Source organism: Lissotriton helveticus, chromosome 6, assembly GCF_964261635.1.
Source record: "Lissotriton helveticus chromosome 6, aLisHel1.1, whole genome shotgun sequence".
Classification (NCBI taxonomy): Eukaryota; Metazoa; Chordata; class Amphibia; order Caudata; family Salamandridae; genus Lissotriton; species Lissotriton helveticus.
Genome location: NC_136067.1, coordinates 1,050,213,009 through 1,051,196,006, shown reverse-complemented (window position 1 = coordinate 1,051,196,006; position 982,998 = coordinate 1,050,213,009). Strand labels below are relative to the sequence as shown.

The 982,998-nt window shown below is 44.5% G+C and overlaps 1 protein-coding gene across 4 annotated transcripts; it reads left to right on the top strand.

The window, feature by feature from the left end:
• Nucleotides 1-219,578: 219,578 nt before the first annotated feature.
• EPM2A (EPM2A glucan phosphatase, laforin) lies at nucleotides 219,579-815,828 on the top strand. 4 transcript variants are annotated; one of them, XM_078648681.1, is made up of 5 exons: nucleotides 219,579-219,721; nucleotides 286,962-287,560; nucleotides 460,599-460,773; nucleotides 737,155-737,396; nucleotides 815,030-815,828. In XM_078648681.1, the coding sequence occupies exons 2-5, from the start codon at nucleotides 287,305-287,307 to the stop codon at nucleotides 815,305-815,307; spliced, it is 951 nt and encodes a 316-aa protein (XP_078504807.1). In that variant the 5' UTR covers nucleotides 219,579-219,721; nucleotides 286,962-287,304; the 3' UTR covers nucleotides 815,308-815,828. The 4 variants fall into 4 exon arrangements, with proteins under 4 accessions (XP_078504807.1, XP_078504809.1, XP_078504808.1 ...); XM_078648683.1 differs by lacking the exon at nucleotides 219,579-219,721 and adding an exon at nucleotides 267,643-268,030; XM_078648682.1 differs by lacking the exon at nucleotides 219,579-219,721 and adding an exon at nucleotides 268,835-268,962.
• Nucleotides 815,829-982,998: the final 167,170 nt, after the last annotated feature.

The window sequence follows — 982,998 nt, the reverse complement described above, 5'->3', positions numbered from 1 at the left end:
ACTGTTCCAATTCCTTGCTCACGAACTGCGGACCATTATCAGTCACAATTTCCTGAGGGATACCCTCTCTGCAAAAAATCTCATCTAAAAATGCTATTACTTGACTCGAGGTGACCTCTTTAACCATCTTGACCTCCGGCCATTTGGAAAAATAATCTATAAGTACAATGCCAAAAGCCTCTTGTTTTGGTAAACAACTAAAAGGCCCAATGATGTCTATCCCTAGTTTCCGCCAGGGACCTGAAGGTAAATTAATGGGGCATGGTTCTGGACGTAAAGCAACAGCTGTTTTGTCACTATTAGAACAATAAGAACAGGAACGTACAAAATGGTCCACATAAGAGTCAATACCTGGCCACCAGAAAGACTCCTTTAAACGTCTTCTGGTGAACGATATCCCCAAATGTCCCTCATGAGCAATCTCAAGAAGAGAGTTCCTAATAGGAAAAGGTGGAACAATTTTGTCACCCCGAAGAATTAAGTCATTTTCCACAGCAAGTTCTTCTTGAACCTTAAAAAAACCCATCATGTTCCCAGATAACTTCCTCTGTTCCGGCCAACCATGTGCAAGATACTTCTTGACACTGCACAATTCTTAATCCTTACTCATCTCTTCCATCCAAACATCCTCCTGCAAAGAAGGTCGCTCACCGCATACTAAATTGATATCACGAAAAGTGAAAGCAACTTCACACTCCTCTTCATTAACTACTTCAGAGGGATTAGTATCAGAGATCAGTCTGGACATGCAATCGGCATGTACATTCGCCTTGCCCTGAACATACTCAATAGTGCACTGAAAAGATTGTAATCTTGAAGCTAATCTTGCAAGACGTGCCGACATAGTTCTGCCTCCACCTGGAGCCATGAGATACACCAAAGGCTTATGATCAGTTTTTATCAAGAATCTCGTACCCCACAAAAAGGGTCTGAAGTGCTCAGCTCCCCAAACACACGCCAGTAACTCTCTTTCTATGACTGAATAATTCTTTTCAGCATCTCTCAGGGCTCTTGACGCATATGCAACGACCCATTCTTTCTCATTATCTTTCTGGAGGAGTACTCCACCCAAACCAGAAGCGCTTGCATCTACCATAATGATACATTTCACACCAACAACAAAAGGTTTGAGACACGGAGCATTCACAACAAACATTTTCAAAGACTGAAACGCATGTGTCATTTCATCAGTCCAATTGAACTTAGCATTTTTCTTCAACAAACACCTGAACGGGTCAACCTTTACTGAAAAATTTGGGATAAACTTAGCATAAAATTCAATAAGACCTAAAAAAGCCACGAGTTGTTCTTTTGATGTGGGCACAGGAGCATTTGTGATGCTCTTAACATGATTCTTCTTTGGTTTGATTCCCATTCCACTAATAGTATGCCCAAGGTATTCCACCTCTTTTTGCCTAAATTTGCATTTGTCAATACGTAGTGTAAGACCTTTCTCCGCTAAGGCAGCAATCACACACCTTAAATTATCATCATGTTCTACGTCATCTTTTCCATACACCAAAATGTCATCTTGAAATGCTATGGCACCACTCAAACCTTCCAAGGTATCCCTCATTAACCTCTGGAACACCGAGGCTGCACTCGCCAAACCAAAAGGCATGCGACAAAACCTGTATAAACCTTCAGGCGTGATAAAAGCGGTTATGTTTTTGGACTCTTCAGCAAGTACCACCTGATGGTAAGCACTGGCTAAATCAACACACGAGAAGACTTGTGCACCAGCCAGTGTCGAAACCATCTCATGAAGGTTGGGTAAAGGGTGCGAATCCACCCAAATGGCACCATTGACACTGCGGAGGTCAATGCATAATCTGAGTTCGCCAGTGGACTTAACCGAAATTACAATAGGAGAAACCCAAGGTGACGACTCTATTGGTTCAATAATGTTTTTCTCACATAGATCTTTTAGCATTTCTTTAAGTTTGACTCTATAAGATAAAGGAACATTCCTTACTCTATGCCTCACAGGAATGGCATTCTCATTTAACTTGATGACATGTTCGAATCCCTTATACCGACCCAGCATACCACTGAAAACTGTGGGAAAGGATTTACGTAAATTCTCTACAAGTAGTGAACTATCCCCAGCAAGACTTGAAACATTCAAAGGTTGCACCACATAAACAGGAGGATCAGCCCTGGGATCAATTTTCATCCCTAATTGGTGTTGGTGTGGCCAACTCAGAAGTGACAACCCAGATCTTGACACATAAATTTTTCCTGATATGTGTCGGTCAGCAAATTGTATATTAGCAATAAAGTAACCAATTAAGTCAATTTTGTGGCCTGTGTAGCCACCAGGAGATACATCAGATTCAAGTAACTTCTTATTCTGAAATTTATCTCTAAAAACACTTAAAGAAATAATGGTATACCATGCACATGAATCTACGAAAATTTCCAAACTCACTTCATCAATGGTTATAATACAAGATGGAAATTTAGTGCAATCTCCATCCTCACATATATTGATAACAGTGTTAACTTGAAATATTTCTTCATCATCAAATTGATAACCTTCGCAGCATTCATGTACACAATTCATCTTCCCCGGTACTGATCTACAAAATTTTGTAAAATGGCCCTTTTTGTAGCATTTCGAACATGTTTTCCCCAAAGCAGGACAATTCATATAATCTGCTAAATGTCCGTCACTTCCACACCTAAAACACAATAGTTTTGAGGTTTTCCTCTCATATTTCTGATTTCTGAACTTATCATTTCTAGAAAAATATTCATTTCTCTGGGAAAAACTTTTCTTAGACTTATCCACATCTTTAGGTACACTAAAGACATCATTTTTATCATTGCCCCTAATTTCCTTGACAAATTTCTCTGAGTGTTCTATAGACTTCGCAATATCTATGGCATTATTAAGAGACATATCAGATGTTGTCCAAAGACGTTCCTGCACTTTTTTGTTATTAGTTCTCATCAAAATCTGGTCCCTTAATACTTGCTCATAAGATATGTGTTCGAAATCACACGTAACAGCTAATGATCTTAAAGCTGATACAAAATCCTCTACAGGTTCATCTGTGCGTTGCTTCCGAGAATAGAATATAAACCTCTCCATGACAACATTCTTTTTCTTTCCATATCTTAAACTCAGCTGTAACGAAGCATATTCATAAACATTAATGTTCCCGGGATTTACTAGTGCTGGTAATGTTTTGAACTCTTTCAAGGCTATACCACCCAAACAATGTTTTAGCAGTGACAGCTTCCTTTCTGGTTCACACTCCCCTTCTTCCAATACATCTACATAAGCCAAAAAGACAGGTTCCCAAATCTCCCAAGCCATGGGTGGTTCACCAGGTGATGACAAAATGAAGGGGGAGGTACAATGCCAGACATGTTAATTTAGTATTTAACACACTATGTGTAAGATTAAATGTAGGATAGGAATTTTTTTTTTTTAATTAAAAAAAATATATTAAATTCAAATTCAAACTTTTAGAGTCATAATAAATTATTTAAATTACAGGACACGCAGTGTGCGTATCACTGAACACCTTCCAACAGATAAATATCTTCAGTACGATTTCCTCAGGGTGATGGAAAACACGGTAAATTGACGATTCTGAGCGTTGTTGTGCACTGTTATTTCAAGATTGAGAAGCGTCTCGACGAGATCAGAAAAACTGGAGAGATTGTCTCCTAGAAGCTCGTCTCTACTGCTCCCAAAGACGCACGATGACGTCAGACGTCGCGTTGATCAGTGCGGATTAAAGTATCCATGCGCGAACCTTTGCACGCGTATGCTGGTAACAGAATGCTCGAGAGTGGAAGGTGGTGGTGATTTCAAAAGACGCCACACAGAAAAAAAAAGTAAGCAATTATTTCTTAATTCTCCTGTTGATCTTCCGCTTCCCTTAGAACAGCAAATAATCCTTAAACAGCAGTGGTCCAACGCTGTTCCGTGTAACTCTTGATAGCGCTGAACGATTTTATGCAGAAGTAGATTCCAAGATAAATAACAAAACAAAAAAAAAAATTCTTTTGTTCTAACGAAGTCTCTTTGACGCAGGTAATGAAGATCCCGCCCGTCGCCAGTGTAGGGAAGTCAATTATCACACAGGAGGTTGAAGTTGTAGACGGAGTTTATTCAGATGCTCTCGCCTTAAGTTCCAAGTCAGTAATGCCAGATCACAGATCACAGCATAACTGTAAACATTCGACATGTTCAAACCACAACACAGTGTCTCCTAAGCACGAGCTTGTCACGAGCTGCCAGACACACCTGAACGCTCGTGACAGCTCGTGTGAACATATGTACATTCCTAACAATTAGCTAGACAAGGTACTGCACCCTTATATTATAAAAAGAAAGATTGGAGCCCTGCACATGCACGTTTCCATTTGGTTTTTTATTAGAAGTGAGATTTTTGCTAGCAAACCCAAGCTAACAAAAATCTCACTTACAATAAAAACAAATGGAAATGTATGCTCAGCTGCAATCTTTATTTATAGTTGCCTTAAGGGTGCAGTAACTTATGTGGGTAAAAGAGGTACCTTTACAACTCCACACAGACACATAGTAACCGACTGTGTTACAAATGCAAAAAGAACAAATGATGGACTGAATGCAGAACAATATCATACATTCACCCCAGTACAGAGACCAGGGCCTAAGTCCATCGTTTTTTTTGTTCACCTTGCCTTTGATTTGTTTTGCGTTCCATCCATCAATTGTGTGTCTTTTGCTATCTCACCCTAAGAGCGCCGGGTATGCCCAGATGTTGGTCACTGTGCCACTGGATTCAAGCTATCCTGGCTGATGAGGGGTGAAACCCAGAAACCGGTCCTAGGATGCTTGTTTCTGGTCCAGGAGGACCTGGCTTGGCAAATTCGGGCTGGTCTGTTGCCAAGAGGCACAGGGTCAAGACTGATTTGTATATGACCAGGTCTAAACTGGGGTGGCATGTCGAGCAAAAGAATGATGGATTTAACCCAGATCTCTTGACTAGGGGAGAATGTTTTGATTTGTTCTGCATTCCAACCATCAATTGTGTGTCTTTTACCAACTGTGTTACTGCACCCATTCCCTGCTTCGTGGATTTTCTTTTATTACTTATGCTACTGCTGGCATTTTTTTAACAAAAAATAAAATCTAACAATCATCATTTGCAACGCCATAACTCAAACTTCAGTAATGCAAGATCGATTGCATTGCAAATGCTTATTTTCATTGAGTGTTTCCATGAAATATATAAACACTGTGAAACCTCCTTGAGAGAGATTCACATTATCCCAGATCTCGCTGGGAAAGTAGGTGAGAGGAGGGAACAGATAGAGTAAAGGCAACTGAGAGCGGAATAGGTTGAATAGGGAGTGAGCACGGAGACAATGTGAGGCTTTACTTTGTAACTTGTATGTCAGAGCTTTCAATCCAATTTCCAAAGCACAATATCTTTGAAAATCTGCTTCTGTTCTGCTCTTTTACTCGAAGCACAGCTACGTCGCTGCGCTGTGTTTCGTGAAACATGACTAAATATGCACTGCAAAGATTTGGCGCAGGTGTCCAGACGTAAATTTTGTCTTGGACCTTGTACAGTGATCTGCTGCCTTTCACTTAAAGTTGGGCCTTTGAAATAACATATACATACCGACTGAAAAATCACTGTTTGTTAAGAAACAGCTATTTTTCAAAGAATGAGGAAGAAATCCATCCAAGGTTCCAGCATGGAGCATTTGTTTGGCAGATTAAAGTGTGGCACTAGAAGATTTTGGAATCAGTGCACATGTAATGTCATTTTAGGTGTTTCCTATTGTACTCCTTGTTGTCCATTAACTGGAATGGATTGAATAATACAAACTTTACAGAAACAAGTTACAGTAAAATGATATCCCTCCATTCACAGGCTATGCCTTCCTACCAGTCTGTCCTGCCATCAGCTGCTGAAGTGCTTTGGCCCCAGGCTGGCACACTGCACAGGCTGCATGAATAATAGCCACGTCTAGAGGTGGGCGAGCCAACAAATTAACAGGGCAAACTGAACCAGAGCTGAGTCAAGGGCCTGGTCTGGCTTTTAGAGGCTGTGCAGGAGCAGAGCCCTGGAATTGTTTGCCAAGTAAATCATTCAACAAACATCGCATAAAGTATGAGAAAGTCTCTTCATAATTCTTTAACATGTGGAAGCTTTCACAAGAATGTCACATTTTTCACTGAGAAGTACTTATTAAAAGTGATAGTTTTTAAACTTCAACTTAGAACCACTAAAGCTCACCCCACACTCTGGTGACAATGCCATTATTGAACTAAGAGTTGAGACAGTTGTCATGTGAACACTGTTATGTGTCTCAGATTGTCATAGAAGGCATCATTTGTAGTCATGCCTAGACACTATGAAGTCCAATCTGGCCACACTGGGCATTAACTTTCTAGAACTAACCAAAGGAACTTTAACCAGTGCCTCCAATGGAATCTGTACCTCGAGTAGAATACCCAGCGGTCCACCAGAAAAATGCATGCCAGCAACTCAGGCTCTGCTCCCTTCTAGTAATTTGCCAGCCTAAGCAGCTCTTCAGCACAATAGAAAACCCGCTTCTGGTCAGTCCACAGACCAAGCAACCCCCCCTCTTCTCGTCCCTCTAACAATGTAAGAGACACAGGGGACAGAGAGATACCACTTTACTCCCAGATGTGCTTTCAACTAAAAGTCATCACCCTCCCTCCTGCCGCTTGCCCATATGTGGTCGTATTGAGAGGGGCTCCTTCACTGCACCCTGATCAAAGTGAATCCTACGAGCAGCTCTTCAATAAAACTCTAAATTGGTTGGTGCAACACAAAAGCCTACAATATCTGTACGCTAACGATATCCTGCATGTCAGGAGACGCGCTTGGATTGGGTTAAACCGGCCGGACTCATATGGGGATTGTATTGTGATTAATTGCAGACTTCCAGAGCTGGCACACCATTTGTTATTTAATGCGAGACCCATTAACAGGGACTTCTCTACTATCTCTCGGGTCCCTTTAGGCTTCCTCTATAGAGCCCCCCTTAATCCTCTGCTGTGCCCACCCAATCCAGTTCCAACTAGTCGTACTCTTTTTATACTCCCACTTACCCGCTTCGCCGCGGCACAAATCCTGCTGCGGTGCGGCGGAATTTCACGCTTGCGCAGATTGGACTGCCTCCGGCCGTCCGACACACACGCCCACTGTGACGTCGGACAGCTGGGGGCCGTCTGACGCCTCAAAGAGTTTAACCTCCTCAGGGACGTAAACACACACAGAGCTATTAGCAGTCAACCTCTTTTAAATATCCTGCTGTCATCCCAGGTCCCATTGAGTGCTCCCCCGTCTCTTGCCCCATATCCACATCCAACAGATTTGAGGCACTTTCCGATAAACATTGACTCTCAGCCCCATAGGTAGCCCCAACATCTACCCTTCCGGGCACCCTACCATTGGTAGACATTCCTCAGAGTTAATTATTGTTACACAAATGTTAGACTCAGCGGTAGTAGCTTCCCACTCAAATGCTTCAAATTTTCACTACAGAACCCTTTCCGTCCTTAGTTGTAACGTGGCAGGCCTCATAGGAAAGATTATCAATGATGAGTGGAGGGAATTTGTATCCAATTTTGATTTAATTCTTTTGCAGGAGACCTGGCTTATTGAGCCACTGTACTTTGAGGGTTACGCTTGCTATTCAAGTCCAGCCACTCTGTCTTCATCTGGCCGAGCGGCCAGCGGATTACCACATGGGTTAGTTTGAGCCTACAGTTAGAGGTTACCCAGATTAATTCTAATTCCTCTGCCTTTTTTAACATTATTAATTCGAGTACCAAAGACAAACATGGCTTTTTACCTGATACATTTTTTATGACAATGATTTTTTCACATGATAACTGTTCACACTTTTTTAGATTTTTTAATTTTGTATCTCTATTACAATCTAAGGATGACAACAGCACTACACTTGTTCACTTTTTCCTTTGCAGCGATTTTAATGCTAAGATCAATGGGAGTCTTAGGCCACAACATGTGGACACAAATAGGCACCGTATTTGGAAAGATGATGGGGGGCTGAACTTTCTAGATATCTTACTGCCCACAGTTTGGTCAATTTATTTGAAATCCTTGGGGGTGCATGTATTACACAGACTTCATTTAGATGGGGCAGGAGAATTTCCCTCATAGATTATATGTTCGTTAGCTCAGACTTTCTATCTTGGTTCTCCAAAAGCGAGATCCTGCCCACAGAGTGGGGGACCATAACACCTTAATTGTCTCAATGTTTTTACCGCTCAAGGGCTTGGCATGTAACAGGGACTTACTGTCCATTGCGCAGCACTCTAAGGATGGCCTTCTTCTAGTCTAAATCCTAAAGGGACACTCACAGCCCTACTCAAGTTACACTTAAACAAATTTCTCTGTTGTTTTAGGGAGAAGGTATCGGATTCTATGGCCCAACACTATAATCAGCTAATGCACGCAATTAGGGACTTCATGCTTAAGCCCATTAAACCCATCTCAAACACAAACCCAAGATGTTTTGACCGGGCTTGTTCATTTGCTAATTGGAGGCTGAGGAAAGCTCTACACACTTGTCCCAGGAATAGGACTGAAATTTCCTTGGCATGCACCGAGTACAAAACTGCACTTGCTATTCGGAAAAGGGAAGTATACACCCAAGACTGGGAACTTCTGGAACTCGCGTCCAAGGGAAAGGACAGTAAATCCTTCTGGGGCGCGGTAAAACTTATACAGTACAGGAATTCTCCCACCAATCTCCCTCTTCAAAATAATATCTCCAGCGCGGACTCGGTTACCCACTTTGCCTCTATCTAACACACTGAGAAAGATCCAATTTTGTCTGCTGCTCTTCATTCCACACAGCAGACTTCTCCCCCACTTTTGCTAACTTTGGAAGAAGTTAAGTTGGCCTTCCAGCACAGTAAGGGAGGGAAGGCCCCAGGCGGGGCACCGATGGACCTAGTGAAATCCATGCCCGAAATCTGGGGCCCTCTTATCACGAACATTTTTAACATTTCCTTCTATCCCGCCCTCATGGTCTACCGCAACAATAGTCCCCATATTCAAAAAGAAAGATCTACCGTCGCCCAATGCTACCGACCAATTTCGCTCATCGATAGCACAATTAAAATAATTGGCAGTCATTTACGACAGCCTGGTTGAATGGGCATCTGATAAGGACATAGTCTCCCCATTTCGATTTGGGTTTTGACCTAAACTTGGCACCAATGACCAATGCCTGAATTTGGCCCTGACAATCTCTAAATATACTAAGGCCAAGCGCTCCCCCATATACTTAGCTTTTATGGATTTATCCACTGCCTTCGAATCAGTGAACAGAACCAAACTTTGACTAATGTTGCTGGATCAAGGCGTGGACACCCCCACTTATGACCTTTTTAGGGCTCGGCGACGTCACCACTTCATCAGAAGTGGGGCGGAGCTGCGAGCCGTATTGTTAAGGGGTTTCTGGATCGTGCTTGAAAAATTCCTCAGTGCGCTAGCTTTTGCAGTAGTTTTTCTTGCCATCTGGATGTTCATTGGTATTCGCGGTCCTGTCTTTTTAGTACCCTTCACGCAATAGGCCATATGTAATTCATGTTGGCCACTTCCGCCATAATCTGTGCGGTTATGCGCACGGCCGTCCATAAATATCAATTAGGAGCTGTCATGGAGGCGATGTAATGTAATCCAGATGCTGTGGGCGCGTTCACCATTCTGCAGTGTGTTTGGTTGGCGCGCGTTCGTCTGCATCGCAGTTCAAACAGCTTGTTGTTCACAACGGCGCGGTATGTGCAGATAAGAGCCAGCTATCTCCTCCAAATAAAGATAGGCAGGAAGAGCAGTGCGTTTGGTGGGCGCGGGTACTACGGCCAGCAGTACCACCACCACCACCAATGCTACTGCTACCAGTACCACCACCACCAGTACTACCGCTACCAGTACCACCACCACCAGTACCACCACTACCAGTACTACCACCACCAGTACTACCACCACCAGTACTACCACTACCAGTACCACCATCTCCAGTACTACCACTACTACCACTACCAGTACCACCACCACCAGTACTACCAGTACCACCACCACCAGTACTACCACTACCAGTACCACCACCACCAGTACTACCACTACCAGTACCACCACCACCACCAGTACTACCAGTACTACCACCATCAGTACTACCAGTACTACCACCACCAGTACTACCACTACTACAGCGGCCAGTACTACCACTACCACCACCACCAGTACTACCACCACCACCAGTACCACCACCAGTACTACCAGTACTACCACCATCAGTACTACCACCACCAGTACTACCACTACTATAGCCACCAGTACTACCACTACTACAGCCACCAGTACTACCACTACCACCACCACCAGTACTACCACCACCACCAGTACTACCAGTACCACCAGTACTACCACTACCAGTACTACCACTACCAGTACTACCAGTACCACTACCACCACCACCAGTACCACCACCACCAGTACTACCACCACCAGTACTACCAGTACCACCACCACCACCAGTACTACCACTACCACCACCACCAGTACTACCATTACCACCACCACCAGTACTACCACTACCAGTACTACCACTACCAGTACCACTACCACCACCAGTACTACCACCACCAGTACTACCACCACCACCAGTACTACTACTACCAGTACTACGGCCAGCAGTACCACCACCACTAGCACTACCACTACCGGTACCACCACCAGTACTACCACTACCAGTACCACCACCACCAGTACTACCACTACCAGTACCACCACTACCAGTACTACCACCACCACCAGTACTACCACTACCAGTACTACGGCCAGCAGTACCACCACCACTAGCACTACCACTACCGGTACCACCACCAGTACTACCACTACCAGTACCACCACCACCAGTACTACCACTACCAGTACCACCACTACCAGTACTACCACCACCAGTACTACCAGTACCACCACCACCAGTACTACCACTACCAGTACCACCACCACCAGTACTACCACTACCAGTACCACCACCTCCAGTACTACCACTACTACCACTACCAGTACCACCACCACCAGTACTACCAGTACCACCACCACCAGTACTACCACCACCAGTACCACCACCACCACCAGTACTGCCAGTACTACCACCATCAGTACTACCAGTACTACCACCACCAGTACTACCACTACTACAGCCACCAGTACTATCACTACTACAGCCACCGGTACTACCACTACCACCACCACCAGTACTACCACCACCACCAGTACTACCAGTACCACCAGTACTACCACTACCAGTACTACCACTACCAGTACTACCAGTACCACTACCACCACCACCAGTACCACCACCACCAGTACTACCACCACCAGTACTACCAGTACCACCACCACCACCAGTACTACCACTACCACCACCACCACCAGTACTACCATTACCACCACCACCAGTACTACCACTACCAGTACTACCACTACCAGTACCACTACCACCACCACTACCACCACCACCAGTACCACCACCACCAGTACTACCACCACCAGTACTACCAGTACCACCACCACCACCAGTACTACCACTACCACCACCACCACCAGTACTACCATTACCACCACCACCAGTACTACCACTACCAGTACTACCACTACCAGTACCACTACCACCACCAGTACTACCACCACCAGTACCACCACCACCAGTACTACCACTACCAGTACCACCACCACCAGTACTACCACTACCAGTACCACCACTACCAGTACTACCACCACCAGTACTACCACTACCAGTACCACCACTACCAGTACCACCACCTCCAGTACTACCACTACTACCACTACCAGTACCACCACTACCAGTACTACCAGTACCACCACCACCAGTACCACCACCACCAGTACTACCACTACCAGTACCACCACCACCAGTACTACCAGTACTACCACCATCAGTACTACCAGTACTACCACCAGCAGTACTACCACTACTACAGCCACCAGTACTACCACTACTACAGCCACCAGTACTACCACTACCACCACCACCACCAGTACTACCAGTACCACCACCACCGGCACCACCACTACCAGTACCACCACTACCAGTACTACCAGTACCACTACCACCACCACCAGTACCACCACCACCAGTACTACCACCACCACCAGTACTACCACTACCAGTACCACCACCACCACCAGTACTACCACTACCAGTACCACCACCACCACCAGTACTACCAGTACTACAGCCACCAGTACTACCACTACCACCACCACCAGTACTACCAGTACCACGACCACCAGTACTACCACTACCAGTACTACCACTACCAGTACCACTACCACCACCAGTACTACCACCACCACCACCACCAGTACTACCACTACCAGTACTACGGCCAGCAGTACCACCACCACCAATGCTACTGCTACCAGTACCACCACCACCAGTACTCCCGCTACCAGTACCACCACCACCAGTACCACCACTACCAGTACTACCACCACCAGTACTACCACCACCAGTACTACCACTACCAGTACCACCACCTCCAGTACTACCACTACTACCACTACCAGTACCACCACCACCAGTACTACCAGTACCACCACCACCAGTACTACCACTACCAGTACCACCACCACCAGTACTACCACTACCAGTACCACCACCAGTACTACCAGTACCACCACCATCAGTACTACCAATACTACCACCACCAGTACTACCACTACTACAGCGCCCAGTACTACCACTACTACAGCCACCGGTACTACCACTACCACCACCACCAGTACTACCACCACCACCAGTACTACCAGTACCACCACTACCAGTACTACCACTACCAGTACTACCAGTACCACTATAACCACCAGTACTACCAGTACTACCACCATCAGTACTACCAGTACTACCACCACCAGTACTAGCACTACTACAGCCACTAGTACTACCACTACTACAGCCACCAGTACTACCACTACCACCACCACCAGTACTACCACCACCACCAGTACTACCACTACCAGTACTACCACTACCAGTACTACCAGTACCACTACCACCACCACCAGTACCACCACCACCAGTACTACCACCACCAGTACTACCAGTACCACCACCACCACCAGTACTACCACTACCAGTACCACCACCACCACCAGTACTACCAGTACTAGAGCCACCAGTACTACCACTACCACCACCACCAGTACTACCAGTACCACGACCACCAGTACTACCACTACCAGTACTACCACTACCAGTACCACTACCACCACCAGTACTACCACCAACAGTACCACCACCACCAGTACTACCACTACCAGTACTACGGCCAGCAGTACCACCACCACTAGCACTACCACTACCGGTACCACCACCAGTACTACCACTACCAGTACCACCACCACCAGTACTACCACTACCAGTACCACCACCAGTACCACCACTACCAGTACTACCACCACCAGTACTACCACTACCAGTACTACCACTACCAGTACCACCACCTCCAGAACTATCACTACTACCACTACCAGTACCACCACCACCAGTACTACCAGTACCACCACCACCAGTACTACCACTACCAGTACCACCGCCACCAGTACCACCACCACCAGTACTACCACCATCAGTACTACCAGTACTACCACCAGCAGTACTACCACTACTACAGCCACCAGTACTACCACTACTACAGCCACCAGTACTACCACTACCACCACCACCACCAGTACTACCAGTACCACCAGCACCACCACTACCAGTACTACCACTACCAGTACTACCTGTACTACTACCACCACCACCAGTACCACCACCACCAGTACTACCACCACCAGTACTACCAGTACCACCACCAGTACTACCACTACCAGTACCACCACCACCACCAGTACTACCAGTACTGCAGCCACCAGTACTACCACCACCACCACCACCAGTACTACCAGTACCACGGTCACCAGTACTACCACTACCAGTACTACCACTACCAGTACCACTACCACCACCAGTACTACCACTACCAGTACCACCACCACCAGTACTACCACTACCAGTACTACGGCCAGCAGTACCACCACCACCAATCCTACTGCTACCAGTACCACCACCACCAGTACTACCGCTACAGTACCACCAGTACCACCACTACCAGTACTACCACCACCAGTACTACCACCACCAGTACTACCACTACCAGTACCACCACCTCAAGTACTACCACTACCAGTACCACCACCACCAGTACTACCAGTACCACCACCACCAGTACTACCACTACCACCACCACCAGTACTACCAGTACCACGACCACCAGTACTACCACTACCAGTACTACCACTACCACCACCAGTACTACCACCACCAGTACCACCACCACCAGTACTACCACTACCAGTACTACGGCCAGCAGTACCACCACCACCAATGCTACTGCTACCAGTACCACCACCACCAGTACTACCGCTACCAGTACCACCACTACCACCAATACTACCACTACCAGTACCACCACCACCACCAATACTACCACTACCAGTACCACCACCACCAGTACTACCACTACCAGTACCACCACCACCAGTACTGCCAGTACTACCACCATCAGCACTACCAGTACTACCACCAGCAGTACTACCACTACTACAGCCACCAGTACTACCACTACTACAGCCACCAGTACTACCACTACCACCACCACCACCACCAGTGCTACCAGTACCACCACCACTACCAGTACTACCACTACCAGTACTACCAGTACCACTACCACCACCACCAATACCACCACCACCAGTACTACCACTACCAGTACTACGGCCAGCAGTACCACCACCACCAATGCTACTGCTACCAGTACCACCACCACCAGTACTACCGCTACCAGTACCACCACCACCACCAATACTACCACTACCAGTACCACCACCACCACCAATACTACCACTACCAGTACCACCACCACCAATACTACCACTACCAGTACCACCACCACCACCAATACTACCAGTATCACCACCAGTACTACCACTACCAGTACTACCACTACCAGTACCACCACCACCACCAATACTACCAGTATCACCACCACCAGTACTACCACCACCAGTACTACCACCACCACCAGTACTACCAGTACCACCACTACCAGTACTACCACTACCAGTACTACCAGTACCACTATAACCACCAGTACTACCAGTACTACCACCATCAGTACTACCAGTACTACCACCACCAGTACTAGCACTACTACAGCCACTAGTACTACCACTACTACAGCCACCAGTACTACCACTACCACCACCACCAGTACTACCACCACCATCAGTACTACCAGTACCACCACCACCAGTACTACCACTACCAGTACTACCACTACCAGTACTACCAGTACCACTACCACCACCACCAGTACCACCACCACCAGTACTACCACCACCAGTACTACCAGTACCACCACCACCACCAGTACTACCACTACCAGTACCACCACCACCACCAGTACTACCAGTACTAGAGCCACCGGTACTACCACTACCACCACCACCAGTACTACCAGTACCACGACCACCAGTACTACCACTACCAGTACTACCACTACCAGTACCACTACCACCACCAGTACTACCACCAACAGTACCACCACCACCAGTACTACCACTACCAGTACTACGGCCAGCAGTACCACCACCACTAGCACTACCACTACCGGTACCACCACCAGTACTACCACTACCAGTACCACCACCACCAGTACTACCACTACCAGTACCACCACCAGTACCACCACTACCAGTACTACCACCACCAGTACTACCACTACCAGTACTACCACTACCAGTACCACCACCTCCAGAACTATCACTACTACCACTACCAGTACCACCACCACCAGTACTACCAGTACCACCACCACCAGTACTACCACTACCAGTACCACCGCCACCAGTACCACCACCACCAGTACTACCACCATCAGTACTACCAGTACTACCACCATCAGTACTACCAGTACTACCACCAGCAGTACTACCACTACTACAGCCACCAGTACTACCACTACTACAGCCACCAGTACTACCACTACCACCACCACCACCAGTACTACCAGTACCACCACCACTACCAGTACTACCACTACCAGTACTACCTGTACTACTACCACCACCACCAGTACCACCACCACCAGTACTACCACCACCAGTACTACCAGTACCACCACCAGTACTACCACTACCAGTACCACCACCACCACCAGTACTACCAGTACTGCAGCCACCAGTACTACCACCACCACCACCACCAGTACTACCAGTACCACGGTCACCAGTACTACCACTACCAGTACTACCACTACCAGTACCACTACCACCACCAGTACTACCACTACCAGTACCACCACCACCAGTACTACCACTACCAGTACTACGGCCAGCAGTACCACCACCACCAATCCTACTGCTACCAGTACCACCACCACCAGTACTACCGCTACAGTACCACCAGTACCACCACTACCAGTACTACCACCACCAGTACTACCACCACCAGTACTACCACTACCAGTACCACCACCTCAAGTACTACCACTACCAGTACCACCACCACCAGTACTACCAGTACCACCACCACCAGTACTACCACTACCACCACCACCAGTACTACCAGTACCACGACCACCAGTACTACCACTACCAGTACTACCACTACCAATAACACTACCACCACCAGTACTACCACCACCAGTACCACCACCACCAGTACTACCACTACCAGTACTACGGCCAGCAGTACCACCACCACCAATGCTACTGCTACCAGTACCACCACCACCAGTACTACCGCTACCAGTACCACCACTACCACCAATACTACCACTACCAGTACCACCACCACCACCAATACTACCACTACCAGTACCACCACCACCAGTACTACCACTACCAGTACCACCACCACCAGTACTGCCAGTACTACCACCATCAGCACTACCAGTACTACCACCAGCAGTACTACCACTACTACAGCCACCAGTACTACCACTACTACAGCCACCAGTACTACCACTACCACCACCACCACCACCAGTGCTACCAGTACCACCACCACTACCAGTACTACCACTACCAGTACTACCAGTACCACTACCACCACCACCAATACCACCACCACCAGTACTACCACTACCAGTACTACGGCCAGCAGTACCACCACCACCAATGCTACTGCTACCAGTACCACCACCGCCAGTACTACCGCTACCAGTACCACCACCACCACCAATACTACCACTATCAGTACCACCACCACCACCAATACTACCACTACCAGTACCACCACCACCAATACTACCACTACCAGTACCACCACCACTACCAATACTACCAGTATCACCACCACCAGTACTACCACTACCAGTACTACCACTACCAGTACCACCACCACCAGCACCACCAGTACTACCACTACCAGTACCACCACCACCAGTACTACCACCACCAGTACTACCACCACCAGTACTACCACCACCAGTACTACCACTACAAGTACTACCACCACCAGTACTACCATTGCCAGTACTACAGCCACTAGTACTACCAGTGCCACCACCACCAGTACCACCACCACCAGTGCGACCACTACCAGTACCACCACCACCACCAGTACTACCACCACCAGTACCACCACCAGTACCACCACCACCACTACTACCACTACCAGTACTACAGCCAGCAGTACCACCACCACCAATACTACTGCTACCAGTACCACCACCACCAATTCTAACACTACCAGTACCTCCACCACATATACTACCACTGCCAATACCACCACCACCACCAGTACTGACCACTACCGGTACCACCACCACCACCAGTACCACCACCACCAGTACCACCACCACCAGTACTACCACTACCAGTATTACCACCAGTACTACCAGTACCACCACTACCAGTACCACCACCTCCAGTACTACCACCACCAGTACTACCACTACCAGTACCACCACCACCACCATTACTACCACCTCCAGTACCACCACCACCAGTACTACCACTCCCAGTACTACAGCCAGCAGTACCACCACCACCAATACTACTGCTACCAGTACCACCACCACCAATTCTAACACTACCAGTACCTCCACCACATATACTACCACTGCCAGTACCACCACCACCAATACTACCGCTACCGGTATTACCAGTGCCACCAGTACCATCAAGCATTTGCAATGCAATAGGTCTCGCATTTGCGAGAGTTTAAGATATTGGCATTGTAAATGACAATGCCTTTTATTTATGTTTCAAAAACCAATACATAAATAAAAGGCACTTGCATTTAAAATGCCAATAGCTCAAACTCTCACAACTGCGAGACCTCACAAGAAGTACATCACAGGCAGCAGCTGTGCAAGCTTCTTTCACTCACAAGGAGACCACAGGCAGCAGAGGTGCAAGCTTCTCACACTCGCAAGAAGGACATCACAAGCAGCAGTGGTGCAAGCTTCCCTCACACACTCACAGCAGGTATTGTGCCAAGGCAGCAGCAGCAACAGAGCAAGAGTCCCTTACAAAGAACAGGAACAGCACAGAGATGCACAATGCAATCTTCTCATACTCACAGGCAGCAGCGGTGCAAGCTTCTCACACTCACAAGAAGGACATCACAGGCAGAAGCTGTGCAAGCTTCTTACACTCACAAGGAGACCACAGGCAGCTGAGGTGCAAGCTTCTCCCACTCACAAGAAGGACATCACAAGCAGCAGCGGTGCAAGCTTCTCACACTCACAAGAACAACATCACAGGCAGCAGCAGTGCAAGCTTCTTACACTCACAAGGAGACCACAGGCAGCAGAGGTGCAAGCTTCTCACACTCGCAAGAACGACATCACAAGCAGCAGTGGTGCAAGCTTCCCTCACACACTCACAGCAGGTATTGTGCCAAGGCAGCAGCAGCAACAGAGCAAGAGTCCCTTACAAAGAACAGTCACAGCACAGAGATGCACAATGCAATCTTCTCATACTCACAGGCAGCAGCGGTGCGAGCTTCTCACACTCACAAGAAGGACATCACAGGCAGCAGCTGTGCAAGCTTCTTACACTCACAAGGAGACCACAGGCAGCAGAGGTGCAAGCTTCTGCCACTCACAAGAAGGACATCACAAGCAGCAGCGGTGCAAGCTTCTCACACTCACAAGAACGACATCACAGGCAGCAGCAGTGCAAGCTTCTTACACTCACAAGGAGACCACAGGCAGCAGAGGTGCAAGCTTCTCACACTCGCAAGGACATCACAAGCAGCAGTGGTGCAAGCTTCCCTTACACACTCACAGCAGGTACTGTGCCAAGGCAGCAGCAGCAACAGAGCAAGAGTCCCTTACAAAGAACAGGCACAGCACAGAGATGCACAATGCAATCTTCTCATACTCACAGGCAGCAGCGGTGCAAGCTTCTCACACTCACAAGAAGGACATCACAGGCAGCAGCTGTGCAAGCTTCTTACACTCACAAGGAGACCACAGGCAGCTGAGGTGCAAGCTTCTCCTACTCACAAGAAGGACATCACAAGCAGCAGCGGTGCAAGCTTCTCACACTCACAAGAACGACATCACAGGCAGCAGCAGTGCAAGCTTCTTACACTCACAAGGAGACCACAGGCAGCAGAGGTGCAAGCTTCTCACACTCGCAAGAAGGACATCACAAGCAGCAGTGGTGCAAGCTTCCCTTACACACTCACAGCAGGTACTGTGCCAAGGCAGCAGCAGCAACAGAGCAAGAGTCCCTTACAAAGAACAGGAACAGCACAGAGATGCACAATGCAATCTTCTCATACTCACAGGCAGCAGCGGTGCAAGCTTCTCACACTCACAAGAAGGACATCACAGGCAGCAGCTGTGCAAGCTTCTTACACTCACAAGGAGACCACAGGCAGCTGAGGTGCAAGCTTCTCCCACTCACAAGAAGGACATCACAAGCAGCAGCGGTGCAAGCTTCTCACACTCACAAGAACAACATCACAGGCAGCAGCAGTGCAAGCTTCTTACACTCACAAGGAGACCACAGGCAGCAGAGGTGCAAGCTTCTCACACTCGCAAGAACGACATCACAAGCAGCAGTGGTGCAAGCTTCCCTTACACACTCACAGCAGGTACTGTGCCAAGGCAGCAGCAGCAACAGAGCAAGAGTCCCTTACAAAGAACAGGCACAGCACAGAGATGCACAATGCAATCTTCTCATACTCACAGGCAGCAGCGGTGCAAGCTTCTCACACTCACAAGAAGGACATCACAGGCAGCAGTTGTGCAAGCTTCTTACACTCACAAGGAGACCACAGGCAGCTGAGGTGCAAGCTTCTCCCACTCACAAGAAGGACATCACAAGCAGCAGCGGTGCAAGCTTCTCACACTCACAAGAACGACATCACAGGCAGCAGCAGTGCAAGCTTCTTACACTCACAAGGAGACCACAGGCAGCAGAGGTGCAAGCTTCTCACACTCACAAGAAGGACATCACAGGCAGTAACGGTGCAATATTCTCACACTCACAAGGAGATCACTGGCAGTACACGCCACATGAACACACTCCATAACACATAGCAACAATACATTGGCATTTACAATGCCAATAGCTCAAACCCAAATAAATCCGAGCCCGATTGCATATCCAATGCTTGTTTATATTGTCTGCCTTCGGATCTCACTGCACGGATCCATTTAACTCCCCTCTGGAAGCTTTCTCCTAAATTCTCTTTAAAGACTGGGGTGAGGCAGGGTTACATATTGACGCCTCTCTTATTTATTCTATATATTAACTTTTTAAAAGCTTACCTACCCTCTTCACACACAGATACACCCAGAATTGCAGGCTCCCCAATTGCCGCTCTGCTTTATGCAGATGATGCAGTTTTGTTGGCCTTTACCCTAAAACCCTTGAGACATCAGGTGGACTGTTTTGCTTCCTTCATGCATAACATGAATCTTAACACCAATTACTCCAAGTCACACATTATGTCCTGCGGCCCTGGTAAACTAAGGGTAAATAAAATCAGTATAAACAGGCATGTCTTGATGACCGTCGATAATTTTTCATACCTGGGACTACATTTTAGTTCCTGGGGGTCCTGGAATTCCCATTGCGCTCAGGCCTGTACTAAGTTAAGCAAGACAGTGGGTACAGTAATTAATCTCATCAGACCGCAAATCAGGGGGACATTGTCTTCACCTCTAAAAGTGTTTTAACTCACAATGTATTAGTGTGGCTACTTATGGAGCGGGAGTTTGGGGTTTAAGTAAGTACGGCTCCATTAAGGCAGAAGAAAACAGACTCCTGCAAGGAATTTGTTTTTTGGTCAAGGCATAAATCAATACATCAGCGCAGTTCATACAGGATAGCACCATCAAGTAAAAAAAAGAGAGTACACAGTACAACCGGCCATAGCAATTCACAGGAATAGATGAACATATGTTCATTTAATGTCCAACATTAATTCATGCCAGAAGGAAATACCTCAGGTATAACATAGATCAAAAATATTTAAAGCCCTTACTAGATGTAATGGCTGCCAAATTGATACCGAAAGTGGAGTACGCAAGTGTCGTTTTACACGGAACAGATGTTGAACTGTTGGATAAGATTCAAGTAAGAGCACACAAAAGGGTCTTTAACCCCTTCCATGCTGATGACGGCCCCCAGCCGTCATGCACTACAGTGCTCGTGTGCTGATGACGGCTGGGGGCCGTCATGACCGCACCCGCGCTGAAATCTGCCGCACAGGAGCAGAATCGGCCCAGCATGGAAGGGGTTAAGTTACAGAACAATGCGTCACCAGCACAGGTGAGGTTGGAATTTGGCCTTATCCATCAAGGGATTGGAAGAAATTATGCATATATCAAGAGTTGGTATAAAATCTGTTTGAGTCGAGCAAATGTTTTACACAATGCTTTGTGGCAAGCCCAGAAAGAAGATCAGCACTCCATTTAGGGCAAGTTTTTGAAATCGGCCATGGAAGAAACAAAGTCTAAAGAACTTTGGGCACAGTCCCCCTCCTTTCCCGTTTTTCGTAAAGTGGTAAACGAAATGGTGAAAATACATGCATTAATAGAGGATAAAAATAAATTTGCAAAGAGGTCGCACGCTTGGATGGTAATCCGGTCCTATACAAAATTACATCCGGCAGAATATTTGAGTACAACATACTCATGCTATCTAAAAAGGAAATTCATGGCCACCAGGTTTGGGTTATTACCAAGTTTAGCAGATCAGCCTAAATGGAGATACAATGGGTCTACATCATGTACACTTTGTGGCACCGAGAAGCAAGACCTTATTCATCTTATTTGTATATGCCCTGGCTTAAGGCAGACCCGGGTGTGGCTTTTGAAAAAGATATTCATTGAGAGAGGCATTAGGTATTGTAGAACCCCAATAATCAAGTGTTTGGACGCAACAGATTCCCGTCTAAATTGTAAGATTATGAAAGTTTTGAGACAATATGAACAGATAATAATGAAAAAGGTTAACAAAATCACCACGCCATTGCTGGGGTAGTGTTTGGAAAATATTAATATGAACTGTTAGTAGGTACAGCATCATTGACTATAATAGTGGGACTAAAACAAGTAGCAATGGAAGCCCTGCTTTTTTGGTAAACATATATTGTTTTAGGTACATCGGTTTTTATAGATTAGATAGGTTTTTAAAAGAATTGTTTTGTTTTAGCCAAAAACACATTAACACTGTATATTTATGTATGGGATCACTTTTATATAATCTGTTGAAAACTTTAGCAAAATTATAAGTAAAAGAGAATATAAATTCTTTTGATATTGTATGGTTTTTATTAACTGAAACAATAAAGTTTTTCACTTTCATAGATCAAAAATATTAATAGTATAACTAAGCATAGACTGCGGACACATAAAGATAAAGGAGATTAAGCTGAAGCTAGTCTAAGCAACACCAGCATTAACGCAATCCCATTTAAGATTCCTCCAAATCTTGTTGAATTTTAACACAGCGGAAAGGCCTCTTGCCTTAGCCAGTACAAGCTCTAGTTTGTATATTTGATAGAGACGGGTACGCCATTCTAAAGCATTAGGGGCATTCTCAAGAATCCATGCTCAAGCTATACAGAATCGGGTGTATGTTAGCATGATTGTGAACAATTACTGTGAACCTCCTATAAAATCATGTTTAAGGCCCATAATTATCTCCTTAGATGTCAGTTGTATTGGAAGGCCCAAACTTAATGACATAAACCCTTTCCAGAATTTTTCCAAGCCAGAGCAGAGCGCATCGGCGGCCAGCTAGTTCTATCTGTCCTGTCTATTGATGGTGTTGCTCCCCATTTTAGAATTACATATAGGGTATAATATATAAGACAAACGTCCTCCAGTGCTGCAGCTTGGGATTTACAGAGTGGACTGAGCGGTCCAGCAATTCTAACGACATCTGAACATCAGCTGCCGATACCCCGGATGCCAGAAGCCTACTCCATTTTACTGCCTTTAATGGATTATCATCTATAACAGAGTGTGAAAATGCCTGATACTTCACACTTATAGTTGGTTTGATATCGGGCTTAAAGAAATATGCAGAGAACTCTGAACTTTCAATGCTGCTCACCGTTTCATGTCCTGTGCGCTTATAATCCCTCAGTTGGAGATATTTAAAAGATACTATCTGTATATGGAAGGGAGTTTGCAAGAAATATTCCCTAGGGTTTCTTAATCAAGATACCTGTAGGAGAGTAGGGTCTGCTTCCTATGGTTACCCCCACTTTTTGCTGTGATTCTCTGGTTTTTCGACTTTAGTCTGGCTGTGGCCCTGCTAATCAGGCCCACAGCCTAGCTGTTCTCCCTCTAAATTGATACCATGTACTTTAGGTACATACCAGATTGGTTACTGGGTCACCCTTGTGAGCCCCTGTATGGTGTACCCTAGGTACCCAGGGCATAGGTGCACCCTAGGCCTACCAGGGACTGCAGCATGTATTGTGCCACCCCTGGTTTGCCTTCCAAACTGACACCACAGGTTTGTTCATAAATGCCTGGGTAAGGTGGTGTAATCACCCCGTACTTAGATATAGTATACCTATATCTATATACATATATAGACACATATACACCTATAAGTCACTCCTATGGCAGACCTCGACAGTCCTGGAGGTAGAGTGCTTGGTTTTATGTGAGAGGGTGCCCTAGCATGAGCTGAGCCCCTCTGCAGCTTTCGGAACCATCTCCTTATAGCTGGTCTATGATATAGCCATACCATATACTCTTACGTGCATTATAATCCTCGCGGTTAATGCTAACTTTGGTTTGGCGTTATCAAAACATGTCGTGTAAGGTGTCAAACACTTTGGAATACTACCCCCCTGCCAGTTCTGGCAGTGGGGGTAGCATTCCACCCTTCTAGAGGGAGAAGACATGTAGTTACTGGTAAACCCGGTTAAAGTTAAAGAGAGCCTCAGCATCACAAAATGGATGCTGCTGCCACAGACATGAGTCTGCCCTCCTGCTGCTGGACGAAACTCCGGCAGGGGAGGGCTGACAATAGGTTTCCTGTCCAGGGAGGTGCTGGCAAATCCCCAGACAGGGTTTTGTGTATTGGGGCAGGGAGGGCTGCATTCAGTGAATGCTTTCCAGACACTGCCTGGGGCACACTAGGTGCTCCATGCATTTCCCAGTTCAAACCGGTTGCTGGGGCACTCTGCCCCAGCTCTGGCGCGAAACTGGACAAAGGGAAAGGGGTGTAACCACCCCCTTCTCAGGTCCACCCATAGGAGGGACCTTAAAGGTAGTCCAGCCCCTAAACTTAGTATACGTATAAGAACCCAGTCCCTAGGACTTTAGATAACCCTGGACGAAACTCTGAAACATAAATCCTGGACCTACGACATTCCATTTCGACTGGAAAACGGAAGACATCTCCCTTGTGGTCAAGGAGTGACCACCCTGTTCAAACAGGCACCAACAGCAACTTTGCCGGTCTGCATTTTCGAGGCTCCACCGGATCCCGAAGAATCTGCGACACAGGACACAGACTTCCAGACATCTCTGACCCGACCGTCGCTCACAGCAAAGCTGAGACCCGTGGCGGACATGAGAGACGTGTGAATGGAACTCCTGGACATCCTGCATTTTGCAAGCTGCACTCACTTCTCGAGGTATCTCGAAGTTGTGCATTGGGGTGCTTGAAGCCCCAGACCTGAGCACCATTTGCACCGAAGCTCAGAGGCCCCCACTCCACAAGTGTCCTGTGGATCCCACTTTTGCATTTCAGCTCGACGCGTCTTTGTGGTTCCTAGTCCGTTGGCTAGTGAGCCCCCCGAAGACTTTCTTTTTAATCTAACTTAGTTTCCTGGTTGCTCCAGGCTTGCTCCAACTTCCCTATAAAGGAGAATGTAAATGTAAATTGTAAATGTGTTGGATTTGTAAAGCGCACAGCTGCCCGTAAGCGTCCCGGCGCTTGCTTAGGGAACCCGTCCTGGTATTCCCCTGTGAGAAACCCCGGCAGGGTGTCCACAAGGTGAAAGCCAGGCATCCCGCCGCGAGGGGCCGTAGTGGAGATTAAGCAAGCTATTGCCCAGAGTCGCAGAGTGTGACCCCGTGAGTTGAGTAGGCACCAGAGCGAGAATTGTCGAGGCCGTGGAATTTTGGGCCCGAGACCCGCCGAGGCGGGGAATCGAACCCTGGTCCACGGTCGATCTCAGCTTCCGGGTCTGCCGCCTCTAACCACTGAGCCACGCTTCTCCACAGAAGCAGCACAGACCTTGCTGGTCTGCACCGAAGCCAATCTTGACCTCCTGCGTGGGTTGCGTTTGCCAAGGCTTGTTGGGTCCAATCCGGATACCGACACCGCAGTCAACTAGATCCTTTGTGGGACAGCTCGAATCCAGCTCCTGGTCGTCGTCGACGCCTCCTGGTCCTCGTGGCTGAAGAGACAATCTTCACCTTTTCACCTGAAATCACCCGATATTGGCTGGCAGCTTTCCATCGCCATCCTGGTCACTGGCAAGTGACCCAGACTCTGTCCCTTCTGCTTTCAGGTTCTTCAGATCTTCGATCCACCCTTGGATCCACCTGGACATTTTTCCTCTGGTCGCCTGCAGCACTTCTTTGCAGCTCTCCATTGAAATTGACGACGAAACCCGACACCAAAAGACACCTATGCACCCGGCTTCCGTGGGTGAGGTAACACGAGTACTCTGGTAGTCTCAAGGGTTTTGGCCCTCCTAGTGTCTAAGTCTAAAAGGGTTCCATCGTAGTCCATTCGGAAGTATCCTTACATTGTAAAATTGTAACTTGTTTGTTTCCCATAGAAAGTCAATGGTAACCCGCGCCTGTGTTTAGACACTGCACGCGTCACCAGTGGGCCTCCTACTTCCTAACCTTTGGTTGCTTAGAGTAGCCCCAGAGATTCCACAGGCCCCAGGCCTGCTTTCTAATTCTCATGTGGTTCTTATACCGCTATTTTAGTATATGGTTTGTGAGGCCCCTAGGGCAAAACGTATCCTGTGCAACTTATCGTATGCTAATTAAGTACTTGCATTATACTTTTACCTCTGACCTCATAAAGAGTGCAGAGGGGTTGTGTTTAGAATAAATACATATATATTTGATATATACCTTGTGTGGTGTGCTTTCATTTGGTACTCAAGGGATTATAATTGGTAAAACAACTTGCTTAACTCGCCTACTGAAGTCTTAGCCTGATGACTGCTGGCCATTGCTACCCCTAGGATAGCTTTCTATAAGGTTGACTTTACAACCATCATCAATAAGGGTCGATTAGACTAGTGCAAGGTGCCCACTAGAACTAGTGGACATCATATGCCAGGCTAACTTCTCACATTGGTGTGCAGCGGATGGGATAAGAGCTTGCATTGTTTTACCAAAGAATCTTGAGAATATCATTTGAAAAATCACATCAAGGTACCTGTAGGTACATATGAATCAAGTCTTATAATACATAAGTTCTACTGAACTTAGCAGTTGTAGGTGGTAAGGGCTTAGTACACCCTGACTACAACTTCTAGAGAGGTTCTAGTAGGAAAACAAGTAGTGTAGGTAGGTGCACATACCACACCACACTAGTCATGTCTTTAAGAGCAGGAGGTAGTGCCTCCCTGCCAGATGTCAGCCATGTGCAGACAACTAAGTATGACACTTTCACATTTCAAGATTTGAGAAGCTTGTGTGTTGTCAGAAAGTTAAGACAAGGACAGAGTCCAACCACCCAGCACCTAGTAAATCTTTTAGTGGCAGATGACTTAGAAAAAGCATCAGACCCAGAGGCACATGGTAGCAGGGAGGGGGGGCATCCCTCATCAGAAGAAGATCCTAGTGGGATTCCCCACCAGGATGATGATACTGATGATGAGGATGTAGGCCAGGATGAGGTTGATGAACCTAACCTGGAAAACACAGGACTACCTGAGGGTGGAGAGGGCCTAAGAGGGCCTCCCTCTATCCCTCCACGTAGGCCTAATGATGTGCCCAGAAGAAACAGATCTCTTTCAGATGAATCTGGACATTCTGTGTGTTGTCAAAAAGTTAAGACAAGGACAGAGTCCAACCACCCAGCACCTAGTAAATCTTTTAGTAGCAGATGACTTAGAAAAAGCATCAGACCCAGAGGCACATGGTAGCAGGGAGGGGGGCCATCCCTCATCAGAAGAAGATCCTAATGGGATTCCCCACCAGGATTATGATGCTGATGATGAGGATGCAGGCCAGGATGAGGTTGATGAACCTAACCTGGAAAACACAGGACTACCTGAGGGTGGAGAGGGCCTAAGAGGGCCTCCCTCTATCCCTCCACGTAGGCCTAATGATGTTCCCAGAAGAAACAGATCTCTTTCAGATGAATCTGGACATTCTGACTCATCAGTAGGGTCCTCTGCCTCTGTTCAAAGGAGAATGACTTCCCCTCAGAGAATCGAGCTCAAAGCTAGAATGAAAGAAGTCAAGCTTTGGATCAAGAGGCAAGAAATTGCCCTCGCCAGCAACAACCCTAGTGGTAGGGAAAGGTCTCATGACCATAGAAACCTGAACATAATTGTCCCTCCCTATCAGATTGGGGATGACATCCATAAGTGGATAACTGCTTTGAAGAGGACTTGCAAACTACAGCAGGTACCCCAAAGTCAGTGGGCAGCAATGTTGTGGCTCTCCTTTGCAGACAAAGGCAAAGACACGCTCCTCCTGTTAGAGAAGAGGATGCTGACAACTACAATGTCCTGATGAGTGCTCTGATAGATGGGTTTGGCCTAACCACTGAGCAGTACAAGTTGCTGTTCAGAGACACCCAGAAGATACAGACTCAGGACTGGACATATTTTGTAGATTGTGCTACTAAGGCTCTGGAAGGCTGGTTACTGGGCAGTAAAGTAAGTGACTATACATGATTGTATAACCTTTTAATGAGAGAACAGATTCTTAATAATTGTCAGAACCAGTTATTACATCAACACCTGTTTGACTCTGATTTGACCTCTCCACAAGAATTGGGTAAGAGGGCAGACAAATGGGTCAGAACCAGAGTGAAGCAGAACGTACGGAACCAAGGTGGTGACCAGAAGAAGCAAGACCAAAAGGGTGGGGAGAAAGCAAAAGACCAGAAGTTTTCTCAAGCTCCCCAAAAAGCTTCTAATGCTGGGGGTTCCAAACAATCCAAAAAGAAAGCTGCTGGGGGGGAGAACTCCCGCCTGTGTTGCAACTAACGGCGCCTTGCCCCGAAGTGTGGGTGGTGCCACACGATACCCAAAATGAAAAACACAGACTTGTCTTGGCTTCCAGGGGCCCTATCAGCATTCTCTTAGCAACCAAGAAACAAATATTACCTACTTTTACCGTGTGCTCATGGGATCGTCGGGGGCTTTCCAATTCAAATAGTGAAAGGGAGCCAGCCGCATTCTTAAAGTCGGTTGACATAGTCTTGGTGCAAGAAACCTTGGCTCTGGAATCCACACCCTGACAGGATTAAACTGCGTTGGAGTCTCCAATTAGGTGGTCATGCGTCTGGGGGAGCGCTATTTACATGAAGAATGAACTGGAGGCAGCTGCATCTATTCTGAGTGATAACATCATTATTGGTGTATTGCATACTGTCAAAACCAAGGGACTTGAATGCCTGTCACTACTTATAGGCAGTATTTATTTACATCCAGTAAAGCCTAAACTTTAGAAAACCTTAGTCTCATTACTCCCAGTGTTGAGAGACCTGAAAGTGATTTACACAGACTTATTATGGTTATTAATGGGAGACTTCAAGGGTAATCTAATGACCACAGAGGCAAACAACATGTGGCAGTCTCTAGACAACCAAATGTGGAATATTACCGTACTCAAGTCTCAATTCCAAAGGCCAGATAAGCAGAGGAAAAAACTCAATATGGCCTTTAACAACTTGGGTCTTAGACTTCTAAATGGTAGATTGACCACGGGTTCACCAGCAGCCTACACACATTCTTCATTCTGCTGACTGGCAATGTTTCATTATATGTGGCTTTCAATAGCCCACTTTCAATATGTTATTCTAGTTGAGGTGCTCTCCTTATTAGCCAGTGACCACCCAGTGTTAAAATGTGCAATAAAGCCATGGGGTAGGGATCACCCTAAGCAGCAACACATAAGCAATCAGGAGGGGCGTCAATCGCTCTTGAGAGTAAAATGGGTTATGAAGGATCAGGTAGAGCTAAGCCATGTACGTGAATTTCTTATGGAAAAGAATCAAAATGAGACCAACTAGGATCCAACAAACGAAGACCCATGTAGCACATGGGCTTTACTGCTTCAAGAGTCAGAAGTAGGCTACGTAGGGGAAGGGGGTTGTCCAGCAGGGGATAAATAATACTGAATTAATAAAGCTCAACAAAGAAATAAAAAGAATGAAGAGTTTACTAAATAATGCTCTCAGAGAACAATGTTGAAACAAAAATGAAAACAAGCAGGTCAAAAGCTAAATCAATGGAATGAGAAGGACCTATCAGAAACTGTTATATGCAAAAAAAACTGAAGGACAAATCAAATAAATGGATACATGTACATGAGATTATCAACTCAAAAGATCAGAGGAAAGTTTGGGCATGGATAAGTGGCATGGAACAATCGATAACTCAAGCAGAAGTAGATGATATTTCACCTGTGCAATAGGAAGTTCACATCATGGAATTATACAACGATCCGGCACCATTCATTTTTGAGTCCACAAATGAAATAACCACAGTGCAAGTAGAAACAGAGATTGTTTTAAAGCGCTTTAATGGGGCACTTGGCTTCAGTGGCATTCCAGGAGCCATATTCAAATGGAACCCCAAACAATGGGCGGAAGTCATAACGCATAACTTTCAATCATATATTCTTGGAGCCTCAATACCGGAAAACTGGAGCGGTTCAATCTTGGAACCAATCCATTATCAGGCGATCATATCAGCCGGGGGAATTATAGGATGATTGCCTTATTGGACCTTGAAGTAAAATGTTTTGTAAAAATCTTAGCTATCGAATTAGAAGAATGGGCAAGAGACAAAAACCTGATTCCCCTTTGCCAAATAGATTCCAGAAAAGGATGCCACACAGAGGATAAGTTGACCAGTATGACTCACCTGATATTTATTTATTTAAAAAAGGTTTTATATAGTGCTACTGGACCCAGGAGTATCAGAGCGCTTTACAGACAGGTAAAACATCTTGAAACAAAATTACAAAGTGAATAAAAAACTAGCATGGGATAAGGCATTTCAGTTAGATAAGGGAATTGAGGAAAGAGAGTAATTAAGGGATAGTTAAGGGAGATAGGGACGGTTGAAAGATAGGAGAGAAAAGGGTAGAGGGAGAGGGGGAGAAACAATAGGAAAGGGAGAGAAAAGGGGTGGGTTGAGGAGAATAAAAAGAGGACTGAATCATTATAGCGACTTTAGGCACCCCAATATTTGTTGTGAAGAAGCACCTTGAGTCTTTTTTTGAAGAGAGGGTAGAAGGGGTTGTAGCGGAGATCTTTGGGGAGAGAGTTCCAAATCGTAGGGGCATTACCAGAGAAAGCACTTAATTGAGTCTTTTTACATTTGAGTCTTGGGGGGATGAGGACAAGGGCGTTAGTGCTTCTTAAGGACCTGGAGCAACCAGCTTTTTGTAGTTTGTCAGAGAGGTAAGAGGGGGTGTTTTGGTGAAGGGCTTTGTGAGTAATACATGCCATCTTGAAGGTGGATCTACCTTCAATCGGGAGCCAGTTAAGGTTTTGAGGATAGGAGTAATATGATCAAATCATTTACAATCAGAGATAAGTCTGGCAGCCAGGTTGAGAACAGATTTAATCGGGCAAGGTGGACTTTTGGGGTGCCTACAGGGGTGGCGTTGCCATAGTCAATTCTGGAAAGTACAAGAGATTGGACAACGATTTTGAAGTCATCTGCTGGAATGAAAGGTTTGATTTTTTTAAGGTGGAGAAGGGAGAAGAGAGCACCTTTTGCAGCATTTTTAATGTGAGGGATGAAAGTAAGATTCTTATCAATGCTGATGCCCAGGGATTTGACAGAGTTAGAGGTGGAGAGGGAGCAGTTGAGTGCTTTGATATCATTGATCCAGAGTTGAATAGGCAGAGAACTGTTTTTGGGAGTGAAAAGGATGATTTCAGTTTTTTTGGGATTCAGTTTGAGATGATTAAGATGGAACTAGGCTTGGACTTTATTCAAGGTATCGTTGAGGGGAAGAATGTCATGGTGGGACTTGATCTTGTAATATAGTTGTGTGTCGTCAGCGTAGAGGTGGTAACTGATATTAGCTTGTTTGAGAATAAGGGTGAGTGGTTCCATGAATAGATTAAATAGGGTTGGGGAAAGGATAGAGCCTTGTGGGACCCCAAGTAAGACAGGTTGGGGTTTGGAGAGGCAGTGACTGAGTTTAATTTGTTGGGATCTATTTTGGAGATATGAGGTGAACCATTGGTGAACAATGCCCTCAAACCCAAAGTGGTCTTTGAGAGTATTAAGAAGGGTGGGAAGGTGGGCAGTATCAAACGCTGCAGAGAGGTCAAGGAGGATAAGGAGGGAGGATTCGCCTTTGTCAAGAGAGCGATGAATATCATCAGTGATACTGAGCATAGCAGTTTTAGTGCTGCATCCTTTTCTAAAACCAGATTGGAAAACTTCGAGGAGATTGAAGGAAGTGATATGTTTGTCTAACTGGGATAGTACACATTTTTCAAGGGCTTTGGAGAGGAAGGGAAGATTCGAGATAGGACGTAGATTGTTCAAATCATTAGGGTCAGCGGTGGGGTTTTTGAGACTGGGGGGAGATTTTACCTAGTTGAAGGGATGCTGGGACACAACCAGTGGCAAGGGAGGAATTGATTATATTGGTCCAGATGGGGGCAATGATGTGTTTGAGTTCCTGAACCAATTGGGCGGGAAGAGGATCATTGGTGTGTGAAGATGGTTTGAGTTTAGAAATGATGTAGAGGACAGTAGATTCAGATACTGGACAAAACTCATTCCAGGAGGCGTTGTTTTTGGTAAGGGTGTCCTTAAAGATAGAGTTAGGTTGGGGTAGAGTAGGGAGGGGTACAGAGGGGTCGTGGCACGAAGGGGCAGAGGAGCAAGGTGAAGTAGGAAAGTTAGGGAGGTGGTGTTGGCCGAGGGTAGATTGGAATGGGAGAGGGGGAGAAGAGAAGGATAGTTCAATCGAGTTGACTTTATTTGAAAAGAAGCTGGCGATTTCTTCACATCTTTCAACAGTGGCTGGTATTTTAGGGGGACCAGAGGAAGTTTGTTTTTTAACAATGCTAAAGAGTTCTCTGGGACGGTTTTTAGCCTGGTCAAGTTGTGAACAGAGGAAGGAGGCTTTCTCAGCGAAGATGTGCTTCTTGTATTTGACTCTGGCATTTCTAAGAGATATTAGGTTATCAGGGGAGGGATGATTCCTCCATGAACGTTCAGACTGTCTGAGGGCCCGTCTTTCATTATTAAGGTCTGAGTTAAACCAGGATTTGGGAGGTATTTTTTGTTGTTGTTTAAGTTTGATTGGGGCAATTTGGTCAAACGCTTGAAGGATAGAATTATTGTAATGTTCAGTTAGGTCATTGGTGCTGTGAGAGGAGGGGGGAGGAGTAAGCGGGTTTTGATAGAGGATTCTAACTCGGCAGGGGGAATAATGTGAAGATTACGAGTAAGTTTCAAGAGTAAAGTGCCGATAGGGGTGGGGCGAATAACAGAGCAGTTCAAAGTGAAGAGGATAAGGTGATGATCAGACCAGTCGACTGGCCAGACCCTTGCTAGTCATAATAGCATCAAGGGTGGCGCCTTTAGAGTGAGTCGGGGATTGGCAGAGTTGTGTCATGTCAGTAATGTCCATGGTATCTTTAAGGAGGATGACAGACGGGTCATCATTTTTATTCCAGTGGATGTTATAGTCGCCAAGAAAGAGATTCTTGGAGTGGGTGAGCAAAGATTGAGTGATAAGATCAGACAGCTCTTCGGTTAAGGGGATGGGATTGCCGGGGGGGGGTGGTAGATGGTGTGTAAACAAATGGTGGGGGAGCCAGGAGCAGTAAGATCAACGCAAAGGTATTCAAAGTTAGAAGGGTCCTGGAGATAAACTAGCGTGAGATTAAGTTCCTTTTTAAAGATTAGGGCAAGGCCACCTCCAATTTGCTTTATTCTGTCTTTCCTAATGATGGAATATCCAGGAGGAATGAGCAAGTCGAGGATAGGAGTCGAGTGGGGGTTGAGCCAGGTTTCAGTAAGGAATGCAATGTCTATGTTTTCATTGAGAATGGTTTCCGCAATATCAGTCGCATGGCAAGATGCGGATCGGCAGTTAATCAACATGCAGTAGAGGGGTGAGGAGTCAGGGTATTGAGAGGAGGGATCAGGGAGGATAGATGTTAATTGTTGAGGGGGTCTTGGTGATGTCGGGTTAAGGGGGAGTTGGCTTGTTCCTAGGAGAACTGGGATGGTATACTGCGGGAAAGGGGGACTAGAGGATGAAGAGGGACGGGGGAGATGGGGGGGTTCAGGTATAAGTTAACCTCCAAGGATATTGGGTATGCAACATGTTGAGGAGTGGATATCATGGATGCTGTGTGAGTTTGGGGTGCATTGGAAGGATCAATGGGTTTGGGTGGGGTCAGGGAGTTTGTAGGGAGGTGTGAGCTATGAGAAGAGTAATCGATGTTACCAGTACTAGGGCAGCTGTTGCTGGAGGAAGTGAGAGGGGAGCTAATGTGTGATGATATGCTGTTTGGTGAAGGGACAGATGTGCGTGCGTGATCAGAAGAGTGGGCTTTAGTAAGGAGTGAGACATCGGATCTGAGGGAGGAGAGTTCTAAAACAAGGGACGAAAGGAGAAGTTCAACATTAAGGAGTGATAATGTAAGGAGTGAGGAGTGGAGTGGATCAAAAGTTTTTGGGAGAAGTGAAGAGTAGGAGTTAGGATTAGGGAGATGAAGGGGGGTAACCAGGGGGGGGGGAGGAGAAGGGAGTTATGAAGGGTGGAAGGTTTTGTATTGGGGAGGGGGGAGACCAAGGAGATAGGAGTGGTTGGGGCATTGAGTTTAAGAAGATCGTTTGTAAAATGAGGGGGAGGGATAGTACAAGATGTAGATGTAGGTATAATGAGGGTTGCAGGAGAGATCAAGGGAGTGTGAGAGGGAATAGTCAGCGAAGGAGATGTGAGGGTTGCTGGGGGAGTATGGAGGACGATTAAACGAGGGGGAGAGGATATAGAGCATCCATGGGGTGGGTGTTACGGGAGTCAGAAGTAGAGAGGTAGATGGACGAAGGTGTATTATTGAGAATACGGGGTATATGGGGGTCCGTGAGAGAGGCTGGTGGAGACGAGGGAGAGTTGTCAGAAGAGGAGGATTGAGGGGGTTTGTTCAGGGGGAGATCACAAGGAGTGGAGTGTTCGGCAGAGCTTAAAGACTGCGAGGTTGTAGGGGAGGCAGGCGTGGGCGTGCCGGTAACAGGAGTATCAAACAAGTTAGAAGATTAAGAGAAGTGAGTGGAGTAGACCCTAATTGAGGGAGACAGAGGCAGGGCTTTGGGGTGGGGGGCAAGAATGGAAGAGGGTGGTGCTGGGGGATTGAGGTGTTGGGGAGCGTGGAAGTAGGGTTGGGAGTCAAGGATGGAAGAGGGTGGTGTTGAGGGATAGAGGGGAGGGGGTTGGTAGGCAAGGATGGAAGAGGGTGATGTTGAGGGATAGAGGGGTTAGGGAGCGAGGACGTATGGGTGGGAGTCAAGGATGGAAGAGGGTGGGGAAGGGACAGTGGGGGGTAGGGGGTGAGAGAATCATTGGTGGAGGTCGATGTGAGAGAGGCAGAAAAACTAGGTGATTGGGAGATAAGGGTGTTGTTACCGTTTATACAGTTAAGAGTAGGGGTGGTTAGTAGTGATTGAGAGAGAACATCATGGATAGTGGAAGAGGAGGGGGAGACAGTAAGGAGAGATAAGGGGGAACGTGGGTGAAGGGAGTGAGAGCTGGAAATAAAGAAGTCAACTGGGGGGACAGCTGCAGTTGAGTGTGGGCAACAGGGCTGGGTGGAAGAGTGGGTGAATCAGAGAGGAATGAACGTGGGGCTGGGGGGAGTAGGGTGTCAATGATAGTAATGGTATTGAGAGTTTGAGTAGACAGTGTAGGTTGGGAGTAGACGTCACAGTTGGGAGAAGTTGTATGGGGGTAGGAGACAAGGGGGGAGATAGTGGAACTAGGGGACGAGGGGGTGGGAGGGGGGTTCAGGGACTGATCGAGGGATTGGGATAAGGCACTAAAGTGGAGTTCGAAGATGTGGAGGTGATTTTCAGATGTTTGGATGAGAATATTACCAGATTTGAAGATGGAAATATCAATTTCTCCAGGTAAGGAGGAGGAGGAGGGGGTGGTGGAGAGTTTAAGACCGTACGGAATATTGCGAGAGTTAGTGATCGGGAGGTGTTGAAGAAATAGGCTTTTCCATTTGGAAGGGCGTTTGGAGAAGAAGATGTAGTTGGTGATTAAGGAGAAGTTAAGTTTATTATGGAAATCAGCAAATAAGATTTCAGGGTGGAGACTGAGGAGCTTGTGTTTGAAGTTTTTCTTACCATGCTTGGTGAGGTGGGAAGGGTAGAGGATAAACCAGGAATTAGGGTCAAGTTTCGAGATGGGTGATACTGAGAAAGAAGGTGAGAGAGAGAGGAGAGGCATGATTAGGAGAGAATGGAGAGAGCGAGGGAGCACGCAGATTAAACCATAGGATTAATCAGGACAGGAAAATAGAAAGGCGGAACTATGGAAGAGATACATTAAGCCAAAGTAAAATTGCAAGGAAATGGGGGAGAGCAAAATAAGAGAACAACCAATGGGGGAACAACATAATCAGATCAAATAAACAACAACAGACTGAAAAATTATATAAAAAAAACAAAAATAATAGAACACGTCAAAAAGTGCATTCAAGGATAAATAATAGGACTGAGAAATATGTGCAGTAAACTAAAAATGGGAAGTAAGTGAGTCGGCTAAAGAGAATAAACAACAGCGAAAATACAGTATAAGCTGCATAGATATCGCACAAAGGTTACGTTATTATAAGTCAATGGTAACCCGCTGCTGTGTTTAGATACTACAGGTATCACCTGTGGGTCTTCTGCTTCCAAATCTTTGGTTGTATAGTGAAGTCCCAGCAATTCCCTCGGCCCTATGCCAGCTTTGTATTCCAGACATGGTTCTTATACCATTTTTTAGTATATGATTAGTGAGGCCCCAAGGGCATAGCTGTATTTGTGCAACTTAACGTATGCTAATTGAGAATCCAGCAATGTACCTTGACCTCTAAACTCATAAAGAGTGCAGAGTGGTTGAGTTTAGAATAAATACATATAGATATGGTATAAACCTTAAACCTTGTGTGGTGTCCTTTCATTTGGTAATCGAGGGATTATACATAGTAAAACAACTGGCTTCACGTGCTCCTGAAGTCTTAGCCTATTGATTCCTGGTCTAGGCTACACTAGGATAGCTATCTATAGGGTAAGCTTTACAGCCACCATCAAGAAGGGTTGAATTAGACTGGTGCAAGGTGCCCACTAGAGCTAGTGGACATCATATGTCGGGCTAACTTCTCAATAGCACAACTCCGGGGTGGTCCTGTAGTAGTGACATCAACTTTTAAGTATATTGCAGTCCACTGCTTTTTCAAATCCAACAAGTCGGTCATTGACTGCTGTTCCGGGTCAGAGCCAGTCCAAGATGGCCGCCACCTTGTCGAGCCTGGCTCAGAGAGCTGCTGTAGACCCTTGTTTGTTTTTATGGTGCAGTCCTGTTTCTATTACCATTACCAGTTGCTGCCATTTTCGTGGGGAATATGCTTGAGGCAGCATGGAGAAGCAGTTTCGTGTTCAAAATGGCCGGGGGCAATAAAAACCGCAGTGCAACCGACCAACAGCTGTACTGTACATTCACAAATTCCGAAATCTGACCCACTCCTGGAGCCAGGACGTCGAGAGGTCTCCCTGTCTATTACCTTGATGGGGCACTCTGCCCACTCAGTTAATGATTCGGTATGTGCAATTCAAATCAAATCAAACGGTCTCGCGTGAGACTGACCTTCGGGTCGTGAAAACGTTGAAAGCAGACCAGCTCATCCGATCAGGGGTCGGCCCAACGGGAACTCTCCGCACGACTCCGGTCGGGCTCTGCCTCAGAAGACCTGCGGCCCAGCGAGTGGCTGTTACGTGATGCCGCGTCTGAATAGAACCTCCGAGAGACTCCAGGAGACTCAGCCGACGCCGAGGAGTGGGGGCAGAGCGGCCCGCTTGATGTGATCAGGCACGGACCAAGGCCGCCTCGGGACTCCGCGTCCCCAGAGACGCAGGCTCCTGGAGGCTCGGAGGTCAGAAACCCGAGCGCACCCTCTCCCCGGACCGACGTTCCAAGGCTACGCCTCAGCGATCTATCGCGGCGACCATCTGCACAAACAAATAGGCTCAGGAGGCACGGAGCTCACAGATCGGAGTGGGCTCGTCCCCCAGACCCTGAGATCGATGTCTCCCAGGATCCGGTCTGGCGATCGATTGGCACCGCCACATATGGGGACAGTTTCTTTACCGCAACCAGGGCATGATGCCAGATCCGGGGTGGTCTGCTCACAGCAAGCTCAGGGCTCCGCGTCCACTTCAGCCGGCAGCCCAGGGTCCGAGGCAGTCCTGGGGAACAGATGTTGCGCCGAGAGCATCCAGGTAGGAAATCTGTATGGAAACACTATTTAGCAGTGCTTGCCCGGGTTGATAAAGTTGCCGCCGTTGTCCTTTTTCTAAAGGAGCTGGTAGCGGGGTGGATGGGGGGGCATAATCAGGGATTTTCACCAGGAAGGTGATCCCAATCCCGGGAGCTTCTTTCCAGTTGCTCCTCCTAGGCGGCCATCTTGGTGGCTGGTACTGGTGCTGGTAAAAAACAAAACTCTACTTCTTGGCCTTGATGATTTTGTAACAGCCTTTGACAGTGTTTCGTGGGGTTGACTTTGGGCCAGACAGAATAATTGAGGTATTCCATCCCCCCTTGTCAAGGGCATACTATTATTGTACTCATGCACTTGAGTAAGAGTGATAGTGTCAGCAGGATGGACCACCACCAGAAAAGTGGAAACTAATAAAGGCCTAAAATAAGGATTTCCTCTAGCACCTTTGATATTAAACTTATACTTGGATGACCTAACAGATTATTTGAAAGAAATAAGGGCATTTTCCTCGAAGACAACAAATTATAAAATACAGCTGCTTCAGTAAGCGGCTGATACTGCGTTATTAGATCAGATACAAATCAGGCTCCAGAAACTGTTTTACACCATGGACAAGTATTGTGAAGTCAACGATCTGAGGATTAATATTGGAAAAATTAAAGTGATGACTGTCAGCCGGGAGATGACTCAGAAAGGAACATGGTTTTGCCGAGGGGCTAAAATGGAGAAAGTCACCTCCTATAAATATGTAGGCTGGACTGCTGGGTGCGCCATTCATCTCAAGTACTTGCACAACTTGCCTACTCTCTAACCTGGGCCTTCTGTAAGTTAAAAAATCTATCCATAATCTGCATTCAAAAGCTCTTCTAAAAGTGGTAAGCAGCACATTATTACCAACTATTACCCTTGGGGCCATCACTTTTATAAGCACAATGGGCAACTGGCTGGACAGAGCACAAGTTAGCAGCTACAGGAGATTTCTTTCCTCTATTCAATTGCACGTATAATGCTCAAGTGCTCTTAGAGTTTAAACTCACCATGCAACAACTAATATCAATAGAGTTTCTTTGATCTTAAATGTGTTAAACTCACATTTAGCCTCTGTTCCCGTTGGGGTTTGGAAATTAGGGTTGGGGATTTTAGCTGTCAATTTGAATTGTTAGTGGGTAATTTAGTGAACTTGACCCAGGAGGAATATGGTGCATGGTCCATTCCAAAGTTAACCACCTCCCAACTAAACATTTATCTGCTCATGCCTTCCAAGTCACTGCTCTAACATTGAACCAGGACTTGCGAGCCTGCAATGGCAGAACCTCATCTGATAGGGAAGGCAAACATACCTTTAGTCGCCCCTTTAGCACCAGCCTTATCGATTATATCCTGGTGAATGTGCGGGATTGGCCCTACTTAATTAATATGGCACTCCTTCCAAGACAGGATAGTGATCACAAAACACTGATCCTTGTAATAGAAGAATGAGACCAACTAATAACATGTGCAGTGTAAAATGGTGTCATATGGCTCATTCTGAGGAAATGGTGGGGCAGTCTACAAACATAGTGGAATACCTGTAAGGTCTCCTATCCCGGGCGGAGCCTGTAGGCTTTAGTGATACCCTGGAGGAGATCAGCACAGGTAATATTAGAATGGTTAAAGAGCTTCATAAACGTTCTTGGTTAGAAACCAAAAAGGCTGCAGGGAGGCAGTTTCCCCCAACAAGGTTTTATACGTCTGGAAGGAGGGCCAAGGTTGCCTTGATGAAAGGCATCAAGAAACATGACAGGAATTAAATAAACATTTGGAGTGCTGCATATAAAAGGGTGATTTACCATGCCAAAAGGGAGTGGGAGGCCGTGAAGTGGGAAGGACTTTAAGATGCTTTATGTAAGAGAGACTAGTGGACATTTTGGAACTTGGTGTCAACAGGCTCTGCAGAGGGGTTTCGTACTGTGGAGACTAATGTCCCTGACACCGACTGGGTCTCACATTTTTCCAGCCTATACTCTTACACAGCAAGTGGAGAAGCTAGCCATACCTCGGCAGCCCCTAGTTGTAATATGGTAGTGGGCCTGAGACATGCGCTTGATAGAGAGGACTTACCTAGTATCACGTTACAAGAAGTCCAATTTGCAATCCTTATGATCATTCTCAACAAGGCTCCAGGTGGTCCTGATGAAATCCCAAGTGATCTCTTCCACCTCCAAATGCTTCTTTGCAAGACAGTGGTTTTGGGCAGCAGGAGGCTGTATGTAGTGTTTGGAGATCTCCGTTCTGTATATGACCTGGTTCCGAGGCCTATGCTTTGGCAAGTGTCGGCCGACATGGGTGTCCCCAAATATGTATTGGCCAACATTATAAGACTTCAAAAACACAGTTATGCTCAGGTGAGGTGTAGCCAAATAGGTGAGTTGACATCACTTTCCTGTCACAAGAGGGGTCAAACAAGGTTGCATATTAGCCCTTACTCATTTTACTGTTTATGTTAATTTTCCGATTGACCACCTGAATGGGTGTGAGGGTGACCCCCCCCCCCCAAGGTTTTCAATAAATAAATATGGCTCTTAACCCGTCGCACTGCTAGACCTAATCCACAGCTTAACGGCTCCTTATGGGAGCGTGTGAATAGTTTTGAGTATCTAGAATTGATCCTTATTGAGCAGTTGGACTACCACTATCCCATTAAAAAAATTAGACTTAAACTTAAGCATCATACTGGGGGGTAGATAAAAGTGTAGAGTGGCTCCAAATGTCCCCCAATTTCACTGCGCTGCAAATTTATAAACTGATGTTTGCTGGCTGGGAGACACGGACGAAGATCGGTACACACACAGCGTTTTTGAAATTTTGGAAACAGAACAAACACAAACTGAAGGCTGCTGACTGCCGACTCAGCTGGTCACCCAAGCGGCGTCTGCCCAGGACACTAATCGTACTCTATAGATGCATCACCATAAAAACGCCGTCTCCACCACTATAAACAAGACATTGAAGATGTTGAGATGCGAGCCACTGTCCAGAATCCTGATTAAAAACTAAATTAATTTTCTCTAATACTGTTATTTGAAGTGGCATAGATAGTGCAGTGCAAAGAAAGTTTATTGCAAGCTCTCTTACGTTCCAGGCGCTGAGGAGAACCCCGCCCAAGTTTCATTAGGGGTTTGAAACACGTCAACCTTTTTTCTGTTTAACCAAACAAGTGAACCTTACAATCGGGTATCGCGTATACCTTTGTTCTATGAATTGCTTGATTAAATCATAAAAAAATAAGTATATGGTTACTTTTGGTTGCCTGAATATTACACAGTTTGGCACATTTCCCTATTGGGGCTGTGTTGTTTTCCAAAATATTGAAGTCTGTTTTTCTAAACAATTTCACAACCTCCCCCTGGGTCTTTTTTTCTTTTTCATTTTGTCTGTTTATATATTTGTCCCCACAAACTTTTTTCTGTATTGTCAAAATGTGGAACCTGAGCTTGTTCATGTACTAATCGTTTTTACTAAATGTGATGCTGAAAGTCTTGTCATATATGTGACTCAGGAATAATGTTGTATATGTGTGGAATTTAATGTGGTTCTTGTAAAACTGTTAGAATTGTTCATTTGAATAATAATTTGAACGTAAAAAGTTTTCTTGATGAACTTGAATTTATCTAAAATCTTTTTTAAGAAATAAAAAAGAAGAAAAATAAAAATTTACTTTTTTCAGTCACTATGAGTGTCCCGTGTAATTGGTTAAAGCAATCAGCATAATAAGTATCAGTACTGGCAATTGCGGTGTTGTTATAGCAAATGTATAAACAGCAGGTCATGGGGGCTTCCCTCTATGGGGTGGAGGTCTGGAGCCATAAGGATATTTCAGCCCTTGCCATAGTGGAAAATTGATCTTTGCACCAGCTGACAGGCCTCCCTGTCAGCGCCCCCTGCTCCCACTTACAGAAGGAGGCTGTGGACCAACCCATAACTTATAACTTACCGTGAGATGTTGGAAGAAAGTTTGAATATGCCAGGCTATGGCAAAATTGAATGGATAAAGTACATTGGCAAGATGGGCACCGGAATTATGTGGGATGACCCGATGGCATCTGGGTCCATGAGTAAGAACACTGTTAAAGCCAACTATGAACAGCATTTATTTAATCTAACACAGTGTCAATCCTCCTTTGGTCGTCTGTCCCACCCTATCATTTTGGTAAATGATGAATTTAAGGTGGAGCGTTTCCTTGACGAGATTGAACCAGCAGCTGATAGCAAACTGTACCTTCAGTTCTGTAATGGCACTCTTCCCCTGCTTTCCTTTACCTCAGGATGGGGTCGGCCATGCGAGCGGGACAGGTGGGCATGCCCCTCCTGCGGTATTAACAAGGAAACGGTGAAGCATGTATTGTTCTTCTGCCCTGCTTATGTGAAAGGGAGGAAAAATGGATACTCATGTATGCTGGATCCTCGTGGCAAGGAAACATGTGAAGGACCTCTATATTCTGAGATACGACACGAGACAACGCTTTGTTTTTGCGGTCTCCCGCTACCTCTTGATGATGGAAAGGAATAGGCATGTGTTGTTTAAACTTAACACAGGACCTGATACCACAACAGCTCAGGGATGCCTTAGTGACTTTGTTCCCCCTCATGCACTACTAATCTGAGTTGTGGTGGTCCAAGCGCTTTGGTTTTCCCATATGCACCAGCACTTCGAGTATCTACGGTCCTAGTTGGAACTTGCTTTTCTTGTGACCTAATTTATTGAGCTAATTAAATGTTTTGGCTGCACTGTTTTAGCTAATAATTTTTATAATGTCTGTTTTAAACCTTTTATTTCAATAATGTTTATAATGTTGTCTGTTTTAAACCGGTTTTATTGTTCTTTTCTGCATATGCTTGTTTGATATAAATGTTTTTAACTATGTTTTACTGTACTTTTATGGCTTGTGACGAAATAAAGATTTTCGACTTTGGCTAATATTATATGCAATGTTCTAAGTCTATTGCATGAAAGCAAAGCACGCCTCTTCTGACACCCTAATGAAAATATTGTGGTCAGTGATAAAGGGGGATAACTCCAACTGGAACAGGTATATGAACTCATGGGCGTTTGCAGAAATGTTTGGGGGGGGGGGGGGGCGACTACTAAACTCCTACAAAAGCCGAACCTCTTAGAAAGTCAATTATCTTCAGCCAGACCAAAAATTGGGAGCAAAACACACATTGTATTGTGCAGTGGGAAACACAAAGTTCTTGCTAAGCATCACACACATTGCCTTATTCTGCCCTTTATTGAGGAGGTTTCATCCGAGAAATAAAGCGTTACTTTTGGGTTTCTCTTATCCCAAGTATAAAATGAGAATAATGAAATAATCTCGAAGAGCACGACGTAGAATCGTGTAGTTCTATTCTGTAGCACCTCACAGGACTTATTACTCAACTTTTGTGCACATAAACATCAAGTTCATTGACCCTTTATTCAGCCCGAAAGCCCTGGTCCTTACTATTCCTTGACCATTACTTGAGTTGTAATTATTTGACTGACACGGCTTTTTTACGGGGTGTTTTTCTTACGTGAAGTACACAAAAAAAACCTGAACAAATCATTACAGAGTGACTGTGTAATGATGTATTTAGTTATTTATATTTCGTATTTTACACCTATTTTTCTCTTGGTTCCGAGGCTGCACTTTGTAATAGAAAAATGTAATAAAAAGAGAACATTTCCAGCAAAAGTGTTTCTTTCATCTTTGGATCTATTTCACAGGGGAAGGAATGAAGGAAAGTAGAGGAAACAGAGGGTAAGAGACGTTTACTGAAGCACAGTTTTCAGCAAGTGAGGAGCTGCGAGAGAGACAGAAAGGGAGGGGATAAGAGGAAGAAAGAGAGAGTGGGCAACTGACAGCGGCAGAGCAGGAAAAGTGAACACTTCGACCACTAATCTTACCTTAATACACCTGCTGGCACCTAAGGACTCCCACGCACAACAGAACACAGTCGCAGGCTGCAGGGTCGCCAACCAGCCCTTACCTTGATGTTCCTGACTCCGGCTCTCGAGCTCCAGACCAAGGCACTCGGAGTCTATGGCGTGCCCGCGCCAAAAGAGGCAAATGCGGGTATTCAAAAGTGAAGAAAAAAATGATGACAGACCTGCCCCACGTGAGATCATTGGTTCATTCTCTCTGGGGGCAGGCCAGAAACAAGAAACAGGGCCGTCATATGTAGCGCGTTCGCGCTATGAATGATTGACGGCTGCTCAGGGTGGCTGTTGAGACCCACCCCACGGCCAGGAGCAGTCCAATGTCATTGCTGGTTCTAGAGGTATTCGTAGCACAATTTATGTAATTAGGTGCTGCTGATTGGCTGCTCAGCTCAATGTAACTGGGTCTCTGATTGTTTTAACCCCTTCCACGTGGGGCTAATTCCCCCGCGGTGCAGGATGGGATGGGTCGCGCGCGTCGCCGCGGTGCTCGTGACGAGCTGGGCTCATCATGCTGCACAGTGGAGCTGTGCTCATGACGAGCTGGGCTCGTCACGACTCCGCCCACTCCAATAGAACCCTCGCACAGGCGGGGAATCAGCAGCGCGTGGGAGTGCTCGTTGTCTTCACACTGTCGCACTCCTTCCACTATCCACTCTTATCTTCCGTTTCCTTACTCTCTCTCTCTCTCTGTATTGATACTGCCTCCTATCGTTCTTGAATTCACCCTATTCATACCTCTAAATCCTCCTTTCGTTCCTATTATTTGCACCCTCCATCTTTATTAGCGTCCACATTTGCTCCTCAGTGGCATCCTATCAAATCTTATTAACCCCTTTTATCTGTCCTCACCTTCACTTTCCATTTCTGTTCCATTCATCTACTTTTCTGAACCTTCCTGATTTCAAGATCCTTGAACAAGGTATGTTTGAACATCAGTGATATGATCCTAGACTTTTACTCTGACCTGCTTTTTATCACTGAAACGTGGCTAAGTGATGATGGTGCACCAATCTTTCAGGAAGCCAACTGCTGGCAATAAAATCCTTATGAGAAATTGCTCCATGAAGGCGACTGAAAGAAATACATCTGTCACAGACAAAAATGTTCTACCTACAAAATTCATTGTAGATTATTCATCTCTAGAATGCTAATCTCTGTTCACCTAGTATAGTGTCTCCATGCTACACACCTCTTTTCTTCTCATCCACCACAGACTCCAGTAGTTGCTGATCTGTTCAGAGCTCTTATCTCCTAAATTACTTCAAAACATCTCAACATAAGCGCACTTGGAGACTTCATTACGTGGTTTGCCAAAACAGAATTATCTATGACCAAATGCCAGCTGTCTAACTTGGATTCACTGAATATTGTCCCATTGATCTGTGCACCTACACATTTGGCTGGACATATGTCTGCCGCAATATTTGCCCCTCATAACCCCAGCACAGTTATTGAAAAATATCATGTTCCCTGGATTGATCATGTTATGTTTCAGTTCAACGGCATCATCTGTTCTCCTGCTATCAAGTCCATTATCACAAACCTTCCTTCAACTGTCTAAGCACGGAAATAATTGAACCTCTTGTAGTGTAGCTCCTATTTTCCCAATAGGCTCTGCGCATTGGAATAGTACCTACAGCAGTAAAGGCCTAGGCCAGACGTTAACTAGGTCTACTACTGTCGATACTAGACTTAATTTTTGGGTTTGCCAGCTAAGCTCAGAGTTCGCTAGAAACTTTCTCGAATGTTCAAGGAAGGAATTAGACAAGAAGGGATTTAGTTTCTGACAACCATAGAACATGACAACTTTGCTCTCCCCTAATCAAGAGTCAATCTCGAGAGTCGTGTGAGCACAGGGCAATTATTTTACTCAGTCAGTACGTGCATTCTTAGTCTCATCAGAATGTAGAGAAAAGGAAGAGACGGGCGTGTTCAATAAAAAGGTGTTATTTATTGATCAGTCTCTTTTCTCATACATGAGAAATGGATCGATATTATTGCAATACTTATAGTTAAGTAAAGTGCATACATTAAAAGCAATAGTATAAAATAATACTGTAAAAACATTGATATGGTTTCTGAGCCATATGATGTTTAAAATGATTAAAATATATTTACATACACATATACATTTTGACTAAACGTGCTCAACTGGTGTTTCTAAATACGCCTACCCCGTGTACCTGACCTAAGTCTAATGCGTGGGCGGGAATAGAAAGTTACAGTTTAAGTTAAGTTTGTTTTTGCCAAGTGAATAACTAAAGAATTCTCTGTGAGGGGTTATTCAGTTCTGTACCTGGAATTTAGGATGGATGAGGAATAGTATCTCTTTCTCTGCTCTCGATATTCCAGGCTGCCTGCGAGGGCTGCCCGAAAGCGCCGGTGCTGGGTCTCTCGGCTTGAGATAGCAGCGCGTCTCTCAGCGCGTCAGGAAGGCGGGGCTGCTGCCAGCGGGGTCTGCTTCTGCTCTCGGCTTCGGCAAGTATGGCTGCTCCGTCTTGTCACCACGCGTGTGTTTGCATAGGGCAAGGTCGGCAATATTTATACCTTAAAGGTGCCGAGATTGACGTAAGGATGGACATAGATACGTCAATAAAGATGTCATACGACTTGCTCGTTAGCACATTCTTTACTAAAGTTCTCTGTGAAATCAAAACAATGGCCGCACGGATTATCCAGGTTGTCATAGGTTTGATTTGTTATGAGAACGTCGTATGCCTTATCAGGGGCTGGAGGAATGTCGCTTGTCTAATTAGATCTCAAGCGTTATGACCTAATCAGATAACACGTTCCTGTGCCGTAGTGTGACTGCGTCAGATAACGGTATCTGCATCATGGGGGTTTTCTTGCCTCATGGGCTGACTGTTAGTTAACTTGATAGTTAGTTTAACCAGAATAGGGTCAGGAATAGGGGGACTGATTCAGAACCTATAGAAATACACGACACCCACTCCACGCTAACTATGGTCATATCTACTAATCTATGCATAGTATAACATAGTACAACATACTATAGAGTATAGTGTATACCTTACCACCCCAAAATACATAAATGCATTTCGAAATTTTCAAATATACTGAAAAATTGCAGTCATATATATTGTATGCACTTAAGCTATGAATTAAATGCAAAAGTAAACACGCATTTTTATGCATTATTGCTTATTGGTATATGAGAAATACACATGAAATGGCTCTTAATATGGCTATACAGAAAGGAAGTTCGAGACCATTTCATCACATAATAAAATATTTGTGAACATACCAGCGAGCAGCTAAAGTCTATAAAGTATCTAAAAATAGAAATTTTAGTTCTCTAGGAATAGTTTCTTACTTTAAGCAGAAGATCAGTGTCCCGGGGAAAAAATATGTAGAAAAATATTTTAAGGGGCTTGCTGAAAAATATTGCTGTCCGTGAGCTGGAGTGAAATTGTTCATGTGACTTTATTTTTAAAGTTGAAGGCCGAATTCAGGGAACGCCGTGTGCGAGTTTACTCAAAAGTCTCTATTTCTGTTCTGGAGAGAACATCATATCATTCAGGCTTTCGAAAAAACTGTCAACAGCTTCATGGGAAAGTTCCACTAAGTCGGAAATAGGGGTAACCATGCATTCGTGCGCATGATTGTCTCCATTGACATTCTGATGCGCATTGCTGACAGAAGGTCGTACCTGTTCGATGCTGCTTTCATCTTGAACTTCACTACTCTTCAATCGCAGTGGTGAAGATTCCAGGAATGCCGTCATCAGGATTGGCAGCCTTTGAGGGCAGCACAAAGCGTGAACCTTGGTAGGAACCAACAGTGTATCTGCATCCACTGGCGCATCCGATTGTAGCGTCAGACAGGTGTCTAACACGCATTCTTCTCCGCATAGCAGACACCTTAGTACAGGTAAAACACACCTTTGCCACATTGGTCGAAATGATAGAAACCAAGTCATGTTCAGGTCTCTAAGCCGGGAGAGTCCCAGGATTTTTGATATCCGGTCCCGGTATCCAATGGCTAGGATCGTATCTTCCATTGTCGCGAGAGTTTGATCTGTGACATGGGTTGCCATAACGAAAAATAAGGACTAGGAATAGGATTCCTGCAATTAGTCCCAGGATCAGGGGAAGTCCGCCAAAAATCGAATGGACGAAATCTGGAAAAATACCCAGTATGGCTTTGAATGGTGTTAATGCCATCGAAAATACTGTCTTAAATACCTTTGAGACCCCAGTGGTATCAGAAATATTTAAGATTTCGCTTAGGATTTCCGCGAAATGTACGGGGGAATTAGTTGATAATAATGTATGTATCTCTGCAGTCGTCCTTGCGACTTGTAGATCATACGTTTCTTTTGATGACGTGAGCCTTGTAGGCGTCTGAAGAAGCACTGTTTTCATTCTGCTTAAAGCATCTATTCGAATAGAAGTAATTTTCAAACTGGGCCATGCCCTTGCCTCCCTGTCTGGAAAGGAGCTGGGGAATAAAGAACGTCCACAGCACTTGACCTTCGCCGTTGTAGTTACTAGATAAGGAGTCCCGGGCATAAGACTGCAACATCTGCGGTCTACAATAAGAATGTAACTCCCATTATAGAGTCTTTGAAAGAATGGGTCTATTTCAGTTGCAGGTGCGCCTTGCTGGTGACATGAAAGGTTGTACGAATTCCCTTCACAGGCTCCGTGCAAACTAATACCGTTACACAGAAGCGTGCCGCTTAGTGACATAGCACAATTGTTGCCACTAAGAAACACTTTCTGTCCTTTATTACTGACACATGCATGTGAATAGGGCAGGTTCCAAGTTGTTTTAAGGTACCCCTTTCCCAATTTCTCGTACATGCCAGCCTGTATATATTTTTGGCAGTATTGAAACCTGAAGGTTGAGATTGGAATATTTATGATTCCGTGGATTATCCATTCACTGACAGGTCGTTCTGACATTGTCATTGGTAATCTTTCTAGTTTTTCAATGCTCAAGATTGTATAATCAGCACCCTTTTGCGCCATACCGATTTGTCTATCAGTAAGGTTAAAGATTTGGAATAGTGACGTTGTGTTGATTAAACGCCAAGGCACATAGCCTGAACGCAGATTTTGTAACGTCCAGCCAAGCTGTACAATGGAACGCAATTGTGACTGACCATGTTGTAATAACAGTAAGTCTTGCGATAATATATCGATTGCTGAAGACACAATGCTGTCCAATGAAAAAATTCTGGAGGACAGAGTCATTAACCCATTGTCCACTACGGAAAGTGATTTTTCCAAATTGATACGGTCAATTTCCCGTATTCTTTCTGCTGTCTCAATTTGAGTAACCTTCCAGGCCTCATTGTATGCTGCATATACAGAGGCTGCTATGAAACGCTTTTGACGCTGTTTGCGTGGTCCCAGTATGAAATCACGCAAGTCAGCACCATCAGTAAGTAAAGTTAGGTGTTGCTTAATTTCAGGCAGTGTGGAAGTCTGTAGCCATTGAAGGCATAATTTGCCCACACTGTAGGTTGTTATTATACCTGGGTGATGTCTTTGGGGATATCTAGGGTCTGGCCTGGTCATTTTGAAACCCTGTGTTTTATTCAGGAATCTATCTTGACAGTAATTTGTATCTGTGGGCCAGATCAACCATTGTTTCCAATCAGGATGTGTTCTGTTTTGGTTTAATATATGGTTTACTGTATCAGAGCTATTGCTAAACATTGTTGGCTTTGGAATCGACGGTTTAATTAAATCTTTGATTTTGGCTAAGCCAAGACAGGTGGTTTGTTGAACAGTGTCATTTAAAAATATCATTTGTTCTGGGATCATGCAGGCTCTAAACAAAGCTTCTAAACCCTGTACTTGCCATTCTTTTGTACCCCAAACACTTTTCAAATCAACATTTTTGTCCCAATAATCAAATCCAAATGTATTCATTTTTTCAAAGAATGAATCTGAATATATCAATTTTGTGTTGGTTATCATGGTTTTCATCCCTGTCTTGTTTGACAATTTAAAATAAAATGTTTCAGCATTACTTATGTTAAAACCTGAAAAATATGAATATTTGTCATATACGGTTCTAGAGCTTCCTTTTGGAGGTGTAGCACAATGTTCCCATTGATTATAACTTAAAACATTTCTAGGTTGTGCAGATTTATGTAAAAAATGGTTACCATAATGGTTATAGCAATACATACTATCATAATTTGTAGAACCTTGCAAATAATCATGTTTTGTAAATTTAGCAGACATTACTAAGTCAGACATCATGTTGTTAATACTTTCGAAGTCCCAATCATCAGCAAATGAGTTTGGTTTTGCAAAGTCACTCAAGGAGATCTTGATTTGGTGTGGATATTTCAGGATCTCGACCGGACCATAAATTTCATAGTCAGTGTTGTCCCAGGCTACCCCACCAGGTATAGGATTGGCTGTGAAGTTGGCTGAAGAAAGTTCTGAAGAAAGTTCTCTTTTCTCGACATGTGAAGAAGTGTGTGGTTTGAGGATCAAGTTGATGTTCTGACTTGCTGTGTCCATTTTAGCATATTTTCCCTCAATGAAGCGTCCCAAAGTAAATACCATGATGAGCCAAAGTATGAGGATAAATGCGCCAAAACCCACCCAAAATTCAATCCATGGAGAAATCAGATATGTTTCTTTCAGTTGTTTCAAAAGTTCCTTCGCTTTGTCTTTAAAGGATTTTGATGATGGCTGTGTCTTTGATTCACTGAAGCCGTCAGAGGAATCATCGAAGTTGATGAAGTAACCGGATGCAGTTCTGTCAATTATTCCAATTGGTTCAGGATTTCTGTTTTTTGCATTTTCACTTGGCACTTCAGTATAGATTGGTGTGTCTCTGCTAAATGTCTTTATTTGGGTTTTCAGAGGTCTGAGTTCTATTGCATTGTTGCATAGTCCTTCTTGTTCTTCTGCAGGCGTTTCGAATGTGATGAGCCTTTTTGATAGGACCTCTGTACTGGTAGCAAACCTTGGTGTTCTGCTACTTATTGGGAGTCCACTTGGCCTACTGTTTGTTATCGGCCACATGTTGTTGTTTTACCAGGTTGATGGATACAACTCGGTTCTCCTTTTTTCCAGCAAGTGGCGGTAGTACAACTGATCTTGTCCCGTTGACAGACAAGACAGGAACTGCTTTTCTGTAAGAAGGCCCAAATTCCTTCTTTACCGCGATCTTCTCCCTGACTAGATCCCCGACTTTTGGAATCCAGACAGGTCTTGCCGGGACAGGTGGTGATTCTTCAGTGGTTGTTGGCTGTTGTTTCAACTGTATGTTGCTCAGGTCTTTTCTTGTTTTGTTTAAGTCCTGCAAAATAGCCAAACGGTCTTTGACATCAAAGGTTTTTTCTATTACCACTGAAGTCTGACTATCAAGGTCAGAGATCAACATCCTAGTTCCGAATAATAATTCGTACGGACTGAATCCCTTCAGAGAATTTCTTGGCAAGTTATTTAGACTACGTTGGGCACTTATTAGATGTTTGACCCACCCAGCTCCCGAACCTAATATCCTTTCTATTATAGATTGCTTTCTGCCTTGGTTTTTTCTTTACACCATCCCGTACCCTCAGGAAGGAAGTGAGAAGATTCCCGCTGGGCTGTGCTCATTTGGCCATGTTTCCCCCCCAGGCTGGATTGCCTGAGTGAAAACAATGGTCGAACGTAGCATGCTCTTAGCGTATATGCCATTTAGACTCGCAAATCTTGTATAATAGTCCGGACGTCAGCCGAGTGCTGGTGATCTACATTATAAGTGGAAACTAGCCTGTATATGTTAATCGCAAGCCATTCTTTTTGCTGGTAATATTATCTGCCTTGATACGACGAGGTATTAAACTGCTTCTCTCCCCACTGCGATCTCTGTTGCAGTTTGGGCAGTTTTTTACAAACATGGTGTAGTGCAGGCTCATGCCTGGCCACCAGTACCGTGATTGTAATTCTTCCAGAGAATCTTTTAATTTAAGGTGTCTGAGACCCTCGCCTATGTGTGCGTCTGCGATTAACAAGTTTCTCCTGTCCATGTTTGGAATCACTCTATCCCCCACTCCAGGGATTCGAGCAAAAGGGACGGAGTTTGCATCGATTATGTATGTATAATTGAGTGGATAGTTGATCGGTAGTGCTGAGCAGTCGCCGTTTGATGACGTTTTCACCGCCAGCAATGTTTCACCGTCAATGTATTTTAATGTACGCTTTTTTCGATCTACGACAGCCGGTTTAGTGGCTGCCGCTGCGGCTGCTTCAGCCAATGAATTCCCCACAACGTGAACGCCATCACGTTGATGACTCAGTGAGTGAGTCACGTGAGTCTTAGGTAGTTCTTTTTTCAAAAGAGCTACTTGTTCCCAGAGCAGTTTCTGCTTTATTGGTGCATCTGTGTCATCTTTGTAACCGTTCTGAATCCATGTCTGCAAATCCTTGTTATATGCTTTGACGCAGTAATATGAATCTGACACTATAAGTGTCGGGAATTCGCGATCCGCATTATCCAGCGCCATTTTTAATGCTATTATTTCAGTTTGTAGTTCTGAATTAGTTTCTACTGAGTGTGATTTTGTTAATAGAGGTCTTAGTTTACCTCCGCGCCACACTTCTTTTGTAATCTCACATGTGGGATTGTATGCATGTTCTCCCCAAACGGAGGGTTGAGCATGTCCGTCTGTATAGATTACACAGGCGTAATGTCGTAGAGGCAGAATGTCGATTGGCAGAGGATACGTCTTTTCATATTTTAGATTTTTTAATTCTTCTAGTTCTGGATCAAAGTAGTAGTATACTTTGTCCGTTGTGATTGAATTCACCCATTGTATCCATTCCGGATTCAATGTTGTTGTTGGTAAATTACAAGGTGTTGTTAGTGCCTCAAAGGCTGATTCTGCTGTTCTGACTGTGATATGTCTACCGTCAGCTATGTCTTTTTCTTTAGCTATTACGGTTTGAACTGCACGAATGATTTTTTCTGTATTACTGAATTTCTGTTCAGCTTCTGTGTACAAGTGTGATTTAAATGCAATTGGTACCTTTTCTCCCTCATTAGAGGTCAGGTATGTGAATCCGCATCTCCCTGGGATGACTCGGATCACAAGGTTGCGTGTGTTATCACGTGTTTCTAATTTTGTTTTAATTAGCATGTCTGTTTGTAAGGATCTCAAAATTTCTGTGTGTGTTTGAGTCCAATTGGATCTTTTAAAGTCTGGTTCAATTAGATCATAAAGGGGTTTGACCCTTTCTGCGTAATTTGCAATGTATGTTCTTCCGAAATTTAGGAAGCCTAGAATTGACTGTAGGTTTTTTAGTGTTTTAGGAGCTTGGATTACGGCACATTTCTCTAGGAAATTGTCTGCCAGGCTTTTACCTTCACTTGATAACTCATATCCTAAGAATAGGACCGTCAGATGGGCAATTCTGGATTTTTTAAAGTTAAATTTGTAACCCTCTGCAGCGAACCCAAGTATTATGGTGTTCACCCTTTTCAAGTGAGTCTCCAAGTCATCATCTGTTAAGTAAATGTCATCGACATAAGATAATGCTTCATCATCATATAGTTGTAGTAATTCTGTTACTCTCGCTGAGAATACCCCCGGGCTGTTCTTGTACCCCTGGGCTAACCGACAGAATTGTTTTTGAGTGCCATTTACTGAGAATGCAGTTAAATATCTGCTCTCTGGTGCTATGTTTTGACAAAAGAATCCATTAGAGATGTCTAAGGTTGTTTTGTATTTTTTGCGCACTATGTTATTCATTAGTGCAGCACTGTGTGAGTTTTGCACTGCAAAGGTTTTGCAACATGTGTTAAGGTGTCGGTAATCCAAAACTAGACAATATGAATTGTCTGGTTTGGAGACCGGAAACAAAGGATTGTTCATTTGTGAGGTGCAAGTTTCAATCACCCCCTGGTATTCTAGCTGATCTAGTATTTCATTTACTTGTTTTTTAGCTTCTTGCTTAATTGGGTACTGCCTTTGTGCAGTAGGTTGTGATTTTAACTGGATTTTGTGAGGAGGAGAATCCTCATCCCATCCTACATGATTTTTATATAAAGCAGGTGCTAAGGCCACTGCCCACTTTCTAGCAAGTGTGTATTTTTTATGAATCGGTATTTGATTCGAGAAGGCAGGCATAATTACTTCTTCGCCATGAGGGCACTCCCTGACAAACTCTGGTGGCCAGTCTTTTTCAGCTAGAAGGATGTCATAGCCTTTGGAGAGGTTATCCCAAAATAGTCCCCTTATTTTCCTAGTCTTATCTCCCTCTATACGTAATGTTATCTCGTATATCTTGTGGGGCTTGCTAACTCTGGTGTCTGCAGTTTCCACTTGAAGGTATTCATTCGTGTCCACTGTCTCCAGATGATTCATAAGGACTTTGCGAGCTATGCTCACCTCTGCTGCGCTGTCTAGCATTGTCTGAGCCCACTCTCCGTTTTTCAGTTGTGTCCTCAGTATTCTCGGCATTGTTAACTACCTTGATACTGGCTACCTTCTTTTTTGGAAATTGTAATTTCTTTTTTTGTTGAGCAGGTTCCTTGTCTTTGGACTTGGCGTGCTCTTCTGATCGTCCTCTTCTTTCCGATTTCTGCGAGGAATTCTGAAAAGATTGAGAGGGACATGTATCAATGTCTTGATATCTATCAGGTTTTTTAATATTATCCCTATTTCTAAGGTTATATCTATTCCCTGAGGGGTCACTCTGCAGTGACCTCTGTCTTTGGTTTGGAGATTTCTCTCTTCGCCTAGGAGACCTTCCTCGGGACTGGAATTTCTTTTCTTTAGGATTGGATTGTTTGTTTCCATCCCAGTTCTTTTTTGGTGAATTATTATTATTAAAAAATATTTTTTCTGGACTTGTAGTCAGTTGCGGTTTTACTGGTATTCCACCTAGACTATCTCTGCCTAGTTCTTCATAGGATTTTTCTATGATTCTGGCAATTTCAGCTGGTTGGTCTGCTATATCTGTCTCTTTTAACCTCTGGCGGATCGCCACGTTTGCTGCTTCACCTTTTATGTTGGCTAGTAATATAGCCGAGACCTGCTTGAAGTCTTTCAGTAATTTCATACCAAGAGTTAAAGCAGGTTCTGGACCGTATTCATCTTGAATTTGTTTTAGCACATCTGGTATTACCGAAATGGATGGAACACCGTGCGTTTTTGTGTAGATGGAAGCAAAGACTGTACCCCAAGTGTCACAGTCCTCAATGTGTGGTGCGATTCCCATTGGGAGACATATAGTCAGAATCCTGTGTTTTTCTAATGGGGTGGAATTGATCCAGCGGGCTGTAGAAAATATATCATAAACTACGCTACCCAACTTCATAACCTATAAACAAAATTCTAAACTAAATATGGACCCATTTATAAACCTGATATATTTTAGGCCTACTGAATCAGGTGGTCAGAATAAATCTATATACACATTATCTACAAACTATATACATTTTTATACATTTGCAGAAAGAATATTGTCATTAGAATAAAACCCAACCATTTAAATGACCACCATAGGCGACGTGATCTAGCTAATAGTAACCTACACTTCTGAATAACCAAGACCAGCTTGTTTGTCAAAAGTAATATTTTATTTACTAAATTATGGTATATAAGTTGAAAGTTTTATAAATGAAATTTATTAGCAATAATGCAAGCATGATTATAATGAAATATGAGAAAATTACTATTTAAGCAATTGAAACAATTTTAAAGAAAATATATAAAGTTTAGCATTTCTAAAACCTAATTCCCTAACTAAGCTAAATAGATAGAATTTAAAGTAAAGTTCTTTGAGGATTCTTACGTGCTCCACGCAAAGTCCAGTAGCACATCACCCTCATCGGAAAGTCAGAAAGCAGCAGCCAGCCCATCCCTAAGGGCATGACTTTTTATACCTTTCTACGCTAACTAAACTAAGCAAAGGAAAGTTTTCAGAAATCTTCGACGTCCCATTGGCTGAGAGTGACAAGTGACATGTCACCCAATTCTCAAAAAGTTCCACTAAATCATATTTGTTAGAGACCATTGTCTTTTCCACGTGAAGCCATAAGCTTCCTCATATTGCAACAAATGTATTAAGTCATTCTCGCAGCGTCCATTGACTTTCATTATACTTCCGCGGATGGCAAGTTAAGGATTGACAAAATGTTCACTTTCGACCTTGGCCATGTCCGACAGAATGATGTCAGCTCATCAGTTTTTGCTTTGTGAATGCAGCTTCAATAAACGTTTTAATTCAGAATGGGCGTCTCGTGACTTTCTGCAGAATTATATGTCAGCTCTTTTTCTGCGGTTCAAATGACTAGGCCCAAAAGCAGGCAACTTATGTTTTCTAGTATAAAACAAACACAAGAAAAGTATTAATGTAAGAAATAAAGTAGATTCTGTATCCACCCCATGGTTTACTAATTAATTAACCCACCCGATTAATCAAAATGTTACCTAGCCATTGCAAACAAATAAAGCAGCGTTTATATTTACCAGTCTCCGTTTTTCCATGAGACCCATATGCACCTAGAATAGTAGAAATGACAACACACAGACAAGGAAAAGCAAAACAAGCACATGCTTCTTTTAAGTTTGCAGCAGTTAGTAATGACAAAAACGAAAACAATAATTTATTTTATTATTTTGTACGAACAAAAAGATGCAACATTTATGCACGTTTATGAGCACACATGTTAGTCCCCCCAAGTGTAAAGTTTAATCTAAGTTGTATTAGCACGACATATCACAAATCATTAATAATTTTATTCATGTTATGGAAATGTGACTTTGCGAGTTTAAACAAAATTTTGTTTTCTATCTCGCTCCATCAACTCCCTCATCTGGTGATTAACAAATCACCACACCAGCACTCAAAATTTTGGTAAATTAAATTTAAAAGAAATCGATTCAAATTCATTTGTATCAGTAAACCTAAAAGTCTGTTTCTGCATAATCTTTGCAATTAACATGACGCTCTCTATGTAACTCCTGTAATTCAATTTCCCTTTCTTCTTCTTTTCTGAGTTTATAGATTCTTTTCTTTTCTTTCAACTGTTTCTTTCTTTTATGTAACAAACAACCTAATTTGGTCAAAATAAAAATGAATACTATTATAATCAAAGGTGCCAGAATCTCGCCAAGAATTGAACTTCCGATATTATGAAACCAATTTTTAATTGCTTGAAACCTTTTTGAAAGTTTCCCTGTAAAATCTTCTTCTTCTAAAGGAATTATCTCTGAATGCATTTGTGTAATATTCTTAATATACATTTCAATATTCTTACTTTCATCAGGTATATATGTACAGCAATGTTGGACATGTAAAATGCCACAGACTCCTCCCTCTTTTGCTAGGAGTATGTCTAAAGCAAGACGATCTTGAATTACCATGGATCTAATTGCAATAACTTCAACATTCACTAATTGAAACCCATCAGCAGTGTCAGTTGATAATCTATCAACTATAGTGGACAATTTTCTGATTCTCCCTGCATTTAGGGTTATACCAACAAAAGGTATTACAGCTTGAAAAATATCTCCCAGAACTTCTGTAAAAGTTTCTCTTTTAGCTCTATTTACATAATTATGAATTTTAAACAATCCTTCTGAATCTCTGTCAACATGAAACACTTTAGGAAAAACAATTCCCACATAACAAGTTCCATACCAATGGTCTGGAAGGTTGTAGTAGGCTTTGTCACCACAAACAAAATAAATCCCAGGAAAGATAGGATCTTTTCCACCTTTAAATCCCCAACCTCCCATAATCTGATAAGTATCTTCACAGTTACTTGCACCTACAAAATAATTATCAAAAAGTGTATTATCTCTTCTAATGCAAAGCTTTCCACTAACTGGTTTGTCTATGTGAATTGCAATATTTTCAAGCATTTTGCCATTTAATTTCTCATCCTCTTTTTGCCAGAAGGCTGACTTAGTCTGCTTGACTAATTCATTTCTCTTATAAATTGCTCTTCTCTCCTCAACCATATTCAAAAATTTCTTTCCTTCAGCACTTAATTTACATGTTAGATTATTCTTGTAAGCATACTCATATGTGAGTTCGTTAGTAACAAGGAAATATTCTCTCATTTGTTTTGCTTTCTTATGCTTATTTAAAGCATTATCAATCTTAACATTAGCAAAAATTTCATCATAATTTGAATAGTAATATTCTAAACGACCAGTTTGATAAAATAAACTAGTTAATACACTACATGTTACAGCATAAGTGAGAGGAAGCATATTATATGTTACTCCCTCAGAAACAGAAGCAGGTAACTTAACACAGACATAGCAGTCTTTTGCATCCATTACCTTTACATATTCACTCAATAGCTTTGTGAATGTATTACTTGAAAAATCACCTATTGATTTATCTTGATGAATGTTAGGCTGATGATCAATAACTTTTGCAGATGTACTATGTTTAGTTTGGCTAACCAGAGCTTTGCTTGTTATGTTAACTTTGTGTAATTCTCTATTCATTTCTAAAGGGATAATCACAGCTAGTACCAACCAGAGCAGAACTAAAATGAGCAGACATACCAGAGTCATCTTACAGCATCCTTTAAAAACAGAACACTTTGAAGTGCTCTCCTGCTACCAGAGAATTGATCCAGCGGGCTATAGAAAATATATCATAAACTACGCTACCCAACTTCATAACCTATAAACAAAATTCTAAACTAAATATGGACCCATTTATAAACCTGATATATTTTAGGCCTACTGAATCAGGTGGTCAGAATAAATCTATATACACATTATCTACAAACTATATACATTTTTATACATTTGCAGAAAGAATATTGTCATTAGAATAAAACCCAACCATTTAAATGACCACCATAGGCGACGTGATCTAGCTAATAGTAACCTACACTTCTGAATAACCAAGACCAGCTTGTTTGTCAAAAGTAATATTTTATTTACTAAATTATGGTATATAAGTTGAAAGTTTTATAAATGAAATTTATTAGCAATAATGCAAGCATGATTATAATGAAATATGAGAAAATTACTATTTAAGCAATTGAAACAATTTTAAAGAAAATATATAAAGTTTAGCATTTCTAAAACCTAATTCCCTAACTAAGCTAAATAGATAGAATTTAAAGTAAAGTTCTTTGAGGATTCTTACGTGCTCCACGCAAAGTCCAGTAGCACATCACCCTCATCGGAAAGTCAGAAAGCAGCAGCCAGCCCATCCCTAAGGGCATGACTTTTTATACCTTTCTACGCTAACTAAACTAAGCAAAGGAAAGTTTTCAGAAATCTTCGACGTCCCATTGGCTGAGAGTGACAAGTGACATGTCACCCAATTCTCAAAAAGTTCCACTAAATCATATTTGTTAGAGACCATTGTCTTTTCCACGTGAAGCCATAAGCTTCCTCATATTGCAACAAATGTATTAAGTCATTCTCGCAGCGTCCATTGACTTTCATTATACTTCCGCGGATGCCAAGTTAAGGATTGACAAAATGTTCACTTTCGACCTTGGCCATGTCCGACAGAATGATGTCAGCTCATCAGTTTTTGCTTTGTGAATGCAGCTTCAATAAACGTTTTAATTCAGAATGGGCGTCTCGTGACTTTCTGCAGAATTATATGTCAGCTCTTTTTCTGCGGTTCAAATGACTAGGCCCAAAAGCAGGCAACTTATGTTTTCTAGTATAAAACAAACACAAGAAAAGTATTAATGTAAGAAATAAAGTAGATTCTGTATCCACCCCATGGTTTACTAATTAATTAACCCACCCGATTAATCAAAATGTTACCTAGCCATTGCAAACAAATAAAGCAGCGTTTATATTTACCAGTCTCCGTTTTTCCATGAGACCCATATGCACCTAGAATAGTAGAAATGACAACACACAGACAAGGAAAAGCAAAACAAGCACATGCTTCTTTTAAGTTTGCAGCAGTTAGTAATGACAAAAACGAAAACAATAATTTATTTTATTATTTTGTACGAACAAAAAGATGCAACATTTATGCACGTTTATGAGCACACATGTTAGTCCCCCCAAGTGTAAAGTTTAATCTAAGTTGTATTAGCACGACATATCACAAATCATTAATAATTTTATTCATGTTATGGAAATGTGACTTTGCGAGTTTAAACAAAATTTTGTTTTCTATCTCGCTCCATCAGTGTCAGGAAACACCGCCTCTATTTGGGTAATTTTCTGTGCCAACCAGAATGGTATCTGTTCCCGTTTAGCTGGAACTTTACCTAGGCAGGATTGGATGTTCTGTGGTGTAATTTTATTTGTGTTCCCCTGGTGAGGGGTCAGCTGTGGAAGTTTAATCGCTGGCTGAATTGTTGAAGTCCGCATTACATACTGAACTAATTGTCTATGAATTTTTAGTAGTTGTTTTAGCTGTATTAACAGCTCTGCTGCAGGCATTCTTTCGATTTCTGGATGTGGTGTGTATCCGGCTAAGACCGGCCACGTTGCTCCTGGTCTTCCTAAAGGACCGAGCCTTGTAATGTGATTGTTATGTTTTAGGGCGCCATCAAATAAGAGCAAATGCTCTTGGAATTTGAGTGGTACTTCCACCTCCTCGAAAGGAGTGTATGTTTCAGGAGGTTCCTCTACTTTGTAATAGTGGAAGTACTTTGTTACAGCATTTGCTGCCGGAAAATGTATCCATGAATAGTATACCTCTGTCTGCCGATATTCGTGTGCCTCAATTACGAATATGACTGTGCCACCTCTAGGTGTCAGTCCATTTTCTATAAGTTTTAAGGTTATAGATCTCCTTTTAATGACCGGAATGAGTGTTATATTCGGGTCTGCTGCTTGCATGGTAGCATCAGCATCTGCGAGTTCAGTTGCTAATCTAACTGCCTCTCTTTCATCATCACTCTCTGCCATTTTACAGACAGGATGGTATTATGTTTGTTTGCAGATCAGGTTTCTTTATGGAACAAAGGATTAGATGCACAATATTTTGGGAATGTTTATCCTTCAACGTTGACTTGACCAAGAACCATACATAGGAGTTCCCTCCTGCGAGGTTTTGGAGGATATAACCTTTCACCCACTCCAGACGTCTTTGGAGTATAATGGAAAAAGGGGTCTGAGTGAGAAAGCACGACTGAGTTACTCTAAATGTCTTACGTTAGTTTTATCGCCCTTTCCAAACGCGTTGGGCGCCATGTAGTGTAGCTCCTATTTTCCCAATAGGCTCTGCGCATTGGAATAGTACCTACAGCAGTAAAGGCCTAGGCCAGACGTTAACTAGGTCTACTACTGTCGATACTAGACTTAATTTTTGGGTTTGCCAGCTAAGCTCAGAGTTCGCTAGAAACTTTCTCGAATGTTCAAGGAAGGAATTAACTCCCCTGATTAGACAAGAAGGGATTTAGTTTCTGACAACCATAGAGCATGACAACTTTGCTCTCCCCTAATCAAGAGTCAATCTCGAGAGTCGTGTGAGCACAAGGCAATTATTTTACTCAGTCAGTACGTGCATTCTTAGTCTCATCAGAATGTAGAGAAAAGGAAGAGACGGGCGTGTTCAATAAAAAGGTGTTATTTATTGATCAGTCTCTTTTCTCATACATGAGAAATGGATCGATATTATTGCAATACTTATAGTTAAGTAAAGTGCATACATTAAAAGCAATAGTATAAAATAATACTGTAAAAACATTGATATGGTTTCTGAGCCATATGATGTTTAAAATGATTAAAATATATTTACATACACATATACATTTTGACTAAACGTGCTCAACTGGTGTTTCTAAATACGCCTACCCCGTGTACCTGACCTAAGTCTAATGCGTGGGCGGGAATAGAAAGTTACAGTTTAAGTTAAGTTTGTTTTTGCCAAGTGAATAACTAAAGAATTCTCTGTGAGGGGTTATTCAGTTCTGTACCTGGAATTTAGGATGGGTGAGGAATAGTATCTCTTTCTCTGCTCTCGATATTCCAGGCTGCCTGCGAGGGCTGCCCGAAAGCGCCGGTGCTGGGTCTCTCGGCTTGAGATAGCAGCGCGTCTCTCAGCGCGTCAGGAAGGCGGGGCTGCTGCCAGCGGGGTCTGCTTCTGCTCTCGGCTTCGGCAAGTATGGCTGCTCCGTCTTGTCACCACGCGTGTGTTTGCATAGGGCAAGGTCGGCAATATTTATACCTTAAAGGTGCCGAGATTGACGTAAGGATGGACATAGATACGTCAATAAAGATGTCATACGACTTGCTAGTTAGCACATTCTTTACTAAAGTTCTCTGTGAAATCAAAACAATGGCCGCACGGATTAATTATCCAGGTTGTCATAGGTTTGATTTGTTATGAGAACGTCGTATGCCTTATCAGGGGCTGGAGGAATGTCGCTTGTCTAATTAGATCTCAAGCGTTATGACCTAATCAGATAACACGTTCCTGTGCCGTAGTGTGACTGCGTCAGATAACGGTATCTGCATCATGGGGGTTTTCTTGCCTCATGGGCTGACTGTTAGTTAACTTGATAGTTAGTTTAACCAGAATAGGGTCAGGAATAGGGGGACTGATTCAGAACCTATAGAAATACACGACACTCTCCACCTTCTACGCTCATCTGACCACTCCCTTACTTAACAATCTAACAATTACTGTTGCACCGCAGGGGGACACCCCCCTTGAAAACCTCATCTCACCCACAGCCTCCAGTCCATGAATGTCGGACAACTGGCTAAATCGCAATACATCTAAATTCTTTCAAACCTAACAAAAGATCTTCGGGAATACAGTGACAAAAAACATACAGATGTCATGACAAATAACCATTACGGTATCATTGCAGAATCTTTATATTTATAGAAAGAAAGACAAAAATACTTTGTTTCTCCTGGCACATTACCGAAGCTATTTCGCAAGATAATTGGTGAATTCCACAACCAGTCCTAAGATCTATGTGACTTTCAGCCTGATTCATGAAGCAAAATTGCGCCCGCAATCGCTGCAAAAATGCAATTGCGGGCGCAATGTCCGTAATCGGCATTCAACATGAAGTCGCAAACACATAATAGCGAATTCGCAATAATATTCGCAGAATCCCGGTAGGAGAGCATTAGCGAATCGGAAAATGCGACAATCCACGGATCCTGCGAAATAAATTGCGAATTCGCAATACAATCGCAATCGGTAATCATGAAAAACCACAAATAGCGAAAAACCCAAAAATCGCAGTTTGCGCGGCGCAAATTAAGGACAACTTAAAGCAGGTGGTAACCATAAAAGCCATTCAAAAATATTTTTCAAAAAACCGTTGGCCAATCAGTAACAGGTTCAGGCCTGACCAATCACACATAAGGACAATCAGCAGCAGCATTAGGAGTGCCACAATGCCAGGAATGTACATGGTGGTCAGGCGGCGAAGGCTACAGCGAGCAGCACGGAGGAGAGGCCGTATCCAGGACAGGATATTCCGCCAGCGGGTCACCTTGCTGGGCCAAACCAGAGAGCAGATATATGCAAAATACAGGCTGAATGGGGAAATGATAATCCAGCTAATACAGGACCTTGACCCCCTGATGCAGCACCCAACAAGGCGTACCAATGCGGTGCCTACACATGTGCAGGTATTGTGTAGCCTGCAACGCCTGGCCTCCGGGAGCTTCCAGGGGATAGTAGCGGCTGCTGGGGGGATAACCCAGCCCACCATGTCACGCTGCCTCAAGACTTTTGTTGACGCTATGCTTACCCAGCTACACCGACACATCAAATTTCCCACCAGCCAACAGCAATTGGACTTGACCAAGCTATAATTCTACAATGTAGCCCATTTTCCACATGTACTCGGATGCATAGACTGTACCCACATCGCCATCTGCCCACCAGCTGCCACGGAGTATATTTTCCGCAATCGCAAGTCCTACCACTCCCTCAACATACAGATGGTCTGCAATGCCAAGACATACATCACTGACATTGTGGCCCAGTACCCAGGGAGTACCCATGACTCCTACATATTCCGGCACAGCGGCCTCCACACACGACTGGCCAGGGGAGACTTTGGGGAAGGACACCTACTTGGTAAGTACAGTTTGTTGACAATGTCACATTGCTATGAAGTAGCAGCGCAGCACAGGCACTCACCATCTGCTCCTCTCATTCAGGTGACAGTGGCTACGCCCTCCGTGATTACCTCCTCACCCCATACCTCAACCCTGCTACACCCCAGCAACGGCGCTACAATGTTGCACACATTCGGACAAGGAATTGCATAGAAAGGACATTTGGCCTGCTCAAGAGCAGGTTCCGCATACTGCACAAGACAGGTGGGGCCATGTATTACAGTCCTGCAGTGTGCTGCCGCATTGTGGCTGTCTGCGCAATACTACATAACATTGCAACCAAGCGCCGGATACCTGTCGACATCTCTGGCAGTGAATCTGAAGGGGACGACCGGCCACCTGCACATGCGCGCCATGCACGCGGGGAGAATCCAGCTGAAGGCCACAGACGTCGCAACCACATCACACTGAACAGTTTCTAATGCACCCTCTTCCCTCACCACACAAATCACAAATGCATGCAAAAAGTAATAATGACACAACGCCAATGTGTGCTGCTAAAATAAATATTATTGTTTCATTCACAATAATGGTACCACTTTAAATGTTGTCATTGCTAACAGTATTTCAGCATACTGCTGTGTGAAAGGACAGGGCAGGCTTATACTCAGCCTGTGCCTGTAAGAGTCATATGAAGTCATGTGCGCCTCCTGTGCGTACCACCCAAGCGCCTCTGTGGCTCATCCTCATCCAAGGCACGTGCAGCTGCTGTGGGCCTGGTGCTGCGCCTGAGTGCCCCTACGTGTGAGGCAGAGTGGCTGCTCACACTCGATGTCCCCTCACTGGCATCATCACCCCCAACAGTGGCAGGTAGAGCAGGAGGGTGTAGTGCTGTCACGGCACTGGTCAGGTGCTCAAGGACCCTGGCCACATCCTCGCAGCACTGGATGAGCTGCTGCTGCTGTGCAAGGGACCGCCGCAACAACTGTGATGTGGCATTGCCTATGAGATAATTGGACCTGGTGTAGGCGGTCAGCCGGGTCAATAGCTGACGGTGGCGGCGGTGTGCTGCGTTGCGCTGCGATGTATTTGCAGCAGGGCTGGCCTCCATGGCTGCAGTCATGCGGGCCATACCCTCCCCCACACCTGCCATGGCTGCAGTCATGCTGGCCATTCCCTCCCCCACACCTTCCATGGCTGCCGTCATGCGGTCCATCCGGTCCCCCACTCCAGCAACATTGCGCCCAATGTTGTACAGCTGTAGCTGTATGGCACCTTGCTGGCGTGCTTGCAGCTGATGAATACGGAGCATGCGTCTTTCCACGCTCACTCTCACCAGCTCCTGTCCATTCCCCCTCCTGCTGATAGGTGCATTGGTCTGCAGGCGAGGCCTGCCACGCCTGCTCTGCTGGCCTGACACAGTGGGTGGCCGCTGTGTTGCCGCTGTCGCAGGCCCTGATGTTGAAGCACCAGCTGCTGGTGGTGTCACGGCAGACGTTGTTGGTGCGGCAGGGGCTGGAGGCACCCTGGTAGTGGACCTGGCTGCGGGAGTAGTTGCTGCGCCAGACGCAGGAGGCACACTGGTGGTGGACCTGGCTGCGGGAGTAGTTGCTGGGCCAGATGCAGGAGGCACACTGGTGGTAAACCTGGCTGCGGGAGTAGTTGCTGCGCCAGACGCAGGAGGCACACTGGTGGTGGACCTGGCTGCGGGAGTAGTTGCTGGGGCAGGGGCTGGTGGCTGTGTATGTGGCGGCACCTCCTCCTCATCCTGTGCCTCCTCAACTATTTGCAGCCTCTCGCTGTCGCTGCTGTCTGCACCACCTGTGAGGGGAAGTGGACGTTCATTAGTTGCATGTATCTGTCACACGTGCAGTTGCTACATGCATGCTGGGTGACATTCCCTGACTGGCTATGGCTTTGCGTACTTTGGAACCTGTCTGGCTGCATTGTGGTACATCTGCATTGTGGCCACACTACATGTCCCACAATGCTTCAGGGCATTACCTGATGTGGAACGATGGCATGACTATGGAACAATATGGGAGGCTAATTGGTAATGGACATTCATAGGGGACAGGGTCGCAGTCGCATGCCACTTACCTTGGTTGTCTTGGGTGGGGCGGGATGAGTCCAGATGAGTCACTCCGATGACCGCCTCTGTCTCCAGGGTGTTCTCTACTTGGTCCTCCATGGGGGTGTTTGGAGGGACTGTAGGTCCTCCCCCTCCAGTGCCCGATGACTCTCCAAGGCGCTCAGCCACCCTCTCTTTGGCACGACCTCGGAGGTCGTACCAGCGTTTTTTCAGTTCGTCCAGTGACCTATCAGCCACACCCACGGAGTTCACCGTGGACGCTATACCCTGCCAGATCCTGCGTTTTTCCTGTTCCGGCACCCTCCTAGAGTCCTTCCCAAACAGTTTTGAGTGGTTGGCCACCACCCCTTCTATTAAATGCTCCAGCTCCTGCTCGGAGAATTTTAACTTTCTCTTCCGCCCTGTGGTGTTGCTGGGCCCAGGAACTGCATCCTCAGACATTGCTGCACTGTACTTTCTGAGTTGTATCCAAACAGAATTGCAGGAGCTCTCCCAGTTGCTGACTCGAGGTCTGCCTCACTGTGGTGAATGGGGGTGGGCCCTGGCTGCTTCCTGGTTGTGATGTCATCGCTGTGCTTGACATGCGACTTCCTGTTTTCCCGATCTCGCGCTATTTGCGGTCCCGCTATTGACGATCTCGCTATTAGAGACTTCGCAATTCCGACACGGATGTAGCCGGTAATAGCGTATTTTATGCGATTTTCGATAATCGCAACCGGTATTAGTGCCCGCGTGCGATTCACTTTACTTTCTCTAAATTAATCATGAATACCGTTTTGCGTGACCTTGATAGCGAGTCGCTATTAATCGCTATTAGGGCCACGCAAAACGTCCCGTTGATGAATCAGGCTGATAGTGACACCAGCTCATCTCCAAAGCTGAAGATCTGGATATGTTTAGTTGTGTAACCCAAACCTCTTCACCCACCCTGTGACAAAAACTACTCTTCTTCCGGCCTCTATCTGTTTATCATTTTGCCGATCTTACAAAAACCTGTGGCATATCTGGATTAACGACAGAAACATTTTCAAAGACATCCTCATTACCAGTTCAGCAGCCAGAGCTATCATGAACTGAAAACTGCTTACATCAAACCTATCCTAAAAAGTGGGGCACAGATCCTTGGTACCCCGTATTTATCTCCCAGTTTGTTTTCAGGGGTAAGCACCCGGCAGGCTGATTGAAACAGTGCCCATCTTCAATTAACAGCCTTGCTAGAAAAAGAAAACATGTCTCTCTGACAATCATACATGATTCTAACCCGACCAGGGCACTGAAACGGCACTTATTGCAACCTGGTATAATATCAAAGCTATGGTAAAATCTAACAGATTAGCAACACTTCTACTTTTTCACCTTCCCTCTGCCTTTGACATAGTGCTTCGCCTTATATTCTGCCGTAGTCTTGAAATGATTGCAGTGCAAACCTCTATCTTTCACTGGTAGTACATATAAATGGATGCACACTATATGACAAGAATTTCTACCATAATACAAGGGTCAGCTTTATGCCCAGTGTTGGCAGTATTATGCCATAGATACCTGGGCAGTATTATGGCTAGACCAAGTACTATAATGCCAAAAATGCCCACTATATGCTAAGAATTACCAACAGTATACCACAGCCAAATTTAACCAGTAGTGGGTAGTGCCACAAATGCCAAGAATTAGCAGCAAAATGCTATGGCGAGCATTACGTCAGGAGGGGGTACCATTTTACCACGGGTGTCACATTATGTTAAGAACAACCGCGTTATGCCAGGTTTAGCATTATGTCGGAAGTGGATGCCATCATGCAGTAGTTATCCACGGTATGCCCAGAATAATTACCATTATGCCATGACCAGCCCTGTCGTAGGGAAGATGTACATCATGACATGGATGCCCATATTATGACAAGAATTACAACAATTATGCCAGAGTTCATCACCATTATAGCACAGGTAATCCCAATCATGTCACAAATGGCCCAATATACAGAGAAGAGGGGGTCCCCAGAATCCAACCTATAGGTATGATATGTAGGAGTCAAGCCAGTGGCTGATTTTGGCATACTGTCTTCTCGAGAGAGATTCAGGCAACCTCCCTCAGCCTTTCTCTTGTGCACAAGTCCACTGGTAAAAGCGTCAGATCGATTTCCGTTTGTGTGGGATAGTTCCAGGCGGTGGAAAACAGGCATCCTTACGTATGCATTCTGTCGTGTGTAGGGCTATTCATACGCTTACACACACACCTGAAAATTTTATATACACACCTATGTATTATATACATATATATATATATATATATATATATATATATATATATATATATATATATATTCACTGAAAAACATTCTAAAAGTTATGATAAAATATAAAACCGAAAAATGTGTACAATGCATAATTCACATTATAACTTGCATCACCATCATGTTTTACTCACAACAGATAGCCTTTTTTACATGCCTTGAGCTAAAGGGTGTTGTGAGCATGGAGCTGGGTTATGGAGTGCATTGAGTATTGCACACAAAAACCAGCAAACTTCAGGGCTTCTTCGATTTTGTGTTCGCAGAACTATGACTAACCTTTAAGGTTTTTTTTAAATTGAATTTCGTATTCCTGTAATGATTTATTACAGTCATCTGCCATGTTCTCATTATGCATTGTGTGCACGGCCTTCGACTAGGTTATGTTCCAATACATCCAATCGCCTTCGACCATGCTCAGCGGGGATGGTAGCAGGGACTACCTGGCTTTACCCTGGCTTAAAATGCTAACTATCTGCCAAATGTCTTTATATTTGTCAAACAGCACCAAAGCTAATAGAGAAAAAATCCTTTATTTCTTTCCAATTATCTTTGTCTCCCCTCTTAACATGCTAAACGTCTGTCAAATTTCATACAGCTTTATCTAATATTAGCAAATAAACTAGCAAATTAACACTTCTATATACCTCCCTTTCAATATGCTCTCCCATAATGGATACATAAGAAATTGAGAAAAGCAAGAGTAGGATAAGCATGCTAAATCTGTCAAATGTAGTGCAGATTCATCAAAAGGTGCAGATTCATTAAATTGCGACTTAATAAGTTATACATTTTGTGACCCCCCCAACAATAGAAACACAGTCCTTCCAAACTTCTACCAAATAACATACAGTTTTGTCACATACTGCCAATACAATTAGCAAATTAACACTTTTTCAGGCCCAATGCCACTGGTCAAATTAAAAAAATCAAAGAGAAGACAAAACGTGCCAAGTCTCTGTTCCCTGTCCCATTTCATGCAGATGAATTAAACAGTGCCAAATGTAATAGTACACCACAAATGTTTTGTCCCCCCCCCCTTCAAACCCTCAATAGATTTGTATGAAACCAGAAACACCTGGACTGGCTGTAAATTTCGAATGGCCGGTCACATTTATTGCAAGTTCAACAAAGAGCTGCAACGTTATAAGCAAATGAAAATGTTACAGCCTCCCCTTTTCACTTTGCTCCTCCCTTTGATGAATAGTTACACAACTTGACATAAAAATAAAAAGCTACTCCTTTCACGCTTCTACCAATATTTTGTGCAGCTTCGTCACACACTGCCAAGTTATTAGCAAAGGAACACTTCCCTCTTTTTAATCTGTGCCCTCCCTGTGGATCTTCATACATTTGAGAATAAAAAGTAAATTGTATGCATATTCATCAAATTATCAATTATCATTTATATCTGTGTATGAATTCTAGTATATGACCTCATACCCTAATCACACCTCCTTACTTCTACTTTCATATGCCCACACCTGGCACATAAATATATGTATAATGGACATGTGATGCCCACACATAAATCTTGCCCAGTAATAAAAGTGGTGGGCATTTTGGTTGACTTAATATGGTGAGGTTGAGACACAAGGTAGGTATCACCTTAACTTGAGAATTGCTTTTTTATGGCAAAACCTCTATAAAAATATTAGTCAACCACAGTTTTCCTTTAAATTTGCTTTTCAGGGAAATTCTTTTTAAATAGTTTTTTAACATTAATATAAGATTTATAAGTATAAGTTGACACTTTTTATTATGCTTTATGCATGTCTACATTTAAAAATAGTTGTATACAAAAGGAGGGAGAAGAGATCTACATGGATCAAGAGGGCAAAATTACCACTTGGGAAAAGTGGAAGGTCCAGACCACAGTGTTGGCACTCAGATATGTGTTACCAAAGAGAGGACTGGGCTGTTCCTAGAGTGCAGGTGCAGGTCAAAGGGATGTGGATAAGCTCAGGTGGTTAAATGGTAACCAACTAGTGGGTATCCATTTTGTTGGATATATTGGCCTCACACACCCTTGCAGGTGTCATGCTTCATCATGGGCAATGCTCCTCGTTGGGTGGGCGGTGCAATACCCAACGGGCTACACCTCAAAGAGGGGCTCTTTGGCGGAGATCTTTTTATCCAACTGCCCATGTGTGAAGTGTGGGTGAGGGGCCAGAATAGTAGTAGACGGACAGTGAAATATAAAATAACGCAGGAGTACCGGAAGGGACTTTATTCTGGTGGTCCCGTGCGCTAACTAAAAACAATAGTTAGTCTGGGAGGTCTGGAAAGTGATGTATTCCGCACTCAAGACTATACTAAAAGGTGAAGGTAGTGGTCGACATGTTTCTCGCTTAGGGTGAAGTTACCCGCGATTCATCAGGACCTATAAGCTTGCTGTCTACAGTGTTGCTGATCTAACTAGTATCAGTGTTTACAACAATAGTTTGGAAATGAAATACCTGCTCATACATAGTTCCATGCCTAAAGGTCAATAGGTAAATGTAGCAGCAGTGTCTGGCGTGATAGACATCAGTGAGTCAAGCCTCTGTAGCTAAGGTTCTTACTCCAGTGTCAGCGTTGTGTAGCCTACCCTTCTCCGCCAGGACCGGATAGCTACAGAGGCTTGACTCACTGATGTCTATCCCGCCAGACACTGCTGCTACATTTACCTATTGACCTTTAGGCATGGAACTATGTATGAGCAGGTATTTCATTTCCAAACTATTGTTGTAAACACTGATACTAGTTAGATCAGCAACACTGTAGACAGCAAGCTTATAGGTCCTGATGAATCGCGGGTAACTTCACCCTAAGCGAGAAACATGTCGACCACTACCTTCACCTTTTAGTATAGTCTTGAGTGCGGAATACATCACTTTCCAGACCTCCCAGACTAACTATTGTTTTTAGTTAGCGCACGGGACCATCAGAAAAAAGTTCCTTCCGGTACTCCTGCGTTATTTTATATTTCACTGTCCGTCTACTACTATTCTGGCCCCTCACCCACACTTCACACATGGGCAGTTGGATAAAAAGATCTCCGCCAAAGAGCCCCTCTTTGAGGTGTAGCCCATTGGGTATTGCACCGCCCACCCAACGAGGAGCATTGCCCATGATGAAGCATGACACCTGCAAGGGTGTGTGAGGCCAATATATCCAACAAAATGGATACCCACTAGTTGGTTACCATTTAACCACCTGTGCTTATCCACATCCCTTTGACCTGCACCTGCACTCCAGGAACAGCCCAGTCCTCTCTTTGGTAATACATTTAAAAATAAACAGGACTACATGTATGTGGTTTCCATTCGTTTTTGTTTAAAAGGTATATTTAAACAGTAACATGAATGTTTAGTTTTTGTTTCATTTTTTGGGTGTAATTAAAGTTCACAAACATTTGCTATCAAAATCCATTTACATTATATGAATTGCTTTTACTCTTTTCCTTTCACTCTTGTTTGTAAAATGCTAATGTGGCTAACATATTACCATATGGCATATATACATTTGGTTGAATTATTGCATTTAATCTTTATTGTTTGGTTGATTTTTAGGAATTGTTGTAGTAATTTGGTTTAACATTTTCCAATGTTTGCCAATATTATCTAATCAAAGTTGATGCTTTTTAAAATTTGTAGATGATGGGTTTCTGTTAATGTTTATGAATTCTCAATGATGTCACAAACAATATGATTCAAGTTATCCCAAACAAATTAATTTTGATAAAGAAGTTACGTGTTCAGTAATTTGATATTCTTTATATATTTTGTTGGTAAAAAAAACAGATTTTAGCCAATCAGTGCATATTGCTAGCACATGTTTATCCATTCACAGCCGGCATGACTCGCACGTGGGGAGGGGTGGGGGAGAGCGGGGGTGTCATGCGGGGAGTGGGGGTTTGCGTGCGCTGGTGGAATTTTAATTTTTAATTAAATTATTAAGCCGCTGGGTCCCGCATCTTCTCTGGTCTCCAGGAATAGGAAGCAGAAGCAGACAGCCAGGCTCTCTCCCACCCCAAAGCCAATCACAACACTGCGAGGAGGGTTGTGATTGGTCTGGACGCCACCCAGCCAGGGGCTTATGTGGAGGCCATTTTCTCCATGTATGCTGCATTGCAGCCTACATGGAGAAAAGGCAGTGTGCGTATGACTGGTTTGGGCGGCCCGAGGGGGCCGACCAAACAGTCTATGTACACTCGAGAGTGGACAGGCACACCACTCCTCCGCTACCGTGCTCTCAGAGCAGCCCTGCTCACTCGCCTGCCAGCAACCAAACATATAATGATAATAAAGGAAAGTTATTACCATTTTATGTTTCTGCTTTTTGCACTGCGAGAAGCAGTGGGGAGACGCTCCTCTGCCCTAGTGGAGGAGCCGCCCCTGTGTTTATCTTGTAGTGGGTATGTTTTAAAAATCATAATTTAATTTCATTGTTGAATGGTGAGGATGGCTTACCACAGGTTTCGTAAGGTATGGAATCATGCGTCTTCTAGCACAGCATTATGCTTATGACTTCAATTTAGTTGCAGATTTGAGCTGTGCATGCGCTATGGTACAGTGAGTTGGATTTCATGGAATGAAATAGATTGCACTGCTGCCAACATTACAGAATATGTCCAGTGAGTACCATCTTAATATAATTATTTTACTCCTAGGAAGTAATGAACTTGGACAAATTCCAATTTTACATCTTTAAGTTAACATGAAGGAATATTTGACCTCTTTACATGTCATATATCCCAGTACACGAAGTTTAGTTTTTCATGTATTGCCTAATTTCAAAAGTGATTCTTCACTACTGACATTCTGAAGATGGACCAACTACAATGCAGCGTTAATGGTGTTATGTCTTCACATTTTGGAAAGCTCTATTTTGGCCGTATTTACTGGGGCTGGATAAATTTGACAGTCGAGATCTGTTTTGCTGTGATGGTGTCCATCTTACTATTGTTGGCAAGATGAATACTATTTTTCTGCATAATTGGCAAAGAGCTGCCATGCATACTGTTTACACTACACATCAAACAAGCTGCCAATACTGATAAGCTATTCCTATACCAATAAATGATAGATGCAAGGATATGAAGCCAAGCAACCAAAAGCTTATTATTAGCTTTTATTTTCAATATTCAAAAGGTTTCTTTTCATTTAAGAAACATATAGGGGATATATACAAACAAATGACAAAACATATGATGACACAGAATAAATAAACCCACCTCTTTTCCTTCACACTCACTCCTCATTAATCATTCGTACGGTCACAACCACATTTACACATTCAACACTCTCAACACATACTACATAATCCTAACAGGCCAGTGTGATTATTATGAAAACAGGCCTTACCACTACCCTAACAAAGTTTATGAAAATACATAAAAATTGCATGAGCAATTAGACAGTTTTAACAACACAATTTTTTACAAAGTAACATCAGTTTTGATCACAAAGTAGATACAAATTAATTGGGAGTGGCATTGACAAAGGTCTTCATGTTTCAAACCCCAGTCATTGTGGGGGTTCTCATCAGGACCACTGTGAAAACAGAAAAAACGAAAAAATGTCAAAGCCAAATTCTAGCTTCATCTGCCCAGCGCTCCTCAACATTCGCACCTGGCCACGACTTACCAATTTCAAGAAGAGCCACCGCCGTGGACTTCCTCTAAAATCTAATTCAAAGTGTGAATCTAAAGAGAAATAAAAGCAAACAGAAACGTCCTGTTGTCCAGAATTATCTCGGATACATGAGGTACAAAAGTTCTCTAATTCTGGCTGTGTACTTACTCACTCCCGATTTTTCACTGTGGATTCTGTGCTTGGATAAATTATTTGATGCACCAGGACCTCGGCACCTAAACAAAACATTCATGTGTTCTCATGAGTTGACCGTATATCAATCCCCAGCTTAAACCCCACCGTCCGTATTATGGTGTGAGGCGTACCTTCTAGATGGAGTGCTCGTCTGCTGAATGTGTACTAAGTTTCAGTTCCCCTCACTGAAGAAAGTGAAGTATGTATATCTCTCCCCTGGCTGCCACCAGCTGGAACAAAACATTGAGGTTTGTACCTCATGTATCCGAGATTATTCTTGACAGCAGGACGTTTCTGTTTGCTTTTATTTCTCTTTAGATTCACACTTTGAATTAGATTTTAGAGGAAGTCCACGGCGGTGGCTCTTCTTGAAATTGGTAAGTCGTGGCCAGGTGCGAATGTTGAGGAGCGCTGGGCAGATGAAGCTAGAATTTGGCTCTGACATTATTTTTTCGTTTTTTCTGTTTTCACAGTGGTTGTTGGTCCTAATGAGAACCCCCACAATGACTGGGGTTTGAAACGCGTAGACCTTTGTCAATGCCACTCCCAATTAATTTGTATCTACTTTGTGATCAAAACTGATGTTATTTTGTAAAACATTGTGTTGTTAAAACTGTCTAATTGCTCATGCTATTTTTATGTATTTTCATAAACTTTGTTAGGGTAGTGGTAAGGCCTGTTTTCATAATAATCACACTGGCCTGTTAGGATTATGTAGAATGTGTTGAGAGTGTTGAATGTGTAAATGTGGTTGTGACTGTACGAATGATTAATGAGGAGTGAGTGTGAAGGAAAATAGGTGGGTTTATTTATTCTGTGTCATCATATGTTTTGTCATTTGTTTGTATATATCCCCTATATGTTTCTTAAATGAAAACAAATCTTTTGAATATTGAAAATAAAAGCTAATAATAAGCTTTTGTTTGCTTGGCTTTATATCCTTGCATCTATCATTTGTTGGTATAGGAATAGCTTATCAGTATTGGCAGCTTGTTTGATGTGTAGTGTAGATGACTCAGCCTTACTGATTAGAGTCAGGCCCTTCTTTTGTGTCTATAGTGTTGATAGCGGGGAGCTCCCAGTGAGGACTAGTTTGTTGTAAACATAGGTTTGAAGAGGTTGTTGGAATTTATTAGGTATTAGGGATACACTTGTTTGTTTTGAGGATTTTTTATTATTTTGACTATGTCCGATGCTGACACATTTGCGTACAGTGAAGATCATATAAAGAAACTCTTGAGCGCTCCACCAGTGTTCACCTCGGCCACCTTAAGTGTGACAGCACAAACACAAACTGAATCGGATAAACTCTTACGCCTAAAGAAGAAGCAAATAAGAACAGATCTTTATGGACACTTCTTATTGAAACATCTAAGAGAAGGTACAATACCTGCAGGACTGCAGATTCGGAATATTTCTGTAGTGTTCACTGACGATCCCATTTATAACAAGAAACTAAATGCAGTAGGGACCTTATGGTCCTTACTGTCGAAACAGCTCTCAGAATTTCCCAAAAGGAATTAGAAGAAATATCTACATTAGAAATCGAAATAAACAACAACCAGACCATCACAGACTCCAAGGCGTTATTAGAAAAAGTTGATAAGGACATTCTGGAATTTAAGGATTACACAATCAACCAAAAAACAAATCAGTTTGATAAGGACAAAATAAACTTTTCCCTGGACAGTGTCTATCCTTATCTACAAGCCTATTTTTACTCAAAGGCAGATTCACGGAGATTTTTATCCAAAAATCAGGGCAGGTCTAAAATCCAATTTATCTCATTATCTGATACCTCATCCTCTTCGGGAGGGGACGCAGAAAATGCGGAAGGCGCCCAAATAGAACGAAGAAATGGAATGGACCACAACAACAAGGATCATCATCTTTTTTAGGACGGGGCCAGACCAGACCAAGGGCACGCACCAGATACAACAACCAGCCCTGGGAGATGACCACCAGGAAACAACATTACAAAAATTAGATAGCTCTCCCATCTTCAACCTGTCGAAAAAACAACTAACGGAAGCAGAAATATGCATTTTGACCAAAGGGCTATCTTTTGTGCCTACACAAAGGACGGACTTCATAAAAGTTAAAACTGAATTCATTGAATCCTGCCGCAAGTTACAATTAAAAATGTTCTTTCTTGAGAATGAAACATCAGAGACAAGGGAGGTAACCGGTCTCCGGAATAAGTCCCTATTCTGCCCCCCTGGCCACAAAACACCAAAAGAAATACTCATCTTTGAAAAAACGATTTTGTCATCCATATCAGAGATGGAGAAAAAAATCCAAATATATAAAGCATAACATCTCAAAAGAACAACGCATGGCACTTTCTACCTTGAAAAATGATCCCTCCGTTCCGATTAAACAGGCGGATAAAGGGGGTGCAATAGTCGTCTGGGGCACTGAAGAGTATACGTCTGAAGTTCTGAAACAGTTGAGTGACCAGGATTGCTGCAGAAAGGTTTCAAAAGATCCCACTTCTGATATACAAGGTGAACTTTTGTCCATCTTGAAGGATGGCCTGGACCAAGGCTTTTTGGGCCCTAAAGAGTACAACTTTCTATATAATAAACACCCAAGAACACCGATGTTTTACGTCTTACCGAAAATACATAAAAATGAGAAAATGCCCCCAGGCAGGTCTATAGTGTCTGGGTGCGGTTCGTTGATAGAACCAATTTCTAAATATGTCGATTTTTTCTGAAAGGAATTTATGGGACATATCAAATCATATCTCAAGGACACTACTGACTTTATTAATAAATTGGAGTCAGTACCATTCAATACAGAGACTGATCTACTGGCAACACTAGATGTGACTTCACTGTATACGCAGATACCTCAAGATGAAGCAGTGGAGCTACTTGTTCATTTTTTGGAAAAACGCGAAAAAACGGTGAGAGTCCTTTCTGAGTTTATCATCAAACTGGCTTCTTTTGCATTAAAGAAAAACTACTTTATGTTCAGCGACGACTTCTTTTTTCAAATTAAGGGAGTCGCGATGGGGTGTCCTTTTGCCCCTGAGCTGGCAGTGCTGTTTATGGGAATGTATGAAGACACCTTTCTATACAAAAACAATCCCTTTTTGCCAAACATAACTACCTGGCTATGCTACATAGATGACATTTTTGTAGTGTGGTCAGGGAATGAGTCACAACTTTTGGTATTTTTTGATTGGCTGAACCACAGAACAAGAGATATCAAGTTCAGTATTGCACATTCCGCACACAAAATACCATTCCTGGACGTGGAAGTATATCCAGCAGAGGGTGGCCTAATAACATCATTATTCAAAAAGAACACGGATAGGAACAATGCCCTCTTATTTTCAAGCAATCACCCAAGGAGCCTGCGCGAAAATTTGCCCTACGGGCAATTTTTAAGAATACGCAGAAATTGTTTCTACAGAGAGGGCTATACCACAAATGCAAACATACTGGTGGATAACCTGCGGGAACGTGGGTACCCGAAGAAAATAGTCAAGTCAGCAATGAAACGCGCCTGGTGGACGCCGCGAGAAACCCTGCGGGAAAGACGTATAAAACCTCCCTTGGAACGTCAAGTTTGTGTATCGACTTTTTGCCCTAACTCCAACAATTTGAAAAAGGCAATTCTCCAAAATTGGCACTTAATTAAAAAACTGGATAAAGATCTTGTAGCCGTACCCTTGTTTGCCTTTAAGAAAGAAAGAAATGTCTCAAATTTTATTGTGAAAGCGGCAATGAACAAACAACCAAAACAAACATTGAGGGAGCTTATGGGCTCACAACCCATAACTGGCCACCACAGATGCGGCACCAGTGTTTGCTGTGACCAGACCATTGAGGGATCGCTATTCACACACAAGAATGTCTTTTGGAAGCACAATTCATTTACAAATTGTAAGACAAAATGTGTAGTTTATGGCATAACTTGCCCCTGTGATTTGCTATATATCGGTAAAACCAACCAAGAGATACGCCAACGTATCACACAGCATAAATCTCGGATAAGGAACTCTGTCATCTCAGCACCATTGGTGAACCACTGGATTAAGAAATCACATTTGGAAGCAGACATTCGCTGGACAGTAAGTAATTTGCAAAGTAGAACGGGACCCCAGAGGTGGGGATATTGAGGTGAAGTTATCTCAAAAAGAAGCCATGCTTATACTTAAATTCTCCAAGGACTCCAAGAAGACCTGCCGCTCCCTCGAGAAAGCCTGGCTCCTCAACCGGACCACCGACAACATGACCGCCCTCAAACACGCTACCCGCAAGCACCACCAGCTCATCCGCACCACCAAGAAGAAATCCCTGAAGGAACGACTGGACAACAACGCCCACGACAGCAAAGAGCTCTTCACTATCGTCAAGGAGTTCTCCAACCCCAGCACCGGCACCAACAACATCACTCCGTCACAAGACCTCTGCGACTCCCTCGCCTCGTTCTTCCACCGCAAGATCGCCGACATCCACAACAGCTTCGGCGCCCCACCCACGCACCCAACCGTCGAACCAACGCCCCCCACCGCCACCCTTCGCACCTGGACCACGGTGACCACCGAAGACACAGCCCGCACGATGAACACCATCCACTCCGGATCACCGACCGACCCCTGCCCACACCACGTCTTCAACAAGGCCGACTCCACCATCGCACCCCAACTCCGAAACATCATCAACGCCTCCTTCAGCACCGCCACCTTCCCGGAGAGCTGGAAGCACGCCGAGATCAGCGCCCTCCTGAAGAAACCTACAGCGGACCCCACCGATCTCAAAAACATCCGCCCCATCTCGCTCCTCCCTTTTCCTGCTAAAGTCATCGAGAAGATCGTCAACAGACAGCTGACCGCCTTCCTCGAGACAAACGGATCCCTTGACCCCTCGCAGTCCGGCTTCAGAGCCAACCACAGCACCGAGACCGCCCTCATCGCAGCCACCGACGACATCCGGACCCTGCTCGACAAGAGGGAAACAGTGGCCCTCATCCTCCTGAATCGCCCCGCTGCAATCGACACGGTCTGCCACCGCACCCTAGTCCAGCGCCTCAGCAACATCGGTATCCAAGAGAAGGCACTGGAGTGGATCATCTCGTTCCTCGCCGGAAGAACACAAAGAGTCCGCCTCCCCCCGTTTCGCTCCGAGGCCACCGAAGTCATCTGCGGCGTCCCGCAAGGATCTTCACTCAGCCCCACCCTCTTCAACATCTACATGAAACCTCTTGCAGCCATCGCACGCAAGCACAACCTCAACATTATCTCTTACGCCGATGACACCCAGCTGATTCTCTCCCTCACCAGAGACCCCGACACCGCCAGAACCTGCCTACACGAAGGGATGAAAGACGTCGCCGAGTGGCTGAAGGACAGCCGCCTGAAACTGAACTCGGACAAGACGGAAGTCCTCATCCTGGGATCTTCGCCCTCCGCCTGGGACGACTCCTGGTGGCCCCCAGCCCTGGGCACCGCACCCAAGCCAACCGACCACGCACGCAACCTGGGCTGCATCCTGGACCCCTCCCTCTCGATGACCAGACAAGTCAACGCCGTCTCCTCATCGTGCTTCAACACCCTGCGTATGCTTCGCAATATCTTCCGCTGGATCCCGACCGAGACCAGGAAGACTGTCACCCAGGCACTCGTCACCCACCGACTGGACTACGGAAACGCCCTCTACGCCGGAACCACAGCCAAGCTACAGAAAAGACTCCAGCGCATCCAGAACGCCTCCGCCCGACACATCCTGGATGTCCCCCGACACAGCCACATCTCCAGCCACCTGAGGAACCTGCACTGGCTCCCCGTCGACAAGAGGATCACGTTCCGGCTCCTCACCTACGCACACAAGTCTCTCCACGACCTGGGCCCCAAGTACCTCAACGACCGCCTGACCTTCTACACGCCCACCCGCCAGCTACGGTCCACCAGCCTCGCCCTCGCAGCCGTACCACGCATCCGAAGAGCCACCGCCGGAGGAAGATCCTTCTCTTACCTGGCTGCCAAGACTTGGAACTCCCTCCCCATCCACCTTCGGCTGACCCAGGACCATCTTGCCTTCAGGAAACAACTCAAGACCTGGCTGTTCGAGCAGTAGCATACCCCTCCCCCCAAGCGCCTTGAGACCCTCCCGGGTGAGTAGTGCGCTATACAAATGGCATGATTGATTGATTGATTGATTGAAATTTGACACTGCCGTGTCAGGTTTGAATTAGATGTCCGAATTATATAAACTGTAAATATATCCATGCAGGTATTTCCCCGTAGCTCCACTTGATCATGCAGACCATCACGTGTCTATACTATAGGCGTTGGTACCAACACATATTAGGGATGATCCCCGCCACACAATCAATATTCAAGTTGTGATTATGAGTTCACATCTACTTTTATTAGAAACTGAGTACAGGCCACTTTTAAACCTTTTTGATGGGCTGTATCCATCGTGTTTACAACGTTCCCCCTTCCGCCTATCTCGAGCCCCCTGGCTCAAACTACATTAACCAACAGGCTCAGCGCCCGTTACACTCTTGTTACAGCGCTCGGACAAGGTACACTGAGAATTCAACCCCCGGGTTTAAGAAGCTGCTGCATATTAATAAATGAGCAGGTCACTGTTCAACACCACATGAGGGCTGTATTTATTGCGCATACCAACCCCCTCATATTCATCGATTCCTTTAGGTCCAAACGACAACAACCGATAAGCTTTGCACCCTTTACGCACGTCCAATAGCGGCCGGGCTACGTAGAATGAGAATTTAACTTCCGGGTTGTATACGCGGCTACACTTCAGCGATTGATAGCTGGTACAAGCTACTGCAACTGTGCCGGACAGTGGAGAAAGCCACCAGAACTGAGAGGTAAGCCTCGTTCGGAGGTATGCAAGTTAGAATTAGTGTCCAATGGAAAAACGGGAAACCTATCTAACCTCAATGTTTTGTTCCAGCTGGTGGCAGCCAGGGGAGAGATATACATACTTCACTTTCTTCGGCGAGGGGCACTGAAACTTAGTACACACCCAGCAGACGAGCACTCCATCTAGAAGGTACGCCTCACACTATAATACGGACGGTGGGGTTTAAGCTGGGGATTTATATACGGTCAACTCATGAGAACACATGAATGTTCTATTTAGGTGCCGAGGTCCTGGTGCATCAAATAATTTATCCAAACACAGGATCCACAGTGAAAAATCGGGAGAGAGTAAGTACACAAGTCTGAATTAGAGAACTTTTGTACCTCATGTATCCGAGATAATTCTGGACAACAGGACGTTTCTGTTTGCTTTTATTTCTCTTTAGATTCACACTTTGAATTAGATTTTAGAGGAAGTCCACGGCGGTGGCTCTTCTTGAAATTGGTAAGTCGTGGCCAGGTGCGAATGTTGAGGAGCGCTGGGCAGATGAAGCTAGAATTTGGCTCTGACATTATTTTTTCGTTTTTTCTGTTTTCACAGTGGTCCTGATGAGAACCCCCACAATGACTGGGGTTTGAAACATGAAGACCTTTGTCAATGCCACTCCCAATTAATTTGTATCTACTTTGTGATCAAAACTGATGTTACTTTGTAAAAATTGTGTTGTTGAAACTGTCTAATTGCTCATGCAATTTTTATGTATTTTCATAAACTTTGTTAGGGTAGTGGTAAGACCTGTTTTCATAATAATCACACTGGCCTGTTAGGATTATGTAGTATGTGTTGAGAGTTTTGAATGTGTAAATGTGGTTGTGACTGTATGAATGATTAATGAGGAGTGAGTATGAAGGAAAAGAGGTGGGTTTATTTATTCTGTGTCATCATATGTTTTGTCATTTGTTTGTATATATCCCCTATATGTTTCTTAAATGAAAACAAATCTTTTGAATATTGAAAATAAAAGCTAATAATAAGCTTTTGGTTGCTTGGCTTGATATCCTTTCATCTATCATTTATTGGTATAGGAATAGTTTATCAGTATTGGCAGCTTGTTTGATGTGTAGTGTAGATGACTCAGCCTTACTGATTAGAGTCAGGTCCTTCTTTTGTTATATAATGCATACTGTTTAATCACCTCCGGCTCCTCTCCACAAAACTCCATGCTCTTTAAAGGCCTACAGTGGTTTTTGTAATATTTTTTACTGTTCCTCATGTTTAAAATTGTAAATGAATGTGTTCGCAAACATCTATTTGCGATTATCAACTTCAAACTTAGAGAAAATATAAATTGTTTAAAAAGAATTATCATTTACTTAAAAAATATTTGACCATTTGGTGGCCCCAGTGAGGACCTTAGAACATAAGTGGTAAAGGAAATAGTATATGACAAACATACAAGCGTGTTAAACATAACAGAAAATGCAACCTTTGTCCTGTTTATCGATGATCAGCTTGATATTCATGAACTAGGAAACCTGAAATGTCCACCACAAAACTGTGTATCTTCCAGAGCGATCACAAGAGTGCCAATCAACAGTCTTGCTCCAAATCTGTACTGGAACTGTAGTAGAAGCATCTGCCTTTGAGGATTGGTTGACTAATGTCTGTGAAGTGGATTCACCAGAGTCCCAAAAGTTGAACACTGATTATCATCTTGCGCTGTTGTTCGAATGGCTCTTGCTTCAGTATAGTCAGTATGATATTATTCAAGACTTGGGGTAATACTATAGATATATTTTGCATGGAATCCTGTCATTAAGTAATGTTTGCCGATGCCTCATCATTGCCATTGTGACTACAGTGTAACAACAATTAACTTTATCATGTTTAAGGACATCACCACATTGTTGACAGATTACCCCTTGGGCATTACCTATGCCGTCTAAAAGTTAAAAAAAATCGCCACACCCAAGACTGTAGAGACAAGAGCAAACAACAGCGACTACTTGCATGAGTACTTTATTGCTTTGTGAATTAGGTACAACTGTGCAGATTCTGCAATGTTATAGTCTTCTACTTGTCTGTCCTGTCTACCTTCACCAGCATTAGCCAAAGATGTCAGACTCAAATCTAAATGAAAATTAACTTTTCAACTTTCAGAACAATTTGTGACTGATGCCTTGCTGTGAGAGAAGAACCAAAAGTGTTATTAAACATAGATGTTTATATTAGTAAATATTAAAGTAAAAATGTAAAGAAAAAGCAGTTTGGTTCCTGATAGGTTCCATTGCCGAGGTGCTGTGGCTCTTAGGAATTGTACCGTGATTAAGAAAGTGGAGTGCAAAATATTTTTCAGAGTGCATGTTGTAAAAAGTGTTTCCTTAACTTCAAAGAAGCTTTTGCTTATTTGTCCATCCATTTAATAATTGTCTCCGATAAATTAAATCTTCCTTCAGAATTAGCTTTATACATGCATGTGTGTATATTATGACTGCACATGTCTCGAATTTACGCATATGCATAATACATGTGTAAAAATACCACCTACTCATTGCTGGAGTCTGGCCTGTATGTGGCCAGTCCAATCAACAGGCATATGGTACAAAACTGACTTACCTGTTTTTTGGCACAAACATGGTTGTTTTCTTTGGGATGAAAATGCTGCTGTGAAGGGGGGACATATAGAAATGGATCCATGTCAGAGTCAGACGGGGAGAACAGGAAATGGATGAATATGCACCCCAAATCCATCAATTCCACAGACTCAAAGCAGGCAGTCCGATCGCCTTGGTCGGCTCTTCGAAAAGCCAACTTGTAATACTGACAGTGTGTATTCCTCTGTAACGCCCTATGATCGCTGCTTTCCCCCCACCACTGCCGTGGTTGTCTGCGACAATCTCATAATCCGGCGGACGGCCATTAGTATCCACATTTTTACCCCAAATGGTTTAGATTAGAGTGGGAATAGTAAATGTACCACCTTTAGTATTCAATCCCTCCTCCAAAAATATTCAGGTTGAAGTTCGAATAGTATATGTAATACCTTTAGTGTTTACCACCTTCCTTAAAATATTTTACATTGGTGTGGGAATTGTAAATGTAACCCGTGTTGAATTATTCAACACCTTCCTGAAATAGTTTAGATTAGAGTTGGAATTGTATATATAACCCCTTTAGTTTCGAACACCTTCCCCAAAATGGCTTAGATTGGAGTGGGAATAGTAAATATAACCCCTTTCGTGTCCAGCACCTTCCTTGAAATGGTTTAGATTGAAGTGGGAATAGTAAATATAATCCCTTTAGCATCCAACATCTTCCCCAAAATGGTTAGATTAGCGAGGAAATAGTAAATGTAGCCTCTTTAGTATCCAACTGTTTTCCCTAAATGGTTTAGATTGGAGTCGGTATAGTATATGTAACCCCTTTGGTGTCCAACAACTTCACTAACATTTTTTAGATTGGAGTCTGATTAGTGAATGTAACCACTTTAGCATCCTACACCTTCCATGACATGGTTTAGATAGGCATGGGAATAGTAAAGGTAGTCCTTTTAGTGTCCAAAACATTCTCGACAATGTTTTAGGAAGGAGTAAGTATTAAAATGTTGAGATACAAAGTTAATTATCAAATTATTTTGTTAATAAAGGTACATAACTCACTTTGTTTACATTTTTATTGATTGTGTATGTATATTTTTTAATTGCGAACATATTTTTACATATAAGAAAAAATAATACAGTTATATTTAAACTATGCATTGGTAAATTTTTTATATTCAATAAAACATGATAATGATATTCAGACATTGATGTACATTTCAAAATTTTTATTCTATTTTTCTATTGTACATTTTGTTTTTTGCATATGAATACTCTTCTTTCACATACAATGTTTTTAAACAATTTGCATATCATTTTAAGTTTCATATTTGTATATAATTTTATGTTTTTTTTATATTAAATCCCCATTATTTTATATAGGGATATAGTCTTTTTTTCATTTAGTGGCCATTTTTTTTATCACTAACTAATCTTTTGTAGTCTACTGGTTTTGTTTTTTGTTCATTTTCCTGGAAGTAAGTCACGAGGAAGGTGTTGCTGTTCGTCGAAGCAGGTAGGACCTCTTTTAAGAATTTTTTTTATGGTTTTGAGGGATGTAGAGAGCATTAGTAAATGGTAGTTATATTGTTGTTTTGTGGTTTTTGGAAGATTTATTGGCAGTTTTTGTGATTTGTTTTACTAGTGGTTAGCGTTAGGCTTAGGTTGTGTTAGCTACTGATATTTCATTATTTGATATATTTTATTAAGTTATGTGGTTTGTATATAATAATTATTATGTTTATGCTGCATTTGAATATACTGTTTTTTGTGGTTGGATATTGTGTCTTATTTTAAGGGTTATGAATCTGAAGGTATCGTATGAAGGTTTGGATTTTGTTTTTTTTTCTAAAAGAAATCATTTTGGTTTCTAGTAAACCAATATTTGTAATTTAGATTTCCTCTGATTTTTCGGTTTTTCTGGAGCGTTTTTGCTTTTTCTAGATTTTTTTATGGTTCTTTAAAAATTCAGATTGCTTCAAGGGATCTGCAGTGGACCTGCTTTATTTTTGTATTTTGGGCTTTTTACATTTATTTGACCCTTTTTCGTGGATTATATTTTTACTACAACATTACAGAGAAAGATCTGCAGCTACAGAACAATATATTATATTTTAGTTATTCAATGTTGAATAGAAAATGTTATTCTTTTAAATAAATGTCTATTGTATATTTTTTGTGACGTATTATCTTCTATTTTATGTGTAGTACTTAATTATTCCTATTTGATTTTGGTTGTATTTTAAGTGTTTAATTGGTGGCGTATTGATTTTTTGAGTAATTAATAAACATTCATCAGTTTAATTTGTAATTGGAGTTGGATATTTCGTTCACTGATGTATAAAAATAATTTGTTTATTAATTAGTTCAATTTTTTTTATTGTTGGTTTGGGTTTTTCTTCCATTCATTCGGTGCTGTGTAGGAAATGAGATTTTTTTATTTTAGACTTTTCGCTATTGTTTCAAAGTAGTGTATTTCTTTGTTAAAGAGTTTTACTTAGTATTGTAGCATGTCGTACAATCTACTAGTTTGTCTGGTTATTTTGAGTTTAATTTGGGTTGCTGATTGTTCCATTGGTAGTTCTTGGTAGCTTTCTGCTTTTTTGGAGGGTTTCTATGAATATGTACAGTGTAGGTTCGGTTCTGGCTAGTGTGGATTGGAAGGCATTGTGCGAACCTTCCACTGTGTTGTTTGTTTTGGCTTTCTGTGCCATGGTGCTGTTGAAGACCTTCCATCATTATTTGGAATTTGGGTTGGCATCTGTATCATGAGCTAACCTAGGTGTTCTTAAAATAATCTATTAGGTGACTTAGTTTGTGTTAATTTTGTTGGTAGAAAGGACTTTCTATAAGAACATTGAAGTGATTTGCTACCTCTGTAACAGGGGTATACGCTAATATAATAATGTTTGTAACTGTGAAGGCAAATTGGCTGGTTGTGGCATATTCTACACTTAGGCCCAGATTCTTAGATCGGTGGTCCGACCGCTGGACTTCCGTTGCGGCAGTTAGGAGAGCGCCGCCAAGCTGGGCGGTATCCCTATCACCGCGTTCTGAGTACACCTCTGGGCTAGTGATGTTGTGTTGGCGGTGCCACGGTGGCGGCATGCTTCGGCTAATAGAGAGCTTCAAGCATATACCGCTATGATGGCAGTGCCTCTTGCATGTTGGCGCACTATGTACCATGCACCATGTCATGTATAGCACACAGTGCAAATAGCGGGGGCACAACATGATGCAAAATCGCCCCTGTTTGGGGCCCCTTTCCCACCTTTCTGACATCCCTTTCCTGGCGGGGTCTCTGCCATGAAAAAGTCGGTGGTAAGGCAGGTCGGAATCTCAATGGCGGTGCTGGCACCAGTACCGCCACCAGAGACCACCACTTTCCACCCAGCCACCCAGTCGGGATCCAGGCGGCAGTCTTGTGGTGATTTGACCGCCCTTCTCGTAATCGGACGGATGGACTGACGAGGAGGTGGCAGTCGTACTGCCACCGATGGAACAGCGGTCTCAAGAATGCAGTAGTCGGCCCTTAGGTAGATTGTTGGAGGTGTCTTCAAATACTTTGGTTAACGTGGTAGTAACATCCTTGTATGGCTGTGTGTGGGTAAAGTTTAATGATAGTTTGAATCATGGTTTGTTCAAAATATAATATTATTTTATTTGGGGAGTAGTTGTTTGTTTTACTTTTATTGGCTTTAGTACCTCGTAGTAAGTGGTACTTTGCAGATTAGGTAGTGGGACATTTACGAATGGTATATTAGTGTCATCATATTCACCATGTATTATACATATCTAAGTAAATGGTTTGGGGCACATTTTGGAACTCATGTTTGACACTGAGTTAATTTTAATAAGGTATCTGTGGTAGAAAATATCTTTATCATTGTTAAGGTCATCATGTAAGAGGAAGTGTTCCTCACTGTGGGCCACATGTATCAAATAAGCATTTAGCGATTACCAAATAGTGATTTTTACTGAATCGCTATTTGGTAATCGCAAACTGCTATGCATGTAATGAATCGCCAAATATTTTGTAATTCCTTAATATTACTTAATAGTAATTCAGTTAATAGTGAATCTCCATTAGGTAATATTACTCTATTCGTTCCTATGGGTCAGTTGACCCGTAGGTGTGAATGGTTTTGATTAGCTAATTTGTAATTACCTAATTGGTAATCGCAAATTAGGTAATCCAAATTCAATGGTGCCTGGGGGCCAAGGCCCCCCTGAAGTACCCCCCGAAAAATAAATGTACATATGTAAAGTGCACACATGCCCTAGGGGCATGTGTGGCTACATGGTACAAGTTTGCACATGGTTAGCATCGACTTGAAGTCAATGGTAATTGCATGTTCCTAAATGCACAGTTTGCATTTGGAAAATGCTTCACATGTGTGCAAAGGGAAACACAATTTGTGATTACCTATTTGTAGTCGCAATTTCAGGTAATTGCATTTTTTGCGATCACCTAAAATTGCAACTACCTTTCATCCGCCATGGAAGGCTATTTTGCATTCTCAAAAAGCTGATTTTACCAAATCACACCATTGGCAAATACAAAAGACTTTCATACATGTGACCCATAGTGTGATAGTCAAGTGATCAGGAATTTCGATATCTATTAGGGGCTTTAGAGGCAGGAGGAGTATCGCTGGTGACTTTTTTAGTTCTCGCTACAAAGTGCTTAAGGTGGGTATATGTGGTAGCTGGTCTCTGAGGTGGTTGGGAACTAGTGAAGGTACATCTTTTAATATTTTTGTTGTGGGTTCTTGGGAACTAGTGCTTGCTGTTTAAAAATCTTGTAGTACATGACTTACTTTTATTTCTGTAACATTTGGGGGATGGTTGCATTCTCATACATTATTAACAAGGTCATCTTTTGTAGTGGCCCTCCCATAGCAAACATTAGCATATGTACTAAATGTTATATGTAAGGCCTGACATCCTTGGTGTGGTTCTCTCTTAACATTGTGCCTTCAACCCTCCTGTTTTGCTGACTTCGTTTTTACTGGTTTTAGGACTCTTAACGTCAATTGTACAGAGAATGAAAGGGTGATCAGTGGGTATCTCAATGTTGTAGATTTGAGGGAAGGCGCCTTAGTCATCTTAGACGCCGCGTATAGTAAGCACTTGCAATTCCATCCATGAACCAACCGGATTATACATAGACAAACATCTACAGTCAAGTGTCAAGAACATGTCCACTTATATACAGGATACCACAGACTTCCTGACAAAAATCTACAACATTGATATACCCACTGATCACTCTATCATTCTCTGTACAATTGACATTAATTCCTTATATACTTCCATCCCCCATAGTTTGGGACTTGTAGCTATGGAATCTGCCCTTGTGCACACTGACAAACCACAAGACCTACAGATTTTTCTTATGGAATTAATGCAGTTCACACTCCATCACAGCTATTTCAGAACATCAGAGAATAACTATTACATCCAGCTCTCTGAAGTAGCCGTGGGCAACTGTGCCGCTTCGGCATATGCTAACCTCTTTATGTACCAATATGAAACAAAACATATTCTTTCCAATCCAAACTGGCAACAACACATATGTGCATACCATCGCTACATCGACGATATTTTCCTGATGTTGAAAGGGACTGAAAATCAACTACTTACAGCAATAAATGACCTAAACTAAGTTGATGAAAGGATACAATTCACTCATACCCTAAGTAAATCAGAGATATCGTTCTTGAATGTCCACATTAAGATCATTGACAATCAGTTAATTACATCAATCCACACCAAAGCTACTGATCACAACAATTATCTTCATTTTAAGAGTTTCCATCAAATGAGTCTAAAATAACACCTACCGTACTCTCAACTACTTAGAGCAAGAAGAATTGCATCTACAGATGACCTCTTTGTCAAAAACAGTGCCAAAATCATAGATAAATTCCACCAAAGAGGTTACCCCAGATACATCACACAAGCAGTAGAGAACAGAGTTTCAAATAAAGAAAGAACACAACTGTTGAAACCCAAAACCTCACCAATTGCTCAAGATACACATCTGGTATTTGTTTCGAAGTACTCTGTGCAAAGTCTGAAAATCAAAGAATCAATAAACAATGGCCATTGTTACAACTAGAAAATGATTTCCACAATGCCTTCGTGAATTTTCCAATATTTGCTTACCAACGTTCTAAAAATATACAGCAACTACTGAGAGCACCCCAAAGAACGTCAACCATTTCATACAAAGGTTATCATACCCATTCGTCCCTGTATGAGGGCAATGTGGGCAGAGCGCTCAGGGGCAGTATTGGATTCTGGCGTACTCTCCCCCTATCTGTGGCCGGGCGAATAGCCCTACTGAAGATGGTGCTCCTCCCGCGCTTGCTCTATTTCTTCTGCACCCTGCCGGTGCGGATTCCGCTCTCCTTCTTTCGGACTTTGAGGTCAATGGTGATAGGATTCATATGGGGCTCTGGCAGGAGGCGCGTGGCTCTCTCCACCCTACTTCGATCACGGGAGGAGGGAGGGCTTGCTGTGCCGGATTTTGAATGGTATTACCTGGCGGCTCAGCTGCAGTGGCTCACCCAGGCGGTGGCGCGGGAGTTTAGGGGTCCGGACGGCCCGCAGGACAGGATTGTACAGCGCCATGTCCTATCCTTTATATTGCTCCAGCAGGGACTTCACCTGGACCAATTGTCTCTGGAGGAACGTACCTTCCGACACTGCTGGCTTCGTAGTCAGAGGCGGGCGGGCATCCGCGTTCCATATGCGCCGGAGATCCCTTTAGGCATGTGCACGGCCCTACCGCACGGCGGGGACTGGTCGGGGTTGGCCACTTGGGAGGAGCGCGGGCTCCATATGGTGGGAGACTTGTACAGGGACGGTGTCCTGTTGTCGTTTCCTGACCTACAGGAGGTGTTTGATCTGCCGAGAGGCGACTTCTTACTCCATGCGGCTTTGGTCTCCGCGATCCAGAGACGCTGGAAGATGGGTCGGGCGGAGCCACCTACATCTTTGGGATGCCAGTATGTTGTGATGGCGGCTGGCACCTTTAAGGCCGTTACGTGTTTGTATAGGAGACTGGCGCTAGATGACCCCCCCCCCCACTGGATAAACTGTGGGAACGCTGGGAGACGGATCTCGGCCGACAGATACCGGAGAGGACGTGGTCCCAGCTAGTGCGCCGGGCCTGGAAGGGCACGCGCAACGTCCGGTTCCAGTTGGTCCAATACTTCACACTCCACAGAGCGTACTGGACGCCGGCCAAGATCCAACGGGTTTTTGGTGGGGCGCAATCGGCTTGTCCCCGTTGTAACTCAGAGGGGGCTGATTTCGGACACATGTTTTGGGCCTGCGCAGGGCTTGGTTCATACTGGGCGGCTGTTGTGGCCTGTCTGAACGAGGTCACTGGACGTCAAGTTGAGACAGACATGGGAGTTTGCCTCTTACTCTGGTTCCCACACACCCCAACCACGAAGGTTACCAGTAAATTCATCGACCTGGGGCTGATCCTGGCCAAGAGGGAGCTCACCCTACACTGGAAATCTAGAGGGGGTCCCAGCTTCCTGAGATGGCGGTGGTGTTTTCAGCAATGGGCGTCTAGTGAAGGGACTCTCCGCTTACAGTTGGCCAATCGCGCAGCTAATGACAGGGCACTAGAAACAGCCAGGGCGTGGTGCGCGCTGGTGGCAGAATTGCACTCACTGTCGGAGGCCGCGGAGGATAGTGAGGAGGAGGCGCAGGCGAGCCAAGGGGAGGAGATGGCAGCGGGGAGGGCGGGGACGTCCACGGGGGACAATGCAAGCTAGGACTGCATTCCTGTTGGCACTTAAGGAGTTAGACCATCACACCCGGTGCTGCGGAGACGGGATGGGGTTGCATGCGAGGGCTTGCGTGGCGTTTAGAATCCACTTGGGCGGGGGAGCCGCGGTCTGAGTGCTGAGGGGAGTCACATGCAATTTCCTGCTGCGTTATGTTGCACCAAGGGACCAGCGCACGAGGCACACTGACATGGGGGGGTGGGGGTAGAGTGGGTGGGGGTGAGGGAGAAGGTAGGGTATTGATATGTAAGGCGCAATAACTGCAACATCGATCTGTGATATGTACAACGGGAGCCTGCATTCATTTGTTTGTTTGTTGCTGTGAAAAATCAATAAAATTCTGTTAAAAAAAACAACCATTTCATACAAAGGAACTCTGCCATGCCACAACTGTGAACACTGTAACAACATAATTAAAGGTAATACTGTACTACACTCGACGCAAAGAACTCCCATAAAACATCAGGTGAATGCTACATGCGACACGACTAATGTTGTTTACCTTCTCAAATGCCCTTGTGGCGTCCCATATGTGGGGAAAACTGAACGCAAAGTAAAAATCAGATTGACTGAACACCGTAGCAACATTCGCACTAAAAATCTCAAATCTTGTGTAGCAGCGCATTATGTCAATAATTCACACAATGCCAGCCAAATCCTTTTCTTAATCTTGGAAGTGGTTGAGAAAACAGAACATAGAGACAACAACAAACACCTACTCCAGCGAGAACTATATTGGATACATAAACTGAGAGCTCTATAGCCGAAAGGACTTAATGAGAGATTAGAATAGAGTTGCTACCTATAATTGGACTTTATTGGATGTACCCTTTGTCCTTACTTCTCTCTACTGTAAACTCCCCTATCCCTTTTTTCTGCACTTTCCCTCACGGCCATCCATTATTTCAGACACTTTCCTATGTTCTATACTGCTAAGTATGTTTTTCTTGTTTGCTATCCTTCCCTCATCCATTTTTCTTGTTTGCTATCCTTCCTTCATCAGTTATGTACATATTTATTTGAACTTGGTGCCTCCACTATTTTTTCCTCACTTTTTCACACTTTTTTTCTTGTTTGTCGATTTTCCTTTAACATAACTTTATTTACACTTTGGATTTTTAACCCTTTTCCATACCGTTTTGGTTCCATGTGCCTGTTTTCACCCACTTTTCTCTCATCTTTTCTGCACCATCTAATTTCATTTTCTTTTCTATTGCTTATTTTCGTTTTTTCACTAGCAAATCTGACAATACTACGTGCCCCATATATCTCCTACATGGTGCCTTAAATACCACACATTGTGTTTTTGCTAATGATGACCTAAGCGGATGTCCGTCCCGCTCACTGAATCCATTTCTGTTCTTTACATTTCATTTCACTATGTAATCCTTCTATGCCTAGGCATAATATTTACTTCCCTTGTAGTCTGTTTTTAGGTTCCATGTTATTCATTGGGTTGAGTCTTGTTTTCATTTCCACTATCCCGATTCCCTAACGCACGCGTCAATTTAACTAGCGTCTTCCGGGTTCTTTCGACTGTCACACGCGCATTATCGGACGAGCACAAACTAACAGAGGCTTTGAGCGGGTAAGCTCCGTCTTTTGACGGATCACTTACGAACTTTTGTTCTCTACATTTAACAGTCGATTGCTCCTCAAAGGATGATTATTGAGCATGCCAACGTGGGTTTACCTGTTATACTTTCGTTTCCTGGTTCCACTTCACTTGTGGTTTCGCTATTCACAGCATGCTCTGTCAACACGTTTTCCTTGGGCCTTTGGGCTTATGGCACTTTAACATCCTGTGTTAACCCCGCCTCACAGCACCGGTTCTATTCTCATTTCAGTTAGTTTGTCTTTGATGCTGTACTCACACTGTTATATCACCTATTAAGATTCCTCACACACTCCATTCTTTTCGCGTTTTTATATAGCATATAACTATGTTACCAGATTACTAATTTTTGTGCATTCCACCATATCGCAGATCAGCGATAGACCTTAGTTTTTTTGTAATTTTTTCACAGATTCCCCCTGACGAAGTGCTATGCACGAAATGCATAGGGGATAGTGCTCACTTCCTGCGAATTCTTAATCAGCCTGAACTTTGAATGATGGATATATATACTTATTGATCTCAAAGATATTGAATCATATGCTGAAATATGATTATCCCTTATGAGAATTTTGAGAAATAAAAAATACAACATCTCGATTTACTTATTGTATAGTTCACCATTTTTTATACAATACTCACGCGCCAGGACGCCATTGGAGTGCTCAAGGTTTGACCTTACATGGTGTAAGGCTTCTCCACTGACATTCATTTTGCACCTCACGGACTAGAAGGTGATCACCCTGAGCACCCTAAGTTGAAAAAGAGCAAATTTCACGTTTGGCACTTTTGATTACAAGAGAGTGCAGCATTATCTGCATTCATTGTCTACATTCATTGTGCCTGTGAGGGTAGTCAGGAGGACCTGGAGCCTAGAAGAATGGCCCAGGTACCTGCAAAAAGGAGGAAGGGCAAAGGGCACAAAAAACTCACTCTTACAACTCCCATCGTCCAAGAGGATACCAAACCTGACGGCGAGGCCCCTGAGCCCATAGAGGTGGACATTGCCGCCCTCTTGACTAAATCTTGCAGAGTCAAACGGGAACTCTTGAGTACAGCCTAATAGTGAGCATTCACTGGATGCAACTATTAGAGAATGGGGAATAATCCCAAACATGTTACACGAAGGAGGGTGAGACAGGGATTTGCCTGACAACTACTAGAGCTCCTGCCTCAAGAGTATTGTGTTGTTGCTTCTGAATGTCATATTTCTTTGCATGAGTAGATTTAGACATAAAGTAAAACATATCTTATAAAAGCAAGTATTTGGCTGGGCATTGATTTATTGTTCGTATTGTCTGCACTTTCAGTTATGAGTCATGTTCACTAAAGTGTATCTACTTCTCCCCCAAAGAGAGCTTTGACTGCACGACCACAGCTACCGGTGAGAGTCAAGTGCAGAAGGGGCACTTGGCTCTGTTGCCAGGATCCATATAGTCAGTCAAACCCTGAGATATGAGGAGTTAAAGGCCTCAACCAAAACGGTTGGGCCCAGTAGCCCCAGTGGCGCTCTGGAAGGGGTTCTGACAGCAACATTAGCCAATAGAGTAATAAAAAAACCTGAATATTCCTTGTAGGCATCAGTTTTGGCTTGTCAAAGCATTGAGCAGCAACAAGTGCATAGTGGAGGCTCAGTGTTGGTTTTTGTCTGCCTTGCGCTCTGATGGAGCCCCCAGGACAAATTGCTGCTGGGAGTGGGGACGTAGATGGACCCAATGCTCCACTGGTTGCATTGAGGGCTTCTGGATCTGCATCCCGTTAGGAGGAAGAGAACCCCTAAAACTGCCAGATATGGTTGTTTTTCTTGCCATGCACTAATGCTGAATGTCGACAGGTAGAATACGTTGCTTGGAATACATGCAATCATGTGTTAAAGCATAGTAATGTGTATGAAAACCATTTAGGCACAGTACATTCGTTGTGACACATGGAATTATAGTTTTGAGAGTGCATTTCATACATTTTGCATATTCAGTGTTTGCACACATGTCCGAAATATACATACTTATTTTTATATAGGTGGCGAGGTCGGTTTCCATCACCTGCACAATACTGTGGAGGAAGAGGATGGAGCTAGACCTTCCACTTCTGTTGCAGCTCCCGAGTACAACTGAATAGATGGAGGACCTGGGTGTAGAGGCTTCTGTGCCCAACAACAGCTGTGGTTGGCATCATTTGTCAAAATACAAACTGCTTAGATGCTAAAGATAATGACAAGTGGAAGTATATTATATTCAGCCATCATACTCTTATGTACTGACAGTGATTGAAGGAGGCATTTCCCAAACCTCTCTTTTCAGAATGGCTTTTCCTCGGCCTTAAGTGTTTGTTATGTGTCTGTTGTATTTATTGTTACTCTGATGTTGACCATCATGTAAAAAGATAGTATGTTGTGTGTGAATGAGAGTATTTGTATTGGTGGAGTGTGTCTGTTTACGGAACTACAAATTGCATTTATTCTACCCTGTCATATCTGTTCATAACCCAATATGGCATGGGCTTTAGCATGCCAGCTTTCTGTGTGTGTGTTACCGGTGGAGAAGTGTAGTTTTGATCCCATCTGAGATATTGTAGGAGTGTGCCATATTCATGTGGAGTCATCACTCATATATATTCTATGTAATTAACGTTACTAACAGGAGTGGAGTACTGTATATTTGAAGTATTCCACATGACCTATATGTGTATAGAATGTGATTAATAAAGGTTTATGTGATACTTATATATTAATGTGACAGGATATGTTAACATAGATGTGTTCTGTTGTGAGGTTATTAAAATTAAATATGTAAAAACGAATGTTTAAACATATAGTGTAACTAGAATTTATTTCATGCAGGTACATTTAGAATGACGTCCTCGTAACTATTTGCAATTTATTCATGTATTAAGGAGCTGCATTTATTGTGTGTGTAGAAATCTGCACATATTCTGTAACCCTGTGCACTGCTAAAGTTATCTAGGGTGGGCCGCGAGAAATAGTTTAGTCCATGCTCACGTTTAGAGTTTAACATGTAATTCATATTTAACCTTCAATGTAGAATGTGTGTAATTGTATTTTGTTTCCACTGCAGATATGGTGAGAGAAAGCCTCATTAGTTAGCATAGAAAGGTTTTGTTGTCTTTAGATAGTTGGCAAGGAGAAGCTCAGTAATGAACAACGAGGTGAGTTCTCATGAGAGAGGAGAGGAATGACCAAGGACGCGCCAAGTTTCAACTTAACAATGTCGTAAATGTGATAAAAGTATCCAATTGTACTCCAACTATGGAAATTTACTGACAAAGATCACATGGGATTGTCTGTTCTGACTGCAATTGATATTTTATGCTGAAATAAGTGATTTCACTTCACTTCATAAGTGATTTTATCAAAGCAAGACCAGTTCTCTTCTGGATCAGAATCTGGAGGAACGACGCTGCTGTCCTTACACAAAACATCATTAAGGATTGCTTAAATTGTGAAAATGGCATGAAGATCAACTGGTTTAAAGAAGTTTTTAAAACACTAAATGAAATTGGTAGAGGTATTTTGTTCACTGACCCAACGGCTATCGAACTAAAGGATAAATTCGAGGTCCAAAAGGCACTTTATGCTTTTTATCGTAATGAACGGCTTGGAAGAGAATCTCAGAAATCCAGGGTCAAGAAATACATAGGAAATGGTCTCTGTATGCAAATTATGCCGCCCTACCTCTCCCTTCCCATGTCAAACTGGGAGCGATCTTTATTATTTCGTCTAAGGGCAGGAACTGTGAAATTTTTGCTGTCTTTTCCTTTGGGGTACCAACATTGTATAGATCTTACCCCCTGCCCTTGTGATGGTATAAGTACTCAAGATGATTTGCATTTTCTGTTTTTCTGCAAATTTTACATGAGATATATTAAATGGTTTTTAACCCCATATTTTAGAAAAGTCAGACCTCTCACACTTCAGGAATCCTATATGTTGCTGCTTACCCTGGACACTGATGAACTGACCTTTCGTACCAGTTCTTTTTTAAGATTAGCCATACGTGCTCGCAAGTCAATGGAAAGTCCCTGAAATCAGAATCAGTCATAATGATACTACTGTAAAAAACTTTATTAGATAATGAAATTTACTGCTTAATTACTGTATGAACTATCTTGTTATTATGGAATGTTATTTATATAATTGTTTTGTATTATAAGTACATGTGTGTTTTGCTGTGTTCGGTACTTTTATGAATTTTATCAAATTCGAATAAAGGTCTTTTTGAACTTGAACTTTGAACTGAAAGAAGTGAGGGACAGGAGAGTCATCTTAGATTTTGACAGGAATCAGACCTATACTTCTGCTTGTGTGGCTTTATGGTACTTGGCCGTGGTTGGAGTGCCTTTTATTGAAGACTGCCAGCCGACACCTTTCTGATTTTACCCTCATCGAATGCTTCTTAGTTTAGGATTGCCCCTTTTAAGGTAGAGTAGGGAGAGATAGCTAACTCATCAGATGAAATTTAATACCCAAATACTTTTATTGATAGTTTGCATCAGCGTCATGGAGCTAGTTGTCAACCTTGTATTATATAGGGTAAATCTCTTCAGGAGATTTGGTTTTATCTTGGTCTTTCTGTACTTTTATATGATTTTGTTGAGACTGGTCTACATTGATTTGTTTCTAAATTTATAATTAAACCCTACTAAATTCAGATTAAGTTGTCGAGTGTATTATTGTGTGGGCACATGTGTTACACTAAAATGAGATGTTAACAAGTGATAGTTTTCTCCTTTTACCTCCCGTGCTACTAAAAAGGTCGCCCTTCAGGAGATAAATGTTTGACTGGGCTCAAGCTCCAACACCAGAATCACCAGAAACAATGGTGGGCTCACTTAGCCGTGAGACAGCTTTTACAACGCTGGTAATACCACACGGGTAGATAACAATGCAGACGTTACATCGTCCGAGTTGTTACCCAGCAGGACATTACATCGTAAGTCGTTTCAACGACTTGCGCTAGGTGGCGTGCAACCCCAGGGAATGTGTTGGATTTTTAAATCCAACACCTTCCCTGCTGTTGCGCTAACTGAAGTAGGAATTGTATAAATTCCAGCGCGCCATCTAGTGCAAGTCGTTGAAACGTCTTGCGATGTAATGCCATGCGTGGTAACAACGCGGAAGATATAACAATCGCATTGGTACCGACCGTGTGGTAACAACACGCATTGTGAGGTCCCATATTCCACTTAGCCTTGCTTCCAGCAGGAAGAAGACAGTACATTTTGGGTTGTCACCTCTCACGCTTGATGAAAAGTCTTCTTTCACTCCACCTATTCAGTGTTGGCATTCATATGGCTGAATCGGCCAGAGGGTGGTTTTGTGTGTTGTGTGACACGCTGGCCTCAGAACACAGCTTGTGAAGTGTAGAAGCATGGACAAGAGAAATGATGTCCATCACAGGGTTCTTTTGAAAACAATTTTATTTATTTGGCATTTTTAGCATTATTACAATACCTTCGTATATTGTCATCTCTTTCATAAACGTTTACATTAAAGTGTGTTTGCTGCTCGGATCGATAGTTTACAGTCTTATTCATGAACACATTCGTCGGTCAACGAGATCTCATGATAAAGTACGTATCCTGTTACATAAACATTGCGCATCACAGGTCCAAGATTAAGTCTTACAACAGATATTTACATCATTCATTCCTTACGTACATTCCTCATGCATCACAGGGTTCTTGAATGCAAATATGAAGACCACCATTTCCCAGAAACAGTGAGCGTGACTAACCTCAAATCTACTCCTATCCATGATGATTGCCTTCCCAGTGATTTTGTGTCTAAAGTTCTCAAACCAAGATGGTGTTTGTCCAATTGTCTGTGATGTAATTTCTTGCTTAGTTCATAAATAAAGCGTCTTTGGTCTGTAAAGAATATGTTGTAATACTTTTGTTCCACTATTTTTCATCATGTTTATTTCCCTTTTATGCCATTTTCGTCCCTGATTGTGCCATCTATTTTTAGAATAAGGATTATTCTTAGTCTTAGTCTTTGTTCTGGAAGACTGTATGCTGGACTTTTTTCTGCCCTGAATTCAGGGAGGTTTAGGCACCTCACTTAGAAACTCTTGAAGTATTTTTTATGTTCAGTGAAGAAATACCAATATTATATATAAGGAGGTTTTTTCTTTCTTTTGTGGGTTTTTTCCTCCTATCTGGAACCCTCTTTGAAAAATCCAGCAGAAAACAAGATAGATTTTCACAGTGTCTAATCCTTGACAGTGTATATGTATCAATGATGTAATTCGAGATGTCATGAATGATGTCATCAACGATATCATTGAACGCGTCATGAGTGATGTAATATGTGAGGTCATAAACAGTGCATAGCAGTGGAAACCTTTAGTGGTTTTTTGGGTTTCAAATGTTGCACTGTCACTGACATTGTCACTGACATTGTCACCCTACTATAACATCCCTTTAACCTTTGTTTTTTAGTGATTGTGCATTCACTTTTAACACAAACATTATCAATAAAGCATTTGCAATTTCAAATCACATGTGTTATAGTATTTCATTAACCTTTTCAGGCCACATTATACAACCATCGGACCAACCACTAGGGGTCCCAGCACTCAAGAGCCAAGGAGCCTAAAGCTGCTTGAACTAAAAGGAAAACATCTCCTGAGGTCATTGGAATAACAAACCGGGAGACTCAGGGTTGATTTTTAAAGCAAACATTCCTGGGGGCTGGTGCATTCCTTGTAGCCCCCACATTTTCATTATTGTACGTTGGCGGTGTCCTTGCTCCCTCTTGGGGCATCAGACGAAAGGCACTTAGAAAATACAGCCCTCACAGAGTATTATGGGGTGCGCAGGCCCAAAGAAGTGAATATATTACTCTGCTCTATTCCCTCTCTGCGAACTAGTGCATGCATTTCCTCTTTTTTTAAAAATCTCTTGTGGGTATCCCGGTCCCACCAGGAGCCTACACAGTAGCATTTAATGGTTAGTTGGATGCTGACGGGGGAGGAGCCCCCAGGTCTCAACAGCCTCAGACAGCTCACTGCGCATGTACAGCCATCTTGGATTGCATGCAGGAGCTGGCATTTTCTCTGCAAGGTAGGAGCAAGTAATTCTTCTGCTCTGGGCTTCCACCTCTGCCTCGTTATCCTGTTGGATGAGATCCCTGTGACATCTTAGCGTTGGGCCCCGTGGGATGGGGTCCCTGCGGCTGAAGTCTGGCGCATGGAGGGGGCCCAACCCACGTCTTCCCCTCAGAATAATTTAATAAATAAACATGCGCCGACCCCAGATCCTGGTCAACCTAGGGGAATTAAATATCCCTACCCTTCCCCTTTATATCATTTTCTCTTTCTTTGCAGGACAAGGGGACAAAGTCCCAGAGTTATACAATGGCTGCCCAACATCTCTTTTGGTGTTGACGGCCGCCAATCAGATCATATCTTTACATCTGCCTGTCCCTTGTGAGTTCTGCAGCACTAGATATCTATAGATTTTAGCCATCTCTCCACAACTGCTCACCATATTTCCACCAAATCACAAAAAAACATGCTTTCTGGGTAAAGGTTCTAGCCCTCTGTTGGTGTAAATCTGTAAATTCATTTTGACTGTAGTGCAATCTAAAATCCCTCCTTTTTGCTTCTCCTCCGCTTAAGAGATGACCCTGAAACTTTCCAGAAATGAGCTAAGGTGGCTACATTTTTGTGGGGAAAATTATGTGTAGATTTGTCAAATAGCACCACAGTTAATAGTGAAACAATAAACGCTCTTCCTTTACAGAGTTTGACCTAACTCTAACTACACAGTATATATATTTTCACTGATTTGGCATGTACTGGAATAAGACCGATTGTTATCTTTAGTGCTATGTTTGTTCAAAGCAGGTGAATACTCGACTTCTGAAAGAGATAGGCTGAATTTTTAAGGCAAAAGGCCCCTAGAAAAAGTACAGTGGCATTGAACAATATCAGTTAGTGGTTGATCGGGACTGAGGCATGATTTCAGGCCAAGCACACTGAAGTGGAGGTTGACTATCAAATCACTTCAGACTCAAGAGTTTCATGACTGTAGAATCGCTTCTAACTCAAAGAGTGTCATTATCATAAAAAAAGAGCAAGGCCAAATATTTGATCAAATATCTGTCCACAAGCAAATATCAATCCATAACAGGTGAATTTTAGTGGCATGTGAGCCAGACTCATAACTGTGTTTTTTTCCACATATAATGTGCAGGTACTAGAATAATTCAGGTTCCTACCATTATTGCTCTGGATAGCAGGAGATGAGTGACAGGTTTGTAAAAGAGAGGCTGATTTTTAGGGCAAGTAAAGCACCACTGAAAAATATCAGTTCGCGGTTGACTGGATCATAGGTATAATATCAGACAAACAGTGATGTAGCAGAGATCGGATACACCAAGCAGGTCACTCTGTTAAAATTATTTCGCTTGGGATTTAGTAACTTTTTGGAACTCAATATCGTCCAGTGAGCCAAGGTTTAAGGCTGACACGGACAACTGTTCCTCGAATTCAGTTACATCATAGGCAAATTCCAGCTGAATCCCTTGGTTTTGGCGCGAAATGCTCAGAGTGGCACAAAGCTGGATTTCAGAGCCCTTAGAGTTGATTCATTCCTGAGGCAGATTTGCAACCTCGCCCCAGTGTAAGGGTTTATCTTTGGACTAAGGGGCTTTTTGTCCTACTCAACTTGTTTTTTTGCACATTAAAAAGCTTCAAGTGGGACACTTGGTTTTCTAGCTTTTCTATGGTATGGCCTCTGTGTCTTAGACTTAGCCCAATGTCCTGGTCCTCTGGAGGTGGAAAAATGAGTCCCACGTTTCTCCAATAACTATGAAAGTTCCTTCTGGCCAAACCTGAAGCCCGAGAATCCTAAAGGCAGATATCTAGGCCCCAGGTCTCTCTCCAGCCGAGGTTCTTGCAGGATCCAGTCTTCTGAGGTGAGCTCGGATCTTTTAGATTCAATATATCTTTTGCTTTTCGTGCTTCTGGAGCAAGCAATTTGGAGTTTGATCGTGTAATCTTTCGAGAGCAGTTCCAAGCCCTTGGTGCAAGCAGGATTATGAAGCCTTTGAGTCCTTTTCTTACAGCAGGGCCTTCTTGTCTTGCTTTAGTTGTTTTCTTCTCAGGTCCAGGAATGTTGTGAGGAGGTGATGTGTGGCACCACTGTTATCCTGTGCACCAGTGATTAGGCATCCCCTGACACGAACACATCAGTCAACACCTAGGAAGTCTCCACTGGCTCCCCGTGGAGAGAAGAGTCACTTTCAAAATCCTCGCTCACGCCTACAAATGCCTACACAACAACGGACCCAAATACCTCAACGACAGAATCACCTTCCACGTACCCAAAAGAAACCTCCGATCTTCCAACCTCGCACTGACCGAATCCCTACGCATCCACAGAGCCAGAGCAGGCGGAAGATCCTTCATTCACATTGCAGCCAAGACCTGGAGCAAGCTACCGGCAGACATGAAATGCACCCCCTCCCTGAACATCTTCAGGAAGACCCTCAAGACCTGGCTCGTCAGCTAAACAGATCTGCGGACCCCCCGTCAGCGCCTTGAGACTATCACGGGTGAGTAGTACACTTACAATTCCCTGATTGATTGATTGAGTGATTGAAGAGTTTCTTACACCCAAACCCTGTTTACTGTATCACCTGTGCCCACCTCCTTTTGCAGCACTTCCTCTTCGCTTTACTGTAAAATCTCACAGAAGCCCTATATTGAAAGTATCTAACCCTTCTTTCATCTGGAAGACCTCTGGTCAAAACTTGTCTCTCTCTCTCTTGCTTGATTGAAGCCAAATAATTGTGTTTGAGGGCTCTGGCAAATTAATGGGTCAGAAACAGCCTACACCTTTTGGCATCTCCAAGTCAAAAGATGAGGTGTTAAAACTGTCCTGTGATCTGACAACGGTTACCTTTTCAGTTGGCTAAATCTCTGTTAAGAAGCCAGAGGTTGCAACACCTCTGCCTACCTGGGCTTAGAGGCCAAGCCATTGTGATCAGGGTTGTTCACTCTCAGTCATCAAGTGTATTGAACATTTAAAGGTGGTGTTCATTGACAAACTGGTTATCAACAGTCTTGGCTCAGGCAGTACAAAGGACACTTGTATACATTTACTTGTCCACTAAAGATATCAAAAAATCTAATTTTATCTATGTCGATTTTTTAAACTAAGTGGAAAATAAAATTTCTGGCAGTTGGCTATCATCTTCCCTGGCAGAAAAGTGAAATAAATATTTGAGTGACTCCTAGACCTGTTCATGGAATAGCTAGCATTACCTTAAGAGGGAAAACACGTTTAGTGATGGAGGGTAAACGCATATAGTGTGCCAGGTTTTTTAGACCTCAAGCACCCTGCGCTGTGGCCTTACAAGGCACACTGCAGGGGGTACCTTATTAAGGTAAAAAGTGTTTCCTACATAGCAACGATACGTATTACATCAATGTGTCATTGCACTGCTTTTAAACTCCAAATATGCCAGAAAACAATGGTGCCTATGGCAGTCGTATATTTTCATATAAGTGGATGGTATAAATATGCACTGCAAGCCACATATGCCATTTAACTTCCACACCACTGACGCAATTTCTGAACCAACTTACAATGGCTTTACTAGAAAGGTAAATACACTGATTGGGGAAAACCAATTTTACAGTACCTTTTTTAGGGGACGAGCACACTGTGGCACTGCCTGGAAATATTACAGCACTAATACTAGCAAATATAGGTCCCTAAAAAAGGTGAAAAAAATCCCTAATGACCATGTAGAAAAGGCAGATTTCCTATAGTCCAAAATTATCCTGTATGGCGATGCCCCTGTGCTTTTCCATCTTCTGTTCGTCACTGGCCACCAGCAACCGCGGAACTTGCAGTCAGTTCCAGAGAGACAAGACATCCTGGTGACAAGCTTGTGACAGGAGAACAGATTGTGACAGTGGAATGACATGGACTCATAACACAATACACATTGAGTGGAACACAGTGATGGGGTGTGCATTTGCATCTTCTGTAGGGCTGAGTCCAAGTCGTCTGAGACCAACCACTCACAGTCATTTTTGGACAAATGTATTTATTAAGTAAAAATGTGAGTGTTTTTCTCTCTGAAATTGCAGAACGTCTAGGGAAATGCTGGACAGGTGATCACCCCAGCTGCACAGAACAATGTCAGCAGTGGTTGATGATTGTTGACTGATGAATATGGCACTTAAAAAGCCAGAAACTGAGTTAGACTGACCCCTTCTGCCACTCTCTTTATATGGATGGTGTATCCTTTACCAGACTCAATTGAAAAATAAGAAAAGGCAGGAAAGCAAGAAGGGATGTGGAAAAACATGATAATGAGGTGAATAAAGAAAGTAAAAAAAAATGAAAATGAAAAGATAGTGAGAGAATTGAAGTGGGAGAAGTGAAAAAGAAAGGAGAGAGATAAAAAGCAAGAATGAGGAATCAAAGTTATTTTTAAATTATTAAAATCGTATTTTCAGGCCAAAAGCATTTAAGATGCACACGTTGTTAAAAATAAAACCATTACAACTGGTAATTAATTTTCCTTTGTGTTTCTTTCACTAATATAAACAGTCCCAGCCTCCCAAAACACTTAAAAGGAATATCATGGATGTGGTCACTTACAAGTTTTAGATAATTACTCTCTTTCATAGTAGTATTTAACATTCAGCCACCTAAATATTACCTCCTTAATTTAGGTCACACAGTCTTGCAGTGTTATCACTTTCTTTTGCTGTTATGCTGCCATGAAGTCTTAATTTATTTACACTGGGTGGGAATATTTATAAGTGGTTCTCAGGGAGATTAACTTCGCACCTGAAATCTAAATACAGAACTTTAGGTTTGAGTACACAAAGAGAGGGTGTTTTCAGATCGGTAGTGGATATAAAGACAGATCAGGAAATGTTGCCTCCTAACTCCTGTATTCTTTTGGGTCACAATGGAGCGTTGGGCTGTAATTTTTAGCACAATGGGGAGATGGCTGACCAGGGAAGTGGAACAGCTCCTAATATCTTTGCATACGGATGTTGTTCTAGTTTATGTAAAGGGTCTAGCAGCAGATGTCACTCTCATATCACAGGCTGTTGAGAACTTCTGATTGCTCTTTGGGGAAAAGTCTAACATGACTTGAGTCGATGAAGAATTATAGGAAATAGACATGTCCATTGCTATGGGCCTGGACTACAAGTGAGAGAGAGAGCGAGAGAGTTCAAGGGAGAGAGAAAGATGGTGTGTGTTTCTGGTGTGTGTATGTGATTGTGTCTGTATGTGTGAGTGCATGCACACATGCACGTATACTCCCTGGAACTAAAAGAGACTGGGCCATTAGCATATATAAATGCTATGGGCCTGGGGTATATCCCAAAATGTGTTTTCCCACCAATGCTTTTTCCATAGAATTTTGTATATTGCATAACGTGAAAGTGGCTGAACAAATGTACGTGAAGATTGGCAGAATTAGACATTAAGGTCGCATATAATCCTTTTGGGGACTACAGGTAAGCAGGGGAAGTTTCTTTTTAAGGTATAAGGCATTTTAACTTAGTATTACCTGGGGCTGCAGTATTTTCACAAAATTTTACAGTATATCGCGAAAGTACCACTGAAGTACCGCAGTACATAGCAATGACAAGTCATTATTGACTAATGACTGCCTTTACAAATATAAAGGTAGCCATGTTGTTTTTTGGAACACTTAGCATGTGTTCTGTGTTTCGGCCTAAGATGTAGATAAGTATTAGGTTTGATATTTTTTCCTTACCCTACACCACTCTATTAAAGTGGTAATAGGAGTGTGGTCTTACCGAGCAGCAAGATGGCCGCTCTTTTAGAAGGCTCTCCAACAAGCTGATATATCATAAATCTACTATATCCAGCCAAACTGCAGGTCTCCTTTGAAGATAAAATGCACTTTTTCACAGATGCCAAATCTGCTTTAAAGTTCGCCAAACACATCAGCAAGATGTGACGGTCCCAGGCGACTTTGCTTCACTCCTCTGCAGGGACTCAGTTAACTGACAGTTACTGATTGTTCTCTACGCTGGCCGCATCTGAAGCTATGCCACCTCGGGCGCCTGGGGGGGCTCTGCCAAGACACTCCACTGTTCCATGATTCTTTGTTTGCTTGTTCTTTTACCTTCTTTGATCTATGCTTCCATACTTCTGTGCCACTACTGATACTAGCACATTACATTGGGTTGGCCCTTTATCATTAGTTCAGCTACCCAGTCGCTAAAGGCGGGGTTGTATGTCGGGTGATTGCTTGTCCCGATGGATAATTCTACTTTTTCAGATCACACACTGTTAATGGGGTGGGGGGTGGGTATTGGGTCTCAACCTGACTGGGTGGTTGGTGCGAGGGGGAAGGTATAGTTCTGCCTTTCGTGGCCGTTCACAACCTAATTGTGAGGTTGGTGTGGGTGGGAAGGGTTCAGGGTTGAATAGTTGGGCTGTTGTTTTTTCCTCATGTCCTCATTCCCTCCAGGGTCCATGCCAGGCTTACGCATCATTCCAGTCTCTAACTGCTTACCACAGGATACATACCACTAGACATTCTCACACCAATAATTTGCTAATATTTTGTGGATACTTTGGCCACTATTTCCTGCATTACCTGGAACATTTGCATGCTAAATGGCCAACGAAAAGTGTGTGTTGTCCATGCCTATCTCAATAAGGCGCAAGCTAGATGTATGCTTTTTATAAGAGGCACTTCTGCGAGGCTGAACAGGCCCCAGACTTCGTGCTCGCTGCTGGGGTGAAATCTACACTTCTGTCTACTCCAATTATGCAAGGGGTGTCGCTGTAAAACTGTGCAGGGGGATCCCCTGGCAGATGCCCCACTCGCTTGTTGACCCTGTCAGGGTCCCTTCATGGAGAGCCAATGACACTAGCCACGGACTATGGCCCCAACAGAGATAACCCTGACTTGTTTACTGCGATCTGGGCGAAAATTGCTAGTCTTGGTACACGTACTATCATATGGGGTGGTGATTTTGATGCCATAATGAATGATCAAATGGATTTGTCTGGTGCTTCCAAAAGTCTGTATCCATATGTCACAAAAGAATTGAACGCGATCACTTATGACAATTACTTAGTAGATGCCTGGAGACAGATACATCCTCACTCCCGGGAAGGCACTTGTATCTCAGCTTTTCACAATGCCTGATCTAGATTAGATTTCTGGTTGGTGACCAGAGAGGTCCAGACATGGATCTCCTCAATATCACAATTGCCATGCACCCTTTCTGATCATTCCCCGGTCCTTCTTGGTGAGCCAAATCCCACAGGCATCCCCTTGCGCTTTCACCTTGCGACTACCAGCAGGTGCGTTGCTTGACGCGTTGCTTGACGCAGAATTCAGGGAGGAGATTCTTAAAGAAGTAATAGAACTTTTGCGCATAATGTGGCTTCTCTGGAATCGCCATCTACATTGTGAGAGATATTCAAGGTGCTTGTGAGGGGTGCTTGCATTGTAAAACAATCCGGGGTATAAAAGGCCATCCAGGGAACCCTAGCTGGGCTTGAGAGAGATATCCATACGCTTGTTGAACAATACTTTCACTCCAAAGACACTGATATACTGGCCAACATTAGGGTCAAACTCCCAGGATTCCAAGAAGAAGCTCACCGCGAAGCACGCTTTCTACATCATCACAACCGGGCTCGACAAAATGGGGAAGGTGATCGCCAAACTAAGACACTTGTGTTACGTGCTCCACGGTCCTTCGCTTATGTCACTGAACTACTGGGCTCCGAATCCAAACCCGGCCATTCTCCTACGGCATTGCTAGATGTCATGTCATCCGTCTATTCTCACTTATTCTGCACAACTCCAACTACCTGAATTAGTACTACAACCAATCAAATCCTTAACTAAAGTCGGCAGGAACACATAACAGGTATTGTGCCCAACCAAGTTTGGAAGTGCGTCCTTCTTAATGCTTGCTCTTTAGTCAAACACAGTACAGATTGTGCGTCCTTAATTGAGGAAGAGGAAATAAGTATTGCTTTTATCACCGAATCTTGGACTGATGATGCCTCAGGTCCAGATGTGGTTAAAGCCACACCTCCTGACTAGCTCTGTTTTACACTAAATAGGCCAAATAGGAAAGGGGGTGGCCTCGTAGGTATCTACCACAATTCAATAAGGGCATCTTTTAATCCACTTGCTAATACTGAATGTGAAGCATTAGATTTTTGTTTTCATCTTTCACATCACTTTACCTTCAGAGGCACCCTCGTATACAGACCGCCAGGCCCTAGAATCAGTTTCTAACACAAGCAAAGAGCATGCTGGAAAATGCACTAAGCACCAATTCACACACAATACTCTGAGATTTTATTTTCCACTTGGAATTACTCTCTGATTTAGATACCTCAAACCTGCTGGACTTGATGAGCAATTATGATTTAAAGCAACGGGTGATTGGCGCCACGCACCAGGCTGTGCATACACTGGACGGCTTCTTTTCAAATGAAACACAACTGCTCTTTATGAGTATTCTCCCGGTAGCTTGGTCTGACCACAAGGTGGTGCTATTCAAGCTTACCGCTCCTGACCGACATGCTCTGGTGCATACAAACAACTGGTGAGCAGAGCCTGGAACAAGGTAAAAGCTGAGGAACTTCAGGCGCTGTTAAATGTGACATCTTCTTTTCCTACAGATCTGGATGAGGCTACTCTATCATATACTAATTGGTTAGAGGCAGCTGGTAATAAGTTTGCTCCCAAAAAACTCCTCCACCCCAATAGGGCACGTCCATCCTCCTCTTGGTACTCCCAAGAACTGAGAGACCACTCAAACAGCTGCTTCAAAAAACGAAACAAGAGTTCTTTGCTAAACGAATTAACCTTGCAAAAAACTCGACCAAAGAAATGTTTAAAACGGTAACATCCTTGGCACACCCAGTTTCGCCGACTATCACAGCTAGTCAGGAACTAGGCGACAAAATTGCTCAATTTGTCTTGGTCAAAGCTGAGTCAATCTTTTCCATGTTTACGAATGTAACAACCAAATCTACCTCTGCCCTGACCGATGTCTGTAAGTCAGGAAAGGGCTCTAAGGCAGTATTATATATTTGCCCCAGTAACACCCATAGAAACTTTTAATCTCATTACGACCCATGTCCAGTTTCTATACTGAAACTGGCAACGTAGCCAGTTGCACTGGCATTGACCTCCGTCATAAATACTATGTTTTCTGAAGGCTACTTTCCTAAAGTCTGGAAAAACGCCTCAATATTGCCTCTGCTCAAGAAATCTACTCTGGATCCTAAAGATCCAAATAACTTTAGACCGATCTCTAGGCTCCCTCTCCCTGGAAAAGTTGCAGAAAAAAAATCATGAACACACAACTTAGTATGTTCCTGCTAGAATCGCAAGCGCTGGACCCTTCCCAGTATGGCTTCAGTCTTTTAATCTCATTATGACAGCTAAATCAGGCCCCCCCTACGACCCATGTCCTGTTTCTATACTGAAACTGGCATTGTAGCCAGTTGCACTGGCATTGACCTCTGTCATAAATACTATGGTTTCTGAAGGATACTTTCCTAAACTCTGGAAAAGTACCTCAATATTGCCTCTGCTCAAGAAATCTACTCTGGATCTCTACATCAGCCTGCAGGAAGGGCTTATGAATAAACTGCAACTCCTACAGAATGCAGCCCCTAGACTGCTCATCCGGTATCCTAAAGTATGCCTCTATCGCGGCTGAGATCACAAGGCTTCATTAGTTGCCGATAAGGACACGGGTTAGGTTCAAAGCCCTGTGTATGGTCTATAAAGCCCTCCAAGGAGCTCGCCCTGAGTTTCTCAAACAGCAATTTCATTGGTATGTACCAAAAAGATCATTACGCTCAGCAGAGGCAAAACTGGTATCGGTACCCATGGTACGAAAAGCCCGCTGAGGTGGCAGAAGTTTTGTAACCTGCGCAGCGAAGGCCTGGAATGGCCTTCCGCTACATCTTAGATGCATGACAAATTTACTTACTTTTAGGAGGGCCGTAAAAATGTGGCTATTCTCTGCTTCAACTCCTTTGATAGTCTGTCTATCTTTAGGCCTCTATAGGACTTCACACAGCACCAGGACACCTATGGTTAACAGTCACGCTCTATAAATTGCAATAACATTAACATTACTTTATGCTCTTCCTACTGCACAAGCGCACCTTGTCAGGGACTGTCCGGGACTATGTGGGGAACACAGACAGGGACTTGGACAAGGACTGGGAACTGGGTAGTAGACGTACACATAAAGGAGGAGTACAGTGCTGCCCAGGATCATACAGGGAGTCAGAGGAGAAAAAGGGATCCAAAGGGGAAGCCTGTACAAGTGAACAAGATGGGTAAGACTCAGAAAGGAAGGGCACTCACAAGGCAATTTAGCATTCAGACTAACTACACCCAGGACGGACGTGCAAGACATATATATATAATACAACATTAACAATAAAGGGGGGTGTGGGGTAAAGCACTCAGGAGCTCCACATGGTAAGACTGAAGCTCAGTAAGTTTCTTACCCGCTATTGCTGTTACAGACACTGACTGCAAATACCCACATGTAGGATATGCATGCAAAGGCAGGGTCTGTGGAGCTTATACCTATAGTGATGTTATAAATGTAACTCAAAGACAAAACTCACAGTGAACAAGAAACACCACCTAGGTAGTCAGCTGAGCCCACGGATCCTGGCGACCAAACAGGAACGCACAAGGCAGTAACAGCAAAGGGGTAGAACTAAACACAAGCACAATAGACAAGAAGCTAGCAAGGAGGAGTGCTTAACAGGAAAGGGAGGAAATCACAGGGCACACTTGGCAGAAAGCAGGTAACAAACATACAAGGTAACAGACGCAAGACAGCAGAATAGAAAGACAGCAAACTAGGAACTGGAACCAAGGAATTGGGAAGAAAGGCAGGGACAGGAAAGGGATATACAGAAGGGGAGGCTACAAGGGTATACTAGAATAGTGCAGGTTAAGTAATCAAGAAAACAAAGTAGCATAGAAGGCAGTGCTGGGGCAGGAACAAGACGTGCGCTAAGGCTCAGGAGTCAAGGTAGCACTGCAGACAGTGCTGGTTCAGGAACAGGGAACTACCAAAGCTTCAGGAGTCAAGGTAGCACTGCAGGTAGTGCTAGTTCAGGAACAGGGAAATTACTAAAGCTCAGGAGTCAAGGTAGCACTACAGGAGTGCTAGTTGAAGAAACAGGACATAGCTACAGCTCAGGAGTCAAGAGAGCACTGCAAGCAGTGCAAATCAGGAACAAGAAATAGCTAAGCCCAGGAACAAAGAATAACTATAGCTCAGGAACTCAGGAAACAAGGTAGCACTGCAGGCAGTGCTAATTCAGGTACAGGGAATAGCTATAGCTCAGGAACACAGGAAACAAGGTAGCACTGCAAGCAGTGCTAATTCAGGAGAAGAGAAACTGCTGCAGTTCAGGAACAAGGAATACTAAGGCTCAGGGGTCAGGGTAGCACTGCAGGCAGTGCTAATTCAGGAACAAGGAAAACAGCAGCAGGTCAGGAACAAGGCATAATAAAAGCTCAGGGAACTCTGGAACCAAGGATTGGTCTCACCGGTAAACAGCTACAATGACCAACATTTGCCTGAAGGGAGCTGGGGCTTAAAAGAGCTCACAGTAATCACATGCAGCTGGTGTGAGCAGGCTAGCAGCAGCCAGCCACAGGTTAGCTGAATTCATCCACCCATCCTTGGCCTGCAGGGGTGGAGACAAAGCAGTGAGCAGGGAATTCTGGGTAATGGAGTTTCAGGCATGAGTAGGCTGGCTTTAAGTCTAAGCAGGCTGGCTTTCACAAAACCCGGCATGGATTGGGAATGGATGTCAATTCCCAAATAGTGTCCAAATGGCTGGAAGTCAAGATATGCATACAGGTGAGTGTCAGGAGGCATATTAGAACACTGGAACGCCCCACAATTCGGCCCCTGATGGTGGGTACGAGAGCACAGGGAGCGAATCGTGACACACTTGAATCGGCTAATTTTAGACCCCATGCCAGTTACCCTGGGCACGTGGCAGGGGTGCCAGGTATCTCTGCTCCTGTTTGCCATAGTAATGGGGCCGCTGGTGGTGAGACTTCGGCAACACCACACAAACAGAAGCATTAGTTTCCCTACTAGAGGGTTGATATTCTAAATGTACGCAGATGCTATCCCTCTATACGCTTGTGATTTGGAGGAGAATCTAGCTTCCCTGACGTGGGAAGTGATCCACTTTGGCGGTTACTCAGTCATACAAATATATTGGGCAAAATTCATATTATTACCTCTCACTGAACACACACAGCATCTCAAACTGAGTACCCTTTACAATGGGCGGACAGTCAAGTTAGGTATTTGGGCATATGGCTCAGTAGTGATACGGAGAAATTGTGGATGGAAAATTACGGTCAGGCCATGACATGGCTGAAGAAGAGGACAGCTATATGGTCTTAACTACTTTTGTCCCTAGCTGGCCGAATTGCGATTGCAAAATTGATGATCCCTCCCAAATTCCTTTATCCGATTTTCAATATTCCACTTCCACATACGTCTCAGTTTTTCAAATGTTTAAAATCCTGCATGGTCAATCTACTATGGGCGGATAAACAACAAAGGGTTTCTTGTGAACTTCTCACTCTCCCAATCGAACAAGGGGGCATGGGCATTCCAGACTTGGCATTACATGCTTATTTGTGCCGAGGCCCAATACCTACACTTCTGGTTGTACCCGACTCCTTTCCAGCCTCATGTGGTCGTTGAAGCAGATCACACCACCCCTGCCTTTTATCTACAGCACTTTATCTTTTTACCGGTACCCTAGAAGGGAGATAAATACTGTGAAGTGTGTACGGTGGGCGTCCAAGGGTTTGAGGAAAGGTTTAGGGAAAGGAGCAAAACTATCGTATCTTTACACCCCTCCTATCCCACCGGCCAGTATCCCTCAGATATCACCTCTTCTAGACAAAGGAGCTATTGCATGTGCACAAAAACACAAAATTAAACTGTTCTCAGCTCTGCACCCGGATGGACAGTTTCTCTCCTCATTACAAGCCCCCGTGTCCTCACCCCGCGCTACTTGATAACTTACTATATTACCAGCTGCGGGCCACGTGCCACGCATTACACAACACGTTCCCTGCTCCACCTCCGGCCCCCCCAGCGCTTGAGCATATCCCTATGACTCCTTGCCCATGCAAACTAATAACGCATCTTTACAATACTATGCAGAGTACCTCACTGGTTATTATCTCTAAAGCTCAGGAGCTGTGGAGAGTGGACACTGACCTGGCCATCACGCACTCACATTTGCTCCGGACAGCTAGAACTCCTGTTCCTGAATTACAGATTAAGGCTAATCCATTTAAAATTCTTACACCGCATTTATTGCACCCCTCTACTATTGTTCCGAATGGGGTTAGGTCCTGACCATGCTGCTTGAGTTAGGGCCTGCAGGCCTCATTACTCCGCCTTGCCAGGCAGTGTCCAGAGGTTGCATCTTTTTGGGGGGCGGTGTATACAGATATACAAATAATCACGGGTCACAAGATACTCTACTCTCCCCTGGTGGGTCTACTGGGCTATATTAAGGACACCTCCACTACAACCTGTCGTCTTACCGCCATGTTTCTCCTGCTAGCCAAGCGCAGAGTGGCCATAAATTGGGGCATCAAACCACTTTCAAGATTAAAGCATGGCTTCATGATGTCACATAATTACTGCCAAGAGCAACTGTCTAATTTCTGGGAATTCATACCCCTGCGCTCTCATCCCAAAGATATTTGGGAGCCATTTACATCTTGGCTTCACCAACAGGACCCTGACTCCTCTACATCTGTTTTAACGCCATGATTGGGGTGCAATTGCCTGGACATACAGATCTTCACATGCCTTGCTACTCAGAAGCCTTTTTTAGTGCAATCTACAGCCTTATTGTTGATGTCACTCATGCTGTGCCAAGTATGCAATTGGTAATCTACGGTGCTTGCACTGGATTATATACACATGGGAATGTCCCTTGTACCCTCCCCTGATTCCCCTCATCTTCCCTTCCCTTTATCCTTCCCCAAACTCCCACCCCTTTTTTTGTTCTGTTCAACGGAAATTATGTTTTTCAATGTTTGTAATGATAAATACCAATAAAACAATTAAAAAAAGAAAGTGGCAATCACTACAAATCACAACGCTACTTGTAAATGTAAAAAAATGTGCAGTTTTCCCTAACCTGTTTTAAAAATATATTGAAAATTATTTTTGATAAACAATTTTTATTGATTTTAGTGAAAAATCGAACACAGGGAAAAACAAAAACGAAAGACCAGAAGCAAACAGAAGCAGCAGTGCTTATCAGACATATCGACATCATGACAGCAGGTATGTCCTGATTATTCATAATCATAAAAGGGAACAGGACAACGCCAACCGCAGCTCAGGCCGCCCCAGGAAACCTCAGTCCTTTACCACTCCCACCCATTTGCCCCACATTTTACTGTATTTCTTTTGGCAACCCCAGGCTTCGTACTAGGGCTTTTCCTGCGCCGCACACCAGTCCACCCCCCTGTGCCATCGTGCCAAGGTGGGCGCCGTTGGGCTCAGCTAGCCCGCCGCAATGTCACTTTTGGCCACCTTCATGGCTGTGTTTAGGAAGAGTTCATTCAATGGGTTAAGAGGAACCTCCCAGCCCAGGACCTCAGTGAGTTCTCCGACCACAGATTCCCAAAAGCGTGTGACTACTGAGCAAAGCCATACCATGTGATAAAAATCAGCTTGAGGTTCACTACAACGGGGGCATGACGCGTCGGGCCTGAGCCCTGCATGGCAGAGGCACAACGGTGTAAGGTAGGCAGTGTGGAGATAATATATTTGGATTAAACGGAGCTTCGCCAAAGCTGTGACTGTTTTAGGGGACATCAGCGCGTCTCTCCAGCCATTGTCCTCCAAGGCCCCGACCCACCCCTCCCAGCGATCTCCAAGGCGGTGTAGTGCATTGGGAGTGTGGTTTGTGAGGGAACGATAGACGTGGGAAATCCCCCTTTCTCCAGGTTACCAGTCATAATATGGGCTTTGGGTGGACTGTATTCAGGTAGGGAGGTGGTGCAACTGCAAGTAGCGATAAAACTGTGAAGAATGCAAGGAATACCGGGTTTGCAGATCTTGAAAAGTGCGCAGATGATCTCCTCCCCATATGTCTCCCAGCGGCGAGATCCCGATGAGATCAACAGATTAGCGACCTCTCGGAGCCATGTGCCCTGCCAAAGCGGGGTATATTAGGTCTGTTTGCCCAACTAGCAAGTGTGACACAAAGAAGCTCGCATGGCCAGAAGCACCCCACGCATGACTGTGGGCAGGGTTCTGGGGTTGGCGCTCCCATACAGCATCCCATGTATGTTGGACAAACCCAGGACATGTAATTCCAGTCTGTATGCTGGGTCAGACCAGCCACCGTTAAACCAGTCATGTATACTAAGGAGCGAGGTTGCCAAGTAGTAAAGGTACAGGTTTGTCATCCCCAGACCGCCAATGAAGGGCGGGATACGGCACTGGGCGAGAGCCAACCGGGGCCTCCCATCTCCCCTGAGGAACTTGATAGCCAGTATGTCTATCTCCCTGAACCATGCCCGTGAAAAGAGCAAGGGTACATTCTGAAGTACATACAAGAACCTGGGTAAGATCATCATTTTAAATAAGGCTATTCTGCCCATAGGATTCAACTGCAGCGCTTGCCACCTGAGGAGTTCAGCTCAAACTTTTTTATTGAGCGAGGTTACAGTAAGCGACCAAGCAAGGTCAGGGAGGAGAGCCACCCATATCCCGAGGTACTTGAAGGACTCTCCGAAGGGGTATCGTGGTCTACCAGTCAAAGCACTCCATCGAAAGATGAAGGGGGGCCAGGACACACTTAGTGGAGTTTAGCCGGAGGCCGGAGACCTGCTCAAAGAGACTCAGTGCACAGAGGCACCAGGGACCTCACTGGCCTGACTCTGCCAGAAAGAGCCGAACGTCATCTGAGTAAAGAGCAATTTTGTCCTCCCCCAACCCGGGCCAATTCCACCCCAGAATCCGTGCATCCGATCGTATAAGGCAAGCGAAGGCTCCATCGCCAATGCAAAGAGAAGGGGCGAGAGGGGGCATCCCTGCCTCGTTCCTCTCCTGATGGGGAAGGGCAGCGACAGTGCTCCATTGACCAGCACCCGGGCCCGCAGCTTTTCTGTATAGAGTTTTAATCAGGTTACGGAAGTATTCCTCAAACCCATCTCCGTAAACACTTCCTCCAGATACCTCCAGGCCATTGAATCGAAGGCTTTCTAGAAATCAACAAGAAGGAGTGACAGATATGGGGTCAACCTCTGGCGATTCTCCAGAGTCAGGTGGAGGTGCCTGAGACAGTGCCTGGTACCCTGAGAGGGCATGAAGTCACATTGGTCGGGGAGAACCAACTGGGATAGATGCCGTCGCATGCAGTTGGCTAAGAGAGAGGCAAATACTTTGAGTTCCGAGTTGATGAGAGAGATGGGGCGATACTCTGAGCAATGTTTCGAGGGAGGCTGAGTCTTGGGAATCACCACAATGGTGGCAATATCGGTTTCCGCATGGAACAATCCCTTATCCGTCACCTCAGCATATACCTCCAGAAGATGGAGCACCAGCGTGTCTCGATAAGCCGCATAAAACTCCTGCGGGAGTCCAACTGGCCCCGGGGTCTTACCAGAGGCCATGTGAGATATAGCTTCACATATCTCCTCCAGAGTAATCGGGAGGTCCAGCGCCTCTGGCTTGAGCACGCTAAGCTGCAAAAGAGAGATCTTCTCCTTGTGAAGCAGCTCTGGGAGTGAAAGAGAGGGAGGTTGGGTGGAGTAGAGGGCGGCATAGTAAGCGGCAAAACACTGGGCTACCTCCCCCGGGGAGCAGTGGATCGAGGCATCCGGGGCCGTCACCACCGGTATAATATGGTTGGCCAATGGATACTTAGCGAGGCGATGGAGGAGCTTCCCTTTTTTGTCTCCCCATCCATAAATTCTCGCCACAGAGGACCTCCACAAGAGCTTGGCAGCCTCCAAGGAAGCCTGCTGAATCTCATCTCTTAAAAATGCCAAACGTCTAGCTTGAGCCTCGGATCTCCCCTCAGGAGGCTGACCCACAATGAGTCTGGCTTGAGCTTCCAGTAGTGTAAGTTGAGCGTTTTGCGTAGTGCTCTGGAGTTTGAGCCGGCCCTTAGCGAAGCCACGGATGGTGGCTTTACCAACTTCCCACAGGGTACCAGGGGAGGGGACTCAGCCATGGTTGGTGGTGAAGTAGCTCTGGAGCTCATCACCCACAGACTCCTTAAATCTTTATCTTGGTGAAACCAGACGTTTAACCTCCAGATCGGACGCAAAGACCCCGGGACTTCACCAGTCTCCATCATTAAGGGGGAGTGGTCAGAAATACCTCTGGGGAGGATGGTAATATCTTTAACCACTCGGCAGTCCACGGCGGCATGAAGATATAGTCCAGACGTGCATGTGTGTGGTGAGATGCCGAGGTGCGTATGTATTGTCGGGCCAATGAATGCCAAAGTCTCCAGGTGTCGCATAGCACCAAGGCGGCCACCCAGTTTGTCAAAAGAGTAGCGTGTGAGATTCTAGAGGCAGTGGGGGCGCCGGTGGTGTCAAGGTCAGGGTTCGTGACTGCATTGAAGTCCCCGCCATCAACAGTCATTCCCGGGGGCAAGGCAGCAATCGGGCCCTCAATACGCTTAAGGGTGGAGCTCATCAAGGACGGCGGGGAGTACAGGGACAGGAAGTTTAGGGCCCGGTAACCTATGGTTCCTTCTAAGGCCACAAAGCTACCCAAAGGGTCAGTAGTGGGCCTGCGTAGCACAAATGAGAGGGCACGGTGCACAAGGATTGCTATGACCCTCGATTAAAGCCAGAGTGCCAGACCCCACCATAGCCGTATCTCGCCAGGTAGGGCAGCTATTGCCTGCAAGATGGGTTTCCTGGAGCATCAGTATATCAACTGCATGGCGCTGTGTGTATTTCAAGACCGCTGTTCGCTTAACCCTGTCTAACAGCTCATTGACATTCCAGAACATTATACAAAGCGTTCCCCTCCCACTATGAATGACAGTCATGGGGAATATGAGCCTGTGGTGAGACCCGCGAAATGGGAGGCAGGCACTAAAGGAGCGCTCCGCCTGTGCAAGTTAGGGAGTACATCAATGTGGCGTAAGTCGCGTGTGTGCTGGTCATGCTGCCGGTCAAAACTGCAAGTGCTAGAAACAGGTGTGTCAACAAAAAACAGGAACAACGGTCCTTATTGCCCACCCTACCCCCCTCCCTATACTTCCAGAACCGAGGTATCTGTCGCCCTGAAGAGGAACAAGTTAACAATAACAGGCAGCTAAGATAAAACGCTTTCGTTACAGAATTCCTGGCAACAGTGGACCCCTCCATAGTGACGGATGTGAATGATCATCAGCCTGTGTCTAAGTAGATAGTGTTCACGGGGGATCTACCCCGATACGGGTCCGACGGCTCTCCACTGATCAGACTGCCGCGTCTCCTTCTGTGTCCTGAAGCGTGGGGTTTCTAGAGAGGTTGGAGTCCGACAAGACAGGTCGCAAGGCCCCGGCGGGGCTGGATCTTGGGTCAGGTTCTCCACGGTGCTGGCACGTTTTTGGTCATCAAGGGCCAGGGGGCCCCCCTCAGTGGCCAACAGCTGAGTTCCGAAGCCCAACAACCTCGATGCCTCCACCCGCCAACCCCCCTCCAACGAGATCGGGAGAGTCTTTGTTGTTGCTTGGGAGGAGACTGGCTTTTGTGCTGAGGGTCAGACAGAGCTGGGGGGAAGCAAGTCGTGCCCGCAAAGGCCGCTCCTCAGTGAGCCAAGTCCAGGTAGCCTGCGGGGTGTCGAAAATAATTGTTTTGCCCAGGAAGATAACTCGAAGGCTGGCCGGGAAGAGAAGGCCATATCCTAGACCTATATTGCGGAGCTGTTGTTTAACGTCAGCATAGGAATGGTGCTGGGCTTGTACCTCCTTCGTGTAGTCCAGGAAGCATGATGGTGCTATTGTGATACTTCAGGGGGCCCTGGGCTCGGGCTGCGCTGAGGATGGCGTCTCTGTCCCGGAGGTTGAGGATCCTCACTATGATGAGACGGTGTGGGGCACTGGGAGGAGGCTTAGGTGCCAAGGAACGGTGGGAGTGCTCAATCACAAACCAGACTGGAAGGGCACCATTGGGCATCCAGGATTTCAGCCATGTCGCTATGAAGGTGTCCGCGTGGCCATGCTCGACCCCCTCCGGGGACCCCACCAGGACAGGTTGTTTCGCGGTGAGCGGTTTTCCGCGTCCTCCGCCCGATGATACAGCTCCGATGTGTGAGTCTGGAAGCGGGCCACCTGAGTCTTCAGCTGCCCAAGCTCATTCTCAACCGAGAGACGGGACCCTGCCTCTGAGATCTGGGCCGTGGCATTACGAAGGTCCTGGTGTATAAGGACAATTTTTCTCCACCGAAGCCTGGGAGGCGCCAATGGCCTGTAGAATGGTTGAGAGGCCAGTCTCGGGGGGAGGAGCCCCCAGGTGCCCCATCCGTCTGTGGTGGTGTATTGGTCCATCTTGGTCTGAGTTTGCGGAGCAGATGTCTTAGGGGCACGGTCTCTACCCATCTCCGCAGGACCACAGACGCCCGGCCAACAGGAAGAGCCTAGGCTTGCGGAGGAGATGAACCTATGTGGGAGAGGTATGGTACCCGAGTTGTCTATACTCTGATCCAGACACCGCCCTTGCCTCTGTACAGTCCCCTCAACTTGGAGTCACAGGTATAAGCTGACTCGGCCCACAGCTCTCCGGCGTTGTAATGGTATGCGTTGTAAAGGTACCTGCGATGTAAAAAAATGCGTTGTAAAAACATTCGTTGTAATGGATCCTGCGTTGTAAAAATTGCGTTGTAAAGGTAGGCGTCGTAAAAGTATGCGTCGTAACGTCATGCATCCATTTTATGCTATTCTACTGCATGCTATTCTACTATATGCCACTCAACTCTATGCCAGTACACTATACACTATTGAACTGTACTCCACTCCACTCTAGAACACTACTCTCTTTGCCACTCCACAGTACGCTATTACACTGTACATCACTACAGTCTACCCCACCACACTCTACACCGCTCTACTCTACAACACTCCACTCTATGCCATTTGAGTCTACGCTATTACACTGCACGCCACTATACTGTACCTCACTTTGCTCTACACCACTCTACTCTACACTACTGTATGCCACTCTACTCAACACTGTTGAACTCTATGCCACTCCAACCCACTCAGGGGGGAACTATTCCACGGTATGTCACTTCAGTGCACGCCTCTCTATTCTACACCACTCCACTCTCTGCTACATCACTGTACATCACTACACTCGACCTCGCTCAACTCCCCATCATTCAACTCTAGGACACTCAACTGTATGCCACTCCACTCTATGCCACTTCACACCATTTCACTCTACGTTATTCCATTATATGTCACTCCATTCTAACACACTCCACTGTATGCCACTGCACTGTATACAATTGCACTGTACGCCAGTCCACTTTACACTATTCCACTGTACGCAATTCCACTGTATGGAACTCCATGCTATTCCACTCTATGTCACTCTATTGTATACCACTCCACTGCACGCCACTCTAATATAAAGCATTCCTCTGTACTCTACTTCACAGTATGACTCGGCATTCTGAGGTTCTTTAATTTTGACTCCATCTTACATTTGTCGTCAATTTGTGTTGCCTTTACACAGGCTGCTCTATTCATGAAGTGTCTCTGCCCTTTGGACTGCAACGTGTTGAAAACCCCCCTCTGTCCTTGCTTTGAAATCAATTTCAGACACCAGCTGGCCTAACTGCATACAGACATGTCCTGCCATTACTGATTGACCTATAGGTGCTGTAATTAATTTACTTGTGGGTTGGGCAGAAACACGACGTAAGGGGGACGTTCTGGTTATATGATGCTTTTTTTTAATGTTCTCCTATTGGCTAATATTTTGCAGATCTTGTATGTCCATATTAGGTATTTTGCATGCTTGCAAAAGCTAGGACTGCCCCTTTCTTTTGTGCTGAGTTTGTAACCCTAAGCATATAAAAGGCCTCTGTGTTTTGTACTCTTTAGACTGCCTCATTCAGTTGTTAAGGCTTCTGTGTGACGTAGTCTCACTTAATTAAGTTTAATAAAGATGTCTTCATATTTCAGCTTCTGTGCCAAGTTCTTTGTATTTGTGAGACCCCTGAGAATGAAGATTACAGTTCTTCAAATGGCGCGGCCAACGTGGGCTTCATCAGAGAAGTGACTTTCTGAAGGAGTGATCTTGTCAGGAGACTGAAATCTACTGAGGAGGACAGGACGGGACTCTACTACTCTGTGCACAAGGATTCTGGAGATTCTTTGTCTTTGCAGCCCAGTATATTTCTGATCTTCCTGATTTTGATCCTCCACATGATGTCACTCCTGACTGAGAACCTTTTTGGCGTGAGTATTCTAAAAAAGGACCGTTAGGTCATTTAGAACTTGGCAGTTAGAATTTGGACAACCTTTTGATTGGTAAAAGTAAGGTAGTTTAGTAACGCTTACTGTAGCTTTGGAACTTTGGGATTTGTGTTGGCCAACTTTTGATTTGTATGGATTTGATATGCAAATTGCAATTTGTGTAGACCGGTAATGAGGAGATTTTTCTCTATTTGCTTTTGTTGAACGGTGCACGTACGAAAAGTACATTAAGCACTACTTTGATTATAATATTGTATATACTGCAATATTTTTTGAAGGATCCAAAATTAATTCTATGGGACTATACTTACCAATAGCCCATATACATGTATTAGTGATAATAATTCAGTCAGCAATGGAGAAGGTTCAATCGTTTATTCAGAAAAGACAAGCCCTGGCAGGGGAGCCTCAGTCTACACGACCCACGGAGGTGCGCAGAGGAGACTGATTACATATTCAAGACACAAAGCATATATACGTTTCATGTGTTCAAGATGACACCCTACAAGGAAAGATACAATTTGTCAGTACGCCAAGAGGAATACCCATATAAGGCACAATTGATTGCTAGTAGCTTAGGCCTAAGCTATTCCGGGGGCAGGTCAATGAGGTGCCTCCGTGTCTATCTGTAGCCCGGGGAGTTCAGGAACGGGCTCTGCTAGAATGTGCGCATCCCACAAGAAAGGCAGATGTGACCTTGGGTTTCCTTGAGCTACCAGCTAACAACTATAGTAAGCGGCCTGGCTATCGTCATAGTTTCGAGCAGAGAAGGTGATCACGTGATTTCAGGGAAACAACATGAGCACATAGGGAAACGAAACAAAAGGGTTCAGGTTATATCAATAGGAACAAGCGAGTCAAAAGTGAATCTATGGTCACTACGGGATTCATAATGCATTCTAACTATGTGATTATGTAATTACGAGGTTACATTGGATATATTAGACAAATAATACATGGTATCGAAAATTCAATCCCAACATTTTGGCATGCCTGTTTTCAAAGCTCACATAGAAGAATGTGTTGCTTTATTTGGAAGGTACCATAGTGTGATGTGAAGTTAATTAGCCGGCCCTCCTAGAAGGAATACCTAAATAGGTTTAGGTATACGAACATATTTCTTCCTTGGTGATTCTGTATCCCCAGGGAATTAAAATATGGACATAATACATACAAGGATCCTTTGTTCTGTGCAATTTTATGAATGACGATATGCAGAGTGATTTTTGGTGTTCTGCCAGCCAATGCTAGTGAATTGAGTGTGTTTTGGCTTCTTGGATATTTAGCAGTCTGTTTTTGCAGTCTTTTGGAACACAATTGAGAAGCGTTTCTTGTAAATATGACTTACATCTAGTATTTACAAATGGTTTGGTTTAAGTACAGTCTGTGGGCTGTCCTTTGTTTCTGTTCTGAGTATTGGTTTGTGGGTTAAATGTGTGTTTAAATGTCTATGTGGTTTTCCCATTAGTGCAATTTCTGTAAGAGAATAGCGTTGGCGCTATTTATGAAATGCATGGCTAAAGCGCGCCGTATTGTGTGTCCTGAGTGTTTGACCCCTTTCTGTTTATGTCAGAAATTAGCTCAAATGTGTGTTTGTGTTTCTTTTTGATGTTTTCAGTCTATTAAGCAAAATGTCTAAATGCTTAAAAACTAAAATGTAAATTCACATTCACTAGGAATAAAAAAGCCCCCAAAAACGAAATTGGGTGTTTTGCAAAAATTAAATAAACTTACAGCATTTTCCTTAGATATATTATATTAGATATTAACAGGCAAACACATCATCTGAATACATTAGACCTTGCTGTATTGCACACGCATTTTGAAACTTGAAATGTCTTAGTTTTAGTTTTAAATAGACAGCCACCGTGCTTATGTTACAAACATTGAGAGACAAGCTAAATAAACAGGAATATTTATTCAGCCAAGACTTTGCCCTCAGTTGCACGGGTGAAACTTTGCAGGTCAGAATGTTGTTTTAAAAGGGTTCCAAAACTAAGGTTCATTATTTTGTATTATAGTAGGATATTTCAATGAAGGGTTTTCCTCTCTTTAAGCATTTCTGTAAGCATATTCTTGGCTCTGTTGCTAAATAATAATTAACCCATGTAATGAAGAAACATTTAAAAAGAAAGAAACAGTAACAGATGCTGAAACAAGATAAGGCAAGTGCAAGGAAACTAAAAAGTTAACGATGTCTTGAACATTGATTGGCAATCTCAGATAAAGATCAATCAGGGAAATTGGTTTTGCGAGGTCAGTTTCGGGTGAAGAGATCAGTTTCTTACAGTTTATTTCAGAGTAAATCTGGTTGATGTGTACCACCTTGTTCGCCAGGCTATCTTTGCAGGCCTACCTGGCACAGAGCAGAAAAAAAGAAAATGAAGTCAGATTCGAGGAATTACAGAACCTTAATATGTGTAATTATCAAAAATGATTGGGTTTATTACAAATAATTATTAATTAAGCACAATAATTATTAAAAATAAGTGCTACAAAATTAGTTTTTTACTATTCATGAAGCTTAATACTTATACTGTGACCTCCTAGCATTATAATCTAATTTAAGTTATGTTATACTGCATAATGAGGACATTAGCATATAGAATTTCACTTGGCGCAGGCGTGACAAACTCATTTTTCTAAGGAATTACATGAGATATGTCTAATGTCCAATCTTTGTAATCTGTAAAGAACATTCTGAGGAGGATTAATATGTATCACAATTGTAGGATCTTTATTTTTAAGTGCCCCAAATATCAAAGTCGAATTTGGGTAAAATTTGGGCATTTTTGCCATTTACAATAGCTTTAAAGTGCTTTAGGCTTCAGTAAATGCATACATTTAGGTATAATACAAATTTGCAGGTTGTTCCCATTTGGGTTTGCTTTTAAATGGCTCAGTGAGCCAATGTGCCTGGTGCAGAGGTTTGAGTTTAATATCAGGGTGGAAGGTTTTAACTTTGGTTGGACATAACTGAGACCTTCATCCATTTAAGGTTGATGAAATGAGTACCATTGCAAACAAGCATTTGTTCTAAAAACTGGTATGTGTGTTGTTATGTTCTGCAAATTAGTCACAGTAACTGTTTTAATAATATAAGTATACAAATAAATTGTAGCCCCTAACAGGAGTAATATATATATCATGTGTTTTTAAATAGGGTTGGTTATTGCAGGTTAGAAAGAGTTGGGAAGGTTTTTTGTCTTTTTCAGCCTTAGAGTGAGGAAGAGGGAGAGGGCTGAGGAGCCCGCAAGGCAGATTTTTACCTTAAGGTCAGTGAGTTGGGAGTTAGGAGTAAGTGTAAACAGATGGAGAAATCATTGCTTGGAAAAGCAGGGCCTCAAAAGGTGTTGGCGCACGGGACACGCAGAGTGTCTGTGAAAGAGTTTTGGGACGGAACAATTGAGGTGGTTTAGCATGTTTTCAAAAGATGGTTAGTTACAGTTGATATTTTGTGTGTTATGTGCAGTGTCAGCAGTATGTTGAAAAAGATGTGTTTTTTTATTATGATTTCTTTTGAAAAGAAATGTTCGTGCGTTTTACATATTTTTGCATTTTATCCTTTTATGAATTGTTCCTGCTGGTTCTGTGTGTCAGAAGCGACACAGTAAGTTGAGTTTGACAGCCAAATCTCCACTAACTGGTGATCTACTGTCAAAAGGAGGGTGAGGATTTTAAGACTGACAAATTAAGCAGGCCTGAAAGATTGGGTTTTGGGCTGCAGGTTCACAGTGCATAAAGTGCATGCAATGGTGTTGTGTGTTACCGCTTATTTACATATGCTATTGTACTTTGTCTATGCTTTTTGTGCTTGATATACAGCGCGTATATCTGATGGCTTGGCATGTGTGTGTTTTTTTTATTTTATGCATGTTTTTGTTTTATGTTGCTGCTTTAGATACTATTACAAGTTCACCTGTGTTGTGAAGGGTTCTACATGACGATGTATATCGCTGCACAACAGTTGGGTGAATTTGCGCTGATACTAAATTTCACAGATATGATTTTTTATGCTGTGAACAAGACAGACAACACTTCACCAGTGTATGTCAAATTTGGCTATATAGTATTGAAGGAAAATAAAAGAGATATACAGGATCAAAGTGTGTCACCTGCTGTAAGTCACGCTACTGCCCCCCCTTCCCTTAAGGAACAGGCAGCCCTAAATTTATGTATCCTGATTGGACGTAAGGATAAATTATAGATTTGTGACTCTTGTACATGATGACCTAATTTCTATATTACATTAGTCAGTTTTGTTCTGCTTCCTAAGTAGTGTATGGCTTTGTACCATAAAGGAAACAAGGTTTCATTTTTCTCTGAAGAAGGAACTGGAACATTAGCTGAGATTACTGTATATGGTTTAGCGGCCAGCGGTAGAGCTAACATTTGTGAACTATTTTTGATTTTTGTTCACCCAAGTAATTCCTTGTTCTTCCTATAGATTTTTCTTTTGTTACTTCTCCCCTGACCGATGTCGCATCGTGCCTAGTTATTGGGGATTTTAGCTGTGTTCTAGTCCCATTTCTCTTTTCCATATTCCTTTCACCAGTTAGCCCTTTTATTATTTTTGTATTGTTCAGGTTCACACTTCCAGATTGCAGTAATGTACCAGAGACACCCATATTATGTATAATTCCTTTTGTATGACCAGACTGGTTTTCAAGAATTATCTTTAGGCCTACTTTGATGTTTTCCAGTCTGATTGTCAGGGTAGTGATGGACTGGTTAACTGACTCAATACTATAGTAAGATAAGTTTTCCACCTCAATAGGAGACACCTTATGTTTTTTTGAATATGACAAATTCAATGCCTATTCTAATTTGGTTTTTAGTTCAGTTTTTCTGCTGCTTTAATTTTTGGTGGATTAGATGTGTTCTAAATCATGGAACTACCAGGACTCTCTAGTTCTTGTCTTTTGTTTCCACATTTTGATCATTAGCTTTTGTATTGCATAGTCCACCTGATGCACAATTATTAAAGGGAGGTATCCACATGTCCCTGATAATATGTATTATGCGATTTCTCTTTTGAGGTGTTGTAGATAAGGAATTAGGGAACACCTATATGTAATCATTGAGAGAAAAAAAATGTGTTTGCCCCATTAGACAATGCCACCATGTGTGAGGACATCCATTCAGATAGAATTCCCATGTCGCTATCTACCCTTAGATGGTAGAGGATATGCTCTCACATGGAAACCCAATTAAAGAGGCTAGAGGCACTGTTTTGCCTACTGCCTTTGTCTTTGTATTGCCTTTGAGAATGACAGTGTATTTTAGATCACAATAGTCCCATGGCGTATGGCCACTCCTTTAAAGATTGCAGGCCACCTGCTTGCAGTCCCCTTGTTATACAATGAACTGTTTTTGTACTTAATTGGAGGAAACTAACAACTGTGTCACTTTTCCTACGTCACTAGGTTCTGCGGGATTAAGTCATAATAACCTGCGGAACTCACCCACAATCCCATCAGTGACAGTTAACAGATGAAAAGTCCCAGCACCCAGACAGCGTGCCATCAATGGTATCTCCAAAGTATTGTTTTTGCTTCATCAGAAGGCGTTGAACATCAGAAAAGAAGGAGGAGCTGGTTTTGCCACAGAACCAGAGTTTCAGTGCAAAAGAGCGAAAGAATTGAGACTTGAGTTTTCTACCTGTCATGTGCTGGTAACCTCTGACAGTGTGCAGTCCCTTGAGCCCCTTGGCCTGAGTTTTGGCCACACCCCCCCTTTTCTTTGCTCCAACGGAAGTGCAGTGCACCGGAGGATCCAGGATTGGCAAAAGGCACTACATTGTGGTACCTATGATTAAATGAAAGAGCAGCCCGAGCATCCTCTGACACTGAATAGAGAGTGTTGGAGCCTGAAAGTGTTGCTGAGTGTGACAGTCTGCTGCTCTTTCCCGATTAATAGTACTTGGGTCTGCATGAGATGATCTGTGCCCATGACTAACGAAGAGCACAATATCTGTAGTGCCTGCAGCACAGGAAATATTGGTGCACTGCATTGAGACATTGAGACTATTAAGTGAGCTGTGAGTGTTTACCAGGAGGGCACTCCAACGGATACTGAGAAACATCATTTTCATGAAAGGCCTGAATGAAGAGGCCCATGCGGAAGAAAACAACAGAAGCAGATTTGATGGACAATAGAAGCCTGACAGAGAGGCTTCGACGGACTCTGGGTATTTCCCGTGCGATTGCATAGAATGGGTGTTTGGAGACTGATTCTTATTGTTTTACTGGCATTGTCAATAGTCACTGAAATAACTAGGAGCCCTGAAAATGTTTGCAAAATAATTTTAGGATTTGCTTTTGCCTAGGGTTGTGAAAAAATATGATAAACCTGTTTGTAATAGTGGTCATTACTTTCTTCTGCTATCTGAATGTTAAATGCTTTGTTCTCTTTGTATTCCTGCTGATAGCTTATATATACCTGTTTGTATAAAATGAGTAGAATGCTCACCTAGCAATGAATTCGAATTTGCCTGTGTAATGGCAAAAGGAGGGTCTGAGGTTCTTTAATTTTGACTCCATCTTACATTTGTCGTCAATTTGTGTTGCCTTTACACAGGATGCTCTATTCATGAAGTGTCTCTGCCCTTTGGACTGCAACGTGTTGAAAACCCCCCTCTGTCCTTGCTTTGAAATCAATCTCAGACACCAGCTGGCCTAACTGCATACAGACATGTCCTGCCATTACTGATTGACCTATAGGTGCTGTAATTAATTTACTTGTGTTACAGAAATGTTTGTATTTTTTTTATATAAATGTTTGTATTTTATATAGCGCACTTCTACCCGGAGGCCTCGTAGCGCTGTATTCATACCGCTGCGGAACCCATCCTGGCTTTCCTGTGAAATGTCCACTCCTGGGCACCCCAAGGTGAAGCCAGGCATCCACAGCGCTGCTGGGGCCGTAGTGGAGATTAAGCAAGCTATTGCCCAGAGTCACAGAGTGGGACCCATGATTAGACTAGGCACCGAGGCGAGAATTATCAGGTCCGGGGAAATTGAGCCCAAGACCTGCCGAGGCGGGAATCGAACCCTGGTCCCGGGCCAGACCTCTGCATCAGGGTCTGCCGCTCTAACCATTGAGCCACACTTCTCCACACGACGTAAGGGGGACGTTAGAAACACGACGTAAGGGGGACATTCTGGTTATATGATGCTTTTTTTTAATGTTCTCCTATTGGCTAATATTTTGCCGATCTTGTATGTCCATATTAGGTATTTTGCATGCTTGCAAAAGCTAGGACTGCCCCTTTCTTTTGTGCTGAGTTTGTAACCCTAAGCATATAAAAGGCCTCTGTGTTTTGTACTCTTTAGACTGCCTCATTCAGTTGTTAAGGCTTCTGTGTGATGTAGTCTCACTTAATTAAGTTTAATAAAGATGTCTTTTCATATTTCAGCTTCTGTGCCAAGTTCTTTGTATCAGTGAGACCCCTGAGAATGAAGATTACAGTTCTTCAATTCTACGCCACTATACTCTACTACACTCCCTACTGCGCCACTGCACTCCATGCCTCTCCACTTTAGGCTAGTCCTCTCTGCGCTACTGGATTGGAGAAGATGTGAGTTAAAGTTAATGTAGTGTGGCTACTGATTTGAATACACTGTGAATGTAGGTGCACAAGTTATTATTTGAAGGTGTTGTTTAAATTATATATTAAAGGTATACGTATAGAAATTAACACATTTCTATACTTTTAACTTTTATTTGTAGATAAAGAATAAATAAAGTTATATTAATTTAATGATAGTGCATAAATTATAAAATTAAGCAGAACTATAACTTTAGAAACTCTAATGCTTGAGTATTTGTATGTTTGGTTTGTATAGAAAAAATAACAACGTTTTCCTAACTGTAACACAGGATTAACCTTTGTTTTTTTTATTCAATATATTTGTGAATATATATATATATATTTTTTTTTGTTTTTTTTACTGAAAAAAAACATAGATTTTAGGGACATTATAGGTAGAAATTAGCATTAAAAAAACCTTAGAAATTCACAGAAAAAGACAGGTTTCAGGGACATTATAGTTAGTTGGACATTTCAGTCATACAAAACCAGAGAAATTTAGCTGTTATAGTTAGTTGAGGTAACTATAGCTCGCGCCCCCCAATGCACTGCTGATGACATCACATATTACATCACTCATGACATGGTGAGTGGCATCACTGATGACCTCTCAAATGACATCACTAATGACATCATCCAGTGACTCAGTGTTTCTAAAACGTTTAAATATGTTTTATTTATATATATAGAGTTGGAACTAGCCTTGTTCCGACTGAAAATTCACAGCGGGCAGCTGGAAAGCGTGACAGGCAGCCCTACAACTTCGAATAACAACCCACTTGGGCAAGTACATTTTGTTTTAATTCGTGTAATGTTCAAAGCGGACTCACCTGAGAAATACCGTGTGGCACTACGAGACCCAGAAGGCTAGGAGAGTGGCCACGCCCACTCGGGCAGGTCTTGGATTTATGTTGTGCACATGAACTGCGGCTTTGACATTACTTACCTGACAGCCACTGAGGAAGGGAAGAAAGTTCCTGAAACGCGTTTGGCACTATGAAGGTTTTTCGTTTTGGTTGGGAGCCTGTTTGCAAGCTGCTCGAAATGAAATAAAAAGTGAATTGGTGTACTGCCGGTGGCTTCTCTCTTTTTGGGGCTAACTTGTGTGTGTAATTAATAGGCGGTTGGAGCCCAGCCGCTTGAGAGAGGTCCACCGCTTGTAAGCGGGCCCGTGCTGATGCACAAAACAAAGCTGGCGTCAACACTTTGGGAGGCAAAGTTGGAACTAGCCTTGTTCCGACTGAAAATTCACAGCGGGCAGCTGGAAAGCGTGACAGGCAGCCCTACAACTTCGAATAACAACCCACTTGGGCAAGTACATTTTGTTTTAACTCGTGTAATGTTCAAAGCGGACTCACCTGAGAAATACCGTATGGCACTACGAGACCCAGAAGGCTAGGAGAGTGGCCACGCCCACTCGGGCAGGTCTTGAATTTATGTTGTGTACATGAACTGCGGCTTTGACATTACTTACCTGACAGCCACTGGGGAAGGGAAGAAAGTTCCTGAAACGCGTTTGGCACTATGAAGGTTTTTCGTTTTGGTTGGGAGCCTGTTTGCAAGCTGCTCGAAATGAAATAAAAAGTGAATTGGTGTACTGCCGGTGGCTTCTTTTTTTTCGGGGCTAACTTGTGTGTGTAATTAATAGGCGGTTGGAGCCCAGCCGCTTGAGAGAGGTCCACCGCTTGTAAGCGGGCCCGTGCTGATGCACAAAACAAAGCTGGCGTCAACACTTTGGGAGGCAGAGTTGGAACTAGCCTTGTTCCGACTGAAAATTCACAGCGGGCAGCTGGAAAGCGTGACAGGCAGCCCTACAACTTCGAATAACAACCCACTTGGGCAAGTACATTTTGTTTTAACTCGTGTAATGTTCAAAGCGGACTCACCTGAGAAATACCGTGTGGCACTACGAGACCCAGAAGGCTAGGAGAGTGGCCACGCCCACTCGGGCAGGTCTTGGATTTATGTTGTGCACATGAACTGCGGCTTTGACATTACTTACCTGACAGCCACTGAGGAAGGGAAGAAAGTTCCTGAAACGCGTTTGGCACTATGAAGGTTTTTCGTTTTGGTTGGGAGCCTGTTTGCAAGCTGCTCGAAATGAAATAAAAAGTGAATTGGTGTACTGCCGGTGGCTTCTCTCTTTTCGGGGCTAACTTGTGTGTGTAATTAATAGGCGGTTGGAGCCCAGCCGCTTGAGAGAGGTCCACGGCTTGTAAGCGGGCCCGTGCCGATGCACAAAACAAAGCTGGCGTCAACACTTTGGGAGGCAGAGTTGGAACTAGACTTGTTCCGACTGAAAATTCACAGCGGGCAGCTGGAAAGCGTGACAGGCAGCCCTACAACTTCGAATAACAACCCACTTGGGCAAGTACATTTTGTTTTAACTCGTGTAATGTTCAAAGCGGACTCACCTGAGAAATACCGTGTGGCACTACGAGACCCAGAAGGCTAGGAGAGTGGCCACGCCCACTCGGGCAGGTCTTGGATTTATGTTGTGCACATGAACTGCGGCTTTGACATTACTTACCTGACAGCCACTGAGGAAGGGAAGAAAGTTCCTGAAACGCGTTTGGCACTATGAAGGTTTTTCGTTTTGGTTGGGAGCCTGTTTGCAAGCTGCTCGAAATGAAATAAAAAGTGAATTGGTGTACTGCCGGTGGCTTCTCTCTTTTCGGGGCTAACTTGTGTGTGTAATTAATAGGCGGTTGGAGCCCAGCCGCTTGAGAGAGGTCCACCGCTTGTAAGCGGGCCCGTGCTGATGCACAAAACAAAGCTGGCGTCAACACTTTGGGAGGCAGAGTTGGAACTAGCCTTGTTCCGACTGAAAATTCACAGCGGGCAGCTGGAAAGCGTGACAGGCAGCCCTACAACTTCGAATAACAACCCACTTGGGCAAGTACATTTTGTTTTAACTCGTGTAATGTTCAAAGCGGACTCACCTGAGAAATACCGTGTAGCACTACGAGACCCAGAAGGCGAGGAGAGTGGCCACGCCCACTCGGGCAGGTCTTGGATTTATGTTGTGCACATGAACTGCGGCTTTGACATTACTTACCTGACAGCCACTGAGGAAGGGAAGAAAGTTCCTGAAACGCGTTTGGCACTGTGAAGGTTTTTCGTTTTGGTTGGGAGCCTGTTTGCAAGCTGCTCGAAATGAAATAAAAAGTGAATTGGTGTACTGCCGGTGGCTTCTCTCTTTTCGGGGCTAACTTGTGTGTGTAATTAATAGGCGGTTGGAGCCCAGCCGCTTGAGAGAGGTCCACCGCTTGTAAGCGGGCCCGTGCTGATGCACAAAACAAAGCTGGCGTCAACACTTTGGGAGGCAGAGTTGGAACCAGCCTTGTTCCGACTGAAAATTCACAGCGGGCAGCTGGAAAGCGTGACAGGCAGCCCTACAACTTCGAATAACAACCCACTTGGGCAAGTACATTTTGTTTTAACTCGTGTAATGTTCAAAGCGGACTCACCTGAGAAATACCGTGTGGCACTACGAGACCCAGAAGGCTAGGAGAGTGGCCACGCCCACTTGGGCAGGTCTTGGATTTATGTTGTGCACATGAACTGCGGCTTTGACATTACTTACCTGACAGCCACTGAGGAAGGGAAGAAAGTTCCTGAAACGCGTTTGGCACTATGAAGGTTTTTCGTTTTGGTTGGGAGCCTGTTTGCAAGCTGCTCGAAATGAAATAAAAAGTGAATTGGTGTACTGCCGGTGGCTTCTCTCTTTTCGGGGCTAACTTGTGTGTGTAATATATATATATATATATATATGTATATATATATATATATATATATATATATATATATGTGTGTATATATATATATATATATATATATCTTCACACATCGGTTCCCAGTTTCCCGGCCATTGAGCGCTCGGTGGGGGTGCGTACCCTACGGCAGAACCTCGCCGTTAATTATTTCTCACTCCTTCGTGACTTAACCGAAAGTAATGGGCGCACTCGCTCTGAGTTCCACAGTTACATTTATTTAAATCTTTTCAGCTTTAGAAAACAACAACGATCTACGCGTTTCAGTGCTCCTAGCACCTTGCTCACGATCACTTAGTCAAGTTTTTTTCAAAATATTTAAAGCAACCAATAAAGTTTGATGTTACATCACATCCTGTTTTCAACAGCTGAGCATTGTGGTATTTGTAGTTTTTCATTAAAAAGAGTCTTTAGGTGGAGTTTCACCATTCATTTTAACAAGACAGTCACAGTGCCACTTATTTCCTTTTTACTATCATAGTAAAATGACAAAATAATTCAATTAATTTCATTCATAATATTTGGTCAACTCTATTTATTCTTGTTTGTTTCCATCCCTCTGGTGGGATTTGTCACTTTTTTTTATTCATTGTTTGGGGTACCTTAATTTTTCATTCTTGGAGTCTTGTTTAGAATGCAATTTTCAACTTCACAAGCTCACTTTTGTCCATATTAGAGATGAATATATAACTCCTCTGATTGGTTCAGGCCGTGCGGGCTCAGGGTTCTGAAATTTAGGATATGTCGTGATTCCTTTTTGCGCAAAATTTTTTCACGATCTCCTCCGCGTATGTTTCTTGGTATTGATTCAATGCCAAAGAATTTCAATTTCAGCCAGTCCCCATTGTTTTTTTGCTCCATATGTTTGGCCACAGCATTCGCTCTGTCCTTGTGTGTTGTGGCTCTAACATGTTCCATTATTCGTTTTTTCAGTTCCCCTTTGGTACTCCCCACATACATTAAGGGACAGGGGCATTCTATGCCATAGATTGTGAATTCTGTCGTGCAAGAAATTAGTTGTCGTATTTTCCATTTTTTGTCATTGGGTAATGATATTTCCTTGGTTTGTTTTGCAATTTGGCACATTTTGCAGTTATAGCATTTTACGAAGCCAATGGTTTTGAGCCAATCTTTCTTTTTATCGGTTTTGCAATGACTATGAATCAACTGGTCCTTTAGATTCGGTGCTCTCCTGTATGTTACTACTGGATGTGGACCCACTAGCTTCCCTACAGTGTCATCCAAATGCAAGATCTTCCAATTTTTCCTCATAATTTGCAAAAGTTTTTTACTGTTTTCAGAGTAATCAGTAATGAGTCTGATAGGTTCAGGTTCATTTTTGTTTTCATTTTTGTCAGGTCGTTTCAGGCATTCCTCTCTGGGCTTCTCATTTACTCTTTTCCAACATTTCTCGATGTTGCCTAGATTGTACTTGCGATTTTTAAATCTTTGTTTTGTTATGGCACTATGTTTTTGCCATTCAGATTCTTCGCTGCATATCCTTCTGATCCGAAGGAACTCCCCATATGGAATACTCGATATTAAGGAGTCTTGATGGAAACTAGTCGCTTCCAATGTCGCGTTAGTGGCCGTCGCCTTCCTGTGCAGCGTTGTGTGGATATGGTGAGCCTCCTCCTCATGCTCATTAGTATCAATAGAAGGAAACGAAGGCGAACCAAGTACATCAGTAAATACCGAAAGGATGCCTTTTTTAGGGGATATGCGCCTCGTGCTACAACAAAGACAGTGGGAACAGAGCCGGGGCGCACAAAACCAATCACGAGGAAGGGGAAGAGGACGACGTTGGACTACAAACAAAAAAAGACAAGAAGGGGCAATAGAAACAAATCAACCAGCCGAGAAAGTGGGCACGGAAACACGGAGCATGCGCCAGAAGAGGGGGAAATAATTGATGAATTGCAAATCATTAACCTCTCCAAAAGAACAATCACTGAAACGGAAACTATGCTTTTAAAACGAGGCATAAACTTCTGTCCAAAGAAAAAAATGAATATAGCTCAAGCAAGAATAGATTTATATCTATATATAAGAAAGATCAAACTGGCTAAGTTCTTTGAAGAAAATAAAAATAAAAACAAAAAGGAAACACCCAAAACACAAATGGAAGAAGAAGGTACCTCAAATCTATGTGTAAGAGAAGCAGAGGCATTCACTACACTCTTGAATCTGGATGTAACTGATGAAGATGAAATAACAGTTAGTCAAGTCATTGCACAAAAAGGAGCAGACATCAGCAAGTTAAACCCAAAATCTAAATTTTATCCTCAGTTACCAGCGGGAAACAAGGTGGATACCTTTCAAGAAGCGGTGATCCAGGACTTATACAAAATTAAGGGATCCAACTACAAAGATAATCTAACCCAGGAAGAACGAAAAGCATTAGAAAATCTATGCAAAGATGACCAGATAGAAATAAAGATGGCGGACAAGGGAAGAAATATCGTGATCTGGGAAAAGAGCTCATATATTATTGAAGCTCATCGACAATTGAAAGACACCAAATATTATGAGAGATTAAAAACTAATCCAACTCATGAAATAAAGATCAAACTGGAGGAAAAACTAAGACAATGGAAACTAAACAATTTAATTGACGAATATGAACAAAAGTATTTAACAACTAATCACCCAATAACAGCAACAATATATTTCCTGCCCAAGGTTCACAAAGATCGAAACAAACCACCAGGAAGACCAATTCTATCCGCAAAGGGCTCTTTGCTGGAACCAATCTCAAACTACATTGATTACTTCCTTAAACCACACGTAACACAGTTAAGCTCATACATTCAAGATACTAATGATCTGTTGAGACGACTGGAAAACACACCATGGCAAGAAAATTACCAACTAATATCTATGGATGTCATATCTTTGTATACGAACATACAAAATAACATTGGACTAAAGGCATGCAATTACTTCTTGCAACATAGAGATATCCAATACAAAAACCATAATCAAATGCTACAAGACATGATCGAACTATGTCTCTCTCGTTTGGTGAGGAGCTATACAGACAATGTAATGGAACCGCAATGGGTTTTTCATTTAGCCCAAATTATGCCTGCCTCACAATGGGGTATTGGGAAAAAGAAATAGCTTGGGCATCCGAAAATGACCAATTTACAAGCAAAATCATGTGCTGGATAAGGTTTATAGATGATCTGTTGATCATCTGGGATGGAACTCAAGAAGAATTCCAGGATTACTATAAAATCATCAATACCAGCATGACAGGATTAACCTTCACATATGAAATTAACAACAAGGAGGTAACATTCCTGGATACTAACATCTACATCAAAGATAACCATATCCACACAACGCTGCACAGGAAGGCGACGGCCACTAACGCGACATTGGAAGCGACTAGTTTCCATCAAGCCTCCTTAATATCGAGTATTCCATATGGGGAGTTCCTTCGGATCAGAAGGATATGCAGTGAAGAATCTGAATGGCAAAAACATAGTGCCATAACAAAACAAAGATTTAAAAATCGCAAGTACAATCTAGGCAACATCTAGAAATGTTGGAAAAGAGCAAATGAGAAGCCCAGAGAGGAATGCCTGAAACAACCTGACAAAAATGAAAACAAAAATGAACCTGAACCTATCAGACTCATTACTGATTACTCTGAAAACAGTAAAAAAAACTTTTGCAAATTATGAGGAAAAATTGGAAGATCTTGCATTTGGATGACACTGTAGGGAGGCTAGTGGGTCCACATCCAGTAGTAACATACAGGAGAGCACCGAATCTAAAGGACCAGTTGATTCATAGTCATTGCAAAACCGATAAAAAGAAAGATTGGCTCAAAACCACTGGCTTCGTAAAATGCTATACCTGCAAAATGTGCCAAATTGCAAAACAAACCAAGGAAATATCATTACCCAATGACAAAAAATGGAAAATACGACAACTAATTTCTTGCACGACAGAATTCACAATCTATGGCATAGAATGCCCCTGTCCCTTAATGTATGTGGGGAGTACCAAAGGGGAACTGAAAAAACGAATAATGGAACATGTTAGAGCCACAACACACAAGGACAGAGCGAATGCTGTGGCCAAACATATGGAGCAAAAACACAATGGGGACTGGCTGAAATTGAAATTCTTTGGCATTGAATCAATACCAAGAAACATACGCGGAGGAGATCGTGAAAACATTTTGCGCAAAAAGGAATCACGACATATCCTAAATTTCAGAACCCTGAGCCCGCACGGCCTGAACCAATCAGAGGAGTTATATATTCATCTCTAATATGGACAAAAGTGAGCTTGTGAAGTTGAAAATTGCATTCTAAACAAGACTCCAAGAATGAAAAATGTAGGTACCCCAAACAATGAATAAAAAAAAGTGACAAATCCCACCAGAGGGATGGAAACAAACAAGAACAAATAGAGTTGACCAAATATTATGAATGAAATTAATTGAATTATTTTGTCATTTTACTATGATAGTAAAAAGGAAATAAGTGGCACTGTGACTGTCTTGTTAAAATGAATGGTGAAACTCCACCTAAAGACTCTTTTTAATGAAAAACTACAAATACCACAATGCTCAGCTGTTGAAAACAGGATGTGATGTAACATCAAACTTTATTGGTTGCTTTAAATATTTTGAAAAAAACTTGACAAAGTGATCGTGAGCAAGGTGCTAGGAGCACTGAAACGCGTAGATCGTTGTTGTTTTCTAAAGCTGAAAAGATTTAAATAAATGTAACTGTGGAACTCAGAGCGAGTGCGCCCATTACTTTCGGTTAAGTCACGGAGGAGTGAGAAATATATATATATATATATATATATATATATATATATATATATATATATATATATCAGCGCTCCTGTTGTACCATAAATCACGGGTCACTCGTGAGCGGGTGCTTCAGACGCGACGGTACCCGCGTTTAAAATTGTAGCTCAGACTCCATTTCTTTTACCACGAAACAAAGTTCAGCACTTCCGGGGTACAGGCAAGTATTTCTTTATTTCGCCATTAGCCGTAGACAGACGCGTTTCGGACGTAAGTCCTTCATCAGTGTTTACTCAGAACGCCGCCCAGCGGCTACTTTAAATACGTCATTCTGACACGCCTCTCATCATTAATAGACGGTGTCGAAATCGCAAGTGCGCCCATGCGAATGTGGCGGCCATCTTAGAAAGCATAAAATCATGCAATTTCCAATGCAGTATATTAATACTGCAGCTAATCATGCCGTGTATCGGCATATCTGCCGCTCAAGCTGGTGTAACCTTACTATAAAGCCATGGATCGGCGTATCACCAGCTACATTCATTTGCGCACTGCGATTTCGGCCCAAAATTCCAGGTTAATTCTGTGATACACATTTCTGTTCCAAGGCATGTCAAAAATAGCATCATCAATATTAATCATAGTTTCATAACAGCACCATCAATTCATATAAGGTGCAGGAAAAAATATCTCAATTAAATCTCTCATAGTGCTATAGCATACAGAAGGGAAGAATCAAAATTGTAAATGGCAAAGCAAAGGACAATTAAAATCGATAGAAGTTCAGGGTAATTTATCCATGATTCATTCATTTTCCTAAATGTACCATCATTTCTTCTCCGCTATTCATCCCATATGGATATTTCGTTTGCATGTCTATAATATAGCGGGACTCCAGTCTACGTAGCCTTAACAGTCTGTCCCCTCCCCTAGGATTAATCGGAACATGATCTATGCCAAAATACTGTAATAGATCCCTATTACTCTGATGTTCCTTGGCAAAATGCCGTGCCACCGGGTAGTTCACATCTTTGTTATTGATGGCACGTTGGTGTTCCAAAATTCTCACCTTTACGTTATTAATTGTGCTGCCAATATATTTAAGGCCGCATGGACATGTCAGGCAGTACACGACATAGGGGGTTTGGCATGTGATGAACTTCGTTATTTTTCTAGGTGTTTGTAGACCAGGAATATTATATGATAAGACCCGTTTGCTGTTTTCACAGGCTTTACATTTGGCACAAGGAAAGAATCCTTTCATGTCCTTTAAGGTGTTACTTTTCTTAGATTTTGGGGGCATGAGGTGACTCTGTACCAATTTGTCTTTTAAAGAACTTAGTTTACGGAAAGTAATTAGAGGGCGAATGGGGACATCTCGTCCTATGATGGGGTCCAGACGTAATATGTGCCAATTTTTGGTCAATATCTTTCTCAGATGATTCGCATCATTCGAGAAGGTAGTTATCATCCTGAATTTGTTACCAATCTCTGATTGGTCTGTTTTTTCTTTTGCATTTAATAGACTCCTTCTTGATATTTTGCGAACTCTGTCAAAGGTTTTCTCAAGGAGAATAGAGTCATAACCTCTAGTTTTAAATCTGATAATAGATTCCTTGGCTCCACTAATAAAATCAGAGTCCCTTGAACAGTTGCGTCGGAGTCTAAGTAACTCGCCATAGGGTATACTGCGAATCAAGTTTCCAGGATGACTACTCTTGGCATGTAATATGCTATTGCCCGAAGTGGGCTTCCTATACAATGATGTTTCAAGTTTCCCCTCATTTACAAAGACCTTCAGATCTAAGTAATGCACCTCTTCCCTGCTTAGATCACTAGTGAATTTCAGATTCAAGTTGTTTCTGTTTAGATCCCTAATGGAATTCTCTGCCTGTCTGAAGGAGCCCCTCCATACTAGAAAAAGGTCGTCTATGTAACGACGCCACACAACTATGTATTCTGCCCATTTAGCATTATCACCTCCCAGGGCCACCTGCTCCTCCTACCAGCCCACGAATAAATTTGCGTAGCTGGGGGCGAAGCAGGCGCCCATCGCTGTCCCTGAGATCTGTTTATAAAGGTCGTTTTGGAAAAGAAAGATGTTGTGTGTCAGGCAGAATTCCAGTAGTTCGATCAACATTACCCCATGTTCAGTATACTTCATTGCTCTTTTTTCTAAGAAGTATCTTACTGCCTCGACTCCCTGATCATGCCGAATGCAAGTATATAAACTTGTAATGTCGAGGGTTATGAGTGCATATGTGTTGTCCCATTGGATGTTCTCAACTTGTTCAATGAAATCTTTTGTGTCTCTCACATAAGATCTTAATTTGACAACCGATTGTGCAAGAAATGAATCAATGTACGTTGAAAGATTTTCAGTAAGTCCTCCTTTCGACGAGACAATCGGTCTCCCTGGTGGTAAATGGAGGTCTTTATGCACTTTCGGCAGTTGGTAAAAAGTCGGTGTTACTGGTTCATGATTTCTCAAAAATAAATATTCATTCGTGTCCAACATAGATTTATTACGCCATTTGTTCAGTAGATCATGGTAAGTTTGTATACTCTGAACATACTCCTCTTTGTTAGTTCTTATGTAACATTTCACATCCTGTAATTGACGGAGGGATTCTTGACAGTATTGTTCTCTAGAGAGCAGGACAATATTTCCTCCCTTGTCCGAAGGTTTCACAATGATCTCATCATTATTGCTGATATCAGATATCATTTTTGATTGAATTTCAGAGAGGTTGCTTTTATGAAGAGTATGTTTCTGCCCAACGGTCCTAAACTTCATTAGGTCCTCTATTACTGCATCCGAAAAGGTGTCAATGGCATCGTATGGCATTTGCGGATTAAATTGTGACGGTGCCTTAAAGTCAGTTGCAGGGGCTTGTTGTTCAATATTTACTCTCCTCGCTCTCATTATTGGATCATCATATGTCTCCAAATCTTGTTCTGTTTGTAATTCTGTCAAGGTTTCCATAAGGTTGAGATCCTTGTGCTCAAAGTATCAGTCATTTGTCTCGTTGTTTTTTTCTTCGTTCTTTTTACTTCCGTGCTTGAGGGTTCTAAGATGGCCGCCACATTCGCATGGGCGCACTTGCGATTTCGACACCGTCTATTAATGATGAGAGGCGTGTCAGAATGACGTATGTAAAGTAGCCGCTGGGCGGCGTTCTGAGTAAACACTGATGAAGGACTTACGTCCGAAACGCGTCTGTCTACGGCTAATGGCGAAATAAAGAAATACTTGCCTGTACCCCGGGAGTGCTGAACTTTGTTTCGTGGTAAAAGAAATGGAGTCTGAGCTACAATATATATATATATTCTCGCTCTGTGTGCACCTGCCTCCCGCACTCGTAGGCTGGTGCCTGCCTTGTCGGGGGTGCGCCCGACACTTAATATCTGCTCCAGAAAGTCTCAAACCGCTATCGCGTGGAAAAAGAGATGGCAGCACTCCCAGGGTAAATGCACAAAATTTATTCAAACGAACGCGCTTTCGGTACTCGGCCTTCTTCAGTAATGAATCAACAGTTACAGCAAGCCACTGCCATTTAAAAACATCACATGACATATAGACAGAGAAAGCGGACTTGAATGGGAATAAGTGGTCGCCATCTTGGGAAGGGTAAAAGCGATTAACATACTGAATGCATCAAATCATTATCGTATCCTCTCAAATTAATCAAACTCGAGATACTTATTACACCCTGTATGGGTACCCCCTTATTCAGTTGTAACAGAAAATCAAATGCATTATATCTGCGCATATCGATTAATTCTTCTGCATTTTCTAATCTTGCCCTGAATGGGCTTTTTATCCAAACCCTCTGTCTACGTCAAAAAATATGCATAGCATCTCTCATTCTAGTCATGTCTCTAAACAAATACACTTTGTCACAAATCAGATATAATTCAGATATAGCGGAACCATCCTAAAGATACAGTCATATTAAATGGACTCCCAAGTCTTCGTGCATATTTAAACCCATAGGCATTTTCGTTTGCAGATCGATGATATATCGCGACTCTAATCGTCGTAATTTCTGTAACCTGTCTCCCCCTCTTTCGTTCATCGGGACAGAGTCCAGACAAAAATATGATAACAGATCCCTGTTACGAGCATGTTCTAGATCAAAATGTCTGGCCACAGGATAACTGGTGTCTGCATTCTGAATCGCCCTCTGATGCTCTAAAATCCGTAGTTTAACCGGATTTGTGGTACTGCCGACATACCTCCTGCCACAAGGACATGTCAAACAGTACACTACATATGGTGTAGTGCAAGTTAGAAATTTCAGTATCTTCCTGGGTTTCTGCATCCCAGGCACATTATACTGTACCGTTCGCTTGCTTCCCTTGCACGCCTTGCAGCGGCCACAAGGAAAGAAGCCTTTCAAGGGTTCTGACTTAGGTGTGGGCTTATGTTCCTTATGGTGGCTATGCACCAAATAGTCTTTTAGTGCCCTAGCTTTTCTAAATGTCACCAAAGGATAGGAGGGTAGATCTTTCTTTATGATGTTGTCAGTCATCAGTATATTCCAATGCTTCCGCATGATACGTTTCAGATCGGAAGCATTACTGGAATAAGTGGTGATGAGTCTAAATTCTCCACCTTTGGATTTCACCTGTTTCTTTGTTAGAAGCGTCTTTCTATCTAACTTGTTTACTCTGTCTAAAGCCTGTCTGAGGACCCCATCTTTGTACCCTCTGGCTTAAAACCTCTGTATACTGCTGCCTGCTGCTTTACAAAATTCATGATCATTGGTGTTGTTCCTCTTGATACGAAGCAGTTCACCAAAAGGTATGCTGTTCACCAAGCTAGTAGGATGACTACTCGTGGCATATAATGTGGAATTGCCAGCAGTTGTTTTTCGAAACAATTTGGTTTGCAAACTACCGTTCTCAATGAATACGGTCAAATCTAGATAATTTACCTCTGTTTGACTAATCTCTCCCGAGAATTTCAAGTTGCACACATTGTCATTTAATACTTCAATGTACTCTTCAGCCAACGCAACCGACCCCTCTATAATTATAAAGAGGTCGTCAATGTAACGATACCATCCTTTCACAATGTCGTTCCATTTTTTGTTGTCGAGTGACCAGGCCACCTGCTCCTCCCACCACCCCACGAAAAGATTCGCGAAGCTGGGGGCGGAGCAGGTACCCATCGCCACACCTGTCAGCTGCTTGAACAGCTCTTTGCCAAAAAGAAAGATATTGTTATCCAAACAGAACTGCATGAACTCGATCAGCATTTTGTTATGTTCAAAATATTTTACAGGGCGGCTTTCAAGAAACCATGAGATAGCTGACAATCCAAGTTCGTGTCCAATACACGTATATAATCCAGTAATGTCAATGACCAACATAGTATACCCTTCCCGCCATTCAAATTGATCCATAGAGTTCAAAAAGTGTTTAGTATCTTTCAAATAGGATTTCAAGTTTGTCACAAACGGAGAAAGAAAGGAGTCTATATATATAGACAAATGTTCTGTCAGACTACCTAAAGAGGCAACAATGGGTCTTCCCGGGGGGTTCACCAAGTCTTTATGTACCTTCGGTAGGTAGTAAAAAGTGGGAGTTATGGGATTCAGGCATCTCAGGAAAAGATGTTCATCACAGTTGAGCATGTCTTTGCTATACCATTTAAATATCATGTCATGGTATGCTTGAATGCTGTTATTATAAATGGATTCAGTGACCCTTGTGTAGGTGTTACAATCATTCAATTGTCGTAGCGCTTCCTTCTCATATTGAGTCTTCGTAAGCAAAACAATGTTCCCTCCCTTGTCGGAGGGTTTGCAAACTAAAGAAGAGTCCTCACATAGTTTTTTTAGTGCCACATGTTGGTTAATCGAAAAATTGTTTTGGTTCACCCGATTAAATTTCAAAGTGCCCCTCATTTTCCTCAAATCCTGAATCACTGCCTCCGAGAAGGTGTCAATGGCATCAGTTCCCATAGTTGGCATGAAGGTCGAAATTGGTTTAAAGGATGTGGCCCCACCTTTTTGTTGTACATCCATTTCACTAACCAATTGTGTGTTTCTCAAATTTACATCATGATCTTCCATATTTTCGAGTCTCAATTCTTCCAAGGATCTGATACCAGCAAGATCCCTACAGGTCAAGGTGCTATCACCAGGATTGTCAACAGCCGTTGGTTTGCCCGGTGGAGGTTTCAACTTAAAGTATTTAAATAATTTCAGTTTACGAATAAACTTAAAGAGGTCTATACGCGTCTGCGTAAATTCTAAATTCTTTTGAGGGCAAAAGGTGAGTCCAAGCCTGAGGATACTTTGTTCTTCGTCTGTAAGAATTTTCGGTGTTAAATTTATTATCGTTAGATTATCTTGTGCTTCTACACCTTATTTTTGTAGAAGTTCTTCCTGCTCCTTGTCAAGGGTGGCGAGCCTACGGTGTTGGCGGCTCCAGCCCCCCCTCCTCGTTTTCCTCTTGCTCCTCTTTGGTCTGGGGGTTTGCCCCTGCCCCCTTGTAGCTGCTGTTTTCGCATTACTTGGTATTCCTCGTGAAAAACCGAAGTCTCCGGCAAACCATCCTGGCCGTCTTCACTTGAAATGTCATCCCCTGTGATGGATGAATCTGATGTTTCCGGAATCCCATACAGGGTGTAATAAGTATCTCGAGTTTGATTAATTTGAGAGGATACGATAATGATTTGATGCATTCAGTATGTTAATCGCTTTTACCCTTCCCAAGATGGCGACCAATTGTTCCCATTCAAGTCCGCTTTCTCTGTCTATATGTCATGTGATGTTTATAAATGGCAGTGGCTTGCTGTAACTGTTGATTCATTACTGAAGAAGGCCGAGTGCCGAAAGCGCGTTCTTTTGAATACATTTTGTGCATTTACCCTGGGAGTGCTGCCATCTCTTTTTCTGCGCGATAGCGGTTTGAGAGTTTCTGGAGCAGATATATATATATATATATATATATATTTCCAAACCACCTTGCAGGTAATGAAAACGCACTCGAGCGATCTTTTTTCCTTTTTCAGTTATTTATTGCACCACAGTTCCTTGCAGTTACCAACGCGTTTCACCGTTCACAGACGGCGTGATCAAGCCGTCTGTGAACGGTGAAACGCGTTGGTAACTGCAAGGAACTGTGGTGCAATAAATAACTGAAAAAGGAAAAAAGATCGCTCGAGTGCGTTTTCATTACCTGCAAAGGTGGTTTGGAATTGTAATTCGACAGGGCTCTGCCGAGGAAAACGCACCGGTGGGAGAGCGCCAGGGGTCGACCAAGCGGAGCCAAGTTGTGGGATATATATATATATATATATATATATATATATATATATATATATATATATACATACACCAAGGTGTATTGAAGAATGAGTGGGTGTCTGAGTGTCTGTATGGATGATTTAGTAGGTGGGTGACTGACTGTATAAGTGAGTGATTAAAAGTGTCTTACTGAATGCATGGGTTAGTGACTAAACTGTGTGAATATCTGTCAGTTGGTGTGTAAGCGGCTGCATGGGTTGGTGAATAGCTACATGAGTGTCATTATGGGTTATTAATTGATTGTCTGAGTGTCTGAATGGTTGCCTGAGTGTCTGTGTGGGTGGGTGGGGGGTATATGACTTTGTGCATAGATGTGTGGAGTAGGCGATTCACTGGGTGTATGGGTTCAAGAGTGCATCTGTGAAGGGCTGTATGAGTGGGTGAGTGTGTGTATGGGTGTTTTGGTGAGTGTTTAGATATCTCCGTGGTACATGTGAGTAACTACATATATAACAGGCAGTATATGTGAGTGTTGGACTATATACATGACTATATGTGAGAGTGAGTGATTGTGAGAGTGGCTGTATGGATGAGTGTGTGCTTGTATCAGTGATTGTATAAGAGAGTAAGTATGTGTTAGTATCTGTATGAATAAATGAGGTGGTGTGTGAATAATTACGTATGAGTAAATGGGAGTGTGATTGATTCTTTGCATGACTGACTATGTGTATGAGTAACTCTATGGGTGAGTGGTGGTGTGTGAGTGTCTGTATAGGTGTATGAGTGCATATGATAGTGCTGTATTGATGAGTGACTGCATGTATGAATGACTGTATGGGTGAATGAGTAGATGTGTGTGTAGACCTAGGAATCAGTGAGTGGGTATGTTGTAACTGGTATTGGTATGTCTTTGGTTTCGGGAATAGCAGTCTGTACCTTAGATTGGATGGATCAAAGTGTATATTAGTGTGTGAGGAGGTGCATCAGATTATCACGTGGATGATGTCATCAGTGATGTCATTTGCGTTGTCCTCAGTGATGTCATCAGTGATGTCACTGGCCATGTCATGAGTAATGTAATATGTGACGTCATCAGCATTGCACTGCAGGGGCGGAAGTTATAGTTACCTCAACTAACAATAACAGCCGATTTTTTTCTGATTTTGTACGACTGAAATGTCCAACTAACTATAACGTCTTTGAAACTTTTTTTTCAGTGAATTTGTAAGGTTTTTAAAATGCTAATTTCTAACTATAACATCTCTGAAACCTATGTTTTTTAGTGAATTTTAAAGGTTTTTAAAATGCTAATTTCTAACTATAATGTCCCTGAAACCTATGTTTTTTTCAGTGAATTTCTATGGTTTTTTATATGCTAATTTCTAACTATGCCTTCAGAAGTAGGACATGTGCAGAAACAGGAAGAAAGGCACAGAAAGAAGCAAGATAAATGGAGAAAGAGGCAGCAGAAGTCCAGAAAGACGAAGAAAGGTACAGAAAGAAGCAAGCGATATGCAGAAATAACCACCAAAGGCCTAGAAAGAGGCCTTGTTGCAAAGTCATCCAGTGCCTCCAACATTTTGCTGACTATTACTGGTGGTAACGGACTCTGATTAACCAGGGCTGGAACCAGTGCTATACTGAAAGACACTTAGAATACAGTGAAAACACCAACATACAGTAGGGTACACTCTGGGTTGGGGTACCCCTGTTATTGGCATGACCTCCCCTGTAAGGCCCTAGTACATAATACGGCAGGGTGATTAAAACTACCTCTAAGTTAGAGGTGCAGAAAGAAGCAAGATCAGTGCAGAAAGAACCAACAGAGGTGCAGAAAGAGGTAAGAAAAGTGCAGAAAGAAGCTAAAGAGGTGCAGAAAGAGGCAAGATCACTGCAGAAAAAGGGAAGAGAGGTGCAGGAAGAGGCAGGAGAGGTGCGGAAAGAGGCAAAAGGGATACAGAAAGAGACAAGAGGGGTGTAGAAAGAAGCAAGAGAGGTGCAGAAAGAGACAACAGGGTTGTAGAAAGAGATAAAGGGTGCAGGAAAAAGCAAGAGAGGTACAGAAAGACGCAATAGAAGTACAGAAAGAGGCAAGTTAGGTGCAGAGGGAGGCAAGAGGACTGTAGAAACAGGCAAGAGAGTTGTAGGAACAGGCAAAAGGGTGCTGACAGGCAAGAGAGGTACAGAAAGAGGTAAGAGGGGTACAGAAAGAAGCAAGAGGGATGCAGACATTTGCAAAAGAGGTGCAGAAAGAACCAACAGAGGTGCAAAAAGAGGCAAGAGGGGTGCAGAAAGAGGTAGGAGAGGTGCACAAAGAGGTAGGAAAGGTACAGAAAGAGGCAAGAAGGGTACAGAAAGATGGAATAGAAGTGCAGAAAGAGGCAAGAGAATGGCTGAAAGAAGCAACAGAGACATAGAAAGAAGAAAAAGAAGTACAGAAAGAGGCAAGTAAGGTGCAGAAAGAAGCAAGAGCAGTGCAGAAAGAACCAACAGAGGTGCATAAAGAGGCAAGAGGGGTGCAGAACAAAGTAGGAGAGGTGCACAAAGAGGCAAGATACGTACAGAAAGAGGCAGGAGGGGTGCAGAAAGAAGCAAGAGAAGTGCAGAAAGAAGCAACAGAAGTGTTGAAAGAGCCAGGAAGGGCGCAGAAAGAAAAAAGAGAGGCGCAGAAAGAAGCAACAGAGGTATATAAAGAGGCAAGAAATGTACAGAACCAGTCAGGAAAGGTTCAGAAAGAGGGGACAGGGGTGCAGAAAGCAAAAAAAGGGGTGCAAAAAGAGGCAAGAGGGGTGCAAAAAGTAGCAAGTGAGTTGCAGAAAGAGGCAACAGAGTTGCAGAAACAAGCAAGAGGGGTGCAGAAACAAGCAAGAGAAATGCAGAAAGAGGCAAAAGAATTGCTGAAAGAAGCAACAGAGGTATGGAAAGAAGCTAAAGGCGTGCAGAAATAGGCAAGTGAGGTGCAGAAAGAGACATGAGAGGTGCAGAAAATGGCAAGAGAACAGCAAAAAGAAGCAAGAGAGGTGCGGAAAGATGGAATACGATTGCATAAAGACAACAGGGGTGCAGCAAAAAGTAAAGGAGGTGCAGAAAGAGGCATGTGAGGTGCTGAAGGAGGCAAGAGAACTGCAGACAGAGGCAAGAGAGGTGCAGAAAGAGGGTAGAGGGGTATAGGAAGAGGCTAGAGGTATGCAGACATTTGCAAAAGAGATGCAGAAAGAAGCAAGAGCAGTGCAGACAGAACCAACAGAGGTGCACAAAGAGGCAAGAGGGGTACAAAAAGAGGCAAGAGGGGTACAGAAAGAAGGAAGAGAAGTGCAGAAAGAAGCAACAGAGGTGCTGAAAGTGACAAGACGGGTGTAGAAAGAGGCAAGAGAGATGCAGAAAAAGCAAGTGAGGTGCAGAAAGAGGCAAGAGAGGTTCAGAATGAAGCAACAGAGGTGTGGAAAGAAGAGAAGTGCAGAAAGAGGCAAGTGAGGTGCCGAAGGAAGAGAGTGAAGTACAGAAAGAGCCAAGTGAGGTGCAGAAGGAAGAGAGTGAGGTACAGAAAGAGCCAAGTGAGGTGCAGAAAGAGGCAACAGACGTGCTGAAAGAGGCAAGTGAGGTGCAGAAATGTGAAAGAGAAGTGCAGAAAGAAGACAGTGAGGTGCAGAAAGAAGAAGAGGGGTGCAGAAAGAAGCAAGAGAAATGCAGAAAGAGGCAAGAGAGGCACAGAAAGAAGAGAGGTTTGTGCACCATTAGTACCAGTTTAACACCCACATTTTGCAATAAGTAACACATGACCATTCCAGCTTTGCAAAGGGCCTTCCACCAAGCTGTAACACATGATGCTGCATTTTTGGGAACATTTGAGCCGTTTGAGCTAGAAACAAGGCTTTTTTGTATTCAAATCTGCAGATTAGGCAGCAGATGATGGAATGTTTGGCAAATGCAGAAAATGTTCAATTATGTGAAAATTGGTGCAGCTGAACAGTCACATAATTCCAGTGGCCCTGCTCATACCTCCGACTGGGTCCAGAAGTGCTCCTCAGTGGTTCCTTCTCTTTTTGTGTCTCATTGTGTTTATAGTTTAGCTTCTATGGAAATGAGGAAGACTAAACCCGAGGTTACCACTCCACAACAGAGACTACAATACCACATAATTACTCTCCACAACAAATAATCCCACTCCACATAATTCCTATACACTAAAGGCCACATAATTTCACTGCACAACATACCACATAATTCCACTACACACAAAGTACATTCACTCTACCTCCAAAAAATTACATTTGCAACGCCAACAGCTCTAACTCTCGCAAAAGCAAAAACTATTACATTGTAAATTCTTCTTTAACTAGTAGTCGCGTTTGCAGAGTGGTGGAGAAAGGGTGCTGGGCCTCCGACCAGCGCTCAGAAATTCCACTGCATAGGACTTACAGGAGTCACCAGGAGGGCTTCTTGGCCCCCAAAGTCCTTCAGGAGTAAAGTGGACTTCATCTCCATCCCATAGTCTGCCAGGAGGCGTGTGTGCAGAGTGGTGAAGAAAGGGGGCGTGGCCTCCGAAGACGTCTTAGTAATCCCACTGTGTGGGACTTACTGGAGGTAACAAGAGGGGTAGTTGGCCCCTAAGGACATCCTTGGGGGCCAACTACCCCTCCTATTACCTCCAGTAAGTCTCACACAGGAGGATTGCTGAGTTCTCATAGCAGGCCACGCCCCCTTAGCCCACCACTCTGCAAACGCGCTCCCTGGCGCGTTCTTGGATGGGGATTAAAGTCACCTTCGCTGCTGGGGGTCCTTTGGGACCAATTAGCCTACTTCTTACCTCCAGTAAGCCCAAACACTGGGATTGCAGAGAGGTAGACACAGGCTACGCCCCCTTTCTCCACCACTCTGCAAACATGCCTCCTGGCGTGCTCTTGGTTTGGGATGAAGTCCCCTTGCCCCCTGAGGGTCCCTGGCGGCACACTAGCCCACCAGGTACCTCCAGTAAGCCCAACACAACTGTATTGCTGAGAGTGGTCCGAGGCCACGCCCCCTTTTTACACCACACTGCAAATTCGCCTCCTGGCGCACTGCTGCTCGGGAAATGAAGTCCACTTGTGTCCTGAGATCCTCAGAAGGAAGCACAAGTAATTGCTAAAAGCATTAAACTCAAGTTAAAAGTCAAGCCTAGATTATTAGACCGAGAGTTTTACCACCACTGACAAATTCATTGCTAATGGAGCATCACCCCGGGTGGAACAGCTGGATTATGGCCGTCCTGGGGAGCAGCAAACCAAAAGTCTAACATATTAGGCCTACTGTGGACAGATGCCGGGCTGAGAACTGGCTCTTTTCACTCCGAAAGGTTTTATGGCAGAAGTAGACTGGCTGGTATGTGTAATATTTTCTGCATTCGTAACCCCTGCCATTTGTAGTGCACCCAATTTAGACAGACAATGGACTGAATCAATCGGAGGCAAAATACTTTTCTTACAATCACACAATGTGGAAACACGGGTGTGCCAATGCCCCATCCACCTGGTTCTAATGTTGCCAATCGAACCTCTCAGTACACATCTAACACTGTCTTTAATACGCATGCGCACACGCACGGTCGTTTATATTCTGTTATGTTTCGCGTAGGATCCAAAATGCCCAAGTTATGTTTTTCTCGGCATACGCTTGAACCAGACTCGAATAATCTGTGTCATAATAGAGTACCATTTACCTTCAGGGTTCACAGCGGCATCACACAAATAAGCACTTTGAGATCAACAAAATCAACTTTAAGAATGTACCTTGCGAGAGCGAAAGATGGGTCGTTCCAGTCTGCGCCGAGTCCACGCCTGGGTCAGTAGGAGGGAAGCCCGCTGTGTGAAAACTGTCTTGGGAAGGGGCCATCACTGAAATAGTACCTGCCTCCCAGTGCCCCGTGTAACCTTACCCCCTCGACCAGCCTCTCTGCCTACAGTGTGAACAGACGATGAAAGCCAAACTCCCAGACACCAACACCACTAATTACCTCAAGTTTCCCCCCTCCCTCCGTGAGGCAGAGAGGAGATGCCATGCGCATGCACATCGCCTGTCCGTGCGTGCACATGGTTTGTCTCCCTTTGTGCACCAAACCCACAATAGTTGCGCAAAGATGAAGCAGCGCATGCGCTACGTTCGCTAGGAGAGACCAAAAATGTAGAGTAACAAAACGCTTTTCACCATATTAATGGTGATTTTTCATTTTTTTAATATTACTAAAGCGTGCTTTTTGTGATTTGGTGTAAATCTGTTCAGTAGTTTATGATAAATCTATCTTTAAAAAATCTAGATATCTGGGGAAGCGAGTCCTCGTGATGAACTCGCTAATCCTACTAAAATTTGATTCGCTGCCAACACTTCAAGCAGGTAGTATTGGCAGTCATCTTGGGACTCGGCTTGAAGCAGACTCCTAGAAAAAAGTTAAATAAAGAAAAAGGGGCAGGGTAGGAATACCTTAACCCCTCAGATATGGTTTCTGGCCCCTGAGGGACCCGGCTGGGAGTAAAAAGCATTGTTTAAAGTTTTGCAGCGGATCCACAAATCCTCAGCAAAAATAAAAATAAATAAAACAAACGCGAGCTCCAGCTCTTGCTTTAAAATGACTACCAGGTGGACAGGTCCCAGGCGCATAGGGCCCCCATCCTAGGTCTTATCAAAGCCCCGAGGACCACCACCTCCCCAGGGTTAATTCACTGGCTCACTGGATCTGCCACAGCTCCAGGGACTGCCACCTCCCCAGGGTTAATTCACATTATATGGGTGGCCTCACTGACCCCCCTGCCCCATGGACCGCCACCTCCCCGGGGTACACTGATTTTTTTTAAAGTAATGCGGAGGAGGTCATACGGCCTACCCTGGGGAACCCCAGCCTCAAGGAGCCCCAGATGGCCCTGGGGACCGCACCCTCCAGGGTCAGCTCCAGCCATGTCCCAGGGTGCCCACCCCGGGACATTGCCGTTTGCTATTGCATGACGGGAGCAACGCTCCCGCCATGCCATTACAAACAGTGTGCTCCACTTTGAGCAAGCAAGAGCATTCAGGGTGGAGCACACTTTGCTTTTACATACAGGGAGCTGCATATCAGCAGCTCCTTGTGTGTAAAAGCAATGCCGTCTCCCGCAGGAGGCGGAGAGCCGACCTGGACCATGGGGCCTTCAACTTCCACCACAGTCCCCAACGAAGAGGCCTGGCCTGGGGGGATGGGGTCCTATACAGGTACCCAGACAACCAATAAATCTCCCATACAGCCACTCACGTGACCACCTCACCAACCCATATAGCCAATTAGACACCACCGACAGACTGATACAGACAATCACACAATCTAGTCACTCACCCATACATTCACTGAGACACCTAATCACTCACTCATACAGTCAGTCACCCACCCACTGAATCATCCATACAGACACTCATGCACTCACTGATTCATCAATACACCTTGGTGTATACTCATAAACTTTTGAAAAACACTCACACTCACTGGATGATGTCATCAGTGATACTATTTGAGATGTGATCAGTGATGTCACTGACCATGTCATGAGTGATGTAATATGTGAGGTCGTAAGCAGTGCATTGCGGGGATACGAGTTATAGTTAGCTCAGCTAAATTGGTATTGGTGTGTCTATGGTTTCGAGAATGGCAGTCTGTAATTTAGAGTGGGTGTATGATAGGTTATATTAGAGTGTGAGGAGGTGCATCAGATTATCACGTGGATAATGTCATCAGCAATGTCATCAGTGATATAATTTGAGATGTCATCAGTGATGTCCTCAGTGATGTCACTGCCCATGTTATGAGTGACGTAATATGTGATGTCATCAGCAGTGCATTGCGAGGGCGCAAGTTATAGCTAGCTCAACTAACTATAATGCCGAATTTCTCTGGTTTTGTATGAGTGAAATGTCCAACTAACTATAACGTCCCTGAAATCTGTGTTTTTTTCAGTGAATATATATATATATAGATATATACATATATATTTTTGAAAATAACAAAGGTTAAAGTAACATTATAGTTAGGTGTTTTTTTCAGTCACAATATCAATGTTTTGACCTAAAAAAACACAGAAATTCACCACTCATGGTTAGAAGCATGAACTGTAACTTGTGCACCTGCAATGCAGTGCTCATTAGTGATGTAATATGTGAGGTCAATGCATTGTGGGGGCACAAGTTATAGTTAGCTTCGGTAACTGTAACTGCTGAATTTCAGTAGTTTTCTACACATGAAATCTGAGCCTAACTATAACATCCCTGTAACCTTTAGTTTTTCAAGTGAATTTATAAGGTTTTTTTTTTTTACATTTTATTTCCTAGCTGCAACCACTAACGTTTGATTTTGAGTGTGTGTGTGTATGAGTGTCTCAGTGGGTGCATGAGTGTCTGAGTAGGTTTGTAAATAGGTATGGTAGAGTATGAGTGGGGCTGTAAATAGGTATAAGAGTGTCTGAGATGGTCTGTGAGTTGGTACATGAGTGTATGAGTGGATCTGTGAGTGGGTGGGAAAAAGTATGGGTGATTCTGTAAGTGGGTGCCTGAGTGTCTGACTTTATGAGTAGATGTACGTGTCTGATTTCATCTGTGAGTGGATTCAGAGTATCTGAGTTGTTCTGTGAGTGGGTGCCTGAACGGGTTCTGCTTGTTCTCTGCCTTTTTTTCTGCTGATCTCTGACCTTTATTTTGCCTCTTTCTGCTTATTGCTGACCTTTATTTTACTTTCTGCTAGTTTCTGACCTGTTTTCTGCCTCTTTCTGCTCATTTCTGACATTTACTTTGGTTCTTTGCTCATTTCTGACCTTTGTCTGCCTCTTTCTGCTAATTTCTGTCCTTTTTTTGCCTCTTTTTGCTCGTTTCTAATCTATGTTTTGCCTAGTTCTGCTCGTTTCTGACCTTTATTTTGCCTCTTTCTGCTCATTTCTGGTCTCTGTTTTGCCTCTTTCTGCTCGTTTCTGACCTATATGTTGCCTCTGTCTCCTCATTTCTGATCTCGATTTTTCCTCTTCCTGCTCTTTTCTGTACTTTATTTTGCCTCTTTCTACTTGTTTTCGACCTTATTTTTGCCTCTTTCTGCTTGTTTCTGCTTTCTATTTTGCTCTTTTTGCTAGTTTACTCTTTATTTTCCCTCTTGCTGCTCATTTCTTACCTTTAGTTTCCATCTTTCTGCTTGTTTCTGATCTCTATTTTGTCTCTTGCTGCTCATTTCTGTCTTTTATTTTGCCTCTTTCTGCTAATTTCTTACCTTTATTTTGCCTCTTCATGCTGCCTCTTTCTGCTAGTTTTTTTCCTTTATTCTGCCTCTTGCTGCTCATTTCCGACCTCTATTCTGCCCCTTTCTGCTTGTTTCTTTTTTTTAAAAACATATTTTATTGTCAGACTGCACATATGTTGCAGGACTCTGCACACCAGAGACAACTGCGGTATTAAGCATTACATCAGCCGGAAGGCAATCGACTTTTCTTTGTGAGCAATCACAAGCAAATATATGACATGTCAATACTGATAAATCTATCGCTCCCCCCTCCCAACAGCCCCCTACCTCCCAATTCCCCCCTCCCCAGCACCCTCCCCCCGGAGTCGCACAAGGTCCACCAAGTCCTACCTACACACAAACACAAATGCACCGAGAAATAGCTGTATATGCACACCCGCCTCCCAGGCCCCCCCACTAGCCCAGTGCCACATGACCCATCTATCACTTCCCCGGAAGATCTTCAGTCACCACAGGAGGCTCAAGCCACAGGCCCCTATAATCTGCCCAGCGTTTCCAAATTTTATAATGTTTTCGCGGGCACCCCCTGGCTACAAAGATCGGCTGCTACAATCCCATACAAAAGTGTAGCCCATTTTTCCATACAGCCACCAACGGGGCCCGTGGATCTTTCCATGCCCTGGCTATGTCCCTCTTGGCCAACGTGAGGCCAAGTTGCATCAGATGTACACATTGCCCCCCCACCCCTTCCATTACATGAAGCAAAGCAAACCGTGGTGTACGTGGGAGCTCCCACCCCAACACTTCCGATAGGCAGGCCAAGACCCCTCTCCAGAACCGATCCAGGGAACCACAACACCAGACCGTATGCAGAAATGAGCCTTCCTCTCTGCCACAGCGGAGTCACTCCGGTGAGGCAATCAATCCCGCCTGCCAAAGCCGGATTCTGGTGAAATAGACTCTGTGTAAGCATTTAAATTGAATGAGACAGAGGCGCATTGCTATGGCCGCACCCCTGCGGGCAGCCAGAGCCTCCCTCCAATCCTCCTCCTCCAGCTCCCCCACCTCCTCCTCCCATGTCTCCCAGAGCCTCTGCAGCGTAGGGCAGCAATGTGTGACCAGTGACTGATAGATTCGGAATATCTTCTTTGTCTCCAGATCCCCCATAAACACCTTTGCTTCTAGTGGACTAAACTCAGGGAGAGACTCCAAATTTTCCAGGCTGGGGGACAATGCATGACGGAACCGGAGGTACCGAAAGAACTGGGAGCGAGACATGCCAAATTCCTTACATAGGTCCTGAAAGGACTTGAGTGTCGTGCCCCTTAGAAAATCCCCCAGGGTCGAAATGCCAATGTTGTCCTATCCCCAAAATCCCTGTAGCGTCACGAGACTGGGCAATCGCCCATTGTTCCACAAGGGGCTTTCCCTCGTCAGGGTATTCCACCACCCCATGCGGCACAGAGCCTGTATCCAAATTCGAAACACTACCTGTGTGGCCGATGGCAGTGCGCCCAGCAGCAGCGCTGAGTAAAGAATAGTGTGCGGCGTGGGGGACCCCATGAGATGGCGTTCCAAGGCATATGCCGGGACCACCTCTGTCGCCATACCACCACTCATTCAAGACCAGAAGGTGAGAGGCCTGGTAGTAGGAGAGGATTTCCGAGGTCGCCAACCCTCCGCAATAGGGGGATAGAAAGCATGTGCGTAGCGCCACGCGCACTGCTCCACCTTCCCACAAAAACTGCCCGAGCACAGAGTTCACCGACCGGAACCATGTAGGAGGGATTGGATATCGGTGATTTTGCAGTTGATATAGTAGCCGGGGGAGCGCCACCATTTTTAAAATTGGAGATCTGCCATAGATCGTCAGTGGCATACATGACCAGGTCTTGGATCTGCCCGAACTCGCTCCCATACTGGTGCCAGATTCCGCTCCCAGGAGACGGTCGGCACCTCAGAGAGAAACACCCCCAGATATTTAAGGCTCCCCACCGCCACCTGAAGTGTAGATGCCCAATCGCCAACCCTCGACCGCTCCCCTAGCACCCACAGCGTGGACTTGCGAGGGTTCATGTGTAGCCCCGATGATTCCCCAAAAATCTGCATTATCCGCAGGAGGCACAGCTCGACCTATTAAGATCGGTAAGAAAAAAAAGGACATCATCCGCATACAATGCGATCCTATCGGACAGCCCTTGCGCCCACTCAAAACCACTCAGCTGCGCATCAATGCACACCCACGCCGCTAATGGCTCCGTAGCCAAGGTGAATAAATATGGCGAGAGGGGGCAACCCTGCCGGTTGCGGCGCCTATTAGAAAAACTGGAAGAGACCGCTCCCACCACCCGAACTGACACCGTCAAATTGGTGTATAAGAGTGTCAGGTAGGACATGAAGCGAGGCCCGAGATTAAGCCGGGGCAGTAGTGTGAACAGATAAACCCAGCTCAGTGAGTCGAACGCTCTGTCCATGTCGTCCAGAAGGAGCGCGGCCTGTTCCCCAGTCTGTCTGACTGCCGCCATTGCCACGTGCGCCCGCCGAATATTGTGCCTGGTCGCCCTCTGGGGCATAAAGCCAGCCTGATCCGGGTGTACAAGCGCTGAGATATGGGGTAGGTGCCGGTTAGCCAACGCTTTGGCCAGGACTTTGGCCTCCACGTTCAGAAGGGAGATGGGACAGTAGGAGGCATGGTACTCCGGGGGCCGGCCCGGCTTGTGAAATACCACAACCTCCGCATGCCTCCAATCCGTGGGGAGCCTGCCCTGCTCCCTGGCCTCCTCCAGCACGCCCGATAATGAGGAGCTAACTGCAAGTGATATTTTTTGAAGAATTCACTGTGGAACCCATTCGGTCCAGGAGCCTTCCCAGAGTTGAGCTCACCCAGGGCCGTGCCCAGTTCCTCGTCCATCAGCGGGAGCTCCAACCGATCGTGCACCTTATCGGACACTGCTGTAGCGGCAAGTCTGCTATGAACTTGTCGACCACATATTCCGGCAGGCACTCCTTCGGGGCATAGAGGGCCGCATAATACGCAGCAAAGCACCCTTGGATCTGTAATCGGGACTCCCGCCACGTCGAGTATCCCCGGAAGCGTCTGAGCATGGAAGGCGCCTTGACAGAGCCGATGTAGCATTTGTCCCCCCACTGACATATTCTGCTGCGTGTTGCCAGCCAGATCTGCCGTGCCTCATCCAACAAGAGGGCTGCATAGGACTGTTGCGCCAGGAGCAGCTGCCCCACCCCCTGACCCTCACCCTCACCCACCGTGCGACTTTGGCACTCAAGCGTCTCAATTCCTGCCTCGGCCCGCACTAACTCCGCCCTACGTCTCTTACGGGCTGCTGAATACCAGGCGATATCCACCCCCCGTAGGGTGGGCTTCAATGCTTCCCACATCGTCCGGGCGCTAGACACAGAGCCCACATTCCCGACAAGATAATCAGCAATAGCCTCACTCATGTGCCTCCCGTAGTCTTCCTCTTGGAAGTGCCACACCAAGAGGCGCCAGCGTAATGGCTGCCTCCCCCTGCCCATCCGAAGGTCAACGGATACCGGGGAATGATCCGAGAACCAGCACGGAAGGATTTCCACCGACTCCACTCTTCCAGCCATTTCTCGGGGAACAAATATGTAGTCTAGCCTGGAGAAGGATTTGTGGACTGCTGAAAGATACGTGTAGTCCAGTTTGTCCCCATGCAAGCGCCGCCACGTGTCCACCCAGTCCAAGCCCACGACCATATAATGCAGTTTTGTGGATTGGCCGCCGCCCGGACCTCCCCCAATCCTATACCTATCCCTGACCACATCCAGGACATCGTTCCAGTCTCCTCCCACCACTGATAGTGCGTCGGGTATGTCCACCCATACAGTAAACAATTTCTCAACCAGCGACCACTGCAGGGGGGGCGGGGTATAGACGCAGCCCAGCAGCAAAGGTTCCTCCCAGACCATGCCCCGGATAAACAAATATCGTCCCTGCGTATCGGCCCACTGCTTGGAATGAACGTATGGAATTCTACGATGCACTAATATTGCCACCCCCTTGAGCCCCTTGCAAATCCTGCGTGGAAGACTTGTGGATACCCATAGCACTGCAAGCACAGGGCCTTAGTACCCAGTAGGTGGGTTTCTTGTAGCAAAAGAACGTCAGCCCTAGCCCTCTTTGCCTGGTGCATAACTGCCCCCGTCTTGATTTTATCCAAGAACCCACGCACATTCCAGCTGAGAATTCGGCGGGTACCCTGGAGCCCCCGAGCATATTCAGAGCGACCCGCAATCAGGGAATGGCCAGGACCACATCTCGGGTGCAGGGCCATGCGGATGTGCACAAAAGTGTAGTGAACCCCTCGTGGCTGTGCGACTCATGCCCAACAAAAACAAACCACCCCCACAACAAACCCCCCACCCCCACCCTTTACTTCAAAAACATTGAAGTACCTGTCGCGGCAAGTTCGGCAATCGGCCTCCAACGAGGGACCGAAGGCCACCCACGCCAATGGATCCCCAACTTACAGCCCAAAGCTCCCGGGTCCACTACCCACAAGTACCAGACTGATGGGGAATCCACCCATGACACAACTCCCTCCATCCAGCTACATCAAACAAACATATAAGCCAATCAGGGGGAGCACCCTGGCACTATCCTGACAGCAAAAGGATAAAGTCAACGGTCCACTGTCTGTTCCCCGTGAGCCGGGGCCCCCACCCCGGGAGGAGTCCCCGCAAGACACGGAGCACCACTGGGATCGAGATCTTCTGTTCCCCCTCCGACGCGACCCTCGGGAACTTTTCGATTGTGCCTCGCTCAGAGAGGAGTCCGATTCCAGTCCTGGGGGCGTGTGCACCTGCACCGTTTCATCTGTCCATTTGAATACCTCCTCCGGGGTATCAAAGAAGTGGGTGCGTGATTGGAACACCACCTGCAGGCGAGCCGGGAACAGCATGGCATATGGGAGCTTGAGGTCTCGCAGGCGGGCTTTTGCGGCAATGAACGACTGATGCTGCTGCTGTACTAAATGTATATAATCTGGGAAGATCAAGATACACTAATTATCGTAGAGCAGAGGTTACTTGGCCCGGGCCTGTTTTAATATGGCATTGCGGTCACGGTAGTTCAAAGGTTTTGTGATCACAGGACGCGGGTGAGCCCCCACTGGAGGCTTCTGAATGAGAGCTCTGTGGGCCCGCTCTATCACGAAACTCCGGGACATAGCGTCAGGGGGGAGCCAGCTCTCCTGCCACTGCGTAAGAAAGCGCTTCATGTTACCATTCTTGCAGCCCTCTGAAAAACCGACGAAGCGCAGATTGTTCCGCCCTGCCTGCCCCTCCACGTACTCAGCCCGAAGGGCCAGGCCCTTCTGAATATTTTCCATGCTTGCCACCTTGCGCTTCAGGGCCGCGATGTCATCCTGCACACCTGAAATCCGGGTCTCTGCCTCTGTGATGCCGGACACTGCATTCCGCAGATCCTGGCGCAATAGCATGACATCCGATCCGGCTGCACCAATTTTGTCACTGAGTGATTGCTGCCATCAACGCCGCATTGTCCGGCCAGGACTCCTGCTGTCCTCCGACCTCGCCTGTCCCCCCGCCCGGGCCAGTGAATTTGTCGATGGGTCCATGTTTTGCGGCGCCGCCACTGCCCTTGCCCCTCGTCATGGCCACCTGCAGCAGGCACCATGCAGACACAGCTTAGGTACGGCTCGCTGTCCACTCAGGATCCTCCTCAGCGTATAACACAGATTGCTGGTTGCCGACCCGGGCCGCTCCCCACCCAGAAGGCACCCCCGAACCAGGGCCCGCAATCCACCCGGGTAGGCCCTGACGTCTTCACCCGGGTCCACTGAGCAGAGGGGCCTCCTCTCTCCCACTGCCCCCACTCACCCGTAGGGCACAGCCGCTAACGCTGTCACCAGAGCCCCCTCACGGCCTGACCGACCGTCGACACAGGCCCTGCCCGGGAGAGAGAGGGAGGATACCAACGGTCATATGTCAGCACCCCGTGACCTGAATGCACCACCGATCCCCATCCTGTGCTCCAAAAGCCAGGAGACAGGGGGGAAGAGGGGCCCCTCAAGAGCCACAGCTGTGTAAACCACGCTCCACTCGCGGGACCAACCCCCGGGGGATCCACTCCCAGCTAGGATGCCGTTGTCTCCAGTATGCAGCCGCAGGACACCGCACCAGCCCCTCTGCCACTCTCCTCACCTATGCGGCCCGACCCGGCCGCCGCAGTACCTCCTCCCGGCCAGCGCTTATTGCTAGACTGCTACGTGGCCACCGCCGGACTTCATGGCCTCCTCCTCTATGCCACACTGTCTCGGGGGCACACCGCAGACCTACTCCATGGACGGGGCCGCAATCTCCTCAGCGACCGCCAAGGTCCTTCCTTGTGGTCTGATATCCGATACCCGCTTCAGAGGGAGGCGCCAGGCCCAACGACCGAGACCCTTGCAGGCCTTCCCGCGTGGCAGGGTCTCGCCGCCGATCCGCAGGGAGGTCCCAGAATAAGAGGGGGGGGGGCACTCCCAAGGGCCTTTCATTGTGAATGCCCCCTATAGCTGCGTCGCGGGAATGTGTGCCCAATACCAGGACTCGCGGCCGTGGGCCTCCGCTCCCGCCCGGCCGTCCTCTCCTCACCCGTGCGGCTCAGTCTGTCTCTGTGTCTGCCCCCGGCAGCTCGGCACCGTCCGTGTCGTCTGTTGCGCCTCACTCTGGCCCACATAATGCACACAGCCTTATAGCCCTAACCTATACTTCTGCTAGTGCACCCTGTTGCCCTACACCCCTTGTTCCCCAGATGCAGAGAGTCAGTGCTCTAATGAGACACAATGCCCAGCATTACTGGCCTGTCCTTAAGGGCAGAGGGGCCTATCCACACATCTTTTTGCAAACATAGTGTCTGCCAGGCTGAGCACAGGTCAGCCTGACAGACACTATACATGAATTAAATACGCAGGTGCCTGGCTGGCTGAGCTGAACTTTCCTAGACTGAATTTTTCGCAGCCCTGTTGGTATGAACTCCTTGGCCCAGGAGAGTGCTTGGAGGTCCTCCCCATCATTACAAGGGGGGTTGCGTCACTGATAGACTCAGATCTGGGCACTTTAGTTTTAAGCCCTGACGTGCCCAAGGCCATCAGCGATACTCGTCACAGATTGGGGTGGGGTCAGCAAGTTCACTGACCCCACTCCACTCTGTAATGAGTAGGGGACTGTCGCTTTCTCTCATTGGCTGACTCATAACAAGGGGGATTTGGGGGGCAGCCGTGCCGCGAGCTCTGCTTCCCGGACGGATTTGGGAGGGGGAAGGGGGTGAAGTAGGGAGCGGCCATTTTGTCGCTTTTGGGCTGCCTGGAGATAGCCCAAAGGCAGTCCAACTATGAGGTAGGCAGCCCAAGGTTTACTTAAGGGAAGCCCGCGTTTCCCCAGCCACCATTTTAGGTACTGAGACATGGTGGCTGGGAGCGGACAGTGTAGTTTTTGTCCCCGCCCACCCTCCCTGGGCTTTGGGTTTTTGTGGGAGCCTTTTTTAAGCCAGGGTTCTTTTTGGTAGGGAGGCTGTGTTGGGACAGGTGCACAGGGGTGTTTTGCAATGTAAGTTGTCGCTTGGAACAGGTGCTGGCGGAGTTGTTTTTGAGGTTGGCCAAGTTTGGCTGGAGTTCGGTTCTTTATCGTTAAGTTTGGGAAGTTGGGGAACGGGAGCGGGGAAAGGGTAAACAGTTTGGGAGTTACATTAGAGGGTATTTAGTTACAGTTGCAAGAAGGCAGATAGGTCTGTAGGTCTTGGCAGGGTTTGGAGTTAGGATGTAGGGGATAAAATTGGATATTATTAGGATGTAATTGAGTTGTAGTTTTGTATATTGCAGGGTGGGGGGATTTAATCATGTGGGGATCGTAGGGGTGGGCGGAGGAAAAACAAAAGGGGTCAGGTAACTCGATGTTTAGAGAGGTTTTAGTTTTGTAAGGCGGTTGCCTGTTTTAATACATGTGATGTGCACCTGTTTCAATAAAGCGGCCTTTTACACACACAAAATGGTAGTCGGTCGTGCTTGCCCCCCTTCTTCCCTCCCAAGGTAAGATGCAGCCCTATCCTCCAGGAACCCCAAGGCGTTCCCTCCTGCCACCCAAGATTACTTCTGCGGCTGGTAAGTTTTTAAAAATGTTTGGTACGTGTCTGTATGCATGAAAGTATGTGTATTTGTGCGTCCTGTGAATGGGTCTGTGTGTTTTGATGTGCTAGGGAATGGTGGGTGTATGTGTGTACAATTGTGAATGCATTGATGTGAGTCAGTGTGTATGTAGATGGGTGAGTATATGGCTCACCCATCTGCCTCCCGCTCAAATTACCAGCCGCCACTGATGTCCAGTGGTTCCATTAGCATAGCTTCACTGACGTCCATTACACAGTGCTGAACAGAGATGCATAACTGATGCTCTTTACCATGCACTCCATTGGTGTATAGCATTCGGTGTCCCCCACATGCACATTACTTTGGCATACAGATGGCTGTCTCACTGCTATAAATATCACTCAAAACATAGAAACACCACACAATCAACCAGTCTGGACCCAATAGATAGAACTCCACAGATATGTATACAACACTTTCCATATGCCATACTCATCAGAGATCCAGCAGTGCCTTCCACAATGAAGTACCAATGTGAGACAACTGCACTCATAAGTTGACTCAAACAAAATACACCAGAACCACTGACACCAATGATGTAGCAAAGATGGCCCGGTCACTAATGCAAGCAAAGAAACTGGGTTTACCTGCCTCTCGGTTAGGCAGCAAAGAAAGTCCTAATTGGGGTGTGCAGAGCCCCTAAAAGTCCAGGTCCCGGTCCTACTGCACTTGCTGCACTACGCCTTAGCCTGGCAGCTCATACACACAACATAGCACCAAAGCCATATAGCTGGCAACGCTTTGCAACTCAACATTCATACACATACTTTCACAATAACAACACAAACCTTACCTAAACTAGATATATAACAAATCTCTACTGACAATACACACCCGTACAACCATTAAAACCATAAATGGGAATCCCAGAACTGTATCACAAGGACATCAGATACAAAAACCACAAGGGCTTATGTGCAAGCCCTTTGCGCCGCCATTGCGTCACTTTTAATATGGGAAAAAGTGACGTACCGTCGGCGCAAGGAGCTTGTAAGTAAGCCCCACACTTGTGTACCTTTCTAATAGTAGAAGGCGCTCTACAGGCGTAAAATAACGTAGCCACGTCCCGCCTGCTGAACATTCTACTCGATAATGTGGATCATCCTGTGCCCCTGGGGTACAATTTGACGTATGACTGTCCGCCTGTGCTCAGTGATGCTTGTATGACTGTGAACAGGGGGGAATGTACGCATCTATGTGCATCGGTACCCTTATGTTGTATGCACTAAATTACATTTTCCTTATCAACACTTGTCCTGATTGTCTATGAATCTGAGGATCCCTTATCTGTAGAGCGTGTGGGTTGCATACTCGTGGTGTGCCTCGATTAATTCGCTCTCTGAAAGATTACAATGCGGAGAGTACAGTAGATCCTAGCAGACCGAATCACACATGAAACCTACCACAGTCCTGTTTATTTTTAGGACTCTGGGAATCTTGGCTGTGATTAGTTACTGGGAAGGAACAACGCTGGGCCGCCCTGCTCGCTTGTCAGATGTTCCAACACGTAAACATGTTTTGTTGGGGTAGGGAGATGCTAAACTCCTGTTCTTTATCTTACACATCCATTGTTTTTGGGAGATTTTAAAGGATTCAAATTGATCTGACATTATTTTTCACATGGGACAGGCTACAAAAAGAGATCAGGGAGGGCTGCAAAACTGAAAATCTGTCCATGGTTATTCATGGGATGTTTCTGTTTAAAAAATCGAATTACCTAAACTGAAATAATGACAAGGGTAATCAGGGTTTCGGGATTACCTTATATAGTCGTCTTTTGGCTACGCTCACCTTTCCAAGATGGAAACCGATCTTGGGAAGAACTTGTCTGGAAAAAATATCAGGGGATGTCTTTTAGGCCACCACTACAGCACTCACAGGGCTTTTCCTAATACGGTAATACTGCACCTGGCTACCCTGTTTCCGTGGGGTGCTGTCATTTTCAGATGCAGGATTACCATCATGGGATGTCCCCTAAGATGTGGCAAATTAACAAGTAAATGGTGTTTCATGGCCGATTGTCTACAGTAATTCTCACATTCCTCGATTTTTCTGTGCATATATTCTGCCAGATTTCACTAGGCGGAGAAAGTTTGGATTCAGCACTGCCGAATGTGGTAATACCTCATATCTGGGAATTTCTGTTTCTGCTCAAAACGGTTTTTACAAGGTACTCAGAAAAAAGTGTAACTGGTGTGTTCATTTAATGGGCCCTAGTCCAGAACTTTGCACTGGCACAAAAGAACAACCACAGCAGGGGACCTATTATGTAAAGGGCACACTTTCCCTGTTTGCGGCTTGGCGCACAATAAAACAGGTGCGTCAGGCGCAAACAGGGAAAGTGCGTTCTGTTCAGGGCACAAGTCGGGGGTACACGCAGATACACGCCGTCCACCCACTCTTTTCACAGAGTGGACGCCGCCCCTCCTGCCAAGAAGTTGGACCCCACAGAAATATGCTGAACTTGTCCCGGTCTAATACTCCGGGAAACGTTCAGGTGTGCCTGTGCGTTGTCTGCTTTCGATTCCCAGCAGCAACGTGCAGGCAGAAGGGGGCTTTTTTCACCTCCAGCTGGGCCGAAGTTAAGAGGCCATCAGGCCTCCTTTTGTTTGAATATCCTGACTGGAAGCAGCCTGGAACTTCAGACTTAAATGTATATGCCACAGAGGGGAAACAAAGGAACACAGCTTGTTATCTCCACAGGCATCTAAGAGAGACAGCTTTTGCCTTTGTTCAGACTCTTATATAATAGATACATACACTGTAAGAATGTCAGATGTGTTGGTCTGTCCCAGTATTGACACAAATAACAATTTCAGTAGCACTATTTTATTTATTTTATAGCACTATGCAACCCAATGCAGGGTGTCAGCCTGTACATAACATACACATTATACATTGACAATAAATCATGTACATGTGTAAATCAATGTACAAGATGAGTTACATGAGACAGCGAGGGTTACAAGGTGTAGAAGTCGACTGTCCTTCATAACTCACTGTCCTATATTCAAGGATTACAATTTATGAACTGCAAGTAACACAAGCATTTACAATGCAATGGTTTCGCCTTTGGAAAAGTTAGAGCTATTGGCATTGTAAATGACAAAATTTGTATTTATGTGTTGGTTTTGAAAACAGATAAATAAATGGCATTGCCATTTACATTGCCAATAGCTTAATCTCTCGCAAATGTGAGACCTATTGTACCCTACGGATGAGCGCAGCAGACAGCAATTACTAGCGCACACACACACCCAGAGCCAGACACACACACCCAGAGCCAGCCACACACACACAGAGCCAGCCACACACACCCAGAGCCAGCCACACACCCAGAGCCACACACACACACAGAGCCACACACACACACACACTCACCCCCAGAGCCACACACACACACACACACACACCCAGAGCCACACACACGCACACACACACACACCCAGAGCCACACACACACACACCCAGAGCCACACACACACACCCACACACCCAGAGCCACACACACTACACACACACACCCAGAGCCACACACACACACACACACCCAGAGCCCCCCCCACACACACACACCCAGAGCCACACACACACACACACACACCCAGAGCCACACACACACACACCCAGAGCCACACACACCCACCCAGAGCCACACACACTCAGGAGAGCAAGCACAATGTAAAAGGAACTTCAACAATTAAATGAATCACTGTGAGCGATCTCCTGCGTTCCTTCCACAACGTCTAGAGGTGGGCACAAGTTAGCTCTGTGCTATGAATCCAACATGACACAATCAACGGAGGTAATGCCACTACAATAATCACAACGTGAAGTCGCGCTGTGGTTATCAAATGTTTGGAAACTCTGCATCCGTGTGTCCCCTCCTCCTAAAAGTATCACTGGGACACCCAATCCCACTATAGAGAGGGGAGGGGCAGAAGGGAGGGAGGTTGTAGGAATGGCGGAGAGGGTGGGAAGGGACAACCCTCCATTTGGCTGCAGAGGAGCATACGGAGGGGAAGGAGGAGTAAACAGAGCTATAATCTGCAAGTGGATGAAGTGGGGGGGTTCAATGTGGTGATGTGAGGGGGTCTATCAGACGGGGGCACGTAGCAGAGTTTCAGGCTAGGATGGGGACGAGCTGCTTCGTATGGCACGCTACGATCGAGGTTCTGACAGCAACTCAGCACTGTATCTACTAATGTCCAGTTAGACCCGGGGCACCTGGCTGACACCACAGAGGCGGAGTCATTGAGGTCAGGGGGAAGCCTATACTAATCACAGGTAATAGCGGCTGCGAAAGTACATAGGGAACCGAGCTAAGTCATGGGGGGGCGAGGTTAGAAAGATCTGCTGATCCAAATTCCCGGGGCTCCATGCCCATGCTTGTGAGAACAGATTTCACCCTGGAGCCCTTCCAGTGACGGCCCACTTCCTGCTCGTGTCCAGCCGCGCCTTGACTTTCCCTCCCGCACCACAGGTGTTATTCTTGCTTGTCCAGCTCACCCTCGACCGCCTCCAAAGCTGCTGTAGGTCCGGTCATCGTAAGTATCGTAATCCGCCATTGCTGTCTCCTCTCAGACCAAGCAGGTCCAGACCGAAGGACCCTCGATATAGCACCATAGGCGGGGCTGCCCTGCGCGCTGCCTGACTGCCGTGCAGACAGCACTCATCACAGAAACAGAACAAACATTTACAAGTGGGGCCGGAGACACGGACAGCGGGAGGGGGGCGGGAGGGGGCACACAGACAGCGGGAGGGGGGGTGGGAACGGGCACACGGACAGCGGGAGCGGAGGGGAGCTCTCACCTGGACTTCTTCCGGCGGTTGGCCTGGAGGAATGACCCAAAAAAACTTTTAAAAAAAATAAATAAACCACCGCCCATCGCCGCAATGACGTTCACAAAGGGGCGGAGAGCGAAAAAATCACCGGAACGCCCACCAATCTGCTCGGGCAATGACTGACGCATCGCCTCCATTTATGGAGCTAGCCAATGGAACAGAGAGGCGGGTTAAAGCCCAATACTGATTCTCAAAAGATTTCGCCTGCGCGAACACTGCTGCGCAGTGGACGCCAGGCGAAACCTAAAAAGGATCTCTGTGTTCAAAGCAGTAACCCACTTTACTATCTACATAAAATAAAAAACTGTCATCTGCATGTTACGTGATGTGCTTTGCAGGAGACACACTTACATTCTCTACTACTTTGATTCAAATCTGAGACTTTACAAAACACAGATCTCTCTAGCAAGTGCATTAACCACCAGAGTTATCTCACCATTATTACTATTCCCTGAGATTTACTGGGCACCTTCACAGCAGATGCTTTAACCCAATCAAATATTTTAAAATGTAGACTTTGCAACCAATTAGGCATAACAGATCTACCACAATGCTTCTCCTTGTTGCCAATTTGTTTGTGGCAGCGTTAAAAAAAAAAAAAGCATTAGTTGAGGCCCAGGTTTTCCGTCTGGATCGTGCCACTTTTTTAGCACAACCCCAATCCCAAATCTCATTTGTTAAATCTCATAATGCTCTTAAATGTACTCATGATATACCTGATAAACATACGAGTGAGATCTTAATAGCTGATGTCACTTCTTGGGATGTCACTTCCTGTGATGTCATGTGCAATGTCACTCGTGGTGACATCATGCGCTGTGATGGCACGCATCATGATTTCACTTGCATACTGCCTAACCTGGTTAGTCCCCCCACTTCTTTTCTTAGGACTTGTGCCCTGGTTATAGTACATAGAATGCGCTGTCCCCAGTGCAGCTGCGAACTCGCGCTATCCTGGGGACAGTGCATTCTTGTAAAAACTGCAGTGGCGTGCTTTAAAGCCACTCTGTGTTTTCTCAGTGTAGGTGGCAACCCACCTGTACTTTTAAAGGGGAATAAAAATCCCCTTGCAGGCCGGTGCAGTCAGTGACTGCACCTGCCTGCAAGGCAATGTCTGGGGGGGGGACCAGGGACCCCCTTTTTTCCCCTCCAGAGGACTGCCATCAGGGGGCACACTGACAGTGTGCTACCTTTTAGATGGTGCACGCTCAGTGTGCCTCCTGAGAGCTTCGTTGCCTCTGCGCCTCTGCTCCCACGTCTGTAATACGGTGTGGGCGCAGAGGCAAAGGGATTCCTCATCTGCTTGGGGGACACCCCATGCAAATGAGGGAACGCCCCCTAAAGATAGCGCTGGTGCTTTTAGTGCACCAATGCAATCCGTATTATAGAAGGGGCTGCACAGCCTCTGCAGCCCCTTCTGTAATACCAAAGTGCCCTTTGGGGGCACACAATGTGGGAGCAAACGCCCAATGCACTTCTTTTTTTACTGCATGTGTAACAGGGAAACATGCAAGTGGTATTTGCCGCACACCTACACTGTGCCGTAGTGCAAAATGGAGAGCAAACAGATAAGAAATAAAGAAACTTTTTATTACAAATGTGTTTTTTTCTGTTGGACGTAGCTCAAACACTTCAATATTAAATTGTTCTACTTTAAAAAAATATATATATTAATATGGGCTAGAATATTTCCATTAACATCTCTATTACCCTTGTAAAAGAATTATAAACAATAAATCTGCTGTATATGTGTTTTGGGCAGGAATGTCCTGTTGTGGTATACAGATGTGAGTGCCACACTGAGTGCTTAACTGTATGTGAATGTGGTATCCTGACTATTGTGTGCGCTGAGACCTAGACCTAAACCTGCCTATGGTAAAGCCAGAACCTAATCTGTGGCCTAGGAGGGTGCACCAAGCAAACCCTCTGTTGCAACATAGGCCTACTGTTCATGTCTTGGGTTAATGGCATACAGTTAATGGCATACAGTGGTGACAAAGTGTGTGTTGAGTGTGTGAGTGTGTGTGCTTAGGGCAGGGTTGTATGGCACAGATGCCATAGCAAGACTCCCTATTTAGTGTGAGTATGATCAGTGTGACTAATAGGATCCATTTTAGTTAGCTCCTGGGTATAACATTGCACAAGATGGAGGATGGATGTAGCTTCTCCAGACAGAGGAAGTCTATTGCCTGTTTTTCTGTGACTGGAGGGTGGAGACTCAGACACTGAATTGAGGAAGGATGGATATAGCACTAATGTTAGAAATTCCATAAGGTCCTTTTAGCAAGTGATTGCTGATTACTCCTTTCGGACCACTGTCATTTGTTGGGAGACGAGGAAGAGAGAGTGAGTTAATAGATTCTGTTGTCAAAGGTAAGGACGTTTGTAGAAAGGCCTGTCCTTCTGTCTGTACCTGATTACCACCTCACAATGGTTGATGACAGCCCAGTGAAGCGATCTCACACTTTTTTGTGCCCTTTTTTGGATACTTCTGCTTGGAGCCAGCATTATCTCTAACTGCTATGAGAGCATCACCATGCACAAATGCGGTGTCTGTACTATAGCCAGAAAATGACATTTGAATGGGACACCCAAAACCCGTTTGAGAAATTTAGAAAGCGGATCAACATCTCCTGTCTGGAAATGACTATAAAAATCAGGCACAAACCACCTCACTTTACAATGGTTCCAAGTTCTACATAACCAAAAGATGCGAGTTCTTCTCAGTGTAATCAGAGAGCTGTTGTGCAACCCTACTATCTGTCCAACAGTCACTCTTCCAGAGGTGAGGAGATATCTCCCGAAGTCAGAACAATTTGCTGGACAAGCTGTGGGTCTACCTAGAGTCTAGAGGTGTTTGGACAAAATATTGAGTTGGAAATATCGGTTGCAGAAATATCAGAGAAAGAATATCGTGGCATAACAATATCGTGATGCAGATACATTGTTGTCAAGAATATTGATTTTGTAGGTAATATTGTTTTCAAGAATATCATTGTTGTAAATATAATTTTCAATAATATAGTTGTAAAAAATATTGTTTTTTATTTATCTTTATGTGTGTTAGTTCATATATAAACTTTTTCGGTTATTATTGTTTGTCTAATTGTGAATAATATTTTTAAGTATAGTTTGTAATGTTAAGTGATTTATATTTTTTAATTTAAAATATAATAGTAATTTATATTGTTGTGGTGGGTAGCTGGGTTTGTAGGGGTGTATGGTGGGAAGGTAATGAAGTATAATTAATTACTAAGTTATTATTACTTATTTAATTGATTATTAATTATGTAAATTGTGTAATGATATATACTATTAAGCTATTTGTTAGGGGCAGGTTTCTGGGTTTGTAGGGGCATAGGGTGGGAAGGTAACTAGGTAATAATAAACAATTAATTAATAAAAATAATAATAATTTAATTGATTTTTAATTGTGTACATTTTGTAATAATTTTATAGGTGCAGGTTGGTGGGATTGTAGGGGGTACAGGGTGGGAATGTAATTATTAATAAATAAACAAATGATTGAATTACTGATTATTAATTAATTAATATTTAATTATTAATCAATGTTTTCGTGTTCATTTATTAATTATTTTTAATTAGTTATTCACTATGTTATTTGTGCTTCATTTATTTATTTTAGTAATATTTTAAGTGTGGGCTGATAGGTTTGTGGAAGTATAGTGTGGTAAGTTATTAAAGTAATAATTAATGGGCAATGTTTTAAAGTTGATAATTACATATATATATACATAAATATATTCATATATATATATATATATATATATATATTCAGCATTTAAACGCCGGTCCACAGAACGCACATGTTTTCAGAGCGTCCGTGCCTCTGAGGAAGAAGTTTGAAATACTTCGAAACGCGTCAGGCTTTGGGACGCAACTGAACTGCTAAAGCAATCGACATGCCTGCTCCTCCTGTACCGAATAAAGGGCTTTTAAAAGAACAGTCGTCAGAGTGCTTCCCAATACAGGGCAACCTTGGAGCCTTTATTTACAGGCGGCAAGTCCAGCCGTCGGGAGGCACCACCCCTTGAGTGGGGGTCAGGAGGCTTGACATCTATCGGACCTCTTTTGGTGACAACTGTTGCGTATTAAAGGATTATACACAAAGTGGGAGACCCAATATACCCTTGAGGGCTTGGGCTATATAAATGATAAGGTAATGGTTGCCGTTCGAGTCTGTGAAGCTCCCGTTTTCTTTCTATGGTTTTCAATTAAATTGACCTTATCGATCTCAGAAGGCGCAAAAAAGAAAACAAGGCATCAAAAAAGATACATGTTTTTTCGCCCAGTCATTAAGAACTCTTTAATTTAATTGACCTGATCGATCCCAGAACGCGCTAAAAAGAAAACAAGGCACCAAAAAGATACACGTTTTCTCGCTGAGTCATTAAGATTCGATTTTAATCGCTGAAGCAAACTTGTATGATACGCTTGAATACGGTTGCTATCACTTGATATCAGGGGTCAACTTCTGTATATTTGTACTGTCCTGGAGATGGTCTCAGTAATGAAAAGATAGAGACCGAAACGTCGACCCACGCTTTTTCTTCTATCATTTTTTGTGTTCAATTTTAACAAAGAAGAAAAGCGTTACAAAATGTTACGGTGAAGGTGTTTTGATTATATATTGTTTTCCTTCTTGTCACATTGTTCATATACACTTTTAGTACCCTCTCAAATATATAAAGTGAATATATATTTTATATACACCGGTTTCTGTGCTCCTTTGTTCTTTGTAACTTGTAGTTTTTCACTTGATCAAATAATATTCACTGTAAATTTGTGAAGTGATTTGCTATTGCTTAGCTTGGGCCAAAATAACTTGGGCCTGTTATACATTTCTTACAAAAATTGGTGAAATATTTTGCCAAAAAAAAACACTTGAAGGCAACCCTCGCAGATTAAAGGAGGCGCATGGATATCGAGGCCCATCTGGGGGCCTGAAATGGGCAGCAGCTCATCAAGCGGGACTGATCTAAATCAGTGTGGACTTCATGACCCAGCATGCCTCTCTCCCAACACGACAATCGGCCCATCCGGACCGGGTTTTTGGGTATATCTACAACCCAGAATCCTTTAATTGAAGTGAGGGGAGGGGCCCATCCAGGGCGAGTCATTCAGCATTTAAACTCCGGTCCACAGAACGCACATGTTTTCAGCGTGTCCCTGCCTCTGAGGAAGAAGTTTGAAATACTTCAAAGCACGTCAGGCTTTGGGACGCAACTGAACTGCTAAAGCAATCGACATCCCTGCTCCTCCTGTACCGAATAAAGGGCTTTTAAAAGAACAGTCGTCAGAGTGCTTCCCAATATAGGGCAACAATGCAGCGTTTATTTACAGGCGGCAAGTCCAGCCGTTGGGAGGCACCACCCCTTGAGTGGGGGTCAGGAGGCTTGACATCTATCGGACCTCTTTTGGGGACAACTGTTGCGGATTAAAGGAGGCGCATGGATATCGAGGCCCATCTGGGGGCCTGAAATGGGCAGCAGCTTATCAAGCGGGACTGATCTAAATCAGTGATAACTTCATGACCCAGCATGCCTCTCTCCCAACACGACAATCAGCCCATCCGGACCGGGTTTTTGGGTATATCTACAACCCAGAATCCTTTAATTGAAGTGAGGGGAGGGGCCCATCCAGGGCAAGTCATTCAGCATTTAAACGCCGGTCCACAGAACGCACATGTTTTCAGAGCGTCCATGCCTCTGAGGAAGAAGTTTGAAATACTTCGAAACGCGTCAGGCTTTGGGACGCAACTGAACTGCTAAAGCAATGGACATCCCTGCTCCTCCTGTACCATTAAAGGGCTTTTAAAAGAACAGTCGTCAGAGTGCTTCCCAATATAGGGCAACCTTGGAGCCTTTATTTACAGGCGGCAAGTCCAGCCGTTGGGAGGCACCACCCCTTGAGTGGGGGTCAGGAGGCTTGACATCTTACGGACCTCTTTTGGGGACAACTGTTGCGGATTAAAGGAGGCGCATGGATATCGAGGCCCATCTGGGGGCCTGAAATGGGCAGCAGCTCATCAAGCGGGACTGATCTAAATCAGTGTGGACTTCATGACCCAGCATGCCTCTCTCCCAACACGACAATCGGCCCATCCGGACCGGGTTTTTGGGTATATCTACAACCCAGAAACCTTTAATTGAAGTGAGGAGAGGGGCCCATCCAGGGCGAGTCATTCAGCATTTAAACGCCGGTCCACAGAACGCGCATGTTCTCAGCGCGTCCCTGCCTTTGAGGAAGAAGTTTGAAATACTTCGAAACGCGTCAGGCTTTGGGACGCAACTGAACTGCTAAAGCAATTGACATCCCTGCTCCTCCTGTACCGAATAAAGGGCTTTTAAAAGAACAGTCGTCAGAGTGCTTCCCAATATAGGGCAACATTGGAGCGTTTATTTACAGGCGGCAAGTCCAGCCGTCGGGAGGCACCACCCCTTGAGTGGGGTTCAGGAGGCTTGACATCTATCGGACCTCTTTTGGGGACAACTGTTGCGAATTAAAGGAGGCGCATGGATATCGAGGCCCATCTGGGGGCCTGAAATGGGCAGCAGCTCATCAAGCGGGACTGATCTAAATCAGTATGGACTTAATGACCCAGCATGCCTCTCTCCCAACACGACAATCGGCCCATCCGGACCGGGTTTTTGGGTATATCTACAACCCAGAATCCTTTAATTGAAGTGAGGGGAGGGGCCCATCCAGGGCGAGTCATTCAGCATTTAAACTCCGGTCCACAGAACGCACATGTTTTCAGCGTGTCCCTGCCTCTGAGGAAGAAGTTTGAAATACTTCAAAGCACGTCAGGCTTTGGGACGCAACTGAACTGCTAAAGCAATCGACATCCCTGCTCCTCCTGTACCGAATAAAGGGCTTTTAAAAGAACAGTCGTCAGAGTGCTTCCCAATATAGGGCAACAATGCAGCGTTTATTTACAGGCGGCAAGTCCAGCCGTTGGGAGGCACCACCCCTTGAGTGGGGGTCAGGAGGCTTGACATCTATCGGACCTCTTTTGGGGACAACTGTTGCGGATTAAAGGAGGCGCATGGATATCGAGGCCCATCTGGGGGCCTGAAATGGGCAGCAGCTCATCAAGCGGGACTGATCTAAATCAGTGATAACTTCATGACCCAGCATGCCTCTCTCCCAACACGACAATCAGCCCATCCGGACCGGGTTTTTGGGTATATCTACAACCCAGAATCCTTTAATTGAAGTGAGGGGAGGGGCCCATCCAGGGCGAGTCATTCAGCATTTAAACGCCGGTCCACAGAACGCACATGTTTTCAGAGCGTCCGTGCCTCTGAGGAAGAAGTTTGAAATACTTCGAAACGCGTCAGGCTTTGGGACGCAACTGAACTGCTAAAGCAATGGACATCCCTGCTCCTCCTGTACCATTAAAGGGCTTTTAAAAGAACAGTCGTCAGAGTGCTTCCCAATATAGGGCAACCTTGGAGCCTTTATTTACAGGCGGCAAGTCCAGCCGTTGGGAGGCACCACCCCTTGAGTGGGGGTCAGGAGGCTTGACATCTATCGGACCTCTTTTGGGGACAACTGTTGCGGATTAAAGGAGGCGCATGGATATCGAGGCCCATCTGGGGGCCTGAAATGGGCAGCAGCTCATCAAGCGGGACTGATCTAAATCAGTGTGGACTTCATGACCCAGCATGCCTCTCTCCCAACACGACAATCGGCCCATCCGGACCGGGTTTTAGGGTATATCTACAACCCAGAATCCTTTAATTGAAGTGAGGGGAGGGGCCCATCCAGGGTGAGTCATTTAGCATTTAAACGCCGGTCCACAGAACATACATGTTTTCAGCGCATCCCTGCCTCTGAGGAAGAACTTTGAAATACTTCGAAACGCGTCAGGCTTTGGGACGCAACTGAACTGTTAAAGCAAGCGACATCCCTGCTCCTCATGTCGTCAGAGTGCTTCCCAATATAGGGCAACCTTGGAGCGTTTATATATATATATATATATATATATATTCACTTTTTTGGTTAAAATAATGACATTTATATTAAGAGTTGTAGAAATAATGAAATGTTACCCCTCTGAAGTCCAGCTTTTTTCCTACTGCTGCACAGACAGATATGGGAATAGTATATTTTACCCCTCCGGAGTCCAAAACTTTCCCTACTGTTGCACAGACTCGAGTGAGAATAGTAAATTTTACTCCTTTGAAGTCCAACACTTTCCCTACTTTAGCAGAGACTGGAGTGGGGATAGTAAATGTTACCCCTCTGGAGTCCAATGCTTTCCCTACTGTTGCTCAGCTTAGAGTGGCAATAGTAAATGTTACTTCTCCGGAGTCCAACGCTTTCCCTATTGTTGCATTGATTGGATTGGGAATAGTAAATTTCACCCCTCCATAGTCCAGGGGTGAATCTACTGTTGCAAAGACTGGAGTTGGAATAGTACATTTTGCCCCTCCGATGTCAAATGTTTTCCCTACTGTTGCACAGACTGGAGTGGGAATAATATATCTATTATTATGAGACTGCAATACTTTTTGTTAATATTGTTATTATTGTTTAAATGTATTTAATATTATTATTTGTTTAATTTTATATTATTTGTTAGCATATATATAATTTTTTATATCATTAAAACAACTTTTTAGTAAATGTATTTTTTTGTTTTTTAAATGTAATTAATTTGGAAATTTATCACATGTTTTGCATTTGATTTGTTAGCATTTTTTACGTTATAGATATTCACTGAAAAAACGGAAGGTTACAGAGATATTATAGTTAGACTCAGATTTCCCACGCACTAAACCAGTGAAATTCCGCTGGTATAGTTACCTGAGCTAACAATAACTTATGCCCCTGCAATGCACTGCTTATGACCTCACATATTACATCACTCATGACATGGTCAGTGACATCACTCATGACATCTCTAATTACATCACTGATGACATCATCAAGTGAGTGTAAGCATTTTCTAAGACTGTGTGAGTGTTAAACATATATACTAACCTACTACAAAAGTTAAATTACTATACTAGGTGCATTTCTACTGAGTGATACTGCTTCTAACATATTATGTGAGAGGCTGTGTGGCTGTATGCATCCTTGTGGGTATGGGTGTGTGTGTGGCTGTATAGGTGTATGGATGGGTGTGTGAGTATCTGTGTGGGTGAGTGAGATGGGTGAGTGGCTGTATTGGTGAGTGAGTGGGTGTGTTAGTGGCTTTATTGGTGAGCGGGTGGCAGTGTGAGTGGCTCTATGGGTAGGTAAGTGGGTGCATAGTGACTGTATGGGTGAATGAGTGGGTGTCTGTGGCTGTATGAGTGAGTGACTGGGTGTGTAAGTGGCTGTATGATCGAGTGAGTGGTTGTTTCAGTGGGTGTTTGGTTTAGTGAGTTGGTGTGTAACTGGCTGTATTGGAGAGTGAGTGTCTGAATGGCTGTATGGGTGAGTGAGCGGATGTGTGAGCGCTTGTATGGATATGTAAATGGCTTTGTAAGTGTTAGTGTGGGTGTGTGAGTGCTTGTATGGGTGACTGGGTGTGTTAGTAACTGTGTAGGTAAATAAGTAGGTTTGTAAGTAGCTGTATTGGTGAGTGTGTGGCTATGTGAGTGGCTGTACGGGTGAGTGACTGTTAGTATGAGTGAGTGAATAGTTGTTTGAGTGGCTGTACAAGTTAATGAGTGGCTCTATGGAAGAGTGTGTTAGTGTGTGAGTACTGGGCTGGCTCTGTGAATGAGTATATGAGTTGTGTAAGTGGTCGTGCAAGAGGTTGTATGGGGTGGGAGTGCGGGTGTTAGTGGTTCTGTTGAGGATGTCATCAGTGATGTCACTGACCATTTCATGAGGGATGTAATATGCGAGGTAATAAGCAGTACATTGTGGGGGCGTACGTTATTGTTAGCTCAGGTAACTATAACTGCTGAATTTCACTGGTTTTGACGGAGGGAAACCTGAACCTAACTATAACGTCCCTGTAACCTTTGTTTTCTTCAGTTAATTTCTAAGTTTTTTTAAAGTTCTATTTCCTAACTATAATGTCCCGGTAACCTTTGTTTTTCAGTGAATTTCTATGTTTTTTTAATTGGTAGTCACATTTGCTGAGTGTTAGAGAAAGGGGGCGGGCCTCCGACCAACTCTCACAAATGCTGGTGTAAAGGACTTAGTGGATGTAACAGGAGGGCTTCTTGTCCCCCAAGGTCCCTTAGTATCCAAGAGAATTTCATCTCCCAACCAGTATTGCACTGGCGGGTGCATTTGCAGAGTGGTGGAGAAAGGGTGTGTGTCCTCCAGTGTCCTCACAGCAATCATGCTCTGTGGAACTTACTGGAGGTAACAGGAGGGGCTGTTAGCCACAAGGACCCTCAGCAGCCAAGGGTACTTCATCCCTCCACCAGCAGTCCTCCAGGTGGCGCATTTGCAGAGTGGTGAAGAAAGGGGTATGGCCTCTGACAACCTCTCAGCAATCCCACTGTGTGCAACTTACTGGAGGTTACATTAAGCGTAGTTGGGCCCAAGGACCCGCAGCAGCCAAGGGGACTTTATTCCCCCAAACCGTGCTCTAGGAGGCACATTTGTAGAGTAGTGGAGAACGGAAGCGTGGCCGCTGAAGTTCTCTCAGCAATCGTGCTCTTTGGGTTTTACTGGAGGTAATTGGAGGGCTTGTTGGCCCCCAAGAGCCCTCAGCATCCCAGGAGACTTCATCCTCTTGCTAGCAGTTTGTCAGGAGGCACGTTTGCAGGGTTGTGGAGAAAGGGGCCAGGGCCTCCGGTGACTTGCTAGTGTTTTAAAATATTTATTGTTATTTTTTAAGGGAGGAGGGTAATGTGGCCCTCCTTTCCAGGGCCAGTTTTAGCCCCTTGGACACTATCTCCCGGGCCAGGCATTTTTTAAATGGGGGAGGGAGCCCGCGTAGCCTCCTTCCGTTTCCAATTTTGGTCCGGAGGTCCCATTCCCTAGGGGCCCTGCCCTTTAAAAACATATTTTTTTTTCTAACTTTATAGGAGGGAGGGGGGGCAAGCAGCCCCCCTCTCAAGGCCAATTTTAGCCACAGGGACCCCATTATCGAGGCACAGCCTATTTCTTTTTTTAAAAATGTATACATTTGGAATGGAATGGAAGTAGATTTGTAAAGCGCGTGGTTACCCGGAGGCATCCCAGCGCTGTAGAGCAGAGATTACTGAGGAGAAAATACTGAGTTAGGGGCCCAGGGGGAAACGGAAGCTTTTAAGAAGCTTACGAAACCGCAGGTAGCTATGTTCAGTACGCAACAAGAGCGGGAGTGAGTTCCACAGAGTCGCTGCGTTAACAGAGAAACGACGGCCTCCTGTTCGTGCCCTCTTCACTCTGGAGACTTTGGCAAGACACCCATAATCAGAGCGAAGGGTCCTGTTGGCCTTGTAGGGACACACTAAACTCCTCAGAATAGGCGGTACCTTACCCTGAAGGGATTTATGAACAATACACAAGGATTTGAACTTTATCCTCTCCTGAATAGGCCGCCAGTGAAGAAGTCTTAGGGAGGGTCTGGCAGAGAAATGTGCCGATGAACCAGTTTTGGATCCGTTGTAGTTTGTTTGGTAGCTTCTGGAGTGCCCAGATAGAGGGCGTTGCTGTAATCCAGCCCTGAAAGTATTAATCCTTGAATGAGAAGCTTCCTTGAGTGGAAAGGTAGAAGGGTAGGACTTTTCGGGCTGAACGAAGTAGGCCGAAGCATATGCCGGCAGTTTTTTAAAGGAAGGGGACAGAGTGGCCCCCCCTCCCGGACCGATTTTGGTACCCTGGTCCCACCCAAGGCATTTAACAATGTTGGGGATGCGGGGGACGCCTCAAGGCCGCGGCAGTCCGTGCCGTCTCCCTGCCTCCTGCAGGAGCTGGCATTGCTTTGACACAGAGGGAGCAGCTGAACATGCAGCTCCCTCTCTGTCAAAGCAATTGTGCTCACTTTCAGCAAGCAAGAGCATTTTTTGTGCTCTCGCTTGCTGAAAGCAAAGACTGTGAGAGGTCAAACTCTCTAAACACAGAAATGTTGCAACTTTGCTGCAGTACTTAATTAGTAAAAAAAAATAATAAATAAGTACAAGGACCAAAGGTTTTTCTTAGGAGCCCACTGCCCACGCTGCTGGTATTCCGCATATCAGCCGAGCCTTGTTTCAGGCTCAAGCCTCTTTCTTCTGCCATCCTCCAATTCCTGACTATTTATCTTGAACTTTCAGGCTCTTTTTCAGCCAGTTTTTTCACTATCTCACTATTTTCCGATCTTTATATTGCTCGTTCTTTCTTCGTTCTTTGCTTTTCTCTTTCTTGCTCGGGGTCAAAGTCTGATGAAAACAAAGAAGTACTGGTCCACAAAAATAAGGGCCTGTGCCCAGCCCATGCAACGACCTCCATGAATTAAATGCACTGTTTGGGTGTACAGTTCAGTACATTATTCTAAATGCAGTGCACTCTTGCCCACGGCAAGCACTTCAAGCATAAAATCGGCTTGATCTTTAGATTTGTCGTGTTGTATTTGTGCCCTAGTTTTCTCCCAAGAGCTGGTTATAAATCCAAAAGTCAGGAATAATATACTACTTAAAAACTCATTTAGTTACTGATTTAATAGAGTATTTAAAAGCAAGTTATTATTAGAATAATATGAGGTATACATTGGCCTGAATATTCCATCACAAAGAAAACAAGGGAAACTCACTCTATCCGAATGGGTACGTGACTAAAGTCTATACCCATAAGAAAGTAGCTGTTCCTGTTTAATGGTAAATTCAAACAAATATTTTAACCAACAAATGTTCGGCCATGTCACTGAATAGCACGGGGCTTGCTTCAAAAGCTCTATTAGTAGAAGTGAAAAGCCATAGTCCCACTTTTTAAGAGTTATGATCTATCACAGGTACATTTTTGTCTTACTAACAGTTTTTTTTAATTCTGCATGTGATCCTACAGGAGGTAGCATGGTATGTTTCGATGAACCTGTGGCAGTTTTCATTAGTGTTTGTCAAATATGTAACTGAAATAGGCCTGGGCGTAGTTCGCAGAGTTTTGCTATGTAGAACTCCGTGAAGTTACAAAAAAACTCAGCGAAGTTCCGCGAGTGGCGGAGTGCAGTGCAAACTGCAGGTTGTACTGGTATTCCTGCCGCTCGGGTAGAAATTCTAGCTGAGCGGCAGCTTGCGCTCGTGAACTTAGCATTCACGATCGCGAACTTACCGTTTGCTATCACGAGCGGGAAAAAACCTCCGCTGCACATCGCGAAGCAGAGTTTTCTGCACTCCGCGAGCTTCGCGGAGTGCAGAAAACTCTGTGCACGGAGCGAAGTTCACCGCCCAGGCCTCTAACTGATGCACTTTTACTGGAAAAACAGGTTGAGCAATTTTCGTATAAGATGAGAAACCTACTTTCAATTATGTAAATCAATCACAGACTATACCGCCCTTCAGAAATGTTATGTTAAGTTATGTTATGTTATGTTATAAAATATTTCTAGAGCGCACTATCACCGATTGGTTGCTTGGCGCTGTGAGCAGCAATAACATGGACATAGAGGGAGAGAATTATGAGAATGCTTGTCTGAATAGCCAGGTCTTCAAGGCTTTCCGGAAAGAGAGGAGGTCCTGACAATTCCGGGTCTCCACCGGGAGGGAGTTCCACAAGCAGGAAGCGAGGGTGGCAAACCTATGACCTCCTGCACGCTTTAGATTGAAAGAGGGCGACTGCAGGAGGTTCTGATGGAGTGAGCGTAGGTTGCGGGACGGGGTGTATTTGGAAATCAGTTTGTTGATGAATGATGGACTTTTACCGTATAAGGATTTGAAGATTATGCAGCCCGTCTTGAAGGCACAGCGCTGAACTACAGGGAGCCAGTGTAGTTTCCTAAGGAGAGGGGTGGCTGCTTGGCGCCTAGGTTGGTTCAGAATCAACCTTGCGGCATAGTTCTGTACCATCTGGAGTAGCTTAGCTAGGTAGTTGGGAAGACCTAGGTAGATGGCATTTGCGTAGTCCAGATGGGATAGTACAGTAGAAATCACCACCTGGGTGATTGCCTCGGGTGTGAGCAGGCGACGTACCTTCCGGATTTTCTTCAGTTGGAAGAAGCACTTGGAGACCACTTGACCAACTTGAGTTTTAAGAGATAAGTCACGGTCCACAGTGACTCCAAGTGTTTTAGCTGCCGAGGAGGGTGTAGGGGCTTGGCCTAGTTCGGAGGGCCAGTAGTGCGGGCCCCAATATTTGCCGCTTTCGCCGGTCAGGACTAGCTCCGTTTTACCCGGATTTAATTTGAGCTGGTTCTGATCCATCCAGGTTTTGATGAAGCTCATGGTAGACTGAAAGTGCCGTATGGAGTCTTCGGTGTTGTTGATGGTAAAAAGCAGCTGTAAGTCGTCTGCATAGTTGAAGACTCTCACCTGATTGTCTCTTAAGGTCTGGATCAACGGGAGTATATACAGATTGAATAGATGGGGAGACAGGGAGGAGCCCTGTGGCACTCCACAAGTGATAGCCTGTTTGGTGCCCATTAAGTCACCGAGGCGCAGAGTTTGATTACGGTCAGTCAGGAAAGATCTCAGCCAGCCGGCTGCAAGGTCCCTGACGCCGGCTTGTTCGACACGGTCGACCAAGATGTTGTGGTCGACCGTGTCAAAAGCGGCCGAGAGGTCCAGGAGCACCAGGGCTTGTGGAGAGCGTCTGTCTGCACTGTCGCGCAGGGTGTCCAGGACTGTCGTGACTACTGCTTCGGTAGAGTGAGCAGGCCGGAAGCCTGCCTGATGGGGGTCGAAGCAGGAGGATTCCTCGAGGAAATTAGATAGACATTTGGCCACGTGTGCTTCAAGGACTTTTGCCAGATAAGGCAGCAGTGAGATCGGTCGAAAGTTGGCTTTGCAGGCTGGGTCTGCCCCTGGTTTTTTTTAGAAGCGGAATGACTATAGCTTCTTTAAAAGCTGTGGGGACTAGTCCAAGAGTCAGGGATTTATTCAAGAGTGTCAGGGCAGGAGCTGGGTGAGTCAGGAAGCACTCTTTTAGGATGTGGGGCGGGCAACTGTCTGAAGGGGCACCGGATTTTACTCTCGATAGTAAATCCCGAAATTGGTCTTGGGTGATGGGTGGAAAACTGCTCAGGGTGTGATGATTCGGCTTGATTGACATACCAGATGTAAGGGGGCACACTGGTTGAGGAATACTGGCTTTGATGTCCAGTATTTTGTCAATAAAGTAAACGTTAAGCGAGTCACATAAAGACTGGGTGGGGATGATCTTGGGTCGAACTATGTCTAGATTTGTGAGTTCGTTGAGGATGGAGAAGATGTCCTTGGACTTATTTGTGGATTCCAGAATTTTAGAGGAAAAGTAGGACGCTTTCGCCGCCAGGATGGCTGTCATATATTCTTTCCTAGCTTTGTTAAAGATCTTTTTTGAGTCAGGGTCGTACTTCCGACGCCACTGACGCTCTAATTGCCGTAAGGCCAGTTTCCTTGCTTTTAAGTCAGTGGAGAACCACCGGTTGGCGTCTGCACGTCTTACAAGTTTGATTTTTTTAAGAGGGGCATAAGAATCCCTGGCCGTGTTAAGCCAGCTGGTAAGCGAGGAAACAGAGGCGTTGATCTCAACTTGAGTGGGTGGGATGGTGTTGGCTAGTGACTCTAGAAAAGCTGGTTTGTTAATTGAATTCCAAATCCTGGCTGACCCTCCTCCGGCTGGTACGGCAGTAGTCGTAGGGAAAATGCATAGATTAAATTGAAGAAGGGCGTGGTCAGACCAGGTGCATGGAAGTATGGATGGGGCAGTTGTGCAGGTGGTGTTCGACCAGAGCTGGTCCAGGATGTGGCCCTTGCAGTGGGTGGCGGAGGGGACTAGTTGGGTGAGATTTAGGTTAGAAAGAAGGTCCGACAGTTCGGCTGAGTGGGGGCCTTCTAGGGGATCTTTGTACCAGTAATTTAGGTCTCCTATCAGAAAGATTTTGGGGTGTTCGAGTGCTAGGTTAGCAAGTTGGTCGGCCAGGTTCATAGGAAACGTAGGCATTGGGGTCGGGGGTCTGTACAGTAGGACACACGCGATTGTCGATTCAGGGGTGGTGATTTTCAGCACAAGGTTGTCTGAGCCCTCCAGCGAAAGGCCCGCAAGGGAGGTGACGGTCACGTTGGAGCGAAAGATAACTGCGACTCCTCCCCCCTTCCCACTGATGCGGTCAGCGTGGATGATGTAATAGTTGGGTGGGAGTGCCGCGATTATATCGGGGGCAGAGTTGGGGGTTAACCATGTCTCCGTGAGCAGGAGGATATCCGGTTTCTCTGTATCTAATAGGAGAAAGATATCCAGCTGGTGTTTTACCAGGGAGCGAGTGTTTAGGTAAAAAATGGTGAGCGGTGGCGGGAGTGGGTCTCTCTGCGTGTGTTGTAGCGCCGAGGTGGTTAGATGACAGCCCTGGGATAGGATGCCGTTGGAGCAGAGACGACCAAGAGTGTCCCTTGGTAGCAAGCCCTGTCCTTTGTTTCTGTAACTCAGAAGGACCGACCTCGAGTAGGCGCTGGGACGGGCAGCACGGTCTGCCCCTGGCCCCGACCGGTCGCGGACGGGCGCAGACGGGCTTGTCTTAGGCGCGTCTTCGGCGCGCCGTCGACGCGCCCGCTGCGCTCGTCCGCTGCGCTTCCTGGGGGGGAGGTTCATTAGTAGCCGTAAAGGTGGGAGGGGCCGAGCACTGTGCCGCTCGCCTGCTCCTCACCTGAAGGTGATTTCCGCTAAGGTCCCCGGCAGCGCCTGACGGCTGCGGTGGGGCGGGAACAAGGGAGTGAGGTGAGGCCCAACAGAGGCGTCGATATCACAATACAGAAAATACACTTCTAAAAATTGTTCTTTTAAAAGCGATCATAAAATAACAGGAAGTACACTTCTAAAAATTGTTCTTTTAAAAGCGATCAGAAAATAACAGAGAATACACTTCTAAAAATTGTTCTTTTAAAAGCGATCACGTTTAAAACTATTTTCCGCTATTAGCACAACATCAATCGTTCATACCAGGTCCCGGCTTCCGCCTCAAGACCTCCACGAAACATGCACACTGTCAATCGGTGCTCGTGCTGTGACTGGCGTTTTATATGTCTAAAGGTGGGAGGGGCCGAGCACTGTGCCGCTCGCCTGCTCCTCACCTGAAGGTGATTTCCGCTAAGGTCCCCGGCAGCGCCTGACGGCTGCGGTGGGGCGGGAACAAGGGAGTGAGGTGAGGCCCAACAGAGGCGTCGGTATCACAATACAGAAAATACACTTCTAAAAATTGTTCTTTTAAAAGCGATCATAAAATAACAGGAAGTACACTTCTAAAAATTGTTCTTTTAAAAGCGATCAGAAAATAACAGAGAATACACTTCTAAAAATTGTTCTTTTAAAAGCGATCACGTTTAAAACTATTTTCCGCTATTAGCACAACATCAATCGTTCATACCAGGTCCCGGCTTCCGCCTCAAGACCTCCACGAAACATGCACACTGTCATGAAATGTAATATTGCTTCAAAAGGAGAATGTTTTTTAGGTCTGTAAATGCACACCATTAGGTTTTTTACACAGTTAGTATGGTCTAAAAAGAGAGAGAGAGAGAGTAGGGCAAAAGATTACCCCTCCACCTCAAGTCATTGGTTGTTCTGAGTGTCACTCACATATTGACCAGTTTACACTCGTTTGCCAATGGTCGGCTCTAACTGTCATTCATGACACTGGCACTGGCATATGACCCATTTCATTGGTGCTGCAAAAGATGAGTCTGCAGAGAGCTTGCCTCCCGCCTCTAAAGTCTTAAGAATCACATGGCTTCTATTTTTATGCAAAAAAAGCAATTGATGGGCAGAACGCCGAACAATATCAAACATTCCTCTCAGTACAGAGATCTAGGGCTAAATCCATTGTTTTGTGCAACCTATGCCATTGCAGTTTAAACCTAGCCATATGCAAATCAGCCTTGACCCTGTTCCCCATGGGAACAATCCAGCCGACCTGCCAGGCCAGATCCTCCCTGGACCGGGAAACGAACATCCTGGGACTGGTTTCAGGGTATCACCCTTCATCAGCCAGGCTAGCTTAACTTCAGGGGCATGGACAGCACAGGACCCACGTCTGGGCATACCCGTCCAACTCAGGGTCACAAATGCAAAAAGAACAATTGATGGACAGAATGACGAACAATGTCAAACATTTAGCACATTACAGAGATCTGAGCCTGAATCCATATTTCTTTGCTCCCCATGCCATTCCAGTTTAAACCCAGTCATGTTTAAATCAGCCTTGACCCTGTTCCCCATGGGACCTGTCCAGCCCGAACTGCCAGGACAGGTCCTCCTTGGACCGGAAACAAACTATTTTTATTCCAACACATCCCCAAATGAACCACCAATGTGGCTGCACAGGAAGAGATTACCCATGACTACAGAAGGCATTGTTCAGCTGCCTTGGAGACAGGGTCCATCCTGTGTGTACTGAATCTTTGCACGCTACTCTATGTTCAACCACCTGTGGTTGAGGAACCTGGTGATAGACTTTTGGGGACAACTGGGCTCTAGTATAAGAGATAGAGAGCAGTCAGTAGATCTGTTGTGACTGGGGTAGCCACTGTGGGTGCAGACATGCAGCAGCAGCATCAGAATGTTCCCCAGTAGTGCAATGGCCAATATAAGCACTTTGTTCAAGATGCACATCGGCCAATTGTAGTGGACACATTGCAAGGCTTTTCATGTGACTTAGATGTGTGTCAAGGCCTCTTCCTATTGTTGGCTTTGTGCTGCTTCTTGGTATGATGACTGAATGGCCTGCGTCTACAAAGATGTCTGCGTTGAAGCTCTCCAATGCTTGCCTGTGCACCTGCCTCCCTTCTTGAGCAAGACAAGAGGCTGAGGCCAGACCCAGAGGAAGGCCCCTGTTGGAGATGGCTTAGATGCTGTGACTGCTTAAAGGAGAAAGGCTTACTATCACTTGCAAAACAACTCCATCAAACACAGAAGGCAGCCAGTAAGACCATAGGTGGATGCCGATGCTCTGGCACACAAAGATAGGGATCCTCACTAATTCCTCTGTGCTCCCCAGCTGGCAGCCATGCATTAATTTGTGCACTTCACCAGTCCTCAAACAGTGCCAGCTGTGAGGATGTGCCCTGCTGTAGGGATGTGCCAGAGAAGAAAGCACAAATATCTCAGGGTTGGGTACACATACTTTAGTGCACGTGTGCCCCCCTGCCAAAATTACTACAAAGTAACTTCGTGCTGCTTCCTAGAGCTCTGCAGTGCAGTCTTGCATTTCTCCTTAATTCTTGGCTAGGTGCCATGTAATATAAAGGAATCTTATGTTATAATATATATTGTGATAATTGAATACAGAAATCTAAATTATGGCATTTGCTGAAGATACCTCTTCACAGAATATCACTCTGTTCTATTAATTGGTGACAAGTACAGTGACTGAGCTAACACAATCCAGAGAGCATTGTGCATTCAACTGCTGTAGTGCTATTCTATTGCCATGGGAACTTAGACTGGACAGACTACCATAAAGCAGCACAGAAGGAAGATATTTACTCTAGTGTCGTAAAATGTACAGTAGCAAAGTTGTCAGTAACATTTTTCGCACTTTGCAGCACAGGGATAGAGCTGTTTAAAGATCCTTCTCCTTCCTGGCTGCCAAGACCTGGAACGAACTCCCCCTCTGCATCCCGCAAAGCCCACGACACTGCACCAATTCAGAAAGGACTTCAAGACCTGGCTCTTCGAATGAGCAACGGATCTGCTTGCATCCCCCCCCCCCCCCCCCCCACCCAGCGCCTTGAGACCCTCAAGGGTGAGTAGTGCGCTTTAAAACTCCTGATTGATTGAAACAAAATTGTAAAGGGTAACAGCTGTTTGGGGCACACGCCATATAGGGAGTACAGCACTGAAAGCCACACTATGGAAATAATTTAGTAAGTACTTAATTTGTGCAAGTGGTTGCTCTTAAGTGCCATCAGCACTTCGCATTGGGGATCAGGGCTTTTGCTAGATAGCCGCTGATCCACCTTGATTTGTTGATGCATGCTCACCCAGCCTCTCCTCAGTGCCATGTACAACAAAAGAAACATGAGGTGTTAACGGACTGACATAGAGTCAAGCATAATGTAATATAGAACAATGTAAAGTATCCCGTTTGCTAATATTGCTTGATAACAAAGAGAACTCAAGCAAGATATTTTTTCTAATAATATCCAGTAATGTCTATCAGTTACTAAACAAGGTGCAGAGAAAATAAATCATTGGCAAAACCAGTAGACTTGGCCTTACCATTCTGGTGAGATGTTACATTTTTTTAGTACAATGACATGCCACAAAATAAAACGAAACAAAACAAAAAAATTGAGGTCACCTAAACGTGGCTGCCATATGCTCACAATAGGATGTGGTCTGGCGGCTAGAGCTGGCGACTTTGGAGCTGGCTAATCAAGGTTTGACCCTCGGGGTCCTGTTCAAATCCTGTGATTCTGGGCAAACCACTTAATCTCCCCGTGCCTGCCAAAACATAAATAAAAAAATAAAATTGAATGTGCCCTTGTGTAACGTAACTGGTGCTCATGTTAAGCGCTCCAATACCTTCAGGTCGAGTTTGTACTATATAAATCTGCAAAAAAAAAAAAAAATATATATATATACAAATGTAAAACTTAAATGGATGTGACAGCTGTACCAGTGATGTTTTGTTAAACAACAAGCCTTTTAGTTGTGACAGGGATCTTATTGTTATTACTTGTGAAGGAGAAGAGCCTAAATCGTGACGAGACCAATCACTCAAATTGAAGGTTCAATATATATAAACAATTTAATTCAGTACGTTTAAAAGTGTGGCTCACTGGTTAGAGGCGGCAGACCCTGAAGCAGAGGTCAGACCCGGGACCAGGGTTCAATTCCCGATGCGGCAGGGTCTTGAGCCCAAATATCCACGGACTCGATAATTCTCGTTTCGGTGCCTACTCGAGTCACAGGTTCACACTCTGCAGCTCTGGGCATCAGCTTGCTTAATCTCCACTACGCCCCCCCCCCCCCCCCCCGCGGCGGGATGCCTGGCTTTCACCTTGGGGATGCCCAGTACGGGTATCTCACAGGGAAAAACCAGGACGGGTTCGCAAGCGCCGAAATGCCTACGGGTAATCGAGCGCTTAATAAGAACGCTTAATAATAATAATAATATTAAAAAGGAGATGGAAAATAAATCACCATCTAACTGGGAACCCAAAATGCAGGCAAAATAAATAGCCAGTATTTAAGTTATGAGGGGAAATAATAAAATATAAAACACTTTGAACAAACTTTGTTACGAAGAAAAAGGAACTATTTTAGGCAGATGTGAACAGTGTGCATAGATTGTGTGCACTCAAAGGGTAGGAATCCAGTGAATAAAGAGGGATGACCCATTTCTCCACACAGTATGCTGTAGTGAGTGAAAACAAAATGTGAATGACAGTGTAACAGACCAATGGTGAAGCCCACTGACCAAAAGCCTACTTATGCATGTACATTATCTACATTTAAAATATGTATATAGTCTGGCGAGACAGCTAATGCTGCCTGAAAGGCCAGGGCATTTTTTTTAAACTAACAGGTATGTGTAGCAGAGAATGTGGGTGTACAATTCTGCCTCTGATTATTAGGGTGAGTGGATAATAGTTATCTTGAAGAGGACTCCATGCACTAAATATTCTGCACTGTTCCAAATGTTTTTGCCCCCAAAAATATAAAGTCAGTTACCAAATGTTTTATCTGTGTGGAAAAGATTGTGGGTATTAAGATACACTGATCAGGGGGCGTTTGCAGGATTACTATAATTTTTCCACAATCTTCATAACAAATAAACAACATTGCAAAATAATTGATTAAAAATAAGGCTCTTATTCTTAAATAAGGCGAAAAGTATTTTTTATTATAATTTATTGCTGCACCTGAAACAACGGCTACACCAGAAAATATTGTGACGAAATAAGTAAACTACCAAAAGATGTTTCTGAGACCCCACAACCTTGAAGTGAAACTGGAGAAAAACAGCAAAGCATTTTCTTTTTCATTTTTCAACCAGTTTCATTATTTTAAGATGATTTCAGCATTGCTGTACAGTAATTCCCGATCTGTTACAGTAATCGTTGTAGTAGAAGAACTAAGACTGCCTCTGTACATTCAGGAGAATCAAAAACAGCTTTCATAATTTTAAAAACCAATATATAATTTCATTAACGGAATCAACTCTGTGATTTTGATGTCCTTTCTCTTACAGTTGAAATGGGCCATGGATGTGGTAAGTTCTTTCTTTACAGTGAGGTGTTCCCACCCTGCATTGTGTGAGGTCGAAAGGCAAATATATAATTTGCCTGACCGTCTTTGCAACGAGATAACCAAAATAATGTATAATCAATTTTGACCTATCATTTTAATTCACAGTTCTCAATTACTTTAGTTTAATGGTACGTTCGACAGCTGTTCATTTCACATGGGGTATTTTATGTTAGGGGGGTCTTTCCCCAGTGTCAGCTTAACTGCTAACGTTTAATTTGTCCTAAATTTATTGTGACAATGAATGAGGTTCTGTTAAAGTTCATCCCATACTGGTGTTGTTTTCGCTTCTTTTATTCTTCTTTGCCGTTCCATGTGTAATTCTATCCGTGTTATATTTAAATAGAAGTTGATATTGTAAAGGTAAACAGTAACATGGAATATGTATCAGGAAAAGGCACTAATATGTGTGAGTGGTCAATGGTTATAACATGTAAGTAGTCGAGGAGTGTGAATACAAGGTATGGAGATTACACAGTGAGTTGACAACATGTTCTATAACAGCAAAGCTGTTCTTGCTCAGAGACCAAAAGAAGCCTAAAACTGGCTTTTTCTCCTTTAAAAAGCACACGTGCTGCTTGTTTCAATGTGAAGGAAGCTTCTTGCACCAGATAATCTGGATGTGCACTTCCTCCAATGGACTATTTTGCTGAATGGATAACAAATAGGTTTTTTTTGTGTAACATATGTATTGGCATTTATCATAAATATACATAAACAGACACTGTCGTGACAATCCATTGTGTTTTCCTTATGCTACAGAATACTTCACATGTTGTGTACCGCTGCCATCCCGCCTGATTCTGTCATATCATCCAATATATACAAATGAGAACATTACATCCATTTTATAAACAGTGGTAATAAACCGTTATGTGTTCTGAACATTAATAAAATTCTGAACCCTACAATATATACTCCTGACTTCAGGTACCTATATATATCTGGTAGCGCAATCCATCTCAAGTAGGAGCTCCAATGGAGAGATCTCGCTAATGGTGCCTTTTTAAAAATGTTATCCTTTAACTTGAACAGTTAACAAAATATGCATGGTTAACTGGTATCTTATGGGATCTGAGAATAATCCAATCGTAGTGTGGATAATGCTAGGTGGGCTAGGGACAGAGGGGTGTTTTGGTCTTCACCTTACGACCCCATACTTTCCAAGCGTCATGGCAGACAACAGGGTTTCCAGGCACACACATTCTTTGGGTTCTCCATCACATTTCAGCCTAATAATTCCGCCCTCGGGTGTCCACAATGTGGACCGCTTATTCCCGTCACTTATTAGAAACCAACCCTCTACACCAACCCTCTAGCTATAGGCTCACATCAGTCACTGGTCTGAGACCCATTCAGGTGACGGTCTTCAGAATCTTGTTCCTGTTTGGGGGTGTTCCCAAGCATCCAGGATCTCCATCCACTGCTCTGCAATGAGGCGCCTTTGTAGCCCTCTCGCCTTCTCTCTGGTCAAAGCCCTCCCTTCAGCACCCCTCATTGTGTACCATCCCATCTCCAGTCCTCCACATTCGAGCCCGCTGCGGACTTCCAGACCATAGCTATTCTAGTTCTGGCTAGAACTAAAGCCAGGTCCAGAAATCTGTTCCTGACTTTCCGTTTAGGAGGGGTGAGGGAAGAGCCCCAGCTAGCAGACCCGACATTAGGAGAAAATATATTCGCCAGGGTTGCATTCACAGCAACCACCACTGCTTCACAATACTACCTCAAGCCAGGCCATGCCCATTTCATATGGACAAAGTCCTCATCTTCACAGTCACACCTGGGGCAACCGCGGGCTTCACCACCATAGACTACTCTTAGCTTATGAGGCGTCATGTATGTCATGTGCAAATAATGAAACTGCATATACTTCAACTTGGTATTACAAGAAACTGTTCTGTGGTATGCAAGTACTCTGTTGCATTCGGGATCAGATAACTCCCTCTCCAATATCGTATCCCAGCGTTCGCGTAGTAGTTAGTAGTATCAGGGTGTGACTAGATCACTCCGATAGCAAGCAGTACGACCACTTCACCAAGTGGCCAGCCGAACCCAAGGTTAACACAGAATGCAACATTGGGTGCATTTTAGGCTCCTCCCTACCTCCCCCATACAGTTTCCTAAATGTACGTATCAGGGCCTCATATTCGAGGAATTGGCCCAGCGGGGGGTCTACATCCGCCACTAAATCCCCAAAGGGAGTAAGAGTGCCGCCGTGGTTGAGATCTCCTACGATATCTAATCCCACCTTGGTACAGACTATCAACTGTTCAGCTGTAAATATAGAAATTGGGTCCCCATGGTAGTCCAATTAGTGGCAGAACCAGAGAATACAATGGTGTACCCGCTGTCTTAACCACCCCTCTACGCCAACATCACCACAAGGCCGTAACCAATAGTGGCGAGTGGTGTGGGCTGTCCACTGACAGATTGAGCAGCTTGGCCAGTAGCCATGAGGATTCCACTTCCCTTCTTGCCTGGTCTATGTCCTCCAACGGTATCCTTTCCAGCCATTGGCCAAACCGCAGAAGTTAGGAAGCTAGGAAATACAGTTCAAATTTGGGACTCCTAATCCTCCCTCTCTGATAGGACGTTGTAGGGTTGCTAAGGACACTCTGCATCCTCCAGTATCCCAAATAAGGTCCCTCAGTAGAAAGACTAGTTGATGAAACCAGCCAACCGGAATTGTGATCAGGAGATTCTATAATAAGCGAGGGAGCATAACCATTTTAGATAAGGAGATCTGGGCATTGATAGGTAGACGCAAGGGGCACCAGAAGCCGACACAAGATCTAAGGGACCGAAGAGCCCTCCCAAGGTTGCCTTATTGGAGATCTTCAGAGTTTATATAGCGCAAACTTGACCCGAATCGGATATCAGAGTGCTTTACATAGCACCAGTTGCATTACAAGGGTACACCTTCATTTTTGTTAGGCATGGGGAGATTAAGTGATTTGCCCGGAATCACAGGATGTTCAGCGTCATTGCCGAGACTCGAATCCAGTTCCCCGAATTCGAGGTCAACCGCCCTAGCCGTTAGGCCAACTCCTCTCCCCAAGAATTATAAACCTAGATCCCCAGGTATCTAAAAGTGGATTGTGCCCAATTAAGTTCCACCTGGAATTCGTGGGCTCTGGGGAGTGAAGGGTCCACCGGTAACAGATATGTCTTACTTTTATTGACTTTTAAGCTATACACTTGGTCACATTTCTCCAGTAGTTCACGGGCTGTAGTAGTGCCCACCACTGCATCCTCTAGAGAGATCAGAAGATCATCTGCATATAAGGAGATGATATGCTTAGGTCCTCGTACGGGTATCCCTAGTCCCTCTCCGACCATTCGGAACAGAACAGCTAGGGGTTGAATTGCTGGAGAAAACAAGAGCGGTGACAGTAGGCAGCCCCGTCTAGTCTTCCGAAAGATTCCATATTGCTTGGATACAGCTTTGCCTGTTCTAACCTGTGCCGTTGGGCCTTTATACAATGACTTCATCCATTTCAGCCAGTCATCCCCCATGCCCATCTGTCACATGGTCCCAAACAGGTAATCCCACTGCACAGTGTCAAAGGATTTTTCCAGATCAATTAACACAAGTGCCGCCTGAGGAAAAACCTGGACCTCCGAGTGAAACAGGACCGAATACAATCCCCTCAAATTAAGGGATGTTTCAGAGAGGGGATAAACCTGTTCTGATCAGGGTGAACCAAAGTAGACATGTGTGGGAGTAAATTTAGTGCCATAATCTTACTAAGGAGTTTAAAATCTATGTTAAGCATGGAGAGCGGGCGGAAGTGTCGCAGACAGGCCGCTGGGGTAGTGGTCTTGGGGAAAGGAATTACCACTGCATCACGCAAAGAGTCTGAAAGCCACCTAAGCGTTAAAGATTCCACATATATTGCCACTAAGCTAGGGGTCAGTACCGAAGCATAGGCAGATTAGAATTCTACCGGGAGGCCGCCTGGCCCGGTGGTCTTCCCAGGAGCCATGCTTTTAATGGCAACTCGGACTTCCTGCTCTGTCACCGGTCCACCCAGCCCTTCCCTAGACTGGGGTCCAGTTTTCGGAGTGGTAGCCTTCCCAGAAATTCCCTCTGCTCAGTCAATGAGATTCTCTCACCTGTGTAACATGGGACCCCCGGAATTCTGACCGGACCAGCCACGCCAACAATCAACCTGGACTCCCTTCCTCCTGCTGTACTCTTGTGTGGTATTCTCTGAGATCATGGCACCTTAACCGCTCTAAGGCTTCGCTATAGAGTGAACACGCCTCTCTAAGGCCCTCCGGATCATCAGCCTCAGTTCCCCTCGCATTTCCCAGCTGCTCTAAATGTAATCCCGCAGGACCCCTATTGAGTGTCCTAGGCAATGTCCACTTACCACTGTCTTCAATGCATTCCACTCCAGTAGTCGTATGGATGCCGCCTGTGTATTATCTGCAAAATAATTGTCGATGGCGATCTGTAAGGTTTTCCTATAACAGATAATCTCCAGAGCTCGTGGATTAAGCTGCCATAAGGGGATAAGGGGATGGGTCCCCAAGGGTTTAAACTCCAGCAACAAAGGGCAGTGATCGGACATTGTACATCCTAAGTATTCAGTGTAGGGAACAGCATTACCAAGGGTGTGGGAGCACAGAGAGGTGTCCGGGCGTGTGTGTACCTTATACATGGGCGAGTAAAAGGAGTAGTCCCTTGTGGCGGGATGTTGTGTCCTCCATACATCTTCTAGCCCCCGTGTTCCATCCAATCCCTTAACCCAGCAGCATTACGATGGGCTTGAGCTCCAGGCAATGTGGGAGTCAAACGATCCAATAGAACATCAGATACAGTATTAAAATCTCTCCCAAGGAGTACATCTACTGCTGCTAGGTCGGCCATGGGGGCGATAGTTTATGTAGGAAGAGGACCTGGTACTGATTAGGGGCATACATGCTACCAAGTGTACCCTCCCGTCCCCACAGCCTTCCCATAACCAAGACATAGCGGCCCTCTGCATCGATGAGTGTACACTGGGGCTCAAATGGGACTTCTGCCCTTACCCATATCAACACCCCTCTTATCTGCATGGCTATCTGCAATCCTCACCGTTGTAAATTATCTATGGACACTGTGCCACTCCCAACCCACTGATGTTTCATGTCATACATTTACACGTGTAATGTGGTGTAGTCATTGCGATTCAGACATTTTGGACCCGCCTCTCCCGCACCCCGTCTCTTGCACCACCAGAAACACCATGTCAGGCCACCCATTCATATTAAACAAACAGATGCAATGTAAAACATCCCTGAACTGTAACTCCCCTTTCCAGGAGCTGTCTGGCAACCGCTAGCTGCCCAAAATGTAATCAAACTATTGTGTCGAATCAGAAGACCCAAACCAAGTTCAGATTCAGTCCTCCAATATGGGGTAGACTACAGTCCAAGAGCAGCCTTTAGCACTCCAGACGAGTTAGGCCATGCCCATATCAATTGGCTGACATCGTGCCTCGATCAAAGTCAGGATATCGCGTGGGCAGGCGGGCGCCGCTGTTCTCCTCTGTCATCTCATTAAATGATGTAATACACCATCCCGGGGGTAACTTCTGGCATCTGGGTACTGTCTGCCTGAGAAAACTCAAAATCATAACCCCCTTTCCCTTCACAGAAGGGGAGCCAGACTCCGATACATTCCTTGACCCCCTCATGATCATTGCCACAGCCTGGAGGGGGGCTTCTCTTTCTCTATCTGTTTGTAATGGGCTGGGTTTCTTTGCTGCGCCCCTCTGAGGTCGGCTCCTGGATCTTTTCCTCATTGCCCCCACCTGTGCAGGCACCGTTGCGTCCCTTGGGGGTTGCATCCCAGCCCTATAGGATTCAATCCATTCCCAGTCTGCCGCCGGGCCTTCGCAGAAATGAGTCTTGCCTGCCAACATAATTCATAGCCTTTCAGGAAGCATCAAGGAGTATTGCAGGCCCTCCTCCTATAGGGCCCTCTTAACCTCGAAACAAGATGGTCTCTTCCTTTGCACCTCCATTGTGAAATTGGGGAATATGGAGACCTTGCTGTTGTTAACTATAAAGAGGCTTGTAGTTCTAGCTTTATGGAGAAGTATTTCTGTATCCTTGTAGTGAAGGAGCCGTGTAAAAGACAGAGAGCGCCTCCGGAGCCACCACTGTTTTAAGCCATTGTTCTAAATAGGTGACCATGTCTGTGGTCTCCACCCCCTCAGGTAGTCCAACCACCTGGATTTTGTTGCGCCTATTATGCCCTTCTGCAACCTCCGCTCTGCGGTCAAGCGCGCAGAGTAAGTTTTACTATCTATAGAGAAGTTGGTAAGTGCGCAGAGTGGAGTTTGGCAAGGGAAGATTCAGCTGCCTTGACCCTCTCAGCTAGCTTATGGTGTTCCACCCGGAGCAGACCCAGCACTACAGACACCATCTTGATGCAGTGTGGCTTTAGTATCCACTATAGCCACACGTATTTTAGTCAATTGCTGCTGCACTGGTTCACAGGAGGACCCCAGTTCCTGCTGTTGCTCCTCTGGAGTCTCCCACTGTTCAGCAGGTACTTCTGTTAGCCGGGCCCCCATCTTGCCCATTTCCTCTGGAGATATTGCCAGTGGGTTTTGTGGAAGGTTCCCCCCTCTTGTTTTTCAAGTGGGCAATGGGGACACAATAAGTGTCCAATCAGGGAAATCCTGGGATGGCTGGTAACATCACTATTAATTAATATTAATGTTCTACAAAGGCAAGCAGAGCTATGAAAGAGTTGGGAAATAAGGAAAGGAAGAGAAGTGTAAAGTACATGTGAAGAACAGACAGGATCCAGAAAAACACATCCAGCTGAAGAGGAGGTTCATATCATGAAGTGATGATGACAGTGGGAGGACATTATCCTGTTATCCTACTGTGCTGAGGGCAGGTTGTGAGCTGTCAACTACTGCTGTTGCTAAGATGTGGGAAATATTACTATCTAATGAAGAGAAGACCTCAGTGAAAATGTTTATCCTTTTTTTCCCCCCCTCATTCGCCTCCAACCATAGCTCTCTTGAGATCCATAGGCTGCTGCTGCTTCTCCAGCAGAGGTAGGCTCCACAATTCGATCTTGCCCCACAGCTCTACCAGCTGCACACCCACTTCAATCCAGAAGCTATCCTCCCATTGTTGTAACAGGGGAAGGTGATTGTGCTCTTCTTCGGGGCTTAACCCAGGCTAGTGTCATTGGTCTTGACAGGCTTAGACACTGCTTAAGAGCTTCCTCGAGGCTTAATCATAGGAGACAAAGCAAAAAAAACAAACAAAAAAAAAAAAAAAAAAAGATCAGACCACTGTCCAATTGCACAATTTTTTCCATATGTTCTTTTTCTTCGAATTTTTCAGCCTAATCAAATCAATTTTTGAAGTTTTATATATGGAAGATAACCACTCCGAATACGTGGGAAGTGTTGCTTCAACCCATTTCTTGCAAATTTCCTGCCTGGCCAGAAGCATTGCATAGAATAGAAAGTCTCTACCTGGGCCACTGATGTCCCTCCAGATGCCAAAAATGATATTCTCTAGGGAGACCTGTATCGGGTATCCCAGAATCGATGCCAATGAAGCTTCAATTTTACTCCAAAATTCCCCCAATAGGGGACAGGCCCAGAACATATGTGCGTCTGGAGCGCTCTCTAAGTTACATTTTTTGCACTTGGCCAAGGGGCCTTTGGACATTTTAGAGATCCTTGCCGGGGAGAAGTATGCCCTGTGTGATGTAAAAAAGTGGTTCCTCCTCAACCATGCTGGCTTTACGGTCAAAAAGAGGATGTTATATGAGGAACGCCAGAGGGACTCACAGTCAGTATCCGGAAAGACCTCCCCCATAATTGGTCAGCTAACTTAAATTCGCCATCAATAGCCACTTCCATTGCCCAATAGAAAAATGAGATTTCTTTCTTCCCTACTGGTTTATTAACTAGATGGTCTTCCAGGAGGTCCCCTTTCCCTAATGGAACCTTGCAAATTCTGCGACCAGCTCAGCAGCTGCAAGTATTTGAACCATTACAGGCCCCCCACCAGCTTATCATTTAAAGTTGCCATGGGCAATAGCGAACCACTAACCGCAAGGTCCCCCCAGACTACTATACCAGATACTTTTAAAGGGGCTGCCAACTGGTCTTTCAAGCAGCGAGGGGTTCCCAGGCTGTCCCACATAGGTGCGAGCCTAGAGTAGTAATCAAGGCCTATTAGATGTTTTATCTTCGCCCAATTTTGGGCCATACCCCTTAGGACCTTAAAAAATTTCTTGTCTCTGTATTTAAACATAAATCCTTCTCGAGGAAACCCTAATTTTTTCAACATTGCCATATACATTTTGCCTCTACCTGATGCATCGGGAGTTTTTAGCAGCATTCTGGAGTATGATAACTGAAAGGCCCAAGCATAGTATTGAATATCTGGAAGAGCCAGACCTCCTTTCTCCCTCCTCCGTCTCAACTTTTTCCAAGATATTCTCACAGCCTTGGATGCCCAAACAAAAGAATTTATGGATTTCTGGAATTTATCAATTAATATTTTTTCAAAGTTCAAAGGAATGGTATTAAATGAAAATTTAACTTTCGGCAAGAAAGACATCTTTATAAGATTTACTCTGCCTAATATAGACAGAGGTAGATGTAGCCAAGTATTCATAAGATGTTGAGATTCCTTCAGGATTTTATTAAGGTTAAACTATTTTAGCTGGAGATTTTAATATTGTTCTAAATCCAAAATTAGATAAATCAACAAAGAGAAGGGCAATAGTCCCCTCAAAATTAAGAGTTTTCCTAAAAAGAATGATGGAGCAATATGATCTCAGTGATATATGGAGAGAGAGATCAGGTTCAAAGCTGGGGGTTTCTTTCTATAATAAAAAATATAGTCATAGGTCACGAATAGACTATATTCTGATTAATAACGATTTAAGAGACCGCACACTGAATGTTGACTATTTAACACCTCACTTGTCAGACCATGCGGCTGTCTGGGTAGACTTGAATCTAGACGGACGTCAACAACCAAGGGTATGGACGTTTGACCGTACACTTCTCCTAGACGCAGCAGTCACTGGCTTTCTTATCCAAGAGGCGAAAGCCTTTTTAGATATTAACATTGGCTCAACTGACATAATGGTGGTATGGAACGTCTTAAAATCTTTCTTGAGAGGTCTGATTACAAACAAAACGGTCTATAAAAACAGACAATATAGACAAGAGATTACCTCTGTGGAGTCCCAAATGAAGATATTGGAGGAAAATATTAATCGGGTATCTGAGCAGGAACAAGAACTCCAAGAGACTTTAAGTGTAGAATTAGAGACCTTAAAGGTTGAATTGGAAAACAGAATTCAAACAAGAATCTCTGATAGATGGGAGGTTAGTAAGCTCGCCCACTTCGAATATGGAGAGGGGGCAGGAAAGTTATTAGCCTGGAAAGCCAGAACGGACAGAGTTAAGAATCATATAAAAGAAGTTGAGGATGAAGCTTCCAAGGTACTAACAAGTAATGAAGAGGAGATGGGAGAGATATTTCATGCCTATTTTGAGAAGTTATATAAAGATGATAGGGATTTAGATCTAAGATCGGCTCAAGACTGGTTAAATTCCATCAACCTACCCGTACTGAGTGTAATCCATCAGGAAAGTATGGAGGCAGGAATTTCTCATCAAGAGGTAATGGAGGCTCTTCGGGATAGTAGGATGGGAAAGGCCGCAGGGCCGGATGGCCTTCCTGCAGAGTTATATAAGGATTTGAGTGAAGTAGTTACTCCAGTTCTGGTTGAGGTTTTTAATAAAATCCTGCTAGAAGGAGCCCACCCACCGGCAACCTGGAGAGAAGCAAATATCATCTTAATTCTCAAACCAGGGAAACCCTCCATAAAATGTAATTCATACAGGCCGATATCCCTGCAAAATTCCGACTACAAAATGTTCTAAACAATTTTGCCAGGCAGACTAGCGAATATAGCATGGAAAGTCCTTCATTCGGACCAGAAGGGATTTATAAGGGGGCGAAATCTTTTCGACCTCACACATGAATTTATTGGAGCGATAGATTTCGCATCAACCTTCTCGCTCCCCCTAGCAGCAATGACATTGGACGCAACCAAAGCTTTTCATAGAGGGGATTGGAGGTATTTGGGGACAGTTTTGGAAAAGCTCAAATTTGGGCCAAATTTCTGCCGAACCATCCGCCTTATCTATAGCGAACCATCTGCCAGACCGGTGCTAAATGGTAAAACCATCAGACCATTTAAAATCGAAAGGGGCACGAGACAGGGCTGCCCCCTCTCCCCTCTCCTCTTTGATCTCTATATAGAGCCATTTGCCCAGCGAATTAGAGAGGAGCCAGCTATCGTACCATTTAAGTGTGGCTTATGGGAGAGGAAGGTAGCTCTGTATGCCGACGACATCCTGATTTTGGCATCAGATCTGGATTCTTCTTTCCCCAGGGTCATTGAACTTGCTTGGGAGTTTGGCCGGGTATCGGGATATGAGGTTAATGAAGATAAGACCGAGTTGATGACCTGGAACCTGCCAGTGTCCCGATACCAAACCAGGAAGGAGCTACGTTATTTAGGAATAAGGATAGTCCCAGAGATAGACCAAATACCTAAAATTAACCTTAATAAAATGTTTATCCTTAAAAGCAAAGAAATAATCCAGAAAAGAGCCCCCAAAGGTGCAATTTGTACATTTTAGAACTGGGGAAAACACTTTTATTGAGGCGAGTGGAAAATATGATACAGCACAAGGGGGGAATGGGGAAGAAGAAGAGTTAAATTATATAATAGATTGTCCTTCCTAGACTATTCAATATACACAAATGCATATATACCCAAATGTGGAAAGGGTGTGCCGAATGTTCCCATGGTTTACACAGTCAGGGTAGTTCTGTTTTTAGTTTTACATTGATTTAAAAGGACATAACCCTACATTTACACACGATGACAATCTTCATCATAAGGTTGCTCCTTATCTTCAACACAAGTCTAAGATGCGCTTTTTTCAGGCCCTTAAATTCCCGGCCTTGACGTGCTGTTTTAGGAGTATTTCTGTCTTTTGTGTGAAAGGCAAAATACGAGCATTTTGTAGTGGTGGGTTAAACAGAAATTCTTTATTGGTACCCTCACATTCACGAGATAAATATCAAGAAACAGTAATATGACCATATCTATCTTGCCAGCTAGTTGACATGTTTCTCCCTAAACGTATTGTCAAACCTGGTCAGCAGGCTTTCATTAGGACTGAAGCCCTAAACGTACTCCTGCACCCAAAGAGGTTTCTAAAGGTGAGAATGGTCAAGAACAGCAGTGTGTTACCTACAGTTCAGGCGCACCTGACTTTGTCCTATCCCATTTGATAGAATTGCGTTAATCACACACACATACACTATGTCAGGAGTATTGCTACTTTCTCCCTTGCGTACGAAGTCAATGTATTTTTTTTACATGGTGAGCTACAAAAACGTCAGATTGTATTGTAAAATTCATGCTATCAGTCCCGTGTCACTACAAACCACACTTCACCAATATGCTGCTCGAGTTGACAACACATCCATGACAATACCAAGGGGAGAACTGAATATATCATCCACAAGAGGTAAGGGAAGGCTTCATTTAAATTTTCTTTCAGTGACTTTGTAACCTGATACCATACTATGCTATGCATTTTTGGTGGTGTGTGGGCTGTCTGATCTTGCTGTCTGGTGGTGCCATCATGTTTTACTAACATCCTGTGTCACTCGTTTCATAGTAGACCCAGACGAAGGCATAAGCATTTCATACCTCTTTTACTCGGGGTATGTATGTGCATAAAGTCATTCTCGACACACGTCTTGATGACTTGACAGCGTCAGGGGTTGTTTAGGGCATCCCCTGAAAGTTACTTTGAAGTGTAGTCTAGAAGTGCCTCTGTCTGTCAATGAACTGACACTTCAGGGAAGTCTATAACTGGACAAAATTCCACTCTAAGAAAGATTTAAAAAAACAAAAAAACTTTTAGTTGAGAACCATCCACTGGTTCCGGCAAGTTCTAGAGTTAGCGTCATGAAACCTCTCAGTGTACGTGCGCTGTATACATTTTTTATAACATTTAAAGGTACTACAGACCCGGGTTGTAATACCTGGAATAGCGAGCACCCTTAAGTTCACACTGTCTGTCCACTGGATGTGGCCATAATCTGTCAAAGGCCACCAGCGAAGTACCTAATCACTGGAGATTGTCCTTGGTGGTGGTAAAGAGGCTACTTGTTTCATATCTGTTTTAACATCTATTAGCTCAGATCTAGCTAACGAGAAAGGGTCCCAGTATCAACCATATGGCCAGCAACCTGTGCACTGTTCAAGGAGGTAAACCAATGAAAGTGGGCATTCACTCAACAGGGTGGCAGGGAGGGTGAAAATGGTGGACCAGCGGAAAGGCTAGATTTACTGCACTTATCTCCACCTCATTGTTTAGGCCCCTTATATGTTTTCATTTAAAACCCTTTACTGAGTCTGGAGAATTATAGACTGCTCTAGTGTTTTGTAATGCTTGTCTTACTATTTGTGATTGACATTCCCACACAGTAGAGGTCCCATAAGCAAGTGATGACGTATGCCACCACTTCGCTGTTACAGTTTGTGTAGGGCTGTTGTTCCAGTGGTGACACCAGGCCAATTAATTTGGTGTTTTATGTTCCATATTGTACCCCAGCAGGACTCTCTGTTGTTGTTTAGTGGCTCTCTTTTTGTACAAATATTGTTCGTTAATTTGTACTTTCTAGTTTGTCGGCTAGTGCATCAGATTAGACATGTACATTTTCCATCTGTGAAGAGTTGTGTCCGATAAGTGGGAACTGTCGAAAAGATGAAAATCTCTCTTCCTGCTTTCAGATAGTTACATGAAGTTGTGAAAGTAGCCCATGGATTAGTGGTAACCAGAGGGTCTTACAGATAAACCAAGATGAGCAGATATAAGAAAAGTGGGTGAAACTGTTGTAGAATGGAGAAGATTAATGGCAAATATGTGGCCTGAGGAGGCAAATTCAAGGAGAGTAGAACAGAAAGGATAAAGTGTGATTGAGAAAGCTGGAGCCAGGTTGGAAATAAGAAGAAATATCCTGCAGCAGCAGGTGATGTGCTCTTCTCGAAGATCACAATTTCGGTCATCTCAGTGTTCAGCTTTAGACACTTGAGCTTAGCAGACATGAGGGCAAGAAAGAAAATGACTGAAAATGGATTGTGCCTAATAAAAAGAGAATCCATTTAGTGAAAAAACAATATTTTCCATCTTGCCTGTTTTACCCGTATAAATTCAACAGACAAGCCTTATATAATTTAAAATTTGTACTATGCATGGGTATAGTTATCAACAGGACAGAAGATGCAGGGCCATCAGGACCTAGAGGAGTCCTCCTCAGTTCAGCTGTGTCTGTTTATCACCACCTAACTAACCAAAGTGTAAAGAAGCCCATTTTCTTAGGTTGCATTTGGACCAATGCCATCATGTCATGCTCAATTGGAATATGCTATTTGACATAACTCCGAAAATATTAGAATAGTGTTTTCCCTATCTCACACAATAATTTAACACTGACAGAACCACCCCAAAACGGTATAAGCACGCAAGGAAACATTCTTTATTTTCTATACATTAACGTTAAAACACAAAAATACCTATATTAAAGAAAACAACACTAAGAAATACAAAGCAAACATGCTGTCAATACGTAAGTCTCCAATTGTCCACAAAGTTGTTAATGAATCAAAAGGCTCGTTTTGTAATTGGAGCGATATTGCTCTTGAATATATTACCATATTTAGGGTTAACTTAACCTCTAGCCGCCCTTCCTCAGTCTGCGCCCCCATGAATCTCATAAGCGTCAGTGCGAGTATTGGACCATGAATGTGTGCAGGGAGATGCGCTCCCTCCCCCTGTGCTGGAGAAAGCCAACACAGACAGCTTCTTCTCTGGACCCTCATTTATTTCCCCTGGTTGCTTGGTAACCAGCCTGCCCTCTTTTTGCATGGCAATGCCAATTTCAGACTTAGTTAGAATTGTTCCTCCATTTAGGCTCAAAGGCAGAGCCACAATTATCCCAAAGAAGGGAAACGAGGCAGCGTTAATGGGGCTTAAGTGACACGAAGATTCAGTGCGTCATTTTGTCCCCTCCAACATGGGCCTTTCTTGATGTGTTTTTAAAGTCATGCATAATGCAGCTGCGATACATGACTGAATATAACAGCGAGGGCTAGGCTATAACTCTTCTCTGGGTCAAAGCCATTACAATTTTACAGACGAGAGACTACAGTTCAGGCTGTTTCCCTCAGCTATTCCATCTTGTTTTGCTGCAAGACAGTATTTTCCTAGTGTCACGCAGGGGCCTAGCTATCAGTAGTGCGGCAGGTAAGTGGCACCCAAGCCCAGCATCCTTTGGGGTCCACTGAACCCCAATTATAGATACATTTTACTACTGCAGGCACTTTTATGGCTTGCTTCAGGGACCATTGGCACTGCTGTCACAAACGCAAGCCAGGTTTAGAATGGCCGAAAAAGTCTTCAGGCCTGATTCACAAATTGCACTTTGTAGTACGTTTTGTGGTACTACAGTAAACTACAAAACTTACTACAAGTGCTATTCACAAACTGCACTTTTTTAGTAACTTACACTTTTGAGTTCATTTACTACTTTTCGGTTTTGAAAAACTGCTCTTCTGTAGTAACTTACCGCCTGATTCATCAAGCTAAATTGCACTCGCAAAAGGGCAAGATTCTCAGAATCTTGCCTTTTGCGAGTGCAATTTTTGCATTTGGGATTCATCATCCCAAATGCAAAATTCGCTATTTAAGAATTCGCACATTTGCGAAGAATTGAATTTAAGGAATCTCTATTTGAGATTCCTTAAATGCAATTCATGAAGCATTTTAAAATTGCGAAATTGCAATTTTGAGCCGCTATTTACCGAGAGGTCAGACCTCTCGGTAAATAGCAAAAACTTAGAAAAATGCATTTAAATGCATTTTTCTAAGTTGCATGTTACACACACACATGTCCTTTGGACATGTGTGTGCGCAACACCAATGTAGATCACATTTCAGGGGTGCTACAGGGTGTCCTTTGGACACCCCTGCACCCTTGAAATCGCATCCTTATTTGCGATTAGCTAATTGCTAATCGCAAATAAGGAATAACTCCCCATGCATTCCTATGGGCCTGTAGGCCCAAAGGAATGCATGGGGAGTTATTCCTTATTAGCGATTAGCAATTAGCTAATCGCAAATAAGGAACATGTAGGAATCGCAATATTTATTGCAATTCCTACATGAATCCCGTTTTGCAAGTCCTTAATAGCGATTCGTTATGCTATTAGGGGCTCGCAAAAACGGGAGAATGATGAATCAGGCTGTTACTCTTTTGAAGTAACTTGCACTTCTTAAGTAAGTCCCTATCTCCATTATTTTCTATGGGTAGGTGTTGCAGTACTAGTGGTTGACCATGTGTGGTGCTGGACTTACTGCAAAGGTGTAAGTTACTACAAAATTGCAGTTTGTAGACACTGAAAAGTAGTAAACTTACTCAAAATTGTAAACTTACTCAAAAGTGTAAGTTACGCTTTGTGAATCGGGATCTAACGGCCACATGCATCATTGTAGGATTTTGCAATTCCTAAATTGCGAAAACTAAGGAATCGCAATTTAGGAATTGCAAAATCCTATGCATCAAGAAATCCTAAAGGTTTTTAGGATTTCTTAATTTTCGGAAATTGCGATTCCTTAATTGCGAATCGCAATTAAGGAATGGCATTACATTGATTCCTATCGGCCTAGAGGCCCATAGGAATCAATGCCTTTTTGCGATTTTGTTTTTTGCCAATGACATTTTGTTGATGCATTGCAAGGGTACTGAGGGGGGTCCAAAGGACCCCCCCTGCACCCTTGAAATGTTTGTTTTAGTGCAAGTTTCACACACACATGTCCAAAGGACATGTGTGTGTGTAACATGACAATTTCCAAAATACATTTTTGTGCTTTTTTAAAGAATTTCGCAAATTACCACGAGGGTCAACCTCGTGTTAATTTGCACTTCCTATTGCAAAATTCGCATTTTTTTACAAATTCATGCATTGCATTTAAGGAATCGCACAAATGCGATTCCTTAAATGCATTCGCATTTTTAGGAATTGCAAAAAAATGCGGATTTTCAAAAATTGTTTCATGCATCCCAAAAACTTATTTAGGACGCGCAAACGGCCGAATTTACCGATTCGCACCATTTGCACTTCCTAAATAGGTTGATGCATGTGGCCGTATGCCCATATGTCTTACAGTGTATACTTGTACTAATAATAAAGGTAGGCTTTGTTGGCAGAGGATTAAGCAAAGGGCTGTAATTCTTGTTAGTAAATAATGGTTAAGACAGATAATCGCTAAGACTATTTCACTATTGTTAAGTGTACAGTGACTTAGTGGGGGGGGGCGGTCCGCCCTGGCGGCATGAATTTTGGGGGCGATGGCCTCGCCCCGCTCTTAACTACAGCATCGCCAGCACCCCTCCTGCTCTTCCACATGGCCGCGGGTTGGCAGGTATCGCTGGCACTCCTCCGCTCTTACATACGGCCACATGGTGGCCGCCGCAGGGACCGCCACGGGCAGCATCTAGTCTAGCTACGCCACTGTATGTGTATGTATATATATATATATATTCACTGAAAAAACCATAGGTTATAGACCATATATAGTTAGGAATTAGCATTTACAAAACCTTATTTTACTCACACAAAACCATTGAAATTCGCATATATAGTTAGTTGCACTAACTATATATCGCGCACCCGCAATCCACTGCTGATCATGTCACATATTACATCATTCATGACATGGTCAGTGACATCACTGATGACATCACTGATGACATCTCAAATGACATCACTGATGACATCACTGATGACATCTCAAATGACATCACTGATGACATCACTGATGACATCACTGATGACATCTCAAATGACATCACCGATGACATCACTGATGACATCACGGATGACATCTCAAATGACATCACTGATGACATCACTGATGACATCTCATTTGACATTACTGATCACATCACTGATGACATCATTCATGTGATAATACGATGAACCTCTTCAGACTCTAATATAACCTTAGATACACTCAGTGTAAACAGACACTCACAGACTGTCACTCATCCATGGAGTTACTCACACACCTAGTCAGTCATGCAAAGAATCAATCACACCTCCATTTCCTCAACTATACAGTTATACACACCTTACTTATTCAAACATATACTAACACATATTTACTCTCTTATACAATCCCTGATACAAGTTCACAATGATCCATACAGCCACTCACACATTCACTGGCTCTTATGCACAGTTATTTATATATGTCAACTCTCACATGTACTGTGTTTTACATATGTACTTACTTTGACATGTAGCACTGAGATATCCATTCACTCACCAATACACTCATGCACACAGTCAACCGCCCATACAGCTGTTTCCACATGCACTTTTGAACCCATACATCTAGTGAATCAACTGCTCACACATCTATGCACAGAGTCATACACCTCCCAGCCACCCACACACACACTCAGTCTCCCATACAAATACTTGGGCAACCAATCAATAACCCATATAGTTACTCATATAGCTACTGATCAACACATGCAGCAGTTTACAGAACAACAGACATAATGATGCACAAATTAAGACAGTTTAGTCACTAACCCATGCACTCAGTGAGACACATTTAATCACTCACTCATACAGTCAGTCATGCACCTACTAAATCCTTCATCCAGACACTTATACATCCACTCATTCCTCAATATGTAAGACATATTTTAACTTTACAGAAACATACAGTCACTGGATGTTGTCATCAGTGATGTCATCAGTGATGTCATTTGAGATGTCATCAGTGATGTCATCAGTGATGTCACTGACCATGTCATGAATGATGTAATATGTGACATGATCAGCAGTGGATTGCGGGTGCACGATATATAGTTAGTGCAACTAACTGTATATGCGAATTTCAATGGTTTTGTGTGAGTAAAATAAGGTTTTGTAAATGCTAATTCCTAACTATATATGGTCTATAACCTGATTTTTTCAGTGAATTTTCAAGGTTTTGTAAATGCTAATTCCTAACTATATATGGTCTATAACCTATGGTTTTTTCAGTGAATTTCAATGGTTTTTTAATAGCAAATATCAAAAGCTGTAAAATGTATTCTTCTTTTAAAGGAAAAATATATTTTATATGTATTTAATATATTTTTTTTATGTATATAAATTTTTTGAGGGAACTAATTTATCAACTATCATGCTGAAGAAGAGTGTGGGGAAAAAAAACCAAAGAGGAGGACTAAGAGGAAAGAACAATCAGTTCAAAAATACAATTGCTTTAAAGCATGAAGTGCTTTTCCACACATTTACATTTAAATAACCCATATTAGAACATACAAAATATCTACAGAGGAGACGGTGTACATTGAATTTTAGACTCTTCATTGGTACCTACATGTTGGTACTTACATCACCCACACAACACAACAGCTCTATTCAGAGCTACCCTACCTCAAAGCACTCTAAAATATTATTTTAATATTTCCCTTGGTTTTCCCCTTGTTACGCTTTCCGGAACGCTACCCTTACATATATGGGCCTCCTCAGCCACCCTCAGAAAACCTAGGGGGTCAGGATATGTCTCCCGTGCCCCCTTATACCCATTCCCAACATTGTTTATCCTCCATCTTGTGACTAAATTCGTCCGAAACACAAGATGGCGGACTCCCGTTACGCTACTGGTGAGCTACCTGGTTCGCGTACCGGGTAGCGCTTCCACCGCGAAAAATCGAAAAAAAATGTATTTTATTTTTTTGCCCCCCGGGGCCCTTTAATAACCCCCACATCAATCCTAGGGGATCAGGAGGGGTCTACCTTGCCCCCTTTCATTCATTTCCCCCTTCGTTTATTTCCACCTCTTGTCTCTCGATCCTACCGAGAGACAAGATGGCGGCCGCTCCGGACTGTTTAGAATGTTGACAGTCACCGGAGAGCCAATCCGCTTCTCCTCGCGAAGTTCCGTTACGCGTCTGGTACGCGAACCGGGGCGCTAACCGGGACGCTGTCACAGATATATATATTTCTTTTAACGTTAATTTCTCAAAATCCACTGGAGCACATATCTTGAGACCTAGCAAAGGCACATCGGGCTACCAGTCCCTAAAATTTTGCCAAGTTTTGTGGAAATCCATTCAGCCGTTCGAGCTAAAAGTGAGTCCAACCGCCCTATGGAAAACTCAATGTTAAAAACAAGTTTTGGGACCCCCCTTTTTTCTCGGCCCCCGCTTGACAAAACCCCCCCAAACTTTCAGGGGACGCTCAGAAACAATATGTGCCATTTTCCTGAAAATGTCAGCCAATTCCGTCCATCAACGCCAAAGTTATTCAACATAGACTTTTCAGAAATCCCTATTCAAAAAAATCCTAACTATATATACCTACTGGCGACTGCCAGTAGGTAATATATATATATATATATATATATATATATATATATATATATATATATATATATATATATATATATACGTTAAGGTAATAGTGTAGCACAAACTAAGCTAGTGAGCAACAGAGCACTGAATAATGCTGACCACTGGTAAGATTCACAGTCATTTACTGAGAAGCTGCTTAGGAGAAAGTTCGTTTTGTGTGGGAAATGTGAAGGTATTTGCTTTGCTAAATTCCCCTTCTTGTATTTTGTAAACATGTTCACTAACAAAACCTTAAAAGCATGGACTGGACATTTAGAGATCCACCTGACTGCAGAATTGTATTTTTGGAAAATTACTTGCATTTCCAGAAATACGCCTTAAAAGGTGCACTTTTCGGATTGTTCAAAATTCCTCTCTACGTAGCGCAAGAATCCACTCAGGGGCAGTGGAACCTCTGAAAATGCACATTTTTTTTCTTGCTTGGCAAAAGGCTTCTCTTTGTGGGGAAAGCCCTTTCCAGTAACCTCTAGCAAATCTAGAAATTATTTGGGGCCCTTCCGATCTCGGAACACAAGCTTCTCCAGCAAGGGCTGGAGAAGGGGCTGCAGTAAATCTCCGATCATTTCCTAGCGGAAAGGGATCGGGGAGTAATTTGGAACTACTCAGAAATGTACGTTTGTGGGTATTTTCAAACTTCCTTGGAAACCCACACTTTGAAATATACACTTCTCGCACCTTGAGTGGGATTTACTACTGCAGATTTCTCTGCAATAGTGCCAGAGAAATCTGCAGTAGTAAACCACTTTGGGGCTGATTCACAAAGGTAAACTTACATCTTTTAGTAATCGTACTATTTTTTTGGTATTCACAAACTACGAGTTAATAGTAATTTTGCAACTGTGGAGACTCCTCAGTCGGGCCGAGAACTCAACACAACTCAACACATAAAAAATGAGGACAGGCCTTATCTTTTAAATTTGTGGAGTTGTCTACCCTGACTGCTGAGTCTCTACAGTCGTAAAATTATGTTAACTCATAGTTTGTGAATACCCAAAAAATGGTAAAACGTTCACAAAAGTGTAAGTTTACCTTTGTGAATCAGGCCCACTGTAAATGCCTGGTGGGCTTAAGCAAAATGTATTCTCGTCATAAACTGTGACCGAATGTACCATTGAGAATAGGGCCCATTGTTTATTGTATAGCACGTGAACACAAACCTTGAAGCACAGTTGTATCATTAGGGGGTAAATTCTGTTGAATGAAAAAGTAAGGTATAAATCCATATTTGAAGTTCAATGAATACGCTTACCATGTGCTCTTTTACAGACGTCTCTTTTCCAGGAAGGAAAGCGATTCGCAACTGTACAATCACTCCTTCATCACTGTCTGAGGTAGCAGCCACGCTTGCCCTAAGCTACAACCATGTCCAACCATCCCAAAGTTGATGTGCAAAGAACAATGGAAAGGGAGCTTGGGTGGCATGAAATCAGATATGAAGGGAGCAGTGATGTGTGAATGCCTCTTCTGGAAGAGCTGAGCTTACTGAGAAATCCCGAAACATAAATGAATCCTGATACAAGGTAATCTATAGTCAGTCACATTGCTAAAAATGAATTCAAACAGTTTTCATGTTTATCATTGCCCCCCCCCCCCCCGCCGGCACTTACAAAATAAAAAAATAAAAAAACAATTTAAAAAAAACGTTTAATTAAGCTTGTGCCAAAGTGATGATAGGCTGGAGGGGGTGTGGTGAGTTTTACCTACACTGTGCATGTGGTTTTTGGCCAACCGTCTCAGACCGGCCAAAAACCACATGCGCAGTGCACATCATTGGAGCTCAGGCCAATCCTGAGGCTGCTCTCATGCATTAGAGCAGCTTCATGATTGGCCGCAGGGCAGGCTGGGAGCCTGTGCCTGCCTGCAGTGGTGGAGAGGAGCGGAAGAGTGTGACGCAATGTGGGTGGGCAGCAGGTACATTTTCTGTTTTTTTTTGTTTATCTCCGTCATCCACCGTTCCGTTCCCCCCACCCCACCTCTTTTCCCCAATACGAGCCGCTCCTGGCGCTACCATGGTTATATTCTGTTATTGTCAGCCATTCGCTGGGTTATTTCACCTTAATACATAACAGGAGCAGCTCTCTAACCCTTCACATAAGAACCTTCTTCGGCGTTCCTAGCCAAGTCTTGTGTTTCTTGCACTTCATTAAGTCACTGAATGCCAAGTAAACAAAATGGACTCATCCTGTACATCATAAATGCAAAACCTGTATCACAGGAGCCTGAGAATGGAAGTAAACACTCCTCACATATGCTGTTACATTACGTGCTAGGTGCTTTGTACCGCTTATACGTGGTTCCTTTTATACATCTCACGCCCTGGATATATTTCCGCTTTTTTGACCAAAAAACCAAAGAATTACATCTGATGAACAATTTTTGTAAGGCTCAACCACTTTCTTGACATTAGCAGACTCATCGCTACATATTTCTAAGTAGGAATGTTTTGCAATTATTCCTTCAAAATTATATAGGCCCTGATCTAATTTCCTTAGGTTGGATTTGTGTTGTGGGTGCTCCCATCGCTGTCGTGATGATGAATGAATTAATTTGTACTTGTAAAGCGCACTGCTGCCCCAGCAAAGGGGCATCCTGGCACTGTACTCATACCGCTGTGGAACCCTTCCTGGCTTTTCCCTGCGAAATGTCCACAACTGGGCACCCCCAAGGTGAAGCCAGGCATCCCAGCGCTGTTGTGGAGATTAAGCAAGCTATTGCCCAGAGTTGCAGAGTGTGACCCATGATTAGAATAGGCACCGACGCAAGAATTATGAGGTCTGAGGAAATTGAGCCCAAGCCCCGCCGAGGCAGGAATTGAACCCTGTTCCCGGGCCAGACTTCTGCATCAGGGTCTGCCGCTCTAACCATTGAGCCACACTTCTCCACAAAGTCAAAAAAGTGTTGAAATTCTGTTGATGATTTCAAAAACATGGTGCAGATAATTTATGTCTAACATAGGGTTAATCTCTAGACTTTTGCTGTAACCCTACTTCAAAGTATTGTTTGTGCACCAAATATTAGATACACACAAAAACATCTGCAAATAAATCTTTCTGTTGATTTTCTACACCGCGGGATCACTAGTCACTGAGAACCTGTTTTTATTCACTACCTATGTTATGCATTAATAACATTTTGAAATATGGGGAATAGTATTAATAATTGACTGCATGATTTTTTCTATCTTAATGAATTAATATTTTTATCTTAATAAACATACAATGATAGTATCATTGCTTTTATACATGCAGATCTCTTATGTAAATGATTACAAAAAATAGCTGTGAACCCGTTTCATAAATATTAATATAACTAACTATTTACTGGTCACAACACAGATTGCTAAATTCACTAGAAATGGGCATAAATAACTTTGTGTTCAGTATTACTTATTTTTGGAGATTAACACTAAATTTGATTTGGGGACTTTGATTCTGCTGAATTCTGAGCATATATTAAGATGCCTCGATGTAATTAAGCGGATATGCCCATTGACCTGACACCCAAGGGTGTTGTAGATTTTGTGTTGGGCCCAGATAGACCTGCCCTAGATTAAGCCCTTCAAAACTAAATGCATAGAACTATCTCATCCTCGTTGGGCTCTAAGGCTGAACAACTTCAGACTTTTTTCACCGGTTTGCCTCAACCTTCTTTACAGTTACCTTCAGGTCCTTCGGCACTGTCTGCACCCCATTCAAAACAGTCCTCCAAATCTGCTTCTAGAGCTGATGCTTTTGAATAATCTAAAAAGGGCACATTTAGATTCATTCCCACCCCTTCCAGATGGATAGGATGACAATGAGGCTACAAAAAGTATTGCCTCCCTCCTAGACGCCCAGAACCCTGAAGGAGATACTGACGTCTTTGAGAGTGAGGAAGCTAGGTCTTGGCTTCCTGCCCCAAAAAAGAGAAGACCAGAAGACCGTGGTTCAGGAGTAGGTTCCTCTGATTCTCATTCCACCTTGTTGCCTAACACTTTAGATCCCGAGAATATAATAAATCCCTGTCTCTCCGAATGGACGCCATTCCCTAAAACGGCAGCATACATGCCGAATAGACTCTGAAAACTTTATCCCAAAGACATCCCCGACCTGCCATCCCAGGTAAGGTTTCATTGACATCTGACATAGACCCTAAGTTATCCACTTTTCGCGGGAAACTTGTTAAGGATCCTAAAAAAGGCATAGACTGCTCTTGGAAGGCATGCCAGGACAAACCCATTACATATGGTCTTCACAGCAAAAGAACAGACAATGCCCATGGATCCAGAGGTGTTGGATGGTCGGGTTCCAAGAGCCAAATGTTTATCATGCAATGCAAATTGCCCTTTGAGCTGTCCTCAGTTCCTTGGTGTTTTACCAACCTGCTCAAACTGGAAGTGGAATATCTCAGAGCCAGAGATTTTCAGTTAGTCAACTATTTTGACAACTTCCTGCTAATGTCACAGAGCCCAGATACTCTCACTCAACACTTAGAGCTAACGATTTCTCTCCATGAAGTGAATCAGTAATAATTTAATGGTGGCTCGATCACATGGGTGCATGGAATGGGAAGGCCATTTTTGGCCTCCTTCTGTACATCTTTATCAAAACAGACACTAGACGCAATGGTTAGGGTGCTCCTTGTGGCAACTTGTCTACTGGCGGCAGATGGACTTCTCTTACATAATGTCTGGAATTGCTTGCAGATTCTTATGCCATTTGGTTCTTCTTCCCCCAATATGTTCACAGCAGCATTTCAGTGGTCCAATGCATCAATCACCTGGGAGGGACAAGATAGCGTCTTCTGTCAGAAATTGATAAGGACTTTTGGAATTATTGACTATTCCAGCAGATTTCAGTGATAGTGGTTCTCCTTCCGGGCAGCCAGAATACAGGGGTCTCTAACTCTAAGATTCTAGTGAGTAGAAACTGGATCCATCCAATTTTTCCAAGATCAATCAAGTTTGAGGTCTGAGTTAGATGGATCTCTTTGCATCTTGATTGACCTATCAGTTACCATCCTTTTTCAGTTGGAGACTGAATCAGTTAGTGCAAGCGATGGATGCATTCTTGCAGAAGTGAACTGGACTGAACTATGGCTTTCCCTTCTGCTCAATAATCCTGCGAGTAGCCCTTCACGTCCAAAGACAATCTGCAGAACTGCTTCTGATTGCCCACTTATAGAAACCCAGACATGGTTCCCACTTATTTTGGAACTGTCTTGAGATTTCCCTCTTCTACCCCCATGGTTCCTGAATCTCCTCCTGGACCCTCTAGGGCAACAGCACCCTCTAATCACATCTCATCAGTTGAAACTGATAGGCCAAAGACTTTCTAGAGATGTTAGCAGGTGCCAGGCATTTTGAAGCAAGCTCTTGACCTCACTGACCATGCTTTGGCAGACTCCACTCACAATAGATATCCAGCAGCTTGGAAACGATGGTCGTGCTGGTGCCTGATATGGGATGTGGATCCCATGGCAGCTGATGATTTAATACCACAAATTTTCTAGCTTCCCTAGTAATGGGTGGCTTCTCCTACAGAACAGTACATTATTATAGATCAGCAACCTCTGCTGGTCATCTTTCTGTGGCTAACAGAATAATTGGAGAGCATCTGTTACAGTCCAAACATTGAGGGGGTATTACGTTTAGTGCTCCCCCTCAACTTAAATATTTCAGTCTCTGGGTTGTTCTTCTTTGCCTAGTTTCCTGTAAGTGTATTTCAGATTTTTGAGCCTTTCACCAATCAGGTAAGTTGTTTACTACAGATGGTGTAACTTTTCTAATTACCAAAAGGACCAAATCGGAAATTAAACGGGTAGAATTCCCATTTCTTGTGGGAAACCTGAAACTGTGTGTTGTTCAGTGTCTAAGAGAGTACGAGAAAGTCACAGCTTCTCTCAGGAGATCTCCTAATGGTCAACTGCTAAGTTCATTACTCCAACCTAATGCTTCTGTATCCTGTCCCACCTTAGATTGGTGTATGAAGAGGCTTCTTGCTGAAGCCGGGGTGGCAATGTCCATCTTGGGGGTCCATTCAGTCAGAGGCGCCATGGTTTCAAAATCGTTTGCAGTAAGAGCACCCTTGGAGGAAATTATGTGAATGGTAGATTGGTTGTTGGATTCTATGTTCAAAGAACTCTTCTATAAGCCAATACGTAGCCCCTTTACAATGATTTTTGATAAGCTTCAAACTTGCGTAATTTGAAGCCATCGGTACTGTCATAATATTTAACATTTTAAAACATTCTGACCAAGAATTTTCAGTTCTATGAGGGACAGAGGTAAAGATTATCCCACCTGTCAGTTGTATAGGATGAACAATTTACTACAATGCTTTTTAGTGATCAGGTATTTCGATAATGCTATCATTCATTTACTGATTACAATAGCCCCACCCAATTTTTTTGTACAGAGGCTTAGTGGTTTATTTTCAGTTTCAGATCAAAATCAAGAATGAAGCCATGGTTTTGATACCCAATAGTGATTTCTTGCAGCAAGAAGAGGCAGTGCTTATATTGTTCACCCTATTTATAGGTTAACATGTATGCTGATTGGCTATTGAACAGTCTACTGTTGAGATTTTTAGTTCACATTGGAACTCTGGGATTTGTAGTTGTTCCTACTGCACCTCTATGGTCTACTATGTTTGTTTACATGGCTGCTGTTTAAATAAAACAAAGAGGAGGATGCATAATCTGAAGCCTACGTGTTCTTAATTGAACTGAAAATTCTTGGTCGCGAACGTTATAAACTTTTCAATTCTTGGTGCTTCATGCACAGAGATCCACTTTAGTGCACTTTCATAATACCTGCTGGATGTCTACAGGAGAGCCTGTGAAAATAACATTCCTTTGTCTTTTTGTGAACTCTTTAGCTAGAAAGCAAACAATTTTCCATGAGGCATGCAAACTACTATTCATTCTAGCTATGATTCTTGTGATTTGTACTATTTTTTTATGCTATTAGTCTTTTTTCATTCGTTCTTCTGCTGCATATATATCTTCTGAGCTAAGGATATGTTCACTAATATAAGCTGAATCTCAGCTTCCTAATTCCCTTGTCCCTGCAGACAGCAATATGTTCCTTTTAGCATTTTCATTCCTGGTCTTAGCATCCTCCATCACCCTTCATGGTCAGCCATGAGATCCGATCCGTGGGTATTGCGGCAAAACGAAAGAAACAAAATGATCAAGTCAGCATCCGAAGGAGAACTCCAACCTCAGAAATCATACATTGGGAACTGGGTCCTGGCCCGAGACATTCGCCCTGTACAAACACATCTGCCTCTCATTTGAACAGGACATGAGTGGTAGCATCTCAGGAAACCCTAGTCACTGCCTCAAAGAATGGTGAATAGGTCCAAGATGTGTTGTACTTCAAGAAGGTGTTGAGGCCTTCATCATCATAATCATCATCATGGATGATGATGGTGTTGAGGCCTTCATCTGAAGGAGTACTGGGCTGAGAGGAGCTGAGCTGATGTGACATTTGATTTGTCACTTCAAATGGTACTGGGATCACTGGTGATTACGGGATAACAGCCACGGATCTTGTTTACGTAATGAGGGCACTAGCCCTATATTGCTCCATGACTGGTTTAGAGACCTTTCTACGTGTTTCATATACTTCTCGGAGAATAGGGACACAAATCCATCATCTATTGCAACCAAGCCTTCTGTTCACTAAATCTCTCAAATAATTTGTGGCATAATTTTAATTTAATTGAATGATATCATGCTGCTTTTTTTGTGTAGGATTGTGAAGATGTGAAACACTTAGGAGTTGACACTTGATACTTACCTCAATGTTCAGTGTCATATACATCAAGTCACAATATCACAATGCTACTCTGCTGTTTTACCAGGCCATCTACACGATCGGTGCGACTGGCAGCAGAATTTCGGTCTACTCCCTCAGATAAGGTGTGTGGTTAGGGCAAACAGTCAGCCGACATACTATCGAAATCCTGCGCCAAAAGGCTGAATGGAACAGTCCCAATGAGTCCTCAAATCCAGCATGCCGACATGGCATTCATGCTATCTGCTAAATTTGGATCTGAGAGGAGCAGGGAGGGGCAATTCCCTAATATAGGGAGCAGGGCCAGAGAATGGGTTTGATAAACTGCGTCCAATAAGAAGGAAGCTTTTTACCTAAGGGGTGGTGTTCCCTGAGAAAGAACCAATTGAAACTCAGGACTGCCTTGTGAGAGGTGGAAAACCCTGAAGCCCTGCATACATTTGATCCCAGAGTCTATTGGGAAGAAGCTAGCTGCTGGGAACAAAAATGTCAGCTGTACATGAGCAATTACACTGGCTCAGAGCAGAACTGGTGGCCCATATTCATGTGCTTTCAGTGTTTAAAGTGCATACATGTAACCTGGAACATCAGGATAACTTCCTTTTCTTCTTCTCAGGCAAGTGATCTTCAGGGATGTAGCTGGCTAGTGGGAGGATGGATTTCTTCTTCCCAGAGACCCAACCCCTATCAGCAGCTCTAGCAGCCATGAAACCCACCTTAATAGAGGAAGAAAGACTTGAGACTACTTCCTGGTCATTTCAGAAAGACTGTGGAAAAGGACACTGTTTCCCAGAATTATAGCTTTTGGTACATGGCTATGAAGTAATACCCAAACTTGATTCTAGATGTTACCTTTCTATGGGAATACTGTGATATCCGAATTGAGATTTGTTGAAAGTACATAAAGCAAGGAAGAATTCTCCTGACCCCTAAGTAATACAAATAAAATAGAGATAGTCCATAAAACGACAAGAAGTTTCCAGAGTACTCTTGTGGATCTTCGTGTTACAAAGGTTCTCATGACAATTGACTTGCCTCTTAGTCAGTGCTTAATTTGAGCCAGTGGTTTCCGGTTCTCGACACCGCACTTGTGGAGAAGTGTGGCTCAATGGTTAGAGCGGCAGACCCTGATGCAGAGGTCTAGCCCGGGACCAGGGTTCAATTCCCCGCCTCTGCGGGTCTTGGGCTCAAAAATTCCACGGACCTGATAATTCTCACCTCGGTGCCTATTCCAATCATGGGTCCCACTCTGCAACTCTGGGCAATAGCTTGCTTAATCTCCACAACGGCCCCCACAACGCTAAGGATGCCTGGCCTCCACCTTGGGGGTGCCCAGTAGTGGACACCTCACAGGGAAAGCCAGGATGGGTTCCACAGCGGTATTCGTACAAGCGCCTTGAGACCCTTGCGGGTGAGTAGTGCGCTATACAAGTATCAATTTACATTTACACTTAATTGTCAACACCGATGCTTGTGACAGTCTGCCACAAAGTGGTGCTGTCTGCCTAATTTAGAGATGACCACAACAACAATTACTTATTCATTCAATGTACTTTAAATATGACTATTAGCTGCCACCCAAGCCAATCTTAAAGGTTTTGCGGCCTGGAATAGACAAATTGGCACACGGTTGTTACTATCATCAGCAGCATGGCAGGGTCAATGTGTGGTGCAAGCTGCAGTGGCCTCCTGCTGAGAGCCCTGGCACTTATTAATTATACAAATTTAGCACTAGTCTTAGTTCACTAGTAACAAATCGACATGGTGTGGGGGCATGAATGATTGTAAGTTCATGTCTAAAAACTAAAACTTTTCATAAATGCCTCTCCCTGCAGTGATATGATCTGATGTACTAAGATGAAACGCTTCCACGTGTTTACATTTTAAAGAGACTTTATCATATTTTTCATAATATTCCTTGCAGGATTTACATATATGTTCATTGCGCGGCTGGTGCATGGGCTCTTAGACCCAAGCCAGAAATTTGGCTCGTTTCTCCTTGCTAATTTCTTGGCTCACCCACATCTATTTCCTACGCAAAAGAAACACTTTTGGGATGGATTGGCAGTAGCCGGGTACCCACTTTTCCTTTTTTTTCTATACTGAGACCAAAACACAGGGCCGGCCTTAGGCATGTGCAAGGTGTGCACCTGCACAGGGCCGCCAAACCCCAGGGGCCGCCACGAGGAATCGGATACATACATATTCGTGGCGGCCCCTTGCAGGGATTTGGCGGCCTCCCCGGCTTCCACTATTACTAACTTCCAAAGCCCTGAGTCACCCCTCCCCTCCTCCCTTTCACTTCCTGGCCTTTGGCTCCGCACCGACCTGTGTTCCTCGTTCCTGATTGGCAGTCAGCGGCGCCGGGGTGTTTCAATCAATCAATGTCACCAAGGGCGGCGGTTGCGGCTGGCAGACGCCGGAAGCCAAGGATAGAGTAATTTGCGCGCTGCAGACAACCTCCTCATACTGCTTCCCGCGTGCGTCGTGGTGGCGTATGTTAGTCTGCATTTCTGGTGGTGGTCGGACTAAGCTGAGCTGTCCTGCTTCAGAAACAAGGTAAAGTCTGAACTCACCTGGCGTCAGTTGCAGAGGCAGATTTGAATGTAGATTCTGCTGTAGTCACACAATGTGTCACTCTGACCCTGGGTGGGAGTAGTACTGTCCTTTCCGGCGCGTGCCTGCCCTGGGTCTGATGGAAGGCCGAGGGAAGGCCAATGCCTATGCCTTCCAGTGTTCATAGCGGCGCAATCGTATAGGGTGGTGTGTCTTTAGTTTCAAATATTATACTGCAGCAGGTTACCGTCGAAGGCCTCAAACAGGCGTCGCTGTTTGAGAGCAGGAGACCGAAGGCCGGAGGGCTGTGACGTCGAGCGAGAGCAGGATGCACTGCTGGTTCTTCTGGATAAAAAGATGGCGCGCTATTTTTATTTTATTGATTGTGTTTTAGCCCTGCTCTATCTCCATGAGACACGTAAACCAGGGGGTGCTATTTTTTTTTATAATGATAGTTGTTCGATTACAGATTCATTTCAATACGGCACACCCTTAAAGCAACGCTATTAGAAAGTATACATTTATAAAGGCTATTAAATCTCCTAAAAATACACTTACTCTCAGTTAGCTGAAATAAAATAATAAAATAACATCACATGCCAGTAACATTATAGGAATCAATCATTCTGCAATAGTCTAACACCAGTAACGTAGTCCAGTTACAAAATGTATTTGTATAGCGCTTCATATCTCTCGCGAGTAGCCAGGGCGAATTGCTTCTCGAGCACCACGCTAAACCGTGAGAGAGTGCTTGGTTGGGAGGGTGATGTTTTTGCAGTGGCTTTTCTGATCTCAGAAAGCCCTGGCATTCTTGTTTCTGTTGGTCCAATCTGGGTAGGGGATGTTGTTGGTTTGCTCATGTTACAGACTGTCTCAGTATAAGTATCCGGCACCTGCTCTCGTATCATTAATAATAGGGGCTTCAGGGGCTGGCCGCATGTTGTATGTGGGTGTGTGTGTGCAAGAGCTCATTTGTGTTCCTTTCCTTTGCATGCTTATTGTTGTATGTGTGTATGCGTGAACTGGGTGCTTGCTTGGTGTGTGCGTTCGTGTATGTTCAGTGCGTTTTTTGATTATATCTGTGCGTGTTGCGTGTTTGCTTTGAGCGCGTGCCCCTGTTTGTCCCGTGCGTGTTTGTGGCTATATATCTATAGGTGTCTGTGATATGTCCATGTTTTCTTGATGTGTTTGCGTTTGTGTAGGAGGGCGTGTGCGACAGAGAGAGCATGTCTAGGTGAAAATGCAGCCCCATTTCCCCATGTGCAGGTCTGGAAGAACGTTTGTCTGACATTAAAATGTCCACGGACAAGCGGCTAACATCAATGTAGGAAGTGCCAATCGGCATCTTCCTGTTTAGTGTATATTTATGTTTCGATAGGACGAATAAAGCATTTCACCAGGTGCCTAATATGCAGAAAATCTATAAAGGACATCTTCCAAGTGAGTTCTCAAAGGCACTGCTGGACAGAAGGCTGCTGACCAATGAACTCGAAGTTAAATGTCGGGCAGACTGTGGCGACTTTTCCCTATGAAGAGATGAAAACACTTTACCGGCGTGTCACCCCAGTGCCTTGGTGCTCGCCATCTTCCGTGCACTCCCACTCCATCTGACAGCCGGGCACCCTGGAGCCCCCACTAGGACCTCTCAGAGAAGTATTATTCCAAGACCGCTTAGAGTTGGCCAATGTGGTGCATAATGGTGGTAATTTCTGAAGCTTTTCCTGGAACTGGCCTCATTCTTGTTTTTTACGTGGATCGTTTTTAAGCAGTGTGTTTTGTTCTGACGTCACATTTGTTTGGGTTTGCTCCAGTGGGAGGCTAGTTCTGTATCCTTATTTTGGAAATAATTTCAGATGGTCATTCATGATTTGTATCTCACTTGGGAAGGTGTTCCAGAGCTTTTACACCTACACTAAGAATGTTTTTATCTCAAAAGATGTTTTCTTGTTGGATAGAATGATTACACAAGATGATAGTCAGCACATACAACAGATGTTTCACTTAGATGGCTTTGTGGGAGATACCAATGCTTTCAAGGCACAATATCTTGCTACAAGTAGCTAGTGCATAATAGATCATGTCCAATGCCTTCCAGTGTTCATAGCGGCCGGCGCAATAGTATAGGGTGGTGTGTCTTTCAAATATTATACAGCAGCAGCTTAAAATGCGGTAGAGAAATCAATTATCGTATATGTGCAGTGTCTCTTCTAACAAAGTCGTCAAAGTTAAACTATGCCCAGAATGTTATAAAGGTACTAATTTTAAGATTGCTTCATACTCCGCCCCGCCCGGACCCCCTCTTCCGGGGCCCCCTACCTACGCTCCCCTGCACAGGGCCACCATGAGCCTAGAGCCGCCGCCCCTGCAAAACAACTATCCGTTAATTCAAATACATTGTTGCTAATACATTTGCTCTTGACTTGAGCCTTGTGTGGTATAAATTTTACATTTACATTGTATTTTCAATACAGCCCTTCAGGCGTACAATAAAATGAATATTTATATGTGCGTATTTTGCCTAACACCAAGACGCAGCCTTCGGGTAACGTCCGCGCTATATAAAAACCCATAAAATAAATAAATGAATAAATACATTTCAGGAGACGACGTCTGTACATCGTGTTCAGATTTGGAACTCGGTTCAATGGAAATATTTCCCGAATGAGAGTAGTTGAAAATAGAAGCGCAGCTACACTGCCACCTTCTGGTCATTCAGCACAAAACCTCTTATTTTAAATATATATTTTATCTATACCAAAAGAGAAAACAACCATGCGTGTTTTCTGCCCCTTTTTGAGAAATAAGTATTGATTGTCGCACACGGAAGTGGAGGAGTATTCTGGCAGGTTATGTTTGACAGTGACAGACTTCAATTAACGTGATGGATGGGCAGACTATGGTGATGATGGATATGTCATGAAAAACAGAAAGGTGTGCAGTTCATGATAGTGGTAGGTCAGTTGGGACCTGCAGGGGTCAAGTCCAGGGGATCTGATCCTTCAGGAACAAGAGCCCTCACACACCCCAAGGGGTGTCATGCTTCACCAGTGTTGGTAATGTTAGAAGGTTCGCCCCTTGGATCAGTCACATCAAGCGAGAGGCTTCCAGCGCGACTTTGACACGCTGTCACTAATGCCGCGGAGGAACCCGAATTACTTTTTTCCCGCTGCTCGTTTGAACCAAAGACACGGAGAAGCCCAAACGCGATCTCCGCCGCATATGAAATCAAATACAGATTGATTTGGAGCCCCACGTAGAGCCTCCACACTTGTTCTAAGGGTGTAATACAAACAACTGAAATTCTTCAAACGCTGACTACATGAAAATAGGTCTACAGTTGCACTAAAAGACTCAGGATTACATTAGCTTCGTTAGAATAATTGGACCGGCGGGACCGCGTCGCCCATTATTGAAGATTATCCACAATGAAAGAGCCCTGATGAGAATCTGAAATTTAACTCCAGATTCGAAACGCGTCGGCAGGCACTGGCAGACACCAAAAGAAAGATAACAAGAATTTATTGTTAATTAGTTTGACTCGGTTTCCATAGTTGGTTTTGATCTTTCTGAAAAAAAGAAAAAATTCTTTGATGCCGGTTTTTGTTGCTATTTCACTTTGTGGTTATTGTAGTGGAGAGAGATTTCGCAAAGATTAATTATTTGTGGACATAAAACCGCTACATTTGAAAAGAAGATTGTGCTTAAATTGTTTATATTTGTATATTTGTATGATGTGCAGTAGTTTTGTATATATGTATAAATGTTTTGTATAAGTGTTTTTCTCACCCCTGAAAATATATAAAAGATTTGATAAATTCTAAAAGGGTTTAAATAAAATAACCCCCACAAACAGAAGATACTTTCTTTGTTTGTTTGTTCTTAAATTTTGAGACAAGAAATCAGAGTGAGGGTTAGCAAAAAATTTTTTTTCAAATGCTTCACCATTGGGCAGCTCCTCGTTGGGACAGCGCTGCAATGCCCAACGGGCCCCGCAGGGACTTTGCCGGAGGTCTTTTGATCTGTCGTCTGTGAAGTGTGGGTGTTATGGTGAGGGTCTGGTGCATAAGTAGTGTGGTGAAAAAGTGTTTAAAACTAACTCTAAAGGTAAGTCTAGGGAAATGTATTATTACAGAACCCTAGGTTATATTAAAAACAAGTGTGAGCTGCAGTGGTTATAATGGACAACGTCGGCTCTAGGTGTGGGTACAGGTTTTTCTCATGAAAGACATCTGGGATCTCTCAGCCGAATCTTACGAAAAAACTGCTGCAGCTTTCAGTTAGTCTTAAAACGGCTCCAGTTTTCGAGCAGAACTTAAGTATGATTTTCACTAAACTTCGAAACAGACAGGGTCACAAGTCCAATAATAAGGTTCATTATATGAACTATGACAAGGGGCAGTGGCATCATCTTGCACACAGGCATCATTAAAAGTGCACTTTGACATATAATGTCTAAATTGCAATAAGAAATATGCAATGAATAATGTGATTTGTTCAAGCACGTTCTAGTTTGCTCTTTTCCCTTTGTTTATAGTCCTGGTTAAGGTAGCTCACACAAGCGTCAAGTTAACGTTCGAATTAACAAAGGGAATAATAGCTTAATTGACAGAGACAAGCACCTTTTGAGAAGAAACGCATCACCAAAGCACTAAGTGATGTTCAAGGAAAATACGGGGGGGGGGGATTAGAACACAAATTCTAAAAAGACACAGAAAAACAAGCACTGGCAAAACCAGCAGGCCTGGCGTTGGCTGCCAGTCTTTCAGCTGGGGCAATGCTTCTTTTGTTTTTTCATGATTTATGCAGTATTTTATTATTGGTGGAGTTGCTGATCACGCATCAAAACGCACGCATTGCCTGAGCAGTCCTTGGCACTGAAGGAAAGTACTTTAAGGGCAGACATTCTCCTTGTGAAAGAGAGGAATACTGTCACTCACAGTGAAGTTAGTCAATGGCTGACACACTACCCTATGATGTATGTTTCAGAGGGTAGAAGAAAAATATGAATGACACCACCAGATCAACAGATGAAAAAGGCTGGCTGACAGCCACTATACGTAGGTTCATTTTAAATGTGATTTTAGTAAAATCAAGTGTCTTGACTAATACCAGACTTAAAAAATAACTGTAACCGCAGCCTCAGGCAATGGGTTGTTTCCTAGTTAAGTGTAGACCATGCTCAGCAGTTTCACTGAGTGCTGGCCCACAGTACTATAATATCACACATAGGAATAGCTCCAACTCTCATGGGCAAGCAATGTTGATAAAAGGAGTGTATCGTAGGCCCCTTCAGTCCCTTTGGTGCATGTTCCCCACCCCCTCTCTGCAGGGTACCCCCATTTAGGCAGGGCCTATGAATACCTGTGCGGTATGGAAGTTTCAGTGGCACCTCACCACATTGTCCAGGGGGCCTCATCATTTTGCGTTATGCCATTGGTTAACAATGACCCTATGATTAATCGATCAATCAGGGATTTATAGAGAGCACTACTCACCCGTGAGGCTCTCAAGGCGCTGGGTGGTGGAGGGGGGATTCAGGCAGCTCCAGTCATTTGAAAAGCCAGGCCATGAGGCTCTTCCTGAATGCTTGCAGTGTGGGGCTTCGTCTGATACAGAGGGGGAGTTCCTTCCAGGTCTTGGTCGTGATGTAGGAGAAGGATCTGCCTCCTGTTCTTGCTCTGTGGATGTTGGGGATTTCGGCAAAGCCTGGTCAGCAGAGCGGAGGTTTCTCTTGGGGGCGTATTGGGGTCTGGTGTTGTGGATGGCTTTGTAGGTGTGTGTGAGCAGCTTGAAGGTCACTGGGGGATGTGGTATTGTCGTGGGATGCTGAGGACGAGTCTGGCTGCGGCATTCTGGACGGGTGAAGAGTGATGAAAGCTAGATTATGCTGTATTATGTGCCGTTGATATCAGTAGAATCCACGTCAAGAGCATATCAACAAATTGCTAGTTGGATTCTGCCGAATCCCATTTTCAGAGTTCCAAAGAACAGAAGGTAGAGGTCATCTCAAAGTCATCCCCACAGGATTATAATGTTGACAACTTTTGAATATTGCTCCTCCTCTTGCCCCTCCATTTTAAATATCAAATCTCTTTCTTTCACTTTGGAAGGAAGACAAGCTGAGATGTATACATATCACGATAAAACACCTTGCATGTAAAACAGGACTTGTATACATTAGAGTTGTCTGCAAAGTGATATCTATGAGCTATATCATACTGCTGAAATTATACAGAACACGAATGTCAAATGACTGGTACATCTATAGGAAAGGGAATGTTCAAACTGAAGGTGAAATAATGCACCATATAATGAAAGAAAGAGAAACAGCAATACAGCAGGGAAAGGGAGAAGATAATCTAATGTACAAAAATAAAATGAAGGGTAGTGGAGGGATTAGTAAATGGAGGTTCCGAAAATCTATATGTCTAATGATATGGTATAATTAAACTCACTATAGAGGGTTGACTTTTGCAAATACAGGTCTAAGCTGTTCCATAGTGGTCTGGATGATCCGTTGATGTCTGCAATGTTGATCAGGATATTGTCAGAACTCTTTATGCAGCAATCGCATGCCCACCATATCTGAAGTGAGATGTTTCTTGAGTTTATCACTCGCATAGGATTGTGTGTATACCTATAATTATGAGAAGGTCTAAAAGAGATAGGTCTGTGTTACGTAGTTTGTTTGGTAGGTTCAAATGCTCAAATGCCAAGGGCCAAGAATGATAGTGAATTAATTTAGCAAGATGTTTCTATGGAATATATCATTTATTACATTGACCTCCCATTTTTGTACTGAAGGTAGCACCTGCAAAACAACCATAAATGAGTGTGTGTTTGAGGAATCCAGAAAGACAAAGAGAGTGAGTGCAGGGTCTGCTTTTAGCATGCGTGAGCTGGGCCAACGCCCAGGGTGCCGAAATCCAGAGGGGTGCAGGAGCTGCTTGCAGAAGTCTCACTCTGACCAGTGACACCTAGATAATTAAAGGGGATGAGTGGGAGGGGGCGCCAAGTTTGGTTTTGTCCAGCTCTCAATGAGAGAGGCGAGCAGTATCACAAACTCAGGGTGCCAATGCCCCCGTGGTACGAAGGGAGTTGCAAAATCCAGTGCCTCCTCACTGCAACATGGCACTCTATAGTCCAAGTGAATTGAATTGAATTTATTGTTTCAATTAATTAAAATTGTTACAAGAGAGGCTGAGCGGGGATCTCTCCATTCGATCGCTTTTTTCAGTCATGGTTAATACATAATCATTTCATTTGACAATCTGTTATTTATATCTAGAACATGATCAATTCATTAAATTAATCTAGCAGTCACAGTACTAAATAATGAGTAAAAAGGTAAAAGGTAGCAGTGAGAAACACTCAATTAAAACAACAATCTGCCTTTAGTCCTTGTTTGAGTCTGTACTTAAAAGTTCTCTCACTTGAAGTGCAAATTTTGCTAATCTGTCCAGTTCCATTGGAATCTCCAAGTTGAAGAGAATTATCATGGCCTCTGTGCAGGTTCATATACCATGTTTTAAAAACAGAGGTTTCAATAAAGTGCGACTTGCATAATCCAAACAGTGGCATGTGCAAACCAAGTGAGCCATAGATTACTCATACTGATGGCACAGTCTACAAGTGGAGACCTCCTGTAATGTTTTTCCAACAGGAGTTGATATCTTTCATTGGCAATACCATCAGCCTCACTGCCTGAATTTGCTTTAAAACTGTCTTGTTTAAGGTGGAATCAAGGTATGGCTGTATTAGTTTATCATGGAAGGAACAAGCTAATAGCCTAATTTTACTACTAGATTACTCTAATTCCTTCATGCCATCTTCCTTAGACAGTAGTCTGACTTGTTTTTAAAAAATAGATTTTAATATTCCGGGCTGGTGGATAAAATCCTGCCATTTGGACAGGTCAAGGTGCAGGTCAGTGCAAGCAGTAAAAAGGCCATTAGCCCATGGGTTATTGCCTTTCACAAAAATTTCCTTCAGAGTGGCCTTCATTGTATTCGGGGGTGCAGCACAGACGCCTCAGTGTTATCGAACAATCCATGCCCAATGTTCGTAACATTGTTTATTTAACCCGAATTCAAGTCGTACCAAAAAGTTCCGGCCATGAGCAGGTATGTGAAAGATCTGTTTGAACGCTCTGCATTTAGCACGTTCCATGATGTTAATTATTGCCGCAGGAAATTCAAGTTGACCATATGTGATTGAAGGGAGTAGCTTAGCTCTTATAACCTTTCTGATCGTTTCGGTTGTCGGGCTACTTCGTTTGGAGTTCAATTTGCATAGGGCGTATGTCACAGCCTTGGCCTTTGACTCGATGGATGCAGTATATGCTGCAGACTTCCCGTTACTCATGATCCATACCCCCAAATAGTTGTATTTAGTTTTTGTTTCTGTTTTCAAATTGCCCATTCTCCATTGTTGTTTAAGTTTCTTTGCATACTTCCCGAAAATTACTACCTTAATTTTTCCTATGTTTGTTATTAAATCATTTTTGTTGTAGATGCTTAGTGCGTCCAATGTTCGTTGCATGCCCGTTTCAGTGTGGTCCATTAATACCATGTCATCCGCATACTGCATTAGAAATAGTCTAGTTGACCTAATTTTTGGAGATAGAAAATTGGCTTTGGATATTGTTTTACCAAGGTCGGCGGTGTAGAGGTTGAAGAGAAGTGGTGCCAATACACATCCTTGTTTAAGCCCATGGTCCGTGTAGATTTTTCTTGTAGCAGAATTTATCGATAATTTCACGCATACCCACGTTCCGCTGTATAGGGCGATAATTGCTTTCAACAATGTGGTCGGAATTCCCCAGTTTTATAGTTTCCACCACAGCAGGTTCCTGTTAACACAGTAAAATGCTTCAGAGTAGTCCACAAAGCATGCAAAAAGTGGAAGCTGGTTTTTCTGAGTAGACTGTTCTGCAAGACAAGCAAGGGCTAAGATATTATACAGTGTTGATGCCCTCGGCCTAAAGCCTGATTGGTAAACTGGTAAGAGTTCTCTATCGTTGGCCCAATTTTGCAGGTCCTGCAGCAAGAGGCTTGCATATCCTTTTGCCTCAATATCCAAAAGGGCTGTCAGACTGTAATTGGATGGAACTCTGGTGTCGCCCTTTTGTGGATCCGTTGAAGCAGGGATCCTTTCTAGGCTTTGGGGATCATTGAGTTTTCCAAGCAAATCTGGTAGAGCGGAGTAAGTAGGATTCCTCAAAAGTCAGAATCTTCTTTGAAGAGATGTCCAGGTAAACGTTGGGTTCCGGTGCCCTGTCCTTTCCGATGTTTTTTAATATTGGTATCACCCGATTTCCTATGTCCAGAAATGTGTTTGTTTCTTCAGAAGTTGTTAAAGAAGTGTTGAACGGGCTGGCACTGATGGCTGAAAATGTGCAGCCATTGTGAGTCTTGCTGTTGCCTTTTTTGGTCCCATACATTTCCCCTGTTGGTTTCCTTGCTAACAGCTGGTTTTGAAGTGTTTTGTCATTTCCCATTCGCATATAAATGCGGTTGGCTTGTTTCAAGGCCCGCTTGCTTTGCTCAGTTTTTCCACACCTAGGTTGAAATTGGCAACACACCCTTTCTACGTGGTCGTGCAAATGGTTTGTTTTTTTGCCTGACAAGAGGTGATACAGCTCCGGCGTCAATTTGGTCCAATTCTCAGAAATGTTACCTGCTGTGTAATCTTTAGCAAGAGAGGCCCAGTTGCTTTTCCAGTTGGGCACACTCGATGTGTCTATTTTATTCCATTTTATTCTTCTCAGGGGTGCATGTATTTTCTCCCTGGTAGGCAAGCCCAAAAGGAGATGTATGGTAGGCTGGCCCTTTGCAGCAAGATGGCTATGGCCAGTGGAAGATGGTCACTGGTCTGCAATGCTGGATTTAAAAGTTCTATCACTTGATCATGCAGGGGAATACACGCAAAGATATAATCAATTGAAGATTTATTTTTCCCCTGTACGTCTTTATGCACAGCGGGGTTGGGAGGCTGTGGTTTATGTGTTGCCCTCAATCTGTACATATTTAAAAATGTGTTCAATAGAGTTTGAGCATGATCCTTAGGCAGTGAGGCATCTTTTGCTATCCCCAAATTCTGGGTGCTAAAGTCCCCGGCCAGTATGATTCCACAGTTCGGGTGGTTACTGAACACATTTTCTAGTGTATCCACCAGAACCCTCATCTCGGAGTGTCTAGGTTTATCTTTGCAGTTAAAATAAACGTTCAAAAGTAGAATCGTTGCAGGGCCACCTTTCGATTTCAAGCCTTGCAGAACAATAGCTTGAATCATGTCAATAATTAATACGGATTTTGCTTTTATGTTACTGCTGATTCGTATGTATGTGGATAAGCCCCCGGATGGCCTTACAAATATGTTATGTTTTTTTGCTGGCTGTTGAAATTCCTTATAACATAGAATGAAACAGGGTTTCAATCCCGCGTAGAACGAAACAGGACCGCCACAAATATGATTCTTATCCATCAAATATTCCCCAGATGAAGGCCAACCAGACCGAAATGCATTGGGATATTTGAAAGTTAAACACAATATGAAGCAAGTTGCATTGTGGTGGGAGATGAAGTACAATGTTCCCAGAATTAAATAAAAATCAACATTGAAACAACCAACAGACAAGTGTGATAAAAACTTTATTGAACTGGAGTAAATCTCACCATCGAGATAAAAACACAGTGCCCAGGGGACATACCCCACGTTTATGGGGATGCTACAATATTTATCTAACATATACAATCACACTCGGAGAGTGATACCCAGCACGTATAACATAAGGATCGTCAAGAATAAAACATTGCTGTGCACCACTACCAAACTCATTGCAGTTTGGTTTTGGACATGCTCGGGTCATTGCGATTCCATTTGGGTTTTGTGTTGATCCATTTGTCCTCTTTCTGTAATCATGCGCCCTGGTTGATTAGAGTTAGATGAAAGTTGTATTCCTAGGTTAAGAAAAGATGTCCTGCGAGGGGCTAAATTTGTCCCTCTTAAGAAGAATTTTGTTTAGATGTCTTTTTGTCATTTGATCCGCCCTCTAGCATGTGTGGGTAATTTTCCTCTTTTGGTGTGTGTACATTTATCCCCCATTTTAAGAACTGGTCTCTTTCTTTCATGATCTTCTGAACTATGAAATTGTTTTCCCATTGTAGTATTGTTGATTCTCTTGTAGTATTACTACCCAATACCTTGAATTGTACTTGGGTGAGATCTTCAGTCACTATGAATGAAAGCTCTGGAATGTGTCGAATAATTTGTAAAATATTGGACCTGTTTAGGGTGTTAGAGTTTCCTCATGATATATATTCAGGTGTAAGGATTGTAATATTATCCTCTAATTACTTTTACGCTTGGACCCATTGGCCAGTGATGGGAGAGTGTGTTTCCACACGTCGAACGGTTGTTGGAGTTACTTTAATGTCTTCGTGGATGGCCTTGTTCCCCCATGTCACAACGTTATTCGATGTTAGCAAAGATATCCTTTCTCTATCTGTGACGTGCAGTAAAGCATCCTGTTGTTGGATTTCATAGTGCCTTTCACTATGGTGGTTCCCTCTACTATCTGTTTGTGAAGGGGATTCGATCTCGTGAGGGGGCTGCTCCTTCTTCTCAGTAGTCTGTCCGACGTCACAGTTTGAATTTATGGGGGGGTGAGGTATTAGTGTTTTATTTGACTGGGTGTCCTCATATTGTGAATTTGTATTTGGTTTGGTTATTAATGTTTTGTTTGACTGGCCATTCACTGGCCTGTCACTTGGTCTATCCTTTTGAAAAATTGAGTAAAGTTTCTGAGCTTCCGGGTGTCTTTGTACTTAGGCATTTTTTAGATTTATTGTTTGACTCCGTGTGCCGTCTAATGCGGCCTGGCCCAGCTGAAATTCCTTTGCGCGTCCACATGATTTGATGTTTTTTGCTTGCTTCTTCAAGCATTTTTTTTCTCTCCTGGTTAATATTTTGCAAAATTCCCTGGCTTTTCCCAGGTTATCTGCCCGATTAGCATTACTAGGCAGAGATTTGCAACATTGAGGTTTCTACACGTTTGGGTGGACTTTTGACATGTCGCTGATGCCAGCTGCGAGGATGTCGGAGGTATATCCGGCCCTAAAGTAATTTTTCTGGCTTCATTCTTTTTCTGAGCGGGGGTCTTCCCTTCGATTCCATTGTTCTTTACGTAATTTTATGCACTTTCAGCTGTGCTTTGATTTAACTGCTCTATGGTCTTTAATTGTCTTTGCTTTAGTTCTATGATCATTGATGGTAAAACTTCTGGAAGGGAGCTAAGCTTCTCGCTAATTGGGAGGAAAGAGCACCCAGCTGTTGTCTGCATCTTCAACAGTTCCAAATTTCCTTCTAGATCACGGGTACTTATAGTACGGCCCGGCAAGCCTTCCCTGGCGGCCCGCGGACCTTGCAGACATCGTACCCGAGTTAAATTTTTTTTTTTTTTTAAGAGTGTCTGCAACCAGAGCGCGACTCAGAGACTCTGCTGCTCTGTGGGGGCAGGGCGAGTCCCGCAATAGTCAGAGTGGGGCTGCTGGGGTGCTAAGAGGTGAACAAAGTCTCATTAACATGCCAATGGTCTTTTAAAGACTTGTGAAGTGCTCGGGTGCGGCTGTGTGTGTGTGTGTGCCCAGAAGCTGTCTCAGCCCGGGCACACTGTGAGATGACAGAGGGAGGTAGAGGGAGGTAGAGGCAGGGAGACAGAGGGAGGGAGGGAGAGGGAAGGAGAGAGAGGGAGACAGAGGGAAGGAGGGAGAGGGAAGGAGAGAGAGGGAGACAGAGTGAGGGAGAGGGAAATAGAGTGAGGGAGAGGGACATAGAATGAGGGAAAGGGAAACAGAGTGAAGGAGAAGGAAACAGAGAGAGGGAGACAGAGAGAGAGAGAGAGAGAGAGAGAGAGAGAGAGAGAGAGAGAGACAGTCAGAGTGAGTGAGACAGAGGAAGAGAGGGAGTGAGACAGTTAGAGTGAGTGAGACAGAGGGAGAGAGGGAGTGAGAGGGAGTGAGAGAGTCAGAGTGAGTGAGACAGAGGGAGACAGAGAGACAGAGGGAGAGAGGGAGAGAGAGGGAGGGAAAGAGAGGGAGGGAGAGAGAGAGAGAGAGATGTGTGTATGCCGGCTCTGGTGGCTCAGTGGACGAAGGCGTCCGCTGCAGGGACCTGTGATCAACCTCATGGTCACAGTTATTTTTGTTGCTCTAGCCCCGCCCCCTCCCCCACTGACCCCGCCCCCACCAGTGCGGTCCTCGGACACAAACCACACTGTAAATTTGGTCCCCGAGAGTAAGTTTGTGAGTACCCATGTGCTAGATTATCGATTTTACCCTCTATGTTGTTCATTGCTAATGCAATTGCCTGCATTGTATCCATTTGTGTTTACAATTATTGTGTTTGCCACGTGAGCGCATTGATGGGTGTTGTTAGTGTAGAATTTACAGAGGATAACAGAGAGTTTTGGATATACCAGCTGTTTTGAGTTGTGCACTTTGTTTCAGCGGTAAGGTGGTGAAGGTTCTGTTCCCCCAGCTGGCTGTTCTCTCTCAGCCCTATTCCCAGCAAGGGTGGACTTTAGTTAAAAGTGAGTAGTTTAATTACTGACAAAGACGGTGACTAAGACAAGTTGTGTTGAATGCTTCTGCCTCCTGCCTGTGGAGTCACCATGTTCTCCCCATGCGTCTATTGTCTAACCTTATTTGGGGACTCCAGCGCTAAAGATATTTATAATACTTCTGGATTTCCTTGCCCTGGTTGGTCCTGCCTCATTTCCGGGGTCTCCAATGCTGAGGATATTCCAAAGACTTCTGGGTTTCCTTGCCCTAGTGCACAGCTTTCCAAACTTTTCTTGTTGGTGACACACTTTTTGAAGATGCATCATTTTGTGACATAGTAAGGCAGTGTAGCGAACAAGCGAGACCGAACCACCAAAGAAAATTTTGAAATAAAAGTGGGCAAATGGTCTCCCTCTGTCTGTCTCCCTCCCTCTGTCTCCATCCCTCAGTCACCCTACTCCCTCTGTCTGTCTCCCTCTGTCTGTATCCCTCTGTCTGCCGCACTCTGTCTGTTGCCCTCTGTCTGTCACCTTCTGTCGCAGTCCTTCTGTCTCCGTCCTTCTGTCTCCGTCCCTCTGTCTGTCTCTGTCCCTCTATCTGTCTCCCTCTGTCTCCCTCTGTCTACCTTTCTCTCGCTGTCTCCCTCTATCTCTCTCTGTCTCCCTCTCTCTCTGTCTCCCTCTCTCTCTGTCTCCCTCTCTCTCTGTCTCCCTTTCTCTGTCTCCCTCCCTCTGTCTGTCTACCTCTCCTTTCCTCTGCCTCCCCCTGACTCCCTCCCTCTGTCTCACTCTGCCTCCCTCCATCCCCCTTTCTCTGTCTCCCTCTATCTCTCTCCCTCTGTCTCCCTCCCTCTCTGTCTCTCTGCCTTTCTGTCTCTGTCTGTTACAGTCTCTGCCTCTATCTGTCTGTCCCTGTCTCTGCCTCTATCTGTCTCTGTCTCTATCTCTGTCTGTCTCTGCCTCCTTCCCTCTCGCTGTCTCTCTCTCTCTCTCCATCCCTCTCTCTCCCTCTCTCTGTCTCCCTCTGTCTCACTCACTCTTGTCTCCCTCCCTCTTGTATCCCGCTCTCTTGTCTCCCTCCCTCTTGTCTCCCTCTCTCTTGTCTGTCTCCCTCTTGTCTGCCTCCCTCCCTCTATCTCGCTCCCTCTGTCTGTCTCCCTCTCCTTCCCTCTGTCTCCCCCTGACTCCCTCCCTCTGCCTCCCTCCCTCTGTCTCCCTCTCTATGTCTCCCTCTGTCTCCTTCTCTCTCTGTCTCCTCCCTCTCCCTCTCTCTGTCTCCCTCTCTCTCTGTCTCTTCCCTCTCCCTCCCTCTGTCTCCCCCCTCTCTCTCTCTGTCTCCCTCCCTCTCCCTCTCTGTCTCTCTGCCTCTCTACCTCTGCCTGTCTCATTCTCTGCCTTTATCTGTCTGTCTCTGCCTCTATCTGTCTGTCTTTGAGTCCTTGTCTCCCTCCCTCTGTCTCCCTCTCCGTCTCTCTGTCTCTGCCCCGTCTCTGCCCCTGTCTTTATCTGTCTCTGTCTGTCTCTATCTCTATCTCTGTCTCGGTCTCCCCCCTCTCTCTCACTGTCTCTTTCTCTGTCTCCCTCCCTCTCTCTCCCTGTCTCCCTCTCTCTCTGGCTCTCCCTCTGTCTCCCTCTCCCTCTCTCTTCCTCTCTCTCCCTCTCTCTCCCTCTGTCTCTCTGTCTCTCTCTGTCTCACTCACTCTTCTATCTCCCTCTCTCTCTCTGTCTCCCTCTCTCTGCCCCCTCTGTCTCCCTCCCTCTCTCTCCCTCTGTCTCCCTCCCTCTTGTCTCCCTCCCTCTTATCTCCCTCCCTCTGTCTCCCTCCCTCTGTCTTCCTCCCTCTGTCACCCTCTGTCACCTCATCCCAGCTTCCCGGGCTTACACACAGCTGCACCCAAGCACTTCACAGGTCTTTAAATAGCATTTACTGGTTAATGAGGCTTTGTTGTGAATCGCCCGGCCCCCATAGAGTGTCTGGGAATGCCTCTTACTTAGCAGATGTTATGTGCTAAGTGCCCGTGACACACCCACCATTTGCAGGCGACACAGTACTGTGTCGGGACACACAGTTTGGAAAGCTCTGCCCTAGTGCGTCTTGATCCCTTCCCCGGGGCGGGTGACGATTTACTCCATTATTCTGGGGGAAAAGTGGATCCCGTCGGCCGGTTTCTCTGTGACCTATATTTTTGTTTCCTGGCTTTGGCCATCTTTTGCTTGTTGTTTTGCCTGCTTTGCTGCTTTGTCACAAGGCTCTTCTTTCCCTAGTGTTTTTTGTCCAGAGAGAATTGGGGTAAAGTATTTGTGGATAGCGATGCTATTCAAGTTTGAATTTGAGTTAAAGTTTGAGTGTACAATGGGGGTAGATTCTAGCCGCGCTTGGGTCTCCTTTGTCCTAGAGCCGGTGCCAGTGCTGACTTTGCTCATGCCTGGTTTGCTCTTTTTCTCCCCCCCCCTTGGCGTATGTAAGCTTGTTTTCGATAATCACATGCAGCACTATTCTTAAGTTGATAGGGTAATTTATAGGTCAATTTCTAGGGGTATCTCTCAAAGGGGGTGGCCGATTTAATTAAGGGTGTGGCTTTAAAACACCTATGCTAAAAATCTGTGTTTAGCATAGTGTGCCGCCTGACTTGTATTTTGCTGTTTCTGTCATTGCATCCAGAAATGTGATACAACAAGTAACATTATACCTACAACCAGGCCCGGTTCTACCACATCTACATTTTAAAGTTCTGAGTGGGGACGTGTGGGTGGGAGAGCAAACGAGAGAGAGAGCAAGAGAGAGAAAGAGAGGGGGAGAGAGAAAGAGAGAGAGAGAGCGATGGAGATGGAGAGAGAGAAAGAGAAAGGGAGAGGGAGAAAAAAGAGAGAGAGGGGGCGAGAAAGAGAGAAGGAGAGGGAGTGAGAGACAGAGAGAGAGAGAAAGAGAGAGAGTGAAAGAGAGCAAGAGAGAAAGTGAATGTGGTACTGCAAGACTGAGAGTAAGTTTAATATTGACTGGACATTAAAAGATGAAGTGAGTGGAGAAAGAGAGAGTGTCAAACAAAGATTTAAGTGGGTCGGGTCTTAGCACCGGCTTAAATTAGAAAGAGCTACTGGAACGGGTTCTTTTTCAGGCTCTAAATGCAGTGGCGTAGCTACGGGGGGTAGCACTATTTTGCAGGCGGTAGCCGCGCGGCACTGGTGGCCTGTTGCAGTGGCCTTTATAAGTTATTTGGGGACACTCACTGTCTGACACTTTACAGTAGTGTCAGTCAGTGTCCCCAGTCCCCAAATAAATTATAAAAGCCGCCGCAATGGGCCACCAGTCAATCAGAGTACAGCCCAGGCCTGACGTCACCAGATCGAGACATGAGTGACACCTGTTGGGCGGGGCCTGCCCTCAGTGGGCCTGCCACCCCACCCACTCCCTATTATGCCACTGACACCTCTTGGCAGCCCCCTGGGACACTATGCACAGAGGATCACACCTGGGCATTTAGTATCAAATTAGCGCCCTCTGCTAGAGTGAGACCCGAACGCTGGCGCCAGTCTATCAGGTCACGTGAACAGACTCAGACAATGTTGCACCATTCGGACTCAGCGTGAGGTAGGCACCACTGTTATGTGGGTTTTTTTCTTCAATTTCCTGCCGATGGACCTGGTCCCCAGGAGCTGCCCGTGCTGCCGGCGGGAGTTTGAGCCTGCTTTGCCCAAAATGCCCGGGGTGCGTGCTGCTGTCTGCCGCCGGTGTTTTACATTCACCCTCAGATTTTTCAAATTACAGGCAGGCTTTGCAACCATAAAACGTTTATATGCGACCCAAAGTTCGTTAGAAATGTTGGGAGCACTGCGATTACGTTTGGAATAGTAAATTTGCTAACGCAATAAACCAGCATGGAGTCCAGTGCATATGTTTATCTGTATGTACATTCTCTTTGGTGAACTTCTAGTTTAAGTTTAGCAAGTTCAGCAGAGACTCCGTAAATTCGTTTTTGACCAAATGCCCAACTTTAATTTTGAAACACCTTTTGTCAGTGAACAAAGCAATCTACTTAAGGATATCTGCTCCTTATTTCTTCTCAGGTGTACTGTTCTACAGCCCGCTATTAGGAGCCTTGTTCTAGAAGGGAACAGCATAATGCATATTCTCACAATCCCTTTGTAAGTTTTTACATATCGGGATGTTACAGTATCAAAACTGAGCAATAGAACTTGTTTTATTGCTTTACCAATGCCTGTTCACTGCTGATATTGACTTTGCCACCGATTTCAGAAATGTGGCAAAGTCAATAGCAGCAGGTGGTAATCTTGGAATGTTATTTAGTATAACTTCCAAGATGGCCATCACGTTACATCTTTATGCAACATGATGGCCATCCTGGAACGATATAACAATAAGTACACAACATAACATGCTTACACTATTCCGAGATGCCCGCCCTCCATTATTGGCTAAGGAAAAGCCATCAGTTGCAGCAGTGGACGACGGATCAGCAGGCAGGTGAGCTGGGTGGGCCGAGGAATAAGGAGGTGGTATAGGAGGGACAGACAGACATCTAGTGGTAGCATTGCTCTGTGTTGGACGAATGAGAGGTAAGGTAAAAAGAGGGGAGAATAGAGCGATAAGGAGGAAGTGTATGGATTATATATGAACTATACTTCACCCTCGGCCAGCCAAGATCTCCAGCTGTCCTTTACTTAGGCAGCTCATCTCTGTCCAGCAGCAGCGAGCAGCTACTGACAGTGGCTGCAGGGCTGGGCAGGGTAAGTGCAGGAGGCCTTCCAACTCTTGTGACTCATCTATATCCTGTATGCAGTGCTTACTTTATGCAGGTGGTTGGTATAGAGGGACTTCATTGCTGGGGGCCTTAAAATTAGTAAAATATCTGGTTACCACATTATCAGGACAATACCTGCCTTAATAATGTCCAGAGGGCTTATGACACATTCATATGGGAGGGGGACTAGAATTTCCTTGAGTCAGAGAAGGTAATAACCAAGAGAAACAGGATTGGGAACACCCAGTGGTGCTCGAACAATTTTCAGAGTGGAGTCGCTGCCATCAATGCTTCATCACTGAACTCACAATGTTGCACATATATCCTTAAAGCATGGTGTGTTCGTGCACTGTCATGTATAGACAGCACAATCTCCATTGAAGGGGTCACTTAACTTGCAAAGACATACAGTTTTACAGATAAAACTAATATAGCGCACTAACGGTGTCTGGACATCTGGTGTCAATCAATCAAACAAACAGGATTTGCATAACGCTACTTATCACCTGTGAGGGTATCTAGGCGCTGAGGGGTGGGGGCGGTGCTGCTGATGAGGGACGTTAATCGAATAACCATGTTTTAGGCCCTTCCTGAAATCCTGCAGGGTGGCAGTCTGTGTGTTCTCCTTTGTACTGCCGATCATGGGTGTATTCACAACTGTGTAGCCCTGGACTGTGTCATGTATGTGCATGTAACTTGAATGATCGAGGTAACTATTAGCGGCGGTACTACCCCCAGCCCCCCCTAGGGGCGGCACTCTGAGGGATAGCCACGGGCGCCACAAGCTCTAGCTACGCCTCTGGTTCCTGCAAACTCTTCGACCTTCACAGCCGCTTCAGGTGCTGCAGTGGCAACCCCTCTACCAGCGCAGATGGCGCCTGCCTTGACTGCTTTGGCTGACTGCCTTGGCTGTAGCGTAGTGTGAGGAAAAGGGGGAAAAAAGGAAACTAGGAGCTTCCACCTTGCCTCACTTGCTCCGCTCCTCTCACCTCACTCAATCCGTCCAGCTCTGCCTCCGGCCTCAAGCCCTACGGCCACTTGCTGCCAGCCACACACCGGCTTCGCTCCTGCGGCACCGGCTCAGCTCCACTCTGCAGTCTCGGCAGACCTCGGACCGCAGGCAGACCACAGCTCACGACTCAAACAGATTTCTCCTCCTCCGCTCACAGACTCGCAAGAAACTGAACTGAACTCTTGCCAAGTGTTCATCTTTAGTTTCCAATCGCAGAACATTTCTGATAGATATATTCATTCACATTTTTCAAACAGTTTTAACATTAGTAAACAAATTAATTCCACCTAGAATATTGGAGTGTTGCATATTCATGAACTGAAATGAATAATTTGCACAGTGGCACAAGTAAACCTGTGTGGAACTATAGAGTGGATGAGATGCATTGGGCGCCCACACCTTGCCTGTTCATGTGCATTCCCTTTTCAGATAAGTACTATTTCCGACTCCAGGCCTCCTTCATTCCATGCAAACTAGACTTCCTCACTGCAGTGCATGAGTACAAGTGGAACATTTTCCTAATGCATTTGTCTGAACATTCACATTGTAAATTAGTCTCAAGTCAAGTCAAGTCAAAGAACTTTATTTCGATTCAAAGATAGAATCATAAAAGTATAAACAGATTAAAAAAGACATTACACATATAATTAAAACAAAAGAGAAGCCATACAGTTATATTAACATCTGAAATACATATTATGTATCCAATTTGAATTTACAATATATTCAGGATAAAAAGGGTCATGTATATAGACAGAAAAGTTGTAAAGTGCATGTGCGTTCCATTTGAATGCAAATATATACAATAATCTGCTAGATGTATTCCAGATAATAATCGTTGGTATCCAATAATGCTGTTCAATATCGATTTCTGATAGTGAGCGCTAATCTAATAAAGCTAAGCACAGCACTACATATGGCTGGAGTTGATAAAGATGATACATATTCATAACCCTCTTTGTAATAGCGGGATCCAAGAGTTAACAAAACAGGCTTAATAAACCGATTTCTTGGATCTTTATACAAATTACAAAAAAGAATGAGGTGCAAAGTGTTTTGTGAAACTTTGTTATTACAGGGGCAAGGGGGAAGTCTCGCACACCACCCTGCTTGCTTTGGGAAAGCAAAAAGAAAATACAACGTACTAAGGCGAAACCTTGTCAAGTAAAAACGCCATTGAGCATGCATAATATATGATAGATAAGGCTGCTGATGCAGCTTACCCCCCATCATATACTGCTTGCTCACTATTCCTTAACATACCTAAGCTGGTACGATAGGCGTCCTTAATTGATAGTTTGGTCTCCCTGCCAACGATTTCGGGATTTAGGTATATGTGTCCCAATCCAATCTTGTGGAAGGTTTCCCTTACATATAATAGCCATGGAATCTCCATAGAATGATCAAGCTTAAGGCAGTCTTGCAAAATTTCCTTTGTGAGTTTCAGTTCATCAGACCTCCAAACCTTGCTCCATAGCAGCAAAGGTGAGACATGGATAGTATCCCTCACAAAATCAAGACCCACCTCAGTATGACAAAAGCTGTTGGAAGTGCCAGATGGGACAGATAAAAGGCGCTTTATGAATTTATTTTCCATGACTTGGATTTTATTACAGTTTTGTGTCCCCCATACTCCTGCCCCATAAATTGCAACAGGGATGCATTTTGCTTTATATAAGATTTTTAATTCTGCAGCCGGCTTTTGACCCAATTTACTTGAGAAACGGAAAAGGGCCTCTATAGATTGCGTAGCCTTTTGAACACGGGCTGATATTAGAGGATCCCAGCTTAGAGTTCTATTGAATAAGTTCCCCAGATAGTTAAAATTATCGACTTTCACAATAATTGAGTCATTCACCATATACCTACGAGATTTTACCCCTTTCGGGCCGCAGACCATGGTGAAAGACTTTGTGAAGTTGACCCTTAGATCTAATCCTTGCATAAAAGCGTCAAAAGCATTCAAACACCTTTGCATGTTATTGGCGGTTACGGTCATTAACACTGTGTCATCTGCATAAGATATCATCGGTATCCGTTTACCATTAACCTGGGGGAAATCTACACAACTTTCCAACAGATAGCCTTCCAAACCGTTGGTGTACACCAGGAACAAAAAGGGAGCATCCCTGGCGGACATCTTCAGTCGATGGGATGGGCTTTGTCTTCTCCCCACCTCGGCCAAATCGGATCCTCACTGTTGTGGCAGCGTGCAGTCTGAGGAGAAGGGTGACCAGTGGTTCTTCAAACCCCATGGTCTCCATCATCTGCCACAGTTTATCTCTGCAAACAGTGTCGAAGGCGCTGGATAAGTCCATGAAGGCCAAGTGGATACAACCACGCTTGGCCTTCATGTACTTACCCATAATTAAGGCCAAATTAAGGCACTGCTCTGTGGTTCCTTTACCCCTCCTAAACCCATACTGGGAGTCCACAATAATACCTGATGACTCAGCCCAGGCTTGCAAGCGTGCCAATACCACCCTTCCCATCAGCTTACAGGACGCATCTATTAACGGTATCGGTCTGTAGCAACACGGGTCAGCTTTGTCCCCCTTTTTGAATATCGGTACCACTACAGCCTCTTGCCACGAGGACGGAATACGCCCTACCACAACTGCTCTGAATAAATTTAATAAGAGTGGTGCCCACACCTCAACGTTGTATTTAAAAAGATCCAGAGGGACTGAATCCGGCCCTGGGGCCTTTAGTGGGGTACCCTTCCTAAGAGCGTCCTCTACCTCTGGGATGGTGAGCGAAAGGCTAAGCGTTCGGGCTGACTCCATATTGAAATCTCTAGCCCCCTCCTTTGAAGTTAACAGCATCAATTAGTCTCAAAATCTGAGGTTAATGTACTTGAAAGTCGTATAGGCATTACACTTTTTTGCAAGGTAATTTACAGCATATTGTATGGATTCCATTTCGGTCTCTCAGCTGTCAAGTTGAAATGCAGACGTAGTGGCTGATACTCATTCTTCTGGAGTTTAAATCCTTTCAGAATACAATGACATTTCCTAAAGGAGTAAAAGCTTCTGTGGGCACCTTCAGTTTCCAACCATCCACTTGTTCAAGGTTGTGTCTCATGTTTTCAGGGCAGGGGCTCGAAGTATGTTTTTAGGATCCTGTCACTGGCCTTTCCGGATACCAGGGTTATTGAATACCAGCAATGTCTTATCTTGATTCCACCTCATGCCTATATCTTAAAGCACCCTACACTTACAGTTGCTTTATAGTACGTTTAGTTTTTTCATGAACGGAGCAATGGAATTTAGGGTGGCGGAGTCAGTGCTTAATTAGTGCCAGTGGTTTCCGGTGCAGAGCACCCGCACTTAAAAGTCAACACTGGCTCTTATGCCAGTTGGGCACTTGGGGCGCTGTTCACTACTTTTGAAATGAGCACAGCAACAGTTATTTAATATGCATTTAAAATGACAAATACCTTCTACCTGAGCCATTGCTACAGCTTTTAGGGGCCTGGAATAGTCTGTCCTGTCACACTTTTAGGAGCGAGATGGTTAGTTGCTGTGCTGGTTCAGTCATTAGCAGCTCTCGCAGGGGTAATCTAAGCAGTTGTGGCCTCCAGGCAAGGGCCCTGGCACTTCGGGTTTTACAAATCAAGCATTGGGCAGAGTACTTTATGTCTGACACTTTGCCTTTACTGTGCACTCCAAATATAGAGTTCGCTTACAGCACTGCACTGAACCCAATGGGTTTGCGTGAACCAGCATCACAGCGGCTCATACTAATCCATTTAAAAGTTTGGTGTGCATTCGTTATTGGTGCAGTAGTGGGAGTTTGCTGTTGGAAAAGTATAAGCCAATGGACCCAGCTCTGTGGGAGTTTTCTCACATGGTGTGAGGGTAATTATTTTATATTTACTATCCCTCATCAGCAGGATATTTCTGTTTGTGACGTACATAAAAAAATCCATCCAGCCATCCACTTTAAATAGGATGGACGGTTGTTTAACTTACCTCTGATGATTCGTACTCCGTCGAGCTGTTGGAGGAAGGTTTAGGCTGGCAGAGTAAATTTTACTCCATGGGCATAAACCTGGCTGTCTATCCAACTCAAAATTGGATGGGTGGATCAAGAATTTGGTAGACAGGCTACTCGGTTGACGTCGCAATAGAGTACGCTGTCCACCAATTTCTAAATCGGGCCCTATGTTCCTATCTTCCTTTTCCCCTTCTTTCACCCTTTTATATCTTTCTCTCTTTCAATCAGGGCCAAAGTTGCATGATAAAAAATAAGTTCAGGTACCCAAAAATGAGTGCCCATTCCCACCTCCTGCAACCACAGGAACAAACTAAGCACTACATAGTTCTCTTCCTCTGGTATATATTCACAGGGAAAGTAGAGAGAGGGAGATTTCCTTAAGTATGTCCTCCCCTGTGAAATGTCTGTACAAATCACCAAAGATTTTTTAGAGGAGAATTCCCACCTGCTTTTGTGGCATGATTCATCATATGTTTCTTCCCCCTGGCTGAGCTTGATATTGCTTGTCCAGGTTCATTATGATCTTTGAGCTCTTATCTATAATTGTTCTTTGGGTTCAGAATCTGAAGAATTAACTTAAATTACCCATGGCTACCCTACAAGGACATTTATGTTTGTGGGTTCCTGGTAAGATTAAAAACTATCATACACTGGTGTAATGGAACTGCAATGGCCCCTACCTCATGAAGTCGATGTGCTTCAACTAAGATTCAAAGCACAGTGGGTCTTTAGCTTCCATCAGGACTATCCATCCCTATTCTAAATTATATATGTATGGAGGTAAATACCCAAAGAGTAATAAGATAAAAATACAGCATCATATTCTTTGCACAAACTCTTCCTTGGTTAGTTATAGTTATTCTGAACTAGATGCTTTCTTTATTTCACACAATGTGGGAAAAAAATGAAAGTTTTCTACGAACATGGATAAGATAGGTATTCATTTCCGAGTGTTGATTTCAGCAGCAACGAGAAGTAATTACCAAAAAGAGGGTGTGGGGAAATTGTAGGTTGCTTATGGTGGACCACATTGATGCTGGAATTGCATTTTTGTTGCGTACCTCAGGGTAAAGAGGTAGTAAGTGGCTGATTCCTGTGATTTAGCAGATGGCTTAAATAGAGACTCAGAGAGATGATGGTTGAAATTAGGTAGCAGAACATACATACTCTATGTCAGTGATTCCCAAACATTTTAGAACCACGACCCACTTTTTAGAATGTCAAACTTTCCTGACCCACCTAGCTTTAATGGACATGAGGCTGGCAATTTTCTTTTTTTTGAGAACCTTTATTGTCACTTCACATAAATACAAGCATGGGCCTACAACCTGATACAGCTTGATAATCAGGATTCAATAGGGTTCATTTTACAGTGAAGAAAAATAAAAAATAAAAAATATCAGAATAATTGCCATACGGTCATACATGGTCCTACAATAGCAACATGAAACAGAAATCTGCAAAGAGTGCAAACACTCTTAAAGACATGCGGGCAAGGCATTCGAGTCAGGATAAATGTAAACAACACATACAGGTCGTGTCAAACAGCACCCCAGCCCTTAAAACAAGACAGACTGTAGGAAACATGAAAAACGACGACACCAAGAAGAAGAAAAGACAAAGGGCCATAGAGACAAAGAAAGAACAAATAAACAACCCCCTTCCCCGTACCCCCCACCCTGCACCCCTGCAGAAGGCTATGGCCTACCCCCCCCAGCAGCGTGCCTATCGCCCTAAACTAGAAACCCGAAATATAGAATAATAGAAAAAGGGAAAAAGAAGGAAAAAATGTGGAGAAGGGCCCTCGATCAAACCACCCGGCCCCCCCTTCACCCATCGCGCACTATAAGCGTCATAAAAGCAAGGTCAGAATAGCCACAGTAAGCAATGATTATCAATTCAATCAATAACATCCCCGTTGAGTGTCCCCCTAAACACCGTCAGCCAACAATGCGTTCCTCCATGTCCCAGACGGTCTCACCCCTGGCCTTTTCTATCAATAGTACCCACATGCAGCCAGTCATCAAGCGGCATACAGAGCAGTGTGGAGGGTCCTACCGATCCGGGCGGACCGGGCAGCGCCATTACTCCATGGGACTGTAGCCCCCAAAACCCAGCCGAATACGTATGGCGGAAATCCGTCTGTGTCAGTAGCGATACCGGAAACATCCCCCAGCCCGAATACAGTCTCACCAGCCAGGAAGAGAGAGTCACACAATCCAGTAATCGTTGAAACGCCGCCGGGGCAGCCCAAACTATGGATCGATGTTGTTTCTTCAGCCGCCGTACAGATAAGGGCCCCGACGAGTCACTCACACATACAACAGAGCAATCCAAAGCGGTATCACGGACCGGGTCTATCGGCGTCTCCACGAACGTAGGCGCAGCTGGGACATTCATAACTGACGCAGAGGCGGGCACATCAGCGCTTCCTTGAGATTGAACCATGCCCATGTGGAGGGGCGGGACAACAATGGTGGCCATCCTTCTTCCCAGATCCCAGGCGTCCCGGCTCAGGGTCATATACAGGGTTGTTAACGCAGCCAATATATCTCTGGACTTGGGCTCTTTCTCGTGGCGCCAGACCCCAGGACTCTCCCTCACAACGGATTCTCTGCCCGGATGAGGTGTGCGTAAGAGGGTGCTATCCGCCATCTTAGCTGATCCGGCCTCGTCTTTCTCCACCTCACTTCGGGACCGGGCCCCACACCAGGGAGGGACAGGATTCACAACGGGAATCTCAAAAGTCAAGGCAGGTTTCTCAGCGGAGAGTCACCAAAAGGCTAAAAACTCCGCCGCTCCCTGGGGGCCGCACGGTGACTCCGGGAAAAGTCGTTAGTGTGCCCGGATACAACACCGGAGTGGGGGCCAAGTATCATGCACTCCCCTCGACCCAGCTGTATCGCACTCCCGACATGGTTCTCCGCAAGTTGGGCAGGGTCGGGACTGTCGCCATCGGCCAGCAGGTCGCCAGTTCCCTCCGGCCGACTCCTCACCATCACCAGAGGCCGCTGTTGTTGTAGTCGCGGCCGGCCACTCTTCGCACTCGAGGCCCCGGTCCCAGCTCCGTGAAGGCCGCAAAACATTCGGGGACATTTCAATGGGTCTGCAGCAAGCAGAAGCCTCAGGAGCAAACGGTAAGTGAAGGTTATCCTTCGCCTACATAAATATGCCGTTACGGCCCAGGATAGTTGCCAGGATGTATGCGCGGGGTGAGAAGGCTCACGGAGCCGAGCGTTTACGCAGCCATCTCGGTCGCCATCTTGGCTCCTCCTCTGGAATTTTTTAATATAACTAAGGCATTGTGTGGCAGCACACTGCCATTTACAGATAACCCATTTTCCATTGAAATGGCCACTAAATTTGCAGAGACAAACAGTTATACTGATACAAATAGATTGCACACAGAGGATAATGTGTGCAAATCGAGTTTCAATGAATATTTATCATCTATGCATCACCAAGTAAAATGTCTTGATTGATTTTGATCTCATAAAAATCTTTGCATCCATCACACTTCAAAATTGCAAACAAGCTGCTTCAAGTTTGCTTCCCTAATTGCTGAATATGTACAGTTCATCTACAGATACTTACATTTTGCTGTGTTACAAAAAATGACATCCTACAGCCCTTCCTTTCGCACACTCTGTACCTCAGCAAGAATGTCACGTAATCCACTTTTTTTCCTGACTGTAAAGTGAGAATTTGTAAACACTAATCCCATGTAAAAAAAAATAAGCATCAAATTGGCAAAAAACAGCATGACATTCGACCTCTGTCCTTGAAGCACAGCAAATGTGACAAGATAAATATTGGACTTTCGCAACCCACTAAAAATCGACTTGAGACCCAATTGTGGCTTGAGATCCAGTTTGGGAATTACTGGATTGGATTGATCTGGAAGCAATAGAGAGTCTGGTACAGATCCTAATGATATTGCATGTAAAGATATCAAAACGCTTGCTTCCGCCGTTGAATGTAACTCCAAGATACCATATTTACCTGGGTGACAGCATCATGGATGCAGGCCTGAAGAATTCTCAATAAAGATACTCTTTCCAGACCTGAAATATTTTGACGCTCAACTTGAGGTTACATATTAAAAGGTCTCCAAAGAGCACACATATACCCTGACTTTCAAAAGTAATGCAAGGGTCTCATCATCCTCTGCCAGATACATATTAATGAAGAATGTATTTTTGATGGCTAACAGATTTCTATTGCCTCCCAATTCATTTGAGAACCCAGTATAACTGCTTCTGAATTTCAACAGGCTCTTCCCTGGCTTCTCAGAAGACCCGCTCTGCTCTTCCTTAGAAAACCACAGTGCTCTGGAGTTTGCCAGCGATGGAGGGGAAGCGAGGCTACAAGCAGTTAGAAAGCACCTTCAGGGCAGCCGCGGCCCGTGCAGGTAAGATCGGTGGGGCCCGGTTGGGGGGTGGATTTCGATGGAGAACGACAAGGGAAAATTAAATAAATAATTAATTTACCCTCGTCATCGTCCGTCGAAACACCCCCAACCCCCTATCGGACCCCATCTCTCTTACCTGCACAGGCAGCGGCTGCTTCAGGCGCCAAGTTATAGAAGTGCCTGGGGGTGCCACCCACTTTGCGCGCCCCAGGGCACTATGGTATTACAGAAGGGGCTACAGACGCTTGTGCGGCTCCTTTTGTAATACTGATAGTGCTGGTGCACATAGAGTGTCAGCGCTATCTTCAGAGGGCTTCCCCTCATTTGAATGTGGGAGTGACCCTTGGAAATGAGGGAATCCCTATGCCTCACTGCCCGCGCTGTACTACAGAGGCAAAAAGCTCTCAAGAGACACACTGTGCGCCCCCTGATTGCAGCCCTATGGCGGGGGGGAAAGGGGGTCCCATGAACCCCCCGAGACATTCCCTTTCAGGAGCGTGTAGTCACTCACTGCACCCGCCTGTAATGGGAACTCTATTCTCCTTAAAAAGGCAGACAGGTTGCTGCCTGCACTGAGAAAACATAAAGCGAATGTATGACGTTACAACGCATACATTTATAATGTATGCCTTTACAACGCAGTTTTTACATCGCAACACCCTTTACAACACACTCCATTACATCGCATGACACTACATCGCATTTTTAGAAACTACCTTTACAACGCATTCCATTACATCGCATTATACCTTTACAACACATACCATTACAACGCATACCATTACATTGCATTTAAGGTAAGTATTGGATAGTATAGGGGAAAAAATTACTATTCTAACTCCAGGGGGTGCAACAGTAGGGTAAGTGTTGGATAGTGTAGGGGTAAAAATTACTATTCTAACTCCAGGGGGTGCAACAGTAGGGTAAGTGTTGGATAGTGTAGGGGTAAAAATTACTCATCTAACTCCAGGGGGTGCCACAGTAGGGTAAGTTTTGGATAGTGTAGGGGTACTATGGGTTGTAATGGTATGCGTTGTAATGGTATGCAATGTAGTGTCATGCGATGTAGTGTCATGCTTTGTAATTCCTGCGTTGTAGTGACATGCGTTGTAAAGGATGTTGCGATGTAATGACTGTATTGTAAGTGTATTGCGATGTAATGGTTGCGTTGTAAAGGATGTTTCCCCACACAGAGCGGCTTCAAAGAAGCCACTCCATTTTTCACATGAATGCACTGCGCCTAGGGCAGCACGAGTTCGCGGCTGCCCTAGGGGCAGCGCATTCATCATAATATAGCAATTTTCCTTTATTGCGCCGGGTGCACCATTTAAAAGGTGCACCCAGTGCAATGAAGCAAATACGCTGCATGTTCTGGGGTGGCACAGTGAGCAAAAGAATTATGAATTTAACCCAGATCTCTTGACTGGGAGTGAATGTTTTGGTTTGTTTAATTGTGTGTCTTTCGTTTCCTCGCCCTAAGTGCGTCGGGGATGCCCAGACATGGGTCCCGGGCTCACTGTGCCACTGGATTCAAGCTATCCTGGCCGATGTGGGGTGAAATCCCGAAACAGGTCCTAGGATGCTTGTTTCTGGTCCAGGGAGGACCTGGCTTGGCAGTTCAGGCTGGACTGTTCCCATGAGGCACAGGGTCAAGACTGATTTGCATATGGCCAGGTCTAAACTGGGGTGGCATGGTGTGCAAAAGAATGATGGATTTAACCCAGATCTCTTTATTGGGGGTGAATGGTTTTATTTGTTCTGTATTGCGTCCATCAATTCGGTTTCTTTTGCATGTATAATACAACCACTGGTCTTCTTAGACACATACTGAAAACCTGAAACCAGTCCTAGGATGCTTGTTTCTGGGCCAGGGAGGTCCTGGCTTGGCAGTTTGGGCTAGACTGTTCCCATGAGGCACAGGGTCAAGACTGATTTGCATATGGCCAGGTCTAAATTGGGGTGGCATGATTAGCAAAAGAATGATGGATTTAACCCAGACCTCCTGACTGGGGGTGAATGTTTTGATTTGTTCTGCATTCCGCCTATCAATTATGTGTCTTTTGCTTCCTTGCCCCAAGTGCGCTGGGTATGCCCAGACATGGGTCCCGGACTCACTGTGCCACTGGATTCAAGCTATCCTGGCTGATGAGGGGTGGAATCCCGAAACAGGTCCTAGGATACTTGTTTCTGGTCCAGGGAGGACCTGGCTTGGCAGTTCGGGCTGGACTGTTCCCATGAGGCACAGGGTCAAGACTGATTTGCATATGGCCAGGTCTAAACTGGGGTGGCATGCTGTGCAAAAGAATGATGAATTCAACCCAGATCTCTTTATTGGGGGTGAATGTTTTTATTTGTTCTGCATTGCGTCCATCAATTCTGTATCTTTTGCACGTATAATACGACCACTGGTCTTCTGCGACACATACTGAGAATTTATTTCAGACAAAGCTAGTAAATAGAGGTCATCAACTAGGATCATCTCTTCGACATTACCTTGTTGCTCTCCGGGAATTAAATGTGACTCACTCCTCGGACACAAACACCATTGTAGAGGGATCTCATAATGAAATAAATTCAAAGCCTTCTGGAGAAGAATACCAATGCGTTCAAGATCACTGGAGGAAGAAGACTGTGAAGCTTGTTCAATTATCTTATTGATATCAGAGTTGATGGGGAGATTTCGATTGTGTTAGAAGTAAAGTGGGTAAACAGCCATGTTCAAACCACCCACCTCATTATATTTTGCAGTAATTGATATAGCTGGCTGTTACAGGCAAAAGGTTTACTCTTTGGAGTCACTGGACCAATAGTTCAATGTGCCTATCAGAAAATGTCACCAGGAATACCTTAGGTTTGCTGTCCAGAACAATCACCTCCAGTTCAAGGTTCTAGTTTTCTATTTAAAGATTGATCATGGATTCGTAAAAAGGCCTTAAGCTCCATCACAATTTTTGGTAATTTGGTTGGTCTTTCTGTACATTCATTCCATACTTGAACAATTGGCTTTATCCCAGAATCTAACCCAAAGGGCATGATGCAGAGTTGCAGGACCTGGCGGTGCTTCATATTCCTTATTCATTGGGTGAAATCACATTAAATCCCATCATGGGACCCAATGTTCATCAGGGTGAGATACTGCACAGATCTGAGTGAAGTATTTAATTCAGATCACTGCACCCTTCATCTCAGATCTCCCCTCATATCACTCTTCCAACTGCAAAAGGTTTCAGCATGGCACCGGGTGTGGATTATGGTAAACAGCAGTCCATGGGTTTGTTGTACCATGAGCACAGCTTTACATGCATTTTTTGAGTGTCTGTGACTATGTGCCTTGGCTATTATGCTGAGATGACTTTGGCAGCTTGTTCCTAGCACAGGAAACAATGAAGGATTCTCTGCAGTGGTCAGATATCTCAGTCAACCTGACTAGAATTGTCCTGTGATCACCCTCCCCTGCACTAATCCAGAGCATGAATGCCAGTGGCTTAAAGCATAGTTTAAAACTGAAGACCTTGACAGCACAAAAGTTATGGTCATTGGAGGAGAGGAGCAAATCATCTAAGTAGGAGTAGGATGTGGTTTTTCATCTATTGAAGGAGTATTGCAGCAGTTATTCCAGGGGGGCATCATTGATCAAGATGGACAATATCATAGCCTCAACCATTAGGTGTACGAAGCCCAGCCTTTTGATAGATTTAGGGTTTTCATTTGGGCTTTGGGCAGAGGAACGCTTAGCATCCCTTCATTTATGAGGCATAGACAATATTCAGGGGGACGTACTATGCATATTTCCGACGTCACAATAATGACTTAATGGCTTAATCTTCCCGACGGCCCCCAGCGCCTAGAGACCCTTACGGGTGATTGTTCGCGCTTTACCAATGTGGATTATTATAATGCATTAATCCCTGCATGGGCAGAAGGCTTGGCTTATGCCTTCCCTCCCACTGCTCTCTAGTCCAGGTTGGTAGTGAACATCGGGGACTGCAGACAGAGGCAATTCTAGTGCCTTTCTTCTGGATGAGAAAGGGTTGGTTCCACTTGTAGTCCACATGACAGTATGTCTGATCTGATGCCTAGAGACACTGGAGTGAATGTATGACATTGTTCTGCATTCTGTCCATCAATAGTTTGTTTTGCATTTGTCACCCCGAGTGGGACGGGTATCCTCAGAATTGAGTCCTGTGCTCTTCATGCCCCTGGAATCAAGCTTTCCTGGCTGAAGAGGGGTGAAACCCTGAAACCGGTCCTAGGATGCTTGTTTCCAGTCCAGGGAGGACCTGGCCTGGCAGTTTGGGCTGGACTGTTCCCATTGGGCGCAGGGTCAAGACTGATTTGCATATGGCTGGGTCGAAACTGGAATAGCATGGTGAGCAAAAAAACGATGGATTTAGGCCCAGATCTCTGTACTGTGTTGAAAGTATGACTTTGTTCTGCATTCTGTCCATCAATAGTTCTTTTTGCATTTGTCACCCCATGTGGGACGGGTATGCTCAGACGTGAGTCCAGTGCTCTCCATGCCCCTGGAATCCAGCTATCCTGGCTGAAGAGGGGTGAAACCCCAAAACCGGTCCTAGGATGCTTGTTTCCAGTCCAGGGAGGACCTGGCCTGGCAGTTCGGGCTGGACTGTTCCCATTGGGCGCAGGGTCAAGACTGATTTGCATATCGCTGGGTCCAAACTGGAATGGCATGGTGAGCAAAAAACGATGGATTTAGGCCCAGATCTCTGTACTGGGGTGAATGTATGACATTGTTTGGCATTCTGACCATCAATATTGCTTTTTGCATTCGTCACCCCAAGTGGGACTGGTATGCTCAGACATGAGTTGTGTGCTCTCCATGCCCCTGGACTCAAGCTATCCTGGCTGAAGAGGGGTGAAGCCCCGAAACAGGTCAGAGGATGCTTGTTTCCAATCCAGGGTGGGCCTGGGCTGGCAGTTCGGGCTGAACTGTGCCCATTGGGTGCAGGGTCAAGACTGATTTGCATATGGCTGGGTCCAAACTGGAATGGCACAGTGAGCAAAAAAACGATGGATTTAGGCCCAGATCTCTGTACTGGGGTAAATGTATGACATCGTTCTGTATTCTGTCGATCAATAGTTCTTTTTGCAGAGGCATCAAGGAGGCAGAATCCAAATGCCATCCACTTCAGAGTTGTTAAGATTAAGAAGAAGGTCCTTCAAAGATGGGGTCAAACAGGCCATACATAAGTCCAGTCTCCAGTCATACAACAGACCCTTGAAAATATTTTCGATGTGGTATAATTTTAGGATAGTGTAGCCAAATAAACAGGGTCGTCGTCCTTATTGACGTTTCTTATGTTTGTTGGATTTGCTGATGTATCGTCTCAATTAGCAGCCATCAGATCATTTGGAAACCATTGAAGGTATCAAAGAGAGGGATTTATTGGTGATTATTTTGAGTTTTTTGTCTGAGCCTTCTAGCTTATGATTCTCCTATAGTTTTTGTATTCTCTTTCTTTTGTACATCTGAAGAGTGTTGTAATCAAGGTCTTGACCATTAAAGTGATATTCCTGCTAGCAGTAACTATTGCCAGAAGAATGAAGACACAAGGCAAGGAATCGTTTTAGGTGTAAGGCCAGAATCATTCGTCTTGTAATCAGATTCCACATTTAGATCAAAGGTGTTCAGGGCATTCAGTAAAAAGTGCTTCTCACCTTTTTTATGACCCTGCTTCTTCTGAGCTGTAAGCATTGCACTTTTGATGTCAGTGGGATAGTGTTGCCCTACTCAAAGAGGTGAGCAGCCTTCCGTCAAGCAGACTGTCTTTTAATTCTGGGCTATTAGGACAGCGAGACTTATACCACTCTCCAATCTGCTAGACTTATACCACTTGTAAGCTCTTATCAAACCCCACAATCCAATCACACATGCCACAGCTATGATAAGGAGTTTCAACACATAGCCAAGGAACCCTTTTCCAAGGTTCGCAAGCCAACTCCCCACTTTGCCAAATCCTTTTCTGACTTTTTCCCACACATTTTCTTTTGTCAAATCCTCAATCTCATAATGAAGGTCAGTGATGTTACTTATATATTTCCCCAGATCTTTGCTGTTGTCTGGTATATAGGTACAGCACTCTTGAACCTTGAAAAGTTTATAGACTCCTCCTTCTTTTGCTAGAAGGACGTCTGAAGCAAGACGATTTTGTAAAACCATCGTCCTTATCGATAACATCTCTCCTTCAACCAACACCAATGATTTAGCTGTATTCATTGACAATTTGTCCACAACAGTCTCCAACCTTCTAATCTTCACATCATTAAAAAACACTCCTAAAGTTGGTATCATTGCTCCAAAAATATCTTCAACCACAGCTGCTGCACTTTCACCTCGCTTCACTCTTACATGTTGTTCTCCTTCTAGGAGCTCAAAATCTTCTGTTTGATAAATCTTGGGAAAACTTATCGCTAGATAACACATACCATGCCATTTCTCAGGCAATCGCACATACGCATTCCTCCCACAAACAAAAAACACAGTTGGAATTATCTGCACTACACTTTGCAAGAAGTCCTTTGCATAATACTCTAATGTAAAAGTATGCTCACAAGTGGTCTGTCCCACATACACATTCTCGTAATATGTCTGTGGACGACTTATGCACAACTTCCCCTTCTGCACTTCATCTAGAGCTATTGGACCATAACTTCCCTTCGACTTGTACAACTTCTCCTCATCTGTCCAGTCTACTCTACTTTGTCCTGAGTCTCGCAACTGCTTTTGTTTCCTGTATTTATCTTCTACTTGATCTATAAATTTCTTTTCTGTATGACAACAGGAAAATCAGATTATGGCGATGAGCATAAGCTGTATCCAACTCCTGAGTTGGAATGAAATACGTCCTAAGTCTATATTCTGATTTGTAATAATCATACTTATTTAAATGCTTATAAGCTGGCATTTCAGGAAGAACTGCATCATAATTTGAAAATTAAGACTCAGCAGCAAACTACATGTAATACCATATGTCAATGGGAGATGATGGTATATAATACCCTCATCCACTGATGGTGGCAACTGCATATCCATTGCATCAATATACTCATACAACAACTTCGCATACGCATTAAGCTTAATGTTACATCTAGATAGATCTAAATGTTACCTAAAACTCTCTTCTACTAGCAAAGCTCTTTCGTTTCCTACTTTGACCTCTTCGTTGCTAGTAGTAGTAGGTGTAGGGGTTCCTTCTACCTCCACTGCCTGCTCATGTGGTGCTAAATACGAAACTACGACTTCTAGAATTATGCAGTGGCGGTGCGTCCATTTGGGGCGTTGGGGCGTTGCCCCACTAGCCATGGACTACCGCACTGGCAATGAAGAATGACTTTTATAAAATAAATGTGACTTAAAGAAATTTAATCTGAGCCGAGCGCACTGCGCGCTACCTGTCCCGGGAAAAGTCCGCCTGAATCGGGCATCTATAATGAAGTGTGCGGTGGGGGGCGGGGCTGCGGCAGAGTGACAGGCAGGCAGCGCACACAGACAGGCAGCGGGGTGCTGACTGCGCGCATGCTAAATCCCGGAGTAGTACATTTTTTGACTGGCTCGCGCATGCGTATAAGTGTAGACCTTCCCTCCCCCCCTCCCCCCTAGCACTCAGATACATAGACAGGGACCCGGGGCCCCGGTCACATCTAGGGCAGATAGGAGCATGCTCGTAGCCAATCCTGGCGCAGTGGCGCTGTTCACGCTGCGCCAGGATTGGTTGCTGCAGCAGGATGGTGCCGTGCGTGGGTGCTGGCTGCTCGCACAGTAATGGCCAATCACATATGGCTATATCCAGCCATGTAGTCGGTGATTGGCCATTTCCCTACGCTCTTGGACAGTCGGGACGTCACAGCACTTGGCACACCAGTGCTGCCAGTGCCACCGTCAACAGCAAGAGACTGAGTAAGTGTGAAACTGAAAGTAGAACTTCTAGAAGTATAGTGAAGTCGAGGTCCGAGCCGAGGATGTTATAGTGTGTGAGAGAGTAGAGAGAGAGTCAGTCTTAAGGTAGAACATTGTTCTTAACACCCCTCATGAATCTGATCCCAACAAGGCAGACTCGACATCATTCTGAGGTGGGAAAACTGCGCAGCATGAATTGCCCGGCAGTGACTATCATCTGTTATTTATAGCACTTAGAAACAGCAGAAGCGCAATATTTAGCACTATATAAAAATGTTTTCTCTTAGGTTATTCAGTAAGCATTATATAACACTGCAAGAGTTCAGTTTGGCGTTACATGTTCGAAGTTTGAGTCTATTTGTAAAACTATCATAATTTTACTGATGGTGTCGTTGAGACAACGTAATATTGTATGTTAAAAATAATGGATGATGTTATAAAGATGGTATGGTTTTGGCGGAACTTACGGTGAACATACTACTTTAATTGGTGCATTTCCTGTCATTTGTTGATTTGTGTTCTGTGTACTATTAACCTCCCATCAACATTAATTTATAATCTCAAATGTTTTCCTACGAATTCATCTATATTACTTTTAAAAACGACACTTTCAGTGTCTTAGTTATAGCTACAATGTAAAGTCTAAAACTCGCTGGCAATCCCTAGTTATGGTAAGCTGATCACAACATAATTCATGCCCCGGGCGCTGCTCATGAACTCACTGACACAGCATTGATGACATCTCAATGACATCGTGTTTGGGTTGGAAGCCACAGTCTGGGATTTTGCCATCTTTGGACTCTCAAATGGACATCACTGACGTTCGTTAATGGTGGATTGAGATCAAAATGCTGGCTCTCGACTAGGGGCTTTGCCAAGCCTACATACCCACGGTGCTCACAGTGCACAGCTGTTAGCTAGAACCACCAGTCACAGTGCGCGTGACACTGGTGCCTACTCATCTTCTCCGACCTCGTTGTGACCAGTGTGTGAGTCGTGTTGTATGTGCAGCCTAGTAGGACCGCCTGCTTGCACCTGCTTTAAGTTTGCTGGACTGACATGCGAGTTACCACGAAAGTGTTGACCAATCCGACACTGCTGTAATAATATACTACTGCAGCATTGGCATTGCGCCCCCCCCCCCCCCTTCAAAGGGAATTTTTTCCACCCACTGTGAATGTGTTGAACGTCACGTCAGCATTGCAATTTCCTATGCTCTGAGTCTGTCTGTGCTGTCTCGCACGCACTCACCCTCATTGATGCGAGCGTCATCCTAATTGGTTGACTCGTAACTTTATTATCATCTTGCATTTGCAATGTAAGTAACCGTTCTTATGTATTTTTATTTATTACTTGTATTTCATATCAGGATGCCAAGCTCAGAGACTATTTATTGTACACACAGCTAAGACTGCCTCCGCGCGGAGCAATCCGTATTTCCTGTTTTGAGCCATCTGACCTTTGGCTGTGTGGGCTGGATAGAGCAGGGCTCCTCCGACCTGACGGCTCCTCTCTTACGGCAGACCCAATATATTCTGGGCGATTTATTTTCAGGTTATTGCCTTTGAAAAGCATCCAGAGCTCGGACAGCCCCTGAAAGGCTGGTCGGTCTGGGAAAGCACAATTTCCAACATGACTGTGACAGTGGGACATTTTGCGGGCAGTGCTTGCAGTGATTATTGTAAAGGGCACATGGATTAGGATGGATTAGTGCTGCACTAAGGCCAAGAAATAACCTGTTCTGTAAACTGCCACTGCTTCCTCAACAATACCTGTTTTCACCACTTTTTCATTTACATCCAATATTGACTCCTCCTAACTGTACAGTAAATACGAAGTTTTGTAGTGGTGAAAAGTCAACTCATGTCAGTAGACCATCATGTGTCGGGGACTCCTCAGGCTGTGGTTATAATCCTGCGCCAGGGTTCCCTCGGGAAGGGTTTGTAACATTCCCAAGCCAGTGCTCCCGCAGGACATTTTTTATAATACTCCCATGCCAGGCCTCCATCAGGACACCTTCAAAACATTCCCACGCCAAGGCACCCTCGAGAGGGGTTTGCAATATTCCCATGCCTGGGCCCCCGAGGATATGTTTATAATATTCCCATGCCAGAGCTCCCTCAAGAAGGGTTTATAACATTCCCATGCCAGGGCTCCCTCGGTATACGTTCATAATCTTCCTGTGCGCAGACAGGCTGACGTGGTGCATCTGTTGGGTTTCATGACTTCCATGTATGTGACTCGCTGCTTCCTTTGTAAAGCTCCCTAACGCTTTTGTGCAGTGCAGGTGCTTTATAAAATTGCATCAGTAATAGACAGCATGTACAATAAAAGCACGCCATTGGTATCGCCACGGGAGACAGCTGCTACTCATCCCTAACTTGCTTTTTGATTCCCTGCCCGGCCCTTGCCACTCCTGGGCTGTCGTTTTATTAGACACATGGTGACCTCAAGCTAGCACCTGGAAGCTTGGAGAACTTGTTTGCACACTCACTGTGTGATAATAGCTCCTGCTCCTCACCCAGTGAAGGGACCTTTTATCCTGTGGTACACGTACACGTAAGGTCTGAAGGTGCGGAGGGAGAAGGCACCAAGGATATTTTTAATGTTTTTCCTAGAGAGAGATCAGAGTTTTGTCTAATGGAAGTTTTGACTCATGGAAAGGTAGCACAGAACGTTAATGTGCCTGCTGCAAAGAACATGTTCCTGATGAAGTATGTTATGAAGCTCTGTAGTTATTCTGAATAAGCAGCTACCTATGTTATATGACAGCTCTTTAATAATGTAATACCTGCACTTTCACAATTGCTTTATTAACCTTCCTGCTTTCTCAAATTTGCTTGTAAATGCACAATTTTCCCACTATTTTGATTTTTTTTTTTTAAAACCCCTCCCTAGGGGGTTCGGGCTCGCACGCTACGCTCGCTCGCTACGGTGCAGTTTGATTATCAGTTTCCGCCCCATCACTTTCAAATGTCACCAGCCGCCACTGGAATTATGAAGAGTATCACCCCTCCTACAAGTGTGCCTACTATGCACCTAGCCCTACGGTTTGGGTTTCCAGCCTTCATGGTCTCAGAGATAATTTCAGCTCCTTGGTTCAGCAATGAACGCTCAAAAGTCACTTTTCTTCTTCTTCAGATGTTTGTGAACCAACTCGAACTGCACCTCAAAAAGCTGGAAGTCCCCTTTTTGTTTCACTTCCTTATTTACAGCAAACAAAGACAACCTCAACCCTTCGCCGTCCTCTGTGAAAAGCCCCTAAATTTCTTCTTCTTCCACTCGGACCTAGGTAAATCGCACTTATTTACAACAAAGTCTCTTTAATCCGAAATATGATTTGCTCCAACAGCTTCTAGAACATGCTGCAAAAGTTCAAGACGAAGAACAATAGATTCATGAGATGGTATTTCAGTTCCAAAGGTAGGGAATATCAGTCTATTCAAGATCAAGTTACAAATTCTGCTCAGAATCGGAGGGTTCGGAACTGTGATGGTCAGCAGTCCTTCAATTTAGAGTCCTGGTACTAACACCACATCCAACTTCACGTTAGGGCTGGTACTAATCCCTGTCACTGCCCTCACCCTCCCCGATCTCAGCACTCCTGGCATCAGTCACAATGTATGACCACTCTGGAGCCGCGTACTTTCGGCAAGGCACTCTCTTTTGTCTTGATCTCCTCAGATCTACACGAGCTTGCTCTTTCTCACCTTTGTCTGACTCTTTCTCTTCAGACACAGGAGCAAGATCCCTCTCGGAGACCAGTCTCAAGTTCAGGCGCCTCTGCCTCTCCGGCCGCTGCTCTTCAGCTCTGCTTGCTCTCCTACTTTCTCTTTGCTCACCCTGCTCACAACTCCTCTCGGCTGAGTCTGACTCTGGACCACTTTCACAGCAACTCCCCCTTTCAGAGGCAGTTTCAGTGTCGCTGTTGTAGTAACCCTCCTCAGCTCGATCAAGTGAGCAACCAGCTTCTTCAGACACCCTTACAGCTTGGCTTGTCCCCTCCTGTGGCCCTGCCACTTCAGCTGGATTTTCATTAGGGAGAGGAGCGGTTTCTTCCAAGGGTGCTGAAACTCGACAAGTGTGAGAAGCATACACCCAATTCGGCAGTCCTCCACACTTTACTGCAGTGTTCGTTACCAAGATAACTTGATATGGGCCTCTCCAGCGCACATCCAAGCAGCTCTTTGTCACATGCTTTTGTACCAGCACCCAGTCCCCCGAACTCAGGTCGTGACAGAGATCACTCAAAGCCGGAACCACAGCAGCCTGTACCTGATGGGACACAGAACGGATGACGTCAGCTAGTCTCTTGCAATAACCAAGGATCAGATCGTCTGTGATGCTAATCAAGGCAGTCGATGGTACTGCTGGTAATATCATAGCCCTCCCCATCAGCACTTCATGAGGTGACAGACCTGTTCTCCTGTCTGGGGTACTGCGCATACTCATCAACACCAAAGGTAAAGCATCAGGCCATTTCAGAGAAGTGGATGAACACACCTTTCCCATTCGAGCTTTCAAAGTCCAATTGATCGGCTCCACAATCCCAGAAGCCTCTGAACGATAACTACAATGGAGTCTCTGATCAACACTCAGTGCTGTGCAAAGCATCTTCATGATTTCGCTATGGAAGTGTGTTCCTCTGTCCGATTCCAAAGAGGTTGGAATACCAAACCTAGGAATATGTTCCCTCAACAACAGCTTTGCTACAGTGAGTGTATCGCATCTACGGGTAGGGTAAGCCTCCACCCACCTTGAGAACACACAAACCACAACCAAAATGTACCTCAGTCTGTTGCACATAGGCATCTCGATAAAATCCAACTGCATCCTGTTGAAAGGTCCCCCAGACCTCTCAATGTGACTCATCATAACCACAGTCTTCTTTCTAGCATTCATCTGTTGACATGTAACACATCTTTGACACACAGCTTCAGCCACTGCACAAAATCGCGGATTGTACCACGTTTGTCTGAACACTCGCACCATCGCATCTCTTCCCAGATGTACCGCACCATGAATCTTTCTTGCCATCGGGCTCAACAACTTATCTGGCAACTCTGTTCTTCCATCACTTGAGACCCAAATGTCCACATCCCCTTTCACACAGCCTGAATTGATCCACACATTCTTTTCCTGGTCTGAAACCTGTTCCTGCAGGCACTTGAGCTCATCCCAAGTATCTAATATAAGTAGGGGCCCCCTGAATCAGATGTAGGGCAGACCAGCAGGGGAAAGGGTATCAGAAATCAAGAGACGTAAGTCTGCCCTATATATTTAGATTAAAGGCTCTTATAGAGTCCAAAAATATTATTCAATAAACACAACTTTGAGCTCACTATCGATCAGGGCCACTCACTGTGATTCGGACACAAGATATAAAAATATATCATTTTATTTTATTTTTATATGCATAAACAGCTGAACCCGCGTTCACGCCCGGACGGACCGGCATTACTGTGAGCCAGAAATCGGTATCCCTGAGAGCTTTCAAATCAACAAATCCCTGACGTCTTGTTTATGCTGGTCACCTACTTTCCGAGGTCTGTTAACAGCCTACATCCATCGAGACTACAGCATTTTCGATCTACTTGTGTCTTCAAGAGGGCTGACCTTTTAAAAGTTTATCCTGCCTAGAGACTCTGCCCACGAAGCTGCGTTCCGTTTATATCATCTGATGCAGACAAAGCCACATTGCCTGGGGCGTGTTTATGAAGATTCCTGCTTTATTGAGCACCTCCACCTGGAAGAACGCAATTGTCACTAACATCGTTGTCTGAAGTGTGTCAGCCCATTCAGTGTCACCCCCTTATATGAGAGTGGCTGCTGTTCCGATTTCTTGTTGCCCCTGCCTGTTTCCCATCGTATACATGCCCTGATGAAGGTGCGGCCGTAGATCGGGCCTAGCACTGAAACGCGCGTTGGCGTGGTTACATTCTGCCCTGCCATTACCATCGCTTTCCTCCCCAGCTAGTCGCTGAGTGGACGTTGCAGGGCAACTTCAGTGTATTAGTGTACGATGTGTACTGAAGTACTGTGGAATGTATGAATAGTATATTAATGTTGGAATGTGTGATGAGAGTGTAGTAGAATGTGTTTGTGATGAAGAATGAAAAATGAATTAGAGATTTGGGGCGTCCTATTTAATTCTATGTAATTGAATTATTGTTATTTATGTACAATTATGTTTGTGTGTACCATTTGAGAAAAATGCATATAAAAATAAAATAAAATGATATATTTTTGTACCTTGTGTCCGAATCACAGTAAGTGGCCCTGATCGATAGTGAGCTCAAAGTTGTGTTTATTGAATAATATTTTTGGACTCTATAAGAGCCTTTAATCTAAATATATAGGGCAGACTTACATCTCTTGATTTCTTATCCCAAGTATCTGCCATGGACAAAATCATTTTGAACTCGGTTCTTTCTTGGCTCCCACCTACATGAATCTGTCCCCTTTCCATGTGGTGTGCACTTAACAACTGCAATTGCCTTAGGGCGCTGTAAGGCCTCTAGGAGCAACTTCACAAACTCCCCATTTCTGATGGGTGACACAGACGATGTCATGTAATCTCTCTGGGACCAGAGCTGTCCAAAGTCATGAACCACATCAAACCTATACTGGGTGTCGGTGTATATGGTAATTCGAACTTGGTCTGCTGCCAAGCAGGCACGAGTCAAAGCAATGATCTCAGCCAGCTGAGCGGAGTATTCTCCTTCCAGGCATGTAGCTTCAACTACTACCGTAATAGTACATACAGCAAATGCTGCTCTCAACTGACCCACACTGTCTCTTAAACATGAGCCATCGACAAAGAAAATCTCATCAGGGTTGGGCAATGGTTCATCAGCAATGTCAGTTCTGCTTTGGTGCAAAGCTCAGTCACATCAAGACAATCATGGTCCGCACAATCTTCATCAAGTGTGTTCGACAACGGCAGCAATGTGGCAGGATTCAAAACAGAACACCTCCTAAGGGTCACATTCTCCGCAGCAAGTATAACCTGCTCGTAGCATGTGAGTCTATTATTTGTCAGGTGCTGTGTCTTGGTCCTGGTCATCAACAATTCAAAAGAATATGGAACGTGAACAATTAGTGGGTGACCCATGACAATAATCTCACATCTTTCAATGCTGACGCCCGTTGCAGCAACGGATTTGAGACATCCGGGCAACGCTGAAGCTACTGGATCTAAAGTACCTGAAAAGTAGGCAAGTGGTCTACGGACACCTCCATGTTCTTGGACTAAAACTGACAGTGCACAACCTTCTTGCTCACAACAGAATAGTGAAAAAGGTTTGTTGTAATCAGGCATCCCGAGTGCGGGAGCACGACAAAGGTCCTCTTGAAATTCTAAGAACGCCTTCATACAGTCATTGTCCCATGGTACCGGATCACTTACATCCTTATGCGTCAGTCTCTGCAAAGGCTTTGCTTTTAATGAGAAGTTGGCAATCCACTGACGACAGTAGCCAACCATCCCTAAGAACATTCTGACTTCTTTCTAAGTAGAAGCCACCATAATTCCCATAATTGCCTCTATCCTGTCTGGTGACACCTTCCTCTTGCCTTTTTCTATCCGGTGACCCAAATACTGCACCTGTATGTCCAAGCAATTACTTCGCTGACTGTACTTCCACAGTCTGACTGTACGTTCACAGTCGTGTAATTGTCTACCGAAAACTGGCAACTGTCTGTCCATAAAACGACCGGACAATCGCCTCAACTGATAGGTTACAAACACTCAGCAACCCACAACCAGCGTCAGTTACTCATGCACTCACACATTCGTTCCCCCTATCTCGGTCCAGCGGGCAATCGATGGTACCTCACGATTCTCTTAACAATGGTCGACAATTACTCCGGCTGTCTGCCACACCTAACTACTTAAGCTACTCCTTGAGCCTAAGACTTTCCCGGGCTGCGCGCGCTCACAGCCTGATCTCCTTTCATACAACAGGCATTCCAACTCCGCAAGACATCACAACACAAACACTGCAATCTAACAACTTATAACCCTATCCCTACTCTCCCATGAACTGCTACTTTCGCCGCACCGTCACTCTACATCAGTTTCCATGAAATGCTGTCTTCCGCAGGTAATCCACTGGACCGTCATCACCTGAATCCTATGGGCCTTGGGGAAACTCATCCTAATCTAGAACTCCCTTACTTCCAGAGACAAACCGTCCTCTGGCTACCAACTGATGATGCTGGGATTCTCGTATAGATTTTCACCTTACCAATCCTCAGAATCCCTGGTCGACTGAACCTTTTTGTCTGCTAAGTGTGAAGGAAGTTCTCTAATTTCATACTTAATAATTTTCCAATGAGCAAATATATCCCAATCCAAAGGACCACTGAGTACGAAGTAAAGTTAAAAGATTTATTACAAAGCCAAAAACAACTGAACATACAAGCACCTCAGCAAGAGGTTCAAGAAATAAACTGGCACTAATACAAACATAATCCTAGACAGGAGTCTCAGACGACTCAGAATAAAGAGCAACGTAAGTTCAAGAAGCATTAGGCAAGCAATAACGGTTCCCACTGGAAGTCTTGACTGCATCTGCTCTAAAGGGAAAGAAAAGATTAGTCTGTCCCTACACTAACTCCAAGATGACATCCCTACTTAGCATATCTCCCAGGCAAGAGAAAAAGGTGGCAGCTGTGAAGGCTCCCTAAGAAGCACATTCACTTTTCGAGGTAAGTAGCCTAAGCTACCGAGCTCGTTCTAAGATGCTCCTTAATTTCTCCTGCCTAGTTCCCACTAAGACCCCTATCTAACTGCATTTCCAATTGGACTGCCTTAGACAGGACTCACACCAACTCCCTCCGCGACTACCTGCAAATACGCCTGCGACTACAACTGCAACTGAACCTCCTCCCTCGGGGCACTTCCCTAATACAAAATCCAAAAACAGTAAACATGCCCATGGCACACCTCCTTCTGGCAGGTGCAGCCCCTCGTACTTTTCCAGCACAGGTCCATCTTCTTCCAAAAACCGTTGCTGTGTCCTCGGGTCCCAGGCACCTTCTCCGCCAAATGTTGCAGTTTTGCATACCAGTAGACTCCCTCCGTTCTCACTCCTACAAACCTAACTCCTGAAACAATGGATTATTTTACCTAACGAGATACATGGCCTTGCACCTGCAAGAGAAATGCATGAGAAACAATCTTACACACGCTCTAAGTTACATTTTGAAATTCAACTGCGAACCGGAGCCTTTTCCCAAGGAAAACATTCAACCCTGCCTTTCTGATTGTTCTAAGAAAACTACAGTTAGGCCTCTGCTGGCAATTTATTGTCTAGGCCCTAAAACATTTAAACGCATTTCTAAAACTACAACATAAATGTTTCATTAATCAGACCTAACATTACATTTCATCATTTGTAAATCATTGTTCTACCCATATTAGAGCATTACACTTTTTCCTTTATAGACAACCTACATGTGCAACTTTAATATGGCACGTTCAAATCTAATGCAACGATTTAAACACAAAGCAATAATTGCTGCATTCCTTAAGGCGTTCTCTCGGTTAGCACTACATTAATTCTTCGCACAATATAAACACACAAATACATATTGCACTGATCCCCGGCCTAGTACTACATTATAAAGTCATACACTAACATGGCCCTCTAAATATGCGGGTGCTGACTACTTGGGATTATGGTGCACCCCTAGAATTTTCAAAATAACATGGCGCTCTATCATAATCTTGTGAGAAACGTGCTGTTTGGTAAACAACTTGATTTTCTTACAAGAGTTGGTGTCTAGAGCTATTATCAAGTGTAGCAAGTTGGAGTCTCAGTGATAAGAGCTTTGACCAAAGATGATTTACTTTCTCGAAGCCCGAAGAATAATCCACCAAGCAAACATACATCGATTTTCCAAGGTTTAGTGAGTTCTCTATCAGGAGTGTCAATGCTGCTATGTTGTCTGAGTTGGCACATCCTGTTCTGAAACCTGTTTGATAAACAGGCAGCAAATTGCAGTGGCGTAGCTAGACCTGCCGCCTGGTGCAGGTAGGAGCGGGGGTAGATGGACTACTTGTTCTGGGGGAGGGGATCTGGTGACTGATGGACAACTTGTTCTCGGGGCGGGGGTGTGGGGATGGGGGGGTGGTAGTCGACAATCAAGACTTGACTTACTCACCTCCACTGCCCCCAAAAACAGTACCCTCCCCCCCCAGCTACGCCCCTTGCAAGTTGTTAGGTATTATCCAGTTGGTTAAATGTGATAGTGTATGTTTGGCAAAGAGTTTTCCTTCAGTGTCGAAAAGAGCAATCAAGAAAATGTTTATTGGATCATTTTGGATACCTATTTTGTGAAGTGGTTGGATTTTTGACCCTTGCATGAAGCTGGTACGTTGCCTGACAACAGAACATGATCAAACACATTGGATTCTGTTTCATTAATGCACTTTGAATCCCATTTGGGCCAGGAGCTCGGGAGGTCTTATTTTGCGTTATTAATAATGTTAGCTAGTTTTCTAATTTTTTTGTCCCCCTATGAACATACTCATTTAGTGCACAAGGTGGAAAATCTTGATTCGCATAATGGGACTTTAGGTACGTTTCCATTGTATCAGATGAAATGTTCTAATCCGGAGCTGACCTATAAGGGGAAGGATCCTTTCCCACTAAGTGGCAACATTTTTTTGTATCTTTCATTGCGATTATTTTATACAATCTGGTCTATATTTTGTTCCGATAAAATGTGTCAAATTGGTCTTTGAGGATGGTAGGTAGATATTTTTAATGTATAACTGTTCCTTATTGGAGTTGCTCACCTTTATGTCCAGAACCAGATTGCAAAGAGTTGAAATCTCAGTGCACTTAAGTTTGAATTCGGTATTAATAAATATAAGTAATCTTCCAGGTGGATGCCCAAATCTTGCCTTGGTAGCCTTTTTCTTGGTTATAATTTACTTAATTCACTCATCTTTTCCTTTCTTTGAATGGCACTTAGTTTGTGGTTGCAAAGGTGTTTTTTCAGAGTTCATATGTGTACTTCATATGATGGCTATTTTCCCTTCGGTTGGGTTTTATCAGTTATTATAGGTTTAAACCTAAAACCAGATAGCCTAGTTATAAAGTTGGATAGACTAAACGTTTCATTTTCCCAGGACTATTGAAGGCATATCATGTGAAACTTGTTTAGGAAGTGTTTTGAGCTTTTCAAGGGACAAGCGATATCATCAATGTTCCAGAAGCAAATCTGTATAAATTGCTGTTCATCATAAATACTTGAGGTGTTGGTGCCAGGTAAACTGGGCTCTAGTGTATGTGTTTCTAGGGTTAATGCTGCTCTTGCTCTAATGTATTTCCTCAGACTGTGCAAACATAGGCAGATACTTTGCTATATCCACTTGTGCTAGTGAGATGCCCCACTCCCTCTTCCTAGCCCAGATCTTGAGCACAATCTCAAAGCAAACTGTCAGTAGGTCAGCTGAGGCCACTGAGCTGAGGTCTCGAAAGGATCTAGGGGCATATTAGCAAGAAGCTCGTTAAAATTATCGCCGTTTTAGCTGCAGGAAACTGCCGCTAAAGCGGCGATAATGGGCTTGCTAATATGTGTTATAGAATTCCAATAGAAGCCCAGGTTAGATGTGCAGGACATCTAACCTGGACTTCTATTGGAATTCGGTAGCACATATTTGAAAGTCCATTATCACCGCTTTAGCGGCAGTTTCCTGCCAGTAAAACGGTGATAATTTTCACGAGCTTCTTGCTAATATGGCCCCTTGTTATTTTTAGTAGGAACTGTCAATTTAGTACATCCTGGGTCCCCTTTGATTGATAGAGTGGTTTCAAGTCAAGGGTTTGGTTAGCTGTCACTGGTTAACGTATTTCTTTTAAATTGTGGGCACCTTGATTTTGACTGCCTTGATTTAGAATGCCGAGAAGCTTGTTTCAGGAGCTAGGTGTAGTATCCTGTTGTTATGGATTGCCTCTCCCATGTTTCCCTGTCCCTGGCTGCTCAGCTTGTGTGAATGTTATGAGTGGATTGTTGGTGTATGGGCTATGAGTGGAATGCTTGGGTTACTGAATGTGAGATGACAGTTGATGGATGAGGCTAAGCAGCTAGCAGGCTGCTCCCCGTGGGGTTGTCTATGACTTATACCTGGACTTATTTACCTGTGTACCTCCTTACCTGTTACCTGAACAAACCTACGTTGACATCGTCACTCCAGTGTGGTTCCTAATTACTACCCTTATTTTTGGCAGCGAGGTGAAGAGGTCCCCACGCTCGACAGTGGTTCAGGACAACAAGAAAAACTTCAAGATGCTTCCTACATCAAGCTGGGAAGGAGCCACTACATGGAGAAGATGACTAACGCAAGCGACAGGTACAAGACTGAAGAAACAGGACTTACATGAGGACACACAACAGTGTCACTTAAAAGACTTGAAGCTACAAAGAAGAAATGTGAAAAAAGTACTGCAGCAGCACGCACTACAACCCCACCGGTGTCCATCACATCCAACAGTCCCCAGACAAGTGTGCTGTACTCCATCTTAAGAGGCTACTACAACAAGATGTGTCATGAATGCTGCACAGAGTGAACCTACAAGTATGCTATGTGTCTTCAAACACTACAGTGATGCTGCGCAGACTGAGCCTTCATCTACAGTAAGCCAATTACTTTTCTTCATTGGCATAGCGCAGAGTGTGACATGTAACTTTACATGTGGCTGCCTGATTTCTGGCTACAGTGGAGCTGACTGCCCAGAGAGTCCTGCACCTACAAAGAAAGTTTACTCATTTATAATGACTTCCTACGTGAGTACACACTGCATTGACGCAAACGTCAAGACTCACAGGGACAGCTGTCCTACTCTTAATATGTTTATTGACAGTAGTGGGCGCTACTTTGGAGGTGCCCAAAAGTTGGTTAGCTTTGTTCATGGCTCATAGACTCCATGTGTCTGCCTATCACATGGTGTAGGTGTTGTTTGAGATGTGCCTACAAGATTTTTCTCACAGGTCTACTGCACGATGAGCACAGCAACGCTAACAGAAATGGTTGCTTTCATTCACGGAGCTCAGTGCTTAATTGGACTTGTGGGGGTAAGTCTTTTTAAATATTTTCTGGGCCCCAATCATCCCCTCAACATTTGGCAGTTCAACCACCTCTGTTATATTTGAAAATTCATCTCCACGAGCCAAGCAGTGCGCGTGCACGTACCTTTTTTGTGACGTGTCCAGCTTGAGGCAATCCTCCGTGACGCTTGTTTCTGCTCTGGTGATGCCTATAGACGTATTTAGTGCATGGCGATGCCGGGAGCGATCCGACGCGGCGTCAAAATGCGTGCCGCCATCTTGCAGTAGGCACCATTGTTACAATATTGCCTTGCTTTACATGCCATTTGCCAACCACGCACGTTTTATTGCCAACCACCCTCATTTCACTGAAAATCAATGCTTGCTCACAGACAACCATCTGGTACTTCGTGTCAAGAGTAGAAGACGTCAAGGGTACTTATTCAATGTATTTATTGGCAACAGAAGCTGTACCAGTTGTCTGTGTTTTGTGCACATTGGAGCACCTGTACTTTGCCCAGGTATTGCCCCAGAGAATTACATTCCAGTTTTCGTTTGTTTTTCGCAGGAGTGTGGTTACTTCATAGTGCTTTCTATTTTTGACGTCTGCACAACATCAACAGTGACTAGTTTTTAGGTTTCGCCTGTCAATGCGCATGCGCATTGAGCAGAGCGAGACTATAGGGCTTTAAACAAAGTTTACCTAACTGCGGCGATTTGGTGCTGTGCCCGTGGCTTTTAGGTCAATGCGCTTGCGCATTGACCTAAAATGCGCGTGCACATCACCAAATCGCCGTCTGCTCCCTCAGCCGCATTCCTCCCACACCTTTTGAAGTGAAGCTTAGCTTCACTTCAAAGGCCCCGGCTGCTTCACACCCTCATGCCGCTCTCCCCGCTCCGCCCCCTCCCCTGCCCGCCGTGTCGCATTTCTCCTCCCCCCTCCCCTTCTCTGCCTTCTCTCCGTCTTGTTTTTTTTTTTACCCGCTCCGCCCCCTCCCCTGCCCGCCGTGTCGCATTTCTCCTCCCCCCCCTCCCCACAGCAATGCCCTCCGCCGTCTCTCGTGTTTCTTTTGACTCGTTTTCGTTAGGGTTGGTCCTGTCTTTTCCTGCTGCTTCACACCACCTTTTGCAACAATACTTGTGTCTTGATTTGGGATTTTATCTTTTTACACCGAGTTGCAATAGGTTCGTAGTGAATTCACATGTTATATTGTTCAGCAAAGTGGATTATTATTATTCCAATCTGTAAAGTTGCAAAACAACCCCCAGTAAGAAACGTGAAACTGTAACTCAGGTCAAGAACTGCATCTCCGTCATTACCGCATGCGTTCATGCTTCACCGTGTCACTGATTAAGGTAAATCAGCAGTTAGCTGTATCTTTGAATTTGGAGCAAAATGTCATTGGCAAACCTCTATTTTTTTTATTAGACTGCATCATCTAAAGAGTTCCTATGCAGAGCGAATAATCATGTTATGCCGCCTCTCCCGATACTAATTTACTGGAAGTTTCTACTAGACAGCTTTGACTATCTATCCCAGCTGATACAATGTCAATCAGAAAACTGAGCGAGTCACGGATTTTAATCATAACTATTTTTATAACCCTTTTAACATGACACGGTTTTATGGGCAACTCAACATTTCATATAAAAAAATAGGAGATTAAATTCCTGCTGCTTCACACCCTCATCGTCTACACACACACCTACAAGCATTCCTCCAAGTTGTCTCTCTCTTCAATCATGTGTGTTGTATCCTGCACGAGCGCCGCGTCAGCTGTGACCCCGCTCTGTGCATGTGGACGCTGTGAATGTCCCTGCGTGTGCGCTCCACTCGTGTCTTTCTATGCAGGCTGCCTTCTGCTGTGTGCATGCGTCTGCTGTACTCGCAGACTGTATGGGTGCCTATTTGTGACTATGCCCGCAGGCGTGTGCCATGTTTTGTATACTCTAAGTGTGTGTTCTCTAAAGGAATGCATTTACTGTTGTAGGCACAGTTTGTGTGTACATTCACTTCGTCATCTGCTATGTAGGTATACCTTATGCACGCTGTGTGCGTCAGCCTTCTGCGATTGCCGTACGTGCAGCCTCCTGTGTGTGTTTGCACCGTCTGCTCTGTCTGTCTCACCCTCAACCCCTCACCCTCACTCACCCTCAACCCCTCACCCTCACCCTCACTCACCCTCAACCCCTCACCCTCACTCACCCTCAACCCCTCACCCTCACTCACACCCTCCCTCAACCCCTCACCCTCACTCACCCTCAACCCCTCACCCTCACTCACCCTCACTCACCCTCACCCTCACTCACCCTCAACCCCTCACCCTCAACCCCTCACCCTCTCACCCTCAACCCCTCACCCTCACTCACCCTCACTCACCCTCACCCTCACTCACCCTCAACCCCTCACCCTCACTCACCCTCACCCTCACTCACCCTCAACCCCTCACCCTCACTCACCCTCACCCTCACTCACCCTCAACCCCTCACCCTCACTCACCCTCACCCTCACTCACCCTCACTCACCCTCACCCTCACTCACCCTCACTCACCCTCAACCCCTCACCCTCACTCACCCTCAACCCCTCACCCTCACTCACCCTCAACCCCTCACCCTCACTCACCCTCACTCACCCTCACCCTCACTCACCCTCACCCTCACTCACCCTCAACCCCTCACCCTCACTCACCCTCACTCACCCTCACCCTCACTCACCCTCACTCACCCTCACTCACCCTCACTCACCCTCACTCACCCTCACTCACCCACCCTCACTCACCCTCACTCACCCTCACTCACCCTCACCCTCACTCACCCTCACCCTCACTCACCCTCACCCTCACTCACCCTCACTCACCCTCACCCTCACTCACCCTCACCCTCACTCACCCTCACTCACCCTCACCCACCCTCACCCTCACCCTCACTCACCCTCACTCACCCTCACTCACCCTCACTCACCCTCAACCCCTCACCCTCACTCACCCTCACCCTCACCCTCACTCACCCTCACTCACCCTCAACCCCTCACCCTCACTCACCCTCACTCACCCTCAACCCCTCTCCCTCACTCACCCTCAACCCCTCACCCTCAACCCCTCACCTTCAACCCCTCACCCTCAACCCCTCACCCTCAACCCCTCACCCTCACCCTCACCCTCACTCACCCTCAACCCCTCACCCTCAACCCCTCACTCACCCTCACTCACCCTCTCTCACTCACCCTCACTCACCCTCAACCCCTCACCCTCACTCACCCTCACTCACCCTCACCCTCACTCACCCTCAACCCCTCACCCTCACTCACCCTCACCCTCACTCACCCTCAACCCCTCACCCTCACTCACCCTCACTCACCCTCAACCCCTCACCCTCACTCACCCTCACTCACCCTCACCCTCACTCACCCTCAACCCCTCACCCTCACCCTCACTCACCCTCAACCCCTCACCCTCAACCCCTCACCCTCACTCACCCTCAACCCCTCACCCTCACTCACCCTCAACCCCTCACCCTCACTCACCCTCACTCACCCTCACCCTCACTCACCCTCACCCTCACTCACCCTCACTCACCCTCACCCACCCTCACCCTCACTCACCCTCACTCACCCTCACTCACTCACCCTCACTCACCCTCACTCACTCACCCTCACTCACCCTCACTCACCCTCACTCACCCTCACTCACCCTCACTCACCCTCACTCACCCTCACTCTCACCCTCACCCTCACTCACCCTCCCCCTCACTCACCCTCACTCACCCTCACCCTCACTCACCCTCACCCACCCTCACTCACCCTCACCCACCCTCACTCACCCTCAACCCCTCACCCTCACTCACCCTCACTCACCCTCAACCCCTCACCCTCACCCTCACTCACCCTCAACCCCTCACCCTCACTCACCCCCCACTCACCCTCAACCCCCACTCACCCTCAACCCCTCACTCACCCTCAACCCCTCACTCACCCTCAACCCCTCACTCACCCTCACTCTCACTCACCCTCACTCACCCTCAACCCCTCACCCTCACTCACCCTCAACCCCTCACCCTCACTCACCCTCACTCACCCTCAACCCCCACTCACCCTCAACCCCCACTCACCCTCAACCCCTCACTCACCCTCAACCCCTCACTCACCCTCAACCCCTCACTCACCCTCACTCTCACTCACCCTCACTCACCCTCACCCCCTCACCCTCACTCACCCTCACTCACCCTCACTCACCCTCAACCCCTCACCCTCACTCACCCTCACCCTCACTCACCCTCAACCCCTCACCCTCACCCTCAACCCCTCGCCCTCACTCACCCTCAACCCCTCACCCTCACCCTCACTCACCCTCAACCCCTCACCCACCCTCAACCCCTCACCCTCAACCCCTCACTCACCCTCACCCTCACTCACCCTCAACCCCTCACCCCCTCACCCTCACTCACCCTTAACCCCTCACCCTCACTCACCCTCACCCTCACAACACATATTGTGTTACAATAGGTGTCACATTTGCGAAAGATAAAACTATTGCCATTGTAAATAACAAAGCTATTAATTTCGCTATTTTCAAAACAAGCACATAAATAAAAAATGTGTCCTTTACAATACCAATAGCTCAAACTTTCCTAATGCGAGACCTATTGCATTGCTGTGCTTCTCTCCCCTGCTGCACTCTCCTGCTCTCTAGAGATGTGGCCTAACGACCAGAGCTGCCATCTAAGTGACGTAAATACAAAACATGTTGCATTCCAAATGCTATAGGTGTCACATTCGCGAAAGTTATAACTATTGGCATTGTAAATGACAAAGCCATCAATTTAGCAATTTTAAAAACCAACAAATAAATAAAATGTCATTTACAAGACCAATAACTACAACTTTTCTAATGCGAGACCTATTGCATTTCCAATGCTTGTTTTTGGAGGTGACATTCTTTTCTCGAGTGCAGCGTAGTTTTGTTAAGTATTGAGAGGTTTTGTTTTCATGCATTTCTTTATTCATTGCTCTGTGTTACGCTGCCATCTAGTGACAATTTCTCGCACTACGAGTTAGACGTTCCATGACCAATGTCTCACTATTCAGTTTTGATGTGCCAATCTTGAATGTCTTATTTCTATTACAGTTTTACAGTGTTTCAGCTTCCACATTTCACGTATTAAGTTTTCCATCCGTTGGAGATGTGTTAGTTTTCTTTACATGTGGTTTGTTGCTCTTCATTTTCCCTTACATGAGGGATGGTCATGGGTTAGGTACATGTTTCTTTTCCCATAAAGTGTTACACATGGGGTAACGCTTCCCTTACATGAGGGTTGTCCCTACGTAGAGAGTATGTTTTTTGGGGGTTTTCTTCCATATTTACATTTTGTGTCCTCATTTTGGGGCTATTCCTACTTTTTGCTATATTTACATTGTACCCTTACGCAAGGGTGGTCTTTTTGATTTGTTGCAGGAGTGGGTCCCTGTGTGCTTAAGCTGCCTTGCGCCGCACAAGTTTTGGTAGCAGGGGTGGGTCCCTGCGTGCTTAAGACGCCTTGCGCAGCACAAGTTTATGTTGCAGGGGATGTCCCTGCGTGCTTAAGACGCCTTGCTCCGCACGTGTTTTGTTGCAGAGTCTTTACCTTGCTTGCCTCCTTACATTGGAGAACTTTCAAGTTTTATTTCTCAAGTTGTCCCTTAGTTACTAGTGGGGGCAGAACATTGGGTGTAGTCTCTTTTGTCCTCAATTCATGTTTACTTTACATTTGGTGTCCCTTATTTTAGTTTGGGGCAGGACATTGGGTTTAAGTCCCTTCTGTCCACATTTACGTACACGTTGTCCCCTGTTTAGGGTGGGGGCAGGACGTTGGGTACTAGTCCCTTCTGTCCACATGGACTATACTCCTTACATGGAGATATTACATTTTTTACGACTTCTAATTTTTTATCATTAAAGGAGGGGGATGTGTATCATTGTTTATCCATCTTTCTCTTTTGTCTTCAGTTCCTTTCCCTCTCGTGATGCGTGTTTCCCGCAATCCCTTGGTCTGGGCTTTAGATTAATCTTTATTAGTTATTTTCCTCTTGCGATGTTGTTTTTTCCTCATCCCTGGGTTGTGAACTATTTAATCTTGCTGCAATTTTATGGTTATAATTTTACGCTGTTTTTATCTTTTATGCTTTGTTTACGTTACATAAATCTTCTGTCATTAGGGAAGAGGTAGTTAGTATCCTGATGTTATGGATTGCCTCTACCATGTTTCCCTGTCCCTGGCTGCTCAGCCTGTGTGAATGTTCTGAGTGGAATGTTGGTGTGTGGGCCATGAGTTGAATGCTTGGGTGACTGAATGTGGGATGACAGTTGATGGATGGGTCTGAGCAGCATGATCTCTTGACTTGGTAAGAGTATTCTGCATCATTCAGAAGCTCTGTCCATCACCACCCCCCTTTTCAAAAATCGGTTTTATCCACACTATGTGTGGGAGGGTATACTCAGACGTGAGTCCCTTGCTCATTGCACCATCAGGATTCAAGCAAGCCGGGCCGAAGAAGGCTGTGATGCCAGAAACCGGTCCCCGGAAGCTTGTTTCCTTCCCAGTATAAGAATTGGCTTGGTAGTTTGGTTTGCCCTGTTCCCATCATGCACTGGGACAGGAACAGACTAATTTGCATATAGCCAGGTTCTGAGCTGGGATGGTGCAGTGAGCTAAAAAACGGTGATGGATTAAAACCATGATCTCTTGACTTGGTAAGAGTATTCTGCATCATTCAGAAGCTCTGTCCATCACCACCCCCCTTTTCCAAAATCGGCTTTATCCACACTATGTGTGGGAGGGTATACTCAGACGTGAGTCCCTTGCTCATTGCACCATCAGGATTCAAGCAAGCCGGGCCGAAGAAGGCTGTGATGCCAGAAACCGGTCCCCGGAAGCTTGTTTCCTTCCCAGTATAAGAATTGGCTTGGTAGTTTGGTTTGCCCTGTTCCCATCATGCACTGGGACAGGAACAGACTAATTTGCATATAGCCAGGTTCTGAGCTGGGATGGTGCAGTGAGCTAAAAAACGGTGATGGATTAAAACCATGATCTCTTGACTTGGTAAGAGTATTCTGCATCATTCAGAAGCTCTGTCCATCACCACCCCCCTTTTCCAAAATCGGTTTTATCCACACTATGTGTCAGAGGGTATACTCAGACATGAGTCCCTTGCTCATTGCACCATCAGGATTCAAGCAAGCCGGGCCGAAGAAGGCTGTGATGCCAGAAACCGGTCCCCGGAAGCTTATTTCCTTCCCAGTATAAGAATTGGCTTGGTAGTTTGGTTTGCCCTGTTCCCATCATGCACTGGGACAGGAACAGACTAATTTGCATATAGCCAGGTTCTGAGCTGGGATGGTGCAGTGAGCTAAAAAACGGTGATGGATTAAAACCATGATCTCTTGACTTGGTAAGAGTATTCTGCATCATTCAGAAGCTCTGTCCATCACCACCCCCCTTTTCCAAAATCGGTTTTATCCACACTATGTGTGGGAGGGTATACTCAGACGTGAGTCCCTTGCTCATTGCACCATCAGGATTCAAGCAAGCCGGGCCGAAGAAGGCTGTGATGCCAGAAACCGGTCCCCGAAAGCTTGTTTCCTTCCCAGTATAAGAATTGGCTTGGTAGTTTGGTTTGCCCTGTTCCCATCATGCACTGGGACAGGAACAGACTAATTTGCATATAGCCAGGTTGAGCTGGGATGGTGCAGTGAGCTAAAAAACGGTGATGGATTAAAACCATGATCTCTTGACTTGGTAAGAGTATTCTGCATCATTCAGAAGCTCTGTCCATCACCACCCCCCTTTTCCAAAATCGGTTTTATCCACACTATGTGTGGGAGGGTATACTCAGACGTGAGTCCCTTGCTCATTGCACCATCAGGATTCAAGCAAGCCGGGCCGAAGAAGGCTGTGATGCCAGAAACCGGTCCCCGGAAGCTTGTTTCCTTCCCAGTATAAGAATTGGCTTGGTAGTTTGGTTTGCCCTGTTCCCATCATGCACTGGGACAGGAACAGACTAATTTGCATATAGCCAGGTTCTGAGCTGTGATGGTGCAGTGAGCTAAAAAACGGTGATGGATTAAAACCATGATCTCTTGACTTGGTAAGAGTATTCTGCATCATTCAGAAGCTCTGTCCATCACCACCCCCCTTTTCCAAAATGGGTCTGAGCAGCTAGCAGGCTGCTCCCGGTGGGGTTGTCTATGACTTATACCTGGACTTATTTACCTGTGTACCTCCTTACCTGTTACCTGAATAAATCTACGTTGACATCATCACTTCAGTGTGGTCTCCTAATTACTACACTAAGTCATTTAACAGGGTTTTTGAGGTGGGCTGAAGAAATGAGCCATCCTGCATCCTTGATTTGCATCACTTTTATCAATAGGTAGTTCTTAGTTAGATTTTATGTGCAAATCTTGGTGACTAAAATTAAGAACCCTTCTGCCGCATGATGTAGTAAATCCATCACTAGCGGTGTTGGTCCCTGATTAATTAAAAGCACCGTTCTTTAAATTAGATTTGCATTCCCACTATTCTCTGTACTTTGGTGCTCTTTGGGAGAGATTAGTTCTGGACTGTTTTGTTCTGTTGTGTTACCCTGGATTTGTTTCTCAGTATAACGTTTTGAATGTGCAGCAGAACTCGCAATATTAACGAAAATTGTTTGCGCTCCTCCGTTGACCCCACCAACCCCAGCAGTCCCTTTTTTAAATATAATTTTTTTTTTTTCGGGCAGAGCCAAGAAGCAAATTGCTGCCAGACCCTCTGCCTTAAAAAAGTGTTTTCTTGCTAGTTACAGTTTTTTTAAAATTAACTGATTCATCTCCGACTGATAAACTTAAAAAATGGCACTTGCATCATTTAGTAGGCACACACTTGTGTAATGATGCATATTTCGCATACGTCTTCAAACATGCATGTGCCAACGAAATTACCCAGCCAAGTCAGCTGTGGCATGGCACCTTTTTATTTAATTTTATCCTATGCTGCACAACATTGGTAAACAGCATTGACAAAGCAAAATGGTCCAAAAAGCAAGACCAATGCTTTTTTTTTTAAATCCCAGGCTGCTGGAGCCTATTTATTCTCTCCAAGCTGTCTGTTAATCTGCCTGTAACATTCTCTTTGTCTTCCTCTATTTCTCTTTCACAACCTCACTCTTCCTTCTCCCTTTTGCTCAATACTCTCTCTAGACCTTGTGCAATGGGGAGGAAGGCAGAGGGGTAAGGCTGTAGTTTAGGTATTGCATAGGCTGTCCGTTGCTCTGGGGTAATCACCCAGCACCTTCCTTACAAACAGAAAAGGAAAGAGTTCTATAGCTTCCTAGGTCCACGTGTGAGTAGCTCATCGAGTCTGTTTTTTTTATTTGCAGTCAGGGACTTGTAGTCCTTATTTTATGATGAAATCACACAAACTAAAAAACCCAGAATGCAAAAAAACAACACGGACTGGTTGATCTCTTTCTCAAGGACCTGTGAAAACTTGAGAGCTTTGAAAGGGGTTCAGAAAACCATCAGCAGCAGGAAAGAACACTAAGAGGAAAGGAAGGTCAGTGAAGGTCACAAGGAGCAGACCTTCTACAGCACTCTTTCAACTTCTGAAAACATTGCCCGTTTTCCCTTAACGAGTTGCAACACACATATTTTTATTAGTTAAGCGTCTTCTGAGACACAGCAACTTATGAGGCACACTTAAATGCAACACTTCCTGGTTAAGGCCAGAACACCTGAATTTTTCAACTTAACAATGTGTTTATTTCATGTTATCCCTGGTAAAATTGTATCCATTGGAAGTTGATGAAACTAGAATTGCATTAGTTAATAGCTATAAATCTCCCTTTTGGGCGTTCATAAATGTTAACGTGTATTAGATGGACAGTGGGAGTGGGGAGCTGGGCACTGCTTGAGATCAGAACGTGAAAGTTTTCTATTCAGTGCGTACATTTTTTAGATCATACCTTCAGTTTCACTTGCCCTAATTTTAAATGCAGCACAACATCAGAATGCAACGAAACATGTTTTTTTTAGCCGCCAGATGGTTCTATGTCAGTGATTATAAGTAAGGTATAAAGTTATTGGCAACAGCTAGGATATTAGCAGTGATTACTTTCCTTATGCAGACATAATGGGTACTATGGTATTAGAAGACGAGGGGCATATTTACAATAAAGTGACGGAGCGCAGTGTTAGCCTTGCTGGCTTAATACCGCACTCCACCACTTCAGAAATGCAGGGCTGCACCATATTTACAACAACATTGTGCAGCCCTGCGTTTCCCCCTGCGCTGGTGCTAATCTTAGTAGCCTAGCCCCAACGCAGGCATCCTTGCACCACCGTGTAAGGGCGTCTGCATTGAGGGGAAGATTGTTCATGTGCAGGAAGGTCTCCCTTACCTCACATAAACAATCTTTAAATGACGTTTCGCTTAATGCAGCACACATAGAAGTTGCAAAATGTCATTTTTTTTCACCATAGTGCAAGGGTGTCTGCGTTGAGGTGAAGATTGTTATTGTGCATAAACAATCTTTAAATGACGTTTTGTAACTTTTATGTGTGCTACTTAATGAAGCACACATAGAAGTTGCAAACCATCCTTTTTTTCAACATAGTGCAAGGGTGTCTGCGTTGAGGGGAAGATTGTTTATGTGCAGGAAGGTGACCCTTTCCTGCACATAAACAATCATATTTGGTTTTCAGTTTTGCAACTTTTATGTGTGCTGCTTAATGCAGCACACACAGAAGTTGCAAAACGGAAAAACAAATATGATTGTTTATGTGCAGGAAAGGGTTACCTTCCTGCACATAAACAATCAATGGCAATGTACTGATTCTATGTGTGCTGCACAACGCAGCATGCAAGGAAAAAGCCAAAAAATAGGAGAAATGAAGCATTTCTCCTCGTTTCGCCTGTTTGAGACCAGTCTTTCCCTGGTCTTAATTTTGTGCTGCCTCCTATTTACGCCACCCTTGTAAACAAGCTTCAAAATCAATGGGTGTTGCGGTGGAATGCCCACCGCAACACCCAAAGCCTTCCCCTTTCACACTAAGTACAGCGTGAAAGGGGGCCTTATTTACAAGGCAGCGTTAAGCCACGTTAAGTGGCTTAACGCCGCCTTGTAAATAAGCGAAGCCCCTATCACCACCACAACGTCACTAAAAGTGACGTTGTGGTGGCAATACGGTGCTTGTAAATATGCCCCAAAGTGTTACTCATTCACACAGAAAATAGCACAAGAGCAACGATATATTCGGTTGCGTAATAGCAAAGCATATTATATAGAGCATTTAGAAAATTAAGCGCTATATATACACATGCCAGTGAAAAGTAATAATATCATAGCAAAGACAAGAATATTCAAAGTTCTAAAGCATAACAGGATCAATAAAAACATGTATAGTGAAACATGTTATCATTAGCTAGTTGCAATGCTACCCATTTAGCCCTGTGTAGAGCATGCATTTATAGTTTCATAAATTGCAGGATACGCTGCAGTCTATGCTTTGGGGAAATAACCAGCGTGCCCAGTTCAAGGTTATTCTCAGAGAGTACGGACTTAAATAAACTGACTGCACAAGCGCCTGCGTCTGAAATAATTGTGTCAGAGGGGGCGAGGGAGGAGGGAAGGGGCAGGCTTAACAGGCGCCTGTGTTGCAGCAGGGGACTGATTTCGAGGAGACACTGGACGTCGGCGACGGAAGAATAACATGAGATAAATACAAGGTGAATTTGAGATCATGTAAACATTCTCGCCACAGCTTCCTCTATTAACAAACGGAAACGCTTTATTTGTAATACAAGCCGAAAAACCAACCAACCAGCGCAGAGCTCTCTGAATGACAGACTAGCACCCTGGAGGCTAGGCTGCAGGCACAGACAGAGACAGTAACCCGCGTGGCAGCTTTGCAAAACTAATTTTGTCAACACTAAATGCATGTCGACCTTGTTTTGGACTGAGCATTTTTTTTTGAATGACAGGCAAATGTGTTCTTATTGTTGGTACTGTCATAAATAACAGGAGTACAGAGCTCTCAAGATCCGTCAAAAGCATATCCGGTCCCGGTTTTTGCTTTGCTTGCCGGGACTTGTAGTCTGATGTATTCCTTGCTACAATTCAGGAACGTCCTAGAGTCAAATAAAGTATCTGGCATGCTCTACTCACACAGGGACTTGGGCAACTGGTCTTTTGGAAGTAACTCTGTGTCTGTAACACCTTTATGTAATTCTGTTTTTTAATTCAGCCGCACTTTTCTTGAAGATGCTTTTATACTAAACCTAACACTGGAAAGATTAAGTCTACCAGTACCACTGTGCTGTGTGCATAGTGCATTTGACCGGCTTTGATTGACGTGCATGACAATTTATTTTTTTTGTGCATGTTTTATGTAGCGCAAACTCGACCCGAAGGTATTGGAGCGCTTTACATGAGCCCTGTATTTACATTACACATTCAGGCACGGGGAGATTAAGTGATTTGCCCAGAATCACAGGATGTGGACGCGACCTTGAGGCTCGAACCCTGGTTTCTAGCACCAGCGTCGGGCGTTTATGCCGACTGACCATGCTGGGCAGCCATGATTGATGCTCGTCGTGTTGAAGCCATAGTATCTATTTGCATTCCTTTATGTTCAGTAAGCAGGGCCGGCTTTAGGCATGTGCAAGCTGTGCACCTGCACAGGGCCACCAAACCCCAGGGGCCACCACGCCAATATATATCCTTAATATATTAATCCTCTGAGGATGGATACATATTTGCGTGGTGGCCCCTGGCAGGGATTTGGCGGCCTCCGGCTCTGTTCCACTTCTAAACACCCTGACCCCCTCCCCTCTTTACTGGCCTGCGCGCTCCGCCCCGCCCGGACCCCCTCTTCCGGGCTCCCTACCTACGCTCCTTGCCCAGGGCCACCATGAGCCTAGAGTCCGGCCCTGCAGTAACTAATATTGTTAGTTATTATAAGGACGAAAACACCCAGCATCCTTTGCAACTGTGCCGTCTGTGGCGTGTTTCCTTTGTCCCTATGTGCCCCAGTCTTTGGCAACAGTTTGTGGGGCTCCTGAAATAACGGTGATGGATCAAGCCCTGATCTTTGGACTGGGTAAGAGTGGTCTGCTTAATTCAGACACTCTGTTCATCACCACCCCCTTTTCTGAATCATTTTGTCCACCATAAGCGTGGAAGGGTATACTCAGACATGAGTCCCTTGCTCACTGCTCCATCAGGATTCAAGCAAGCCGGGCCGACGACGCCTGAAATGGCAGAAACCGGTCCCCGGAAGCTTGTCTCCTTTCTGGTGAAGAATTGGCTTGGTAGTTTGGTCTGCCCTGTTCCCATGATGCACTGGGCCAGGGACAGACTAATTTGCATATAGCCAGGTTCTGAGCTGGGATGGGGCAGTGAGCTAAATAACGGTGATGGATCAAGCCCTGATCTTTGGACTGGGTAAGAGTGGTCTGCTTAATTCAGACACTCTGTTCATCACCACCCCCTTTTCTGAATCATTTTGTCCACCATAAGCGTGGAAGGGTATACTCAGACATGAGTCCCTTGCTCACTGCTCCATCAGGATTCAAGCAAGCCGGGCCGACGACGCCCGAAATGGCAGAAACCGGTCCCCGGAAGCTTGTCTCCTTTCTGGTGAAGAATTGGCTTGGTAGTTTGGTCTGCCCTGTTCCCATGATGCACTGGGCCAGGGACAGACTAATTTGCATATAGCCAGGTTCTGAGCTGGGATGGGGCAGTGAGCTAAATAACGGTGATGGATCAAGCCCTGATCTTTGGACTGGGTAAGAGTGGTCTGCTTAATTCAGACACTCTGTTCATCACCACCCCCTTTTCTGAATCATCCTGATTTCGAGGGACCTCTCAAACTGTTTCTCGATATGGACAACATTTTGCTGTACCAGCTAGGGAAGACCTTCAGGTGGACTCCTCACACTGTAGTGTCAGTGGGGTAGTGCCCCAGGGCACCTCTGGTCATAATGAGAGGTCCTGTGCAGAAGCTGCACCCAGGAGAGCTGGCACCCAACTTAGATTAAGTCCAATAGTTCCAAGTGAGCAGGGATCCCGGTCCTTCAAAACTGACCTCAAAGTTCTCCTCCTTCAAAGACACTTCCAAATCTAATTCACGCCCTCTCTATTCCCTAAAAGATGTTTTTCCACTATAGGAAATTCTGTACTCCATGCCTATAGAAGTGCCTTCCCAGTGTGTTCTTGTGTTTTGAGTGTCTGCCATTTATTGCAGTTTTATAACTCTAATTGTATCTTGTACGCTTATGTAATTTGCACACATGTCACTTTTTCCTCTAGTAACATATCGTTTATTACCTCTTCTTGTATTTTGTTTGCTTTTGATACATGCACAATTGTCACCTTATCCTCATGTAATGTAACGTTTGCTTTTGTAACATGCCCACTTGTAATTTTCTTCTCATGTAACGCTACTGTTCCTATTATGAAGCGCTCTGACATCTTCGGGTAAAGACCGCGCTATATAAAAACGCATAAAATAAATTAAAAAAAATATATTTAAGAATTAGTGATGTTTAGGAACCATACACTTTTTAGGTTGAGCCTGGGCAGCGCATGCGCTGCTCTACGAGCCATGCTGTTTTGGAGTATTGAATTGTAGCCCCACCCACTCTCCGCCCATATTTGTCATTTGTTTGTGTCACTGTCCTTCCCAAATGCTGCCTTCTGATTTGTTAATAGGCTTGTTAGTTCATCCTTAGTACCGCCTTGTCGTCATTCCTAAACTCCCATCAGGACTGGCCCTTTTACTTTGGTTGTTACACAGTACATCTTTTTTAGTCTGTAAGCAATATTTTCTTGAAGTAGTTTCTCCTACTTCCGGCACGACTGGCTTTCCTGCAACATTCACCGTGCCATGCTCGCTTTCACTTTCTAAGCAGCGCAGGACTATGGGGGCTGCTTCTTTGCATAGGTCTCGCATTTACAAGAGTTTGAGCTGTTGGCATTGTAAAAGACAATGCCTTTTATTTATGTGTTAAATTATCAAAACATGAATAGAAGGAATTATCATTTACAATGCCAGTAGCTTAAACTCTCGCAAATGTGAGACCTATTTCATTGCTAATGCTTGGTTTTTAAACGTGGTCTGTTATCAATATGATGCATGCACATGGTACATTCTTCTCGAACACTGCAGCTGCACCTGTTGTTAGGGTTATGCATAGCTTTTAGTGAACATTTACTGTTGCAAGGATGAAGGTGCAAGATGGAGGATGGCTACTGTCCCAAAAGGACAACCTCAGCCCCAAATTCATCATGCTTTGCCAGCTCTTCATTTCCAGGGCTGTCTGAAGGTCTCTAGTGAGAGCAGCCTTCTTAAAGGTGGACCTTGTCATCTGCACACAAGCAATGACTACAGTAATCCTTTCTGTTGGAGGAACTTCTTAGATTCTTCTGTGAGGAGCAAACTGTATCCTAGGCTGGATTATTTGAATCTGGAGGATGCACTGTGTCTGACAGTGGGAGATGGCTGCACTTCCACATTATTGAATACATGTGTATTTGGATCTTCTTGGGCCATGCTGTTGTTGGGGCTTCCAGACCATGGCGCTAAGTGCTGAAAAATTGTTCCTTGTCAGTAACAAGCATGAAGGACTCAGCTGAAGTTCTTGTCTGCGTGGAGGTCGCTAGCCAATTCAAAAAGTACCGAGATACAGATTCAGCACCGTCTATACCAGTCACTGGTAACTGAAGGGGGATACCTTAATAATCGACTTCTACAAGCGTGCTGGAGATAAGGGTGACCTCCCAGACTCATTTTTTGGACTCTAGGTCACAGTCATCGCAGCTGGAACGATCCACCATTACCCCGCAGACAAACTTGTGTAGCTGGCCTCGACTGGTGAACCCTAGCCAGAGTCTGCACGCAACGCGCACGTTTTTTCCTGCATTCTTCCACAGCAGGAGAGACAATTTTCCAAGTGCATGACACCCTCTCGGGTCGACGTCCCCCCCCTAAATATTCAAATCTAGGCGCCCTCATCGACTAGGCTCCTTTTCCCTCGGCAGCTGCCTTCATGCTCTTTAGAGTTGACTGTTCCATCGCACAGGGTAGATCATTGGTCCTTCGGTACCTGAGGTAAATGGATGTCAGTTAGGGAGTGGTATTGTATCTCAGATGCTATAGTGGCCTCCAGTTGGTAAAGCAAAGAATAATATAAGCAGAAGACTGTATTTATGCCACTGTGTTTTGGGGTATGCCCTTGAGCCTCAAACGGAAAAGAGTGGCGTTATTTACGTTGCATCTATACCCTTCTTGGGAGGAATGAAAGCTTTAAATTTCACAAGCTATTATTTGGACACTCAACTCCAGTGGGTGACCCTCTGGCTTATGGGACAATATACGGACGAGATGGCTATCCCCCCGGGCTGGAATTCGCAAGGGTTGTCTGACATTCCTGCTCCTCCTGCTGCCAAAAAAGGGACCCATGCCCTCTCCTCCTCTGCATGGCCCGCAAGTGCCTTCAAATACGCTTACCAAGGGACACCATAAGACCCTATTCTAATAGTGCTGCTTCGGGGTTTGCCCTTAGGGGAGGACAGGATGAATAACCACCGTGCAAGTCTATAGGAGGAAGCCGGCATTGAACACTCAGCGACTTGTTCACGGAGGGAACATTACCATCCTTTCACAAGCTCCATGGCTTACATGGGGGAGCATTACTGACTAATGGGGCTCTCCAGGCGGCGCTCAGCAACACTGGGGAGTCCATGGATCGGAACATACACAACACCCACCCCTCCACACTCTGTACTCAATGGGTCATGGTCGATGCTTAGTGACATGGATATACCGAGCTTTTGCGTGTGACCCCCCTTCGGGGTGCTTGCCCACCTGAAGTGAGGATGGAAGGACTCCCTAATGCAACCATTCCATGGCTTAAAGTGCCTTAAGGTGTTATAATTCCCCAGCAAAGTGATGATCCACTTTACTGACTTTGCACTATTTCTGGCCAAAAGAGCAATAGCAGTGCTGTGGAAATTGGCCACCCCTCCCTTGATCTTGCACTGGCTCAAAGAAGTGACTAAATGGGTACAAGCAGAAAGCACCGCACTCCGCAGAGGAGAACCCCATGGCTTGCAAATATTCCCCACTGCAAATCACAGGGACTTGATCCTCTGTGATTTCACGCCTCAGACCATAGACGACACTCAGTCCCCTTAGACACTCCTGCAGAAGTATTGGTGAGTTCTTTCCCTAGTTGGTTGTTCAAAAGGACTTACACTTTGTAAAGGTATACAGTGAGGGGTAACTTACAGACCTCTACATCACCTCACAGATGGATGCATATGGGTAAAAGCAGGATGCTTGGTGCAGTAACTGGCGATAGAGGTGTCTAAGGAGAGTCTAAGTAGGCTTGTTAGAGTTGTGGCATGCCTTCATTCAAAAGGAAGGGATCTTGTTGCACATGTGCCCGCAAGCAAAAGAAAAACTCAGTGGTCCTCAAACACCTGTTGTCAAGAGAGTGATGTCGCTTTGAAGTGTGCTATCTCAGGAGTTCTCTCCTGGGATTCACCCTAGGACAATACAGGAGACGATGTGAGTGATCTGGGTTGCAGTGGTAGGTCTCTCCTAACAAGAGCAGCAGCTCACAGGTCCTTACCCACATGCAATAATCTAAGGAACACCAGTTCCTCCTCAAAAGGCCTGTGCTATCTCGGTGCTATATATGGGACTGATCGCAGTCCAGCCAATTCCTAAAGGCATGTGTAGCAAAGGTCTTAGCAGGGACAGTGTACAACATTGAGGCTCCCTCCTCAGAGCGTGGACGCGTCCCAGTTTCTATAATCTTTCTGTAACTGTCTCCAGGAACAACTGTGATGTTCTCACTGGTCCACTTGGAGCACTAGCCTGTGATATACATGCAACAGGTCAATTTCAATGTGCCATGATCAGCACTTACTGAGGCCTAGCTGTCTGTGGTACTTCATAAAGCCTGGGACACCAAGGAAGTGACCTCAAAGGTGCTCCAGATCTCTGGCCACAATCCAGCATGCTGAACGACATGGGCTTTCTCAAGCACCTGTGGGCCGATTCCCTGATTCCTCACAGTCTTGCCCAAAAAAGTTATATTTGAAAATCGTTTCCTTTATGAGGCTGCAGCTCTAACTCGTCCATCATGCCCAAGGACAGGGGTCTGACGTTTACTGTGGAGATTGTCAAACTGTGGCTATTTAAGGGATACTTTTAGAAGAACATCCCTAGATACCACCCACATGCCTCTTTCTCACTGATCACACTCCCTGTTCAGTCTGCGAGACACTTCTTTCCGTGGCACAGGAGTAAAGATACTACAGACTTTTAGGAATTTCCTCTCATGGTAGTCAACAGGGCCTTAGGGGTTCCATTCCAATAAGAGTGTAAACTAGGTGGCCACAGCCTTTGGGGCTGAGGACAATATGGCTAATGCTATGTGGTGTCATGTTCAGTTTTTTCTTTTTATAACAGCAATGTGTGTTTTTTTCTCTCCTAGGGTGGTGCTATGTGTAAGCTTGCAAGAAGGAATTCAAGACTCCATTCCCTTTATGTTTCGCTGTTTGATACAGAAAAAGTGGAATTTGATGTTATTGAAGCAAATCGTAAAACATTGTTGCGCTAACTACTAAACAAATTCTTCAGTACAGAATTGGATGTTTGATCATAACATTTCAGTGCTTACCACAAACATATGTTGGTTGAAAGGTATCATCCGGACCTCCTTCGTTTGCTGATTATTGAGAAAACTCAAGGAACTGGAACACACCCCCTGTATTTCCCACTTGCTGTTGGCACTGGGTTTGCTTGGTGCTGGTCCTTTTGCCCTCCTCTCTTTGAGAATGCAGCAGCTCCTATTCCGCTTTGGAGTCATCCTGACAGTGGATTGCACCGACATTGAGCTATTCATGCTTGGCTCTCGGCAGGAGATGGGGCACTGGGACCCTCAAGGAGCTGTGCCCATGAAGCCCACTCAGGTGCCTCTCTCCACTCTGGAGCCCTCTCTTTGGATCTGCGAGGTCCTGCTGGATGAGCCCTTCAAGGAAACCTTCTGGTTCAAGTTCTTGAAGCGGATCGCCGGCCAATTCATTTGGGAAGGTACTGGAACAGAACAGAATTTGTCTCTAACGAAGCGAAACAGTTATTTGTTGTGGGCGTTAGTCATGACTAGGAACACCTACAAAATATGTACAACATGCAGTCCTGACTAAGGGCCTGATTTAGATCTCGGCAGACGGGTTACTCCGTCACAACTGTGATATAAATAGGATAGAATGGGATTTATACTTCGGCGGACGGGATATCCGTCACTCTTGTGATGGATTAACCCATATGCCAGAATTTAAATGAGGCCCTAAGCTTCGAACATGCATCATATACATTTCACATGTGCTAAATATATTCTTGATATGGTTGAATAACCTCCAATGTCATCTTTGCTTAACAGTCAAAGGTCTGCTAGTTAACAGTTAAAATATCGATAACAAAGGAATAAAGCATTTTTTTTAAGAACTCACAACATGCAGGGGTAGAGAAGATAGTTATATGAAAAAATGAAATGGTTATCATATAAGTCATTTCTTTAATAAATGTGTTCTCCGTACAATATTTACTATAGATCCCAATATAGAACTCCAATCCTTTCAGGTTGTTTCAGTTCAATAAGTTCTGGATAACTTTCTTAGCTTTGGCTGTGCTTTATGATTAGAATAATTATGACATTTTTATATGTTTTTGTTTATTTACCCCACTGAGATTCTGACTTTTTGTTTGTTTTTTAAGAGACACGAGGAGCTGTATTCTTTCATGTTTAAATATTTTACTGCTCCTCTGGCACCAGGACTGCTCCACCTTTCTCCTTCCTTTTTTCCTTCTTGCACCACTTTTTCTTGCAGCATTTGCCCATGTCTTTACCTCTACCACATATATGAGGTGGTGGAAGACAGGTTGTGGGACCTATGGACAGTATTTGGATTGAAAGCATGTTCTACCTTCTGTCATGGGAAAATTAAATAGCTGTTGATTAAGATATATAAAGAAGTGGTTTGGAAAGACGTGGGCTATGTTTAAATGACCGTCAATTACAATATATCCAAAAGACAATCAGAAGCAATTATAGGATTGGGGAGAGATGACGATTATCATGAAACCCTGTGATAAGGATGGTCACACCTTTATTGTTAACGTTCAAAAGTTCTACTTCTTGCTATGTAATATAGTCACATAAACCTACTAGATAGACCAACTGGTTGAGTGAAAGTCTTTTGAGCTATGAAGATCTATGTTCTTTGAAAAATTAGTTTCTAGTAGACCCTACACTATACCCCTTACCTAAATGCACAAATCAATCCAAAGCTGTTGAGGTAGCCTCATAGTTTTCAGTGTAGGGTGTCTGTTGATGACCATTGATCTAGATGAATAGGATTTTGTCCCCATATAGAAATCTTTTACCTTCCTATAGCAGTGACACTATAAATATGTTACACAGGTTGGAAGGACCGCTCTATCAATCAAAGTGCATACCTGTTACTTAAGACATGACCTCTTTTTAAATTAATATGAAACCATGGAGGAACGGTAAGCATTAATATATTTCTTGTATTATCACTTGATAGGTTTTTATCAACAAAGAGAGATGCTGTTAGAAAAAATGAATGTATTTTACATCATAACCACTTCATCTTTAATCGTGATTTCTATTTACAGGTCCTAGGCATGAGACACAGCTAAGGGCTTATGCATTGCCCCTGCATATATACATTTGCTAATGGGTTACTGGGAGAGGTGGGTGACTTGGGGATTCTAATATGAGCACCGGTATAGTCTGATAGCAGGATGGATATGATAAAAAGGCAAACGTATTTCGAATATGAGACTCACATATAGGTGATCTAGAACCTTCCGTTACACAAATAGGGATGTCACACATAAGTTATTGAAAGATATCCCTCTCCTATTCTCAACACAAAATCTAGGAGAAACTAGGTTTTATCAAAATGACTCTCACCAACACAATTGTGTGGCATGCTTCATCATCGAGTTCTCGCACAGCTTGCTAATCATAGCCGGACGGGCTCTACCCCACATTTGGAGGGAGCTGAATCTAAATGAAAGGTCACGTTAGTAAGCATGGTGAACCAAACCAAGATAAGGTTGCAAGCCAGAACTAATTATCAAGAAAATATGAGGCCTTACTGTGGGCTCTGTAAGTTTAATGACTTTCCTTGACGTAGCTTTATGCTCCCGAAATGTATTCTTAACCCAAATTGGGCAGCCTTCGCCATAATAGGGAGCCTCAGGGGGTGCCAAAATGTGATGCTGCCTCTAACTGTCCACAGTGAAGCCCCCCCCCAGGTTAGCCTCCCATGTGTCTTCATGACACGCACCCCCAAATATTTCAGCCTTGTTGGAGCTCACTGATTATGTCGGTCCAAGACGGCAGAAGGCGCACCCGACCAGGAACAGGGGGATTGCCATACGTCTTTTCACAGGTAGTTGTAAGGCCTAGGGTGGCAACCAGGTTCTCCAGTATGGACATACACCACGGTAGGCCCAGGTCATGGCATCGCAAATAAACCAGCATGTTGTCCGCATATAGGGACACCACATGTATGTCAGCTTGCCCTGGTGTCCCCCAGGGAATCCCCTCGGTCCTCATTACACTGGCAAAGGGTTCCCCCTCCAGGGCAAAGAGCATGGGTGAGGCAGGGCAGCGCTTCTGCATTCCCTGAAATACACTGTAGGATTTGGAAATGCCACCCCACATTTCCCTCTGGCTCCTGCGTCCACGTAGAGGAGGGCAATCCACCGGCCCCATTGGGGGTTCCAAGTTCATTCTCTGCATTACCTTCTGTATGTAGGCACATCCCAGGGTGTCTAAGCCTTGCGCAAGTTCACATAAAAGGCTGGGCTCACCAGGTCTATTCTTCAGGCGTCTCAGCCATGATGCGAAACATTCAGCAGATATTGTATCAGGTATTATGCTGAGGGATGAAGCCATTCTGGTTCGAGTGAACCAGGCAGAAAGGTGGCCATGCAACCTCCCCGCCAAGACCTTACTCAGTATCTTGTAGTCCATGTTTAACATCGATAGAGGTCTATATACTCCTACCTCATTATGATCCCTGCTAGCTTGGGCACTGAGACAATGAGGGCCTCCTGTGCAGTGGCCGGCAAGTGCCCACCTCCAACGAGTGAGCATATAGGGCCGCAATCCACAGTGTTAAATCCCCTGTGTACGTTTGGTAGAACTCAGCAGCGAGGCCGTCCGTGTCTGGGAACTTGCCCCCTTCCAGTTCTGTAATGGTGACCGTGATCTTTTTCTCCAGGATGGGGCCCCCATGTGCCTCCTGATCATCCCTGCCTAGATGCGTGAGCTGCGCTCTGCCCTATGTAGCGCGGCTGCTGAGGGCTCCGGTTGTTCTCCATATAAATCCTTATAGTAGGTGATAAACACGTGCAGTATGTCAGTCTGAGAATACACGAGTTGGCCCTGACTGTGTTTTATTTTATTTGTGGTTTGGCCGCCCTGGTCCCTGCATATCAGCCAGGCCAGCAGCCTACCCACACCCCTTCCATCGTATGCAAACTATCTAGGTATGCTCTCGAGACGAGGGAGTGCAACTGTTCGTTGACCTACATGATCTCTTCCCCTCGCTCCAGCAATCTGAGGCGAACTACCGGGTCCGTAGGCAGGGAACGCTCAACATTTGCCAACTCATTTTCCAGGGCTGCAAGCAAATCATTGAGCAGCCTACGCAGCCTGACCGATTTGCCTATTCAAAAACCCTGGCCCACTACCTTGAACGCCTCCAATTCAGTGGCTAAATTCCGTGTGGAGACTGCATTTTTTTTTTTTTTTTTTTTTACATGGTACTGGGTGAAACACATGGGGAAAAAGAAAGAAGAAAAAGCCCCTTGGGGGGGGGGGGGAGGGGGGTTGTCAAGCATTGTATACATTGGCTTTAATTAGTTTGGCTCTTGACAGTCCATTCTACAGTTTGTTTCATCTTCTTCTCTCCGTTCTTGCACGTTCCAGTTTCCCCCGTGTCCCTTTGCCAACCAGTATGGTTATCTTTCCGCCCCCCTGGTGATGTGAGGAGATAGAAGATCAGAAGAAGAAAGGTGTCCGAAGTAGAGAGACGTAGGCACATTATGTTGTTGAGTAGGGTGCATGTGTGCGTTTTGTAGTATTGTCTGGTCTGAGTGTTTAGGGTGGCTTGTGAGAGGACAAGTAGTTGTCTAGTGACAGCCATATCTCGCTCTTTTTCCCTGAGTCCCTTTGGCTGTTGGACGTTATGGTGTCGGCTCCCCTTAGGAAAATGACCCAGTTGAACCAGGCTTTAAAGGTGGCCTTTGCTGTGTCCTTCCAGTTATTCAACACTGCATTTTTAATAAAATACTCCCATATGGTAGTCGCTATAGGTTCTTGGTAGGTGGACTCCAATAAGGACGAGGCTGTCAGCTTCCATGTTGGTATTGCCGAAATGCATCTCCCCTATGTCAGACTAAGGCATACTAGGCTGTGGTCAGAAAGTGTGCGCGCCAAATGTACAACCCTGATGACAGCCCTGTGAACAACTGGGCTGTATAGCCAACCATCTAGGTGGATATGCAGGTCCTGAACCATTGAATAATAAGTGTATTCCTCCAGGTGCACATGTCTCTCTCACCATGTGTCTAAATAACCCCAGTGGGCGCACCACCCCGAAAATCCGCTGTAAGTCTACCCGTCGGAGAGTCCAGGAGGCTGAAGTGGACCGGTCCAGGCTCGGCAATCTTATTATAGGCCCCCACCAGGAGTGTTGGTATGTCTGGTGTGAGTGGCAAAAGCGGGGTCAGCAAGTCATAAAAAGGTATTTGGTGACTGCTCGGGGCATACATGCTACCCATCACCAGCTCAACCCCATTTGAGGCGCCCCATAAGGAACACATATCTCCCCGCCCTGTCAGTGTGATCGGACATTAAGTCCAAGGCGAGTCCCCGACTGACCCAGATCAAATTACCGCAAGCATGTATGTTTGGTAGAACTCAGCATCGAGGACGTCCGTGCCCGGGGTATTGTCTCTTGCCAGTTCTGTAATGGTGACCCTGATCTTTCCTCAAAAGTGTGACCCCCAAGTTCCTCCTGATCATCCCTGCCTAGATGCCCGTGCTGCACTCTGCCCAGCAGCACATGTAGCACTGCTGCTGAGGGCTCCAGTTGTGCTCCATATTATAGAGTCGGGCGCTAGGCCCGCATGCTGGAAATAATGCAGACACAGACACAGTGGGATACTGGGGGCAACTGGCCACGAGCACGTGCGCTCGGCCACTTTTATTATTACTGCGTCACCTGACCAGTGACGTCAGTGCAGGCGCGCAACGCCCCTTGAACTCACCGGGCTTCAGCCCCCCCCCCCGTCGTGTGTGGCAGCCCGGGATGAGATAGATCCCGGGCACACACACAGCCACACCCAAACGTTTCACAGGTCTTTAAAAGACCATTTGAATGCTAATTAGGCCTTGCTGTTGTTCCGCCCCTTGTTGGAGGCATTGCAGCTCCACTCTGCCTACTGATTAAAGGTTCAGCCCCCCCGAAATTTTTTCTTAACCCCCCCTGAAATTTGGCTGTAGTTGCGCCTCTGCGTCAGTGGTGGGTGGATGCACAGTGTAGGGCATACTTAGAAACACTGGTGTGCTTACTGCATATCACTTCACATATAAATCCTTATAGTAGGTCATAAACATGTGCAGTATGTCAATCTGTGAGTACACAAGATGGCCCTGACTGTGTTTTATTTGGGTTGTGGTTTGGCCGCGCTGGTCCCTGCATATCAGTCAGGCCAGCAGCCTACCCATCCCCCTCCAATTGCATGCAAACTATCTAGGTATCCTCTCCAGACGAGGGAGTGCAACTGTTCGTTGACCAGCATGATCTCTTCCCCTCGCTCCAGCAATCTGAGGCGAACTGCCGGGTCCATAGGCAGGGAACGCGTAACATTTGCCAACTCATTTTCCAGGGCTGCAAGCAAATCATTGAGCAGCCTACGCAGCCTGACCGATTTGCCTATTCAAAAACCCTGGCCCACTACCTTGAACGCCTCCAATTCAGTGACTAAATTCCCTGTGGAGCCTGCATTTTTAATAAAATACTCCCCTTTGGTAGTTGCTATAGGTTCTCAGAAGGTGGACTCCAATAAGGACGAGGCTGTCAGCTTCTATGTTGGTATTGCCGAAATGCATCTCCCCTATGTCAGACTAAGGTGTACTGGGTTGTGGAAAGTGTGCACACTAAATGTTCAACCCTGATGATAGCCCTGTGAACAACTGAGCTGTATAGACAACCATCAAGGTGGATATGCAGGTCCTGAACCATTGAATAATAAGTGTATTCCTCCAGGTGCACATGTCTCTCTCACCATGCATCTAGAAAACCCCATTGGGCGCACCACCACCCCGAAAGTCCGCTGCAAGTCTCCCCGTCGGAGAGTCTGGCAGGGCTGAAGTGGACCGGTCCAGGGTCGGATCAGCAGTTCTATAGTCCCCCACAAGGAGTGTTGGTATTTCTGGTGTGAGTGCAAAAAGCGGGGTCAGCAAGTCATAAAAAGGTATTTGGTGAATGTTCGATGCATACATGCTACCCAGCACCAGCTCAACCCCATTGATGCGCCCCATAAGGAACACATATCTCTCCACCCTGTCATTATAATCGGACATTATGTCCAAGGGTGACCCCGACTGACCCAGATCAAAGTACCGCAAGCGTACGAGGAAAAGGTTGTGGGGAATACACTACACCTCCATCTCCATCTTAGAGTGCCCACCTCCCCACCAATAAGGCGTGTCTCCTGTAGAAGGGCTATGCCGTCCACACCCTACACCAGAGATATGAGAGGATTCTGTGCCACTTCGCAGAAGACCCCATACCCCTCACGTTCCAGCTAACTAAGGTGTAGGGGCTTCTGGGCGGCATGTCCTAGCATTAGCATTATGACCTGTCTTTTTGGGTCCTCCCTCCGGCATTACATTCATGCCACCCATCAGGTACTGAGTCCAGTGTGTAGAATTGTGCCCTGTACCAGCAAAGTCAAACATTTCCAACTCCCCAACACCCTGCAGTATGACACTGGCCACCTATCCAAAACCAGAAAACGAATTGCAAGCATTCCACAACATTGCAAACATGCACAACTAACTCCACCACGAGGAAGACGTTTGCAGGGAGTGGTTTTGCTTCCACTCAGCCATCTGTCCCCCAACTATTGTCACACCCCGCCACAGCACAATTGAGTACACATAAACAATTTAGTACACATACTGGCGAAACCAGCATCAGGGAGCATCATTAGGCAATCCACAGAGTGCTCCATTTTTCCAGTTTGCGGCTCTTGAGAATTACAGCTCTGTATTAGAATTGTTGGATCTTAATAGACTTTTGTCAAAGCTGATGAACATCTTATTATGTGGCTCTATAGTGACACTAGAAATCTGACAGAGCCTGACTTCCCTGATCATACTGGGATGTTACTGTAAATAGTTTAATCCTGAGGCAAAGGCCAGACCATACAAAGAAGGAGACTCTCTGGTCTACCTCTCTAAACAATTAACATGGAACAAGGCACATTGCTAATCAACTTTTTCATCTGTCCTTTAATATTAGGATAAAGATGTTTTAGCTACAAGCAGTGATTAGCTGATCTTTAATTTCTGTAATTACATAACTACCATGAGTCACTTTCGAGTTTTTTAATCAAGATACTTAAATATATAGAGTAGGTCTGTATAGAACACCCTACAACCCCAGTGACACTCTGCTTGTCTCAAACATCTGTTTTTCTAACAAAGTTTTAAGCATAGGATTAGCACAGTTCCATCCACCTGAGCTAGAAAAGGACAAAGGGGCCCATTAGGATGGCGGGTGAAATTTAGTCTGCCCGCCAGCAGCAGCTCCTAGGAGCAACGGGGACCACCACCACCTCCTTGGGGATTTATTAATATATTTGTGGGGGGCCTCGCAGACCCCCTCTGTTGCCCTTTAAGGGCCCCAGGGACCACCACCTCCCTTTGGCCACAAATTCAAATACCAGAGGGGGCAGCCGTGCGGCCCCCCTCCTGGGCCATTTATGACCCCAGGCACCACTTCCCTGGGGGCTTTCTTATTTCTTTGGAAGGAAGGGCCCCTCTTCCGGGCTGTTCTCACCCAAGGGCACCACCACCTCTCCAGATAGGCCCTTGAAAATGAAAAGAGGGGGAGCAAGGGCGGCCGTTCCTGGAGCCACTAATGGCCCTGGGGACTGCCGACCCCCAGGGCCGGCTTCTGATAGCTGCCGAGGTGCTCACCCTCAGAAGATAGCGGTTTGGTTTCGCTTTGCAGGATTTTTCACAGCTGCCATCAAGCAATGCAAACAGTAAGTCTGCTCTCAGTGGGCGGGAGCAAAACAACTGCTCCCACTAGCTGGAAGCAGACTATTCATCTGTTTTCCTGCCTATTTTCCTGCCTATTGTCAAGCGGGCAAGAAAACAGATGAAAGGATTGCTCCCACATGCAGGGAGCAGCATTTCTTGCTGTTCCATACGTTTAGAAGCAATGTTAGCTCCCGGTGGGGGTGGGGGGTAGCTGCTAGGGACCGCGGAGGCATTGAGGCTCCCCTGCGGTTTCCAACGTTGCACACTTGGTGCCCTGGGTGGGCTCCAGGGCACCCAGCATAAAGAGGCTGGGGCCTGGGGATTTGTTTCCCCAGGGCTTAAATCAGCTCGGAGAGGGGGGCCGCACATCACCCCTCCCCCATCAAGTTTTGGCCGTGAAGCTCATTTCACAAAGATTAAACCTCAACGGGAGACACTTACAAATTTAAACATAGGAGGTGCCCCAGTTGGAGCTCCGCTTCTGTAAAGGACAAATGATCCTTACTTCCTGGGCTTGGTGGAGGTGAAGCAAGTTTTATTTGTATTTATTTAAGGAGTTTTATATAGCGCTGACCAGACCCGGGGGTATTGGAGTGCTTTACAGCAGTTTTTTTTGCAGGAGTCATAAAATAGAGCCTGTTATCTTGTTATACATATTGGTTCGAAACTCCAAGTGTGCTGTGCAGTATTGAGGTAGTACGTAAGTCCTGAGATCGCCTTGATTAGTGCATGTTGTCTTGGGCTGAACCACAGCAGTTTTTCGCAAGAGTCATATAGTAGAGCAGTGTTATACATATAGGTTCAGTAAATACATTGTTGCTCTATCAGAATGCAATCTGTAGTGAATGTGACGAGTGGGCTCTTTCTTGGTCTCTCCTGGTGAGAGTAGAGCCCATGGTTCTCCCTTTAAATGACTACAAGTATTCAAATGTGCAAAATCACCTTCAAGCTCCGCTTGTTTGGCCTCGCCTCATCCACCTCAGTAGTACACAAAGGTCTTCCCACCGTTTACCAGGATGATGGATACCTTACCAAAGCCCCCCCAACCCCAGCGCGATTCCTGCCGATTTTGGTGATCCTTCTTGATGGCAAACAATATGAGGAGATCGTCACGAAACACTGAAGCACTTGCTTCATATAGCTAAGTAGAAGTACCCTTGTTTGGTGGAGATTCACCTCTATGTAGTCTCATTGTCTTTGCTATAGGAGGATTAATGTTATCACAGATTTCTTGAAGACCCACGAGGAAGAGTCACAATGCTGAAATGCATACAAGGTCGCTGGAGATATTTACTCATGGTCCAATATGCAGTTTTAGTGTGGAATACACTCTAGACATTTACCCAACTAAGTAGCACTTTATAATTAACCATTAGAAACTATTCCAGTTGGGAAGACATTTCGTGCAAAACTTTGAACTCTTGTTTGATAGATGGGCAGGTGAGGTTCCTGTCAGTCCCTGATATTCCTTTCACAGAAATTAAACCTCAATGGGAAGCACTTGCAAATATAAACATAGGAGGTGTACCAGTTGAAGCTCCACTTCTGTAAAGAACAAATGATCCTAGCTTCGGGGGCTTGGCGATGGCAAAGCAAGTGTTCAGTCTGTAGTGACTGTGACTAATGAACTAACTCTTGGCCTTCCCTGTTGAGAGCAGAGTCCATGGTTTTTCCTATAAATGACTATGAGTATGCAAAAGTGGAAAATTACCTGGAGGCTTCGCCTATTTGGCCTTGCCCCATCCACCTTACTAATTTCAAATAACAGACACATACAGCCACTCACACACCCACAAATACACTCACATCCATACAGCACTCACACACCCACTCACAGACCCATACTGGCATTAACATACCCACTTACAGACCCATACAACCACTTATAAACCTAATCACAGACTCATACAGCCACTCACATACCCACTCACACACCCATAGAACTACCCAAACACCCACTCACACACACATACAGCCACTCATACACCCACTTAACAGATTCATAGAGCCACCAACACTCTATCACAGACCCATACAGCCACTCACACACCCAGTCCCAGACCCATGCAGGCAATCATGCACCTACCAACAAAGTTTAGATGTTACAGTTAAGAAATAACATTTTAAAAACCTTCAACATTCACAAAAAAACCCTAAGGTTACAGGGACCTTATACTTAGGAAATAACATTGAAAAACCTCTGAAATTCATGAGAAAAAAAGTAGAAAGTCACTGAAAAAAACCAAAGGGAAGTTATAGTTAGAAAATTCTATAAAACACCTTTGAAATTCACTTTATAAAAACCAAAGGTTATAGGGATGTTATATTTAGGCTCAAATTCACTTGTACAAAAAGCATTCAAATTCAGCAGTTCTAGTTACCTGAGATAACTATAACGTATGCACCCGCAATGAACTGCTTATGACCTCACATATTACATCACTTATGAAATGGTCAGTGACATCACTGATTACATTACTGATGAGATTTCAAATGACATCACTGATGATATCGGTACAAAAGGGGGTGGTGATGGACAGAGCATCTGAATCAATCAAATATATGCAAATCAGTCTGACCCTGTGCCTCATGGGAACAGTCCAGCCCGAACTGCCAAGTCATGTCTTCCCTGGACCGAAAACAAGCTTCCAAGGACCGGTTTCTGACATTCCAGCCGTCTTCAGCCCGGCTTGCTTGCATCCAGTGGCAAAGTGAGCAAGGGACTCACGTCTGAGCATACCCTGCCACACTTATGGCGGCCAAAAGCAGTACAAAAGGGGGTGGTGATGGACAGAGCATCTGAATCAATCAAACACTCACACCCAGTCAAAAGATCTGGGTTTAATCCATCACCGTTCTTTAGCCCACTCTGCCACCCCAGTTCAGACATGGCTATATGCAAATCAGTCTGACCCTGTGCCTCATGGGAACAGTCCAGCCCAAACTGCCAAGCCATGTCTTCCCTGGACCGGAAACAAGCTTCCGAGGACCTGTTTCTGGCATTCCAGCCGTCTTCAGCCCGGCTTGCTTGAATCCAGTGGCAAAGTGAGCAAGGGACTCACGTCTGAGCATACCCTGCCACACTTATGGCGGCTAAAAGCGGTACAAAAGGGGGTGGTGATGGACAGAGCATCTGAATCAATCAAACACTCACACACAGTCAAAAGATCTGGGTTTAATCCATCACCGTTCTTTAGCCCACTCTGCCACCCCAGTAGCCATGTCTGAACTGGGGTGGCGGAGTGGGCTAAAGAACGGTGATGGATCAAACCCAGATCTTTTGACTGGGTGTGAGTGTTTGATTGGTTCAGATGCTCCGTCCATCACCACCCCCTTTTGTACCGCTTTGGCCGCCATAAGTGTGGCAGGGTATGCTCAGACGTGAGTCCCTTGCTCACTTTGCCACTGGATTCAAGCAAGCCATGCTGAAGACGGCTGGAATGCCAGAAACCGGTCCTCGGAAGCTTGTTTCCGGTCCAGGGAAGGCATGGCTTGGCAGTTCGGGCTGGACTGTTCCCATGAGGCACAGGGTCAGACTGATTTGCATATAGCCATGTCTGAACTGGGGTGGCGGAGTGGGCTAAAGAACGGTGATGGATCAAACCCAGATCTTTTGACTGGGTGTGAGTGTTTGATTGGTTCAGATGCTCCGTCCATCACCACCCCCTTTTGTACCGCTTTGGCCGCCATAAGTGTGGCAGGCTATGCTCAGACGTGAGTCCCTTGCTCACTTTGCCACTGGATTCAAGCAAGCCGGGCTGAAGACGGCTGGAATGCCAGAAACCGGTCCTCGGAAGCTTGTTTCCGGTCCAGGGAAGGCATGGCTTGGCAGTTCAGGCTGGACTGTTCCCATGAGGCACAGGGTCAGACTGATTTGCATATAGCCATGTCTGAACTGGGGTGGCGGAGTGGGCTAAAGAACGGTGATGGATCAAACCCAGATCTTTTGACTGGGTGTGAGTGTTTGATTGGTTTAGATGCTCCGTCCATCACCACCCCCTTTTGTATCACTGATGATATCATCCACAGAACCAGTCACACTCCCTCTCACATCCCAATACAGCCTCTCCTACACCCACTCATACACTCACACAACCACTCACATACACATTTCCACACCCATACAACTACTGACACACACCCAATTACTCACTCATACAGCCACTCACACAACTCACTCACCCATTCAGCCACTCACTCACCCATACAGCTTCTAACAGAGTTCCTCCCTCGCCCATACAACCATTCACATCCATTCACTCATCCACACAACGACTTACATACCCATTCACACATTTATACAAGTACTAACATGCCCACTCACTCACCTATACAGCCACTCACACAGGTACATACTGTGCAAAACAGCCACTCCTACTCTCACTCACTTACCCATGCATGACTCAAGCAGCCACTCACTTACCCATACGCCCACTTACACACGCAATGGCTCACCCATAGAGCCATTCACACAGCCACCCATACAGCCACTCACACACACACTTACCCACCCATAGAGCCACTCACAGCCACTCAGTCACCAATTCAGCCACTCATACACATACTCACTCTCTCATACAGCCACTCACACACCCACTCAATCACCAACACAGCCACAAAGTCACTCACTCACCCATACATCTACTCACTCACCCACTTATTCACCCATACAGCTACTCACACACTCACTCACCCATTCATCTACTTACACACCCACTCCCACACTGAGACAGTCCCACAGCCACTCAGATGACATATGTTAGAAACAGTATAACTTATTAGTAGTTCAAAAAGAATAGCAATTTAACTTATGCAGTAACTTAGAATGTATCTTTAAGTCTCAGAAACATTTACAACACACTTACAGTCACTGAATGATGTCATCAGTGACATCATCAGTGATATCACTGACCATTTTATGAGTGATGTAATATGTGAGGGCATAAGCAGCGTATTGCAGGGGCGTAAGTTATAGTTAACTCATGTAACTATAACTGCTGACATTCAATGGTTTTGTGCGAGGGAAATCTGAGCGAAACAATAAAGTCCCTGTAACTTTTGTTTTTTTCAGTGAATTTCTACATTTTTAAAAATTATTTTTCATAACTATAACATCCCTGTAACCTTTGTTTTTTTGGGTGAATATTATATACACATGGCACGCAAGTACTTATAAGACAGCTGGGAACCACACTGTCCCTGCCCCAACTGTGCTTCTGTGAATTAGCGTCAGCAGAGGGAAGGTACACTCTCAACAGGTCAGAGAGTCCAGTTGTTGTCCTCCGCCATTTTGGCAGCGACACAGCTCCACCTTCATCAGATCACTCCTCACTTCAAGGAGATGGATGAGCTTGATCCTGATGCTGTCCTGTTGTTCAGACCCAGTTGAAGTGACCAGGGCCTCTTTGTCTTGTAGCTTCAGTCAGTCTTGGTATTGCAGAATGCTTCATTGCTTAGCTTTAGCTTGTTCCCACCAATGTAAATAAGACATATATTGCTGCAGACAAGTATTAAGGTCAGACTAAAAATATACAATATAGTTATCTTCAGGTTCACCAGTTTAGCTGTACAACAGGTAATTGCTCGCTACCAAGAACACTGGCCGCTCCTGAGCAGACGTTTTTTTGCTGATTTCTCAGTCCAGTCACAATCTCAACATTTGATATAAACATCTACGAGTTCAATACCACAAACATGGAGTGCACACCCAAGGTCAAGGTTACACAGATGGCAGTCTTATACTTTCCAAGCAAAGTTAGGTGTTTGATGGCTCAGTATGTGTTGGGGTAATCTTGGTCTGGGATACTTTTGTGTTCAGTAGCAGGTGACTGAGCCTGTCCCTGAGTGTATCTGTGCCACGGAGAGATTGAATATGTTGAGAATGGGGGCGAGTCTTCTCTGGAGAGGTATTTCTCACTGGTGGGTGAGAAGATGTCACCATACTATCTAGTGACTTTGAAGGTAATGAGGATATCAACAGGCTTTGTATATGTGAGAATTTGAAAGCTAGCCTATTATGGCATATGGTGAGGGGGGATGGGAGAAAGGTAGTGATTGACGTGGAAATAGATTCCAACAGGTTATTCCACAGAAACATATGGTCAGGAGAATTTCGGCATCCCAGAATGTTTGATGCGGTCAGTGTGAACAATTTTTGTATGTTTATTTGTGCATGACTATAGTTTATTTACTCAAAAGCAGAACTATCTCTGCATGTTACGACACATTATCAAAATCAACTGTGTTAGAAACTAAGATGTTTAACTGCTTATTTGTTTTTTGCCACAAATTACTAGCTTCATATTGTTGCCTTTAGCACACTGCGGATTCTCGATTTACGTGTATAATCATAAGGGTGGGGGAGGCAGAGTGAGAATCCTTTCAGTCTCCGTTGTATATACTCATAATCAGGAAGGGGAAAGGATCACTTGTCCTGCTTAAACCCTGGTTTTGCAGGTCGAGGGGGTGGTATCTCCCAAAATATGACCCTCATACACGTGTATGTTGGAAACTTTCTTTGAGCGGTATATACTGTGTCCCCGCTTGAATACACGTGCGTGCGTAATCATTGGATCATTTTTTGTGTGTGCACCCTCCACCAGGAGGTTTTGCCTTAGGTTTAAGGCAGTAGTGATCGTGGAATAGTGGGGGATTTGTGGTGGTTTCGTTTCTTTAAAAAAGTCCGGACAGCCAGAAGAAGGAAAGTTTAATAAATCTGGATTCGGACTGTAAATAAAATAATATTAGGTGCACCTTCGAATTAATGAGGAATTCAAGTGCACATTTTGTAAGGTTTTAAAAGGAGGTCAACATGTTTCAGCCTTGGGTAGTCAGTAGATCTATAGGCTTTCGTCAAGACCAATAGGGGTAAAAATAGTGAATATTGTGAGAAGAATAAAGGGTTATTAACCTGATTCTTTGTGAATTTAAGGCTTCATTGTACCTTATTTCGATTAAGAAATTTCTTCCTCGGGGAGTTAGGGCTGGACGAGCGAGGCCTTACTTAGTGCCTTCTACTCTGTCCTGGCAGCATGTGCTGACTCTGCCTCTGCTCACCCGGAACTTAATCGAAATAAGGTACAATGAAGCCTTAAATTCATGAAGAATCAGGTTAATAACCCTTTATTCTTCTCACAATATTCACTATTTTTACCCCTATTGGTCCTGACGAAAGCCTATAGATCTACTGACTACCCAAGGCTGAAACATGTTGACCTCCTTTTAAAACCTTACAAAATGTGCACTTGAATTCCTCATTAATTCGAAGGTGCACCTAATATCATTTTATTTACAGTCCGAATCCAGATTTATTAAACTTTCCTTCTTCTGGCTGTCCGGACTTTTTTAAAGAAACGAAACCACCACAAATCCCCCACTATTCCACCATCACTACTGCCTTAAACCTAAGGCAAAACCTCCTGGTGGAGGGTGCACACACAAAAAATGATCCAATGATTACGCACGCACGTGTATTCAAGCGGGGATACAGTATATACCGCTCAAAGAAAGTTTCCAACATACACGTGTATGAGGGTCATATTTTGGGAGATACCACCCCCTCGACCTGCAAAACCAGGGTTTAAGCAGGACAAGTGATTCTCGATTTACTACACAACTGAAGCTATAATCTTTAATTAATATTTAGGTTCATAGAACACACATCTTAATGGTTCTGTGAAAAGACCTGTGCATGCAATCTCCTAGATGACGTGCTCGTAAATTGCGTTGTTTAGTATGAACTAATGCAGAAAATTATTTCGCAAGACAGTGTGCTTGTTTTTTGCTGTGAACGTGGCTTGCGAAACCGTATCAACCCGGGCCAAATAAATGGACCCGACACTTTTTCCTTTAATTGATCTAAAATCCATATTTTTTCGACTGCTTAAGTAAGTATTATGTGTCAGTATAAAACAAATGTGATAACGTCTTCAAAGACAGAGAACCCGGTCAAATCGATTTACTTTAACGTCTGAGATTTATTTACACGGCGGGGATGCTAAATAAGTTGTGCCGCTTGATGTCGCTGTTTCCATTTGTATGTGGTGAAGACCGTTTTAGTTGAAGACGGCACAAATAAAGAACATATCCTAAAGACAAAACTATGTCTACATAGTCTGTCAGCTGCCGAGCTAAGTTACAGTATTACTATATTTAAATGTGCAGACGGAAATACGAACCCAATCTCTGCCACAACCATCGAGAGCACTACCCTTACTAATATGTATCTATTTCCAGGCTCCTGATGTATTACGGGACATTAGCACAGCAACTTATATTCGTGTTTTTTTTAACGAACCTGAGATTTTTATTAAAGTGTGAGTCACATTCTAAGCACTGTCCGCACGCGCCATAAATAAAATATTAATTGGCATTTGCGGGTTGTTAAGTTCGTCAGTGAAGTTAGTTGGTAAGTAACAAATTCACCTTAAAAACCTATTCCAACAGCAAGGCACGGTAAGCACTGCAAAGACAATAAGTTTCGCTGGCATTTTGAGTCCTGATTAAAGTTCTACAGAAAATTCTGCATCTGTGAAAAAAAGAAAAACAATTGCCATCTGCATATAATGCTTCCAGAAGATGAATAAGTTAATGTGTGATGATTCAGGGTACTCTCTCATCCATTGCAATGCATGCGCTTCATAACAGATAGATTGATACACCAACCAATAGCATGAGGTTAGAGAGCAGTATTCCTCTGGGTGGAGCCACAATCCACTGTGTGCATATTTTAAAGACTTGGTAACAATAGGTCGCGCGACAGCTTCACTGAGACCAGCCGCGGTCGGCAGTAGGAGTTCCTGCAGGGCGGTGACGTGGGGAGGGGCAGGGTGGGGGGTAGTAATGTATGGATTACGGAGTTTAACAGGTAAGTAAACATATAAATAAATAAAATGAATTCCGTTGCGCGCACTGCACTGCATTTGGTGATGCAGTGCACGCAACGAAATTCGTTTTATTTATTTATATGTTTACTTACCTGTTAAACTCCGTAATCCATACATTACTACCCCCCCGCCCTGCCCCTCCCCCTCCCCACGTCACCGCCCTGCAGGAACTCCTACTGCTGACCGCGCCTGACTGAGACCTAAAAACACATCCCTAACCCCACATCAAAGCAGGTAGGGGTGTCATTAAGGAGACTTAGGGGTGCTGGGTGCAGAAAGGGTTCTTGATGATCCTAATTGTCTAAAAATACTCAAAGTACTCTCCCCAAATGCTAAAAAAAAAAAAGAAAAAAGCTTTTCTCCACCCTTATGATTTGAAGCATGCCAACAGTTCCCTGCGTCTACCAGGATTAGTATTTTAAAATACACTGATGACGCTGCTCGGCCAATTTGGTGATTTATTCATAGACATCCCCTTTTACTTCCAGTATGTTTTTGCAGTCCAATCGTGGGATTTCCTTTCCCCATACAGTCCCTAAATTGTGTAAATTTATCAAAATTGGTATTGAAGCCAGTCATACAGTATTGTTTATTAACTGTATATATTGTCACATTGCATGCACAATCTAGAGTCATTGCTGCTTTTTAATCTGGTGTCATTGGTGATTCTGCTGTCCCAGATCACCTTGCTTGTACTATTTCTGAGGATATAGGATAGTTAAAATAGGGTGGAAAGTAGATAGGAACCAGTGATGGCTGGTATTTAATGGTTGTAGTGAGGTGGGTCGCGGGGCGAGGGGGAAGGACTAAAGAAAAGAAAAATAACTACATACCTGTCTGCTGTCTGCCGCTGCTGCCTCCTCTCTCTCTTTCCCTGCTTTTAAGGAGGCAAGCATGAAGCAGGAAGCCCCCAGCTCCTAGCCTCCAGATAGCCAATCACAGTGCTGCAATGCAGTGTTGTGGTTGGTCTGAGCTCACAGCCAGAGGATGGGAGGTTGGACATGTTCTCCATGCAGGATGTAATGCAGCTTGCATAGAGAACATGAAACGTGCGCATGACGGTTTGACTGGCCCGAGAGGGCCAGCCAAAGCGTCCAGAGCACTTGGAGTGGGCAAAACACTCCTCCCCTGCCCTGCGAGCAGAGCAACCGTGCCCCTACCCAGACGAGCTAGGGGAAAAATAAAATGGTACTAACAATGAGTTATTATCATTTTGTTTTTTCCTCTTTGACCTGCTCAGTGGGGCGACGCTCCTCCACCTTAGCGGAGGAGCTGCCACTGATAGGAACAGAAGCCTGCTCTTACTAAGTACTGGAGAATCAACACAGGGCTTTACAGTTAAACATCCCGGTTTTATTTTTTGGCCTTACTTGGGATTTGGCGCTAAAGCCTCTATAAAGGCCTTAAAGCATGGAGTCATTGAACAACCAGGGTTGTGTGTACTCGGTGGGGTTGTCCCCTGTTGTAAGAGACACTTGTCCATATCAGTAATCTTTACGCTTCTGGGGGGAAATCCAAAACTGACAAAAGAATGTGAATTCAAAATAGAAGATGAGGGTTTTTAACACTTAGGTATCTATATCATCCCAGACCTGGACATTTTCTATACCAAAAATCTAGAACATCACTTACACAGACTGCAAAATGATGTGCGATACTGGAGGACTCTGTCCTTGTAACTACTGGGACGGGCGGCACTGTTCAAAATGTTGGCCCTTCTGCGTTTCCTATATATCCTCCAAAATAGTTCATTCAGGGTTTCCGATGTCTATTTAAAAAAATAGAATATGAGCTTAGAACATTACTCTGGGATGGTAAGGTTCCGCTCATTGGGATGCTTAAGCTTACTAGAAGCTGGTATGACGGCGGGCTAGCACTTTCCAACTTAAAACTCTATTATTGGGCGGCCCAGTTGGGAGTTATTAACACATGGGTATACAGCCCCAGAACAGAACCTGCACTTCACTTGGAAAGATTACAAATGGGAAGGGATGGATATAATAGGGCCCTACATTCCAAACCCACACAAAAACTCCAAGCAACCCCCATGAATCTCATGGTTTGTCTATGGCACCAAGCAAACAAAACACTTGGATGGCACCCAACTATAACTCAAGCTACCCCACTATGGACAACACAAAAACTGGGTATGTTATGCACTCAGCTGTGCTTCGACAAGTGGAAAACCATCAGAATCTCAACGTTGGTGATCTGTCAAAAAAAGGGACAATCCTCCGTTTCACAGACCTGCAAAAGCAGGGCCGGACTGGCTACCGGGCAGTTAGGAATGCTGCTGAGCTGCTGCTCATTTCGTTAATGGGGACTTGCGTGAGCTAAACGAAATTCGTTTTGCTTTCCGTATTTCGAAGCTCGCGCAGGTTTCCATGGACGTAATCTGCCCCCAGTGCAGTAAAATCAGGCAGCAGCTCGGCAGCATTCCTAACTGCCCGGTAGCCAGTCCGGCCCTGTGCAAAAGGAATATGATCTCGACAAGCAGGAGGTTATAGGTACATGCAAATCCGGCACGCACTCAACGCGATCTTCCCTACAGAGGGGGAGGTGCCGGAAGCGTCCCCACTAGAGGATAGATTGTTGTCCGAGCCCATGACCAAGAAAGCCATATCCATGATATAACAAAAACTGTGCAATAACCTACCAGATCGACTCAAATGACTCCGAAAACAATGGCAAGATGATATAGGGCCGCTTAAAGACGACGAGTGGCAAACTGCACTAATGCCCCCACGTGAAGAAGGCATACCACTTAGACTCCGCCTGATACAACTTAAAATTCTACACAGAACATATTTGACTGGGGCAATATTAACCAAAGTGGGCCCCATTGAAAATGCACGCTGTCTCCGGCAATGCACTGAAGAAGCCACATTCTATCATGTGCTATGGTGCTGTTCAAACATAACATCATTCTGGGAGAAGATCACATGTCGAATGCAAACCGCAGTAGGTAAAGAAATCATGCTCACACCCAAACTAGGGCTGCTCAATGTATGGGACGCCACAGATCTCACTAGCACTGAGCAACAATGGGTCAGCCTGTGGCTTACACTAGCCAAACATTCTATAGCTGTGAGATGGGGAGGGGGGACTCTACCAACAACGAGAAATTGGACGAACGAAATGGATAAATGCATGGTAGCAGAGAAGGAGGTCTATAAAAGTAGTGGCTGCCCTAAAAAGTGGGATAAGAAATGGGGAAAATTAAATTCATATAGAGGAGAAATCTGCATCTCTCCATCCTCTGAACTAGCAGGAGAAAAAAGAACCGGTTGAAAAGATACATGAAAATATCGAAATTAACCACTTGGGCGCTGATGACGAGCTCAGCTCGTCATCAGTTGCGCCGCTCGCACGCTGATGACGAGCTGAGCTCGTCATGTAACGCGGCTTTTTGAAAAAAGCCGCGCAGCGCGAAAATAGCCGCAGCGCGCATGCGGTTAAGGGGTTACCGTTTGAAAGTGAAATGTCATGCATGTTAATTGAAAAGATGATCTGACATGTATTGTAACGTTTGAAATGAATACAAATATTTATATAAAAAAGAATGTATTCAACAACATTAAAGGCTGTGCAACTGTAAGTATTAAGTATCACTCAAAATGTCACGCCTAAATCGGCACTATGTCACTCATAAGCCCTCCTCAAACATCGAAATGTCACACATAGGCAAACTTGGCAGCCCTGTAAAAAACACAATGTGTGCCAAGTGATTGCAATTAAAACAAGCATTGAAAATGCAATAGGTCTCGCAATAGAAGAGTTTCACATTTTTCGTTTTGCAAATGGATGAGTGGCGTTGCGTGGATGAGTGGCGTTGCGTGGATGAGTGGCGTTGCGTGGGTGAGTGGCGTTGCGTGGGTGAGTGGCGTTGCGTGGGTGAGTGGCGTTGCGTGTGTGGCGTTGCATGTGTGAGTGGCGTTGCATGTGTGTGTGGTGTTGCGTGTGTGTGTGGCGTTGCGTGTGTGGCGTTGCATGTGTGAGTGGCGTTGCATGTGTGAGTGGCGTTGCGTGGGTGAGTGGCGTTGCGTGGGTGAGTGGCGTTGCGTGGGTGAGTGGCGTTGCGTGGGTGAGTGGCGTTGCGTGGGTGAGTGGCGTTGCGTGGGTGAGTGGCGTTGCGTGGGTGAGTGGCGTTGCGTGGGTGAGTGGCGTTGCGTGGGTGAGTGGCGTTGCGTGTGTGAGTGGCGTTGCGTGTGTGAGTGGCGTTGCGTGTGTGAGTGGCGTTGCGTGTGTGTGTGGCGTTGCGTGTGTGTGTGGCGTTGCGTGTGTGAGTGGCGTTGCGTGTGTGAGTGGCGTTGCGTGTGTGAGTGGCGTTGCGTGGCTGAGTGGCGTTGCGTGGCTGAGTGGCGTTGCGTGGCTGAGTGGCGTTGCGTGGCTGAGTGGCGTTGCGTGGCTGAGTGGCGTTGCGTGGCTGAGTGGCGTTGCGTGGCTGAGTGGCGTTGCGTGGCTGAGTGGCGTTGCGTGGCTGAGTGGCGTTGCGTGGCTGAGTGGCGTTGCGTGGGTGAGTGGCGTTGCGTGGGTGAGTGGCGTTGCGTGGGTGAGTGGCGTTGCGTGGGTGAGTGGCGTTGCGTGGGTGAGTGGCGTTGCGTGTGTGAGTGGCGTTGCGTGTGTGAGTGGCGTTGCGTGTGTGAGTGGCGTTGCGTGTGTGAGTGGCGTTGCATGTGTGAGTGGCGTTGCATGTGTGTGTGGCGTTGCGTGTGTGGCGTTGTGTGTGAGTGGCGTTGCGTGTGTGTGTGGCGTTGCGTGTGTGAGTGGCGTTGCGTGTGTGTGTGGCGTTGCGTGGCTGAGTGGCGTTGCGTGGCTGAGTGGCGTTGCGTGGCTGAGTGGCGTTGCGTGGCTGAGTGGCGTTGCGTGGCTGAGTGGCGTTGCGTGGCTGAGTGGCGTTGCGTGGCTGAGTGGCGTTGCGTGGGTGAGTGGCGTTGCGTGGGTGAGTGGCGTTGCGTGTGTGAGTGGCGTTGCGTGTGTGAGTGGCGTTGCGTGGTTGAGTGGCGTTGCGTGTGTGAGTGGCGTTGCGTGTGTGAGTGGCGTTGCATGTGTGAGTGGCGTTGCATGTGTGTGTGGCGTTGCGTGTGTGTGTGGCGTTGCGTGTGTGTGTGGCGTTGCGTGTGTGTGTGGCGTTGCGTGTGTGTGTGGCGTTGCGTGTGTGTGTGGCGTTGCGTGTGTGTGTGGCGTTGCGTGTGTGAGTGGCGTTGCGTGTGTGAGTGGCGTTGCGTGTGTGAGTGGCGTTGCGTGGCTGAGTGGCGTTGCGTGGCTGAGTGGCGTTGCGTGGCTGAGTGGCGTTGCGTGGCTGAGTGGCGTTGCGTGGCTGAGTGGCGTTGCGTGGCTGAGTGGCGTTGCGTGGCTGAGTGGCGTTGCGTGGCTGAGTGGCGTTGCGTGGCTGAGTGGCGTTGCGTGGCTGAGTGGCGTTGCGTGGCTGAGTGGCGTTGCGTGGGTGAGTGGCGTTGCGTGGGTGAGTGGCGTTGCATGGGTGAGTGGCGTTGCGTGGTTGAGTGGCGTTGCGTGTGTGAGTGGCGTTGCATGTGTGAGTGGCGTTGCATGTGTGAGTGGCGTTGCGTGTGTGAGTGGCGTTGCATGTGTGAGTGGCGTTGCATGTGTGAGTGGCGTTGCGTGTGTGAGTGGCGTTGCATGTGTGTGTGGCGTTGCGTGTGTGTGGCGTTGCGTGTGTGGCGTTGCGTGTGTGTGTGGCGTTGCGTGTGTGGCGTTGCGTGTGTGTGTGGCGTTGCGTGTGTGTGTGGCGTTGCGTGTGTGAGTGGCGTTGCGTGTGTGAGTGGCGTTGCGTGTGTGAGTGGCGTTGCGTGTGTGAGTGGCGTTGCGTGGCTGAGTGGCGTTGCGTGGCTGAGTGGCGTTGCGTGGCTGAGTGGCGTTGCGTGGCTGAGTGGCGTTGCGTGGCTGAGTGGCGTTGCGTGGCTGAGTGGCGTTGCGTGGCTGAGTGGCGTTGCGTGGCTGAGTGGCGTTGCGTGGCTGAGTGGCGTTGCGTGGCTGAGTGGCGTTGCGTGGGTGAGTGGCGTTGCGTGGGTGAGTGGCGTTGCGTGGGTGAGTGGCGTTGCGTGGTTGAGTGGCGTTGCGTGTGTGAGTGGCGTTGCATGTGTGAGTGGCGTTGCATGTGTGAGTGGCGTTGCGTGTGTGAGTGGCGTTGCATGTGTGAGTGGCGTTGCATGTGTGAGTGGCGTTGCGTGTGTGAGTGGCGTTGCATGTGTGTGTGGCGTTGCGTGTGTGTGGCGTTGCGTGTGTGGCGTTGCGTGTGTGTGTGGCGTTGCGTGTGTGGCGTTGCGTGTGTGTGTGGCGTTGCGTGTGTGTGTGGCGTTGCGTGTGTGAGTGGCGTTGCGTGTGTGAGTGGCGTTGCGTGTGTGAGTGGCGTTGCGTGTGTGAGTGGCGTTGCGTGGCTGAGTGGCGTTGCGTGGCTGAGTGGCGTTGCGTGGGTGAGTGGCGTTGCGTGGGTGAGTGGCGTTGCGTGGTTGAGTGGCGTTGCGTGTGTGAGTGGCGTTGCATGTGTGAGTGGCGTTGCATGTGTGAGTGGCGTTGCATGTGTGAGTGGCGTTGCATGTGTGTGTGGCGTTGCATGTGTGTGTGGCGTTGCGTGTGTGTGTGGCGTTGCGTGTGTGTGTGGCGTTGCGTGTGTGTGTGGCGTTGCGTGTGTGTGTGGCGTTGCGTGTGTGAGTGGCGTTGCGTGTGTGAGTGGCGTTGCGTGGGTGAGTGGCGTTGCGTGGGTGAGTGGCGTTGCGTGGGTGAGTGGCGTTGCGTGGGTGAGTGAATGGTTAGCTGTTGCTTATGCGACGTATAGCACTTAATACTAAAGTAGGCAGACCTTCTTAGCCTTTGTGAGAATAATAGCAAAATAAAAATAAAAACCAGATCAAGTCAAGGACGCAAACGGCACCATGCTATTGTTTATTTACTCAGATGATTTGCATAAAAATGTAACTTGTGAGCACGTTTCTCTAACTCTCCAATAATCCCATTACAACACTTTGTACAAATGAGATTGGGACTCATCCTTCCGAAGTCGAGAAAAATGTGCAACGCTGTGTTGTAGTTAATTTTTTTAATTAACAAAATGCAAATAATGTGGAGAGATTTCAAGTGATTCAGGAATGGGCGCCCTTGTAAAGAGAAAGTACGGCCGGCCTGGGCAGTGATAGGGGAGGAGGGAGGAGAAATGCGAGTCACGGCAGCAGCAGCCTTTGATGTGCCTGCCGGCCGGCCGTGAATAATTAGGGGGTGAGAAATGCGCTCGGAGGGCTGCCTTTGATGTGGTAATGCGAGGCAGGCAGGCAGGCGGCTGGTGGCATTGTGCACGCGCTTTTTAGGGCTTGCGCAAGCGCAATGACCTAAAAAGCACATGCACTTGAAGGAATCGCCAGTGGAATCGCCAGTGGTGGATAAACACTGGATAAGCCCCTATAGAGCTTCGCCAGCTATGCGCTGAAGCGCATCAGCAGGCGAGCCCTAAAAACAGAGCGAGATAGAGTCCTAGCTCCTCCCATTCACATTTGCTCTAAAACAAAAAGTGTCTCTAAATTCAAACATGCATCCATATACTGATCCAGAAGTGTTCGTCTACAAAAGCACCATCTTGCAAATATAATTTTGGAGATAAATCCTCACCATTTGAGAGCATTGATACAGTTTGCCTATAGGTTGGGGTCTCTAGTTCACAACATCTCTAAATGTCAGTAAGGGCTGAGTTTTTGCATTTGTAAACAGGCTCTTCCCCTTCTGAAAAGTGGGGGTTAAAGGATATGTACAATGTAACTGTGCACCCTGACAAATGTTTACAGAAGTATGCACGTTAAACGTGAATGCTATAAGAGTATCACGAGAATATAGCTTTTTGTCTCTGCAAAAGAGCACCGCCTGACCTAAATTGCAAAGCCATGAGCAAAAAACAATTACTGGCGATCACATAGTTTCAGTCTGCAAAGTGTTATAGAAAAAGTTCCATCTTTTTACTATTTTTGATCGCAATAATAACTTCGCGGCCAACATTCCCTCCCCTGTAATGTCGTATGCAGTTTGGGGCTTCAGGCTTATACCAGTTCTATGAAATGCATTACATTCTGGATAAGGTTTGCCCTAAGGTCATTTCTGCTAATGTAAAGATAGTCACGGATCTCCTCATGAGCGAACGCTGCCTGCACTTCAGCAACATGTTTCTCGAGATTTTCAAGCACCCTCCGCCCAAGAGAGATTCCCTTAATCCGACAAGGGAGTCATAACATATTTTTTCCCTCCCACTCTTTGCCCGTCTCTTTTTACTGTTTGATAGTTTTAGCGCCATGATGCCTAGAGACAGTCGTGGTCTACAACTAAATACATACATAAGTAAATACATAACATTAATTAAAACAACCAAAGAACAACCAAAGGCATAGAGTTTCTCAAAAATGAAACTCACTAAACACTGATCATCTCTAAATAAAGTATTTAGTTACATGGCAAAAATCACCACAAACACCTAAAAAACTAAACCCTTTTCTGACGTCATGCTTGCTCACCTCAACAGAGTCCTCCAATTGGTTTGACAGGATGCATTGTGGTCAGTAGTGCAGGATAGATTTTTCAGAGTGCAGGTGCTGCCATCAATGTTACATCACTGAAGTCGATATCATAGGGACTGTGAAAAATCCAAGTGTTTTACCAAGAACAAAGGTACAGTAAATGAGCCAGGTCAAACACTTATGAGTGGTAAAGGTGTTGTATGTAGCAGTGCATTTTAGAGTACACTGTTGCAATTATACTACAGAAGCATGGTGTGGTAGCATACTGCCATTTATGGTCCGCACATTTTCCATTGAATTGGCCATAGCGTTTTGCACTGACTTGAATTGACTTTCAATTTTACTGATATAACTATATAGACCACAAACAATCATGTGGAAACTGGGTTTCAGAAAATAATATCATTTTAGAAGATTTTGTACATCACCAAATGATGTTTCCTGTTTGGTTTTGATCCTATTAAAATCTTTCTTCCCATCATGCTTCAGAATTTCAAAACATTTGCTTGATTTGTGCTTTCCAAACTGCTGAAATAGTTTGAAATATTTGTACAGTTCATTTACAAGTATTTAGGTTTGGTTGTGTGTTAGAAATAAACTGGCTTTCTACTGCCTTTCTTTTCACACTCATTGTACCACAGGAAGATTGTCAGTTGGTTCACTTTACAAAATCATCTACGTTCGATGTCAGAGAAAGAAAAGGAAACACTAATCCCCATGATAAAAGAATAAGCAAGCAGATTGTCAGAAGATATAGAGTCACGTTTGAATCCTGTCTTTGAATGCAGGGCAAGCTTGGCAAGATAAAAACAACATTTAAAGGCATCTTTATTGCTAATTAACCTTCTGTACTCCAGTAGGCTTATTTTGGGGGTGCCGCAGCACCCTCCCCACACACCTTTCCACATAACAACCATACCTACGATTATGGTAGTTAGCTATCCAGGCCTTACACTCCAGGTCATACATGGGAAAGAAATGCAGCTGTTCTTTGGAATTTTCCAGAGATCAGCTCCATTGTGTTGTGACACATTCAATCACATACAGTTACGTGTGTGATTCCAGTTAATCTTCCACTTTCTTCCTGATGTGCTTGGTAGCTCCCCGGTGTCCTCCTGGTGTTAATACATTACACGAACACAAAAGGTGTGCTCAGATCTTCCAGGTGTCGCGGAATCCTTTACCCTTCCTACCTTGACCAATGAGCTTTGCTTTCTCTATATTCCCTCAAGCATTCTGGAAATTCTTGAGAAGTCAATACATCCCAAAGTAAACCATATACAGAGTTATAAAACCTCAGACATGAAGAGATTGACTCAGGGCTTCACGAAAAAAGCATGCTATTCCTTTAACACCAGTATGCTATGACACCGCCCTCATATTAAAGGCAATTAACAAGAGCATATGCCTCCATAAGTCTGGACTTTACACAGTTGCCCAAGCCACTTTATAAATAGTCCTAATGTTTTACTGCTTGGTCAATGCTCAAAAGAGAACATGTTATGTGTCTATGTGTACCCCCTATACCATCAATCTGAAAAAAAAAACCATTTCAACAGAGAAAACTTCTCATCATCGTTTCTCTGGGTGACAACTTATGACTGCTGTTAAATTTTGTAAATCATAAAAGATGTACACTGATTGTGCCATGTGTCAAATACTCATATAACTCAGTGATCCCCAAAGTAAGAGAAGGCAAGATATTATTTGTATCATCTGATATTAATCATCTACATTAATGAACAAAAAAATTACACATAATTAATAAGACAAGTATGTACAAATAACAACATCAATCACAAAGATATGCGCTTACAATAATATTGATTGATATTGATTAATTCAAACAGCAAACATTGATAACATTATGTTTTCTTTAAATAGTGTTGAACATATAGGGGTCGATTCCGATCCAGTAAAAAGCGCTCCGAATTGCCGTTTCGGAGCGTTTTTCCCGTACGAATCGTAACCTGCAACGTCCCCCAAACGTACGACGAAGTACGATCCGTACCGGGAGCTGGACTCCGTACGAATCGTACAGGGACCGTACGAATGAAATCCCCGTACGATTCTCCCTCGGAACCCGCTGTACGCGACATCTGTACGGTTCGCGGCTGCTTTTTCCGAACCGGCAAGTACGATTCGTGTTGGGTACGCGCCGTACGACCCTTTTTCTATGGGAGCTGAAAACAGCCGGAAAAGCAGAGTTTGCCCCGAAACAGGTACGGAACGGCCCCTCCCGGGTACGGTGCGTACCCCCATGATCGCAGGGGTATGGTGCGTACCCCTGCGATCACTGGGTGTACGCACCGTACCCCGCGATCTCGAGGTTTACGCACCGTACCCCATGTCCGCTGGGTGTACGGTGCATACCCCCCATGATCGCAGGGGTACAGTGCGTACCCCTGCGATCATGGAGGGGTACGCACCGTTCGGTGTGTATGTGAATGTGCGCTTTTCCGTACTAATCGCCCTTACCTGACGTGGACCGTACGAATCGCGTCCTGATACCCCGACCCGGATCGTGCTCGGCGAGTCGTATGGTGTGTGTACGAGTCGTATGGAAACGGCTACGGATTTGAATCGTACAGACTGAAATTTTACCGGATCGGAATCGACCCCATAGAGTATTGAATCACATGAAAATAAATGAAAATTAAAGATAGTGTCCTGTATTGTTGGATAATGAGGGGTACATGTTATGACCCTCTGGTATATAGTTCAGATGGTACTAGTTGGTCATTGGAGATCTTTAGGTAATACTCGGTGATGTCATTATTCACATCGCTGTTATGGTAGAATCATTTTTTTCATTTGTAATTGACGATAAGTTCTGGTCACACCAATGTGTACGCCAACCCGTTTCCACCTTCGTGTAGGGCCTTTATCTTTTAGTGGTGAAGGTTTTCTTCAGGGTTTGGGGACTTTTAGTGGAACACGTTCACTTGGAATGATCCTACATCATCGTGGGATTCATAAGTTCTGAGACAGCGCTGGTCCTTTTCATTCGATTGTTGAGAAAATTCAGGCGCTGGGACCCTGGGGTAGTCAGGGCGTCGTGTGTCTGGAAACAGATTGCAGAAACTGCCTTGGAGGTGCCACTCCTCTTGTGAACGTTCTCCTCCCAGGGGTCGCTGTCTGCCAGCTCCGCTGTGTAAACATGTAGCTTTGTAGACAAATATACTGTCAAACGTTTTTCATGAATGAATTTAGTCAAGGCCATTGACTCTAGTGGGTCTGGACAATGAATGCATTCCTTCTGCAACTGCCCACTTGTATTTCAGAGGTCGTATTTCTGGGACAGGTACATGGTGACCCTTTCTTTATGTCTGTTTGTGTATGACCTAATGCCTACACCTGAAGTGTATTTCAATACATTGCTCATAAAGCAGCTTGACTAGCTTCAAATCTTTGTGCTTCTTTTAAAATGACAGAGATCATTTCTTACCCACTGCACTGTGCAAGATGCACCCTTGACAGAATATTTGACAATGATGGCAATTATTTTCAAACCCCTTTTCCTCACATTGAGATACCATCTTGCCATCCCTTTCAACGTCATGGTATCAGAACCTCACAACTCCAAATGGCAATTACATTAGAGATTTGGAGAGAATGTCTGGTAGAAGTCAAAACAGGCTGCCCTGGAAACTCTAGTGCCAATCGCTAAACCTATTCACAAGACTTTCAGGAACATAGCATCACCAAAGAGATCTGACAGGCAACTTTGGCAGAGTAAGCACAACTTCCAACTAATGTATAGCAATTGACCATATATCATTCAACAGTTAATTAACAATTAATCAAAAAAGTTCAAATCAGTGCTTCCAAAAATCTTTTTAAAATTTTCAAATTGTTACATTCATAAATCAAGTAACATTCCAGGTGTGCGCCCAATGCATTTCGGGATAAACAAGTCCCTTCGTCAGTGGCAAATCTGTAAACAAGACAAAATAAGCAATTCTAATGTACATAAGTGGTCAATATCACGTCGAGCATATACACATGCCCGCTTGTACATATGGAATACCCTGTGTTCTTTGGTGTACTCCAGTGTAATTGGAATGTGTCACTGTGTTTATCCATGAGATTTGAAATGACACCAAGAGCAAGTGATTCAAAACATGATCTATGAAGTCTATAGCATGTCAGGGTCAGACTTGCCTCACCACGGTAGCTCACCATACCCAGAATCATATTATTTCCAAGGTACATGTGCACAGGTTGGTTAGCACACGAATACCGCACCATCATCTGAAAATGTAACACTCAAACAGCGTCAAATCACAGACCTTAAAACCCTGTGTAAATCTCCGTCACCAAGTGAAACACGTGAAAAATGTGAAAAAACCACACTACAGGAGAACCTAAATCAAACGTTAACAATACTCACTACGAGCATGCAGGTACTAGCTGCGGAACTTTAACAGGACTCTTAAGTAATGAAGAAAAGAAAGACCTAAATGTAACTGAAGTCTATATGATGTAAACAAGAGGAAGAACCAAATGTAAACTTACGAATGCAAAGAAGCATTCTACCCTAATGGAGCAAAAGTGTGAAAATGCACATACCTTATAAACCGTGCAGCGTATTGAAAGCCTGGGCCAAAAGAGAAAAATGTGGGTTCTTCAGCAATGACCACAAACTGCAAAACAAATTTAAAAAAAATGAGATCCCATTTCTCAAGTAGCGGAATATGAAGCCCCCTGGGTCGAGAGTTCTTACCTAAGCGATCTTCACTAGTTTGGTCTCACGACAAAATCAAAACATATGGTGGCGTTCGAAGCAGATGCCGGGTATAACATTAGTGTACACTCATTTTTACATTTTTATTAATTATTAAAATGTGTTTAATTGATAATAATTGTGTTAATTATGGAGGTACACTTTAAAAAAAAATGATGTATGATGTAAATTGTGTGGTGTTATAGGGTAGGAAAATAAATATTACATTTATGCAATATACATTTTTTTTACTAGAATTAATTTCTATTTACAAAATATTTCTTTGTTTTTTAATTTTTTGTTACATTTTAAAAAGCTATTTTTTATGTAAATTTTAGATTTTTACTACATTATAATATTTTACTATGTTTTTTAATTTTTATATATGTTTTGTTTTTGTTTTTTTAATTATATTTTGTATTTAGTTGATGTTTTGTTTGCCGGGTAGAACATTAGTTATCATCCGGGAGATTTACAATCACAGGAGTGTAGATGTGTTGCCACGCCTCTCCCCTATTCTGTGATCATTGCTGGCTTCTATGGGCACCATCTTAGAACCTATTTAAAAAAGTGGATATACCACCAAACAAAATTATAAACTCGCATGCAGAATGCGATACTGTAAGAAATGTCTATACCGCTTGTGAGTGTAAAAAATCTTACTAGAATCCCAACCTATTTCAATCGTAAATCTTGTTGGTTAATGAGATCTCCATGGTAAAAGGTGTGAGACTAAAATAGTGTTCACCATCTTGATCATGGTAAATGATCATAAAAAAACCACCAAACAATCGGCGAGACCAACACTCGAGAGTGAATAAGTATTAAGACTATATGGCTCACGGAAGTGTAGACGTGAAGCCATGCCTCTCCCCTAATCCGTGCTCATAACCAGCGACTAGGGGCGCCATCTTCGAACCTGTTGAAAAACGATATGCCACCAAACTCTACTGTGAAAATGCATGCATGATGCAATACTATAAATCATTCAATACAAATAACTTTATTCGGTTACAAGAACCATAAAAGTTTCACACAAGTACATTGCTAAAATAAAATTTACATATCATGGTTACAGAAGCGTGGATAAAAATGAAAAGCATTGGGACGGGAAACCGGCCCGTATTGCTCAGAACAAGCTGGTGAAAGACTGGTATGATGGGGGTATAGCGCTCCCTAGTATTGAATTGTATTACTGGGCTGCCCACCTTAAACAGATCAACTACTGGTTGCATGCCCCACACACGGAACCAGCCTACATGGCGGACAGGCAGAATATCGAATCCAGAGGCCTGCTCAGAAACCTTTATAGCCGCACCGTCCCGTCTGAGCTAAAAGGCCCGACTCGTCACACAATCCAAATCTGGTATAAAGCACACAGACATCTTCAATGCGCGAACACCGTTACACAGATGACACCCCTATGGGACTCACACAGGTTGGGTTACATGGGCAATACTAAAGGGTTCAAGGCATGGGACGACATTGGAATTTCAGTGGTGGGGGACCTCTGAAAAAATCACAAAGTCGTGGATTTTGGATTTCTACAGACCAAATATGGTATGGCTGGGTCCGAACAGTACAGGTTCATGCAGATACGGCATGCACTGAGGGCAGCCATTCCGGAGGGTACGACTTTGCAGGAATCTACCCCTCTAGAAGACAGACTGTTAACGGAGCACATGCCCCAAAAAGCCACCTCCTACACGTACCGGAAACTGGTTAACAATCTCCCCGACATATTGTCCAAATTACGCTCCAGTTGGGTGGCAGATATAGGTGACCTTGATGACTCGGAGTGGCAGGAGGCTCTCTCGTCTCCGCGCAAGTCTGCGATTCCCTCCAGGCTTAAACCGGTGCAGCTGAAAGTACTGCACCGTACATACTATACCAGGACGGTCCTGTACAAGATAGGAAAGGCTGTGTACTAACCAAACGTTACAGCCATTGAATCTAAATCCCCAAACAAAATAAAAACTACTCAATTACCAAAAAATGTATCAATTAACAACAAATCATTATTTAATTTACATTTTTTTTACTTCCCACCATTTACCACTATAAACCTCACAACTCACACATCAAAATGATTACACAATGGGCATATTTACATTTTAATTAATTAATTAGCATTAATTAACAAATAATTAATTAATTATAAATAAACTACCTCCCAATAATTAATTAATTAATAACAATTACCAAGCCAAATATACATTCACACAATTAAACCTACAGAATCAAAAATAAATCAATTCTAAGAAATAAAAATTCATATTCAATTTATTATGAATACATTACTTCCCACCCTATTCCCCTATATACCGACAACCCGCTACGGAACTATAACACGAAATGTAATTAAAATAAAATTAATAACTTCTAAAAATGTAACACATATATTAAAAAACAAATGCACAATTTAGACAAAAAAATAGAGCACATATATTTAAAATACATACTAAAATACATAACACAAACTAAACAAACGATATTTTTAACAACTATATTTTTGCAAACGATATTAATGACTTCGATATTAGTGCAAGTCGAAATTTCCAACTCGATATTCTGACTCTTTACTGTTTTTCCCCAGTCTTTATTTATCCTGAGGTAAGATTTAAATCCTGCGTCTGTACTTCTCCAGCCAAAACACTCTTAAAATATATTCACTACCAGTATAGATGATGTACTTCATTCACCTTGAAATCCTCATTGTCTCATGTAACATTTCCTATAGGCATATTTACACATATGATTAATTGGCTGCGTATAATGTGTGTGTGATGTAAAGTGCTCTGACACCCTACACTGGCATGAGTGATGCTATAAAAGAAATGATATTCATGTGAGAGAGCAGCTATGGAAAGTTGAGGGGCACTGTTGGAGGGTGGTAGTGAGTGAATCCGTGGAGTAGGCGGTCACTGGGTGTGTGGAGGGGGTGTTGGGGCTTACCCAACAGATTGTTTCCCCAGGCTCCACAAGCACCAAAGCCAGCCCTGATGAGATTGTCTGAAGAATTAAGCATAATCCTGGACAACTCAAGTGTGAGATGGGTCAGGTCGTCTTTGGATGTGCATCTCTGTAGACAAGATCTAGAGGTGCACGTGCTTCAAACCTACGTTTTGATGGAAGCAACAATGAAAGGGTAGCTTTTGGCTGATGGTCCTACTCTGGTAGATATACTTAGGGATTGCAGAAAGACATCTCTTTGAAGCTGGTCATACATGCAAGCTTAGGAAAATTGGCGAACAAAATGCTTTGAACGACAAGTTTAATCCCTCCCAACTAGAGAATAGTGATATTCAACTTTGAAGATATGTTCTAAAACTCATACATTGCAGTTAGGATAGTTTCGATTTTTTTAGCTGATATAAAGTACTCTGCACATAATCGGAGCAAATATGGAAGAACGTTTATTTATCTTGAGCTTACCATAGTGTAATTTGAATAAGATAGGTGAGCTGGGGAGGAAGGAGCTTCAGCTACAATACTTCAAAGGAGTGGAACTCTCTCCCACGACACCTGAGGGAAATTCCTACGCTCCTTGAGTTTAGAAAGCAACTGAAGACATGGCTTTTTTTAGAAATATTGGTCTGAAACACAGTACAGAGCACAGGAAGCGCCAAGACACCCATGGGTATACGGGCGCTATACAAATTACAATAACATAACATAACATATTTGTGGAAATTAACTGGTCAAGATGAAAGAAGTTAATTTTTGTGAGATAATACCATTTGTGGCAGCATGCAGACATACATTTCATCAGCCCATGATATTCATTGGCCAATCAAATCGCCGAAATTTAGGCGAAAGAGGTCACAATGTATGTACTTTGAGGGTGCTGCGAGGGATGTCTGCTGCCCTGTAGACACTGTCCTGACATTCACTATGTTATGCAGTGAGGTGTAAGCGGATTCATTTGTCATTGATATAAATACGTTATAAATAAAATATACAAATAAGTTCGGTAGTTTGCTCCTCCTTGTGGAAAGTCTGTTTGCTCATCAAGAGATTTGAGAATCCCCTGCACCTGGTGTTACTGTTAGCAACAAAATGCAAAAATGTGCACCTTCACCTTTCTGTGCATTAGGCCCATGTCTTCCACTTTTTTGAGACTGCACTTTTTTAGACTGTTTTAGCACTTTGATCTAACTTTGCAGTGTGCATGTGGGTTGCAGTTTGTGTGTTGTTTTACAGTTGCTATTGACTTAGCATTTTGTTTAAAGATGTTACAGCATAAGGAGTCATTGCATTTGAACGATGAGTCCTTTTTTGCGCAAAATATTGCTTTTGTGCATTCAAGTTCAGGAGCTGACATTCTCAAAGATATTTTTACAGATTTCGCAAAGGTAAAGTACTTTGTGCATCAGACCAGGGGCCAGATGTATCAAGATACCCTTTTGCGATTCTCAAATAGCGATTTTTTGAGAATCGCTATTGGAGAATTGCAAAATGGTATGTATGTAGAAATTCGCTATTTTTTAGCGATTTCTTAAAATTCCTTAATTGCGATTAGCAATTAAGGAACAATTTCCCATTCATTTCTATGGGCCAGGAGGCCCATAAGAATGAATGTGAAATGATTCCCAATTTGCGATTCGCAATTTGCGAATCGCAAATTGAGAATAATTTCAAGGGTGTCTTAAGGACACCCTGCTGCACCCCTGAAATTGACATGTGTGCGCGTATGGTGCACATACTTGCCCTAAGGGCATGTATGAGCGTCACATGGCACCTTTACAAATTGCAAAAAGTGCATTTGTAAAAGAATTCGCAAATTACCACCAACTACAAGTTGGTGGTAATTTGCGTCTTAGCCTACATTTGCAAAACTTAAATGCTTCATACATAGCATTTAAGGAATCGCAATTTGCGATTCCTTAAATGCTTACGCAATATTAAAGAATTGCAAAATTTGCGATTCCTTAATATTGCAAGGCTTTTTCTTGATACATTCCTATTGCAAGGCTTTTTTCTTGATACATTCCATTTTCCTATTTTTTTTGTCGCAAACGCTGCTTTTTAGCGATTCGCAGCGTTTGCGACAAATAAATAGTTTGATACATCTGCCCCTAGACCCTTTCCCTGATTATGAGTTGGGGGTTAAATCTGATGTCAGCATAAGTAGGAGTTCGTGCAGAAATCGGAGTTTCCAGTTGGGAAACACTGCACACCCCCCCTCGCAATTGTTCTGTGACAGATTCCGACCAACCAACCTGCTAAGATTTATTGTGAAAAACTTGCTGATGAAACCCACAATATGTGAATTTGAAGCAATAAAAGTTGATCCATTCCTGGAAATTGTTACCTGGTGGGATAACCAAACTATCCCATTCCACTGCACCACAATCATAATCCGTGTTAATTATCATAATCTGTGTTTATGGTGACAGAAACGTGCTATGTGGGGTGAATTCAAGGCGATGCACACTTCTACAGAGGGCATCCTAGTTTTTATTTCAAACTCATCTCTGCTTCTGGCAGCAAACACAGCTACAATATTTATTGGAAGATTTATACTGTCATCCGTCATGAGGTTTTTATATGAGCCATAGTTGCTTATCTAAGATCATGCTAATATCAAATAGAGAATTGAAACTGTAGTGTGAGATAAGGAATGCATTTGTACAGCTTTGTGTTGACACTGGTTTTCTTTGCTGACAGCCCTGCTGATTTCCAGTCTTATCTGTAAAGCTGTATATAATAAAAGGCACGTCTTGAGAAAATAAGGATCTTTTTGCATGATTGTACAGCTTCCCACCCAGACAAAATCTCTGAGAGGTATATCATGTAAATACATCAAACATCAGTGACTCTGTACTATGTCATGCTCCACCAGTAACGCAATAAAAACACAGCCACATTTAAAGGAACAGAATTAACCAAAAGACTTGTCATCAGTGTAGTCAAAAGTGAGACCAAAGTATAGGTCGACACATTCTCCAAACATTTATAATGCCCTTCCAGTGCGGTTACCTGATACTGGATATCACAAACCTGAGAATTCAAAACAAGTGTTGACAAAGCCATTCAGTCTGAATTACCTTTTAGGAAATACTCCAAAGCTGCATGGCGTGCTGAATATTAATAGCAAAAGAACAGATGATGGGCAGAACGCTGAATTAATCAAACATTCACCCCCGTCACAGATTTGTGTTAAATCCATCGTTTTTTTTGCTCCCCATGCCTTTCCAGTTTAGACCCAGCTATATACAAATCAGTCTTGACCCTGTTTCCCATGGTAACAGTCAGGCCTGAAGCGAGGTCAGGTCTTCCCTGGACCACAAACAAGCATCATGTGGTCCAGGTCTTCCCTGGACCACAAACAAGCATCCTGGGTCCGGTTTCGTGGTAACACCTCTTATCAGCCAAGCCAGCTCGAATCTTGTGGTGTATCGGGCCTGGTACCCAAGGCTGGGCACACCCTTCCCACTTAGGGTGACAAATGAAAAAAGAAAATATGATGGACGGAATGCTGAATTAATCAAACATTCACCCCCAGTCACAGATCTGGGTTAAATCCATTGTTGACCTGGCTTGGTAGTTCGGGCTCGACTGTTCCCATAAGGCACAGGGTCAAGACTGATTTGCAGGTGGCTGGGTCTGAATTGGGGTAACGGAGTGAGCTAAAGAACAATGATGGATTCAGCCCAGATCTGTGACTGGGGGTGAGTGTCTAAAAAGTTTCAGCGCTCCAACCGTCATCTCCTGGTGTTTGCTTTGTACGACCTAAGTTGGCAGGGTATGCCCAGACGTGGGTCTCTTGCTCACTTTGCCACTGGATTCACATTAGCCTGGTTGCTGAGGGGTGTTACCCTTAAACTGGTCCCTGGATGCTTGTTTCCGGTCCAAGGAATACCTGGCTTGGCAGTTCGGGCTGGACTGTTGCCATGACGAACAGGATCATGACTGGGTCTGAACTGGGGTGGCGAAGTGAGCTAAAGAACGATGAAGGATTCAACCCACATCTGTGATGGAGGTGAGTGTCTGAAAGGTTTCAACACTCCGTCCATTATCTCCTTGTGTTTAATATTAATTGCAGGTAGGCGGCTGGATGTGTTTGCTAGGGATGTAAAAGGGTTGCTCCTTTAATGGAAACAATTAGAGGAGCGGACCTTTAACATCTGCAGTAATTAATTTGTTTTTCCATAAAATGAACCAACGTGCTTTGAAGTGCAAAAGAGGCTGTCTTTGTTGTATATAATGCATATACAAGATAAAGAACTGACAAAAAGAAGGACAATTAAGTATACTTTTCAGATGTAAAACAGCCCCTCATGCATTGCAATGCAACCACTTCCTATGAGGTGAAATGATACACCAAAAAACCAATACCATGAGGTATTTATATTCCTCTTGGCTGACCCAAGATGTGGTTGATGCTTTCGCTAAGCAATGGCTGAAAAGAGGCTGATCCAAATAAACCAGTGTTAGACAGGGGCTGACCCTAAGCCCTCTCTGTGTGTAGTGTAAGCAACAGTTTTTGAGACCGCTGCACAATCAGGCCACATCTAATAATATGGAATAACTGAATGGTGCAAAAACTGCATTCTAAAAATAAAAATAATTACTTGCAATAGTACTAGAAGTATTATTCAGTTACAAAATGACCACTCTATAATTGGTAACACAATTTTGTTTTCACTTGAAACACAACAATTAAAACAAAAACGTTTACTCAATGTGTTGCTTTAAATGGGCTGTTTTCTACATCCCAACATCAACAAACAGCAATTATACAGCCAAACTATCGGAGATTAGAAGGGGGGATGAATTGCAGAAGTGCAAAATTCAGAAAAAAAATGAATGTTCCAGGACATAAAAAGTCAAAGCACAATTAGGAACCAAAAAAGGAGGGTCAGAAGAGGAGATTGAGGTGTGGGACGGTTAATCAGAACAGACTAGCCTATTACTTTGCATCCAAAAGGAGTGATGCCCTCTTCTGACACTCATCACAACCACAGCATTATTTATGAGAAAAATGGAGAGGAAAAAAAGACTCTGGATGTCATTCTTTGCCTCATCACTCTGCTGTGCATAACAACTGCAGATTGGAATGAATATCCAAAGGCAAATAGGGAAGTGTTTAGTAATGTGTCATAAGCATCCTGCTTGTAATGTCAAGAGTGAAAAGATATGTCCGTCGAACATCCCTGTGTAACCAACTCTATGGGGTATATTCAACTCTATGGGGGATATTCAACTCTATGGGGGATATTCACAAGGAAGTGGTGAAGAGAGGCGTTAGCCTTCTTGGCTTAATGCCTCTCTCCGCCACTTCGGAAATGCAAGGCTGCACCATATTCACAAGGATATGGTGCAGCCTTGCGTTTCTCCCTGAGATGGCGCTAAGTTTCACAACTTAGCGCCAATGCAGGCACCCTTCCTGCACATACACAAACCTAAAATACCAGTTTGTAACTTACATGTGTGCTGTTTCATGCAGCACACATGTAAGTTACAAAATGGCATTAAGAAAAAGGTTTGTTTATGTACAGGAAGGGACACCATCCTGTACATAAACACACCTCCCTGCATGCAGACACCCTTGCACAAGGCAGCACACATGGAAAAAGCAAAAACGAGGAGAAATAAAGCATTTCTCCTCGTTTCACCAACTTAAGACCAGGATTTTGCTGGTCTTAAGTTTGGCGTTAGCTCCTATTTACGCTGCCCTTGTGAATAGGGAGCAGCGTAAATACCAATTGGTGCTGCGGTGGAACGTCCACCACAACACCCACTGCACGCCCCTTTCACGGTAAACATAGCGTGAAAGGGGGCCTTATTCACAAGGCAGCGTTAAGTGGCTTAACGCTGCCTTGTGAATAAGGCAAGGCCCCAATCGCCACCACAACGTCACTGAAAGTGACGTTGTGGTGGCGATAGGGGCTTGTGAATATGCACCTATATTTCTTAGTATGAAGCAGATTTCTCTGAAACTGAAATACAACTACATGTAAGTGACCACTGAAATGCTATCTAAAACCTCTCTCTAACTAGCTCCAATTTCATGAATGTACGCTGTCTGGAATGCATTGGCTCATGTCTGATAACCATAGGTACAATTAAAAAGTAATTAAACATATCCTGCTGACAGATACCACTTACTAAACATCACTTATATCTTAGTTGCTCATTATAAAAACATAACAGTATCAATTATGTCTTCACACTACAAATCTGTTTGATCCTTCACGAAAGATCTCAAATTAAAAAGACTGCAATTAGCCCCAAAAGTCTTTGGCCTTCAATGTCTTATCAAGAACAGTTTAAAGTTCGTTCCCCAAAACATCTCAATTTACAGTTCATTTTTCTAAGCAACTTTACATCCAGAATACTTCTCTATAAAAAGTGGCTGTATTCAGCAAATTTTTAAGACAATATTGTACTCAAATTTGTATAAAAAATCCATGAAGCAGGAAGCCTTGCTACTGCACCATAGTAATTTAATTGCCTAAGGAGAACTGCGTGAAAAATAAGAAACGTTATGACCAGTAATCCAAAATGGCTGCCACAATATGCAAATAGTATTAGAGTTCAGAATGTCTGGAGTTTGTTGTTCATGTAGGTGTTGCAATTTCGTGCATGATTTCCACATGCATAAAGCCTTCTGCTAGATGGTGCTGATACTGTTCACGCACCACTACCCTTTTCTTATTTACAGTGACCTCAGTGTGGGTCAATTTTGAGCACTATGTCCATGCACCCACCGAGACATTAACAAAAAGTCCTGATTCGATATCCACTTCCTTATAGTGCCAACCCAAGGTGCGATATTGGCAGAGGAGTTCTAGGGTTGTCAAGATGTCGTGCATGAAATTAACGTGACAGACAAAGGTGCTTAAACATTAGAATCTGCTTCGAATGAACTTTCCTCAGCACCAACCCCCTTTCAATATGCTGAATACTGCAGTTGTTTCCCCACAGTTTTTAAATCTAAATTTGTATGCACCTCATATTCATTATCAACATTCACCTGAGGATTTGTAGCAAGATGTGTATTTGCAGAATATAATTCAGTAAAGATACATGTAACAATGGATACCTTTTCGTAGACTGAGGCATTACAACCTTATGGTAACTGGATTCACAATCTCGTATATATGAAATGGCCCCTTAAACTTGGGTTGTGACTTAGGGATCTTTTCAGATGTCATGTTTTGTGAGTAACCATTCTTTTCCATATCAACAACATACTGGCGAGCTGGATTTCTCTTATGATCAGTTTATAATTTATAACTAGTTTTAGCTTTGTCCAGGGTTTCCAGTGCTGGCCTTTGTACCGTATTTAGATTATTGCTCTGAAGGAACTTTCCATAATAGCTGATCCAAAGATAATGTTCGGGCATGGTGATCATACATATTAAAGAACAGAACATTTCAATACTTGAATCTTCAATATTATAGTGTGCTACTTCTGCCAACCACATCTTACTTCAATCATCTTCTTTTTCAAGGCTTGGTATTTCAAATACTATTTAGTGTATACTTTCCTGTCTGTCTGACAGCGAAAACTGGTGGACAGACGACCTTCCATATCTAACTCCTTATACACATACCCACATTTTCAAATAAACAGAGTCCCCTTATAAATGATCAATACCTTAGAATGCCATGTATTCGAACAATGTTTTGTGCACAGACATTCTGACAACACTTTGGGGGTGTGCATGCCTCTCAAAGGTGTAACATGGTCCATTTTGGTCAAATGATCTACAACTACTAGAATTACCATACAACATTGACTTTCACATAATTCCACAATGAAATGTATTGAGGTTGTATGCCAGGGTTTTGGTGGGACAGGCAGAGGTCTCAATTACCACACTTGCTTATTATGGGTACTTTTAATCAGAGCACAGACACAAATCACCAAAAATGCTATCTGAAATCTCCTGGAGTGTTAGCTGTTCCAGAATGTCAATCAACTTTAGAGTCATGAAGACTGCTCATAACTTGATGTATAAATTGAACTGACAGCAAATAGATAGCGTTTATTTGATGAATGAGTGTGTTCTTGATTCTTCACCCAATTTTCAATGTTATGTTATTTGTTTTTGTAAATCGCACCCGCTGGTTATTCTGGCGCTGAGCAGGTGTGTGCCCAGCCTTGCCTATGTTAGGTTAGTTAATTGAAAAGCCAGGTGTTCAGCTTCTTGCGGAATTCAAGAAGAGAGAAGGAGGCTCTGAGTTGGAGTGGGAGGCCATTCCATGCTTTAGGACCGATGTAAGAGAACTCTGGTCCTCCTGATCTGGTTCTGTGTATGCGTGGAATATGAGTGAGTAGGAGTCTGTGGAGCGGAGTTGTCTGGGTGGATGGTGAAAGGATATACAACTGTTCATCTAGGTGGGGCCTATATTGTGTAGTGCCTTGAGTGTGTGTCTAAGGAGTTTTAAATGAGCATGTTCGTGTATCAGGAGCCAATGGAGCTCTGTGAGGTGTGGTGTGATGTGAGTTCTCTGTGTGGGATGTTGACAATGAGTCTGGCTGCAGAAAACGGAAAGGTTTGTAGTCTTCTAGTAAGGTACTTGTTTTTTTTTTGTTTAAATTTGTTTATTGAATTTAAATAGGTAAACATGTGCATGTTTACGTTGATTAAATAAATTACAAGCATACAGTATCATCTTAACATTGCAGGATAAGGAATTGTGTCTGCGGAGCATTTCAAATGCCTAAGTAAACAGGGTGTTAACATTATATAGTAAAACACAAGTGTAAAAGTCCCATTGATTCGATGTGGTAACACAACTATTTGTGCCAGCTTTAGTGTATTGCCACCATCCTCAACTCGTCCTATCTCCTCAACTGCACATTGATTGCATATTACACTTGTATGATGCCATTCCTTACTGCTTGAATGATCTGATTGCGACTTGGATATATGTATGAGGTGTACAATCTTTGGGGCCCTGCAGGTTTCCTATATTGACAACCTCCCCCATGCTGATACCTACTTTACTCTCTGTTATTAGCTGGCTCTTGTGTCTCATCCGACCCTAAGGAAGCACCCTGTGTTTCCGAATACTCCTACCGGAAGCTGCCGAAGTCGGCTAGCATCGCATCCCACGCTGCCTCCAGTCGGACTTTACACAACCCTATGGTATTTACGCGGTGAAGCGATCCGCTTTCTGCCTGCGCCCAGCATATTAGGGATTGGAACCAGGCCTTCGCAGCTGGGGGTTCAGGGGACTTCTAGCTCCTGGTGAGTAACCGCTTGGCTACAATGAGTCCTAGGTCTATGAATTGAGTTGTTACTTTATGTTTTTTAGGCCTCTGATAGAGTTCCAAAAGGCATACCTCCCAGGTCCACTCCACCGTGCGATCAATTCACTGGGCTAAGTGCTTAGTGACCGTTTCCCAGTAGGTTACAATGGCAGTGCAGGCCCACAGCATGTGTAAGAGGTCACCTCCCACCAGACCACACCTGAGATACTGGGCATCATTGCGTCCAAAGTATTGATTAATCTTGACTGGTGTCATGTAAGCTCTGTGTGTTATGAAATACTGGATGAGGTGGAATCTGGTATTTCGAGGAATGCATGTGGGTCCTTCTAAGACGGCCCCCCCATTATCGCTCTGTGCTTGGCCACTAACATCTCTTAGGGCCCACTGGGACCTAAGAGATGTAAGAGGAAGTGCTACGTGCATCTGCAGGGATTCTGCCAACCATCTAGTGAGGTGTCGACCAACGCCCTGCTCATGTAAATATTGGATTGTGAAATGTGTTGCAGGCTCTTGTGTTATATCTCCCCACAGAGTATGCAGCGCCTGTGTCAGCACGGCGTGAAGCAGGAATTGGCCTTGCGAAAGACTTAATTATTTGGCAAACATATTGAACGGCATCAGCTGTTTATCGTGATATGTCACCTAGGGTTTGGATTCCCGCCTCCTTCCATAAGTGGAGTTCTGTCATGGTGATTGCTCGATGTTGCCTGGGCGTGCCAAGCACTGATAGGGAAGGTGTGTATGGGGTGACTGTTTTCGTGAGTCTTAGGCTACGACGGAAACAGGTGTAAGCTACTACTATCAACAGCTGGGTAAGTGACGTTCCTGCCCTCACGGAATGAAATAATGTTACTATTTGGGGGTGGGTATAGCCTGATTGCTGTGTAGCTGTGTCCACAAGATGCAGGCCGCTGATCCATCTGGCCACCCACTGTAGCTGTGCCGCCAGGTAGTAGTGCTCCATATTGGGCACAGCCAGGTCACCACGGTTAGTTAGGAGTTATAGTTTGGCCAGTGCTACCCTGCTACGCTTTCCATGCCATATAAGCTGTTGCATAGCTTGCTTGAACATGCAGAAATTTTTTGCTTGACATATAAGGGTAAGTTTGTGAAGTGATAAAGGAGTCTTGGGAGCACCACCATTTTCAGGAGTGCAAGCGGCCCATGATAGCAAATGGAAGGGTGCGCCAGAATGACATTTGTGACCTAACTGCCGTACTAGTGAGCGTGAGGTTTCCCTCCAATAGGTCTATTGGTTCTTGGTAGATTCGGATTCCAAGGTATCAGAATGCTGTCTGCTGCCAGCGTACCGATGTGTTGTTAATCGACAACAGTGCGTTGGGGGTTGACTCGGCAAAGGGGGATAGGCAGGACTTTTCCCAGTTTACTCGAAGTCCTGATAGTGGGTCGAATTCCAGCAGCAATTTTTCTATTGCTTCGCATAGCATCTTGACATCTTGGAGATATATTATGAGCTCATCTGCATATAGAAAGATCACATGTGTGCCATCTCCGAAGGGGATGCTCCATTCTTTCTTTGTCTTGTGCAGGGATTCGGCTAGTGGCTCAATGGCCAGGGTGAACAATAGTGGGAAGAGCGGGCAGCCCTGTTGTGTGCCTCACTCAATTTGGACCGGTTGAGATATGTACGGGCCCGTCTTGACTTTGGCAGTAGGTTGAGTATATAGCAATTTGACGAGACTTAGGAAGTTGGTGCCCAGGCGGTACTTGTGTAAAGCAGCAAATAAAAAGTCCCACTCCAGTGTGTCAAATTCTTTCTCCAAGTCGAGCACTAGGCAACCCGAATGTGTCCAACATTCCTTTGAGTAGTGAGCTACTCTGAAAAAGCGTCTCAAATTCAGCGATGTACAGCGGGCAGGCACAAACCCGTTTTGATCTGTGGGTACCAGGTGCGGTAGTAATGGGGCCAGCCCGCTTCCCAGTATTTCGGCCAGTATCTTGTGATCCATATTTAATTATGCTAATGGACGATATGAGCCTACCATTCCTACATTTCTGTCGGGCTTAGGTAACGAAATGAGTAGGGATTCGCGGAGTGTCTCTGATAGTATAGATGCTTTCTGTGAGCTGTGGTATTTGTGGGGCTAGAGCTGACTGGTATGCTTTGTAGTATTTGGCTGGCAGTCCATCGGGAACTGTTGCTTTACCTGTGACTAATGCCTCTATTGCCTGCTGTATCTCTAGGAGTGTGATTGGTTCATCTAGCTCAGCTCTCTGCCCAGCAGACATGCAAGGTATAGTGAGTGGGGATAGGAAGGATTCTAGCACTATCAGTGTTACGCAGGTTGTTGATCTATACATTTTGGTGTAGTGGGCGGTGAACTCACAGTAAATGTCATATTGGCGAGTGAGCAGCTGCCCTGACATGGATTGCAACTTTAGTACCGGTGGTTGTGCGTGTTCTTGCCTGATCAATCTCGGTAGTAGTCTGCCATCTAGTGAGTTGCTTGGTGATCAAGGTATAGAGGGTAGTCCAACTTGCTGGGCGTTAGTGACAGTTTTTGTAGAATTTCTTGGGAACCATTTGAAGATCTTCCTCAGCATCATCAGGCTGTGCAAGCACAATGCAGTGACAGCATTGTCTTATGCAGTTATGTCCAATTTGCTGTCCATCAGTATTCTGAGGCTACTGGAAATGGATGTTTGTGGGCAAAGAAACGGAGAAATTTGGAGCAACACGGTCTCAGAGTATTGAATGGCTGGACGTATCCGGATATACCAGCTCAAGCGATTCATTACTCGGTAATATCGAAAGCCGTCATAGATTACTCACTAGTATCACTCCCATTATATCAGATGGTAACAAGTTACAAGCTGGGCAGTAGGCTGGAAAGTGATCACCCACCACAAATGATGAGACTCAACTTAACTATTCCTCTACATGACCAAACTGCCCCAGAGTTAGGTCAGACCATTGGCCTTAATTATATGAGACTACACTGGTCAGTAAATAGTATGAAAACTATTGAACAGCAAGCAAGAGCCCAGTGGGAAGCTTCAAATAAAATAGATCAAAATCCTTTGACGCAGTGGGAGCAGTTTTCAATCTGTCTAGTAGAAAAAAATGCTGTTCAGTCAAAGATCATGGCAGCAACAGTTACGCCATTCCCAAATAAGATGTCTGCACGACTTAAAACAGCAAAGAAAACATTGAATCATGCCTTAAGGGTTTTAAGCAATGACGCATCCTCCAGGATCAGAAATGATGCCCCACCAAAATGAAGGTCACTTTATAAAAAAGAGGTATGGTTACAAACAAAAGCAGAGCTAGATTTATATTGGTGTAAAATTAATTATGACGCTAAACGTAAAGACACACGTGAGTTGTGGAGATTGGTAAATCAAGCAAATGGCAGGAAACAGCAACTAGTATCTTCAAATTTATCGGAAGAAGTCTGGGAAAAGCACTTGGGTTCTACATCAGGTGACATAAACAACATAATAAAGCCAGTGGAAGATGGATCAGGTGTTCATTTAAGGGGTGTGGATCAGAGTTTGGCTGGACCAGTTGGAGTTCCATGGTAAGGTCTCGTTGCCGAAGATCAATACTTCTTCCTTGTCGGCGTTGAGCTGGAGACAGCTGGCTTTCATCTAGTTAGTGACTTTGGCCATGCAGGCAGTGAACTTGTTTCTTGAGTTGGAGTCTTATCTGAGAGGGAGAGTATGAGTTGTGTCATTGATGTAGGAGAGGATGTTGAAGTGGAGTAGTGTGGCTCACTGGTTAGAGGCGGCAGGCCTGAGAGCAGAAGTCAGCCTGGGACCAGGGTTCAATTCCCGACGCGGCAGGGTCATGGACCTTGGTCAGCGGACTCGATGATTCTCGCTTCGGTGCTTACTCAAATCAGGGGTTCCACTCGGCAACTCTGGGCATTAGCTTGCCTAATCTCCACAACGGCCCCACCAATTCCGGGGAAGATGGCTCCACCTTGGGGACTCCCAGCAAGGGACCATCCCACAGGGAAAGCCAGGACGGGTTCCCCAGAGTTATACAGCGCCGGGACGCCCCGTTGCTGGGGCAGCTGTGCGCTTTACAAGTATACTACATTTACATTTACATTTACATTTGTGTGCGCTGATGACATTGTCCAGAGGGATTATGTATGCGTTGAAGAGGGTGGACCTGATTGATAAACCCTGATGCACTCCACAGATGAGGTGGTGGGCTTCTGAGGAGTAAGATGCCAGGCTGACAGCTTGTGTTCTATCCATATAGAAAGAGCACATCCAGCAGAGAGCTGGTCCCTGGATACCAATTTCATTCAAGCACCTAATGAATATGTGGTGTGAAATCATTTCAAATGCTGCAGAGAAATCTGGGAAAATGAGGGCTGCCATGTCTCCTCTGTCAAGGATCATGCAGATGTCTTCAGTGGGGGTGATGAGTGCTGTTTCTTTACTGTGGTTGGGCCTGACCCTGGACTGTATGGCATTGAGAAGCTGGTGGTTTCTGAGGTAGTCCTTTAGGCGTGTGCTGAATATTTTCTCTAAGACCTTTGCCGGGCATGGTAGGAAGATTACCGGTCTGTAGTTTGAAAGCATGGCTGGGTCATGAGGTCAGGAATTATTCTACTGCCGTGATGGGAAGTTGAGTTGTGACAGTGACGGGTCTAGTTGAGGGTCAAAGATGCTGTAAATGGGGGTGATTTTATTAAAGAAAATTCTGAAAGCTTGTTGCAAAGGTCTTGTAAGAGGGTGATGTTGCTGATGGCGACAGGAAGCATGGTTAAATCTTTAAAGATGGTGAAGATGTCCTTGCTGCTGTTAGTGCTGATGTTGATGCAGTCAGCAAGAGCTCTGTGCTTCGTGTTCAGTATCTACTGGTGGTATTGTCTTTGGGGCTGATTTGAAGATGTCTTTATCTGTGGTGTCTTGACTGGTTCTCAATTTGTGCTCCAGTTGCTTGCAGTGGCGTTTTGTCAGCCTGAGTACCTCTGTGTAACAAGTGGCCTGTGGTGGGCTCTTGCCTTTTGGTTGTGCTTGAGGGGAGACAGGATGTTGGGGCATGCGGTTATCCCGTTGTGAGGTTCATGATGACTTTTTGGCAAGTTGCTGGTGTGCTAAAGCTGGTGCATGGAGAGGTTGGGGGCCCACTCCTATTCTGTGATGCTTTCCAGCTGCGGCGAGTGGCTCTGGTGGTGGTAGGTCTCTGGTGGTGTGAAATAGGTATACTAAACACTGACGAGGGAGTGGCCTGTCCAGGTTATAGTTGCTGATTTGTCGACTGTTATGTTGCTGATTGAGGAGAAAACTGGGTACAATAGCTGCCCTGTAGAGTGGGTGGGTTCGGTAACGTGCTGGGTGAGGCAAGGTGTGTGAGATTTTCTAGATGAGCAATAAAGTTTGGGCTGATGCAATCTTCTAGGTGTAAGTTAACATCTCTCAGGGAGATGAAGGTGCTGGTGTTGATGATGAGGGGTGCAACAAAGTCTGTGATGTCACTGGTGAAATTGGTGTGGGATCCTGGTGGTCTATATAGGAGGGTCCCACCCAGGGAGATGTTGGCTGTGATGTGTATTTTGAATGTGTGTGTTCCTGTAGCTGATGAGGGCATCTGTGTTGGTGGGGAAGCTTTTAGTATCTTTGTATATTATGGTGACTCCACCTCAAGGCTTGTGCTGACTATCTTGCATGGTAATAATGTACCCAACAGGGGTGGCTGTGGTGATGGCTGGCACAGAGTGTGGGTTTAGCCATGTTTCCATGAGAAAGTTCAGGTCTGGTGTGTGGCCGTGCAGTAGGTTTCCATATCTCTGTGACATGTTTGGTGAGCGAACGTGTGATGAGGAGCATGAATGAGAGAGTGGCGTGTTGTGTGAGTGGTGCTTTGTCCGTGTGAGCTGAGAGGGGGGCTGGTTTGTGTGAGCGTGAGTGAATGGGGTACCCCGTGCTGTTGGTGATGAAGTAGTGGGTGTGGAAGAGTGCACAAGAACTTGCAGGAAGGCGCATGTGAATGCTCCTTCCTTATTTTGTGGTGTGGCAGCAGTGCAGTGAGCGTAGCTGGGGTTCAGAGCACAGAGGAGCATGGCAGGGCAGCAGTGGATAGCAGGAGACCAGGGTTCTTGACTCTGGATGCAGTCCATGTGGGGATGGACGCAGACGGGTTGTCTTTGGGGATGTATGACAGTACAACTCGATCATTTTGATCGCGGTACTTTACAACACGTTTTTTACAACGCAAGTCGTTACAAGGACTTGCGTTGGAGGGCGCTGGATTGAGGATTAATATGATTTTCTATTCCAACTCCAGCCCACGTAACAGTAGGAAAGGTGTTGGAATAGAAAATCACACTATTCCTTAACCTAGAGCGCCATCCAGCGCAAGTCCGTTGTAATGGCTGCGTGGTAACGGTCATGCGGTGTAAACACAGAGCAGTAAACAACGTTTCCCTGTCTTTGGTACACCAACAGTGCACCTGCTGCACGTTTCCACTGCATGTCTGCTTTGCAGATACCATTAGGCAGGTTTTTGGACGGGAGAGGATTGCAGGGTGCTGTGGGTAGGAAACCAGTGATGTTATTTCCTGTGCAGATGAATGATGGGAGATCCATCTAACTGAATTACTATACGTACTTTTGTTATATATGATTACAGATTAATCAAGGGGATAGACTGACCACACAAACATTTAGGGGACAAGCTTAATGGCGGATCTTTAATTGATTGCTTCTCATGTTCTATTGATCTCATTTGAGATAGATCATCAGGTTTACTTTTGTTAGGACCTAGTCTATAGTTTATTGCAAATTCATAGAAAAGCGCAAGGTTCATTTGAGTGGACAATGAGTCATCGCTCCAGCTGACTTAAGGAACTGGAAATTCCAGTGATCTTTAAATACTTCTTTGCTGTGTTTAGCCCTAACAAATAATGTCTCCACTCTTCAAAATACCTTCCAAATGTTAAAAGTTCTTTATGAATGATAATGTAGTTTAGCTCTGCTGGCGAACATTTTTTGAGATATTAGGTTCTGGGCGAATCTCTCATTTTTTCGGATATCTTTTACACAAAACTCATTCTACATTAGGATATTGCAAAATAGAGGCATTTAAAAAGTTTTCCTTTATAAAACAGAAGGCTTGGTCTGCTTCTGTAGACCAATCAAAGACTTCTCCCTTATGTAGTAACTTAGCAATGAGTCTTATGATTTTAGGAAACTGATTAATAAACTGCCTATATAAATTGGTAAAGCCTAAAAAACTTTGAATTGCCTTAAATGTGGTGGGTATGGGGCATTGAACAATTGCTGAAATCTTATTTTCATCCAAAGAAATGCCCTCTAGTTTTGTTGTGTACCCCAACATTTTACTTTAGTAGTACCAAGGGCATAGTTATTCATCATGGCAAAGAACGGATACACTCTTAATCACTGTAAAGTGCCTTAACATGTTATTTTTGTTCCTCTATTAATTCTGAATAAATACAAATATCATTCAAGTAGAAAATACAGGATATATCTAAATATCTGCAGTGCTTTTAATTAAAAAGTAGAATATGTACTATTTTAAGTTTTAAATGTCCTGACAGTGAAAAACTCTTAGATGTGTCTTACACAACTGCAAGGCCTATCTCTCAATAGGATTACATTGGGATTACCTTATTACATTTTATAAGTGTAGTTTGCTTTTGGGAAGAGATCAGGCCTCCACGTTTGGTGTCTCTGGAATTATAATTTCAAATCACAATTTAAGATGAAGTCAGATTTAAAATGCAATTCTGAAAATGCCGCTTTTCAAAGTTGGCATTTTCTTACTTTAGCCATGTGGTGCTTGCTGCCTGTCTCTAATCACTGTCTGGGTTGGGTGACAGCAGGTTGTTGTGTATTCCCTCTAGACAGCCACACACAAAGGGAACTTAGGTGTGACTTTATGGGTCTTCTTGGGAGGGAGGAGCTGGCTCAGCCTCACACTTACACATGAATAGGCTATGTTCTGTCAGCATACAAAGAGCTGCATACCCCCGTAGTGAGTCAGGAGCCAAGGCAGGAATGGAGGACCTCTATGCACTCCAAAGATCCTGCTTTGAAGTCTCCCTCACATCAAAGGCACAACTGGGTATAAGAACTAGACCAGTTTCTGACGGATCGTCCACTTTCCATGCTTTGGTGCCAATACATCGCCTTCAGTCTTGTGCTTCGACGATGATGCATTGCCTCTTTTCTTTCCGCATTTTAGCTCCATCGACAACGCATCTAAGGTACTTTTTAGCAGGCCTGGGTTAGTCCCAGTATCCGATCCACGCTCCATCACGGTCGGCCTGAATTTACCTGTTCCAGCGCGACCAGATAGCCCCAGTTGTTGCTTTATGCTTTTAAGCACTACAATTTCATCTAATATTCAAGAATTCATAACTTTGGTTATGCTTCTTAGATATTTGTTGTTTTAGTCACACAAATATAAATGATTTTTCTAAACTGGTATGGAGTCTTTTTGTGACGTTTTCACTGTGTTACTGTTTGAAGTGTTGCACAATTACGTTACATCTTGCCTCTTATGTTAAGCCTGACTGCTCTGTGCCAAGCTCCCAGAGGGTGAGGACAGGTTAATTTAGGGTGTGTGGTGACTTACCCTGACTAAGATTGTGGTTCCTGCTTGGACAGGGTGCATACCTCGGCCAACCAGAAACGCAATTGATAACAGTGAGTTATTTACCGTTCATGGTAAATATCCCCTTTTTTGTGTTTTCAACATGAATTTGAGGCATAATATGCAGAACCAGTTTTCAGAGCACTAGATTCTGCATGTTTTGCCTTTTGTTTTCCTGGTCATTTTCACTAATGAATGTCAGCAGGGACCACCTGCTGTAATCCAAGGGTCTGCTTATGAGTGGTGGTTTCATCATTCTACTTTAGCCTCACCTGGAAGACAGATAAATATAAAAGTTGCTTCAATAGATACGATAGTGTATGTGTTTAGTGCATGATTTGCTATACCTGGTTAATGTGCAACACTCCTTAGCCACCTGGAGATTTCTGTTGCAAAAAGATAAAATCGCAGCATGGCAGTCATGAGTGCCTCGCAGGAACAGTTAAAAAATCTAGCAAAAGAACTGTCTGTTTTTCCTGACTCTTCCAATCAAAATAAGAAGGAGTTGCAAGCTGATTCTTCTTCTTTATTCCCCTCTTTGCCAGAATAGGGGATAAGAAGACGGGTGAGGGGCAAAAAGCAGTTTTACCTCCAGAAATATAGCAGCATCTCCATGAAAATTTGGATTTTGCGTCAGATGAGATAACCTGCCACGTTACCAGACCCCTTTTACTAATACTAGCAGATATTTAAATCTGCTCTACTGCTGCATCAGCCATATTATGATGCCTTTTGGGATGAGCTGAAGTATTTAACACTTCTGCTGAGATTTTCAGGCAAAGAATGAATGGTATAGAGGATGCTGATTAAAATCTGACTTGGTCGATTTAGATGGCCTCTTTGGATCTGTGATCACCGAAGGAATATGACTATGACTATGAGATTCCACTACTGTGGGGGAACCCAGCACTGAAAAAGATAATCAGGGCTGAATTGTTATGCGTTCTTGTAAGAAACTGGGGGTCATATTAGCAAGAACCTCGTTAAAATTATCGCTGTTTTAGCGGCAGGAAACTCCCGCTAAAACTGAGATAAAACTGCGATAATGGGCTTGCTAATATGCGTTATAGAATTCCAATAGAAGCCCAGGTTAGATGTCCTGCAGCAGTTTTCTGCCTCTAAAACAGCGATAATTGTAACGAGGTTCTTGCTAATATGCTTAAAAAACAAAATGTGTGTGGGAGGTCAAGGGGAATGTTTAACGACCTGTCTGCTAATTCCCCTACTATCAGAGTACACAATATACAACAAAGCAGACCAGGTCAAGCGATGGTGTGTAGCTATACCAGTGACTAAGAAACAGGTTGGATGCATACGTGCATCAGTGCTGTTGGTAGTTGTTGGCAACAAGAAGCTAGAAAGAATCCCATCAGACCACCCTTTATGGTGGAGTTTACGTCACGTGGGACTCACTGATCATACCATACCACATCTGGCCATGTAGTGCTGTTGTGGAAATCGATGTCAGTAATCTAGCCATGCCGGTGTATGAGCCATGCCGGTGTATGAGCCCAGCGGAAGAGGAGGTCCTCTTCCGCTTGGCTCATACACCGGGGCACCGACGGACAGAGCGGGGCCTCATACTCCCGAGCGGTTGCCGGGTGAGGTGAGGTCGTCACCCACACAAGGCTGGGAAGAAGATATACTTCTCCCACCAGTGGACGCCCAAAAGGTTTGAATTTCTGGTAGATATGTATCAACTTACTAGTAAATTTATTGTCTTTTACCCAACACATTACTTGTGGTTATAGCTGCAGTAGCTATCTTATACCTATGGTCCTGAAGAAAGCCGGGATAGTGTCCCTTAGGCTGAAACATGTCGACCGTTCTGCACAGCGCCACAGGGTAGATTACCTACCAGGCGTTTCTAATTTTTGACACTCTGGTTTCCGAATGTACATTTTGTTAGAGCCAGGGTAGTCAATTTTAATTCACCTTTATCACTTGAGCACTGCACATCATTTGGTCCACTTGATGGCAAACATCATGGCTAGATTACTGACATCGATTTCCACAACAGCACTACATGGCCAGATGTGGTATGGTATGATCAGTGAGTCCCACGTGACGTAAACTCCACCATAAAGGGTGGTCTGATGGGATTCTTTCTAGCTTCTTGTTGCCAACAACTACCAACAGCACTGATGCACGTATGCATCCAACCTGTTTCTTAGTCACTGGTATAGCTACACACCATCGCTTGACCTGGTCTGCTTTGTTGTATATTGTGTACTCTTGCTAATATGCCCCACGGTTATTGGTTGAGAGACGTGTAAATGCTTCCGAAGCAACTACCACAATCCTTCTCAGACTGAACCACAAAAGTCACTGAATTAAGCTGTGCTTATCCCTCTTGTAGCTTGACATGAACACAGTCATGCTTAACTTAGAAGCACTTTGTTACCTATTTCATGCAGCATACAAACAGTAAAGTGAAAAGACAACACAAGACAAAATGACACTCCAATTTAGAAATAAAGAGTAAAATTCCCAAAAATTAAATCCAATCAGGAGAACTGGAGATATGCAATTTATAGGTTTAAATAAAAATAGTGCCAAGAAGCAAAAAGCATTAACTGTGGAAATCTGTTCATAAAAGACCAGGACACAAGTCACAAGTTCAGACGGACCGCGATGAAGTGTGGGCCGGATACTGGAACCTGGATAGTCCCGTTGAAAAAGTTACCTTCTCAAAGTCTTTTGCACAGAGTTTTGAACTTCAAGATTTTACAGGAGGAGCTCAACTGATGCCAGAAAAAGGTCCAGGGGGAGGCACCTCTTGGGGCTCAGGAACTCAGGCCAGTAGGACTTAGGCAGGTCCAGTTGCAGGTCTAGGCAGGTCCAGTTGCAGACCCAGGATGGGCCAGTTTCAGCAGGTCAGATGGGCAGTTGCAAGGGAGGCCTCTGGGGTTTGTTGTGTCCCTGTAGCTCAGCAAACTGACCCTTTGAGTCACTCAGGTTAGTCTGGCATGAAAGGAGCAGGTCAATCCATCCTTCTCCACAAGCAGGGCATGCCTTATACAGCAGGCAAGTCCTCTGATGAACAAGGCAATCATCAAGCAGTAGGGCAGTACTCTGGGGATCAAGGCAATCCTTTTTCTCCAATACTCATATGTCCAGGAGTGTACTGATGAGTGTCTCAGGAGGGCCTATATTTATACCTGGTGCCACTCTTTGAAGTAGGGAAAAGATCTAGTCCAATCCCACATCTTGTTCTGGAAAGTTCCTTTCTCCCCCTGGCCAGGCTCCAGTAGGTCTAGGATGACAAAAGACCGGTGTCAATTTCCTTTGTGAGTGTGCTGGAGGTAGCTCTTTGAAATGTAAGTGGGGCAGGGAACAGCTCTGCCCCTCCATCCTAGTAGGATGGCCCTCTCCCAGCTATACAGAGGTTCTATTGTTCACTGTATGGGCCTAATATGTATTCCTGATGGGGGAAAATTATTAGGTCTATTAAAGAGAATTTTTCATTACAATTAATTTGAGTCTAAACATGATATTTCTTCCTACTCTCAATCAAATGATAGCACTTATTAAATGCAAAAAGGTACCCAATGGTATTTTATGGAAGAGGTAGGTTTTACAGTAGCGAAAAACAGATGCTTTTCACTACCAGGACATGTAAAACTTAGAAACACATGTCCTATTTCTTAAACACAATGCACCCTGCCCTATGGGCTGTTTGTGGCCTACTTTAGGAGTGGCTTATATGTATTAAAAAGGAAGGGTTAGGCCTAGTAAATGGTTTATTTTGCCAGGTTGATTTGGTTCCATTAGTAGCATTTATTTTACAGGCCCCGGGTACCCATGGCACCATATACAAGGGGCTTACAAGTAAACTGAATGTGCCAATCAGGGGTAAGCTAATTGTACAATGTTTTGGGGGAAAGTGCAAGCACTTTAGCACTGCTTAGCAGTGATGAAGTACACAGAGTCCTAAAAGCCAACAAACTGGATTCAGAAACCTGGAGGGGTAAAGGCAAAAGGTTTGGTTGGAGATGACCCTGCAGAGAGGGCCAACTCCAACAGTTCTCTTGTCCAAGATCTGGGTGCTACACTGCAGGAACACTGAGGGTGTGTCCCCTACTTCATGGCTTTGTGGGGCTGCAGTTTTCTACCCAATGCTTTCTTGCCTCTCACAGGTTCCCAATCATGCGTCCTAGGTCTAATTTAGCCCATCATGGGAAATCCATGCCTTAGTTCCAGCACCCATCTGTCTATTCCTCCTGGAATTGCCTTCATTATTCGTTTGCTTCCCCAGAAAGAGACCATGATACCCATCCAGAATATTCAGGTAGAGAATGATTTGTGATTCTAACTCCCAGGGCTGTATCCTGATCCATTTTTTCTGCACTGAGCCAGTACAGAAGGGGTATTTGTATTTCTATTTTGCTTCTTCTGCACAACGCTGGACTGTCCTATCAGGCACTGGATGTTTCGGAGGGCTGGCAGGGTCAGGCCAGTTTCAAGGCTGTTGGGGCCTGTTTTGTTGCTTGGGACCTGTCGCCCTAGTTCGTCATGCAGAGCTTTTAAATAAACAATGCAAAAACAAATAGTTTTAAAGTACAGTTTAAGCAGTTTTAAACCATTTGTGTTTGTATTTTAATAGCTGCCAACTGTCCCGTTTTTGCAAGTTGGAGACTGTCCCGGGTAATTCACTATCCCGGGAAAGTCCTGGCACTTTGACTTTGGAAAAAATTGCAGGGAAATGTGATGAGCATTTCAAACTTCAGGAGAAAGTAGACGAGTTGGAAAAATTCTCCAATTCAGTGGATTGGGAGCATTTTTCTAACTCAGCTACTTTGGCCTTAAGTTTGAAATTCCAATCTCAATTCCCTGCAATTCTCTCTTTATTGAGTAGACCCTATAATCTGCACTATGATAAGTAGGTGGAGTTAAATTATGCTAATTATGTGGGTTGGGCAGAGTGGGCAGAGCTTTGGGTCAGTAGGTGTGGTAATTTTTTTTTATGTTGGCAACTATGGGGTCGATTCCGATTTCGGTTGGAAATCGGACCGACCGACCCGTACCCGGAACGGAGTCTGACCGACACCCACAGGCACCGTACGACCCGCGCAGTACGATGAGAAGCCCGTGAACTACAACCGACCCGTCAGGAAAACAAGCCGTACGACCGAGCCGTACAGAAATCAGCTATCCAGCCGGAAAATGGACACGAGCTGCACCGACCGACACGAACCCGGAATGAACCCGACCGAGACGTACCCGCGACATCTGACACGGCAGTACAATGCAATGCGTAGAGAAGTGTGGCTCAATGGTTAGAGCGGCAGATCCTGATGCAGAGGTCTGGCCCGGGACCAGGGTTCAATTCCTGTCTTGGCTGGTCTCGGCGGATCTTGGGCTCATAATTCCTCGGACCTGATTTCTCGCCTCGGTGCTTACTCTAAGCATGGGTCCCACGCTGCAACTCTGGGCAATAGCTTGCTTAGTCTCCACAACGGCCCCCTAAAGCACTAGAGATGCCTGGTTGCACCCTGGGGATGCCCAGGAGTGGACATTTCATGGGGAAAAACCAGGAAGGGTTCCCTGGCGGTATGAGTACAGCGCCAGGACACTCAGGAGTATCAGTACGCTTTACAAGTACGGCTGCATTTACATTTACAATGCGTCTGAAATCAGACCGACCCGCACGGAGCACAAGCCGCATGACCGGCACACACAGAAATCAGGTACCTGAAGCGAGAGAGAGCCCTGCGACCGACTTGCATGCAACACTGAACAAAATCAGCGTGAAAGACACGGAGCAACCCGCACGACCCAACATGAGTGTCCGACTCGGTCCAAAGAACGTCTCCTACATGCCCACAAAGCCACAAGAAGGACCAATCTAGCATTGACAAAGTCAATAAATAGTAAAATAAAAAGAAGCAACAAAGACACACCCACAACTCCACCTATAAAAATTCAAAAATCTACTACCATGATCCTTTGCACATACAACAGACCAGCCAGCACAGAACTACTTCAGGCAGCAAACACAGACACACACACAACTCACCCATCAAACAACCTTGACACCATCAACACCCCTCCAAAAGCACCCTCACATACACCTAGCAAAATAGACACCCACCCACCCTCACTTGCGCACATACACACATCACTCACCACCACCCATCACCTTGCCCCCTAAGAATCCACAGTTCACCGACAGTGAGTTAGAAATATTGGTAGATGAAATCCTCAGAGTGTAGCCACATTTGTTTGGTGCATTGGTACAAAGGACCTCCATGTCACAGAAAACCAAGATGTGGGAGACGATTGTGGACAAGGTGAACGCACAGGCACCAATGTTGTGCACAAAGACCGACATCCAGAACAGGTGGTATGGTGTGCGCAGGAGGGTCAAGAACCTCATCCGCAAGGACTACGAGTTGGCCCATTGCACCGGCAGTAGCCCTCCTGCCAAACCAGTCTACTTCAAGGCCTGGGAGGAGAAGGTGCAGGACATGCTACCACTAGAGAGCGTCCATGGCCTACCATACATACCAGAGCCTGGTGAGTACATAACCAATATACTCAAAATTGTGTCGCAATACACACACATCACTGTTAAGGGTGCAGTGAAAACATGCACTGATAGCAAAGGCATAGTAAACAAAAGTGAATCAGCCCAAGGAGTGCTTGCTAGTCAGACAAACACAATACCACCCACCTTGTGGTGACAACTAACAGTATCATGACATGTACAAACCTAACAACAAATACAGCAAGCCAGTGGAACCAATCTAAATAAACAGAGTCAGACATTTCTGCCACGACAACCACTAGCTCACAGTGAAGGTGACTGACAGGAATGAATAGTAGGTATGCTGGTATAGTGACTGTATCGAAAAGCATGATGGGGTTGTTGCCACAGATAATGCTCCCCCTCCCAATTGGACTATCAACACCTCTCTGAACCATGCTCACCTTACAAGGATGGGAAATGTACTTGCAGGAACTCTGGGACTGGGCGCTCTAGTGGGGAGCACAAGGCCTTGCTGGGAATTGACCATCAACAAACACCAGAACTCCACTGTCAGCCATCTTGTAGGCACAGGCACACCCCCTCACAGGGAAGCAAAGTCCAAAGGAAGGAAGTGAGGGCATGTTGGGAAGGGGTGTGTAGCCCAGAGAATGCTGGGAGTTTCCGCCACTCACAATCCTCAGCCACCTACATGGCCCAGCAAGCTCACACAGCACCATGCTCACCTCACAGGAAGTGGTAATGGATTGGCAAGAACTCTGGGACTGGGCTCTGTTGTGGGGAGCACAAGGCCCTGCTGGGAATTGACCACCACCAAACACCAGAACTCCACTGTCAGCCATCATGTCAGCACATGCACACCCCTTCACAGGGAAGCAGAGTCCAAAGGAAGGAAGTGAGGGCATGCTGGGAAGGGGGGTGTAGCCCAGAGCATGCTGGGAGTTGCAGTCACTCACAATCCTCAGCCACCTACATGGCCCAGCAAGCTCACACTGCACCATGCTCACCTCACAGGGGGGGGTGGACTGGCAGGAACTCTGGGACTGGACCCTGTAGTGGAGAGCACAAGGCCCTGCTGGGAACTGTCAACCAACAGACAACAAGCCATTGCTGCCACACTCTCTCACAGGGAAGCAGAGTCAAAAGGAAGGAAGTGAGGGCATGCTCGGAAGGGGGGTGTAGGCCAGAGCATGCTGGGAGTTGCAGTCACTCACAATCCTCAGCCACCTACATGGCCCAGCAAGCTCACCCTGCACCATGCTCACCTCACAGGGAGTGGTAATGTATTGGCAAGAACTCTGGGACAGGGCCCTGTAGTGAGGAGCACAAGGCCCTGCTGGGAATCGACCACCACCAAACACCAGAACGCCACTGTCAGCCATCTTGTCAGCACAGGCGCAACCCCTCACAGGGAAGCAGAGTCCAAAGGAAGGGAGTGAGGGCATGCTGGGAAGGGGGGTATAGCCCAGAGCATGCTGGGAGTTGCCATCACTCACAATCCTCAGCCACCTACATGGCTTAGCAAGCTCACACAGCACCATGCTCACTTCACAGGGAGTGGTAATGGATTGGCAAGAACTCTGGGACAGGGCTCTGTTGTGGGGAGCACAAGGCCATGCTGGGAAATGACCAACACCAAACACCATACCTCCACTATCAGCCATCTTGTCAGCACATGCACACCCCCTCACAGTGAAGCAGCGCCAAAGGAAGGAAGTGAGGGCATGCTGGGAAGGGGGTGTAGCCCAGAGAATGCTGGGAGTTGCAGTCACTCACAATCCTCAGCCACCCACATGGCCCAACAAGCTCATACTGCACCATGCTCACCTCACAGGGGTGGAGGGAGAACGGACTGGCAAGAACTCTGGGACTGGGCCCTGTAGTGGGGAGCACAAGGCCCTGCTGGGAACTGTGCACCAACAGACAACAGGACAACACTGTCAGCCATCTTGCCATTGCTGCCACACTCCCTCACAGGGAAGCAGAGTCAAATGTGAACAGGGATGACACTCCTGTGTCAGCCACCTGATGGCCCTTGAGTACCAATGACCATGTACATCTAGATACATACATGAGCTGCCCATGTACACATTCCAACATGCACATTGAAAGGTATCATGATGGCTGGACAATGTGCAGCAACAATATCACTCTCTGTCTGTGATGACTGGAGACAATGCAGTGTACAGGCACGCATCCTGACGTCCTTTTGCAAATGTCATGTACATGAACCATTGATCCAAAAATCGAGGAGGGGCGAATGGTTCACTCGTCCTGTGCAACCCGGGTCATAACGTATTGTGTTGCCTCCATTCAAAACCTCACATACGTACACATGCGTAATGCGGAATATCTTTGTTTCCCGCATCAGTGTACTGTAGTAGTAGTTTCATTGGGTCACCATGTTAGCAAATATGCTGTGCCCCCGCCTGGATGTAAACTGGCAGCTTTCCCAAGAGTGTACAGAGATGATAATTAAGAGTGTGTGTCTGTGCCATGTGCTGTGAGTCAAAAACACTCACATCACCCAAAGGCAAAGGTAAAATGGTGAACATTGTGATGTACAAAGTCACAAACAAAGCTGTTGCGTGTGTGGATCCAGCTACTGATCCACCGCACCAGGGTTGTTCACTGTTGGATAACATGTTGCAGCCCCATTTGATCCTAGAGCCTTTTTCTTCTCTAGATACGCTTGTGGAAGCAGCCAGTCCACAGCATATTTGCACAAATGCTGACCCAATGGAAATGCAGCTACAGAACACTGAGGCGGTGAACCAAGATGTACCGCCCCATTCCTGTGTACGTATATCATGGCATTTAGTAAGGAATGAAAATACGTAAATATCCTGGTTGCACAGGACGAGTGATCCATTCCCCCCCTTCATTGTCATTACTTCCCATTGCAAGCTGAATCGATCTGTACCTCTTCCTCCCTCCCCGTTGCTAAATACAAATGTGAACCATCAATGCCTGTAGTAACAATAACTGACAATGTCTTACTCTTCCAAACACAGGTGCTCGTGGGGACACAGCAGCAAGTGAAGAGGAGTCCCTAGCCCAGACTTTGGTGGAGGACGAGCTCTCTGGTGTAGATCTGGCTCTGTCCTCTTCGGATGATGACCAGCAACCTGGCACCTCCGGTGTGAGTCATCATGCAGCCCCAGCAGCACTGACATCTGCACCCCCTGCACCCACGCCAACAACAACTGGCAACAGGCTGAGCACCCCTGCCAGAACGGACAGACCTTGGACACTAAATCAAACCGTACAGGGCCACCGGCCACCCAGAAGCAACGACAATAACACCAGTAGCAACAGCCAAGGTGTCCCAGGGTCACCTGTGAGTGCCTCCGCAGGTCCTGCCCGTGTGGCTAGGGGTGGTGAGAGGGGTGTCAGGCAGAGGTCACGGCCTGCAGTGGGGCATGGCCTACATGATGACCCACAACTGCTACGCATCATAGATGCGTACCAAGATAGCACCGGAGGATTCGGCCAGATAGTGGGGATCCTCAAGGACATGCAACAGGAGCAGGCTGGCCACCATGCACGCATGGAGGCCAAGTGGGACAAACTTACTGTGGTGCATAGCGACATCTTGACTTGTCTCCGCCAGTTCAGCAGAAATATGTCCACACCTCCCTGTGTGCCCACACAATCTGTTGCTGCAACATCTGCAAATGCCACAGGGAGGGAGGATGAATCTGGTGGAGAGTCCGATGTACCGCCGAGGCCTGCACTTGAGCATCCCCCCAGAAGAAAAAAAGGGGTCGTCCGAAGAGGGACAAGTGAGCCACTGTTGTCCGTGCACATCCCCGAGGAACCCTGAACCTGTTTTGGATATTGGCCTTTGTGTGCAAAGCGTTCACCTTGTTTCACATGATACAACTCTCCAACATGACATGGAGGGTCCATGTTGTTCCAATGTAGGAGATGAATGTGAACTTCACTCTGGACATTTCATCTACCAGGACTTCTAACTCATCTGTGAACTTTGGATTCTAAACCTCATGTACAGCACTATCTCCACACATGTATGTAAATAAACTCACTCTTACACTATACCTGTCTATGTTGTGATTACAACTTGGTATGTGTCATGGAGTAGATAAAATCCCGAAGTACACAGTGCATGCACACTACTACAGCAATGTCATTACCGTTATGTGATTCATGTTGATGTGACACATATGAGGGAGACAAACCAATAGGGCCCCACTACACATACTCACCATTGACATGTGACACATTGTCTAAAAGATGTATACCAGAAATACAGTGGAATGCACAGACACCACACCTATCCATGGTCAGTGCTAACAAGCCCACAGGTGAGGTAACCTAAGGTCAGTCAGATGTGTGAAGATAGACAACACACATAACAAGTGAAGCACAGGTCCCTAACACATCAGCAACAAGTTTATTATACAACAGTAGCAAGTTAAGTCCACTTGACAGTGGGCACACGGTCACCAAGTCTTGTTGATTGGAGCTTTAGGGGTGTGTGTCACATCACATGATGGGATACTAGAAGTTCCACCCTGGCATTGGGTTCTGGTTGTTGGGTGTCAGAGTTGACCAAGTACCAGCCAAAGTACCTTTGGAAGGATAGACATGAGACACTGTCAGAAGCACACCAGAACAGGATGGAAATACAATGAACATGCACAAAACATGTAACAAGAAACCTAAACAGTAACAAATTGGCATGTCAACAACATTGTGGACCACAGACCATCAGACAGGACACATCACTGCACGCATCCAGTCAAGTACCACACTGACAAACAGCAACTGAGCAGCACCCACACTTCTCAGGCAAAGTCAAGACATTGACGTAACAACCCTGGGAACTCACAATCAGCTGTATTAGTTGTTGATGAGCTGTGTGCGGACATCACCCTCATCATCATCATCACTGGCCTCCTGGCCCAGGCCTGGATCCTCCACAGATGGGGGATGTTGGTCATCGTCATCCTGTGTGAGAGGCACCTCCTTCCGCACTGCCATGTTGTGTAGCATGCAGCATACTATGATGATCTTGCACACCTTAGCAGGCTCATATGGGAGGGCACCTCCGGTCTTGTCCAGGCATCGGAAGCGGCTTTTCAGGAGACCAAAGGTCCGCTGAATCACTCTCCTGGTTCGACCATGTGCCTCATTGTAGCGCATCTCGGCTGCTGTCACAGGGTTCCTGAGGGGTGTCAGCAACCATGGCATGTTCAGGTATCACCTACATACATTCCACCTTGCTACAGTGTCTGAGCAGAGGTGGTATCGCTGATACTGCGCTGAGGTGGATCCAGGCCTTCTTAACTGGCAGGGGCTTCCAAGTGAGGCAAGGAGATTGCTACTCTAAAAGGGTTTCTTTGGGCCAGGGTGTGCCTCAGGGCTCGTCCCTGAGCCCGACCCTCTTCAACTTGTATGTAGCGCCTGTTGCCTCCATTGTAAAGAACTATGGCCTTCAGATAGTATCCTATGCCGACGATACGCAGCTGGTCATCTCCCTGTCGCACGCGCCCTGTCTGGCGGCAGATAGTTTCCGGTCGTGTATGAAAGATCTTGCCGACTGGATGGCTATGAACTGTCTGAAACTTAATGGCAGCAAGACAGAGGTGCTTGTGGTGGGGAGAGACCAGTCTGCTTGGTCGTCGGCATGGTGGCCATCCTGTCTGGGGCCGACCCCCACCCCCTGTCAGGAGGCAAAAAACCTGGGGGTGTGGTTTGATGCGGGTCTCACCTTTGGGCCCCAAATCAACCGTGTGGTGGGTATGTGCTTTGGAGTCTTAAAAAGGCTGAGGGAAATTCTGGAACTGCTGCCCACGGAGGCCCGTAAAACCCTGGTACATGCACTGGTGACCGCAAGGTTGGATTATGCGAACCTGCTGTACCTGGGGGCACCTGGGAAAAGCTTTGGTCGCCTTCAAGTACTGCAGAACGCGTCAGCACGCCTGATCCTCAGGCTGCCCAAAAGGGCGCCCTCGATGGAGGCCTTGCCGAGGCTACATTGGCTCCCCGTGAGGAGCAGAGTAGAGTACAAGGCCCTTTGCACCTGCCATCGTATCTTGAATGGCAGGGCACCTCGGCCACTGCAGAGCCTGATTGAGCACTATGAACCTGCTCGAGCATTAAGATCTGCGGGTAGGGGACTGTTAAAAATCCCCAAGGTGAAGAAAGCCCACATGGGAGGAAGATCGTTCAGGTATTTAGCGGCAAATTATTGGAACAAACTTCCGGTGGAGTTACGACTAGAACCGGCTGAAACTAGGTTCCGTGCTAAATTAAAAATATACCTATATGTCAGGTAGAATGCTCACCCCTCAGATAAAATTCTAGCTTCCGCCTCTCTCACCATAGCACGGGGACACGCCGGTGTGCGTAACTCAGCGCTCTACAAATGCCCCTATTATTATACAGAGAATAGCACATTAGTTGAGTCTTGTAAGAGGGTGGGATACAACATTGCCAAACACACACAATGGAAACCGTACACACCAACAAGCCAGGCATGCTGCTTTGGCATCTGTGACATCATCATCGCAATGCGACTCCTCCTCATGACGTAGGCATCCTGCGCAGAACTGGGAAAATGTACACACAAATGTGTGATCACCATGTCCGCCAGACATACCACCAGAGCATTGATGAAGTGGAAATGTTTCCTGTTGCGGTAGGCCTGCTCATGTGCCTGTGGTGGTATCAGTGCCACATGTGTACCATCAATTGAACCAATGACGCTTGGCATCCTCCCCAGTCTATAAAAAGCATCCTTTACGTCAGTGAGTTCACCAGGGCTAGGAAACCTGATGTATGTATCAAGGAAATGCAACATCCCCTCCAAGACATCACGAAGCACATGGCTGAACATAGTTTGTGACATACCACCAGCACTAGCAACAGTGTGTTGAAAAGTACCGGTGGCAAAAAAGTGCAGGGCTGCCATCACCTTCACCTTTGGTGTCAGTGCTGTCGGGTATGTCTGGCCAGGTAGCAGATATGGCGCCAACTGCTCCGCCAACTCCTCGATCAGTCTCCTGGTGAAGCGGTACTGTCGAATGCTGTCGTGTTCCACCATGGTCTCAAGGTCTATGGACAGCTGGTGCCCTGCAGTACAGTGATGGGTAAAGTAAGATTATACATTCATCTACCCATGTGGCACTCACCTTGAAAAAAATCACATGATACATCATAGCAATACACAATGAACTGAGGTGTGTGCTGTTGGTCATGGACCGAGCCGTGCGCATGCATAGCCCATAGAATCGTATTGGGATGGATGCATGTGGTTTAAAAAAATACGCGTCGTATAGTCAGTGTACCAAGCCGTGCGCACTTATTGGCAATGGGCTGTCATGGAGATGGACGCAAATTCAAAAATCGTCCGAGTCGTGTGCTGGAAATTCAGTTGGATGTCTACAACAATGTTGCAATCCTAGGGTGTCCTGAAGTTGAAAGTTTTGAACGATGTGGAACACGTGTAGGAGACTTACATTTCCATGGATTGGACAGATTCATAGAATGCAACCGTGTCGGGCCTATTAGGAAGTGGCAATGTCACAGAATCTGCCTCTGCAGCACTGATTTAAGGCTTGCAGGCCCCCATGGAGCTCACTTGCCTGCACTACATGCTACATGACCATACATCTGATTCCACTGCTGCTGTCTATACTTCCTCTGGATCCTGCAAAGGCACGTACTCTGGAGAGGGCCACAGCATTCACAGAGGAAAAGAACCAGGCCCTGCTGGACGGGCTCTACCCAGAGTACAGCAAGCTGTATGGGAAACCAGGGGAGCAGGTGAGTGTTCAGTCCAGTGCCTACCATTTCCTGTAAGTTGTCTGACTAGCAGTAATAGAAGTGTGCACAGCAGTGGGATGCATATGCACTGAGTACTTGCAGCAACCAAGTTATGTGGGTACATGTGATGAACAGGTGTTAGCCTTTAATTCCTAGGCAGTGTTACCATGTCAAACCGGCAGCACAAATGCACATTTCTATGTGTCCACTACCTGTGTACCTCATTTAGCTTTGTGATGACTACATGTATTTTAAACTGCATGCAGCACAATTATGTGGCATGTGTGCTAATGTCCTATTCACTTTGTCATCCTCACAGGTTGATGCCCACCAGAAGAATGAGATCTGGCTGACCATCGCCCGGGCCGTAAGATCTGTGGGGGTCTACAAGCACCGGATCCGCAACTACCAGAAGAGGTGGCAGGACCTACGTGGCTGGACCCGAAGAATCGCAAGGGTCCAGCTGAAGCTGTCGCCTTCTCGCCGTAGGGGCGGACACCGGACCGTGATGGGCAACTGAGCATTGGCGCTAAACCAGACTTGTCTGCAACCTACTGTGCAATTCTGAAACACTCTGACCTACCCCCCTATCCCTTACCACCCCCATCCCTTACCGCCCCCCCCACCCCTTACCACCCCCACCCCCCACCACCCTCTGAGGTTACCTGGCCGCTCACACCCGGACACCCTCCCCCAGGCGCAGGCAGACTGAGGCCCCCACCCGCAAGTCACCCCGTACCCGGAAGAGCAAGACCCCACCCCCACCACCCAGCCCCACTGCACAGTCTCCTTTCTCCATCCCCAGGTCAGCAAACCACAGGTTCCCCCGCCACTCCCTGTCCCAGGTTCCCACAGATACATCAGCCCCAAAATGCTCAGACCCTCCCCAAATCCCACTTGCTCTTCCACTGACACCACCACCAGTCTGTCTGTAAGGGCAACTAGTGTGGGGACCGTGGCCCCCCCAGCTGTGCTGCCAACCTCACCTGCACCCCTTTCCACTCCCATGGGGTTAGGCACTTCAGTGGAGTCCACGACCACCCAGTCTGACATGGGCACTGCAGTGGGGACCATGTCCACTACACCTGGCCTGCCCACTGCAGTGGTTCAAGCACCTACCCCATCAGAGTTGTGTCCCACAGATGTGACGGCACAAACCATGTTAGACACCTCCACTGCAGTTGCCACTGACTCTCCTGCACCCACCACCCCTTCACAGCCTCCTTCTGATGAGCCCTGATCTTGTCCCTGCGGTGCCTGGCCTACCCCATTTATGCCCCTCAGAGTGGATTTCCCCAGTCCTTAGCAGTCCAGGCAAGCAACGGGTGACAGGTGTCACTCACACCCTCATTGGACTTTGTATTTTGAGAGGACATTGGACTTAATTTTGTTTTGGATTTTCCCTTTCAGCTTTGAATTCGTTAAATAATTTTTTTATTATCCTTGTGCATTTCATTTAGCTGTACATTATGTTGATACTTTTTACCCTGACCTTGCTGTGATGATGCAGGATTTACAAATTTTTGATACTGAGGTGTTGATGTGATGTACTCCATGTGGACCATGAGATATGTTTCCTGTTCTGGTTGGTATCCATGTCATCCTTTGCAGCCGACTGGGTGTGTCAAGATTGACTAATTTAGCACAGGGATGTTAACATTTTATTGGCATGGCTACATCTGTGGCTTGCACCCATGCACCTATGATGTGCTTCACATTGTACAATCTGTCACTTTCCCTGACTGTTGGCCCATCTCCACTGTACATGCAGGTGTGGGCATCAATGGTATGAAGTCTTCTGTGTCCTGTGTGCAACTTGCTAGACATATGTATTGTGTATGTGCAGGTGACTTAAGGGGCACTACCGTACCCAGGCGTATGTCACCAGTGCCTACATTGGGTGGTAAATGATGGTTGACTGAACAAGTGTTGTTCTGACATGACCAGGAATCATACATACTGTTTGGCATGTGCTGCTATTTCCATGATGACACTTACCTTGAGGTCACTGATGATGGGGGATTTAGACCCTTTGCCACAATGCTCAACTTTAGCTGTAGTTTGTGTCCACAAATTTTACATTGGATGTACACAGATGGGGGTTTTGAACACATTGTCCCAGTGCTATTGCCAAGCTTGACTTGTGTAGCCCACACTCTGGTGTTGGTCACACATGTGATGGTAGTTACATTGTGTGTCGTAAATCAAATTCACTGCTGGGGGTATTTGTCAGGCACTACACATTGTTGGCATGATGTTGTGTGGAAATGTATTTGGCTGACATACCTGTGGGTGATGTTTGATGGATGTGTGGCGCATCATCCACCCTATGGGTGGGGGTGTCAATATTGTCAGACACACAGACCCCTATGGGCGGGTGAGGCAGTAGTGATACACAACATGGCACATTTTTTTTTTGTCTTGGGGAGATGGGGAAGCGGGGAGCCCAGCGGGCTCGCTGGGCTCTGTACATCGGATGCCAAACTCCTGGCACGGCCAGGTAACCTCAGAGGGTGGTGGGGGGTGGTAAGGGGTGGGGGATGGTAAGGGGTGGGGGGTGGGGAGGTAGGTCCGACAGAGTGTTTCAGAATCGCACAGTAGGTTGCAGACAAGTCTGGTTTAGCGCCAATGCTGGTGCTTTATTGGTGCCAGATGGGGAGTTTGAATATGAGTATGGCTCAAAGAGAAAATTGAGATTGGTTGGCTAAAGTTTTTATCTATGAATATATGCGGCTTAAATGATAATAAGAAAAGGCAAATGGTTGCTGCAGGATTACAGACCTGGGGAACAAATGTGGTATGCTTACAAGAGACACATGTGGAGGGGTCTCAAATGCACCTTTTAAAATCACTTGGGTATAGGCTGATTTGCGCTTCCACACAAGGTGCAAGAGTCCGGGGGGTCGCTATTCTCACCAAGGGAGCTGGGCTTACTTTTAATTGCTCTAAAGCAGACAAATATGGCTGGTGGGCAATCACTGAATGCCAGTATGGAAAGGGTCAAAATTAACGCTTTGTACTATTTATGACTGTAACAGTGATGACCCGGCGGTATTAGAGTTGGTCTCAAATGAACTTGCGCACTGGCCTTTACCCCTTATGATCTGCGGAGATTTCAATATTAATCTTCCGGTTAATTGGTCTTTAAATGATAACTGGCAATATACCGGTCGTAAGCCCAAAGTATTTAGAGCATTGAGGGACTTTGTAGGGTACAGGTGTTAGTGGATGGGTGGCAGAGAAGTAACCCTAGCAACCCTGGTTTCACATTTTTCTCTAATCCGCATCTTACTCACGCAAGACTGGATTATGTCTTTGTGTCAAATGCAATCAAAACTAATTGTAAGATGGAAAAACTCCCGCGAATTCTTTCAGACCACAAACCATTAATTTGCTCCATAGAGATAGAAGACGATAGAGGCACTCCTACCCCCTGGTCTTTTGAGAAATCCCTACTTTTAGATAATGATTACTGTAGTCACATGAAGGAATGGATTCCGAATTTTTTAGTGGATAATTTAGGGAGCACTTCAGATGAGATTGTATGGGGTGCACTGAAGGCAGGGATACATGGGGAGACTCTACAATACTCCTTAAAAGCCAACAAACAGGCTAAGCTAGCTATGTATCAGATGCAAGAAAGCCTAAGGAATGCGGAGAAGGGGTTGGTGAGAGAGTCAATGGGGCATACACCGGATGGAAAGGAGAGGATAGAGCACCTGCTGAGGCCAGTGGCAGTTTTCAAAGCTAAAATTACGAGTGTTTTTATCGATAAGGGTGTTAAAAAAATGCTCTCTCAAAAAGAAACAATTTATGAGGTGGGGGAGCAGATTGGACATCAACTGGCGATGCGTGCAGGGCAACAGGCCAATTCAAATTTGATTCGGGAAATTCTTGACCCCCAGGGAAATCGCCTATCCGACCCAGAACAGATAAGACAAGCTTTCAGGCAGTTTTATCAAGCCTTATACACCGAAACCATGAGGGAAAACCAGGAAAACCAGGCTAACTGTGAGGAATATTTAGAGCGTGTTACCTTAGAAAATTTTGAGGAGGTTGATGCAAACTCTCTAGAGGAGCCCCCAACACTAGAGGATCTAGCGTCCACTATCAGAGAATTACCTAAAGAGAAAGTGTTAGAATTGGGGGTCTCTGGTTGGCGCAAGTATGCACTTGTGACAAGCAGGGACCCTCTCCTCTAAGTCAGGGCGAAGGATGACCCCTTAGAATTACCCTTGCTCACCCTCTAGGTGCGTGGCGTGAGCAGCCAAGGCTATTCTTCAGGCGTTATTCAGTTAAGCATTTGTAATCACACACTCAGTAAAATATACCAATCCCCCCACAAATGGACACCAGGCTGTGAATATATAAAAAAAATACGCTTCTTTATGTAAAAATATATATATGTATCTCAGCAGACTTATCACAAGACCAAATAACGTTTTTGTAGCACCACAGATTGTAAGTAGGCACTTTTCTTCTTAGTTGCAGTTCAAATGGAGATTTCTTAGTTAATTCACTTCTGTTATGGATTTCGTAAGTTCCCTGGTTCTCTTTAGTGTTTGTTACTGCTAAAGCACTTCTTGAGCAGTTTCTAGGAACTTCAGGCCAGTCTTAGGCCTTCTGGGCGCTTCGTAGCGCTTCCGGGCACCTCAAACGGGAGAATTCACGGCACCCTACTAAGTCTCACGCATCTCGTGTGAGGAGCGTACACCGGGACCCTACCAACACTCACGCATCGCGCATGAGACGGGGTACGTGACGTACAGCTTTTCAGTGGAGATCGAAGCATTTACAGCTAGCTCCGGCCCTACGATGCGCACAGCGGTGTGAATTACAGTTCCAGTCTAGAGAGGCAATGGGAACAGTACGCCAGGCCCTACAATGCGCACACAGTTCCAAAAGCACCCTGTACCTGTCTAGATGCGGAGGTACGGTTCCCACAAGCAGCTTGGCAGAAGGGTGCGCACAGGTTTCTTTACACCAGACGAGGCGTACAGCGCAGCCTGATGGACATGCGATGCGCACAGTTTACTTTCCCAGATACGGCGGACACCTCAGCTTCTAGACTGGTATGCAGTGTACGACGGCAGCGCACAGTTTCTCTGGGGAGGTACGGGACGCCCAGGCACTTGCAATCAGGATCGCACAATCACTGGCCTGCAATGTGACTCGCACTCACTTACTGGCAATACGATGCTCACAGGTGCGGCTCTCTCGTTGAAGTAGGGGAAACAAAACGTTGCGGGCCCCGAGCCCGATGAAGATTTCGACGAACACTTCTGTCACTTTGATGAGAGTCGGCACAGGCTTGTGCGACTCCGGCGTGGGGGCACTCTTGGATCTTGACGCCAGCGGGCGTGTACAGTCAGGCAGGCGCGGCCCGCGACCCTCGGCACAACGGTGCGGGGGTCTCCTCAGCGGGGGCGGCGCGGCCTGACGAGCCTCCAAGATCGCAAAGCGGGGTCACAGGGCACGGTCTGTGCAGCTGTCAACCCGGCGTAGATCACGATCAGTAGAGGGAATTCCGGCGGGAGGGGGGAGAGCGTCTCAGGGCACTCCAGTAGCAGGCAAGGGGCAGAGGAGCAGGAAGCCAAGCCTGGGGGCAGAGAGCGACTCCGGTCGGAGCGAGGCTCTCACAGGACAAAGGCAGGCAAGCTCCCGAGTGCCACAGCCCTAGGAGGGGGCGATGAGGGGCGCAGTCTGGCTCCAGCGGGATGCACACACGGCTCGAATGTCAGGACGAGCAAAAGCACCAAGGACCCACTATTCCTGGGGTCCAGATCAGGGGGCAAGCTCAATCAAGCCCTTGGAGAATGTTTAGAGCACAAAGCAGCAAAGTCTTTCCTCAGCAAGTCTTCTCCTCTCCTTTCTCAGCAAGGCAAGCAGCAGGCCAGTCCTTCCAGCGTCTCTTCTCCTTCTAGTCGGGTAGAGGTCCTTTGTGGTAAAACAGGATTCTGATTTACAAGGAGCAGAGCTCCTACTTTTATACACAGTTTCTTTTGTTCTCCCAGGCCAGGGGGGCCTTTGCATAACTGCTCTCAGCCTCTGAGCACTTGTTGGGGGTACTTCTGGCTTCTGCTTTCAGTGTGAGGGCAGGAACATCAGCCGCTCCCCAGGGGGGCGGAGCCAGCATTGTGTGGACAGGGGCAGCCAGGAGTACTTTGTTGACAGGCTTTGCCCTTCCTGGGCCAGGTGCAGGCTGAGTCATCAGTCGCTCCCCAGGGGGGCGGAGCCAGCATTGTGGTGGCAGAGCACAGCCTGATGCATAGTCCAGGGAAACTCCCACCTCCCACTAAGGTGTAATCCTCCCATTCACCACCTGTCATCTCCCAGCCCTGTCACTCACACAACCCAGACAGTCAGATACACATCCAAGCAGAGGCGGGCTGAAATGGTTTAGGCAAGCAAATGCTAACTTTCTAAAAGTAGCATTTGCAAACACAGGATATGAAAATAAACTTTACTAAAAGAAGTATTTTATTATTCTGAGTTCAGGCATACTAAACATGATTTTCTACCATGTTCCCTGAGCCTGCTGGGATTATAGAGTGTAATATTCCAGCAGCCCATCTGGCCTAAAGGGAACAGGTAGCCTTACAATAGTGAAAAACGAATTTGGCAGTAATTCACTATTAGGACATGCCACACACATCAGAGCATGTCCTACCTTACACTTACAATGCACCCTGCCCTAGGGCCTACCATAGGGGTGACTAATATGAAGTTAAGGGAAGGTTTAGGGGCTAGCAAGTGGGTGCACTTGCCCAGCCAGCATGACAGTACCAGACTGCACGCAGGTTCTGCAATGGCAGACCCTAGACACATTTTGTGAGAAGTTGGCCTGATAGGTGATGTTTCCAATTCTGGAACCACCTATTATCAGACCAAACAATCCCTTATGGTGTCTGGTTGTAAGTCAACCTTATTAGACAAGCTATCCTAGGGGTAGCATGGACTAAGCAGCCTAAAGGCTTAACTTAAGAGGTCGTGTTAAGCGAGCTGTTTTACCACATACAATCCGGTAATATCAAATGAAAGGACACCACACAAGTATATATTATAAAAATATATGTGTTTATTACTAAAAACAATCCCCAGTATTCTTTATGAATAAAGGGGCACAAGCGTTAAATCAAAAGCACTGTTTAAACATACCAGTTGCACAATTATGGATGAGGGCAGGGGGCCACTCAAACCATATACTAAACAAGTGGTATAAGAGATGCCACTCGAGCAGTGGTTAGGCCTAGGGCCTAGGGAATCGCTGGGAGCAGTCAGGACAAGCAATGCTAAAGTCGGGAATGGCCCTCGGGATTCGGGAGCAGTGCGGAAAGCGCACGCATGCACCAATGTTAACCAATGGTGCGTAAAAAGTGTAAAGTTAGAGTTTTAGGACACTTCCGCTGAACCTAGAGGAACAAAACTTAAGACACAGACCCTAGAGGTGTGCACCAGTGTGGGAACACCGGCGGAGCAAAGTTACCTCACCCACAGGAAGTGGGTGCACAGGGTCGAAGTGGCGTCGGGTTTTGACACGCAGGCTCTTGGTGCTTGAAGCTGAAAGGGCTGCAGGCGGGTTGAAGATGAAGTGTCCGGTGGAGTCCAAGGGTGGACTCAAGTCGAAGGGTACCTGAAAGCAGAGGGGACAGAGTCTGGGTCACTCAGCAGTGACCAGGGTGGAACCAGGACGGAACCAGGCAATGTCGGGCGCAATCAGGTGGTCGTCGAGGAGCTTCTCTCCGCTGTCACGTGGGCTCTGGGGCATCTGCGATGTCCAGGAGCAGGTCACGATCTGTCCCACGCAGGCTCTCGCTGTCGGCACTGTCGGCTTCAAGTTTGGAGCAAACAACACTTGGCAAGAGCAATCCACGCGGAATCGGAAGATTGCTTCTCACTCGGACCAGGAAGGTCAGAGTCGGGGCTCCTTTTCAGGGGAGCTGGTGTGGATCTGGAGCAACCAGATTCACGAGTCTTCTTTGTAGTTTCATCGGCACAGGGACCACTAGCCGGCTGGCAAGTGACCGGGCCAACGCGTTGAGCCAAATGGAGCAGAAGGGCCCCACGCAGCACTCGTCGAGTGTGGAGGGCTGAACTTCGGCTCAAGAGTAGCTCAGGGTGGGGGCTTCTCAAACCTCGGTGCACAGCTTCGAGGGTCACTCGTGGGCTGCACGGTCAGCGTCTCGTGGTCAATTCAAGATGGCGTGCCCCACGCTTCCGGTCGCCTCCACGGGTCTCAGCTCTGCAGGGACTGTGGATCGAGCTGTTGGAAGGCAGGCAAGCTTGATCTCGTCGATCTCAGTCGCTCGAGTTCCGGCGGGAACTGCAACCAAGTAGACGTCGAGGGCTGGATGGTGCCTGCTGCTGCAGGGTGGTCACTCCTTGACCACAAGGGAGATTCTTCGGGCTTCCACGTTGAGATGGAGGTCCAAGGGTCCAGAGTTTCGTTTCTAATGTTTCTTCCAGGAAATCTGATGTGCATTGGCACTGCTCCCACTCTTATTCGAATCTGGGGGGCGTGATTACCTGCTAGGTCCCCCCCTATGGGTGGGACCCAGGAAGTGGGTGGATACACCCCCTTCCTTTGATCCAGGCCGCCCTGGCACGAGGGCTGGAGTGCCCCAGAACCGGTTTGGGCGGATTATGCAAGGGGCAGCCTTGTGCGCCCCAGGCAGTGTCTGGTTTCTTTCAAACCTCCCTGCTACAATCCACTATCTCCTGTCTGGAGGGCGGTGACACCCTCCTGTGACAGGAAACTCTTTGTCCAGGCCCCATTTGGCCGAGTTTCGGTCAGCTGCAGGGGTCCAGACATTTGTCTGTGGCAGAGGCATCCATTTTGTGGATCTAAGGTCTTTGGAGAAATTAACCGCATTTAAGTAAAGCAACATGTCTTACCCCTCTAGAGGGGTGGAGTGCTATCCCCGTCGACAGAACTGGCGAGGGGATAGTATTCCAAATCGTATGACACCTTACACGACATGTTTTGATAAAGCCAAACCAAAGTTGCTATTTAACCGCGAGGATTATAAGGCACTTAAGAGTATATGGTATGGCATTATCCTGAAACAGCTTAGGGAGTTGTTCCCGACAGCTGCAGACAGGCTCAGCTCATGCTAGAGCTCCATCTCACATAAAACCACGCACTCTGCCTCCAGGATTGATGAGGCCTTCCATAGGAGTGGCTCACAGGTTTACATGTGTCCAGATATAGGTTTAGATATAGGTATACTATATCTAAGCAAGGGGTGATTACACCACCTTACCCCAGCTGAGTGATCAGCCAGTTGTGTCAATTTAAGAACCAGCCAGGGGTGGCAAAAGATATGCTGCAGCCCCTGGTAGGCCTTGGTGGCCCCTATGCCCTGGGCACCTATAGTGCATTATACAGGGGCTGACAAGGAGTCCATTTCCAATTGTGGTATGTACCTAGGGTACATGGAATCCATTTTACAGAGAGAGCAGATGGCCTGGGGCCCTGATTAGCAGGGAACCAGGTCAACTAAGTCAAAAAACCAGCTAAACACAGGCAAAAAATCTGGGGTAACCATAGTCAGGTAGCCACCTTCCTACATAACCCCCCCCCAAACGAAAGGAGATAAGGCTATCCTTGGCCAGGTAAGCCTATATTGCCTGAGTGGCCATATAAGGAAGTACCTGCACTAGCATGGGTACCCCCTGTCTCATGGTCCACTAAGCAGTCCCTCACCCTTTGGGTATTAGAGGGTCTCCACCATAGGGAATCACTACCTTGGGTGTGTTTATGCAAAGTTAAAGGCTGGTTTGGATATGGAGTATTGAAGTGAGGCTCTACTAAGTTAGGGCTTGGCTTCCTCCAATTATCTTCCACCATGTGTGCCTTTCTTTCTTTAACTGAGTTGCACTGTGCTCTCAGGGTCAACCTCTCGCTACCTAAAGCTGGAGGCTGGGTCCCTCTGTTTGGCTTGCTGGAGGGACAGTTCAGGTTTGGGCCCCTTGGGTCCCAGGTTTGGCTGTGCCCAACAGAATCCATCTGTGGGAGGTCCCTAACTGTTTTTAAGGGGGCTCCCTCAGGAGTTTTTAAAGTTTTCACCTTACTAGGGCTACTAGTTTTGGTGCACCTAATCTTTTGATGGGGGTGCTTTATTTGACAGGGGGCCCTCTGGGTCTCACTGTCCTTCTTGTCCTCTGCAGCCCTGGGCTGGCTAAGGCAAGGTAGAGAGGGGCAGGTTACCTGCTCCAGACTGGGTCCCACCTGAGAAGGGTCCACTGACATCAGAGGTTCTGTCAGGCTAGGCCCAACCACCTCTGGGGCAGTTCCTTCATCAGGGGTAAGATCAGTTCCCTGAGGAGGCTGATCCTGTCCTAAAGTCTGGGGAGGGGGAGATTTCTCTTCCTCCTCCATGCTCTCAGTTTGTGTGGAGTTATCCATCATTTCAGGTTTCACAACACACATATCAGTTTGAGTTTGGGCTGTGGCCATCACAGCCCCACCAACCTTTTCAGGAGGAGACTCAGTTTGGGTTTCTGCTGTTATCATAACAGCTTTGCTATTCTGTTCAGGAAGAGCTTTTGCTAAAGATGGGGCAGAGAGTTTCTCAGCCCTACCAACCTTTTCAGGAAGGACATCTTGAATTGGGGCTGTAGCCATTACAGCCCCACTAACCTTTCCATTGGAATTTACCATTCTAGAATGGATTTCCTGTTCAACCTTAGCCCAGGCTGAGATTTCCAAATCATTACCAAGTAGGCAGTCTACAGGCAAGTTTGATGACACTGCCACTCTCTTTGGGCCAATGACACCTCCCCAGCTGAGACTTACTACTGCCATGGGATGATTGGTTTTGATGCCATCAATGTTTGTTACCTGGTATGTGGCACCAGGTAAAAGTTGCTTAGAGGGGACTATACAGTCAGCCACCATGGTGATGCTAGCCCCTGTGTCTCTAAAAGCTTCAACTTTCAAACCATTGATGATGGGTTCTTGTCTATATTTGCTCAAAGTATTTGGGCAATCAGAGAAGTTGGCAAACCCCCTGCCAGTCTCATAAACAAGATCATTTGGGGATGGGGACCTGGATAGGCCAGGGTCCTCCTGGGCTCCAAAAGTAAACCCACCCAGATTCCTGGGTGTGCTCCCACTTCCTGGGGGATTACTGCTGACAGTAACAGGAGGTGTTGGAGCTGGCTTTGGAGGTATATTCTCTTTATTATTATTCTTGGGACAACAGTTGTCTGTTTTGTAATGCCCAACCTGTTTACAGGCATAACAATAAGGCTTTTTCTCAGTTGAAGAAGTGTCTTGGGACCCACCCCCATTCTTGGAGTTTTGGGGCCCTGGGGAAGTCTTTTCTTTATTTTTATCCCCACCCTTATCTTGAGGCTTGGTAGACTCCTTCTTCTGGTTGCTGTCCTGATTCTTAGGCCTAATCCTGGTTCTGACCCACTTGTCTGCCTTCTTTCCCAATTCTTGGGGAGAGGTCAGATCAGAGTCCACCAGGTGCTGGTGTAAGAGCTGGTTCTGACAATTACTTAGGATCTGCTCCCTCATAATCAAATTATACAATCCTTTAAAGTCATGTACTTTGCTGCCATGTAGCCAACCCTCCAGAGCCTTAGTTGCACAATCAACAAAATCAGTCCAGTCCTGAGTCTGTGTCTTCTGGGTGTCTCTGAACTTCAACCTGTACTGTTCAGTGGTTAAGCCAAACCCATCTATTAGGACACTCTTCAGGACTTTGTAATTGTTTGCATCCTCATGTCTGACAGTGAGGAGCTTATCTCTCCCTTTCTCTGAAAAGGAGTACCATAAGATTGCTGCCCACTGTTCCTCAGGAACCTGCTGTACCATGCAGGCTCTCTCAAGAGCAGTTATCCACTTGTGGATGTCATCCCCTTCCTTGTAGGGGGGCACAATCTTTGTCAGGTTTCTACTATCATAGGACCTGGGTTTCTCTTTAGGAATATTGCTGCCACCAGTGGCATCTAAGCCACACAATTTCTGCTCTCTTGCCAAGGCAAGTCTAGCTTGAGCCAAGGCTACCTCCTCCCTCTCTATTTGGAGTTTGACAGCCCTCATTCTGGCCCTATGCTCAGTCTTTTGAGAGGCAGTCATACCTCTCTCAGATTCTCTTGAGGCACTAGAAATATGAGAGTCCCCTGAGGGAGATCTCACTCTTCTGTTGCCTGGGAGAATGCTATAGGGTCTGGGGAGGTGCTGGCCCTCTCCATTCCCCAGTAGGTTTAAGTTGGCCTGGCTAAGCCTGGCAACTCCAACCTGGCTACCCTCCTGATCCTGGTCTTCTGTGTCCTCAACCTCTGAGTCCTCCTCCTCCTCTTCTTCTTCTTCGTCCTCCTCCTGAGGGGGATCAGTTACAGGGGGGTTCCCTCCATTTCCTGTCTCTAGGGAAGCTTCCTTCGCCCTTTCTAAGTCATCCTGCTCTAGGATGCCTACCAGGATTTGGCAGGTGGGACTTCTGCCCCTTTTTAACCCTCTTGATTTGCACAGGGCAACCAAGTCTTTTCGGGTTAGTTTGTCATAGCTGGAAGTTGCCTGGGTAAGGTCAACTGTCACAGGAGTAGACCCTGAGGCTTTTCCTGTGTCAGACATGACTCTAGTGTGGTGTAAGTGATGCACCTACCTACACTAAGTGTTTTCCTACTGTACCTTACTAGTGAGTTGTAGTCAGGGTGTGCTAATCCCTTTAATCTACAACTACTAAGTTCAGTAGAACTTAATATGCTAAGCTTTTGATTTATATGTACCTAGAGGTACTTGATGTGATCTTTCAATTTGATACAAAGATTGCAATGGTAAAACAACAGCAAGCTCAAATCCGCACCGCTGCTCACCAATGTGAGAAGTTGGCCTGATAGGTGATGTTTCCAATTCTGGAACCACCTATTATCAGACCAAACAATCCCTTATGGTGTCTGGTTGTAAGTCAACCTTATTAGACAAGCTATCCTAGGGGTAGCATGGACTAAGCACCCTAAAGGCTTAACTTAAGAGGTCGTGTTAAGCGAGCTGTTTTACCACATACAATCCGGTAATATCAAATGAAAGGACACCACACAAGTATATATTATAAAAATATATGTGTTTATTACTAAAAACAATCCCCAGTATTCTTTATGAATAAAGGGGCACAAGCGTTAAATCAAAAGCACTGTTTAAACATACCAGTTGCACAATTATGGATGAGGGCAGGGGGCCACTCAAACCATATACTAAACAAGTGGTATAAGAGATGCCACTCGAGCAGTGGTTAGGCCTAGGGCCTAGGGAATCGCTGGGAACAGTCAGGACAAGCAATGCTGAAGTCGGGAATGGCCCTCGGGATTCGGGAGCAGTGCGGAAAGCGCACGCATGCACCAATGTTAACCAATGGTGCGTAAAAAGTGTAAAGTTAGAGTTTTAGGACACTTCCGCTGAACCTAGAGGAACAAAACTTAAGACACAGACCCTAGAGGTGTGCACCAGTGTGGGAACACCGGCGGAGCAAAGTTACCTCACCCACAGGAAGTGGGTGCACAGGGTCGAAGTGGCGTCGGGTTTTGACACGCAGGCTCTTGGTGCTTGAAGCTGAAAGGGCTGCAGGCGGGTTGAAGATGAAGTGTCCGGTGGAGTCCAAGGGTGGACTCAAGTCAAAGGGTACCTGAAAGCAGAGGGGACAGAGTCTGGGTCACTCAGCAGTGACCAGGGTGGAACCAGGACGGAACCAGGCAATGTCGGGCGCAATCAGGTGGTCGTCGAGGAGCTTCTCTCCGCTGTCACGTGGGCTCTGGGGCATCTGCGATGTCCAGGAGCAGGTCACGATCTGTCCCACGCAGGCTCTCGCCGTCGGCACTGTCGGCTTCAAGTTTGGAGCAAACAACACTTGGCAAGAGCAATCCACGCGGAATCGGAAGATTGCTTCTCACTCGGACCAGGAAGGTCAGAGTCGGGGCTCCTTTTCAGGGGAGCTGGTGTGGATCTGGAGCAACCAGATTCACGAGTCTTCTTTGTAGTTTCGTCGGCACAGGGACCACTAGCCGGCTGGCAAGTGACCGGGCCAACGCGTTGAGCCAAATGGAGCAGAAGGGCCCCACGCAGCACTCGTCGAGTGTGGAGGGCTGAACTTCGGCTCAAGAGTAGCTCAGGGTGGGGGCTTCTCAAACCCCGGTGCACAGCTTCGAGGGTCACTCGTGGGCTGCACGGTCAGCGTCTCATGGTCAATTCAAGATGGCATGCCCCACGCTTCCGGTCGCCTCCACGGGTCTCAGCTCTGCAGGGACTGTGGATCAGGCTGTTGGAAGGCAGGCAAGCTTGATCTCGTCGATCTCAGTCGCTCGAGTTCCGGCGGGAACTGCAACCAAGTAGACGTCGAGGGCTGGATGGTGCCTGCTGCTGCAGGGTGGTCACTCCTTGACCACAAGGGAGATTCTTCGGGCTTCCACGTTGAGATGGAGGTCCAAGGGTCCAGAGTTTCGTTTCTAATGTTTCTTCCAGGAAATCTGATGTGCATTGGCACTGCTCCCACTCTTATTCGAATCTGGGGGGCGTGATTACCTTCTAGGTCCCCCCCTATGGGTGGGACCCAGGAAGTGGGTGGATACACCCCCTTCCTTTGATCCAGGCCGCCCTGGCACGAGGGCTGGAGTGCCCCAGAACCGGTTTGGCCGGATTATGCAAGGGGCAGCCTTGTGCGCCCCAGGCAGTGTCTGGTTTCTTTCAAACCTCCCTGCTACAATCCACTATCTCCTGTCTGGAGGGCGGTGACACCCTCCTGTGACAGGAAACTCTTTGTCCAGGCCCCATTTGGCCGAGTTTCGGTCAGCTGCAGGGGTCCAGACATTTGTCTGTGGCAGAGGCATCCATTTTGTGGATCTAAGGTCTTTGGAGAAATTAACCGCATTTAAGTAAAGCAACATGTCTTACCCCTCTAGAGGGGTGGAATGCTATCCCCGTCGCCAGAACTGGCGAGGGGATAGTATTCCAAATCGTATGACACCTTACACGACATGTTTTGATAAAGCCAAACCAAAGTTGCTATTTAACCGCGAGGATTATAAGGCACTTAAGAGTATATGGTATGGCATTATCCTGAAACAGCTTAGGGAGTTGTTCCCGACAGCTGCAGACAGGCTCAGCTCATGCTAGAGCTCCATCTCACATAAAACCACGCACTCTGCCTCCAGGATTGATGAGGCCTTCCATAGGAGTGGCTCACAGGTTTACATGTGTCCAGATATAGGTTTAGATATAGGTATACTATATCTAAGCAAGGGGTGATTACACCACCTTACCCCAGCTGAGTGATCAGCCAGTTGTGTCAATTTAAGAACCAGCCAGGGGTGGCAAAAGATATGCTGCAGCCCCTGGTAGGCCTTGGTGGCCCCTATGCCCTGGGCACCTATAGTGCATTATACAGGGGCTAACAAGGAGTCCATTTCCAAATGTGGTATGTACCTAGGGTACATGGAATCCATTTTACAGAGAGAGCAGATGGCCTGGGGCCCTGATTAGCAGGGAACCAGGTCAACTAAGTCAAAAAACCAGCTAAACACAGGCAAAAAATCTGGGGTAACCATAGTCAGGTAGCCACCTTCCTACACATTTTAAGGCTGCTTCTGTGGGTGGCGCAACCAGCGCTGCAGGCCCACTAGCAGTATTGGCATTCACAAGCCCTGGCACTCCTGGTGCACTTTACTGGGGACTGACAGTAAATCCAATGAACCAATCATGGAAATCAATCACAGTTACATTTTACATAGGGAGAGCATATGCACTTTAGCACTGGTCAGCAGTGGTAAAGTGCCCAGAGTCATTAAACCAACAAAAACAGGTCAGAGAGAGTATTGGAGGAAGGCAAAAAGTTTAGGGATGACCCTGCCAAGAGGGCCAGGTCCAACAGAAAGCAACGGGGTTGGACTGCATCCCATCTGAGTTTTATGCTGTTTTTTTTAAATCAAATTAAGGACACCCTATTTAATCTTTTTCTTCACATTTTTGAAGGGGGGGCTCCACCAAAGTCATGGTCCAGGGCAAAAATTGCTATCTTTCCAAAAAACGGGAAACTCCCAGAACAACTAGGCTCATATCGACCCATCACCCTTATTAATTCGGATTCTAAAATATATTCTAAAGTGCTGGCAAATACACTCGCCCCTATTCTGCATAAAGTGGTGGCTCAGAGCCAACATGGCTTCATTCCTGGCAGATCAATTGTCAACCATATTCAACGGGTGATCGCCTTGTTTGACTCCACGGAGGTTACAGGAGACGCTGTGGCACTGGTATTGCTTGATGCTGAGAAAGCATTCGATAGGGTCTCCTGGCCTTTCCTGTGGGCGACCATGGCTAGACTCGGTATACGGAAAGGATACATTCAGGCAATTCAAAAACTATATGGGAACCCAAGGGCGGTAGTCATGGTGAATGGCAGCCTAACTGAGGAATTGATGGTTTCACAGGGAACATGGTAGGGCTGCCCTTGCTCACCACTACTTTTCTCCATATATATAGATCCTTTAATCCGTAAGCTAGAGGGGAATAACGCAATCAAACCCATAATATCTCTACGGTATATCACTAAAACACTCGCGTATGTGGATGACATTGCAATTGTGACAGCTGAACCCAATGCAACTATCAGGGCCATTGAAGATGAGGCGTACCAGTTTTTTTTGGTATCTGGTTACGCCCTTAATCAGGCTAAAACCCAGATTGTGCTGAACAAAAATAGTGCAATGGGGTATTCTCGCGTTACTGAACAAGCTACCTATTTGGGAGTCAGTATTACTTCAGATCTGGATAAGCTGGTGGAGATAAATCTAAAACCTTTGCTGCCAACCATGCAAAAAGATCTTCAACGTCTAGACAACTTGCACCTCTCTATCATCGGAAGAGTGAATGTTATAAAAATGATTTTTTTTTCCAAAAATATTATATCTCTTTTTTTTTTTACAAACTTTATTTTCAAGTTTATAATGTACAATGCAAACCCGCCCCCCCCAAAAGGCATCAAAAAAACATTTGTATACAGATCGACTGACTCATTATGGCACATCTTGGACATGGTCTACAGCTTGACATACGTAAGTTCACGAGGGACAATACAATACCAAGCAAATGAAAAGTGTCATCGTGAGGAAACAAACCAGGCCCAGCTCTGTGCACTGTACGAGAATACCCTCAGGGGCCCCCCCTCAGACCCCGATTTGTGCGCTGAGAATAATTCTTCACTGGTCCCTTCGGAGTCGCTGTGTGAGAATTGCCCTTCCATAGCCAATCCTGTCATACACATGGTTGGCCATGCCAGCAGGTCCTCTTGCAATTTCTCATCTCTCCTGGTGTTCTGCATGTGTGTTTCCTCTGCGAGGGACCATTCCCTCACGTCTCTAAGCCATATGCGTATCTCTGGGGCCCTCTGTCCCATCCACGTTATAGCTACCTTGCGCCTAGCCAGCACTAACATCAGCTGCAATAATTTATATGACAGTTTCCGTTTCCTCAGCTTAGGAGCTAATGCCAGCAGGCAATGTAAGGGTGTTAGCTTGATCCGAAGGCCAGTGGTGACGGTTATGTGACCCACAACCCCTGCCCAGAAACCCCCCTCCCAGGCCAGACACAAGAATCCTGCCCCCTCCGTGCTACATCTGGGGCAGTTGTCTCTTCTATCCACCGAGTAACGGCTCAACATCTTCGGAGTGAGGTAGGTGCGGTGGAGGAAGTTAAAATGAATGAGCTTAAAACGCGCATTACATGATACCCGCCGTGTCAAGGCCCCTATGCGCTTCCGCTGCCCCTGGTCCAGTGGCGCTCCCAGGCAGCCCATGTCTGCGGCACCGGTGGGACGGAATCACGCTTCATAGCTGCGTACAGCAAGGATATCAGCCTGCGTCCCCTGCCGCAGGATAGAAGGATATGTAAGGTGTGAGTCATTGGAGGTGTCTCCGGACACTGAGGCCAGACCGAGCGCACTATGGCACGCAATCCCTGATAATGTAAATACTGTCCACCACTGAGACCAAAGGTCTCTTCCGCCTGCTCGTATGTCAAGAAGCTCTCCGACGAGTACAGATCAGCCAGTACCTCACAGCCCCCCTCTCTCCACTCATGGAAGGACATATGGTGTTCCATTTCTACCATAGGTGCCAGTATCCAGATCGGGAGATCTCTATGAAAGGGCGCAGAGCGCATGATTCTTTCTGTGAATCGTTGCCATATGCACGCTGTGTGCCTCACCACGTAGGGTAACGTAGCCCCGGCACCCGTCCCGTGCATTAAGGCCATCTGAAGCTCCTGCACCGTCGCTCTCCCTGCTAGTAATCGTGTTTCCCATACATCTGCGTCTGCAAACCATCTGGCAGCTAGTAGGAGCTACGCCACGTAGTAGTATAGATCAAAGCGCGGGGCTTCTAATCCCCCCTCCTCAAAGGAGCGCACAACGGTATGGAGAGCCACTCTGCTGCGCCGACCCGCTCAAAGCAGGGATGTGAGCAGTGTGTTCAGGGTCCGAAAAATCCTAGGCGGAAGAGGACACAGCGTGTTCTGAAGAACATACAGCGTCCTTGGCAGCATCACCCTCTTGGCGACGGCCAGTCGCCCCATTAGAGATAGTGGTAGGTTGTTCCAAAAAGACACGGATTGCTGGAGGGACTTAATCACCCGGTCTATATTGCGGGCCAGTGACTGCGCCTCTGTAGAGGCCACGTGTATATCTAGGTACCGAAAACTCTCCCGTTCCCAGGCAAGCCCGAGCTCTGGCAAGTCCTCGAGGGGCATGCTTCAAGACCCGATAGAGGGAAGATCAGGGACTTACTACGATTAAGCCTCAAGCCCGACACCTCGCCAAAGCGGTCCTGATGGTGCAGCAACATCGGGAGCGCCTCCCTCGTGGCTTTCAAATAAAACAAGGCGTCATCCGCGTATAGAGACAGAACATTGCACGTGTCTCCCACCTGGATGCCCCAGGGCCTCATCTCAGATCGAATCCTCACGGCAAACGGCTCTATCACTAGGGGAAAAAGTAGTGGCGAGAGGGGGCACCCCTGTCTCGTGCCCCGCCCCAACTGCCACTCCTCTGATCTTGCGGCTCCCAGACGCACCCTGACACAAGGGGAACTATATAAAATACGAATCCAATGGCAAAAGTTGGGCAGAAAACCCATCGCCCGGAGGACCTCCTGCAAGTAGCCCCAGTCAACCCTGTCAAACGCCTTGGCAAGATCTACGGAGACCAGGACCGTCTGTTCCTCCCTGCCCTGTACCTCATGCTGGATATGATTCAAGCGTCTCAGGTTCATGGCTGTATTGCACCCAGGAATGAATCCACATTGGTCTTGGTGTACCAGATGCTCCATATGGGGTGCCAGCCGGCTGGCCGATAGTTTAGTCAATATCTTGACGTCCGTATTTATCATGGTAATCGGACGATACGATAAAGGGTCATGTTTGTCGTCCTCCGTTTTAAGGATCATGCAAATTTCCCCCGTGCCATACTCTGTGGGAGACCCCCGCTCTCAAACGCTTCGAGAAATACTTGCAGTAGGAGAGGAGCCAGTGTGTCCCGGAATTCATGGTAAAATTCCGGTGGGAACCTGTCACTCCTCGGCGACTTGGCACGCGGCAAGCGGGCTAGGGCCATACGAACCTTGACTAACATCAGGCCCGCGTCCAGTTCCTCCCGGTCCGGATCCGAAAGGGTCGGTAGAGTCAAACTCTGTAGATAAGGGAGATAAGAGACCTCAGAAATATCTGGGTCTGCAGTGTATACTCGCCGAAGGTGGGGTTGGAGAACCCCGGGGATGGCCTGCTCCGAATAAGTAATGTCCCCGTTCAGGTCTCGCAGGGCAACGATACGCTCCGGGGCCTGCTCCTTCCGAAGGATCCAAGCCAGGAGCCGCCGCTGCCTTATCGCCCTCTCTATGGAGGCGCTGCCTATATTGGCCCAAGGTATATTTGTCGAGTCTATCAAGGATATCATGTACCCGAGCTCGGGCAGTTTGTTCCTCCCCCCTCTGTGGAGCACTAGGGTCCGCCAAGGTTTGGACATGTAGGAGAGTATCCTCCGCCTTCCGGAGATCCTGGAGGAGCTGTTTCCGGACTCCATATGTGAGTCCCATACAAGCACCCCTCACCACCGCCTTCAGGGTCTCCCACTTGGTGGCCGAGGAAATGTCTCCCTCTCCCCAATTGAGGTCCACATAATCCCCCAGGGCAGTCGCCACGTGCGCTTTCCCCACCTGGTCTCGGAGGATATCCACTGGAAGCCTCCAAGTCCGAGGACGGAGAACTGGGGCCCCCCACTGGACCATGCAGGCCACCGGAAAATGATCTGATAAAAAAACGTGCCTGGTGGGTAACCTCCACTAACATATTAAGCCCAGCATTTGCCACTAAGACTCTATCTAGGCGACTGTACGTGTTGTGGGTAGGGGAGAAGCAGGTATACACTTTCTGTGCCAGATTGTTCTGGCACCAAATATCCACCACCCCTATATTTTCCATGACCTCCCTGAGCTGTACAGTCATACGGGGTCTTGCGCCCTCTTGGGGTGGAGACCTATCCAGCACTGGGTCGATAACACAATTAAAGTCCCCAAACCAAAGGACCGGAGCCTCCAGATCATGGATCAAGACGTCTTGTAAGGCCTGAAAGAAGACCGGGTCATCGGTATTCGGTGCATAAGAATTCAATATGACAATTTCCCTGCCATCCAGTTTAGCCCGGAGAAGCAGGTATCTACCTTGAATGTCCGCCTCCACGTATTGAATAGCAAAAGGAACCCCAGGTGCCACCCAGATCAGAACCCCTCTGGCATATGTAGAGAAGGATGCATGAAATAACTGACCTCGCCACTTTTTTCCCAACTTCTGTGCTCTGTCATCTACAAGGTGGGTTTCCTGGAGGCATGCAATTGAGACGCCATGTCTTTGAAGAAAGGAAAGGACTCTATACCTCTTAGCGCACGTGCCTAGCTCCCTCACGTTCCAACTCATAAACTTATATCCCATGACCTCCAATGTCATCTATTTTATTTTTTATTTTATGTAGTTTGTAGAGCGCACAGCTACCCCCGAAGGGGTGTCCCGGCGCTAGAACCTGAACCTCCAGAGGAGAGGAGAGGAGCAAGAAGGGGAAGTAGCGTAGTAAATCAGAGTCCAGAGAAGAGCCAAGTTTTGAGTCTGGCCCGGAAGATGGGTTCGGAGGGACAGAATCTAAGATCGACTGGCAGCGCGTTCCATAGTTTTGCCGCAATGACGCTGAACCCTCTGCCACCCATTCTGGATAGTCTGAAACGGGGAGAGATCAGAAGGCATAGGTCATTGGATCTCAAAGATCTGATGGAACGGGATATTGAAACACGTTTTTTCAAGTAGTTTGGACCGCGATCGTTGATGGCTCGGTGAGTCAGAGTGAGGATTTTAAACTGGATACGGCTGGCCACAGGTAGCCAGTGCAGTTCCTTACGATATGCGGCAACTGATTGACGATAGGGAATATTGCCAATCAGTCTGGCCGCCGCATTCTGCACAATCTGCAGCCGGTCAATCAGGTATTGGGGAGCACCAGCATAGAGGCTATTAGCATAATCCAGGTGGGACGTGATGAGGGCATGGGTAACTGTACGGCGGGAGTCCAGAGGAAGATAGGGGAGTATTTTTCTAATCATGCGCAACTTCAGGAAGCAGGCAGAGGTCACTTTATTAATCTGAGTCTTGCATGAAAGGGAGTCGTCAAACTGGAAGCCCAGGTTGCGGGCCGAGTGGACGGGAGAGGGGGCGGGATCAAGTGCCGCGGGCCACCACCAGGAGGAGGGGATGGAGTTTTTCTGGTTAAAAAACAGCACCTCTGTTTTGTCTGCATTGAGTCTTAGATGGTTTTCAGACATCCAACCACTGATGTTGTTGAGGCACAGGCGGAAGTTGGAGAACGCGGAGTCAGAGTGGTCTCTGAAGGAAAACACTAGCTGGGTATCATCAGCATAGGAGACCACCCTGACTCCGAAGGACTCCACCACGCCGGCCAGTGGGGCAAGATAGCGCTCTGTTCACAGTGTAGTTCCCTTCCAGTGCCCGAAATATAATACAAATGATGCCTTAAACATTCCCATTCAACATCCCCTTCCAACATTCCCCGCTCCCCCCACCCACGAGAAATATACCAGCAACAACGAAATATGCCCTTTCCCCGCTGGTGCCAGGACATGCACAGCCAACCCATTCGCCCAACAAGGCTAACCCACGCAGAAAAGAAGGAAAGAAAAACCCACCCCGACTCCCAGCAAGGCCCACCATCACAGTATTAATACAGGGCTCAAACTGTCCTTCCTAAATCTAAACCCCCTCCTGCTCCCAATCTGCCTCCCTCCATCCCCCCCTCCACATTCTTCACGGAGAGAAAAAGTCTCCCCTATGTATTACGCAGCACTCATACTCCCCACTGGGGGAGGCCTGTTGAGGCCGGGCAGCATGTCATACATCATACAGACAAATACATGCAACCACTCAGTTCCTTCAAGATGGATCCGCCGACTCAAGAGTCTTGGCCCCCGCTGTCTCCGGAACCACAGAGGTAGTAGGTGATATGTCTTCCACCGTGACCTGCAGTGTATCTGGGAGCAATATTCCATCTGGCACGGGAGGCTTCGATATCGTCGACAAATCCCCAGCCTTGGGCGGTTCCAGACGTAAGGTCCATCGTCCCCCACTGTAACTCTGCGTCTCTCCTCACTCTCAGCTGTGTCGGAGCGGCGTCGCCGTCTGCTGGCGCGTCTTCTCGGCGGTCGGGTCCCCCAAGTCCCGCGGGCCCCCCCGTTCGCCCGGCGGGAGGGCATCTCCAACCACTCCCAGACTTCTTCCGGGGAATCAAAGAAATGTGCCTTCCCCTGTGACAGTACCTTAAGTTTGGCCGGATAGAGCAGCATATACTGTAGGTGCATCTCCCGGAGTTCCTGTTTGACTACCAAGAAGGACTTCCGCTGCTCCTGCGCCTGCTGGGTGTAGTCTGGATAAATGGAGACCCTGTGATTCTCGAAGGTGAGGTTCGCCGTCTCCCTCGCCGCCCTCAGGATACAGTCTCTCTCCCGGTAATTGAAGATTTTAGCAATGAGGGCGTGCGGGGAGGCTCCGGGTCTCGGCGGCGGAACCAGCGCCCTGTGAGCTCGCTCAATCACGAAGACCTCCGACAGACCCCTCGGGCATAATTCTGTACGAATCCAGTTCTCCAGGAAGCGCTCCGCGTTCCCCGCCTCCGCCCGTTCCGGGGCGCCAAGGGCCCTGATGTTACTGCGGCGGGCCCTCCCTTCCGCATCCTCAGCTCTCCGCTCCAGGGCTCTTGCCGTAGCTGTAAGTTGTGAGACTGTCTTTTTGAGGGACGCCACTTCTCCCTGCAACTGTACTATGTTCCCCTCTGTATCGGATACTTTTTGTCTGCCACCTTACGTAGGTCTGTCCGCAGCAAATTAACATCGATAGACACTGTTTCTATTTGTCGTTCCAATGCTGAGTGTGAGCCCTGGATCGCCTTCAGCATCTCTGCCCGGGAGGGCTCCCTGGGAGCTTCAGCCCCCTCGTCCTGGCCCGACGCCTTATCCGCTGCGAGGGTAGCCACTGGGTGGTATATTGCGTAATGGTGTTCGGCTGCGAGGTATGAGACATCCAGTCCTTACGCATTGCAGGCGCCCCTGTGCTCTCCTCGGCACTCTAAGGGGGGGGCAGTGGGGTCACTGATCTTTATTGCCCGGTCTCCACAAGGTCGGCCACCGCATAGAATTGAAATCTATTAAGAAAGAAATTGAGAAGTTTTTAACAACCATATTAGGAAACATGGTAGCCTTATCTAGTGGTGTAATCTTACTTGGGGCTGCAGATCCTAATAAAAGTCTGGTAGGACATGAACTTATATTCATAGCTATGGCGGTATTTAGATTGCTCATTGCCTCAGCATGGCTAGATGCCAATGCTCCCTCTTTCCAGCAATGGCTATCTAGATTTATGGCAATCTCAAACTTAGAGATTTCTATATATAGACAAAAGGGCAGGAGACGACGCAAAATAGGCTTAAAAATCTGGTCCCCCCTGCTAGAATGGTCCCAGCTGCAAAACAGGGATTGAATATGAAGTATTGTGTAAATTGTATCTTAAAACGCAAATGATTATTATACACAAAAAAATTGTGTGGTATTGAAAAACCCAATAAAGATATAAAAAAAAAAAAGGAAATGTATTTGGATGACATAGCTGTGGTTGATGTTTGATAGATGTGTGGTGCATCATCCACCCTATGGGTGGGGGTGTCAATATTGTCAGACACACTGACCCCTATGTGTGGGTGAGGCAGTAGTGATACACAACATGACACATATGGGTGGGGTGGCATTAGTGATAGGCAACATGACACATATGGGTGGGGTGGCATCAGTGATAGGCAACATGACACAAATGGGTGGGGTGGCATCAGTGTTAGGCAACATGCCCCTATGAGTGGGGTGGCATCAGTGATAGGCAACATGCCCCTATGGGTGGGGTAGCATCAGTGATAGGCAACTTGACACATATGGGTGGTGTGGCATTAGTGATAGGCATCATTCCCCTATGGGTGGGGTGGCATCAGTGATAGGCAACATGACACATATTGGTGGGGTGGCAGTATGGGTAGGCAACATGGCACATATGGGTGGGTTGGCATCAGTGAGAGGCAACATGCCCCTATGGGTGGGGTGGCATCAGTGATAGGCAACATGACACATATGGTTGGGGTGGCATTAGTGATAGGCAACATGCCCCTATGGGTGGAGTGGCATCAGTGATAGGCAACATGCCCCTATGGGTGGGGTGGCATCAGTGATAGGCAACATGACACATATGGGTGGGGTGGCATCAGTGTTAGGCAACATGACACATGTGGGTGGGGTGGCATTATTGATAGGCAACATGTCCCTATGGGTGGGGTGGCATCAGTGATAGGCAACATGACACATATGAGTGGGGTGGCATTAGTGATAGGCAACATGACACATATGGGTGGGGTGGCATTAGTGATAGGCAACATGCCCCTATGGGTGGGGTGGCAGTGGTGGTGGCCATGGGTTCACTGAGGAGGCATGTTGCTGGTGGACAGGGTCTGGGCACCCTGGGGGTATGTGACATTTGGCGTGTACGTGTTGTTTGTTTGGTGGGTGTCCGACCTACCGTCTGCGCTGTCCGCGTCTGTTCCTGATCCGGTTATATATGTACAGGACTGGTATGACCTGTGCGAATGGATTCATGTTGCTCCGTCTCGAACCATTGCTGGCTGCTCCATTTCGAATCCGTGGATTGTGTTAGTGGCGCGATTCGTAGCTGATATGCAGCTCTTCTGGGTGCTGTGACGTGCTGTACGTGACGACCCGTCCGGAACATAGGAAGTACGCATCGTACTTGACTGGCCGGAAGTAGCTGTGTTTATGGAGCCGTGTGACGCGGATTGTGTGTTTACGGGTCAGGCTCGGACGGAAAATGTGGATGGAATCATAGCGTACGTGTTGGTTGGGAATTTGGCACTTTTCCGCATCGTACTTCATCGCCCGGACAGTCCCGCTCCTGGTACCATTCGGCCGTAAGGTAAGGCTACTGACACGTCTCGGAAGGCTCACCGACCGAGATCGGAATCGGCCCCTCAGTATTGTTAATTTAGAAGCGTGCACATTGGAACATGGCTGGCAGGTTCCCAGCAACAAAAACAACCCCAATAGGCAGTGGAATAGGCTTACAGCCTACCAGCCCACCACAGCGCCCTGTAGCCAGTCTGGCCCTGTTCGGCGGATTCATTAACTTGAAAGATCTTTGAATTAATGCCTGTTTTGCTGACAGCAAAGCTCGGAAACACAAACAGGCAATTACTGCCCTGTGTTTCTGACTTTCTTGTCAGCAAAAGATAAACTAATTTTGGAGTATTTCATATTAATGTAATGTGAAAAGATTGCAAAGAAACACTAAGACCCCCTCTGTGTAGGGGCAGTACAGAGAACAAAATTATATAGTCCCAGTCCGCGAATATTTTGGCAAAGTGTTTGTTTTCTGGCCTTGCCGTACTTTCTACACATGAGAGAGTACATTTAGGAACATGTCAGTGTGCATGCAAAAAGACTGAGGTACATTGACAAAGGGAGACCTTCGATATGTGGAATACCGGCCTGCACTAGTGAATCATAGCCTTAAGTCTAAATGTCACCTGAGAACTGATTGGCGGAGGTCCGTCAAGGAAAGGAATGGGGAAAGGCATCCTTTAGGAATTTGATCAAAGATTGCTAGTCTTAGAATAAGGCAAGCAGAAACCAAGGCAAACTGTAAGATGGCACAATTTTAATAAAACTGCCAGAAAATGCAAATGAAGAACATGATGTAATAATAACAGAAGCTAAAAATAAGTACAAAATACATTTTGCACACACAATTCCTCATCCTTTTTTGTGTGATTTGGATACCTCTCAGAAAGAAATATATTACTGCGTTATAATTAAGTTCTTTGTCGTACATTGAAAACATATTTATATGTATATATTTTTTTTAAAATTTTTATTTATTTATTGCAGTGACAGCAACATTACAGATGAAAGAAAACTTATCCCACATTACATAGCCATGACTTTGATTCACATTCCAAATAAACATACACAGCCTTTCAGCCCACATCCAGAGGGTTGGGCGGCAAGCAACTATTGGTAATATTAGTGCCAGCAGTGTGCCTAACAGCATCGGCTATCTTCTAATGTTGAAATCACAACTTTTTATTATTAAAACCATTGAACAACCCCGAGGTGCCTGCCCCTGAACTGCGTCCAAGCATGCCCGTGTGGCCCGTCTTTCAACCAGCCATGTAATACTCTATGAGCCCAGGGATGAGTCTGCTAGCACAGCCGCAATCCGCAAAGGGAAAGCGGTCACACCGTTTAATTATCATCTCCACAAGCTGTCGATTCCACCGCCCCTCCCTGTAGGGAGCCCCCAGGCCCGTCCACCACCTCCTCAGCGTCAGCCGCCCCCTGTTGCCGGATGTAGTCCAGATATAGTCCCCAGAAGTTCTTGGGACGACTTTTGGGTGGTAGAATTTCACTGTAAGTCTCCGATTGTGTACAGCAGTATGTCAGGTTCCTGATCCACTGCGCAATCGTGGGGAGGGGACCACGCATCCAACCCATAGCAAGTCTCCTTTTCGACATCAGCATCCCCATATCTACTAACCGTCGGTGTGCCTTGGGAAGTGTTTTGGAATAACCGAGCAGTGCAAGCGCAGGGGATGGGGCAATCTCAACCTCCAGTACCTTGGCTATTTCCTCAAACACCGCTCCCCAGAATTGCTGTACCCCTGGGCATTCCCAGGCCAAGTGTATGAAACCCGCGACCTGCAGAGCACATCTATTACAATTAGCATTATCACGCAGCCCAAACCTATGCAGCCGTTCCAGGGTGTGATAAACCCTGTTAATATACTTGAAGTGCACTAACCTATGTCTGCCATTCAGGGAGACAGACCTAGTGTTGGAGCAGCAATAACGCCACATGTCGTCAGCAATATCTGTACCTATACCTAAATCGCGCTGCCAGGCCAGGCGAGCCTTGCTGTATTCTGCCTCCCGCTCAGCAATGGCCATTTTATACAGTATAGAGACCATTTTCCTCGGGACTTCCGTCTTGATAACATACGAAAGCTCCCTTAGCTCCTGGGGTTCTTGGAAATCCTCCCCTAGCTGTTCCCGCCAAGCCTCTCTGGTTCTGTGAAATTGAAAGCGCTGCAGGCCCGTAGGCCGAGCATTCTGGGTCGTCACGTCGGAAAGAGTTCTAAGAGTCCCGTCCGTAAACATGTCTCCTGCCGTGTGGATACCTAGGGCCTTCAGTGCCTTAACCACCCCTTTATCCCTACAGGGGGCCAACCACATCATCCACTCTATAGGCATTAAAGGGGAATGCAAAAGCGCACCAGAGTGATACTGTAGCAACGCATGACAAGCATGTTGTGACGAATTTAAGGTGTCAAGTAGGCCTGTGCGACGATCCGGTGGTTCAAACACCACCGCCGGTAACGGCATAGGGGCAGCATATAGTTTCCCTAGCGTGATAAATGGCGCACGTTCCCTATCATGTATCCAACTGTGCAGATGCGCCCCTTGAGCCACACGGTAGTATAATTCAAGAGCCGATACGGAAGGACTAGGATTTTCCATTGGACCCTTGCCTGTTTGCCAGCCCAAGCCAATTTTACCATGAGGGACGTGTGTCGAGTAAAGAAGCATTTCGGAAGAACCAACGGTACGTTCATGAATAAAAACAGCATTCTGGGTAAAACCACCATCTTCATTATCGATATCCTGCCGAGCAGGAAGAGAGGCAGGCCAATCCATATTTCTACATTATCCTCCAGACAAGACATAGCTGTTCCGTAATTCTCGAGGAACACTACCTCCGAGTCAGTGTGGAGTCGGATACCTCAATACCGTACCGAGTCGGTAGTCCACCTCAATGGGTATTCCATCTCAAACCGCTCCGTGGCGGCGGTGAGAGGAAACGCTATGGATTGTCCCAATTGACCGTTAGGCCGGACAGCGTTCCGAAACGTACTACTTCTTGCAGCAGCGGTGATAGATTCGACGACGGCTCTCTAACATATAGCAAGGTGTCATCTGCATAAGTCATAATGACCAATTGGTAAGAAGGGAAATTAAGGCCCTGGTGTGAGTGATACTAACGCATTGCACACAGCAATGGTTCAGCTACCAGAGCGTACAGAGTGAGGGACAAAGGACAGCCCTGACGAGTGCCCCTGCAAATTTTAATGGGTTCAGTGACCAGGTTGCCAATCTTAATACGCGCGGTTGGGTCATTATACAGGACCGACACCATCTGCAGAAACGCAGCACTTGGCCTGATTCTCCTCAGTACCACCCACATAAAAGGCCATTTCACAGAGTCGAAGGCCTTCTCCATGTCTAAAAATACCACAATCGCCCTTGTGTCAGGTCTCGTATGCTGAATATCACCAAATACCGTTTGGAGATTATAGGTGATATTCCTGCCCGTCACAAACCCCGCCTGTCCTGGAGCTACCAGCTCCGGGGTCAGCAAGGCCAGCCTAGTCGCCAGGACTTTGGCAAATATTTTTGCGTCCACATTGAGAAGTGAAAGCGGCCTGTAGGAGCCGCATTCCTCTGGAGACTTATCTGGCTTCGGTATGGCTACTATTAAGGCTTCCCTCATCGTTCTCGGCATGTGTCCTGCTTCACTCATCTCCGCAAATAAGGCAGAGAGGTGCGGCAGCAGCAGCTCCTACCCGCTGCCCGCCGCCATCCCGCCCAGGGCCTCCCGTATTTCGTCGAACTCTTTTCGCAGCATTAAAAATTCACGTTGTACATTCATTAAAAACGGAGTTCGATATGCTCCAAGTAATCTAGGATCCCCTCATCACTTCCCGTCGCTCGCGATGCGTATAAATCGGAGTAGTACTCCCGAAATCTCTGGGCTATCTCACCTTCTTCAGTAAGTGTGTCTCCCTCCCTTGACCTGATAGCGGTGATTGCTATTCTCCTCCGCTGCTGTTTAACCATGTTAGCTAAAACTCTCCCTGGCCTGTCCGTTTCGCCGTACACCCTAGCTGTAACGTATTTACCCAGATGCCTGACCTCCGCGTCTGCTTCCTCCTGGTACTCTGCAAGTAGCCCCTTCATTTCTTCTCGGATGCCGTCCGAGTCTCTCGTTAGCAGGCAACGTTCGCACTCTGCCAGACGCTGCTCCAGCAGTGTTAACCGCCGTCGGATAGCGCGGAGAATCCCCGAATGTTTACTCATGGCAACGCCCCTAATATATACCTTAAATGCCTCCCACACTGTTAGGAAGCTATCCACTAAACCTATGTTAGCCTCAAAGTACGTCTCCATCGCTTCATGCAATTCCTCATGGCAAACGGGATCCTGCAGGGAGTATGGCGGAAACTGCCAAGTGAACAGCGGCAGGACCTTCTGCGGTAGTGATAAGCTCAACAGCACAGGAATATGGTCCGAAAGAGTACAGGGAAGCACCTGACACCTATGAACTTGTGAGAGCAGTCCCAACGACGCCAACCAATAATCAATTCTCGTGTGTATGTTATGAAAAGCCGAATAATGAGTGTATCCCCCCAGAGTAGGGTAAAGGGTTTGCCAAACATCAACCAGGTCCTCGCTAATAAGTAACCTGTCCAGTTCCCCCGCTGCTTTAGATTGCCGCCTGACCGGGCCACTCGAACGATCTACGTCCGGGCGACGTATCATGTTAAAATCCCCTCCCCACAAGACAGCCGGGCCGGGAAACCCACGTGGCAACTCCGCTAGCTTTTTATAGAACTCGGGGCAATCGTATTTAGGACCATACACATTCACAACCAGCATGTCGACATCCCGTCCTTTCAGCTGTGAGATAACATATCTACCTTCCGGGTCAGTTAATAGCCCCTTCAGAGTATAATTCGCTCTCGGGTTAACCCAGGTGAGCACCCCTCGCACATGGGACGTAAAACCAGCTGCATTGATCTGACCCCGCAGCCCCCTTGCCTGTAACCTAGCGCTGTTCTCTGGTCAGTGTGTCTCCTGAAGCAAGGCTATGTCTTCCTGATGGCATGTCAAGTAATTTAACACTTCCTGTAGCTTCCGATAATCATTCAAGCCGTGAACATTCTACGTCAGTGCATTCAGACCACACCCCGCACTCTTCGTATTGGTCTCCTCTGTCTCATCCTGCATCACTAGCTAATCATGTCAGATCCAGCGTCAGGCGGGCAATCGCCTGTAAGCAAATATACAAAATATAATGGCTGGCACCTCTGGAAATGAACCTGAAATACCTCAACCCTACCAATCCCACCCGACCCACCCTCTACGGACCACCCCTAACTAGGTCGCGAAAAAACAATCCCCGTGTCATACCCTTCCCCAACCCTCTACCCCCCAAAAATATAAGAGCAAAAAGAAAGAACAAGCAAGGTGTTACCACATGTGGACGGAGGTGGCTTTGGGCCCTTCTAGAATAATCCAAATGAGAACACATAACATGTCTCTCTACCCAGCCACACCAGCCGCTCGAACCTTATGGAAAATCAGCCAAGTTCCTGGGGCATGGCGCCCCTCAGTCTTGCTCGTCCAGTCCGCCACCTGTTGCTTCATCAAGAAGGTCTTGCTCCGGGGTTTTTCTTCGTTATTTATTCCAGTCTTTAAGTGCTTTTTGTAAAGCTCTCGGGTCTGTGAAGATATGCGACTGTCCGTGTCTATTTACTTTCAGCTTGGCCGGATAGAGCATGGCATAGTCGATTCCTTGGTCGCGCAATTGCTGTTTCAGTGGGATAAAGTGCTTCTGCGCCTCCTGAACTTTGACCGTAAAGTCGGGGTATAAGGATATTGTGGAGCCTTCGTATGTCAGCGTCTGCTTTTCCCTAGCAACTCGCAGAGCAGCATCCCTATCCCTATAATTGAGAAGCTTAGCGATGATGGGCCTCGGGGGAGCCCCCGGCTTCGGGCGTTGCCCCCGCTCTACGATGAACATATTGGAAAAGGTCTCCGCACCCAGCATAGTCACCAGCATATGTTCAATAAAGGGCTCCATCTTTCCGGTGGAAGTCGACTCCGGCAGGCTCAAAATGCGAACATTGCAGCGTCGAGAGCGGGCCTCCAAATCTTCAGTTTTGTCTTGAAGAAGCTGCATCACCCTGCCCAGCTGCTTGTGGTCAGTGTCTATGGTGGTCTGCGCCTCCTCTACCTCTGTGATCCTCCTCTCGGACATGTCCAGCCTCTCAGCATGTTTATCTAATCTCTCCCCCATTCTATCCATCCTGTACGTCAATGCATCCATCTTCGCTCCCAAGGAGGTAATACCTTCCTGTAGCCCTTTCTCCATTGATTTCAACATACTCCTTATGTCTTGGTCTTGGTCCGATGGCATGGGGGGATCTCGCTCATCTCCAGCACCACTGTCTTGAGTCTTGGCACCTGATTGAGTGAAGGGGAGCTTGGACTGGTTACGATCTGACTTACCCATCCTGGTAGTCAAGGCGGGGCAGCGAAGTAGTCTCTGGCAGTCAGGCGCCCTCAATGACCAGGAGCAGAGGACAGCGCACCTGCGACCACCCTAGCGACGATACCTCCTGCAAGCAGAAAGTGTCCCAAACTGAGTCAGAGCAGGGAAGCAATCGTCACACTCCCATGTGCGGCAAGGATGGCCGCCAGAGCGCACCCATTGAGTAGTACAGGTCTGGAGACAGTGATGGGTCCAATCTCTCACCTCCGGCACGACTACCACAACTTGTGTCCTCCTCGATGCCTCTCGACCCTCTGTCGCGATGGTATGCGCGGTGTCCCACTATAGTTCCGGTAGGACAATCATGGGGCCATTGCAATCACAGGTAGTGGGGGGCCCTGGCACTCCTCGCAGTGTGATTGCACCTGATTCACAGGTATCAGCGCCCCAGCTGCACGCGGATTGTGTAGGCGGCTCTCAGGACAGCGTGGAAGTCCCCACCAGCAATGTAGGTGCAGCCGGATTCCAGCAAGCACACACGCTGTACCGCGTCTCCAGGTGTGCACAGCAGGGCCCAAGCACATATAGCCTCCACCACGACGACAGGCTTTAAAGGGCCCCACCAAACTACTCTTCTGGGGGGCGTAGGGTATGCCCCCCAGTCCAGGTGAGGGCACTTCGTGGTTTGGCCCTGTGCAGAGTGACACTGGTGCCCCTCCTCAGTGTTGCAGCATTGGGGGTCACGAGCGCCGCTCCTCGCGCCCGAGTCAGGTGTAGTAGAGGCCTTGGGGCCAACTGAACGCCCCACCACAGGTGGGGACAGCCGGAGGGCACCACTGCCCCGAAACCGCCGCAGCTCAGCAGCCGCCGCCACCCCGGAACGAGCAGGGCAGCCGCCGCTGCACGCAGAGTGACGCCGGCGGGCGTAGTGATCACTGCAGGCCAGGGATTCTGAGGCCCGAGCGCCGCCGGTTGCTCCCTCGCCGCAGCTCTCGGGTATAGGGCGGAAACAGCTCCCGCGGCAGATCAGCGGGGGTCGGAACTTGTCTCCGACAATCCCCGCAGCAGATCGGAACAAATGGCAGTCCGAGGGGCTAAGGATTATGAAGGATAGCGCGTCGGCGCGGCGGAGCTTGAGAGTTAAGCCTCCATCTTAGGCTCGTGCTAGCTCCACCCCAAACATATTTATATTTCGACTGTACTTATCAGCACCTTGTCAAGAAGATTAACTTCCTCAATTCCAGAGAGAGTGCAAGATCAGTGTGTAGTTTTCTTTGGGTGTGGGGGTGGAAAGGTGGGCTGGTGCATTCTGAATGGTGCTCTCTCAGGCATCTTGCCCCCGACTCTGCCAGGATGGGGTTGCTGTGCCTAATAAGGCTCTGGATGGGGGCCACGTGCCCCCCATCCCCACGTGCCCCCATCCCAATTATAAGTGGTTGGCCATGGGGGATGGAGCCTCCCAGGGCTCAGGGAGGGGGGATGCATGGACCCCTGCCATATTATTACTGGTTGACCTCAGAGGATGGGGCCCGAGGCCTCCTAAGGCTTAGGGAGGTGGCCATTTGTACTTGTTAGTAGTTGGACCCAAGGGAAGGGGTTCCTTGGGCCCACTTGGACTCGGGAAGGGGACCTCAAACCCCTCCCAAAAATATCTTATTTTGGCCCTGGAGGATGAGGTCCTAAGGCCTCATAAAATGCGCCCTCCCTCTTGTGTTATTATTGTTTGGTCCTAGGGTTTGGGGTCCTTGGTGCCTATTTTAGCTCGGAGAATGAAGTGCCATGTTCTTCCCTAAAATAATTGTTTTTGGGCCCCGGGCAATGGGGACCCAGCTTTTAAGACTCGGTGATGGGTACATGGGCCTCCTTTTCCATAGTTAATGTATGGTCACTGGGGATGGGGTCCCCGGGCCACATTTGGGCTTGGGGATAGGGACAATGTGCCCCCTCCCCAAATATAGATATGTTTGGCCATGAGGGATGGGGTCTTCTGGGCCTAATAAGGCTTGGGGTGTTGGGTCACAGCCCCACTCCCCTAAACCTAAGTAATAGCCCCAGTGGATGAGGTCCCAGGGGCCACTATTGGTTTGAGGAGGTGGACTGCTCATGGCGTGTGGCTGGGTGCATGTGAAGCACTGGCCGGACACAGCGGGGGGCTGGCTTTACATTTGGTCACAAAATATTGCTTTACAATAAAATACCCTAGCAATTCACTGAAACAAACGAAAGTTAAAGTAATGTTGTTGTTGGGTGAGATTTTCAGTGACAATGTAACCTTTTACACTTACAAAACCACTGAAATTCACCAGTTAAAGTTAGCTGTGGTAACTATACTCATGTCGTAAGGTAACTATAACTCGCACCCTCTCCATGTGCTGCTATTTACCCCACATATTACATCACTCATGACATCTTCTGTGACATCATCATTAATAATACTGCAACATTTGCAATGATATTATTGAAACTGTGCATGGCGGGGGTGAGTGTTGTATTTGCCCTTAAGGAATGAGTTAATGTTATCAGAGCTAACTATAACTTTGGAATTTCAGTGGTATTTTACATTTAAAGGTTAAATTGTCACTAAAATTCTCATCTAACTATACATTGCTTTAATCTTTGGTTATATCAGTATATTTATATATATATATATATATATATATATATATATATATATATATATATTCACTGAAAAAACCATAGGTTATAGACCATATATAGTTAGGAATTAGCATTTAAAAAAACCTTATTTTACTCACACAAAACCATTGAAATTCCATATATAGTTAGTTGCACTAACTATATATCGCGCACCCGCAATCCACTGCTGATGATGTCACATATTACATCATTCATGACATGGTCAGTGACATCACTGATGACATCACTGATGACATCTCAAATGACATCACTGATGACATCTCAAATGACATCACTGATAAAATCATCCAGTGACTGTGTGTTTCTGTAAAGTTTAAATATGTTTGATATATTGAAGAATAAGTGGATGTATAAGTGTCTGGATGAAGGATTTAGTAGGTGCGTGACTGACTGTATGAGTGAGTGAATAAATGTGTCGTACTAAATGCATGGGTTAGTGACTAAACTGTCTGAATGTGTGCATCAGTATGTCTGTTGTGATGTAAACTGCTGCATGTGTTGATCATTAGCTATACGAGAGGCTATATGTGTTATTGATTGGTTGCCCAAGTATTTGTATGGGAGATTGAGTTTGTGTGGGGGTGGCTGGGAGGTGTGTGACTCTGTGCATAGATGTGTGAGCAGTTGATTCACTAGGTGTATGAGTTCAAGAGTGCATGTGGAAAAAGCTACATGGGCGGTTGACTGTGTGCATGAGTGTATTGATGAGTGAATGGATATCTCAATGCTACATGTCATAGTAAGTACATATGTAAAACACAGTACATGTGAGAGTTGGCATATATAAATAACTGTGCATGAGAGCCACTGAATGTGTGAGTGGCTGTATGGATCATTGTGAACTTGTATCAGGGATTGTATAAGAGAGTAAATATGTGTTAGTATATGTTTGAATAAGTAAGGTGTGTATAACTGTATAGTTGAGGAAATGGAGGTGAGATTGTTTCTTTGCATGACTGACTAGGTGTGTGAGTAACTCCATGGATGAGTGACAGTGTGTGAGTGTCTGTATACACTGAGTGTATCTAAGGTTATATTAGAGTCTGAAGAGGTTTATCGTATTAGCACAAGAATGATGTCAAATGAGATGTCATCAGTGATGTCATCAGTGATGTCATTTGAGATGTCATCAGTGATGTCATCAGTGATGTCACTGACCATGTCATGAATGATGTAATATGTGACATCATCAGCAGTGGATTGCGGGTGCGCGATATATAGTTAGTGCAACTAACTATATATGGAATTTCAATGGTTTTGTGTGAGTAAAATAAGGTTTTTTAAATGCTAATTCCTAACTATATATGGTCTATAACCTATGGTTTTTTCAGTGAATTTTCAAGGTTTTTTAAATGCTAATTCCTAACTATATATGGTCTCTAACCTATGGTTTTTTCAGTGAATTTCAATGGTTTTTTAATAGCAAATATCATAAGCTGTCGAATGTCAAGTACGTGGTAAGTAAAAACATTTTCGTGTTTATGCACACTGATCTGCTTTGAATGCTGCCCCCCCTCATTTCTATTAGGAGTACTCTCTCTTTGCAGATAGTGAAGGGTAGTTAACGCAGGCCTTTGCCCCCGTTGCTGGACACCACCTTGGTGCCATCCGGATCTTGGCGCGTTGTGCTGCCTTCGGCCTATTCGCACATCGGTCCGCTACTGACGCCGCCTCATCTTGGGGGCGACGCACAGCATCACATTGCTTTCCAATGCAGTCAGATCCTCAAACAGCCCCCACTGACTGACGCGAACTCACAGGCCAACGGGGCGCCCCACGCCGACTTTCGGCGCAGCATTGTAGGATGGCCACACCAGTGCGGCAACATTTGCCGGACACCACCACGGTGCCATCCGGATCTTGGCGCGTTGTGCTGCCTTCGGCCTATTCGCACATCGGTCCGCTACTGACGCCGCCTCATCTTGGGGGCGACGCACAGCATCACATTGCTTTCCAATGCAGTCAGATCCTCAAACAGCCCCCACTGACTGACGCGAACTCACAGGCCAACGGGGCGCCCCACGCCGACTTTCGGCGCAGCATTGTAGGATGGCCACACCAGTGCGGCAACTTGCTGGACACCACCTCGGTGCCATCCGGATCTTGGCGCGTTGTGCTGCCTTCGGCCTATTCGCACATCGGTCCGCTACTGACGCCGCCTCACGTGCCAACGGATTTTCTACGCTTTTTATAGCCCTATGCCGCATAACAGGTCATGTGACTTGTTTATAAAACTTTTCATTGGTTCATTTTACTTTTGGTTTCCTAATGATGGAAGGCTTGATCATATGACCTAAAAATACACTTTCATTGGATTAAAACATTTTTTTTTCCCAAACGATGAAAGCCCCACCTTGTTTCTGGATGTTTCAGACTGAAGCTGGCGTCAGCATGAAAGCACCACCATCTCGTGGCTCCGTCGTGGTCATTCCGCGAGCAATCATGGCAGCCGCTCCCCACCGGAAGCCTGCAGGAGTCGGTGGCCCCCATGACTTTTGTAGAATCTTCAAGGCTGAGGGGACGCTTTCGAGAATGGGGTCCAAGACCTAGTAGACAAGCGTCCGAGTTCCAAAGTGTCCCAGGGCCATTTCAGTGGACCAGGCCCAAAAAGGAAAGAGCCTGCCGCCATTTTGAGAGTCCTGTGGCAGCCGCCTATCGCTGCACCGCAAGAGTGGGCGCAACTCAGCTGAATGGCGGATTTTGGCACAGTGTACCAAAAGCGGGCGGAATGGCAACTGAAACGGTAAAGGGGCGCCCCACTACAGCAGACGAGCCTCCACCTGGGGAGGCCCGTTCACGCCGCCTCACCCCCCCCCCCCGGGGCGCCCCACGCCGTTATTCGGAGCAGCATTGTAGGATACCAAAACCAGTGCGGCAACTTACTGGACATCACCTGGGTGCCATCCAAATCTCAGCGCGTTCTGCTGCCTTGGGACTATTCGCACAACAGACCGCTACTGACGAGGCCTCCTCCCGCACCCCCCGGGACGCCCCACGCCGTTTTTCGGAGGATACCAAAAACCAGTGCGGCACCCAGGTAACATCACCTGGGTGCCGTCCAGAACTCAGCACGTTGTGCTGCCTTGGGACTATTCGCACAAAACACAGCTACTGACCATTGTTGCTTCTTTTTTAAAAAAAAATGTTTAAATGTATTTACTGTTTTTGTTGCGTTGTATATATTTATAAGTTATTAAAGTTTTATAATCCTACTACTTTGTTGGAGTGCTATATATTTTTAATGTGACACATAATTGTAAAAACTTTGATGTACAAAGAGGCATCCCTGGAATCTTCCGCTTCAGGCTCGGTCCCCTCCCCAATCACAATACAGGATGGTTTTCAGATAGTAGGAACGCGTGTGGTGTGACGGATCTCATCGGGTGGGGGCCTTGATCTACTGTAACTCCTTTGAAGAGGGGTGATTCTTTACAGCTGGGGCCATAAACTACATCTGCATGGCTAGGTGATAGCCTGGGACCGGCCTGGACAATCGGACACAGAGGAAGAGGAGTGTCAGAGGGTGCGGTAGTGAATAGGGCGAAAGGGAGGTGTCGGGCGGGCACAGGGTGTGATTCTCAAGGAAGAGCAGCGCAGATGGGGGGAGGTTTATTGCCCATGCATAAGACAGAGAGCGGGGGTGACCAGTGCCTGGGGGAGATGCTTGCGAGGGTGGGGAGCCATGCTAAGGATCGACAGCGTGCAGAGAGTGGGTCTGGTCAAGGCATCTAAAATGGCTGCCGTGCACGACAAAAGTGTGGCATTTGAAAAAAGGCAAGATGGCGCAGACAATGTTTATCAACACTTCCTGATTTCCTTCGAATCGAACGTTAACAGACGTTATCTCTCCCACACTACCAGTCCCCCTGGGCTTAAACGCCGAGATGGTAGGGACTGCATCCCGTGGAGATAGGCCGAGACGTCACTCAGCAAAAAAAATAAAAATAAAATAAAAAAAGTCTATAAGCATACAATAAGTTAAAAGTCAATTATTCTTGTTTCCTTGTAGTACGCTCCCCAGTCCGCTTTCCGTTACGCGTACCGGGCGCAGCCCACGATAAAAAACGTTTTTTTTTTGTTTGTTTTTTGCCCCGCGGGGCCCTTTTAAAGCCTCCACATCAAACCTAGGGGGTCAGGGAGGATCTACTATGCCCCCTTATGGTCATTTGCCCCTTCGCTTTGGCCTCCTCTTGTCTCTCGATCCTACCGAGAGACAAGATGGCGGCCGCTACGGACTGTTTGGAATGTTTACAGACACCGGAGAGCCAATCAGCTTCGCTTCGCAAAGCTCCGTAACGCGAAAAGTAAGCGAACCGGATCGCTGCCCGGAGCGCTGTTACAGATATATATCTTTTTTTGAACGTTAATTTCTCAAAATCCACTGGAGCACATATATTGAGACCTAGCAAAGGCACATCGGGCTAACAGTCCCTACAATTTTGCCAAGTTTCGTGCAAATCCATTCAGCCGTTCGGGCTAAAAGTGAGGCCAACCGCCCTATGGAAATTAACATTGGAAAAATGCGTTTTGGGACCCCCCTTTTTTCTCGGCCCCCCCTTGACGAACCCCCCCCAAACAACATGTTCCATTTTCCTGAAAATTTCAGCCAATTCCGTCCACAAACGCCAAAGTTATTAGACATAGAATTTTCAAAAATCCCATAGAGAAAAAATCCTAACTATATATCCTACTGGCGACTGCATATATGACATACAATAGTCAACATAAAAGTATTCATAAAATAGTCAAGGACAATTGGTTCCTGGTCTCCAGCGACCCTATCATTGGTTCTCACATGTGCCCACAACCCAGCATTACCTACCGTAAAGCCCGGGCTATGCAGGATAGCCTTGTGTCCAGCAGCCCTGAGGTAGTTCAAGCCTCATGGCTAAGTGGCAGCAAAGGTTTTTAGAGGTGCTCTAGTTGTAAAGCATGTAAACATGGCATTAGCAAAACAGAGGTGGCTACTCCTCTTTCTCCCTTTCCTATCAAAATTAAACAGAAGTTAAACTGCAAATCTGAGTTTGCAGTTTATGTCCTGGAATGCCCATGCGGGTTAAGGTATGTGGGAAGTACCCGACCGCAAGTGCATAAGCGAATACTACAACATTTGCGAGCCATCATCCATGCAGATGCAACATACCCTGTAGCCAGGCACTTTGAAAGCAAACATGGAAAGGATGCTTCCCTTTTGAAATATTTTGTGATAGATTGTGTTCCTCCCCAACGGAGAGGTGGTGATAGGGAATCTCTCCTGCGGAAACTAGAGACCCGTTATATAATTCTATTAGATACCAAGGCACCACAGGGCCTTAACATTGGGGAGGACTGCCACACCTATCTCTAAACATTAATGTTCAACTTATGCCATGTTCATTATCAAGAGCATCTCTGTTTTTGCCCACTTAGAGCGTGTACATATACATATATGAAGTTTTAACCTTTTCTAATTGCAGTGTGACCTTTGATACTTTACCTGATGATTTTTAACCATTTCCCTGAAGTATATAATCTCCATGACCATTTTAATTTCACCAATCACTTTATCACTAATTGTGGGAGCACTTTATACCATCACTGCGTTTGTAGAAATTTGCGAATTTTGCACATGTATAGTACCTATTATTGGTTTGCAGGACTACCAGCCCACTTGGGCACTATTACACTGAATTAGGAGTTCATGACAAACGGAACCTTAATTTACTTTAAGTTTTGTACAGAGTTTTGGTGATTTTAATGGTTATATTTTAGATGTATATAACTATTTATCGGCTTTTAGCTTTTATATCATTTTAAAAGTTGGATATAGCCGTTGCCATGTTGACTCTTGTAAATAGATGCCTAATTTATTAAGATGGTATTCTTGATGAATGATAACTATGTATATCACACATTATTCATTGTTTGTGATGAGTTTCTTGTATACATGTGCAATTCAGACATTTATGTCGCTATGTTAGAGGTTTAACAACTCGGAAACATCAACAGTATTTTTTCTGTTTCCTTTGCATGTGATGGCACGTTGCACTTTAAATAGGTGAACAGCCCTCTTGACGCTTGTCATGTGATCAAGGCTATCTCTAGCCGAAACGCGTCATGGCGGACTGGTGCTGGGCTAGCACTCAATAAAATACCATATTTGCACCATTTCTGGGTCTCGCTGCTCCTGTTTTCCTGTTCGACAGTAACTGCTGTTACTGAGCATTTCGACGTGGGAGCACCACGTACCTCATATATATATATATATATATACACCAGCCTTTCTCCCAAACCTTGGAAAACAGTGTGACCATGCTCCGGGGGACTGGAAAAGCCGCTTTATTTGAATAAAGTTGCACAAGCATCAAAAGGAAACTGCTGAAACGCTTGGCAGACGCGTTTGGTCCTTCAAATGGACTCCTCAGTGCCTGTTTCAGTTTGTTCTCCTTACGGGGGCTCTTTCGCTGTTGCTTCATATCTTGCTGTGACCCCTCCCAGTCACGTGGTTGAGCCTCCCCTCTGCCTCACAGGTGTGTGATTCTTCTTGCGCAGTGCCTGCACCTCCGATGCATGCTGGATACTGAAGTTCGCTGCAGGGACCAATACAGTGAAGGGACCCCCAGACACCCAGTGATCCCTCCAACATGCCGTCGGTCAGCGCTCCACAGTCGGCAATAATCGAAGAGCAGGTAACGAAGCACTTCTCTGTCCCCCTTATCAGGCAGATAGTTCTGCCTCCTCTCTCCCCATGCACTGGAACAGCACATGGGGGGGCGACGCGATTTGCTGTTTTGCAACAAAAGTACCAAAGTTTTCACAGGAAAGGTCGCGTAGCACCAGAACGAGAGGGCGGTCACAAAAGCCAGCTCCTGCTAGCCAGCTTAAACATACACACCAGTCTTTCTCCCAAACCTTGGAAAAAAGTGTGACCATGCTCCGGGGGACTGGAAAAGCCGCTTTATTTTAATAAAGTTGCACAAGCATCAAAAGGAAACTGCTGAAACGCTTGGCAGACGCGTTTCGTCCTTCAAATGGACTCCTCAGTGCCTGTTTCAGTTTGTTCTCCTTACGGGGGCTCTTTCGCTGTTGCTTCATATCTTGCTGTGACCCCTCCCAGTCACGTGGTTGAGCCTCCCCTCTGCCTCACAGGTGTGTGATTCTCCTTGCGCAGTGCCTGCACCTCCGATGCATGCTGGATACTGAAGTTCGCTGCAGGGACCAATACAGTGAAGGGACCCCCTAGACACCCAGTGATGCCTCCAACATGCCGTCGGTCAGCGCTCCACTGTCGGCAATAATCGAAGAGCAGGTAACGAAGCACTTCTCTGTCCAGATAGTTCTGCCTCCTCTCTCCCCATGCACTGGAACAGCACATTGGGGGGGCGACGCGATTTGCTGTTTTGCAACAAAAGTACCAAAGTTTTCACAGGAAAGGTCGCGTAGCACCAGAACGAGAGGGCGGTCACAAAAGCCAGCTCCTGCTAGCCAGCTTAAACATACACACCAGTCTTTCTCCCAAACCTTGGAAAAAAGTGTGATATATATATTAGCTACTGGCGGTCGCCAGTAGGTATATATAGTTAGGACCTAGTTTCCATAGGAAATCCGCAACATTCTATTGGGAATAACTTTGGCGCCGGTTGATGAATCTTAGCAAATTTCTCAAAGAAGATGGCCCGCTCCGCTCCTTCCCTGAAAGTTTTGGGGGATTCGTGAAGTGGGGGCTGAGAAAAAAGGGGGGTCCCAAAACGTGTTTTCCCCATGTTAATTTCCATAGGACGATTAGACACGGCTACAGCCCGAACGGCTGAACGGAATTACAAGAAATTTGGCAAAATGGTAGAGTCTGATTCGCAGATCACGCTTTTGCTTAAAGGGTGTAAATCCCTCCAGTAGTTGTTGAGAAAATCAAATGTGAAAAAATGTATATATCTGGGCGGAGCCTAACCACACATCTCATCGTGAGATCTGATTGGCTGTCAGCACTTCATCCAAGAAGTGTTGGCAGCCATCTTGGGACCAATATACATGATAGCACCTCATTAAAAAGCATTGCAGTTAATAGAAGGTTTTAGGACTTTAGTTACATTATAAATCATTTGTTGATGGTACCATACTCATTTTAGGAATTGTGGTGTGTTCTAAGGTGATTTTACCATGTGAAAAAGCCTTCTGCTGGGATATCATGAATCATGTTTGAAAGAAAACTATTATCTCATGCTTTTCCCACAGTGGTTTGGAAGGGGATCTATAAGCTAAACTGAAAGCATATTTTCTGTAAATTCACATTATCTTTCTCAGTCATGTGAGAATGAAGTCTGACATTCTCAGTAAAACATGTACATCCAACAAGGACAGAGACTGTCAGTTGATTCCTTTGTGTTCTACTGCAGCTTCCCAGAGTGTTCTAAAGAACAACTAGAGCGTTAACAGTCCTACTTATTACAAAGGTATGGCACACCTGAAGCCATCTTGATTGGAATAAAGTGGTAACTCTTAAAACATTTAATTTAAAAAGGAACAAAATGAGGGGGTATATTTTGCCACAGAAAGTATGATTAGTGCTGCAGAAAGAAAAATTAGGGCACATTTTGAGTGACTTCTCAAATCGTCTTCTGTTTCATCAAAAAATTCTGACATGCAGTCTCCCAAGATGGCCACCAGAGACAAAAGAGCCCAAATGTAGCCCAAATATCACCCAGATGTAGCCCAAGTATAGCCCTATGACAGAATGTCCCAAAGTGTTCTAAAGAACAACTAGAGCGCTAACAGTCTTAGTAATGACAAAAGTATGGCACACCAGAAGCCATCTTGATTGGAATTAAGTGGTAAGTCTGAAAATATTTAATTTAAAAAGGAACAAAATGAGGGGGTTCATTTTGCCATAGAAAGTATGATTAGTGCTTCAGAAAGAAAAATTAGGGCACATTTTGAGTGACTTCTCAAACCCTCTTCTATTTCATTAAAAAATTCTAACATGCAGTCGCCCAAGATGGCCACCAGAGACAAAAGAGCCCAAATGTAGCCCAAATATCACCCAGATGTAGCCCAAGTATAGCCCAATGACAGAATGTCCCAGAGTGTTCTAAAGAACAACTAGAGCGCTAACAGTCTTACTTATGACAAAAGTATGGCACACCAGAAGGCATCTTGATTGGAATGAAGTGGTAAGTCTGAAAACATTTAATTTAAAAAGGAACAAAATGAGGGGGTTCATTTTGCCATAGAAAGTATGATTAGTGCTTCAGAAAGAAAAATTAGGGCACATTTTGAGTGACTTCTCAAATCCTCTTCTATTTCATTAAAAAAATTCTGACATGCAGACTGAAACATGCACTTTGAATACCAGCAGCAGACTTCCCTGTTGAGCAGTAGATTTACTACAGTGATCTAATGAGCAACTAGAGTGCTAACATTCAGAATTTATGGCAAATGTGTGACACATCTGAATGCCTTTTTGATGGAACCAAAGTAAACAAGCATTGTAAATGCAATAGATCTCGCCCTCGTTTAAGTTAAAGCCATTCTGTTTGTAATGAGGTGGCTTTTTAGCTTTGCTTTTATTAGTGTTTTTAAAACTTTCATGTAAATAACATGCATATGTATGCATATATGTATATGTATGCATGCATTTATATTTGTATTTATATAGATATGCAGATTATATATGTTTATAAATGTATGTATATATATACACACACATATATATAAATGCATATATATGCATATATATATATATATATATATTTATATATATATATAAATGTGTATATGTGTGCGTGTAGAGAGAGGTAGAGAGGTAGAGAGGTAGAGGTAGAGAGGTAGAGGTAGAGAGGTAGAGACTAGTAGAGAGAAGTAGAGAGAGGTAGAGAGTAGAGAGTGAGTAATAGAGAGTAGAGAGTGAGTAGTAGAGAGTAGTAGAGAGCAGTAGAGAGAGTAGCAGAGAGTGAGTAGTAGAGAGTAGAGTGAATAGTAGAGTGAGTAGTAGAGAGTAGTAGAGAGTGAGTAGTAGAGACTGAGTAGTAGAGAGTAGTAGAGAGTAAGTAGTAGAGTGAGTAGTAGAGAGCAGTAGAGAGTGAGTAGTAGAGAGTAGTAAAGAGTGAGTAGTAGAGAGTAGTAGAGAGTGAGTAGCAGAGAGAGAGAATAGTAGAGAGTAGTAGAGAGTGAGTAGTAGAGAGTATTAGAGAGAGAGAGTAGTAGAGAGTGAGTAGTAGAGAGTATTAGAGTGAGTAGTAGAGAGTGAGTAGTAGAGAGTAGTAGAGAGAGTAGTAGGGAGTGAGTAGTAGAGAGTAGTAGAGAGTGAGAAGTAGAGAGTGAGTAGTAGAGAGTAGTAAAGAGTGAGTAGTAGAGAGAGAGTAGTAGAGTGAGTAGTAGAGAGTAGAGCGTAGTAGAGAGTGAGTAGTAGAGAGTAGTAGATAGTGAGTAGTAGGGAGTGAGTAGTAGAGATAGAGTAGTAGAGAGTAGTAGAGTAGTAGAGATTGAGTAGTAGAGAGTGAGTATTAGAGAGTAGTGGAGTAGTAGAGAGTAAGTAGTAGAGAGTAGTGGAGAATATTCCAAAGTTTAGCACAGCACCACTTGCACAATAAGTCCAATCAAATCATATCACTTAGAGTCCTTATTGAAGCGCTGAATCTCGGTGTATATTCAAATGCTTTTATTTTCCTTACGTTTATGTACTACAGTCAGCCGACGCGTTTCGTTCTGTACAACAGAACTTCTTCAGGGCGTTCTTATTTCCTTCAATTTATGTTGGTATCCTGTTGTCATATAACTAGATATTTCTTCCAAATGTTAGACGAGACGTAAGTACATTCTTATTCAAAGTGACTAGGTATCAATTTTACCCACACAATTCGGGCAGACCTGAGTAATTTATAGCATCTTCAAAGTCAGTTTTTCAAAAATTCCAAAGTATAGGACATGATAATCCAAATCCAAATGTTTCTCAAGAAAAGTCATTTTCAATCGTTCGGAATATCGGCGTTTTGGGCAGATATGACCCAGGGACCCCCAGTATGCAAGGGGAATTAGTCCCCCCTCTGCAAACGTGCCAGAGGTAAAAAAGGGTTTGGCCTCATTACACCTCTCTGCAATGCAGCCCCCTGGCGCATACTGAAGGCTCCTGGTGGGCTAGTTGGCCCCCAGGGACCCCCAGCATGCAAGGGGAATTAGTTCCCCCTCTGCAAACGCGCCAGGTGGCTGCGTTGCAGAGAGGTGTAACAAGAGGCATAGCCTCATTACACCTCTGCAATGCAGCCCCCTGGCGCATACTGGAGGTTCCAGGTGGGCTAGTTGGCCCCTAGGGGTCCCCAGTATGCAAGGGGAATTAGTTCCCCCTCTTCAAACATGCACGGGGGCTGCGTTGCAGAGAGGTGTAAAAAGGGGCGTGGCTTCATTACACCTCTCTGCAATGCAGTCCCCTGGCGCATACTGGAGATTCCTGGTGGGCTTTCAGGTCTTACATAGTTAGGAATTAGCATTTAAAAAAACCTTTGAAATTCACTGAAAAAGCCATAGGTTTCAGGCCTTATATAGTTAGGATTTAGCATTTAAAAAAGTTTTAGGGGTGTTATAGTTAGCTGGACATTTCACTCATACAAAACCATTGAAATTGCTCCTATATAGTTAGTTGTACTAACTATATTTCGCGCACCCGCAATCCACTGCTGATGATGTCACATATTACATCATTCATGACATGGTCAGTGACATCACTGATGACATCATCCACGTGACAATCACATGCACCTTTTCATACACTAGTAAAATCTTTCATCACTCTTTGTAAAATACAGAGTATCATATTTGAATCCATTGTTACAGCAACACAAGTATCTAAAAACCCACTCAGTCATTCATAGATGTATACACATATCTAATCACTTACCTGTAGATTCACTCATACATGCTGTCAATGAACAATAGAACACTATCAAAAATACTTATACACCTATATCTACATTACACACCAGCACACAACCTATTCACATATGAAGTTATCCTACTCACGTATGCAAACAATGGATCATACTTGCATACTTACTTAGCTACACACTTATACAAACACCACTTCATAGTAAGTCATACTTAGTGTATTATAAAATCATTATTACAAGTATACAGTTATCCATACAGTCACTCACACAATCATTGAGTCTTATGTATACTTATCTATATACAACAACTGACACATACACTGCCTTTTATTTTTCTAGTTTGTTGGACATGTACCATTGACAAATATATTTGCTCATCACCACACCCATAAAGATATTCACTCACCCAAACAACTGTTAGAACATTTAGTTTTAACTTCATATATCTAGTGAATCAATTATTCACACATCTTTGGGCAGTCACACACCCCCCACCGAACCACACACATTCACTCTCCCATACAAATACTCAGTTAACTAATCAATAACTAATATAGACTTTCACATAGCTAGTAACCAACTGGAGAACCAGTTTACACAACAACTGACAAAGTGATACAGATATTCACACAGTTTAGTCACTATCCACTATATTTAGTGAGACACTATAAAATGTTAAAGTAAACAGTCAATTACACTGCAACTAAATCCTCCATCCAAATATTTATTTTTATATATCCAGTCATTCTTCAATGCAAATTGCTATATATATAATGCATATTTAAATAACGAAGCAAACCACATTCACTGGATGATGTCATCAGTGATGTCATCAGTGATGTCACTGACCGTGTCATGAATGATGTAATATGTGACATCATCAGCAGTGGATTGCGGGTGCGCGAAATATAGTTAGTACAACTAACTATATAGGAGCAATTTCAATGGTTTTGTATGAGTGAAATGTCCAGCTAACTATAACACCCCTAAAACTTATAGTTTTTTGAGTGAATTTTAAAGGTTTTTTAAATGCTAATTCCTAACTATATAAGGCCTGAAACCTATGGTTTTTTCAGTGAATATATATATATATCCTACTGCCGGTTGCCAGTAGGTACTTATGGTTAGGACCTAGTTTCCATAAAAAAAGCATTTTTTGATTTGCCAATATCTTTGCCGCCGTTTGAAGAATCTGCACAAATTTTCCAAAACTAATGGCCCGCTCCATCAGCTCCTGTCTTGAAAGTTTCGGGGTGATTTGTCAAGCGGGGGCCGAGAAAAAAGGGGGTCCCAAAACGCGTTTTCTCCATGTTAATTTCCATAGGAACTTTTCTTGCAGCTACAGCCCGAACTGCTGAACCGTATTACACCAAATTTGGCAGAGAGGTAGCTCATGGTCCAGAGTGCACTCTTTGCTTTCAATGGTGAAAATCTGTTCAGTAGTACATGAGAAATTTAAAAATAAAGAATATCGATATCTGGTGACCACAGTGGATCTTGCAAACCCTCTTGAGCACGAGCTTGACTATGATTGGCTGCCAACACTTCAAACCAGAAAGTGTTGGCAGCCATCTTGTGACTCGGTAGAAACAAGCCACAAGAAAAAAGGTGAAAAAAAGAAAAGGGGGCAGGGTAGAAACACCCTGACCCCCTGGGCTTGCTCAGGGGGTCCCACAGGGCCACGCGGCCACCCCTCTTGAAAAAAAGATTTTGCCGGGTCACAGACCATGTTAAAGTGAACTTTAATCCATACTGCTGCTTTCTCCCGTATTTTTGAAGTTCCCGGTCGGGGATTTCATTGTTTTTGCACAGTAATATTATATTCACATTTAGCACTTTACACTGCAGCACTTTTCAGATTGTGGCCAAAAGCCAAAATAAGGACAGGTAGAATCAAACATCGAATTAGGGATTGTATGAGGCATGTAATGTAGTAGGACATATCGAGATGAGCTTGTGGTTAAGTAATGATCTCGTTAGAAAAAATATTTTGCATTATGCAGTAAAAAAAGAGCATGCATTATGGACATGATATAATTGACAAGCCATTGCGATGTATATAAGTGAATATTGTATTTGTACAGATATAATGCTTCTTTTACAAATGGTGATGCGAAGAAACGCAATTAAATTTTTATTACTAAAATTGTAAAGAGCACTAATCCGAGAAATGTATACAAAAAGAATATCTAGTCCTTTTTCGATGACAATTATGGTCACATGGCAATCTTAGATATGGTTTTTCATTGGTGGTTTGTATTTCAAATTGTGTGTGATTTTCAACCACTTTCATCTGGTGAGCAAGGCGACTGAGTTCGCCGAAACGCGTCGGATCGTGGCACTCCTAATTCACTGAAAATAAAAAGAAACATTTTGCAACCGTACCGGATTGAAGTGTCCGTTTTCTACTCGAAGGTGCTGTTTGTGTGGCGTGCTTTGGGACCGTGAGTCGACACTAATTGGAGAAGCACGACTTGGCTTTTCGTTCAAACGGACCCCTTCTCGATGGTGGCTGGTAGTTTGTTCAAGTCGATTGGGAATTAAGGCTCGAGGAGAGTCAGTTGACGAACCAGCCCCCTGTTCTATGGACAAAGGAGAATCTCGCAGTGGGCGTTGAGTCATCCCGGGAGTCGGCGGACTCGGCGAGGAAGGCGGACGACATCCACAGGCAAGCCGAGATTCGGAGAACGTGTATTTCAAACAGGTGAGGAGTTGGATAACGGTTGCAAGCAAGTGAGGCCCGCACAGGAAAGAAGCGGGTTTTCTAAAACATCTCGTTGAGAATAGGAACGGAAGTGCCACGATATGGATGAAATGTTTGCTAATAGGGAAAAGGCAGCAGAGGAACTGTTTTTAAATTTGCCGTCTGTAGAGGAACGTGCAACTCGCAATGTGGAAACTACACAAAATGGAGATTTGAGAAGCGTGTTGAAGCACTTAGAAAAACACCGTAGAAGCGAGATGACTAAATGGTGGGAGGTCAAGTCATTAGAAAAGTATCACAAAGCTGGGCGGGTGCCGAGGGGACTGTGAAATATGCTGACGCCCAGCTTCGATAACCCGAACCCGCAACTTTTGAAGGAATGGACGGAAAATAATTTGGACGCATCTATGTGTTTGGTATGTCTGGTCATTAAGTATGCGAAAATAGATCGGGATGTTGATCTCCAAGAAATAACACGTCTTCAAAGGGAGCTGGACGCTCTAACAAATGCGGACAATAAGGATTCTGTAGAGAAAATGTTAAAGGAAATGATGGAACGAAAAAATAAACATGAAGAAACCATCAAGTCTAGAAAAATTTGGAAGTTCGCTCGTGACAAAAACGATTACGAGAAAGGACAGGTTTTTACCTTTGCTCGTAAATACGACTCAGTCAAGAAACAGAAAGCGCTAACTAGATCTAATCAGCCGCCTGCAACTTCTAATTTAGCACTACAAACAACAGCATTGAGCAGTGGAGGAGCGGGATCAGATGCAAGTTTAGCATCGAGCGGACTGGATTCCGATTTGGGTAGCTGCTCAGGGAGCTCCGCATCTTCGTTGGCAATGTTAGGTCCAATAACATATGCAGACGAATTGGATTTTATAAGGGAACAAAAACTACAGTCCCTTCGACCGAGGGTGACACAAGGGCAACGAGGAAAGCAAGGAACAGACGGCGGAAACAAAGGAGGAAGTGCGCAAAACGCAACAGGCAGGGGGCAAACAAGGAGGAAAAATTGGCGCAAGTGACAACTGACAGTGACAATACCATCGTTAATCTTACGAAAATAGAATTGAACAATGCTGAAAAACAACTGTTGGCACTAGGTCTGAGTTTCAGCCCTGAGAGCAACTTTGGATTTGTACAAACAAGGGTAGACGTATATAAATTTATTCGAAAATTGAAACTACAGAAATTCTTTATGATTAAAAACCATGGACAAAACAAAGATAAGATTGTAAGTTCTGTGCAAAGGTTACCAACTTCTATGTCCGCAGGTGTAATCCCTGTATTAACAACTTTACATACTCTTATGGAAAATGGTGAGGAGGAGTTTGATTCTCAAAGAGTGGCACAAGTGGAGGGGATCAATATATCCTCAACAGGGAATAGCCCTTTAATTAATTAATTAATTAATTAATTGTGGGTTTCTAAAGCGCTAGAATCGACTCCCGAAGGAGTATCTCTGCGCTGTAGACCGCTGGGGAACCCGTCCTGGCTTTCCCTGTGAGATGGTCCCTACTGGGTATCTCCAAGGTGAAACCAGGCATCCCCGGCGTATGTGGGGGGCCGTTGTGGAGATGAGGCAAGCTAATGCCCAGAGTTGCCGAGTGTGATCCCTGGTTAGAGTAGGCACCGAGGCGAGAATGATCAAGTCCACTGACCCTGGTCCACGACCCTGCCGCGTCGGGGATAGAACCCTGGTGCCGGGCCATCCCCTGCTTCCGGGTCTGAATTTTGTATTTGTACAGATATAATGCTTCTTTTAGAAATGGTGATGCGAAGAAACGCAATTACATTTTTATTAGTAAAAATGTAAAGAGCACTAATCCGAGAAATATATACAAAAAGAATATCTAGTCCTTTTTCGATGCCAATTATGGTCACATGGCAATCTGAGATATAGTTTTTCATTGGTGGTTTGTATTTAAAATTGTGTGTGATTTTCAACCACTTTCATCTGGTGAGCAAGGCGACTGAGTTCGCCGAAACGCGTCGGATCGTGGCACTCCTAATTCACTGAAAATAAAAAGAAAAATTTTGCAACCGTACCGGATTGAAGTGTCCGTTTTCTCCTCGAAGGTGCTGTTTGTGCGGCGTGCTTTGGGAGCGTGGGTCGATATATATATATATATATATATATCCTACTGCCGGTTGCCAGTAGGTAGTTATGGTTAGGACCTAGTTTCCATAAAAAAAGCATTTTTTGATTTGCCAATATCTTTCCGCCGTTTGAAGAATCTGCACAAATTTTCCAAAACTAATGGCCCGCTCCGTCAGCTCCTGTCTTGAAAGTTTCGGGGTGATTCGTCAAGCGGGGGCCGAGAAAAGAAAAGCCGGTCCCAAAACGCGTTTTCTCCATGTTAATTTCCATAGGAACTTTTCTTGCAGCTACAGCCCGAACTGCTGAACGGTATTACACCAAATTTGGAAGAGAGGTAGCTCATGGTCCAGAGTGCACTCTTTGCTTTCAATGGTGAAAATCTGTTCAGTAGTACCTGAGAAATTTAAAAATAAAGAATATCGATATCTGGTGACCACAGTGGATCTTGACTATGATTGGCTGCCAACACTTCAAACCAGAAAGTGTTGGCAGCCATCTTGTGACTCGGTAGAACCAAGCCACAAGAAAAAAGGTGAAAAAAAGAAAAGGGGGCAGGGTAGAAACACCCTGACCTCCTGGGCTTGCTCAGGGGGTCCCACAGGGCCACGCGGCCACCCCTCTTGAAAAAAAGATTTTGCCGGTTTACGGGAATGGGGTCCCTGGGGCCGTAACTGGCCTGGGGAGGGGCGGCACGCGCCCCTCTCCCTTTTCAAATTTTTAATTGTTTTTAAAAATGGCTTAGGCCCGGGGTATGGGGTCCCCGGGACCCAAAAGGGTTAATATAAGCAGTTGTTTAAAAAACAAAAAAATACATTTTATTTTCTTAATAGAAGGATGCACACTGCCCCCTTCCCAAAATAAAAAAAACTAGAGAAACACGGCAACTCGCTGTAGGCCCCACCCTCTCCCTGAACACCTATGCAAATGTGCCTCCTGGTGCATTCTAGGTTGGGGGATTAAGTCCCCTTGAATCCTAAGAGTCCTTAGGGGCCAACTAGCCCTCCTGCTATTTCTAATAAGGCCCACACAGCTGGATTGCTGAGAGGTGGTCCATGCCAGGAGATGTGTTTGCAGAGTAGTGTAAAAAGGTAGCGTGGCTCGGACCACTCTTAGCAATCCAGCTGTGTGGGGCTTACTAGAAATAACAGAAAGGCTAGTTAAGCCCCAGGGACCCTCAGGAGGCAAGGGGACTTCATCCCCCAACCAAGAGTGCGCCAGGAGGTGCATTTGCAGAATGGTGCAGAAAGGGGGCGTGGCCTGTGTGCACCGCTCAGCAATCCCACTATCTGGGGCTTACTGGAGGTGTTAGGTAGGCTAGTTGGCCCCTAAGGACCCCCAGCATCGAAAGGGACTTTAATCCCAGGGAGCACATTTGCAGAATGGTGGGCAAAGGGAGCGTGGCCTGCTGTGAGAACCTACAAATGCTGCTGTGTGGGACTTACAGGAGGTAATAGGAGGGGAATTTGCCCCCAAGGACATCCTTGGGGGCCATCTACCCCTCCTGTTACCTCCAGTAAGTGCCACACAGTGGTATTGTTAAGGGGTCTTTGTAGGTCACTCCCCCCCTTTCTCCACCACTCTGCAATCGCACCCCCTGGCACTCTACGGGTTGGGGGATAAGGTCTGCTTTACTCCTGAGAGGTTTTTCAGTGAATTTCTAAGGTTTTTTAAATGCTAATTTCTAACTATAATGTCCCTGAAACCTATTTTTTTCAGTGAATTTCTAAGGTTGTTTAAATGCTAATTACTAACTGTAACATCCCTGAATCCTATGGTTTTTGCAGTGAATACATATTATAAAGCTGGCTGCTAATCTTGACATTTGCGACTTTCCCCGTAACTGAATACTTTGATTTTGGACATTTTGTTGTCCTCTTTGGAACTATTATCCGGTTACTGACACAGACAATGCAAGGAGCACCTATAAACTGAACTTTTGCTTACAGACATTTGCTAATTAATTTCAAACTTTCAAGGCCACCTAGAGGGATTATGGGTCCCATAGTCCTGCTGAGAGGAGTAGCAATCACCCGGAGGCCGGCATTAACGTGGAAATTATACGCAGTTTGTGTAATTGGAGCCCCGTGGACTTCTTACAAACCCGACATCTGTTTATTTTATGTGTTTATTTTAAGTGTCTGCTCCTACGTGCATTTAGGAGCATGGTTTACTTTTCGCTCATCGTGTCTTTTTTCATTGATCAAACCAGGTAGTTCTTGTTCAGGTCAAGTTACGAGACAATGCTGTTTAGGCAAATGTGCATTAATAATACTTGCAGCATGACATGTATTCTTTACAGTTGTAACTTTTTGCAGTTTCCATTATTTGATTTATTTTCGGAAGGGTAGCATGTTCTGAGAATATTGGCGCCAAAATTTTGACAAACATCCAGGCACCTCGGCTTGTTATTATGACAAGTTATATTTCAGGCAGATGGCATATACATTTTCTTTGTGCACATTCCAGTTAGCTAATTAAGGTTGTTGGTTAAGCATGCTGACTGTGCATTATGCTGTTATTCATATTTATTAATTTGTTTCACTTTGCACTTTATGTAATGTTATGACAAGCAGGTATTACCAGTGATATTATGTATCACACAGTCTATTTTCTATGTCTATTTATGCCTGAAGGAGGGAAGAGGGCTATATATACCTGAAACTCTATGGCGCCAATCTAGATTGATAAAGCCTGCTGCGCAGGCGAAGCGCGTCTCTCTTTCAATGCGGGGTTGTGGGAGATCTGACAATGAATAAATAAGCTCTATTCCTACATACCTGTTGTACGTGCCTCTTCTTCGTTGGAGCAGGATTGTCTTTTTGTATATATATATATATATATATAAATATATATAAATATATATATATATATATATATATATATATATATATATATTCACTGAAAAAACCAAGGTTAAAGTGATGTTATAGTTAGGTGAATAAGTGGATGACAACATTATTGATTTGAACTGAAAAAAACACAGAAATGCACTGCTTAGGACCTCACATACTACATGACTGATGATATGTTCTATATGTTCTATGACATAATTTATGGCTTCACTGATGGCATCTCACATGACATGATACCATTGGATGTTGTATCTCAGTGTAGTAGGGACACACCACAATTAACGCGGTAAGTGTAAAGTCGAGTTTATTTACTGGCAGAGACTGCACCTCAGCCAACACAGGACAAGGCAAATCCAATTGTCACTGGAGAACACAAAGGTGTATTCTTAATTCTATTTGGAATGCACACACACACATAGGGAAACATCAGCAGTGAGCAATCCAGAGGTCTCAAATGTCACCAGAATAAATCATTACATTATCCTCCTCTTCTTGTTGTTGTTTTTTTTAAAAAGCAGAGAAAAACACATGCAAAACTATAAAGGGAAACAAAGAAAGAGAAGAACAAATATACACCAGAAAAAGGAAAGAGAACCAAGTAGAAAACAAGACAAGAATGGAACAAGAAGAAAGGAAGAACCTGAAAGAAGTAACAGATGAAAGAAAAGAACACAAAAAAAAAGAAACAATAAAACCAGGATTTCGAGAGAACTAGGGGAACCTCACAGGAACTGAACAACTTCGACTGCTTCAATGCAGCTTTGTTGGCACATGCGTATGCATGTCAGAACCATTACCATTAAGCAATTCAGCAGATTTTTCACGTTTGTTTGCCATTAGCTTGACCACTTATTTGAACAACTCTGGACATTATCTACCAATTCTTGTTGTTTACCCTAATAGCATTTCTACAAACCTTGTCCACAACCATGAGCTCAGAGTATTTAACATCACCATTCTTGCAATGAACAGGACTCTTCATGCGTACCACTTCACCAATAGTACATTTCTGTGGTACAGTCATTTTCCTTGAATCAAAATAACTTTTTTGATAATGCTGTGCCTTACCAATATTTTCCATGGCAAGCTCATTCACATCCTCAAAAACATTCATTCTCACCCATTTTGACATCCAACCTGGACACACCTTAGAAGAAGGCTTCCTTCTCCTCAACACTTTTAATGGCGAGACATTGGTTGAGGAATGTGGAGTGGTGCAATAAAACCACAACATTGAGCGCACAGCATTCTGTAATACACATTTACTTGCAATGGCCAATTGAACACAATTGTTCAACACCCTATTCATTCGTTCCACAAGACCATTTGTTTGTGGGTGATATAGTGAACATTTACAGTGGAAAATACCTCCTTGTTCCAAGACTTTTTGAAATTAATGAATGATAAATTACACCCCGTTGTCAGACACAATGGTGGCGGGGAAACCCTCCCACAAAAATATGTCTTTCAAGAAATCTATAACTTTCTTGGAATTCGGTTCACCTAAAAACCAAACCTCTGGCCACTTAGAATAGTAGCCAATGACAACCACAGCATAGTGTGAAGTGGGAGGTAGGTTAAATGGTCCAACTAAATCAATGCTGACCTTCACCCAAGCCTAGCCAGAAGGTCAATAGGTAGTAGGGTGGTGTCCTTACCTTAAAACTTTTTCTCCTGCATTCAAACACATACGCCCTCACCCACAAAAGCATCCACATCTTTATCCATAAAAGGACACCAGAAAGCTTCACGCAATCTGCGTTTAGTGACAGTTTCCCCCAAATGCCCTTCATGAGCACCACAGATCAACCCCAGTCTTAGCCTCTCAGGAGGCTTCAATCTACCTCCACACATCAATATTCCGACTTCAACATGAAGTTCAAGAGACACTTTCACAAATGTTTGCAAAGAATATGGTACATTTTCTCCTTGGGCCAACCACTGTTCATTCATTTCATGACATGACACAGTAACACATCCTTATCTAATTTGTTTCTCCATTCTTCCTCACTCTGTGAAACATTCAAATTGATAATCTGCACTCCATTTCCTGAGGGCAGAAACAAAAGGATCGACATCCTCACCAGATCTTTGCTCTCTTTTGAAGAACTTATGTCTGATGACAACTAAGCTTGGCAGAACATCAAAACGCAACTCCAATTTTTTACAGCTTCCACATATTCGTCAATCTCTTCATCTCCATCAGCTCGTACCAAAGATAACAAGTGTTTAAATACTGATCTTCCTTCAAAACCTAAAGAGCGCAATAGTAGGCATTTTTTCCTCTCAGCTCTATACTGAGAAGCTCCTATAGCTCCCAAATATGTTACAAAAGCATCATAGCAGTTTTTCAATGCTATAGGTGGATTACCAGGCACCTCGAGAAAAGGTGGTGGTGGAGAAACAGACTGCATGCTGAAAAGAAAAGCGCAAGTAACTACAAGAAGAGAACAAACTCACTAAATGATCAGCAACAAAAAAAACGGAGGCAAAAAAATGAACCAAAAAACTATTGTAATCAGTTACGCATATAGCAAAGCTGTTACATATAGCAATTAGCATGAACTAAAAAATGCAGCTTAAAAAAAACAAAAGCTGTAAAACATTCCCTCATTAGTCTAGGCAAGGTGTGTGCCACCATTGAAATGGTAAGAGGTCTAAATATTGAGTTTTAAATATCGATATAGAGAAATATCGAGTTAATTATATTGAGTGTATTAAATATCAATGTTCTGTATATCCAGGTTAAAAATATAGATTTTAAGTATTGTCAAAAATATTGAAGTATGTAATATCGATTGTAAAAAGTATCATTATGTAAAAATATTGTTAAAGTCTTATATTTGTGTTTTTTTAGAGTTTGTTTGTGTTAGTATATTAATTAAATAATGTAAATACAAACATTAATTTGTATTATAATTTTTAGGAGCGGGATGTTGGGTTTATAGGGGATAAGGGTGGGGAGTGTTTTATAATGATGTTTAAAAATATGATATACATTTATAAAATATACATTTTATTTTGAAATGTAAAATTTAAAATGTAAAAATATATTATTTATGAGCGAAATGTTGGGTTTATAGGTGATACGGGTGGGTAGTGTTTTAAAAAATATGCTTTATGTTTTTTTTTAAATTTGTGTAAAATTATACATTCATATTAAATAAAATCATTTTCTAAATGTAATGTTGAATTTTAGAATAATTTTAGTTTGAGAGCAGTTTTGTGTTTATAGGGGGTAAGGGTGGGGAGTTTTTATAAAATAATGTAAATTGAATTTTTAAATAATATAAATTGTAACAATAATTATTGAAAATATACATAGATATTAGGAGAGGGATGTACATTTTCAAGTTGTTAAATGAGGTGAGTGTTTTTAAATTAATTAATATAATCTAACATATGTGTACTTTCCAACACCTATCCTAATTTATTACTGTTTGTAGTGTGAATATTCAATTAATTAAGTTAATTATTCAGCACCTATCTCAATGTAATACTGACTGGAGTGGGAATAGTAAATTGATTACGTTTAGTGTCCAGCACCTACCCTAGATTAATACTGACTGGAGTGGGAATAGTAAATTAATTAATTAAGTTTAGTGTCCAGCACCTACCCCAATGTAATACTGAGTGGAGTGGGAATAGTAAATTAATTAAGCTTAGTGTCCAGCACCTACCACAATTTAATACTGACTGGAGTGGGAATAGTAAATTAATTTAGTGTCCAGCACCTATCCTAGATTAATATTGAGTGGAGTGGGAATAGTAAATTAATTAAGTTTAGTGTCCAGTACCTACCCCAATTTCATACTGAGTGGACTGGGAATAGTAAATTAATTAAGTTTAGTGTCCAGCACCTAACCTAGATTAATACTGAGTGGAGTGGGAATAGTAAATTAATTAGGTTTAGTGTCCAGCACCTACTTCAATTTAATACTGAGTGGAGTGGGAATAGTAAATTATTTAAGTTTAGTGTCCAGCACCTACGCCAATTTAATACTGACTGGAGTGGGAATATTAAATTATTAAGTTTAGTGTCCAGCACCTACCCCAATTTAATACTGACTGGAGTGGGAATAGTAAATTAATTAAGTTCAGTGTCAGCACCTACCCTAGATTAATACTGACTGGAGTGGGAATAGTTCATTTATTAGATTTAGGGGTCCATTAGGATGGTGGGCGGATTGCCCCCGCCAGGCTGGCGGTAGCCACCGCCAGCCTGGCGGGGGCAATCCGCCCGCCATCCTCACTCGTTTCCCCCCGCGCCATATTAGTATGGCGGGGGGGGACCTCGGCAGATGGAAAGACCGTCCGCCGCTTTTCCGCCCCGGTCGCCTTGCGGGCGGGGCGGAAATGGATTAATATGGTGGCGGTGTCTATCAGACACCGCCAGCCATATTACAATGGGCATTTTAAAATGCCTTTCCCCGGCGGCGATGCCGCCACGGTAAGGCATGTGGTCTTCACTCTGGAGGCCCCCTGCTGGCCCCAGAGTGAAGGGGAGCGGTGGCTGCACACGGGGGTACCTATGGTACCCCCCCACATTTGCATATGCAAAGCGGCAGGCACCGCGCGGTGCCTGCCGCTTTGCATATGCAAATGCTTTTAAACATTTTTAGCATTGTGGCGGGCGGTGCAGAGTGAACCGCCCGCCACAATGCTAAAGATGAAGGATGTGCCCGCCACTGTGGCGGGCACATCCTAATTCCCCCAACGGGACCCCCGCCCTTATGGCGGGCGGTCCCGAATACCGATAGGGTGGCGGGCGGACAAAGTCCGCCCGTCATCCTAATGACCCCCTTAGTGTCCAGCACATACCCCAATGTAATACTGGGTGGAGTGGGAAAAGTACATTAATTACGTTTAGTGTACAGCACCTACCCTAGATTAATATTGACTGGAGTGGGAATAGTAAATTAATTAAGTTTAGTGTCCAGCCCCTACCTCAATTTAATACTGACTGGAGTGGGAATAGTAAATGAATTAAGTTTAGTGTCCAGCACCTACCCCAATTTAATACTGAGTGGAGTGGAACTAGTAAATTAATTAAATTTAGTGTCCAGCACCTACCCCAATTTAATACTAAGTGGAGTGGGAATAGTAAATTAATTACGTTTAGTGTCCAGCACCTACCCTAGATTAATACTGAGTGGAGTGGGAATAGTAAATTAATTAAGTTTAGTGTCCAGCACGTACTCTAGATTAATACTGACTGGAGTGGGAATAGTAAATTAATTAAGTTAAGTGTCCAGCACCTACCCCAATTTAATACTGGCTGGAGTGGGAATAGTACATGAATTAAATAAATGTAGTGTCCAGCGTCCACCCCAATTTTATACTGACTGGAGTGGGAATACTAAATTAACTAAGTTTAGTGTCCAGCACCTACCTCAATTTCATATTGACTGAAGTGGGAATAGTAAATTGATTTAGTTTAATGTCCAACAGTTACCACAATGTAATGTTGACTAGAGTTGCAATAGTACATTAATTAAGTTTAGTGTCCAGCACCTACCCAAATTTAATTCCAAGTGGCTTGGGAGTAGTAAAATAATTAAGTTCGACCCCACTTTAATATTGACTGGAGTGGAGTGTCTAGCATCTGTAATGTGTTTATGTAAATTTGGAAGAGTAATTTAGCAAAAATGTAACTTAGAATATTTAATAACAATATTTATACAGTTTAAAGTAGTATAGAAATATAAAGAAAATAAAGTTGTGTAGGAAAATAATCAATATTGTATATATATAACATATAATTTAATACACTATAATTAATATAAATGCATTTATTATGAAACATTGAATTTAATACAAATGAAATGGTAGACAATAAATTAGACATTTTAAATTTTTTTAAATGTTATTTACAAAAAAAATAGCACGTAAATGTAAAGAGTATGTTGTATTACATATACAAAATATATGAATATAAGAAATAATATTTATTTGAGAAATAATAAAACAGTTTGTTTATTTGTAATTTTTTGTGTGATAATGAAACACATTTATTTTAATACATTACTAAATTTGATATCATATTTGTGTACAACTTTGTAATATTAGATACTGTAATTTCAAAATTGTTTTGATACATTTCAATTATTAATATATTTTTTAAACAATTGTTAATCACTGTTTTGTATTATTAGCATTTTTAAGTTTGTTACATATATTGGTAATATTTCAATACAATGACCGTTTAAACATGTTTTAATACAATTGAGAAATATAAACATAGTTTTATTGTTATACAAAAATATAATACATTTTAATTAGTAATATTAATATATTAATATTAATAATGATTACATAGTTTTTATATTGTATTTTTTTTAGAAAGTACATATGTTGTATAACATAATAAAATGAGTACAATGTTTTATATATTGTTTATTGTAACATGTAATTTTTTGAAATTATAATATTAAATATTATATGTGTTATAATATTTATTATTATAATTTTACAACGTTTGAAAATTATTATAATGCATTTTAAAAAATATTTAGCAATTTGTAATATTTTAATTAAACACAATAACACATTTATATATAATTTTAACATTTAAAAAAATTAAATGGTTTTATTATATATGTTTAAAGCTGCCATATTTGTTTGGGGCTTGTATTTTGTAACCGCTCGCTGTTGTTTTGGGTCATTTGGAAGGGAAGAAGCTCGCGGTTGGGAGCTGCTTCACGTCGCGCACGGTAAGAATACTTTTCCTTATTTTAACTATATTTTTATTATATTTTGAAGGTAGTTAGATTGTATTTAGTGTTCTTTGAGTTTAGTTTGTGATGTTATGATGTTTTTTATGCGTCACTTAGGTATTAACTGTTTTTCTAGTTTTAAGTTTTTGAGGCCAAGTTAGAAATGTTAAATTAGAGTTGTATATGTGTTACTATTGTGTGCATAATGTTGGAAATAATGTTATTAGGTATTTTATGTGTACATTTGTGTGTGTGGGAATATTTGTGTTTTTGTTTTCTAGGTTTTATTCGAAAGAAGTTGCGGGTGCCAGAATATTACACTTTTTAAATTAAGGAAGTGTACATTAGTTTTAGTAACGAAAAATTATTTAACACTTTCTTAATTTTTCGGTTTTCATGTAGCGTTTCATTTTTTAATACTGTTTTTAGGGTTTTTGATGGTTTCCTTATTGTGGATTTATCGACTGAGGATTTATTTTTGGTTCAGTTTATTATGACATTTTTTGGGGGAAAACTTTTTTATCGTTTTTGAATTAAGAACTGCCTGGATTACTTTAGAAGATGTGGGATTTTTAGTCTACAACAACAGAAACAGTAAGTTTTTGAAATATTTTTAAATGCGGTAGGAAAATAATGTTATATTTTATTGTTTTTTATTTTCTCACACACTTAATTTATGTGTCTATATATATATTTATTTAATAATCAAAATGTATTAGACAAAGTAATTATTTTTGTGAGGAAATAAAAATGTTTTGTATGTATTGCTATAAAATAAATGAAAAGTATTATGTATTTACTTTGTTTGGAGAGTTTAGAGTAGGCTTTTGGCTATCATTCCTAAGTATTCTAGGCCTCTTGTAGTAGGGTACAGTTTAACTTGCTGTTCAAGCTATTAGTACATTTGCTTAGTTTGTTTAGATATTTTAACATGGGGTACGGCTCATACACCGATCGTACAATGGGGGTACGGCTCGTACACCGATCGTACAATGGGGGTACGGCTCGTACACCGATCGTACGATGGGTGTACGGCTCGTACACCGATCGTACGATGGGTGTACGGCTCGTACACCGATCGTACAATGGGGGTACGGCTTGTACACTGATCGTACAATGGACAATGGGGGTACAGCTCGTACACCGATCGTACAATGGGGGTACGGCTCGTACACTGATTGTACAATGGGGGTACGGCTCGTACACCGATCGTACAATGGGGGTACGGCTCGTACACCGATCGTACAATGGGGGTACGGCTCGTACACCGATCGTACGATGGGTGTACGGCTCGTACACCGATCGTACAATGGGGGTATGGCTCGTACACCGATCGTACAATGGACAATGGGGGTACGGTTCGTACATCGATCGTACAATGGGGGTACGGCTCCTACACTGATCGTACAATGGGGATACAGCTCGTACACCGATCGTACAATGGGGGGTACGGCTCGTACACCCCATGACGCACCGTACCCCTGCGATCATGGGGGGTATGCACCGTACCCGGGGGGGGCGTTCCATACCTGTTTCGGAGCGAACTCTGCTTTTATGGCTGCTTTCAGCTCCTGTAGAAAAAGGGTCGTACGGTGCGTACCCGACACGTTTCGTACTTGCTGGGTTGTAAAAACCAGCCGCGAACCGTACAGATGTCGCGTACAGTGGGTTCCAAGGGAGAATCGTACGGAGATTAGAGTCGTACGGTGTCTTGTACGAATTGTACGGAGTACAACTCCTGGTACGAATCGTACTTCGTCGTACGTACGGGGGACGTTGCAGGGTACGATTCGTATGGGAAAAACGCTCCGAGCGGCTATTCGGAGCATTTTCCCCCAAATCGGAATAGACCCCTAAGGGGCTAAGTCCGCCATCCCAGTGGAAACGGGACCGGCTGTCAGACATGCGGCGGACCCGCAGCCCTGATTAGGATGCGACCGCCACCCTGGCGGTCGCATCCTGTATATTTGACATTGCGGTGGGTGCTGTGTACAGCAGCACCCGCCGCAGTGCCAAAATGGCATGTTGTGCATTTGCATGCACAACGTGTCAGGCACCCCGTGGTGCCTGCCACCTTGTGCATGCAAATGGAGAGGGTACCATGGGTACCCACCAAGAGCACCACCACAGGGCCCGCATAGGGCCCCCAAAGAACATCCCCGCCAGCCTTCCATGAGGGCGAAGCCGCCATGGAAAGGCCTTTACCACACACCATCCTAATATGGATGGAGGTGCCTGCTAGGCACGCCACCATATTAGGAGCCAATTCCATCCGGCTGGCAATCGGAACGATTGCCGACCCGCGAAAAAGCGGCAGACGCACTTTGCGTCTGCCGCAAAACCCCTTGCCATTTTAATATTGGGGGTGTTTGCTTGTTACGGTGTTGTGGCGGTCGCCACCGCCGGATATGCGGTGGCGAATGTCACGATATCATAATGAGCCCCTTAATGTAGATTTTTGTAGGTGTCTTCATAGACACTGATTGAAATGGTAGTAACACCCTTGTATTGATGTATGTGAGTAGGTTTTGAGTATAGCGTTTATCATAGCTTGTTCAAAAGCTATAATTATTTTTTGAGGAAAATAATCATTTGTCTCTTGTTTAATTTTATTTAGGATTTCTATATATGTGGAATTCTGTTTATCGGCCAGCATGGCATTAATAAAGGGAATGTTACTATTCAGATGTAGGCCATGGATACTATATAGTTGGTAGAATGGTTTGGGACAGATTTTGAAAGTCATCCATGTTTCGACTTTTTGAAGCTTTAATAAATTGTTTGCAGTACCAAACATAATTATTCTCTTTTCTTTGCATTTATTATCATAGAGAATAAAGGGTTCCTCATTGTAAGTAATAGCTGGTTCTGGGGGAATTATTACCTCTTCAAAAGTTTTAGGAGTAGGTGTGGTAGTTGTTGAAGCCCTTATTTGTGCAAGCTATTTTTCTTTTTAATGAAGCAATGGACGGCATTTGTCCAGTTGCTTCTTTGGGTACCCTAGGCAGCTATTCTTTAAGAATTGCACTGGTAGGTATTTGTGAGCTCATGCTAGCCTGTTTGATGTTCTCACGTGCATTCCTAACTTCAATTTCTGTAATATTAGGAGGATTATTATGTATTATGAAACATTACAGTTGTTTCTCTAGTAGTTGCATGACCATAACATTTATTTGAATAATACTTTGAACATTTCAAATTGACTTTTGAGTTAGTTTGTTTCTCCTGGGTGTAAACATACCCCATGTAACATAACAAACATTTTCCTTTTTGGGATGTTTTACATTGTGCTTCTTCTGTCATTGTGATGTGGTAAATCCTATAACAAATGCATATAAAAATGAATTAAAATAATTGTATCTATGTTAATGTTTAACAAAATACATTTTTTAGAATATACTTACAAAGTTTGTATTTAAAAAAGGTGACTTTAATTCTTTCTTTTTTGAATCTTCTTTAGTGGTTTGTTTTCCTGTAAAGAAATTAAAATAGATATTAATATTTGTTTTATAAAATGTGTCCGTGGGTGGGGTGGGTGTTTTAGATGGATTTGGGGTTTGGATGGATGTTTTACAGATTTTTTAAATGCATTTCAAATAATACTTACTTTATTAGTTTGATGGTTTTAGGAGATTCTCTCTTCTTTTATTGTTGTATTTAGAATTATCTGTACTGCAAATATAAATTGGAAAAAATATAAATTACTAATTTGAGTACGAAAGATAATATTTCTAGAACATTAATTTAACTGTTATTTTATAAATGTTAATTTACTTTCTTTTAGCAGATTGATACAGGTTTTGGTTTGATGAAGGTTTTGCTTCTGGTAGAAAACCTGCAGAATTTCGCCTTCTTTATTCTTTTGGTTTGACGTGTAAAATAAAAGTAAGCTTTGTTGGTTTATATAGGGTTTATTTAATTGCTTGTTTAATTGTATTGGTTGGTTTTAATATTGTGTCTTTTTATTGGTTAATTTTGATTGTTTTAATTGTTTCCGAAGTTGTTTTCCTTATATGGAAAACGCTAAATAAGAGTCAGTTATTTTTTTTTCTCCTTACATGTAGAATTATTTTATTGTGTGTTATAAAATATATGAAAATGAAAAAAGACTTTATCTGATGCAAGTTTATATGTATAATAGTTGTTAGTAGTGTTTTAAATTTTCTTATGTTTTTTAGTTCTAATACTTTCAAAAACATATGTGTTTAATTTTGTATTATGTTCAATGCATGTTTATGTATGTATTTATATTTATTGTGTCTTATTTTGTGTATTTTGTGTAATTTTGTATTGTCGATAATTATAAAAAAATGATAATTTGTTGTCGATATGTCTGCTATCGATATATTGGACATGTATTTACTTAAAAATTGTTTGATATTTTTGATAGCGATAATTATGTACGATATTTTTGATATCGATAATTTTGAATGACGATACTGTGGTTTCGATAATAGTGTATTTTTTTAAGTAAGTATATAGTTCTTGATATTATTCTTATCGATATTTTTGTGTCAATACAAAAGTAGATTGATAATGTGTCTGTTGATATTATCTCATTGATTCCATTGAAAAAAACGCACTTGAATTTGACTTGATGAGGTGTGCGTGCCACCGTTGTAATGGTCGCACCAGAATGGGGTCACAAACCGGGGTGTGCATGCCACTGAAGACTTCCAATTACACACGCACCAGAATTCAACTTTGATAAGGTGTGTGTTCCACTGTTGTATTGGATGCACCTGAACACACATGATTGTGCATGCCACTGAAGACCATTAATTACATGAATAAGTTGTGACAAAATCGCAGGGGCCAGGCGGTCGCGACCGCGATATGGCTGCCATACATTTGAGCCAGTGACCGTGATTTGGATGGCGGAGCATGCCAACCACCATTTGGCAATACACATATAACTATCACTACTGCCAGTGTGGCTTGGGCATTGACAGTGACAGCTACTAAAACATACAATTCTAACTGTCTCAATGTGAATTTCTCGCAAAAATGTGCGCTCTACCCTCTTAAACTACAAATGCCCACCCACTGCAACTTAAAACAATAATCAACGCTCTAATCAATGCTCCCTTCTCACCTTAAGCACACAAGCCCGTGCTCTGCATTCAGGCGATAACCTCTTCACCCGTTCAGTCAATCTACTAAAACAGTCACTCTCACACATACGCACCGTAAAAACGCCAGCACTCACACCCACGTGTCTTCAATTATTATCCAACTACCTGATCCTTTCAAAAATCCTTTCTAAATACTACAACACCCGTAATACCCTTTCCTAAACCAAAACAACCACACCCTCACGTATCTCATTCACACCCCGATCCGCACCTCTGTCTAAACCAAAACCCCATATGCCGCCCTCGTCTTATCATCTATCAACCACAACATCCCTCACCCCCACTAAACCCGACTTCACAGTGGGTGTGCATTTGTAGTTTAAGACGGGAAAGCGCACATTTTTGTGAGAAATGGTACATTTAATTTGTGCAATTGGTATATCTACTCGAAATGCATTGGGTAGCATTGATACGGCCTACGCTGATGTTTATTAATTGACGTGCCGTTGTTTAAAAGCCTGGATTGGTATACAACTGCATTTGAAAATGTGCAATAAACATCTATTTGGAATCTTGCTGTCTCCGCGGCACTGTTATGAAAATATGCATTAAAACAAGGAAGAAAGAGTCAAGTTTTGATGAACTAAGGTTTACAATGAAATATTGAAAGGGAAAAGGTCCCATTCAAAGCAGTGCGCTAACATGGTGCGTTCGCAACGTGCCTTTTGAGTTTTTTAAGTTGAAAGAGTGACCGGGGATGGGTCACTGTGTGATGCGCACGCAAGCCAAGACATGTTGGAAGAAGTGGTTGACATTCAAGGAAAGGAGTGCACTCCAATTTAACTTTATTGTTGACATACATTTGAGCCAGTGACCTTGATTTGGGTGGCGGAGCATGCCAACCGCCATTTGGCAATACACATATAACTATCACTACTGCAAGTGTGGCTTGGGCATTGGCGGTGACACACCTCTGGGGCCAGTGGGTCTACAGCGATATGGTTGCTAAACATTTGAGCCAGTGACCGTGATTTGTGTTGCAGATCACTTTGACAGCACCTATGGACACGTCATGCTGTGTGAATGGCCAATGGCCAGTTCTCAACTATGCACAGTAGACACATGATTCATGGCACAAGATTATGCACACAATGCCAATGTAACATTTATCCCACTGCTGACTACACATGCCATGTTGTTGTATATGATTGAAAACATTGGCATGTACTTCCTCACATGTCACTTGTGATATTGCTTGGCATGTACACAGAACAGTGTTGTGATGAACTCTCCAATGGGTACACATGTCAATGTGTGAAAGGCCAGAGCAACTCACAGTGATGAATGTCTGACTACACAATGTGAATATTTGACTGTCTACTTTTCTTGGCTCATGCACATACTTGTTGTTTACTCACGGACTGGGCTCATTGTGTGGTTGATGTGTGCCCTGTTCGACTTACGCAAGAAGGTGTGGCAGGTACAACCGCTAGGTAGGAGACAATAGTGTTGCTGTTTCACACATCTGCTGTCTGAACTACTCTCAGGGCTGCTCATGCAAGATGTGGCCATATCCCTTTGGGCATTTACATAGTCAGATATTGTTTGGGAGGTGCTAGCTGTGTGAAAAGTGGAAAGGTGTACGGATGGTGTAGCTGAAGGTGTCCCTACATGTAAGTTGTGCTGTGAGCTTAACTGTGGTGACAGACATTGTTGGCGTTGTGTCAGTCAAAACGTAAGATGTCGGACACATCTCCTGGTGGATTGCATTGATAAGTGTCTCCTTTCATCTCACCTAGGAGATCAAATGTGCATCGTCCCTACACAGTGCTGGCAGACATAGAGGATGAGGGGGTCATATAGAAATTCCGTCTGGATCGACTCACCCTACAAGACATATGTGCTATGTTAAAGCCCCACCTTCAGCCTTGCAGGACATATCCGAGTGCTTTCACACCAACGTCTAAGGTGATGGCAGCCCTGCATTTTTTTTCTTCTGGATCATTCCAGTACACGGTGTCCAGTGCAGGTGGGATGTCGCAACCTATGTTCAACAGGGTGCTAGGTGATGTCCTGTCCGCTATGATGATCTACAAGGTCAGATATATCCAGTTCCCCAAGAGGCATGAATTGGCGACCGTGAAGGGAGATTTCTATGCACTTGCGCACATCCCCGATCTTGTTGATGCCATTGACTGCACACATGTTGGCCTTGTTCCACCACAGGCAAGTGAACACATCTACAGTAACAGGAAGCATTTCCACTCCATCAATGTGCAAGTAGTTTGCCAGGCGGATATGATCATCTCAACCGTCTGTGCCAAATTCCCTGGCTCTGCCCATGATTCGGACATCGGGTAACAGCGATGGATAATCTGTTTCTAGAGCATGCATGGATTTTGGGTGAGTCAGGTAGCATGCTGTGTGTGTGACATGCTGTCCTCTGCCACACTTATATTACAAAGTTGATCTGTGTATCTCACACCTAGGTGATTCTGCATAACCCAACCGTCCTTGATTGCTGAGCCCACTGCGGAATCCCAGGACCCTGGCTGAAGTTCGCTACAATAATGCCCATGGGAGGACACGTCGTGTGGTGGAGCGTACTTTCGATCTCCAGAAGTCAAGTTTGCGCTGCCTGGACAAGACCGGAGGTGCACTGATCTTCTCGCCCAAAAAGGTGTGTCAGATTGTAGTTGCATGCTGCTTGCTCTACAACCTGGCCTTGCGCAAGGAGATCCCCCTGCTCCTGGATGCTGATGAGCAGCCGAGGCCCCCGCCTGCATACCAACCCATGTCCAGTGACGAGGATAGTGGAGAGGAGGAAGGTGTCGACCTATGCCAACAGCTCATCTGCCGCTACTTCAGTTGAAGGTGAGTGACAATATACAACTGAGCCATTGTCTGTTGATGTCGTTGTTGGTGGAAAGGTGTATGTGAGCTTTGTGACTGCAGCCTATTGTTGACTCAGTGCTGGCTGCCAATGTTTCTGAGCCCGGCTAGTTTGGAAGCCAGATACAGGATGTTTATGTTGGTACTGCTGCTCATTGTAATGTGTGCAGATGGGAGTACCCTGATGATAAGTGTTGTGTGATGGCTGTGATGCCACCGCCTGACTAGTGTATATTGTTCTGTTGTGTTTTCCTAGGTCCCTTCAGCCTCTCCTTGCCTACAAACAATCCATACTCCAGGTACATTGTAATCATGGTGAAGACTGCACACCCTGTAATAAACACAGCGCAGACACAACGACATAGGTGTGTAAGGAGTGTTTATTTACAACGGGTACATGAGACAGGGGAGTGAATATTTACAAACAGCTAAATAGTGAAGCAATGAGTTGTCAGCGATGATAGATGAGACAATTGAGTAGTCACCACATTGATGTGGTGACCCAGTCCAACAGACGGATGCCATTAATAAGGTTGTGTGGGGAAGGACTGTCAACAAAGTCAATGGCAAGGTGAAGAGGGTTGCCATCATGGCTGGCTCCTTGACAGGCGTTTGGCAGGTGCTTGGCCACAGGATCCTCCCTGGGATTTCTTTGGACAGCCCCTTGGTCGTTTTGTAGGGGGGGCCTCTGCTGCAGGGCCAATGGGGTCTGAGGAGTCCCCCCTCTCCGTGGCCGCAGGGGAGGATGTGTCATTGTCATCCTGTGGCCCACCAGAGGGAGGTGGAGGTGTTGTTTGTGTCGCAGGCCTGTCCCTCAGAACCGCCACTAGCTGGCCCAAGAGGTCCACGATTTGGCTCATGTGGGGTCGATGGACCTCAAGAGCAGGCGGAGCTCACGTGAATCTTCCTCAGCCTGGCCCGTTCATCCCTGGGCCCGCTCATAGGCCCCAAGGACTCTGGTGATGTTGTCCAGGGCTTCGGTCCCAGTGTCAGGTTGGCTTAGACTCCCCCTTGCCCTCCCACCAGCCCTGCTCTCACAGACCTGTTGCCTCACCACTGTACGCACCTGCCTACTCTCCCTGCCCTTCTCAGTTGGTGGGGTGGGGTGGTCAACATCTGGGGCAGGGAAAGTGTTGCACCCTAGTATGCCAGAAGGGCCGGCTTCAAGCTCGGCATCCTCAAAATCCAGGGAGTCATCATCAGAGAGTCCATGACCCACGTGCAGATTTTGTGGTTACGAGGACATGTTGTCATCTGACAACTAGCGGAAATACAACTTGATGTGAAGAATCTTTGCTGATTATTCTGCCTGCAGGCGTTACATCTGGGCATGAACTAGCCATTGTCATACCATGTATACCTTTGCCAAGTCCTGTGCTTTGATATATTTGTTCTACAGACCATGCTTATTTTGTTTTCATATGGTCCTTCAAGCTCATGCCCCATGGAACTTACGGATAGCATTCAGTGCTGTGCGTGTTTGTGCCCTGATTTTTTCCAACATGGGATTTGGTGAGTCTCACTTTTGTTTCTGTGACAGTTACATACACATGTAATTTGTTATTGTATCTGGGTCAATTGTGGTGGGATTGGAGGGCTGGTGTTGTCATATGGCTCCATGCTTTTGAGAGGGATGGTGGGGTGCATGCACTGTGTACTTACCTGTTCTGTTGTCACATTGGGGTGGACTTTCTGACACATCTCTCTGGGTGCGTGTTTGAGTGCTCCATCCTGCTCATGGGTGGGATGGGGGGATGGTGGGAGTTGTAGTGCAGGCCCCCCACCTACCAGCAGCCCTCACTGGGAAGATGGTTATCGACTTGTTAGGTGAGGGTGAACCATACAATGGCTGCCACATGCTTCTGGCTGTGTGTTTGAGTGCTCCATCCTGCTCATGGGTGGGATAGGGGGCTGGTGGGAGTTGCAGTGCAGGCCCCCCACCCACCAGCAGCCCTCACTGGGAAGATGGCTACCGACTTGTTAGGTGAGGGTGAACCATACAATGACTGGGTAGGGACGTGTGCTCCATCTTGCTCAGGGGTGGGACAGGGATGCCTGGTTGAAGTTGTAGTGCAGGCCTCCCACCACCAAGCAGCCCTCCCTGAGATGGCTACCTACCTGTTAGGTGAAGGTGAACCATACAATGGCTGTCACATGCTTCTGGCTGTGTGTTTGAGTGCTCCACCTGCTCAGGAGTGGGACAGGGGGCCTAGTGGGAGTTGTAGTGCAAGACTCACACCCCCAAACTACCCTCTGTGGGAAGATGGCTACCTACCTGTAAGTTTGTTTGTTGTAATCCAATGGCTGCCCCATGCTTCTGGGTGGGTGGGTGTGCTCTATCTTGCTCATGGGTGGGACAGCGGGCCTGGTGGGAATTGTGGGGCAGGACTCACACCAACAGACAGCCCTCCCTGGGAAGATGGCTACCTACCTGTTAGGGGAATGTTAACAATGCAATGGCTGACTCATGCTTCTGGGTGGGAGGTGTTCCATCTTGCTGAGCTGTGGAACAAGGGGGCCTGATGGGAGTTTTGGGGCAGGCCTCACACCCCCAAATAGCCCTCCCTGGAAAGATGGCTACCTACCTGTATGTTTGTTTGTTGTAATCTAATGGCTGCCACATGCTTCGCGGGTGCTCCATCTTGCTCAGGGGTGGCACAGGGGTGCCTGGTAGGAGTTGTAGTGCAGGCCTCCCACCCACCAGCAGCCCTCCCTGGGAAGATGTCTACCTATCTGTTAGGTGAAGGTGAACCATACAATGGCTGCCACATGCTTCTGGGTGGGGGGTGTGCTCCATCCTGCTCATAGGTGGGGCAGGGGGCCTGGTGGGAGTGATGGGGCAGGACTTACACCCCCAAACTGCCCTCTGTGGGAAGATGGCTACCTACCTGTACGTTTGTTTGTTGTAATCCAATTGCTGCCAAATGCTTCTGGGTGGGGTTGTGTGCTCCGTCCTGCTCATGGGTGGGACAGGGGGTCTGGTGGGAGTTGTGAGGCAGGACTCACACCCCCAAACTGCCCTCCGTGGGAAGATGGCTACCTACCTGTAAGTTTGGTTTTTGTAATCAATGACTGCCACATGCTTCTGGGTGGGGGGTGTTCCATCCTGCTCATGGGTGGGACAGGGGGCCTGGTGGGAGCTGTAGTGCAGGCCTCTCATCCCCAAACAGCCCTCCCTGGAAAGATGGCTACCTACCTGTTAGGTGAAGGTGAACCATACAATGGCTGCCACATGCTTCTGGCTGGGTGGGTGTGCTCCCTCCTGCTCATGGGTGAGACAGGGGGTCTGGTGGGAGTTGTGGGGCAGGACTCACACCCCCAAATAGCCCTCACTGGGAAGATGGCCACCTGCTTGTAAGTTTGTTTTAATCCAATGACTGCCACCTGCTTTTGGGTAGGGACGCGTGCTCCATCTTGCTCAGGGGTGGGACAAGGGTGTCTGGTTAGAGTTGTAGTGCAGGCTTCCCACCCACCAGTAGCCCTCCCTGGGAAGATGGCTACCTACCTGTTAGGTGAATGTGAACAATGCAATGACTGACACATGCTTCTGGCTGTGTGTTTGAGTGCTCCATCCTGCTCAGGGGTGGGGCAGGGGGCCTGGTGGGAGTTGTAGTGCTGGCTGCCTGTACACATGCAACTATGGGAATGTTGCAGGCTACCTATGTGGTGATTTATATGTAGTGGATATTACATCTGTGAGACCTGTGTTGGGTATTGTGGTGCATATGAATGGACTTGGGCCTAGGAGGTGTAGCTTTGTGGTTGTGCAAGACTGTACATAGAAGTGTAATGGTATACATGTGTTTGTCCTTACCAGCCTGCACTTCCAGTCTATTCCTGTGAAACTGTCTGGATGCAGTATGGCAAGCACCTTCTCTTCCCATGCAGTGAATGTTTTTGTTGGAATGGGAGGGCCACCGCCAGTCATCTGAGCCAGCTGACAGTTCTTGTTCTTCCTCTGTTTTACCACCCTCTTCAGGCCATGCCACCACTTCATGATTTCCTGCTTGGAGCGCGGGGTGGTACTTACTGCATTGACCTTGTCGACTATCCTTTCCCACATTTGTGCTCTTGTTGCTAATGGTGTCTGTTGGACCAGGTGACCAAACAATTGTGGTTCTACCCTGATTATCTCATCCACCATGACTGACAACTCACTCTGTGTATTTGGGCATTTTCTTTTGTGCCATGGTGTGTGATGTGCAAATGTTTTGAGGTAAAATTTTGAGGGTGGTGGGGTTGGTGTGAGTGTGTGTGTGTGTTGAGGTGCAGGTGAGATGTGTGGTGTTTTGCCTATCCAATGTGCTGCAGGTTTTGGTTCCTTCAGGGCTGGAGTAGTGCAAAGGATTCTGGTCAGGGAAGGGGCTGGTTTTATATTCAGCTATGTGGGTGTGTCAAAATGGGGTATTGCTGTCAGGTGTGTTGTGTGGGTTGTCCTGGGATTTGTATTTTTGAAGTTGCCATGGGGGTGTGTCATTGGGGTGTGTTAGGTGTTTTTGGGGGCAGAGCTAGTTTGATGTGCGCATTTGGTGGCCTTGTGGTGTGTTTTTTTGTCGACCGCCATGTTTGTCACGGAGCGTCCGCGGTGGTGGGTATGCAACAGCCCTTCTGCCGACTATCCCATTCATCAGTGTTTGCGATCGCGGAGGTCGGAAACAGCGGAACGTACCGCTGTCACATCGGGGGATCCTGATTTTCCGTGCAGTCACTCCGCTGGCCTGGCGGCGGTTTAGTGTGTTTCCCATGCGAATCTGACCGCCGCGGACAGATTTTCACCAGCTCTGCCCGCTACCGCCGCGATCGGGATTTTATGGCGGTTGATCCTAATCGGACTGCCAGTTTTTTCGCGGTACTGGCGGATGGTTGATTTCCGCTACCATAGTGGTCGGGTGGTTTTCTGACCGCCATCCTAATAGACCCTCAATTGTGTGAACAAGACAGCTGCATAGGGACTGGTGCCTAACTTTTGGGATGGTGCATACAGAGGGTGTTTTTTATGTTGACTTCACTCCTGTCTCAGTTCTATTAGGAACAGGGATTCTGAGTGAGGTGGCACTAGACTGCTATCACAACAATTCAGCAGCAGCACCAGATGGGAAGCGCAAATAAGGAGAGCGCTTATAATGTCACTCTACACTGCTCACTCGGGCACTACCTTGGTGAAGCAGTCTCTAGCTGGACTGTGCCAGAAAAGCAGAGAGATTAGTGATCCAACCAAGTCTTCTGCCCACTATATGTGATGTACCATCTGGGCATACAGTGCGGATCGGTGCCTTAGTTTGCTTTACTGCTGAAATTGTGTGATACTGGTATTCGGAGTCAGGTAGAACTATGGTGGGATTGCACCGGTCTGTCAGCAGCTCTACAAGGTTGATGAGTCACAAAGGGAGCACAAAAGGCCAATTCCCACTGCACATTAAATAGCACATACTGCAAAAGGTAAAGACCTGTGCAGTTGAACTAGGACTATGAACTCTAAAGGGTTATAGTGCTTGCTGCATCCAACCAGAATAAGCCTGTGCTGGCTAAAAAAAGAAAGTAGGAAAACACATTCTTTATTTGAAATCTCTATACAGTCTGGGACTGTTACAAAATCTTAACAAGAGGGGGGGTTTCTGAAAAGGGGGAACCTGAACCATAGGCCTCTTTGCCCATGCCTTTTAACGTCTCTAGCTATGCATGTTTCATAAGGAATGGTGGTATTAGCGTAAGGGCTGGGTGAATTTTTAATGTGGAAGCTAAAAAGAAAACCAGAACCCTACGCACACTCCCAGTAAGTCCACTGAGATCATTTTCTCCAGCTAGGTTAAAGTCTTTTTTCATTGTCATCCATTCTTTAATTAATTCAGCCACCCACTCCTCACCATCCAACTACTCATTTGTTGAGCTATGCAACCTGCCACCAATCTCCATCCATCCACTTGTTGGACAAGGTTCGATAATGAAAAATGTGTTGTAGAAGGGACCACATTTGAAAATGTCTTTAAAGATTTCTTGGAGTAGAACCTCCCAAACTCGCCGCATTAGTCCGGCTCACTCTCTGCACTTGCTTGCTACATGCAGAGTGGAGGCTGGTCGTACAAAATTTGCCAGGGCTGCATTTGGTTTCCAGATCGATCCTGCTTTGATCCAAACAAAACTAAAGTCATTACTCAAGTGTATGATTTTGCAGATGAAACGAGGAACTTAGTGACAAATAGGCGGTTTTGTCTGAATCCTCTCCGTTCTTTCCACTCTCCACCAGTGCTTTAATTGGGCCGGTACTCACCGGTATTGATTACCGGCACTTCCGAATTTTCTGCCAGTCAGTACTGCCACTTCTCTTTAGCCAGGGAGAGTACTGGTATGCTAATAGACGCTACTGTTGGCTCCGGTTAGGTATCTCTTCTAGCACAGGGTAGATGCCGCTCTGCTTCTCAGAAGATCGTAATCGCATTAGCCTTTTGCAGAGTCGCTGCTGGAGATTCAAGCAGCGTCCATTTGAATCATGCTGTGATTAACAGTGCATGGTCTAAACAGACCCTGCACCGTCGATCAATGACACAACAACCATTCAGCTGAAAGTGGAACCTATCTCTTAACAGCCAAGGAGCTCCTGTAGTCGTGAGCTGAGCCGATGCGGAACTATTCAGGGTGGTATCATTTGCATGATGTCCTTGTGTTCACCATCACACTGTTTTTGACAGTGGAGGGCCCATTTAGGCCCCATTCACACTATTGTGTGCATTTGGACAATCACAGGTATGGAGGCAGCACATGGACAGTGGCAATTTAGAAAGCCATGGAAGGCAAGGAGTTTAAAATGGCTTTAATCCCACCTGAGACTTTGTGTGAGTGTTTGCTTATGTCTGTGTGCTTGTCAACTTGTGTGTGCCTGTTTTTGTGTGTGAGAAAAGTGAGAGCAAGAGTAAGAGAATCAGGACACTCTCAGGAGATATTTTTGGGAATGTGTGGAATGCTTTTGTGTACTTGTCTGCTTGTTTCTTTGTGATACAAAAGGGGATGATGGACGGAGCGTTTGAGAAAATCAAACACTCACCCCCAGTCAACTGATCTGGGTTTAATCCATCACCATTCTTTAGCCCACTCAGCCACCCCATTTCAGACATGGCCATATGCAAATCAGTGTGACCCTGTGCCTCATGGGAACAGTACAGCCCGAACTGCCAAGCCATGTCTTCCATGGACCGGAAACAAGCATCCTGGGACCGGTTTCGGATTCATAATCCTCATCAGCCAGGCGCATTTGAGAGTATATAGTATTGTGCCAAACAACAACAAATAACAGTATGGCATTAAGAAGCAGCAAATATTACAAAAAAGGAACTGTTAACATATCATCTTGTTTGGCTTTCATTTTGTGTAATGAGTTAATCTGTTTTGTTTACGTAAACAAATTTCTCATATGTTTTGATATGCGCTTCAACTGGTACAGAAGTCATTATGTATCATAATATCTTGCCCTTAGCCCCACCCCTAACTCCCCCACTTGCCACACCTCTGGCTAACATTAATGAGTACCTGCACTTATTTTTTCCCATTTAACGCACTGCTCTCCACACAAAGGAGAGGTCAGCTCCCCTTGTGCACGCTCACTAGCGGTATTACGTGAAGCGTCGGACGCGCGTCCTAACTTTTGATTCCACAAAGCCGCCAGCTTCAAATAAAGTCCTCCTCTTGTCATATTCGTGCTGCAATTGTCCCCTGATCAATTGCTAAACTGCCCATTGTGCAATAGGACCAGCCAAAGGCCAAGTACGCTGCAGAACATTTGAGCTGTCTACCCACACAGTTTTCTGACAGAGGCGTCACTGGGATGTATGTTCTAGCTGGAGGTAATTGGGAGCAGTGCCTTCAACAAGACATTGCGTGGGTTGAGGAAATTCTGCCGAAGCCTAGGAAACATTATAGCAAATGATCATTTATGCTTCAAATGCTTTCTTCACACTACAGAGTATTGTTAGCACGCAAATTGACCTTTCGCCATCAATCTTAATTTCACCTGCAACTTTTAAATGAGTTTTATGAGGCACATTAATTTTCAAAACGTCACTGTTTTATTTGAATTCCGGTTAAGGATTGCTGCTGTTCTTTTTGTTCAGTTTGATATATTTTCAGGGTTTCTGTACCGTTTCAAGTCCATTTGATGTGATGAAATATTCAGAGCTGGACTGGGAATCAAAAGGAGCCAGGGCCAAAATGTTCAAACCAAGCAAGCAAGTAACCTACCTTCCTCTCACTGTTTTTCCCTCTCTCCCTTTCTCTTGATATTTCTTTCTTTAGCTCTTCTTCTTGATTTCTCCCTTTGTCGAGCTGTTTCGTTGCGACCTCCTCTCTCTCTCATCACGTGACTTTGTAGAATAAAAGGAGTATGCATGTGTCTGAGCCTGGGATAACGAGAAAGGAAGAAGATGACTCGCAGTTGTAACACGAATTTAAACATTTTTGACTGACCAAGGTAATCAACACTTTTTCGTCTTGGGAGCCAAGTTGTGAAAGAGAGGGTCTAAAATGTAATGTACTGAGAACTTCCTTTAACTATCATTAGCATTGAGCAAGCAAACATGGTGCAACAGTTGTGCTAAAGCAATAACTCACATTCGACACTTATTTGCTCCCTTCCTCCCTCCTGCACTCTCTTCCTTGATTCCTTTACTTCCTTGCTTGTTTCCTTTCTTTTTTCACCCTTGCATTGCATGCTCCAATAAAACCAGGGGAGCTAGAGTCTTTTGGAAGTCCTGGATGCTAACAAGCTTGCCTCCAATGACTCTAATAATCCCTCCGTGAAGTGCTAGATTGGTTAAAAGGCCAGTCTTGGACTGTAAATATATGTGCAAGGGACGCTGTGCATCTCCTCAGAGTTTGCATGTATCTTTGATCTTTTTCTAACCTAAAATTTCGTCCACATTCAGTGGCTTTTTGGTCAGAATCATCCTATCTTGGAAAGAACAAACAAGTGGCTCACAATCTCCATTGGGGATGTGTGTGTACGATGCCCATCATGCGTTGTTGCTGCAAAACATGTAGCTGCACTTTTGCTTGGAGTGAACACCGAAGAACGAGCAGCATCTGTGTATGTGCTTGCATCTAACATCTTTGGGGTGATTTGTTTCCGCTTTTGTTGAATATTATCTTGGGTTCAGAATTGTCATCCCTTCTTAAAGCTGCGGGTGTTTCTGTCTATTCGTAGTGCGGCCATCTTGGGACTCACCGAGTTTACAAACTTTCTGATTCGCAAGTGGTCCTGGATGTTTTTGGTCTGTTCCAAGAAAGAATTCCAAACGTTTCTGCTTCAAAGGCAAAAGGGGTTCCACTGACTCTCTTTGAATGCAGTGATTTCCCTATGGTGTGCCAGTTTGGAGTGAAGGTTTTCGTTCTTGAGTACCTTGCAGCTTTATGTACATGAAGGATGAAGCTCTGCATTGATGCAGAGAAGCTTCAGTCTTGCAACGGGAGCCAGTGGAGCATTTGTGGTAACGTGGATTGATAAGTGGTACATTTCTTGCTGTGGCGGCTTTTAGAGCAGAAAGAAGCAGAGTCATTGTACAGAGCTAAATCATGCACTTCCTGTAGAAAGAGCTTTTTATGACCTGGGTGACCAGGGATAGATTGGAGTACATAGTCACTCTCAGGCTTCTCAGCTCTTTCGGTGACACCCATTGTGCACCAATATCTTGGGGCCAGATGGTCATCAAATATCAGTTTTTCTAATATCCACATGTCTCAATCTTTGATTTGGATGAGTAAAGTTGAATTTTACGTCTTGACCATCCATTGCTCAATGACTTGTAGACAGGGGTCCTTTCTTTGTTGTCAAGCTCCCTCCAGTATTCTAGCTTTAAGATGATCTAGGTGCTATATTTGTGCTTGCAGCAAGTCAGTTAAAAGGAGATGTTGATATCCAGTAATGGGCTCAGGTTGGCATTGGAATGAGGTGGTGAGGTAACTGAGACACACATGCATTAATGCTAAAATGTGATGATGTGAATGGGGAAAGCGAGATGCTACTGATCTGTTGGAGAGGTATGAGGCGATCCAGACTAGGATACTTCCCATGATGCCAAATTCTTGTAGTTTTTATAAAAGGGAGTGGTGTTTCACTGTGTCAAAAGCCGCAGTCAGGTCATCGTGCAGAAGGGCAGTGACCCTATTGCCATCTACCATAGTCTTCAAATCATTTCAGCTAGTCATCAAACAGGGATTCTGTGCTCCTCCTTGGTAAAACTTAATTTGTGGATCAGAGAATAAGATGTTTTCTTTCAGTGTTTCACAGGTCTTAGTAAAAGCAACATTTTAAACCAGTTTCCCTAGAATGTGCCATTTGAGATTGGGGTGTGGCCAACCAGGTCTGCTGGATCTAAATTCTTATTCTTGAAAAGTGGCATTATTATTGAAAAGTGGTAGGATATCTTAAAGTCAGAGAAGTCACTGCTTGAAGTTAGGAAATTGTTTACAATATTCATAACTGAGGTTGCAGCAGCCATTGAGAGTTGTATGTTTGTTAAGGTTTCCGGCAGACAGGGTTCAGCAGCTTAACTCTCAAGTGAACTTAACTAGATAATTCTTTTGTAAGGCTGAGAATTGTTCGATAGTGACAGAGTGTTGTGTCATATGGCATAGTCATCTTAGTCTTGGCATTGCAGGGGTTGGTGGCCGTCAGCTTGTTTGTGAAGTGGAGTTCTAGCATATTTGCTTGTATATATGATTGAATGCGATTGACTGACAAAAAGCTTGAAACTATGGAATAATTTGTTTTGGTTCACTCTGGATTGCAGAAGTCAGTGAGAATCCAATGGACTTCATTGAGACACATTTGGTGCAGAAGATTGGTTTTGTTGTGTGAATTGTTGGATATTTTCCATTGGCATGGAAGTGCAATGATACCTGTTTGCATCTTTTTTGTCTGCTCATTGAGCTATGGGGTCTTATGCTGACAGTCTAGGCACTTCAAGGTCTCAAGAGAAAAAAAGTATGTTGAAGGCTTTAGAGAGCTGATTATACAGATGATCTACATTTATAATTTGGTTGGGTGGTGACCTTAGAGAGGAAAAAGTGGGTAGTGGTTTAGTCTGTCTGTAAGTAGTTGAGATCAAAGTGGTGCTAGCACTTGTTCTTGTGACCAGCTTCATGGTTATCACTCCAATTGACAGGTAAGTTTCCTTTAACCGAAGGGGGCGCTAGAGGGCGCACAAGTTGAATGGCCGCACACCCGTGAGGCTCCAGCAGCCTGGCGCTGATATCCGTCGTTTATCCTGGTTGACCTGATCCGGCACGTCTGAAAACCCCCTGTGATTGCCGAGTGTGTACTGCTAAGCACTCAGTAAAAGTCTGGTGCTTCGGAGTTCTGTGACTTCGAAATTAGAGCGAGTTGAAGCTTTCGCCCTGAAGACACCTTGCCGCTGCGGAGCTCTGTGGCGGCGCGTGACACCACTCGACACCGGGGCGCGACACGAGGTGCACAGGCCTGAGCGCCGCTGACGGGCGGCGATCCCGGGTGCACCCGCGACACAGGACTGCGGCTCTCCCCGCTGCCTCCCGGAATCCATTACTTAGGACCCTACCTCCGGTAAGGAGACGGCCTGTGACGAAGACGGAGGGTATGGAGGTCTAGCGCGAACTTTTAGAGGAGAGGCGCTCGGGCCCGCCACTAACGCTGCGGCGGTGCTTGAAAGCACTATAGTATCGCGCGCATTCCTGGGCAGATTGAGCACTTCACCCCGGCCTACAGTACACCGCTGGGCGGGAGCCTGGGCCGTGGTCTCCCCTACTCGTGCGACGCTGGGACCGCATACAGAGCGTGGGGGCTCTGCCACTCTCCACGAGGGTCGAGGCGGGCCTGGGGCACTGCAGGCTACACAGCACCTCGGAACAGCACACGGCAGATAGACGCCAGTGCTAAAGGAACTTTCTACACACCTGCCGGGAGCAGTTACCCTTCTCCCCTGCCTGACACTAATTTTACAGTTATTGAGCCCCTATTTGCTGATTCGTGGCACAGAGGAGACTGGCTGCGTGAGGAGTGGCCGTGTTTGACAAGAGGGGAAGTCACCCACTGCAGGCTGCAAATAGCGAGACCAGCACTTGAATTGGACAGGACCTTTTGGTGGCGCAATGGGGAAACCTGACAACAGGCAGCCCAAACTACAGTTTGAACCCGCAGTGCAAAAAAAGACCACGCGGCACACGGTTGATGGCGGACAACCACGAAGCCCGTCTGCGGGGCTTTGGGAGGGGGGAGGGCTCAAGGTACTGGCAAGTTGGGGATGCTTCAGTGGGCGGGGGGAGGTGGGGTAGTGGTAAGATGTGGGATGTATGCAGATAACGGGGCGTGGACCCTCTTTGCAGCCTTGTTTGGAGGTCCAATGGTGGGATGGAGGGTATTTTTTGCTATTGCTTTTGTGCACGCTATGTGCCTGCTGTGGGTTCTTTGGGAAGGGTGGGATGGCTGCATACTTTGGGGAATGGTTTGGTTAATGTTTGTTCAATGTGCGATAGGTATCGACACGCTATTTTTATGCTCAGATATGGGTGTTTTGGACTACACCGGATCTGTGAATGAATCTGTGGTGCATTTTGACAGCTCTACTTTACAACAGTTTGCTGCGGAGGCGGCACTGTCTTCTGTGTGTCTGGTCCTTTGTTCTTCCTGGGGGAAATGGTGTCTACATAACACAAACGTAATTTACGGTTTATTGGCATCAGAGGTGACAAGACCTGGGCCGCGGCCTCTAGTTCATATTTTCAGCTGCATGAATGGGGGACACTGACTTGCACATACTTACGTGGAATGTGAGAGGGCAGGGCGATCCTAGGAAGAGGAGGCAGATTCTGGGGGATGTATGACGTTACAACGCATACTTTTACAACGACTACCATTACAACAAATTTTTTACAACGCAAAAACTTTTACAACGCATACCATTACAACGCAAGATTTTACAACGCAAGTACCTTTACAACGCATACCATTACAACGTAAATATTGGTAAGTATATAATATTATTTTAAATATAAATTAATTTAAATTATTAAAATATAATTACATTTTATTTAATTGTATTTAATTAATTTAATTTAAATATAATTTTAATTTATTTTTACAAATTAACCCTGTACCCCAAAAACCCAAAACTGACCCTGAACCCTAAAAATATTTTTTGTAATAAAAAATTAATTTAAATTATTAAAATATAATTAAATTTTATTTAATTTCATTTAATTAATTTAATTTAAATATAATTTTAATTTATTTTTACAAATTAACCCTGTACCCCAAAAACCCAAAACTGACCCTGAACCCTAAAAATACCCCTTTACCCAAAAACCCCAAACTGACCCTGAACCCTAAAAATACCCCTTTACCCAAAAACTGAAAACTGACCCTGAATCCTAAAAATACCCCTTTACCCAAAAACTGAAAACTGACCCTGAACCCTAAAAATACCCCTTTACCCAAAAACTGAAAACTGACCCTGAACCCTAAAAATACCCCTTTACCCAAAAACTGAAAACTGACCCTGAACCCTAAAAATACCCCTTTACCCAAAAACCCAAAACTGACCCTGAACCCTAAAAATACCCCTTTACCCAAAAACCCAAAACTGACCCTGAACCCTAAAAATACCCCTTTACCCAAAAACCCAAACATATAATATTTTAAAAATAATTATATACTTACCAATACTTACGTTGTAATGGTATGCGTTGTAAAGGTACTTGCGGTGTAAAATCCTGCGTTGTAATGGTATGCGTTGTAAAAGTTTTTGCGTTGTAAAAGTTTCGTTGTAATGGTAGTTCGTTGTAAAAGTTGCGTTGTAAAGGTTGTTTCCCGATTCTGGGCTACCTTGACCTTGATAAGATACATATTGCCTTTCTCCAGGAGACACACTTCAAGCCGCAAGGGTTACACTCCTTTGGAAAGAAATGGGCCTTACATACAGTCTTCTCCTCATACTCGTCATATGCACGGGGTACAGCTATTTTAGTAAAAAGAAACACGCCCTTTTATTTGGTGGGCACGAGGGCGGACACACAAGGGAGATTCTGCTTAATGTGGGGTAGACTGGGGCGCGTGGCTGTAACGCTAGCCTGTTGTTACGGGCCTAATGTGGATGATTTACAATACTTCACTGATCTATGGGCGGCAATTGTAGAAACAGGGCCACAGCACCTTATTTGGGGGGGAGACTTCAACGTCACCCTGAACCCTGCTTTGGATAGATCGCATCCGGCCCCTCATCACTATACTACTGGGAGGGAGTTTCTCCGGGCAACGATTGAAGATAATAACCTCTTGGACGCATGGAGGGCTATGCATGGATCGACGGGGGAAGGTACACACTTTACTGCGCAGGCGAGGTCATGGGCTAGATTGCATTACATTCTTTTAACGCCACAGCTTTACACAACCTTGCTACACTCAGCGCATCTCCTCAGAACGTATTCAGACCACTCCCCTGTGCTCATCACATTGCGAGGTGCTGAATTGGGTCCCCCTGCCGCGGCATGGCGTATGCAGCCTATGATGCTGCTAGACAATGTATTTCAGGAAGAACTTAGAAGTGAATGTCTGGATTTTTTTCAGCGCAATAAAGACAACAGGCAGCCCAAACTACAGTTTGAACCCGCAGTGCAAAAAAAGACCACGCGACACACGGTTGATGGCGGACAACCACGAAGCCCGTCTGCGGAGATATCCACACCAGCCCAGGCGACACCGGACATTGCTACTATGCTCCAGGAGATGCGCCAGGAATTCGCCACAGTCGTGGACAAAGTGGACAGACTCTCGGCCAGGATGGATGGCATTGTCCAGAAAATGGATATCCACGAAGAGCGTATCACAGAAGTAGAGCGCCAAATATCTGATAATGATGACACCACAGCATCTCACGCATCGAGATTGTCGCGTATGGATAACGTGCTGCGAGTCATTGCCGCCAAAAATGAGGAATTGGAAGCGAGGAGACGACGGAACAACATTTGCGTCACGGGCATTCCGGAGACGACCAACACAGGAAAGATGGAGCTCTACATTGAAAAGATACTTGTCGCTGCGGTGGGAGCGGAGGCCTTCTCCAACCAATTCATAGTGGAGCGCGCTCATCGCTCGCTTGGGCCCCGGCCCAAACCTGGAGCCACGCCACGACCCATCATAGCACGCTTACTTAACTACAGAGATCGCGATGCGGCATTGCGAGCAGCCCGGGCGAATCAGAACCTCACACATGATGGAGTGACATTTTCTATCTACCCCGACTTCACCCCGGTGGTGCAGGAACAGAGACGGAAATTCCTGGTGGTAAAGAAGAAACTTAGAGACCTGCAAATTGACTATGCCCTTTTGTACCCGGCCAGACTGCGAGTGACACACCAAGGTACGCAACATTTCTTTGTCAACCCGCAACAGGTAGAGGATTACATTAAAACATTGCCGAATCGAGGAAGGCCAACTGCGAGCGCTGAGAACCGGAACGACTCAAGATCCGAAGAAACAGACAACTGAGCTTTGCTAAATGGATTTGTACGTGCCACTGCGTCATTGTCCCTGCCTGGGGGCCACACTCGGTGTCACTACTGACTATGAAGACTTCAACGACTCCAGGGGGTGCCACGGACGGGCACGGACTACAGGTGGTAACGTATGCCAGGCACCCACCCCCCCTCTTCCCCTCCCCCCTCCGGACAGAGACATAAGGGGCGTGCTTGCACGGAGCGGGAAAAATGGGGGTGGACGGTAGTGCACCTCAGATGTCCCCTAATGGGTATACCCCAAATGACTTGATACCATTTCTATTCATGTTGGAATGTTTGGGTAGGGCTTTGGGAGGGGGGAGGGCTCAAGGTACTGGCAAGTTGGGGATGCTTCAGTGGGCGGGGGGAGGTGGGGTAGTGGTAAGATGTGGGATGTATGCAGATAACGGGGCGTGGACCCTCTTTGCAGCCTTGTTTGGAGGTCCAATGGTGGGATGGAGGGTATTTTTTGCTATTGCTTTTGTGCACGCTATGTGCCTGCTGTGGGTTCTTTGGGAAGGGTGGGATGGCTGCATACTTTGGGGAATGGTTTGGTTAATGTTTGTTCAATGTGCGATAGGTATCGACACGCTATTTTTATGCTCAGATATGGGTGTTTTGGACTACACCGGATCTGTGAATGAATCTGTGGTGCATTTTGACAGCTCTACTTTACAACAGTTTGCTGCGGAGGCGGCACTGTCTTCTGTGTGTCTGGTCCTTTGTTCTTCCTGGGGGAAATGGTGTCTACATAACACAAACGTAATTTACGGTTTATTGGCATCAGAGGTGAGAAGACCTGGGCCGCGGCCTCTAGTTCATATTTTCAGCTGCATGAATGGGGGACACTGACTTGCACATACTTACGTGGAATGTGAGAGGGCAGGGCGATCCTAGGAAGAGGAGGCAGATTCTGGGGGATGTATGACGTTACAACGCATACTTTTACAACGACTACCATTACAACAAATTTTTTACAACGCAAAAACTTTTACAACGCATACCATTACAACGCAAGATTTTACAACGCAAGTACCTTTACAACGCATACCATTACAACGTAAATATTGGTAAGTATATAATATTATTTTTAATATAAATTAATTTAAATTATTAAAATATAATTACATTTTATTTAATTTTATTTAATTAATTTAATTTAAATATAATTTTAATTTATTTTTACAAATTAACCCTGTACCCCAAAAACCCAAAACTGACCCTGAACCCTAAAAATACCCCTTTACCCAAAAACCCCAAACTGACCCTGAACCCTAAAAATACCCCTTTACCCAAAAACTGAAAACTGACCCTGAATCCTAAAAATACCCCTTTACCCAAAAACTGAAAACTGACCCTGAACCCTAAAAATACCCCTTTACCCAAAAACTGAAAACTGACCCTGAACCCTAAAAATACCCCTTTACCCAAAAACTGAAAACTGACCCTGAACCCTAAAAAAATACCCCTTTACCCAAAAACCCAAAACTGACCCTGAACCCTAAAAATACCCCTTTACTCAAAAACCCAAAACTGACCCTGAACCCTAAAAATACCCCTTTACCCAAAAACCCAAACATATAATATTTTAAAAATAATTATATACTTACCAATACTTACGTTGTAATGGTATGCGTTGTAAAGGTACTTGCGGTGTAAAATCCTGCGTTGTAATGGTATGCGTTGTAAAAGTTTTTGCGTTGTAAAAGTTTCGTTGTAATGGTAGTTCGTTGTAAAAGTTGCGTTGTAAAGGTTGTTTCCCGATTCTGGGCTACCTTGACCGCCATAAGATACATATTGCCTTTCTCCAGGAGACACACTTCAAGCCGCAAGGGTTACACTCCTTTGGAAAGAAATGGGCCTTACATACAGTCTTCTCCTCATACTCGTCATATGCACGGGGTACAGCTATTTTAGTAAAAAGAAACACGCCCTTTTATTTGGTGGGCACGAGGGCGGACACACAAGGGAGATTCTGCTTAATGTGGGGTAAACTGGGGCGCGTGGCTGTAACGCTAGCCTGTTGTTACGGGCCTAATGTGGATGATTTACAATACTTCACTGATCTATGGGCGGCAATTGTAGAAACAGGGCCACAGCACCTTATTTGGGGGGGAGACTTCAACGTCACCCTGAACCCTGCTTTGGATAGATCGCATCCGGCCCCTCATCACTATACTACTGGGAGGGAGTTTCTCCGGGCAACGATTGAAGATAATAACCTCTTGGACGCATGGAGGGCTATGCATGGATCGACGGGGGAAGGTACACACTTTACTGCGCAGGCGAAGTCATGGGCTAGATTGCATTACATTCTTTTAACGCCACAGCTTTACACAACCTTGCTACACTCAGCGCATCTCCTCAGAACGTATTCAGACCACTCCCCTGTGCTCATCACATTGCGAGGTGCTGAATTGGGTCCCCCTGCCGCGGCATGGCGTATGCAGCCTATGATGCTGCTAGACAATGTATTTCAGGAAGAACTTAGAAGTGAATGTCTGGATTTTTTTCAGCGCAATAAAGACTCTGTCAATGATGTTGAGACCATTTGGGATGCGTTTAAAGTCACACTCAGGGGTCTTTGCATCTCGAAAGGGTCTGGGGTACTTAAGGCTATAAGGAACAGATTGAACACTTTGGAGTCAGAACTTAGAGAGGCGGAGGCTTCCCTTCGTGTTAGACCTGAGAGCGACACACTAGCTGCCATAAGAGATAAATTGTCGGAATACACTGATGAAGCTGCACGGGAGGTGAAATTCAGGAACAAACACTGGGTGGCCAGGAGGTATGGGGAGGGCGAGAGACCTCGGAAGGCCATAGCTGCGACGATTAAACTTATGCGCTCGCCCACTATCATTCTTGAATTAGACACTGCAGAGGGAGTTCTCCTCAGGGACACCACACACATATTGAATGAATTCGTAGGGCATTATAGTGCTTTGTACACCTCAACCCGGTCGGGAGAACTGTCGCTGGACGACTACCTGGCAGATGTGTCGCTGGGATGGCTGAGTGACTCGCAGCGTGCCTCTCTTAGTGCCCCATTTGAACTCGACGAAGTGCGGGAGGCTATCATGCACTTGAGCTCCGGAAAAGCCACTGGACTGGATGGCATTTTGAATTCTACAAGACATATATAGAATTCATGGCACCGGTTTTGCGCGAAGTGTATGAGGACGCTCTGGAGGTGGGCCACCTGCCCGCATGCATGAGAATCGCCCTAATAACATCTCTTCTCAAGCCCGGGAAGCCTGCTACCCGCTGTGATTCGTATAGGCCCCTGTCACTATTGAATTGTGATGTGAAAATTCTCGCCAAATTAATAGCTACACGCATTAGTCTTCTGCTGCCTGATCTGATACTCCCAGATCAGGCTGGATTTGTTCCGGGTAGAGCAACATCACATAACCTCCGCACCTTTTTTTCAATCTATGATTCGGTTCATGAAGACTTGCCGATGGCAGCCATTTTTCTGGATGCCACAAAGGCGTTTGATTCGCTGGAGTGGGATTATGTCTTCCAGGTGCTTGGGCGTATGGGGTTTCCACTAATTTTCATATCCTGGATTAGATTATTGTATACGGACCTGGTGGCCAAGGTCCTCATTAACGGCAAACTGTCCTCGGAATTTACTATTTCAAGAGGAACGAGGCAAGGCTGCCCCCTTTCCCCGATACTCTTTGCCATAGCCACCGAACCCCTGGCAGCCAAATTGCGCCAACATCACCGAGATAGTGCACAAAGACAGATACTAATTTCAATGTATGCCGACGATATCACGCTCTATGTTCGTCACCCTGGTGAAAACTTGAATCCGATCCTGAGAGAATTTGTGCGATTTGGGGTACTCTCCGGTGTCCAGGTTAACTGGAGCAAGTCATGTATATTCCCGCTTACAGCTTCAACGCATAGGTTCGCCTTGGACTACCCGCTTACCTGGTGTGAGGGAGATTTCAAATACCCGGGGATACGAATTGAGAAAGACAGGGAGGCACTAATGCGTGCCAATTATGGCACTGTCATGGATAAGATCAGTGATAACATCTCCAGATGGATTACCCTTCCGCTGTCTATGGCTGGCAGGGCGTCGCTTATTAAGATGGTGATACTCCCTCGATTGCTATATCTCTTTTTAAATATACCGTTCCACCCAGGGAGTTATTTTTTCCGACTGCTACGTACTGAATTGCTACGACTAGTGTGGGGTGGGAAATCACGAGACTCAAATGGGAAGTCCTTACTCGACCCTACTCGCAGGGGGGTTTGGAATCCCAGATTTTGAGCTTTATTACCGCGCAGCCCAGGCCCATTTTGCTTTTTTTTGGATACGGCAGCCCAGATATATGCCCCAATTGGCTGCTGAACACTGGCTGGCACATCCTATTCCAGTTGAGGGTGCACTCTACTCCGCTGTGGAGGGCAGAGATAAAACCCCCAATACTGTGTTAAGCACTGTTACGGCATGGCAGTATATCAGCTCGAAACTAGACCTGAAGTTGCTATACGCCCCACTGTTGCCATTGGTTTATCACCCACAAATTCCGCTTTTACAGGAACCAGGCTTTCAGAAACTGCTAAAAAAATACATGTTAGTAAATGGGGGGAGCTGTACCATAATGGCACATTCCGCTTAAGGGAACAGCTCTACAATGGAATCCAGCCCACACCATTGGATGTCTTTTATTATATCAGGCTCCGGCGCGGCTTGCAGGCGGTGACACCTGACTTTCCACACGAGCCACCCGTCCTTGTCCCGCTACAACACATTCTCCTAAATGACAATCCCAGCAAATTAGTGTCCACACTCTACACATCGGTCCGTGCCCATGTAGAATATACAGACGTACCTGCCAGGGAGAGGTGGGATCAGGAGTTGGCTACGGCCCTCACAGACAGGCAGTGGAATTTTTGTTTGCAGCAGACGGAACGCATATCATCTAGTAGTCGATACAGGATCATTCACTACAAATTTATACACAGACTTTATCACACGCCTGCACGGCTGCATAGATTTCAATTGAGAGATACTGCTAACTGTGACAGATGTGGGGTCCGGAGGCAGATTTCTTGCATCTGGCATGGGGATGTGAACAAGTTCAACGCTATTGGGTACAGGTTTTTACAGCAATCTCCAAAATGATACATACACTGGTGGAGCCGTCTCCGGTGATGGCACTGCTGGGTTATGTGGAACCGCTTCAGGCAGCCCATCGCAAATATGTAGCACTAGCTATGTTGTTGGCTAAGCGAAGGGTGGCATGCAGGTGGGGGAGAGGGAGAGCCCCCAAGTTCAAGGATTGGGTGAATGATTTGGTATACTGTCAGGAACAATTGCATGCCTACTCGGAGCTGTTGCCTGTCGCCTCCAGACCTACTGATATATGGGCTCCGCTGCAATGTTATCTGCTAGAGGTACCTGCAGGGGAGCCCTGTGATTAACGGTATGCACTTCATATTGCTGTTGTACTAATGCAAGTTATTGTGTTCATGGATCGGGGGAGGGAGGACAATAGATGTGGCCTCGGTTACTGGTATGATGGTCCTCCTTATGTCCTTATGTGGGCAACTATGGCCATCAACGTGAGACTCTGTCTGTTACTGCATGGCTGTTTCCTGAAAGCTGAGCATATGCTGGGCCAGACTGTTCCCACTTCAAGGCACCATGGCTTGTTACGAGTCAGCTAAGCACCTCTGCAGTGTATTATGTATAGCGCACCACGCTTGATATAGGCTCAACACTGACAGATGGAAAAACACCCCATATACAGTTCAGATACCGCACGAGTTTAAAGTTAACGCATCAAAAAAATTGAGAAAAGTGAGATGCATGGATTGGATTACTGAATCAGCGTACTGTCATGATATTATCTTTGAAACTGTGAGTTTGCATGTATACAGCTATGTTTGATGCCTTGTATTTACCTGATAATCTATACGAATAGCGGCCGGCCTCTGGGTTGTTGGCGTGACGCTGTGTACACCTGACAGTACTCAATAAACGTCTTACAAAAAAAAAAAAGTTTCCTTTAACTATGATGACTCAAGTTTGGAAAGAATGTGTCCAGGATGTTTCTAGCTGTGAGTGTGGGCACAGTGATGAGTTGAGTAAATATAAGAGTTTTCAGGCTGTCAGATGCAGAGATTTAAATGGTTTAAGGTGAGTTGGCATCTGTGAAACCCTGTGTTTCATTAGTGGTCTGCAGATTAGCAGAAATGTACATGAGAAGGAGATATGTGTGGGTGAAACCAAACCTAGATCCAGCTGAGCTGGAAAATTACCGCCCAATATCTCTTCTACCCGGAATAAGTAAAGTGACAGAAAAGTTTGTTAATCAAATCCTCTCAGGTTTTCTCGAAACACACAATCTGCTTCACTGCTCCCAAACAGGGTTCGGTCTTCGTCAGAGTAACGAAACGGCCCTGCTGGCAGTAGTAGAGGAAAGCAGAAAAATCCTTGATTTAGGAGGCTCCACAGCCATCATTCTCCTCGACCTACGTGCAGCGTTTGATACGGTGAACCACATGACCCTAATTCACGGTCTGAGGAATATTGGAGTCACAGGCATCGTGCTTCAATGGCTGCGCTCCTTCTTAGAAGGAAGAACCTTTCAGGTTTTTGAGGAGAATGTTTTATCCGAACCAGCCACCTTAACAAGTGCGGTCCCGCAGGGCTCCTCGCTTAGCCCGGCCCTTTTTATCGTGTATATGCCCCCCCTGGCAGCCACCTAGACCCCTCAGGAATCCGTATAGTGATCTATGTGGACAATACGCAACTGGTGGTTGCACTCAACCAGACGAACCATAATTCCAACAATCCCAGTATCTGCCTAGAAGACATTTCAAAGTGGATGGATACATCCCAGCTTAAGCTCAACGGTGGAAAAACTGAGATTATGGTGTTGGGTAACCCCTGCAGCTTCCACCCCAACCTAATGTGGCCATCAAGCATGGGTCCTCCTCCTACCCCCAAGACTGAAATTAAGAGTCTGGGCATCTGGCTGGACCAGGGCTTGAATTTCAGGACACAGGCCAGGAAGACAGTAGCAACCTGTTTCGGCCTGCTTAAAATGGCCCGGAAAATCCTCCCTCTTCTTCCCCCATCAGCAAAGAAAGTACTGATACAATCCCTTATACTTTCTAGGCTGGATTATCAGATTGCATTATACCTGGGCTCCCCTTCCTCAGTAATTTCCAAACTCCAACTAGTCCAGAACAGCGCAGCCAGACTATTGACGGGGTCACTTAACAGACAATCAGGTAAACCGTCAATCTGCTCCCTTCAATGGCTCCCCATGCAAGAACGCATCAAATTTAAAACTCTGTGCATGGCTCATAAAACACTGTCAAGGACAGGCCCATCCATCAACTCAGCCTTGATCCTCTCCTATAAAGCTAACAGAAAACTTCGGTCAGATGAATTGCGTCTAGCCGAGGTGCCCAGAATAAGAAGAGCCAGAAGGGGTGGACTGCTTTTTTCCTACAATTCCTCCAAGCTATGGAACTCCCTTCTACTCCATCTATGCTTGATTTCCAATCATCAGACCTTCCGCAAACAACTCAAGACTCTGCTGTTTCTCTAGTCCGCCACTTCCATGTTGATCATAGCGCTGGGACACTCCCGGGTAGTCATGCGCTCTACAAATGTCTTTTCATTCATTCATTCATTTAATTCAATTCATGAGTAGTGAACTAGGAGCAATTTGGGGAGAGGTGGGCCAAGAGATGGGCAGAAGCAGCAGAGCCAAGGTTACACAGCCGGTGGGTGAGAATGGAGGATGTGCGTGTTAGAAGGCTGAAGAGTTGAAAGAAGACAAATATATGTTAAGTAAGTGCAGGGTTCTGGGAAGTTAAGGCAAAGGATTAGTAGGGCCATGCATGGCCATATAAGGCAATCTATGTTATACAAGAGGAAAGTTCTGTTAAAATAGTGGAAAACTGAGAACAGAGTAAATGGTGCAGGATGAGAAAGAGAAAGAACAGCGGTAGTTTGGGATGTTTGCAAGACAGTAAAGCAGTGGGTCCTAACCTTTACACTTCTGTGGACCTCCACTTAATCATTACTGGGGTCTATGGCTCCCCACTGAAGCATTATTGGAGTCCAAGGACAGTGTTGGAGTGGCGTGATACTCAGAGAGAGTAGGCAATAGAGTATGTTGAGTAAGACTAGGAAGTGAAAAATGTCATATTAGATCGAATATCGTGTACTTAGATGTGCTTGGTTACACCCATAGATATTATCTATGTGCAATCAGGTGGACATAATCAAATTGTGATACATATTATTGGAGCCATTACCATATAAGACACATATGAAAACAGGTCTTCCATATATTATGAATTCCAAATTACATTTCAAATAATATTTGCAGAAAAAGCCTATTTTAGATGCTAATACATCTTAAAAATGATACAGAAGTATACATTTTAGTGTTGATCATAGGAAAGAGATTGAGTCTTAGAGATAGTACTCCTTTTTGGGTATGACCTTCATTGAGCCAAGATGGTTGTCAGCATTACATGGGTACTGGGCTAACTCTCTCCCTTTAACTGTTACCTAACCAGTTGGACATACCTGTGTGCTGTTTTATCATCCTGGTGCCAACATCTGATTCACCTACCTTCTTAGTCATATTGCCACTCCCAGATTCCACAGCAATTGTTCATATATAGACTAATTCCATGAGAGATCAAGGGCGCCAAAAAGCCAAGACACTTTAAGGACATATAGCAGATTCCTGGGTTATTGTTTAGTTGATGTCGTGTTGTGGCATTGCCGATCCTTAGCGTTTATCCCCATTATTAGAACTGTATCTTTTAAGGTACCCTACACCTGCTTACATCTTGTGTGTGATAATTCCTGGTGGCCAAAGGGAATCATCAGCTCAGACTAGTTACTCGTAAATTCACTCCGTGGCACTGCTCCACATGATTATGTCTTTCATGTGCATTATCACAGGTGAGGCTTTGCTGCACACTTAGCCCCTTATCCTACATCATTCTGCATTTTGTTTTATGCCTGTGGCTCTTGCACTGTTGTCTTGGCCTTTCACTCCCACACAGAAGATTCACGAAGGCTTACAGGCACATGCATCAAAAGAAAAAACGGTCGCAAAAGGGCAGATTCCCAGAATCTGCCCCTTTGCGACCGGTATTTTAGCATTTGGGATGCATCATCCCAAATGCAAAAAATCGCAATTTAAGTAATCTCTAAATTGCGATTACTTAAATTGCGATTGCATTTAAGGAATCGCAAATTGAGATTCCTTAAATGCAACGCATTAAAGTAAAAAAAACATTGCGATTTCGCTAATTGGGGGTGCAAATTACCATGAAGTTGAACGTCATGGTAATTTGCAAAAACTTTGAAAAATGCACAATTTTAGGGGTGCAACAGACTGTCCTTTTGACACCCTTGCACCCTGATATTGCATGCACAATTTGCGAGGACCTATTGGTACCTGCAAATTGCGCATGCAATTTCCCATCCATTCCTATGGGCCTGTTGGCCCATAGGAATGAATGGGAAGCCATTCCTTATTTGCGACTCGCAATTTGCGAGTCGCAAATAAGGAATGTGTAGGAATCGCTATTTTTACAGCGATTCCTACAGGCATAGACGTTTGCGAGTCCTTAATTGCGATTCCTTAATTATCGCAATTAATAACACGCAAAATCCTACCTTGATGCATGTGCCTGTTAGTTCCTTGACCCATACTGTGCAAATTCGCAGATCCATATTAAACAGTTCCCTTAGATCTTTTTGGGTCTTGCTGGTTCCATTGTGCCAGATGTCTCATGGTTTAATGTAGGACAGGGGGCTTGCAGGCCTCCCGCAAAGTGCTGGGCAGGGATGCTTACTAATGCAGTGCAAGATGGCGGACAATTGGTGACCTAATCTTAAAAAAATATTCTAATAGCTAGAAGCCATATGTGAAGGGATTTTAGGATGATTTTACAAGCTATTAGATAGTTTCTCCATTCGCCGTGGTGGTTAGCCACACTGTGGGTTTATATGAAATTATAAGTATTATTTTCTGAAATATAAACTGATTTGGAAATAATCACTTATAGACTCAGCATCTCTCGACACTAACATTCCTCAAGCGTCAATCATGAAGTGTGGTGGAACAGGAGACGTCAAGGTTGCTACCCCCGAGGTGCAGCAGTTGTGTGATCAGATTGTCAAATAAATCCTGTCACTTTAAAGTCAGAAAAAGAAAAGTAAACGCCAAGCTCCCTGGAAGATAGCCTGACTTTTGACCTCTTTGTGAACTGACCGACCATTGCTGAGGGCTTTGATAGACCCGTTCTTTGCACTACAACTTGCGGTACCCGCTTCGCGGGTCCCGCTGCGCACCTTTACTGCCCAGGAACCTTGGACTCTGCTGCGTGTGTTGGACCAGGGCTGCGAGCGAGCGGGGCCGGACTTCTAAGACCAGAAGCCTCGGCAAACCGCGCCTCACGCCACCTGGCCGCTCTCCCTGTCCACCACGCCCCGCCTGCAATCCTGAAAAGGCTGAGGAGGAGGAAACGCCATGGGACACCTTTGTGAACTGACCGACCGTTGCTGAGGGCTTTGATAGACCCGTTATTTGCACTACAACTTGCGGTACCCGCTTCGCGGGTCCCGCTGCGCACCTTTACTGCCCAGGAACCTTGGACTCTGCTGCGTGTGTTGGACCAGGGCTGCGAGCGAGCGGGGCCGGACTTCTAAGACCAGAAGCCTCGGCAAACCGCGCCTCACGCCACCTGGCCGCTCTCCCTGTCCACCACGCCCCGCCTGCAATCCTGAAGAGGCTGAGGAGGAGGAAACGCCGTGGGACACCTTTGTGAACTGACCGACCGTTGCTGAGGGCTTTGATAGACCCGTTCTTTGCACTACAACTTGCGGTACCCGCTTCGCGGGTCCCGCTGCGCACCTTTACTGCCCAGGAACCTTGGACTCTGCTGCGTGTGTTGGACCAGGGCTGCGAGCGAGCGGGCCGGACTTCTAAGACCAGAAGCCTCGGCAAACCGTGCCTCACCCACCTGGCCGCTCTCCCTGTCCACCACGCCCCACCTACAACCCATTGGCCCACCTATTTAAGAGAAGGTCTCCACCCGCGGCGCGGGAGCGTCCCGGGAGAAGCCCGGGACAAGGGCGGGACCGTCTGTGGCCGTCCGGGGCCGATAGAGGCCGGGCCGGTCTACCCCCTTTGACATTTGGACATGGTTTTCGTGGTATTGTAACCTAGACACTAAACGATTTGCCTATTCATACCCTTTTTTGTAGTTTGGTATTTTATAGTTTGTGCCCTTGAATTTTATTATTTCATTGCATAAGGGATATTTCTATGTATATGTAGTCTATTGATATCGTCATACACCAATTATGTCCACCTCAGTTTCAAATACCTTACCCAGCACCGTAGGGATATCCATTCTTGGTCCACTAGATAAGTACTTTGCCAGAGCTAAAAAAGAGGTGGATCGAGAGATTAGTCTAGCGGAAAGGCGTGCCGAACGCAGACTCTCCATTGAATTATTTAAAAAACGACCACCCACTTTACCGCAGATTGTTGATTCCAGTACCACCTTAGACTCAGCAATCTGCAAAGAATCAGATGCCTACTTATTTAGTACGGACAATATTCCCCTTATTTTTCAAGACACTCACATAGTAATAGATGACATTTTAGCTCCCCTTGACTCCAACACTTTGGAGAGAACTCAAATATCGAACTCTCTGGTTGACCTAATCACTCCCCTGCCGAGTGAAGTGGCACCCTTACATAATATAAATGTACCATCCCCGGTATTAACTCCCCTGGTACCGGATGCCCACTCAACCAACATATCGGATAAAAATCTTTAAAAACCTTTACCTACAGGGACTAGTAGTGTCAATCGTTCTCCGCCAAGAAAACGGAGAAGAAAGGGATGGGCAAAAAAGGGGGATAGATTTCCACCCTTCATTACTAGTAATATATATCCCCCACATAAGAGAACTGCAGAAGCAGAGAAGGCTGATTCAAACCCTGCCCCCAACTATGAAGGGTTGTTAGAGGGCATTGAAAGTCTCCTAAAATCATTAATACTTCCCCTCATTGAAAGGCTTAAAAGGTTGGGGGAGGCTATGGATCAGATTAGGATGGGGGGAAACCTAACATTTCAACAGCCACCTAAAAACCTTAGCAATCGACAGACCACTAATCACCTTGGGCCACAGTCTGATACCAGCTCAAAAAATAAAACTCTAGCAGCTAATACACGGATCAGCCGTGTGACAAGTAATATTGTCACAACCGCCGTGAATTCAGATAAAGATAAGTTAGATCCTGGAGAATCAAAAAAAAACATAAGATAATTGATCCTCCACTTAGGGCTGCTAGAACATTTAAAACTAAACTTACTAATGTGGCGGATTTACCCCCTGAGTTAGCAACTTATGTCATTATACTTACCGGTGTTCCGACTCTGTCAGGTGGAATTACTGAGTATAATTCTAGTCTCAAGAATAAGGTAATCCACTGGCTGAGCAAAAATAGACCTCTTCCATCACATCTCAACGGTGACATTGTCTCTGTGAGACGTTGTAATTGGGTGGGCATTCGACCAAAACAGATTGAATGGGATGTGATCATAGTTAATTTTAAAGATCACAGATTGGTAACATACATCAGCGACTGGTTCCCCGGGAGATGCGAGGGAGGCATATCCACGCGGAACCTGAGATATTTTTTACCCTGAAGCCTTGATGACGCATTCCAACAAACCACCACTGAGACCCGTGCGCCATCCCTTATTAAAGAATAGATCTGATGCACCACATACACCTGACGCATTTCGGAACCAGGCCGTCCCTAGTTTCCATAGTGCATATGATATGTCCTCGCATCAACGAATGTCCATCAATTATCCATCGTTGATGCGTAACTATGCACCCAGACAACATCCTGTTCCAAATCTTTGTGTTCATAGTTATGACACCCAGTATGACAACTTTTTACCTCAGTATGGGGGTGCCAACTTACAACAACATATGGTTTCTAATAGGCACCCCCACAATAATAATCCTAGGGAATACTGGGACATACCACTTGCTAACTTCTTCTACCCTTTGTCTAGTTTGGATGAAAATGAATGACTCTATGTCTATCATTCTAACATTAACGCATGTAATTCTGATCTAGGGAAGGGAAACACCGACTATAGAAGCAGCAATTTGACAAGGGACAAACACTTGGAAGGGAGGCGGGAATGCAATGGAGGCGATCCTTGTAACATTATTAAGGATCATTTATTGGAGGACTTTAACGGGCCCCCTATGTGTCAAGAAACCCCTATAGGTAGGGAAAACATGGGAAGTGGTCCCAAGGCAATCACTCAAGACAGTGTCCAAGGTACCATTGATGGTTCTGTTGATAAATCTGACAAACAATGGTCCATTAACTTCTGGAATATAGCCGGTCTTCGGGCAAAATTAGAGAACCCTGACTGGAAGTTATTTACGGACAACAGCTATGTAATTTGTTTACAAGAGACTTGGGTGAAGAGAGATTACCATTTGAGTGGTTTTAAAACACTGTCGACCTCCGCTGTTAGTTCTATACATGGGCGAGCGAAAGGTGGGTTATGTACGTACATCTCGAATCGCTTATCCTGCAAAGTCCAAATGTATTTTCAGAACTGCTTTTTCCATATTGTGGGGGTATACTTTGGTGGCACTGCCTCCATATTATTGGTTAATTTTTACAACAATATTCCAACAGCTGATGTAGGGACGGTATTTAAAACCATGATTTATGAACTAGATGGTATTCTAAATGGTTCCAATAGATTGTACACGATAATCTGGGGTGGAGATTTTAATTGTACCCTTTGTGATAGATCTGGCACAGGAATTTGCGGACTTACTGTGGAAAGAGACGATAATTTATCTCATTTTGAGCACTCATTGCTGGGGAATGCTCTAAATGAGATCCTGTTTAAATATGATCTAGGGTTTGCAAACGATATATGCCATAACAAGACCGACTTTAACCCAACTTTTAATGGCAGAGGATCAATGACCACCATAGACTTTATACTTATTTCATCATGTTACAGGGATCGTGTAATTAAATGTAATGTCTTGAATTCTCCTCTGAGTGACCATTTTCCTATCAGGTTAGAACTCATGGACGTAAAGTTAGCAGTGCAAAACAGACCTGCTGTTTTTTCTACGGGCATAGATATTCATAGGCAAAATGGATACGCCATTAAACGGACCAGGGTGGTCCCTGAGGTTTTTCTAAGTGCCCTTGTTAGTACCTGTGGCGCAAATTTTGATGCTTGTCTGGCTCTGGATTCTGAGGATGCCGAAACCATAACCAATTTTAAAGTAATAATAGTAAGCATCGAAAAGGGGCTTTGGGTCAATTCTAAGTTTAATAAGAACCAAATGAAAGGCAGAGGATGGTTCTCACCGGCCTGTAGCAAGGCGCATAAAAAACTTAAATTAGCCTTGCAACAGCAAACCAGAAACCAACCCCTTATAAAGACCCTTCGCAAAGAATATAAGACGGCACTCAAAAATCAAAAACTCCAGCTAAAAAATAAAGCATGGTCCGACATTCTGATGGCCTCAGAATCAAAGGACATGACTTCCTTTTGGAAAGCAATCAATGCTCCTTTTTTTAAAGATAGCTTTAAAGCTCGCATAGAGGTTGCCATTGATGAAAGGGAATGGGTTAAGCATTTTGAAAAATTATATAACCCTGTACCTGTTAGCACAGACCCAACTATAACGCCCCAGGTTACGATAAAACATTCAGCAGGGCTACAACTTGACTTTACGCTTGAGGAAGTAACTAAGGGCATTAAGTCGAGCCTCGGGGGTAAGGCACCAGGTCCCGACGGGGTCCCAGTAGACATTTATAAGAAGGACATTAGCCTCTGGGCCCCGTTACTCACCAGAACCTTTAATGCTGCTATCTCTGTGGGCCTCCTCGATACGTGGTTCAAATCAATTATCATCCCAATCTTCAAAAAAGGAGATAGATCTAGTTGTGCTTGCTACCGGCCTATTTCCTTGCTGGATTCTAACATAAAAATTATCGGCAGAGTTATCCTAGAAAGACTCCAGAAATGGGCCGAGGAACGCCACATAATCATCGATCTCCAGTATGGGTTCCGTGAAGGGGTTGGCACTATTGAGCAAGCTCTTAATCTATCAATTTTGATAGAGAAGTATACAACAGCCAAGGGAGGTAGATTATACTTAACTTTTTTAGATCTCACCTCGGCTTGCTTTCTAAGACAACTATATAGCAAGGCTAGTGCAATGGTCCGATATGGTACAAGGGGTGAATGCACAAGGGAATTTAGTATTAGCAGGGGCGTGAGGCAGGGGTGTGTCCTTGCCCCCTTTTTATTTTCTATTTATATTAATAACCTTGAGGCCATACTTCTACAGGAATGCATTGACATGCCAACCGCCTCAGCCCGCCGGTTACCTGCACTTATTTATGCAGATGACACGGTGCTCATGGCAAGAACTCCCTTAGCAATGCAGACTATGATTTCTTCCTTTAGTGTGTTCATGGAGAAACTGGACTTACAGATAAACTGCACAAAGACATTCGCAATGAACTGTGGCGGGAATGTTCGTCTGAAGAAAAAAATTATGTTCATTAAAGGTACCCCAATACAGCATACTCCTAACTTTCCATATTTAGGCATTTTGTTTGAACAAACTGGAAATTGGACGAATGCAATACAGGCCAGAAATTTATTATTTTCTAAAGCGATTATGGCTGTCAAATCTTTTAGCAAAAAATTGGGCAAAAAACCGGTCAAAGAACTCATTTACATTTATAAGTCTAGCTGCGTTTCAGTAGCACTATATGGGGCTGGCATATGGGGAAACTTAGATGTTCATAAATTACAGTTGACTGAAAATGATTTCTTACGTCACTTACTGTCTCTCCCCAGGAGCATGTCCAATTATAATTGCCATACTGAACTGGGAATACCATTTCTAGAAGACTTAATTAGAGTGCAACCAATTCTATTATGGCATCGTGTTTGGACCAATGAGAAATGCTATCTAAACTGACTTATATTGGGAGATGTGTTAAAACTCGATGGGGCAAAAAGGATAAAATGGTTTTGTTACATTAAACTAGTTTGTAAGAACATCAAACACCCGGAGTTTTTTGATGAGCCAGAAACTATGACTGGGATTACCAGAAAGAATCTAAAGTCTTTGTGTTTGGATTTTTTCCTTGACCAGAGACAAACAGGAGAAATGATTAAAACAACTGTGATCTCTCACCAGTTGGCTACCAATGTTAACTCCATTCAACCCTATCTAAAATTACATATGAAAGAACATGAAAGATTCCTACTAATTAGATTTAGATTTGGAATTCTCTTCAGATTACTAAGTTTCCCTGTTATGAATGACTGGGCAAGGGTTTTGCCTAAATGTCCCTGTGATAATACCTCTGATCAATCAGACATACATATTTTATTTTTTTGTAGATTTTATTTGTTATCCAGAAAGAGATGGATTGTGCCCATTTTAAAATATTTGGATTTGAGATTTTGTCGCCCTGCCTTTTTGGCCATATTGACTTTGGAGGATATTTTCACCGTTTCTTCTATTGTGACATATCTCAAAAGTGTATTTTATCTGCGTAAAACTATGATAATGTGATTTTTTGTTTACGCTTTTACTTTTTATGAAGCCTGTTCATCTCCTATCTTTGCTTAGAACTGTTAGATCTCTGTTAACTTTTCAATGTGATTTTGTGTACTTTTATGGCTATGAAATATAGTCGAATAAAGTTTATTGACTTGACTTGATTTGGAAATAAAGGGGCCACTCTGTACATCTATGTTTAAGATCATACGAAGAAATACTAGAAGATGATTTGCCAGTTACTTGGCACTTACAAAATGTGAACCTGAAGATGCCAATTACAACTGCAGATCATACCCATTAAAAAAATAAGAAAAAAACATGTAAAATACTAATATTGCAATTTGAGTAATGGAAATTTGTAGCTGCCAAGCTTAACACAATGTGGCCAAATAGAAAAGAAAACATATATTTTTGAAAATAATTTTGCAATATCATGAATAGTTCAGATAATTAAGCCCTTCCATTATGTTGACTGCTTGACTGCACATGAAGTGCAGATTTTAAAGGGCTGTGAGACTGTAGGCTCAGTTATAGAATCTACAACTCGTGAAAAAGCACTAAAACCTTCATTTGCAGCAGCGTTAACTTATTTTTAGCCTGAGAGGAGCTTATGTGTTTGGCCAAGAGCCTCTTGCACATGAACTCTTCCTCTTTGTGTTGGTGCAGTTGACATAACAGGACATGCAGTGATTTTTAACACATAACACAGAAGTGAGCCATCCTAGAACTCTTTATTGGTTGTCTAACATGTATCTTCCAGGAGTAAGGGACTCTTTTGTGGAGGAGAAGATGGTGTGCTTCCCATGTGTGAATATGCATACATGTAGGTATGTTTCCATTGCAAAGTTTGTTGACAACCTTAAAGCATATAAAAGAAGGACCTCAGACACCACCACTTCTGTACACTTCTGGACCTGTAGATACTCTGCCAGGAAGAAGGATAGCAATGCTGCTGAAAGGACAACCACTCTGCTGAGCATCTGCTGTACTCCTGATTTGCCTCCTGCTTTCTTGCCGGCGTGAGAAGGGCTGGACCTACATCTCTTGAACCCAGAGTGACACGAAGGGCTAGTTGGCTGGTCTTCCGATCTGAAGCCTCAGGGACATAAAAGGCTTCCAACTACCTTGCATCTGCACCTTGACTCTGCTGTCTGTGAGTCCACCCTGCCAAGTGGTGCCACCCCAGTCCTGGACCATTGGAAATTGGCCTAAGGTGCTTACCAGTGGAATCAACGCATCTTCTCTGCAAGGCAATGCTTCCTAGAGCTGAATCCATGCAAGCCAAATCGATGCATCTCCTTGGCTCAGCAGGACATCCTCTGGCAGACCCGACGCATTGCCTCCGCTGCACAGATTGGACCCGGTGCAGAATGTCCACATCTCACTCGCAGCTTTGGAACCGATACATCACTGACGGTGTGGTGCATCTCCAACCCAGTTCCGTGCATCTCTCATCGATGGCACCTCGATGACGACGATGAAACTCCACATCCCAGTTTCACCGCTCATCGTAACCGATGCATTGCCTCGGCTGTACTCTGCATTCTCCATGCCCGGATGTCACAACTCAAGCCCCGTCGAGGGGATCCTTGACGTCGATGCTACAGGACCACGCACCGCAGTCTCGCTGCATCTCGGAACCGACGCATCGCTTCGACAGCGTTACCCTTCTTTGCCTCGGGTCCATTTAATTCTCCACATCCAGACTTTAAGGTACTTTGTACAACAGGCCTAATCTGGTTCCTGTAGCCGGCAGGCGCTCCATCACGGTGACCTGGAACTTGTGACTCTGTCCCGGTCCATCGTGACCAGTTATCCCTTGTTGGCACCGCGTGCTTTTTGGCACTGTTTTCCCCTAAGACCTTAAAACACGATATCTCCGGTTTTACTGATTAGATTTTGTGTTGTTTTGGTCTTGTTCTATTTAATAAAAACTCCTCCGGTGTTCTAAGCTTAGTGTGGGATCTTTTTTTGTGGTGTTTTCACTGTTTTTAGTGTTTGAATTGTTGCACAAATACTTTACACATTACCTTCAACTTAAGCTTGCCTGCTCTGTTCCAATCTACCAGAGGGTAAGCACAAGATAATGTTGGGTTTGCTTGTGCCTTACACAGACTAGGATTGTGGTTCGTGCTTGACCAGGTTTCTCACCTTCGTCAACAAAGAACCCAATTTCTAACAGAGGTACTTCATGGACACACCAAAATGGGTAGGTAGGTTAAACTACTACACCACTTGCTTCTCTTCAGTGGTGGTTTTCTCTCTCTGATTGTCTGAAGTAGAAACAAGAGTTAATATACTATGCCTGCTGCTGGCTCCTTCTCACCCTGACTAATATGTGATGGTGATGTTCGGCCTTAAAACAAATATAGCATGTTACATTGCATGCTATAACATTGCTTTCTATTACAACGTGGTCATTACAACGACCGCGTTGTTAGAATGCGATACCTTTACATCGCAAGTCATTAGATCGACTTGCTATAGGGGGTGCGCTGGACTTAGGAATAGTATAATTTACCATTCCAACTCCAGTCTACGAACAGTAGGGCAGGTGTTGGAATCGTAAATTATACTATCCCTTAGGTTAGAGCGCCCCCTACAGAAAGTTGATCTAATGACTGGCGATGTAAAGGCATTGCGTTCTAACAACGCAGTCGTTGTAACAACTTCATTGTAATAGAAACGCGATGTAATGGCAGCGTTGTAAATGCTGTTTCCTCTTAAAAATCTTAAAAGATTCATCAGGACTAAAGACAGCGGCTGCCATGGCTCTTGTGCGTGCCAGCGTCATAGGTGGCTGCCTAATGTATGATGTGTTTAAACCTTGCGGCTTTTGCAAGCGTTGAAACCTGAATCCTCATTTGTTTTTGTGTGATATGGACTGTTTTAAGCCTGCGTGTGTTGAGTCTCAATCTTTGGGTTTGTAGAAGAGTGGGAACTATTCTAGGTGTAGAACTGAAAAAAATCCATCTGTGGTTATGCTCTCCAAGCTAAGAATTGTAGCACGCAGCAGCTCCACGTTGGTGTGGAGCTTTTCGTTTTCCACACATGGAACACTCATGTATTCAATTTACGGCACTTCCACTGCTGCAGGGTCAGGCATATCATTTTGTTTTTAGTCCTCATAAATCTGCTAAACATTTGAGTTGAATGAAACATGTTGAATTTCTTCAATCTTTTGCAGAGACAAACTAAGTGCAACGTAATAGGTGCCTTCTCTCATGCAGTTTTAGGACTTTTTGGACTACTTCGGTCTTTTCTTTAGCTGTTTCACACATCTGCCGCATCTCTGTTGAGGGACCATAATAAAGAGCTATGAAAGTATAAGGTGACACATCACCTGCACTTGTTAGTCAGGTTGTGAAGAAGCCAGTAACAGGGATATTGTCAGATCACTCATGTCCACCTAACCTTACATAATCAGAGCGCAACCCACCACTGAGGAGATACAGGGCACAGTAGAGTCTAACCTGCTTGTGCTGTTTGGTGTTTCCTAGAGGAGTCTCTCATTAACCAAGACTTCATTGCTAGATGTACACCCCTGAAGTTGGGGCTCATTCTTGACTTCCATTAAAAACAACCACAGTGCTAGATGGGAAGGAGCCCAGGAATTTAGGAACTGATCTAGACATATCATAAAGCGTCTCCGCTGCATTCATAGAACATGTTTTATGTTAATGTGATGACGATTAGGGTGTCCAAAATAACTATGCTTAAAACTTCTATTTAGGATAGACACTGCGAGGACATTTGCCTGGGAGACTGGCCACCTGCCATTCAGCCAGATAGGTTTTTGTGATAATGGATGGATCACTTAAAATGCCCCTCTGAAATATTAATTATGACGTTTCTACCAGAGGGCATTGTTGGGTAACCTTATGTGAACTTTTGTCCTTAAAGATGATTTTTTCTGTGTTTATACGAAGTAAAATGAGCTACTGATGTGGTTGGATGCCCCAAATTATTTAATTTAAGAATTTTTTTAGCTCAGTTACTGTTTTAAACTGCTACATCTTCCTCATCCTGCCAAAAACCCTTTGGCTTACTGTTGTTCATGGCGCTGCATCCATAGATAATAAAACATATACCACTGCCATAGCAGGACTTTTCCGTCAGCACACAGAGACGACGCGCTGAATATGTATATGGAACCTACCTCATCCATCCTCACGCAAACATCTTCATCATACTTTATCTTCAGCAACGGTCTGTCCGCATCGCACAATTAGTTGTGTAGCCACGGTGTCATGGGCCCTAGTGCAAGAAAGAAAATGGGCCTCCTGGCCAATGTTTGAACTGAAAAATGCAGCAGTAATCAGGATTCCGTGGGTCTTTAAGGCCTCTGGGCCACGGTGCCACTGCACCTGCTGCACCAATGCTGTCAATCCCCAGCGCACAATTACACAAGAACATAAAGTGCACTAACATGCATCATTAAAAAAAATATTTTGTCCAAGTGCACTCTCTGTATGAATGAATGAATGAATAAAATATTTAATAAAGCGCACGGTGGCCGAACGGCTTCCTGGCGCTGGGGACCTGATCAGAACACAGCAGAGGGAACCCAAGGAGGTTTAGGAAGGGAATGCCTGGGAAAAAAGAAAAGTTTTAAGAGCTTTGCGGAAGTGAGTGTAGATGGGAATGGAACGGATAGAGAGAGGAAGACTATTCCAGAACTGGGGGGCCAGGACTGAGAACCGGGTGCCTCCCGTTCTGGATTTGCGGAAGCGGGGAATATGAAGAAGAGAAAGAGAAGAAGAGCGGAGAGTGCGGACCGGGGCATGAGAAGAAATAAGAGAAGTGATGAACAAGGGTGCGGAACGGAAATGAGCCCGAAAAGCTAGACAGGCCAATTTGAAAAAGGATCTGAAGTGGACTGGAAGCCAGTGAAGAGATTTGAGAACTGGGGTGATGTGGGAGGATTTGGGGAGGGAAAGGATAAGACGAGCAGCTTGGTTTTGAATGGCCTGTAGGCGGCGGGATTCGTAAGCAGGTATGTATTTGTTGCTCTACGTAATGGCAAGCGTTGTGGAGCAAGTTCTTCAGTGTTTACCAGACATGGCCACTGTTTACACTGTACATTTGTTGCCTAACCGAGTTTCCTCTGTATGGAGGAAGCTTATTAACCCCTTGCATGCTGGTGACGAACCCCAGCCGTCACGCTCCGCGGTGCTGTTGTGCGGATGACGGCTGGGGTTCGTCGAGGCCCCACCCTGTTCGCATGTTTACCGCACAGGGCGGAAACGGGCCAGCATCGAAGGGGTTAAGTGGTTATTTATATGTTGCTGCTGTGCTAGAGTGTTCATTCTCTGAAGCTTGATTTTTTTGCCTTAATCTACAATTTTTATTTTTTTCTCATACAAGAAATAGGGGCATGCGTTGTCTTCTCTGTTTTACACCTCTTTCCGAAAGCTTTGTCCAACAGTCTTGTCCCCTTTCTGTCAGTGTAGTTCCTAACCACCAGGAGGGGCGCCATCACCCTCCTAGAAGCACAGTAGTGCTGTAACACCTGGTCACAAAATCTGGTTGCGACACCTTTAGTCTGTAAACCAGTGTCCAGACCCAAACTCTGGGCATGTCACCCCCTGTACCCTGGAGTCTCCAGTCACTTCCAGGGTCACAGACCAGTGCCCCATCCGTGTTCAACCAGTCTAGGCCAACTACTGCCACTTCTTGAAATTACTTCAGCTTATTTAAATATTTAACGTTTCTCACACAATATTTATTCAACTGTATACCTTACTATTTATCTTTATAGTTGTAAGTGTTATTTATTGGTGCAAAGTATTTATCATATATGTATTTTTTGTTTTTCTTTTCTATATATTCCATGTATTTATTCATATCATTCAAATTGTAAGTTATTATTAACTTTATTGTACTTATGATGCAATTTTCTCAAAATGCCAATAAAAAATTATAACACAAAATTAAATTACTTCGGCTGTTTATAGATCAGGCCATGCTTTCCATTTCTCTTTGTAATAAAACATTATGTGTTAACAACGAATACAATTACATTTCCTATGTTTTGCTACTCTTGCACTGCTTTGAAGTCCCCAACCTTAGATTTTCAGCTATAAACGGCCAAAAAGAGCAGTTGAGAATGTATTTCTATAATTAACACGCATCTGAAAATGGCGGCAAATCAATTCCGAATCCTACAGCCGTGACAACTAGATACATTCAAGATACAAATGAACCTGTTTAAGAATAGACTTGACATCCGCAGAAGATAAAAGTAGCTGCACTCCAATTACAGACGACATTAATTGATGACTGTTCCCAGCCGAGATGATGTATTTGTGTTACATTTACACAGTGAATTTATAATTGTATTACTCGATAATAACGATGGTAGGTACTGGAAATAATCTTTTCTGATTTGGATTTAAAAGTACATGATGTTAAAGGGGCTTTCCCAGTTTTCATATGAAAAGTCACTTGGTGAGTTAATGCCCTCTCCTTTTCTTCGCAGGTAGTGGGCCCCACCATGACCGCTGCAGTGTCTATAATGAGAAAAACCTGGTTGATGGAGTCTACTCCCACCCGCTGGGGCACTGGATTGAGACAACAGGCCACCCCAATGAGATGAAGCACACCACAGACTTTTACTTCCACATTGCAGGCCACCAGGCTATGCACTACTCAAGGTACTGGCTCAACAGTAGCTGTGTTCAGTATACAAGACAATTATATGGCAATTGGTTTAACAGCTGTACCACGTGGAACTCGGGAACAGTAGTGTCTCGACATGTTTTGTCTTTTTGTTTAAACCTTTCCTGCACAGGTTGTCTTATTTTTTTGTGTAGCACAGATTCTGCTATTGATATGGCTTCTAAGCGCTTTTTGCATCTACAGCTTTCCACAATCATGAGAGTCTGAATCAGCTTGGGATGAAATACTACAAATCATAGAAGTCCTTCCAGTTCTATTGTCCTATAGGTGGTTATGTCTTATAAATTGAGCTCGACTCTGCATTTGGGCCGCGGGGGCATCTATGCTGCCCCCATCAACTTCCCTGCACCGTGTGCCTGCCACCCAATGTAGGGATGTTTACAGACTTTCATTTTTCAATGGGAGCTTGTACTGCGGGTGGTTTCCACCCACCGCACAAGCCCCCATTGTTAAATGGATGTTTCTGACCGCACCACATCGCATCCAAATAAGGTGGTTGGAACCTCTGACCTGAGGTTGGTCGCTTCCCAATCCGCAACAGTTGTCCTGTGTAAGTTGAAGGTTTGAACCACTTGTTTACGCATTATCTAACGTTGTAGACAATGCTGCTGCTCCATTGACAGATAAATGTGTGTGGCATTTTATGGGTGGCAAGTACTATTAGGGAAATATGTTATCAACCCAATGGCATACCAATTGTGTTGTGATTCTGTCTAAGATGTCTTTTTAAATGATAGAGGGCAGTATATAATCTATATCATGTATCAGTATATTATGGTGAGAGGTTCTCTAGTGAGCATGGTGATAGTCAACTATGTAGCACATCTGTGTTGTAGATCTGTGCAAAGTTCTGTGGAATGTGGTGTGTTGGATGTTTGCATGTGTCAAATTTATTGCAAAGTAATGTAGGATTCCATACTCACGGCTGGTCTGGTGGTCCCCCCCCCTTGGTTTTCCAGGGTGCAGAAACACCGAACTTAATTTTACCAACACTTTTTAACTTATTCCTATCTGACCTCCCCGAAGCTCTAAACAAGGTTAATTCCCACGCTCCTAAAGTAGCTGGTCTATGGCTGTCAAACCTGCTATACGCTGACGATGTGGTCCTTCTTAGCAAAACAAAGATCGGCATGCAAAGGCTCCTTGACGCCACCTTGGAATACTCAAACAAGAACGAGTTACTGATTAACAACAAGAAGACCAAAATCTTGGCGGTCCACCCACGGAAAGCTAAGAAATGGTCTTGGACCCTGAACAAGGGAAGCATTGCTGAATCCAACTGCCACCGGTACGTAGGTGTCATTTTTAACAACAATGACAAATACAAAACCCACTTAGAAGAACAAAAAAGGAAGGGAGCCGCACTTGCTTTTGCAGTTGGATCTATCCATAAGAAATTACAAGGCCCAACTTTTGCACCAACAATACAGGCTGCTCAGGCAAAAATTATTCCCACACTAACTTATGGTAGTGAAGTCCTCAAAGGCTTGGACAGTGGCCAACTGGACAAAATCATCACAAAGATCTACTGAACAGTGTTCAAATTACCATCCCAAACCTCACCGGCACAAATCAGGTTGGAACTGGGAATTTGCCAGCAAAAACATGCCAGAGCCATGTATTTTCTTGTGTGCTGCCATAAATTGAGGTCATCAAAGGAAGGCAGTCTAGCACATCATCTGTGGCTCATTCTTGACACGAATTCATGGCGTGCAGGGCACGGTTTTCGGGAAAAAGGTCTAACAACTCTATGCCTAAACGACCTTTGGAGCTCGCACATAAGTCAAAAGGAATTCAAACGGCTAGTGAAAATAAACACTAAAAAGCTATCAATAGTCGAAGACAAGGCTCGCCTAGCAAAAAGAAGTCATGGGTGGTTAACCTTGCAGTCTTATGCCTTGTTGACCCCACAGCAGTACCTAACAGTTCCCTTCACTGCGCGTACGAAACAAAGTTTTTTAAAACTGAGACTGGGAGTTATCAACCTGTTGGTTCATTTACCAAAATGGAAAAGAGACCACGGACGAGAACTATGTCGACTCTGTGGTAACCACAAAGAAGATATAATACACATAATTTGTATCTGCCCAAAACTGCTGAACGAAAGACGGTCCCTCTTCAAGCATATCCGGAATACTAATAGGATCAAATCGTGTAGAGCAGCAGTTTTGGCCTGCTTTGATCCCAGGAACACAAAACTAAACTGTGCCCTGGTAAGGTACATGGACCATGCAGCAAAAAAACTCTGTGAGGGGCCCACAGCTTGTGACCCCTTATCGTCATAACAACTTGGCAAGTCCTTTTCCTCATCTGTATACATACTGGACTCAACCAACTCCCCTTTTGTAAATGAATTTTTCGGATATATTTTAAATTTTGTACTTGCAATGGTTTTTTATTAATCAAGCAATAAAGTTTTACAATTAAAAATTAACTTAATTTTACCAGCCAGATATTCCAGCCAATAAAAGTGCTTCACGCAGGCTGCCATCTCCATCCCTGCTCAACCTTATTCTGTGGCGGTGATGGGTGGGGCCCTGAGGGGGGATCCAAATTTCCACCCTGCATGAGCATTTTTTCCACTAGCCTTCTGTATCCTCCCTTCCCCATCCCAATCACCCTCATTTCAACCTCACACTTGTTCAACATAGAAGCCACTGCTCCCATTTACCACCTGCTAAAGCAGGTGATAAATTGGAGCGCTGACTCCCTCAGCATAGGAAATATCATGAATTTCGTGGCCACAGAGGCATTCCCCATTCCTTTGCTGAATATTTCCATTTATTTCATTTTTATGTTTGGGGGCAAATTCACAAAACTATATAAGAGAACGTGAAAGAGTGCCACAGAAGAACTACTTTAGTTACTCTAAAATGTATTTTTGACTAGACTCTGTGTTTAGTAAACTGCCACAGATGTAGGTGTTTCAAGTTGCGTAAATAACTCACTGAAATGGAGAGATTGTGCACGAGCTTGGAAGAGATGGTGATTGTGAACTAAAACGTTTTAGCGATTATTTAGCTGCATACTAAGTAATTCTGTGCACAAGTAGGGCCAATGTAGGTGAACTATATGAGGTCTGAGTGGCTGTTTGCCAGGTTAATAAAGACTCTGAAGTGTGAGTACGTTATTAAGGGCCCGTTTCAAAAGGATTTTTCTATAAGTAGTTGTGTCTTCTGTCTTATATGTGATCTGCACCTGAATACCCAGACCTGTTTCACAGTGTATTTTTGTGAGCTGTTGTCTTATTTCATGAGTATGTGCAGAAAAGAGTTTTACGATTCCGAGAGTGTCTAACTCTCGAAAATCGAGTAAATGAAACCTAAGCCTGATATAGGAAGCACCCCTCACCAAAGCGCTTGGTGATTCAGGCTGGTTATTCTTGTCAAATTCCCCTCTATGACAGGAGTAAGACACAACTGCACAGAGAAAAAACTTTGTGAATAAAGATTGTAGATCCTTAGTCACTGCTAGGAAGAATATTGTGAGGTCTGCTCCCAGAAGCAGTTTAGAATGAATCATTGAGAATGACCCAGTTGTCGAAGACTACTTGATAGTTCAAATTAAAACCTTTTTGAGGTTGCAAATTGCCCAATTCTCAGAATTGGGCCGTTTGTGACCACTAAACGTTTTTAAAATGTTCAAAAGTCCATTTGCAATTTAGTTACCTGTTAAAGTGGTAAGTATGAAAGTTTTACGACTAAATTGCGGCCTCAAAGCATACACTTTTTACCGATACCTCAAGGGTGGTGGAACCATTTGCAAAGATTGTGAAATCTTATATAAATATTTTTTTTAAGCAGTCAGTGGTCCCACGGACAAATATCTACTCTTTAAAAATGAAGCCCAAATGTTTCAAAAGACTGCTTGATTAAAAAGCAATCATAGGCCTGGTAACCCCAGCAGGCTACCTTACAAGTAATAGCTGCAATTCCTAATGGGCCAAACTGCGACCTACCTCATTAATATTCACAAAGTAGGTCATTTTGGGACCCCGTTTGGAACTGCTATTTCCAACTTCTAGGTTTTTGTACACTAGAAATTGCAATTTCCTAATTGCGATTCACAATTAGAAAATTGCAATCCCTAAATTATGTAGATATGGCCCTAAGTGTATTAGCCAGATACCATGAAAGTATTTATTGATTCAACCCCCATGCAACACCCTAAATGTGATATAGAAGGATCATAGACAATTACACCATTGCTATGACAATATTTGAGGGGAGTACACAGATGCAATGTGCAAGGAATGATGGGAATTACTCAGTTGCCAATAAATTGTACTATTTCAAGTGGATGTAATTTATAAGGAAGGTTTGCAGTCCTAAATCCTGTGTATCAGGCTTCACAACTTCAAGGTACCTTTCACAGTGCACAACAACATTTTCCCGAGTTACAGAAATCTTTCAGCCTTGCAAAAGTGGTTTTGGAACACTTTCTCAATTGTAAACAGGCAAAGGCATGAAAGAGGAATTCCTCTCCTCTTTCTGAGTCTAAAAGGAATATATCCATGCATTGTGATCTCAATCTGATAGAGACATCTAGTTGCAGATTCCTTAACTTAGAATATCCCCAGGCATCAGACCGGATCCGGAGAATCTTCAGCAGTACCTCTGTGCTCCGGAGGAAGGCGTCGCATGGCTCCATCCTGACGTCGTCCACGGATATGACGTCAATGGAGCCAAATAAGTCCCATCCGGCACACTGATGTCAGTTTCCCTTTTTTTCTGTGTCGCAAAGCAGATCCAGGAGAAGCAGTTCCTCTGGCCTGTTTTTGTTTCTCGGCCTTATCGACGTCTTTTAGCGTCCGGGAACAGTGTGAGATGCCTAAGGGCTTCAAGTCGTGTGAGACATGTACGCAGCAGATGTCGGCGACGGATCCACACGAGATCTGCATGTGGTGCTTGGGAGAGCACAACCACTCAGAGGAGTGCGACGCCTGCTGGCAGCTGAAGCTGAAGTCCCTGCGGGAACGTCGGATGAAGTTGCTGTTCGCCCGGATGTCCCGTTCGGAGTCCTCTCTTTGCCAGTCTCCCTCTCGAGCTGGGGCTTTGGTTCGGGACAGGTCACGGAGTCAATCCCATGGCTGTTGCTCGCCTGACACAGGTAAGCTCAGGAAGAAGTCACGGAGTTCATTGACCTCCCATAAACGTGACGCCGTGGCCCGCTGCTCCTGGTCTTCACCGGACATGGGCCCCCAGGAGTTGACCCCCGCCTACCCACCATTTTCTGGTGTTGGGGCGACTAGATCCCAGATGGAAGCCTATTCTCGGGCTTTGCAGATCATCTTTGGGTCACCTCCTCTCCCTGGGGCGCCTTTGGTCCCCACAGAGGGGGTAGGGGCTCAGATGTGGAATTCGCCAGTGAGTTCGTCCTCGGCGTCGATCAAGTACGTTGACTCTGGTTTCGGTGTCGCTGTGATGTCGGGACAGGGCCCGGAGGGGCATCCCAGTCAGACGTCCTGCCCTCCTGTGGAGCCACCTCACAGCCCAGTAGGGCTCCCTGCATTGGCACCAGCGGCAGCTGTAGCGCGGAGCTCGACTCTGAGTCGACGCTGTTCTACACCGCAGTTTCCCATCTCAGTGGAGCTCGAGTCGATGACGTTTCAATGTCGGGCAGACGAGTCCTCTTTGGTGGTCATTGACTTCGATGCAACACCATCCCGACGTCAGTCGACGCTGGTGCTGTCCCCTGCTGTTCCTCTATTGGTCGATGAGGATGAGGACCCTGAGGGTTAACCACCCCCAGGGTTATTTCGATGCTCCTAGTAGTAGGTGCCCATGGAGCACTGACATGCTTTTGGTCGTTCTCAGGCTGCAGAGCCTCTGCCTTTTGGTGGACGGGTTAGCCTACTAAAGATGGCTTATTGTCGTCACCTAGAATGGCCCCGGAGGCTAGTGCAGCATTTGCAAGAGCGGTTCTCAAAGCTGCGGATATCTTACAGATGCAGCCTTCCTCAGTCTCTCTGCCTTCTAAACCCTTGTTGGATCTACTCTACCAGTGTGACATGGAGGTGGAACCCTTGCTGCCTTATGGCGGGTTATTATATGACATTCTTCTTAGGACTTGGGTGAAATCCTCATCCGGAGACCCTGTGAGTTGTGCTATTGCACATCATCATCGCCCGACTCCAGATGACCCTGTCTGTTTGTCCCTCCATCCTAGGGCTCAATAACTGGTAGTCCAGGCAGCCTCTGTCTCGCTACCTTCCTCCCCTCCTCTGGTGCTTCCTCCCACTAAGGAGTCTCGCTGGTTTGAGGCGTGTGGCTGCCATGTCTTTGCCTCCTCCAGCTCCGCCCTTCGGTCTTTGAACATGTTGTGCGTGTTTACACGGGCTAATTTTGCCCTTTGGGACTCGGTCGAGCGTCTCCTTCCATCTCTTCCGGAGGGCTCTCGGGCTGAACTGGATCGGCTGCTTCATAATGGCCGTGAACTGGCACAGTTTTCCATTCGGTCAGCCATGGACACCACTCACTGTGGGTCGGGCTATGGCCTAGTCAGTTCCTCTGCGTCGCCATCCCTGGCTGCGCAATGGCAGTTTTCCTGCAAATGTTCAGGAGCATCTTCGGGATTTGCCCTTTGATGGAGTCTCCCTTTTTGAGAGTCATGCTGACTCAGCGGTCCAATGTCTCATGTCTGGGTTTCCTGAAATCCCAGGGTTTTTAGTCCTTGTTGTGGACTTTTACTTTGGTTGGAGTATTGTTACTGTTTTTTCTGGTATGCGTCTATGGGTTCAAGATGTTATTGCCCGGACAGACTGTATGGCTAATCAGCCATTTTTCTCCTTATTTGGTACAGCTAGCCAGCTGTTTCTGCTTTTCTTTTTGAGTCCTCTGTCTACGAGCTAGTCTGAAGAGGTGTCCTTGGCTTTTTACGGGGATAAGACATACCCTATGTGGGGTATACGTTGGCTATTGTATAGCCGCTCTTCCTTGCACAGAAAGCTTTGAAGGCTCCAATTGAGTCTTCTTAAGATGGCTTTTTCTGTCCCTCTGAGGGATTGACCTGTAGTTCATACTGTAGGCTCCTCCCTTCGTTGCTCTTCCTACTGTTGTAGGACGTCTTCTCTGGTGAGACCCACAAGATTGGCATGGCTCTCTCCTGGAGCTTATGAGTTGTGGTCTACGGTTGGTCCGTAGCACTCTTCTACCTCTATGGCGGCAGACTGCTCCAGGTAATTTTGTTTTTCTGCCACACCTGGCTCACCCCGTTGTGTTCTTCACCTTTTCGCTGTGCTCTTTTTGCCTACATTGGCTGTCTTAGACGTAAGCAAGTGTACCTTGTGGGTATGTTGTCATGTTCCGCTCCGGAACGGTTTCTTTCTGTATATTGTTCTATACGGACACAATATTTGAGTACGCTCTGGGTACGTTCAAAGTCACGGGGAGACTGTGCTACGCCTTGCGCCACTGTCTTGGCTGCCTTCTTGTGGTATTGTCTACTCTGCATTATCTGGTGTTGGGACGTGCTTAGGTCTTCTTTCGCAGCTCAAGCCCTGTCAGGTTTTCGCTCATGGGCAGTAGAGTTCATGCCAGACACGTCACTGCTGCACGTTGCCTTGTGCCCTTTTTTCCCTATGCACTGTCCGGGCAGGGGCTCTAGTCCCTTTGCTCCTTGCCGCACAGGGGCTCAGGTGTTCCTGTTCCTGGCCCCGGCTGATGTTCTCAGTGGGAGTATTCGTCTTCAGAACACACATTGCCATTTCTGCAGTATCTATATATATATATATATATCGCTGCACACTTTTCGTATCCCATAAAGTATCCGAAAAAGAAAGGCCGGCACGCTGGTATCCAGTTGCAAAATTTTTAATCACCAAACCCCCCTCACCCCTTACAGACGCGTTTCGCCTTCACAGGCTTCGTCAGTGTAACATTACTGTGTAGTAAAAATCACCATTTTAAAGACATTGGTTGTCTACCCTCTTCATAAACATAAACGAAGGACATCTTTTTTTGAATACATTGTAGTCGCCATTTTGTAGTGGGCAAATAGCATTACTTTGCTTACTTTATCATGGTGATTAGTGTGAAAGTGCATAGTGCTCATTTAAAAACAAGTAACATTATTAGAATAATTCAATACTTTTTTCACATTCATTCAATTAATGCAGTAACTTTGATTGGGATAAACTTTGGGTGTTTCTGAACCATTCCTTTCCCAAGTTATCCTCTTTGTATTATTTAGCCCTGAATGGGCATTCAGTTAAACAGTGCAAAATCAACAATACAGACCAAAACAAAAGGCATTGGATGTCATAAGGGAAATAACGCTGTTACTCAGTTCTAATCCTTTGATTATGGTTTGTTTCCCATTATTGACCCCATAGTGATTACAAGTGAACCCACAGTTCTTCGTTGTTATTCAAACCCCAAGGAGCTATCGTTTTCAAATTGATAATGTGTTTAGATTCTAAGATGCGCAGGGCCTTTTCCCTATCACCTCCCCGTTCTGATTTGGGGACCTGATCCATGCAATAGTAGCTTAATTTTTCCCACTTGCTCTGATGGTGTAAAGCAAAGTGGCGGGCTACCAGATATGCTTTGTCATTATTGGTAATGGCCCGCATATGTTCAAGGATCCTAAGTTTCGCGGGTTTGATGGTACTACCAATATATCGCAGTTTGCATGGACAGGTTAGACAGTACACAGTATACTCCGAGTTGCAGTTGAGCAGCTGTTTTATTTTCAAATTGGGTTTGTTATCGCCTGTGCGATTTGGGTATTCAGATGTTTTTTCACTGAATTTACATGCCTTGCATTTCAAACAAGGGAAGAACCCCACCGATTTGGAAATTTTGACAGGTTTGGTCACTGGTTTAAAACTGCTGTGGACCAGATGATCCGCCAAAGATGGACATCTTTTGTATGTGATTAACGGTTTTGGCGGCAGATTTCCCTTGAGGACTTTATCAGAAGTTAGTAAATGCCAGTGTTTACGAAAAATGTTCGTTATTTCGCCTGATTTTGTATTGAATTCCGTAATCATACGAATTTCATCAGGTGCCTCAGTTCTTAATTTTGGAACTAGGAGATCCCTCCTGTTAGCTATAGAGGCTTTTTCACTGGCCTGGGACAGAATATTCCTATTGTACCCCCTATCCTCAAATCTGTTTTTTGCTTCAGCAGCAGCATGCGTGTAATCCTGAATAAGAGAACAATTTCTCTTAAGGCGTAAAAATTCGCCGTATGGTACATTTTTTATTAGGCTTTTTGGATGGTATGATTTTGCATGCAAGACTGCATTACCTGCGGTGGGCTTTCTGTACAGTCTGGTGTGCAAGATGTTATTGTGTACAAATACCTCCAGATCTAAATAATTAATACAGTCGGTGCTGATGGTACTAGTAAACTCTAAATTAAGCGTATTAGTATTCAGTTGGGAAATATACTCTTCTGCTGAATGGCGATCTCCCTGCCAGATTATAAAGAGGTCGTCGATATACCTCGTCCACATAAGTATCTTGTCCGTCCACTGCCGATTAGAGTCGTTCCAGGCTTCGCGCTTCTCCCACCATCCAACGAAAAGATTCGCATAGCTGGGGGAGAAGCACGAACCCATGGAAGTACCTCTTTTTTGATTATACAGTGTCCCGTCAAACAAAAAGATGTTGTTATACAGGCAAAACCTAATCATGGACAAAATCATTGCACTGTGGGTATTAAAATGCTCCGGTTTAGTGTCCAGAAACCATTTGACGGCACATAGACCTTGTTTGTGGTTAATACAGGTATAAAGGTTAACCACGTCCAGTGTAATCAACAGCATTCCTGAATCCCAAGTGACATTGTCCATGGTGTTTAAAAAGTCTTGAGTGTCTTTCAAATAGGAAGGAAGGCTTCTTACAAAGGGAGACAGATAGGAGTCCACAAATCTGGAAGTGTTTTCAAGCAGGCTTCCTATAGAGGACACTATTGGACGCCCTGGAGGCCTTTTGGCATGTTTGTGCACCTTTGGTAGGTGGTAAAACGTTGGTAATATAGGTGCTTCACATTTTAAAAAGAGGTATTCGTCCATTGATAGCATTCCCTCTTTTTGCCAGTCATCTAACATCTTGTGGAACGTTACAATGCTCCTGTTATATTCTATTCTCGATATAGGAGTGTAACATTCTTTGTCCTTTAATTGTCTGTGAGCTTCAGTTAGATAATGCTCCCGGTCAAATATCACGATGTTACCTCCCTTATCGGATGGTTTCATTTCAATTGAGGTGTCCTCTTTTAGTGATCTAATAGCTTGCCATTCTTTTTTCGTTATATTTGATCTTTTGTCGTTTATCTTATTTCTTGTTCCAGAAGCTATTTTGTCTAGATCCTCTAGTACTGCTTCGTTGAAAAGATCAATTGCATCAAAATTGGTGATGGGCAATTTTTTTGATTTATTTTTCAGGTGACTAGGGTCACGTTTTTGTGCAATGTCCTTTTGCAATGAATTGTCTCCAGGTGTCGAGTTCGGTATCCACTCTTGGGTTGGTGTCAGAAGAATATTTGCCAGTGCTTCGCATGTTTGGCTTCCAGTTGGATTGACAACGGAGGCTTCAAGATTAAGTGTCTCACATACTTGACTTCCACTTGGATTTATAACGGAGGCTTCAAGATTGGATGTCTCACATACTTGACTTCCAATTGGATTTACAACGGAGGCTTCAAGATTGGGTGCCACACTCTCTTTGATAGGATTCTGAAGGTAGATTTTTTTGAACTTCAGTTTTCTGGTGTATTTAAATAAATCGATCCGTGTTTTGACCGGATCAAAGTCGCTGGCTGGACAGAAGGTTAGTCCTTTCTTTAGGATAGAAATTTCATCCTTCGTTAGAGATCTTTTCGAAAGGTTAATAACATTGTTGTCTTGTTTATCCACTACCTCCTGCGGTTCAGTCCGCTCCTGGTGACTCTTGGGGATGCCGCCGCTTGTTGGCCCCCACCTCTTGCTCCTTTTGCCCCTCCGCGTCCTCCTCTTTGTTTTTGTTGAGGTGCCGGTGGATGATTTCTCTGTTGGGGGCGAAGACGGGTTTCCTTGATTACCTCGAACTCGTCTAAAAAAGGATCGTTTGTTGTCGCAGTTCAAAAAATAATAAATATATATATATATAGATATATATATATATATATATATATATATCTATATATATATATTTCTATATATATACATACATTTTTCTGCTTCTATGTATGTGTATTTCTAACTCTTTTCATAGGTAGTGTGGTGGTCAATGTCTCCGCCTGTCATTCGGGAGACCAGGGTCCCTTCCCCGACAGGGCTGATGATGTTGCCTTTTTATTGTCTCAACATGTTATATCCTGTTTTGGTTGGCATCAGTGCCGCTGGTACCAATTGTGCGGCCTCCTATATTATGTAGGGCGTGCTCTACAAGTTCCCCTTGTTTTTCAATAAATATATTTCTCATATACATGTATATGTCTATTTGTATATATGTCATGAGATATCCACACAGCGAGAAGGATGGCAGCTAGGTTTTTCCTTGCTGTGGTATCGGGTTTTTTTTTGTCCCAAATCCTGTCTCTCTCTCACTCTTTCTCTCTCTCTCTCTCTCTCCTGGGAGCGAGCCTAATGTGTGTGACCGACCTGGCCAGTCTCCATTAACCAATGTACCTCCGGGTACGGCTGGCCGGTTTACTACCTGGTGGTGCTCTCGCATCTTTCTGCCGATGCATATGTGCTATTGATGCTACATTTCATTGGGATTTTGCACATGTGTGGTGTAGTTCTCACGGTCCACACTGTCTGCTTATGTGTATTCCTGTCATCCTCATACATTTATCTCCTGGTAGTCATGGCTCTGTATATCTCTGCATGGTGACATCTGTCCCTATACATATCATTTTTGACACCCAATGTTGTGCATGCCCCGATGTATGCTCTAACTATGCCATACTGTTTTGTTCCTTTCTGGGACCTTGTCTCTTGCAGATCCATGGGACTTGTGCTGGGATTAACTTCTTCTTGCAGAATTGAGGACTTTCTTCCATTCTGCACTGGCCATTCTGGTTATGTGCTTCCCTTTCGTCCCTATCTGGACAAGAGAGGTCTTGTACTGTCCTCTGACGGATTGTGGTGCCTTTGCTTCCCCTGGTTAATACTCCCTCACAGAGCATAATGGGTCTGGTGTTGGCCACGCTGGCATTGCTGTTCCCACCGAGTTTTGGTCAATGTTATTGACAGATGAGTTCTCTTTGGAACTTGGTGGTTTTCAGTCACAGACCCTCCTCCAATGGGGTATAGCTTTGGTATCTACTCTAAGATAAGGCATATGCCGCTAGATGTCTCTATCAGATGAACGAGTTACTTACCTTTGGTAACAGTGTATGTGCTAGAGACACAGTTTAGCCGCGGATTCCTTAACGCCTACCCATCCTCCCCGATCTGCAAGGGCTTTTTTCAGGGTGGGTTCAACCCACTTGCCTCCTTAAAGGTGGCATTTGTCTTCCTGGGGGATGGTATGTTTCACCTCCCTCTAGGGTAGGATGTCTCATGCTGTTTTAACTGTTGCTTCTCCACCCATTCTCGTCATTGGGTGGTGGATTCAGTGTTCTTTCACGCTCCTCCACCCTGGTTCTTCCAGTATGGGGCTGATCATGTTCTTATACACTGCCTTCCACCCTCTTCCATTTTTTTAACCGTTACTTGGGGTCTCCTTGACTGTGTTGCTGTCAATTACTTTAGGGTCTATTTGAATGTGCTACAGTCAATAGATCATTTATGGGGTGAATGATTGCACATTCTCTGTTGTTGCAGAAATATGGTCAATCACCATGAGTCATGTTGTTCCAGTTCTGTTGCCGTTATAGTTACATTCTGTGATTGCAGGCTGCCTATCGTTTGCCATGTCCTTCATCCCCAATGCCATTTTGCCTCATAGGAGGGCATGGATCTTCGCTTCTGCGACACTGTTTCTAGGGGCGTCTGCTTTGCTCTCCCCCTTCAGTCCCTTACAGTATAAAGTACTCTTTCATTGATATACATGGTAATGTTTCTCATCATTCTATGACTTCTTGTCATTGTTGTTTCACAGATTTTTGATCTTTTTTAGCACACTGTTCCCACACTCTCACGGTTTTGGTAGTTGCTCCGCGTTATGGTGTGGGAAAGCTTCACAGTAGAAAACTGACGTCCGCGCGCCTGGTGGGACTTATATGGCTCCATTGACGTCATATCTGTGGACAACATCAGGACGGAGCCATGCGATGCCATCCCCCGTCGCGCAGCGGTACTGATGAAGATTATCCGGATCCAATCTGACGCCTGGGGATATTCTAAATTGAGGAATCTGCGGCTAGACTGCATCTCTACCAGATACATTATTACCGAAGGTAACTAACTCGTTCATTACGGCTGCAAACCATTGAAACATCTCAAGTCAAGATGAGGTAGTAATTTATTTCCAAAATGGAAACTGTCCCTGTGGGACAGCTTCCCATTTGGGAATCATGTTGGGCAGCCTGGATGGGATGAGCAGTCAGTATTCAGGGGACCACTGCCTGTAACCCAATGTTTTCCCAAACAGGAAACATTTTTAATGGACACAGGCTGCTTCAAACAACATTCTACTAGACAAAGCTAAAGCAGAGATTGCAGTCTGCTGTCCCTTTCAGGTCTCCATCACTGCTTTTGCAGCCATTCACAAGGTGCCAAAAAATGGAACTTGCGTAATTAATATTAAACAGGCATTTCCTGACCCTGGTGAATGTACGGTTATCAATGTGACCTATTAATACATAGTTCAGATCACAAATTATATCCCCATTCTCAAATGAGTTGGTGCAATTTGCACATCCTTGGTTTGCAAACGGCAATAGTACATAAGGCCCATAGTGAATCATAAAGTTTCTATCTGTAGCTGAGTTCGCCCAAGATGTGATTTATTGAGGAACATTGAGATATACTTATTTGCTAGGTAAATATCTGTAAGGCTCTCCAAGTTGATGAGATTTACAAAAAACCTAATGACTTACTCAGTTCAAAGGAATGTATTTGTGAGTTAAACAGAAATGTTATTTATAAGTAACACAAAGAATACTCAATGTAGGACCATGTGAAGTACACCCTATTTTGATATGTGTAGAGGGAACGTGAAGAATTACTAATTTCCCAGGAAACACCATGTTTGTTTTCAATCATGATGTAACTTATAAAGAGTATGTGGAGTTGGACAGTTTTCAGGAGAGCATGTGAGGTCCACCAACAGGCAATGTACAAGAGCTCATTTTTCAAAACAAAATGCATTGTCCTTGGCCAGTGCCATGTGATATCAATTCAGTGGACTCTGCTATCTTGTTAGGGTCTTTTGACTCCCTAACATTGCTGTTCTTTTCAGTTGTAAAACAAGCTGTACCAGTTGGGCGTATATGGAAAATGAATTGGTGTGTGTCTCGGTACAAAGGCTGAGAATTTCTGGAACTACTTGACTTAATCCAATGCTGCTCTCTCCATGTAAATCTACTCAGTCAGGGTGGCAAAGATGGTAGGCAAATTTGGGGACAATAATTTAGATTGCTTCAAAGAATGTATATGTGTTCATTTTGAGGGTAATTTATTAAATTTGAGTCTCGTTATCCACTGTGTCTAGAAACATCATCAAACCTGAAAAAAACCAATGATGTAGTTCTTGTGCAAAACAAAAAGCTATAGTAATGCTTGCTACTGCACTGAGCATTTAATGCTCATTTTTCCCTGGGGATATTGACACTTGTTATTGCCAGGGACTCTTGATTCTCCTCTTGGGACATTTGATGCTCATTAGCTGTATTGAGTCTCATTACTGCCTGGAACCATTGATTTTTTTTTTAAACACAGTTTTATTGGTTTTGTTGTTAAGAACAATACAATCGGGTGTAGTAGTCTTACACAATACAATCGTCATCAAACAGTACGTTTGTGACCTTTTAGTAGTCCACTTGTGCTTTAACACATTTACTTTGTTGTTACTGGTGTGGTCCAATATCTGTGTCCACATGTGTCCATGCTTATGATAACTGTATCCATAATCAGCTGTGGATGACATTGTAGTAAAACAATCTTTTATAAATCACAATCATTTACCCCATCTTCTCTTTAACGTACCCCCAAACTGGCAACCTCCCTTATCTGATGCCTTAATATTTGGTTGTACAATATTCCTATGGGGCTCATCACTTTGCCTGATATGTATGTGCATTTGGTAAAATTTCCTTGGATATGCTTATGCTGTTAGAGGATACTGCCTGGGCTCAGCGTCCTGTGGGGGAGAAGTCCTATACACTCTGGGAATCAATGGGTTCTGTCACGTCTTTAGCCTTTAGTGCTTCCAACATTTGGTTCCATTCCATGGAGATGGGTATTTTACGCTGCCCCCTTTGTTCTTCCCTTCTAAGGATGGTGCTCTCCCGTCTGGGGCCCACTGTTTTTTTATATAATGTGCTATAGTGGCATGTGTTAAAAATAATGTCTGGGGGACTCCCTGCGCTCAGGCAAAGTTGTTGTGGTCTGCCAGCATGCCGTCTATGAGCAAGTTCCTTACTGTCTCCACTCCTTCCTGTCTCCATTGGGAAATGCTACGTCTGGTAATTAATCCTGTAGTGGTAGGTATACCAACTAGTGGAATATTGCCTGAGTATGGGGAAGTCCTCTTGGTGCTTTGTAGTGACCGTCTCCAATATAGTAGGTCAACCTTAAGCCGTGGTGGGGTCGCATGTGGTATTTTTTTGGCAGGCAGCAGTAGTGTATGTAATATTCCTCAAGCCAATTTTTGGGGCGTGTATTCAATTTCGTGTAGGTTTTGGCCGGCCAGCCAGTATGATAACCATTGCAGTTGACTAGCCTTGCAGTATGTGCGAAAGTCGCGGCCCCAAGTCCCCCTCCTCAGGTTTCAGTTGAAGTTTTGCCAGACTAGTCGTCCTATGTCTCTTACCCCATATTCATTCTGTGAGAAGGGTGTCTAGTGTGTGGAAGACACTGGTCGGTATCAGGATTGGCATGTTGGTAAAATAATATAATAGTCTTGAGAGTAACACCATCTTGGATGTGGCATTTCTGCCCATTACTGAAAGAGGCAGCGATGTCCAGAATACAATATGGGCCTTTTGTGATCTAATGGTTCTTATGAAGTTCCCTTCTAGTAGGTCCTGGGGTGTTCTATAGATTTGTGTACCTAAATATTTGAAGGTTTGTGGTGCAACCGTCAGAACCACTGGGCCAAAAGAAATAGGTTCTGGGTCTTCCCTGTGTTGCATATAAAAAGCATGTGATTTTGCAGCATTTATTGCTAACCCTGAATTTCTTCCAAACTCTCTAAATATAGATGGAATAAGTTCCAGGTCATCTGTTAAATCTTTGTTATACAGTATAAGATCGTCAGCATAGGCTGGCACTACATGTGTTGTCTTTCCCAGTGGGATCCCTTTATCTATAGCTTCCTCTCGCAGTTTAATGAGTAGGGGTTCTAGTGCCATTACAAATAGGATTGGTGACAGGGGACAGCCCTGCCCAATTCCTCTCGCCACCAGGTATGGGTGAGATATGTGGGACCCGGTACGAACTCGGGCAGTAGGGGCAGTGTATAAGAGTTTAACCCACTGTATATATTTAGGGGGCACACCAAATCTACCTAGGACTGCAAACATGTAATGCCAGTGCAGAGTGTCAAACGCTTGTTGGAGGTCGAGAGAAATACAGCCAGTTTTATTGGAGAGCTTTGAGGCTCCCTCCATGACGTAGTGCAGGCGTTTTATATTGAGGGACGTGTTTCGACCCGGGACAAACCCGCATTGATCTGTTTGTATAAGTTTAGGAAGGTAGGGGAGGAGTCGACGGGCCAAGATTTTGCTAGGTATATTGTACTCAGTAGATAAGAGGGAGAGAGGGCGGTACCCCGCCATATCGGGCAGGTCTCTGTTCGGTTTAGGAAGAGATATGACTAGTGCCTGCATAGTGGACAATGGGAGGGTTTGGGCCTCCTGTGCCACATTATATAAGCGGTCAAGTTGTGGTGCTTGCTTATCTGCAAATGTGGAATAGAATTACGCTGTCAACCCGTCCAAACCCGGGGTCTTATTGTGCGGGAGTTTTTTTATGGCCTCTTTAATTTCAGCCCTAGTGATAGAACTCCTCGTGGGCAGCCCTTGGTAGTCTAGGGTATGTTAGCCCTTCCAAGAACCCTGCCATATGTTCTGATGTTGCATCCGGGGGCGCACTATATAACGCCTCGTAATATTTACTAAAGGCAGTATTAATTGCTGCCTGTGTATACACCACAGTGCCGTCTTATAGTGCCACTTCCGGTATTGGCACAGGGGCGGGTGCATTGCATATAAGTCAGGCCAGTAAAGCGTGAGGAAGCTGAGTTTGCATTTTCATGAAAATAATTAGTGATAGTGGTGCCTAAATGATCTCTAAAGACCGCATCTTCTAATGTCTTTGGCCACAATCTCCAGGTGGGGACCAGGGTGGGTACTTTCCTCCATTCTAAATTCCAATGGGTTATGATCGGACAGAGTTTTACCTAGATAAGATATGTTGCGTGGGAGATTTGGGGTGTAATAACAGAGGAGCAGAAGATTCTGTCCAGTCTGATGTGTAACTGGTGTGGTGGAGAATAAAAAGAGTATTCACGATTAGTGGGGTTTTGAAGTCGCCACACATCTTTAATCCTCCATCCCTCTGCCTAAGAACACAAGAACTCTGCCTGTTTAATGGATTCAGCCCCTCTAACAGGGTGGTGGGAATGGTCCAGATGAACATCCAGTATGGCGTTATAGTCCCCACCCACTGCCCACAGGATATCAACCCAATTCGCTAATATGGCATTCATGGTGGTGAAAAATGTATCCTGGTCCTAATTTGGTGCACATACACTACCAATAACTATATGTACCCCGTCGAGTGTCCCATGCACGATCGTGTACGGTCCTTGCATGTCTATGCCCTGCTCTATATTTACAAACGGTACCCTGTGTCGTACCCATATAAGGGCCCCCCTTGTGAATGCAGTGTATGACGTGGTGAATATCTGGCCCCTCCATTTCTTGCATAATTAACGACTTCGCTGTTAGTCAGGTGGGTTTCCTGTGGCAAGGCTATGTGGGCTTTCCTCCTATTTAATTGAGCATGGATCCGGTGACGCTTATGGACTGAGCCCATCCCTCTAACATTCCAGGTCACTATTTTATATTTGCCCAGCACAGCAATCTATGATTTTGTCTGTACGTGTTACATTGCCCCAAGTGTGTACAACGGCTGGTGTGTGTGTCGTAGTACGGGATGAGCCCAAAAAACAACAACTTGTCTATCCCTCCCAATACTAGGACTAGCACTATAACTTTGCTGGTTCAAACATTAAACAAAACAGTTTGAACGTCCAATTGGTTAACTATTGCAATACTTGCAGAGAGGGTGGTTCCTATACAGCACACTGTGCTTTCTTTTCTGACGGAGCTACACGCATGACAGGACCCATGCATTTACACATACACTTATAGGACAACTGCGGGAGGAAGAGCAATATTATGGACATTTAGCAAAAATCTTACTTGCCTCCTTCATAAATTCCCAATATGCGTCGTTGGGTGGTGTCTCCTAGGTTAATACTGTATTAACCAAACAACATTTGCACTATTTGCGGGGTGATCGATGGAAACAGCGGGTCATTACTATCGGAATCAGATGGCATCAAATTATCGTCCGAGTGCTCTGATGTGGATGGCGGATTAGTGTCTCGCATAGCAGTTACTGTGGCCAGTGCTGATTCCTGACTTCGCAAGGCCTGTTCCAGGGAGGGGCCTCCCTCCTTAGTCTTACAGGTCGATCTGTTTCTGTGTTGTCTTTGACCCTGTGGCCTTTGAGAAGCTCGTCGCATCTTCTGATCTAAGGTAGCCAGAGCTTGAGGAGAAAGGGTGGCGTCCAACCAGTCATTGGCTGCCTCCGGGCTGTCGAAAAAGTGGGATTTTTGCTCATGTAAAATTTTGAAGCGGGCTGGAAACAGTGGAGCATATTTGAGCTTTAGTGCTTGGAATTTCCTCTTCAGGGGTAGGTACGAGGCGCGCTGTCTTTGAACCATGACTGTATATTCTAGATACAGAGAAATGTGTTGGCTTTCATATTGGATGGGCGCGTTCTCTCTGGCTTTCCGAAGTAGGAGATCACGGTCTTTATAATTGAGGATACTGGTGATCATTGTCCTTGGCGGTGCTCCAGCTGTTGGTCTACCCCGTGGTATCCGGTGAGCCCTCTCCACGCAAAAGAAAGGCGATAGCCCGGGGCTATCTGGTCACGCAGCCACCGCTCCATAAACTGCATCTCATTAGGGCCCTCCGCACGTTCCCGCAATCCCAGCACGCGGACATTATTGTGACGTGCCCTGCCTTCTGCATCCTCCACCCTGTCTTGGAGGCTCGATAGTTGCTTTTGTATGCAGGTCATCCTCTCCGCATGTTCCATATGCCGTGGCAGTATCTCCGACAGAATCTGTTTGTTATTTTTAACTATGTCCCACAGTTTCTCGTGATCAGCTTTCAGATGGATAAAGGCAGTTGTTAGGGAACCTATTTGCTGTTCGATAGATTTACAAGAGTCAAGTATCTCCTCAAAATTAAGTCTAGTTTATCTGGGCCAGGCTCTTTGTTTGTTCGTGGGACACAGCTGATCGATGATGTCTGTGAGGCCATGTCCATCTCCCCTGCATCTGTTGATCAACGGAGTGTTATTCCGTTGGTTTGCCCTTAGTACGCCCCATGCCTTTTATTCTTTGGGGGGTGCGCCAACCAAACTATTTTGCTGTTGCTCTGCACTATTTCCTGATGGGAGGAAGGAGGGGGAGAAGGAGACCTCCCACCACGTAGCACTTGCGCTGGGGATCAGAATCAGACACAAACTGGGTTGCCAATCTTAGCTCTAGATGGTCCTGTGCTCAGTTTTGTAAGGGAACTGGGCATTAAGGTCCGCCTTCTTGTCTCTGTGGCACATATAACCACCACTGATCAGGCAGTGTTCTGCAGTGTAGGACCGGATAGGCCCCCCCTCTCAGCACCTCTGGTGCACAGCCCTCTGTTGTGGGTGGATTTCACTGCAGATTGTTATCAATACACGCCTGCAGGGAAGGGAGTTGAGCCCCATGCAGCAGCACTCTCTGATTGTTGCCACAGGCCACCTGTGGCAGTTGTCACTGTGCCCCCACCTATCACTTCAGGTCGTGGATTCACCCACACATTAGGGTCTAGTAGACACGGGCCATAGGTCTCAGGTGTCACACTCTGACGCTGTGCCTTGTGCATTTGTTGCCGCTCCCAGCAGTGTGCCCATAAGCGCCCAGGGCAGTGGTATCTGACCACCCGGGTGAGCTTGGAGACAAACAGGGGACTTATAAACTTGCGTCACAGCCGGCTCTCGCCGATTAATAGAGGTGGCTAATAAAGCGTTTATTCGGTTGGTGAAATGCGCTCAGTGATGGTCCAGACACTACCGGACAAAGCAGTGCCCACTTGCAGTTACCTCCTTTTCCTCGTTGCGCTGACACCAATCCCTAGCCCAGGGGAGCCCCACCACGGCTCCCAAGGGGCAGCCTGCTGACCGGATGTGTTTCTGCTTATGATCTTGGTGTTTCTAGGTTCCCCCAGGTCATCATGACCACGGCGCAGGCCTGCCCATGGTCAATGGGGGACAAATCTGGGCCGTTTACCAGCGGTCCGGAGCAGTGTGTAATAACTATAGCCCGTAGATCATTGGTGGCGGTCATCTCAAACCCTGGCCCCAGTCCCCAGGTGTGCTCTCCGGGCCTAGCCTCCACGAGTCTCAGTGCCCCGGCAGCACCCAAGCCGAGATCCTAACAGACCGCCAGCCCAGTCACGTTGCAGCCTCGGTACCCGCTCCGGCTCCGCCCAGTGTGCTCTGTACAGGCTGTACGACTCGCCCGGGCACCCTGCACCAGGCCTGTTTGCCCCATCAGTATGTGGGGGGCCTCCTTACCGGGTCTCCAGTGGTAGGATCACCTTCCAGGGGCCCTCGGTACAGCATACGGCGCCCCTCAGCTCCGCAGACTGCGGGTCTCGACACCGCCCCTGGGCAAGCCCACCACACGTAGGCACACCAAAGGCAATGGTGCTCTGCGGGGGGTGCCCCCTCAGCTTATCTAGTATGACGGTGCTTCGTCGTTGGGTGTCCGCATCAGCAGTACTCTCACTGTTTTGCTGCCCCCAGGTTCCGACGCCACAGCCCACATGCCGGCACAGGCAGGCCTTGTCGCGCAGAGTCACCTCCTCACATGGTGTTAGTCCGACTTCCCCAGCAGCACAGTGCATAACCGCTGAGCTCTCGAGTCGATGGTAGGGGAGATCAGGAGTAGATGACCCCCGGGTCCAGGGTATTCTACAGGATAAGTGGGTCCTGCAGCGGAGCTCCGTTAGTGTGCAGCCACCATGCTTGGCAGTTAGCCACGCCCCCGCCAGGAACCATTAATACTCATTCCTGCCTAGTGTTGTTGATGGTCATGACAGACTGGGGCCATTCATATATACACTACCTATGGCCATTGCAGCTCATTACTATCCTAGGCCATTGGCACCTTACTGTTGGCATATGGTTGGCGTCACTATAAATGCAGTATAATTTGTTTGTAGAAGTGTTGTTAATTAACGAGAATAGTTTGTATATGTCTGTTATCTATTGGTACAAATATTGTGAGGATGTAAGTAGTGCATTTGGTGGGGATTGTCGTAATTAATCAAAACTAGACAATTTCAGGAGGGTTTTTACTTTTATTTTGTAACCATGATTGAACTTTAACAGTGACTTTTAAAAATGGATTTCCAGAGCTGTCACTGGTTCTTTTAAGCATAAGTTATGATGTTATGCTCAAAAGATGAATGCAGTGTGCAGCAGGTGTTGACTGCAAGGCCTATGTAGAGGCACTGTGCTCAATCCTATCTGCGTGCTTAACACCGACTGCAGCTGGGCATCCTCGGGGCCAACAGGGCTAAACCTACATGTGTAGATGCACTTAATTGTTTTGTTGTTTTACCTTTTTTATTCATAAGATTTGCAAAAAATGAATATGGAAGAAATGAGTGGTATTTTAAATTTTGGGTCAGGGTCTATTCCTCCGGGTCTACCTTTAAATATTGTCTGGATGCTCCCCAGTACCCCATATACGACTCTGTCACTTTTTTCAGGGCCCAAGTTTCAAGGCCTGGTATTCTGTAAAATTCACTGCAATAAACCCTTTCAGCTGCTTTCAGCCAATCAGATCACTGCCTGGATCTTTCTAATGCTCTCTGGGTTTGCCAGTCCCATATTGGGGCAAAGAGAAAAATTGCTTCTTCCTCAAATCGCATTTGTAAATTTTTCAAGTTATTCATCCTTATTTGATTCAAGGATCTGGAGTATCAACGGAAACATGAATTAACGGTCAAAGTATATAAACATTCCTCTCTTACATTAATTATTTGAAGCTCATCCAATGCCTTTTTGTAACACAGATTTCTAAAAAAAACACTAAAGAGAATTACACCAAACCAATCAAAGGTACTCCTTGGAGTATAGTTCTTTTTTGCATGCCAAGATTGACATAATCCTATTCAGTTGATTTTGCTACAGAAGAAACAAACATTTTCTATGGAAGGGCAGCGTTTTTTAAGACTGCCCCATTTATTTTTCTCCACCTGGAAGAGCTGAATGGAACAAGACATGCCAAACTTGAATCCCCTTCTGTTTTTGTGCAGATTCACAAATGCCCACTTCTAGTGCAAACAAACCCGCTGCCCACGTCTTTGGACATACAAAGTGGGGGTTGGCTACAAGCTGTGCTCTTCTCTTGCTGCACAGGGGTGGCTGCAGGGCCTGGGGTGCTCCCAGACCCTGTGTACTACCCAGGTGAAGCCAACCCGCACTATTCACGGTCTTTATATACAAAACTATCAAAAACAAAAATAAGTCCAAACCTATATACTAATCTAAGTCGTTTTACAGTCTTGAGCATTGGCATAGAAGTAGTGCCTTTGTTGTTATCATTTGTTCAATAATATCACATGATCTTAGTAGTTTCCTCTCTTAATAGTGGTTTGTAATATTGTCACTTGTTAAGAGTAATATTATTCTGTGATTTCATTGACACACTGGGACTGTCAATCCATCAGCATTCTTTTTACTATAGTACCCTTTTAGAGTCACTTTTTTCTAGAAAATTGATGAACTATTTCCTAAAGTTTGACCATAGTTGATTGTGTTGTAGTGATTATTTTCAAGAATATATGGACCAACTAGTGACTTCCTATTCTGAGTTCTAATGTTTCTCTTGTTTTCCCTTTTATTTGGAAAAAAGAAAGATCAAACCCTGGCCAAATACCAAATACCAACTGCAGAATGTGCATATCCTGAATACAGCTTTGTAGTATCTTTCTCACATTTTTGTATGTATTTGAATCTAATAGATGTTCCTTTATTTTCTTTTCTTAAATGTGTCTGTCCATTATGACCATTAATCTACCTTTATCAGCAACTTTAATTGTAATTTCCTCATTATTTCTTAAACTTTGCAGAACATTCTTTTCTTTTTTTTTCAACGGAACAACAAGATTTAGGAATAGTTAAATTGTATCTTCTTCAATTCTCATAAGACTAATGTTGTAAACTTGACACAAAAGGCCAGAAGGAGCGACAAGGGTGCCTGCTCTGCAAACGGTATGTCCTGCTTTATACAGCCCTCTGTTTTAGTGCTAGTAGAAATTCAGTAGCGTTTCACCATGGATGCCTAGCAGACTTGAATACAATGCTAATGACAAATGTCAGCCCTTTGCAGAAAGTAATCTAAGGACTAACCAGAACCAAACTGTCAGTGTTCGATGACAGCAATAGCGTTTAGGTCCTTCATGAAAATCATGGATGGAAATTTTAATCTAGCCCATCCAAAATCACACAAAAAACAAGAGCTGCAATACAATCTTCACTGTCTAATAGTATCTTCTCTTATCTTGCTTTCTGCCTAACGTTACATTCCAATCTGGTTAGAACTGGAGTCTATGCGTTATGACCAAATCACAATATGGCCTTCATCATCCCAGTACAAAATGGAGGCTCACACGTGACCTTTACTCTACTAATTTACATTTCCTGTAAAGTAAACAAAGTTAAATAAATGCACATTATTGTGGATCTGCCCCACTGTAAATGGTAAGCGATGTAACACATTTAAGGCCATATGTACAAAGCTCTTTTGCGTTGGAAACAGGACGATCAGTCTGCATCTGACCGTATAAATGCTTTTACATATATTCAAAGCACAAATTACGATTCAGTAACACATTACAGAATCACAATTTGTGATGGGGTTTGGTATTTGGAAGGGGCCTGTTTTGTTTCTCCCTTCTAAATAGCAAATCTAACTGGAATGTATTAATGTTTGTAACCGAATTCCGGTTGCAAAACTTTAATACTTTGCTGACTCCTTGAAGGAGCTGGTAACCTATTCGCAAATGGGAAGGGTTCGCAATAGGATCCCTTCCCCTTTGAGAATGGAAAAAATATTTTTACACTTAAAAAATGAAACTTCAAAGTTTCATTTTATTCTTTTTAAATGCAATCCATTTTTCTTTGAGGAAAATGGGATGCATTTAAAAAAAATCATTGCTTTATTCAGTGGCGGCCCCTTTGCTAAGGCAAAGGAACTTCGGCCCAGTGCTCTTTGAGCAGTGTAAAAAAAAATGTTAATAACAAGAAATTAATATTATGTAATTTTTTTGTGCCACTCAAAGCAGTGTTAGGACGGGGTGGGACTGGGTTCACCGCCGTCAGAGGAAGCAGGAGTGGTTTGCACTCCCTAACTGCCCCTGAAAGCTTGATTCGCACTTAGCTTGTTCCACAGCCCAGTGGAGAACATGCCTAGGCTCCCAGGCACTACCAGAGCTGCCAAACATACCGCTCAGACCAATCTCGATGCTGCTCATGCAGTGTCGTTATTGGCTGCGAGAGTCCGGGATCCTGGGTGCTTCCGGTGCTGCTAGCAGAGTGAGGACGGAGGAGAGGCGTGCAGCTAAGGACGGAGGAGAAGCACGCGGTGGGAAGTTTATTTATTTATTTTTTCATCCCCCCTGTTCTGAGGCAGCCGCTACTGTCCTTATTAACCCGTTTCATGTGCCCGTCAATTTTGCGGAAGTGCGGCAATTCCGCAAAACGGGTGGGGCCGCGTCGGCCATTGGCCGACGGCAGCACTGGGCAGGTAGTGCTGCCGTCGGCCAATGGCCGACAGCAGCATGGAAGGGGTTAATAAGCAATCACAGACATGGTGGTCTGCTTCCCTTAGCAGGCCACCATCCCTGTGATGGCTGCCATTCCTAATATGTCGCAAATTAAGACCTACCTCATTAATATTCATGGCATAGGTTGATTTGTAACCTTTTAGGATTCGCTATCTAAAATTTGTAAGCTTTCCTAAATTAGGAATTGGGATTTCCTAATTGCGAATTGGTAAGAATCGCAATTGAGAAATTGTAATTCCTACATTTTGTACATGTGGCCCTTAGTAATAAGTGGCAATGTTTAAGAAAGTGTTGCCACAAAAACAGGCATATCTCGGCATAATACAGGACAATGTACTAACATAGTAAGGCTAATTTAAGTACCTTTATGAGCTGTCCTACACAAGGGTGTTATTATTTGTTATACAATAACTTGTGTTTTCTGATGATGTCAGACATCTTTGCCAATTTAAAGCATTCCCCATTGTAGGCCCAAAAGTGTACTCCAGTGCTAGAAGCTGTTACCTAACTGTATTCTCGATGGTTTGGATGTATTAACCATTTTTTAGTTCCTCTTATTGTATACATTTGTTTATTAAGGTAGTGGGTATAAGGCATAACAGAGCAATGAATTAAGGGCAAATGCTTCCAGGTACTCAATGCCATGACAGAATGAACCAAAAAGGTTTGTCCATTAATGATTTGTGATATTAATCATATGCTAATCATAAAGCACTGGAAATCAGATCAAAGACATTAATATCAAATTCATAATTAATAAGTAAAAACAGTATCCTTACTCATAAAACTGTGGGCAATAAAACAGTTACTCAGGTCTCGTTCTCCTAGACGCCCTGGCTTCTTGTGAAAAGGATAAAACAGTAAAAATCACCTACTCGGTGGGAAGCTTCTGTAGATACATCAAAGCTAGCCTAACTTGTTTCAGATTCAAAGATTTCAACAAGGGGATAAAAAACGCTTCCTCAGCCAGATGAAATAAGAACAAAACATTGTAAAATGCAGCATGCCCTGCGGGGACAAACTGTCGCAGCCGCAGGGTGCCCTTACCTCAGGCCCTACCCACCCACATGGAGTTGTCAAAAAAAGGTATGCAATGGATTGAACCTAAACCTGGCCAATAAGAATCTGTTGTGCTGTGATCGAACCATGACAAGATACAGCTCCATCCCCTGCACAGTTGTTAACAGCATGTGACCTCCAACTGATAGCTTCTGAAGTGCTTATCATTTTCTCTCCAAACGAGAGCGTTCCAAAAACAACCTTTTGACACTCCCCAGCCCGTACATGGAGACAGAGGTAGAGTCCGCAAAAATATGATGCATTAAAATGATATAAAATGCATAGAAAGCCTTAGATTCCTCTAAAGTTAAAGCAATAAATTGTAGACCAGTGTATATACAGTTTTGTTATTGGTTATATGGTTTATATTTAGAAAGTACTAAAAGAGAAAACATTATTTGAATGTTATTATTATAAAATTATACTCACTTGGAAGTTCAGGGTGGCAAATACCTTAGTTCTGGCTTACTAGAAGGTTCATACAAAGCTGTAAATGTAACTGGGTGGGCTCAATAGTAATCTTTAGAATTAAGGTAATTTCCCACACAATGTCACAATCTGTGGATCATCATAGGACACTTGCTATCTATCGAACTGCCCTCTTTGGATTCCACAACATTTAACATGGAGCACTTCACTTATTACAGTGCCACATGAATGCTGTCCAAACTTACGGGGAAAAATAAAAGAGTTGATTATCCCTTTTTCGAAGAAGATTTTTACTCCACGAAGATCTTTACTCCAGACCGTAAGCAACATGGTCACTGACAGATGTCAGAGGCCGTTCCCCTCAGTGATTCATTACTTTCTCAGAGACAATTTCATCAGACTACACTAATGACCAAGACCCAGGAGAAGGCTCATCAGGGCAAAACAATAACAGGCGTAACATTCCACTTTCTTTTTTTTATGAAGAGTAAGGTAAAGAGGAAGGGGAGAACAACCATGGGAAATGAGAACTCAGCCCCGGTTCTACAAGAAATAGGACAGAGGGCCTGATTAGATCTTGGCGAATGGGTGACTCCATCACAACGGTGATGGACATCTCATCCTGCAAGATATAAATCCTGTTATATCCGATGGGATTTATATTTTGGCGGATGGGATACTTCACCATTGTGACAGAGTAAACCGTCCTGAAAGATCTAAATCAGGCCCTTAGTCTGGCCCACAATATATTAAATTCTGTCCAAATTGATGTCCAATTTGCAGTATTACCCAAGGACCTTTTCGTTGTCCCATCCAGGCCTACAGACGTTGTACAAATGAAAAGAGAAGCTATCATTTTTTTCAATAGAATGTTAGCTTATTTTATAGTAAAGAAGATCCACATGCAAGCAGTAACTGCTTTGCACATGATTGCTACCTTTCTGATTCGAAAATGCCAGAAGAATGATCATATTTGAAAGGTATTATCAGCTAACCACCATTTTGAGATGGTATCAAAATATTACGCACCGAATATCTTAAAACTACAAGAATGAGCCCTTTTGCAACTACAAGACAACAAAGTGTTGATCATAAAATCTGCCAGAAAAGGGGGAGCCATAGTTGTTTGAATACACCCCTGAAGGAAATCTACAAGTTTCTGATCCTAATCACTACAGAAAACTTGACAAGGCCCCCTGCAGACAACTAATGGACGATAGTTCAGGTATATTTGAACAAGTAAGAACTGAGGGATGGATAAGAAAAAAGTAATTTGAATTCCAATTTAATAAAACACCTAGAACAACTATCTATTTCCAATAATACATAATGACTATGAAAAGCCATCAAGAAGACCGATCGTCTGTGGATGTGACTCTATCCTGGAACCATTATCCAAATATGTTGACTTCTTCTGTGAACCATTCCCAGGAACTACAAAAAGTCATACATTCAGGACACGACTGACTTCATGAATCATATTAAAGAAATGCCATATAATAAGGAGGCACAAAGTCTAGTCACACTCCAAGTAAAATCCTTATATAAAAGTATTCCCCAGGAACAAGCACTAGAAGTCTTCAAACCTTACCTCAACAAAAGAGCATGACAACATCAGATGCCCACTGAACTTTTCCTAACTCTGGCAAAAATGCACTGACAATAAATGTTTTCTTACTTCATGGGAATTTTTATCTAAAAACCAAAGGTCAGCTGGAGGCAGTACTAGAGGGAAGCTTAGTTATGGGTCTCTGATAGTTGCAAGAGATTTGAACATCGCTCCGGACAGGACGGGTTCCAGCTGTACACAACAGCCTTTGTCACCTAATGAGCGCCATTTTGAAACCCTTTATATACTCTTCTCTTTTATATACTCTTATTTTACATGAACATAAACAAAATACTGATAGGTTTCTTGCACGCACTTATCTTTAAACACTTCAAGGTCATTGGATAAATTCAAAACAATGTTATAATCCCTGCTAAACTTGAATTTTGACATACTGTTGCACGTAAGAAGTTAATGCTTTAAATTAATTACGTGTCATGCTAAAATAGAAAGTTCATGCCCTGCGTGTCAATCTATATCTACATATTGATTTTCATATTTAAAGCTTACTGATTCTTAAACATCATAACTGTATTTCTTGTTTCTCAACAAAATTAGCCAGAGTTATGTCTGAACGCTTTTAAAGACACACGCTCGAATGGCGCAATTAGTAAGGCCTATTTCTGACAACATTCCAGTGCTTGGGGCCACAAAACTGTCAGACAGATACAAATGTTTAACTTAAAAACATCACACAGTGCACGCTTTTAAAATGCACCACGAGAGTCACAACTAGTTCTTTGTACTCCATTGTTGCTGCAAGAACCTGAATAAAGATTACTGTTCAAAACTGGCAAATTTGAACAATCCTTGCAACCTCTCATGTACAGAAATATTAATTGTTGTATGGATGGTGGGTTCATTGTCGGCATTCCTAAGTTAGCATGAGCTTCGCTGTCATGAGGCTGCTTTTGTGCACGATACTACTTACCTTTATTTTGCAAGACTTTGTTTGTGCCTTTCACATGAGAACTGTCTGCTTTTCGCGTTCTCTGCTGCTCTCTGGGGTTTAGTCTGCACACGATGTACAAGGTCGATACTCAAGACACCTCGTTATTCTGTTCTGGTCAGTCCCTTGCACCTGGACATAACATGACACAAAGCTGCACTACCGAATGTAGTATGCTTTAATATTGCAGCGAAGCATGTTGTTCATGCACTTGGATAGAGACCTTTCCAGAGAGAAGAGCTGTGCTGGTCCTGAAATGTAAACCTTTCATGTAGGCCTTGAGGTATGGGGTCTGCTGACAACGCCCAGAGGTCTTCTTTTTTATAATAAACTATATCTTATCATGGGGAGAGTGGTAGGTAATATGGCCCCTTTCCACTGTCTTTATAAAATGACATCCCCTTTTGTATTCTATGGAATTTTAATAATGCTGACAATATTGTGTTTATGCATTTTGCTGCTAGTTATGGCACGTGTACTGCATCATAGAGCATGATAGTTAAAATAAACATTTTAAACTATACCATGACTCTGATTACTCTTATTGTGGACAAGTATGAGTGAGTAAGCGAAAGAGTTGTCTTGCTACCGCAATTCCTGAGAGAGTAGGGAGTGTCATGTTCTGGGTTGTCTAATCAATGGTAGCTTTGCTATTGGTCGGAGATCGAATGAGACACTATAGCTAGTCGGTTTGGGGGATTTTGGACACTAAGGTGATAGGTTGGTACACCACTATACACCGAGGTCCTGGTTTCTTGCGCATAGTTCTATATATGTGCAGAATACCTGCAACAGAATGTCATGTTTTCTCAAATTCTTCATTCCCAACAACCAATTCATTTGATGAGTCATTTTATTTTGTTTTACATCCCTGTATAATGCTGGCCATATAATTCTCATTGATATTCCATGGCTGCCAGCACAGATACTCCTTCCGTCCTTCACTGCTTTAGTCACTAAGGCTACATGCTGTAATTCACAACTCCGGTGTGTTCTAATCGCCCAAACATGTGTGAGCTTCCATCCCCCACAGCATGGCCAATGCCATGGTGCCCAGCTCCGATTTTCAGTGGGGTTATACTTACCTGGTAAGTTTTTACCACGCTTATGCTTTTAACATAGATATCTTAACAACACATATTTTCTTGATAGGCATGCGTTTTAATGGTACATTTATGGTACAGACTTGCATAGGTAGTGTCACAGTCGTTGTGATGAACACTTTGCGTGGTTCTGTCATACTTCCCAGAGCTCATACCATAGTAAGATTTGAATACCTGCAATTCCCTTATTTTGCCACCTTCCTCATATCTACAATCTGGGGCTGAAAGTAGCGGTATGCAATAGTTTGCCATGGTTGGAATGCCCTTTTGAGTCTGTGGAAACCTACTAACTTTCATGTTTTATGAGTTTTCATCAGCTTGTCTCTAACATTTTCCTATACAGAGAAAGGTTTAAATTTACTCATGACAAGGGCAGAAGTAAAACTTCTTTCAGGGGTGGGGATAACGTATTTGGTGGGAGTATGAATATGTTACCGCTCAACAGATTTCCGCATACGTGAATCTACACATGCATATTTGCACGTGCTAAAATGAAGTTCACAAATATTTTCTAGGAGTGCGATTTCCTGACCTACTTCTGAAAATTCTTGTTAATTCATGAAAACTGTACATCTGCTCTAATGCAAGGGCATATGCCATGGATACACTTTTGTGACTTTCTTTAAGAATTGGTACCCTATTTAGATCTGGTGATAACCAGGACCTTTTGTGTTTATTATAATTATATCTCCCTATCTCTCTCAACCAGCTGGCTTCACAGTGAGTTGATAGAATTCTGCTTTTTCACAAGGATCATGTCAGCACAAAAAGTAGTTTTGTTCAGTGTCGGGAACTGACTACTGTGGCAATATGGTGTTTTTGGAGAACAAAAATATGTTTGTTGTAACGACGAGGGCCCAGCAGCTCCCACATCAATAAAGTTTTACAAAAATCATGTCAAAACAAGACATGCATTGATATACCAAAAGGTTGACCACCCATTTATTTATTTATTTAGCGATTTATAGAGTGCCTGGTGACCCGGAGGCATCCCCGCGCTGTAGCATTTGTGGAGACCAGAGGGGAGAGGGGACTTTATTTTGGGAACAGCAGCGTTTTCAATTTTTTCCGGAAAAGGAGATGGCTGGGTTCCTGCCTCAGGGGGCGAGGAAGTGAGTTCCATCCTGAGGATGCTTTTACAGAAAAGCGTCTACCGCCGGTGCGTGCCTTCCTGTATCTGGGGACGTTGGCCAGACGCTCATTGTTCGAGCGTAGGGATCTGGGGGCCTTGTAGGGGGTAACCAGGTCTCTCAGGATAGCAGGGCCGAGACCGTTGAGAAGTTTGTGTGCGGTGCACAGGGCCTTGAATTCTACCCTTTGTCGTATTGGAAGCCAGTGGAGGGCCTTGATCGCTGGTCTGGCTGAGACTCTGGAAGGGAGATTCATAAGGAGCCGGGCAGCTGCGTTTTGCGTACGCTGAAGTTTAGCCATAGTGGCTGCAGGAGCTCCTAGATAGACCGTGTTACTGTAGTCTAGCCGCGCAAGGATCAGGCCTTGGACCAAGAGTTTCCTAGATAGAGGCGGAAGTAGTGGGAGGATCCTGCGGATGGAGCGCATGAGACCAAAACAGGTGCCTGCTGTTTTGGCTGCTTGGGTTTTCAGAGACAGCTCGGGTTCCAGCCAGACTCCTAAGGTCTTAATTACTTGTTTCGGGGTGGGTACTTCCCCGAAGACGTCTGGCCAGACCGAAGAGGGGATGGTGGTCCATTGCTTGCCCAAAAGCATGACTTCTGTCTTTGATCCGTTTAGCTTGAGCGATGACTCGCACATCCAGTGGTGAATTTGCTGGAGGCAGTTCGGCAGATTGTCTGGGTGATTGTCCAGATGTGAGAGTGAGACGACCAATTGCGTGTCGTCCGCATAGCTCACTATCTTAATCCCGAAGGGGGCGACGACATCCTCGAGGGGGGCCATGTAGGCGTTAAATAAAGTGGGGCTTAGGGATGACCCCTGGGGGACTCCGCTCGCAAGGGGGAGGGAGGCAGAGTGGGAGTTGCCATCCCATACCTGGAACGAGCGCCCTGAAAGGAAGGATTCTATCCATGTGAGCGCCGAACCTGCGAGCCCTGCCACGGCCAGCCGATGGAGTAGGACACGGTGGTTAACCGTGTCGAAGGCTGCGCTGAGGTCCAGGAGGATCACTGCCACTGACCCTCCTGAATCCAGGATGCACCTTGCCTCCTCGATGACAGCGAGAAGGGCGGTATCTGTGCCGTGGCCCGGGCGGAATCCAGTTTGTGACTGCCGCAGAAGGTTGTTTGATTCAAGGAACTGTGACAGTTGCCCATTGACCAGTTTCTCGGCCATTTTGCTGACGCATGGGAGGAGTGAGATTGGCCGGTAGTTCGCCATGTCGGCGGGGTCCAAATGAGGTTTTTTTAGGAGTGCCTTGACTACTGCACTCTTCCAGCTTGGGGGGACAGAGCCTTGAGATAGCGAGATGTTTATCAGCTCCGTGATCGTAGGCACGATGACAGGGGCTACTGTTTTCAGGAATCTAATGGGGGCAGGATCTAGAGGGGAGCCGCTTTTCATTTTGGCCATGGTTGTGCCTACTTCGTCCAGTGTTACTGCTCTGAAAGCGGTCAGCTGAGGATGCATGATGTTTCCTGAGAGGTTGGTAGATGCATCATTGTCCATGTGGTTCAGCAGGCAGGGATGGGGGAGGGAGACTAGAATACGTGCGATTTTGGAGTTGAAGTAGGTAGCCAATTCGTCACTTCTGTCCGCCGGGGGAGTGATGGATGAGGGGGGAGCTGGTATTTTCAATAGCTCTTTGGCGATGAGAAAGGATTCTCTTGCCGAGGTGGTGGAGTTTTTTATTCTAGTGTCGTAGTGTGAGGCTTTAGTGAGCTTCAGGGTTGATTTGTAGTTTCTCACCGACCTCTGATAGGCTTCCTTGCTGGCGTGCAGCCAGTCTTTCCTCCATAGTCGCTCTGCTTTTTTGCAGTCTTTGCGGAGAGTCCGGAGTTCCGGGGTGTACCATGGGGCAGATCCTAATTTCCCGTTTTTATCCTCACGGGTTTTTAAGGGGAGGATAGAGTCGAGTGACATGGAGATCCACTCCCTGAATTTGCTATCTGCGGTGACCGGATCTTCCGAAGGGGTAGGGGTGGTAGAGGTCAGGGTTCTGGCCCATTCCTGTGCGGAGAGTCTGGCCCATGCCCTGTTCCTGGTATAGGTGGTGGGTTTGTGGAGTTTCTTGAAGGCTCCTGCTAGGCGGAGAGAGACCATGAAGTGGTCCGTCCACGGGAGGGGTAGGGACTCTTTGTCGTGCCTATAAGCTTTGCCAATGCTTGTTTATTTTCTTGTTTCATATAATTTTGTTGAAACTTGTTACACTGATTTTCCATTATGAATATTTGTTGGAAATACTAGCGTGCATCAACACATTTTACTAAATGATGCTGCAAAGAAATGATATCTGAAATTACTCAGTAGTTTAGCAAAACCTTTTTTTTGTAGTTGCATTTTTTTTTTAAAGCAAAGGATCATCAATCTTGCTTTCAAGCTTTTGCATATATTTGCATCTAATCAGAGAGCATCCTGGGAGTCTTGTACATAGCCACACATTGTTAAACTTTGCAAACATGTCAGTAGTGCAGTCTGAGCTTGCAACATTTCCTTAGAGCACTCACCCTAATAATAAAAGACACACAATTGATGGACGGAATGCAGAACAAATCAAAACATTCATGACCCTGTGCCTCACGGAAACAGTCCAGCCCGAACTGCCAAGCCAGGTCCTCCCTAGACCGGAAACAAGCATCCTAGGACAGGTTTTGGGGTTTTACCCCTCTTCAGCCAGGATAGCTTGATTCCAGTGGCACAGTGAGCCCAGGACTCACGTCTGGGCATAACTGGCGCACTTAGGGCAAGAAAGCAAAAGACACACAATTGATGGATGGAATGTAGAACAAATCAAAACATTCACCCCCAGTCAGGAGATCTGGGTTAAATCCATCCTTCTTTTGCTCACCATGCCACCCCAGTTTAGACCTGGCCATATGCAAATCAGTCTTGACCCTGTGCCTCATGGGAACAGTCTAGCCCGAACTGCCAAGCCAAGTCCTCCCTGGACCGGAAACAAGCATCCTAGGACAGGTTTCGGGGTTTCACCCCTCTTCAGCCAGGATAGCTTGATTCCAGTGGCACAGTGAGCCCAGGACCCACGTCTGGGCATAGCTGGCACACTTAGGGCGAGAAAGCAAACGACACACAATTGATGGATGGAATGCAGAAGGAATTAAAATATTCTTCCCCAGTCAAAAGATCTGGGTTCAATCCATCATTCTTTTGCTCACCATGCCACCCCAGTTTAGACCTGGCCATATGTAAATCAGTCTTGATCCTGTGCCTCATGGGTACAGACCAGCCCGAACTGCCAAGCCAGGTCCTCCCTGGACTAGAAACAAGCATCATAGGACCGGTTTCAGGGTTTCACCCCTCTTCAGCCAGGATAGCTTCATTCCAGTGGCACAGTGAGCCCAGGACCCACGTCTGGGCATAACTGGTGCACTTAGGGCGAGAAAGCAAAAGAAACACAATTGATGGACGGAATGCAGAACAAATCAAAACATTCACCCCCAGTCAAGAGATCTGGGTTAAATCCATCATTCATTTGCTCACCATGCCACCCCAGTTTAGACCTGGCCATATACAAATCAGTCTTGATCTTGTGCCTCATGGAAACAGTCCAACCCGAACTGCCAAGCCAGGTCCTCCCTGGACCGGAAACAAGCATCCTAGGACAGGTTTCGGAGTTTCACCCCTCTTCAGCCAGGATAGCTTGAGTCCAGTGGCACAGTGAGCCCAGGACCCACGTCTGGGCATAACTGCCCCACTTAGGGCGGGAAAGAAAAAGACACACAATTGATGGATGGAATGCAGAACAAATCAAAACATTCACTGCCAGTCAAGAGATCTGGGTTAAATCCATCATTCTTTTTCTCACCATGCCACCCCAGTTTAGACCTGGCCATACGCAAATCAATCTTTACCCTGTGCCTCGTGGGAACAGTCCAGCCCGAACTGCCAAGCCAGGTCTTTCCTGGACTGGAAACAAGCATCCTAGGACAGGTTTCGGGGTTTCACCCCTCTTCAGCCAGGATAGCTTGATTCCAGTGGCACAGTGAGCCCAGGACCACGCCTGGGCATAGCTGGCGCACTTAGGGCGAGAAAGCAAAAGACACACAATTGATGGACGGAATGCAGAAAAAATCAAAACATTCACCCCCAGTCAAGAGATCTGGGTTAAATCCATAATTATTTTGCAAACCATGCCACTCCAGTTTAGACCTGGCCATATGCATATCAGTCTTGACCCTGTGCCTCGTGGGAACAGTCCAGCCCGAACTGCCAAGCCAGGTCTTTCCTGGACTGGAAACAAGCATCCTAGGACAGGTTTCGGGGTTTCACCCCTCTTCAGCCAGGATAGCTTGATTCCAGTGGCACAGTGAGCCCAGGACCCACGCCTGGGCATAGCTGGCGCACTTAGGGCGAGAAAGCAAAAGACACACAATTGATGGACGGAATGCAGAACAAATCAAAACATTCACTGCCAGTCAAGAGATCTGGGTTAAATCCATCATTCTTTTTCTCACCATGCCACCCCATTTTAGACCTGGCCATACGCAAATCAATCTTTACCCTGTGCCTCATGGGAACAGTCCAGCCCGAAGTGCCATGCCAGGTCCTCCCTGGACTGAAAACAAGCATCCTAGGACAGGATAAAAGCCTAATAATAAAGGCGTTTATTAATGAACTATAAATACAAGTTCAAATAGCTTTAACACATGGACATAAATATTACCTTAACTGCAGACAATGCCCCTCCCTGGTTCATAACATGGTACTGTAATCTGGCAGCCAAAGGGTCAGTGCTGCAGGGGTTTGGGCCTAATGTCTCAAAGACAAAATAACCATGAAAACCTGTTGTCCTTGACCCCAAACAATATGTCTAGGACGTCTGACCATATGATTTTCACATCCCTGACCACTTATTGCTCACTGCATTATTTTCATTGTGCACTGCATGTTGTGCATCTCTCACAGGCCAGTGCACACCGATAACTGCACAGCAGGAAGTACCTGCAGCTCACTGTACATTGCTAATTGCTTGCTTGTTCATACCACATGGCACCCTGAATGGTAGTATGTCAAGCCTTTTATTAGTTCTTTGGTCTCCTCTGTAGGGTGTTAGGTATTGAGTGTACAGCCCATCTTCCTCAGCGAACATGACATGCTTAACCCCTCCCTTATACCTGCTTATATACCCCACTCCTGCTACTCATGTACTGTTTGGCAATCTTGTGCATAAGGCGCAGCCGAGATGTCTGTGTCAATATGCTGAACCCCTTGATATACCTCTGTAAAAAATTGTTTACCAGCGATTTTCATTTTTGATTTGTGTTTTTGGATCATTAGATACGTAATTTAGCTTGGGTAGACATTGCTAATCCAGGCTAATTTTTCTGAATGACATTTTTTTAAAAGACGGATATGTTGCAGTGATGATGTAATATTTTTCGAACCATGAGTCCTAAATGCTTCATTTTGGTGTCAGAACATAGGTTTTGGGGGTCAAGTAGTCTTATAGAGACAGAAACTAACTCCTCAGAGAGACCCTTCTGCCATTTTCCAAAATGGCGGATCAATAATGATGTATTTTAGCCATCATATTGTAATTTATTTTAATATTGTTTTTGTTTCAGGTTTTCTGGGGATTAACATTTGTTAACTTGTGTAAAGCAGTTGGTAGCAGAGGAGATAACATCAACTGCGGCTGGACAGAAGAGAGTTTGAGATGCTGCAGAAATGCGGCAAGACGGAGTTCTCAAAGGATTGAGACTGATGGGTGTAGAGGATCAAATGTTTTATCATTGTAACGACAAGTGCTACAAGTCATATGCAATGGCAAAAAAGCATGGAAAAAATTGTCAAAAAGTAGCAGAAACCAGCAAATCATAACAAAGAATCTGAGTCTTCTGAGAAAGCAATGCCAACCAAACCCCATGCCCATCCACTTAGCGGATTGATTGCTACCCCTCATCCACCCCCTACAACTGATCAGAAAGCTAAGGATCTTCAATGTATTATCTGTGGTTTAGCCAGAACAAGGGCCAAAGGGATTTCGAAAGAACAAAGTGCAGAGTATGTGAGTATCAAAAAGCAAACATGTTTTCATCTGCAGCTAGTTTCTTTCAAGATAAAGATTTCAGCAGAGTAGCTGATCTAAACAGTGAGGTGAATGTATTTGCAGCAGATTTGCATGCCCACCCGAACTGCGTGCATGCATACATTTGAAAATATGAATATACAATGAGCTCCCAGCAACAACGTAACCACCGTCCTTTAGTTAAGTTTACACTCTTTGAAAAAGCAATTTAAGTTTTAAAACCACTCTCAAGTGCTGGCTATGGGTTCACACTCAGTAAAATCAGAAAAATATTGGTCAACATTGGTCAACATTGATGAAACAGTATTAATCCATAAAAATGAAATGAATATTTTTCTGGAGAGAATGTAAAATGACAAATTCGTTTTTGTCAGTGTAACAAACAGAATGAGCTACTCATGGGATTCTCAGCTGATTTGACTCATGAAATTCCTGCAGCCAAAATAAGATCACAGAATGCAGTAAAATCACCAGAAATCATTTCAAGAAACATCCTGAAAGATTTAGATTTTGGATTTAATGACAAATCTTGTGATGCCTCACACTTGGTGTGGCACCACTGCCAACGAGCGGTCACAGCTGGCGAGAATCCACCCTGAGCCTCATGCCTGGGCTTGAGTCTAGGGCTTAATCCCAATGTTAGCGGGAGACTAGCAGTGGATCCCTACTCTGGACATATTTTTGGACCACTGGTGTTGTATCCAAATTTCTGTCATTATACTTTGAGCACTTAAGCAGGAGCATTTGTTACATAGGTCCTGAGGAATTCTGAGACACCTCTAAGGACTGTCAAAAGCTGAAACATGACGACCTACTGCTCTGAAAATATCCAGCAGACGTAATCACGCCTGTCTGGCTTACTGCTTGGTTCAATCCTGACCCAAGGATGGGTAAACGAATACTGTTGCGTACCTTGTAGCCGGTTTTAGATCACATTCTTTCACTCACGCCCTGCGTTCTCTTACCACTTTGCACTCATTAGAAAGGTATTTATCATACCTCTGAGAACATACCTGAGCTCCTCCCTTTAGTGAGGGGGTTGTAGCACGAACCGTGACTAGGCATCACAGTGCGAGGAGGTTCCCTATGATGAAGCATGCTACCTCTGGTGGGTGAGGAAATTAGTTCTTAAAAGTTAGTACCCCATATTTAGGTACACCGATTCGCACTAATTATCCCTCCTTCTTTTCTCTTTATTATACCCAGGTGTTTACTTTGTGGTTATTATAAGTTTTTGGGAAGATAACTCCTGCTGGTCTGTAAATCTCCCCAGGACCCTTCTGTGTGCTTTGATTGACATTTTGGGATACTTCAGAGCTCCGCAAATCATGGGAGTCAACAAGAATGCCTCATGCTACATTAACATTTTTGACAACATTTTTTAAATCAGCAAAGCAAAACTGTTACGGACTAAAGTTCTTGATTTTGGAACAGATGCCGACAACATTGATGATGGCTTTGAAGATATAAGCAAAGAAGTGGAAGGCAATACCATGAACTGACAGGCTTATGCTGTGCAAATGTTCTGTCTTTTCCAAATCACTTTTTATGAATTACATCATGGCAAAAAGAAAAGTCCGCTACACATAATGACTGCCCATACAATCTATGAGATGTGCAAAAGTATGTATCAACAAGTTATAATGACATAGTACGGAGCAGGAACTTTTCAGCAGCTCATGCTGTAACTTCTTGTGAACCAGACAGCACACCACTTCCAAGTCACTTTACCAGGAAATGATTTACAATTGCTACGCTTGATAATTTTGAATTGACAACAGCTCTTCTTTGTCTGGAAAATCCAGCACACATGATACTGTCATGGTGCTTTTTCAAGACTGTACCTATGAATTAGCTGATGGGAAAACATCTGTGTCAGCTGTAGACATAAACAAATGAAGCTGCAAACTTATAACACAACTGCCTTGCAACTGTGTGCAAAATCACTACAAACCATTAACACGTCCCAGTCTAACAGAAAATGTAAAAGTGGCTGAGGACATGGATCTTCTTTTACTCAATGCTGCAGTCCGCAAGCTGATTTAACTGAATTTATCAGATTGCTTATTTAGGGGCCGATTATGATGGCGGACGGACCTGAGTCCATCCGCCACCATAGAGAAGGAGGGACCGTCCGCAGGGGCAGCGGCGGTCCCTCCGTGCAAATTAGGATGTGACCGCCACCCTGGCGGTCACATCCTGTATTTTTATCATTGCGGCGGGTGCTGCTTGAAGCAGCACCCGCCGCAATGATAAAAAAGTACGTTGTGCATTTGCATGCACAAAGCGGCAGGCACCTCGCGGTGCCTGCCGCTTTGTGCAGGCAAATGCAGGGGGGTGCCATAGGTACCCCCCATGTGCACCCCCACCTTCACCCCTGGGGGCCCGCAACGGGCCCCCAAACACAAATCCGTATGCCTTTACACGGCGGAAATGCCGCCGTGTAAAGGCATCTTTCCGCAGACATCCTAATATGGCTGGCGGTGTCTGATAGACACCGCCAGCCATGTTAATGCTTTCCCGCCGCGGGCGGAATCCGCCCGCGGCGGAAAAGCGGCGGACAGATAGTAAGACCCACCAGCCATCCTAATATGGCGGTGGGTCTTTCAAGGCTCCCCGGCGGATTTCCCGCATCCTCCGGGCCGGCGGTGGCTTCCGCCGGCCCGGTGGATGCGGGAAATCCGCAATCGTAATAGGCCCCTTAGTGTGGACTGAAGGATGAAGAAAAGCCAATTCCTCTGTGGGCTGAAATTCATGCTCTGATCTCCCCGAATACTGTCCCACTGAAGAAAGTTGGGTTTTTACAAGTATTACTATCTCCAGTCACAAACTATGCAACAGTATGCACAGCTTTACAAACTTTCCAAAATGTGCATGCTCAGCTTGAAGACCAGCCTATCATGCTTATTTTCTGCGATTAAGGTTTTTTCTGTATTGTTGCTGACATTTCTATGAGCAATCCAGTAGAATTTGATGATCTTTATCCAATGATGGGCATATTCCACATGACACAAGTTGTGTTGCGGTATGCAGGAAGTTATCTCTGTGGATATGGCATAGACAATGCACTTATTGAGGTTGAAATCTTTGGAAGCTAAACTGTCCAGTCAGTGTGAGTGGAACTAATTATGTTTTGTTTGATACAAGGTATGCTCATAAAATCTGAGGCTATAGAGACATTCTGTTGGAATGCTGTCTGGAACAAGAATGACAACTTAGGATTTGCATCTCTTATCTTAGAAGTTAACAAGGCACAGGGTGGACTCCATTCAAAAACATAATGCATTGCCAGGCAATGTTTAATACACTCAGATCAAAATCAAAACCAAGTTTGTAGAGTTTGTCAAAGCAGGTGAAGAAAAATCCACCACTGGGGAAATGTTTTATACATGATAGCTCTAGTGAAAAACTTTGTACATGCTGATAGGAAAGATGATTGGGAGCTGCATGTGAAGACTGCGTAGTCACTGATTATGTTCTGTGAATTTGGTTGCATAGACTACCTGAGATATGGGTCCTGGTATTTGGAAAGAGTGAAAAAGCTAGAGATGGATGGAAAAACCATACCTTTACAGAAAATTCATCCAAAGACATTTTGTGGTGAAAGACAGAGGGGAGTTGCAATGTTGTGGCTCCAGATATGAACTTGAAACAGACAATCCAGAGATCACAGACAAGAGAAATATTGTTCAGACAGGTAAAAGTAAATATGTTGCTCAATGGCAGCTAGTTTACCATTAAGTCTTTTCTATTTGCTAAGCGACCTTCTACCGACATAATTTTCTGTGCGTGGACACATTAAAAGATATTGATGGGGGCTAAAACCTATGAAACTTCTAAGGACTCTACCCACAGAACTTACACGTACATGTACTCGCAAAACCTGCAAAAAGATGTCCTTGCCGTTATGCTCTGCTCGAATGTTCAACATTCTGCACATGTACCACAAGGGATTGCTGAAACAAATAAATAAAGCGAACTATAACATTGTGTCTAAAACAGGAATGATAAACATTATTTCGTTTTCATATTCAGATCATAAACATTGTTTGGTGTATAAATGAAAGGATTAAAAGCCATTATTATTTGTTTTATTTCTATATATGTCTCATCTTCCTCCATTAGAACTGCCATTTTGGAAAATGGCGGAAGGGTGCTTTGAGGAATTATTTTCTGTCTATGAGACTACTTAACCCACAAAACCTGTTTTTGCACCAAAATGAAGTATATAGGTCTCATGCTTCCTGAAATATTACATCATCAGTGCAACACATCCGCCATTTTTAAAAATGTTATCCAGAAAAATTAGGCCTGGATCAGCAATGTTTACTCAAGCTAAATTACTTCTCTAATGATTGATCCAAAATCACAAATCAAACATGAAAATCTCTTGACAACTATTTTATGATGGAGGGATATCAGGGGCTGGTATTATAATACTGTTGTGCATGTATGTCTGTTACTTAATTTGAGCCAGTGGTTGCTGGTGGGGCCTACTGACACTTATTTCTGGAGACAGACCTATTTTCCATCAATAGGGCTATGACCTAGGGCAAGGGAGAGAATTGAGGAGGGAAGGGGGAAGCGAAAGACAGAAGAACAGTGACAACAGGAGAAAGCAGGCATGAAAAAGAAGGTGCAAGAGTGAAATAAATGGACAGGAGTGTGTGTGGTAGATAAAAGCAGAAGGAGGTACAGTAAAGACTAGACAACTTAATTTTTGGCAACCTTGATGCATACATCCTTACATTTCGAAACAAAAAAGTGGGGGATAGTGGGAAAAAATATTTTCCCCATTGACTAAACATTGTTTTCAAAGTCTTTATTTCGGTAAAAAAGATTTAACCATAAAAGACATCACAGAATAAAACACAGTAAAATATTAAAAACCAACATAATACATGAATTACATAATACATAAAGCTTCGCAGGGTGTTCAATAGAAATAATAGTAGTAGGGTATCTAATTAACTAATACTGTTCATTTTGGCGATGCGGCAGAGCATAAGATGTTCTGGGGTAGAAATCAGTTAGACTCCAAACAGATATGGGCCCATCTCCTAACTGTGGCTGTTGAGATTGAAGGTATGAGACGACATGTTTGTTCCTAAATTTAACAAGTACCAGATCGCCCGCGATGTGTTTTGGGAGAGATCCTAACCAGCCCACCCTTCTGATGCTAAGTATGGTACCATCAATGTTGGATGGAAGAGGTCTATTTTTAGATAGCCAAAACACTACCTTGTTTCTTAAATCCTGGTTGTGTTCGTATTTTCCCCTTGGGACTTCTGGTGCACCCGAGAGGACGCACACAATGGGCGCGGCCTCTGGTGGCAAATGTAAGTGATTAGTTTTTTGTGGCAAATTGTCACAATTGACCGCTATTCCCGTTTGAGGTGTCATTTCTTTGTTTGGCTCTTTTCTAGGCTGAGAACTCCGTGAAGTTGTGGCTGCCTTCGAGTGGTTTATGTTTTTGCTATGCGGGGCTACTGATTGATTGTGGGTTGTTTTACTTTGTATGGTGGTATTAGGGAATTCTGTGGGGGCTGGACACGGTGGATGAGCGGGCCCTGCCTTAGTTCTTAAGAGTAGAGAATTAGCCTTAATTGCTTCCTCGACCCCCGAAAGCCTATCCCCTAGACTGGTCATTTTGTCAATTAACGGAGAGATTATTAACTTTATCATGTTTTCAAGCGAGGCCAGTAAGGAGGCATTGGTAGATACTTTAGATGTTACAATGCTAGGAGTGTTAGGGAGTGGGGAGTTTATAGTTAGCGTATGTTGCTTGACCTGCCTCCCTGTTTGACTAACCCCATCCCTCTTCCTTTTAGTAGAGGAAACCTGGGTAGCGACAGTGAGATGTGAGTTTACTATTGGGCCTGTTGCATGTGGTGCATGTGGTGTATCCTGTGAGATTTGGGTGAGTTGAAGTGAGCAGCTGGTCCTAGGGCTAGGCATTGCTATAGGGGAAATGGGAGCTCTAGATTGAAGATCTCCTGATTCCACAGGAGCATATGTGGATCCACACATATTATTTAGTTCCTCCAGAAATGAAATGGCTTGAGTTGGATCAGTAGTCTGTGAGGACAAATACACACTCAGGGAACTATCCATAACTGGTGACCGCTCTATTCTCTCTAATTCGCGGGCAATAGGGAGGACAGAGCTCTTAATGTAATAGTCCATTGTTCCCCTAAGTGACTTGCTCTGATTGAAGGATTCTCTAATGCCCCCCTTACAGTTCATAGCAAACTGGCTTTTGATGGTGGACACTGGAGCAATACCCCCTCCCCAATGAAAAGTTCACCAGTCCCGTTAATATGTCACTTGGGAGAAACCTATATGACAGTAGAACTAGTCAAAAGGATGTCTGTCCCTTCTGTCCTTTCCCCTCTTTTCTTAAATCAGTTCCAAGGGGGATGCCCCGGCCCGGCCTCTTCTGGCCTACGATGGCCTTAGATGGTCCCTCCCTTCTCCCGGCCTTCTCCCGCCTACGCCCGCGCGCGTCCCGCGACGCGGGGGAAGAGGCAGATTGAGTAGCGCCTCCTGGCGCGTTTCTGTTGCTGCGGTTGGCGGCTTCCGGCCGCTATGCAGGCTGGGAACTGTAGTCCCAGCTAGCCCCGGTGTCAGAAGCCCTCCCCCGCACTGCGACCGCAGATAGGTGGCAAAGTCTTGCGGCGGCGGGGGGAGGGTGAGGGAGCAGGCAGCAGGACTTACTCCTCGGGCACTGGAGTCCCCACGGAAGGCACGGAAGGCAGGTGATGTGTCAAATCAAGCAACCGACGTTGCTAGCAGGGTCCCCCCCAAGTTCTGCTACTGATTCTGTTTCGTTTTTTCTTGTCTCAGCTGGAATAACGATGCGGAGCGCCTCCGAAAGAGGTGGAAGATGGGAAATGTAGTCTTCCCCACTACAGCCGTTATGCCGGAGCTCTTCAACTCCTCGACTCCTCGAGCATTAACTATTCAAGTACTGGGCATTGAGTGCGCCAATCGCCAATAATAATAACCGCTCCGGCGCCCCAAACAGGTCAGCTCACAGCAGAATGTGGCCGAGTCGAATCTTCCGCTGCCGAGTCAGCTGCACCTCAGCACGGGATAGAGAGAGAGCAGAAATCGGTATACTCTGCTTCGCCGACGGCGTCTCCCGCTCTCTACTTTCCCACGAACTTCAGAGCTTCCAAGCTTCAGCGCCGTAGCCACTTCAGTAACCGGACTAAACTATAGATTAGCAGCCGCTAAAAGCCGCTAAAAGAGTCTCTCGAAACCAACCGAGAGCATCAGGAACGCCATCCCGAGACCGCCGAAACCGCCATCACCTCCGCGTTCCACTAAACATTGAATCACAAGCAGTTGTAGGGATGGAGATATCCAAAATAAAGCAATACCAAAAATTGCCTATTGTTTTCCAACAAGTATTAAGGCTCCACATAAAAAGTAGCATAAAGAAAGAAAGGCAGCAAACCCATCATAGCCAATAGTGAGCCGTACTTTCCCATTTATCCAATTCCACACCTATCCACACACCATAGGAAAGTGAGTGTTTTCAGAGTAAAACAGAGTTAATGCAGTTGTTGTTTTACATACTGAACCGAGGCCAAGCCAGTGTTGAAAGTTGTCTGTACCAGTGGTGGAATAGGGCTATGCCAGTGGTGGAAGTGGTGGCAACTTCCTATAAGATATTTGACATTGGCACTTATTTTTAATGTATTCACTTAATTTTGCAAATTAAACACTGCAAGAACAGAAGCCAAACAGTGCTGTGATGAGCACTGTTTACTTCAGACAGCACACACTGACACATTACACTTTCTATTTGTTAAAACAAATCATTCACTGATGCAGCACTCGCCAATGCAACATAAAATGAAACAAACGAAAAAAGCACATTTCAAAACTTGCTGCCATGCTTCATTATTGTGAAAACATGAACAACATTTTTTCACAAAGCCAATAGTGCTTGTCTTGACAAGCTGGTGAGATGTTTGTTTTTACTATTGCACAGCTATGCCACAAAACTACAAAGAAAAAAAACATTTGCCCTAAATGTGGCACCAAAAGCTTGTAATAATAATTTTTAATGAAAAAAACAATTGCATACTATTTGAATAGAATAAGCATAGGAACTCAATTTAGTTTTAATGACTGTTGGAGGAAACTATCATGCTTATTGGCACAAAGAGAAAAGGTAGTATCATAATTACTGTAACCTGAAGACTTAGTTTAAACACACAAGATTTTTATAATAAAATATAAAAGCATAAATAATTGAAAGATAAAAAGCATTGCAAAAGTAAAATATTGGCCCATCAATCCCTGACATCTGGCAAAATCCTGACACTCAAGGCACAAATGGATAAAGTGAGCTGACAAATTGCTTTATGATGTACGCTGTAGCGGGTAGAAGCAAAATGTTTCTCAGGAGTGATATTTCCTTACAAGTGTTCATCAATCAAAACCTGTTAAGAATGAGAAGTAGTAATTCAAGCCAATAATTTAGTTATTATTCAATATGCCGTTCACATGTATAAATACCGGTGTATAAATATCTCTTTTTTTGTTACTCTTGCTAGTAAATTTCAATATATTTTCTCTTTGTGTGACACATTAGGATTCAGTGACATCAATTATTGTGATGCCATTGGAGCAAGGTCATGTGGCATCACTTTCTGGGAGTGAGGGTGAAAGCTCATAGGATGTCACTTCCTGTGATGTCATCGATGTCAAATGCTGTGTTATGTCACTACCGCTACCCCAGACGTTTTGGGGAATAGACATCCATATTCATAACCTGAGATTTATTGCCAAACGTCTCCTAAGAAGGTATGAATATAATAATACCTATTGTAGAGTTCTATATATGGACTAAGCTATCTTCAGTCATACGTCAATGGGATAGTGCAATTGAGTTCTACAACTATATATTATACTGTCTTAATTGACGATTACCTTAAAAAAAGTGAAGAACTCCAAGGTGACTTGACGTATCCTTCTTACATATGGGGGGCGTGGGGGATGTCCTTTATTTGACATAATACATAGTTCCCTATATTTTTTCGTGCTGTGGTTAACTGCTGATGTGCTGCTACAGGCCCTAAATGTATCTTGATATGTTGTCACAAACCTTGAGTGTTTTGCTGCTATCCTGTTTATTTCAAAATCAAGACTTTGACAGATATTATAGAAGTACGGGCTCTCAAACCCTTGAAATTATACGTTTGTGAAAGCAGGATGCTGGACTTCTGGTCCCTGTCAGGTAAACATGTAAATAATAATGAGACAGAGAGCCTTAGAATTATGGTCCTTAAAGATGCACAACTATTTGTCTGTAGGAAATGCCTATTTTTTCGTTTCACGGATCTACAAATGCCCCTCATCTTATTTCCAACGCACAATGTGGGTGACAGCTGCGTGCCTCATTTCATCTTTCACCTGCCTGCACTATCAGCACAAGGAAAGGAACAAGCCTCGTTTTTATCTCTGCGCTGCTGCCGTCATTTCAGCCCTCAACATCCAAGGCCTTGCTGTGCTGAGGCCCAGGCTGTATTTTCAGAGCGGGATTTGTCTCTTTGCCTTTTCTCTCTGTTCGCACAGATTATTTTTTGTTCTGTTGTCAAAACATTTGTTAAGGCATCCTGCTGTTTTTACAATTCAAACTGAGAGGACTGCAGTCGCTTCGGCTAATATTTTCAGTTTGCTCCTCGTGAAAACAGCTTTTTTTTCGTTCCAGAGCACTGTGGACGCGGTCATCTGGAATTATGGCCTGGCACTTACTTATACCCCCTTTTCTACTAGACCCACCACAGCTAATAGAAAGGCCCACAACTTCCTTCCTTAGACCAATTATTGTGACAAACAGCAGGTTTTTGGATTGGGGGTGTATAACCCGTGGCCATATTAATTACAGTATTAAAAAACATTTGTTATTAACATTTATGTACAAAGTTTTACGCAGAAAGTACAGATACATTGATAGACAAGATGCTGTCATGTGGCTAACCTTAACAAATTCAAGACACTCCTACCGTAAATCTAACAATGCATATATTCACTTTTTGCGTGTCCCCTCTACAGCCTACGGCAAGGTCAATGACTGGTATCTCCCAGATCCCCAGTAAACTACAAATACTCTACTGGAGTAAAGGTTGAACAGGGGGTACAGCTTATCGGACGGAGATTTTCCCCGGTGCCCCCCCTATGCCCTAAGCCTTAAACCCCATCACGGGGCTGCAGACTTCTGCATACTGGCGCCCTGATGCGCCTGCCTACACAGGCCCACTGGAAAGAAATGACTCCCCCAGACCCCCACACCCCGACAGCCTACTTACCAGCTGTCACTGCCCCTGGAGTTACATGGTGCTAAGGACAGAAGACTATGTTTACCAATCATGACCTTACCGCCACAGGCCAGCGTAGTTGCCCGACTATCTGGCCTCCCCCTCAGCCCTCTAGGGAGGTTATTTCCTGTGTCCTATCATGCTCTACACCCAGGCTAAGATCTCTTCCATAAATGCCTGATTCCCTCTGTATGAGAGGTGAAGCCCGTCTTGCAGAACAAACTGATCCCCCCTGATGTACCTATGCCCTATTGACCTCAATTTCGGAGTTCTGAATAGTTTATCAAACTTGTTGTTGATCCACTTTACTGCGTGATTCAACGCTCTCACTGACTCCCCACCTCTCAGGTGGAACCTAGGGATCATGTGGGACCAGACGATCATTGACTCGGGGTACTTCCTTGACATCCACCCTACCTCGGTGAGCAGGTCATCCACTAGTGCTCTCCTCCCCAGTTGAGCAAAGTTGTTACCCCCTAAGTGGAAAATCCAGGTCCCTGGTGGTCCCCTCCTTTCTTTTAATGCACAGTTCACCAGCTCCCTGAATTGCCCCACGCGCATGCCTCCCTGTCCCATGAACACCATCTTTGTACCTAACTGAAGTGTCCTGGCCTCGTAGGCCTTTGAAAAGAAAGCTTTTAAACGGCGGACATATGAATGCCCCACAACCCAAATTTCTCACTGTTCCTGAGGCCAAGAGTGCATTTGCGCTATCACCTTTGTCGTCCCCCCGGTTTACCCGGTGTCCTTGTCCTCGCGTGGTTGGGGGCTGAAGTAGATTTCTCCCCTGAGTCACAGGTTGAAGAAACTGCAAGTAAATGTGAAAATAAGATAGGTAAGTGCACCATCAATGTCATGCCTGCTAAACATACCCAACTGTACGTAGTACCCTGTAACAGTGTACTAATGTCACCTCCTCTCTGAGTCAAAGGGTGAAGGAAATTTGCAATTGGCATGACTATGCTCCACAAACACACTAAAGCATGTGCAGCCGCACCTATCTCTTATAACAGTTAGATGAACACCTACAGATCCTCTTGACTTGGTCTTACCTCAGCCCCCTGGCCACTGATTCCGTGGCTGCCCCTATTCTGAACGAATAAGTCCCAAAGTTACCTGCATCCAGCCCGGCATCTTGCATGGCCAGAACCATTACTCTCTTGAATTTAAATATAGCGAGGGGTGCCCCATCCCTATATATCAAGAGAGGCCCACCTGTGACCAGCGCCCGTTGTGCCATAAAGGCCTCCAGTCTGGCAACGGGGCAGCATGTATGATTCCCTGCCCTGTGTAGCACTATGCTCTCCCCCCTGGCTGCCTGATCAATTTTGGACCGGTGTATGGAAATCAGCAGGGAGTCCCTGCCTAGGCTTACCCGTTCCATCTGTAGGCCACCCTGCCAATCCCTTTTGTTCTTTGGTACTAATTCTCCGATCCTAAAGGCGCCATAGAATGCAAGGCAAAATTCTGCTTGAAACAACACCTCTTCACTTGCGGATTCGCAAACCCGCGGCAGGGCTACCATTAGACTAGCTAAAGTTTCCAGCCCTACTGGTATGCGAACATCAGGCTGGCCCCCCTGCAAGCGTTGGCAGCCTTTCAAGGCTTGGCGCACCACAAAATTCCTAGTGGGATCTCCCGCCCCTTTTATTTTTGCAAAGATTGATATTGCTGTGATATTTCGCCTGCCTCCGCTACAGTGCGCCCCTGCTCCCTCATGAAACAAGATACGCTACACCCGACCCAGGCTCCAGCCACTTTTGCTCCGAAGTTTCCCCCAAAAAGTGACAAAAAGACCCAAACTCCCCTTCGTAAGTACTCCTGGTCCTGGGCACTAGGCTAGCTACCACGAGGTGCGATAGTTGGGGGCACCAAGTTGCCAGAGCTGTTCTGGGAAAGGTGTTGGGTGTACAGCTGCTTCTGGGACGTGCGACCTGAGTGCCTGCATTTTAAAAAGAGACAATGTGTCAGCTGCATGGTTCAATATACCTGGCACGTGCTTGGCTTTGAAAAATGTTTGCTCTGCTGCTCATCGGGCCTAACCGAAAGCTGGTTTCTACAGTGTGCCACCCCATTGTAGTCTTGCGCTGGGATCCTGAAACCTTCCACAAACCCCTCCCTGATAGTCCTAGCAGCTTTGGGGCAGTTGTATATGTTTATCCAGGGGATCATGGCGCTGACGTTAACAGGGAATCTAGCCTTCTCTAGTTGTGCCTCCTCATTACTGCTTCTTGAACCCTTTCTCCCTTGATTTTTTGAAACACCTGGACTCAGGGTGGGACGTGTTACTACAGAAAGCACAGGAGTGCTTGAACCTACATGTACCTGGTGCCCTACTGCAGGTTCTCTTGTTATAGTCAAAACAGACACCTTTTCTCCCCGTGTCCCCTGCTTTACCCGGGGCGCCCCCCCGCATTACCGGAGGGACCTGCTCTAAAGGGCTGAAAACGCCTGCTTTCTTGTGTCTGCACCCGCATGTTATCTGACGGGCCTTGGACTAAATGCTTCAAATGAATAAACATATCGGTCAGGTTCCAGCCCAGTGATGGGTCCTTCGCCCTTCTGAAATCCTTGTCATATTCCTTCTACCCATCGTCCCCCTTAGTTGCTTGAGCGACGGTGATCCTATTCTGGTAACATGCCATTTCAGACCCAACCTCTGGGAAGCTCTCTAACATGACTGCCATGTATATAGTGAAACCTTGGATCCAATTGGCCAAGTTCTCCTCTACCCTGTATTTCAAAATTATGTTTGCCCACTCTTTGTGGTGTGTCCATTCTTTATTTTTCCTAGCCTCCTCCCTTTCTGCCTCATCTATCAGCAGCGAAAAAATGCTGACATATGACCCCTTCCAGATCTTCTCTCTGGTCTCCTGGGATAAATGACCCCCCAACTGTTCCCTATGGGAACGCTTCTCCCCCAAGCCTAAAGGAGGCAGCGTCTTACTCATACCTGCTGGTGCCACTGCATCAACCGTCTTTTGTGCTCATGTGTCCTTTGGTGTGCTTACTATTGCCAACACGCCTTCGCCACCAGTGCTCGGAACCGCAACAGCTGGTGTTGCATCCACCGCTGGTAATGCCGGCACCTCATCTGGCCTCTTTTTTCCCAGTTCAGCCATTATTTGTCTGGCCCTTTCAACTGCATCGCCACCTCCGCTGGAGGTCCCTGCGGCGTGAGACCATTGACCCATCTTCTCTAGCCAAGGTAATACTGTCGCCAGGTTGGATGCTAAATCTGGCTGCTCAGGTGTGGCACCTTATGGACCCTCCCCCAGAGGTACCCCTGAGACAAGGGCCTGGCCCGCTGGTGACCCGGTAGGTATTGACATACTAGGCCCACCACTACCCTGAGGGCGTGGCGCAGGTGCAGGTGGTACAGGCATGGACTCCTTTGGTGCCGACCCCCGCCCCTCTCCCGCTGGGCTTGACCCTGTTCCGCTTTGGCAAAGGCGGGGAGTAGGATCTAGGCGGAATAATAGGCTGTCTTGGCCTCAACTCTGTTACCTCGGGACCATCCACCTTCTCCTGCAATCTATTGAGGGCTTGCCCCATGACCTGGACTTGCTGCATTAAAGCCTCCAGCATAACATCAGTGCGTGACCTCTTCTCATTCCGCCGCACCTTAGGGGCCATTGCAGATGGAAATTCCTGACTGTATCTACCTGCACGTACCCTCTACTTGCGCCCTGCACCAGCCCAAACCTACTGTGGCAACTCTTACCTGTGCGAAGCAGCAGCCCCAGCCATCCTGTGCACTCACGCAACCAGAGCCACGACCCACTGGCTAATCAAGTAGGCTCAGGTGAGTCGCCCACTCAAACCCTTTATGGCTCCCGGAAGCGATGAAAATGCTGGCTTGCCGGCGCTGCCCACCAGCTTTCCCACAGGATCTTATTTAAAAAAAAAAAATATTTTAGGCATTTGTAAAGCGCAACTATCACCATTGCAGGCATCCTGGCGCTGATAAGAGTAGAGGAAACGGAAGTGATCACGGGGAGTGTGAGCTTTTAGGCGGTAACCACAGGGAATAACCAGATTTTAATCCTTCTTCTGAATAGGAGGAGTTCAGTGATGTGCCTAATCTCAACAGGGAGAGTGTTCCAGAGTTTGGCAGCTGCCACCTCAAAGGATGTGCCTCCGGATCTAACTTTCCTAAATCTGGGTACAACTACCAGCTTGACCTCAGAGGATCGAAGCAGTCTGGTTGGAATATACCAGGCAAATTTCGATTGTAAAGGGGCAGGGCCAGATCCATGGAGAGCCCTAAAAACTATGCACAGTGCCTTAAATTGTATCCTCTGTCTCACCGGCAGCCAGTGCAGTTTGCCCAAAGCGGACGGCCCATGAGATCTTCTCGGAAGCCCCAAGGCCAGCTTAGCAGCTGCTGATTGAACCCTTTGGAGCCTATCCAATAAGAACCCAGGGGATCCTAGCAGGAGGGCGTTGCAATAGTCCAGCCTGCTAAGGATGGTACATCTTACCACTTGGGCACGAGCATGGGATGGTAGGAGAGGCAGGACTTTTCTTAGTGAGCGAAGGATGACATAACAGCAGGCAGCCGTCTTTTGAACATGCGTCACCATACTGAGCCTTTGATCCAGCATGACCCCTAGATTGCGGACTGATTCCACCGGCCAAACTTTGGTCCCTGTTTCCGGGGGCCAAAAGTTGTTAGGAAATGGTCGGGAAATCTTAGTTCCGGCACTAAAGAGCACCTCCGTCTTCCCTGCGTTGAACTGAAGGGAGTTGTCCTTTAACCATCGGGACGTGACACGTAGGCAGTCATGGAGGACCTCCACAGATGTTGAGTCCTCACCTTCCAAGGAGAGGATCATCTGCGTGTCGCCAGCATAGTTGACAATCCCGATGTTAAAGCTTTTAATGAGTGAAATCAGAGGTCTGAGATAAAGATTGAAAAGGATTGGGCTGATAGCGGAGCCCTGAGGAACCCCATGTGATATCACGGAGAAACCTTACTGAAAAGGTGGTATGGACACTGCCTGCTGCCTATCCTGCAGGAACGATTGGAACCACTGCAACGCTGTACCTCTTACTCCCGCCTCAAACAGCCGCCTCAACAGAATCTTATGGTTCACCGTATCAAAGGCGGCAGACATATCAAGCAGTATCAGGAACGCTGCCTGCCTTCTGTCTGCGCGCCTTTGAAGCTCGTCCATAGCGGTGATTAGAGCTGTTTCGGTTCCATGGGCAGGCCGGAAGCCAAATTGAGCCCCATCTAGTAATTGATGACATTCCAGATGGTTGGAGAGAGTGTTACTAACTAAACGCTCCACAATCTTGGCCGGGAAAGGTACCAGGGAGATGGGCCTATAGTTTTTTAAGCAGTCTGGGTCTAGGGAAGGCTTTTTTAGCAGAGGCGATACTAACACCCGCTTCCATTGAGCTGGAACGGTGCCAGACGCTAGTGATTGGTTACAAATTAGGTGGAGTGGGGGAAATAATTCCTCCTCAAATTCCTTCCAGATTTTTGGGGGCACAGGATCCAGAGGGGACCCAGAGGGAATCCCTCTGGCTAGCTTAGTAAAGGCCTCGTACGTAAGTGGTGGAAACTCGAGTAGCATTTCTTTCATAGCCAAGGCTGGGCCAGCCAACTGGTCCACAGGAGACCCAAGTCTCAAATCAGAAGGAGGGACGAACTCCAGGGGAATTTCCAAGTCCCTAAGGATGAGTTCAATTTTTTCCTTGAAAAAAGCAGCAAGGCTATCGCACAAGTCTTGGGACGGGACGATAGCGTTCCTGGAACACTCAGGGTTAGTGACACTATTTAGGATGTTAAAAATACTCCTGGAATAGTTGGTGGAGTTACAAATCAAGGAGGAATAGTATTCTGCCTTAGATTTTTTAATCAGGTTCTTATATACACGGACCTTATTTTTCCACTCCTCTTTAAAGGAGTCCATGTAGTCACGTCTCCACCTTCTCTCGGCTTGTTTGCATCCCTGTTTAAGGTTTTTTAGATTGTCATTAAACCAGGGGGCAGAGTCCTTACCCTTACAACTACGTGTTTTTAGGGGGGCATGAGCCTCAAGGACCTCTGTGATCCCAGTGCAAAGAGAAGTGTAGTTTTCCTCTATATTCTGATCCCCATTAAAGTGCAGCTCCCTATGGAACACCTCCCCGAGGGAGTTCAAGCGTGTAAGAGCCCTCCAGTCTCTGCACTTAAATTCCCTATTCGTCACAGGAGCCTTGTGGAGACCACCGTTCATGTGAATAAAGAATTTAACGAGTGAGTGGACTGTCCACTCTATAGGTAAGGTTTCCCCCATCGCCACCAAGTTAGGGGTCGCGAAAACCACATCTAGACGGTGGCCCGCTATGTGGGTAGCCCCAGTAACCAGCTGAGAAAGGCCAAAGCTTTCACAGGCTTGAAGTAAGTTGCCAAGACCCGAATCCAGGGCGCCATTGCGCCAGAGATTAAAATCACCAAGGATAAGCAGCTTGTGATGAGAAAAGGCGATATTAGTCAGGGTGGCCAGTAACTCTTGTTGCTGCTGATGGCTGAAGGCCCCTGGCGGGCGATAGCATACGATCACAGTAACAGTAGTCCCGGAGTGGGCCTGAATTGACAAACCTAGTAGCTCAGTGCCCACGGTAGGGTCTAAAGCAACAGCCTTAATGCTGCAGGACACTCTAAAAATAACTCCTACCCCCACCTCTCCCACTAGGCCTAGGAGCATGGAGAAATTTAAACCCAAGAGGACACGCAAATCCGGGGTCGACCAAACAATCCGAACGAGTCCAAGTTTCGGTCATGAAAAGAATGTCTAGTTCATGAATATCGATCAAGAGCTGGATCTCAGTACTATGTTTAGGCAGGGACCTAACATTCAGAAGGTCACAGTTTAGAAGATCGTCGCTCAGAAAGTCGGCTCGAGGGAGTGCCGTATGTAACAGAGTAAATATACCTTTATCCGCATGTTGCTTACCGATTTGTATGAGCGTCTCTCTAGAGTAGGGGGGCCCAGAAGGTAGCTGACCAGGGTCAGTTGAGCCAAAATAGGCAGCATAGCTGGCACAAGGCGCTACCTTGGCGCGGACGGGCACAGACGGGCTTGCCTTAGGCGTGCCTTAGGCGCGCAAACGGCGTGCCCGCTGCGCCCGTCCGCTGCGCGTCCGGAAAGTGCACATGATTTATAGGGGGAAATGACGCCAGTATGGGGGGGCGTGGCCTCAGAAAAAGGGCGTGGAAATGGCGGCAAGAGTTGTTGTGGTTCTTCCGCGGGAGCGCTGAAATCGGCTGCGCGGCCTGGACAGGAGCAAGCTAGTGCCCTGATATGGTGCCAGGAGGGGAAGAGGGGTAAGTGATAAAAACACAAAACACAGAAAAGTGACTCTCAAATATTTTAAAAGTTAATCAGGTCGCGCTCCCGGCTTCCGCCTCAGGAGATCTAAAGCAAGGTCTGAAGGCGCTTGTATTCAGCGTCTTTTGTATGGGCTCGGCGGTGGGCGTGGCCTCAGAGAAGGGGCGTGGCCTGAGCGAGCGCCGGGAAATGGCGGCAAGAGTTGTTGTGGTTCTTCCGCGGCAGCGCTGAAATCGGCTGCGCGGCCTGGACAGGAGCAAGCTAGTGCCCTGATATGGTGCCAGGAGGGGAAGAGGGGTAAGTGATAAAAACACAAAACACAGAAAAGTGACTCTCAAATATTTTTAAAGTTAATCAGGTCGTGCTCCCGGCTTCCGCCTCAGGAGATCTAAAGCAAGGTCTGAAGGCGCTTGTATTCAGCGTCTTTTGTATGGGCTCGGCGGTGGGTGTGGCCTCAGAGAAGGGGCGTGGCCTGAGCGAGCGCCGGGAAATGGCGGCAAGAGTTGTTGTGGTTCTTCCGCGGCAGCGCTGAAATCGGCTGCGCGGCCTGGACAGGAGCAAGCTAGTGCCCTGATATGGTGCCAGGAGGGGAAGAGGAGTAAGTGATAAAAACACAAAACACAGAAAAGTGACTCTCAAATATTTTAAAAGTTAATCAGGTCGCGCTCCCGGCTTCCGCCTCAGGAGATCTTCCACAGACTGTCCACCAGTGTCCTTTATGCACCAAGCAGGGAACTGTCCCGTCCTGTTGCTGTGTCAACAAACACTGCAGCCTAGGGGAGAACAACAATACTTGTTTCGCCGCCTGCGCCCCACTGTATCACGCCCCCAAAAACAGCACCCCCAATGCGCTTCACACTCAGGCTCCTCTTGCAATCAAGTCCCACACAGACTAGCACCCCCTGGTACGCAGTATTAAAATCACTGGCGCGTTTGCGGGAGTGCCCAATTGAGCTATTATGACACTCTGGCACAGGTGAAAACAGAGTGCGGTAGCAGAAAAACGCTCTATAAAGTCCTTAAATCTTATGGCATAGAAGAACAAGATAAACGTTCGCCCTTCTTCGTGTGTCTACCCCCAGCCGTCCTGCTGAAAATTGCTTTTTGTACTGCCTCTCAGCGTTCTGCTGCTAATCCCCTTTTCACTGAGGCAAAGTGGCGGATTGCGGGGGTGCTCTGACAAGCTATTTCCAAAGTTTGGCACCGGTGAAATTAGCGCAGTAACGGAGCGCACTCTTAATCACTTTAAATACTTTGGCCCAGATGAACAATTGCCCACGGTGGCGGGAGCACTCAAGGACATGCACCCCTTTCCCGTGTGTCTACCCCCAACCGCTCTCACCTTTTTTAGCAATTGCTCACGCCCGGCTGGCTTTCCTTTATGTGCCTATTCACGCCCCGCCGGCTCCGCTCCCTTCCGTGCCTGTCCCCTCTTGACAATGGCAAGGTCCAGCCACTCCACTCCACTCCACTTCAGGTGAAAAAACAACGGGTCCACCAACGCATATAATCTTTGATGATCCGCTTCTTATTCACCTGCTACTCCGCTTGCCGGCTTGAATACACCTGTAATAAAAGAAACAAGAAGATCCGCTTCTTGCTGGTCCAGCCTCGGGAAAAAAGGGTCCACCAAACGCTTCTTATTCACCCACTACTCCGCTTACCGGCTTGAATGAACCTGAAATAAAAGAAAAAGAAGATTACGGGCCACTGCAGGCCCAGGCTATCGAGTGGGGGAGCAAGGAACAAGATACTGTTCTGCTCACCCTCAGCCCCTCTTAAAGGGAGAGCCCCCCGGGCAGGCTGGTCTAGGCTGGTCTGCCCGGTCGTTGGCACGACGTTGAACCGGAAACACTAAAGTGCTTCTGGTTCAAACTCGAAACCTGACCTCCCATAGGACAGCCTTGGGGTAGGCCGCGTCATCATCTGGCGGGGCAACTCCCCCCTCCCAGGGACAGGTGCGACCGCCATAATGGCGACCTGGGCTATTCTAGCCCTCGTCCTTGCCCAATAACAGTCACGTGGTCACCGTTCCATAAATCTAATTGTTGTGGACCTTACAAGCCCCATATCAAATGACCCAGAGAGGTAACATAAGCTCAGACCCTGCCCCTGAACCTCCACCATCCCTACGTGCACATATCTCCTGAAGAGTTTTTTGCTCTTTCCTTTCAGGATCACCATGCACCCTTCTGCGGCATGAGCACAGGCATAGCTACTACCAGTGTTGCACTGGAGCCAGGAGCCCAGAGGGACTCACTGCATTTTACTACCAAAGCAGCCGCAAAAGCGACCATTTTCCATGATTATAAAGAGGTCTGTGGACTCCTTGCTATGCCTCTGGGCGTGAGCTGTGGGCTATTTTCCAGATATCTTCTGATCAAGATTTTTTTCCTCTAAAAAGATCTGTGCTAGGCAGAACAGACAGGTTGCTCTGCCAAATGCTGCTTACTTCTCTGTAGTAAAGCTAGTGCCGTAACCACTATGAGTTGTGATAGGAGGATCACTTCTAGTTGTTGATTGGGTCTCATCAGATATGTGGGGCCAGGCTTTGTGTTGGGTTTGCAGGTGGTGCACTTGCTGTCTCTTGTATCTTGCCGAGATGTTGTAGACCATACAGTATTTCTAGTGTTGTGTGCTCTGGCTCACTTCGTGTGGCGGTGGGTACTTAGAAGCAGGGCATCCGTTGCTACACGACAATCATGCCAATGACACAGCTAAGCATGTCTCCACCAACTATTGGTAGGGCAGTGGTCCTTAACCTTTTGATTTCTGAGGACCCCCACATAATCATTACTGGAACCCAGAGACCCCCACTGTATCAATATTGAATTCTGGCGACCCCCACTGAGTCATTACTGGAAGCTAGTGACCCCGGCCTAAGCATTTGCAATGATTTAAACTGCAAAACAATACACACAAAATACAGAAATAAGCATTCATCAAAAACATACAGAAATTATGAAATATTTAATTTAATTCACAAACAAATATTAAAAAATCAAAATTCTAATTGTAATAGGAAGGCCCGTGCGTTTCTAAATTCTATTGAGGCCACTTATCTTCCCTACCGTATTCTGTTTGATGCACTTGCACTACTTCTACAAATCAATCTAAGGATACTAAATACATGTTTAGTCTCCAATTTCAAATTCCTTCACATTTACAGATTGTTTTAAAATGTTCAGTTTGCTTCTTTATTAATATACACGTTATTCATCTTTTAATATCATTTAATTTTCTAAGCAGTAGCAGACCCTCTAGGTAGGTTTTGCGGACCCCTAGAATCCCCCGTACCACAGATTAAGAACCACTGATGTAGGGCCTTGTCTAGATGCACAAATGAAGCTCGACTCTTAGGGAATTGTATCAGATACTGTGTTTTACCTCGACCCTTCATACCTCAGTGCTACACTCCTTGTCAATCAATGCAAATTGTATGAATGTGTAGCAGATTAATGCTACAGAATATTAAGTCACTTACACTTAACTATGGTTTCCTGCTTGCTGTCTGCTGTAGATTCACTTTAAATTCAAACTAACCTCTCCATGGGGTTGGTTTAGCATGCAGGGCTTGGCACTACAGTCTGATAGTCAAGTAGATGGAAGGACGTTTGGCGTTTAAGATTCTGATAACAGACCCTCTTCATTGGTATGGTACCAGAGTATCATTTTGTCCAAAATATTATTTGAAAAAATGTCGCTCCATTGGAGTTAATGTTAGAAAACCTACACCCAATTCGACAATATTTTAGTAAAGGTTATTTTCAACACAATAATTGTATCAGATGACATTTCTGTAGAGGAGATTCCGACATACCTCCAAAGATTAGTGTTCTTGATAAATATGATATATTTCATTTCTTTGCTTGTTTATCTGCTTGAAAATTATATTTTGACAGTTCAAATATCATATTAGTTCATTTTACCCCACTTACTTTTTTTTCTGGTTTGCAAAGCATACATTTCCATATTTTCTGTTTTCCCCAAAGAAAATAAAACTAATTAACATCGCATTTTAACCTGCTTTGAACATTATCCGAACTAAAACAAGAAGGTCGTTTGTTTGTACGAAATTTACTGTGGGGCCTGTTTCAAATTCTTTGCAATTACAGTTTTCTGCTGTCTACTTTTTGACGTATTTGCCAAATAAATTCGCTTGGATAAGCCAGAGTCAACTGTAATGTTATGTCCGGTGACATCAACCGTTCTGGTTATATCAATGCCTTTGGTAGCACTAATTTAATATATTTAGATAAATTTGCACACATGGTGCCTCATTTACCAAAAATTGGTATCGGGCCGCACCACATTTCTTTTTGCTGCACTGCCCTATGCCAATTTAAAAGGGCAGGAATGCACTGTATTTACGAGATACAGTGCATTCCTGTCCTTTCGCCCTGCGCCGGCGCACTATTTGGTGTCTAGTACCAACACAGGCACCCTTGAACCATGGTGCAATGGTGTCTGCGTTGTTAGCAGGATTGTTTTTGTGCAGGAAGGGGCACCTACTTGCACAAAAGCACTCCATGGAAACGTTTTTCTCATTCTATCTGTGCTACGTGAGGAGAAATGAAACATTTCTCCTCGTTACACCTGCTCTGGGTAGGCATAAGGTTTTAGAACTGACCCAGGTTTACATGATTTTGTAAATCTGGGGCAGCGCCAAAATCATGGGAGTCACATGGGAACACCCACTGCAACGCCCATGGAATGCCTCCTTGACGCAGAGTAGGGCAAAGCAGTGCTTTGCGCTGCCTTGCCTTACTTCATATCTATCAGGCAATGCAAGCCACGCAGGGTGGCTTTGCGTTGCCTCATACATATAATTGGGAGGCCTGCTCCACCGCAGCGTCAAAAAAAGTGACACTCCGGAGGCGCAGGCCTCTGGTAAATAAGCCCCATAGAGTGTGCACACAGACCAGTAAGCCTACAGATTTTTATGAAGTCAAAAGAGCATGTATGCACAAGGCACAACAAAAATATACTACAGGTAGCAATGCACACAGACCAACAGATATACCTCAACACATTTAGCTGAGAAAACAAGATTATGTACATTAGCGGGTGATGTCTGAAGGATACACATGGTAGGACATCGCACAATTGTTTATACCTCTAACTGTATCTCCAACTTAAGAAGAGGATGTGTTATACTTGTCCTTCATCAGAGCCCTCTCTACAGAAGCTCTTTCACCTAGTACTTTCATCAACACCTTTCTGGTTTGAATTTGAAAAGTGCAGCAAAGCCATGAACTCTCATGTATTCCGGAGATGTAGCAAACATCTTAGACATCTGGGCATAACTTCCCTTGTGGTCCATGGCTTCTGGGATACAATGTTGCTGCAGTTCGAACTATGACTTCCTTTGCCAAAAACCAGTTGCTTCTTTTGGATGGCATTGAAGGTCATCATGAATACAGCAAATTATATCCAAAAGTCGTGTTGTTGATAGGAGCTCTTATGGAGCTGTGGGTTTTGCATTTATTCTGTGAAGGAAGAAAAACGACTATTAACCCCTTCACTGCGGGGCTATTTCCCCCGCTGTGCTGGGGGCCAGGGGGGCGGGCACAGCGCCCCGGTGCTCATGACGAGGTCAGCTCGTCATCTACCCTACAAATCATAGATGATGCTTTTGACCACAAAGGAAGATGACCCATTTTTCTTGATATTGCTGGGCCTCTCAGCTTCAGTTGACACCATTGTCCATCCCACATACATTTACATCTTAATGTCTTGAATGGGATTCGCTACAAATGCCCTTCACTGGATCTCCTTCTACCTATCCAATTGACTCTAGTTCACATACATGGGCACATCCAAAGCCCAGAAGATCCCTATTACCTGCCAAGTCTTTTGAAGATCCATCTTGTCCTCACTCCCTTTGTGGGACATTATTCACAGATAACAGCACCAAATGCAACCATAACTGATGGTGCACAACTGTATTTGAAATACTTTTCTGATCTGGGCATTAAATGGCTCAAATCATGACTGCATTTTATCCATACCTGGATGTCCAGCACTAACCTGAGTCTTAAAACCACCAAATCAGAATTCTTGCTGATCCCCAAGAACGCAAGCAATAACTAGTCCAACACTTATACAATTACATAATCCTGGACCGAATCAAAGCTCAACTTTTTTCCAGGACTAATACACTCTGCGTCACCCTGGACAACAACCAAACTTCCAGTGAACACATCACCAAGTAACCCAAGATGGTCTCTCTACAAAAGAATCTAAAACCATTTCTTCCAGAAAGCGACTTAAGAACTACTGCTCAAGGCCTCACACTCTTTCATCTGGATGGTGGCAATACCCAGACTGTACACTGGGACCTCCATAAGGGCATCCTATACGCTGCAGCATGCATTATCACCGATCTGATGAACTATGATGAACATCAACCTCAACCTAATAGAACTCCAATTGCTCCCCTTGCTGGCCAGCCCCATCTTCAACACCACCTCTATCATCTACAAATCCTACCTGACTGACAAGCTTATTCTGTCCTGTGTCTTCGGCACACAGGCAACCATGATACCATTCAACTAGAGACAAAGAATTCCAAAAATGAAAAAACAAGGCTAGAGGCATTCTCATCAATACCCGGAATCTAGAATCGCAAACCCATACCCATCATGACTGCACAAACCCTACTACAATTTACAGAGACCGGATGATTCACCTCTTTACAGAATGTTAAACCAAGATATAGCAAAGATATACTTCCACTCTTAGAAATATTCTACACCTCCAGACACACATTAACTGTAGCCTCTGTACAGTGCTCTGCTATTTGTGGGCAACGTTTGCACTGTACACATTCCACATACATACCCACACAAACATGCATTGTGGTTTTAACTGTTTCTATGCTTTGTCAGTGTCCTACAAATTCTGTTGAAAGAATTCAGTAAAGAAGCAACAATCCATTCCTCAAGCACGGCATTTCCAGATCATACCATGCAAAGCCAGTAATTCTGTTTCTCACACTACAGCCCTTGTTGGAGATCTCATCCATTCATATTCATAAAACCAAACCTAAAAAAATCTCATCTTCCTTGATTCATTAGCATCACATATATAAAAGTTGCTTTAAAATCTTAATTGAATTTACTTAAATATGGTACTTGAACTGGCAGTAGGGTTATAGCCTAAATACAAGAATGTTGAGACATTCCAGAATTAAGTAGTATCCTATTCCTAAATTCCACAATAATTTACTGCTGGCATAAAATCAAATATAGCATCACAATGACTGCACTACTAATGGTATGAGTAGCACAATATTTGATAGTTCATAGAGTGCAAATTACTTTGACAATGGCACCACTAGTGGTTATCAACATCAATTCACCAAAATGCAAGGGGTAACAGAAATTACATCACAAATTCTTTGACCCTAATGACATCACAGGAAATTACATATGACATCACGCACCCTTAGATTTCTATGTAATCCGAGGAAGTGATATCACATGACCTCTTGCCTTGAAGACATCACAGGAAGTAGTACCATTGATGTTAAGTACTGGTAATAAGTATAAATGTAATACAAAAAAAGTTGCAAAGTAGTTACATGTCTATTTTAGTCACCACATATATTTTGACTTGGATATCACTGAACTACGCCAAGGGGTATAGCCCTCATGCACCATGATAGTCACCATCTTCTCAAGATGATCATATCGAATTAATTTCCATAGGAAACTTTGTCGCGGCTATAGCCTACACTGCTGAACAGGATTACACCAAATTTGCAGAGAAATGTAGCTCTTGGATCAGAGTGCACTCTTTGCTTTCAATATGTAAATCCGTTTAGTAGTTCCTGAGAAAATGATGTATACATTTTTTTTGTATCTGATGGCCGTGTTGGATCTGCGAACCCTCCCGCTCACGAGCTGATTTCTGATTGGCTGTCAACACTTCAAACCAGGAAGTGTTGGCAGCCATCTTGTGACTCGGTTGAATTGAGTCACAAGACAAAAAGGTTAAAAAAAAGAAAAGGGGGCAGGGTAGAAACACCCTGAGCCCCTAGGCCGGCTCAGGGGCCCTAAAAAGCATTTACAAAAAATAATCATCGGGATTTGTGTAGGGTCCACGAATCCCGCTGAAAATTACAATTAAAAACAAAGCGCGTCTCCGGCGCTTCATTTCTTTTAAGCCCCCGGCTGGGCCAGGTCCTGGGGGCAATGCAAAATTGGGACCGCCACCTCCCCTGGGCTTTTTATAAAATGTGTGGAGGGGCTCCTGCCCCCCGTTGCCCCGGGGACCGCCACCTCCCCGGGGCATTACTTTTATTATGTGGTGGGGGCCTCATGGGCCCCCCAAATCCCGGGGACCACCACCTCCCTGTGGCTTCAATAATTTTAAATGAAGTGTGAGGGGGCTCCTGCCCCCCACACTGCCCCTGGGAGGTAGTAAATAAAACACCCTCTGGGATCACCACCACCATGGGGCTTTAAATCTGTTCTAATCTGTTTAAATCTGAGCACTCCTTTGCCTTGGGGACTGCCACCTCCCAGGGCCGGCTCCAGCAATGTCCCGGAGTGCACACCCCCTGACATTGCAGTTTGCTATGCTCCCACCCTGTCATATCAAACTTTTTCTTCGCTTCATGGAAGCAAGATCATGAAAACTGCTTTTGCTTCTATGAAGTGAAGCAGTATTGCTTTTGGGCAAAGGGAGCTGCATGCCAGCAGCTCCCTTTGTCTGAAAGCAATGCTGGCTTCCGCAGGAGGCGGGGAGCCGGCAGGAACCGCGGGGGCATTGGGACTCCGCCGTGGTCCCCAACAGTGAGGCCATGCTCCGGGGAATATGGGTCCCAGGGCCAAAAATGGCCCGGGAGGGGGGCCACTCGACCCCTCTCCCCTTTTTAATTAAAACGATATATATATATATATATATAGTAGTATAGATATATATATATATATATATATATATATTCACTGAAAAAACCATAGGTTATAGACCATATATAGTTAGGAATTAGCATTTAAAAAACCTTATTTTACTCACACAAAACCATTGAAATTCCATATATAGTTAGTTGCACTAACTATATATTGCGCACCCGCAATCCACTGCTGATGATGTCACATATTACATCATTCATGACATGGTCAGTGACATCACTGATGACATCACTGATGACATCTCAAATGACATCACTGATGACATCTCACTTGACATCAATGATCACATCACTGATGATATCATTCATGTGACAATACAATGCATCTCCTCACATTTTAATATAACCTCTGTTTCACCCAGTGTTAAAAACAGAGTATAATTTTTGAAACCATTGACACACCAATACTAGTTACTACATACGTACTCACTGATTCCTACGTCTACACACACATTCACTCATTCACCCATACAATCATTCATACATACAATCACTCATGTTTACAACACAATCATATGCACTCATACACCTATACAGACACTCACACTCTGCCACTCATCCATGGAGTTACTCACACACCTAGTCAGTCCTGTAAAGAATCAATCACACTTCCATTTTCTACTCTATACAGTTAAACATAGAGCACCTTACGTTTTCAACCATATACTAACACATACTTACTCTCTTATACAATCATTGATACAAGTACACATTGATCTGTACAGAGTCACACACCTCCCATCCAGCCACACACACACTCAGTCTCCCATGCAAATACTTGGGCAATCAATCAATAACCCATATAGTTACTCATATAGCTACTGATCAACACATGCAGCAGTTTACAGAACAACAGACATAATGATGCACAAATTAAGACAGTTTAGTCACTAACCCATGCACTCAGTGAGACACATTTAATCACTCACTCATACATTCAGTCATGCACCTACTAAATCCTTCGTCCAGACACTTATACATCCACTCATTCTTCAATATGTAAGACATATTTTAACTTTACAGAAACATAGTCACTGGATGTTGTCATCAGTGATGTCATCAGTGATGTCATTTGAGATGTCATCAGTGATGTCATCAGTGATGTCACTGACCATGTCATGAATGATGTAATATGTGACATCATCAGCAGTGGATTGCGGGTGCGCAATATATAGTTAGTGCAACTAACTATATATGGAATTTCAATGGTTTTGTGTGAGTAAAATAAGGTTTTTTAAATGCTAATTCCTAACTATATATGGTCTATAACCTATGGTTTTTTCAGTGAATTTTCAAGGTTTTGTAAATGCTAATTCCTAACTATATATGGTCTATAACCTATGGTTTTTTCAGTGAATTTCAATGGTTTTTTAATAGCAAATATCATAAGCTGTCGAATGTCAAGTACGTGGTAAGAATTTTTTTTTTCGTGTTTATGCACACTGATCTGCTTTGATTGCTGCCCCCCACCCCTCATTTCTATTAGGAGTACTCTCTCTTTGCAGATAGTGAAGGGTAGTTAACGCAGCCCTTTCCCCCTTTGTAATCCGTCGTGCCTGCTTCTCTCTCCATTTGATTGATTGTTCTCTTTGGTTCATTCTCTATTTACAAACAAGCACAGAGTCGCAATACTCTGTTTAGTCTTTGCAGATAGCGAAAAATCGTGTAAAAAAACAAAAGGAATCGAGCAAAATCAGTAGGCCACTAATGGGATCTCTTTTGACCTCGCTAAAATAGAAACATTAGGAACAACCTGTTGAAAATAGCAATGCGTATGTATATAAGCGGCGTTCATTTGTGTTCACAGTACCCCTTGTTGATTGTTTCAATCGAGCATTGAATTGTTCGAAGTTAATTCTCTTAACGATCTTCTCTACCTGCAAACGAGGAAGAATAGGAATATTCTATCTCCCTTTGCAGATAGTGAAGGGTAGGTAAAGCAAGCCTTTAACACGTCGTACCTATTTCATTCCTCATTGATTGATTGATTGTCCGAACATTGACTGTTTGGGAATTAGTTCTTTTTGGAGGTATTCCCTGTTTGCAAATAAACGTAGGAAAATCTTTGCAAGTAGTGAAAGGGTACGTAATGCGGACCGTTCTCCCCCGTTGTAATCTGTCATGCCTATCTACTCCCCACTGATTGATGCACCTTTTTCACCCGGACCATTTACTAGAGATACGTCATCTGGCCCGACCAGAGAGCACCCCTAGTGAAAAGGACATATGCAATAATAACGAAGTGATCACTGTATCCTGTTAACAGAAACTTTACCATGAAACAACCTGGAAAGAAAAAAATAGGAAAACGAAAATCAGTAGGCCACTGATGAACATGAACTTTTATTAAACAACGAACAAAGAAACGATAACATAACGTAATGATAAAACCTATTAATGTCCTAGAAACAAGAAAACGTTAAAATATGCCAGTGGTGAGAGACCAGAAAAACAGTAAGAGAAACCAAATCACCCCTCGCTGTCCCACCGCCTGCCACGCCAAAAAAATCGATAGACTAGGGAAAATGCAAGTCAGTAGAACATCCACCCCCACTCTGGAAACTTCCAAGGTGGGGCAGGGTTCCGGCTACGCCCAGCCGGGAGCAGCCCATATAAGGCAGGTCCTGCTGCCACGCCTCGGCCAGGAGATCCTAACGTAGGGTGTAGCCGGAGGAGAGGCCGAGACCAGCGGGACCCGGCCAGGGGATTGCCTTTACAACGCTGAACAGTTGCAGGGGGGGGGAATGTCTCCTCGACCCTCCCCTCTCTCTCCCAGTCCGGCCGCGGTGGCCCTTGAGAGTTGCAGGTAGTCCCGCCACATGCTCTTCCGGTCCGACCACCAACGGTCGGGGGGCCGAGGCCGACGGGATCCGGCTGCAGCCGATAAACCAAGAAACCCGTTCATGGGGCCAGAGCCAGGGGCGTCCGGCCGACATCCACCGGAAGCCCGGCCCGAAGACGGACGGGACACTTCTTTCTTTTATAATGGCTGCGACAACACTGGAGGGGGATGTCTTGCACATGCCTCCGACCCCCCCCTCGTCCTCATCGCCTGGTCCGGCCATAACAAATCTCAAGCGAGACGCCGTGGGGTGCACTGGGAGGGAGAGACGGTGCGAACAGGCCTCTCCCGCCTCCCCAGGTGGAGGCTTCCCAGCTGCACCCTCAGCGCTCCAGGCGGTGGCATCCTAACAACTACAGTGCTGCACAGTTTCGGAACGACCTAGATAACGGTTCTTCCACTGTGGCCATGCTGCAACGTCTCGCCCGGCAGGGTGGAGCCCGTCCGCTCATGTGACCCCGCGATCGCCGGTAGCTGCCGAACTCTCAAAATGGCGGTCGACCTGGCAAGAGCGGGCCCAACATAAAGAAATGGCCCGGTCACTGGTTGACTCCACCACCGTAGTCCTCCACGACCTTGAAGATTCTAGAGGAGCCGCGGGAGTCTCCGACCCCCGATGGGGAATGACTGCCATGATCGCCCGTGGAGTGACGAAACTGTATCCGCGGGACGTCGGCGCTCCCATGCTGGCGCCAGCCTCACTTTGAATTACTACAATCCTGCAGACCTTACTTCCGGTGAAAGCACAGTGTGACCCGGTAGGAAAAATTATTGCACCCCCTCCCCTTTTTGACTGATAGTTCAAACCACCGATCCTTTCCTTTGCCCTTTTAACGGAACTTTGGACTGCCTCCCCCTCTTTTACATTTTCTAGAGAAAACAAAACATTAACCACTACATTAGCATAGCAGTTGACACCAGAACTGTTTTCAAATTGAAAACCAACAACATCTTCAACAGAATCCTTTTTGTTTCTGCTGTGACCCTGCTACAGCACAGGCATTGTCCCCAGCAGTAATTCTGCAATGCCGGTAAGAATAGCTGTGGTGCCTACTGGACTCACTCACCCCCGCGGCGCCCCACGCCGTTTTTTGCTGGGCGGCAACTTACTAGACATCACTTTCGTGCCATCTAGATTTCAGCGCGTTCTGCTGCCTTGGAACTATTCGCACAACAGACCGCTACTGACAAGAATATTTCATTATTGGTGCTGTCAATTTCAATAAATCTATTGGATAATTAAAAAGAAATTGCCACGGTCTCTTCGTTGTTTAAATGTTTTTACTGTTTTTGTTTTGTTGTATATATTTATATGTTATTAAAGTTTTATATTCCTACTACTTTGTTGGAGTGCTATATATTTTTAATGTGACACATAATTGTAAAAACTTTGATGTACAAAGAGTCATTCCTGGAATCTTCCGCTTCAGGCTCGGTCCCCTCCCCAATCACAATACAGGATGGTTTTCAGATAGTAGGAACGCGTGTGCTGTGACGGATCACATCGGGTGTGGGCCTTGATCTACTATAACTCCTTTGAAGAGGGGTGATTCTTTACAGCTGGGGCCATAAACTACATCTGCAGGGCTAGCTGATAGCCTAGGACCGGCCTGGACATTCGGACACAGAGGAAGAGGAGTGTCAGAGGGTGCGGTAGTGAATAGGGCGAAAGGGAGGTGTCGGGCGGGCACAGAGTGTGATTCTCAGGGAAGAGCAGCGCAGATGGGGGAAGGTTTATTGCCCATGCATAAGACAGAGAGCGGTGGTGACCAGTGCCTGGGGGAGATGCTTACGAGGGTGAGGAGCCATGCTACGAATCGACAGCGTGCAGAGAGTGGGTCTGGTCAAGACATCTAAAATGGCTGCCGTGCACGACAAAAGTGTGGCATTTCAAAAAAGGCAAGATGGCGCAGACAATGTTTTTCAACACTTCCTCATTTCCTTCGAATCGAACGTTAACAGACGTTGGGGCATATTACCAAAGTTAAGCGATATTTATCGCTAACGATGCTTACCAACCAATTTTTTACCACTAAGCATCGTCAGAAATTATCGAAGATAAACCTTACTATTATCAAGGTTTATCGCAAATGCGATAATAAACGGCCGCAATGCATGAATATCGCTAAAAAGTCAGCGATATTCATGCATTACCGAGCTAATACTCTTAGCCATGTTATCCACCTCCCATTGGATAACATGGCTAAGAACTGCTCAGGGCAGGTGTTACTTTTTGGAGATATTCGCGCTTAGCGCGAATATCTCCAAAAGTTGGTAATAGGAGATAGATATCTTGCATGTTGTAATGCAAGTTATTGTGGTATATGGAACTCATACCATAATCTCTCAGGAAAGCAGAAACTGATCCTTTTGGGACCGCCTAAAAAGGCCTAGGGGGTGAGGAGTACTCTACTTTGCCCCCTTTTCACGTTCCGAACTATTTTATTTTACTCTCTTCTGTAATTACACAAAATACCAGCGATAAGATGCATCGGAGACACACAGTGAGAGAAAGGAGGCCGGAGATGAAGAAGACATGTCAAATACACATTGGAGATAATATAGTGGCAGAAGGGAAGTAAATATGAGTAAACTTACCATGTAACATAAAAATGTTGCACTCTATACTATAAGTCTCATTTTATACTACAATCACTTCGCTACAACCTCATAAATTAAAAATAAAAATAAATAATGTCTCAAACAATTTTTGATTTCTAAATATAAATTTATTCTTCAGAATTTTCTAAATTTGAAACAACTAGTAACATGTCCTCATCAGTAATTTCCTCTTCAATCATCTCATCTGGAATCTCCTCATTAAAAGTCTGCAATGATGATTCTTGTAACTCTATGGTCTCCAAACACTCGATAAATTCGCCATCAAGAGATTGATCAAAAAAATCATTCAAGTCATCTCCTCCTTCTGACAATATTTCATTATTGGTGCTGTCCATTTCAATCAATGTAGTGGAATCATTCAAGTCATCTCCTCGTGACAATATTTCATTATTGGTGCTCTCAATTTCAATCAATGTAGTGGAATCATTCAAGTCATCTCCTCCTTGTGACAATATTTCATTATTGGTGCTGTCCATTTCAATCAATCTAATGGAATCATACAAGCCATCTCCTCCTTGTGACAATATTTCATTATTGGTGCTCTCAATTTCAATCAATGTAGTGGAATCATTCAAGTCATCTCCTTGTGACAATATTTCATTCTTGGTGCTGTCCATTTCAATCAATCTAATGGAATCATACAAGTCATGTCCTCCTTGTGACAATATTTCATTATTGGTGCTCTCAATTTCAATCAATGTAGTGGACAATTCAAAAGAAATTGCCACGGTCTCTTCATTGTGAGCCATTTTATTTTGAAATTGCTTGCTGTAAATTGCAGAAAAAAATAATCACTTTCATTTATCGTTTTTAGTAATACATAATATAAAACTAACTTCATCAAGTATTTAGTATAACAGAAGGACTGCAAATAAATAACAGAAAACATTTTTCAAATTATCTTCAAGTGTACAACATAGTTCCCCTTACAAATTAACAACTCACCTTTTTAAAAGTAGCAGAAGTGTTAGTACTGTGTAAATCAAACACCAGAAATTCACCACCAAAAATTCCTCACAAATGTACCTCAGACAGTAGTATCACAAAATGGCTGTGGTTTCCTCTCATTTGACATATATACATAACCAATTAACTTTCATCACACACAAATACAAAACCAAAGTAACATTTTAATTGGTTCTAAATTTCAACACTTTCAAATGTGTTTTCCCCATGCAATTTTCCATAGGACATTTACATACGTCTACAGCCTGAATGGCTGAACGGAATTACACCAAACTTGGCAAAATGGTACATCAAACCTAAGAGGTCAGGAATGATCTACTATGCCCCCTTATGGTCATTTCCCCCTTCGCTTTGGCCTCCTCTTGTCTCTCAATCCTACCGAGGGACAAGATGGCGGCCGCTACGGACTGTTTGGAATGTTGACAGACGCCGGAGAACCAATCAGCTTCGCAAAGCTCCGTAACGCGAAAAGTACGCGAAGCGGAGCGCTGTTACAGATATATATCTTTTTTTCAACGTTAATTTCTCAAAATCCACTGGAGCACATATATTGAGACCTAGCAAAGGCACATCGGGCTACCAGTCCCTAATATTTTGCCAAGTTTCGTGCAAATCCATTCAGCCGTTCGATTATTATTATTTTGTTTTTTTTTTGCCCCGCGGGGCCCTTTTAAAACCTCCACATCAAACCTAGGGGGTCAGCGAGGATCTACTATGCCCCCTTATAGTTATTTCCCCCTTTGTTTTGACCTCCTCTTGTCTCTCGATCCTACCGAGAGACAAGATGGCGGCCGCTACGGACTGTTTGGAATGTTGACAGACGCCGGAGAACCAATCAGCTTCGCTTCACAAAGCTCCGTTGCGCGAAAAGTCCGCGAACCAGAGCGCTAACCGGTCCGCTGTTACAGATATATATCTTTTTTTAAACGTTAATTTCTCAAAATCCACTGGAGCACATATATTGAGACCTACAAAAGGCACATCGGGCTACCAGTCCCTACAATTTTGCCAAGTTTCGTGCAAATCCATTCAGCCGTTCGGGCTAAAAGTGAGGCCAACCGCCCTATGGAAAACTCAATGTTAAAAACACGTTTTGGGACCCCCCTTTTTTCTCGGCCCCCACTGGACGAACCCCCCCCAAATTTTCAAGGGCTGCTCAGAAACAAAATGTGCCATTTTCCTGAAAATTTCAGCCGATTCCGTCCACAAACGCCAAAGTTATTAGACATAGAATTTTCAAAAAACCCATAGAGAAAAAATCCTAACTATATATACCTACTGGCGACCGCCAGTAGGTAATATATCTATACTACTATAATAAAGGAAGAACTTTCAGCATTTGAGGCAGGTAAACTCGGGAACCACAGCGCCAATCCACACACACGATACACCGTTGGAATCGTCAGGGTGTGTAGATGGTTATAGGCTATATACATTTTTTTTTTAAACGTGATTTTAAAAAATGTACAGTAAAAAAAACGTAGTCCCTCCGAAGTAGCGCTGGCCACGACGTGCGTGCTCACGTCAGGAGCGCGGGGAGGAGCTGCGTCCAGGAGCGGGACGAGGAGCGGCGGACATGGCGCGGGGGAGGAGCGGTGTTGTGAGGAGCAGCGGACAGGCCAGCGGCGGTGCGAGCAGCGGACAGGCTGGAGGAGCGGCGGCTGAGGTAAGGGAGCGGCAGACATGGCGTGGGGGAGGAGCGGTGATGTGAGGAGCAGCGGACAGGCCAGCGGCAGTGCGAGCAACGGACAGGCGGGAGGAGCGGCGGCTCAGGTAAGGGGACCCATGTTGGGGCAGGCGGGGGTCGGGGCAGGCGGGGGATGGGCCGGGTGGGGGCCCGGGCTGCTGCACAATGTCGGGGCGGGCGGGGGTCGGGGAAGCCTGTTGCACCCGGACAAGGTTGGGACGGGCTGCTAGTATATATATATATATATATATATATATATATATATATATATATATATATATATATATATATATATATATATATATATATATATATATATATATATATATATATATATATATTTATATATATATATATTTCTATTAATAAATAAGGCCAGGCTCCGGGGGATGGGGTCCACAGGACCATAATAGGCCTGAGGAGCGGGCCACGCATCCCCCTCCAAAAATTGTTTTTTTAAAAAGGCTGAGCAGGCCTTGGGGGATGGGGTCCCCGGGGCCAAATGTGGCCCAGGGATGGGGGGCCACGCAGCCCCTCTCCCATGAATTTTTATTTTTTTTAAATGGCTCGGGCCCTGGGGGATGGGGTCCCCAGAGCCCAAAAAGTATTAAGGGAAGGGGGGCAACACAGCCTCCCTTCCAAAAGTAGACAAAAAAGAGAAGCTGGCATCTTGCTCGAGGCCCCTCTCCCTCTCTGAACTACTCTGCAGACGCGCCTCCTGGCACAATCTTGGTTGGGGAGTGAAGTCACCATCACTACTGAGGGCCCTTAGGGGTTAACTAGCCCACCAGGTACCTCTAGTAAGCCCTAAACAGCTGGTTTGCTAAGATGTGGGAGGAGTCCACGCCCCATTTTATACCACTCTGCAAAAGCACCGCTTGCCGCACTGGTGGTAGGGAGATGAGGTCCCCTGGTGTCCTTAGGACCTCTGGACTAAGCTGGACGTCACCCCCAAAGCAACAGTGCAACAGGAGCCACGTTTGCAGAGTGGTTTAAAAAGGGGCATGACCTCTGACCACTCTCAGCAATCCAGCTGTGTGGGGCGTACTAGAGGTAACAGGAGGGCCAGCTGGCCCCCAAGGACCTTCAGGAGGCAAGGGGACTTCATCCCCCAACCAAGAGCGCGCCAGGAGGTGCATTTGCAGAGTGGTGGGCAAAGGGGGCATGGCCTGCTATGAGAACTTACCAATCCTGCTGTGTGGGACATACTGGAGGTATTAGGAGGGGTAGTTGGCCCACTGAATTTATCCGGCCGGTCCGGTCGGGGGGTTGCACCGCCGCGTAGGTGGCGGCTCCGGTGCTTTTCCTTGAGCACTACGGGACATACTGGCGAGTGGCTGAATGGGGGAAGATACTCGCAGCACACCCGTGAATTTTAACTTCATTTGTACATTGTAAGTGCTGCCGGCCCTCTGGGGCGTAAATTGGACTTCCAATCCCACAAGACTTTGTGCTTTCACTCACTGGAGTTTGATTGGTTACAGCACCAGGGTATTTATTGCATAGTCACGCGTCAGCACTTACACTGTAGCAGCGCACCTCTGAAGAAGGACGGAGCCAGAAACGCATCAGGTGCTGCAAGGCGCTGAGTGTGCTGCAATCTTCCCATACCCTATTAACGCCGAAAGTGAGTGCACCCTGATATGGGCAACCTGTGAACACTGAATTTATCCGGCCGGTCCCGTCGGGGGGTTGCACCGCCGCGTAGGTGGCGGCTCCGGTGCTTTTCCTTGAGCACTACGGGACATTTGGCGAGTGGCTGAATGGGGGAAGATACTCGCAACACACCCGTGAATTTTAACTTCATTTGTACATTGTAAGTGCTGCCGGCCCACTGGGGCGTAAATTGGACTTCCAATCCCACAAGACTTTGTGCTTTCACTCATTGGAGTTTGATTGGTTACAGCACCAGGGTATTTATTGGATAGTCACGCGTCAGCACTTACACTGTAGCAGCGCACCTCTGAAGAAGGGCGGAGCCAGAAACGCGTCAGGTGCTGCAAGACGCTGAGTATGCTGCAATCTTCCCTGACCCTATGAACGCCGAGAGTGAGTGCACCCCGCTATGGGCAACCTGTGAACACTGAATTTATCCGGCCGGTCCGGTCGGGGGGTTGCACCGCCGTGTAGGTGGCGGCTCCGGTGCTTTTCCTTGAGCACTACGGGACATACTGGCGAGTGGCTGAATGGGGGAAGATACTCACAGCACGCCCGTGAATTTTAACTTCATTTGTACATTGTAAGAGCTGCCGGCCCACTGGGGCGTAAATTGGACTTCCAATCCCACAAGACTTTGTGCTTTCACTCACTGGAGTTTGATTGGTTACAGCACCAGGGTATTTATTGGATAGTCACGCGTCAGCACTTACACTGTAGCAGCGCACCTCTGAAGAAGGGCGGAGCCAGAAACGCGGCAGGTGCTGCAAGACGCTGAGTGTGCTGCAATCTTCCCATACCCTATGAACGCCGAGAGTGAGTGCACCCCGCTATGGGCAACCTGTGAACACTGAATTTATCCGGCCGGTCCGGTCGGGGGGTTGCACCGCCGCGTAGGTGGCGGCTCCGGTGCTTTTCCTTGAGCACTACGGGACATACTGGCGAGTGGCTGAATGGGGGAAGATACTCGCAGCACGCCCGTGAATTTTAACTTCATTTGTACATTGTAAGTGCTGCCGGCCCACTGGGGCGTAAATTGGACTTCCAATCCCACAAGACTTTGTGCTTTCACTCACTGGAGTTTGATCGGTTACAGCACCAGGGTATTTATTGGATAGTAACGCGTCAGCACTTACACTGTAGCAGCGCACCTCTGAAGAAGGGCGGAACCAGAAACGCGTCAGGTGCTGCAAGACGCTGAGTGTGCTGCAATCTTCCCTGACCCTATGAACGCCGAGAGTGAGTGCACCCCGCTATGGGCAACGTGTGAACACTGAATTTATCCGGCCGGTCCGGTCGGGGGGTTGCACCGCCACGTAGCTGGCAGCTCCGGTGCTTTTCCTTGAGCACTACGGGACATACTGGCGAGTGGCTGAATGGGGGAAGATACTCGCAGCACGCCCGTGAATTTTAACTTCATTTGTACATTGTAAGTGCTGCCGGCCCACTGGGGCGTAAATTGGACTTCCAATCCCACAAGACTTTGTGCTTTCACTCACTGGAGTTTGATTGGTTACAGCACCAGGGTATTTATTGGATAGTCACGCGTCAGCACTTACACTGTAGCAGCGCACCTCTGAAGAAGGGCGGAGCCAGAAACGCGTCAGGTGCTGCAAGAAGCTGAGTATGCTGCAATCTTCCCTGACCCTATGAACGCCGAGAGTGAGTGCACCCCGCTATGGGCAACCTGTGAACACTGAATATATATATATATATATATATATATATATATATATATATATATATATATATATATATATATATGTATATTTATATACACACACATATTCCAAGATGTATTGAAGAATGAGTAGGTGCATGATTGTCTGAATGGATAAGTGCAGGGTTTCCAGGATGTTGAGGGGCGGTATATGGTAGTAACGGGTACTTACCTGGGTGTACACAATTTTCCACCCATCTTTTATGGGCACTAGTCCGAATGAAAATAAGATGAAATGGTTAATCTTGGAGATATGTCATAATTATGACACATATTAATTTTGATTTCTCCCGTAAACTAATTATGAACTTGACCAAAGTTGTACACTGTTTATCCATAATGTACTAGAGATTTATCTTACGGTACAGAAATTGAAAGTGTAAACATTTAATGTCGAGTGGTACTGACCTGCTACTATGAAAGTGGTAGTATGAGAAGATACTCCACTATATGTTCTCGTAGGCAACACACTCCAAAATGGATGCCATTTTGGCAATGGAACTATACACCATGTATTTGTCCTATGTTTGTTTCCTAGTTTGCCTATGTATTGCTTTCTCCCCCACTGTTTCAATGTGTGACCAAGCTCGCTTTGCGAGTGAAACGCGTAACCTGGAATAAATACTAACACTGGTGTTTGATATAGACTCTGAGTGATTGCATTATTACAGGATTATATTCGAGAGTATTGTTGGCACGCCCCGCCAACATTGTGCGATCCTCTGCGAGGACGGGTGAAGGCAGAAGGAGCAAACAAACCCGACGATATATATTATATATATATATATGACTAATCACCGTCCCACTCTCCGAATTCACAAGGAACACACAGGTACAGACCACAACGTGCTGCTGATTTCCAGTTCTCAGTGCAACTTTGTTCCGTGCAACTTGACATGACGCGTTTCGGTCGTGTTACCACAACCTTGATCACATGACACGCTAAGATCCAATGTTCCCTTAAATGTCTCACAAAGTACCCTCCTCGCAAATCAGCCAATAGCATTGCACAATGAAAATGAAAAACATATTACTGTGATCAGGAATAAACATCATCATCAACAGGTAAAAGAAATACTTCTCCAATTGAACACATGTAATGCAATAATTTACATGTAGTGTAAAAACAGTCCTCCAATTGTAACAACAATACGGAATGCTCCTGATCATAAAAACATTGTGTAAACCTATGGCTGACTGCACGGGGGCTGAGTGTGACTAAACACAAAAAATATATATATACCACTGTGCAAGTGCTTAAAGAATAAAAAAAAGAGTGTGTGAATCTGAGAAACAGGGATTATCCCCTAATACCCCGGCCGCTATTGAATTCATAGTTGGGCCCAAAGGTACAAATATAAATGTGCAAACAGGAAAAGAGAGAAACTGTAGCGGGTTAAGTTAAATAGACAATAATAAGTTTGTGAATGCTGCCTGATATTGAATACCAACAACTCGGGAGGGCAAAGGCTTATCACTGGCAGAAATGATATATTACCCCCTATACATGGTAATGAGGTATTTTGGTCTGCTGCGAATTACTGCTTGATCGGAAAGTTCTGAGAAAACCTACGCTGTAGCTACTGCTTTAAACACATTCTAAATAGTATCTATAATCATTGAAACTGGAAATATCACTGTCAATAGTTCATATTAAAGTGCAAGTGCAATAAAATTTCATACATGATATAAATAGATACAAATCAATAAGAACAATGTCTAAAACAGGTAACATGAGCAAGACGGTATAAACCAATCCGAATTAGTCCCACCAATGGGGCACTAGTTATATAAAGTGCAAGTACATTAGCGAATAACACTACTAACAGCAAATACATTCCCAATATGTATCGTTTGATGCTGTATGTGCAAAATATGCATCGTAAACAAAGGCAGTAATTTAGCAGCATCAGAGAAAACTTAGCATGGAGTGGCATCACGTAGGCTCCAAATTTCATGTAAAGTGCAAGTACTTTAGCAGCAATCAACATTCAAATCCCAAAGTTATTCCTTATAATATATGCAACAAAATGTGCAAACAAATAGCAGTGAACTAGCACCAAAAGCACAGTAGAGGATATGTATTTACATATTACCCAACGCATAGATAATAATAAAGATGATACCAGTCATTAAGGTGCACTTCCAATAGGATAGAGTAAAAACACTGTGCTGCATCATGAAAACCGTCTAAAGTTCCAGAAACAAAACCCAGCTCATAACTCAAAAAGGAACCCTTTATATGGAAGAGGCCACGTGCCCCCCCTTCCCAAGCCTCTTTAAGCCCTGGCGATGCCTGGGCCTTTTATTTCAGTGTTGGGGGCCTCATGGCTACCCTCTCCAAGCTTGTTCAGGCCCTGGGAACCCCATCCCCTAGATCATGATCATCCTGTCTTGTGCTGTCCGAGGTCAGCTTACTGCTTTAGCTGGATGGTGTATGTAAGGCCTGGTGTGTTGGTTAATTGCTAGGCCTGATATGGGGGTGAGCGCATACTGCATTCTACTCTCGCCTGGAGCTGTTGTGGACTTTTCAGCCTCCTTCCTCCCAGTCATCCCCCTCCGCTTGGACCGCTTCTTCTCAGTTGTGTTTGGATCTGAAGTTCCAAGCTTGTGGCTAGGGACTTCCAACTAGTGGGCATGTTCCTGTCGCTACTGTGGAGGGTCATGGCACCATGACCAGACTTCGGATATTTGACTAACTCGAAGGAAAGAAATAGAAAACATCGCAAAGATCACAAGAACATGGGTAGCCTGGGCCAAGGCTCAAAATCCTTGCCAAACTTTGTCTAGACAGTATGACTGGACCGGGACGGCATCGCAAATCTGGGATGACTGGCTAACCTGGCGCACCTCCCAATGGACTCGACGACATGCCGGCACATCACAACTTATTGGCTCTTGCGTGTGTGCTGTGGAGGTTAAGAAATCTTCACTATCCCAGGCGAATGGGAATCCTGCCCGCCACTTGAGGACAGCTTCATTTTAGAAAGGAAAGGGGGGCCTCCATTTGCCTGAGGCCTCTAGTTTATTGGGACACTGTTGAAATTCATGCCATGAAGGAATTTTGGTCCCAGGCCGGATGCCAGAGATTGGGGACCTTTTGATTTGATAATAGGAACCCATTCCATTGACGTTGGATGCGGGATCGTGGGTGCCTACTTTTTAAGTACTTGGTCTGGGAGCTACCCCACCCCCTCATCAGACTGCCCTCCCCTTGGGGTGTGGCCATCCAACCCCGCCCGGGAGGGATCAGCTGCAGAGTGGGGTCTTGGCTCCATTAGATGCCCTTAATGGTGAACTTTAGTGAGGATACCTGATCGGCAGAACACTTGTAGCAGCCCTGAAGCCCTGGAGGCAAGTAAAAGTTAATATTCCCAACGTTGTCTCATTGGTCCTTCTTGTGGCTTTGTTACAGTTAATTCTTGGGATGTAAGTGAATGGGTGGTACTTTTTTCTGGGGTTTTATCTTACTGCGCATTTGGACTCTGTGTTTGTTCTAAGACATTGCCTCCCCAGACAGTTACACCCTCCCTGCAAGGCTGTGGTCCGGTCTCTGTAGTGCTGGGTTCCCTTTCGGTGGTTACTGTTGCCATGTGTTTGTCCAACTACCTTATGCCTGTTGCGATGGTGCGGTGGCTGCCTGGCCTCCCTACTGCTGAATGTAAGGTGAATTCAGGTGTCCCTGGGCTTGGTTTTGTCGATTAGGATTTTGTGGTGGCTTTTCCTGGCTCATCAATCTCTGTTCACTATAGGCTTTTAAATGGCATCTGTCTGCCAGGTGGCCCATCCTGTGGCAATAGTAACATTTAGGGGGCCTGGTTGCTGCCAAGCTTCCTGGCCTCTGCCACTATTGCTAGGTTGAAACCCTCTGGGATTTTGTGGTGAAGCTTCCTTGAAGACTGGTGCCATTTGTATGCTTGTAGTCAACGTGACACCCTTGAGGGTGGTCTTTTTGCAATTTGTGTTGGACCAATTTTGCAGTGTCTCTATGGGCTTGCTCCTGTTTTTTGCTATCCTTCCCATGCTTCTTTTTGTGATAATGCAATATCTGGGTTTGTATCTCCCACCAGAGCTTGGTGTCTAATCCAACCACACTGTCCAATCTGCTTTGTGTCTTGGCAGCTCCTTCCTGAGAATATTGTAAAATAATGCAACTTTTGGGCTTGTGGCAGTCCATGGCTGTCCTGTTGCTAGAGATCGCGGGTCACCCGACCAATAATTTTGCCACTTCCGGCTTCGGGCCCATATATTTCAAATCACCATATACAATGATCGCAATCTACTACCAATAATTGTGAGTTCCTTTTCTATTTTCTAGTGTACCCGACTTACCATCCACTGTTACGGGTACCTATGACCACAATGGATCAGGGAGCTAGCTGTAAAAGGAAAGGCAGCGAAATACAATCCCAACATGTGAACCTGTGATTTATTTCATGAAATGACCACGGACACCTGAGAAGTTTTAAAAGCTTTCTCTCAGAATTTAAAATCTTTAGAACATACACTCCATTACGAGGAGACAGTCTAAAATCAATTTTGCAAAGAGTACATATCTGTATAAAAGAACTCCAAGGGCAATCACTTATGTTTAAAGGCTAATGCAATAGATAACCAACTGAGAGAGAAATTAGACTAATTCAAGGTTTCTTCAGTAAAGTGTTGTGAGAGAAAATTAGTGACCATATCAAGAAATAGCAAACTGCAATGGCGAAAATAATTTCTAAAATGTAGGGTAACATAGGAAACACGTTATGAAAATAAATGCATACGTTTCACGAGATGCAATGAGTTGCGGAAAGCATGGAAAAACTTATCATATGCAAAGATATGTCTTTATTGAAGCAAAGACAGAAAAATAGAAAGGTGCAGTTTCAGGAGATTCAGAGCAATATTTACCTAGACTGGTGTGAAAAACCAAACCCTGGCCATGGGTCAGTTAAGGACAGGAAACCCTCAAGGAAGGATACCCCTCAATGGACAGCAGGTGCAGAATGGACACCCAGGACAGGACAGGAAACCCTCAGATTAGGATCAGGACAGGACCACCAGGACACGACCAGCACCCGCAGTTCGGAAGCAACGCCTGCGCTCCACCCTCTCTGCAGCTATCAGTCAGAACCCCGATTGGGTTAGCGAACTCCCAGCAAAGTGCTCCGCCAGCACTTTAAGGTTTAGTAAAACCTTAGTCTATGGTCAATTTCGGACAGAGTGCTCCGCAGCGCTCTGTATTTTCAAGTCACCTTTTGAGTGCGTTGGGTCAGTGACAGGTCAGCTATTCAGACAAGTCGGACAATTTCCCTAGGTGAACCCAGGGTAGATATACTGTTTTGGGACAGGGTACCACCCCTCAAATGTTGCAAAGTGTCAGAATCCCCAATTTCAATTGGTCCTAAGGTAGGATTTGGTTAACACACCAATCAGAGCAGACTATTACAAGCCCTACTTAGCATCCTAGGGTGCCGCCTAGCAAGATTGGGGTTCCCACGAGAAGTCGCAGGGAATACAATGGAAAGAATACAATTTGATACAATAGGGTACAATCTAGATGCTCTTGCTGGGTGAAGGTGCATGTTCCCATGCAGGCTCTGGCAGCAACCTTCTTTGGCTTGGTTTCAATGCCACCGCATCATCGATTGATTCTGCGCAGAAGTACCCTCCAAGATGGACTCCCCAGCCCCATCACCCCTCAGTGCCGAGGATACATGAAAAGTAAGCGAAAACAAATTAGTACATAAAAATAAATGAATGTATTACACGTCGTGACTTTATACTTCAGACATATCATCATAAAAATATACTATGCAATTAGACATTAGTAATATATACACTGACACGAGAGCATCTGCACGAGCATTACCACGTTATCACGAAAGCTGTGTATTACGCATGCGCACCCTTTCCCTCCAAAAATGTGACTGCGTCTCTACACGTGACTGTGCCTTACGCATGCGCAGAAACGAAAAGGCAAGCAGCGGCCATTTTAGGGACAAGGATTAATCGTATTAGTAGAACACATAGGCAAGCGTCTCTATGATACCCACGCACATTAAAAATACATAAAATTAGTAAAACAAACAATTGAAGTTACGAGATTATAATAGATTTTCGAGGTTCTTGACTCGAGCAAGTCGCGATGCGAAATCTTGCTCTATCACTGTCTCTTGTCTTTATCATTCCCTCATCCTATCCAGAAAATCAGTTATTGTCTCCCCTGGCTTCATAGTCTTTACCATTAGCCCTCCTACATCAGGGCAGTCAGGGAACATCTCCGTCGGGGCTGTTCATATTCGATGTCTGTATGAATTTAATGAGGCCCGTCATGCTCAGTGTTTGTCAGCGTAAATGCTGGGATGCAAGCTCGGGCGAACACTGTCTTAATCTGCTCTCCGATAAGACTATTTAGCAAACTTTTGATATCGCCTATTGCTAGGTTTATTCCTGCGATGATCTTCTCGAACCATGAGATCCATTTGCCCCCTCCATCTAACAATAGCTGTAACTTTGTCCTTAACCCTTCCTTATCCATTTAAGCCCAAGGCACATAGATGGTCCCTGACGTGCACTTCTGTAGCAGCAGGTACATTTTTGCTTTGGATAACTCTGCGAGTTTCTCCCTAATATGGCGCTCCCATTTTTTTAGGCATTCCTGCATGTAGGGGAAGTTCTACTTGGGATCTCCTTCTCCATGTCAGTTGCACTCATCTGCTATGGCCATGTCCTCTAGTTTGAATGTTCCCTCCTCCGGCCAAGGTCTGTCATACTAGTCTTTTCCTTTGGTCAGTGGGCTAGCAAGTGGCACAAATGCCATGCAAAGGTCTTCCCGTCCTCTATGGCCGCTATTTCCCTTGGGGTCAGTCCATCTATCCCATGCATTCGGGTAGTGCAGCGTACGTCTACGCCGCTGCTCCTCTCGTGCACGTGCAAACATGCCATTCTTTTTTTACTTTGTCTTGTTTAGGTCAGCACCAGGCTACCTTGGTCTCTAATTTACCGATCAGCCCCTCTCCTAAGTTAAAAACTTGGTGAGGCTCAGATCCCGTCCACGAGTCTCTCATCTAATTCTACCTCTGATTCTACCCTGATCAGTGTCCTGCGCGTACTCCCCTTCACCTCATGTGGGTGGCATGCTGCTCTATTTTCTTGCTGTGCTTCCTGGGTGCAAGCTCTTTCTCTCTCCTTCCTCAGATTGTGCCTTTCTTCCACATCCTGTCTAGGTTACCTCATTCGCTCTGAGCTATGCGCTGTTCTTTTCGACCGGAGTTTGCCCACAAAATCACTCTCCGTTGTTTCCTTAGCTACCTGAGCAAGTCTTGTAGCTCCACCCTTGTAATCAGATCCCGTGGGACTGGGGCCCCCTTCCTCACTCCTGTAAGTTGTATCCCTCTCTGGAACCACCACACATCTCCCTGTCCTGTTTTTGTTAGCCTAAACCAGTGGGGGTGCGTGTTCTTCATGCTGCTGGGGTTCTATGTGTTGGGCGAGACAGATGAGGGATCAAGCTTATGGGAGTCCCTGCACCAGACTGGGGCTGTTCTGAGACTGCCTGGGTCTGCTGGTCTGATAGTCTGTCATGCCTGAGCTTAACCGTTAGATGTTCGGTAGGAGGCCTGCCGGCTTCTACTTTTGGGGGACTGGATATGCATATGGTGGAGGAGGCCATGACGCCTTGTTTGCTATCTGCAAAAAAGGATTGTCAACCTGTGATTCCCTGAAGATGGCCCACAATTCTAATAATGCCTCCCTCTTATCTGTCATTTGACCTGTGTATTTGGTTTGTATGTATGTTCTCATGTAATCAAGTATGCTAGTGTTGGACAGTCCCTCCTTTGGCCAGGGAAATGCATGTGCCTTTTTTTGTGCGTGCCATTTTTGGCAAACCTTATGAAGTTTTTCAGCCTTTCTGGGGAACCTTGTTTGCATGTGTTTTAATGGTGTCTCTATGATAAGTTTGGTAGTTTTAGAGGATAAGATACCTTAGCTTCTTTGTTTTAGGGACTATGGTTTCGATTTGAATAGTGGGGAGAATATACACAGGGTTACTGCTCAACAATTGAACGTGAACATTTCATAAACACAAACAACAATGCATATGAAGGGTTACAACTTAGGAAAAAGTGCAGTTCTTAATAAAAACAATATCTGAACGATATTGACTCTTGACATCAGATACAGTTCATGAGAAATTGCAGTACACTCATGTGAGACAATAAATTGACAGAAACACAACACTTAAGACAAAACACAGTTTGCATTAACTAACAGCACCAGAACATCACATTTCAATAACTGCATATCAATAATGCGCATCCTGTATCACTCCTAGGGGCCAAGTGTACCATCTGTATCAAGCCAAGTGGTCCAAGCGACCAACACCAAAAATAAACCTGACAGAAAAAAATTATGACTTTGTCATAAAAATCCCTTAGCCCGCTCCTAGCACATAATATCCTGTGACCAGGGGAAGTTCTACGTGAAACACAGGACTAAGTGAGCCTGAGAGTCAGTCAATATCAACTCCGGGAAAAAGATAATGAAAATAGCTTGTGGAATAAAGGAATAACTAGAGAAACACAGGCCCCTCTTGGCCAAACACAAGGTACACCTATTCTCCCAGGTCCAAATCTTTTTCCCTAAATGTCTGAATGGCACCCTGTATAACACGTAGGGGCCTAGCATACCATCTGTATCACCCCTAGCAGTCCAAGCATATTGACTTTGTCAAGTACAGCTGACAATGCGTACCATCTGTGTTACACCCAGTGGTCCAAGCGACCAACACGTCTCACTTCTTTCACATACCAACGGTATTGGGAAACCGGTGGCACTGAGAAATCATTTTAGATAAAGAAATATGATTGAGGTGTCAACTCAGGCATTTCCTAGTGTGCTGACTATTGAAAAAAGGCAGCTTCTGCGGGATCGCCTCTGAAGCCGCCTTGCGACTACTCAGCTATGAGATATAAAATAGGTAATAGACCAGAATTCTGAAGAAACACAAGTGATGGATGGAATGCGTAACAAATCATTCACCCCCAGTCAAGAGATCTGGATTAAATCCATTGTTCTTTTTCTCACCATGCCACCGCAGTGGGAACAGTCCAGCCCGAACTACTAAGACAGGCCCTCCCTGGACCAGAAACAAGCATCCTGTGACCAGTTTTGGGGGGCTTGTTTGTGGTACAGGGAGGACCTGGCTTGGCAGTTCGGGCTGGACTGTTCCCGTGAGCAGCAGGGTCAAGACTGATTTGCATATGGCTGGGTCTAAACAGGGGTGGCATGGTGAGCAAAAGAACAATAGATTTAACCCAGATCTCTTGAATAGGGGTGAATATTTGATTTGTTCCACAATCCGTTCATTATATTTTTTACTTTTGATTTCTCGGCCTAACAGCCAGGGAATGCCCAGATGTGGGTCCTGGGCTCACTTTGCCACTGGATTCAAGCTAGGCTGGCTTATGAGGGGTGATACCCTGAAACTGGTCCCAGGATGCTTGTTTCTGGTCCAGGGAAGACCTGGCTGGGCAGTTTGTGCTGTACTGTTGCCATGAGGAGCAGGGTCAAGACTGATTTGCATATGGCTTGGTTTAAACTGGGGTGGCTTAGTGAGCAAAAGAATGATGAATTTAACCCAGATTTCTTGACTGGGGGTGAATGTTTGATTTGTTCTGCAGTCCCTCCATCATTTGGTGTCTTTTGCTTTCTCGCCCTAATTGTGCCGGGTATTCCCAGACTTGGGTCCCACGTTCACTGTGCCACTGGATTCAAGCTAGCCTGGAGGATGAGGGTTGTTACCCCATAACCGGTCCCAAAATGCTTGTTTCCAATACAGGGAGGACCTATCTTGGCAGTTCGGGCGGGACTGTTCCCATGAGGAGCAGAGTCAAGACTGATTTGCATATGGCTGGGTCTAAACTGGGGTGGCTTCTCCCTAGTATGCCTTTACTAAGGTTCTGATTTATTATCTGACCCTCTTTGGCAGCTGCTTCAGTACAGACCTCCGCCCTGCCGATTCAGCAGAACTTTCAATCAATTGCAGCATCTTTTCACCTTCCATGATGCACAAATGTGAATGCGTCTGGGCGGAGTCACCTTCCTTTGGCTGCAGTTCGGTTTGAGGGTACCTATTAACACCTGGCTGGCTTGCCAAAATGTTGCTTGAACATTAAATACTTTGAAAAAGAAGATTTAACAGGCGTTTGGCAAAAAATGAACAGTTATTTATTTAAACAATGGGAGCACGGTCACAGGCATTGGGTTTGAGGACTGTCTAAACTGGATGTATGTCATTACAACGCATGCTTTCACAACGCATGCCTTTACCATGCAAGTTTTACAACGCAAGTCGTTACAACGACTTGCGTTGGGGGGTGCTGGATAGTGAGTAGTTATTTACTATTCCAACTCCAGTCCCCGTGGATAGTAGGGAAGGTGTTGGATAGTAAATTAAACTATTCCCTATCCTAGAGCGCCCCCAGCGCAAGTCGTTGTAATGACTTGCGTTGTAATAGTTGCGTGGTAATGGTATGTCGTTGTAATAGTTGCGTTGTAATGGTTGTTCACCGTCTAAACTTACAATTGATCTGAAGTGGGTTTTATGCATTTCATTGAATGTAATAAAATTGTTCCACCATTCCTTTTTTGGTAAAGAATGCAAACCTCTGTCTTTGGAGCTATACATTAATGTATTCATTGAGGAATCCAGGTAGGCCTCGACCTAGCATGGACACAATGTGGCCAGTACAGAACTTATCCAGATGTCTAGCATGGGGAGCGCATGATCACTGCATGTACTGTGTATATGCTGTGTTCTGCATGGCTTTGTGTTCCTAACTTTGTGTGGCCTTTGACTTTATGGTGTTTTGGGAACGAGCGTACCCCTCCAGCCATGTGTGCTTTATTGGGGCTAATATCCCTGGACCATTGTGGTGTTCCTGTGCCTATCTGTGGGATTGATCTGGGATATCCTGTTCATGAATTTGTCCGCCTGCTACGTGCCAACCCACTTGTGATCTGTCAATCAGTGACCTTGAGCGTGGGTCGCAGGGCCTGCCTAACTACGTATTTGGGTTGACGTGGATTTTACAACAGGCAAATTTGTCAATAAAGAGGCAATTTCGTTTTTGTGCATCAATACATTGACATCTACTATCTCAGTATTAACATTCAGACGATTCCAAGCATCCTTCTAGAAAGCCTTCTAGAAATCTTTGAACATTTCTGAATGTGGTAAATCAGCACCCATCAGAGGTACTTGATGTATGGATACAGACCCTATATTTATGTATCTTTGTCTCATTCTTGTATGTTATTTCTCATATTCTTCCCCCTTTGTCATTATTTCTTTCAACTTATTTCTCCCTTTTCTTACCCCTTTCTCTCTTTCCTGCCTTTCTTTTTCTTGCTCTGAGTCAAGATCTAATAGAAATAAAATATGTCCCTTTCTCTAAAAAGAAGTGCTGGTGCCCAGCTCCGAATACCACGCCATAAATTAAGCCCTGAATACTATGCCAGTAAATTATGCAAAGTAAATGACAGAACCATTACTCCATCAAAGGTATTACGCATTGCAATAGGCACCTTAGGGGTGTAATGTCACCTTGTGGTCCATACTATAGCAAGACAGTTACATTCAGCTGTGAGATATCTGAAAAAGGATACCCAGTTAAGGTTGTTTTCCTTTATTGCTGTTTAATGTTACTAGATGTGGCCCATGCAAGTAAGAGCGGCGGGCCGGCTGGGGGAGGGGGAGGTGGTGGGGGGGGGATTTCGACATACAATGACGAGGAAAAATAAATTATTTATTTAATTTTCTCTCATCTTCGCCCGTCCATCCCTTGTCATCCAAAAGCCAGACAGGCAACACACAAATCAGGCAGAGGCATAATGGATGGCTAAGCAAGAAAATACCTACTTGTAAAAATCACCCTCACTAAAAGATGCATTTTAACATTCTGGGTTCAGACATATCAAACTCTATTTTCCTACATTACTCCCAGGGGCAGTTATGTTTATAAGGTGTTATAAACAAACTCCCCATTCTGTCCTATGGGAGCAGGTAGACTTGCAATAGTGAAAACGAAATTGGCAGTATTTCACTATCAGGTCATGCCACACGCACCAGGGCATGTCATTCCTTTCACATACACTGCACCCTGCCCACAGGGGTGTCTTGGGCCTACCTTAGGGTGACTAATATGTAAACAAAGGGAACATTAGGGCCTTGCAAATAGGTGCACTTGCCAAGTCGACATGGCAGCACTAGACTGCACACAAGCTCTGCAATGGCAGGCCGGAGTTACATTTTACTGGCTGCTGCAGTGGGTGGCACAGCCAGTGCTGCAGCCCACTAGCAGCATTTGATTTACAGGCCATGGGCACACACAGTGCACTGTACTAGGGTCTGCCTGGTTAATCAAATATGCTAATCATGAGATCACTAATCCATAACAACAATTTACAAAGGGAGAACATATGCACTTTAGCACTGATCAGCTGTGGTAAAGTGCCCAGAGTCATAAAACCACCAACAAAAGGTCATGAAAAAAAATACAGGAGGAAGGCAAAAAGTTCTGGGATGACCCTGCAAAAAGGGCCAAGTCCAACATGTGCACTCTGCATCTTCTTCACCAGGCTGCATTTCCACAGCCTGATTAGGAACATGCAAATCCTCCCATTCCCAGTCTGAGCGCTGATCCATGGCGCTCAGACCAATCGCTATGCTGCATTGCAGCATTGTGATTGGCTGTGGGGAGTCTGGGTACTTCCTGCTGCTGGGACTGAAGGAAGAAGGAAGCTGAAGAAGACAGAGGAGAGGCAGCGTCCGGCGAAAAGATAAGAGTTTGATTCCGGTAATCAAAAAAGTGAGAATGGGTGGCCGATCTTTCGCTACTTAGCCGCTAAACACTGGAATGTCCTCCCTCTCGCTCTTCGGACAGAACCATCGGAAAGGCTCCTTCGAAAAAAAGTAAAGACCTGGCTCTTCCACATATAGGTTTACCTCTTAAGTTTTCTCATGTTACTGCAATAGACAGGGAGACTGGCTACTGCGCAGGGACACACCAGTGAGTGTAACCATGTGCTTTATAAGCTTACATATTATTAATATTATTAGTTACAAAAAAATTAATCAACTCCCCTGCCACACCACTCCCTTCCGGTAGAAGCCGCTACTGGCCACATGGCTTTAAGTGGCTGAACATGCACTCGCCCTCCCATCATCCTTGCCTGCCAGATTCACTGCCAGAACCACAGCCTCCCTCTGATCTACCCATTATCTCAAGGATACCTGCTTTAACTGTGTGTTGACCATTGGCCGTAAGGAATTCTCCTCATCATTCACGCCAGGCACACCCTGGAAACACACCTCTGTGCATACCTAGGACTCACCATTCCTGGTCTAGCACATGCTTTCTCCATCCTGCTTGACTTAGGTCCATTTTCCTAATAAAGGAGAAGACAGACCTTTGACTCTCCCTTCGCACCGCCTTATGAGCTGTGGTTAGTCTATCACATCGGTCCGCTGGTTTAGGTCTTCCCATAGCCAGAACTTCAAGGGCTGCCTTCACATCCTTGATCAGCTTCAATACCATAGCAGCCACGGTACATGCTCTCTAACTTCAAGGCCTCCAGCACAATACAGACACCTCCGACTTCTCAGCTGCTTTCCCTATTTGACCTATTAAAACCTTTATCAACAATGCAACTCATTGTTTAATAGGAAGGGACAATAGATCACCTTCCCCTAGGCACCTGCACAAATACTCTCTGTTCCCAATCCCACCCAAACACTACCAGGACCAATTGTACCAATGTTGCCATAGACTGCCTCACTTACCAATAGTGCCACAGGGGAGATAGATTTCCCTCACCAGGACCTTTTTCTTTGCGGGATCCAGCGCCTTCTGGTCTGCCCACTCAGCAATAGAGTGTGCTGAATTTCAAATTCTGTTCTTGCCCCGCCAAACGTGGACTGTTTCAAAAATGTATTGGCCCATGAGCTGAACAAACTGTTTGGCCATATCACCGTCTGCTTCAATGTGAAGTGTCAGAAAGTTTTATACCCGACACACGTCTATAGGTGCATCCTTGAAAGGGAGTTCTCTGCCCCCAAAACTGCCCGTTTCTGAATCTGGGGTTGGTGTAACCTTGACTCTTAGAGTATATCCACTTGTATCTCTTCCTTGAGTGATTTTACCACTTGTACATTTGCAATTGTTCTTTCTGTTTGTATCTCTTCCTTATGTGACTTAACATCTTGTATATTAGCAGTTTTTTCTGTTTGTATCTTTTATGTAACGCATGTAATCCTAAGTCCTTATGTTTTACAACTGGTTCTTATGTAAAGCACTCTGACACCCTTTGGGTAAAGTTTGCGCTATATAAAATCGCATTAAATAAATAAAATAAATAAATAAAGGGAGAAACAATAGCTCATTCATTTGTTCTGCTTGGTAGGGCAGATGGGCTCTGTTTCAGACAAGTCAACTTCATTCAGAAAGTCTTATATCTTTAGCCAAAGAATATTGCATTAAAGGGCTTGTAAATGAATTGAAAACATTGTAAGCATGTCTCAAAATCCTCGTGGAGCAAAGCCCTGTTGGCCAAAAGGTCCACGCTAACCGGCGGTGCCCCACATGACATGGGTGCCAATAGCCTGCTACAAGGCCAGCCACTGACAGAAGACTTGAGCATCTGATGAACCAGCAGAACCGTGGAAGAGCAGATAGATTTGCACATATAAAGGCCTTGTTGCAAAAGCCACACTTTATAGGACTGATGGGCAGGCAAATGATGCACTTCTGATTTTTAAGGCACGATCTTAGCCAAGAAAGCCTCAGAACCAAGTGTGTTTCTGCATAATGCAGCCCCCCTGCGGTGCAGCGCCCCCCTAACCCTTCAGGGGGCCATGATTCAGCCCAAGGTCAATGAATATCTATGTTACACGGGAGATCCAGGGGCTCCTTTTCACAGTGTGCGGGGGTGGGCATCATTTTGCGTTACACCAGCTGTCTGTAAATGGAAAACGAAGCAATCCCAATTTCATTAAGACTTTAGCACAACACAGACAACAAACCCTCAAGCCAAAGGCCATTTCCCTTACACAGAAGGACGATTAGATAAAATACATCAAGAAGATAATGTAATACATAAGTTGTCTGCTCTTAATCAGACTCTCACAAAAGCAATAGCCATAAGAGCCCCCTTAGAGCTGACGAAGATCTCTCACACAATGAAATCAATAGACCAGAGCGGGAAGGCTGCTTATGCAGAAGGAAAGTAGAGCATAATAAGTGACCCACGGGATAAAATCTCGTAGAAGCGGTTCAATGAAATTATTTAAAAACCACTATCAAAGTAAAAATAAGACATATATAAATACAACTAAAGAAGAAGCAAGCGAATCGTCGAATTTCTAATATAGGATGATGAAGACAGTAACGCCCCTGCAAGACTTGAGGCACAGCACCACCACGAACACCAAAAATATTGTTTTTTGGTTTTTTGCAAAAAAAGTTCTGAAATATACCAGCTACAAAAAAATTTGATGCTTATTATCCATACATTTTCTAGCTACGTAAAATGATTAGCTGTTTCTTTGCCGAGGCGTAACACAGCCCCTGCAGCCCTTTGTTCAGAGGAGGCTTTACCTTCAAAATAAGGACGAAAGTCAGCAGAGTTTTGTTAGACTATCTCGGGTCATGCTAGTTTTCAGTTTGACCCCCCATAACGCCCAGTTGCTTTAACTTTGGGTTCAATTTGAGGGTGCCCCTTTTTTAGGACACCCACAAACAGCTGGAGAAGGGAAAGTCAATTGTTGACAATTGTGAGCCGACAAATGCCGGTCACTCTTAACTGTTTCACTTATACTCGTTCCTGATGAATGGTAGGCTGGGATTTTAATACTGGCTTCGTGGAATACGTTTGAAGTATCACTGCTAGCCAGCACTTTTGATACTTATTCCTCTTTTATAATGTGAAGGTGGTTGCAATGGTTTTAATTATTCATGCAAATAAAGACTTATTTCCACCTACACAAACAGCTTCTGTAGTACTCCTCAGGGACCCCTTTGGGCCACTTGGGAAAAGGGAAGCAACAAAACTGCCCCCTCATCCTACTAGCCTCATGGAGTATGGACACTTCCCCAGTCAGCAGAGTTGGTTGCTGTTTCTGTAGTTTGGGGGCATGCACCCCAACGGAGGTGACTGTTGGCTCTCAATAAGGGCCAGATGTAGGAGCCCAAATACCGGTCAGTAATGGCCGAATTCGGCCGTTACCGACTGGTATTTGGGTTTTCAGATGTAGGGGCCATTATTTTACAGAATCGGTAAATTTACAGAATCGGTAAATTTACCAATTCTGTAAAATACCGAATCGGTATTTTTACCGATTCGGTAAATCCAAATGTAGGTGACACTCCTGAGAGTGCCACAGGCCCTTAAGAGTCGGTATTTTACCACCCAATCCTATTGGGTGGTAAAATACCGAATCCAGGTGTGCATGCACATCTGTGCATGCACACTGTGCAATGTGACACACAGACATGCCCTTAGGGCATGTATGTGTGCCACATGTTACACGTGCCTGTATTCGGGGTGCTAGAGGGTGTCAAAGTGACACCCCCTGCACCCTTGCAGGATTCGGTATTTACCGAATCGGTAAATACCGATTCGGTATTGCCCATTGATTCCTATGGGCTTCAAGGCCCATAGGAATCAATGGGCAATACCGAATCGGTATTTACCGATTCGGTAAATACCGATTTTTACAGAATCGGTAATTCAAATAACGAATTTACCTACATGTCCCTCCTTCTATTTTACCGATTCATAAATACCGAATCGGTAAAATTCGGTATTTATGAGTCGGTAAAATAGAATTACCTACATCTGGCCCTAAAACACTACAAAGACACCACGCTAAACCGGGCGCCCCTGACCACGACGTCCCGGAAAACGCTATATTCATGCTTGGCATTTTCTACCCACAGAACGCTCAAAGGCGGCCCCCCCACGGCATCAATGGGGCACAAACACCATTTACCACGAGTAAGTCCTCATATTTGGACTGTTTGTTTACTATGTCACCCCAATACAGCCTGGTCAGATCACTAGCGAAGGATACCTTTTGTCGCCCTATTTCACGTAATGAGTGTATATATGCCCAATAGTCTCCCGGACTCTATGACTATATATACACACACTGATTGGATCTAGTCACATAGCGCCCTTAAGATGATTTTAAGGAACGCTTGACACCCACTGTGATAGAATGGAATGTGGGTATGTATGGCACTCAGCAGACGTTTAGCTGGGTTACACCTTCAATTAAGGTTGTGAAAAAAGCATGCTTTGTGTATATGGTGATTGCATGCAGAAACTGAATCACACGGAGATTTAGAGCTATACCAAAGTTATGTATATCCTTGCATCATTACCATGCTTTGTTCTATTGTTTCAGATTCCCTTACACAGAACGCTGTAAGCAAGCTAAACCGTAAGTAAGCGGTCTAGCATATAGGCGGGTCAGGGAAGGGTGCACCTTAGCGAGTGCAGACCTCCCGGCTCACCCCACCTGGTCCTGAAGAAAACCAAAAATCGTAAACGGTTGAAACATGTTTACCACACTTTTATGCACATTTTGATACTATTTGGTCAATTAAGCCATCAGAAGTATCTCACTTGTTTTTAGTAGTGTTATACTGGCTCCAGAATAAAAGTCTATAGGGAGTACTTGTTGTACACTTTTTAACTTCACAAACTCCCAACACACTCACACACAAAAAATGCAGCTCCGCTGCAGTTGCAGGCGTCGTAGCACACCCAAGTGGCACTCGGTCACTTGGGTGGACCCCGATGATGAAGCATGTCACCGACCAGGTCGGTGAGTGAGGGGTTTCCTAAAAAAGAAAAAGATCTTTTTCTTTTTACACCTTTCTCCGTGCTGGATTACTAGGACTCTCTGTCCTGGGGTTACTCCTTCTTTTGTTTTGTTGTAACACAAACCCCTGCAGCCCTTTGTTCAGAGGAGGCTTTACCTTCATAATAAGGACGAAAGTCAGCAGAGTTTTGTTAGACTATCTCAGCATCATGATAGTTTTCAGTTTGACCCCCCATAACGCCCAGTTGCTTTAACTATGGGTTCAATTTGAAGGTGCCCCTTTTTTAGGACACCCACAAACAGCTGGAGAAGGCAAAGTCAATTGTTGACAATTGTGAGCCGACGTATGCCGGTCACTCTTAACTGTTTCACTTATACTCATTCCTGATGAATGGTAGGCTGGGATTTTAATACTGGCTTCATGGAATACATGTTTGAAGTATCACTGCTAGCCAGCACTTTTGATACTTATTCCACTTTTATAATGTGAAGGCTGTTGCAATGGTTTTAATTATTAATGCAAATAAAGACTTATTTCCACCTACATAAACTACTTCTGCAGTACTCCTCAGGGACCCCTTTGGGCCACTTGGGAAAAGGGAAGCAACAAAACTGCCCCCTCATCCTACTAGCCTCATGGAGTATGGGCACTTCCCCAGTCAGCAGAGTTGGTTGCTGTTTCTGTAGTTTGGGGGCATGCACCCCAACGGAGGTGCCTGTTGGCTCTCAATAAAACACTCCAAAGACACCACTCTAGTATTTTGGACACCTTTCGCCTTATCTGTTAAATTTATATATAAAACTTGAGTCATAATCATCAGAGTAGCTGACATTCACCTTTTTCAGTGTGCATTCTGCTTCATATTCATATTCTGTTCCAACAGCACCTGCAGCAAGGTGTACAACAAAGTGAAGGGGGCCACTTCTGCAGGCAATCACTTTTCTCCCAAGGGAATAATTCAGTCTGTGTATGATCTCTCAGTCACGCAGCACATACAAATCACTCTCCATATTTAGAACTCAGTAGGAAGAAGTGAGGACCCAATTATGGGATAATGCATGAATACACAAAGGACAGTAGGTAGGCCCTCTCCTCTGCAAAGATTCTGGGCGAAGGATGGAACAAGCTGCTTTCAAAGGAGACTGCCTGGCTATAAAGCTGTATTGTTCCTTTTGGAACAGGCCTTCGACTAATTTGCATACAGTAGCGCCTTACCTGGTGTGCTGCAGTGGGAAGATATAATGCATTGTATTGTAGCACCAGTGATTGGTAGTGGCTAAAACTTTTGCAGGTATCTCACTCATCACCTTTTGTTGTTTTATGTGACTCCTTTTGAATTTCCACAAAGCCATGAAACCCCTTCAGGAAATTAAGAATGTGGGTTGAATGCATGGGCGTCAGTTCTCAAAAATGCCTGGGGTAGCTGAAGTGACATGATGTGTCCTTTGACTCGCTGTCACTCAACTCTCTCATTAAACGGATTTACCCGCGGCTGATAACTCCCTCATTCAATGACATTACACGCGCCTGCTAACATCAACCAGGGCTGTCGCCGGGCTCAGGCGGCGGATCACTACACCAATTACACGTGCCTGCTAACATCAACCAGGGCTGCAGCTGGACCTTCTCCGTCCCTATTCTAATGAAACAAGAAATGTCTACCGCGAGATTTTAAAATAAATTGCCCTTGCCAAATACACACATTACACACATTCTATTTCATACCCGGACAACGTCGGGACGGGCTGCTAGTATAAAAATAATTTAGAAACTATTTTAATTAAGGAGCGCAGGGATCTGCCAACAGCAGCCATGCACCCTATCCCTGCACTCCTGTATGCGGACGACGCGGTTTTAATGGCCTGTATGCCGCTTTGTCTCCAAAGGGTAGTTAATTCTTTTTCAAATTTTATGTCAAATTTGGGGCTTATGATTAATTTTTCTAAAATGCTTACAATGAATTGTGGGGTAGGATCAAATAAGAAGATTAACACCCTTTTTATAGATTTGAGGCCAATAGAGTGTACTAAAACATTTTCCCACTTAGGGATTTTATTTGATCGGTCAGGAACATGGACCCAGGCAGTTAAAGCCAGACGGCTGTTGTTTGTTAAGTGACTAACAGCACTATCAAATGTTAGTCTAATATTAGGCAGATGCCCACCGGCGGAACTGCTACACATTTATAGGGCAAAATGTGTGGCAATAGCCGCCTATGGAGGTGGAATCTGGGGTTACGCAGATGTAAATGCATTGCAGATTGTGGAAAATATGTTTTATAAGTTTCTACTGGCAGTGCCAGAACGTACTTCAAACTATATTTGTCACTCGGAATTGGGTATGCCATAATTAGATGACACTATTAAGAAACAGCCCGTCCTCTTGAGGCACTGAATCTGAACTGCAGATGAAACTGCTTTTAATCGCAATATACTGACAGATGCCTTGGGGATCGACGGGGTCAAACAAATAAGATGGCTAGAATATGTCAAAATGTTTCTTTTAAAATTAGGACACTTAGAATATTTTAATGAGCCGCATACTATGTGCAATATGTCCAGGAAAGATCTTAAAGCTAGCTGCATGTGTGTTCTGGGTGAAACCAGAGCTACAACCGAAATGAGAAAATCAAAGGTTCAAGACCATCATCTTACTTTGCTGACCCCATCTATACAACCATATATTCTTTTAATTACTGGAGATTATGACCAATTTCTGTTGACAAGCTTTAGACTAAATATTTTATATAGATCCTTAAGTATCCCCGAATTAAAGGACTGGTCGAGACCCCTATGTAAATGCCTGTGCGATGATGTTTCTGTACAGTCAACTATACATATCTTATTCTTCTGTAAATTTTATATTATACCAAGAAGGAGATGGATTATTCCTGTACTAAAAAATCTTGGATTGAGACAATGTCGCCTGCATTCTTGGCACTGCAATTCTTAGAAAAAGAAATGGTTATTGCCTCTGTCATTGCTTTTAACAATTTTTTTTAACTATCCGAAATCCATTATAATGTGATTTTATCAATGTATCTAATCTGTGCTAAAAGTAGCCATGATATGATTATGTTTGTTTTATAATGGAGTTTTAATTATTTGCCAAATGTATTGTGCTTTTATGGTTATTTTTACAGTAACCTTTAAAGATCTTTTGATTTGATTTTTTTTTAACAACACTACAGTTTCTTATAGAAAATGAGGTAAAAAGAAAGATGTGAGATAAATAACAGAGAGTGGGAAGGGAGGTGGGAGCGACCGGTCTCGGCGTCATCCTATGTAGACAATAGAGAATTTTCTAGGGCTTGGGCATCCAGTACTCAAAGTGAAAACCTTATATGAGGCAGAGTTCTTCGGTCGGGACTTCATTTTGCCTATGTATGTGTAAGAGGTGAGTGAGGGGCATCTGTATTATCTAATCTTTGTGTAGGTGGTAGGCTATCTGGTGTCCCAGCGGTGTCCTCCCAGTCTGAAGGTTGGTTAGCTCCTGAATGGAGGGCTTCTAGCATATGCTTCCTCTCATACAGATCTCTCTCTGCATTCTCATCCGTATGCATCATTTTACAGCAAACTTCCTCCGCTACACTCCCGCATATCTGCCCTCCATTTATCTATATCAGGGGGTGCTATGGGTCCAGTGAATTGCGATTCTGTGTTTTGCCACAGTTAGTCTCAGAAGTGCAAATTTGTGCCTCATTTGCGTCCCTTTTTTGGGGACTGGAAGTACTCCCAGTAGACAATGCTTTAGGGAGTCTTCAACATGGTGCGCTCTGGTTCCTCCTATCTCCTGTCTCTCCTTCTGCCATAAACTTGGAGGCGGGTGCAACTCCAGACCATATGGAGGAACGTGGATGGATCTGAACCGCACCTGGGACAAGCTGCTTATCTGCCAGGAACAAAAAGTGCCAATCTGGGGCATCAGATATGCGCAATGTAGATAATAAAACTGAGTCAGTTTAAATCTGGCATTATTGGCTACCTTACGAACCTGTGCACAAGCTCTCGTCCTCTTATCTTCTGTGGGCGGGAAAATCCACTTTCCATTTATCTTTAGTTCAAGAAAGCCCGGTAGTACGGTCCGCCTTTAGGGATTGATATAGACGCGAGATCAATCCTCTGGTGAAACCTGGGTCAAGAATTAATGGCTGTCTGTACACATAATTTTGTTGCTCAATAAAAGTTTTTAACCAAAAAAAAAAAAAGAATTAATGGCTGTGTGTGGGATTCTAACGGTTCGTCCGGGAAGGAGGCCCAAATCTCCAGGACCGTGAGTGTTATTTTTGCATACTGCAAGAACTGGCCATCTGTGACCTGGTACCAGTCTTTGGCTGCTTGGAACATCAAAAACGTTCCATAAGCATATACATCTCTGGCCGTCAGACAGCCCCCTTCATACCACTGCGTGATATCCATTACCATTTGGATTTGGGAAAATCCCTGCATCCATTGCAGGGGGAGTACTGTGACATATGGGGCCCTCCGGATAATCATGGTGACTGCCTGTTCCGATGCTGTCGCCACTTGCCGAACTATTAAACACTACCTACAGTATGGAATACATTTTCTAGCAAATTGTACACATTGAGCCAAAGTCTTTTCCCACAAGCGGGTACTACCTCCAATGTAAAATGATGCTGGCTTCTAGAGCTGCAGCTTTAAGCCACGACAAGTTAAGCACGCTGTCAAGTGACCTCAGGATGCGACACTGTCAAACAGTCCTTGCTTTTTAGCCAAATAGCCAATATATTGTTGCATTCTGGATGATGTAGTTTTGCTTATTATCATAGCTAATATGGCGGGTTGGCTAAAGCGCCTCAGCTGTCTGAAAGTATCAATCATGACATCTATCTGTACTTTATAGTTTAGGTTGCTACATTTTTCTTAGTATAAGGGTAAATCTTTGGGGCTGATGACAGTGCTTCCCTTAAAGAAGAAACTGCTTTTAAAGATCAATAAGTAAATTAAAGTGTACTAGTGACTTTTTTAGTGATTTGTAGTCATTTGTGAGCAGAAAAACAAATGTGTTTTCAGGACATAAACTTGTAGAGTACTGCCATCCAGTGAGCTGGCAGGCAATGAAGGTGGATTCTGATGAGTGTCTCACCTGAACCTGTGCAGCACTTGTGGTCACTGTGCCCACTTTCTCTCAATGTTAGTTCCTCCCCTCTCCAGACTGTTCATTGACACTCATCACTGATGCAGCAGGCAATAATCTTCGCCAAAAATAAATCAATATAGTCTATTACTTAATAGTTTGAGACATGATTGCTCCTGAAAGAGTTAAGTTTCTCTAGTGCCTAAACGTATGCAAACATGATTCTCTGCAGCTACTGGCAGACCGCTTTTCAGCCACTCACTTTCGAACCAATCCTCTGCAGGATGACTGGGGTCATCTGAAAGCTAGGCCAGATAGCATCAGATTCACCTGGTGCAATGTAGATCTGTGACCAGCAGAGGACCTGTAAGCAAGCTGGACACATTCCGCATTTTAAAGGACTACGAATCTGTGAGCCACAGGCATCTCTCTCTCACACAGAGAGGGTAGAAAAGAATGAAAATGTCTGAAATACAGTTGCATAGTTATCAATGGTGCAGTAGGTGCAGTGACACGCGGGACCAGAGGTCAGAGGGACACATGAGTCTGATTATTACTGTAGTTTACAACTCATACAGCAGTTAGAGGGCCCCTTTCTACTTGCATACTCTTGGGCCCCTTTGCAAGATTGCTACACCAGTGCTGAAATATAGAGTTTGACATTTTTTTTTAATCTTAAAGTGGCGACAACTAAACATGCAATAGTTTAAAGAGAAATAAAGTAAATGAAAGCATCGCTGAATGAAAAATTGTGGCATTTTAAAATGTTTGCACAAGACAGCAATATATTGGACACCTGAAAACTGAACTCTTTGTCCTTGTCAGACAAGTCGGGAGCAGGGCCGGACTGGCTGTAGTGGACACCATGAGTTTCCCTGGTTGGCCGACAGAGTGTGGGCCTGTTTTGGACAGGTGGGGGCCGTTTTTGTTACTGGGGGCCAGTTTTGCCCCTGTAACGAAAGAGCATTAGAGTGTGCTGCTAGGTGGCCCCTCCACTGTTCCAACTGAATTGTAATAGTTGTAAGTTGTAACTGTCACAGCCTCAATGGACTGCTACCATGAGCAGCTCCTGTTTTCTGAATTCTGTAGCATTTTGATCAGTAAAATGCCCCTATTTGTCTATTCCTCATGCTGTCTTTGCCCTCAGAGGTGAGGAGTCGCAAGGGCATTGCCAGGGGTTGCAAGGGAACTGACAGTTCCAGGGGTTGCAGCTGCGACCCCTGGCGACCCCCAAATGATGTCCATAGTTGAGTGGTGGAAACCACAGTGCAGGTACCAAAATTCAAGCACATGCAGGTGGTGCAGCTCTCCTTGCCATGTGAGTGCAGCGTCCCCATAGCAGGGTCCCTTGATAAAGTGCCAACAAGTAGCTCAGGTGCAGAGTTAGATGCCACTGTGACTTTTACTAACACTCATTCTGCATGCAGCATCTGATTATTTGGTATCTGACATTGATGGACTTGGCCTCCGCAGACTTATGAGCCATGTGCCCTTAACCAGCGCACAAAAAATAAATAAGCTTGTTAAGACCAAGGATAAGATAATGCCTCAAACATCTAATGGAAAAGCTGTGAAACATTCCGGTGACTTTATAGGTTCTCTGTTCGAAATCGCTATACCATTGATTGCATTCATTTTAACAAGGAGCTAATGGAGTGCATAAGAAGGTGCATCTCCCGCTACTGCATCAGCAGCACAATTAATAGATCTGCACAAAAAGATCTCAGAACCAGAGCATAACTACTCAATTTAAAGGAGTGTGATGAAGTGCCCTGGCCCCCACTAGTCTTGAACCAGGAGGACAATTTAAACAATGTTGTCGGACTGGCCTTTTTGACAGACTGGCTTTGCAAGATGGGCCAGCTGAAAATGGTCAGTGTATGAAATGTTTTTTTTCTGTACTGTGGGCTTTGACAGCCCCCAAAACCCTGTCCAGACAATGGTCTTTTCAAGCTGGCCCACCTGGCAGTGTCAGATGGACTGAAAGATGAGTTCAAAACTGACTACAAACTGTGTCGATATCAGGGGTGCTGTTAGAACTGGGGGTCTCTAGTTGGCAGAGGTAGGTACCTGTGTCCAAATAGGGACCCTTGCTTCTAGTCAGGGTAAGGGGCTACAATTCTAAAATAACCCCTGCTCACCCCCTTGGTAGCTTGGCATGAGCGGACAGGCTTATCTCAGAGGCAGTGTGTAAATCATTTGTGAACACATACAGTAATAAGTGAAAACACCACAAATGAACATCATACTAGTTTAGAAAAATAAAAAATCTTTACTAGACTTAACACAAGACCAAACGACAAAAATCCACAATACTGTAATCAAAAATAGACTTTAAAATGGTAGAAACTGCTTAGTTCAATGTTGATGGTAAATGCAACACTTTACTCTCAAAGTACCTTGGATGCGTCACTCAATACAAACAAAAGGGTTGCAGGGAAGGTGATGCGTCAATTCCTTGCTTCAGGGGAGGTGATGCGTCGGTTCTTTACTGCAGTGCAGGGGAGGTGATGCGTCGGTTCCTTACCGGAGAGGAGGTGATGCGTTGGTTTCTTACTGTGATCCGGTGCGATGCGACAAGATGGCGCCTCAATGCGATGCAACAAAATGGCGTCTTGATGCGATGTGACAATGTTGGATGTAATGCGTGTACACCCGACGGCGGTGTGGCAAACGTGGTAACTTCTGAGCCGCTACAGGCCTTGCGACACGCTTTGCCGGTGATGCGACACGCTTCATCGATGATGTGATGGCAAATAGCTGCAGCGGCGGCATGCTTTTTGGGCGATGCGACATCAACTGCTGCTGCGGCGACACGCTTCTCCTTGTTGCATCGCGCTTCCAGCTCCCAGCGACTCGCAGTCTTCTCAGAGGGCCCAAACAGCAGTAGGAACCTCTCTGCAGACAGAATTCCTCAGCAAGGGAATTCAGGGGAGCTGGTGGTGAAGTCTTGTATCCCTGAGACTTCAGGCAGGAGGCAAGCACAGTACAAGCCCTTGGAGATTCTTCTTCAAGATTGCAAAAGTACACACACAGTTTCTTTTCTCCTTTCCTTGGCAATAACGTAACCACTGCAGGCCAACCCCAACAGCACAGCACAGGGCCTATCTCCTACGTCAGCTTCCTTGGTTCTTCTCCTTGGCAAAGGATTTTCTTGATTTCTAGAAGTGATCTAAAGTTCTGGGGTCTGGGTCCCCCTTTTTATACACAAAAATCCTTTGTCTCTGAAGGCAGAGAGTGTTTGTACCTAGTCCAAACCAGTTCTGGGTGCATTCTGCCAGGGCACAACTTCTTCCTTTGTCAGTGTGGGCCAGGGTCATCAGACACACCATAGGAGGTGGAGCCAGCATTGTGGAAGGCAAGCACAGCCCTATTCAGGCCCAGGTGCTACTCTGCCCACCACTCCCAATGCAGATAGGTCTATTCAGCCTTGTTCTGACTCACTCTGTCTCCTGGAGCCATCCCATCCCCTGTCACTCACAAACCAGACATGGAATACACAACCTAGCAGAGGAAGGCTTGGATGGTTAGGCAAGAAAATACCTACTTTCTAAAAGTGGTATTTTCAAACACAATGTTAAACCCAACTTCACTAAAAGATGTATTTTGTCATTCTGAGTTCAAGCATACTAAACTTGAATTTCTACCCAGTTCCCTGAGTCAGTTAGGATGATAATATGTTATAATCAAACTGCCCAGTCTGGCCTATGGGAACAGGTAGCCTCGCAATAGTGAAAAACGAAATTGGTTGTAATTCACTAACAGGACATGCCACACACATCAGGGCATGTCCTACCTTTTACATACAATGCACCCTGCCCTCGGGCCTACCTTAGGGGTGACTGATATGTAGCAAAGGGAAGGTTTAGGGACTGGCAAGTGGGTGCACTTGCCAGGTCGACATGGCAGCCCCAGGCCTGAGTCACATTTTACAAGCTGCTTCTGTGGGTGGCACAACCAGTACTGCAAGCCCACCAGCAGCATTTGATTTACAGGCCCTGGGCGCACATGGTGCACTGTACTAGGGTCTGACAAATAAATCAAATAAGCTAATCATGGAGTCACTAATACATTACCATAATTTACAATAGGGAGCACTTGCAGTTTGGCACTGAATAGCAGTGGCAAAGTGCCCAAAACAACCAGACCAGCAAAACACATAGCAAAAATACAGGAGGCAACAGCAAAAAATGGAAGGAAGACCTTCGCCAATGGTGCCAGGTCTAACAGGTGCCATTTTTAATTGTGCAGAAAATGTGGAGGAATCAGGATCAGTGGCGTTAAGGGCCTTCCAGGCCCAACATGTACCCATATTTTCACACTATCTGTGTTGATGGTGAGCCAATTTTCCTTGCTGGCATGCTGGTCCATAGCACTCTTACTACGCCTAACCTGCCAAAAGTTGAAGCTGCTCCCACAATTGTGTTCCCAATCTCATAACAATGCATGAAATTCAGTGCAGGTTTTTATAGCAAGAACTTTAAAGCTCTTAAACAGACAGATTGAGTCTGATTAATGAAGGTGGTTATGTGTAGTAGAGTTACAAGAGCAGTCTCTGCACTATGGGCAGAATCTTCGTACCCGGCACAGAATCTCTGCACTCTCTGCAGGGCGCAGTGCGGAGATTCCTCCCTGAGTGCACAGTCTCCTTACTCGTAACTTTACTACACATAACTTATCTTTGTGAATCATGCTCACTGTGTGCTTTGCCAACTGCAGGTGTGGGACAAACAGACAGTGAAATCTATGCCATAGACCTGGGAAGAAACAGTGTCAATGGTGTGCATGAATAGTTAAGGCTAAACATACCAGACTCGTATGCAGAATAGATTATCTGAGCTGAATTGACTATTTGCAGATTTAAAAATGATTGACAAAATGGCAGTCCCTAAATATCAGGAAATATCAACTTTAACAATTGCATGAAATTTAGGTCACTGTCAGTCAATCTGTCAATTTTACTATTACCACATCTGTTACTATTCTCAATACTATTTACTTTTACCAATTAACATAGGATTGCGGTTATATTCTGTCTGATTTTCTTTGTTGATAACCACATTTTATTGAGTTTGTAAAGCGAGTGTCATCCAATTCGATACAGTCATCAATAGCAAAGCGACTAAGGAGCATAGAAGAACATAACACAGTAATTTCAAACCATGTAACCATCATGACGGTATTGGTTTCTCTTGGCTGATGAGCAAGTCAACTCCTTTGTGCCATAGTTGGAATGAAGGGGGTGAGGGTTGTTTCCACAGGCGCGCAACATTTCTCTTGGCTATCATAGATGCCATGCCTATGAAAGTACTCTCAGGGCATGGTCCCCCCAATTCATCCAAAAGACCCAATAACACTGTCTTGAAGCCCATATCAATTGAACATCCCAAAACTGCTGATAGCTCACGACTCACCCCATCCCATAAGGAGCACACATCAGTGCAACCCCATGCCACGTGGTACAAATCTGCAGCAGGACACAGACCGGATAAGTGAATAGGACCATTGTAGTATACGGTGAGGAGACAGGTAGGTTGTGTGTAAGTAGTTGGATGATGCACAGGTGGGAAGAAACCACCAATTCCCTAGGGGCCTGGCAAGCCTCCCTCCAAGCATCATCGTCCAGTCCACCCAGCCAGCCCTCCCACTTCTGTCTCAAGGTGTAGAAGCCATAGGGGGCATGATAATCAAGGAGTGGTATACCACAGAGACCACTCCCCTACCCAAACGGCCCATTAGAATCTTGACTTCAAAGGTCTAAATTCAGGCAGCTAAGTTTTATAGTCAAGATGAGCCCACAAAGCATGTCACAGCTGGAGGAAGCGGTAAAATTGCATATGAGACAGGGTGTAATGGTCTTGTAGTTCTTGAAAGGATATCAAAGTCTCCCCCAATATACATCCCGCAAGTATGTAATCCCAATGTGGTCCTAGCGGCCAAAGCCTTCGAGGCTGGACATGTGTTAGAGGCAGGCGCCCCACCAAAGAGGAGTCAAGGCCGTCAGGCAGTGGTCTCAGCAGATAAAGCGCAGCATTGCCCTCCAGTACATCACACCCAGGCAGGTGCATTATGGAATAGTTAGGGCCAATCAAGGAGTCCTTCAAAGCCTATAAGATGGAGCGCTAGGCGGGAGGCTGGATCATCCTATCCACCCGCGAACCATTCATTCATGGGCACTAAGTGTGCAACCTGATAGTAGGCATAGATGTCTGACATACCCAGTCCACTATAAAAGGGATACTTATGTGCCGAGTTAAACACCATACAATGGTGCTTTCCAGCCCATATAAAAGATGTAAATCTAGAGGTCAGGGAATGGAACCCCCCCAGGGGATCGGATGAGTATAGTAAGCCAAGATGCATAAGTATTGAGGGAGGCACATCATTTAAAAAAATGCAATATGACTATAGGGTTGAGAGGTCATTGGTTCCACTGACAAAGGTCATGTTCCAGGGATGCAGCCAAGGGCTGAAAATTGAGAGTCCAGGCCAGATCATGGAGGGCGGACACATGAATTCCCAAATAGAGGAAGGAGTTCTGTCTACGTTGTATGTCAGTGCACCAGTTTTGTGTGCGAATATAGATTCCGTATGCATTTCCCGATCCATGCCCTTATATAGGTATAATTCACATTGCCCTTATATAGGCATAGACATCCAGTCCTTATTTAGGCATAGCCCATGCTACCCAAATGCAGGCATGGCTACTTCAATCCGTTCATCTACGTCACAACGACTTCTTGGAAAACCAGACTTTCCCTTGCTTGGATATTGATTTCTCCAAGAACTCATTTATTATGCATGAACATCTATTCCTTAGGGGTTCATTTGTCAAAATTTGGCAGAGATCAATATTAGGATTTAGCTGAAGCCATCTTGTTTCTGGCAGCCATTTTGTCTGCCATGTGCTCGCCATGTGCTCTTTCCTTCTTTTCTGTCGTTTACCCTTGCGCCTTGCTCAAAGAACTGGCTATACTTAGCCTCTGCTACCCTGCACATGCTCAGTTGAGCTTGTAGCTACCCATGCACCTGTTTAGGTTTGTTACTGTCAGGATGTTTCTACTAAAGTCAGCAACTGTTGGCTCCTCCTTCTTTGTTGACTGTGCATTTCTGTATGACCATTTCTGTTTGTAACTCTCTTATGTGTGCTTGTACCGCCTTCTTTTGAGCTCCTGTGTGGGTATAAAAGACCCATGGTTCTTCTACTCAAGGTGCTACTTCATACACTACCGAAGTGTGTTGTGTGAATGTAGTTCCACCTCATGAGGTTTAATAAATATCTCTTTTGACATTTCAGTTTCCGTGCCAACTTCTATTTACTGGTCTGAGGACTTGTGTGCTGAGAAGGGTGAACCCCTAGCACTGGTAGGCCTGGCTGAGGCCCACCTCTACAGATTTATGACGTTCATATGCCAACTCTTGGCGTCAATACTGGCATTCCTAAACACCTTCAAGGTATAAATATACCTTCACTTGCTATGGCAAAGCACGGTCTGATTCGGTGCAGTTCGACTACCTACTTGCACGATGTAGCTCGCTATAGCAAGTGCCGATGGAAGCCAACTCTCCAGCTGACGTGCTGACCAGAAGCTGTCATCCTCCTGCCAAGAATCCAGCTCCAGTGTTTCTGACTCCCCTTGCGGGTGTTGGGAGATCGAGTCCAGGGAAAGAGATACCAACCTCTCTCATTCTAAGGTATGAAGCTGATTAGAACCTAGAGAAACCTTTAGCAATTCTTGGCAGAACTAAACTATAACTAAAGACAGCACCTACTTCTTCTTCCCTAGTACTAGACCTAGGTTAGGTACATTGGGGTAGGTGTATTTTAGAAGCACCAGTTGAGTATTTTAGCCTGTGTTATTTATGTATGTAATTTTGTATGTGTGAGAAAATAAATTCCCTAGGCAAGTATAGATAATACTGACAGTGCTCAATGGAGGGCTCAACAAAAAACATGAAAAAGCAAATGTCTAAAAAGTACAGTGTATTTTATTAAATGTTCTGTACTGACTTTAGTCTGTAGGAAAAGTAAAACAAAACAGATAAAATCTAATTTTTACAAACAATACATAATATCCACATAATAAATCATCTAAAATTAAAAATACATAATACAGTAGTAATTATCGACACGCGTTTCGGCGTAACATACGCCTTCTTCAGGAAATTACCACACCTGTAAAGATAAACATATTGTAGGGAAAAAAGATTCACATTAAACCAAAAATATCACCACTGCCTGACAGGATTGACAATTCATATAATTTAATAATAAATCGACATATATTTTATAGTTATATAATCGCACAGATTAATAACAAAGACATAATCCTATTTTTGCGAGCACCTCCATTGGATCTTTTGAGTCTTCTATATAACATAGAGATCTCAAACTTGTTTATTTAAGAGTAAAAGATTGCATCACCATAGATGTAGAGGTTCAAAAATCACATATTGAAAAAAAGAGACACAGGACTCTTATATTTAGAATGTATTTATTTATTTTTTATTTGTAGTTTTGTAACACGCTCAAATCGACTCCCGGAGGAGTATCTCTGCGCCTATGACCTAGAGAGCGCTGTCAGCAAGTCCTAAGGGTAAAAGATTTATGACTGAAACAAAAAGGTCTTAAGTTGTTTCCTGAAACTCAAGTGTTCTGTGCATTTCCTAAGTGGCAGGGGTAATCCATTCCGCAGGGTGGGACCGGCTATGGATAAAGCCCTACCACCCTGCCTTACCTTCTTGGCGGCTGGCACTGTTAGGAGCAGCTGGTTACTGGACCTGAGAGATCGCACCGGAGTATAAGGTACAAATTTGTCTATCCAGTATGTTGGCCCTAATCCATTTAGGCTCTTATGGATAAGGCAACAGATCTTGAATATCACCCTTTTCCGAACAGGGAGCCAGTGTAGCTTATCCAAGAGTGGTTTGGATGGTGTTCTTGGGGGGGCATTTAGTACCAGCCTTGCTGCTGTATTCTGCACAACTTGGAGTTTGGCTTTAACTCCCTCGTTGGCTGACAACAAGAGCCCATTGCAATAGTCTAATCGACTGAGAACCAGAGCCTGCACCAAGGTTTTTCTGGTGGCATCTGGTAGCAAGGGGAGAATTTTTCGAAGGAGGCCGATCACATGAAAACAAGTGCCCACCACTGAGTTGCCATGCTGCTTCAGAGAAAGATCTCGATCCAGGCGTACCCCTAGGTTTTTCACGACCAGTTTGGGTTCAGGCACTGGCCCAAGATCTTGCTGCCACCAGTCCGGGGTCCACAGGATCTTAGCTTCTCCAAGAAGCAGGACCTCTGTCTTCCCTACGTTGCATTGAAGGCAGTTTGATGACATCCATTTGGCTACTGCCTTCATGCCATTGGAAAAGGAGACCTTCACTTTGTCCGAAAGATGTCTGAAAGGATACAGTAGCTGGGTATCATCCGCGTAAGATACGGGGATGAAACCCATCTCTCTCAGGATATTTGCCAGGGGGGCCACATATATGTTAAAAAGAGTCGGGCTCAAACAAGACCCCTGTGGCACCCCCTTGGCAATCTCCATTTCAGCAGAACGAAATGTACCCATGCTAACCGTTTGGGTCCGGTTAGATAGAAAGCTTTTTAGCCAAGCTAGAGCCGTGTTCTTTAGCCCAATGTCAGCAGATCGTTCGAGTAAGATACTGTGAGAAACAGTATCGAACGCTGCTGACAGATCTAGCAGCACCAGAACAACGGAAAAGCCTCTATCTTGGTATCTATGAAGGTCATCTGTTACTGATAGTAACGCGGTCTCCGTACCATGTTTGGGCCTAAAGCCAAACTGAGAATGATCCAAGCAATTGGTCTGCTCGAGAAAGTTAGATAAGTGCATATTCACGTACTTTTCCGCTAATTTTCCCATAAAAGGGAGTAGAGATATCGGTCTTAGATTAGACAGATCTGTCCATGGAATAGTAGGGTTTTTCCTGATCGGTCTAACCAACGCTCTTTTCCATTCTCTGGGCACCTGACCATTTGCCAATGAGAGGTTCACTATTCTCTGGATCCCTGGGCCCAATATGTTCCCAACAGTTGGCATTATTCTAGCTGGAATGATGTCCAGTGGGCTTCCACTCTTAATTTGGTTAATATAACAGTCTACCTCGTCTAAAGAGATAGGAGGGAATGTGCTAAGGGAACATGAGCGGGGATTCGTTGGAACCTGTGGCATTACCACGCCTCCTGTGGCGGATAAATTAGCATTAGTAATGTTATCATAGATCCTGTCGATCTTACTGGTAAAGAACTGTGATACTTCGTCACATAATTGCTGTGACGTCAGCTCTGGACTTTCACAAGCTGCTGGCTTGACAAAGGACTGCAGAATTTGGTACAGCACCCTAGGGGCATTTCCTGCGGCTGACAGGAGGGACGCAATGTGAGTTTTGAGTGCCAATCGAATGGCTTTATGGTAGATGGAGAGAGCCGACCAATAACTAGGGAAAGAAAAACGTTCAGTCTCAATTATTTTTAAGGATATTTATGAGACCGAAACATCATACACTCTTGAGTATGCAGATACATTTCTAGGCGAAAAACAACTTAATAGATATAAACTCAGATTTCTACATGGCTTACTAACAATTAGTTCAGTAGCTTGTGCTATGTCTCTCTTTATCTATGTATAGTGATTTCACCCTCGATATACTAAGAGCTGAAGGAAACACACACAGCAAAACCTGAATAACATTAGCTCTGTTGTGTTTCCGAATGACATTCTGCATGATATTTGATGCGATGTGCTAGATCTATATTCATATAATCATCATCACTTTAATTGATATCCACTTACTTAAAAACTGGAAAGGACACAGGACAAAGTGTGGATGGCTTTGCTGTGTAGAAAGGAACGATGTAGTCCTTAATACCTATAGATCACGGATATCACAAAATTTGTATTGTATATTTGTATAATTCCAAAGGATGGTAAATAAACATGCTTGTATTATCATTCATATACAGTGGTCAACTTACTTGAACGACTAAAGCAAACAACAGATATATAACGATGGACCCTTCTTAATGCCAGCACCTAACTACCTTTCTCCCCCAATTATCGAGTGGCCCTTAAGTCATTAAAGGGAATTGTGTGCACACTGACTGGCACCCATCGCTACTGTGCCTATTCCCTAGGGAATCCAAGTACAAGTTAAACAACCGCAAAGGTGCACCACAAAAAACAAATAGGTTCAAATAACAGAATTTTTTCAAAGAGATGTTGATAATCTTCAAGTAATCTTTATTTTCAATTTTTCAGCACAACGTACAGCCCCCTCTCTTCTTGGATCTTGTTACTCTCACCATTGGTTCTAGATTTGGTTTTTTCGAACTTCTGTTTGAGTTTCTGCCATTTCCTCCCTCCCCTTCTTGTCCTTGAGGTTCCTTGTGCATGGGGCGAGCCCCAAGCCTCAACCTCTCCATTTCTAATAAAAAATTATTGGGCCTAGTGTTGGTTGCATTGGCACTTGAGGGTTCAGTTGAGGAGACAGAGCTTGCGGCTGAGGAGAGTGATGTAATACTGCTCGCAGAACTCAATTCGGGGGTCTCAACTCTCTGTCTTTTGCCTTCCCCCGGGACTTTCACCTTATCGTATTTGTGAGAAAAGGTGTAAACCCTCCCGTCGCTATAGTCCTTATCGTCCCTTCTTATTTTCTTTAGTTTCTTGTCTCTCAGATAAATCTGATGTTTTTCTAGCACACCATCTAGTATGGCATAGTTTTTCTTTATCACATCTTTCAGTTCTGAAAGGGCTATTTCCTTTTCCAGCTCCTCTATTTCCTCCTGAGCTTTTGCTCCCTTCGTTTCTGCATTTTTTATCAGGATGCGCATCATTGTGAAAGAGGCGTTCCGTAAGTTGTTTTCCCAGTCTTCTAGTTGGTCAATATCTAAGTCCTCAAACGTGGGGAAGATAAGTATCCTCAACCCTCGTGGAATTTTCTCATTCTCTATGTATTTTCCCAACGTGGTGCCATCCCACCAGCGGGACATCTCGTTCTTTTTTAGTTTTTCTAATTTTTGGAATTTGGCTTTTAAGCCATCTTCCTTGGGAGTTGTTGTGCCAGTTGGTTTGGCCCCAGGTGTGAATAGATCCTGGGCAAGCTCCTGCCGTCTATCTTTAAAGCTAAGCATCTTTGAGGTAACCTTATTAAAGGTGAACCTACTAAAAAAAAAATCCGTATGAACAGGGTATGGGGTGTAACAGTGCTAATAAGGGTGAACTGATGCAAACAACAGATATATAACGATGGACCCTTCTTAATGCCAGCACCTGACTACCTTTCTCCCCCAATTATCGAGTGGCCCTTAAGTCATTAAAGGGAATTGTGTGCACACTGACTGGCACCCATCGCTACTGTGCCTATTCCCTAGGGAATCCAAGTACTAGTTAAACAACCGCAAAGGTGCACCACAAAAAACAAATAGGTTCAAATAACAGAATTTTTTCAAAGAGATGTTGATAATTTTCAAGTAATCTTTATTTTCAATTTTTCAGCACAACGTACAGCCCCCTCTCTTCTTGGATCTTGTTACTCTCACCATTGGTTCTTGATTTGGTTTTTTCGAACTTCTGTTTGAGTTTCTGCCATTTCCTCCCTCCCCTTCTTGTCCTTGAGGTTCCTTGTGCATGGGGCGAGCCCCAAGCCTCAACCTCTCCATTTCTAATAAAAAATTATTGGGCCTAGTGTTGGTTGCATTGGCACTTGAGGGTTCAGTTGAGGAGACAGAGCTTGCGGCTGAGGAGAGTGATGTAATACTGCTCGCAGAACTCAATTCGGGGGTCTCAACTCTCTGTCTTTTGCCTTCCCCCGGGACTTTCACCTTATCGTATTTGTGAGAAAAGGTGTAAACCCTCCCGTCGCTATAGTCCTTATCGTCCCTTCTTATTTTCTTTAGTTTCTTGTCTCTCAGATAAATCTGATGTTTTTCTAGCACACCATCTAGTATGGCATAGTTTTTCTTTATCACATCTTTCAGTTCTGAAAGGGCTATTTCCTTTTCCAGCTCCTCTATTTCCTCCTGAGCTTTTGCTCCCTTCTTTTCTGCATTTTTTATCAGGATGCACATCATTGTGAAAGAGGCGTTCCGTAAGTTGTTTTCCCAGTCTTCTAGTTGGTCAATATCTAAGTCCTCAAACGTGGGGAAGATAAGTATCCTCAACCCTCGTGGAATTTTCTCATTCTCTATGTATTTTCCCAACGTGGTGCCATCCCACCAGCGGGACATCTCGTTCTTTTTTAGTTTTTCTAATTTTTGGAATTTGGCTTTTAAGCCATCTTCCTTGGGAGTTGTTGTGCCAGTTGGTTTGGCCCCAGGTGTGAATAGATCCTGGGCAAGCTCCTGCCGTCTATCTTTAAAGCTAAGCATCTTTGAGGTAACCTTATTAAAGGTGAACCTACTAAAAAAAAAAATCCGTATGAACAGGGTATGGGGTGTAACAGTGCTAATAAGGGTGAACTGAAGCAAACAACAGATATATAACGATGGACCCTTCTTAATGCCAGCACCTGACTACCTTTCTCCCCCAATTATCGAGTGGCCCTTAAGTCATTAAAGGGAATTGTGTGCACACTGACTGGCACCCATCGCTACTGTGGCTATTCCCTAGGGAATCCAAGTACAAGTTAAACAACCGCAAAGGTGCACCACAAAAAACAAATAGGTTCAAATAACAGAATTTTTTCAAAGAGATGTTGATAATCTTCAAGTAATCTTTATTTTCAATTTTTCAGCACAACGTACAGCCCCCTCTCTTCTTGGATCTTGTTACTCTCACCATTGGTTCTAGATTTGGATTTTACGAACTTCTGTTTGAGTTTCTGCCATTTCCTCCCTCCCCTTCTTGTCCTTGAGGTTCCTTGTGCATGGGGCGAGCCCCAAGCCTCAACCTCAAGCCAAATTCCAAAAATTAGAAAAACTAAAAAAGAACGAGATGTCCCGCTGGTGGGATGGCACCACGTTGGGAAAATACATAGAGAATGAGAAAATTCCACGAGGGTTGAGGATACTTATCTTCCCCACGTTTGGCGACTTAGATATTGACCAACTAGAAGACTGGGAAAACAACTTACGGAACGCCTCTTTCACAATGATGCGCATCCTGATAAAAAATGCAGAAAAGAAGGGAGCAAAAGCTCAGGAGGAAATAGAGGAGCTGGAAAAGGAAATAGCCCTTTCAGAACTGAAAGATGTGATAAAGAAAAACTATGCCATACTAGATGGTGTGCTAGAAAAACATCAGATTTATCTGAGAGACAAGAAACTAAAGAAAATAAGAAGGGACGATAAGGACTATAGCGACGGGAGGGTTTACACCTTTTCTCACAAATACGATAAGGTGAAAGTCCCGGGGGAAGGCAAAAGACAGAGAGTTGAGACCCCCGATTTGAGTTTTGCGAGCAGTATTACATCACTCTCCTCAGCCGCAAGCTCTGTCTCCTCAACTGAACCCTCAAGTGCCAATGCAACCAACACTAGGCCCAATAATTTTTTATTAGAAATGGAGAGGTTGAGGCTTGGGGCTCGCCCCATGCACAAGGAACCTCAAGGACAAGAAGGGGAGGGAGGAAATGGCAGAAACTCAAACAGAAGTTCGAAAAAACCAAATCTAGAACCAATGGTGAGAGTAACAAGATCCAAGAAGAGAGGGGGCTGTACGTTGTGCTGAAAAATTGAAAATAAAGATTACTTGAAGATTATCAACATCTCTTTGAAAAAATTCTGTTATTTGAACCTATTTGTTTTTTGTGGTGCACCTTTGCGGTTGTTTAACTTGTACTTGGATTCCCTAGGGAATAGGCACAGTAGCGATGGGTGCCAGTCAGTGTGCACACAATTCCCTTTAATGACTTAAGGGCCACTCGATAATTGGGGGAGAAAGGTAGTCAGGTGCTGGCATTAAGAAGGGTCCATCGTTATATATCTGTTGTTTGCTTCAGTTCACCCTTATTAGCACTGTTACACCCCATACCCTGTTCATACAGATTTTTTTTTTAGTAGGTTCACCTTTAATAAGGTTACCTCAAAGATGCTTAGCTTTAAAGATAGACGGCAGGAGCTTGCCCAGGATCTATTCACACCTGGGGCAAAACCAACTGGCACAACAACTCCCAAGGAAGATGGCTTAAAAGCCAAATTCCAAAAATTAGAAAAACTAAAAAAGAACGAGATGTCCCGCTGGTGGGATGGCACAACGTTGGGAAAATACATAGAGAATGAGGAAATTCCACGAGGGTTGAGGATACTTATCTTACCCATGTTTGAGGACTTAGATATTGACCAACTAGAAGACTGGGAAAACAACTTACGGAACGCCTCTTTCACAATGATGCGCATCCTGATAAAAAATGCAGAAAAGAAGAGAGCAAAAGCTCAGGAGGAAATAGAGGAGCTGGAAAAGGAAATAGCCCTTTCAGAACTGAAAGATGTTTTTTTTTTTTTTTTTTTGTAGTTTAAAAATACTTTATTTAGATAACAGTGTAAACATAGACAAATGAACGAGATATAATAATGCATACATCAGTTACAATGAAAAATAAATCAACATGAACAGCAAAAGTGTTTTACGTTTTCCAGGCAGTGGAAGGGCGGGGGATATATAATAGGAACATTACTTGTATAAATATGAGAACTTTCCTCATACGTTGTAAATCCATACAAATAGCCTAGAGATATTACGATAAAAAAATGGTTACATCTATGGTAACATTAGATAGTAATAACCTGCAAAAATAAGGAACAGTCAGAGATAAACATTTATGGAGTTTGGATATTTTCTGACAATGTAAAACCATAGATGACGTACAATTCTCAGTATTATTAAGAAAATAGGTCAAAGGTAACCGTAAAACATGAACATTCTGAGAAGTAGAGCACTGAGACATATAAGTAGTGTCTGATCTATGATAAAGCAGAACAATGGTAGATAGTAGGTTATAGGCTTGTGCTCAATTGTCATATGTAATTATGGAACATATAAACCGTCACCATTAGATGTAGACAATCCACATCAACAAATATATACACGTTGTATCCCGAGCAAAATGAAAAATATCCCAAGGCAAATTACAAGTCCAAAAGAAACATTACAGTCCGCATGAGTGTTATATCTTCTTCTTTAATGTTCAAAACAGCATCCTTGTGAATCCTAGCCTTCTAGCCAACACGTGTTTCGTCTATTTAGCAGTATATGCATACAGACTTCATCAGGGCAACTCGATATAGTGAAATGCTGGTATCACAAGGGAATACCAGTTCATAAGGGCGCGTTTTGAAGTAAAATAATTATTTAAATGGTAATCCACGTAAAATTCAACACTCCAAATGTAAAACTGTTAATCCCCCTCGTTAGGGAATGGTCGAGTCACGCAATAAAGTATATTGCAGATTCTAGTGAGAATGACCACAAGGATTTGGCGTCTGATCTATGATAGTAACAAACGCAGTCCTATTTTTTTTTTTTTTTTTTTTTTTTTTTGAAAGACCTTTATTACACTCAGTCAGGTATACACAGCCATGTGCCTACAACCCTGGGGCCGGCGGCTAAACCAACTCATACATGTGCATAGAGACTTATCAGTTAGATCGCAGGTCTGAAGGTCATAAATTTTCAGTTACAATATGAACCCGACAGTTGTGGACCTACAACTATCCACAATAGGAACAAAAGAACATTGAGACGTCTACATGTCTGTCAATTTAACACCGTTGTGTTGTGGAGCTATGCCGGACCATGTCCCGGGTGTCCCACTGCCGAATTGATTCCCACCCTCTAAATCACCTCGCAATCAACCCTCTTCGTCTGTGGTCTGTGATAACAAATATGCTGTAAGATAGCACCAGAAGTCTTTGGGCCTTGATCTTGCCGGTAAATCTTCCTCATAGGTCTGTAGTTTGTCTCTACAGCTGGTCATATCCAGTATCCACCTGCTCGTTGTGGGTTTGTGTTTGCTATGCCAGCATTGTGCGATCTGTCTCTTGGCCAACAACAGCGCTATTGCACAGAATTTACGTTTCGTGGCCTGCAAATGTGGGATAATTCCCAGTAAACAAACCCGCACAGTGCATTCTATCTCCACTCCCAACATGGCATTCAGCAAAGTAGTGACTTCTCCCCAGTATGTTTGTATCGCTGCACAGTCCCACGCCAAGTGTGTGAACCCTGCCTCCCCTACATTACACCGTTTACATCTGTCATTATCCTGAAGGCCAAATCTATACATACGCGCCGGCGTGTAGTATGCTTGGTGAATAAATTTATAATGAATAATTCGTAAATTGCCGTTTGGTGTTAGGATTTGTGTCAGCGCGCATGTTTGTAGCCATTCCTCATCCGCTAATGATGTCTCCAGAACCATGTCCCACCTTTCTCTTGCCCTGTCCCCCGTCCCTGGGATTTCAGCCTGCGCTGTTGCGTATAATCTAGACACCAGGTGTGATGTGTCCTGGGAAGTGATGATCAATTGGAGGGAGTCCAGGCTCTCCGGTTCCTCTGGAAAAGTGGGGAAGTAATCCTGCACGGCCCGTTTTAACCGGTAATGAGTGAATATGAACAGTGGTGTTTTATTTCGAATATATTCCATGTCGTTTGTTTCTACAAAGTGCCCCTCATGGAACATATCCCCCATCGTCTCTATGCCGACCTGTTGCAATAACGACATTCCCACCTTCTCCCCCGTGACTGATAGTCCCTGGTGGTACGACAGTGGCATCTTTGACGCGTATAATGGCTCTTTGTGCGCTAATCTCGCTAGTTTCTTCCAAGCTTTAACAGTGGTGTCAATTGTGTTAATATCGCGATTGTGCAGAGGTGGGCGCGTGTGTGAGAGCATCGATGACAGCGGGATGGGCGCTGCATCTCCTTGTTCAATGGCCGTGTGTGTTAAATATGGTACTTCGTGGAACCAGTATGCCGCGTATTGTGCTTGAGCACATAAATAATACAACAGAAAATCAGGTACTCCGAACCCTCCCCTGTTGTATGGCAGTGTGAGTGTTTGTAATGGCACGCGTGCTTGTTTCCCCGCCCAAATTAGTTTTAAAACCAGGGATTTGATGTTGTTGAAAACTGCCGTAGGCGGTACAATCGGGATGTTATTGAAGAGGTACAGTAGCTTCGGCAGGATATTCATTTTTACGATTGCTATTCGATCCGCCAATGACAGAGGTAGTTGTATCCAGCGCGACACTTTATCGTCCAATTTGGACACAGCCGTGCCGTAGTTTGATCTTATCACCTCCTCAGGATCTCTGTGGTACATTACGCCCAGATACCTCACCGGCTCTGACTGCCACTCCAATGGGTAGTCCGTATCGTGCGAGGTCGTCGTGTCTGTTAAAGGAATAATAGAGGATTTGGCCCAGTTTATCATCAAACCAGAGTGTCCTCCGAATTTTATATATTCTCGCATAATTGGATTTAAGTGGGTGTTAGGGTCGCGTATGTACAGTAGCATGTCATCCGCATACAAGGAGATATGCAAAGGTCTGGATGGGAATTGCAAGGCCGAGGCCTTATAGTTTTGTCGTATTATGCAAGCTAGAGGTTCTAGTGCTAGTGCAAAAAGTAGTGGTGAGAGCGGGCACCCTTGTCTAGTGCCTCGCTGAATCTTAAAGACTTCCGAGACATACCCGTTAACTCGTACCCTTGCACATGGATTAGTGTATAGTAGTGTGACCCATTGTACAAAGCGCCTGGGGAACCCCATTCTGAGCAGGATGGTGAGTAAATAATCCCATTCGATGGAATCGAAAGCCTTGGCGGCATCCAACATGACCGCCACAGCTTTGGTTGATGGTTGGAGATAGTGAGACAATGCAAATAACGACCTAGTGTTGTGAGTAGTGGATCGCGTAGGTATAAAACCCGCCTGATCTGGCAAGACCAAGTTTGGCATAATTGGCTTCAGACGTGTCGCTAATAACTTCGCCAGTATTTTAGAGTCAGTATTTATAAGTGAGAGTGGCCTGTAAGACTCACATATTTCCGAGTCCTTACCGGGTTTAAGTAGCGCTATGATGGCTGCCTCACGCAATGTTGGAGGGAGCTCCGAAGTCTCGAACGCTGCACCATACATGCGCACCATGTGCGGAGTAAGGAGGTCAGCATACTGTTTGTAGAACTCATTAGTAAACCCGTCAGGGCCCGGTGCTTTACCATTAGGAAGAGAGGTGATTATGTCCGTCACTTCCTCAACTGTTATTGGTGATGCTAACATTTCCCTCTGCCCATCCGAGAGCCATCCTATCGCCACATCATTTAAATAGGTAAACGTGTCTTCTCTGGATGCGATCGGCCTTGATTTGTATAGTGTCTCGTACTCTCTAGCGAAGCACTCCACGATGTCAGTAGCCTGTGTGTGTGTCGACCCATCCTTCGCCTTAACACGTAAAACAGGTTTATGGCCCTTACCCTCACAGATTTTGGCCGCCAACCTATTACCTGGTCTGCCTCCTTCCCCATACGATCTGGCTGAAATCTTCCTATCAAGGTATTTGATTTCGTCCTCTACAAACGATTGATGTTCGGAATGTAGAGTTCTCAATTCGCCCAGGTGTGCGACATTGCGTGTGTCTTCATAAGCCCGTTCTAGCTCCCTCATGCGTGTCTCACATCGTGCAATTTGTCGTCTGATATCTTTGAGGATGCCAATCGTCGTGCTCATGCATACCCCACGCAATGTGGCCTTGAATGCTTCCCACAAAAGACCCGGGTCTTCCACTGTAGGCTTGTTGATTCGGAAATACTCTTTGATCGCTTCGTGAATAGTGTCTGTATAGACCGTGTCTGTGAGTGCGCGCGAGTTGAATCTCCAGTGAAAGGGAGGAGCGATATAGTTCGGTAGTTTTAGTGACAGTCTCACAGGATTGTGATCCGACAGAGTTCTTGGCAGGACTCTTATCTCCGTCGTCCACAATGCAATGGTACCCGATCCCAGCCAGTAGTCTAAACGGGACCAGCTGTTATGAGCCGCAGAAACGTGTGTTGCGCCCGGTTCCGCTGTGTATTTGAGCCTCCATATGTCTGTCAGTGAAAGATCTGAAATCATGTGAAGCAGCTTAGCCCTGGCATGTTTGTGTGGTTCTAGGGAGCTAGGGGAGCGGTCTACCCCGTCCACCAATGTTACGTTCCAGTCCCCCCCACAGATTATGTGAGCGTCTGGCAATGTTTGAATGTGTGACCATAGTTCCTGATAAAAGCCCGGGGTGTCAGTGTTGGGGCCATATACATTTAGAAGTGTTATCTTGTGGCTCCTGAGTGTGCCTGTCAGAATGACATATCTACCACATGTGTCGCATATTACCTTATCAACTGTGAAGTTCACTCCTTTCCGTATCAGTGTGATCACCCCCCTCGCATAGGTGGAGTAGTTAGCCATGTAGGAGGATTCCGCCCACCTACCTCCAATCTGAGCGCGTGCGTGTGGCGCAATATGTGTCTCTTGTATGATCGCTATATCTATTTCCCACCTCTTCAGGTAAGCGAAGACTTGTCGAATTTTTTTTGGGTGAGTCAACCCCCGTACATTCCATGTCAAGAGGTTAATGTTATTCTTGTTGTGGCCACCTGTTACCTGTGCCATGAGTGAGTGTGAATTGTCAATCCTGACATTGGTAGAACATCTTGCACCACATGGCACCACAACTCCCAGCCGCAAACAAGGGGTACCCCCCCGGTTCCCAGCCCACCACCACTCCACAAACACACTCGTGTTATCCGTCTCAGTCTCAAAACTTCAACAACCCCCCCCTTCCCCCCTCCCCCACCCACTCCAGCAACCCAATTCTGCCGAAGCCATCGACCCATTTATAAACTATAACAACTAACCGTACCCTGTGAACAACTTAGGTGGGGTATACCCTTTTGGAGGTCCACCAGGGGCACAACTCTACACCCACTGTTGTGGATGCAGACGACTCACAATGTGTCTATAATACCACGTGTAATATTCGTGTCTTTTTCATCCACCCCCCGCTGTCCCCGGACAACAACATACAACACTCGGCAGTATTCGATTTCATACTTGTTACCCTCCTTCGAAGCCAGCCCTCGTTCACTTGTCCGGGTCGGCAATGTCCGCTCAGCCAGTTCTGTTGTGCTCGGGCTTGTGCCGTCGTTTCATCTCCACAGTACGACTCAACACAAGGAGGTTAAATGTCTCCCCTCCAACGTTACAGGTGTCCTGCATTCTCATAGCAGGAAATATCAGTAGACGGGCCTGAGAGGAGAAGAGCCGTCAGGCGCATGTTATGTTTATCCCGGCCTCCTCAATGCTTGTCCCGCAAATCTGTCCCTGCATCAACAGAGTACAAGGCTGCCAATAACATATGCAATGTCTGTCTCGATTCACTCCGCCATGTCCAAGTCCTCTCGTTGCTCCTCGCGTGCACGTTGTTTGTTGTGTTGTATGATTTTTTTTACGAAGTCTTGCGCTGTTTTCGGTGTCTGTAGAATCACTATCTTGTCCTCCCATGTCACTCGGAGCCTCGCTGGGTACAGCATGGAGTACTTCACGTTCAGGTCCCTGAGTTTAGTTTTGACAGATGCAAATTCTTTCCTCGCCTGTTGGACCGCCATGGTGTGATCCGGGTAGAACTCTAGAGTGTTGCCTTGGTGCGTGATTTTACCCTTTTCGCGCGCAAGCCGCAGTATCGTGTCTCTGTCGCGGTAGTTGAGTATTCTCGCCACAATTGGTCTTGGTGTCGCTCCAACTTTAGGTTTGGGTGCCAACGATCTGTGGGCTCTTTCCACTATGAAGATATGGGATAGGGCTTCTGCCCCGAAAATGTCTCTGCATAGCTGCTCAATGTAAGTCTCCATTTTGCCCGTGTTGGTCGTCTCCGGCAGGCCAGCTATGCGTACATTGTTACGTCTGGAGCGGGCTTCCAAATCCTCCTCCCGTGCCTTAATCACCTCCAGAATACGCTCCATACCCGTGCACTTGCTAGTCGTGGCGCGTGATTCGTCCTCCACCGCTGATATTCTCGATTCGGCCTCATCTAGTCGTTCATCATGTTTTTCCAGTTTGCTCGACATCCCGTCCATTCTACAAGTAAGATTGTCTAATTTACCGTTAATGTCCTGCACATTAGCTTGTATGGACAGCAATATTCTTTCCATGCTGGACGTTGGTTCCGCCATCATTGCTCCTTCTCCCTCTGGCGCTAGTTCCGTGCCTTTCGACGCTTTCCTGTTGTCAAAGGAGATTTTCGGCTGTTGCCTATCTGGTTTCCCCATTACTGGCGGTGTCGGGGGATTCTTACCCTGCGGCGTTGTTTTTCGCGCTGTGGGCTTGATATACGCTGCTGCGACTGTATTCCTTGTATTTAGTCTTGTGGAAGACCGCGTTGTTCCTCGGTTTTCCAGCTTCCCGGCGTCGCTCACTCTCTTTCTTAGATGTGTGAATTCCCGCCTGAGGGCTGCCTCTCATACCCTTGTGGGAAATGGGAGTACTTCCACCATACACCCAGGCAGGGCTACTGTACTCTCGTGGTCACTGATGCGGGCAGAAGGGCCTCTCCTCCGTGTAGTGCTGGGGGGTGATTATCGCCAAGCGTTAGATGGCCTCACACTTGCTAGAGAACTTGGGCCATGTTAGGGAACGCCTCTACTCGGCACACTGACTCGATTCACCACGTGAGCCTGAGAGGGCTGCGTTGACATCCCCCATGGTGAACTGGGCAACGACCTCCCGCTTATTGCTCTGGACCTCGGGTATTTGCTGTTGATCTCCCCGTGCCTGCTGTCCTTTCCAACCTCACCTCTCGCCGCGGCCGCCGAGACACCCCACTATGCGTCTAGCTCAGGACCGTCGGAGGCCTCGACCCGACAGCAGGGGGGGGGGGCGAGGTTGCCGATGTCAGTTACCCGTGTCTGCTGTGCTTGTCTCGGTCCGCCAGGTGGTTCACGCTCTCCTCCCACTGAATACCGCAGTTGTAGGCAGCCCTCATGTGCGCGCGGTAGCTCTCCTCCCTGGCAGCTATGCGCGATCGCTCTCCGTCACAGAATATAGCATTGCGCACTCCGTCTGGTACATGGGCGCCGCCATCTTGAGCGCGACAGGTCCGTCTTAATTAAAGGGGCCGTGTTGAATTGTTAGGCGGCGTAGCACAGGTATTCCACCCCGTTGTCCTCATATGTCATCCGGATCGTCTCTGCATAGATACTGCTCACCTGGCGCCGTCGGTAAACGCCGTCGCCGGGGCTGTGGGGTCCTAACGGTGCATCGCTCGTTCAGCGCACTTGGCGCCCGCCGCCATCTTGCGGGCTCCCGTCCAAGGCTCCCGCGATCTTCGCCGTTTTATAAGCAAGGAGGCACCGCTTCGCAGCCGGTGTCCACCCTATTCCGTGCCCGGGACCTTCATACCACCGAACTTGTGCCTGCTCTCATTAGGGGTGGCCAACTCGGACACTCTACACGTTCGTCCGTGAGTCGTCTGGCGGAGCTGTGTATTTACCCAGCCATTCCGCCGTGCGCCCCCTAGCGCCTCCTCAGAACTGAAAGATGTGATAAAGAAAAACTATGCCATACTAGATGGTGTGCTAGAAAAACATCAGATTTATCTGAGAGACAAGAAACTAAAGAAAATAAGAAGGGACGATAAGGACTATAGCGACGGGAGGGTTTACACCTTTTCTCACAAATACGATAAGGTGAAAGTCCCGGGGGAAGGCAAAAGACAGAGAGTTGAGACCCCCGATTTGAGTTTTGCGAGCAGTATTACATCACTCTCCTCAGCCGCAAGCTCTGTCTCCTCAACTGAACCCTCAAGTGCCAATGCAACCAACACTAGGCCCAATAATTTTTTATTAGAAATGGAGAGGTTGAGGCTTGGGGCTCGCCCCATGCACAAGGAACCTCAAGGACAAGAAGGGGAGGGAGGAAATGGCAGAAACTCAAACAGAAGTTCGAAAAAACCAAATCTAGAACCAATGGTGAGAGTAACAAGATCCAAGAAGAGAGGGGGCTGTACGTTGTGCTGAAAAATTGAAAATAAAGATTACTTGAAGATTATCAACATCTCTTTGAAAAAATTCTGTTATTTGAACCTATTTGTTTTTTGTGGTGCACCTTTGCGGTTGTTTAACTTGTACTTGGATTCCCTAGGGAATAGGCACAGTAGCGATGGGTGCCAGTCAGTGTGCACACAATTCCCTTTAATGACTTAAGGGCCACTCGATAATTGGGGGAGAAAGGTAGTCAGGTGCTGGCATTAAGAAGGGTTCATCGTTATATATCTGTTGTTTGCTTGAGTTCACCCTTATTAGCACTGTTACACCCCATACCCTGTTCATACGGATTTTTTTTTAGTAGGTTCACCTTTAATAAGGTTACCTCAAAGATGCTTAGCTTTAAAGATAGACGGCAGGAGCTTGCCCAGGATCTATTCACACCTGGGGCCAAACCAACTGGCACAACAACTCCCAAGGAAGATGGCTTAAAAGCCAAATTCCAAAAATTAGAAAAACTAAAAAAGAACGAGATGTCCCGCTGGTGGGATGGCACCACGTTGGGAAAATACATAGAGAATGAGAAAATTCCACGAGGGTTGAGGATACTTATCTTCCCCACGTTTGAGGACTTAGATATTGACCAACTAGAAGACTGGGAAAACAACTTACGGAACGCCTCTTTCACAATGATGCGCATCCTGATAAAAAATGCAGAAAAGAAGGGAGCAAAAGCTCAGGAGGAAATAGAGGAGCTGGAAAAGGAAATAGCCCTTTCAGAACTGAAAGATGTGATAAAGAAAAACTATGCCATACTAGATGTAATGTAAATGTAAATGTAAATGTAAATGTAATACTAGATGGTGTGCTAGAAAAACATCAGATTTATCTGAGAGACAAGAAACTAAAGAAAATAAGAAGGGACGATAAGGACTATAGCGACGGGAGGGTTTACACCTTTTCTCACAAATACGATAAGGTGAAAGTCCCGGGGGAAGGCAAAAGACAGAGAGTTGAGACCCCCGAATTGAGTTCTGCGAGCAGTATTACATCACTCTCCTCAGCCGCAAGCTCTGTCTCCTCAACTGAACCCTCAAGTGCCAATGCAACCAACACTAGGCCCAATAATTTATTATTAGAAATGGAGAGGTTGAGGCTTGGGGCTCGCCCCATGCACAAGGAACCTCAAGGACAAGAAGGGGAGGGAGGAAATGGCAGAAACCCAAACAGAAGTTCGAAAAAACCAAATCTAGAGCCAATGGTGAGAGTAACAAGATCCAAGAAGAGAGGGGGCTGTACGTTGTGCTGAAAAATTGAAAATAAAGATTACTTGAAGATTATCAACATCTCTTTGAAAAAATTCTGTTATTTGAACCTATTTGTTTTTTGTGGTGCACCTTTGCGGTTGTTTAACTTGTACTTGGATTCCCTAGGGAATAGGCACAGTAGCGATGGGTGCCAGTCAGTGTGCACACAATTCCCTTTAATGACTTAAGGGCCACTCGATAATTGGGGGAGAAAGGTAGTCAGGTGCTGGCATTAAGAAGGGTCCATCGTTATATATCTGTTGTTTGCTTCAGTTCACCCTTATTAGCACTGTTACACCCCATACCCTGTTCATACGGATTTTTTTTTAGTAGGTTCACCTTTAATAAGGTTACCTCAAAGATGCTTAGCTTTAAAGATAGACGGCAGGAGCTTGCCCAGGATCTATTCACACCTGGGGCCAAACCAACTGGCACAACAACTCCCAAGGAAGATGGCTTAAAAGCCAAATTCCAAAAATTAGAAAAACTAAAAAAGAACGAGATGTCCCGCTGGTGGGATGGCACCACGTTGGGAAAATACATAGAGAATGAGAAAATTCCACGAGGGTTGAGGATACTTATCTTCCCCACGTTTGAGGACTTAGATATTGACCAACTAGAAGACTGGGAAAACAACTTACGGAACGCCTCTTTCACAATGATGCGCATCCTGATAAAAAATGCAGAAAAGAAGAGAGCAAAAGCTCAGGAGGAAATAGAGGAGCTGGAAAAGGAAATAGCCCTTTCAGAACTGAAAGATGTGATAAAGAAAAACTATGCCATACTAGATGGTGTGCTAGAAAAACATCAGATTTATCTGAGAGACAAGAAACTAAAGAAAATAAGAAGGGACGATAAGGACTATAGCGACGGGAGGGTTTACACCTTTTCTCACAAATACGATAAGGTGAAAGTCCCGGGGGAAGGCAAAAGACAGAGAGTTGAGACCCCCGAATTGAGTTCTGCGAGCAGTATTACATCACTCTCCTCAGCCGCAAGCTCTGTCTCCTCAACTGAACCCTCAAGTGCCAATGCAACCAACACTAGGCCCAATAATTTTTTATTAGAAATGGAGAGGTTGAGGCTTGGGGCTCGCCCCATGCACAAGGAACCTCAAGGACAAGAAGGGGAGGGAGGAAATGGCAGAAACCCAAACAGAAGTTCGAAAAAAACAAATCTAGAACCAATGGTGAGAGTAACAAGATCCAAGAAGAGAGGGGGCTGTACGTTGTGCTGAAATATTGAAAATAAAGATTACTTGAAGATTATCAACATCTCTTTGAAAAAATTCTGTTATTTGAACCTATTTGTTTTTTGTGGTGCACCTTTGCGGTTGTTTAACTTGTACTTGGATTCCCTAGGGAATAGGCACAGTAGCGATGGGTGCCAGTCAGTGTGCACACAATTCCCTTTAATGACTTAAGGGCCACTCGATAATTGGGGAGAAAGGTAGTCAGGTGCTGGCATTAAGAAGGGTCCATCGTTATATATCTGTTGTTTGCTTCAGTTCACCCTTATTAGCACTGTTACACCCCATACCCTGTTCATACGGATTTTTTTTTTAGTAGGTTCACCTTTAATAAGGTTACCTCAAAGATGCTTAGCTTTGAAGATAGACGGCAGGAGCTTGCCCAGGATCTATTCACACCTGGGGCCAAACCAACTGGCACAACAACTCCCAAGGAAGATGGCTTAAAAGCCAAATTCCAAAAATTAGAAAAACTAAAAAAGAACGAGATGTCCCGCTGGTGGGATGGCACCACGTTGGGAAAATACATAGAGAATGAGAAAATTCCACGAGGGTTGAGGATACTTATCTTCCCCACGTTTGAGGACTTAGATATTGACCAACTAGAAGACTGGGAAAACAACTTACGGAACGCCTCTTTCACAATGATGCGCATCCTGATAAAAAATGCAGAAAAGAAGGGAGCAAAAGCTCAGGAGGAAATAGAGGAGCTGGAAAAGGAAATAGCCCTTTCAGAACTGAAAGATGTGATAAAGAAAAACTATGCCATACTAGATGGTGTGCTAGAAAAACATCAGATTTATCTGAGAGACAAGAAACTAAAGAAAATAAGAAGGGACGATAAGGACTATAGCGACGGGAGGGTTTACACCTTTTCTCACAAATACGATAAGGTGAAAGTCCCGGGGGAAGGCAAAAGACAGAGAGTTGAGACCCCCGAATTGAGTTCTGCGAGCAGTATTACATCACTCTCCTCAGCCGCAAGCTCTGTCTCCTCAACTGAACCCTCAAGTGCCAATGCAACCAACACTAGGCCCAATAATTTTTTATTAGAAATGGAGAGGTTGAGGCTTGGGGCTCGCCCCATGCACAAGGAACCTCAAGGACAAGAAGGGGAGGGAGGAAATGGCAGAAACTCAAACAGAAGTTCGAAAAAACCAAATCTAGAACCAATGGTGAGAGTAACAAGATCCAAGAAGAGAGGGGGCTGTACGTTGTGCTGAAAAATTGAAAATAAAGATTACTTGAAGATTATCTTTGAAAAAATTCTGTTATTTGAACCTATTTGTTTTTTGTGGTGCACCTTTGCGGTTGTTTAACTTACTTGAACGACTAATTTATATAATGGTGATTCTTCCTATTTAATATCTTCAAGGTACAGGATAGATTAAAAAAGGCCACGAATAAAAGACCAAAGGATTTCTAAAAAATAAACAGAAAAATAGATCTGTGAGTCAAACAGTGAATGACTTAGACTAATGTTACATGTAAGGTTACAGCATTAATAATACTAAGGTATAGTAGTTCTTATAAGGTTAAAGTGCTATGATTAGCAATAGGCTCTAAATTAGTGAAGGCCTCTAAGTTATAGAAATTGACCTACATTTTTATACAGAGAATTACCTTATTCCATTCCCTCAGATACTAAATGGTTCAAGGTATCTTGGGTAGAGAGGATAACTTCATAATGACATTGGCTAGTACACCATTCAAGTGTTCTTACTTCGGGGACATGTGTACACGACTTGTGTGACCATAGCTAATAAAAAACATTCTGTGTGGGACTAATAATAGCATCTATACATTTGGCAGATAACTGCTTTTTTCGCACTGTTGTAGGTATAGACAAAACATTACAAATTATAAAGTCTATAGTTACAACAATGCATCTATTTTGCACATATATATATCTCTAAACTAATATACGGGTGACTATTTTATTGAAAATAGGCTAATATACATGATGGGTGTATCCTGCCTTGTGTTATAGCATGCTTCTAATGCACACATGATATAAAAACACAACCGTCTGGGTCGTCGTAGTTGGAAAATAGAACAAAGATCTTTAAATACACTAGGAAATACCTTATTCTTTGTAGATAAAGGCAGGCGTCACGGAGCTACGGCAATGATTTTAGGGACTAGAATACGTAGTTTGTTAGTCCCGAGATGTTTTGTGCCGGTATAAAGACCACCGACCGTTGATGGCATCAGTTCAGGATAATTACTGTGGCAAAAATATAAAATGAAAAGCAAGCCACAGTTATGTATATTAAACAACTACTGGACTTAAAATTAATAGTCTAAGTAGTGCTGGAACCGTTAAAACAGAACGCTTTAAGTACCTGTGATGCGGGTATTCGATATAACACGGCTCCGGTCGGCAGCCTTCCGGAGTCTGACGTCACGGAAGGAAGAAGATGAAAGATAGTTTCTGGGGATTGTGCGACTATTATAGTCCATTTTCTGTGTCTACGGGTGTTACATGTTAGTTTAAAAAAGTTGCCGTGATAAGAAAAAAACTGGAAGGGAAAGGAAGGAAAAACTGGGACCCTGTTCCCCAATGATGTATAAATGACTATACGATGTTGGCTATTCTTAATATCCGTACAGAAAACCATGAAAAGATGGACAGAGCAGAGCTAGATTAAGGTGTATAATCTATCGACACCAGTCAGATTAATGTGCTAATAGTTCAAAGGGGATACCAAGGTTTATGCTAATCCATCGATATCGTTAATGTTGTTATCCTTCTCTCCACAGTATTCTGTATTTGTTGTTAATGTTTATAATTAAATGGAAAAGAGGATAAACAGTAAAAAATATAAAAATACCGATGCATACAGCCAAATAAGGACATATAGCTCATTATAGTACATGTTTAGTATTTTAAGAGGTTTACATTAGAGATACTGAACTATATCACTAGCCCATATACATATGTCACTGATCAATGAACTATATCACTAGCCCATATACATATGTCACTGATCAAAATTAATAGCATATATATATATGGTATAGGAATTACTATTTTATTACCGAAAGGGACATTCAGAGTCAGATAATGGCATTTTCCCAAGGAGTATCACTGTTTAGGCCATTTTTATGGGTGTCAAGAGAAAAGATCCAGAATACTTCTAATTTTTTATGGATCTTAAGGCCTCCTTTGTGATCTGGGGTTCTAATTTTTTCTATTATTCTCCATTGGAACTCATCGGGTTTATGTTTCATTTCTACAAAATGTTTCACCATGGGTGCCAGGGTTTTTTTTGTCCTGATTGCTGATCGATGTTCTGTCAGCCTCGTCTGAATGGAACGGGATGTCTCCCCTACATATCCTTGTGCGCAAGGGCAAAGGATAAAATAAATAATGTTAGATGTTTTACAATTCCACATTCCTGTGGCCTTGCTGGTGTAGCCATTATGGGTAAAAGATTCACCTTTTATGATGGTATTGCATGATTTACATGCGGAACATCTAAAGGTTCCTCTCACTGGACAAGTATTGTCTTTCTGTATAAAACCGCCATTCATGGTTTTATCTTGGAACCTAGAACGTACAACTAGGTCTTTGATATTCTTATTTCGCCGATGGGCAAATAGAGGTTTGGGCAGTTTAAGTTTGGCAGTTGGATTGCTGTTTAGAATGTGCCAATTACTGTTGATAATTTGTTTAATTTTTGTATCCATAGTGGAATGCCTAGTTACACATACTAGTTGGGTATTGGGAAGAGTGTCTTTGGATTTAAGTAGGTGATCTCTATTGAAGAATCTAGCTCGTTTATAAGAATCTCTAATTAGCCGATGTGGGTATCCTCGATCGAGGAACTTCTTTCTCATAATGGTAGCTTGTCTATCATAATCCTTCAGATCTGAGCAGTTCCTTCTCACCCGTAGAAATTGCGAGAAAGGGATGCTCTGCTTTTGATTTCTCGGGTGAAAGCTATTAAAATGAAGGAGGGTGTTTCTTGCAGTGGGTTTTACGTAGAGATTGACCTTAAGCCTACCTTCTTCATGTAAAATGTAGATGTCTAAGAATTCAACTTTATTCACATTGATTTGAGCTGTGAACTTAAGGTTAGAGCCAATGGCATTAAGCCACATAAGGAATTCCACTAAAAGGTCTCTCCCACTGGTCCAGATAAAGAAGATATCATCGATATATCTGGACCAGTGGGAAACTGACTCGAAGAAGGGGGCAACTTCATTATATATAAAGCGATTCTCAAAATCCGCCATATATATATTGGCAACCGATGGTGCCACCGACGCGCCCATACTGACGCCTTTAACTTGGCAAAACAGGCAATGTCCAAATTCCAGGATATTATCAGTAAGCACAATGGTAAGGCAATCTAAAACAAATTGTTTAGGACAGGGTATACAATATTTGTCAATGAACCAATTGGTAGCTTCCATAGCTCCCTTGAGCGGAATATTATTATATACAGATTCTACATCCAGGCTTACTAAAAGGTCTCTTTCGTTATTATATGCTAAGTTTTCAACTTTATTTATCATTTCCCCTGTGTCTTTAATATAGGATTTGATTTTTGGAATATGAGGACGTAGGATATAGTCTATAAATTTAGATAAGGGCTCAGTGTTAGTACCGATGGTGGAAACTATGGGCCTGTAGGGGGGATCTATGGTGCTTTTATGTACTTTAGGCATACCGTAAATACATGCGGTCTTGCCTTGGTGGTGATTCAAATATTCAAATTCTTTCATGGTAATCTCACCATCTAAAAAAGCTTTATGAGTTAAATCATAGATTTTTTGTGAGGTCATAGCTAGAGGATTAGTTGATATAGGGTGATAGAATATTTTATCATTCAACATAGTTCTCATTTTATCGTCGTAGTTGTTTACATCTATTACTACAATACCTCCTTCCTTATCGCAACTTTTGATCACCAATTCCTTATTATCAGCTAGGGATTTTAAGGCTCTATGTTCGTCAACATCCAGATTATAGAGGGGCTTTGGAATAAAGCGCATTGCTTGTTCTAATCTGTTTAGCACAACTAGTTCAAATGCAGCTACTTCTGGTCCTAACTGATCTAGGGAAGGACTAAAGGTAGATGGAAGTCTAAAAGGGGTGATGGAATGTAAATCTGAATCTATTTCTATCTCTTCAGTTATGTTAAAAAACTTTTTTAACCTAATCCTACGAAAAAAGGAGATTATGTCCTGATGTATTTCAAATCTATTGGCATGAGAATGAGGGACATAAGATAGACCCTTTGATAAAAGACTAATACTGGGTCTATCAAGATCTACTTTGGATAGATTAAAAATAGGGATAGATTCCTTTATTTCCAATATTGCCGATTGCGGGTTTCCCTCATGAGTTGAGGGTCCTGCACTTGATGATGATGTTGAGGTTGATGGTGTGGAGGTTGATAGTTGCCTCTTGGTTGGGTCTGAAATCTTACCCTCTGTCAGCCTTTGTGCACACCTCGATTGGCTAAAAAAGATTGAGGATGATTTTGTCTAGCTTGAAATGCGTTGAAATTACTTTCAGGTTTGTAGTGTGTACTTCCATTATCGCCATCTGAATCAGATGTGTCAGAGAAGGTGTTCACTCTCTGCATATTTTGTCTAGTATCATCGGAATAGTGATTTTGTTTGTAGAAATCTGGTCTAAGATATGGGTAGGTGTTGTCTATACTATAGAATCTTTTATCTTTATTTAATTTGTCATTCTTTCGTTTATTTAGGTAGTTAGCAAAAGATTCTAATTCTTTGTTGGACTCCTCAAGTTTTTTCAGAGCTAGATCTACGGTGTTAGTATTTTTTTTTTTTTTTTTGGTTAAAGACTTTTATTGAGCAACAAAATAAAGGTTACAAGGATGGGCCTACAACCACACGGGCTGGCCGCTAAAATCAAAGCACAATGTAAAAAGCGTACGGCCACTCCCGTGGTCAGGCACAAATCAGACACCAAATGTCACTCAAAATATAAAACTGGATACGGCAGTTTTCTGTTATACACACACCAAAAAACAACAAACAACAAAAAAGGCGAATGCATACTAATCAAAGTCAGCCCGGGAGGCGGAGGGGAAACCCACAAATCAGGAACACGAAATCACAATCGATAGGACTCGGCAGGGTGGGGGGGGGGACAGCGGGGAGGACAGGCAAATCATAGGACAGCATAAGAAATTTCGGGAACGCCAGCCTAGGGAGATAAGGTAACATCGGGTGCGTCAACCAAGGGAGGAGTACAAATATTCCCACGATAATCGTTCCACTGACCCCAGATCTTCGTCCACGCCCTGGGTCTGCCCCTGGCTATATAGACGGTCTTTTCGCGGAACATGGACCAGTCCATGTTTTCCTCCCATACAGAGACGGCGGGAGGTCTGGATGCGCCCCAGAGTTGCGCAATGTCCCGCTTCGCAACCATGTATCCCAGGGTCGCCCATCTGGTCTGGGCCACAGAATAGTCGGTAGGTTCCCACACATTCAACAGGCATCGTCGGGCCTCAGGCGCTAGGGCAATTCCAGTCACAACAGTCATCACCGCAAGCACCTCAGTCCAGTAGGCCGCCACCCTCGGGCACTCCCAAATAATATGAAGAAATGTAGCACTCATCCCACATCCACGTTTGCATAGACCGTCCGGGGAAAAACCCATCACAACCAGACGAGGACCAGTAACATACACCCGGTGGAGGATCTTAAGCTGAACCAGACGGAGACGGGCAGGGATGGCGACCTCTTTCGGAGAATATAGCGCAGATTGCCAATCCTCGTCATCTAATTCCAGCCCGTCGCCGACCCAAACCTCCCTAAGTCGGACAAGCAAGTCAGCGCGATTATTAATCAGCTTCTTGTAAATCAGGGAGATAGTGCTATCGGGGAGGTGGCCGTCCAGGATGCGATCTTTGAGAGGGGAGGACTCGGGGAGGGCCGCACCAGGAGTCAGAACAGAGGCCAGGGCATGTCGGACTTGCAAATATCGAAAAAAATCCTTATCACTCAAGTCATATTCGGTCCGAAGGGCCTCGAAGGACTTCACCTTTCCATTCACACAGACATCACCCACTCTACATATTCCAATCGTATCCCAGCGGTCAAAGCCCTTTGTAGTCCAAAGACAGCCCAGACGCTCGGAAGCATAAAGCGGAGTCGCCAGTGTCAGTCGATTCTCCCATCCCAGACTCACATTCGTGGCGCGCCACACACTGACTGCAATCCTGGACGGACCCGTAAGATGGCGCCCAGCCGACCTGGAATAAAGCGCTCTATTAAAATCCCCTCCCGGCAGCTGGAGTCTATCCATTTCAAAGGCCGGATCCCGACCCGGGGAATACATTGAGTGGTTAATGGCAGACAGTTGGGTAGCCCAATAATATCTCTTGATATCAGGGAGCGCTATGCCCCCGTCATACCAAGGGATGGTGAGTTTCGCAAGGGCGATACGTGGACGCCCGTCCCAAATCAGTTGCCTTTGGAGACTCTCAACCTCTCGGAAATAGGTAGCGGGGACGTCATCGTAGGAATTCTGAAGTGCATACAGGAATCGCGGCAAGGACATCATTTTGAAAAGGGCAGCTCTGCCCAGCGGAGACAGGGGTAATTTACGCCAGCGAGCCACATCCAGTCTCAGTCTAAGAAGCGGGGGGAGAAGATTACGTTCAAACCGGAGCGAGGAGTCCAGCGTAATAAAGATCCCCAGATATTTGAAGCCAGACTGAACAACCTGGATAGGAAATCTATCCGGCAACGGGGGCAGAACACCCGAGAGAACATACACACAGGACTTAGCCCAATTAATAACCAGACCAGAATTAGTACCAAACGAGGTGAGAACATCAAATAAGACATTTAAAGATTTGCGCGGGGAAGTAAGGTAAAGAAGAATGTCATCTGCGTAAAGCGAGACGTGGACCTCAAAATCTGGTGACCAACGGATCCCTTTGAGTGAAGGTTCCCATCGAAGCCACGCAGCCAATGGCTCCAACGCAAGAGCAAAAAGTAGCGGAGACAAGGGGCACCCCTGTCTGGTCCCCCTACCAAGGCAAAAGGGAACAGAAACTCGACCGTTAACCACAACCTGCACCAAGGGTTCGGCGTATAGCAGCTTCACCCAACCAATAAACCCCGGGCCAAAACCAAATTTCTCAAGAGCCGCCCAAAGATAGGGCCACTCTATCATATCAAAGGCCATCGAGGCATCCAGCGAAGCCAAAATGGCCGGCTCCGTCAGAAGCCCCGCCCTCGCAATGGCTCCGTGGAGACGACGCAGATTAAGAGCCGTGTTACGATGCGGGATAAATCCGGATTGGTCCGGATGAATCAAGTCACTAATAACCGTCAGGAGGCGAGTAGCCAAGAGCTTAGCCAGAACCTTGGGCTCAACATTCAACAGGGAAATGGGCCTATATGACGAACAAAGGTCTCGGGGCTTACCCTCTTTAGGAATAACAACGATCGTAGCCAGGCGCTGGTCATAGGGGAGAATACCCCGCTCCCGGGACTCCAAAAACATGGTACGAAGATAGGGCGCTACCCCGTCAGGACGCAGTTTGTACAACTCAATTGGCAATCCATTCGGGCCCAAAGCCTTGCCCGAACGGAGTGAGCGAATGGCAGTCGCTATTTCGTCCGTAGAGAAAGGAGACTCAATAGAGACCCGGTCCAACTCGGAGATGCAGTGCAGAGCTATATCACGCAACAAGAGGCGAGAGTCATCCACATCCCGTTCAGACACAGGGGAATAAACCACACGGGGGGCGTGGCTAGTGGCCGATGCCAGCAGACGCAGCCTAACGAGGCTCCCGTCCCTAGCCCCAATAAATCCTCAATTTATCCCTTAAACAGCGCGGACTCCCCGAGAAACCCGGGTCGAGTCCGCACCAGACATCGGTGTCTGCCCGGGGAGCGCGCCAGGCGTGTGCATTGCCCGCATCCAGTGCTGCGGCCCCCGCCGGTCCTGGACAGAACGTAACCTAAAATGGGCGGCGTAGGACTCTGAGAACCACCGGACTGCGCCCTGGTGGACCGGGCACCCTGAGATCGGATCCTGCTGACCGAGCGGGGTGAGAGCGGTCCTTGAGCGATTATTTGGGTGCGGAGGTCTTGGCGGAACCAGCGGCGGTCTTGGCGGCACCAGAGGCGGCGCTGCGGAGGAGGGTGAGATCCGTGCCCCTGAGGGGCTCCAAAATTGAAGTCCCGGCTTCTGGGCCTGAGCGGCTCCGGCGGCGGCGCTGCGGCGCCTGATCCTGCACTGGTGAGAGGAGGCCCAGGGGCAAGAAGCGAGGACACCGCCAGGCCAAGAGCGCAAGCGGAGCACCTCCACGGGCGACCAGAGGCGCCTGAGCGGATTCGGACCAGGGAGGCGGGAGGCCGCGAGAGAGGTGGCAAAGCACCAGAGAGGCGGAGAACAGGCCAGGACTGCGGACCCGGCAGCCCCATTTCGCGGAACCTGGGTGAGGGCCCGGCGGACTCCGACACTGCACTGAGGCACCGGGCGGGGCGCCCAATCCCGGGGGTCTTGACCCCCCCCTCGCCCAGCTGCCTTGCCTCGTTGTCTACCGCCCGAGAGGAGCTTGTCGGGGTAAGTGACACCCTGCGACGGCCTGAGGGGGCATTCAGCGTGGAGCTGACCAGCGGGACAACCCAGCCACAGAGGGGTGAGCTCGTGAGTGAGGCCCTCGGGCGGTAGGTGGAGTGGGGCCCGGCAAGGGGCTGTACCACTGACCGACAGCTGAGAAGAGGCGACTGCCTGGCGACCTTGGACTCTGCCGGCGGGTGGCTTGCTTACTAGGTGGCAGTAGAGGCTGGAGACCCCACTTCTGGGACGACGACCAGGGCCGCCACTGAGAGACCTGCACCGGATGCAGTGAGGATCCCTTGAACGCGGACACCCTGCACGACAGCGGAGGCTTCGGCGGCCCGCGGTGGCGGGGAGGTGCGGGAAGAAGGCGCCTGTGTGTGGCACGGGGGCTAGACCTGGCCTGCGGCGGTGAGCGAGACACGGTGGGCCTACATCGGGTGAGCGCCCCTGGCCTCACGGACCGAGGACTGCAACTGTCTGGCCGGAGACGGCTCCACATTGACGAAGCGACCGGCCGACCGGCTGAGTGACCTGTCCGTCTCGACCACCTCCACGTTTGCCCAGCGGCTAGCCCGGAGGAGGAATGGGGAAACCGAAAGGCCCAAAAAGTGATGCAGGAACGACCGCAGAGGCCCCGGACACCATGCCACATACCCAGTCAGACTTGCTAACGATGCAGGACAGAATCCTGGAAGCTATAGCGGCCACGAGGACCGCCCTGCAACAAGACATTGCTCAAGTGTCGACAGGCCTGGGGCTCCTGCGGGCAGACCATGGGAAACTGGCCGACAGGGTAAAAGACACAGAAATAATCCTGAAGGATGTGGTGCCGGGACAGAAAGCCTTGGAAGGGAAACTTACGGACGCCCTGGAACGTATCCAGACGCTGGAGAGGAGAGCGGAAGATGCGGAAAACCGAAGCCGGCGAAACAATGTACGACTGGTGGGCCTTCCGGAGAAAAGCGAGGGGACGGACATGCTGGGCTATGTGGACAACTGGCTACGGACAGTGGTGGCGCCGGAAGGCCTCTCCCCCTTCTTCATGCTGGAGAGAGCGCATCGTGTGCCTGCCCGACCCCCCAAACCGGGGCTCCCCCCGCGACCAGTGGTGATCAAAGTACTCCATTACAGGGATAGAGACTGGCTTCTGCAACGAGCGAGGGAAGCGGGTCCGTTCCAGGTTGACAATAGCGCGGTCACGTTGTTTCCGGACTACACCTTTGAAACCCAAAAGCAGCGAGCTTCATTCCTCTCTATTAAAAGAGAACTGCGAACGGAGGGGCTGCAGTATTCGCTGTTGTTCCCGGCGAGACTCCGAATTTCGGTGGATGGGAAGGCACTGTTGTTCAATTCATCGGCGGATGCCTGGGACTGGTGGGACTCCTACAAGGCTGGAACGGATGGGGCCCACCACAGGGCGGCCGCGGAGGAATTCCAACGGGGCTCGGTTAGAAGATCAAGACGACTTCGGAAGAGGGGTCAGCATCAGAAACGACTGACGGAATCGCAGACGACAGTGGAAAGGAAAGCGGCACTGCAGGCGGTGAAAGAAGTCTCGGGAGCAGAGGAACCACAGCAGGAGGGGGACTCGAAATCGATCTCGGAGGACAAGCAAACGGGGTCGGAAACTGAACTGTCGGAGGTGGACAGCGCGAAGGGCCCGACGGTAACGCCACAAACGGCGGAGGAAATCTTTGGCAGCTGAGTATTGAACTGGGGGATGAGGGGGCTGGCAGCGACGACCTGGAGGGACTGGCGAACCTGGCCGCTGGAGCAGGCTGTCGTGAGACTGGTTAATCGTGAGTTTGGATGTACATTGAGGGGTGGATGGGAAGAGGGACGCATTTGTTGCTGAGGTAGCTAGTACACGCACCCAGAGGCCCCTAAGGCCACCGCAGTACAGACTGCGGACTAGAAAGTTTTGAGAGCACCTTGCTCGATTGTTTGGACGGGGGTAACTCTTCTGTAGTTAGGTCCTGTTCTAGGGGGGGTGGATGTCTAGAGATGTTGGGGTTACTCAGGACAGGGAGGGGGGTAGTGGTAGGAGAGCGGAGCAGGGGAGGGTTGTAGGGCGAAGGGGGTGGGGAACAGTCCGGTTGGGGAAGGGGGACGGGGGGGCCATTATTGGTGTCTGGCCACGGTGGAACGGGGCTCTTAGCCTTCAATGTCGAGACTATGGATAGTGTGGGGTCGTTAAAATGTGTGTCCTGGAACGTGCGGGGTCTGAACTCAATGACTAAAAGGCACAAAGTTCACTCTTACCTAGTCCGCAGAGGGGTTCATATAGCCTTCCTACAAGAAACACATCTGACCAAAAAGGAGGGGGTAGCGCTCCAAAGGAGGTGGCGGGGTCACCTGTTTTACACCACATATTCAGCGTTTGCCAGGGGGGTGCTGCTATGGATTCGGGCTGGGATCCCCTTCCAAGTCACTAGGCATACTGTGGACCCGGAGGGTCGTTTCGTAGCAGTTGAGGGTTTACTCAGGGGCCGTACTATAGCGCTATGCAGCGTTTATGCGCCAAACACTGACCAAGCGCCTTACTTCACTAAACTCTCCACGCGCTTAGCAACCTACTTCGCAGGTCCAATATTGCTGGGGGGAGACTTTAACTCTATTGCGGACACAACATTGGATAGGTCACACCCACCGCTCCATGCTTCCCCGGTGCACAGGCTAGCGAAACATAGGTTGCATTGGCAGGGGCAGTGGGATCTCACTGACGTATGGCGCGCACAACACCCGGCTGAGCGGGACTATTCCTTCTATTCCAGTATGCACGACCTACATGTCCGCATTGACGCATTCCTATGCTCCCATCAAGTTATCCCGGCAGTTGCCCGCACAGAATACCTCACACGTACGATATCGGATCACAATCCCCTGCTGCTCACCCTGGCCTGGATGAATGGGTCTACATCGATTCCGACATGGCGGCTCCGGCCGGACACGTTGGATGACCCACCATTTAGGACGGACTTGGAACTTAGAATCACCCAATATTTTACGGAGAACGACGGGACCACCTCCTCCAGGGCCGCTGAATGGAACGCATTCAAGGTGGTGGTGAGAGGGCACTGTATAGGAAAATTTGCGGGGACAAGACGAACGCTAGTAGAGGACTTGGACAGGGCGGAATGGACGCTGCGAGAAGCTGAGCGATCGCGACCCGGCCACCCCGAATTGCAGGGTAGGGTTAGTACGGCGAGGGAGGCAGTGGCGGTTGGAGTGGAGCGCCTACGTTGCTTCGATTACAAAGCTTATGTGACCAGGGCACTCGCTGAGGGGGATAAGACGGGGACGCTCCTAGCCTGGCTGGCCAACCCTCACAGAGGATCCACCCCAATACTATCCCTGGCGGGGGCGAACGGGGAAACCTATTGCACGCAACCGGACATAGTGCGGTGCTTCCAAGAGTATTACGCAACTTATACAGGAAGGGGTTGGAGACCCGACCCGAGGCGGCAGAAGCCCTGTTGGCAGAGACCCAATTGCCCCAGTTAGACCCGGAAGACGCTAGGCTCTCGGGGACCCGATTGGCCTCGGAGAAATTAGAGGGGCCATCAAGAAGATGGCGCGAAACAAAACACCGGGGATGGATGGCCTCCCTATTGAGTTTTATGTGAAATATATGGAGCTGCTGGCCCCGAGACTCAGGACGGTGTATAATGAGGCCAAGGAGAAGGGAGAGTTGCCCCAATCGATGCGCGAGGCGATAATGATCCCATTGCTTAAACCGCGCAGGGATAGCGCGGACCCGGCGTCATACCGACCGTTGTCGATGCTGATGACGGACTACAAAATTTTGAGCACGATTCTGGCCGAGAGATTGATTGCTCATATGACGGGTTTGATTCATAGGGACCAGTCGGGCTTTATCCCAACCAGGAACACGGCCCACAACATTCGGCGGCTGCTCAGGCTGCTGGCGGACCCCCCACAAACAGCATTGGCCCCTATGGTGTTGTCGGTTGACATTGAAAAGGCTTTCGATAGCCTGGAGTGGAGCTATCTATATGCGGTGATGCGGAGATTCGGTCTCGGGGAAGGTTATATAAGATGGACCACAGTGCTCTATGCACGGGCGGGCGCAAGGGTGAGAGTGGGAGCTTTGCTATCGGACCGCTACGATGTGAACAGGGGGACGAGGCAGGGTTGCGCGCTCTCCCCACTGTTGTTCGCACTGGCCATGGAACCGTTTGCAATGCTGGCTAGAAGGGGGGATGCGTACCTCGGACTGGAAGTGCGAGGAACCTACCACCATATATCGCTGTATGCGGACGACCTCTTGCTGTTCTTAGACAACGCTGATGAGGCGGTTAGGGGTGCAGAGGGTCTACTGCAGAGATTCGGGGCGCTCTCAGGCTTAAAAGTGAATTGGGCGAAGACATGCTTATTTCCGCTCCGGAAAGAGGAGAAATACCCGACGACCAACATCAGCATGCGCTGGGAACCTGATTGTCTGCACTATCTTGGGACCTACATATACCACGATCCCGCCAACTTGTTGGACGGGAACATCGGGCGATGTATCCGAGGATTGAAGGGCAACATGGCTTTCTGGGCTACCCTTCCCCTGTCTATGACGGGGCGGGTGTCCCTCCTCAAAATGGTCGCCCTACCGCGGCTGTTCTACTTTTTCAGGACCCTGCCGGTATGGATACCGGGAGAAGTGTTCAGGCGCTTGAAGTCCAGCATAATAGCGTTTCTATGGGGAGTCGGCAGGCGGCGCATAGCACTGACGACTCTCATGCGCCCCAAGGACCAGGGAGGGTTAGCGGTCCCAGACTTCGAGCTCTATTACCTGGGGGCGCAGCTCCAATTCTTTACGCAGGAAGTAGCGAGAGTGTACCGGGGGCCGGACCATGAGAGGGACGCGGGCACCCCCCGCCATGTGCTAGCTTACATAGCCCTCCAGCAGAAATTATTACTGAGTGGACTGACCCAGGAGGAAAAGACACTGCGGTTGTGTTGGAATCGCATGCAAAAGCGTGCAGGCCCTGGTCACCCGTATGCCCCAGAGATACCGTTGGGGATGTTAACGGCACTTCCGCATGGGGGGGACTGGTCGAACCTCCAACTGTGGGAAGAGGCGGGACTTCAGATGGTGGGGGACTTATACTCAGACGGAGTGCTGATGGAGTTCTGTACTCTGCAGGAACGCTATGACCTCCCACGGGGTGACTACTTGGTGCATGCAGCAGTGGTGCGGGCGCTTCGAGCACATTGGGGGAGGGACTGATGGAACCTAAGACATCATTGGCATGCCAATATACGATGATGACAGCAGGAACGAGGAAAGCGGTTACATGTCTTTACTCCAGAATGCATACAGAAAACATACCACCACTAACACGCCTCAAATCACAATGGGAAGAGGACCTGCAGAGGGAAATCCCAGACACAACATGGTCCCAGCTGCTTCAGCGAGCAAGGAAAAGCACCAGAAACGCCCGTTTCCAATTAATACACCTCTATATCCTACACAGGGCCTACCTCACTCCGAATAAGATAGCAAGATATTTTGGCGCAGTTGATGCAGCATGCCCCAGATGTAAGCTAGTTGGCGCTGACTTGCAACACATGCTTAGGGACTGCCCGCGCATCCAGGAGTACTGGGAGGGAGTTGGGGACGCCCTAAATGAGGTCACGGGTAGAGTACTGCACTATGATAGCGCGGTCGTCCTCCTACATTGGTTCCCACACACGCGCAAAACGAAACTGTCGAGTAAATTTATTGACATGGGCCTTATGATTGCAAAGAGGGAGCTCACCAGGGGTTGGAAGTCAAAGACAGCGCCAACACACCAAAAGTGGTTGAACGAATTCCTGAAATGGGCAGCGGCAGAAAGCACGCTCAGATACCAACTGGCCCGGCGGACAGCAAATGAGAAGGCTCAGGAAGCGGCGCTAGCTTGGGAAACCCTAGTCCAGGCGCTCAGGGATAGTGCGGAGTTGAGTGACGAGGAGGAGGGAGTAGCACTGCAGGGGGCCCCGAGGGAGGAGGTATTAGACCCTGCACTGACACCTGACACACACACCTAAGTATTGCTTCCACAATCCTAATCACACCAATTTGCCCGAGATTATACACAGGACACGTAGGCTCAGACACCAGGGGGACGGGGAGGAAGGGGAGGGGGGAGGGAGAAAAGTTGAACTGTTTGCTTTGCTGAAGAGAGTTTATACATAACTGTAGAGCGAAGGGGCTCAATAAGCGTAGACCTGATAAAAGCGGAGGATATTGTATAGCTGAGCTATTTCTACCTGAACCAGCCGCACCGTGATACATGATCGACCGCCACCCAACCTCCGGGATGTGGGTCAAGAGGCTGTGTATACAGGCGATAATCGAAAAGTGACTGCATTTGTACCGGAGACCATGATGGTGGGCATACTGTATGGTTGACATTATCTCTGCAATAAAAATTGTTTTACAAAAAAAAAGGGGAATAAACCACACGAAAATAGTCCGCAAAACATTCCACTATTTCAACCGGGTCTGTCACTCTCACACCATTCAAAGTCTGAATCACCGGTACCACACGATTCGCCCTCTCCTTCTTGTCCAACCACGCAAGCAATTTACCCGCTTTGTCCCCCACATCATACAAACGACCCTGTTGCTCCCGAAACATCATTTTAGCCGCGTCTGTAACCAGAGACCTATAGGCAAACTGCTTCAGACCCAGGGCGTGGAGTTTATCAGGAGTAACAATCGATTCCAGGTCAGCCTCCATCTCAATAATTTCCCTCTCAAGTTCCACCACCTCCCGATTCCTCGCCTTTTTGGTTTCAGCAATAAGGGAAAGGGCCTGCCCACGGATCACTGTCTTAAAAGCCTCCCATAGGGACACCGCAGAGGAGACGGACCCCTCGTTGTCTAGAAAATAATTGTCCAGAGACTTAATCAAGAGACCACGGGTCTCAGGGGAGGTTAGGTACCATGGATTGATAGGAGCCACCCGACCCGCCGCCTCCACCCCCACCTCAAAGCAAAGCCAGAGCGGAGAATGGTCGGAGATGCCCCGGGGGAGGTGTCTAATCTCCCGAACAGCCGATGACTGCGCCGCAGGCATCAGGAAGTAATCCAGTCTAGATAGACTCCCATGGGCCCCAGAAAGGAAAGTATATTGAAGCTGAGTAGGGTGCATAAGTCTCCAACAATCCACCAAACCAAAAGTATCCAAAAACCCACCCAGCCATTGTTGGGCCGAAGGAGTGTCCCTAGGGGGGTAACGATCATTGAGACCGGAGAACACAGAGTTAAAGTCACCGGCCATGAAAAGAAAACTATCTGGGAGGCCCAACAACACTCGGCCCAAATCGGAGAAGGTAGAGGTCTGTAGACCGGGGGGCACATAAACGACAAACAGGGAAAGGGTCCGGCCCTCATAGCGTCCCACGAGGACGGCATAACGCCCCCGATCATCAAGGATCACATCATCAATCGCAAGGGGAAGGGAAGCCCGGACAAGGATGCCCACCCCCCTGGAACCAGTGGTAAACCCCGAATGTGCGACAAGGCGATAGCCCCACCTGTTCATTGCACGACAAGTATTGCCCACTAGATGAGTCTCCTGCAGAAAGACAATATCGGGAGACAGACGTCGTAGACATCGCAACACCACACCCCGTTTTATACGATCCCCCAGACCATTGACATTCCACGAAATAAACCTCAACCCGCTACCCCCCATCCCACAAATTGATGCAGGAACCATCCACCAATGAGCATGACATTGAAAATTCCATTAGCAAGATAGAGTCGCCTTGAAAAAACAAAACACAAACTTCAAACATCCCATCAACCCACCCCCCAACATTCACGAAAACACCCCCCACCCTGCACCCCTGCAAGAAGCTGAAAAGCCACCCCAACATGCAGTGTGCCTGTCGCCCAGAAACCCCCGTTCTACAAAAAGACCCCGGAGGAGGAAAGGCCCTGTCCCACCCGCCACCCCGACAAAGATAAAGAAAGAGGAGAACACACAGAAAATAGAGGCACTTAGGCATGAAATCTCGGAAGAATTCACGTGGTACGGAGACAGGGGCATAGACAATAAGTTCAGCTCTCTACACCACCCTCGGCACCACCCAGGTGTTCGGTGGGCTCAGTCCTAGTAGGCCGGTCCGGCAGAGAGTCCAGCCAGTCATTCACGGAATCAGGCCGATCAAAGAAAAGGGTCCGTTCATTGTACTCAACTCGCAGCCTGGTTGGAAAAAGCATAGCGTAGCGCAGTCCCAAGTCCCGGAGACGCTTCTTGAATCCACGGAAGCCCATACGCTGTTTCTGCACCAGTTGGGAGAAGTCCGGGTAGAAGTTCACCGTGGCATTCTCAAAGGCCACCGGGCCCTTCACTCGCGAAGCCTGCAGGATAGCGTCTCGATCCCTATAATGAAAGAGTTTCGCAACAATAGGCCTCGGCGGGGCGCCCGGCTTGCCCTGGCCACCCGGAACACGATGGGCACGTTCCACAGCGAAGAATTTACTCAACCCAGATTGAGAAAGGTAGTTCTGTATCAGGTCCTCGACCAGGAGATCGACAGAATGCGGGTCCGGATTTTCCGGAACGCCAACCACACGCACGTTACAACGACGTGCCCTGTTTTCAAAGTCCTCCAAGCGCCGGGTCATGAAATCGTTCACCCTCCGGACATTGCCAATCTCCGTCTGTATCTCCGAGACGTCGGCCGTGAGGCTGGATGACTTGAGATCCAATGACTTCACCTTCTCATTGGTTTTAGATAGGTCGGCCCGAATCAAGTTCACATCAATGGCCACAGTGTCGATTTTGTGGGCCAAAGCTTCATACTGCTGGCCAATGGTTTCCTTCATGCCAGAAATGGCGCCCATGATGTCCTGCAAGGACGGCTCCGTCGACGCCTCTAAAGTGTGGTCAACTGCACTCGGGCCAGGCAAGGCGGCTCCAGGGGACCCCTTCGAATGTGTGTACCGGTCCATGACATTAGACTGGACCGGACCCCGCGAAGGGGCGTCTTGGTCTTCCGTGTCTCTCGGTCCCCTCTGCCCGCCATGTTGGAGACCGCGTCCCGGGGGACTCACTCGACCCGGTGAAAATGGCCGCAGGAGAACAAGGCGTTGGAGCCAAAAAGCAGCAGCGAGGGCACCTCTAGGTGTGAACCAGTCTGGAAGGACGCTAAGCAAGCCAAAGGCGCAACAGCAGTCTTGCGCCGCTGGACCCAACAAGGGCCAGAGTCCTCTGCCAGAAATCGTAGTCTGAGGCAGAAACGAAACCGAAACTTAAGAGGGGGACCCACAAGTCGAATCCCCCTGCCGCTGTTGTTCAACTCAGACACGGCAACAGTGCCTCACCAAGACCCGGGCGCACCTCCAGGGCGGGCCCCGAAAGTTCGAGTCGACGTATCTTCGGTGCCCCTGGTCCAATTCAAAATCCAAAAACAACAGGAAGATCAGCCCAGGGTCCTCTACAAAAATCCTCGTGAAGAATCAGGATATGTTCAGGATATCATGCCGGGAGTGGCGGTGGTCCGGAGAGCGCTGTGCTCACGCGGCCATCACGGATGCCCGCCAAGCTCCTCCCCCCGGTGTTAGTATTTTTAATTTGTGTTTCCAACTCTTCTATTTCTGTTTTAATGTTTGATGACAGCTCCTTGGCCATCTCTACTATTAAAATCATGAGGTCTCTAGAACATCTACTGGCAATCATGCTCCATTTCTCAAGAAAAGCCTTATTTTGCACAAAAAGACCAGGTATGTTTCGTACACATAGGCCCATCGGTATTATGCCTGCTCGTAAATAAGCCAACATCAATTCCCCATGGGCTTCCATACGCCTCAATTTCTTTTTGAGTTCTATGAGTTTTTTAATATCATCTTGATTTTCATCATCGTTGTTTGCTCCACTGCCAAAGGAGTCAGTCGTACCAACAAGAAGGGCAAATTCGTCATCAGTAACGTTTTAAGTTGGGCCATTCTGAAAAAACTACACTGGGGGATAATTACTGAGAATTCAGAAAGGTATAGATAAATCAAAAAAAGGAATAATAGGTGATGCAATATATACTCAAAAAAGACTAACACATTGATAACAAGCTGGTAATGATACAAAATGTTTTTTTGTATGTGTCATAGCAACAGACAATGCTATTACTGTATAATTTTATATTACTGTTTACGCTGTACGCATTATACTTCGCATTCTGTCTAACGATTGTAGCAGTTCACCTCTCTTGCATGAGAAAGAAGACTGTTCAATAAATCCTTTTATTGAAACGCCCGTCTCTCTATTTCTGTGCAACTCCATAGAAACGAAGCATGCATGATTGACTGAGTGAAATAGTTATCTATTGTTTCCACGACTCTGAAGATATTATTCCGGTTCTAGGGGAAACAAAGTTGTCATGTTTATGCGGTTGTCAGAAACTAATCCCTTCTTTTTTATTCGAGAAGGTTTCTAGTGACCTCTGAGTTAGCTTGCACACACACAATTAAGTTTAATATGCACGATAGAGACATACTGACCTCAGTCCTATGTCAAAACTATAGTGTATATTATTCCAATGTGCAGAGCCTATTGGGAATATAGGAACTACACTACATGGCACCCAACGGTTTGGTAAGGCACTAATATAACGCTAGATACTGAAGTAACTCAGTCTTGATTTTCTCAGAGACCCCATACTCATAATACTCCAATAGATGTCTGGAGTGGGTAAGGGATAATATCCGCCATAGCTGAGTAGGACGAAAAATCTTATGTATTAGTTTTTGGTTTGTTCAACGTTGAAGGATGTAGTGTTCCAAAATATTGTGCACCTTATCTTTGTTTCCTTGAAGCTTGCTCTGCAAACCTTCAGTCAACAAAATGGCAGACGAAGATAATCCTGGCGCCAGTGGAGCTACAGGCGACAACGCCGTACTAGCTTTTAATCAAGCAGGTTTTAATGAAACAGACATGAATGCTGTAATCATTCCTCCAAATGTAAGGAAAGCCATCACTATAAAACTTATAAAACATGGCCTATCATCAAGAGGTGGTAGAGCAGTTTTTGTGGTGATAGAGGCACATGAATATCACCAGACAGAGGTATTCTATTCATGGATAGTATTCCCAGAATCAAATCCAGTTACACATTTGTTTCACTTCTACAAAGAAGATGATCCACCAGAGGAATATATTCCTTTCGAGGAAATAGAAATTCCACTCACATACCAGGAGCATGAGCTCTGGCTTAAAGGCGCCCTAAAACATTTAACTCACATTACCAGTCTCGGTCTACTAGGTAGACCAGGAGCAACATGGTCGGCCTTAGCCAGCTAAACACCTGACCCTGACATTGAAGCAATGTTGGACGATGAATTACTTCGTAATATACAAAGATAGGTAGAATTATACAGTTAAACAACAACTGTCTGAATGTCCTGAAAAGGTCTTGTCTAAAAACACTCCAACCTCTTCTAAAAAGAAGTGGGAAAATAGCAAACAAACTTCTAAAGAGAAGCGTTCTCAATCCAGAGATAGGTCTCCTCAAAAGGAGCCCTCTGAAAGAAGGTATAACTTCAGAAATAGGGATAATTTGAAAAAAACCTGATAGATATCAAGATACTGATACACGTTCCTCTCGTACCTTCCAGACTTCGTCACAGATATCCAAAAGTTGAGGACGGTCAGACAACAAAGAAGAACGCGTGGAGTCCAAAGACGATCAACACGTTCAGAAAAGTAAACCAAAAACTCAATTCACCAAAAAGAAAGTAGCAGGTCTAAAAATCAGACATGCCGAGGACCTTGAGGACACAACTCAAGAATGGAGAATGGGTTCAGACAATGTTGGACAGCGCAGCAGAAGTGACAATAGCTCGCCAGAACCTGAAGGGACTTCTGGAGACAGTGGACTTGAATGAAGACATCGAAGTTGAAACTGCGGATACCAGGGTTCGTTCTCCATATATGCTGTATGAAATAACTCTCTGGGTGGAGGGAAACATACCAAGAAGAGTGAAAGGACTCTTTTGGGAGCGACTTTCAAAGGGTTACGATATACTTCTGACTGAAAAAGACTGGCCACCAACATTTTTCAGGGAGTGCCCACATGGCGAAGACATCAGTATGCCAGCCTACTCTAACCATATTCCAATTCCAATGCTGGACAGCGCAGCAGAACTAACAATAGCTCGCCAGAACCTGAAGGGACTTCTGGAGACAGTGGACTTGAATGAAGACATCGAAGTTGAAACTGCGGATACCAGGGTTCGTTCTCCATATAGGCTGTATGAAATAACTCTCTGGGTGGAGGGAAACATACCAAGAAGAGTGAAAGGACTCTTTTGGGAGCGACTTTCAAAGGGTTACGATATACTTCTGACTGAAAAAGACTGGCCACCAACATTTTTCAGGGAGTGCCCACATGGCGAAGACAACAGTATGCCAGCCTACTCTAACCATATTCCAATTCCTTTAAAGTGTACTTATGCCAGGAAATGGGCAGTCGCCCAGGGTCCAGCATTATACAAAAATCATGTAGGATGGGATGAGGACTTGCCTCATCATAAAATCCAGTTGAAAAAGTCAACCAACTGCACAAAGGCAGTACCTAGTTAAGCAAGAAGCTAAACAACAGGTCAGGGAGATATTAGATCAACTTGAATACCAAGCGGTGATTGAAACATGCACCTCATCAATGAACAATCCTTTGTTTCCTGTCTCCAAACCAGACATTACATATAATCTAGACTCGTGTTGCAAAACATTTGCAGTGCAAAATGCTCACAGCACAGCATTAATGAATAACATTATGCGTAAAAAATATAAAACAACATTAGATATTTCTAACGGTTTCTTTTGTCAAAATATTGCACCTGAAAGTAGGTATTTGACCGCTTGCTCAATAATGGGGACACAGTGTCACTTCTGTCGTCTCCCTCACTAATTCAAGAATAGTCCTGGGTTATTCTCAGCTAGGGTAACAGAGTTACTACATACTTATGATGTTGAAGCATTGTCATATGTGGATGAAACCTATCTGACAGATGATGACTTGGATATGCACTTGAATAGGGTGAATACCATTATACTTGGATTCGCCTCTGAGGGTATTGAATTAAAAAAAAACTAGAATTGCCCCTTTAAATGTCCTCTTTCTAGGATATGAACTTTCAAGTGAAGGCAAAAGCCTGGCAGCCAACTTTTTAGAAATGTGTGCGCTGCTCCAACCTCCAAAAACGCTGAAAAACTTTCAGTCAATTCTAGGTTTCCTAAATTTCGGAAGAATTTACATTCTAAACTACGCAGAAAGGATTAGACCTCTCTACGAATTAATCAAACCTGATTTTAAAGCAGTAAATCGGACACAAAAATACACAGAAATTTTGCGTTCATTACAAAAAGACATCTTAGCAACTACACATTTGCAAACATGCGTAATCGTATGCAACCTAGTTATCCGAATCATTCCAGGTCAATGTGGATTCACCTACTTAACTTTTAATGAAAGTGAAAAAATTCAGATATCTTACAAATCACATTTGTACACACATGCAGAAATGAAATTCACTTCTACAGAAAAAATTCTGACAGCTATTCAGACCGCTGTAGCAAAAGAAAGAGCCCTAGCACGCATTATGGTCGTAACTTAGAGGCGGTGACAGAAGCAAGCATTCCTAATGCTAAAGCTTTACATCCGAGATGGATACAATGGGTTAATTCTCCTACTGCAACAGATGTTGAATACATTTTTGATCCATATTTGAAAACACAAGCATTTCTACAATACGAACAAGAATGTCCTCTGCCTCCTGAAATTCTGCCTCTTGAGCAGTATGAATGTATAATTTATACTGACGGATCAGCTCAACCCGCTATGGGGGGGTAAACAAGCCTATAGTGCACAATTGTTAAAGGTCGTATGCGCAATGGCAAATTTAGACCAATGGTCACTAAAGCTCAATCTCTAGGAGATTGTACAGCTCAGCGAGCTGAACTACAAGCATTCCAAATGACACTTGAAAACAAAGATCGCGAATTCCCCACACTCATAGTCTGCGATCTTTCTATTGTGTTCAGTCTTATAATAAATATTTACAGAATTGGCTTCAGAACGGTTACAAAGATGCAAAAGGTGGCACAATTAAGCATAAAACACTTTGGGAACAAGTAGTTCAGTTACGAAATGGACTACAAAACACTCACATGATACACACCCTGAGTCATCAACGTGATGGGGTTCACGCTGAAGGGAATTCATTGGCTAATGAAGCTGCGAAGGGGGCTGTGCAAATGGCTTCCGTACCTACAATCACTCGTTCAAAAACCAAAATAGACAGTGAAATAAAGCTAGCTGTCAATGCGACATGCAAAGGCAGCGGTAATACGTTACCTAAGGGATTTCCACTCAAATACTCATATATAACTGATGCGAACAATGTCCTATTTGCTCGAATCCCTGGAGTGAGGGATAGGGTAATTCCAAACATGGAACATAGATTAGGTCTAATCCTAGCAGCACATGAAGAGCTCGCCTCTGCACATGCAGGTGTTACCGCCCCAGTATCGTTGTTAAAACAGAGATACTGGTGGCCACACATGAGGAAACAGACCAGAAACTACGTCTTGGACTGTGAAATATGCCAAAAGATGAAAGTCTCTACAGTGAAACGTCCTGCGCAGACGCCCCTCTTGATTTCAGATAAACTGTTAACATGTTTTTTACTGGACCATTGCGATCCCTTACAAATGGATGATAACTATTAATATATCATGGTTGCAGTGGATTCATGTTCAAGGTTCATTTGGATGTTGTCTTAGCGCTTGGCTGCAGCTCGAACTGTTACTAAAGATTTGTGAGTCTTTATCGGCACATACGCAATCTGCATGCACCATTCTGACCAGGGTCCTGCGTTTATCTCTTGAGCTTACAAAGAAGCCACGGCCAGTTTGGGCATTGCATTGCGGTATTCTAGTCCATTCCATCCTGAGGGAAATTCGGTTGTGGAGAGAAAAAACCGGGACCTAAAGCAATCTATAACAGCTAGGGTATTAGGTTCGGGTGACGGGTGGGTCAAATATCTAATAAGTGTCCAGCGTAGTCTTAATAACCTGCCAAGAAGTTCTCTAAGGGGTATCACTACATATGAGGTCCTTTTTGGGACAAGAATGTTGGTCCCTGACCTTGATTGTCACACATCAGTGGTGGAACAAAAGCATTTTGATATCAAAGATCGTTTGGATGTTTTACAGGACTTAAATGAATTAAGAACGAAACAAAGCATCGTGTTCCTGAAGCCAACCACCACTGGGGAAAAACTACCCATCCCAGCAAGGCCTGTCTGGATCCCAAAGCTTGGTGATCTAGTCAGAGAAAAGATTGCGGACAAGAAGGAATTTGGGCCTTCTTACAGACAACCAGTACCTGTCCTAACAAACCATGGATCAAGAACAGTTTTACTGCCGCCTCTTGCTTGTAAAGGAGAACAGGTTTGTGTCTGTTGACCTGATCAAACCACCCTATGTGGCTGATACTAAGCAGTAGGCCAAGTGGAATCCAACCAAGTAGCAGACTCACTCCTCTAGCTACAATCCAAGAGGTTCAAACTGAGAGACTCATCACCTTTGAAGAATCTGCAGTGAGAAAAGAAGGACTGAGCAACAAAGCTATGGAACTTGTACCTCTTGAGACCCAAATAACAGTTCATCAAGAAACACCTGTCTACAGCGAAGTAACAAGTGATCAAATGGTTCCAGCGATTTCAACAAATCCGGAAGCAATCCCCACCATGGCTTGGCAGTTTGGGCTGGACTGTTCTCATGAGGCACAGGGTCAGACTGATTTGCATATAGCCATGTCTGAACTGGGGTGGCAGAGTGGGCTAAAGAACGGTGATGGATCAAACTCAGATCTTTTGACTGGGTGTGAGTGTTTGATTGGTTCAGATGCTCCGTCCATCACCACCCCCTTTTGTACCGCTTTGGCCGCCATAAGTGTGGCAGGGTATGCTCAGACGAGAGTCCCTTGCTCACTTTGCCACTGGATTCAAGCAAGCCGGGCTGAAGACGGCTGGAATGCCAGAAACCGGTCCTCGGAAGCTTGTTTCCGGTCCAGGGAAGGCATGGCTTGGCAGTTTGGGCTGGACTGTTCCCATGAGGCACAGGGTCAGACTGATTTGCATATAGCCATGTCTGAACTGGGATGGCAGAGTGGGCTAAAGAACGGTGATGGATCAAACACAGATCTTTTGACTGGGTGTGAGTGTATGATTGGTTCAGATGCTCCGTCCATCACCATCCCCTTTTGTACCGCTTTGGCCGCCATAAGTGTGGCAGGGTATGCTCAGACGTGAATCCCTTGCTCACTTTGCCTCTGGATTCAAGCAAGCCGGGCTGAAGACGGCTGGAATGCCAGAAACCGGTCCTCGGAAGCTTGTTTCCGGTCCAGGGAAGGCATGGCTTGGCAGTTCGGGCTGGACTGTTCCCATGAGGCACAGGGTCAGACTGATTTGCAGATAGCCATGTCTGAACTGGGGTGGCAGAGTGGGCTAAAGAACGGTGATGGATCAAACCCAGATCTTTTGACTGGGTGTGAGTGTTTGATTGGTTCAGATGCTCCGTCCATCACCACCCCCTTTTGTACCGCTTTGGCTGCCATAAGTGTCGCAGGGTATGCTCAGACGTGAGTCCCTTGCTCACTTTGCCACTGGATTCAAGCAAGCCGGGTTGAAGACGGCTGGAATGCCAGAAACCGGTCCTCGGAAGCTTGTTTCCGGTCCAGGGAAGGCATGGCTTGGCAGTTTGGGCTGGACTGTTCCCATGAGGCACAGGGTCAGACTGATTTGCATATAGCCATGTCTGAACTGGGGTGGCAGAGTGGGCTAAAGAACGGTGATGGATCAAACCAAGATCTTTTGACTTGGTGTGAGTGTTTGATTGGTTCAGATGCTCCGTCCATCACCACCCCCTTTTGTACCGCTTTGGCCGCCATAAGTGTGGCAGGGTATGCTCAGACGTGAGTCCCTTGCTCACTTTGCCACTGGATTCAAGCAAGCCGGGCTGAAGACGTCTGGAATGCCAAAAACCGGTCCTCGGAAGCTTGTTTCCGGTCCAGAGAAGGCATGGCTTGGCAGTTCGGGCTGGACTGTTCCCATGAGGCACAGGGTCAGACTGATTTGCATATAGCCATGTCTGAACTGGGGTGGCAGAGTGGGCTAAAGAACGGTGATGGATCAAACCCAGATCTTTTGACTGGGTGTGAGTGTTTGATTGGTTCAGATGCTCCGTCCATCACCACCCCCTTTTGTACCGCTTTGGCCGCCATATGTGTGGCAGGGTATGCTCAGACGTGAGTCCCTTGCTCACTTTGCCACTGGATTCAAGCAAGCCGGGCTGAAGACGGCTGGAATGCCAGAAACCGGTCCTCGGAAGCTTGTTTCCGGTCCAGGGAAGGCATGGTGTTTGATTGGTTCAGATGCTCCGTCCATCACCACCCCCTTTTGTACCGCAATCCCCACCATTGACAGAACTGCCTCAGGCTATTTCATTAACTTTGATACGTTTTCTTAGGAACCCAGTGAACCTGAAATGACGCCAGGAAAAAGAACTTTCAAGGAACAAGCAACTGACTTTTTTCATCACCTGGAAAAGACTTATCTGGTTTCACCATGGATTGAACTTTGTATTGTGTTGGGAATTTTTTTTCTTCTACTTTGGTTAACTCTGGTGATAACTCTGGGTATGCTGATAAATGGAAGATATGTCAAAATTGACACAGCAAGTAAGAACATCAACTTATTCCTCAAACCACACAAATCATCTCATCGTGAACAAAGAGACTTGTCAGCAGTGAACATCACAACCGTTCCTGTACCTGATGGTATAGCTTGGGACAGAACAGAATATGACATTTTTGGTCCGTCGGAGCTGTTGAAGATTCTACACCAGTTCCAGATTTCATTAAGTGACTTTGTTTCATCTAGTACCTTTTCTGATGATTGGGACTTCGAGACTGTTAATAATATGACATCAGACCTAGAAATGTCTGCAGTGTTCACAAATGATGAATATTTAGAAGGCTCTTCAGACTATGAACAAATGTATTGTTATATTCACTATGGTCATCATTTCTTGCACAATTCAACAATGTCTAGAAATGTATATATGTATAACCAATGGGAACATTGTCCTACGCCACCAAAGTGTAGCTCAAAAGCGTTTGCTAATGAGTTTCCATACTTTTCAGGGTTCAATGTATCCAATCCAGAATCATTCTATCTTAAAAATATAAACAAAACAGGAATGAAAAGTATGTTGACCAATACAAAACAGATTTATTCTACTGCCTTTTATGCCCAATTGTCTAAACAAGGGTTTGACTTTTGGAAGGACAACATTGAGACAAAAACTGTCTGGGGTAAGAAAGATTGGCAAGTGCAGGGGGTAGAAGCTATGTTTAGAGACTGTATCATCCCTGAGCAAATTATGTTTTTGAATGACACTATCCAACAAACGTCTTGCCTTGGGTAAGCCAAAATCAAAGACATGAACAACCCGTCCATACCTACACCTACACCTGATAGTGATAACAATTCAGAGGGGAGGTCGACGTACATACTATTTTGCTCCACAACAGAACAGATCCAGATTGGAATAAATGGTTTATCTGGCCCACAGACACAAACAACTGTCAAGATAGATTCCTGAACAAAACACAAGGGGTTAAATACAATAGGCCAGACCCAAGATATGTTCAAAGACAGCATCCTAGAATAGTATTAACATACAGTGTACGGAAGCTCTGCCTTGATTGGCTACACAGATCTACACTTAAGAATGTAAAACAACACTTATCTTTGGCGCAGATCTTAGGGAATTCTTGCTTGGACCAAGAAAACCGCGTCAAAAACGTTTCATATATGCCGGTATCTATGCTGCTTATAATGAAGCATGGAAGATTACGCAAGCAGAGACTGCAGAGCAAATACGAGAAATTGATCGTATTAATTTAGAGAAAGCTCTCTTTGTAGTTGACAATGGGTTAATGACTCTGTCTTCCAGGATATATTCATTGGACAGCATAGTATCTTCTGCCGTAGACATCATGGAACAGGACTAGGTCATGTTGCAACATAGTCAGTCGCAACTACGTTCTATCATGCTATTAGGCTGGACGTTGCAATACCTTCGTTCAGGCTATGAGCCTTGGCGTTTAATCAATACGACGTCACTGTTTTCAGAATTCAATCTCACAGATAAACAGATCAAATTGGCACAAAGGGGAGCAGACTATACGGTGCTGAGCATTGAAAAACTGGAAAGATTGCCATTTATGGTAGCAGAAAAATCAGCTACGGAATGGATAATACATGGAACAATCACTCTGCCTGTTACAATTTTTCATTTTCAGTATTGCCTAAAACACATACCAGCAGGCACATATGAAAGGTTGGGTAAAGAATACACCAAGACATCGTGGTATTTACCATACACACACAGATGTTGGAGTGGGGGACGTGAAGTGTTTCGTAGCGGTACAAACTGTGAAAAAGCACTAAGCGGTTCTCTCCTTTGTCAGGGTATTAATTTACACGGGGCCTGCAATGGTTCCTCTACCAACTTGTCACCGGCAAAGTTCACCAGCTGCAGTAATTGATCCAATATTTGGGCAACTTTCAAATGGGAGTTACCTCATGTTGAACGATCACAGCTGCTGTGGCATGTTGCCAGGCATACCATATCTAGTAACTATGTCATCCAGGGGCACTTGCTGTATGCAAGTATTGTTTCCTAAAACGAAGACAGCCAGGGAGTCGCCTTTAAGGCCTTCACTGAACATCTCTTCTATACAAATTGATACTATAAGCAGAATGAAAGCCATTCTTTTGCAAAAAACTGTGCCACTGACCTCGACTAAAGAAACCTATGATCTACAAGGACTTCTTCCGAGATACATGTCCTCTTGCCTACAAACTCAGAAATGTTGATTCGTATCTTAAACATGTCTGATACGAGCGGTATTGTACATCTATTTAAGAACGTATGTTCCGGACTGTTAGCACCTTTTCAAGCAGTCCTTGGAATATTTCCAAACTTCGTGCACTCTATGTTTGGCGGACTGCCCCTCCTTTTGGGACTCATTGCAGGGATACTATTTTTGCTCCTTCTGCTACGATATGGCAAGCCAAATCACCAGTGCCACTCTAAGCCCCATAGAGAGAGCTCTGTTGGAGATGAAGTGTCGTGAGCCCATCGTCCAAATTTTGGGATTAACTTGTCTACGAGAATTAAATACCGCATAGTGTCTGGCATTCAGATCAATCAGGCAAGATTGCATCTTACCTGTTCTACGCTGCCTGCTATGTGGAGAAGAATGCATGCTAGACACCTGTCTAACACTCCCATCAGTCATGCCAATGGATGTTGATACTTTGCTTGAACCGGTAACGGCCCATGTTCTGTGTTGGCCCCAGCGGCTACCAATTCTGATGGCGACATTTATTGAGATCTCACAGATGCAAAATGCTGATGCTGAGGTACGAGAGGAAACTACAGGCACACAGGTAACATCCGACTTGAACATTGCTAATGCGACCAATGCTGAAGGCGATGCTTCACATCTATGTGCGGATAATCTTCTAAACGAGGTAATCCAACTATCACCTACAATGATAGACGACCTCCTCCAAGCGCAAACACTGACTTTTGAATTTGGCACACAGTGTTCTTTTAATTTGACCTTCATTTTTACAAAACAAAGAACTTTTCCTATGACTAATTTTTTTCTCCAAATTTGTATTTTTTATTTTTGCCAAAAGTAATCTGCTTATAGTATAACTATTCATAGAGAACAAGAATTCTTTGAATACTTCCAGAGACAATATATGACCTTGTCCACAAACAAACAGTTTTATGTAATCTGACATGAAATGGTTTCGGCCTTTTTCTTCTGTATTTACGAGCCATTTCATAAATGTATATTTTCGTGCTTCATTCATTTAGTATTCAAATGTAAATATATGCGGAGAATGAAGCATTGCTTTAATGTGTACAGCACCAATGCAATTCTATGCTTACAACCAGTTCTAATGCATTTTTATGTATTTTGGAGGGGTTATTGCACTTCATGTGTAGGTATTTTTTAGATATGTTTGGACATGTTTAGTCGTACATACGAAAGTGGAGTGGGTGTTTTGTGCGAATATAGATTCTGTATGCATTTCCCTATCCATGCCCTTATATAGGTATAATTCACATTGCCCTTATATAGGCATAGAAATCCAGTCCTTATTTAGGCGTAGCCCTTGCTACCCAAATACAGGCATGGCTACTTCCATCCGTTCATCTACGTCACAACGACTTCTTGGAAAACCAGACTCTGAAGCCGTTAGGGACTTCCCCTTGCTTAGATATTGATTTCTCCAAGAACTCATTTTTTATGCATGGACATCTAATCCTTAGGGGTTCATTCATGATGTTCATATTCCCGACTCTTACGTCAATACTGGAATTCCTAAACACCTTCAAGGTATAAATATACCTTCACTTGCTATGGAAAAGCATGGTGTGATTGGTGCAGTTCGACTACTTGCACGACGCAGCTCGCTACAGCAAGTGCCGAAGGAATCCAACTCTCTAGCTGACGCACTGACCAGAAGCTGTCATCCTCCTGCCGGGAATCCAGCTCCAGTGTTTCTGACTCCCCTTGCGGGGTGTTGAGAGATCGAGTCCAGGGAAAGAGATACCAACCTCTCTCATTCTAAGGTATAGAGCTGATTAGAACCTAGAGAAACCTTTGGCAATTCCTGGCAGAACTAAACTATAACTAAAGATAGCACCTACTTCATCCCTCGTACTAGACCTAGGTTAGGTACACTGGGGTAGGCGTATTTTAAAAGCACCAGTTGAGTTTTTTAGCCTGTGTTATTTATGTATACATTTTTATATATGTCATAGCAACAGACAATGCTATTACAGTATTATTTCATATTACTGTTTATGCTGTACGCATTACACTTCGCATTCTGTCTAACGATTGTAGCAGTTCACCTCTCTTGCATGAGAAAGAAGACTGTTCAATAAATCCTTTTTATTGAAACGCCCTTCTCTCTATTTCTGTGCAACTCTGTAGAAACGAAGCATGCATGATTGATTGAGTGAAATAGTTATCTATTGTTTCCACGACTCTGAAGATATTATTCCGGTTCTAGGAGAAACAAAGTTGTCATGTTTATGCGGTTGTCAGAAACTAATACCTTCTTGTTTATTTGAGAAAGTTTCTAGTAACCTCTGAGTTAGCTGGTACACACACAATTAAGTTTAATATGCTTGATAGAGACATACTGACCTCAGTCCTATGTGAAAAACTATAGTGTATATTATTCCAATGTGCAGAGCCTATTGGGAATATAGGAACTACACTACACCAGTATCGCCCTGATCTTTCTTATTTTAACAACAGAGGAAAATATCTTTCAGGAGACCTGTTTTATACATCAAATCCACTGCATCACAAATTCTTGGAGAGGTATTGAGTTTTTGGTGTGGACCACCACCGACTGGAACGTTAAGTTGCTTGTTATATGCGGGGAATCTGAATAGCATGGAGGAGAGATGGAACAGTTTTTAGTTCTTTTGAGAATGAGCTCCCATAAGGCCTAAAATAATATGACGCACAGAGTTAGACCAGGTTCTAACAGGAAGCCTTGGCTTTCCTGCAGTCGCTTGGCCAAAGCATCTACTTTTCTTAGAGGAAGTGCATGTTGTATGTTGGTTAAAGATATAAATCAAGTTAAATAAAAATGTAATTGACTAAATTGGTCAATTCACAGAACAGGGAAAAACAATAAAAGTGATAAATGGGATAATATACAAATGGTCAAGAAAAGAAGTGGGTCAAAAAAGTTTTAGTTAATCTAGTGTTCAAATTCAGTTTGAAGCACAGCTTGAATTGAAATCTTTGGGTCACATTGATCTGCCTCAAGTCAGGAAGCATTGTTGAGTATACAGATAGCTATCCCAAGAGCTTAAATATGTAGGATATGGTTCTTGCTCAGCAAGACAAGTACAGGTACAAGGCTGGTTGGTGAAGGCAAATTTAATCCTGGGTGTATTTCGCTTGAAGAATTTGGGCTCTTTTGTGATCCCAGTTCAATACACTGTTTTGCATGGAAGGTCTAAGCAACTCAAACCCTAAGATTCTTCAGCATCAGTTGTAACATTTGTGTAAGTGGGCATGCACAAATTATACATTTATTCAGAGCTAGTTATACTCCATCAGGTCCCTTTTAAGAGTTTCTCTGAGCAATTCTCTCTGGGCGCACAGCTCCTCTTACTTCTCGTAGAACTCAGAGTGTTCAGGGAATGTTTCTCAAAGGCATTGCTGCAGATTCCCACATGCATGTTCTTCAACCCCCATGCTTCGTAGAGCACATTCCTCCAGTAGATAAGTTGTTATCAGGAGGTGGGTCCAAATGCCCATCTGGATCCCAAGAAAGTAAACTTGCTCTACCAATTCAGGAGGGCGACTAGAGCTGGAGGGGGATGTTCAAGACCCAGTTGAAGACAACGCCTTACACTACTCAAGTAGGGAATCTAGGATTCCACTGAGCAGCATGCAGAACATGGATGATTTATTTTCTTCTTTAGCTCCAGGTAGGTTCTTTTCTTGGAGTGAGAGAAGTGGGGAATTTTAAATTGCAACTCTTTAGCAACTAGGGACAAGGCATTGCAGATAATAAAATTCACAGCCTTCTTGATCTTCATTATTAAGGAAGGTGGTTCTGCACCTCTAAAGAGACAGTTTGCCTCCTAGAAAACATAATCATTATCAGTTTATTATGAAACAAAATCATTAATACTATGCATTCATATAACCAAAACATTAAAACAATTAAAAAAACAATGAATACGGGACATCATTCTCCCGAATGTCAAAAGAAAACGACATTATAGAGAACTCTAAAATCAACGTATAACAAATTTATTAAACTACAAATAAAACATGAACAATTACGTCTCTGTCCCAGATTTCAATTCCCCTAAAAACCAAGAATATACTTTGCTGGTTCACCTGAATACAGAAATCCTTACCCCACCAGTGCACTACAAAGGAAATGTTGACCAAAAAGCCTCCTCTAGTCCATGCTTCGACTCACATCCTCATTTAAACCCACCCTTCCAAATTGCACAGTTTTTACACATTGTCTGCTCATGCAGTGTTCTTAATTTTATATGAACGGATAATCCGGGTGCATCAATTGAGTAGAAAATCGCATCATTTTCCCAAGGTGTGGTTTCCTGACATTTGGAGTGCTCGTATATTAAAACGCTATATGCAGGCAGCTTGTTTTGTGCATATTCGTGCTCGACAGTTGTGCTGTGCTTGTGGTGTCAGTTAACATCAGAGTGATAATTGTTTGCGCAAAACCTTGGGATTCATATGTCTTTTTTTTTGTAAATGAAAAATATAACAAAATGTGTATATATATATATATATATATATATATATATATATATATATATATGTTTGCAAAGGCCCAGAAGCTTTTGAGGAAGCACACGACAGCAAATGAAAACCAAGAGGTTTATTTAAACAGTGCGTTTTTTTATTTCAAAGCATGCTGGAATAGGTAGTCCAATTTAATACCAGTCATTCCCTTGGGTAGGTTCTGTTCAAAACTTCACACTTTTGAAATCCATTATTTACCTCAGTGTGCAGAGTGCAGAGCTGATCATTTTTTCCTTCATTTGCTGTGCTGCAACAGGCGTTAACACAGTTCCCACCAGCAGCCTCTCTCCTTCGTGATGGTGCATTCCTCCACGACAGGGGCTGCCGTGTTAATTTATGTTTGCAAAGGCCCAGAAGCTTTTGACACCAAATAAATAAAAGCGTGCTTTCTACACCAAGACCCTTCTACTGCCAAATTTGGGGTAATTCTGTTCACCTGTTTGACCTGTAGCCTTATCTAAACTTTCCTATGGAAATTAACATAGAGAAAACACGTTTTGGGACCCCCTTTTATCTCAGCCCCCCTTGACGAATCACCCCAAACTTTCAACATAGAAGCTGATATAAAAAAAGTATTCGTTTTCAAAATTTCATGAAAATTCATCAAATGACGCCAACGTTATAAGCAAACAAAACAAAAAATGCTCTTCCTATGGAAACTCGGTCCTAACTCTATAGCTACCTACTGGTGACCACCAGTAGGTAATAAAGAACAAATTAGAATAGTTCCTTGATTCTTTTAGCTTTCAAATCTTCTCTCTATTACTGCCTTTCTAATGTTCCATATAAACAATTTTATTAATATTGAAGTACACACAGAAGTCAGAAATGCAACGTATTCTAACAACACACTTTCTAAAACATTCTACGACACGTGGAGGTTAAAAGTTCATCAATTTTTTAAACATAACAATATTTTTTTGCAACATTTTCTTGAACATTTAATGGCACGTGCAGATGAAAAGTTCACAATTGTTTTAATTTCGAGCAGTGCCTTCCAAATGCAAGTAGCAGGTGTGGTTGAGTTGAACACATTTTATCCTATAATATGTACTCCACGTTCAAACTTCTTTTTCTTAACCAATCACAAAGATGCTTTTCCACAAAACGAATGTGCACCCTACTTTTAAAAAACAATGCTTTTCATCTCCCAATCAGGTACCAAAAAGAAGCTAGTTCCCCATCTTGAAACATATCTCTTATTCTACGAAGGAACTGCATGAGCTACAGACATCTTTCCATACTTTCCAGCCATACCTTCAAAATGCTAGTGTGGATTGTAGGACATAGCTATGTTTTCTGGTGTAAGAGGTATGCAGAACACAGACCTATTGACTTAGAGGACTGAAGTGGCACCAATTGTTGCCTTTGGTTAAACCCTGTTTGCATATCCAACACCCTGACCTCATGATTGTGCACTGTGGTGGAAACAACCTAGGCACATTGACTTGGGTAGGTTTGGAAATGCTTATGAAGGACACCTTTGGACAATTTATGTTGCTTTTGCCTCAAACTGTCTTTGTATATTCCAATATATGCCAAAAACAGAAGTGGAAATGGTCCAAACAATTTTGTCCTCAGATTGAAAAATCTTGGAAGAAAGTCAACAAAGCTGTGTCTGCATACCTCAGAGACCACAAAATGGGCTCCATCCACAACAACAACATATGTTTTGATATGGCGGATATATACAGAAGTGATGGAGTACACTTCACAGATCAGGGAACCCGAGTTATCCTGAATAACTTGAAGCTGTGCATCCGCACTTATATGTAGCTCGAACTAATGAACACAAGGGCTCTTTTTAGAGCCACCCTATAACTTACAACATAAGCCCGCTATTTTAGGGCCAGATAATGGCAACTCCCGGACCCTCGCTAAAATGTATTCTCCACACAGCTGTGGCACAGCGGCCAGACCATCTCACTTTGCAGCACAGACCTCTTGCTTTGATCCCCGGCTCTACTCACCCATTGGGGTGAGTAGTTGGCACTTTACAAATACCGTATTGATTGACCTTCGCACTCCCTATACAACACCACCTAAGCGCCATATACAAGTTGAACATGTGTGGCACAGAGCCCAGAGCACATGACTTCACAGCATAGCACACACAGTTTAGGCTCACGGTTTCATCCCCCGAGTCCAGCAGCATCTCAATTTAACAGCATGACACTCTAGGCAATACCTCACTTAATTTCCGTACCCAGCACTTTCAGACCGATAGGGGTCAGTAGTTCAACGCTTTACCACGAGTCCGTCACCATATCAGCTTATGCCCCCAGCGCCATCAGACCCGTAGGAGTGAGTAGTTAGCACTTCACAAATACAGATTGACTTGATACGTGCAAATTTACCTTCGCACTCCCTCTAGAACGCCACCTAAGCACCACACACAAGCTACAATGTTTGAAACAAAAGTTCATCCAAGTAGCTATAACTACATGCTGACACTACTTGGACAGATGTGGCACAGCAGCCAGAGCACATGACTTCACAGCATATGACACACAGTTTGGACTCGCGCTTTCATCCCCAAGTCCGGCAGCAGCTCAGCTTAGCAGCATGAGTCTCTAGACTGTACCGCACATATTTTCCGTATCCCAGGAATTTCAGACCAGTAGGGGTCAGTAGTTCGTCCTAGTAGTTATAAACACATGCTGACACTACTTCCACAAGTGTAGTGCAGGGGCCACGGCACATGACTTCAGAGCACAATTTGGGCTCACGCTTTAATGCCCGAGTCCCGCATGAGGTCACCTTAGCAGCATCAGACTCTAGGTAATACCTCACTTAATTTCCGTAGCCCACCACTTTCACACCGGTAGGGGGGAATACTTTGCTTCGCACCCCCTCTATCGCACACCCTAAACACCCCACAGAGGTTACAGTGCTTCTACCCTTCTCTTTCCCACTTTTTTCACCCTTTTTTCCCTTACTCGCTTTAACGGAATCACAAAATGGCAGCCAATACATCCTAGTTGCACCCGCTCGCAGCCAATCAGCAGCAAGATCGTGCTCGTAACGCCTCAGCCAATCGGATGGCAGAATTCCCAAATATTGATATCTGTAAATTTCGATATTTCTCAAAAACTACTGAACAAATTTACACAAAATAAACAAAAGTGTGCTTTCTTGACCAAGACTCTTCTCCCTGCCAAATTTGGAGTAATTCCGTTCACCCATTCGACCTGTAGCCTTGTCTAAATTTTCCCATGGAAATTAACATGGAGGAAACACGTTTTGGGACCCCTTGTGGGTGTGTCTGCGTTGTGCTGTGGGCGTGGGCTGGGGGGCGTGACTAACGCTGGGGGCTTGCGGTACGGCCATCACATCGTGGGCTGTGGGTGTGTGCTGGGGGCGTGACAAACGCTGGGGGCGTGTATCCGCCCTTCATGCCATGTGAGTCGTACATACAAGCGCCAATTACGTTGCTGCGCAGCATCAAGGGGCACGCTGGGGGCGTGTGTCCGGCCTTTATGCCATGTGAACGCAATTGTGCCGCATCAAGGGGCATGCTGGGGGCGTGAGAAACACTGGGGGCGTGTGCTACGTTCCGCCCTTCATGCCATGTGGATCATACATTAATCAGAAGATCGTCTGCTGTGGCCGTGTGCTGGGGGCGTCACAAACGCGTTCACCTGGAGGCCTGGTAAGTAACGTTACTGCAGCCTCTCCTGCGCGCTGTTACTGAACTCTCTCATTCAACGAAATTACACGCGCCTGCTACCATCAACCGGGGCTCCAGCCGGCCTCAGGCGGCGGATCAGTACACTAATTACACGCGCCTGATAACATCAACCAGTGCTGCATCTGGGCCTCAAGCGGGGGAACACGCGCATGCTAACATCAAACAGGCCTGCATCTGGGCCTCAAGCGGGGGAACACGCAAATGAGCGTGTCTGCGGGGACAATTACTGCAGCCTCTCCTACTCGCTGTCACTCAACTCTCTCATTAAACGGATTTACCGGCGGCTGATAACTCTCTCATTCAACGACATTACACGCGCCTGCTAACATCAACCAGGGCTGTAGCCGGGCTCAGGCGGCGGATCACTACACCAATTACACGCGCCTGCTAACATCAACCAGGGCTGCAGCTGGGCCTTCTCCGTCCCTATTCTAATGAAACAAAAAATGGCTACCGCGAGATTTTAAAATAAATTGCCCTTGCCAAATACACACATTACACACATTCTATTTCATACCCGGACAACGTCGGGACGGGCTGCTAGTAATCATATATAGATAGTTCGGAGCTCAGATGCATGACAAACAATGGGATGTATCATTGCTGTAAAAAAATGTATGTGCAACCTTGTTAATAAAGATAAGTATAAAACAAAAGGTCTTATGATGCCACTTCTTGAGATGTCATGAGTACCAGGTGATGTCACTTCCCGTGATGTCACAGAGAGTTCGGGCTGGACTGTTCCCATTGGGGGCAGGGTCAAGACTGATTTGCATATGGCTGGGTCAAAGCTGGAATGGCATGGTGAGCAAAAAAACGATGGATTTAGGCCCAGATCTCTGTACTGGGGTGAATTTATGACATTGTTCTGCATTTAATCCACCAATTGTTCTTTTCACAGGGAGTCAAAGGGCACATCATGTCACTTCAGCTACCCCAGGCATTTTGGAGAACTGATGTCAATGCATTCAACCCCTATTCTTAATTTCCTGAAGGGGTTTCATGGCTTTGTGGAAATTCAAAAGGAGTCACATAAAACAACAAAAGGTGATGAGTGAGATACCTGCAAAAGTTTTAGCCACTACCAATTACTGGTGCTATAATACAATGCATTATATTTTCCCACTGCAGCACACCAGATAAGGCGCTACTGTATGCAAATCAGTCGAAGGCCTGTTCCAAAAGGAACAATACAGCTTTATAGCCAGGCAGTCTCCTTTGAAAGCAGCTTGTTCCATCCTTCGCCCAGAATCCTTGCAGAGGAGAGGGCCTACCTACTGTCCTTTGTATATTCATGCATTATCCCATAATTGGGTCCTCACTTCTTCCTACTGAGTTCTAAATATGGAGAGTGATTTGTGTGTGCTGTGTGACTGAGAGATCATACACAGACTGAATGATGCCCCTTGGGAGAAAAGTGATTGCCTGCAGAAGTGGTCCCCTTCACTTTGTTGTACACCTTGCAGCAGGTGCTGTTGGAACAGAATATGAATATGAAGCAGAATGCACACTGAAATAGTGAATGTCAGCTACTCTGATGATTATGACTCAAGTTCAATATATACATTTAAAAGATGAGGCGAAAGGTGGCCAAAATACTAGCGTGGTGTCTTTGCAATGTTTTATTGAGAGCCTACAGGCACCTCCGTTGGGGTGCATGCCCCCAAACTACAGAAACAACAACCAACTCTGCTGACTGCGGACGTGTCCATACTCCATGAGGCTAGTAGGATGAGGGGGCAGTTTTAGTGCTTCCCTTTTCCCAAGTGACCCAAAGGGGTCCCTGAGGAGTACTACAGAAGCTGTTTGTGTAGGTGGCAATAAGTCTTTATTTGTATGATTGATTTAAACCATTGCAACAGCCTTCACATTACAAAAGTGGAATAAGAATCAAAAGTGCTGGGTAGCAGTGATACTTCAAACATGTATTCCACGAAGCCAGTATTAAAATCCCAGCCTACCTTTCATCAGGAACGAGTATAAGTGAAACAGTTAAGAGTGACCGGCATTTGTCGGCTCACAATTGTCAACAATTGACTTTCCCTTCTCCAGCTGTTTGTGGGTGTCCTAAAAAAGGGGGCACCTTCAAATTGAACCCAAAGTTAAAGCAACTTGGCGTTATCTGGGGTCAAACTGAAAGCTAGCATGATGCCGAGATAGTCTAACAAAACGCTGCTGGCTTTCGTCCTTATTTTGAAGGTAAAGCCTCCTCTGCACAAAAGGTTGCCTGGATTTGTGTTCCGCCTCGGCAAAGAAACAGCTAATCATTTTACGTAGCTAGAAAATGCATGTATAATAAGCATCACATTTTTTTGTAGCTGGTATATTTCAGAACTTTTTTTGAAAAAAAAATAATATATATTTTTTGGGTGTTCGTGGTGGTGCTGTGCCTCAAGTCTTGCAGGGGCGTTACTGTCTTCACCATCCGAAATTGGAAATTCGACGATTCGCTTGTTTCTTCTTTAGTTGTATTTATATATGTCTTATTTTTGCTTCGATAGTGGTTTTTAAATAATTTCATTGAACCGCTTCTATAAGATTGTATCCCCTGGGTCACTTATTATGCTCTACTTTCCTTCTGCATAAGCAGCCTTCCCGCTCTGGTCTATTGATTTCATTGTGTGAGAGATCTTCGTCAGCTCTAAGGGGGCTCTTATGGCTATTGCTTTTGTGAGAGTCTGATTAAGAGCAGACAACTTATGTATTACATTATCTTCTTGATGTATTTTATCTAATCGTCCTTCTGTGTATGGGAAATGGCCTTTGGCTTGGGGGTTTGTTTGTCTGTGTGGTGCTAATGTCTTAATGAAATTGGGATTGCTTCGTTTTCCATTTACAGACAAATGGTGTAACGCAAAATGATGCCCACCCCCGCACACTGTGAAAAGGAGCCCCTGGATCTCCCGTGTAACATAGATATTCATTGACCCTGGGCTGAATCATGGCCCCCTTAAGGGTTAGGGGGGCGCTGCACCGCATGGGGGCTGCATTATGCAGAAACACACTTGGTTCTGAGGCTTTCTTGGCTAAGATCGTGCCTTAAAAATCAGAAGTGCATCATTTGCCTGCCCATCAGTCCTATAAAGTGTGGCTTTTGCAACAAGGCCTTTATATGTGCAAATCTATCTGCTCTTCCACGGTTCTACTGGTTCAACAGATGCTTAAGTCTTCTGTGAGTGGCTGGCCTTGTAGCAGGCTATTGGCACCCATGTCATGTGGGGAACCGCCAGTTAGCGTGGACTTTTTAGGCAACAGGGCTTTGCTCCACGAGGATTTTGAGACATGCTTAAAATGTTTTCAATTAATTTACAAGCCCTTTAATGCAACATGCTTTGGCTAAAGATCTAAGACTTTCTGAATGAAGTTGACTTGGCTGAAACAGAGCCCATCTGCCGTACCAAGCAAAACAAATGAATGAGCTGATAACTCTCTCTTTCCACGACATTACACGCGCCTGCTAACATCAACCAGGGCTGTAGCCGGGCTCAGGCGGCGGATCACTACACCAATAACACGCGCCTGCTAACATCAACCAGGGCTGCAGCTGGGCCTTCTCCGTCCCTATTCTAATGGAACAAAAAATGTTGTCTACCGCGAGATTTTAAAATAAATTGCCCTTGCCAAATACACACATTACAACATTCTATTTCATACCCGGACAACGTCGGGACGGGCTGCTAGTATATATATATATATATATATAGAGATGCTAACAAATCCTGTCGGTAAACTCCAATAGCCCACGTGGGGCAAGGAAAGGAACAAGTACAGACCACAGCAGCTTCTAGAATAAGGTGCGTTTATTCTCAATTAGACCACCACAGCATGACGCGTTTCGACCGGGTCGCCCCGGTCTTGATCACATATATATATATATATATATTCACTGAAAAAACCATAGGTTTCACACCAGTTATAGTTAGCTGGAAGTTTTACGCACATAAAACCATTGAAATTCCCACGTTATAGTTAGTTGGACTCACTATAATTGCGCGTGCAATGCACTGCTGATGACGTCACATATTACATCACTCATGACATGGTCAGTGACATCACTCATGACATCACTGATGACGAATGTATGACATAATATCGACCACAAAAATATCGCAATACAAAAATATCGCAACAAAAATATCGAGGACAATAATATCGGGATCCTATCTTCATAAAGGTAAGTACAAAAATATCGAAAAAATAATATCGTAGTACAAAAATATCGAAATTAAAAATATCGTTTTTTTAAATGTATTAATAATAATGTAAAAATAATGTTAAAATACATATAATTTAACAAATATTAATAAAAACATTAAAACATAATTAAAAAATTAAAAGTAATACATATACATTTAAAATAAATTAAAAATTTAATAATGTAATGTAATTTTATTTTTTTTAATTTCATTTAATTGATTTAAATTAAATTTAAATTTATTTTATTTTTACCCTTTATGCCTGTACCCCAAACACCCAAAACTGACCCTGAACCCTAAAAATACCCCTGTACCCCAAAAACCCCAAACTGACCCTGAACCCTAAAAATACCCCTTTACCCAAAAACTGAAAACTGACCCTGAACCCTAAAAATACCCCTTTACCCAAGAACTGAAAACTGACCCTGAACCCTAAAAATACCCCTTTACCCAAAAACTGAAAACTGACCCTGAACCCTAAAAATACCCCTTTACCCAAAAACTGAAAACTGACCCTGAACCCCAAAAATACCCCTTTACCCAAAAACTGAAAACTGACCTTGAACCCCAAAAATACCCCTTTACCCAAGAACTGAAAACTGACCCTGAACCCTAAAAATACCCCTTTACCCAAAAACTGAAAACTGACCCTGAACCCTAAAAATACCCCTTTACCCAAGAACTGAAAACTGACCCTGAACCCCAAAAATACCCCTTTACCCAAGAACTGAAAACTGACCCTGAACCCTAAAAATACTCCTTTACCCAAAATTAATTAACATTATTTAATTACCAATTAATTATTAATTAACAATAACAATAAAGTAAATATATTAGCACATTAGCTATAATTAATTTAATTTACTAATTAATATTAATTTTTCCCAAATAATTAATTAACAATAAAAAAAACTATATATATTAAAAAAGTAATCTAATTAATGTAATTAACTAATTAATAATAATTAATCACCAATTAAATATTAATTAAAAATATGTACAAAATTATATTAATTAATTAACTAATTAATATTAATTAATTACCAATTAATTATTTAAAAATATTTACAAACATATATTAATTAATTAACTAATTAATATTAATTAATTACCAATTAATTATTAATTAAAAATATTTACAAACATATATTAATTAATTAATTATTATTAAATTACTTCCCACCCTATTCCCCTATAAACCCACAACCCGCTCTAATACTAAAAGGCAAAATGTTAACAAAATTACTTATTTTCAAACATACATTTCTAAACATATTTAGCAAACATATAAACAACAAAATAAAATACATAACACTAAACAACAAAATTTCGATATTACTAACATACATACCTTAATCTCGATATTCTGTCTGTCGATATTATGGCACATCGATATTCTATACCATCGATATTAAAACATCGATATTATTGTATATCGATATTTTAATTTCGATATTTTGTCTGACTACCCTGATGACACCATCCAGTGAATGTGTGTCTTTCTGAAAAATAAATATTAGTGAGTAATGTTTAAATATTTAAATATATGTATTATTGTTTCACTTTCTGTATAAGTGGCTGCATGGGTTGGTGAGTAGGTACATGTGTATGTATATGGGTTATTAGATGTTTTTCTTAGTATCAGTATAAGTGTTTGTATGGTTTGGTGGGGGTATTACTTAGCACATAGATGCATGAATAACTGACTCTCTTTCTATGTGTTTTGAAGACAGCATATGTGCAGGACTGTATGGGTGGATGAGTGTGTATATGTGTGTGTTAGTGAGTGAATGACTATCTCACTAGTGTCTTTATCAGTAACTACATATGTTTTAATCTAGTATATGTGAATATTGATGTATATAAGTGAGTATATGTGAGAGTGAGGGATTTTAGGAGTTCCTGTTTAAATTAGTATGTGCTTCTATAAGTGATTGTTTAAGAGAGTAAGTATGTGTAAGTTTCCTTAGAAGTAAAGTGGTAGTGTGTGTATAACTGTATATGCAAATAAATGGATGTTCAATAGTTTATTTGCATGTGTGAGTATGTGTGTGAGTAACTTTTGGATGCCTGTCGGTGTGTAACAGGATGTATAGGTGTATCACTACATATGATGAGTGAGTATATGTATGAGTGACTATATAGAACTGTTGGTGAATTAGTGCATGTGTATATAGATGGTGGAATTATTGAATTGGTTGTTGTAAGTGGTATGGGTATCTCCATTTTTTTGAAAATTTTAGTTTCTATTTTTGAATATGTGTTTCAAGGGTTACATTACAGTGAAAGGAGGTCTGTCACTCTGTCACAAGGATGGTGTCATCAGTGATGTCATGAGTGATGTCACTGACCATGTCATGAGTGATGTAATATGTGACGTCATCAGCAGTGCATTGCACGCGCAAGTTATAGTGAGTCCAACTAACTATAACGTGGGAATTTCAATGGTTTTATGCGAGTAAAACTTCCAGCTAACTATAACTGGTGTGAAACCTATGGTTTTTTCAGTGAATTTAATAGGTTTTTTAAATGCTAATTCCTAACTATAACTGGTGTGAAACCTATGGTTTTTTCAGTGAATTTCAATGTTTTTTTAATAGCAAATCTCTATAGGTATGAAAAGTAATATTTTGTATACCGAATTTTATATTGTATAATTATGTAATAGGTTTTTTAAATGTTTTTTTTATTTTTTGCCCTGGAGCGCTCCCGGGGCGCGTACCGATGCGCTCACGGGTAAGCGCAGTGTTACGCGCGCCCCGGGGCGCGTACCGGTGAGCGTCCTGTTAGCGCTATTGCCGCGAACGAAAACAACATCGTGACGTATCGCGTAGCTGCGTGATGCGTCATATCACGCACTGCGTAAGCGCTCCCAGAAGCACGCGAGCGCATACATTCGCGCAACGTCCCAACGCGCTTACGCTACGCGCCCCGGGGCGCGACTACGGGCGCGTAGCGTAAGCGCGTCGGGTCATGTGATCTGAAAATAACACTTTTCATTGGTGCAGATCAGTTTTGGTTTCCAAATGATGAAAGCCTGGATCATGTGACTTGAAAATAACACTTTTCATTGGTCCAGAACAGTTTTGTTTTCCAAATCATGAAAGTCCCCACCTTTTTTCCTTATTCTGACTTTGTGCTTTGACTGAGGAAGACCTGTTTGGAGATCTGTCTCTAATCTTTTCTACTTTAAAATGGCTACAATGGCAGCAGCAGCTGGAGCATCTGCACCACCACCACCACCACCACCACCACCAAGAGGACCACCACAACATCACATTGGTGGTCAAGAAGAAGAAGAGGAGGAGGAGGACGAGGAGGGGAGAAGGACATACCTCCCAGAAGACAATACCCCATATAGGCCAAAGGAGCACATAGTATGGGAGTTTTTTTTCCATTCCAGAGGGCAAAAAGAAAGTCAATGCACCAAAGGTGACTTGCCTAATCTGTGGCATGGAACTTTCAAGGGGGAACCCTAATAGGAAATATTCATTTGGTAATTACACCATGATTCGGCATATGGAGCGGAAGCATCCCAACAACTATGCTAGGGCAGAGGTCTGAGAAATGGCCAGGAACCCTTCTCGATCTTCACCAAGCACCTCCCAAAGAAAGTAACCCACTCCATCGGATCCAGAGGCAAGAGAGACAATGTCTGTAATTCAACCCAAGTTTGGTGATTTTAAAATCGTGTGCAAATTTTGTGGGAAGACACTTTGCTATGGTGAGCAAAGTCTCAAACTTATCCTCTGTGCTGGTGATAACCACAAGTGCCTGAAAAACACCTAATTTTTTCCAGATTTTTTTTTGCTCCAGTTGAGCCATTTACAATTCCCTGTTTTTTGTTTCTCCCCATAAAAAATACAAAAAAAATATAAAACTGTTCAGAAAAGCCAAAAAAAGTAAAAAAAATTCAAAAAAACAATAAAAAAATATAAAACAACAAAAAGAATAAAAAAACCTGTTCTTTTTAGAACTACCTTTAATTTATGAAAATAAACCTATATTTTTAAAGAATCTCTGTCAATCTTTTTCCTTAGGGTACGCGCACCAGGGCGCGCACCTTAAAAAAAGAAAAAAAAGAATGAAGGAGTTAGCATGAGGGAAGAACACAGAGAGAGTAATGTTAAGAGAAAGAGAGCTAGAGGGAGCAACACAGAGGAATTGTTTATTACATAGTAAAAAACAGAGAAGGTGTAATAGGGTGAAAGTGAGAAAAGTAAAATGAATAAGGGAGCGAAAGAAGGGAAGAGAGAGGAAGAAGACTAAAGTAGAGGTAGTGGGAGAATGTGAGTGGGTGTTGAAAGAAAAATAAAAGACAGTAAAAAATGGGGAATGAAGGGTAGTGACGGAACCGGGATAAATGAACAACGGTGAGGGAGGGTGAGAAAAGAGCAGTGAGTGTAAGTAAAGAGGGGTGAAAGAGGGTGAAAAAATTGAATTAGGATAAGACATAGGGAGTGACAGAGAGAAAGGACAGAGAGACTAAAGGAAACAGTGCCTGAAAGGGTCTGAGTGAAACAGCAAAGAAAGGTAAGTAAGACAGTGTGGTTGACTTATAGGGAGTCAGTGGGTGTAGGTGGGGGTGTGGGTGTGTAAGGTGTGTGTGGGGGTGTGTGGGGTGTTGGTTTGGTGTCGGTGGAGGTGTGGGTGTGTGAGATATGTGTGGGGGGGTGTGGGTGTGGGGGGTATGTGTGTGGGATGTGTGTGTGTGTGTGTGTGGGATGTGTGTGTGTGTGAGGTGTGTGTGTGGTGTGTGTGTGAGGTGAATGTCAGAGGTATGTGTATGTGTTGGGGGGGATGAGGTGTGTGTGTAGGAGTAAAGTAAATAATTAAGAAAAAGAGTGAGTGAGGGAGCAAAGGAAGGGAACAGAGGGTAAGTGAACTAAAGAATGGGGACTGAAAGAAGTTGAATGTGAGAGGGGAATTAGGGAAAGGGGAGTAAACATGGAGAATAAGAATAAGTGATGGAAGCAGAGTAAAGAAACAGGAGTGAGGTTGGTTGAGAAATTATTAGTGAGGTTAAAGCAAAGGGTGATGACAAACTAAATTTTTTTAGTCACACTTACCATATAATAAATGTAATTTTTATTACATTTTTTTACTACACTTTGTATCTGTGAAAGAGAGAAGAAAAAATAAGTTAAAATTAGTAACATATCTATTTTAAAATAAAAGATACAAATGAAGAGGTTAAAAATCATAACAGTGTATTTAGAAATAAAGTAAGAGTGAAGGACACAGAAAGAGAAATAAAGTAAGGTAGAAGGACAAAAAGAGAGAAAAAGAAATAGAAGGAGAGCAAATTACTAAGAGTAAGGCATATAGATTCACTGACAGAGAGGAAGAGAAGAACAGAGAAATGAACTGAAGGTAAGAAAGATACTAAAAGAATGTGAGTTAGCAAAACTAAATCAGGAAACAGTAGTAAGTAAAAAGATAATGACTGAGACGGAAAAGAGACTAATGAAGGATGCATTTAGAAGAATGAGGAATGGAAGATAACTGAGAGTACGTGAAGAACAGTCATAGAGTGAAGGGATGAAGGGAGAGAGGATAATATAGAAGGATTGAGGGAAAAGGAGTGAGGAAGTTAGTAGACAGACAGACTAAGAGAAAAACTGAGTGAAGTGGAGTACAATGAGTGAGGAAAGGAAATGAGTAAGGGAGCAAAAAAAGGAAAGAGAGAAGAGGACTAAAACAGTGGTACTGAGAGAAAATGATTCGGTGATGAAAGTAAAGAGAAGGTCACTGAAAGATAGGAAATGAGGGATAGTAATGGAACCAGAGTAAAAGAAATGGGATGAAGAACGATGAGAGAGGAGCAGTGAAGTTGTTGTAAGAGAAATGATAGAAAGTAGATAAACACAAGTGAACATAACACAAGGAGAGTGAGGGACTGAGGACATTGAGGTAGTGAACGGAAAATAGAGAGAAGAGGTCAAAAGAAAGGAGCAAACAAAGATAAGCGAGGGAGAGTGGGTGATTTATAGTGACAGAGTGCGACAATACTGCTGAGTGAGTAAAGAGGAATTACTAAAAGAGCAAAGGAGGAAAAGACGGAAAAGGGAAGTAAAGCAGAGAGACTGAACGCTGAATAGTTATGCAAGGGAGAGAGGGGATGCAGACAGTTGAAATAAGAATGAGGGGTTGTGAAAGAAGTGGAGTAAAGGAACGGGGTGAAAGAGAGTGAGAGAAAGACTTTATATGTGAGTAGAAAGAGCTGAAAGAGGGTGGAAAAAGGAAAGTGAGTGTGAGACAATGGGAATACAATTTAAATGACAGAATACAAACTATAGAATAACTTGTACAACATGTTACATAGTTTATTTTTGCTGTTCTCAGAATATATTGAATTTCACTTAAAACAGTGAGTTCAAACTGCTCATCATATGACAGCGGGAAAAAAAACACAATCTAAAAGATTGTGTTTTTAAAAAACCCTTAGAAACTTAAAAATCACAAATGTACACTAATCCTTCATTCACTTACTTTTCCTTTAGGCCAAATAGTATATCATGAAGGTGCTTTTCGTTGGAAAGTACTCTGCTGTTCATTAAAAAATCCATTTCATCGACTTTCTAGAAGAAAAGCTCCAAGAACATCTGAAATATTTTCATTATTTTCATATACTCCTTTTTTTCAGTCATGACTCTTTGCTCATTCCTTTACTTTTCCTTAAGGCCAAATAGTGTCAGATGTATGAGTATATTTTCAAATTAATTAAAAGAAACTGTGAATTTACCGTTTTTCCGATGTTCTGAAAGAAAGGCTCATACAACATATTCACAATATTTAAATATTCGTAAAACCATCTCTGACTCACTCATGTTCCTCATTTTGTATAATACTGATATCACTTACTATGAGATCCACTTACAGTACCTATATGACAAGTCAATTTTTTATATTATCTTGATCACTTTTACTCAGAATATAATTTTAAACAGCAAACTAACCTTTATTAACTGCTCCCGTCTTCATAGGCCAATTACCTTTACTTAAATTTTGGTTCTAAAAACACTAGGTATGAATTTTTTAAGTCAAAAGGCAAACGTTGTTTGAAAGTCAAATGAGTGTCATTACACTGGGTCCAACCTTTACGACTTTTTAAATAGCATGTGTAATGCCCTTATGTTGTTGAAGGACCGTCATGATAAATAATAGCTAGAGTTGCAAAGGTTCTTCCTGATATTGATAACTGAGAAGCCACAAAATTTTTAATAGAAGTTAACAATTTACTTCCATCAGGTCTACATCGTTGGAACATTAAAATCACATATTTACCATAAGTTTGTAAAAATAATGTGGACAGCATTGCAGACTTACATTGGGTACACACCATATTGTGATCAGCTGTTTTAACTAGATTATTAAAAGACACTGATTTGCAGTCTGGTAAAGTCAAATATATAAATCTTTCAGTGTCTATTGTAGTACTACTTGATAAACTACAGTTGTCGCAGTCATGCTGCCATTGATAAGAAAGGCTAAAAAGATTTTTTATATCTACACCTTCATCTTCCAAAACATCAAACAGATACATTAAAAATTCCTGACAATCCTGCTGAATATTCTGTGAAAATTGATTTTGACCAGAACATATGTCTAGAAGATTTCGAATTTCTGAAACACTTTCTATTTTTGCTCTATCACTACTACATTTCTCAAACACAGAATTCAATAAACAGCAGAATGTTTGATCCCGATTTTCAACAATCTGTTCTTGTAAATTTTGAAGAAAAAAAACAACATTAACCACTACATTAGCATAGCAGTTGACACCAGAACTGTTTTCAAACTCAAATCCAACAACATCTTCAACAGAATCCTTTTTCTTTCTGCTTACAATTACAGTTTCATCTACTTTTTGTCTTTTTGCTACTACCTCACTGCAATTATTCTCATTTCTTCTTTTTCGGCTTACCACACATTTTTCAAACAGAGGATATTGAGGCAAATGTGAAGCATACTCTCTTCTTAACCTATTGTATTCTTTAACACAATCTAGATCAGCACAAATCTTTGTTTCATCACACTCAATCAAGTACAATCCTGATAAAGTTCTGACTCGTGATAATGCCACATATGCCATACCCTCTTTAAACACAGAACTTCCAATGTTCACCAAAGCGCTATCTACACTTAAACCTTGAGATTTATGGATTGTCACCGCATATGCCAAAGAAACAGGAAACTGTTTTCGGCGAACATATAAGTCTTTCACAAGCAAAAATCTAGCTGAACAACGACAAATTTGTTCTATTTCGTCAATGCCATCAAATTTAATTTTTAAAATTTCGATTCCATCTCTATTTTTGTAATTCACAAAACCAACAACATGACCCATTGCTCCATTTACCAGACCTCTTTCAACATTTAAATTCCTTCTCAAATTGATACGACAATTTAAACACACAGTCAGTCTTTTCAAAACCAGCAGTTTTAGATATAGTCTTTTCTAATGAATCCAATTTTGATTTCAAATTTTCAGACAAAATAATTGTTGCTCCCATATGCTCTATTTTATCTATAGCTTCCAGTTTCACTTTCTCTTCATTTTCTAACTTTAACATTTTGTTGTTGAACAAGGAACATTCTTTCAGAGTTGCCATCAAACATATCCCAGATTTCTTCTCGTTAATTTTCTTAAAAATATTTTCTGGAAGGATGTTTTCATTTGGGTACAAATTTGAAATTAATCGTCCATGTAAAGCTTCTTTCCCATGCTGACTTACTTTTCCGATTCTTACATCTTGTAGAATATTTTTATAATCTTCATCCTTTGCCTGCCGCATATTTTGGAGTAGTTCTGCATATTTGAAATGTAACCATATATTGACGTTTCCAATGCTTCCTAGGCACTTCCTGGTATCTTCATGCGTGACCATTTTAAACACTGGTTGTCCTTTCACTGGAGTCAACTGCAGTAGATCTCCAAAAACAATAATGTGTTTCCCTCCAAATAACACATCATACTCTGTTCTAAGAATTTCTTGCATTCTCAAATGCACAAAAGCAAGCATTAGATTTGAGACCATGCTTACTTCATCAATAATAAGAAGTTTCATTTTCTTCAGGACTCTGGAAACTTCGGAACACGCATCTCCAGATAGCTTGTGGTATTGCAATTTGTTATCATGCTCCACTGGCAGCATCAGTAAACGATGTAAAGTAATCCCTTTAATATTATGTGCTGCCAGCCCAGTTGGAGCGGTAACAACACAAGACAGCGGTGATTCAGTCCTTTTCTGCAGATAAGTTGCAATTGCTTTAATCAGAAAACTTTTTCCAGTTCCCGCTTCTCCACTCACGTACAGTTGAACAGGCTTAAATGATGTACATGAGCACTCTTTTTTCTCATGACTGAATCCATGTTCAACCTGTTCTATGACTTCGTCATATATCTGTTCCTGCTCAAGGTTTAGTTATTTCACCAAATCTTCTAAGTTAACTACATCATCTTGAGCTTGTTCCATAGCTCTTTCCACCTCATCCATGGCAGTGGCAGCTTCATTTTGGATAATTGGTCCTCCTAGTGGATCCTGACTCAATGAAGCAGAACTCTGACTGTCTTGAGAACTGTCTCTAGCAACCTCTACAGCAATTGTGGCTTTTTGCTCTATTTCTTCGTTCAACATTTGCAGATAATTTGGAAAAACAGGACATTCTATGGTATCCTTGGTTGCATTAAAAGAATCTTCGTAACAGAGAAAATCTCCAAGTAGTTCCTCTTCTGTATGCCATGGCTTAAAGAGTTGCAAAAGAGCTAAATAGTAAAATTTCCTTTTCTCTGGATTTTCGCAACTCATTTTTCGATGATTAATCAAATGGCCTTTTCTCTGCTTCACTAGACATCCTTTACACCCAATGATAGCATATATTCCATTGTTGATATCTTCTCTGATGGTCCTCTTATAAATATAGTTTTGCAGAACTTCATACAAACAACTGTTCTCAAGATGACTACTTCTATTTGGATAGTATGTATCCAACATGTTTGTCTTCAAAATATCTGTACTGTTTGGTTCTTTCTCCGCCAAATACTCAATTTCTTGTAAAGATTTCAAAACTCGGTTTCGTGTTGCAGCAAGACCTAGACTCACCCAAATAATTGTTCTAGACTTGGCGTAGAGACTTGCTGATGATAACCGATCAGAACATTCATATGCTCCAATTTCTCGATGCGACAACATCTTCAGACTGTAACTGTATAATTTTTTACTTATACTCTTTTCATGTGAAATGTCCTCCCACATTTCCTTCAGTTCTGTCTTTTCTTTTTTTGTGATGTAAGACGTCACATATCGAGCCACAGCAATAGAGTTGTCAGCAACAAACTGAATATCCATGTTAGCATTCCACATGGACAAAATCACTGGGTTGTAGTCGTTGATGTACTTGGACTCTTCGTTTCTTTTTAAATTGTATGTATTTTTTGGTGATTTCCTCGTCACAGTATGTCGCAGAGAAGACATCAAATTATTTACTCTTCCTTTAGAAATCACTACATTTTGTGTAGAACTTGTCCTTGTTTCTGAATTTTCGACGACAGTACTTTCCACAACGATGGGATTGAAAGCGTAAAACGTGTCGCCTTAAACTGTTTTCTTCTGTAGTTTTCGGAACAGCACATGTTGAATACTCTTCAATGAACCTCATCACTGTCTCATCCGAATCTGTTCCAATTTTTGGTGCATCTTTAATCCACAACAACATATGTATGTGAGGAGCACCTCTCGCTTGATACTCCTTTCTCCAAAAGAAATCCAAAACCTCTCCAAGGGGAGGATTTTTTTTGTTGGTAATTAAAGACATCATAGCTTCAAATCTATAACTTTTTACCAAGCATTATCAAAAAGCATGACACAAAGCAACATTAAAAAACACAATATGCTTCCAAATCTTCTCCATAGAGTATACAAGTCTCTATCTATATTAAATAAATCATTACTTACCTTTACAAATGCTTTAGGAGATTGAAAACAGTGTCAGACACACACACCAATATTTCTTTAACAGAGCAAAAGGTATGTACTCCAGGCACTGCAACCATGAATGGCACAGAGAACCTCTAATTCTACACACATATTCCTCATGGTAACCAATCAAAACTCTTCCCTCTCTATTTTCAAACCAACACCCTTCCCCCCTTCCGCCCTTTCTACCTGTTACCATATCAACTCCCTCCTCACGGAACTCTCAGGTTTAAAAGTTTATTCTACAATGTTGCAAATGAACTCAGCAAGGATGTTTGACCTCTCAATACACCAGCTTATCCGGTGCAATGTTTCTTTAAATGACTTTTTCTTAACCATTCAAATTCCTTCTTTCACAAAACAGAACCATGCACCCTAACTTTCAGTTTTCAACTATCTGAATCCACCAATCATTGCTTCTGATTCAAGAGCACTGAAACTCCACCGTTTTTTTTTGCAAACTCCTACTGTTCCAACTGCCATTTCATTCCCACACTTCATCTGACTGCACCAGAACCTCCTCTTACCATGTATTCTGTCTGGATTATTGGACATATCTACATCCACTGGGCTCAAAGGTATGCAGCTACCAGAAATTTTCACAACCTTGATTTACCAAATGTGAACATTAAATGAATTGGCCAGAGAGGATTGAGATGTCATCAATTGATACCATTGGTGAAAACCTTTTTGCATCTGCCACACCCTCACCTCATAATTCTCCACTGTGGTGGAAATGACTTAGGCACTGTGACTGGGGTAGGTCTGGAAATGCTTTTAAAGGACACCTTTGAACAATTGATGGCACTTTTTCCTCAAACTGCCTTGGTATTTTCCAATATATGCCAAAGACAGAAATGGAAGTGGTCCAACCAATTTTGTCCACAATTTGAGAAAGCACGGAAACATGTGAATAAATCTGTTTCTGCTTACATGAGAGACTATGGAATGGGTTCAATATACAACAATAACTTGCGTTACAAAATGCAAGATATCTACAGAGGAGATGGTGTGCACTTCTCAGATGAGGGGAATAGAATATTCCTCCTGAATATAAGACTGTGCATTGGAACCTACTTGTAGGTACCTAAATCAGCCACAGAACCCAAAAGCTCTTTTCAGAGCTACCCTACCTCTGATCACTCAAAATGATTATTTTTCTCCAACTTTTTTCACTGTTTTTCACTAAAGTACGCTCCCCGGTACGCTCCCCGGTGCGCGTACCGGGCGACCCCCCCGCAAAAATTAAAAAAAATTGGGTTTTTTGGGCCTATATGGGCCTCCTAAGCCCCCCTCAGAAAACCTAGGGGGTCAGGGAGTGTCTACCGTGTCCCCTTTTACCCATTCCCAACGTTGTTTGTCCTCCATCTTTTTTCCCCGCGGGGCCCTTTTATGGCCCCCACATCAAACCTAGGGGGTCAGGGGGGTCTACCCTGTCCCCTTTTGGTCATTTCCCCCTTTGTTTTTGCCACCTCTTGTGTCTCGATCCTACGAGACACAAGAAGGCGGCCGCTCCGGACTGTTTGGAATGTTTACAGACACCCGAGAGCCAATCAGCTTTCCGCGCGCGAACTCGCGTTACGCGCTGGTACGCTCCCCGGTGCGCGTACCGGGGCGCGCTTGTAGATATATATATTTTTTTGAGCCTAAATTACTCAAAATCCACTGGAGCACATATCTTGAGACATAGCAAAGGCACATCGGGCTACCAGTCCCTACAATTTTGCCAAGTTTGGTGAAAATACATTCAGCCGTTCGAGCTAAAAGTGAGTCCAACCGCCCTATGGAAATTAACATGGGGAAAACACGTTTTGGGACCCCCCTTTTATCTCGGCCCCCGATTGACGAATCCCCCCCAAACTTTCAGGGACGGAGCGGAGAACCGCGAGGCATATTTGAGGAAAATGTCAGGCAGATTCCTCAACCGGCGCCAAAGTTATTCCCAATAGAATGTTGCGATTTCCCTATGGAAAACAATCCTAACTATAACTACCTACTGGCGACCGCCAGTAGGTAATATGTATATATATATATATATATATATATTGCAGCACGAATCAACTTCATCCAGTTGAAAAAATGGTAAGCACACTGGTGTCCGATTTCCAAGAATGTTTATTGCAAACCCCCTTCACCCCAGACAGACGCGTTTCGCTCTACTAGCTTCGTCAGTGTCAATTCGTGTACTACCAAATTGCGCCATTTTAAACCCTGCCCATCATTGTTTCAATCAACGAAATAGAAAAAGATTTCATTCGTAAAGGCAGTGGCCATCTTGTAGTATGCATATTTTACCAAACATTTCATGGGTTTTAGATGGCGATCAATAAAGTGCTTAAGTGCTCATTTTAAAAGAAACATTAATTTTGGAATGCATTTAACTCTGTAAGATCACAATTATATGTTTTTAATGTGATTTTCGTTACCCTGAATGGGTATTCTTAACAGCTTATTTTTGCCCTGAATGGGCAATGTCTACACCTTTATTGTTGACTGGACTATTTTGTCTCATTTTGGGTATCTCAGGGAACCAAATTATGGTTATATACTAAGAAGTTAATAATCTCTTATTCCGGTAGGTTGGGCTTTTGTTATACATGATCCCATGTATAAAATTAGAGGTGAACCCACATCTCATCATCATTATTCAGACCCCAAGGTGTCAGTGTTTTGAGGTCGATGATGTATCTGGACTCTAAGGTTCGGAGTGCCTTGACCCTGTCTCCCCCACATCTGACCGAGTTACTTGGTCAATACAATAGTAACTCAGAAGATCCCTATTACTTTGATGATGTTCTGAAAAATGGCGAGTGACCGGATAAGATCTATCCTTATTTGCGATCGCTCGCATGTGTTCCAGGATCCTGAGTTTAGTGGGGTTGATAGTACTCGCTATATATCACTTTTTACAGGGGCATACTAGGCAGTAGATTGTATAATCCGAATTACAATTTAAGAGTTTAGTTATTTTTCTATCAGGTTCACCAGTCCCCGTTCTATCTGAAAAAAAAAAGTAACAAATAAAAATATATATATATATATATTACCTACTGGCGGTCGCCAGTAAGTAGTTATAGTTAGGATTGTTTTCCATAGGAAATCCGCAACATTCAATTGGGAATAACTTTGGGGCCGGTGGACGAATCTTCGCGAATTTCTCAAAGAAGATGGCCCGCTCCGCTCTGCTCCTTCCCTGAAAGTTTGGGGGGGATTCGTCAAGCAGGGGCTGAGATATTTGGGGGTCCCAAAACGTGTTTTCCCCATGTTAATTTCTATAGGGCGGTTGGACTCACTTTTAGCCCGAACGGCTGAATGGATTTCCACCAAACTTGGCAAAATTATAGGGACTGGTAGCCCGATGTGCCTTTGCTATATCTCAAGATATGTGCCCCAGTGGATTTTGAGTAATTTAGGTTCAAAAAAATATATATATCTATATGCGCGCCCCGGTACGCGCACCGGGGCCCGTACCAGCGCGCTACGCGAGTTTGCGAGCGGAAAGCTGATTGGCTCTCGGGTGTCTGTCAACATTTTAAACAGTCCCGAGCGGCCGCCATCTTGTGTCTCGGTAGGATCGAGACACAAGAGGTGGCAAAAATAAAGGGGGAAATGACCAAAAGGGGGCAGGGTAGACCCCCCTGATCCCCTAGGTTTGATGTGGGGCCATAAAAATTTTTTTAGATTTCCGCGGGGGGAGCGCCCGGTACGCGCACCAGGGAGCGTACCGGGGAGCGTACCCTGGAGAAAAAAGAATGACAGAGTTTTTTAAAAATTTACTTTTTTTTATAAATTGGAGGTAGTTCTAAAAAGAACTGTTTTTTTTATTCTTTTTGTTGTTTTATATTTTTTTATTGTTTTTTTGAACATTTTTTACTTTTTTTGGCTTTTATGAACAATTTTATATATTTTTTTATTTTTTATGGGGAGGAACAAAAAACGGGGAATTGTAAACGGCTCAACTGGAGCAGAAAAAAAATCAGGAAAAAATCAAGGTTTCTTTGGGCACTTGTGGTTATCACCAGCATGGTTGATGAGTGTAATACTTTGCTCACCATAGGTAATTGTTTTTCCACAAAATATACAAACAATTTTGTATCCACCAAACTTGGTTTGAATGTTTGGGACCATCTCCCTTGTCTCTGGACCCAATGGAGTGGGTTCTTTCCTTGTTGAGGTTCTGGAAGATGATTGGGGAAGGTTTCTGGACAGTTCTCTCACCTCTGCCGCAGAATAGTTGTTAGGATGCCTGCGTTGCATGTGGCGAATCATGGTGTAATTACCAAAAGAATATTTTTTTGTAGGGTTCCCACTGGAAAGTTCAGTGCCACAGATCAGACAAGTCACTTTTGCTGCATTGATTTTCTTCTGGCCTCTTGGGAATTTGAAAAACTCCCACACAATGTGCTCTCTCGGTTTGTAAGGGGGATTGTCTTCAGGCAGGAACCTCCTCTCCTCCTCCTCCTCTTCCTCCTCCTCCTCCTCTTCTTCACCACCAATATGGTGTTGTGGTGGTCCTTGTGGTGGTGGTGGTGGTGGTGCAGATGCACCTGCTGCTGCTGCTACTGTAGCCATTTCTTAATGAACAAAAACAGGTCTTCCTCACTCAAAAGAACAAAGTGAGAATGAGGAAAAAAGGTGGGGGCTTTCATCATTTGGAAAACAAAACTGTTCTGAACCAATGAAAAGTGTAATTTTCAGGTCACATGACCCGGTCTTTCATCATTTGGAAACCAAAAGTGTTCTGAACCAATAAAAAGTGTTATTTTCAGGTCACATGACCTGACGCGCTTACGCTACGCGCCCCGGGGCGCACCCGGGGGCGCTTACGTAGCGCGATTGTATGCGCTCGAGCGCTTCCGGGTGCGCTTACGCCGTGCGTCATAAGACGCATCACGCGGCTACGCGATACGTCACGATGATGTTTTCGTTCATGGCTATAGCGCTAACGGGACGCTCACCGGTACGCGCACCGGGGCGCGGCCTAACACTGCGCTTACCGGTGCGCTCACCGGTACGCGCACCGGGAGCGCACCAAGGCAAAAAAAAAAAAGGGAAAAATATGCAGGTCACATGACCTGACGCACTTACGCTACGCGCCCCGGGGCACACCCGGGGGCCCTTATGTAGCGCGATCGTATGCGCTCGGGCGCTTCCGGGTGCGCTTACGCCGTGCGTCATAAGACGCATCACGCGACTACGCGATACGTCACGATGATGTTTTTGTTCGCGGCAATAGCGCTAACGGGACGCTCACCGGTACGCGCACCGGGGCGCGCCGTAACACTGCGCTTACCGGTGCGCTCACCAGTACGCGCACTGGGAACGCACCAAGGCAAAAAAAAAAAAAGGGAAAAATATGCATTAAAAAAATAGTATTACATAAATATACAATATAAAATTCATTATAAAAAATATTACATTTCATACCTATAGAGATTTGCTATTAAAAAACCTTTGAAATTCACAGAAAAAACATAGGTTTGAGGCCCTATATATAGTTAGGAATTAGCATTTACAAAACCTATGAAATTCACTGAAAAAACCAATGGTTTCACACCAGTTATAGTTAGGAATTAGCATTTAAAAAACCTATGAAATGCACTGAAAAAACCATAGGTTTCACACCAGTTATATTTAGGAATTAGCATTTAAAAAACCTATTACATTCACTGAAAAAAACAGAGGTTTCACACCAGTTATAGTTAGCTTGAAATTTTACTCGCATAAAACCATTGAAATTCCCACGTTATAGTTAGTTGGACTCACTATAACTTGCGCGTGCAATGCACTGCTGATGACGTCACATATTACATCACTCATGACATGGTCAGTGACATCACTCATGACATCACTGATGACACCATCCAGTGAATGTGTGTCTTTTTAAAAAATAAATATGTGTTATATATGTATATGTAAAAGTTGATGGAAGAATAAATGTTTAAATAAGTGTTTACATGGATGTTTTTTTTATTGATTGGTTAACTGGTTTATTAAGTGTTATATATGTATACAGACCTCCTTTCACTGTAATGTAACCCTTGAAACACATATTCAAAAATAGAAACTAAAATTTTCAAAAAAATGGAGATACCCATACCAGTTACAATAACCAATTCAATAATTCCACCATCTATATACACATCCACTCATTCACCAACAGTTCTATATAGTCACTCATACATATACTCACTCATCATATGTAGTGATACACCTATACATCCTGTTACACACCAACAGTCATCCAAAAGATACTCTCATACATACTCACACATGCAGATAAACTATTAAACATCCATTTATTTGCATATACAGCTATACACACACTACCACTTTACTTCTAAGGAAACTTACACATACTTACTCTCTTAAACAATCACTTATAGAAACACATACTAATTTAAACAGGAACTCTTACAATCCCTCACTCTCACATATACTCACTTATATACATCAATATTCACATATACCAGATTAAAACATATGTAGTTACTGATAAAGACACTAGTGAGACAGTCATTCACTCACTAACACACACATATACACACTCATCCACCCATACATTCCTGTACATATGCTGTCTTCAAAACACATACAAAGAGAGAGTCAGTCATTCATGCATCTATGTGCTAAGTAATACCCCCACCAAACCATACAAACACTCATACTGATACTAAGAAAAACATCTAATAACCCATATACATACACATGTATCTACTCACCAACCCATGCAGCCACTTATACACAAATTGAAACACTAATACATATATTTTAATATTTAAACATTACTCTCTAATATATGTATTCACTAAGATACACTTAATAAACCAGTTAACCAATCAATAAAAAAACATCCATGTAAACACTTATTTAAACATTTATTCTTCCATCAACTTTTACATATACATATATAACACATATTTATTTTTTAAAAAGACACACATTCACTGGATGGTGTCATCAGTGATGTCATGAGTGATGTCACTGACCATGTCATGAGTGATGTAATATGTGACGTCATCAGCAGTGCATTGCACGCGCAAGTTATAGTGAGTCCAACTAACTATAACGTGGGAATTTCAATGGTTTTATGCGAGTAAAATTTCCAACTAACTATAACTGGTGTGAAACCTATGGTTTTCTCAGTGAATATATATATATATATATATATATATATATATATATATATATATATATATATATATATATCCTACTGGCGGTCGCCATTAGGTAGTTATAGTTAAACCTAGTTAACATTTTTTGATTTGCTAATAACTTTGGCATCGTTTGACGAATGTTTGCGAAATTCTCCAAACAAAGGTCTATCCAGGTTAGCTTCCGTCCTGAAAGTTTGGGGGTGATTCGTCAAGGGGTGGCTGAGAAAAAGGGGGGTCCCAGAAAGTGTTTTCTCCATGTTAATTTCCATAGGAAATTTTATTACAGGCTACAGCCCAAACTGCTGAATGGAATTACACCACATTTGGCAAAAAGGTAGAGCTCAGTTCAGAAAGCAACCTTTTTTTAAATGGTGTAAATCCGTTCAGTAGTTGCTGAGAAATTCGAAAAATAAAAGTCAAAAAATCAATTTCCCATAGTAAACTTTAGCCAAGGCTACAGCTCGAACTGCTGAACGAAATTACACAAAATTTGGCAAAAAGTTAGTGCTTGATTCAGAAAGCGATTTTTTTTTAATTGTGTAAATCCGTTCAGTAGTTGCTGAGAAATTCAAAAAATAAAAGTTTCGATATCTGGGGCAGTGGTGGGTTAGCGCACCCTCCCGACCACAAGCTTCACTGTGATTGGCTGCCACGACCACGAGCTTCACTGTGATTGGTTGCCAACACTCCAAACCCGGAAGTGTTGGCAGCCATCTTTGACTCGGTAGAACTGAGTCACAAGAAAACAGTTGAAAACAGATTAAAAAAGAAGAAAAGGGGGCAGGGTAGAAACACCCTGACCCCCTAGTCCTGCTCAGGGGTTCCCACAAGGTTTCCCAGGCCCAAACGTTTTTTGTTTTTTTAAAACGTCCAAATGTGCACTTGGTGTGCGAATATGGATGAAAAAAAAAAATTAAGTGGGGGCTCCCCCACTTCATTTAAATGAGCCCCCAGGTGGACCAGTTTCCGGGGGCAATCCTATAATTATTATTGCGGGGACCTGTGGGGCCTCCGCAGCCCCGGGCACAGCCACATCCCCCGGGCTATGTAAATTAGGTGCGGGAGGGCACATGGCCCTCCTGCAGCCCTGGGGACCGCCACCTCCCCAGGGCTTGTTTTGTAATTATTAGGGGGCCTCCAGGGCCCCCCAAGCCTCGGGGATCGTCACCCCGGGGCTTTAATAAAATATGCAGGGGGCCCTTGAGGCTCCCCGAAACACTGGGGACCACCATCTCCCCGGGACTTTGAAAATAGAGAGAGTGGGGCCACGCTGCCCCCCTCCTGGAGCCCTTGATGGCTCTTGGGACCACCACCCTCCAGGGCCAGCTCCTGCATGTCCCCCGGGACATTGTTGTTTGCAAAGACAGGGTGGAAGCACGTCTCCCACCATGTCATAGGAAACCCTGGAGGAATACCTGCTCTTGCTTCAATGAAGCAAAGCAGGATTTCTTTTGGGCAAAGGGAGCTGTATGTTAGCAGCTCCCCTTGCCCAAAAGCAATGCCAGTTCCTGCAGGAGGCGGGGAGCCGGCGGGACCGTGGGGACATTGGGTCTTCCCTGGGGATGGGGTCCCCGGGGCCAGAAGTGGACAAGGGAAGGGGGACCACATGGCCCCCCTTCCTAATGATTAATAAAAACATTTAAGAATTGGGTATGCCCAAGGGGATGGGGTCCTCGGGACGAATAAAAATTAATGGAAGTGGACTGTTTTTTTTTAGAAGAGTTTAGAGTGGTAATCCTAACATGGCGCTCAGCATGGCCCCCCAGGTGTGAACACGCTGGGTGTGCGGCTCTCAGCGCAACCCTCTAGTGTGAATGTGCTGGGTTCGCAGCTCTCAGTGCGGCACCCGAGTAATTCACAGGTCTTTCAAAGACCATTTACCTGTAAATGAGGCTTTGTTGTGTTTTCACTCCTTCTTAGAGCCCCTGCATCTACACTCTGCCTATGACTGGAAGAATTAGCCCCTCCCCCAACATTTTTAAAAGGCTCACCCAAAATGTGGCTCTAGTTGCGCCCCTGACTGGCGTACAGTGGCTCTGCCCACTCTGCTTACGCTTAGATAATTCCGTGGATTCTATCCGCTGTATGTTAACGATCCAGCTGTGGTTCTGGGAATATCTTGCAGACAGGATTCTGGGCCTTTTATTACCGGTGCTCCACAAATCAAGCAGCTCGCTTTAGGGGATCCAGTGGAATGGACTCCCGGGATCCAACAGTCAGAGTTCCTTGATCTAGAGATTAACAACCTGGGAGGGTATCCACTGAATGAGAATGCAGTATACCACAGTGAGAATTCCAAGCTCCTGAACTCGGGTTTCCAGGCATCTGTGCCGGATTCCCGCTAGCCAGTAGCCCAGATTTTAGTGGATGGGAAGTGGATAGGGTACTAGAGCAAAGGCTGTGGGGATCCCGTAGCAAAGAAGGAGGGTGCCTCAGTTACCGGCGCGGTGCCTACTCACGCTCTGTGTGTAGCGTTGGCTCTCCCGAGGCATGGTTTGCAATCCTGATGCTCCGCCGGGGTTGCCACTGGTTGGCAGCCAATTAGAGCCAAGCTCGAGCTCGGGGTTAGGCTCCGCCAACATATGTACTTATCCATCACTACGCCAATCCCCAAGCACTTATACATTCACCATACACTCTCCTTGCAGTACTCTAATCATTCAGTCTCTACCCATGTACTCATAGAATGACCCAGACAAAGTTACATAACCGAGGTCTCCCCCCTGCCACAGGTAACATGGTTGTGTGTGCAGTCAACAGCACAATGTAATGTGGTAAGGCCCAGGACCATCATGCATACATCATGAACACACGGACACAGTTAGATAGATAGTGGAACTGGCTACGGGCATGTGCGCTCGCCCCCTTTTTATTACAGGGTCACATGTTCAGTGACGTCTGTGCTGGATGCATGTGGGGTGAGTGTAAGCCAGCCCTCAGGGAATGGGTGGTGCTGACAACAACTACAACAGTGATCATCGGATCGCACACAGAGATTCAATCATAAAGGGTCCATGCCTTGTGGTGCACTGAGGTAGGGGCACCAGAAATGAGCGTGCTCATGTGAAGAAATTGCTAATGTCCCTTCGGGATATTCCTGCTGCCTGAGGTGACATTGTTGCATCCGGTGTCTACAGCACGAAAGTCAATCATAAAGGATACATGATTTGTGATGCACAGAGTTAGTGGCACCTGAAGAGCTCAGCGTGTGCGCAGCCAGCGATGATGGCGCGTCCTTGCAGGACAGGATTGGATTTGATATGTGTGTGACCTGCTGACTGCAGTGTAGGCCGGAGGCAGCTGTCCGCAAGGGCCCACAACCGCGTGGTGTTGACTTGTGGTGCACTGAGTTAGTGGCAACAGTGGCGCTCAGTGTGTGCTCAGCCAGCGATGATACGTGGTTCGGGCGGGCCGCACTGGGAGCAATGTCTTTTGCCTAATGAATTCTGCCCCAATAAGGCCACGTGGTGGTGACTTGTAGTGCACTGAGTTAGTGGCATCAGAAGCATTCAGAGTGTGCGCAGCCAGCGATGATGCGTGGTGTGGGCGGGCCACACTGGGAGCAATTTCTGTTGCCTACTGGAATGTGTCATCTGCAATCGGACTCGATCTGAATTGTGAGCCCTGCTGTCCGCATTGTTGATGGAAGGCAGTAGTCAGCACAGACATCGAGGAATGCTTTTTTGTCACTTCCTCTTGACAAAATCAGAGGACATAAAGTACAATTCTCTCTGCAATTAATAAATGAAGACTGAATTCAAATTGTGAGCCCTGCTGTCCGCAGTGTAGGCGTATGGAACAAAAGATGAAATCTGTATGGAATACATTGTCGAAATATGTAGGTTTCAGTGGCATTATAGTTAGTTGCCTACTGGACTCTGAAATTAATGAATCAAGACTGAATTTAAATTGTGAACTCTGCTGACCGCAGTGTAGGCCGGAGGCAGCGGTCATCAAGGGCCCACAGGCACATGGCATTGAGTTGAGCTGCACAGTTAGTGGCACCTGAAGCACTCAGCGTGTGCACAGCCAGCGATGATGCGTTGTCCGGCCGGGCTACACTGGGAGCAATGTTTGTTGCCTACTGGACTCTGCAATTGGATCACTGACATAATATCGACGACACAAATATCGAGATACACAAATATCGAGTCAAAAATATCGATTGACAAAATATCGACTCCCTATCTTCAAACAGGTAAGTACCAAAATATCGACTCCAAAATATCGACTTACAAAAATATAGACTGTCAAAATATCGATTTTTTTAAATGTCTTAAAATTAAGTTAAAACTAATATAGTAATAAATATATTTAATATAAACTTAGAAATATTTAATAAAAAAATGTAATTTTAATAAATAATTTATATAATTTAAAAAATTATATCACCATAAATTACACACACACATATATATATATATATATATATATATATATATATATATATATATATATATATATATATATATATATATATATATATAAACATATTATTAAATAAACATATATAACATTTTAGAAAATGTTTAAAATGTATTGTTACAACTATAGTGAGTTCAACATTAGCAAAAGTGTTGGATAGCGTAGAGGTCAAATTTACTACTCCCACTCCAATGGGTGCAACAGTAGGGAAAGCGCTGGATAGCGTAGAGGTTAAAATTACTATTCCCACTCCAGGGATGTATGACGTTACAACGCATACTTTTACAACGCCTACCATTACAACAAAACTTTTACAACGCAAAAACTTTTACAACGCATACATTTACAACGCAAGATTTTACAACGCATATACCTTTACAACGCATACCATTACAACGTAAGTATTGGTAAGTATATAATAATTTTTTGAATATAAATTAATACAAAATATTATAATATAATTTAATATAATTTAATTTTATTAAATAAATTTAATTTAAATGTAATTTTACTTTATTTTTACAAAGTACCCCTGTACCCCGAAAACCCAAAACTGACCCTGAACCCTAAAAATACCCCTTTACCCATGAACTGAAAACTGACCCTGAACACTAAAAATACCCCTTTACCCGAAAACTGACCCTGAACCCTAAAAATACCCCTTTACCCCAAAAACTGAAAACTGACCCTGAACGCTAAAAATACCCCTTTACCCAAAAACTGAAAACTGACCCTGAACCCTAAAAATACCCCTTTACCCCAAAAACTGAAAACTGACCCTGAACCCTAAAAATACCCCTTTACCCCAAAAACTGAAAACTGACCCTGAACCCTAAAAATACCCCTTTACCCCAAAAACTGAAAACTGACCCTGAACCCTAAAAATACCCCTTTACCCCAAAACTGAAAACTGACCCTGAACCCTTAAAATACCCCTTTACCCCAAAAACTGAAAACTGACCCTGAACCCTAAAAATACCCCTTTACCCAAAAACTGAAAACTGACCCTGAACCCTAAAAATACCCCTTTACCCAAAAACTGAAAACTGACCCTGAACCCTAAAAATACCCCTTTACCTAAAAACTGAAAACTGACCCTGATCCCTAAAAATACCCCTTTACCCCAAAAACAGAAAACTGACCCTGAACCCTAAAAATACCCTTTTACCCCAAAAACTGAAAACTGACCCTGAACCCTAAAAATACCCCTTTACCCAAAAACTGAAAACTGACCCTGAACCCTAAAAATACCTCTTTACCCAAAATCCCAAACATATAACCTTTTAAAAATAATTATATACTTACTAATACTTACATTGTAATAGTATGCGTTGTAACGGTATCTGCGTTTTAAAAACATGCTTTGTAAATGTATGCGTTGTAAAAGTTTTTGCAATTTAAAAGTTTTGTTGTAATGGTAGTGCATAGTAAAAGTAGCGTTGTAAACGTTGCATACCCACTCCAGTGGGTGCAACAGTAGGGAAAGTGTTGGATAGCGTAGGGGTTAAAATTACTATTCCAACTTCAGAGAGTGCAATAGTAGGGAAAGTAAATACTTCACAAATATATATAAATAACATAAATATTAATACCAATTACAAATAATTAAAATATTAAAAAAGTGTATACAAATATTAAATATTTATTTATAAATACAAAATAAAATTATTTAATTATAAAAATTGCCTACTCATACTAATTAATTACCTATTAACAATAAATTAATTTACAATTTAAAAATTAATAAATTATTTTCAATTACCAATTATATTTTAATTAATTACCAATTAATAATTAATTAACAATTAATTCTAAATAAATATATATAAATAAATTAACATATTTAATAAATTATAATTAAATTACTTCCCACCCTATTCCCCTATAAACACACAACCCGCTACAGAAAATAAATTACTAAAATTAAAATATTTATCAATTAATCAATTATAATTAATTACCAATTATATTTTAATTAATTACCAATTAATAATTAATTAACAATTAATTCTAAATAAATATCAATAAATAAATTAACATATTTAATTAATTATAATTAAATTACTTCCCACCCTATTCCCCTATAAACCCACAACCCGCTACAGAAAATAAATTACTAAAATTAAAATATATATCAATTAATCAATTATAATTAATTACCAATTATATTTTAATTAATTACCAATTAATAATTAATTAACAATTAATTCTAAATAAATATCAATACATAAATTAACATATTTAATTAATTATAATTAAATTACTTCCCACCCTATTCCCCTATAAACCCACAACCCGCTACAGAAAATAAATTACTAAAATTAAAATATTTATCAATTAATCAATTATAATTAATTACCAATTATATTTTAATTAATTACCAATTAATAATTAATTAACAATTAATTCTAAATAGATATTAATAAATAAATTAACATATTTAATTAATTAGAATTAAATTACTTCCCACCCTATTCCCCTATAAACCCACAACCCGCTACAGACTTATATTACACAAAAAATAAAAATTATTATTAACTTACCTTAAATTCGATATTTTTGTTGTCTATATTATGTCTAGTCGATATTATGTCCATTCTATATTTTTGATTCGATATTATGTCCATTCTATTCGATATTAATTTTCTCTAGTCGATATTTTTGTTGTCTATATTATGTCTAGTCGATATTATGTCCATTCTATATTTTTTTTCGATATTCTGTCCAGTCGAAATAAAAGACTCGATATTATGACTGTACACCTCTGCAATTAATGAATCAAGACTCCATTTTATTTGTGAGCCCTGATGACCGCTGTGTAGGCCGGAGACAGCGGTCAGCAAGGGCCCACAGCCACGTGGTGTTGACTTGAGCTGCACATAGCTAGTGGTACCTGAGGCACTCAGCGTGTGCGCAGCCAACGATGATGCGTGGTCCGGGCGGGCCGCACTGGTAGCAATGTCTGTTGCCTACTGGACTGCGTCATCTGCAATTGCGACTCTATCTGAATTGTCAGCCCTGCTGACCACAGTGTAGGCCGGAGGCAGTGGTCAGGAAGGGCCCACAGGCACATGGCATTGAGCTGAGCAGCACAGTTAATGGCACCGGAAGCACTCAGCATGTACACAGCTAGAGATAATGCGTGGTCCGGCCGGGCCGCACTGGGAATAATGTCTGTTGCATACTAGACTCTGCAATTAACCAATCAAGACTCAATTTTAATTCTGAGCCCTGATGACCGTAGTGTAGGCCGGAGGCAGTGGTCGGCAAGGACGCACAGCCACGTGACGTTGACTTGAACTGCACAGAGTTAGTGGCACCTGAAAGCACACAGCGTGTCCGCATCCAGCGATGATGCGTGGTCCGGGCGGGCCGCACTGGAAGCAATGTCTTTTGCCTAAGGAATTCTGTCTCAATAAGGCTACGTGGCAGTGACTTGTGATACACTGAGTTAGTGGCACCTGAAGCACTCAGCGTGTGTGTGCACAGCCATCGATGTTGCATGGTCCGGGAGGGCCGCAATGGGAGCAATGTCTGTTGCCTATTAGACTGTTTCATCTGCAATCGCGACTCAATCTGAATTGTGAGCCCTGCTGTCCGCAGTGTAGGCAGCGGTCAGCAAGGGCCCCCAGCCATATGGCGTTGAGTTGAACTGCACAGTTAGTGGCACCCGTAGCATTCAGCGTGTGCGCAGCCTGCGATGATGCATGGTGCGGGTGGGCCGCACTGGTAGCAATGTCTTTTGCCTAATGAATTCTGCCTTAATAATTCTACGTGGCGATGACTTGTGGTGCACTGAGTTTGTAGCACCTGAAGCACTCAGCGTGTCAGCAGCCTGCGATGATACGTGGTCGGGGCGGGCCGCACTGGGAGCAATGTCTGTTGCGTACTGGACTGTGTCATCTGCAATCACGACTTGATCTGAATTGTGAGCCCTGCTGTCTGCAGTGTACATCGATGGCAGTAGTCTGTACAGACATAACTTTGCGGTGCTGTGCCGCTGGGTTTGCAGGGGGCCTGTGTCGGGGAGGCTGGCGGTCTTGGCGGTAGCCTCATGTCAGGGTGAGGGCCGCTGCTCTGGCAGGTGCGTTGGCCTTCCCAGAAGTGAACCATGCACAGAGCCCCGGCCGATTTAATCACACTCTTACGCTGGAGTGGCGTACGTTGGACAAGCCCACTCTGCTTCCGCTTACAGGGGGGGGCAACACCGCTACATGTCCGAGATCTGCCCCACTGCCTGAGGTAACATTGTTGCATCCACGGTCCACAGCACTACAAGCACCACCAGTATATGTACACATGGAGAGGTCTGTGCTCTGCATAGTGAGGTCTGTCCAGCACATCACTGCTACACTTGCCATTGTGTGTATTGTTATTGATGGGTGACTTGCCTCCTTCACACATACTTGGTTCCCACATCTCCCAGCATTCAGCTATTGTATGGCTGAGGGGCCATGCCGTTTTGGGAAGGTCGGCTGTCCTGCGCTGCCTCGGTGGTAGTAGAGGGGGGTGATCGGGGGGAGGCCCTGGGTGTGGTGGCGGTGGGTGTTGTAGCCTTCTTGGTTGTCATAGCTGCATGATCAGTAGCTCTATGACATGTCTTCAGATATGGCTCTGGGCTGGGCTCCCTTTCATACTGTAGGTTGTCGTCCTGCTTAACACCAGTAAAAGTAAAACCAAAGAAGGCTTGGGTCCTCTCACTACCTGGCCTAGACCACTCTAACCTTACTAAACAACAAAGTGGCCAGATAGGCTCTTTTAGCAATCTTCTACCACACCTAGCCAAATAATCCTAAGCGGGTAAAAAAATTTCATTTCATCATTTTTACATATTTACATGTATTCTTTTCATAACATTTCAATATATCCTAACCAAAACAGCATTGTCACAATTATACACCATTACTACATCAACATTCAAAAAAATCAAAAAGACATAATACAAACAATCAATGAACATAAACACCACGTAGGCCTCTCACACCTGAGAACCTCACCAAGGAGGACCAAGGAAATATTAAGATTAATCCAGAGGACAAAAATATATGGGACACATGCAATACAGATAATATTGAACTCTGCCACTCTTGGTCCTTGTATCTCAGTTGTACGGTGTACAGTACAGTGATTTATACCACCTTCGTCAGGGCCGACATAAACATATAAATAATCATAAAAGCTGGGGGATCTTCATATCTATATAGCAGGCGACATGGGCTCAAAGACTGTGCTACCTCTTCTAGGGTCCAAGCCACAGCTATTTTTAGAAGGAATGTTTATACATCCTTCCTGGGCTATATCGTGAGTTCATTATATTCTGTTGGTGAGCCAGGTGATTTACCATTCCAAAAGTATTCCACTGGAAGAGTCGAATTCCATCTGTTGCCTGTAATGTTGGGGTGTCTGTCTTGAGATGACGCCTCCTTCTTTGGCGTGTCCCTCTGAAATATGGGGTTCTGAGTCAGCCAGCAGCAACCTTTGTTTTTTCCCCCTCTTCTAGAACTTAAACTATTCCCTTGGGAGTACCTTAATTCATTATTACAAGTCCAGGAATAGCGGGTATCTTTCCCACTTCCTCTCTGCCCTGCTTGAACCTGCCACAAGGAATTGCTGCCGGAATGCCGCATCTGGGCTATCGAGGTTCCATATTTAGTTCCTCCATGGCATCTCAGCCAGAGATAAAGTGGGTTGGGGCAGGGGGAAGCTGTTGCACTAGCAGCTAAATGTGTGGACCCACCTGCCATTCCGCTCAAGTAGGAAACTTTTCTAGAGAATTCCCTTTGGAGCCCTTGAAGTTTCCTGCCTCCCCTGTCCTGGCTCCAAGCTGGTTGCATGACCAATGCAGCAGTGTCAAGTTCTTTGTGAGAAGGCAGGGCCCAGCCTATTCAGTTGAAAGTGGGCCTGTGCCTAGCTCCACTCCCCCATCCTGCTAGTTGATGGCCCATACAGACACACCTGATCCCTCTATTGTGTGTTTGGCTGGGAGGATAAACAAAGTCCAACTGCCAACTACACCCAAACACGTGGCACGGGAACCGGCTGCAGGCACTAAATAGTTAGGGCACGAAAAGTGAAACTTTCTAATAGTTGCATTTTCAAAATTGTAACTTAAAATCTCACATTACCATTAAAGAGGATGTTTAATTAAATTTTCTCAGGCACCAAACATGACATTCCGATCTGCCCCAATTAAAAGTTATCCCTTATTAAATGTAATATGGTGACCAAATGTTATCCTATAAAAGAGCTAGGTCTTGCAGTAGTGAAAAACATATTTAAGAGTTTTTCACTACCAGGACATGTGCAAGTTTTTTAAATACACTGCTCCCTGCCCTCTGGGCTGTGTTAGGCCTACCCGAGGGGTTACATATATGTATTAACAATTAAGGTGTAGGCGAAAGGATTATTTTTACAGGTTGAAATGACAATTTAGAACAGCACACATAGGGTGCAATGGTAGGCCTGAGTCATGTTTAAAGGGGTACTTAAGTGGATGACATAATTAGTGCTGCAAGCCCACTAGTAGCATTAAACGTACAGCACTGATCACATGTAGTACCACTTTACAAGGAACTAACAAGTAAAGTAAATTAAATATGCCAAGTGGATGTAAGCCAATGGAAACATGTTTAGAGGAATGAGCATAAGGACTTTAGCACTGGTTTGGAGCTGTAAAGTGCCTAGAGTTTTAGGGCCTCCAAAATCAAAGTCAGCAAAAAGAGGAGGAGGGAAGGTAAAAAGCCTGGAGAAAGCCACGCCAAGGGGGAAACACGCATTACATGCGATGGCACCGCTACTTTTACATCTCAGGATCGTTGACATCGCATGCTTTTACTACGCATGCTACAACGGCGCAATGCCATTAACATCGCATGCAATTAAAACGCATGCGATGTTAATGACAGCTTTACAGGCCTCGTACAAATGTGTATCATGCAAAAATAAGCTCCCTAACTTCCCAAGTGCCACCATTTTTTATTCAGCTGCTTTTGACGTCACTGGCAAACACCAGCGCAACCAAAACTGGCTACTATCTAAAAGAAAGGCCATGCTGGTTGGGAGAGATAACTTTTCCTTGTCAGCAGAGCATCGCAGACAAAAAGTGCAGATGCTGTGCAAAATGCAGACAAGTCCCCTAATTCAGCTTAAAATCTTTCTAGTGTACTGACAGCTCAAAATCAATTGCAACTGCAAACAAGTTTGCTGCACTTTCTACCTCTTCGGTAAAGTCACGTATGAAGGCTCACTGCTATCACCTTTTCTTCCAACTCTTTGTCCTCGACAACCAGCTTTACAGACCTCGTGCAAACTGGCTACGTAAATCTGAGATGCTGAGACCGTATGATGTGTGTGTGGTGGGTGGGTGGATGGATGGATGGATGGATGGATGCATTATGTGTGGTGGATGGATGTATGGGTGGGTGGATGTATGGATGTATGGATAAAAGTGTGGATGGGTGCATGATGGCGGATGGATGGATGGATGGGTGTCTGGATGGATGGATGCATGGATGGGTGTATGGGTGGATGGATGCATGGATGGGTGTATGATGATATGTGTGTGGTGGGTGAGTGGATGGATGGATGCATGATGTGTGGGTGGATGGGTGCATGGATGGATGCATGGGTGGGTGGATGGATGGATGGATGGATAAAAGTGTGGATGGGTTCATGATGTGTGGGTGGCTGGATGGGTGGGTGGATGGATGCATGGATGGATGGATGGGTGGGTGAATGTATGGATGGATGAGTGGATGGATGGCAGATGGATGGATAGATGCTTAGCATAGTGTGCCGCCCGACTTGTATTTTGCTGTTTCCGTCATTGCATCCAAATGTATGATACAAGTCACATCATAAATACAAGTCAGGACTCTTGGCTTTGTCAGTGGTAGTTAGGTGCACAAGATAAATAAGCAGCAACTATGGCTTGTATATAATATTGAAAAAGCTTTGTGCTCGGAGGAATCAGAATGCTACCTGGGACCATGAGCCAAAACTCTTAAATCGCCGACCATCATAGATTAGGATTGGGCCTTCCAAGCCTTCTTAAGTGGTAGTCCGCTCCCTGTTACTGCTGTGCGTTATTATTAACTAATAATTATTAACTCTAATTATTATCTCTAAATTATGTATTAACATTTTGCCCCACTGTAAAAACAATGCTTACCCGACAAACACTAATACACGGCTAAACATTTTTAATACCGAGTACTTATTATCCTACTCACGTGATATTGTTATATTAAAACCCCTTGTTACCCGACATCCCGTTTGGGGGAGTTATTAGACTCTGGCAAACAAAAAGCGTTGTAACGGGAGGCGATATCATCTACTGCGTTGTAATGCCACTAACCATCTGGGACACAGCAATCGTGTGGTAACGGCATGAGATGTAAATGCGTGCTATGTAATTGTTTTTGCGATGTTAAAACTACGTTGTAATACCTTGCGTTGTTACGGTTTGCGATGTACCGTCACACATCCCGCCAAGGATCTCAAGTCCACAACTAACAATCAGCAACAATAGACATTCCAGAAACTTCCTTTATCTACTGATGTCTGCTTAGAATTTGAGATCTATTGTGATGCCATTCCCCATGTGGCCCTTTTGAACAAAACTCAGAGCACACAAATGTATATTTACTGGTAACCTGTACATTTCATAGGCAAATCAACATGTTGTGTGTGGTAATGCTCCTCATTCCCTCATAGGTGCTGAATGTTGGTGTGCCACAGTTACGTTGAATTGTGCTTTGAATCACATTCATGGGTTAATTCCCTTTTTCTCCATCCTGTATGCAGACATTTTATTGGTGTAATGCTCTTAACAAAATGGTCCACAACGCACATACTACAGTGCTTAGTTTGTAAAAAACATAATGGTAGGGGACTAACATTGTTCTTAGGATCCTGTTGCCTGTGCTGCCATATTCTAAAGCACCAACCACCCCTAGCCTTTATTCCACCTCATTCCTTTTTTTCCACCACATATACTTCCTTTCTGTTCAGCTACTCTCTTTGCTTTCTCCCTCTGCCACTGCTATATTTCTTGTTGTTGGTCCCTAAAACTGAGTACCGGTGCCCATCGACTACAACCACTTGCACAAAGTAAGCATTGATTATTCCTCATTGTGCAGGCAGGGATCTCTTTGGTGTAACAAACTCAACTATGTTTCTCGTAATTAAACATGCAGCACAGGCACAAGTACACCCTGGCATTTCTAGTGCTAAACTAACACCTGAATCTACATCACTTTTTAACATCTTTTCTTTACCTCTCACTAACTGTAGAAAAATTCCCTTTTTCTATGATCACGCCCCATTTTTCAGACTGAAGCTAGCTAGATGTTTGACTCTGCATTGGTACTTAGCTAACCAGGACCTAATGCATGTGTTTTGACCCCTAAAACATGCCACAATTGGCTACGTGGGTATGGTTAACCTTGGGAACTTTTTCCCTGTTGGTTAGAAAGGGACCAAGAACCACCCTTGCTCACAAGCTAGTGCTGGGCATAAATGTGGCACCCTGAGCACGCTCTTCAGAATGCTAATTCATTTCAGAGACTAAGTCATAAAATAAAACGGCCGACCACGTTGAAACAGGTTTCTGTATCTGACCCCTGGGCCATTGTGGTAGGCCTTAAATCACATCTTAGTACTGGCCACGTTCAACTAGATGACCACAGTTAGCACTTAGAAATCTGGAATTATTTTCATTTAAAACTTTAAAAATTCATATATTTGGTTCACCTTATTGGATATTTGGTACTTTGGTGTCATTTTATTCATTACATTATTCTCTTTATTTATGCATTGGAGAGGGTTTTTTATTGTGGTGTATGTTTGATTTTTTAACTGTTTTGGTACTTCTAACTGCTTTACACATTTTCTTAAGCTAAGTATGTATGCTCTCTGCCATAGCTATGAGGTTTGAGCTCCGGTTTGAATGACTGAAACCAGTACTAGATCATATGGGAAAAGCAACATTATCTCTTGTGAGGGACTACCATCCAACCCAACTAATAATCCACTTCCTCACTCTAACTGGCTATATTAAATATTAGAATATCAGCCCTGTCCCGAGATTAAAGCTATTTTCTAACATTATAAGCTCACAACATGCTTGGTATTGGGTACTTTCTTCCTTTTATATTTGTTAGCAGCATGCAGATCGGAAGAAGGAGACAGAATTAGCATATTCAGCAAGAGAAGGGCAATAACTTAGAAATACATGTCATCTGATGTCAACCAACTCAGAACAAATGGATCCGGCACCTGTACCGAGAGCTGAGAAAATAATTATTTGTCATGTAGAAGACTGACACTACTAGTTTTCACAATATCCTTCAAGTGGGTTTACGGGTTTTGACACCAAAATACACCTACAGTCCTAACAGGAAGAGAGGGAGCCTGGAATAATTGAGCACTATAATATTACAGAAAAAGCAGGTGGCTGCCATATATTGTGACAACTTTTGGCAGAAAATGGATGTACCGGTCTGCATAGCAAAGCATTTCAGCGACAAACGTGTCTCGAAATCAGGGATGCCTAACAATTAAACATTTAGGGGCCGATTATGATGGCGGACGGACTTGAGTCCGTCCGCCACCATAGAGTAGGATGGACCGTCCGCAGGTGCAACGGCGGTCCCTCCATACAGATTAGGATGTGACCGCCAGGGTGGCGGTCACATCCTCTATTTTTATCATTGTGGCGAGTGGAGCTTCAAGCTGCACCAGCCGCAATGTTAAAAATGCATGCACAGCATTTGCGTGCACAAAGCGGCAGGCACCGCGCGGTGCCTGCCGCTTTGTTCACGCAAATGCCATGTGCACCCCCCAGCCCCCCTTCACCCAGGGGGCCCGCAACGGGCCCCCGAAGGCAATCTCCATATGCTTTTCCATGGCGGAAAAGCCGCCGTGGAAAAGCATACTTTCTACGCGATCATAATATGGCTGGCGGTGTCTGATAGACACCGCCAGCCATGTTATTGCTTTTCCGCCGCGGTCGGAAGGCGACCGCGGCGAAAAAGCTGCGGACTGAAAAACGATCCCCCAGCCATCCTAATCTGGCGGGGGGTCTTTTTCAGTCCGCAGCGGATTTCCCACATCCTCTGGGCCGGCAGTGGCTTCCGCCGGCCCGGAGGATGCGGGAAATCCGCAATCCTAATGAGCCCCTTACTCTGAAAATTGTAGTAGTGGTACAATTCCAACTTAAGTAATTTTAGAAAAGCACATAACCCAGTTAGTCTATTTACTTTAGTCAGCCTTCATGTTGGTGCAGCAGAAAAAAAGCCACAGTTGTGCATTTCTTGACATTCTTCACCAGGCCTGTATTTACTGTGTTTCGGTAAAGAAGACGGCAGGCCTTTAGACAACCTTCATCTTGAAAACGACAAGGAAATCTTTGCAGTTCTCAAAGGATGGACAAGCACTCGCCTTCTCTATGGAATCTTATGTATTTGTGGACATGGGACAATTGCAGTGTTTGCATGCTTATCCATGTTTACAGGATGCAGAATTTCAACCTTTAGGGCAGCATTTTGGGAGAAGTAGCTCTAATAAGTCATAACAGAACTAAAGACTAACTTTCAAAAATGGAAGCTGCAAGTATCTTATTCTTACTTTATGGATAATGGGACTAAATTTAACAAATCATCCTAACATACTGTATCCTGCTATTTCATTATAGCCCTATAGCCCGCCATAGCGGGCTATACCGGCTATTAAATGCCCGCTCCTGCGTTAAAGGCCCGAGCCGAAGATGAGGGACTTTAACAAGGGTGCAGGACTTTAATAGCCAGTATATAGCCCTGCTACAAAGGGCTATAAGGCTATTAGAACATTCTTCCACTAGAGGGCAGAATGTTCTAACAAATAAAACAAAGGCTTCTCGAAGCTCAACGGGATGTAAATCCCCTCGAGCTCCAAGAGGCCTTTGTAAAACATTGGAATGTTGCTCTGCTGGCCTTTACAGGCCCATAGTACCAGTGTCTTCAATGGAGCTCCCAACATTCCAATGTTCTAATATAGCTTAGGGAGTGCACTCAGCCCTTCCTAAATACCTGTAACTATTTATGAAGTAGCATGCTTGGGTTGTTTTCTTTTTAAATGAGTGCCTGTGCTAATTCATACTTCGATAAGATGTGTGAAATAAGATAATAATAATATCAACAATAATATTAATACTAGCATATTCTCTAGGAAGCTCTTCATGCCACATTTCCAGGGCAATCACAAGGGTGGATGAAGTCAGTGGAGGCATTATGTCCCACCCCCGTGCTTTTGCAGGACCCCACGCTCTTGCCGTAAAAACTATTTATAAATTAATAAATCAAGCTTGACTTTTTTATTGCTAATTATGAGGTAGCTAATCCTAAAATGCCACGTGATAGTGCCAAATGCTGTATAATGAGGTAGGAATACCTGTTCTCTTTCCCTGGAGAACATTTTTCTTATTCTTTGAATTAGATGCTCGTGACCAGTGGCATAAATGAAAGAAGTAGGTTCCCGCAATTAGGCGTTTTACCTGGGCCCTGCAAACATTCTGGCAAGCTTGTATACTTCTGCCGTCTCAAATATTGAAAATAACAGACTTTAATGTTGCCCAGTTGTATGGTACACAGTTTGCACAATGGAAGGAAGGAAGGCTCGATCTGCCTTCAGGGGCGGCTCTAGGCTCATGGCGGCCCTGGGCAGGGAGCGTAGGTAGGGGGCCCCCCGGAGGAACGCAGGCGCGGAGGCCAGTGAAGAGGGGGGGGGGTCAGGGTGTTTGGAAGTGGAACAGAGCCAGAGGCTGCTAAATCCCTGCCAGGGGCAGCCCCGCAAATATATATCCATCCTGAGAGGATTATTATATTAAGGATATATATTGGCGTGGCGGCCCCTGGGGTTTGGCGGCCCTGTGCAGGTGCACAGCTTGCACATGCCTAAGGCCACCCCTGCTGCCTTGTCAGATTAGAACGTGTTGTACTGTGGAGCGGCCGCAACACGTTGAGATTGGGTGGGGGCGGATGATATTATGAGTGTGCACCAGGGCCTAGAATGTAAACAAGGAGACAACGATTTACATGCATCTACCCGGCCAGGTGTCTCTGACTGACATCACCGCGGGCCGGGGATTATTTATTAAGCAGGCACCACGTGGTGCTGATCAAACCATTATCACCATTGTTGGAAACAGGTGGGTGACACACAGCTACCCAAAACAACCATCTGGTGGTGACTACCAATATTCCCATTGCTCCTGTTATGTCACAGGAGTGACACAACATTCTTCCCCAAAATAAAAAGAACAACACCCTTACCATGACCAACAACCTTCAGTTAAAGTAAACCCTCACTTAGTACAACATTCATGAACGTTCTAGTACACTTAGCAGATGGATGAAAACACCAGGTCATTACAGTATCGCCACCAGTTATCTTAATCGAATTGCCACCATGTCCACCCACACCACATGATCTCTCAGTCTGATGGAGGGTGCAGGATTGCGGCGCAGACCATAACGGGAACAGGTGTCATGGCCTGCAAGGGACTCAGTGACAGGATCAGAAGTGCTCACCACTGGACTGTCCACCCCAGGTTCAGCCCCCTGATGGCCCCCAGATGCACGACTCGCCACTGCTTCTCAGTCTGGACAGTTTACAACCTGACCCCTCTCTAACCGGTCGGCGCCTGGGTCCTCATCAGAAATCTCCCTGTGAGGATGGTGGGGTTGATGAAATCTCCTGAAAGCTGAAATATTCTGCATGAGAATATTCAATCTCCTCCTTGCCGAAACCTTGATGCCATGAATCGATATGATGGTCCAGGGATGCCGCTCGAGCGGTAGCCGGAATTTACTCTCACTGGGCATTCGGATGGGCGATGACTGTTTCCTCCATAGTACCCACAAGTGTGTGATTTGGCACCCTCTCTTCTGTTTTGCTTGTTGATGGTGTTTGGGCACACACTGTTCACCCGTTCTGTTTTTACCAGGGTCTGTAGCGCAGGCTCTGGACAGATCTTTAGTTTGGCCCAATGTGAGTATATCGGCTAAGGATTTCCCAGATTCCTTGAGAATGCGCTCCTTTAGTTTCGCGGATGCACTTATCTAAATGTTCTGCCCTCTTATTTCTTTGTTGTCGTCATTGAAAGCACACATGCTGGCCAATTCCTTCAGACGTACATGGAACGCATCTATGGATTCTTCAGCCTGCTGCCTCACTAGTCCAAACACAACCTCTCGTAGTCCTGGTTTGCCTTAGGTTCAATGTGCACAGTGAGTGCCTCGATGAGTTTGAGCCCCTTCCACGATGAATGGCTCTACTCTGGGAATGCTCGCCATGACCTACCTGTGGTTAAAGGGACCCTTTGACGTGTCTCTTGTCTTGCTCCTCACCAATACCTGAGACAGCCTCTCCACTTGTCCTCTATTGTCTTTTACTGCACCTGGGAGGGTCAGGTTCACTTTCACCGAGTACTACACTGTTCAGAACCTTTATGTGGAGGTGAGGTGCTCTAGGCAGTACTTCCCCATACTCACATCTTCTCAGCAGGCAGGGAGCTTTTCGCTCAAGTGCCGCTTCACCACAGATTTTCTATTTTTTCTAGTGCTCCACCCTTGCTTGATGGCTCACCGTCATGTTGGTAATCCTCCTCCTTAGCACCTAGGGGGGGCGTGTGTCGCACCGCGTCGGGCCACCAGGTTACTTGACATGAGCACTGTGCACTTGTTGCATGTCACGCCTGGCTGCCATAGAGCACCAGGGGCAGCGGGCGCACAATCCCACCTGCTTGTCGCCAATGTAGTCTTGTGCGGCCACAACATGTTGAGATGGGGTGAGGGCGGATGATATAAGGAGTGCACACCGAGTCCTAGATTAAAAAAAAGGAGACACCGATTCAAATGCATTACAAAAAATGATGAGAGGCAATATAATTACAGGCAGTGAAGACTCTGAGTTCCAACAATTTGAGTCCACAGTTCTCAGTTTGAATGGGGATAATTCTTTATTCTCTTATACAATCAAGATTCTTGTTTATCGAGCATACATGTACAGCCAACACGTTTCGCCTATAAGCAAGAGCTTTTTCAGGGCGTGTATAACATATGAATGGAACACGCCAAGTTCCTGCCACAAACCCACAGTTTCTCTTTATGCTTTCACATCGGTCATCCTGTAGTTATGGAAATGATGAAATGATTGTATCCTGTAACACCAAACATTAAAAGAAAGGGATCAGCATAAATGTGGGGGCAGCCATAGTCCAAATCTCCATTGTCAAGTATCCTTTCAAGATTCACTCACGCCGTACCACCCATCCTGTTTCTAGTGTGTCTTCCTCTTCCTACACCGATTGACATGCATCTGACATCACTGCAGGCCAGGGACTATTTATTAAGCAGGCACCATATAGTGCCGAACAAACCATTATCACTGCCGGAAACAGGGGGTGACACACAGCTACCCAAAACACCCCTCCGACGGTGACTACCAATATTCCTGTTGCTCCTGTTACGTCACAGGAGCGACACAACACGTGTAACCTGCAGATCGAGGATTTAACTTGCTGAGCTCCCATCCAGGCAGCAGATAGGTCACAATACATTCATTCAGCTTTCGGTGCTTTTTACCATGGAAACAATGATAAGCCGCAGGAAATGCCATGCTGTTTTACCAGAATACAGCAAACAAAATATATTACCACCCACAACTTGTAGGGCAGGGCCCAGTATGTAAAGGAATTAAAGCATTGTGTTTCAGATGCCAAGAGAAACGCACATCACGTGCTTCACCAGCTAGCACATATAAAGTGTTTTTCAGAGCTGTAAAACAGGTGCTTTCATTTTAGTGGCTATTTAAGCTTAGTGCTGCAAACCCTAATTCAATCTGCCCACATTTGATCTGAAATGAAATTTCAACAAAGCCAAATTTCTTTCCATTAGGTAAAACACATTTCTGGGCAAAGCTTTACTGATTCAAAAGACCATTTAATCAATTCCATCATCCTGATGTTTTTAAATTACTCTTTAATCTCCCCTTTGAATAATAGCTCTAAGCACAAGCTGGCATACTTGAAGTGTTTTTAGAATCACAATTATGTGTATTTTCATTTAGCAGCTTTGACATAAAAGAACACTTTATTGTGGAACAAAACAATGTTTTATAAGTTGCTTAGAAGTAACTCTGAGCAGCTTTTTAGATAATATAGTGCTCTGGCTCAGTTAACACCTTTAAGCACAAAGCTACTAACGCTTTTGATAACAACTGTTCATTTCTAGGCCTGCCCACAGACTGCTTTATCTTCTAGGTAAATTCTGGCAAGCACACATATACAACATAGAGAAAAGGACTTTGGATCAACCCCTTCACCCGCTGGCTTGTGCTAGTCAGCCCACTTTATCGACATATTTGTTGTGTCATTCCCATTTGGGTCAGTACGTGGCATTTTGTGATAACTAAATTTTCTAGTGATTGATATTCCGGAGTACTATTCTTAGCAGACTAGACTACTGCAATGCATTGCTCTTAGAGTCTCCACCATATCTGATTGACAGATTGCAGAGAATACAGACCATGGCTGAAAAAGTAGCACTAGGGTGATCACGCCGTTCCTCTGCCTTCCTGGCACTCTCTGATTTGCATTGGCTGCCAGTCCTGCAGAGAGTAGAATTCAAGGCCCTGTGCATAATGTTCAGGGCCCTGCATGGACAGGGACCCAAACTTCTACAGGAAAAATGTATCTGGTATGTTCCTCCCCCCCCGAATGCTTCGTTCTTCTTCGGCAAATCTGGTGAGGGTACATAGAGTCAAGAAAGCTAAATCAGGAGGCCGGGCCTTCTGCACGGCAGCCCCCTGTCTTTGGAATAAACTTCCATCTGAAATCAGACATATAGATAACCTTCTGAGGTTCAGGAAAAGGGTAAAAACGTGGCTTTTTCCCCGGACGTGCTCCATGGTGTCCTGCTAATTCCGCCTGACAGTAGCTACAGCTCTTTTACACTCAGTCTACATTCTATCACAGCGCCAGGTTACTCATAGGGTGTCAGCTGCGCTTTAAAAGCAACTAATATAAAAATAATAATTAAAGTTGGTGTAAAAAAGGCTAGTTTCTGATCAGTGTCGCCACTGGAAATGTTGTGCAATCTGTATGCGCTGCAGCTGATTGGCCAAGGTACAACATGGCAGATCATGCATCTGTATTGAACAATGTGTACAATGTGCATGTTTATTATTTGTCTTAGGTCTACCGTCCCAGCTTCTTTATAAGGCCTGCGAGGAAAGAATATGGCTTGGTGACTTGACCAATGCTGTGCAATCTACAATAATGACTTTTTAATGGAGAGTTTTGCATGCTGAGATGGCTGTAGCTTATTGACAGAGCGCGTGGTTTCCCTCTCTGAGGCCTATTTTTTATATATATATATATATATATATATTTATTTTTATTCACGACATTTCCTATATTCAGTCCAGTTCAGTTTGGAATCTTTATTTGGTTACAAAAGTGACAACAAAAGTGCATACATAAAAATAAATAAATATTTAAAAACATTCATACACTTTGAGTCTTGTCATACTAAACTTATAAAATCTGAGGGAATTGCCATATCGTTATACCGCCAAGCCTAGAAAGCAGTCATTGTATTCCGAGCCCGCACAGCAATTTTCAAAAACAGTCTGACATGAAGGATACATTCCTCATTGTTCAGCTGCAGCAGAGTTCTGTAAGCTTCTCTAAAGTCAGTAGTGCATTGTCTCTTGATTAGTGGTAATAAAATTCTTTAAGTGTACAATGAATAAAAATCACAAAACAGTAAAAAAACTTAACATTGATTGACCCGACCTCCCATTGCACGAACAGGGACAGTAGTCTAAATTAGCTTGAAAACCTAGTGGGAAGCTTAACAGATATTTATCCTTGTCTTCCATAAAAAGGGAGCAACAAACTGTGGTCCCCCTGCCCCATCTGACTTGGCAGATACCTTAAAATTAAGGCGTGCCTGTTGGGGTTTCTATTCAAATAAGCAGTCACGGTTGGCTTGCTGGACTCCATCTTTAGTCTCCCCTCATGCGTAAATTTCAACCCGGTGGTCGTCAACTGTTTTTTGGTGATAGTATGAGAGCCGGCAAAGTTCTAGACCAGTTGTTGACGACCTATATTATGCATGCGGGATTCTATATATGCCAGTCAAGGGATATTTCTACCTTTATCAGAAGAAAGATAATGTTTTATGATGTCTCTTGTGAGACCTCCCTTAATTTTCTTCCAAATTGCAAGCCATAAAACCAATGGGCGGACGGTAATTTAGTCCTTGACGTAAGGGATGTTCAGTTCACTATGACTTATAAAGTTTTAACTTGAAATCAGCGCCCCCAACATTTGCTAACAAAATCATTGCTCTTCCAGTTGAATTTGGTGGTATTTATCAATACCCCAGACTTCGGCCCCATAGGTAGCAATTGGGACGCAATGTATTTTGAAAATCTTCATTAAGGGAACTAGGGCTCCCCCTTTCTGGGACGGGGTAAACTAAGTAATACGCTGATAGCTCTAGAAAATGTGTTCCTGCTATATGGGCTTTCTAAGAGCCATTATCAGCAAAAACCATGCCAAGGTAGGGAAAAGTGCTAGTACATTTTAAACTTGATTCCCCCACTTTTAAGGTTGACAGACTATGATTTTTAGAGCCGCAAGACGTATTAAAAGATTTCGGAAAATGCTTACACAAATCTAATAATGCCATAACATTTTCAAAGCCATTGACTAGCCGGCGAAGCGCCTTCGGAGTACGGGCCATCAACACGACGTCATCAGCATATAATAATGCTCGTATAAAAAGGCATTAATCTTGGGAACATCTGAGGTGGCAGTGAGTAAAAGGGTGAAGATCATTTATATACAAAATGAGTAAGAGTGGGGCTAAAACACATCCTTGTCTCATGCCCCTCAGGATGTCCACATCTTCAGATAAGTCCCCCTGAGTGTTAATACTTATGCTTGCTATCATGCCCCTGTGCAAATATGCCAGAAAGTGAACTAGTGCTTCATCAATCCAAGAGTTATTAAAATAGACCACAGCTTCAAGTGATTTACACTGTGAAGCGCTGTGGACAAGTCCATAAAAGCTAGATACACTGGGGAATATTTGGCAATGGTACATTTTCCTATTAACAAGTTGAGTTTAAGGCACTGTTCCACGGTGCTAAACTGAGTTCTAAAGCCATATTGATTGGGGTGGAGTATTGCCTTCTGGTTTGCCCATTCCTTTACGTGGTTATATAGGGCCCTACCTAAAGTTTTTAGGGGGGTCAATTAATGATATTGGCCTATTTAAAAATAGGCATGATTAAAGAGGTTGACCAAGTATGAGATGGAGGGGCAAAAGCAAAACTATTAAACATGTTCACTAATAAGGGTGCCCAGAAACTGGGTTATATTTAAAAAGATCTATAGGTACTCCGTCAGGGCCTGGGACCTTACCCCCAACACTAATGTAGTGCCACCTCTAATTCTTCCAGGGACAATTGCACTGAAGCAAAAATTGGATCAGGCAAAGTACCACCATCAGGGCATTCCAGGGCATATACACTGGTAAAATGTGCTTCTCAGTCCTGGCTTGTAATGTTGCAGCTAATCTTTGTCTCTTTTTGGTTAGATTGCTTCATCTCTTCACTGCTGACCAAAAGAATTTACTGTTCTTATTATTTGCCTCTGTAACTAAAGAGTCCCATTGCAGATTTAGTAGTTCCACTTTTCTGGCTGCAGTAGCCCACTTATACTGCTTACGAGATTCAGCCACAATTTGGGGGTATTTGGAAATACCTTAATACCCGTCGTAACTGACAACTAGCAACAGAACACTCTCGGTTAAACAATCTTGGCCTAACGGGCGAGGGGTTCGTCGGAACCATGAGCTCTTTTTTGATTTTATCACAGAGAGCAACGTAAGCAATGTTTGCAGGATTAGCAATGTCATCCTCAGTTTGGCATGCCTGCTCCAGGGAAACATTTTCATGGATCACTTTCCGAAATAGTTGCTCTGGTGCTAAGGCTCTCCATTTTAATCTCAGTGCATTTGATGAATGGTTGAGATCGCAAGCCCCAATCTCCTTATCATATGTGGGTTTTAGGGCCATGAGTGACACTTCAATCTGGCTGTGATCACTGTAACTAGATTGGATCACTTTGCCATGTGACAGAAAATCTTCAACGTTAGAAGATATGAAGATATAGTCTATTATTGAAGTTTGGGCCCTACCCTTAAATATAGGGAGTGGTTCGATACCATTGTATGCAATGTCCATAACGTTTACTAAGGCTGCCAGAAGGGATGCCAAAACACGTCCTCTTGCGTCAGATTTGTTTGATTCATAAGTGTCATCTATATAATTAGGGTTAAGATCCCTCACATGTGATGGGGGGTATTATTGGACTTAATCTTGCATTAAAGTCACCCCCTAAACAAAAACCCGCTGACTGACCACTATCACTTAATGTTTTCTGAAGGGAAGATATGTACTTAAATAAGGTTAAAAATTTGCTATTAGGCACAGTACTAAATTCATTATTATAAAAATGTATTAAATATAATGTCAGAACTCTTTTATACCTTACTGTCAGGTGGTTGGGGTCATCTATCTCTAGGACCTTCACACTGCTTCCTGCTTGCATATTTGCCCACGTTGCCAGCCCCCCTTTTGCATGCCCAGACCTTGATGGGTATACTGGGTTGTAATAGCATACAAAGCCATTTATATGTACAACCCTCCTCCAGGCTGAGAATGCTGTGTGCCCACAAAAGCAATTGGTTGTTACTAATCACAGCTCTGGCAGGTTGTTTCCTTTTATTAGCTGGCTGTTTATTGGGAGCTCTTTTCCTTTTTGTCGCTGTACTTGTGGGAAGGGAGGTCTGAACGTACTGTTGTGCAACTAAGCAAATTGTTACTAGCGGCTGGAGTACAGTTTCTGCTTATATTTGTATGGGGCAGGCCGTTAGGCAATATTGATTCTTCCTCAGCTAAGACAACAGTAACTGCTTTTTCCCCTGACCCAAGTAACTTTGGTAAAGCCCCATAGTCAAGTGACAGCCGTCGCTCGGTTAATTCAATCTCGTTGGTAACAATCCCTACTCTTCTCTCTAACATTGAGTTGATGGACACTGAGTTGCTCGAGACAGCACAGGCCATTCCTCCGCTTTGCTGTAGTGGGGGATTAGTTAGATTCTCACCTGACTGTTGCAGTTTCTTGAGAGGATCCAAAAGAGAAGCCAAGAGGAGGGCCCCGGCCCAGGCCACGCCCAGGTGCGTCCAGCGCAGCGGGAGCCCCAGGCGGCAGAAGTAGGTGCCTCTGGGCGCGAAAGATGCAGAGTGGGCGGCAGCCTGATGCAAGTGGGCTTGAGGGCTGTAGTCCTCCTTTCCCCCTCCGAAACAAGCTATGGTGTCCCCTTTTCTACATTTGAAGGACACATGCACACAGGCAACGGTGATAATGTATAGGTCAAACATTTTACATTATTTACATCATTTATTAGTGATGGGTGTGAGAAAGTGGACTATTAGTTAGGGTAGATGGTAATAATGTCACTGTTCCTATTTGGCCCGGTATCAGTTTTATTAATTTAAACATGAGCTCAACCTCTGGTAGCTACTGCACAGATCAGTAAGGCTTAACTTAAGAAAATGTGTAAATCGTTTAGAAATACCAAAACAGTTAAAAAGTCAAAAACACTGCACAATAAAAATACCACTCCAATTGATAAAAATATAGAAAATTTAATGAACAAAAAAAAATAAAAAAATAAAAAATCCAATAACAGTAACCAGAGATAAGAATTTTTATAGTTTTAAATAAAAATAGTGCTAAAAGGCATTAAGTGTCAACTGCGGTCAACTGCTTCGCACTTAACAGGTACATAGGCGCCATTTAAGTCTGATCGCGATGGAGCATGGCTCAAATACAAAAATGAGGTTCTTCCAAGAGTATTACTTTTTGACTTAGTTTCTTTAATGAAAGTCAAAAATCATAAGTGGGACCAGGGAGCAGGGTGTGGCTGAAAAAGGCTCCATGAGGTCAGATAGCTGTCAGTCAAGGTATCAGTGAAGCTGTTGATTTTTGGAGGGAAATCTGTGCGCAGTAGAAATTCTAAATTTGCATCCAAGGAAGGTGCCTTACCAGCTGGATACTTTTGGCACCTTAGTCCGGTGATGGTTTCTATGTTCGGGCAAGGCTGCAAGTTGTAGGAAAAGGGCTTCTAGAAACTTTTGTCGCTGTAGTGTAAGAGAAGTTCAGAACTGACCCTTGGAGTTCACTTCTTTATCCTGGGTACAAATTGGAGCAGCTCCAGCCTTTCAGCTCACCTCCCGGTCTCAATAGCAGGTGCAGTCATTCTTCTGTCTTCTACAGGTCCAGTAGAGTTCTAAAGAGGGTAACTAGGATGCCACAATAATGCCTGACACTAGCTTTTGGTGGGGGTGACCCCTGGCCCCTCCCTAACCAAGAAGGCAAAAGATCCCTGGGGTAAGCCTAACCACATTTACAGCAATTTCTGTGTGCCATCCTGCAATAATCCTACAGTGCCCTTATCTGCCCAAATCCAAGATCATAGAACCCTTCTCCGCTTGTACAAAGCCAGTGTGCTTTCCCAGATGTGTGGCAAAGGAAATGAGCAACCCATCCTCTGTTATCACTTCAAACTAGCAACAGGCAGTTCCTGTCCTACTGAGATTGGTACCTGCCTGACTAGGGGAACAAAGAAGCGCTCTGCCAAGATATCAGCGAACATTTTCTTTTGACACTGTAAGCCTCTCGAAGTTAATTATTTTCTGGGCAAAGTCCAGCTGGTCATTGTAGTAAATGACTCGGAACAGAAGTAGGTTCCAGGAAGAATTAATTCATCGATGGAGAACAGCTTGACAACCACCAAGGAAGAGAGATGAAGACATCCTATATTTCCAGTATCCAGTACAGTAAAGACTCCGGAGATGCTTGCGCGCAGAACAACAGAAGAGAATGGAGGAGCGATAACGCATGAGCAGAATTCAAAGGAATACAAGGTTCGTGCTTTGGTTTAAATGATGCTCCAAACGATCGTTGTTTGCCGCTTGATGCATACAGTTGTATTTTAACAATAAGAGGCTTAAATAACGCTCCAAAACATTTGCAAAAACAGAAATCCAATATGTGATGAGGTTATTTTTTAAAAATAAAATAACTAGCTTGCAACGGTTCAACCGTCAGTGCTTGAAGAGCGCTAGGTTATGAAAAGAAAATTAACTCTCAAGGAATATATTTCAAGATAAAAAGTATGTTACCGAGTAGAATTCGTTGAGAAAGACAACTCGCTAGAAGCTTTCCTTTGATAACGATTAAATAGTATAAGTAGTCAAACTGTAGTGATTACGTGTGAACGCTGTCTCCAAAACTTCATAAATCCAGCTCCCAATCGTCGCCAAATAGTATGTAGTAAATGACTCGGAAGAGAAGTAGGTTCCAGGAAGAATTTATTCATCGATGGAGAACAGCTTAACAACCACCAAGGAAGAGAGATGAAGACATCCTATCTTTCCAGTATCCAGTACAGTAATGCTCCCCCACTCACACTAACACTCCCTCAGAGCAACCAACATTCCTTATGACCTAATACCATTCTAAAGCTACTTACTACAGAATACCACAGTCATCCTACCAAAGGAGCAGAACATTTGCTTCAAAAAGGCCCTTGGTCTGCACTAGGAGTAGTTTTTACACTTCCTCAAGGAGGAATTCAGCTGCCACTTGACAGGTGGAACACATGCAAATAGATTTCCAGAGGCTGATGGCAGGGAAAAGGTAACTTTCTAAAAGTACCTTTTCCAAAATATGTATTATAAATTTGACGTCACCAATGAATTGGACATGTAATACATATTTCAAAAAGACAAAGAATGAACTTTATAGGTGTTTTCTAGCTGAAGATAACATTATTAAATATAATATTGTATCCCATTACTTTTCTATGGAACAGCCAATCCTGATACAGTGAAAATAGCTTTGGGGGCCTTTTCACTGTAAGGTCATATTTAGCATTAAATATTCAATACCATGCACCCTGCTTTATGGACAATACGGCCTACTCAGGAGTGACTTATCAATATTTAACAGGAAGTTTTAGGCATGTCAAAAGGGGTTATTTTTACAGGATTTGCAATTATTTTTAAAGTGCTCAGCTAGGCTACAATGGTAGGCATGCAGTCAAGTTTGCACTGTGACCGTGGTGTGTAACACAATGGGTGTTGTAGTCCACTAGTGACACTTAACGTACATGCCACGGGTACACTTTGTACCATATACTAGGGACTTTTAGGTAAGGTAAATATGTCACTATGGAGTATAGCCAATTTCAACATGTTTTAGGGGTCAGAACACATGGACCGGGGCTTGGGTAGTAGAGTACCAGTGCACAGAGTCAACAATACAGCAACATCAGTCAAAAAAATTTGGGGTGGTCATGCAAAAAGAGGCAGTTTCCTACACTGGAGTAAAAGTAATTTGTTTCTGAGCTGCTCTCTGCAGTGGCATGTCACAACTGGAAGTATTGCACGTCCATGGATGATGCGTCTAATAAAAAAGGGGCACATCCAAGCAGACCCCTGGAGATCACTGCTTAGTACAGTGTACTTGTGGTGTCTGACTGTATCTCAGTGCCAGAGAGTGGGTTTGTTAACTGGAGGGGCCCGAGTTAAATCCCTGTATTCCCTCATTTTGAATGCAATTTATTTGTCCCTGGGTAACCACTTTCTTGTATTCAGATAAGTACAGAAACATACAGTAAGTTATTTGTTATCAGCATCTTGTACTTCTCATTCACTTTCTCACTTAAAGGAAAACATATAACTAAACCTTCAACTACGGTGAGAAGGAGAAGGGCTGCTATGAGCCTTTGGTGGAATCTTAAAATTGGCTCATGAAAGAAATACTTTATTCAACTGTAGATGATGCACGTTGCATAGATCACATCTCCTGGACGTTACTGATAAAAGGGGATGATAACACTTTTAAAAGAATGGAAATGCTGGCAGAATCACTCCAAAGCAGGCCTAAGATGTACACATTCAGATATGTCCTCTGCAGTGGCATAATGAACGTTGAGTCCCCCACCCCCGCAAGGTACACGGACCGGCCCCCGCTCCAATATTTAATCTGGAGCTCTCAGGCCTGAGTACTGTGCTAAGGGGCCCCCTGAAAGGTACACGGAGGGGCCCCTACTCCGGATTTAATCCGTAGCTCTCAGGCCTGAGTATTGTGCTGAGGCCCCCCCGCATCTCGGGCCCCCCTGCACCGCAGGGGCTGCGGGGCCTATATTACGCCCCTGGTCCTCTGCAATAAACATTTGTAGAACTCTCCTAAGAGACAGTTTACCAGCTTTAAAAGCCTTGACTGTTAATTTACATTTAGTGTCTCAGAACAGTTTTCTTTCATACACCTTTGGTTTGTTCTTTTGCTCTGTTTTAGACAATTTGAACTGATGTACAGGTCTCCGTAGCCCTCATGGGGCCTGTTTTACAAGTTACAACGCTGTAAGAATAAAGGAACTACATTTACAAGCTGTTTGCAGGTAGTATTTCACAAGGTTGTGGACTTACTGTTGTTGAAGGCGAGCATGAAACCTTATTTAGCAGTGCCAGAAGGGCTGGTCTGACAGGTCAGTGCGTGGGACCGTTTTTCTGGCTACTTGTGAGCCTTCTTTATGGGCTAGTGGGCTGTTTTTTTCTGTTTGTTTCTTTGATATTACCACAAATATTGCCAACAGCAAGCATAAATGCATGCTATCACCACTGGCGTAACGAAAATGTGCAGGGGCCCCCTCTGGGCTCAATCAAGAGCTCTACTGCAAGAGTGCTGTGTTGAGGGGGCACCCTCGATCTTCGGGCCTTCCCGCACTGCAGGGGCCTGTGTTACGCCCCTGGCTATCACACATTCTTTGCAAAACACCTATGTAGCATGTCTGTATAAGTTCAAAACTGTCTTGATTTGCAATTTTGGGCCACCTATTTAGATACCTAATTTGCAGATGTGGCCACTTTTTTAGCTATCTAAATCTCTAATGGGGGCCTTTTTTATGTTGGTGCCTGAGTCTGCTTTCTGTACTGGTCTGATCCTGACAGCAATCCTCTTACAATTCGGTTTGAAAGACTGTATAGTGGGGCCCTCAAAATCAAACTATAGCTTTTTAAAACTATCACACAAGGGGCTGGGAGCCCATTTTCTTAGCCTGCATAAGGGCACAAGGCACTCTTTCTGCACTACTATTTTCTAGTAAGCCTGTTAGTGATGTTAGTCTCCTTAGAGTGAGAAAGAGTCAGCCGTAAAACAGGCTCTGCAAGATATTCCATGTGATTGAATGTGGCCCAGCTGTACTCGCCTTTTAGAGTGACCAGTCATTCAGGCAATATACCAATTTATCTGCAGGACTGTCATATCTGCATACACAAAATACCTTGCCAACATAGGACAAAGAATCTCTATATTTCTGTAACAGTTCTGTGAAAGTTTGCACAGTGCAGCCCTTTCCAAAAGGCAGAATATCTCCTTTCAATGTAAATTGAAGAATGTTTTTGGGGAAAATAGAGATGAAAGTAGATCATTTATGAAGGGCCAACATTTAATACTTCTTCCCTGTCATATTCCTACTTTTCACAAAAAAAATGTTTCCCTACTAGTTGAATCCAAAATAATTTCAATAACATATCTTATCACCTTATTTTGTCACTTTTATCTACATTTAATCATCATTGAAGCATGCCCTTGTATTATTGAGGCTTTCATATGGGTGAAGCACCAGAAACATGCAGGATAAAACTGCTCCTTTAATGATTAGAAATTCCTGTAACTATCAAAGTTGTACATCACTTGTTTATTATATCAAAACTATTTTTAAAATGTAAACTTTGCCACAGAGTGTATCTCAATTCATTTTAATGGCATAAAAACATTTAGCAAATCAATAGACAAATCGACAAATCATTCTTGTTATACCTGTTGAAAAGCCAACTTTTCTGTTGCTGACTCCTCTAATTGATATTGCTCTGTTAGCCCTGTCAGCCATAGGGTTGTCCTCCTCCCTACTTTTTGCCTTCCTCCTCCATTTATTCTAACCATGGTTGTCCTGGCATTAGGACTCTGTGCACTTTACCGCTGCTAACCAGTGCTAAAGTGCACGTGTGCCCTCCTTAATACATGGTAATATTGTCTTATTCCCCATTTAGCATATTTTATTTACTTATAAGTCCCTAGTTAAGTGGTACTATATGTACACGGGGCCTGCAAATTGAATGCTACTAGTTGACCTGTAGCACTGATTGTGCCACTCACTTAATTAACCCTTTAAAAATGCCTCAAGCCTTTCATTGCAGAGCCTGTGTGTGCAGTTTTAAACTACAATTTCAACCTGGCAAAATTAACATTTTGCCAGGCCCAAACCTTCCTTTTCACCCCTAACTTAGGCCCTGGATAGCCTAGAGGGCAGGGTGCAATGTGTTTAAAATGTAGGACATGTACTTTTAAGTTTTACATGCCCTGGTTGTGATAAACTCTTAAATTTGTTTTTCACCACAACAAGGCCTATCTCTCCCATAGGGTAACATTGGAGTTGACTTATTACATTTTATAAGTGCAATGTCCAAATGAAAAGGGATAATCAATTCCTTTTTGGTGTCTGTGGAATCCTAATGTAAAATCCTAACCTATGGTGAAGTTGGATTTTAAATTACAGTTCTGAAAATGCCACTTTTGAAAGTTGGCATTTTCTTGCCTTAACCATTTGGTGCCTGCAGCCTGTCTCTTGTCACATAACTGGGTGTAGATGGCAGTTGGGCTTTGTGTATTCCCCCCATTCTGCTACACACAATGGGAGCATACATCTGACTGGATGGGCCATCACTAACAGGGTGGGAGGGAGGAGCTGGGCCCAGCCTCACTCACACCTGAATAGGCTGTGTCCTATCTCCACCCAAAGGATCTAAAACCCTGCATTGTCACTTCAGCCAACTTGGAGTCAGGGTAGGGGAGGCAGGAAATTACATGCACTCCAAAGCCATGGTCTAGTAGCTTCTCCCACCTTTCCTAACCAGGGCACCAAGGTATAAAGGAGGGACCTAGAACACAAACTCTTCAGTACACTACTGGACCTGTGGATTCTCTGCAGAAAGAAGGATTGCTGTGCTGCTACAAGGACTGCCACTCTGCTTGACTGCTACTCTGAAGAAGCTACTGCCCTGCTGTGCTGACCTGCTGCCCTCTTACCTGGGGAGGAATAAATGGACCTTCAGTCCTTCTTGAACCCAGGACTCCAGAGTGACTAAAAGGGCCAGACTGTTGGTCTCCTGATCTGAGCCGCAGGATTGAAAGGCTCCTAACAGCTCCTTTGCCCATCTTTAGCAAGTTAATGACCCCCAAATGGTGCCCCTCAGGTCTTAGACCTATGGTGTGTCTCAGCGGGCTCTTAAATCAAGCTTTTGGGCTCTTCACAATGTAAACAGGCCTTCTCGCTCTTGAACCATGACTCTTGCATGCAAAATCAGAGTGAGCCAACTCCAGCCTATCTCTTAACACAGTAGCATCGACAGCCCATGGCGGTTCCCCAAAGCAAAGCTGCAGCTGCCTGTTTAGGATGCCTGGCCTGCTCTTCTTGCCACACTGACCACTATCCGCGACCCTCTCCTTGCTCCTTGCGACGCTGTCCAAAGCGAACAGGACTTTTGGCATTAAATTTGAGAGGGTAAAAATTCAGCTGGATTAAACTGGCACTGTATCCGACCTGTGCTCAATCGCAGTCGGCCTGAACTTTTGACTTTGACCTGCTTCAAGATCCCTGTTTGGCAATTTATGCTTTTAGGTGCTATATTTCAGTTTATTCTTTAAAAATGTATAACTCTGTTTCTACTGATTGGAGTTTTGTGGTTTTGGTCTTGTTTTATTTATTCGATTTTGCTAAATGTTTCTAACCTTGTGTGGGATCTTTTTGTATGGTGTTTTCACTGTTTTATGTAGGTATTGCACACATACTTTACACATTGCCTCTAAGGTAAACCTGATTGCTTTGTGCCAAGCTACCAGGGGGTGAGCACAGGCTAATTTGGGGTTTGCTAGTGCCATGCACTAACTAGGAGTTTGGTTGCTGCTTAACCAGGGCTCACACCTTACTCAACCAGTAGCCCAATTTCGAACATGTTCTAGCCACATTCATGCACACACCTACTCTATTCATTATAATGTTTCCACTGGCTCTGTATAAATATTATTTAGCAGCTAAATTATGAGAGTCTTGCGAAAACAGAGAAAACAGAATTTGACACATTGTTTTGGCTCACTCGTTCTCAGTCTTGACAAGGAATACATTTAATCGTCTTTTCACCTGGATGATTGAACTGCTTGATGCAGGCAGTGTCGAGGTCAAATCGTTTTTAAAACCTGCAATCTGTAGTGACAAGATCCATTTCAAAATTATGCATTTTCGAAAATACTTTAATAATTTGTTTTCTTCACTATCATTTATACACACCCCTTTGCTAAGTTATCTACATTAGAGTTACAAAATGAGAGAGTAAAATGGTTGATTTTTTCGATTGTGTTCCCAGATGGAACTTTTGGACGGTGTGAATGAAAACCTTCTATATGCAACTTAGGAAAGGTGTAGCACATAAATGAAGTTCATTCTTCTCCACCGGACAAAAGAAAATGTATTGAAAAGAGAATGTGTGTTGAACATGTTCTTCGCACCACCTACCACAGGTGCAGATGATGATTTTCATGCAGCAGTGGCCACTCTTAACTCTCACTTCATTCAACAAGTCAAAATTATTTGGAAAAATTACATCCTGCTCCAGATGCTACAGGAACAAAATATATCACTGGCTGACTTTCAAGTATGAGTATCTTCGTTGGTAGGCACTTGAACCTTTACAAATTCCTATGAGGAGATATATGCACAAATCATTGCAGATCTCAATCTTCTAAGCCCTGCTAACAAATACTAAATGAGTCATGCATCATAGTCAGTGGCATGCTGGTGATGGTGAACTCACTCGAACTCTCAGATGTTCCCTGAGCTCGCATTGCAGCAGCATTTGCTGTGATCCCTTTGGAGAAAAAAATTAAAGGGAGGGTGGTCAAGATCTCAAGGAGAATATGGAATGATGGTACTATGGTGGTATACAGCTACACATTTATGGGAGCCCCATCCAGAACAAAAGGATAGCATCCTGCATGAAGCATGAATACAAACAAATTCACCTGTGTGTGTTGCACACAAGGGATCCTAACCACTGGAATGTATGTTACCAATATGGCTTCCAAAAGCAAGTTATGGACAAGGATGAATGAGCAAAGTCCACCTGAGAAAATTCAGTTGAGAGAAAATGACACATTGTGGGACTGATTCACAAAAGCACTCCTTCACATGCTCTTATATGCCTTTGTGTGTTGGTCCTCACACCTACAACTCCCTATTAGTAAAAGTAAAAAGGGTTCAGACCTTTCTATTAGTACTAACTACATATGAAAACGAGCCAAAGTATCCCATTTCCCTTTTAGATGTTGTGAAACCAATATACAAAACATCTAAGAGTACTACAGGAGTACTCTTTTACTGACTCTTACATTCCTTTTTTAATAGGCACAAGATGCTGCATAAAAAGTACTACAGCTACATAGCAATACTCATTAGCATAGCAGCCAATGTGCTGCCAAAGGAGTAGTACCTGCAGCCACAAACCACACGAAGGATAACTTACTGGCACACCTCCATTCCGCTGAAACAGTGTTTGAGGATAATAATAAAACTGACACCAGCAAAGCTATATCTTTGGATATGTCATAGTAAAACTGACAGTTACCATTTTGACTTGAAACACTACCAAAGACATGAAATGTATAAAATTCACACTCAGTGTCAGGCAGTGCAAAATCAATAGCATCTTCGAAGAGCTCCATTAACTTTCCATCGACATCCAGTGTCTGGGAGAAAATGAAATCTAGTTATTGCTGCTGTTTGCTGCCAGAGGGAGAGGGGACACGGACTACCTGTCCCAGGAGCCTTTGCGGACCCTGCCGCTGACGTTGCTCTCCCGCACCTGGAGGCGCCCTTAAAAGTCCTCCCCGGCTTCCGCAGTGCAGGAAGCCCGTTATTGCTGCTTTTTGCTGCCAGAGGGAGAGGGGACATGGACTACCTGTCTCAGGAGCCTTTGCCCACCCTGCGGACCCTGCTTGATTAATCATTGTGGCAGTCGCCAGGTACCTCTTAGCCCCACCGTCTTGATTAGTTCCCCTGGGGGGGTCATCAGGATCAAACAATTGGGCAAATGGGGCCTGCAAATAATATTCATCCCGTAACTGCATCCACTAATAGACCAATTACTTGAGGGAGGCCTGGAGGTGTAGAGCGGGCTAATCAAGGTCTAGGAGTGAAAAGAAAAGGCCGACACCTGGGGGGAAGGCAAACAGGCCGAGAGCCGAAACAATAACTAAGAACATATCTGCCAGGCATGAGTTGATCAACACAGACATGACGCCTTTTTTAGAATCCATGCAGAATTCCCTTTAAGACATACATCCTGGATACTAAGCTTGGCCCAATTATACAAAGTCTGTCTTTGATTGAAAGCAGTATCTCCAGGCTCAGTGGTAATCTATTGCCGGGAGGTGACATGGATAATGCTAGCTCTGCGAGGGTCCCCTGTATTGTTGAGGGCTCAATATTTGGAGCCCCAAACGCTGCATCTAAGGACTCTTTATCCCACTCTTTAAAATCCTCAAGTAACACAGCTCAACCCCAACTGACCCTACCTCCATCCACACTTCATCCTGGCATGGCTTCTGGCATGACTTTGGATGCTAGGGGAAATTTGAATGTTCACTCCCAATCAGTTCAGGAGACAAATGCACATGTGGAGCATCAACTGGAAAGAAGCAAGCTAATGGCCCCCTGGAAAATCTAATGATTAACATGCCCGATATTCATCTATCACCAGAGTCAACTCCATATGTGGTGGTATTGGGGAATGTACCAACTCTCCCCCAGGGGACAAGGTAAGAATATACCCAACTGAAAAACAAGGTTCGACATTGGCTATCCTGCAATACTATACTGGGAGCAAGGACAGCTAATAATATAAACATGGTGCGTAGGGTTAACTGGGTGGGAAATTCACGTAAATCATTTCACGGGGATTGTATTATCATCAACTTTAATCAACCTCGCCGAAAGGATTTTGTTTTCTACTGTTAATAATCCCTCTCAAAAGCCTAAGACGTCAATTGTTGCCTTACCTCTTGTTTTCTTTTAGAAGCCCGAGTCTCTCGGGCGCACTCGTTTGGCGACCACTTGTAAAGGCCCACCCAGCAGCCATATACCTCAGCATCGATCGGCAATGAACCCGACTCTTAACTGGGTTTTAGAATCATATCATTGGAATACTACTGGACAAGGCTGGAGGAAGCCGCCGCCTCCTCATATGCTTGACCTTGCATACAGGCATTGGTACTTTATAGGGGGCCTCGTAAGTTGGGCCTCATACACTTTCATAATTCATTATCATGAAGCAGGTAAAATAACTGTACTAGGCTCTTTTATAAGGGAACATATGAACATGACCTTCGGAGACCTAGTGATTGTCAGGGACTTTAATATTCATACATGTGGTGACCCTAGGTTAGTTCAGGTATCCGAGATGGGGTGTCCCTGTGTTCAAGGTATTCATTTTGAACACTCTATCAGTAGGAGACACTGAATGATCTCCTCCATTAATTCGACTTGGTGTCCCTCATGAGTTTATCTGATCCATGCAGTAAAGTGGGCATTCCTTCTTTTATAGGCAGGGGCACTGGGTTGTTTATAGATTTTATCCTGGTCTCCTCGCCCATATTAGAGCTATTTGCGGGATTTGCCATACAAGCAAGCGGTTTCAGTGATCATAACCTCCTATGTGTGCAATTTCAGTGACCCTATATGGTATTTAGGGGGGGGGCTGTTCAAAGCGGGGTGGTGAGACCAACTGATGGTGGGAGGCCTTTAACACCATCTCAGATAAAATAAGTAAGTTCTTAAGCACTCCAGCGAGGCCATCTGTCAGTCAGTCTCCTAGATGGATTGACAACCTCTGCTCAAATGTAGTTAGGAAGCTGCAGGAGACACTTAGCAAATGCCCCAGGGACTTTATACAGGTTAGATATTGCTGTAGGGAATACAAGCTAGAACTTGTAAGATGAACAATGGCTTTAAAAGATTAAATATGGAGGGACCTCATTGACGCAAGCACTCTAAAGGATATTTCGAGATCTCGGAATATAATTAATAGTCCTTTCTTAAATTCTGATGACAGGAGAGTGTTAGCTGCTAATATAACAGAGGAAGAGTGGGTACATCATTACGAAGCTATATTTGAGTGCCCCTCTGAGTTAACCTCCTCACTACCGAGGGGGGTGGCATATTCAGTTTTTGTTTTTGGCCCCTTGAGGTCAAAGAAGGTATTATGGGATTATCCAGTAACAATGCCCCGGGACCTGATGGTATTCCAGCTGACCTTTATAAATCAAACCCAACACTCTGGGCTCCTGTCCTTGTCGTGGTTTTGAATGCAGCATTAAGGTCCGGTTGCCCAAAGTCTTGGGCAACTTCAACCATAGTGCCAGTGTTTAAGAAGGGCAACCATGATAGCACCCATTGCTACAGGCCCATCTCCTTGTTGGATTCGGTGGTCAAGGTGGTGGATGGCGTGCTTCTGGAAAGTTTGACAACCTGGACAGAAGAGCATGCTGCCTTATCAGATATCCAGTACGGGTTTCGTCCCGGAAGGTCCACTATGGCCCAGTGCCTTAACCTGTCCATGATCGTAAACAAGTATATGGTTGCACGCCCCGGTACAATATATTTAGCATTTATGGATTTGTCTTCCGCGTTTGACCATGTGAATAGGGGCAAACTCTGGCAATCCATGCTTGTTATTGGGGTAGATGACAATATCGTTTCTTTCCTAGAAAGCCTTCTCCAAGCAACCTAGGCACAGGTCAGATTTTCCCAGGACCTCAGAGTTTCTCGCTATGTGGACATAAAGCGAGGTATAAGGCAGGGTTGCATTATGGCCCCTTTTTTGTTTAATTTATATATTAATGATTTAGATACCACATTACAAGACACTATGGTTGATTTTCCACAAGTAGGTCATTGGGTACTCCCGGTTTTATTATATGCGGATGATTTGGTCCTTCTAAGTAGGACCGCTAGTGGGTTACAAACCCTACTTGACTCCTTTTCCGCCTTTATGATGGACAGGGACCTATCCATTAATGACTCAAAATCCTTTGTGATGCAGATAGGCACACGCACAAAAAAGCACTCTCAGTTTAGGGTAGGTACTGTGAAGGTCCCCCGTACTAAGGTTTTTTCATATCTGGGAGTAATACTTGACGACCATCAGAACTGAGGCCCATTAAAGCAGAAAAAGAGGGGTGACTTCATTCGAGCTAATACAACCATCTTTAATTTTGCTACAAAATTAGGTAAAAGACCTATAGCTGCACTGCTACAAATATATCAGGCCAAATGTGTCACGTTGGCTGCTTATGGAAGCAAAATATGGGGGCAAGTGGCTTTGGAAGATCTGCAAGTGGCCGAGAACAGGTTCTTGAAGCGTTTATTGGGCGTCCCAAATGGGATCTCAAACATAGTGGTACACGAAAAACTGGGGTCCCTTATTTGAATGACACTTTGGCCTTACGCCCACTAATCTTTTGTTTGAAAACGTGGCATAATGAGGATCTGTTGCTGACCCAGACAATATTGAAAGAGTGTATGTTGCTGGAGCGCGTACATCATATATCATGGCTACGATACATTAGGTCCAGTTTTGATAGACTGGGCAGAACAGATCTGTACAGTAATCCAGAAATGGCATCTAAAAAGGATCTGGTTTGGGTCAGGAATTCCTTCAGTAGCCTATTGAAATTAGAGAGGGAAGAGCACGAACTGAAGAAACCTAGGGCCAGATGTAGGATGGCAAATACCGGTCGGTAACGGCCGATTTCGGCCGTTACCGACTGGTATTTGGTGTTTGACATGTAGGGGGCCTTAAATTTACAGAATCGGTATATTTACCGATTCGGTAAATTTACCGATTCTGTAAAATACCGAATCAGTAAATTTACCGAATCGGTAAATACAGATGTAGGTGGCACTTGAAACAGTGCCACAGGCCCTCACCGATTCGCTATTTACCACCAAATACTATTTGGTGGTAAATAACGAATACCTGTGTACATGCACATCTGTGCATGTACACCGGTGCCCTTAGGGCATGTATGTGTGCCACATGGCACACAAGCCAGAAACAGGGGTGCCACAGTGTGTCAAAGTGACACCCTGTCCCCCTTGGCAATTCGGTAATTTTACCGATTCGGTTATTACCGAATCGGTATTTGCCATTGATTCCTATGGGCTTCAAGACCAAATCGGTAAATACCAAATCCTACCGATTCGGTATTTTTTACCGAATAATTACCTACATTAGATTTACCGAATCATAAATACCGAATCGGTAAAATTCGGTATTTATGAATCGGTAAATCTAATTTACCTACATCTAGCCCCTAGTGTGCAAAACTTTATAATCCTGAAAACATCATCAACTACAGAGCGCTATCTTCTAGGTTATTTCAGCACATATGGCCATTTTCTGCTGACTAGGTTTCGCCTGGGATTCTTCCATCTCTTGTTAGCTTTCCCTGGGGTTGCCATAGAGGACAGCCTTTAGCATCCTGTGGCTGCGACGGTGAGCCTCCATAGGATTTGCTCAATTTTTTATTCTTTTGCCGTTTTTATGCGATTTCCAGGAGGAAACTAATAGTCCCTGTTTTGAGGAGATTGAATTTTAGGCAGGCCCGCCCAGCTCTGATTTATTTACAACTGCTTTCTGAAGACTCTGTCTTATTTGTTCTTAATTTTCTTAAATTAGCAAAAAAAAACAGGGCATTACTTGACTAGAGGGCAGTACCATGAGGGGCAATTTATGAAGTCAGTCCCCAGCCAGTGACATAAAAAATCACCAGGTCTGTGGGCATTATTTTTCGCTAGGTCTTTTATAACCACTGATTTTACCAGAGTTCTGATTTTAATGGATATCTTATTTATGAACTAACCTTGTGCATGTAATGAGTTGGACAAGTGGTTTTACGCATTTTATCATTGCTGTTTTATATATATGTGGGAACTTTTATGGTTTTACATCTGTAAACCGAATAAAGTTGTTTGGCTGACTGACTGGGATATACATTGATTCCATAGTACAACCATTCGCTTTTTATCACATAAATATATTGTTCTGTATGTTGAAACAAGTGGAGAGCAAGCTGATGAAACTCAAAGCGGCCAGTATTGGTGCAAATTCTGATAATCTGATATATTAAAAATAAAGCACCTACCGCTATATGTATCAACAAACCATTTTGCATTTCCTAAATAGCGAATTTTAAGGAATCGCTATTTAGGAAATGCAAAACGGTATGTATGTACAAAATCGCTTTCCAATAGCGATTCCTTAGCATTCCTAATTTGAGATTAGCAAATTGTCATTCGCAAATTACCCCTTCATTTCCATGGGCCAGGAGGCCCATAGGAATGAAAGTGCAATTTGCAATTAGCAATTTGCTGATCGCAAATTAGGGATTTTTCCAAGGGTGCAGGGGTGTCTCAAGAACACCCTGCTGCACCCCTGAAAAAGACATTTGGGGGCATATGGCGCACATACATGCCCTAAGGGCATGTATGGGCGTCATATGGCACCTTTGGTTTTTTTCAAAAAAGCTTTTTGATAAGAATTCGCAAATTACCACCAACTAGAAGTTGGTGGTAATTTGCTAATCCTTAATGGCATTTTTTCCATAATATTTGTTTGATACATTGCATTTAAGGAATCGCAAAATTTGCAATTCCTTAAGTGCAATCGCAAAATAAGGATTAGCAAATTTTGCTAATCCTTATTTTGCATCAAACTTGTGTGATACATTCCATTTGTCTATTTAGCATTCGCAAAGGCCGAAATTCGCAGAATTTCGGCCTTTGCGAATGCTAAATAGCTTGATACATATAGCGGCTAATGCAGGGTCGGGGATGGTGTTGTCCTTAACAATAGATGAGGAAATGTGTTCCTAAAGATAATATTGAAAACATTATTTCAATGACAAACAGTAAGAATTAGCCATGACTCAAAAAGGGATCAAGATCAGTAAATACAAATCATGAAGGTTTATCAAAACAAGTGCAATACTGAAGGCAAAAATTACATATCAAAGTCAATCAAGATGCATAGTCCATAGTGGAGAAAATGAATAGAAAATTTGGCAGCATTCTCAGAGGAATGTGGTTAAAGGTCTGGCTCACCTCAACAAAAAATATTCTTACAGACTATTTCACTGTAGAAAGCAATGGAAATTGGACAGCCATAATAAGTGCCTGCTAAACCACGTCACAAAAAGAGAGAAATACTCATAAACCACAGAGTTAATGCAATAGTATCTTACATGAGTGCAGCCAGGTGTTTTTTATTTCAGTTAGACCTCAATGCTGGATATCACCAGTTGCATCAATTCAGATATATAATCACATTCTCAAAACATGTAATGTAAGAAAGGTGCACCAGATTTAGGTATGGGGTATCATCAGCTACAAACATGTTCTAAAGTACTTTAAAGATAGTGCTGGTGGTCCTCACAGGGTGCTCAACATCACTGATGCGTTACAGATACATGTGGCCATGAAGTACCAACACACCCCTACAAGAGTTTGGGCTCACTTTGCACCAGCAAAAAGCCTGTGTGAGTGCTCCAATATTGAAGTCTTCGGATATGTGTTCTACAGAGTTGGGGTAAACGCTGACCCCAGGCAGTAGTAGGACTTCAAAAATGCAGAACCATCAGACAATTCCAATGATCCATGCTGCTCTAGAAGTAGCCCTCCAAGTAGATAATTTAGGGCCAGATGTAGGAGCCATTTACCGACCGGTAAATGGGTTTTTGGTATGTAGGGAGCATATTTTACCGATTCGGTAAATTTACCGAATCGGTAAAATACCGAATCGGTATTTTTACCGATTCAGAAACTTTCAGATGTAGGTGGGACTCTTCAGAGTCCCAAAGGCCCTACAAATTCGGTATTTTACCACACAATCCAATTGTGTGGTAAAATACCGAACCCAGGTGTGCATGCACATGTGTGCATGCACACCTAGCCATGTGACAGATAGACATGCCCATAGGGCATGTCTGTGTGCCACATGGCTCACATGCCCGTCTTTGGGGTGCTAGAGGGTGTCAAAGTGACACCCCCTGCACCCTTGCTAAAATCGGTATTTACCGATTCTGTAATTACAGAATCTGTATTTCCCATTGATTCCTATGGGCTTCAAAGCCCATAGGAATCAATGGGAAATACCGATTCTGTAATTACAGAATACCGATTCTGTAATTACAGAATCGGTAAATACCGAATCTTAACGTTTCGGTATTTACAGAATCTGTAATACCTACATCTCCCCCCTTCATATTTACCGACTCTTAAATACCGAATCGGTAAAATTCGGTATTTAAGAGTCGGTAAATATGAATTACCTACATTTGGCCCTTAGACTCTTACTGTGCCTTACTCTGCATGAGAGATTGGCATGTTACAATACATTCAGGGAGTAGTCTGGAGATCACTTCTAGTGTTTATGTGCCTCTTTACAAGCGCGTCCCTTCTGTCACAGTGTTACGCGCCTTAGGCCTTCCGCCTGAACCTAAACCTCATCAGATCAAGAAAATGTGAACAAAGAAGTGAAGTTTGTCAGCATTTTAAAATGGAAAAGTAAAGAAGAGTGAAAGATTTCAGAGCCTATTTCAACAGCCAATCACAGCAGAGTAAATAAGACGACATCCCTTCACAGTGTTCATTGGAATATGAGCACAAGTCCCCATCATAGGGAGAGCGCGCAGAGGCTTTTAGTTGAATCAGCTTAAAGAAAAGAGTTCTTATCTTGTGCCTACTTTGATGTACCCCAATCACAAATGTCACTACAATTTAAAATCCTCTTCAATTACACCCAGTCCAGAGCTCTGAGGTCTAACAACCTCAAGGTACTGTATGTTCCATGCATACTTAAAGCCAGATGAGGCGGACCCCCCTTCACATATCTGGCTTCCAAATTGTGGAACACAGTGCCGCTCAGTCTGCGCTGCAGCCCTTTTGAATCAGTCTTAAAACTCAATCTTAAAATCTTTTTCTTTATAACTCTTATGGTTATGTACTATTAGTTTTTTTTTACTTTCATGTGCTTTCCACCAGCACTGGGACATCTCCTTGGAAGTAGCTCTGTACTTTATAAATTGTTATGAATTGAATTGAATGCACACTCACTTTTTTACTGCCCCAACATGAAGTAGGTTTGCACATTTTATGTGTTGGCCTAGTGGTCTCTTGTTTATGCTGCAATCTGAGATTATTTTGTAACTCTCATGGAATGTGGTAGTGTGTAAAGATAATCACAAACTGAAAAAACATCAAATGAGAAGACATGAATTGACAAACAAGGAAATAGAATGTCAGGTGTTTACATTTTTTATGTATTAGGCCAAAGGCAACGGAAAAGAAGAACAAAAGTAGGGTTGGGGGTAGATTATGGGTATGCCATTAAGTAAGGGTTTGTTGGATCTGGGGTTACCAGTCCACATAGGGTAGCCTGGCACGGAGTGGGGATGACTAGACTCCGAGGCAATTGTGTTGTGCTTACATCACCCACTCACAGTAATCCAGCGCCCACTCACTAAAAATAATTGACACTACACCAGCTAAGAAAAATACGAGCTGTTTTATAAAACTCTCTGGCTTCTCTTTGTTTCTTTAGCAGTAATCAACTCCAGCACATACAATAGTTTTGCATTCAGTTATTAGCATTTGCAAGTTCCGCATAACAGTATTCGCACTTTTCTTTTCAGCAGTAATATCACAGTTTAGAAGAGATAAATTACCACAATAAGTTTTTATATGAGGAAACTGACATGTACTTTACCCTTGGAAACTCAGGGTCAACCAAAGCTAGAAGTTACAGCTGGTCAGCAAACCTTTCCCTACTGGCACACATGTGAAATGACTCAAGCAACTGTATATTTAAAAGAAAACAGGCAGGTTACTTATGCATTTCCTATAGCCATATGATTTGCTTCACTCCTGTAGAGGGCTGGTACAGATAACAACAGTATATTCTTATGCCTTCAGTAATCTACACAACTGATGACTGAACAGTTATCTGGAACTGTCTCTCCCTCCCAGATCACTCCCACTCGAGTAGGGCAGTCACTGGAATGTACAGTCCAGTACTTAGGGATTACCGCGCGTGATGCAGATTGTCTGATTTCCACCGCCTCAGGTCTGTGTCATTGCCTAGGCCCTCCCAGCTCACCACTAACTCAGGCCAAGACACGAATGTCTCCACGGCCACCAGAGTAGGTCCCCAGCTTACTTCGTTTTCGTTGAGGTAACAATCGAGCTCCAAGCAGCGCTCGATCTGGGTTCCTGAACAGCGGTAGGCTCCGCTGATGGCTGGACTAACTTGCCTTCCGTTTCTCGCGAGGCAGAGTTCAAGCTTTCCTCATTCCGCTGGCTTCTAGCGGCGTCTGGCAGAACTTCCGTGGTCCTTCTCTCGCTGGCTCCACCCGCAACAGGCCCCGCCTTCACCCAGCCTCCTCCAGCGCCGGCCGGCTTCTTTCGATGTCTCGGCTGGCTTCACATGCAACAGGCTCCGCCTTCACCCGGCCTCGTCCCGCGTCTCCACGTCTTCCTCGGCGTCACCACAGTTTTGCCTCAAGCGGTCAGATGCCTCTGCTGTCCTCTGGCCGCGCCCGCCAGCCCCCGCTTCCACACCACAGCAGTCGGACTTGGTGTCGGGGGGAGGGCACCTCCACACAGAAGGGGCAGCAGCTGGCCCAACGCGTCCTTCACCCGGTGAGTCCTGCTTCCCTCACACAGCTTGTCCACATTAAATTCAGCACTGCCCATTGATTCTTTCCAGGCAGAACTAGGGGATAATCCGGTTTCACAGTTACGATGGATGTTCCTTCCGAGCTAGCTTCGCTTAGCTCTTCTGCAGCAACACAAGTTCATTTCACCAGGGGCAATAGAAATAAGGAAGGGGGGGAATCTTGGAACTAGTTGTGATTCCCCGATGGCAGGGTTTGGTCAACAGAAGAGGGGTCACGACAGTACAGAAGAGCAGCCGGCCCACAGGTCGATCTATCCCCTCCTAGTGCGCCTTCCTCCTCACTCAGTCGCCTCACTCCTCACCAGTTCCGCGCCACACCCTCTGGTCACTCTAAAATGGGCGCCCTTGTCCTGACCTTTTATAGACTGGCCTCAGGCTACCAGAACCAGCTGGAAGGTTCTGGAGCTTTTCCCATACTCTCCTATGGCGCCAGTTCCTGAGGTAATCATTTGTGGCAGTTACCAGTCACCATTTTGTGTGACTAAATTTCCATCATAATAAGGGACACCTAGGCCTAAAAAAAAAAAAAATTATGGGAATAAGGTAGCACCCACCCCCTAGGACAACACCAAAAATTTTCAGTGGACATAAAAAAAATGAAAGGTACTAGGAGGCAAAAAGGGACAAAATAAATAAATAATAGGAGGGACCACCCAAAGGGCTGACAGGTCTAACACGCGTCCCCCCCAGCTGAAAGTGGGGAGAGCTACCCAACCCCTTGGGAGTTCTCATCACTAAGGCGGAAATACCTAGAGAGACCGTCTGCATTGGCGTGGTCCACTCCAGGCCGATGTTCCACCCGGAAGTCCATTTCCTGTAGGGAGATAGACCATCTCAACAGCTTGGGATTCTCTCCCTTCATTTGCATCAGCCAACGAAGGGGGTGATGGTCATTCTGAACCAGGAAGTGTGAGCCAAACAGGTATGGTCGCAACTTCTTCAAAGCCCATACCACCGCAAAGGCTTCCCGCTCAATAGCACTCCACCTCTGTTCCCGGGGAAGCAGTCTCTTAGACAGGAAGACAACAGGTTGATCCAGACCCTCTTCATTGAGTTGCGATAACACTGCCCCAATGCCATGTTCCGATGCGTCTGTTTGGACAATGAATTCCTTGGAAAGATCAGGGGCCCTTAGGACAGGGGCCTCACACATTGCTTGTTTCAACTTTTCAAAGGCTTGCTGACAAGCCTCCGTCCAGACTACCCGCCAGGGTTGCTTCTTGGATGTAAGCTCAGTTAGGGGTCTGTGTGCAAAAATTCCTAGGCAGTCAAGGCTTTCAAATAAAATAAACAAGTTAAGGACCCAAAACAAGGACACTTGAATGGCTGAGATGACTTATCTAAAATCATTAATTTTTAATAAAAACAACATAATATTAAAAACAAAACACCTGTAGTGAATCAAGAATAATTCAACCTAATTGATACAATAATGACAATTACATATATGCAATACATATCAGAGCATAGTACAATTAAAATTATGAACATAACACCAGTAATAGGGGTGTCCGACAAGGTTATTAATACAGTACTCGACGCGCGTTTCGGCGAATTAACGCCTTCTTCAGGAGCCACAAAACAATCTGAAATTATATAAAAAACATAACATAAGATACGGTAAAATATACATTTCTAAACGTGGCAATAATGAAACTAATAAAAAGTACCGAATTTAGCATTTATTACTTGTCCAACATAGCAGCTATTACATTGCCTTAATGGTTTGGGTCTACAACCAGATACTTTGTTTATTTTAAGTTCATTGATGGACATATATTGAATTATGATCTGAGAATACAACTCACACACGTTACATGTTGGTTCGGCTATTAATATCAAATATAACATTATTGGTAAACTAAAAACAGACATTAACCATTTTTAATTAATGATACACTGTCTACTTACATCACACAGACCAGGGATTGGTTTGGTCAATGCTCTAAAGTAAAAGTTGATATTCTGAAATAGATCTAGACAGGAAAAAATGCTTTTTGAGCATAATGGATGTCATGTCGATGCTAGTGATATGTGGAACTGCAAGACTGCCAATTGCATCTATTTTATCATATGCCCGTGCCAACTGGGATATGTTGGCGAAACGTCGAGATCTATTCAAGTAAGACTGACCGAACATCGTTCGGCTATTCGTACTCACAAAACTACAGCACCCCTGGTTAAACATTTCCAGGAAAAAAATCACACCCCTGACGATTTTAAATGGTGCATTATTGAAAAAATCAGACTTCCAGAAACCTTAGGTGGCAGTACAGCCCGTAAGAAGCGTGAAGTCTTTTGGATTTTCTCACTTGGCACTTTCAAAAAGGGATTGAACTCTGACATCCCGTGGGAAAACACTATTACTTGATTTTGTCACATCATGACATCACAATGACTCTTTTAGAGTCCTTAATAGATATTTCCCTTTGCCATTGTAAAACCTTGGTTCCATCAGCATTCTTGCAGAACCAGTCCCAGATCGTGGCAACCTTCTATTTAGACTCCTTACAGACAGATATTACTTTATTCCCCAGGTCGGTTATCTTCTAGTTTATATACACCCCCCTTTTTATTACATAGTAATTGTAGCGTTAATTCTCATGGTTTTACCTTGTAATGGGAATTAACTGCTGCCATAAACTATTAAACTATAATGGCAAGCTCTTTATATTAGTCAAGAAATCATTATAGCGGTTGAACGACAGAGTCTTTTGTCTCTATCTACTAGCTTGCCCTGAGTGAAGCCAGTTCCTCCCATCAGGTAGCCCTTCCCGCTCGGAAGGATATTTAAACACACCGCCATCCGTGTGTTTGTTGATTGCTACCCGGCACGCTACACCATTCGCGCCACGGAGGACTTATCCCTTTCGCATATCATATATCAGCCAGGTGAGACCAGTTATATGCCCCGTGTACGATAGTTACCGTGTAGTCTCTTAGCGGTTTTAATAAATAAAATAATATGGTTTAGATACGCCGGCCTCTCGCATTAGACGCCTTGCGGTCGAGATGTAATTCCAACAGTAGTTTCAATTTTTCCCTGCAGGTTGTTTTATCCGCTTTACCGAACCTGAAAATCTATCCTCTACATAGAAAAGAGCATCTTCAACTCGATAAAAACCAACTTCAGTATTATCACTTTAACGAGAGGTAACGACTACTTTAGCCTTAATGAATATTGTTTCATTTAACTAGTTCTACTATAGTTAGATAGCACGCACATTATAACTATGTGGAGAATTGTATTTTAGTTTTTTAGGTTATATCCTCGCTATTTCAAGTCCACACCTTGTTATTCTCATAAATAACCCCATGTTTCATGTACTTTGAACCTTTTGATATTATGTGAATAACCGTGGAATATAACGTATTAGTAAATTGACGACATTTACCCTCAGGTAAATCAAGTCTCTATCGTCTACACATCAACCATATGTCGCGATTACCGATTCTGGCACCACGACAGATGAAACATTCATTTTAAGATCATCGCTCTATAGGTAAAATTAATTATATTCCACCTTGTATGTACCTAATTGGTGAGCATGACAAAGTCACAGAGAATAATAAGGACCTTTCCTAACTTCATTACAGACTCATCCATTCTTCCTGATTTTATTACGAATTCCTGAAAGAAAGTATACCGTATCTAGGATCGCATACTACGTATGTCTATCAGGTATAAATATGTAACTTTCATCAACCGTTATCTGTCTTCTCTCTTTTAAACAATTGGAGAATCGAGTAGCTAATTCATTTTTTTGGTCATCCCTGGTAACTGTGAATGTTTTTAACATTGTACTTCACTTGTTGCTTGCATCGACATCATTTTGCTTGCTCAATTGATTCACCTTTTTTTCTTAAAAATGGGAATAAGGCAATAGGGGAATGACGATATGCATTTTTTCCTGTCTAGATCTATTTCAGAATATCAACTTTTACTTTAGAGCATTGACCAAACCAATCCCTGGTCTGTGTGATGTAAGTAGACAGTGTATCATTAATTAAAAATGGTTAATGTCTGTTTTTAGTTTACCAATAATGTTATATTTGATATTAATAGCCGAACCAACATGTAACGTGTGTGAGTTGTATTCTCAGATCATAATTCAATATATGTCCATCAATGAACTTAAAATAAACAAAGTATCTGGTTGTAGACCCAAACTATTAAGGCAATGTAATAGCTGCTATGTTGGACAAGTAATAAATGCTAAATTCGGTACTTTTTATTAGTTTCATTATTGCCACGTTTAGAAATGTATATTTTACCGTATCTTATGTTATGTTTTTTATATAATTTCAGATTGTTTTGTGGCTCCTGAAGAAGGCGTTAATTCGCCGAAACGCGCGTCGAGTACTGTATTAATAACCTTGTCGGACACCCCTATTACTGGTGTTATGTTCATAATTTTAATTGTACTATGCTCTGATATGTATTGCATATATGTAATTGTCATTATTGTATCAATTAGGTTGAATTATTCTTGATTCACTACAGGTGTTTTGTTTTTAATATTATGTTGTTTTTATTAAAAATTTATGATTTTAGATAAGTCATCTCAGCCATTCAAGTGTCCTTGTTTTGGGTCCTTCACTTGTTTATTTTATTTGAAAGCCTTGACTGCCTAGGAATTTTTGCACACAGTTGTTTACCCTGCCCTAGGAGTCTATTATAGCATTACCCAGGGGGTCCTTGTTAATTCCACATAGCTCAGTTAGGGGTGCCACTATGTTGCCGTACCCCTTCACAAAGTGACGGTAGTATCCTGTGAGGCCCAGGAAGGCTCGGACCTCGGTCTGGGTCTTGGGGGGCTCCCAGGCCATGATAGCCTCAATCTTTGCCTGGAGGGGCTGCACCGTTCCCCTGCCCACCAAGTGGCCTAGGTACACCACCGACCCCTGCCCGATCTGACATTTGCTGGCCTTGATTGTCAAGCCAGCCTGTTTCAGGGCTTGGAGAACAGCTTGTAAATGACACAAGTGGTCCTCCCAGCTGCTGCTGAAGACGGCAATGTCATCTAGATAAGCAGCAGAGAAGGCCTCCATCCCGGAGAGGACCTTGTTCACCAGCCGCTGAAAAGTGGCAGGAGCGTTCTTGAGCCCAAAGGGCATCACACAGAACTGGTAGTGGCCCTCAGGCATGGAGAAGGCTGACATTTCCTTTGCTCCATCTGTAAGGGAGATCTGCCAGTACCCTGAGGTGAGGTCAAAGGTACTCAAGTATTGGGCAGCTCCCAGCCCGTCAATGAGTTCATCCACCCTAGGGATCGGATGAGCATCAGTCTTTGTCACTGAATTCAGTCCCCGGTAATCCACACAGAACCTTAGTTCTGGAGTGGCGCCCGGTGGGGCAGCTTTTGGTACCAAAACCACCGGACTGGACCAGGGGCTACTTGAAGGTTCAATTACTCCTAGCTCCAGCATCTTAGTGACTTCACTGTGGATGCTAGCCTTCACCTTGTCTGACAGCCGGTAGATCTGAGACTTCACAGGTGGGCTTTCTCCTGTGTCCACATCATGGGTACACAGGTGGGTCCTTCCCGGGACAAGGGAGAACAGTGAGGAGTACTGCTCCAAGACCTGTTGGCAGTCCCTACGCTATTCAGGAGTGAGGGATGGGGAGAGAAGCGCTCCCTCCACCGACCCATCCTTTTTCTGAGACGAAAATAGATCAGGGAGAGGCTCACTTTCCTCTTCCTCTGCTCCATCAGTCACCGTCATCAAGATGTCCTCAGGCCTCTCATGGTGTAGCTTGAGGCGATTGGCATGGAGCACCCAAAGGGGCTGCCAGGGGGTCTTCAGATCCACTAAGTAAGTGACCTTACCCTTCTTCTCGATCACCTCAAAGGGGCCTGTCCAGCGATCCTGGAGGGCACTCAGCTATCCAGGTTCCATCACCCACACCTTCTGGCCAGGCTTCAACTCCACAGGGTGAGCATTGTGGCCATACCACTCCTTCATCACTGCTTGGCTGGCTTCCAAGTTGTCAGAAGCTTGCTTCCACAACTTAGCCATCTGGCTCCGGAAGGCCAGCATGTAGCTCACCACATCCTGGGGAAGCTTCCTGGGAGTCTTTTCCCATCAGTCTTTCACCAGGCTGAGAGGTCCACGCACAGGGTGCCCATACAGAAGTTTGAAGGGGCTGAAGCCCACTCCCTTCTGCGTTACTTCCCTGTAGAAAAACAGCAGACAGTGTAGGAGGACGTCCCATTTCCTCCGCAGGCTATCAGGCAGACTTCTGATCATGCCTTTTAAGGTTTTGTTGAACCTTTCCACTAGACCATTTGTCTGTGGGTGGTAAGGAGTGGTGAACTGGTAGGTAACCCCACACTCCTTCCACATAGCCCGCATGTAAGCTGACATGAAGTTGGTCCCCCTGTCGGACACAACTTCCTTGGGGAAACCCACTCGGGTAAAGATCCCCATCAGGGCCCTCGCCACTGCAGGTGCAGTAATAGTCCTCAGAGGAATCGCCTCTGGGTACCGTGTGGCGTGATCCACCAGAACCAGGATAAACCTGTGACCAGCTGAAGTTGGTGGATCCAATGGCCCCACAATGTCGATGCCCACCCTTTCAAAGGGGGTGCTAACGACAGGTAGTGGTTCCAGGGGAGCTTTCAGCTTCACCCCTGTTTTCCCACTGGCTTGGCAAGACACACATGTCCGGCAATAAGTGTTGGACGCCACCTTCATCTGAGGCCAATAAAAGTGGGGGACAAGCCGGGCAAAGGTCTTGTCCTGACCCAAGTGTTCTGCCAAGGGTATCTCATGAGCCAGTTCTAAAAGAAAGGCTCGGTAACGTTGAGGGACGACCAAGGCCCGTGATGAACCGTGCCCCGGTGCCTTGGGTTCACTGTAGAGGAGTCCATCCTCCCAGTAAATGTGGTAGTTCCCCGTAACGTTACCTGCTTCCTGGGCTTTGGCCTGTCGCCTCAGTCCCTCAAGGGTAGGGCACTCCATCTGGCCCTTACAAAACTCCTCCCTGGTAGGCCCTCCTTCCACATGCCACTCGGCAGGGATAGGTAGATTCTCCAGGGAGACAACATCCCCCTCCGCGGACTCCTGGTCCACCACCGCAGGTGGCCTATCCGTCTCACGGGGCATGTATGCCGAGGCAGGCTTCTCCTGTCCCCGAATCTTTCCCTTTCCGGCAGCTGGCTGTGCCGTTGTTCCAGGCTCCAGCCCAAGCGAACTCCTCCTCCGGGTAGTCGCAGACCTTGTGCTGGCACAAGCCCAGTCAGGTGTACCCAGCATCTCAGAATGAGTCCGGTATTCCACCTCCTTCCAGGCATTGTGCTCCATATCATTCCCCAACAGACAATCAACTGGCACGGCAGGGCTTATGGCAACTCGAAGTAGACCTGCAATCCCTTCCCACTCAAATGGAACCTCGGCCACCGGGTAGTGACCCATTCTGCCGTCAGCCATCGCGGCGGGGTGGAGTACATGTGGAATCATCTGCTCTGGAGACACCAGATGACTTCTTACCATAGTCATACTGGCTCCTGTGTCTCTCAGAGCTTCCCCTCTTTGGCCATTGATGGTGACCCACTGCCCATACTTGGTAGCATTTGAGGGCACCTGGATCTTAGGAACCATCTCCCGATCTCCCAGGGACACTAAAGTGACTCCCGCCCACTCCCCCCCCTTATCTAAGGGCAACTCCTCCCCGAGCACTACACTAGCTACTCCCGGGGTTTTTCCTCCAGTGGGAGGGGGTGGTCTTTTTGGGCACTTGACATCACCTTTATAGTGCCCAACCCCACCACACTCATAGCAGCGGACAACCCTTGGCTGCTGACTATGGTCAGGATGAGGGTTTCTTGGCGGGTTAGCCTTGGGAATGAATCCTGTTCCCTTTCCCTGGAAACTATTTTGGGGGCCTCTTGAGAACTCGCTCTTTTTATCTCCCCCCTCTTTCTTCTAGGGAGCGCCCTGTCCGGTCCTTTGGGAATCCCCTCCAGTCCCCTTTAAGGACACCCGGGTACTAGCCCAGATGTCAGCCTCCTCAGCAAGCTTCCGGGGGCTGGTCAGCTTGCTGTCCACCAGGTGTTTTCGCAGCTCGGGAAAACATTTCTCGAGTAGGTGCTCCTTGAGGATAAGATCATACAACCCCTCGTAGTCCCCCACCTCGCTGCCTTGCACCCACCCCTCCAGAGCCTTCTTTGCGTAGTCCAGAAAATCCACCCAATTCTGGGTGCCCAGTTTGTGGCTGTTCCTAAATTTCTGTCGGTATTTTTCTGGAGTCAGCCCAAACTTTTTTATCAGCGCCACTTTCATGGTGGGGTAGTGGGTCTGCTCTCCCTGCTCTAGGGCCAAAAGTGTATCCCTACCTGCAGGAGGCATGTATTTACACAAGCCACCCCCCAGTGTTTTTCCAATATCCCATGGGCTCTTAAGGAGACCTCGTAGGCAGCCAGCCACTTTGCAATGTCATCCCCTATGCTGTAGCTGGCGACTACGTCCTTGGGCAAATAGGGTCTGGGTTCCCTGGTTAAGTCTTTGGATTCGCTGCCACCAATAGGAGTACTAGGAGTCCCTATTTGCAGGGCCTTGAGGTCTTACTCTCTGAGACTCAACTCATGAGCCATCCTCTTTTCCTCCCTCTCCTTTTCCAACCTAGCTAGCTCCCACTTCAACTGTCTTTTCTCTCTCCGGTCAGCTAATTCGGCTTCGGTCAAGCTCCTTACTGAGACACTACTGCCCTCCCTGGAAAGTGTCCTAGGACCTGTTAGAAGGTTCCCCTCTTCAGGTTGGTACAGTCCATCCACTCCGATGACAGTGTCCCGATCCCCCTCTTCCTCCTCCTCCTCCCTCCCATTTGGGTGAGCTGCCACCCACGCTCTCAAGCTGGTTTGGAGTTCCCCCTTTTTAGCACCACGCTTGAAAAACACTCCCTTACTTTGGCAACATTCTCCTGAGTTGGGCCACAGTGTAGGTCTCCAACTCTTCCAATTCAAATTCCATCTTGCCAACAGGGTCTCTGTCAATCACTGGGAAGAAGTCAAGAAGGGCGATAATTAAAAGCTACCTCCACCCACCACCAGGAAAGAATTTGGAAAAGCAAAACGGTAATTAGGGAGTCCGCTAGGAGAAAACTCCAGGTGTAGGCCTGTGGTACACACTGCGTTACTATTAAGTGGATGCAAGCACAAGCTCTAATCCCAGCACTGAACACCAATTATGTTGGACCTGGGGTTACCAGTCCACATAGGTTAGCCTGGCACAGAGTGGGGATGACTAGACTCCGAGGCAATTGTGTTGTGCTTACATCACCCACTCACAGTAATCCAGCGCCCACTCACTAAAAATAATTGACACTACACCAGTTTAGAAAAATACGAGCTGTTTTATAAAACTCTCTAGCTTCTCTTTGTTTCTTTAGCAGTAATCAACTCCAGCACATACAATAGTTTTGCATTCAGTTATTAGCATTTGCAAGTTACGCATAACAGTATTCACACTTTTCTTTTCAGCAGTAATATCACAGTTTAGAAGAGATAAATTACCACAATAACGTTTTTATATGAGGAAACTGACATGTACTTTACCCTTGGGAACTCAGGGTCAACCAAAGCTAGAAGTTACAGCTGGTCAGCAAACCATTCCCTACTGGCACACTTGTGAAATGACTCAATCAACTGTATATTTAAAAGAAAACAGGCAGGTTACTTATGCATTTCCTATAGCCATATGATTTGCTTCACTCCTGTAGAGGGCTGGTACAGATAACAACAGTATATTCTTATGCTTTCAGTAATCTACACAACTGATGACTGAACAGTTATCTGGAACTGTCTCTCCCTCCCAGATCACTCCCACTCGAGTAAGGCAGTCACTGGAATGTACAGTCCAGTTCTTAGGGATTACCGCTCGTGATGCAGATTGTCTGATTTCCACCGCCTCAGGTCTGTGTCATTGCCTAGGCCCTCCCAGCTCACCACTAACTCAGGCCAAGACACGATTGTCTCCACGGCCACCCCCTCCCAAAGTAAGTTCCCAGCTTACTTCGTTTTCGTTGAGGTAACAATCGAGCTCCAAGCAGCGCTCGATCTGGGTTCCTGAACAGGGGTAGACTCCGCTGATGACTGGACTAACTTGCCTTCCGTTTCTCGCGAGGCAGAGTTCAAGTTTCCTCATTCCGCTGGCTTCTAGCGGCATCTGGCAGAACTTCCGCGGTCCTTCTCTCGCTGGCTCCACCCGCAACAGGCCCCGCCTTCACCCAGCCTCCTCCAGCGCCGGCCGGCTTCTTTAGATGTCGCGGCTGGCTTCACACGCAACAGGCTCCGCCTTCACTTGGCCTCGTCCCGCGTCTCCACGCCTTCCTCGGCGTCATCACAGTTTTGCCTCAAGCGGTCAGATGCCTCTGCTGTCCTCCGGCCGCGCCCGCCAGCCCCCGCTTCCACACCACAGCAGTCAGACTTGGTGTCAGGGGGGAGGGCACCTCCACACAGAAGGGGCATCAGCTGGCCCAACGCGTCCTTCACCCGGTGAGTCCTGCTTCCCTCACACAGCTTGTCCGCATTAAATTCAGCACTGCTGATTGATTCTTTCCAGGCAGAACTAGGGGATAATCCGGTTTCACAGTTACGATGGATGTTCCTTCCGAGCTAGCTTCGCTTATATCTTCTGCAGCAACACAAGTTCATTTCACCAGGGGCAATAGAAATAAGGAAGGGGGGGAATCTTGGAACTAGTTGTGATTCCCCGACGGCAGGGTTTGGTCAACAGAAGAGGGGTCACGACAGTACAAAAGAGCAGCCCGCCCACAGGTCGATCTATCCCCTCCGAGTGCTCCTTCCTCCTCACTCAGTCACCTCACTCCTCACCAGTTCCACCCCACACCCTCTGGTCACTCTAAAATGGCCGCCCTTGTCCTGACCTTTTATAGACTGGCCTCACGCTACCAGAACCAGCTGGAAGGTTCTGGAGCTTTTCCCATACTCTCCTATGGCGCCAGTTCCTGAGGTAATCAGTTGTGGCAGTTACCAGCCACCATTTTGTGTGACTAAATTTCCATCATAATAAGGGACACCTAGGCCTAAAAAAAAAATATGGGAATAAGGTAGCACCCACCCCCTAGGACAACACCAAAAATTTTCAGTGGACATAAAAAAAAATGAAAGGTACTAGAAGGCAAAAAGACAAAATAAATAAATAATAGGAGGGACCACCCAAAGGGCTGACAGGTCTAACAGGGTTACAGTACGGTTAAGAGTGAAGCCTAGGGTTGGGTTAATGATAGAGTTTGACTTTTGGATAGACCCATGAAAAGCCCTTAATCTGCGATTGTGGTAAAGGTTAGTTCTTTGCCTTGGGTTAGTGTTATGTTTATGTGTATGTATAAAGTTACAGTAAGGCGTTATGGCAACGCAATGTAGTTACATTTAGGACTAGTGGTGGGGTTTTACGGTTTCATGGAAATTGTTAGAACTGTTAAATGTGAAGAAAAAATCTCACAATGCATTCCCCATTTCAAATATTAATTTATTATACTAAAGGTTTTTCAATGTAAGTTTCTCATTGATAATTTTTTCACTTTTTTGTTTTCGAATTTTCAGTCTAGATTCTGTAAGGTAACATTGTTTCTTGGTGTACACTAGAGGATTGAGGTAATGTTAGAAAAGGACACAATATCTGAAAGTTTGCAAATGCATTGTTTATTTCACATACCATGTAAATTAGGCTGGTTAGGATATTTTTGGCATAATGCTTCACAGAACTGCACACTACATGGCAGTAAAATAAAAGCTGCGAACACTAAAAGGACGTGTTATGAGCTGATTAGACCTATCTCACATACAGTGTGCCATAAGCAAATATTTTTTTATTTGTAAGTTAGCATACAGCATGTAACAAGTAACTCACACAATTTAGCAAGTAGTCTATTGACTGAAAGCAAAAGGTTGAAGCTTTTACAAAATCATTTTGTGGCAAGTAGGCACTCAAAAATAACCTTTTCAGCATAGAGTTGGTATTTACAGTCTCTATCTTAAAGTTGCAAAACATTGTAGCCTAATATTATAAATGTATCCAAAGAAGAACTTTAATTATACAATACATACACACACAACATTCATCTGTCTTGCTCTCTTCACTCAATTCAAATAAACCTTGAGAAATCTAGTAGCTCTGGCTTCATTCTGCTAAAATGTGCAATCAGCATTTATGCATATGTGTGTTTGCGTGACTTATCGATTATGGCAGACCTACTAACTTTGAAAATTCAGGCTTGGGGGGCGAAGGGGCAGATGACCAGGGAGAGATATGCTCCCTGGGCGGTTTGGGCATGTGGAGTAGTCCAGAAGGACTGCTCCGTGATTGGACAGGCACAGAATCCAGGGTGGTGGGGTTGAGGCATCCTGGGAGCTGTTAGCCAGCACGTCATTCCTTCTAGCAAAGGTGAAAAGGTAGCTGGGACTAGGACGAAGGTGTCATTTTGAACCACTTCGCCCACCCTCTTATTAGGGGTTGATGGGTGTCATAAGGTAACCGGCTTACATGGGTCAGGTGCACTAGTTGGTGAGAGGATTGTAATTGGTTTTGGCTGTTGGGCAAGTGTTGCAGGCACTTGGATGAGATGTTTGAGGCTACATAACATTAGAATTGCCTTTTGGGGTAGGTGAAACAGCTTAAAAGGAGGAAGGGGTAGGTAGCCAGTTTTCAGAAGCCAGGAAGTTGAAGTTAATAAAGTTCACGAGGAAAGTTAGAGGTACCGTGGCAGGCGGTTAACCTCAGAGGTTTTTGGGATGGCGTTTAGGGATGAGGAGGTGCAGGGATAAGTGACTAATGATGTATAGTGAAGTGGCAGTAGCTTATATGGCTCTTTTGTCTGGGAATTTTTTTGTAATGTATACCTGTTTCATTAAAGCAGCCTCCATCACTCTATCACAGAGTCTGTGGGTTTGTACTGCATCCTCATGCCCAACTTTTGTTTTATATTGGTTTTGTTTACGGTGTAAGATGCAGACTGAATTTCAGAGAATGCTCCTTACTCATAACTTTAAGCTGCTCTCCTTCGGGATGGTTTATAGCAAGGATAACTGTGCTGGGTTGAAACATAGGCGGTATTTTAGAACATCTGAGTTCCTGTGGTGCAAGAAGCTTACTGGACCTATGGAGAAAGGGTGCTCGGAGAGTGCCATTGAGAATCGGTCGCTCTGATTCTGGTAGGGAGACACTATTCATTTTTTTTTTATTTCAAAGTAACTTATTTCGATATTGAACAGATATACCCTTGGAAAAACAGTGACGGACGATTTAACAGTGCACATATTTGGGACATAGTAGTTGTTTTCTATGATATTATGTGTAGGATTTTATTGGCACCATTACAATGCATTTTGTGAGACGTTGTGTGAGCGGGCAGCACCACATTTGGGACAGTTTGACTTACTAGAGCAGAGATTTTATAGTATTTAAAATGTATCACCATGCATACCTTGTTAAATGGATATACAAGTAACAGTACAGATTATACAGCATATAACTTTATACAGCAACTGCCATATTTAATTAACCAAGGGCTATTTTGGTGGTTGCCAAAATGTCTCAGCCCCCGCAATTTCTGTCTGACAAAGGTGAACCTATCTTACTGTGGGAGAGATGGAACAGTTTTTTTACTCTTATTTACTTGCAATTGGAGGCAAAAAGGTTTATGCAATAAGGAATCAAGCTATATTGTTGCATAATTTGAGAATTGAGGGCAGAAATGTGTCTGAGAGTTTGGATGAGATTGTTATTGGTCAAGTGGAGGGTGAGCCACACTATTTGTACGATATGTCAGTGATGTTGCATGAGAAATATTTTGGCTTGACAACTTACTGACTCTTTGGTTAAACATCAAATTGTTACATGTACCAATAGTATCAAGGTCCAGGAAAGACTTCTAAAAAAAAAAACTGATTTGAAAGAGGCATGGCTATAGTAGATAGCATAGAGAATACCAGTATGTGGTGCTTGAGATGAGAGAAGAAATATACTCATGAAATTGATGGAACTATCCATAAGGTTAGAATGTTATGTACGGATAGTGAGGTTGACAGGCAACCAGATACTAAGACTAGAGATGTTGATAAGAATTTGGAATCTGGAATCTAGGACATCTTTTCACAGTGAGGATATGAATCTTGGGTTTTAATATGAAACTTTGTAGATGTGGCTGTGAACGTAACCGTTACATTAGTCCCCGATAGTCAGCTAGGCCACCTGACCCGGAGATATGGAGGGCGGAGGTGGTGCGCTAGGGTAAGGCAGAGGGTGCAGCGTTGCAACGTGAAGAGCGCAAGTGTGATGGATTGGTTGGTGGTGATCCCTTGGAAATACCAGTGTGAAATTATTGTAGGTGAAAAAATTTGGGATGCAGTGTTGAATATGGACAAGTTTGAGCTACCAGATATCAATCCGGTGGGATATGGGGGAATGAAGGTAGATGTCCTTCGATATCCTGTAATCAAGATTCAGTTTTCTGACCACAAAACTGTGGGGAAAGTATATGTGGCCAGGAGGAGTGACAATCTGTTCAATTGGAGCCATCGGAGAGACATGGGGATAGCTCTGAATCCCAGAACTCGAGAAACGGTGCAGTTGTGGTCAGCAGATGGTTTGCTGGTGAAATATGCTCAAAATGTCCTAAGGTGTTTGTTAGTGTGCTGGGACTACTTAGGAATTTTGAGCATAAGACTGTGTTGAAGAATGGTTCAGTGCTGATCATGTCAAATATTAGGAAAGTTCCTCATTTGATGTTGGACTATCTCGAATGAGAACTGAATACATTGTTGGAGCAAGTAGTGATTGAAGAAATAGAGTACTCAGAGTGGCTTGCACCCATAGTTTTGGCCCAAAAGTAATGGTGGAAGGGAAATCAGAATTTGTGTCATTCTATGTGGGTTGAATATACACATTTGGGGGTGCGTGATGTTGTTATTTAGTAACTTGTGATCCACTTAAGGTAGAACTGTTTTTGTTGAAACCAGCAAACCATGTGGCAGCTGCAGTAAATCCATAATTATAAGGAAAACTGCATGGCTGGTGAATCACATAGTTGCAGTGGCACTGATAGGACTGTAGCTATATTTTTGTACTTTCATAAATCAAATGAAAAGTGAACTGCACCAGTGTTAATACCAGAGTCTCTCGAATGCTAGCATGAAAACCCTCAACCTAGTAATTACCACCAGTGGTATATATAGTATCCTCTGGGGCACTTATTGGGTAGCGTTATCATTGGGTTCTGCACCTGGGTACTCACTTCTCCAGGTGAGTAACATCTTCATCGTGAGGGAAAGTATCTGCAAGAAGATATTGGTGGGATCTGTGCCATTAGAATAAAATTACCTCCTATCCTCAATAATTGAATTTTAATGTGAAGAGAGGAATAGAGGCATTGCCCATTTGTAGCATCATGCACAAGTGGTTGACTTGTTTCAGCCGTTTTGCCCCATGGGTTCTTTGCCTTGACCTTTTGTAGGTCATATCCCTTGTACCTTATTTATTCGTCTTTGTTATTACTGTATACTGAAGTTAACAGGGTAAAATCTGCCTATAACCGTATGTGAATAAGATTCAGGAGGGGAGGACGGTTTAGGCTACATGCAGGAGTATCTTCAGGCACCAAATTATGTCAAGGTCCTTAACCTTCACCCGCCACCTAAGGGACAGTAGTTTATCTCAATTGGTAGGTAATGCACTCCTGGTTGGTGACTAAAGGTAATTTCAACTTTTGAGTTTAATTGTATGTCGTAGGATATCGCCTTAAGATCCTAGGCGTAAGTAAGTTAATACGTTTTGCTCCCTGCACTGGGGAGTGCCTCCCCTTTGTGCACCACGTTTTTCCCTGATTTGGGATGTATTTCAATTGTTCAAATAGATTCTTCAAATAATTAAAACTTGCAAAATCGAGCGTAGGTTCTTCAAATTGAATTAATTTGAATGACAATTTGATTCAAAGCATTCCAAGTGTATCCAGCATGTATTTGTGAATACAACTGGATACACTTGGAATGCTTTGAATCAAATTGTCACTCAGATGAATTACATTTGAAGATTTCACAAGTTTGAATTTTTTGAAGAAACTTTTTGAACAAGTGGAATACATCCCAAATCAGGGATAAAAGTGGAGCACAAAGGGGACATTTCCCCCGGTGCCGGGAGCACAACTTATTCATGCAGTAGTTTAACTGCCATAAGGTTACAGGCAGATTTCATGCCTGGTAACTTCGTTATACAAGAATTGATATTGATGTAATTGATGGTGGCAGAAGCAAATTGCACAAATGGTGAAGCTACAATGATTAAAGTGATTTCCCGCTGGTCGAGATTTCATTCACTTGTGTGAAAATCGTTTTTTGTGAAAAGTATAAAACCCTTATTAGTTTGATTATTGAGTTGCCTTTCCATTTTCTTTAGTGAAGCAGACACAGATTTGTTTATTTATGTTTGACTAAGATTGTAGAATAGTGTGTATGAGAGAAACTGTAAAGGACGGTGAACCGCTGCAAGGAGTGTTATTATATGTCAGAGTGTGCCGCGCTAAGATTGGTTGGTTGGTGTATTGAGTTTGAGTTTGAGTTTAAAATATTTCTTGAGCGCGCGTACACCGAGCGGTTTCATGGCGCTATGCAGTACTACAAATCCCAAAGGACAGAAAAACTAGGAAACAAAGAGGGCATTTAAGAAGGGAAGGCTTGGGTGAAAAGAAAGGTTTTTAGTGCCTTGCGGAAGAGGGAGTACTGAGGGCAGGATCTCAAATGGACCGGGAGGGAATTCCAGAAGGCAGGGGCGAGAGTAGAAAATTTGGAGCCTCCCCATTTTTTTTGTTTGAAGCGGGGGACTATGAGGAATTGTTGAGTGGATGAGCGCAATTCCCTTAGCGGGGTGTAAGAATGAATTGCAGAAGTGATGGAAGCAGGGGCAGAGCCGGACCGGGCATTGAAGATGATGCAGCCCAGCTTAAACTGGGCACGTTGCTGTATGGGGAGCCAATGTAGGGATTTAAGGAGGGGCGTGACGTGATGTGATTTGGATAAGTTAAAAACCAGGCGGGCCGCCTGGTTCTGGACCAGCTGGAGACGCCTCACGAGGTACGCCAGCGTGCCACAATAAAGGGTCATTGCCATAGTCCAGGTGGGATGTAACCATCGCCAGGAGTATAAGTTTAAGAGCTGAAGGGGAAAAAAACCTAGAGACTTTGCGAATAGTGCGGAGGGAAAGAACAGCTGAAGACACAACCGCACTGACTTGGGAGTGCAGGGAAAGTTGGTCATTAAGTTTGAAACCGAGAGTTTTTACAGAGGAGGAGGGAGTGGGTGGGGGACCTAAGGAAGGGGGCCAAAAAAGAGAGGACCATGGACTGGAGCAACCACCCGTCAACACCAACTCCGTTTTGTCGGGGTTGAGTTTCAGGTGCTTGTGATTCATCCAGTCCTGGATGAAGGTCATAACAGAGTGAAAATTGGATATTGATTCGGGGGAGGAGGATAAAGAAAAAATGAGCTGGAGGTCATCCGCATAATTGTAAATGCAGACCTCCAGCTGTTGAAGGGCAAAATAAGAGGGGCAATGTACAGATTGAATAACAAAGGGGAAAGAGAGGATCCTTGGGGAACCCCGCATTGTACTGCCCGGAAATCCGCCGAATATTGTTGTGTTGTGATTGGTTGATGGCAACACAGAGCGCCGTGCGGAGATAGGTCAGTTGTTGTACTTAGACTGGTTAATGAGCCTTCAAGAATGAAAACTGTGATAGGATTAGAGAAAAATATGTGACAATTATGGAAAACAATCAAAACATTGAATTTGAATTGTATTACTGAATTAAATCATGTATTGTTTAATTTTTTGAGAAGCATGAAATATCTTAAAGGGTTTAAGAACTTTGTGAGAGGTGGTGTTATAATTTCGATATGGGATGGTGAAGAGCTGCCTTTCAAGGGTACACCTGCACATTATATGACAACAAAATTGGGATTGCATATATGTTTGCGGCTTTGTCAGTGGTACAAGATTACTGAAAAAGAGGGTCCATTGAGTTTTCCAAGATATGGGGCCCAATGTAGGTAATCCCAGATTACAGATTCTTAAATACCGAATCATACCGATTCAGTATTTAAGAACAGGCAAATGGGATGTAGATAATTTTACCTAAAAAATTACCGAATCGGTAAGTTTCGGTAATTACCGAATCGGTAAATACCAATTTGGTAATTGCCATTCATTCCTATGGGCCTGGAGGCCCATAGGAATGAATGCCAATTACCGAATCAGTATTTACCGATTCGGTAAAAGGGGGAAACATTGAAGGGTGGCAGGGTGTCACTTTGACACCCTGTTGCACCCCTCAATTGTGTATGGGTGCACATGTTGCTGACATACATGCCCTAAGGGCATGTATGTCTGCAACATGGCACTGTTGGAAAAGCAAAAAAAATGCTTTTTCCAAGGTTTTCATTATTTACCACCAACTTGTAGTTGGTGGTAAATACCGAATCCTAAAAGGGGAAGAGCACTCATTTGAGTGCTCCCTACATAGCAAAATCGGTAATTTACCGATTCGGTATTTTAAGGAATCGGTAATTTACTGATTCCTTAAAATACCGATTCGGTAAATTACCGAATCAGTAAAATGCCCACCTACATCTCATTTTTCAAACACCGGTCGGTAACAGCCGAAATTACTGAATTTCGTCCGTATTTGCCTACCTACATCTGGCTCATGGTCTTTTCAGTTGAGAATTATTGAAAAATTTGAAGAGAAGCTGTAAAAAATGAAGCCACCACCCAAACCTGCTCAGTACGAAGCATTAAATATGTGGGAAAAGACAGCACCAAATAGGGAAAGAGAGAAATAGCAGAAGAAGACTAAATTTGCGTAATTATGCAGATGCTTGATGGGATCAGGAACAACAGAGATGGAGGAAAGCCATAGTCAAGGGAACTAGACTATACCCAGCTATTACTACCAAAACACTTTATAAATAAAAAAAAAGAATAAAGCACTTTGAAGAGAAGATGAAAATGATGAGACAAAGTCAGATACTGATAGTGATTGAGGGGATGATATATTGGATGCAATGTTAGCCGCATGTTCATCCCCTTATGTGAACCCTTTAATAAATGCTGAGAGTATTTCAACCACTGATGTAACAGTGGCAACTGCTCCTGTAAATCCGAATATGATTCGAACTGAAAGAAGTATAGTGCTTGCATGAATTGAGAATATATCTATGGTAGGTGCTACTGCTTCAATTGTAACTGTACCAGCACTCATTACTAGGGTTGTGACAGTATAGCCTTTAGAGACTTAAACAATAACTATTCTGGCTTGTGTCATTTCAAATGCAGCAGTTCATGGAGCTACTAGGAGAGTAACTGTAACATGGTTTGTTACTACATCACAGAATTCACTGATTGTTGCCTGGAATCCACCGCAAATGCTTTAGTCATTGAGAGAAGTGGGAAGGCTTGCCTTTACGACATCAATAGCCATGGGAGAGACCAATTTATTTGAAGATTGTATTTTTCCACCTTGGTTTGAGGAAGCTGCTGGTTTGTGAAAGGCAGAGAGTAGAGAACAACATGTTACCCCAGAACCTGTAAGGAAGAGACTACTTGATGTGTCCAAAAAGAAAAGTGGAATTAGAAGAGGTTATTAGGGGATGCTTAGAACTTGAACATTTAAACCAGTATCAGAAAAAATAATTGCTTCTCCTGAGTAAAGAAATTATGAAACGTGCAGCAATTAGACATGATAAGTTAACTGATTTGATTGAAAACATGATGTTGATCTTTCAAAACGTTTTCCTTTACAGAGAAGTTACAGAGTTCATTTGGATGATGAAGCTATTGAAACAATGCATTCTTCAGGAATGCAATTGCACATAAATGAATTAGTGAAATGCATTTGTAAATATAGTGGCTTTGAAAAATTTGTAAGTAAATGACCAAAGACACATGAAAAAAAAGAAACTATCAGAGGTAGATGGATAAAATAAAAAGTCATCAACAGGTTCTCAGGATAAGGAGGGAGCTTCAGCTTACCCTCTAAGGGAAATAGCAGGAAGAGAATATGATGATGTACCTTGGAGCAGAGGTGTTCTTGAAACATTTACAAATAATTTTCCAAATTTTGAGACAGGCATGTACAGTGGTAAAAACAGATCGACAGATTTGTCAACTTTTTCAAAAAGTGTTGGGGATTGATTTGAATACATTCTTTGACATTGTAATGCCAAATGATTTGTGGGCTGAATGCAAGGTTGTTGTACAATGGCCACGTGAAGAGCCAACGAGAGATGGTTACACTAATGCACCATCTTCTGTTGTCATAGAGAAATATGGAACAGTGATACTTTCCCGAAAGGCACATTGTTTGGGTTAAGTTTAAAAGAAGCTCACAAGAGCCAAAGGAATCGGAGCATGATTACTATGAATAGTTGTTACAGGTGTTTCAACAACGGAGTTGGGAGAGAGTATCCCAAACATAGTGATGTGGGTTCCTTCATGTGCCAGTTTGTAATTGGGTGAAGATTAGAAATAAGTATGCACATACAGCAGAGTACACTTTGGTGACAAACAAAGATAGTACATGAAATCCTGAGATATGCAAAATATTGTAGTGATGAACTAGGTAGAGTTTATGTAAGCCCAGTCAATGTTTGCTCAGAAAGGTTTTCAGAATCAGTCATTTGCAGGACATCAAGGTGCTATGCAAGCCATTATTTGACAAGCTGGAGTACAAGGTAGTCAAGGGGAATTTGGTAGAGATAGTGATTTTCTGGTTGATCTGAATACTGGTATGACTGTTGCAGCACTGAAAAAAATAATTGGGCATTGGAAGCGGTAGTGCAGACTTAATCCCTCAGCAGACAGAGCAAATGGAAATGTGCAAATGCAGGGAGGAAATCAAATGCAGATGCAAAACATGCCAGTTCAGCAAATGCAAGTGCCAATTTAGAAACTGGTCCCAATAATGAAAGTTCCACAAGAACCGATGGTCCCAAATAATAAGGGAAACCCTATATTTAATTTGAATCAGTTGCCTAAAGCAAATTTAAACCAATTCCAGAACCATAATCAGAATAGACTTCAACAGTTTCCTGTGTTTGATAATTGTGATTTCAGCTCCGACAATTCTCAATGACGGTGCCTGATGGGGAGGAAGATTGCATGCTTGGCGCAGTCTTAGAAATAGACCAGAGTAGATTATTTGTGGAGGGAGAACTACATTGCCACCCCTTGTCATTCTTTATTGACATGGTGCTACCAAATGCACTATGAGAACAGAGGAAGCCCCAGACCTACCCCTCTCGGGAAAGAAGGTCTAAGTTGTAGGGGTTTCAAATAAACAGATCACAAACCAAGTTTCAGAAGAAGTTCCTGTAAAAATAGGGCCATTTGAGGAAAAAAACCAATTAGCTATTTGTGTTACAAGTTCCGTAAATCTGTTAGGAAGCGATTTGGTGTCTAAGTGAAATTGCACAATTTAACGTACACCAGATGATGTAGAATTCCAAACACATGATGAAGGTGTTGAATTGAAAGTGGCTTGACAAGACACAGCTATAGGGTTATTCCCAGTGAAAACTATTGAAAGATACAGTGATCCCAGAAGAGTGGGATTTCACAGGGAAAGATATCAGACTGATTAAATGTGTAGAACCTGTCATAGTCACACTGAAACAAAATGTGGTGTATCCAAGTACACCACCATACAATTTGTCATCAGAAACAATTGCAGGAGCCACCCCCATAATTGAAGGTATGCTGAGGAAAAGGATTTTATAGGAACTCATTGGGAGTCTATGCCACTCTCCCGTCATGGGTTTACAGAAGTCCAATGGTGAATATCGGATTGTGCAGGATCTCCCAAAGAGTAATAACATTGTTGTCCCATGGTAATGAATCCAGCCACCATTCTTTTCCAGATTCTATGTACTGCAGAGTAGTTTACCGTCATGGTCCTCTGCCTGGCTTTTTTCTCAGAGCCATTGCATGAAGATTCACAGTTTCTATTTTCCTTTTTTATATAAGAGAGAGTTTTGTCATGGTGCTGAGTACCACAAGGGTATACAGAGAGTCCTTCTGTTTTCAACTCGATCTTGAAATAGAATCTGGAGTCATTACAGATGGCATTCAACTCAGTTCGTGTGCAATACATTGATGACCTACTTAGCATGAGAGACACAAGAAGCTTGTAAACATGATACAATTGCTTTATTGAAACACCTGGCCCAGAATGGACACAAAGTGTCTCCAAGTAAACTGCAATAAGGTCAAAAAGAAGTCCAGTACTTGGAACAAACCATTGAGAAAGGTGTGATAATAGTGTCACCAGAGAGCATGGAGGCGATTCTTCAAATGAATCCACCTCAAACACACAGAGAAGTCAGGATGTTTTTATGAATGGTTGGCACTGCAGGCAGTGGATACCCATATTTTTCTCGAGTGGCTAAGCCTTTACTGAGTCTGACACACAAAGATGTGCTTGATCTGTTTCTATGGGACAACAATTGTTAAAAAGACATTCCTAGAGTTGAGGGCAAGTCTCTGTTTTGCCCAGGCACTAGGAATGCGTGATAACAATAAGATGTTTACATTGTTTTACACTAAGAGGGAGGGCTGCGCTTTCTCAGTGCTTACTCAAATGCATGGAGATGCTTCAAGACCTGTGGCTTATTTCTCTACTACCCTTGACCCTGTACCCGCAGGACTGCCTGGCTGCCTTAAAGCGCTCACCACTGCTGGTGTCAGTATCAAAAGGAGTGAGAGCATAGTGGTGGGACATCCTTTAACTGTTATGGTCCCTTCCTCGGTTTAGATTTTGCTCACCTGAACTAAAACCCAGCACATGACCCAAAATAGGCTTACCAAATATGAACAAAAAATCCTATTGTCTGATAAAGTGTTTTTGAAAAGATGTAAAGTTTTGAATTCCTGAACGCTGTGAAGTTGAACATGATTGTCTAGACATCACATTGGACTTGGCAATTAGGTTGGCAGGAGCGGTTAGCAGACCCTTAGTTGAGGATTTTGCCCGCCTCCCTTTCCTCTCACTTTCAATTCGAATATATAACATTGTTATTTGGAAGTCATCAATAGGGGTATGTCAGGCATGATAGTACTGAATGAGAACTGTCTTTATAATGTATTGTAAAAGACACTTGGCTATTATTTGTATTTTAACGTATTTCTTTTATTGTACTTCTATGGTCTATTTATTTGTATTGAATAAAGTTGATTCTGATTCTGATTGTCTAGGTTGCATAAATGTATGCACCAAACCAAGGCGAGACATTAAAGGTGGACTCCTGAAAGACCCCTGATTATATATTCTTTGTCGATAGTTCAAGTCTGGGACACAATGAAGGGACCATGAGAGCAACTTTTGTACTATTAATGGTATTGTAGAAGCTTCATGGCGTTGAGGTATTACCTTAGCACAAGCTGCAGAATTGATTGCCCTTACAAGAGCTTGCAGATTGACAGCCCAATTGAAAGTGACTATATTTGCAGATATTCAGTACAGCTTTGGTGTGGTCCATGACTGTGGCCAATAATGGTCAAAGAGAGGTTTCATGACATCCTCTGGGACGTCAATACGAAATGGTGAGCATGCGAGAAACTTGTTTGAGGTACTCCAGCTGCCCCCCAAAAGTTGTGGTAGTTCCCTACCTCTGCATCTCAAGCAATTAATGTCAGTGCCTCAATTCAGGAAGGACCTCAAGACCTGGCTTTTCAACTGAACTGCAGACCCTCCCCCCAGCACCTTGAGACCCTCATGGGTGATTAGTGGTGATTAACAAAAACCTTGATTGCTTGATTTAAATGTGCAGCTCACCGAAGTGGCAATGCTTACATTACAGTTGGGAACAGATATGTTGACGAAGTTGCATTGTATTGTGCATTAGTGGCCTGCACATTTAATGGAGTTGGTGTTTTCACAGGTGAATCTGAAGAATATACTATCTTTTCAATGTTGATGTCAGTAGCTGACACATGGGAGGAGCTCAAAAGAGTACAGAAAGATGTTTCAAAAGCAGAGCAGCATTTTTGGATCAGAGCATGTAGTGAGAAAAACGCAAATTTCATCTGGATGTCAATTGATAGGACAACAGTGTTGCCTGATAGCTTTCTGTTTCCTATGATACATCACTTCCATGGATACCCACATGGAAGGAGAGGTAGAATGTCGAGGTTGTTCAGGCAAAATTGGTTGAATCCCCAAAGGATGCCTGCAGAAGAAGTGTGCCATTGTTGTGTAACATGTCAACAATTTAATGTAGGGAAAAGATTACCCATCACAATGAGTCACATAGGAAGATCAGGTGGTCCCTTCAACTGAATGCAGAAGGACTTTATCGAGATGCTTGTTTGCAATAGGTTGAGATATGTCCTGGTTGTAGTGTGCATGTTCTCTAGAAGGGTGGAAGCCTACCCAACAAGGAGAAACAACAGTCTCACTGTAGCAGAACTGTTTTTGAGAGAGTTAATAGCAAGATACAAAATGCTGTTTATCGATCTGAGGTTTCTGGTAACGTCAAACAGCTTAGTGGTACCATAAAGTGCTGACTGGCAAACAATTGTCCTTCTACATCACTGAAGTGATTTGGTGTTAGTGAGTATCCAAAGTATCCCAGACAGAAAGTCCGGGTTATCCCCTCATGAGATCTTAAAGGGAGTACAATGAGACTGCCTGTTGTGCCAGCAAATGCACTTGTGAGCATCACAGATGGCATGATACTCAATTACTGCAAAGGATTGGATGATGTGGTGTGTTCTGTTTCTCACCAGGTTGAAGCTGCCACACAAGACCTGCATTGAGAACAGTACCAGAACCTCAATCCTAGAGATTGGGTCGTGATCAAGAAGCAGATTTGGAAGAGTTGTCTGGAACCAGGATAGAAAGGCCCCTTCCAGGTGATTTTAATAATGAACAGTGCTGTTAAGTGTGCCAGAATACCAAACTGGGCGCATGCTTTGAACACTTAAAGAGTCAGAGAGCCACATGAAGAACTTGTGCTCTTTGAGCCTGAACGTAGATAGAGCACAGCTGATTACATCATAGCAAGCTGAACAACAGCAAGGAGTTGTATTGAAAGATTAATCACAACAAGGAGAAACAAGGGGTGAAGATTCACGGACAGTCGCACAAACGCAAGTTCCTGTGATTTCACAAAGTGGCATTGAAGTCTCTGATAAAAAAGAAGAGGCCAAACCTCAACTTGAGAAAAGAGTTGAAACAACAGCAGAACAAACAGAAGATCCAAGTGAAGAAACAAATAATGGGAGAAGAGTCACACGCAACATTATGTAGCCACGAAACTATGGACAAAGGAGACTGAAAACAAGTATGTTAGTTGATCGAATGCCAATGTCAATCACTGCAAAGGCAGAGTCAAGTGGTGCATGTGACACAGAGGAACATCAACAATGCCTGAGAGGATTGAAAAGAGCAAGAGTGTATTTTTGAATGTATTCTGCACCTAAGTGGATCTACTGTGTAAACCAAGTGCTGAATGTGTCAGTGGATGAACAGTGTGACATGAAATCTGAACTGTTTGAACCTCCATGATGTCACTCTGAAACAATAAATTTGAATAAAGCTGTTTGAAAAAATGTCTGAAATGAAAAGTTTGAAAGACATTTGAGACAATAGTGATTAAAAGTGCAGAAGACTGAAATAAAATTATTTTTTCTTTTAAGAAGATTTACCTAGGCTCAAGGTTGAAGTAGAAAAGTCGGGATAACATTTCAGAAGAACACAGAGTAGGGTTAAGAATTACTATACAAATATTATCTGAAAATAAAAGACTGTGCAAACAAGACTGCTTAAAGAAAACTGCTTAAGAAAACTGCTTGAGAAAAATCTGAGCTGAAATAATAACTTGTTGCTGTAAACAATCTGACTATAGACAAGCTGGTTGCCTTAGAAATAGATTCAAATTTATTATGGGTATTGTATTTCTAGTAGCAGCATTAGTAATTGCAATAGTATCAGTAGGGTTCTATTTTACATCTGATAAGGAGATTAAATATACAAATGTAACTGTAACATTTATACACTCAGCAGATGATGAGCGAATGAAAGCATAATTTGTAAACTACAAAACAGATGATTACAAACTGATGTTACCGTCATCAGCTGCAGAAGAGGCTACTAATCTCCATGCACCATTATCATACGCCATCACATGTGGTATTTTGCTTACATTAATATATAGGTGAGAAAACTAAACATGCTTTCTCAAAATATGATTTAGTGCTTTCTAGAGAACCATTGCAAGGAAAAGAAATGGACACAGCTTGGTAATATTTTAGACCATCCAAGTCTGTAGATAATGTTAAGGCTTATGAAAGCAGTCTAACCTGCTTAATAAGGTCTATAGAGAAAGTATTCATTATGACATTAGAAGGAAGAAACACATTACACATAGTAAGAATAGAAAGGAAGACGTTTGGAAAAATGTTTGGAAGAAAGAAGATGAGTTTAAAAAGAAAATGGTTGATCCAAAGATAAAAATAGATTGGGGACAGGAAGGAAAATCAGTGTTTACAAAAGAAGAACACAAAGTAGAACCAAGCATGTCGGAATTAGTAGTTGCAAACACACATTTGAAATTATGGGAGATACATGGCAAAATTTAAAGGGAGAAGAAATAGCCATTCCAGGTGTTTATTTTGTTTGTCCACAGAATGCTTATTTCCAGTTGCCTGCTGATGGGGGAGTATTTGCTATTTTGCTGTATTGTCTTCTCAGATGTATCACATATATAGCATAGGGGCGGCGAGATGCCAGCACACCTGTCCACACCAGGCCACACCGACCCCTGGGCAGCCCTGAGTTCGGGAAGCTTAGCTGACTCCCTCTGAGAGTGAGCCCGGGCAACCCACCAAGGCAGCCCGGCTAAGTGCGGGTGTGGCCTGCGATCTTCCTGGTGAGCATCACTCAGTGTGAGCCATTTGGAAAGGAGGGACCAGAGGAAGGAGCAGAGCTGGTTTTAGGCACGACCTCTACCATGACTACGGTTCTTCAGCGGCACAAAGCCCCCCCCCCCGAGGCCCTGTTTCCATCTTGCAGTGTTGTACAGCACCACAAGGCACTGCACAGCATCAGTAAGGCTTACGCCTTTTTTATCCATATTATCAAGCCAGCAGTTGAATAGATCCCCATAGACCTTCCAAGTCCTCCCACAGGCAAGCAGTGTGTGTAGTCCCAGCTCACCCTCAATCGCCTCCAGAAACAGCAGGCCACAGTCAGACATCCATTTGAAGGAGGGGACCCCGTCAACCCAGTCAATCACTGACAGGTGGCACAGCCACAATTGGGTGATCAGCGACAACCGGGTGCAGGCCCAGTATAACTTGAGGGCTTGAGGACAAAGCTGAGAGTACACAAGGCAAAACTGGCGATGAGGCAGCATTCAAGAGGCACCAAAGCAATCGTGGGGCGTCAGTAGAGGTGCACGCGGAGCAGAGTGACTGCCCAGCGACAGCGTCAACTGTGAGTGAGAACACGTGAGAACCTGGGCTATAGCACAGGTGGCCAGGGGGACTCTCGGTAGCGTTCAACCAATTCCACCAGTCATGAGGATCTCCCTAATACCGACCCGTGCCCTATCGCCTCACAGTCGCCCGTTCTCATCTCAGAGCAACCCTCCAGCTATGGGGCAGGGTAAGAGGGGTGCACACACCCAGCATCAAGGGCAATAACCCAGTGGTGCTCAAAACACCAGGCACCAGGCTCCAGCGGGAGTTAGTGAGCCACAAAAAGCCCTCCGTTCAACAAACAGCCACCCCTCCCACCGGTGGAAGACCAATTAAACTAAACGATGCCAAAAAGTATGGCCGCCTACCCTTGACACACCACAATGAGATCTAGCAGAACCAGAACAGCAGTAAAATCAACAAACACAATCTAATCTAATCACAGACTTAGTCTCGGATTAAAATTCGCCATCACCATTGCATGTATCACAAAGAATGGCACCAAATAACTTTCCAAAAAAATCTATGGGTAGCAAGATGAAATGATGGATTTTGTTTATATCTTTAAGGCCCCAAGACCTTGCTGGAAGCTGCTCGCCAACCACTCAGATTGGCAAACGTCATGACCCAATCTCTAAACAGAATCAAGACTTACATATTAATGCCCAGGTGCACATACCCGAGACACAACAGCAAATTAGGGATTCGTTAACCCACCATTTGATGTAGACTACTATAGGTGGAGGCTGGCTGACTCTTTAAACTCCCAAACTACTGTATGCAGGACTACTATCAGACAAGAAACAAGCTCACTGGACAAACCCCCAGGAACATCAGTAAAGTCACAAAAAATATTACCTAGTCCATTTTAGGAAATCAAAAAGGTGACAAAGGAAGAAGAAACAGTCTAATCAAATACTACAGTGAACCCCAGACCGATCCATGGCTACAATTTTTCACTTTCACCAATAAAGCTTCCGCATGGAAATCATGACACCACTTTAGTCCACTGCCCCCCGGAAAAGTTCATTCCCGAGGTCAATCTAGCAAACCCATCAGACATCTTCTCTCCAAAATATACCAACTGTCAGCCCCACGTTACAGACAGCCCACACCATACTCATTTCCATTATGTGCTCCACTCTTAAACACAATGGAGACAATATCCTCTGCCCTAGCTTTCTATTCCGATAAGTTAGTGATCCAAGTAGATTTATTGAACATGTTAGCCATATATGTAGCAAGCTTTGAAAAGAACCGCAAGGAATTAAATGGATTGATTAAGCGAGTCCAAAATAATGCCAGCACATCATATCACACATGTCAATGCGCCACCACCTTTGATTTATTAAAACTCATCCCCATCATTTTGACGGAAATACTAGCAGAAGTAAAATCACAGCCTTCCTTGTCTCAATCAGACTATCAGTCCACCATTAGCCCAACTAATTGGTCACCATTCCCCACCAGAAGGACACAACTACAAATGAATAGAAGTCAGGGTCCAAGACCAAACCTCAAACACCCAAAGACCACTGGTTTACCACAATTTTACCTCTCAAACGGACAAGCAGAAATTCATTGCCTGTAGCAATTGGAATAAAACCTACAGGAGCATGGCCACAGCCCACTCTTTCAAAAAGGGAGCGCAAACGTCTTAGGAAATCGAGGAACAACAAGCGTTTAAATCAACAAGACTAGGCCCAAACTCTCCTCCATACTTACTCCCAGGATCAAACGGTCTCCCAATTGTCAAAGTTAACAGAAGGTCAGTACTCTCCCACTCCTCAGAGGTTTATCTTTCACAGTTTCAACACAGGCAGAGGACAAAATGATAGTAAATGGAAATAAGGCACTTGAGAGCAGCAATGAAGGTTGTGGGTCCAAATTCTCCATGCAACCCACTAAGCAATCAGCATGGCTCACTAGCTGGCCCTCCACAACAATCTCCTAACAATCTTTGTCCTATGCAAGAGCAGGACAGAGTAAAGGGCTATATTCCTCATGCAAACACGAGCCTGCAAAGGCAAGTGTGTGCTTCAGCTGAGCCATCTCAAAGCAAACCAAGACACACAAACATTGTTCCAACAACCCTTGTTGACCCAGATCAGAACAAATACGGCCGCTATTTAGCACAAATAACTACACACAACAGTAAAATGGAGGCCCAAGAATGGATTATTGAGTAAATTATTCATATACCTCAGTTTAGACCAACCGTCGCGTTACAAATGAGCCCGACAAATGTTCCAGCAACACAGGAACCCAGCTTGGCCCGTAACACAATAGCCTTTAAGCCTCCAAACTCTACAGATCAACTGCAAGTGTATTATAACCTAACATCTAATCAAGTGGGAACTCAAAGCAGAGAAAAAAATCACACACATCTTGACCTGACAAATTGGGAAGAACAAGTAATGTTGCAGATGATCCCTGGCTACAAGTCCAGAGGACAGCACAATATACTAAACAGAAGTGCTGTACTGAAACTAGCCAGCCCAATTGACACTTTAAGCCATTTCATAACTCAACAAATAGAAAGCATCAAGTTCACACCTGACTTGACGTCTCCAGGCAGAGAAATTATGGTGGTTTCCTGGAGCAATCCAAACATCGAAATGGAAGTATGGCATCACAGGGACCGCTTCTCGAAATGGGGTATGGAAGTAAAACCAAGAAGATAGAGCAGTATCCAGGCCCACTTTGCCCCAAGCCAAAACAGTCACAAAATACCAACACCTCCATTAGTGGGGTACTAAGGGTAGCCACAGGCTGAATAGTTTCTCAAACCTAAGTATTCAGAACTCATCAACTTCAGGTGCCCTAAGTTACATGAGACAAGTGTCTCTACAGACAGCATGCGATATGGCAATATCAAGGAGAGTCACATGAATACGCCAACAAACGGACTCAAGCAACATCAATCTAAAACTCCTGGAATAGAAACGCCTCAGCTACAAGGTGGACAATATCGATTTAATTTCTTTTCTCCAAGAATTCTACATTTTATTACTGCAGGAATCCTGGGCTGTTTTTCAAACACCACTTACAGGCTTTAAGGAGCACCATCTATAAGCAACTAAAACCAAAAAACAAGGCGGAGCTTCCATTAACTAATCAACATTTAATGTATCCTACCTAAGATGCCAACAAGAATCGATCGATCTAGGCCAGACATGAGTTGAATGCGTCAAACTCTCAGTTCAGCACTACTCAAACCACTCAACCAAATCTAATAAAGTCCCTTTTAAATTTGCAATGTGTACTTTCACCCTTCCCAGCAGCAAAAAGTAGAAAAAATAGAGTCTCTATACTCTCTACTCAAATCATTGCAGTACACTTATCCACAGACCGCCTTTGTCTTTTTAGGTGATTTCAACATATCGCTTCTCCAAACAGACACGATTCATCACACTCAATACATGTACCCAGTTAGAAACAGCATTCCTCGGTAATAGCCAACCACTCCAGAACAGATCGCCAAGGCAGAACAAGCAATGCTGGAATAATGAATAAAGGCTTGCTCATTCCTAATGACCTTTTGCCCCAAGACCAACCAGCATCCACTACAAGAGTATCAAACCATTCCAGCAGCATTTTAGATTATACTCTTGTAGATGCTGAGCTGTTTCACTTGATCGGAGGTTACAAAATATAACCACGACTGGAGAGCGACCATTTTCCTCAACTCGTCGTGATCACCATCCATCTGTCAAGAGCCCCACAGAGCAACAATTTAAGGGCCCTTCCAAGTGCATACAACCTGAATAGGCTCACTTGGAACTGCACGGAGGCATCCACAATAATGGAGTTCATTATCAGTCACACTGTAGGTACACGTGACAATCAAGCATGGCCTCCGTGGCAAAAGGGAATCCACAATAACGCAACTCATTGATCATATTTAGGCTCATCGTTTTTACCTTCAAACTATTTACTGAAAAGCTGCAGCCTGGTTCACAAAATCACTCCTAGGGAAACAAAAGAAATTAAATAAGGAGATTAAAAAACTCCGGAAAGAAGATTCAATACACAGCCCAAACGCCGAACCACAAATCACAATTTTAAGGGGCCTCTATAAAAACAACATCTGGTCAGCAAGAAAAACACACCAATCAAACACCTGGATAAATTTGCTACAAATGATGAAAAAAAAGAACAACAAACAATTCTGGGCAGAAATTAACATCGTAGCTAATGGCAGCTTCCGTCACCACAATGCAAACATCTCAGAGGCAGACTGGACCATACACCTGGAATCTTCCAACTCACAAGTATTAACTTTCAAAGATTTTCCAAGGTCTAAAAAGTCAGATAAATAGGCATCCTGACAATCAGCTTGAGGAACAATGGCTGAATGAATCACAAGTCTGGAACACCTTAAAAAGACTGAGAGAAGACGGGCTCCTGGCATAAATGGCCTTCCAAGTGCTTTATTCAATCTTGATCAACCATTCTTGGCCTTTACCTTACCACTTTGTTCAACCACACCTTCATAACTAACAGCATACCCGCATCATGGAGAGGTAATATCCCCCACCCAATCTTCAAAGCAGTCAGTAGATCAGACCTTGCGAACTACCGTCTGATTGCACTCATCGACGTCGAAGCCAAATTGTACGCTTCCAATCTCCTTTTAGATCATGAGACATGGGCCACAGAGAAGAAAATCATCCCAAACAGACAAACTGGCTTCAGACTGGGTACCAGCACAATGAGTAATGTTTTGGCCTGTACCCTGCTTGTCGAACAAGCTTGGTACAAAGACACTAAATTGTACACCTGTTTCATCGATTTGGAAAGAGGCTTTCAACATGGTTCAAAGAGAGTGTCTATGGTCAAAGATGGTTATATGAAGCATTCCCCCAAGCTACTTGAGGCCATAGTTAACTTTTACTCTGAGACATGGGTCTGTGTTAAACTAGGCAAAGTGAAAGGACAGCGGGGAAGATCCCTACATACATAGGTTTAAAACAAGGGTGCCTTCTCGCCCGAGCCTATTTAATAGTCAGTCAATAGGCTTTATTTCGATAAAACATATCTTTAAAAGCATTACATAAAACAACAGATTAAAAACCATATCATGTAAAATGCTTTAGCAAATCTACTAAAATAGTGGACAAAACAACATCAAGATAGTTAAGAAGGTCTAAATACATTGACCATAATTAAACAATTTCATTAAGACTTTTGGATCTGATCGACCATGCCCATCTTAAAAACTTTGCCATTCCGCACACATGCAAAGACCGGGTGTCAGAAGTCAAAATTCGCAGAGCGACTATGTGGTGTCTGGTACCCAACTCTCTACATAATGGTTTTAACCACATAGATCTCGGAGATTTGTAGGCTGGACATTCAAATAGGAAGTGGGCAACAGACTCCACTCTGGTCGTACAGAATAGACAAAATGGTGACGTTTGAGCCGGAATTTTTCAGCGTGCAGTCAATTCACCCACTGGGAGCATGCCTACTCTAAACTTAAAATACAGAGCCCTGTCTGAAGATTTTAGAATTATATCAAGGTAAGGTTCGCGGAAAGCCACGTCCTTAAACCTGAGAAATTTGGTGGTTGCCCTGCATTGTTTGGGGTCTGAGCTACTTTTATTCAATACCCAACTCCAATACATTTTCTTAAGGACCGATTTAGGGGGAGCAGTTCTAGAGACCCAAGCATCCCCGAGCCCCAGCTCTCCAAGCAAGAATTTAACGTCCCTAAGCCACCTAATTTTAGCCCAACCAGGCATCGACAATAGTTCAGATAAGCCTTCAGCATAATTGGCAAGTTCGGGGACATTCCACAAACGAGCCCAAAGTGGTAGTGGGCGAAGCTGTGCCTGATCTTTAATTGCACGGCACCCCGTGTCAAGTAGCAGGGGTAGAGTCGGGGTACTCTGAGGAAGAGCCATCAAATCCTTCAAGAATTTGTTCTCGGATCTAGATAACTGATCAATATTATGGGATCGCCAAAGTTCTGCCCCGTAGAGTGCTGAGCTAACTCCTCTCGCCTGGTATATATCTATCACTGGTGCAATGGGTTTAAATGAGGACGAGCGATGTTCTGTAAGAAGTGCCCCCACACCCTTTTGTGGCTCAACAACATCTTCTGAAGATGGGGTTTCCACTACATGGTGTCAGATAAGCGGATTCCTAAATAATCAAATTTCCTGACTCTTTCCAGGGGCACCTGACTTAGTACCGGTGGACGTCCAAGCTTTTTGGGGGGGTTCAGTACCAGACATTTGGTCTTATCAGTGTTAATTATAAGCCCCCTACTTGTGCAGAAAGCCTGGAAGCCATCCAAAAGGCTCTGTAAACCCACAGGTGATTTAGAGATGAGGAGGGTGTCGTCCGCGAATAGGAGGGTAGGTATTCTCCTGCCCGCCAGGGATGGCGCATCAGATGGATTTTTTAGGAGGTGCTCCACAACTCCGTTCACATACAGTGAAAACAGAGTTGGGGCAAGAACACATCCCTGGCGGACACCCCTATTCACTGGCATTCTTGCTGTCTTCTGGCCCTGAGTACCCCACCTCACCTGAGCAAAGTTTCCAGTATGGAGCTTCACCAATAAAGACAAGATATACGCGGGCATACCCAGGTCTGACAATACCCCCCTCAGGCGATCCCGGGGCACCAGGTCAAAGGCAGTCTTTAGGTCATTAAAAGTGAGATAAAGACTGCCTTTGCCTAGTGCAACTACCTTCCAGTATATGAGCAGCAGTCTGCCTGCTCGATGGTCCCGGTGCCCGACCTAAAACCTGATTGGAAGTCTGAAAGGATTTGGTTATCATCAGCCCATTGAAGCACTCTACCCAGGACCACCTTTCCTTCAACCTTCTGTGTGCAGTCGATTAGGCTTATAGGACGATAGTTGGCCGGGTCGTCCCGACCCCTTTTTGAAGATCGGGACGACCTCGGCCCCCCTCCAGGAGTCTGGGATTGCCGCACCATCGTAAGTAGCGTTAAGTAAGGAAGAAATAAGCGTCCCCCATACTTTGCAATTAAGGTGAAGCAAGTCCCTCGGTATCCCATCTGGGCCTGCTGCTTTGTTTGGGACTAGGGATTTTATCACATTCTCCACTTCCTTGGCTGTAGAGGAAAGAGCCTCACTCACCCCAATGGGGTCCATAGGTGGTAAAATAATTGGGCCCTGCCCATCATCCAGGTTAGAACTATAGAGAAGAGAAAAGTCATCAAACCACGTTTGCTCGGTAATATTACATGTTATGACTGTGCTATCAGGCCTGTTCCTAGCCCTTACTAGATCCCAGAAACCCCTAGAGTCCCTCCCCGCACTGGCTTTCTTAAGGTCGACCCAGAACTGGTCCTCCCAATCTTTTCTTGCTTCACTAATCGAAAGCTTATATTCCCTCCTAGCAGCCCGGATCAGCTCAGGGCCCTTAAGTTTGACTGCTTTCAAAAGAGCAGTTTTCATCTGCCGACATTTCTTGGAGTACCACCCCCGGTTGCCCTTGGGACTCTGGCACTCCCTTACAGGAATACCCTTACTGTGTGTTATAAATAAGTTTCCCAGGGCATTGATGGTGTCACAGAAAAGTAGAGATACTTCTGAAGGTCCCAAGGTGGTATTGACCATCTTGGATAGGGCCGCATCCATTAGAGCCCCTATGATCTGGACCTTCCCCTCATCCAGTGCAACCCTACACCATTTGAGACGCCTCCCACAGTTTGAGGGGAAAACTTTTGAGGTTGACCGTATTGCAGAAGGTACCTGCGGGCCATATGTGGGCGACCACAAAGAGTGCAAAATCAATGATAGCAGATTGTGGTCGCTGTCCGTAGTGGACAGAACTTCCATATCACGCATAAAACTCCAGAGCTTAAGGTCGAGTAGGATGTAGTCTATCCTCGACGAATGGTCTACCCTATTGAACGTGTGGGCACCAGAGGGGTCCAATGTTGATCTGCCATTCACTGCCCTTAAACCAAATTCCAAAGTTAAGGAATTCAGCTGGATGGCCCGTTGGGACCACCGCTTTATGGGCGATATTGTCAAGGATGGGATGCCCCTCCTGGCGTCCTCATCAGAGGTACCCAGGATGTCCTCTGCCTCAAGGGGCTCAAAGGTACAGTTGAAGTCCCCTGCGACCAGGACATACATGCTAACCCTACACTGACTAAGTTCGTGCTCAATCCCAGAGATGGTTGGAGATGGTGAACCACCTTTGGAACCTCTGGCATAAATGTTGAGTATCTCCAAAGTGCGCCCTCTGTGGGGCCCCCTAGCTGATAATCTTAATATGTCAGGAGAATTAGTTACTCTATGCCTGATATGACAGCCCAGAGAAATGCTGACCCATATAAGGAGACCTCTTGAGGGACGACTTCTCCCTCTAAGGGGGGGGTAGCTGGAACAAAATACGTGGTATAACCGACTTTATGGCAAGGCTCCAAGCTCCAGGTCTCTTGGAAGATACATATCACAAAAGACTCAATAAAAGTATTCCAGTCTGGGAGATCTAGTTTTCTGGAAATACCAGCTATATTCCAACTGAGAATCCTTACATCACTGTTCGCTCTAACTTGCTCAGGGGAAGATGGTTTTTGTGTGGCGAGCATGCTAGGCCCAGTTAGAGTCTCAAGTGACGTACCCTCCGGCTCAACAGCACTCCGGTAAATCTCAGGATGGGAATAAACAAGCACAGACTTGTTCATAGGGCCAATGGTAGGGGAGGGATAATAGACAGGAGAGCATAAAGGCCCATGGGATGCACCACACTCAGTCGTCTTGCTACGCCCAAGCATGTCGGCAGCAGCTGGTTGCCTCTCGACAGGGGAGTAAGTGCCAAGGCAACAAACAGGCCCCATCCTATAGGCTCCTAGGCCTGTGTTGGACATATGGGACATACGGGTTTGGGAAACATAGGGGTGAAACCCTCTTTCCATCCCACCCCAGGGCTGGTAACTAGAATTCCAGGGAAGAGCTGGGTAGAGTTGAAAAAAACTAAGATCGTATGTGCCAATTACTGTATTACCAAAGCCAGACTGTTGGTTACAAATATACCTAGCAACTCTAGCATCCCTGAAATTAACCAGGATGCAATCACCCATCATGTCTTTAATTCTGTTTCCGACCCAACAGACCCTTCTAACATGAACAACCTGACCGTCAAATGAACTAGGCAAAGGTCTATTCTCATTTAGCCAAAAGATAGTTTTGTTTTTAAGTTCATTATATGATTCCTGTTTGCCAGCCTTGTGCTGTGGGACCCCAGTGAGTACCACTACATAAGGCTGACATTCTGGAGGTAGGTTAATGGGGGGAGGGGGATGGAATCTCCCTTCTCAGCCGTGACGGGTATATTTGATGGTACAGATGGGGTACTATTTTGGCCCCCTCTTCCTCCCCCGGTGGTAATATTGGCCATACTCTTGGCTCAGAGACCTTGTTGAGACCCTTTAGGCCCTTTATCCAAGTTTGGGTTACGATTGGGACTTATTTGGGCACTGGTGCGAATAGGTCCACCTTGAACAGCAGTATTCGCACACACTTTACACCCAGGAACTACCCCTGGGGCTATAGGTACCCTTGTCTCTGAGAGTGTTGTGTCCAACTGGGGGTCCTTATTCGACTCTAGCACGCCCTCCCTGTTTTTGGAGTGTAGTTTGATTAAGGACTTGAGTGAAAAGAAATTGTCTAGAGTGGCTTGCTCAAATCTGTCCAGCCGCTCCGTCAAAACTTTCACCCTTTCAAGTACAGGGAGATTCCATTATTTTCTTGATTTGGGCAATAGGTGGTATCTGGAGTGAAGTGTCTACAATAGGAATAGGCTTTGGATTTGCACTCTCCAGCTCAGTTGGGACGCCTAACGTGTGGCCACCAGTCGAGGAAGTCCCTTGTGATCTGGTGGTGATCTGCTTATCAACCGCCCCCTGCCCCATAGGTTTCACACAACCCTTATAACCTTTTCCCCTGAACTTCTTAGGGGGTTTGAGATAACAACCCCTTTGATGGCTTATGGGTCTTTTCCTTTTAATGGGTACTGCGCTAACTCCACTAACAACCGCTGCATCAGATTGTACAGGTGTACCCTCAGAGGATATACAATTACCACTAGGGGCGTGATGCACTGCTGGTGAAGCAGACCCCAAAGCTGGCTGAATGACCGAGTGCCTGCGAAGTTCAAGGCCTTAAGTCTATCCAGGCTGGCCCTTATGGCTTCTGGTCTAGGCGGATCTATACTAGGAGTAGCTGCAACAGTGTGCTCAACTATATGAACCGGCGAAACCGCCCGTGCTATGGGCCCAAGGGAGGGGCGTTTTCGATTAAGAAGCTCATGTGAAACGCGGCGCTCGGTGATGGCAATCTCTTTCTCGAGAACCGAGAATGCCCGAGTGATGAATTGGTCCATTGTGCCACTTACAGAGCCTCCACCCACCCTCATACCCTTACCAGATCGAGTTGCCATTGGCATGGGAACAACACTTAACTATGGGAATCGCACAACAACTGATCTTCTATAGTAGTGCTGGATACAATAAGTATTTCCTAATACCGGTTTGTGTCTGGACTTTAGACGGGTGGCCCAGCCTTGTCCAGCCCCGGACGGCCACAGACGGCCCCACCCTTGTCCCGGGCTTCTCCCGGGACGCTCCCGCCCAGCGGCTAAGATCATACAATTTATACAATCAGCAGGAGCGGCGGTGCTCCAGCCCCTCTGCAGGTGTGTTGGACAGCGAGGCTCCTGGGGGATGGAGTCCTGGTGGAGGAGATGCGCGTGGTCTCGCGCCTGCACTCCGCTCCCCTCTCCTCGGGCGGTAAGTTCTTCTAGCCCCAAACACACGGAACAAAGAGCAGCAGCGGGACAGTCTTTAAATCCAAACATCTAACGCTGCGGCCTATTTAATATCTACATGGCACACCTTGATGATCGGCTGTCAGAACCTTAAAGGGACCAGCCCTAGCTAGCAAATCGTCCAGTGAGGTGCTTACAATATGTGGATGACATAGACCTATGCCGCCAGACACTAATCAATCTCCAGCACCTGTATACAAAGTATACGAAGATACGAAGCAGCTTGGTTTGTAATTAAACTACAATAAAACAATGGTGATCTGTATTTTCTGTAAATGGACTCACTCATAACGTGAAATTCAGGTGGATGGTAGCAGGGAATACATTAGAGCTGATCAGATCAAATATCTAGGAGTGGTCCTGGATCCCAAATGAAAATATAAAGAATATCTAGTCCACAGATGGGCCCAGGCGAATGCATTTCGATTCGTACCTAATTCACTATGAACAAAGTTGGGGTGCGCTTCCCATGCTCACCTTTTACAAGTAATCACAGCCAAGTTTTTACCTTCTGTCACTTACAGTTCAGAACATTTAAAGGGAAAGGAAACCATTACTTTGAACCACCAGCAATCCACTCTGTTTAAATGTATCTTCCTCCTCGCGCGATTCACCTTTCAGGAACAGGTGCAATTGGAATTTGGCCTATTTCACCAATCTCTGGTTAGGATGGCAGCGCTCATCAAACTGTGCTGGAGATTGAGAGCAGCACAGCCAGAATCATTGGCTGTCCTATGCTTGGTGGAAATAAAGAACCAGCCAAAGAATGATTGGCCAACAGAGCTTCAACAGAGGCTAAACTCTCACAAACTGAACAAAGTAATGGTCCGCAACATCAGTTCCTCTGCCTTTAAAAAAATCGCTAACAAAGCACCTGAAATAGAAGCCTGGTTACTCGATAAAGCTGAATTGGGAGGGAAAAATAATGGATGGATCATACTGCATTCATACGAGAGTTGGAGCCCACAACCCTATCTCACAAGTCCTATATCCCCATCAATACAGCATTCTCTTCTTTCTATTTGTCTGGTAGCTTTCTCAACAGAAGACCAGTTCCCATTGTGCAAAGAAACCTGTCTGCACCTCCTTTGCAGGCTATGCAGCACTTCCAAAGAAACTATATTACATCTCTTGTGCATCTGCCCCGCAGTTCGCCCGCTAAGATGGTAACTGCTATTACTGTTATTTATATGCAATAATAATAAGAGGGCTTTACATATTTTCCTTATTTGCTTTATTCAAAGGCTGTAGATATTTCATTAACAAACGAAAGAACAGGAAAATGAGTGAAATAATAGAGAGAGATAGGATTTAATTATCATATAAATGAAAGAAATAGAGAAGATTCAACTGAAGATGAGAACAAGATAACCATTAGGGGGATTGAAGAGGCATTTTTACCAAAATGCTAAATACAATAGTTAAAATATATTTGTGATAGACTTAAATGAACAAAATGCCATTTAAAATGTGCAAAATGTAGTAACTAACCACAGTTAAACATACTAGTCTCTAAACTGAAGTAGCATTGCTTAGAAAGTGGTTTGACTAAATGTGGACACATTAAAAATGGAATTCCGGACATGATCATGTTTTTATGAAATAGGTGTTTCATATAGCTCTGCAAAATATTTCTTCTTAAATAAAGAAGAATTCAAAATGCTTAAGTGACTCACCCCAGTAATAGTCATTGCTATGAGCACATTTTTACAGGCAGTCTGGCACAAACGAAGCAGACTACTGATTGCGCCTTCAAGTGACTAGGTCACATTTTTTAACTACTGTTTTATTCTGACAATATTCTTTTTATTTAGAGAGTTGAAAGATAATGTTTATGATTTTTTATGTACTCGTTGCTTAATTTGCACATAGCTCGGCTTGACTTTTGCTCTTATTTTGCACATAGGTAATGGCTAAAGAAAATTAATTCTGAGTAGTATTGTTTTTAAATGAATTGTGTTGTGACATGTCTGAATTTTTTTTTTTAATGTATTTTTCCAATGTTTTGCACATGTACACTTTGATGGTACTTGGCTACCGAATAAAGTATATTACTTCTACTACATAAACTGAACTTGACCTCTTTTAACATACTTGTTTAATTCCATGAGGATGAACTCATGAAGATAATGTTCTTTCGTTACTGCAGATGTTTTTACTTTAACTTAGCCCATTGTTAGCTAGTATATCATTTGCTTCATTAGAAGGTTAGAAATGTAGTTCCATTTGTGGTAAAGGATGTTCAAAATGAAGAAGCTTCATGTGTAGTTTAGATTAAAATAACAAATTTGCACACTCAGATGAGATTACTGTCTGTGTACTATTGTGTTTGCATGAGAAAACGAAGCGTGAACCTGTTCCCAGGAAGAACCCTGAAAGATGATTGGACAAACAGATGCAACATTAGGTTTTGATTGTTTATAATAGTACGTGTTCTTAGAGTAGGTTAACACTCTCACACATGCTTTTTCATGCTTTTCCATGCCATTCCCCTACTCTCCTGCCATCTTATTGATTGCGGTTGGGACTGCTATTGTATATTTCTCTTGCCTTACTACCTTTGCTTTGGGACTCTACTGAGTTTCATGAACGTCTCTTTATGGGAAGTTCTGCTGTGATCAATTGATGACCTTTGGATATATTTTTTAGCTTTATGCTTGATCTCACTCTCTTTTGAACTTGAACTCTTTCTGAGTTCCTGTTGACACTTTTCGCCCCATTCTCAGAATAGGGATTTCTTCCTTTATGGAACATGATTAATGCATTGTATTTTCACTGGATTAACTATCATTTCCTTATCAATTCTATAAAAGCTTGATTATTTTGAGGTTAAAACAAATAAAACTTATGATTCTGATTAAAAACAATCTACTAAACTTTGAAATTAAAACCTAAAAATCTTTTAAAATTCTCATTATTACCTGAACTAGAAATTGTGATTAATATTGATTTGATGATTGATTTCTTCCTGATCTTCTCAGCTACAACTGCCAAGGTCCATTGGCCTGTTGGACCACAGCACCATAAGTGGGGCTCAGCCCTGTGTGCTTGTGATGGTAAACTGGAGTTTTCTTTAAACTGATTTCTGCTCTAGCATAAGTTACACAGGCATATTTAGTGATTTTTTCAGTAAATCAAACTCAATCATAGAATGAGATTTGAGGAAAAACTCTTCCGTATATCTAATCATGATAAATCATTTTAACAAAAATGTGCTGGTTACCCATTTATGGGTATTGTTTAGACTTCATCCGTTCTCTCTTTTTTCCAGGCAATGAATGGAGGCTTAGGGGAAGGGTTGGATCCAAAGTTTTTTCTTTAGCTGTATACAGACCTATGATCTTTAGTTTATCCTTTTTACTGAAGATGTAAAAAAACAAAAAATCTATGGATTGAGTTTGTGCTTTAATGACCTGTCCGGTGATTGGTTTATGGAAGTTGTCCCTCCACCAAAAATACCCTAACTAGATTTCCGATCTCCTATATATATATATAATCACCAACCCGACAGATTTCCTTGATTCAGACACACATATTAGCCCCCTTTATGCCTGAGCAGTAATGAGCACCTCACACCATACCTGTAACTCTGTAGTGGAGAGGTCCAGAAAGCTTGGAGTTGCGTTGTGGTATCTGCTCTAGGCACATAGGGGCACAAGAATCAAGATAAGGAATTGCGATTTTTGAGGAATCGCTATTTAGGAGTTGCAATTCCTTATGCATGTAGAAATCGCAAAAAAAAGTAGCGATTCCTACACATTCCCTAATAGCAAATCGCTAAGGAATTCATTCCCTTTCCTTCCTATGGGCCTAGATGCCCATAGGAATGAATGGGAAAGCATTCACAATTTGCGCTTACCCAATAGGTAAAATCGCAAATTGCGAATACAATTTTAAGGGTGCTAGTGGGCCTTAGGCCCCCGTAATACACACCCAAAAAGGTAAGTGTGCACATGTTGTGCCCACACATGCCCTAAGGGCAGGTGTATGCACCACATGGCACTCAGAAAAGTGCAATTTTGTGCATTTTTCTAAGGATTTCCAAATTAACATCAACTTGAAGTTGATGTTAATTTGCGATTCCTTAATGCAAAGTCGCATTTTGAAAATGCTTCTTGCATTGCACTTAGTGAATCGCAAATTGGGATTCCCCAAATTGGAAGGCCCAATCAGTAGTTGCAAAATAGGTAATTGCAAATTTGCAAATACCTATTTTGCAAATGTATTTTGGGTTGATGCATCACAAATGGCATTTTACGGGTCGCAAGTGGGCCGATTCACAGAATTGGCCCATTTGCAATCGGTAAAAAGCTTGATGCATGTGTCCCATAGTGTGGTACTGTGCAGAATAATGTACAGTGGGCCACATTTCAGCTGGCTCACACTGCTTAGCAGGGGGATGTAGAACACAGGCATTCCATGAGTGCAGGTCATTCCTAGGATAATAGTCACATTCAGTCTTTTTTCAGTAGGAGTTAGCTTTTTGCACTCTGGTCCCCTTGCTAGGGGTGGGCTGGATATTAAAATATGGCATTAGCTAGCATCAAAATTGGGCACTTTATTGCTGTTGAGTGATGAGTAACATTAATGTTATTTAGCGACTCACAGGAACGGCCACCTCAGTGAATGCTGACTGGCTGGCAGCATTCCTCATCCCACTCTGAATAGTTTCAGGAGTTTCCTACTAATGACAGGCGGTTGTTGCCTTCGCGACTTGGCCCCTATTTAGTAGGCTGAAAGCGCAAATGCTTGCTCTCACTCCAAGTTTCTGGGATGAATGCTGTGATGGTGACATGGCTATAGTACTTCTACTTGCATAGTCCTGACGAGGCCCACAGGTGAAAGGGCCGAAAAGCGTCAACACTTTCTTTTGGAAGAGCCCATGAAATTGAAACACAATAATATATCATTAGGACACGCACTAAAGGAATAGGAGAGAAGTCTGTCCTCAAGGTTTGATTTTCCTGAAAGACTACATCCTAATGTGGAATGTGTGTTCATTTCTGGAGACATCCAAGCACATTTAAAAGTAACGGAAGACTGAAGTGAAGTTGATTGAGTTCCTTTTGTTTGTTTTTTGTCATTAATGTGTCAGTATGTATATGTATGATAATATGTTAATTTGTATGTTGGTCCCCGGTATACCGATAATATGAGCCATTGAGCTTGTTCCTATTCTAATGAATAAACCATGATTGATGATAAATAGATATACCTGTGACTAATTTGAGTATTCACTATGTTAAACTTGTGTTAGATAATTTGTTCCCACAGTATACCATTTTTCTTGTTTGACGCTTATGTGTGTTTGGCAGCTAGAGGGAGCCAATCTTAGACATGCACTGTTAGGTTTCTCCAACCAGCTGTATTCCACAGCCGGGTGGAGAAACGGCACACACTGCCTGTGCCTGAGCGAGCGTTAAACCAACCCGCTCAGGCCAATCCACATGCTCCTCTCATGCAGCATGAGAGCAGCGTGGGAATTGGATATGGAGTCTCTGAAGGTGTCACAGGGACTGCTGAGAGCAGGAAGGAGAGGAGCACCGAGGCGCAAGGCGGCAGGCAGCATCAGGTAGTTTTAAAAATACATATATTAATTCATACCCCCGTTGCTGCCCCACCGCCCTGCCTCTTTTTATTGCCAGCAGCCGCAACTGAAGCCATGGTGAACCCCGAAGAGTGTATTATTCAGAAGAGGCCTGAAGATACACTATTTCCATTAATTGTGTGGCCTAGACTCCGCAGACCTTAGCTGGCTTCTTGTGACTTTCCTCTTGTACAATTTACGCCTGCTTGTGAGATGCCTACGAATGGCACATTCATTGTATGGGATGTTTTCTCATAGCTATTCCCCTTTTGGTGGCCTTTAAAGACTTCACCTGTTAGATTCACTTATGATGTTTTTTATTAATGCCCCTTCTCTTTTGTATTCCCTGGAAAGCAAAGGTCCTGCATCTCACTCGTTTCTCCGTCCTTCCACCCTACCATCATGGCTCTTTAAGGTCCGTATGTGGTTCACCCGCTGAATAATAATGATAAATACATAAAATAAACAAAATAAAAATCACCGCCTTTCTAAATGCACAAGTGTACTGCTGTGACAAGTAAAATTATTGCAATTCATTTGATGGCTTGCACAGGGAAAATATAGAAAATGCTAATGATTTTATTGTATTTCTGCCAAAGAAACGTAAATAGTGTGACACAAGTTTTTGGGCCAAAGTGTCTTAGCCCTGGTAACTAGGCAATAAAAATAGAATTGGAATCTCTGAAAAATTGAAGTTTTTTCAGGTTGAAATGAAGTGTTTTGGAAGTGCTGTCAGAAACCTAAAGCCTTTGCCCCACACATCCCTGAGGAACGCAGAGACACGTTTACTGTATCGCTCCAAATAATATGACTCTTACATTACAGAGCTGAAAGTTCTCGTATTTGAATGCAGCGGTTATATTGCCACCTTAGTCAGCGATAAATGGTTGTTTGTCATTGGATCTTTAAAAGAATAAGCCGCTTTTCATTGGAAATGTAGCAACATTTGTTGACATCTCTAACGTAAACAACAGAACACACCACACACTAAACAAAGAAAAAACAATACAAAACAAGAGGCAACCCAACAAAACTGTCAAAACAGCACTTTACACAGCAATCATATTACAGTAGAACAATAACACTTTGCAACAATACCACCGAAAAACACAACAGCATACAAAAATACAAGAATTCACCACCGCAACAAAATGCAATGCAACACATTTGCACACACATTCCAGCCACACATTCCTCTCCACGAAAATGTAAGGTAATTTAGGGGATACTTGCTGTCTATTTAGAGGTTTCCTTCATGTCTCTGGTTACTTTTTCAATCAGAGGAATTCACTTTCATAACCCTTGCCAGGAAAATTCATTGATAGGCAGCAGAAATCTGTGCCTCATTTTACTTGCACACTTTGGAATCGGCTCATATAGATTTGGCCTTATGGCTTAGTTGCTTAACTTCCACTGGGATTCCTGGGTTCTAATCATAGATTTGCCAAATGAGAACAAATGTGTGCATTTTTACCAAATCACGTTCTCTCTCTGTGACTCACGTTGTAAATAAATATACTGTACATGTTAAATTGGGGTGGCATAAAAAGTAACAGTGCCGTACCAACCACATACCTCCACATTCATGCCCCTACACATTCTAGTTTCAACTGGACTCCCTAACAGAGAGTACCTCCCACAACAGGTCTTGTCGCAATAAAAAGTTTAATGCTGGCCTTTAGAGCTAGGGTCATGCTATATCTAAATGATCATAAAATGTGACTGTAGGGATGAATGATAAAATTAACAGACAATATTACAACTTTTCTGTTTCTAGAATCCTACCAAACATCTGGCTGGGCAGTTGCCCTCGCCAGTTGGAACATGTAACCGTGAAGCTGAAGCATGAACTAGGAGTAACAGCGGTGATGAACTTCCAGACCGACTGGGATATCATTCAGAACTCTTCGGGCTGCAACTACTATCCAGAGCCCATGAGCCCTGAAACCATGATGAAGCTGTATAGAGATGCGGGCATAGCATACATATGGATCCCTACACCAGACATGAGCACTGAAGGTATCCTTTGAAGCGTTTAAAAAGGTTTTCTTTTTTTGTTGTAATCGAGGACCACCTTTCAAAGCACATTATACCTAGTAACATTGTTGAAGGAAAGAACAAGCTAGGAGGCGCAACACAGGTGGAGTGTGATGGTTGGGGCATAAGGTGAGGAACAGCACCTGGAGAGGGAGAGCAAGAAAACGCGTGCACTCTCATTGGGTTCTCCAAGGATAAGAAATAGGTAGTTCCCTGAATGAAGCAGGGAAAGGATAGAAGCCATCCAATAAGAAGTATGGTAAAGAAGCTATGCTCCAGGGCAGAGACAAACATAAGAAGTGTTTTAAAAACCATGGGATAAAAAGCAAGCAAATGAGATTGACACAAAAGCCAACAGATGACAAGCAATAGGATAACCCAAAGCCCATTGTACATATTTCTATTGTACATATTAGGTTTTCTGAGACATACAAATGTGTACCGCTGCTTATTGGAGGTTGGGTCATGCCATATCGACTGATACAATATGATTGCATTGTTGAATGAGGAAATTAACATGTACTTTTACAACTATTTGCTAGAATCCTACAAAACAATCAGCAGGGCAGTTGCCTTCCTCATTAGAATTTGATTCTTGCAGTGTATAAAAAGACACAGGATACTAAAGAAATCAGGATATCTGGAGAACCACTTTAAAAGCCTGTGACAGGGTTAGTAAAAAATCATATTAAATGGATCCCTTGCTGGTTGCCTGGCAGCCGCTAACCTGACATTTGGCAAAGGCCCTCCAATCTCCCTTCGTATCCAACAGTGTAGGGCTATTTGTCATATGTAGAGATACCCTTCTTAGTGGTGAAATTTCTATAGTGAACGGGCACTTGCCGGTGTGGCGGATACACTTTCATCACTGTTAAAAGACTAGTGGGCTGTCATATTTTTTGGCTCACTTGACATTTTATTTTGCCTTTCACAATCACTCAAAGTTGGTTTTATTTACTGAGTTAAAATAAAAATGTGGCTAATGCACAGGGCAGGAGACCTGTCAGTTTTTGATGAGATACTGCTCTGCCAAACTCTAAATGACCCAGAAGACCTATCTCGGTTTCAGCTTTATGTGTTTGCCCTGAATCTTCTTAATTGTCTTATGGTCATTGTACATTTGTAGTTAGATAGCACTCTCACCAACATAACAGGGCATGGCGAAGCTGGTGGAGTTCAGGAGGAGGTTCCAGGTGCAGTACATGGGAGCCAGAAACTCAGTATCCATCTGCTCGATTAACCAATAATATAGATACACTTAACCCATAACAAACTCTCCGTCATACAATGATTGAAGAAGTGAAGTGAAGTGAAGGAGTTTTGTAAAGCGCGGCTGCTGCCCGAGGGCGTCCAAGCGCTGAGGAGATGTAACAGAGCTCTGAGGGAAGAGGGGAGAGATCCAGGTGGAGAGCTAATTTCTGAAGAGATATGTTTTTAGCTCTTTACGGAAGGACGATAGGACAGAGTTGGACCTAAGTGAGAAGGGAAGTGAGTGATGACATTTGTCAAACGCCATTTGAGAATCTTACCTGCAAAAGACATGAGTAGGAATATTCTTTCACGGTGAAGAAAAAAACCTGCGGAATCATCATAGAGGTAGTTAAAAAGCATATTTATCATCCTGGGGACTGCTACCATCTTAAGGATGGCATCTCTGACAAGGGCAGATATCAGAAGTAAATTCCAGCCTTCTATGTCCTTCCCAGAGTCACCTCTAAAGTTCGATGATAAGATTGCAACTCAACTTGGGCTCTACGATGACATAACGACCCGGGTACATGAAATTGTGCTTTTCAACTCAGAGCTGTATCTGCAAGTTTGTATACAATTCTATAACCTGCACCACGAAAATAATTTCCTAAATTAGCCTTCAGCCTGACACATCCCCAAACATATTGAGGAATCCATCAGCTTCAGGCCCATCCATTATGGATAGCACATAAAGAGAAGCATACCACCTGTTTAACGGTATACTTTCTTATCAGAGTCACTCTCCCACTCAAGGCCAAGGCTATCACCACACATCCAAGCCACCAAGGGTTCTATTACAAGGTCAAATAATAGCAGAGAAAGGTGAAACCCTTGTTGAGTGCCACGCGTAGTGTGAAAAAAATAAAGAAATGCAGTCATCCTGAACTTGGGCATTTGGTTTGTCATAACGGACCTTTACATACGTTCAGAATAGGGAATTAGACCCACCTAACTGAGGATTTGGAACAGGCAATTCCATTCCAGAGAATGGAGAACCTTTTCAAAATCTACAAACATTAAGGTGCTCAGTCCTGACTGTTCATGCGCTCAAGTCAATGACCGCCCAAAGTTTTGCCATACATCCATTTCAGTTAATCACCCTAATCAACTTATGAGAAATGGTTATAGCAAAAATATTGGCTTCAAAATTAATGAGTGAGAAGGGATGAAAGGAGGCACAGTGGTCTAGAGGCTGTACTAGTTTGGAAGTATGACAGTAATCATAGCAGAGAGAAGTTATTTTCTGAGTGATCATGTTCCATAAGCGGGGAATTGCCCGAGTGGCCAGTTAATAAGGAGTTCCAGTGGGAGGCATCTAAGATAAGGCATCTTCCTCACTTACATAGAGGACTTGGGTTTCATCAGTTCTTCTTTTGTTAATGAGAGATCAAGAGCTTCTTGTATCAATCCCACAGACAGACTTTTTGCACCTGGAGCTCCTAAATCATGTCTATTTCACTTTCAGATCAGCACACAGTCAAGCTGCATGAAGCTGTTTATAAAAGAAACAATCATAGTTGCAGTGCCCTCAGTCTAGGTTATCAAATCTCCAGGCAAGTTATGGTTTCCTGAGACCACCTTTTAAGCATCTTCTATGTGACAAACCATTAGAACAACATGCCCGTCTGGTCTCGAGATCCATAAGTGAACATCTTCAGAGCAACCCGGGCACTACGCTGCTTTCGTAAACCTCTTCCATATGGCAAACCCATTTACAGTAAATTGATGGAGTGTGAACTCATCTTGGGTTACCAAATTGGCCATACGGGTCAAGGGCTTTAGATTACAATGAAGCTATCAGCTTTTCCTTATGGAGTTCAACAGAAACAAGGTATGTCACTACTGTCCTCACAGGACATTCGTAAAAGTATTTTGGAGTGTGAATGCCAACTGGACCGAAATCCCGGTTCAACCAAAATTGACCTTCAGCCTCTCTCTCAAATTCACACAGAATGCTGGGCCTACTTACCACCAGGCATTCAAATGCCACATGCCACTTTGTGTGCCTCGGGCTTGCCCCAATCTTTAATTAAACCAAGATGTGGTTAAAAAGGCTAAATGCATACTTTGTGCTTCAAGTACCCAAAGTAAATTGGGGATCGCATAAAATGTAGTCAAGTTGAGACAATGCCTGTTGGGCAGCTACAAAGTAAGTGCTGGTCTTCTCCCTACCATACATTACAGAATCCAAGAACTGTTGCCCATTTGCCCATTCATACAGCAAGGATCCACACAGAAAAAGGAGTCCTTATGTGCCCAGTTCACCTGTTCCCTAAAATTATCACAGTCTTTGTTCATGACAGCCTTAAAGTCACCTTAAAGTCCCTGAGGTGAGTTTGCTAAAATGGCACCCACCTTGTCTACATGGCTATCTGTCAAGAGGGAAACGGTGTCTGCAATATACACCCGATATCGCCACATACTGGGCCTGACTTTAATTGGAGATTTCACAACTAGGATGTGGAAAAAGTTCTAAAAATGACTGCAAGTCTTTTGTATCTTTGTGTGAAACGTGCATGAAAGACCCATGTGTATCCAAAAGATGCTCAAAAGTTGCTCCTGGTGCCCAAAAATATGTCTCTTGTGACATGAATCTGATAATGGCCAATTGGCATGCAGGAGCATATGACCATGTTTAAACTTGTCATTGGGACAATTTACATTCCACAGTAGAACACAAAAAGTCTCATGATCAGTGTATGCCCCTTCCATTGCCATTAGTGAGTTCAAGAAAAAGCTAATTGGCCATGTCTGCTCTGCCGTAATAAAATAACAACCTGCATGCACAACTGAAAACCCAACCAACACCCTAGCACCCCCATGTCCCCACCCTTCTCCTCCATGCCAAAGTTAGCTACCCCCCTAATAAGGGCCATTCATATGAATGAATCATTTTTATATTAAGATTTGAATATTTTTTCCATATTCATGGGTTAATTATATATGAAATGTGTTTGAACTGTAGTACTTTCCTTTCTCTTGCCTAGACTGCAGTAGCACTAGCAAAATTAAGCCCTTCAAAGCCCAACACTTCTACAGTTGTGATGTTTGGAGCGGAAATTGTAAATTTCATCCCTCCAAAACCTACAACTTTCTCCACTGTTACACAGACTGGAGTGGAAATAGTAAATTTTTCCCCTCTGAATTCCAGCACTTTCCCTGCTTTCACGCTGTTTGGAATTGAAATAATATATTTAACCCATCCCGGAGTGGGAATAGTTCATTTAACCCATCCAAAGTTCAACACTTTCCCTACTGTTGCACAGACTGAAATGAGAATAGTAAATGTTGCCACTCCTGAGTCCAAAACTTTGGGGCCGATTAGGATGGCGGATGGACCTGTGTCCGTCCGCCACCCCAGAGGTGGAGGGACCGTCCGCAGGGGCAGCGGCGGTCCCTCCATGCAAATTAGGATGTGACCACCACCCTGGCGGTCACATCCTGTATTTTTAACATTGCAGCGGGTGCTGCTTGAAGCAATGTTAAAACTGCATGCAGTGCATTTGCATGCACAAAGCGGCAGGCACCGCGTGGTGCCTGCCGCTTTGTGCATGCATATGCAGGGGGGTACCATAGGTACCCCCCATGTGCACCCCCCACCCCCCAACACCCTGGGGGCCCGCAACAGGCCCCCAGAAGCAAAGCTACACATGCTTTTCCACGGCGGAGAATCCGCCGCGGAAAAGCATGTTGCCTCACCCATCAAATTGCAGGCAACATCCCGCGGATCAGCGGTGGACGGACTTGCCGTCCGCCGCTGATAACACCACCATCCTAATGTGGCTGGTGGTGTTTTGGAGGTCCGCAGCGGTGAATCTGCTTCCTCCGGCCCGGCGGTGGCTTCCGCCGGCCCGGAGGATGCGGATTCACTGCAATCCTAATAGGCCCCTTTGTTTGGGAATGGTAAATTTCACCCCTCCAAAGTACAATGTTTTCCCTACTGTTGCACAAACTGAAATGGAAATATTACATTTTTCCTTCTGTCGCGCTTTTTGGAGTGGGAATAGTACATTTTACCCTCCAAAATCCAACACTTTTGCTACTGTTGGCAATTTGGAGTGAGAATTATAAATGGAACCCCTCCGAAATCCAACACTCTCCCTACTGTTGTTTAGACTGGAATGGAAATAGTTAATGAATCTTCTCTGAAGTCCAACTCTTTCCCCACTGTTGCACTGACTGAAGAAGAAACAGTAAATTGAACTCCTCCAAAGTCCAACACTTTCCTTACTATTGGGGTGAGTGGAGTAGGAATTGTAAATTTAACCCTCCGAATGCCAACACTTTTCTTACTGTTGCATGAACTAGAGTTGCAATAGTGTATTTAATCTTCTTAGACTCCAATAGTTTTCATAATGTTGGTAAATAAATGCCATAGCATTATTATTATTTTTTCTATTTTCCATTATTTGTTTTTATTTTTAAATGTTATTTTTAGTAAATGTGTTTTTTGTGATTTAACCTTTTTAATCTTTTATTTATTTCCTACATTAATAAATATAATATTATGTATTTAATTGTAGATATATTTTATTATTTTACTGGGTATGTATTTTATATAGATATACATACACATATAAACAGTAAACCATAGTTAATAAACATATTTATTTTGCATTATATATATATTTTTATATTTTACATTTACTGCTATGAAAATATGTATATATATAATATATACAATATATATATATATACATATATATATATATACATACATGTCGCAACAGATTTTAACATGTATATTTGTTTACATTATGTAATGTTTATCACTTGCACTTTGAATTTGATAAAAACCTTTGGTTTTTCCCATATGAAAAGCATTAATTAAAAATGGGGAGAGACATAGAGCATGTTTATGGAGGGTGTTGCGCAGGTTAAGATAAAATCGTTGTTTAAAGAGATGTTTATTGTGGGCTATAGTCAATATGAGATTGTGTAAGATAACGCCATGATTCAGTATGATGTATTCTGATGGACTGTCATGTTTATTGTTCATTTACAGTGACCCCCGAAGAAGGGCACTTCATGCCCGAAATGCATTGGGTTTTACTAAATAAAGCACTGCCTTTTACGAGACTTCGCATTAGTCATGTTCTTTCAAGAGGCCCTAGTGGCACAGGCTGAACATCAGAAACGTGGGAAAAAGGCGCACGACGTAAAGTGGGGTCAATAAATTAAGCGCGTGAAATTAAAAAGATGAAGATAAGGATGTATGAAAATTGTTAAAGTGGATTAAAAAAGAAATAATCGTTGCTATTGTGGCACATTTCGCAGTGCGCAGGGTCTGGGACAAAAATATGTCCCAATTTATTTCCCATATTGAGGCATTTGGGCTGAGTGTTACCTTAACTAGATTGGTAGGCAGATATTTAACTTCTGGATAACCCACTGGGGTGTCAATGAAGTCCTGATTTTTAACGGGCAATTTTTGGGAATTACGCAGGCAACAATATAACTGTTAGAAACGTACATGCAGTTGGGAATTATAATTCTTTTTATATATAAATATACGAATTGTTGTTGTTTCAATGACATTTTACTATATTTTTTCATAATAAAAGTATTTAAACATTGAAGCAATATGAAATATTTATATTTCTCTTCTTTTCCCCTGCATGCCAATATAATATTTTGTTGGAATTAATATGTCGTATTCCCAGTACGTAAAGGACACTATGTCCTATATTACTAAAACAAATGTCCGTTTAAACTCTGTGATTTGAAATTATATCAGTCTGCCATTGGTCACCTGCACTATAAATGCCGTTTTCTATCTCCTTGACATGACATGTGATCAAGCCTCGGCTGAGGTGAAACGCGTCATGGCGACTTGTGGGCTTTTATTTATGCACAAATAAATGCACTGAAAAGATTGGCACGGAGTTGGTGGTTCCATTCTAATTTTCGTCTGTCTTTGGCTTGCCTGGGCTTTTCGGAACTTTTTGAAATATATATATATATATATATACTCTTAATAATACATTTAAAATATTACAAAAGTAATATAATGTAAAATGTAAATATATTTTATTAATTATGTTACTCTCGCTCTCTCTCTCTCTCTATATATATATATATATATATATATATATATATTCACTGAAAAAACCATAGGTTATAGACCATATATAGTTAGGAATTAGCATTTACAAAACCTTGAAAATTCACTGAAAAAACCATAGGTTATAGACCATATATCGTTAGGAATTAGCATTTAAAAAACCTTATTTTACTCACACAAAACCATTGAAATTCCATATATAGTTAGTTGCACTAACTATATATCGCGCACCCGCAATCCACTGCTGATGATGTCACATATTACATCATTCATGACATGGTCAGTGACATCACTGATGACATCACTGATGACATCTCAAATGACATCACTGATGACATCACTGATGACAACATCCAGTGACTGTATGTTTCTGTAAAGTTAAAATGTGTCTTACATATTGAAGAATGAGTGGAAGTATAAGTGTCTGGACAAAGGATTTAGTAGGTGCATGACTGAATGTATGAGTGAGTGATTAAATGTGTGTCACTGAGTGCATGGGTTAGTGACTAAACTGTCTTAATTTGTGCATCATTATGTCTGTTGTTCTGTAAACTGCTGCATGTGTTGATCAGTAGCTATATGATTAACTATATGAGTTACTGATTGATTGTCCAAGTATTTGTATGGGAGACTGAGTGTGTGTGTGGCTGGCTGGGAGGTGTGTGACTCTGTGCAGATCAATGTGTACTTGTATCAATGATTGTATAAGAAGGTAAGTATGTGTTAGTATATGTTTGAAAATGTAAGGTGCTCTATGTTTAACTGTATAGACAAGAAAATGGAAGTGTCATTGATTCTTTACAGGACTGACTAGGTGTGTGAGTAACTCCATGGATGAGTGGCAGACTGTGAGTGTCTGTATAGGTGTATGAGTGCATATGATAGTGTTGTAAAGATGAGTGATTGTATGTATGAATGATTGTATGGGTGAATGAGTGAAGGTGTGTGTAGACGTAGGAATCAGTGAGTGCGTATGTAGTAACTAGTATTGGTGTGTCAATGGTTTCAAAAATTATACTCTGTATTTAACACTGGGTGAAACAGAGGTTATATTAAAATGTGAGGAGATGCATTGTATTGTCACATGAATGATATCATCAGTGATGTGGTCATTGATGTCAAATGAGATGTCATCAGTGATGTCATCAGTGATGTCATTTGAGATGTCATCAGTGATGTCATCAGTGATGTCACTGACCATGTCATGAATGATGTAATATGTGACATCATCAGCAGTGGATTGCGGGTGCGCGATATATAGTTAGTGCAACTAACTATATATGGAATTTCAATGGTTTTGTGTGAGTAAAATAAGGTTTTTTAAATGCTAATTCCTAACGATATATGGTCTATAACCTATGGTTTTTTCAGTGAATTTTCAAGGTTTTGTAAATGCTAATTCCTAACTATATATGGTCTATAACCTATGGTTTTTTCAGTGAATTGTCAAGGTTTTGTAAATGCTAATTCCTAACTATATATGGTCTATAACCTATGGTTTTTTCAGTGAATTTCAATGGTTTTTTAATAGCAAATATCATAAGCTGTCGAATGTCAAGTACGTGGTAAGTAAAAACATTTTCGTGTTTATGCACACTGATCTGCTTTGAATGCTGCCCCCCCCCCCTCATTTCTATTAGGAGTACTCTCTCTTTGCAGATAGTGAAGGGTAGTTAACGCAGGCCTTTGCCCCCGTTGTAATCCGTCGTGCCTGCTTCTCTCTCCATTTGATTGATTGTTCTCTTTGGTTCATTCTCTATTTACAAACAAGCACAGAGTCGCAATACTCTGTTTAGTCTTTGCAGATAGCGAAAAATCGTGTAAAAAAACAAAAGGAATCGAGCAAAATCAGTAGGCCACTAATGGGATCTCTTTTTGACCTCGCTAAAATAGAAACATTAGGAACAACCTGTTGAAAATAGCAATGTGTATGTACATAAGCGGCGTTCATTTGTGTTCACAGTACCCCTTGTTGATTGTTTGAATCGAGCATTGAATTGTTCGAAGTTGGTTCTCTTAAGGATCTTCTCTGCCTGCAAACGAGGAAGAATAGGAATATTCTCTCTCCCTTTGCAGATAGTGAAGGGTAGGTAACGCAAACCTTTAACACGTCGTGCCTATTTCGTTCCTCATTGATTGATTGTTTGCGCGAACATTGACTGTTTGGGAATTGGTTCTTTTTGGAGGTATTCCCTGTTTGCAAATAAACGTAGGAAAATCTTTGCAAGTAGTGAAAGGGTACGTAATGCGGACCTTTCTCCCCCGTTGTAATCTGTCATGCCTATCTACTCCCCACTGATTGATGCACCTGTTTCACCCGGACCATTTACTAGGGATAGGTCATGTGGCCCGACCAGAGAGCACCCCTAGTGAAAAGGACATATGCAATAATAACGAAGTGATCACTGTATCCTGTTAACAGAAACTTTAGCATGAAACAACCTGGAAAGAAAAGAATAGGAAAAAGAAAATCAGTAGGCCACTGATGAACTTTTTATTAAATAACAAACAAAGAAACGATTATTGTCCTAGAAACAAGAAACGTTAGAAGTAAGCCCGTAATAGGAAACCTGAAAACATCGCCCCTCACTGCCCCAAAACGTGTCTGTCCCACCGCCTGCCACGGCCAAATAACGGCAAACTGGGAAAGATACAAGTCAGCAGACATCCGCCCCATTCTAGAAACTTCCAAAGTGCAACAGGTTTTCGGCTACGCCCAGACGGAAGCAACACATATAAGGCGGGTCCTGCTGCCGACCGTCGGCCAGGAGATCATCACGTAGGGTGTAGCCGGAGGAGAGGCCGAGGCCAGCGGGACCCGGCCAGGGGGATTGACAACACTGGAGAGTTTCAGGGGGGGGAATGTCCGTGTCCTCGACCCTCCCCTCTCTCTCCCAGTCCGGCCGCTGTGGCCCTTGAGAGTTGCAGGTTGTCCCCCCACATTCTCTCCCGGTCCGGCCACCAACGGCCGGGGGCTGGGGCCGACGGGATCCGGCTGCAGCCGATGGGCCAAGGAACCCGTTCATGGGGCCAGAGCAAAAGGCGCCCGGCCGCCAACCGCCGGAAGCCCGGCCCGAAGACGGACGGGACATTTCTTCTTTCTTTTATAATGGCTGCAACAACACTGGGGGGGGATGTCTTGCACATGCCTCCGACCCCCCCCCGTCGTCCTCATCGCCTGGTCCGGCCATAACAAATGTCAAGCGAGACGCCGTGGGGTGCACTGGGTGGGAGAGACGGTGCGAACAGGCCTCTCCCGCCTCCCCAGGTGGAGGCTTCCCAGCTGCACCCTCAGCGCTCCAGGCGCCCGGAAAAGGGTTCTTTCACTGTGGCAATGCTGCAACGTCTCGCCCGGCAGGGTGGAGCCCGTCCGCTCATTTGACCCCGCGATCGCCAGTAGCTACCGAACTCTCAAAATGGCGGTCGACCTGGCAAGAGCGGGCCCAGCATAAAGAAATGGCCCGGTCACTGGTTGACTCCACCACCGTAGTCCTCCACGACCTTGAAGATTCTAGAGGAGCCGCGGGAGTCCCCGACCCCCGCAGACACCCCCGATGGGGAATGACTGCCATGATCGCCCGTGGAGTGACGAAACTGTAGCCGCGGGACGTCGGCGCTCCCATGCTGGCGCCAGCCTCAGTTTGAATGACTAGAATCCTGCAGACCTCAGTTCCGGTGAAAGCACAGTGTGACCCGGTAGGAAAAATTGTTGCACCCCCTCCCCTTTTTGACTGATGGTTCAAACCACCGATCCTTTCCTTTGCCCTTTTAACAGAACTTTGGACTGCCTCCCCCCCCCCCCCGCGGCGCCCCATGCCGTTATTTGCTGGGCGGCAACTTACTAGACATCACCTTCGTGACATCCAGATTTCAGCGCGTTCTGCTGCCTTGGAACTATTCGCACAACAGACCGCTACTGACAACACACCCCCCGGGACGCCCCACGCCGGATACCCAAATCAGTGCGGCACCCAGGCAACATCTTCTGAATTTTCATAATTTGAAAGAACTAGTAACATGTCCTCATCAGGAATTTCCTCTTCAATCATCTCATCAGGAATTTCCTCATGAAAAGTCTGCAATGATGATTCTTGTAACTCTATGGTCTCCAAACATTCGATAAATTCGCCATCAAGAGATTGATCAAAAAAATCATTCAAGTCATCTCCTCCTTGTGAGAATATTTCATTATTGGTGCTGTCAATTTCAATAAATGTAGTGGATAATTCAAAAGAAATTGCCACGGTCTCTTCGTTGTTTAAATGTTTTTACTGTTTTTGTTTTGTTGTATATATTTATAAGTTATTAAAGTTTTATATTCCTACTACTTTGTTGGAGTGCTATATATTTTTAATGTGACACATAATTGTAAAAACTTTGATGTACAAAGAGTCATCCCTGGAATCTTCCGCTTCAGGCTCGGTCCCCTCCCCAATCACAATACAGGATGGTTTTCAGATAGTAGGAACACGTGTGGTGTGACGGATCTCATCGGGTGTGGGCCTTGATCTACTATAACTCCTTTGAAGAGGGGTGATTCTTTACAGCTGGGGCCATAAACTACATCTGCAGGGCTAGCTGATAGCCTGGACAATCGGACACAGAGGAAGAGGAGTGTCAGAGGGTGCGGTAGTGAATAGGGCGAAAGGGAGGTGTCGGGCGGGCACAGAGTGTGATTCTCAGGGAAGAGCAGCGCAGATGGGGGGAGGTTTATTGCCCATGCATAAGACAGAGAGCGGGGGTGACCAGTGCCTGGGGAAGATGCTTGCGAGGGTGGGGAGCCATGCTACGAATCGACAGCGTGCAGAGAGTGGGTCTGGTCAAGGCATCTAAAATGGCTGCCGTGCACGACAAAAGTGTGGCATTTCAAAAAAGGCAAGATGGCGCAGACAATGTTTTTCAACACTTCCTCATTTCCTTCGAATCGAACGTTAACAGACGTTGGTGCATATTACCAAAGTTAAGCGATATTTATCGCTAACGATGCTTAGCAACGAATTTTTTACCGCTAAGCATCGTCAGAAATTATCGAAGATAAACCTTGCTATTATCAAGGTTTATCGCAAATGCGATAAAAAACGGCCGCAATGCATGAATATCGCTAAAAAGTCAGCGATATTCATGCATTACCGAGCTAATGCTCTTAGCCATGTTATCCACCTCCCATTGGATAACATGGCTAAGAACTGCTCAGGGCAGGTGTTAGTTTTTGGAGATATTCGCGCTTAGCGCGAATATCTCCAAAAGTTGGTAATAGGAGATAGATATCTTGCATGTTGTAATGCAAGTTATTGTGGTATATGGAACTCATACCATAATCTCCCAGGAAAGCAGAAACTGATCCTTTTGGGACCGCCTGAGAAGGCCTAGGGGGTGAGGGGTACTCTACTTTGCCCCCTTTTCACGTTCCGAACTATTTTATTTTACTCTCTTCTGTAATTACACAAAATGGCAGCGATAAGATGCATCAGAGACAGACAGTGAGAGAAAGGAGGCCGGAGATGAAGAAGAGATGTCAAATACACATTGGAGATAATATAGTGGGAGAAGGGAAGTAAATATGAGTAAACTTACCATGTAACATAAAAATGTTGCACTCTATACTATAAGTCTCATTTTATACTTCAATCACTTCGCTACAACCTCATAAATTAAAAATAAAAATGAATAATGTCTCAAACAATTTTTGATTTCTAAATATAAATTTATTCTTCTGAATTTTCAAAATTTGAAAGAACTAGTAACATGTCCTCATCAGGAATTTCCTCTTCAATCATCTCATCTGGAATCTCCTCATGAAAAGTCTGCAATGATGATTCTTGTAACTCTATGGTCTCCAAACATTCGATAAATTCGCCATCAAGAGATTGATCAAAAAAATCATTCAAGTCATCTCCTCCTTGTGAGAATATTTCATTATTGGTGCTGTCAATTTCAATAAATGTAGTGGATAATTCAAAAGAAATTGCCACGGTCTCTTCATTGTGAGCCATTTTATTTTGAAATTGCTTGCTGTAAATTGCAGAAAAAAATAATCACTTTCATTTATCGTTTTTAGTAATACATAATATAAAACTAACTTTATCAAGTATTTAGTATAACAGAAGGACTGTAAATAAATAACAGAAAACTTTTTTCAAATTATCTTCAAGTGTACAACATAGTTCCCCTTACAAATTAACAACTCACCTTTTTAAAAGTAGGAGAAGTGTTAGTACTGTGTAAATCAAACACCAGAAATTGACCACCAAAAATTCCTCACAAATGTACCTCAGACAGTAGTATCACAAAATGGCTGTGGTTTCCTCTCATTTTAGATATATACATAACCAATTAACTTTCATCACACACAAATACAAAACCAAAGTAAAATTTTAATTGGTTCTAAATTTCAACACTTTCAAATGTGTTTTCCCCATGCAATTTTCCATAGGACATTTAGATACGTCTACAGCCTGAATGGCTGAACGGAATTACACCAAACTTGGCAAAATGGTACATCAAACCTAAGAGGTCAGGGAGGATCTACTATGCCCCCTTATGGTAATTTGCCCCTTCGCTTTGGCCTCCTCTTGTCTCTCGATCCTACCGAGAGATAAGATGGCGGCCGCTACGGACTGTTTGGAATGTTTACAGACGCCGGAGAACCAATGAGCTTCGCAAAGCTCCGTAACGCGAAAAGTACGCGAAGCGGAGCGCTGTTACAGATATATATCTTTTTTTGAACGTTAATTTCTCAAAATCCACTGGAGCACATATATTGAGACCTAGCAAAGGCACATCGGGCTACCAGTCCCTAATATTTTGCCAAGTTTCGTGCAAATCCATTCAGCCGTTCGATTATTATTATTATTTTTTTTTTTTTGCCCCGCGGGGCCCTTTTAAAACCTCCACATCAAACCTAGGGGGTCAGCGAGGATCTACTATGCCCCCTTATGGTCATTTGCCCCTTCGCTTTGGCCTCCTCTTGTCTCTCGATCCTACCGAGAGACAAGATGGCGGCCGCTACGGACTGTTTGGAATGTTTACAGACGCCGGAGAACCAATCAGCTTCGCTTCACAAAGCTCCGTAACGTCAAAAGTACGCGAACTGGAGCGCTGCCCGGTCCGCTGTTACAGATATATATCTTTTTTTGAACATTAATTTCTCAAAATCCACTGGAGCACATATATTGAGACCTAGCAAAGGCACATCGGGCTACCAGTCCCTACAATGTTGCCAAGTTTCGTGCAAATCCATTCAGCCGTTCGGGCTAAAAGTGAGGCCAACCGCCCTATGGAAAACTCAATGTTAAAAACACGTTTTGGGACCCCCCTTTTTTCTCGGCCCCCCCTTGACGAACCTCCCCCAGGGGCTGCTCAGAAACAAAATGTTCCATTTTCCTGAAAATTTCAGCCAATTCCGTCCACAAACGCCAAAGTTATTAGACATAGAATTTTCAAAAATCCCATAGAGAAAAAATCCTAACTATATATACCTACTGGCGACCGCCAGTAGGTAATTTACACAAACATGTATAAATATATGTTTTTGTGTTTATATAAGTATATATTTATATATAGCATTAAATATTAGTGGAATATTTAATTTACATTATATTAAATTTATGTATTCAAATATTTCACCTTTACTACTTAATTTTTTTTTATATATATATATATTTTTTTTATTGGTGTATATTTTTGGACAATCCTACTGCCTATATTATTTTTTTCCTATGTTTTTGTACCCATCATTATAAATATAGGAGCGCATTATTGTGGTTAACAATAATTTTGTCAGCAATATTTTGTACTACCATATTGCGTCAGGGATCAGTCCAAGAAGAACAGGATTCTAAAGGACTCATTAAATATTTGTTTGTGTTGGAAAGCATGATGCATGATATCTCAGTCCATGAAATTAATGAGCCACACTATAAATAGGCTATACGGTCTCCAACAGAAGGCATTGTACCAATGCCTGATGGACTATCTCAGACAATGCAAGGAGAGAGATCTTCTGGGTCCAAGGTGGTGTTAAGCCAGGACTGCGGGAACAGCTGGGTTGATTCCCTTCCAATTCCTTAGGAATGTCAACTATGCAGAAGCTGTTGAGTGGTGCCCTTCCTTCGCCATTATCAGCTCTGTCCTTCAAATATTTTGCAGGGTTTAAGAGCTGGATTATAGCAATCTAGATCTCACAGACTAGGGGCCTTATTATGACTTTGGTCTACCACCGCATCGAAGTCTGACCACCTTATTTCGAGTTCGGCGGTCAGACCGCCATGGGACCGCTGCTACCGCCATGGATCCCCGATCCCTGGTGGACTTGCAGCGATGCGGTCTGAGAAGTGAAATATGCTGGTGGTGATGCTTTGGCACCGCCAAGCATATTATAAGTTCCCTTACCACCACAGTGTTTATGTCTGTGAGCCCACGAGGAAACTGTTGGCCCTGGGCCATGGGGTGGCCATGGGGTGCATGCAGGCAGAGTGGCACATGGTTTGTTCCCCGTGTACATGCACCACAGTTCTTGCACAGCACGGACTGCACCAGTCCATGGCATGCAGGAACGGGCTTTGGGGTTCCCATTGCAGGTCCTTTCTAAGGCTAACCGCTTGGGACCACTATAATACTGCCCGGCAGACCAGGAGAAAACTCCTAATCTGGTGGGCAGTCGAGTTTGGTAGAGTGGGAGTGGGGCACTGGGGTGGCAGCCTGCTCCCACACCTCCAAACTTGTAATCAGGCCCTATGTGCTATTTATCTGCAATATTGGCATTTTACTTCAGTAACTCAGTCAACAGCATAACTAAGATTGCATGTGGGCCCAGAGTCTGCAGGAGTCACAGAAGCAACCAACCACCTACAATGCAGCCCTTGACAAAATAACACATATACCAAGGAAGGGGAGACAAGCCAGGACAGTCACTAAACCACAGGCCTTCTTAATCAAGCATTCAAAAGAGGCCATAAGGATGCATTGTCTAAAGGAGGATCACAGCACTAGATGACCATGGTTCTGGAAAGTGAAAGCCCTATCAGGCACATCCAAAACAGGGTCCCAGAGCGCATGCAAACATTGAGGCCCCAGTGCAGCACACGTTACCTGCTCCAGCAGAAGCTGACAGTCAGAAGCAGAGACTTAAATAAGCAGAGATTCTTAAAGGACTGGGCTGCAACACCAGACTCATCTCGCTATGGCCCTTGCACCCTATATCAGCCTTGTGGTGTGGCTAGATGCAAAAGAAGCAAAGAAAGTGGCAGACCATGCGCTAGGCAACTGCAGTTATCTCCCTGCAACTACCGTAGTCTACTTAACTAGGACCCTCCTCATTAGATTCTCCATGCTGCACTTTGAACCTTGCACTGCCACTCATCTAGCGGCATGTTCCATCTTGCGCTGCTGCTCATCCCAGCTGGTGTTCAAGTATGACTCCAGGAGAGTCCCAAGGCCGTTGCTCAGTCCCATGCAGTTTAGAATGTACCAAGATGGAAATAACACCACCCGTCACATCCTCCAGAGTCTGCAGCCCAGTACCCATAGTGCGGGTGCTGCACTACCTAATCAGTCTTCCACGCTACATGCTGTTGAACAAAAGGACCTGCATCAGACAACCGCTGACCCCTCCATCTCTGGCTGCTTCTAGGGTAGTGTATTGTTGTGTTAGGTAGCAAAATGGAACCTTTTTGGCTCCTGATGGACTCCAGAGAACAGTGACATAAGTGTTATAGCATAGTGAAGAGAATGCAGTTTTAGAATCTTGAGTTCACGGTTACACGCAAACTAATAAAGACATGTAATATTGAGCTTGTGTGTGTAGTCATTGGTGTTTACCCAAGTTGGGGAGGACTCTAGAAATGGCGACAGGATACGGGATAAAGATCAACAGTGTTCTCCCAGTGAGTTTGCGGTGGTTGGGCCAACTGCTTGTGCATGCCATGTGTGCCTCGGTCAAAGTGCAGAATCGACGCTTGGTGTATCTGGAGTCAAACCTCAACTCCAGCCAGTGATGCATTTGACAATAAATAAAGCTTCACTGAGAAGGCTACACTTCATTGCCCAAGACCCTGCTGGTAAAGCTGTGCGCAGTACACAACCTATTATACATAATACGAAGTGATAACGTTAAAGGCGGATACAAACCAGTTTTTCTAAGAGCAGCATAAAATGCAGTCAGTAAGAGCAGCAAATAGCAACAGCAAATTGCAAAATAGCACCCAATCAACAAGGTGTTAGACAGCACAAAGAGACGCCTAAAAGCAAAGCAATTCAAATACAAGAAACAATCATCTGCCCACCAGAACTGAGTAAAGAGTGTCATCATACCACAGCGCTGGGTCGAGTGGCCCCAGAGGAAGTACCTAGGGTTGTGCTTACGGAGCCATCCATACACATAGCGGCACACCACCAAAGCTGGTGGGTGGTGGCTCAGAACAACTCAAAAAGTCTCTAGAAAACTGAGGGGCTCCAATAGAGACCAAGAGGGAGGTCACGGTTTCACATACTGTCAAAGATGGCCCAGAGGCCAGCACAGCACAGGGCCTTCGAGATGAAGTGGGTCTTAGTGGATAGCAAACTCTGTCGGTAAGAACTCTACTCTCAGTGTCTGTCAATCTCATAAATGGGTACATTGCTTCTGCCTTTTTGAAACCACCATCACTACCATTCGATAGCACCAAAAGGCAAAATATTGGCAACAGATGGACTGATGGAGAGATATTTGATGATTTCATTGATGCGATAGAAGAAGCAGATAACAAGAATACCTTGAGAATCTTGCTGGTGTAGGTGTAAAAGAAGTCATCATGAAAATTCCACGAGCTGATGAAATTATATACTGTCAAATCAAAGCAGCCTTGAATGTCAAGTTCAATCCATTGCAAAATGTAGATTACAAAAGATACATTTTCAGTAAAGCACAACTCAAAGTTGATGAATCTATCAAAGAACATATCGAAAGATTAGATACGCTCATCAAACAGTGTAACTTCAATGAATTAAATAATGAGGAAGGTATATGTCTCAGAGTTATTGACGGATGTCTGTCAAATTCATTTAGAGCATACATGCTGAGAGATACTCTTAGTGTGAAGTGAGTTCTCATGGCTGCCAGAGCTGAAGAGTGTACTGATCAATAATCTATGGACATGGAAGCCGGAGGGGCCCAGAGTGAGTAAGTCATGAACATGAAAAGAAAGCAAAAGTACAAGGCCTAAGGACACAGAGTGATGTCTCCATGGAAAAAGAAGTTGTGCTGCAGGTGTGGATTTTTGTATACACACAAAGGTAAATATCCCACCATTAGACAGATCTGCAAAGGCTGTGGAAAGGAGAACCATTTTGAATAGTTTGCTAGGGGAAGGAAGAATTAAGTACGAAGACAAAATGGCCACCTGAATGTTCCATAAGCAATGTTCATTGCACCCCCACAAGACCAAACCCACACACCAGTATAGGCAAGTCAACACCAACTAAGTCAGATGCCATCTAAATCATCGTCAAAGTGAAAGTGAAGAAGATGGTAGAGCAATGTTGATGTTTACTGCAGAAAAATGTGCCCATGTTGGACTGGCTGCATGTGAAAAAAATTCAGGTAAAAGAAAAGTGGACATGAAAAAGCACCAAAGTCATTCAAACACTGTCCGAAAATTAAACTGAAGGTAAACGGTTACCCAATACCCTTTAATATTGACAGTGGTGCCTCGATAAACATTATGCCTGAGGAGATAAACAGTGAACTATCTCCATTGACATGACTTACGCCATCTAAAACCAAAGTGTATACATGGGTTGCATCAACACTATTTTAATTTCAAGGTTCATTTGTAGCAAAGATCAAACACAAGAAAACAAAGGTCAAGCACTTATTCACGTGCTTCAAGGTATACAGTTAAGTGCTGGTTTATTCAGCTTTAGCACAGCTGCTGATATCAGACTGATATCAGTGAACCACAACATGTATACCACCATCTTTGGATATAAGCACTCCCCATGAAACTACACACTGTGGCCCTCCACACTCGGCCCCTCAACCACCCTTACCAGCCTGCAACCTCAGAATCATCCTAAACACCAACCTGACCATGAAGTAGCAGATCAACGCTGTCTCCTCTGCCTGCTTTTTTGCCCTCTTCATGCTCCGCAAGATCTTCAGATGGATCCCCATCTCTTCCAGATAGATAGTCATTGCCATTAGCTCGACTACAGTAACGCACTCTAAGCCGCAAACACCAAATAAGTGTCTCCAAACCAGCCCAGAAGAACCAGCTCCTCACTCAGGCCTACAAAGCCCATCACATGTCTGGACCCGCTTTCATCAACAACCGCCTAACATTTCACTGATAGGATAGGATAGGATAGGATAGGATAGGATATTTATTTGTAAATGACTCAAATGCAATGACGTGTTGGCGCTGGGTGGATAAGTTGGTGGGGGGGCTGGGCCACCTAACTCCAGAGATTTAGATTGAAGAAAACAGCCAGGTCTTTAGCGATTTCCTGAAGATTGACTGGTTGGATTGTAGTCACATTATAGGTGGCAATTGAATCCATAACTTGGCTGCACATGAGAGAGTGTCCGACCCCCCCACCTTGCTCTGCGGATTTTTGGGGTGTGGATGAGGCCCGTATATATGTAGATCTGAGGGTTCTCACAGGAGAATACCATGAGAAAACCTTCTGGATCTCCTCAGAGACCCCTCCATATAGAGCTTTGTGCACCAGACAGAGGGCCTTAAATTCCACTCTTTGCTGGACTGACTGACTAGGAATCTCCGATCCTCCAATCTACTTGGCCAACAAGCCATAGCCGCTCCTTCTCCTACATTGCCTCTGGAACAACCTCCCTCTCCACCTTCGCACCGCCCCTTTTCTGAAGAACTTCAGGAAGCAGCTCAAGACCTGGCTCTTTGACCGAGGCTCGCACAGCCCACCAGTGATTGGAGAGCCTTCTGGGTGACAAGCCGTGCTATACAAGACTGATTGACTGATTGAACATTAATGGTCATCACAAAATAGTAAGTCAGTTCCCTTTGTTGTTTCCTGGGCTAGAAAAAAACTCAAGACAATGAAGGTACAATTACACGTTAACGAGGACCTCCGTCCTGTTGCTCAAAGACACTGACAAATTCCATTTCATTTACAGGAAGCTGTTGAAAAAGAGCTTTAATCCTTACTCAAACATGATATCATTGAGCGCTCCACTAGTCCAGTTCCATTGGTTTCTCCCATAGTGGTGGTACTCAAAAAGGTCAGTGAAGGAGCTGTACACATCTGTGTTGCTATGCGTCAATCTACTAAGGCAATTTACAGAGAATGACATCAAGGTCAGCAAATTGCTGACATGACAACTCAATTGAATGGTGCAAAGGTCGTCTCTTGCTTTGATTTGAATATAAGATATCAATAGTTGAAACTCAAGGAGAAATGCAGGAACATTACAAACTTTTCTACATATGTTGGTCTATTCTGTTATAAAAGACTGCGTTTAGGTGTGTCATCAGCTGCAGAGTTTTTTTAAGATGCCATTCGACATAACATACAGCCTGCCAAGAATGCTTTCAATTATAGTAATGACATATTGATCTTCGGAGCTATACAGAAAGAGCACGATAAAGCTCTCATGCATGCGTGTCTTTTGCTCGCTGGTGCAGTTTTTACTGTGATAGCTGAGAAAAGTGAGTTCCATAAGTCAACATTTTATTTCTTTGGCCATATCTTTTCTGATACAGGTGGGACACCCGATCCCGCTAAAGTGCAAGAGTTGTCAACTGCCAGTGCCCCACAAGATGTTACCATGTTACGTTCATTCCTGGGCTTGACCAGCTACTGTTCTAGATATATACGAGACTTTGCCACTGTAAGTGCTTAGTTAAGAGATTTGACGAAATCATTTCATCGGTCACATAAATTGGAGCAAAGCTTTAAGAAAATCAAACAAGTGTTGATAACGCTATTGAAATGGCATACTTGGATTCAAAGATTCATACTGAGATTTGTTGTTGACGCTAGCCTCATCAGGTTAGGCGCAATCCTTGCACAGCACAGCGGACACCCAAATGTTTGAAGAGATATTGTGGCATAAGTAAGCAGAAGTTTGTCCCAAACTGAACATGCTTATTTTTAGCAGTGGTGTGGGCTCGTGAACATTTCCATGTATTCTTATATGGACAGCCTTTCATGCTTGTGACAGATCATCAAGAATTGGTGACCATATTTGGCAATCCAAAGGCGAAGTTGGCTCCTCGCATTGAAAGTTGGGGTCCACAATTACAGAAATACAACTACATGATCGTGCACTATCCAGGGAAAGATCAAAACCATGCAAATCTCTACTGACAAGTGCCTCTACAGTGCCATGTTACCCCTCCCAAGACAGATTAAGCCTACATAAATTTAATTGTGAAATCAAGCATGCCAGCTGCCATTTGTCTGAAAGAAATTGTTACTGCCACGAGTCAAGATAGTGACATGTTAAAACTAAAAGAAATTCTTATGTATCAGTCTTTAACCAGCACACTCAACCTCTTACCAGTCACAGTGAGTGCCAGAAGTTTAAAAATGTCAAAGACAAACTGTCAATTGCTCAAGAAGTTCGGATAGTCTGCGAAAAGAGATAATTGAAGTGGCCCAAGAAAGACATTGTGGAACCCTTGCCACAAAACAAGCTCTCCAAGACTGAGTCTGGTTTCTGCATCTTGATGAAAGACTTGAAGGAGAAGGTCTGTCATCTATATAACTGCTTTTCATTGAAACCCAGTCAACACACTTTCAACATTTCAGATTTGACAAAGCATGTATGGGAAAGAATTTATGTTGACTTCTTCTGTCCTCTTGACAATGGACATCACTTGATGGTTAAGTTGATGAATACTACTGTTTTCTATTGATAGAAGTTCTCTCATCTATCACTCTTTGCGAGATTAGACAGCATCTTCGCTACGGGGTGTTCCTGCAATCATAAAATCTGACAACGGCCCACCTTTCAACAGTCAATAATTCAGAGACTTTCTTAGTCATCTTAATCTGAAGCATCAGAAGAGCACACCTCATTGGCCACAGGCTAATGGCCTTGTCGAATGTTTCATGAGCACTCTTAGGAAAGCTGTTCATTGTGCTGTATTGTAGAAGCTTTACCTTAAAATTGGCTTGAATTCTACTCTTTGAGCTTACTGTTCAACCCCTCATTCACCCACAGATGAGAGCCCTGTAACCTTGATGTTTGGGAGAGACATGAAGACCAAGTTACCTCAGTGGACCAGCAGAAAATCAAGTAATGCGGAAGAAACCTGTATATAAAACCTGGTTCGTAAAAGGAAAATGATGGCCTACACAGGCAAACGCCAACATGCAAAACACATTACATTTCCTAAGGAGATTGAGTGCTTGTCCGCCAGTTTAGGAAACGAAAAAATGATGCACCCTTCAATGCTGAGCCACTTCATGTTGTGACCAGCAAAGAACATCCTGGGAAGTCCATTACATGAGATTTCTCTAATTTTCGACTTGTGGCTCATCGCTAGTCAGGCACTGATGTCAATGTAGAGACTCGGTCTAAAAGGACAAGTGAAAACCCCCTGACTGCTGTTGTTCCTACATCACCAACTTAGATCACGGGCACTTCTACTGCTTGTCCCCTATTTCTGAAGACACGATCATGACATGTGATCAGAGCACCACAAAGACTCATTGAAGAGCTATGATTGTGTATATATTTGTAAAACATTCTAATCTTTTAATTAACAGAGGGGGAGATTCAGTATTGTATAAGATTGCAATAACAGAACCTCTGTGGCTCCTGTGGTTAAATGCAGATGAATAAAGCCATGTAATACTAAGCTTTGTGTATGGTGTAGTCATTGGTGGCTACCCAGGCTGGGGAGGACGCTACAAGTAAGATCCCTCATCACCATCTTCTCCATTATAGCCCTTCTCCTCCATCCACGGGCCACACAAATCAACAGGGCAGTGGTGTCCACCATCAAGATCGCGTTTGGCAGCAGATTAGACATGTCAGCATGAGGGATCAGATCAGTACATTTTTGTACTGGGATGTCTTAATCTTCTTTAATCATTTCTAGTTCTTCCATGTGTAGTTTGAAAAATGGAGGCATATAGATTGAATCCAGAAATACCACACAAGATAAAGAGTGAGGGTGTAACTAAGAATGTTCGATTTGCACAAATGACTATCTCCCCAACAGAAGAAATGCAAACAAATCTATTATTGTAACACACATTCCCATGTGTACTGAATAGTGTCTCATTTTTGTTAGCATTGTTGCCAGCCATTAGAATCAAGATTGAGCTTTCTTAGGGTAGGGGGCAATTTGGTCAGTTTTTAGGTAAAGATTTAATAGATAACAGGTACTGCTGATTATGTAGTGATCAATGATAAGTGGTGGTCTAAGCAGTGCATTGAAAGAGGAAAAGAGGTGCAGTTAGGCAAGCAAGATGATGGCCAAGGTTAGAATTTTCCTCTGGAAATATAGAATGTTGTCAGAGAATATATTAATAGATTGATAATGTATCTAGCAGGCAAAAGACAAAGCGGAAGCAATAGGATTAGTACAAAGTTTAATTGTAGAGAAGAGGGTACAGAAGTTGTTTAGTGAAGCATGGATTTGCGCCTGAAAATGTGAGTTTTGTGTTTAGGATGTCAGATTGTGAAAAAGCCACATAAGCTCATAATGACGCAAAAGCCTTGTCGTTCCAAGCCATTTCTACCGTTTTCTGAGGTATTTTAGTTATTGTTCTCTGGAATTTAGTGATGGAAAGTATGATGGGGTGAATTAGCTATGTTTTATTTAAATATAATATTTGGGCCTAAATGATTTATGAGGGCCAAGGATTAAGTCATGATATTTATATAGTAGGCTGAGGTACACATTTCTGAAGGGGAATGTAAGGATTTTATATGTTTCACATAACCCTTAAGTGAGATGGTCATGGGTAGCCCTGGCCCTTTTACAGTGTAGATCACCTAGTTAAGCAGTACTAGATTACTGACATATGGCGGGAAAAGAACAGACCTTATATCCGTGACCTGTGGGGAGGGAGGGGGAGTGAAGTTAGGAATTTATTGCTTAGTTCTGTTCCTTTAGTGCACTATTTACACAAAGTTGATTGCAGTACTGGCTGTACTGATGCTGATTTTACATGTTATTGTGTTTCTCCTTGCTAGGGCTGTCTAGGCCCTCATGATGGTTCTTTTTTCCTTTTTTGGAATTATTTTAACCGATCAGGTTGGCATTTATGTTGTACTGTGACTTTGGACGATATTGTATTGTGCTTCTGTTGTACGTGCACTGTTTTGAGATCCTGTATAACCAAAACTACAGTAAAATCTTTTTTTTTTTTTAAAGTGAGATGGTCAGAATGTTAATATTCTTGAGAATAGATATGTTGTTAGATTAATCCAGTGGGGTCAGTGTAAGTACTATGAACATTTTGGTTGGATAAATAATAAATGTAATTATGTTGATTTTATTGTGATTGAGAATAGAGCAGGCTTGGGTAAGATTTCAACTTTTTCTACGAGTGGGAGTTAAGTAATAAGGTAGCTTTGTAGGCTGTTGGACAGACATTAAGTGGATGACATATTGTATGAAGAGATCATGATTTAGATGAAAATATCAGGATAGATCAAGGATTGACATGGGGAAATGAGCTGCACTCGGGAGGCATGAACATCAACAAAGGGATAGCATAGCCGCATATCCTAGCAGGTTTTCTTTTTGGAATGGTGAGTCTGACACAGAAGTGTTGGGAAGGCAATACCTGTACCTCCTACACATTGACCTAGGCATGGTGATTAGTTGATGACCCTGCTTGTTTGTTTGATTATAAATTGTTTTATATTTTGCTTTATCCTTTCTTCCAATTGCATGTTCAAGTACAGACATTCATGCGAAATGCCATCTGGGTGCTTGGATACATCGCGGAAGGCGAGATAAGTATCTTGCTATCCCAATGGACATAAAAATACACCTTTTTGGACATTTGAATGCGATACAGTGCAAGGAGGTCTTTATAGGCAGTCATTTTCCCACTAGAGGGAATTGATATTGTGCCATTCTTACAAATCTCAGCAGTGAGAATGGCACTATCTATCACGATTGATGTAGTCAAAATGACCCCTGCATTCATATATGTATATTGTTACCTGTAATTTTGAAACAAAAAAAGAACGAAATGCAAATAAAGATATTTAAGAAATAATAATTTAGATGAAATAACTGAAGAGTACTGAATACATCTTCAAAGTCAAACAACGCATAGGAATCATAAAAGGGCAAGTTCAGGATTTCATGAAAATTATAGTTTATCTGCTTTCAGTTTCATTTGTGCCTTCATGTTGTATTATGGATCCAAATTCAGGTACTAGTAGATTAAACATGTTAGACGCAATTTCTAAGAACGTCTAGGTTTCAGGAGGTTGCTTGGTGGTATAGCCACAGGCAACCAAAAACAGCTAAATCTTAGTTCAGCCAATGCATTTTTTCTTTGAGGGTCATGCCAACATAAGGTAAGAAGAGCCAAACTTGATGTCGATGGACGAAATTCCTCTATATCACTGAAAAATCTTTGCCAATCCCACATGAGGACTAATTATCCAGGAGTGTGTAGGGTCATAAAATCTCAGTTTGCCATTGTCAGGACTTGTGCTATGCAAGAAGTCTGACTACGTCAGTAAGACATTTTCGCACATGCTCACTGTGGCCTTCTACATGGAGGGGAGGGATTGTTTTTCCTGGATTCAGCATGGCAATCTCCCATGGCGCTATGCTAGACATAGGCATATAAACTATGTAGAGATTGATATTGACAATGTACGAGTTAAAAATAGGAGTGCATTCAGTGAACTTCCTCAGAGTCATGAAGGCAGGCAAAAATAAGAATGGTCCGAAACAAACATTCACCTACTAATTGTTTGCTCTTGCTGCTCATACTTTGTACCAGGTGGCACCCTGACCTTCTCCTGCACCTTTTTTTAAATTTCTCCACGCCTCTATTTTTTGGTACATTTTCAGAGAGAGATTTTCCTTTGCTCTTTGCATCTTTCATGTTGGTTCTTTTACATATGGTTCAGCTGGCTCTGTTGGTCTGTGGTTCCTCCAAGGGACCATGGCAAGTGTTTTATGGTATTCACTGTCTTTTCAGAGTCATATCTAGTGTGAAGATGGTTATCTGATCTTTTAATATAATTGTTAGGTGATAGTTTTACCATAATGCTCTTAGAGAATCCAACCTTGCTATTTATAGATACTCTATAAGGCAGCTAACAACATGCTGGGTGGCCAGCCCTGAGTGAACCTGTAACCATTTGGCTTGTCATAATTCCTGTGTACTTCCACGTGTCTCTGTACATCTGGAGGGAGGTTTGATATTGTCCTCAATTTCATGTGTTGAAGGGACCCAGACAGCCACCATAATATGTTATGCGGCTAACTAAGAGATCGAGCAGTTCAAAATCCAAGAAGATGGAAATTTTAGCTAGTAAGAAACCACCAGCATTTAAAGAATCTTAGCTCGTACTTTAAGTCTAAAACAATGAAAATCTGTAATCCTATTTGGACATCGTAGTCCCCCCAAGTTCTAGGCATCCCTGACCTCTTGCTCTAATTTAAATCTGAAAATCGATACATTCCTCTCAGTCGCCTAATTACACTTCAGAGATATCATCCACTCAACAAACACTCCTCATTCACAAAAGAAACTCTTAATCATATAACCACCTTCAAAAGCCAAGGTACCTGAGCAATATCTGTATATTTTAAATCTGATCAAATCATACATTCATATTATTCAAAATGTGAAATGAATGCATACATTGACAATGCACAACATTTATAACATAATAAAAGGAAGAACTATGGCAGACTGATCAGTATGTGTTGGTTACATACACATCTACGTTTCTGTCATTTGACATTTACACAATGTTATTTGTATACACACAATAACCAGTGCTTGTAGATAATCCTAAAAATTACATTGTTGACATGTTTCGGTGGGAGATATAGCTAAAATCCCCTTTCTCTGGAGCAAACCGATATGTATTTTCCTTAAGGTTTACAAACACCAACTTTCAGAATTGAATCCTATGAAGACCCATCGTCCAACAAATCTTTCAGCTAAACCTCACTTTGGTAAATTATCACTTATGTTAAAAGATTTAACATCACTTTATCTCTAATGATTCTATGAATAAAACAGGATCTTCCGCTCCAATGATCAAAAAACCTCCTCAAATCTCAAAAGAGAGACTAACCAGATATGGAGAATCTCAAACTGTGATGGCCTAAAAATCTATAAAAAGACATAGTTGGAAGGTCAATCAACACTGTTTACTATACCCATTAGCTATCATATCCGGTACCTAGTTAATAACTTTTGGTTTTGATAACCCCATCCCCTTGGTATTGAGGGGCTCCGGTCTATTATTGATTGTCTAAGACAAATCCAGCCAAGATACAGAAGAAAAACAATTTCAGGCTCCCAATTGTACCTTTCTTGACTGGCTCTGTAAAGACCACATACTATAGCTAACACAGTGCACACTTGAAAGTTATCTCTCCAGCAAGATAGAGTCAAGAGCAACTTAAGGCATGTTACACTAATCTTCTTCTTGCTGATGAAACCTACTGCAGAATCTAAAGTGCTCTCCAACTACTGTCCCAAAACCAAAGTAAAATGGAAGGGGTGCTTACTTGTTGTTTTTTAGACCAAGCTAAAACAGCGACCTTCAGTCCCCTAAGTTGCAATGAGTTCATATAAGGTGTCATTATAGAGAATCTTCTGTGTTTTTGACACAGGATTACCTGAAGGTCTAATTCTAATTCAACCCATCAGCCACCTGTGATATAAAGGACCACCATCATGTCTTGCAGAGGCTGGAGAAGTGAAATGGAATTGCAGGTGCATATTTACACAAATGCACTTCTATGCCAGGAGAGAAGTGAAGCCTGTGATAAACTAAACTATGGAAAGGTGATTTATGCTGCATCAGTTTTATGTGACCTTCGTCATTTGTGGAAATCAGTTAAATAAGTGTTTTCTGTGTGATGATTGATGGCTGAAAACACTATGAAAATATTTTACCCAGAGATCCCTGCCTAAGAAACAGTGGTCTTTGGAATTCAGAGATGTAAAGCAAACGTGGGTAACCATTGCAAGTGAGTTGAGCCTACATCCAGCAAGGGAAGAAAATAAATGATCAGTGGCAGAGGCAATGTGGGCAAGAACAATAAAGACAATCAAGGCAATACTCCAGTGGTGCATTGAGATGCTGAGACAGTGTAAAAAAACACAGGCTGCAGAGCTAGAGATGTATCCTGATTGGAAAGATATAGGCCATCCTTAAAATCAGCGATTGGTGTTCATTGTGCTTTTTTGGGAGGCTCCATCATAGATTTCCAAATGAATATAGAAAGACTACACTCCAGGGCAAAGAACTCTTCCCAAGAAAAACAATGTTCATCCGGGATAAAGGAGAACACCAATTAAAGACTGTTTAAATGTATGTGCAAGCTATAGTTTTCAAATACATTCGCCACACACACATAGATATTCTGACAGCCACCTTGCCATTTGTTAGGTCATTATTTGGGGTAACAGACTGGTGCAAGAGATGTACCTTACCGTTTAACTATTACCCGGCGGCCGATTGAATTTCTGGGTTGAATGACTGTAACAGCAAAGAAGAGTTCCTGCTATGTAAGTCACGTATATTGCTCAGATTATTAGATGGTTGGAGGAGGGGTTGGTATTTATTGTACCCAATATATATACTTTTATCCAATGATGGGGTATTTACTGGCTGGAGGAAAATAAGTGGCTTAACACTCAAACGTGCTATTTTTTGTGCCTGATTCTACAGGTTTTTAATTTTTACTAGCCCTTCTATCCTATTCAATTTCATTAGGTCTTTCCTGGCAAAATGTATTGGGGAAATTTCGGGGGAGCGTTAGTTACTCCATGTGGTAGATACCCCACCACTATGTGAAAACCCCATACCGTAAATACTGCATGACTCAGAATTCTAGACCCTGGGCAAACTCCTGTTTGCATAGGGATTGGAATGTGCCCCTTTACTCTGGTATGCACGTAAGTATATGATAATTCTATGGTGCAAGCCTAGCCGAAAGGCAGCAAAACGCTGTAAATGTTCAAAGAATCATAATTAGGGTTGAGGTATTCAAAGTCTGCTGGTGGAACTAACTGAAAATAAAATGTCAGTCAGTCAGTCAAAAAGCTTTATTATCGGTTAAAAACCGTAAAAGCACATATATACACAATTTGGAATAAAAGCAAGCCATTAGACAACAATATAATACATTCAAAATAGCGGACAATGGTCCTAAAGTAGTTTAAAATGCAGTATTAAAAACTTGACAGAATCCTATACAAATTTAAATAGAGCAATAAATGGACAAATAGATCGGTCCCTGAGCGTATTAGTTTATGGGTACCTTCTGGATTGCAGTAATTACGCTAGCGCGGTAGAGGCAGTTTGACATTTTTTTATTTTGGCGCCTCTTGCGCACCACATAGACAGAAGGTATCTGGCGGTTGCAAACACAATCAGGGGGGTGGTGTCATACTTTAGAATTCTAAATACCTCCCTGTAGTCCCTGAGACCCCTGGAATTACATAATTGGACGATCCATTTAGGTCTTGCCCTGACGTAGAAAGGACAGAAGAGCAGAACGTGCAGATCCATCCCTTCACTACCTTCACACCCTGGGCAAGAACTCGATACGTGGGGAGCGCTTGACCACTTGTTTATCACGGCCCTCACTGGAAGTGTTCCATGTCTGAATTGGATATATAATTTGCTTGCCAGTAAGGGCTGGATATCGTCCAGGAATTTCTCAAATTGGTGATTATCCTTAACCTCCAGGAAAGTATTAGTCAACCTACCCAAAGAAGGATTTGATAATGTAAGGTCCTGTCTATCTTGCTTAAGTGCAACGCCCAACGACCTCTTGGTAGTCCAGACACAAGTTTCCTCGGGAGAGGACCACATGTCTCCCCTACCCAGTGCGTTGCAGAGCTGTTTAACATGGTTTAGCCCGGGGATTTTTCCCACAGCACTTATGGTCAAAAGGTCCCTTAGGTCCAACCTATAACTTAGGAGCTCTGGAGTAGACCAGAGTAGGATCCAATACAGCAGGGGGCGATTTGAAATAATCTCCTGTATGGAGGCCAAGCCTAAGTCTAACCATAAATGGGTCAAAGGTGTGCTCTGGGGAAGTCTCAATAGGCGCCTGATTAAACTATTCTCAGTGGTAGACAGAGATGCGGCGCAAACGTGTCCCCAAAGGTCTGCTCCGCAGAGCGCCCCACCTCTCGCCTGAGCTTTGTAAATTTCCACTGGTGGTCCCAATGATTTAGATGAGCACTCGTTATAAACCTTTAGAATACCGCCAGAGGATTGGGCCAACTTCAGATTTGCCTTGGCCATATGTGAACCCCAATCCATCCTGTCATTTAGTGTTACCCCTAAGTAGTCGAAAGTGGACACTCTTTCCAACACCGAGCCATCCATATGGGGGTGAGGGCAGTTGGATAATTTAGCATTGTAGACCATATACTTGGTTTTGGAGAGATTAATCTCCAAATTTCTAGATCTACAAAAAGGAGCAAAACGCCTCCAGTGTTCGCTGTATACCCATAGAGGATTTTGATAGCAAAAGGGTATCATCAGCGAACATCAGGGCTGGTATCTTGCGGCCTGCTAGACTAGGCGAGTCTAGATCCCTCGCTCCCATTAGGTGTTCAAGCAAACCATTGAGGAACAGGGAGAAGAGCGTGGGGGCCAACACACACCCCTGCCTCACACCCTTTTCCACCAGAAAGGGAGCCGAAAGCTCCCCATTCCTCCCATACCTCGCCATTGCATAAGTGCCTTGATGCATACATTTAAACAGTTGGCACAGATATACCGGGGCACCCATCTCTAGTAATATCGCCCAGAGCTTATCCCTCTGGACCAAGTCAAATATGGATCGAAGATCCATAAAGAGCAGGTACAGGCTACCGGCCCCCCATGGTCACCGTCTTCCAGTAGACCAGATGAAGTCTAAACAGTTGGTCGATGGTAGAGACCTTGGCGCGAAAGCCCTCTTGGAGAGAGGTTAGGATGTGATGTTCGTCCATCCAACTCTGCAACCTCGATAGTAAAAAGCGGGCAAACAATTTCTGGAAGACATCGATGAGACTAATAGGGCGGTAGTTGGCCGGGTCAAGTGGGGAAGCCTTTTTATGGATGGGGATAATCTCTGCACCCAGCCAGGTTGGAGGGATCTCCATGCCATGTAAGATGGCATTAAAGTATAGCCAAATATAGGGGGCCCATACCTTCTGCTCACTCAAGAATAGATCTCCAGGGATCCTGTTTAGGCCCAGAGCTTTCCCAGAAGACAAGCTTCTGAGGGCCGCCTGGATTTCAAGCAAAGTACAAGGTGGACAATCAGGATCCTTTGCATCCTATAGTACTAAAGCAAATGTACTCTTCATTGATGGCGCTAGATCTGCTGGAGATGCGGAGTCGATGGAGGAGTAGAGAGGCTTAAAGTTGGCTAACCAAACCTCTTCGCTCAGGTTAGGAGTTATGGCGGACGACCCCTCAGCCGAGCCTGATCTAACTAGGTTCCAGAAGGCCCTGTACTTGCGTCCGTCCAGGGCTTCTTTTATACTTTCCCCTCTCATAGCCTCCCATTCCGACCTAGACTCCGTAATCGTTCTTTTGTAAATATGTCTAGCCATTCCAATACTCAACAGAGACACGTTTTTAACCTCCTTTACAAGAGCGCATTTAGCCGCCCTACAATTTTTGTTACACCAATGGGCCTGATTTTTTGCCCATGGCCTCTTGTTGTCTGTAGTGTAAAAATAATCGGCCAAAGTAGAGAAGAGCTTAGTGTGGATGTGCTCTAGCTCCGGAAGTATGTCTGATCATAGTTGTCAGCCTGGAGGTCAACAGCCTCTGCTAGGGAACAGGCAGCGTGTTGGTATAGCTCAGCTATTTTGTCAGGAGCTAACGCAACCTTGGCCCACCTAATGCGTCTGCCACCTGCCGCTGTGAATAAATTCGAGTCAGCGAAAGTCTCCAATACCCCCAATTCATGTTGGTGTCCCAGTGTGTAATTTAATTCTAGTGACAAAAGATTGTGGTCACTATCTACCCTTTGGATTACAGTGAAGGCCCTCATTTGTGCCCAAAATTCCACATTAACCAAGATGTAATCAATGGTTGTACATTTCCTCACTCTGTTATAAGTGCTCATGCCTGGTACATCGGGAGGGAGTCTACCGTTACAGGCCCTGAGGGAGTGAGTAACTACCAGCTTATTAATCTGGAGGACCAAAGGCGTTATGCGCTTTGCCGGGTACATGGAGCACTCCTGGATGTGCCAAATGGAAACCTCATCTAGAGTTACAGGGGGGATCCCAGCCAGGGGTTCAAAGTGGCAATTGAAATCACCCCAGATAATTCTATTTATCGGTGAGGGAAATGAAGAAAGGAGTTCCTTGAGGGCCTCTAACGTAGATAATCCCAACTGGTGTGGCGTAGGGCGTAAATAGATGTCGAACACCACCACCGTCAAACCATCCAAGTATTTGAGTACAATACAGAGGATATCCGGGGAGTGGGAATGTATTACCTTAACTGAGCACCCCAGATGTATAGCAACCCAGATACACAACCCCTCCGAAGGTCTTCCCCTGGGTCCCTGGACAGACGGTGTATAAAATGTTGCAAAACCCACCCTTGTAGGGGCAGTCAGCAGCCATGTCTCTTGGAACAAGCACAGATCGTACCTGTCCATCAACTCTCCCCATTCTGGATTGGCTAACTTAGGGCCTAGCCCAGCTACATTCCAGGACCAAATTAAATATCTACGAGTCTCGGCCCTAACAGAGCTGGCTATAGTGGATAGTAACGCATTAGAAGGGGGAGATCCTGTATTGATATCCGGCTCCATTCCAATTCCTAAACGGCTAGTATTTAAGCTTAAGCTTAGTGGGATCATACAATCCACCTTAGTCTTAGTAGCCATCTTGGATAAGCCCTCCTCAGGTCTCTCGCCCTCCTCCACAGGACACCTGGCTACATTGGAGACCATTTCATTGAACCCCAGTGGATGGGGTAGTCAATCCACATTATTCAAGGCACTGAAACTATTGGCTACGGGTATATTGTATTCTAGATCCTCTCCACCCTGATGGAAATAAGTTGGTGCAGGCCCGCCCGGTGCTGGATCTCGTGAGTAGAAATACCTTAAGTGGAGAGTATTGATTGAGCCCAAGTTACAGGGACCTCCCCATTCGAGGATGTGATTGACCGCAATGGGATCCCTGAAGTTAATAATCACACAGTCCCCTCTAATATATTTGGGTTTAGTCCCTAGCCAGCTGACTCTTCTAGCAAATAAAATTTCCCTGTGGCCTGAACTCATTAGAGGTCTATGTCTGTTCAGCCAGAAAATTATTTTGTTCTACAACTTGGGGAATGATTCGCCTCGCTCACCTGCCAGCACAGGGACTCCTGTTAAAACCACCACATACGGAGAAGCTTCAGGTGGTAGCTGAGGGCAAGAAGGAGGTTGTTGGATTCCATTGCCAGAAGATTTCATAGCAGGATTATGAAGCACCAAACCCGGTTCTGGCCGCTGCTTTCTAGGGGCTTTTGGGGTAAGAGGTGGATCTCGGGGAATCAGGCTAGCTGTGTCTGGGTGCACCCTAGGTGTAATAGCAGAACCAGAAACAGTGGTGGCAGAGGTATGTTTATGCGTGTTTCGTGCAACCAAAGCCTGTGCCGGGTCATCTAAATGAGGGCCTTCATTTGAACTATGGCCTTGAGTGGCCTGCTTGGCAATGCCTAAAGCCGCTTTCACAGTATTATTCCCAGTTGAAGTGGGTTGCTGTTCTCCTCCTCCACCTTTGTTATTTATCAGTGAAACTACTTTATCGATTCTGCACAACAAGGTTTTAAAGTGAGAATTGATGAGCTGTTCCATTTGGGCTTGGAGGTCAATTAGTAAATGAGTGGCCCAGACCGGGGGTCCTAAAGTGGAAAAGAGGGGGCCTGGCTCTGACTGTGAGGGATCTGGGGTAGGTACAGTTCTCTTGGGTACTTTTTTAAGAGATTTCGGCTTCCTAGTTCTGGGACGAGGCTTAGGTGCCTTTTTACCTGCCTGGGGGGCCGGAGACAAGATTAATAGAGGAGCTAGCATCTGGCACGATCTGCGCACATGGAAGCTCAGCAAAGGAGGACACTAGCATTGAATCAGGAGAATTAGCAGTGGCTAGAGAGACATCCCTGGTAGACAAAGGGGGGGCATAGCAGGTGTGAGTGAGAGGCGTCTTTCAGTATTCTCTATAGCCGACGCAACCACCCCTATTGTTTTTGTAACATTTTGTCGATAGCAGTTAGGCTCGGACCTGGGGGTGTTGAGGCCGCTTTTTGCCTTGTAAGAGAGCGAGAGATTGGGGGGTTAGTTTTGCCCATGTTGCTCAGCGTGAGATTCTTCTTGGTTTATATTTACAGAAACTCAGATTAACATTTAAAAGTGAATTAAATTTAAAGGAAGTAAACTAGTCATTAAGAGATAATAAATAATAAGGCCCTACAACAGAATTTCAATGGTCAATATAAAGAAGACACAATAGGGCCTAGCTTTGACTGAATAAAATAGTAGTAATTACCGCAACAAAAAAAGTCCAGTCCATTTACTTCCGAGGGAGCCAAGAGGGGTGGCCCTGCCCGGCCTCCTTCGGCCCCTGACGGCTACCGATGGCCCGCCCGCGCGCGCGCGTCCCGCGATGCGGGTGGCGCGAGTTGTTGATAAGGGCTGCTGGAGGTGGGAGGGGCTGTGACACACCTGGGGGCGCCCACTGTCTCCTGGGCATCGAAGTCCTTCGGTAACAATTCCCCCACAAAGCCTCGAAGCGTCTCCCGAGAAGTGGGAGGCGCGAGTCGATGATAAGGGCTGCTGGAGGTGGGAGGGGCTGCGACACACCTGGGGGCGCCCGCTGTCTCCTGGGCGTCAAAGTCCTTCGGTAACAATTCCCCACAAAGCTTCGAATCGTCTCCCATGAAGCGGGAGGCGCGAATCATTGATAAGGGCTGCTGGAGGTGGGAGGGGCTGCAATACACCTGGGGGCGCCTGCTGTCTCCTGGGCATCGAAGTCCTTCGGTAACAATTCCCCCACAAAGCCTCGCAGCGTCTCCCGCGAAGCGGGAGGCGCGAGTCGTTGATAAGGGCTGCTGGAGGTGGGAGGAGCTGCGACACACCTGGAGGGGGCGCCCGCTGTCTCCTGGGCGTCGAAGTCCTTCGGTAACAATTCCCCCACAAAGCCTCGACGCGTCCCCCGCGAAGCGGGAGGCGCGAATCATTGATAAGGGCTGCTGGAGGTGGGAGGGGCTGCGACACACCGGGGGCACCCGCTGTCTCCTGGGCGTCGAAGTCCTTCGGTAACAATTCCTTCACAAAGCCTCGAAGCGTCTCCCCTTTACTCTGGTATGCACTTAAGTATATGATATTTCTATGGTGCAAGCCTAGCCGAAAGGCAGCAAAACGCTGTAAATGTTCAAAGAATCATAATTAGGGTCGAGGTATTCTTAGTCTGCTGGTGGAACTGAAAATAAAATGTATAAATGTCACACTGCATAAGCTTCCAGAATCACACAGATTCCACAGACGGGGTGCACCACAGCTTGGGGTTGAGTATAACACTAGCCAAATGCATAAGCATTTGACTATCCCTTTGCAGAAACATTAGAAAAATGCATTTGATGCACTTTCATACCCCTACAGTGATGCAACATTTGTCAATACTCAGTGGACTATAAAGGACACGTTATATGAGTGTGAGCATTTAAGACCTAGGTTGCCATGCTGTCTGTGTTTGCTCAGACTGGATTAACCTGCCAGGTGGACCGACTGGCCCGGATAGCATATAAATTCAGATCAGGGGCGGCCTTAGGCATGTGCGAGCTGTGCACCTGCACAGGGCCACCAAACCCCAGGGGCCACCATGCCAATATATATCCTTAATATAATAATCCTCTGAGGATGGATACATATTTGCGTGGCGGCCCCTTGCAGGGATTTGGTGGCCTGCGGGGATTTGGTGGCCTCCAGCTCTGTTCCACTTCCAAACACCCTGACCACCCCCCCTCTTCACTGGCCTCCGCGCTCCGCCCCGCCCGGACCCCCTCTTCCGGGGCCCCCTAACTATGCTCCCTGCCCAGGGCCGCCGTGAGCCTAGAGCCGCCCGTGTTCAGATCTACGAATGTACTTATTGCTTTTACTGACAACTAAATTCAGGTCTGCCAGTGTCATTACTGCTTGTACTGTGCCCATTTAACCACGCCCCCTTCCACCACCTCTATCACTTTTCCTGTATGAGAAAGATAATTGGCCACCCCTCCCCTTTTAATTATTGTTTTGTTTTCAAAGACTCATTTGAATAGGTTCCTTCTGACATAGCCTCTCCGTCCTTTATTTACAGGGATATCTTAAGGATTTTTGGGGACCCTGGGCCAAACTTATTTTGGGGCTCCCTATTTGGAACAGCTTTAAGTTTATTATCCAGTTGCAAGTCTTTCATGCAGTCTTGGGTCAGGTCACTGACAGTGCAAGGGTACACTCGTCCAAATTCTAAATGTGTTTGTATCTAATATTCGGGAATAGTGACATGCATTTTCAATATTAACAGCAGCAGCAAATAATCCCTGTGATACCCTTCCATTTCTCATATTTGAGGTCCTGTTTTCACCTAAAGAAACCTTTTTTATGAATATTGTAAGAAACACAACATTTGTCTGCAACACATCTGCAATAGACTCTTACACACCACCCACATTAAAATATAAATTAAAGGAAAACGGTATTTAAAACAATCTGTTTAAGAATTATTCAAGGTAATTATGGCAAGGCTCTGCAGAACAGAGCTGGCTCTATCAGGGGGCTGCCTGAAAAGCTGGAGCCCTGGGCCAGAGCCCACTTTGCTTACCCTTTAAACTTCCCTGTTTATTTACACTGTCACAATCATTGCAATTAATGGTGGCTCCGTCCTAAAGGCATATGACGTTTGGGAACTTTAAATCATTTTTTGCCTAGGTGAATGTTTTGTACTGCCAGTTGTGTGTGTTTATATGAAATGTTCATCTACAAAAACGAAATTATTAATATTACTATATTAGACATCAAATTCATATTTTACTATCAACTAACCATGACTTAGGAGGAGCTGCTGCTTCTTAGCAAAACATTTCTATTTCTGTCAAGACTATAAAGTGCTCGCAAAGTGTTCATTGGAAGACAGTGCCTTCCTAAACGCCTACTTGCGGCATCTTGTCAACACAGTATTAAAAGTTAACACGACTAAATCCCCTTAGTTTCCCGAACTGTCATTACTTGTAACGAGGCACTGAAGGTAGATCAATTTCTGCATCGATCAGTTTTGTCATGCATTTTGTCTGGTGGCATTTGCCTTTTATCTGAGCGAACAAAACACCTATTAAGTACTTGCAAACCAGCATTCCATGTTCTGTCTTCTCATTTACGAGGACACTCATTTCAGTCCTGTACCTGATAACCTACGCACCTAATTATGTTCTGGAAGGTTCATCTCTGTGAGAATTCCTACGGCTCTAAATATTCAGGCAGCGCGGAAATGGACCTCACGCACGGAGGTAATTCACTTACGTCTCTGAAATGGAATCAGGGAAAGGGCATTGAGACGGAGTCAGCAGTTTCGGAGATGCTGGCCAATTACGTGAATAACTACCTTCTAGGTTCCGAATATAAAACTCAGCACCATAGCCATAGCAAGATACGATAATGCGCGGGAAACGATATATAGTGTGTGACGTCAGAAGGTACTCCAGCATTAATTTATACCGCCTTTGGTGTCGATTACAAGAGGGCACAGCTGCATATTCATCGTCAATTTGCTAAAATAGCAGGAATACCTTGGGGGGCATCACACACCCTTTGCCCATAAATTACATCTTTGGGTTGGCTCTTTCTCCAATTTGAAAAAAGAATGCAGAGTTCTGCAGAAGTACCCCAGTACTTAAAATAAATAAACATGTTACAAAGTTAAATATACACTGTGCTACACTATATTTGCAAATATAATATACTACAGTGTATTTTCAATTTTTAACATATTTACATCTTCAAAAATAGTCTACGGAGTACCTCAGTAATACCTAGAGAACTGTGCCACCTAATATTTTTTTTTAAATGCTTAGTTCGTCCTAAATTGCTGGAACAATACACAGAATATTATAAATTTGTTTCTCTATTATCAGTTTCATAAAGTGGCCATAGGTAGGGAACAATGATGAAACCTAAAACCTTTATATATAAGGCCCTAACCCAGAACACAACAAAAGTGTGCAGAAAACGACATGGCTGCCTTATGCAATATGTAAAGACAGTCATTAGTCAATCAGATACTGCCTTCTTATCAGCATATACCGCAGTATTCTGTGAAGCTACTGATAGAGCGCGCAGGTGACCCGACTATAAATTTACCAAATACTCACCTAGGCCCATATTCAAATTAACCACAATTTCTTAGATCAGGTAACCTGGGCACTAACTACCAGATATTTGTAATTCCTAGTTCCTATACCCTTGAATTACACTCCTGGTCATCGGTATCTGTGAACCTATGGGATCAGGGAATCTAGCATAATAAGTATGGTAGCAAGACAACAATATGCACTCATATAATAACCACAGACTCGAGAAGTTTTGAAAACCTTTATCTAATCTTCATCAAAAGTCATGAGCCAAAGATTAACAGTAAGCAAACTATCGATAATCAGAATCACAAACAGCGTATAACTATGCAAAAGATATATCATGCCGACCATTTAGAATTCTATAGGGAAGGTAAGAACAAGGAGCATACTGAAATGAACTTATAGAAAAATCCGACTTGCAATGATATTTTCTAAAGGACGGGAAAAATAATGGACATGCTATGAGTCACAGTTTAATCGATTTCAAGAGGGTGGGTAAAAAGAGGGAACACCAATTGTAATGACGAAACTGAATTGAACATGTAGCTATAGGGAAGGTAAGAAAACGGAACACGTTAATAATTCAGAATAACCACTGCAGCTTCTGTTATGGGTGGGTAAAGAAAGGAAACCTCTATACATCAATGGATAGCACTTAACATCCAACTCTAAGGAGGGGGAAAAATGGAGCATGCTAATAACGGCAAGATTTACGATTTTTTCAATTGTCACCAGGGGAGGGTAAGAAAAAGGAACATGTGCAAATAAGACTTTAGCAAAATTCAGGAAGGGTAAGAAAAGGACGGAAATGATACTGTTTGTTACCCACACAGATGTATATTTACCTAAAACGGAGTGAAGACCAACCCTGGCCATGGGTCAGTTAAGGACAGAAACCCCGAAAGTTGCAAACGCCAGTAGGCCAGCAAGTGCAGGTCAGAAACAGGACAGGAAAGCCAGATTTGTATCAGAACCGGACCACCGAAAGTTGAGACCAGCACCCGCAGTTCAGTTGCAACACCTGCGCTACTCTGCAGCTATCAGTCAAAACCCCGATTGGTTTATCGAATTTCCCAGCAAAGTGCTTCGCCAGCACTTCAGGTCCCAGAACCCCAGTGAGTCTTCTGACAGAGTGCTTCGCAGCACCTCTGTTCTCGATCAGCTATTGAGTGCGTTGGGTCAGTGACAGGTCAGCTATTCGGACAATTCGGACAATTTCTCTATCTAAACCTAGGCTAGTTATACTATTTTCCAGGTCAGTGTACCACCCCCCAATGTTGCAAGTGTAAGGATCCCCAATTTCGATTGGACAAAAGAAGAGGACAGGTCATCACACCATCTAATATTTCGAATTTTGCCGTCTCATATTCAAATTTATGTTCACGCCCATCAAGTTCAGGTTCTCATGAAGTCTTCCACTCGCAAAACAATGGATGTTCTATTCACAATTACAATGTATTTTTCCAAAGTTCACTAGGTGAGGTTCCCAGGAGCATCTTCTCAGTCAGTCAGCTCCTTGGCCGGAATTCGAAGGTCACTGCTCTGGAGACTCAAGGATCTCGCGCAGACGCAGTTTCAATCAAGATGGAGTACAGCATAATACAACAGGCCAAGTTTCGAAGTGCAACATGAAATGGAAAAGAAATAGTTCAGAACACAGAATAAATGAATACACTGTATACCATGAATCTACACTATACCCATTACTTTATAATAAACTATAGCATTAGGATTAAGCAGAACTAACAGCTTAGCAAAAGCAGCAGCGCAAGCTTCTCGCATGTGAGAACACAGAGCAGCCATATTAGCTCTAGTGCGCAGAAGCAACAGATTCCCTCCAAAGCTGTGAGTACGTCATGTCACGTGGGTATGACAGACGCGTGCGCAGTAGAAATTCCCGCGTAGCAGTGGCCATTTTATTTGCAAGCGTATTAGGATTAGAAAACACATAAGCAAGCTTCTCTCGGATACCCAGTAATGAAAGAAAAAGGGTAAATTAGTAAGACAAACATATTGGTTAATTCGTTAAAGTTATTTGTGGTTCTTGAGTACAAGCAAGTCTCTTTTTGTGAGTATCCTTGCTCCACCAATCCCCTTTTTGATGATATTTTATATCATCACAATTAATGGAACCAGATGCCAACTTTTCACATTTCACCCATTTCAATCTCTTTAAACTTTCTATTCTGCTTTTTCTCAGCATTATTATGAGAATTTTTCATCTTCTTATAAATTTGGCTATTTGGCTCTTCCAGTTCGAGCTCTTCAATATTCCTTTTCACTCCTCGCCTATTCATAGAATATTTATGTTTATGTTTTCGACATTTGCAACAAATTATTATTCCGAATACTAATAACCCTATTCCCGCTATTGGCATCAGTATTTTACTCACAAGACTTTTACCTAAATTAGAAAACCAACTACCTACTGCGGAGAGACCATCAGTAAGCCTCTTCCATGCACTATCAACCTCCAGTGGTTTAAGCTCTTTTTCCAGATTAGTAATATTTCTCACATACCCTTTAATTTCAACAATTTAGTCTGTTATGTAAGTGCAACAATGTTGCGCCTTCAGCAATCTACAGACTCCGCCCTCTTTTGCCAATAACGTATCAAGTGAATGTGGGTGGAAAGTGCACTCTTTTGATCAGAATATTCAAACTCCTGCGGTATGTGTGCTATGTTGGATGAATGCCTGCTGTGCATCAGAATAAACAATGGAAGTGGCCTAGCCCCTGCCTTCAACATTCTACAGACTCCGCCCTCTTTTGCCAATAACGTATCAAGAGCAAGTCGATTTTGTAAAACCATAGATCTGATCGCAACTAATTCGGTATTGACCATTAAGAACCCTCCAGCAGTGGGGGCGTGGCTTGTGCGCCGCTTCAGCATGGCGGTCCGCGCTTGAGCTCCGTGGCAAGAGGTGCCCGGCCGGCTATTTCTCCGCTCCCCAGCTGCCCTTGTGAGCGGAAACTGTAGTATTCAGCAGCGGAACATGCAGGGAACGAAATGACAGGGTTTTCTTGATGTTTCTGCCACCGGCTGCATGATTTCTGACTCAGGCTTCAGAGACGCTCATTCTCCTCACGGACGGCCGCCATTTCCAGCTCCTGACGCACTTGGCTTTTCTCCTCAGGAATGCTGTCTTGGATACATTATTGCAGCTCGTGGGGGCTGTCCTGGAAGTTTCTGCTCTGATGCCTGCATTTGGTAACATTTTTTCCTTTTTTATACGCTTTTCTTGCTACTTGGCTGGCAATTCACTTGGCCTCGCGCTGTTCTCTCTCAGTGCAGTTATATTATACTAGTGTGGATATTTTTCGCAAGAACTCTTTGCTGAGCCCTCCTGCTCTACTTGTAGCTATCTAACTCAGTAGCTACCTATCTGCCTTGCATATAAGTCCGCCGCTATTCTCTCCTTTGCGCCTATTGAGCTCAGTGTGCTATAGCTATAGTTTTTGGACATCAGTCTGCGCACTTTTTTCATTCAAGTGACTCTTTATTTTTTCTCAACGGCTACTCCTTCATGGCTGCCAATATGGGTCGTTCCTCGAATACCAAAGACCCTAAGGATGTTGGCACGTCGCTGAAAAGGCTTAAGTCGGTGTCTCCTACACCTGAGTCTACTCATTCAGACACTACTTCCACGCTGGACACCATACTGGCACGCCTTAATGAAGTGCATGATATTGCACAGTCAACAAAAACTAATACAGACTTACTGCAAGTGGAGGTGTCTGCTATCAGGAATGACTTTAAAGCCCTCTCTCTTCGTGTTTCGACTGCGGAATCACGGATTAGTTCTGCGGAGGATGGTAAGCACAAACACTCCAGATCCCTCAACCACTTGGAGCGCTCAATGGCGGCATTGCGCAGAGATCTTACTGAGCAGGAGGATCGTAATCGTAGATCTAATCTACGCATTTTTGGCCTGCCGGAAGATTCAGAGAAATCATCTTCATCTATGATAGAGTTCTTATCTCATTGGATTCCAGACACCTTACAAATCTCATTTCACAGAGAGTTTGAGATTGAAAGAGCACATCGTGTTCCAACGTTTCGGTCTAAAGCGGCAACCCAGCCAAGAGCAATCATCTTTAAGCCTTTGCGACATCAGCATACTGAACAGATTCTCTCTCATATGCGCAAAGCTAAACAAGTTCTTTGGGATGGACATCGTATCTCAATTTCTCAAGACTTTGCCAGAGATACGGTCATAAGAAGAAAGGGTTTCCTCAATCTTCGTAAACGTCTCTCTGAAATGGGCATTCCTTTTTCGTTTTCTGGTCCATCGAAGTTCCGCATTACTTATAAAGGTCGTTCTAGAATTTTCGATGAACCGGCTGACTTATCTACATTCCTGGACAACCAGCTGGAGATAGAGATGGAGATTCAGAAGGCGACTTCGCAGTCTGCTGGTGCCTCGGGCACTTGATCTGTTTTCTTATTTTTTCTGGCTGTATTTTCTTGTTGATCTGGATCTCTTCGCTCTCATGTTGAGTTTATTTGTCGGTTTTAACTTCCAAGGCTGTTGATAGACTTTTTCTGACTTGTTCTGTTCTTCTGGTATCCGTAAGGGTTTTTGTTCTCTTCTTCTTATTTCTTTTCTTTTTTCTCTGCTTCTATCTATTTCTCTTTTTTCTAGTTAGGTTTTCTCCCTTTCTGCCGCTCTTCTGGCCTTTACCTTCGGTCATTGTTTATCTCAAGTACTGTTTACGCTATCTTTTTCCTTTCTTTCCTATCTACTTCCACTTCAGATATCTATTGTTCTTATCTACAGTTAGTGTTCGTTCACGTACTGTGTCTCTATTTCTCGAATATGCATTTTGACCTTCATTAATTTCTCTACTATTCATGAGTTACCTCTTGCATTGATTGTTTTCAATCCAGTTTTTCTGATAGTATTCATTCCTATAACTGTGTATTTTGATATTAGACTGCTAACTATAAGTGACTATGCAAGTTTTCTTAGTTCAGTTTTGCCTATTGCTTTGGATTGCTACTTGTGTCAGTTCTCAATCCATATTTTACTGTTATCTGCTTGATATGTTTTCCTTTAGGTCACTGTTATTTCGAGTCACTTTTCTCTTTTCCTGATGTTTATATCTTCATATTTACTTTGTTTCTTCTCATATGTGTCGTTTTTTTTTCTCTATTTCTTTTATCTTTCTATTTCACTATCTTTCCTCCTTGTTTACCTATATATCTCCTCTTCAGAGATATATTGTTTTATATACAGTTATAGTTGGTTTGTTCACTATATTGCTGTTTTTAGAATATGCATATTGATCGTCATCCATTTATCTATTGTTCATGAGTTACCCTATGCTTTTGTTGGTTCTCATCAGTTTTTCTGACAGTATCCAATACTATTGATATGTCTATTGATTTTAAATTGCTACCTATCTGTGGTTATACAATTTTATTAGTTACATTAAGCTTATTTGTATTATCTTGAGGTCTTTGCGTTGCTACTTGTGTCTGTTCCCAAGTCCTCTATTACTGATATCAGCTTAATATTTTTTTGGGGCTAGTGATATCATTCAATTTTCCTCCTGGTGCGGGTCCCTCATTTGCCCTCTTCCACGTTCTCCCTAGTATGATGGTGGTCTTTTTTAGGCCTCCCCTTCTGCTTCCTCTCTCCTTCCTTTCTTTTTTCTTTTCTTCTTTTCTTCTTTCCTCTTTCTCTTGGATTCCTCACATGGCGTCTCCCTCAATGTTTCTTACGCTTAATGACTGGTTGCCTATTTGTATGCGGCTGCTTCTTTGTTTGTCATCCGTGTCGTCTTTTTTTTTTATCAATATGTATGTCCATGCCGGGTTTAAATGTTTTATCCCTTAATGTTAAGGGTTTGAATCACCCAGTCAAGAGGTCGAAAGTCTTAGATTACTGCAAATCTTTGTCTTCTGACCTGGTTCTTTTTCAGGAGACCAAGGTCACAAGTAGAGAGGCGCTGTTTTTGAAGAAGGAATGGGTTTCGGATGTCTGCTGTTCTGATGTCTCTGGCAAACGAAATGGGGTTATTACATTGGTTTCAAGAAATTCTGGTTTATCTATTCTTTCTTCTGAGCACGATTCTGAAGGTCGTTGGCTATTATCTAAATTGTCGGATGGTCATCATGATCTATACGTGATGAATCTCTATGCTCCCAACGTTGATGATCCGACCTTTTGGAAATCTGTTACCAAAAAATTGCATGACACCCCGCACTCGGGCAATCTTATTGTAGGCGGAGATTTTAATCTACCAATGGACCCTCTTTTAGACAGGAACTCTGCCTTTAAGTTTCGTCCTCCTAAATCTCACAAACACCTGCTTACTATGTGTTCCCTTACTCATCTTCGGGATGTATGGCGTCTTCATAATCCCACTGGTAGCGATTTTTCTTTCTTCTCTTCGCCTCATTCTTCCTTCTCTCGTATTGATTATCTCCTGGTTCATTCTTCTCTTGTTTCCTCTTCTTCTTCTCCGCTTATACATCCTATTTTGATTTCGGATCATGCTGCGGTCACTTTTACTTTGTCCTCCTTTGTCCCTCAAACGCGCGCTCGTTCGTGGAGAATGAATACCGAAATCTTGCAGGATATAGATACCTTTTTTCATGAAAATGAAGGCTCTGTTTCCTCCCCAATCGTTCTATGGGATTCCTTTATATGCACTTTTCGTGGTCAAGTGATTAGATGTATGTCCAAACGGAATTCGAATATTAAACAGGAGCTTCTAGATTTATCATCTCAAATTAAAACTCTGGAAGCCACTTTTAGACAATCTAAGAATTCCTCTTGTTTACAGCTAATAAAACAACTCAAATACAAATATAATACTATTGTTACTAAAAGAGCTCATATTGGTGTACAGGCACAAAAATCTAAGAAACTGTTGTTAAAAAATCGTGCTGGGAAGATTTTGGCTGCTACATTAAAATGTCAGGATTTCTCTTTTAAGTCCTCGCAAATCTCGTCTAGCACTGACCACACGGGTTCTAAAAAGTTCCAAACAGGAGAAATACTTGAAGTTTTTCGTGATTTTTATAATAAACTGTATACTCCCTCTAATGTTTCCTCTTTTGACCAATGTCAGGCTTTTTTACATTCGGTCCCGATTCAGTCGGTCTCTGATGATGATCGTACCTCTTTAAATAAGCCTATCTCTCCCGAAGAAATTGTTTCTGCAATCAAAGCTACTCGATCGGGTAAGGCTCCAGGCCCTGATGGTTATCCAATTTTATTTTATAAAACTTTTCTTCCTAAGATTGTTCCCAAATTACAATCTCTCTTTGATTCTTTTGTTAAGGATGGGTCTGTTTCGGGTACAGCTGCTGAGGCTACCATAGTAGTGATTCCGAAAGAAGGGAAGGATCACTCCGATCCCAAGAACTTCCGTCCTATTTCTCTCCTTAACATGGAAGCTAAGATTTTTGCAAAAATTCTGGCACAAAGATTAGAATCCTTTATCCCTCATCTTGTTCATCCTTCTCAAACTGGTTTTGTGAAAGGTCGGCTTGCGCGAGACAATGTACGCACTTTTTGTCATATTCTTGGTGCTGCCAAAAGATCTCAACTTCCTGCCGCGGCCCTAGCCCTTGATGCGGAAAAGGCCTTTGACAAGGTATCTTGGCCATTTCTTCGTGCTGTTTTATGCGCGCACAACCTTGGCGGCTCTTTTATTAATATGGTAATGTCCCTATATTCTCAACCTAAAGCTAACATTAGAGTTAATGGTGCTACGTCGTCGTTTTTTAATCTTCGTCAGGGTACTAGACAGGGATGCCCTTTATCCCCACTTTTATTTTTATTATCTATTGATCCTCTTCTTCGATTGATTGAGTTACACCCTGATATTAAGGGCTTTTCTTTCGGACCTCACTGTATCAAAACTGCTGCATATGCAGATGATGTTCTTATTTTTTCAGACGATATTGCCTTAGCAATTCCTGCTATTTCAAGTACCATTTCCCTTTTTTCATCGGTTTCCGGTTATACCTTAAATAAGGATAAGACGGAATTGTTTCCTTTGAATGCCTATTGTTTCCCTGCTCATATTGGTTCAGCGGGCTTTAAATGGCAGTCTACACACCTGAAATACTTAGGAATTTATTTTTGTTCTACTCTTTATGCCACCACTGCCTATAATGAATCTCAGACTCTCCTGAAAGTCCGACGTCTTTTGGATACATGGTCTCCGAAGCATATTTCATGGTGGGGTCGACTCCAGACTCTTAAAATGATGATCACGCCGATTGTTAATTTTCTCTCATCTATGCTTCCGGTTAAACTATCAGACTCCTTTTTTCGTGAAATTGATGCTCTGACTTCTAAATTTCTGTGGAATGACAGACATGCTAGAATGGCATACAAATTTTTGCGTTGTCCTTGCGACAAGGGGGGTTGCAATTTTCCTGATTGGGAACAATATCAAACTGCCTTTTTGGCCTCTCAAGGTGCTTTATAGTTCTGTCCTCCGTCTCTTCATGTACCTTCTTGGTTGCTCATAGAACAGGAACTTGCATCCCCTTTCCCTACTGCTTCCTTTTGCACGGCATCTACTTTACATATCCTGTTTTCTCGCTCTAACATTCTTGATACAATAGCAGCGGTCAGGAAATTAGACAAGAAGATGGCAATCCCTTTACATAAAACTAGGTGGTCATCTCTCTGGCGGAATTCCAAAATTAAACTCACCATTACTCCTAACCTCATGTCTTATTGGGCAGGTAAAGGAATCTCTCTTGTTAAACATTTGTATGACACTTCTGATGAGCCCTTACCTTTTTCCACCTTGGCTCAACAGCATTCTTTAACAAATCTTGACTTTTATACTTTTCTTAAAATCAAAGTGGCCCTTGCCAAGGTTCGTCTTCATCCTACCTCTACTACCATTTCAGTTTTTCATATTTGGATCAAATCTGGTCATGTTGCCTCCAAAATTTATAAATTTCTGTCCTCTGCTTCTCTACCTGCACAGACGGTTACCCAACAAAAATGGTTACGTCATTTTGATCCTGCCATCACGGATCATATTTCATCTGAGACTTGGCAATTAATTGGTAAATTTTCTCTTCGTAATAAAAATGCACCTTCTGTAATGCAATCTAAGTTTTTCTCTATGAATCTCCTCCATTGGACGCCTGTACGTCTTCACTCGCTAAGTCTTAAAGATGACAACCTTTGCTGGAGTTGTGGTCTGCTGCCAGGTGACTTTCATCATATGTTTTTTGGATGCTCTTTGCTTCAATCTTTTTGGAACCTAATTCATAAACATCTTTCTCTTATTTTTGGTATTGAGTTCCATCTCTCTTTTCCTTTAATTTTACTGGGCCCGCTGGCTGCCTCTACTCCTCTTCCATTAGATCCATTGGAATTACAGTTGCTGGATCTTCTTCTTTCTATTGCGGTGAAAATCATTCTTATGGAGTGGAAATCCTTCTCGCTGGTTTCCTATCATACATGGTGGGCTTGGGTTTCCTTTTTACGCAGTGCTCACACGTCGGTTGCTCGTGCTCAGATTTCTCCATCTATATCTAGTGGGGTTTGGAAAGCTTTGGATGATTATATGGAGTTGTCCTCCAAAGGGTTGGTTCCTCAGTTTCCTTTTGGTCTATCTGTCTGAATGTTGTCGTCCAAGTTTCTGGGTTGATTAGTCCTGTGAGTATCCTTTCTCTTTTTCTTCTTCTCTCTCTTTTTCTCTTTTCTCTTTCCTGTCCCCTACCCCCTTTCAGCTTTTCTCTGCTCTTTCTCTTCTTTCCTCTCTTCTTTTATTCTCTTTCCTCCCCTGCCCCCTCTTACACATTTGATAGTGATACGGTTGTTTAGTGCATTGATAGTCACTTTATTTAATCGGACTCTATGCTCTATAACAGGCTACCTTTCATTCTTTATGCATTTACTTTGTTTATTTCTCGAATTTAGCCCCTGATTGTATAGTTCTCGCCCATGATTAGTATCACTTGCATTGTATTTTGTTTCCTTCTACTCTTTATCAATACTTTCTAAATAAAATTTTCTTGAACAAAAAAAAAGAACCCTCCAGCAGTGTCAGTTGATAACCGATCCACTACTGTTGACAATTTGCAGATTCTGTGGCCCACATGCATCAAGCATTTTTGTAGTCGCAAACGGTGCGATACCTTAAAATCGGCCGTTTGCGAATGCAAAAGTGCTTTTTGGGATGCATGAAGCAGTTTTAGAATTCGTAACATGTGTGCGAATTCTAAAATTGCGGGTGCTTTTAAGAAGTCGCAGATGTGCGATTTCTTAAAAGCAATGCATCATTTTTTTAAAAAGTGAAAATTCGCAAATAGGGTGCCAAATTTACCGAGTGGTTGAACCACTCGGTAAATTTGGAAAAAGTGTGTAAAATGTTGAAAATGTTTTTTTTTCAACATTCATGGTACGGACACACATGTCCTTAGGACATGTGTGTGTGCAACATGATGCGAAAAATACATTTCAGGGGTGCATGGGGGGTCCTTTGGACCCCCCCTGCACCCATGAAATTTTCTAAGTGCCACTCGCAATTTCCATTGACTCCTATGGGCCTTTTGGCCCATAGGAATCAATGGGAATTGCGAAAATTAAGTTAAGAAATCGGTATTTCTTTGGGATTCGGTAAAAATTGCGATTTTTACCGAATCCCAAAAGAATACCGAAAATATTGATGCATATCATTTTGCATTTCTTAATTTGCGATTCCTTATTTTTCGCAAATTAAGAAATGCAAAAAGACACAATGATGCATGTGGGCCTGTGTGTATTCAGAGCCACTCCCACTGTAGGTATCAGTGCACTAAAAATATCACCTACTATTTCACCAACACTTTCTCTTTTACTACGCACTAATTCATTAGTTCTTTCATTGCTTCCAGTGATTTTATCCACATGGTATATCTTTGGGAAGGCAATACCAAAATAACAACTCCCGTACCAATGGTCGGGCAATTTGAAATAAGCCTTGTTCCCACATATATAATAAATTCCAGGAAACACAGGCTCTGACCCATCTTTAAAACCCCAACCCCCAATTACCTTGTAATTGTGTTCGCATTCACTAGAACCAATGAATATATTGTTATAATTCTTTCTCTGTGAAGACAAAGTTTCCCCTTCTTTTCGAAATCCAGCAACATAGCAGCATTAGCCCCACCATTTGAGGTGCTCCCTATGCTTTCAGCCCATTTAGGAATTTTCAGATTCTTGTCATTTGCTTTCTTGTGGAAACTCTCTCTCTTTTTCTTTTTCTTGTAATAAACATGTCAAGATATTCTTGTGTGCGTCATCTATATTTATTTTACCTATAGTTAGAAAATATTCACTCATGTAACGTGCCACGTCCTAGTGGTATGTACAGGGTTTAGGTTTCTACGTACAGGGAGTTCAGAATATATCACATCTAAGTTAGAATAATATTATTGTAACGGTCCTCTTTTGTAAAATAAACTAGCTAAAACACTACATGAAATTCCATAGGTTAGTGGCAAATGGTGGTACATCACACCCTCAGCTACCGAGGTAGGCAGGTTCATGCAGACATAGCAGTCTTCTATTTCCATTGCTTCTACATAATGTACTAACAGGTTTGTAAATACATTTAAATGAGTTCTGTTTTTAATTCTATTATAGTGCAGTCCTTCCTCATCTGGTGCTTCTAAGTCTACTTTTGTTTGTCTAAGGCTAAGTGCTATCTCTTGTGTATCTACTCTTTGTGGTGTATCTCTAGTTTGTAGCTCTTCAGTGTCTTTTGGCAATTGATTAGTAGGGTACAGGTTTGTGTCTTACTCATCATGTAAGGAATAGCTATTGTTAGTCCTATCCAAAGTATAAGTACTATTGCTACACTACATAAACATACTTTACAACATGTCTTTAAACAACCTCGCTTCGGTCTTCCATTAACAGAAGGATCAGCCATTTTTGACTCAAAGGAGATTCAACCCCTCTTTGTAACTTTACACAGCCTTTTTACCCTGTGTGGATTTCGGGTCGGTCTCACTTCTTCGTCAGTCTGGTCAGTAATCAATTCTTCATCACTTTCGTCACTTATTTCCAGGTTTTCAAAGTCTTCCAACACAAGATAAGTCCATTCAGGGCTTCGATATTTATTATTCAGTCTTTTTATTCGGGGACTCCTTCTTCTGGTTTGTATCACAGGCGGGTCAGCTTGACTTGAGACTTCATTCACCTGCTCAGGTTCTTCGTTGATTGTCTTTAGTCGCAGTCTCAGTCTTTTGACAAATCTAGGCAACCTGTCTCCTTTTCTGAGTCTTTTAACTGGCACTGTGTCTTGGCCCTCTTCGAATGCTCTTTTATTTTCATTCAGTTGTGGCAAATTTGTTTCAAGATCATCTTCTGGTTTTGTCCCTAACTGACTAGTTCCAGGTCTTATTTCAGCTTCTTCCGCCTGGTCACTAAACTGGCCTTGTTCAGGTATATGCTGGATTTGGCTTTGGTTTGTTTCGTCTTCTTCTTCCTGAACACAATTGTCTATTCCTGTCTGGTCCTGTTCAAGCTCTTCGAACTTTTGATTTTCTTCCGCTTGAACCCCTGCCCTAATCTCTACCTGTCCCTCTTCAGGTTCAGGAGCTCTCAGGGGAGTGTTGATTACCTGCTCTTTCCCTATCTGGTCCTCCTCAGTATCAGTTTTGATTTGGATTTCGATGATCTGAGTATCTCCCTCTACACCTGTCTCGCCCTCACTTTCCCACTGTCTATCTAAATAGGTTTGTCTTCTTGTTATCACAAGGTCTACAGTCAGGTCGATTACTGCGACCCAATCATCTTGACTGGTGCTCGGTTGTTCCTCTTCAGCTACTTCTGGATCAATTTCTTGAGACCCTTCAGCTGCACAACATTCAGCCTCAGTTTCATCAGGTTCAGTTACTTTCTTCGTATGACTGGCATGGATCCAGTGTGGCACTCCTGCAAATTTCACAGCTGTGGTGGTAACCAGAATTACTTGTCGTGGTTTACCCCACCTTGGTGCAAGGCAAGTTTTCCGAGTATGTTTCTTTATCACTACCCAATCACCTGGGTTCAGGTCATGTTCTGGAGTTGCTGGTCTGGCGACCGCGTCTTCCCCAAACTGGTGAGAGCTAGAACGCACTTGGTCAGCCAGTTCTTTGCAATATTCTAGTACTAAAACATCAGATATGCTTATCAGTTTGTATCCTGGCACCCATGCTTGCCGCATTTCTCTTCCCATCAGTATCTCATGGGGACTCAAGCCTGTGTTCCGGTCTGGAATACTTCTAAGTCCCATCAGAACAAGGGGCAAAGCATCTGGCCATTCCATTTGAGTTGACTCACACATTTTCCCAATCTTGATTTGATAGTGCCATTCAATTGTTCCACCACTCCAGAAGCCTCTGGGCGATATGCACAGTGCAGTTTTTGGGTAATTTTGAATGCTTCGCAAATTTGATTTATTATTTCACTATGGAAATGTTTCCTCTATCTTATTCAATTGTAACTGGAAAACCGTAACGAGGTATAAGTTCCCTAAGTAACAATTTAGCTAAAGTGATGCTATCATTCCTGCGTGTGGGATAGGCTTCCACCCATTTTGATAACAGGCAGACAATAACAAGTATGTACTTCATTCCTCGACAAGGGGGTACCTGAATGAAATCAAGTTGTAATCGTATAAAAGGGCCCTCTGCCTTTCCAATTTTTCCTGGCAACACTACTGTTTTCTTTCCTGGGTTAAATTGTTGACAAACCAGACACCTCTGGCAGAGTGCCTCTGCTATGTTTCTGAATTTCGAGTTAAACCATGCCTGTCTAAATATGCGTATCATAGCATCTCTTCCCAAATGTGTGTCTCCATGTATCAACCTAGCCATAGGAGCAAGCAGACAGTCTGGTAACACAGGCATACCAAGAAGGTAAACAATGACACCATATTCAACCCTTCTCTGACAACCAAATTTCCTCCAATTTTCCTTTTATGTTGGCTCTGCTGCGTCCTGCAAGTCTCTCACTTCTTCCCATGTGTTTATTCCTTCTAGCATCATAAGTTGGCAGCTGTTTCCGTTCACCTCAACCTTTTTATTAACAGCCATTTTGTACTTTGCACAATGTTGGGCTAACTGGTCAGCACATCGATTACCAGCTGTCACTTTGTCGTTGCCAGATTCGTGAGCAGCGCACTTGACCACAGCCAATTCTTTTGGTAACTGGATTGCTTCCAGTAAATCTTGTACATATTTTCCATTTCTGATGGGAGTACCCGAGGAGGTCAGAAACTCCCTTTGCATCCACAATTGGCCAAAGTCATGCACAACCCCGTAACCATACTGGCTGTCAGTATATATGGTTACTTTCCAGTTCTTTCCAAATTTACGGGCTCTTGCCAATACAACCAATTCAGCTACCTGTGCAGACTTGACTCCAGGTAAATAGGATGCTTCGACTGGACCTCCCAAAGTACACACCGAGTAAGCAGCGCTTAGACCTCCTTCTTCATGTCTCATACAAGAGCCATCTACAAACAGCTCATATTCTGCATTAGTTAAGGGCTCTTCTCTTATGTCTGGTCGTGGTTTTGTACTATATTCGGTCAGATCAATGCAATCATGTTCAACTTCTCCCTTCACTTCTGCTGAGAGTGAATTTGGTAGCAGTGTTGCTGGATTCAAGATATTACATCTGGCAATGGTTACGTTTCCTGCACCTACAAGGATTCTCTCGTACTTAGTCAGCCGACTAGGTGTGAGATACTGGGTTTTTGTTCTTGTCAGCAAAATTACAACTACATGTGGAACATACACAGTTACAGGATGTCCCATAATGATGGATTCACTCTGCTCAAGACTCATGCATGTTGCAACTACCGCTTTCAGGCATCCAGGTAATCCAGCTGCCACTGGGTCCAATGTGGAAGAAAAATATGCCACCGGACGTCTCAGTAAGCCATGAATTTGGGTCAGGACTGAAAGTGCACAATTGTCTCGTGTGTCACAAACCAGTGCAAACTCTTTTGAATAGTCAGGCATTCCTAATGCATGAGCTGTACACAGACATTCTCGTAATTTTACAAAAGAAGTCATGCTTTCGTCATCCCACTCCACTGGGTCTTTAGCTCCTTTCTTTGTCATCTTTATCAATGGTCTTGCTAGGACTGCAAATCCCACAATCCACTGCCTGCAGTATCCTACAACTCCAAGAAACATTCTAATTTCTTTCTGGGTGTTGGGCAGCTCCATGTTTCGAATTATTCTAATTCTCTCTGTTGTAACTTTTCTGACACCCCTTTCTATCTGGTGCCCCAGATATTTTACGGATGAAGTACAGAACTGTAATTTCTCTGGTGACACTTTATGTCCTCCTTCACCTAAATGGTTCAGTAATGCAATGGTGTCAACCACACAGTCTTTCCGGCTTTTAGACGGCACCAAGAGGTCGTCTATGTATTGCACCAGGACTGACTTTCCGGGCAATATCAGAGATTCAAGGCATTTTTTCAGAATTTGATTAAAAATTGAGAGACTCTCTGTGTACCCCTGAGGAACATGATTCTAGACGTAGACATGACCGTCGAATTCAAACGAGAAAAGAAATTTGCTGTCTGGATGTAATGGAATCGAAAAAAATGCATGACACAGGTCAAAGACAGTAAACCATCCAGCATTCCACGGTATTTGGTATAAAATCACGGCAGGATTTGGCACAACTGGACTGCAAGGAACAACAATTTTATTAACCTTGGGGATGTCTTGTACGACCCTGTACTTACCACTCGGTTTCTTTATACCAATTATGGGAGAGTTACAAGGACTGCTCAACACTTCTTGCAAAATGCCTGCTTCAAGCAAAAGTTTTATTTCTACAGCAACCCCTGCTTTTACTTCTGCACTCATTTTATACTGTCGAGTATTTGGGTAAACGGCATCTTCTTTTATTGCTATTTTAATTGGGTCAACATTTGCATTAATCCTACGTCTTTTCCAATAAAATCCCATACCTCTGGTTTTACTGTCTGTTGGAGTTCTTCTGGTCAGTCTTGTATTGTCAGCCTTTTAATTTCTGTCTCCTGTTTTGCTAACAATAATTTATACATTCCGTCTTCATCTGGGGTTTGAATTTCAACGCCATTTGGAGTGAAAAAGATGGTACAATTCATTTTGCACAACAAATCTCGTCCTAACAAGTTCACAGGACTTGAATCACAGACAACAAATCTATGCATTTCTTTAAAATTACCTATTCTGACTTCCATGGGTTCTGTAACTGGGGTACTAATCGGTTTATTAGAAACACTCACTACTTGGATTGCTTCTCCCGAGAGGGGTAGGTTTGGAATGTCCACTGTTCTCACAGTAGAACGGGTAGCACCAGTGTCTAACAGAAAGGTGGCATCATTTCCTTCAACCTTTCCTTCAATGTATGGCCCTGACTGGTCCACCGGCAAGGAGGCGCCAAGCACGCACTCCTCGTCCTCCCCCCTCAGGCAACGTCAGTAAGGTTCGTCACAGAGGAATGTGTCATTCAATAGAAATTGTGAAGTTGCTGTATCTCTTCTCTCCCTTCCTTCCGAATTTGTGGTATCTACACTCTGTTGTGCTTTGCTCCTATAATCTGGCATAGGTGCATGAGGCAACTGATTCTGTTTTACCTGCTGCTGGGACTTCCGTGGCACCTCATTCTGCGTCTGTGGATTTAAATCATTAGTTTGCACATTACCACTCTGCCCAGCCTTACACTCGTCCTTCCAGTGCCCCAATTTTCCGCACCCGTGGCAGGGGAACTTCTTCTTTGCCTCTTCTCTACTCATTTTTCCCCCATTTCCGGTTCCCTGATTCTGGTTACTAGTCATTTTGTTTAACTGCTGTTCTTGTTGCTCTGCTAATTTTACCTGTGCCCACATGACCTTTTCTTTCAACTCTTTTTGTTTATTTTCTAGCTCATCTTCACAGTACTTAGCATACTTAAGGTGTCAGAAGGCTCCAAACTTCGCAGAGGCAGTAGATGCTGTACCCAATCACCCTCCCACCAGTGACTCCGCCACTTGGGCGAATCCACTAGCGAAAGGGAAAAGGGGAAGTGGACAGAGAAGAGACACCTTGAGAACTTCTGGCACCTTCACCGATTGGGTAGATCAGTCTGGACCTTAACTTCGGTTACTGTAGATGCCTAATGCACAGAACAAGGAGGGAAAGAATAAACAACAACTTCCACCTACCAATATTCTCACTCTATGTAATAATCAAATCTTATCCTACCAGTGGTTCCCAAAGGTATTGCTACTCTTCATTAGGATGTGTAGAAACATTCAGGGAGCTTCATGCCTGTGAGACAGAGACTAACGTTACTGTGTGACCTTTCCTGTGAGCTACGAACTATGAACTAATACTCTCTCACTCTCTCTCTCTTTACCTGTAAGCTCTCTGTATTTGCCCCAACTGGGGTTCTGTTAGTGTCTTGGAGCAAACATGCGGCTCCAAGGGTCCCAATGCTGAGTGGACTTTAGCGCGCAAAAAGGAACAAGGGAGGCAAGAAGGGGAAAGGATAGGAGCAGGGAAAGCGCAAGAAGGGAATAGTTACTCAGTATATAGTTTGCTGGCAAAGGGGGATCAAGGGGGAAACTGCCGCTGGCTTACTGTTCCTCTCGCAACTCTCCGCAAGAGGTCAAGGAGTCTGTGGAACCTTCTGTGAAAGAAACCCTGTCGAACTTCAGCAGGGCGAATTGGCTCCCACGACGACGGCGGATGGAGAAGAACGTAGACTCAGTCACTGCAGCTGACGGAAGAACTTTTCTTCACGAACTGTAAACTGCCTTCGATGAATTCACCCAAAAGTAATTTTTTGACAAATGTTCACGCACTTGGCGAGTAGCCCGATTAAGCGGACTCAAGAATTTGACTAAACTAACTCAACGAACTCCTGTCATGAAAACAGACACGGAGCGTGGAACTCTAGCTGCTACCTCAAAAACCCGAACAGTTGAAGTGCGCAGTTTGAATGCTGCGCGGGGCACACATCAACTAGCCCTCCCGTACTAACTTCCAAATGGCTTCAGTGGCCACAGCGGCGGCCATCTTGGGAAGGACCTAAAACCCACTATTACCTGAACCTATTTACATGGTGTTGAAAGGAATCTATTTAGTAATACACGGGTACCAAACATTTACCCGACAAGGCTTCACTATTGTCTTTCCACCATTCACCAATTTAGGAACATAGATAGATGCGATTTGTAAATTCCTGACATAAGGACTTCGTCTATTGGTTTAGCCTGCCAACAAATGTTATTGTCTTTGATCCACTGTGAAATCTCAGGCCTTAACCCTAACACAAATCGATAGATGAAATAGGTCATGTCTTTCATTTCGATATTGTGCAGTCCACTGTACTGCTTGAACACCTGTAACAGACGTTCATAGTATGCATGTACAGTTTCATCTTGGTTCTGAGTGGTTCTATCTATCCTAGTCCAGTCAGTCTCGTTTGCAGGCACCTTTCCTTTTAGGTACAGCATCACCTGATTATATTTTTTCATTACATCCTCGGAAGGTGCCCCTGTCTTTGGGTCTCTGGGGTATTCTTCAGTCGGCCAATCAACAGCAATTTTACATTCTGTCCACAAATCTACGGGAACTACAATGTCAAAAAATCCGTCTAGATCTTTCAGAAGACATTTTGAAACTTTCACGGATCTTTGGACCTGCCTGTACCACTCTTCAGGTTTTTCACGCAGTTTGGGGAAATCATTTGTAAATGATACAATATCTTGTCGGGACCATGGCACATGTACATAACCTCCACCTGGTACTTCTCGCATAGGACATCATTTTTCCACCTTTTCTGCCTCTTTTAAGACATATTCTGATTTCATTTGTCTTGATCAAACCTCTTCCTTTTTCTTTGCCCACCTGGCTTTCCACTTTTCTAATTCTCCCCATTTTTGTAACAGGTTTAGTAGTTCTCTTATCTGCACTTTTCTTCCTGACACATTCATGTTTTCTAAATCTTTGTCAGAGAATTCTGCTCGGTATTGCTTTTGCAATACTTTAGATTTACCAATGTCAAATCCCATGCTGATTGCAGTGTCCATTAATTTTTCATGAAACACCTTTGTGTTCCGGGTAATGCTTTTGCAAATGAATAACAATTCTTCCTCACTAAAAGTGTGTAACCTGTCCAATCCCACATTCCCAGCCATTAGTTCCTTTAATTCAATTCTTAATTTGTGAATGTCCAATGGTTTCGGCTGGGTTTTTGGCTTCTCTATTTCTTGTGACCACCTGTCTAATTCTTCAGGAGTCACTACAGTTGCACTTCTCGTACCTGAGGATGTCTCCATCTGTACTTCTCTGGAATTTAATGGAGTAGCTCTTCTAATCGAACTACTTTCTGGTTCTCTTATTGGTAAGTCCATTAAGGAGATTACGGACAACATTCACTTGCCTGGTCGTCTATTATTAGGGGCCCTTTTCTTGGCTGAACTACTGGTGTAGTTAGAACGGGAGTTTTAAACTGGTCTGTTTGTCTCCACATAATGGTACCACCGTGCCAATAGTTACCGGAATTGTTAGGGCTTCAGGACTCGTATTTAATTGGGAAATTTTCTGAATCAGCTCACTTCTCTGTTTATTTAAGGCTTCTCTTTCCCTTTCCTGCAATACCCTCTCTATTGAGGCCTCGTGCACCACTTGTGGGATTAAAGGTGCCTTTAAAAACGGGGCACTTGGATTTACTGTACTTGGTCCCTCATTATAAGGTGGTTTAAAAATGGGTTATTCAGATTTACTACTCGGGATTCCTCATTATAAGGTAGTGGATTCTTCATTAATAAACCCTCCATGTAATCATCGTCTGACTCACCACTGGTCATTAAATGTTTTGTTTTCTCAGTCTTTTTACCTCCAGTAGATTCTTCTAGAGTTAATACAGGATATAATCCTTCAACTAACATGTTCTGTCTCCATTGTTTCATTTGTTTATCTCTGGTTTCTCTCTGTACCTTTGGATAGAATTTATTTAACCCTTTGTCAATTCTGGGTCTGTTTCACTCAAAAGCCTCTATTTCCCATTCCTCTAATGCCTCATATTGCTTTAATCTAGGTCTGGGATGTAAATCATTCATTCGAGTCCTCAAGTTGAACAAAATTCTTCCATTAAATGTTCCTTCTAAGGGAAATGCTAAAATCCCATCACCTTTAGTATATTCCACCCAGTTCTCTAACCATACACAAGAGTGGTAGCCTCTATCAAATATCATAAATGATGCGGGAGTGTTCGGTGGTGGAATGATGACTCCTTCTCTAGTTTTAATGGGCTTGTCTTTTTTAAAGTAATTCTTTACTCTGTCTACAATTGACATTTTTCTCTTGCTTCCGTACATAAGAAGAGGTCTGCCTCTTATCGCCTGATCTCTAGCAAACCCCTGGTATCTTGGATCAGGTCAAGTATCTGGATGACTTGGATACCACATATACCCTGCAAACCTTTCAGTAATCGTATAGTAGTAGTTGCTTTGTTTACAAAATTACTCCAATACTTGTGCGTCTTTTATTTTTCTTCAACCAATCAACACTGATGTTTCAAATTTTCTAACCAATGATTTCGCAGCTTCTCCTGTGAGATGAGTTCCCACGCTTTTGTGCTTACCCCTCCATTACAATTTTCTATCTCAGCTACACACCCGCTGTCTCTACCAATACCAGCGTGGCACTGAGTGACGTCAGCGCAGCTCCGCAACTGACTCCCTCCTTCACAAGGTAATGAAACTCAATTCTTTAATTTAAAGTGAAAATGCTTTATTTTAATTTACAACATGAAACATTCACCACTGTACTCGAGTGACTAGAAAGGAAAGATGTATTTCACTGCAAGTAAATCCCTTCCGTTTACTTTTCATACACTGCGGATAGATCTTTTCTGCCTACCCTTCACACAAGCATTAGAGAACCTGCTACTCCTTCGGACTCATCCACTCTGGGACATATACTAAGGCCAAAGTTTCACCAGCGAACCCCTTTGCTACCAATAAAGCTCAGACGAACCTGCTACTCCTTCCGTGTGACCCTTTCTAGGTGATATCACAATAGAAGTTTTGCCAGCGAACTCTTGGCTATCATTTATTCCTACATTCATACAGAAAACCCTAAATAGTGCTTCCGGTTCTACCCAACCCTGCACTAATTTCCTCGAGCCACTGACCTCACTGCGATGTGGCTTCCCTTTACCACCCGCTATTCTGCCCCGGGGATTCCAGACAAACATATAACAGTCATGAACGGGTTTGGTTAATACATAAATCAACACAGCATAAAATCAGTAACATTTTCAAAACATTTCAGAGCATTTTATATTTGAATAAACATTTTACATTTGATCGATCAATACTTTCATTTAGCAGCAATTTAATTTCCCATTTAGCAGCAAATTACCTACCTACCTATTGTAACTAATCCCTAACCATGCCTCTGCTACCAAGTAAATATACTGATAGAGCGCGCAGGTCACTAGGCCCATATTCAAATTAACCACAATTTCTTAGATTAGTTAACCTGGGCACTAACTACCAGATATTTGTACTTCCTAGGTCCTATACCCTTGACTTACGCTCCTGGTCATCGTTATCTGTGAACCTATGGGTTCAGGGAGTCTAGCATAATAAGTATGGTAGCAAGACAACAATATGCACTCATATAATAACCACAGACTCGAGAAGTTTTGAAAACCTTTATCTAATCTTCATCAAAAGTCATGAGCCAAAGATTAACAGTAAGCAAACTATCGATAATCAGAATCACAAACAGCGTATAACTATGCAAAAGATATATCATGCCGACCATTTAGAATTCTAAAGGGAAGGTAAGAACAAGGAACATACTGAAATGAACTTTTAGAAAAATCCGACTTGCAATGATATTTTCTAAAGGACGGGAAAAATAAGGGACATGCTATGAGTCACAGTTTAATCGATTTCAAGAGGGTGGGTAAAAAGAGGGAACACCAATTGTAATGACGAAACTGAATTAAACATGTAGCTATAGGGAAGGTAAAAAAATGGAACACGCTAATAATTCAGAATAACCACTTCAGCTTCTTTAAAGGGTGGGTAAAGACAGGAAACCTCTATACATTAATGGATAGCATTTAACATCCAACTCTAAGGAGGGGGAAAAATGGAGCATGCTAATAATGGCAAGATTTACGATTTTATTAATTGTCACCAGGAAAGGGTAAGAAAAAGGAACATGTGCAAATAAGACTTTAGCAAAATTCAGGAAGGGTAAGAAAAGGACGCAAATGATACTATTTGTTACCCACACAGATGTATATTTACCTAAAACGGAGTGAAGACCAACCCTAGCCACGGGTCAGTTAAGGACAGAAACCCCGAAAGTTGCAAACGCCAGTAGGCCAGCAAGTGCAGGTCAGAAACAGGACAGGAAAGCCAGATTTGTATCAGAACCGGACCACCGTAAGTTGGGACCAGCACCCGCAGTTCAGTTGCAACGCCTGCGCTACTCCCTCTCTGCAGCTATCAGTCAAAACCCTGATTGGGTTATCGAATTTCCCAGCAAAGTGCTTCGCTAGCACTTCAGGTCCCAGAACCCCGATTTGGTCAGCGAGTCTTCTGACAGAGTGCCTCGCAGCACCTCTGTTCTCGATCAGCTATTGAGTGCGTTGGGTCAGTGACAGGTCAGCTATTCGGACAAGTCGGACAATTTCTCTATCTAAACCTAGGCTAGTATACTATTTTCCAGGTCAGTGTACCACCCCCCAATGTTGCAAGTGTAAGGATCCCCAATTTCGATTGGACAAAAGAAGAGGACAGGTCATCACACCATCTAATATTTCAAATTTTGCCATCTCATATTCAAATTTATGTTCACACCCATCAAGTTCAGGTTCTCATGAAGTCTTCCACTCGCAAAACAATGGATGCTCCATTCACAATTACAATGTATTTTTCCAAAGTTCACTAGATGAGGTTCCCAGGAGCATCTTCTCAGTCAGTCAGCTCCTTGGCCGGAATTCAGAGGTCACTGCTCTGGAGACTCGCGGATCTCGCGCAGACGCAGTTTCAATCAAGATGGAGTGCAGCATAATACAACAGGCCAAGTTTCGAAGTGCAACATGAAATGGAAAAGAAATAGTTTAGAACACAGAATAAATGAATACACTGTATACCATGAATCTCTACACTATACCCATTACTTTATAATAAACTATAGCATTAGGATTAAGCAGAACAAACAGCTTAGCAAAAGCAGCAGTGCAAGCTTCTCGCATGTGAGAACACAGAGCAGCCATATTAGCTCTAGTGCGCAAAAGCAACAGATTCCCTCCAAAGCTGCGAGTACGTCATGTCACGTGGGTATGACAGACGCATGCGCAGTAGAAATTCCCGCGTAGCAGCGGCCATTTTATTTCCAAGCGTATTAGGATTAGAAAACACATAAGCAAGCTTCTCTCGGATACCCAGTAATGAAAGAAAAAGGGCAAATTAGTAAGACAAACATATTGGTTAATTCGTTAAAGTTATTCGAGGTTCTTGAGTACAAGCAAGTCGCTTTTTGTGCGAATCCTTGCTCCATCAATCATGGTATACTGCGGCACAACATAATACTAAGTATTTTAACTCTTATAACTTTAACATCACTTACACTATTTACACCTACTAACAAAATTAGCATTTATATCTCATAATCTATATTCCTGACACATTACATCTACACCCGTTGGCCCCTTTCATACTAGGTCTGTTTAAAGTATCACACTCCACTCTACGCCACGCCACTCTATGCCATCCCACTCTTTGCTACTCAACTCTGTGCCACTCCATTTGTCACTACACTGTACACTACTCAACTCTATGTCAATCCACTGTACACCACACCACTCTATACCACTATACTCTAAACCACCCCACTGTATGCTATTACACTCTATGCCACTCAATTCAATGATACTGTAGTGTACGCCACTACACTGAAAAACCCTCCTCTATATGCTACTCACGCAACACTATTCCACTCTATTCAACTCTACTATACACCCCTCCACTCTATGCTGTTCCACTATATGGCACCCCACTCTATGTTACTTCACAATATGCCACCACACTCACGTTATTGCACTCTACACCACTCCACTGTAACCTACTCCAATGTATGCCACTTCACTCTACGGCACTCCACTCTATGCCACTGCAGTCTATGCTGTTACGGTCTATGCCACTCCATTCTACACCACTCCACTGTACACCACTCCGCTGTACGCTACTCCACTCTACTCTATTCCACTATACATAACTCCACTCTACAACACTGAACTCTTTCCTATTTCACTGTATGACACTCTATTCTACTACACTGCACTCTACACCACTCCACTGTATGCAATTCCACTCTACATGCCTACCCTGTACCTCACTCCACTCTATGCCTCTCTATTGTACACCATTTGATTCTATCCAACTCTACTGTACTCTATTCCACACTATGCAACTCGACTCTGCACCGGTTCACTCAACCCTACACCACTGTACACTATTCCTCCTTTTTTTATTTGTTATAATTTTTTTATTCATACCCAAATAGTGTCACATACAAGAATACATATCAATAGATCATGAAAAATAGAAACAGTTCTGATAACATTGTGCAAAATGCAAATAGATTGCTTAAATAAAAGACGACAAAGCAAATAGCAGCTCTGTAGTAGCGATTGCTAAGTATAGTATATGCAATTTAAAGCTAATGAAAGTTGGCACCAGCCTTAAAAAAAGGATCACAGGTCCTTCTTACAGAAAAAGAGATGCTTACATCCTATTTCTAGTAGGATTGTGAAAAAAAGCAATCAATCACTTTGTATAGATATCGATAGATCATAGGTGATTGTAGCAAATCTACTAGGGTTGTGCAAAAATACAATTATATGACTTAGAGAGACAATCACCTCATATAAGCTAATCCAAAATAAGAGCAGTTGCTAACTATAGCATATCCAGTTTATAATGAGAGATTTTAAGACCGTGTTAAAACACACATTATAATTCATTTATATTGGGAATAGAACCTTTACAGCCACCTTTTTCCAGCCTGTGAGAAACCTATCTGAGGAGAAGCCTGCCATCACCACTGTTGATCCCCTATCCTCATGCTTTAGGACCCCCTGGCTTCTTTATACCATTTTGAGACATGTGCCCAGATGTCCCCCCACGGATTGTGGCCTGCCTGCCCCAGCATACATGCAAGGCCTTCTCCTGATCATATATTCCAAGAAGTCTAGCTAGCCACATCTGAAATGTAGGTGGCAAGGCAAGATGGCGTCCGCAGTGCAGACGTGTGTGTGAGGAGCTCCTCTACTCGGGACTCGGCTCACCTGTAGTTGCGAGCAGTACGCCCCTGCAGAACGGCTTGACCTGCGGCTGCTTTTCTGTTTGGTAGGCTCTCTCGGGTGTCGGTGGAGAAAGTGGAGAAGAGGTGCACGGGAGCCGCGGGAGTAACGGGACTGAATCGGGGAGTACGCTGACTGCTTGAAATATCTGCAGCTGTGAGAGTAGAAGCGGCACATGGCACATGGCAGCAGCGGGAGAAGCGGGGTTGAATCGTGGAGCACGCCGTCCGTTTGAAACGCCGTACTGGAGCCGCAAATTTAACGTTGTGAGTGGTGTTTTGGTACCGGCTGTACACACCTGAGGCTTCTACGGTGACGAGCAATTTAATTGTAGTTCTTGTGCAAAGGACTGACGGCGTTCTCTCAGTCCGATTCATCTGCGCCTGGCTATTGTAATTGAGGGAATAAACAGTGCTGCAACAGCTTAATATCGTAGTCGAGGCAGGAAGACTGGAGTGGCGTATACCCGCTTAAACTCACATATACGTGTAGAGTTGAAGGCAGTACCCGAGGGGGACTTACTCGACTGAAAATGGTGACGAATGCCTGAAGCTCCTCTGGTTCTGGCAGTGCAGCATACGACAAACTCAATAAGCAAACTTCAGGTACTACTACTACGTGTGAAAGGATTACCAAAGTGCTTTGATTTGGCTACTGTTTGATTAAATTGGATCTGTATGACTTTTGGGCTTGCATAAGGCAGGTTATTTGGAAATTCAACATTACAACATCTGGCTGTGCTTTACTATGGCGCCCAAGGTGGCTCGTGGTAGGAAGACCAGATCTGTTGGTGAAGGGGCAGGAGCAGTTGGTACACGGGCAGCGCTTGCTGCTAGATCTAAGGAAGCACAGGGCACCCAAGACTTTGCGAATGTGGGGCAGAATAAAGAGGCTATTTTAGGTAATCCTAAGATACCACAAATGTTCCAGTCGGTGGTCGGAGCGGAAAAAATGAATATTTCCACATCCAACTCCAACTTAGAGGCTGAAGTAGCTGGAAATGGTGAACGGGCAGAACAGAGCTATTCATCTCAAATATCTCCAGGTGCTCTTATGCCGCTTTCTGCAACATCTCAAGCCCTGGCACAGATTGGGGAAGGGTTTAATGACGCAAGTATGACGGAGGATGGAGAGGGTGCTGCCAGTGAAGAAGAAACCCATGAGCCGCTAAGTAGTAAGGATGGCGAATTTTATTCACTGTGGGAACATTCCGAAGGATCAGACTTGGAAGAAGAACTCTCGCTTCCAGAAGATGTGGAAGAAGATAGTACCCCCAGTATGCTGGAAAGTAGTCAACATAAAAATAGTTTTTCTGGGGATACTTCAGCTCAGGCCTCTACCATTCGGAAGAAAGATAGGGGTGGCAGTACCGGTTTGGTTATCACTGAAACCAACTAAATCAACGAATGGGATCTTTCTGCTGGCGTACAGTTACTGGAGAGACTAGATCTATCGGGTCAAGCTAGTGGGGGTGCAGATGCTGAGGTATCCAGCCAAGTGTCCAGCCAAGTATCGCTGGAGGAGATTTATAGATCCATTAACGACCATAGGTTAGAGGCTCGAGCCGAGCATTTGAAAACACATACTGCCTGTAGGAAGCTACAAAATACTGTCCGACGCTTGGCTAAAACATGCAACGACTTCACTGATAGAATGGTGGAAGCAGAGGCACGGATATCATCACTAGATGACCAGATGGTGACTCAAAAGGCTGACGTTGCTGAAATAAAGACGCATACGGACGACGTGCACGACAAGATTGCTGAACTGGAAAATCGTCTTCGCCGCAATAATTTACGTATTCTTGGGGTCCCGGAAGGTCTCGAGGGACAGGATGTATGTACATTTGTGGCCGAGCTACTTGAGGAAGCACTGCCAGAAGTTACAGAATGGAACTGGATCCGCGAGATTCAGCGGGCCCATAGATTTCCTTTTAAGCAGCGACCGATAAGAAGTGGGCAAGTAAGACCTCAGCAACCGCGGGCCGTTTTGATTTCTTTGAACAATTTCTTGGCAAGGCAGGTACAAATTAGTAAGACAAACATATTGGTTAATTCGTTAAAGTTATTCGAGGTTCTTGAGTACAAGCAAGTCGCTTTTTGTGCGAATCCTTGCTCCATCAATCATGGTATACTGCGGCACAACATAATACTAAGTATTTTAACTCTTATAACTTTAACATCACTTACACTATTTACACCTACTAACAAAATTAGCATTTATATCTCATAATCTATATTCCTGACACATTACATCTACACCCGTTGGCCCCTTTCATACTAGGTCTGTTTAAAGTATCACACTCCACTCTACGCCACGCCACTCTATGCCATCCCACTCTTTGCTACTCAACTCTGTGCCACTCCATTTGTCACTACACTGTACACTACTCAACTCTATGTCAATCCACTGTACACCACACCACTCTATACCACTATACTCTAAACCACCCCACTGTATGCTATTACACTCTATGCCACTCAATTCAATGATACTGTAGTGTACGCCACTACACTGAAAAACCCTCCTCTATATGCTACTCACGCAACACTATTCCACTCTATTCAACTCTACTATACACCCCTCCACTCTATGCTGTTCCACTATATGGCACCCCACTCTATGTTACTTCACAATATGCCACCACACTCACGTTATTGCACTCTACACCACTCCACTGTAACCTACTCCAATGTATGCCACTTCACTCTACGGCACTCCACTCTATGCCACTGCAGTCTATGCTGTTACGGTCTATGCCACTCCATTCTACACCACTCCACTGTACACCACTCCGCTGTACGCTACTCCACTCTACTCTATTCCACTATACATAACTCCACTCTACAACACTGAACTCTTTCCTATTTCACTGTATGACACTCTATTCTACTACACTGCACTCTACACCACTCCACTGTATGCAATTCCACTCTACATGCCTACCCTGTACCTCACTCCACTCTATGCCTCTCTATTGTACACCATTTGATTCTATCCAACTCTACTGTACTCTATTCCACACTATGCAACTCGACTCTGCACCGGTTCACTCAACCCTACACCACTGTACACTATTCCTCCTTTTTTTATTTGTTATAATTTTTTTATTCATACCCAAATAGTGTCACATACAAGAATACATATCAATAGATCATGAAAAATAGAAACAGTTCTGATAACATTGTGCAAAATGCAAATAGATTGCTTAAATAAAAGACGACAAAGCAAAGAGCAGCTCTGTAGTAGCGATTGCTAAGTATAGTATATGCAATTTAAAGCTAATGAAAGTTGGCACCAGCCTTAAAAAAAGGATCACAGGTCCTTCTTACAGAAAAAGAGATGCTTACATCCTATTTCTAGTAGGATTGTGAAAAAAAGCAATCAATCACTTTGTATTAGATATCGATAGATCATAGGTGATTGTAGCAAATCTACTAGGGTTGTGCAAAAATACAATTATATGACTTAGAGAGACAATCACCTCATATAAGCTAATCCAAAATAAGAGCAGTTGCTAACTATAGCATATCCAGTTTATAATGAGAGATTTTAAGACCGTGTTAAAACACACATTATAATTCATTTATATTGGGAATAGAACCTTTACAGCCACCTTTTTCCAGCCTGTGAGAAACCTATCTGAGGAGAAGCCTGCCATCACCACTGTTGATCCCCTATCCTCATGCTTTAGGACCCCCTGGCTTCTTTATACCATTTTGAGACATGTGCCCAGATGTCCCCCCACGGATTGTGGCCTGCCTGCCCCAGCATACATGCAAGGCCTTCTCCTGATCATATATTCCAAGAAGTCTAGCTAGCCACATCTGAAATGTAGGTGGCGAGGCAAGATGGCGTCCGCAGTGCAGACGTGTGTGTGAGGAGCTCCTCTACTCGGGACTCGGCTCACCTGTAGTTGCGAGCAGTACGCCCCTGCAGAAAGGCTTGACCTGCGGCTGCTTTTCTGTTTGGTAGGCTCTCTCGGGTGTCGGTGGAGAAAGTGGAGAAGAGGTGCACGGGAGCCGCGGGAGTAGCGGGACTGAATCGGGGAGTACGCTGACTGCTTGAAATATCTGCAGCTGTGAGAGTAGAAGCGGCACATGGCACATGGCAGCAGCGGGAGAAGCGGGGTTGAATCGTGGAGCACGCCGTCCGTTTGAAACGCCGTACTGGAGCCACAAATTTAACGTTGTGAGTGGTGTTTTGGTACCGGCTGTACACACCTGAGGCTTCTACGGTGATGAGCAATTTAATTGTAGTTCTTGTGCAAAGGACTGACGGCGTTCTCTCAGTCCGATTCATCTGCGCCTGGCTATTGTAATTGAGGGAATAAACAGTGCTGCAACAGCTTAATATCGTAGTCGAGGCAGGAAGACTGGAGTGGCGTATACCCGCTTAAACTCACATATACGTGTAGAGTTGAAGGCAGTACCCGAGGGGGACTTACTCGACTGAAAATGGTGACGAATGCCTGAAGCTCCTCTGGTTCTGGCAGTGCAGCATACGACAAACTCAATAAGCAAACTTCAGGTACTACTACTACGTGTGAAAGGATTACCAAAGTGCTTTGATTTGGCTACTGTTTGATTAAATTGGATCTGTATGACTTTTGGGCTTGCATAAGGCAGGTTATTTGGAAATTTAACATTACAACGTCTGGCTGTGCTTTACTATGGCGCCCAAGGTGGCTCGTGGTAGGAAGACCAGATCTGTTGGTGAAGGGGCAGGAGCAGTTGGTACACGGGCAGCGCTTGCTGCTAGATCTAAGGAAGCACAGGGCACCCAAGACTTTGCGAATGTGGGGCAGAATAAAGAGGCTATTTTAGGTAATCCTAAGATACCACAAATGTTCCAGTCGGTGGTCGGAGCGGAAAAAATGAATATTTCCACATCCAACTCCAACTTAGAGGCTGAAGTAGCTGGAAATGGTGAACGGGCAGAACAGAGCTATTCATCTCAAATATCTCCAGGTGCTCTTATGCCGCTTTCTGCAACATCTCAAGCCCTGGCACAGATTGGGGAAGGGTTTAATGACGCAAGTATGACGGAGGATGGAGAGGGTGCTGCCAGTGAAGAAGAAACCCATGAGCCGCTAAGTAGTAAGGATGGCGAATTTTATTCACTGTGGGAACATTCCGAAGGATCAGACTTGGAAGAAGAACTCTCGCTTCCAGAAGATGTGGAAGAAGATAGTACCCCCAGTATGCTGGAAAGTAGTCAACATAAAAATAGTTTCTCTGGGGATACTTCAGCTCAGGCCTCTACCATTCGGAAGAAAGATAGGGGTGGCAGTACCGGTTTGGTTATCACTGAAACCAACTAAATCAACGAATGGGATCTTTCTGCTGGCGTACAGTTACTGGAGAGACTAGATCTATCGGGTCAAGCTAGTGGGGGTGCAGATGCTGAGGTATCCAGCCAAGTGTCCAGCCAAGTATCGCTGGAGGAGATTTATAGATCCATTAACGACCATAGGTTAGAGGCTCGACCCGAGCATTTGAAAACACATACTGCCTGTAGGAAGCTACAAAATACTGTCCGACGCTTGGCTAAAACATGCAACGACTTCACTGATAGAATGGTGGAAGCAGAGGCACGGATATCATCACTAGATGACCAGATGGTGACTCAAAAGGCTGACGTTGCTGAAATAAAGACGCATAAGGACGACGTGCACGACAAGATTGCTGAACTGGAAAATCGTCTTCGCCGCAATAATTTACGTATTCTTGGGGTCCCGGAAGGTCTCGAGGGACAGGATGTATGTACATTTGTGGCCGAGCTACTTGAGGAAGCACTGCCAGAAGTTACAGAATAGAACTGGATCCGCGAGATTCAGCGGGCCCATAGATTTCCTTTTAAGCAGCGACCGATAAGAAGTGGGCAAGTAAGACCTCAGCAACCGCGGGCCGTTTTGATTTCTTTGAACAATTTCTTGGCAAGGCAGGTACTCTATGATATGGTTAGACCTGACAGGAAGAGAACTGGAAAAGGAATACAGTTTTTCATTCCGACGGATTTTTGCCATTCCACAGTCGAAAAGCATTGGAAGCTACGGCAGCTGATTGTACCTTTCCAAGCAAAGGGCCTACAGTATTCTTATTACAACCTGAAACGTTAAAAATTGTTATTATGGGCCAGAGTCGTTTCTTTACCTCGGAGGCTGCTGCAAAAGAGTATCTGCATACTCTTGCTTGATGGACTGGCATATCAATTGGGACATTGCTGATTCTATAATGACTTCCTTTCTCCCCTTTTCTTCTTTCTTTTCGCAGTCGTTTTTTGTTTTGTTAGGTAGGGGGTAAAGGACGATTCATTAAAGGGGATTTGCGGATCTGGTGAGCCGAGTATCACGTGTGCCACTCACCGAGCATCACAAGGGCGCTCAACCCTATTGCCTTAGTTAAGGGGGGGCACACATTGGGGGCGAGGGGGGGTTTGGGGTGGTGGTGTTGGGGCGGGCTAGGGGGTACTGGGGGGTTAGTGGGTTTGGGGGGTAAGGGGTAGTGGGAAAAAAGATAGAATGTTAGTTCACAGCATCTGTTTTAAGTACCTCGGAGTTGATTTAATCGCTTGTTTATCTGTTAATGACCAGCAATACACCAGCTTTGATGTTGGTTCGGAATTTGCAAATTTGCTCCTTTAATGTCTGCAGTCTTAATAATGCTTTGAAAAGGAAACGTGTGATTAATGAGTTGCGCTTAATCATTCCCGATATCCTTTGTTTGCAGGAAACCCACATTCCTTGGTCCAACTATAAGGTTCTATTAGAATTGGGCTTTTCTTTATTAGCAGTATCTAAGCAATCTACTGTGAATAGAGGTGTAGCCATAATGGGTAGCCGGGCTATAGTTGGCACAGGTAGGGTACGGGCTGATAACTTTGGATGGTGGGCGATTACTGAATGTACTATAGGGGTTACCAAGGCTACAATAGGTACAGTGTATGGATCCAATCTAGACGAGGCAGACATTTTGGAGTTTTTGAATGTGGAGCTAGCACAGTGGGCAACGCCTTTGATATTACTTGGGGATTTTAATATATATGTGGAGACGCCCATACATGGGATCCTCATTTTAAGGGCTGTCAAGGCTGTAAGCTGAAGGTATATTGGGCACTATATCAGTTGATATTACAACATGGACTTGTTGATGGGTGGTCAAAGGTAAACCCTGGGAATCCAGGGTACACTTTTTTTTCTTCTCCCGACTCCAAATTTGTGAGGTTGGATTATATTTTTCTACCCCGATTTTTAACTGTTGGTGCAAAGATGCAAGTTATGCCTCGAATCACTTCTGATCACAGCCCAGTAGCGATAGATGTGACTTGCCTGCAGTCGGTATGTGAAGTACGAGCATTTACCTTTAGTAAAAAGCTTGTTAGTGATGAGGAGTATATAACGCATATAAAGTTATGGGCTATGCAGTTTATAGAATATAATAGAGGCACTGCCACTCAACCAATGGTTTGGGACTCCTTTAACGCTGGCCTTAGGGGGGAAACAAGTAGTTATGGTTGGGCTAAACAAAAACAACAGAAAGCTTCGATAGCAGGTTTGATTGAGGAACTCAGAGTGGCAGAGTATGAACTTATTTCTGTAATTCGATCTAATGCTGACCCTCAAACTGCACAAACTAAGGTTGCTAGCTGCAAAGCCAGGATCAACGGGGTCTGGAGTCAGGATATAGCTGCTCAGTATAAGGCTCATAAAGCTGAAAGATATGAATATGGGGAGGCAGCGGGTAGATGCTTGGCCCAAAGAATGCGGGGTAGGCAGGCGTCTCAATGTATTGATATGCTGGTAAATGATAGAGGGTATTTGGTTGAAACCATGGATAGTATTATGGAGGTCTTTCGTATATATTACAAAGAACTATATACTCAGGACCCTGTTGCTCAAGATCATATAGAATTATACCTCCAGGACTTTGACTTCTTTAAACTTGGGACTTCTGAGAGGGAAATGCTGGAAGCTCCAATCTCCATGCAAGAATTACAGCTAGCAGTAGAAGATTTAGCGCTGGGGAAAGCATCTGGCCCGGATAAACTTCCTTTGGAGGTCTATCGATTGCTATTTAGTATTATAAAGGAGGATATGCTTGCTACTTTTATCACGGCTCAATGTGGAAATCCTCCGGTGTCCTGGGATGACGCAAATATAGTAGTTTAAAAAAAAAAAAGATAAACCCCCTCGATTTCCTGGGTCATAAAGGCCCATATCATTAATTAATGCAGATGTAAAAGTTTATTCTAAAATATTGGCGACTCGGTTGGTGCGAGTTCTCCCACTGCTTGTATCTCGACACCAGCATGGGTTTCTCCCAGGTAGAAGTACGGTGAACCATCTGCATCGGGTTATATCAGTAATATATTATGCAACCGCACTTAAAAAGAATATTGGTATTATTTTTTTTAAGTGCGGAAAAAGCATTTGATCGTGTCACATGGATCTTTTATGAGTCACAATGCGTACGATGGGGTTCGAACCTTTGTTTTTGCAGGCTTTACAAACTATGTACAAGCGCCCTCGGGCTAAAATATGTACCATGGGACATGAGTCATCTTTTGTCTATATTATCAGGGGAACACGGCAGGGATGCCCGTGCTCTCCCCTGCTTTTTGCTATTTATATACAGCCACTATTACAGTTAATGGAGTCTACTAACTCCATACAATCAATGTCAGTAGGCGATTATGAAGTGCGCATCCTTGCCTATGCTGACGATGTCGCGGTTGTGACATCGGACCCTGCACCAGCATTAAGGGAGCTCGAACGCTTGACGCAAGCGTTTGGACAGGTCGCTGGGTATAAATTAAATATTTCTAAAACTCAAGTTATTTATACGATGGGGTTGTGTCCAAGTGAGCAACGAGTAACAACAGAGGCTAAGTACTTGGGGATTAAAATCAGGATGTCTATTCAGGAGATAATTGATGTAAACTGGAATGATATATTAGGGTCAGTCTTAGCTTGTATCTTTCTTCTTATCTTGGATCGTAATGTTTGCGACAACATCTTTCCTGACTATGACAGAGTCTTCTTAAAGATCTTATTTCTTCAGCGAACCAAGGTTCAGTAGGTGCCGTCCTACTGATTTTCTCTGCTCTCTGGGAGATGGTGCTATGTGCCGCTGCTGAGATCCAGTTCTAGTATTGTGAAGAAGCTACTTCTGGATCTCTGGAGAGGCAGGGTTTACTCTGACTCAGTTGATTTGTAAATTCAGTTTTATCAAACCGCTGCCACAAGTAGCTTTTATGACTACTTGATGGACCGTGCTTGGGGCCAGTGGAAAGCAGCAGGTTGAGAGTTAGCATCACTGCAGAATGATCTGACCAGTGACGTTGTAGGTTGGTGCTGAATTTCAACAAGGGACAATCCGAAAAAACGGCACCCAAAAGGTAGCTAGCAATGTGAGTGGGTCATACTACAATCTGCTCTAAGTCTGCACCTGTCACTAGGTCCATCAGGGCCATTGAATCTTTGTCAAAGATGTTATCCAAATGGAAATTGAAATCACCTAAAATGGTGAAGTCTTTGGTAATGATGAAGTCGGCAAACATCCCACAGGTCTCAATCCATAAGCCATCGCTTCCAGATGGCCTAGTCAAGTTGTGGGGGGAGGATCCATTCAAACAGTTGAAATCGCCTCCCAGTATCTTAGCCACCAGCAAGGGCATACCCAAGTATGGGGTCAGGGATTCCAGAAATGAGGGCTGATTGACAAAGGGGACGTAACCCAGTCCCAGTGGATCCCAGTCCAGGGTACCGGTTCGGAGCACATACCGTTCTTCCTTGTCAATGTGCTGGGATTCACAAATAAACGCAACCTCTGCACAGATTCATATGAGTGCCCCCCTGGCAAAGGAGGAGTGCCCCATGGCGAATACCTGGGCGCTCCATGTCTGGTTCAGGCCCTGCCAAGTGAGTTTCCTGGAAGAATGCGATGTCCACCCCCTTCCTCACCAGTCAAGAGTCTATCTGGTGTCTTTTATGAGCCAAGTATATCCCCTTAAAATTCCAGCTGCGAACCTTATGACAGGGAGTTTGCGTGGTCAACATGTCGTGTGCATGGGTGACAGGAATCCCTCAGATCCCTTAGTGCTACCCATCAAAAGGCCCTGGAGTGCACATGCATTGAGGCACGGCCCAACACAACACAGACGCGGGGACTGGCCTCCATTGCCACAAATGTGATGAACGCTGTGTGCCCAGTGCCTTAACAACCCAACCCCTCTCTTCCCGTCCTCCCTGGCACACCGACTATGGTAAGGCCCCCTAACCCCAAAAAAACAACAACTTGAATGTCATCAGGTGTCCAGCGCCAAGGTTCACCCTGCATCTGCCGTGAGTGGCCTGCCAGCACTGAATGAACTGGTACAGGGGCACCTTTTTCTGGGCACAGCCACCATCAGAAGTGCAGTACGCCCACTCGGCAAAGTCAGGCCAGCGATAATCCGGTGGGGCAGGCTGGTGGTCCCAGAAACAAGTTGGTAAGGGTCAAAGATCATCAGCTATGCAGGGTGTCAGGAGCAGGCCTCATAAGGATCCAGTGTGGGCCAAATCTGAGATGGAGTTATTGCCAGAAAACAGATCAACGGTCTCCAGTTCTCAGTCCGGCATACAGCTGAGTTGGCTGTCAGCCTCTGGTGTGCCATCTCTGGCCAGGCCCATTTGTTGCTTTGTCAGACGCACCTCCAAGGAGCATGGATTGCATCTCCGTTTGTGGCGCTAAAGTCAAGGTGACAGATCTCAAGTCCAATCCTCCCCTGCTTCTTGTAGCGGGTCACAGAAGCATATGCAGCATCGGAGTATAATCTTGAGTTGGGCCGGGATTAGCAGCATATATTGGATACCCAAGTCTTGGATGGAATGTTTCACCTTAGAGTAGGAGGCCTTCCGGCGATGAACTGCCAGGGTGTAGTTCAGGCAAAGGGTTATTTCGGCGTTCCCGAGACGCAAGTGTTTTTTTGTGCAGGCCACTCTCAGCAGGGAATTTCTGTCGATTAAGCATGCCACTACTGGGCAAGGTTGTGCTACTGGGGGGAAGGGTTGCTGTGCTGGTACGTGGTGGACCCTTAAAAGCATGATGAATTGGGACAGGCCCTGTGGCACCACTGTCGCTCTGAGCCATTGTTCGAGAAATGCCACCATGTTGGGCCCCTCCGAGCCCTAAGGGAGGCGAACCAGCCAAATGTTATTGCACCTGCTGCGATCCTCCACATCCTCAGCTCGTGGGCCCATAGTGTGACCTTCGTGGTGAAGGACGGCACCTGTTTTTTTAGCTCATCCACCAAAGGGTGTATAACAGTCTCATTAGTTGTTACCCTGACTGGTAACTTACAGTGGTCATCTTGAAGAAGATTCAGGTTGATCACCACCTTGTTGATCTTGGTCTCAAGCTTCTCTTGTGTGGCTGCAGTGGCCTCCAGGATACGATCCAGTTTGTTGGATGAATTGCAGGGTTCCAGAGGAACATCGCCCTCCAGGTGGGTCTCCTTCACGTAAGATGGCATAGTGTCCAGGCCGGAGTGTGCACCCCCGGGGTCCTTGGTCGATCTTGTGTGGACCATGAGATCCTTCAAAGGCCCACCAGCAACGTGAAGGATAGGAGGCTAAGAAGCAGAGGTGGACGGAGGACCGACCTCGCACCACTGGTTTGGTAGGCAGCGTTGTTTGACAGCCTTATCACTGAGATTCACTGGTGTCAGCCAGCAAGGCAGGCACTGATGGAATGTGCTTATTGCACCACCTGAAGGTGCCAGAGGAGATAGCAGAGTCCCAGAGCAGTCAACACCCCCTCTCTGCACTCTGCATGTGCCGGATGGGATCCCCAGGATAACAGTTCCCAGGGACTCACCAAGTTTTTAATGGTCGGGAGTCAAACGGCCTCGCTGCTGCACCAGTTGTGGGCCCTTTGACATGTCCACCAGTGTTACCCGTAGAGGGCACTACAGATTGGGGCCCAGAAGTACAGGTCAGAAGTGGGCCTTCGCGGTCCTCATGGTCATCATATTATAGGTCCCACCAATCCAGGTCGTTCCAATTTGTTGTTGTGCCACTGATGTGGCTGGTTGCGCCATGCATGGCAGGAGAAAGCTGCCTGCAGAGGTGGTGACGCATGGTGTTCCACAACAGTAAGGAGGCTGCACTGTCACAAGGCCCTGCAGAGGATAAGAGGGAGAATTGGCCCCCCGACACAAACCCCTGCCCAGGGGTCACAGGGGAGGCAGCAGGACCTCAGCTCAAAGTTTCCCCCCTCTCCATACCTTGTGTATGTCCGATGGGGGGGGGGGGTGCTTCCCACTCAGGCGAATCCGCCAGGATAAGCAGGTCCCAGTGATTCATCGTCTGTTAATGATTTGGAGTCTCAGGGCCTCCCATTTGCTCCAGGCGTAAGCCTCGCAGGGTGCTTGGCACCCTCAATGGAAGATTGTGCAGTCAGGGGTCCAGTAGTGCTGGCCAGGGATAGGCCTCCACGTCTCTCCTGGCCGTCACATCCCAAGCCCCATAGGATCAATTTGCTCCAGTCCACTGTCACATCGCTGATACAGCTGGCAGTGCCAGCCAAAGCAGGGGAAGTTGCCGCAGTCCCAAGCCAATGCTCGTTCCCCAGCTGCTGGCTTAATGTAGAGAGAAAGCTTGGTCAATCGCACTGCACCACATCGAGGGCTCGGACCGGCTACGAGGCCACACCTGCGGCTGTAACAGCGTCGAAATGCGTCTCAGGCTTCTCCATTGCTTCTTGTCGCAGAGTGCTCTCCGTCGGGTCCCGGTGTTCGTCAAGGCCCCCAGCATGTGCCCCCCTATATGCGATGGAGTGTAGTTGCCAGGATTCAGTGCGACTGTAGCAGTGGCAGCCTGAGCTCCCTTAAGGTGTAGCCATCTTCATGTGCATCCACGCCATCATCTCCAGATAATTATAGCAAACATGCACAATAATTTTAATATTTGTAAGATGTTTTTTACATCAAATAAAGTATCTAAATAGGAGTTTTGCAAAATATGTATGTTTTTTTTTATTTCAGAAAAGTTTCATCAGGTTTTTGAAACGTGTATATGTTTTATATGAAAAATTAGGACCACTCTACATAGGAATCATATTGTTCACGTTTTCAAGCTTAATTAGGACGCTCCATGAGTCCTATGTATACCATTCCCTTAAATAATATATGACATGTAAGACCACGTTTTTAGATGCATAAGTTGACTTGGCCTGGTTCTGAACCATTTCTCTGTAAGTAGGTATGACTAATAGCTGACATATTTTGACTAACTCATGAATTCCCAAAAGTATGCCACACAAATTCATATTGTGACTTCCTTCCAGGGGAAAGTGTGTGTATTTTAAATGCTGATCTTATATATAGCACAATGGTTAATTTAAATTCTTGTCTATTGTTCTTTGTCTAGGTAGAGTGCGGATGTTACCTCAAGCTGTCCACCTCTTGCATGGGCTGCTAGAGAACGGCCACACTGTCTACATTCACTGCAATGCTGGTGTGGGCCGGTCCACCGCCGCGGTGTGTGGCTTTCTCATGTACATCATGGGCTGGTCCCTCAGGAAGGTCCAGTATTTTGTGGCGTCAAAGAGAGCCGCTGTCTACATTGACGAAGAAGCTCTTGTGCGAGCTGAAGAGGACTTCCATCAAAAATTTGGACACATTTGCTCTTTGACATGCAGATCCTAGATGGTTACACAAATAAAAAGTATTAGGTAGATATGATGTTGACAATGAGACCTAAAACATACAGTATTATTAGCTGATCTAGTTGTACAAGCTACATGATTACACATTATGAAATATTCTGCACAAATGCCCATATTTTGGCCACATCAATTGATCATTTTAACTCAGATGTCCCCTAATTAGCACAATGACTGTAGTTTGTGTGTTCGTTTTGTGTGTTGGAGTGCAGCCAGGACTTTTTTCTTTGTGTTAATTTGTCTAGTTTTATTTACTGACTAGATCCTTAAACGTGAATTCACGTGCTTCTTCTGTATTTCCAGACTATGTAATTTGAATATTAACCCCACTGAAAAAAGATGGAAGATATATAAACATATTAAGGATGCCGAGTAAAACAGAGCAACCTTTTAGTGTTAGCCTTGCCGTGATGCCATCAAGCCTTCTTTTGCGAATTTTTGTAATGGAAAACCCTTATAAGTGATGCCTCTCAATCCGAATAAAATATAATAATGACGTAATTATCCGTGCAGTACGGTGCATCTTAGTGTTTGCGAAGTTAAGTTGCATATATGAATTCAAATGTGCCTAGGTTTTGTTATTGAATATGAAAAACGGAAGAATGCAGAATTCTTATTCTTTTCTTCCATTGTTCAATTTTTTTTGCAGTTTTACAGCGCGAACTCGACTTGAAGGCATTGGTGCACTTTACATGAGCACTAGGGGGCTTATTTATGAGAGGCTTGCGCCGCTGGAGCGTCACTGTTTTTCCGGTGGTGTAAGCCTCTCAATCATATCTATGATGTGACGCAAAGCCGCTTTGCGTGGCTTTACATGGCCTCATAGATATGGAGTAAGACAGAACAGCACAAATCGCAGCAATGGCAATTTTTTTGAGATTCCTACATGCATAGGCAATAGTGATTATTTAATTGCAATTCCTTAATAATCACAATTAAAGAATCGCTGTTGTCTATGTTGATGCATGTGCCCCTTAATCTCCCCCTGCCGATCAAAAATTAATGTGTCCTTAACTGGTGCTCATGAAAAGTGCTGGTGTTATAATTTAAGTGCTGGTGCTGAGCACTGGAAACTACCAGCTCAAATTAAGCACTGACACCTAGTACGTGCTTGAAGTTCTGCAGCTTTTTTAAAGGATTTTCAGGATTTTGCATCTGACTTGAGAAGGACTCTAGTAACAACTTGAAGTACTGCAGGTATGTGAATCTCTTGTCAGCCTCAAGAAAAAAATCCACAGTAAGAAACACACACGCACCCAAGCAGGCAGACAGACAGACGGATAGATGGATAGATAGATGGATAGTTCAATAGATAGATAAATAGATAGATAAATAGATATATAGATAAGAATCTTTCATCAAATATCTTTATCTATTGCTTTGCCCCACTGATATTGACATTCTGCTTCTTCTTACCAGAGCATATATCATAGGGCTTGGGCTTTAACATAAGCAACTGCGATTATTGTTACACATGTATAATGCCACTCAAAACCCAATTTACTCAGAATAAGGTTGATGGAATTAGAATTGACCAGTGACAGCTTGTATGTATGTATACTAGAATTTTAGCACAAGTGTTTCATGTTAATCAAGATATTTATTGAAAGTTACCAGCATCGGGTCCGATTCACAGAACTAACTTAAGACAAAATCCTAAACTTACTACCATTTTTATATTCACAGAAGGCACTTACTCATTTTTGTATTCACAGAAGGCACTTACTCATTTTGGTATTCACAGAAGGCACTTACTCATCAATGAGTAAGTGCCTTCTGTGAATACTAAAATGAGTAGGTTACTCAAAATGAGTAAGTTAGTAAGGGCCAGATGTAGGAAGCCTAATACCCGTCAGTAACGGCCGAAATTACCGAATTTCGGCCGTTACCAACCGGTATTAGGCATTTGAGATGTAGGGGCCTCATTTAAGGATTCGGTAATTTACCGAATCGGTAATTTAAGGAACCGGTAAATTACCGAATTCTTAAATATCGATTCTGTAAATTACCGAATCCTTAATGTAGGAAGCACTCAAGTGAGTGCTTTTCACTTGTAAGGATTCGTTATTTACCACCAAGTTGGTGGTAAATAACAAAAACCTTAAAAAAAGCAATTTTGTGCTTTTTTCAACTGTGCCATGTGGCAGACATGCATGCCCTTAGGGCATGTACGTGTGCCACGTGCACCCATGCACTATACAGGGGTGCAACAGGGTGTCAATGTGACACCCTGCCACCCTTGTAGGTCTACCCCCTATTTACCGAATCAGTAATTCTCATTAATTCCTATGGGCCTTCGGTAATACCGAATCGGTAAATACCGAATCATTAGCTACATATCATTTACCAATTCTAAAATACCGAATCGGTAAAATTCGGTATTTTAGAATCGGTAAATGATATTTACCTACATCTGGCCCTAAGTTTGGTATTCACAGAAGGCACTTACTCATCAATGAGTAAGTGCCTTCTGTGAATACCAAAATGAGTAAGGGCCTTCTGTGAATACCAAAATGGTAATAAGTTTAGGATTTTGTCTTAAGTTAGTTCTGTGAATCGGGCCCATCATGTGTAAAGAAAATCACAATACAAATATATACATTTAAACGTCTCTTAGTCACCCTCTTTAACTATTGTGCTACCACATTGCCATTCATATTTATACTTTATTGTGCCACATCACAGAAGCTAGATCAATGGGTCAGTCCACTTTACCTACTAGATATATTTATTTTGAGTAATTGCATGCTTAGTACAAAACATAACCTTCAAGGGCAGATAATTAAAGACACTTATATTTACTTGCGACTGTTAGTACTGATGTATAGTAGGGTGTCATCACTTACTTTGATAAAAATGAGGACGTTTATTCAGGTCTGCACTATTGCCCCATAAACACCAACCCCTTTGGCATATTTATTCATCATATGGAAAAAAAACACAAATCATTAAAATAGTAAATGTGTATATGTAAAGTTTTATGTTGAAGTCTCATCCCCTCAGCTTTATGGAGGTAATTTGAAGCACTTCCATCTGTTTCTAGCAGGAAAACCTAGTAACCGCTTAAGGCACTGCTGCTTCATGAAAGAATTTTCAAGCTTGGGCTTCTAACTGCAGAGTGACCGCTTTTAACGACTTGAGGTACTGTAGGTTTGTGGAGACTTCATCTTGTTCTGACCAGAGGGACACCAGGTAACCACTTTAAGTATTATCAGGTACTGTATTCCTTCAATAGCACTGGCAGAGATGTAGCCATTAGTGTACTATATTTTCCTTTGTAAATTTTATTTTATTTTATTTATTTTTACCATTTATTAAGCGCACTGTTACCGGGCAGGTGTCCTGGCGCTGAAATGATATGCTTTCTCCATACGATGTTAGTCCCTATAGATTAAAAAGCCATGTTTTAATGTTCTTCCTAAATGTCATTAGGTCAGTGCTTTGTTTTAGGGGGAGGGGCATTTTATTCCAGATACCAGCTGCTCCGGAGATAAAACTGCGACCTCCCCATCGAGCTTTCCTAATACGATCAGTCTTGACAAGCCATTTGTTGGATGATCTTAAATGTCGGCCTGGCTTGTACAGCTGGAAGTGTTGTTGAAGGAAAGACGGACCTAGTCCATTCACTGCCTTGAACACTATGCACAGTGCTTTGAACATCATACGTTTCCGTACTGGGAGCCAGTGCAATTTGCTCAGTTCCCCAGAGACGGAGGCAAACTTGGGTAGACCCGTAATTAAGCGGACAGCAGCATTTTGCAGCGTCTGTAGCTTGTTCAAGATCCCTTGCTGTGCTTGTAAATACAGACTATTGCAGTAATCGAGGCGTGACAGCACTAATGCTGTCACGACAGTTTTCCTACTGCTAATGGAGAGAAAGGGGAGAATTTTCCTTATTGTTTTTATTATCCAGTGGACCGAGGATGAGAGGGCATTGACTTGTGCTTTAAAAGTAAGGGGCATATTACCAACAACTAGCGATAATTTTTGTCTCTAACTTGTTTAGAGACAAAAATTATCGCCGCAAATCGGCGATTTTTATCGCAGATAAACCTTGCTATTAGCAAGGTTTATCGCAAATGCGATAAAAAACGGCCGCAATGCATGAATATCGCTGAAAAGTCAGCGATATTCATGCATTATCGAGCAAATGCTCTTAGCTATGTTATCCACCTCCCATTGGATAACATGGCTAAGAACTGCTCAGGGCAGGTGTTAGCTTTTGGAGATATTCGAGCTTAGCGCGAATATCTCCAAAAGTTGGTAATAGGAGATAGCGATGTTAGCGACTGTTTACAGTCGCTAACATCTTGGCACGCCCACTTTGCATGTCATTAGTGATAAATATCACTGACATGCAAAGTGGGGCCCATGATGGTCGCTATCTCCTATTAGCTGTCGCTAACTGGTGTTAGCGACAGCTTGGTAATAGGGAGATAATTTTATCTCCGCTTTCTTGGCTTTTGAAGCCAAAAAAGCGGAGATAAAACCCCTTGATAATATGCCCCTAAGTTGGTTGTCAATGAGTACCCCTAGATTTTTTACTGTCGTGGCAGGTATGGGAGGTTCTCCCATTTCTTGAGGCCACCAGTTGGGGGTCCATAAGTTGGTCTCATTGCCAAATAAAAGAACCTCTGTTTTCGAGGAGTTCAATTTAAGGCAATTCCTAGCCATCCATGAGCTTACTGCAATCATACAGTCCTGAAATCTTGCTGCTGTTCCCTCCTCTCGACCCGGGAGCAGAGATACCACAATTGGTGTATCATCTGCATATGATGTCAGTTCAAAGCCAAATGACCGAATCACCGGGGCGAGGGAGGAAATGTATATATTAAAAAGGGTAGGGCTCAGGGAGGAGCCCTGAGGAACCCCTCCTGGGAGTGTAAAAGGAGTAAATGTCACACAATACCTCACAATATAATATTTATAGTTACCTTATATTTTTATTGAGGTTTTCATGAAAAAGAAAAGAAACTACAGAACAGATGATGTTTCGAGACAGAAAATTCCCCTATTAAGACTCCACCACACAATACCACCTCAACACATTTACCCTCTCAATTCAGTTATCACAGTAAGGATCACACTGTGTTTAATGGAAGTTTCATATACCTTCTGCAGATGTGTAAATCTGTGGACTCTAGTGTAATATTGTAGCTTGAGGGTTATCAGTCTATCAGCTGGTGTGAGCTATACTTCGCAATGCAGGGTTCTTGCCCTCCCCTATCAACTGATCAATAAGTTGTTTCAGTTTGTCCAGTGTTCCAGGCGAGGTCTGGGTTACTGTTTGCATCAGGTAGAGGATCTTCAGAAGCAGTTAGCGTCCTCCTAATGACTTCTATGCAGTGCAGCTGTGACAAACCACCCATCCACCAGCTCTGTAGGTCAAAACATGTGGTATTGACTACCTCAGCATAATTTAGCTAGACAGTCTTGTATGTGACTGGGCAGATCTTCATGCCCAGATAGAGTATATACTGCTGTGAACACTGTAATGGATAGGATCATTCGGATATGGGGCGATATGACAAGCATCGTGTAGGGTCTTTCCCGGGTTTGAGAACAACCATGTAACCTGCTTCTTTCATGATGGGCGTGAGTGTTTCTGTTTTCACAAACTCATTGTAAAGGTTTTTCAGCATTAGGGGTGGGTGGAATCTTTTGATGTGTCAATGGAATTGTAGGAATTTGGTGACTCCACTCATTCTTGTAATGTGAATGTCAGGCCAAATTCCACCAATCGCAACGTGGCAGCATATTTTCCCTTGAGGCTCCAGAAAAGTGAGCAAGATCTGGATTGCAAAGGTGTGTTAAGATTAGGGGTGGGTGAAGTGATTCGATCTGACCACAGAATTGGAGGAATTTGGCGACTCCACGTTACTGTTATAACGCGGATGTCAGGCTACTTTCCACCAATCGCAGCATGGCAGAATATTTTCCCTTGAGGCTTCAGAAAAGTGAGCAACATTTGACATCCTCTAGCGCTATTTTCTAAATTTCTAATCCATGGTTCGCGTGCGGTCGCAGTCAGGATCTCTCAAGTAGATTTGCTGCAGCTCTAGTAGATTTTCTACTCGAGCTGCAGCAAAATCTACTTGAACAGCCATGCGCTCTTGTGCACCGCATGGTGCCGTACGCGCAGATTATTCATAGCTGCTTATCTTACTGGCGCAAAATTTCAGCGTCAGCACCGCAATATGCATATTTCTGCCCATTGGCAAAACTCTGTGAAAGCTTGCAGAGTTTTTATGTAACTCAGTGGAATTCCATGGAGTGAAACACCATGAGTTCCACCCAACCCTAGTCAGGAACAGGGCTAGAAGTGGGCAAAACGTTTTGTAATAAGCAAACTGTAAAGCCACCTGGTCCGGGTGCTTTTCCTTGCAATTGCTGCGATAACCTCCTCTGTTGTAATTAACCCTGGGCGAAGTACTATGCTACGCTCGCATAGTTTGCGAAGTTTGCTCTTCTTTGCACTACGCGAATTGCGCGTAGCACAGTGCGCTACGCAGTTCGCGTAGCTCTTGTTGTGTGAAGTGCACGTTGCATAGCTACGCGTAGCACTACTACGCGAACTATGCCCAGGGTTAGTCGTAATGTCTGCTTCTGGGTCTTGAGGATGGTGTGGGTCCAGGGAAGGGAAGTGAAGTGAACGTCTGTTAGATATGACTGTGCATCAGAGATACACAGATCCTCCATCATGTAGAGTTCAGTACAAAATTGATAGAGTGTCTCGACCATCTCTCTGTCTTTGGCTCTAAATTGCAAGCCAGAAGGCATCCCATTTTATGTCCCCCTTTATAATACCTTTGTTTAAACTGTAGCACTGCTAGTTCAGCTTTGTCCATGTCCAGGTCCTTCAGCTGTTGCCTAGCTATGGTCAGCTGACGCAATTTACAGTGTGATCCAGTTGGTTTGTGCAACTCTTCTGAGTGACTGACATTAAGTTCTAGTTCCTTTCTTTTGTCTCCCCCATCTTTGTTGTATTGGATGGCTTGGGAGAGAAACTCACCACATATCACTGCCTTTGGTGTGTCCAACTGAAGTGGAAGCAGGGTGGTTGTGGTTGAGTCATTGCTTTGAAGGTAAGTCAGATATGCACTAATGGGCCGATTTACTGAACTAATCTGAGATAAAATCCTAAACTTACTACTTTTAGTATTCACAGAAGGCATTTAGTAGTAGTAAAGTTAGGACTCCTAACTTTACCACTACTAAACTGAGATAAAATCCTAAACTTACTACTTTTGGTATTTACAAAAGGCATTTAGTAGTAGTAAAGTTAGGAGTGCCGTGGTGACATGGTGTCAGCTGACCATAGCTGGAAACAGGTGAAGGCCCTGGACATGGTCAAAGCTGAACTAGCACTGCTACAGCTTAAAGACATGTATTATAAAGGGGGAAATAAAGTGGGAGGCCTCCTGGTTTGGAAGCTTAGAGACAAATTGGAGAAACACACCATAGACCACCTGACAACACAGGAAGAACACGTAAGGAAAGACAAAGAGATAGTCGAGACACTCTACCAATTTTATACGGAACTCTACATGATGGAGGATCTATGTCTCTCTGATGCACAGTCATATTTAACAAGACATTCACCTCCCTTCACTGGACCCACACAGTGCTCAAGACCTAGAGACAGACATTACGACGGAAGAGGTTATAGTAGCAATTGCAGGTCTCCATCTGGAAAAGCACCCAGACCAGAAGGCTACTATTACAAAACTTTTTGCCCACTTCTAGCCCTGATCCTGACTAGGGTTGGGTAGAAATCATGGAGTTTCTCTTCCCGGAATTCTGCCGAGTTACTTGAAAACTCTGCAAGATTCTGCAGAGTTCCCCCAACATGCAGAAATATGCATATTGCGGTGCTCATGCTGCAATTTAGCACCAGTTGGGCAAGCAGCAATGAAAATTCAGCACAAACTACACCATACGTGCACAAGATCGCATGGGTATTCAAGTGTAATTTTTCTGCAGCTCCAGTAGAAAACCTACTAGAGCGGAAGCAAATGTACTTGAGAAGCAGCCCTCTGACTGCGATCGCTCACGACCCCCACGTTAGAAAATAGTGCTAGAGGACTCCAGATCTTGCTCACTTTTCTGGAGCCTCAAGGGAAAATATGCTGCCACGTTGCGATTGGTGGAATTTGGCCTGACATTCACATTACAAGAATGAGTGGAGTCACCAAATTCCTACAATTCCATTGACACATCAAAAGATTCCACCCACCCCTAATGCTGAAAAACCTTTACAATGAGTTTGTGAAAACAGGAACACTCACGCCCATCATGAAAGAAGCAGGTTAACCAGTTGTTCTTAAACCCGGAAAAGACCCTGCACGATGCTCATCATATCGCCCCATATTCTTCTTGAATCGACTGATCCTACCCGTTACAGTGTTCACAACAGTATATACTCTATCTGGGCATGAAGATCTGCCCATTCACATATAAGACTGTCTAGCTAAATTATGCTGAGTTAGTCAATACCACATTACTGACCTACAGAGCTGGAAGATGGGTGGTCTGTTGTGGCTGGGCTAAATAGAAGTCCTTACGATGACGCTAGCTTCTTCTATGAAGATCCTCTACCTGATGCAAACGGTACACCTGACCTCACCTCCAGGAACGCTGGACAAACTTCAATCAACTTATCGATCAGTTGATATGGGAGGGCAAGAAACCATGCATTACGAAGTATGGATCGTACCAGCTGATAGACTGATAACCCTCAAGCTACGATAATACAATAGAATTTACATATTTACACATCTGCAGAACGTATATGAAACTTCCATTAAACACAGTGTGATCCTTACTGTGATAATTGAATTGAGAGGGGAAGGATGTTGAGGTCGTTTTATGTGGCAGGGTCTCAACGGAGAAAATTTGTGTATCGACACATCATCTGTTCTGTAGTTTCTTTTGTTTTTCATGAAAACCTAAATGAAAATAGAAAGCAAAAATTAATAATATATTCCGTGGTGGATTTGTGGCATTTACAAAGGAAAATATAGTACAGTAACGGCTAAAACTCTGCCAGTGGTATTGAAGGAATACAGTACCTAATAGTACTTAAAGTGGTTACTAGGTGTCCCTGTTGTCAGGTCCATCTAAAGTCTCTACAAACCTCCAGTACCTGAAGTTGTTAAAAGAGGTCCCTCTTGAGTTAGAAGCCCAAGCTTGAAAATCCTTTCATTAAGCAGCAGTACCTTAAGTGGTTACTAGGTGTTCTGCTAGAGACAGATGGAAGTGCTTCAAATGACCTTCAAAAAGCTTAGGGGATGAGGCTTCAACATATAACTTTGCATATACACTGTTACTATTTTAATGATTTGTGTTTTTTTTCCATAGGATAAATACGTATACCAAAGTGGTTGGTGCTTATGGGGCAATATTGTAGACTTGAATAAACTTCCTCATTTTTTATCCAAGTAAGTGATGACACCCTACTATACATCGGTACTGACAGTCACAAGTAAATATACGTGTCTTCAGTTATCTGCCCTTGAAGGTTATGTTTTGTACTAAAAATGCAATTAGTCAAAATACATGTATCTAGTAGTTAAAGTGGACTGACCCATTGATCTAGCTTCTGTGATGTGGCACAGTAGAGCAAAAATATGAATAACAATGTAGCAGTGCAATAGCTAAAAAGGATGACTAACAGATATTTAAATGTATATATTTGTTTTATAATTTTTTAAAAACCTGATGCTGATAATTTTCAATAAATATCCTGATTATCATGGAACACCTGTAATGAAATTCTATTATACATACATACTAGCCATCACTGGTCAATTCTGGTGCCTTCAACCTTAATCAAACAAATTGTTTTTTGAGTTACACTATACATGTGTAACATTAATCGCAGTTGCCTATATTAAAGTCCAAGCCCTATGATGTGTGCTCTAATAGGAAGAAGCAGAATGTCAATATCAGTGGAGCAAAACAATAGATAAAGATATTGGATGAACTATTTGTATCTATCTATCTGTATGTCTGTCTGTCTGTCTGCCTCTCTTTCTGTGTGTGTGTGTATATTTGTTACTGTGGATTTGTCTTGAGGCTGACAAGACATTCACATGCCTGCAGTACTTCAAGTTTTTACTAGAGTCCTTATCAAGTCAGATGCGAAATCCTCAAAATCCTTTCAAAAAGCTGCAGAACTTGGCACTAAGTGCCTGACATTATGTTCTAGTGCCTTTCTTTTGTCTCGCCACTCTTTGTTGTATCGGAACACTTGGGAGAGAAATTCACAGCATATCACTGCCTTTAGCGTGTCTGACTGAAGTGGAGGCAGGGTGGTTACGGTTGAGTCATTCCTTTGAAGGTAGTCTGAGATGACTCGTTTGACCTGTTTGTTAGAAATTTCAGTTTCTGGTTGGAAGAGGTATGCACCCTGCTCAAGCAGGACCAATAATCATTGGGCTCGATTCCCAGAACTAACTTAAGACAAAATCCTAAATCTACTACCATGTTCGTATTCACAGAAGGCACTTACTCATTTTGGTATTCACAGAAGACACTTACTCATTTCGGTATTCACAGAAGTTAGGAGTCCTAACTTTAGGACTCCTAAATGCCTTCTTTGAATACCGAAAGTCTTAAAATTAGGCTTTTTCTCAGTTTAGTAGTAGTAAAGTTAGGACTCCTAACTTTAGGACTCCTAAATGCCTTCTGTGAATACCGAAAGCCTTAAAATTAGGATTTTTCTCAATTTAGTAGTAGTAAAGTTAGGACTCCTAACTTTACTACTACTAAATTGAGAAAAATCCTAATTTTAAGGCTTTCGACATTCACAGAAGGCATTTAGGAGTCCTAAAGTTAGGAGTCCTAACTTTACTACTACTAAACTGAGAAAAAGCCTAATTTTAAGACTTTCGGTATTCACTGAAGGCATTTAGGAGTCCTAAAGTTAGGACTCCTAACTTTTGTGAATACCGAAATGAGTAAGTGCCTTCTGTGAATACCAAAATTAGTAAGTGCCTTTTGTGAAGGAAAACCAAAATGGTAGTAAGTTTAGGATTTGTCTTAAGTTACTTCCGTGAATCGGGCCCTCAGTCAGAGTAAGTCAGATATGCACTAAGAGATTACCTGTACTTACCCTCTGGTAGCTTGACACAGAGCAATGGGCCCAATCAAAAGAGTCAATGTGTAAAGTATTTGTGTAAACACAACACATAGTAACACAACAAAAATACCACACAAAAACTCCACACAATATAGACAATACTGTTATAAATAAGTCAAGACCAAAATGACAAAAATCCCAAAAGTAGAAGTTGAGATATGAATTTTTAAAGAATAAAAAGAGTTCTTGCACATAGAAATAAGTGCCAATGGGGGTTATCTGGTCACGCTGGACCGAGGCAGAGTCAACAGTTCAGCCGAAAACAATGGAGCTCAGGGTAGGGACAAGAACCAGTCTGGCCTGGTGAACACAGTAACTTAATCCTGGTAACAACAGCGAAGTGCGAGGTGCGGGGTGCAGACGAGCAAAGTGTTGAAGTCGAGCCAGCTGTCAAGGTGATGCATTTATTTTCTCCATGTAGTGGGGTGATGCCTCAGTCCCAAAGATGAAGCACCGAGATGCATTGGTTCCAAAGTGTGATGCATGTTGTCCACACAGTAGAGGGGATGCGTTGATCTCTCAACACTGCTGAGGCGGTGATCCGCGGTTCTGACGCACCGGGCTCTCAAGGAGATTGGTTGGTTCTGAGAGTGATGCACCGATTCTACTCCTGCAACAGGTTTGATGCACCAGTTCTGCTACATTCAGACTGGAGACGTGTTGATTTCTCTGGTGCAAGTATCTAGTCCACTTCCAGGGAACTAGGACCAGGAGCAGGGGTAGAGACTTTGCTAGCCCTGAGTCTCAAGCAACAAGAGGCAAGCCAATAAGCCCTTGTAGATCATCTTGATTGCAAGGCAGGGTCCAGCTCTCTCTCAGCAGGGTCAGAGAGCAGCAGGGTAGCACAGCAGAAAAGCAGGCCTTCCAGATCAGCAGTCCAGCAGAGTGTCAGTTACTGATGCTGCATAGCAATTCTTCTGACAGAGTTCAGTTACAGGTCCAAAAGTGTCTGATGTGGTGGGGTTAGAGCCCCAATGCGTATACCCAGCTGTGCCTTTAAAATGGGGGTGACTTCAGAGAAGGGCCTTTGAAGTGCACCGAAGCCCTTTCTTCCCAGTCCTGGCTCCAGACTAACTGTAGGGGATAATCAGCCCTTTGTGTGGAGACTGGACCCTGCATATTCGTGAATAAGTGTTAGCTCTTCCCTCCATTCTTGCCCAGGAAGAGCTATCAGAATGCAGATGACTACTCAGACACACCTTACCGTACTGTGTTTGTGGCTGCCTTGAGAGAATGCACAAAGATGTGTATTGGAGAGAGGCTACAGGCACAAAGTGCTGTAAGTGCAGAGGAATGTCCGCTTTCTAGAAGTGGCATTTCTAAAACAGTAATGTTAAATCCATATTTACCAGTAAAGAGAATGTATCAATACCTTTCCAAAAATATTAAACATGAAACAGCCACTCCTTTCTAATCAGGAATTATAGAATAAAAGTGTATTGAGAAATTCCGAATGTTAACCTAGGAGTAGGCCTTACAGTAGTGAAAAAAGAATGTCAGTGTTTTTAATTACCAGGACATGCAACACTTAAAGGTACATGTCCTACCTTTTACTTACACAGCACCCTCTGCCCTATAGGTTACTTAGGACCTACATTAGGGGTAACATATGCGTAATAAAAGAGGAGTTTAAGGTTTGGTAAGGGTTTTTAAATGCCAAGTCGAAATGGCAGTAAAACAGCACACAGAGGCTTTGCAGTGGCAGGACTGTGACATGTTTACAGGGCTACTTGTTTAGGTGGGACAATTAGTGCTGCAGGCCCACTAGTAGCATTTACTATACAGGCTCTGAGTATATGGTATACCACTTTACAAGGGTCTTACAAGTAAAGTAGATATGCCAAACAGGTGTAAACCAATTATGGCATGTTTAGAGGAGAGTGCACATGCACTTTAGCACTGGTCAGCGGTCATAAAGTTATCAGCGTCCTAAAGCCAACAAAAAGATTTCAGCAAAAAGAGGAGGAGGAAGGCAAAAAGTTTGAGGTGACCCTTCCGAGAGGGCCATTTTCCAGCACAGTCCTACTTCTATGTCATGTTTCAGTAGTTTGTCATTTAGTGTCCATGCCTGTATGGATGGATCACCCCGGGAATCCTTCAATGCAATCACAATTGGTGAGTGGTAAATGTAAATGTATGTAAATGTATGTGTCTTGTAAAGCGCACTGCTGCCCTGAGGCGTCGTGTCGCTGTAGAACGCTGGGGAACCCGTCCTGGCTATCCCTGTGAGATGGTCCCTACTGGGTATCTCCAAGGTGAAACCAGGCATTCCCGGCGAATGGGGGGGGCCGTTGTAGAGATGAGGCAAGCTAATGCCCAGAGTTGCCGAGTGTGATCCCTGGTTAGAGTAGGCACCGAGGCGAGAATTATCGAGTCCGCTGACCCTGGTCCACGACAATGCCGCGTCGGGAATTAAACCCTGGTCCCGGGCCGTTCACTGCTTCTGGGTCTTCCGCCTCTAACCAGTGAGCCACACCACTCCACGGTAAGAGAATGCAAATGTTTCAATAGTTATGTATAGTGTTCTCACCAGCATGGAAGTGGTGCAGATAAAGTGGTCCAATCTAGCCTATGTCTGTTGCGATGCTGAGTAGAAGGTATAGTCCCTTTGTGTGGGGTTGAGTGCTTGTAAGATGTTCACTAGCCTCAATTCCCTTGACAAGTCTAAACTTCCCTTGGACAGAGCCTCGGGCTTGCCCACTTGCTGTGCAGACCTGTCCTGCAAGGTGTCCATAACTATGTTGAGACCCCCCTCCCCAATCAGGATGTCTCGGTCTAGGGATGTCAGTGTCTGGGACAGAGACGTTCCGATACATTTTTCCTGGTTGGCGTTCAGTGCATAAATGGAACCTAATGTAAAGGTGGTGTCTACTGTGATACAAAGCACCAACAGGCAACCTGATAATTCTGCACGTGTTCCCAGCACTTTCCCTTTGAATTTATTGGCAAGGAGGATAGCCACTTCACCTGTCTTTTTAGATCAGATTAGAGGAATTGTCGGGTGAGACAACAAGACTGGAGTTGCAGTCAATCTTGCTTTACAAAGTAAGTTTCTTGAAGGTGGAAGATATCGCAGTCTGATTTTCTCAAAAAAGAAAATAGGGCAAGTCCCCTTGCAGTATCATTCAGGCCACTAACATTAAAGCTTAAAATCTTGACCATGTGGAGCAGCAGTAATCCACTTTTTGATTGCAATATTCTTCATGTTTATTAAAATTATAGTGTGTAGATGTCTTTTCCGGACCATGTGTGACATCTTTGTCAAGGTTCACCCTCCGGGGTACATTGTAACTTTGCTAATTTCAGGGTACAGCCCCTGTACCAGTTCATCTGGCTCCATATCACGTCTCTCCATGAGAGAGACTCTCTCCGTCCCTCACCCCCACCTGCCCCCACCCCATTCATACACTAGTATCAAAAACCTCCCCGATGGGCAAGCCTGTGATCAGGTACAGCACTAACAGTTCTGCTTCTTGTCAGTCTCCCACACCTTGCCCTTGGCTAATAAAGTGTCTTGGATGGCTTTCCTTTTGCTCCGTATCTCATCCTGAGAGGATTGAAGTACAGTTTGACGATCGGAATCATTGTCCGTGTCCCTCTATTGTGTCATCCTGTCATTGTTGTTTTGTGGGTGTTGGTGCCAGATGAAGGTTCTCACAGTAAGCTGGATAGGTCCAGGATCACACATGCCCCTGATAGGGGGCGTACTATGTGGGTTACTCCAGCCCAAGTGAAGGTGAGGCCAAACGGAAATCCCCATCAATACTTAATCCATTTCTCTGTGAGGTGAGCTCTGACTGCATGGAAGTGCCTTCTCCTCTGCTACGTAATCGGAGAGAGGCCCTAAGAAAGATACAGAGTGGCACCCTCAAAGCTGACTTTTCTGACATCTCGAGCAGTGGCTATGATTATTCTTTTTGTTTAAAATAGTGGACACAGGTGAGCACATCCAGCGGGATCCTTCAAGAGTCAGAAGGCCTCCCTACTTGATAAGTGCATTCTAGTTGGTTGTCAGAGATTGTTTGGCCTGGCAGAATGTGATTAAAGAGGCGATTCACATAGTTCTCTAGTGTTCCCACCTCTACCATGCTGAGATTGCCTTTAATGCATATATCCCACCTGCAGGTCTGATCTTCCAAGTCTTCTAGGTGTCCCAGGAGTTCGATGTTTTGGTCAAGAAGTTCCACAACCTCCCCACAACTGGCCTCAAGTTCTTCCTCTCTTGAATCCCTAGCCATTCCTAGAGTAAAAACTCGTTCAAGATCCCCCAAGTCACATTTCACTTTTAATTTCTTTAGCAACATCATCCCTTAATGCTGCAATATCACTATGCATGTTGTCAAAGAATTCCTCCATTAGGGAACGTTTGAGGGGGGTATCTGTTGTGGGCTGCATTGGTCTATGTGGCGTGGGATCCTGCCTTCCATCCCTATCCATTTTTGAATTTTGCCCATTGTCCGTTCTTTGTGCTGCAGCTTTGGTCAGTATATCTTTTTAGTTGCTACCTCTTTTTTGCTTAGAAGTGGACATTATTTTTCCTGACTCTTGCTCTGATGTATTATCCCAGTAGAGACTCAGGAGCTATTCCATCTGCAGGGACTGATGGAGTCCCAGGGACTTAGTGTACTGAGTTTATTTCCCACAAGGTCGAGAAGTTGTATGTGAGTGTTGCGGGGTAGGGGCAGTGCCCTGTGGCAACCCACCAAAGATGCCTGCCCTTACTTTGCCCATTGGTCTCTTTGTACTAAGAGACAGTCCGCTGACCGCTATTGCCCCTTGGGAAAACAAGGCTTTGGTCAATGGAAGTGGTGGGCTCGGGGAGCCGATACAGATTCTAGAGTTACTATCCTGAGGTATGTGGGACTTGAAGGTGGGTAGAGGCAGCACAGGTGTGGGATTCAGCAGATTCGTCGTCTTTATCTTGTGTCAGGCAGCCGGGCAGGAGCCATTCCATGCGGCCCTCTCTGGTTCTTGTCCGCACAGTTGCTGTACCAGGAGCCCCACGCCCCGTCTTCAGATGTGGGCTTGCTAGGCTGCACTGCAGCTATGCAAGATTCCCCCTGGAACATCCCAAGGCTCTCCAAAGTCAAGCACTAGTGAGTCTCTACTGCAGACTATGGTGCTAGTGGTCCTCAGTGTTCTGAAGCGGCCACCAACGGACAGAGCGCAGTCACTCTGTCACCATCTTTTACAGGCCCCCCCCACCCTGGAAAATTATTTTTGAGCACTGCAGACTTCAAACTTGTCTGTTGCAAACATAGCACATACTGAAGTGCAATAAATGCTTATGTTTTTTATACCCCTCTGACAGAGGTTCTCATTTTTTGGCAAGCTCTTTATGCTATGCTTTCATTATGGTTTGTGCTACTTTAAATAAAATTAATGATACAATTTTCCCACTTTCATTTACTTTTTAAATTCTAATTTCTTTGGTACATATCTTTTGGCAGGAATTTTTTATGGCAGAATTTGAACCCATCTTAGCCTGTTTATATATGCATTGAGCTCAATTAGCATGTCCTGCCTCGCATATAAAGTTGATTATTGCATAGAGCACAAACAGCCCAATTGTGGTAAAATGGGTGGTGGTGAAGACACTAGGGGAGGGCCTTTGGGATGTAGGGTCGATAAAGAATTCTTAGACTGTATTGCATGGAGTAAAACTGACACTTAAAACAAATACTTCTCAGAAGGAGTCTGGCTGTAGTGTGGGCCTGCGCACATTTTTATGTGTTTTAATATGGGAAATGTTTCACTATCATCGTAGACCACCAGGTGTTACTCACTGTCTTTGGTAAACCAAAAGCTAAGATGCCCCTCACACTGAGAAGTGGGGATTGCGACTGTGAGAGTGCAACTGTGTGATTGTGCATAAGCCAGGAAAAGACCAACCCCACAGACTACTTTTCACGAGTTTCACTACAACGCCCCAGTTTGACATCCAAAGTGGATGAAGAGTATCTCAAATTCATTGTGAGGTCCAGTACACTTGCAGCTCTATCCATCGAACGGATTATTGCTACTACCAATGCCATATAAAGACATGCTCATCCTCAAAGATCTCATTACAATGCAATTTTGGAAGAAAAGTATTCAACCCTTTGCTGATGATGTTAAATTTCAAAAATTCAAAAATGTACAGGTTGAGCTATCCATCACCTGTGAAGGTATAATATTGAGAGGCTTGAGAATCTGCACCCTGAGAGCCTGAGATAGTAAGTCATTGAGCTAGCCGATCAAGCATTTTTGGGCATTGTAGCCACTAAAAGAGCACTAAGAGACTGAAGGGGAGATTTACAAAATCTCCACGCAATGCAGCGTCAATAGGTCTGCCCTACTTAAATGACACCCTTTATCTTGAAACATTATATACCCCACGAGGACTTGGTCTAAGCATGGGAGGTATACTCTTCTCCGCTGGTGGAGTTTGCATGGTTTTGCCGGTCCGGAGCTTAGCTTGGAGAGCGGAGTTTGGGCAACACTGCCTACGACCAGGGGAGCAGATTTTTGCCTAGTTGTTTTTTTTAAGGAGCACCAGGCGTAAGTGAGGCCATCATGTGGCACCGGCAATGGAGCAGAGAGCTGTGTGCTTCACGTCCTACTTTGCAGAGCAGGAAGGAAAACAGGAGGGACTCACCTAGAGCCCTTAGTTCCCACTGCCAACAAAGGGAGCTGACTGGCCCGAGGGAGATTCACAGTTGCCATGAATGAGAGCAACGCTGAAGTCTGCGAGGTAAGTGTGCCTTCAGCAAGCCCTGCCAACTCCCAGGCAAGGTTAGGGCCCGAGTCTATGAGGCTTGCCGTTCTTGACTCCACATCCCCCAGCAGCCCCCCTAGACAGAAACCAGGCAGGTCATGGCCGAGTGGAGCAAAGCAATGCTAGGCATGTAGGTATGTGGGAGGGGACAGTTATCGGAAAGTGCGATCACTGGCAGTGGACCCACGGCTGCAGCAATTTCATACCAGGGGAATTTGAGTTGGCAATACTAATGTTGGCTGACATTCTCAATTCCTATGAACGAAATTGGGGGTAAGCTCTGATAACCCTGCTGCATCTGGACTATGAAAACACTCTCAGAACAAGACTGTGATGCAGAGGAACCAATATGTCAGTTAATTTATCCTAGTGAGAACTGAATTAATCCCTATTATAGAGTACCATATCTCTATTATTTGCTAATTTATATACCACCAATGCTGACTCCAGGAGGTGTTGTAAGTTTATTTATATGCATCACATTTATCACAAACAACAAACAAAAATAAATCACATGTACAAATATATATATATATATACATACACAAACAAATACAAACTATCTTTTCTGCCAATTATTTTGACATGCGGATGTATCAACAGCCTGATCCCATCCGTCACTAGAATATATCCAAAATGAGGAAGTCCTGTACACATTCGAGGGATTTTTTCACCCTCACTTTCTTGTCAAGAACATGTACAAAATTATTTTATGCAACTCCACATTTGGCGGACTCCTTTGTGTCATGGGGTCGACGCGTTTCGGTCTTAATCAATTAGGCCTCATTAGGACAGTGGCGGCTGAGAAAATAATACCTATCAACAACAATAACCAAAAATGTAATAAATACTATTTACAAATGTTGCTAGCACGACAAAGGTACTGTTTAGATGTAGGATACTTAGAATCTAGAAAATCGAAATGTGCAGCTTGGGTGCAACGTCTAACTTCACCTTCATCAACGTCATCGTAAACAGGTGTCTGAGAAAGGGATAGCTACCATAGCCCAAAAAGGGATAGCTACCATAGCCCAAAAAGAGGATGAATCCTAACTTAAGTAATGTGTGTCTTAATTCCTAAACCATGAAGTGCTCTGATAAATCTACACCAGAATAATTCCCAGCATGTGCACTTATAATAAACACGGACCCAATGGGTATGCACGAGGAAAACATCAAGACACACTGGGTTAAGCCGGAGTGGACAAACCGTCCTCCTGTTGCCTATAATCTTAATAAGCACTATTCAGACAAATAAAAATTATAGTTATAGTTAGCCCGGGGCTCGCTCTCATTCCTGAACCTTTAAATCGCTGAGCAGCGCTCTATAAGTAGCCAAACTGACCTTGAACCGTGACGACTGACTCAACAGCAGGTTGCTGCCAAAAAAGGTCTGAAATTGTCTGTCAACCCTATGTGGGGACACCAAAAATGTAAATGCTTATGAAACCCTGCTAGCGGTTGGTAAAATTAATGACACTCAATTGGGCAAAAACTTACTGGAGCATACGTCTCCAGTTTGTGGGTCAAGGGAATCTCTTAAAGTCCTCTGGAAATACGTATTTCTTCCCGCGTATTCCACAGCTCAAGGAAACGAATCCTGCTGCGTCCTCCTTGCTGGGCTCCGGTCATGTGAGGGAAAAGACATCCGTTTATGTTACTATGTGTAATAGTTGCAGTCTAGTCTCGCACCCCATGCATCCCTACATCCGCAGGCCAGGCGTGGCTTGCGGGGAATCAATAAATGGAGGACAGCCGCTCGGGGCACGTCACTTGGGTGATACTAGTGTGGGCTCCGTCCTTTGCCTCCCGTGCAACCCTGCCCCGCGCTAGCCAGCAAATACAACCGGAGGCTGACAGTGGCCCATGCAGTGTCCCCACAACATTGGCGACGAGCGGAGGGGGCCCAACCCTCGCCCGTACACCACGCAGCCCCGGAGCGCACCCGCCTCCTGTACGTGGTTGCACCGCGAAATGATTCCGGCTATTTTCGCGCAGGCCCGCGGTGGTTCTGCGCGGCCCCTGCGGCGCTGCAGCTACTGCAGCAGGTCATGCCTGGGAGCTGCCTCTGGTAGGTGCTCGGAGCGCCAGTGACGTCACGCCTCGCGTGTGAGGCACCGACAGGCCCACGGATCGGCCGCATCTCCCCTGCCTCGCGCGCGAAGAGGGAGAAAGTGTACTGCATCACCCCACATGCCCAGGCACTAATCCTGTGAGGCCTGTCCATCCTCTGCTTGCTCTTACGACGTGGGAGACCTGTATTGGGAGTCAAGCCTCCACATGGCTGCCCCTGAATGACCTGGTGACTGGGCAGCAACCATCCCTGGACTGCCTAGAAGAGGAAGAAAATAGAAAACAAGCCCTGGAACACCCAAGAAATACGGAAGGCAGCCCTGAAAGAAGAAACGGAGCACCACAACGCCAAGGGAGAGGGGCCCTTCAGAAACACACAGTAAGGAGAGTGGAAGGAGGGAGAAGAACCACTCTCGCTGGGGTGCCCGTGTGCAAGGACAAGAGCCACCGCAACGCCATAAAGGACACACGACACAAGGCCCATCCTCGGAGGATGTTCCACCAGTCCCAACACACCCCAGCCAACCAACATTAGAGACTACGATACCGATGCCGCACCAATCCGCATCCCATTCCAGCATGCGGCTTCAGGAGTCCTACCCCCTTTCAGCGAACTTGAAGACCCGGCGACAGCCTCCCCCAGGTGGAAGACATGGATAGAACACCTAGACAACTACTTCGTCCCCACTCGGGAAACGGACAAGCAGTTACAAGGTCCCTGCTACTCCACTACGCCGGATACTAAATATTCAAATTGTTCAAGCATCTACCTAATACAGGGGCGGCGGATGACTACGACGTGGCCGTGACCGCGCTCAACAGCCATTTTGACCAGCAGCTGAATTTATTTATTTATTTATACAATTTGTACAGCACGCAAATACCCTGGGGTGTCTCGGCGCTAAGTAGAATGTATGCTGTAAAGGGGTTTAGACTTACTGTTGGTCAAATAGCCAGGTTTGTAATTGTCTCCGAAAGGTCATTAAGGAAGGGGTGGTTTTTATATATTGGGGAAGGGAGTTCCACAATTTAGAGACCGACACTATAAATCGTCTGTCTCCCCAATTCATCTTCCTTGTTCGAGGAACTGGGAGCAAATGGGCTGAGGAGGAGCGTAAGGCTCTTTTGGGGTTGTATATTCGTAGAGCTTTTTTTAAATAGTCTGGACCTATGTTGTTGACAGCTTTATAAGTGATACACAACGCCTTGAATTTAATGCGACTCCTGACCGGAAGACTATGAAGTTGGCGAACAATCGGGGAGATAGAAGTAAATTTTGAGGTATATGTCAAAATTCTAGCAGCCGCATATTGAATTAGTTGCATCTTATTGAGAACTTGTTCCTGGGCATTTAGCAGCAGAGGATTACAGTAATCGATCTTAGGAAGAACTAAAGTACACATTAAGGTTTTGCCTGCTGTGGAAGGAAGAAAGGGCACTAATTTCTTGACCATCCTTAATGTATAGAAGGATGCTGAGACCACTGCCTTAGCATGGCTGAGAAATGACAATCTATTGTCGAATAGTACTCCCAAATTCCTTACTTTAGTGACCGGGATTGAAGGGGCTCCTAGGTCCGAGGGCCACCATGCTGGAGACCAAGACGGGGTCAATTTACCAAAGATCATGACCTCCGTCTTGTCAGAGTTTAATTTTAAGCAGTTATGATCCATCCAGGAGCTGATGGCCATCAGGCCTTTCTGAAAGTTGGTCGCAACTGCTCCTCCGTTATTATGGATAGCCAGTACCAGCTGAGTATCATCAGCGTATGATGTCAACCCAATACCAAATGATTTAATGACCCTCGCCAAGTCCGACACATAGATGTTGAAAAGTGTCAGACTTAGCGAGGATCCTTGTGGGACACCACATGGTAAGGTAAGAATAGGAGAGTGAAAGCCACCCAACTTTACAGACTGTTTGCGGCCTGACAAGAAGGAAGCCAAAAGATATTTGGCTTTACCCTGAATGCCAATATTTCAAACACAATGCAACATTGACCTCAATGTGTTTTTTCTAGCTAAATGCAATTAGTTACTTTATGGATTACTTTTCTAACCACAGGATTGGATCCTAGATTCAGTCCTTGGACATCTCCTGTAAATGGTTGAGCAAAAGTGTTTTAGTTACAGTAGTGATTTTTAAGGAATATTATTGTATTTTAAAAGTTGAAACTTAGAATTTTTTTTCTCACATAGAATCACCAATGTTATCCTATGGGAGGAAATTCACTTCGCAGGTAAGTAGTGTTATCATTACTTTTTCCTACTCAGTGGTGGATCCTGGTTCCAGCACTGATGCATCTCCTGTAAACAGTTGAAGGAATGTGTTTAAGTCATACAGGCGATTTTTTAGGAATATTTTTAGCTTGTGAAAATAGACACAAACTTTTCTGGTGAAGGAAATTCAAGTTACTGGTAAGTATGGTTAGAATTACTTTTTATGATCAGTACTGGGCTCAAAGATAGAGCACTGAGGTCTCTCCTGATAACAGGTGAGTAAATCGAAATTCGTAGTTCGGCTGCTATTAGAGGAATTGTTTAAAGTTCCAAAACTCCACACTTAGAAGAATTTTCAAGTGAAACCAGTCAATGTTAGCCTATGGAAGGAAATTCAAGTTACTGTAACTGCGATTAGAATTACCTTTCAGGATCAGTAGTGGGCTGAAGGATGCAGCACTGAGGTCTCTCCTGATAACAGGTGAGTAAATAAGAATTCGTAGTTCGACTGATTTTTGATGAATTTTTTAAAGTTCCAAAACTCCATACTTAGAAGAATTTCCAAGTGAAACCAGTCAATGATAGCCTATGGTAGGAAATTCAAGTTACTGTAAGTATGGTTAGAATTACTTTTCAGGATCAGTAATTGGCTGAAAGATGCAGCACTGAGGTCTCTTCTGATAACAGGTGAGTAAATCGGAATTCGTAGTTCGGCTGATTTTAGAGGAATATTTGTACATTTCAAAAATAGACACTTAGAAACTTTTCTGGTGAAAACCACACAATAGATTCCTATGGAAGGAAATACAAGTTACTGGTAAGTATGCTTAGATTTACTTTTCAGGGTCCTTACTGGGCTCAAAGATGCAGCACTGACGTCTCTCGTGATAACAGGTGAGTAAATCGGAATTCGTAGTTCTGCTGATTTTAGAGGAATATTGTGCTCAATAGTGAAGGAAGGGGGCGGGACCTGAGGTGCCATGTGTGCAAACACGCCCTGTGGCGCGTTTTAGAATGGGGAATTAATACCTCTTCAATCCTGAGGTCCCCTGTGAGCCAACTAGCCCACCAGGTACCTCCAGTATGCGCCAGGGAGCTGTGTTGCAGAGAGGTGTTCAGAGGGCACGCCCCCTTTTTTCAACACTCTGCAACGCAGCTCCGTGGTGCCTAATGAAGGTACCTGTTGGACTAGTTAGCCCGTAGGGGACCTCTGGATTGAAGAGGAATTAATTCCCCAACTTAAAACGCGCCACAGGGCATGTTTGCACACATATCACCTCAAGCCCCGCCCCCTACCTTCACCACTGTGCCAACGCGCCCCTTAGCACGTTGTAAGTTGGGGGATTAAGTCCCCTTGCATACTGGGGGTCCCTGGAGGACAACTAGCCCACCAAGAACCTCCAGTATGCGCCAGGGGGCTGCATTGCAGAGAGGTGTAAAAAGGGACGTGGCCTCATTACACCTCTCTGCAACACAGCCCACTGGCACGTTTGCAGAGGGGGAACTAATTCCCCTTGCATACTGGGGGTCCCTGGGGACCAACTAGCCCACCAGGAACCTCCAGTATGCGCCAGGGAGCTGTGTTGCACAGAGGTGTAATCAGGCCCCGCCCCTTTTTACACCTCTCTGCAAGGCAGCCCCTGGCACGCTTGCAGAGGGGGAACAAATTCCCCTTGCATACTGGGGGTCCCTGGGGGCCAACTAGCCCACCAGGAACCTCCAGTATGTGCCAGGGGGCTGCGTTGCAGAGAGGTGTTCTGAGGCCACAAGCCTTTTTACACCTCTCTGCAACACAGCCCCCTGGCGTGTTTACAGAGGGGGAACTAGTTCCCCTTGCATATTGGGGGTACCTGGGGGCCAACTAGCCCACCAGGAACCTCCAGTATGCGCCAGGGAGCTGCATTGCAGAGAGGTGTAATGAGGCCACTCCCCTTTTTACAACACTCTGCAAAGCAGCTCCATGGCGCTTATTGGAGGTACCTGGTGAGCTAATTGGCCCCCAGGGACCCCCAGTATTCAAGGGAAATTACTTCCCCCGTGTTTGCAGAGTGGTGCAGGGAGGGGGCAGGGCTTGAGGTGACGGATTGCACCACTCTGCAAACGCGCCCCCTGGCGCATTTGCAGAGGGGGAACTAATCCCCCTTGAATACTGGGGGTCCCTGGGGGCCAACTAGCCCACCAGGAACCTCCAGTATGAACCAGGGGGCTGTGTTGCAGAGAGGTGTAAAAAGGGGCGTGGCCTCTTTACACGTCTCTGCAAGGCAGCCCCCTAGCGCATACTGGAGGTTCCTGGTGGGCTACTTCGCTCCTAGGGACCCCCAGTATTCAAGGGGAATTATTTCCCCCTCTGCAAATGCGCCCGGGGGCGCATTTGCAGAGTGGTGTCTTAATGTTTTTTTTGGGGATCGGCAGGGTACTTGTACCCTGCGCCCTGACCTGCGCGTATCCCCGGATTAAAAAAAAATATATATATATATTTTGTTTGCCTTGGGGGTCCTTATGGGAGCCCCTGAGCAGGCCTAGGGGGTCAGGAACCTCCAGTATGCGCCAGGGGGCTGCCTTGCAGAGAGCTGTAAAAAGGGGCGTGGCCTCTTTACAAGTCAGTGCAAGGCAGCCCCCTGGCGCATTTGCAGAGGGGGAACTAATTCCCCTTGCATACTGGTGGTCCCTGGGTGCCAACTAGCCCACCAGGAACCTCCTGTATGCACCAGGGGGCTGCGTTGCAGAGAGGTGTAATGAGGCCCCACCCCTTTTTACACCTCTCTGCAAGGCGCCCCCTGGCACGTTTGCAGAGGGGGAACTAATTCCCTTTGCATGCTGGTGGACCCTGGGGGTCAAATAGCCCAGCAGGAACCTCCAGTATGCGCCAGGGGGCTGCGTTGCAGAGAGGTGTTGTGAGGCCACGCCCCTTTTTACACCTCTCTGCAATGCAGCCCTCTGGTGCGTTTGCAGAGGGGAAACTAATTCCCTTTGCATTTTGGGGGTCCCTGGGGCCAATTAGCCCACCAGGAACCTCCAGTATGCGCCAGGGAGCTGCATTGCAGAGAGGTGTAATGAGGCCACGCCCCTTTTAACAACACTCTGCAAAGCAGCTCTGTGGTGCTTACTGGAGGTACCTGGTGAGCTAATTGGCCCCCAGGGACCTCCAGTATTCAAGGGAAATTACTTCCCCCTCTGCAAACGCACCAGGGGGCACATTTTCAGAGTTGTGCAGGGAGGGGGCAGGGGCTTGAAGTGACGATTGCACCACTCTGCAAACGCGCCCCCTGGCGTGTTTGCAGAGGGGGAACTAATTCCCCTTGAATACTGGGGGTCCCTGGAGGCCAACTAGCCCACCAGGAACCACCCGTATGTGGCAGGGGGCTGCATTGCAGAGAGGTGTAAAAAGGGGTGTGGCCTCTTTACACGTCTCTGCAAGGCAGCCCCCTGGCGCATTTGCAGAGGGGGTACTAATTCCCCTTGAATACTGGGGGTCCCTGGGGGCCAACTAGCCCACCAGGAACCTCCAGTATGCGCCAGGGGACTGCATTGCAGAGAGGTGTAAAAAGGGGCGTGTCCTCTTTACACGTCTCTGCAAGGCAGCCCCATGGCTCATTTTGGAGGTTGTTGGTGGGCTACTTGGCCCCCAGGGACCCCCAGTATTCAAGGGAAATTAGTTTTCCCTCTGCAAACGCGCCAGGGGGCGCATTTGCAGAGTGGTGCCTTAATTTTTTTGGGGGGATCGGCAGTGTACGCGTACCATACGTGTATCCCGCGATTTTCCTTGGGGGTCCTTGTGGGACCCCCTGAGCAGGCTTAGGGGGTCAGGGTGTTTCTACCCTGCCCCCTTTTCTTCATTTTCACCTTTGTTTCCCTGTTTTCTTATGACTCGGTTCTACCGAGGCACAAGATGGCTGCCAACACTTCCTGGTTCGGAGTGTTGACAGACAGTTGACAGCCAATCAGCATGCAGCTCATGCTCGTAATTGTACGTGTACGGTACTTCGTCTCTAGATATCACTATGATTTTACTTTTGATTTTCTCAGGAACTACTGAACGGATGTACACCATTTGACAAAAAGCACAATCTGCGAACCGAACTTCACCTTTTTGCCAGATTTGGTGTTATTCCGTTCAGCCGTTCAGGCTGTAGCCCTGGCTAAAGGTCCCTATGGAAAATTGCATGGGGAAAATACGTTTTGGGACCCCCCTTTTTTCTCAGCCCCCACTTGACGAATCACCCCCAAACTTCAGGGAAGGAGCGGAGTGGAGCAGGCCATTTTCTTGGAGAATTTGTGGATTTCCTATGGAAAGTAGGTCCTAACTATATCTACCTACTGGCGGCCGCCAGTAGGTAATATATATATATTCATTTATTTATAATGCTACTTTAAGAGCAATCAATGATACAATTTGCTCCGTTTCTCCATTTCATTTACTTTTTAATTTCTAATTTCATTGGTACATGTCTTTTGGCAGGATTTTGACTGAAGAAGCTAAACTCATTTTAGCCTGTTCATATTTGCAATGTGTTCGATTAGAAGGTCCTGCCTCTTATATAATGTTGATTATTTCACAGTGCACAACAGCCAAGTTGTGATAAAACTGATGGTGCTCAGAAGAATCGGTGGATCTTTGGGAGCTAATGTTGATAAAGAATTCTTTGACTTTGTTGTGTAGAGTGAATCTGATACCTAAAAATGCTTCAAAAGAGAGTATAACACCGCAGTAATACAGAATACTCTTCCCTACAAGGGTATAAGAATAATGTTTTCGCCCCTTTTGTTTTTGCTAAGAGGACAATCTGCATCTCTTAAAATCCTATCAAGTGTTTCTTGACCACTGACACCTGAATTCAAATTGATGCAATAATCAATAGCTTCATAACTGTACCTTTTTAACTGTACTTGACACTGTCACCAGGTAGGTCGCCCCCTCAGCCACCACATGGTCCTCCTGTGTGACACTACCCCTGCTGCTGCCACTCGCTGTGCCCCGCTGTCCCCCGGTTCATACCGGGTGTCCCCCGTGTTAATTTCATTGCTGCTCATTTTTGTTTCATTTCTGTTAATTGTCTGCCCATTGTCATTGCCTGTCTTGTGCCTGCCCCGGCGTATCTTGTGCCTGTTTTTTTGTGCCCTCTTTCCTTCTGTGCCACTTGCCCGCTCCCCCCTCGCTCTCTCCCACCACTGCATCCCCTGGGGCCCACCCCCCTGCTTCTCCATTCGCCACCCCACTCCCGCCTCCAAGCTGCTCCTTCCTCCCTCCTCTTCCCCTCATATGGAGGCCGCGCGGTGGTAAAGGGAGCGACCCTTGACCCTGTCACCAGGTAGGTCGCCCCCTCAGCCACCACACAGTCCTCCTGTGTGACACTACCCCTGCTGCTGCCACTCGCTGTCCCCCGGTTTGTACTGGGTGTCCCCCACGTTAATTTCATTGCAGCTCGTTTTTGTTTCATTTCTGGTAATTGCGTGCCCATTGTCATTGCCTGTCTTTTGCCTGCCCCGCCGTATCTTGTGCCCGTTTTTTTGTGCCCTCTTTCCTTCTGTGCCACCCGCCCGCTCCCCCCTCGCTCTCTCCCGCCGCTGCGTCCCCACCCCCCTGGTTCCCCATTCGCCGCCCCGCTCCCGCCTCCCAGCTGCTCCTCCCTTCCTCTTCCCCTCATATGGAGGCCGCGAGGTGGTAAAGGGAGCGACCCTTGACCCTGTCACCAGGTAGGTCACCCCCTCAGCCACCACACGGTCCTCCTGTGTGACACCACCCCTGCTGCTGCCACTCACTGTGCCCCGCTGTCCCCTGGTTCGTACCAGGTGTCCCCCGTGTTAATTTCATTGCTGCTCGTTTTTGTTTCATTTCTGTTAATTGTTTGCCCATTGTCATTGCCTGTCTTGTGCCTGCCCCGCCGTATCTTGTGCCCGTTTTTTTGCTCCCTCTTTCCTTCTGTGCCACCCGCCCGCTCCCCCCTCGCTCTCTCCCGCCGCTGAGTCCCCTGTGCCCCTGCCCCCCTGGTTCCCCATTCGCCGCCCCGCTCCCGCCTCCCAGCTGCTCTTCCCTCTCTCTTCCCCTCATATGGAGGCCGCACGGTGGTAAAGGGAGTGACCCTTGACCCTGTCACCAGGTAGGTCGCCCCCTCAGCCACCACACGGTCCTCTTGTGTGACACTACCCCTGCTGCTGCCACTAGCTGTGCCCCGCTGTCCCCCGGTTCGTACCGGGTGTCCCCTGCGTTAATTTCATTGCTGCTCGTTTTTGTTTCATTTCTGTTAATTGTGTGCCCATTGTCATTGCCTGTCTTGTGCCTGCTCTGCCGTATCTTGTGCCCTTTGTTTTGTGCCCTCTTTCCTTCTGTGCCACCCGTCCGCTCCCCACTCGCTCTCTCCTGCCGCTGCGTCCCCTGCAGCCCCGCCCCCTCGTTCCCCATTCGCCTCCCCGCTCCTGCCTCCCAGCTGCGCCTCCCTCCCTCTTTCCCTGGCGCGCAAGCCCGTCTGTGCCCGTATGTGCCTGGACCGCGCCCAGCGTCAGGACCCCTGCCCCCCGCCGAAGCCAGGAAACCCGACTGAGATACGACACCGCCGCCCTCCATGCACCCAACACTGTCCGACCATCCGCCTTCTACCGAGCCACCCCGAAGCGCACCCACGGACCATTCACCTGCCAAGCCTGCAAATTCACCTGACTCCAAAAATGCACCCCACCCTTAAGTAAGGGCAAAATGTGTGAATTTGCGGTCCGCGAAATCGCACGAAAGCGAATTCGCAATCCGCAGAATTCGCGAATTCGTGCGAATTTGCAAATGTCTTTTTTTTTTGCGTGTTCGCGTGTTTTTTTGCTTATTCGTGGACCGCTTGCAGCGCCCCAACCGCGAGGTTGCCCATGTGGTCATATATGGGCGCGGCCATCTTGTGCGCGTTGCGTATTTACGTTTCCGGGCGCTATTGGCAATGTCGCGTTGTGTGCGGCGTGCTATTACGAGTTTGCGCGTGTTTCTGCGTACTCGTGGGGGAAAAATTGTGCGAACTTACCCACGCGGTCCTCAATGGGCGCGGCCATCTTCTTTTTCATTCATTGCTATGGTTCTGTGCATGCTTTCTTGTTGTGTTTCTATCTAGGACCCTAATTCGATATTCCAGATTTATGCCCTTGTATGGCTATAATAAATAATATCCTTATAAAGGCATAAGAACCATATCCATATTTAGTAATAGCCCATGCAGTCCAAATACGGCATGGCTACTCCCCTAGACACCTAGAAAGTAGAACGCGTTCTTTAAACAAACCAAGCCTCCAGCAGCCCAGGAAATTCCCCTGCTCTTGTTTTGATTTGCACAAGAACTTCTAGAGTCAGAAAGAACTGTTAGTTCTTGGTGACGTCTTATGTCCAACCTTCCGTCAAACCTGGCACCTTTCAGGTATAGATATACCAACGTTGACTTAAGCAAACACACGGTGGTTTGGAGCAGTGCGGCTATCTACTTGCCCGAGAGCCCAGCTGATGCGAGAGCCCACGGACGCCGCCCCTCCCTTTTGACGCACTGAGAAAGACGCTGTCTTTTTCTCCAGCTGAGAAAATCCAGCTCCGGTGTTTCCAGCCACCCTTGCAGGTTGCTGGGACATCGAGTCCTGAGAGAGAGAGATACCAGACCTCCTACATTCTATTACCCAGGTACGGAGCTGACTAAACCCTTGAGAGAATTCTTGATTCAGATCCTTGGCAAAACCAACTTAACTTAAACTGCAACTTACTTACTCCTTCCCACGTATTAGGCTTAGGTCAGGTACACCGGGGTAGGCGTAGATTAGAAGCACCAGTTGAGGAGGTTAGTCAATGTATTTATGTATGTATATATTTTATCCATTTTAAAGTATCATATGGCTAAGAAACCATATCAATGCTTTTACAATATTATTTTATAATACTCCTTTTACTGTACACACTTTACTTTATACTAAGTATTGCAATTGTGGCAATTCATTTCTCTTGCATGAGAAAGAAGACTGCTCAATAAATAACACCTTTTATTGAAAACGCCCGTCTCTCTATTTCTCTGCACTCTGGTGAAACTAAGTACGCACGATTGACTGAGTGAAATAATTGTCTATTGTTTTCACACGACTCTAGAGATACACTCTTTATTCTGAGGGAGCAAAGTTGTCATGTTTATGGTTGTCAGAAGCTAATCCTTTCTTGTCTATCCAGGGAAGTTAAACTCCTCCTTGTTTACTCAAGAAAGTTTCTAGTGACCTCTGAGCTAGCTGGCAAAACTAATTAAGTCTAATATAGTCAGTAGAGACCTAGTCGACCTCAGTCCTACGTCTACACTGCTGTTTATATTATTGCAATGCGCAGAGCCTATTGGGAATATAGGAACTACACTACATGGCGCCCAACGTTTGGTAAGGCGATAATCTAACGCAAGACATTAGAGTAACTCAGTCGTGCTTTTTCACACAGACCCCTTTTTCCCCGTAAAAACTCCAAAAGACGTCTGGAGTGGGTAAAAGGTTCAAATTCGCCAGGACTTAGTAGGAAGAGATTCCTATGTATTAGTTTTTGGCTTAGTCAACGTTGAAGGATACAGTGTTCCAAAATATTGTGCACCTAATCTTTGTTTCCCTTGAAACTTGATCTGCAACAAAAAAAACTTTCTGTGAGTAAAAATGGTAGAAATTGAAGACGAAAGGGAGGCAGCTAGAATAGCAGCTCAACTCCTAGCGGATGACACAAGTCTCCAAGATGAAGACCCGAATGCTATAATCATTCCGGTAAATGTAAGGAAAACTATAACTATTAAACTTATAGAAAACGGACTGACATCACGAGGTGGTACAGTCATATTCGTGGTAGAGGCCCATGAATATCGGCAGACAGAGGTATTCTATTCATGGATAAACTTTCCAGCAGCAAACGCTGTAACACACGAATTCCACTACTACAAAATAGAGGAACCTCCGGATGAATACGCTCCTTTCGAGGACGTTGAAATCCCACTAACTTACCAAGAGCACCTGCTCTGGTTTAAAGGCGCCCTAAAACAAAGCTTACCCCGACTAACTGATACTTTACAAATCGAACAAACGACCATGTTTGCCGCCTATTGGCTAACAGTAAAGAAGTCCCAAACTGGGGACTGGAGATGTCTGCTGGTGGTGGAGGTGCTACTTTGACTTTCAATGCCAGATGAAGTGGAGGATGGGCGTGGATGAATTTGTTTCTGTTGTTCAATTACAGCACCACTACTTGAGGTAATGGAGGTCTAGCTGGATAGAGGTCCCTGCCGGCCCTCTGACTAAAAAATATGGAAGCTGTGGGTCGATTTGGTGTTGTAGTTAACTGCGTTGGTGGTGGTACCAGTGCCACGCCGCCCACATCCCGCTCAGCAGCCATTCGGGATAGGGTGAAAATGTCAGTCTGCTGCATGCCCGCTGGAGTGACATATGTGATGACTGGGTTGTCGTCAGACTGTTCATCAGCAGCAGAAGACACCACTTCTTGTTCATCACCCATAAGTGGAAGCCTTGCGGGAACCTTCCTTTTAGGCTTGGCTACCTTTGTCGGCTCATGGCGTGCCTCACTCTCAGACTGCATTTGTGGGTTCCAATCAGGATCAAGGTCATCAGAATGAAGGGGGCTTGAAGAAGAACTTGTAGTAGTAGTAGCCCTCCTTGACTTTTTTCTTGCTGGGGATGTGGAAGATAATGGATCAACATCAGGGGGAGTGGCTTCCTCGCATGATACCTCCGCTTCTATCTCGATTTCCTGATGTGCCCCTACTTCTGGAGGAACAAGCATTGTGGGCAGTTGTGCCGCTCCATACGCCTCTAGTTGCGCCTCTCGATGCGCCTCTAGTTGCGCCTCTCGATGCGCCTCTCGATGAGCCTCTCGATGCGCCTCTCCTTGCGCATGTACTTGCGCATGTACTTGAGCCTCTCCTTGCGCATGTGCTTGCGCCTCTCCTTGCCCATGTACTTGCGCTTGTACTAGTTGCACCTGTGGTTGTCGTTGCGGCTCTGGTTGTTGAACACTGAGCTGAGTTACACCCGGCGTTCATTGGATGTTACTTTCTTGTGATGAGCCAACATCACTGGTCGATGGTGATTGAACAACCAAAGTGGCTGCCGCAGCAGCACTCATGGTCTTGGACCTAACTTGGCGTGGTGGCACTGAGCCCAATGAAGCGGAGGTGCTGCTTCCAGCTTGGTCCCCAGCGGTCACCGCTGCTGCTTCAGGCGTGGGTTTTTTCTCCCAAAAAAGGTGTCGGTGGGCACACCAGTCTCCTTGGTAGGTGGTGCCACTTGCTTCTTCTGCTCCTTCTTACTGGCAGTGGCACTGGCGACTTTTTTCGCTGAGGCGCTACGGCCACCTTTCTTTGGGGCCATCTTCTTCAGATGTCAGAACAGCAGACCGCAGTTGCACGAGTTGCAGAGTTGCAGAGTTGCAGAGTTGCAGAGTTGCAGAGTTGCAGAGTTGCAGAGTTGCAGAGTTGTCTTGTCTGTGGCCACACGTGACGTCACGTGACGTTGTGCTGCACACACCGCTGCAGGACTTCTTCCTGGCACTGGTGGTTCTCTTGAGCACCTAAAAGCAATGGAAGCCAGAGGAACATCAGTTAAACACCCCAAAAGTCGGAATACACACAAAAATCACCACAATCCAATGCCAACCATGCCCTCAATGATGTTTAAATTCAAGACACCCCACAGAAAGACTTGGCCCATGCACCACTCAGTCACTACCACTGGGCCTAATGGATGAAAGCAAGGCAACCTGGGTGCAGGCCTGAGCACACTGCCTGGCTTCAAAATGGCCCCTTGACCCCCACCACATGGCCAGGCCCTGGCTTGACCAGGCCTCAAAATGGCCCCCACCCACATGGTCAGGCCCCAACACCACCCCAAAAAGTAAAAAAACACACAAAAATCACCACAATCCAATGCCATCCATGCCCTCAGTGATGTTTAAATTCAAGACACCCCACAGAAAGACTTGGCCCATGCACCACTCACTGCCACTGGGCCTAATGGATGAAAGCAAGGCAACCTGGGTGCAGGCCTGAGCACACTGCCTGGCTTCAAAATGGCCCCTTGACCCCCACCACATGGCCCGGCCCTGCCTGGACCAGGCCTCAAAATGGCCCCCACCCACATGACCAGGCCCCAACACCACCCCAAAAAGTCGAAAAACACACAAAAATCACCACAATCCAATGCCATCCATGCCCTCAATGATGTTTAAATTCAAGACACCCCACAGAAAGACTTGGCCCATGCACCACTCACTACCACTGGGCCTAATGGATGAAAGCAAGGCAACCTGGGTGCAGGCCTGAGCACACTGCCTAGCTTCAAAATGGCCCCTTGACCCCCACCACATGGCCCGGCCCTGCCTGGTCCAGGCCTCAAAATGGCCCCCACCCACATGGCCAGGCCCCAACACCACCCCAAAAAGTAAAAAAACACACAAAAATCACCACAATCCAATGCCATCCATGCCCTCAATGATGTTTACATTCAAGACACCCCACAGAAAGACTTGGCCCATGCACCACTCACTACCACTGGGCCTAATGGATGAAAGCAAGGCAACCTGGGTGCAGGCCGGAGCACACTGCCTGACTTCAAAATGGCCCCTTGACCCCCACCACATGGCCCGGCCCTGCCTAGACCAGGCCTCAAAATGGCCCCCACCCACATGGCCAGGCCCCAACACCACCCCAAAAAGTAAAGAAACACACACAAATCACCACAATCCAATTCCATCCATGCCCTCAATGATGTTTAAATTCAAGACACCCCACAGAAAGACTTGGCCCATGCACCACTCAGTCACTACCACTGGGCATAATGGATGAAAGCAAGGCAACCTGGGGGCAGGCCTGAGCACACTGCCTGGCTTCAAAATGGCCCCTTGACCCCTACCACATGGCCAGGCCCTGCCTGGACCAGGCCTCAAAATGGTCCCCACCCACATGGCCAGGCCCCAACACCACCCCAAAAAGTCTAAAAACACACAGAAATCACCACAATCCAATGCCATCCATGCCCTCAATGATGTTTAAATTCAAGATACCCCACAGAAAGACTTGGCCCATGCACCACTCAATACCACTGGGCCTAATGGATGAAAGCAAGGCAACCTGGGTGCAGGCCTGAGCACACTGCCTAGCTTCAAAATGGCCCCTTGACCCCCACCACATGGCCAGGCCCTGTCTGGACCAGGCCTCAAAATGGCCCCCACCCACATGGCCAGGCCCCAACACCACCCTCAAAAAGTCGAAAAGCAAACAAAAATCACCACAATCCAATGCCATCCATGCCCTCAATGATGTTTAAATTCAAGCGGCCCCACACAAAGCCTTGCTACATGCACCACTCACTACCCCTGGGCATAATGGGTGAAAGCAGGGCAGACTGGGTGCAGGCCTATGGCTCAGAGCACACTGCCTGGCTTCAAAATGGGCACTTGACCCCCAGCTACATGGCCAGGCCCTGCCTGGACCAGGCCTCAAAGTGGCCCCCAGCCACATGGCCAGGCCCCATCACCACCCCAAAAAGTCTAAAAACACACAAAAATCACCACAATCCAATGCCATCCATGCCCTCAATTATGTTTAAATTCAAGACACCCCACAGAAAGACTTGGCCCATGCACCACTCACTACCACTGGGCCTACTGGTTAGTGTGGCTTTACAGGCACCCCAAAATAAAAAATAAAAATCCACATATAATGAGCTAAAATTCAATGACATAAATGAGATTTAAGTTCAACAAAACGCACAGAAACAGTTGTATCATGCACCCATGACTAACCCTGGGTCTACTGGATACTGTGGCTACCCACAATATATATTTTTTTTAATTGTCAAAAAGTTTTAAAATTGTAGTTGCAGCAACTGCAATGCCCCAAACAAACAACACCAACTTACTTGTAAAATCTCAAATCCAAAAGTGAAGTCCAAAAAGTCCTCAAATACAAATATCCAGCAGCAGACACAAAAAGTAATCCTTCCAGCTCCAGATCCAAATGAAAAGTGACCAGCAGATGGACAAAGCACTGGGAGGAGCCTGCTGGACAGGAACAGGAAGTTGGAGACTCTGGGGCACTTCCTTCCTCCCACCCCCCCAAAAATGAACTCCTTTCACAAAAAAGTGCAGCCAAATCTCAATCTGAGGAGGTATTCTGATCAAAATCATGATCTTCAGAAGGTTTATGCTGCCTGCGGTGGATTTCTTGTGCAGAATTGCAATTTTTGCAATTTCGGGAAAGCGAGCTGTTCAAATCTCCCGCCGGATGTCAGCTGCGCGCCGCATCTACGTGTTCGGCATTGTTTACTCCCGCGATGCGTGATTGTGGGCCCTTATGACGTACTCGCGTTGTCAAACTCTCGCTGTGCAAGATGGCAAACCGCGATGACGTAATTGCGGTCGAAAAACTCACGCGCGATCACGCAGCAAGATCCAAAATGGCGCAGCACGCGCAAACCGGGAGAAAAACAACTTGGCGGACTCAGAATCACGGTAAGTCAACGCCGCGCGCGCGATATTGTATTTTTCAAGAGCGACCAAGCAAAATAATTCGCAGCTTGCAAATTTGCGGATTTTTTGGCAAATTTGCACGATTCGCGGAACGCGAAATTGCCAAAAATCCGCAAATTCACCCCACGAAACGGATTTTACGCCCACGCTTACCTACCCTCCAGACCAAGCAACGGCAACAACCACCTCAAGTGCATCCTACTCAACACCCGCTCCGTCCACAAGCACGCCGTAGAACTCTGGGACCTCCTCGATACAACAGCACAGGACATCGCCTTCCTCACGGAAACCTGGATGAACGCCTCCTCAGCCCCAGACGTCGCCATAGCCATCCTGGACGGCTACAAGATCACCCGCAAGGACCGCGTCAACCAAACCGGAGGAGGAATTACCATCATCTACAGGAACACCATCAGCGTCACGACCAACGCCGAAGACACCCTCACCACCGCCGAACACCTACACTTCCAGATCAACACCGACCCCAAGACCACCCCCAGAGGAACCCTCATCTACAGATCCCCGGGCCCGCGCACATACTTCAGCGAAACCATCACTGACTTCATCAGCCCGCATGCCCTCGCCACATCAGAATTCATCCTCCTAGAGGACCTGAATTTCCACCTGGAGAACAATAACGACAACAACACCACCACCCTGCTCGACAACCTCGCCAACCTCGGACTCACGCAACTGGTAAACACCCCCACCCACTACGCCAGCCACACGCTCGACCCCATCTTCTCCGCCAGCAACCACGTCTCCTTCAGCCACTCCACCGCACTACATTGGACCAACCACAGCTGCATCCATTTCACCTTTAAGAAGACTACTTCCCACCACCGCCCGCAATAGATCCCCCGCAAAAGCTGGAGCAAAGTCACCACAGACCAGCTAACCACATCACTGAGCCAGAACCCACCGACCGACACCTCTGACACCAACGACGCAGCCCGCAACCTCGCACAGTGGATCACCACCTGCGCCGACGCCCTTGGTCCACTGAAGAACCCCCCCAGGCAAGAACGGCAACAGGAAAACCACATGGTTCACCGACGCGCTCAAAGAATCAAAGAAATCCTGCCGAACTCTCGTAAAATCCTGGCACCACGAACGAACAACAGAAAACATGACAGCTCTCAAGAACGCCACTCGCAAACACCACCAGCTGATCCGCACCACCAAAAGAACATCGTTCAAAGAGCGGCTGGGCAACAACACACACAACAGCAAGGAACTCTTCAGCATCATAAAAGAGCTCTCCAACCCCAGCGCCAGCAACAATGACATCACACCATCGCAAGACCTCTGCAACTCCCTCGCCACGTTCTTCTACCGCAAAATCACCGAGATACACGACAGCTACGGCGCCCAAACTCCACCACCACTCACCAAACCAACGCCCCCCACCACCACCCTGGACACCCAACAGCACTGAAGACACCACCCACATCATAAACACTATCCACTCTGGCTCCCCCTCAGACCCGTGCCCTCACCACATCTTCAACAAAGCCGACACCATCATCGCACCCCACCTCCGGAACGTCATAAACAACTCCTTCACGTCCGACACCTTCCCAGAAAGCTGTAAGCACGCAGAGATCAATGCCCTTCTAAAGAAACCCACAGCGGACCCTAAAGACCTCAAGAACTTCCGCCCCATCTCTCTACTTCCCTTCCCAACAAAAGTCATCGAGAAGACCGTCAATAAACAGCTGACAACATTCTTCGAGGCAAACAACTCCCTCGACCCATCCCAGTCCGGATTTAGAGCCAACCACAGCACCGAGACCGCCCTCATCGCAGCCACCGACGACATCAGGACCCTGCTGGACAGCGGGGAAACAACCGCTCTCATCCTCCTAGGCCTCTCAGCCGCCTGCCAAAGCACCCTAAAAAACCGCCTCCACGACACTGGGATCCAAGGAAAAGCCCTGGACTGGATCACCTCGTTCCTCTCCAACAGAACCCAGAGAGTCCGCCTGCCTCCCTTCCGCTTCGCCGCCACCAAGATCATCTGCGGCGTACCCCACGGCTCCTCGTTCAGCCCAACCCCCTTCAATATCTACATGAGCCCCCTCACCACCCTGGCATGCACACAGAACCTCAACATAATCTCCTACGCAGACGACACCCAGCTGATACTCTCCCTCACCAAGAAACCAGCCACCGCCAAAACCAACCTCCAGGAAGGAATGAAAGCCGTCGCGGAATGGATGAAGCTCAGTCGTCTGAAACTGAACTCAGACAAGACGGAGGTCCTCATCCTCGGATAATCCCCATCCCCCTGGGACGACTCCTGGTGGCCCACAGCGCTGGGCACCGCACTGACACCCATGGACCACGCACGCAACCTAGGATTCATCTTGGAGTCCTCACTCTCGATGACCAAACAAGTCAACGACATCTCATCCTCATGCTTCAACACCCTGCACATGCATTGGAAAATCTTCCGGTGGGTCTCCACCGAAACCAGAAAGACGGTCACCAGCCGACTGGACTACGGGAACACCCTATACGCAGGAACCACAGCCAAACACCAGAAACGACTTCAGCGCATACAAAACGTCTCTGCACGACTCATCCTCGACATCCCACGTCACAGCCACATATCTGCCCACCTGAGAAACCTGCACTGGCTCCCCGTCAGCAAAAGGATCACGTTCAGGCTCCTCACCCACGCACACAAAGCGCTCCACGACATGGGCCCCGAATACCTCAACAACTGCCTCACCTTCTACACTCCGACCCGCCAGCTCTTCTCCGCTCCGCCAGCTCTTCTCCACTCTGCCAGCTCTTCTCCGCTCCACCAGCGTCGCCCTCGCCACCATCCCACGTATTAGCAGAACCACCACCGGAGGAAGATCGTTCTCCTACCTGGCCGCCAAGACATGGAACTCCCTCCCCGCCCACTTACGTCTGACCCAGGACCACCAAACCTTCAGGAAACACCTCAAAACCTGGCTATTCGAGCAGTAACAGCACCCCCCCTCCCTTTAGTGCCTTGAGACCCTCACGGGTGAGTAGCACGCTCTATAAATGCATTGATTGATTGATTGAAAAGTATAACAGTGTATATATCAGGTTCAAATTTATCAAAGGGTTTGAGCGACCTTGCGCCACGCAGGGGATGAAGAATGAGATTTGCCAGGCCACATAAGGCCACCTTGCGTGACCCTGCATGGCTTGGTAAATGCAGTAAAATAAGGCAACGCAATTCGCCGCCTTGTGTTACTCTGTCGCGGGGAGGCATTCCTTGGGTGGAGTGTGGGGTGTTCCAATGGATTTTTGCGCACTCCCCGATTTAATATGAGTGGTAGACTGGGAATGTGTCAAAATGCCACACCTTCTCAGGGGTGGCATAGCTAGTAGAAATATATTTTTGTCTCCTTGTTGTTTCCTCTTTCTACATGTGCTGCATTCAGCAGGACACTTAGAAAAAGAAAATGCCTCAAAGGATTGTTTTTGTGCAGGATGGGCTTCCTGCACAAAAGCAATCCTACCTGCAACACAGGTACCCTAGCACCATGATGCATAGGTGCCTGCATTGGCACTAGGCAGCCAGAAGTGCGCCAGCACAAGGAGAGAGCAGTAATGCACCGCATCCTGATAGACTGGCTCATTCCTGCCATTTATCTTTCAAGCAGAGCAACAAGGTGTCGTTGTAAGTGTTGGTTAATGGCATATATTTTTGGGGAGCAGAACTTATTTTTATCTTCATTCTTCAACCAAGACCAAGAAATCCAAAAGAAAAAAGGGAAAAATGAGTAGAAGCAGAAAGATAGGAAATGAATGACAAATTGTGAAAGTATGGGTGAAAGAGATCCTGCAAGAATAAGAGAAAGGATTTGTAGGTGGTGGAAGAAAGAGACGTGACCTTCAATCAGCATTAGGCTTACTTGGGTTTTGGAATCCCCAGCATTTGGCTTCACAGGTAGCATGCATAGGAGAGAAATCCTGGACTCCAGCACCTACTTTTTTAATTGATCTTTGAGCAGCTGTGATTGTCTCAGAGGAGTGTCCTTTGGATTAATTTGTGCATCTGTTGTTCTCCCCTCCCCTTGTACTCTGGATCACAGTTGGGCATACAGGGGGTGGAGGACCCTTGGGTAAACAGGTAACCATCAGTTCATAATTTTCATAATCTGCACCTTTCTCCCAGTGCTTGCAGTGTAACTTTCATGAGAGGTGATTTGAAATATGAGGCAACTGGGTCAATCGGAAACCGGTCATTGATTTCTTTTGGTACTATTACAAACATGCACATTTAGACATTTTCAATACAGACATTTAGGGGCCCATTAGGATGTCGGGCGGATCGCCACCGCTATGCGGGCGGTGGCGATCCGCCCGACATCCTTGCCCGCCCGCCTATGCAAAATCTATTAGCTATGTCAATGTTCATATGCTGAAAATTTATTCAACAGGTGGCTCCTCCGACATATGTTGTTTACTGTGTTAATTTTGTGGTTGTTGGGTGGCATTCAGGGGAGAGACAGGTAGTAAGAGACGAGTGCCAGAGGCTGAAAGGGGAGAAAGAAGAAAGATAGATAGTCGGAGATTAAAAGAGATGACGTGGAAGGGTCCAAGACAGATAACACAGGGCAAGCAAATTATTAAATAAAGATAAGGATATTAAGACCATAAACACAATGAAAGAGGAGGAGCCTGAAAAGGGATGGGTCATGAGACATAAAAGTACACGGGTCAAGAGCACAACAGTGGACAAGTGATTAAACAGATTACAGAGAAGAAGGAATAGAAGACAGAGGTGTGGAGGGGGATTTAAATCAGAGACTGAAGTGGTCAGAGAATCAGAGGGTGAAAGTAGAAGGGCCAATGTAGTGAAAGAAGGAATCCTGATTTCAGAAAGTTACAGCTAACTCATCACCCTCCTTTCCACCTCCCTAGCAGAGAATACATGGAGTGCAAAGTGAGAGTGACATTGGGATAAACCAATGGTAAGTTGAAGTAAGTAAGGGGTGGGTGCTAAGCCCCTTTTAAGTTTTTTTTAACACAAAAGACTTTGCAAGATCAGCACAAGTGCTGTGCAGGCGAAATCTAAAAATGAATGTGTCCTTGTGTAATGTAAGTGGTGCTCATGAAAGCACTCCAATTTCTTTGGCCCGAGTTTGCGTTATATAATATCTTTTTTTAAATGCTGGGCCAAGGATGTGGCTTAATGGCCAGAGCAGCGGAGTTAGAACAAGGGAACCAGGTTCAAGTCCAAGTGTCTGCTCAACATCTTGTGATTGTGGGCAAATTACTTAATCTTCCAGTCCCTAATACAAATGAAATGATTGAGTAATGTAACTGGTGCTCGTGGAAAGTGCTCCAATGCCTTCGGGTCAGGTTTGTGCTATATTAAAACTGCAAAACAAAAAACTTCCTTTCCTGATGTGATACAGGCCTGAACGGCAATTGAGTCAGCAATGGACGTAACAAAAATGGATGCATTGCACTCTCCTAATGTCACCTGTATCAATGTTTTTTCTCCTAATGATGTGCTGATAATGTTTAACGTATTACAAACAGATAAAGCAAAGTATAATATTAATGCAAAGAAAATGGGCCCAAATGTGCTGTTTTTCAGTTCTGTTACTGAGTTTTTTTCTTGCTTCCCCTGCGGTCCGCTCTTCTGTACCGGGGTGGGATCTTTCTCTGGTCCTCAGTGCTCTTTAGTCCTTTCCTTTTGAGCTCTTGGTTTCTGTGGATCTGAAGTTTTTGTCTTTTACAGTGGCTTTCCTGGTGACTGTCACGTCGGCAAGGCGGTTGGGCAAGTTTCTGCTTTGAGGTGTTCCCCTCCATTTCTGCAGTTCATGGAGGATACTCTGGTGTTGAGGTTGAATCCTGTGGTCTTCCCAAGGTTCGTTGTAAGTTTCATACCTCTCAGGAACTAGTGTTGCCTTATCTCTGTCCTGCTCATTCTTCTCCTGAGGAACACCTGTTGCACACCATCGATGTGAAGCGTGCCTTATCCATATATGTGAAAAGGTCTGCTGCATTCCTTTCTTCTGGCAGTTTATTTGTGACTTTTGGTCTTGCAGGCATGGGAATGCTGCCTCTAAGATGACCCTGGGGCATTGGATTGAGGACACCATCTCTTTGGCATATCAAGGCTCTGCCTTGCCGTTTCCTTCCAATGTTCATGCCAGGCCTACTAGAGGGGTTGCCGCCTCATGAGCCACTTTTAAGGGTATGCCCTTGGAGGAGATCTGTTGGGCTAGGACTTGGGCTTCTAAATATACATTTATGAGGCATTACCATTTGAATTTTGGGAGTGAGGTTTTGCAGGTTGTGGTCTCTCATTCTCTTGTATGAATTGTTCTTGGATGTTGCATTAACTTCACTGTGGTGTGCTTCTACCCAGTGTGGTTCTTTGTTTCAGATGGTATTTCAAAGGTCGTCTATTATAGTTGTCTGCTTTTGTATTCCTCATCAGTTATGACTGGGTCAGGGACAAAGGACGTAGAGGTAATGCCCTAATTACTTACCGGTAATCCTCATTATTGTTGGTCCTGCTGTAATGCCCTAATTACTTACCGGTAATCCTCATTATTGTTGGTCCTACTCGTCCTCGATCAAGTCATACTTTCCACCCACCCTCCCTGCATTAAAGCCCTTTATGTAGTTTGGTAATTCAAGAAGTGCTAAGGTATGGCTATTGTATTATAGCCCTAAACAGGAGGTTTGGTGGGTTCAGCAAGTGTTTCCTGTTTGTTTCCTGTCTCTGATTGGATACTACCTCATCATTTATGACTGGGTCAAGGATTGGTAGGACTAAGAGTAATGAGGATTACCAGTAAGTTATCAGGAAATTTTCTGCGAGATTAGTGAGCTGATGGAAAACTGAAAAAGCTACCTAGGGAGTGAAATTGCTTTTCCCCTTCTGCTTCTTGCAACCCAAGTGGACTGTTTTGCAGCAACTATGATTTGACCATTCTGACTGTTGTGTAACATGTGCTTTTTCTAGTTTCAGCAGTAGTTTTTGTGCACAGTCTAATAACATGCTTCAGTCTTAAATGGCCCACATTATGGGATTTAAAGGCCAGCTGATGTGACAGTAAGGTCAGTTTACAAGCATGCAATGGCATTTCTCCATGACTTTTGATAAAATGGCACCACTAAAAAAAAGGGAAAAGTATTTTAAAAAGCTGACTCCGTTTTAGGGATTTCTTTTTCTTAAAGTTATCATTTAAAACTTTGCACTTCTTTCTTTTCAATAAGATCTAATGAAAAGCGAATGAAAACACATACATTTTCCTCCACGAGGCAATCATAGTAGGAAAAGAGGAGAGTTATCGACAGCCAAAGGACAGCAATTATCTGCAAAACAATCCCAGATATAAGATAGCGCCAGAGAATAGAGTAACAGATGTAAACATAAAAAGATCAGTCGGAAATGATCTTGTGAGTTTATTGACTGTTTAAAGAATGTAAACATTGCATTCATTGTGCTGCAATCAAGTATGTTTTAATCAGCAACAACAAAATGGCAGCCAAAATGTGTACTGTGAATGGAGCAGGTGGTCCAGAATCTTCCCCTTCCTCCTTTGTAGTTTATCTGCTCTCGGGGGTATACTTATTAAACAAAGTGCACACTAAATTAGATTCTAATATATGCACATAATTTCAGCTAAAACATGCAGCATGGTTTCATGATATACAATTTTGAAATTGCTTGTGCTGCGATAACAATTTCAAAAGCTCAACTTTTCTTGAAGCCGTTGGTTGATAATGACAAGCTGAGTTTTTTAATATGATATATCAAAACTAATATATTGGCATCTCATTCTGCATAAAGCTCATACTGTTGAAGCGGAAACATTTAGCATCCTCATACAAATTGTGTTGGAAGCACAAACGTTTACTTGACAGTGTATAAAGTATAATCTGCACACTTTTTCACTTCATCAGAGAAAATAACCAACTGCCTTAAATTGCATTTGCTGACTTGTTCAATGGGTCTCAGTCTAAATGTGGTGGTAAAGTCAGCCCCAACCACATTGTACATATGACAAACCAAAAGAACAGTGCAATGGATCCAGGTAAGGGAGTTGGAGCACCCATGTACAGTAAAAAATCCATCACATTTAATGAAATTTAGCAACAATAATTTATTTTAAAATAAAAATAAAATCTATTTAAATTTTGTATTAACAAATTAAAAAATCTCATGGTGTTGAACTTCACGATATGGTGAGTGACCTTACCTAAGCGTTAGGCGGATCCCTATTATTCTCTCCTTGCCCACTTTTCATAGCATCCGGCCAGGAGGCCAATGAGGTTCAAATGGTCACTCCATGCTGTGCAACATATAAAGAATACCAAGTAGAGTTTTCTACCACTGACAGCTCAAACAAGCATTGGCAAAGCCAATAGGTCTCGCCTTTTGTAGTGTCCCGCTCTGCGCCCAACACCCATGTAGCACCCTCAACGCAGGTATGTGCAATTTTTCTTTATTCACTGTACAGCCTCGCAGTGCACACAGGCACTACCTTCTACCTGGCCAGAAGTGGTGTCTGGTGGCTAGCTCCCTTCCCTTGTGTCCAGTGCAGGGTCCTAGTGCCCACCTGTACATCACTCTGACATCTTTGTATAACCCTTATTTTTTATTAGGTCTCGCATAGTGATGCAGCGCGAAAGCGCTGCCATCGCTTTGCGAGACATGCAGTATACGCTATAGCTGGGGGAAGCTCCGCACACTTTCCATCTATAAGTTTCATTGGCTTCCATTATAAATTGAGCATTCTGATTGGTATGGAGCTTCTTAGACCTGCCTCCTGCTGGCCATGTCGTCATTATTTTTCTTCCGAGGCTATCAGCTTCTTCACTGTAAAATACGTTTTGTTCTTCTGCCTCTAACCCTTCCCTCCCGCAGTCCGTAATTTTTTTCACCACAAACACCCCCCCACCCCCTCCCATTCGTGCCTTCTTTAATCCCTGCAATTCTGTTTCAAATGCAACAGGGCTCGCGTAAATACGAGTCTGGTTGCATTTTCAGTACTTTTTTGTTTTCTGATTGGTGGCCCAAATTGCACTCTTTGTTTCACATGCACACGATGCCTTACATCGCACGCATGTGTGACAAATCAATGCTGTTTTTTACCAATTGACTGTGGGAGGCAGAGACAGCACAAGCAGCAGCCGGGAAAATGCTGGGAGAAGATAATAAGAATGTTCCCGTCCGCTGCTTGTTTATGACGATGACTCCACGCTACTCTACAGAACGAAGCTGGAAGAGTCACAGCATTGTTTGCATTCCTTACGGGCCACGTGACACACTGTTGCTTCACTTCACTCTGCCCGCCCGCCCTCCCTGGACATTCTAGCAGCAGGGGAGGGGGCTCTTTCTCCCCCTGCAGGCTTCTGCTGTCTCCCGGTCCCTTTCTCCAGTGCTTCAATGGGGAATTCGCAGTGTATGTACCTGCCATGAGCTCAACCACTGGCAGTGCTTGCCTTATCAATAACATTGCTGTGCTCCTCAGAAATGCCAGCCCCCTTTCCTTGCATTGAAGTCAGGTAGGCGCTCCGCAGGCGCCGTCTCCCGATACTTACTCCCCAGAATATATGGCACTGTCTGTCCTAATGAAGCTATAACAGCGGCGGTGGCTTTAAAGCATCAGTACTTGTTTCCTCTGGAGTATCGCTGAGACTGCCCAACTGAAAGACACCTTTTGAAATACTTCGCAGAATGTGCATTAACATCAAAACATCATCCACACATAAACACCACAGCAATTAACGTTTCCGGCACCCATGTAACCAGACACTCAGAAATGCTTTCACCCTGAGAGTAGCTCAACGACTGACTAATTAGCCCAACTGGCAAACCTCAAACTGTCCCACGCCAGGAGTGTGCAGTCCTTTCCCACATTTAATTATTTACAGTGTCATAATTGTTCCCTTTCCTGAAAACGGTGGTGTAACCCACAAGACATCAAGGTCACTCCCTTAACGGTTATGGCAGCTCAGGTGTTGATACCTGATAGTACGTTTGGGCTTAGTCTTTTTTGTGCATTTTGGAGCTCATATTTTCACTTTTCCTATTATAAACGTTCATGGTGAAAAATGTTAGAGCTGGATGCATACCCACATCGGGAAGAAGACAATGTGAGAGTCTGACTCGCCATAGGTTTATCGGCAGTAAGTGCAAAGATGTAACTCAATTGTAGAAACACCATCAGGGCTTTAAGTGGACTGGGTCCTGCTGGTGCTCAGCACAGTAGTTCTTAAAAGTATATGCTCAGACGGGGCCCTATCGGGCTTGCCATTACTGCAGCACCACTGCTCAAAGCCGTTGATGTAACTTCGAAGAGACTTGTTTTAGTTTGTTCACAGTCTCATCATTTCACAACGGAAGCCTTTTCAATATTATACACAACAAAGCCATAGTTGTTGCCTATTTATCTTATGCTACTAACCATTGACAAAAGCCAATAATCCTGACTTGTTGTAGGTGTAATGTTACGTGTTGTAGTATATAGCTGGATGTAATGACAGGAGCAGCAAAATACCAGTCGGGGAGTTTATATGTTTTTAAGCCATGTCCCTAATTGCATCAGCCATGCCCCTGTGAGAGAGCACGCCATTTTTGTATTCCACTTAAAGCCTTGAACACCATGGTACCAAGTTGAGAGACTCAAGTAATGAGGTTTAATCCAACAAACACCTCAAATACTCTCCTTAAGCTGTCTCTCTTCCTTTTAAAAGATGCCCTCAGACTCCTTCTCTGTGCACCATTCTACATTCTATGTGGAATAAGTTGTTGTGCATGTATAGTATTTATATTGTCTTCCAGTCTCAGACAAATTGAAAAGCTGACTGTATGCTTTACAATTTTAAAGGCCAGATGTGTGAAGCGTTTTTTGGTCAAGACTAGCAGATTGCATGCGCTGCGAGTCACAGTGTATTCAGTACATAGACTTCAAGCCGGCCCTTTGCTTGTCATTCATTACTTGTTCAGGATGCCTTTCTAAATCCCTTACTTTTGAATGGTAAATCGTGCCCAATTGTCACTCCTTTTGGTCTGTCGTCAACTCCCATAGCGACTGGCCCTGTTACAGGGCTCATTTAGCTTCTGTCCATTTCAGTTTGGTTCACGCACTATTTTTTCCGCTTGCCTTCATTGTGTGCTGGAAATGTTGCAAACGTGAGCAGTTGACCAGTGTTACTGCTTTCCCCTAAAACCCACTGTTTCTCCGTGTGTTTTCCCTATCGCACCTTAGCTTCCACTTATAATCTACAGAGTCTGGGTTACTGAAGTTCAAGATGAGCAGTCACAAAGTTAGAATGTTAGAAATGTGACTTTACTTGCTAGCTCCCTTTCACATATGCTTTAGTTTTTTACCATTAATTATCTTTCAATCGCTGTGAGCTCTGTTGCTCCGTTTCTGTAAACAGAGCTGTAATTCTTGTTTTTTTTGTCACAAATGTGGCAGCTGTGTCTCTGATCCCAGTGGTAATTCCCCATTTTTAGTCCTCTAGGCAGTCCTGCAGTTGCGACTATGGTCTTAGTGCTAATTCCTCATTCTTTGTCCTATAGGCAGTGCTGCAGCTTCTTCTCTAGCCCCAATGGTAACTCCTAAATCGAAGTCCTTTAGACAGTGCTGCTAGCTGCTTCTCTGGTCCCAGGGGTAATTCCTCATTGTAAGTGCTGTAGGCGGTGCTGCTAGTTGCTACTCTGGTCGGGTCAGTAATTCCTGATTCTAAGTCCTCTGGGCAGTACTGCAGCTGTGTCTCTGGTCACAGTGGTAATTCCTCATTCTGAGTTCTTTACAGTGGGCTGCAGCTGCTTCTCTGGTCCCATTAGTAATTCCTCATTCTTTGTCCTCTAGGCAGTACTGCTAGCTGCTTATCTGGTCCCATCGATAATTCCTCATTATAAGTCTTCTCGGCAGTGCTGCAGCTGTGCTTCTGGTCACAGTGGTAATTCCTCATTCTAAGTCTTCCAGACAGTGCTGCTAACTGGTACTCTGGACCCATTGATAATTCCTCCTTCTAAGTCTTCCAGACAATGCTGCTAGCTGATACTCTGGTCCCATTGGATATTCCCATATTCTGAGTTGTCTAGGCAGTGCTGCAGCTGTGTCACTGTTCTTAGTGGTAATTACTCATTCATAGTCCTCTAGGCACTGTTATTGTTTAATATTTCTGACAACTGCCTCTATTTAACTTTTTCTTAATACAAAACGACCAGCAAAGGTCAGTGAAATACCAGATTCCCTTTACCATTCTCTAGATCCCAGTCTATAGAAAGTGTCTTCCACGAACACCTGTAGACAATAATATTTTTTAAAATATTGCATTTTCAGTGATATGACCACGAAGACCCTGATTTTATATTAAAAACAGAACTTGGACTATACCATTTCCCACTGAAAGTCAATATTTCTCTCCATGTGTTCCTATACCTGGCGTGTCTCGCAGTTTGGTGCTTACTTTCTAGCTATTCTAAAGAACAGTAGATGTTTCTGCACCCAGGCTAATATGGTGCATAGCTAAATACATAGAACGACCCAAAGGCAAGGCCGATTGTATTGCAAATGCTTGCTTTTTTTTTGTTTATGCTGCTCTGTAACCGGATTGCTAATAGTTGTAAAACTGGCGGTGACAGAGGTTAGCAGCAGCTTGTACATAAGGCAATACAAATCTCGCTGCAAAATCAATTGGAAAAGTTCCGCTAATGCGGCGTTAACTCCTTGTACATGTGCCCCACTGTTGCAAATATGTAGTAGCCTGACTGGCTGGCTCTTTAATGTCAAAGGTCCTTTCGTGACCATTATCAGTTTGGCAAGTCTTCAGAGTGAAAAGGCCCTAAACACGCCCAATTGCCCCAAATCACTATATGCTCAAGTGAGGCTGAAATGCAAATGGATATTTTCTTTGTTAAATTCTCCCAGCTGTGTAAAAAGCACTGCACGGGGTAATTAGTATTCAAAGATGTGCAGAATTGCTGCTTGCATTTCTTTCTCATGAAACCTGCTTTAATATGTTTTGTAAAATGGATCAAAGTGTAATGTAAAAGTGGCAGTACGAGATTTTGGGCCATATTATCAAGAAAGGGCGATACATTATCGCCCCTTTTATCGGCAGGAAACTACCGCTAAAGCGGTGATAATGGGCTTGATAATAGGCCCTTGTGAATTCCCATAGAAGCCCAGGTTCTGGTGTCAAGCCCATTATCGCCGCTTTAGCGGCAGTTTCCTGCCGATAAAAGAGGCGATATTGTATCGCCCTTTCTTGATAATATGGTACTTCGTTTTGAAAGAATAATCGGCTTCCGTTCCTTTCAGTATTAGTAATTTTTTATGAGAACATTGGTATCATTATCTTTTTTTAAATCACACATTGGCTGTAAAAACGTGAGCATTAAAAAACATATTTTAATACAGATTTCAGGCCCTTTTTACGCTTGGATTAAGAGTATAAAATGTTGTGCAAACCTGCTTTAATATGTTAAGGAAAATGGATCACAATGTGACGTAAAACTGCCAGAGCAACTTGTACTCTGAAAGAAAAATGTGCACCCTGCAATTAATGTTTCTTTCAGATTACAAGTTGCACTAATACTTTTTCTTGTCAAACTTGTTTTTTAATATCATAACTTTTCGTACATCACAGACATAGCCATACATTCTTTCATTTTCTTCGCTTGTTACCTTCGTGAAGCTATTTGGTGGTACAGAATCATGCATGCAAGTCAGAGAATCTTCCCTTTAACTGCGAAGACAAGTATTACCATGAATTATACAACTTGGGAGCATATTATCAAGGACGAGTTAAAATTATCGCCGCTTTTGCCGCGGGAAACTGTCGCTAAAGCGGCGATAATGGGCTTGTTAGTATGCCCTTGAGAATTCCAATAGAACTAAAGCCCATGTTCACACCAGAACATGGGCTTCTATGGGAATCTATAAGGACATATTATCAAGCCCATTATTGCTGCTTTAGCAGCAGTTTCCTGCCGCTAAAGCGGCGATAAATTTAACCCCGTTTCTTGTTCATATGCCCAGAGTTTCTCTATTCCCCCTAAAGTTAAGCCACCCCCCCCTTAGTTTTTCTCACGTATCATGAAGCTATGTTCTCCCCGAATCGTTGCCATTTTCGCACTCCCATAGGTTTGTAAACAAGAAAAGTTTCCCTTTTGATAGTAATATCACATCAGATGCACTCACATCACATCTATTCACTCATCTCAAGTACTCTACTTAGGCCTCTCACAGGCTGTGAAACACTTACAAGGAAAATATACACTAAACCATATATCTAAACAGGCTGTTTATTTTCTTTAAAAACATTCATCCGAATGTACAAATGTAAAAAGACAATTTATAAAACCAATAAAACCATAAATGCAATTCATAGACGTACATTGCATTTATGGTTTTATCGGTTTTATAAATTGTCTTTTTACATTTGTACATTCGGATGAATGCTTTTAAAGAAAATAAACAGATGTGAGTGCATCTGATGTGATATGACCCCCAAAAGCTAAACTTTTCTTGTTTACTTTTCAGTATTTGGGTGTTCCATTCCCTTTGTGGTTTAAAAAGAACCCCTCTCTTTGATTTGGACTCCCATAGGTTTGCCGGGGGGAAAGCGCATCAGAGATAGAACTAAAGATAAAATACAAAAAGAGAATAAATAGCGCAAGATAAAGGAAAAATTGAAACTTAAATGCATAAGCCTGGTTAAGAACCCTATGTGACGTTGGGAGTGTCTGTAATCGGTACGAGGACTTTTGTAGGAGTGGTGGTCTGTTTTCAGAATTAGAAGACAGGTGGTAAACGGATAGCTTGGATAGGTAGTTGACAAGTGGGCGCACCGGGAAGCACCGGCTCAAATTAGGCACTGTATTCCTCTCTAAAGATGTCGCAGATGCGTTCCATAGAGACTGCCTGCCATAAGCATGCATGCCATTGCGTCAAGGCTGGTACCTCTTTCTTTTTCCACGCAGCCGCTATGGCCGTCTTGGATGCCCCCTGGCAGAGCCACATTATGGCTTTATCTGCTGTTCTTTGATGTTTTAGACTGGAGTCTCTGAGACCTAGGAGCAACCCTGGGCTAAGAACTCCACTCCGCTGGCGGAGTTTGCAGATTTTTGCATATTCTGCTTTCCGCGAAGAATGAGGAATCCGCAAAAGCTTCTCGCTCCACCACGGAGTGGAGCTCAGCCCTGGACACTCCAGCCTCCCAACTCCTAAAATAAATATTTTTAAATAAAAATTACAATTAAAGTAAAATAAAAGCCCAATTACCTTTATGGTGGCATCTCCGGGCTGCCCTCCTCCTCCTCGCCATAATCCCCTACCTCAGATGAACATCATGGTAGGACTGAGCATGCACAAAGGTCAATATGTCCCAGTTATGGAAGATATCAGCTAAAGTAAGGCAACCCCCTCCTTTCCACGCATCGAAGGGCCCAGGCTGCATCGGTTGTGCTGTATGGGGCTTAAGGGCGAAGGGAATGGCCATTCTATCAGTTTTAGTATCGTATCCCATATAGTCAAAGTCTTTCTAGTGGGAGTGCTTAGATATATATTTGCGGTCGATCTGCCCTCAGTTTCCAGAGCATATCCCAAATCGTCCTCCCCACCACTGCTTGGTTCATATGTAGCCAGCCTTCATCTGAATCACGTTGGGACCATTCTACCATGACAAGTAGTTATCAGGTCCGGCAGAGTCAGTCCACCCTCATGGTACGGCTTCTTTAATTAGCTAAAAGGGAGCCTCTGCCTCTTATTTTTCCAGATTTATTTCTTAAGGAGAGTGTGAACTCCCTGTAGAAAGTCCCAACCAGTTTTGATGGCATTTACTCTTCCAAATCAAGATAAGTATAATGGTACCCATCGCTTGAGATCTGCTTGGAGCCATCACATGAGCGGGGGGTAGTTGGGTGCAAAAAGTCCTGAGATTTTAGGGGTGAGTTGTATGCCCAAACAGGTTAATTTCTTCTTGGCTTGCTGAAATGGAGTTTGAGCAACCAATGCCCCTATTTCCGCTTCAGATAGAGTCAGATTGAGAAGGAAGGACTTGGGGAGTTTAATGCGCAGGCATGCCACCTTCTCGAAGTTACCTTGTTCCTTCTGAAGTGTTGCGAGGGAGCGGTGTAGTTCTGCGAGTGTGAGCAATATGTTGTCTGCGAACAGGGAGATTTTATGCTCATCTTCACCAAAGTCAATTCCCCTGATCGACCTGTTCTCTCTAAATTTTGCTGCTAGGGCTTTGATGCTGAGAACGAAGAGTAGCGGGGACAGTGGACACCCCTATCTCGCCCCCTCCCCAGTGTGGAGGCATCTAAGCACATCCCATTGACTATGATCCCGGCACTTGGGGCCGCAAAGTTGGCCCTTATCATGTTAGTGACGTTCTCACAGAAGCCTCTTGAGTGTTTGACAAAGAAACGTCCAGTCCACCCTATCGAAATCCTTCTCTGCGTCCAGCCCTAAAAGGACTGCAGGGACCTGTTTTTTAGTGGCCTTCTCAATGAGATGTAATACCCTGTGGACATTGTTGTGTGTCTGTCTGCCCTTAATGAAGCCAGATTGATCTGGCATTAGGTCCTCTAAGCAAGTGGCTAGGATTTTAGAGTATACTTTGGCATCTGAATTGAGGAGCGCTATGGAGCAGTATGAGCCGTATTTCTGGGGTTCTTTCCCTGCTTTATGTATCACAGTGATAAGTGCTTCTCGCCTAGAGTGAGTCACTTGCCTTGTGTTCGCGATATGGTTAAACAAAGTGGTCAGCTTGAGAATCAATTCTGCACTTAATGTTTTATAAAATTGTGCTATCAGACCATCTGGGCCCGGTGACTTGTGTATCTTGAGTAAGCATGGGCGTAAAATCCGTTCCGCTCGCAGATTTTGCGTATTTTCGGCAAATTCGCAATCCGCGAACTCTCGCGAATTTGTCGAAAATCCGTGAATTCGCTTGCGGTGGATTTTTTGCTTGGTGATACAATATTGCGGCGCGCGGCGTGGTGCACGGCATTCACTTTCCGTCATTAAGCGTTTGCCGAGTTGTTTTTCTCGATCATATTTTGCGAGTGCTGTGCCATTTTGGATCTTGCTGCGGGATCCCGCGGGAGTTTGGCGCCCGCGAATACGTATTCGCGGCTTGCCACCTTGCAGAGCACGCCTCGCGAGAGTTCGCAATTGCGAACACGTAGTTGCGGCGGACAGGAACAATCTCGCACTCGCGAAATAGAGATTTTGCAATTCTGCACAAGAAATCCACCAGCAAACAGCATAAACCTTCAGAAAATGATGATTTGTATCAGAATCACTCCTCAGGTTGACATTTGCATGCACTTTGTTTTTGCAAGGAGTCCATTTTTGGGGGGGGGAGGAAGGAAGTGCCCCACAGTCTCCAACTTCCTGTTCCTGTCCAGCAGGCTCCTCCCAGTGCTTTCTTCATGTGCTGGTCACTTTCATTTGGACCTTGACCTGGAAGGATTACTTTTTGTGGGTGCTGCTGGATATTTGGATTTGAGGCCTTTTTGACTTTCTTTGGATCACTTTTGGATTAGAAATCAACTTTCACAAGTAAGTTTGTTTGGGGCATTACAGTTGCTGCAACTTCAATTTTGGAACTTTTTCTGAACATTAAATAAAATATATTGTGGGCAGCCACAGTATCCAGTAGGACCAGGGTTGGTTATGGGTGCATGATGCAACTGTTTTGTTGAATTTAAACACCATTGAGGCCATGGATGGGCTAGGATTGTGCTGATTTTTGTTGTTTTTGTCGTTTTTTTGGGGCTGCTGGTGGGGCCCTTTGCCCAGGGGTGGTGAGTGTTGCATGGGCCTAGTCTTTCTGTGGGGTGTCTTCTTGAATTTAAACATCATTGAGGCCATGGATGGGCTGGGATTGTGCTGATTTTTGTGGTTTTTGTCGTTTTTTGGGGCTGCTGGTGTGGCCTTTTGCCCAGGGGTAGTGGTGCATGGACTGAGTGTGCCTGTGGGGTCTCACTCTCTTTAATGTAAACATTCTGGATGGCATTGGATTGTGGTGATTTTTGGGTGTTTTTCGTTTTTTTGGGGGTGTACTGTTGATGTGGACTGGCCATGTGGGTTGTGGTGGTGGCCATCTTGAGTGCTGGTACAGGCAACATGTGCTTGGGGTGCAAGGGGCCATTTTGAAGAGAGGCAGTGTCTGAGGCCTGCACTTATTTTGCCTACTTTTCATCCATTATGCCCAGGGGTAGTGAGTGGTGCATGGGCCTAGTCTTTCGGTGGGGTGTCTTCTTGAATTTAAACACCATTGAGGCCATGGATGGGCTGGGATTGTGCTGAATTTTGTGGGTTTTTGTCGTTTTTTGGGGCTGCTGGTGGGGCCCTTTGCTCAGGGGTGGTGAGTGTTGCATGGGCCTAGTCTTTCTGTGGGGTATCTTCTTGAATTTAAACATCATTGAGGCCATGGATGGGCTGGGATTGTGCTGATTTTTGTGTTTTTTGTCGTTTTTTTGGGGCTGCTGGTGTGGCCTTTTGCCCAGGGGTAGTGGTGCATGGACTGAGTATGCCTGTGGGGTCTCACTCTCTTTAATGTAAACATCCTGGATGGCATTGGACTGTGGTGATTTTTGGGTGTTTTTCGTTTTTTTTGGGGTGTACTGTTGATGTGGACTGGCCATGTGGGTGGTGGTGGTGGCCATCTTGAGTGCTGGTACAGCAGGCAACATGTGCTTGGGGTGCAAGGGGCCATTTTGAAGAGAGGCAGTGTCTGAGGCCTGCACTTATTTTGCCTACTTTTCATCCATTATGCCCAGGGGTAGTGAGTGGTGCATGGGCCTAGTCTTTCGGTGCGGTGTCTTCTTGAATTTAAACACCATTGAGGCCATGGATGGGCTGGGATTGTGCTGATTTTTGTGTTTTTTGTCGTTTTTTTGGGGCTGCTGGTGTGGCCTTTTGCCCAGGGGTAGTGGTGCATGGACTGAGTGTGCCTGTGGGGTCTCACTCTCTTTAATGTAAACATCCTGGATGGCATTGGATTGTGGTGATTTTTGGGTGTTTTTCGTTTTTTTTGGGGTGTACTGTTGATGTGGACTGGCCATGTGGGTGGTGGTGGTGGCCATCTTGAGTGCTGGTACAGCAGGCAACATGTGCTTGGGGTGCAAGGGGCCATTTTGAAGAGAGGCAGTGTCTGAGGCCTGCACTTATTTTGCCTACTTTTCATCCATTATGCCCAGGGGTAGTGAGTGGTGCATGGGCCTAGTCTTTCGGTGGGGTGTCTTCTTGAATTTAAACACCATTGAGGCCATGGATGGGCTGGGATTGTGCTGAATTTTGTGGTTTTTTTGTCGTTTTTTGGGGCTTCTGGTGGGGCCCTTTGCCCAGGGGTGGTGAGTGTTGCATGGGCCTAGTCTTTCTGTGGGGTGTCTTCTTGAATTTAAACATCATTGAGGCCATGGATGGCTTGGGATAGTGCTGATTTTTGTGTGGTTTTCGATTTTTTGGGGTGTTCATGGGGACTGGCCATGTGGGTGGGGGCCATTTTGAGTGCTGCAACAGGCAGGCCCTGGCCATGTGCTGGGAGGCAGGCGGACATTTTGAATGCAGGCAGTGTTCTTAGGTCTGCAACCATTTTGCTTAGCTTTCAACCTTTATGCCCAGGGGTAGTGAGTGTTGCATGGGCCTAGTCTTTCTGTGGGGTGTCTTAAATGTAAGCATCATGGATGGCATGGGATTGTGCTGATTTTTCTGTGTTTTTCGATTTTTTGGGGTGTATAACTGAACTGATGTTCCTCTGTCTTCCATTGCTTTTAGGTGCACAAGACTCAAGAGAACCACCAGTGCCAGGAAGAAGTCCTGCTGCGGTGTGTGTGTGCAGCATAACGTCACGCGACGTCACGTCTGGACACAGACAACTCTGCAACTCGAGCAACTGCTGCCTGCTATTCTGACCTGCTCTGAAGAAGATGGCCCCCAAAAAAGTTACCCGTAGCTCCTCTAGCAAGAAAGTTGCCAGTAAGGAGCAGAAGAAGCAAGTTACCAAGGAGACTGGTGTGCCGCCCCTTTTTTTGGGAGTAAAAAAAAAAGTATGCCTGCAGCAGCAGCGGGATCTGCTGGGGACCAAGCTGGGAGCAGCACCCCTGCTCCATTGGGCTCAGTGCCACCACCACCACCACGCCAACTTAAGTCCAAGCCCTTCACTGCTGCAGAGGCACTTAGTCTAGTTGTTCAATCACCATCGACCAGTGATGTTGGCTCATCGCAAGAAAGTAGCAGCAATGTCCCTCAATCAACACAGGTTGTTGTAACTCATCTGACGAGTGTTGAACAACCACAGCCGCAACAAAAACCACATGTGCAAGTACAAGCCCAAGTACATGTGGAAGGAGAGGCAGCGCAAGGAGATGCGCAAGCAGAGGTGCATGGAGGGTCACAAGTGCCCACAATAGTTGTTCCTCCCGAAGTAGGGGCACATCAGGAAATCGACAATCAAGGCGAGGTATCATTTGAGGAAGCCACTCCTCCTGATGATCATTCATTGTCTTCCACACCCCTAGCAAGGAAGAGATCAAGGGTGGTGTCTACATCTTCTTCAAGCACACCTCCTTCTGATGATACGGATCAAAATTGGGAACCAGCACCACTGCCGTCTGAGAGTGAGGCACACCATGATCTGACAAAGGTAGTTAAGCGTAAAAGGAAGCTCGTCCAAAGTCTCAGAGTTATGGAGTGTGATGAGGCTCAACAAGAAGTGGTGGATACTGCTGCTGATGAAGACTCTTACAACAACGATCCAGTCATCATAAAGGTCACTGCAGCCCCAGCGGGCATGCAGCAAACAGACATTTTGACCCTAGCCCGAAGAGCTGCTGAGCGTGATGATGATGATGTTGTCGACGAGGAGGCAGTGGAAACACCACAATCATTTGAGTTAAGTAGTACACCAACTCGTACCGCTTCCATATTTCTTTCTTGCAAGAAGGGACCTCCATCCACCTCGACCTTAATTAGTGGCGGTGAAAGTGCACAACGTACTAAAGTTCGGCAATCCACATCCTCCACTTCAACTGGCATTAGCAGCATGACCACCACCACCAGTATCGCCGCCTCCTCCGGCCCCCACAGACAATTCAAGTCCCCAGTTTGGGACTTCTTTACTGTTTGCCCAAAAAGGGAAAAGTTCGCCATTTGTAGCATTTGTAAGATTGCAGCTAGTCGTGGTAAGTTTGGTACCAACTATGGTACCGGAGGCCAGAGAGGTCATCTTAGGAGACAGCACGCTGTCCAATGGTTTGCGCACCTGAAGGAGATCAAGGAAGCCCGAATTGGAAGTCAAGAAAACGTTGATGTTTCATCTGATGATGACGAGGAGGAAGAAGACGTGTCAAACACTTCACTTACACCCAGTACCCCTGTCAGCAGCACACCCCATGTGAGGCACACTAAGAGTGTTGGAGTGAGTGAGACACCAATGCGAAAAAGTTCACCAGCGAGCAAAATTGGGTCCACGAAGTCATTATCATCCCGTAAATGCTTGGTCCAGGGCAACATTAGAACCATGTTTTGTTCAGACGCGCCATATGAACGCTACCACCCACTGACGCGTCTGTATAACACTAAGCTGGCTAAAATGCTAGCTCTGGACCTTCTCCCTTTTTCTTTTGTAGAAGCGGTAGGTTTTCTAGAATTAGTGGCAGCGCTCTGCCCTAAATGGAAGGTTCCTAGCCGGTTCTATTTTGCCCGAGTTGCGGTTCCACCACTACATGAACATGTGCTGGAGGTGATTGGGGCAGCTTTGCAGAAGAGTGCTGTTCACACTATACATCTGACAACAGACATGTGGACCAGTGGCGCAGGCGCTGATTACATGTGCATCACTGCACACTGGGTCTCTTTTTCAGGGGTTAAAGCAAAGCTAAACGCAGGTGTTGACCCGGACCAAGTTTTTAAAGCTGCTCGGAAACATGCAACACTAGCCATGTTTGGCTTGGAAAAACGTCACACAGCACGAAACATTTTGGATGAGTTTAACAAAAAGGTCTTTCACTGGCTGTCCCCAAAAAAACGCCAGATTGGTTATGTTTCCACGGATAATGGCGCCAATGTAGTTAAGGCCATGGCGCTGGGTGACTATTTCAGAGTGCCGTGTTTGGCGCACTGTATCAACCTGGTAGTTCAAAAATTCTTGAGTGATAAAGACAGTCCAGCGTGCGAGGTAATGGCCACCTGCCGAAAAATGTGCAACCATTTCAGCCATTCTTTTAAGGCCCGGAAGCATCTGAGGAGCCTGCTACATCAACGTCGAATTTTAGTGAAAGCACTCATCCAGGAGGTGTCAACACGTTGGAACTCAACCTTCTACATGCTTGAGCGTCTGTATGAGCAGTATACGGTACTCGATCACTATTTCTTAAAACAGGGTACAGCTCAGAAGGACCTGAGGATGGATGCGGCGCAATGGGACATAGTTAAAAGCATGACAGAAATGCTTCGTCCTTTTGAGGTCTTCACGCATGCAGTCAGCAAGGAGGACTGTAATTTGGGAAAAGCTATCCCATTGTTGTGCATGCTGGAGCACCAACTGAAGGCGGTGTCTTCTGAGTTAGAAAAAGATGAAAAAAACAAAGACCCTTTTGTTTTGTCGGAGAAATTATTAGAGCGCCTACGTGGTGATGAACGTCTTAAAATGATCAACTCAGAACAGCATTACATTTGTGCTACTATTCTGGATCCACGCTACAAAAAGGCGCTGGCAGGCCAAGCATTCTTTCCTTTTGCTGATGAAAATATTAAAAAGTACAAACTTTGGCTAGCCAGGTCAGCCAAGAGGTTTGAAAAAGAACGGCAGGATATTGAAGGAGAAGGCAGTACATCAGCATCAGCATCAGCAGGCCATCCCCAGTCAAAAGAATCCACTTCTGCACCTGTGGCTGTGGCACAAGTGACCTCTCAGCCGTTAAAGACACCGGCAACCGGATCATCTGCACCACACACAAGAGTAACATTGGCTGCTGAAGAGGATTGGCTATCTTGGCTTGGGTATGGTTCTCGAAAAAAGGTCACAGGCACAGCAAAAAGTAAGCAAAGTGGAGGAACCGTTGAGAACCTTGAGTCGATGGTGCAGGACTATCTGAATGACTCAACAGAGGTCTTTCTTAATGATGAGCCTTTGGAGTATTGGAATGGGAAAAAACAATTGTGGCCACAGCTCTCCAACCTGGCTATAAACTACTTGTCTTGCCCACTCGCAAGTGTGTCTTCTGAACGTGTTTTCAGTGCTGCTGGTGGCATTGTAACTCCCAAACGGAGCCGCCTCTCACCCAAAAATGTGGAGAGGTTAACAATGATAAAGATGAATCAGCACCTCATACCACCAGATTACAAAGTACGAGAAACCACGCCGCATGAAGACGAGGAGGACAGCAACGTAGATGAGGGAATTTGTTCTCTGTTCGGTGACACTGACCGCATCCTGCCTGAATTCGCAGAGTATGATGACGAACTCTTATTCTTATTCCCTGACACCGAGCCCTGAAAATGAGACAATGAATAAATAACTTTCTTTTTCGTCCTCATTCACTTTTATTCCTGTGTGTCTGTCTTTCTTTGTTTTGCACAGTTAATTTAATTCAAACTTTAATCACCTAATGACAAAAACAAGCCCATCAGCAGAACTGTCTTCACTTGTTTGCTTATTGATTTGAAGGTGCCGCAGTGTACATTCCTCAGGTTCACAAGTTCAGAAGAACATGCTCCTCTATCCTCCTCCTCCAGACTCCTATTTCCCTCAAAGCAGAGGGCTGGATTACGCCCAATGAAGAAAGACTCAGCACTTGTGGGGGTGTTCTACTTCTTTGCGGGTGAGTTGAGGGCTCTGGGGCCATTGCTGTGAAGCTCTAATAACGGATAAAAGTGGTTTGGGCCAAATATGAGGCGGAAATTTCTTGCCGTTTTTGCTGACTTGCTTGCCTTTGAGGTGCTCTTTGGCGGTGTTACGGGTGTTTGTGGGTGAGTTTTGGGGTCTGGGAGCACTGCTGCGACAGTCTAATCTAGATTGCATTTGCTTTTCAGGAAATCCGTGGTGGAAAACAGGAGTTATGATGATGACCTAGCTGCACAGCGCGTTTGGACCGAAGGCCGAGAGATATTGTAAGTATGAGATTTTGCTTTTTGGCTGTTTGGGGGTGTAGTCGCGTGCTTTTTTGCGGGTGGGTTGGCGGGTCTTGGGGCATTCCTGGGAAGGTCTAATACCGGATAGAAGTGGTTTGGACAAAATCCATGCAGAATTTTTTTTTGCTATTTCTTCTGACATCTTGCTCAATGTAGCGTTTTCGGGGGCCTGTTTGGGGGGCTTCCTGGTGTTTGTGGGTGGGTTTCGGGGTCTCTGTCGGAGCACTGCTGCGACAGTCTAATCTAGATTGCATTTGCTTTTCAGGAAATCCGTGGTGGAAAACAGGAGTTATGATGATGACCTAGCTGCACAGCGCGTTTGGACCGAAGGCCGAGAGATATTGTAAGTATGAGATTTAGCTTTTTGGCTGTTTGGGGGTGTAGTCACGTGCTTTTTTGCGGGTGGGTTGGCGGGTCTTGGGGCATTCCTGGGAAGGTCTAATACCGGATAGAAGTGGTTTGGACAAAATCCATAAGGAAAAGCCTTTTGGCACTTTTTGTAACTTAGGGTTCGTTAGGGTTAGCCCTAGCAGCAGTATTGCATGTGTTTCGGGGTGTTCTAGATTTTTGCAAATGAGTTCTGGGGTCTTAGAGCACTCTTGGAGCGATGATGGCTATGGATACTTTTGCTTGCTTGCAAGTGGTTTGAATACAATCCACGGTGGGTAAGGGGGTATTTGGGCCTACTTTTACTTTCAAAGTAAGTTTTGTCACCAGTTTTCTGCTAGGCCTCGTTTTTTGAGATCTGATTGGGGGTCTTCTACATTTTTGCGACTGGCTTTAGTAAGGGTCTGGGTGGGAGCACTGCTGGGAAGGTCTAATTTTGTTCTAAAACACAGTTTACAGTACACCTAGCTTGAGGGGAAAGATCCGCTAAATTAATTTGGCCATACTTATTTATCCTTCAAAAGGTGACTCAGACAGAGTACGCACTTTCAAAAATATTGTACTGTCTATTAGGAAAATCAAAGTGTGACTTTTTGCACCACACAGCGTACATACCTTATATTTATTTATCAGTGGTATTGTAATAGCACTTACTGTTTTCCGTTCAATAATTACAGGCCGGGTTTCAGTCTGTGCAATGGGGAAAAAAGATGGAGTCAGGCTTCACATTAACGAGCCGCAATTCAACATCCGCCAGGCAGGCAGTGGACAGGGTGTCTTCTGTCAGTGGTCACCAACATTGATGGACAAAGCGTCAGCTGGAATGGAGGAGTGCCGCTAATAAGAGGAATTGTTTGCTGCATGCAACTTACTTACCAAATTCAACAGGACAACTCCAACAACATACAGATACAGTATCCATTGTTTTCTTCTATGAGTGTGACTGCATTTCTTGGATCTCTCTCTGCTTCTAAATTGATCCCTACAGCCATTCTATAGGTTTTACTTCGGCTAACTTTTAAACCTAATTTAATGTAAGAAGTGTTTCTCTGAGTGCAGAGATAGGCTAGTGAAAACGCTGCAGCCCTGTACTGTCGCATTCTAGTACTACTTACTTTTCAGTAACAATGCATGCAGTAGGGCATGCACTTCCTTTATGTCACTTAAAAGATTTGTGGTTAGCTTTAGTTTGTACCCAAAGATTTCTTTATCTTCAATTATTGTTTCTCCATGCTGTGCTTTTTTTTTCTTCTCTCAACAAAACCTACCCAAAAAGAAACCCCCATTCCCATCCATTTTCCAAACCCTAACCCTCTTCCCCCGGGCTGTGTGGTTTTGCTTGATGTGTGACTAAATGACATCAATAATTCCACACACTTGCTGGGGAGGATAAGGTCATAGCAACAGGCTGGTGAAGGAATCCGAGGATATATTCTAGACTTACTCAGCTTCAGTACTATTTCTTGTAGTAGTAGGAGCCAATGTCAAATAAATTCAACGCAAGTACTAGTTATACTTGCAATACTTTACCATTTGTTAGGCTACATTGTGGCACTGTTCTAGTGTACTGTCACCTGCTATATTCTCTATCGTACCGTAACCGTTGTAATGCTACAGTAAGGACAAACCAGGTTTCGTTTTCTTTTTTTCCATATGCATGCAACTGCCACTGTGTCACACCACTAGTACCACCGCAATGAGGACATTTCATCCGCCCAGGATTGCCAACCTTAATCCCCATTTCCCGTGGAGCCAGCCCTGGGCCTAGCCCTACTTTCAAACACAAATTACAGGTAAGATAAGCGTTTGGTGGGAGGTAGTATAATGGAGTATTAGGACTAGACGAGAGATTGACGGTAGTACTACTAAAGTCCTAGGACTCTTCAGGAAAACAAACTTACTGTTAAACCCTCACCCATCAGACTCAAAAGCAGTAAAAAACAGGTATGGTCAGATAAAGTTTAAAAAAGTATATTTATGTAGCCCTAACAACATAATCTCCCTCAAGACCCTCCCTAACCCCAACGATTGTCTTTCAAAAGTCCCAAAAAGAACCCACCTCCCAAATCCCACCCCCCAAAAGTCTCTAAAAAAGGGCAAGGGACACTACACTACTGGAGGGTGCTGTTGAATTTAGCGGCCAGGGCATCATACTCCTTGCGGAGGGTGGCATGGTCGAAGCGGAGGCCCTCCACCAAGTTCTTGTAGCTATGGACCTCCTGTTCCAGGTAGGACACTCTGAGGGATAAGCGGCGTTGGCGTGCCTTGCAACTCCTGTGGGGGGCAGCTGATGTCTTTGCTGCTCGGCGGTGGCGGTTGGCTTTGGTAGCCCGGCTCCGTACCGCTGGAGCACTGCGCTGGCTGGCAGCCCGTGGGGGCACGGAGGAGGATGCAGCTGTCCCAGTGGAGGATGTTGTGGTTCCACCGGTTGACTGCGTGTCCTCCTCCTCCAGGGCCACCAGCCGCCGATATTCGGCGACAGTGGCATCCAGCCTCCGTTGCCGGGCCATTCGAGCCTGCTCCCTCCGTGATGTTGATTTGGAAGGAGCAACTATGTGATGAAAGAAAGACATAGTCTGTAACCAATGCTCCTTAACATTAATAACACAAAGTGATTGAGCCGAAAGTTGTGTCACAGTACAAGTAGAAAATTGAAAGCACTGTACATAACTATTGAGGACAGTATCTATCTAACCTCCCACTTCTGCATCCTTGCTCTAACGTTAGTGGGAGTTTAATGAACAAATTCTACGACCACTATGGACTTCCATTAGAGTCGACTATGACAGTCCACCAGTCTTATTCTTCTTCTTCTCTCTTGTTTAGGAAAATTGATACGTTATCTTATGCAAGCCGGCAGAATGCCAGCGCAGTGAACTTGCACCCGAGAAAAACAGACGCACACCATGATGAGTGAGACAGACTTGCGTTACTGTACCGGTCCGGTACATGCAGGTGGTATCTAAGAGTCAGATAATACCATGCTCCAGGCATCCATCCATTCAAAGTATATGCACACATACAGTTTCTGTTTCACCCACCCAGGCTGTTCTCCTTCTACCCATCCTTGCTTCATCATTGACCCAGCCATGCACCATACCATATTCTTTCCTTCCCAGCCACCTCGGGGACCAAGCAAACACATATCATTCTTCTTTGCCAGCCATCATAAAATTTCTCGTCCTTCCACACTTACTTACACCCTTCTTTCGCTTTTCGTTCATCCCATCCATCAAGTTCATCTAAGATCTTATTGGGATTCTTCTCACCAAAAACTTCACAGCTAAGTCGAAGTACATTTAGAGAAGGCTACTACCTGGTTGATTTATAATACACCCGTGCAGAAAGCACACTATGCAGTCTTCAATCTCAATAAGTAAGGAATATATAGCTTACCTCTTCCCGCCACCACCGTGTGAACCCTCACAGGAACGTCCGGCACTTGCACCGCCTCCTCCCCAGAGTCCTCCTCCAACACCACCACCTCCGCGCTGGCCCCGCCACCAGATGTTCCACCTACAAAGTACATTTAAGAATGTTAGAATACACCACTCACTACTATATAATATTTGGTCTAGGAGGAATAAAGACATGTTAAAAAAACGAAATACAATGTAATAATTTGTAACTGTCTACTCTAAAGTAAAAATGTCCCTTTTTTCAGGGAAGGCTGTTGTCTTGCTGCACTTTTTGGCACAACTGATGAATGCTTGCTTTTTATTTTTAACACACACCACTTTTTCTCCTAACAGAAGCTTGACTTCTAAGAACACGATCAGGGTCAAGCTCAAGTTCAAACCAGGTGAGGGCTCAGCTCGACCACAAGAAATGTGTCCAATTAATCGTTAGCACTAAGCACTTTTCCATTTTCAGTTAAACGTTTACTTTTATGACAAAGTTGATTTTAATAAATGTGTTTAATTTTAATAAAGCTTTTAAACTTAAATAGACTCTGTGGTTTTTGGTCCTCCAGACTAGAGTGGATGAGCTAAAGGTTTTGGAATTTTTGCAAGCATGAGTGCCTCTGACACTTCTTGACTCTGACTCCGTACTCTTGTCCTGCGTTGGATAATCTAATCATCATTGGGGATCAATCATCGGTGACTTTGGGAGCTAAATGACTCTGCCACACTATCTAGTCAGTAAGGAGATTGGGGGTTCTTCAAAGTCTGATATCACTGAGGTATGTGGAAAGAAAGTCTACCTTCGCCTATTGTAATTGATAAACAATGCACTATTTAGTGTTCATAGTTCGGTTTGTGCAGATTTGTCCCTGCAACAGTAGTAGAATGGATTATCCTCCTATCCAAACCAAAAGTAAAGTAGTATCTTATTCTTTCTTGGTGGTCATTCACCTTTTTATTGTTGGCAATTGTCAAAGCATAAACATTTAGAAGACTTGAAAAGACATTATGGACAATCCCAGAGGACTGCACTCAGTGCATAGAGCTATTGCTGACTAGAATGGGAGTCCAATGGAATTGCCAAATGTGCAATCTTAGTTAGCTACACAGACAGATTAATAAGAATAATCTAGTAATACCACAGGGAGTCATAGTCGAGGCAGGATAAGAATTTAGATCCAGTCTACAAGAAGATCAAAGACGATTTAGAAAAAATCGAATGAGGAACGCTAGGAAAAAATAGGTACTCTATATTGAAATTAAAACTTACTGGGGCCAGCAAAGGAGCCCTCGCCTGCCCGATCCTGGCCTGCATCCTCCTGAACAGCACCCTCCTCCTCCTGTGTCCTCTTGCCCTTGAGGGGAGCTGATGTACAACATGAAAGAAAGAAAGACCAGAAAACATGGATGATATTTGTCAACCAAATCAAAAATTTCAAAAGAACAATAACAAAATATTTTGGCGAAATAGCAAATAGATAGACAACTATTCCACAGGATATATTGACCAATCTCATGTGGTATACTACGTTATTCGTATTGCCTGATTTGCGGACCGTTGACTTTGAAAGTTCCTATGTAACTCACTAAACAGACTACTAAAAAGGTTTGCCTAGGCCTGGCAGGCAGCAGTCCGCAGCACGCGAAGTGACAGACAAAGTCCATCGTGCTTGCAGATCAGTGAATACTCAAACTATCAATCCACCGACCACCACCACTATTTCTTCTTATAGCCATGTGTCTAAAGGAAGTACTGGACTTCAGTCTGTTGGGGCTGATTTAGAAGTCCCTTGCGGCTCATTTTCCTCCATTGTTGCGTGACTTTTGTGACGCAGCGGCAGAACAAAAGAGGCGCCATGGTGCGGCGTATATAAAAAAAAAAATGACGCATATGGAAGATGCATCACGTTGTAAAGCCCTGCGCCATCAGGGGGCGTTCCGGCGCAAGGGAGGGCGTTCCTGCGCAGGAACGAATCCTAAAAGTGGCTGAGGGAAATCTACAAGATGTCAATCAGTCACTTTTAGGACAATGATGCGTCACTCAAACCCTGCGCCTGCTTGAAGCCGACGTACGGCTTGATGCAGCATTGGGGAGATAGGGCACCCCAGAGCATTGCTGGAGCTGCGCCATCGTTGGCACGCAACTCCAGCAATGCGCCGCCTTTACGGCACAGATGCGTAAGGCTTCTGTGACGTTTTGGGCCCATGGGTGGTGGTGGTGGCATGGCGCACAATTACTGCCGCATCCCTGCTACTTTGCAGGGATGCGCCGGTAATTGAAAATATGACCCTTAGGGGCATATTATCAAGGGGCTTTATCTCCGCTTTTTTGGCTTTAAAAGCCAAGAAAGCGGAGATAAAATTATCTCCCTATTACCAAGCTGTCGCTAACACCAGTTAGCGACAGCTAATAGGAGATAGTGACCATCTTGGGCCCCGCTTTGCATGTCAGTGATATTTATCACTAATGACATGCAAAGTGGGCGTGCCAAGATGTTAGCGACTGAAAACAGTCGCTAACATCGCTATCTCCTATTACCAACTTTTGGAGATATTCGCGCTAAGCGCGAATATCTCCAAAAGCTAACACCTGCCCAGAGCAGTTCTTAGCCATGTTATCCAATGGGAGGTGGATAACATGGCTAAGAGCATTTGCTCGATAATGCATGAATATCGCTGACTTTTCAGCGATATTCATGCATTGCGGCCGTTTTTTATCGCATTTGCGATAAACCTTGGTAATACCAAGGTTTATCTGCGATAAAAATCGCCGATGTGCGGCGATAATTTTTGTCTCTAAACAAGTTAGAGACAAAAATTATCTCTATTGGTTGGTAATATGCCCCTTAGTGTCTAGCATTACGCAGTTCTTTACACTACACTCATACATAATTTCTCAGGCCAATTAAATGAACACAAAATACAAAACAAATAAACATAGTAGCAAGGCTACTGAGAAGGAGAGCAGTGCACCTGAAATGCATAGAAGATTTTGAAATATAATTTACCTACAATGTAATCGGCAGCATTATTGCTCTTGGTAAAGAACAAAGATTTACAAATAACAGAGCCGGATAAAACAGAGTAGTGATGAAATAGCTAGAAATAGCTACTACTACTCACCAAGCCCGGGGACCTCTACGCCGAGCACGTCCAACAAGTCGCGTTCCCGGTCCATGACATCCGTCCAGCGGTGGGTGGCCTGGTTATAGGTGCGCCGGACCCCAGAGAGTTTAAACATGGCCCGGCACACCTTCTTCCACCGCTTCCGGTGCTCCCGGATGCCGTAGCCGGTTGCGATCTTGCCGCCTCCCAGGATGGTCTTGGGGAGCCGGCGCTGGACGTGGAATATTAGTGCGGCCACCTCCTCCGCACTAAAAATCTCCCGAGCTGTCACTGTCTCCCCCCTCAAACGCCCGCACGAGAGCCGGGCACGGGGTGCGGGACCCTTCCCCTTCTCAGGGTGCTTCCTGGCTCCCTTTACCATGGTCTGGGCAGAAATGAAGTTAAATAATAAAGAATAAATAGAATAGGGAAGAAGAAAAGAAAAGAGTTTAAAAAAGTAGTTTAAAATTAACAAAAAGTAGCCGGAACACAAAAATATAGAGCTAGAAAAGTAGAGGGATAGATAATAGGTAAAATAGATGAAAAAAACTTCAAACAAGCAAAGGATGGCAGAGATTCAGAGAGGATACAGAAAGCATGCCCAGAACCATAGCAATGAATGAGAAACAAGATGGCCGCGCCCGTTCACGACCGCGTGGGTAAGTTTGCGCGAGATTTTCCTCGCGATCACGCGCAATATTGTACTAGCGAGCCGCACACTTTGCGAGATTACACATAGCGGCCGGAAACGGAATTACGTCACGCAAACAAGATGGCCGCGCCCGTGTACGACCGCTAGGGTAACTTGGCAAACGTATCGCTACAAGCGCCTTGCGAACACGGAAAAAAACACGCGAACATACACGCCGCAACAAAAAAAAGTGTATTCGCACGAATTCGCGGCTTCCGAAATCGATCTCGCACGGATTCGCGCCCCGCAAATCGCGCGAAATTGCAGAAAAACAATTTTAGCAAAAATGAAAGCAATCAGCAGGTGCAAAAGTTCAAACTTAACATTAGTAACCATTCACTCTAGTGCTTCCTCAGGGGCCCCTCCAGAGTTCAGTTGCCTATTTGCAACTATTCTATGACCCTGCTATGACCCAAACAGCAGGCTCATAGAATAGCTACAAGTAGACCATAAAGGTCCTGTGAAAAAAAATTGCACTGCAACAGAAAGCAAATTACAGATAAGGAAGGAAGCAGGTGCCAGCCAGACTGGAAGTTTCAAAATTACTGACACATTAATCAACCCCAAATTAATTCATGGCAGTTGAAGAAGGGCAGGTGTGCTTGCTTTCACTGCAACAGAAAGCAAATTACAGATAAGGAAGGAAGCAGGTGCCAGCCAGACTGGAAGTTTCAAAATCACTGACACATTAAACAACCCCAAATTAATTCATGGCAGTTGAAGCAGGGCAGGTGTGCTTGCTTTTTTTCACCCCCATAATCTACAGTGATAAACAAACCAAATGGGTGGCAGTGAGGATGTACCAGAGGGTGGCATGGGTGTACCAGAGGGTGGCAGTGGTGAAACAGAGGGTGCTGTGAACCTGTGATGATAAACCAGACGTAGCAACAACATAGTCGCGGCTGTTGCGAGCCGAAAAGTAAGTTCGCAATTGCGAAATGGTCCACAAATCCTCGCGAACGCTCGCCAACACAAAAAACATGCTAATCCGCGAGAGTTCGCGGATTTTGCGGATTGCGAATCCGTAAATTCGCAAATTCGCGTACGCCAGATCCGCTAGATCCGCCCATGCTTAATCTTGAGTTCCGCCAAGGCCAGCTCCACTCTGTCCTCTGTGATGGGGTCACCTAATTGTTTGTTTTGGGAGGGAGTGACCCGAGGGAGATCTACTTTGTTGAGATAATCTGTTTGCACTTTGATTAGACTGGTCAGGAAGTTTGTCTAAGTCTCAGTAGTGTTATTTCCACTTTGCTGGAGTAAATTGCCTGCAATTTACCTTTTAGGGATGTCAGTTTTATCTATATTGCCCATGTGGGATTAGCCTTACGGGTTTCTTCTAGAGTTTTCAGTTATGTCTCTAGAGTCATCCTTTCCTCGGTTCTTTGTTTGTTGAGGGCCACCATCAGTGGTCGGTACAGGACTGTCCCAATCTAGAAAGATCGATACCGGTGCATAGTCAGAGATTACAATGGGATGTATGGACGCGTCCCTGACGTGTTTGTTTAAGGTCTTACTCATAAAAATGTAGTGAGTCTAGAGGTAGTGCAGTAGATGTGAGAGAAGAAAGTGTAGTCTTTGTCTTCAGGATTAACGTCCCTCCAAATGTCTCGTAGGCCCAGTTCCTGCATGTCCTATTTCACTTGCCTGGGGAAGCTCCCTGTGGGTGACCTGCTGGGGTGCGTGCTGTCAGTCCTTGAGTTCCACGTTAGGTTGATGTCCCCCATCATAATTATATCTCCCATGGCGAAACCCCACAGCAAGGCTAGTGTGTTGCATAAGAACCTCGTCTGATTAGTGTTAGGTGCGTATACTGAGGCAATGGTGCATTGTTTCCCCCTGGATCCTACCTCGTACTATAATTACTCTCCCCTCCTTATCTGTTTTATAATCTTCAGGTTGAAATTTGAGAGAAGAGTGGAACAGAAGAGAATCTCCATTATGTTTTGTGGATGAGGAGGATTTATATATTAACGGGTATGCCTTATGTTCTAATCTGTAGTCTTCTGCCCTATCAAGATGAGTCTCCTGAAGCGCAATTAAGTCATAGTGTGGATCAGTAATGTATTTCCAGATCTTCTGATGTTTGGATGGGGCATTCATTTCCCTCACATTCCATGAGAGTGTGGTGAGAACCATTACGGAGATGTGTGCCTTTGTGCTTGCTTGTGGAACCCCTTTTTACAACTCCTATTCCTCCCCTCCTCTCCCCTTCCAGCATCCCACTCCGATACTGTGAGCTGTCCTCATTGAGCTCTGCCCTATGCTTGTATAGTCCTGTGTCCCCCATCACCCAGGTCTTTGAGAAAAAACAAAAAAAGAGAAGAAACCCTAGTTGAAGAAAGCAAGAATAGGAATCAAACATTATAATACTTAACAATGGGACAACGGGTCCCGAGTTAGTCCATTCCTGAAATTACTGATGTACCTCTGAGGTGATTTGGACCAGTGTTCGCCAGCGCGATATCTGTTGGTGTGCACATTCTGAAAAATCGATCGTTTATCCTTATTCGGTCTTGATGAGGCATTTTAGAGGCGTATACCTAAGTGTTCAGCTTCTGTAAGGTGAGAGTATGTTATGAATTGAAAATAAGTCCAGAACACAGACTGTTTCATTTGTATGCAACTTGCTGTCTCACTCTGGGAAGAGTTTGCGGACCTATTGACACATTTGGTGGTTAGAGGTCCACCTTCTGGTTGGGAACGTTCTTGGCCTATTTGTTAGGCGGATTCTGACACCCCTTGTTTCTTCTGTGTTCTGAGCGATCGAAGCCTGTGCCAGGTTTTTCCATTCCTTGTACATGGGGGGGTAATTTCGCTTTGATCTCAGCTGTCTCTGGTGGTATTCTCTTTCGGTAGTGGAAGCCCCAGAAAAGTGTATGCTTCCTTGATGTCAGTTATGTGGCGAGCTTCATTGCGAAATTCAAAATCCAAGCCAAAAGGATACGTCCATCTGTATTTAATGTTCTCATGCCTCAATTTGTCGGTGAATGGTCTAAATTGATGTTGTTGCATTAGGGTAGCTGTGGCAATATCCTGCTAGAGGTCACATCTGAATCCCTGGAATCCCACTATATCTTTTTTCCTAGTGGCCTGTAGAATTGCTTCTTTTGTTTTAAAAGAGTGTAGCTTCGCTAGCACATTGTGTGGTCGTATCTTCCCATCCTGGTGCGGTCTTCCCACTCTATGCACTCTTTCTAATTTGATTTTAATGGTTGGTGCTGCTGGTGTCTCTGATAAGAGACCAGATAATAAGGGATGTACATTGTTACAACGCATGCTTTTAGCACGCATGCTGTAACAACGCGGTTTTTATAACGCATTCTTTTACAACGCATAACAGAAAGGGGTGTTGGATAGTGAATATTTTAATTTACTATTCCAACACCAGTCCCCGTTGACACTAGGGAAGGTGTTGAATAGTAAATTAAAAGTATTCCCTATGCTTGAGCGCCCCCAGAGTCATGCGTTGTAATAGAATGCGATTTAAAGACTGCGTTGTAATAGCACTGCATGCTAAAAGTTGCGTCGTAAACGACGTTCCCCGATAGTAAGGCCTTGATGTCTGGGCCCTCTGCCCCTTCTGCCAGCTTCCGTACTCTTATGTTCTCCCGCCTTGACCTGTTCTCCAGATTCTCGCTTTTTAGGCATACCTCTTGTAGTTGCATCTTCTAGCATCTTCATGGTGGATGTTATTTGCTCCAGCTCACATTCCAGGTCTGTGGCTTTAGCCTCCACATCCAGCACTCTGGCTCCCACAGAATCGACATCATGTTGGAGCATAGTGAGTCGCCCGATAAGGTCTGTCTGCAGTGTTTTAAGCGAGTTTGTCATGTCCGCCTTGAGTTCCTCCCGCAATTCGTGCTTGAACTCCTTGAGTGAGGTCAGGAGGTCCTTTTTCATTAGCACCATTCCTGGTCCCGCATCTGCAGTTGATTGTGGGTCTTGGGAGCATGTAGAGGTGAAATACGTGGAGACTCTATTGTTCTGTTGTTTTTTGGGCAGAATAAGGGCGCTCCCTGTCGCGCCCTGCTATTTGGTTGCAATCAGAGTCTGTCGTGTGGTCGTTGTTTTCAGATGAGCGTTTGCTATGCCTTACCAGAGCCCCTGGTTGGGCTGTGCTAGGCGGGAAGCACAAAGGGATCTAGGTTCGGGTAGTTCGCCAATAACCGTTGTGTGCATTCTGCTCCTATTGTGGCTGTGGGTGCTGGTCTTCTCTCTGGTCATCCCTGTGGAGCCCCCCCACTCTGCCGTTGCTTCTTAATACTCTGTGTGCTTCTTATGTCCCACATCATGGAGCTGCATGGTCTTTGTGTTTTCCCAGTTTACTGAGGCTCAGTAGGTGGCTACTGTGCACTATATCTTGTGGTCGTGTCATCCGCCATGGGTGCCTGAAACATGGTTCTGTGGATCGGCTATTGCCTGTAAAGCGCACGTCTCATATCAGCACCATCTTAAGGTCAGGCATGAAGATATTTTTCATTTGGGAGTTGATTGTTGTTCTCCCAACCTTCTATGCTACCCTCCTAGTCGCCAAACCCCCACAGCCCCCTGGAGCGCTTGGGTGCTTGTCGTGCCTTCCGCAGCCCCCTCTCTACTCACTAGCTGATGGGGCCTGCCAGTTGCCATGCAGCTGCCTCTCTCCCCCACTCACTGCCTCTCCGGGGGCGCTCTCCACAGTTCCCAGTTTCTCTGCTGCTGGGCGGGGAAGCAGCGTCAGTCAATATCCCCTCCACTGCAAGAGCTCTACCACATCACCACCCGGGAGTTTCTCTGCCACGGCCTTGGGCTATCTTGAATGTAAGGCATGCCTCGTGTCTGTTCACCTTCAATCTGCCTCCATCTGTCCGTCGCCTCACTGGTTTTGCTGCCCCAGACGCGTTCCGACCACTAAGCGTTCGATGCCGGGTAAGAATCACCCTTGTTCATTGCATAAGTCGATCGATATCTTCTGCATTTGATATATCGGCCACAGAGCCCTCGCAGGTCTCTTGCACGGCCATCTTGGTTGACCATGCCCCCTTACTGCCTGTACTGCCACTTTTACAGCATATTGCGATCCATTTTCCTAAATATATTAAAGCAGATTTGCATCAAAATGTGTGATGAAATAATAATAATGTAGCAGTGTCAGAAACATATAAAGTACAGTTTCAATGCATGCAGCCAGGGAATGTAAACAAAATGTGTGACATGGTTTTAATGCGTGCAGTAAACAAAACAAATGTTTCACACAAAAACAGATGAACACAGTACTTCGGTCAGGGAAACTGATAAGAGCTCCCTTTTAAGATATATTAAACATAAGAGATTTCACTGTGCAGGCTTAACCTAAACATGTTACAACCTACCACTTCATGAAGGTATTTGAGTCAAAAAGATGAGCCATGAATGTATAAAACTCAAAACATATATCTCCACAACATATCAAACATTACAACCAGAGGTGCACCACATTAAAAATATTTACAATGATTATAATAAATGACATTTGTCCACACAGAAATTCGTATATCCATAAGTGATCTTCATTTATTATTGGAAAGGTTCAGTGAATCAATTGATGGAGTTCCACTATTTCCCTAATGACAACCCATATAGTGTTAGGTTGACTCTCAAGTACAGCAGTACAGAAATTGAGTTCCTTGACCTCCTATTTGACATGGAGAATAACACCATACAGAAAACAATGTTCAGAAAACCAACTGCATGCAATAGCATTCTGCATGCAAAAAGTGCCCATCCTATGTCTGTTATTAAGAGAATACCATTTGGTGAAATGGTATGCATCAAGCGCAATTGCACTCATGTGACACATTTGAAGCTAATATTACCCACATAAAACACAGATTTAAGAACCGAGGGTATAACGATGAAACCCTAACCAAGGCAGAGACAAGAATTGGGAAGATCACCAGACATGACACACCAGTTAAAAGACCCAATTTGAAAGAAAAAAAGAAGGGATACATAAAGACATCTTGCGTTTATCACATAGTACACTATTCATAGTGATAATGTATATAAGATTATGAGGAAACGCCGGGGCTTACTTAGTGAGGTGCTGGGGCTCAGAGACAATATAACCACATCTCCTAAACTGACTTATCATAGGGGGAATACCGTATTAAACAGGCTTTGCCCCAGTTTCCTCGAACACTGGGATAAAGATCACATGGCAACCACTGATAGTGCATGGTTTCTACACTTGCCAAGAGTGTAATGTATGTCCCTTAGGAAAGAATAAAACCAAACGATTTCAATACAATTCTGACAGGGAATAAGACATCAGACACCACATCAGTTGCAAAACCAAATTTGTGGTTTACATTATTGGATGTAGATGCAACAAAATATATGTGGGCAGCACAGTGAGATCTTTAAAAGTGCGTATTCAGGACTACATCAGGGCAATTAAGAACACTGACCTTAGATATCCAATGACATTCTACATGGGGGAACACCACAAGGAGGATAATGGAATTTGGTCTCATGGTATAAATCATATCCCCCCAAGACCCGAGGGGGGGGACAAGGAGCTGGCATTGAGACGGAGGGAAGCCGCATGGATATGCCACCTACGCTGCATTGAAAGGGCACGTAACACAGAACATGGATTACACTATTTCCTATGAGGATTTTACTCAACCCTATATCGGTAACATGTCCCATTTCCTTAAAGTAATTTTCAATGTTGATTGTGCAGTGCTGTTTGGAATTTTGGATATGTCAAAGGCTAATCATTATGTGTAAGATGTACAAAACAATTTGTATTAAGACGGCTTCACAATTGTTTGATTGACTAACCATTCTCAATACATAATTATTGTTGGTTCCTTTTAGGTCAATTGGGTCATGCGACCCTATGGGTAACACCTCTTTTTCAATAACACACAAGTAGTGGAGCAAGGCTGATACCTTTATCTCCATTATATTTTCCTTACGCTTTACTTTACTTATTGTCCATTGATCTCTGTTTACACACTTACACTGTGTTAGGGCCATCAGCATATTATTGGTCAAAATTGAATGATTCTTATCTTACTGAATATTGAGGAGTGGCTTAAGAATGACACCTTCGTCTTTACTTTCTTCTCCTCAAGCTTTGCCCTATTTATTGTCCAATTCCATATTTACACTGGTGTTAGGGTAACTAATAATATTATTAATTAAAATGGAATGATGATCTCAAACGTGGGGGCAGAATGGTATTTTCTTTTCTTCAATTGGCCATGGAATTCTACATAGACTCAGAAATGCCAAAACTATCGGAAAGACATGCTTACATGACGATCTCTCTCTTTTTCCACATTAAAATATACTATTGAGTATCCAAAATAGTTCGCTTTACCTGTTCCCATCTCACAACTCAGTGTCTATACATGAACTTAATGTACGATCACCACCCTTCCAAGATGGTCAACATGTTGAAATGTAATCTTACACGGGCCATATTCGAATCACTGACGCGTAATAGGTATGTGCTGCATTTAGTTTTTAAGCGTCGGCCCTCGGGCATATGGATCTGCCCTCTCCGACTTCGTGCTCAAGACCTGCAGCAATTCTTTGTTTCCCGTACAATGGCACCAATTGCAGTAAGTTCTGCAGCAGCCTGGGTAATACTCACTAGGAGATAGCAACTCTGATTCTATCTTGCTGGAATTACAGGAATTGGGTCGAGTCATATAGGCATTGTCTAATGTGTTTGCGGTTAGATTTCCTTGTCGATTGCCCATCACCAAGGAGCTGGGGTTGGACATAGGGTTTGTACACACTGCCCCCTTTTGGAAAGTATAAATGGACAATTGAAACACGATTCACGTAGATACCTTGAAATTTTACGGATTCGACAATATGTAATAATTATAACATAGTCCCCAAAACACTGAATCACCTTCTATATTTTCGATACACTATGGTTACGTGAAGGAGATTACACATGACCATAAGGTAATCCCCACAGCCACCAACGAAGTTGATGATTGATAACACTGGATTCTTACCTTATCTTTAACCTGATCTTACCAAATGTAAGAATCCTCGACTAACTGGATCTTTTTATCTGCTAAGAAGTGTAAAGGGGAGAAAAGACATTTCACTTATAAATTTTAAATGACCAAAATAATTCAGACCCAAAGGATCACTGACTACAAAATCAAGTGTTAAGGAATTTATTACGAAGCCAAAATAACTGCATATACAAGCACCTCATCACAAGGTTGAGAAAAATAAATGGGTACTATTACAAACATAATCCTACGCAGAAGTTTCATCTGACTCAGAATGAGGAGGATAGTTAATTCTAACAGCATCAGACAAGTAATTATAGCTCTAACCTCTATCCTAGTATTCATTCACCTAAAAAGGAAAATTAATTAATCTGTCCCTACACTATCACTAAAATGTCATCCCTACTTTGCATCATCCAAGGCTAGAGAGGAAAAAGGTGTCAGCAGAGAGGACTTCCTCAGAAGTACACTCACTTGAGCTCATTCTAAGATGCTCCTTCTCCTATCCTACCCTTTCTCAGTCACCCTTTCTCACTCATTCTGACTCTCCTCCCTCGGGGCACTATTCCTAATACAAAATCACAAAGCAGTAAATCACTCCCCTTGCACGTCTCTTCGGACAGGTCTCCTTTCCGTACTTTTCCATCGAAATTCTGACATCGTTGGAAACCTTTTGAGAGTCCTTGGGTCCCAGGCACCTGTTCCGCCAAAAGTATCATATCTGCATTCCTGTACACTCCCATGGCGGCTTCTTCTACCATCCTAACTCCTAAAACAAAGGGTTATTCTGCCTAACAATATGTATGTCCTTGCTCCTGCAACAAGAAGCATGTGAACAGAATATCCTTGCACGCACACAAAATCTATTAACTACATTCGACTAAGAAGAGCCATTGCAAGGAAAAATAAATTTCCGGCCTACGATATTCAGCTAACATAAGAAATCACAAATAGGTCTTGCATTGCAAAGCAAAAAGAATCAACCAGGTCTTTACACATTTAAACACACATTTCTAAGTCATTTTATAAGCATCGATTCAATTACCTACGTACATAATAAGCAAACTACACGTGCAGACCTTAATATGACACACGTTTAAACCTATTGCATCTCCTTATGTGAACTATTTTGTTATGCATCATCTAAACACACTTTCGGTTAAAGACGACATTGAACTTTATGAATAACGTAATTACATTTCTATTAACTCCAATATATACTGTTTTTAATACCACATTTCTAATGCCTACATGTTAATACATTTCTTTATATATGTGGGACCTGACTATCTGTGATTATGGTGTACCCCTACAATTTTCAGAATAACATGACGTTCTATCACTTCCCCCCTGTGATGACCAGGGTCATCACACCTCCACACAACTTCCTGGGAGAAAGAACCGACCTAAACAGAACTTGTTGCCATTCCTTCTCATCTGTGTCTTTCTATATTCTTAAGGTTCTGATAATAACTGTCCTGCAGTCTTTCCATTCTTCTCTCTTGTGCTGTAAGTGATCTCTGAATTCGGTTGGCCTGATGCCACTTGCAAGCTCTCACAAGAACCCACAAACAGACCACACATACCACAATTATAATACAAGGTTTCAAGACATAACCAAGGAAACCTCTTCCCAAATTCGCAAACCAAGTTCCCACTCAACCAAACCCTTTGCCAACCTTCTCTCAAACTCCTTCTTCAGTCAAATCCTCAATTTCATGATGAATCACATTGATGTTACTTATATATTTCTCCAGATCCTTGCTGTTATCTGGAATATAAGTACAGCACGCTGAACTTTCAACATCTGACAGACTCTGCCTTCTTTTGGTAAAAGGACATCTAAAGCAAGACGATTTTGCAAAACCATGGTCCTTATCGACTACATCTCTCCTTCCACCAGCACCAGCGATTTGGCTGTGTTCATTGACAACTCATCAACCATCATCGCCAACCTTCTAATCTTCACATCATTCAAGATCACACCCAAACTTGGTATCATTGCACCAAAGATGTCTCCAACTATTGCTCCCGCACTTTCACCTCTTTTCACTCTCGAATGCTTCCCTCCCTCTAACAGTTCCAAATCTTCTGCATGATAGATTTTTGGGAAAATGAACGCCAAATAACACGTACCATACCACTTGGCAGGCAACTTAACGTAAGCATTTGTTCCACACACATAATACACAGTTGGTATCACTTGTACAGGTCCTTGCAAAAAGTCTTTTGCAGAATCTTCCAAAGTGAAAACATGATCACACGTAGTCTATTCCACAGGAACATTCTCATAATAAGTCTGGTAACGTCTTACACATAACTTCCCTCTCTGCTCTTTATCTAGCGCTATAGGGTCATAAGTCCCTTTTGACTTATGCAATCTCTCTTCATCAGTCCAATCTATCTCACACTCCCCTGAATCTCGGAACTGTGTTAGTTTTCTATATCTATCTTCTACCTGATTTATGAACTTTTTCTCTACATCAGTTAATGAACAGGTCAGGTTATGCCTAGGGGCATAAGCTGTATCCAATTCTAATGACGGGATAAATACTTTCTACGTTTATCCTCTGATTTGTAATCATCGTACTTATTCAAATGCTTGTAAGCTGGTACTTCAGGAAGAAATGCATCATAATTAGAAAAGAAATACTCAAACTGACCTCTTCCATAAAAGATACTAAGCAAAAAGCTACATGAAATACCATACGTCAGTGGAAGGTGATGATAGCGAATACCCTTGTCCACTGAAGCAGGTCACTGCATACACACATAACAGTCTTTCGCATCTATGGCACCGATGTACTCATATAACAGCTTAGCATACGCATTAAGCCTAAAATCACCTCTAGAAAGATCTACATCAAATCTACGACTCACTTCTAGTAGCACAGCTCTTTCATCTCCTATGGTGACTTCTTTCCGGCTAGAAGTGGTAGATGTAGGGTCTGCCTGAACCTCCACTGCCTGCTCATGTGGAACTAAATATGAGACTTCGACCACTATAATTATACAAAATATCACTCCCCCTACAAGTGCACCTATTACACATTTGGACCTACAATTTTGATTTCCAGCCTCCATGGTTTCAGAAAGTTCTCAACGTTCCCTGTTCCAGCAACGAATACTTAGGAGTCCCTTTTCTCCTCCCTCAGTTGCTTGCAAACCAGTTCGAACAACACTCAGGGAAGGCTGGAAGTCCCCTTTTCAAGTACAGTTCCTCTTTTGACACAGTCCGAAAAAGACTTCCTTAACCCTTCTCCTCCCTCTATGGAGAGTTTTCAAATTTCTTCTTCTTCCACTAGGACCTAGGTTATCTTCGTTCAATTTATTTACAATGAATGTCACCTTTAATCCAAAATACCATTTTCTCCAATTATCTCTAGAACATGATGCAAAAGATAAAGAAGAAGGACAATCACTTTGTGAGATGGAGCTTCATGACCAAACATAGGATATGTTAACCAAAATCAGATGGGAATTCTGCTCAAAACTGGAGGATTCGGAACCATGATGGTGAGTACTCCTTTGATTTCAAGTCCTGGAACCAACAACGCCACGTCTATTTTCATTTTAGGACTGTTGCTCACCATTGTTACTGCCCTCAGCCTCCTGGAACTCCTCACTCCTGGCATCAGTCATGAAGTATGACCACTCCGGAGCTGCGTATCTCTGGTTAGGCACTCTTATTTGTCTTGATCTCCTCAAACTTCCATGAGCTTGCCCTTCTTCCCTCTCTTCTGATTCAGAGCCTTCAGACACAGGAGGAAGATTCCTCTCGGAAACCAGTCAAAGATTAAATCACCTCTGCCTCACAGACCACACTTCATCTGCGTTTTGAGTTTTTCTGCTTTCTTCATGCTTACCCTGTGTGCCACTCCCTTCTGCTGAGTCTGATCCTGGACCACTCTCACAGCAACTTCCTGTCTCTGAAGCAGTATCGGTGTTGCTGTTATTGTGACCCTTCTCAGCTTGGCCTGGTGCGCAACCAGCTTCTTCAGCAACCCTCACAGCTTGGCTTGTCCCCTCCAGTGGCCCTGCCACCCCAGCTGGATTTTCATTCAGGAGAGGAGCTGTTTCTTCCAAGGGTGCTGAAATTCTGCGGGTGTGCAAAGCGTGCACCCAATTTGGCAGTCCTCCACACTTTACTGCAGTGTTCGTCACCAAGATTACTTGGTAAGGGCCTCGCCAGCGAACATCCAAGCAACTCTTCCTCACGTGCTTTCGGACAAGCACCCAATCCCCTGGACACAGGTCATGGCAAAGGTGTCTTGAAGCTGGAACAACAGCAGCCTGCACCTGATTAGACACAGAACAGACCACATCAGCATGTCCCTGGCAATAATCAAGGACAAGATCATCTGTGATGTTTATTAAGGCTGTCAATGGCACTGCTGGTAACCTCATTGCCCTCCCCATTAATACTTTTTGGGGTGAAAGACCTGTTTTCCTGTCTGGTGTTCTGCGAACGCTCAGTAGCACCAATGGCAAAGCATCAGGCCATTTCAGAGACATAGACGAACACACTTTCACCATTCAAGCTTTCAAAGTCCCATTAACTTGCGCCACTATTCCAGAAGCCTCTGGTCGATAACTACAATGGAGTCTCTGGTCTACGTTCAAAGCTCTGCAAAGCATCTTCATGATCTCACTGTGAAAGTGTGTTCCTCTATCTGATTCCAAAGAGGTAGGAAAACCATATCTAGGTATCAGTTCCCTTAAAAACAGCTTATTTACTGTGAGAGTGTCAAACCTCCGTGTTCGGTAAGCCTCCAGCCACCTCAAGAAAACACATACCACCACTAAAATATACCTTAACCTCAATTAAATCCAACTGCATCCTATTGAAAGGGCCTCCTGACCTCCCAATGTGACTCAGGGTAACCACAGTCTTCTTTCAAGCATTCAGCTGTTGCCAAGTGACACACCTCTGACATACAGCTTCTGCAACTGCACACAATCGTGTATTGTACCATGTCTGTCTGAACACTCGCACCATTGCATCTCTACCTAACTGTACCGCACCATGAATTTGTCTTGCCATTGGATTCAATAAATCATCAGGTAACACTGCTCGACCATCACTCGAAACCCAAATGTCAACATCCCCTTTCTCACATCCAGACTTAATCCACACATTTTTCTCCTGTTCAAAAACTGCACCCTGCAGGCGCTTAAGGTCATCTCAAGTGAATGCCAAGGCTAACATCATGTTAAACTCGGTTTTTTCTTGACTCTCTCCTGTGTAATCTCCAGTGAAAATACAACCTTGTTCAGCACTAAAGCGTGCAACTTAATCAGCATTTTCATTTCCAAGAGAGACAAAATCCATCCCCTTCCCATGTGCAGCGCATTTCACCACAGCTACCTCCCGCGGGAGCTGCAAGGTTTCCAATAGTAGCCTCACAAACTCCACGTTCCAAATAGGAGATCCAGACAATGTTGTGAAACCTCTCTGTGACCATAGCTGTCCAAAGTCATGAACCACACCAAACCTGTACTGGCTATCAGTGTAAATGGTGATTCGAACTTGATCAGCTGCCAGACAGGCACGAGTCAAAGCAATGATTTCGGCTACCTGTGCGGAGTATACTCCCTCTAGACAAGCAGCTTCAACCACTCCTGTGATGGTACATTCAGCAACTGCTGCAATCAACTGACCAACACTGTCTCTTAAACGTGAACCATCAACAAAGAAAATATCATCAGGGTCAGACAGTGGTTCATCAACAATGTCAGGTCTCGGTTTGGTACAAAGTTCAGTCACATTGAGACAGTCATGATCCTCACAATCTTCATCAATCATTTTTGGTAATGGCATCAATAAATGTGGCTGGGTTCAGAACACAAAACCTTCCTAGAGTCACATTCTCCGCAGCAAGTATAACCTGCTCGTAGCTTGTGAGTCTACTGTTAGTTAGGTGCTGGGTTTTTGTCCTTGTCATGAGCAATGCAACAGAATGCAGAACGTACACAATTAGAGAATGCCCCATCACAATGCTTTCACACCTTTCAATACTGACACCTGTTGCCGCAACAGACTTGAGACATCCGGGCAACGCTGAAGCTACTGGATCTAAAGTAGCTGAGAAATAGGCAACTGGTCTACGGACAACTCCAAGATCCTGAGTCAAATCTGATAATGCACAACCTTCTTGTTCCAAACAGAATAATGAAAAAGGCTTATTGTTGTCAGGCATTCCCAGAGCCGGAGCAAGACATAGGTCCTCTCTCAACTCCAAAAACGCCTTCATAAAGTCATTGTCCCATGGTACCGGATCACACACATCCTTGTGCGTCAGCCTCTGCAAACGCTTCGCTTTCAGAGAAAAGTTGGGGATCCATTGGCGACAGTAGCCAACCATCCCTCTGAACATTCTGACCTCCCTCTGGGTGGTAGGCACAGTCATTCTCATGATTGCCTCAATTCGATCGGGTGACACCTTTCTCTTGCCTTTCGCTATCTGGTGACCCAAATATTGCACCTCATTCAGTCAATACTGTAATTTACTTGAAGACACCTTGTGTCCATTCTCTGCCAGATGATTCAATAAGGCAAAGGTGTCTATCCTGCAAGCATCTTCCGTCTCTGAAGCGACCAAGAGATCGTCAATGTATTGTATGAGAACAGAGTTTTGTGGCAACCCAAGACTCAAGATTCTTCTTCAAGATCTGATTGAAGATTAACGGACTCTCTGTATACCCTTGAGGGATTCGACACCATGTTAACACATGGTTTTCCAACTTAAAGGCAAAAAGAAATTGGCTTACCTCACGAAGTGGTATCGAAAAGAAGGCTTGACACAGATCAATCACAGTAAACTACTGTGCTTTGCATGGAATCTGAATCAATATCACTGATGGATTTGGTACCACCGAACAACATGGAACAACTATTGCGTTGACCTTTTGCAGGTCTTGCACAATCCCGAATTTCCCACTTGGTTTCTGCAATCCCATAATAGGTGAGTTGCATGGACTGCCCTTTATCTCCTTCAGGATTCCCTGCTTGATCATAGAGTCGATTACAGGTTTTATCCCTGCAATCGTTTCTGGCGACAGGTTATACTGAGGGGTTCTTGGAAACTCCACATTCTGCTTGACCTGGATCTTAACTGGCTCAACTCCCTTGATCAGTCTAGTAATATCCTCTCCTGTGAAGTCTCACACCTTTAACGAGACTGACTCTCTTAAGTCGAGTGGAAGCTCTTCCACAGTTAACACAGGGTACATTTTGATGCACAAGTGCTGGTTTGCAACCTTAAAGGTTGTATCATCTCCACTGTTCTGCAATTCCACTCCCTTGGGGGTGCAATAAATAGTGCAGTTGAGCTTACTCAACAGATCCCTTCCTAGCCGGCAGACTTGAGTCGCATACCACAAACGGATGTCTATCTCGGAAGGTCCCTATTCCTACAGGGATTTTCGCTCAGTCAACCGACTGGTCATTTGCTTGATCGCTACTCCTACAACTTGGATTGATTGTCCCGAGAGGGGTAGGTTGGGAACTACTGCAGATCTGACAGTAGAACGGGTAGCACCAGTGTCAACCAAAAAGGTAGTAGGATGACCGTCAACATCAGCTTCTACAAACGGCCCCCTCTGGTCTACCTCCAAGACTGCCCCAAGAGTCCAGTCTTCCTCCCCCCTCAGGCACCGTGAGGCCAACGGGTCGGGATTGAATCCGTCAAACCCGTCAAAGAGAGGCATCTGCTAGTACGTCAGAGTCCCCTGCAGGATTCTCGGCGGCTGGGGAACCTGTGCTTGTGGAACCAATGTCCCCCCTTTTATCGATCTTGGCATCGTCACAGTATTAATCATTTCAGGCACCTGCACCGTCTCTACCTCCTGCTGCAGCTGATTTGCTGGGGTCAATGGACACTCGTGTGTCCAGTGCCCGATCTGTTGACAAAAATGACATGCGGTGGTCTTTTTTAGTGTCGCCACATCCATTCCCATTTTGGGGTCTACTGATTTTCCCTTTCCCTGATCCTGACCATTCTGAGCTCGTCCCTGATTGCGTCCCTGTTTTCTCCCTAACGACCCTCCATTTGGCTGCATCTGGAGTCCCTTATCAGCAGCTTGCATCTGGACTAACATCAGCTTATCTTTAAGCTTCTATGTTTTGAGTCCACCTCATTACTGCAGTATCTGGCATATCTCAGTATCTCATCCACTGGCTTGTTCTGCCAACAGATTAAGTGCTGCTGAATCATAAGGATAATCTGTGATCTCAGACCCAAAACAAACTTTGAAACAAACTGTCCCATATCTTTGGGGTCTAAAGTGTCAAGCCCACTGTACTGTTTAAACACTTGCAAAAGTATTTCATAATGCTCATATACTGTCTCCTTAGGTTCCTGAACTGTTCTATCTATCTTGACACAATGAATATCCTGTGTCCTTATTTTGGATTTCAGCATGTGATCACTTGTTCAAACTTCTTCATAACAATAGGTGAAGGATGATTTGTAACAGAATCCCTATCTGGTTCAGAAGTAGGCCAATCAATAGCAACTTTACAAGCTGCCCACAAATCGCTCGGAACTACAATGTTGTACCATTCAACTGGCTTCTCCCTCAGCTTAGGGAAGTCATTTGTGAACGTTGCCAAGTCACCTCTACTCTGAGGCACATGCACGTATCCTCCACTAGCTACCTCTCGCAAAGGGTAATTCTCTACTCCTAGCATCCCCCCTGGAGGTAGCGTCTCTCCTACGCTCCTTTTGACACTTTTTTTGGGACCATCTTTCTTCCTACTTATAGAGCATTCTCCATGCGCGGATCCCTACAACCAGCTCTCAAATGTGAGTCCTCAATCCAATGACCCTCTTCTCTTCCGGGAAACATCCTTTACAACGAAACTTTTACAACGCAGTGCTTTTACAACGCAGGTTTTACAACGAAAACCATTACAACGCATTCCTATCCAACACCTTCCCTAGTGTCCACGGGGACTGGAGTTGGAATAGTAAATTAAACTATTCACTATCCAGCACCCCAAAGCGCTATGCGTTGTAAAGGTTTGCGTTGTAAAAACTGCATTGTAACAGCATGCGTGGTAAAAGCATGCGTTGTAACGTCATACATCCTTCTCTTCCAGTTCCTGATCACTGTACTGCAACCTGTGACCACCTTGTAATATCTATGTTTTAGACAAATCCACCTCATACCTCGTCGCTAAGTCAGACAGTTTCTCATGTGCCCACCTTGTTTTACGAGTCACAAAAAAGCTTATGCCTCAGATAAAATTCTATCTGCCCCCTGCAAGCCTAAGGAGATTTTTAAAATCCTCAACGAATTTACTTCCGACTCCAGGACACTTCCGACCCAGGCCCCTACACAAGAATCATGCAACGCGCTGAGCACTTTCTTTGTTCAAAAAATTGCCCTGATCAAAGATACCATTCCGACTATCCCTCCTGGCGCTGGCTCCGCTTCTCCCCCTCATAATGCTCTTTCCTTTACACTTTTCCCTCCCTTAGACCCTACTGCTTTGGCCACACTGGCCACCCGCGTTAAATCTGGATCCCCAGATGATTGTTGCCCCCCCACCATATTACGAAATATCTGCCACTCTTTACCCGACTGTATCCTTCCCCTGCTGAATTCTTCTCTGTCGTCCGGTGCGGTACCCCGCTCCTTCAAGGAGGCCGTGTTGGTGCCTCTACTGAAGAAGCCTGGGGCTGATCCCGCCGTCCCGGCGAATTACCGTCCCATTTCTCTCTTGCCTTTTTTCTCCAAAATTTTGGAAGCCCATGTCACCACCTGCCTCTCACAGTTCATTGAGAACTCCAACTTTCTTGAGACCAACCAGGCCGGCTTCAGACCCGGCCACTCTACGGAGACCGTCATCTTGGCTGTGCTGGATGCCCTGAGAGACGGTGCTGACAAGGGTACCCCCCAGGCCCTGGTTTTATTAGATCTGTCGGCTGCTTTCGACACGGTGGACCACAACATCCTTCTCCACCGTGTCGAGCAAGCTGGCATCCAGGGCCTGGCGTTGGCATGGGTCAAATCCTTCCTGACCGGGAGGTCTCAGACCCTCAGCCGGGCACTTTTAGAGCTCCTCGGGAGCACTTGCCCTGCGGGGTCCCTCAGGGCTCCTCTCTGTCCCCCCTTCTTTTCAATCTTTATCTTCGACCCCTTCTCTTTTCCTTGAGGCAGTGGGACGTCACCGTCTTCAATTACGCGGACGACCTGCAACTCATCTTTCCTCTTGATTCCCCCTCTGCTATTCCCAACTTTCAGGCAGTTATGTCCCACATCCTATTGTGGATGTGCCAAAACCAGCTTAAGCTGAATCCCGGAAAGACGGAGCTTCTCCTCCCTGGTAAGAGCTCTACCCACTGGGGTCCGCATTTTTGGCCGGCAGAACTTGGCACCCCCCAACCCCTGTGGCCTAGGTAAAAAGCCTAGGGGTCACTATTGACTCCGGTCTCTCCCTCGGGCCCCAGGTGGGGACAGCTGTCTCCTCCTGCATGTTCCAGCTGCGCAGGATCAGGAAGGTGCCTTATCTCCTCACTCCTGAAGCTCTCCTGCAAGTAATCACGGCCCTTGTCCTCTCCCGCTTAGATTTTTCGAATGCTATCTATCATGGTCTGCCCAAAACATCTCTCTGCAGACTCCAATTCGTTCAGAATCAAGCGGCGAGATTGGCCTTTGGGATTCCGAAATGGCAATCCGCCAAACCCCTCCTTCTAAAACTGCACTGGCTCCCCGTCATTTCGAGGGCAGCCTTTAAGATCGGCTGCCTTACCTTTAAATCTTTATCTGGTTCCTGTCCTGTCTTTTTGAAATCTCTCATCAGGACCTACAGCCCCTCACGGAACCTGAGATCCTCTCATCTGCACCTCTTACTCACTCCCCCTGTCAAACTCTGCAGATCCGGAGGCCGGAGATTTGCATTCCTGGCCCCCAAACTTTGGAATTCCTTCACCCTCTCTCTCAAAACCTCCAATTTCCTCACCCTCTTCCGTAAATCTCTAAAAACTTGGCTCTTCCCTCAATCTGGATAAAACCCTTCCAGTCCCTCAGCAGTCTGCCAGCGCCAGGAAACCCATGGTGTCAGCGCGCTTTATAAATTCCCCTTACAATACAATCCTTTGTTACAAACAGTAACTCATCTGGTTCATAATGCTCCACTCTCTCAAGAGGCAAGTTCCCCTCTATTATATCATCTACCTCTGCCTTCAGTCGCACTGCATCCAGCATCCTTGCCCTTACAACCGCTTTCAGAGTCCCTTGACTAGATGTACCACTCAATTCTTCATTTCCACTGTTCCGTTCTCTACATCTATTCGACTGTATCCCTAAGGACTGGACTAGACTAGAACCCACTCCAATTCCTTTAATCTATCATTTTGTGTTTAGATACTACACAGTGCTCTTGTGTAATACACAGATAGAAGCATGCCCCATTCTGCAGTGGAACTGGACAAACCCACTGATGAAACATACCACCAAGTGGTAACCCTGATGGGTGAAGGTTATACATATAAATAAAAAGCTTTTTGTTTTTTTTCTAAAGGGAGGATGAGCCCACATATTCAAGTAGGACTCTTGTTTTTTGTTGTGCAGACAATATCTTACCTCTTCTCCGACAACAGAAATGTGCCATTTTAAGATAACAAATATGTAAAGTGTGACAGCTGGAAACTATAGATCCATCAAGGGCCCTTGAACACATTCCCTAAACTACTCCATAATATATACTTATACAACAAGTGATATTGGGCACTTTTATTCTGCCATCTCACATCACCTCACTTCCCCTACTTCTCAAAAATATTTTCTAGTTGTATCCTCTTCATATGATCGTAAAGATATTTTGAGAAATGTCTGTGAGCTTCATAGTAGCCTATAATAAATTGAACAAATAAAATGTTTCTTGGGCTGAAAAGTGTGAAGCATGTTTAAAATGTAAATAGTTTCTGCACAGGTCAATACAAAGCCACCAGGCCTCAACAATTGTTATTAGCCCCTTTTTCTCCCTGTCCTGGGGTACAAGGAAGGGAAGGAGGGATTCTTTCTACTTGAACATGTACCACCACAAGAGCTGCAGATCTCACCCTAATGAGAACACACACATTTCCTGGCAGGGTCAGCTATGAACCTGCATCCGTCTCTTTGGCAAATGCACTTTTATTAGAACTGAATCCTTAGCAGTCTACTGTGTTGATGCTGCCGATATGGTAATCTCTTGCAAAACGAACCCACAAAGCAGAGGCTGTGTGTAAAAAGCAAAAGAAAAGCAAAAACCATGTGTTTTAAAAGTACAGCAAGTCTTCTCACTGAACATTACCAGCATTTCTCACTTTTCCTGCCTGGGGCCACCATGCCATGTGATATGTTATGTTATGTTATAAACATTTATTAAGCGCTATTTGTTACTCGAAGGTGTCCTGGCGCTGTGTGAAGTCTTACCCGAAGCTCAGAGCTGAGAGTGGTCCGTTATCTTGTGAACAGCCAAGTTTTTAACGCCTTTCTGAAAGCCAACAAGTTGGTTGTGCCTCTGGGGTGCGGTGGAAGATCATTCCATGCTTTCGCTGTGCCAACTACAAAGCTTCTGCCACCCCAGGTGGCCTTTTTTACAAAGGGCACATGTACCAATTTAGCATCAGAAGAGTGCAATGATCTGCTCGGTGTATACCAAAACAACCGCTCTTTTACATAAGCTGGACCCGTCCCATGAAGGGCTTTATGGGCCAGACACAAGGCTTTGAACTGGGTAAGCTTCCTAACTGGCAGCCAGTGAAGCTTCCGAATCTCATTGGAGATTGGAGCATATTTTGGGATACCAGACAACAGTCTGGCTGCAGCGTTCGTCAAGAGTTGCAATTTATGCTTGAGTCCTTCCTCGATATTAAAATAAAGACTATTACAATAGTCAAGCCTAGCCATAGTGAGAACTGTAATCACCGTATGTTGACAGTCTTTAGGTAAAAGATGCATGATTTTCTTACAGGAACTGAGAGCATAGGATGTAGCAGAGGCCACTGTGTTTACTTGGTTCCTGAAACTGAGATTGTAATCCACCCACACTCCCAGGTTCTTTACCTTCTTGCTGGGCGTGGAGAGAGGACCCAAAGTGTCTGGCCACCAATCCGGTGTCCAGAAGTTAGGATTATTGCCAAAACACACCACCTCCGTTTTTCCGGAGTTCAGTTTAAGGGAGGTTTGGGCCATCCAACTGCCCACGGCATACATGCAGTCCTTACACTGGGCTGCAGTACCCAACAGCTCATCTGGTTGTAGCAACACCACAATTTGGGTGCCGTCCGCGTAATCGGTCAGGCTAAACCCAAATTGAATAAGTGGCGCTAATGAGGACACATAAATGTTAAAAAGTGTTGGGCTCATTGAAGACCCCTTTGGGACACCACATGGCAGAGAAAATGGTTCATACGAGAATTCACCCAAAGACACTGACTGACTTCAATTTGACAAAAAAGATCTCAGAAGTTTCCAGGCGGAACCCTGTACTCCAATCTATTGCAGTCCGTCCATCAACAAAAAGTGATGGACCGTATCAAAAGCTGCTGAAAAGTCTAACATGATTAAGGCTCCTGGTTTTCCATTTAAACAGATTTTTGCATATAACTACAGACAGAAAATATTTTTCTTTCATCTGTATTTATAAATAGAAACGGGAAAAATGCCAATAAATATGTTTACCTTTGCTGCTGTGTGCCGGTAAAAGAGAAGCCTGTCCCACTGCAGGACAAGGAGAGGGCTTATCAAATTTCAGCTGAGCCCATAACAAAGGTCGACATTAAGGGGTCATCAGGGCTCCTTTTGGTAAGTATCCTGTCTGGAAGCTAAGGGGGATGGGGGCCGGTGAGGAGGAAGACGCACCCGTAAAAGCAGTTGAGAAAATAACAAAGGCGCTCAGCTTGTCACTTCACAGGTACTTAAGAGAGACCTGCATTTGGAAACATCATTTACAACGCAACTTTTACCACGCAGTGCTTTTACATCGCAACTTTTACAACGCAAACCATTACAACGCATTGCGCTGGGGGGCGCTCTAGGATAGGGAATAGATTTAATTTACTATCCAACACCTTCCCTAGTGTCCACGGGGACTGGAGTTGGAATAGTAAATTAAACTATTCACTATCCAGCACCCCAAAGCGCTATGCGTTGTAATGGTATGCGTTGTAAAAACCGCGATGTAAAAGCATGCGTGGTAAAAGCATGCGTTGTAATGTCATACATCCCCTGCATTTGACTTAGTTCAGTCACTGGAGCAAAGAGATATACACACACTGTAAGAATGTTAGATGTGTTGGTTTATACCAATATTTACACAAATAACAATTTAAATTCTGCTATTGGATTTATTTCTTTTAGAGCGCTATAGCCCTACTCATCTTAATGCAAGGTGTCAGTGCATTTGACAATAAATCATATGCGTGTAAATCAATGTATATGATGTGTTGCATAAGCCTGTGAGGTTTACATTAGGAGGACTGCAATTTATTAACTGCAAGTAACAAAAAGATATTTGTGAAAAGCAGTGACCCATTTACCATCTACATAAATCTATCTAAACCTATAACAACTAAGCGTGCATTGCCTATTGAAATAAATGTTGAAAAATACTAGCTGCATCTTCTGTTTTTGCTTGTGACAAAATAAATGTGGATAAATACAGGTAAAATTATCAAAAAATAAATATGGATAAATACAGATGGAAATGTTAAAAAAAAATACCATAAAACCGGGAGCCCTAAACATGATCAATGCAGCTTTACCTCCTTGATCTAAAATGGTCCTGATCTCTTCAGTAGATTTAAGGAGTGCAGATTCAGTGCTGTGACCCCCACTGAACCCATACTGAGTTGGGTCCAATGCTTGTGAGACCTCCATGAATTGACTAAGTGGAGCATTTATATTTTTCTTAATGATTTTTGTGGGTAGAGGGAGTCTACATATTGGTCCGAAATTGTTGGGATCTTTAGCATCAAGATTCTATTTTTTTAGTAGAGGCAGAATTGATGTTTTTTTCCAGTCTAACTGGAAATACACCTCTGAATACATAGTGTTTTTAATTGGGGTCAATGCTCGAGATACTGGTTCTGTTGCTAGTTTTAATATGGATGTTAGGCAGGGGTCAAAGGGGGAGACAGACTTCCCTTCTTGAGAAGATTAATGGTATCCGTGACCGTAAGCGGGGCAAATTTATCCAGTTGAACAATAATTTTAATTTCTGTATTTAAGCCATCCATTTGGCCCATAGTAGTGTGGTAAATAAAATATTACCCTGGCTGAATTTCTAGGCATTAACAATTAGCATGCATCAAGTGAGAAGCAGAGTCCGTGGTATCTGAGTTAAAAATGGGCTTTATTCCAATAACTCGAGTCAAAGGGAGAATATGTTCCATCACCACAGAGGTTCAGGAAGAGTCTTCTAACATTTAATAACAAAACATTATATTATATACTTTTTACTCCTTGTACATAGGAGCACGCGCAAGACAGAAAATGAGATAAGAACATGTGGGTGTACACTTGATGAGTCATAGGTGTGTGATAGGTAGGTGTCATAGGTGGGTGGTACACAGAGGAGGAGTTTGCATGACCAGCTCGAACTGTGCCCTAATTGTGCAACTTTGAACATGACGTGCAATTGACGTGTAACTGGGTGGAGGCTGACTTACAACCTAGCAGAGAGATCTCTTATGTCAAGGCGACCAGCACATCTAGTACAACTGATATCTAGAGTCAGGGGATGTATTATCTGAAGAAAAGGTTGTTCGTCACTAAAAGACAGAGAGGGCATATTTATTCGTTGCATGAGCTTTCTATGGGTGCAAGCACTGTGATTTACTTTAATGGAGACAGAATGGCTAGGCCTATCTCCCTCGGACGGGTTCTGTTTACTTTTCCTCACCGGGCAGGCAGATAACTGTTAAGCAAAATATACTGTCTTGGCAACCCTTACTGGGCTTCTTGCGGCTGAGCTAGAAGTATGCGAGGTCAGAGGGACGTAACTGCAGCTTCAGTGTGTCAGGAGTCATGAAAACATTAATTCGGAAAGTGGTTTCAGGCTCAACCAGTACGATATTTATTTAAAAGAGCACAATGCAAAATGCAAATACATGGGCCTTATGCTAACTTAACCTTTGGGAGACTTGATGACTTGACTTGCAGGACATGTTTGCAGAGGCCTAGTGATTCAGGCCACTACGGGAAATATGCATGGGTGACATGCACATGACATGTAACATAGGGTATATGTAGAGGACATATTTGGTCATATTTGGTCAGGCAAAATATCATTTTCCTCATTCCCTCCTTGTTCCGTACATAACCCTTTAGGATACATCTATATTCATGAGACCGTATAGTTGATCATACAGCATCATTTCTTCATCTTTTATCCTTTGTTTACGTGGATGTGGAATACAGGCAGTAGCACACAGGCTGCAAATCGCCGGGCCACACTGCAAACAGAGACAGCAACCAAATACCATAAGTAGGGCCATTCCTAGGAAGGACATAACTTTCCATCCCCATGCAGATATTACACCCCAGAACCAACTGGACCAAGTCCATGTGCCTGGATCTTGATGTATGGCATTAGCAATCTTGTGGAGTCTTGTTATTGCTTCGTACACAGATGGTGCATTATCTGGGATGAAAACGCAACAACTAGATCGGATGACTCTACAAGCTCCGCCCCTATCCGCCAAGATGACGTCTAGAACGAGGCGGTTTTGAAGAACGACAAGTCTAATAGCAGACTGTTCCTGGGTTAAGTTCGCCAGGGCAGATGCAGTTATATTTACAACTGTTTCAAGAGTCCTTGTTAACCTGCGTATCAGTTTACTGTTTTGGACGGGACCTATGAAGAAAAAGAATCCTCTGTTGAAATCTGTATATTGCTCCCATGCTGTTTCAGTCTGATCGATACCTGCAGAATCTGTCTCTCTCTTTTGTCTAACATGTTCTAGTCGTGAATCTCTATGATAATTTGATGGGGCTAGAAAAACGGGTGGCAATAAGAATGCTATATAACAAGTCCCACCCCAGTCTAAGGGCACATGTACGTAGGCTGTCTGACCACAAATGAAATAGGTATGGCGTGATGTTTTGAAAGAAGAAAGTCCGTTATCATCAAACTCTACTACAGTGTTACACTTGCTGTGTCCCATATGTACTGAGCCTTTCTTACTAACACATAAATCACCTTTTGCTGGCAGGACTGATATAAACGGTGGACCTGTGTTTTGCTTGGGCTGAACATTTAACATTATAAAATTAACAGATGCATTTCCCTGTTCGTACTCTTCATTCTCTAAATCGGATCCCTTTCTTTGGGGGAATCCGTCTTTGTCTGGAAAGCATGCTTCCTTCATTACTTTATTCAGGTTTCCATATATCCAGCCACCTGGATAAGCTATGTACCTTCTATCTATTGAGGTCATTAGAGCAAACCATGCTCCACACGAACCATTGTGTGAGAACGGTAAAGGGTAGAAGGGCAATACTCCCTTCGTCTCTTGAGAAGGGGGCAGTTGGCCACATACCCAGCAATTAGTCGCATTGCTGGTCTGGTGAGAATGGTGTAACATTCGAATAAAGGTATTGTTACGTAGTGCAAGTCGATATGACAGTTCATGGGGAGGCAGGTCACTAAATGTGTGCTCTGCGGTGCTGTTACTGGAAGAGTGCATATGTGAGGAAATGGGAAAGAAAACATGTAGCAATAAACTGACACCAATTATAACTATGCACAGAATAAAAAGGATGATTAAAGTAACTATACATCTACTGCGTAATCTCTTGCAGTATTTTTCCTTCTTATCTCTCTTCTTGCTATTCTCATATGTGATCTTATGCATGTCAGAATCGAGTCTAACCGATTCACCACCGGGTGGGCTTAAACAATTAAACTACGTCTGACTTGCTAGTTCTAGACCTATACTCTTGCTGAGGGGTATTTTCTAGCAAAGGTCAGTGTTCTTTTTTTAGTTTTTTTTTTGTCAAAGTTCAAAGTTCCAAATAGTGATGAAGGTGAGTTCGGCCTTTACGTCCTTCCACCAACTTCGGCGTCTTCCAACGTGGCTCAAGGGGACTTGAACGATCAAAGATCCTGAGGAGTCCAAATTCTCCTGGTGCTATGGCATGTTCCTCGACCTGGGTGTCAGGTGTCAGGGAAGGCGGCAGCAACCTGTGAATGAAAAGAGAGTAGTGCAGAAATCAAGGAAGCCAGGTAATTTGTCAGCATGTTACTGTCAACATCAGTGAGTTTTCTTTCTAGGCATAGGTGTACCCCACATATAGTTCATAAGTTCATAAGGAGATAGGCCTGTTCTGGAATGAGCTACCATACGCATGTAAAAGAGGGCAACCGGCAAGGCAACCATCCAATCCACGCCTATTTCTGTACAGATCTTAGCAATGTTTTGTCTTGAGGGTCTGATTATGTCTTATTTCTACAAGGCCTACTGCTTCTGGGTGTCTGACACAATGGAATTTCTATCCTAACAGAAGTGACACTTGTTTCATTAATTCAGAGGAGAATGGCTGATCGTTATCTGAATAGATCACACGAGGTAGATCACATGAGGTGATTCTTAGCTGGGGAAGTACTGCGCACTAATTGTCTGGCTGTTGTAACAGCAGTATAATCTGGAACTGGATATGCTTCTGTCCATCTGGACAGGGCACATACAACTACTAAGACATATTTGTAACCTCTACATCTGTCCATTTGGATATAATCCATCTGGAGAACCTCAAAAGGATGGTCAGGAGGATGAAATCCGCCTAGTACCACCGGAATGCCTTTACCTGGATTGAACTGACAATAGATCGTACATGTTCGCACTTTCTGTTGCACATAGGTGCTTGTTAAACCAAATATACTGTAAACAGTCTAGCATTGCCTTCTCTCCTAAGTGTGCGGGACTATGTGTTGGGCTTATGATTATTTGTACCATAGAATCCGAAAGAAACCATGTGCTTTTTCCCTTAGTCATCTAACCTTGGTTAGTCTGGATCCCTCCTTGTAAAGTCCATTTCTTTATCTCATCTGTGGTGGCATGTGTCTGTATGTCGAGTACATCTTGAGTGGGATCCCTGACTGTCATGCTTTATGTCAGTAATGGTACCTCTGTCCTTGTCGTGTCTGGTGGTGTCTGTGCTGTCTGAGCTGTTCGGTCTGCCAGGTCATTACCCTGGGAAATGGTGTCTGTAACTTTGGTATGAGCTTTATATTTCAGGATAGAAACGGCTGTAGGTAAATGTATGGCCTCTAACAGGGCCTGAATAAGCTGGTCATGCTGAATCTTGGCACCATGGGAGGTCAAGACTACCCCAAAGGCATATTGTGAATCCGTATAAATGTTTACTTTCAAGTGCTTTGCTCTTATGCAGGCTTGTGTCAGAGCAATGAGCTCTGCTGCTTGAGCAGACAGTGTGTCTATTTCCTGTGGTCACAGCATAGGCTGTACTTGTTCTCATGCATGATCCATCTACATAGAGTGTCAGGTCTGGGCCTAGAAGTGCAATATCTGTCATGTCTTGTCTTGGTTTATTCATTACTTCCACATAGTCATGTGGTGATGCATTTACTGTACTTGAGGGCAAAGGTGTTGCAGGATTCAGAATGTTACAACGTCTGATCTCTATGTGTGGTTGAAATAATGTCAGTTCATGTCCTGTCAGTCTCGCTACAGTCAAATATAAAAATAAAAAAGCATAAAATGTTTACTGTGACATGGAGTTGCTTAAAACTGGCGCGTGACATAATGCTCTTTTTAATTCCTCAAATGCCAAGGTGTGTTCTTGTGTCCAAGGGAGAACAGTCAAAATGGCTGCCTCCTGTGTAGTTAACTGTATGAGGGGTTGGCTAGATATGCATACTGGGGAATCCATTGCCTACAGTAAGAAGTGAGGCCAGTAAAGGCACGTACTTCCTTCTGTGTCCTGGGCTGTGAAAGGTTAGTAATGAGCTGTATGATTCCTGTGTTAGCTGTCTACCTGGTGACCCTCCTTGGAAAGCAAGTGTTGTACACCACTTGCTTCACACAGAAAGTGCAAGACTGTCAGAGATGCAATGTCACAGTCTGGTTCTGATCCCGCTGTATTAGCGCTGTGTTGGTAGGCATGTCAATACTGTCTAGCTGTCTTTTCAGTGTCTGACTGCAAATGCTAGGGCTCACTGTCACCAATCTAGCAAAAATGAAATACATAAAAACAAATAAATAAATAAATAATTAAAATGAATTCTCAATTCAAAAGCACTATTTTATATTGGGGAACCTCTATCCAAAACCTCTGCAGTTTTACAATAAATCCTACTCTAGATCTTGGGAACAGTATGACCATACTACCTACAATATGTTCTCTAAATGTATCTGAATTAATCCACATTATTCGTGTCATAGACAGAAGGCTGGAGCCTCTGTGAGAAACAGCCCCTCCCTCTAGAATTATGTTCGCGCTCGGAGCTTTGAATCAATTCCAAGCCGGGCTACACTGAGATCTACAATTGAATGACTGCCAGATGATGAACTCATCGCAAGAGCAAGACTCTTGCCAATTATTCTGTTTACACTACTGAGGGAATAACTATCCATTTGCAAGCGTGACTTTATCTGAAGTCAATGAAGCTTTTAGTGTTGACTGCTTCAGAGGAGCAACTTGGCCCCCCCTTCACATAAACAAAGGGATGGCCAGCAAGACAGGCACTGCTCGCTCCAAGAGGGAGTAGCCCTCCCTTTTTATATAAACATTAATTACTGGGAACCAAGCCATCTCGGTCTCGGACGGACTGTCTCAAGGTTAAAAAAACACATTCCTTGTACGTCATAACATATCTCTTCCCAGGCCAGAGCTTTTATTCTCTAACTAACTGAAGCAAACTTTAAAACGTTGTAAAAAGTAAATTAACAAAGACATATTTTATTTTGTAACTAAGTGACATGCTAGCATTTTAAAATAATTCTGTACTGCTACTAGCTGCAAGGAAAAAAATAAACAGAACAAAACAATCATGGCATGGAAACACACCATATTTTACTTTTTTTTAAAAAATAACATGTCGAACTTCTTAATTCTGCATTGCATAACCAATATTTTCATAAGTAAGTGTGCAAACTTTTCTATTCTACCTATTAAAAGGGCCAGATTCATACTTTTTCAAAAGGTCATGTTTTCTAATTTTAGTGGGGACTGTTCTCTGCACATATTAATTGAAGCAGTCTGTCAAAGTACATAGGTGAGCCTTGAAATTAAATGAATGCAAATCAAACTAATGTAGGGGACTCTTAGCAATGCATTAAGATGGTAGTGTATTATAGCTATCAAAAAGGGCCACGTTCATTAATTTCACAAATAGCCACTTACCTAATTGAGTGGGCTAACATTCACACGCTATTCTAAAGGGCAGCTTGCATTGGGAAAAATATTCTGTAGAAACATTCCTATTTAAAAAACACACTGTTCTATTACACTAATTAAAAACGCATTCTAAGATGGGTCTGTTTCATATTTTCTTTCCAACCGTGAAAACATTAAAGCACTCTTTGTGCAAACCCTTATCTCAATTCGACTAGTCTATTTACAACTTTACCGACCTCTGAGCCAAACACATTAAATCAAGTATTCCAAAGCAAAACCCTTCACAAAAACACTCCTTTACTCTCCATGCAACATTTTACCATTCAATCTGCAAACTGAATACGCCCATTGGATAACATGGCAAATCGCACCCCAGCACAAAACATTCTTTTATCACCACTTCCACAGCTCAGATCCTTTTCAAATTTGGCATCACAGTAGTCCAAGCTATTCCCTAAATCCTCACCAAACAGCAACCAAATCCCTCCACAGGAACGGGTACGAATTTCCGCTCAAAAACACGCCCCCCCCACAAACACCAAAAAAAACCGCCAAAATCCCTCAACACCTTGTTAAAACAAATACTGCCTTCTCAATAAAAGATATTACCTCTTTGGCAGCCGAAGCACAATCATTCCCCAATGACTGCAGTACATGGGAAAGTCATGAACTCATCTCTCCACGTTATCACATAACACATACGCACATCTTCAAAACATTTTCTCTAAGCACTTGAAAGAGATCCAGCTCTCTCCTGCCTAACGTAATGGCTAGGGACCTGATGATAACATGCTCTGCACAAGCCATAACTACATGGCGCTATTCACAAGCCATATTTACAAGAAACTCAACAAGTCACAAAAATGACACGCTATTCACAAGGCATATTTACAAGGAGCTATACTTAAGAAAATTCAACAAACTACTCACAAGTCTGAAATACCAGTTAACAACGGCATTTCTTGGCTTGTTTAGTTCTCTCTGCTTTATTGAATTCATTCTTTGTTCTCCTATGTCACTCTTTGCGCCATAACTCAATGGCATCTTTCTGAGAGGGTCTTGACTTTTTAACACATATCATGACCCGGTGTGTCTCTAGGCCGGATATTAACTGTCTATTCTAGTATACCTTTTCTGGTCCCTATCTGACATACAGTGGTATGTTGAAACCAACACAATGGAAACACAATACACAAGAATAGACTGAAACATTCAACAATCATTCATACAAGACACATTATAACACTAAAACAGACACAGTCTAACCTGATACATGGAATAAAACATGTACTTGAAAAACAGTTTTGTGCACTAAAAATACAGTACAACCATACCGGTCCCAAAAAATTGAGACACGTCTTTACCGGGCCCACCTTTTACCGTGGGCACGTCTTTACCAGGCCCACCTTTTACCGTGGGCACGTCTTTACCGGGCCCACTTAAAATGAGTCCGTCTTGAAACTAGATGCAATCCCCATAGTGGTACTCACCGGGAAAGCAGAACTTGAAACTTGAAGGCCTCGGAAACTTGACTTGACTACGCTTGCGCCTTGGAACAGGTGGACCTCTGGAGACCTCGGACCTTGCTCTCTCACGGGCTGGGCCTCTGGTTGAGACGACCCGCATTCCTCACCGCCTCACATGGATGCCTGGTCGCAGTCCGTCCTCCTCCGTGGGCCTGAGGGAGTGGCAGGAAGACCTGCTGGTGCGCTTTGAAGTCCGTCACGGCTGTAGAAGGGGGCAAAGACTAGACCCACAACTCCGGCGAGTGGGGAAAGGGATATGTCCCGGTAAGGGCGCCAAATTATGTGGTAAATAAAATATTACCCTGGCTGAATTTCTAGGCATTAACAATTAGCATGCATCAAGTGAGAAGCAGAGTCTGAGTTAAAAATGGGCTTTATTCCAATAACTCGAGTCAAAGGGAGAATATGTTCCATCGCCACAGAGGTTCAGGAAGAGTCTTCTAACATTTAATAACAAAACATTATATTATATACTTTTTACTCCTTGTACATAGGAGCAGGCGCAAGACAGAAAATGAGATAAGAACATGTGGGTGTACACTTGATGAGTCATAGGTGTGTGATAGGTAGGTGTCATAGGTGGGTGGTAAGCAAACAAGGGTGTACACTGTTCCCCTGGGGTTTGACAGGTAATAAGGTCTCTCTCACAATAAGCTGGAAGTCAGCTAAAGGGTGTGGGGGGTGTGTGTGCCGGGTGGTCAGCAAGTTCCTTGACGGAACTAAGGAAGCCTCACACAACTGATGAGCTGGATGACATGTCTCATTCAGCCTACTTAGGATGTTGTTTATATCATCGGCTTCCTGCTCCTGCGTCGGGCCGGCGCTGCAATGCCCGACGGGTAACAACGAGTGTCACTCTTTTGCGGAGGTCTTTTGTTCCTTTGCCGAGATAAGTAGAAACTTGTGAGGCTTAAAAAGTGAGGTAGTGAGCTAAACGGTGAAAAAATTTTAAAAAAAAGTTGGATAGTCCACAGGGAAGTCTTTATTCAGGTGGTTAGCCACTTTATTAAAAAGTGTGGGGAGGGGTACTGAGGGCCAACGTAACTATTGGTGTGGCCTCATATCAACCCTCCATTTTGGTCAACATGTTTCATGCCCAGCGGGGCAATTCTTCAGGACCGACAAAAAGGTGCTCATATAAACCTAATATGCCCCATAGGGTGAGCTACAGGCTATTATTAATACAACCTGGTAGATATAGGTCTAAGGAAGGCGAGGATCACTGCATCACCGTCAGACCTAAGGAAACAATAGATATCACAGTTGCTACATTATCGGTAGTGATTATATTGTTGGCAGGCAATACTGTGACTTCACCCCAAAAGTCATAACACGCACCCAGTAAATCAAATTAAACTAGGTGTCTATGAAGGAAGGCAGATGGCGTGCAACGTGGTGAGAGAGACCATTATTACGTGTGGCAAGACATGGCCTCGGGGTTTCCAAGGCATGTGTGAATGCTAATCGTAGCAAGGGTGGTCAGTCGTTTAACTAAACAATAGAGCCACTAGAAAAAAGGAATAAAAATGAATAAAAACAGTATCAAAACACCATCAAGAAGCCACTCAGCCACACGGGGGGCGGCAGGCGCACAGTAGTAAGGTTACAGTGTCAGTTAGTGAAACCTACCCTTAGGAGCCCATTGGCAAACCGCGCGGCTAGTTCCTGTGGGGACCGCGCTAGGGGTGTAAATAGCCCTAAAGGAGGAAAAAAGGGGAAAAAACATTCTTTGAACAGCGGGTCATTGCATGAGGCCATGATCGCTGATCATGACTAACTCGTGTATGAGGGGCAGCGACAGTTGCTACAGTCAACCCCTTTCTCGAACAGCTTTCCCTCTGGCGTCGCTATATTGACGACATCTTGATCCTATGGAAAGGGGATAGGACTAGCTGTGAGGCATTCTGCTCCTGGATTAACCTGCAGAACCCATACCTCAAATTCACGGGTACCATTTCCGCCATTTCCCTCCCCTTCTTGGATCTTACCATCCGGTTGGAGCCTTCAGAGATTACCACCACTCTCTATAGAAAAGAAACCGACAGGAACAGTCTCCTCCCTTATCAGAGCCATCACACTCGAGCCCTGAGGGACAATCTCCCGTTCGGACAATTTCTTCGTATCCGAAGAAATTGTACATCACTGTCTGATTTTGTACGTGAATCATCCCTTCTCCAACACAAACTCCGAGACAAGGGCTATCCAACCAGATTGTTGAACCTTTCCTTTAAAAGGGCACGGAATAATAACAGAGAAGCCCTGCTGGAGTCAAATCCGAAGCCTACCAGCGATGTCATCACCTGCGTGACAACATACACCAGGCACTCAACTTTCATCAAAAAAACAATCAACTCCCATTGGGGTACTCTGAACTCTGCTGGCCTGGATATCCCCCGCCCACGGTTTGCTTTTAAAAGAACTGCTAACCTCAAGGACACCCTGACCCACACTCGACCCAAGAATACAGTCACCCACCATGACAACCCCTTATGGGACCTGCCACCAGTGGTCGGTCACTACAGGTGTGGCAGCTGCATCATCTGTCCCCAAACTATACAAAGCAAAGTGATCAAGCTAACGCCTACGTTCACCTGGCACATGAACAGACACACTAATTGTAACAGCAGTCGCTGTATATACATGCTCATCTGTCCATGTGGGCTGAAATATATAGGCATGACTATGCGAACTGTGAAAACGCGGATCATTGAGCATAACAGCAACGTTCGCTGTATGAAGACGCACACCAGGCTCTATGATCACTGCAAAGAAGCAGGACACAGGGCGGACAACCTTCAATGGACAGTGTTGGAATGTCACCCATCCATTAACCAACAAGCACTGTACAGACTAGAACAATGATGGGTACACCGTCTGCAATTGGATACCTGTGGCCTGAACGATTCCATCCCGTGGAACCAACTAGCAAGATGATTCTGTTCCCTGTGCCTCCGAGACTGGTCATCCTCTGTTGTGCACACTGGCACACCATAGCCCTGCACGAGTTCAACATATGCACAGGCATCCCTGATCTAAGTGTTTGCTTGAACGCGGCCTTCCCTAACATGAGCATGGCCATCATTTTTGTTTATTGCATCCATAGGCCTACTAGCCACAGGGGCACGGCAGGGAGTACTTCACCCCACCAAAGGGTTAACTACCTATCCACTCAGCCTTGCGGCACCAGTCTGGGGTCACACTGCCCTCTCCAGCCTTGCCATGCCCGAGATAGGGCCATTGCGTGCCTGAGCGAGCCAGCTGCCCTTCCATCTTCGGCGGTCCGCACCCGGGCGGCTTTACTCCCCCATTGACTTTCGGACATTCTGTCAGCCCACGCACAATATCAATAACCACATCAATTGCGTTTTCCCCATTTTGGGCCCCCATTCCGAGTGCCCGTGTCAGCGCACTGACGTTGCACCAGAAGAGCCCCGCAATGCCAGTCCGCACTCGCCCGGCCCCCCCCGCCCGCCCCCCACCCCTCCCCTTTGCACACACAACCAAGCTGTTCCAAACCTTCAACCATACAGGCCAGATAGACTACGTCCCCCATGAGCACCTTCTAGCGGTCTCTGATTGGCGCCTGCTGGCGCACGGTCATCGCGAGCCCGCCCCCTTCTTCCGGCCCACCGCCCTCCCACTCCGCATTCTTAATGGCGGATGTGTTTTGCACTCCTGACCGGCGGTTCCGCGTTGACTAGACGCCAACGGTGTGGGGGTAGGTGATACCGGCGAGTATCTCACGCCGCTAAGGTAAGCCTGCAGCCTTTACCATTGACTGGCCGCCGCTCTACCGTGACGGCACCCTGGCCAGTATCCATGTAGCGCGCCCCGCCTCACCAGTCTGTCTAAACTGAGACTTCAGCTGGTTTTTCAGCAGCCCGCATATTCTACATCCCTGCCTAAATTGCTAACAATGCCAGACACCCCTTGGCACACCTCCCGTCGGGTTTTTGCGAACAGGTATAATTGGACCGCCGCTAATCCATCGCACCCTGGACCTTCATGGCCTGACGAGGCGGGGTGATCGCTGCCCCTCATACACGAGTTAGTCATGATCAGCGATCATGGCCTCATGCAATGACCCGCTGTTCAAAGAATGTTTTTTCCCCTTTTTTCCTCCTTTAGGGCTATTTACACCCCTAGCGCGGTCCCCACAGGAACTAGCCGCGCGGTTTGCCAATGGGCTCCTAAGGGTAGGTTTCACTAACTGACACTGTAACCTTACTACTGTGCACCTGCCGCCCCCCGTGTGGCTGAGTGGCTTCTTGATGGTGTTTTGATACTGTTTTTATTCATTTTTATTCCTTTTTTCTAGTGGCTCTATTGTTTAGTTAAACGACTGACCACCCTTGCTACGATTAGCATTCACACATGCCTTGGAAACCCCGAGGCCATGTCTTGCCACACGTAATAATGGTCTCTCTCACCACGTTGCACGCCATCTGCCTTCCTTCATAGACACCTAGTTTAATTTGATTTACTGGGTGCGTGTTATGACTTTTGGGGTGAAGTCACAGTATTGCCTGCCAACAATATAATCACTACTGATAATGTAGCAACTGTGATATCTATTGTTTCCTTAGGTCTGACGGTGATGCAGTGATCCTCGCCTTCCTTAGACCTATATCTACCAGGTTGTATTAATAATAGCCTGTAGCTCACCCTATGGGGCATATTAGGTTTATATGAGCACCTTTTTGTCGGTCCTGAAGAATTGCCCCGCTGGGCATGAAACATGTTGACCAAAATGGAGGGTTGATATGAGGCCACACCAATAGTTACGTTGGCCCTCAGTACCCCTCCCCACACTTTTTAATAAAGTGGCTAACCACCTGAATAAAGACTTCCCTGTGGACTATCCAACTTTTTTTAAAAATTTTTCACCGTTTAGCTCACTACCTCACTTTTTAAGCCTCACAAGTTTCTACTTATCTCGGCAAAGGAACAAAAGACCTCCGCAAAAGAGTGACACTCGTTGTTACCCGTCGGGCATTGCAGCGCCGGCCCGACGCAGGAGCAGGAAGCCGATGATATAAACAACATCCTAAGTAGGCTGAATGAGACATGTCATCCAGCTCATCAGTTGTGTGAGGCTTCCTTAGTTCCGTCAAGGAACTTGCTGACCACCCGGCACACACACCCCCCACACCCTTTAGCTGACTTCCAGCTTATTGTGAGAGAGACCTTATTACCTGTCAAACCCCAGGGGAACAGTGTACACCCTTGTTTGCTTGCTTCCTGGACAAGTACACTGGACCCCTTTAAATATTGTCCAATTCCGTCCCCCCCTGTTGTTCACATAGGTGGGTGGTACACAGAGGAGGAGTTTGCATGACCAGCTCGAACTGTGCCCTAATTGTGCAACTTTGAACATGACGTGCAATTGACGTGTAACTGGGTGGAGGCTGACTTACAACCTAGCAGAGAGATCTCTTATGTCAAGGCGACCAGCACATCTAGTACAACTGATATCTAGAGTCAGGGGATGTATTATCTGAAGAAAAGGTTGTTCGTCACTAAAAGACAGAGAGGGCATATTTATTCGTTGCATGAGCTTTCTATGGGTGCAAGCACTGTGATTTACTTTAATGGAGACAGAATGGCTAGGCCTATCTCCCTCGGACGGGTTTTGTTTACTTTTCCTCACCGGGCAGGCAGATAACTGTTAAGCAAAATATACTGTCTTGGCAACCCTTACTGGGCTTCTTGCGGCTGAGCTAGAAGTATGCGAGGTCAGAGGGACGTAACTGCAGCTTCAGTGTGTCAGGAGTCATGAAAACATTAATTCAGAAAGTGGTTTCAGGCTCAACCAGTACGATATTTATTTAAAAGAGCACAATGCAAAATGCAAATACATGGGCCTTATGCTAGCTTAACCTTTGGGAGACTTGATGACTTGACTTGCAGGACATGTTTGCAGAGGCCTAGTGATTCAGGCCACTACGGGAAATATGCATGGGTGACATGCACATGACATGTAACATAGGGTATATGTAGAGGACATATTTGGTCATATTTGGTCAGGCAAAATATCATTTTCCTCAGTAGTATTAGATGTTGTGGTGGAAAAAGTTGAAAAAATGGCATCCACTTTATCATAAAAGAAATTAGCCAGTTTATCACATCATTCCTGGCTAGGTGTGAATGTAGGTGGTACTGAGTGGGCCAGGCTGGTTACAGTATTGAATAGTTCCTTGGACAAGTTTTTTGCTGCGTTAATTTGTTAGAGAAAAATAATGTTTTGGCATTGAGAGGCATCTGTTCATATTGGGCAAAGCCGAGTTTATATACCTCCTGTCTTTATCCTTATAATCCTTCCTCCAATTTCTTTCCAGGTGCCCACAGATCATTTTTTGATCCCTGAGCTTCTGGAAATACCAGTGGGCGGACCATCGTAGTCTATTACGATAACAGATTCTTTTTAGGAGCTAACTTATTCCCTGCTGCTTTCAGCGTACCTTGAATAATACCTAGTCGTCTCCTCCAGGTTTGTAGGTGGTGTGTTTAGAGTATTGCTGAGGACCTCCTGTAGTTCCTCAGCTACTACCTTGTTCCATGCTCTTTTCACCAGTTGTTTATTTGCTGGTTTCAAGGTGTATCCAACAGGGATAGGGGGGAGTTGAAATAGCACTGACTTGTGGTCATACCAGAGTAAGGGAAGGAGACTAGTGACCTGCAACTGTGGATTATCAGAGAAGATGCCATCCAATGTGTGACCTGCCTGGTGAGTGGCCCGATAACAAGTTGCTCTAAGTTGCCACCCTTCATCAAATCCAGCAACTTGGCCGTATCTGGGTCTGAAACTGCATCCTGCTGGAAATTAAAATCACCCAAAACCATGTAAGAGTTGGAGATTACTCCATTTTCCAGAAATCTGCCTACCTGACCAATGGAACGGCCTCTGGGGCCTGGTGGACTTAGATGAGAATACCTCAAATGTATAGTGATGGGAAAGACGAAAAGAGAAATCCAGTGCCTCACACCCATCATCCTCTACCGGGTTAAACGCAGCAGTTAGAGAGTCATGATAGATGACCGCTAGGCCACCCCCACTTCCAGAAGGCCTGTTCAGCGTGTAACATACGTAATTGGGAGGCATGGCCTTCACTAAGTCTGGACCGGATGCATTATCTGTCCAGGATTCTGTAATAAAAGCACTCTTTATATTCTCATCCTCTATGAGTAAAGCACAGTCTAAGCTGTGTTTAATCAGGACCTTTTGTGTGGCTGTGTGGCTGTCCTGGGCAGGAAAACTCTGTGGTGGATGCTCCACCCTCAATAGGATGGGTATGTATGTGCTTATGTATGTATGTGGTATTTCTATTTCACAAACCTAACCCAAAAGGGTGTAGAGTTACCTGTAGAGGGTCAAAGGCAAGCATGAAGTCTACAAGTGAAGGAAGAGGTAGCTAGTTTGGTGACTGATAATACATTGTGATAAAGTTTTTCTTAGAGAGGTGTGTCTTCAACTGTTTCCTGGATTGGAGCCCATTGGGGCAGTCATCTGTGATTGTCACCTGGCAGATCTGCTGCAGATGGGTCACTTGGTCGAGAGATTCTGAAAGCCAAGTCAGTTTAGTTTATGCTCTCAGAAACCCTAGTATTTCCCATACCCCTAAAAGTGTGAAGTAACTATCGGTTTGGAAGTGCATGAGCCAGGCCAATTCATGGCAGAGTACCCACTCCACCAAACTCTATAGGAGTCAACTAGTCTGGATAGATTAATAAAAATGACCATTTGTGTAGTCAATTGGATCTCATGATTCAAAATCAGTGAAGCATGATTACTGGACATTTCCAAAGATTTTCTGCTTTTGAAAATTCACTGAATGCGAGGGAGAGATTAGCTTGAGAACGTCAGAAACCTTGCAACTCCCAAAAAAGTTATACCCTTATTTATCATTTCTACATCAATAATGAAGTGCAGGAGCTTTGCTGAATATGTTTTGGTTAAATGTAGATTGTTCCCAGATTCATACAGAGTTTTGGGACATACCTCAGAAAGGACCATTTAGTAGCAGGAATTTGAACCCCAACTTTCTTTTCTGTATTCTTTTCTTTTCTATTCTAGGAGATTTTTATCAGTATTAACTCAAAATGGAGGCTCAGAGTGATAACTAAGGTTCCAAACAGTGCTGGAATTTGAATAAATGTATGCCTAACCCCATAAATTGGGGGACACGTTGTGGCAGTGTAAAGAGGGGCTGACCTGACAGTCATAATATAGTTTTATTTAAAAACAAAAATAAGATGTGCCTTAAAGAAATTGATTACGAGGACTATGTGACTGCAAATCTGTTTTAGCTTTCTTAATTGGCCACAAATAGGCTGCTTTTTAAAATATCTTACTGGTCAAGACACCTGCCACAGAGATATGTGTCTGACCAGCAATTTAGAGGGGGTTTAAACAGCAGTAAGATGACTCTAGTGGTCTGGTAGAGTTCTGAGTGTTATCCACTTAATTTTTGACTCTTAAAGTAGCATGGAGGGATGTATGACGTTTCAACGCATGCTTTTACAACGCATGCCATTACGACGCAGGTTTTACAACGCAAGTCGTTACATCGACTTGCGTTGGGGGGCGCTGGATAGTGAATAGTTTAATTTACTATTCCAACTCCAGTCCCCGTGGATAGTAGGGAAGGTGTTGGATAGTAATTAAACTATTCCCTATCCTAGAGCGCCCCCCAGTGCAATGCATTGTAATAACTTGCGTTGTAAAAGTTGCGTCGTAATGGTAGTGCGTTGTAAAAGTTGCGTTGTAAAGGACGTTCCCCAGCATGGAGGGTTAATGTGCTTGCTGCAAAGCATATTAAGTAGCATGCAGTTCACAGATTTGTACTTTATGTAGATAGGTAAGTTGGCTACTGCGTTTGACTCTGAGAATATTTTTTTGGCTCCTGTTCATTATTTGGTGATCATTCTAATACACCACAGTGATCTATGTACATGCATCAAGAAGTTGCATGCAAACTTTAAATCATGGGTTTAGATCCCTATTGTTTTTTTCTTAAACTGTTATTATGCTTCGATTGCAACAAGGTTTCCTTTGAGAAGTAATAGAATCTTGTCAGCACAGACAACTACAATCAATGCATTACGTTTTATATTCTGACTTTCTGTTTCTCCCAACCCGTCACTGAACACATGGGGCATGATTACGAGTTTGGTGCAGCTGCGCCAGGCCTGCCCCGCTGCCGCACTGCCAAACCCAAGTGTGCACATCAGATTACGAGTGTAACTTGTGTCTGGCAGGCTTTTATTTGGCATTCCCAAAGCAGTGCCTTTAAAAACAGGCGCCACAATGGGAATGCCAAAAACTGTTGCTGCATGGCAAGGGGTCCTGCCGGCCATCTTATAATATGGCGGTGGGGAGACGGCCACCGGCATGCCCCCATGTGTCTGGTGGTCCGTGGAACGCCAGACTCGTAATCAGCACCTTAATGTCTACAAGTATGTCAATATGTGATCCCTACCCTGATAACCTTCATCGTCTGCAACAATCCTGTACATTGATTTATACATGTGTATAATTATTGTGCTTCTCTCTGTGGTGTAATTTACTCTGACAACCTGCGCTGGGATGAGTAGCAATGTAAAAGAAGTAAATAAAAAAATAGCAGGTGCCATTTAAATAATTTTTTGTGTAAAGTCATACACACATATAAAGCTGGCATTCTTACAGTACATGCACATTTCTTACTTAGGAGGCTAAACAAAGTAAAAAAAAAATGATTTCAAGTCATAATTTCTCTTAAGTACTTGTGAAGTGATAGGTTCAGTGTCTTTGTTTCCTTCCATTGCATTGACATCTAGGAAATAGGTTCCATATAGCTCACAACCAGGATGATGCATGAACAAAAAAAGGACTTATTAGCCCTTTGAACATGGGCTTTGTTTTGGGCCGGCTGAAAATGAAAACAGAAAGCCCTCTCCTTGCTTTAAGGCTGCTGCGCCAAATGAAATGCAGACAACGTGTGGGTGCTGCTGAATTGTAACCCTGTGTCAGAAAATTACAGCAGGACAAATCCAGCATATTTCCCTTGGTCGGCCCTTTCCCAGATCTGGCCCAGAAATAGCTGGCGGAACTGGGAGCCTGTTGGATCCCCCTACTTTCCAGCACTGGTTCTGGAGTATGTAGACCCGATCTCAAATGATGATGTGCAATTTGCACCCAGACTGGTTTGCGAATGGGCATGCAATTTGTGATTTGACCTATATACAAATAGGTTGCATTAACAGTTGCATATTTGCAGGGGTTGCAAAATGACCTGCCAAAAGGGGGGCTGCAACTTGCGAATTATTGCCTGTTTAAATCAGAGAATCTGTTTTTGGTGCATCTAGCCTATTTCGGTATTGCACCTGATTGTTTTGATGCTAAGAACAAATGTATAACCTGTTCTTACGTTTATGAAATTAGCATAACTTACTGGTTGCATCTCAAAACACTAATAATCAACCTTCATCTTGGACTGCACCCATGCTATGCACAATAATTCACACTTCTTAAATGGAAAGAAGTGTTCAACTACTCGACAAAGAGTGATCTGTGATAAGGGAAGCAAGATGGCGACCGCCTAGAGGTCGGCTGCAGCACTGGCAAGCTGGGTCTGGTCGTGAAGAGAGAACCCCCTTACACGACTGCTGATTGTAGCAAGTCACTGATGTATTAAATCAGTTTAAAGTATTTTGGAAAGAAAATACCCCACACCTCTATGCTTAGGGCAGCGGAGGATTCATTTCAGCCTCTGGGTGGCTCTCATTAAGATCGGGCTGCGGCTATTCGAGCGCTCTATCTGGAGGCATTTGCCTCACCTGGTGATTCAGCAGAGCGGTGGACGAATGGCTCCAAAGCCGACGGAAAATGCTGGCTGCAAAGCGGCAGCGGTGGCAGCTCGAAAACTGCAAGGAGAGGCAGTTACGAGCTCGGCCGCGACTGAGGTAAGCACAGCGGAGCTGATGCCGGGCGACACGCAGCAGACGTCAACACCTGATCCACCGAGGAGAGGGAGAGGCCGAACCACGGGCAAGAACTGACTAGCCTGCCCCTCAATTGCTGATGAACGGTAAGGAGCCGCTGATAGAGGCAGCAGGGGCGGCAGAGATAGCGGTAGTAATGGTGCCCGGTGTGCAGAAGGGCGTTAGAGGGAAGCAAGTCAATGAGGCGAGCCTAGGCGAATCCCAGGTTACCCTCCAAGGAAGTACACTTAAACCAGCCATAGCGGGTACTGCTTCAGTGACGGACCCCCAACCAATACTGACACAGAGAAAGGGGAGAATGTTCAGGCAGGCAACATGGGGGAGACTGCTACAAGTGATACAGCTGTAGAGGAAACTGCCTCCATAAGGCTGATCCATAATGGAAACAATAATGATGAAAGTGTACATGCTTCAGAAAAAGTGTCTGTATCGGGAGAGTTGGAAGTCGAAAAAGGGTTCCATCATTCTATTCCTGAGGTAAAGGTCGGCGGGATGATGAGGGTATTTGATCTCATAACAAGTGAAAAAGACAGAATGGAACTGGATAAGGATAAGGACCCTAGTGACTGTTTTTTCTCCGTATCTGAAGGGGCTGAATGGTCCAAAGATGATCGGAGCTCGTCACCAGGGGATAGCAATCTTGATTCAGATCCTGAGGATAGCGACTTAGAAACCCATGCAACCACTAAGAGACCCAACACTCAGCCAGAGACACAATGTTGAGGTAGAAAAGATCTGAAATGGGACTATTCATCTGCCACCCCACTCTCTGGTATTTCCACTACAGAATCTGCCGCAACCCCCCGCCTATGTTGGAGATAATACATCAGGCTATTCTTTCTCATAGAGAAAAAACATGCCAGGATGGTCACAAGGCTCAGGCAGCAATGAGAAAGATGCAGGGGATCGTAAGGAAGCTCTCCAAGGCCTGCATAACTGTAGGAGACAGGGTGACAAACCTTGAGGAGAGGATAGTGCGGCTCGCGCTTCCACCCAAGTAGAGGCTCAAAATGCTCAAATCAAGGATATCCAGTGGAAGCTGGAAGAATTCGAAAATAGACAGAGGAGAAATAACCTCAAGGTGTTGGGAGTTCCAGTGGGGGTGCAGGGGTCAGACACCAGGGCCTACATAATTGATCTGTTTAAATCTGCCTTTCCGGAGCTGCTTGAGTAGAACTGGTAGGCCAAAATTCAAAGGGCACACCGTACCCCATTTAAAATATGAGATGCATCAAGAGAGGGGGATAAGCCACTGGCGATCCTGGTATTCATGGGGAACTTCCTCCTGCGGCAAGCAATATCAGAGAAAGCCAGACCTGAAACAAGGAGATCAAGCGGAGTTTCAATGACGCTGGAGGCTGAGGCAGTTAATTAAGCCATTTCAAGAGAAAGTTATCCAAGTCTATCTTAGCACAATTTAAGGTGATCCACAATGGACGGACTCGGTATTTTGCATCCGAAATAAAAGCTAAAGAATATCTGGATGCTGTGGGTAATCATAGAGAATAACTTCTACTGTTGGACTTGATGTAATGTATAATCTAAAGCTTGGTGGGGTGTTGGGGGTGATTAACAATAATCCATAACAATTTGAATCATGGCTTGCTGCTTTTTTATTAGTTTTTTTTATTAGTTTTTTCACTCATTAGGTTGGGGGTATAAGTTTTTTTTTCTGATCGGCTTAGGAGTGACCCAGGCCGCTGTTGCTGCACACATCACATGCACAGACCTAGGTCTGAGCGCTTCACGAGGGAGGTGGGTACAGGTGAGGAAGGGGGAGCGAGGACATGTGGTTGGAGGGGGTTGGGGGGATTCGGGGCGTTGAGGGGGTAGTAGGGGTTGGGAAGGAAAGAGAGGAAAAAACTAAAGAAAGAGAGAATACAAGGTGCTACTTGGTTTTGGTTCTGTGTGATGTAGGGCTTTTTATATCAGTACAAATGTTTTGGCTGATACAAAAGGGAGGCGATAACCTGAAAGGGATAAATGGGGAAACTTAAGATATGGGTTCACTAGGGTATTTTCATCGGGCCTCAATTCAAACTTTATTGTTCACTTCGAAGTACAACAGAGAACAATACACTATTCATTCAGGGCATTAAAGAATCGACAATACACTGCAATGTCATGTAGATAGGCTTTGCCTCCACACTGTGTTAAGTTAGCATGAGCTTATTAGAAGTTTAAAGGCCATTTTTCCTTTCTGCTGCTTCTGCACACGGCACATATTGTTATTAATGCTTTGAGCCTAGTAGAATATTTTGCTTCAAACGAGAATAATATGTTTTCCTATAGTATCAGCTTTGCTTGGTAAGCTATGTCTGAACAGTGAGTGCCGAGGCCTTCAAGGTTATTTCAACACAGTGGTTGTTGTTTGGTCTGATCAGCGCACGTCCTAGACATAACACATATGCAGCTTTGGCCAACTCTGGCTTTTGGCGCGTTTAATAATGCACTGCGCAGAGCATGCATACACACTTGATGAATATTCGCATGCAGAGAGCTGGTGTAGAAGATGATGTGATCCGTTTCTACTAAGACCAGAGGTATGGGGCCGCCCTCCTAAAACCCAAAGAGACTGAGGTGCCATTTAGCCTTCTTCCCTAAAGCATTTTAACATGCTTTCTCCCTTTGTATTTTATGGACTAGTAACTATGCTGATAACCTTGTTGCTTATAATATGTTTGCTTGTATTAGCTAAGATACTGCACCTGAGAACAGGGCATTAGAAATAAATATTTCAAACGTGCACGTGTCTTCATTAACTCCTCGTTCTGGACTGGTATGTTAGTATAACGAAAGAGTGTTCATGTGTTCCACATTACCTGAGGTGTTCTAAGTCCATGTTCTGGGTTGTCTAATCATTGGGGGTATGGAAGAACCAATGAGACACTGATTGCTAGTCTGGTAGGAGATTTTGGATACTGAGGTGAGTTTTGGTACACCCTAATTCACTGAGGTTCTAAGTCTCTATGCACAGTGTAGGAGCAGAATCCCTGCGACAACAATTAATATGCCCAGACACCTCTTTATTGATTTTGATATACTGGACAAATGAATGGTCCAATAACTATGATATTGCATACACTACAGGAGTGAGCACTGTTTTTGATAAAGACGCAGGGCTCGACAAGGGTTCAGCAATGAAACTACAAGATCACGTTTATGACGTCATTTTGTAGTCCATCGAAACAAGGCGACGTGTTTATGCGTCGATTGACGGTTCAAAATGGTGGCGAAGATGGTGCCTCGGGACCTCCCACGAACTTAGGTGAAGCCCGAGGCACCAATGGAGAGGTGAGGCTGCGTGAGGGTGCTTAGCGTAAAAAGCGCTTGAGTACATGTGCGAAGGTTTTAGCATTTTAGATACAACTGCGATAATATTAAGACTCGAAGCGCTTGAGCGCTTTTACGAATCTCTGAGCATTCCAATATGTGTGTTGAAATATAGGGGCTAAGCACACATGAATATAGACCGGGCTCACGGGTAAACTCAATATGAGCCCCGCTGCCGACAAAATCGGAATTAGAGCGTTATAGATTACAGGCGCTCGTATAGCGGTATGATCCATGAGATTCTATGTGAAAGGTGGTGATCGATGCTCTGTATTCCATCATTTTCGTTCTGAATAGACACACAAGGCACCCCCAGCACCCATATATGAGAAAGACTCGAGTGAGAGGTAATCTCCTACAGAGAGGTAAAGACATGCATCTGGGCATACAACAAGAGAAAGTGTAGGCCTGCTACATGAGCAAGTACACTACATGACTGAAACAATGATGTCCATCTAGTGTTATGATACTGCTTGATAATGAGTAATGGAGACCTTTACAATGCTTATGTAAACATCTTATTTGGCATTTAGATTAATTAATTTTTTGCATTTCTAGATACATAGGTTCTATGTCATGATTTGCTCCACAAACTGGACTAATGTAAGTGGCCTAGCCCCTCCCTGGCTGCTAGGACTCCAACATGCATCAACAAAACTGAATTGTAAACATACTTATCATAAACATTTTAATTCATGTTATGTCATGGACTTTTAGTTCATTTTGAACAATTATTACAATGAATTATTCTTTAGTTTAACAAATACATAAAGCAAAATGATACATATTCATAAATTTCAAATGTGCGAAATTTCTTTATAAACCCAATGCATTTCGGTACAGTTGGTCCGTTCATCAGGGGTTGAAAATTTCTGTGGAAAAGAAAAGGAAACACTTTTTCAAAAGATGCATGCTTAAATAACTTCTAATCCAAACTGAACTGTAGTTAATCACTCCCTACTATCATTTATCTGAAAGGAATCACAGTTGCATCTATGTGCTCACCATTATTGTGGATTTCATAGCAATACGATTTAACCATCACGAACATTTGCTTGTGTAACGTCAAATATTATAACTACTCCACTGCAAGATGTTTAGAAAGGAACCTGATAACGAGCGCTAATGAGTTATGCTCATAGTTATTAAAGATACGACATCCTAAATAGTATTAAAAACCGCGGAGTCCTCTCAATTAATGCCCTCGCTTACCTCGCTGTATCTTCGTTACTAGCTTCAGCTTAAGTACAACAGTGAATACGTTTTATGTCTCTTGATGCAGAATAAAACTTACTAACGAAAACCATTCTTTTATTCAGCTTCTTGGGTTGTTTAACTAGGAGGTCTTGTCTAGGTGTTGATTTAATCTTAGCTAAGTGTGTATCCAACAGTTGTTCTGGATATCCTCTCTGGATATAGTGTGCTTTTTGTCTCTGTAATGATTCTTCACATGCTGATTCTTCTGATGAAATCCGTTTAATTCGTAAAGATTGAGAGACAGGCAAATTTTGAACCAAAGATGGTGGATGAAAGCTTTGATATAACAGCGCATTGTTTTTATCAGTAGGTTTCTTGAACACTCGGGTAGCAATTTTCCCTTCCTTTAATTCAATCAATACATCCAGAAAAGGCAACATTCTCTTATTGATGTTATATGTAAATTGAATCCGAGGATCGACTAGATTCAAAGTGTGAATGTTAGCTAGTAGTGCGTTTTCTGATTTCTTCCATATCAGGAAAATATCGTCGATGAATCTTCGCAAAAAATACCAGACCTTCTTGCCAAGTCTTGTCTGATAGAATGAAGTCGTTTTCAAATTTAGCCATAAATGTATTGGCATAGGTAGGTGCTCCAGGAAAACCCATAGAGGTTCAGTTTAATTGTATATAATGTTTTTATTTCCATGTAAAATAGCTATTCTGAAGACAAAATTCCAATAATTGAACGATGAAAAATGTCGGTGTGTTTGTATTATCTTCTTCTAAAAGAGCCCATTCTACAGCTTCAAGTCCATTAGCATGTGGTATTGATGTATACAGTGCAACTACATCGATTGTGCACAAAATCCAATCTTCCAACTGTTCAATTTTCAAAGCTGAAAAACTTCTCAAAAAATCTGATGTATCTTCTACGTAAGTAATCCATTTCTGTACAAATGGTTGTAGATGGCTATCAATATAGCGTCCTGGGTTTTCAAAAAGGGACTGACACCCCGATACTATGGGTCTAAAAGGAGGATTGTCAAAAATGTTATGTACCTTTGGCAAAAAGTATATCTTTGGTCTCCTTGGAAACGATTGCAATAAGTATTTTCGGGTGTTAGTATCAATTCAGCTTGATCAAGCATTTTGCTTAAATTGACTGCTATTTCAGATGTCGGGTCCTTATCCAATAATCCATAAATAGTTTGATCTGATACATGTTCTGTTCCTTTTTGCATGTAAAATTCTGAATCCATCATAACTAGTCCTCCTCCTTTGTCTGCCCTTTGAAATACAACTGTTTCATTGTTGGCCAGTGACTGGAGTGCACTGGACTCTGATCTACTTAGGTTGTTGGATGCTCTTTTGTATGTGACCTTACTCAGATCTGCTTTCACTAAGGTTTCAAAAGTATCAAGGGGCAGATTTATGTCGGACTTGCGGCACGTTTACGCCGCCGTTGCGGCACGCAACGGCGCAGAAATGTGGCGCATCCCTGCGACCTATTTACAACATGACGCATCTAGGCAGACGCGTCACGTTGTAAAGCCCTGCGCCATATGAAACCTGCGTCAGTTTTCATGTGGGCGTTCTGTCGCAGGGTGGGCGTTCCCTCGTAGGAAAGCCCCGTAAAACTGACGCAGTGAAATCTACAAGATTTCACTGAGTCAGTTTTACGACGCTGCTGGGTCAAATCCTTACGCCTGCTTGAAGCAGGCGTAAGGAGTGACGCACCACGTTATGTATGGGTGGCCTCTGTACATTGCAGGAGTTGCGTCGCACTTGCGACGCTACTCCAGCAATGCGCCGCCCGTACACCACAAGATGCGTCACGCATCTGCCCTTCCTAGCTCCATGGTGCGCAGCATTGTAAATGCGGCGCATCTGTGGTGCCGCAAGGAGGGAATTGCGTGAAGCATCAGTTCTGGCGCATCCCTGCTGATTTGCAGAGATGCGCCAGAACTCATAAATCTGCCCCCAAGAGTTTTATGGGGCTAGGCCACTTACATTATTTACTTCAATGCACAGCAGGCATTATTCCAACATTGCACACGTACCGAGATCTACTTAGAATCTTTGATTAGATAGAGTGTACTTTCCACCTACATTCATCAACCACAAACTGGCCTAGCCATGGGAGGAGCTGTTTTTATGGATGTGTTCTTCCGCACTGAGATCGTGTGTGTGTTCTTTTGTATACAGTACTGGTCTGTGGAGTTAATTCCAACCAGTTTTTTCCTTTTTTATACCCCCCTGAATAGCGCATTTTACCTTGTTTACAGGGTGGGATCTCATGTACCTGAGTGGTTACTGGGTGAGGTGAGGCCAATACCTCATGTAGGACAGGTGAGTGGACCTGCTCTTTACATATTGATTAAGCCATCACATTTGGCGTGGAAAAAGGGCAAGCATACATTTTTGTTATGTATCCTCACAACTATTATGTTTCTGTGTAATTTAGTCTTTCAGGTGTGACAATCACTCTGCCTGTATGGAGGTAATGTGAAAAATACACAATTTTATGTTTTCACCTATGCAGTAGCTAATTGTTATTATAGGTCCTGAAGAAAGCCTGGGCTACAAGCCCTTTTGGCTGAAACTAGTTGATCACTTTTCACGATCAGCTGCATATTTGGTACACGCCGCATCTTCATTTATTTTTATTAGGTCAACACTCACTTGCACTGCACTTAATTTCTTTCCATCACTACATTCAGTAGATATCCTTCAGTTATATCGTATGATCAAGTAGTCTAACTGGTCATTAGTCCTTTTCTATCACTCCATGCGGAGGTCACAGGAACTGATACGAAATCCATACCACATGATCTCCTTTTGTGTTAAAAAGGTTGAGTGGTAAGAAAGAAGGAAATCAAGATAATGACACTGGCCATGTTTGGCAGTTGATGGAAATCTGACTGCTTCGTAATAGTCTCTGTCTCTGATGGTAGTCTTGATTGTGGAATGTAATATTCCCTTTGGAATACTATATAGTATCAGGAGGCCACATGGCTAATTGTTGTTGTTTCTCTTTTTCTTAACTTTCTTTAGTTTTACCACCAGATTTCTATGTATTGAATGTAGTTGACTTGGAGATTGAATCTGGTTATTGGTCAGTAAACTGTCCCTAAGACCCTTGTCCCTTGTGGATGTGTATATAGGAAACTTAAGATATGCTCAGTCAATATCGGATATAGAATACACAAAAATGCCTAAACCATACTTACTTCAAACGAAAGCCTTTCAAGGGATGGAAAAATATTTATTCAATCAAAACCTGGCAACTTTATTTTTTGCCAATTATTTTATACTTCATCAAAAAACACTGTACATTGAAATATTTTACACTTTTGTACATAGAGAGCTAAACAATTTTTGAACAAATTTACCAACATCAAACATCGTACAAAGAAATAAATACATTACACCAAAAACACAAATACATACATTAATACTCAATGAATAAGAAAAATCTAGTGCATGGGGAATATTGTCAAATAAATTACAGTAATTCAATATTCACTGGACTCATGAGTCCTAGTTGTCTTTGCTAATGAAATTGTATTCCACCAAAAAAACTGCAGACGCGTTTCAAGGCCAGGACGTGTGTCTCTTGTCTCTCATCAGGGCTTTTAATCTTTGTATCTGTAAGATGCAAAGGAAAAAAGCGATTTAATTTCTTGACCTAGTGATAGCCTCTAATATTCTTAGTCACGTGTATTGCTCATTAAAAGTAAGGAATCAGTACATACCAGGCTCTTTTTGTAGGGAGGAGGCGGTATGCTGATGGATTCTGGGGCACCGAGGGATTCAATTGTAGTATTTTGGGCAATCTGATCAAAAAAAGTCGGAGTATATGTAAATCTAACATGTCGCAGCCTGTCTAGGATCTGCGGCGTCATGATAAATAATGGAAAAACACTGACCTTCAGTTTGCCGTCTAGCGGCTAAATATCGGGGAAAGTGTGACCATCAACCAGTTTCCTGCAAGAAACATTCACAAAGTTGTGTGAATAAATGTCTAGCTGGGGAGAGTCCCTCACGTATGGAACATTAAAATGGGGCGCAATTGAAAGCATACCTTGTTAATGTTTCGTTTGCCCGTAAACTCGGTAATTCCTCTGCACACCCGCACCTGGCAAGTAAAAAAAGAAGCTTGTAAAATAACCTACAGGAGACCCATCGTCTCTGGGAAAAGAAACATCTGTTAAGCATAAGAGGTTTTGATCTGTTAGCCTGTTCCTCACAGACTTCTACAGTTAGAGGTGGTGCAGTTTCAGCTAAATCTTCGTTGGGAGGAGCAAAGTGCCACTTGGCTGATACTCTAGGGAGATGGGCACTGGTTGAGCTAGATGGTGGCTGTACAATCTGTGTGATCTATGGCTCCAATCAGGATAACCCTGAGGTGTTTGATTTTTTGGAACGTGAATCAACCAGCTGGCCTAGACCTATTATAGTGTGTGGAGACTTAAATATATCCGCTGACTTTATAAATAAGTGTCCCTATGTGGGGCGAAAACCCAGGGTATTCCGAGCTTTGAGCTCATTTATTAAGTCACACGGGCTAGCCGATGTCGGGGGTAATAAGGAGCCTAACAACCCGGGATTTACATATGTCTCTTGCCCCTTTCAGATGTGTACCAAACTGGACTACTTTTTAATATCTGAAGCAGAATTGAAGAATGTTAGCATCAAAAATCTTCTGAAAATAATGTCCGATCATAGTCCACTAATCTTGCAATATGATTTAGAAATGAGGGAAGGTAATGAATTTTCACGGCTTGATGAATCTGGGGTTTTGGTAACAACAGGTGGGGACTCCCTGAACTTTTATACTATGCAGGGTAGTGGAGGCAATTCTATAGAGGTAAATGTTTCTAATAACGCAGGTTCCACCGGTGAGACTCCAGACCAGTGTCTAACTACTGCCGGAAATGTGGCTTGTCTGGTGGCTAGTTCATGTATGAGAAGCTCTTCCACAACTATTTCCTCGTGGAATATAGCGGGGTTAGAGTCAAAGTTACATCTACCAGACTGGGCTAGCTTTATTGATCAATCAGATATATGGACCTTTCAAGAAACATGGGCTGTGGAAGGAACCTTCCGCTCGGGATACTTGAATTTTTTTAAATCAGCAATTAAGGGTCCAAGGGGCAGACCAGCTGGTGGTTTGGCCATCTTGATACGCCAGTGTGAAGGGGTAATGATGGAAGAGGTTCACATCAATTGCCCTGATATCATGGCTGTCAGGGTTAGATCCACGAAGGGCCTCAATATCCTTATATTTAACATCTATGCGAGGGGTCTTCCGGGAGGAAGGTGCTCACCAATAATTTCATTTGTGGAAAGCCTTCTCAGCACAGAGGAGAATGCTAGTTACCGGGTTATTGCAGGCGACTTCAATACATGTTTTGAGCCCCTGGACGAGGATGATGGTAAGCTCACTGAAGCTGAGGACGCTTTGTGGGGTGTTCCGCAGTTGGATCTAAAGCCCAAAAGGAAATGGACCATGGCGGCCTTGCAATTGAAGGGGCTGTGTCTGGACAAGGGCATGAGGGCAGTTAACGGCAGGTCACAGTCCGATAGGTTGGGTGAGCTAACTTATAATAATGGCAGATCAGGTAGTCGTATTGATTACATTTTAGTTATTGTGGAGATGTGGCCGGCCATCGTAGACATGGTGGTCGTGAGTAGACCGGAAAGCGACCACAATCCCTTGATTTTGACAGTTATTGATAACAGCTTTAGCAGTTCCCTCATTAGTGATGAAGCTCTCGTACAGGAGAAAGTAATCCTTACCAACGACCAATGAAGGGTTCGGTAGCCGAAGATAGCTACTAACGAAAGATCACGGGCCATTATACGGGACAAGGTCAGATGCTCAATTGGTAAACTAATTAGTTGTGAGTCCCAGGAGGCCATAGTGAACTATTTTTGGGGCTAAAAAAGCTTTTTATAAAAAATCTCCGAAGTAAAAAAGATAAAGTGCAGAGGTCTTGCACTTGGTATAACAATAGTTGCCGACAGGCCCAACGTGCCCTGGTGGCAGCTATCAAAACAAGATCACCCGACGCTATTAAAAGTTGCAGGGCCACATATAAAGCAGCGCAGACAAACACCAAGAAAACTTGGGATGTGGACCGTTAGAGGGAGCTACTACAGGCATGTGATAGTCGCAACATGACGCACTTCTGGCACCTACTTAAGTGGGGAAATTGCCCGCAACTATTGACACCCACTACTCACGTTGAGCCCTTACAGTGGGTAATTTACTTTGAAAACCAATTTAAGATCATGGATAGGAACGTCAAGGTTGCACCACCCCCCCAGTTATGATGCGCCCTTGATATTTGTTCCCAGTGAGGTGGAGTCTGTTTTGAAAATGATTCCATGTGGGAAAGCTCCAGGGCCCGATTGCATCCCTGCCGATCTATTTAAGCAAGAACAAGCTCTGTGGGTCCCATATCTAACTATATTAGCTAATGCCCTTGCTAGCCGAGCATCGGTTCCTGATTCTTGGTTTGGAGCCGAGATTTTGCCGATCTTCAAGAAAGGCGATCGCTCTGCTCCGGCCAACTATCGGCCAATAAGCCTAATAGATGCAGCACAGAAAACAATGGCACGTCTAGTATTGGGTCGTATTCAGAGCTGGATGACCGAAGCCGATATTTTAACTCCCTTTCAGGCGGGTTTTCGGTCTCATATTGGGACCCTGGATCAAGCATTTAGATTTGTGCTCCTGTACTGGAATGAAGTTTTCCTTGGGGGAGGTATGCTCTTTGCTGCCTTTGTGGACTTAAGATCCACATTTGATCTTGTGCCAAGGGCAAAACTTTGGGAAGTTCTTCTGGAGATGAATATGCCCAAGGAGCTGGTTGCGATCTTGGTCAAACTCCATGAACATACTTATGCTCAGGTTTGTTGGGGTAAGCCAGGGGAGGTAACCGAGAGGTTTGAGGTGTCTAAAGGAGTTAGACAAGGGTGCGTGCTGGCCCCCACCCTGTTTTCCCTTTTTATTACCGGGGTGGTCCAGTATTTCTCTAATCACCCGATCGACGCACCAACACTAGCTGGCATGAAAGCCCCACTGCTCATGTTCGCAGACGACACCCTCCTAATTTCTAAGACGAGGCAGGGATTACAACTGGCACTGTCTCGTTTTGAGGTGTTTTGCCGCGAACATGAGCTGGAAGTAAATGTGGGGAAAACAAAGTTCATGGTACTCTATGGTTTAAGGCTAGTTAGTGCAAGGGTACACATGGGAGGCGCCACTTTGAAGCAGACATCTGTTTTCACGTATTTAGGTGTCACTTTCAGTGACAAACTAAGTTGGAAGCCCCAAATAGACCTGTTTGCTTTAAAACACACCCAATTAGGTGGTGCCCTGCTTAAAGAGCACAGGCACTCTTTGACCAAACCGATTGCTCCACTAGTTAAAATCTATGGCTCCAAAATCTTACCTGCTGTTTTGTATGGCGCCGAATTGTGGGGATTCAGTAACTTGACCCCACTAAAGGTTGCAAAAAATAAATTTTTGAGGTCTGCTGTAGGGTTACCCCAATCCTCTCCGCATATACCTTTACTGTTTGATCTAGGATGCCAGGCTGTTGAGGATGTTGCTCTTTACAGACCATTGGCGTTTTGGCGACGTTTGTGGACTACTCCGGAACTTTCTTTATATGCTAAGGCTTTAATGGAAGTTAAAGGGTTAGGTGGTTCCCATAAGATCCCTTGGTTGGCCGAAATAAAAACAACATTGACAGATATGGGGCTGGGGGAATTATGGGCTAACCCTGACTCAGCAGTCTATCCACCTAAAAAGCTTTTCAGGGATGTGTACTGGGATATGATTAAAACTAACAGATACACGTCCACGGTAGGTAGCAACATTCCTTGTTATTAAGGACGAACCATGCCTGGAAGAGTACTGGGACTCCATTACGAAGCCCCTCGATCGTAAACTGTACCATCAGTTTAGAGTAGGCACACTACCACTATGATGGCTATCTAGTAGATGGAATCCCTCAGGAAGTGATACATTTCCATTTTGTATGGATCAAGTTGCAACTGTTGATCACTTTCTTTTTGTCTGCCCTGAGTATCAACAACCCAGACACATATGGCTAAAACCTGTTTGTATGCTAATGGGGACTAGATCAGCACAGGTTGCAAGTAGAATATTGAAATACGACACCTCTACTCCAGTGGTTATTGGTGTAGCCAAATTTTTGAGCTGGGCCTGGGTTCTTCGGTTTAAAAAGGTCAGTCCCTAATACGACGGAGCATTTGATCCTATGGTTATTCCTAATGGGAACCAACATGGGATTCCTTATGGAAATGGGTCCTGGTTGGAGTTTTTTTTTTTTTTTACTAGATAATACCTAGCTATCTAAGTCTTTGCTATTTGCACATGCAATACTATTTTAGCAACCATTTTAGTACTTTTTTACCTATTTACATTTTTATGTATCTGTATTTTTGGAAAAACCAAATTCTAGTCTGTATAACATGATTGTCTTGTATGAAATTTATATTTGTGTAGTATGTCTTTTATGATGAAGAATCGAAATAAAGACTTATTGACTGATTGACTGATTTAGAAATGTTTATCTGAAAACAATCACGAAGGACTTTTTAGAGGAAGTTATTAGCAGACACCAGATATGTGGAACGTCTCAGGAAATAGGCTCAAGAGTATTTTGATGCAAACCGCTTCAGTGCGTCCAGGAATGACGTTTGGGACGCATTCAAAGCAGCTTTGAGGGGCGAAACAATCAGCTTCTCCGCTTGGCTTAGGAAAGAGGCTCGGGAAGAAGATGAGAGATTGACTGGCCAGTTAGCAGCAGCAGAAGAGCAACATGTGAGAGATATCGTGCAAGGGAAGGAAGGGGAGGGGAGTCAGCACAGGAGCTCTACTATTAAAGCAGAGCTCCATAAGCGGGTAGCTCAGAAAGCAGCTAGTGCATACCAGGCCCATAGGGTTAAGCTCTACGAGACGGGGGAACAGGTGGGTAAAGTATTGGCACTACCGATCAGGTAAGGAAGTACCAAGAATATCATTTCAAACATACAGGAAGGTGACCGGAATTATTCAGAACCAACTGATGTTTTGAAAGTCTTCAACAATTTCTACCAAACATTATATAAGGAAGAGATTGATATAGATGCTGTTAGTGGAGAGTTTGTGGACGCAGGACCTCAGCTGGGTGATCTGGAAAGGGAAATATTAGATAAAGAATTGGCAATAAGCGAGGTTTGTGAAGCATTACAGGAGCTAGCAGCTGGAAAGGCTGCAGGGCCAGACAGCATCCTGTTAGAAGTTTATAAAAGTATCCAGAGTGAGATTGGTCCAATACTCTTGGATCTATTTAGTGGGATAATCTGTACTGGTTTAATTACAGATTCTTGGAAGGAAACAAACATCATTGTGTTCCACCAAAAGGGGAACCAAAAGAGAGTCCTGGATCTTATCGGCCAATATCCCTCATCAATGCTGACACCAAGATCTACGCTAAAGTTCTTGCTAAAAGGATGGGAAGGATCATTGGCGGTCTGGTTTTCCCCTGGCATCATGGGTTCATTCCAGGTGGCGGGACAACTGACCATATTAGGCGTGCTATTACCCTTTTCGCGGCCAGGCTGCCACGGGGGGATGGATGGCCATGATCCTTCTCGACGCGGAAAAGGCCTTTGATCGCGTTATGTGGAAGTATTTATGGGGGGTATTGGAGCGTAGGGGGCTTGGCCCTAAAATTATGAGTGCAATCAAGGCCATGTACCGTGATCCTGAGGCTAGAGTGCAGCTAATGGGAGAAAGCTTGGAAGCAATTTATATTTCTAGGGGGACGCGTCAGGGGTGTTCCTGTTCACCCATTCTTTTTGCTCTTTATATAGATCAGTTGGTACGGAGGATCTTGGGTTGTGCCGACATCATGCCTGTAGTTTTTAATGGGTTTGAGACCAAACTGCTGGCCTATGCTACTGTAATCACCCCAGAACCAGATAAGGCGATGGCAGGGGAATTTGGATGCCATTCGGGGTACCTCTTGAATGAGAGTAAGACTCAGATAATCTGCACCAATAATATTAGAAAGATTTACTCAAGATACACTGATTCAGAAGTATATCTAGGAGTCAGGGTTAAATCAGCGACAGATTCAATCATTAAGGATAACTTTACCCCACTTTTAAAATCAATGACGGTGGATCTGAAAAGAATAGATGCGCTTCATTTGTCTCTAATAGGGAGGGCTAACATATTGAAAAAGACCATGCTCCCAAAAATGTTGAATCTCTTTTGCTCTATCCCTTTTCTTATAGAGGAGGGCCTGATAAAGTCAATAGAGCCAATTTTTATGAGCTTTATATGGTAATACGTTAAAATCAGGTGGTCACTGAAATATTTGTCTCTTCCACAGGAAAAAAGGGGGGCTAGCAAGTCCTAATGTTATATTTTATCAGTAGGCATGTTTGCTAACCCAGATGGCAATATTATTCGACCCAGCCACAAATCTAGCTGATACCCCATTTAGCAACCAAAATTCCCCCTCAGTATGCGAGTTGTTATTAGGCAGAGAAGCCTTGGGACTACTATTATGGAAAACAAATTGGCGATATTATAAGAAAATGCGGAACAAGGTTTTAGATAGTGCTTTGGGGGTTCGGAAGCTAGTGCAAAGATCATTGGCAATTCTGAAAATCAATTGTCAATTACCACTTTGGAAATGTAGGGCCCGATTCACAGAATTAACTTAAGACAAAATCCTAAACTTACTACTTTTGGTATTCACAGAATGCACTTACTACTTTTGGTATTCACAGAATGGATTTACGACTACTAACTTTACGTCCGCACTCAGGCCGGAAATTTCGGCTCGGAGGCAGAGCTTCTGGCCCGAAGGCGGAGCTTCCGGCTTAGAGGTGGAGCTTGCGGCCAGGAGGTGGTGCTTCCGGCCCAGAGGTGGAGCTTCCGGCCCGGAGGTGGGGCTTTAGCCATGGCTGAAATCTCCGCCTCTGGGCCGGAAGCTCTGCCTCTGGGCCAGAAGCTCCGCCTCTGGGCCAGAAGCTCCGCCTCTGTCCCGCAAGCTCTGCCTCCAGGTCGGAATTTCCAGCCCGAGTGCAGTAGTAAAGTTAGTAGTCGTAAATCCATTCTGTGAATGCCAAAAGTAGTAAGCGCATTCTGTGAATACCAAAAGTAGTAAGTGCATTCTGTGAATACCAAAAGTAGTAAGTTTAGGATTTTGTCTTAAGTTAGTTCTGTGAATCGGGCCCCTAGTATTTTCCCACTATTTAGTAATGATAGAATGTGGAAGCTCTGGGAGCAGCAAGGAATCAGAACATTAGGAGATATTTTTGTAGGGGACACCCTGATGAGGTTTGAGAATATCCAACAGAAGTATGCTATTCTGGCCAATCAAGGGTTTACATTTTTTCAGATTTTTAAAATGTTAATGGCCCTGAGACCACGGATCTCCTTAGGAGACAGAATTAATATGATGGATTACCTACTAAAAGGAGACACCAAGATCAAAATGGTATATAGCGCTCTGGTGACAGGTATCCAAGGTGATCTGGAAAAATGTGAAGCCTCCTGGGCAACGAAACTGGGGGATCCGGACATTGATGTGGATAAAGCCCTGCTGTTAGATCAGAAACTTTTCCGCTCTTCGAATCTGAGGGCACAACATTACAAAACACTTTTTAACTTATGCTTCACACCTGCCAAATTGTATGACTGGGGTAAAAGGGAGGATGATAGATGCCCTAGGTGTCTAGAAGGGCCTGCTAACCTATTGCATATGTTTCATCAATGTGAGAAATTGGACTCAATTCGAGGGGAAACTGAGAAGTTTTGGGAGGGCCTGCTAGGTTCTAAGATCAACCTATCCCCTACCCTAATGATAAAAGGAATCAATAGTAACTTGGGGTTGAAAAAAGGAGGACGAAGCCCTTGTTTTTATATCTGTCGCAGTGATTTGGATTCTCATTTCACCAGGCTGGAAGGATACTGTAGCACCTTCCTTTCAGATGTGGCTGGCCAGACTGCTTGGATACATAATATCGAATCTTCCCTATATGAGCATAAGGGCAGGAAAACACGGGAAATGGGGTTGAATATGTGGGAAAACAGTGTGTGGAGGCTGGTTTTATTGTATATTAATGCCCGATATAAGCTGCTCATGTATAATGTTGATTTTATTGTACCTCTATCCCGGAGAAATGAAATACTATTCCCTGCATGCTTTTACAGCTTCTTTTTTGTTTTTTTTTAAAGATCCTTTTCTAGCTTGTACCTTGTAGAATTGTGTGTGCCTTAAATCTATTTATATTGTATTTTTTTCTAAACAATAATGCAATGTATAATATATTTATTGATGTTTGTACCAAGTATTTTTGAATAAAAAAATAGAGGTGTTCAACTACTCACTCGCTGATTGATACAGTGAGCACTTCACTTTGCCAGGCTTGCCCCAGACCTTTCAGATAATCAACTCCCAACACTGTGAGTACAGCTTGCCTTATATACTACATTCAATTTCCGCACTTAGAGAGTCAACTGGTCCCTCAATCCAAATGTCTAATTCAGTGAAATGGTGTACTGGGCTTACACAATCCGGGTAGCACGCAACAGGCTGAAATTTAATGAAATACAAGCAAGGAATACAAATGGAGAATAATTGAGTGCAGACCACCTTCATTCATATTTAATTCAGTGAAATGGCATTTTAAGCTAGATTGAACTGAGCACAGAGTTTCGCTGAAAATCAATAAGTGTCTGGGAGAACTTAGTGGTGCTTTCAAGATAAGAGTGACATTTCAGCATCTGTTTCCCCCAATGTGTGAAACGTAAGGATAAGTCCAAGAAGAGTCTGAGAGGAAGACTGTAATGGAAGCACTTGCATACACTGACAACATTCACATAGCTCAGTGATTTAAGTTACTGAGTCATCAAGAATATACTCGATAGTCTGACAGGGCCAGACTGAGAACCGAAACCGGCCCTGGCAAACTGCTCGGCCAGCCCCCCTTCCCCCGGGGGGGGGGGTTGGGGGGTGCGACCGCGCTCTTTGTTAGGGCCGGTTTTCGGCCGATTTTGTTACAGTGCCGTTTTTGCAGCTATGCTGCAAAAAACGACCCTGTAACAAAACCGGCCCCCTGGGGCCCAAAACCGGCCCCCACCCTCGCGGCCGAACGGGGGATTGCCCGGTGCCTGCAACGGCCAGTCCGGGCCTGTAGTCTGAGAACTCTGAGATGATGGTATTACAATTCGACTGCCAAAATGTTCTGAACACTTATATTTTGCAACTAGTCATACATTAAGAGATGCTAGGTGTAACCTAAAACAACAGATTACTACCTATGATTTAAAAGTGAAATGATCAACGTTGCCTTATATAAGTGATGGACTGCTGTGCAATGGACCATGGTTTCCTTCTGCCAACAAAAGATCTCCAGTAGCACTTGTATTCTTATATCTCAATATTCCCTTGTCAAGGTATCCCGGTGACCAGAAAAGAGTACAGTTACTGAAAGCACACTTTCTTGAGAGTTACTACAACCCATTCCAATACTTCTTTAAACACCACAAACAATTTCTGTGAATTTTATAATAGTATTGCACAACTCCAGAAAATGACTTACAACTATTGTGTTGTTTTGCTGGCGGTCTGCTCACCAACGCAGCACATTCTGTGCTACTAATAGATTTACTCTTATTGAAACATTTAGCAAACATCGGGGCATATTATCAAGAATGGCGTTAAAATTATCGTCGCAGAACACTGCCGCTAAAGCGGCGGTAATGGGCTTGATAATATGCCCTTGTAAATTCCCATAGAAGCCCAGGTTCTTGTGTGAACCTGGGCTTCTATGGGAATTCACAAGGGCATATTATCAAGCCCATTATCGACGCTTTAGCGGCAGTTTCCTGACGCTAAAGCAGCGATTATTTAAACACAATTTTTGATAATATGACCCATCTTCTTTTTTAATATAGTGTTAATAATCAATAAGGGTCTATTCTATTGGCTACAACCCACAGACAGATGGGTAGACAGAAAAGGTCGACCAAACCCTTAGTTAGTGCCCCTGGGCCCAATAGATTCCAATAACCAGGGGTTTGGTATTTATTAGATGCAATAATCATCGCACGTTACAAATTAAGCCGTTGAAAATGGATGCAGTATGGCATTTGTGGCAGGAAAATCATGAAGATCTGTATGTCATGGTATGTTGCCCTAGTCAGTAGTAGTGGCTTTGACATGCCAATGTGTACTGTGGAAATTTAAATAGATGCTGACTTCATTGTACTCGGTAATGCTAACTGTCCCTGTATAAACATCAACAGGTTTTAGCTGTGAGCCCTAGTCAGTAGTAGTGGCTTTGACATGCCAATGTGTACTGTGGAAATTTAAATAGATGCTGACTTCATTGTACTCGGTAATGCTAACGGTCCCTGTATAAACATCAACAGGTTTTAGCTGTGAAAGTTGTGTGGGTGTGGGATTTATTGCACCCTGCCATTAACAAATGCTGTAAATTCCACTTAGTTTATAATTCTGACCCCTATGAACTCAGTCCTTCCTTCCCTTGTTCGAATATATATATAAATAATCTATTATAACATTTGTTAATATATATATATATATATATATATATATATATATTACCTACTGGCGGTCGCCAGTAGGTATATATAGTTAGGATTTTTTCTCTATGGGATTTTTTAAAATTCTATGTCTAATAACTTTGGCGTTTGTGGACGGAATTGGCTGAATTTTTCAGGAAAATGGCACATTTTGTTTCTGAGCAGCCCTTGAAAATTTGGGGGGGGTTCCTCCAGGGGGGGCCGAGAAAAAAGGGGGGTCCCAAAACGTGTTTTTAACATTGAGTTTTCCATAGGGCAGTTGGCCTCACTTTTAGCCCGAACGGCTGAATGGATTTGCACGAAACTTGGCAAAATTGTAGGGACTGGTAGCCCGATGTGCCTTTTGTAGGTCTCAATATATGTGCTCCAGTGGATTTTGAGAAATTAACGTTTAAAAAAAGATATATATCTGTAACAGCGGACCGGGCAGCGCTCCAGTTCGCGTACTTTTCGCGCAACGGAGCTTTGTGAAGCGAAGCTGATTGGTTCTCCGGCGTCTGTCTACATTCCAAACAGTCCGTAGCGGCCGCCATCTTGTCTCTCGGTAGGATCGAGAGACAAGAGGAGGCGAAAGCGAAGGGGCAAATGACCATAAGGGGGCATAGTAGATCCTCCCTGACCTCTTAGGTTTGATGTACCATTTTGCCAAGTTTGGTGTAATTCCGTTCAGCCATTCAGGCTGTAGACATATCTAAATGTCAATAATCGAACGGCTGAATGGATTTGCACGAAACTTGGCAAAATATTAGGGACTGGTAGCCCGATGTGCCTTTGCTAGGTCTCAATATATGTGCTCCAGTGGATTTTGAGAAATTAACGTTCAAAAAAAGATATATATCTGTAACAGCGCTCCGCTTCGCGTACTTTTCGCGTTACGGAGCTTTGCGAAGCTGATTGATTCTCCGGCGTCTGTCAACATTCCAAACAGTCCGTAGCGGCCGCCATCTTGTCTCTCGGTAGGATCGAGAGACAAGAGGAGGCCAAAGCGAAGGGGCAAATGACCATAAGGGGGCATAGTAGATCCTTCCTGACCTCTTAGGTTTGATGTACCATTTTGCCAAGTTTGGTGTAATTCTGTTCAGCCATTCAGGCTGTAGACGTATGTAAATGTCCTATGGAAAATTGCATGGGGAAAACACATTTGAAAGTGTTGAAATTTAGAACCAATTAAAATGTTACTTTGGTTTTGTATTTGTGTGTGATGAAAGTTAATTGGTTATGTATATATGTCAAATGAGAGGAAACCACAGCCATTTTGTGATACTACTGTCTGAGGTACATTTGTGAGGAATTTTTGGTGGTGAATTTCTGGTGTTTGATTTACACAGTACTAACACTTCTCCTACTTTTAAAAAGGTGAGTTGTTAATTTGTAAGGGGAACTATGTTGTACACTTGAAGATAATTTGAAAAATGTTTTCTGTTATTTATTTGCAGTCCTTCTGTTATACTAAATACTTGATAAAGTTAGTTTTATATTATGTATTACTAAAAACGATAAATGAAAGTGATTATTTTTTTCTGCAATTTACAGCAAGCAATTTCAAAATAAAATGGCTCACAATGAAGAGACCGTGGCAATTTCTTTTGAATTGTCCACTACATTGATTGAAATTGAGAGCACCAATAATGAAATATTGTCACAAGGAGGAGATGACGTGTATGATTTCATTAGATTGATTGAAATTGACAGCACCAATAATGAAATATTGTCACAAGGAGGAGATGACTTGAATGATTCCACTACATTGATTGAAATTGAGAGCACCAATAATGAAATATTGTCACGAGGAGATGACTTGAATGATTCCACTACATTGATTGAAATTGACAGCACCAATAATGAAATATTGTCACAAGGAGGAGATGACTTGAATGATTCCACTACATTGATTGAAATTGACAGCACCAATAATGAAATATTGTCACAAGGAGGAGATGACTTGAATGATTTTTTTGATCAATCTGTTGATGGCGAATTTATCGAATGTTTGGAGACCATAGAGTTACAAGAATCATCATTGCAGACTTTTCATGAGGAAATTGCTGATGAGGACATGTTACTAGTTCTTTCAAATTTAGAAAATTCTGAAGAATAAATTTATATTTAGAAATCAAAAATTGTTTGAGACATTATTCATTTTTATTTTTAATTTATGAGGTTGTAGCGAAGTGATTGTAGTATAAAATGAGACTTATAGTATAGAGTGCAACATTTTTATGTTACATGGTAAGTTTACTCATATTTACTTCCCTTCTGCCACTATATTATCTCCAATGTGTATTTGACATCTCTTCTTCATCTCCGGCCTCCTTTCTCTCACTGTGTGTCTCCGATGCATCTTATCGCTGCTATTTTGTGTAATTACAGAAGAGAGTAAAATAAAATAGTTCGGAACGTGAAAAGGGGGCAAAGTAGAGTACCCCTCACCCCCTAGGCCTTTTCAGGCGGTCCCAAAAGGATCAGTTTCTGCTTTCCTGAGAGATTATGGTATGAGTTCCATATACCACAATAATTTGCATTACAACATGCAAGATATCTATCTCCTATTACCAACTTTTGGAGATATTCGCGCTAAGCGCGAATATCTCCAAAAAGTAACACCTGCCCTGAGCAGTTCTTAGCCATGTTATCCAATGGGAGGTGGATAACATGGCTAAGAGCATTAGCTCGGTAATGCATGAATATCGCTGACTTTTTAGCGATATTCATGCATTGCGGCCGTTTTTTATCGCATTTGCGATAAACCTTGATAATAGCAAGGTTTATCTTCGATAATTTCTGACGATGCTTAGCGGTAAAAATTCGTTGGTAAGCATCGTTAGCGATAAATATCGCTTAACTTTGGTAATATGCACCAACGTCTGTTAACGTTCGATTCGAAGGAAATGAGGAAGTGTTGAAAAACATTGTTTGCGCCATCTTGCCTTTTTTGAAATGCCACACTTTTGTCGTGCACGGCAGCCATTTTAGATGCCTTGACCAGACCCACTCTCTGCACGCTGTCGATTCGTAGCATGGCTCCCCACCCTCGCAAGCATCTTCCCCAGGCACTGGTCACCCCCGCTCTCTGTCTTATGCATGGGCAATAAACCTCCCCCCATCTGCGCTGCTCTTCCCTGAGAATCACACTCTGTGCCCGCCCGACACCTCCCTTTCGCCCTATTCACTACCGCACCCTCTGACACTCCTCTTCCTCTGTGTCCGATTGTCCAGGCTATCAGCTAGCCTTGCAGATGTAGTTTATGGCTCCAGCTGTAAAGAATCACCCCTCTTCAAAGGAGTTATAGTAGATCAAGGCCCACACCCGATGAGATCCGTCACACCACACGTGTTCCTACTATCTGAAAACCATCCTGTATTGTGATTGGGGAGGGGACCGAGCCTGAAGCGGAAGATTCCAGGAATGACTCTTTGTACATCAAAGTTTTTACAATTATGTGTCACATTAAAAATATATAGCACTCCAATAAAGTAGTAGGAATATAAAACTTTAATAACATATAAATATATACAACAAAACAAAAACAGTAAAAACATTTAAACAACGAAGAGACCGTGGCAATTTCTTTTGAATTCCTGATGAGGACATGTTACTAGTTCTTTCAAATTATGAAAATTCAGAAGATGTTGCCTGGGGGTGGGTCGTCAGTAGCAGTCTGTTGTGCGAATAGTTCCAAGGCAGCAGAACGCGCTGAAATCTAGATGGCACGAAAGTGATGTCTAGTAAGTTGCCGCCCAGCAAATAACGGCGTGGGGCGCCGCGGGGGTGAGTGAGTCCAGTAGGCACCACAGCTATTCTTACCGGCATTGCAGAATTACTGCTGGGGACAATGCCTGTGCTGTAGCAGGGTCACAGCAGAAACAAAAAGGATTCTGTTGAAGATGTTGTTGGTTTTCAATTTGAAAACAGTTCTGGTGTCAACTGCTATGCTAATGTAGTGGTTAATGTTTTGTTTTCTCTAGAAAATGTAAAAGAGGGGGAGGCAGTCCAAAGTTCCGTTAAAAGGGCAAAGGAAAGGATCGGTGGTTTGAACTATCAGTCAAAAAGGGGAGGGGGTGCAACAATTTTTCCTACCGGGTCACACTGTGCTTTCACCGGAACTGAGGTCTGCAGGATTCTAGTAATTCAAAGTGAGGCTGGCGCCAGCATGGGAGCGCCGACGTCCCGCGGATACAGTTTCGTCACTCCACGGGCGATCATGGCAGTCATTCCCCATCAGGGGTGTCTGCGGGGGTCGGAGACTCCCGCGGCTCCTCTAGAATCTTCAAGGTCGTGGAGGACTACGGTGGTGGAGTCAACCAGTGACCGGGCCATTTCTTTATGCTGGGCCCGCTCTTGCCAGGTCGACCGCCATTTTGAGAGTTCGGTAGCTACTGGCGATCGCGGGGTCAAATGAGCGGACGGGCTCCACCCTGCCGGGCGAGACGTTGCAGCATCGCCACAGTGGAAGAACCCTTTTCCGGGCGCTTGGAGCGCTGAGGGTGCAGGTGGGAAGCCTCCACTGGGGAGGCGGGAGAGGCCTGTTCGCATCGTCTCTCCCTCCCAGTGCACCCCACGGCGTCTCGCTTGAGATTTGTTATGGCCGGACCAGGCGATGAGGACGAGGGGGGGGGTCGGAGGCATGTGCAAGACATCCCCCCCCAGTGTTGTCGCAGCCATTATTCAAGAAAGAAGAAGTGTCTTCGGGCCGGGCTTCCGGTGGATGTCGGCCGGACGCCCCTGGCTCTGGCCCCATGAACGGGTTCCTTGGTTTATCGGCTGCAGCCGTATCCCGTCGGCCTCGGCCCCCCGACCGTTGGTGGCCGGACCGGAAGAGCATGTGGCGGGACTACCTGAAACTCTCAAGGGCCACCGCGGCCGGACTGGGAGAGAGAGGGGAGGGTCGAGGAGACATTCCCTCCCCTGCAACTCTTCAGCGTTGTAAAGGCAATCCCCTGGCCGGGTCCCGCTGGCCTCGGCCTCTCCTCCGGCTACACCCTACGTTAGGATCTCCTGGCCGAGGCGTGGCAGCAGGACCCGCCTTATATGGGCTGCTCCCGGCTGGGCGTAGCCGCAACCCTGCCCCACCTTGGAAGTTTCCAGAGTGGGGGCGGATGTTCTACTGACTTGCATTTTCCCTAGTCTATCGATTTTTTTGGCGTGGCAGGCGGTGGGACAGCGAGGGGTGATTTGGTTTCTCTTACTGTTTTTCTGGTCTCTCACCACTGGCATATTTCTAACGTTTTCTTGTTTCTAGGACATTAATAGGTTTTATCATTACGTTATGTTATCGTTTCTTTGTTCGTTGTTTAATAAAAGTTCATGTTCATCAGTGGCCTACTGATTTTCGTTTTCCTATTCTTTTCTTTCCAGGTTGTTTCATGCTAAAGTTTCTGTTAACAGGATACAGTGATCACTTCGTTATTATTGCATATGTCCTTTTCACTAGGGGTGCTCTCTGGTCGGGCCAGATGACGTATCTCTAGTAAATGGTCCGGGTGAAACAGGTGCATCAATCAGTGGGGAGTAGATAGGCATGACAGATTACAACGGCGGAGAAAGGTCCGCATTACGTACCCTTTCACTATTTGCAAAGATTTTCCTACGTATATTTGCAAACAGGGAATACCTCCAAAAAGAACCAATTCCCAAACAGTCAATGTTTGGGGAAACAATCAATCAATGAGGAACGAAATAGGCACGACGTGTTAAAGGTTTGCGTTACCTACCCTTCACTATCTGCAAAGGGAGAGAGAATATTCCTATTCTTCCTCGTTTGCAGGCAGAGAAGATTCTTAAGAGAACCAACTTCGAACAATTGAATGCTCGATTCAAACAATCAAGAAGGGGTACTGTGAACACAAATGAACGCCGCTTATGTACATACACATTGGTATTATCAACAGGTTGTTCCTAATGTTTCTATTTTAGGGAGGTCAAAAAGAGATCCCATTAGTGGCCTACTGATTTTGCTCGATTCCTTTTGTTTTTTTACACGATTTTTCGCTATCTGCAAAGACTAAACAGAGTATTGCGACTCTGTGCTTGTTTGTAAATAGAGAATGAACCAAAGAGAACAATCAATCAAATGGAGAGAGAAGCAGGCACGACGGATTACAACGGGGGCAAAGGCCTGCGTTAACTACCCTTCACTATCTGCAAAGAGAGAGTACTCCTAATAGAAATGAGGGGTGGGGGGCAGCATTCAAAGCAGATCAGTGTGCATAAACACGAAAATGTTTTTACTTACCACGTACTTGACATTCGACAGCTTATGATATTTGCTATTAAAAAACCATTGAAATACACTGAAAAAACCATAGGCTATAGACCATATATAGTTAGGAATTAGCATTTAAAAAACCTTATTTTACTCACACAAAACCATTGAAATTCCATATATAGTTAGTTGCACTAACTATATATCGCGCACCCGCAATCCACTGCTGATCATGTCACATATTACATCATTCATGACATGGTCAGTGACATCACTGATGACATCACTGATGACATCTCAAATGACATCACTGATGACATCACTGATGACATCTCATTTGACATCATTCTTGTGCTAATACGATAAACCTCTTCAGACTCTAATATAACCTTAGATACACTCAGTGTATACAGACACTCACACACTGCCACTCATCCATGGAGTTACTCACACACCCAGTCAGTCATGCAAAGAAACAATCTCACCTCCATTTCTTCAACTATACAGTTAAACACACCTTACTTATTGAAACATATACTAACACATATTTACTCTCTTATACAATCCCTGATACAAGTTCACAATGATCGATACAACCACTCACTCATTCAGTGGCTCTCATGCACAGTTATTTATATATGCCAACTCTCACATGTACTGTGTTTTACATATGTACTTACTATGACATGTAGCATTGAGATATCCATTCACTCATCAATACACTCATGCACACAGTCAACTGCCCATGTAGCTGTTTCCACATGCACTCTTGAACTCATACACCTAGTGAATAAACTGCTCACACATCTATGCACAGAGTCACACACCTTCCAGCCACCCCCACACAAACTCAATCTCCCATAGAAATACTTGGGCAACCAATTAATAACACATATAGCCTCTCGTATAGCTAATGATCAACACATGCAGCAGTTTACATCACAACAGACATAATGATGCACAAATTAAGACAGTTTAGTCACTAACCCATGCATTCAGTGAGACACATTTAATCACTCACTCATACAGTCAGTCACGCACCTACTAAATCCTTCATCCAGACACTTATACATCCACTCATTCTTCAATATGTAAGACATATTTTAACTTTACAGAAACATACAGTCACTGGATGTTGTCATCAGTGATGTCATCAGTGATGTCATTTGAGATGTCATCAGTGATGTCATCAGTGATGTCACTGACCATGTCATGAATGATGTAATATGTGACATGATCAGCAGTGGATTGCGGGTGCGCGATATATAGTTAGTGCAACTAACTATATATGGAATTTCAATGGTTTTGTGTGAGTAAAATAAGGTTTTTTAAATGCTAATTCCTAACTATATATGGTCTATAACCTATGGTTTTTTCAGTGAATATATATATGGATGTAATATATATATATAAATATATATATAATATAATTATTAATAATATATAATTATTAATAATGTAATACATTATTATATAATTAAAGAGTGTTGATAGGCAAGAAAGGGAGAATCCCAAACTTAAATGCTCAGACAACTGGATTAGGAAAAGCAGCACAACAAGACATTTCCATGTCACAGAATTTGTGAATTTTTCAAATAATAATATAATTACAGATAGTAAAAGTCTTTAGAGTCAAGGGAATTAGCATAAAACCAAAATCAATATAAATGCAAATTGCCATGTGCCTTTAAGAATGTAAACAAGCACAGCACACCTGGCAAGCATTCAAATTAGTAATGGTAAATAGTAGATACAGAAAGGATCACAAGAATCTAGACTTCTTGCAACAAGAAGAAAAGTCTGGCAGCTTAAAAAAGATATCTAAAGCCTGGTGGTTTCTCAAAAAGCTTGCCTTCGATAATGTTATGCACCAACAAAACACACAAATTCATAGCATGATTTCATCTAGAAAGGCAGCACTAAATACGTTTCTGGCACAACTTTAATCACATTATTCATTTTGTAATAGCACATACTTATTCATTATTTTTATTGGGTGTTAAATACATAATTTGTTACAGAAAATAAATCGTACTTTTTATTAATGCAAAACACAAGAGAACAAAAGAACTGCTTCTGCACAGTCATAATGACAGACGTTAGTTCAGTGCCTTACAATGCTGTTACAAGTACATCCCTTTCAGAGGGAGCCAAAGATAAGTTACATGAACGCGGGTAGATATTGCACAACAAAAAACATTATCTTTTCTGCAATGTGACAAACACTCTTGTTAATGCAGCTTAATTATGCTAACTAACCAGACCTATTTTGGGCACTATTTTCTAATAAAATATTTCACTTCTACGATTCCCACCTCTAAATTAAATTATCACATGATCACAATATTACAATCTGTCATCATTCTTGGTCTTGAAGGAATGTCCTTCTGCAACACTCTGAGGTCATCATCGAATGTTTTCTTCTGTTCATCAAGAGTATTCTCTCCATTCATCAGTCCCATTGCCTGTTTCTTCTTCTCTCTGCAATTACATCTAAAACCCCTAACAAGAGTAGTATTCAGAAATATTGAGCAAAAAGTTACCCTTTAGGCTATAAGATACCCACTGGGAGGATATGTGTTCACTAGTATACAAATTAGTATAGCTGAAATATGCAAGACATGCAAATCATCTCCTTTCTTGAAGTCATTTTCTTAAGTCCTTGTTAAAATAATCTTTCAAAATACATTTTATCCTTAAAGAAAAGTTTCAAAAATTCAACAATTGTCAGTTCTCCTGAAAACTCATACCTATTAGAAACAAAAGTTTTAAAGATTAATAAGGAAAAATTAAGTTTTTCAAAAATTCAGTGCAAAGGATTTCTTTGTCATCAGACAACCTGTTTATCTTTATTCATTTCACAGTTCATTTGTCATTTCACTTCACAATGGTTCTTGAGTATGTTCAAATAAAAATCAAAGACTTTTCAAGACTAAAGGCCTGATTTAGATCTCGGTGGACGGGTTCCTCCATCACAACCGTGATGGATATCCTGTCCTCCGAAATATAAATACCATTATATCATAGGGGATTTATATTTTGGCGGATGGGATGTCCGTCACCATTGTGACAGAGTAACCCAGCTGCTGAGATCTAAATCAGGCCCAAAGTCTATTTTACCCAGTTAAATATTTGTCAGATATGCCCATTCAGGAGTTGGGCACTTCCTGTTTGTTTTCTCTCTCTTGTTGTTCTTCTTTTCCACCAACTTTTACAAACGTCTTATATGATGATTCTCCAGTGTTCAGCTCAGATTCTTTGTCAGCACTTTCTTTCACTGCTGTAGCTGATTTTGTAGCACTTTGCTTAGATACGCTTTGCAACACTCTCCTTCTCTCTTTCACATTTCTAAGCAGATCAGCTGCAATCTAACTTCCATCTTCTTCAGTTCTTTTATCCTTTATCACTACCAATTACTTGGTTTGCTAGAGTTTAATTTGCTGGACTTGTTTGTTTTTCATTTAATTGTTTATTTCTTTGTTTTGATCTTGCTTTTGTCCCCCCTCATATCCACATCTCAAATTTTATTTTGACTTTGTGCGTCAAAGGATTGTCTCCCGATTTCTTCACCAGCACCATACACTCTCCTGTTGTGAGATGCATGGATCCAAAATGGCAAACCTTAACAATTCACACATGTATTTGTCACCAAAATCACCTGATGTGGGATCTTCCACCTTGACTGAAGGCATAATATTCTCACATGCTGTTTGATGAGGAATTATTCATCTGCCGGGCTGCAGATTATGAAACAATTTACTTGCAGAAGGTGAAGAAAATTGCACCTGGTGAGATAGAGCATAGTGTACCTGCTAGATGCCAGCTTTAATCCAATCTCTAATCATCAGTAATATTCACAAGAGCTGCAGATGATGTTCCAGTAATCCTCATGGTCCTTCCCATTAACATTTTGTAGGCAGTCAAACATGTTCTTTTGTTGGGAGTTCATCTCATGCTTAGGAACACCAAGGGAAGTGCATCTGTCAGTTTCAGAGAAGTTAAAGCACACACTTTCACCAACATATCCTTTAGCACTCCATAACTACAATTTAACTTCTGATTGATTTTTAAAGCAAAACACAAAAGCTTCATGATGTTATTTTTAAAATGTGTCCCCTTATCTGTCTCAACGGAAGCTGGCATTCCAAACCTAACGTAGTGATTAACTCCCTCAGTAATAGTTTGACAGCTGCTAGTGCATTACACCTCATTGTTGGGTATGCCTCAATCCATTTTGAGAACAGACAAATAACACCTAAAATTACAATTTGGGTATTGGATGGTGGCATTTCTACAAAGTTGACCTATAACCGTGTGAAGGGGACTGCTGTATTTTGTTGATATACTACACATCTCTGACACAAATTCTCATAAATGTTTCTGTAACTAGGATTAAGCCAATGCACATTGAAAACGTTCACCATCCAATCATGTCCAACACATATAGTTCCATGCAGTAATCTCACCATCTGCAGTGGCAGTGAATATGGCAAGATACACCTCTCATCAGTGTGTCTTCACAAACTGTCTTAGTCTAATGTGCATCCTGCCTTTTCTCACGTTTTCTTCTCCTCTTCTGGTATCTCACAGGGTACATCTCTCAACTTGTCAGGCGATACACAAGCAAATACATTTGCATTTTCCACAGATTCTGACTTTTCAGTTGTTTTCATTGGTAGTAATACTCTTCATAGAACAGTACTTAGCAACCACATTAGCAAAGTTATTACCAATTGTCACAACCATTTCTATGACTGAACGTTTAACCACAGTTATTTTCTTTTGCACTTTCAAAGCATAGAGGAAATCAAAAATTAGTGGTCCATTTCGTGTTGGTGTCCCAGCAGATGTTATAAAACCCAACTGTGACCACAACTTGCCTTGATCATGCACCACTCCAAAACAATACTGACTATTGGTGTAGAATAAAAAACTCAATTTTTTGGATATGCAGCAAGCTATGGTAATGGTAATCAGTTCAGTCACTTGTACCAAAGTTTCATTGCACAAGTATAATGCTTCTATGATACATTTCAATGCCGAAATGCATATGAAGCTTATAAACTTCCATGGAAGTCTGTCAAACATTTGACATACACAAATAAAACCAAATCGGTCAAAACAAGTGGTACATCTTGAATATTAGGACTTGGCTTGGTATATAATTCTGTTACTTCAATGCAATCATGATAAATATCATTCATCTCATCACCATTTGCATCTCTTAGCAATGGAGAGTTGCTTATATTTAGTCAATCTACTGTTTGTTAGATACTGGGTTCTCAAGTGTCTCCACTGAATGAGACACAAACATGTTCAACCTGTGACCTACAACAATTGATTCACAATTGCTGTTGAGCCTACAGATTTCTTAGTGCACCAGCAACTGGATCAAGGGTTCCAGAAAAACAAGCAATAGGCTTCTTTGCATTGCCATGTAATAGTGCAAAAATAGAAAGTGAGCACCCATCTTTTTCATGACGAAATGACTAAAACTCTGTTTCATAATCAAGAGGATATTGTAAACAAAGCAGGCTTTCATGCATTCGTCATTCCAAGGTACCACAGCTATGACATCACTATAAGTCACTCTCTGTAATGGTTTTGGAATCAAAGAATGTTGGGTATCCACTGACAACAATAGTCAACCATTCCCAGGAACACCTTACCTTCTCCTTGCGTTGTTGGTGGATTCATTCTCAGATTCAAAGAGATTTGCTCCTTAGACACCTTCTTCACTCCTTTCTGAATTTGATATCCCAGAGAGGTTACTTCTGTGTGGCAATACTGTCGCTTAGACGTAGAAATCCTATGGCCATTATTAGACAAATGATTCAATAATACAATGGTGTCCAACTTACAGCCCTCTTTTGGTTTTGCAGTCCTCTTTTGGTTTCACAACGGTTATCAAATCTTTAATGTATTGCACCAAAATTCACTCACAATGTAATTTGAAATATTTCAAATCTTAGTACCTGGGAGAAGACAGAAGGGCCCTCAGTTTACCCTAGTGGGATTCTTTCCTAACCCATCACCTTTTCTGGCTATTCTCATGTACAGGAATGGAGGAACATGCAGAAAACAAATCAGTCACTGTGAACCTTTCTGCATCTGCTAGAATATGAAATAAAAATACTGCTGGATTTGGTACCACTTGCAAACATGGGACTACTGTCTCATTGATCTTTCTCAAATCTATAACTAGCCTCCATTTCTAGTTAGACATGTCAAAACCCATTATTGATGTATTACATGGGCTTCCCAAAGCTTCTTTTAGAATTCCCTGCTGCACAATCTTTTCAATTAGCGGTGTAATCCCTTCCTTAGCTTCACGAGAAAGTATGTATTGGGAAATGCATGTATACACAGAATCTGACTTTATAGGAACCTGCACTTGTTTTGCACATTTTATGAGCCCAACATCTGTTCCAATAAAATACCAAATCTCCCTTTGCACTGACAGCCCTTAGGGTGGACTTCTGACAAACTTTTAGCTTTTTCCCTTCCTGTTTTCTGTACCCATTTTTGTTGGTGACTAAGGACTGCTGACCAGTGCTTAAGGGCTTGTGCTCACTCTTCTAAACATGGTAAAATTGGCTTACACCCATTTGGCACATTTAATTTACTCATAAGTCCCTAGTAAAGTGGTACAACACATACCCATGGCATTCAAATTAAATGCTACTGGTGGGCTTGAAACACCTATTGTGCCACCTACTTACGTAGCCGTTTTAACATGTCACAAGGAGCATGGCCAAAGATGGCGTCAGGTTAGGACGTGCCTAAATGGAGCTCCGTCCTCACCACCTATACAGAATGAATCAGAGTCCTCACCCACCGAATACATAACACCCAACTGATGATGGATGCCCACAACTGCCCTGGGAGCCGATGACAGAAGATTCAGCACCCAGGCCATGGGACACTGGCAGTGACATGGGTGGTGAGGCGGTGCACTTCTATAAGCCGTGTGGTGCAGCTTTGCGGCTTCCCCTGAGCGTCCTGCTTTGCCCTTGGGGTGTTGCACCTAGCCCGGCATGGGGCCCGCATTGCCCTTGAGCTCTCCCCCACCAACACCTGTGGGTCCTGCGTGGGTGTGCAGCACGAAGGAGGCCGCTTTTCCAGATCTGGGTTGCAGCACTGCCCCTGTGCCTTGAACACACCCAGCCGCAGGGGTGGCGGTCTGGGAGGTGCAGGTGAGCTCTCCTTCTTCTCATGGCAGTTCCAGACAGCCCCCGGCATTGCTTGGGGCCTATTTCACTGCCTGAGTTGGCTGCTCCGGAAGACTGCACAAGGGCCCCTGGTGACAAGGAGGTAAGAGACCCAGACTGCAGTGCTGCCCGACCTGAAGGCAGTATATAAACATTGCAGGCCTAGTGGTGATTCTAGGCCTCCTCAGCCCATTTCTTCCCGGCCTGATTGGGGGTGTGTAGGCCTGTAACCACTCATGTACCCACCCATATATCTAAGACTGCTCCTCCTCTACTTTGCGCTTTGTGTTTACTGGGTCCTTGGACAGAGGCCTTTGAGGGCGCCCCCTTCGCCTGCTTGCTAGGCCGGCCTGGAGGCTGGCCTGGGATGGGAATGGTGAGACTGGGCCATGCACATTTGCTTGGGTAATCTACGCACCCACCCTCCTTGTTTCTTGGGTGGTCCTCCTCTTTGCTGCTTACCTGGAGAGCCTGAGTGGGGTCAGTAATGGGCCCTAGAGATACGATCTGCCAACTGACAATGAGTTGAGCAGTACTATCTATGACGCCGACGCACAGCTGATAGAGCTGTCTGGAACTAACATATCCCTGGTGTGTCTCCAACAGACCCCGCTCCTGTTGAGGTTTCCCCCTTTCACTGCTGTGGTTCAGTCAGGCTTTCCGCGTTGTCCACGACTAAGAGTAACAAGCATTTGCAATGCAATAGGTCTCTCATTTACGAGAGTTTGAGCTATTGACAATGCAATAGCTTAAACTCTCACAAATGTGAGACCTATTGCATTGCAAATATTTTTTGGTTACTAGCGCCCATGCAGCGCTTTCACATTAATGGAGGCCATGCCCCGTTCTTTAGACAAGTCATGTCTAAAGAAATGGGCAAGGCCGACATCAAAGTGAAACCTCGGCATGGGGTGCTTTGACAAAAAAAGCATCTCCTTGTCAAGTTGACAAACAGATTTTTTTTGTAAAAGCGTCCATGCCACGCTTTCACTTTAATAGCCGCCATGCACCCTTCTTTAAATGCGATGTACCTAAAGAAAGGGTCCCGGCATCCATGAATGTGAAAGCGCCGTTTGGGCGGCAGTAAACAAACAAAAATAATAAGTAAGCACGCCCGCTATACCTTAATGCGGACCGCGTCGCTAAAATAAAAAAATCAACACAGCTGCTATAGTTAAAGCGGACCACCATTAGTAAATAAAATAAAAGGGGGTGGCATGCTGTGACATAGTGGGTGGATTGGGGCAAATCATTACAAAAAATAGTGCTCACAGTAAATAATTTTGTCCACCCTAAGCGTGGAAGGGTATACTCAGATGTGAGTCCCTTGCTCATTGCACCATCAGGATTCAAGCAAGCCGGGCCGAAGACGCCTGAAATGGCAGAAACCGGTCCCCGGAAGCTTGTTTCCTTCTCAGTGTAAGAATTGGCTTTTGTAGTCTGGTCTGCCCTGTTCCCATGATGCACTGGGCCAGGGACAGACTAATTTGCATACAGCCAGGTTCTGAAACTGGGATGGTGCAATGAGCTAAAAAACGGTGTTGGATCTAGCCCTGATCTCTTGACTGGGTGAGAGTACTCTGCTTAATTCAGAGACTCTGTCCATCACCACCCCTTGTTGTAAATAATTTTGTCCACCCTAAGCGTGGAAGGGTATACTCAGATGTGAGTCCCTTGCTCATTGCACCATCAGGATTCAAGCAAGCCGGGCCGAAGACGCCTGAAATGGCAGAAACCGGTCCCCGGAAGCTTGTTTCCTTCCCAGTGTAAGAATTGGCTTTTGTAGTCTGGTCTGCCCTGTTCCCATGATGCACTGGGCCAGGGACAGACTAATTTGCATACAGCCAGGTTCTGAAACTGGGATGGTGCAATGAGCTAAAAAACGGTGTTGGATCTAGCCCTGATCTCTTGACTGGGTGAGAGTACTCTGCTTAATTCAGAGACTCTGTCCATCACCACCCCTTGTTGTAAATAATTTTGTCCACCCTAAGCGTGGAAGGGTATACTCAGATGTGAGTCCCTTGCTCATTGCACCATCAGGATTCATTCAAGCAAGCCGGGCCGAAGACGCCTGAAATGGCAGAAACCGGTCCCCGGAAGCTTGTTTCCTTCCCAGTGTAAGAATTGGCTTTTGTAGTCTGGTCTGCCCTGTTCCCATGATGCACTGGGCCAGGGACAGACTAATTTGCATACAGCCAGGTTCTGAAACTGGGATGGTGCAATGAGCTAAAAAACGGTGTTGGATCTAGCCCTGATCTCTTGACTGGGTGAGAGTACTCTGCTTAATTCAGAGACTCTGTCCATCACCACCCCTTGTTGTAAATAATTTTGTCCACCCTAAGCGTGGAAGGGTATACTCAGATGTGAGTCCCTTGCTCATTGCACCATCAGGATTCAAGCAAGCCGGGCCGAAGACGCCTGAAATGGCAGAAACCGGTCCCCGGAAGCTTGTTTCCTTCCCAGTGTAAGAATTGGCTTTTGTAGTCTGGTCTGCCCTGTTCCCATGATGCACTGGGCCAGGGACAGACTAATTTGCATACAGCCAGGTTCTGAAACTGGGATGGTGCAATGAGCTAAAAAACGGTGTTGGATCTAGCCCTGATCTCTTGACTGGGTGAGAATACTCTGCTTAATTCAGAGACTCTGTCCATCACCACCCCTTGTTGTAAATAATTTTGTCCACCCTAAGCGTGGAAGGGTATACTCAGATGTGAGTCCCTTGCTCATTGCACCATCAGGATTCAAGCAAGCCGGGCCGAAGACGCCTGAAATGGCAGAAACCGGTCCCCGGAAGCTTGTTTCCTTCCCAGTGTAAGAATTGGCTTTTGTAGTCTGGTCTGCCCTGTTCCCATGATGCACTGGGCCAGGGACAGACTCATTTGCATACAGCCAGGTTCTGAAACTGGGATGGTGCAATGAGCTAAAAAACGGTGTTGGATCTAGCCCTGATCTCTTGACTGGGTGAGAGTGCTCTGCTTAATTCAGAGACTCTGTCCATCACCACCCCTTGTTGTAAATAATTTTGTCCACCCTAAGCGTGGAAGGGTATACTCAGATGTGAGTCCCTTGCTCATTGCACCATCAGGATTCAAGCAAGCCGGGCCGAAGACGCCTGAAATGGCAGAAACCGGTCCCCGGAAGGTTGTTTCCTTCCCAGTGTAAGAATTGGCTTTTGTAGTCTGGTCTGCCCTGTTCCCATGATGCACTGGGCCAGGGACAGACTAATTTGCATACAGCCAGGTTCTGAAACTGGGATGGTGCAATGAGCTAAAAAACGGTGTTGGATCTAGCCCTGATCTCTTGACTGGGTGAGAGTACTCTGCTTAATTCAGAGACTCTGTCCATCACCACCCCTTGTTGTAAATAATTTTGTCCACCCTAAGCGTGGAAGGGTATACTCAGATGTGAGTCCCTTGCTCATTGCACCATCAGGATTCAAGCAAGCCGGGCCGAAGACGCCTGAAATGGCAGAAACCGGTCCCCGGAAGCTTGTTTCCTTCCCAGTGTAAGAATTGGCTTTTGTAGTCTGGTCTGCCCTGTTCCCATGATGCACTGGGCCAGGGACAGACTAATTTGCATACAGCCAGGTTCTGAAACTGGGATGGTGCAATGAGCTAAAAAACGGTGTTGGATCTAGCCCTGATCTCTTGACTGGGTGAGAGTACTCTGCTTAATTCAGAGACTCTGTCCATCACCACCCCTTGTTGTAAATAATTTTGTCCACCCTAAGCGTGGAAGGGTATACTCAGATGTGAGTCCCTTGCTCATTGCACCATCAGGATTCAAGCAAGCCGGGCCGAAGACGCCTGAAATGGCAGAAACCGGTCCCCGGAAGCTTGTTTCCTTCCCAGTGTAAGAATTGGCTTTTGTAGTCTGGTCTGCCCTGTTCCCATGATGCACTGGGCCAGGGACAGACTAATTTGCATACAGCCAGGTTCTGAAACTGGGATGGTGCAATGAGCTAAAAAACGGTGTTGGATCTAGCCCTGATCTCTTGACTGGGTGAGAGTACTCTGCTTAATTCAGAGACTCTGTCCATCACCACCCCTTGTTGTAAATAATTTTGTCCACCCTAAGCGTGGAAGGGTATACTCAGATGTGAGTCCCTTGCTCATTGCACCATCAGGATTCAAGCAAGCCGGGCCGAAGACGCCTGAAATGGCAGAAACCGGTCCCCGGAAGCTTGTTTCCTTCCCAGTGTAAGAATTGGCTTTTGTAGTCTGGTCTGCCCTGTTCCCATGATGCACTGGGCCAGGGACAGACTAATTTGCATACAGCCAGGTTCTGAAACTGGGATGGTGCAATGAGCTAAAAAACGGTGTTGGATCTAGCCCTGATCTCTTGACTGGGTGAGAGTACTCTGCTTAATTCAGAGACTCTGTCCATCACCACCCCTTGTTGTAAATAATTTTGTCCACCCTAAGCGTGGAAGGGTATACTCAGATGTGAGTCCCTTGCTCATTGCACCATCAGGATTCAAGCAAGCCGGGCCGAAGACGCCTGAAATGGCAGAAACCGGTCCCCGGAAGCTTGTTTCCTTCCCAGTGTAAGAATTGGCTTTTGTAGTCTGGTCTGCCCTGTTCCCATGATGCACTGGGCCAGGGACAGACTAATTTGCATACAGCCAGGTTCTGAAACTGGGATGGTGCAATGAGCTAAAAAACGGTGTTGGATCTAGCCCTGATCTCTTGACTGGGTGAGAGTACTCTGCTTAATTCAGAGACTCTGTCCATCACCACCCCTTGTTGTAAATAATTTTGTCCACCCTAAGCGTGGAAGGGTATACTCAGATGTGAGTCCCTTGCTCATTGCACCATCAGGATTCAAGCAAGCCGGGCCGAAGACGCCTGAAATGGCAGAAACCGGTCCCCGGAAGCTTGTTTCCTTCCCAGTGTAAGAATTGGCTTTTGTAGTCTGGTCTGCCCTGTTCCCATGATGCACTGGGCCAGGGACAGACTAATTTGCATACAGCCAGGTTCTGAAACTGGGATGGTGCAATGAGCTAAAAAACGGTGTTGGATCTAGCCCTGATCTCTTGACTGGGTGAGAGTACTCTGCTTAATTCAGAGACTCTGCCCATCACCACCCCTTGTTGTAAATAATTTTGTCCACCCTAAGCGTGGAAGGGTATACTCAGATGTGAGTCCCTTGCTCATTGCACCATCAGGATTCAAGCAAGCCGGGCCGAAGACGCCTGAAATGGCAGAAACCGGTCCCCGGAAGCTTGTTTCCTTCCCAGTGTAAGAATTGGCTTTTGTAGTCTGGTCTGCCCTGTTCCCATGATGCACTGGGCCAGGGACAGACTAATTTGCATACAGCCAGGTTCTGAAACTGGGATGGTGCAATGAGCTAAAAAACGGTGTTGGATCTAGCCCTGATCTCTTGACTGGGTGAGAGTACTCTGCTTAATTCAGAGACTCTGTCCATCACCACCCCTTGTTGTAAATAATTTTGTCCACCCTAAGCGTGGAAGGGTATACTCAGATGTGAGTCCCTTGCTCATTGCACCATCAGGATTCAAGCAAGCCGGGCCGAAGACGCCTGAAATGGCAGAAACCGGTCCCCGGAAGCTTGTTTCCTTCCCAGTGTAAGAATTGGCTTTTGTAGTCTGGTCTGCCCTGTTCCCATGATGCACTGGGCCAGGGACAGACTAATTTGCATACAGCCAGGTTCTGAAACTGGGATGGTGCAATGAGCTAAAAAACGGTGTTGGATGTAGCCCTGATCTCTTGACTGGGTGAGAGTACTCTGCTTAATTCAGAGACTCTGTCCATCACCACCCCTTGTTGTAAATAATTTTGTCCACCCTAAGCGTGGAAGGGTATACTCAGATGTGAGTCCCTTGCTCATTGCACCATCAGGATTCAAGCAAGCCGGGCCGAAGACGCCTGAAATGGCAGAAACCGGTCCCCGGAAGCTTGTTTCCTTCCCAGTGTAAGAATTGGCTTTTGTAGTCTGGTCTGCCCTGTTCCCATGATGCACTGGGCCAGGGACAGACTAATTTGCATACAGCCAGGTTCTGAAACTGGGATGGTGCAATGAGCTAAAAAACGGTGTTGGATCTAGCCCTGATCTCTTGACTGGGTGAGAGTACTCTGCTTAATTCAGAGACTCTGTCCATCACCACCCCTTGTTGTAAATAATTTTGTCCACCCTAAGCGTGGAAGGGTATACTCAGATGTGAGTCCCTTGCTCATTGCACCATCAGGATTCAAGCAAGCCGGGCCGAAGACGCCTGAAATGGCAGAAACCGGTCCCCGGAAGCTTGTTTCCTTCCCAGTGTAAGAATTGGCTTTTGTAGTCTGGTCTGCCCTGTTCCCATGATGCACTGGGCCAGGGACAGACTAATTTGCATACAGCCAGGTTCTGAAACTGGGATGGTGCAATGAGCTAAAAAACGGTGTTGGATCTAGCCCTGATCTCTTGACTGGGTGAGAGTACTCTGCTTAATTCAGAGACTCTGTCCATCACCACCCCTTGTTGTAAATAATTTTGTCCACCCTAAGCGTGGAAGGGTATACTCAGATGTGAGTCCCTTGCTCATTGCACCATCAGGATTCAAGCAAGCCGGGCCGAAGACGCCTGAAATGGCAGAAACCGGTCCCCGGAAGCTTGTTTCCTTCCCAGTGTAAGAATTGGCTTTTGTAGTCTGGTCTGCCCTGTTCCCATGATGCACTGGGCCAGGGACAGACTAATTTGCATACAGCCAGGTTCTGAAACTGGGATGGTGCAATGAGCTAAAAAACGGTGTTGGATCTAGCCCTGATCTCTTGACTGGGTGAGAGTACTCTGCTTAATTCAGAGACTCTGTCCATCACCACCCCTTGTTGTAAATAATTTTGTCCACCCTAAGCGTGGAAGGGTATACTCAGATGTGAGTCCCTTGCTCATTGCACCATCAGGATTCAAGCAAGCCGGGCCGAAGACGCCTGAAATGGCAGAAACCGGTCCCCGGAAGCTTGTTTCCTTCCCAGTGTAAGAATTGGCTTTTGTAGTCTGGTCTGCCCTGTTCCCATGATGCACTGGGCCAGGGACAGACTAATTTGCATACAGCCAGGTTCTGAAACTGGGATGGTGCAATGAGCTAAAAAACGGTGTTGGATCTAGCCCTGATCTCTTGACTGGGTGAGAGTACTCTGCTTAATTCAGAGACTCTGTCCATCACCACCCCTTGTTGTAAATAATTTTGTCCACCCTAAGCGTGGAAGGGTATACTCAGATGTGAGTCCCTTGCTCATTGCACCATCAGGATTCAAGCAAGCCGGGCCGAAGACGCCTGAAATGGCAGAAACCGGTCCCCGGAAGCTTGTTTCCTTCCCAGTGTAAGAATTGGCTTTTGTAGTCTGGTCTGCCCTGTTCCCATGATGCACTGGGCCAGGGACAGACTAATTTGCATACAGCCAGGTTCTGAAACTGGGATGGTGCAATGAGCTAAAAAACGGTGTTGGATCTAGCCCTGATCTCTTGACTGGGTGAGAGTACTCTGCTTAATTCAGAGACTCTGTCCATCACCACCCCTTGTTGTAAATAATTTTGTCCACCCTAAGCGTGGAAGGGTATACTCAGATGTGAGTCCCTTGCTCATTGCACCATCAGGATTCAAGCAAGCCGGGCCGAAGACGCCTGAAATGGCAGAAACCGGTCCCCGGAAGCTTGTTTCCTTCCCAGTGTAAGAATTGGCTTTTGTAGTCTGGTCTGCCCTGTTCCCATGATGCACTGGGCCAGGGACAGACTAATTTGCATACAGCCAGGTTCTGAAACTGGGATGGTGCAATGAGCTAAAAAACGGTGTTGGATCTAGCCCTGATCTCTTGACTGGGTGAGAGTACTCTGCTTAATTCAGAGACTCTGTCCATCACCACCCCTTGTTGTAAATAATTTTGTCCACCCTAAGCGTGGAAGGGTATACTCAGATGTGAGTCCCTTGCTCATTGCACCATCAGGATTCAAGCAAGCCGGGCCGAAGACGCCTGAAATGGCAGAAACCGGTCCCCGGAAGCTTGTTTCCTTCCCAGTGTAAGAATTGGCTTTTGTAGTCTGGTCTGCCCTGTTCCCATGATGCACTGGGCCAGGGACAGACTAATTTGCATACAGCCAGGTTCTGAAACTGGGATGGTGCAATGAGCTAAAAAACGGTGTTGGATCTAGCCCTGATCTCTTGACTGGGTGAGAGTACTCTGCTTAATTCAGAGACTCTGTCCATCACCACCCCTTGTTGTAAATAATTTTGTCCACCCTAAGCGTGGAAGGGTATACTCAGATGTGAGTCCCTTGCTCATTGCACCATCAGGATTCAAGCAAGCCGGGCCGAAGACGCCTGAAATGGCAGAAACCGGTCCCCGGAAGCTTGTTTCCTTCCCAGTGTAAGAATTGGCTTTTGTAGTCTGGTCTGCCCTGTTCCCATGATGCACTGGGCCAGGGACAGACTAATTTGCATACAGCCAGGTTCTGAAACTGGGATGGTGCAATGAGCTAAAAAACGGTGTTGGATCTAGCCCTGATCTCTTGACTGGGTGAGAGTACTCTGCTTAATTCAGAGACTCTGTCCATCACCACCCCTTGTTGTAAATAATTTTGTCCACCCTAAGCGTGGAAGGGTATACTCAGATGTGAGTCCCTTGCTCATTGCACCATCAGGATTCAAGCAAGCCGGGCCGAAGACGCCTGAAATGGCAGAAACCGGTCCCCGGAAGCTTGTTTCCTTCCCAGTGTAAGAATTGGCTTTTGTAGTCTGGTCTGGTCTGCCCTGTTCCCATGATGCACTGGGCCAGGGACAGACTAATTTGCATACAGCCAGGTTCTGAAACTGGGATGGTGCAATGAGCTAAAAAACGGTGTTGGATCTAGCCCTGATCTCTTGACTGGGTGAGAGTACTCTGCTTAATTCAGAGACTCTGTCCATCACCACCCCTTGTTGTAAATAATTTTGTCCACCCTAAGCGTGGAAGGGTATACTCAGATGTGAGTCCCTTGCTCATTGCACCATCAGGATTCAAGCAAGCCGGGCCGAAGACGCCTGAAATGGCAGAAACCGGTCCCCGGAAGCTTGTTTCCTTCCCAGTGTAAGAATTGGCTTTTGTAGTCTGGTCTGCCCTGTTCCCATGATGCACTGGGCCAGGGACAGACTAATTTGCATACAGCCAGGTTCTGAAACTGGGATGGTGCAATGAGCTAAAAAACGGTGTTGGATCTAGCCCTGATCTCTTGACTGGGTGAGAGTACTCTGCTTAATTCAGAGACTCTGTCCATCACCACCCCTTGTTGTAAATAATCACAGCCAAGATGAAGCAGACCATGTAGCAAGACAAGTAAAATGTCCAGTCGTTATGGGAGGTAACAAATGCAGAGAAGGCGGTACCAAGGAGAGACTAAAAACCCTAATAACAACTCGGAATCCAGTGTTTACAAAGAACAATGACACAAGGCATATAAAAATATGGGCGGAGCTTCAAAGCTATACTCCAATGCTGCATGCCTTGCAGCAGTACATGCGCGGCCCCGGCTCGACCTAAAGATGACAGCTCACTATGGGAGATGCTAACCAGACACCCCGTGGGGGTACGGGTGACAAGATGATTGCAGCAAATGTGGAGTCCCCAACCAATGCTGAAGCCGTCAAGAGCCCAGCCCCCCTCGCGTTAATGGGGCCCCTGTTTACCTCTTTATGTGACGACCTGCAGGCAGGCAAAAGAACAAAACTCTGCTCAGACCTCCATGATGTCCAAAGAGACCTGGACAAGTGGGGGAAAGGGTCGCCATCTAGGAGGGTGGGGTCACAAAGAGGGTTGAAGAAGCCGAGGTCCTAGAGCACGTGGTGCTCTGCCTCCAGGAATAACAAATTGACCTCCAGGCTCATGCTGAAGATCTTGAAAACAGGTCTAGAAGAAACAATATTTGAATCTGAGGTGTTCCACTGAAGCAGAAATGAAGATTAAGCTGGATCAATGCCATCATGTTGGGTTGCCGAGGCTGGCAAGGAACCCACCCAGTGGATATCTAGGTATGTGTTCACGATTTTCAAACCAAAGAACCCATCTTCCGCAAGGCCCGGGATCCCCATCCAATACAGTTCATCGCACCTGTATCATGATTTAGCAAGAATTACACTACAAAAACGGCAGGACTTCCGCCCAGTCGCGACCCATCTGAGGGACATTGGCATCTCCTATTCTTGGGGACATCCGTTTAGGATTATCTTTCGCCTTGAAGGAAAAGTCCATCAAATCAGATCCCTCTCTGATGCTTGCATAGTTCTCAACCAGCGTCAAGGTGGACGATAGACACCTAATAGCCAAACTTTACGCGCTACTGGAAGGTATGTGACCCAGATTAAATCCCAGTAACAACTGAGATGGGAATCAGAGATTGGTAAATTTGTATCTGTTAAAGAATGGGATGATATATTTTACAGTGTACACCGCATGACTCATACTATGGCCAGTACTGAAATCGCTTGCCTCATACTGGTATCTCACCCTGACAAGACTCAGTAAGTGGAACATGGAGCACTCTGGGGATTGTTGGCGGGGATGTGGGAATGCATGTACCCTGCTCAATATTCTATGGCACTACCCCAAACTCAGTAGATATTGGGAACAGGTTTATGATGACACTGACTTAGCTTTAACACTGCCATCCCATATTTCCCTACTTACCCCATCTTGGGACTCCTGAACCCCCTGACCTATCCCCTACACTCCAACAGGGGAAGGCAAATGGCCCTCGCTTTAAATGCGGCCCACCAACTTTTACTTTGTAGACCAGATAAACGCCCAGATCATGTCTCCTGGCTGCATAGAACGTGGTTTCTTTGGAGATCGAGAAACTTTCCATAGCGGCAACCCCGGATCGGTTCTCCTACTCAGAACTCTGGCCCCTTTCATTCACATCCTCTTCACCGAATTTCGAGAGCTGACATGCCCGGCCTATCTTCGGCTCCTGCGCATGACTCCTGATGTGACCCGCCTGAGGCCTAACCGGCCTTGGCCATTTTCTTGTATGAGATGTAAACCCTTTTGCCTAGTTGATGTTCTCCACATTGCTTGTTCTTTCTAAAACCTGAAGGATCCGAGGGGGAAGGGGGGTGATTACTGTATTTTCATTATGTTTTCTTGTATCTACCAGATTGTACCACGCAGCCGGCCCCAGGGTTGTAGGCAGACGCTGTGTCATATGCTTGTAACACAGCCAGCCCCTCTGGGTTGTAGGTACAAAAGGGGGTGGTGATGGACGGAGCATCTGAGCCAATCAAACACTCACACCCAGTCAAAAGATCTGGGTTTAATCCATCACCGTTCTTTAGCCCACTCTGCCACCCCAGTTCAGACATTGCCATATGCAAATCAGTCTGACCCTGTGCCTCATGGGAACAGTCCTGCCCGAACTGCCAATCCATGCCTTCCCTGGACCGGAAACAAGCTTCCGAGGATCGGTTTCTGGCATTACAGCCGTCTTCCGCCCGGCTTGCTTGAATCCAGTGGAAAAGTGAGCAAGGGAATCACGTCTGAGCATACCCTGCCACAGTTATGGCGGCCAAAGTGGTACAAAAGGGGGTGGTGATGGACGGAGCATCTGAGCCAATCAAACACTCACACCCAGTCAAAAGATCTGGGTTTAATCCATCACCTGGAATCAAGCTATCCAGGCTGATGAGGGCTGAAAGCCCGAAACCGGTACTTGGATGCTTGTTTCCAGTCCAGGGAGGACCTGGCTTGGCAGTTTGGGCTGGACTGTTCCCATGGGGCACAGGGTTAAGACTGATTTGCATATAGCTGGGTTGAAACTGGAAAGGCATGGTGAGCAAAAAAACGATGGATTTAGGCCCAGATCTCTGTACTGGGGTGAATGTATGACATTGTTCTACATTCTGTCCATCACCTGTTGTTTTTGCTTTTGTCACCCCGAGTGGGACGGGTATGCTCAGACGTGAGTCCCGTGCTCTCCATGCCACTGGAATCAAGCTATCCAGGCTGATGAGGGCTGAAAGCCCGAAACCGGTCCTTAGATGCTTGTTTCCAGTCCAGGGAGGACCTGGCTTGGCAGTTCGGGCTGGACTGTTCCCATGGGGCACAGGGTCAAGACTGATTTGCATATGGCTGGGTTCAAACTGGAAAGGCATGGTGAGCAAAAAAACGATGGATTTAGGCCCAGATCTCTGTACTGGGGTGAATGTATGACATTGTTCTGCATTCTGTCCATAACTTGTTGTTTTTGCCTCTGGGTTGTAGGCACAATGCTGTATCAATATATGCATTGGCTGTGTTATTAATAAACAGAATTGATCTAAATATGTCTCAAGACTGCCATTGCAGCTTGTGTACAATTCTAAACTGCCAATTCGACCTGGAAAAATAAATGTTTGCCAAGCCTAAACCTCACTTTTTAATGGATATAGGTTACTCCTAGGTTTGGCCCTAAACAGCCAAATGGCAGAGTGCCTACCCCTCCTATAGGATAACATTGGATTTCCTTATTACATTTAATAAGTGTTCATTTTTGTTATTAGAAACGGGTAGAAATGTCATGTTTGGTCTCAAAAGAATTGCAATTTAAAATCGTCTTTAAAGGTAAAGTTGGATTTAAATCACAATTTTGAAAATGTCACATTTAGAAAGTTGGCTTTTTCTTGCACTAACCATTTGTTGCCTGCACCCTGTGTCACATAAATATGAATAACTGGCAGCTGGCCTTTGTGCATTTATCCCTCTCAGACAGTGAGTAAAAGGGGTCTAGATGTTGGCAAGATTGGTTATCCTGCCGGGATGTGTGGGGGGAACTGTTCCCTCCCACACTTACATTTCAAAGGAGCTGCTTCAGCACACTCACAAGGAGATTCCAGAACCATCTGTGGAGGGGAAAGTCTAGAAGTTTCTTCCACTTCCAATCTGGCACTAGGTATAGAAACAGGACCATCAGACTTACTCTTCAGTTCACTGCTGGACCTGTGGAGGATCCCCAGAAGGAATACCTTGTACATCATGGAACTGTCCTGCAGCTTTGTACTCTAGAGGACTGCTCTCCTGATGCCAGAAGACTGCCCTGCTGCCTGAAGCTTGCCTTGTACTCTTATAGACTGCCTGCTAATTGAGGCCTGCCTTACTGCTTGATCCAGGGACACCGGAGTTGACTCTAAGGGCTTGTTGGCTGGCCTCCTGTTCTGAGCTACTGGGACATAAAAAGCTCTAACAACCATGAATGTGCACCACGGACCTGCCTAAATTGATTACTACCCACCAAATGGTGGCCAGCCAGTCCTGGACTCTTGGAAGTGGTGCTAAAGGTACTCAAACAGCCAAAAAACAAAACCTGGCACTTAAAAGTTTCCAGCAAAAAGTGCTCGGAGAACTGAGAGGGGACCGGGACATACTCGCTCGCTGATCCAAGTCACGGTCTACCTGGCTTCGTAGTAGCTACAGCTATGTTGTTCTCCGCAGCAATATATCCTGTTCAGCTACTCCTCTTCAGGAGAGTCTCTGGCCTCCTGGAACTCTCGTCATCTACAGCCTGCCGCTTCACTCCGCTGGAGATTTTTGACTTCCAAAAAAGAGACTAAGTAAGAATGTAGGAATGTTTACTACATCGTTGTCCAGCAGCTCACAGATGACAATGCCTCCTCCTTGTACACTGCCAGCTGCCTGACCCACGGACCTTTACCTTTTCAGACATTTTTCTTCTAAAGCTTTACTACGTTCAAAAGTAAGCAGAGACCGGCCCCAATCCTCCTTGTGTAACTCAGATAGCCATAACTTTCGACTTTGCCCAGGTCTCCGGCAACTAGATGTTTCTGGTTGATACTTTGATCTTTTAGGCACTAGCTTTTACTAAAACCCTTCATAACTCTCGTTCTAAGGATTGGACTTTTTTGTTCTAGTTTCTAATTATTTATTAACATTTTCCCTATTTTCCTAAATTGTGTGGAATTTTTGTTGTGTTGTATTTCCACTTTATTACTGTTTGGGTGCTGGATTAATACTTAACACATTGCCTCTAAATTAAACCTGACTCCTTTTGTGCCAAGCTACCAGAGGATTAAATACAGTGGGCCCGATTCACAAATGTAATCTGAGTTAAAATCCTAACTTTACGACTTTCGGTATTCACAGAAGGCATTTAGGAGTACTAACGTTAGGATTTTGTCCCAGTTAAACAAAGTTTTGGTCTTAAATTAAACTTAAGACAAATTTAAGTTTAACTGACACAACATTCTTCTCGTAAAGTTAGGTTTTTGTCTCAGTTAAACCCAAGTTTGTCTTAAATTTAATTTACGACCAAAATTTAAGATTGACTGAGACAAAATCCTAACTTTAGTACTTCTAAATGCCTTCTGGAAATACCAAAAGTCGTAAAGTTAGGATTTCATCTCAGATTACCTTTGTGAATTGGTCATTCATAATTTAGGGACTTTTGTGGGTCACCCTGGCAGGGATTGTGGTTGTTACTTGATAAGGCTTCAAACACCCTCAACTAAAAACCTTGTCCCCTACATGGCAATATTACACTTTCATTTCTTTTCATTTCATCTTGAAATCAAAATTAGGAAGTTTCATTTGATTGTAGACAACATCTTATGTACAATAATTTACACAATAGGTCATGCTCCAACAGACTTACCTGACTGGTTTCACTAAATATGAATTCATGTTCATTTATGTCTGATATTGGTTTTACTGAAACTTTTGCTGACAACTTTTTGGCTAGGCACTTTGTTTATTTGAATGCCTACTACTTAAAGTCTAGATTTTTATTTTGTGAGACGGAGAGTGGGTTAGGAACATCTACCCATACAACTGTGATTCAGGTGACACTAGTATCAACCAAAAATTGATTCAGGATTACCATTAACTTCTCCTTCAATAAATGGGCCACTTCGTTCTACCTCTAGAATTGCACCAAGCATGTAATCCTGCTCCGTTTTCAGGCACCATTGTTGTGTCTTACCTGCTCCTTACAAAAGGGTAGCCAAAACTGTAGTAACAAATCAATAATTTTCTCACTTGAGGTTGAACTGCATTTTGTTGAAATGGGAAGTTCTGTGGAAAATCTGTTGATTTGTTTTGTATCTAAGGTGGAAGAGGCGCAACTACTGGGATAGTTGTATAGAGTGTGCCTGTATTCTGTGCATTATGCATTGAAACCATTACAACTGCAAACACTGACTTACTCATCTCCTTCTGTGACATGGGAATCATATTCTGCTGCATTGGGTTCATTTGAGGCGCTATTTGTGTGTCATTAGCATATGACTCCACAATATTTTTCTAAAGGTTTACTTTACCTCAAAAGTAATAAGCTAGAGATATCACCATACTATTGTTAGCGTTATTAATGAATCCTTTACCCCTACCTCAAAAACCTCCTCCACTTTAAGGTACCAATGTAGACCTCCTTGCTGAAAGAATTCAGTCTGTGCCAACATCAATTTCTCTATCAATGATTTTGTTTTAGTCTCACAATAATCAGTGCAGTATTTTGAATAAGCCAAGATTGTGTCCAGAGACTCTGCTTGCCAACACATCAGGCTGAAGTGGATAACTCAACTCCAGAAACAAACCCAACACAAAATCTATGGCATAACCAGATGTGCCTTCCTTTGGTGGATCTTTCATTCCATTGAATTGTCTGTAAATCTGCATTATTCTCTCAGAATATGCATGAACTAACTCTTCTGCATTTTGTGTCTTTTCCATGCTTTTTGACCAGTTAATATGCTTTGGGTGAATCTTTCCCTTCAAATGCTCAATTACTTTAACATATTGTTCCATTACCACTGATAAAGACTTATAACTAGGTGGACTCCTATGTGGTTCTTCCTCTGGGCACTTCGCTACTGCTTCACATTTAAGCCACAAATACTTCTTGACTATGATTGAAAATAATACATTCAAGTTTCCTGTAATACCTTTAAAACTGTTACAATTGTGTTAACTTCATTCTACCATTTCTCAGGTTCTTCTGTAAGCTGTAGAAAATCTGTGTAAAAGTCCGTAAATCCTACCTCTTCCAAAATACATGAACATAGAATCCTCCTGGCACTTCTCTCAATGGAAATTCTATTTTCCAAGTATCCAAATTAGCATCACTCATAACTATCTTTCCTTCATTCTTCAATGGCTGTAAAACCATTCACACCTGTATATGTCCTCATTCTCTAAATCTCTAATCAATTCCGCATTCTTCTTAAGTAAGTTCCCGACTACATAAACCTTTCTTTTCACATCTCATTTTCTTTGATGTATTAAATGGGACTTACAAATTCTTCCTTTGTTCAAATCTACACCCATCTCATTTGCCACCATTTCAGGTTTCTTATGTGCATCATAAACATGGTTTCCTGCTTCCAAATTTAAGCCCACCAGTTCACCAAATGTCAATTTCAGAACCCTATTTTTATCATCTTTTAAATCAATAATTTGTTAAAAATTGGAATTTCTTGGTGAAGAATGATCCTGAGCAACTGTTGTTCCGCTCTTCAGTGAAAACTCTGATATTGAAATTCCAATCTCCATACCCAACTCCAATTCACTAACCTTATTATAAGGTGGTAGGGTAGGCACAGTCAACAGACCATTCATCAAACCCTCCTCCTCATGTGAATCACTCTTTTTCTCATTTCTATGATTAATTTATTTTGATATGTCCTTTAATGTATCATTGACATTCACTAGAAATGCTCTCCATTTGCCAACACTTTAATACAATATGCCTATTTCCACAAGCACAACCTAGTATCCATCCAATCATGTGCAGTCTTACCAACCTGATCTTTCAATATTTTCTCTTGCACCCTTTTACTGTCTACCAAATCCCATTCAATCAATGCTTCAACTGTCCAAGTCTTACGGTTTATTGTCAAACAATATATGTTTTAAGTAATACGTTTTTTCAATTTAAATGCACCATTATTAGGAAATTGCAGCTTTTTGTATTTGCAGTAGATGTGTGGCACTCTTTAAGCTATAAGCACATATGCATGCCAGAATTTACACGCATCTCATGAGCAGCACTTTCTACTGGTGGGGGAGTTTGCAGTTCTGTCAGGAAGTTCTATTTTTGATTTGCCCAGATGTGAATCCGTTGTAATTTCAAACAAATATGACACTATGCCACACAATCAAACACTAATGTAATCACAAAACAATATCTTCAAGCACCATAGTTAATAAACCAAAAAATAGCAAACAATAAAACTCAAAGCATGAGAGGTAGTGCTACAAGGTACTTTAAACTTCAGAACTTAGCTTCAAGCACTATCGTAGCTGGCAAAAAGATAAGGGAGGAAAAGAGAAATCTGAGCCATTTCAGTACAGAGGCTCTTGCTATTTATTTTATGAACTTTCAGTTTTCAGAGCACTTGGATGCTAATTTAGCAGCAGATGGACTTTCCAAATGGTTGTTAGGAGCCATAGATACTTTGGCACCCGTGACAAAACATTATGAAGCGAGGAAAAAACCCTCCGCTCCATGGTATTCTGACAGACTGAGAAAGTTGAGACAATCTTGCCGCAAACAGGAAAGGAAATGGCGCACAGATGTAGTGCCGGAGGGCAGAGAGCTACTTAAACAGCGCTTGAGGGAAAATAAAGCACCAATTACTGAGGAAAAAAGACTGTACTATTCTAAGGTTACTGAATCAATTAAATCTTCTATAGAGCTTTCTAATGTTATCAACTCTCTTATTTCCCCTCCTGTTGCTGATTCATCTGATTTCTCTCAAGACCTCTCTGACAGACTGGCAGATTTTTCGCGTACTAAAATCACAGATCTATATTCCACCTTGGAGGACAATAATGCTAAAATTGCAATATCAGCTCTTCCTAAAATACACTCTAATGTCTCAGTAACCATGGAAGATGAACCGAGGCTACTCCCCTTCCCTTGCATTTCACTTCAAATGACTGACCGCTTGCTAGAAGGAGTTACCTCTGGGTCTACCTTGGATGCCTGCCCCCTAAAGGTTTTAAAAATAGGAAATGAAGTCATTGTCCCCCACCTCAACTCAGTGCTAAATATAGATATTTCAGAGGGGCAGTACGCCACCCCTTGGAATATCGCTGTGGTCAAACCGCTTTTAAAAAAGCCTTCTCTGGATCCCACGGAATTAAAAAACTATCGCCCCATTTCTCTGCTACCGGTCCCAGGCAAGATCATGGAAAGATACCTGAACTCTCACCTTAGCTCCTACCTACTGGACTACCAGCTGCTTAACTCCTTCGACGCTCATGACGAGCTCAGCTCGTCATAGAGTTGCCATTCACTTCAATGGAAATTACATTGAAGTGCAAAGAGGTGCCTTAGCATCCAAGTGGTTAATGACTCGCAGCATGTCTTTAGAGGCCATCATAGCACTGAATCAGAGTTAACAGCGGTTTTTGACAACATCTGGGTCCAGGTTGATGCAGGGTATACTACCCTGCTGGTTCTTCTTGACCTTACCGCAGCTTTTGATACTCTCTCTGCTTTGAGGCTGGTGAAACGCCTTAAGGAGATAGGGATCGGGGGCACAGCCCTTGGGCTTCTATCCTCCTTCCTTAGTGAGCGGGCACAGTTAGTGAAAATGGGCCAATTCTACTTGGCTTCTAACCCTTTGATATGTGGAGTTCCGCAGGGCTCCTCCCGAAGCCCAACACTTTTTAATATCTATGTTGCCCCACTGACTAAGGTCTTGAGATCCTTAGGATTTGAGGTGTTGTCTTATGCTGACGACACAAAAATTATGGTGTCCATTACCAACAGCATTAGGGAATCTGCTGCAAATTTCAAAAACTGCATGCAGGCAGTCTCATTCTGGATGGTTGAAAACTATCTTAAACTTAAACACAACATCTGGTTGAATGACTGGTGGCCTGATACTTTGGGCAGCTGCCCATCGCCTGTATCCCATGGGAAAAATATGGGGGTTAAAGTGGACACATGATCCTTGTCCCTGAACCTACAGATTAGCAGAACAGTGCCCACCTGTTTTGGGATAATCAGGATTCTTAGAAAAATCTAACAGTTTCTCTTGTTTGCATCACAAAAGCAGGCAGTCATTGCCTTGATAATGCCTGGACTTGATTATTGTAATGCCCTCCATCTGGGCATTAACAAGGGTTTGGTGCGATGGCTACAGTTAGTTCAGAATGCTGCAGCGAGGCTGGTGATGGATTTGCCGAAGTACCACTCAGTCTCAGCTTCCCTCGTCTCATTGCACTGGTTATCTCTGGATCGAAGAATTCTCTTCAAAACTCTATGCCTGACTCATGAAGTCTACTATGGCCTAGGCCCTGATGCCATTAAAGCGATATTCCAGCGCTGTGCCCCAACCAAGCAGCATAGGCCTGCAAGCAAGAATTTGCTAGTAGTTCCAAGGTATAAAAAGGTTAGATGGGGAGGCAAGGCCTTTTCCACTGCCACTGCTAGGTTGTGGAACTCTCTCCCCGAGGGTTTGTCTGGTCTTGTGTCACACTCTCTTTTTCGCAAGGCCTTGAAAACCTGGCTTTTTACACAGACTTCAGTATGAGAATTTGATCAGTCCTCTGTAGCGCCTTGACGCCCTTGGGCTTAGTTAGCGCTTTATAAATTTATATTAATCCATTCATACCCAATCATATACATGTTTAGGTAGGCTTTGACCTGCAAATTGGAATCAGTATAGCTCATCCATGTGCACAGGATCCACTCTTAATTGGGGCTCACTCACTACTAAACTATTAAGGAATTCATAAAATCAAAAACATTGGTGCCACCCTTAACCTCCCAAAGACACTATACCTAACTCAAGTTCTCCCAAAAATCTTCACATAAATTACACAAGGCCACATTTACCAAGATGTTGTTTTGTCCTTGTGTCAAGTAAGGTGGCGCAATTCAATGCAATTTTTTCATTCATATTTACAAAGCCATGCAATCGATAATTTGCGCCACCTTGGATGGTTTTGTAAAGAAATATAACACAACGGTGCACAAAATAATCCCACTGTAATTTAGGTACCCTTACAGGTGCAAGGATGCGTACATTTACTCTAGGCAGCACACAGTGCGCCACTGCTAGAAGGAAGCAGGAGAGCACCATATTTTAGTAGATATGGCATGGCATATTTCTTCTCCCTCTATTTCACGCAACCCAGTGCTGCACATTTGCTTGCTGACCTGAATTGCCTGTACTGTTATTAAATATGCCACCCAGTAACACAGCAAATACATGATCAACAATGTTAAATAATGCACCTTTATCGAGAGATTATAATATGTCACATACCATGTATGACACAGTACCCAATACACAATACCATAACACAGCACGGATCCAATCTTCAAAACGCACAAACACCTGTTGCAAATCATACCATGCAAGACATACTACCCTATTAATGTGCACCAATCCAACCTTCTGTTCTGCACCACCTGATCACCTTCACCAGACTTGGGAGAATGAACCACCACTTCCTTGCATTCATGATTCTCCATCTTGAGGGTCTAATCATCCCCTAATTGGCCTTCTAATTAGCTGTAATTAACACTAATTAGATTTTGCCCTCGTTCTGCCACCAAAACTGTTGACGTTCCATCCTTAATTAATTAAGGAGTGTCAATAGGCAGGAAATGGAGAATCCCGAGTTTCGAAGCTCAGACAAAACAATTAAGAAAACGTTCACGACATCATTTTCCACTTCTCAGTATATTTTTACAGAAAGCAAAAGAACCTTATTAATGTCAAAATAACACAAACTTGAGCATTATTTTCATTACAATAAATTCATAATTTGTTACACAGGAGAAATGGTATTGAAACACACAAAAGAACAAAAGAGCTGCTTCTGCCCATTCAAAAAGAAATAGATTAGTGTGTGTATAAGCTTTATTCGAGACAATTCTCATAAAAGCACATAAAACCAAGATAATTACACAATAATACATAATTACAGAATAAAAAATTCATTAAACATGACGTACAGCTTATACTACATTTACATTATAAAAACCATTTATAACAGTGATATTACATAAAACGTTATTAAAAAGAATGCCTGATTACCTACTACCCCCCAAGGACCGTCGTCTAATTGCCCAAGCCCAACCCAGGTATTTGGCTACCCCTATGACTATTGAATCCTGGTTTGTTGTACATAGGATTCTTAGAGCCACTGCACTGTCACGTGTCCCCAGGTTTTTGCATACCGGCGAGAGCCATTTTCTCCTTGGATTTACATAAGCTTTGCATACGAAGAGGAAATGACCTATACTCTCCTCGGCATTTTCACATGCTGGGCATAAGTTATTAGTGGGTCTGTGCCAACCAGATGTCAGTTTATTTAGGGGGATTGAACCTGATCTAAGCTGGAAGACAAGTTTCCTGTCCAATGGTACCGTAATATTATCCCAGTAATTTTCTAGGACTGGAAGAATTTTTGTCTCCAGATAGCGGCCAGACATAGAATCAGCCCTAGTATCTTTCAGCATCTTTCCACCCACCCAGTCCCAGTATTGTTCTTTGAGGGCTTCTTTACTAGGGAAGATTTCCCCCTCAGGATTATTCCAAAGATTTGAAAATCCTAGATTTACTAGCATGGTCTTTAGATGTTTTAACCATTTTATCTTGTGGAAGATATCTTCCCTGATAATCCATAGAAAACCCTCAGCATATTGTCTTATTTCTGGAGTCGTCCAAAGGCGTCTCCAGTAGAGGACTGGGCGCAATCGGGCTCTGTCTACAATGGTACGTCTACCCAGCTCCATAAACAATGGGATTAGAGGGGTGCTCTGTGGGAGTCCTGTTATCCCTCGCATGAACTTATTCTCGGAAATCTGGAGAGCCACAAGGTTATCCCAGGCCCATAGCTCCGCACCATATAGAGTGGCACCCAGGACCTTCGCATCATACACTGTTGTTACTGGCTTTATGGGCTTTGTTTTGGATCTGTGGTGTTCTCCCCTTAGAGCACCTGAAAGCTGCTTGTGCTTTAGGACCACTTTGTCCACATGATGCGTCCAGCCAGCACCCTCAGCGATCTGTACACCCAAATACGTAAATTCAGTAACGGTATCTAGCCTACTGCTATTTAAGGTTACCTTAGGGTAACTCCTGCGTCCTGTGGAAAAGGCCATTAATTTTGTTTTTCCCACATTAGCCTCTAGCCCATGCTCCAGACAGAAAACCTCGAAAATGTTTAATGCACGTTGGAGCCCCATGGGGGTCTTGGACAAAATAAGAGTGTCGTCAGCGAACATCAGGATCGGGACCCTGATGTCCGCTAACGATGGGGCATCCACACTAGCCTTCAACATTCTCTCGACGATACCGTTAATAAATAACGAAAAAAGTAGAGGGGCCATGGAACAGCCTTGTCGGACTCCCCTTTCCACAGGGAAATCCGCTGTTGTCTCCCCACTTCCGCCCCACTGGACTCTGGCGAAGTTGGATTTGTGCAATCGCATGATCAATGTTAGTAGATCGGCAGGAATCCCCAGCTTTTGAAGAACCGACCATAGCTTGTACCGGGGGACTAGATCGAACGCCGCCCGCAGGTCGACAAACGCGACGTACAGGCAGCCCCTTCCCAGTACAACGGTCTTCCACCGCAGTATAGTGAAGCGGAAGACCTGATCGATAGTACTGGTAGATCGCCTGAATCCCGCTTGGTATGGAGAGAGGGCGTTGTTATTTTCTACCCAGTCCATTAGCTGGTTTGTTACCATTCTCCCAACTACTTTCTGCATGGTGGCTATTAAGCTTATGGGCCTATAATTAGCAGGCAGTGAGCGATCGCCCTTTTTGTGGATTGGGATAATTGTTGCACCCTTCCAGATCTCTGGGACCACAGCCCCCTTCGCTAGGGCATTTGCTACAAGGAGGGTATATCTCGCCCACCTTCTTACGTCGTGCTTGAAAATATCGGGGGGAATACCATCTGGACCTGGTGCCCTCCCACTTTTCGCGGAACAAATGGCAATTTCTGCTTCTCTGAGAGAGAATAGATTATTGGTTGCATAAACCGATATTATACTATCAGCTGCCACGGGATAATCACCTTTCGCGTACTGTGGTTTAAAATAGTCAACCCAAGCTTCCTCTGCTATGTTATTATCTGGCTTCGCAAGACCTGCTCCACTACCCCACTTTATGATTTTCCAGAATAGCGTTGAGTCTTTGTTATCAGAGGCCTCTTTTAATTCAGCCCAATGGGCTTCGTCCCATTTCTTTTTAGCACGATAAATGGCTAGTTTGTACAGCTTCCTATTCTTTATCACTGCAGCGCGGTCCCTATTCCTTATGGCTTGTCCCAGTTCTAACCGTGCTGTTCTACAGTGATTGTCGAACCACCTACCCACTTCCTTAACTTTTTTCCCTTTCCTTTTTTTAATATAAAAGCATGGTCTCAGGAGGGAGAATAACTTATTGTGGATTTCGGTGATGCAACTGTTCCCTGGAACCACTGGAACCGCAGCATCCATCGCGGAAATTGCACTATCAACCTCGTTGCTAATGTAGGTCAAAGTGGCCTCATTAGCCAATACCTTGGGCCATTTTAACCTACGCTCATCGTTACTCATTACAGGGGTTTCGTCGTATGTCTCTATAGTATTTCCTGAACAGATATTCCACCACCTATGGGTCACACATAGGGGGTTGTGATCACTTTCAACCCGGGGCCTTACAACCATATCAACAACCCCATTCCACAACTGAAGACTACACAAAATGTAGTCAATTCGGCTCCTATTGATACCATTGTCAAAAGTGTTGCTGCCCTCCTTGTCCCCCGGTGTTCTCCCATTCAGTGCTCTTAAACCATGTTCCATACAAATTCCATTTAATAATAAGATCTCTTTTGTCCATCGTTTCACAGGTTTTAAACATAAAGATGGTACTCCCCAGAGATTGTCCTCTTCACTCTCCAGGTGGTCATTTGTACAGTCCAAAGGTTCAAATGTCCTGTTTAGGTCCCCGACAATTATCATTGTACTTTCCCGGGAGTTAGCCTCTATGGCAGCAGACAACAACTCAATAGTGGGTGAATTGGTCACATTGTTGCCTCTCGCATAGACATTATACAAATCTATCGGTTGGCCCTTAACTGCGGTGATCCTTAGTGCTTGCAAATCACTATCTCCCAGGTCCAGCATTTTGATGTTGATATGCAGGTCCTGTCTAACCCAAACAGTTAGGCCTCCCTTCGGCCGCCCTCTTCCCCCTTTTGAAGCTGGTATACAATAATTCAGGTAACCTAGGCAAAAAAGGGGATCACAAGCCCAGGTTTCTTGGAAACAACAAATGTCAAAACCACTTATAAAATTCACCCAGGATTGGGAATCCAACTTACTAGCCAACCCGGCAACATTCCAAGATAGAAGCGTACCAATACCAACATTTGTCCCATCACGAGCATTAGTAGATGGAAATACTCGGGCTAGCATTGGACTATCCATAGAACTAGTCAGCCCTTCTGGGTCGTTTATTGAATCGACAGTCGAGTCTACTATTACTGGGTGTGTTATCATAACATTTGCACTTGAGGTTCCCAGTCTAAGACCACCTTCTTTAGGCAAACCCCCCGTCTCAATATTATTGACCGATTGGTTTGTAACAATTGTGTTACCATATACATCATATGACCCTTTTAGTTCATTAATAATCCTACCCACACTTTCTGTACCGGTTTGTCAATATCCCCATCCCGGGTCCTGCCATCCTACATAGGGATTGTAATATGTATTTAAGGTGTAATGGTGACCAACAGGACGAGATGGTAAAGGGTTGATTGGCCATGATACAGTAGGGGGGATTAAGGGTTCATTGAGTAAACTAGTCGTTACACTTGTGGGTCGGGGGTAAAAAAAGGTGAGGTCCACAATACCGATACCACCCTTATTTGTTCCCCATCCCTGCCTAGTTATCCATCCCACCACCCTTGGATCTTGAAAATTAAGCACAATGCAATCCCCCCCCAAGGTTTTTGGTGTATATCCCATCCAATCTATTCTCCTTGCCCCTATTATTAGCCCATCGACATCACCAGGCAGAGGACGATTTTCCTTTAACCAGTGCATGGTCTTATTTTTAAGCATCTGGAATGTTTCTCTCTGTCCTGGGGATAGTGGTGGTACATTGATGAGAACTGCCACATAGGGGAAGGAGTCTGGGGTGAGATTAATAGGGGGTTTTCTATGGGGCGGCTTTGCCAAGGGCGGTGGGATGGATTTGGGAACTTGGGGGACATGTTGGGGGGCAGGCTTCTGTGCCTGTTGTTTGTTGTTTGGTTGGGACGACACTAAAGTTTTACTTGCCGACGGGCATATGTTAGCCCTATTCCCTCCCCCCGTGATGTTTGGAGCTATCTGTATATTAGTAGTCACTTTTACAGGTGTTGGTACTTTACCCACTTGGTGACACAATATAGCCTCAGCGTTCACAGCAACCGATGGATTTTGTGTCTGGGGTGTTGTGGGCTGTATAAGATGTATTATGGTCGACTGAGATGGTTCAAGACCAGCGGCCGCTCTCTCTACTCTATCTAGAGTTTTTGCAATAGCTTTTGTTGTAGATTTACTTTGCTTTGAGTGTAAAGGAGAGCTATTTCTGGGGTTTCTTCCCTTATCCTGGATAACAGGGTTATTAACAACCTGAAGATTTGTATTCGCTTCCACCCTATTTGCTTTAATCAAAGATTTGGTAGAATAGAAATTGTCTAATGTTATCTGTTCGAAATGATTTAACCTATCGACAGGCTTGGCAATTCTATCCTCTATAGGGGTAAGTAGTAGTCTAAACAATTTTTCCAAATCTGGCAATACATTTACAAGGGGTGAAGC

Coding starts and splice junctions, on each gene's coding strand:
- EPM2A (XM_078648681.1), top strand. CDS start 287,305: ATGCAGCAGCTCCTATTCCGCTTTGGAGTCATCCTGACAGTGGATTGC. Junction 460,774..737,154: donor CAGGCTATGCACTACTCAAG/GTACTGGCTCAA, acceptor TTCTGTTTCTAG/AATCCTACCAAACATCTGGC. Junction 737,397..815,029: donor ACCAGACATGAGCACTGAAG/GTATCCTTTGAA, acceptor TTCTTTGTCTAG/GTAGAGTGCGGATGTTACCT.